Below are 1153433 nucleotides of genomic sequence, written 5' to 3' on the forward strand. Positions count from 1 at the left end.
CACAGAAAGTATCTAAAATAGTCAAAAAGAAAACTTCAGGTCAATATCCTTGATAAAAATAGACACAAAAATCCTCACCAAAATACTAGCAAACTGAATCCAGCAGCACATCAAAAAACTAATCTATCACGATCAAGTAGGCTTTATTCTTGGGACAAAAGGTTGGTTTAACATACACAAACCAAAAAATGTGATTCACCTCATAAACAGAACTCAAAACAAAAACCACATGATCATCTCAATAGATGCAAAAAAAGCTTCTAATAAAATTCAACATCTCCTCATGTTAAAAACACTCAGCAAACTAGGCATAGAAGGTACATACCTTAAAATAATATGAACCATCTATGACAAATCCACAGCCAACATCATACTGAGTGGGCAAAATCCAAAAGCATTCCCCTTGAGAACTGGAACAAGACAAGGATGCAATATAAGTCTTGGTTGCAGTTTTAAATAAACCTAGATTAAATAACCCCTCATTCTATCCTATTTTCTTTCTATATATATAATAAATATGCATATAAATAGCTACATGTATATGCTTGTTAATATACATATGTATATGTGTATCACACACACAAAGTATGCCACTGTCACCACTCCTATTCAACATAGTACTGGACGTTTTGGCCAAAGCAATCAGGCAAGGGAAAAAAAATAAAAGGCATCCAAATAGGATTCTATACCTAGAAAACCTCATAGCCTCTGCCCAAAGGCTCCTGGAGAGAAGAGAGAGAGGAGAGAGGGAGGAGAGAGGGAGGAGAGAGGGGAGAGAGAGGAGGAGAGGAGAAGAGAGCAGAGGGCAGGGGAGGGGAGAGAGGAGTGAGAGAGAGGAGAGAGGAGAGGAGAGGAGAGAGGAGAGGAGAGAGAGGAGAGAGGGAAGAGAGACTGGAGAGAGAGAAGGAAAGGAGAGGGGAGGGGAGGGGAGAGGAGTGGAGGGGAGGGAGGAGAGAGGATAAGAGAGAGGAGAGGAGAGAGAGGAGAGGAGAGAGAGAAGGGAGAGAGACTAGAGAGAGAGAGAGGAGAGACAGCAGGAGAGGAGAGAGGAGAAGAGAAAGAGAGAGAGAGAGAGAGGGGAGAGAGATGAACAAACAAGCAGGAAAGAATTAATCAAAACAGGTAACCTGAGTGAGGGCACCCATAACAATATCCGAATGAATAAAATTTCCCTACTAAAAAGACAAAGACCCTGTAATTGGTGGGAAATTCCAAGAACCACTATAAATCAGAGAGACAGTGATTCAAAATAAAAGGATGGACAAATACAAACCGAACAAATAAGATTAAGAAGAAAGTGGGAGTGCAACATATGTTAATACATTCATTTGTTCAAAACTGTTTCCTGTGTGGATACCTATGTGCCCAGCCCTACTCGAGGTGCTGGTGACATAGACAGAATTTTGGCCCTCGACAAAAACCATGTAAACATATTAACAATATAATTTCAAAAAATATAGCTTCAAATATGAAGAAATATTATTCACGGAAATAGGATTTAAGGCAAATAGCATTAAGTTAGGAAAAAGTAGTATACCTTCTTTGTGTATAGTATTTTAAAAGCAAAAGATCCTGCAATAGCTGAATTTTAACATTATTAAAAGAAAACAATTTTTTTTTTCGGTTTAGCATGACCCAACAATTCTACTCCAAGGCATTTAACCAAGTGAAATGAAAGCATATGTTTGCCAGAAACCTGTACACAAATATTTATAGCATCTCTATTTGCAATAGCTCAGAACAGAAAACAACCAACTACCTGTTAATTTGTGAATGGCTAAACAAATTGAGGAACATCCACAGACTGGAATACCATTCAGCGTTAGAAACGAATGAAGCAGTTATAGGTACAGCAACTTGAATGAATCTCAAAGGTGTTATGCTAAGTGAAGGAAGCCAGACTCAAAGGATTGTAAGCTGTATGATTCTAATTCCATGGCATTCTGGAAAAGGCAAAACTATAGGGATAAAAAGCAGATCAGTGCTTGTCAGGGACCCAAGGACCTTTTTTCGGTGACAGAAATCTTCCACCTTGATGTCCATCAAAGAAATGTTTACATGACTGGACACATGGATTTGCAAATGATGGGTATTTTTGTGCCTGCACATGTTTTTTCAAACTCCTTCACACTAAAAGGGTATATTTGCCCAGGCACGGTGGCTCACACCTATAATCCCAACACTTTGGGAGGCTGAGGTGAGAGGATTGCTTAAGGCTAGGAGTTCGAGACAAGTCTGGGCAACATAGTGAAACCCTGTCTCTACCAAAAATACAAAAAATTAGGTGCACTTCTGTAGTCTCAGCTACTTTGGAAGGTGAGGTGCAAGGATTGCTTGAGCCCGGAAAGTCAAGGCTGACAGCGTGCCCCTGCACTAGAGCCTGTTCAAAAGAGTGAGACCCTGTCTCAAAAAAAATAAAAACAAAAAATAAAATAAATAAAATAAAAATTTTAAAAGGGTAAATTTTAATAAACCTGCATTCTTTACTAACTGGAAAACTATATTACCCAAATTTAATGAGAAAGACTGAGTTGTGCAGGAGAAAGGCCTGAAGATAAGTCAGAACATTTCGCATCTTCATCTTTCTTGACCGTGAAGCAGCAGTTGGCAGGACGGACCACCACCCTCCTCTCGAAATGCACGTCTTCTGGCCGATGCCATTTTAGAGTCTCCAGGTTTCAGCTCCACAGTGAAGCTTACATTTCCTACCCCCAGGATTCAGCCGAGCAGGAGGTGTCTGGAATTCACGCTTCTGCATGGCATCCATTTATCTCCCACTGGATTTTCCACTGCTTGCCATTGTGCACATCAACTGTAGCTTGGCCTGAGAGTGGACCTTACCACTTCTCAAAAGGTACGTGTTGCCATGAAGAAGAAATCCAAGTTGCATGGAAAAGTCCCCAGAAACCATCAATTCAGTTTTGCTTTTTGAGCCTTAATTTGCGCAATCCATTGATGCTATAAATTACTGGTAAGGCTTATATGTCCCCTCATCTCCTCATTCAACAAGGAATTTGCATCCCAGAGGAAAAAAAAACCATAAGATAAAAGAATAGAAGAATGGCAATGAATTCCTGCATGCTTCTTAGCAGTGAGAGGGAAGAATTGGGGATACTGAGAGATCCCCCAAACCATGCCATTTGGATCATAGCAGAGGTGATATCCAAAATATTAAACTACGTGTACATGATGGACACAAACAATCAGACAGATGCCATCTGAAACCTCCACTACAGCCCCATGATATGCGTCCTGGCTGCCTATCCCCTCCGGACATTGGCTAGAGCTGAGGAAGTTTAAGACAGCAACGTGCCCTCTGCTTATACTCACTCCAAACACTCTGCTCTCGGTAACAAATAATAATAGAGCTAATTGTTAGAAGTGGAATACTAATAATAAAGCATCCCACTGCTAAAATCACAAACAAACGACTCCAAACTCTACAAGTTATCAGCTACCAGGAATCATAAAAAGCAAATTGCATCACTCGTTTCTATCCAAAGTTTTTAGGTGCTTTTAGAAGCAGGACAGAGCTTCCGGGGGCCGCCAGTGACCATAAGCTACTACATTGTTGTTCATCCAGGACTTGCAGAGAAGAGAGCCCCAGGGGGAGAGTTCAAGGATTCTAAAAACTGGGGCTTGTGTGTGGTGGCTCCTGCTTGTAATTCCAGCACTTTGGGAGGCCAAGGCGGGCAAATCTCTTGAACCCAGGAGTTTGAGACCAGCCTGGGTAACATGGCGAAACTTCGTCTCTACAAAAAATACAAAAATTAGCTGGGCATGGTTGTGTGCACCTGCAGTCCCAGCTACTCAGGAGGCTGAGGTGGGAGGATCACTTGAGCCTGGGGAGGTCGAGGTTGCAGTGAGCTGCAGTTGTGCCACTGCTCTCCAGCTTGGGCAACAGAGCGAGAACCTGTGTCAATAACATTTTTAAAGTTAAAAAAAAATTCTGAAAACTGGAAGCGGGGAGTGGGCAGACCATTTGAAACTCAACGAGGAGGCAGTGAAAGACAACCTGGCCTGTGCAATCAGGCACCTTTGCTGCCTCTTTTCCTTCTAAGACTGGCTGACAATGTGTCTATCCCCAGGACAGAGGCCCGGTGTCAGGCTTCCAGAAATGCTCTACATCCCGAGATGTGGGTAAAAGGGAGGGGAAGGGCCAGTCCATTCCCTCTTCCACCTCCAGCCAAGAACATTTGCAGTCCCCATCAAAAGCCAAATGGAAGGAGAATGCAAGCTCATGAGCTTCCTTTTGCAAGGGGTTTGGTGTACAGATTATTTCATCTAGGTAATAAGCCTAGTACCTAATCAATAGGCTTTTGATCCTCACCCTCCTCCCACCCTCCACCCTCAAGCACTCCCTGGTGTCTGTTGTTCCTATCTTTATGTTCATGTGTACTCATTGTTTAGCTCCCATTTATAAGTGAGAACATGTGATATTTGGTTTCTGTTCCTGTATTAGCTCACTTAGGATAATGGCCTCCAGCTCCATCCATGTTGCTGCAAAGAACATGATCTCATTCTTTTTTATGGTTGTGTAGTATTCCATGGCATATATGTACCACATTTTCTTTATCAAGTCCAGCATTGATAGGCATCTAGGTTGACTCTATGTCTTTGCTAGAGATTTAGAAGGTAGAATTGTCAGGACATTGGATGTGGTAAGGAATAAAAGAGAAAGAAAATTGTACACGACTCAAAATTAGATGGTGGATTACTCAGCAAAAAATAATAATGAATTGCCAACACAGTAACAAAGATGAATAAGCTACATAGTTTACAATTCTATTTATATAACATTCTGGAAAAGACAAAACTACAGGGACAAAAAACAGATCAGTTGTTTCCATGCACAGGGGCTTGGGACACAATTTGGGTACAAACGGCATGAGCGAAGCTTTAGGGGTGGTGGAACTGTTCTGTACCCTGAGTATGGAAGTGGTTACCTGACTATAAGCTTTTATTAAAACTCACAGAGCTGTGCACTAAAATGGCGAATGTTAATCTATGTCAATTATATCTCAATAAATCTGACCTAAATAAATTTCTGTCTTGGACAAATGAGTAGGAAATGATGTCACCCATTGATAAAGAAAATACTAGGGGAGGAACAGGTTTTAGCTGTAGAAAGACAGGCAGAAGAGGCTTTCTATTTGGATTGTTTATTTAAAGATAGAGACAGGGTCTTGCTCTGTTGCTCAGGCTGGAGTGCAGACTGTGATCACGGCTCACTGTAGCCTTGACCTCCTAGGCTCAAGTGATCCTCCCACCTCAGCTTCCCAAGTAGATGGGACTGCAGGCGGGTGCCACCATGCTTAGGTGGCATTGGCTAAGTTGAATTTGAACATCCAAGAGATTGGGAGCCATCAGCAGCTGGACACATGGGTGTGGAAGAGGTAGTGAGAGAGGTCAGGAGCCATAATACAGAGTGGGCAGCCATCAGCTCACAGGAACACAGCCATGAGAATGGAGAGCTGGACCTGGGAGAGAGGGTCATGCTTGGGGGCATTCGGCAGCCAGCTGTCTTCCCTCCATGTCTTCCCTGAAATACCTCCATCCTATGCCTATATATCCTTAAATAATTTAACTTTAATTTTTCCATTAGCATCTTTAAAAGCAAATATTCCTGGGAAAGGTAATGCAATGAAAAAAATAACCCTAATGTAATGATGGCTTAATGTACATTATAGAGGTCAGATCCTCTTATGAAAGTTGAGTTTGAATTTAGGGTGGTTGGCCAGGCACAGTGGCTCACACCTGTAATCCCAGCACTTTGGAAAGCTGAGGTGCAAGAATTGCTTGAGGCCAGGAGTTTGAGAGCAGCCTGGGCAATATGGCAAGACCTCATATTTACAAAAAATTATTTTAAAAAAATTAGGGTGGTGCCCTTAAATACTTCAAAATGTAGAACATATTTATCAAATTTGTCCAATGATTGTGATGTATTACCTTTCCAAACATAGTTGAAAATGGAACATTTCTTATCCTATATCATTTTTCTTTCCTTTTTTGAAACGGAGTCTCACTCTGTCTCCCAGGCTGGATTGCAGTGGCACAGTCTCAGCTCACTGCAACCTCTGCCTCCCAGGTTCAAGCAATTCTCCTGCCTCAGTCTCCTGAGTAGCTAGGATTACAGGTGCCTGCCACCACACCTGGGTAATTTTTTTGTAATTTTAGTAGAGACGGGGTTTCACTATGTTGGCCAGGCTGGTCTCAAACTCCTGGCCTCAAGTGCCTACCTCAGCCTCCCACAGTGCTGGGATTACAGGCGTGAGCCACCACACCCGGATACGCTATATAATATCTATTAACCTCCTAGAGAGGGTTCTTCTAAACGTTAGTTTGGGAAATTCTGCCTTATCTCAAAGGATGAGGATTGAGGCTGGCAGGCATTCCCCATGAAGTGCTGAGTCCTGGAATAGGCAAAAAAGCACGCATGCAAGACCCAGGCATCCCCTGGTCCTCAAACTGGGCATCAGACAGAAACCAGCTATGGCGGCAGAGCAGAGAGGGGAGCCAGCCCTCTCCCAGGTCTCCCAGCCAATCCTCGCTTAGCCATACGTCAGCCCAAAGGGTAGTTAGCCCTGACTGCTGATTCTGGAATTCTAACCTCAAAGGTTTTGGGTTTCAGATTCAGATAAGGAAGAAAAAAGAAACCAAATCATTAAATTCAATGGGAAAACAAGTAAAAATAAAAAGATAAGTTTAAACTTTTACAGCATTTACATGATTAAACAAATGATGTTCATTGTAGTTGGTGATATTTTCTATACATAACTTATCAAGTAACAATCCAGTAATCTATAATTTAATTTAAAAGAATTAAATATAGATATATATACATACATATATATAGATAGATATAGATAAAGTGAAAAGGTTTATTGTGAGAAATAACGTAACAAAAGAGAATGTGCCTGTTGTTTCTTTTCCTCCTTTCTTAGTGGTTTTTTTCCATGGGAGACCAAGTAACAACATGGGAGTGAGCTGATAGATGCTGATCTGAAGAAGTGGTGACCGTGCCAGTTAGCAATTTGTAAACCCCAGGCTGTGGCAGGAGCTTAATTATAATTGTACAAACTAACAATGTACATATTCCAGTTATTTTTAACTCAGTATTCTGAAATAATTGTAGACTCATAGGAAGTTGCAAAAATAACACAGAAAGGGTCCTGTGTACCCTTCACCATCCTGATTCCTGCAATGCTAACTGTACAGTATAGAATACAGCACATCAGCAAGAAGCTGCTAACCGGTCTATAGATCTTATTAAGATTTTACCACTCTAGGCCGGGCATGGTGGCTCACGCCTGTAATCCCAGAACTTTGGGAGGCTGAGGACGGCAGACCGCCTGAGATCAGGAGTTCGAGACCAGCCTGGCAAAAATGGTGAAACCTTGTCTCTACTGAAAATACAAAAACTAGCCAGGCATGGTGGCAGGTGGCTGTAATCCCAGCTACTTGGGAGGCTGAGGCAAGAGAATCACTTGAATCCGGGAGGTGGAGGTTGCAGTGAGCCGAGATCACATCACTGCACGACAGAGACTCCATCTGAAAAAGAAAAAAAAAAAAAGATTTTACCACTCTAAAGGGGAAATTGGAGTTTTCTTATTCTGATTTGCTTTGGTTTATTTCTCCTTCCTCTTCAGAAATACTCACTTCAGGGTCTACAGGTACAATGCCAGACAGACCTGCAAAACTGCATTGTTACCTAAATTTTGACCTTACATCCACAAGGAGTCTTGGGGACAGAATCCACTTAACCCCACCCAAATTTGGCTCCAGCTTTGTTTATATCTAAATGCCTATGAGCAGCTCAGGAGTTTCCTCCGCTAGAACAGGTGAATTCTGATTATCAGAATAATGATATTCTGGGCTAATATCATTGTAATGACTTGGCTTTTAAGGCAGTTTCCCTGTATATGGGGACATGTGGAGGCTGGCAGGCAAAAAAGGGCCCAATTTTTATCCTTCCCTGAATCACACCCTCTGCAATGTAACTTTCTCCTAACATCAAGGGGTAGCATCTATGGCCCATCTCTTGAATTTGCACTGGCCCTGCAACTTGGGTAGGTCAGTGGTATGTGAAGAAGTAACAGGGAGCCAGGCAGTTCTGAGCCCAGACCTCAAGAGGCTATAACTTCTGTACTTCTTCTTGAAGCCCCGCAGTCCCCATATGAACAAGGCCAGGCCAGCCTGCTGGAGAAGGACCATGAGGAGCAGGGCCGACTCAGCCCATCCGAGGCCACCTTCGATCATGCAGCTGACAGCAGATTGCTGAGCCAGCCCCGCCGAAAGCAGCCATGCCTAGCCCAGCAATAAACACCTCACCAGCCCATAGACTTGTGAAACTTATTTTGGTAAGTTACTGGTTTTGCGATTTTAGATAACTGGTACAGGCAAAGACTTACTTGAGTGGGGTACAGAAATGTGCAGATGAAAGAGGAATGAGTTTTTAGCTAAGAGCTGGACTAGCCAGGTTGCTCACTGGAGTTCAAGTGACTGTCATGAACACCCCAGAACAGCAATCAGTTGTGAACTAAATGTTCACTGCAGGCTGAAAATAAGAATGAAGTGGGAGGACCCCAGTGGTCCTTAGAGCTATCTGAATGGTTTCCTTCAGGGAAGAAAGAAAGTTTATACAAGGGCTTTTACACTGGCCTTATGCTAGCCCCTGAGAGCCAGGAAGAAAAGAGTGAACAGGAGACTGCTGAGCTATAAGCAGGGGGAAGCAGCATGGGTCCTTGGGGCTGGGGAAGTTTTCCTAGGGTAAAGGGATTTCCAGCCTAAAGGTAATAAAGCTTTTATCTCTCTTGTCTTGAGGTTTCACGGAAACAACAAATATTTGTTGAATGTCTACTGTCTTCATTGCACTCACCACTGCCCTCCCTCATGTCCTGTGCAGCGATTGGCAAGCAGTTTCTGCCTTCAAGACTCAGTCTAGTGAGGCGCTACCAGAAGTCTAGACAGGGAGCCAGGCTGGGGTAAGGCCCTACTGGTAGTGGCACCGCTGGAGGGGACGCAGAGAAAAGGCAGAGCCCTCTGATTACTTTCTCTGACTCTCATGGTCTCAGGGCTGTTGCTAAAGTTCCTAATGAACAGAGAATGCAAAATCCTTTATCACATGGTCATGCAAATTATTACTTCACTACAGAGCATTCAAACAAGTATCAACAAGGCAAAGCTTCCATGACGAATCACATGGAGGGACCTCCAGGTGTCTGTTCGCAGGGCCCCTTGGGGGAGAGGCAAGCATCCAACACGGACACTGATCCATCAATACAAGCCGGGATCACACCTCCTAGGGAAAGTGAAGGTGCTCTGAGCGCACTGAGGAGCAGAAAAGCCTAGTCAGAAAAGACTTCCCATGAAACTGGCATTCAAACACATATCTGAAGGATGAGTTACTTGGGGAAGAGAGGGGATCCTCCAGGAAGGGCACAGAATGAGCAAGACTAAGAGGTGGAGAGGTTGTTAGGAGAAGAGCAGGATCAAAAAGTATAGCCGTGAAGCTGGACAGAGAGTTGGGGGAGCCCGGTGGGCTCAGTCAAGAATATTTGGTCTTAGGCCAATCACACCTGTAATCCCAGCATTTTGGGAGGCTGAGACAGGAGGATCACTTGAGCCCAGGAGTTCGAGAGCAGACTGGACAATGTAGTAAGATGCTGTCTCTACAAAAAATAAAAAATTAGCCAGGACTGATGGCAGGCACTTGTAGACCCGGCTACTCAAGAGACTGAGACGATGATCACTTGAGCTCAGGAGTTCAGGGCTGCAGTGAGCTATGATGGCACCAATGCAATCCAGCCTGGGCAACAAAGCAAGACCTTGTCTCAAAAGAAAAAAATAAAAATAAAAAGATGGTCTTTATTCCAAATGCAGTGGGAAGACTTAGAAGGGGAATCATCATCACGTCAGTTTGAACCATATGAAATTGACATTTTTGCTGGTCAAAAATGACCAACGCTGGCAGTTTTATATGGTTCAACCTAATACAGGTTTGAGCATCCCAAATCCAAAAATCTGAAAAGTTCCAAAATACAAAACTTTTTGAGGGCGGACATGATGCTCAAAGGAAATGCACGTTGGAACATTTTGGATTTCAGATTTTCAGATCTGAGATGCTCAGCCAGTAAATATAATGACAATACTCCAAAATCTGAAAGTCCAAAGTCCAAAACACTTCTGGTCCCAAGCATTCTGTTCTATCCTCCATCTGTATTTCGAAAAGAGTCTTCAGCCTGACCCTTCCAAGGTTGACTATTTGTTGTTGGTCTTTTAATTCCAAGGTGATTTTCTCATTTCCTTTCACAGGCAAGTCAAGCCTTGGCACCAACAGAGCAGGGAGTGAGAAGTGTGGGGGCCAAGGCCAGATGGGCCTCGCATCCTACTTTCTGGAGCAGCAGCGACACTGTCATCTTGCTCACCTTTCTTCACAGCCTGCAGTGCCCCATGTGGAGGTGTGGGCTCACCAGGGAGGACTCTCACCTCAGACAGCTGATCCCTGTCCCCTGTGCCCAGGGACATTCTTCTTGCCAGGAGTTGATGAGTTCCCAGTGGAGGTGGTGGACTCCTAAGCTTTTCAAGGGATGGGCTCAAGTAATACAATGCCCCCACACACCCAGCCATCGGCGGCCCCTCATTCTCAGCTTTCAGTTGCTTCTGTGTATGCGAGACCAGAATCCAGGTCACAGCTCAACTGGACATCACGGCACTGACATTGTTCATTTTCATTTTGGCAGCACGCACAGAGCTGTTCAAGAGAAGGTCACAGTGAGATCATATAAACCAAATTTAGCCATCTGGGTACAAGCAGAGACTTAGGTGATTCGTGTCTGATAAGGAAAACCAGACTTTCACAAAGCATCCTTTAGTGGGAGCCTTTTAGAAACCCCAGAGATGATAACTGTCAAACTTCACAGCACACTTGGGCTTGAGGGGACCGGAGAGTGCACAGGCTCCGTGTGTAGATGAGACCCCGAGGAGATGGTGGTAGTTTTCTCATCTTAGACTAACTCCTACATCCCAGAGTCCCAGAGCACTTTATGTTCCCTGGTCACACGTTGAGGGAGGCAGTTTTAAACTAACTGGAACAGAGGGGCTGGGGAGGGGCTTAGTTCACTTCCACTCATGGTCTGTGCTCACCTTCAAGTCACACCTGGCACTAAACCATTTTTGTAGAATAGGTGTCCCACTCTGCCACACGTTAATCCTGAAACTAAACAAGAGATTTGGTTGAGTATGGTGGCTCACACCTGCAATCCCAGCACTTTGGGAGGCCAAGGTGAGCAGTTCACCTGAGGTAAGGAGTTGAAGACCAGCCTGGCCAACATTGTGAAACCCCATCTCCACTAAAAATACAAAAATTGTCCAGGCGTGGTGGCGGGTACCTGTAATCCCAGCTACTTGAGGCAGGAGAATTGCTTGAACCTGGGAGGCGGAGGTTGCAGTGAGCCGACATTGCGCTACCACACTCCAGCCTGGGCTACAGAGCAAGACTCCATCTCAAAAATATATAAATAAACAAACAAGAGATTTGGCAGGGGTGGGGTGGAAATCAGGAAATCACACACCGGATAGAAAAATCTCACACAACTTTTCTTTCAATATCTCTCTTCATTTCCTGAAGACCCTTCCACCAAAATCTATCCCATTATTTCTTCCCCCTCTCCCCCCACACAGTTCCTCAGATCACCTCCAACTGCCAGAGCCCACTCAGCAAGGCAGAAGCCAGACATGTGGCCTCCTCATCTTCATTCTCCATCCTTGGAAGCCACTTAGTGAGGAATTGAGAGAGATGGGGTGGTATGGGATGGGGACAGGAGGAGTTTGATTTATCAAATATTCACTCTCCAGCATTGGCCTCTTCTTAGAGGAGAGAATTTAAAATGTCCTATATTACTATTATTTCCCATATTATAATATTATTAGTAGTAGGCCAAAGAAAGCAGATTCAAGGAGACAAAAGGACAAAAATTTCAGTGTACAAACACAATCAATAACCATTAAGTGAGAATTGTTCACGGTCCAGGGTGACTTTGAAAATGGCCTCTTCAATGACAGAGGAAAATGAAGTTATCGGGAAAGCCATCACGTGTCACACACCGAGATTCTGTGACTGTTAAATTTTAATACGTTCGGTGCAAGGAAAATTGAAATTTCTGAAGAAAACAAAAGCCAAGGGGCAAAAAGAAGAGAAATGAAACCAGCCTGGAAGTGGGGGAGTGGAAGCTGGGGGTGTCACGAGGCCCTGGCCCCATGCCCTCTGTCTTGTAAGGGAGATAGACGTGCTCTCAATCACTGTGGGCACAACCAGGGGGTTATGCCTTTGAAAAATGACAAAAACTACTGAAACTAAGGGGAAAACACAGAGCGAAGGCAGTTAACTCTCAGTTGTTCAAGGGCTGATGCTGAACTTGGGAATGATCTAGACTTTGCCTTTCTTCCTCCTCCTTTCCTGAATGTTGGCAAATTCATTGCTGACAACCACCTTATCCTGATGTTGAACAACCCTGCACCTAGCACATTAGTTAAATATTAGCATCTTTGATTAATGTTCTAGAGAGCCAGGGAAGAGTGTTTAAATTTTCAATATAGCCATGAATTTTTGACAAATTTGAGAACTGACTCCATAGGAGTGAATGTGCTATTCCCAGAAACCCACACCATGACAGCTGAAGATCGGCAAAGCAGCTATTAAGTTCTGCCTTAAGGAATTCTCACCATCAGCGTGGAAGGAGATGTCCAGAAAAAAATGTGGGGGGATTAGGATCGTGCCAAGAATAAAAAGGAAAATACAGATAACATCTAACTACTTTTGTAGAGGCCCTCCCTCCAAATGTTGCACCGCTTTCCCCAATACCCAAAGAAAAAGATTTTACTTGGGGAAAAAAGTCAGCAGCAGCACACACAAAAATGACCACACCACAAGGTGCAAGCATTAAAACCACTAAAAACGTTAATGTATATGATTGAGAACACAACTGAAATAATCAGTAACAAAATACTGATCACCTCATCCGGGATCTCATAGGTAAATGGTTGAGTGAGTCGCGCCAGCCCTCAAAGAGTTTATAACTGTGTTGTAGGCTGTACAAAAAGACTAACACCCAGGAAGCAAAGAGTATTTAGGACAGAAGGTCATTGCCAACGAAATCGTTTCATGCCAATTGTAAGTTGCTGTAGTCCAGGGGCAGGGATGGTTGATGGGGTTTTCTAGGCAATAAAGGGCTCAGCTTTGATTGGTGAAAAGAACAAAGGCCGGTCAAGAAAAGAGGGGAAGGAAATTTAAAGTAGAACAGCCGAATAGAACATCAGATGGGGGCTAGATACAGCTCCTCTACTTCTAGACAAGAAGTAATTACCAAGTAAAGAGAAAGCAGATGCTTGCCCCTGGACGTACAGAAATTAAACACCCTGCCAGGTGCAGTGGCTCACACCTGTAATCCCAGCACTTTGGGAGGCCAAGGTCGGAGGATCACTTGAGTCCAGGAGATTGAGACCAGTCTGGGCAATGCAGTGAGACCCCTCAAAATTTTTTTCTCAAAAAAAAATTTAATTAGCTGAGTGCAGTGGTGCTGGGATCCCTGTAGTCCCAGCTACTCTGGAGACTGAGGTGGGAAGATTTCCTGAGCCTGGGAGGTCAAGGCACTGTGGGCTGTGATTGCACCACTGCACTCCAGCCTGGGTGACAGATCAAGAGTCTGTCTCAAAAAACAAAAGACAATGAAGAAAATAAACAACCAGCTAAGTCTCACTCTCCAGAACAATGTTTTTGGAAACTGAGGATGGAGGTGGAAAAGAAAGACCTTTTGTGGCTCTATTTTAGCCTACCCAAGAAAAACAATCTCAGCACTTCAAGATTCTATTGAAAAGAAGATCGTTGAGTTTGGTTATCCATCCTCATAAGGAGAGGATGGGACATCATAGTTTCGAGCAATGGTCGCCTCATTGGAAAAACAATTACTGCAATGAAGATCTGCACAACAGGAACTTATGATAATAGCACCTACTACATGGAGTGATTGAGAGGACTGCATGGAGTCATTTCTCTGAACTTTGCATCTTCCTCTGCAAAGTGAAAAAGCAGGTCAGGAAACTCACTGGAGGTCACATAACAGGAAAGTCTTGTTGGACAAAAGTCTAATGATAAAGCTTGTATGTTGAGGCTGGGTGCGGTGGCTCACCTCTGTAATCCCAGCACTTTGGGAGGCCAAGGTGGGAGGATCACCTGAGGTCAGGAATTCGAGACCAGCCTGGCCAACATGGCAAAACCCCGTCTCTACTAAAAATACAAAAATTAGCCGAGTATGGTGGTGCACGCCTGTAATCCCAGCTGCATGGGAGGCTGAGGCAGGAGAATTGCTTGACCCTGGCAGGCGGAGGTTGCAGTGAGCCAAGGTTGTGCCACTGCACTCTAGCCTGCATGACAGAGTGAGACTCCATCTCAAAAAAAAAAAAAAAAGCTTTTATATTTCCGTGGAGATACCTCTAATTGTTTCAGTTAAGAGAGGCTCTGAGTCCACAGGACTCTCATGGAGGGTAAGAAACTTGAGAGGAGAACTGCACTGGGGTGGCTAGTGTCTCTCTGGAATGGCCTTTGGGTCTTGCACAGGCCTCCTGCCCGGGACCACAGGAATAGTGGTCTTCCAGGAAGGGCCAGAGGATTCAGGGGTTGCCTGAGGTGTGCAATGTGAGTATGGGTTTCTCCAACCACAACCCAACGCACAGCTTTATCTTGGCAAATTTGTTGCTCATAAGCCTTTGTCCCAGTGGTGAACAACCCTGCACCAAGCACATTAGTCAAATATTTGCATTTTTGATCAAAGTTCCAGAGAGCTGGGGAAGAGTGTTTAAATTTTTATGACAGCCATGTATTTTTGACTATTTTGAGAAGTGACTCCTTCAGGAATAAATGTGCTATTCCCCAGAACCCAGCCCCTGCACCCCGACGAGGCTGCCTGGGTGGGAAGCCCCATACTCAACAGAGAGCAGGCAAGGGCCAGGCTTCTGTGGAAGACTACCTGGGTCTCCATGGGACCCCCTGGAGCACTGGGCTGCGGGCTTACAAAACCCAATCCTGGCCAGGTGGGGTGGCTCATGCCTGTAATCCCAGCACTTTGGGAGGCCAAGGTGGGAGAATTGCTTGGGCCCAAGAGTTTGAGACTAGCCTGGGCAACAAAGTGAGACACCATCTCTACAAAAATTAAAACAATTAGCCAGGTGTGATGGTGCATGCCTGCAATTTCAGCTACCTGGAAGGCTGAGGTGGGGGGATCGCCTGAGCCCAAGAGGTCAAGGCTGCAGGGAGCTATGGTTGCACTACTGCACTCCAGCCTGGGCAACAAAGCGAGACCCTGTCTCAAAAAAACAAAAAAATCCAATTCTCTCTATTTCCTTAGTCAGCAGGGAGATTAAAATTAAAACAACAGCCATACTACTACACTTCCACCAAATAGGTGAAGTGAAAAGGTAGAAAATACTATTAATGAGGATGTGGAGCAAACAGGAAGCTCACACACTGCTGTGTATAATCGTTTCCATCCTAGGAAACCGTTCAGCAGTATCTATTAAAACTGAACAGGCCTGGGCCACATGGCCCTAGAAATTTGACTCCTAGGCATGCACCCAACAAAAATGCATATACTGGTTCACCAAAAACATGTATAAGAATGCTCATAGCAGCACTACTTACAAAAAACCCAAACTGGAAATGCCCAGCAACAAGGAAGTGGGTAAACCCATCATGGCATCTTTAAACAAAGGGATATCATGAAGTAAAAAGGATGAACAATCTGCAACTATATACATCAACATGGCTGAGTCTCAACAACATACTATTGAGCAAAGGAAGCCTGATCAGGTGTGGTGGCTCATGCCTGTAATCCCAACACTTCGGGAGACCAAGGTGGGAGGGATCGCGTAAGCCCAGGAGTTTGAGACCAGCCTCGGCAACAAAGCGAGACCCCGACTCTACAAAAATATTTTTAAAAATTAGCCAGGTACAGTGGCATGCCCCTGTGATCCCAGCTACTTCGGAGGCTGAGGCGGGAGGATCGCTTAGCTCAGCAAGTCAAGATTGCAGCAAGCCAAGATCGCATCACAGCTTTCCAGCCTGAGTGACAGAGTGAGAACCTGTCTCAAAAAAAGAAAAAAAGAAAATGAAACCAGACACAGAAAAGTATTCACTGTGTGATTTCCCATTATGAAGTTTGAAATGGGCAAAACTAAGCTATAGTATTTGAAGTCAGGATAGTAGTTACCTTTGGAAGTGAGGGAATAGAAGGAAATACCAGGGGGGGAGTTAAGGGATGCTGGCAATATTCTGCTTCTCATTTTGGATACTGGTTACATGGACATGTTCAGTCCATAAAAATGTATGGAGCTGTACACTTATGATGTGGGCACTTTTTGTATATAGATTAAACTTTAAAGGGTGAAAACATAAGAGGCTGGGGAGTGGGCAGGACAATCATGCTTGTAATTGGCAGCAGCAAGGGGTGGGATCGAGGGTGAGGGAAGAGCTGATGAACCAAAGAAGTAATTTAGGGTGGGCACAGCATTGCAGATGGTTAGGGCACAGTCTGACTGAGAGGGCAGGTTGGGCCCTCTCTTACTGCAGAGCATGTGGCCTCCCATGCTAGCCACGCTGAATGGGGACAACAGGCATTTGTGTGTGAAGACACACGCTGCCCACCACCATCCCACCCGGTGATGGTGTAGCTGTAGTCTCCCTTGTCACTGCCATCTGCGCTCTTCTCTTTCTTCCACCATCAGAGGAGGGATGAGATGTGTTTCTCAGGAAATGCATGTTTAGGGGAAAGTAGGAGAATGAACCTCACGGGCTGGCAGATGATATATATCTCAGAGCTGCAAGGATAAGGCAGGACATGTAGGTAAGGCCTGGTTCTAGAGGGACTCCAAAGTTAAGCAGAGGCCTCTAGACTTCATCAATGGGGAAACTGATCAAATGGAGATTTGATCTAGGAATGCTAAAACGGAAGTGGTGAAACCAAATATATTAGCTACTCTCAACTGAGTGGTCTCTCCAAGAACAGAGAAAACGCCCTCAGGCCCCCTGCTGGGATGTTATTAAAAAGCTACCACACATACATTTGAATTTCTAGGTTTTCAACTAAGTTCCAAAACACCCCAGCTGATGACTTTAAACCATAGTACAAAAGTTTCTAAAGTTGACGGAGAAATTCTATTTCAAAAACACTATATTATTTGAAAGAAAAATAGTGCTTTTTATAAACCAAGCTATACAATAAGCTTTTGAAATAAGCTTTTGGGAGGCTCGGCAAAATTGGAAAAGGAGGCCAGATGCCCTGCAGCTCAGGTCAACAGAAATCTGTGACAAGGTTTAATGTCACAGAGGTGAACTCCATCCATACATACTTAAATGAAAGGCTTCATTTGGGAGCTCTGGAAATTATTTTCGTTTTACGTATATATTTATAAAATGCATGTTCATATAGAACACACACACACACACACACATTCTGTACACCTAGCACCAAACTTAGCCAAATTTAGAGCATCACCTATCTTTGTTGCCAATGATACATTCGATAACTGCTTAGATGTGCAAAAGCCCTCAGGGAAGGGTTGTAAAGAAGATACTTGGGTTACAGAGAGAAATGGGAAAACAAATTATTTACAGGTATTTACTTGTGCACCAGGAATATCATTTATGCTAATCTTTGGTTTGGACTTGGATTTGAGCTCTATCTTCGGCAAGTTTCTGTGGTGTCTTCCCAATGTCATGAAAGTTGCATCATAATGCAGTGTGGGGAAGTAGAAAAAGCCTTGGGCTGAGAGTCAGGAGACATGGGTCCTAATACCCTAACACCTGGGACAGTCCTAGTTTCTATGCGTTGGCTTGATATAATTCTAAGGAACATCTCCTTTCATTCTCAAAAGTGAACCTGTTTAAGAAGTGAATCATATGACAGGGAATATCACAAAAACGGCTCCTCCTCCCTGAATCAACATCTTCTCCAACGAGACTTTTCAGCTTCTTCATCAAACAGTGGGATCTTTTTCCTTTGCCTTGAATCTGGACTCATCTTATGACTTGACATTGGCCAATAAAACTAAGTGGAAGTGGCTGGGTGTGGTGGCGCACACCTGTAACCCCAGCACTTTGGGAGGCCGAGGCAGGTGGATCACTTCAAGCCTAGGAGTTTAAGACCAGCCTGGCTAATATGGCGAAACCCCATCTCTACTAAAAATACAAAAATTAGCCAGGCGTGGTGGTACATGCCTGTAATCTCAGCTACTTGGGAGGCTGAGGCAAGAGAATCGCTTGGACCTGGGAGGTTGCAGTGAGCCAAGATTGTGCCATTGCACTCCAGCCTGGGTGACAGAGGGAGACTCTGTCTCAAAAAAAAAAAAAAAAAAAAGTGACAAAAAAACTCATAGTGGATGTGATGTGCTAGTTCCTAGCCAAGGCTTCCACATACCTTGCCTGTTTTTACTGTTTCTCTTGGAAGTCTGCCCAGGTGCCATGTGAACATGCCTGAGCTGGCCTCTTGGAGCCTGAGAGACCATGTGGAGTACAAACAAATCCTACTGGCTGAGGCCAACACAGGCCAGCTGACCCCCAGATGACCTGGTAGTTGACTGCAGATGCCTAGATGAACTTATTCAACAGCAGATACACTAACCAGGTGAGCCTAGCTTAAATTTATGATCCATTGAACCGTTAGCTAAATACATTTTTATTGTTTAAAACTAGTAAAATTGAGGTTATTTGTCATGTGTCAGAAGCTAACTGATACATATGGCCTCCCTAGTTCTAATGACCACTTTGTCTCTAACCATCCTTGCAAACTTGAGCAAATCCCTTAACTCTGGAGTTAAAAGTTAAGTGAAGGCTGGGCATGATGGCTCACACTTGTATTCCCCACATTTTGGGAAACCAAGGTGGGAGGGTCGTTTGAGGCCTGGTGCTCAAGACAAGCCCGGGCAACAGAGTGAGGCCCTGTCTATGAAAATAAAAGTTAAGTGAAAGGCAAATAAATCTTGTAAAGAGGTAAGTGCTGTTGCCTGTATTCGTTTCCTATTCCTATTGTTGCCGTAAAAAAATTACCACAAACACAGCGGCTTAAAACAACACAGATTTATTCTTTTCCGGTTCTGGAAACTAGAAGTCCCAAATCAGTGTCAATCAGTTTCAACAGCAGAATCTGTTCCCTGCCTTTTCTGGCTTCTGGAGGCCACCTGCATTCCTTGGCTCTGACCCCTTCTTCATTCCAACCTCTGCTTTAATTATTGCATGTCTTACTTCCTCTCTGAGCTCCTGCTTCTGTCTCATAAGGATCCCTGAATTTATATTCAGCCCACCCAACTAATCCAGGATTATCTTCCCATCTCAGGATCCTTAATTTAGTCACAATTGCAAAGCCCTTTTGCTATATGATATAACGTTCACAGGTTCCATGGATTAGGAACTGAATATCTTTGGGGACCATTATTCAGCCTACCACATTGCCCAGCAACTCTACATAGTAGGCACTCTCTTGAGAACTAGAGAAATAGAGCTACAAAGAACAGTTCCTATGCAAAAGTAGGAAGCTGGACTGCAATGACTTTCATGTATTCTTGAGCAATAATACTTTGGTGTTCTTCATTTCTGTGTTGCCACAGTTGCCCCTTGCATAGCATAAGCCATTGCTTGAAGGGTGATACAAGAATGAACATTGTTCATTAAGGGCTTGAGATCTAAGGATCAATTTTTTTCCCAGTGCCTCATCCTAAGTGAGTCATATGGCCAGAATACATTACATATATATATGCATTACCTTCTGTTATATGTTATATAGTCCGTACCTGAGATGGTGATGGTTTAGTAAGTGCAGCTGGAAAAAATGAGAAACTGAATGAGGGACATATATTAACTCCAATCTGGGAAGAGAGATGCTCTAAATGGAAGCTATCCATACAAATTACACACGCTAGAGTAATTACCTATTTGTGGTGAAGGGTGCAAGACAGGGTAGATGGTAACAATAGGGAGAGAGAGTGTGCAAGAAAAGAATGAGACCTCAGGAAAAGGGGACTGAAAAATGCAAAGTAGAAGAAAGGAAAAGCAGCTCCATTTGGAAGAATGAATCTTATAAAATACCAAATGGCACAGCGACCACATGCAGGTAGCGCAGGCTGAGTGAGAGGCGGAGCCACCAGCTCAGCCCTCCTGCTGGGACCCATAAGGCATTTGTAACCATTACCAGGCCATCTGCTTCTATGATTAATTGCTTTTGAGGAAGCACTTATTCTCAATGGGAAAAGATCAGAATATTACAAAAAGGATTTCTAGAAATGATAAAAATGAATGCTTGTCAAACTCGAATTGGGAAGTAAAACAGGGCTGGTATATGTGCTACTAAGAGAGAATCTAGAACTGAAACTCAGATGAGCTGTCCCTGCCAGGGGACTTTTGACGCATGAGGATCCTGGGACAGCAAGCAAAGTAGGGAAGACTCACAACATGAATCAGGATAACAACAACAAGAAAATTTGCTGAGCACTTACTATGTGCTAGGGGTTCCATATGCATTAAGACACTTGGTACCAAAAATGACACTGGGAGGTAAGTTCTACACACGCTTGTCTTAAGACAAAAGTGGCCAGGGGAGGTGGTTCACGCCTGTCATCTCAGTACTTTGGGAGGCCGAGGTGGGTGGATCACCTGAGGCCAGGAGTTCGAGACCAGCTGGATCTCGATAAAAAATTAGCCGGGCGTGGTGGTACACGCCTGTAATTCCAGCTACTTGGGAGGCTAAGGCAGGAGAATTGCTTGAACTCAGGAGGCGGAGGTTGCAGTGAGCTGAGATCGCGCCATTGCACTCCAGCCTGGGCAACAAGAGTGAAACTCCATCTCAAAAATAGATAAATACATAAATAAAAGCTCTGAGGTACAGAAACTTCCTGATTCTCATGGAATAATAGCAGCAGTCTAGACGGAAATCTTTCCTACATTCCTACATCCTACAAAAACTATACAAATCAGCAAAAAAGCACAAGTTAAACTACCCCAAATATGTTTACAGTGTGCTTTTCTCTACAAGAGAAAAAAAAGTCTTAAAATTGTATTCAGATGTAACCAGGAAGAGAAATATCCGGAATGAGCCAAGCCAATTCTAAAGCTCATGCAAAAGTAAAGATGAAAGTACAGAGAAAAGAGAAGACAATAACCGGGTGCAGGTGGGGGACTAATTGTGCAAAACCCTGAAAAAAAATCACCCCCAGAGACAAAGAGTCCCACTCTGACTGAAGAAATTCTGAAAACAGGTCTGGGGGCTGGTAGAGCGGAGCACTGGCTAAAGGACACTTAGAAGGAAAGGAGTTGAAAGTGCTCAGAATACATGATGGCAATTTTGGAAAAGCACCACTTCTGGAAGAGGGGGAGGCAACATGGAGCAGAATGCTTGTAGGTGAAAGGAAAGGAAGAACCACGTGGCAAAAATTAAGGGGCCTTTAGAAAAAAAAAAAAAAAGGAAATGACAGAATCAGTTAACATTTCCTTCCCAGAGGCACTATTTATTAAAAAAAAATGGTACCTTACTACGCCGAGAAAAAAAGTACTTAAATTAAGAACCCTAGTAAGTCCAGCCTGGCCAACATGGCAAAACCCCGTCTCTACTAAAAATACAAAAATTAGCCGGGCATGGTGGCGTGCGCCTATAATCCCAGCTACTCAGGAGGCTGAGGCAGGAGAATTGCTTGAACCTGGGAGGCCGAGGTTGCAGTGAGCCAAGATCACGCCATTGCACTCCAGCTTGGGCGACAGAGTGAGACTCCATCACAAAAATGAAAAAGAAAAAAGAAAAGAAAAAGAAACCTAGTAAGCCATGCAAACTTTTTACACCTACCTTTAAAATAATCACGTGTTATTACTGGTCTACGAAAATAACGTAATGTATTTCAAATAACAGAAAATTACAGCTGATATACATACAACGTTACTGTAAGAAGAAAACACAGTGTGAGAATTTGACTGAAGTTTTCTAGTCCTCCTCCTCCCTCTCCCCACAAAAAGCAGGGAAGACTCACCTTTCAACCAGCATTAAATATAACTCGACTTGAACAAACATTTGAAGATATGAAAGACATCTCAAGATGTTCCATGAATCGGGAAATACAAAAAAAGAGTTGTGAAATAAGAGTTAACCAAACTAAAGGGAAAAAAGGAAAATCATCTCAAAAATTTAGATTACAAGAAAAAATACTGATTCAAAATATAAGGAACACTGAATAGAGGAGTAAAGATAGCCAAAACAAAGAAGATAAAATAAGAAAGAGGTGAAGGGATCCAAGAGAAATTAAGATAGCTATAGAAGGTCGGCAAAAGAGACTCAACATACATATAATTGAAGTTTCAGAAAACGGAAAAAGAACTGCACTAATACTTAAATATAATCCAAACAAATATTTCTGAAATTGAAGAACTAACTATACATATTGGAAGGATCTCCTGTGGACCTGGAAATTTCGAATCAGAATAGCCAACCATGAGATATCTCAGTAAAATAATCAGACTTGATAAAGGGAAAAAAAAAATCCTTTAGTTCTCAAGGTTAAACCCCAGCTGTTATAAAAAAGGAAATCAGCTTGGCATTAGATAGCCTGACAGCAACATCCAAAGCAAAACAAAAGTAAAACATTTTTTTTTAAACTCAAGAAAATGTGAGCCAAGGATTTTATATTTAGCCAAACTGTCCTTCCAATATTAAAGGTAAAGAAAAAGTTTTGAAAATGCAAGACATAGTACAACATTTGGGAACCCCACCTAAGAAATTTACTTGAATATGAGCTTTATCCAACCAAGAGAAAGTCATGGAAACGTTAACAAAACACCTGTTAGTGAGCACTGAATTTATTAATCTTTAAAGACTAAGACAAGCATAAAGACAAGAATGGAGAAACAATATGAAACTTACATTTTCAAAGAAACAACAAAGCCGAAAACCTGGGAGGAGAGAGAGGAAAGTCAGTGTAAAATAAGTTTAGTAATTGCCAAATAGAAAATAGAATTAAAAGATTTGATTTACAACTGACAAATCACATAGAATATGTGCAAGTAAGGAAAGGGGAGGGGTGACTTATCTTTATAAAGAACAGTAGTAGAATAAAATAAAAAATGCCATAAATATAAAAATAAATATGCATTTTCTAGAGAGTGAAAAGACAACCCACTGAATAGGAGAAATTTATTTTGCAAATTATATATCTGATTAAGGGATAAAGGTTTAATACTCAGGATATATAAAGAATTCCTACAACTCAACAACAAAAACACAAACAACAAAATAAAAGATTTGAATAGAAATTTCTCCAAAGAACTTATAGAAATAGCCAATAAGCACATGAAAAGATGCTCAACATTATTAGTTCTTAGAGAAATGCAAATCAAAACCATAATGAGATTACACCTCACACCTGCTAGGATGGCTGTAATCAAGAACACAGAAAATAACAAGTGTTGGCAAGAATGTGGAGAAACTGGAAGCCTCATACATTGCTGGGGGGAATGTAAAATGGTGCAGCCATTGTATAAAACAGTCTGGCAGTTCCTTAAAAAGTTAAACATAGAATGACCATATGATCCAACAATTCTACTTTTAGATATATACCCAAAATAATTGAAAACTGGGACTCAAACAGATACTTGTATGAGAATGTTCATAGCAGCAGCATTATTCACAATAGCCCCAAAGTGGAAAAAACTCAAGTGTCCATCACCAGATGAATGCTGAACAACATATGGTGTGTACATATGGTATATTTCACCATAAAAAGAAATGAAGTTCTGATACAGGCTACACATGGATCAACCTTGAAGACACTGTGCAAAATGAAATAAGCCAGACACAAAGGGACAAATATTGTATGATCCCACTTCTATGATGTATCTAGAACAAGCAAATTAATAGAGAAGAAAAGTAGAATAGAAGTTACTAGGAAGTGGGGGGAGGAGAGAATGGGGAATTATTGCTTAATGGGTATAGAGTTTCTGTTTGGGATTATGAAAAAGATTTGGAAATAATAGTGATGGTTGCACAACGTTGCAAACGTAATCAATGCCACTGAATCGTACACTTAATGGTTTAAAATGGCAAATTTTGCGTTATATATATTTTACCACACACTCAGAAAAGCAACGGAAGATCTATAGAGACAGATTGCAGACTGGCGGTTGCCAGGGGCTGTGGGAAAGAAGAAAATGGGGGTCAACTGCTTAATAGGTACAAGGTTTTCTCTCTGGGTGATAAAAAATGTTTTGGAATGAGATAGAGGTGGGGGTTGCACAGCATGGTGAATGGATTAAATACCACCCAATTGTTCACTTTAAAATGGTTAATTTTTTTTCAGTTTTGTTGATGGAGGTATAACTGACAAGTAAAATATATAAATATTTAATGTATACAAAGTGATGTTTTGATATACGTGTACATTGTGAAATGATTTCCGTCAAGCTAATTAACCTTTCCATCACCTCACATAGTTACCTTTTTTTCTGTAGTGAGAATACGTCAGTTCCACTATCTCTGCAAATTTTACATATACATTATTAACCACAGCCATCACAATGTACATGAGATCTTCAGAACGTATTCATCTCATAACTCCAAGATTGTACCCTTTAGCCAACATCTCCCCATTTTTGCTACCTCCCAGACCCTGGAATAACTGCTCTGCTACTCTGCTTCCTTGAGTTCTACATTACTACATTTCATATAACAGTGAGAGCATGTGTATTTGTATTTCTGTATCTGGCTTATTTCACTTAAAGTAATGTCCTCCAGGTTTATCCACGTTGTTGCAAATGACAGGATTCTTTTTTTTTTTTTTTTTTTTTTTGAGATGGAGTTTCACTCTGTCACCCAGGCTGGAGTGCAGTGGCACGATCTCGTCTCACTGGAACCTCCACCTCCCGGGTTCAAGCAATTCCCGTGCCTCAGCCTTCCGAGTAGCTGGGATTACAGGCATGCGCCACCATGCCCGGCTAATTTTTGTATTTTAGTAGAGATGAGGTTTCACCATGTTGGCCAGGCTGGTGTCGAACTCGTTATCTCAAGTGATCCGTCCGCCTCAGCCTCCCAAAGTGCTGGGATTGCAGGCATGAGCCACTGCACCTGGCACCCACACTGCTTTTTTTTAAGTTGATTATTCCTGTGTGTGTGTGAGTGTGTGTGTATGTGTAGACATCACAATTTCTTTCTTTATCCAGGGACACCTAAGTTGATTCCATCTCTCGGCTATTGTGAATAATGTCTCAGTGAACTTGGGAGTACAGATAACTCTTTAACAAACCAATTTCATTTCCTTTGCATAGATACTCTGTAGTGGGATTCCTGGATCAAATGGTAATTCTGTTTTTCATTTTTTGAGAAACTTCATAGTGTTTCCCACGACAAGGTATAAAGGATCCCTTTTCTCCACATCCTCATCAACACTTGTTACCTTTTGACATTTTGATAATGGCCATTACAACTAGAGTAAGGTTATATCTCACTGTGGTTGTGATTTGCATTTTCCTGATGATTACTAATATTGAGCACCTTTTCATATACCTCTTGGCTATTTATATATATTCTTTGGAGGGATGTTTATTCAAGTCTTTTGCCCAGTTTTAAATTGTCCTATTTGTTTGCATGCTATTGAGTTGTATAAATTTTCAATATTGACTCTTTATCATATACATGGTTTGTGACTATTTTCTTCCATTTCATGGAAGAAATATTGCCTTTTTATTTTGTTGACTGTTTCCTTGGTGTGCATATATTTTTAGTTTGATGTACTTTACATTGTTACACTGAAAATCTTTAATCCACTTTGAGTTAATTTTTGTGTGCCCCGTAAAGTAAGGATCCAGTTTTTCTTTCTTTTTTCTTTCGCATTTGGATATCCAGTGTTCCCAGCACCAGTTGGAAGAGACTGTCCTTTCTCCGTTGTGTCTTCTTGGTGCCTTAGTTAAGGGTTAATTATACGTGTGGGCTCACTTCTGATGTTTCTATTGTGTCCCAATGGTCTATGTGGCTGTTTTTATGCCAGTGTCATACTGTTTTTATTACTCTTGCTTTGTAATATAATTTGAAATCAGGCAATGCGATGCTTCCAGATTTGTTCTTCTTATTCAGAGTTGATATTTGTGGCTTTTTTGGAATTTTGATGGGGATTGCATTGAATCTGTGGATTGCAATGAATCTGTAGATTGCTTTGGTATTATGGGCATTTTGATAATATTGATTATTCTGATCCATAAACACAGGATGTACTTCCATTTATTTGTGTCTTCTTCTATTCCTTTTACTAATGTTTTACAGGTTTTAGTGTACGGATCTTTCACTTCCTTGGTTTAATTTGTTCCTAAGTATTTTACTCTTTTTGATGTTATTGTAAATTGGATAGTTTTTTTAAATTTCTGTTTCAGATAGTTTGTTTTTAGTGAATAGAAACACAACTGATTTTTTGTATGTTGCTTTTGCATCCTGCAACTTTACTGAATTTATTTATTAATTCTAACAGTTTTATGATGGTCTTTAGGGTTTTCTATACCTAAGATTATATCATCTGCAAAAAAAAAAAAATTAAATTCTACTTTCCTATTTGGATCCCTTTTATTTCTTTATCTTGTCAGTTTCCTCTGGCTAGGACTTCCACTACTTTGTTGAATGGAAGTGGTAAGAGTGGGCATCCTTGTCTTGTTCCTGATCTTGGAGGAAAATCTTTTTATGGCAGCAGCAGTGGCATTGGTGTCAATGAGTGGTGCCTGTGGAATGGCCATGGAGCTGGAATCGTGAGTGCAGGCATGTGTAAGGGGACGACAGCTCCAAGCTTTGCTGTGGCGGTGGCACTAGCATCTTGGGTGCAGGAGCCCTCACTGCCTCATTGGCAACGGTATGCAAGGTGTGGGTACTCTTACAGTGGCTGTGGAGTTGGGCTCTGGAGTGCAGGTATCAGCAGGGCTACTGCTGCTCCAGGGACATGCCTGTTGGAGTGGTGGCTCCAGTGTCTGTGGTGCAGGTGTTCATGGAGCTGTCATGGGGCCAGGGGCTCCAGGGACTGGGGCGTGCTTGCTGTGGCATTGTCTCTGACGTCTGAGGCACAGGAGTTCATGTTGCAGTGGTGGAGGTGGGGTCTGGAGCATGGTGTGCACAGAGCAGCCACAGCTCTGGGGTCTGGGATGGGTAGAGGGTTGGAGGGGTGGGTGGCAGTCCTGGTCCCCATTGGCACAACAGTGTCTAATTTCTGTGGGAAGGTAAAGAGCAGCATCTCCTTCTCTGAGGGGTTCATGGCAGTGATGGCTGTTGGTTACATCAGTGGTGAAAGCTTCTGCTGTTCTCTGAAGAGCAGGCCACTGGGGGCTGTGACAGAATCCACTGCATGGCTGAATGATGGCCCTTCCCAATTTCTTTGTTCCTAGCCATCTCAATGTGCCACAGCTAGGCTGTCTCTCCAGTGATCCTTTAGTGGGGGTCATTCTCCATCCATTGTTCCACTGTGTTGCTGGGCACATTCTTAATTGGACCCTTGAGCCCTCCAAAGGCTTTTTTCATTTGTGGATCGCTGCTTAATTGTTGCCCTTTGTGAGGGGATGAAGGCTGGTATCTCCTACTATGTCACCTTGCTGACATCACCCTCCTAAGATGGCTAAGTTTATGTTATGTGAATTTCATCTCAATTTAACAAAGCGACTAAAGAATGTAAAAAGCCAGGTGTGGCAGTTCCAGGGAGTCTGAGGTAGGAGGATCCCAGCTACCAGGGAGGCTGATGTGGGAGGATCACTTGAGGCCAGGAGTTGGAGACCGGCCTGAGCAACACAGCAAGACCCATCTCTAAAAAAAAATTTTTATTTATTTTTTCATTTACCAGTACCACTTGCCAATTTTTTTTTAGTTTTTTTTTTTAATTTCTAAAAGGGATAGAAATAATCCAATGAAACAGATCACATATAGAGAAAAACACAGTAAATACATAATGTCATACACATACTAAAGATAACATTAGAAAAGATTACATACTTGAGACCAAATATACCAGTCACATCAATGAGTATAAACGGAGTTGATTCACCTATTAAAAGAAAGTTTTCAAAACTGCCTCACAAACCCAATTCTATGATGCATACAAGAGACATACCTATAACAAAGTTATTTAGAAAGGTTAAAAATAAAGGTCTAGGCAAAGGTAACCCAGACAAATATAAACATTAAGGAAAAAGTGTTATGATTCCTGTAGAGAACAGTAGAATTCACGGGAAAACTATTAAACGATTAAAAATGATAAAGTTCAAACTTCAGAATGAAGATTTAATAGTTATCATGATCTATACACCAGCAAAATAGCAACCACTTTCATGAAGCAGAAACTACACTAATAATTGAGAGAAGCACACAAATAATAAGAGATTTGAATGTGTAACTCTCAGTCCAAGGCAGAACAAGCTAATGGAAAATACTTAAATATTTACGGACCTAAAAAACAAAAACAGCCCACAATCACTAAGGTAGAATCTATCGATATATGTAAAACTTTAAACGTTAATATTGTAGAACATACCTTCTATTCAGGAGCACAAAGAACATTCATGAAGATTATCCATACTGTGTTACAAAGGGATGTCAATCATCTACGAAATAGATATAATATAAACAATCTTCTCTGATCACAACACATTCCAATAAGACATTAATACTGTAGAGGAGGAAAATATAATTTTCTCTCTACCTTTAATAGTTCTCAGTTGGAATGGGTCCCTACAATAAAAAAGACATTAAGAGGAGAAAAAGAAATTAATTAGCATGCATACTTCAGGTAAACATGGGAATATGAAAGGAAAATAAATCTTGGGACCACCAAATCACTAAGCCAAAGGGAAAAGTCAGGCTTGGAATTGCATCAGGCAAACCTGCCTCCCATTTTATTCCGAAATAAGATAGCTACAAAGATAAGCTACATACCTCCCTCACAATTTGTCCACAAAGTAATTCCCCTAAAACAGTTCTTTTGAATTTCACTTTGGCAACGTAAATTGATAGCTTATCTTCACAGGTGCAGGACAAAGGACAGAACTCAAAATCATCCCTCTGCTCACCTAAGACAAATGCATATCTGATTGCTTCCTCTACCCTATTGTTTATGGAAAAATGCAGATTCACTGAGGCAGTCTAAGGCATAAGTGACTATTATTCTACACTCCTCTCACATGTAAATCGTGTATTCAGAGAAAGGATGATCAAAGACTCAAAAGAATGCAACTGTTTGTCTTTTATCTAGCTATGACCGGAAGCCCCTGCTTCAAGTTGTCTTGACTTTCTGGACCAAACCAGTGTACATCTTACACATATTGATTGATGTCTCATGTCTCTCTAGAATGTATAAACCCAAGCTCTGCCCCGACCACCTTGAATACATGTCATCAGGACCTCTTGAGGCTGTGTCATGGGTGTGTCCCTAATCTTGGCAAAATAAACTTTCTAAATTGATTGAGACCTGTCCCAGATACTTTTTGGGTTCACAGAGATACCCAGAGAAATGAGTAAATCTCAAAGTGGTGGCTGTGTGTATTAGTCTGTTCTCATGTTGCTAATAAAGACATACCTGATACTGGGTAATTTCTAAAGGAAAGAGGTTTAATTGACTCACAGTTCCACATGTCTGAGGAGGCCTCAGGAAACTTACAGTCGTGGCCGAAGGGGAAGCAAACACATCCTTCTTCACATGGTGGCAGGAAAGAGAAGTGCTGGGTGAAGGGGGAAGCCCCTTATAAAGTGATCAGATCTCGTGAGAACTCACTCACTATCATGAGAACAGCATGCGGAGAAACTTCTCCCATGATTCAATCACCTCCCACAAGCTCCCTCCCATGACAGGTGGGGATTATGGGATTACAATTCAAGATGACATTTGAGTGGGGACACAAAGCCGAGTCATATCACTGTGAATTCAGGTTTTAATACCTTAGCCTATTGAGCAAAAAAAGAATGGAGTGGGAAAGGCCATTTACGGTTAAGTGCCCAGGACAAGCTTCGCAAACGAGGGTAAGGTATGTTATGCAGATCAAGTCCATGCTTTCTCCATTGAGAAGACTCTCTAGTGATTCTCCTCTTCCTGGTACAGAGGGAGACACTCTTACAAATGAAGGTTTCCTTTGTACATGTAGATTTCCTCTACAAAAGGGTAACTTCTACCCGTTTTTGGAGCTTTTCCTCTGTCTGCAGTTTCTCAAAATAATCAGCTCAAAATAATCATCATGCTAAACAGGCTTATTTTGGGGTGGCATATTCTGGTCTCCTAGAGTCATATTTTGGGGTGGTATATTCTGTTCTCCCACAGTAACAAACATTTAACAAGGCGCTTCAACTTAGAAATGAAAAATATCTCTAACAAACAAGCCTGGGTTTAAGCAGAAATGGAAACCTTAATTGCAAAATTTTTTTTTTCAATTACAAGAATGAAAACATGATATAACCACTACATTTCACAGTTAAAATGGAGATGACTCACTTATTAAAAGAAATAAATTTTTAGAGAAAAAGTCAACAATATTTATTACTAAATGCTTAATAAATTATCTAATAAAATATTAGTTAATTCATTACATAATAACCAATATTTATTATTAAATACTTGAGAATAAAAGTAAAGGAATTAAACTTCCAATTCAAAAAGCGAGAAAAAGAAAATCCTATATAAAGAAAGCATTAAAAAAATACAGGTTAAAACAGAAATTAACAGAAAAACCTTTGAAAAAGGAAGAGAAATATACAAACCAGAATCTAAATTAACTATGGAAAAATTTAAAAATCCACAAATTCACAAAATAAGAAATGTCATGGGGAAACTAGTGCAGGGGCAGAAAGGTGTGATACCTTTCCTCACCCATCGTAAAACTCATGGCCAACACTCCTATAACAAAAGACAGGTTAAAGGACAAAAGCATAAAAAATTTATGTAATTAAAATTTTAGGTGACACAGGACACTTCAGAAATAAAGACCCAAAGACCCAGAGAAAGCTATTTTTATACTTTGGTTCAATGAAAGCTAGCAGTGTGATTGGACAAAAAGGGTATTATCAAAGAACAGTAGACGGATGAGGAAAAAGCAGCAAGCCCTGTTGGGATTCTTCTTTGCCTCTCTGGGTAGCATTTCTTCCTCCTGGATGTAGGGCAGGACCCCTTCTGGAATGAGGGTTTTATGGTCTACTCTCAGATAAGGTAGGTTAGAATTTCTTTATGGAAAGGTGGGGGAAGGGTAGAGTAATATTTATTAGGATTTTTTGGCTTGCTTTGGGCAAGAGAGATTCTGGTTTCTATGACCCCAACTTGGGGAAGAAGAACTCTGATTTCTATGGCTCAGTTTAGTGGGGAATGAGGGGAGAGAGCCAGGAGGGAAGAAGTTCAGAGAGACCTTGGTTCAGAGGCTGCTTCTAAGAGCCACACTTTGGCATATTATCTTCTGAGCCCCAATACTAGTCATTGAAACACAGGGTATTGAACAAAAACCATGAGAGCTTACTTTGCACAACTTTATGTAAAATACATTTTAAAATGTAGATGGAGTGTATAATTTCTTAGGAAAATACTATTAATCAAAATTGACCCTAGTAGACATTAATGCACCATACTGGACCAATTTCCATAAAGGTAGAGGATGTTATTAGACATCAACTCTGTAAAGAACTACTGTACCCAGATAGTTCAAAGAGGGAGCTTTTCAAAGTCTAGATCATTCTAACCTTCTGAAATATAGACTAGGAGCTTCCAAATTCTTCTTATGACACAAGAATAACACTAACGAATAAATACAAATAAAGAATCAAACCAATTTTACTTATGAATATTGATGCAAAAGTCAAAAAAATTAGCAAAGAGAATCTGACAGCACATTTTAAAATAATGAATAATGACCAATTGGATTATTTCGTCTAGGTGTTAAACAAAATTATGGGAAGCCAGTGTTTGGGACTGAGCTCCTGCTTTAGACGCCAACAAACCAAACCAAAATGGAGCCACTCATGATAAGTGCCACAGAATAAAACTGAAACTTGAAGGAATCAGGTAGATCTGTTTTTCCCGAAAATAGGAGATTCACAGCAACCAATCAGAGAGGGCTCAGTCAACCTCAGACAGTGTCATAAGGAAGTTTCCTCTGCTTTAACCCTTACATGAAAAAATAAACTGAAGTAACCTGTTGGTAACCAACCCACTTTTTTCTGTTTTCTTGTTCCCACCTTCCAAAAACCAACTGCTCTGTCATGCCTAGTTGGGCGCTCATTCTATAGAAAGAAATGCTGCCTGATTCTAAAATGGCAAACAAAAATCAGATTTTTAAACTATATTTCTTGTAATTGTATCTTTTGACATAGGTTTGACCTAGAAATATAAAATGGTTAAAAATTAGAAAATTTGTCCATATAATGCACCATGTCGGTAAAGTTAGGGGGAAAATCATATAATTATCTCCACTGGTGTATAAAAAGCTTTAACAAAATGTAATACCCCTTGCTGATATAAACACTTAATAGGAATTGCAGAAATTAAATTTACCTGACTCGAATTTAAATTGTCACATGTGGTTAGTGGCTACCACACTGGAAAATGATTTTTCTAGAGGATCAAGATCTTAACAAAAATAGACAATACAAATGATAAATGATAATGTTCACCTCTATGTGCAAGCTAAGGGTTAGCAAAGTAGCCTTCTCCAAAATTCTGCTGAGTTAAATTACAAAGTCAACACACAGTGGATGAGCCCAGGTATGTGCTAAAGGCATAATTCTTTCTGGGCCAGAAGCAGGAAAAAACCAGCTGACAATGATGATTAATGGAATGAATGATGTTAATAAAGTAATGTTAGTTAATACTGTTTACCATTACTATAGCAAGGGCTTACTAAGGGCCACGTGCTGGGCTGTTTTGTATGCACTGCCTCATTTAAGCCTCATAACAACCCTATGAGCTAGGTGTTCTCATTTTTGAATGTGGAAACAGGTACAGATCAGGTAACTTGCCCAAGATCACTTAGTCCATAAGTGGCAGAGTGGGGAGTTATAGGCAGCTTCTCTGGACTCCAAAATCTCTGTTCTCATTCTAATTTGACTTCCACTGTACATCTGCCTGAAGGAGAAAATGTTTGTCACCACAATACCTGTGTTCCAGGCCATGTGATGGTTTTACATCCATTACTGGCATTTAGCTTTCCACTTCATTTCCTTCTGAGTTTGATCAGTGTGAAGAAGTTTCTGCAGGCGCAGAAACGGGGTGATCTGGAATTCTGGCTTCTATGACGCAGTTTGGGGGAGTGTCAGGGTGAGAGACAGCAGGGCAGGAGGTAAGAGAGACTTGGATTGAGGCTGCTTCTGAGGCCTTCCAATCTCCCTTAGTTCAAAGCACTCAGCATGTCAAAGCGCCATATTTTAGGGTATCATTTTCTGAGCCCCAACACCTCCGTAAGTCTGAATAACCAAAGATATTGCCAGTATCCCCTTTCTAGCTGAGAAAGGGAAAATTCATGAGGAAATGCTACCCTAGGAGGCCTCCTGGGCAGAGCTGCCAGATAAAATACAGGATGCTCAGTTACATTTCAATTCCAGATAAACAATGAGTACTTTTGTTTTCTTTCTTTCATGAGGATGTTCCAAACATTGCATGGGGCATACTTCTGCTAAAAAGTATCTTCTTTATCTGAAATTCAAGTGTTACTGGCCATCCTGTATTTGATCACAGCTGTATTCCCAGGAGACTACCAGGTAAGTGTTCCCTGGTTATACTCTTCCACACCGTGAGTGCATTTTGCAAATTGTAGCGGTGTGGCCAGAATTCTGTAAACGGTGTGCTTAGCCGAGAATTAGCTCTAAATAGCCAGGGAAGGTTGCCTAGAAAGGAGGAACAGGTTGTCCTTAAAGCATGAGTGGGAACATGCACTGCATTCCATTTCAGGAGGGCCAGGCCAGGTCAGGTGCCTCAAGGTGGATCCGTGGGGATAGGCAGCGAGGGAGGCTTACTTCTAGACGGGAAGAATGGGCCAGGGCTGAGTCTCCTTCACTCCTGCATACAGGGAAGCCCTCTGGCCATCTAAGTAGCACTCTCCAGTTAACATTTCATTCCACAGTGGGGATAGCCTGGTCTCCCTTCTTCACAAGGACAGTTAAGAGATGCAAGTGACAATGGGCAGCATTGCACCAAGCACAAAAATGGCGGAAAACTCCCTGTTGCCCTTTGTGAGCATGAAGGGCTTCCGTAGCCATGGAAGTTACTCTAAACAGTGTGTCTCAAACTTTATGGGCATCAGCATTTCCTGGAGGGCTTGATCAAGCACAGATGGCTGGGCCCCATCCCCAGAGTTTGTGGTTCAGTAGGTTGGGATAGGGCAGAGAAGTGCATTTCTTTGTTCTTATTTTTTAAAACTTTTAGGTTCAGCGGTACGTGTGCAGGTTTGTTATACAGGTGAACTCGTGTCACAGGGGTTTGCCGTACAGATTATTTCATCACCTAGGTACTAGGCCTAGTACCCAATATTTATTTTTTCGGATCCTCTCCCTCCTCCCACCCTCCACCCTCAAGCAGGCCCCAGTGTCCGTTGTTCCCTTCTTTGTGTCTGGGTGTTCTCATCATTTAGCTCCCACTTATAAGTGAGAATATGCGGTAATTGGTTTTCCATTCATGTGTTAGTTTGCTAAGGATAATGGCCTCCAGCTCCACCCAGGTTCCTGCAAAGGATGTGATCTCATTCTTTTCTATGGCTGCATAGTATTTCTAAGCATTTCTCAGGAGATGCTGCTACTGTTGCTTCAAGGAGCACACCTTGGGAATGCTTTAAAGTGGGGCTTCTCACAATTGAATGTGCGTACACATCACCGGGAGAGCAAGTTAAAACGCAGCATCTATCTGACTCACTAGGTCTGGGAAGGGGCGTAAGATTGTTCTTTTCCCACAAGCTCCCAGAGATGCAGCAGGAGCAGGCTGAGGTGCCAAACTCTAGGGAAGTGGTTTTCAATCCTGGCTGCGCATGTTAGAATGACCTGGGGATCTTTTAACATTTCCAGAGAAGCAAGATGTGGAGGCTCCCACGTCATCCCAGCGCTTTGGGAGCTCAAGGTGGAAGGATCGCTTGAGGTCAGGAGTTCAAGACCAGCCTGGGCAACATAGTGAGATGCCATCTCTAAAAAAAATTTTGAAAATTATCTGGGTGTGGTGGCCTGCACCTGTGGTCCCAGCTACTCGGGAGGCTGAGATGGGAGGATTTCTTGAGTCCAGGAGTTCAAGGCTGTGTGAGCTATGATCTATGATGTCACCACTGCACCCCACTCTGGGTGACAGAGCTTACCCCAGCCACAGTTCAGGCCAATTTAATCAGAATTTCTTGGGTGAGACCCAAGTATTTGGATTTTTAAATCCACGGGATTCCAATGCAGAGTGAAAGGGACTATTTTTATTGCCAGTTCTTCCTGGATGACACCCATACATCCTATTCCCATGAGTGGAATCATTGCTTCTTCAATCTGAAGCTGACAAAGTTGGTGGGTCAGAGCTCTGACTTCTGTAGTTCAAAATAGAAGATGTTGAGGTGTGTTCAAATGCTGCAGCATATCTGAAGAAGGGGGCCTGATGCAGGCTTTTCCTCTCTGTAAAATGGTGTAAATAATAGAGCTGCATCAGACTTACGCAAAAAGATTATGCCAAAAATTCATGCTAAGTGTTCAGCACAGTGCCACGCTCAGAAAATATTTGTAATAATATTGTCTATCATCATAATAATCCAACCACTTACCCAAAGCCTCACTCAGTTCTCAGTATTTCCACCTGAGAATGCCCAAGCACACTTGAACTGCTCCACTGGCTGACAACTTGTTTGTCATGGACAGCCTGGAATACTAGAAAAGCTCCTTTCTGTTGAGCTGCCATCTTATTTTTATAAGTTACAATAACTAATCTAGTTAAACCCTTTAGATTGCTATAGGACAGTTCTCATGTCCCTCCCACGAAAGACTCATTTTGACACTGAAGACCAGTCTTCCCTGGTTCTGCATGGGTTAACCATTTCCAGGTCATACGTTTTCCATATTCCTCTCAATTGCTCCCATTTTTGGGGCACCCTGGCACATGCTCTGTTTCCTGTACATGCCAAGTCTCAAGCAATTTACCCAGGGTTAGCCTTGGTGTCAAGGGCACTGCGACTCACCTTCCTTGTTTTAGAAGCCATACATACATCAGGCCGGGTGTGGTGGCTCACGCCTGTAATCCCAGCACTTTGGGAGGCTGAGGCGGGCATATCACGAGATCAGAAGATCGAGACCATCCTGGCTAAAACAGTGAAACCCCGTCTCTACTAAAAGTACAAAAAATTAGCCGGGTGTGGTGGCGGGCGCCTGTAGTCCCAGCTACTCAGGAGGCTGAGGCAGGAGAATGGCGTGAACCCAGGAGGCGGAGCTTGCAGTGAGCCGAGATCGCGCCACTGCACTCCAGCCTGGGCGACAGAGTGAGACTATGTCTCAAAAAAAAAAAAAAAAAAAAAAAAGAAGCCATACATCAGTGTAACCCAAGATGGCACCAGTGTTTTTGGTGGTGCATCATCTGTTGACTTTCATCGAGCTTGCTATGGATTTCAGTTGGAGGCTTTCTTTCCCACTTACTTGCTATTCTGTGCGAAACAATGTCCTATCCTGACCTTGTATAATTGTTTTTTTTGTAACTGAAGTGTAAGACGTTACACCCTCTTGCATTCTGCATTAATTTGCCCCATTTCTCTGCCTGATGAGATTTTTTTTTGAATCCTGATTCTGTCATTTAGTGTAATCATTTTCTCCCAGCTTTATGACATACCCATTTTTCATAAACTTGCCTTCTGCAGCTTCCATCAAGTTATTAATTAAAATGTTGAATGGATGGGGCCAAAAGGCAAGCTTTGCAGCGGGACAATAGAAATGCTCTTCCGAGTTGATACATATCCTTTAATTAGTGTCGTTCAAGTGGTTTCACACCCACCAACTCTACTAACGTCCAGATAATATTTCTGCATTTTGCCCAGACATATTTCATTAAAGACTTTGCCAAATCCCTTGCTATGGCCCAGATATTTTGTCTCCTGCGTTTTTCTAACCTACAGGTTAGTCTTATAAAATAGGGAATAAATGGAGTCTGGAAAGGTTTCTTTTTGGGAACCCACACTGGCTTCCAGTAATTGCTGCTGCCCTTCCAATTTACTCTAAAAATATGCCCAGAATTAATATCAAGCTCACTAGTCTATAGCATACAGAACTCACACTCTTCTCCACTAATATTAGAAAGATGTATGCCTGGCTGCAATATTTCCTATTGCTTATAATTTATCAATAAAAATGGACAGTGATTGAGCAGTCTCATTGATGAATCTCAGTTCTGTGGAATAGAATTGATCTAGAGATGAAACATTTAGACTTGCTTGTTGTATCCTTATTCTATTTATTCCTTATGCAATTTAATTTACTCTAGGTTTAATTTCCCCCTATGAGTTATCAAATATCTCTGTAGTCCCACTGGTGCTGTTATTAACTGTGCAATACAGAGAATACAACAAGATACAAAACCCCCCACCTCCAGAGGACAGGCAGCTGACAAGGAGGGATTCATATTTGAGTTTGTGATCTGAGAGACTGAAATAGACACTCTTTTATCAACTAAGATGAACCCTGAGGTTAAGGGAACAAATTTATCTGCTGTGGAGGCTTTAGGACTTGACTAGCACGGCCCCTAAATTCCTATGGCTACAAGAAAAACCACATTCTTGATAAACTCCCTAACATTAAGAGCTACAGACAAATTGTCTGACCCTTTCTAACTCTGAATTATTAATACAACTACTACAATGCTGATTGGAAAGAAGACCAGCCTTACGAACATTCTTTCCTGGTAAGAAACTGCAGAGCTCAAACCAGTTTCAGCAGGTTCTAGAGACTGTGCACAAACTTAGTATCCTATAGGCCACCTTTCAACATGAAGAGCCAAATTACACCTCATTTTAATGCTAACACCTTGCCCTAAAATGAACGTAGGGTGTATGCTATGCATATATTTACCTATCGCACATGCGCTCGGCTCCCCACATACATATGGATAGCTTTTCCTCCAAACCCACTGCTGAATATGTATGACTCTATTGTGTAATACAGGCCCTGTGAGGCATAAAAACCAACCTTCCCTTCCCTCTTAGAAGAAAGAGGACCTTCGGTATATTTCGGAGACCACTCTCCGAGTTTGCAAACTGATATGGCCAATAAAGCTCTCTTTTCTACTATTCAGCCATCCTGGTGGTCTTTAGACACATTTCACATTCCAAACAGGGAGCTGGAGTGAAAGCGAAGGGATGGTAAAGGATATAGCTCTCCCAATCCCCACAATGCTTTGATTTCTTTGAGATTTACACCTCATAGCAATTTTGATCTCTGCCATACATCATGTTCATTTGTGCTGAAGAGGCTGTAACCAGTGATCTTGTTTCAAAAAGTCCAAATCCCCCAACATAAGACATCCTTTCTAATATTTAGAAGTGAATAGGACGGCATTTTATTTTTGAATTTCCAAGTCAACGGATCTTACTTTTAACATTAGGTTTCATGAAAAGAGTACAAAGGTACACACCAGGCAGAGTAAGGCAGTGATTTGGAGATCAGCATTTGCATTTTAGGACAATAACTAGCTGCATGGTCTCTTTGCCTTGATGAGAAATAAATGGGAATGCAAATGGCTCTTGAAATTGCTTCTAAAAGTTTATTTTCTCCTCCCCTGCTCAAAGCCCCTTAATGAAGACAACAGATCTCTGAAGTGTTCAAACACAAATCTTCACAGAAATGCGTGGAGGTGAGTCGGTGTTAGTCTGATTTTCTCACCACTTTGTTCAACCACTCTGCTGACATCTTTCAATGTGGGGCTTGCGGTTGTGTTTTTATGGAGGCAGGCAGAGTGTGGTGTTATTTGACTTTTAAAGGTATTATTATAGTTGCTTAAATAAGCAAATAAAAACATTCCCTCAAATGATTGAAATTCGTTGGATTTATTTCTTTCTAAAGTTTGTACATTTACATATATCATATACATATTTTAAATCCTTCACTATTTTGCATTATTTCTATTACATAAAAACCATTTAAATGCAATAAATTTTGTTGCTGTAAAACAACAAAATATCCCCAACTTATAAAAACACAGGAACAATTATATTCATAAACATTTACACAATAAATGTACTCTATATATCACAGCTTCTATACATATCAGGTGACTCACTTGTCTACGAGGTTTAGATTTACTTGAACAACAGTGAAATAGGGTAATATTTATATACAACTATTTTAATAAAAAATAAAGCAATTGTAAAATGTAAACTTAATTGTCAAAATATTCTTTAAACACTTTAACAATATCCACACAAATTACTGTTCCATTCAAAAGAAGACCACCACAAATGCCATCGTTTTCTAGAAGATGGCATTTCCAGAATCTGGTAGGTGGTGATGAGGAACAGGTTTCCAGTACATGTTATAGTACCGCCAGCTTACCCAAATCTGCTAATGCTGACAGTTTCGCCATTGAAAAGGAGCAGGTTGCTGTTTTGTCACTAATTACTTTCACAATTTGCAGGGGACATATGGCACCAGGACTGCAATAGAACTGAAATGATTGGTGGAGAAAACTTTGAAGGTAAAGAAATGTTCCACAATGCCAATTAGTTTGAGCCACAGTGAATATAACTCAGTTATTATAATAGGCTGGAAAAGTTAAAAGCTTCTTTTATATTAAAAGATACAAATTATCGCCTTTCTGCCTGTCCTATGGTAATCAAGGCTGACAATATAAATTCTCCGCTAGTGTACATTTAGAAATGGGTTCCTAAAGCTTGAGATATAAGAGACTGCAGGGAGGTGGTTAGGCCTTTACCTAACAGCTCTGATGTGGACTGAGCAAAGCTGCTAAGCTAGCACTTGAGTATTCCTCGACTCTTCCCCTAGAAAGGAAACGTTAGCCATTTCCAGGAATCTGGGTGTGGAGGCAAAGATATCGTCCATCCGTAGTTAGAACTCAGGGTGCCAGTTTGTTTTTTGCAAAGGTAAAATGCGTGGTGTTAACTTCACTCAGAGAATCTTTGTCATGACGTTTGTTCATGTGCCACGCTCAGTGACTCAGTCACTCTCGGAGTTGATACCTTGCCTCAGCAGGGTCACGCTATCAGGACACCTGGATCCCTAAAGCAGGGAAGTGGCATTTGAAACCCAGGCTGTCCTTGCTGCTCAGTAGAAGCCTGAGTGAAGTGGCGGCCGGGGGAGAGGTTCCTCTTTGCAGAGATGATGTGTTATCACCACCCTCTGCAGGGCTCTGGTGTTCAGGACTCAGAGCAGTGAGCCTCAGACCTGCAGTGTGGTCCTTAATCGAGCCTTGGGCTGGGACTCTTCTAGGAGCGTCTGAAGACTTATTTATGTCGACTGATGGGAAAATATTAAGTGAAACTCCAAAATTCTCTCCATTAACCAACATTTTCAGGAATTGAAGTTAGGGTGCTTATTTCTATAACACTATTCCTAAGAGCTTAGCTCTCTGCCCTGCAAAGGGAAATGCATTTTAGTTCGGTTCCTTTCCATTTCCATCCTCGCTGTTGTTGCTGATGGAAAAGTGCTCAACTGCTCAGCATGTTGAGTCGGAGCTCTCTTACCAGCAAAGCTCAGAGGGGAGTGTGGACAAGGCACATCAGTGCTCCTACAGGAAGTGCCTCCTTGTTTCTTCACTTGTACTCCTCTCTCAAAGGAATGATCTGCAGAGCAAGCAGCTCTGCCACCTTGGAAAACGATGCACACCAGCTTCTGGGACTTCACCTAGGCTACAGAGAGATGCTGGAGAGCTGCTGCTTGTGAATTACAAGAAAGTCTTCAATTTGGTGGTCCACAACAAAGAATGTGATATGGATCCCCTCATTTATGTGTTAAAAATATAATGCATCTCAAAGTCAGACACTAGAGCTCAAATTCCACCCTGGTCCTTGGAAAACATCTGTGATGCAGTTTCCACCCCCTCTGTTCATCACCTCTTTAGAATATTCTGGCTCTTTGCATCTTAAGGTCTTATGTTTGTATAACTTAAAACATTCACTGTGTGTGCATGTGTGCAAGCATGTGTACACATGTCAGAGGTCCCAGACGTGTCAACTTTTCTCCTTATACACCTAAGAGGACAGTCAACTGGTTCTGAATCTCAGGAGTAGAGGACTAACCACATGCATGGTTACCCTAAATGGAAAGCAACCAGTTTACTGTCCCCTAAGCTACAATTTGGTCTAATTACTCTTGTTCCTACAGTTTTACAAAAGTATCTTAACAGCATTAAAAATCAATGTGCATATATACTCTCTCTAGAGTAGATATTATCCATGTCAAATGGTTACTTGGCTTTATAAACTCCATGGCTTTATTTTGAAAGTCCAAACATTTCAAATAGTTAAGGCCCAAAAATGAAACGTTTTGCTTCTCCTACTCCTTTTCTACATGATTTTTAAATCAAATGGCTGTTTCTGCAGATCACAATAATTCTTAGAAGGAAATACTCTCGCAAAACTAAGACCCTGCCAATCATTCACAGAGCCAGTCCACTGCACGTCAAGAACCAATTAGGAAAAATGATATATTTGCAAAAATAGTTTGAGATTATAGAGTTAATTAACAAAAACAAAAAAAAAATGCCTCAAGTGTAACTACCAACACATTACTGCAGCCTGGAGCTGAAGTTAGTCTCCCACCCCACAATTCAAACTCTCTGAATCAGCTACAAAGACACGAGGCAGTGTGTTTAAACAAAAGACACTGCACTCAGCCACTCACTCAAACACACTCAGTCACTGCTTTAAATATACCAAACATGCTGGTTAATAAAATTTTAGCCTCTAGTTATCTATTTACACTCTATAATATAAGCAGTAAGCTCAAACAACTAAGGCCAGTGGCTCTTCTTTGGGGAGAGGCAGGAAAAAGAGACCTAAGTATAAAAATATTTAAAATAAAGTTTAAACCTGGTCCTGAAATTCTTTTACCTGTGACACTAGATGCTAATTTCTGCAACTGCAAACCTAGGATACAGTACCCAATCCTGGGATGCCCTGATATACTTTAGTGCTTGTGATATTTCTTCCAAGTCAAGCGAGTACGGATGCGGCACCACGAGAGTGGTTCGATCTCCCGTAAAACATATACAAATACATAAATGATATGGTGGGTACTTAATTCTTCCGAAAGCTATATTTTTTATGGACTAATTACAACAACAATAAAGAACGTGTGCTTTAAAGCATCACATTTTGTAATAAGCCCAAAATTGTCAGTTTGACTTTAAGTGCTCTTAATACTAAAGTTACTAAGACTGCACAGGCTGCCTTTTTTTTTTTTTTTCTTTTCTTTCTGTATTTCCCAAATTACAGGGAGCTATGCCCTTGGTATTGCACACAGTACACTGCAAAAGATTCACAAGGTTAGTTCAAAGTCATTTTTGCCCTGGTGATTCAAAGCTCAAAGACAGAATTTTCTAGCATAAAGTCTTATTAAAAATTTTAATCAAAATATTATTTGAATTTAAGTTTAATAAAACAATACCACTATGTATACTCTCAACAACTTCATTATATAATCAGTCCTATGAGGTTGTACTTGCTTTTCATATCACACTGATTAAGGACAAAAATAATTTTGATGTACATGTACCATACACTGATACGCAATCTACACACTGATGCATTTACATACATACAACTATAAATACCCACAAATACAACAATGGCAGGTGACAGCATTTTCTTTGATGACTGACATACTACCTGTAAGAATAGTCTCCAAAAGCCTGCAATACTACAGATACACACACAAATTACAAAGGATGAACCAAAGAGACTTAAGAAAACCTACTGTATATACAATTATGTAACTTGCAAAATTTTCCTGCTGTTGCATTCAAGTCAAACTGTCATGCAGATTCAAGTATTTAATGACATTCTCTCTATGAAGACATTCTGTCTGCATGCAATGGGCCAATTATTGTCATAAGCAGAAGGCTGCCCACATGGGTTCTGGATACTGTAGGTACAAAAGGAGAATGCCTTTGGATTTCAGTCCTTCCTTTATGGATGAGAGATGGAAAAGGAATCTGAGAGAAAAATCAGTGACAAAGCCCCTCTCTATTGCTATCAATAGTCTATCATGGGGTTATTCTGTGATGATTTGATCATGTAAGATGCTATAAGACTGGTGGAAAGAAATTTGCTGACCTGTGGCACAGCAGTGGCATGGCCTGGGAGACAAGATGGCCAGAAAGCTGTGGAGCAAGGTAGGAGGCCCAGAGGCGCATCTGCCTGCAAAGCTGACTTACCATTTTCTGTCAGAATAACTTAGATGCTTTGAGACAAAAGCAGATACTATTTAAACTCCAACTTGGACAATTCCTCATAAACTAGACTTCAGGTTTAACAACTCTTAGGATGCCACTTTGGTTCTTTGTTTTACACTGCTAATTTTACAACTGGAAAAAATTCTGTCATTTGAAAAGTCAAGGGATGACTCACTGCTGAAATGAAGAGAGGTGGCTCCCAACCTGCTGAAAACTCGACCAAGTCCACGGGAGTTAAATTACAGAGATTCAAATCTGCAAAGCTAAACTTCCTGTGAATTCAGGATGCAACATGCTTAACTGATGACTACAAGGAAAAATGCCAAAGGAACTCAATTTCAAGGACAATTAATGAAACCCAAAAGGTTTTGTTAGTAAGACAATGGAGAAACTTCTTTAACGTCAATTTTCTTCCAATTGTCAATGATTAGTTAAAAAGAGAAGAGTGCAGCTCATGACAAGCAGGCCCTGCCTCTCATCCTTCCCAGATCTTTACATGATAGAGGGAGCAATAGGCAAAGGACAGTAGAAAAGCTCAGTGTAACTTTGTGTTTAGGCAGTAAGAGGCCTCTTTCCCTGCTGGTTGCAAAAATTCTTCCACAATCTCAGAAGTTCTGTAGCTTGGCCACAGGGTGAAATACAAACCTATCTTAGCCTTGGAAAGCCACCCAGATTTTCCTCTTCCAGAGTTAATTCCTCATGGCACTTCTGCCTAGGGGCCAGTCCTCATTTTCTAGATTAGGATAACAGTGGGAGACGCATAGAGGTTCTTGTGTTTGCCACAAGACCACTGCACCAAAAAATGCTTTCTATCCTCTGCATCTAAGAGCAATAAAAAGGTTACACATAATCCAGGGACTACATTTCCATGAGAGGACTCTCTCCCATCATGGTTTTGCTGAGATTAATTAAAATTCACAAAAATATTGCTCAGTTTAATTAGACACTGCTGAGAGTTAGCAAAATGATGTTTCAAAAAAGTGCACTTCAGAAATGCCTACGGGCTGGCGATAAAGTAAGGACTCTGCATCCTAGTAATTAAGTTCTGATTGCTAATGAGGAATCCCAGACACCCCACTGTAAAAGCCAGCATGCGAGGTGGGAACAAACCCCTAAAATTCAGATTTTATACATGGGCCACCTGTATGGTCAATTTTGCAACAAGACTATGACCAAGGCATTCTGATAGCTGTCAAGATTTTCTATACTAGAAATTAATATGAAGTGTATTGACGTGAAGAAGAATGATTTATCATATGGAAGGAAGTCCCAAGGCTCCTGGGTGCTGAGGTGGGGGACGGAGGTGGGTGGCGTACCTTCAGAGGAAAGGGAAGGGGTGCTCCCTTGTACCGTGAATTGGGCAACAGGCTTGGAGCAGCTGTGAAAGGAAACATCCTCAATTTCTTCTGGCTAGATACCACAGGAAATAAATTATCCCAAAAGAAAATGTGGTTGGCTATGGGCCAGACTCTCAGAATCTAGGCAAATCAGTGACTGTTTCCTCCCATAGCATAAACTCTTGGCCTCCTTCATGCGCTCATGACAGACAGCAACTTTCAGAAGCCTCAGGGAAGAGGTGTTCTCAGCCCATGCGCTAAAGATGGACAGCATCATGCTACGGCAGTCTGAGATCCTGGCTCACAAAAGAACCTTTAAAGTTGTTTTTAAAGATAAACTATGCAAACATGGTATACTGAAGCTTCAAAAGAGCCCTTTGTATCCAATGATCTATTAACCTATCCAGAAGTCCCTGGAGTTAATATTAGTGAGTCATATGACACGGACAGTGCTATAGTGGTGCTGATGCTAGCCGAGTATTTCAACACTACTCTAAATGTCAGAAATACTGTAGCAAGGTACCATTCAATGTATATTAAATAAGTAAAATACATACAGACATTCTATATACATAGATATAGACTGTGGGCAAACACATTCAAGCCACTCAGGGAAGTTCCTTTTTCTTTAGTTACTGAAGCTCGTAGATGACATGGTCTAGGTACCTCTCTCCCCTCTGCTTAGTATAAACATTTAGGCAGAGAACAAATATCCTGATAATTTAGATTATCAGGTAGAAAGACAGATAACTTGCTTGTGGATATGTTGGATTCAGTGAGAGGCTACAAAAATCAGTCTGATACATGGGCCATATTGGTAACTATCCTGTTTGTTTTGCAGTTCTGAAACATAAACTTAGTTACTGCCTTTACCCAAACAAGGCAGAGCGTTAAAAGTGAGGTTTTTTTTTACAGGTGTGGCAAAATACTTATTACAAAGAAAGCAACTGCAACCCTAGAGAGGGGTAAGCCTTCTCTGGGCAACAGTCATGTACATTTACAGAGGGGAAGGAAGTAAAAGTTAATAAATAATTCTGTAAATAAATGCTAGTACATCATAATAACATACCACTTAGACACTACCATGGCTTTACAGCAGGTTTTCTCTAATTCACTGGAACCATGCTATTCATGTAGAGCAGCTGATTCTTTGGTCATAGTACCTTCAACAAATAAACTATAGAACTAGAGAAAATTTCTAAGGGAGGAAAAAGAATAATCAAAGTGATTCTATTAGTTCTGAAGTTGTGCCACTTGTGGAGATTTTAACTTTAGGGATTACGGAGTTTCAAGGTTAGGAAATCACAAAGCTCTAGGTCTCAGTGGGCTAAACTTTCACTCCTTTCTCTTCCTCTACAGAAGAATATTCTGTTTATCACCCTGAACTGCAAAGGGACTGTAACTGGAACAAGCTCATGACTGCAAAGTTAATAGAACCATTTTGAGTAGACAGAAAGAAAGGACTGAAAATAGATAAAGTATTTTTAGGAGAAAGTTGAGTAGTAGCAGAGTGAAGTGGCTATCAAGGAGACTGAGACAAGAATAAACAAAGTCACTTTGCACCTGCAACCAGAAGATTCCTCAGTTTTCCAACCATAATTCATTCTGACTATTACTTTCAGATATATTTTAAAGAACCAATATCCATTGTGGACAACTGCAGCTACATTTTCCTTCCTTATTTTGTCTTAAGGACACAAGAAAAGCTGTTTCATTTTAGTATTAATTTGTTAGGAAGGAAGACCTCAATATCACAACCAGGACACAACCCCATGCCCACACACGCACACACACGCACGCACACACACATATGTAGAGTAAGAAAAATCTATTCCTGGATGGAAGGATATCAACGATAGAGATGATGGATTTCTAGTCTAGACCCTGTGGGAGTGAGGTAACAATTGCTGCAGACTGAGCACATGCCTACTGCTGCAGCTCCTCAAGGGCCGATTATTGCCCCCATCCTTTAGCAAACAAAATTAACTGGGTATCAATCTTTCCTCAGCCTTCAAAGGCAAAATGACTCCACTTCCTCTTTCCCTTGCTTGGCTGAAATGGAATCAGCACTTCAAGCAAGCTAATGTGATTCCCTAAGTTCTCAGTCCTACGATCTTCACGCTCCTTTTCCCTGCTTCCAGCAGGGTCCGATCTCAACAACAAGTGCTGAGCTGCACATGAAGCTGCCTCATATTGCAGCAACTAGATTCCCAGCACTGTGATTCTTACTGGAGCATCTGTGAGTGCTCAATTCTACCTCTGTGACTGGGCAAGATTTCACATATAAAGGCGTATATTAACTCCAGCTAGAATTTACTAAAACTACAGTTTGTCCAGTTAAGTGTTTCACAATGAATTAAATTCTTTAACCTTAAAAAAAAGTTTAACAGTTGATATGAGAATACATAAAACAACTGAGCAGACTGCAAACAAGAGAAAACCAAAAGAGAAGGGATACATAATTCATTCTGAAATCACGATCCCCTCCTTCTCACAGAAAAGGTGCATTAGCTATCAAGTTGCAAAAATCATCAAAGCAAAAGAAATCAAGAGCAAAGACAATCTGTACAGAAACCAACAAAAATATACAATAGAAAAAATTACTAATGCACCATTTTGTCACAGACTTTTTTTTTTTAAATATATTCACGGATTACCAGAAAGATCTTGAAAAACCCTATTTTGCTCCATGACCAGCACTTCCTGGCCGCAGATGGACTCTAAGTAACTTTTTGCTTAATGCTTGGTGTTTCAGGTCGGTGATCCTTCCTCTCTGACACGTTACGCTTGACTTTGGCAGTGATCGGAGAAGTATCCGGGTTCAGCGAAGGACTCGAGTGCGACTTCTTCAGTCCTGCAGCCTCGCTTTCATCGTTACTCAGTAGCTCTTTGCCTCCTTCCTTGAGAATGCTGACATACATTTCATAGCGGGTTTTCTGAAGGCAAAGCCAGAGAACAATGGTAGTCAGAAAACTGTTCAAAATGCACGTGTGAAGCACACTTGTGTACTACCCACCTGGAGAGTGTGAATGGCTGTTGAAGACTTCGCTTCATTTCCCAAACTGACAAATTACTTGGGCACTTACTGGGCACATGACAGGCAACTACAGAGACTGTCTTATGTAGATAAGAAATTAAGTTAGAATTTTAGTTCTCATTTGTTCTAGATTCTGACGGAATGTCAACTTGGAGTTGCTGGCTACCAGATGGAACACCATGAATCTAGAACACTCAGGCATAAGAAGGGTCTTAGTTGGAGGAGCTGTCACCTCTGGTTTTCGGCGGCTGCATGGCTCTTGTGGCTCTGTACCAAAGTCACCTGAGCCTCCCCAGGTAGTCCAGGCCTCACATGAAACCGGCTTGGATATGGTTGTTTACTCTTATTGTGACTCCCTGTAACCCTACAAAGGCTTGCCTTGAGGGACCATTCCATGGCGAATCTCCTGGACAGTCAGTCCCCTATGAGACCATACTACCTTCTAGAAGCTGCTCTGGGTTTCCCTCCGTTGCTTTTCTGCAAGGATTACCCACTTCTCCGGTTATTATGAACAGGTGCTGCTATGAACAGTATGAAGTTGGCAGAATTTCAAGTTATTTTCTGATGCTTTTCCAAATCAACAATATTCATTACCAACTATGTACTGAGTACCTACTATGTTTCAAACAGTTCCTTGATTCCTCTGTCTCTTGGATATCTAAGTTTTTTTTTCTTTTTCCATGGCTCTGGCACTTTTTTTTTTTCCAGTTCCTATCCCAATCAATATATAGAACTATCATATATGTTGCAAATTAGAGAAGGGTCTCAGATTCTTAATTTGATACATTCTGGTAAAGTAAGTATTCCACCATCCTGCCTCAACACATGAAGAATTTATAGAACGCTTAAAGTGTTTTATTTCTAAACCAAAGAACATGTCAGTTATAAATTGTCCCAACAAAGGCAGGCAAATTCTGTTTTGACTATACATCCGTCTTAGGGATTTTTCTAGTCAGATTGGGGTTTTGTATGTGTCACTTTTAAGTTAGTAATTTAGAAGTGCTACCTTTTCAAGCTGTTTGGTTTAACAATGGGAAAAAGCTGCTAGACATTCAGTATGTTCTGGGGTTGGCCAGTATTCAAGTCGGGTGTGAGCGTTGGTTGCCGATGATGACATTTATTGAGTGCCAACAGCTTAACACAGGTCATTCACACAATATTCATACACAACTGATAACTTACCATCCCTGCTTTACAGTTAAGGCAACAAAGGCAACGAGAAGTTCAAAGTCAAAGTAAGGAAGAAATGAAACTGGGATTTGAACCAAGGCAATCTGAGTTCAAAACCCATGGCTCTTAAGCTATATTACCTCCATTGATATGAAAATATAGATTATATGTATATAGATTTTAGGATGACTCCTCTGACAGACACTGTTGTTTGGCCAGTCAAAGGCCATTCTCAACTCCCTCTACTCTTACGTGCCTTTCACTACAAAGACTGATAAAACCAGAGATACTTACTTTCCCAGTCTCTCTTGTAGCTGAGTTGGGCCATGTGATATTGTGACCAGTAAGACGTAAGGAAGAGTCTTTTGGGGGGCTTCTGGGAAAGAGATTTTGCTTTCTGATAAAAGGGACAGACTTTAAGGAAAAGTCACTGGTGTTAGCCTCTGATTCTTTTTTTTTTTTTTTGAGACAAGAGTCTCATTCTGTCATCCAGGCTGGAGTGCAGTGGCATGATCTCAGCTCACTGCAACCTCCACCGCCCAGGTTCTAGCAATTCTCCTGCTTCAGCCTCCCAAATGTCTAGGATTACAGGTGCACACCACCACACCCAGCTAATTTTTGTATTTTTAGTAGAGATGGGGTTTCGCCATGTTGGCCAGGCTGGCCTTGAACTCCTGACCTCAGGTGATCCACCCGCCTTGGCCTCCCAAAGTGCTGGGATTACAGGCGTGAGCCACTGCACGTGGCCTAGCCTCTTACTCTTATTCCCTCCTTAACACGGACATGACTCCTAAAGCTGCTGCCCCGTGACATGGGCAATAGGTATGAGGAAATAGGACAACATGCTGCACCTGAGGGAAAATGGAAGGACGGAGAGAGCCATGTTGACAGGATGAGCTGGATCCAACCCTAAGGCTACAACCTCTGGAATCATGTTAAGTATGAATAATAAATATCCTATGGGTTAAACCACTGTTTATCAAGTATTGTTATTTGCAGTTTAAAGCATTACTAAACACACATTCCAATTTCAATAAAGAAGTAACAAAATACAGAATAGCATGCTAAGCATTATCTCAGAAGGCCACATGATAGTTTCATAAGGTTTGCTAGTAAAAAATGTCATCAGTATCACACATCAGTAGATGCACTATGAAATCAGAGGACTGAACAAGATAATATCCACAGGACATAAAGATTCTAAACTCCTTTTCATTTTATGAATTTATTAATTAATCTACTCCTAAACTGCCTTGGTGGCAAGATTAAAAAACAGAAAAGAACTACCCCCAACAGAAACAAAGTTTAGTAAAATAGTCTAAAGGTAGTTTAAAAATAGATTCAGGAAACCAGCATAAGGCATACGATTTCATGAAGCTGGAGTGTTTACACAATGAAAAGAGAATGAAGAAAAATTGTTTAGATCACTTGAAAGGGGACAAAAGGAGAAAAGATGATAGGGACAGTTTTCCAGTAGTCTTTGAATAAAGTAATACTACTGGAAAAATCCACCTGAAAAATACATGAAGGAAAGCCATCTCATCCACTCATTTTACAGCTCCAGCTGCAAAGCTATTGTCTTAAATAAATTACATCAGTGTGTCAATCAACAAACAAAAGGCACAGCACAGAGGTGTGGCAGTGCATGAGTCATCAGATCAGAAGAAAAGACAAAGCAGAAAAAAGGGGGTAAGGGGGGCCAGAAAACAAAGCCTGCCCTGCTGTTAAGGAAGCCTTCAAGGGTTGATGAGTTTGCAAACGCTGTGCCCCATTTCTGACTTAAAAAAGGCTTATAGGGACACAGGTTACAAAACCCAGAAATGTAGCTTTGCATTTTACCAGTCTCTGAGTCTAGATTTTACTGAACCAAACCAAATATACCTCTTCAAAACATTTTAGGAAAACATAACTTTAATTTCAGGACTAACCAGCAGGTATTAGTTTTAGCCAATTATCTCTAGGATTACAGACTCAACCACATATGTAAATGCTATCCAGAGGATTTGAGGACAAAATAAAATTGTCTCAGAATAAAGAAAAATAACTATGAATGATGCTCTGGAGAGCAACGGCAAGAAACATAACTGAAATTTCTCTCTTCATTGATTTCGCCTCATATTCTCTTTCTGGGCAGTAGGAAGGTCATATTTCTTAACTATGCAACAGCATCATTGGGAGACTTTATTTCCTTTCTTCCTTTCAGAGAAGATGTGATTTGCATCTCTTTTCCTAAGACCGATTGTGAAATTTAAGTTTTAAATGAAAGCTGGTGCGTAAGAAAAAGTAAAGGAGCAGCAAGAAGTATATTAGTAAATTACTTTTTTTTTTTTTTTGAGACGGAGTCTTGCTCTGTCTCCAGGCTGGAGTGCAGTGGCGCGATCTCGGCTCACTGCAACCTCTGCCTACTGGGTTCAAGCAATTCCCCTGCCTCAGCCTCTGGAGTAGCTGGGACTACAGGCGTGCACCACCAAGCCCGACTAATTTTTTTTGTGTTAGTAGAGACAGGATTTCACCATGTTGGCCAGGATGGTCTTGATCTCCTGACCTCATGATCCGCCTGCCTCGGCCTCTCAAACTGCTGGGATTACAAGCGTGAGGCACTACATTTGGCCAGTAAATTACTTTTTAAAGGTTTGACACACCAGCTCAGAGACTGAAAACGATCAGTGTTCAAGTGGTCAACATGGACCCAAGAAGCTCATCAATCATATTGCGGTAGACGGTGTTTCCTGCTTCCCGAACAGCCTCTTCTTTCGTACTAATGGAACTGTGCTCTTTATTAAGAATGCCAACGTGCCCAGCCCCATGAGAGGAATTATGGTTTAAAGTAGGCGTGATGGCCCTTGTCTCTGTTAGTTTCCACTGCTGCCCTGTGGCCTAGATTTGGCCCCTGACATGTAAGTAGAAGCCTGCTAGGACAGTTTATGAAAGCAGCTTCTTTTGCTATTCTGATAGAAGGTGGTAGGCAATAAGGTATTTTAAAATTAAGGTACATACATTGTTTTTTAAGACATAATGCAACCGTACACTTAACGGATGACCGTATGCTATAAACAACTTTTATATGCACTGGGAAACAAAAAAATTTGGGTGACTTGTTTTATTGTGATATTTGCTTTATTGCAGTACTCTGGAACTGAACCTGCAGTATCTCAGGTATGCCTGTGTCTGTAACCACTTTCAGGTTCTAGGAAATGATTAGCACTCTAGTACTTAGGGAGAAAGCTTAGGGATAATTCTTCAGTGGTGAAGAAGGAAATTTGACAATAAAAGCTTTGCTCCTTCACTCTTCTTTTTCTCTAATGTCTCACATCCTTTCAGTCAGCAAGTTTTGTCCATCTATCTTCAGAACTGCACCATTTCTCAATACCTCTCCCATTTCTAGTCTGGACCGAGCTCATCACCTTGCACCTGGGTTCCTCCCACAGTCGCCTGACTGCTCTCCCTGTTCCCTCCTTGCCCTCCATGTGCACTCCTTTCAAAAGACACTGCCCTGTTAAAACGCAAGACAGAGTATGTCAGCTCTGCCCAAAGTACTCCAATGGTTTAAGTACTCATCCTTAATTCTCATCCTTAAAACCCTTCTCAACCAGGAATCCTTAAAATGCCCTAGGAAACCCATGCGCCACCCCTTTCCCGTGGCCCAGTCTCTCAGTTCTGTCCCTGGGCTTGAATCTGCCTCCATGGCACACACTCCTATTCGAGGACCTGTGGAACTTGCTATTCTCTGTCCAAAAAGCTCTTCTTCCAAAAGCCCACAGGACTTCCTCCCTCCCCTCCCTCATCTCTTTCAGGTGTGCACTCTAACGTCACTTTGACACTGAGGCCTTCCCTGGCCATCAAAATCTAAAACTGGAACACCTACTCTTACTGCTTTATTTTTTCCTTAGCACTTCTCCCCATCTGACAGCCTTATATTTTACTTGAAAAAAAAAAAAAATCTTTTGATTTCCTCCTTTGCCCCCCAATACTAGATACCATCACATGAGGGTAGACTTTGCATTTGTTTACTAATATATCCCCAGGGCCAAGAACACACAGTGGACAAGGAATAAGCACCACTGAGTGCATGAACAGAAAGATGAGGAACACATTTTTCCATACACGGTAGAAAATATATTTTGAACTCGTAATATGGCGAATCCAGAAAAAGAAAAATAACATGGATATACACGTTGATGGTAGATGCCTGATGTGTTCCTAATTCAGGATCCTCTGGGAACACACCTTTATCTTCAGTATCCCACCGTTCCAATGATGTTTTTCACAAAAATGCTAAGGTCTGACCCTGTCAGTATTGAAGCTCATAAGCCACCACATGGCAAAGGCTTGTCCACTTCCACTGCATATTCTCTTGACCTCTGTTGTCAAGATGCCACACGTGTCAGATCCTCAACAGTGCACTGAGGTACAGCCTGCCTTGCTTAGGACTGGGGCTTTTTCTCTCTCTTTAGAGAGAAACGTAGGTTATATTATACTTTTGAGGTTCATAAAACATAGACCCATTTTCTGAGAATCTTTTTTTTTGAGATGGAGTTTCGCTGTTGTCACCCAGGCTGGAGTGCAATGGGGCGATCTCGGCTCACTGCAACCTCTGCCTCCCAGGTTCAAGCCATTCTCCTGCCTCAGCCTCCCAACTAGCTGGGATTACAGGCATGCGCGCCACCACGCCTGGCTAATTTTGTATTTTTATTGGAGAACGGGGTTTCTCCATGTTGGTCAGGCTGGTCTCAAACTCCTGACCTCAGGTGATCCTCCTGCCTTGGCCTCTCAAAGTGCTGGGATTACAGGGGCGAGCCACCTCACTCGGCCCTGAGAATCTCTTATGTAGCAGTACATGAAAAATAGACTTTATTGCCCACTGTGAGCTTCAAAATAAAGTGAGAAACTGGACCACTGTAGGTGGACTCCAGTGAGTCCTCATTTGGATAATTACTAGGTCTCATTACAATTCATTACAACATGAAGAGAAGGCTCTACATTTGTCTTCTAAAAGCATACATTAAAAAGATAAGGATTTGTCAAGGATTATTTATATCTGGAATCTACTTGCCTGATCATTCTCACATGAAATTGACACGTAAAGTATCAGGAGCTCATTTAACTTTGGATACATAATTCCATACTAACCTAAGATTCTAAGTTCTCTGGGTCAGAGGATATTAGCCTCATCAATATGAATTCAGGAGGGAATCTGCTGTTGGTACTAAACAAATAATAACAATATTCAAGTATTATATCTTCGCTTTGATAATTTTTTATAGCCAGATGGTACAAAAGGGAATCTGAAACAGCAACAAGATGTTTTAACTAATATAATTTCAGGCCACAAAGTAATCACTACACAAAAATTAACATAGTTCCAGATAGGGCACATTAAAAATGAGATGGGATGTTTAAAAATGAGCCCGTGGAAAGCATGGTGGCGGTAAAAAGAAGAGTCTTGCAGTCAAGTAGCCTGTTGTTGACAATGCCTCTAACTAATAAGAGTGGCCTTAATTCATTCTCTGAAATTGTTGTTTAGTCTTCATAATGTAGCCCTTTCAGGTATGTGTCTTTCATTTACAAGGGCAAAGACAGTTCCAGAAAAATGCATGCCTCAGGGGCAGTTTTGCTACCTTTGGTTATGTTATTAAAGATTTTATCTTTGTCTCTGCAGATTCATTCTCAGGTCAATTCTAAATAATTTCAGAGCCGCACACTCAGCTTCCTTCCTTAGGAATGCTCCAACAGGGTAAATAGAGTTCCAGCAGTGTAAGCATAATATAATTCCACTATCAGAAAAATAACTTGGGATGGAATTTTACCAGATACAACTGCAATGGCAGATCTCTGCTGACAAGAATCTACATACTGTTTTCTTGGACCTGGCCCATTCAGTGAGCTCTCCCTCTTAATTAACTAAAATTTGCTGTTTTGATAAAGCCTTTTGTGACCACCAAGAGCCAAAGGCAACTCAAGTGTTTAATGGCGTCTTTGTCTACTCAAGTAAAATTCTTTCTTCAGTGTGTAACCCCTCCTTATTACATTTTTTTGCTGTATTTCTTTATTAAGCTGATCTTCGATTATCTGTAAAAATACTTCCCAAATATGGCCAGGCACGGTGGCTCACACCTGTAATCCCAGCACTTTGGGAGGCCGAGGCCGGCGGATCACGAGGTCAAGAGATCGAGACCATCTTGGCTAACACGGTGAAACCCCGTCTCTACTAACAAAAATACAAAAAAAATTAGCCAGGCGTGGTGGCAGGCGCCTGTACTCCCAGCTACTCGGGAGGCTGAGGAAGGACAATGGCCTGAACCCAGGAGGCGGAGCTTGTAGTGAGCCTAGATCACGCCACTGCACTCCAGCCTGGGCGACAGAGTGAGACTCAGTCTCTCAAAAACAAACAAAAAAAAACAACAAAAACAAAACTTCCCAAATATGTAGGGAAAAAATCCCTTTTCACTAGCATCAATGTCTACGAGGGATAAATAAAAATTATCGTGTCTAAGACCATGTAAACTGCTACTTGGGTTGAATGTTAATTGTGTTTTGAAAAAAATTACAACTATTGATATTCTTTGAAAAGTAGTTTAATCATATCCACACATATATTTACATGGATCTCACTGAAGAGTTTCTCTCCAGAGCCCTGCATACCATTTTATATCCCATTTAATAGAATAATATCTCCTTTTGACCTCTGATACATGAATACGATAGTAACAATCTGAATGAAAATACAACTGGGCTGCAATTTTAACTGACTGCTCCTATTTGCATTCAGACCTCACTGCTCTAGCAACCAAATCCTGAATACATATCCTCCTGACATTTCGTTTTCTCATGCAGACAGGGCAAAAGGCCATCTTAAGACAAAATGAGCAGAAAAGCAATAATGTCATGTACACAGTAATACACTTTGCTCCTAGATCTCTACAATGGAAAACAAAGAGACAAACCAAAAAAAAAAAAAAAAAAAAAACCAAACAAACAAAACAAGGAGCTTCTGAAGGAACTGCTTATTCAAGTAAGGACTGCTCATCTCCCTTCTGCGTACTACGGGATGATGGCAGAATTGAGTTGCAGAGACTCTCCTTGACCAGGTGGCCCACCCACCACTACCTACTGACTTAAGAAAGCATCTGCATTCAAAACAGAGTTCCTGTATGAAAGCTATGCTGGAAATTACATTTTTAAAAAGAAAATGTTCAGGTTTTTTTTTTTTCTTTTCCCTATGCTACTCCCATGTCAGGCTTCAGAATACAGTAGTAACCTACTGCCTAAATATAGCAAATAACCACACATTTTTATTTATATAGTTCGTGTTCATGGCTTTCTGGGAAATCCAAAAAAAGTGTGAATTCCGTTCTTTTGATTCATTCTCCCTTTCTGCCCTATTGCTCTCTAAATGAACTCTGGGACTTTCATTTTTTAAAAAATTAAACATTAAAAAGCTTACTTTTTAATATAATGGTATAATCAGAGCTCAACACTAGCACAGTCCAGGAGGCCTGGGTCTGTAGGAAGTGTTCTGAGAGCTTCATTTATCTGCATTTCTGTTCCCATACCCCGTCCCATGAAGCTATCATAGGAATCTGCTCTTGACTGTGGACTCAGCTCTATCTTACTCTTCAGTGCCCCTACGGAGTTTCCTGGACAGGCCCTTCAGAGAGGAAGGAGAGCTGAGTGACCATCAGTAGACGCTCCCCACCTCCAGGCCCTGCTATTCCTTTCCTCAGGGTCCAACCAGTTGCCAAGACCAGGAGTAGAAAGCAGGTGCTTTTACCTTTGAATAACAACACTGTTCTCTTTGTGGAGAAGAAGAAGGAGATATGAGTTGTTAAGAAGAGTATGCAATTCCTGCTGAAAACTAATTTTAAAACACTATGATTTCTCTCATTCTTTACACTGTTTCTCTAGCTCTCAAAATTCTTTCTTTAAACTCAGTCTGTATAAGTATTCAGCTTTTCATCTCTTTTTCGAAACTAAAATGAACATTCTGTAAGTCTACAAAGCTTACTTAGAAAATACCACACATTTTATTTTCTAGGTGGAAAACTCAAGAAATAAATTGTCCGGTTCCAAACCACAAACAGAGCAATCTTACGAAGATCTGCCACCCACAAGGCCTCTGGCTCTGGCTGTTCCCAAAGGTCCCACCCAGCTTCGCCTTGTGATAGTTTTGACTATAGCTGAGTATAAAATTAAAAAAGAAAATGCACCCTGATTTGATTAACGGGATTACCGAGTTTGTTGTTCAACAAAATGGAAAAAAAAAATTAGCCTCTGAAACACAAGGATAGAAGGTTAAGCTTCCACTTACCCAAGATAAGTAATCTGGGCTAAAGAAGTACTGCTATCTGGGTAAGAGACTAAATTTTCCCTAAGGATAAAAGTTTGTCACTCATTAAGTTTTTCCCTATGTAACTTACATCTTCTAAAACAAAAAAGGTAGCTTGTTATGGCAACATTTTAATATAGGGCACGTGGTTAATCTTTTGGTTTACACTTTGCTTTTCCTTCTGATTGTACTGGAATTCCCCGAAGTCATACCGGGTATCCCTCAGAAGCACATTCCCAGAGTTCTCCATGACAGCTTGTGTGTCACACTCACAGCTCCAAAAGGGCTAATGCCAGTCTTAATGGGACAGGGTCAGTTCTTTCAGGAAATCCTTAAAGTGTGATTTGAGGAGCAGCTGAAGGAACTATGATCTAAACTACCTTCCCCAGTGATCTCCTAAGACATTTCATCACCTACATTAATTTATTCCTTTTGGACCTGAAGTAGTCTATTTATTTATTTATTTTTGAGATGGAGTCTCACTCTGTCGCCCAGGCTATAGTGCAATGATGCGATCTTGGCTCACTGCAACCTCCACCTCCCAGGTTCACGCAATTCTCCTGCCTCAGCAAGTAGATGGGATTACAGGTGCCCGCCACCATGCCCGCCTAATATTTTGTATTTTTAGTAGAGAAGGGATTTCACCATGTTGGCCATGCTGGTCTCGAACTCTTGACCTCAGATGATCCACCTGTCTCAGCCTCCCAAAGTGCTGGGATTGCAGGCGTGAGTCACCATGCCCAGCCTTGAAGTAATTTTAAACTTTCTGAATTTCCAGTTTAAGTGATCCTTTAAATGGGAAGTACCATAAGTAGTCATCTTACCAGTTCATGTCCAATTTTGAGCTTGTCTTGGTAAAGTGCCTTCCAACCCAAGGAGTCAGTGAGCCATAAGTTATGTGTGGCTATGAGACATGCCAAATGGGGCTAGACTGGATTGAGCTATGCTGCAGGTGTAAAACAAACACTAGGTTTTGATGATTTAATATGGAAAAAAGAATGTAAAATATTTTGGACATACAACGTAAAAATTTTAAAATCTCACTACAATTAATTTCACCTGTTTCATCTATTTATCCATTATGTTGAGAATATTTAAGATCTATTATCCTCAGGAAATTTGAAGTACGTAATACATTATTATTAAATACAATCACCATGTTGTACATTAGGTCTCCAGAACTTATGCATCTTACGACTGTACATTTGTACCTTTTGATCAACATCTACTTATTTCCCTCCAACCCCCACCTCAACCCCTGGTGACCACCATTCTGCCCTCTGTTTCTTTGTGTTTGAGTTTTTTAGATTCCACATATAAGTTGCACAGGCTATAATTGCTCCATGGTTCGGGGATAAGAATGCCAGGGACATATTTGCTGGCTTGTACCTCCAGCTGGAGGTGAGGGAACATGGTGGTTCTGCTGGCTCAAGAGCAGGTATGCCTTTGGTGGGTCATCTGGGCTGTTTCTCTAGACAGGGGCAGGAGCTTGCATTAATTCAGCCAGCCTGGGATTAATTTGTCTCGTGTGCAGGATCTGAGTCCACAGTTGTTCCTGGGCCCTAGCACTGGGCAACCACCCACGTAAGCCTGGTGGAATGACAGTGGAGACCCAAGATTGGTGGCACACAGAGGCTACTAACCCTCAGAGCAGGACACACTCTAGCAGTGGATCTGGTTTCAAGGTGGTGCCATATCGTGGTAGCTTACATAAAGAGGGTAAAGTGAGGGATGCACAACTTGTGCTCCTAATCTGAAGCAATGTAGCTGTGTGAATTACAGGCAGCTCCCCAAACTAGGCTCAGGGCTTGCTACGGCTGTGGTATACTCTTGTAGTAAGAACTGCAGGTCTCTTCAGTGGCAATGGAAGCTGGTGGGGATCTTTTGCTTACCTTTTCCCCTCAAGGGGGTAGTCCCTCTTGACTCCAAGCTAATCTCAGCAGGGAACACGAGCTGGCAGAGGCAGGGTGCCCCATCACCCTCAGTATGCTGCCTTCCTGGGCTTCTGAACACTACAGGGATCTCACTACTCTCTTGCTACACTCTAATGCTTTCGCTCTGACACTCTAATTGAGTTTCAGTTGTTTTTGTGAGAGGCATAAGTGCCAGGTATGTGTAAGCCATCTTGCAGACATCACTTCTCAACTCCTTTTCTTTCCTGCTTTCAAGATTCTCTATGTTTAATTTTTGACAGTTTGATTATAATAGTCTTGGTGAATTCCTCTTTGGGTGGAACCTGATTGGAGGTCTTTGAGATTCATGTACCTGGATATTCATATCTTTCTCTAGATTTGGGAATATTCAGTCTTTAATAAGTATTCTTTAAATAAGCTTTCTGCCATGTTCCCTCTCTTGCCCTTATTACCGTCTATGATGCAGCACTTGGCTCTGTTGATGGTGTTCCATGAATCCTGTAGATTTCTTTCTCCCTTCCTTTTCATTCTTTTTCCTTTTTTCCCCCATCTGATTAGATATTTTTAACTGACATGTGTTCAAGTTCTCAGCTTCTTTCTTCTGCATAAGAAAGTCTGCTGTTGACACTTTCTATTGCATTTTTAAAATGTCATTCAGTATATGCTTCAGCTCCAGAATTTGTTTGGGTTGTTAAATAATTTCTCTTAATTGAACTTTTGTTCTTGTATTGTTTCCCTGATTTCATTGAGGAATCAATGAACTCTTGTATTCTTATCTTTATATTCTGTGGCCTACTGAGTTTTCTTAAAACAATTATTCTGAATTCTTTTTCAGGCAACTCATAGATGTCCATTTCTTTGAAACTGGTTACTAGAATATTATTATTATTTTTTTTGATTTTTACAGGATTGTGTTACTTAACGTCTTGCACTGCTGTTTTTGCATTAGAAGAAGCAGTTATCTTCAGTCTTTACTGTCTTTGGGTGAGGAATACTTTCTCCAAACAGCCAAGCTAGGGATTTTGAGGCTCTCTCAGACCTTTTCTATGGACATGTCTACTCTATACTTCTCATTTCATTTAGTGGGTAATTCTTACACTGTACGTGTTCTCTTGATCCTGCAAGGCTGAGTGCTGAGAGCCTCCCATTTGCGTGCCCTTGGCCAGTGTCCTCTAATGCTCAAATTTGTATGCCCTCTCTGAATCCCACCGAATTGAGCTCAGTGACTGTATGACAGGTAGTTTGCACTTGCTATCTGCAGTGCATGCATTGGGAGCGGGCTTGGGGTGGGAATGGGAGTGTGAGGTGCATGGAGCATTTGGAGTGCCTGTGGACCACCTTGGGGAAGGGATCTGTAGGTGAGGCATCCCATGCAGCTCGGGGAGAACTTTCTGATGGAGGTCTACAGAGTAGTTAGAAGCCTCCATGGCCTCTCTACCCTGCTTTCAATCTTTCTCAACCACTCAGCTGTGCTGGTTGCCTTAATATTCTGAGTGGGGTGTGAAACAGTTTAGCCTCTTAGGCAGCATCCTGCACGTCTCAGGGAGCCAGACACTCACTCATTACACTCCCACTTTCCCCAGTGGAAGAAATTGCAGGTCATGGTTGCAGGGGGCTCTCTTGGCAGTGACCTTTCTGCCTTGAGGTAGGGGTGACATAGATAAAGTGAAACTGTTCTTCTTATGCTCATTATTCTGTCTATTCTCAGATTTTTTTTTTTTTTTTTGAGACAGAGTTTCACTCTTATTGCCCAGGCTAGAGTGCAATGGCATGATCTCGGCTCACTGCAACCTCTGCCTCCCGGGTTCAAGTGATTCTCCTGCCTCAGCCTCCCAAGTAGCTGGGATTACAGGCATGTGCCACCACACCTGGCTAATTTTGTATTTTTAACAGAGATGGGGTTTCTTTGCATTTTTAATTGAGACGGGTTTCACCATGTTGGCCAGGCTGGTCTTGAACTCCCGACCTCAGGTGATCCACTCACCTCGGCCTCCCAAAGTGCTGGGATTACCAGGCATGAGCCACCGCGCCTGGCCCTATTCTCAGATTTTATAATCTAATGGTGTGCTAAAACTTCTCCACTGGACTCATGGATTCCCACAAATGTACTCTTGTCTGTGGTATACGTCTAAATCAATGCTTCTGCAGGGAGATGACAACAGAAAGCTCCCATTCTGCCATCTTGCTGATGTCACCCTATTTACCTGTTTCTTTCAATTTTTAAATGTAGCTGCTAGAAAATTTAAATTCACACCTAGGTGGTTTACATTTATTTCTAACGGAAGGCACTCATCTATATCACCTGACATTCCTGAACTGAAATATTTTTGTTTTATATTTAACACTCATAGAAATCTTTGTGAAGGTGACATAATCTAAAACAAATTGCTGTTAATGTGTCATTCTCCTAAAAACACAGAGTTGGAAGGGATCTTATCAGCTAATTCACCCAATCCCATCTCATTTCTATAACGAGGAAACTGAGGTTCAGAAAGGATAAGGTCATGCCAAATACACCAATTACAAGACTGAAATGGATTCCCAATCTAGGCCTTTTTCTAATTTTATGATTTTGTCTCTCAGCTTACTTGTCCTTTTCCTGCAGATAATACCTTAACCCAACAGAGTGACCCTTATCAGAGCAGGCATTTCAGTAAATGATTGATGAAGGAGGGATTTAAGGACAGGGAGTCATTTCAAATCACATGATTGGCTGCTTATTCTTCCTTCTCAGGAATGGCCCTAATTCTTTGCAATCATCTACTAAAAATGTGGCTCAAAGAATCCTGTTGCTAGGCTCTGCTTCTCTCCAAAAGCAGCTGCTATCATTTAAAGATTAAAATTCAGAGCTCTTAGTCCTCTTTCATTATGTAATACAAAATGCAATTCCAAATGACAAGGCAAGAATCATGTCTGTATTATTAACTGGACTCAGGGTATAAACTGTTGATCTTACATCTCTAGCTTTTGACTCATAATTGTAATACAGAATCTCTTTGACTTGCAATAGGGTTATATCCCAGATAAACCCATTCTAAGTTGAAAATATCATAAGTCAAAAATATATTTACACCACCTAACCTACTGAACATCATTAACTTAGCCCAGCCTACCTTAAATGCGCTCAGAACATTTATATTAACTTAGGTGGGCAAAATTATCTAACCCCAAGGCCTGTTTTATAATAAAATATTGAATACCTCACGTAATATACAAAATACTGTACTGAAAGCATACCACTTTTGCACTATCATCAAGTTGAAAAATTGTAAGTCAAACCATCTTAAGTCAGGAACCATCTGTACTTAGCATCCCACGAAAAATGAAAAGTCTTCAATTTCCCCAAGAATTCTATCAACCTATACTATCTCAGTTCCAGATCCAGATGTATAATCACCTCTGTCATGTCTTCTGTAAAGGAGATAGCATTTGATTCCACACTAGACTGATTTACTAAGATTGAGACTTTTGCTACTAATCTTCTTTAACTAGTTTAACAGAATTTCTCCCTTGCTTTCACTAGGAAGACCAAGGGAAATAATGGCTATCTTTGCACTTTTATGATCCAGACCACTTGCAGCTTAATTGCTAGAAAATTTTGTTTCAGAGGGTGGGTTTGCCTTGTGACAGTGGGCACTGTATTGAGATATGCCTCTGCACTGCTCCTGTGAAAGGAAAAGTGACCTAGATTATGGCCCCTACTGTGAAAATTGCTTCCCCAATGTTGACAAATAAAAATAAACCATCTGAGGAATAAGGCTAGGATCACAACCAGAAAGTGTTCTCGAAAGGAAATATATCAAACTACCCAACGCTATCACTATGCAACAAGATACTCAACAGTAAAATGAAAGGTTTACTATCTGAAATTTATATTATCTGTGCTTCCAGATATGAATGGTTTTGGGCTTCCCTAATGACTTTGAATAGAATGTATTCTTTTTTTGCACATATATCAATTTTGGAAGGAATCATGCTGTTTTAAATGTCACCAAGAATTAGAAATTCAGAAAAAGGTGCATCATGCTTCAAGAATGTCCTAGATTTTTAAGAAAATATTCTGTCCCAAGAAATTTATAAGTTTTGTTATAGTGGACATTTGTTGTTTCTAAAATTGAATTTCCTAGCCATGTGGTTGGTGTGGGCCCTAACTGTCTTAAGCCATAAGCATATGCTACTCTGGGTCGCAATTCGGGAGTGGGTATTCAGCTGAATTCAAGCCCATTAAGTCAAGTGACCTTTATTCTAAGTCTTCGGTTTCAGTCATGAGGGAAGTGGACATTCTCTTTTTTCCTGCTGGATTGGAACCTGAAAACACATATACCGAGAAGTATCTTCCTTCCAAGCATGAAGGGACTATTAATTCCAAGCCCATGTTCAAAGATCTAACTAATACTTAATACATATAAAACTGGCTGCAGCCTCTAGTACAGGGTTTGCAAACTCAAAAGCCTTCAGGGACCAGAGCAATGACACTAACTGTAGAAAGTTATCAGATGTGATATATTAATAACAGGGAATGGTGGGAAGGACAAGACCTGTCTTTCCTAAATGCATTTAAATTACAATGAAAACAAATACAGTATTATGTTGGCCAAAGAAAACACGTTGACATTAGGTGGGCTGGCAACATACAATTCATTGGCACTGCGTCGGCTAGTTTTCTAACAGGCTTTACAATGACCTGAAAGCCAGCTATTAACCTGACCTTCAGCACTTCCCCTGTAGTAAATCTCTTGTAGCCCAGTCATGGATTTAATAGGCTTGGGCTGGTGTATCTTTTCCCTCTGCCTACTCAGGTCCAGCTTAATTTAAGGATTATGTTAACATCTGTAATCATCTTAAATGTTGCATCTGTAACATCTTAAATGTTGCAGGAAAAATATCTTGAAATAAACAGTGTCATCTCCTTCCAGCTGCTGTTGTTTTTAAAGCTGAAGAAACATAAAACCAAAACATTAGGGCCAACTGCATTGCCGTCAAGGGAATTTCTCTAATGGTGCTGTGTCTTAAGGGGCCCAGGTGTTTTCCAGAACAGCTCAACCAACTATGCCTTGTTTGGAGCCTTGTAAACTTCTACATTGACACAAAATATCGATCTGCCCCAGAACTTGATCTGTTTCCCAATATACCAGAAGCACAGGGATCAACTAAATATTTTTAAGTAAAATGGGAACTGAATAAAATAGAAAAAATTTAATTTATAAGGAAATGTGGCTATTTCTGATATTTATTTCTTGAAATTGGGAAATGATGGTGAGTTTCTCAATGTAGACTTGTCATGCTTAAAGCCTCTTTTAGAAGTAAGATTAGATTCCAAACCACAGCTTGGAGGTTACCAATTCAGTCGAAAACGAAACATCCCTTCCCTTAGAGTTAAGTCAATGAAGAAAGCCCATTCTGAGTAAAGTTTGCTGCTTTAAGTAAAAGTGAATCTCTTTTCTAACAGGCTAAGATGGAAGTTTCCTTGCTCTTTGTAAATTTTTTTTAAACCCTGTATTTACCAGAATTTCTGATTACTTACTGTCAGTCAGAGTTTGGACAGTTTCTAAGGCATAGAAAGAGAGGTAAATTTGGCTCACCATGAAGCACTCTTTGTACTCAAAGCAACCTGGGATTTAAACAACTGGAATGCATAAAATTAGTAACACTCCTGGTGTTATTACTAACAGCTTAATATTCTGCCAAAATAAAAGTATTTTTCCTTACCAAGGACTTGTGAAAATGGTAAGAATTGCTTTGAAACCAAGGGAGGCCCTATTGAGGAGGACCCACCATAGGAGGAGGTGAGAGCACCCATTCATGCCTAGGATCTTCCCTGGTGATTAAAGCTCCTCTTCCTGTCACTACCCATCTGTGGGCTCCCACTGAACTGCCGACACTGCTGTCTCCTCTCACCTGGGTGAGAACAGTCACCAGGCTTGTTTTCATGGGAGCTTCTGGTCCTGTTAAAATAATGAATACTAAGGTTTCTCAGAGAATTACTTCCTCTGATGTTATCTTTTACATACAATAATAAAATTTCACGCATGTTGTCAACAAACGTGCATCAATTAGTCAGTGTTCCAGAAGCTGGGAAAAATGGTCAATAACTCTTATATCCGCTACGAGGCAGCCTGCTCAGGGAATGCTGCTTATGAAGCAAAGGATGCTGTGCAAAGACTCTCTGCAAGCACTCACAAGAGAAAAATTCCGGTGGCTGCAACAATAGCAAAGTGGACTCAATATGATATATGACTTCAATGTTAATTTAAATTACTGAAAAACAATTGTTCACTTTTTAAAAAGCACTACTTATACAAAACCCCTTTTAGATGACAGCTGAAATTTTCCCTCTTTCATGACATAAATATTAGCTGTACCAAGTCAGGTATCCTCGCGCCTTTCTGATAGACACAGGTGAAGGAGCTTGACAGACAAGTCAACCTGCTTGACATATTAGCATATGGGTCTGATTTTAATGAGTCCTGGAATGCAGTCTTCAAGCTCGCTGAGGTGATGATTTGATGAAAGCAAGACTTAATCCCTGCAAAACTTGGTCTAACTTCATGTCAGGGATTGAAAATGCTGGCTCTTGGTGGGTTACATTTTCAGAAAAGAGGTAGCGCTGCAGACTCAAAAGTAGGGAGGGCTCCTAGCAATGGCAAGCTTTCCATGGCCTTGCAGCCACCCCCCACCTCCTGGGGACAGGCTCTTCCACCTTCGGCATCAAGGGCTCCAGCGAGGTGCTGAGTGCTGGAAGCAGGGACTGAGGTGCTGGGAAATTTAATTAGCGTGTGTGAAACAAAACAGGCCTATGGCTTAAAGTCACTTCAGAAGTGTGAAGAATAATGATTGCTTTTTGAGAACTCCCATTTCCCAAGAATGAACAAGCCTGGGGAAAGATGAGCTGCCTAGTTTTTTGTTGTTGGTTTATTTTTATTTTTTATTTTATTTTTTCAAGCATTTTGCTGGTAAGACTTCTATGGTTTTTGCTAAGAAACGTTTACCTTTACCAAAATAAATAGTTCTCTTAGTAGAGTTCTCTGCCCAGAGCAAGGATTTGCTTGACCATGAAGAAAACTAGTACATGGAACTGTAGTGGAAGTGTCATTTTTTAAATCAAATGCTACATTTGATAACAGAAGTATTATAACTCAGAGACTTTTTAAGGCTTCTATGAAATTGTATCCAATTCAGCAAGCACACATAGAGCAAGGGCTGGAAATGAACTTAGGCTCATAGTTTTGGGTAGGGGGAGGTATTACAGAATCCACTACAGGTACAAAGACAGATGAAAATAACTTCAGCTTAAAAAAATTGTGCCAAGTACTGAAACAGATGAATCCCAGCTAATATATCTGGATCAGGTTTTTCATAGGAGGAATTTGGGTTGTACCTCAAAAGACGAACAGGACTGTCAGAAATGAAGATGATGGGAAGAGCATCTTAGGCAGAGGAAAGTAAGTGAACAAAGGTATAAACGTGTGTTTGGGGAGAGTAGGCAGAAATGTGACTACCGTAGGGAGGCCAGTGTGGGAAAGACGGAGGTTGTGGAAACGTGGAGACGCCAAATCCTCTCCAATGAAAGAACTGAAACTTTCTTCAGGAGGTAACTGGGGGAGGGGAATGGGGGAAGCTGTAGGCAGCTGTCGAGCAGAGGAATGCCATCATCTGGGTTGAACCTCAGAAAAACAACCGGCCAGAGGATTTAGGATGAACGGAAGGAGAGCGGAGTGAGAGAGGAGAAAGCCAGGGCTCAGCAAAGGAAGTAGTTATAAAGCAACGCAAGGAAGGGACAGGTGTGAGATGCCGCAGACACTGATCGCTGGGATGTGGACACTTAGAAGATTTTAAATTTCAAGCCTGAGGAGGAAATCAGATAAGATGAAAACAAAGGAGAGGAACAATGAGAAGTAAAAGGGGCCAGAGCTACAATGAAAAAGAACAGCTAAAGGCAGATTCAGCACACTCACCAGAAAACAAAAACAAAAACAAAAAACAACAGGTCAAATTAGTCAAAATAATTAATTCTTTTCATTTTGTATTGCATGCTACCTACTTTAAAAATAAAAAGACACTTTAAATGTCTGAAGGTAGAGGCTAAGGGAGTCTAACCCTGACATTAATTTGGAAGAAAACTGAGCCATGGAAATATTTGGAAATACATTGTTTTCAACTTGGGTTTAAATTTTACACTTTTCCATGCCAGAGCATATGGATCCTCACCATTCTTTTTAATAAGCACGCTCACTGTATAGATGGATGTGCCACAACTTAATTTATCAACCCCCTTCTGAAGGGCAGTGGGTGACAAGAAGAAAAATGCATAGTGTTGCCGAACAGCAAGAATGTGCAGGGAAAAGCTGATGCCTCACATCAACTCTGTGGCTCATTTCCTCCCTTGTGCTTTTTTTGACTCCAATTCTGCCGGAAGAGACACAGGGATACAGAAAGCAGCTGTCTACCCTGGTGGGTCCCTCTACTGTTCTTTTTCTTCCCCTCACAGCAGGCACACACTATTCCAACCAGGCAGGCTATTTGCTTTTAAGTGTATAAACTGGCAGGTTACTCTTTGATGTTTGCTTGGCACTTAAACAGAATCACAAACAAGAGGGGCCACCATGACCTTGCCAGGAGCTCCCAAATTAGATCCAGGGGCAAGACACGCCTCTCTCAGTGACACTGCAAAGAAAGATACCGCCTCATGGACAGATCATAAGAAAACTCAGAAATCAGCATTTACTAACATTTGGGTGCAACACACCTCAAACTCCAGATAGTGGTCTTTCAGTTTGTACTCATCGACGTCCTTGGCTTTGACCTTCTTGTCGGGTGGATATGAGCGGTGCTCGGCCAGCTCGGTGGTGATCTGCTTCAGCTTACTTTCATGTGACTTCAGTTGCTCCTCCTGCAGGAAATCGTGATGCCATTTAGTGTTCAAAAAAGCAAGTCAATAACAAAGCACAGCATATTTTTAAAAAATCCCCTGTGCTGAATGACTTTAATTCACTAAAACAGCCCAATGTGCCTCTGCTGCCACATCCTTCCAGCTTTCTCACGCCACTGTCCACATATTTCATATATTCCTTCCCGGGATGGCAACCAAGGCCAACCTCTTTAACCAGGTCCCTTGTCATAAAACCAAAGGGCTTCCGAGCTCTTTATCAGGTGTAAATGCCCCTGAGTTGGGACCAGGCCTTAAGAGATGCCCTGACAGGCATGTCACCAGCTGAACAGTTAAGCAGCTAGCATGGAAGCTGCACACCTTGGCTTTCCCATTTCATGCCCACTCAGCATACGCTGCCAGCTTTTCCATCCATCACAATGAATGAATTGTCTATGTGCATATTTTTTTTTTCCTTTCTGAAAGAAGCAGAGCTACGAAGAAATATTTCTTCTCTGAAGCTTACCAGATGATATTCTAAAACATGCAGCTATCTCGCTTTTCTCTTTCCAAAGCAGCAGAGTTTAGTTCCTTCAACTTGATTGGCCCAAAGCGGCCCGTCAATTAAAACGTATCTACCTATTTAGCAATTATTGCCTTAGTGGCATTATTATAGGTACCATGTACCAATGCAATATGGTTGATCCTACGTCAAAGGATTTCCATTCTAAGGGTACCATTTATATCACCTAAGCAATAGGCTACCCAAAAAGATATGTTACTGAACCTTCTGCCAGCATTTTAAAAACATTCTTGGAATTCTCTTGCATTCTTGAAAATGTAGGACTCCTTACTGTTCTAGTTTCACATGCAAATTATCCAAATTTCACACGTACAATAAGATAAATGGGTGAAGGCAAATGAAACAGATCTGACTAAATTAGGTGATAAATGTATTTGATATAACACCAACGTAATTGTAGAACACAAAAATCTTGTAGAATGAGGGGAATAATTTTTTTACAAAACCAGAAAATGAATAACTATGGACAGTAAATTACAATTATATAACATCGTTGTAAATTAGAAAAAAAGGTGTCCAGAAATTATGAGCGTCACATATAATATCTTACGGACTTTTGTAATAATGTACATCTTAAAAGCCAAACAACAAAAACAAAATCCAAGTCAAAAACCATCAAAATAGAAGAAAACAATGACAAGTAAAAAGCAGAATACACGAATGGAAAATGAACAAGAAAGGTAGCATGAACACGTGGAGTGATCTAAAAATGACAAGATTCATTTCTAAATGCCAACTATAACAAAACAAAATGAAACACTCCAAGAAGTCCCACAAAAGGATGAAGGAGAAAAGAAACCTATTGTGAGATTTTAGAAAGGAGTCTACATCTCCAAACCTATTATTTGTATACTGATAATGCTGAAAGTCAAAAATGCTTCAGGTAGCTTTTATTTACAAGTTCTTACTCATCTATTACTTTCAGGCAAGCAGACTATCAACTATGTTATGGATTGAATGTGTCCACTCAGAATTAACCTTCAGTGTAGCTATACTTGAAAATGGGGTCCCAAAAAATAATAATGGTTAAATGAGGTCATAAGAGTGGGGCATATATCCAATAGGATTAGTGCCCTTATAAGAGGAGACACTGTGTGCAAGCACCAATGGAAGGCCATGGTGGCCATCCACAGCCCTAGGGGAGAGCCCTCACCAGACACCAACTCTGCTGGCACCTTGATCTTGGATTTCCCATCTCCAGAACTGTGAGAAAATAGATGTCTGCTATGGAAGCCACCCAATCTATAGTGTTTTGTTATGGCAGCCTGAGCTAAGACAAACTATATCAATAGTTTTTATTTCTTTCAAAGTTGTTTTCCTTTGTGTATTTATTGCAATACGTAAATTACCTAATAGACTTCTTGACAAACGATATTTAGTGACTAGACCACTTCAAAAAATAAAAGCATGATGTATTTTCCTTCTTTTCTAAACAAAGTTTTAAATACATAAAAAGTCATATTGAATGATATATGAAAAACACCCATGAATCTAACATAGGAATTTAAGAAATAAAACATAAATAAATGGAAACTCCCTACACATGTACGTGCTCATCTCATTCCTTTTCAGTGTTATTCATATATAAAGATATGTAACCATAAAAATACAGAAGTGTAGCTGGGTGTGGGGTGGCTCACGCCTGTAATCCCAGCACTTTGGGAGGCTGAGGCAGGTGGATCACAAGGTCAGGAGTTCGAGACCAGCCTGACTAACATGGTGAAACCCTGTCTCTACTAAAAATACAAAAATTAGCCGGGCGTGGTAGCATGTGCCTGTAATCCCAGTGACTCAGGAGGCTGAGGCAGGAGAATCACGAACCTGGGAGATGGAGGCTGCAGTGAGCCGAGGTTGTGCCACTGCACTCTAGCCTGGGTGACAGAGCAAGACTCCATCTCAAAAAAACAAAACAAAACAAAACCAGAAGTGTATTCTCTAGGTTTTATACTTTATATAAAAACTAATTAAAGGCTTTCTTTTGTAACTTTTTTTTCACTCAACATGTTTTTAAGATTTATCTACATGTATGTTCTAGTTCCTGTCTTTTAATCATTGCATCCTACCCCACTGCAGGACACATTACAATTTTGTTTAAGGATATTTAGCTTGTTTTCAGGTTTCCTGCTGTGGGATTTTTTTTCCCTGTTATAATGTTGTCTGTGTGTGTGGAAAATGTTGCAACAGACATTCTTACACGTCTCCTAGGGAATCTGAGCAAGAGTTTTTCTATAGTGTGTCACAAAGTCTTGGCATTTCTGGGTTTTAGAATATGGACATCTTTAAGATGACTGTTTTCTAAAGTGTTTTTATCTGTTTACATTTCCACAGCAGGTCTGAAAGTTCTCTTTGTTTTACATCCTTGTCAAAATGTGATGTTATTATACTTGTAAATTGTTGCTAATTTCATAGGTAAGAAATGATAAGCCACTGTGATTTGAATTTATATTTCCCTGAATATGAATGAGGATGAGATTTTGTTCATAGGTTTACTGGGTTTCCTCTTCTGTGGATTACTGGACCCATTTTTCTATTGGGTTGTGTGCCTTTTAAAAAATAGATTTGTATCAGTATAGTTATTTATATGTTAAGAAATCAAACTCTTTCTATTTTTGGTTAGGAAATAATTAGAATCCAATAATTAGAATCCAATGATAGAATCCAGTTTATTTAAGAAAAAATAGGATTTTAGGTAATTTGGTAAAAGAATTTACAAACTTCTATTTTTTTTACTTTGGATCTATGCAAATATGCTTTCAGATGTTTGCTTCTTCTAAAAGCTTCAGATTTAGGCTTTCCAATCTTGAATATTCAAATGTCTCTTTTTCTGTTGAATAAATCCCAATTTCTACTTATTTTAATGAGGAATACAGGCTAGAATGACAATATGTGCAACATGTTACGTTTTTCACTTTCCTCCCAATACCAGGGCTTGCTAGGGTTTGTTCACTGTTACCAAGCTATGTTACATAAATCTGTTTCTACAGCAGCATAAAGGGCTAGTCATTTAGGCTATATTTTTATGAAGGAACTAATCGAAGACGTGCTGATGTTCAACGAGAAATGCTTCACTACTATTTCACTGGCTTCGTAAGGCAGGAGTCAATAAAGTAAGCTCAAAATAAAGCATTTTAAAATCACATCTCCTTAAATCTGTCCATTTTGAACACTGAAATAAAAATGCCAAGTGGCTCTTATGGACACAGCTTGACCATGCAAATTATTCCAGTGCTAGAATCCCAGGATAAGAAAGATACACATTTTCCACACACACACACACACACACACACACACACACACACACACACACACACACACACACACACACAAAAAGAAAAAAACAAAAAAACAAAAAACAACAACAGCAACAACAACAAAAAACAATGGTAAAAAACAACGGGAGAGAGGTTGCAGCCATGGAGATGTCACATTCTCAGACTCAGGACAACTACATTTGTAATAGACACGATGAAGAAAGACAAAGTAGGAATTTGCTTTTTTATCCCCCCCCCCTTTGTCTTTGCTTTTACAGTTCTTTAGGGATGCATACATACTGTTTTTAGAAGACAATAGTAGCAAAATAGATTTCAGAGATGGCAGAAAAATATTACATTTGACAAAGAAAAGGCATGGAGATAGAAAATACCACAAACTCATAAAATTGTTTTAAGTTAGGAAGTGATAATTTTTAAAAAATGAAATTGAAAATACTAGATACAAGAAAAGTTGTTGTGGTTATACGTCAATAGATTTAAATCAGTAAAACCTTTCATAATATATACAACAACATTTTATCTAAAAGGCAAGTTTTCGAAGTCACTTAGGATTTCACTTACTTATATTAGGGGTTAATACCCAAAGTATATAAGGAACTCAAAACAATACAATAGCAAGAAAACAAAGCAATTAAAAAATGGGCAAAGGACTTTGCTACGGTTTCATTGTATCCCCTTCAAACTTCATATTGAAACTTAATCTTCATTGTGTAGTATTAAGAGATGGTGCCTTTTGGAAAGTGATTGAGTACCTCATGAAGGGATAAGTGTCTTATAAAAGTGCTGGAGCGATATAGGTTAGACCCTTTTTTGCCCCCGTCTTCTGTCATGTGAGGATACAACATTTGTCCTCACAAATGCTGTCAGGAAAATCTAGAAAACTGTAAGAAGGCTCCTCAAAAAACTAAAAATGGAATTACCAAATAATCTAGCAATCCCACTTCTGAGTATGTAGCCAAAGAAATGAAATCAGTATCTCAAAAAGATGTGGCATTCTCATGGTGAGACCATGCCGTATCTTCTTCAAGAAGAGGGAACAGCTCTTGGCTGCAGCATTATTCACAATAGCTAAGATCTAGAAGAGATCTAAGTGTCCTTTGAAAAATGGATAAGGAAAATGTGGTATATACACACAATGGAATATTATTTACTCACCCTTAAAAAAGAGGAAATTCTGTCATTTGCGACAACATGGACAAACTTGGAGGACATTTTGCTAACTGAAGTAAGACCGGCACAGAAAGACAGATATTGGATGATCTCATATATGGAATCTAAAACAATTGAACTCATGGAAATAAGGAGAATGGTGGTTACCAGAGGCTGAGGGCAAGGGACTGGGGACATGCTGGTCAAAGGATGAAAAACATCAGACAAGAGGAATAAATTCTGTTGTGTATCATGATGGCTAGAGTTAATAATAATGCACTGTGTATTTCAAACTTGCTCAAAGAATAGAATTTAAGTGTTCTAACCATAAAAAATTGATATAGCAAAACATCACAATTATACCTGGAAATATTTATAATTATATGGTCAATTAAAATTGTTAAAAAATATTTAATTTTTTTCCTACTTATATAGTACTTAGATTTTGAGAACAATTTCATAATTTCCTTTAAAATATTAAGCTTTACTGTCATCTCTATGAAGACAGTATTGCTTAACTGATCAGGCAATGGGAACAGGCAACTTGGCTGTTGAAGATCTTGCAGTGTGAGTCAAGGTCTGACCTGGAGTTACAGTCCTTCTCCCCCGATGCAAAGCCCAGGACTAAGGGCCAGAAATTAGCTTTTTATCTTTTTATACCAAGTATAAGATTTACATAGTACTTATCATGGAGAGAAGGATGAGAGAGAAGCTGTGAAAACTTAAAGGAAACAATAAAATAGAAATGCAGATGGCTCCAAGAGGGAAAGGAGGAAGAATGAGAGAGAAGGCAGAGAGAATCGGGAAAGAGAGAACACATTTATCCATCTGCGAACCTCACCGAGCGCCCATACAGCAGGCACTGTGCTGGGTGCTGGGAATAAGAAGAGGGAACAGCCACAGTGGCTGCCACCAGTCTTTTCCTCCAAGCTGTGGGATACAGAATCCTAGATGTTCTAAGGTGGAAGAGAACCTGGCCACTGTCTTTTCTACCCTCTTTGTCTTAGAGAAGATGGAGATCCAGAGAGTTCAAGTAATTGCTCCAGTTCAGATAAAAGGACAGAGTGGCAGAAGCCACATTCTCCCAACTTCTATCATGAAGTCACCCTGGAACAGCCTTCTGAAATCCAAAGGGCTGCCAACAACATAGCTTCGGCACATTGTCTTACTTGACAGATCAATCCTGAACTCAGCTTTCAGAGCTCTTGGTAAACTCCACTGCTGCCGGGTCTCCTCTGCTATAGCTCTCAAACGTGCAGGCTGGACTCAGGGTTACTCACCTTGCTCCAAATTCCACTCAAAACCTCTGTTACAGGCTGGCCGTGGTGACTCACACCTGTAATCCCAGCACTTTAAGAGGCTGAGATGGGCGGATCACTGAAGGTCAAGAGTTCGAGACCAGCCTGGCCAACATGGTGAAACCCCGTTTCTACTAAAAATACAAAAATTAGCCAGATGTGGTGGTATGCGCCTTTAATTCCAACTGCACTGGAGGCCGAGGCAGGGGAATTGCTTGAACCCGGGAGGCGGAGGTTGCAGTGAGCCGAGATCATGCCACTGCACTCCAGCCTGGGCAACAGAGTGAGACTCTGTCTAGATAAAGAAAAAGAAAAAGAAAAAAACAAAAACAAAACAAAACCTATGTTACTCTAGATCGCACCATTTCTTCCTCTTCTGCATTACAGCAGCACCTAAATGTCTACGTCATATGCTTAGCACAAAATATACCCTGACCTGTGTGTGAGTTTTATCTCCTTTACCGATTACAAGCTCTTAAAAAGGCAAAAAAGGTCACTTTTTTCCTTCCCTTAAATCCTTCAGTATTCAGTAAAGTGTTGAGCAGAGAGATGGTATGTGGCAGCTTTTGGTTTATAGACATTACCTGCCTAACATTAACAAATACCTTAAGCTCTCAGAAGTTGAGGGCCAAGGCAATTGTCTCACCTGTTTTTATAATGCCCACAAAACCTAACATAGTACCTGCTATACAGGATCTTCGGTAAACAGTAGCTGAACAAATAGATTTTTTTTTTTTTTAAGTGAAGGTACAGAGGGGGTGCTTAGACTGTTTCCTTTGTGCTGTCTTAAAGGAGACAGATGATTTTCAGGGTAATCAAGTATCTAGGGATCCACAGTGCAACTTACAAGTCAAATTGCTAAACACTGGAAGCTTTTCAAAACGAAGTGGTACAGAATTTAGAATACAGACCACCTGTCTTTGAGTCAGTTTGAGGGAGGCTCAATCCAAAAGATTGTTTCATAATTTCATGTTTAACACAGCTTTAGACTTTAAACACAGTGTTTAATGAGTATAAGCAAAATAGCTTCCACATGATTTAATTACTTGTTTTATTGGGTACTTAATATATATTAAATACAGACCTCTAAGAAATGAATTTTTAAAAATCTATCCATTCAGGAAAAGTGTGGGTAACAATTAAGGCCACATCAAAGAGTTTGAATGTGAAAAAATGAATCAGTTAAGGGTAAGTGACATAATTAGAATCATATTTTAGTCAGAACTGTAAAGGGTGGATCAGAAGGACATAAGATTAGTGGAAGAGAGATCACAAGTGGTTACAGAAATCATCTGGGTCAGATTATTCCAAAGTGAGGTGTGTGTAGCCCAGGCAAGATGACCCACTGGAGAGAGTTTTAAAATCAGTACTGAGATACAGTTCACATACCATAAAAACACCCCTGCATGTCTAACAGTGCTGAACTCATTTATGAGTTTTCAAAAATTTTAATAGCTCCTTAGGCACTGGGAAAAAATTTAAAGTTTTCTTTTTTTTTTTTTTTTAATCTAAGCACTACAAAATGTTAAGGTTTACTAATATTTATTACTGGGATTGACAGTGGAAAATGTAGTTTATTTTCTTTAAAAAAGCATCATATATTAAAAGATATCTGCTGAAATATTTAGTATTGGGATAAGGTGAATAGTCAAAAAAGTGAGGAGACCAGTGATCTAGGTAGAATATGACAAAAGTCTGAAGCAGTAGGTGTAGAATATGAAAGATATTGGCCAGGCACGGTGACTTATGCCGGTAAATCCCAACACTTTGGGAGGCCGATGCGGGCGGATCACCTGAGGTCAGGAGGTCAAGACCAGCCTGGCCAACATGGTGAAACCCCGTCTCTACTAAAAGTAAACACATTAGCTGCGCATGGTGGTGCACACCTGTAATCCCAGCTACTTGGGAGGCTGAGGCAGGACAATCACTTGAACCTAGGAGGTGGAAGTTGCAGTGAGCCAAGATGGCACCACTGCACTCCAGCCTGGGTGACAGAGTGAGACCTTGTCTCAAAAAAAAAGAAAGATATTTAGAGGGTAGAAGTGACAGGACTTTATGACAGAAACTGTGGAAATGGGTGGGTGGGGGCACAGTGAAGGAAGCAACTACAAGAATGACCTCCTCCCCTGAAATCCCACTGCCCGTAAGGTCAGCTCCACTCACCTGGCTCTGAGCACCACTGCCTTGTGGTCATACCACAGGACAAAAGGAGGGGTGGGGGTTACTTCAGCGTGAGCATCAAGCATAGGACTGCTTTGCTTCTGATCAGTATCCATCTTAAGTCTGACCAAAAAAGTATTTAGTACCCATGGATTCAAACTTTTATAAGAGAATGGTTGGAATTCTAAGAAAACAGACCTAGATATCAGGAAATGAAGATGTCCTGGGGCACCCTTCTCTAAAGAAGCAAGGAAAGACCTAGGGTAGGCACAGGTTCCTACAGTGTAGGGTCTAAGTGGGATCTGGAGCCACCTGCCGGCCTGGAGTGGAAGAGAAACACACGTGTCCCTGGGCCCCAGCCTGGACCTGAACGACCTGGTGGGGCTGGGAAATGTGCATTTTCTGCAAGTCCCCACATAGCTGTTGTGCACACTGAAGTTTGAAATGACTTCTCTGGTGGGCAGAAAGGGAGGTTGTGAGCAGACTGTGAACAGGGCCGGCCATGCAGTTCTGTGTTTGGAGAGCTACACCAGAAGGAGAAGCAAAACTTGTATTTTCAAACAAGTCTTTCCACCCCCAAAAGAAGAAAAATGTGCTCTGGCAACACTGTCATGAAAAACAAAGAAGGCGACTCCTCCTACACAGCAGAGTTGTTTAGAAAGTACCACGCTGCACTGGCAATAATCAATTTTAATGATTAAGGCTAATGTGTTTCGCATAAAAGACAAGAATAAATTAAAGCAAAGCCCACAAATGACACGGTGACAAACACTGTGTCTTGAAAAAGCACCAAACAATCTTTTAATTGAATGTCTAATTTTTCCCCACACTGTTTATCTTTCTTTATCAATGTTTCCAGCAAGGCACTCACGTTTTTATACCTGTATTTTGTAAAGTAAAATTATCCAAACAATTGTGGCATTTAGGGGAGTCAGAGCCAGCTTGTGGGGGTATGGGAAAAAAAAGATAGCTGGTCTCATGGCTTCAGACCCACTGGCTAAAGCAGTGGGTCTCAATAGGAGTGGGTTGGATTTTGACCCCAGAAGATATTTGGCAACGTCTGGAGACATTTTTGGTTGTTAGAACTGGGGGGTTCCTATTGGCATCTAGTGGGTAGAAGCTGGGGATATCGCTAAACATCCTACAATTCACAGAGCCCCTCACGACAAAGAATTATCCACACCAAAGTGTTAATGCTGCTGCGGTCGAATATGCCTGGGTTGAAGGATGAGAGCTAGTCTTTGAGGTACTGGAGGAATCCTAGGGGCAGCCAGACATCTTCCAGGATTTGCTGGAGGCACACTATGACCCCAGTATAGATATCCCCAAGAGCCTCAGGTGCTACTCCAAATACATGCTTAATTTTACATATGTGTTTCTCAAAGCTAAAAATCTTATCTTTAGAAGCAAACATTATGACTCGGCAAAGAAATAATACAGAGCTGTGGACAGAAAAATCCTTGCTGGGCAGGGTGGCTCACGCCTGTAATTCCAGCACTTTGGGAGGCCGAGGTGGGCAGATTGCTTGAGGCCAGGAGTTCGAGACCATCATTGCTAACACGGTGAAACCTTATCTCTACTAAAAATACAAAAAATTAGCCGGGTATGGTGGCGGGCGCCTGTAATCCCAGCTACTCGAGAGGCTGAGGCAGGAGAATGGCATGAACCTGGGAGGCGGGGATTGCAGTGAGCCGAGATCAAGCCACTACACTCCAGCCTGGGCAACAGAGCCAGACTCTGTCTCAAAAAAAAAAAAAAAAAAAAAATTCCTTAAAAACATTCTAGAACCATCTCATTTTTCTAGATGGAAAGCTGAGGCCCACAAAGCAAATGCTGGGTGATGCAATTCAGTTGGGTGGCAGAGATCTCATTTCTTTCCAAATAAATTAAATTCCTGAAATGATACGGTTACCTTGTCTTACATGATACTGCAGGATATTTCTTTTTGGTTATTACCTTCTTATTTAAAATCTTCAATCCCTAATTGTGATTATACTACATATGCATTTTTTTTGCATCTCTGTGGATTTATGCCCAAAATGAAGGAAAACATTTTTAAAAATTACGCATTCTATTTTTGCTTCCAGTGTAAGTCATCTGTTAGAAATAAGAGTGCCTACCATGATAAATGTGTTTGCTTGCCTGTTCTGGTGAAAACACGCAAACAGATGAACACATTCATTTTCACGTACATATCACTTACTAGTATACAGTCCCTAAATAGGAAAGCAGTACATTTTTTAAAGTATAAAGTAAACAGAACTGTAGATTTTAGTGAGGGAAAATCAAGGAAACACTCATATGTTGCTCTAAGTTACATTCACCTTCCATGAATGACATGCTTATTAACAGCCCTCTTTAGTTCAACTCTTCTTCTCCCCTGGATCTTTCATAGAACTGAATGTGAGAAAGACCCAAACTACTGAAAAAGAACAATGGGAAAGTCCATCGTAAAATTAATAGAGCAAAACTCAATTTTGGAAGGTTTTTTTTTGCTTCCAGTTACTCGATTTTTTCCCTCCCCTTATATCGTGTAATGTGATTTACCTTTTATGCGATATACTCTTTATGTGGTATGCTGTTTATGTTAAGTATGCATATTTAAAGCAGAGAAATGCATTTGCTTTAAGAGTTCATATTTTAGTTGGATGGATGGAGATGTCTGCCAACATATCTTCTGGTCATCAGTAAGAGCATTCCTTTTCTTTTAAAGTTGTAGTGTACTTATTACCCTTAAAAATTCAATGCCATTGTGTCCTGCAAGAACTGTACAGTAATAGTAATGCTTACAAGTAAGCATTCAATATATGTTAATGATAATTATGAATTAAAAACAGAAGAATCTTTCCTGAAACCACAGATTCCTCCTTCTTACTACTAGTCTTTCTCTTTTTATAACTATGGCAAGACTTGAGCACATTTTCCTCCTCCACTTCCTTATTACCTTCCATTCATTCCCCCACCAAAGAAGGCCAATGTGGTTTGTCTTCCCATGACTCCACCAAAATGTTCTTGCTAAGGTTATCCAGTGATATAGTTTGGATGCTTGTCCCCTCCGAATCTCATGTTGAAATGTGATCCCTAATGTTGGAGGTGGGACCTGGTAAGAGGTGTTTGCGTTATGGGGGTGGATCCCTCATGAATGGCTTGATGCCATGCTTATGATAATGAGGCAGTTCTTGCTTTATTAGTTCAAGTGAAAGTGGGTTGTTAAAAAGAGCCGGGCACTTTCCCTTCCTCTCTCTCTTGCCATGTGACACATCTGTTTCCCTTTCCCCTTCTATCATCATTTGATGCTTCCTGAGATTCTTACCAGAAGCAGATGCTGATGCCATGCTTCTTGTATAGCCTGCAGAACCGTGAGCCAAATAAACCTCTCTTCTTTACAAATGACCCAGGCTCTAGTATTCCTTTACAGAAACACAAAATGGGCTAAGACACCCAGTGACCTCCCAGCCACTAAATATGACATTTTTTAATCTAAATCTTCGCGGAACGTTTTCCCCCTTTTCTTGGCACAACATTCTCCCTGTTTGTATTAAATCTAAGTAACTTTTTGGAAAATTGCTTATCAAGTGCCTTAGTCTGCTTCTGAGCTCTGGCCACTGCAGGAATTGGAGACAGAAAGAAGAAAATGATCCAAGAAAGGAGTCTAAGAAGCAAGGGGGGAAATCAAGAGACAGTGAGGTGAGACTCCAGAAGCAGGTCAGACACCACAGTCCCCAGCTGTCCAAGCCACAAGGACAGCCTGTTTCCTCTACTTCCATGAGCCACCAGAAGTGTCCATTCTACACTTTCAAGGTCTCTCAAGCACTTTCACTACGATCCATTTCTTCTACAGCTACCTTGGTTATCTCTCCTCTGGATTACTGAAAATTCCTTTAAAATGGGCCTTTCTGCTTATAGTAGTATCTTCTTCTAACAATTTCTCATATTGTAATGAGAATAATTTTTAAAGCAAAAATGTGATCACATTACTGTCCTGCTTAAAACTATTATTATTATTATTATTATTATTATTATTATTATTATTTTTGAGATGGAGTTTTGCTCTGTCGCCCAGGCTGGAATGCAGTGGCATGATCTCGGCTCACTGCAACCTCAGCCTCCTGGGTTCAACCAGTTCTCCTGTCTCCACTTCCCAAGTAGCTGGGATTATAGTCATCCACCACCGCACCTGGCTAATTTTTGTATTTTTACTAGAGACAGGGTTTTACCATGCTGGCCAGGCTGGTCTCGAACTCCTGACCTCAGGTGATCTCCCCACCTCAGCTTTCAAAAGTTCTGCGATTACAGGCATGAGCCACTGTGCCCGGTCTTAAAGCTATTATTTTAAGGATGCTGGGAACCACAGAAGCATCCAAAATCCTACACACGACAAACAAGGCCTTTCATGATTTGGCCTTTGCTGACCTCTGCAGAGGTACATTTCTTGCTTTTTCTCAACACTGTGCTCATGTCACAGTGTTCCTGTGTGTGTTCCTGTGTGTGGTTAATAACTTGTGTGTGGTTCCTGCATCCAGCGCTCTCTTCTCTAGGCCTTCGTTCCTGTGATGGCTCATTCTCCTATCTCGTCCCACACCTCACCTAACTGCCTCTCATCCTTTAAGCTTCACATGAGGTACTACATTTCCTCCTTCACCTCCAAGGCCAGGCTAGATAATGTCCCTTCCTTGAACCTCCACAGCTCTCTGGACTTAATCCTTCCTGTACTTCTATCAAATCATTTTACAATGACTTCCTTATTTATATTTGCCACACCTTCAGGAGAGAATCTGGGCTTCATCTGCCTTTCTATCTCCAGGGCCAAAAATAGTCTCTGATGTACAACAGGCACACAATACATATTTATTAAATTAATCTATCATTGGTAATTGCTCCCTCTCTTGCCATGGGACACATCTTATGATATCAAAGATATATAGGGAGCTAGTTAATACCAACACTTGGTTGATCATAGTAAGATAAAACTGTCTGTATGTAATAAGAAATTCACAAAGACATCAAAGTAGTTTCCAAAATCTTTAACTAGTCAATGGCAAGGGGGTACTGCAGACAGGTTTAAAATGAGCAAACCTAGCTGGTAGGCAGTGTCCTTAGAAGAGCTTTAAGTGAAAAAGGACATGATAAAATATGGCTTTTAGTAAGATTAATCTGACCACAGAAGGAGGCTTATGTAAATACACTTGGAGCAGAGTTCTGGTACACTTCATCTTCATTAGCTTGGAAAATCCAAATGTTCCATTCAGCTCTGCTCTGAGGGGTAGGGCCGGCCCTTTCCCATTGTAATATGAACCGTGGATTCCTGAAAATATTTTTATATTTCTAGCACTAAACACATCCTGGAATATGGTAAATGCTCAATAAAAATGAGCTAATAAATGAATGCAAGAAAAGCTTGTTACCAAGCCAGATTATGAGCTGGTAGTTAAAACAAACAAAACATCAAGTATGGCTAATAACAAACTAATATAAACCTTAGAAACTGAATCAAAGTACGTGTCCTACTAACTGAGACTCAATTATGTCAGCTTCCTACATGAAGTGTAAAACCCAGTGTACTGCATATCTGCCTCATTTATATGATATGCTCTCACAGGGCAAGGTCTCACACCTGCCCCCAAAACATGGAGTACTATCCAAAGACAAATATTTATCACATTATTTTACAAAGTACTTTTTCCCAAGGTCAAAGCACTATCAAGATGATTACCTGAGACAGTTTTGTTGTAGTGGCAGGCAGAAGTGGGCGGCTAAACTTCTTCTGAGAGCCGATTGCTGCTGGAAATGGTGGTGCAGAAAATACAGCTGCCACACAATTGATTTTGTTTATCCACCCTTGCATTTCCTCTGGGCTCCTATGAGAAATAGGTATGTTTATATTAGGATATTGCCATGTTTAAGTAGCATCACACTTTGCCTATTTCACGTTACTGATTTGCAATGGCATGTGAAAATCATTTACTCCTCCTGGTACAACTAATCCCTGACAAAACTTTACTAGAGATGAACACCGTCATTTGACGATCACCAAAGAAGCTATGATCATCACAGTGCCAGACTGTGATTCTCTCCCTAGGAAACAGAAAGGAAAAAAGAGAAAAACTTGACAATAAATATTGATTAAACCCCTACTTTCTGTTTGATACTAGGCTAGGCCAAAAATAAATTATAAAATTTACTCATCTCTTTTAATTGTACTGTTTAATTTTAAAATCTAACTGAGGAATGTATTGGTAGAGGGAAGGTAAAAGGATTTATCTACTTTGGAAAACAGTTGACAGGTTCTTCGAAAGTTAACTGTGCATGTATCATATGTCCCAGCAATTCTACTCCTAAGTAACTATCCAAGAGAAATAAAAACATATAGATATGCCAGACGTGGTGGCTCATGCCTGTAATCCCAGCACTTTGGGAAGCCGAGGTGGGCAGATCATCTGAGGTCAGGAATTCAAGACCAGGCTGGCCAACATGGTGAAACCCCATCTCTACTAAAAATACAGAAATTAGCTGGGCATGGTGGTGCGCACTTGTAGTCCCAGCTACTTGGGAGGCTGAGGCAGGAGAATCACTTGTACCTGGGAGGTGGAGGTTACAGTGAGCAGAGATCACGCCACTGCACTCCAGGCTAGGGTGGCAAAGTGAGACTCCATCTCAAAAGAGAACATACAGATACACAAAGATTTGTATGTTAGTGTTTATAGCATCATCATTCCTGAGTCAAAAAAGGGAAACAATCCAAATTGTCCAGTAAATGGATAAACAAAATGTGGTAAATGCACACAGCTGAACAGTATTTAGCAATAAAGTACTGACACACACTACAATATGGATAAACTTCCAAAGCTTTATGTTAAATAAAAGAAGCCAGACACAAAAGACCACATCATATATTAGTCTGTTTATATGAAATGTCCAGAAAGGGCAATACTGTAGAGGCAGAAAGTAGATCAGTGGGTGCCTGGGGCTGGAGGTGAGAATGGGAGTGACTACAAAATGTGCACGGGGATCTCTTTGGAGTGATGGAAATGATTCAAAACTAGATTGTGGTGATGGCTGAGCCATTCTGTAAATATGCTAAAAAAATCATTGAAATGTACATTTAAAACTGGTGATATTTTACGGTATGTAAAGCATACCTCAATAAGACTATTTAGAAAACCCACCTGAGAGGAGGTGAAAATCATCTGATGTGATCATATTTTTAATTTATGTGTCATTATATCCAGAAAGCCCAAGATTCAGAGCACTTAATAAATATTTGCAAACTCATAAATGAATGGTAGAAATGATCATGAATCAGGACAGATTATCTACCATACACATAATCAATAAACAAAAAGTCAAAAAAAAGTCAGCCAAAGTCATTTCCTTCATCAATTACTCTGAGAGAAACCACACGAACTAACCTGAGACCACTCTAAATGTCAGCTCCTCACGGCACCCTCTCTAGGCTGATCTCTCTGGCTCCATTATTAATTCAATGGACTGTTTTTTGCATCAATTCTGTCCAAAGTAATTAGATCTCCTTAGTTATTACATCTGGTATTTTTGATTGAAAAAATCAGGGAAGAGAATAATTTGAAAGTTTCTTTATGCCCAATAGCTGTAATTATACATCCAGCTATGGGTCTCTGTGTGATGTTAACTGTCCCATTCCTACACTCAAAAACCCCGGGCAACTTGTTTCCTTACAACTTCCTCCTAAAATTGGCAATTCATCCCATTTCCTTGCTCACAGTAGAATGACATCTTTTCCTCTAGTATAATCACGGACTACTAGAGCTCAGAAGGGAAACAAAAAAATAAAATAAACATTTACATTTATTGAACAGTTCCTATGTGCCAGGCACTGTGTGAGGTATTATACACACTTATCTCACTGACTTCTCACTAGAACTCTGTAAGATAAACGTTATCCCCTACACTAGTGACGAGCTGAGGTTCAGAGGTTAAATTATGTGCTAAGAGAAAGAGCTAGAGAAACGGTGTTATCTAGGTCTGTTTTACTCATTTTGCGATAGAACTTGTCTTCTAAAACCCTCATATTTTATTGATGAGGATACTGAATTCTAGAGATGGTAAGTGGCTGACTAAAAGTCAAAGGGCTACTTTGTAACAGGCAAAAATGTAAATCCTGGGTTTCTATTTTTTTTTATTCTAATCTTCTTAGGCAGTTATTTCTCTAATGTAAGCAGTTGATGACTTTGATTCCAACGCAAAAAATTTCCCCTGCAGAGCTTGATTTTGTTCCTTGGAATAAAGTAGTGCTAAGTGAACTAAAACACAAAATCAAATAAAAACCAACAAAACATACTGAGTTTGAAAAAGCAAGACCCTCCAGTCGGCAGTTTTAAGTTTAAACACGTTTGGTTTCTTCTCATAGTCCGTGGCCTTGGATGCCAACGCGTGGTGCACACTCACAGCGTTTTTCAAGTCCTCTTCAGACAAGGCCTTTTCTGGCTTGTATTCATCCTATAGATGGACACAAAGAAAATAAAGGCAAAAATCACGATCAGATTTCAACTTAATTTTTTAAAAGCAAAAACTAAAAAAATAGTTTTTAGAAAATCCAAGTGAATGAAAAAAATGAAACAAATGGTGAGTAAAAACAACCTTATAAATGTTACAGAACATCATGTTGTTTGAAAAATTTGCTGAGAATGAGAAAATACATCTACCCAAGGCATTTTTTTAAAAATCAGTTTTTTTATAAAACTGATATACAATAATTGAGGTAAATAGCTAAGTAAGGCCAAAGGCAGAAATATCTATCGTACACATTTTATAAAGAACAGAAATGAGACTTGGACCAATAGAGTGATTTGGTTTCAGGATTAAATAGATAAAAGCAAAACCTTACAGGTAACTGTCAACAGAATTATACCGAGGGTAAAAACAATGCCATTGTGTTCTTTGCCCTGAAGATATTACATGTTCCTGTTACTTTCTGTTTAGACTAATATTATCAAAAGAAAAATGAATAGTAAAATAAAATAATTACTCCAGCTCTTCTGCTGAAAGAAAAGAGGAAAATCAATAATCAGGTGAAAGCTTAGCTTGTTATCAAAAATTGAAAAATAGGTAAATGCATATGCTACCAACTGTTAGATATTTTCTAGAGTTTAAGGCCCCCCTTCCTCCTTCCCATATTTTATCAAAAACAAGATAAACATGCATTCTGTAAAACACACACATGTACCCTCAAATGCACACACCACATCACCTTCTAATTAGTAGTAAAAGCCTAAAGAAAGATATTGTCTGTTTTCTTATCAGTCTGCTTTTACCAATTTTCAGAAAAACAATGCCAGTCCTCCATACTTCCCCTCCCTTTCATTTATCCCCTCCAAAAACCAAGCAGTTCAAATGTACTATTGCCGTCAATTCAAATTGAGTCAAAAATAATCCTTCATGTGACAATGCTGTGAGGCAAAGGTTTTCCCTCTACAATATGATGTAAATACCAGCGGTAATATAAAGATTATCCACATTTATAATATTAAACGACAAAATTGTTACTTTGGGATTGCAACAAGTCTTACTTTACTAAGCCTCCGAGGTTAAGAAGTGCTATTGACAATGACAGTCTTCTCAAGTGGTATGATGAATAAAGGAGAATTTAAAAAATAAATACAAGGTATTTGTATGTACCTGTTACTAATTCCCACTAATTCATAAAACTATAATCTAGTTATGTTTTAAGATCTGTCTTGTCATTTTTTAAATGAGATTTTTTCTCAGTAATTTAGCATTCCAAATATTCACAAATCTCCTTCCAGGGAAATTTTCATCAGAGTAGGAATTTCAACTAGAGGTAGCATGACTACAAAACCCCTCTGGCCTTATAATTATGCTATAACAGAACCCTGCACATGTGGCTCTCCACGCAGTGTAACTTAGATTCCAGACAAAAACATGAGGTAGGTAAATAACTGGAATGAGGAGAAATGATGAGGGCCAAAATCACTTTAGGGAATTTATATGCCACCTCCATTTCCATACATACTGATCCCCTAACACACCTAATGATTGAGTTTGCACAAAGGTTAGCCTAGAAATTTGTGCGTACTTTTTTTTTTATATTCTAGGTCCATGATTTAAGCTTTTATCTTAATTCCTCTTCCCTATTTTCTTTGAATTAATATTTTGTTGTTGTTTGAATTTCTTAAGATGATTACCTAGTTCTTTTGTTTTCCATATTTCTTCTTTGGTTAAGAAAGAATTTAAGGTTACAATTTTTCCTCTGAGTATGGGTTACACTGTGTAGCAGAGTTTGGGAAAGAAGAGTATTTTTTCATTGCTTTCTAGATAGTTTGTAGTTTTAATTTTTTATCTCTTCTTTAATCTTAGTAATATCATCAAATAATGTGCTTCTCGAATTTAAGGTAAAGTTTTAGTTATATATTATTAGATATTCATAATTGTATTGGATTATGACCAGAGAATATGGTCTAGAAAATCTATTTTCCCCAAATTTGGTAAGGTTTTTCTTGTGGACAATCACATGTTTGATTTTTGTTAATGTTCCATAAACATACAAAAAATTTATTCTTTGAGGGATGAATGTGTCTTTATATTCAAGTTTATTGACTCGGTTCCTCTGCCCTTACATCATTTTTTCTACTAGTTTATCCCCTTCAGACATGTATATTAACCTTTTCCACTTCAAGTTCTTGTTGCATTTCTGATAACTTTTATACATATTTTAGTTGCTATGTTGTCTGGTGCATTTAGGTTTATAACTATCATCTTCCTTTTAACTATGTGCCACTTATTACTTAAAATGTTCTTCTTTATCCTGTTTAATGCTTAGTCACATAAGATGGAAATTTAAAAGAGTCTTTCTTTTACGAAAATGCTCTATTTATCTATTCCTCACCCACATCAACATGATAAGACTTTGAAAAATGTTTTGTTCTGCAATCTTGCTAAAATTATCTTGTGTTATGCATTTTCTGTTTCAAGAAGCCTTATTTTGAATTTAGATTATACATTCTGAGTCTCCCCTCATAGATTTAACTGCATCTATGTTTCCTTGCTCACCTGCTTCTTTCTTTTTTCCATCTTGACCTCTCTCCTCTCATACCTTTGCTATTTTCTCTTCTCTCAAGTATTTTCTTTAGGTAGGTGGTATACTGTTTTATTCTTATCCTCAAGTATCTTTCATTTCTTTGATAGGTATAGAACTGGATATAGAACATATGGCTGCAGTCTTCTTCATTGGTTTTACTTATTGTCTGGAGATGCTATTCTACCATCTTCTAGCTTCCAGTTTAATACAAGTCCGATGCCAATCTAATTATTTTGTCTTTCTCTTGTTTTTTTCTCTTACGAATCACATATGGGTTTTCCTTTAATCTTAGGATTCAGGATTTTTTGCTAGGCTATGCCTTACTTTTCTTAGCCATCCATTTAGTCTGAAACTAAAAAGTCCCACCCTTATTCTCCCTTAGGTAACCATTCACTTGGGTTGATAATTGCTGACAAAAGTAATAAACATAGTTGTGCAGACTGTAGCTAAGACAGATTTAAGGTCTCCAGCTATGGCTGCATCCAGTGCCAACCTACAATTCTTTTACATCTCCATGATTTTTGAAATTCTTCCTCAGCTTTTTGTTACAATACTCTCCTGGTTTCTCTCCTACCTCTCTGATCCTTATTTTGCTATCTCTTCTTCTTCATGCCCTTCTATGTAACCGTTGGGATAGTTTGAACTCCAGATATATATCACAATGTCTAACAAACTGCTACAGGTGAATAGGAAACACAAAACCAATTGGTAGCTATTACTATTGAATGACTTAGACTGTCTCATTTGGAGCCACTGTAAATATTCTTCAAGTATATTATCTGCTGATATCTTCATTTAAAACCAGGCACAAAGGATGACATTCTTATGCTGCTCTTAAAAATGCAAAAAAAAAAAAAAATTTAATGCTACATTTATTACAGACCTAGGAAAAAGCTAACAGTAATTGTCACCTTGGAAGAACTGCACCATTATTTTAAAAGAGGACTCTATTCCAAGGTAGTTTCCTAAACTCTAAGGTAAACTGCCAGATTACCTTATACTGGAAGGAAAACACTATATAGGGCATCAGTGGAAGACAGGATCTATTTAATTAGGGCTAAACTGAAGTTGAAAAATTTTAAGTCTAGGAAGCTTCCGCTTTTCTAGTTGATAATACAATTTTACCATTTTTTCTTAAAAAGGCAAAATGCAAACCTTAAAATATTTTCAGCATTCTGAATTCCTACTAGAAAATAAAGCTCCAACTCCACACACACACACACACACACACACACACAAAGGGCAAAACCAAGAGTAGAGTGGAAACATTAGGGTTGACAATTGGATTAAAAAAATGACTTTATCCTACTAAGTTCATTCTGACATCTTTATTTTTCACTAAAGGAGAGGATAGTGTTTAAATGGTAGAAGTGGGCAGGAAGAAATAAGGGACAAATTATCGTAATCAAACCATTTCAAACCAAGGACTATTTGCTGTGCAAACTAAATGTGAAACAGTGAGCAAGATAAATCCAATCAAGAAATTTTCTGTAAGAAAAGAAAATGCTCCAGGACATCTAATTACTATCTTTTTTCTCAAATAAAGGAGGGGTGAAAATGATGACTAAAAACATGTTACTCTCTCGTGTTCCCTGCAATCTACATTGTTTTATGTAACAGGATTCATTAGAGCACTCCACCATCCCAATAAACACCAAGAATGTGATTTCACAACGCTATTTATTTTAAATCCATTTAATGCATGAAATAAAAAGCTTTTTTTCCCTGAGAAACTTGTTAATTAAACCTCTTGTGAAGTTGAATCTTAACACACTAACATAAAAATCATCTACATATGTACAAAAAATTGACATCAAGTCTGAAAAATTGTACTTTCAGGTAACATAAACTACAATTTGGAAAATGACCAAATTGTAATTAAAATTCTTATCAATTTAAAAAGCATATTCAAGACCCCATTTTTCAATGTACTATTTACTTCATGCCTCATTAAATAGGTAAAATAGCTACATGTAATTAAAACAATTTTAAACAAAGTTGAAATGGTCTTGATTTCCACCGAGAGAACATAAAAAGGGAAAGTGAGACCACATTGTTACTTGGAGCTATGTGGAAATTAATAAAAATGTTAGTAATTAAAGCAAGCTGGGTCCTAAATTGTCTATTAATTCATGGTTTTGAAACTGGCATTAAAAATGTTTTTTATAATTTGATGAATATCTTTTTTAAAAAATGCTAAGTATGTCTGATTAGGCGTCTTTCTAAAACTCATTCAGCTTCATCCTAATAGCTATTTCAACATGTAAAAGAGCATAGACCCAGCAGTTTCACAAAAGGAAATAAAAACGCCATGAGCTCACAAGAAAGCAGGATGAGTGACAGGAGACCAGGCCAGAGATGGACCTGCTCCGGGTGCCACAGTCTTGGGCACATCAGCTCCGGACTGACTGCTGTCATCACAGTCTGGGAGGCCTTGAATCCTCAGTGGCTTCCTTCTGTGCCTGAACCAAGCCCTCCCCTGATGCGACCCAGTAAACTTTTACAAAACCTATTGGTTTTGTAAAAACCAAAAAGTTTAATTCCAATTAAACTTTTACAAAACCTATTGTTGGTTGAGCCTAGGAGGTCAAAGCTGCAGTGAACTGTGATCGCACCACTGCGTTCCAGCCTGGGTGAAAGAGTGAGAATCTGTGTCAAAAAACAAACAAAAAAACAAGCCCCCAAAACAAAACACAAACAAACAAAAACCCCTTATAGTAGGTGGAACAAAATCTCTCTTCCGAGTAAGCCAGAGAATAAAGATGATTCTGCACCAAGGACACAGGTTCCTGATCTGTGATAGCAAACGTACGTTTTAGATAACGAACCGATTTTTCACTTCTAAAGACAGGGTAAAGGTAAATAAACTCAGGTTTGAACAGTTGCTTTCTAGACCCTAAAGATAAAAACATATAGAGATTCTTGAGAGCCTGGTCTGCAGACTACAATAATCAAGAGGTGAACTCTAAGTAATTCACTGCCATGCACTAACCAGCCACCTACACCCATTGCTCTTAACCATTCCATCAATCATCTCTAGGGCAGTTCAGTTTTGTAACAACCAGAACTGGAACAAGAATAACATCACAAGCCTTACAAAAATACTTTCAAGAGAGAAGCAGAGACTGGCAGGGACAGACACAAAGCCCATGACAGAAACTGAGAGAGAACTTCTGAAGCTTTGTGATAGCAAAGGCTTGTCAAACCACTTGGCTAGCGGATGACTCACTCTGTAACGAAGTGGATATGAAGTTACTATCCAAATGTCAACAATGATGGATCATCAGAACCAACAGGAATTGAATCATTTTAATGTCAATTAAAATGCACATTCCATTCATAGCACTTCCTAATTTTTAAAGCACATATGAACTATTAGTATTATATTAAAATAATATTTGTCTTTTCTTCCATGAACGCTTCACATTCCCATAGTAATAATTAACTACGAATAGGGCACACATTTTTTAGGTACTCTTGGGCTCAGGGGCACTGCAAGTACTAGAAAAAACACAGATAGGAGTGTGCTCTGACTTAGCTATAAAACAGACAAAAACACTGTACCATAAAAGTCCTATTATGCCAGATCATGACTGATACCTGGACTCTGGAACAGTTTTGAAATGTGCAAATATTTAAATCAGCCCCTATGCTGGTGTTGTATATCACAAGCTCTATCTCAGAGAGTTATAGCAACTAGAAAGAAGTATTCACCTGAATTTATTCCATTCATCCTGTGTTTTCTCCAACCTTCACCTATACACTTGGTTTATATCATGTTAACTGGTGCTTTTTCACGAGGTGATTTTAAGAGTCCACTAGCCATTCATTGCATAATACTGGTCTTCTCATCCACACTGTCAGGACAAGTGTTTTCAGGGACCAGATGCTATGTTTATTTCTCACATAGCTCCCAACATGACATTTTGTAAAGGGATCTGACATTACTATCGTGATACTCCGTGGATTTACTCTTTGCTTGAAAGTGAAAGGCATATGTGACTAAGTAACATTAAGGAAGTGGCCAGAAAGGAAAATGAGGCAAATGGTGATGAGGCAGATTGTGTGTAACTCAGAGAAGCAAAACAAGAGCTCTGGATAATGTACGAAACTGTCTGGGGGAAAGGAACAAAGACAAGGACTTACTTTACTTTAGAGTTAAATCAACAACAGGAAAGAAAAGAGATTCAATGGAAATGAGACAGACACCGGGGACTTATTATTTTCAAAAGTCACAGGAAGGGGAATATGAGAAAAAGAGGAGTGGAGTGGATCAAACTGGAAACTTCTGGGTGAGCTTCTCGAGAGTAGCTGTCTATGTCCTCTCTGCCTCTGCATCCTCAACTCTCCAATCTGCCTTCCACGCTCACCACCGCACTGAAACTGCTTTATCGATAATTTCCTACTTGCTGAATTGACGTGGCACTCTCCAATTCCCTATCTTACCTTTTCATGACAGGACACATTTCAAACATCTCTTAACATCTGTGGTACCAGTTTTCTCTCTGGCTTAGTTTTCTTCCTAGCTGTCTGGCCACATCGCACAGGCTCCTCCTCCTTTCTCTTCCTCCTAGGGCACATATGAGTATATGGTCCACTGGCTCTGTTCTCCATCTTCTCCTCACTCTTGGAGTGACATCATCTACTTGCATGGCTTAAATTACCAATTTTTTGTTAATGACTGTTCAGATCTGCATTTCTGGCCCCTTCATTGGCTCCAGATCAAAGTATGCATAATTGCTTACTGGACATATCCATTTATTATTCCACACACTCTGAATTCAACACCTCAAACTAAACTCTCCAAGTAGAACTATGTTTCTCCCTACATCTTACCCCTGGCCTTGTTCAAGTTAATCTGGTCTCTGTGTCTTTGATAGAACCTGTTTCCAAGTCATTCTCCATCCTGCAGCCAGACTGATCTTTTTTTTTTTGAGACAGAGTCTTGCTCTGCCACCCAGGCTGGAGTGCAGTGGCAAGATCTCGGCTCACTGCAACCTCCACCTCCTGGGTTCAAGCAATTCTCCTGCCTCAGACTCCTGAGTAGCTAGGATTTTACAGGCACGTGTCACCACGCCTGGCTAATTTTTGCATTTTTAGTAGAGATGGGGTTTCACCATGTTGGTCAGGCTGGTCTTGAACTCCTGACCTCATGATCCACCCGCCTCAGCCTCCCAAAGTGTTGGGATTACAGGCGTGAGCCACCGCATCTGGCCCAGATTGATCTTTTTAAAATACAAATATAAACGCTGTGCATGGTGGCTCATGCCTATAATCCCTACACTTTGGGAGGTCAAGGCAGGAGGATCGCTTAAGTTGAGGAATTCGAGACCAGCCTGGGTAATAAAGTGAGATCCCATCTCTACAAATAATAGAAAAATTAGCCAGGTGTGGTGGTGGTCCCAGCTACTCAGGGGGCTGAAGTTGGAGGACTGTTTGATCCTGGGTGGGGTCAAGGCTGCAGTGAGCTGAGACCCCGCCATTGCACTCCAGCTTGGGTAACAGAGTGAGACCTAGTTTCAAAAAAATAAGTAAAATAATCATGTCACTCCCCATTTAAAACATGTGATAGCTCCAACTGCTCTAAGATAAAGTCTCAACTCTTTAACGTGGTTCTCTAGGCTCTTCTGCCTCAAACACCACTGAACCTGCAGTTCCCCATACAAGCTATATCACATCTAAGTATCCTTACAGGTTTGTCTCTGAGTTCCCTTATATGACTAGCTTCTATTTGTGTTTTTAAGCGTGGGGTTAGATATCACTTCCTTCATGAACTCTTTCATGAGCTTCCCTTCTCTTGCTCAGGTTAAGTGCCCTTCCAGATGTGTTTCCATAGCACCCTCCTCTCTTTGTAGCATTTCTCAAATTGCACTGAATTGGCCTTCTGTTTGTTAATTTCTTCAGAATGAAGAAGAAAGCTCCTTTGGGCACCGTATCTTGCTCACAATCATATCTCTAGTATACAACATTCTAGAAGACGGGCAAAGTCCTAATCTTATATATGCACTCATTATTGACTTGCTTCCTAGGTAAATTTATGGCCCTCTGTATCAGAAAGGTAGTTTACCAGCCAAAGTTCAGCTGATACTGGATACTTAAGCCATATTTTAAGTGTCAATCTGAGAGATATAAAATAGGATGCCAACAGTTCCACATACTTCATGGTTTCTGGGAACAATAGACCTGAAAAAGGTCTATGTTAGAAATCTCAAAGTTTATGTACTCAAATAATAGAAGATACGAGACACTTTCCGGTGAAAGAGTGGAAAGTCTCATATCCCAGTGAAAGAGTGGCTGGAACCAGGCAAGTGCAATCAGAGAAAGGGCAAAGCCATCATTCTTTACTCAAGTCAGAGGCTGAAGGAAAGTTAATGCACAGTTGCTGTGCAGTGGCCAAGTTAGTTGAAGCTGGGTGAAGTCATAACAGTTCGAGACCTCTCCCCACAATAGCATTTTAAACTTCCAGGAATTACAAGGGTCTCACACTAGAGTGTTCATATTTACTTAAGAAGAGACTAATGGGAAAAATATTAGCTTGGCTAGTACCATCCTTACAATACTGAGTAGGTTAATCAACTTTAGAACGCCAGCTTTTCAATTTAAAAAATGGGAACAGTATCCTCCTATGAGGCTGTGAAGCTCAGATGGAAGAAGTAACCTACAAACTATTATACTAACAAACCAGTCTCATTTCTGGCTAAATGGCCAATGAAGCAAGTTAGCTCAGGCAATCTGCCAAGCCATTTCCTGCATTTGTGATGTATAATGCTTTGATCTGGGAGTGGTTATTCTTTTAGATATAAAATATACAGAAATGCTCTGCAGGGCTATGTGGGCTTTCTTTAATACGGGAATACTGCTCTTAAATGTCTCTTCAAAAAGGTGGGGGGCTCCTTGTGCTTATTTGTTTCAAAAAGGTGGGGGGCTCCTTGTACTTATTTGTTTCATGTTTTTGCTACATGGAATGGGTATATAGAGCCTATGGCTTATTTTTTCATAAAGGGAGTATTTAAATATCCGGGGTTGAGGTGGTGAGAGGGAGAGGGAGCGGAGGCATGTGTCTGATCTTTGGTAAAATTCCTCTAACTAGAACACAAGTATGTAGAAGTCATGTCATATATATAATTAATGTCTATGGGAATGAGGAATGGGGTGATATGGTATTTTTGACCTGTGTTTATGCCACATCGATAGCTCCAGAACACGAAGCCCTCTGCCTTGCCTGGCACTAGTGCTAGGAGGATTTATGGAGGCATTTGTCTCCTATCTGAAGTGGAAACAAAGGTAGAAGAAATTACTTATTTTTCAATAAAGGTACCAGGGAAAGTAAGGACCTTTAATTTGGATGGTTGAGAAGGCCTAACTCTTAATCATTTCATACACAGACTCTTGTAGGAAGACTGTGAAAAAGTAGGAAAATAAGGTCTGAATAAACCCAGTCACTTTATTTTTATTTTATTTTTGAGACAGGCTCTCACTGTCGCGCAGGCTAGAGTGCAACGACCCAACCTTGACTCACTATAACCTCCGCCTCCTGGGCTCAATCAATCCTCCTGCCTCAGCGTCCTGAGTAGCTAGGACCACAGGCAAGTACCACTATGTCTGGCTAATTTTTGTATTTTTTGTAGAGATGGGGTTTTGACATGTTGCCCAGGCTGGTCTTGAACCCTTGGGCTTAAGCAATCTACCCACCTCAGCCTCCCAAAGTGCTGGGATTACAGGTGTGAGCCACTGTGCCCAACCACACCAGACACGTTATTCCTTATGAGATGACTAATAATCAGGAAAGGACTAAAAGAAAAAATACTCTCATTTCTTATAAGAGTCGTCAGGAAGGGACCAATATTTACTATTAACCTACTGTGCAAAAGGTGTTTTCATGTATTTAATCATTTCTTTATATCAACCATGCAACATCATTTCCCCTCATTTTACAGATAAATGAGTTGAGGTTCACAGAGGATAATTAACTGCTCCAAATCAGCAATTTGTTAAGTGACAGACATGGAGTTTGACAAGGCATGTCTACTTACTGGAGTATGACTCTTCGTAACTCTTCAAGGTGTGACTCTTCTTTTGGAAGAGCCTTTTAATGCTCTTCCAAGAGATATATTTTCCTAGAGGGATGTGAGGAAGCTGGGGAGAGCGATCCCCAGCCTAACAAAGCTCTTACTTTAATACCTAGGAGGCTGCCGACACTGCGCGCATGTGTTCAGGAGGCAGGCAACATATGGGAGCATAAACACAGGGCGGCCATAACCTTAAGAGGCATGAGATATTATTTATTAATGCTTCAACTTCCTGTAGGAGTGGCCAAAAACCTCTGCAACAAGCCACTTTGGCTGGGATGGGAGTAGTGAAAGAGGTGGAGTGAATGGAGACTGTGAGGACTTGGCACTCGCTCCTGTGTAATTTCAGCTGTGCCTAATTTTCCTTCTGATGACTATTGCGACTTTTTTGTTTATTTGTTTTTCGGAGGGGGAAAGCCTTTACTATTACTCTCCATTTCTAATGAAGAAATGCGAATTAAATTATTCTTGAATTGTTCTATATGGGTAAAAATCATTATACGCTATTACGTAGTTGAGAAGTCTTGATGAAAGGCTTAAAGTAACTGATGAGCAACTAATAATGAAATGAGACCCTAAACAGATTGTTATTCCAGTGGGTGGGGCAGGGGAAGGTTTGTGTATATGTGTGGTATATATGTGTTTACAATGAAGGGAAGGTGGTCTTCAAAGCCAGCCATTATGGACTTCCGGAATGGCTGGAATTGCCAGCCACTACGATTTCTTTCGAAGACCAATTTGATTCATTTAATCAGGGAAGCAGTGGCCCTGTTTCCTTCTGTCTCAGGCAGTACTACCCCCCTCATTTATCCCCAAGGCCGAGACGTTGGCAGCTGCAGGGGGGAAAATGGAGGGCACTCAGGAGGGAAGTTAACTGGAAGCCTTGGACAGGATTCCTTGATGCTGAGAAATGTATATGGGGTAGAAAGGTGTGGAGAAAGAGAGAATGGATGTAGAGCCTGAGTGTGCTAGTGAGGCCCTTAAGGATAGACGCTGGATCCTGGGATCTTTGCATCCCCATCTCTGGCAAAGCCCCTGTTACACAGGAGGCCAAATGAGTGAGCTTTTGTCAAACTGAATGACACTAACTTTGGGCCAGGGCTTTTTTCTCCTCTCTCCTCACCCAAATAGTGGGGGATTGGCTGAAGAAGGGAAGAAGAAGAAGGAGAGACATTTCTGCTATACCGGAATCCTAGGAGTGTAAATATTGGCATCCTAAGAGCACAGAGTGGAGAATAACATGGCACTCCCAGGTCACATGCCCCACACAGGTCCTGTGAGGAGGGCTGCTTAGCATGGGGGACACTATGCCACCTAAGTCCTTCGAGTACCTGAGTATAGGTGGGAGCGGCAATGACCTCTCACTCAAAGAGCTTGAAATTCCTTGAGGGAAGAAAACAGTTCTTTTGTAAATGGGACACTTTATGACATTGTGATACCATCTCTTTAATTTTCGTGATACCTTCATCATTTGAAACATAATTTCTTCATCATCTTTCTACTGCTTGCTACTCCCCCTCTAGCCTATAACACAAATGTAAAAAGTAGTTTGCCACTCTTTGAATATGCCATATTCTCTCAAATCTGCTATTTTCACCCTTCTCTGGCTAAAATGCTTTTTCTCGCCTGCCTGCCTGGCAAACTCCTGCTTATCTTTCAGGCATCAGTTCAAGTCATGTTAATTCCTCAGGGAGGCATCCTCTGACATTTGCAAGTATGCTTAGGAGGCCTTCTTCAGTAAGATTTTTCCACGCCTCTATTAATTCATCTCACTGCTTAGTGAATGCTCAATTTATCTGTTTTCCTCCTATTTTGTGAGCTCTATGTAGGCAGGGATTGTACCTTAGTTGTCTTTGGAAGTCTAGAATTTTGCACAGTACCTGATGTGATAAATAGCTTTGGGAAGATATAAAACCCAAACTGTATAAACCCCAAACCACCTTGTAATCATACAATTTACTTTTTGTGTAGCATCTGCTATCACGTGCTGGTAGATTAGGCTTCCAACCAGGGGGAAGGATTAACCAGCAGTGGGACATTAGTAACTCCCTGTAGGATGTACGCATCACCAGGATTAGCACTTAACACATGCTACAACCTGGCCAAGGGGAAGAAGTTTAACTATCTACTACTCTTGTTTCTGGTGGATGGCTCAATACCCCAAAGGACGCTCTGATGCAAAGGTCTGCTCAGCAGCAGGCAGTACCCTATTAACCTAACAGGGAGTGGCATTTCCAGATGTCGATGCCCATAAGGTCTTCCTTCTTGTACAGTCTACCTACCTTTTTAGTTTTTAGTTTTACAAATTAGGAAGAAACTACAGAATCAGGTAGAAACCACACAATCAGGTAGATATAGCCATATAAGACACAGAACTATGAAGTTTAAGCTTCCATTGATTGAGGAATTAGTCTCTAGGATCTGTGCAAGGTTTCTAGGAACATATATTAGTCCTGATTTTTTCAAAAAGAGCATTAAGAAGAGAGTGGAGACTGGTTATTAAACATGGCCACCCTTTTGCAGGCTTATTCTCATTGTAAGTAGACAGTTTACAGCTATGCTAGCATTCTTATGATTTAACTGAAATAGCAACCCGAACAATAACCCATGATTCTACTTTTCACTCTTCATAAATGTATAATTTCCTTACTGCCAGGCTTTTCTCTTTATAAAAGCAATTTCACCCAACTTTGCCCAAATGCACATTTGCCACACTCCAGAGCTATCATAAATCCGGAGAAGCAACCTTCTTGGAGCTCTAATCCAAGCTGATGCTGAAGCTTCAAAGTTTACAAAGTTGTTCCCTTGTCAATACTAACCCATTCTCCAACTTGATGACTCAAACTCCCAATACATTTATCTGAGGGAGAGGACAGTGATGTAGGAAAAGCTGGTACCTTTGAAACAGCATCTTTCTTGGCATCACTCCTCTCAAATGTTGAATGTGAGAATAGTGTTCTCTTCCCAGGCCCACCCTGAGACGGAGTGGGTGGAAATCCGGTGGCTAGGTATTCAGAGAAACGGTTTTGCCAAAGGCAGCTATGCCCCTTAACAGATTTTAGACAAAATAAAGAAGTGAGCCAAGAGAGTGGAATTTATGCTGGGGAAGCGGCTGTGATATGTGAAATTTAATTTCAAAGGGTTCTTCCTTGCAGAGACAAAGGTAGCTAAAAGGACCAGTGTGGGCCCAGCACGCACACACATGCTGATCCGGCAGAGGCCAGAGTAGCTAACTTATAAACTAGAAGCTTATAGGACTCCATAGGAAAATAAGCTTATAGACTCCATAGGAAAATAAAGACAGTACGAGATAGCCAGCCACCTAAGAGCACGGATATTCTCCAAGTATCAGTAACTGCCTCCATTTCTCCCTTGTCATGACCCTCAAAGTAATGTGAGAATTTTAGAAGGATGCGGCAAATCATTTACTTTGTGATCTTTGAGTTTCAGCTAACTCCATACCTCTTTCTTTACAAAGCCTATTTTCCCAAAAAGAGATCATGGTCTAAGGTGAAGCATTCCATGCTCCAATATTCCTTACCTGATGTATTCCAAAAGGAAGATGACAAAAGGGTTTGTGTTAGATATGGTCCTTCCTAATTTGGACACTTGAAAACAGTTCAGATAAAAAATAAAACAAAAAATAATTATAAAAGTGTTGTTTACAAAGCTGCTCTGGTAATATGCAAAATGTTAATGAAAGATACGGGTTTCCAGTGGCAGGGTCTGGAGAAGGGGTGGCAGGCACCAAATCCAGCCATCAAAGTGGCAAGAAGCAGCCCTGAAATGAGCCAAGGAGATGGGCGAGGAGGCGAGGACTTCTAAGCAGAAACAAAAAAAAAAGACAAAGAAACTCTGGAGCTGAAAGCAAAGGCTGTGGGCAAGGGTCCCCTGCCCAAAAGGGTGATTTAAGAAATCTGTCCACAAGTAAGTTGTTCTTTGCGTCTGAGGTGATGGTGATCCTTGCCTTCCGTTCTTACTTAAACATCTGCATTCCCTGCCATAACATATTTTGCCACCTACAGCTAAAATGAAGTGCTGTCTTGGAATCTGTTGAACGTTTAAAAATAAACTTTTGTAAAAAAACAAAAACAAGCAAACAAAACAACAACAACAACAATAAAAAAGCAAAAAAGATCTAATATAGTTGAAATATAGTTAAAGTCCTTTAAATAAAGATCTGGGTGGACAAAGGAAGGCTAGTTTTACAAAAGAATAATTCTTTCAATCTTATATATGGCATTATCATGATATTTTGAAACATTTAAAATAACAATAAATCAAATGTATTCCTTCCCAGTCTCCATTCCAAAGCAGTTGATCATCTCAGTGGAGCAAGCGTGCATACCATGAGGGGTCGCCATCTGACTCAGTACTGCGGATAGTAAATCAAACGGGGGGCCTCTTTTCCAGAGAAACACAGGTGTGGAAAGGCAACTACAGCAGTGTGTAAAGAGTGGAAGGACATGTGTTTGTCGACAAACACCAAAAACAAAAAGTTCAAAATGAATCCTTTCAGATCCTTTCCTCTGAATACCCATATGTCAATAATACACTGAAAACAGACATGTTGTCACAAACTTCTGTAAGGAATGAAATTAGGTATAATCTTTCTGGAGGTAATTTAGAAATATGTTTTCAGAACTGTAAACAGTTCCTACCATGTGCCCCGTGACACCCCTAGGAATCTTAAGAAAATAAAAGAGATATGTGCATGTGTGTGTGTGCAGTGTTATTTTATAAATGAAAAACTAAAAAAGAATATGTCTGAAAGTGGGGGAAAAGTTAAACTATGATAAATCTATGTAACAAAAAATACTACAAGCATTTAAAAATGAATATGTTTATAAATGATCTAGGGACAGAAGAAACAAAACCATAATTACATATCATTTCACAGTCACAAAATACCAGATTGATGAAAACCAAAAATGTTTCTAAAAAACTTTTAATAAGAAACTGTTTATGATAACATACAGAGTGAAAAGAATAAGACGCCAAAAGTGTATTATACTATGATTCCACATAGATTTAAACAGTCTCTTCCCGGTAGTGCTGTTAGCAAGACAGCAGAATAGGTAGTCCCAGCTCCCATCTCCCCAATAAAAATATTGAGTAATCAATGATTTATGGACCAAAATACCTACTAAGACAATACCAAAATCCATTGAAGAGGTTGTAGTACCCCAGGAGAGCACAAAGCCAAGAAACCCACGCTGAAACAGGTAAGAAGAGTGATTTCATGTTACCGACCTCAACCCCTCCCTGAAGCTGGCATGCCTCAGCACCAGAAGAGAATGCCCTGGCCCCTGACATCTCTCATGGGGGAAAGGAAAGAGGTCTTTGATATTCTGGCTTTTCAGAGGGCTGCCTGGGTAATGGCTTAATCTTGGTTCAATTGGAATACTGAGGGAACTGCAATAGTGTGGATACCTGGGCACTGCTAAGAACAAAGGAAAGTGGTGGGTGGTTCGCTGCAGTCAGCACAGCTTGATGCAATTGGGAGAAAAGGTGGTCAACCTGAAGCTTCTACTTTGGGAGGGCTGAAGAAAGGTAGAGTGTGTGGCCCTCATTCCAGCTCTTCTTGGCCCCAAGGGACTAATTTCTTTCTCACCTCACTCACAGCACTAACAGAACTAGCATAGCTTGGAAGCCTGAAGAACACTTAGAACAGAGTAGAGAGACAGGTGGCTTGTGGTGGCTGGCACAGTTAGTGTACTTGATTTCTCCCTTGGGAGGCAGAGAGAGAGGAGCAGAGTATGCATCCAGCATTCTGGCTTTTTGGAGGGCTATCTGAGGGAGTGGTATCTGACTCTCCTGATTCAGGGAACTGATGGCATACACTGAGGCATACACTTGGTGGCTGCTTAGAACAGGGGACAGCTGGGTAGCTTCCTGCTCTAAAATCAGATAACTTGCAGTGTTGCAGACAGACATCAGAGGGTGCAAGGATTATGGGCTCCTGAAAAAGGATTCAGAGTTCCCTAAAATCTGTTGCACAGTTGACTGGTGAGGGGCTTCTGCTCTAGCAAGCCAGTCTCTATACTGGAAGAGGTGGTTGATTCTTCAAACGTGCAGATCCCAATACAGCTACAAGAGACAGAAGAAACAGGAAAACATGGTTCAATGGAACAAAATGAATTTCCAGAAATCGACCCTAAAGAAACAAAGGTATAAGAATTACCTGCATAAACATTGTAAAGATGCTCAACAAGCTAAAAAAACATGATAAACAAAATGAGAATATCAACAAAGAGAAAATATTTAAGGGAACTAAATAGATATTTTCAAGCTGAAGAATATGATAACTGAAATGAAAAATTCAGATGAGAGGCTCAAGAGCAGAAAACAAAGAAGAAAGAATGAGCAAACTAGAAAACGGGCCATTTGAAATTATCCACTCAGAGAACAAAGATAAATAAGAATGAAAAAGAGTTAAGAGAGCCTTAGGCATTAATGGTACACATCATTATGCAGACCAACACATTATGGAAATCCAAGAAAGAGCAGAAAGAAGACAGAGGGCACAAAGCTTATTTACAGAACACTTCTGAAATCTGAGGAAGGAAACAGACATCTAGATTCGAGAAGCCTAATGACAACCAGGATTAATGGAAATAAATTACACTGGGACCAATGACCAAATTATAAAAAGTCAAAGAAAAACAGAGGACTTTGAAAGTAGCAAAAGAAAAGTGATTTGTCTGTGTATTTCTCAGCATAAATGATCCAGGGCCAGAAGTGACTGTGATGATATGTTCAAGGTGCTCAAAAAAACAAACAAACAAACAAACAAAAAAACCCACTTGCCACACAAGCATATTACATCCAGCAAAACTACCCTTTAAAAATGAAAGATATATAGACCAATGGAACAGAACAGAGCCCTCAGAAATAATACCACCCATCTACAACTATCTGATCTTTGACAAACCTGATGAAAACAAGAAATGGGGAAAGGATTCCCTATTTAATAAATGGTGCTGGGAAAACTGGCTAGCCATATGTAGAAAGCTGCAACTGGATCCCTTCCTTACACCTTATACAAAAATGAATTCAAGATGGATTAAAGACTTACATGTTAGACCTAAAACCATAACAACCCTAGAAGAAAACCTAGGCAATACCATTCAGGACATAGGCATGGGCAAGGACTTCATGTCTAGAACAGAAAAAGCAATGGCAATAAAAGCCAAAAGTGACAAATGGGATCTAATTAAACTAAAGACCTTCTGCACAGCAAAAGAAACTACCATCAGAGTAAACAGGAAACCTACAGAATGGGAGAAAATTTTTGCAATCTACTCATCTGACAAAGGGCTAATATCCAGAATCTACAATGAACTCAAACAAATTTACAAGAAATAAACAAACAACCCCATCAAAAAGTGGGTGAAGGATATGAACAGACACTTCTCGAAAGAAGACATTTATGCAGCCAACAGACACATGAAAAAATGCTCATCATCACTGGCCATCAGAGAAATGCAAATCAAAACCACAATGAGATATCATCTCACACCAGTTAGAATGGCGATCATTAAAAAGTCAGGAAACAACAGGTGCTGGAGAGGATGTGGAGAAACAGGAACACTTTTACACTGTTGGTGGGACTGTTAACTAGTTCAACCATTGTGGAAGACAGTGTGGCGATTCCTCAGGGATCTAGAACTAGAAATACCATTTGACCCAGCCATCCCATTACTGGGTATATACCCAAAGGATTATAAATCATGCTGCTATAAAGACACATGCTCCTGTACGTTTATTGCAGCACTACTCACAATAGCAAAGACTTGGAACGAACCCAAATGTCCATCAGTGACAGACTGGATTAAGAAAATGTGGCACATACACACCATGGAATACTATGCAGCCATAAAAAAGGATGAGTTCATGTCCTTTGTAGGGACATGGATGAAGCTGGAAACCATCATTCTCAGCAAACTATCGCAAGGACAAAAAACCAAACACCGCATGTTCTCAGTCATAGGTGGGAATTGAACAATGAGAACACTTGGACACAGGAAGGGGAACATCACACACCGGGGCCTGTTGTGGGGTGGGGGGAGGGGGGAGGGATAGCATTAAGAGACATACCTAATGCAAATGACGAGTTAATGGGTGCAGCACACCAACATGGCACATGTATACATATATAACAAACCCGCACGTTGTGCATATGTACCCTAGAACTTAAAGTATAACAATATATATATATTATATATATATATATAATATATATATACAAAAGAAAGAAAGATAATATTTTCTTAGGTAAACGAAAGTTGAGAGAGTTCATCACTGCTGGACTTGCCTTACAAGAAAGGCTAAAGGGAATTCAACTTGAAATGAAAGAATGCTAAACAGAAACAAGAAAGTATAAAGCTCAATAGCAAAAGTAAACAGAGACAGGACTTGGTATCCGTGGGAGATTTGTTCTAGGTGCCCTGATGGACACCAAAATCCATGGATGCTCAAGTCGCTTACATAACATGACACAGTATTTGCATATATCCTATGTATATCCTTCTGTACACTTTAAATCATCTCTAGATTACTCATGATACCTAATAAAAGGCCTACACATCACTTCATTGGCATAGATTCAACATAGTACTCAGCATGTAGAAAATTCAAGTTTTGTTTTTTGAAACTTTGTGGAACTTTTTTTTTCTGAATATTTCAATCTCAGGTTGGTTGAATTCAAATGCAGCAATCACTGATATGCAGTGCTGAGCATATGTAGGAAAAATATACAATACTTTAATGTAGTAACAGTGGTGTGTAAATGACTTTTAACTCTGGTATAGAAATTTTAAAAAAAGTATTAAAATACTTTACCTATAAATATACATTAGTGGGAACAGAATACGAAAGGATATAATTTGTGAGGGAGTAAAAGTACAGTTTTGGCATATGACCTGAAATCATTATCAGCTTAAAATAGATCATTATAACTGTTTTATGTAAGCCCCATGGTAAGCAAACAAACAAACAAAAAACCCCTAAAAGATACCCAAAAGAAAATGAGAATAAAGAAATGTTATTACAAAAAAATAAGGAATACTAATAAGAGCAAAGTAAAAAAGTGACAAGACAGAAAATAAATAGCAAAATAGCAAGAGTGTTTCTCTATCGATAATTACTTTAAATTTGAATGGATTAAACTCCCAATCACAGCTGGGAGTGTGGTTGAATGTATTGAGAGAGAGAGAGAGAGACAGAGAGACAGAGACAGAGGGAGGGAGGCAGAGAGAGAGAGAGACAGAGAAAGAAAAAAAAAACCAAGTATAAGCTGTTCTACAAGAGACTCACTTTAGATTTAAAGACACACACACCTGAACGTGAAATAATGGAAAAAATATTACATGCAATTGGTAACAAAAAGAGCAGAGCGGTAGCCATACTTATATTATACAAAATAAGTAAAAAACTGTCAAGAGAGAAAGAATGACATATAATAATGAGTCAATTCATCACACAGTTGTAACCATTATTAGTACATATGCATCTATCATCAAGGCACATAAATATATAGAGTAAACATTGACAGGACTGAAGGTAGAAATTAACAATAGTAGGAGATTTCCACTCCCCACTCTTTATAATGTACAGAACTTCTAGACAGAAGACTAATAAAGAAACAGAGAACTTCAAAAATGCAATACACCAAATATCCTAGCAAACATATACAGAACATTCCACTCAACAGCATGAGAATATATATTCTTCTCAAGTGCACATGGAACATTCTCTGGGATAGATAAAATTCTAAGTTACAAAACAAATCTTACCAAATTTAAGAAGACTGAAATAATAGCAAATATATTGTCCAATCACAAAGAAAGGGAAGTAGAAATTAAAAGCAGAAGGAAAATGGAGAGTTCACAAATACGTGGAAATTAAGCAACATGATCCTGAACAATCAATGGGTCAAAAAAAAAATCAAAAAGGAAATTGGACAATAATTTGAGACCAACAAAAACGGACAAACAATATGCCAAAACTTGTGGAAGGAAACAAAAGCAGTACCAATAGGCAAGTTTATGGTAATAAACACTTAACATTAGAAAAGAAGAAAGATTTAAATAAACAACCTGTTTTTACACCAGATAAAGTAACGCTAAGTTAGCACAGGAAAGAAACAATAAAGATTAGAGCAGAAATAAACGAAATAGAGAAATGAAAATCAAAGTCAGCACAGGAAAGACACAGTAAAGATTAGAGCAGAAATAAATGAAATAGAGTAATGAAAATCTAATCAAAGATTAGAGCAGAAATAAAAGAAATAGAGAAATGAAAAAATAAAACTAAAAATTTCTTTTCAAAAGATCAACAAAATTGACAATCCTTTAGCTGGACTAAGAAAAAAATAGAGAACACTCAAATAAATAAAATCAGAAATGAAACAGGAGGTATTGCAATTGATGCCACATAAACTAAAAGGATTCTAAGAAACTATTATGAACAATTATACACCAACAAATTGGGAAACCTAGAAGAAAGGGATAAATTACTAGAAACCTACAATGTACCAAGATGAATTATGGAGAGGTAGAAAATCTGAAAGGATATGTAATAATAAGGGGATTGAATCTGTAATGAAAACCCTCCCAACAAAGGAAAGTTTACGACCAGATGGCTTCACCAGTGAATTCTACCTAACAGTTAAACAACTAATGCCAATCATTCTCAAACTGTTCCAAAAAATTGAAGAGGAGGGAACACTTCCAAACTCATTTTATGAGGCCAGCATGACCCTGATATCAAAACCAGAAAACAGTACTGCAAGAAAACTACTTGCCAATATCCATTATGAGCATAAATGCAAAAACTCTAAACATAATGCTGGCAAACTGAATTCAACAGTACATTAAAAGGATCATACACAATGACCAAGTGAGATTTATCCTTGGAAGGTACAGGTGGTTCAACATATGAAAATCAGTCAAAGTGATAAAATGCATTAACAGATCAAAGGATAAAAATTACACAAACATCTCAATGATGCAGGAAAGCGATGAAATTCAATATCCTTTCATGATTAAAAAAACCCTCAAAAGAGATACAGTTTCAAATGATCGTATATGTAGAAGACCCAAAGATTCCCCAAAAACCTATTAGAATAAATAAATTCAGCAAAGTTGCAGGATACAAAATCAACCATCAGTTCCATTTCTATATGCTAACAATGAACAATCTGAAAAGGAAATGAATAATACCATTTACAACAGCATCAAAAACTATTAAAAAATACTTAAGAATAAACTTGATCAAGAAGGCAAAAGACATATACACTGAAAACTATAAAACACTGCTGAAAGAAATTAAAGAAGACACAAATAAATGAAAAGACATTCCACGTTCAGGGATTCAAAGATTTAATGCTATTAAAATGTCCATACTGCCCACAGCGACCTACATATTCAATAAAATCCCTGTGAATATCCCAGTGGAATTTTTTACAGAAAAAGAAAAAAAAAATTCCAAAATTTATATGTAATCATAAAAGACTCTGAATCTCTGAATAAGCCATAAACGATACTGAAAAAGAAGAACAAAGCTGTAGGCCTCACATTCCTGATTTCAAAACATATTACCAAGCTACAATATCAAATCAATATGGTTCTGGCATAAAGACAGACACATGCATAGACCAACAGAATGGAACACAGAGCTCAGATAAATTCAACACATATATGGGGGGAAGCTGGAACCCTTATGTACTCTTGTTCAGGTATAAAATGGTACATTGCTTTGGAAAACCATGTGGAGTTTCTTCAAAAAACTGAAAACAGAATCATATGACCCCACAGTCCCACTTCTGGGTATTTATCCACAAGAAATGAAATGAGGATCTTGAAGAGATATTTGCACTCCATGAACATTGCGGCATTACTCACAAAACGTGGAAACGACCTAAGTGTCCACTGAAGGATGAATAAAGAATAGGTACTAGAGTAGGCTCCCCTTATCTATCCATGTGGGATGCATTCTAAGACCCCCAGTGGACACCTGAAATTTTGAATAGTACCAGACCCTATATATAGATGACCCTTAAGGAGAATGGGCTTGAACTGTACAGATCCACTAATATGCGGACTGTTTTCCATCAAATGAGGACTAATAATATGGCTCGTGGGGCGTGAAACCTGAGTATGCAGAAGCCAACTTTTCTTATATGTGGATTCAACATGGCTGACTGCAGGACTTGAGTATGTGGGGACTTTGGTATATAAGGGGGGTCCTGGAGACAATCCGTTGTGTGCATGGAAGGATGACGGTATACTATGTTTTCTCCTATACATACATACCTAACATAAAATTTAATTTATAAATTAGTCACAGTAAGAGATTAACCATAATAACTAATAATAAAATAGAACAATGATAACAATATGCCACCATCACTGTTCTCTGGGGTTATTAAGTAAAATAAGGGTTACTTGAACACAAACACTGCGATAGCTGGACAGCTGATGTCATCACAGAGATGTCTATTAAGTGACTAAAGGATGGGCATATATAGGATGGCTATGCTGGACAAAGGGATGATTCACAGCTGGTCAGGATGCAGCAGGATTGAGAAAGATTTCATTACGCTACTGAGAACAGCATGCAACTTAAAACTTAAAATCGTTTATTTCTGGAATTCTCCACTGAAAATTTTTTAACATCAGCAAACAAACTGCAGAAAGTGAAACCACAGATAAGGGAGACTACTGTACATACATATACTGGACCTTGTTTAATTATTTCATTGAGTTTTGTGGATTTTTCATCTGCTTTACTTTTACCTTTTGCAAGTAAAGAACTGTTCCCTTCAGTACAGCATAAAAGGTTTTCCATCCTCGTTTTCCTCTTGGAGCTAGAAAGGGCGGAAAAATGTAAAATTTTATTTAACATCAGCATTTTAGAAAGAGAATCTAAATGATCAACATGGTGACAGTGTTTCAATATTCTACCTAGCTACCAAAAGTAATAACAATAAGAACCAAAATTTTCTGAGCCTTATGGTGTACCAGGCGGCATTGTAAAATGTTTTCCATATACAATCTTAATATTTACAATGCTCCTACCAGGTTGATGCTATTTCTTTCTTCTTACAAAACTGAAACACAAGGCAATAACTTGCTAATGGTCCCACAACTAGGAAGAGTAGAAGGCTGAAAAACCAGGTAGCATGGCTGACAACAGACTGGGTAAGCACAGGAAGCATACTGGAAATACATAGCAATCCAAGAGAAAGCTTAAAGAGCTCATGTACCAGAGCCTTTATAGCTTCTTCAGAGACTCTAGAAATCACAAAGTAGTCTCAGAATATGAAAGGACCACTTTTGGCATTTCTCCCATACCCCCCTCAACCAGACTGCAAGTTTAAATATTATTACTCCTATTGCAACCTGTGCATATCTCTACTGAGGATCTTGCTGTAATGTACTATTTTCGTCTAAATGTCTCTTTCACTAGACTATGTATGACTTGATAGGAGGTATCCTTCATCTTTAGAATTCACCAAATTGAGTGTACTGCAAGGCAGACATTAAACACAATCATACAAATTATCCAAAATAATTAATTATTTCAGAAGTCCTTAGATTTCTTCTGTTTATATTTTTCTGGATATGAAGTAGATTTTCTCTATTGACTTGTATAAACTCTTACAAATTGTTCTAAAGCAAAAAGCAATAGATTAGCAAAACAGGTTAGGATTTATTATCTTAATACAATTAAAGTCTATAACTGGAAAATGTTATTGCTTGAATGTCATTCTTCTAAACATGTCTGCTGAAATAGACAGGGAGAGCCATTTACTCATGCTCTTGTATCAAACATGTGGCTGTCTGTGGTCTGTCTTTAACCTGGATACCTGATCACATTAGAAAGTACATTATTGTCAACCAAATCCTTTAAATCTCTTTTGACTGAATACTCAAGAATTCTTAGACTTGGAACTAGGTGAATAGCCACTTACAGAACACAGGCAATCCTGCCAACACCATGCTGAGATATCCACCTGGCAAGAAAGGATTCAAAATATCCACCCTGCAGGTTTCCAAGGGAGATAATAAATATCATCCCTTCTGCCTCCACTAGGTGAGGCTTAAAGGTATACTAAAAATACATATAACCAAAAAAAAGCATACCATTATTAAGCAAAAAAGCAACTAATATAAACAGATAACCATACATCACATATAAAATAAATATTCACTACTTTGTTCAATAGATATGAGATTCTGATACTGCCAACATGAGCACTGTGCACACAGAAGAGACCAGGGCTGAGAGGGCTGCTGCAGAGCAGGACCTCAGGCGGCGTAGTGTGCAGGAGGCACCTGACTTCAAAGCAGACCAGCTGATTTCCAGCCCCTTCACAATCTCACCTGGTCTGAAAACGATCCTCCCATCCACCAGCCCCTAACAAGTTACTCTACTGCTGTACTTTTGCCTCATTTTAAAATGTGGGTAATTCCTAGAACTGAAGGCAAAACATTGGCTAATGCTGGAATGGAACCTGGAGAAAACATTTTTGTTTTTAACAAAAGAGCCATAGGTCCTGAAGTATAAAGGCTTTCCCTGAGCCCTAAAACTGATTTATTGGCATCTTGAGATCCCTTTAGTTCAAAAATCTATACATCTACGTTTCTACTTTTGCAGTAGATCAATTAATCCAAGTACATGTTTACAAAATTTTAAACAGCTCTTTCTCATTACTACACTAAGCCTACTAGAAAGAGATTCCAAAGAGCTCTCCAAACGAAATGTGATTTTAAAAGTCACCCATGAGTGACTAATGCCCACTAAGTCAGTTACTTAGTAACTGACTTACTTATTGTACTCACTTACTGCAGTCTCTACTTTTCTATTTCCCACAGAAGTATAAAACTTAACCTTATCTTTGGCCAGTTACAATTTAGCAATCTAACACATGGATGAAACAACCTATAATCCTCCCAAAAAGATAACTAGGGAGCAATTATTCAACAGTATTTAGCCGGTGTGCTATAAAAGCACTGCTCTAAGCGCTCTGACACTTATTAATCCATTTAACTCACACCATAATGCTAAGAGTAAGGTACTATTGATACTTCCATCTTACGAGACAGATGGGTGTAATCAAGCAGAATTCAGGGGAAGAAGGGACTACTGTGCACTAAAGTGGGCTGGGAAGGCTCTCTAGAGCAGGTGCAACTGCTCTGATTTGACAACCACACATACAGTGCCGCTGTTGCCACTGGACCCTTGGTGAGGCTCTTCACGCAAAACACAATGAGCTGGATGCTAATGAATGACAAGCACTGGTCCTCATCATGAGGACTATAGAAGGAGTTAAAGTGATTTCACAGCACGTGTGTTTTATTAAACACACAGAGCTCCGTAAAGAGTTGTAACTTCACATAATGAACTTGATAAGAGGAAGAGTGAAAAGATTACTGACAGGAAACCTAATGCAGCAACTTACAGGCTTTAACTACAAGGGCTGTGGGGAATCAATAGGCTGACATCCTTTCATATCCAGGTATCTTCCGTGAGAAAGTGTTTACTGAGTTTGATTAAAAGACACCATTTTACATGTGAGCCCATCTTTTCACTGCAGTTTTTACTATGCATGCTTAAGGTCCAAAGACAATCAATTGCTTTCCTTCTTGAAAATACAAGAAACTTTTAGGGTTTTGATTCCAACAATCTGCCTCTAACCTTACTTTAGCTTTTCTTTTTTTTTAATGCTATTGAAATAGGCATCATTGTTTTTCTATAACATGCTACTGTCAGTTTAATGTTTACTTTTATCTTTATTGATCACTTCTTTCTGTACCTCAGATTGTTTTTTGGAGGCCATTTTCAGTTACTTCTTGAAGTCTATCCTTTAGAAGTTCCTTTAGTGAGGAGGGTCTTTTGGTGGTCAATCTTCTATTTTTGTTTGTATAATAAACGTCCTTATTTCATTAAAAATTCCAAGTTGATAACTGCTTTTTCTTATGAAGACATTATTTCACTATCTTTTGGCTAACACCATTGTTGCAATGTTGATAGTGTTTAGATCTGTGTGCCCACCCAAATCTCATGTTCAACTATAATCCCCAGTGTTGGAGGTGTAGCCTGGTGGGAGGTGATTGGGTCATGTGCGTGATTTCTCATGAATGGTTTAGCACCATCCCCTTCTCGTGACAGTGAGTAAGTGAATGCTCGTGAGATCTGGTTGTTTCAAAGTGTGCAGCACCTCGCCCAGTTTGCTTGCTCCTTCTCTGGCCATCTGAAGTCCTGTTCCCCCTTCACTTTCAGCTATGACTGTAAGTTTCCTGAGGCCTTCCCAGAAGCTGAACAGATGCCAACATCATGCTTCCTGTACAGCCTGCAGACCCATGAGCCAATTAAACTTCTTTTCTTATAAATTACCCAGTCTCAGGTTTTCTTTACAGCAGTGTGAAAATGGACCAATACAGAAAATTGGTACTGTGAAGTGGGGCATTGCTTATAAAGATACCTGAAAATGTGAAAGCAACTTTTGAACTGGATAAAAATCAGAGGTAGGAAGAGGGTGGAGGGCTCAGAATAATATAGGAAGATGAATGAAAGTTTGGAAATTCCCAGAGACTGGATGAATGGTTATGACCAAAATGGTGGCAGTGATATGGACAGCAAAGGCAAGGCTAACAAGGACACAGATGGAAATGAGGAACTTACTGGGAACTGGAGTACAAGTCACTTTTGTTATGCCTTACCAAAAAACATGGCTTGCACTGTGCCTTTGCCCTAGGGATCTGTGTAACTTTGAACTTGAGAGTGATGATTTAGGGTATCTGGCAGAAGAAATTTCTAAGCAGGAAAAGTGCTCAAGATGTGGCCTGGCTGTTTCTAACTTCATATGCTCATATGTGTGAGCAAAGAAATGACCTAAAACTGGAAGTTAAATTTAAAAGAGAAGCCGAGCATAAATGTTTGAAAAATTTGCAGCCTGGCCACGTGATAGAAAAAAAAAAGACCTATTTTCAGAAGAGGAATTCAAACAGGCTGCAGAAATTTGCATAAATTAAAAAGAAGCCAAGTGCTATTAGCCAAGACAATGGGGACACGGCCTTGAAGGTATTTCAGAGACCTTCACAGCAGCCCCTCTCGAGGCCTAGGAGGGAAGAATGGTTTCATGGGCCAGAGCCAGGGCACTGCTGCCCTGTGAAGCCTCAGGACACTGCTCCTTGCATCCCAGCCTCTCCAGGTTCAGCCATGGCTCAAAGGGGCCTGGGTACAGCTTGGGCTGCTGCTACAGAGCATGTTGGCCATAAACTTTAGCGGCTTCTACGTGGTTTTAAGCCTGTGGCTACACAGAGGACAAGAACTGAGGCCTGGGAGTCTCCACCTAGATTTCACAGGATATATGAAAAGTCTGGATGTACAGGCAGAAGCCTGCTGCAGTGGTGGAGCCCTCATGGAGAATTCCCTACTAGGGCAGTGTGGAGGGCTAATGCAGGGTTAAAGCCCTCACACAGAGTCCCAACTGGGGTGCTACCTAGTGGAGCTGTGAGAAAAGGGCCACTGTCCTCCAGACCCCAGAATGGTAGAGCCACTGACAGCTTGCACCATATATGCCTGGGAAAACCGAAGGCAGTCAATGCCATCCCATGAGCGCAGCTGCAGCAGGGGCTGAACCCTGCAAAGCCACAGAGACAGAGCTGTCCAATGCTGTGGGAGCCTACCCCTCACACCAGTGTGCCCTGGATGTTACACACGGAGCCAAATAACAATTTTTTGGATTTTTAAAATTTAATGACTGGCCTTCTGGGTTTCAGACTTCTGTGGAGCCTGTAGCCCCTTTTTTTTTGGTCCATATATTCCTTTTGGAATGGGAATATTTTCCCAATCCCTGTATCCCCATTGTATCTTGGGAGTAACTAACTTGTTTTTGATTTTACAGGTTCATAGGTAGAAGGAACTAGCTTTGTCTCAGATGATACTTCAGACTTTGGATTTCTGAGTTAATGGTGGAATGAGTTAAGACTTTGGGGAACGTTGGGAAGGCATGATTGTATTTTGCCATGTGAGAAGGACATGATATTTGGGAGGGGCCTGGCGCAGAATGATACGGTTTAGATCTGTGTCCCCACCCAAATCTCATGCTAAATTGTAATTCCCAGTGTTGGAGGTGGTGCCTGGTGGGAGGTAATTGGATCATGATTCATCAATGGTTTAGCACTACCTCCTTGGTGCTGTTCTCATGATAGTGAATGAGTGCTCATGAGATCTGGTTGTTTAAAGGTGTGGAGCACCCCCCTTCTCTTTCTCCTCTGGCCATGTGAAGTGGTGCTCCCCCTTTACCTTCCACCATAATTCTAAGTTTCCTGAGGCCTTCCCAGACACTGAGCAGATGCCAGCATCATGTTTCTTGTATAGCCTGTGGATCTGTGAGCCAATTAAACTACTTTATCAATTATCCAGTCTCGGGTATTTCTTCAGATGAGTGTGAGAATGGACTACTACAGATTTCTACCCTGAGTCTAAATGCTATGTCTAAGCACAGGTTTCTTTTAATTTACACAGACTGCTGTTCTTTGAGCTTCCTGTGTATTATTTTGAAAAACCTGTAGACATTATATCTTTGAATAATGTCTCTCCTCTACCATCTTCATGATTGTAACCTGACACTCCATTCTAACTTCTCACTTCATTCCACTTGTGACTTATTCACTCTTTCATATTCTCCATCTCTCTGTACTTCTGTGCTAAATGCTGTGTAATTTTATCTTCAGCACTGGTAGGCCACCTAGATCCAAAAATGTCCTGAAGGCTTAGCATCCCCAGGGTTAGCCACCTCCCCACATTTGTACTCATGCTTTATTCGTGGCCTAACAGGATTTCCCTTTCATTGTTACAGGCTTATCCATTCAGATAAAAGTTATTTAAAAATATTTCATCTATCAGTTTTAGATGTTTTATTATGGGAGAGTTTCAGAATCTGTAGGCCATCACATTGCAAAAAATAGATTCTCTATTGCATTTTTCTTTCCTTCTTTTTATAAAAGGGGAAGAATTTATGCACAAACTTTGTTATCTAGGAAGAATTCATTTGGAGCAGGATGCAGGAGATATTGCGGGGTGAGAACAAGGAGAGAAACTGGAACAAGGGGAACCAGTAAGGAAATTATTACAGTAGGTGAGATAAGAGAAAAAGGCCAGAACATGAATAGAGGCATACGATACATTAAGATAAAATGGAAGGAAAGGGAAAGGCATTAACATTAACTAAGCACCTACACTGCAGCACTCTGAGTGTTGGGCTAACGTTATACCTATATGTTCTACGTGTTCCAAACAATCTTTTCAGGTAGGTATTATTGTCTCTGTTTTATATTTTATGCCCCCATTATTAACTATATTTACAATTCTGAAAGGTAGAGTATGCTCCCAAGGAAGCTACCCATCTAAGGATTTCAATGCTACTGTACAGGACAATTAAGTAAGTATTTTCTAAAGATACATTAAGAAATAGAAAATATCCAGGTGACAATTCTTTGCAGTGGTCGGTCTGCTACTCCTGTGAGGTGGGCACTGAAGGCAGGAAGAGAGATGATGAGATGAGAGGGAAATATAACCAGGTACTTTCTCTAATCTCACTCAACTATAGGAACTTCAAAGGCATCCCTGCTCATGACTACAGATCTCAGAACAGAGGCACAGTCTCTGTGCCTGCCCCCTCCGGTGCTCCCAGCTCCACATTTCTGCAGAATAATTATCTAATATTAGTAATAATTACAGAAGTAGTAATAGCACAGCAAATGATTGCTGAACACATACTGTTTTAAGCACTGTTCCAAGGTTTGACCTGTATAAACAAAAGCCCATAAGTCTATGAGGGATCCACGGTTATAACCTGCATCTCACAGATGTGGAATCTATGACCACCTTCCTCCCACCTCCTATGAACCGGCAGCACTTGTTTCTCCATAGCACTGGGCGTTTTCACTTTGGTTTCCATACAGGGAAAGGCCAGCTAAACCAGATTCGGGAGGCAATGTCTTGGATAAATCTGGGGTCTAGGAGTGATATTAAAATTACTTAAGAGCTGAGGCTGGGCACGGTGGCTCACGCCTGTAATCCCAGCATATAACAAGACTCCACTGCTACAAAAAAAAAAAAAAAAAAAAGAAGTCAGGTGTATTAGTACATTCTCACATTGCTAATAAAGACGTACCTACGACTGGGTAATTTATAAAGGGAAGAGGTTTAACTGACTCACAGTTCAGCATGGCTGGGGATGCCTCAGGAAAGGTACAATCATGGCAGAAGGGGAAACGATTATGTCCTTCTTCACATAGCAGCAGCAAGGAGAAGTGCCGAGCAAAAAGGGGAAAAGCCCCGTATAAAGCCATCAGATCTCAGGAGAACTCACTCATTATCATGAGAACAGCATGAGAGTAATGGCCCCCAACAATTCAATTACCTCCCACCAGGTGGGAACTACAATTCAGGATGAGATTTGGGTGGGGACACAGCCAAACCATATCACCAGGCATGCTGATGCATGCCTATATTCCCAGCTACTTGGGAGGCTGAAGTAGGAGGACTGTTTCAGTCCAGGAGGTTGAGGCTGCAGTGAGCCATGATCGTGCCACTGGATTCTATCCTGGGTGACAAAGTGAGACCCTGTCTCAAAGAAAAAATTATTTAAGAGTTGATTCAGGAGCTACCTTGAGCTGTTGGGAAAAGCACTGTTCCAGTCAGATTGAAGGGACATCCACAGTAAATGGTCTGTACCAGTACACAGTCTCTGAGTATCAGCTCTGGCTTGGGGGCTGCTTCCTGACCAGTATGGGTGAAATTAAGAAATGAATGAAACCAACAAGCTGCTGTGATCGTTATTCTGAGTCACACTCACATACACATGAAGACCACATTTCTGCAATAGAAAAATTGGCAGTTCCTCCAAAGATGGGTGATATTGGAGCCATCACTGAATCTTCAATATTACAAACCAGTTATTATTTTCTCTTTATTACTAATTTGAAGAAACATATTTGGAAATATAAAGTACAGTGAATAATATTTTGGCTTCAGTTATTACCACTGATTTTTGTAAAAGTGAAATGCTTAACGGGGAATGAAAAGACAGTTTCACCCCTCTTTCATAAAGAGGAAGATATAAAATATTTCTAAACAATAAAATATTTATTAAGGAGTAATAATGGATTTATGCCAGAAAAGTTTTTTTTTAATCCACCGAAAGGTATAAGCTTCATGCAGAAGTTTATATTTGCATGCTATACTCTCCAACTTTTCTTCTCAACTGAACTGGAAATGGATTGTGTTTAAGATTTTACTGTTCCAATTTTCTATTTCATTCAAATGGTAGAGCATTTGTTCCTACATCAAAATCTTGTCCTGTTTTTTGACCACTCATCTCTCTGGGTGCCCTGATCATCTATTTTTTTCCTTTTCCTCATGTTTACTATCAGAAAGGCATAATATGGATAGAAAGTCATAATATGGATAGAAAGACATAGTATGAGCATTGCCTATTGTTTTTTTAATATATTAATCTTTACTTCCTGTCTGTTGTCTTGAAAATATTCTCCCATTGTTCCATGTAAAATGACAAAAATACCATTTTATTCCCCTCAGAGTAGAGAGAGAGAATTAGCCATATACACATTAATGAGAAGTAATTTATTTTTCAGGGCCTCACGAAGAGTCTTGGTGTGAAGGCCGACAATGCAAATCCTGCCAGGCCAAGAAACAGGTATGTGGGGATGAGGTAGTTCTAATGCAAAATATCTTGAATTTCCTGAGGTTAACGGAGAAAGATATTCACAATATAAAGCAATCCCAATGATGGCATTCCAACATAAACCCAGCACTTTAATGAACTTGAAAACAAAGATATACTTAGCAGAAGTTCTGTACTAATATAAGTGAGACATCATCTATACTAGCTGTAAAAAGCACAAGGCATTTTTAAGACTGTTCTATTTTCTCAGTGATAGAACTAAACAACTTAAAGTATCTTTAAAACAAAATCCTTAAAGTATGTAGCCTAAAGCATGAAGAAACAGGCTACCTTGATTAGAAGGGAGTTCTGAAGTTCTAATCAATGACACAGTTGAAGATACAACTCACGCAGGGAGGAGTCTGCTTTCTGCAACTGATGTGCAAACAATTTAAATAAGTTCATAGATGACAGACTCACAGATGATTAAGTGAAGTTAAGGGTAATCCTGTATATTAACCTCTAACTTTCTTTTACAAAATATCCTCAGGCATCACAAGATATTCTATTACATCTTAATTAATAGAGCAGCTCAGGCACTTTTAGATTACTGCTTGAAGCAATCAAGTCCAAGCTGAGCACAGGAAAATTTACCAATGGGCTATGAGTCACACAGCATTCCAGTATTCAGCAAGTGACAGTATTAATTATCCCTGGTTTATAGCAGCGTGGTAGAACTAAAACAGTACTATTACTACTATATATTCCTAATCACTTATCTTTGAAACACTTAAGGCAATTTACACATTACAAAAAAAAATCACTTAATCCTTATAGTCTTTCTCTTTTATAAAAGGATGCTTTGTCAACTCTATTTTATAAAGGAAAAAAGTAGGGCAGCCTTGTAGGAACTGTTAAAGCAAACTAAATATGGCCTTAGAAGGACTCTATACTTCTTTATTTGAGTCCTTGTGGATGAACTGCAACCTAACTTAATAGGTAGACAAGATTGAAAACCTAACTTAGGAGTATGCACCTGTAACAATACCTGAGTCTTGGCCAATCCCAGTGGCTATACTTCAACCACTCATACACTGCTGAGCGTTCAAACTGTATTCAAATAAGGTACATGCTGAGCTGTAACCAACCCAGTTGTTTCTGTACCTCACTGCTGATTTCTGTATGTCACTTCCCTTTGTTTGTCTATAAATTTGTTCTGACCACGAGGCATCCTTGGAATCTCTCTGAATCTGCTGTGATTCTGGGGGCTGCCTGATTTCAGAATCATTCATTGCTCAATTAAACTCCTTTAAATTTAATTGGGCTGAAGCTTTTCTTCTAACAGAACCTACACCTATTGCTTTCCCCAGAAAATGATTTCCTTTTCTTATATAATAGCAACCAATGCATATTTTGATAGAGAATAAAAAATGAAAACAAAGAGAGAATTGGAAGAATATTCTATCCAAAGTGTTCCCTAGTGGGGTGCTATTCACTCTGGATGTCGCTCTATTCCTATAAGAGGTCTCAAGACTTTTACCCTAAAATGTTCTGAAATGCCAGAAAGTATCATAAACTGGGAGCTAGGCACTTAGATTTTATTCACACCATGATGCCCACTATTTCTCTGCTTTTGGACAAGTAATCTAAACATCTCTGGTTAAAAATCTATACAATGAATCTACTACAATGTGCCATAATTACTTTATAATGTTGTTGAGTTAATCTGGGTACATAAGATTATTAGGACACATACCCTACCCCTAAATAATTTACATATACAGGCAGTAACATTAACAATGAAAGTTAATTTAACATGATAAACTGTATAAACTAAATGGTAGCATGGCACTAACCTAAGACAATCACAGTGGGGATTCCAGGAGGTAAAACGAGGAGGAGGTCATTAATTCTGCTTATGAATAGGATTTAGAGGTTAGAGAACACTTTAAATGAGGGTGTAATTTAATGTAGGATTTTGGGGAAAAAAATAGGTTTTTCTTTTAACCTTCACCTTTTGTACAGTATGTTAGCAGGAAGACATGGAATCAAAATGTGGATCCCAATTTTGGAAGTCTCAAAACATTGCAAATTATCATCATCCTTTAGCAAGACAGCCTAAGAACAACAGTTAAAACACATAATTTTTTATTTTTTAAGAGGACACATTTTAGAACCACAGAACCTGGTTTGAGATACTGGCTTCACCTGAGTGACCTTGGACAAGTCACTTAGCCAGTCCTATGCTTTACTTTCTTCCTGTATAAAACAGTTTTTTTGAGACTTAGATGAGTTAATATATGCAAGTCCTTTGGATTTTTTTTTAATTAAAGATACTGTCTGCTAAAGAAAATGCATCAAATTTTCATGCTAAAACACAAAGAAAGACTTTTTTTTCTCACTTCTGTGAAAATAAGCTGTGAAAATAAGCAATTTAAATCTAAGTTGCTGGAACTTTATTAGAGCCTTAAGGGAATGTGATTAAGGGACCTGGATCACATTAACAGGCAGCTGTAACCTAGGAAGCTGTAAGCTTTGCTTCTCTGATTGTTTGTCTGATTACAGATTAGCCTTTTTCCTTATCTACACTGTTTTGTAAAACGTTGCAAATGACTAAAAGGCACCAGGGAAGACCCCTTCTTGCTTAACTGTTGATCTTCATTACAGATTAATTTCCCTCTTACCTTTCTCACACAAAGACTTGATGATGACTATCACATTGTCTAAGGCGGAATGTTAAATGAACTCTTTTAAATTGGGAAGTAAATGATAACAAGCTGTAAAGAAGAAAAACAGGCTGTACGGAAAAGAAAAATAACTAAATTATTATAACCCACAAAGCAGCCTTACATAAAAAAAGTTACAATCCTACTAAATTTCTTTGTTTTCTGCCCATATATAAGCAAGACCTTAAGTTTTTACTTCAGAGCACTGGCCTCATTTCTCTGGAGTCCATGTTTCCCAGATCCTTGCTTGAATAAACTCTAAAATTGGATTCTGATGCTTTCAGTTACTTCAGGTTGACATTTCATTCATGTATTCGGAATTTTTTTTGTAAGTCAATGTTTGAGAACACCGCTTTAACATTACTGATGCATTTTTTTTTCCTTTTGAGATGGAGTCTTGCTCTGTTGCCAGACTGGAGTGCAGTGGCGTGATCTCGGCTCACTGCAACCTCCACCTCCTGGGTTCAAGCCATTCCCCTGCCTCAGCTTCCCCAATAGCTGGGACTACAGGCGCCCGCCACCCGCCTGGTTAATGTTGTTGTATTTTAGTAGAGATGGGTTTCACTATGTTGGCCAGGATGGTCTTGATCTCCTGACCTCGTGATCCGCCTGCCTCGGCCTCCCAAAGTGCTGGGATTACAGGCATGAGCCACCGCACATGGCCTACTGATGCATTTTTAACAGAAACACTTAGCACATACCACCCTTAACTGGGAAGAGAGCTAAGCGTGACACATTTACTCCGATTAATATATTTATTGTTTTCATTTTGTCCCAAGTCCTGTATTGACATTGGAGATATCAAACATGAATGCAAACAATAAAAGTAGACAATAGAAGAGACAAAAGCTGTTGGAGAACTTTCTACCCAAAAGATGAGCCACAGAGTCGCTCAAATCTAACTTAAAAACAAGTATCTTTCCCCACTTGGCCGGGAGACGGTTTCACTGGCAGCCATTACTAGACGTGCAGGAAGAATTTAAATGGCTTGGGCTGAGGTTGGAAAAAGGTCAGAACACAACAAGAGCATGCATCACTAGCTAAGGGTTACCGGAAACGCGTTTGGGAAGCAACAAATCCCAACATGACTCTCACTACATCATTTTTTTCAGGAAAAATATAAACACCAGTGATAGAGACAGGAGGCAGCCAAGGACCCCTCCTGCCCCCAACACCTGACGAAATCCCGCCTTCAAGCCTAAAACAGCATAAGGGATGAAAAACCAGACTGCCGGTCCGGATGAAGCCCACCCTTTTCCCCAAATGATTCTTTCTGAATAACGCCCATCTGCACATCGGGAGGAGGGGGTGGGGCCTTGGGAAGTTTGCACTGTTTGCAGGGGGGAGGAGCCTGGTCTCTCTTGTTTCTGTGTGGTAAGGTGGAATTTAATCCCTGAGATGGAGAGCCTGTTAGCAGGACTCTATCTCACTTTGCTGATGCGTATTTCCTTTCTCATTTCTGCCTAATAAATTCCACTTGTCACCCTTCTACGTGTCTGCGAGCCTAATCTTTCCTGGTCATGTGACAAGAACCCCGTTTTTTTTCCTGCAACGCTAGAGTCACAGAATTATTTTTTGAATCTTAATGAATGATACCTCACATTCTCTATGGCTAGAATGTTCCTCTCCCAGATACCATGACTTGGCCCCTTCACTTCAGTTAGGTCTCTGCTCAAATGTTATCTGTGAAACATAGAAAACGGCATCATTACAGTTCAGTGCTCTAAAGCAGAATCCATTCTCAGGGCTGCCTGCACCACTGGCAACCTTGCAAAACAACCCAGTACCTTGCCTTGAATCTTTGAAGTGCACCTAACCACCACAACCATGATATCCTGAAAAACAGCTGAATTTCGCCAGCGCTGCAACTCCTAAACAGCAACAATAAATGAACTATGGACTTGTGCTAAGCCGGCCGCCTCCACCCATGATAATTCCTTCAAAACAACTTGTGTAATCCTTTAGTTTCCTTTGAAAAACCCTCACTTGGTTTGGAACACAATTTGGCTTAGAGCCAAATCTGTGTCTCCTGAATTATAATTCCTAAGAGCCCAATAAATGTCTTGTCTTACTGCATTGCGGTCTGGTTTGTCATCTCTTCTTAGATGACATGCCTCATCCAGGGGTTTCCTCTAATCACTCTCTGCAACATAGGACGTGTATGCTTCCTTCAGTATTTCCTAACCTTGACTTTACTTTTCTTTGGGTCAGTTAACAGCTGTATAACTTATCACAAAGTTTTTATTAAGCTTCCCCAGCATTAGAATAAAACCTTGAAGGCAAGTACTTTGGTTTGTTGCTGCATCCACAGAGCAGATTAACCCCTTCTCCCCCATCCGCCCCCCAAAAAATCAGATGTCCTAAACTAGCATGTAGATGGCATCATTCAACAAATATTACCGGGAATTTTTTTTTTTTTAGTGCTTAATCTTTTAGGTAAAACGCAGGTTGCTTAAAGAGAAAAGAGGAGGTAGAATAAAATTGTGGTCGATTATTCCAATAAGACATTGAATATGGGAATAAGGTATCAGTAAACACCCAGGCTCAAAAGGAACAAATAAGGCTTAATACATTACTGTGGGTTTTCATGGGTTAATTAAAGAATGAACATTTGTGACAAGTGACTTCAAACGTCTATCAAACAAATGACATTTCATATACATATTTTTTTCTTTTGAGACAGGGTGATTACAGCTCACTGCAGCCTCCAATTGCCAGGCTCAAGCAATCCTCCCACCTCAGCTTCCTGAGAAGCTGGGACTACAGGTGTGCACCATCATGCCTGGCTAATTTTTTTTTTTTTTTTTTTTGGTTTTCATAGACACAGGGTCTTGCAATGTTGCCCCGGCTGGTCTCGAACTGCTGGGCTTAAGCGATCCTCCTGCCTCAGCCTCCCTAAGTGTTGAAATTACAGGTGTGAACCACTGCACAGGCCTCATAATTCTATAAAGTATATCTGACTGAAGGAATATGCTGGAGAACTTGCTGTTTTTAGTAATCACTTCAAAAAGTTAGGCATAACAGAAAGTTCCTGAAATACAATGTTAGATATGAATTCTAAATTTCTTTTCAAAGAATTCAATATGTTCAATTCTTTGCCTTCTACTTTTAAACTTAACTTCCTCGTAAAGCAACCTTTTTGGATTACCTACTCCACCCTGACTCATTCTGATCACCTGCTGCACCCTACATTCCAACCACCTGCTCCACCCTAACTCATTCCAATTACCCCCAACCTGCTCTGCCCTGACTCCTGCCAAAGCACTCACCCAGTCACTCTCTTTAAATTAGTCAATCGGAATTAGTTTAGCCTGTGCGGTCTAACCCTAGCCAATAAGGGAATGACACAGCAGCAGGGGCCACGTGCATCAGGGATAAGAACCCCTTCCGCTCCCTTGTCCAAGTATGTGCTCACCATTGTTCCATCTGTAAGGGCGCACCCTTCTATATAGAAGTAACGTGTCTTGCTGAGAATTAAAAAGAAAATTTTATATTTGAGTGATATTTTCTTTTGCGGCACTGAAACTTTATATATAACATTTAATAAGTTCGTTTATGTGAAAGGTGTGAACATTGATCAAGAAAATCAAGCATACTACGATTTTTTTCATAATATCTAGAGCAATTTCTAGACCTTTTTATATACCTTTTAAGAGCAGGGTGTTAAAATAAAAGTAAGGTGAAATCATTGCAGTCTATCTGAGAAGGGCAGGTAACTGCTGAATCAGACAAGTGGGCTTGTCAAGTGACACCAAATCAGGTTTCCTCAACCTCTGAAGCACCCCAGAAGCCAGGGAAGGACAGAGCAAAGACCCTGCTGTGCACGCATTTCTACAACTAGCAATTCAAATAAGCTATTGTAATTGTAAAACAGCCCAAGGCCCACGGGCATCTTTAAAATGCCTCCGGGCAAAAACAGCTGAAGGTCAATAAAAATAACTCTAAGTGGCTGATGAGCAGCCTCCAGACAGAATCTATTCTCCAAGGAATATGACAACAGCCTTACTTGCTTTTCCCCAACCCAGGAGCTCCAAAAGTGACTTCGAGCTCTGCCTACTGATAGGTGTTCCTGGCCCTCATTACAGGGCGAGGGTCTGGCTTACCACTCATGGGCAGGAGCCAGAAAACGGTCTTCTGCTACAGACTGCACCTGAGGTGATGCCACTCCACGATGGCCTCTTAGCTTTTCCCAACTCAGACCACGTTTCTTCCATTTATCAGATGTCCAGTGCGTTCAGGTGCTCTTCACTGAGGAAAACCAAAATACCCGACCCTACAATACATTTCTTTGACATATTTTTGAGATGGCCTTTCAGAGGCCCTGCAAACAGAAGTAGCTGTGCAAAGCTATCTTTTGTGGGGGAGATTTGCATCTGTAGAGAGAATCCGTATTGATGGCGGCCAGGCATTCTCCGAGGCCTTCCCTTGTCTGGATCTAGGAAAGATTAACTCAGGGTCTGACATCTTTAAGGGTCTGAAAGAAACATTCACCATCCATTCTCTCTCTCTCATCATGCCTAGGTTTTACCACCTACTTGTGAGATTTCATTTACTTAACAGGAACAGCTTTGCTAGCCAGGCCTCATCTTCCTCTCTTTTCATAACCTGTTTTGATCCAAGCCCCCATTCTTTCTGTAACTTCAATTATAAGGTAAAAGTTTCTCTACTCCATTGAGGGTCGTGTAATCAATCTATGATTTTCCCCTGTGTGCATGTTAATAAATTTGTACGCTTTTTCTCTAATTAACCTGCCTTTGGTGAGTTGATTTTTCAGTGAACCTTCAGAGGGTGATGGGGAAGTTTTTTTCCTGGATGGCCCCTACAGTATAGAACCTTCTAATCATTTTACTATGTACACACATGCAAAACAAACTGAGATATTATATTTGTTAATTTTAAACTTTTCTACTGGCCGGGCATGGTCGTTCATACCTGTAATCCCGCCATTTTGGGAGGCTGAGGTGGGTGAATCACCTGAGGTCAGGGGTTCGAGACCAACCTGGCCAACATGGTGAAACCCCATCTCTACTAAAAATTCCAAAATTAGCTGGTCGTGATGGTGGGTGCCTATAATCCCAGCTACTCGGGAGGCTGAGGAAGATGAATCGCTTGAACTTGGGAGGTGGAGGTAGCAGTGAGCCGAGATTGCACCATTGCACTCCAGCCTGGGTGACAAGAGCGAAACTCCATCTCAAAAACAAACAAAACTCTTCTATTTATATATCATACATTGTAAGCCCATAATAAAATTCTAAGCTCCCAACTGCCTGAATGAACCCTACTCTTGGTGAAGGGGATTCCAAAGGAACTTGAAAAACCAGTTTAGGACATGACAGAAAGGGGCTGTTGGACGTGCCTCATTATGCCCTCCTCCCTTTGGAGTTTAGGCACAACTGACCAGCACTAACACTAAAATGGAGATCCTGACACTGACAAAACAGACTCTTAGTAGCACTAAGATACCAATTTCAACCTGACTCTAATATAGCATCACATGATGGATAGCAGGTCCTAAGGGAAATCAAAGTATTGTACCCCAAAATGCATTTTCTTTTTTTTTTTTTTTTGAGACGGAGTCTGGCTCTGTCGCCCAGGCTGGAGTGCAGTGGCGCAATCTCAGCTCACTGCAAGCTCCGCCTCCCAGGTTCACACCATTCTCCTGCCTCAGCCTCCCGAGTAGCTGGGACTACAGGCGCCCGCCACCACGCCCGGCTAATTTTTTTGTATTTTTAGTACAGACGGGGTTTCACCATGTTAGCCAGGATAAAATGCATTTTCTTTGACATATTTTGAAACGGTTCTGCAAAGCCGTCTCTAGTGGGGGAAATCTGCATTCTATAGAGAATCTCCCTCCCTTGCTAAATCTTTTCTGGAGAGTCTGGTATCTTTTAAAGTCCAATAAAAGACATTTGACATCTATTCTCTCTGAAGTCTATTATTTAGAGACTTCATCTATATAACAAGAAACTTGGCTTCCACCCCACCACCCCCTCAACTTAACTCAAATATTTATTTATGCTGACTATAACTCTTCAGGTAAAGCTTAAGTCTTTCAACCAACTGACAATCAGGAAATCTTTCAATCCATCTATGACCTGGAAGCCCCTGCTTCCAGGTGTCCCGCCCTTCTGGGCTAAATCAATCAATGTATGCCTTATATGTGTTGATTTATGTCTTTGCCTGTAACTTTGGTCTCCCAAAAATGTATACAGACAGGTTATAACCCAACCACCTTGGGCACATGTTCTCAGGTCATCCTGAGGCTACGTCATGGGCCATGGTCACTTGTATCTGGCTCAGAATAAGCCTCTTGAAATATTTTACAGACTTTGGCTTTTTTTTTGTCAACAATATCATTTTATAAAATGATGGCGAATGATGAAATTCTATTGCTGTATCTATCATATTTTACTTATTAAACATTTTATTGGCCATTAAACTGTTTCTAAAATGATGTTATTTTGTAACTAAAATAACAACTGGATTCCTTCTATGTACCAGGCAGTGTACTACACACCATAACAGGTATTAGCCGTATTTGATTGCTCTCACCTTACGGTTTTTGCATTTTTTTTCTAATGGGATATTCTTTTCTTTTCTATTTTTGTAAGATGGAGTGCAGTGGTGCAATCATGGCTCACTGCAGACTTAACCTCCTGGGCCCAAGCAATCCTCTCACCTTAGCCCCCTGAGTAGCTGGGTCTAGGGGCGTATGCTACCATGTTTGGCTAACTTTTTATTCTTTTATTTTGTAGAGATGGGGTCCTACTATGTTGCTCAGGCTGTGGTAGAATACGCTTATCCATGACCTTTGTGTCCAAAGATATCACGGAACTTCCTTTTGTAATTCAGTTCTCAGCCGAGTAACAAGGCATATCCTCTATCTCTACTCCTCCTCACCAAGAGTATTACTGGCATACTGCTTGAGCTCAAAGTGTTTTTTAAAAAATAAACCAATGATCTACCTTGCTTCAAAGCTCAAATTCTTAAGTCTATCTAGTGGTAAACAAACAAAAAATCCTAAGCCCTCCAACCAACTGAATGGACCCCCTCTTGGCCAAAAGAAACCTAAAAAACTGAATTCCTGCCACGATGGGATGGAAGTTCAGATGTACCTCCTTATATCCACTTCGTTTTCAAGTTCAGGCCCGACTGACCAGCATTACGGTTAAAATGGAGATCAAAAGACTGATCAAAACAGACTCTGTGTGCCAATAAGATACCAGACTATAAACAAGACCTAAGGCCATCGGGGTATGGTGGCTCATGCCTGTAATCCCAGCATTTTGGGAGGCCGAGGTGAGTGCATCATCTGAGATAAGGAGTTTGAGACCAGCCTGACCAACAAGGTCTGACCCACCTCTACTAAAAATACAAAATTAGCCAGGTGTGGTGGTGCGTGCCTGTAATCCCAGCTACTTGGGAGGCTGAGGCAGGAGAATGGTTTGAAGACAGGAGGCAGAGGTTGTAGTGAGCCGAGATCACGCCACTGCACTCCAGCCTGGGCAACAAGAGTGAAACTTCATCTCAAAAAAAAAAAAGACCTAACGCCATGTGGCCATGTGAGGCAAAGGTGAAGTCACACCCTAACCATAAAATTTCACTAAATGGATTTTTATTAACCTGGTATAATGTGGCTTACTCCCCAACCTGACTCTGGTATAGCATCACATGACAGCAGACCCTGAAAGCAATCACAATATTTTACCCCAAAATAAATTTCTTTGAACTATTTTGAAATGACCCTCCAAAGCCGTCCTTTGTGGGGGAAATTAACATCTTTGGAGAATCACCACTGATGCAGCCAGGCCTTCCCTTTCTAGGCCTTTCCCAGATGTAGGAGAGATTAGCTAAGAGCCCAACACCTCAGAAGTCTGAAAACAGACATTTTTAGTCTGTCTCTCTGAGGGCTGCCACCCATGAGGCTGCTTCTACGTGATAAGGGCCGTGGCTCCCAGAGCCTCCTTAACTCAAGCATTCCTGTCTACTCTTCAAGTCCTCAGACAACAGCTTAACTCTCTCAACCAATAACTCAACCATCCCTAAAACCCACCTATGACTTGTAAGCCCCCATTTCAAGATGCTCACCTTTTGGGGCTGAACCAATGGATACCTTTCATGTACTGATTTATGTCTTTGCCTGTAACTCATCTCCATAAAATGTATAAAACCAAACTGTAACCTGACTGTCTCGGGACTACTTACTGAAGGGTTCTTGGGTTTGTGTTTTTGTTTTTGTTTTTTCCCCAGGCTGTGGTCACTCACATTGGCTCAGAATAAACCTCTTTAAGATATTTTATGGAGTTTGGAGGGCCAGGCATGGTGGCTTACACCTGTAATCCCAGCACTTTGGGAGGCCAAGCCTGGTGGATCACTTGAGCCCATTAGTTTGAGGCCAGCCTGGGCAACATGGTGCAACCCTATCTCTATAAAAAATAAAAAATTAGTGGGGTGTGACAGCACATTCCTGTGGTCCCACCTACTCAGTAGGCTGAGGTGGGGAGCACTGCTGGAGCCTGGGAGGCAGAGGCTGCAGTGAGCCCAGATCACACCACTGCACTATGGCCTGGGTGACCGAGCAAGGCCCTGTCTCAACAAAAGAAAAAAAGAGAAAACATTTTGCAGAGTTTGATATTTCCATTAACATTAGTGATAACATCTTTTGCATATACATTCTTATCCCCATGATTAATTCCTTTAGGAAACTAGTAAGGTATTTTTAATTTCAAATTTTCATCAGATTATTGAAGAATTTGACACACTGCATTAAATTACCACAACAGGGATGGAAGAATTATTTTCTTCTCCTAAATGTTAATTAAACCGAAATCGTAAACAGAACGAGTCAGCAGTGAAAATAGAATAACCTCTAAAAATCACATGCACAGTGAAAACTGTACATTCCTCTTTCAGAAAAATACTTCAGAGTTTCTGAACACAAATTTTTTGGTGCTATAAGATTGGCAGTTTATATTCCATTGTTCCTAGTCAAGAGTATTGCTTCCAGCCAGGCGCGGTGGCTCACGCCTGCAATCCCAGCACTTTGGGAGGCTGAGAAGGGCAGATTACCTGAGGTCAGGAATTTGAGACCAGCCTGGCCAACACAGCAAAACTGCTTCTCTACTAAAAACACAAAAATTAGCCTGGCGTGGTGGCACACACCTGTAGTCCCTGTTACTCAGGAGGCCACAGTAGGAGAATTGCTTGAACCCGGGAGACAGAGGTTGCAGTGAGCTGACATCGTGCCACTGCACTCCAGCCTGGGCAACAGAGTGAGACACCGTCTCAGAAAAAAGAGTATTGCTCCTGACGAGGGTTGGAAAAGAGAACCCAGAAGCAGCAGTCTCCAGTGTTTATAAAAATTTGATGGATGATATAGAAAGTAAGTCAGATAATTAGAAGCAAAAATGCTTCCATAATTTATGTTGAGAAGTGTGTGTGTGTGTGTGTGTGTGTGTGTGTGTGTGTGTGTGTATTCCCCGCCTCAGTTCTAACACAAAAACTAGTTTCACGTAGATTAAAGATAAAAATTTGAGAAACAAGGTAGCAGAAAAAGCCATCTTGGGTGCAGAGGAACAAAGATAAGAATGATAGGAGACTTTTTTTTGTCTGAAATCCTGCAGGGCAGGGAAAAATGAAACATCATCTTTAAGTATTGAAACGAAAAACAACTTGCCAAAGGATTCTATACCCAGTGAATATACATTCCTAAAATTAAGGTGAAAATAAAGATATTTTCACACTGATAAAACATGAGAAAAATTCCTGACAGCAGTTATGTGGGGGTAAAAGGAAAAAAAAGGTTTCTGTTTAAAGCAAAAATATTAACAATGAACTACTTTAAGTTTTAGAACATAGAATTAAAATATAGGACAACATCACAAAGGCTAGGAAGAGACAAGGGGAATTAACTTGCTATAAGGGTCTCAAACCATAAATGAAGCAGTACAATTTGAAGGTGAACTGTGACAAATTAAAGATGTATACTGTAAACCTTGCAGCAAACACTAAAATAATTAAAGAAGTACAGCAAACAGGCCAATAGTGACAAAAAACAGAACCACACACAAAAAATAATCCTACACAAGAAAGGAAAAGAACAGATGGAATAAATAAGAAACCAACAGTAAGATGGTAGATTTAAAGTCAACTATACTAATAACTACTAGAAATGTAAATGGTATAGGCACTCTAATTAAAAGACAGATACTGTGATTTACAATAAAAAGCGAGACCCACCAATATTCCATATAATAGAAAGCAATTTTAAAGACACAATCATAAATTAACAATAAAAAGTTAGAAACAAAATTTGAATAGCATGCAAAAACTACAAAGGAAACTTAAGTGGCTATATTAATATTAGACAAAGTAGACTCCAAAATAAGGAATATAACCAGGGGTGTGGAACGTCATTTCATGACAAAGGGGTCAAATCATCAGGAAGACATAATATATATAGGTATAAGGGTTGCAAAATGATATAGAAACTTTAGAAATTTCTTATAAAGTTAAAGATATATTTAGCATATGGTGAAGCAATTTTACTCTTTTACTCCTAGGTAACTTCTGAAAAGAAATGAAAACATATGTACGTGCAAAAACTTATATGTGAATGTCCATAGGGGCTTTATTTATAACAGTTCAAAACTGGAAACAACCAGAATGCTCAGCTGGTGAATCAATAAACTGTGGGATATCCAAATAATGGAATACTTATTAAGCAATAAGAAGAGAGAAACTATTAATTCACACAACACCTAACACTGTACATGAATCTGCAAAGAATAACACTAAGTGAATGAAGCCAAACACAAAGCAGTCCCATGATTCCATTTATTGCAATTTTAGAAAAGGCAAAAGAATAGGGCCCAAAGACAGATAATCATCTGTCATAATTGTCATAGGATGGGAGTAATAGGAGAAGCAATTACTGCCAAAAGTACACTTAAACTTTTTTGGGTAATGGAAATGTTATTTATTTTAATTGTGGATGGTTATATAACTATACATTTTTCAAAACTCAAACTATATACTCTAAATTGGTGAATTTTAGTTTTTGTAAATTATTAGAAATCATGCACATTCTGGATTGTAAGGCTGAATTATCTGCTAACATTAATGTGATTTGGAAACCTTGGGAAATTGAAATGGGGATATCCAGGAAGAGCCTGAGGAATTAAAGGCAGCTGAAACTTCCACGCTCCTCCTGATAGCCCCATGGAAAAACAGAGGTTAAAAGTCCTCCAGTGATAAAGCAACTGACAGGAAAGAAGCCTGGAGATGGGCACGTCTTAACCCATCCATATATTTCCCTTTTGTTCTGAGGCAGGAACAGAGATAGAAACAAGCAGAGGCAGGTTCCTTTGGAAAGCAGGAAGAACTTCCTAACTTGCTACAAAGACAAAAGCCCCATGACACTTAAAACTGCCTTGACCAATCAGAAATTCTCAAGACAGTTAACTAAGGCTTTAAAGGAGATACACTGGCAGAAAAACTTCTAGCCTGGTACAAGGTGTCTGTGATGTCTCAACTGCTAAGCAATCCTCAGGTTCTGTATCTATATTCACATGTATTAGGCTGCTGAGGGAGAAGAGCTTCTACCCGGAGAATCCTCCAACAGAGGAGGTTTCCTGGGCCACTGGGTCCAGGAAAACAGTGGACAAGGAAAATTTTAGCAGTAGAATCTGGGACTTTGGAATAAACTAACCAATTAAGTCAATCCATTGCTAGGAAATGAATCAATGAAAAGATGCTCGCATGGGTTAACTGTGCTATATACCTGTCTAGCAGGAAGTAGTAAATACTCTGAATAAGTGATAGCTGTTATACTTCCCCTTTTTGACTTTTCTTGAATTGAAATTATTCTTTTTTTTTTCTCTAGTACTTTATGTGAGGTATGTCAGATACAGTCAACCCTCCACATCTGTGGGTTCTGCAACTGTGTATTCAACCAACGGTGGATGGAAAATATTCCCTCTAAAATTCTGTCTGCATTGAATATGTACAGACTTTTTTCCTTGTCATTATTCCCCAAAGAATACAACATAACAACTATTTACATAGTATTAGATATTATAAGTAATCCAGAGATAGTTTAAAGTATATGGGAGGATATGCATCAGTTATATGCAGATACTATGCCATTTTATATCAGGGACTTGAGTGTCCTTGGATTTTGGTACCTGTCAGAGGCCCTGGAATCAATCCCCTACAGATATTAAGGGACAACCGTATTTTCGTATTTTTCACTTAGCCTATAGATTTCAGTGCCATCCATACCTGACTGAGGGGAATGAACACTATCAACAAATCTTAGCCTTGGAGACAGCAGCTGCAGTTGGGCAGGCATGTTATAGAGAGATGGTATATTTGTGGTTGTAAAAGGAAAACTGCAATGTTTGGCAAAAGCATTATTCAATATATGAAGAAGGGTGTGTCTGCACACTGGAAAGAAACAAATGGGTATCTATTGCTTTGTGTGCCAAGAACTCCCATTCTCTGGGACCAGTATCTCATTCTTATTGTCATTGCAAGCAAGTGGGGGCTGTCAATCATAATATTCCATCCTCTCAGTGATACAAGTCAGAATCCTGTCCTAGAACAGACTAAATTAGAAGTTAGGGAAGAAGAACAATCGTCTTTGGTGTCAAAATTAAACACGTGATCTATAGCACTGCTAATAACCATGTATAAAGGACCTCATTCCAAAGAATAATGCTGACACAACAAATCATGCAGAGCTAGAAATGGAGAGTATGTCCTGGTGACAATCCATCTTCAGGTGTGCCCTTTTTCTAAGATGGATTCACTTGCTGTCACAACTATATGAGTTCTGATACAATGTTGTGGGATAAAATTAAGTAGTCTACTAACCTAGTATATAAGGTGCACAGAAAATATGGCGGATGTGCTCTTAAAGAACTTGGGAACATTAAGAAATTTGTTCAGCATTGCTAAGTCCATGTCAAAGCCACCCCACTGCAATGTTTCTCTCCATGTAAGCTAATAGAATATGCTAACATATTAAGAAAAAGGATCCAGCCACAGATAGCAACAGTGGTACTATACATCTCTTCACCCCAAAGATAATTCTGAGCAAACATGTCACATTATCTTACTCTGTTCAACTATATCAAATTGCTATTTCACTCTGCAAAGATTATTCTAACTATATAAGCATGCTCTATTCTTCTCAAACTCCAAACACCATCATTTATCAAGATAATCATGCCTCATACTTCACAGAAAAATCAGAAGCCATCCAATTAGGCTCCTTCAATTTCCCAAAACTAATTATACTATGCTCTCCTACATCTCACCTGTCCACCTTCTCAAAGGCCAGTCATTCCACATATGCACTGGATATGAATTCCCTCCCTCCATCCTTTGTCTCTGGGACCTTACACCATTAATTTTTCTATGCTTTGCAAATTCAACCTTTCCCTCAACCACCAGAAATGTAAACTTCATGAAGACAGAAACCTTGTCCCTCCTGCTCAACACTCTATTTCTGGTGCCTGGCACAGCAGGTAGTCAGTATTATTGTTGGAGCCATGACTAAATAAACGAATGGATAGAGAATGAATAAATTGAAAGGAGTTCTCCCTGTCTAAAGTTCTATAATTCTGCTTAGAGAAGAGCAGGTGCCACACTGGATTTTTAATTTAGGGTTAGAGGCTTTATCAAATTTCAAGAATGTGTCTACAGATAAACATAATTTTTTCATCCTTGACTTTCAGATAAATTCCCTTTAAATTTTGAGCATAAAGATAAAATAAATGAAATAGAAAATGACAACACATGATACTTACTCTTCTTTCCATCCATATCTGCATGAATTTTCCGAGCCAAGAATCCACTTTTGTACACAGCAGCATTTGGATCATGAGGAATGTCCAAAAATGGGTTAGTAGTACTTCCAATACGACTGATGGTCTTTGGATGTGTTCCATTAGCTTTCTCCTCAGTACTTTCTGAGGGAGACTTTTTTTTCTCTTCATCATCTCTAAAAGGGAGAAAGCACAAAGACTGAGTCAAGCACCTACCATAATATTCAAAGAAAAAAGTAAGTTACTGTAAAAAACTACAATGTATTCCAATGGTGTACCACTTTTTATAACCACCATCATGATAATGACAGACACCATTTGTTAAATGTATGCTATGTGCCAGGTATTAATGATCATGGCAATATCTTATAAGACTGATATTAATATCCTCTATTACAGATAAGGAAATAGACTCAGTGAGTTTAAATATACAAGGCCACAGATTTAGTGATGAAGAGATAATGAAGATATGATCATAAAATCCCTAAAGTCATTGGTCTTTTCACCCTTTACAATGCTTTCATGTTTGTCTTCTTTCAAACAAGTGGGAGTTTATTGGCAGGAATTATGATTTTGACTTATGTATTTCTACAGGGTCTAGCATATAACTAGGTGTACAGAAAACAGCAAAAGTGTTAGAGTCAGTCCAATGGACAATAGTCAACAATATCGCCCAAATAACCAGGCTAGTCCCTAATATTAAAACCCCAGGCAAAGCTACTATGGATTAGAATGGGGATGCCAGGCACAGTGCTTTGGCATGTGACAGCTGCTATTCTCTCAACCGCCATAAAAATAGTCCCCAGCATCTACTGTTCCCATCTTTATGTCCATGTGTACCCAATGTTTAGCTTCCACTTTTAAGTGAAAATGTGTAGTATTTGGTTTTCTGTTCCTGTATTAATTCGCTTAGAATAATGGCCTTCAGCTGCATCCATGTTGCTGCAAACGACATGATTTCAACCTTTTTCTATGGTTGCATAGTATTCCACGGTGTGTATTTACCGTATTTTCTCTATCCAGTTCACCATTGAAGGGCATCTAGGTTAATTCCATGATTTTGCTACTGTGAATAGGGCTGCAATAAATCTATGAGTGCATGTGTCTTTTTGGTGGAATGATTTGTTTTCCTTTAGGTATATAACCAGTAACAGGATTGCTGATTTGAATGGTAGTTCTTTTTTATGTACTCTAACAAAATACTTAAAAACTGCTTCCCACAGTAGCTGAACTAATTTACATTCCCACCAATGATGTATAAGTGTTCCCTTTTCTCTGCAGCTCCACTGGCATCTGTTAATTTTTTTGCCTTTTTAATAACAGCCATTCTGACTGGTGTCAGATGGTATCTCATTGTGGTTTTGATTTGCATTTCTCTGATGGTTAGTGACGCCGAGTATTTTTTCATGTTTGTTGGCCATTTGTATATCTTCTTTTGAGAACAGTCTGCTCATGTCCTTTGCCCACTTTTTTAGTAAGGTTATTTAGTTTTTTGCTTGTTGAATTCTTTAGGTTCCTTATAGAAGCTGGATATTAGCCAGATTAATAGTTTGCAAATAACCACAATATATTTTAAATATATCACAAAACCAGAAGTGTTTGATAATGATGGTAATTAGAGAAAAACAGCCTTTTTTTTCCCTTTTGGTATTTTATCAGTAATTGTGAGATAAGTGAAAACAAAACTGGACTCTTAGAAGAAATGGATATTTTACGTTTATTTTGAAAGAATTTTAGATTTGTGAAGGACAGGATTCCCCTATGCCCAGCTTCTCCTAATGTTAACATCTTATATATTAATAACTATCGTAAAAAATTTCAAAACTAAAAAATTAACGTAAGTTTAATACAATGAATTAAACTCGGCTTCATTTGGATTTCACTAGTTTACCATTTTTTTCTATTCTAGGATCCTATCCATGATCCCACAGTGCATTCTGTTGTCATGTCTCTTTAGCATCTTCCAGTCTGTAACAGTTCCTCAGTCTCTCCCTGTCCTTTATGACCTTGACACATTGAACAGTACTGGTCAGTTATCTTGTAGAATATCCTCAGTTTAGGTTTTTCTGATGTTTTCTCATGACTGGATAGAGGTTATGCATTTTTTGGGGAAAGATTCCATATAGGTGATGCATCTTTCTCAGTGCTTTAGGTCCAGGGGATACAAGTTTTATTACTGGTTAGAATTAACCATGATCACTTGGTTAAGGTAGTGTCCCACAGGTTCCTCTACAGTAAAGTTACTATTTAACTTTGTAAGTGTTTTTGGGGAGATATCTTGTAACTGTGCAAATATTGTGATTCTCCTTTACCCACTAACTTTATCTTGTAACAATTACTATTACGGTGTTTTAATGGTTCCCCCATTTATTCTACATTCATTAATTGAAATTCTTCTGTAAGTATGGACACATGGATATTTATTTTATTCTTTAGGTTATAATCAAATACTATTGTTATTTAATTTGTTGCTTAAATTTTTGCAGCTTTGGCCATTGGGAGTTATAATAAGGTGCGCTCCTATGTGCTGTGAACATGCTTCATCTTCTAAAGTACTTCTTTACTTTCAGGTACCACAGAACGCCTCCAAGCTCATCTTATATTTTCCTTGTCCTGGCCCTGAAATCAACCACTTCTCCAAGGAGCCTTGGTTCTTCTTACTGGAGAATAGTATTTAGAAACCAAATCTCGGGGCTAGGTGTGCTCATTGCTTTGGGTTCTTCTCAGTAGACAAAGCTAGGGAGATATAGTTATGTATCATATAACAATGTGTGGTCAACGATGGACAGCATACAATATACAAGCATGGTCTTGTAAAATTATAATGCAGCCAAAAAAAATCCCATTGCCTAATACTTACCATACTATGCTTTTCAGTGTTAGAGTATCCTACTTCTATTTATTAAAAAAAAAGTTAACTGTAAAACAGCCTCAGGCAGGTCTTTCAGTAGGTGTTCCAAAAGAAGGCTTTGCACTATTTACAACACCAAAGACTTGGAACCAACCCAAATGCCCACCAATGACAGACTGGATAAAGGAAATGTGGCACATATACACTATGGAATACTATGGAGTCATAAAAAAGAATGAATTCATGTCCTTTGCAGGGACATGGATGAAGCTGGAAACCATCATTCTCAGCAAACTAACATACGAATAGAAAACCAAACACCACATGTTCTCACTCATAAGTGAAAGTTGAACAATGAGAACATTTGGACACAGGGAGGGGAACATCATACACTGGGGCCTGTTGGGGGTGGGGTGGAGGGCAAGGGGAGGGAGGAGAGCATTAGGAAAAACACCTAATGCACGTGGGGCTTAAAACCTAGATAATGGTTTGATAGGTACAGCAAACCACTGTGGCACACGTATACCTATGTAACAAACCTGCAGATTCTGCACATGTATCCCAGAACTTAAAGTAAAATAAAATAAAAAAGGCTTTGTTATCGTAGGAGATGACAGCTTCATGCATGCCCCTGAAGACCTTCCAGTGGGACAATACATGAGGTGAAAGACAGTGACATTGATGATCCTGACCCTTGTGTGGCCCTAAGCCAGCGTGTGTATTTGTGTTCTAATTATTTTTATTATTTAAACTCTTAGCCTATAAAGTCCCATGTGTTCTAATTTTTAACAAAAAAGTTTTTAAAAGTAAAAAAGGCAAAATTTCAAAAATAGGAAAACACTTATAAAATAAGGATATAATGTTGTTGTACAGCTGTATAATGTGTTTTTAGCTGTTATTAGAAAAAAGTTAAAAAGCTAAAATAACGAGTTTATGAAGTAAAAAAGTTACAGTATGCTGAAGTTAATTTATAATTGAAGAAAAGGTTTTTAAAAAGAAATTTCCTGTAGCCTAAGTGTACAGTGTTTAGAAAGTCTACAGTACTGTGTAGTAATGTCGTAGGCTTTCAAATCCATTCAACACTCACTCAGTCACTGACCCACCCAGAGCAACTTCCAGTTCTGCAAACTCCATTCATGGTAAAGTGCCCTAAACAGGAATACCATTTACAAAAAATCTTTAATGCCATATTTGTAACTGTTCATTTTTTGATTACTGTTTGTTTTCTGTTTAGATATACAAATACCATTGTGTTACTACTGCCTATAGTATTTGGCACAGTAACGAGCTATACAGGATTATAGCCTAGGACCAATAGGCTATACCATATAGTACACATGATGGTCACACAATGATGAATTCGCCTGATGACACAGTTCTCAGAACATATTACAGTTATGAAGTGATGTATGACTGTATATATAAGTACACTCACGGGTATACACACATCTATATTTGTGTATCCATCCAACCATTCCAATTAATTCATATTAACACCACCAAACCTAAGCCAGCACAAGGTTCATTCCAGCCTTCTCCCACTTGCTTATCTGTACATCTTCAACAGTGAGAAAACTGGCTCTCATGATCTGCAATATATTAATTTGTTCAATCTCAGTAAACATATAAAAGAGTTCCAAAATTGCTAGCCTACAACCATGTGAGGAACAAATTTATCTACTACAGTACAGTGTTTGTGTACATTTCTTTTCTCTTACACTGTTTTCCAAAGTTATGGGTGAGCTCTTTTTTTCTCACTCTCATCACAATGGTTAGGTGAAAAACACATTCCTTCGTTATAGACTGAATTCTACTTTGTGTTTACCATATCCTGACTGATTTTCTTAAAAAATAAGCATTTTTGAAAATGCATTTCTTGTGATGTTCAGATTTAAGGATTTAGATAATGTATAGAGTCATGTACCCACTGCAATGCCAAATGGAACAGTCTTATCACCCCCCAAATTCCCTCACACTGTTATTTGGCCAACTCCTCTCTCCCATCAACTCCTGGCAACTGACTTCCATCCCTATAGTTCTGCCTTTTCCAGAATGGCATATAAAATGGTTTCTTGCATTTGGCAAAATGCGTTTAAGATTCATCCATATTGTAATGTGAATCGATAGTTTGTTCCCTACCATGGTAAAGTACCATTTCATTTTATGGTCGTGCCAGTTTGTTTATCTATTCATCTACCGAAAGATACTGAGTTGTTTCTAGTTTCTATATTTTATTTTTACAATGAAAAACTATTTGTACCTACAACCAATACCATAATAAAAATATAAAAATACAGTACTGCCAGTCTCTCATAGATCAGAATCAATCTGGAAGAAAGATTTCTGTCCTTCAAATTGATTATTCTATTATCACCATTAAGATTCAGTACTGGGCCCAGCATGGTGGCTCATGCCTGTAATCCCAGCACATTGGGAGGCCGAGGCAGGTAGATCACAAGGTCAGGAGTTCAAGACCAGTCTGGCCAAAATGGGGGCAAAACCTCATCTTTACTAAAAATACAAATATTAGCCTGGTGCAGCGGCAGGTGCCTATAATCCCAGCTACTTGGGAGGCTGAAGCAGAGAACTGCTTGAACCTGGCAAGTGGAGGTTGCAGTGAGCTAAGATCACGCCACTGCACTCCAGCCTGCACGACAGCAAGATTCCATCTCAAAAAAAAAAAAAAAAAAAAAAAAAAGATTCAGTACTGTTACAGCCCACAGCTAACATCATACTCAACAGTCAAAGATGGACTGTTTTTCCTCTAAGACCATGAACAAGACAAGAATGCCCACTCTCACCACTTTTGTTCAACACAGTTTTGGAAGTTTTAGGCTGAGCAATTAGGCAAGAAAAAAAAAAAAGGAAGTGAAACTGTCTCTGATGCTGACATAATCTTATATATAGAAAAACCGTAAAAACTACCCCTCCCTGACAACTGTTAGAACTGCTAAAGTCAGTAAAGTTTTAGATTAAAAAATCAACACACAAAAAATGAGGAGCATTTTTGTACACTAACTACTCAAAGAATTAAGAAAACAATCCCACTTCCAAAAGCATTAAAAACAAACCAAAAAAAAAAACAAGTAGGAATAAATTTAAGCAAGGAGGTGAAGATCTGTGTACTGAAAACCATAAAACGTTGAAAAATTCACAAATAAATGGAGAAAAAATCCCATGTTAATGAACTGGAAGAATTAATATTGTTAAAATATACCTAGTAACCAAATTCCAATGTCATTTTTTATAGGGATAGAAAAAATACTAAAATTTGTAGGAAACTAGAAACTACTCCAAACAGCTAAAGCAATCTTCAGCAAAAAATCAAAGCTGGAGGCATAGTTTTTTGACTGTAAAATATAAAGTTACTGTAATCAAAACAGCATGATACTGGTATAAAAACAGAAAGCCCAGAAAAAAATCTGAAGTAGCTAAGGTCAACTGGATTTCTGGAAAAGGTTTCAAGAATGTATAATGGGGGAAACTACAGAATCAGGTGCCATGACATTGACCACTGCCTTTCCGTGGCTTGTGCCAGTCTGAAATCCAAACTATGACACCATCCCCTCTTCGATCCCTACTTTAGGCAAAATAGAAACCAGTCACGTGGGCAGCCTACAGACAGGACAGAATATTGTTATCAAGTCCCACTCTCTTCCTTGCATCCCAAGACAGGGAGTAAGTAATTGGGCTGCTTCCTAAAGACTATGCTAAACCATGCTGTGGAGGGAGTCCGGTAAGGGCAAACAACATTGCTTTGAAGTTTTCTACTGTTTTAAATGTGGCTTTTTTTTTTTAATTGAGAGTTTGCGTGGTTGCTGTACATCTTTGGTTTTCAGAGCACATGTGAAGTTCTTTCAGATGGTCTTACTTGCTTATGGAATGTTTCCCTAAGAAAACAAGGGCCTGGAACTTCCTAGTCCACCATTGTGCCCCATTTCCCTTTTATTGCTCTAGTCTTAGTGTTATGGGTTTAATTCCGTCCCCACAAGAGAAATTAAAGTACTAACCTCCAGCATTTAGGAATATGACCTTGTTTGGAAATAAGATGATTAAAGAGTGGGCTCTAATCCAACAATATTGATGTCCTTATTAAAGGAAGAAATCTGGACACAGACACACACATACAGAAGGAAGACCCTGAAGCTACCACAGGCTAGGAGAGAGGCATGGAGGAGACTCTCGGTCATGGCCTTCAGTAGGAAACAACCCTATTTTCACCTTGATCTCAGTGATCAAGAACGATGAGACAATAAATCTGGGTTTTTAAAGCCCATTTGTGGCATTTTGTTATGGCAGCCAAAGGAAATGGATATACTTAGATGCTACCTCACCACAGCTTCAGATTAATTTTATCACTTTTGCAGATGGGAGTGTGCCCTAGAGAAGAAAAACTGGGACAACTGTGTCTCAGTACTTGCTCTTCCATAAACTTCACTGCGATCCTGAATAAGCTGCAGCATCTCTCTAGATCTCAGCCTCCTCATATGTAAAATTTGAAGCTTGCTCTAAGTCAGTAAATACAAGCCATGCAAAGCCTGTCCAGGGAGTGGGAGCCCAGGATGAGTAGAAAGGTCTCTGGAATCCCCATTCACTTTCAAAAAACAGCTCTTGGAAGCAGACTGTGGTCTTGAATCCGTTCTAGTTCTAGTATTCCATGATTGTAGAACTCTGTTGATATAGACCAATACATAACCACAACAAAAGATCAGGATATTCCATGTGTCTCCATAGCATTGACCCTAAATGGAAACCTATGCTGCTAAGTTTAGGCTAAATACTGCAAAAAGCCTCTCCCCTATGATATGGAGCAGGTACCCCAAGTTTTACCATGCAAACCCTCCACAACAACAAAACTGCATACATTGTTAAGTGATACGGTTTGGCTGTGTCCCCACCCAAATTTCATCTTGAATTGTAGTTCCCGTAATCCCCATGTGTCATGGGAGGGACCAGTGGGAGGTAACTGAATCATGGGAGCAGTTTCCCCCAGGCTACTCGTGTGATATTAAGTTCTCATGAGATCTGATGGTTTTATAAGGCCCTTCCCCTTCACTTGGCTCTCATTCTTCTCCTTCCTGCCACCATGTGAAGAAGGACGTGTTTGCTTCCCCTTCTGCCATAACTGTAAGTTTCCTGAGGCCTTCCCACCTCTGTGGAACTGTGAGTCAATTAAACCTCTTTCCTTTATAAATTACCCAGTCTTGGGCAGTTCTTTATAGCAGCATGAGAATGGATTAATACATTAGTAAGACTGGAGGGAAGATGGCAGAAGAAAGCCCTGTTCTTTCCTCTCTATTTAGGAAGCAGAACTAAGTAGCCCCACTGACCTACCTTTGAGTGTCTCAAAAGAGAAACTTGACACTTGCCCCCACTACTTCTTTGGCATGAGGTAAACCACTCTATCCCTTTTGCCTTACTATGTGGCAAACCCAGTGGGGCAGAACTCACCTCTGCTCCTTTAGTTCTGATTTCACAGCCTGTAATATGGTTAGGCTGGGGGGCTCAGCAGACTTGGTGGCCACTCAGGTCCCAGTCACATTCTCCAGTATAACTTTCTGCAGGTGCCTTGCACTTTGCATTACACAGCAGAGGCTTGACTTCATTTCACTCAGCTCTCTGCTCTGTGTATACACTCCTCTAGCCAGAACATTACAGAAGGGTAGGGGTTATAAATCAGGTCCCAAACTCCACCTTGTACCGGCAATCATTACCATGATCCCTGTAATTTAATTTCCTCACCTTACAACCAGCCTAGAAGCTAGATGTTACCAAGTCCCTGCTCTCCTCCAGGAAGCAATGCTTGGGAACTGGTATCCCTGGGCATCAGGGCCAGCTGAGTAGTGATGGGAAGGAGCTCTAAGTTGCCAGGCAGTGTGTGCTAGGCAGTGCTGATATCATGATGATTAAGACCCCTCAAGGGGTTCATCATCCAGTAGGGGAAACAGATACACAAAATATTGGGTAATACATTTTTTATAAAATACTATATGTCTCCACAGAGTTGTGTACAAAGCAGTACAGGATCAGAGAGGAGGGAAGAGTCTGTATCAAATATGCTAAATTATAATGTGAGAAATCCTAGTTGGGTGATGGAAATGGGGTGATAAACTATGGTGGTTGTTACACAAGTGTGCAAAGTTACAAACATTGGTGTAGCATAAAATTGGTACACTTAAGTGGGTGAATTTTATGGCATAAAAATTACACCTCAATAAAGCAGTTTAGAAAATAAAGGTGGTGGTTGAATGCAGGGACAGAACACTAACGTGGCTCACATCTCAATACTGTGATCAGATGATTGCAGGAAAATAAAGCGAAGAATGAACTTATAAAAAATGTGCTGAGTTATCATGGGGTTTCTATTATACCACATCACATTATACCACGAGGCAGGATGAGTTTAAAATGGATCTTTGTCACTTACCAAAAATAAAAAAGAAAGCATGTAGTTAAATTTTAAAATCCTGCTGAAAATATGAATTACATTCTATTCTCTAAAAATACCTTATTTTGACACAGGAATCCTAAAAGTAAAAAAGAGACTATGCTTTATTAAAAATGTTAGGCTTCATCACTAGCCTTTTAATACCAAGAAAAATGCTGCCAGATATGAGAAAGATGTAGGCTAGTAACTTGGCTTTCTAAATAAAGGATCTGACCATATGTACAATGATTGTAGTATGCTTTCCAAACCAAGACAAACTTAACCAATGGTTAAAAAAGTTTCTGAAAATACACTGGGGTCAAGCCACATGTTAGGTATTCCCAAAAGATCTACTGGAAGATTTTAAGGGGCAACTAAAAATAACTTCCTTCAGTATTCTTGATCTGGCTAAATTTTCTCACCTTTAAAAAATATACATATATGTATAAATTATAATGTACGAGTACATAAATGCTCAGTGAAACAACTACTGTCTAAAATGCTCCTCATATATACATTAAAAATCATTCAGAAACTATATTTATTATATTTCATCTTGTATCATTCCTCATCAAACATCAAGCACTTAGCAATTGATATAGAGGATATAAGATTCTCTATCCTTAGCATACTAAGAAAAATGCTTTCTTTACATCCCAGCCTCCATAATTCTTTGCTCCTCAGTGATTCTAAAAATGCTTTAGGACAAGTAGGCTACTAACATAATCACATTCCATCTGCTCACCAACCTGTCTGCTCTGAATATTCTGAAGTTGAAGATAATGTGAAATGAAGATAACAATATTTGTAAAGTACATAACTTTCATCATATTTAGAAATATTTAAGCTTTTCACAATAAAACCCTTAAAATTTCTAAGTATCCATCTCAATCTCATTTTCAAGAGAGATGACACTTAGACATGAAGCAAAAAATGTATTGTCATTTTTTAAAAAAATTTGGCCTTTTAAAGCTAAAAACTGGGTGGCAAATCTTTCTAGTTTCCTACACACCTGAGTTCAGCTGAGAAAACAAGTACTTAAATCTTAAGTGTGAGCTCAGATTAAGTATGAGATATGCTTTAGGTTCTTCATAAAATTACATTTCACAGAGCCATATGAGAGAGCTGTCCTAGTCCATTTTGTGTTGCTAAAACAGAATTCCACTGGCTGAGTAGTTTATAACGAATGGAGACTTATTTCTTACAGTTCTGGAGGCTGGGAAGTCCAAAGTCAAGGGTCCTGAATCTGATGAGGGACTCGCTTGCTACATCATCCCATTGTGGAAGGTGCAAGGGCAAGAAAGTGTGAGAGAGCAAGAGGGCTATGAACTTGGTTTTATAAGAAACCCACTCCTGCAGTAACAACCTTAATCCATTCATAGCCTTCATGACCTCTTATGAGGTCATAAGCACCTCTTATGAAGCCTTGCCTAATGGTTGGGGGACATATTCAAACCATAGTATTCTGTCTGTGGCCTCTGAAATACATTCATTTCATCACAGTGACCCCAGTTTTAACTCTTTCTAGCACCAACTCAGAAGTCCGAAGTCCAAACTCTGACCTAAATCAGATATACGTCAATTTGAGGCATGATTCATCCTTAGGCAAATTTCCCACCAGCTGTGGGCCTGTGAAATCAAACAAGTTATCTACTTCAAATACTATGGTGAGACAGACATAGATGATCCCATTCCAAAAGGGAGAAATAGGCAAGAAAAAAGAATGAACAAAACCCAACTCCAAAACCAAATAGGGAAAACAACATTAAGACTTAAAGCTGGAGAACAGTTTCCTTTGATGTCCCAAATCCTGAGAACACTGGAATTGGGGTTGGGCCCCCAAGGCCTCAGGCAGCCCCAATCCTATGACTTCACTGGGCTCAGACCACCCAGCAGCTGTCATGGAATACCCCACATCTTTTGAAATCTAGGTAAAGAAAGCCATGCCTCTACAGCTCTTACATTCTGTGTGCCTGCAGAATTAGCACCACATGGATGCTGCTAAGGTTTATGGCTTGTATTTCCTAGAACAGTGGGCTAAGCTGTAGCTAGGCCGGCTTACACCACGGCTGGGGTAGCCAAGGAATGCTGTGCCAGAATGTGGGGAGCAGAGAACTGAGGGGGCTCTGGTGGAGAGCACCCTGGGCCCATTCCTTGAACCATTCTGCCCTCCTACACCTCTGGGGCTGTGATGGAATGGGCAGCCTCAAAGATCTCTGAAATGTTTTCAGGGGTCATTCTCCCATTGTCTTGATCTCTTGTATCCATAACAATATTTTTGCAAATGGTTGCTTGGCCACAACTGTGGTTTGCTTTCCCAAACATGCTTTATCATTCTTTGTAAGGCCAGGCTGAACATTTTCAAAATCTTTCTTCTGCTTCTCCTTTAATTATCGTTCTATCTTTAAGTCATTCCTCTCATATCTTACTGTATGTGGTTAAAAGTAGCTACTTAGCTCCATCAACATTTTGCTTTCAAATTTATTGCACCAGATATCTTAGCTCCTTGCTCATAAATTCTGCCTTCCCTAAAGCCCTTGGACAAGAATACAATTCAGCCAAGTTCTCTGTGACTTTAAAACAAGGACTGTCTTTACTCCACTTTCAAATACCTTGTTCTTCATTTCTACCTGAGACCTCATCAAAATGGACTTCACTATGCATGTTTCTACTAACATTCTAATTATGATCACTTAAATAATGTCTAAGAAGTCCCAGATGGTCCTTAAATTTCTTGTCTTCTCCTGAGCCCTCACCGAACTGCCCACAATGCTCCGTTTGCAGCAATCTAGGCTTTTTCTAGCATTCACTTCATAACTGTCCCAGCTTCTGTGGATTACCCAATTCCAAGGCCCCTTCCACATTTTCAGCTTATTGTTATAGCAACAGCCCTAATTCTCGGTACCAATCTTCTGTCGTAGTCTGTTTTGGGTTGCTATGACAGAATTCCACAAACTGCATAATTTAAAATGAACAGAGATTTATTTCTTACAGTATTGGAGGCTGGAAGTTCAAAGTCAAGTAAGGGGCCTGCATCTGGTGAGGGCCTCCTTGCTGGGGTCTTCTCTAACCCCCACCTGCTCTTTTGTGCTTTGCTGCCCTTCTCCTAGTAAGGCAGAAGGTCAAGAAAGTGCAAGAGAGCAAGTTGGGGATCACAGTTGCTTTTAAAACTAAACTACTCTCACGATAACTAACCCACTCCCTTGATAACATTAATCCATTAATTAGGGCAGAGACCTTTTCCCTTATGACCTAACAGTCTCTAATTAGGTGTTACCTCCTAACACTGCATTGAGGATTAAGTTTCTAGCACATGAACTCTGGGGACACGCTGACACCATAGCAAGAGTCTTCCTTAATTCTAACCACTGAAAATCTTTTTCCTTTAAATACCAAAATCCAGAAGATTAATCCATGTTCAATACCATTTTTAGCTAACAATTTTTTAAATTAAACATACTTTACTGTAGAAAACTCTAATAATCAATAGCTAACAAAATTAAGTGATCTCAATTCTTTAGTTCAATATTTCCTTCAAGTTAATGGTCAATTTTTCATAACTATGGCATTTCTGTTTCTTTTCTTACAGTCAGGGTGTCTTTGCTGAATATAAATAGAACAATCAAACCAATAATATCCTTTACATAACCACTATACATATATAGATTTAACCTTAGTTATTCTTCGTATAGATTGTCTTGTAAGTTTGTTATGCTAGTACTAACATTAGCATTATTATTTTACTAAGAGTCCAGCGTGACGCAGTATCTGCCATGTTAGGAATTTGAGTACAGTGAAACAGATAGCAATGACAATGAGAACATTAAATCTCATTCTAGAATTTCAGTGAGGTGTAATGAGCATCTAGAAACGTCATTTAATTGTATGAGCACCTCAAGTGGAGAACTGAGTTTTATTCCTTCTGTTTCTCCCAACAGTAAATGAATGCATTATTCCTTCTTTGTAGTCAAATATCTCGTGCAAATAATTTTATCAGTTTTTCCATGGTGAGTTGTCTCTACCTATGACCCTAAATGCCAAGCTCCCTACCTCTCTCTGCACACACTCAAATTAAATTTTTGGTTATATATTTAAAATATATGCTTTATCTATACCATTGTCCAGCTTAATATTTTACCGAGAGTCCAGTATGATGTAGTTTCTGCTATGTTAGGAATGTGAGTATAGTCCCATAGACAGCAATGACACTGAGAATGTTATTCTAGTATTTCCAGGGGCACAATAGCAACTTCTTCTTGCCTTAGTTTTCTTGTTAGTAACGATTGCCAACCTATAGATGGCTACATTGAAGTTTAAAATGAAAATTACTTTCGTTTTAAAGTTCCCTCATAAATGTCTTCATCCCAAATAACTTTTTCAAGCAAGAAAGCTTTCCTTCATTAATCTACGTCTACTATTAAGAAACACTACTCTGATTAACAATTTTATATATCTAGATTCACTAGGGATTAAGGATATACAGTTATTTAATGTAGTAAGTCATTGCAAAAAAGGAAATTACCATGAGTTGCCTTTTTGAAAGAAAACCAAATAATTTTATATCAAGGTAAAAAATATTTTAACTCAAATTAGGAAGAACTCTTTTCATTAGGATGTAAGTTCAATTCTAAAAAGTACACACAAGGAATTCCAACTTTTCTTCATGGCTGATTCTAATGTTGGCAAATAAACAAAATGAAGCATTACAACAAAAAAAAAATGAAAAACTTAAATGAAAGGCAACAAATTATATTGAAAAGTGTAAGGTGGTACAACTAAATCAGTCTAAACTAACAGAAAAACTCTTGGGTGAAAAGAAAACGATTCGTCCTTATGAGATTACCATCTCCCACAGAGAAACAACTGAGATTACATTTTAATTAATATGATTAATATGTATTATTACCTAAAATGAAATGAGAATCAATGCTGAGTTAAGTAAAATATGATAAGGGAATCAAATAATGAAAGTAAAAGAGCCCTAGAAGGCTTCTTTACTCGGAAAAAGAGTTTTCTTAAGAGTTCACAAAACAAAGAGACTTTGGAAGTACCAATTTCATATTTAGGCCACTGGGTTGAATGAACAATCAAGGTACCCACATAAAAAACAGGTAATAGTAATCCCATTGCCTCTATCATCCCCCAAGAATACACACATAGATGTACATGCACACACTCACACCTTCATGGGCAGTGTTAAACATAATGGCAAAGAAGTGGGAGGAAATCTTTGGAAAGTTTTCTCTACTTCCTAATTTCAGCAAATCAGCCAACAAAGAGGCAGCACTGATTTCCTGAAAAGACCAGTCATGATTTAAATCTGCAACAAGGAAATGAAAAGCCAAACTACAAACAGTTGGTATTTAAAACCACACTTTCTAAAGCTCAGGGCTATCATAACACACGACTGGAAGGACAGAAAGATATCAATGTGCTACCACCTCACCTAATTAGCCAGAACAATTTAATATGTGAGGGCAGATGGGAAATAGTTTCACTTATTAGCAAATACAGCAAATGTTTTAAACTGTTATTGTTATAAAATGAGTTGTAGGGCAATATGAAATTGCAGGAAAGATTATTCCACGATGCAAAGTTGTAAAATGCTTATCCAGAGTTAAAAAGAACAAATGTGCTAAACGACAAGCAAGGCCAATGCTGCTGTCACTAAAACACGGAGGGTGCACAAGTGCAGAGGGAATCCAGAAGTTCATTATTTAAAACTGTTTTTTTTTTTTTTTGCTGACTTTATTAAAATGAGCCAATACATGACTTTTTTTTTTTTTTAAACCAGGATAAGGGAGTGATATGGTTTGGATCTGTGTCCCCGCTCAAATCTCATGCCAGATTGTAATCCCAAATGTTGAAGGTGGGGCCTGGTGGGAGGTGGCTCGATCATAACAGCATTACCCCTTTTAGTACTGTTCTCATGATAGTGAGTGAGTGAGTTAAGTCATCATGAGATCTGGTTGTTTAAAGGTATGGGGCACCTGCCCCCTCTCTCTCTTCCTCTTGCTCCGGCCATGTGAAGTGCCAGCTCCCCCTTCACTTTCTGCTGTGATTTAAAGTTTCCTGAGGCCTCCCCAGAAGCTGAGCAGATGCCAGCACCATGCTTCCTGTGTAGCCTGCAGAACCATCAGCCAATTAAACTTCTTTTTACATAAATTACCCAGTCTCAGGTATCCTTTATGGCAGTGCCAGAATAAACGAATTCAGAAAAATGGGTCCCAAGAAGTGGGGCATTGCTATAAAAATACCTGAAAATGTAGCAGCAACTTTGGGAACTGGGTAATGGGCAGAGGTTGGAAGAGTGTGGATGGCTCAGAAGATGACAGGAAGATGAGGGAAAGTTTGAGACTTCCTAGAGGCTTCTTAAATTGTTGTGACCAAAATGCTGACAGTGATATGGACAATAAAGTCCAGGCTGTGGAGGTATCAGATGGCAATGAGGAACTTATTGGGAACTAAAGCAAAGGTTATGTTTGTTATGCGTAAGCAAAGAACTTGGAGGCACTGTGCCCCTGCCCTAGGGATCTGTGGAACTTTGAACTTGAGAGTGATGATTTAGGGTATCTGGCAGAAGAAATTTCTAAGCAGCAAAGCATTAAAGAAGTAACCTGGCTGCTTCTAACAACCTATGCTTATATATGCGAGCAAATAAATGACATAAAACTGGAACTTATATCTAAAAGTTTGGAAAATTTGCAGCCTGGCCATGTGAAAATTTGCAGCAGGCTGAAGAAATTTGCTTTACTAAAAGGCAGGCAAGTGCTGATAGCAAGAAAATGGGGAAAATGCCTCAAAGGCATTTCAGAGACCTTCGCAGCAGCCCCTCCTATCACAGCCCTGGAGGCTTAGGAGAGAAGAATGGTTTCATAGGCCAGTCCCAGGGAAGTTTCACTGCCCTATACTACTCCCTGCATCCCAGCCACTCTAGCCACAGCTGTGGCTAAAAGGGCCAAGGTACAGCTCAAGCTGCCACTCCAGAGAGTGTAAGCCATAAGCCTTGGTGACTTCCACATGGCGTTAAGCCTATGGGTATGCAGAATGCAAGAGTTAAGGCTTCGGAGCCTTTGCCTAGATATCAGAGAATGTATGGAAAAGCCTGGATATCCAGGCAGACATCTGCTGCAGGGGTGGAACCCTCTTGGAGAACCTCTACTAGGGGAGTGCAGAAGAGAAACATGGGGTTGGTGCCCCAACAAAGAGTCCCCAATGGGTCACTGCTTAGTGGAGCTGTGAGAAGAGGGCTACCATCCTCCAAACCCCAGAATGGTAGAGCCCCCAGCAGTTTGCACCCTGCACCTGGAAAAGCCATAGGCACTCAACGCCAGCCCATGAGAGCAACCGCAGGGACTGAACTCTGGAAAAGCCACAGGGGCAGAGCTGACCAAGGCCTTGGGAGCCCACTCCTCACACCAGTGTGCCCTGAATATAAGAAATGGAGTCAAAGCAGGTTATTATTGGAGCTTTAAAATTTAATGACTGTCCTGCCGGGGTTTCGGACTTGCGCAGTGCCTGTAGCCCCTTTCTTTTGGCTGCTTTCTTCCTTTTGGAACAGGAGTATTTAGCCAATGCCTGTACCCCCATTGTATCTTGGGAGTAACTAATTTGTTTTTAATTTTACAGGCTCATAGGCACAAGGGACTAGGCTTGTCTCAGATAAGAGTGAGTTAAGGCTGAAATGAGTTAAGACTTTGAGGGACTGTTGGGAAGGCATGACTGTATTTTGCAATGTGAGAAGGACATGAGATTTTAGAGGGGCCAGGGATGGCATGATATGGTTTGGATCTGTGCTCCCACACAAATCTAATGTTGAATTGTAATCCCCACTGTTGGAGGTGGGATCTGGCGGTAAGTGATTGGATCATAGGGGAAGATTTCCCCCTTTGGTGCTGTTCTCACGGTAGTGAGTAAGTTATTGTGAGATCTGGTTGTTTAAAAGTGTGGCACTTCCACCCCACCCGGCTCTGGCCATGTGAAGTGCTGACTCCCTCTTTGCCTCCTGTCATGACTGAAAGTTTCCTGAGGCTTCCCCAGAAGCTGAGCAGATGCTAGCATCATACTTCCTGTATGGCCTGCAGACTGTGAGCCAATTAAACCTCTTTTGTTTATAAATTACCCAGTCTTAAGTATTGCTTTATAGCATTCAAGAACAGACTAAAACAGGGAGATTTCTTACAATTTGTAAACACTGTTGTAGAAAGCAGCAATAAACATGAAACTCAAAGGATGAAAGAGAAGAACATTAATTTTCCTAATAGACAATACTGAACTTATTTTATTTTCCTATTTGTGTTAATTGTTGTATTTTCTGAAGATCCTCATGCAGATACATTTTAAACAATTCCAGCATAAGATATAAACTCCCATATCCACCTCAAGTCACCTCATCCTACGTCATCCCAATCACAAAGAGTAATTACTCATTTTGTTTATCACTTAGACTGGAAATTTTTTAAAGCCAAGAAAAATGCCTCAATGCCATGTATAGTTTTGTTCTCCCCAAATTATCAGCAGGATGCATGATGCAAGTAGTTCAACAAATAGATGCTTCACTAATAATGAACAATTGAGCAAAGCAACTTGGAAAGGCAAATGGTCATGGTCCTATACGACGTAGCAGAGACCTTCCACAAGTCAATTTGACTCACTGCACTCTTCATTACAATTTTTGTATTTTTATCTTTGTACAGTCCTCCCTCTCCCCTCAATCTCATGTTGTGTTCTCATTAGGCAAGGATCTGCGTCTTATTCATATTTGTATCTAGGGCACAGCACTGGGCCAGGCACAGGAGAAGCTGCATAGAGATTGCAGAATAGATGAATAAATAAATGATCCTTGCTACTAACTTAAGGAAAAACTCTAGTAATTCTACAAGCATTTAATGAGACTAGCAAATTAATACAACATTCTCTTAATGTGCACTGTATCAAAGGCTAGCACAGAAACATTCAGACTCAATCTCTGCTCTTCAAAGACTTTATAAGACGGGGTGGCTACAGAGATGCCAGGCAGCATGGTGGTGCCATAGGAGGCCATAACAGCTGGGAAAAATCCTGGCCTTCCCACCATACTGGACTTGGACCTATTGATGAACACTTCTTGACTTAATTTTCCTCACATATAAAGTAACAACAATGGACTACATAAGTACCTTTCAAAAAATTTTTCAAGAACATATACCTTAAAAATATTAAATAGAACCCTATACATATATTCAAAAGAGATAAAAGTGGAGCTGTTTTGATCAGTTGAACTAGGCATAATACTTAAGGAAGCAGAACTGGGTCCCCAACAATTTTCAGTCACACTCCCAGGTAAGGCCCCAAGACATCTCCCTGTAACCCAAGGTTACACTGAACGCAGTCAGAAAACCAATGATATAAAAACCTATAAGGTTTATAACAGTTATAACATTCTCCGGTTCTAACATTCAATAATTCTATCGTGATTTCCTCTAAGGTTCTAACATCCACATCAAGATGCCTCCTGCGCAAGTCTTCCATGCATTATCCTACAAACTTTGTAGCATCACCACCTTTCCTGTAACTATTTTCTAAACTACACATTGTAGGCTTATCTTTTAAGAAATGTGGTTCCTTCATTACCATTAACATCCTTTCTATAGCCTTTTATGGAGCCTTCATTACATATAAACACTATGATCAGCAACAGAGGAGATAAAGGGACAAATCCAGACATGTATCATTTCCTTAAAGAGCTTACAATCTAATGGCACATTACTACAAATAACCATAATGGGGTGTAGAAACTGCTGGTGTCATTAGATAAAGTAAAATGGAAGCTTAAGGCTGAGATCATACTTCTGGTTAGCAAGATCAGAAAAAACTTCAAGAAAACAGATGGAATAGGAGCTGGACTGTGAAGGATGATAGGCTTTGAACATAAAAGGATTATGGGACACAGGTTCCCAGGAGAGGTGACTTCACGAACATTGAATGGAGAACAAAATCAATTACTGGCAGAACGTGAAGGGCCTAATTAAAGTTTTACAGCACATAGGAACTTCACAGAGGTTAAAGTACAGGGAAGATTGGAGACAGAAGGACTTGTTGAGGAGGCAAACACTATAAATGCCTGAAAAACAAAAGAATGGCAGGAGTGAAGAGGAAAGATGCTGTTTGGAGCCATTTCTGCAGGGGTTCAAAGTGGTGGCGTGGGAGGGTGTCAAAGATGATGTAAAGGCTAAAATCCAGGTAAGCCGGAAACGCTGGTGTCATTAATAGAAATGGAGCACACACGACAAGTTTGGAGACAGACGATGAGCGCTAAGTGCCAGCAGAAACATCCTGCAGGAAAATGCAAACACTGAATTGAAACTTGGGAAAGAGGTCAGAGCTGTATATATATAGGAAGAATTTTTACAGAAATGGCAGAAGAAGTTTTAAGAGTGAATTGCAATTGCTGAGGAGGAGACTACATTGGAAGAAGACAATTCAAAGTGTCCATCTAACGCTAAGGGATAATATGAGGAAAATGGGTCAGAGAAAGTCTAGTTAGAGAAGTATGGGAGAAATGGGACAGTACAGTGTTATAAATAATAATATCCATGTACATATACTTTTATCAAGGAAAAAGCTTAGTGTTTTTTTTTTTTTTTTTTTTTGAGACCAAGTCTCACTCTGTCACCCAGGCTGGGGTATAGTGGCACAATCTCAGCTCGCTGCAACCTCTGCTTCTTGGGTTCAAGCAAGTCTCCTGCCTCAGCCTCCTGAGTAGCTAGGATTACAAGTGCACGCCACCACGCCCAGCTAATTTTTGTATTTTTAGTAGAGATGAGGTTTCACCATGTTGGCCAGGCTGGTCTCGAACTCCTGACCTCAAGTGATCCACGCTCCTCAGCCTCCCAAAGTGTTGGGATTACAGGCATGAGCCACCGTGCCCAGCTGCTTAGTTCCTTTTCTAAAGGATCACATACACTGATACATGTCAGTGTTCTCAGAAGTGTGTTCTAAATAAAAAGCACCAGTTTTAGTAGATGTTAAAAGGTGCTTTAAGATAAAAATAAGATTCACTGATTTAATAAATTGGGGTATTGGCCATTTATTTCCTACAGAAATTCAAGATGTACATCAGGTTTTTAAATTCAAATTTCTCCTGCAGAAATTCAAGATGTACGTTGATTGAACAGGCTGATAACAGAGAGATCTGTTTAATTTTGTTTGAGCTAGCATTTATTCCAAGACTTAGTTGACCCATAATCCCTTTGTTTTATATCTGCTTGATAGAGCAGTACTTCTTCCACAGGAGGAAACATTGAAATATGGCAAAACTCAGAAATTTACAGAATATTAGAACTAGAAAAAATACTTGTGATCATTTCATCCAATTCCTTCATTTTATAGGTGAAGATAGAAAGTTAATTATATGATAAGCACTATAGTGTCTTCTAATTCTTGACAACGTATAAAAATGTAGTCTATGTATATGCATATGAACAAGAGAGAAAAAGAAAAAAAGACAAAAAAAAAAAGAAATTGGGGCTTTGAAAGCTACAGCATCAGGCATCAATTGAAGAGCAACTTGCTTTATGTTCAGTGTTTTCGAACATTTCAGTGTCATCCTGAAGGTTACATGAGACTCAATAATTGCTCAGTCTTGCAAAAGAGGAAACTGAGGACTACAGGTTAACTTGGTCAGTGAACCAGCTATTACATGAAAAAGCTGTAATTCACACCAAAATTTACCTGACTCTGAAATCCAGGCTTCTGAACAAGATGCTCTGCTAACTTCACAAGAAGAAGCCAGTTACTGGGTAAACTCCCGCCCCTCCACCCTTGGGTAACACGCAAGATATAGCTTTCTTGCATCAAACTCCAACTACCTATAAATGAATAAATAAAATCTGCTGTAACAAATTCAAAAAAAAACCTAGATTTACAAAACAGATCCTCAAGAGTATATGTATTTGTTTTTTAAAATAACTTCATAAAAGAATCTTCAATGTATTCTCTTGCCCAGAGTGAATATGATGATGCCATTTTTATTTATTTTCTCTAGACTGCATGTTCTCCGTATGTCAGGGTGTCCTTTTTGCATTTCAGCAAGATTCTTACTATATCCTTCACAAAATTTTCCTATGAAAATTTTGTTCATGAGAAATAAGCCTAAAGAAGAATGATCACCTTTGATAGTAGACCATGAATTCTTAATGATCAGTTTTCCTTGAAATGGCACGCTGCCTTTAAATGAGTCTCATCATGAATATACATACAGACACATAAGCCATATATATATATATATACGCAAATATTAAAGTCTTAACTTTTGACTCCCTAACTTGCAATAGGATCATGACTCTAAAGTGAGTAGATGCAATTCAAGTGGTGCTGATACTTCAAAAATAAATTCCTGCACATTATATTTAATACATAGTCAACTACTAACCCATGTTCCTCCAACGTGCAGATAACAGAACAAGTTTTATCTCCCAAGTTATGATTCTGTAAACCCGAGTTCATTGTAGAGTGCTGTGTTAGGTCACGTGGTAAAACAATACTTATGAATACTTAGTAAAAATAAAAAATAAAAAATAAAATCCGCGAAGTTCTAATTACAAAAAACACATTTTGACCTAATTTCCTGGTAATGTGATTAAAAATTTCATATTCTTCCATAATAATTTTATAAAAATTAAAATTTTGAACTGCTATATTGATTAGGGAAATTTTAACAACAGTGGTATTGTTCTACGTAGACCTAGGTGTAGCTCATCTTTAATAGTATTTCTCAAAGTATGTACCCTGAAACACTATATTTTACTGTCAAAGAGAGTCAGGAAACATTACACATTCTATTCCTCTCTTGGGCACTGATAACACACATTGGCATTGGATAAGCTCCTAGAAGTTCTGAAGTTTAAAAAAAATAGCTTTATTCAATCCATCATCTCCCAAGCTTATTCCATTCAGAGAACCTTTTTTTGGTTGCTGTTGGTGTTTTGTGCTTAGTATCTATCAGTGTCCTAGTATGATTAGTACCATAGGAAATAAACCTGGAAAGCCATGATCTATGATGATAGGAAGGAGATAATTAAAATAAGTGGATGATACCAAAACCATTTGTATTACATTTTGGAATACACACTATTCATCAGCAGATTTTTCTTTTAGAATGTTACTTTTTAAAAGATAAATTTAAGGCCAGGCGCGGCCGCTCACTCCTGTAATCCCAGCACTTTGGGAGGCCGAGGCAGGCGGATCACGAGGTCAGGAGATCGAGACCATCCTGGCTAACACTGTGAAACCCCGTCTCTACTAAAAATGCAAAAAAAAAAAATTAGCTGGGAGTGGTGGTGGGCACCTGTAGTCCCAGCTACTCGGGAGGCTGAGGCAGGAGAATGGCGTGAACCCGGGAGGCGGAGCTTGCAGTGAGCCCAGATTGTGCCACTGCACTCCAGCCTGGGCGACAAAGCCAGACTCCACCTCAAAAAAAAAAAAAAAAAATTAAAAGACAATTAATTACCTACAGGTACAGCAACTATTTTAAAAGCGGAATAGGAACACACTGAGTACCAAAAAACCACAGGATACTCTGGGTTTACTTGTATAAAACCAAAATAGGTTTTACTTGTATCTGGGTTTACTTGTATAAAGCCAAAGTAGGTAAGACACTTGGTGTAAAATGAGAATTGGCAATGCATATTTAATCCTTCTCTAAGATCACTTCCAAGGCATAAAGACAGTAGGAAAAAAGTGAGTAGTTCATTATTAAAAGGCTGACGTCCAGCACACTTACACTGCCCATTCAAGCTTCTCATTCTTGATTGAGTTGTACAGAGCCTGTAAAGAGAGAAAATGAGATCAAATTATTCTTTCCATTCTGTTCCACGTTTTGAATTCAGCAAATGACCAAGTAATTCCTTCATAAAAGGATAGGCATGAAGCCCCCCTTGTCAGTCACCTTCGTTTTAGAAAGGTGAAGAATACATGGGGAGGCAAATGAGCATTGGGTGAACAACGAACGTTTCATGAAACAAAGAAACTTCCACAAAGTTAAAACTGTCTTTTATCAATAAGGCACAGTACTGTACTACATTTCATTATAGTAAAATATTAGGATGTGATTAAAATTACACTGTGCATGCTATTTCTCATATTGAAAATATGGTCTTGTAGTTTCACTCAGTTGGACAGCGGAGTACTGATACTTTTTTCTTTTCTTCTTTTTTTCAGACGGAGTCTCACTCCATTGCCCAGGCTGGAGTGCAACGGCACAATCTTGGCTCACTGCAACCTCTGCCTCCTGGGTTCAAGTGATTCTCTTGCTTCAGCCTCCCGAGTAGCTGGGATTACAGGCGTCTGCCACCACACCTGGCTAATTTTTGTATTTTTAGTAGAGACAGGGTTTCACCATGTTGGCCAGACTGGTCTTGAACTCCTGATCTCAGGTGATCCACCCGCCTCAGCCTCCCAAAGTGCTGGGATTAGAGGCATGAGCCACTGCACCTGGCTGCTTTTTTTTTTCGTTAATGAAAGAAATAGAATTGTTTTCATGGCAAATTAAAGAGTAAGAAACATGGTAGGGGGACTGAAGCCAGACATGGAAAAGCATCTTAGAATAGTTTTAGAGTTTCGATACCACTGACTTAAGCAGTTTTTATTATAAATGTAATATCCCAATTCTGCCTTACAGTTAAGTATTACATTGTGGGGTGTGTGTGGTTGTGGCAGATTGGATAAAAAGCTTCTTTAGACCCTTGGTAACAATAATGGTAAAGTCAGCACAAGACTGCCACCCTGATTCTCCCAGCTCTAGCATTACAAAGGTCCTTGTAGTCAGCTTGTTCCACTATACCAACTACCGAGAAACATTTTTTTTAAGAGACAGGGTCTTGCTGTGTTTCCCAGGCTGCAGTGCAGTGACTATTCACAATCATGATAATAGTACACAATAGCCTCAAACTCCAGGGCTCAAGTGATTCTCCTGCCTCAGCTTCCTGAACAGCTGGGACTACAGGCATATGCCACAGTGTCTAGCTTTACCTTTGAATTTTAAGTAAGATGTTGTAAGGAACACACAAATGCATTTCTAAGGTACAAAACCACAAGAGCAAATTATATTTAACAAAATAACGGTATGCATAACAATATTATGATGATGTTGGAACATTTTTCCTCAAAGAATGACTTGGATCAATTAGAACTTGAAGGCTTAGCCAAGACTTCATTTACTCTGAGATAGAAAAAAGGGGGATCACATGTCATCTAACCTCTTGTCTTTCAAACAAGAAAACGCAGGTTCAGAAAGTTGTCCAAGCAGCACAGCAGAGCAGAACCGCCTTGTATTTCTATCCTTTCGCCTTTAACATTGTCTCATTCAAGTGTTTACATGTATGTAAGCAAACAATGCACACCAATAGTAAATTCACTTTTCAGCAAAATACTTCCAAATTCAGTACAAATTTATTTAAGTTGTAGAATTTATATTATTTACGACTCAATACGTGTATTCTTAGCCAGTATCTTGACAAACTTCATGAAAGTTCTCAATTGTGGCTTTAATAGTCAATTCAACTATTGAAATATTACAGTAGCTAATAAAAACCAGGTCACATTTTATATTTTTCAGGACATGATAGGTATTCTCAAACACAAAAGGGATAGAACATACAATTAAAATACGGAGTATACTGAGGCACAAAGACCATGCTATAAATTGGATATTTGTTTTGAAGAACTCAGGATTACTGAAGAGATCCAATCTATGATATAGTTAATGTATCAGGAGGCTGAACACCTATGGAAGTGCAGACAGAGTTGAAATCTGGCTCAAGTCTCAGCAGGGCTTTCGTTGGATAAATGCCTTTTAAATGAATTATATTACTTGCATGAGCCATTTTGAACCCACAAGTAACAGTGGGCTGAGAAACTACAAATGAAAAGAGACAGATTATTAAAGGTTCTTTAGATGCTACTATCATACTCAATATTACCCAGAGTAATTCACAATGTGGCAAAGATTTTTAAAAAATCTGTTCATAAAGGTAGACAGTTTAAATGACAGCTAAACATCTAAAATTTTTCTAATACATTCATTTCTGTCCTAGCACAAATTTTTTCAAATACTTTTTCCCTCAAGAATGTTTTGTTTAAAGAGAAGTAGAATTGTAAATTTAAAAATTCTTGCTATTCAATCAGCCAGATATCTCACGAAGATAATCTATTATAAATCATCTTGCCGAATTCCACAGACTTGCAGTATTGCAGGTCAAGTCCTCTCACTGTGTAAACAACATAGAATAGAATTTTTTTTGTAGCATGCCAAATCCAAACAGTGGGTGTCATCCCTATTCTTTTCAATTGCAAAATTGCAAAGAATTTTCCTTGTTCTTTGTAGTGCTTTATCAAAATTCATTATTTTTCTTAATAAAAGGAAGACGCTTTACAAATGCATCCAAAACTTAAATACACTCTCAACACAACTTCCCATCTTTTTATCTACTCAGCCTAGTTAAGAAATGAATTCCCTTGATTCTTCTTTATCTCTAGCCTGGCAGTCATTACTTCCTTTCCCGCGTAGCCTAGACGTCATAGTCTCTCACCTCCACCAGTCTAGTTAGTATCTTCGATTTCTTTGTTCTGCTGTTGTACATGAAAATATTAATAGATACTATATAATTCTTTTTTTTTTTTTGAGACAGGGTCTTGCTTGGTCACCCAGGCTGGAGTACAGTGGTGCAGTCATAGCTCACTGCAGCCTCAAAATCCTGGGCTCAAGGGATCCTCTTGCCTTAGCCTTCTAAGTAGCTGTGGTTACACCTATATAACTCTTGATCAATCCTACTCTGATTTCTCCATATGAAAATCCTACAGATTAGTTAAGATTTCTTTTACTTTCAAATGTCAAATACCTAAACACTACCTTAAGGGTAAGGAGGCCTAATAATTAATGTAGTCAGATCATAAAAAAGTATGCTGTAGTAGCCTCAGGGATCGAGGTATTTCTCTCTCATCTCAATTCGCCTCTTTCTACCCCAACCATCTGCAGTCCTTGTTTCTCCACTACACAAGAAACACATCCAAAACAAGCAACACCTTTTCACAGCTTGTCTCTCTCAATAGTAACAACAACAAACTAGTTATTTCTCCCAGCTCCAGTATGAAAGTTCCCAGTAGAGGTTCAGTTCACCTATCCTTCCCATAGACAGATCTGTGTGGCTAGGAGAAAGTTCTATGACTCGGCCCATCTCTGAAGCCAAGGGGACTAGGGGGTTGTGGGGAGGTGGGTATTAATGAAGGGTAGCACTGACCTAGCCACTAATAATCCTCCTGAACTTCTCAGCCTCCCCAATTTGTATGTGACTAATTCAGCACTACTAGAGAAAATTAAACAATAGAACAAATTAATGCCATTGAATATTCATCAACTCAAACTTCAGCAGGGTCTTCATTCATGAGCCTCTTGCCATCTCCTCTAAAATGCATCTGCACTAGCACCTATTTCTCCTTTCTGATGGTAAGGGAAGAACCAACAAAATGGGATTTCAGAACTGAACTCAGAGATCATGAAACAAAGGTTTCCTTATACGGATGAGGAAATGAAATCCCATGTTAATTAACTTCTCTCCACATTCCATAACTTGTTTTTCACAAACACTGACTCAAGTAAATAACACTTCATGTTTACATCAACTAAGTACATTGTCTCCTCCTAAGACCAAACCTTATAGCATCGTATATGCCTGGCCAAAGTCAGAGCCCATTTGAAAAGATAATAAGACTTGTGCCTCTCTTAGAATATATTCAAATAATCTGGTAATGTTCTATTCTTAAAAGATGAGCTTTAAAGAGCCACCGTTGCTAGGACACACGCTTGAAGTGCCTTTGTCGGTGAGGATGATGGGCTGGCTGCACTGATCCTACACTCTTAGTCCATTTAGGACCAAAGGCATTTGTCATGAGAATGGCTAAAACTGGAGGCATAGTCTATGGCTCAGAAAAACAACTTATCTCCAGCTATGTGAGGGGTTATCTGGCCTAGCCCCAAGAGGGCAGGGTTTGGGGAGAAACAATGCTATGGACTGGTAGTTAGAGCTAAGTGGAGAAAGTTACCCCATGGACCTTAATGGGACAGGGCAGCCCATATGAATACATACAGTGAAGCGATAACTCACTGTGGAAGGCTGAAGAATGGCACCCCCAATGTCCAGGTCCCAATCTCTAGAACTTGTGAATGTTACCTTATATGGCAAAAACTTTAAAGATGTGATTAAGTTAAAGAACTTGAGATGGGGAACGTACGTGGGTGGGCTCTAAATGCAATCACAAGTGTCTTTATGGAGGGCAGACAGAGATTTAAGAAAGAAAAGAAGGCAACATGAAGAGGAATATGGAAATTAGAGTAATACACACGTAAGTCAAAGAATGCTGGCGACCACCAGAGGTTAGAAGAGGCGAGGAAGAGACTTTTCCCCTGAACCCTCCAGAGGGTAAAAAGCCCTGTTGACCTCTTGATTTCAGACTTCTGGCCTCTGCAATTGTGAAATGCATTTCTGTTTTTTAAGACACCAAGTTTGTGGTAATTTGTTTCAGCAGCCCGAGGAAACTAATACTCTAGCGTACTAGAGAATAGCAGATACCTAGCAAAGAATGATGATATACCCACAGGTGGATTTCAGGAAATAGTTCCAGGGTCAGTCCCTAGGACAAACAGTCTTTCCCCACAGTGGTCTTATCTAAAGATGTGACGGTGAACGCGAAAATCAACCGAGGAATTTTTAAAAACACTGATTATTGTGCTCTGTCCTAGATCTACCACATCAGCTCCTTGGATGAGGAAACTGCATGAATATTTCTAAATGCTCCACATGTAACTCTGATTGGAAGCCTTGGTTAAAAAATCACTGCTTTGCAAGCTTATCAATCTTTTATCTAACTGCAATTTCTGTAACTTAACCCCAGAGCCAGATCACAATCACATACCTCTCTCGACACTAGCCAGGACAGAATGACTCTTTGAATTTGAAGATCATCATTTTTAAGAATGAGAAAGCAAAGAAAATTGCTTAAATTACAGAGGTAAACATATTCTGGTCTAAATTTACTTTTAAGTCTTTGTTCCTCACTTTTGGTTGCTTCTCAGAGACGATAAAATGCAATTTTATTCAAGGCTTTAGTGCTGTCATTGCCAGCCCACACAGGGCTCTCTGAAGCTTTTCTACATTACCATGCATTGTGTAACAGTGAGTCTCTCTTTCTCTCTCCAACATATTTTGCACAGTTGATGGAATTCGTGTATTTTAGTTCAACCATCTCTAAACTCCAATTAATTTTTTTCTCTGTGGTTCCTGAATCATTATGAAAAGTATGGAGGATATCACAGCTTCCACTTTCAGTGAAACTGACAGTGACCGCAGTGGAATTTGTACTCAGAAAGAATTATGACACCATCCATACCACAATTCCCTCTTTCAAATGCTATGCTGGCTCTCATGCAGATACTTAGATCAAGCAGACTGTTAAGTATAGAATTAAATATGCACCACTCTGGCATTGTTATCAGAGAAAGAGCATGTTTGAAAAAGACATTGGTTAAAAATTAATGATAAAACCAGTTATTAGATGAATATCAAAATGGTTAGAAAAACTCAAAATACTTTGCAATGGTCTTCAACTTTTACTATTGTCTCTATGCCTTAAAATAATATTGAAAAACTGCACTATCTCTCACTATAGGAAGCTTCTCCAAAACTAGGATTTGGAATTGACTCTTTTTTTGCCCCCTCCCCACCAGTGGAGGTCCTTACACCTTGCGATGTACCAAATAAGGTTATAGGTGAGGGTTATGACTTTTTTTTCTTAGGTGGCAAAGGGCAATTGTTAAGCAGAGATGCAAAAGGGGAAATGGCCTGAAGGCTTGACCACAAGAGAATTCACAGGTAGATCCATTTTAGGGAGAAGTACATACAGAAGATAAGTTTCTGGAAATGGATTCCCTTTAAGCTACTTGTGTTCTCCCATACCCACTGGACAGTTTTCATATGCCCAAGTTTAAAGAGCGCCACATTAGAGAATGTCTATTCATAAGCAACCTGGTCAACATTCATCTTTTCAGCTCGTATTTAGGGTAACAGAACATGATTGAATTTTTTTTTTTCACTTCTATGGTAAGATGTAGTTTTGAAATCGAGTCAACATGTAAACAGAGCTGAAATCTGTATCTTGGGCAATTAATCTTGTGTTGTGGTGTACTTCCAAACCCATTCACAGTCCCAAAACCACCTAACCATGAATAGATGTCCCAGCACAAATTCGTATTAATGAACACTAGAAAATTAATTTTCAAGCCCTTATCTTATTGAAAGAGAATCTGAAGTATAATTAATACGTATAATTCATCATGTAATCATTTTAAAGCACATTCCAGAGGCTAGGGAGGCATTATGCTAGGTACAGATGAATCTGTTCTGTCTTCAGAGGCCTCTTATATAAGGAATACAAAATGTGCTGCTAACCCTGACTGAACTTTACCTAGTGAAGAATTAGTCAGCTAATGGAGTCAACTAATTTTTTTCCTACTTACAATGTGCGAGACACTTTCACACACAGTATCTAATATGTGACATTATGTTATACATATTTTCTTGAGAGAAAAATTTGATAAAAGAGAGAACAGATCCAACCTTATGAGCAAAGAATTTGAAACGGGTGGGTGGGGCACCTGTCACTGACTTGTACATTTAAGACAAATCAATTTACCTGGCCCTCATTTTCTTTACATGCAATAGGAGAGGGCTGCATAAAGTTAGTGTTCTTTGCCCCCTTCCAGATCTACTATTTTACAATTCTACTTGAGAAAGACCTTAGCTATCACCCAGCCAAACTCCCAAACTAGTCCTTTCTTTAGTCTCTGCTCCCTTTTCCTGTGTTCCTCACTAAATATTTTTTGCCATGGCTTTTGATCAATAACATCACTACCTGCTCTCAAATCCCAGACACAGCTTTTACAGATTAATAAATGCACATTTTAAAATTGCAAATGAACGAACAAGAATAGGAGAGGGAGTGGGAGCTATAGCAAGAAAGCCAGAGAAATGTTATGAGGTGGGGGAAGGGGAGCAATGGGACTCTGACTGCCTCTTGTCAAATGCACCTTTCTGAGCTACAACAGTTTGAACCACCATTTCTTCATTACTACTGAAGAAAAAATAAGGTAGCCAAAGACAATACTAACTAAATATACCTGCCAAAGAATATGGCCAGCATCTCTGGGGATGCACAAAATCAAACCTGAAAGTGAAGGCTGGGTGCAGTGGCTCACAAATGTAATCCCAGCACTTTGGGAGCCGTAGAGGGAGGATCACTTGAGCCCAGGAGTCCGAAACCAGCCTAGCCAACGGGCGAAACCCAGCCTTTACTAAAAACACAAAAATTAGCCAGGTGTGGTGACACGTGCCTGTAGTCCCAGCTACTTGGAGGCTGAAGCAGGAGGATCGCTTGAACCGGGGAGGTGGAGGTTTTAGTGAGCCAAGATCATGCCACTGCACTCCAGCCTGGGCGACAGAATGAGACTTTGTCTCAAAAAACCAAAAAGCAAAAAAATAAACCGAATAAACATGTAATTGCTAATTATCTTTTGTACTAACATAATACTTCAAACTTTTACTAATGTGTGTATGCATTCATTCATTTATTTTGGGGGTGGACTTGATCAATAAGATGTATTCAAACACAGCACATTCCTCCTAAACTACTTTTGCTTCACCTTGAGATTACCTTCTATTGAACTGGCTGTTGTGTCTTAGAGAAAGTGTCTTAACTATGCTAGTATGAATAACACTATTCCAAATGTAAACAAAACATTACGATTGCTGCTAAGTTCTTTGTAGAGTAAAGGTTTTAAGTATAGGGATACCTCACTGTGTTGTGCTTTGCCTCACTGAGCTTCACGTATACTATAATGCTTTACAACTTGAAGGTTTGTGGATACCCTGTTTTGAGCAAGTCTGTCAGTGCCATTTTTTTCCAGCAGCACAGTTGCACTTTGTATCTCTCTGTCACATTTCGACAATTCTCACAATTCAAACATTTGATTATTACATTTGCTATGGTGATCAGTGATCTTTGATGTTACTACTGTAATTGTTTTGGGGAGCCATGAACCATCTCCACGTAAGATGGTAAACTTAATAAATGTTATGTGCTCTGAGCACTGCACTGACCAGCTGTTCCCTAAGACACAACAATATTGAAATTAGACCAATTAGTAGTCCTGCAATGGTCTCTAACTGTTCAAGTAAAAGGAAGAGTTGCATGTCTCTCACTTTAAATCAAAAGCTAGAAATGATTAAGCTTAGTGAGGCTAAGGATAGGCTGAAGATGAGGTTTCTTGCAGCAGTTAACCAAGTTGTAAATGAAAAAGTTCTTGAAGAAAATTAAAAGTGTTACTCCAGGGAATACACAAAATATAAGAAAGTGAAACAGATTTATTGCTGATATGGAGAAAGTTTAAATGGTCTGGATAGAAGATCAAACCAGCCACAACATTCCCTTAAGGCCAAAGCCTAATTCAGAGCAAGGCCCTAACTGTCTTCCACCCTGCAAAAGCTGAGACAAGTGAGAAAGCTGCAGAAGAAAAGTTTGAAGGTAACAGATGTCGGTTCATGAGGTTTAAGGAAAGAAGCAGACTCCGTAATATAGAAGTCCAAGGTAAAGCTGCAACCAGTGACGGATAAGCTGCAGCAAGTTATCCAGAAGATCCAGCTAAGATCACTGATGAAGGTGGCTATACTAAACAATAGATTTTCAGTATACACAAAACAGTGTTTTATTGCAAGATAATGCCATCTAGGACTTTGATAGCTAGGGAGAAGTCAATGCCTGGCTTCAAAGCTTCAAAAGTCAGGCTGACTCTCCTGTTAGGGGCAATGGGGCAATGAAGCTGGTGACTTTAAGCTGAAGCCAATGCTCACCTATCATTCTGAAAATCCTGAGGCCCTTACTCTGCCTTTGCTCTTTAAATGTAACAACAAAGCCAGGATGGCAGCATATCTGTTGACAGGATGGTTTGCTAAATATTTTAAGTCCATTGTCAAGACCTATTGCTCAGAAAAAAAGATTCCTTTCAAAATGTTACTGGTCATTAACAGAGCACCTCGTCACCCAAGAACTCTGATGGAGATGTACAAGGAGATGACTGTTGTTTTCATGCCTGCTAACACAACATCCATTCCGTAGACCATGGATCAAGAAGTAATTTCTACTGCCAAGTCTTATTATTTAAATACATTTCACAAGGATGTAACTGCCACAGATAGTGATTCCTCTGACAGATATGGGCAAAGTAAACTGAAAACCTTCTAGAAAGGATTCACCATTTTGGATGTCTTCAAGAACATCTGTGATTCATGGGAGGTCAAAATATCAACATCAACAGGAGTTTGGAAGAAGTTGATTCCAACCCTCATGGAATGACTCTGGGGGGTTTGAGACTTCAGCAGAGGAAGTCACTGCAGATGTGGCGGCAACAGTAACACAGCTAGAATTAGACGTGGAGCCTAAAGATATGACTGCATTGCTGCAATCTCATGGTAAAACATGAACAGATGAGGATTTGTATGGATGAGCAAAGAAAGTAGTTTCTTGAGATGGAAACTACCCCTGGTGAAGATGCTATGAACACTGTTAAAATGACAAAAAAGGATTTAGAATATTAAATAAACATAGTTCATAAAGCAGTAGCAGGGTTTGAGAGGACCGACTGCATTTTTGAATGAAGTTCTACTGTGGGTAAAATGCTAACAAACAGCATCAAATGCTACACAGAAATCTTTCATGAGTCTACAGCTGGGTGTGGGTGGCGTGCATGCCAGTGGTCTCAGCTATCTGAGAGGCTAAGGTGAGAAGATTGTTTGAGCCTGGGAGATCAAGGCTGCAGTGAGCTGTAATCGTGCCACTGCACTCCAGCCTGGGTGAGACAGCGAGACCCAGTCTTAAAAAACAAACAAACAAAACTAATGATGCAGCAAGCTTAATTATTGTCTTTTCAGAAATTGCCACAGTCATATCAACCTTCAGCAGCCACCACCTTGATTAGTCAGCAGCCATCAACATCAAGGTGAGACCCTCCATAAGCAAAACGATGACAACTTGCTGAAGGCTCCAATGACACACATAATCAACTACAGTATAGTGTAAACATACCATTTTTTTTGAGACAGAGTCTTGCGTGTCACCCAGGCTAGACTGCAGCGTGGCACGATCTCCACTTACTGCAACCTCCGCCTCCTGGGTTCAAGTGATTCTCCTGCCTTAGCCTCCTGAGTAGCTGGGATTATAGGGGCACGCCATTGTGTCCTGTTTATTTTTGTATTTTTAGTAGAGACAGGGTTTCACCATGTTGGCCAGGCTGGTCTTGAATTCCTGACCTCAGGTGATCCGCCCACTTTGGCATCCCAAAGTTCTGTGATTAAAGGCGTGAGCCACCTCACCCAGCTGTGTAAACATAACTTTTAAATGCATACGGACACCAAAAAATTCCTGTGGCTTGCTTTATCGCGGTATTTGTTTTATTGCTGTGGTCTAGAACTGAACCTGTAGTGTCTCCAAGGTCTGCCTGTTTAAAGAATTTTTCCCCTAGTTACAACTGTAAACTGTAATGAACTGATTAGAACATAAAGTCCAAATGCTGGTTGATCATCAAAAAACAAACTAAGGGTTACAACTCAAATATCTCGTAACAGATAAGTCAGGAAGGCCAGGGAGAGACTCCGGGGGTTTGGAAAAAGCTCCATGTACAAGGAAAGCTAGCACTCAGCTGTAGCCTGATTTCAACCAAGTGGGAATGTAGCTTCACTATTGCTTTTTTTTTTATGGGAAGTAGCTAGAAGCACACATTATTCAAGGCTGGCAAATGTTCAAGTATGGCAAGAGAGAGAGCAATGTAAACTACTGTGGGTGAGACAAGCACATCCACTATCAAAGAGGACACCAATTTTGAAACAGATTGGAACGCTATTGTGTTCAGAATTGGTGGGTTCTTGGTCTGACTTCCCTCGCGGTCAGTGTTACAGTTCTTAAAGGAGGCGTGTCCGGAGTTTGTTCATTCCTCCCGGTGGGTTCGTGGTCTTGCTGGATGTGTTGGGAGTTTTTTCCTTCTGGTGGGTTCGTGGTCTCGCTGGCTTCAGGAGTGAAGCTGCAGACCTTTGCGGTGAGTGTTACAGCTCATAAAGACAGTGTGGACCCAAAGAGTCAGCAGCAGCAAGATTTATAGCAAAGACAGAGAACAAAGCTTCCACAGTATGGAAGCGGACCCCAGCGAGTTGCCACTGGTGGCTCAGGCAGCCTGCTTTTATTCTCTTATCTGGCCCCATCCACTTCCTGCTGATTGGTCCATTTTACAGAGAGCCGATTGCTCTGTTTTACAGAGAAATGATTGGTCCATTTTGACAAGATGCTGACTGGTGCATTTACAATCCCTGAGCTAGACACAAAAGTTCTCCACCTACCCACTAGATTAGCTAGATACAGAGTGCTCATTGGTGTATTTACAAACCCTAAGCTAGACACAAAGTGCTGACTGGTGCATTTACAAACCTTGAGCTAGACATAGGGTGCTGATTTGTGCATTTACAAATCTTGAGCTAGATACAGAGTGCCGATTGGTGTATTCCCAATCCCTTAGCTAGACATGAAGATTCTCCAAGTCCCCACCAGATTAGCTAGATACAGAGTGCCCATTGGTGCCTCCACAAACCCTGAGGTAGACACAGGGTGCTGATTGGCGTGTTTACAATCCCTTAGCTAGACATAAAGATTCTTCAAGTCCCCAAATAGATTTAGGAGCCCAGCTGGTTTCACCCAGTGGATCCTGAACCAGGCGGCAGGCAGAGCTGCCCGTCCGTCCCGCCGTGTGCCTGCACTCCTGAGCCCTTGGGCAGCTGATGGGACCCGGCGCTGCAAAGGAGGGGGCGGTACTCGCCAGGGAGGCTCAGGCGGGGCAAGGAGCCCATGGCGGGGTGGGGGAGGCTCAGGCATGGCGGGCTGCAGAGCCTCCGAGCCCTGCCCCGCAGGGAGGCAGCTGAGGCCCGGGGAGAATTTGAGTGTAGCGCCGGCAGGCCGGCACTGCTGGGGGACCCTGTGCACCCTCCACAGCTGCTGGCCCAGTTACTAAGCCCCTCACTGCCCGAGGCCAGCGGCGCCGGCCGGCCGCTCCGAGTGTGGGGCCCGTGGAACTCACACCCACCAAGAAATCGCGCTGGCCGGCAAGCGCCGCGGGCAGCCCGGGTTCCCGCCCAGGCCTCTCCCTCCACACCTCCCAGCAAGCTGAGGGAGCCGGCTCCGGCCTCGGCCAGCCCAGAAAGGGGCTCCCACAGTGCAGCGGCAGGCTGAAGGGCTCCTCAAGCGTTGCCAGAGTGGGCAGCGAGGCCGAGGAGGTGCAGAGAGTGAGCAAAGGCTGCCAGGGCTGCCAGCACGCTGTCACCTCTATGATTAGAAATTGTAGGGAGGAAACAGTAAGAATCACTGAACAAACGTGGCCAAATTTCCAATTTTTGATTTATAGACAAACTTCTGAATATTTGATGTTTCGCCTGGTATTTCTGACGCTGCGATGATGTTCTAGCCATTTCAAATAACTGATCTTCCTCTGATAATAACTATCAATGAGGCCTATGTGATACTGCTAAGAGCCTGACTTTCACTTGATCTCACTGAACTCTCACAGCAACCATATATGAGAGAGGTATTATTATTCCCACTCAAGAAATGCCACAGCTGATGCCTATAAAGGTTAAGTAGGCTGCCAAGGTCATACAGCAGAGCTGGGTATCTTAGACAGGTCTTTCCTAAGCCATAGTCTCTGCTTTTAACTGCCCTAATCACAGCACAATATTGTCACCATATAAGTATATTATTATGTGTACTGTTCACATACACACCTGTGTACATATATACATACTTTAAAGTCAGTATTATGTGTATTGTTCACATACACACCTGTGTACATATTACATATTTTAAATATAGACAATCAGTAGTAATAAAATTTGCAACTCTGATAAATGTCTTGCCTGGAAATCAGAGTTAATAAAGTTAAAAGCAAACAATGCTATCCATGGTATTACATTTCTTAGCTTTTCGTTTTGTTATATCAGCTTAGGCCTTGTTATTAGTTTATTTAAAAAATAATGTTTTCACAGGGAAAGATATCCATCATCCTAAGTTCACGGCTAAGAAAACTTATGATCACAGGGCACATGAATTGATGGTTTATAGTTCAAATTCTCCTTTAACACATCACTGACTATTTATAACTTGTCTACTCCATCTCCCTACATAGCGTACCTTGCTTAATGCATCCTCGTTGTATTAGTCTATTGTACAATGACCACAACTAATATTTTATTATAACACATGCTGATACATCAAGGGAAATTATTTTTTGTAACTACTAGACACTAATTAGAATGTACTTTTTCTTATACAGTAGTCTCCCGATCCTTGGGGGAATATGTTCCAAGACTCCCAGTGGAACATGAAACCACGAATGGGACCAAACCCTATATATTGTATGTTTTTTTCCTAGACTTACATGCTTATAAGGTTGAATTTGTAAATTAGGGACAGAAAGAAATTAACAATAACTAATAATAAAATAGAGCAATGATAACATATGCCAGCTTCACTACTCTTGCACTTTGCAGCTATTATTAAGTAAAATAAGGGTGACTTGAAGGCAAGAACTGTGATGCTGTGAAAGCCAATCTGATAACCAACTTAGCTAGTAAGTGACTGAGGGCAGGGAGCATCCACAGTGGGGAGGCACTGGACAAAGGAAGGATTCGCGTCCACATGGGGTGGCACAGGACAGTGAGATTTCATTGCACTACGTGGGATGGCATGAGATTTAAAACTTATGAAATGTTTGTCTCTAAAATTTTCCTTTTAATGTTTTTGGACGATGTTTGATGGCAGTTAAGTGAAGCCATGAGTAACTAACTGAAACTGCAGATAAGGGGCGAATACTGTAATGGTATAGCATATGGTATAAGTATTAATACAGTAAAGTATTTTATAACAACTAGAAGACTAATTCATGTTTGTAACACTTATAATAGTAAAAATAAATTCCTTAAAACCATTCATTTATTCATTCATATATTCAGTTGAACAGTTATTTATTTAGGCATCGTGAATCCAGTGGTGAACAACAGACACAGAACTTAGATTTGAATGGGGTGGAAGCAGGTAATAAATAAGAAAAATAACAGATGATGATAATTCTGTCACTTTCTGGTAGGCTACCAGATAATTGTTATAAGGTGATTCAAATAAGGTCACTGGAAAGAGTAGCCGTAGCCTGGATGGTCAGAGAAGGCCTCTGGGCAAGGAAACTTAAGACGTGAATGACTGGGAGCAGCCACGCACAGGTGTGGGGAGCGAGGTAAGCAGCTCCTGGGCACCACTGAACCGGGTGGGTCTGAGAAACCCAGCGAGGCTGGTGCGGCTGGAGCAAATGGGCCCAGCTGTGGTGTGAGCAGGTCCCGAAGGGCTTTTAAACCAGAAAAGTTAGAGGTTTATTCTGTGCTGGCTGGGTGACCACTAGAGGATTTTAAGCAGGAAGGTGACCTGCTGTCATTCATGTTTTTAACGGGTGGCTCCGCTTCTGTGTGGAGAAAGGATTATACGAGAAAAAGGGAAACAGCAGCGAGACAGGTGGAATCTGGGTGAGAGGTGAGGTAACTTGACTGGGATGAAGGCAGGCAGTGGCGGATTAGGGACGGATCAGGCTGTTTTTCTAAATTACAACAGAAAGGTGGACCATTTTCACATACCTCAAGCACAAATAAAAAATTGGGTACAACGAGCAATTTCAACAGTAGCACCGGATATGTATCATTACGATATTTAAAGTCATTTAAGCTAAGAAGGAGGCAAATACATTAAGAGATAAAGGAAAGAAGTAAGGTACAAAACATTGTTACGGTATGTTTCCATTTTGTGGGGGAAAAATGTGTGCGAGTATCTGGGCACGAAAAGAACATTTCTGAGGGGATACACACAACCCCACCGACAATGACTGACTCCGGACACAGCAACTCAGGGAGCAGGGTGGGGGGATTTTCAATGTATAATCTTCTGGACAATTTGAATGTTGACCACACAGTGTACACATTGCTTCTTGGATGAAAAATAAGAGATGACATTAGATTTTATGCTCCTTGCAGATGAGATCAAGTCTTCCATCTCCCTTTAGTCTCTATAATGCTTCATAAGTTGTCTTAACCACAGCAAGGGTTTCATTTGCTGAGAAGGCAAGGGCTTCAGTGAGGATGATGCTGTATAACACAATTATGATGGGAGGCAGCAAAGGCAGGAAAAAAGAACAATGAACTAGAAAGCTGCAGACCTGGATTCACACCTGCTTCTACGTCCTAGGAAGTAAGTAGGATGATTCCACTTCGCCGATCTAGGAGCTGGAGGTTAGACAGATTGTTGCTTGGTGTAGGTTGAAAGTTACCAGATCAAATGCAAGATGCTCACTTAAATTTGAACTTCAGACAAATAATAACATTTTTAGCATAAGCATGCCCTCCAATTTTACATGAGACACACTAAAAATTGTCTAAAATTAAAATTTACCTGGGTGTTCTGTATTTTTATTTGTGAAATCTGGCAACCCTATGCCAGCCACAACTCTCTTTCCAAGAGGTAATGTAGTTATGATCTGAGTGAATCACTTTCTTTCTTATAAAATGAATTAAAGGTTAACTTTCAAGGTATTCCACAGCAGATTTAACTATTCTTCTTTGGAAGCACCATGGTTCCAAAAGCCATTGTGTTCACAGTCATCTCCTGATTTTGTTTTTTTGTTTTTTGTTTTTTTTTGAGATGGAGTCTCGCTTTGCTGCCCAGGCTGGAGGGCAGTGCGCGATCTCCGCTCACTGGAAGCTCCGCCTCCCGGGTTCACGCCATTCTCCTGCCTCAGCCTCCCGAGTAGCTGGGACTATAGGTGCCCGCCATGAAGTCCGGCTAATTTTTTGTATTTTTAGTAGAGATAGGGTTTCACCGTGTTAGCCAGAATGGTCTCGATCTCCTGACCTTGTTATCCGCCCGCCTCGGCCTCCCAAAGTGCTGGAATTACAGGCGTGAGCCACTGCGCTGGGCCTGATTTTGTTTTTAACTTTTATACCCCGATCCTCTGAAACTGTAATTTATCAATTTATCAAAATCTTGTCTAGTTTAGACAGCTAAACCATATCAGTGAAAAACGTAACCATAACCAGTATTTCAATAAAGATTCTGGAATGTACTTGATGAAATTTGTTAATGTCCATCTTGTTGGTAAGCCTTAAGTGTTGGAAAGTAGCAAGCATGTACCATAATAAAAAATGCAATTTGAGAACATAGGAAAACATAAATTTAAAGTGACCTTGTAAATATATACAATATTTTTTAAATACCCAAGAAAAACGGTCAATTATATTTAATAACTATGGACATGATGAAGTTAACGGGCACAGTTTATTAAAAAAAAAAAATTTGCTGGGTAACAAGCAGAACCCTTTTAAATAAATGGCCTGTAAAAAAAAAAAAAAACAATCCCTGGGGGACTTTGACATTTAGAGAGAATGCCAGGCCTGACATTTGTTCCCTGTCATTTCCATGCATTAGACAAAGCAATGAAGACAAACCAAATGGAAATAGGTTTTATTCAAAACGATCAATACGAACAAATTAAATAATCTCACCCAGTGGATAGCAGGCTTCCAATTTCATAAACAGGAAAATTTGCAAAAGAAATTTTAGGGAGCTAAACAGAATTGCCAGTTTTTCGTTTAGCTAAGTGAGAAAATAAATTTTTTAAAGAAACAAAGCACGAACTATTATCAGTATTGTTGCATAAAAATAAGTTGCATGGACAATCTCAGAAGAGACAACTGTTTCTCAAGAAAGGACCAGCCTTTCACTGATATTTTGCTATAGACTAAAACTGTGACAGCAACTAGCAGCAGAACATGGTCTAGTCTAATAACTGCTAGAGTATAAAGTCTTGGAAGAGATGAAACCTTTTGCTTTTCTTAAAAAGTAGTCTCTATTACCTGGCATTTGTTAAACCCAAAGTTAATTAAGATAAACAAAAGCCATTCTAGTCCCTGGAAATTATTCCAGTCTCGTATGTACCTATATATGCTGTCTACATTCCTTCTGATTCATTAAAAAAAATTTCTCAAGGCAATATATGTGTATCATTTATATAATCAAAAATTACTAAAAGGTATGTAATACAAATAATCTTTTAACTTCAGCTCTGATTCTTGCTGCTCAAAAGTCACCTCTTTCAATCTCTTTTTGGTTTTTCTATTTTCAATATGATCTATTGACTTTCAATTGCAGCACTCTGGAAAGTGAACATTTATTTAGTTCTCTTAACACACACACCCATCCACACACTCACACACCCACACACCCCCTGCCCGTCTCTTTCTTTCCACTCCCATATTAAAATCATACCACAATCACAATTTGGAGTTTCATGAATTTTCAGTCCTCATATTACTGTGACTATATAGACATTATTCATGGGGCAGAACACTAGGCTACGTTTCCATTTTTTGTAAGATTTTTGATTTCCCTGGAGTTAATCATCATCTTATTTTGTTGTTGTTTACTCAGTTTTCTATGAATCTATCTCTATGTCAACTTCACACCCTCCAGCAGGCATTCCATCGCTGCCATGGTTGGAAGCATGTCTCTTGGCATCGTCTCTGCCCCCACTCCTCTAATCTGGCTGGTTTCTATCTCCGGCACAGCTGTTGTCCCAGGGTTTCCCTTTGCCATTGTCCTGGGGATTCCCTCTCCCACTCTGCTCTACTGGACACCATGCCTTCTCTTTCACTTCTTCAAGCAGCTGAGAAAAAGTACATGAGAAAGTAGAGAGGAAAGAGATGCCCTGCTTTGAAACGTTTATACCTTTCACTGAATCCTGCTATTTTCAATGTGGGGGTCTCCCCGTGGGGATCTCCCCGTGGGCCTCGACTGAGCCTAATTTCCTAAGTCCAAAACCTCTGGATTAAACTTATCAGAGAGAAAGAACAGAAAATTGTAGGGTGGGCAGGGGGGCATGCTGGCTTACACCTGTAATCCCAACAATTTGGGAGGCCAAGGCAGGAGGATTGCTTGAGCCCAGCAGTTAAAGACCAACCTGGGAAACAAAACAAGACCCTATCTCTACAAAAAAATTAAAAAATGAGCTGGGCATGGTGGTGTGTGCCTGTGGCTCCTGCTACTCGGGAAGCTGAGGACTTGGGAGGATTGCTTGAGCCCAGGGAGTGGAGGGTGCAGTGAGCTGTGATCGTGCCACTGCAGTACAGACTGGATGAAAGAGTGAAACTTGTCTTAAAAAAAAAAAAAAAGAAAATGGTGGGAGGAAGGGTATGCGGCTATCAAAGCAGGGGAGAGCATTCAGAAGGTCGACTTACTAATTTTAGAGGCTTTAAAGGGCTGTCCTCGTTCAACTCACTGCCCTCAGACGTAGCCAGTGGCCCCCAATTCCTGGGCCTTCCCTGCGTTCTGGGGGGACAGATTGGTCTATTTCTTTCTTTAGTATTTGGCATCCAGTTTTTTTCTGTGGAACTTAAATAGTTAACACGTCTATCTGGTTTCCATGTTTCAAAGTTTGCTGATGTTTTGAAAAATCCTCTCTCATTCTTTGGGTCCTTGAAGGTCTATGAGTCCTACTGTCATTTTAGTGGAGTTTAGGTGGGTGTAAAGATAAAAGTACATTGTTACCTTAAACTCTAATTTAAGAGTTAAGTTTTTTTGCTGTATCTAAATACCACTTAATCACAGTCTAAGAGATCACAGCAGGGGGTTGATGGGGCACAGAAAATCTCCTCAAAACACTGCCAAATGGCCTTTTTATTTTACCTGTTTTTAAGAAGATGTATTAAGAAAGAAGTGTGGCCAGATGTGGTGTCTCATGTCTGTGATCCCAGCACTTTGGGAGGCTGAGGTGGGAGAAGCATCTGAGGTGGGGTGTTCAAGACCAGACTGGGCAACATTGTAAGTCCTCTGTCTCTACAAAAAAATTAAAATATTAGCCTGGAGTGGTGACATGTGCCCGTAGTCCTAGTTACTCAGGAAGCTGAGGCATGAGGATTATATGAGGCCAGGATTTCAGGGCTACAGTGAGGTATGTTCTTACTACTGCACTCCAGCTTGGGTGACGAAGTGAGACCCTGTCTCCAATTAAAAAAAAAAAGCAACAATAAAGAAAAGTGTCATCAATCTATATAAATCTGCTGGACCTTTATCTGTCCCTCGGAGCGACAGTCAAGAGCTGCTTCTCTCAAAGTACTTTCTTGTATCTGTACGTCTAGTTAGGTAGGACCTCAACCCTTTAGATTTACTTATGCTGGGAGATCTTAGAAGAAAATTGTAATGAAAAAGCTCAACAAGGATTCATTCCCTTGTCATGAGCCACTGGGGCACCAGGATCTAGAGAAGGTCTTACTGCTTCCTGTAAACACCTTGGCCTGCCCCAGTGGATTTCTGAGTAGCAGAGCTGACGCTGACACCACTAAACTGCAGCTGAGTGCAAGAAGGAGATTAGACTGTTTGAGATAGCTTCGTAATCTTATTTATTTACTGGAATCAAACACACACTTGGCTCACCAGATTTGAATGTGGCAATTAACGAGTACACTAGTGTTTCCAGTGCCTTGGGGGGCATTTCATGTTGTAAAACTTAACTGCAGGCTACAAACAATGGCATGTCATAAGGGGAGTCAGGCTAGGACTAGAGCCTCAGCCGGCCCGTTCAGAAAAATTTTGACATTAAGCATTTCAAAGAATCTACCTAGAAAAACAAATTCCACTGATATCAGGTGATCTACGTGTCCAAACAGGTACACTAAATGTACCATCGGAACATGGTACAGTGGATTTTAAAAAAAGAAATAAAATCTGCTTGAATGATAGTTAAGGCAAAGCTTAAAAATCTGAATTAAAATTAATGTTAGAAGAGCAACTTCCATCATAAATTAATATCATAAATTAACAAGCAGGAAGCCATCTTGCTCAGCTACTCTTGGTCTCTGCTTCACTATGGATGAGTAAATAAAAAATATTTTCCAAAAATCTCCTATTAGACTCTAAGCTGGATGTAATCCCTAAGCTCTAAGCCAGGCATGATCTAACAACAGGTTGCAGAATAGCTTGTCACCATACATATTCCCACACAGAAGCTCCTTATGGTTACTTCAGGTTATCATGATGCTACGAAACTCCCTGATCTTTGGCACTGACTATCTTTAAAATGCAAGTATATATATATTTTTTTCTGTTTCAACTCCTATCATTATTGCATAGATTTTTCTTTTTCCTTTGCCTGGATTCTGAAAAGGATATTACACTAAGCTTGCCAGGAATGACAGCATGGACCAGCATTTTCTCTACAATGTTCAAATACTGCATGGAAGTTCTCAAACACCTGCTTTAGTACACCTTCCCCAGAAGAATGTGTTCAAATACAGTCTACTCATACATGGAGGGGAGCAAGAATGCAGTACGGCATTGGTAGTTAGAGATGACACAGAACAGGAGTGGGACACGGCTTCTCCTTCATGTATTTTTTTCTTCTTCTCTTCACAAAACCCACACCTCTACCACCTCACTGATGCTATACCCGCTAACCCTGAGGACTCAGTCACACAAAGAAAATAGCCATTCTCTCTGCTCTCATAATGTTTAAATGTTTCACTTAGACAGTCCAGAAACTGGCCTCAGGAGATTTAACAGGAAACCAAGATTGTGGAGTGTCCTATCCTGAGTAGGAAATGCCGAACAGTTGATTTATAGCCTTGCTGCTGCTGGCCAGACCAGCGAGGAGCCCATCACTCGAGATAACTATTACAACCAGATATGCTGACCCGCATACCCTACTCCTCTTTTGTGCTTTGCCCAGCCAAGCCTGTATACTTTAGCCCTGATAACAATATCTGTGCTTTGCCTAATAAAAAAACCCCTACCAGCTTCCCCCCGCTGCTTCCTGCAGAGCCAGTCAGAGGACCCTGTGCCTCACCTCCACTGTCTCCCTTGTATTTGAGCACAAGCCCTGATTTGAAAGCCTCGTCTGGGAAATCTGCTCAGCTCCATGTTAATTTCCATTACATGGGAAGCCAAAGAGCCTGCGGTCTGTAACAGAGACATCCAAACCAAACACATCACCTACACTTTACTCAAGTGAAAATGGGTAAATAGTGATCATAAAGATCTGCTATTAATTAAATTCATGGGTCAAGAAATATCACTCTATCAGGAGCATAGTGTGCTCAACATTTACTCCTAAGTAATCATTTGAGCAATCTTAAAAAAGACATTTATTTATATGAAAGTACCAGCAGGATGTGAGAAATTCACAGATACAGAGGAACTAGAGGAAGGAGGGAAATTAAGAGGTGGGGGGCAGGGGGTAGCTCTAACAAACCAACCCAGTAACAAAAACCATTGTCACTTTGCTAGCTTTCCTAACAAAAATAAAACCAGGTCAGCGCAGTGGCTCACGCCTTGAATGCCAGCACTTTTGGAGGCCAAGGAGTTCAGATCACACGAGGCCAGGAATTAAAGACCAGCCTGGCCAACATGGCAAAAACCCATCTCTATTAAAAAAAAAAAAAAAATAGCTGGGTGTGGTGGTGCATGAGAATTGCCTGAACCCAGGAGGCAGAGGTTACAGTGAGCCCAGGTCAGGCCACTGCACTCTGGCCTAGAAGACAGAGCAATATTGTGTAAGGAGTGAAAGTTTTTATTTTGGGGCAAGTCTGACTCAAGTCATCAACTTAAGGGGAATAAACAGTTATCGATAATGAAAATGATACAGATAATGATAATCTGTAGAACTACATCCCTGAAGAAGTCAGGTCTCTTTTTAAGATCTCCTTTGGCTAAGGATCACAGTAAAACATTAGAACATGTTGACTGGGCACGGTGGCTTACACCTGTAATCTCAGCACTGTGGGAGGCGAGGCGGCCAGATCACGAGATCAGGAGATCAAAACCATCCTGGCTAACACGGTGAAACCCCATCTCTACTAAAAATACAAAAAATTAGCCAGGTGTGGTGGTGGGTGCCTGTAGTCCCAGCTACTTGGGAGGCTGAAGCAGGAGAGTGGTGTGAACCTGGGAGGCGGAGCTTGCAATGAGCCGAGATCAGGCCACTGCACTCCAGCCTGGGCAGCAGAGCGAGACTCTGTCTCAAAAAAAAAAAAAAAAAACAAAGTAAACAAAAAAAACCACAAAACATTAGAACATGTTAGTCTGGCAGAATAATACCAGGTGAAAAAGTATAACTTAACATAGGAGAGCCAAGAAAATAAAAATAGGCTTCTGAAGATAAAATTGTTTTTATCTTTGCACTACCAGATTTACTTTGTTCAACACACCACCTCCCTAATTCCTTCAAATGCCAGGATTAGAACTAGTGCAGGAGGATGTCGATATTTTGACCTAATAGTTTAAGTTGTTTAAAAAAAATTCTCCTGGGGAGCTCATTAGACTGAGGTACCTCTGGCATTTTAAATTTTTACATGAACAAACCAAAGGCCAATGTAAACAGTAAATGGAAACTAGAAAATATACCAATCAGAAACCATCAACTTCTTTTAAAAAATTTATTTTTCTTTCTCTCTGCCTATCATTCTTTCCACCAACTAACTTCCAGCCAATCAAAACTGTTCTCTTCGTCTTGCTTCTGCAAATACTACATAAGAGTTTTCCCAGCTGGGCGCGGTGGCTCACGCCTATAATCCCAACGCTTTGGGAGGCCTAAGTGGGCGGATCGCCTGAGGTTGGGAGTTCAAGACCAGCCTGACAAACATGGAGAAACTCCGTCACTATTAAAAATACAAAATTAGCCAGACGTGGTGGCGCATGCCTGTAATCCCAGCTACTTGGGAGGCTGAGGCAGGGGAATCGCTCGAATCTGGGAGGCAGAGGTTGCGGTGAGCCGAGATTGTGCCATTGCACTCCAGCCTGGGCAACAAAAGCGAAACTCCGTCTCAAAAAAAAAAAAAAAGTTTTCCTTCTTGCACCTCTCATCAGAGTGCCAGCCCCTTGTGGTTTGGTACAACCCTAATTTATGCATCCCTGAATGCTCAAACTCTTGAAAATGTATATATGCTTAAGTTTTTCTTTTAATAAAGTCTATTCAGCTAAAGGATGAATTTATGAGGTTAAAAATGTACTCCTTCAACTTAGGAATAACAAAAATATATAGAGACATTTGCAGGAAAATTTTCATATTATGACTAAGAATTTTCTCCATTTTAAAATAGGCAGATATCAATGTCCTGTTTGACCAGAATCTCCTTCCGAGGCTCTAGCCTTAGTCTAAAGAACAAAAGTGGTCTAGGAAGAAATGACAACAATCTGCAAGCCTGCCACCAAAACTTCAGGTCGCAAAGGGCCATTGTAATGATTTCTTCAGGTTTCTTTGTGTATAGCTTTAACTCACAGAGGAAGCAATGATTAGCAGTTATCTAATAATGCGAAGGAAACAGCAAGTGAAGCCTAAGCAGAATGGGGAGAATAGAGTTGACGGTGCCTTTTTGACGGTGCCTTTCAACATTATTGCAACACGTTTTTAAAAAGCAATGGATTAGGCACTTAGCAGAGCAGAGGTTTGGAGCAAAGGACTTCCATTTTCCTTTAACACGTTTATGGTTAACATCTCCTAGTACAGGAAGAGGTTTATTCACAATACATACCTTTGTTAAATCTAGCTCAGTCTTTAAGGTTCGTTCTACAGAGGAAATAACCCCACCAACCTCGGCAAGATTTCTAAAATTAACACTGTTCAGAACAAAGATATCATTTTGTCAAACCCCTGCATTTTAGGGATGAGTCTTGGGGAGGTGAAGTAACTTGTCTAGGTGAACATTGCTACTTAGAAAGCAAAACCAGGGTAGCCCGCCAGGATGCGGCATCCTGACTGAGAAACCAATAGGCCAGTGTTTCACTAGGCACCAACCAAAGTACCGGTACTTTACTGGAAGTTCCTAAAATTTCGGTGTCACAGAAATTGATTTCTTTGCTATATCACTGAATAAAAGCTTTAAATGGTTCACTTGAACCAACATTATTAACTAGAGAATTCTTGATCTAATCTCTAGCATCATGCTTATTCCTCAAAAAATGCCTAAAGGATTCAGCCACACATGTTATATTAATCCACTCATGTGACATTCACCTACAACAACATAAAGAAACAAAAACAGTTTGAGATTCCCCCTCATTTAAACGGTATCATGTAGTTTGGCAAGAGATGGGGAAGAAAAGAGTGTTTATCAACATGAACTTTTACAGATTTATGTTTTACACCGTAAGTTAAAAATTAGTACCAGAATAATTTATATTTGACAAATATTTAGACTCAGAGGAGGACTGTGGAAATGTCTGGGAGAACTGAGGCTTAAATCAACATTTTCTAATACTGCACATCCCAAATTCTGGAGTACAGTTGGCCCTCCATATCCACGGGTTTTGAAACCCCAAGGGTACCTGAATACCTGCGGCTGATTGTATTCTACTTTTAGGAAACTGTTTCTAAATTAGAAATCAATTAGAATCTAATTGATTCTAAAATGTTACTTCTGTCAAAGGCAGAGCAACCAGCTAGATCTGACAGCAGGAAGGTCTGCACTGCCCCCTCACGGCCAGAAGCCTTGCTGGTAACTCTTCCAATACCAGACACCCAATGAACAGCTGAGCTCAGTCAGACTTCATTAATTTTAATAATGAACGCCGGTCTCCACAAAACACATGTTCTTCCAAAACATATTCATATTTGCATCCTGCCCATATAATGTGCTTCAGAGGTTGATACAAACATTATTATCGAGAAAAAGACAAAGCCACACTCTCTCTAGAGGAAATGTTAAGATTTAAACACAGAATAAAGAAAAAAAGTCAACACGGAGAAGGGGGTTTTAAAGAAAATAACATCTATAAGCTGAATTTTAGTAGGTTAAATAATATTCTTCAGACGAGGTCAATATGAACCATAAAGTATTGGAAAATTCAATTTTCTTAATTTAAAATAATTAGATCAAGAAAAGCATTTAAGATATTTCACTAAAATCAAAGGCAAAACTTCTAATCCTTTCCACAGTCCTTTAACACTTTTTTTTCAAATGAATATGAATAAATCAGAGAACAAGTGAAGACTACAGATAATTAATATTTGAATAAACCATTATGTATTTAATGGCCAAGAAAACAAGCTGGAAACATCAAAGATGAAAGTTTCAAAGAATACAAAACATGTAATTCCAACTCTGACAAGGAGAAGCAATTATTACACCTATTCTAGAAAGAGTCAGAGTTCTAGAAAGATAACATTAAATCCCAGGAGCGAACCACGAGTTAATGGTATCTTATTTTTTACAGGTTGGGAAGATGACATGAGGGGGTGGAGAGAGGTGGCAATGGGGATCTTCTAATCATCAAATTAAACATCCTGCATTTTGGATGAAAGAGTCAGATAATCAAAAATGCTGTTTACGTGATTAGCAAGAAGAAATACCAGCTGGGTGCAGTAGCTCGTGCCTATCATCCCAATACTTTGGGAGGCAGAGGTGGAAGGACTGCTTGAGCCCAGGAGTTGGAGACCAACCTGGGCAACATACTGAGACATTGTTTCTGTTTAAAAAAAAAAAAAAAGAGGAGGAGGAAGAAGAAACACTGATTTAAGGGCTAAAAAATACTACTAGATACAAGTAAGACCAATGAAAATTCTGATTAAAATTGGAGTAAAACGTGTAACTGTGGATAAAAATGGGAGAAGTGATGCTTAAATCAACATTTTACACATGTCTATTATAGTATAATTAAGTTCAGTAATTTAGGGTACAAGCCTATCGTATTATTCAGTTTATTTCATTTAGGGAATATAAATGGCTAGTCAATGATTAGGGTCACTCTGATAGAATATTCTAGTCTACTGATTTTCTCTTAGCTCTGGTGTTCAATTTTAAGCCACTAGATAATCCTAAAAATATCTCTTGTGAGATATTGGGAGCTTGGCTATATCCTTGAACACATATTCTGGAACTTACGGACCACATATGCCTCAAAAAAATACTAATGATCTCTCAAAAACCGACTATAATCTTTAAGGTATCATGTGATGGCCTACTGACTACAGTTCTACCAGTGGCCTTTTATACTGTTAACTCCTGCAGTGTTTGCAATATTCAAAAAAAAGAAGTGCTTGGCCTTCTCTTGCACAGATACATATCAAGTAAGTACCTGTACTGTGTGACAAACACAGAGGACAGTAGAGAATCTTTTCATGTGGTATCTATGCTGGATTCCAACATTACACTACACAACCATAATTCTGGGTGAACCCACTAATATTACAATGCCTAAATTATCATGAGGATAGGTAGTAGGACTACAACAGAGTTAAGGATGATGAGCTCTTAATTTCCCATAGCCTCTGACTGCATACCATGGGTATACTCCACATTAAAACATCCAAAACAAAATCCAGAGATGTCTCTTAGTGCTCTTATGGAAGCCAATTTTATAGCCATGTTGAGAATCACATACATGCTCACATACATTTATTTAAGAATATGATAAACCATTCTGGTCTATTTCAGCAGCAGACCGCAGTCATGACACCACAGGTGGTCTCATAACACTTTCAGTAGAAGCCAACACATCCCTATACAGGTCACATTAAAGGACTTTGAAGACACGTTTCTCTCTAAAGATAAAGCTTTTTAAAAAAACAGTGAGGAGTAAAAAGCCAGATTTGAAGACTTACTGGAGCCAGGCAATTTGCTAATGACGGAGGGGTCAGACTCCACTATGTCATAATGTAAGGGGGTGAATAGGAAGCCAACATATTTCTTAAAGTCACACTAAGGTATTTTGCCACCTATCCCCTGCCATATTTTGAGGGGAACCTGTTAATGCCAAAGTCTTTCAATAATGTTATGTCACACAGGGATGGGGAGGTAGCAGAGGAGGAGGGCAGTGGGGAGTGGTGGGAGGGTGAAGAAAGCCTGATGTCACTCTCAGTGGGTCTGGATATAACCCCGAGAAGGCTGAAATGACACTGAGATCCACCTCCTGACGCTCTCTCTGCACATTATCAAGCCCATGAATCTCCGTTATAATCATCTCCATCTCCAGCCCTGGAGTTCTGTGATCCTATGATTCTATTATTCCATTTTTAAACCTGTGGAGTGGGAGTGTTTCTGAGTACCCTGCTCACACAGATGGTGGTGGGAAGAATCTCAAGAATATGTTGCATGTAGTAAATGCCCACTTCACTACGTAATCACTCCCTTCACATTTCACACGAACAAAGATTATATTATCTTCAAGACAGCTGCAAAAACACGAGTGGTTTCATGGCAGCATAGCATCAGCACATATATGTGTAAGGAACATGAAAGAAGAAATTTCTCTTCATTACATATGCCTGGGGCTAACCACTCTAAACCTGACATGAATGTAGTATAATAGGACCAGGTCATACTTGTACATCAGCTCCACAGACTGGGGGCTGGGGGGAGACCAGCGGAGGGAAGGAAAAAGGAACTAACTGAAAGATAAAATCATACACAATATCTCTGTATTCCTGATGTTCTAAAAATACTCTGCACTGAAAAATCACTTGTCAAGGCAACCTTTCTGAGACCAAAAACAAGATCGATGTGCCAAACAACAGTTTCCCACAGTCATCTCATTTTGAGCACGGCTTTCGCCCATCTCTTCCACAAACTGGCTCTTTACAAAACTGACCCACGCCACAGCATCTTTGTATCTGGAGTTCAGGTCCCATCCCTTTCACCTGATCGCACCTGATTCTCTTAGAACCATTTTATACTCCTCGTTACTTTCTCAGTCTATCACTGCACATTAGACACTGCCAAAGACTATCCAATTCTGTTGCCCTGCCACACAGCTGTCAATAAGGTTCAATGTGGTATTTCTTTACCTTGTTCTCCTTAGCAGAAAACTCTGAGGAGTTGGAAATTTTCATGGACTTTGACCTGTGAGACTGCCGCCGGATAGAATCCTCCCGGGAGTATTTCACGGAACCTGAGGTCCTCACCCGTACCTTGCTGGCACTCTGGACACTATTCACGCCAATCATTTTCGAAGGTCAACTAAGGAAGGGGTTTAGAGAAATAAAAAGGCACTTTCCAACCGTTCCAAGGCTCTCACGCTGGAGGAACTCTGCGGGGTTGTGCCTGAGCAGCTCCTGAGCGCCGTGATCCGCGTTAGCTTAAGAAGCACCAGGCTGCCTCCCCCAGCATCTTCAACTACCCTGTTTGCAGCGAGTCTGATTGTTCCAGGCACAGCTCACGTCACTGGCTGCAAAGAGGAAAAAAATGCAATCCACCCCTGCTACTCGTCTCTCTTTTCCACACACACACACACACACACACACACACACACACACACACACACACCCCTCATCATATTCACGCACTGGAACGAATGGCAATTGGCCAGGCAAGCAATTCATTAACATTCCAAAAAGCAACACTATTTCTCTCGTGATATTTGTGCAGTAAGCTCATTAATGTCAACAACCAAATAGAGATACCACAAATAAAAGTCTCAAGTAATCTCCAAGGCACCATGTGGGGTGGGAACGCAGCTGAATTTCCAAAAGGAAGAAAAAAAATATGGATGGACGTCAAAAGGCTCAATTAATTACAGGCTAGTGAAATGATGCGAGACACAAAGGCATCTCAATGATCAATAATTTTCCTTTCTTTCCCGTTTCAGGCCACACACTGTTTGACAGCAATTCAAATTATGTTGCCATTCTGAAGAATTAAATGTTTCTTATGACCTTAGACTACGACAGCCAGATATTTAAAGAGGAATTATGTCAGTGTGTACGGCAAATCCAGAATAAAGATGTTCTGTTACCTCTCTAGGAGACTGAGAAAATGACTGGGGGGTTAGCACAGGTTAACTTTCAATATGGCACAGAGTGAGACCAATAAAGCTAACTCCGGGCAACAAGCAGCAAGCAGCTTTTCGAAAAGCCATCAACGTTCTGTCAGTGTACACAGCAATGTGCAAGCCTCTGAGTACGAATCACAAACTGGAGATTACTAGAAAACAAGACCATTTTAGCTCCTAACATATGAAGTGAGTTTTGAGCATACTACTCAGGACTGCGATGTCTCACTATCTGGCATCCCAGGGACAGAGGCTCAGCCACATAAGCGTGTTCTCCAGGTAAAGGAGGCTTTCGTGTTAATATAAATAACAAAACTTAAACATTGTTTACAAAGACCACTCTGGGAAAAAAGTCAGCCTCAATCCATCCCACCCCTCATATTTAAACTTTTCCTTTACAACTCAAGAATGTATACACTTTTTTTTACAATGTACCAATGTTCAAATTTTGCAACGCACTGATGTTCTTGAGCATTATTTGAGATAATTAGTTTTTTTTTAATGTTTTAAAGTAATTTTTAAACTTTAATTACTAAAGTTATGTTTTAATGTCAGGTAACTGTTTCCCTCTACTGTCAACAGGCCCAGCAGAGGGTGATGTGTGAGCCTTGGGTTTTGTTGCATCCTCATGACAGGGGCTTTCTTCCTAACTCCTTTACATTTGTTTTTTTTTTTAACTTTTCATCTCCTATTTTTAAAGCACTTGGTGCTTCCACCATGCTATAAAGAAGACGAAGACATTAATATTGGTAAAATGTTACCATCTAAAATAATAATAGATTATTTTTGGAATAGGTTTTGGAAGATCTTGGGGACCCTCCTGTCCTTTGAGGTACATTTTCCTCTCTTCTTAGGAAACTGAAGCTACTAAATAACTGTTTCTTAGAATTAAGAAAAATTCTGTAAAGTTACTATTTTACAAAGCATATTCCAAAGACATAAAACGTGGTGTACTATAGCAGTAAAATAAAATCGATCATTTGGAATAGACTTAGTTCTAACTTAAGCAGACGATGAGTCTACAGGTAAAGATCTCCAGTTAACAAAAGTAAGCTTGAGGTGGAACCCAGTAAGAAACTAATATCATAATAAAGACAAAAATTCAAAATGTCCCGTGTAAAAGACATGAGCGCCTGCCTCTGTGTGGGGATAAAGACAGAGCACGGGCTTAAAAGAAACATGCCCTTTGCATATTTGTCAGTCATCATAATGAGGAGTTATAAAGTATCTCCTGATGAACTTTCTTTTCTCCACCAAAACAGTTAGATTAAAAAACAAACAAACAAACAAAAACAACAACAAAAACTAAAACCACATGCTAGGATGTACAGAAATGGAATCTGATACATGTCATTTCTGGGAGGTTTAGCAGAAGGACAGCATCTTTACCCAAAGACTGCCCAGTTGACGTTACTCCTGTACTGTCTCCACTAATAACCACTTTCATCGATCTGTTTCACACCTAATACTTTACAGAAGCCACTTGTTCTCTTGTTTTCACTCTCAACTTGACAATTCTGTGAAGTGGGTTGAGGTAATATTGCAATCCCCACTTTACTGATGAGGACGCTATCACAGAGCCAGCATGCAGATTCTCGCATGAAGTATACCAGGAACCACTCTGTGTCCCTCACACTATAGCTGTCTGCATTGCCCTGTCCTTTTTAAACCTGCCATGAGCTTTTCTGCAAGTCAGGGAGAGAAAGTTTTCTTCTGCTCCTGCCTTTTACTTTCTGTTGCAGAACACGTATTTCTACACGGACAGAGTGAAGAAAACTCCTACAATGCTGCTAGCAGTCTCACAGCAGATGATCCCTGCGACATATCTGAGTATGTCTCAAGAGGTACCTGAAAAAGCTGGCCAGACCTCAGCATCCAGGGGCCCTTGATGCTCAGGCCTCATCCTACTGACCTAAACTTAATCCCAACCGCTTTTCACTCTTCTTATCTCTGTCAGTCAGGCCTGACTCTTCATTCCAGGTGAGTGCGTGGCACTTTAGCTTCCACTCAGCCCATGCATGGACGGCAAGCTTGCCTCCTTTCTGAAGCTTTCCCGAATGACCCTCCATCTGCTATCATCCTGTCTGGAACTCTGTTGCCCCATCCTGATTCACTACTAAGCTGGCTTCTCCTCATTCAGCAGTCAGCTCAGTATCTTTTTCCAAAAGGACCTTCTGTGACCATCCTTCCTTAAACAGCAGCCCAGCTCCACCCTAGTCATTCATTTGCCACCAAAACCCCTACTTCTGTGACTTCAGGGCACTCATAGCTGTTTGAAATCACCTGCATCTCAGAGGCCAAAACAGAACCTGGTGAAGAGCAGGAGCTCAATGACCAGCTGTCAAATAAAGGAACTACTTTAAATATACAAGTTTCCCTTGTCTATCTGCTCTCACGTCATTCAACTTTCTTTTAAAGAAAATTTAGGACGGGTGCAGTGGCTCACTCCTGTAATCCCAGCACTTTGGGAGGCCAAGGCGGGCGGATCACATGAGTCCAAGAGTTCAAGACCAACCTGGGCAAAACATTGAAAAACCCATCTCTACAAATAATACAAAAAATTAGCCGGGCATGATGATGAGCACCTGTGGTCCTGACTACTTGAGAGGCTGGGGTGAGAGGATCACCTGAGCCCAGGAGGTCGAGGTTGCAGTGAGCTGTGATCATACAACTGCACTCCAGCTTGGGAGACACAGTGAGATCCTGTCTCAAAAAAAGAAAATTTAGCAGTTTTTTTTTTCTGAAAAAATGAATACAATAAATACAGAATGATTTTTCCCCCTAACTATACAAAAAAGTATGCAGTGAAATTTGTTTCCTTCCCATACCAGTTTCCTGTTCAGTCCCTCTGACCAGAAACAAGAACTGTTCCCAGTTTCCTATGCATCCTTCCAGAGATAATAAGCCATCCACGTGTGTGTGTCCGCACGCGTGTGTGTGTTTGGGTTTGTGTGTGTGCACTTGCCCATCCCTTTTCTTCTCATGGACTATAAATGGAAGCATGATATACATTTTTGCTATTTTTTTTTTTTTGAGATGGAGTCTCGCTCCATCGCCCAGGCTGGAGTACAGTGGCATGATCTTGGCTCACTGTAACCTCCGCCTCCCGGGTTCAAGCAATTCTCCCTGCCTCAGCCTCTGGAGTAGCTGGGATTACAGGCACCTGCCACCATGCCTGGGTAATTTTTGTATTTTTTAGTAAAGATGGGGTTTCGCCATGTTGGCCAGGCTGGTCTTGAACTCCTAACCTCAGGTAATCCACCCTCCTCTGCCTCCCAAAGTGCTGGGATTACAGATGTGAGCCACTACGCTTGGTCTATTTTTGCTATTTTTATTTATATTTTAGAGATAGGGTCCTGTTCTGTCGCTCAGGCTGGAGTGCAGTGATGCCATCATAGCTCACTGCAGCCATGAGCAAAGATCCCGGACTCAAGGGATCCTCATGCCTGAGCCTCCTGAGTAGCTAGGACTACAGGCATGCACCTGGCACGATCACGTCAGGCTGTTTGTTTTTTGTTTTTTTTTTTGGTAGAAATAAGGTCTTGCTATGCTGTCCAGGCCAGTCTCAAACTCCTGGTCTCAAGCAATACGCCTGCCTCGGCCTCTCAAAGTGCTGGGATTACGGGCATGGCCCACTGTGCCTGGCCTTCTTAATATTTCTTGCTCTTTTAACCCTTATCAAAATCCTGTTACATTATCACATACAAAGCCGCCTTACTCTTGTTAATAGCAGCATAGTATTCTAGCATGTGAATGTATCATATTGTATCAGGGTCTTATTATTGAACATTTAGTCTGCAATCTTTTGCTACAATAATGATGCAGTGAATAATACGCCTGCAATGTATCACATCCTAACGTTGAAACAACATAGTTTTCCAATTGTTTTCTGAACAAGTCTTATTTTCTTCATCTGACATTATTTCTTATCACCCACAATCATGATGTTAGGTACATATGGGGTTCACAACTAGATTCAATATGAAATAATCACTTCAAAGACGTGTTGGATGACCCTGTCCTGCCCCATCTGGCTCTGAGGCCTTGACCATTTATAGACATGAGCCAGCCTGTACAGAGACAGCCGAGCCGGCTTGCTATAAAATAAAAGCAGGCTTCCTGGAGAGAAGCAGCTGTTTAAAGGTACAAAATAACTTTCCACAAAAGCTTTAGCAGAAAGTGAAGGTGACTTCCATAACAAATCAAAATAGCAGGAGACATTTAATGAAGCAAACTAATTAAGCAGAAGGCTGGAAACTGGTGCTTCACCTTCTGATGCTTTCTCTAAGGACACCGTTTGGTAGATAAGCCCTAAAAGGCTTCTAACAAGGGACCTAGTTAATGGTCATTAGAAAAACTCAACCTCTCAAAAGAGTACCAGAGAAATGAACTCAATACACTTCCTTGCTGTGTCTACTAGGTACCAGATGCTGGGGACACACAACGCTGATACCATCAGGCCCCTAACTTTGAGCAGCTCACATTCAGTCGGGGGTAGGAGGTAGAGAGAACAAGAAATTCTGTTGCCATAATCATAATGATGAATATCTTCAGAGTATCAATGAACTGAAAGGCTTTCAGATCCCAAGTGAAATCAACAGGAGAGTATCAAACGGCACCCAGGCAGACGCTTCCCTCTTTGCTAAGAAAATGTCACAGAACCATTAGTAGAAGGAGCTGAAGACTGAGGTATGAACTCTGGAGAGAAGCTAAAGTGGAAATGAATTATAAATACCAATTGTCTAGAGGTACAATTAGCAGGATACCAAGAAGGACTGGGGAGGGAAGAGAGGCATGAGGTGTCAAGAGGAACTCAGCCTCAGCTTATTTTCAGAACAGAATGGCGGTTGTAACACTCAGTTAATTCAAAAGGCTCTCATGACTTTCCCTAGGTTCCTCACATTACATTTGCTTGTACTGAAACAGAGTAAAGTGACAGAGGCTGATTTGGGAGAGAGAGGGCAGGGGCTTGCCAAGATTTTCTGTCCATGTTTGTCATGTGGCCCAACATATTCAAGAGGCTAGTGCTGCTGTTATAGATGCTAATGATTAATTATTTCCTAGACCATTCATTTGGACTTATTATTAGAGCTGGGAGAGGCCTCAGAAAGAATCATCTTCAATCTCTTCATTCTATATATGACTCCTGAGACACAGAAACAAAGTGACTTGTCCAGGAGCTCATAACTATGAAGTGACCAAACTGAGACTTGGGCCCAGGTTTCTTAATTACCAATATTGAGGTTTCTTTTTTTCCTCCTATGCTATTTGTTTCTTGAAAGCTAAATACTCCACGAACACATATCTTTTCAGACTACATTAAGGCCTGAAAGGTTATCTTGAAATGGAAAGTTCAAGGCTGGGAGACTGACTCTAGAAGTGAAATAGAGGCCAGCTACTCATAAGAACTACGCAAAGGAGACATGAAAAAAAAAAAAAAATCAACTGTACCAATAGCGTAGGAACTAGTCTTGGAGTCCTGAAAAGTATGTGACAGCTCCCTGTCCTTGACCTGGCAGGAGTGAGGTACGCAACCTTTCGTTCTGTGAGTGCTATTCCTTTCCATGCGGTAACATGACTACAAAGCAAGTTAATTTTGCAGAGAACGATAGCTACTACTGTTAAGGATACATAAACACACAAGTTATCATGAGGAAAACAGATACATTGGATCAAAACTTACTGCTTTATTTTTCCTGTCTTCTTCCAGGCCTTTCCAGCTAATACTTTTCTAGTCTAGGGATCTATTTTGAACCCCAGCAGATGGTGGCAGCCTAGCTTCTTCTAACACTCTACACCCCAGGACAGGATTCTTATCCCCTAGATGGTCCAGCCACATGAGGCCTGATACAGGCTCCACTGCCTGACATCTGAGTCTGCACCAGAACCCTGCTGCCATGTGTCACTAACCTACCACCTTGATGGACACACCACCGCTTTCCTAAACGGGACTCAGACCCTTTCTCCCAGAATAAACACTTGGCCCACAGTGCCGGGCTACCTCTTCCTCGCTGTCTGGTCCCTCACCCTTCGACCCCAGCCTGCTGAACCAGCTTCAGAGCCCCTTCCCTTTATTTCCCCTGCCCCTTCTCAGAAAGGTCCAATAAGGCTTGCCTTCACCCATCTCAATTGGACACAAAACTGCAAAGTTTTTTCTAGCAGTGGGGCTACGGATTTCCTTAGTCCGTAAGACATCACTAGAATGTAAGCTAAATCAACCTTAATGAACAATCACTATAAGAACTGGCGGTTAGGAGTAAAAAAAAAATCCTATGATTTGTACAACCTATGAGGACGCATCACCTCACTCCAGCAGCCTTCAATCTTCCTGGAGCATCACACGCTTTTGATTCCATCTGTTCCTCAAACATACAAAGCAACAGGATGGGGGGAAAAATCTTTAAATAGAACCTTCTTACATTGCAAATGACATAACATTCTTAAGGCAGGGGGAACACCCGTATAAGTTAAACAGTTTCAAACCTGAAAAAAAACCTCATTTTTTCCCCCTCATGAACAAGACCAGTCATGTAAGATGTTTTAGACCAGAGTGATGCATTAGATTTGCTATTTAGAAGTACGGACAATGCAGAACAAAGACGGCCTCTGTGTGTTCACACACTTAACTCTGTAGAGCTGACAATGTCACAGTCAGCTCAGACCTTTCCAACTATCATATGGAAAAGAAACACAAAACTGTGAAGCTACAGGGCCTTCTGGAGATCAGAAAAACTTACCCTATATACCTGAGGCATTATAAACTCTTCTTTCTGTGCTACAAGAAGATATTCTTAATTCTAGCCCAAAGTAAACACAAAATGCAAATACAGAAATGCTATTTCACAGCCTCCAAAGCTGTTCATCCAGATGAGTAAACCAATAATTGTATATAAAAGGGTGAGTGCTGAGAAAATACTGTTTCAAAAGCTAATCCAATAAGCCCGTCCATAATTATCTCTAACATCCTGTGTCAACTCAACAAATATTCCCCAAGTGCTTAATACATGCCAATCATTGAATCTAGGAGGCAATAAGATGATCAGAGATCCCTGCCCTTGTGCTTCACATCAAAGACAAATTATTCTCTAAGTAAAAAACGATGCCAGTAGAAGTACATGACCCTAGGTGCATTTTTTCTAAAAAAGATTATTTGAACAGAGACAGAGAGGGAGCCACTTTTTGCTGTCTCATTTTCATTTATCAAAAGTCCTCTAAAATTACCAACATTTCATTTTTCATTTCTTTGATTAGTTTGCTTGGTAGTCTGGGTCACTTATGAATTTCTATCAGTCCTTAATAATGTCAAGCCATATTTAGTTTCATCAAAAAAGGGTGACCATTTGGTACAATGTAAGAGTAACTGTAAGCTCTATAATGCAAAAGACAAAACATCTGTTTAAATTCTGTTCAACATTTTAACTTCCCTCATTCACTGTGCCAGGCATGAGGAATAAAATATTATGCAAATCCAGAGAGACTCCTGTTCCCACTGAGCTGACATTGAGATAGACTTTAATCAATCAATAATTAATAATCAAATAATACCCAAAATAAATGTAAAACAGTAACTGTGCCAATACAATGGAAGAGAATCACAAGGTACTGCAGCTCTGGAAGTCTCTGACAGCAATAGGAATGGGCCTGGCCTTAAGGAAGTCTGGGAAGGCTTCCCTGAGGACTTTAGAAAATGAGGCAGCATCTGAAGAATGAACAGGAGAAAAGAGGGAACAGCAGTCTGTGCCAAGGCCCTCTGACGGAGGGGTAAAAGGTAAAAGCAGGAGCAACCAGAAGAAAATCAGGCCATAATGGAGTGGGAGCTGAGAAATATATTTGAGAAGGATGATGAGAGGCTTTTTTAAGGATGATGAAAAGCTATCAAAGGGACTTTAAAAAGTAGTAACAGAACCTGATTGGAATTTTGAGGGGATTATTCATTTTTTTCTTCCCAGTAACTGACGTTTGGCTAGCTGCAAGAATTGTCACTTTGGGCACATTTTCTGTAACCAAATGTATCTTTGGCCTTTATATTCAAAAGGGCAGTAAACCAAACTGCCTATATTATATAGATGTTATTTTAACTCCTCACTGGATAAGTTCTCTCTGAAATTAAAGGATGGAATACATATAGTTGGGGAACAATTAAAATTCAAACTTTAATACCAAAGCTAAGCTCTGGGACTGCAGAAATTCACTACCGGGGGTAGAATGTCCAGGTGGGAGTTTGGACTGGTACTAGCTCAACCTCAAGTAAATTCCTGAAGGGTTTAGAAAAATCTGAAACAGATGCTGAAATATGTAAAGGCCGGGCTATATACAACATGGAGATGATGAACTTCTCAAATGGAGCAGAACACCACAAAATTTGGAGAAGACAGGGCTATTTCAAACACATTTCCCCCAACTGCTGGTTATACTGCTGCTACCCCACAATGAGTAGGGATTCTATGAATCAGACCAGCTTGACACATACGACCTTAAATACAACAAACAAACCCAACAGATTTGCTATTTAATACTCTGCCTCATCCAAATTTCAATTTGGCCAAGCCCCAAATCATGGTTTCTACCAGGTCAGCAGCACATAAGGTGGCAGCAAAGTGCAATGGCTATGAGCCAAACGGATCTGTGTTCATATCTTGGCTTTGTCATTGACTGGTCAGTGACATTGAATAAGTTCCTTAAATTCTCTCTATTTCACTTAAAAACAGAGGGAAACATGCTGTATTAAAATTTGTTGATTTTAGGCTACTCACCGAAACAACATCCTGCTTTAGCAGAAATCTTCAGGTATTCCCTGTTCCTGTAAGCTGGCAACAAAGGTATAAGCCATGTGACCTAAGCCCAGCCATTTGATGCTCTCAAAAAAGTGGCGTAAATACTCAGAGTCGGTGACAGAGCCCCCCTGTTGCAGTTGTGGTGGCAACTGCAGGCTACTAGCCCCACACTTTTCCTACGGAAGCAACGTGGCACTTTCCTCTGCAGTCAGCCTCCTTGGTTCAAGTCTATTTTTCTACTATGATCCTCAAAATAGCCTCCTCCTCCATTCTGTGAACTACCTGATGACCTTTCAATATATTCCTTTTTACTCTTAAGTTATTAAAGGTCAGTTTCCATGTTTTTGGAGCCGGGAATCCTGGCTATTACAAATGACTTATATTAGATGGTAGAGGGCAAACAGAGATGAAGCATTAGCATGGCATCTGATAGGTAAGTAGTGATGATGGGTAGTAACACTGGACCCTGAATGCTAGGAAAGATCTGAAAAAGGAATTTGGGATCTGAAAATAGTCCTGTCCAAGTGTCATGAAACAGTAAGGTAACTAGAGCACCTCAAGCCAGTGTTTTGTTTCAGTGACAAAGATTAAGACACTGGTACCTACTCAAGCCTGAGGCACCAAACAGTAAATCATCATCAATAAAATGTTCCTGGTCCCTTCAACACCTGCCCACCACACCCACCTGAGCCCTAACCTGCCAGCCAACTCTCCTCATCTGCTACCACCACACTGTTCCCTAAGCCTGTGGAGAAAACATTCCACAAAACTCAAATTAACTAAATTAAAAATGAAGTTCCAGCCGGGCGCGGTGGCGCACGTCTGTAATCCCAGCACTTTAGAAGGCTGAGGCAGGTGGATCACAAGTCAGCAGATCGAGACCATCCTGGCTAAGATGGTGAAACCCTGTCTCTATTAAAAATACAAAAAATTAGCCAGGCATGGTGCTGGGCACCTGTAGTCCCAGCTACTTGGGAGGCTGAGGCAGGAGAATGGCGTGAACCCGGGAGGCAGAGCTTGCAGTGAGCCGAGATCGCGCCACTGCACTCCAGCCTGGGCGGCAGAGCGAGACTGCATCTCCGAAAAAAAAAAAAGTGAAGTTCCTTCTCTAGATGGAAGCTTCTTTCACTTCTTAAATAATAAATTAAAATTATTCTGATAGGCTGGGTGCAGTGGTTCACATGTGTAATCCTAGCACTTTGGGAGGCCAAGACAGGCAGATCACTTGAGCACTTGAGCTCAGGAGCTCAAGACCAGCCTGGGCAACATAGTGAAACCCTATCTCTACTGAAAAAAAAAAAAAATTATTCTGATAAATGAAACTGTTTTCATGTGGTAGTACTGATTCAAGGGATCCTTGGAGCTGGCCAAAGGTATGGAGGAAAATTATAGCATAAAAATACTAACTCTTAGATATTTAAAAAAATCTAATACATTTTTACATAAGAAGGAAACAATAAATGGATAGGAAAAAAGACACTGTAAGACAAGAAGGGACCAGAGTTAGGCTGTGCAATTCCCAAATTCTCTAGGGGTAAAACTACTCCTTCCCCTTCTACTAGGGATCCTTAGCCTTCTAGACTTTTAGACTAAAGATCCCTAGCAGAGGGAGAAAGCTTCCTTGCAAAGAACAGCAACGACAAAGGCCTGATGAGAGCTAATATTACAGTAATATTGAGATCACAACTTGGGCTGGCTATGTGAAGGCTGACAATCTAAATGAAATCTTAATCTCTCTCAGAGGAAACTGCAGACACAACAGTCATTGATACCTGTCAGCCCCAAATGAGCCTTGCAGACATAAAAGTGCATGCATGAAGTAAAAAGATAACAGCATCTTTCATGCCTCCTGTCATGTCATAAACCAAACTAGGTAGTATATCAAATACTGTAGAAACAAACTATTAGACTTCTTCCATGTATGCCAGAAGACTCCTGAAGGATTCCATAGAACTATGGATAACTTTGATCTATTCCCCCTTAAGGGGCATTTTTATTATGTAATAACTGACACATACGAAACAATACATATAATATTTACACAAGATATTAGAAATAAAAAACACCCTTAAATATTCCTCCAAGTACATGAAACAGAACATAACCACCACCATTAAACTTCTTGAGGACACCAATCTCAACGGTTTTGCTCTTCCTGGGTATATATACACATACCAGAAAATAATTTTGCATTATCTTGTAAAGTTGAATTTATCTACCTTGTAACCTCACAGTTCTTTTCCAAGGACTACACTCTAGAAAGACCATTACAGAAACTTGGAACAGATGAGTTAAAAAATGTTGTTTGTAACAAGAAAGAGTATGAAACAAGTCAAATGGATAAATTAACAATGATAACTTCATGTGACCAGAACAGTACCCTCTCTCACGTGTAATGCAAGCTGGTAACAGGAACGGGGGGAATGCACATTCCTGGGTAGACTCTGTGCTGAGCTACCCAGACACCCCTTCAGGAATCAAGGGCACATCCAGCGTCACCTGGCAGCTTTCGCTGAGAATTGCCCTGAGATGAAAAAAGGTGCCTGGCCCAGGGTCATGGGAGACAGGACCTGCATCTGAGGATGTGTCAATGCCTCTCTAGCTTTCTCCACCCACCTCCGGTCCCAGAGCTCTGCAAGGATTCACAGAGGGCTTTGTTGAGATGGCATTGCCGTCCGTTCCTCTCTGCCCAATCCTGCTTCCTTTCCACCTCCTCCTCACCTCCATACGACTCAGTCTGTTCCCCAGGGAATTTCATATAGGCCGCAAACTTCACGTTATCTCATTTAATACGTATGACAAACACTATTAGATAGATATTATCAGTCCCATTTTATAGATGGTTTTAGAGAAAGTAGTTAACTTGTCTAAAGCTTTTCAGCTAAGACAGGAGCTTGGATTCAATGTTGAATCTACTTGGATCCTCAAGACTATGCTCTTTCAATTACTCTGTGTGGCCTGTTTTACTAAGCAGCACGTTGCTCAGCTTGTGTTAAGATACATTCCGAAGAGCAAATAAAAGTGCATTTCTTTTAAATTATTCTTTAATTCAGATATTACTAATTGCATTTTCCCCAGAATTACAAAGGTCTTAGTACATTATAATAAGTATCACAGTCACTCATCAAGATATCATGAGCTTCCTACCTTGTGAATACAAATAAGAAATACTCCATTTTTACTGCACTAGTTGTAAGATATCTGATTCTCATAGGATAAGGGAGCAGTAGTGTGCCTCAAATCGGAACATCATTAGAGCTGGGGAAAAGTATAGAATAGTACTGTCCAGTAGAAGTCTATAAAAGCCACATAATAACTTAAAATTTCTAGTAACCTCATTAAAATGTGTAAAAAGGAAACAAGTAAAATTAACTTTAACGATGCATCTTGTTTGCCCCATATATCCAAAATGTTACCATTTCAGACCAGGCATGTTGGCTCATGTCTATAATCCCAGCACTTTGCCACTTTGCGGGGACAACGTGGGAGGATCACTTGGGCCCAGGGGTTTGAGCCCAGGGGTTTGAGACCAGCCTGGGCAACATAGTAAGACTCTCTTTCTATTTTATCAAATTTAAAAGAAGTTATTTCAACATGTAATCAATAAAAACAATGAGATATTTTACATTATTTTTTCTGCACGAGTCTTTGAAATCTGGTGTGTATTTTACACTCCCAGAATATCTCAATTTGGACTAGCCAGGTATTAACTGCTTGACAGCGACATGGCGTGAGTGGCTACAATACTGGGTAGCACAGGCAAGGGGGAGAGGGTAGGAAACAACGGGCTAAGAATGAGATAAGAGAATTGTCAGTACTTTTACCATCCACTCCCGACTGGCCAACAAAAGTACTTGACAAGTGATAAGACTCAAAACATTTTCTCTTAAATATGGAGCCCATCTCCTTGACAGTCTATTTAAACAAGAGTGCTCTGCAGAACATTATAGAAAAGTATTTCTTTTATATACAGTATTAAGGTTTGAGGTCCATGATTCACTAAAACATTTCCTTGCTATCAGAAGTCGACTTGGGAACATTTTATATTCTAGAACATTATTGTTACTTAAAGAAAAAAAATGCTTTAAATGGAGTTCTAAGAAAAGAACATGGCACCTTCTCTCCTCCTTTATCTTAAAATCCCCGGAAGGTCCCAAAGCTCTGCCTGTGATTGCGTGAATTACCTCTGGGCAAGTATCTATCAATTTTTAGGGGTCCTAGATTCCTCATCCAGGAAATGTGAGTGTTGGATGAAATAACCTCTCCAGTTCCTTCTGGCATCAACATTTCGTCACTACACAGCACAGTCTGATCAGCAAATTGTTTTCTGAAAAGCAACCAAAAATCCATTTCATCGTTGCATCACTTTTCTCTGAGCAAAAGTCTGTACATAATTTATCTATTGTGGAAAGATGAATAATGGTCCCCCCAAAGATGTCCATGTCCTAACTCCCAGATCACAAGATTTTTATGTTACTCTGTGAATATTATATGTCAAAAGAGAATTTGCAGATGTGAATAAGTTAACGAACTTAAGGAGAAGAGATTACCCTGGGTTGTCTCAGTGGGCACACAGGATGTATTTTTGTTTTGTTTTTTCAGAGACAGGGTCTCACTCTGTAGCCCAGGCTCAAGTGCGCTGGTGCGATCATAGCTCACTGTAACCTCGAACTCCTAGGCTCAACTGAGCCTCCTGCTTCAACCTTTCAAGTAGCTAGGTCTACAGGCACATGCCACTGTGCCCACCTAGTTTTAACATTTTTTAATTTTTTAAAAAAGTTTTTGTAGAGATGAGGTCTCATTACGTTGCCCAGGTTGGTCTCTAACTCCTGGGCTCAAGTGATCCTCCTGCCTTGGCCTCCCGAAGTGCTAAGATTATAGGTGCAAGCCATGATGCTCAGCCTCACAGCGTTCTTACAAGAGAGGTTGGAGGTTCAGAGTCAGAGAAGATGGGATGACAGAAGCAGAAGGGAAGAAGAGGTTTGAAGGTGGAGAAAGCGGGTCATGAGTCAAGGAATAGACAGCTCTTAGAAGCTGGAAAAGACAAGCAAAAAGATTCTCCCCTCGACCTCCAGAAGGAATACAGCCCTGCCAACCCATTTTGGACTTCTGACCTTCAGACCTATGAGCTAATATATTGTGTTAAGACAACAAGTTTATGGTAATTTGATACAGTAGCAATAGCAAACAGATATACCTATAATCATACAAGTAACATCCAAGATGGTATATCTATGTGGCTTCTTTGTCAGAAGTAGGTGTATTGATTTCCAACTAATCTATTTAATTAGGATTAAGGAGTTCTGTGTTAGCTTTTATATGCAGGAACAATAATATATGAGATAAGTTTCAATAAAAAAGTACTAGCTTTTTCTAGAAAATATGTAGAAACACTATCATTTAAAATTAACATTAATGAGAGATAGTAAATCCGTACTAATATTAATCATCTGAAGACCCAAAGATGAAACCCCACTCAACCAGGCTCATAAGGAAATGAATGAAAATGTTACCTGGTGCGGCAGAGATGCCTGTTTGTCCACCTAAATCCCTTCTTCCTCCCATGGTACAGGGTTGTTTCTGGGAACATCCAGAGACTGTTTCTCAGCATCCCTTGCAACTAGATTCCTGCTAAGGAATGTGAGTGAAAGCTATGTGTGCCACTTCCAGGCCAAGCTTTTTAAGAACCACTACTCATTTTACTTTTACAGGCCAAATACAGAAAAATTCATAAGTCCCCGAAGATGATGATGCCACAAAATGGAAAGAGGCTGCTATATTTTTGCAAAAAGAAGCAATCTCTTCACCAGGAATATCTAGCTTTGACAACCATGTAAACAAGAAACGAACTTATACTGCATTGGAGCCAGTCAACAATTTGAGATCATTTACTACAGTAATGTAGCCTACTCAGATGAAGACACCCAGTCACAGTCAGGCAAGATGACCCAACATTTCTTTCTTGAGCTTATTTTCAGGTTGATAACAATTCATAGAGTGTAGTGAAAACTGGGGACTTATACTGAATGAGTCTGACTAACCTTCTACTCACTTGACTGAATACTCTATATGAAGGACAGTGCCCTTAGAAAATATTCGCTGGAATGTCTGTCATTTCTGGTAAAAATTTCAGGTAGCGTAAAGACTGCTGGGCAATACAGGATAAAGAATTCAAATGATATAAAAATAAATTAATTATAAACTTTTGGATAGGCATGGTAGGCTATAGAATGGGTGGGTGGTCACACTTGGGAGAATGAGCAGTTTTAGTTCTTACCAGTATTTAAGCCAAAGTTCATTAGGGTTTTTCGCAGTAACACACATTGTACAAACAATAATGAGACCCCCACCCAAAAAAACCCCACAAAAATCAAGCTGCAGATTCCGCTCCTATAGTTTCCTTTCTTTACTAAGCCCATTGGCAACTGATTAACTTTTTGAAATTATTCTCAACTGTAAATTCTACCCCATCAGCAGTTAATCAACAATAAAATTCCTGGAAAAAAATTGGTAATGTGAGGCTTCCTCATTTGCAAGGACATTTGAACAGAATCTTATTTCAGTCAAACCTTATTTTCATTTTCCTAGGCCAAGAATTAGAGAAACAGAACCTGAAATTAGCAACCATCTTTTGGGACTGTTGTATTAACATTAAAGATAATATACAATATAAAAACCAAACCCAGACAATAATGCAGCAACTTTCCCTGTTTCCCTTTAAAAACAGACCTCCTAATCACTTAATTAGATATACTTTAAAACGTACATAAAGTCCAAGAATTTATCATATCGGTTGCCAAAAATAAGAATATTTTACAGATTCCTATGAATGAGTTATCTATACATTATTAGTAATAGGAAAAATGACGTACTTTCTAGAGTACGGTTGTTTCTTAAGGATCAAGCTCTTAAAGATATAACATACTGCTGAAATAGTGTGAACACTGGTGTGAGGCTATCTCCCATGCTTAAACCTTTCTGCTCCACTTCTAATAACCTGAAAACAATATTTGAGAAAATCAACAATGCGCTTCCGGAGCTAAGAATAAGCATAAGCACAACATGGTCTCTTGGCAGACATGCTGGGGGAAAACCAGGAACAGAAGCAAAGCCTCGAGACCTCTCAACTCAAAGACCAATCGGTTTCACACCATCACACTAAAGACCAATACATAGAATACTGCAACTTCCTTTTTTTCAGTCTTTTTCTTTCTTTTGGTTTTTTCTTTCTTTCCTTCTGTCTAGGGGTAAGCAAACAGGAGAGTAGAAAGGATGCTGGACTAAGATTCACAACATTTGAGTGAACCTGACGCAATGCCACCATCCTGTGATACAGCCTTGGAAGAGTCACTTTACATCTCCAGACCTCAGTTTATATATCTGTACTGACGTGATAATCTCCAAGGTCTTTGGAAATTTAAAACTCTATAATTTCATAAAACAACATTTTGTGTATTTATTTATTTTGAGACAGGGTGTTACTCTGTCACCCAGGCTGGAGTGCAGTGTTGTGATCATGGCTCACTGTAGCCTCAACCTCCTGGCTTAAGCAATCCTCTCACCCCAGCCTCCCAAGTAGCTGAGACCACAGGTGTGTGCCAACAAGCCTGGCTGATTTTTTTTTTTTTTTCTGTAGAGACAAGATCACTCTATGTTGTCCAGGTTGGTCTCGAACTCCTGGGCCCAAGTGATCTTCCTGCCTTGACTTCCCCAAATTCTGAGACTGCAGGTGCAAGTCACTGTGACTGGCCACATGAAACATTTTTATCTTGTATACTGTAAGTAAAACAGTTTTTTTTGGTCACAAGAAATGCTGTGTCTCTTGAGTTGGTATAAATAATTTCAAAGACAATACAAGTCTCATTCAGCTTGCTATAAATTTTAAACTCATATACAGTAACCTATTTCAATGAGCCCCTTTATGAAGCTTACACAATTGAAAACATACTATGTATCAAGAAACCTTTTATACAGAATGGAACAATCACATTGATTATCAATAGGGTAAGCTGAACATTTATATTGCAGTCCAGTTAAACCAAATGTGTATGTACTAGTCTCATCATTTAAGCGAAGTCTTCCATTGTTGAAGGAAACAAAAAAGTGGCTTCCTAGTAGTGCAGAGTAAGTTCCAAGATGTTTAAAGGATATATACACGTGTCTGTCAATGTGAATTTTCTTTAAATGCACTGATTTATGCAGTAATATTTGGAGTATGACTTTAAGTGAATATTTGCTTTAATATTTACCAAATATAAGAGCTTTACAACTGCATAGCCATGAGCTTTCCTGAGGGAGTAAAAACCTACTTACAAAGTAGAGATTTATGAACAATATTTCATCTCAGGTTTTTTCGACCAACAAAAAAACATGAAAATGTCACTGGTGTGAAATACTATGTTCACAGGACCATTTACGGCTCTTGGGATTTTTGCCTACAAATTATGTGAAATTACATGACAGAGCTGAAAACAAAAAAGAAGCAAAAACAAAACCCCTTTAAGAGTCCATTAGTTTCAGCATTTTACTTCCCAAGGCAGAATGTTTTCCCAGGAATCCTGGGACTGACTTCAGATACTCTGACTGATATTTACAGCTGCCATGTATTTACACCAATAACTTGTCCATCTGTAGAGGAAGGCTGAAATAATCAATTTGTAACCGACAGGTCTTTCTACATGTTTAAGATCATCTTGAAATAGATTGGAAATGTATCTCTCAGATCCACATTCTCCCGGATGACTTCAAAACATCACCTGATTTTGGTGATGGAGGAAATTTTTTGGTATGTGTTTATGTACATAGGTAACCTACTTTATGGGTTGTTCTAAGAGTTATGAGATGGAAATCATGTAAAATGTTAGCACATCTTTGGTAGCACATCTTTACCTTAATTGGTACTGTTTTCCCCTTTTTGTATTTTTGTTTGGTGAATTATAGTTGTACATACTTTAGGGGTATGTGTGTTCTTTTGACACATATATACAACAATGTGCAATGATCAAGTCAGGGTAACTGGGATATTCATCGCCTCAAACATTTATCTTTGGTTTGTGGTGGGAGCATTACAATTTTTCTCTTCTAGCTATAGGTACTCTTTTTTTTTTTTTTTTTTTTTGAGATGGAATCTCGCTCTGTTGCCCAGGCTGGAGTGCAGCGGTGTGATCTCGGTTCCCTGCAAGCTCCGGCTCCTGGGTTCACACCATTCTCCTGCCTCAGCCTCCCGAGTAGCTGGGACTACAGGTGCCCGCCATCACGCCTGGCTAAATTTTTGCATTTTTAGTAGGGACAGGGTTTCACCATGTTAGCCAGGATTGTATCGATCTCCTGACCTCATGATCCGCCCGCCTCAGCCTCCCAAAGTGCTGGGATTACAGGTGTGAGCCACCGCGCCTGGACAGCTATAGGTACTCTTTATAAGAGGCATTTTACTGCTTTGTGTAGTGCCTGCTATAGCCGTTTTCATGTTCTCCTAAAATGTCTTTCTCCGTGTCTTTTCTGGTATTATCTTGATTTTTGTGTTTCTCTGAGGCAAGAACTGTGAAAAATCCTAATGGGAGGAACTCTCCTTATTTGAGAGTGTCGAGAGCTGAAGGAAATGTCTTAACTTTTTGGTTAAAAAAGGAATACAAGAAAAAGAAGGCAACACCACCAGTAGATGCCACTGCCTTGTCACGAGGGCTTTTCTCCCCAATGAATTAATAGTCTACAAAGGGGCAGAAGCTTCCAGTGCATTCTGCAGCTGTAAAAGACACTGAAGCTGCTCAGGGACCAAGATGCAAATGAGCCTGCCACTACTGAACCACTGTCTCAGCAAGGGCCTTCAGAGACTTACACAGAGAGGTCCCCTTAAAGGTATGAAAAGGTGCTCATTAAGCACTTTTAAGAGGTCGAAATTCAAATAACTATGCTTCAGTTCTTCATTATCACTAGGCGGTTGGACTCTGAGGGGATCAAGCATTTACTTTTCAAGGAAAAGTTTAAACCAAACTCATAAGCACACAAACCTCTAGAAACGTACCATTTTGCCAGTGAAAATAAATCACCCAGAGAAAAGAGATCCCATATAGAGAATTCCCCTGGACATGAAATTCTTTGTTAAAGTAAATAACATGCAACTGACTTCCACAGAAGACTGGATGACTGCAGTACAATGGATGCTGTTAATATTTCCGAGAAGATGGTGGCTAACCTTTAGTTGTTTATTTTTTAAAATAAGTAAAATAACATGAATATGTTGCTAATGAGAATATATAACACTAAGCCTGAAAATATTCATTACGCCATGAACAGAAATGGATACAGCTGAATCTCAATGCTATCATTTTCATAATTTGTCCTGAAGTATATTTGACAATGAATTTCACATTATCCAAAGTGCTTTTAACCCTGAAACTACTGCAACATCACAGATTTGGTCCTAAAATTGTGGCATTGATTCCAAAAAGCAGCTGATCCATGAAAAAGGGAAAAAAAAGAAAAAAAGGAACTTCCTGGCAGATAAGATCTTTAAAAAAGATGCCAAAAAGATGAAAAAGCAAGAAACAAAGCAAAGCATGATGTACCAAAATGCTACTTTCAAACTGAAAACAGATACATTTCTTTCCTCTCTTTAAAACGCTAGTACTTCTAGACCATTTGGCAACTAAAGGGTAAGAAAAATGCCACAGCTTCATACAACCTTTTACTGAAATAAGAATGTGCTTTACTCTGGACATTTATTTTTCTTACTAGACTCTAAATGAAGAATCTCCCTTTACTAGAGGACCAGTTCCAGCAAGATGAACTTACACAATGGGGACCTTAAACTCCGTGTATAAAGGAAAATAAGAGAACCTCCTTTGTGAGACAGAGTCTCTGTTGCACAGGCTGGAGTGCAGTTGTGTGGTCTCGGCTCACTGAAACTTCTGTCTCCTGGGTTCAAGTGATTCTCCTGTCTCACCCTCCCCAGTAGCTAGGATTACAGGGACGTGCCATCACACTCGGCTAATTTTCGTATTTTTAGTAGAGAAAGGGTTTCCCCACTCTGGCCAGGCTGGCTGGTCTTGAACTCCTGACCTCGTGATCTGCCTGCCTCAGCCTCCCAAAGTGTTGGGATTACACGGGTGAGCCACCACGTCTGGCCCCAATAAGAGAACCTTATTGTGAGTTTCCATCTCAGTTCTGCTAAGTTGCTGAGACACTTCCTATCTAGTTCTATTGCTTTGTTCTTTTCATTCTGCCTTCCTACAACATTCATGTCTTTGTCCAGCTTATGATTAAAAACAAAGTAGAAAAATAATATGTTAAAAGACAAACCAGCAAAAATATAAACAGCATATACGACAAAGGTAATAATAATGTTTAAAAAAAAATAAAAAGGTTTTGGAGATCAATTAAGAAAAAGATGAATATCTCAATTTAAAAATTGGAAAAAATAAATGGGCAACCCCAAAATGAAGAAAGCAAGTTTTCCATAAACATAAGAAAAATAAAAATTAACTAGTACCAAAAATGCAAATCGAGACAATGAGATACTAATTTCATCAGTCAAACTGGCCCAGAAATAGTATGGAACACCCTTCCTAGATGACAATTTATTGTATTAATAATACAAATAAAAAGCACAAAAACATCTGCATTCATTCTTTGACTCAGTAATTCTTAAGGAAATGAAAAAATGTTTAGTTGAAGCAGTTGTTGAAAATAACAAAAAATGAAAACTATAACAATGTCTACAAATGAGGGACTAGGCCAGGCGTGGTGGCTCATGCCTGTAATCCCAGCCCTTTGGGAGGCCAAGCCGGGTGGACTGCTCAAGTTCAGTAGTTCGAGATCAGCCAGGGCAACATGGCATAAGATGCTGCCTATACAAAAACATAGAAAAATTAGCTGGGTGTGGTGTCGTGTGCCTGTAGTCTTAGCTACTTCGGAGGCTGAGGTGGGAGGAGGATGACTTGAGCAAAAAAAAAAAAAAAAAAAAATTCGTTAAATAACGTAAGGCATACAAAATGAAATCTAGTGTAAATATTAAAATTCTGTTGAAATACATATTGATATGTAAAGATCTTTTTAGTATATTAATAGGTAAAAAAGAAGACAACACTTAAATATGTGTTCATCTATATTTATATTAAAAAAGTCTTAAAGAATGTGACATAGGCTATGTCTGGGTAACTACTCTTTGGGGAGGAGTTGAGTATATTCTGCCTTTGGAGGGGAATGAGTATTCGTGATCAAGAAAGTGGAATGTGGTTGTTGTATTGCTATATACAAACGTATTTTGTATGTGGAAAAAGAATATTTGTGATCAAGAGTATCAAAAATACTACTTTTCACAAATATCTACTGCATATCCTACTCCCAAGGTTTCCCAAGGAAAGCTTCCTACTCCATTGATGTTGACCACAGCCATGTAACTTGCTTTGGCCAGTGGACTATGAATAAATAGGGCCCATGTCCCATTCCAGCAGCTTTAAATGCACTGTGTAGGTTGGCTCAGCGTCCAGTTCTTCCCTTCCACCACAGGAAGGGCTTGTCACTGAGCAACTGTTATTTCAAAATGGATCTCCCAATGAGAAGACGCTTAGAGCAGAGCTCTGCCACAGCCATTCTGTAGCCACCAAAAAGTAATTGAAAAGGGAAATGAATACCTGTTTCAACCCATTAAGATTTTAGGGTTCTTTGTTACTGAGAAAAGCTGTTTAGTAAATACACAATGCAATATTGCTCTGTAAATTGTCATTATGGAAGAATTTTTTCTCGTTTTGCTTATTTATATTTCCTAATTGTTCTATTATAACTATGTATTACACAAACACACATTGGTTAAAAAAAGGAAAACCTTAAAACAACAGGATAGGTCAACAAACTAAAAGGAATTGACTCTAACTTGACTGAGTCATTTCAATATCCAAAGAAATAATCATTGTTCACTATTCGTCAGCCAAAGAAGATTAGCAAAAAACCCATACAGAAGAGCACTGGTGGTGCCCATCCATGCACAATCCAGGGGAGAAAAAGCCTTAGCTAATGGGCTTGGATATATTTTTCATCCAGCTGGCAATCACCTAGCAAGGAGATGGATATAGAAGCTGTATCTAATGAACTGTGAGGTTTGTGGACCTTTGGCAAACTCATCCTCACTGGAAATGGCTACATCAAGCTGCCTAAGCTTGATGACATTAAACAGTCACCACCTCTAGCTTCCTTTGTCCTGATGCCACACCAGCTAAGCAACCTTCTGAGTATACCATATTATATGGTTTCTTAGTTACCCATTAGGAAAGAATGTCCTGGTTAAACCAGCTTAGACAGCATTTATTTAAATTAATAAACTGGCATTTAAATTTAATTTTTACAAGGGAATGAGGGAAGAAAGAGGCAAAGATTCTTGACTATTAAGTCAAATTCTCATTTAGGAAATCAGGATTTTCCATACTGCATTCTATCCAATGCAATCTTGACTACTTCTCATTTGCAATTCCATGTTCCTATTACGCTTATTCCCATTCAGCTGCCACTCCACACACGTATACATATCATATACTCACTCTCTCGTTGTGCTGATTTTGCTTATTCTTCTCTGCCTGTCCAAATCCTACCCATCCTTCAAAAACGCCTCAAAGCTCACCCTCCTCCCCTTTCCAGAAAACCTACCTATCAATTCACAACAGCAGCACTACCCCTTTATACTGCTCTGCTCCTGTGTCAAGTCTATGAGACTTTTCTAGATGACTATCAGCTCCTTGAAGTTTTCTATACATAGCCCACAGCAACAGGTAAGTAGCAGATTCTCAAGAAGTGTTCATGAAATTGATTTCTGACTAAATTAATCCAACAGCTTCAGGGCAGGGCTTATCCTACTTATCTTGGCAGATTGGAGGATTGGGATTTACAGTTGACAGCCCCACAACACACACACTTACTACTACTGCCAGGCAGTTCTGAATACTTTTTAATCAATGATCTTATAAAAACAAAAAGTGCAAGACTATGAGATAGATATTATCATCACTCCCATGTTCCAGATGAGACAGCAAAGCTCATATGACTGATAACACTCTTGAGGTCAGAGGTGGTACGGCTGGGATTCAGGGCCCATGTTTGTTACCTCCTGCCAATTTTAGCTCATTATAATAAAATAAGGCAAATTAGAAACATAGTAAGCTAGGAAGAAATTCTTATACTTCTTCCCCAAAGAGTACAGTCTGAGATGGAAAAGTTTGGGATGGGAAGTAAGAGACGCAAAAAGGAAAGCTTGAATCAAACAGACAGATACTGATGTCTTCCACAGAAGACAGGTCACAATGACTGCAGTATGTGGCCAAGTAGGACATCAAAGCTTGGGGCTAGAGCTGAATTGCTCAGGGCAACAGAGGAAAGATTAGGCAATGCCACCTACATTTCCTCCTCTGCTCTTGTACCAGGTAATAAACCACCTTGCTTTTAAAGAAATGTTGGCCAATTATGTAAAGAATATTTATTCACAATCTCGGCAGAGGTACCCAGTCTGATCCTGGAGACAGGGGAGAAAGGGAAAACAGACAGAGGAATCCTGTCTAATTTACAGTTTTAATGGGGCTCACTTTAAACCTCAGACTTACTCTTTCTTCCTTCTTTACACATATGGCAAAGAGGATATAAGGATAAAGACAACAGAAAAACCTTCCTTTTCTCTCTTATGATTTAGGGATGAGAGTAACAATAATTCCTCTACATTGTATGGAAGGGCCAAATAAGAGACTGTGGTAAAGCATCTAGCTCAATACAAGGGTGATTAACTGCTCTTGCTCCACTTTCCACCTATGTGAATACTGAACATAGCATCTCATGGCAGCTCTAGGCCTGGGATTGAAAAAAAAATTAGAAATTTTTTTTTTTCCATAGAAAAATTTCTAGCTTTCAGTCTTAGCAGTACCTCTGAGTAGAGCCATCACTTATAAGTTACAGACCACACAACTGTCTCTCCGTGTTTTTCCAAAAGTTTTTACTCTAACCTTCTGTAACAGACAACATTTTCATCATGACCCAGTACATAAAAGATACAAATATGCACAATACCCTCTATTTTCTACTGCATTTTAATAAAAGAAATGCTAGTCAAGAAAGAGGTCAAGATGGCCTACTAGAAGCAGCTCTCCTCTGTGGCTCCCACCCAGAGGAACAAAAACAGTGAGTGAATCCTGCACCTTCAGCTGAGGGATCCAGATTATCTCACTGGGACTAATGAGGGGGTTGGCGTGACCCATGGAGAGCAAGAAAAAGCAGGGTAGAACAATGGCCAACCTGAGAGCCACACAGGGTAAGAGGAACTCCCACCTCCAGTCAACGGAGGTGGAGAGTGATCATACTACCCCACCAGGGAAACCACGCTTTTTCCAAGTATCTATGCAGGCTGAGGTTCAGGAGATCCCCTTGTGAACCCACGCCACCAGGGCCTTGGGTCCCAAGCACGGAGCTGTGCAGACTCTCAGCAGCTGCTCGGGTTGTGGACAGCGGTAGCCCGCTGGAGACTAAGATGACCAAGTTCCTGGGGAAAGGGGTGGCTGCCATCACTGTGGCTCCAATTGGCCGTTTTCTCCTGCTGATGCCAGGGAGACTGCGCAGTTTAGACCAGGAGGAATTCCCCACAGTGAAGCACAGTGACTGTGGCAGATCATGGGCTGACTTCTTTAGGTGGGACCTGATCCATCCCTCCTCACTGGGCACGGCCTCCCCACATGAATTCCAGCAACTCCAGCCAGGGATTTAGGATAAAACTCTTGATCCCTGGGATGGAGCCCCTGACGGGAGGGGCGGCCACTGTCTCTGGTTCGGCAGATTTAATCTCTCCTGCCTGCTGGCTCTGAGGAGTCTGGTCAGCTCAGAAAAGTGCGAATCCCCTCAGCCCACTGCATCTGTTCTGCCAAGGGGCAGCCAGGCTGCTTCTTCAAGAGGCTCCCTGATCCTGTGCCCCCTGACTAGGTGAAACCTCCCAACAGAAGTCATCAGACACCTCGTACAGCAGAGTTCTGGCTAGCATCAGGTCAGCGTCCCTCTAGGACAGAGTTCCCAGAGAAACAAACAGGCAACCATCTTTGCTGCTCTGCAGACTCCCCTGGTGATACCTCCAGGTATGGGAGGTACCCAGGTGAATAGGGTGTGGAGTGGAACCCCAGAAACCACAGCAGCCCTATGGAAGAGGGACCTAACTATTTTTTTTTTTTTTTTTTTGAGACGGAGTCTCGCTCTGTCACCCAGCCTGGAGTGCAGTGGCGCGATCTCCGCTCACTGCAAGCTCCGCCTCCCGGGTTCACGCCATTCTCCTGCCTCAGCCTCCCGAGTAGCTGGGACTACAGGCGCCCGCCACCACGCCCGGCTAATTTTTTTTTGTATTTTTAGTAGAGACGGGGTTTCACCATGTTAGCCAGGATGGTCTCGATCTCCTGACCTCGTGATCCGCCCGCCTCGGCCTCCCAAAGTGCTGGGATTACAGGCGTGAGCCACCGCGCCCGGCCGGGACCTAACTATTAAAAGAAAAACAGAAAGCAACAACAACAATAACAAAAAAGACCCCACAAAAACCCCAGCCAAAGGCCAGCAGCCTCAAAGATCCAAGGTAAATAAGCTCACAAAGATTAGAAAGAATCAAAGAAAAAACACTGAAAATTAAAAAGAAATAGGGTGCCTCTTCTCCTCCAAATGATTGCAACACCTCTCCAGCAAGGGCACAGAACTGGACTGAGCCTGAGACAGATGAAGTGATAGAAGTAAGCTTCACAAGGTGGTAATAACAAGCTTTGCTGAGCTAAAGGAGTGTGTTCTAACCCAATTCAAAGCGGCTAAAAACCATGATGAAACACTACAGGACCTGTTAACCAGAATAACCTGTTTAGAGAGGAACATAAATGACCTGATGGAGCTGCAACACACAACACGAGAACTTCACAACACAACCATGAGTATCAATAGCCAAACAGACCATGTGGAGGAGAGAATCTCAGAGCTTGAAGACTATGTTGCTGAAGTAAGACAGGCAGACAAGATTAGAGGGGAAAAAAATGAGAAGGAATGAACAAAACCTTCGAAAACTATGAGATTATGTAAAAAGACAAAACCTACGACTGATTGGGGTACCTGAAAGACACAGGGGGAACAGAACCAGGTTGGAAAACATACTCCAAGATGTCATCCAGGAGAACTTCCCCAACCTAGCAAGACAGGCAAACATTCACATTGAGGAAACCCAGAGAACCACAGTAAGATACTCCATGAGAAGATCAACTCTAAGATACCTAATCTTCAGCAAAGGTTGAAATGAAAGAAAAAATCTTAAAGGCAGCCAGAGAAAAAGGCCAGGTCACTTACGAAGGGAAGCCCATGAGACTAACAGTGGACCTCTCAGCAGAAACCTAACGAGCCAGAAGAGATTGGGGGCCAATATTCAATTTTCTTTTCTTTTTTTTTTTTTTTGAGATGGAGTCTCTCTCTGTCGCCAAGGCTGGAGTGCAGTGGTGTGATTTAGGCTCACTGCAACCTCCAACTCCCAGGTTCAAGTGATTCTTCTGCCTCAGCTTCCTGAGTAGCTGGGATTACAGGTGCCTGCCACCACACCTAGCTAATTTTTGTATTTTTAGTAGAGATTGGGTTTCACCATATTGGACCAGGCTGGTCTTGAACTCCTGGCCTCAGGTGATCTGCCCAACTCGGACTCCCAAAGTTCTGGGATTACAGGCATGAGCCACTGCGCCTGGTCTCAACATTCTTAAAAAAAAGAATTTCCAACCTAGAATTTAATATCTGGCCAAACTAAGCTTTGTGAGTGAAGGGGAAATAAAATCTTTTTCAGACAAGCAAGTGATGACAGAATTCATCACCACCAGACCTGCCTTGCAAGAACTCCTGTAAGAAGCACTGAATATGGAAAGGGAAAATGGTTACCAGCCACTACAAAAACATACTGAAGTACACAGACCAATAACACTATGAAGCAACTACATTAACAAGTCTGTAAAATAACCAGCCAGCATCATGATGACAGGATCAAATTCACACATAACAATATGAACCTTAAATGTAAATGGGCTAAATGCCTCAATTAAAAGACACAGAATGGAAGCTGGAGAAAGAGTCAAAACCCATTGCTGTGCTGTCTTCAAGAGACCCATCTCACATGCAAAGACACACATAGGCTCAAAATAAATGGAGGGAGGAAAAGCACATGGAAAACAGAAAACAGCAGGGGTCATAATCATAGTTTTGACAAAACAGACTTTAAATGAACAAAGATAAAAAAATACAAAGAAGTGCCTCACATAACGGTAAAGGGTGCAATTCAACAAGAAGAGCTAACTATCCCAAATATATATGCACCTAATACAGGAGCATCCAGATTCATAAAGCAAGTTCTTACAGACCTACAAAGAGACTTAGACTCCCACACAATGATAATGGGAGACATTCACACCCCATTGACAATATCAGACAGATCATCAAGAGAGAAAATTAACAAAGATACTCAGAACCTGAAATCAGCTCTGGATCAAGCAGACCTGACAGGTATCTACAGAACCTTCCACCCCGAAACAACAGAATACACATTCTTTTTATCACCACATGGCACTTACTCTAAAACTGATCGCATAATTGGAAGTAAAACACTCCTCAGCAAATGCAAAATAACTGAAATCATAACAGTCTCTCAGACCACAGAGTGATCCAATCAGAAATCAAGATTAAGAAACCCATACAAAACCACACAACTACATGGAATTGAACAACCTGCTTCTGAATGACTCCTGAGTAAATAATGAAATTAAGGCAGAAATTACGAAGTTCTTTAAAACTAATGAGAACAAAGACAATGTACCAGAATCTCTGGGACACAGCTAAAGCAATGTTAAGAGGGACATTTACAGTACTAAACGCCCACAGCAAAAAGCTAGAAAGACCTCACATCAACATCCTAACATCACAACTAAAAGAACTAGAGAACCAAGAGCAAACAAACCCCAAAGCCTGCAGAAGACAAGATATGACTAAGATCAGAGCAGAACTGAAGGAGATAGGGACATGAAAAACCCTTCCAAAAAAAAAAAAAATCAATGAATCCCAGAGCTGGTTTTTTGAAAAAATTAATAGATAAACCACTAGCTAGAGCAATAAAGAAGAAAAAATAATTGAATACACACAATAAAAATGATAAAGGGGTATCATCACTGACCCCAGAGAAATATAAACAACCATCAGAGAATACCATAAACACCTGTATGCAAATAAACTAGAAAATCTAGAAGAAATGGATATATTCCTAGACACATACACACATACACCTTCCCAAGACTGAATCAGGAAGTGGTTGAATCCCTGAACAGACCAATATTGAGTTCTGATATTGAGGCAGTAATAAATAGCCTCCCAACCAAACAAACAAAAAAGCCCAGGACCAGATGCATTACAGCTGAATTCCACCACAGGTACAAACAGGAGCTAGTACCATTTCATGCGAAACTATTCCAAAAAATTGAAAAGGAAGAACTCCTCCCTTACTCACGTTATGAGGCCAGCATCATCCTGATATCAAAACCTGGCACAGATATAACAAAAAAAAGAAAACTTCAAACCAACATACGTGGTGAACATCAGTGCAAAAATCCTCAATAAATGCTGGCAAACTGAATCCAGAAGCACATTGAAAAACTTATCCACCATGATGAAGTTGGCTTCATCCCTGGAATGCAAGGCTGGTTCAACAAATGCAAATCAGTTAATGTAATTCATCACATACACAGAACTCCAGACAAAAACCACATGATTATCTCGATAGATACCAAAGAGACCTTTGATAAAATTCAATATCCCTTCATGTTAAAAATTCTGAATAAACTAGGTATTGAAGGAACGTACCTCAAAACAATAAAAGCCATTCGTGACAAACCCACAGCCAGTATCATACTGAATGGACAAAAGCAGGAAGCACACCCCTTGAAAACCAGCACAAGACAAGGGTGCCCTCTTTCACCACTCCTATTCAACACAGTATTAGACATTCTGGCCAAGGAAATCAGGCAAGAGAAAGAAATAAAGGGTATTCAAATAGGAAGAGAAGTCAAATTGTCTTTGTTTGCAGATGATATAATCCTATATCTAGAAAACACCATTATTGCAGCTGAAAAGCTTCTTTACCTGATACGTCACTTCAGCAATGTCTCAGGATACAAAATCAATGTGCAAAAATGATAAGCATTCCTATACACCAACAACAGACAAGCAGAGAGCCAAATCATGAATGAACTCCCATTCACAATTGCTACAAAGAGAATAAAATACCTAGGAATATGGCAAACAAGGGAAGTCAACAACCTCTTCAAGGAGAACTACAAACCACTGCCCAAGGAAATCAGATGATGCAAACAAATGAAAAAATGTTCTATGCTCATGCATAGGAAGGATCAGTATCATGAAAACGGCCATACTGCCCAAAATAATTTATACATTCAATGTTATTCCAATCAAACTACCATTGGCATTCTTCACAGAATTAGAAAACATCATTTTAAAATTCATATGGAACCAAAAAAGAGTCTGTACAGCCAAGACAATCCTAAGCAAAAAGAACAAAGCTGGAGGAATCCCACTACCTGAATTCAAACTATACTACAAGTCTACAGTAACCAAAACAGTATGGTACTGGTACAAAAACAGACACATAGACCAATGGAACAGAAAGAGAACTCAGAAATAAGACTACACATTTACAACCATCTGATCATCAACAAACCTGACAAAAGCAGGCAATGGGGAAAGGATTCCGTATTTAATAAATAGTGTTGTGAAAACTGGCTAGCCATATGCATAAAATTGAAACTGTACCCCTTCCTTATACCTTATACAAAAATTAACTCAAGATGGATTAAAGACTTAAATGTAAAACCCAAAACTGGAAAAACTAGAAGAAAATCTAGGCAATACCATTCAGGACATAGGCATGGACAAAGATTTTATGATGAAAATGTCAAAAGCAACCGCAACAAAAGTAAAAATTGACAAGTTAAATCTAATTAAACTAAAGAGCTTCTGCACAGCAAAAGAAACTATCATCACAGCAAACATTCAACCCACAGAATGGGAAAAAATGTTTCAAACATCCATTTGACAAAGGTCTGATATCCAGAGACTACAAGGAACTTAAATTTACAAGAAAAAAAAAAAAACACCAAACAACCCCATCAAAAAGCAGGCAAAGGACATGAACAGATACTTCTCAAAAGTCATACGTGCAGCCAAGAAACTTATGAAAAAAACCCACAATATCGCTGGTCATTAGAGAAATGCAAATCAAAACCACAATGAGATACCATTTCACACCAGTCAGAATGGTGATTATTGCAAAGTCAAGAAACAACAGATGCTGGTGAGGCTTTGGAAAAACAGGAACGCTTTTACGCTGTTGGTAGGAATGTAAGTTAGTTCAACCATTGTAGAAGACAGTGTGGCAATTCCTCAAAGACCTAGAACCAGAAATACAATTTAATCTAGCAATCCCATTACTGGGTATATACCCAAAGGAATATAAATTATTCTGTTATAAAGACACATGCACGTGTATGTTCACTGGAGTGCTATTCACAATATCAAAGACATGGCATCAACCCAAATGTCCATCAGTGATAGACTGCATACAGAAAATGTGGCACATATACACCATAGAATACTATGCAGCCATAAAAAGGAATGAGATCACGTCTTTTGCAGGGACATGGATAGATTTGGAAGCCATCATCCTCAGCAAACTAATGCAGGAAAAGAAAACCAAACACTGCATGTTCTCACTCATAAGTGGGAGATGAACAAGGAGAACACGTGGACACAGGGAGGGAAACAACACACACTGGGGCTTGTAGGGGGTGGGAAGACGGAGAACATCAGGAAAAATAGCTAATGCAGGCTGGGCTTAATACTTAGGTGATGGGTTGATAGGTGCAGCAAACCACCATGGCACACGTTTACCTATGTAACAAACCTGCACATCCTGCACATGTAAAATAAAAAGAAAAAAACATGCTAGTCACAAAGCACTAAATTAACCTAATGACCCACTAATAGGTTACAGTCTACAATTTGAAAACCATTGACCTAGATTAAGCAGATCTAAGAAACATATTATTAATGTATCCATGTATGTAATTCAACACTTTTAGGAAAGCCAATATTTTGCTATTCCTTGAATTATCCTCATTCAAATTATTAAAGAGTAAGTGCTCTACAAACTCTAACTTAATCACTTATAAACTGACAGAAATTTTAAAATGGAATGTTTTTCCTACAGACTAGAAGGGTTTAGATTTTGTCTCTGGAGCTAAATGAAACATAATTTTTAAAAAAGCAAAATCACTTGGAAGTGTTTCCCAAACACAGGCATCAATGCTCTACCTCAGTTGTTATAATCTATGGCAGGCATAGCAACAGGGCTCTGCTGCTCTAGAACCCATGGCAAATACCACTTACTAATAATACTGCTCATTTCTTGAACCCCATTGCAATCTGCAATTTCTTCTTACTCCAACCCTCCAGGCAGCTACCAAAAAACTGTAGCAAATAAGTACATCCAACGCATATTTACTGAGTCCCTACTATGTGATAGGCATCGTTCTAGGTAGAGACAGACACAGCAGTAAAAATGCAAAGCATCTAACTTCACAGAACATAGATTTGAGTGAGGGAGGTGGCTAACAAAGGAATAAGCAAATACATTGGTTGTTTCAGGTTGCTCTGGGTGCTTTAACGAACAAAAGTAGGGTAAGAGGACAGAGCATAACGGCAGGAGTGGGTGAGTGCTATTTCAAAGAGGATGGCCATGGCCCAATTACTGGTCAGGGCATGAGTGCAGAGAACAAAATCTAGTTAGCTAGCTTAAAACATGATTTATCTGGTATTAAACAGTTGATTGCTGGAAAGGTCAAAGAAAAACTTCAAGGCTGAATGTCTACGAAACACGCCCACATCCATACTTGCCACTCATGGTCCACACTCACCTTACACACCTCATATGGTGTGTCTGACGGTGGCATCAAACCACAACCAGAACCTGAGCAGCAAGAGGAGAGGGAAATAAAGTTTTTACCTTTCCGGGCTCTGGAGTGGAATAAATGGAAAAACGCCTCTATGAAAACACAACATTCTTGCAGGCCCCTGATTAATGAGGAGCCAATGAAAGAAAGTGTTCCAGGTGGGTGAAACAAAAGGCTGAGAGTGGGAATGAGCTTGGTGTATTCACACAGCAGCAAGATGGCCAGGGTGGCTGAAGCTTGGGCAGTGGGAGAGGAAATAATGAGAGATGAGGCAGGGAGGGTATTCAAGACCCAGTTCAAGTAAGTCTTGCAAGCTTTGATAAGGAGTCTAAATGTATTTTCCTAAGTGTAGAAGGATGTCATAGGATGAGGATTTTAAGCAGAGGAATAACATGTTCTGAATAACCTTTTTTAATAGACCACTGTAGTTCTATAAACTGTTCTCCATGCTTGATTTACATCAATAGCTTAAAAATGTACAATTTTAAAGTGACTTCATTTGATCTTGTATGGAGTAACTTTTTCAATTAAAAAAGGCCTAAAAGGTAATATTTCTCAATCTATAACTCCGTCACGGATACAGCACATGTGTAAGCATGATCATCTCCACCTTCTCTAAGACCAAGAGGAGTAGCCAAAGGTAGCAGGCCCAAGCCTGGACACCCACCTCTTGCCAGGCTCCAGGAAGATGTGGTTAATCAAGGGTAAGTTTTTTTCTAAAAAACAAAACTCAGACCTCTGGACTTAAAATCCTGAGATTCTTCCTAGTTAGGAACAAAAACGAAATTAGCTTCCAGCACTGAAATCAACCTATTTTAAACAGTCTTAAAGGTTTTCTTGTTCCCGTCTCCAATATGCAACTCAAAGCCAAAACATTTCAAACTCAAACAAGAGAATGAAATAAAAATAAAATTAACCAAATTACGTTTATTTTAATTTTTTTTCAAAAAGTAAGCATTTTATACTAACATCCATTTGCAACAGGCCACTTTCTTAAGGAGTAGAACCACTTAAAAGAAAATGTCAATTTAAAAATTGTTCCAGAATGGGAGTGAGGAGTTCTTGCCATAAGTACACGCCTAGTTTAGCAACTATTATGCTTCTGCCAGGAGCATTTATTACTGTTATGAGGTCACCCATTATAAATGTGGTCTGAATGTTCTAATTTGCTTTTCTTTGTACAATGTTAATGTTGCAAGCTTTTGAGCCAAAACATATTTTGCTCCAGTTAAAAAAAAAAAATCATGAAGCAAAATTGCAGAAAGGGAATCAATTTTAAACAAATTTGCTATATTATATATTTTATATGTTTGTATGTTAAATTTAATTTCTTTTACTTTCTCCAAAGCAGCCACAATACTGGCTTTGATGAAGGGTCACACTATAACCACTTGAGTCAACTCCTGCCTTCTTGACTCAGTCAGAAAGATAAAAAAGCAAAACAAAATATTCCCTTTGCCTTCTCTCCATACAGCATGCCTTGTAATTCTTTTCACACATAAATCTGAACTATTCATTTTCTTTCTATTTCATAAACTTCTGCCTGCTCTAGCTCCCTTGCGAACATTAAATTCTCTGCGGCGAGACTTGGTAAATAGAAGAACACAGAAAATGCTCCATAGGATTAGACTAAATGCTGAAGCTGGCTCAGTGGGACTGGCGATGGCCAGCTTCCAAGACGGCACCCAGCGGCCTGCCTCTGGGACTCATGTGCTTGTGTATTGCCTCCCACTTCTGTCCAAGGGTTTAACAGTCTTTCTTCAAGCACATTTGGCAGAAATGGGATTAGTTTCACCCTGCCCTAGTGAGCCCTTGATGCTTTGACTGTATCTTACCTCCTGGAGCAGCTGCCACACCCCTACCCTGTCGCCATTTCCTAAAACAACACCCTCAACAAGGTTACCTTGTATGTAATAGTCTTCTACCCTCACAATCTTTTATTTTATTAATTCCTCTATTCATCTACATTCATCTAGAATCACAGCAATATTTACCTATTTTCCCATGTTATCCATTACATGCTCAAATTAACTTTACTTTTCCCCATAGGGAATTATAAAAGAAGATTTGTAGCTTTAGCATATTATTATATGTGTGCTTTGGTTTGTTTGTTCTTGCAATGAAGTAGGCAGAGACAGGGATTACAAAGAGGTTAGATCATTTAGCTTCATAGACAGATATACAGGACTAGAAGGGAATATTCAAACACAGTTATCTCAGCTTTGGGAATACTGATGCATTTTTAATACTTTACAGATTTGCTAAAACAAATGTTTAATACATTTTATAATCAGAAGAATATTAACAAAAAGTATCACATGTATTCACGTATTAGCTGTGCTTTTGAACAGAGCACTCTCCTAAGACCTGAAATGTCACACAATCTGAAGAAAAACGCTAAAAACCTTTAGGACATGACATATGGTACAAGAAAAACAGGAAATAATGACAGAAGAGAGTAGGAGGTCAAGGAAATTTTATAATTTAGAGACATTAATAATGAGTTGGAAAGGGGTTTGGTGCAAAAAAACCCCACCTAAACTAAAATGGGAAAATCAGGTTTTACAAAAAGGCGGCAATGGGGACGAAAGCCAAGACAACATGCAAAAAAAAGACATCCCAGACCTTCAGTCTCCACTTGACTGCTACAATTATCTGTGAAGCTGTCAAGCAGCTGATGTAGAGATCTTGTGGGAATAAAGCATTAGAGAATGTAAGTGATAACAGAGTTATCCTAGATCAGGAGAGTGAGGCTAAAAGGAAGAAGCTAAGACAGAGATCGAAAATTAGGTGGCTGTGACTTCTGATAGTCCCGCAGCCTGCTTCAGAAGCGCTCTGCTCTGTTTGGCCAATAAACGAGTATCTAGAAGGCACCCTGGAAGATGGGTATGAGTGGACGCCACTGAGATTGTCAAAGTGAAAAGTTTCCTGGGTACAATACACAGAGTTCCTCTAAACAAGACTGCATTTTGACCTTGACTTTTTAACTGAAATTTTAAAAATCTGAAACTGAGTTTATGGCTTGAACAAACTCCTAAATCCAGACTTTTGCTTTATTCCATGTTTTAGAGAACTCCAGAGAAAAAGAATTTTCTCAAGCCACATACACAACCCTGACAGAAGCAAAAGACAGGTCAAGGACATTATCTTTATTATGTGCTACTAGTCATACTGCTTTAAAACAATATTCATATTTGTATAAAACTGTATCAAAACAGATACTATAAATCTCACTTGAACAAGACTTCAAAAATCATTTACTCCAAATACTCATTTACTCGTTTAGCTGAGCCCCTTGTTCAACATCCTAATTGCACAATTATTCTTGAACATTTGCAGGTCAAGGAACCCACTATTTCCCGAGATGGTGTGATCTATTCATGGACACCTCCAACTTGGAGAAAGCCTGACTTGTTTGTTCTGGTTTATTTTATTTTTAATCTTCAAGTTACCTAAATCTATTCTTTAGAGCTGGTTTCATTTTAACAGGAAAGCTCTGTAGGAATATAGCATATATCTACATAGCAAAACTCCGTATATTTTGCTTTGTCAAGGATTTTTTAGACAATAGGTCTTTTGTATATCAGGCTCTATGAACACAAAGGATTAAAGAATACCAACCAGGCCTCTTCTGTTCATAGCGATATATGCATCATATTTCTCATATCGAAACCCAAAAAGGTAAAGATACGTAAGTTTTCTTGCCCTTAATGCCCTAAAATGTAAAATAGAATTCCATGGGCAGTTATGACTGCCCCATTCTGACCCAACTCATTAGGGACTACTGCCATTTCCAATGTATGGGAAACTCATATATGTAGAGAAAATCTGTAGATATTCCCTTGCAAGCAGAGAAGTTGGAAAACAAAAACAAAAAAAACAAAAAACCCTCAAAGCTCCTGCTTTGAATCCAAAAACATAACCATATTTTCTTAAAATGGTCATTAAAGTACCAGGCACATTCCAATCATTCCTGGCAACATGAACGACCAGATGTTTACTGGATTACACATTTTACCACAATTGCATTCTCTGAGCCTCTTAAGGTGACTCTTTGGATTGACAACACATTTTAATAAAATATCTGGGAAAAGGGTATAATTTTATTAAGTCAAGGATGAGCAATGTAAGAAACAAGAGTTAAAAACAACAACAGCAGCAAACCTCTATCCATATCCTCAGACTACCTGGAATTATATGTGTTTACAGCAATTAACAATTGGCAAGAATTAGAAGATCTTGAGTGGGACATAAATACAAAATACACGCAAAATGACCAAAAAGTGAAATGAAAATTGATTCTTACAGAAGTACATACTGAATATGCCAGTAAAATTAAAAGAAAAATCCAGTGTTTAGTACAAACCCCTCCTCCCTGCCTGGCCACCCCCACAGTGCTCTGCAGATGGCATACAATACCAGTCACAGGAGCGCCGATGCACTTGCTCAGTGCGTTTTAAACACACACATAATTACAACAATCCAAGTCTTCAGGAAAATTAAATGAGGTTAAAGGGTCACATTCCAAAGCAGTGATTTATTATTTGTAGTGATGCCTTAAAGGTTTTATTTTTTCCTATTTGATATCACTCTCTCCCAAACCCCAGGATCTGAGGGCAAAAATAAGCCTCTATTTAAAAAGACAAGATGAAGAAAAAAATTCATACTGAGGAGAAAGGTTCATCCGTCAATGTAAACCAAGGAGTTTACATCACTAGCACTCTACTGGTTTTCTTGGGGAAAGAAGTCTCTGCAGAAAAGCCCACAATCCACATCCCACTCGGAGCAAAGGCCCTTCTCACCCGAAGAGCCCTAGTGATTCATGTCATCGCCATCTGTCCCACCGGACACCTCTCAAAACTCACTTCTGGCTAGCAAAACAAGGTGTGTGCAATTTCTGATACTGTTTTATCAATCACTGATTTCTCTTTAAGGATTATTTCATTTAAAAAAAAAACACCTGCCAATGTTCCAATACAGGCTCCAAAGGGGTGGGGAAGGCACCCAGGGGTGCTATATAAGACTCATTTTGAGACATGCCTACAAATGTCTATCAGAATGAACTAACTGTATCCCAAGTAACTAGGACCAAGTGCTTGAGCCGCCCAAGACCAAGAACTGCTGTATTTATCCTTTTGTTTTTCCTTGAAGTTCTATAGCATAGCTGGGACCACAAAAGCCTTAAAAGTTAAAAAGATTGACGTTTGCTGAGACAATAATGCAATGTCTCATTTTATACATGAGGAAGGTGATATTGTATAAGGTTAGGTGACATGCTCAAGGCCATGAAGCTGTGTAACAGCAAGACCAGAGATGGGCCTGGGTCTTTGGACTGCTGTTCCAGGAACCATTCCGCATAAACAGATGATCATTCTGGAATATGTGTCCTATTAACACAGGGCAAGAGGGAGGCATTTGCTAGTGTAACTGTTTACTAAATTGTTTCCTAAAGACTGATCACACTTCTTTACCCAATAAAATCCAGCCAGTAAAGAATCATAGTAAGTATTTATTTAATGTGTTGATGTTCAAAACGTGTTGCATTAAAAGTGAGCTTTTTAAAAGGCCTACGAGACACCCAATGGCTGCACACATATTGTTCCCACTGAAGGGACAACCATTTTTAAGTAGGTCACACATAGTAATGCCATGTAATTTAAAGTGTGATGACTAACAACACATTTGAAAGCGGAAGCCAATTTATTGCTACAATTTCTAAACTAGTGCAGACATACAGACTATAATTGTTGAGCCTTGTTTTTAACAGTAAAAATTGAATTTCAACTCCCCTTTCTCCCAGCTGCAGTATTGAACTTAAACGTCTACCAGATCAGTGGGTGGACGACCAAAGAGCATTTAAAACATTTTAACTTTACTACCCACAAGGATGTGGGAGTAATATGTCAGTGGGACTAAAATGTATGTGACAGAGTCTTAAGAGATTCCCTAACTCGACAAGAAGCTGGTTGTTCCCTTTTTTAAAGAAGCAACACTCACCCTTACCTTTGCTCAGTCTACTTTTTAGAGCTGGCAAATAGAATAAAAGAGTTAAATCAGAATCTAAAAATATCCATGTTCTTATATGTTCTGTTGCCAGTGCAGTTGAAAACACTAATCACAGTTGATAATCTGAGATTTCTCTTATCTAGATGGCCTTGTAGAAGGTTTCCCTTCAAGTGAGTAATATGTAATCCACACTAAGAATAAACTTAATCTTTAAAAAATAGAAAACATTAATTCTTTCTCTCCATTTCCTCCCCCTTCATTTCCACCCGAAGGAAGTACAGATGTGAATAAATGTATCTAAATATAATCGGTAGAGAAAGATGTCAATCTCATTTCCAAAAGCCTGAAACCAAGTAGGAGGAGAAAGAAGAAGCAATAATGGATGAGTGAGAAAAGCATACAGACCTCTTCGGCCTGGGATGCCCTGAGGCTGCCTCTGACCAGCGCCCCCTTCCATCTGCCTAAATCTCATCTATCCATAGAGCCCATTCAAATTCTATCACCCCCAAGGAGCATTAATGGAGTACAATATGCCCTCCAAACTCTAATTTTCTGAACTATTTCAGCACCCGTTATGCGAACCCCACAATGAGCAACAATTATAGAATGCCGTATGTCCCTTGCTAGCTGTTTTACATGTTATCAGTTTTGTTTCCCTATTTAAACCATTAAGATGAAGAACATGCAACATAACTCATACTTTTAAAATGTTTTCCATAATACTGGCCTGCAAATGGACAAACAGGTGCTTGAGAAAAACAAAGAAACAAACGAACAAACAAACCATGCTCCATTGAATTGACACAGCAAAACTCATGCCTCTTAAGAGTGACCCATAATATTTCCTCTGTGGGCAGTGCATGAACCCAGGAGCACACGAAGGACATGTGGCTGCAGATGACACGTGTGTTCTAGCTTGTTTGAAAAGGCCAGGTGTAACGATCAATATTACTGTTGTTGTTACTCTCTGCATAGAAAGCTAAGTGCCATAAGTAATACTTAGGAATGAGCTGTCATGCAAACTCTGCAAATGCCTTTGTGCATATACGGATTTAATTTTTCTTTCATTTTTGCATTCATCATCCAGTGCACTTTCTCATTTTATAGAAAGTCATTAAAAAGATCTTCAGTAGCTATTTTAATATAATCTAAGTTAGTTCCTTAGGCGTTTCTCTACTGAAGATCAATTAAATGCTTAGCACAGAGCGACATCCTGAAAGAAATACAAAAAGACATATGACAGAGTTCCCTTTCTATTTTGAGGTGGGGGAAAAAAACCCTGTTCCTTCTGCATCTCCAGTACCATCTCTCCCAAGGCCTTCCATACACTAATGGTTCAAAGAATATGTCAGTGGCACTGTACTGTTTACAGATTAATGACATGGGTAAGTATAAACATAGCAAAGTACAGTAGCCTTTTTAAAATAAACAATCATATGAAAGCCAAGTACATAAAATAAATACATTTTAAGAACACATTTTTAATTCTGACTTAAATTTCTAGAAGATTTGATTCTCCCTGACATTGCCACTGAAAAATCATTTATTGATTTTAAATCTCTCATGTTTCCTGAGGCAGACATTAATTTAATGTGATGGGCAACTTCCGTTTCCATACACAATGGAATACCTAAGGAAGCTTCCAGTAGTCACAGCAGTGAAACACTATCACAGCCATATGAACTCAAGTAAAGATCTGTAAACTTACATGTCTACAGTTATACAGAAAATTATTCTTTTGAGGGTTAATGATAATAGACATAAGAAGAATGAAAATACTAAAAAGAAGATGAAAATATGAGCCTAGGGTTTGGGTTCTTTATAAGCAGGTAGGGGTGGAAGAATCATGTGGATTAGAGATCTCAGCATCAGGACAAGTAGAGGGGTAATGCCTGTCACCAAGGCTATTACAGCGGTCTATAAATGGAAGAAGAAAAATGAGGCAAAATCATATTGGGCAAAACAAACAGCAGTAATATTAAAGCCAGAAATCTCCTTAAAGTTCTTACTGTTGGGCCAGGTGTGGTGGCTCATGCTTGTAATCCCAGCATTTTGGTAGGCCAGGGCAGGAGCATCTCTTGTGGCCAGGAGTTCAAAGCCAGCCTGGGCAACATAGCGAGACCCCCATCTCAACAGAAAATAAAACATGAGCTGTGTGGTGGTGTGCACCTGTAATCCCAGCTACTTGAGAAGCTGAGGCAGGAGGATCACTTGAGCCCAGAGTCTGAGGCTGCAGTGAGCTATGATCACTCCATTGTACTCCAGCCTGGGTGACAGAGTGAGACCCTGTCTCTAAAAAAAATAATAATAATAAAAATAAAAATAAAATAATTATTTCTGCTGGTGGGGACCTGGCGGGGGAAGTGTAGAGAGTTAATGTGGGCACGTAATTCCTCATTTGAGAAAGATAAATGGGCTTAACAAATGATTCAAGAACAAATAAGCTTATTAATAAATGGAAAAATAAATGAAGGCATGAATAAAAGCAGCAAGGAGATAACATATAACTAACTAACAGTCTGCGTCCCTGGATATAAGGAGAAATATGTGGTCAAAGAACAATCATAACAACTAGATGGGAACAATGGGAGATGTGGAATGGGCAGGTGACCTTAGGCAAAATTAGTGGCTCAGAAAAGAAAGAAAAAGAAAAGTCATGTAAAAGGATTTTAAGAGACAAAGTGAACAGAATTCTACCATGTTGGGAATCATTGAGCAAATCTAATTTCCTAGTTCTTTTCTACCAAATAATCTTCCATTAAAGTTTTCAGTGCAGCAAACGGGTTCTACGTATTGGCTCCCCATCATATTTCCTATGTAACCCATGCCTGGAGTTAAGCCTCTACTCCAATCCACCCAAATTCTATCCATCCTTTAGGTCTAACTGGACGCAAGCCCCCAAGAACTCTTTTATTCTTTAGGAAACTTAGAAAATAGTAATCTTTCTCTTTTTCTGCAGCCAGCTTTTGGAAGAGGGGCTACAAACAGACAAGGGACAGAAATATCAAAAGGAGAAAATATAAGTAGGATCAGATCTTCAAAGAACTGAATATTATACATTTCCTTGGTTGGGGTCAGAAGAAAGATGAAAAACAAAGTATTCCAATCCCACTTTGTCCTAAAGGGGAGAAATCCATTATACTCCCTTCAAGCAGGCTAGCTTTTGATTTCTGGAACCACTGGGGACAATGGGCTTGGCATTCTTTTCTATTACCCTCCCACCTCATGTTCCACTTTCCCCTCTTTTGAGAGAAGGGACATCTAAAATGGAGTCAGTACATGTCCCAAAGTAAAGGACAGCCAGGGAGAGGAAGAAGAAGACCCACCGAAAGGAACTTTTATTTTTCCTTTTTATTTTATTATTATTTTTAATGAATTCCTCCAGCACTAAACCTGTAAGATGAACAGATATCATCTTCTAGGTTATTGGCCAAGAACACACTGCTTCAATACCAAATAAGATATAATGCGGAGACTCTAGGCAACTCCCGAAGAAACAAGTTATAAAAGAGAGGGGAAGCAAAATTAGTGGCACCAATGGCAATGACGCAAAGAAAAAGAAAAAGGAAAGAAATGCCAAGCTGTAGCCAGGCAATGCAATGTAAAACCATTGCTTCATGTCCCGCCCACTTCCACACCCACTGAGAGTGCTGTTCTTGGGGACTAGAAAACAGCTTGAGGTAACAACAGAAGAATCAATGCCAAGCCATACTTATCTCTCAGCCAAGACACTAACCTCACAGTTCACGGACGTTATTGAAAGACAGAAGACAAACACAACAGGAGAAGCTGAATGTGGTTCTCTCCTGCCTTGTCCACCACTTCCCTAAACCCAGAAAGGCACTCCTGGGCCAAATCTGTTTAAAAATCATATGAATCACTGGCCTCTGTTTCTTTTATGCATTTATTGTAGACCAGCCTACACTGACATCGATGAGCTAGTGAGATATTGCCAAGTAATAAGCAGCCAGAGACATTAAGTTACTGAACTTTAATGAAATAACAGCTTAGAATTTAAAGACAAAGAAATGTCTTTTATCGTCTTCCACATACAGAAAAGGAACATAGCTGCTTAAAAGATCCACTGTAATTCCCCAATATTCTCTTGTATCCTTATTTTAATATCAACTGCTGTATAGCTGATTATAACCACTACGTTATTATATCAAACCCTAAATATAGAGATTTAAATAAACTACAGGATTATCTGCTACCTAGAACTAGGCCCAAATCTCCATCCATTCCCATGACTTTAATTCATGCTCATGGCAAAAGATTTCCAAACAATTCTATCTTCTCATCTCAGAGTCTATTAGAACATGAACTTGATGTCTGTTCTGTTGCATCTTTATAACCCCCAGAGCATGCTTAATAGGTATCAACTGAATGAACCTAGGTCTAATGAAATCTCAGATTCAGCTTATGCAAAATACCTTCATTCCAACTAAACCAAAACTACTGTCTTAATGTTCCAACCACGATTCTGCGCTCTAACTTTAGATAGTCTTAACTCATCTCTGTCCTTTATTTCCACTATCCAGACAGTCCACCATCTAGGAAATTTTCTTTAGAAAATAAATTGCTAGGCTGGGTGCAGTGGCTCATGTCTGTAATCCCAGCACTTGCACTTTGGGAGGCCGAGGCAGGAGGATCACCTGAAGTCAGGAGTTCTAGACCAGCCTGGTCAACATGACAAAACCCCATCTCTACTAAAAATATAAAAATCGTCCAGGCAGGCCAGGCGCAGTGGCTCACGCCTGTAATCCCAGAACTTTGGGAGGCCGAAGTGGGTGAACCATGAGGACAGGTATTCAAGACCAGCTTGGCCAACATGGTGAAACCCTATCTCTACTAAAAATACAAAAAACTAGCTGGGCATGGTGGTGGGCACCTGTAATCCCAGATACTCTAGAAGCTGAGGCAGGAGAATCTACTGAACCTGGGAGGCGGAGGTTGCAGTGAGCCGAGATCGCACTACTGCACTCCAGCCCAGGAAACTGCAAGACTGTGACTCAAAAAAAAAAAAAAAAAAAAAAAAAAATTAGCCAGGCATGGTGGCGGGCGCCTGTAATCACAGCTACTTGGGAAGCTGAGGCAGGGAGAACTCCTTGAGCCTGGGAGGTGGAGGCTGCAGTAAGCCACGATCGTACCACTGCACTGCAGCCTGGGTAACAGAGCAAGACTCCATCTCAATCAATCAATCAATAGCTAAATTAAAAAAAAAATCCAAACACACACACACGCACACACACACACACACACACACACACCCCTTTTATTCATCTTTACCTCTCTGCCACAACCCTCCCCTACTCCACTATTCCAGGCTGGCTATCATTACCCATATTTTGGCAGTCCTGTCTAAGCTGGACTTTTTACTTTCAGTGTCTGCATACCAGTTACAGATGAAAAGTCTCTTTTGCTCAGAAGTTATTTATACTTCCCTATTACCCACCTACTCTCCCAAGTAAAATTATGCTCTTAAGGAAAACCACTCGAAGTCCAAGTTTGTAACATACCCCACCCATCGAGTTGGCCTCCTCATTGCCCTACTAGTCTACTAAGCTACTTTCTAGACTTATATTTACCCATTTTTATCCATTTAGTCTATTAGAACACGTATTCCATGAGGGCAAGGATTTTTCACTGTTATATCTTCACCACCTAGATCAATGCCTGAAGACTGGACCCTTAAATATTTGCTGAATGAATGAATGATTTTAAGAAAAAAAAAAGCAGAGAAAGGGAAGTAGAAGAGAGAGTGTTAAACTTCACAAAGGAGTTTATTATTATAGGTTCAGGTCAAGTCCCACTTTCACTCATCACTTCAGCCTTCACTGATTTCTCTCTTCTCTGATTTTCCATGGAATTTCTGCACCATACAATTGAGCACTGAAATACTCACTGCAAGAATTCAATGAAAAGTTGAGAACCTCCTATCCACCAAACTCTGCACAGCACAGACATGGTTTATGCCTTCTCCAAACTTATAGTCTCACAGAAACATTCAACAAAGTCAATTAAAAACCAGCTACCACAGGTGCACATAGAAAGAACACTTAGACTTTGATGACAGGGAAGGCTTCTCAGAGGAAGGGACAGCTAAGGGAAGACTTGAAGGGTGAGTATGAGTTACCCAGACAAAAAGGAGGGAGGAGTGTTTCAGGCAGAGGAAACAGCATGGATGGAGACTTAGAGGCAAGACAGAGCGTTTGGGAATTGAAGGAAGTTCAGTGGTTCTGGAGTACATGGGCAGCAAAGAGCCAAAGCTGCTGGGGTGGGCAAGGACCAGACTTCCAAGGGCCAAGCAGTCACCTTGAGTTACGATGCGTGAGCTAAAAATGTGAATTATGTGAAGTCATGCATAAGTTAATTAGCTTGATTTAGCCATTCCAAAATGTATACAGATTTCAAAACATGTTGTACACGATAAATATAATCTTTATATGTCAATTAAAACTTTTGGAAAAAAAAGCTATGAAAATGAATATGAAAGGGAAGCTGGGAAGGGGAAGGGGACAGAGAGGGTGGACGCCTCACATGTCAGTTCTGCTTCTCAGTTATTCTGGATGATTTCTTTTAAGAAAAGCAGAGATCTGGTTTCAGGCTTTCTCTTTATCTCAAAATGTCTGCTCAAAAAATGTGGAATTCACAAGAAAACCTGTTGATTTGAAAACTTTGATTCTTCCTGCACCTTTCCCATCCAAAGAAAAAGAATAGCTGTAAAATTTTACAACAGAGACTAATAAGCAATTTTAAACGCTAGAGACTTCATCAACTATAAGAACCTTATGTCCCTTTCAATTTTCTTCCCCTTTGAGACTCTGAACTAGTCAGTAGAGATTTCTGAACTAGACGTTCCCCACAATCCACAAACCTATAAATTTTCATAATTATGCATTCTGTAAAAGCTTAAGCAATGAGCTAAGGAAACAGCTCTAAGTGGTTCCGATTTCAATTTCTCTGTTGCATCAGATTAACTGACTCCTTTAATCCACAGCAGTGTCTAACATTAGTCCATACTCAATACCAAGTTCTAGTCAAATGTGGGACCTTGTGTAAGGTTCTTACCCAAAATTATTTCGAGATGAAGAGGGCTGTATCTAGACTTATGCAGTTCTCCTAAGAACATGCCACCACATTAAATAAAAGTAGCATGCAACAACCATAAAATGAATAAACAAAAGTCAAAGCTCCTAAGACAAAAAAAGGGTGCAGTGCAGGTCTCTATGTAAGGTATAGATTTTAACTGGATAATTTTTAGTAATTGTATATCAAGAAAAGATACCCAACATCTGTCTCATGTATTAACTTCAAAAACTCTTCTTTCTCTAAATAGCTTGCACTCTCTCTGGGCCATGAATGAAATGAGGCCACTGTGAGAAATTACAAATGCCATTCTGGAGGAAAATCTTTCACATCCCTATCTCGAGCCTACTACACAGGAGAAGGAAATAAATCCTCATGCTAAACCTTCCACTGAGAAAATTACTAATTCAATTTCTCTTAGCAAAGTTGCTACAATGCACTAAACATTTCTACCCAGTAAAAACTCTTATTTATCACATTCATTTATTTCCATTTTAATTAGAATAGCAAAGCCTACATTCCATAAAGACTGGAAAAGAAAGCATCATAAAGCAAAAAAAGCTTCCTCATTTTTGAAACAGGAATATCATACAGGATACTAGCTACTGACTTTCAAAAATAAGAAATATGCTCAAGTATTGCCTCTTTCTAACGACAAGTAATATGCTGTGTTTTTCCCAAGGCACCACTTCTTTTGAGATATTTTGAATATGAAATGTTTCCATGGGACAGCTCTAAAAAATCTGCATTTATTCCACAATCACACAAAAATAAAATGAGGACCTGACCTTCTAGGTATGAAGGTACCATGGCACAATCATCAACACTGCCACCAAATCTCATCTGCTAATATGTAAAATGTCTCTTTCTCCAGCTGACAAGAGGTAAGTATTCTCCAATATAAACAAACATATACACCCCACGTTATAACTAAAACATTATCTAGCTTTGACTTGTCATTGTGGAGGAAATACAAAAACCCTTTATATATAAATATTAATGAGATGACCATGCGTTATAGTTGAACTAGCAATCTGATCTTTAACGAAGTTGACCCTTAGTACCTCTGAGGAAAGATAAAGAAAAGATACATTATATCCATTGTTACATTCACTGGCCTTTCATCCATCCACTCAAAAAGTATTTATTGATCACTTTCTACGTGCCAGATACTGTACGCTATACACTGTTTACACATATTTTTGGCTTCTATCCCTTAAAATACTAGTAGCAGCTAATTGCCTCAGCTGTAACAACCAAACACATCTCCAAACATTGCCAGATGTCCTTTGGGAAGCCTTGTCTTAGAGTTTAAGATTCTGTGGCCACTGTTTTTCAGAAATTTAAGATATAACTGAAAGACAAGATGTGTGTACTTGAAATATATGAAAACACTGAACAAATAAATAGCCGACAATAACATTTTAGAGTTGGCAAGATGGCTACCCAAAAAAAAATCACATGTACCTAGCTAAGGTCGAAAATAATGTTTATTTTTAAATAAAACTTTAAAAAAGATAATTTCTTTCTAAAAGTCATTCCAATCTGTCCTCTCTAGAAAATTCACCCCTTTACCTCCCCCACAAAAAAACATTCTTCACCAGCCTGGCCAACATGGTAAAAACCTGTCTCTAATAAAAATACAAAAATTAGCTGGGCGTGGGGGCGGGCACCTGAAATCCCAGCTACTCGGGAGGCTGAGGCAGGAGAATCGCTTGAACCCGGGAAGCGGAGGTTGCAGTAAGCAGAGATTGCACCACTGCACTCCTGCCTGGGTGACAAGAGTGAAACTCCGTCTCAAAAACAAAAAACAAAAAACATTGTTCATCACATAGCAAAACATTTATTCTGACTACGGACTAATGCACTCATGGAGTCAGTGTTAAAAAATAAAGACCAGAAGGATGGAAACAGCAAACAAATCATGAAGGTGACACTGGAAGATTCTGCCAATTAAGAAAGGCAACTTAGAGTCTCTATACCCTTCCTTTTTTATCTATTTGATACTTAAAATTTACTGCCCTGTATCAAAGATGATCTCAGTAATTCTTTTTTAATCAACTGTTTAGGACAGCTTGAGGAAAGGAATTGCTAGGCAGAAAGACAACAGGAGAAACAATAAATCTTTTAAGTACAAAAAACTGACAACAAAATGAGAAAAATACTACCTTGTGTGCTCAAAGGAAATTGCTTATAGAAACTGAAACCAGGACTCAGAACAGTCATGTGTTCTACTCAGGAAATTAAAAGTTGTACTTTTAAAAAGGGTTTCAGATCCTTCCAGAAAATCTAAAATAAAACTAGGTAACTACCTTCCAGGTTTTCCTGGGAACACTTGCCATTTGAACAGAAAATACACATTGCACACTCTCCTTGGAGTGTCTCGGTCTTTGGTTTTAAATAAAAATGTTTACCCTAGATCCTTCTGCTTTGTTTTCTGCCCATCAGTGAGTAGGATGCACAGCTATTCGAAGAGTCTGAGAGGTCACTATGGTTTAATCAGTAGCAGGAAATAATCTTTAGGGAAAATAAGTCATCGTTTTTCCACTGTTTTTCTTTTGAGAGAGACAAGTAATTTTCTGTCTCTCATATACAGCTAGAAGAAATTGGTATCACTGTGCCCCTCAGAGAAATGTCCCCCTAGGAGCATTTCAGGAGAGTCACCTGCTCCAAGTGAGGACAAATATAAAGCTGGTAAAAAAAAAACCCCACTAACTACAAAGCAAGAAATAGCGACTGAAGAATGCCTAACGAACTTGTACTAAAACAAAATACTGATTGTAGATGGACATACAGAGTCATAGAACTATCTGGACACACTGTAAACAGATATGAGAAAAGAAGGAAGATTAGGAAGCTATAAATCCTGTCTCAGTAATCTATTGCTCTGTAACAAGCTACCCCAAAAGCGAGGGGCTTTAAATCATCATCAGTTCATTTGCTAGAGATTCTGCACATGTGCAGTCTGGGGCAGAACTCAGTGAGAACAGGATGTCTCAACCCCATGTGCTATTGGCCGAGCTGACCTGGGGCGGGAGGATCCAAGATGCCCCAGTCCAATGTATGAGCATGGTGCCAGCTGCAAGCTGGAGCACCTTGATGCTCCTACACATGGCTTCTCCCTCCAGCAAGATATCTTGAGCTTCCTTCCTTACATGGTGGCTCCGAAACTGCCAGGCCTCTTAAGGCCTGCAGTTACAACAGCACCACTTCTGCCACATTCTGTCACACAAACCAGCCCAGGCTTCGGCGGGAGGGGAAACAGACTCTACACTCCTGATGAATGGAACAACATGTTCGTACAGGGATGGGAGAACTCCAAGTGATAATTTCTTTCTTTCTTTTTTTTATTTTTTTTTACAGATATTCTACCACAAGCCCCACTATTGTGAACCACGATAATATAAAATGAAATTAGTGAAAATAAAAGATGACCAGGACTAAGTACCTTGCCTACACACGCCACCTCCCTATCACCACCATCTTCTGCCCTTGACTCTTCAACAAACAAAGGAGAGAAAAGAAAGAACAGAATGAAACATGCAGTGCAGACTATAGCATCACGGACAGCAACGTTGGTTACAACATCTTATTAGGGTCCTTTAAAAATACAGAAAGAGAACAAATGAAGGAGAACCTAGAACCACCACTTACTGCTTTTTCTTACGACTTTTGGCTCAACGTATGTTTTACACAAAAAGAAATGCTACAAGGATTTGGTACCAAGTAAACAAAATATAAATTGTTAGGGAAAAAAGGAAAAGTTCTTTTTTTAAAAAATGAGATGTTCTACTTTTTAGGGTCATAATTGTATAAGTTCAATGTTTCTAGCATATCTTTCTAGAAGAAAGACTAGAACAGCCACAGGTGAAAAAGAAAACTGATAGATGGAGGGGGTAACATAGTAGATCCCGTGACGACATCCTTTATCCTGCACTAAAAGTGCAATGCTGCAGAACGCCATCCCCCTCTTGAAATCCTGACTCTTTGAGAACAGAAAATGGTGGTATTACTCATGCATGACCTTTGCCAAAAAGTGGCTGGCAGATGGGTTTGCACAGCAAAGTGGAGATGTGATGAGATTATTCTGAGTCCCTATGAAAGTAGCCCAGTTGAGCCTGGACAAGAATTTCACTGGATCAGAGGCTTTTTACTTTCACAGAACGTAGACAAATGTGCCATGTCACAATGGCTTCCACTCATGTCCTGGTTTATCATCATTCCTCCCTCCACTCCTCAACAGAAACCAAAAAAAAAAAAGGCAATTATCTTTCTTCCAGCTACAGATGTTAATCCTCAACTAACATCCCATACCGGCAGTATCTGCAATGTAGCAGAAAGGCTTTGAAGCCTGCAAATCATTTAGGACCAAAAGGAGGAAATCCAAGTCCAATTATGGGAAAATGAAAAAAAGAAAAAGAGCAGAACAGCCCTTCAAATCAGACCACACAGAAGGCCAAAACCACAGATGAAAGGAACTGAGAAGCTATGCGTTTTTTTTGCTGCCTTTTAAATACAGACCCCTAGGCAAAGGCAGCACTTATTTAACATATCCACAGGTATTAAAGTCTATAACATATAAGGTGCTAGAAAAATAATTTCAATGACTGTTACTTATGGGTCTAGATAATTCTTAATATTGACAAACATTGGTCTCCATGTAAAAGACAAAAGTAGAAAATATCACTAAACTTGGAGGTAGAAACCAGACTTGAATTCTGCCCCTATTTATAGCCTTTGGAAAATTACTTTTTGTTTCAAAGCCCAAGTTTCTTCATCTATAAAAATATGGATTAAAAATACCTTCATTCAAAGAGTTGTACTATAACTTTTCAATGAAATTCGTGTATATGTCTGAAAAACAGTATCTAATAAATATAAACTGTGTATGATTCTGATCTTTAATACAGATTAAGACTCCCAAGTAAAAGTCCTTTTTCTTTTTTTAAATCATGGAAAAGACACAAATTTTGTTGTCACAAGATGATGGTTCAATGGTTCTAGGTCAGATTTTGTTCCTCCTGGCAAGATGATCTTGGGTAAGTCTTTTCTCTTTCCAAGTCCTAGGTTCTCCATTTCATTTATTTGCTTGTAAACCTGAATTCATTTGGAGGCACTAACAGTAAACATGGCAAATAAAGTCCCCGCCCTTATGGAACTTATTAAGTCATGAGGAGACCTAAAAGCAATGAATGTACAGTGTTGGCTACTGTTTTCTAAACGATGAGGTGACTAGGTTAGAATATCTTCAAGACCCTCTCCAGGTTTAAGCCTGTGAACCCGTAACTGTAAATATAAAAGTTAACAAAAAGAAGGAAGGCCACAGTTTCTCATTCTGATGTTTTGTAAGGTGTTAAATCATTTTTTCTCAAGCCAAAATCAAAAGCTTCCAGAGAACAGCAATACCATTACAAAGGCTTTCTGAATTAAAATCGAACAGTCCTCATCTAAGTTGAAAACTTAAAATTCTACTGTTAAAGGGAAAATCAAGTCCTCACATCAAAGACTGTGCCCTTTATCCCCTTGAAAGCAATAATTCAGAGTAATATTGGTACATACGCCAAGGACCACTCATGCCTTAGCACACAGAATCAGAAACTGTTTACTAAAACTAGGGTCTGTTTATTAATCCTACATTCAGTAAGAGTTTGAGAAGGGAATAATCACCAAAAATCCTTAAGTTCTCTCCTCTGATTATCAGTGGGGCTGTAGTTCAACTCCAGGAAAACACTTTATAGAGATAAGAGGAGACTACTTACCCCCAGGGCAGAAGAGCATGTTGAGATACGGAAATAATGGTGCCCAAAAACAAGAGATGAAAAAAATTGGGAAAGCTTCACCTAAGAAGAGATAACTATGTTGAACCATAGAAGTAATCTTCAATTATCAGAATGGTCATTGAGATACTCACAATCACAGTAATACACTGAATGGCGAATGGACGATAAATGTACCCAAGTGGACACACTACTCCCTAGGATAAGATTCCCAGGGGATAGGAATGCATTCTTTGCTGCCTTTACACTTTATATTCTTTATTCGCCCTACAAACATATTTAAGGCTGTAGTAGTTAAATGGAGGGTAGGTTCTACAAGCACGGTTTTTCTCTGACAGATTTCTATCTCCTGGTAGCATGGTTTTTACTGGCAACCTCAAGTGGGTAAGCCTTACGTAAGAAGCTTCAGTTTTCAGAATGAATCAGACAAGGACTAATAAATAATGATCATAAGCAGTTAGAATCAATACAAATTTATGAGGCTGATGAAACTATGGGAAAACAAAGGATTATTGGATACCAACAACAGTTCTTTAAATAATTTTTCAGTGACACAGCACCAGAAACTTTCTGTTTAAGTCAACTAAGAAGCACGCACCTGAATAGTAAAATTACGTTTTAGGAAACTTATTTGGCAAATTGAACAAAGATTGTCAAGCAGAATTCATTAAAAATACAAAGAATAAATAAAAACAATTGATTTTTATGGATCTAATTATATCTAGTTAGATATAGTTAGATATATCTAATTATATCTAGTTAGATATAGTTAGATATATCTAATTATATCTAGTTAGATATAGTTAGATATATCTAACTATATCTAGTTAGATCTAGTTAGATATATCTAATTATATCTAGTTAGATCTAGTTAGACATATCTAACTATATCAAGTTAGACATATCTAACTATAAAAAACAATCTAACTATAAATTGTTTTTATGGAAAGTAGCTTCTGACAAATTTCAAGTTTCTTAAAACAACGTAGAATTCCAACAAACTTGAACACATCTCCTATACTACAGTTTACCTATTTAAGCATAAGCATAAACCTTATATATCTCACGTAATTTTTCTAACTTCCAACTTCCATACTTACAAACTCTGGAATAAGATGCCCTATATTATCCAATCAACATTCTAGCTCTGCCACTTACTGCGAAATTGAAGGCAAGACACTTAACTACTCTGCTCCTTCGTCTGTTTCTTCTTTATATCTAAAAAGTAAAATAATGGTACCTACCCTCAAGGGTTACTGAAAGAATCAAATGTGTTAATATATTTAAACACTAGAATAATGCCTGGCACACCATGAAAATTTTTAAATGCTGGGAATTTTATCATCAACTGTGTTTATTAGTATACATATTTATAGACGAGTATGTGTTAATAAACACCATTTACTAAACTGTTTACTAAAACTAGAGTCTATTTATTAATCCCACATTCAGTAAGAGTTTGAGAAGGGAATAATCACCCAAAATCCCCAAGTTCCCTCCTTTGAACATCAATGGGGCTGTAGTTCAACTCCAGGGAAATATTTTATAGAGATAAGAGCAGATTACCCCAGAGCAGAATAGCATGTTGAGATACGGAAATAATGGTGCACAAAAACAAGAGATGAAAAAAATTGGAAAGGTTTCACCTAAGAAGAGGTAACTTTGCTGAATCATAGAAGTAATCTTCAAATATCAGAATCGTCATCAATTAAATCAGTAATTAGACTTATTATTTGTTTTTCCAAAGGTAAATTTGGCTGATGATCAGAAAAATCTTTTAAATCAAAGCTTTCTGATGGCAATGAGCATTCTTTCCAAATGAATGCTAACATTAAGAACAAAATGCTGCTTTTCAAATATAGAGAGATGATTATGCTGAGTGTGAGCCTGGACTAGATGACATAAAAAAATCTCAGAATTGTAGAATATTAAAATGTGAAAAGGACTTCAAAGTCATCTGCTTTTGTGGTTTAGTTGTCCATTGGAATCACCTGGGGAGCATCTGAAAAAATACTGTTCTCTTTCCAGATCAATTAAAATCAGAACTTTCTGGGGATAGAGGCTGTGCACTATTTTGCTTGTTTGTTTTCTTTTGTCTTTGTAATTGTCCCAGGTAGTTCTAACATATAGCCACAGCTGAGAAACACTGCATTAGTTCACAAATGAGAAAAATAGGGCCCACAGTTTGAAAATAATGGAACTTTAATTTGAACCCAGGTACCATGCTGTGCTATTTGTTTATTTGTGTGTATGTGTGTGTGTGTGTGTGTGTGTGACGGGGTCTTACTCTGTAGCCCAGGATGGAGTGCAGTGCATGCTCATGGCTCATGCAGCCTCGGCTTCCTGGGCTCAAGCGATCCTCCCACCTCAGCCTCCCGAGAGGTGAGACTTACTTTTTTAAATATATTTTTGTAGAGATGGAGTGTTGCCATGTTGTCCAAACTGGTTTCAAACTCTTGACCTCAAGCAATCTGCTCGCTTGGCCTCCCAGAGTGCTGGGATTACAGGTGTGAGTCACTATGCTTGGCCTCTATGCTATTTTCAATAAATTACTCAAAAGGTCTATGGCTTTATAATATGCATAAGGCTATAAATAAGTCTTGCAAATATCAGTTTTGGGGGGGAAAGTATATACCTTATTTCTTTCCCCAGGGTACAGATTGTTCTCTGGTCTATTATCACTTTCTAACTTTAAAGACATTATTTCACTGAACTTCAGTAGAAAATATACACAAAACTAGTCTTGCATCATGGGGTTTACTTTTAACTTTGATTTTGACCTACTTGAGCCTGATTTCCTATTGTTTTTGCAAGTATGCCCTTGCACAGATCCTTATCACACAGGCAAGAGGCAGAGGCTCCCTCTACTCAATTTGTGATCAAGAGAAACTGCTTATAAATTATTTTCTGCTTGCAGATGACACCAACTAGAAGCTATCTTTGCTAGATTTTAAAAGTCTTAATCAGTGTGAAATTGGGAGAAGGGCAAAGGAATGGAAATCAGGAAATCCGAAAGGCTAACATGGGGTCACAGGGAAAGAAGAGCAAGCCCAGAACTGAATGTTAATTCCACAGCTCAGCCTCTACATCACAAACTGTTACCAGGACTTTCTGGTGACCAATTCTGCACATCATTTCAAATTAGAGGCCTCCTGGCAGGTGGGAAAACCATGGCAGTGGGAAGGACAAGTAGCTGTCCTTCTCTCTGTTCTGTCTTTACCCACATTAATTAGGGCCTTAAACAACTCACTATCTCCCTGAAACTCCTTTTCTCATTTATAAAATGGGAAGGTTCATCAAGATCATCTCAAGGGTGACTTCGAATTACAATGTTCTATGATGAGATAACATCTGCATTGTCAAGAAGGACAGGGCTGGCCTATGATGTTTATACTGTGAATAGTTGCTTTTCCTGTGGACAGAATCTACCAGATGCTAAACAGAATCCACACAGTAACCATATTATAAAAGGGATCTACCACACACATCACATGTTAAATTTTTAATACAGTAATCATTATCAGAAATGTGAATTCCATCACAGGTTAAACCTTAACACGAGTAGGCTGAAAATCAAACTGGCATCTTACTCTCAGCAATAAAGACTCGTACTAGCCACCTGATAACTCCATGAGAGAGATACAAACAGCATACACATTCAAGGGCAGACTATAGCTTGAACTGACTGATCACTTTCCAGAAATGCAATTCTTGGATTGCTAAGAAGTAAGCTATACCACAACCCCTCCAAAAAAAAAAAAAAAAAAAAAAAAAAAAAAAAACCAAGAAATCCCTTCACCTCAAAGAATATTCTAGAAAAAAATTCTAGTCATTTTTTTGTTCTGAAATGTATCTTTTAATATATTTTAAAGACAAAAAAATACCACAAGGATGATTTCTTTTCCTTTTAAGAAGAACCTTCGGCTCTTAGGTATCACAGATTGTTCAGAACAACTTGGACTAAAGGCGGATTTCGCCTAGTGATTTAATTAATAAACATGTTTGTGGTTCAAAAATCATTTTGGAAGGCACATATGGAAAACTAGGAAAACTTCAGATGGATGAATATTTAGTAATAAATATATTTAAGGAAGAATATTAACCAACCGAAAATTAATTTAAATTGAAAATGCTTCCCAGTTATAATCAGTAACAAGGAAGCAGATGATTCTCCCACAAAAATATAGAATTGTAGGCAATAAACAGATCTTTGTGGAAGAAAAAGAGTAAGCTATTTAAGGGAAAAAATAGGTGTTCCCATGCTTAATTATTAGTTATAAACTCGCTGTTGAAATACCAAGAGTATTTAAAGAAACAAGAGGCTGGGCAAACCTGGAAAACAACACATGTAAATACAGTGCCTTTGTCTGGACTCTAACAAGAAAGTGTTCTAAAACATCTGTTTTATTATAGGGTTGAAAATAAAGAAGAAGGTAATATGTACTTTGAAATCTATTTTCTAATTTCCATTTTTCATGTGTCTAATAGCTAAAGATAAGACATTCATTTTATAAATACAGTACCACTATTAGCAAGCATGGTCACAGGGCTCTAATTTATCCTATTTATAGTAGCAAAAAAATAAACCACTTTTTTTAATTATAAATCAACAACTTATAATTGTATATATTTGAGGATACAAAGTAATATTATGATTTGAAAATTCAGTGTGAAATAATCAAATCAAACAAATTAACATGCCCATTACCTCAAATACTTTTTTGCAGTGAGAACATTTGAAATTGACCTGGCTTTCTGGCTAAGATCAACTACAGTATCTGTCTTCATCAGTCTAATTCTAATATTTGTAAAGAGTATTAGAAATCAGATGAAACTAACATTATCAGCTATCTTTAGAACATAAGTTATTTCTAAAAGAAATGTCAAGAACTCACAAATAATATAATATCAAATCTGGGATAACAGACTGCGTAGTAACTTTCTTGTGCATGGACAAGCTCACAGGGACAAAACTGCAAGATGTTCCTATCAACCAGAGTGGAGACCAGCCAGCCTCCACGAGCAGGAGCTGCTGTCCATGGAGCTGCTCTGGACCCACTCCACATTCCCCTAGCACGGCGTTGCTTTCCTGTCTTCTGTTCCCAGGTCTGATCTCCGACTGGCCCGCAGAACTGGACACTGACACGGGTTCCACAATGACAGCTCCTGCTGTGTTAACTCAGCCTGGATCGCCCCCACACTGCTTTATGAGCACTAAATTTTGGCAACCTACTCTCTCTCTCCTCGGAATCTGACCTCAACTGCACTCTTTTTGTTCCACTTCACTTCTCCTCAATTCTGACAGCTTGCAGTGACCTTCCCTAGCTACAAAGAGAAAACTGTGTTGGGTTTCATTTGCAAAATTCTCAAGTAGAATCTATCACACCTTCAGTCCTGTTCTCTAAGGGCCCTTTTAGCAGTCACATTATTGCCCCCTTATTATTGGCAGAGAGTCTGAGTGACCTTGGATGAATCTCAACTGTTTTTTGAGCTTAACCTTGACAGCCCCTCGGTTTCATTATGTAATGATTTAGGAATATCAGACTAACTAGAAAATCTTTTAAGATTACTTCCATTTCTAATAACCTGCTCATATTCCTTATCTCAGTGAAATGACCCTACCAGGTACTTAAATCCCAAAAGTCACATGGAAATCCTCTCTCTCACTCATCCTCATATTCAAACGAACAAATGATTCCCTCTGTCCCACGACTTTGTCTCCTATTTCTCCTAATGTCCCTTAAACCTCAGCTCTGTGAGGCTGACTTCACTTCCCCTACCTTCCAGCTGCTTCCGGGTTCAGCACTTCCACTAGACTTTCCCAGTGACTTCCGGCTTTTCTCTGAGTGTGGATTAACCTGGGTGCCTCCCTGAGGTCAGAGGGCTTATCTGACCCTCAAGAAATAAGTCCTGGTGCAAAGCCAACAATGAATGAAGGAATGAAAGGGAGAAAGGAAATATCTAAAGATTTTCAGATCCAAACATAAAAAGGGATTAAAATAATGTTTTCTATTGTCTGTTTTTTAAATCTTAGAAAACACAACACTGAGTAAGAGGGAGATGAGAGTAAGTGGTGGGGAGAAAGGAAGGAAGGACACTTACAGGTACGAGTTACGGTCCAGAGAACGAGCGAAGCATGTGACACATGTAATCTCATTTCCTCCTGTAACAACTGTTCACAAGATGCGATGTCATCTCCATTTTATGGTTAGAGAAAGTGGCCTCTGAAAGCCTCCTTAATTTGCCCAATGTCACAATGCCAGTAAGTGACAGGGTCAGAACTTTAACCAAGATGATGTGACTCCAAGAGTCCATTGATCTTTCCCTAGAGTTTGTTACCATGATGATCTCAACTTTACAACAGTGGTCCATGGGAGTAGCTTACGCCATACTAAAATCTTAGAATTTCAGTGTGCAGGAAGAAGAGTTTAAAAACAATCCTAGAATTTAAGAAACCAAAGTATTTGGGAAATAGGAGGGAAAACTCCACCAACACTGCAGCTGTGCTCTTCATCTATAGACTCTACTCTTGTACTGGCACTAGCTACATATGTCGGCACCTTTGAAATGCAGTATTTTAAAATCCAATCCTGTGCTAAGATTATCCGTCCTATCAGCGGCATGCTGCATTTTGGGATGCCCTCTCCCACCTACTTTAAGCTCTCCAGAGACTGTGATACAACAATATGGGCTTCAACACACTGCATCTAATTTTATTGTAAAAAAAAAAAAAAAAAAAAGGCTCTGCCATATGGTTACCAACAAATGAAATAGTGACTGTTGCAAACAGAATAAAAAAGCAGGTGGAGGCCTGACAAAAAAAAGTACAACTGAAATGAGATCTAAAAGATTTAAAAATAGCTGGTCAACCAGTAATGTATACTTAAACGAAAGTGTTCAAGAAACCAGGATGAAAAATGTATAAAAACATTACCAGGAGTAATATGAGGAAAATAATGCTTTCGACATTTTCATTTTATCCTTGGAAAGCTTTGATGATTCAAATTTAAAAGGACTATAATAGGGAAGATATAAAAAGGAATCACAAGTCCAAGAGAACAGAAGAAAGTTTCACCTTTTGTTCTAATTTCTTAGAATCATCTTCCTATTTCCTTGCAATATACTTCTTTAAGAAACCTGGTATACTTTGCTTTATATATGATTTACCAAAAAAGAAAAAACAGAAAGAAACCAACCAACCAAGCAACCAACCTAGTATCACCAAAACCACAAAGACAGACGGGCCTTAAATTTGCTACGTAACCTGTATATGCTTAAATTAGAATGGTCAGGCTGAGTTCCCTAGTAAACACTATAAAGAACTTCAGAATGACACAGGCATCAAACCAAGCAAGGAAGAAAAAATCTTTATAATCGTGAAACAAACTGATGTTACATCCAAAATATAAATATAAGCATATTCTTTGAAAATATGTAGTTATTTCCATATATGTTTTACCTACACTGTATGTAATCATAGATAGCTTTTGTGAAGGTATTAGTGAATTCCGGATCCCCCTGTAACTCAGTTGGCCCATCACCAACTAAAGATTAAAAAGCAATTGATATCTATCCTATTTTTAACTTCAGTCCTGGAGATTACATCACCATTTTGGTGCCCAACTCCAGGGTTTAATCATTCTAATAAAAATGTCAGGAATTATTTATTACTGGCAAAATGCTACAGTTTAGAAGCCATTTGGTTTATTTTTCATAAAGACAAAGAGCTAGTCATACCCATCCTTACCTAGGTTATCCATAACCTTTCACAACCTAGGATTATACACTAGAGTAATTAGTTAATCTTCCAAGTTAAGACCCACATTTCAGAGAACTGTAGACATCAACTAGTTTTAAGTGGCTGAGAGCACAGTCAGCTCTCTTACAATTTCCAATGTGAGGGACAAGTCATATGACCTTGGACACTATGCGATGCCTTTAGCTTTAGAAATAGTTTTCATGGCTGGTTTTACTTAATAAATATTGATAGCAGGCTTCTCTTAAAAGTTGCTATGCATACTTCTTCAACTGTATTGCAGGAACAAAGGGCAAACCTCCCCTTCGCCCTTTGAAGGTTCACTGAAAATCAACTGGCCAAAGGTAGAATAACAGCAAAAAAAGCATACGATTTATTAACATGTACAAGGGACAATCACAGAGTGATTCCCCAAATATTCCAATGGGGCCAACATACTCCTACAGCTTCTTTTCATAGAGGAGCGGGGAGACAGCGAATGCAGGGAACTCTGTCAAAGGGCAATAAATGATTACCAAGGAGAATGAACGGATGGGAAAACAGAGATGAACTTGTAAATGGTCCTCTTTAGAAAATGTTCCAGCATGCTTACATTCTTTAGTATTCTTTGTTACAATAGATAATGAGATAACAAGGAGGCGAAGGACAAACAGTTGTTCTCCTTGGTGGGTCCAGTCTTTACTTGGATGGGGGAAAAGTCTCTTCCCACATTTGCTGATCTCTAAGAACCTTTCATTCAAAATACCTATTATACCAGGGAGCCATATTTTGGAGTGAAGTTCCCTGGATACCTTCAGTATACTTTATGCAAAATAAATTTTAAAATATTTAACTTAGAAAGTGGAAGTTCCTATTTGGGAGGCCGAGGGGGAAGATTACTTGAGGCCAGGAATTTGAGACCAATCTGGGCAACACAGAAAGACCCAGTCTCTATTAAAAAAAAAAAAAAAAAAAAAAAGAAAGAAATAAAATTAGCTAGGCTTGGTGGCACATGCCTGCAGTCCCAGCTACTTTGAGGGGGGAGGTTAAGGTGGGAGGATCCCTTGAGCCCAGGAATTTGTGGTTGCAGTGAGATATGGTTGCATTGCTATACTGCAGTCCAGCCTGGGTGAAAGTGCAGACCCTGTCTGTCTCTCACCACCACCACCACCACCCAGAAGTTCCCTAATATGCTGCTCCCCTGACATCACCACTATTAACACATTAATCTTCTAGATTCTCACATATGAATTTTAACACAAATGGTATCATTCCATACTTAATTTTGTATTGACGTTCCCCACCATCAATTCCTTGAAAATAATAATTAGGTACTCATATTTTATGAAGTATTTTTTATGTGCCAAGTATCATCCTGTAGGCTTTACATGGATTTTCACATTTAAACCTCATTCCTGGTTCATAAGTAGGTATATTCACTTTTCCCAGGTTCCAGATGAGGAAGCTGATAGAGGAATAATTTCCCCAAGGTCACAGAATTGGTGTTAAGTATCAGAGAATCCAGGCAGCACGAATAAAGAAGCTATACTCTTAACCCCTTCTCTTCACTTTGCCATCCATACCACTACTCATAACTCTACGTGGTCTTTTTAACAACTGTATTAATTACATGAATAAAGTATAACTGATGTAATCCTTCACTGATCGAGATTTGTATTATTCTCAATTTTTTGCTATTGTATACAATGCTGCTTTTAATGTCCTTGTACACATACCTTTGTACGTTTCACTACCCAGCATCTTTCTTTTTTCTTCTGAAATAATTTTAGACTTACAAAAAGGGTGCACAAATGGTACAGAGTTCCTGTAAATCCTCCACTCAGTCTTCCCTTAATGTTAACATCTTACATAACCATCAGTGCAATTATCAAACCAGAACGTTAATGTTGGTATAGTATTAACTGAACTATACGCCTTACTCAAATTTCACCAGTTTCCCCACTACTGCCCTTGTCCTATTCCAGGATCCTCTCTAGAACCCACAAGGCCTTCAGTTATTATGGCTTCTTAGTCTCCTCCATTTGGTGACAGTTCTTCAGTGTTCCCTTGTCTTTTATGACTTCGACACTTCAAAAGAAGATGGACCAGTTATTATATAGAATATCTTGCAATTTGGGTTTGGCTGCTGTTTTCTCATGTTTACAATGAAGTTAGGCATTTTGGGAAAGAGAAGTGATGTTATCTTCTCCTTTAGAGCATCAGAGGCTTCATGATGTTGAGATGCCTTGCCACTGGCGATGTTAATCTTGATCACTTGGTTAAGATGGTATCTTTCGCTGTCTATATTGTAAAGTTAGTATTTTCCCCTCATAATGAATAAATATCCTGGGAGAGATACTTTGAGACTACACAAATATCCTGTTTCTTCCCTAACTTTCATCTACTAAATTTAGTATCCTTCAATGGCTCTATCTACAACAATAATTACTGTGATATTTGCCATTTCCTCCTTTCCTTTCACAATTGTTAAAATTTTTCTGTAATAAAAACCTGTCCCTTCTCCACAATTTTTAAAATCTATTCAACAGATATTCATTTTCTTCTGTGAGTATAATCTAATACTACCACTTTGTTGCTCAAATTGTTCCAGCTTTGGCCATTAGGAGCTCCTCCAGGTTGGCTAGGTTGGCCTTCTGGCACACCACCCTCTTCTTTTGAGCGCTTACTTTCTGGCACCACAAGATGTTCTAGGCTCATTTTATATTTTCCCTGCCCCAGGACTACAACCAACCAATTCTCCACAGAGCATTAATTCATTTTACTGGTGAACAGTATTTAGAAACCAAGGTCTGGAAGCTACGCTGCTCATTGATATTGAGATATCAGTGCTTCTAGATCCGCTCGGCAGGCAGAGCTAAGAAATATATGCAGGTGTATATTTACATGCATATATACATACCCATCAAGCAAACTCACCTACGTTTCTGCATCAATCCATACATTAAAAATTACAAGTTCATATGAATAATGTCAAATGGAATCCAATACCACAGGGTTCCTTATTCATAATTTCTTTTTCCCATAGAGAGAAAACTGCCTCTTATCATCTATAGTATGTTTGTTTATTTGCATATCCTAGTATACAGATAAAGTAATGATAGAGGCAGACAAATGCCTAGACAGACAGACAGAGGCAGGTCCCCTGCAAAATCCTACTACCTTCAGGCCAAAGACAGTTTAAAGCCTGAAAGCTGAGCTACAAGTTAAATCTTTGGACCAAACTGAGAGTGTCTTCCTGTCTGGCATACTTTCCTCTGATTGGTCCCCACCCTTCACCTATTTTACATACACCCTCTCCTAATTGGTTTCCTACCCTTTCCTAATTGGTTTTTCTACACTGTCCTGCCCACCTTTGAGTGGTGTTTTTGCTTTAATCTTGTTTGCATACTTACAAACCAATCAGCATGCACTCCCCATTCTGAGTCCATAAAGGGCCCCAGACCCAGCCACACAGAGAAACCCCCTCCCTCCCTTGCTGACTCTTGCTGAAAGCCGTTTTCATAACTCGATAACATTCTTCTCCATCCTCCTCACCCTTCCATGCCCCACGTGTCCTCATTCTTCTTCAGTGCAGTCTAAGAGTTCGGAACCACCAAACAAAGGTACAAGCTCTAACACAGGTAAGCTGGGGCACACCAGCGTGGCCAAGGGAGGTCCAGGTGGGGTGTTGCTGGTCAGGGGTCCCCACCTTGCAAAGCGACCAAGAAGAAAAATTCTGCATCAGTAATAGTTTCAGAATTAATAGCTCATACCCCTGTAAAAGACAAATTTACTAACTGGAGTACAGTGTTTTTGTACTGTTCTTTTTGTCTTCAGCCACACGGCATCCAGTTAAAATACTGTTTTTCAAAATTATTTACGTTCGTTCTTTCCTTTTCCATTCCCTTTAGTGTAAATTACAAAATACTTAATTTGTAATACAATTAGGTTCATTTGTTACTGTTTATACTTTCCACTTTGAGTTTTCATGCACTGGTTGGTCTTAATTATTAATTTATATCCTAAGAGGGCAAATGCCAGGGTTGTGATTTCATGTAGCAAATGAGTAGAAGGGCACATTCAGTGAGGACTGAAAGAAATGCCCTTAGGCATGGATATTTTCTCAGCGTGTTTGTGCTTGCATCCATGTGCCTGCTTGCTCTCTCTCTCTACCTGTGTATGGATAGCCTCAGTTTTTAAATGGCGGTGTCACCTTTGTTCATATGAGATAATGTGAAGCTTAGAACCCTATAGATTTTAAGGTTGAAAAGGGCTTCTCAAACACAAATAATGCCCCCACATCTTCAATTCTTAATACTAACGATTTAAAAACGTACCACAAATTGGAGCTTGGCCTTTTCATAAAAATGTATGTGGGTACCTGCAGGTGTACAGACACAGTTTACTTGAAGTTAACGACACTGGAAGGATCCTTATAATAAGCTTTTAATTAGATATTACAAACAAGGAAAATATAGGAACATGAGAGCTGGAAGAAATTACCTAAGAGAGTTTCTAAAGGTTTGGTTTCATTTTTAAAAAATCAATTTTCCCTATAGAAAAGAAACCAGAAGCGGACATAACTGACATAATAGATGGGCAAAGTAATGTATTCTCAAAGTCAGATGCATTGTGGAAACAGGAAGAGAAAACTACAGGTGAAAGCAACAGCAATCTTTCTGAATTATCGGAAAACATACCTTAGCATATTAAAGTGGGAAAATGAATGGAAAAAGATGAAATCAGAAACAGTTCCCAGTGTCTCTGAATCTGAAAGCACAAAGCTTTAATCAGAACACCAGCAGAGATTATGGCTGGATGGTGACAAGAATGAGACTGCCACATGTTAAGGAAGGTAGTGCTTCCTTTCCAGCTGCTAAATAGTGCCAATTAACTACTATATGAATTACATGTGTACCAATGTCTGCTCAGAATGCAGAGAGCAACTCCAAGAAAAAGCTATTTTTCTTCTCAAAGTGAATTAAAAAAAAGAAAAAAAAAAGACACAGAAGAAGACGAGTTTCCTTTTGCAGGCCTCTAATCATCAGGACCAGCACTTCAGGTTTGGGTGGAAGGTGGGAAGAGAAGGAAGGAAAACAAACTCTGGCAAGAGAGAGGGAGAAAGGTTTGGAAACACTACGGAAGTCTTCGTATGTACTAGAAGCTTTAAGGGCAAAATATGAGTCACCAAAGGCAAGGGAAATTGTTGATCTCTCATAAAAGACCCCTTGGCTTTCTGCCACCATAACTTCCCCTTTTAGTCCTATTTCTCATATGCAGCATGTGAAAAAAGGACCAGCTAGCTGCACTGGTTTTGTTATTTTAGCCCTTATGTATACACACTTTAGAAGGCTGAATAAAAGCAACTGTGGGCAGTTACATCCTTTGTATTTTTCAAAGGTTGGCAGCAAGTATTCTGTGACTCCTTTGTACAGATGCATGCTTTCAAAATAAAAAGGTATATACAACTCTTTTTAAAGCTTATAAATAAATTAGGTGAAAAGGAAGGGAAGTGGTAGAGAGTAATGCTAAAAAAGATTTTTCCAGGCCGGGCGCAGTGGCTCACACCTGTAATCCCAGCACTTTGAGAGGCCAAGGTGGGCGGATCACGAGGCCAGGAGATCGAGACTATCCTGGCTAACACGGTGAAACATCGTCTCTACTAAAAATACAAAAAATTAGCTGGGCGTGGTGGCAGGTGCCTGTAGTCCCAGCTACTCAGGAGGCTGAGGCAGGAGAATGGCGTGAACCTGGGATGCAGAGCTTGCAGTGAGCTGAGATAGCGCCACTGCACTCTAGCCTGGGAGACAGAGTGAGACTCCGTCTCAAAAAAAAAAAAAAAAAAAAAAAAAAGATTTTTCCTTTATGTGGAATTGTTATAGAAAATCAGTTATAATACAGCAGTAATGTTTAGAGACACCAAGGACCTGCCAACATGACCTCATCATCTCTCCACACAAGCTGGGACTCTGCCGAAGTTATCATCCACCTAAAGTAGGGTACAAAGCCCACTCAAAATAGTCACAGAGGTAAGCCCTGTGGGGCAATACAAAAGGAGAGTGGGAGACTTTTCCCAAAGGCCACATTCTCTGGTTTGTATCAGTAGATATGGAGCTTTTAAAAGTTTAGAAATAAGAAAATCAGATTTTACATTTTCATGTGTAACGCTACTCAGTTCTAACAGCCAAAGAGAAGGTGGTACAACAATCACACCACACAACTGCCTTAGTCCTTTTAAAATAATGATTCTGCATGCTAAGTGTCGATTAACTTCTTGACATTACTCTTATTTCTACTTTGATCTAGAAAAATCTGATGTTAGGAGCCTGAATACCTCTGTAAATAGTAACTAACACATGGAGTACATTCAAGGGATACAGCCGCTCGTAGTGGACCACACATTATCATCCTTCCTGTCTCCACACTGGCATCTAAGCTGTTACCCCCAACTAGAGTCTCTTCTACTCCAGCTCTATAGCACCCGTCGGAACTACGTTTCAAAAGATGACAACATGCTACCATCTCAAAGGGGCTTTTCCAGATGCTGCCCAGTTGAAAGTCATTTCTCTTTATTCTGAAATCCCACAGTATTTTATATGTAATTCCACATTTATGCAGGATTTTAAAGACGCTGGCCCCCTAAGATCTCATCCCCTGATGATTTAATCAAATGTTCATCTAGCCACTGCTAAGAAGGCACATGGCAGATGGAACTAAGGTTACTCATCAACTAACCTTAATATAGGGAGATTATTCTGGATTATCTGGGTGGGCCCAGTGTAATCACACAAGACCTTCAAAGAGGAAGGGAGGACAGCCACTCAGAAGATGCATCAGAAGAGGAAACCAGACAGAGACGAGGCAAAAAGAAGAGGATGAGGAGGTCAGACAGTACCAGAGAGTGAGAAGAACTTGGGCCATCTCTGCCAGCTTTCAAAATGGAGGTAGCGGACCACACGCAAAGGACTAAAGGTGACCGCTAGAAGCTGAGAAGGACCCCTGGCCAACAACCAACAAGAAAATGGGGACCGCAGTCCTGTGACCACATAGAACTTAATCCTTCCAACAAGCTTAATGAACTTGAAGCAGAGTCACCTTCAGAGACTCCAGAAATAGACACAGTCCTGCCTAAATCTTGATTTGGGAATGGAAAAACCGGAAGCAGAAAAACCAGCCAAGCAAACCCAAACCTCTAACCCACAGAACGATGAGATGATGATCAATCTGTGTTGTTTCAAGCCACTAAGTTTGTGGTGATTTGTTATGACAGCAATAGGAAACTAACACATTCTCCTTCATATTGTATCCTATTTAATAGTTCAAGTCTCAGTGGGCATTAGAATCACCTGAGAGGCTTTGTAAAAACACATACAGTGTCATTCCCAGAGATTTAAAATTGATGAGGGGGAAGGAAAAGCAGGGAGAAGATAGCAGGTTTTTGCTTTTATCTCCCCACATGATATGCTCCCCAACATTGATTAATATTAGCATCACCCGGAGAGTTCCTGCAGGTCTGTTTCCAGAGGATTCCCGTCCTCACATCCCTGAAGTAAACCACTGTTTTCCGACCTTTTCTCATATTATTTTTGTCTACTCTAAAACTTTGAATAACAAAATCATGTACTGTATACTCTTGCGTAAAGCTTCTTTCATTCATGATGTTGTATGTATCAGCAGTCCATTCCTTTTCATCACTGAGTAATATTCTACTGAATGGATATTCCACAGCATCTTAATCCATTCACCTGTTTGTGGATATCTGGATCGTTTCCAGTTTGGTGCTATTAGCAATAAAGCTGCTGTGATTATTCTTGTAACATGCTTTTGTTTCTGTTGAATTACTGGTTCATAGGGTAGCTATGCTTAGCTTTATAAGAACATACCAGACCTTTCTCCAACATGTTTGTACCATCTTAACAGTTTTCCATCTGAGTGAGAATATTTCAGCCTCCTACTTTTTCTCCTCTGGCCCCAAGTGATTATAATGTGTAGCCAGAGTTGAAAACTACTGTACCAGATTAAAAATTCCTTCAGGGAAAAACCCATGACTTTTAATTTTTTTTATTTTTTGAGATGGAGTCTCCGTCTGTCACCCAGGTTGGAGTGCATCTCAGCTCACTGCAACCTCCACATCCCAGGTTCGAGCAATTCTCCTGCCTCAGCCTCTCGAGTAACTGGGATTACAGGCGAGCACCACCACGCCCAGCTAATTTTTGTACTTTTAATAGAGACAGGGTTGCACCTTGTTGGCCAGGCTGGTCTTAAACTCCTCGGCTCAGGTCATCCACCCACCTCAGCCTCCTAAAGTACTGGGATTACAGGTGTGAGCCACCGCACCTGGCCAAAATTCACGTCTTATTCATCTTTGCTCCCCCAATATACTTAGCATAACCTTTACCACAGCCAGAACTCAGGAATCCTATTAAGTTTTATACTGATACAGCTTCCGACTTTTGCCAAACATGGCAAATCTATTAAGTATGCCTTCTGTATCTCAACATTTAATATATAATTTTGAGTAAAGCAGTTCATAATTTGTATAGGTGTCCAATACCTGTCAGCTACTAAATTCTGAAAGAGATGACAGCATGGCCTAAATAATAAGAGCTGCACCTCTAACCTAGCTATACAGCCTGACACACAGCAGGGCCTTAATGAATAAAAGTGTGCTTTGGGGGGAAAAAAACCTCCTTTCTCCTAATGTTTCTGTTTATTATAATTAAATTACTAGCGTAAAAATCTGCACACTTGGGAAATCCTAGCTTATGGCTCTCAATATTCTGGGAAACAAACATCCATCTGAATATCTGATCATAGGTATAGCTCCTCTCAAAAAATAAAAGACAAAATTATGCATATACTTACACACATTAACAATTCTACATACAATATCAAGTTGTTCATGCAGAATCACTGACACTGTGTTTTACGGAAAACTGAAATTATTTCTTTAATGAGTATTTGTTGAGTATCTGATCTGTTCTAAGAATTACACTAGGTATGAGGCATACTGTGGCCAACAGGAGGGTCTCTTGTCCTTAAGAACACTGGAAGGAAGGAGATCAAATGCAAGTGATAAGCAATACTACCATCTAATCAGTAAGTTTTCAAAATCCCTAACTTTTCAAATATATATATTATATATATATATATATTTTTTTTTGTCTAAGTCGATACCGTATGACAAACAACCTGAAATGCAAATAACCTTTCGAGATACTATTTTGAGTATACATATTTGCCTTTCATTTCTGTTTTTGGGAGTGAAAGAAAGAGCATGGAAATGAGGCAAAAAGAGTAACAATGTACCTGTCTTGCATTCTCAAGGAATAATTGCTTCTGATTGCTTTTAGAATAGGTAATCTCATCGTGACATGATTTGCTCCAGGAGCAGGAATTCACTTCCCTTTGTGATCTTTTACAAACAGCAGTGGTTTCCAAATGAACAGGGTAGTTCATTTTTTTCTGGGAAAAAGTGTGAAGGTATCAGGATTTTTCTCAACAGTCTGGGGTGATGATGAGCATGGTGGTTCACGCCTGTAATCCCAGCACTCTGGGAAGCCGAGGCAGGTGGATCACGAGGTCAGGAGCTTGAGACCAGCCTGGCCAATATGGTGAAATCCCATCTCTACTAAAAATACAAAAATTAGTCAGGCGTGGTGGTGTGCGCCTGTAGTCCCAGCTACTCAGGAGGTTAAGGCAGGAGAATCACTTGAACCCAGGAGGTGGAAGTTGCAGTGAGCCGAGATCACGCCACTGTACTCTAGCCTGGGGGACAGAGCAAGACTCCAACTCCAAAAAAAAAAAAAAAAAAAAAAAAAAAAAAAAAAAAAAAATCCACAAAAAGAAAAGAATGTGTGAACTCCCTCTGACGACATGGTATGTTGTGAAGAGGAAGGTTCATGTACCTGCATTATCCAGAAAATACTTCCTTGCAAGATCTGGATAATGTGGCTTCTGGCGTTTCTGCGAAAACAACAATTTAGCACAAAAACTATGCTGCTATCTACGGAAAGGTTAAGGGAAGAGTAAATGTCAAAACAATTAAAACAAGCAAATAAAATGTTTTAAATAACAGTAAAAACCCAACATTGACAGGGAACAGAGTTCAAGAATGGTTTTGGATAGAGAAATGAATTATCTTACATTAGCGCATTTTCTGATTGAAGCTAATTTCTTTAAATGCCAAAAAATCTTTATAAGATAGTTTTACTGGCAATCTTTCCAATCTATTTCACACTCCGTCTCCTTAATCAAACCAAGTAAACAAAATGTAACATTTTTGATGACTCACTAAGTACATCCATTACTTTGCAGTGCTGTAATGCAGCCATTCTGAGAGGCTACTGACGACACAGATTTGACTGCCTCTCTTCAAGACAACTCCAGCTGTACCATTCGGAGACCTAGTGCCCTTTAAGGTTGCAACATTTTCTCTTTACCTCATTAGCAAATCACTCCTTGCTACTGCCCCTCTATCTGAGGAACATCACTTCCTTGAACTCCATTCTTCTAATTCATGGCCAAACTGAGAAAACAATTGTTTCTTTAAAATAATTTCAATTTAGGCCAGGTGCGGTGGCTCACGCCTGTAATCCCACCACTTTGGGAAGCCGAGGTGGGTGGATTACCTGAGGTCAGGAGTTCCGGATCAGCCTGACCAATATGGTGAAACCCTGTCTCTACTAAAAATACAAAAATGAGGAGGACGTGGTGGCGAGTGCCTGTAATCCCAACTACTCGGGAGGCTAAGACAGGGGAATCGCTTGAACCTGGGAGGCACAGGTTGCGGTGAGCTGAGATCACGCCACTGCATTCCAGCCTGGGCGACAGAGTGAGACTCCATCTCAAAATTAATAAATAAATAATTTCCACTTAAAAATTTATGTAATAACCTAAATGTCTGTGTTCTATTAAATTCATTTTATTAAAATCAGTTGGATTTGGCTATTAACTTGCCCACGAACAGCTGGCTCGGTGATAGTCAGCAGTAACTTGTATGCTGGTATTCGCCTATGTCTACAGGCCCAAGATTATGATATGCCAGGGGGAGGATCAGGTCAAAAATTTCGAAGTGAAAACTAATTGTGGGTATTATTAAAAAGAGGATCTAAATAAAGGTTGTGTGAAATTTGTGAGGTCAGTTATTAATACACGGACTCTGTAATTATTCTGGCTGTTGAGAGTTATTTTTATTTTTTTTGCTTGTTTTCACTTTTTTTAGTCTTTTTAAAAAAAGATTGACCTTTAGCTAAGTGAAGCATTACTATAACAACACATTGATTTCCTTTATGGGATATTTTGACTGTATAATTATAAATGCCTTTAAAATAAAATTTGTTTTTCTGTATCCTTATTGGCTAAGTAAATACCACGTTCAGGACAGAATATTTGCCATGGTAGTTCCACTTATCCTTGCACTGCTGGTCTGCTGAAAGGAGGGCATCAATCATCCCAAGGAGCTCCTCAGTCTCCTGACATATCATAAGCAAAAAGAGGATAGCTTTTATTCATGATGTGACCAGTTACATTCATATCAATAATACATGCTCATGTTAGTGAGAGGTGAGAGGGGCAGCAATCTTGGACTGTTATGACACTTTAAACATGCTCCAAACAAGGCCGGGTGCAGCAGCTCAAGCCTGTAATCCCAGTACTTTGGGAGGCCAAGGTGGGCGGATCACTTGAGGCTAGGAGTTCGAGACCAGCCTGGTCAACATGGTGAAACCCCTGTCCCTACTAAAAATACAAAAATTAGCCAGGTGTGGTGGCGCGCGCCTGTAATCTTAGCTACTTGGGAGGCTGAAGCAGGAGAATTGCCTGAACCTAGGAGGTAGAGGTTGCAGTGAGCCGAGATTGTGCCACTGCACTCCTGCCTGGGCAACAGAGTGAGACCCTGTCTCAAAATAACATAACATAACATAACATAACATAACATAACATAACATAACATAACATAACATAACATAAAAATGCTCCAAACATACAAACATTCAAACGTCTATGGATGCATCTGAATAGGAAATTCTGTAGCACTTCTTCATGATCAAATTGAAAATAAATTTCAATATAAATTCCCACTGGCAATCATTAATATTCCATTACAGTACCCTTAATGATTACAACCACCACCACTCAAACTTTTTTCCTTTTCTCTTTTTTTGGGGTTTAAAAATCTGTTGGTACTCTTAAGCAGCATCTGTTCTGTTAAAACGTTCTAACAGACTTCTTTTTGGTAATTTTTTTTTTTTTTAAGAAAACACATGAACATGATTTGTGGATCTTCAGTTAGTTCAAAGTATTACCCTCATTATCGTCACCATTTTTCATTCATGGTCTGAACCACACCAAAACCAGCATCATTATTCTGCCCATGATGAGCACGTGATTGAAAGTGAAAGCAGGCTGCCAGACCTCCACCGGGAGGGCAGAAGCGGAAACACGCCACGCACCTTTCATCACCTAACTCAGCTTGATTTACTTTACTGAAAAAAGCAATATTCCATATTTTAAGCCAGAACCTTTAAAGCTTTTCTCTTAAAAAGCTTGCAAACCTAGCTTTTCTCTTAAAAGGCTCTCCGACTTACACAGGACAGGCATCCAAGCCCTCTTCCTCCATGGATACTGTTGCTACCAGGTTTCCATGACCTTCTCTTGGAAAGAACTCACCTACTCTAGGCAACAGTTGATGCTCTTTTTTTAGCTACACTTAAATACCACCCATAAGTTCCTATTTTCAACTACATACTCCGAATATAACTCAGATCAAGTATTTTTGAGAATTCAGTTCAGGCTTTTCCTTTATAAAAAGTTCAGACCTTTTTCTGACTGAGGTCTGCTTCTTCCTCTTGTGTAGTCCTTTGGGACTAATCTTTTGAAAATGCTGCAATGACAAAAGCAATTTTCTTGGATTTAAATCTGAACATTCTCTGGTTTCATTACTAAGTATACACTTCTTTGTCTAAACCAGTAAATACAAGGTGAAAGTTAAGAGAGTTAAAACTTTAGAAATGCGATTTGGATTTACAAAGGAAAAAATGATGTTAAGAAAATGCCCAGCACTTACACTGAAATGATCCTTACAAGATCATCCTGTGAAGTTGTTCCAATTTCTTTTTTGCCACATAACATTTTGCTCAAAAGACATCACCAGAGGAAGTTAGAACAAGACAGAAAAAGGGAACAACTTCTGGAGCAGAAGGGGAACGGTGACAGGGAGGGGTGAACACTGGACACAGGCTCCAGAAGCCTAAACCGAAAACCTGAAAACCATAGGCACAGGCCAAATATCTTATTTTACAAATGAGGAAACTCAGACACAAAGTGAAATGATCACCCGGAGGCGCCATCACTACTCACTAGCAACACTAAGACAGGCTTAGAGCCCAGCGACTTCCATAACTCAGTCAGAACAACTAGTGCATTCCACATGGGCACACTGCTAGCCACTTAACACACCTCATCATATTTAATTCTCCTAACCGCTCTTAGAGGAAGGTGTTTTTATCCCATGCCGTACCTGAGAAAACTGAAAAGGATTAAGTTGCTTGGCCAAGGTAAGATATTGGGATTACTTTCCAGATCTGTAACTACTCATTTTACTCTGCCACACAGCCTTCCATGACATTCAGCCTAACAGGCCAAATAAACATTAACTGGGGTCTGGACGCGGTGGCTCACGCCTGGAATCCCAGCACTTTGGGAGGCCGAGGTGGGTGGATCATTTGAAGTCAGGAGTTCAAGACCAGCCTTGCCAACATGGTAAAACCCTGTCTCTACCAAAAATACACACACAAAAAAAATTAGCTGGGCGTGGTGGTGGATGCCTGTAAGCCCAGCTACTCGGGAGGCTGTGTCAGGAGAATCACTTGAACCCAGGAGGCGGAGGTTGCAGGGAGCAGAGATCATGCCACTGCATTCCAGCCTGGGCAACAGAGCAAGACTCCGTTGCAAACAAACAAACAAACAAACATTAACTGGTCAGAGAAAATTCAGATTCTACTTTTTGTTTCTTTTCTACTTCATTCAGGTAAGGGACAAAGGGGCAATGAGGAAACCAGTCTACCAACAGAATCTCTAATAGGAAGCTCTAAATAATTCAATACTTAATATATTTCCTTCAATACTGTCACCACCAGCATCCGAGCCACCATCCTTCTCACATAGACAATTGCGATTTTACCATCTTTCCACTTCCACTTTCCTAAACAATTCTTCAAATATCCAGAGTAAAACATGATAATAAACATAGGATCATGTTACTTTCCAGTTTTCAATTCTTCAAAACAATTCCCATTGTCTTTTTCTTAAAACGTCAGTGTTTTTAATACTGTTATATACTTATTTCTGAACTGTTGGTCATTACATTGTACTCAGTACTTTAAAAGAATGACTAAGAGTAGTAAAATTTCATTAAGCCAATTTTTATATGATGCCTAAAACCTCTGGCTGAATAGACAAACTGCACCATTTTTTTTTTTTAGAGTGGACTTGTTCATTATTTTTGTCATTGTTTTACTGAGAGAATTACAAATTCGCAGGCAGTTGTAAGAAAAGAACAGAGTCCTTGTGCCATTTACCCAGTCTCCTCCAATGGTAACATCTGCAAAACTATAGTATGATAGCACAAACCAGAATGTTGACATTAATAAAACCTAGTCTTATTCTGATCTCTCCAGCTATACTTGTACTCAGTGATAATCAGGAAGTAAAGATGAGAGAGGAGAGAGCAACAATGAGAGTGGGAAGATGAAATAGGCAAAAAAACCCTTCATGTTGCTTAGGTTAAGCCTTCTGGTAGAAAATATTGAAAAGTAGGGCAATTGTCAGTGTTAAATTTCCAATTTTCTCCCTGGCTGAAAGGGGTAGATGGAACTCAGAAAGAGAGATGGGTCAGTTTCACTATTTTTTTTTTTTTTTTTTTTTAAGAAGAATCATTACAGCTTTTGCTGTCACTCTGCGTGAACAGATCCTTTTTGGGGTTTGAACTTACAAAAATGGCTTATCTCTAGATTTTTAATGGCTGATTCATTTGTTGTTCTTTACCCTTATATACAGCTATAACTGATTAAAAAGCCTAATGGTTACAAATCTGAGAGCCTTACTTTATATTTTCTAATTATGTTTCTTCCTTATCCAAAAAGATGCATTAATCTTTATTTAAAATGTGTTTTATCTTTGCTGATCTTTTGAGTCTGTTTAAATTCTGCCTTCTTGGCTAATTACTCCATCATTTTCACAAATTATTTTTCCTTAAGAAAACCAAATGAGAAAATTATGTTTAAAACAACATATATAATCCTTTCAGCTGACAAGATAGGTTAAAAACGGGATGGAGGTATCCTACATATTCTTGGAACCGTCTCCTAAGAGAATCTTGCCTAAACTCTGTCCTTTGAGAAAGCAAGGGAAAACAAATGTATTTGAACGACAACTTTCATTAAAATTCTAACCAACAGACTATGTAACAATTTAATTCACTGTTTTTTTATCACTCCATTCATGGAATGAAGCTTATAAATCCTGCTAGGCCAAGCATACTGATTACATCCTTTCAATTTAACCCATTCTTCACACACTCACACACACACACACACACACACACACACACACACACACACACACACACACACACACACACTCTCTCTCTCTCTCTCTCTCTCTCTCTCTCTCTTTCTTCCGCATTAAAACTTTTGCTCTTCCCTTAAGGGAAGACGTGCTAATTTCAAAGTTCATAAATTCCCAAGTAAAGCATTTCTATAAAAAAACTTAAAAATTAAAAGAATATTCTAACGTCAAACATCTAATAGTAAGCAATAACCTAAAAGACTGTCATATTGATTGGTATCTGTAAGATTTATTTCCCTACGTTTTTAAATGATTTCCAGTGACACTGTCTTCTAACTAGAATTATTCTTAGACCTACTTGTGTATTTAAATACATTCAAGGTATGTTTTTAAACATTCTGCAAATTGTGTTCAGTTTTATCACAAATATTTGGAACATTTTGTTTTGTTGTTTCTGTTCTTTCCATCAATAAGTTGGTATAAAAATTCTTAAAGGAGAGACTGTTTCAGCTAATTTCTTTCTACTCTCCCTTGGTACTTACTGAATTTAACTGCTGCTCAAAAAAGAAATAAAGATCTAAGAATGACGGGAATAAAAATACTAATGAGAGCAGTATCAGAGTATTAAATGGTAGATGGCAATGGAAAAGTGGGATAGAAAACAGTTGGGTTCATGTCATGTCAAAATCTACAGTCTAGATGTCTCTTCAGAATGAAATTATGGGACGGCCAATAACTGACCTTCCACCCTTTATGTTCCTAGACCATTTGCCAGGATCTTCTTGTCTTTTATTTCTCAGTTTCTTCCCTTCTTTCATGTAAATACATTTTCAAATGGACAATTCATCTCTAAATATATAAATACCTGGTGACCATCACTGAAAGGCCCTGTGTCTTTTCTGTATATAATGAGAAATGGAGAATTATCAACCACCAGAGTTAGAAATGCAGAGCAGATTCGATAGAAGATAGAAACGCAGCTTTTCTGTTACAATCAAGAACAAGGGTTTCCTAAGAAACTCAGTAGAAATAAAATTCAGTGAACAGAAAGGCAGAGGAGCAAGACACTGCATTTTGAACATAAGATAGAGGAACTTTCAAGAAAATTCTTATTTTTAGATGTTTTAATTGACAAATGAAAAGTATATATTTGTGGTGCACAATGCAGTATTTTGAGTACACATACATACTGTACAATGATTAAATAAAGCTAATTAACCTATTCCTCACCTCACATACTGTTTTGTGATAAGAACATTCAAAATCTATTCTCCTAGTATTTTTCAAACAAACAATATGATGTTATTAACTATAGTCGCCATGCTATACAACAGAGCTCTAGGATTTATTTATATAGTCTAAAGGAAATTGTACCCTTTGTTTAAATCCCCACCATCCCCAGACCCTGGTAACCACCATTCAACTCCCTGAATCTGTGAGATCAACTTTTTTAGATTCCACTGTAAGCGAGATCATGCGGTATTTGTCTTCCTGTGCCTGGCTTATTTCATTTAGTATAATGTCCTCCAGATTTATCGATGTCACAAATGACAGAATTCCTCCATTTTAAGGCCAAATAATATTCCACTGTGCATATATCTACCACATTTTATCCATTTGTCTGCTGATGAACATTTAGGATGATTCCGTATCTGGGCTGTTATGAATTTTCAAAGGTTATTCTACAGAGTGAAGAGTTTCAGAAATATGTACATAATCAAAAGCTAACACTTCACTAGTTGGTATCAGCCACTGATGAGACTGGGTGAAACAAGTCCCCAGGCTGACACAGTCAAGAGTCCATAAAAATTGCCCTGAGACAAAGCAGAATCCCAACAATTCCTGGACCTGATCCTTCAAACCAACGCCTCTCCATTAGGAAGACACATCTCTAGCAACCCTTGTTTCCCCCAGGGATGTTTTAATCACTTCAAGTAATTCACATCTCCATCAATATTCCAGGATAATCTTGGGATCTTAGGAGAATATGAACTAGTTTGCTTCCTCAAAGGTTCTTCAAGATTCCAGGACCAGTCCAAGAGCCAATGTACCCTAGTACTTCCCCTCTTGTAGCATCAAAGAGGGAAGTCACTAAAAACACAAATCAAACGTCAGGTTTAAAAATGTGGGAGGAGGGATAGGCCCAGGAGAAAGAGGCTGTTAACAAGGTAAAAAGGTAAGGGTTAAGCAAGATTCATTTTCAGCCAAAGTCACAGGTGCTTCCTTTCAAAGAGCAGAGGCTATGTATCTTTGGAAAGCAGCAAGCTAAAAAGGGATGGTGGGTAGAGGTTTTGACTACTGCCGCTAATCTCACTCGCCTCTAAAAAGTCTTAAACCCAGATACCTGCAGGAAGGGATAGGGCCCCTTCCAGCCCACTTTAGGCTAAGTAAAATAATATCAAAAATAAAAAGTTTTAATAGCTAACAGACAATACTTACTACATGTGAGGACTCTAAAATCTCCCATTTTATAGATGAGGATATTGAAATACACTATTTACTTGACGTAGTCCCCCGACTATTAAGAGACAGAACCTGGTATTAGAACCCAGTCAGTACAGTTCTCAAATCATAATCTCAATCCTCATACCGTACTGTCTCTCAAAACACAGCCTACAATACAGAGCTAGCCCGCATTCCACATTCTTATCCCTCTTTATTCACGTCGTTAGTACCTGTAATACTTATTAGAGCCATATGAATGTTTTACGAAATCTATCAGACCCAAAGCGGAACCTCCCCTTTCTCTTCCATTGTCCCCAAGGATGCTTGAATACAAACCACATCCAACCGCTGGGATGGGCGGAGCCGGTAGAAACATGATCACAGGGTTAATCAGAAACTTGTAAGACAATAACAAATTTTTCTGTGTTTATCTGTACTATGTGAATCATACCAGATGATCTGGCCTATTTTGTTACATGAATGACTGTCTTGATTTGGTCATGTAGTTGAGAGGGGTAAATATGAGAATGTCTTTGGGTGAAAGAAGGGGCAGGAAATGCAATGGAATAATAACCAAGATAACAAGTCTTTTACCTATACTTCAAAAGGCCATCTGACATGGTTTGTGTCCTCACCAAAACTCATGTTGAAGAATAATCCATAGTACTGGATGTGGGGTCTGGTGGGAGGTGATTGGATCAGGAGGGCGGAGCTCTCATGAATGGGTTAGCACCATCCCCTTGGTGCTGTTCTCATGATGACAACTGAGCTCTCCTGAGCTATGGTTATTTAACAGTGTGTAGCACCTCCTTCCTTCCTCTCTTCCTCCTGCTCCAGCCACTTAAGATGTGCCTGCCTCCCCTTCTGCCACGATTTTAAGTTTCCTGAGGCCTCCCTAGAAGCCAAGCAGATGCCAGCATCGTGCTTTCTGTACAGCCCGCAGAACCATGACCAAAATAAACCTCTGTTCTTTATGAATTACTCAGTATCAGGTATTTGTTTACAGCAGTGGGAGAACGGACTAATACACCATCTCAAACATCACCTCCTGCCAGCCTTCTGCTTTGAAGAACCTAAGTAATATCCTATCACTGGTTGTCTTCTGATATCCAACTTATTTCACCTTTATTACAGATATCCATATCTTACCCTGTAAACACCCTGTAGGGGAAAAAAAGTCAAATATCGGTTTAGGTTATTTGAGTAAACAACGAAAACTGCAATGGAATTTTAAACTAAAAAAAAGGCCCAATGTATCATCTATCCCTTCAATACAGTATAAGGCAAATTCAGAAGCAAAATATTAATTAAATTAACTGAATTAAAGGACTTTACACAAGCTTCTCATTTCTCACACATTTAAATATGTCAAGGTCTATTTTTTCTTAACCCTTTCTCTTCAGAAAGCAACTACAACAACGAAAAGACAGAATTTGGCTTATACTTTTATTTCAACATGGAATAACTGTTCATTTTATGGAGAAAGACACCTCCAATATTTCTCAGTAGTCTGTGATCTCTGAGGACAGGTGCCCATTTGGTTTCAGCATCTTCTCCAATCCCACAACACCTAGTAAACACACAGCAGACCTTCAATAAATGTTCCCAGCTACAAAATGACATGGAACAACAGACATTAAAGTACAAATGTTACTTCTGGGCCAAAGAAATCTGAACAGACATAAATCCAAATGTTACTTATGAACCAAATTAATCTAAAAGTATCAAGGTCAATACATAACAATAAAAGCTTCAGTTTATGTAACTTTAAGCTTTTTTAATATTGAATCTAGCAGTTTCTATATATGATTATGAGGAAACCTAATAAAGGTCATAATTTTTCCTTTTATTTCACAAAAAAAAACCTTAATGTCACACATGCCTGTAACATGCAGATTGGAAAGGTGACAAAGAAAGAGAGAATGACCATGATATTAAAAACCTGTAAGATGACACCAAACTTTGAAAAGTTTCTATGTATGTATGTATCTGTGTAGCACATATGTAACAATATTTTCCCCCAGAATTCAAGTATATACTCCACCCAATAATTTATCTCAGCAGGGAATCCAGCGACAGCTATCCTAAGAGAAAGAGAATGAGAAAAAAAGACACCAAAAGAAAAATAGAAAGCCAAAGAGAAAGTAAAAGACAGAAATAAAAAGAAACCAGGAGAAAAGGAAGGCAGGAAGAAAGGGAGGAAACGGAAGGAAAACCGAACAGCACACAGAATAGAGGAATGAAACAAACATGGTTTAAAGAAAACCTTTTCTTACTGAAATTTTCAGTAAAACCCATTCCTACTGAAATGGAAAACTATCTTGGGTGGGTGAGCGGCTGGGGTTTGTTATGGAAGAGAATCAATATTTCACTTGACAATTACCATGCTAACCACCACCATTTTCGGTATCATTTCACTATCATCTTCTCACAACAAAAAAACAAATAATACATACTTTCCCATGAGATTTATAAACATAATCTCATTGCACAACAGCAACAAATCATATGGCAAATTCTTGGTAGAGGAAGTCAAAGAACACGTTTACTCAAGGTGAACAGTAGCCTCTGGACTGTATATTAACCATACATGGTTTCATACAGCTCCGCCAAACATGCTCTAAATTAGCCAATAATTTGCCAACAGTCACGCAGGTTACCATAATTCTACCACTAAATTCTAAAAGCTTCACTATGAAAATTTTCCTGTCAACTTTCATTTCTGACATAAGTTGATAAAAGCCTCACAAATCCTCTCTTAGAGAGACTCCATAATTTTCCATGCAAATATCACTAGACTGAAAAAAGTCTTGTTAACACCATACAGATTCAATGGAAGATGTAAAACATCTTTATCACGTCACAATCCTGCACCATTTATCTCCCGCTCCCATTTGGATTTATACCTTTAGAAATGGCAGCACTTGCTGTACAAAGGACCTAAAAAAAATGCCTTCTTTACTCCATAAATTAAAGCTACTTTTCTTCCTGCTTTTTTTTCATAATTTTTTGTAATGTGCTGCAAATAAAATTAGTAAGACTAAGAATGTCGTAATACCACATCGTAATGCCTTCTTTCATTTACCGTAGTAGATAAGTCTTTCCAAATCTGGCAGAACTCTATTCTATGTAGCTTAAAAGTTACATAAAACACAACAAAGGACTTCTCTTTCAACATTTCCATATCATATCATACATTTCCATACCATAGCTGATTCAAATGTCACCTTTCTTGAAAATTCATTTAAAGAAATTGATTCCAAAAGAAACCTATATGTGTACTAAGTTTTTTAAAAGGCTAGAATCAAATAGAGAACTGTAAAAACCACATTCTCAATGTATACAATCTTATCCTACAACCCCCCAAATACTCAAGTTATCATTATTTTGTACTCAATCAAATGCCCATCTCATTTACAATGCTGGAGAATGCATGAATTCCAAAGTTGATTTTGTTGTCTCCTTGAAAACAATCTGATGAGGGGGAAAAACATGCTGATGTTACCAATAATAAAGCTGAATGCAAATAATTCAGGCATTCTACAATTACTGAGAATTTAATTTAATCTATTTCCAGAGACAACCTGTGTGGCTCTGAGACTAGGGATTGAACACAGTTGGAACTGTTTCCATTATAGCCTGCAAATGCTACTCTGTTTCCGTAGTGCATATACCTTTGGGATCTTCCTTAAATTCTGATAGTCTATTTACAAATAAATCGAACAAAAACTGCCACTCACTATTTGTTTCACCAACCATTCCAAATTTACTTACCTCAGTATTATTGATTATAATGCAGACTTCTAGAAATTATCAACTTAAGGTACTTTGCAGCACGAAAAATCAAGGACAAGGCTTAAAAGAAACATCACCAATAAAACCAAAAGCAAAAAGCAAAATACTTAAGTGATCCTTAGCCTACTTAGGATTAAGCTGTAAGCAGCAAACAGAAATACAAGCATACACTAAAAACCAATAGTTCCATGCTTACTTTCAGCAGATCCTTGGAGAAATCAACACCCTCATTCACCCCTTGCAGATTTGCAATGAACTCCTGACAGGTCATCTTCTTTCCAATATTCTGAAACAGAGGCAAACAGCACATCACTATGACATTCATGGAATTAAGACTGATTCATAAATATATGATGAGGCAGACCAATAATTTGTTTTTAAAAACATAACTAAGCCAGGTGCGGTGGCTCACGCCTATAATCTCCACACTTTGGGAGGCCGAGGTGGGTAGATCACGAGGTCAGGAGATAGAGACCATCCTGGCTAACGGGGCTATGTTTAGCAGAAAGCCTGTCCACTACTAACATGTTTAGTAAAAACCCCGTCTCTACTAAAAATACAAAAAATTAGTTGGGCATGGTGGCATGCACCTGTAGTCTCAGCTACTCGGGAGGCTGAGGCAGGAGAATCGCTTGAACCCGGGAGGCAGAGGTTGCAGTGAGCGGAGATGGCGCCACTGCACTCCAGCGTGGGTGACAGAGCGAGACTCCATCTCAAAACAACAACAAAAAACAAACAAACAAAAAACATAACTAGACATCTATTTACAAATACAGGGCTGGGCACAGTGGCTCGTGACTCACGTCTGTAATCCCAGCACTTTGGGAGGCTGAGGTGCGTGGATTACTTGAGGTCAAGAGTTTGAGACCAGCCTGGCCAACATGGCAAAATGCTGTCTCTACTAAAAATACAAAATTTAGCCAGGCGTGGTGGCAAGTGCCTGTAGTCCCAGCTACTCGGGAGGTTGAGGCATGAGAATCACTTGAACCCAGGAGGCAGAGGTTGCAGTGAGTCGAGACTGCACTACTGCACTCCAGCCTGGGTGACAGAGTGCAACTGTATCTCAAAAAACAAAAACAAACCAAACACAGGTTTATATAAACATACATACAATTTTAGTGCACTAAAAACATGGTTTATTATGCTTTTAAAATTCTCATTAAATATAAATAGCAAACTCATACCAAAAACTTATCATAATGTAGAAAAAAACTTGAAAAACCGACACTACATTTATACAATATATAATATAGTTTTTAATGAAAAACATGGGTAAAAACGGACATTTCTGAGCTGAACTGAGCTGTTTATGCATTTATTTGTGTTACCTACATACTATCAAGACCTGTGAAGGATCTGAGATTTACACAACTTTCAAGCTAACAAGTCAGCCTGTCACAAGCTAATAAAATGCTAGCAGAGGAAAGAAGTCTCCTGGGTGAGAGACAAGGTATTTATTACTTACACTAACAGGGGCAGCCAGAATATCAACATTATCTTGTGACCACTGGGCTCTAGCTCCCCAAGTCCCAAATGTCACAGAGCAACTTGAATAATGCCACAGGCCACCTGCACATGCAGTGTGTTGCATTATAGGAGAGAAACCCTAACCTTCAGGAGCTGGAATCTTTAATCATGGGAAATATGCCTATCCCTTTGCACTAGCGGGAGATACCAGCTCTACCTTCCAGGGAGATATGCAAACCTGACCGCTGCTGTGAAGTCACTACAGCATCTTCCAAACCTACTCACTGTATATAGAAATAATCTTGAAAAGATAGACAAGAACAAAGGCAGTCACAGCCTCTGTTCGCAAAACATACAGGAAAGTGTGAGACCCATGGAAAATTATCTCCCAGCACGTCTCCAAGCTGGTTTAAGGACAATAAACTTTAACAAAAGGAAATCGCTTTAATAAAGTAATTAGAAAATCCAAACTACAAAAAGAGCAAAGATATAAACAAACTAAGAAAATTAACAAAATTGTTATCACAGAGAATCACCTCTTATTCTAGTTCCAAACAACTAGTAGAAGCTGCTAGCTGTGGAGGATTCTTAGGTTCCACATAGACAGCAAGATACATCTGTTACGAGTGCAGGAGAGGAACGCAGAGCACAGAGAAGTGTCACAGGTATCATCTCTAGCAAAATGTAGTCCAAGTGAATACAAAGTGTACCAACATCGTAATATACCTGTGACCGGGCACGGTGGCTCAAGCCTGTAATCCCAGCACTTTGGGAGGCCGAGGCAGGTGGATCACGAGGTCAGGAGTTCTAGACCAGCCTGGCCAACATGGTGAAACCCCGTCTCTACTGAAAAATACATCAATTAGCCGGGTGCAGTGGCGGCCGCCTGTAACTCCAGCTACTTGGGAGGCTGAGGCAGAATAACTGCTTGAACCCGGCAGGTGGAGGTTGCAGTGAGCAGAGATCGTGCCACTGCACTCCAGCCTGGGAAACAAGAGCAAGACTCCGTCTCAAAACAGATAAATAAATAAAAAATAAAAAAACCAACCATCCAAATAAATAAATATACCTGTATACACTACTACCATGCATAAATGTATGCTTTTCAAGGCCACGCTATTCTTTTGTAAAAGGCTAACAGTAGGTTGGAACAGCACCTACTGAATTCATTTGAATACCTACAGTATTCAAAATGAGAAAGCAGACTTCTGGAGGTAGACTTTTAAAAAGTAGCAGAGGCCAGCTGCGGTGGCTCACACCTATAATCCCAGCACTTTGGGAGGCCGAGACAGGCGGATCACTTGAGGTCAGGAGATTGAGAACAGCCTGGCCAACATAATAGAATCCTGTCTCTACTGAAAACACACACACAAAAAAATAGCCGGATGTCATGGCGGGCGCCTGTAACCCCAGCTACGCAGGGGGCTGAGGCAGAAGAATCACTTGAACTCGGGAGGTGGAGGTTACAGTAAGCCAAGAATGTGCCACTGCACTCCAGCCTGAGCGATAGAGACTCCAGTTCAGTAAATAAATAAATAAATAAAAATAAATATAAAGGAGGCCAGGCATGGTGGCTCATGCCTGTAATCCCAACACTGCCTGGGAGACCCAGGCAGGAGGATCACTTGAGCCCGGGAGATCAAGACTAGCCTGGGTAACATCCCTCTCTAGAAACAATATGAAAATTAGCTGGGTGTGAAGACACGTGCTTTGCAGTCCCAGCTACTCTGGAGGCTGAGGTGCAAGGATCGCTTGAGCCCAGGATGTTGAGGTTACAGTGAGCCATAATTGTGCCACTGCATTCCAGCCCGGGTAACAGAGGAAGACTTTCAAGAAGATGCACAGGCATCATTTTAAGGGAATATGTATACACAACCTCAAATTCAAAGACAGATTTGCCTGAGAACATACACCTGTGTGCCCTAGGAGTCATCACTTCCCACCTCCCCTTTCCCAGCCACCGTTCTCCTGTTTCACAAAATAAAACAATTCGTCCCACTCAAGCTGTCTAAACAGTTACAATGACAGTGCTGACATTGTTGTTGTTGTTGTTGTTGTTAAAAACCTTGCCTCTTTCATCAGCAAAGAATGCAAAGAGTTTGTACGAAACACTGAAAAAAATGGTTTGACAGAAGTGGCTTTGTCAGCTAACTTATTTAGTAGATATTTCTCATAAGTTAAATAAATCAAATCTGCAGTTCAAAAGTTTTGCTGAAAATTAGTTTAAAGCACAGAAAGCAACTTCAATGAAAAATATTGTTTTGCAACAGTATATTGAAGACGACAATAACTCAGTTTTCCCAATCCTTTCCGAGTGTATCAGGTCAAACAAGGTGTCTCAAGGTAAAAAAATAACACATACAATGAACAGTCATTATGATATACCTTGGCAATGCCTTTTTAGATATGTTCTGGGGAGATGAATAAATAATGACTAGGTAACAAATCTTTTTCCAAGTCAGGTGGTGTTTAATTCTTTGCTTTAAATAAAAATAAAGGAAGGTCTAATTTAGTTATCAGTTAATCACCAAAACTATTTTTTGATATGTGATCTGCAAAATTCAACTGCTTGTAACATTATCTGCTTTAAATGAATTATTAATAAACTTCTTTGTAAAAGTACACTAAAATATGAGTATAAAGATGAAAATTTTTCTCTTAAAAAAGTGTGTTAATTTTGTTACATGATGATAGCATCAACTACTATAACTTTAAAAAAGTATCAGCTTTATTAAAATACAATTCACAGTATATTCTTTTGAACCATATAATTCAGTGATTTTTAATAAAGTTGTGCGATCACCACCACTATCTACATTCAGAACATTTACTCCCTAAAGAAACTCCATACCCACCAGCACTTATTCTCCAAATCTCTTCCACCACCCTCACTAGGGATCATCTGGCAAGCACAAATCTGCATTTTCTTTATACAGATTTGCCTACTCAGGACATTTGAAATAAATGGAATCATATAAAACGTAGCCTTTTATGACTAGCTTCTTTTACTTAACATGTTTTCCAAGTTCATCCATGTTGTTGCATAAATCAGTATTTAATGTCCTTTTATTTCTAAACAACATTCCATTGTATGGATATACCAATTGTGTTTCTTCATTTATAAATTGATGAATATTTAGACTGTTTTCTCTTTTTGGCTACTATAAATAATGCTGCTATAAATATTCATGTATAAGTTTCTGTGTAAACATGTTTTCATTCTTCCTGGGCATATATTTAGGAGTGGGATTATTGAGTCCTATGGTAATCTTGTTTATTCATTTAAGGAACTGCCAGACTCATTTCCAAAGTGGCTGCACCATTTCACATTCCCACGAGCAGCGAATGAGGGTTCCAGTTTCCCTCCAACCTCACAGACACTAACATCTGTCCCTTTTACTTTAGGTATTGTTATGGGTATGAACGGGTATGCTATGGTTTTGATTTGCATTTCCCTAATGACTAATGACCCTCAGCTTTTTTTCATGTGCTAATTAGCCATTTGTATATCTTCTTTAGAGAAAGGCCTGTTAAAATCCTATTTTCCTTTCTTATTGGAATATTTATATTTTTATTATTGAGTTGTAAGACTTCTTTACACATTCTAGATATAATTTCCTTATCAGATATGTACTTTAAAAATATTTTTTCCCATTCTGTGGGTCTTTTCGTTTTTTTCCTTTCACTTTCTTGATGATGTCCTTTTGAAGCAGGATATTTCCCTGAGCCCTTCATGGGCAGAAATGGGAGTATATGAGCACTGGAGTCAGCCAACTCCACTCACTCAAATCTGCTGTGTTCCACCCCTTGCTGGAGGGAGCAAACAGGTGAGTGGGTATGGCAGCTCGGGCAGATGCCTTCGGGCACCAGCAGGAGTGAACTCTGTACTGGTCCCGCAGCAACATCTGGGGAGGGGTGCCAGTGACCCCTGAAGTCCCAGAGGAAGTGTTTGGGTGCTCTTTTAGCTTGGCTGTCTGCATATGGCTTAAGTGTTAACAGCTCAGTGGATCCTCTGCCTTTTTGTGTGAGATGGCTGCCTTCTGCCAGCAAGGGCAAAGGATCACTGTGACAGCCTTATGCAACCACACTTGGGGCACCTGGGTCTTTACCAGCATCCAGGAGAAAAGAGGTTGCACAAACAAATTGGAGGATGATAAATGCAGGAAATTTTATTGCTGATGGAAGTGGCTCTCAGCAGGAAGGGGAGCTGAAAAGGGGACAGAGTGGGAAGGTAAACGCCACTGAAGTCTGGCTGTCTCTGGCCAGATTCTTCTCAGAAGTTATGCTGTCAGACTGTCCCTCTGAAGTCAAGCCACTTCTCTCTGACATCCAGCTGTAGTCTCCAATGTCCAGCTGCTTCTCCTCTGTCTGCTGGCTGAGGCTGGGGCTTTCATGGGCACAGGAATGGGGGGCAGAGCAGGCCATGGGTGGTTTTGGAAAAGGCAACATTTGAGCAGGAAATCAGGGATGTAAGTTCTCACTTTGGGCCACCATATCAGGCTTTTCAGCTTGAGGGTGCAGCCCTCACTGGGGACCCATCCTCTTCTGCCCAGAATTTCCCTGCCTCCTGTCCCTATCACTTTGAAGCACAAAAGGTTTTAATTAGGTGAAATCCAGTTTACCTGTGTTTTATTTTCTTACTTGTGTATTTTATATCTAAGAAATCATTGCCTAATCCAACATCACAAAGATTTACTCCAAAAAATTTTGTAGCATTAGCTCTTATATTTAGATATTTGACCGATTTTGAGTTCATTTTTGTATGATAGAAAGCAGAGATTCAACTTCATTCTTTTACATGTGCATATTCAGTTGTTACGACATCATTTACTCGAAAGACTACTTTTCCCCCACCAAATTGTTTTGAAACTCTTTTTGAAATCAACAGACCATAAATGTATGGGATTATTTTTAGACACTTGATTATACTGCAATGATCTAGCTGTTGAGCTTTATATCAGCATAACTCTTGATTACTGAAGCTTTGCACTGAGTTTACCATGTTAACAGTTTTAAGCATTCAGTTCAGTACTGTTTCACATTAGTATATTCACACTGTTGTGGAATAGAATTCCAAAACTTTTTCATCTCACTAATCTCAAACTCTATACCCATTAAAGAGCTCCTCTTCTCCCCTTCATGCCAGCCACTTGTAACCAATGTTCTACTTTCTGTTTATATGAATTTAACATCTTTACTTACCTCAAATAAATGGAATCATATTTTTTCTTTTTGTGACTGGCTTATTTCACTTAGCATAATGTCCTCAAGGTTCATCCATGTTGTAGCATGTGATAGGATTTCTTTCCTTTTTAAGGCTGAACGATTTTCCATTTTATGTAGAGACCACATTTTATTTATACGTAAATCTGTGGATGAACATTTGGTCTGCTTCTACTTCTTGGTTAATGTGAAAAGTGTGGCTACGAACATGGGTGGGCAAGTATCTCTTCAAAATCCAGCTTTAAACTTTTTATATATATACATGCAGAAATGAGATTGGTGTATCATATGATAGTTACATTTCTCATTTTCTTGTGGACCCTCCAAGCTATTTTCCATAGTGATTGCACCATTTTACACTTCCTACAACAGTACATTTCCAATTTGTCTACATCCTTGCCAAAAATATTTTCTATTTTTTTTGATAGCAATGATCCTAGTGGGTATCAGGTGATACCCAATTGTAGTTTTTATTTGCATTTCTAGATTAGAGAATGTTGAGTATGTTTTCACATGCTTGTGAACACTTCTTTTATTCTTTTTTTGAAATGGAGTTTTGCTCTCATGGCCCAGGCTGGAGTGCAGTGGCAGTGGCACAATCTTTGCTCACTGTGACCTCCGCCTCCCAAGTTCAACTGTTTCTCCTGACTCGGCCTCCCAAGTAGCTGGGATTACAGGTGCCCACCATCATGCCCGGCTAATTTTTTGTATTTTTAGTAGAGATGGGGCTTCACCATGTTGCACAGGCTGGTCTCGAACCCTTGACCTCAGGTGATCTGCCCACCTTGGCCTTCCAAAGTGCTGGGATTACAGGCATGAGAGACTGTGCCCAGCCCTTGTGAACATTTCTAGACCATCTTTGGATAAATATCTATTAAAGTATTTTTCCCCTTTTAAAATCAGGATATTTGATTTTTAGATGTGGAAATATAGAAGTTCTTTACACAGTCTGATATTAACTCCTTATAGGTATATGATTTGTAAATATTTTATTCTATTCTGTAGGTTGCCTTTACACACCCCTTTGTTTTAAGGCACAGAAGTTTAAGTCTGATGTAGTCCCATTTTTGTTTTTGTTGCCTGTGCTTCCGGTGTCACAGTGAAGAAATTGCCAGCACATACAATAACGTGATGTTTTTCCCCTATGTTTTTTTCTCAGGATTTTATAGTTGCAGGATTACATTTAGGTCTTTAAAACATTGAGATAATTTTTATACGCTGTGTGATATAAGGGTCCTACTTCTCTTTTTTTGCATGAAGATACTGTATTCACACTACCATTTTTTAAAAAGTGTGACATTTCCCCAATGAGTGGTCTTAGCACTCTTGTTGAAGATTTGAGGATTTGTGCACTCTATTCTATTCCATTAGCCTGTCCTTATGCCAGTTCCACACTATTTTGACTACTGTAGTTTTATAACATGTTTAAAATAACATATGAGTACTCTAACTCTGTTCTTTTTCAAAATTGTTATGATTATTTGGGGTACCTTGAACTCTCAAATGATTTTTAGAATATTTTCCATCTCTGGGATAAATGTTATTGAGATTTTGATAGTAATTGTGTTGAATCTGTAGATTACTTTGTATAGTATAATATATAAAAAAATTAAGTCTTCCAGTCCATGAACATGAAATATTTTCCCATTTATTTGCATCTTATTATTCTGCAGCATGGTTTGATAGGTTTTGAAATGGAGAAATCAGGAGTCCTCCAATTTTTTGCCTCTTTTTCTACATTTTGACTATTCTGGGCCCTTCACATTTCCACATAAATTTCAGGATTTGTCTGTCCATTTCTTTACATACATATACAAAGTGAACTTGGATTTTCACAGTGATTCTGTTGAATCTGAAGATCAGTTTGGAGAGTACTTCAGTCTTAACACTAAAGTTCCAATACATGACTATAAAATATCTTTCCACTTTTACAGTTCCTTTTTTCAGTATTTTATAGTTTCACTTGAACTTATTTTGTTAAATTTATTCTCTAATATCTTGATTTTTTTTATGCTACTGTAAAATTATTTCACTTTTAATGTTCATTGCTAGTATATAGAAATGCAATTGTTTTGCAAATGCTCAACTTGTATTTTGCAGCCTTGCTGAACGTCTTTAGTCCTAATAGGTTTTTTCTTTTGTAGAGTCCTGAAGATCCTCTACACACAAGATCAGTTCTCCCATACAGATTCCTTTAGTTATTCCTTTAATTTTGTTTTAAAGACACAAAATATTTTATTATGCTACATATAAACAGAGTTTTTAAAAACTGAAACATAATAGCTATATATATTTTTAGAGTACATGTAATATCTTGATATACGTATATATTGTATAATAATCAGAACAGGGCAAAAGGGACATCCATCACCCCAAAAATTCACCCCTTCTTTGTGTTGGGAACATTTCAATTGCTCTCCATCAGTTATTTTAAGATATACAAATTATTGTTAACTATAGTCACTCTACTGCAGTACTGAACAATACATCGTGTTCCTTCTAACTGTATTTTTGTGCCCATTAACATAACACCTTTTTTTTCCTCCAGTTTGAATTTTGACTCAGCAACGCTCATGCCTAGACCTCTTACTTCTGTCGTTGGTACAGCCTGTTCCTGCTGCTGCTGCTTCTTGGTCTTCAGGTTCTCCCTATGCCGACCCCCTGCAAAATCTTTACTCATCCCAACATTGTAAAGTGTTTCCCCAATCTTTTCTTCTAGTAGTTTCATATTTTTAGTTCTTACATTTAACTCTTTAATCCAAGTTGAGGTGATTTTTGTAAATTGTGAAAGTTAAGAGTCTAGTTTGATTCTTCTGCATAAGCATATCCAGTTTTCTGAGCACCATTTATTGAAAAAACTCCCCATTCCTCAAAGTATGTTCTTGGAGCCTTTGTCAAAACTAAGTTGGCTACAAATGCATGGATTTCTAGGTTTCTCTATTCTGTTCCACTGACCAATGTGTCTATTTCCATGCCAGTACCATACTATATTGGTTACCATGGCTATATATATATATATAATGTATATAGTATAAAATATATATAAACTATATAAATATATATAGTATATAAAAATATATATCTAAATACACATAATTTTTTTTTTTGTTTTTGAGACGGAGTCTCGATCTCTTGCCCAGGCTGGAGTGCAGTGACACAATCTCGGCTGACTGCAACCTATACCTCCTAGGTTCAAGCGATTCTTCTGCCTCAGCTTCCCGAGTTGCTGGGACTACAGGCCACCACACCTGGCTACTTTTTCTATTTTTAGTAGAGACAGGGTTTCACCATATTGGCCAGGCTGGTCTCGAACTTCTGACCTCGTGATCTGCTAGCTTTGGCCTCCCCAAGTGCTAGGATTGCAGGTGTGAGTCACCGCATCTGGCCTGGTTCTTCTTTAAATGTCTGACAGAACTGAGCAGTGAAACTGTCAGATCATGAGCTTCCCTTTGATGGGAGACCATTTTATTAGTGCTTTGATCTCATTACTCATTACTGGTCTGTTCAAGTTTTTTCTTTCTTCAAAGTTCCCGATGAACTTCGTGGTTCTTGAATCTTCTTGGTAGTTTGTATGTTTCTAAAAATACCTCCACTTCTCGTTTTTCCAAGTAGTTGGGGAATACTTCTTCATAATAGTCTCTAATGATTTTGTGTTTCGTTGTAGTTCTGTGGTATCAGTAGTTATGTCTCTTTTTTTGTTTCTGATTTTATTGATTTTGGTCTTTTTTCTTAGACTAGCAAAAAGTTTGTCAATTTTGCCTTTTTTTTTTTTTTTTTGAGACAGAGTCTACCTCTATTGCCCAGACTGGAGTGCAGTGGAACGATCTTGGCTCACTGAAACCTCTGCCTCCTGGGTTCAAGCAATTCTTGTGCCTCAGCCTCCCCTGTAGCTGGGACTACAGGCATGCACCACCACGCCCTGCTAATTTTTGTATTTTTAGTAGAGACAGGGTTTCACCATGTTGGCCAGGATGGTCTCGATCTCCTGACCTCCTGATCCACCCACCTCGGCCTCCCAAAGTGCTGGGATTACAGGTGTGAGCCACTGTGCCTTGCCAATTTTGCCAATGTTTTAAATAACCCAACTTTTCATTTCTGTTGACCTTTTAAATTGTTTCTTAAAATCTGAACTTCACTTTTTATGCTCTGACCTTTATTGTTTCCTTCCACTAATGTTGAGTTTTTTTCCCGTGCTTTTCTAGTTCTTTACAGTGTTTCATTAGATTGTTTATCTGAAATCTAAGTTTAAGAAAACATTAATACATAATAACTATACATATTTATGAGGTATATGTGATATTTTGAAATATGAATGTAATGTGTAATAATCAAATCAGGATATTTTGGATATCCATCACTTCAAACATTTACTACATCTTTGTGTTGGGATCATTTCAAATCTTCTAGCTATTTTGAAATATTCAATAATTATAAACTATATTCATCCTCCGGTGCTATGAAACAATAGGACTTATTCCTTCTATCTAACTATATGTTTCGATTCACCTCCCTTTATCCCACCACCACCACTATCCACAGCCTCTGGTAAATATCATTTTACTCTCTATGTCCATGATATCAACTTCTTAAACTCCCTCATGAGGGAGAACATACAATATGTGTCTTTCAATGCCTGACTTATTTCACTTAATATAATGAAATGTAATTTTATCCACGTTACCGTAAATGCCAAGATTTCATTTTAATGGAAGAGTAATATTCTATTATGTATATGTGTTACATTTTCTTTGTGTATTCATAAGTTGATGGACAAAGATTAATTCCATATCTTGGCTATCAAGAGTAGTACTGTAGTAAGTACAGGGATGCCCTACAACTCTGACATTAATTTCCTTCCATTTGGATAAAAACTTAGTAGTGGGGTTGCTGGATCGAATGAAATTACTCCTGGGTTAAATTTATTCCTAGGTTTTTTCTTTTGTAGCTGTTATAAATGGGATTACTTTCCTGATTTCTTTTTCAACTAGTTCATTATTAGAGAATAGACACACTACTGAGTTGTGTACACTGATCTTTTACCTTGAAACTTTACTGAGTTCATCTATCAGATCTAAGAGTTTCAGGTAGAGTCTTTAGGTGCTTCTATACATAAGATCATGTTATCTGAAAAAGGGACAATTTGAATTCCCCTTTTCAAATGTGGATGCATTTCTTTTGCCTGGTTACTCTGGCTAGGACTTCCAGTACTATGTTGAATATGAGCGGTGAAGGTGAGCATCCTTATCTTGTTTTAGTTCTTAGAAGAAAGGATTTCAGTTCTGCCTCAGTATGTAGTTAGCTGCAGCTTTGTCATACATGGCGTTTACTATGATGTGTTCTTTCTATGTCTAATTTATTGAGTTTTTTTATTATGAAAGGATGTTGAATTTTATGAAACCCTTTTTTTTGCATTTGAGATGCAAAAATATATAATTATATTAAAAATATAATTTTTGACCTTTTTGTGACATATCATGTTTATTGATTTACATATAACAAACCATCCTACCATCCCTGGAATAAAACCCACTTGATCATAGTGAATGATCTTTTTATTGATTTGTTAGATTTGGTGTGCTGGTATTTTGCTGAGGAAGTTTGCATCTAAGTTCGTCAGGAATACTGGCCTATAGTGTTTTCTTATTGTATCCTTATCTGGTTTTGGCATCAAGGTAATTCTGGCCTCATGAAACAAGCTAGGAAAAAAGCCCTCCTCTCCAATTTTTCGGAATAGTTTGAGGAGAACTGATGTTAGAGCTTCTGTGTAAGTTTGCAGCATTCAGCAGTAAAAAACTCCTGGGCTCAAGCTTTTCTCTGTTAGAAGACATTTTATTACTGACTCAGTTTCATTACTCATTACTGATCTGTTCAGGTGTTCTATTTCTTCATGGCCAAATATTGGTAGTTTCCTCACGTCCAGGAACGAATCTGTTTCCCGTAGGTTCCAATTTGTTCAGTTGTTCACGATAGCCTCTAACAATCTTCTATTTTTGTGGGATATAAGTTTTACTGTCTCCTTTTTTGGTTGGGATTTTATTTGTGTCTTCTTTTTTTATCTTGGTTAGTCTATCCAGCAATTTATGAATTTTGTTTATTCTCTCAAAAAAAAAAAAAACCCAACTCTTCATTTCATTGATCCTTTGTATAGCGTTTTTTTTTCATCTCTAATTTAGTTCTGCTCTGACTTTATTCTTTCCTGCTGTTAATTTTGTATCTGGTTTGTTCTTGCTTTTCTAGTTCCTTGAGGCGCATCAATAGGTTCTTTAAAATCTTTCTACTTTCTTCATGTAAGTATTTGTTGCTATTAAACATCCTTTTATCATGGCTTTTGCTGTATCCCACATATTTTGATATGTTGTGTTCCCATTTTCATTTGTTTCAAGAAGCTTTTTGTTTCTCATTTCTCCTTAAATCCAATGATGGCTCATAATTGCGGCTTAATTTCCTTGTATTTGTACAATTTCCAAAGTTCTCATTGTTGATTTCTAGTTTTATTCCATCGTGGTCTGAGAAGATAGGTGATATTATTTCTATTTTTTTAATCGTTGAGACTACTTTTGTTGTATAACAAATAGTCTAGCCTCAAGAATGTCCCACGTGATAAGAATACTTATTCTGTAGCTGTTGGACAATATGTTCTGTAAATGTCTATCAAGCACATTTGATCTAAAACGAAGTTTAAATCCAATATCTCTTTGTTGATGATTTGGCTAGATGATCAGTCCAAGGCTGAGAGTCAGTTGTTGAAGACACCTAATCTGATTTTACTGGAGTCAGTCTCTCCCTTTAGATTCAATAATGTTTGCTTTCTATATCTGCATGCTCCAGTGTTGGGCGCACAAATATTTAGAACTGTTTAATCTTCTTGCTGAAATGGTCCCTCTACCATTATAGAATTACCTTCTTTGCCACTTTTTGACTTAAAGTCTATTTTATCTGATATTAGTGTAGTTACTCATGCTTGCTTTTGGTTTCTGTTTGCATGGATTATCTTTTTACATCCCTTCACTTTGAGTCTACATGTCTTTAGCAGTAAAGTCAGTTTTTTATAGGCAGTATATAGTTAAGTCATTTTTTTTTTGTTTTTCTATTCAGCCAATCAATATTTTTTAAGGGGGGAATTTAAACTGTTTACATTCAAGGTTATTATTCAGTACTTAATTCCTGTCATTTTGTGAATTATTTTTTGGTTTTGTGTATCCTCTCATCCTGTTCTCCTCTTATCATTGTGGTTTGCTGGTTTTCTGCAGTAGTAACACTTGCCTCCTTTGTTTATTTATTTATTTTTTTGTGAGACCGAGACTCACTCTGTTGCTCAGGCTGGAGTGTGCAGTGGTGCTATCTTGGCTCACTGTAAGCTCTGCCTCTTGGGTTCACGCCATTCTCCTACCTCAGCCTCCTGAGTAGCTGGGACTACAGGTGCCTGCCACCAAGCCTGGCTAATTTTTTTGTATTTTTAGTAGAGACGGGGTTTCACTGTGTTAGCCAGGATGGTCTCAATCTGCTGACCTCATGATCCGCCTGCCTTGGCCTCCCAAAGTGCTGGGATTACAGGCGTGAGCCACCGCGCCTGACCGAGAGTTTTATACTTTTATGTGTTTTGATTATGACAGATATTGTCCTTTATCTTCTAAATGCAGGGCTCCCTTGACCTCTTCTTGTAGGGCCAGTAGAGTGGTGATTAACTTCAATTTTTCCTTGTTTTGGAAAGCATTTATTCTCCTTCATTTTTTATATCTTCCCCAGGTATAATATTTTTGGCTGACAGTTGTGTTTTTTTGTTTGTTTTGCTTTTCACCACTTTGGCGTTATCATTTCATTTACTCCTGGACTGTAGTGGCCAAAGTAATTCCATCCACCACGTTGATTTCTCATTAACCCCAGTTCCAAGAAGGCCTCTAAGATTTCCAGTTTATTTTTACTTAAGAGCATGTACTTACCATAAATCCCATTCCTAGGTCAAAACAATGTAAATGTTATTGTACTTGCTATAAACAATGCCCTTAAGCAGTTATCCTACACAGCCCTTCTGATGCATGCATATCCTTTTTCTATGGCATATAAGCCCTAGGTCTTGGGAGTAAAGGCACAGGGATCCACCTTCTTTGTCTCTTCAAGTACCTCCCAAGACACAATCCCTATTAAATGTTCCTAAGTCCCTATTAAATGTTTCTAAGAAACTGAATTTGTCAGCCTCTTTCTTCGGCCTCTCATATTCCTTGAACTTTGGGGGTAGGGTTCTATAGACTTTTCCACCGTGGAACACGGCCTGTAAGGTTTCTACTAAGAAATTTGCTATTAGTGTGATAGGGATACTCTTCTATGTGACTTGACCCCTTTGCTGTATTTAGAATTCTCTTTTTCTTGGACTTTTAACAGTTCGACTATAAAGTGGCATGGAGAAGACCTTTCAGGGTAGAATATATTTGAAGATCTTTGAGCTTCCTATATCTAGATGTCTGTATCTCTTCCAAGACTTGAGAAGTTTTTACCTATTATTTCGTTAAATGAGTTTTCTATGCCATTACCCATCTGTTCTCTTCCAGGAAAACTGAAAATTCCAGTATTTCGTCATTGCATGTGTTACATAAGCTTTCTTAGTTTTTATTTTTTTAAAAAATGTTATCTGCTCAGGTTATTTCAAAAGACCTGTCTTCAAGTTTACAAATTCTTCTGCTTGATCTAGAGTCTGTTGTTGAAACTGATGATTATATTTTTTATTTTACTCTTTGAATTCTTCAGTTTCAGGATTTCTATTTAACTTCTTTCTGACATCTTTGTTGAATTTCTCATACAGATGGTGAAATGTTTCTTTGCATTGTTCATCTGTTTTCTGTAGTACCTGGGTTTTCAGAAATATTTTGAATTCATTTTCAGGTATTTCATAGATTTTTTTTAATATTGGCATCTGTTGCTGGAGAATTATTGTGTTCCTTTGACGGTTTCATGCTTCCTTGATTTCTCATGTTTCTTGTGTCCTTACATTTATATCTATGCATCTGGTGTAACATTTGCTTCATCCAACTCTATGGATTGGGTTTCGAAGGGAAAGACATTTTTTTCTACAGAGCTATCTATAGTGTTGTTTGGGTAAGGCGTTTTGGCTTTGATTCTGGGTGGGAGAAGCAGTGCAGTCTCCATATGACTTCTTTGACTATCTTTAGCATCAGTGGTGTCTATGAGTTCCTCAGTGGATAAAGCTGTGGCTTTTAGTAAAGGCTGTAGTGAGGCTTCGCTACTGAAAGGGACACCAGGCAGGCCAGTTCTTAGGCAACAATGATGGCAACTCTGGGATGGATATGCAGGACCTCGGTCAACACACGTGGATATTGGTAAAAGCAGGTCAGGCAGACGAATCCTTGGTCTTCAAGTAGATTGTCTGTGTGCTAGCAGTGGCAACAATGGGCTGAGTGAATGGGTCCTCAGGCCCTTGGATGGTATGCATAATGTCTGTGGCTGCAACAGCAGCAGAGGGCTAACTTGGGGCCCCAAGCTACAGCTATGGGTGCCAGCAGGAGGGGTACAAGGGGCCTAGTGGCCATCACCGAGCCTCCAAGTGGCACGCAGGTGGGTGGCACATGGCTGTAGGCAGGGCAGTGGCAGTCTCACTTGGTCATGCTATATAATCCTTTTTATATTTTGTTGAATTAGGTTTGTTTTTGAACGCAAGAAATATTCATAAGGAATATCCTTATCATGACTTGTCTCATTTTGGTATCAGGGTAATAGTGCCCTCATAGAATTATTTAAAAAGTGTTCCTCTTTTTTTCTGAAGGGTGTAAAAAAACTGATGTTAAAACTTCTTTAAATATCGACGCAATTCACAAGTAAAGCCATTTGATCTTAGGCTTTTCTTTGTAGGAAGTTTTCTGATTACTAAACTCTTCACTTGCTAAGGATCTATTCAGGTTTTGTTTCCTTTTGAGTTTCAGTAGTTTTTATCTTTCTAAGAATTTGTTCATTTCATCTAGGTTATCTAGCTGTTGACAATATTCACTTACAATACTTATTTCCATAAGGCCAATAGTAATGCCCTCTTCATCACTGATTTTAGTAATTTGAGGGTTCTTTTACTCATGGTCAGTCTAACTAAACTTCTGTCAGTTGTTGATCTTTTCAAAAAACAAGCTTCTGATTTCATTGCTTTTTCTCTATTACTCTTCTGTTCTCTGTTTAATTCATCTTTGCTCTGATTATTCTTTCCCTTCTTTGGACTGAGTTTGCTTTTGTTTCTTTCATTAGGTTAGACTGTAAATTTGACATTTTTCTAAAATACAGCAATTTAGAGCAATAATTTGCAATTTGGCAATTCATCAGCTGTATACCATAAGTTTTTTATGTTGTATTTTCATTTTGCTTTTTTTGTTGTTGTTGAGACGTAGTCTTGCTCTGTTGCCCAGGCTGGAGTGCAGTGGCACGATCTCAGCTCACTGCAACCTCCGTCTCCTGGGTCAAGTGATTCTCTCACATCAGCCACTCGAGTAACTGGGATGATAGGTGCATGCCACCATGCCTGGCAAATGTTTTGTATTCTGAAGTAGAGATGGCATTTCACCATGTTGGCCAGGCTGGTCTCGAACTCCTGACCTCAAAGTGATTTGCCTGCCTCGGCATCCCAAACTGCTGGCATGAGCCACTGCAACCGGCCAACATATTTTTATTTTCATCACTATCTTTTAGTTCCTCTTGCAAATTTTTTTGGACCTATTGGTTATTTAGGAGTATATTGTATGACTACATAAATGTCCTTTAATTGATTTCTAATATCATTCTATTATGTCCAGAAACATGTTTTGTATGTTTTCAATCCCTTTTTGCGAATTTTGTCCTATCCTTGAGCATTTTTCATGTATACTTTAAAGATTACTCTCCTGTCATCAGGTATCTGTTAGATCTAGTTGGTTTTTATGTTGTTCAAGTCTATTTCCTTGTTGATATCGTGCGTGGTGATTCTAAGCATTATTTAATATACGGTGCTAATTTCTCAATAAAACAATTTCTCCCTCCAATTCTGTCCATTGTTCTTTCACGGTTTATTATGTGTTCAGAAGGAACAAGACTTTTTCCCTACACTCATACACCACTCAACACAATAGTCACTGAAGTATGTGGGGGTTTCTCCACATTCACAACCAATTCTCCAGCAGACACCAGTTGGGTGTTTTATAATTCAATTATAATACTATGTATCTGCTGATGTCATGAGCTCATACAGGTTAAGGGCTCAGCCCTACAAGATCACCCCAAGTTTCAGATGTCAATTGGTAGCAGTGGGTTGTCAGTTATACTTCTGACCAATCAGCTATAAATGGGGGTTTGCATGATCATCTATCTGGGTTTAATTTACTAGGAGGGCTCACAGAACTCAGGGAAACATTTATCCCTTTAATATCAAAGATATTGCAAACGATATAGATCAACAGTGAGATAAAGAGATACACAGAGTGAGGTCTGAAAAGGTCCTAAGTGTTGGGGCTTCTGTCCCTGTGATGTTGGGATGCCCACCTTCCAAGCACATAGATGTACTTGCCAACCTCAAAGCTCTCCAAACCCCATACTTTGGGTTTTTACAGAGGCTTTATAACACAGGCATGGCTGATTAAATCAATGGCCAGTGGTATCAACTAAACCTTCACTCTATTCTTGCTCCCTGGAGGTGGGGTGTGTGCGGAAGGAGGGGAGGCTGAAAATTCCAATCCTCTAATCACATGGTTGTTTCCCCTAACAACCTGTCCCCTTCCTGAGCTTATCTAGGAGCTCACCAAGGCTTGCCTCATTAGAATAAACAAGGCTCCTATCATTCATCCAAGGCATCTAGGAGCCCTGTGTCAGAATTGCTGTCACTCAGGAGGTCCATTTCAAGAACCAGGAGCAGAGACCAAATCTGTATTTCTTATTTATCATAGTATCATTGGGGCTTATATTGATTGGAAGTGTTTTATCACCTTGATGAAATGACCCTTATTATAAAATGTTCTTCCTTGTTTCTGGGAAAAAATATCTTACCTAGACCTTCTGGATAGCTTGCCTCAGATTCTACATTAGCACTTGCTGCTCCACCAAGCATTTTATGTTATGAAGACACTTTCTTTCCTAAAACTTCATGAACCAAGTTCTCCTAGCTTCCAACTTTTCTTCTGCAGCTTCCTCACCTCTCTCGACTTTCATAGAATTGAAGAGACTCAGGGCCTTGCTCTGGATTAGGTTTTGGTGTAAGGGAATACTGTGGCTGGTTGGATACCCTATCTACACCACTAAAACTTGCTCTGTATCAGTAATAAGGCTGTTTTGCTTTCTTATTCTTGTGATCACTGGAATGGCACTTTTAATTTCCTTCAAGAACTTTTCCTTTACATTACAACTTTATTAATTGTCTGGTGCAAGAGGCCTAGCTTCCGGCCTATCTCAGCCTCACTAAACTTAATCATTTCTAGGTTTTGATTCAAAGTGAGACGTATGAAACTCTTCCTTTTACTTGAACACTTAGAGGCCATTCTAAGGCTATTAATTGGCCTAATTTCAATACTGTTGTGTCTCAGGGAATAGGGAGGCCTGAGGAGAGAGAGATGGGGGAATCGCCAGCCTTTGGTGCAGTTAAAACATATATATTTATCAATTAAGTCTGCTGTCTTATATGGGAATGCTTCATTGAAAAATGGCACTGATAGACTCGCTTGACGCAGGGTTCCATCAACCTTCAGTTTGTTAGGAAAAATGTTCAGTAACTGCAAAGTGTAATAAAGCAAAGGACAATAAAATGAGACATGCCTATACTTAAACTTACAATAAGAAGTTTCCCTGTGGTCCCAGCTGCTCGGGAGGCTGAGGCAGGAGAATGACGTGAACCCGGGAGGCGGAGCTTGCAGTGAGTCGAGATTGCGCCACTGCACTCCAGCCTGGGTGACACAGCCAGACTCCATCTCAAACAAAAAGTTTTCAAATTTAAACATGAAGAAGAGATACTATTTTAAAAAAATTCTTTTGGGAGATTCATGAACAAGATATTTAAAGGCTACAGAGTCAAAAGTGTTTTTTCAGGACACCATTAATTTCTACTTTAAGGAATTATTAAAAACATCATTTAAGTAATAATTGTCATAATTCATAACATTTTAAAACAGTAAAGTCCATGAAGCTATTTTGGTCTATGAAATCATACCTCATCCTAAATTCAGATTTACTTTAACTGCTTATGTGGCAGTGCCTTCTGTCCAGTTTCAACAGTGACCATACCATTATCTATGTCAGCACAAAGATACCAATTTGACTCACGTGGACTTTGAAACAGCCATTAGGAAAAATAGCAGTTAGGTGGGCAAGATGGATATATGGATTCAGACCAACAAAAGCCAATTCAAATACTTGGAGTCCTACGCAGTAAGCAAGTATTAGTACAATCATCCAATAGACTGTACCTTAATTTTCTTTACTGGTTCAGAGAATAAAGATAATGTGGTTTTCTACGTGTTAAAAATGTCCAACAACTTCTCGAATGCTTGACTAGCTGAAGTTGCTTTTATCTGTTGATTGTACTCCTCTGACTCACTGATCATTCTTCTAGGCAAGAATTATTAGGAACAAAAGGTGAGGAGTCAGATCAGTCCATTTTGCTGCTTACTGGCACATATTTAAACACCTTCCTTCCACTCAGGCCTTTATACCATTTCCAAAGGGAATAAAAGTAAAATGAAGTCTTTGTCATCAAGAAATACTCCTCATGATGTCTGGATTTTTTTCTCCTTGTCATGTACCAAGCCGTCTCAATTATTTTAAAATACTATTATTCAGGCAAACACTACTCAACGAATACAGCAAATTCTAATCAGTGATTTTGTGTCTCAAGGCTTCATAAGTATCCAAGAGAAGCTCATACACTATCACAGTTCCCTTCATTTTCTTCCCAAATTAGTTTTGGATAACTTTGCATAAAAGTAGTTCTGCTCTGAAACAAATGTTGACCAGTTGCATGCCAATAAAGTACTTTAATAATACTTTTTCATATTTTAAATTTCTTCCCATTAAATCAATAAAGCATGGAGATTTGAAAATGCCTCCTGATGCATTGAGAGGTACAGAAATGGTACCGTGAAATCAATATATTTTCTATCAAAACAGATGCAACTAAAGATGAAGCTCTGGATCACTACCTTTAAAATCAGTAGGAATTTTAATCAAACTTAAAAAATATCAAATAACAAAATAGATGACAAAGTGGAAAATTAAAAAAAATTCTATTTGGAACCCCAAAATTCCAGGCAGGCCCAATTCTTAAATATTTGGCTAATCAAGGTATCATCCCTAATGGGAGCAAATATTAATCAAAAGTCAAAATACTCTCTATATCGGAGGCTTACGTCATCCCGCAACAATTTAAGGCTACTCTCTGCAGCGACAATATTACCATTTTCAAATGCTTTCTTATGATAAAAAGATGTTTTCTCTGTTTCTGTTCGTTTAAAGATACATTAAATGCCCTTTAGAGCAAAGTTCCTTGATAAATTTATCATTTCTGGAAAAACTTATCCTGAATATGTTTAATACATTCCCATAAACAATTTTTAGTAAAGAATTTGGGGAAACAAGTGTACAAGCTCTAGCAGGTTTCATGAACTAAGGGCAAGACTCCAAAACAGACAAATTCTGTAAATTTCTGTAAAGGACCAGAGAGTAAATATTTTAGGCTTTGCAAGTCATATATTCTGTTACAGTTATTCAACACTATAATTGGTGTGAAGATGTAAACAACTGGGTATGGCTATTTATGATAACACTGATTTACAGAAACAAGCCCCAGGTGGATTTTGCCTATGAGTCATAACTTGTCTACCCCTTGTCTTAAAGAAAACCAGAAGGAAGTGGTATTGGTACTGAGGACAACATCGTGAGTGAGCAAGCAAACAGGTTAGGCATCCTGATGTATTCTATTCTCCAAATGCAGGTTTTCGCTTTGTTAAAATAAAGTGCACTTTCCCCTGACCGTAACAGAGAAGCAGCTCCCAACTTCTGTTGCAATAATGAGAGCAAAGGGGAAAGTGAAGATGGAGAATTTCATTCATATCAGGAGCAGCCAGAAACCGTATACAAGCTTCGGCACCAAACTCAGCAAGCGGGTGACCAAATCTTTGAGCATGCCATCCCTGGCAATCTGGGGAATGTAACCTACAAAGCTCTGACCATCACCTAACTTAAAATCAGCCCTAGGAGAGCTGCGAATAGGGCAGCTGTGTCAATCAGGTATTCACTAGGAAAGCTGACAACAGCATATACTCTGATCCAGAGGTTGAAGAATTAAGCATAATGATTCTAAAATTCTTCATCTTTGATAGTGTCAGGTCTGGAAGCTTTGTGGAAAACATGCTTTCGGGGAAACTAAAAGCCCTCATCATCCATTGGTAAAATCTGGCTTCATAAATCTCAGGATATTAAAAACACAGCAGGCATACTCTCCCATATGACAATTCCACCTCCTCCAACATGTTACAATAAATGGTGGAAAGGCACACTACTGATTTGGTAATTACTTCAGTTATGTGGCTCTGCTGAAAGCTCCTGTTTTGCTTTTATTTTGCATGCTTTGCTATCAAATAAGTTTGATTATGTCATGCTGCCCTCAGGTGTCCACTCCTTTTTAAATGTATGATTGGTGGGCAAAGGAGGACCCTTTGTAAATTTTAAAACCAGGACTACAGTGGATATTCAATGTGCTCTCTCACAAACCCTAATCACAGAGCTCATTTAAGTGCCAAAAGCTCAACATTTAGGAATATCTGATATGTCACTGGGACTTTTCCCACCTTTCCTATAATATCCTGCCTTTGAAAAAGGAATCAGAGTGGTAAAAAGAAAAAAAGGAACTAAAAATAGTACCTCAGCACAGTGGTTCTCAAAGCGTCTCAGAGATACTATTCCAGATGTCCATGAGCTCAACCCTATTTTTATAGTAACACTAAAAACATTTTTTCATTCTCTCAAATATACAGTAGAGTTTTCTAGAAGATGCATGACTTCTGATACACTGCAACTGACTATAAACAAACACAGATATGAGAATCTAGCCATCTTTTACTAAGCCAAATATAAAAAGACTAGCAACAATTTTAAGTGCTACTCTTTAATATATTTCTCACTTAGGAAAGTGTAACTATTATTCATAAATGTGTTATTCACTTAACGGGTTTTTAATGATCTAATGCAATTTAAAAATCTTGTCAGTTTCAGTTCCAGATAAATATTAATATGTAAACAAAAGATTTTGGGGCTTCTCAAAAATTTTAAGAGTATAAAGCTATCCTGGGACCAAAAAGTTTGAGAATATTGAAATATCAGATTTCTATTGATATTTCACGGAAAGCACTTCCCCTAAAATTTGAGAAGATAAACACACCTAACTCACTGTCAAATTACAAGGACTAACCAAACAATTTTTAACTTGATGGCTGTAGCAGGACAAGCATTAAAGTAAGCAACAGGATTGGAAACAAGAGTCAGGGGTTTCAGCCACCATCATCCTCACTCCTCCCTCCTTCCCCCACAATCGATTTGCAGGAAGTAAGAAAGAGCGAAACAGACTTAGAATTTGACCTGCTTTCCTTGATCACGTTCTACAACAGAACTGTGCCAATGTAAAAAGCTTACAGTGATAAGAAGACTGAATAATGTGTAAGTTAGATAATACGAGGTCCCTCAATAAGCCCCACTGACACAACTGATTAAAGCTACCCTGAGGTATTTTCCATATATAAACCTGTTCTAAAAAAAGCAAAACTACCAAAAGTGGGAGGCTAGAGGGTGGGGAAAGGGGACAGGTGAAGGAACAGAGGATGGAAAAAAGGAAAGAAGGCTTTCATTCTGAGAGGTCATAGAATCCAACAAAATTGACCAGTGCATGATTAAACTATGGCACACTTAGATAAGGATTCCTATTAAAGTCTAGACCACTGGCAATATGATAGTAAATTATATTCTCAATTTCAATTTACAATTCAACATTTTTAGATCATAACATTTTTCTTTTTTTCTTTTCTTTTTTTTTTTTTGAGACGGCGTCTTGCTTGCTGCCCAAGCTGGAGTGCAGTGGAGTGATCTCGGCTCACTGCAAGCTCTGCTTCCAGGGTTCATGCCATTCTCCTGCCTCAGCCTCCCAAGTAGCTGGGACTACAGGCTCCCGCCACCACGCCTGGCTAATTTTTTGTATTTTTAGTAGAGATGGGGTTTCACCATGTTAGCCAGGATGGTCTCTATCTCCTGACCTCGTGATCTGCCCACCTTGGCCTCCCAAAGTGCTGAGATTACAGGCGTGAGCCACTACGCCCGGCCAACATTCTTGTATAAAAACATTTCAACACCTAATGGTTAGGTTCTCAGGCTATTCTCTATATCCTTATTGTGGAGACAGAAAGAGTATTGGTGAAAATGAACGCCAGGCCCCACTAGAAACCCTCTGCAACTGTGAGATCTAGCCCTGAACCTTCTCTTAGGACCACCAAGAAGCTCCAGGGATGACAGCCTTGGGGCCACTGTGTCTGGGAAGCTCCAAGTCAGGTAAAAACATAGACCAAAAGCTTCTCAAGGTGATAAGCAACCTTGGCGAAGTCTCAGGATACAAAGATCAATGTGCAAAAATCACTAGCATTCCTACACACCAAAAGTCAAGCCAACAGCCAAATCATGAATGAACTCCCGTTTATAACTGCCAACAAAAGAATAACATACCTAGGAATACAGCTAACAAGGGAAATGAAGGACCTCTTCAAGAAGAGCTACAAACCACTGCTCAAAAAAATCAGAGATGACACTAACAAATGGAAAAACATTCCATGCTTACAGAAGACTGGAAGAGTCAGTATCATGAAAATGGCCATACTATCCAAAGCAATTTATAGATTCAATGCTATCCCCATTAAACTACCATTGACATTCTTCACTTAATTAGAAAAAAACTATTTTAAAATTCATATGGAAGCAAAGAACCACCCAGACAGTCAAAGCAATGCTAGGCAAAAAGAAGAAAGCTGGAGGCATCGTGCTATCTGACTTCAAACTGTACTACAGGGCTACAGTAACCCAAACAACATGGTACTGGTACAAGAATGAACACACAGATCAATGGAACAGCATAGAGAACCCAGAAGTAAGACTGCATGCCTACAACCATCTGATCTTCAGCAAACCTGACAAAAACAAGCAATGGGGAAAGGACTCCTTATTTAATACATGGTGCTAGAAAAACTGGGTAGCCATATGCAGAAAACTGAAACTGGATCCCTTCCTTACACCATATACAAAAATCGACTCAAGATGGATTTAAGACTTAAATGTGAAACCCAAAACCAATAAAACCCTAACAGAAAACATAGGCAATACCATTCTGCACACAGCCATGGGCAAAAATTTCATGATTAAGATGTCAAAAGCAATCGGAATAAAAGCAAAAATTGACAAATGGGATCCAATTAAACTGTAGAGCTTCTGCAGAGCAAAAGAAAGTATCAGAGTCAACAGACAACCTACAGAATGCGAGAAAAATTTTGTAATTTATCCATCTGACAATGGTCTAATACCCAGCACCTACAAGGAATTTAAATGTATAAGGAAAAAACAAACAATCACATTAAAAAGTGGGCAAAGGACACGAAGAGACACTTCTCAAAAGACATATATGCAGCCAAGAAACATGAAAACAACCTTAATATCACTGATCAATATAGCAAATCAAAACCACAATGAGATACCATCTCACACCAGTCAGAATGGCTACATTATTAAAAAGTCAAAAAACAACAGATGATGGCGAGGTTGTGAAGAAAAAGGAATGCTTTTATGCTGTTGGTGGGAGTGTAAATTAGTTCAATCATTGTGGAAGACAGTATGGTAATTCCTCAAAGACCTAGAACCAGAAATACCATTTGACCTAGCAATCCCATTACTGGGTATATATGTAAAGGAACAGAAATCATTCTGTTATAAAGATACATGCATGCATATGTTAATTGTAGCACTATTTACAGTAGCAAAGACATGGAATCAACCTAAAAGCTCATCAAGGGCTGGATAAAGAAAATGTAGTACATATACACCATGGAATGCCATGCAGCCACAAAAAGAGAATGAGATCATGTCCTTTACAGGGACATGGATGGAGCCAGAGGTCATTATCCTTAGTAAACTAAGGCAGGAACAGAAAACCAATTACCATGTGTGCTCACTTGTAAGTGGGAGCTGAATGATGAGAACACATGGACACATGGGGCAGAACAGCTCACAGTGGGGCCTGTCAGAGCGTGGAGGGTGGGAGGAGTAAGAACATCAGGAAGAACAGCTAATGAATGCCAGGCTTAATACCTGGGTGATGGGCCAGTTAGAATGGCGATCATCAAAAAGTCAGGAAACAACAGGTGCTGGAGAGGACGTGGAGAAATAGGAACACTTTTACACTGTTGGTAGGACTGTAAACTAGTTCAACCATTGTGGAAGACAGTGTGGCGATTCCTCAAGGATCTGGAACTAGAAATACCATTTGACCTAGCCATCCCATTACTGGGCATATACCCAAAGGATTATAAATCATGCTGCTATAAAGACACATGCACACGTATGTTTATTGCGGCACTATTCACCATAGCAAAGACTTGGAACCAACCCAAATGTCCATCAATGATAGACTGGATTAAGAAAATGTGGCACATATACACCATGGAATACTATGCAGCCATAAAAATGATGAGTTCATATGCTTTGTAGGGACATGGACGAAGCTGGAAACTATCATTCTGAGCAAACTACCGCAAGGACAGAAAACCAAACACTGCATGTTCTCACTCACAGGTGGGAACTGAACAATGAGAACACTTGGACACAGGATGGGGAACATTGCACACTCCCTGTCGTGGGGTGGGGAGAGGGAGGAGGGATAGCATTAGGAGATATACCTAATGTAAATGACAAGTTAACAAGTGCAGCATACCAACATGGCACACACATACATATGTAACAAACCTGCACGTTGTGCACATGTACCCTAGAACTTAAAGTATAATAAAATAAAATAAAATAAAAAATAAAAAAAAACTCTGCAAAGTATCAAAATACAAAAAAAAAAAAAAACAAAAACAAAACTGGGTGACGAGATGATCTGTGCAGCAAACCACGTTGGCATCTGTTTACCTATGTAACAAAACCTGCACATCCTGCACATGGACCCCTGACCTTAAAGTCAGAAATCAAAAGATCTTTGCAAATAATAATTTAGGAAAAAAAGCCAGGAAAGACAAGAGAGACATGGCACTAAGGAGATAGCAGAGAGGACTCCAAAGGAGAAGGCAGTGCTAGCACAATAGAAATTATGACCATGGCTGGAATCTACAGCAGGAGAAAGCTCAGAGAGAAAACTGAATGCCAACGATAGCTTTCATGGCAGACAGCATCACCTTTCAAGGCAGAGGGCATCACAGATACAGAGAAGCACAGACAGAAGAGGTATCCACAGGGAAGATATTATCCTGCAGGACAATGAGAGGATAGCATGCAAATGTACTTAACAGCTGCCAGTTACAATAGTGATCATTACAGATGCAGAGAGTTCTTGAGGATATTAACTCTATGAGGTTCATCAACTTCATGGAAGTCTGTGATGTTTTTGACAGTGAAAATATAAAATAGCACAATATGAAGCATTAAATTTTTAAAATATTTTTTATAATAGTCATTTTCCACTACTAATAAACCAACTATTTATCCAGTATTTAAGATTCTAGGCTCCTAGAAAGCCAATGCAATAATTAAGTTTATAGATTAGGAAAGAAATAGTGACTTCTTACAATCTATCTCACACTGAACTCCACATTTTTTTAACACTGTTCTGTTACAAAACCTAAACATACTTTCTTCCTTGATTATATTCTTCTCCCTACCAGTAAGTTGTACTAGATATGGTTTCAACCCTTTCCAAACTTACAACCCAACACTAAAAACATTAGTAAGGTTGTGCCTCATCATTAAACTCAGACCACAGGGCATGATACTCAACATGCTCTGAGTATGTCAAGGGTAAAGTATATGTAGGAGGCCCAGCCCGAGAAAGAGAGCTACCTCTAAGAACCACAACCAGGCTCTTATACCAATTGTACATGGTGGGCTGGCTTCTGCCAATACTGGAGAACAGAGGGATGCTGGATAAAACTGCTACTGAAAATCTCAAGCCTTGATGTTAAAAGTTACATTTTGTCAAAAAATCTTGATGAAAAATAATGCCCTGGCTACTGCCTCTTACCATGGCCTGACCTTGGCCAGCCACTGACTTGTGTATCTCTTGTGACTTTCTAGTTGTGGAACTGGCCAGCTGACTATACTCTGATCTATCTCACTCCTCACTGCTATGCAATTCTACACTTAACCCTCCTACCACCTTAGAACACCAGCCCTGGGTGATAATCCTGCCAGGACGGTAGGAACCTGACTAAACTGTGACTGAAGTACAAGCAATCTAGTTAGTGGTAGCAAATAGAACACATTTGAAGACCCATCCAGAAAGGGAGTAAGTATAAACTTATTCTAACATATCAAATCTTACCCATACCATTTCAAACAAGGTTGAAGAAAAAGACTTTCAACTCTTTCCTTGTTGATAGTTCGAACAACAGTCAATAAACCTTAGTTCCAATATAGCAAAGAAAGAAACTCTAGAGTTTAAGAGAAACGTATCTGTGTGTGTAGAAGTTTAATTTACATATGTATTTTGTAGATAAAGAGGCATTTCAAAAATAAACAAATTATATAGCAAATTCACCACACGACTACAACGATAAAATATTTAATTCAAGGGAATAAACTACTTGTAGACAAGTAAAAACAAGTAGATACTCTTGCTAGGAAAATGATATATCAGTCACATTTTTTTAAAAGCAGGTACTAAATTCTTCCCCCAAATATTGTATACACTTCAGATTGTTTTTTATCTGGCCTAATTAGAGAGGTTTAATATAATCCAACATGAAATTAAAACACCTCCCCAGTGTTTTCCCATCATAGCACCTCAGCAACCTGCTACCATGTCTTCGGTGAAACCTGACTAATGAGGTCAGCCTAGCCAATACCATCAGAGAGGATTACTTGGCTTCCATGAACATTGTCTCATTCACCTCTGATCCTTACCCAAATGGCAAAGAGTATGGAAAGGAGGAGGCACACACATGCTATATACATGTTTGTTGAAGGGGAAAGTTAGAAAAAGAAAGGGATTTCAACATGTCACATTAGCTAAATGTAAGTATAATATTAGTATACATTTCATTATTTTATTAGTAAGGAAATTAGCAGGCCAAACCAAGGCCCATATTAATGCATTCTCAGCACCTCATTCCTTAGAGTAAAGGAAAGGTTCACCAAGAGCAGCCAAAACAAGTTAATCTCCCAAGAGGGGAGTCAGACCTCCTCATAGGGGAGTCAGCCCTCCCCTACTGAAAGCATATGAGGACAAGCTGGTCTTGGCACTTCTTAGAAAGATCATGCTGCAGTATTGCTATTATGACACAATGGTAAGGAAAAAAAGAATAATGGTTGATTAGTGTACTCCCCATGAAGATTATTCTGGCATTGGATCAAGTAATGGGTGGTCATATTCTAGGCAGTACAGCATTAAGAAGAAGGTGAAAAGGAGCAGAACAGTAGAAATCATTCATTTTATCTCCTGCATGATTCGATTTCATAGGGGCCATGCTAACAAGTCAAACAGACACTAAAACAACAACAAAAAAATCAGGCAATCATGATGCAAGAGAAGCTACATCCAGAATTATGGATTAAAAACTTACCACCTAGAAGAATAATTTATTTTTAAAATGAATCCAGAGGAGAAAGATAGAAGAAACATATTTACATGGTTAGTTCTTATGATAGCTACTATATATTCAACAGACTTGTAACAGCATGCATTATAGAAAACTAATACATAAAACCTAAATACACAATCCCAAGTATATCGCACACATTTTTAAAACAGAGAACTACTTATCACCAAACACATGATCCTGAATATGACAGAGATTCACTGTTATTGATAATTTTCTCCCTCTTCTATCAGTAATGTTGCCACTACCGCCAATTATTAACTATCCATGATTGGCCTAACTCAAGGTAATATTAAAATGTTAATTTATGTAAACTCTTTTCCATCCCAGTTGCCAAGAAGCAGCAGGATGCTTCATCTAATCTCCTTACAATTCCTTGTAAGTCTAAAGAAGAGCAAATGTCCTAGATTTGCAGCTCTAAACCTGTAGCTACTGAAACCTGGATGTCCACAGCTCATCTAGACATCAAGCATGCTGAGATATCTAATAAGAAATAACATCTTTATTGGTTGCTACATTTCAAGTTATTATGATTCAGATACATGCTTATGTAAAAGTATTATTAAAGCTGTATTAGCTTTTTAAAAATGCAATCTAGGATTTAGTAGAAACAAATCATCAAAAATGTGACAAAAGCTCTAAGAGATCTGCAACCTTTAAACAGAAATTGCAATATTTCTGAATTTTTTTCCTCCCACCATTAAACTTTTCTCAGTTAACAGATGCTAAACGTACAACTCTTTTATGTTGATGGAACCTCAAAATATCTAGTGTGAAGGGAATTCTTCATGCTGGTGATCACTGACTTGATTCAATGTTATATGTGGACAAACACACTCAAAATTTTCTCCTTCAGCCAGAAAGGCTAAGGAAAAGAAGGGTGCAAAGAGCAACTGTTATCACCAAACAGGCAGACAAAGCAGTGAAAACTTGCTTGGCCAGTAACACGAAAAAAGTGGTCATGACAATCCACTGACTGGCCATCCCTTTAACAAGCTGGATGAACATTAGATTGCGGTAGTCAAGTCAAGATTCACACTGTGAAATGCCTGCATTTCCACATGGTGTATTAGCCGTGCTATACTGCCCAAGAATGCTTCCTGAAAGTATTTTCTTTTCATATGTATTATCTCTGGACACGTGCTACCTATGTTTACAAGCCACTAAGTGATTCTAAATTCACCTCTCATAAATGGCAAAAGGAACTTTCTAGCTGAGTATTTTGAGATATGTTAAAATGATGTTAAAATTAGGATTCTATCACTGTATCTCCTGTTTGCTTTCTGGTGGTGGAACCCTTTCTCCCTGAATCCCTTCCTCTTATAACAGCTAGTCCAACTTAATAGTCCCATAGAGCTCCATGGTTCCTTTCTTAAAAGGAAACACTATATTTTCCAAAAAAGGAAATTATGTGACTAGCAGAATATCTAAATATCAATTTTGTATATGTAATTTTTAAATTGTAAGATATATTACGGCAAATCAAGGGATAATATACTCTACACAGACACCTGATTTTCTCTTCAAAATACAATCAGAATTCGTTAAATATGGACTAATCTATATTTACTTAGAGCGAAAATTACTTCATAGTCCCAGGTTCATTTATTTTAAAGAGTTTTATGAAGAGTTCGAGTAAATGCTAAAATTCTACTTCTATAAAACTTGCAAATTTATATATAATTATACATTTCAACACTTTATCTTCTATCTTAAGTAGATGATGAGACGGTAATTAGTTTGTTTTATTATTTCAACTAGTAAAAGACTAGATAAGCTGAGGGGCACAAGAAAGTCTGACTTATTCAACTCACTATGGTATGTAGGGAAAACACAATTCACATTTTCAGATCTAATTTATATTCTCTCCATCATTATCTATCAACTGTAATTCTCAACCAGAAAACAAAAATAAGTAAAAGCTCCGTCTGCCATCTACTGGACAAAGAAGACACAGAACACCCACATTACTGCTAAAACAACTCCAGACACCAAGACGATGCATTTAAAATCATACTCTGTGCTAGCATGTAAAATAAAAAAATTCTTTCTCTTTTCAAAGATTTTTTTTTTTATTCACCTGCCATGGGAACCATGTAGAGAATGGGAAACGGGGAGGCAGAAAATAAATGTGTTTGAACATAAAAGCAGAGATAAGCCCGACATGTTTTGGATCTAAGTTTCACAAATCCACACTTACATGGCCATGTAGATCGGTATTAAGAAGCATTATTGCACAGGTAAGGCAATGGACTCCATCTAAAGAAAGATACAAGAAAAAAAAGCATGAATTCGCTTTTCACTGTTGGACTCCACCTTATTATCACTAATAGGATACATTCAGAACCTATGAAAACAGTACTGTGCTAGGTACAATTAGTCCTGTTTTAAGAAACAAAAAATGGATAAGAATAATTTATAGAAAGAACCTCAACGCACAGAACTGGACTCCACTGTTGATAAGTTGTTCTTACCTCTCTGGAGGACAGTTTGGTAGTAGATATGTAAAGCCTTCAAACAATGTCTTTTGAGACAACAAATCGGCTTCTAGGGCTTTGCACTACAGCAATAATTAGTGATCTATACATAGCACAAGGATATCCAGACAAGCATTGCTTACAATGGGAGAGAAGTAAATATGAGCCTCCAAAGACACATTACTGTTAGGTTAAAGTCATACAAAAATGTTCTCCAAGTAGAGTTAAGATTCTCCTTTCCAAACATTACAATTAGTTGTTCTCATTACTCTCACTCTGCTAATTCTCTACACAAGTAGACAATAGCAGTTTCAGATGCAGTAAAAATCTTTTCAATTTATGCTAAATTAGAAGGTCTAATTATTGCACTCATAAATTAAAGCCAGGGTATTTTCAAAAGTAAGTTCTTTAGTATAGTAGGTGATTTCTGTTATCAGTGTCTCTAAATAGACACTACCAAATGGCTAGAAGTATATTTATTCTAGTACCACTTTATTATCACAAGTTCTACATATATTTAAAACAAATTCTCGAAAGTATTTTAAGAACTCAGAAGCCAACTCTCAAATATCCTTATCAACAGCCAATTAAGTCACAAATCCATATTTCTTATTTTATCCATGAATGTAAACATATTCTTAGATTTGAAGAAGGTTCTAATAAAAACGGCCCACTTTTATCTCCTTCATTCTCTTGTCAGGGCTAACGGTGACAGACATAGTGAATAACTGGTCTGAATAGCATCAGTTTACCGATAGGAATGTGACCTTAATCAGGTGATAAACTAACTGTGACTGCAGCCTTGGAGATGGAGGGGAGGTTGAGGCAAGCACCTTGGCCAATACCAAGAGTACACTATCCAGGTTAATTGGCAATGCTGAAGCTAAGAGGTAATTACTATTTCTTGGGAATCTAGTCTCAGTGATTTACTCCATCATCTGTAAGTTTATGAAACATTTTCCAGTCACAAGTCAAAGTGCTTGACTTCAAACACTGAAAAGTGTACTTTATTGCAGGAACTGAAATGGAGGAAAGATCTCTCTTCACAAGGTACGTCCACAAACAAACAGTTTACCATTAAGTCACTTACTTTGTAAAAATAGTGTAATAAGCATAACCTCATAGTTTATTAAAATCATCAACAGAAGTTTGTGGTCAGTATAGTTACAATTAATACCAAACGAAAGCACCAGAGACACAGCGCAACCACCAGTGAGATTTGTTAACTTTTCCAAAACTAACTCCAACACTCAAGAAACATAGAGACCAAATGTATAAGAAATAAGAAAACTGAAATTTCATTCATTACATAAAATCTCAGAGTGACAAACCATGAACAATTTAAAGAAAGTATGCTGTCACACTAGAGAAGTGGAAAACAAAATAATTTAAGTAAGAGTAGAGGATATCATGCTGTCCTTAAATATTATGCTTTTAAAGAATATTTAATGACATGAGAAAAGGCTCACAATGAAATAAAAAGGCAGCTAAAAACAAAACTCTAATTCCAATTTGACATTAAATATTAAATAGACTAGAATGAAGTAAACAAAAGTGTTAATAGTAATCACTAGGTAATTGAAGATACATAATTTCTCACAATAAAATTTAACTTTCATAATAAGGAAAATAACCATTGATATAAAAAAGAAATTCAAGGATTTGTATCAGATTACCTTGTGAAGCAATGGTATCTGGGTTACAATAAAAATATCTATTGGAGAAGTGTATTAAAACTCTCTCTCGTTCTTGAGTTTCTCCCACGAGAGAAAATGCTTTAAAGAAATACCTACAAGAGAATTAAAAATTTAAACAGTGAAATTTTAGAAAATGCTATCACACTCTTTCATAGTTAAAAGTCAATTTATATAAACCTAAGATATTAATTATACAAAGTAAGATATTATAAAGTTATTTCCCCCCCAAAAAATCATTTACTAGACAGCCACTCAATATAAATTGGTATTAGTATTTAAATTCTATAAAAAGCACTTTGGGAGGCCAAGGCAGGCATTCACTTGAGGTCACGGGTTCAAAACCAGCCTGGCCAACATGGCGAAACCCCATCTCTACTAAAAATACAAAAATTAGCCGGGCATGATGGTGGGGGCCTGTAATCCCAGCTACTCAGGAAGCTGAGGCAGGAATCGCTTGAACCCAGGAGGTGGAGGTTGCAGTAAGCTGAGGTCGCGCCACTGCACTCCAGCCTAGGCGACAGAGCGAGACTCCGTTTCAAAAGAAAAAAAAAAATGTCCACTTAAAAGATGACAGGGTGATAACAGAGTGGTTAGTACATCAAGAAAGCCTTGGGAAGGTGGTAATTTCCTCATTATGACCAAGTGTCAAGTAGCCAATTTTAAAAGGTCAGATTAAAAAAAAAACAAAGACCACCTAAGACTCAATACATCATCATAAAGGCTATGTTTTAAAACTCTACACGCATCACGGTGCTTCTGTCATTTTGTTACATGACTGTCATCTCTATTAAAGCCACTATGAATTACATTGCTTTGTGCAAAGGAGATTTCTGTTAATTTTGTCTGTTATCACATTTTAATATTAATTTGTTATAGGAGGAGGAAATTGGGAGATATAAGTAATTTATTCCTTACATAATGGAATTAGTTTATGTATAAAAAATCTTTAAATTATAGGAAGTGTGTCAAAAACCACACACTAATCTACTCGGAGTCACTAAGAGCACTGTTTATTTGAGATGAATCCAGATGACCCTCACTTGACAATGTAGATTCATTTTCCTAAACATGAGATGGGAAGGAAAAAAAAAATCATTCAAAATGTCTAAGAAATCTTACTATGGTAAGAAACATACCATAAGCCTCATTTCTATGAAAATTTTGCCTTCTTCCTTATTATAGGTAAAATTAAGGTTAACAAACTATGTATGGACAAAACTTTCATTTTTCATAACTTTAATAAACCACATCAGAATGCAAGGCAAAAATATAGATATTTCATCCACTGATAACTGTTTTTGTTAGAAAATCTGAGTACCTTTGCCGCATGAAAAGAGCCCCATGATAAATCACTGCAGTACTACATTCCAGTCCAAACATCCTCCCTTCACCTCCCAGACCTCAGTTTCTTGATTTGTAAAATTAAAAGGTTACACTAGATGATCTCGGAATTCTTCCAGACATGGACATTTTAAAGTGTTGAAAATTAAATGCTGACTAGGTTTTACCTTCAGCTACTTAGAAATTTGTAGTACAATATAATGTAAAAAGTGAGAATCAGTGAGTTTCAGACACCTTCATTTGAAAAGGTCAGAAAAAGTGGATATTGTTGGAAACAGTTTTACAGATACTTTCTACTGACTATGCTGACATTCATTTTTATTCCACTGAAGACTTAATTCCAAAGTATCACCTTAAAAGGCTATTGGGGCTGGGTGCGGTGGCTCACGCCTGTAATCCTAGCACTTTGAGAGGCTGAGGCGGGTGGACTGCCTGAGGTCAGGAGTTCGTGACCAGCCTGGCCAATATGGCAAAACCTCATCTCTACTAAAAATACAAATAATTAGCCAGGTGTGGTGGTGCGTACCTGTAGTCCCAGTTATTCGGGAGGCTGATTCAGGAGAACTGCTTGAACCTGGGAGGTGGAGGTTGCAGTGAGCCGAGATGGTGCTACTGCACTCCAGCCTGGGTGACAGAGCGAGACTCTGTCTCCAAAAAAAAAAAAAAAGGCTATTGGGCTATAGTAAGCAAATACTTAGGAAAAAAATTTAATTCTAATTCTACAATCTATAAACTGTGTGTGTGTGTGTGTGTGTGTGTGTGTGTGTGTGTTAAACTCATCATTCAAAAACCAAACTCCCTACTCAAAATAATTGAAAATAGGGTCTTGAAGAAATATTTGTCCACTCATGTTCACAGCAGCATTAATCACAATAGCAAAAACATAGAAGCAACCCAAGCGTGTCCTGAAGCTGACGCTGGTATATATATTCCCCATAATGGGGTATTACTCAGCCTTAGAAGGGAAAGACATTCTGATATATGCTACAAGAATGAACCTTGAAGACATTATGCTAAGTTAAATGAATCACAAAAAGGCAAACAATGTATATATCAATTTACATTAGAGTAGTCAAAATCATCGAGAAGAGAAGTAGAATAGTGTTTGCCAGGGGCTGGGGGAAAGGGGGGGAAGGAAAAAAAATCATTGTTTAACGAGTATGGAGCTTCAGTTTTACAAGAAGATAATCACGGAGATGGACGGTGGTGATGGCTGGACAACATTATGAATGTTTTTAATGCCACTCATTGTATACCTAAAAATTGCTAAGATGATAGATTTTATGCTATCTGTATTCTAACACAATAAAAAAAACGAAAAACAGAAAAACTCCTACAGATGGCATTTTTTATCCAGATTTGCTTTGCTACCAATTGTTTACCATCTGAACTCAGGCTTACCAGTAGGCGTGGAATATCAATTCATGTGTCATTTCATTAAATGAATACATTTTTCTTACTCTTTACTGTGTTTAATATCTATAATACAATTTGAGGTAAGTTCACAAACTACAGGTTAAACGTCCCAAACCCAAAAATAAAAAATCTAAAATGCTTCAAAATCAGAGATGCTCCAAAATCTACAACACTTTTCAGTGCTGAAATAAGGTTCAAAGGAAATGCTCCCTGAAGCATTTCAGATTTTCAGATTTGGGATGTTCACTTAGATAAGTATAACACAAACATCTCTAAACCTGACAAAATCCAAAATCCACAACACTTATGGACCCAAACATTTTGGAGAAGGAATACTCCACCTATACCTGGAGGTTTAAAAAAAAAAATAAGATTCTAGCTAGAAGACATTACTTTCTTCTCTAAGAACTAATCATTTGAAGGCAATGAAGAGCAGCAAGGAGGCTTAGTCATACCTGAGTGACTGATCCAGCGTCATTCCCGTAAAATCAAAAAACTTCAGATATTCTTCTGCAACTAGTTTGCTAAATTCGTTGCTATAAGAAAACATAATAGACTTGGTTATTGAAAGGTAAACTATCTAAAACACACACAAAACAGGAGAGAATTCAGACTCCAGCAATGGGTCAGAACGTACTTCTTGCCAAGGTGTTTTGCAACATCTGATCTTTTGAATCTGTCCAGCTGATAAAGGCGTTTGGCCAACCTTTTGGCTGCTTCCACATTGCTGCTGGTACCATTACTGAGATTTTCTGGGGTCTCCTTTTCCAAAATTTCAGTGCTCCCCATTTCAGAATGAGCTTCTAGCCGTGTTGTTTTCACCCCAGCATTGCTATGATAATTGATAAAGAGAGAAAATAATAGATTTTTCTTATATGGCAAAAAGGAAAATATCTGATGAAATATTGATAGTTTTCTTTTAGTTCAGCTACACTTAGATGAGATCATTGTATGTTTAAATATTCATAAAAATTGTTTCAGTTACCATATTTTAAAGAACTAAAGAACAGATTGCCTAAATCTTAGGCAAGCAGTTCCCAAACTTTTCGGTCTCCAGACCTTTACATTCTTAGAAGGACTCCATACGGCTTTCACTTATGTGGGTTATACCTACCGATATTTACCCTAGTAGTAATGAAAATAGAAACATTTTAAATATTCACTCACTTACAAATAAATCTGTTTTATACAACAAATGCTATAAAGATACAACTATTGTTTTCCAGAAGAACTAAAATTCACTGTTTTTTTAAAACACAAATTTCTTTAACAGCCGGCTTACTACAAGACAGTTGAATTCTAAGAGCCATTTCTACATTCAATCAGTAACAATATATTATTTTGGTTGAAACACATTAAGAAAATGTGCCCTCACTCATATTTCATTGGAAAAAAGAAATATTTTAATATCCTTTTCAGATAATTGTGGATATTCTTTTTTGATACAACACCAAAGTGAGACAAGTGGTTGTTTCTTAAAGGATATTCTTACTTGCAATATGGAATCTAAATTTGTGTCGATTAACTTTTTGTACTCTTATATGAAAATCTATCTTATACTTTGAATGGATCTTTTAACCCTTACATGATTTTGTAACATCACACATTGGTTATCTGCAAAACATGTGTTGACACATTTCATTACATAACCTTAAAAAAATCATATTCACTAATGTCACCATTAATGAAAAGTCTAAGTATTGGGAAGCTGCCAAACCTTCGCTGGCAGATACAAGTTTTCCAAAATCCTAACTTTTGTTCAAAAGCTCAAATGTAATCATTTGCTACAAATTATTATCAGCTGTTTTCCTTAAAGTAATAGGCTTATTCCATTTTCAAGAAAATGTTTGCCAATAACCATAGTTTGTCAGTCATTCATTCTCTCAAGGAAAAATGACATTCAATGAAAAAAGTGACTAGTTTTTAGCCCCAACTTAAATGACAGATGAATGTTTTTCCTGGAGACTATCAGGAACAGAAGTGCTTTATTCCCATTTCATCACACACAAAATTAAAAAGACATGATCTCAAGCGTTGAAATGAAATAAACTGTACTGGTTTCATCAAGGATTTTTTTAAAGGTGAAACTGGCCTTTATTTTTATTCTGAGTGCATGACAGTGGAGAATACAATGACTAGAAGAGTTTGGTGCTGCTGCCTTAAGTTCTACTAAGACCTCCACTATTGTTTTTGCACCATAAGATATCAACGCAGTGAAAAACAAAAATAGTGTTATAATAATTAGTGTAAAACAATTTTGATCTCACAAACCTAACTGAAGGAAGAAAGCTCCACAGGCAACACATTGAGAACTCCACCCTAGAAAGGGCTTAAAGACTACAGCCTGTGGTCAGGTATAGAGGGTTCTCTTGTATTTGTAACACTGAAACTAATGAGGATACATTAATTTCCAAATCTTTATCTTAACTTGGAAGTAAGACATGCTCATGATAAAATGTGCTTACACGGCCTCCGAACACACTTACCACAGATGCTAAACCAAGGGCGGTCAGAATTTTTCCATAATGGATGAAATAATAAATATCGTAGGCGTGCAGGCCACATATGGCCCCTGTCACACATGCTGCTTTGTTGTTGTTGTTTTGTTACAACCTTAAAAAACCTAAGAGCCATTCCAGCTGGGCTGAATTGGGCCCATGGATGGGAGTTTATCTGCCCTTGCTCTATCCCATAGTTCTTTAACTTGGCTTGCATTAAGCAGAATAACCATTTACTGTCTAAACCAGGACACTCTAAAGGGGAAACGGAGATAATAAATCCTTAAATATTCTATTATAATCATTACAGAATAAATAAAGGAGGCATTATCAATAAAAAAGCAGTACTGCTAATGGGCATTGTTTCTTTTGGGGTGATGAAAGCATCCTTAAGACAGTGGTAACGACTAAACAACTCTGAATATGCCCAAACCACCGGATTTTAAACTTTAATAAAGCAAGTGATATAGTATTTCAGTTATCTCAACGGTGTTAAGTTTTTAAAAATCTGAACCTAAAAAATAGTTTGTAAACTTACATCACAAAATGACAAAAACCATTGTAGTAAAAATAAATGCATTTCTAAGCAGAACTGCTCCATCTTGTCACTTATTCTAGCTCATTTACAAGTTCCCTTTTCCCACTGCTCTACCAAGGAAGCGCTGGCCTTATGCTTCAAGGTCACTGAAAAAGCAGCCAGGGCTCCTGGACAACCAGCTGGCATAACAAGTAGCTGCGAAGTCTCAAACTCCCTCAACCACCACAGGATTAGAAGGAGTTAACTGTCCTTAGCAACTCTTCTCCAAGCACACTTTATCGGCAAGCACCTGACATCCTGCCCTTGAAATGAAGCTCTAAGAATAGGTAAAAGAGAGAGAGTTTTTTAGACTCAACTGTGTAAAAATGTCAACTCACACATTCCCAGATGATACCATGGGAGAAGCTGGGAATACGAAGTTAGGTCTACCAAACCCACGCTGGCTTATTTTACCATACCTATTAATGGTAATAGTTCACTTATTAAAACTCTAAGTCAAATACCAAACCACAGTCAATATCAATGGCAGAACAGCAGGCATTAACTGGAACTGACCCAGGCAAACTAAGACGTATGGTAACCCTCAACATCTTGAACAGTTTCCCAATACACATGCCTACCAGTTAAAATAAATTGCTTCATTATGATAAAATCTCCAAGAAAATACATTTTTAAATGCATGATTTTTTCATCCTACATCTTCCTTTATAGACTTAACATTACATGGCTGGGTGTGGTGGCTCAAACCTGTAATCCCTGCACATTGGGAAGCCAAGGGGAGGACTGCTTTAGCCCAGGAGTTTGAGACCAGCCTGGACAATATGGTGAGACCCTCCTGTCTATGATGTAAACATTTTTTTTTAAAAAGAGACTTAACACTACCATTCAGTTTTGTGAAATCTATCCCATCAGGAAATTGAATAATCATTATCGACAGTATAACCTATAATAAGAAAATTCATAGTAGAAATTTCTTTTAGGCAATTCATGGTTACTTTGTGTTTTCCCACACAAGTGACAAAAATGTAAAATATTTATTCCAAGAACTATGTTAATTACAATCAAGTACTTTTTACAATTATACAAAACACAAAACAAAGCCCTTGGAGTTGTGTTTCCACGTGTGCTTTTCCTATCATGTAGTAAAAACACATGTCAAAGAAAGGATTTTCTTCTTAATTAAACCACTACTTACTGCTCATTTCCCAGGGAAAATTCATGGCATTTATTTAATCATTCTGTGCAAACAATGTAATTATACCACATATATAGTACTGGCCCAATTTTGTTCAAATACAAGAGGCTTAATCTAATGAGAACACATTTTAAAAATTTATTACCCAAAATCATTCCATTCCTCATGTTACTCATTCTCCATATTTGCCCCTTTTCTACTATGCTGCCCAGTCCAGGTGATTTCACCTAATTTTCCTCACGTTCACCAAAACCATATAATTGCAAAATCTGGGTGCATCAGACTTTCTGGATCTTCTTCAAAAAGGTTTCAGTAAAAGGAGAAAATAAAGCACAAAGGATAAATATCCCTGTCCCTAGATGGCTTCATTCTGTCCATTTCACAATTTAGGAGATTATTTGAACAAGAACCGAAATTGCTCCTTTTAAATCAGAAAGCTTGACAATATGATGGCAATATGAACTTACCAGCAACCATACAGACACCAAGAAGAGTCCATCGCAACCCCTGGGGTGCGCCTGGACCATCCTTCCTCTCCGAAGCCCCGTCCAGTATTCTTCAGCTCCCAAGTTCAGCGTCTGCCGAGCCTCACAGCCTTCCAAGAACCTGGCTCCCTGTGAGGTCACACTACTATGACCTCACATTCTCAGCCGAGTGTTCATTGTTGGGGTTTTTGTAATGTTTCTGCAGTTCTAATAAAAACAGGAGCCAGAACACAAGGGCCACTGTCTATGGAGAACGTAAGAAACAGTGAGCCCAGCCTCGTTCACACTTGATAAAGCCGACTCAGTGATCCCTCTCGGAGGGGATAACACCCCATTTTGTTTTCTTGAATACACAAGACATTGCAGCTCTAGTCTGCTGAGCATTAGATGCTTTATGTAGTTTGGATTTTCTCTTTTCTATGGTTCTTTTATTTTCCCTCTTTTTCTTGATCAAATCACTTTACAGCCTAGTAAGGTTGCAAATAAATAAATCCCTACCAGTCACTTAAATGTGTAAGAGACTTCCCAAAAGGTTCTCCCTGTGTTCTAGAAAATGCTTCCCTGGGGCCTTTATTTCTGACCTCCAAGTAAACATGGTAATACTTCTCTCATCAAAACACTGCATCATCAAATGAAGGACCAGATCATTGACTCTGATCACCATGCCTTCTCACAACCTTTTGAATCACACTAAGATTGGCAGATTTTCCAAATAAAAATAGGGTACCCAATAAAATTTGAATTTCACATCAAAAAACAGTGTCTAGTGTAAGTACGTCCCAAATACTGCACAGGACATACTTATACAAAAATATTATTCATCGTTTTTCTGAAATTCAAGTTTAACTAGGCATCTTATATTTTATCTGGCAAAATTTCCTGAAATGTTTTTTTCTAAACTTTATTTAAAGAATTCCAATAATGGTGTTTCCATGATTGCCAACTGGTAGCTTATTCACAATTAGAATCCTTCTGGATTTTTTCACTTGTTTCTGCGATTTTATTCCTACTGTTTTTCTACAGTTTTATCAAGACTTTGTTGCCTATAATCTACTGATTCTTCTCTAACATCCTCTAAATACAAAAAAAAAACCACAAAAACTCTCTTCTGCTTTCATCCTTCTCTCTTGACCGGCATGCTACCACCACAAATGGGATAATGTAGCCACTTTACACAAATCCTACACAAGATCCATATTCTGTAGCATGTCCTAAGGCCCTTTCCAAGCTGATCCCAATTTCTTTTTTCAACCTGTCCTCTACCATTTCCCTCCTGCTTGAACCACACATATACAAGCTGTGCTCCCATGCCTTTTACGTATGTTGTTCCCTTTGCCACACTCATCACCCCCAGCCCTACCATGCCAAATTCTGTGAACTCTTAGTGCTACCTTTTAAAATCTCATCGCTTTCACCTACAACTGTCTTGAATTCCGGTTTGAATCCTCAACACAAGGGGCAGCTGAAGGTACTCAACAGCCATCTGCTAAGAGAATGCAAGAACACAGCCATCCGCCATGTCTACTTCCTCCACTGTCTTCCACGCTATGCTATCAATAATGGTATGTGGCACTAATTTTCCAATTCACTGTAGCTAATCCTGGAAAAAAACTGACATCAGTAGTATACTATTGCCTGTATAAAACAATATACTCAACAGTATACTGTTTTACTTTCAATTTTTCCCAGAACTTTAATAAATAGTATACTATTGCCCGTTTCATACAGGCAATAGTATACTTTGAATTTAAATTTAAAATTTCTTTAAATTTTTATGTAATTGTGGTAATAAAACTAGGACCAAAAAGAAGTTAGGTTAAGGTGTCAAAGCTCCCTGTATGACCCTGTATTTATAAAGTGTACCCCAAGGGTTGTACACAGAAAATAATAACAGCCACCTAGTCGAGTTGAATTTCATACATAAATTAGGCAAAGGCAAATTAGAAGAATCTCAAGGAGTGAGAAGAAATGACTTCAGTTGCAAGTGGAATAAAAAGACCAGTGGGAACAACATGACTCCTTTGCCATTCTTCAGGCTGATAACATAGAAACACAGAAGACTGGAACCAACAGACAAGAGGGCGGGTACAAACGCACAGTTCAGGGCTGAAATACAAGTCAGAAGTAAGTACACCATCAGCAAAAAATAAGTAAAACCCTAAATCATAAATTGCCTCTGAAAAGGGAAAGGAAAATAATTTTGTCCATCATTATCTATGGCATTTATTTCCTAGGCATTGTAGAGAGCACATCATCTAATTCCCAAAGAAATGTAAATGAGAAGTTATTCAGAAGAGCCATAGCACCCGCCATGGTACCGTAAACCTAATAGGTTAAACAATGGTTAGGAATTTACTATGTGCCAGCCTCTGGGCTTCTTCCTAAGGATTGAATTGTCAGTCTTATGAAACAGGCAATAGCATAACCCATTTTACAGATGGGAAAACTGAGGCAAGGAGCTGGACATGGCCAGTGAGACTCCAATGCTTTACTACTTTTATAAGCTTTACTACTATCCATTTTGCTCCTGCCAGTCATCTTCTGGTATATCTGTCTTCAATGATTCAATGAATACGTATTTAATTCCCTATACTGTGCCACATATTTTAGGTGCTTGGTAGACTACAGTAAGCAAAACAGAATTAAAAATTTCTACCCTGGGTGGGGAGGGGAGCTAAAAACAAAGAATTTAATAAATAAGTAAATTCTACATATTAGAAGGTGACGTTTGCTCTGGAAAAAAATAGAGCAAAGATAGAAGAGGAACCCTAATTTGGGGATGAGGGTGGAAACATTTTTCTACGAAGTGGTCATGGTAGGTCTCATGGAGAAGGCAACATTTGAGCAAGATGTAAAGGAGGTAAGCCTTGCAAATATGATAAAATAACAGCATTCCAAGCCCAGAGAAGGCCCAAAGGCTGCAGCATGTTAGATGTGTGAGAGCAAGCAAGAAAGCCAGCGTGGCTGGGGCAGAGGCAGTGAATGGAGAATACCCAGAGAGTAAATGGGCTTGTGGGACGGAGGTTCCCACATTTTCTCGATTCAGAGTCTTTAATACGTAAGTTTTTTATGACACTCCAAGGCCAAAGGAAATATATTCCATTTAGTAACAGAATAATAGTGTATAAACGCTTATTAAGTTTGGAGCCAACAATTTACAGTCATTTGAAAAAACAATACATACAAATTGAAAGAAAAATCATTTTCATTATTAAATAACGATTGCTTACTAATGGATGTGTGTGCCTCTGGGACATATGACTTCCTAAATCTCGGATCACACTGAACACCGCCACTCATTCGTTTTCTCATAGCACTTAATTTTTATCACAACAACTGGTGAAAATCCAGCTCAAAGCTATGACGTCAAAAGGAATATAGCACAATCTGATGTTGACGCTCCACTAGCTGTTCACACGGTGTTTGACGGATGATGAGAAGAGCTGTGTTTCCCCTGACAATTTAGATATCCTGAGAAACACCTGTGAGCTCACTGCAATGCCCCAGAACACCTCTGCAGAGTTGGGGAACGACTTTGTGGTTTAAAGGCCTTGGGGGCCACCATGGAGACTGGTTTTTACTCCTAGTGAAATGGTTAATATTGAAGGGTTCTGAGTAAAGATCTAACATTAATTTATATTTTTAAAGGATCACTCTAAGTATTGCTTTGAAAATAGACTGGAGAAGCAGGGTGACCAGTCAGGGGGTACTGCATGTGCCAGGGAGGAGCTGGCTTGGGTGGCAGCAGGGGCTATAGGTCCCGGAGGACCTGCCAACTGGTCCTTTGGGAGGGCTGAGAGAACAGTAGTTAAGTTTTAGTCCTGAGCAACTTCAAGGGTGGGGTTACCATCGACCAAGACATGAAAGACCGAAGTTAACACAGGTTGTGAGAAAAGGAAGTTCCATTTTTGATGTGTTCACCTTGAGATGTCCATTAGCTATCCAAGTAGGATGTGAGGACACGTGGAGATTTCAGGAAAGACACGTGCCAGGTTGCACTGCAGGGAATTCTCAGTCGCTGGCCTGCGGTGGGCCCTGGCATTCTTCTGTTTAAGGACCAAGGTGATCCTGACGCACTGTCAGAGCTTTGAGTTACCCCTCTAACCCATGGGACGTCACTATTGGTCTCAAGAGGGGAATAACAATCAGACTTGGGTTTTGGTAAGATCAGTTTTGCTTGTGGTGTGGAGGGAAAACTGCAGGGACTCAAAATTGAAGACAGAAAAACCAGCTACAAAAGGTATCAGAATAGTACCGTCAAGAGATGAGAAACTAAATTGCGTGTCTGTGTGAATATGAAGGAAAAGCCTGCTCTGAAAGCTATTTAGAAGGTAAAATGGAAGAACGGGATGAGTGGCTTGAGATGTGCATGGAGCTATGTTCAAGAGTGGGTACAAGACTAACCCTGACTTAAAAGCTGGTGGAAGGTGATGCCACCAAACAAGACAATGAACACAAGAGGAAGAAGAGGGAATGGGTAACAGTGTGCACACATGGAAAGAAACAAGCACTCGTGGAAGACCAGGAGTTTGGTTCGAAGAAACGATAGGTACAAGGTACACACAGGTTAACCAGGCAGAGCTGTCTGGTAGCAATGGCAACCGTCCCCTATCTGCAAGAATTCAGTAGAGGTGAACTAGTCACCCTTATGTTGGTGGAGGGAATCACCTGGGAGAGGCTAGAGCACTCAATATGACCAAAGAACACCAAAGTGTGCCAAAGAAATATGTCTAGCAGCAGTGTATTCATTTGAATTCTATTACAACAGAAGAATTCAGGGGTCTCCCTTCATTTGTTAAGGAAATTCTACTTGTGAGTGTTCAGTTTGCCAGCAAGCAATGATCATTAATTTAGAAGATGCCAAAAGCAATTATCTGCTGGACAACTCCAGTTAGACCACCCAAGTTCAAACACTGGCTCCAGTGGTCACCAGTTCTGGGACCTCAGGTAGGTAAAGTCATCATTGTCTGTAAGCGTTAAGGTTTTCAGCTATAAAACAGATACTAGTATCATATTCACAAGCTGTTGTGAAGATGAGATGAGAAGATCCATGTATGATGCTTGGCATGTAAGATGTCTGGCATACGGTAAACAAAAAACGTCTGCTCCTATCACCAGATCCATATTCGTCACCACCACCACCAGCATCATTAAGGTTATGATGACGTGAGATAATACATGACAGCACTTTATTAAATATAAATCTCCATACAAATGTTAGTCAGCGCTCAGTAGGAATACTTAGGACAAATGCCTCAAATGAACCTGTTTTCAACACTTACATAGAATACATTCCCTGGAAGGGACAGCCTCTTATGATTTAAGACTCTTTATAAAGGAAACACACAAAACCTAATTAGTGGAATTCCTAAGAGCTATTTCTCTGTTCAGCACAGAAGACAAAATTCAGTCTTCACCAATAAAAAATTTTAGTAAGCATCACATACAGATTCTGCCCCCAGCCCCACCCGCCGCATACCTTCCAAATCTCAGTCCTTTTTCTCAGCCTTGCTTTCACTATTCCAGAAGAGGGCACCCACGTGCAAGGCAGTGCCATGGAAACTGACCCAAACTCACTGTATGAGTCGGGGAGTCTGCATTTGCTCCTGAGGCACTGGCTTCCAACATAACAACTGTACTTTTCACCCATGTAGGGGTTCAAACGTTTCTAGGGGCATGATGCACGTTTTCACTTTTTGTTTTATTTATTTATTTATTTATTTTTCCTATACTAAGTTGCTGCTCTTGTGGGATAGCTCTCACATGAGAATGTAATATGTGCAATATTATCAAGTCAATTTCAATAAACCCATACTATAATCATTTCAAATGAATAATTTGCAAAGAAACTCTTACTGGATATCCAGTTTTAGAAATAGAAATACATTTAGATGCAAACAAATGTGTATGGTCACTGTTTGCATAGAAGCTTCTTTGGGCAAAGTAGGATCAGCGAGCCCCAATTCCGGTGGACAAGACAGGAGGAATGACTCACTTACAGTCTGACCAACTCATTTTTCTGGAGTCTTCTTAAGATGCCATTGGACATTCCCTTCTGTCTGCATTTCTGTCAGGTTGAATTAGTATCAGTGTATATGCACTGGACATCAGAAGCTGGGCAGCAAAAGGCGGCACAAAGCAGCTGGCAGAAGGTGGTCCGGGACTGGCCAGAGAAGGAATGCAGGACCTTTGACTAACTTAACTGGCAACAGATACAAAGTAGACACTCCTTATGTGGATAAGAACTACAATTTTCATATCTTAAACAGTTTGTTTAGTGTTTATGTTAAAGAGTTGGGTACCCCCACCACCACAGGAAGAATACTCACTTCCTGTCTAGCGCACAGGTAAAATATACTTATAAATATGAATTTAGTTTGATCAAATACTCTCCTTTCTTGATTAGGTAATAAATGCTACAATCTAGCCAGGGAATATTAGAGAAGTTCTGGCCTCCCATTGCTCCCACTCCCTTTTCTCTTCTAACTCTTCCATCTTCTGGGATACAAGAGGCTGAACAAATATTTTCTATGGTTATATAATGTCCAAATTTTACCATCTCTATTGGTATATTCTGCCCTTTCTTCAAATTCTTTTTTTTGTGGGGTTGGAGGTGTGGGGGATGGAGTCTCGCTCTGTCGCCCAGGCTGGAGTGTAGTGGCGTGATTTCGGCTCACTGCAATCTCTACCTCCAGGGTTCAAGCGATCCTCCTGCCTCAGACTCCCGAGTAGCTGGGATCACAGGCGCATGCCCCCATGCCTGGCTAATTTTTTTGTATTTTTAGTAGAGATGGGGTTTCACCATGTTGGCCAGGCTGGTCTCGAACTCCTGGCCTCAAGTGATCTGTCCACCTCGGCCTCCCAAAGTGCTGGGATTACGAGAGGGAGCCACTGCGTCCAGCCCCTTTCTTCAAATTCTTACGACACCTTTTCCAGTGTCCTACATAGCACAGGCGTTGCTGTGTTTCTCTTTGGCGTGTTTGGAACTGCGTTATCTGTTCTGCAGTGTCCCTCTCCTGCTGACACACCCACTGACGACATGGCCGTACAGTCTCACCTTGCACATAACTTCTACTTTCTCTTCATGCAGGCTACAGGCAGTTTCTACAACAGCAGCCTGACAACATATCCTGTCTACACTGAGTTTCCCCTAAGTGCTACCTACTACAACTACACTGAAAGCTGCTCTATGCGATATAGGGAAGGTTTCTTGGATTCACTTAATTTTGTGTGCAATGTTAAAAAAGAGAAAAGAATTAGCACCCTGGCAAGAATACAAGGAGTAAGACCCTCCCCTTAGGAAATAAAATCCTATCTCTGTCACTTCCTGCTTTCATCTCTTTAAAATATTCCAGCTCCCCTGGAGACAGATCCAAACTGTCATCTTCATCTGGGGCTACGGGATTAACAGGGGACTTTTCCACTCTTTAGTACCCAATATGAATGAATTAGTAATAATATCAATAAATATTTTGTCTTAACATATTTTTATGAAGAATTCCAGAATGTTTACTCTGTTTAATACACTATTTTAAGCACTTTATACTAACTCACTTAATGCCCTTGACCTTATGATAGGTACTTCCATCATTCCCATTTTACAAAAAAGGAAACTGAGGTATGGTGCAGTTAAATAACTTTGCCATGACCATTCTGCCAGCAGGAGGTAAAGCTGGGATTGGGGCTCAGCAATGGCAGCTGCAGTTGTGCGTTCAGCCTCTTAACTAATAAGCTATGTGGCTTTCTAATCTATATTACTACAGGTTATACTGCACGCATAACTTTGGTGTATATAGGAACAAACACTTCTACTTTTTAAAGGACATCTGTATATGCGTTTACTATGGTTGCATAATTAAGTATACACAACCAAACCTGCACAAATTTTCACTCCAATTATTTATTTAAACATTGACTATGTGCCAGCGCATTTCTAAGTGCTAGGGGTGCAGCCTTGCCCTTGTGGACTTTTACCTTCTAATAAGAGAGAGAAACAATAAAATACATGAAGAGTTTTCCCTCTGTTCCTGCCTTTCACCATCCCACAAATATCTGAATATGTTACGACTCACACACTGTTCCAGGTAAATATTAGGTCTAATAAAGCATCAACAGACGAAAGTCCTTGCTTTCAAGGAGTTTACACTCAGACAGTGACATTCATAAGTGCCTTGGAGATAAATATAGCAAGGTATGCAAGAGGGGAGGGAGGGGTTGCTACTTTATTCACAGCACTCAGAAAGTACCATGTGAGTAGAAGATAGAAGGAAGTGAGGATGTGGCTTTGCAAGGTATCTTCAGATCATTTCAAACAAATGCAGGCCTGGGCAAGATGGCGTTTGGTAAGTTTTAAGTGATGGCCCAGAGGAGCCTCCATGGCTGGAGAGGAGTGAGCAAGGGGAAGAGGAGTTAAAGAGTCCCAAGGAAGGCCTGAATTCACTTACAATTTCAAAGTAGTCAATCACTCGGAAGCTTCAAAATTAACTGCCAATTCTCCAACATCCACAATCGGAGAAGGTACAACAATTTACAAAAGGTTATTAGTATCATATATATACTTTAGACACATGTTAGCTTCCAAAGTTCGTGGGCTGTTTCTCAGTTCCCCCTGTAATTCTGCAGTACCTCTCCATGACCATCACATCATCTAAGGGTCCAGACTCTTATCAATCGCCTAATTCATCCTGTAGGTCATGGATTCAGAGCATACTCTCCCCAGCACTGTGCCCCGAGGGCTAGTCTGTGATTTTTCTAAGGCTGAATCCTTATCTTAATGAAATTTCTAACACAGCGCCTTGGATAATGGCTGGGATTTAACATACGCTCAGTACAACTGTCCTAAATCAAATTGCAAGAAGCTTAAAGGAAAAGTCAAACAACTGTGTACTCGTCTCAATGCAGCTATCAAGTTCAGTAGAAGATGCCCAAAAGCAGTAATTCAAATGTTTTCTTTCATGAATCTGTATACAAAGCTGAAAGTTTCTGAGTTTTATTGTAAGCGATTTCCTTATTACGGAATCTATAGACTCTGATCAGTGGAAATCATCTGCCAATGAGCTCTCTCTATGTTGCAGATCTTTTAATGCTTATCCCTTATTGTTGCCAAATGGGGAGCAACGTGAAAAAGTGGCAAAAGCAAAGTGGACAGAATGCAGCGGGGAAGGGGGGAAGGTCTTCAGCTCTTAATATCTAACCTAAGAAAACTAAAACCATGATTACTAAATAGATTGTATGCATTAGGTTTTTTTTGGTTTTGGTTTTTTTGAGACGGAGTCTCACTCTGTCGCCCAGGCTGGAGTGCAGTGGCGCGATCTCGGCTCACTGCAACCTCTGCCTCCCCGGTTCAAGCGATTCTCCCACCTCAGCCTCCCCAGCAGCTGGGACTACAGGCACCTGCTACTACGCTTGGCTAATTTTTTTCATTTTTAGTAGAGAAGGGGTTTTGCCATGTTGGCCAGGCTGGTCTCAAACTCCTGACCTCTGGTGATCCACCCGCCTCGGCCTCCCAAAGTGCTTGGATTACAGACGTGAGCCACCGTGTCCAGCCTATGTTAGCTTTATGAAAGACAACTATCATTGTCACTTTCTAAGCTTTGCCTGTGCTTTTAAACTAGTTTTTCCTTCTCTTCATTTATTATATTTTAAAGTAGGGAGCTACTTTTTTTTTTTAGGGAGCTATACATGATCTTACTTTGCCCTTTGATTTCACACTAGCGCCTCCTAGAACCAAACTACCTGTAAGGCGAGGAGGGTGAGCGCTGTGTTCTTTAATGTGAATTAGATGTTATCTGCCATCTAACTCGATCTCAAAGTGTTTGGTATTTTAAGACTGAAATCATGGCATTTTGGAGGTAAAAAGAGGTTAGTGACATAAGCTGGAACAGATTCAGTTATTGGGCACAAGACAGGACAATCTGCTCTGCAAATAAACTGAGAATTAAAGAGACCCAGTAGACAATAAATTTAGTGAATAATGTCCTCTCCATACCTCCCCCCCCCACAAATAACCATCAAAAAAAGGAAAGAAAGAACGAAGAGTCTTTAAAATCAGTTGGGAAGAAAAACATTGCATTTTCTGGCTTTCTAAAATGTGACAAGGCCTTTACATTTATAATCTTATATTAGTGACAGTCAGAATCTCCTAACAGATTGTTAGAGTAAATTTAAATAGGAATCCCCTTGGACTGATAAATGGGGGCAGGTGGGTTGGGGGGAAAAGTCATCCCTGCCAGGGCTCACAGGTAAACAAGCAGAATTCAGGGCATGTCTGCCTGTTACATCAGAGACCCTTGATGTGATCCAGAGGACTTGTGGAGTAAGCTGGACAAGCACCTACCTCTAGGCCACAAGGACTTAAGAAAGTGAACTGGAGAACTTCCCGGCAATAGACTACCTGAAGACTGTTCATATCAAAACAACTGGTACCCAGAGACAGAACTCCTAACTCCAAATCCAACACTTTTTGTCCACTGCACCATTGTCTACAGCAGAGATGACAAGGTAAATAGCTGTTGACAAAGCCGGGCTTTCCAGAGGGTAAGTTTAGTCAACAAATACTTTGACAAGTATTTTTCAAGCAAAATAAAAAAGACAGAGTCTAAAAGAGAGGATAAAGTAACAGGCAGCACAAACCAGCTTGAATCACCAAAAAGAATCCTTCAGAACCAGATCATGAGCCTTCATGAAGGGAGGGGATGAGGACAGAAGCAGCCAGAGATGCTACTCAATAGAAACAAAAAAAGCCCTCCCCAAACTCTCCCCCTGAACCCCTCCAGAGGGATAAGGCAAAAGTGCTGTTTTTGGCAAAACTATGTAAATACAAATTCATATTTCATTAGTTACTAGACACATTTTTTTAATATTTCAAAGTCTTTAAAATTAGAATGGATTTTTTTTTTTTTTTGAGATGGAGTCTCACTCTGTTGCCCAGGCTGGAGTGCAGTGGCGCAATCTTGGCTCACTGCAACCTCCACCTCCAGGGTTCAGGTGATTCGCCCACCTCAGCCTCCTGAGTAGCTAGGACTACAGGCGCCCACCACCACGCCCAGCTAATTTTTGTCTGTTTAGTAGAGATGGGGTTTCACCATGTTGGCCAGGATGATCTTGATCTCCTGACCTCGTGATCTGCCAGCCTCGGCCTCCCAAAGTGCTGGGTTTACAGGCGTGAGCCTCCGCACCCAGCCAGAATGGTTTTCTCATGCATCAACCAGTGTGAACCCTGGCAGCCAGGTGGCTGTCAGACGTTTATTACCTGTGCACAACGCAAAATTATACTGTTGGTTTCATCTTGATTTAATTGATGTTTACAGTGTCTTCAAAAAGATGCTATAAAAGGTACTGAGACAAAAGTATTATTTATGCAGGCAAGCATTGAGAATACGCCAAAGTCATTTGTATGTAAAAATCTTTAAGTTTAAGAATTATTAGAAACTCCAAGAGAAAGTACTGTGCCATAGTTAATTGCTGGCATTTTTTTCCTTTTTTTTTTTTCTTGGTTTTGTATTTAACACCACTTTCTCCAAGTGAAATGGCATATTCTTTTCTGGCAGTAGCAGAAAATATATGAAAATATACTTTCAAATATGTAAAATATAAAATATTATAAATTAAGATACTGACTTATCCCCCAATCATTAGTATCTTAGATTCAAAAAATTTGATGTTGTTTGTTTTCACTAGTACTGTCATCCCTTGGTATCTGTGGGGTACTGGTTCTAGAACACTCCCCTACAAAATACCAAAATCCATGGATGTTCAAGTCCCTGATATAAACTGGCACTCAGTATTTAAATATAACCTATATACACTCTGCTGTATACCTTAAGTCATCCCTAAGCTACTTTTAATACCTAGACAATGTAAATGCTATGTTAATAGTTGTTATACTTTATCGTTTGGGGAATGATGACAAGAAAAAAATACGAACATTCTCAGTAGAGATACAACCATTTCTTTTTTTTTAAATCTATTTTCCATCTCCAGTTGGTGGAAACTGCCAATGTGGAACCCACAAATACAACAGTCTGGCTGTATGCAGTTGCCTTAAAACTCAGTAACATTTAATTTTCGTTTTCTTTTCTCTTTTGAGACAGCATCCTGCTCTATCACCCAGGCTGGAGTGCAGTGGCGGAACTGCAGCCTTAGCCTCCTGGGCACAGGCAATCCTCCCTCTTCAGCCTCCTGAGTAACTGGGACCACAGGCGTGAGTCACAATGCTCAGCTAATTTTTAAAATGTTTGTAGAGACGGGGGCTCATGATGTTGCCCAAGCTAGTCTCGAACTCCTGGACTTAAGTAATTCTCCCACCCCAGCCTCCCCAAATGTTGAGATTATAAAAGGCGTGGAGTCACTGCACCCAGCCTAACGTTTAATGTTTAAAAACAAGATTTTATTCTGTTTATTTTCATTTATAGGTCATGACATTCAAACAATGACGGCATAAAAATTCCTTCTGCTTTGGGCAAAACAAGGTATTTTGAAATTCTTTTTTTTTTGACATTTAATTCTAAAGGTTTATGGACAATTCCTCAAACAAGACCATTCAAAAAGCTACAGAAATTCTCTCTACTCAACGCCTTTTAAAATGCTATTTTTCAGTGTAGCAAAATGAGAATGATATTTGGTAAGCACTGCTATTATTAGAGACTAAGAATACATTTGAGATTATTATCAGAATTTTACTTCTTCATTTTCCAAAAAAAACATAATACCAAGTTCCAAAAAGCTGCACCTTGAGATTATAGGTAACTAATACTCATGAAAAAAAATTACAGGTTGGATGAAATTTGCGTGAATTAGTTAAGACCAGTATTTATAATCAAGGCCTAACAAAATTACAAGCTCTTGAGTTTTTCCTAACAAAACTGAATAAAACTGTTTTTCATTTGTGACCAGTTTCTATGGAAATGAACAATATTCCAGCTAATTCAAACATTGCTGCAGATAATATTAAATAGCGATGTCATTTTAATTCCAAAATTTTGACCCCCACAACACACACACACACACACACACACACACACCCCCAATAACAAAGCTCCAATTCCAGGTGGCTCTTAAACTTCTATACCCATGGCTTCAAATAATAATTTTGATTTTGAGTCATAATTTAGCCTCTCACTTCAAGTGTTTTATTTTGAGAAGGGAATACCCACACACACACGCACACACCACACACACACACACACACACACAGGCTTGCTTAGAGGACAACCTCCATCCTAAGAAAAAATAAGACTGGCAAGTAATCGAGTTCTTTAACTTCTAAGCCCCCAACTGCAGAGTCACAATGCACCTTAGTACCCTTAGCAAAGACAATAAAGACGTAAAAGTCCTTCAGAAAAGAAAAAAAATTTTCTTTGTTTCACCACCTTGATAATTTTTTGTTTACTTCCTATTTACTTTCTATCTTTTCTACATGCAACACACTCTTTGTGAAACAGGCATTCCAACTTTTGCTAAGCTATTAGATTTACACAATAAGGTTTTTTTCTACACAGAAACTTTGGTTGAGAAGGGGCCATGGGAAGGTCTTGTACATGATACAAAGAAATATCCTAAGAAGAAGTATGATGCATAGCCCTAAATAAAGTCTGTCCTGTGTCCCACCCAGTTCTCCAAAGGACATCATTCAGGCATCACTTGATAGCAGAACTTTAGTAGTAGTATAGTCCATCCCCTGGAGTGTGTTCCAAGTACCCCTTCACCACCCCCTAAGCTGGACAAACATACTCTTAAGAGCAATACTCCACCTGGTGCAAGAATAAAGTAGAATCATCCTCAAATTCAACTCTTAAAATGGCAAAAGTCTGTGACCTGGCTGTGATGTCCTGTGTCAAACTGTCCCTCCTATGCCAATATCTCCCTAGCGACAGTCTCTGCCTCCTGACCTAAATGACATAAGCTATCAGTGTGAACCACTAAGCAATTCCCAACTATCTGCCTCAAGAAGCTGCATATCAGAGATGAACTCAGAAAACAGCTTGCACTCACGTTTTATGACTTTCAGAGAACACTGACATTTCAGAATGAAATTCATCACGGAAAAGTAATATGCTGACCTCCCTAGTATATTAACCCCACGTACATCTCATCTTCTCAAATAAAAAAATACATGTCAGATGACCAGGTTCAGGTATTTTAAAGTTTACAGCACAAGAATATTTGCTTAACTGTGCTTCTCCTAGGTCCCGGCACTACCTCACTCCCATCCAGCACATGTGCTCACTCCAAAAATGGCAAGCCGATCCAATCAATCAGCTCTTGAAGTTTCAATTTAAGCTCCATTCTTTAATATTATTTCTAAAGCATATAATAGATAATGTTAATCTGGTTTTATAAAGGAGGAGGAAAAGGGAGAATGGAGAGACAGGAAAAAAAAAAAAAACCAAACCTTATCACTTCAATAACTGGAAAAGCATACCTGAAGCCAAAATAGACCTGCCAGTCTGGAACTTCCCCTCAGAGGATACACTCCTTTCTTCGGAGTCTGCAGAAAATAGAATGCACTTTGGCACCATTCTTCAAGCTAGCTTTAAAATTTCTCCTTCAACTATAATCAAGTCATCTAGACAGTCTAAGTTTTACATTTTGAATTCCTATCATTGGAACTAGGGCTGATAAAATAAAAACTAAACATCCTTTAAATCAGTTAAAAGATCTTTACCCTAGCCACTCAAAATAAGAACAAAGTACAAGTAAAGTGGCAATAATAGCAAAGGTGTGAATTCTCCCCTCCCCTTTATTCACTAGAGGTATGAAAAGTCCTGCCCTGTTGATGATCAAACTGGCTTCTGGGTCCTGCCACAAGAGATCCTGAATTCCGCAACTTATCATTGAATTCTGCAATGTCACCAGCTGCAAGTCACCCAAGAGATGACGTTTCTACACCTTGTCACACAGTACTGTCACATGCTAGTCACTCCATAGCAACTAAAATACTTGCAGATGTAACTCTCATTGATACCATTTAAAACTTGCCTAAGTTTTTGGGAAAATGAGGACGCCATACCTCCTCTCTCCTTACAATTACACATGGTGCTTTATCTTAAACACACACACACACACACACCCCATTCCATGTTCACAAGTGTTTCCTAATACTCTGACAAGGCGGCCTAGAAAGCACTATAAACTTAGTGGAGAAAAAGTGAGGTCAGGCATGGTAGCTCAAGCCTGTAATCCCTGCACTTTGGGAGGATTGCTCAAGCCTAGGAGTTCGAGACCAGCCTGGACAACACCGTGAGACCTTGCCTAAATAAAACAAATTTCCAGGCTTATCTGTACATGTCTGCAGTCCTGGCTACTTGGGAGGCTGAGGCGGGAAGAGCACGTGAGCCCAGGACTTTGAGGCTACAATCAGGTATGATCATGCCACTGCACTCTAGCCTGGGTGACAGACATGACCCTGTCTCTAAGAAAATCAATAACTTTTTTAAAGTGAGACCCAGGCTATGTCAATTTTCCAAAGACACAAAGATACTTAGATATAAAGTTAGAATTAACCACATGTATCTGTCTTCAGTCCTAGAGTACCTTCCACAATAAACATTCCACTGCCCTTATATAGTTGAAAGGAAGGCAACATCGTGAAGAGAAAAGAAATGATAAATTTGGAGGTTCAAGCAGACCAAAGTTCAGGTCTCAGCTCTAAATTATGTCACCTTTCTCATCCTTAGTTTCCTCATCTGTAAATACTAAGGATCAGAACACCTGCCTTACAGGGTTACTGTGAGGATTAAATAAAATTAGTAACTCAAAATTAGGTATTAGTCTTAAGATATTTAAGACTTTAATGGTTTCTGCTTCCCAGAATTCTTGATTTTACAAAATAGAAATAGAAAAATTAAATTCTACGCAATTCCCAGAATAAATTCAGGGGCCAACTATCACTGGCTAAGGCATACGCTTTATTATCTATGGTAAATGCTACAAAGAAATGTGTAGTGTTTGGGGGAAGCAGTGAATAAAAACAGAGATCAAGATGGCTTTGTCAATACCTGACTGCAATATAGATAACTAGAAGAGTCAAATTAGATCCCTAGGCAGAGTATCAATAATACACAGTACTTCAGCCAGCATGCCAGGGCATACCCAAGTCCAGCATCGTCCTTTTAGTCAAGTATTTGAACAAACAAGAGGACAAGAATTGCCCTCTTTCCATAAGTCCCCCAAAAGCAGTATTCTATAAAACCCTAGTGTGCTCTAGGCTCTGAAAAATCAAAGCTATAAAAAAATACACACATACAATGTTTTAACTTTCCAGCATTTCTCAGATTTATTTGACTATGAATCATTTTGTACCTAAACAGAATTTGAAAAACCCTGCCTTTCTGCAATACTACAATATACTAGTGTAGTCCCTGAAAATTATGTGTGTATTAGAACTACATGGGAAATTGTTAGAGGCAACTTTTCCAGTCCCATCTCAGACCTAAAGTTTGAGAACCCAAAAGTTAGTTATATTTCAAAAAGCATCCTAAGTTCTAAACAAATTTAGAAAACTACTGCACCAGTAGGTTTTTAGAGTTGTCAGTTGTGAAGACCACCAGACTCTCCAAATTCAATGTCTGTAAGAGTCACCTGGGAAGCTTGTTAAAAACACACACTGCCAGGTACCACCCCCAAGAGTCAGATTCACAGGTTCTGGGGTGCAACCCGGTTTGAGAATCACAAATGGTCTAACTAGGAATTCAGTGTCCACTGGCTATAAGCATCCTCACCGTAACTACCTTGTATTTTATTAGAGGATAAATAACAATTAGGGATATGAGTGTTGAGGGGAAGAGAATCCTATTCACTGGTACAAATTAACTCAGAGGGTTTCAATATTTTGAATGAAGATGATTTCTTCTTTTTCCAGTCCCAGCTCAAAAGAGAGGATGATTTAAGAAATTATGATTCATACTTTGAACATTACTGTTTTAACTGATCAATATTTTCAATGGACTGAGAACAACCTGTGAAAATCTGATCTCTTCCCTAACCTCCACACGCAACTCATTGCTGGCTTTAAAAGCATTAGCAAAATCAGCACATCCCACAGGGATCTACGTAGTCGATTCACAGTCTCTTCATTTGATCAGAATCAAGTTCTTCCGTATTTCCCCCTACAGCAAAAAGGTCCTGGGATGGTTAATTTTATGTGTCAACTTGACTGGGCCACAGGATATCTAGACACCTGGTTAAACATTGTTTCTGGGTGTGTTTGTGAGGCTGCTTCTAGAAGAGATGAGTGTTTGAGTGGTGGACTGAGTAAAGTGGATGGTCCTCCCCAATGTAGGTGGTTATCATCCAAAGCCCAAAGGCCTAAATGAACAAAAGGGTAGACAAAGTCTGAATTCAATCTCTTCCTGACTGCTAAACTGGGACATGGCTCTTTTCTGCCCTCAGAGCTCCTGGTTCTCAGGCTTTCATACTCAGACTACAATCTGAATTATCAGCTCTCTGTCGCTCAGGCCTTCCAACAACATCAGAGGCTTCCCTGGGTCTCCAGCTTGCAGATGGCCAATTGTGGGACTTCTTGGCCTCCGTAATCACGTGAACCAATTCCCTATAATGAATCTCATGATAGATAGATAGCTCCTATTGATTCAATTTCTCTGGAGAATCCTATTACAATTACACTACTCTCTACAAGAACCGGACCCAAAGAGAATTGTATCAGTAGCAATTTCCCTTCTAACTTGCCTAGTCCAACTTACTATATGGCTCATCAAACAGCACATCTTATTACTTTATTATTACCTTATATTCCCTGTGATGTAAATAAGATTATTCCTCAAGATCTTTTGTACCTTTCCCTTGGGAATATAAATTGAAATGTTACCATCAAAGAAGGAAAGAGTCATATTACCTACAGTTGATTTTGGAACATCTACTGTGTTATCTTTGAAGTTTGAAGAATGCATGTCAGCCTCCATAAGTTTGGCAAAGGCCCTTTGGAAAAGCTTGAAGGTTTTGTTTTTGATTTTTAAAAATCTAATTATGGCTACACACACCCAGGATCAATTTTCATTTTGTACTCAACACTGAGATGAATATTTCTAAAGCCAGAGGCAGTGTACTTTCTACCTTTCAAATGTACTGTAAGTCCTGGGCCTTAAGTGCTATAATATAATTAGTATCAGCTCATACCAAAGTGATATCAATGGTATGATAATAGTATCAGCTCACACCAAAGTGATATGAATGGTATGATAGTAGTATCAGCTCATACCAAAGTGATATGAATGGTATGATGGTTCTGACATTGTTTCGTACCAATATTAATGTCACAGTTAAGAGCAGCAGCTTAAGAGGAAAACAAAGTTCTCTCACTGATATCAGTTACCAAGCATGCATCCACACCTCCTGCTGGGCACCATATGAATAAAGAGCAAAATACAGCTCCCTATACCCAGAACTTCATAGTCCAGAGCATGAAGACAAACTCTGCACAGATAACTATATGCAAGACAGAAATAACGGAGCAACTAGTGCTTCAATGGGAAAAGGTTACATCACACACAACCCTGAACCAAAATGTGGCATTTACCAGGTGGAGAGAAAGGAAAGAAAAGTTTTCCCAGCACCAGGGATAGGTCATAGAAGACAGAGACGTGTAAGACTGCATGGCTTGTCCAAAGCAGTGCAAGAGCCAATGTCACTAGACTACAGGGTGCGAAGATGGGGCAGTCAGAGAGGGGCATGGAATGCTTAGGCAAGGGAGCTAGGAAAAGACTTTAAGTGGGTAAGAAAAATGGCCAGATTTAAGAGTGGTAACTAGGTGGTATTATGGAAGGTGACTGGATTAAATAGACAGATTAAATGAATTGGAATTTATAAAGTGCTTAAAGCAGTATCTGGCAAGTAAGCGCTATGAGAGTGTTTTTTAAGAGGGTGAGACTGAAGATGGGGGTGGGTCCAGTTAGCAGACTCCTGCAAGGGTCGAGGTGACAGATGAGAAGGATTCCATGTAAAGTAATCAATACAGAGTGGATGGAGCAGGATTGTGAGTAAAAAAGTAAAACTGGTTGAATTTGAGGCCAATTATATATGAGAGATGAAGAAGAGGGAGGACTCAAGGTAGACTTCAAGGTTTCTCACTTGAACACCTTGGTGAATCACAGTGCCTTTAGCCAACCTTTAAGCAACGCAAAGATAAGCCAGACTTTTAGGAAGGAAGCAGATTAAAAAAAAAAAAAAAGAAGCAAAAGCTAGTATTTCACAACACTTAAATCATTTGGGTCTCATAAACTCCATGTAAGGTAGACAATTTATATATACATATATATTATACATATATATATATATATATATTTTTTTTTTACAAAAAGATGAGGTTAACGAGCTATTCCCTGAATTGCATAATTAAAAGTTGCAGGCAGCAGAGCTACAAGCTACGTCCTCTGGCTCCTTGGCTCATGGTAATTTCCATGTCACAGATTTGCCAGAGGAAACATATCATCCTCATACTCCAGCTTTCTACTTTTTCTCCTAAGCCAACTATAAAAAGCAGCCAAAAATCCATCCAAAAAATGACTTTAGTTTTATAGTTTCTGGTTCTTCCATTGAAGGCTTTGTTGTACCTCCTTATTAGTAATGGGAAATACCCACAAACATTCAAGACTCAAGTTTATTTATACATTACAGCAACAACCAAGTGACCACATTCAAGCTTCGATACAAGAAAGCCATCTTACTCACAATTTTTTTTTAAATTCTCTTGACAAAAGGTATTTTTTACGATGAAAAGTCAAACTATTGGCCAGGCATGGTGGCTCATGTCTGTAATCCCAGCACCCTGGGAGGCCAAGGCAGGCAGACTGCTCGAGCCCGGGAGTTCAAGACCAGCCTGGGCAACATGGTGGACTCCCATCTCTACCAATCAATCAATCAATACAAAGAAATATAAAAGTTAGCTGGGGCTGGGCATGGTGGCTCATGCCTGAAATCCCAGCATTTTGGGAGGCTGAGGCAAGCAGATCACATGAGGCCAGAAGTTTGAGATCAGCCTGGCCAACACGGCAAAACCCTGTCTCTACTATAAACAAGCAAACAAAAAACTGGGCGTCAGGGCACATACCTGTAATCCCAGCACTTTGGGAGGCTGAGGCAAGCAGATCACATGAGGCCATGAGTTCAAGATCAGGCTGGCCAACATGGTGAAACCCTGTCTTTACTAAAAATAAAAATATAAAATTCAGTTACTGAGGCTGAGGTGGGCGGATGGCTTGAGCCTGGGAGGCAGAGATTGCAGTGAACTGAGGTTGCTGATACTGCACTCCAGCCTGGGCAACAGAGTGAGACTCCATTAAAAAAAAAATACTGAAAACTTAAAAATTAGTTGGGCATGGTGGCATGTGCCTATGGTCTCAGCTGCTAACAAGGCTGAGACAGGTGGATCAACTGAAGGTACAGGCTGTGGTAAGCTGTGATCATGCCACTGTACAGCCTGGGCAACAGTGAGAGAGACCCTGTCTCCAAGAAAATTTTTTTAAAAAGGGGCAAATTATCTAACATTTAGAATTTGAAAAGTATGTTCTCTATAACATAGAAAAACTAAAAACTCATTAAAAAACACACACACAAGGGAGAAAGTTTTAAGGTTATCTAGTAACCCAAGAATCTTGAGATACATCCAAATTCTTCCATAGTTCCCCAGCAATTAGAATGGATGTCATTCCCTTTATCTAAAACATTCTAGTGCCTATAGAATCCTGTCCATCAACGCCCTAGCATGGTGTTCCAGATTTGCTGCGTTTGGCTGACCAAGTCTTGAGCCTCATTTCCCACTAAATTTTTCCCTTGTACACTGTGTGGTCTTTGGCTCATGTTATTGTTTCCTTAGCTTCAGGTGTCCTCTCCCTTCTAGCATACACATCTACTCCTCCTGCAAGGCTCAAATCAGATGCCTCTATGAAGCCTATGGAAACCCTTGACAACCATGACTTCACAATCTTGTAGCACTGTTGCTAAGCCTCTAATAGGGCACTTCTTTAACTGTCTTGAAATAAAATACATGAGATGAATTAAAGGATACTCTACCGTTTGAGAGAATTTTTATTACAATTTTGTAAAAAGACATTTTTAAAAGACAACCATTTCACAGCTTTATTTTTTTGAGATGGAGTCTTGCTTTGTCAGCCAGCCTGGAGTGCAGTGGTACAATCTCAGCTCACTGTAACCTCTGCTTCCTGGGTTCAAGCAATTCTCCTGTGTCAGCCTCCCGAGTAGCTGGGACTACAGGCATGTGCCACAACTCCTGCATGGTTTTACCATGTTGGTCAGGCTGGTCTTGAACTACTGTCCTCAAGTGATCCATCCGCCTTGGTCTCCCAAAATGCTGGGATTACAGGTGTGAGCCACTGCACCCAGCCAGTAACTTTCTACTGAATGAAATAGCCTCCAGATCCCACTGAGTCCTCAAGCTCCAAGGACCTTGCTACATTAAAGCCTTTAGGTCCTACAAGTGCTGTTGCTGAAATGCGCTCAAGTTGTATTTGGTGTTCCCAATTAAACTCCAATAGACCACACCTAAACCAGACTCATTGTGGGTGACTCTTGCCTTACAACAAGTTTTATACACCAAAACTTCTGGGCATCTCTTTTAGACATTTCCCAGGAGGACACAGAACACAGGCATAATGCAACTTGTCTAAAAGAACAACAGAAATTATCTTCTGTCATTCAAAGCAGAGGAACAGATATCAGGTATCAAAGTACACTTTGGTTATCCAATCAATCACTTTCATTTGCTGGCTTTTGGGCAAACTTGTTTTAAAAATGAGTTACCTAAAGAATAACATGGTCACGAAAGGAGATAAAAAGACTGCAGCATAACCCGAACTCCACCCCTTCGGAAGGTGTAGCTGTCCTTTGGCTGCACTGCTCCCACTGCAGTGTAGGCATGGAGGTATCTGCTTCCCCTTTCAGTGTTCTCTAATCACAGACTGGATTCTTTCAACCTAAACCATCTATGAGAACAGAGCATCCTGGGGAAAGGCCAATACCATTTTCAGCTATGGAAAATACCTACAAGAGCCATTTACTGGGGAAGGAGCTTCCCTGAAACCATTCATTCTAGGTGGCAACATTGTTAAGGGCAGAGAATAATGGATTGCCAATCCAGAAAGCCAGGTAGAGGCAAAATAACTTAGAGGTTAAAAGCAAGGACTTGTGACGCCGACCACCTTGGTTCAAATCCCGACTCTGACATTTGCTAGCTGTGTGAAGTCGGGCAAGTTACTTGAATTCTGTGCCTCAGTTTGCCCATCTATAAAATGTGGTAGGAGTGCACCTGACTAAGTGCATAAAATAGGGCAGCTACTATTAATCTGGCTCTGAAGCTAAACGCCTGCATGATCTCAATCAAGTCACTTAACATCTCAGCTTCCTCATCTGTAAAGTGAAAGTATTAAATACACACCCTTCTGCAGCTCTAGAATGGCTGTAAACTTTAGTATAGTACTACATAACTCAATGTGCCAGGATTAGCAGTCTCAACTTGCTTAATTTTATTAGTCATATAGTAATTTCACATAAAATCAGTTTGATCACCGTATTTTTACCTCCAGTTCTCCAAGGTCAACCCTCAGTTCAACATGACATCAGGCCAGATGCCGTGGCTCACGCCTGTAATCCCAGCACTTTGGGAGGCCGAGGCAGGCAGATCACCTGAGGTCCGGAGTTTCAGAGCAGCCTGGCCAACATGGTGAAACCCAGTCTCTACTAAAAATACAAAAATTAGCCAGGAGTGGTGGCGGGCGCCTATAGTCCCAGCTAGTCAGGAGGCTGAGGAAGGAGAATTGCTTGAACCTGGGAGGCGGAAGTTGCAGTAAGCTGAGATCGCACCATTGCACTCCAGCCTGGGCAACAAAGTGAGACTCCATCTCAAAAAATAAATAAATGAAATAAAATAAACAAACAAACACGACATCAAACAGGTTCCCTCATGAAGACATGTTGCAAATAAATAAGCTATAGAAAATCGCCAAAAATGTATTTGGTCTTGCTATTCATATTCAGTTCTGAGTTCAGTGTGTAATTTATAGTAACAGAATAAATATAACAAAAAAAATAGAAAAAGTATGGGAAGAAAGGTAAGTTTACTATAACTTGAGAAAAGTTGAAACAATGTCTTTGTATTCACTTCTGAAAACACTTTCATAAACTGGAACCATCCAGGCTCACAAAAGCAAAAACCTTCCTTTCTGTTGCCAACAAAACAGCACCAAATACTTTTATGTACATTCCTGTGTTTTCCTCCTACTGCCTTTTTCACTCTAGCTCTTGAAATATGGTCTTTATTATAGGTGGAGTTCTCATACTTTATGAGCCAGCCTGCCATTTTAGATGCTGTAAAAGCCCAGTGGATGTATCACTGCAACCCTAAAGAGTAAGGAAATTAAAGGATAAAAGTATAAAGTATAGGGTTATATCTTGCTTCACGTCCAAGGTTGAGCAGAGGTCATCTATGTATAAAACTGCTTTTTTTTCAAATTCCTCAAAACTGTGCACAACTCCAGTAAACAGAAGGCAGGCTTTTCCTTCAGTTCTGCACAGATTCACATCAGGATAAAACTCAAAAGTTTTGGGCACAGGCTATTGGCCATACTCCTTTCAACTCCAACTTCCCTACGCCACTACTTCTGCCAATCAGTACAGCTCACTGTGGTTGCTCAAGTTCACCAATAACATGTCAAGCATTACCCTCCAACCCCCTTCTAACTGTTAACTTAGGAAACACTGAGTGACTATTGTGTGTCAGACATAATGGTCAACATATTAGTCCATTCTCACAGCACTAATAAAGACACACCCAAGACTGGGCAATTTATAAAGGAAAGCCATTTAGTGGGCTCACACTTCCACATGGCTGGAGAGGCCTCCTCATCATGGTGGAAGGCAGAGGAGGAGCAAAGGCATGTCTTACATGGTGGCAGGAAAAAGAGCAGGTGCAGGGGAACTGCCCTTTATAAAACCATCAGACCTGGTGAGACCGATTCATTATCACTAGAACACCACAGCTCGCATGATTCAATTACCTCCCACCAGGTGCCCCCCACGACACATGGGGATTATGGGAACTACAATTAAAGATGAGATTTGGGTGGGGACACAGCCAAACCATATCAGTAAACAAGGCAGATATGCTCTCTGGCATGGCAGTTTGAGGTTATAATTGAGCAGCCATGAGAGATGATTTTTAAAAAACAACTATGTTAAAGATTAAAGTGTTATTTTTAAAGATTTAAAATGTTACTTTAAAGGAGCAATCCAATAGAACACATACCCTAGTCTAAGGACATCAGCCTTCCTGGAGAAAGTGACAGTGAAACTGACACTGAGGACCAGGAGCAGGAAAGCCCCAGGCAAGAGAACAAGACATATTTTAAAAAGCAAGCGACATTCACTCAGGTTGAAGCTTATGGGATGGAGGTGAGACAGTGTGAAGAACACAAAGCAGGCAGAAGATGAAGCTGGAGGTGAGCAGCTGCTTCATTATGAAGGCTCACACTGACAGCACCATCAAAACACTTTTCCGTTTGCTTGAGGTCCATCTTGCAATTTCCCAATAGGCCAGTACCATTTATTAGAAAATAATCAGATAACTAAATACGTGACATGCCATCTTAGCAGATATAATACATTCATGCATTTTAACAGGAACTTTGTGGAGGCAATGCTTTCACCAGAAAGACTGATAAATGAATGAAATTTTCAGGCTCCAAGACAAGCCAGTGGAGAAAATCTTTGGCGTTAAAATGAGTTTTCCACTAGTTTCATTTCCTGTATTTGCTGTGTAAGTTACCAGAGCATTCCAGTTATCTAGACAGCATTTAGTTATCTAGTCAGAATAATTATCACTAAAAAATACAACAGTGTAAGACATGTACTACCTGCCATTACAATTATTATCCTCATTTTAAAAGATCTAGCAAAATAAATTGAGAAAAAGAAATGAAAGAAAAAATAGAAAAAGGTAGAAATAAAATAATTACTTGCATATAACTGTTGACATGTAAAGCCCAAAAGTATTAAGCAAAAAATTACAACTAGTAAGATAGTCAGTTACAAAAATATAAAAACAATAGCTTTAATAAATCATGAGGGACCAGTTAGAAAACATAACTGAAAAAAATTCTACCAAGAATAAAATTTATGAAGTAGCTAGGAATAAACTTAAGAAAACTAAAATAAGGAAAGTACAAAATTTTGCTAAGAGAAGTGAATTACAATTAAATAAACACTATGCTCCCGCAATAAACATTGTAAAGATGTTTCTCTCACTAATCCCTCTAAAATGTAATCCAATTCAAAGAGCACATGAAAGATAAGAATGTAGAGAACTTGAAGAAAATATATTTGAATGTATAATTTTCTCATAAAGAAGGTATTTCTAACCTAGTAACTAGCAGAAATCATGATTTAATTGAGCCTTGATTACATGGCAACACCACTAACCAAAATTAACATGATAAATGGATAGAAAACCACCCATTATACAAAAGGCAATACTATCCTTCAAATGGAAAGGACTTTTGGGTACTCATAAGAGAAAGATTAATACAACAAATCAAAAAATCGGCAAAATACACTGTACTGAGCATTCTAATCACTGCGTCCTTGTGTCAGGGCTAGAGGAGTCGATTCATCCACAGCCCCTGGCAACAGGCCCCAAGAGCCTCAGCTCTCTATGCTGACCTCAGCTGACTGGAACAGGAGTGACCAGCTGATCAAACTGATCCAACAGACTGCTCACCCTAGAAATCTGGGCCGCGGATACCCATGCACTTCAACTATGACTGGGTACGTGAACTGAAAGGTCACATAAACTAGGGGCTGAACTAAGTGGCACAGCACACCGAAGCCAGGTAGAATGAAGAGTTATATAGGGGAACACAGACGCCATGAAAAAAAGGGAGAGTAGAGATGGCAGAGAGAAGCAGACCCTTCAGTTCTTGTGTCTGGGAGGTCTCACTGTTCCTTGCATCCTGTTCTTGGATATAAACCCAACGCCTGTGACATCCATCCAATACATTTAATTCAAGTGGGTTTACAGTCCACTGCAACCAGAGTCTAGACCAAAACAGACGTGAGCAAGCAATTCGTAAAAAAAGGATAAGCAGATAAGAATTAGACATGTGGAAATAAAGCTCATCCATGTCAAAGACATACAAGTTAAGGTATTCAGATAGCTTTTTCAGCCATTAAATTGGTTAAGATAAAAAAGCACTTAGACAAAGGACAGTCAAGTATGCGAAGAAATATAGGCACTCGTACATTAAAGGCAGGAGTACAATCTGATATATATGGACTAGGTCTAACAACTCTTAAAATATGCATATCCTAAGAACCATCAATTATATGTCTAAGCATTCATTTTAAGAAAAGAATCATAAATAAACCCAAAAAATACTTAAGGGTATTTACTGCAGTGATAATTATAATAAGACCACAAAAGAAACAAACTTACAACATATCAGTGTTTTTCACGCATTATTCATCACCTTTTTGACTTTTACAGATCCTTATACCTCATGTATTGATTTACTATTATTAAGTTAGGTCATGATTTTTATTTAACTTAGTCTTCCAACAAGTATTTATTGAGTGCCTACTACATGCCAGGAACTTTTCTAGATTGAGGAGTGACCAAAACAAGACAAAAATCCCTGCCCTCGTGGAACTTACATTTTAGAGGACAGAGAGGTGATAAGTAAAATACGTAGTATGTTGGTAATACAGCCAAGGGGCCGTGGGGAAGCAGGCAAGGAGAATATGAAACCTTGAGAGGAAAAGAGTTATAATTTTAGCAAAGGCAGCCAGGGAAGTGCCCAACAGAAGAGAATCATTAAAAATGTGAAGTGGGAGAGCAGGGCTCTGGGGATGAACACTTCAAGGAGAAAGAAAAGCAAAGGCAAAGGCCCCGAGGTGGAAGCATGCCCGGCGTGCTCAGAAATGGCCAAAGAGGCCAATGCAACTGAAGCAGAGTGAGCAAGAAGAGTGGGAGGAGATGAGGCCACAGAGCGGTGTACGCGGTGTAGATGGCGGGGGGGATCGTGTACGGACTTGTAGGTCGTGGTAAAGGCTCTGGCTTTGACTCTGAGATACGTCAACAAATTGAGAAAAGACTAAAGCAGGGCGTTAGTTGCAAAGATATGGGAATAAACCGTGCTCACTTGGATCACTTGAATGACAGTAGCATTCAGAGTGGTAACACAGTTGAGATATGAATGTATTTTGAAGGTAGAGCTGACCAAATTGCTGACATGCTGAATACTGGAGACCTAGCGAAATCACCTGAGTGAGATGCTGAAAAGATGCTGGAGACTCCTGCATTTAATGGACTTTCAAAGTAACCGTAATCCTGAACTCAACGTATGATGCGGTAGTTAGAATTTCAAATACACATAGGATAAAAATATAATTATTAAAAATCAAACATGCTCAGGTGTTCCCTACAATTATCTCAAATATCATCAATGGTTCCTGCGACATATTCTTGGAATCAGTTATTTTAAATAAACCAGATACCTTTACACCATAGAATACCAAAAGGATATTAACTTATGTGGATTTTATTTATCTGTGCACATGCAAACTCAAACACAAACACACAGAGGTTGGAAATGCATATATGAATACTAAAATGGTAACAATACTAATTTTTTAATAGTGGACTAATAGATTTATTTGCTTCTTTGGGCTTTTCAAGTTGTTTTCAGTGAATATATACATTTGTCCCGCCGTATCCATGAGGGATTAGTTCCAGGGTCCTTTCTGAATACCACAATTTATGGACGCTCCAGACCTTTATATAAAATGGTGTAGTATTTGCATATAGCCTACACACACCCTATGGTATACTTCAAAACATCTCTAGATTACTTATAATACTGAATACAATGCAAATGCTATGACAATAATTGTTTTTCTGCCTTGTTTAGGAAATAATGACAAGAAAAAAAAAGTCTGTGCATGTTTAGGGCAGAGGCAACCATCCTCCCCTGACCCCGCCAATATTTCTGATCCACAGTTGTTTTAACTGGATGTGGAACTCACAGATAGCAAGGGCTGACTGTACTTTGCTTCTAAAAAAAATTCAATTTTCTTAGGTTTTTTTTTTTTTTAAATACACACGCAGATCTTGCTCAAATCAAGTTTTGTTTCCGGTTTCATCTGATGGCAAGGCTTTTAACTAAACATCCAGAAGGAGAGAAAGGGACTGAGCAAGGGGCCTACAAGGTAGGAGTGAGGAGCTATGGCCAGAAACTAGAAACTGAATCCCAGATAGCAGTGACAGAGACAGCATATATATTCCCAAAAAGTGGACGGCTTATCACATGCAAAAACTCAAGATTCAGACAGTATAAGATAGACAGCGAATGTGAGACGCTCTTGAACCAGCCATGACCCAGCTCTGGGTCACTCTGTAGACCAGGGGCCAGTTCTCCACTGAGACTTCACTGCTTTGTGGTAAGCAAGTCTTCCTGACACAAGCCAATACTATGACACCATGTATTTATAAACTACTCAAACGCTTCCAAGTAAACATCACTTAAAACGGGTAAAATAAACATTCCTGTGCATACGCCAAGCTCAAGAGGAGTAGGAGCAAGTTCAATAAAAATCAGAGGGGGCTCTAAAAGAAACTAATCATGCTTCTGCTCTCTGTTCTAATAGTGTAATCCTCATAGGTAACTGGGATTAATTGGAGGTTTTAGGTCAAACCATTTAGTTCTTGATGTTTTAATACTAACTGGCAAAAGATGATAAATGTACATAGTAATTGAAATGAGACTAAACTCTAAAAGTACTCTAGGCCAGGCATGGTGGCTCCGTCTGTAATCTCAGCACTTTGGGAGGCTGAAACAGGAGAATCACTTGAGCCCAGGAGTTCCAAACCAGCCTGGGCAAGATGACAAGACCCAATCCCTATATATTTAATTAAAATTTAAACATATTAAAAAAAATAAAAGCACTAGTCATCTCTGGGATGTTCAAGTAATTCTCCACTTGAATTAAGAACAAGGATGGCTGTTCACTAATCTCAATCAGACCCATGATTTGTTTGATCTTGAAGATGCCATGTTGTCTATCAGGCAGACGGCTAGTAGGTAAGGGGAAAGTCACTCTGGCATGAAATGATAGAGCACTGTTGTAAATACCTGTCGTGTACAGACACAGCTCTCCAATTTCTCTACTAAAGAGCATAATTATGAAAGGTTTTAAGTTATCTCATTGATCAAATGAATCATATGGCTTAACTCATTAATAATTTGTGAAATCATATAATGCCATCAGACACAGCTCATACCTGTATTCACCTTACAACCCTGAGCGGGACTTTTAATTTCTAAAACAATATTCTGCCAATGACAGTAGCGCTTCAGTTCTGATTTCACGTAGAGTGATGGCTTTATGTGATCAAGAAACATTAAGTACGAAAAATTACCTAAAGGTCAGCAATGCCTCACCACGCTTGGCAAGTGAACAAAACGGGTTTCCATGAAAGGAAATCGTCTGACCCTCCTTTGTGTCTTCTGCTTTACAAAAGCATTTCTGTGCTTCATAAATCTAAATATTATTCAGTAAATGTATCCTGTCCTCTTTAAAAAATAAATAAATGAAGTTGGGACAACTGAGTATGTGCAAACCAAAGTTCTGTTTTTAAAAATAATGTTCCGGCTAAGTGCAGTGGCTCATGCCTGTAATCCCAGCACTTTGGGAGGCCGAGGCGGGCGGATCATGAGGTCAGGAGCTCAAGACCATCCTGGTTCACATGGTGAAACCCCATCTCTACTAAAAATACAAAAAATTAGCCGGGCGTGGTGGCGGGCACTTGTAGTCCCAGCTTCTCGGGAGGCTGAGGCAGGAGAATGGCGTGAACCCAGGAGGCGGAGCTTGCAGTGAGCCGAGATAGCGCCACTGCACTCCAGCCTGGGTGACAGAGCGAGACTCCATCTCAAAAAATAAATAAATAAATAAATAATAATAATAATAATAATAATGTTCAAGAAAAAAGTAAGACTTCAGTGGCTCACAAGCTAGTAAACTGCATTTGAAAAGGTTTTGCCACTAGGTCTTATTTGTTTCTCAATCATCTTAATTGGTCTCTGAATATCCTATAGATGAAAAGCCTGAGGAAAAGGCTTATCATACAAATGGGATGACAGACAACTCAAAACCAACTTTAAAAAAAGCAGAAGGGAGAGGCCTTTAAAAAGGGAACTAAAGCTAAAACACTACTTCCTGCACTCAGCTCTCTCCCAAACAGCCAGGCTGCTGCAGCTCATCTTACCCAGAAGAGCCGCAATTGCTTCCCAGGATCCTAACTTGAGCACAGACATACCATTTACAAGTGTAAATGTGGTGAGTTCATCAGTTTCTGGCATTACCAATATAGAGCATGGACAGAAGAGACATTTCAAGTCCAAATTTTCTCCATCGAACTTTTAGACACAAACTCAGCTGAATGTTTCTATGTTTTTATAGGAAAATATTTTCTTAAGCATGAAACAGGATAAACACCAAAAACAGTGGGGCCAAGTTTGCCTCGTAAAAGATCTATTGTCAAAAGGTGAATTTCCCTGGCATCTCTTGCGACATCAGAACACCTCCCATTTGCTTTTCCTCCTACAACTCCTCAGCTCTTTAAAGGTGGAGTCTGTTTGCTGCAGCAAAGCCAAGGGGAATGATGGTTCCGAGCAGTCAGAGGCGGCCTACTTTAAGGAGAAACACTTCTGCAAATGTAAGCAGGAACCAGGTTTACTCACCCAGAGAAAAACACGTTTCCTCAGAAGGTTTTGCAGCTCCAGTAGTTCTAGAACACACCACTCACCACCAGCATCACCACTGTAAGTCAACTCAACGTGGAACTCAAGTAAGATCAGAGTTCTCCTCCAAGTATCTTACTCATCACGCAAAGCAAGACTTGGGCTTGGCTGTAACTCTCCCATGACACAGGGATGACACAAATTAGCTCCACTGTGTCTTCCCTGCCTCCCACACAGTCGATGGCACTGGACTGACAAATGTGGTAGTTACTTAGCAATACTTTGTGGTTATCTCACCCACATCATTCACAGAGACAGACAGTGCCACCCTTCCATAAAAACTTCTCCCCTCCCACAAACTGTTGAATTGTACATAATAACTTACATTATTACATGGAGGAACAAAATACTGGCTTGTGCTTAGTGGAAAGTAGTCATTCCATGGACCTTTAAGAATCCTAATGCTGATCCTGTTGTTCTCTAGGTCTTGAGCAAAATCACTCCACAGTAAATCAAAGGAATGTGAATGCCAAGTGAATAAAGCCACAAGAGCTTAATGAGAACTACCACCCACCTGCAAATGTCCCCCCCACATCATTCTCAGCAGCTAAGCCTCAAACCCTCAATCACTCTGAGTAATAGGTGGGAACGTTGTGGGGGATGCATTAAACCAAAATGTCTCAAACACTTGTGATGAACGTGCTGGCCTCCCAAAGATGACCTGAAGGGGGTTGCTAGGGTTGGTACAGACATTCTGCTGTCCTTAAATGAACCCTAGTTGGTCTACTCAGGCTGAGAAAAACATTTCAGTGGGATCTATCATCAGCTTTAATTTGTCCCCACTGTCATTCAAAGCATTCAGACAAAAACGATAGTTAGTGTGTACTAAGCACTTCCGATGTTCCAGGTTGGTCTGAGACGTTTACAGGCATTAACACATTTAATCTTCACAACAATCCTGCGAAGTAGGTATTATTAGTATGTCCACCTGGCACATGAGGAAAACAAGGCACATGTGCTAGGTTTCCCATAACAGGGTAGGCCAGTGGCAGAGCTGGAATGTGTATCCAGGCAGTCTGACTTCAGAGACCACACCCTGAATTACAGCTTATCCTGCCTCTCTGGGAGAGGTCTGTCAGGCCCATGTGGGACAGCAGATTCACAGACAGCGGTCAGATTGGAGAGGCACATGATGATAATATTCTGGAATACAGAATATATAAAGGGAATTCTAGTTCCAATTTCACTATTAATGGTGTGACATTGGGCAAGTTGTCTTACTTCCTCGAGATCAGTACATTCATCTGTGTGTGTGTGTCTGTGTGTGTGCGTGTGTGTGTCTCGAGAGAGACGAAGGTACCTTGCCCCTCTAAAATTCTACTACAGTCTACTACACTTGGTAAGGTTATTAGAATATTATGCTCTATTTTAAAAGTACTAAAACAAGAACCTAAGTAGAGGATAGAAAGCAGAAGAAAGTCCCATGATTTCAGTTGGGTAAAAATCAAGTTTACAACCTAAACCACCTACTAAGCCTGCGGCCAGCATTGACAACTCAGGCCTAAGGCAGCTAGGTAGTAACCACGCTAATTGGATGGCTTAGCAGACTGCTGTGTTTGTTATGGCTGGCTAGTGTGTATGCCAATATTCATGCATGCTCAGGCACTGCGTGGAAAAAAAGTCTGTTGCGTATTCTTAGGGAGGGCAGCCCACTAAAAAGCAGCACCTTGGGACTGCTGCGGAGGCCCAGAGAGTGGAGCTCAGCAGCTCCCATTCAGGCTCTCAACAAAGCAGCTCTACTTTCAAATAGCTGATAAAACTGAAAGTTCTTAGTAATACTTTATGTTTAAGAGTGTCTGCTATTTAAGCACACACACACACACACACAGAATTTAAACACTCACTAGCATGGAGAGAGCAGACGGGGCTCTCTAGGTCCCATGTGGAAGAGCAGGCATTGTTTGAAGTGGGTAAGAGGCAGGACGCTGGTGAATGTGTGGGCTTCTCTGGGCTGTGCCCAGCTAGTATCAACCAGTCATGCCTAGGCGACTCAAGTATAATGAAGATAGCCAAAATTCTTTGAGATTTCAAGAGACCTTCATCTGGCGCTAACATGAATGAACCATCTTCAGGAAGTCTCTGAAAGACAGGAATAGAAAGATTCTTCTACACCATTCCACCTGGGGGAGAGGCCCTGAACACATGAGGATGACAAAATGAATCTAAACACATTAGCTAGTAAAGGGACCCTAATCCCTTCATTAAAGGCTTTAAAAAAAACTAGACCTCTGATATAAAACCTACTCTATTTCTAAACAGAATACTTCACACCAGTGGAGAGGTAGGTAAGGAAGAGCTGCCAGAAACCCTGCCCACGTGTCACAGGAGCAGAAAGGCAGTGGATCGCCCTCCTCTGCTGTTTCCAAGGCCAAAAACCCAGTAAGACCTCACCATCTTCCCATGTTAACCAGGATTTCCAAAGTCTTGGAATACCAAGAAGCAAAAAGTACCTACTGCTGGGTCCATAATGAGCCTCGCGTCTGCTGACTGAGGATTACACCAACTAGCATTTGGCCCACAGCCAGAGCAGCTTAGACCAAAGCCACAGCTACTCTGTGCGACATCACTATGTGAATTCCCATAAACCCAAGGCAGCTGAAGCCTGCACAGTTCCAAAGTCTACATGGCATTTTATAACCCTTTTGCGCTGTAGAGACTACTTAGAAGTAGGACATAAAAATGCTCTCATAAGGGATTTACATGGGAAAAACAATTTTGGTTCTCTCTGAGAGCAATCTGGATAATTTAAGATAAATAGCTATCACAAAATTGTACGGCATTGGCCGGGCGCGGTGGCTCACGCCTGTAATCCCAGCACTCGGGGAGTCCGAGGCGGGCGGATCACGAGGTCAGGAGATTGAGACCATCCTGGCTAACACGGTGAAACCCCGTGTCTACTAAAAATACAAAAAATTAGCCGGGCGTGGTGGGAGGCACCTGTAGTCCCAGCTACTCGGGAGGCTGAGGCAGGAGGATGGCGTGAACCCGGGATGCGGAGCTTGCAGTGAGCCGAGATAGCGCCACTGCACTCCAGCCTGGGCGACAGAGCGAGACTCCGTCTAAAAAAAAAAAAAAATTGTATGGCTTTACTAGTATACAGACTATTAATATTCAGTGAAGAAGAGCTCTTCAGCAAAGGTTTTAGACAAACATCTATCAGGGATGAATGCACTGATTAAATGAAGCCTCATGCAATGTTAAGGTACAGAAGAAGCCTTCCTCGGAAGTTCCCTCTTGCCAGAACACATGGAACCAGGCATGGACTTTCCTTGAGCAAAAACCCATACATTTTCATATCATTCTTTTATAAAGAGAAATTCATTTTCCATGTTATTTTTTCCACAGTCAATATGCCACTCAAAAAGGCTGCCTTTGCTATAGCTGTTAATAAAAAAATAAAACCATCAGTAGTATTAGAGGAACCCAGTAGCAAGAGTTATTGCTCTCTTTGGGAGGCCGAGGTGGGCGGATCACGAGGTCAGGTGATCGAGACCATCCTGGCTAACACGGTGAAACCCCATCTCTACTAAAAATACAAAAAAATTAGCCAGGTGCGGTGGCAGGCGCCTGTAGTCCCAGCTATTCGGGAGGCTGAGGCAGGAGAATGGCGTGAACCCGGGAGGCGGAGCTTGCAGTGAGCCGAGATCGCACGAGACTCCGTCTCAAAAAAAAAAAAAAAAAAAAAAAAAGAGTTATTGCTCTAGGTAGACAAGTTCCAGCATGAGGAATTAGAATCACCATACCTAAACATCTGAGCAAAATACAAAGAATATTTTAATTTCTCCATTTTCTTCCCTTTCCCTTCATATAACGAAGTAATATAAGAGGTTAGGAAAACCCCTCCTCCATGGAAAGATACTTCAGAGCACTCTGTATTCTGGGTTTATAATGCGTTCTCCTCTTCTAATAACAGCTTTGAGATACAATTTCAGTCCTCACCTAACACCCCTGACCCAAGGGCATCAAAAACGGTACAAAGAATAGAGAAGTAGAAAAGTAATGAGTGTGCCATACTGTTATTTGTTGCTAATCTGGGCTTTGTGATTAAGGGAACTAATATCAAAAGCATGGTAAAATAGAGATATATTCCAGTACTGATGATGGTGGTGATGGTGATGATGATGACAGCTGACAATATTTATTGTGCACTTACTGGTTCCAGGTACCATGTCAAGCACTTCACAACCATTATCTCAATTGATCCTGACAATATCTCCAGGAAGTAGGTATTCTATAACCACTTTATAAGACAGACTATTTTTTTTTTTTTTTTTTTTTTTACCCAAAGCAATACTGTCAGGAAATGGGCAAGCTGGGCTATGAAGACAAATATCCTGATTTAAAAAAACAAGGTTAACCCTACACAAGGTTCTGTCCATTGGGTTTTGAGTTCTGGTCCTATAAGACAGATGTCCAGCAGCTGGCTCTATGGGGTTCCAAATTTTAACATAATTATGGGAAGACTCCCATCAATACTCTTTAACTCATAAATTACCTATAATTATCTAAGAGCTGTATCTCCCCAGGATTAAAAACTCCAAGAGTTCTGATAATTAGTCTTCAAATACGAAGGTACCATGGAAAGAAAGAAAATAAAGTTCCCCTTCTCCCTTGGGTCCCCTGAGAATTCTAAAGATGGTGAAATTTTTTACAAATTGATCTTTTCCCTGTTGTATTTCATTAATATGTAAATAATTTAAGATAGACACTTACACCTTCCATCAGAAACTTAAAAACTCTAATAATGAGTCCTAGGAGATCTAACACCTTTCCTCTTTTTAGTTCAAGGTCTTACATGGAAACAACTTAAAGTAGACTTTATCTTGACTAAACATGATCCCCCTCCTGTCTACTATATTTATAGCTCTTAGTGTTCTCTACCCTTGAGCCCAAACCACAGTAAGACTGAATCACTTCTACTGAAAACACACTGATGCTAAAAAAGAAAAAAAAATCAGAATAGATCATACTGGATTTGTTTTCATTTCCAACCACAACCCCTACTCCACATTAAATAGGATGGATTGCTTTCTCAGGGAAAAATAAGATTATTAGAAAAGTTAGTTAGAAGCACAAAAACCAATGTGTAAGAGAGACTGTTCACTTAGCAGGGCTCCTCTGCTATGGAAGATCTTAACCAAGAGAAGAATCGTACAGTCAAATTCCAGAATAAGCTAGTCTGCATAGCATTTACTTTGGGTATAAAGAAAATGACATCACTACAGCGCTGGGATCCGAAACAAGTGTTTCATACAAAGCTGGTTACAATGATCAGTTCATTCCAAATTGGTGGGAAAGGCTTTGCACTAACATCTGGGAATGTACAGCCATGGACGGCTCAAAGCATGTCATGGGAGTTCAAACTGGCCTAGATTTTCTAAAATCTTGTTATGTAAAGGGGATAAAATTTTAACTTGAGGATAAGTATATTCTAAAGGAAAAATGAGGTAAAAATATGGTATCTAGTCTATTAGAATATTGCTTTGAAAGTAAAAAGAATATTTCATTACTACCATTCTGATTTGAGATTCTGTTACTCCAAGAAGCTGGCAGCATAAATTATAGGTAATTTATGAGTTAAAGGGTACTGATCATAGATATGACTTTGAAGAGGATGGCGAGAGGAACGGCTGTCATCTCAGTAGGGAGCTGAAGAAACTCTGCGTCTCCTGGAGGGGATGGGGCCCCCTAGGCCTTTGGCGGCTGCACTGTGCCACTCACATGGTCCTGTCTGCATTCTCAGACTTAGTGACATAAGCAGGGTGGCGACTCCCTCATCAGTCCTCCACTCGTCACTTCCAGGTGCACAGCACGGCATACGGAAGACAGGTGCGTCCACACTGAGAGTGCTCTGGGGCAGCCCCCACCAACGCTGTGGGCAGTGTCAGCCACACCCATGAGGGCCGCTGCAGCTCTTTCACTCCCTCTTCTCCCTCCCTGCTGCTGACAGCAGGAGTTTCACAGGCCCATTGCAGCATCAATTAGAAATAGCAGAAGAGGGTGGGTGTCGTGGCTCGCACCTGTAATCCCAACACTTTGAGAGGACAAAGCAGGAGGATCATTTGAGGCCGGTCATTGGAGACCAGCCAGAGCAACATAGCAAGACCCCACCTCTACAAAAAAAATTAAAATAAATGGCAGAAGAAGGGAACTCAAACTAGTCACTTAGTCTCAGGGTTTTATGGGAAAGAATACTGAAGTTACTGTTTGGAAGAAAATAAACACATCTAAATGAAATCCTTTATATTTCTTGACCAATAGCATGAATAATTAAATGCATTTGTAATAATCTCCACTCGATACTGTTCGCCTAAATCAATGGTATGAGCCTAGCGAAAGCATTCCCTTCTCTGGGAGTGACTAGAGTGGTATTCTTTGTAGAGATGGGACGTATTTTAAATGCTTATCAATTTGACTACAAAGTTACCCTGTAGAAGCAAAAGAAAGAGAGATAGAAGAAAGATTTGCAGATTCCCTCATGATCAAAAAATATTCTTAATAAGCCATTTAACGCATGTGTTTGACCGTATCAGTAGCAATACAAATGTTTTGATTGTGATATCATTACCAAGAAGGCAAAGGTAAATATTTCTCTAGAGAAACAGTGATATTCCCTGCTAAACCTCACTCCAAGGCTCAAGGGCACAAGCAGGCCCTTCAACCTGAATGCCAACATTTAACAGAGGCTGTGGGGCTACGAATGTCCTTAAGGCTTTTGAAGAAAAATCAAATGAACAGAAACGTAGGGGGCGGAAACTAACGATAGAACAGTTTCTACCATGCCCTGCAGGGAAACATGTTCCTTGTGAAGGTACAGGGGTTCGAAGGTTCTACTGCTACTCCTGGGGAAACTCACACCAGGAAGCCATGAATGTCTCTGGGAGGTTGTATTCCTGGCAGAGAGGTCCACAGACTGCTAACAAATGACCAACAAATGCCAACAAATCAGTACACTGACCAAAAGTAACAATCAGTTTTCAAACATCTTGTGGTAACCTGGACTTAGTGCTGTGCAGAAATTAAAAGACAGCCTCTGCCTGGAGAGAAGTTGCAGGATGCACGGGAGGCATCGGCAAAACCGACTGGTCTCAACTCCCTTTGCCCTCACTTGCCACATCTCTCTAGGGGTCTTGCTCATGAAGAGGGAAATTACAGATTATGGCAGGTTGGTGCTGGAAAAAACCCTAAATTGTTTGGCTTGGCCCAACAACCTCATTTTAAAGATGAGGTCAGCTCAGAAACGGGTAGGTGACACAGCCAAAGACAGAGCTCATGTGAAGTACCAGGAAAACCCCAGGCCCCACACTGCCAATCCCATGCTCCCTTAATTCTAAAGGGAGAAAAATCCGCCTCAATTTGTGCCTACAATACCCATGCCCTGGATAAGCAAGAGTCAAGAAATTCCCGATTTGGCCTCGACACTGCCTTTCACCTCTTACATGCTGGTTTCACTTCCGCTGCTGAGGCGCACACTTCTGCTTTCATGCGAGAAACCAGGCCCCTCTGAAAAGGGATGGAGAAGAGGCACCATCAACTAGTCACTTGAGCCAAGGAAAAGAGACTGCAGTATGATCTCCTACTGTCCTGGTGCTTCCCTTCTTGGAAAAGGTGCAATTGGGGTTTCAAAGTAAATATCTCCTATCAGTCAACTCAGACTGAAGATAACCAGTGGATGTTACTTCCATGAAAGAACAATGCAAAACGTCAAGCTGTGTAGGCAGCCCAGGAAGACTGCAAACCAGCCAAAAGCGCTCTCTCCCTCCCTCCCCTTGCTCCGCCTTAATCACTGGGCAAGCTATGCACACTGTTGCTACTTTTTTGGTATATTCTACCTGCTCCAATCCCAGTATCCTCCTTGTTTTCAATTTGTTTTGAATAAACGATCCTAACTGGTCACAAATAACTAATCTAAGGAGCCACAATTAGTATGATTTCGTACCGTCAAGTAAGGAGTTTTCAGAGGTGGAATACACCATGTGAATTATTTGATCAAATCTAATTTTTCAGATAAGTAAAAGAAAGCTTCAGAGAGAGATGAAGAACTTAGATATAAACAGAGCTGGAGCCAGAGCCAAAGTCTCCTGACTCCCAGCACAATGCTTTTCTGGTGACCCTCTGTGGCACCCGCAAACACAAGGCTACCCTGGGATCAGAGTCACGCTGGCCTTGGATGTGCAATGGCCATAGCAGCATAACAACTTAAAGTCCTTCTCCATGAATGGCTAGTGAGAATCAGCAAGATAGGATGTGGGCTGCAGAAACAATAGGGGAGACATGAGCCTGGTTAAATATTCAGGGAAGAAAAAGACCCATGAAAACTCAAAGAATGTTGAAGATAAAGCAGACTGCAAAGGCAGGGAAGAGAAAGAAAAGAGGGGAAGGAACACGTGTCATCAATAAAGCAGGTGAAAAGAACAGCATCACAACACAAAAAGGCTAGCTACTGATCATAAGGTACACAAGCTTTCGAGAGTTAAAAAAAAAAAATCCCTAAATCCTGTTACTTCCTTTACAGTGAAGTAACTTTCTCTAAAAGAAGGCATTCAGTGTTTAACCACATTGGTGTACAGTTACATCAGACAGTCTTCAGATGTGTTTTCCTAAAACTGAATGCAACACAAGACAAATATGACTTCTACCCCAGCCAATAAAACATGGATTTTGATACTGAATACATACTGTGTAGGGCAACCCCACCCTTGGCCTGCAACCTAGCATCTGCAGATGGATCTCTTAGCCTCTTGACAGAGCTGGTCCCCTGGTTGCATGGCCCTGAGACCTCCCAAGAAGAAATGGGTGCCACAGGAAGAGATACTGCTGACTCAGGAGATGGCCACCTCCCATGGAGAGGCAGCCAAGCCAGGCATGCAACTGAGAAGCAGCTTGTAGCAGTGGTGATTAAGTTTTAAATGCTTAATAAGACTGTGGCTCAAATCTAAGTGCTGTATGTTCTCTCTCATGTAGGGGTGCTTCTAGAAATATTCTTGTATGCATGTGTAGTGGTGGGTGCCTATTTTTGTTGTTACTAAAAATGTTTTTCTCCTTTAAAGAAAGAAATTACTATCAAAAGACTGGCTTGTTGCTTACAGAGGAGTCCCAGAATGACCAGTAAACTCACTCTAGGTTGGGGCGGAAGGCAGAGACGGTGGGGATTATGGTCTAGGTTGTTTATTGTCATACAAAAATGTGGCAACTGCCATTCTTTGGCTACGTTTCAAGCGGATACTTCTTGGTTCCCTCATGTTTAAGCTTTTAAGAAATGCTCAGCTACGCAATTTCCACGAAGTCAATCAATGATGAATTCAAAGCTGTAATGCAAGATGAGACAGATTTGCTTCCAAAGGTCAAGATGTCAGAAAATCCAAGGCCAAAATCACCTTAGATCACCCTTAGGTTTATCTTCTACACCTGTTGGCCATATCGCTGCCTCCAGTCCCGAAGCAGCATTTATACACCTAGCAACTAAATAGGTATTCATCTACTTGTTAGAAAATTTATGCAAGGTAAAGGGATTTAGTAAAAAGTGGCAAGTCCTAAATCAACAGAATTTCCACTTACATTGCAAATGAAAGGGTCTAAAACAGAGAATTCTAATCACAGACAATTACTCATTCATTGATCTTCCCACATCATCTATCATTTCTATATGATGAAACTTCGGCTCACTTCTTGGTACCTGTCTAACCCTCTAGATTATTACAGTACTATTTTTGGCCATGCACTATGCATCAGACACCTCAACTGCCTTCTCTTCAGTCACTCATATCAGCCGAGATGTAAACTACGGCTGAATGGTCTGCTATTTTTATGCTAACGGCACTTCAATATTTTTCATCTGCCTCTTCTTACATGTTGGCCGAGGTTTATACTATGTATCATTTACATTTCTAGAAATGTGAAATATCAGCATTATCCTCCTACTCACAACTATGGCAACAGCATTCATAGGCTACATGCTCCCATGAGGCCAGATATCATTCGGAGGCGCTACAGTAATTACAAATCTACTATCAGCCATGCCATCTATTGGAAGTGACCTTCTGCAATGAATCTCTGAGGTGGATTCTTTCCTCTTACTGACTGACCTTGTCTTTTGAAACTATGACTCCCCTCATGTCTAAGGTAAACTTTTTTCCTTATATCTAAGGTAAACTGTTTCAACCAGAAGCACACCTTCCATGGGTCTCCAACCCTTGGTCCAATCGATGAGTTCCCCAAGGGACTTGCTAGATGCACAAGTTCTAGTGACTGTCTCCCACTACTAGAGCTATTAATGAGCCTCCTGTTTAATCAGCTGCAGAGATAGATTTAACTCTTCTTGTTTATCTTTTCAGCAGCAAAATACTGAAGAAACACAAATGTCATCCTATTACTGTCATCTAGGAATTCAGTCTTGCCATGGGAAAGCTAGACTAAAATATCCACACAGGATAGATGTACTTCTCTGTTCAACAACATATAGATAATAAAGAGCTTGAGAAAACCAGGATGGATGAAAAGCATTGAAAACCAGAACCACAGCAATGCAAACATCTCCCACATAGCCTGGCAAAGGCCCCTTCCCTGTCGCAAAGCGATTGTTGCCTCACGCTGAAAGATATTCATTCTCCATGTCTTCTCATGGTGGCATCTCTATTTCAGCCACCAGCTGTCATGACATCCTTTCTCCCCGGCTCCTTTCAGGTACTCACAGCTCCTATAACAATGGATCTGAGACCCAGAAGCCCTCATCAAAGATGATCAGCTGTGGATGATTACAAAACAAAGTGATGTCAAGGTCAGCAGATTATAGGCAAAACAATTTGATATTCATCCTTAACACCCTGCCACCCTTAAGAGATTTTCATTCATTTAGTTCTCAGAAGCCAACATGGCATCTCAGCTTGAAGTTCAGCCTCATTACTCACCTGTCCTATGTTTTCTAAGACAATTGTCGTAAGTTATTTAAAAGGAGGCAAAAATTGCCCAGTAAGACGGTGAATACAGCAAGGTAAAGGAGAAGTAGAAAAGGAAAGATAGTCACTATCTCTCCTCCCCATGCACAAAAAGGTCTTGTAGCCCAGCCCCCTCTGCAGATGGGCAAACTGAGGGGTCATGAGAGGACGCGACTCTTCCCAAGTCTCACCATCAATAGCAGAGTTGGACCAACCGAGGTTCCCCTGCTAAAAAGCAGGGCCTCAATAAAGGACCAGCTGAATCAACAAAAGGGAGTGGCTTCCTTAAGAACATGCTGGGCACAGAAACTCTATTGCCCCCCTCCCTTCTGAATACAGGTTCTTATGCATACCAGGAGCATTCAAGAACAGAGGGGACAAAAGATCTCCACAAAAGCGAGACAAAGTACAAGGACACCAGAACACCAGACAGCTACAACTGTTCCTTGGCCTGCGAAGCATCAACAGTTCAGTCTATCTCAACAGGTAAGAGGAATAAGCCACTGTCCTTTGAACATCCAATAAGATAAACAAACCAAAAAATCCACAGAGCACTCTGCAGTCCATCTAGCACTTTCCCATAGTTATTCTGTTTCATCCTCACAATAGTCCCATCTTGCAAGTAAAGAAACTGAGGACCAAGGAAGTCTTACCCAAAGTCATAGCTGGTAAACAACAAGGCCGGAAGTTGAGCCTACATCTTCCAACTCCATATTCAGCACCTTCTACTCTACCTCCACCCAAAGATATTCATGACAAAAAGCCAAATATAACAGTAGACCAAAGGGCCAACTGAACCACAGCCTCCGGCCAGCTAAACAATGACTAAAATCCCAGCTGTAATCCAAAGCAGGCTCTGTCTCCTCAGGACTTCAGGACAGGATTCCAGAGTGGGTTCAGACCAGCCCTCTGCTACGAGGCAAGCTCTTCGCTCTCCTACAGGAACTCTGGGTTAATCACATGCCCCACAGGAGCATGGCTGGAGCTAGACCTGTCAAGCACATTCGGCTCTTGGTGACACAACCCAGCTGTCCAGGCGGTTCCCATCAAGGGAGCTCCAGACATTCCAGACACTGTGCCACGGAATTGCAGGGAGGGACCGAGCTGCACAGGGAGCTGGCAAGCCCGACAGAACTTTCCCTACCACATCTGTACTTCTGCAACAACAAGGCAATTTCAAATCAGCTCCCAAAGAGCTACGCAGACTCTGCCTTGTGAGGATAGACTAGAAACTGACAGTGGAGATTCCTTCTGGAGAGTGGGACCAATGGAACTTTTACCATTGGCATTGTATTCCTTTCATAATATCTTTGAAAACTAGATCAAAATTCAATCTAAAACCCATAAGGATGACAGCCTACGCTGGAAAGTGGTGAAGGCAAAAAGAAACTGACATCAGATGATGTAAACTAATCACACAACAATTTTAAACAAGAGCTTTAGAAAGACTGAATTAAATGTAAGACCTTTATAAAGTATAACAAGATTCTTATTTACAAATTTTACAAAAATTTCCCTTGACTGTTAACAGAAGAAAATGAGCCATTTTTGAGGCAGGAAAAAAAAAGTCTTTAGTACTTAATTCTTTTAGGCATTTTCACATACTTTATCTCATTTAATCTCAATAACCATGGAATAAAAATATTATCTACAAGTGATAGACCAGGAAACTCAGACCAGGCACTCAGAGAAGCTAAGCAGCTTTCACACAGCTACACAGCTACCAACTCCTCGAGTGTAAAGACAGAAAGGGACAATCTAGGAATACAGACAAGTCCTAAAAAAGCTGCCACCACTGCTGGGCAAAGGCAACCTGCACCTATGAAAGAACCCAGACACAATGGCCAGTTTCTGACAGTCCTTTCTTGAGTGGGTCACATGCTGCCTATGGGGTACATGTGTACACAATGCTGCTCCCCATATTTATGAAACTGACACGCCCTCCACACTACATGAGCACACAGATGTTTTCACAAAGTGCTGATGGACCTGCGGTAATCTACCCATTTTCCTCTCCCAGCCCCCGTTGCCACTGAAGGCTGCATTTGAGAGATGCCCAAACTGACTGAGATGAGAACAGAGGTGCTACCCTGGAACCTGGCCACAAGGAAGCCCTGATGTGTTTACAGTGTGAGCTTGCCCACAACTTCAAATTCATCACCATCATGCTCTAACATCGAAGTCCTCACGTGCCTGACATAAGGAAGCACAATTTAAACGTCATAATAACCAATGATCATTAATGTTTACTGAGCTCTTTTAGAGCAGAAGGAACTATGGTAATTGCTTCCCATGCACTACACACTAGTTAATCCTCACAGCCACCACCCCTCATGTTAGATACTATTATCATTCCTATTTCATACACGAAGAAGCTGAGCTTCAGAAGTGGTTAAGTAACTTGCTAGAGACCAAACTGTAAGGAGAAAAACTGAAGCCTATGGGCCTATGACTCCTAAGTCAGACTCAGAGCCACTCTGCTTAGGTCTCTCATAAAATATGTTTCATGGCCTTTTTCCCTCAAGTATTCTCTTTATCATTTCTTATTAAAGTTATGAAACAAAATGTCCAAACAGAAGAGGCAAAATTGTTACACTGATGGGCTAGCCAGACAAATGGCATTATAAAAATACTGGAAATAGGAACTTACAATCCATAGTCAAGGCAAGCAATGCCAATGTTACCAATGCATACCCACAAATACACCTGTTATAATCATTGACTACCCTGGAAGATCAAGCCCTGGAGTTCTTGCTGGGTTTTGGATGGTCAGGAATTATTCTTCAATCCCAGGCATCTTGAAAATGGACATAATATCAACGGACTAGGCTCACTTCCCCTTCTTTAGCATCGTTGACCTCACTTATCCCCTGCCTGTTGAACATCACAACAGAAACTTTCCCAGAAAGAAACAGTGAGGCTGAAATTCCCTCAGCTCCAGGGGGAAAAAAAAAACTCCCTATGCCCTTTTCATTAGATAACTGGTTAATCTTTGAAGTTTCAGTAAAATGTTGAATTCTAAGATGAATCATCTTTCCATACTAACAGCACAGCCAACTTTCTCTTCAGAGCAGTGATATACCAAAATAAGAATGATAGCCTTGTGCAGTAGTCATTACGGACCCCACTACATGACTAAGCTCAAATTAGTGACCTTCCACAGCCTGGATGAAGTTTCACAAAGGGTAGCTGGAGTTCACATGCAGTCTAGGAACACCAAGCTATGTCTAAGCACCTCAAAGAGCAGCACAACTCCACTAGGGAAAAATCTCATTTTGCCCAAACATTGTAGACCCTGTAATAAATACACTCTTCATTTGTCATCCTTATTTAGAAATTAACATATGATCATTTTCCTAAGTCTTTCCTAGGATCTCCTTACAATGCTTTTCATTTGAAATAATCTATTTTCAAATCCAAGGAAGTTTCTACAATTACAATTATACATAATCCAGCACTGCCTAGGACCAGACAAAGACAATACACCAAATTCCAGTTACCTTCGTCAGCAAACAGTCTGCCCATAATTTTGTCAGGAATTGAAGAGCATTCTCCCATTCCATCTGCTCAGCAAACTTTCATCTTCCGCAAGGGCTCTTTTAATGTACTTCTAAAGCTGCTTCTGTTGCAAGTACAAACTGCTACACACTGACTCCGCAGTGACATTCTCCCAGAATGCCACTGGATCCCTCAGGGGCTCAGGGATATGAACTTGAAAGAAGTTGAAGGAGGACGTCCCCCTCTTCCCAGCCTCCTCTCTCAACACAGCTTCCCTCCAAGAGACCTGCTTCAAAAGTCCAGACCCAATGAAGTCACTCATGACCTCACAAACCTCTAGTTTAACTCTTTAAGAGCCAGATGGCAAGCTGACAGCAGGCAGAAAAGGCAACTGTCTAAGCTTATTTGGAGTGGTTGCCGTTTAAGGGAAAGGAGACATTTGTCCAGCATCGTTCAAAACAAAGTAACTTTGCCACTGATTTGGTTTAATAGCACTAAAGTTTTTTGAACAACTATTTTATAGACTGCAATTTCCTACAGCACACACAGCCTGGTCCTAAAGAAATGACTGAAATAGACAACAAAATAGATTTAAGTCATTAATATTATACACAATTTAGCTCTGTTAAATTCACACTTAATCTTATGTAATTTGTGATTTTCTATTTTCATTTCTAGTTTTGTTTTTTCTGCTCGTGGATGTGAAAATATTTATTGTCCTGTTGGTTGTCCAAAGCCTGCTTCAGACACGTAAGTGGCCAGGCAACACACACAGCTGTCAGACACAGGCAACAACTGCCACAGAGGCATCCGAGAAACCAGGGACAGCAGGAGCTGAGATCCACTGGAAGCCGTGGCCGCCAGACCTAACCAATGGATGCCAGAGTGTGTGTCAGCCCCTAACAGGGATAGGAGACCAGCCTCACTTCAGTTTCTTTTCCATGCTTTTCCTGGGGCTCCTGCTATTTTTGTTGGGATACGGGGATTATGAGGACCTGGAGATTTAAAAGACTAAAAATTACTTTCTAAACAAAAGTGGATAAAAATTATACACTCAAAGAACATGTAATATGCCCTTTCAAGAATGTTCTGGTTTACCAGAAAATGATTATACTTACCATGCAGTAATTTTATTCCTAAATATATACCCAGACTAGAGAAGTTCTTCCATGTGTTCCCAAAAAACCACATGAAGGTTCTGTGCACATCGCCATGCTGTTTGACATAATATGACAGTCAAAATGCCCATAAATAGAAAAATGAAAAAAATAGGTTATAGTATGTTCACATAATGAATACTATACAGCAATTAAACTGATCAAACTAGGGCCGAGTCAATAAGAATGAATTTCAAATACTGAGAAAAAAGGGTAAAGACAGAAAGGGACAATCTAGAAATACAGGTATGTCCTCAAAAAGCAGCCACCACTGCCAGGCAAAGGCAACCTGCACGTATGAAAGAACTCAGACACAATCGCCAGTTTCACAAAAGGAAACAAGATAGCTTGTATATGAAGCTGAAAAGCGTGTGAAACAACACTGTCTAATGATTACAGCTGCACATCTCTAAAGGAATGATAAACATCAACAGCTCATGGTTACTTCACTACGTAGGGAAGGAAAGAGAGGAATGAGATCTGGGGGCATAAAGAGGAGAGGAGTTTGCAATTCATCTGAAATGCTTTTATTTCCTAAGTGGGATGATGAGATCACAGGTGTTTATTATTGTCTACACTTTTTGGTATGCCTCAAATGTTACAGAAGCTTTAGAAAGCCAACTGCATAATGACTCCAACCTCTTCAAGTGCAGCAACACCTGTTCAGTCTGGACAATTAACAGAACAGGGGGCAAAGAGGTTAACAATTCCCTTCACTCTCAAGTCCCCAAATCCAAGCAGCTGCTGCTCCTTCTGCCATAGTTCAGCTCCTTCTCTCTGGCATGTCACCCTGCTCCACGCCACCCACAACCCTTTACACATAGCCAACTCAGCCTTCACAGCCCACCTCAAAATGCAGCACCCCCACAAGGACCTCCGTGACATCCCACGATGCAAGTAACCCCCACCTCAGAACCATGGAGCCTGGCTCTCTGGGCTCTGCACTAGAGTTATTTGTGAAGTTATCTGATCTGCCTGTTTGGGAGACACCTTAATATCTACTATAGAGCAGCTGCTCATTAAGTTCTTCATTCAACAAAAACTGAGTGCCCAATATGTGCTGGCCACTATGCCAGGGGTTCTCTGAGTCCCAAACCGTAGAACTTGAGAAGACCACGGCCTAACAGAAGAGACAGGCCTGTAGCTAACACTATTAATACTATGGGCTGAATCCTCAAATAGTTGCTAAGTGAATGCCAACTACGAATAATGAAATTTTAGGATTGATTCGCAATAGTAACTATTCAATACATCTTATTTTCTCTATACTAAAGACTTTATAATATTACTCCTGACAAGAAAATGTCACCTTGTTTGCGTTGAGGTCAGGCTTCTAAATAGAGTAATTAGAAAGACAGTAAAAGAAACTATCATTAAACCTCCTCAGAGTCAAGGAATTGAAGGCTCTTAGAATTATTATTACAGAAAAACAACATCCCAAGTCAATTCGATTTTACCACAGTCCATTCATACTGGGTGACTTTGAAGAGGTTTTAAAGACATTTCAAGCACTGTTATTACTGATAACAGCCAACATTTATTGAGTACTCATTAAGTGCCAGTAAATGATTTAGACAGAGAATTGACTAAAATTTGAACCGAAGCACTCCGACTTAAGAACCCACACTCTTCACCACCAACCATACGTTTCCTAAGCAGGAAAATCAATCAATCCCTGCTGATATAATTTGGATGGACTCCCTATCACCACCACAGCAAAGACAACAGAAGAAATCATTTCCAGGTTCACAGCCAGGAGCACTCACTTTCACAAACCTCTGTTAGGAGAATCCTCCCCTCCAAAAGCGGAGTTACCTTTAACAGGCCCATGTCCCCCTGAGAACGGGGACTGGCTCAACTTTGTATTCTGCCTCTATGTAACTTGCAGTAAACGCCTCTCAAAAGCAGCTTCCAGTAAATGCTTCTCAAACTTTAACGTGATCATGGATCACCTGGGAATGTGTTAAAATGCAAATTTTGCTTGAGCAGGTCCAGGGTGGTGTCTGAGAGACACATTTCTAACCAGGTCCAGGTGATGTCTGTTAGTCTGAGGCCCACACCTGGAAGTAGCAAGGTGTTGAGAACCTAGGCTGCACATCAGAATCACCGGGGAAGCTTTTAAAGCTATCCATGTCCAGGTGCCACTCGAACAAATAGAATCTCTGACGGTGAAGGCTGGAGATGAGAAGCTTACAGAGCTCCCTGTATGATTCTAATGAGCAATCAAGTTTGAGAACTACTGAGCTACAGCTTTACTACTCAAGGTTTGCTCCATGAACCACTGTTGTAGACCAGTGCTTTGCAAACTTCCACGTGAATGTAAACCACTTGGACCTCTTGGTAAAATGCAGATTCTAATGTAGTAGGTCAGGGTGGGGCTGAGGATTCTGCAATTCTAATAAGCTCCCAAGTGAATGCTGCTGGGTGGCAAGATGGTGAGTAAAAACATCAGAAAATCTCAGGAGTTCAGTGTGTGTGATTTTTAAGGCTTTCCTTTTGTAATTTTAGATTCAGAGACCAGTAGAATACCTGCAAATAGAGCGTCAGGCACAGGCATAAGAAACAGCATATGAGGTATGGGGATTACAAAATGGAAACATTTATCTAACATTAGACAGGACAGAGATTAATATTAATCCTCATTAGCATTCATGAGAAACATATTTACCTTCCCTTGCACCACGGCCACTGTCTGTCTCAAGTACTAAAAATGAAGGCTCTGCTAACAGCTTGAGCCAATTCAACAGACAGACATACCTTGGATATATTGCTGGTTCAATTCCAGAACGCTGCAATAAAGCAAATATCACAAAAGAGCAAGTGATACAAATTTCTGCATTTTCTGGTGCCTATAAGAGTTAGGTTTACGCTGTAGTTTCTCAGTGTGCAACAGTATTTTGTCTAAAAACAACAGTGTACATACTTTCATTTAAAAACAAACTTTATTGCTAAAAAATGCTAATAATCATCTGAGTACTCAGCAAGTCCTAATCTTTTTGCTGATGGAAGGACTTGCCTCAATGTTGATGGCTGCTGACTGATCAGGGTGGTGGTTGCAGAAGGTTGCGGTGGCTGTGGCAACTTCTGAAAATAAGACAAAAATGAAGTTTGCTGCATCAATGGACTCTTCTTTTCACAAAATACTTCTCTGTAGCCAGTGAGGCTGCTTGATAATCTTTTACCCACCACAAAACTTTTTTTTTTTTCAAAGTTAAAGTCAATCCTCTCAAACCTTGCCACTGCTTTATTAACTTTATGAAATATTCCAAATCCTTTGTAGTCATCTCAGTGAGGTTCACAGCATCAGCAGTAGACTTCATTTCAAGAAACCATTTTCTTTATTCACCCATAAGAAGCAACTCCTCATTTATTAAAGTTTTATCATGACACTGTAGCAATTCATTCACATCTTAAGGCTCCACTTCTCGTTCGCCTGCTATTTCCACCACATCTGCAGTTATTTAATCTACTGGAAGTTTCAAACCACTCAGCCATTCATGAAGGTTGGAATCAACATCTTCCAAATTCCTGTTCATGTTGATATCTTGACCTCCTCCTCCCACAAATCATAAATGTTCTTAATGGCATCTAGAATGGTGAATCCTTTCCAGAAGGTTTTCAACTGACTTTGCCCAGATCCATCAGATGAATCACTATCTATAGTGACTACAGCTTTACACCATATATTCCTTCCAAAAAAGCTCAAAGTCAAAATTACTCCTTGATCCATGGTTTGCAGAATGGATATTGTGTTGGCGGGCATTAGAACTACATCAGTCTTCTTGTACATCTCCATCAGAGCTCCCGGGTGACCAGGCGTCTTGTCAATGAGTAGCAGTAGTATTCTGAAAGAAATCCTTTTTTTTTTTTTTTTTTTTTTTTTTTTTTTGCCCCTAAGCAGTAGGTCTTAATAGTGGGCTTAAAATAGTCAGTAAATCATGCTGTCAGCAGATGTGCTGTTATCTAGCCTTTGTAGTTCCATTCCTAGAGCACAGGCAGAGTAGATTTAAGGATAATTCTGAAGGGCCGTAGGATTTTGAGAAGGGAAAATGAGCACTAACTTCAATTTAGTGTCACTAGCTGCATTAGCTCCTAACAAGGGTCAGCTTGTCCTTTCAAGCTTTAAGAAAAGGCGATGCCTCGTACTCTCTAGCTAAGAAAGTCCTAGACAGCATCTTTTTCCAATAGACGGCTATTTGGTTTACATTGACAATGTGTTGTTTAGTGTAGCTACCTTTATCAATTATCCCAGCTAGATCTTCTGGATAACTCACTGCAGCTTCTACATCAGCACTTGCTGCTTCGTCTAGTACTTTTATGTTATGGAGATGGCTTCTTTTCTTAAACCTCATAAACCACCCTCTGCTAGCTTCCAGCTTTTTGGCTGCAGCTCCCTCACCTGTCTCAGCTTTCAGAGAATTGAATAGAGTTAGAGGCTTGCTCTGGCTTCGGCTTAAGGAAACATTGTGGCTGATTTGATCTTCTATCCAGACCATTAAAACCTTCTTTATATCAGAAATAAGGTGTTTTCCTTATTATTCATGTATTCTATGAAGTAGCACTTTTAATTTCCTTCAAGAACGTTTCATTGCATTCACAACTTGTCTGTTTGGTGCAAGAGGTCTAGCTTTCAGCGTATTTTGGCTTTCAACATGCCTTCCTCACCAAGTTTAATCCTTTCTAGAATTTTATTTAAAGTGAGAGACATGAGATTCTTCCTTTCATTTGAACATTTAGAGGCATTGCAGGGTTATTAACTGGCATAATCTCAATATTGTGTGTCTCAGGCAATAGGGAGGCCCGAGGAGAGGGAGCGAGAAGGGGAACAGCTGGTTTCATGGAGCAATCAGAACACACAAAACTTATTGATAAGGTTTGCCATGTTATATGGGCATGGTTTATGGGGCCCCAAAACAATGACAATAGTAACATCAAAGATCTCTGACCACAGGTCACCATAACAGATATAACAGTAATGAAAAAGTCTGAAATATTGAGATAATGACTAAAATGTGACACAGAGACAAAAAGTGAGCACCTGTTATTGGAAACATGACACCAACAGACTTGTTTGAGGCAGGGTTACCACAAATCTGTAATATGAATAAAAAAAAAAGTATCTTCAAAGAGCAATAAAGCTAAGTGCAATAAGATGAGGTTTGCCTGTAGCTCTGTATTTCAGTTTACAGAGGGCTTATGAAGTGAAAAACAAGATTAAAGTACTGTAAACAAGCTCCTTTTGAGTTCAGGCAAATTTGTATTCCTGTGTAAAACACCTTCAGAGAACAATTTACTCAAGAAAGTCGGTGTCTTTTTTCCTCCCCAAACCAAGGCTCAATGGATAACATCCAGTGTTGCAAATACGGTGCTAAGAGACCTCTGCTAAGATGAATATCACTTCCTTTAAAAGTTAAATATTGTACTGATATATGAATAAAAATATTGCTGTATCATCTCGATCAATTAAAGTATTAACCACCATTCCATTTTTATTTAGAGCTATAGATTCTCCTTGTAATCACTTATACCTCCAATGTCCGTTATCATTTGATGCCATTCTTTGATCAAAGCTCATCCAAGTAACAGGCGCCCCACCATGCTCTTCACACCAGTAGCCACCAATATCCAGGGAATTACTTTGGTTTGTTTGTTTTAAGGTTTAAACCACAGAATTAGAACGTCTCCAGGAATAGCTATTTGAAATCCAGGACCATTTCCTGAAGTCATCACTAATTTATAAAAGAGGCACCAAACAGACAGGGAGGGCACAAGACCACCAGGGCAAGGGCTGCCTGAAGGGCACTGAAAGAACAACCAATGACCACTGCACTTAGCTTCCATCCTGGGCTCCCTGACAATCGACCCACTGTTGGAGAAGGGACAATGCAGAGAAGAGCTTCCAGGAAACTGACCTTACAGGGCACATTTTCTACAGAGATGGCATTAGAAGGTCACATAAGCAAAACCCAAGTGCTCCTGTGTGAGCCCCTCCTCACAGTCCCATCCTCAGCCCACTCCTCACCCTTGAGAGTCCTCTCATAACCACAGCTGCAAGCTCACATCTAAAAGGGTGACTCCAAAGTCTCTCCAGTGACCTTCAGTCCCATATTCCCACCAGCCCTACACAAGTAACCCTCTCTCTCCTCCAGTTCGACCTCTTTATATCTGATCCCACTAGGTGTCCTCCTACCAACCTGCTGCTTCCCCCAACTCCAGTGCAGGGTTTCTTGCTCCAGCCAGTCACCCATGCTTGAACTCTCACAATCACTTTGACTCAGCCCCACGTGTCCTAGAGTCAAACATTCATCAAATCCTTGCACCTTTCTTTTTACCAGGCTGTTTCTTATTGTCTTATTATTCCTTAGACTCTTAGACTACTACAAAACCCATGATAGGTTTAAAATAAATATCCACAAATTAGAACTTAGCAAAGTCTTACCACAAAACTGCACATTGGTTGATAAGGCTATTTCCATCTTACCAATAAGCAATCAGAAGTTCCACGAATGAAAAGACGTGCCCGAGAACAAGCTGCCAGAAAAGAGGATGGCTTCACCTCTTCTCTTCTGTCTCAACCCTCCAGGTTTATTCCACCTACCACAGTGCACTGTGCTTCACAGACAGAAAGTGATTTCTAAGGAAGCCCCTAGTAAGTGTCCAATGCAGGGCTTCTGTCCATGGCCAAGTGGCAGAATAACTTTTCTTTGGGTTACTACTGTCATTGGTATTCATTTGTATTTAATGAGCTCCTACTGTGTACCAGACATTGTTAGGCCACTTGACTTTCTTTTCTTGATTTTTGTTCCATCTGATTAATCTCGTTTCCTCCTCCTTCCTTTACGAGATAGGTATTATTCATTTCATTTTACGCATGCAGAGGGTCCCGGATTTTATGTATTTATTCAAAAATACACACCTAGAAAGTGAAACAATTCGAAACCAGGAATAAATGAGACCTAGAAGAGCCCCTAACCCACATCACTGAGCAGGAACTCCTTTGTGGTTTAAAAAAAAAAAATCAAATCACCATTACACTACTTTGGAAAGAAGCCAGAAAGAGAAAAATGAGAACCTCTTTTTTGACTGAACAAATTTAAAATGTAAAAGAAAAGGATTAAAGAGATTACTGGAGCAACAGCAACAGGCTCATGAAGCCACAAGGCAGCAGAGCTTCCCAGCACCAATGGCAGAAAAGAAGCCCGGAGCTCCGTGGGCAGCCAGATCTCTCCAATTTCACAACATCAAAATGTTGTTCTCTGTCACCAGCTTCACTAATGCCACATTATTTTAAATTATTCTTTTAATATTTATATATCATATTAAAGTGACTTCAAGTTTAAACTGGGATGTTGAAACAGTTTTTCAAATCGCACTTCAACAAATTTCTACTTCTTATTTCACATGAATTCTTCCTAAGCGGACAAACAATACAGATAGAGAAAAACTGAGGAAGAAAGAGAATAATTTCCAAACACTGCATTCCATTTGAGAAGGAGGAGAAAGAAATAAGAGCAAGGCAAAAAAAAAAAAAAAAAAAAAAATCCCTACAAATATCAAACTCAGAGTGGGCTGAAGACAGACTGAAGCGCTTCCCTCAGGCAGATCAGCTGCACGCAGATGTAATTCACCTGTTCTGCTCTACCCGTTAGTATCCTGAGCAAGATCTGAAAGGAAAACTAGGAAGCTTAGATATAAAATAGATCATCACGCTACAAAGGTTATTTCAAAAAGCAGCTTCATATATTTCAGAGAACCAAAAAACAAGTTCCTGCCATGTCACGGTATTTGCTATTTCTTTTTCTCCTGTCCAAACCCAAGCTCAATGGAAATGGACAATATCCAGCTAATGGTCACAGTGACAACACTTGTGCCTTAAGAACTTACTGATTGGAGTTGTGGTCATCTGCTGATAAGCTGGCGAGCGAGAAGCACTCAGACACAAAGGAACCCACTGAAACGTGTGTAACTGTAAGTCTCTAATTATCCTTTCTAATTTTGGAGCCATGTGACAGGACTTCACACAGCACCGCTGACCACCGGTCAGCCTGAGGGCCATGTAGCTGGACCACACGGGGAGGGGATGCTCCTCTTTGCTTCTTCGTTGAAATATTGTGTTCCATGCAGAGGCTGAGCTGTTTCCGGCTGACATGTGGCTCACTGATCAACAGGCAGGCAGAGCAAGCACCTGGGAGAATGTATTAGGCTGGTGCAAAAGTAATTGCAGTATTGCCATTGAAAGTAATGACAAAAACCTTAATTACGTTTGTGACAATCTAATCGTCCAGATTTATTCCAGGATTTTAAGAGGCTTTTTCACCTTACACAGAGTGAGCCGCTTGATGTCACAAAGGTATTTAATACTTTTAAAGACAAATAGACATGCACTCAAAAAAAAACTGTCTTTCCCAACTGCATACTAGAATATTATAGATTTGGAATATTTTCTTCTTTGACTTGAGTAGAGAGAGTAACAGGGAAGAACAGTGTCCCTCTGGCCGCCAAAGGATGGCTGAACCCAAGACTGGAAGGCATTCCTGAGAGAAGGAACTAAGTGCTACAACACCGCAATCAGCCTTCCCAACCTCTTGCACCTTTCTTTAAAAGAGCAATTCAGCCGAGAACAGTGTCATCCTGTGCTCAAAAAAAAATCACTGTCCAATACTGCCACTGAAATAATCTTTAATGACAAAGTAAAGACAGATCTTGAAACAGAAAAGGATTTAAGAAAATCTAGGCAATAGCAAAGCAAATACATTTTTGTTTTGTTGAAGATATCTGGTCTTGTTCTAGATCTACCATGAAATCATTACCACTTGGTCCAGTTCAGCATAGCTCAGTAAGAGCACGGGCTCTGGAGGCTGACTGCCTGTGTTCGAGGGCTGAGTATGCCACTTACCATCTGTGTGACCTTTAGCAAGTTACTCAACCTCTCTGTACCTCAGTTTCCTTATTTGGAAAATTAGAACACTAATAGTTCCTTTCTTCCCCCTATAGCTCATTATGAGAACTAAGCATCACGTGTTTACTAAATAAATCAAACCGATGGGCTACATATGACACACAATTATGTTCAGAGACTAGCTAAAGTAATAACATTTTTTACAAGCTAACGACTAACACTTTATACGTTAAAATCAATATTTAATTTCCTTGGTTCATGTCTACCAAATATCAAGGAGGCGTGATCAGGGGAGAATTCATTAGTCTTATTCCTCTTCTTTTGAGCCTTCCTCAGAGCTCACTTTATCCAATGTACTCAGACCCCCACCACTAGCAAGGAAGCAGGAGAGGCGAGTGAACACAGATGGAATGGAGGCATGGCCACTGCTTTTACTTATCACTTTTCTTTTGTAAATATATTAATACAATGGGAAATTTTTTTTCCTTTAATTCTAACACTTGGGCCCTCAGTGCTTGGCTGAAGGACAGGCTTAATACCTCAATGTCCACTTCCTTGCCTCGGCAGAGGGATGTTTTAACGCAGATGAAATTTTAAAAGGCCAGCTCACTGATTGCTTTAAAAACGTGTGGAAACGTGTTTATTATTGACCTGGTAAATTTTCCTTCAAATTGAATGCATACACCACCACCACCACCAACAACAAGGAGCTCTACATTTAGAACTTAGTTTCTTGAAAACAGACCATCTCAGACTTTCGGCTTTATCAACGCATGGCATGAGAGAAATCAGATCAAAAGAAGAATAACAAAATAAAAGACCCAACACCTAGCACAGTGAATGAATCCGGCCTAGGAGCCAGACAACTTGAATTCTACTACAGTATCTGTCACAAGACAGCCACGTGGCTTTGGGTAATATATCCCACCAAAATGGAATATAGATTCTATATTATTATTATTTTTTTTAAAAGGCTATCTGAGGCCCCTTCAAGTAGTAAAATGTCCTCATTCTCTAACCCACGATAGTAACACAATTCTTCTTTGGTTGCAACTTCTCCAAATCACCAAGGAAGGTAGAAGGGAGTAAAGAAAAATATGGGTTTTTCAGTTTCCTTAAAATTTCTTAGGATCATTAAACCTGCCCTACCTTTTAACCTTGAATAGAGACATACATCACAAAATAAAGCTTCCTCCACCTGTAACCACTTGTTATCATATGCCAACCTCAAATAACACAAAATGGGGGAGTCCCGCCAAGCTTGTCTGTCCAAGCTACCAGCAGTGCTCAGCACATGGTAGGATGACCACCAGTCAGGAATTGTACAGGAGGAGTGCCCAGACTGGGGGAAAGACGAGCTGGCACGTCTCCAAGGTGCTTGTCACTCAGCACTAGAACGTGGTCCTTTACCACTAGACAAGATCTCCTGGTTTGACAATGCAGGTGACACAGCTGAAACTTTATCTCAACATGGCCTGAAGGATACCACTGTCTAAATGTGAGATGCTAAAATAGTATGACCTACTCTAATATTCTCTCCCAACTCTGTCCATCCTCATGACTGGCACCCATGCTGGCCCAAATGATGACAACCTCCTGTTCTAAGTGCACAAGCCGCACATTTAATAAACCCTTCACCCAATTCCTTCACTGGTGTTCATCTCTTGGCTTCACTTACAACCACTCCCTGTGGCTTTTGCAGTGAAGCCTCTTAGCCCAAAACTCTTCAGCTCCCCAAACCATGTTTGGTCTGTAATATAAACAACTTCCACTCACCCTAGAAAACTGAGTGGGAATTTCAATGCAATTATCTGCATGCCTTTCCTACAGCGTTTTATCACAATTTGCAGTCCTCAGAGACGAAGGGGAAAGGGGAGGACTAAGGTGGCACCCTCCACTGAGGAGCACCGCCTCACAGGGACACTGCTTTCAGGAATGCCTCCTCGCCAGTACTCTTCCACTGAGAGACACTCTGATCTCAGAGATACAAGAAGTCTAGATGTGGACTAACTAGGCAGCCAGTTCATATGCACACACTTACCCAGGCTCTGCTTTGTACCATGTCCTGTGCCAGGTGCTTTAGTCTCTATTAACCCTTTAAATCTCACAGCCTCACAACACACTGGATCATTAACCCCATTTCACAAATAAATAAATCAAGTTTCAGAGAACGTTAAGTGGCTTGCCCAAGTACTTCAGACCAAAGTCTTGTGGTTTTGACACCTTGTTCTTTTTATTCTCACTGTGACCCAGTAAGACAACCAATATCCACAATCCATATTCACAAGAAAATGCATAGTTACAATGTCACAAGGAGCCAATCCTGAATTTGCTCATCTAATGAACTATAAACCTTCAAACTGGTTATAGAAAATGCTCAGCACAGGGCAGACTGCTCAATAAGAGAGGTCCATTGAAAACCTGTAATATTAATACTGGCTTTCTTTTTTTTAACAAAAAGCACTGGTATTATTTAATACAGCTTTAAACAGCTTTAAAATAGTTCATCACCATTTAACACCTCCCACCAGCTCCACACAAACATACATACACACACACACACACACACACACACACACACACACACACATATATACCAAAACAAAATTCATAAAATTGTCACAGGTAGATAACCTGAGGATGACGAGCATGAAGAAATGAAACGCTGGATAATCCATAAATAGTCGCGGAATCCCCAAATAACAGGCATGGTGGATACAACGTACATAATTTGTCATTTTATCTCCCAGATAGATTAAAAATCCTAAAGTAGAGAGAGAAAATAAATACGGAGCCTAGACCAAGATATCAGCTCTCTCAAGCATCTGTCTAATCAGATCCTTCCTTCAACACGTCAGGAACAGGAAGACAGAACAGGAACTCTCAGAGCAAAGGGCTGGAAGAGACTTTGCTGACTGTATAGTCCACCACTTTAATTTCCAATGAAGGAATCTCTGAGCTAATCAAACAATCTTCTTGAAGTCTTCAACCACCCTCAGCGCCAGACTAAAGCTACGATCTCTCAGTGTTCGTTTCACAGCACCACATCTCTGCCATCATCGGAGCTGATAACCTCACTCATCATCCCCAAATATTTGTTTGGTATCCAATTTATATATAGTCATCCAGGAAATCCCACAGACTAAAATGATCACAGTGTGCCAATGTGACAAACCACTAAGGTGTGTCCTTCCTGCCCTAAAACTCAAATTACTTTTTACTCACATCATTTGCTTACATCCACAGAAATTGGCCAAATGATTTAAAAATATATTCCACACTCAGATTTCCCAGAAAAGAAATCCTACAAAAACCACCAGCATGAAATGAATGAGAATGGGACGAGTACCTTCCCCAGAAAGCAATCTCCGGGGTGCCTTTCGTGTAGATGGAGTCGCTGGCATCATTCAGCCCATTGGTGACGCCACTAGAATAGCCCATCACGATGCCACCATCTGCAGACACACTCAGGATATCCTGATGTCCTCCCCCTGATGTCCTCTCCAAGAACTGACCACCTTCTTTAATGCGCTGTTGTATCATTGGAGTGAGGGGCATTTCAAAGCTAAAATAGCTATCAGGCTCTGAGTATAATGTCTCCAGGGACTCTGCACTGTAGTATAAAGAAGTGTTGTCCAAAATGGTTTCAAACTGGGAGCTGTACACATCGGTGGAGTCCTCCGTATATCCAGGCCCAAGGATGTCTTCATCCTCCCCCTTAACGTGCTCCTCTTGTTCGCTGATCCTGGAAAATAAATAAGAGTGAAGAATTTCAATATTAGGTTAATGTCTTTATTTCTCCCACTTCAACCATATAAAAAGGACAACATTCTGAAGATCTAACTCTTCTATTCATTGACTTATATCTTAACATATTTGGGAAGGAAGCTATGAAATATAATCAGGTTGAAAAATTCTTGGCATGCATGTGGCTAGGACACTATAAATATTTTAATAAAGTTTCAAACTAGTTTCCTAATGTGTGAATACATCTGGTCCAATGAAGATATGAATAAAATATTCAATTCTCATTTTAGCCAAATATACCGTACACATTCAGATTATTTGCAACTACCAGCATTCCTAATTATAACAGAAGCAGATAAATATATCATGTAAACTTGATACGGCAAAATTTCAGTAAAAATACACCAAACTTTCATCAGTTGATTAATACTTTCTGATTTAAATAAGGCCAAATGCTCTCAAGCAGATGACTGCATCAGAAGCCAAGAGCTTCCCCCTGCTGACAACAGAGCAGCACTGCAGAGAGATTTCACGTCCAAAATTAGATAGCCAATGAACGGCCTAACAAAAAGCCAACAGAAGCAAGGCTAACCAAAGCCTTGAGAGATTAGAAACAGCTCAAAAGTCAACATACAGGGTAGGGCATTCACTTTGGCACACAAACGTGAACAATTAATATGCAGCATGTTCTACAAATATTAAAAACGAACATTAGGATAACTAAGTAAAATTAAAAATTTGGGAGATAGATCACTACTAAGAGCAAGAGGTCAAGAGTTAGAAAAACCAGAAGCTGAATTTTGGCTGTCTCAATTACTAGCTATATCACTTGAAGCAACTTTACTTAACCTCTCTGAGCCTCAGATTCCTACAAATAGGAATAAAATAGAATTAGGAATTATCTATTAAGTATCTCATAAGTCATCCACATTCCCAGGTATTACTGGAATCCACATTCAACATTGCAATTGGTTTGTTGTTTTTAAATACTGAAGGTCACCCATGGGACCACATGCTATGTTCTTAATGGCTTCCCACTGCACTTGGCATAAACTGGACCGTTCCTAAGATGATGGTCCTCCCTACCTCTCCACACTCACTGCACCCCACTCTCCCCTGCTTTTTTTTTTTTTTTTTTTGAGATGCAGTCTAACTCTATCACCTAGGCTGGGGTGCACTGGTGCAATCTCGGCTCACTGCAGCCTCCGCCTCCCAGGTTCAAGTGACTCTCCTGTCTCAGACTCTCAGTAGCTGGGATTACAGGCATGTAACACAACGCCTGGCTAATTCTGTATTTTTATTGGAGATGAAGTTAGCCAGGCTGGTCTCAAACTCCTGACCTCGGGTGATCTGCCCGCCTCGGCCTCCCAGAGTGCTGGGATTACAGGTGTGAGCCACCATGCCCAGCTTCCCCTGCTCTTTAGGCATTAGCCACACAGGGGGAGTTTCAAATCTTCAAGCCTGGCACAGGCCTTGGCTTCACACATCTGCAGGAAGCACACACTAGTCAGGGAGCTCAGCAGCCTCCTGTGCACATACTGTTCCCTCTACCTGGAACATTCTTCCTACCCCTTCTCTGGCTGGCAAACTCTTTCCTTCCTCACGTCTCAGTGTAATTTCCATTTCCACAGAAAAGCTTTGTCCAAGCCATCAACTGGCCTCTTCCCTCCATCCAAATTATTCATTCTTGTAGGTCTCTGTTCTTTCCTTCACAGAACCTAGCACACTTTGTGATCCTATACCTATTAGCATGTTTATGTGATCAATGTTTATCTTCAGTGGTAAATTCCATGAGGACAGTATCCGTGAGCCACATCTATTTTGAACATTCCTTTACGCCCAGCATCTTGCAGTGTCAGGACATAGGAGACAATTGAAAATATTTGTGGGAAGAAAAGAGGAATGAATTATTAATCTGAACAACAGTAAAAGTGTATATTCCAGTGGGAATATAAACACTGGGCCACATGCCACATATCAAGGCCGCTTTGGAGGGAAGTCTGGAGAGCTGATGGGTTGGGGAGGGGAGTGGGAAGGATCCTGCCAGCGATCCCAAAGGAGTACCACTCTCAGTGGGTTTGTTAACTGCAGAGGAAAAGGCATTTCCTTACACCGAACAAAAAAACAAAAAACAACCCTCGGCCTTGACACAGATGCTCTCCCGTATAAACTATAAAATGTGGTGTCATGAGGGCTGACAGAAGAAACGATGGTACCAATTAGAAGTACAGTACACAACAAATGACTACAATCAAAGGGAGTGGAGAAAGATGGGTCACGTCTGCCATTTATCCAGGGTCTCAGCTGGTGTAGATGTCAGAAATGCAGGGAAAGACCAGGAAATACCACATGATGCCAAGTTTCAATCATAAAGGCCATAAATCTCATAAGCAGGAGTTAAACAATGAGAACATATGGGCACAGGGAGGGGAATATCACCCACCGGGCCCTGTCGGGGTGTTGGGGGCTAAGGGAGGGATGGCATTAGGAGAAATACCTAATGTAGATGACAGGTTGATGGGTGCAGCAAACCACCATGGCACATGTATACCTATGTAACAAACCTGCACGTTCTGCACATGTACCCCAGAACCTAAAGTATAATTTACAAAATAAAGGCCATAAATCAAAATATATGCTACTTGTGAGAAGAAGAAATTCCCATGTGAATACCAGGGAACAACTGAATTATAAAATCTACTTCTGACCCCCGAGATGTCATTTCAAAACACAGGAAGGGCCTGGCACAGTGGCTCACACCTGTAATCCCACCACTTAGGGAGGCCAAGGTGGGAGGATCACTTGATGCCAGGAGTTTGAAACAGCCTGGGCAACAAAGTGGGACCCCATCTCTACAAAGAGTACGAAAGTTGGCCAGGTGTGGTGGTGCACACCTGTAGTCCCAGCTACTCAGAGGGCTGAGGTGGGAGGATCTCTTGAGCCTGGAAGGTCAAGGCCGCAGTGAGCCGTGATCACACCACCATACTCCAGCCCGGGGGACAGAACAAGACCCTGTCTCTGTATAAATAAATAAACAAACAAACATAGGAAATTGAGTGGGCCCAGAACCTCTGTGTTCATACATGTATGTCGGCTGTACTGAAGGCATTGGTGTTATACCCAGAAGAAATGCCAAGGTTGGAAGTACCAGCTATACAGGGTATGTCAAAAGAGTCCAAACCTTTTCATATTACTAAAGATGACTGTGGGGTATGTTAGTTACCTTGACGTTGGGAAACTTGAAATCTGTCAAATGTTAAGAAAATGTCAGAAAAGAATTCACAGTTTAGTGTTCACAGTCTTTTCAGAACTCTGTTTCCCTGGTCCATGCCTAACGGATGACTTTATAACGAGATCACTTTAATATCTGAGAAGCTTAGGAGGAATCTTAGCTTAGAAGGACCTAGCTCACAGTAACTCATCTTATATTCCATGATAACAAGAACCCAAGGTATTGTGATTGAGTTCTCATATCAAGTACAGGATAACAGTTTTCTGTGATATGTACCAGGCATCTGAGACAGCAGGGCTACTATGGGAGCTCACCTTTCCCTGTCTCTCTCTGGTTCAGGTGTCTTCTCAAGATGCTGTTTGTTTTCCTGTAGGAAGACTTCATCCTCTCCACTCTCATCAAGACGCACAGGGGAAAATGTCCCCGAGCTAGTGCCAGGCCTCTCTGAAGGAGCTTTCCAGGATTCATCCCAAACATTCTCAGTTAAACTACTTGAATTACACAAACCAGCTGATGAGATGAGATGGCGTGGCACTTTGGAAGACTCTTTGCTGTCAGGAGAGGCTGTTCTTTGCAGTGATGTCTCAAAATCTATAGGATGCTGGGTCTCTCTCTTATCTCCTCCTGTCCACAGTATCTCCACTCCTTGAAATTCCACATGTTTGACCCGGCCTGGGCGTCCCATGGAGCTGCTTCGATCACATCCCCCTGGGTGCTCTCTCCCAAGAGCAGACCTCTGCTCTTTCAAGAAACCAACACTGCCTGCAGAGTGGCAGGTCACTGCTGAGCTCCCGAGGGAGGCCAAAGGACAAGATGGCTCCTGCACACAGACAGCCCCTTTCCTCCCATTATTCATTATCTGGGAAAGCTCTGCCTGAGTGTCTCCAGTTAACAGCGCGGTGAGATCTTTCTGGATGCTCAAATAAAAACTTTCCTCCGTCGTTACTTCAGCTGAAAGAGGTATTTCTGGTAACTTTTTTTGGCCAGCAGGGAGCAGTTTGTTGACTCTCTGTGTTTTACGACTGGCAGTGTCCAGCTCTTTTTCCACCTGCTGAACTGAAAAACTAGAAACAGCATCTTGGTCCAGTACCTTTGTAGCCTGTAATGTTCCGGAAATGATTCTGGCTTCTGTGGCTTTCAGAGCTGAAATCAAAGAGTCGATGGGCTGTAAACTTTGTTCCTTGAGGTGACTTTGAGAGGGGGCCTCTCTGACATCTTTTGGTCCTTCTGTAACACTGTCGAGCCCAGAGTGGCAGCCAGTAAGAGGCTGGACACCCTGCTGCTCTTGTGGGTGGCATGGCAGAGTCTCACCATCAAACTCCAGAGAAGCCCTTAGGCCTTCTCCACCTTCCTCCATGGTCCCATATTCTGGAAATTCATTTGTGACATTTGGTGGGAGTAAAGTGCTTCCTCCATGATCACCTGTGAAGAGAACACAATGGACACATGACTTGTTGTAGAAAGACAGGGCCCAGTAGGTAATAATGCATATTCACGCAGATTAGGCACTCAATAATACTTATTAACTTGATTATTGCATTATATCTGTCCTCCCACCACCCTGTAACACACACTTCTCATGACACTGCAGTGATCCCTTCTACTCAGCCTACGCGAGTATAACCACAAAACTTTCGGCCTAGAAGGCAATCTAATGACACCTGCCATATTTAACTTTGCTTCTGATGTCCCATACATGAGGATTCAGAACCTCAGTTGCTTCATATGCAAAAAGGGGTTACAATAAGGATATGTACCACCTTCCAAATACCACTCATGAAACAGCAACTAAAATGTGTATATTGGGCTTAACACTAAAGAGCCCTATGATCTAGCCAACAGTATCTGTGCAGTGCAAGCTCCGAGACAGAGCCTCTGCAAAATGCTTATGATCTATTTAAACTCAGTCAATATTTTTTTTCTGCCAGAAGTCTCCCCTTCACTGTTGGGTTTCTGTGGAGGGAAAAAATGCTTTCAAAACATCCCTGAAAAATAAGAATGAAGCCAACATGGAATGAGAAACTTAGTGTATTGAGAAAGATTTCCAGGAACCCAACTACAGAAAATTCATTTTTCTCATGTTATTCATTTATTTTCCCAATTGACAAAAGTTTGTTTATATATCTATATATATGTTTACATATATAAAGTTTATATATATAGTATACAACATAATGTTTAATATATGTGTACATTTGTAGACTAGCTAAATCAAGCTAATTAACAACATACCAGTACTGTACCTCAAATTTTTGGTGTGTAGTGAAAACATTTAAAATCTACTTACTCTTCTAGCAATTTTCAAGTATACAATACATTGTTATTAACTATAGTCACCATGTTCTACAACAGACCTCCTGAATTTATTCCTCCTACCTATCTGCAATTTTGTATCCTTTGACCAGCACCTCCCCAATCCCACCACCCACCAGTCCCTGGTAACCATCATTCTAGTTTCTGCTTCCAAGAGTTCAACATTTTAGATTCTACATATTAGTAAGATCACTACCTGCATAAAATTGTAATGGCATCTTACAAAGAACCCCAATACATGAAGTAAACAGTATTAGTATATATTCACTATATTGAAACAAATTTATAATATTTTCTTGTTAAAATGATAGCCAGTGAGAACTGAAAATGGGGACATTCTGACAAACCAAAACTTTCAATTGGGGGTTTACGGATAGTAGTTGTAGTCCTATCAGCCCTAGTATCCAGTCTTCTTCTGAACTTAGTTTTGGTTACTTTGTATCATGAAAACCCTCATCTATGCTGGAAATACAGTGTACTCACTTTTACTTTATGAAAGAGGACATTAGTTGTTACCATTTTTATTTTATTTTATTTATTTATTGAGATGGAGTCTCACTCTGTTTCCAGCCTGGAGTGCAGTGGTACGATCTCGGTTCACTGCAACCTCTACCTCCTGGGTTCAAGCGATTCTCCTGCCCCAGTCTCCAGAGTAGCTGGGACTACAGGTGCGTGCCACCATGCCCAGCTAATTTTTGTTTTTTGTTTTAAGTAGAGATGGTGTTGCATCATGTTGGCCAGGATGGTCTCGATGTCTTGACCTCGTGATCCACCTGCCTTGGCCTCCCAAAATGCTGGGATTACAGCCATGAGCCATCGCACCTGGCCATTGTTACCATTTTTAAACTACTGCAGAGCTACAACCTTCCTATTTAGTGAAATATTTTATAAATGTCTGTGTATATATATACACTGAAATGGCTGAAAAGACTTGATTCTGCCTGTAATCCCAGCTACTTGGGAGGCTGAGGCACGAGAATCATTTGAACCTGGGAGGCAGAGGTTGCAGTGAGCCGAGACTGCACCATTGTAGTCCAGCCTGGGTGACAGAGCAAGACTCCATCTCAAAACAAAACAAAACAAAAAAAAAAGATTTGATTTCCAAGGTAACTTGGAAACATCAGTTATCCTAATAACTGATAATTATTAATTACTGATACAATTACTAATAATAGATGTATTGCTATTGAACACACGGTATCCCCCAGTGTGTTAAATAGCAATACCTCTGAGAGTACATGCTGTTTCATATTCCATGTTGTAAAATAATTTGAAATATATACACTTTTTTTTCTTTTTTAAAGACAGGATCTTACTCTATCACCCAGACTGGAGTGTGGGAGTGCGATCATAGCTCACCGCAGCCTTGAACTCCTCAGCTCAAGTGATCCTCTCACTCCAGCCTCTCGGGTAGCTGGGACCACAACACGCGTGCACCATCATGTCCAGCTAACGTTTTTACTTTTTGTAGAGATGGGGTCTCACTGTGTTGCCCAGGCTTGTTTCAAACTCCTGGCCTCAAATGATCCTCTCGCCTTGGCCTTGGGATTACACACATGAGCCACCATGCCTGGCCTGAAATATATTCTTAAAATTAAATCTGAATCAAGTGTTGATGGAATCTAACAAGCACTTCTCTGGGATAGTATTTATAACACCTTCTACAAGACAGAACTAATAAAATGTAGCTTGCTTACATCTGAAGAGGAAGTGACTTTTCAAACAATGAATTGAAAAAGATGATAGCTAAAAACAATAAAGAGCCTTCATCCTAGGGTGGAATATTGACATTTTATGTCTTTCAGTAAACAATGCAGTAGGTCTTTTCATGGTTCCACCTTTTAAGATTCAGGCATTTTTAGTATATTCACAAAACTGTACAACTATCACCACTATCTAATTCCGGAACTTTTTTTTTTTGAGACGGAGTCTTGCTCCGTCACCCAGGCTGGAGTGCAGTGGCGCGATCTCGGCTCACTGCAAGCTCCGCCTCCTGGATACACGCCATTCTCCTGCCTCAGCCTCCCGAGGAGCTGGGATACAGGTGCCCATCACCACGCCTGGCTAATTTTTTGTATTTTTTTAGTAGAGACGGGGTTTCACAGTGTTAGCCAGGATGATCTCGATCTCCTGACCTTGTGATCCGCCCGCCTCGGCCTCCCAAAGTGCTGGGATTACAGGCGTGAGCCATGGTGCCTGGCCATTCCAGAACATTTTTATCACTCCCAAAAAGAAACCCTGTATCCATAAGCAGCCACTCCCCATTTCAGCTTTTCTCAGCTGGTAACTACCAATATACTTTCTGTCTCTATGAAATGGTCTATCCTGGACACTTCATATAAATGCAATCATACAATATATGGCATTTGGGGTCTGACTTCTTTCACCTGGCACAAGGTTGTCGGGTGTACTCATGTCATATCATCTATTAGAACTTCATTCCTTTTATTTTATTATTTTTTACATGTAAAGAGAGACAGGGTCTCTCTATGGTTCCCAGGCTGGTCTCAAACTCCTGGTCTCAAGCAAACCTCCCAGTTCAGCCTCCCAAGTAGCTGGACTACAGGCATGCGCCACTGAGCCTGGCTGAGAACTTCGTTCTTTATTATTGCCAAATAAGTCTTTTCTTTGGCCATTCATCAGTTGATGAGATATTGGAGTTGTTTCCACTTGTTGGCTGCTATGAATAAAAAATGTGTACATAAGTTTCAGGGTCTAAATATATTTTTTCTTTTCTTCCTTTTTTTGAGACAGGGTCTCACTCTGTCACCCAGGCTGGAGTGCAGTGGCACGATCATGGCTCACTGCAGCCCTGACCTCCTGGGCTCAAGCCATTCTCCCACCTCAGCCTCCTGAGTAGCTGGGACTACAGGCACAGGCATGCACCACCATGCCCAGCTAATTTTTCTTTTTTTTTTTTTTTTTTTTGGCAGAGATGGGGTTCCACCATGTTGCCCAGGCTAGTCTCGAACTCCTGGGCTCAAAGGATACGCCTGCCTCGGCCTCCTAAAGCGCTGGCATTACAGACATGAACCACTGCATCTGGCCTAAATATATTTTTTATTCTCTTCTGTATATACCTAGGAGTGAAATTTCTGGATCATACAGTAAACCTATGTCTAATATTTTAAGAAACTGCTGAACAGTTTTCCAAAGCAAATGCACTATTTTACATTCCTACAAGCAATGTCTAAGATGCTATTATTGTCTGTTTATTGTTACAGACATCCTAGCAGTGGTATCTCACTGCGATTCTCATTTGCATTTCCCTAATGACTAATTATGTTGAGCACCTTGCCATGTGTTTTTTGGCCATTTGTGCATCTTTTTTAGAGACATGCCCATTTGATGGCTGAATTATTTGTCTTTTTATTACTGAGTTCTAAGAGTTCTTTATATATTCTGGACATAAGTTCTTTATTAAATGTACACTTTGCAAATGTTTTCTACCATTCTGTGAGTGGTCATTTTTCACTTAATTGACAGTGTCTTCTGAAGCACAAAAGTTTTTACTTTTGCTGAAATCCAAATTATCTGTTTTTCCTTTGGTCTCTTGTGCTTTTTGTATCATATGTAGCAAATCATTGTCTAAACCAACGTCACAAAGATTACTTTTACGTTGTCTTCTAAGAGTTTTGCAGTATTTGCTATTACATTTAGCTCTCTCATCCACTTTCAATTGATTTTTGTATATGATGTGAAGTAGAAATCCAACTTCATTATTTTGTATGTGGATATCCAGTTGTCCCAGAGCTATCTGTTGAAAAGACTATTCTTTCCCCATCAAAAAGCCTTGGTGCCCATGTCAAAAATCAATCATATACATATATTTATATATATGCAAAGGTTTATTTCTGGACTCTCACGTCCATTGAGCTAGATGCCTATCTTTTTTTTTTTTTTTCTTTTTGACAGGATCTCACTCTGTCGCCCTGGCTGGAGTACAGTGGTGCAATCACAGTTCACTGCAGTCTTGACCTCCTGGACTCAAGCGATCCTCCCACCTCAGACTTCCGAGTAGCTGGGGCTATACGCATGCACCACCATGCCTGGACAATTTTTCATTTTTTTTAAGGGACAGGGTCTCACTACATTGCCCAGGCTGGTCTTGAACTCCTAGGGTCAAGTGATCCCTCCCACCTCAGCCTTCCAGTGTCGGGATTACAGGCATGTGGCACCACACCTGGCTAGATGCCTATCTTTATGCCAGAATAACACTGTCTTCACTATTGTAGCTTTGCAGTAAGTGAAATCTGGAAGTGTGAGTCTCCTCCAACCTTGTTCTTCCTTTTTCAGGTTGTTTTGGTCACTCTCGGCCCCTTGAATTTCCCATTACTTTTAGAATCAACTCGTCAGACAGCTGTGATTTTGATAGGGGCTGCAATGAATCTATACAGTACTGGCTTCTTAACAGTATTATTATTACATCTTTTGTTCCATGACCATGGGCTGTCTTTTCACTTATTTAATCTTCTTTAATTTCTTTTAGCCATTTTTTTTATAATTTTAAATGTACAGATTTTCAATTTATTCCCCTAAGATTCTGTTTTGATATTTTTTTCAAATTTCTTTAGATCATTCAGTAGCCATGTATAGAAATTCAATTTGTTGCTGTATATGAATCTTATATCCTACAACCTTGCTTAACTTGGAGCATATAATAACATATTTGTAGATTCCTCAGGATTCTACATACCAGATCATGTCATCTGTGGATAAAAGCTTTACTTCTTCCTTTACAATCCCAATCCATCTTTCCTAATCAAGTCTCTGTCAACACCCTTTCACATGTTATACCATTGCCTCTAAACTGAAGGAAGGGGCAGCCCATGAATACCCTGAAAAGATTTGTTCTAATCCTAATACACACTGGAAATAAGCTTAAGCATACATACATTCTGAATGCGTAGACATACACACGCTCCTTTGCCTTTGTTCAACTTCCTTTCTCTACCTGACATACTTTTTCTTCTCATTTCAACATAAATCAGATTATTTTCACATTTCAACACCTAAACCAAATCCCCTGTCCTTAATTAAGCCTTCCCTTGCTCACCAACTCTTGAAAAAAGTCCTCTCCTCTGTATAAATAAATGTCAAAAAGGCTTTTGCTGTATGGTATATATAGTGTAAATATACAAAACAAATGAGCATAATGTTACTCACACCTTAAAGCTTCCAAAGGCAATAATGTTTAACCCATCATGAAGTGTTTTAAGAAAACTGACCATAGTGACTGCTGAAGCTGTATTTATAAACTGCACCAAAACATATAACAGTGAAACCCATTCAACAAAGGGAAAAGTTAAACTTAGACACTTGGGAGCCCACTTTGCTTTAACAGTTTCAATTGCCCTCTGGAAAAAACAAACACACACACACACACACACACACACACACACACACACACGCGCACACACAACTGAACACTGGCCCCAAGAGAAGCGACCAAAAGATATCAAGGGGCCTCAGAGAATTCTGATAATTCCTTCACCCCATTTTTAATAGTTTTCATTGAAATGTCCCTCAGAAAGGGGCAGCAATGCAACAATTGTGGGCGAGTGCTTGTGATGTCTGATATAACAACTTGGCAACCAGTCAAAGAAAATGAGGTCAGATAAGAGGGAGAAAGGGCGAGGCAAAGCCCGGCGTGACAGATTGCTTGCTTTACTATTAAATACTGGAGTAGTTTCTCCTGGTCTGTGTTTACTGTTCTAAGAACTGGAACAGACGGGGGAAGACAAATGTTCTGAGAGGCGAAAGGACCTGACCAAGGTCAATAAAATGATGTTCAATAAAGTATTGTTTTAGAACTGTAAGTCAGGACTAAATTTCTAGTCTTTGTCTCTCAGGAGTAAAAGCCTGGGAGAAACTCAGGGACACTGAACTGTGAGAGACCATCATTCATCATTGCTTTTTTTCCTTTTTTGAGATAGGGTCTCACTCTGACAGCCAGCTGGGGTACAGTGGCACCATCATAGCTCACTGCAGCTCAACCTCCTCCGGTGCTCAAGTGATCCTCCAGCCTCAGCCTCTGGAGTACCTGGAACCACAGGCATGTGCCACCTCACCCGGCTAATTTTTTTATTTTTATTTTTTTGTAGAGACGGGGTTTCCCTATGTTGCCCAGACTGGTCTCGAACTCCTGGGCTCAAGTGATCCTCCCACCTTGGCCTCCCAAAGTGCTGGGATTACAGGCGTGAACTAACGCATTTAGCCAAGACCATCATTTCTAAGAGCAGTAATGTTAACAAATATAATGAAGAATAAAACCAGAAGTGTTCTAGTTGTAGCTTCTGGGTAGAAACAGCCTTAATCATCATGTCCCTAAGGATTCAGCATAACAGCAAGAATTTCCTTTCAAATAAGGCACCCTCTGTCACACCCCATGAGCAGTTTATTTTTGCTGTTTGCATTGCTTATCACAACTTGACTGTCTTTAACAACACAGTTAAGACTGTGTTGTTAATCCTGACCTTTTATTTAGAATTTCTGATTTATTCCTTATGTTTAAAAATTGGGACTATATGCTAAGATAATTATTTTTTTAAAAAAAGACCAAATTATTGTTTTAAGATTTTTTTAAGCTGCTCCCTTGTAAAATAGGACCTTAGATACTTCCTATTAAATGCCCATTGTTTCCAAAATTCATTCACGCATTCAGCAAATACTGATTACCTGCTATGTACTAAATACAGGGGATTCAAAACTGAGTATTTCCAGAACATGAAAAGTCTGTTTGGCATGTTAGAAAGCTCGCCTTGGTGGAATGTGAAGGATGTGTAGCAGAGAGGGCACAAGCATAGACTCAGGAATAACCACGCGGGCTTCTGGCAATAGTACAGGTGAGAGACGGTGAGTGCTAGAGCCAGAACAAAGGCAGAATAGACAGGAACAAAGATGCAAAGGGTGCTGCATCTCCCACGACACTCTACTTGGACCGGCATCCATGCCCATCATCTCCTCATCTCCTCTGCCCCAGGCCCCTCTAGTTTCAACATGGCTTCTTCCAACTGCTGTGAGCTCTTACACCAAACTTGAAACTTGTTAACACTTTCCCTTTCAGTCTACATCTATTACTAATGTAAGAATCCACTGAAAACATTTCCCCTCCAGCGAGCCTTCCTGAATTAGTCCTACCTGAATTTGGTCTTGTATGTGTGACAAAGGGACTCAGTGACTTGTTAAATATAAAAAAAGAACTTTAGCACTTACCTAAATATAAACCACACACTAGTAGAATGTGAATTAATAAAGAGTTCATACTTTACTGCGTGTATTTTTCCCCTTAAAGGAATGAAAATGTAGTGTAGAGTGTGGAGGAGGGAAGAGAGAAGAGTTTTCACATTCATGTGAAATACATGTACTTTTTGGAGGTATCTATTTATAGTCCATTAGAAGTCATACTTTTCTATCAGAGACTTTATCTGCTGCTTTGTGTATCTGGTTAGATTCCTAACAAATCATGTTTCCTGTTGTTTAGCAAAGATGCTTTTCCTGCAATGACATATAAACCCACTGATTTTTTAAAGACCTTTTTTCTTTTGATTTAGTACATTGAGAAAGAAATGAGATACATTTGAATGTTAACAAGATGAATTTTAGGAGTGCTTTGGGTTATATATTAAGTAGTCATCTGTTTCTGGAACACAGGGACAGAGCTGTAATAAAATGGAATGGAATAGAAAGAAATTTCTTCAAATTGTGAGAAAATAAGCCTGTTCCATAAGATTGGCTGCAGAAAAACCAGGGTCTTTCTAAGAATTATCCTGTTTGAGGAGCAGTAAATCAAACAGGTTTTCTTCCACTCTGGCTAGCAAACTCCTGAAAAGACAATAGTTCAAGAAAAACAAAATATAAGAACTATTTGCCACATCTACCGTAGACTCGGTCACTGTAAGCTGAAATTTGAACCAGATAAAACCATTTTCATGCGGGATTCTCAGCAACAGGACATACGTTTCCCCAGACTATATGGCAGTCACATCTATGCCTAGGTTCCTCAGGAGAGCCACAGTTACGGATTCTACACACATATATTTTCTAGAACCTGGGATCAGTCATGCCATTTTTTAGTAAAAGGTTTTTGTTTTGTCTTGTATTGTTTCGTTGCCACAAAAATATAAACTCTAAAAGGCAAGAACTTTATTTGCTTTCTTTACAATTATATCTCCAGAGCCTATAACAATCTTACCTAGCAAAATGGGTATTTTTGTTGAAGCAATCAATTATGAATGTCCCAGAACCAATAGGATACCAATTAATAGAAGGTGAAAGCCAGATGAGGTGGCTCATGCCTGTAATCCCAACCCTTTGGGAGCTTGAGGCAGGAGGTTCGCTTGAGCTCAGGAGTTCAAGACCATCCTGGGCAAACAGGGAGACCCCTCCTCTACAAAAAATTTAAAAACTTAGCCAGGCGTGGTGGTGTGTGCCTGTGCTCCCAGCTACTTGGGAGGCTGAGGTGAGAAGACTGCTTGAGCCTGGGAGGTTGAGGCTGCAGTGAACTGTGATTGTGCCACTGCCCTCTAGCCGGGACAACACAGCAAGATTCTGTCTCAACAAACAAACAAACAAACAAACAAAAAACCTTAAGACAGAAGCAAAAATGCAGCCTCCTTAAACATAAGCAAAACACTGTATGTTAGTGTCACCCAAGTCCTACCCGTTGCTTCTAAGTCCAGGCTTGAAAAGGATTCGGGAAACAGTAGGGCGCTTCCTGATATTAGAGCCAGTTCATTCTCTCATTTACTCAGCCAACATTTCTTGTGGACCATGAATGCATCAAGCAGCAGAGAAAAGGGCAACAAACAAGAGCAACTTGGCCTCTGTCATCAAGGAGCTTACAATCCAGCAGCTCCATCTATATATACTGTCTGCTCGCAAACAAAGTTCAGGCAGTGGTAAATTTCAGTGGAGATAATCTCAGCCTATTCTAGAATTCAGCATGATCCTACATGAGCTAATACCATTAAGTATAAATTTCTCAATGGATTTCTCTCTAACACTGTGTTATCCAATTTGGTAGCCATATCCACAGAAGCCTATTTACATTTACATTTAAGTTACTTAAAATTTAATAAAATTGAAATTGTAGTTCCTTAGTGCTCCATACCATATGTAGCTAATACCTACCATACTCCACTATACAGATATATGGATATATATATACACACATATAGCTTATGTAGATATACACACACACACACACACACACACACACACACGCACACACACACAGATATCCATATATCTGTATAGTGGAGTATGTATGTCTGTATAGATACCTGTATATTTCCGTATCTGTCTATACACAGAGAACATTTCCATCATCACAGAAAGCTCTATTTGAAAGTGCTGCCCTAGAGCCTTTCTACTCAGTGTGGTCTTGAGAAAGCAGCATAGATATCAGCAAGGAGGCTTGTTAGAAATTCAGACTCTCAGGCACCACCTCAGACATTCCCAATCAGAATCCTGTTGGTTTCTAACGAGAATCCCAGAGGATTTGTATACATGTTACAGGATGAGAAACACACCTCCAGAAAACTACAACAATATCTACAAGTCATTCTCATTACATTTAATGCCTACTTTTTTATTTTAAAAGAGATCATAACTGCCTGCCTCCTAACTCAGAGGTCCAACTGTTCAATCAAGTAGACATCAACTAAAGTAAGTTCCAAGAAAACAATCTCATTACTGCAAAGAGAAACACTTGATCATTCTGGTCTGGGTTTACCCTCGAATTAGCAAGTAACCCCGGTCCCTTTCCAAGAGAGGAAGAGAATTGCCTCTGCTGTAATATGACCCCTTCTTGATTTTATAGCTCATAGTAAATTTCTCTCACAATGAATGGCCAATGACTCTCTATTTACACAAAAAGATCATAAAATAACTGCAAATATAAACTTGACCATTAGTCAAAACCTGTATATTATTATTTGTACACAGCCTTAAAAAAATTACTTTGGAGCTGAAAGAAATGGGCTCAGGGAAGGGTAAGGACTTTTCAATTTTTAAAAACCAGAATATTTTCCCAAGGTTTTTAATGTTCATATGTTTGGATGCATTGCTTGTAAAATAGAAATGTATGGGGAAATTCAGTCTGATAAGATACTATGGAGAATGCACTAAGGGTCTTATAATCTATTTCCTATGACTATAGTTCATCGGATTTTCAATCCTTTATAAATTATGGCTAACCCAGCCACTAATAATCTGTTTTCCCTCCTTTCTACATGTGATATTCATAAATGCAATAACATCTTTGGTGTTCTCTGTTCCCTAATGAATATCAGTTAGTAAACACCTTAAAACATATTAATATTATGTTAGTACAAGAAAACTACAAATTAGTAAGCTATTTTAACACTTGAAAATTTATAGAAGCAAGCTTAAAAACACACTCCCCTCACTTGTCAGAAAGGAATTCAGTTCCAAAGACAAGGGCAGGAAAAAGAGTGACCACTCTGATCCCTTAGTGTGAAATTTCACAAATCTGTAAGATTGGAAGATAAATGCTTAATTTACAAAACAAATATAAAGAGCAAGTCTTGCAGAGTTAAAAAAAAATCTCAAATGCATTTCATCTACAAGTAACTATAATCCTTAACTGTAATAATGATCAACATTTTTACGTTTAATAATCAATAAACTTCACCAGTAACACAGTGATACATGACTCAAATTTGCAATGCAATAGTAAAATTTGTATTAAAATAAAACAAGAGGATAATCTAACCCATTTTGCCCAGCAATAGAAAATAAATTTGGTATGATAAAAATAACTGAAAAATGAATATGAGTAATAAGAATTACTAAATGAGCAATCTAAATACATTATATTTTAAGACACTCTCTTCACCCTAAGAAAAGTCACGTTTTGAAGAAAACTATGGTATGTAATCCAGGATGCTGGCTATTGTCTGGACACTGATAATGCTAAAGGCACAGATATTTAAGTTGTTTATGTGTTAGGAAAAAAAAAAAAAACAGGAAAAGGCCTGCCAACCACTTACACAAGCTTCTAACATGTGCACACGAACAGAAAATATTCCATTAATTGGACACTCTTTCCCCAAGTGATTAATAGTTACAGCTGTGCTTACGGCAAACTAAATTTCACATACTAATGATTCAGAACCCAATTTTTCTTATTCAGCTCTATCCCTAGAGAAATGATACTAGTTTACCGTTCAGTCAATTTCAGAGGCAGCTCTGTGAGCTAAGGAGTGGCACCGCATACAGCATACCAAAGGGAAGCTTGAGTGAGACAGGGAACAGCCCATTAATTTTAAACCGAAGTCTCTGCAACTGTGCAGAGCACTGTTACCTGTTACAGAGAAGAAACACTAAGCTGTAAGAGCTGAATTTGAGCTCATCTTTAAAATTGCCGTTTTTCAAAGCTGGTTTCCTTTTTTCAACCAGTGGGGTTCTCCACTCTTGTCTGCCTCTCTTTGTCATAACTTCTGGTTTTTATATCCACATCTTGTGCTTCTCCTTTCACCCTTTTACCTTCTGATCAGGGATGCCCCTCCGATTTCATCCATTCTGTGCATTTTCTACGCTCCTTTCTGTTGGGGAATCCATACTTTTAAAAATCCAATTGTAAAATTTCTCTCTTTACTGACTCTTTAGTTTTAATTTTATTTTTAAAAGCCAAAAAAAAAGTTTAAACTAAACTTTTAAATAACCCCACAGTCTCGCTCACAGCAAGCTTTCTTCTGCTAAAATTAACACAGATATGGTAAGATTAATATAAACTGTTTCTTATATATGTAGGAAATATTGGGACATTTAAGAATTTGATGTTTCAAAAAATCATACAATTCTTTTAAAAAATAATCATGAATGCCAAGCAGCTGGAGTTCTTCGCAGTGATGATCAACTACAGCTGTGGACTTCTTTAAACTTCTGTCTATGAAGACAGATGTTAGGTGCAGTGGTAAACACGCCACCTCACTCAGCCTCCAGTGTGTAGCAGACTCAGGACTCAGCTGATCCACATTTGCAGCCAGTAGTTTTCATGCTCAATAAGAGACCCACAGTTTCACTAAGGATTCAGGCTACAATCTGACATAAACAATTATCCCAAGTATATCTAGAAATGCAAATTTTACAGAGAGTTGAAAGTCAGTTTCCATGGTGAGAGAGAAATAAATCTTGAATTACTATAAAAGCGACACTTTTAACAAACAGGAAAAACACATCCCTGTGTGTAAAATGAGATACCTGTTACAAACTTCCAGCAAAGATTCTATCTCAGCCTCAACTAGCGTGTTTCCAGAACATTTTTGGTGCTACCTTTGAGCTAACCTTGTTCCCTTCAAGGCTATTCAGATACTAAGCTGTACTTCAGGCACACAGAGGGAAAGCAGTTTGAGCTCTTTAAGAGAAACTCCTCCCCTATTCCCATCCAGCACTACAACATTATGTCTTTCTAAAACTGGAGGGGTAGCCTGTTTTCTCTCTTTCTGTCTATATAATATATCACAAACAGGGAGCAGACATAGGGTGACAGAATTGTGTGTTCCCAGGAAAGCTGGTGGGGGAAAAAAAAGAAAAGAAGTAAGATTACAGGTAAGAATAATATTCTGCTTTTTACATAAAAATAAAAATTTTGAAAAACTCAATGTCACATGCTGAAATCAACATTCCAGGTAAAGCCAGGTGAGGTGCTGGGCATAGGCATTCAGAGGGCAGGCAGCATCTCTCTGATGACTGGGAATTAAAGAATGGTTGGCGTGGGCATCCCTGAATAAATGCAAAATGCTCTCCTCTCTGTCTGGATTCAGCAGAACCTGGTCTAGCCCCAGGGGTCTCCTACTGGGACGCTCGAAAGACAAGACTAGTAAGCAAAAGCAGTCAATAATACAGACGGATACTTTCACAGCAGCATTTAAAAGAAATAGATATATAAAAATATATTTGCCTGCATAGACCTACAAATAGAGGTTACTCACAGAGATTACTGTAGCTCCAGCAGTTACCCATTGATCATAGAAAATGCCCAGTTCATCAGTTTAACGCTTGAGAAAAGTTAGCTTAAAAAGAAGCAAGCTAATTCAAAATATGCTGTTCTAGTCAACTGGAAGCAAATTAGTTTCAGATTTCCTGGCAGCCCCTTTTGCCCTGCACTGCACACGGTGATGGAAATGGAAGCACTTTGAGCACTTGGAACCCGAGCCGAGAGGAGCTGCTGCCTCAGTCCCTCTCACAAAGGCGGAAGCAGCCTGTTCTCCCGTTTGCTCTCCCTGTCTGCCTCTGCCGCTCTCTACCTTGGTAGCTTACCGAAAACAGCCACCGTAGGGCGTTTTTATATTTGTGAAAACTACTTCCAAGGAGATAATTGAGATGCCGGGAGTTAGCTTTAATGTAACCATGTCCCCCAGTGCAGCAGCAGGAAGCCCAGCAAAGGCTTGGAGAGGATTGTACCATCCTGGGTGACATCAGAGGTGGGGCTGTCATCTTAGTATTATGCAGCATTTTCTCTGATGCAAGAATGACACATGGGAAAGAGATGGGTAGGTTCTCTTTAAAAGGGTTTAATTCTTGCATTATTTTAACGGACAAGGGAAATGCAAACACATTGTTTAAAAGCTGCCACAGAATGACACAAATCCTGCTTTGCCAGTCCTTATCTCACTGCTAAGTGATGCTGCCATTTAAAGTCATTTTAGTGACGATTGTATCTTGTTCCTGTGATTAAATTAATATTTAATGGGTGATTGCTGTTACTTGGAAATGTGACATGAAAAGACTCAAAACCAGTAACATCCATTTTTAAATATGAAGCCATAAACTTTTATATCACTTACAGTACCTTGGATGTATACAATGCCTTTCAACACAGTCTCAGTATAAAAGCACCAAATGTAAAAACTAATAGTTTTATACATGAGAAAAGTGAAGTGAGGTGGAAAGTAGCACAAGATGAGTAAGATATTGTAATATTATTGATCCTTAATAGTGATAATGGCTATTCATACAAATATTAAAAATAACATGAAAATTCCAATCTTCTGTAACTCTAATATTTCTAACTAGTATGAGATGCATGGACTGACAATACAAACCACTTCACAGTTGCTTTTATTCATTCCATATACATTTACTGAGTGTCAAACAGGGTGCTGAAAAATGTGTTCGGTTTAATTTGGAGAACGTTTCTGATAAGTAATAATATAATCAGGATAGAAAGTATTTACTTATGTGCCAGGCACTATACTAAGCAGTTTTATTGTATTAATTCATCTATTTCTACTAGCAGCCCTGTGGAATGGCTACTACGATTAACCCATTTTATAGATGAAACTACTAAAACTCAAGAGTTTTAGTGACTTGTCCAAGATCACACGGCTAACGCTGGCACAACCAGGATTCAAACACAGGCAATGTGCCTGTAAAGTCCACCCTCCCTACCCCTAAGCTAAAGTGCCTCCAGGGGGATTCCTTGCCAAGTAAAAGAAGTCTAAAGAAAGAATATAATTTTCAGGATTCAGAACCATAGCAAGCCAAAAATATCCACCTCTCAAGAAGCCTGGCCCAAATATAAGAGGATATAGATGAGAGTGTGCACCTAGAGACAGCACCAGGGTAGTGGAAATACACCCAGAAACAGAAGCTCAGTGCCGACTACCGGCGTGACCTTGGGCCAATGCCTTAAAACTTTCCAGCTTTAGCTTCCTTATCTCTGAGCTAGAGATGTTTAAATTACAGATCAGTATAACCACGTGGTTAAAGCACACAATCTCGGCTATTAATCTGGATTCCGTCACTTTCCAATTATGTTACCTTGAGCAAGTTATTTAACCTCTGTGAGCCTCAATTTCCATCTGAAAAAAAAAAACGGGAATAATAATGGGGTTTTCTGAGGACTAAATGAATTATACATACAAATACATAAAGCACTCAGAGTAGCAACCAGTATAGAATAAAAGCTCAAGGTTTTATTACTGATACTATAATCACTATGACTTTTAGTAGAATTACATTTTTTATAAAACTACTCACTTCCCTTTTCAAAATCCTCTCAAAGAAGAGCTATTTTTTGAGTTGGTTTCAACAGCAGAAAGGACAACCTTTGTTGGCTTCATACAAACACTAACCAGTCCGTGAATCACCAATTCCCTATGAGATGTAAGCTGGATTTGTTGGGCAAGCCTTCTAAGACCGCTTCTTCCAAGGGGAGGAAAGAGGGGTAAGCGCCCTTTTGTTCTCCCTCTTCCTTATGCCTGGAATTCAGAAGATGGAGCTAGAAGTGAAGCAGCCCTGAGGAATTGTGAGCATCCCATAAGCTAGGGGGGCAAACCCGAAAGTACCCCTTACCCACCACAGATCTCCTACCCCCACCCACCATCTTCACATGGGGGAGAAATTTACATGGGTCAGGTTACTGAATTCAAGTTTTCCAAATGTCTATAGCATATCGCATTAGGCTTTAGTTAACACTTACTTTGACTAACCCCCTAAAACACCATTTCAAAACGTAAAGCTCAGAAATAAATTACTTACATGTTCTCTAGTCTTTTACAGCACCATCTCTTAAAAACATGCACAAAAACAGCACCTGCTTAGCAGTGCCATCTTCAACTTCTCAATTGTTTCGTTTTGTTTGTATTGATTATATTCTCTTATTCTCTGTGTTCTTGATACTCCCGTATTTGGGGCCTTGACTGTGGAGGGACTGTTCCTCCCTGGGCTGGCTAATTCCTAGAGACAGAAAAGACCCCTGTGCGAGAGTGCCTGTGATATACAAACCAACCAATCCAGAGCCACAGCAGGTAATATTCCCCCATCCTAAATCACCCAGGCCCAGGTCCTGGACAACCAGGGACCATCCCTATAGCCCAAAGCCTGCCAAAATTATTCAAACTAGCCAATCTTAAACTTACCCAGCTTGGCTACCCTGTCTTGCCCGTTCCCTTCTGAAAAAACAAACAAACAAACAAAAAAAAAAAAAATAAAGGCTCTGGGCCATGCTCCCCCATCTCCCATCTCCGGCTCCCATCCCAACCTGGTGTTTCCCTGTGACCCCGTGCAATGTACTGAGCCTCCTGTGTCTAGGGATCTGTAATCATAAACCTCTTTCATAACAGTCATTTCCATGTCTGGATGTCTCCCCATACCTGAATTTTTAAAAACCCCATGTACAAATTTTAGAACAAAATTTTGGGAGGAACAAATGATTACTCACTAATTATCAGGAACAAAATTTCAAATGCACAATGTATTTCCAGACTCGAAAGTCACTAGCACTTTCCAAAGTTTAGTTTGGAAATGACAAACTATAGGTAATAAATTTTTATTTGATATAATGTGTTATTTCTAAAAAATTTCAAAGTAGTACAAACAGGCAAGCAAGCTATTATTGTCCAACCTGATATAAGATTTTTAGAAATACAACTTTTTCACAAATCAAGACTGACTGCATGATATCAAGTTTTATTATCATAACATCCTCTGTTTTATTGTTACCTTTTTCTAAAGCACGGGATCCACGTAGGAGACAATAAGATTACTGGAGGAATTGGTAACAATAATTCCTTATGTAAAGTAACTTTTCCTTCATTGAACAAGTTCCAGTAAACAAGAAATCAGTTTTCCTAGCTCAATTTAATGCTTTTTCAGTCTGGTTCTTAGATCTTGAAAAAAAATTCAATGCCAATTTAAGGCTTACAAAAATTGAGTTTTTGTATTTTAGTCTGTTGTCTCCATTACCAGGTACATCTAAATGTTCAAGCTTAATCTAGAGAGAAAATCAGAATTCCAAGAAGATATTATGTGAAATAAATCCAAGTGAGCAGAGAGGAGAGAGGTGAAAAGCCAAAACCTGTCAATAATGATAGTCATGCCAGAGCTCTGTACCATAATACGCTGTTTTGAAAAGAAAACAAAACCTCAAAAGTGAAATTTAACTTATAAAGGGTATACATATGACCCTCCTGGTAAGCTTGTTGGGAAACATACAGTATAAAAGGTTTGTATGCTGGAAACATTACATGTAATAAAGAGGTAATTACAAGTCACCTGCAAACCTCTATAATTGTCCTAGAGCTACTTGACAGATGAACAAAGTAGCTAAGCTCATTGTCTTGAGTTACTGAGTGTGATCCCTCTCAGCACAGAAGTGATGTGTGTTCCCTGCACTGCAAACTGCACTGGGGGTAAGGGTGGCAGGTGGGGGTGGGGGGACAAAGAGAAAAGGGGTCGAGTGGCAGAAAGTCACAATGAACATTTTGACATTCCTGTCTTCCAGGGACCAAGCAAGATGCTTTTCACCTCTCAGGCCTCCCCTGTCACTCTCTAAGAAACTCTCAACTACCAGTTTCTGTGTCCTAACCCAGCCTGTGATAGAAAGGAAAGATCAAAAAAGGGCAGGAAGCAGATCTCATAGCAGGTCTCTGTCAGTCCCTGTTAACCCAGAGCTCACTATGGATAATGCTTGCTACATCACAGACACCCAATTAATTGTTTCATTTAATCCTTAAAAACCTCCCTACCAGGTAGATATCAGGTATACCTAAATATAAGGCAACTCTAAATAACTGTTAGGTACTCTATAAATTCCAATGGGGCAAAAAGTTATTGGCCATATTGAATATTTAAATTTTTAGGATGGATGAAATAATCAAATGGCTCCTTATAATATTTTATTATGTTAATTTGCATATATAAAATCACATAATACATTAAAACAATAAATAAATGCGTTTTCGTTCACTTCCACTTCAGGAAATGATTTTGTTCAAGATTTTCATGTGTAATTTGTCATAAGGATCTTTGCTACGACTACAGTCTCCTTATCTTGCATCTTCAGTTCTAAGTTATTTGAGATACAGCAATTTTTTAAATGTGTGATGGAAATTCTATCCTAACCTACAGTATCCATTTACTAGCAGTGATCTGAACATCACTTACTGCATGTATGACCTAGAAAAGTCATCTTTAAGAAGCTGGTTTATCCAACATCCGACACCTGCACCTCCGGGAGCACTTCCCCAGAAAGAATTACTAAATGTGTGTTCAACTTGTTTTCTCCCTCTTTTTACCCTGTTTTAGTGATCTCCATAGGCATTCCAAACTGACATTATCTATAGTTATTTCAAGCTCATATGTTTTCTCCAAAGAATTCTTTGTTAATCAAAATAATCAAAAGAGGATCCCTAATACAGAACACTTTAAGAACTTAATGTAAGACCACTCACTCTCTTCTGGTATCTTTTTGAGAAAAACATCCTCACCCTAACTTTGGGATATATTGAGTATTCATTCCTTTTTACAAAAGAAGAATATAGAGAAAGTTTAGGCAACCTGAAGCATATACAGAAAGTTAACCCAAAACACAGTTAAAAGAATAAGAAGCATCCCTCAGACCAAAGTTTACAAAAGGGGCATTTAGTTGGCAGCCCACATGTGAATATAAAGAAGAGCAGAAGAGAACAAACAAAGTCACTCTTTTACATTATTTGCACTTTTTTTCTAGCACAGTTGGAGAATTTTAATCTTTCTTTCCCTATTATTTGCTGTCACTTACTTACAATTACACACACACACACACACACACACACACACACACACACTTTATTTTCTATTAATATAAAGCATATAAACTTTTTTTTTTTTTTTTTTGAGACAGAGTCTGGCTCTGTCGCACAGGCTGGAGTGCAGTGGTGCTATCTTGGCTCAATGCAAGCTCTGCCTCCTGGGTTCATGCCATTCTCCTGCCTCAGCCTCCCGAGTAGCTGGGACTACAGGCGCCCACCACCACGCCCAGCTAATTTTTTGTATTTTTAGTACAGACAGAGTTTCACCATGTTAGCCAGGATGGTTTCGATCTCCTGACCTCATGATCTGCCTGCCTCAGCCTCCCAAAGTGCTGGGATTACAGGCGTGAGCCACCGCACCTGGCCATAAACATTTTTAATGAACACACCATGTATCATCAGTAATACAATTTAGTCATTGTTGAGTAGTCTGGATATTTCCAGTTATTTCCAATATTATCCTAATTTTCTTTTTTCCTTTTTCTTTTTTTTTTTTTTTTTTGAGGCAGGGCCTCACTCTGTCATCCAGGCTGGAGTGCCGTGGCGTGATCTCGGCTCACTGCAATCTCTGCCTCCCAGGTTCAAGCGATTCTCACACCTTGGCCTCCCAAGTAGCTGGCATTACAGGCATGTACCACCACGTATGGCTAATTTTTGTATTTTTAGTAGAGACGAGTTTTCACCATGTTGGCCAGGCTGGTCTCAAACTTCCGGCCTCAAATAATCCATCCACTTCAGCCTCCCACAGTGCTGGGATTACAGACGTGAGCAACCGTGCCCAGCCCCTAAGTAAATTCTTATACTGACAACTGGATAATATGATTCAGAATGTAATCAAAATATAAGTCCAACTGATGCAAATGAAATAAACGTCCAAGAAGTCAGTGATATGTATCTGTTTTGTGCACTATTGTATCCCCATGTCACTGAGAACCCCAGAAAGTACCAACATCAAATTGCAAGGTCAAGATGGCATAAAACACGGTTGCATGTACTGGGCAAGAAGCACTTTGATGGTGAGCTGAGCAACTGCTTTCGCCATGTACTGAGCCTGGGATGGAATCAGAATCACAGGGTGCGGGCTCAGCATGGGAGCAGGAAGCAAACAGAGGGTTGGGCTTAAGGGGCTGACCTGAGGGGGTTTATATAATATACCTCCAAAGAAAAAGCAAGAGCAAGTTCTGGGGGTAACTGAATCTCCCTAAAAGTAGAAAAGTCACTAAGCATCCAAATGGCATCTAAGTGGGCAGCAGGAACCAGCCAGAAGGGCTCGATAAACTGTACTTATCGAGCTGATTTCCGGCTAGCCTTTGGTTAAATTAGGTTTGTAACTCTAAGCCGTTTATTTTTATTTATTTTTTCTTTCTTTCAGTATAAGATTTTCTTCAAACAGTCTAGTTTCGTCTCAAGTATCAAGTAAAGTGAAATGTATCATTCCACCTCTCTGTAGGGATGAATGAGGGTATCGGTGTGCTAGAGGGCAGGGAAGCAGGATCAGAACTCCAGGCCCAGGCGCAGGAGCAGAGCACATCGAAGTGCTAGAGGGCAGGGAAGCAGGATCAGGACTCCAGGCCCAGGCCCAGGAGCAGAGCACATCGATGTGCTAGAGGGCAGGGAAGCAGGACCAGGACTCCAGGCCCAGGCCCAGGAGCAGAGCACATCGATGTGCTAGAGGGCAGGGAAGCAGGATCAGAACTCCAGGCCCAGGCGCAGGAGCAGAGCACATCGATGTGCTAGAGGGCAGGGAAGCAGGATCAGAACTCCAGGCCCAGGCGCAGGAGCAGAGCACATCGAAGTGCTAGAGGGCAGGGAAGCAGGATCAGAACTCCAGGCCCAGGCCCAGGAGCAGAGCACATCGATGTGCTAGAGGGCAGGGAAGCAGGATCAGAACTCCAGGCCCAGGCGCAGGAGCAGAGCACATCGAAGTGCTAGAGGGCAGGGAAGCAGGATCAGAACTCCAGGCCCAGGCACAGGAGCAGAGCACATCGATGTGCTAGAGGGCAGGGAAGCAGGATCAGAACTCCAGGCCCAGGCGCAGGAGCAGAGCACATCGATGTGCTAGAGGGCAGGGAAGCAGGATCGGAACTCCAAGCCCAGGCGCAGGAGCCGAGCACAGTCTGGCCAACTAAAGGAAAGGCAGGGTAAAGGATTTCTTTTAGAATCCCTCTCTCTCACTGGCTCACAGGCAACATGCTCTCCCAGCTGCGGTTCTGCCACGGCTGCCATTCTGCTCCATTTCCTTGGCCTGTTGTACTTCTCCCACTCCCCTTTAGTGATAGGTGAAGGCCCAGGGATTAGACCAGGGATTCACCCGCTGTTCTTCTTATTTCACATTCTCTGCCTTTCAAAATGCAAGAGCTTGGAAGCAATATCTATCATCCAATCAACACACCGGTGTGGTGGCAAATGTACCCTAAGTCAGTCAATATATATAAAATGCTTAAAACAGTGCCCAGCACATAGGAAATATTCAGTAAGAATTAGCTGTTATTACTACCAGTGCTGGGAACCAGCCTTTGCTACATTACCATGTGATTTGGGCCAGTAATTCTGCCTTTCTTTTCCAGCCTTTTGTACTCACTACAAAGTACATTTGTACTCCCAGGCTTTTGTACAATTAATTTTGAACCTAATTCAAACAATCACTGTAGGCAAACAAGATGCTTACTTCACGGGTTTTTGTAAGATTAAAATGACAGAAGTCACATGAAGCGGCACATGAAAACCTCAAAATGACTAAATGTAAGGCTCTACATCAATAATTCCATAGCTCTATGATGATAATTTCAGGTGTCCAGACCTGACAACTCCCCTAGGCTTCAGGCTGCCTCACAGTTCCGTTGCGTGAGAAGGAATCACCAAATAGAAACTATTACACAGGAAAAACAAAAGATGTCAGTAATTTAGTCCATTCAGAAGCAACTATGTCAATCAGCCAGAACAGACATCTGAGGCAGGAGTCTAAACTTGAACTGGGATAACAGAACAAGGAGAGATGAAAGCAAGATAACTGTAGATGAGATTGTATTCTTTTAACCCCAACAATAAAGAAAGGCAAATACAAAAGAAATCTTACCAAGCAGAGTTAACCATCTCAAAGCTACATTCCCATCTGTCTTGACAATCGGAACTCCCACCCTATGATAATAATGTAATGAGAAAAAAATACAAAGTAAACCATAACCAGGAGAAGCTCACACATGGTCTAGTTAGCTCACTTTGCGGGAAGGTCTGAGGAGATATCCGGAAGGGACAAGTATCTCATGTTTTGAATGAAAGGGAAGGATCTGAGTTTTGTATGAAGTGTTAAAGCTCTCAAGAGAGATTTTGGGTACTCTGTCCTGTGCATCTCTCACAGACAGTGGTCAAGTCATTGCCAGTGACAGGCCATGCTGTTACATATCTACATTATCTCAGAAGGCCACCCCACCCTTTGAAAGACACCAACGGAAAACAGGAATCCTGCACTGAGGACAGTCTCTCTTTCCTGAGATCCTGTATGTGCTCTTGGCAATCAAGGAAGCCTGCTCTCTGAACTGTGTGCCCCCTGCACCTATCATCCCCTGGAAAGTTGGGCATGTCCAGAGAAGCAGCATAAAGCAAAGAGTCAACAATTCCCAACTGTCTGGCAGATGCCCCATGTCACACATTTAACATGTCAAAACCAAAGTGATTGCCTTCCCTGAAAAACTAGCTCATGGTGGAGAATTCCTATTTCAGATGCATCATTAACATCTCCTGTCACTTTACTGCCAAACTTCAGAGTCATCATATCTCCCCATATCTACAGTCACCAAGACTATCATGACTTTCTGAAAGTCTCATGCATTTATGCATTTATATTCCTATCAGCATCTCTTCTCTACAGTGCATACAATTAGTTTCGGAATTAAATGCCAACCCTAACGAGTCTCCCCTCCTCAACACTGGTTCATATCTTCCAATCCACTCTAAGCAATTTTGCTAGATTAATTTTCCTATAGCACTTTTCCTTTTTTAATTTCTGACAAAAGCACAAAAGAAACCTGTGTGTTGGGGGTTTTTATTATTACTTAGTTTACAGATAGTAACTGCACATGTTTATAAGATACAGTGTATTTCCACACACTGATGTGATATGATCAAAGAACAGTAATTAGCATATCTAACACCTTAAACATTTATCATTTCCTTGTGATGAAAACATTAAAAGTCCACTCTTTCGGCTATTTGAAAATATACAATAAATGTTTCTAAATTATACTCACCCAGTCCTGCTATAGAATACTAGAACTTATTCATCCTAGCTAGCTGTACCTTTGTATCCTGTATCCGTTAACTAACCTTTGGCTGTACCTACTCCCCTTCCCCTCCACACTTCCCTGCCTCTAGTAACCACTATTCTACTCTACTTCTATGAGATCAACTTTTTTAGCTTCCACATATGGGTGAGAACATGCGGTATTTATCTTTTTATGCCTGGCTTATTTTACTTAACATAATGTCCCCAAGCTAACTCATCCATGTTGCCATGAATAACAGAATTTCATTCTTTGTTACTGCAAAAGAGTATTCTATTGTGTGTATATACCACATTTTCTTTATGCTTTCATCTGCTGATGGACACATAGGTAGATTCCCCGTCTTGGTTATTGTGAATAGTATTGCAATAAACATGGGAGTGCAGATAGATCTTCAACATACTGATTTCCTTTTTTCTGGATATATACCAAGTGGTAGGATTGCTGCATAATATGAGAGCTCTATTTTTAGTTTTTGAGCAACTTCCATACTGTTTTTCCTTAGTGGCTGTACTTTTATTTTTGAGACAGGGTCTCGCTCTGTCATTCAGGCTGCAGTGCACTGGTGCAATGTTGGCTTGCTGCAGCCTTGACCCCCTGGGATCAAGTGATTCTCCCACCTCAGCCTCCCAAGTAGCAGGGACTACAGGCACACACCACCACCTCAGCTAATTTTTGTATTTTTTGTAGAGATGAGGTTTCACCAGATTGCCCAGGCTGGTCTTGAACTCCTGAGCTCAAGCCATCTGCCCACCTCGGCCTCCCAAAGTGTTGGAATTACAGGCGTGCACCACCATGCCTGGCCTCCTTAATGGGTTTACTAATTTACATTCCCACCTACAATGTGTAAGAGTTTCCCTTTTCTCTTAATCCCACTAGCATTTTTTTATGTTTTGTCTTTTTTTGTTTTGTTTTGTTTTGAGACAGAGTTTTGCTCTTGTTGCTCAGGCTGGAGTGCAATGGCATGATCTTGGCTCACCGCAACCTCCGCCTCCCAGGTTCAAGCAATTCTCCTACCTCAGCCTCCCGAGTAGCTGAGATTACAGGCATGCACCACCATGCTAGGCTAATTTTGTATTTTTAGTAGAGACAGGGTTTCTCCATGTTGAGGCTGGTCTCGAACTCCTGACCTCAGGTGATCCGCCCATCTCAGCCTCCCAAAGTGCTGGGATTACAGGCGTGAGCCACCGTGCCCGGCCTATGTTTTGTCTTTTTGATAACAGCCATTCTAGCTAGGTTGATATAATATCTCATTATGGTTTTGATTTGCATTTCCCTGATGTTCAGTATTTTTTCATATACCTGTTGGCCATCTATATGTCTTCTTTTGAGACGTGATGTGTCTGCTTATTGAAGAGACTGTCCTTTTCCCAGTGAATGTTCTTGGTGCCTTTGTTGAAAATGAGTCGGCTATAAAGATGAGACTTATTTTTCTGGGTTCTATATTCTGTTCCATTGGTCTGTGTATCTGTTTTTATGACAGTACTATGCTATTTGGTTACTATGGTTTTGCAGTATATTTTGGAGTCCGGTAGTGTGATGTCTCAAGCTTTATTCTTCTTGCTTTGGCTATCCAGGGTATTGTGTGGTTCTAGGCAAATTTTAGGACTGTTTTTTCTATTTCCGTGATGAATGACACTGGTACTTTGATAGGGAATGCACTGAATGAGTATACTGCTTTTTGTAGTATGGCCATTTTTACCATATTAATTCTTCCAATTCATGAAAATGCAATGTGTTTTTATTTTTGCATATGCCCACTGCAATTTCTTATATCAGTGTTTTATAGTTTTCCTTGCAGAGACATTTCATTTCCTTGGTTAAATTTTTCCCTAGGTATTTTACTTTTTGTAGCTACTGTACCTGCAATTGCTTTCTTACTTTCTTTTTCTGCTATTTGAATGTTGGTATACAGAAACACCACTGATTTTTCTAAGTTGATTTTGTATCCTGCAACTTTACTGAATTAGACTGTCAGTTCAGAGGTTTTTATTTTTTCTTTTTATTTTTTGAAGCTTTCAGAGTTTTATTTATATAAGATCATTTATCTGGCTAAAACTTCTAGTACTGCTGAAAAAAATGGAGAAAGTGGTCATTCTTGTCTTGTTCCAGAGCTAGAGGAAAAGTTTGCAGCTTTCCCCAGTTCAGTATAATGTTGGCTATGGTTTTCTCATATACAGCTTCGACTGTGTCGAGGTATGTTCCTTCTTACCTAACTTGCTGAGAGTTTGATTAAAGTGCAGTTTAAATCCAATGTTGCTTTGTTTATTTTCTGTATAGATGATCTATCTGATGCTTAGAGGGGTGTTTAAGTGCCCAACTATTATTGTCCTGTTTAAGTGCAATTTAAATCTAATAATATTTGCTTTGATTACCTGGGTGCTCCAGTATTAGGTACATATACATTTATAAGTGTTATATCTGCTTGCTGAATTGATCCTGTTATCACGGTATAATGACCTTCTTTGTCTCCTTTTACATGAGTTTACTTAAAGTCTGTTTTATCTGATATAGGAACGACTACATTTGCTTGCTTTTGGGTTCTGTTTGCATGGAATGTCTTTTTCCATACTTTCACATTCAGTCTACAGTTGACCTTTGAATAAGATGGGATTTAGGGGCACTGACCACCACCACCATGCACTTGAAAATCCACATAACTTTTGACTCTCCAAAAACTTAGCTACTAACATATTAGCCTACTATTGACTAGAAGTCTTACTGATAATATAAATAGGGAATGGACACATATTTTGTATGTTGTACATATTATATATTTTTATAATAAACTAGAGAAAAGAAAATGTTACTAAGAAAATGATAAAGAAGAGAAAATATATTTACTATTCATTAAGTGGAAATGAATCATCATAAAGGTCTTCATCCTCAACTTCTCATTGAATAAGCTGAAGAGGAGGAGAAAGGAGTTGTCCTCGTCTCAAGGATGGGAGAGGCAGAAAAGGTAGACGAAGAAGAACAGGAAGCAAGAGAGGCAGGCACATTCAGTGTAAATGTACAGACATAATCATAGTTTCTGTCTTTTTAACTTTTTCATTTCTCCAAAAATGTTTCTTCTATACAGTATCAATCCTTCCACTGTTTGCTTTAGTTTCAGTGCCCATATGATAGAAGGGTCAACATCATAAAACAAGTCAAAAACAGTCTGGAATCACGGGAACCATTCTGCCAGATTATCTCATGTCAATTTGTTTTCTAGAACTGCTTCTTCCACGTCTTTTTCCTCATCATCTGGCACTGATTTTGAAGCACTCATCTCCAGCAATTCATCTTCTGTTAACTTCTCTGATGTGATACCTATTTGCTCTTGAATTTCTCTGATATCTACATCTTGAAATCCTTCCTCACCACCCCTCATACCTTTTTTCCCATATCTACAATATCTTGTCATGATTTTCTTGATTGGCTCGATTGTAAATCCTGTGAAGTCCTGCACAACATCTGGATAAAATTTTCTCCAGCAAGAACTTATTGTTTCAGATTTCAAGGCTTTCACAGCTTTTCCTTTAACAATGGAATCTTCAACAATGCAATCTTCCAGACTTTCATGATGTTCTGTCAGGGTTCTCTTCCATAGCACTAACAATTCTTTCCATAAAACACTGTGTGTAGTGAGCCTTAATGGTCCTTATGACCCCCTGATGTAGAAGCTGAATTACAGATACTATGTTTGGGGGCAAGCAGATGACTTTGATGTCTTCACTGTTGAACTCATAGAGTTCTGGGTGGCTAAGGGTATTGTCCTATTCCAAAAGAACTTTAAAAGGCAGTCCCTTACTGGCAAGGTACTTCCTGAACTTAGGGACAAAGCACTGATGGAACCAATCCAGCAGAAGAGTTCTTGTTGTTCAGGCCTTCTTGTTATACAACCCAAAGACTGGTATCTGTGTTTATCTTTTCTATTCAAGGCTCATGGGTTAGAAATTTATAGACAAGGGCATTCCTCATCATAAATCCAACTGTATTTGCATAAAACAATACAGTTGGCCTATCCCTTCCTGCCTTAAATCCTCGTACTCACTTCCCTTCCTTACTAATAAATGTCCTTTGTGGAAATGTTTTCCAGAAAGGGGGCACTTTTTTTCTACAAGAAAAAAAAGAAAGAAACCTGCCAGGCAGATATCCATTCTTCTCAATGATTTTCTTAATGGTGTCTGGGAACTTGTCTACTGCTTCTTGGCTGTCTGCTGCTTCTCCTGCTATCTTGACATTTTTTAAGGCAAATCTCTTTCTAAAATTATCGAACCATCTTTTGCTGGCATTACATTCTCCAAGTTTAGATCTAACACCTTCCTTTTGCTTTAAGTTGTCATACACTAACCTCATTTTTTCTTAAATCATTGTAGAGTCTATAGGCGTGCTTTTCTTATAGGTATCCTGCATCCACATAACAGCTACATTTTCAATATAAAAAAGTTCAAGGTTTTGTGCCTACTGAGGGAGCTGCAGTGACAACAAATTTCCTTTTCTTTTCTTACAACAGTACTTACATTGCTGGATTCTTTTATCTTGAAATGGCAGGTGACCACAGCTACAGACCTCAATCCATTTGGTACATATCAAGCAATTCACCCTTCTTATAACATCATGAATTTTCCCTGCATCTTGGGAGCACTTCCAGCATCACTAGTGGTACTTTGTATGGGTTCCATGGTGTTATTAAAGGTTTATAGTATTGAACTAAACATGACGAAAAATACATGAAAACCATGAGAGACAACTCTTTTTTTTTTTTTTTTTTTTTTTTTGGGAGACAGGGTCTTGCTCTGTCACTCAAGCTGGAATGCAGTGACACAATCATAGCTCAAACTCCTGGGCTCAAGACATCCTGACACCTCAGCCTCCCAAGTAGCTGAGACTACAGGTGTGCACCAACACGGAGATCACTTTTTAATACAATACATAATTTACTGGACAGATGAATGGCTCATATGGAGCTATTAGCATCACACAGCGCTTTAAGCAGATACAACACTCAAGCTCATTGCAATAGCAACAACAGGTGGCTTCAACATTATTATATAGTACAGTATGTACTACAGTTAATTGTATGCAGTTATGATTTAATACTGCATCTTTATGTTTCTTTACATTTCTCGGGACTGCAAATGGCACCATGTGCAGTCTGGTGTATATAAGTTTTGATAAATTTTAACTTTTTATACTAGATGTGTTTCTATTTCATGGTAATAAATGATTAAATAAACTAGTATCTACATATATTTTATGAATTCATGTCACAACTCTTGTTCATTTTTCCAGTATTTCTAGTCTACATGGTTTGTCTGCAAGTTTTCTCAAATTGTTGCAAATCTCCCAAAAAATTAAACAACATATTTATTGTTTAAAATATTTGAATATAAGTGGACCTGTGCAGGTCAAAACCTGTGTTGTTAATAGTCAACAGGTAAAGTGAGTTTCTTGTAGGCAGCATAGAGCTGGGTCATGTTTTTTCATCCATTTAGCCAGTCTATATCTTTTCAGTGGAGAATTTAATCCATTGACATTCAAGGGTATTATTGATAGGCAAGAACATACTCTTATTTTGTTAATTTGTTTGTATATCCTTTGTTCCTTTCTTCCTCCTTTCATTCCTTTCTTCCTCTTTTTCTATCATTGCAGTTTGGTGGTTTTCTGTAGCCTAAGTCTCGATTATTTCCTCTTTCTCCTTTGTGTATCTGCTCCACCAGTGAGTTTTATAATTTTGCCTGTTTTCATGATAGTGATTTTCATCTTTTCACTTCCAGATGCAGGACTCCCTTGAGCACTTTTTGTAAGGTTAGCCTAGTGGTAATGAATTCTCTCAGTTTTTGTTTGTCTGGGAAATACTTTATTTCTCCCTCATCTCTAAAGGATAGCTTTGCTGGGCATAGTATTCCTGGCTGGCAGTATTTCTCTTTCAGCTCTTTGACTATGTATCAGCCCATTCTCTCCTAGCCTGTAAGGTTTCTGCAGAGAAATGTGCTATTAGTCTAATGGAGAGTCCCTTAGATGTGATTTGACTCTCCTCTCTTTCTGTTTTTAGAATTTCCTCTTTGTCCTTGACTTGTGTCAATTTGACATAAATGTGCCTCAGGCAAAAAAGAAAAAAGAAGAAAAAAGACCTTTTTGGGTGGAATTTATTTGGAGACTTTTGAGATTCCTGGCTCTAGATGTCCATATCTCTCCCCAAACTTGGGAAGTTTTCAGTTATTGTTTCATTAAATATGCTTTCTATGCTTTTTTCTGTTTTCCTTCTGCAAATCCCATAACACAAATATTTGTTTACTTAATGGTGTCCCACAAGTCTTATAGGCATTCTTCACTTCAGAGATTCTTACGCTTGATCAAGTCTTCTATTGAAGGTCTCTGCTGTATTTTTTTATTTCACTGATTGAATTCTTCAAATACAGGATTTTTATTTAATTCTTTTTTACAATTTCTCTCTCTTTGCTGAATTTCTCATTCACATGGTGAATTGTTTTCCTGACTTCATTAAATTGTCTCTCTTTTCTGTTTTTCACTGAGTTACCATAAAATTATTACTTTGAATTCATGTTCCACCAAGTCATTGAATTCTTTTTCACTGAGGTCTGTTATTAGAGAGTTATTATGTTTCTTTAGTGGTGTCATATTTCCTTGCCTTTTCATGTCTTGTCTCCCTGTGTTGATGTCTGTGTGGCAGATATCTGTGTGTTGATGTCTGGTGGAACGGTAGCCTCTTCCAAACTTACTAGACTGGCTTTTGTACAGAAAGACTTTCACCTTCAGTAGGGTTTTACTGTGCTGGTTGGAAAGAATGTGGTAGCTGTTTCCAGACAGGTGCAGTAGTAGAGTCTCTGTGCAGACTCTTCATCTGCATTCAATGTCAGCAATAACTGTGGGTGCCTCAGTGGCCTATGTTGTAGATGTTCGTGGCAGTGGTGACAGTGGCATAGGCTGCTAATGTCTTCAGTCCTCCTATTCTCATTTTCCACACAATGGGGAGACTTAGATGAGGGGATTTCTCTTAGTGTCAGGTCTGACATGGCCTACAAGTGGCTGCAACAGCACTGAGTTCTAGATGCAGTTGCTTGGAGTGGCTGTGGGGCCAGGGTCCTAGGCTCAGAATCTTGTGAACCTACTGTGGCACCTGCATCTTGGAGTGCAAACTTGCTGTCTGTGAAAGGATTGGATGTAAGTTGCCCCCGGAACCAGGATCTGTGACTCAGAGCTACTCCCTAGCAGCTCAGGCTCAGGGCGCCAGGTTGTAGCTGTGATTTTACTTTTAGGGTATACAGTGAAGCACTCACCCAACTCCAGGAAAGTGATACTCTGAAGGTTTAGGCTCAAGGTGCAAGGTATGACTGCGATTTGGGAACTTGACCCGAATGGCAACTCGGGTCCCAGGGCATGAGTCACCTTGTGGTAGTGACTCTAGACCCTGGGTTGGCAGTGATCGTCAGCATCCGAGCCTCTGTGAGGCCAGGTGCAGTGGCAGCAAGTACCTGAGAATGGCAAAGAATAGCTGTTTTTTGCAGCATGGTGGGGTGAAGAGTGTGGGGTCAGGGAATAGCACATTGATGATTCCATTCCTCAAGAACAGATGTCTCCCAACAGCTCAGACTCTAGGGCCTAGACCAGCTCCACGGAAGCAGGATACAAGAGCTGTTTGGTCTATAGGGCAGTGTGTCTCAGCTAAGCCACTGTTCTACTTCCCTGTTATATGGGGTGCTATGTCAGTTCAGCCCAGGGATGTGCAGCTACTTAGCTCAGCCAGGGCACTGATACCCCAGGGACCAATGTGCTCCTTCAGCTCAGGCCTGGGGGCCTTGACTGTTCTGGATGGCCCAGGCAGTTTCCCTAGGATGCAGGCTGCTGCTTCAGCTTAGGTACTAGGATATAGGACCTTTCTGGGGGGCCAAGGCACCGTTTTGGGGACATGTGGCACCCTCCAACTTAGGCTCAGGGAAGGTGTGACTTCTCTGAGTGGCCAAAGTACTGTTTCCCCAGGAGAAAGGGCACCACTTCAGCTCAGCCCAAGAAGGTGGGGAGAGGGGTAGGTGATGTGGCTCTACTTCTGCCTGGCCCCATGGGGAAGTGTATGATTCTGTTTTGCAGTGCTATAAAGGAATACCCGAAACTGAGTAATTTATAAAGAAAAGAGGTTTATTTGGCTCACAGTTCTGCAGGCTGTACAGGAAGCATGGTGCCAGCATTTGCTTCTGGTCAGGACCTCAGGAAGCTTTTACTCATGGTATATGGCAAAGGGATAGCAGGCATGTCACAAGGTGAGAGAGGGAACAAGAGAGAGAGAAGGAGGTGCTAGGCTCTTTTAAACAACTAGGTCTTATATAAACTAACAGAGTGAGAACTACTCATTACCTCAGGGAGGCACCAAGCCACTCATGAGGGATCTACCTTATAGACCCCAGGATTGTACAGCCACTGGCAGTGTGCACTCTGAACTTCAGAAAAGCTGCAGGCATTGCACTCCAACCCGGGCTGTGCCCAAGAAAGCCATGAAGATGGGGCTGCCCAAGGCTTCAGGGGATCACCCTTTGTACCAGTGTACCCAGGATACAAGACATGGCATCAAGGACTATGTTGGAACTTCAAGGTTTAATGTCTTCCCTGCTGGGTTTCAGACTTGTGTGGGGCCTACTACCCCTTTCTTTTGGCTGATCTCTCCCTTTTGAAATGGTAATGTGTACCCAATACCTGTACTACCATTGTATCTTGGAAGTAAATAACAAAACAAAATAAAAATTTTAAGTACATCTTCTGTAATTATGTTACAGCTGTAATTGTTTACTCAAGGTCAGCAACTTTTTTTCTGTAAAGGACCAGACAGTAAGTACCTTAACCTTTCTGGGCCATAAGGTCTCTACATAAACAAGCAACTTTGCCATTGCAACCAAAACAACCACAGACAATAGTAAATTAACATAAGAGTGTTTTCCAATAAAATGTGATCTAGAAAGACAAGAGAGGAATAGGATTTAGCCCAAGGGCCATAGTTTGCCAATCTTTCGTTTAACTTGTTATTCAAGAACTTTTGCAATCTGGCTACTAACTCCCCTCCTTATTTCCCTACTGCTATCTTGCTGGCACTGTGTATTAGGTTTTTCTTTTTAAATATAGCAAATACATACCATATTAAATTATAAGAAAGGTACTAGCTTTGCAAATTAAAAAACTGAGGCAAGAGTGTTTTAAGTAGCTTATAGCCAGGACTAGAAGCTGGATGAAGAATCCAAGCTGTTAACCATTACAAAAAGCTGCCTCTCCATTGGTCAACTCAGCATCCCCCCTAAGTTACATGATCACCTCTGCACTTTTGCTTAAATTATTTCCCCCTCTCTAATTTTGTCCTACTCATCTTTTATATCCTGAGCTCTCACTGAAGCTCTCCATGCCTCACCAACTCTCAGTGACTTCTCCTCTCCTTTTCTTCTTTTGTTTGAGACGGAGTCTTGCTCTGTTGCCCAGGCTGGAGTGCAGTGGCACGATCTCAGCTCACTGTAACCTCTACCTCCCAGGTTCAAGCAATTCTCCTGTCTCAGCCCCCTGAGTAGCTGGGACTACAGGTGCACGCCACCATGCCCGGATAATTTTTGTATTTTTAATAGACGGGGTTTCACCATATTGGTCACGCTGGTCTCGAACTCCTGACCTCAGGTGATCCACCCACCTCGGCCTCCCAAAGTGCTGGGATTACAGGCGTAAGCCGCCACACCCGGCCTCTTCTTTTATTCTGAAAACATATATTGCCTATACTTTTCTATGCGTCCTTATATTTTCATAATTTCATACTGTCTTCCCTACTTACTTTTTATCTTACATTTTCTAGATCCTAAATACCTATCATAGTGTTCTGAAGTCAAAAGGTATTCATTATTTTTTACTGGATAATATTAACTACAAATAATTCATGAATATAGGCCTAAAATAATTTTTACCACTCCCCATACTTACTAAGATTAAAGCAAGTGGTCTCTTTACAGTAAATATATCATTTTTCAAGATGAAAAAAGAAACAAAGTATAAATTGGTTCTTTGATCTTTCTAGAATGAGATACGCTTTGCAAAAACAATCATAACAATATATATTCAGTAACTGAACTACTTAGAAGAGATTATTTTATAGTAAACATCATATTAGTGTGATTGAACTAGGATAACAGTTGTATCTGAAAGACCAGCAAAAATATAACACACTCATTTTTCTGTTCTTTAAGTCTCAGAAAAGTGGTTTTCTTTGAGAGAGACATCCTTGAGAAAGCTACAGACCCTCTCCTGACAAAAAATAACAGATAAACATTTTTACGAATTTTTCATCAAATATCTGGGTGCTCCAGATCCCCTAAAGTTAAGACACCCTGCCTGAAAGGGTCTCATATCAGCTACTCACAGCTGTAACTCACCTAATAAATTTTCCTTTTAACTCAAGACATTCAAAGAAATTTCAATGCACTAACAAGATGTGGCTGTATTTTTAAAATTCATACCCAAATTAGAAGGTGTCGAAGATCATAAACATTGGAAATGGGGACATTCATAGTTAGGAGCAAACAGGTGAGGGGAGAGCAGGAATATTACCAAAGACTTAAAGATTTCAATTTCATGTTACTACTTGCTAGGAAGGCTCTGATGGCCTGGTGATCCTACCATGTATATGAGGGGCACAAACACAGGTTCTGTAGGGACAACATATATGATCTTATTGCTAAACTTCATACCTTCAAATCAGAAGTGGTAGTATCACATCCTAAAACAATAAATTGAACTAAGAAAAATTAGCATAAGAAAGTAATTGTAGTGTCTGTTTAAAACTCAGATTTAGAAATAAAAACAAGTTCCAAATAAAAACAAATACAGTCATGCACCATACAAAAACATTTCAGTCAATGACTAACTGCATATACAAAAGATTATATACCTAATTATATACATACACGTAAGATTACAATGGAGGCAAAACACTCCCATTGCCTAGTGACATCGTGAAAATCCTGACCCTGGGTAGGTCCAGGCTAATGTGTGTTTCTGTGTCTTCATTTTCAACAGAAAGCTTAAACAGAAAAAATAAAAACTAAAACATTATTAAAAGCTTATAGAATAAGAAAATAAGGAAAATATTTTAGCATAGTTGTACAATGTATATGTATTTTAAGTACCATTACAAAATAGTCCAAAGGTTTTAAAAAGTTAAAAGTTTACAAAGTAAAATAGTTACAGTAATCTAAGGTTGTTACTGAAAGATAAACATTTTTTATAAATTTAGCGTAGCCTAAGTGTTGATTGTTCATAAAGTCTACAACAGTGGACAGTGATGTCCTAGGCCTTCATATTCACTCACCGATTCACTCAGAGCAACTTCCAGTCCCGTAAGCTCCAAGCATGGTAAATGCCCTATACGATGGTACAATTTTTTGTCTTTTCATTGTTTTATTTTATTTATTTTATTTTGTAGAGATGGGGGTCTCGCTGTGTTGCCCAGGCTGGTCTTTGAAATCCTGGCCTCAAGTGATCCTCCCACCTCAGCCTCCCAAAGTTCTTAGATTACAGGCATGAACCACTGCACCTGGCCTTTTATCTTTTCTATTGCATTTTTATTGTACCTTTTAAATGTTTAGATATGTTTTGACATACAAATACTTACCATTGTGTTACAACTGTCTACTGTATTAAGGCAGCAACATGTTGCACAGGATTAGAGCCTAGGAGCAATAGGCTATACCATATAGCCTAGGTGTGTCTCATATACCATATAATCTAGGTTTCTGCAAGTACACTCTGGTGTTCAAACAAGGGCGAAATCGCCTGATGACCCATTTCTCAGAACATATACCCATCATTAAGCAGCACATGACTGTACCAACAGAGTAACAACCCCGTGAATACAACAACAGACAAATAACAAACAATAACATTAATGATACATAGTTGCCACATTTTAATTTCCTTTCATTTAAACTTTTTTCAATAAGTTGAATTTATCAAATGTATTGCTAAGCTGGATTTAATTTTTATAATCTTTTACACTCGGCACACAAGAATGACAGCAATATATCACAAAATTCTAAATTTTAAGTATGCAACATGAAATGGTTAAAATCAAACTATCTGTAGAATATACATATATTGATGGATGTAGGTAAACTGATGAATGCAGAATTGATAACAGGTAAATTAACACAGAATTTCAAAACTAGCCAAATACGAATAAGATAACCAGATGTAGTTTCATCTCTGTTGGCAAAAGAAAAATCTATAAATTTGTGCCTTTCAGAATGAATGACTGGTTCAACAATAGAGGCAAACTCTAAGGTAGAGTGGAGGCCCCCCAGAAAGAGGGCAGTCATCCAAATTAAACAATTAAGTAAGACTTTTGGAAACATACACTTTAAATCACCATTTTTTGGGCTAATATTTAAGGTCTTCCATGATCATATCTTAATTTACTTCTCCATCTGAGTCACTATTCTACTATCCTCCACAACATCCTGTACTCAGTCTCAGGTCTTTCTAGAACCAAATTCTCCCCATGCTTTCCATGTATTCAAATAATACTTACCTTTCAAGGCAAAGAACAAATGAGCATACCTGGAAAAAGCCTCTGATTACCCCTTTCACCCTGCGCTGCTTCTCCCCTCCTGTCCATATGATAACCACATATCCCTGACTTCCCGTTCTGATCCTGATCATCTCAAACAGTCTGTCTCCTTATGAAAGCACGTCTGTCTCTGTGCAGGATCTTCAGCATGAAACGAGTCATCTGTTCATGAGATTCGTACCAATCATTTGGCACTTAATTACGTATCATCTTCTATTTAATGGTTCCTCGTATGAATGTTGTCTTGCTTGTAAGTTCATTATCTCCTTATAAGCAATGACTAGCAGTATTGGGTACACAGCAAATACTCCATAATTATGTGCAGAAATTAGTTAAACGTCATTATTTCCTGCCCTCCCCTTTTTAAAACTATCTAAATATGAGAATCAAAACTATACAAATCTCAGTCCCCGACAAATTCTAGGAAACCTGCAGCCACACACACAAAAAAGAGTCTCTAGTCATTTTCACTTTAAATAGAAAACTAAAACAGGGTTTCAGTCTACTTTATTTAATTTTATTCATTTTAACCAGCTCAAAGTTTACTATGACAAAGTTCAGTATGACAATTGTTCCAAGGGTAGCTAAAGGAATTACATTTCAGATATTTAGCAATCCATCATCAAAAGGGCAAACACTCTAAGTTGCTTTTTCCTAGTGTAGTTGGGTATTGCATTGAGCCATCCCTATTAATTTGCTTGGGTTTCCCTAAAACCAACAAACATATTTCTGTAAAATAGCTTGCAAAGCTCCTGATGTACAGAAATGAAGGTTATCTCTCCCTTAAGGTTTGACCGTGGCCCCATTAACACCACTGTCTTATCAAATGAACAAACTCTGACTGGATGCTTCAAAATATGAACGGTATGGGCACTCACACACAAAATATTGTTGGGTAAAGGCACAGATAACTTAGCTATGGATAAAAGGGTATTTGGTCTTGCTTCTCAGCTATTTTGTATTTTTCTTCTTTTTATTTTTTTTAATTTTTTTTTTTTTTTAAGAGGAAGCCTTGCTCTGTCACCCAGGCTGGAGTGCAGTGGCACGATCTCGGCTCACTGCAACCTCCACCTCCTGGGCTCAAGCAATTCTCCTGCCTCAGCTTCCCAAGTGAGTAGCTCGGACTACAGGCTCACGCTACCATGCCCGGCTAATTTTTGTATTTTTAGTAGAGATGGAGTTTCACTATGTTGGCCAGCCTAGTCTCGAACTCCTGACCTCAAGTGATCTGCCCACCTTGGCCTCCCAAAGTGCTGGGATTACAGGCGTGAGCCACCGTGCCAGTCCTGTAGTTGTTTTTAAACTTCTTTAATTCTACAATGTTCTAAGGAAACAGAAATTGTAATTTATGTTTCTTTGTTTTTATATGTTTTTACTTCTATCATATTCCTGACATTGTAATTTCCCTCCGCTGGGAGGCAGGCGCTTTAACTTTGGTTGCTGGAAGTTACAGTGAAAGGAAAAAGTGGCAGGCTGGTGCCCAATTATAACAGAGAAGGAATTTAGATGTTTCAGCAGCCTGAGACACAGAGGACTGCCCCATGAAGAGTTCGCTCCCCTCCCTGAATACCCTGTCATTGGCACCCAAATGCTCCCAATGGAAAGGAACTTGTACTGAAAAGTCTGATGCCCCAGGCCATATCCTCTCTCTCTTCCAAAGGAAAAATACAAAAAGCTGTTGTGGTACGCCAAGATCCATAAAGAAATGGTCAGCTAGATGGGAAAAATCATATAGTTTAGTGGTTTAAGTTTTGTTTTGTTTTAGCAAAGAAATTGTGCCTTCAAATGGTATCTGACACAGAAGTCGAAAAAATAAACAGAAGTTCAAGGCCAGGCCAGGCTGGGTAACATAGCAAGACTCTGTCTCTACATAAAATTTAAAAAAATAAAAATAAAAAAAATAAGTTAGCCAGGCATGGTGGTGTACTCCTGTAGTCCCAGCTACTCAGGAGGCTGGGGTGGAAGGACTGCATTAGCCCAGGAGTTCCAGGCTGCAGTGAACTATGATCGTGCCACTGCACTCCATCCTGGGCAATCGAATGAGGCCATGTCAATCAACCAATCAACCAATAAAACAGATAAAAGAGGGAGTGTTTTTGGTTGAGTGGGGGTGGGAGCACAGTTTCATAGCACTACCCCCTCTTTCCTCAAACCACAGGGAGACAAAGACACAGACTTTGGTTTAAAGACTGAAATAACAAAAATAAAGCCAGAGAAGTTAAATAATTTATTCAATACTAACAATTAAGAACAAAGCCAGAAGTATAGCCTACTTTCAAGGAAAGTTAGCACACTGTCAATTGGGAGCCAGTGGCACTTCACTCCAATTTCCTGTAAGGCTGCAGGATATGGTGGAGAGACAGCCTTGATGTCATGCTTCACTGGGCATGGCAGACTCGTGACTTCCTTGCTGTGTAACCTGAGCTTAGTTAAGTTACTGGGCCTCAGTGAGTCTCAGCGACCTCATCTATAAAATGGGGGTGAGGAGAGAAACTGTATCAGAAGATCTGTCTGAGGTTCCAAGAATAACACAAAAAGTTCCTAGCAGAGTGTCTGTTGTATAATAATGATGTAAGAGTGTTCACTTCTGCAATTTGGTGTGATAAAACAGAAAATGAAATCTTTATGTTTGCTTTCCAAACAGTATTTTCATTTTTTATAATTCATAACTCAGGGATATATATATATAGACACAGATATATAAATGTAGACATACACCTACAGATACACACACACACTCTACCCCCCACCACACACATCACTAGTCATCATGAACACAATGAAGCAGAGAACTCAGGTTTGAACACCCCAAATTAAGAAAAATACCTTACACATTTTGTCAGCCTATATCGTAATTTAATACACACCAAAACAAATGCAACAACTCAAAAACTATCCGTCCACAAACAGCCAAGTTAAGTGGGACCTTTCACATTCGTCTTTCAATTATTATGACTCCAACAAGAATGATTTCTTCAGAAGGTTTTGAAAAATTTATACATGAGGAAAAAAATCAACCCACTAGACCTGGTTTCATATATTATTGTTAACACATCTTGTCTTCTGGGGCCTACCAAAATGTCCATCTGAGAAGTTTTTGCCATGAAAATCCCAGATCCTTATTTCATAATGTCATAATGAGATTAAGATATAACAGGGCATATTTGTACACCACTGGGATTTTGACAAACCTCCAGATTAAATTAAGCAGAAAGAACAAAAGAGTATTAACTCCGAAACAAATCTGAAGGAAATCTGCTAGCAGGAATATACTTCAGGAACAGCGCTTCACAATGTTAACCGCTACTGAAAAGTGTTGCAGGCTCAGTCCACCAGGGGGCAGTGTTGTCTAACTATTAACAGAACTGAGTTCTTAAAAGGAATAAAACTTTTGTACTTTGTAAAAATTTCTTTGTAAGCTTTCAGAAGGAAAAAATATATATATTCTTTGAAGGAAAACCTAAAAATCTTTAACTGAGATATCTTTAATTAGGTGAAAATCTAAAAGATGGTCCACTTCTCAAAATCATTTTGTGCCTGTTAATGTATATATCATCTCTGTGGCTAGGATTCTCCTAAAAGAAATGAAGACACTCACTCACCACACCTAGTTCCACAACCTGACCAGGGCTGCTTCAGTCCCGACCAGAACCCTCCTCCTCTTTGGCAACTTGATGTTGAAGTTCAGGGAAAGCAGTGAACGGTGACAGGTGGGACCCTATTGCTTCATCACAAATTTCAAGCTAGTTCATGATGGCCACTGTATTAAATATCTATCCACTATTCCCAAAAAACATTTTCATGCAGCAGGAAATACACCCTAAATTTTAGCTTGAGAGAAACAGTTACCATGCTGTCACAATGACAAAAGCCCCAAGTGGGCTGCTGAGGGGCAAGGCACCCAGGGGATGTAGAGTACACTCCTAGAGCTACTTAAGAAACGGCCACCATCTACCCTGGGTAATTCCAATAATTGTGTGATCATTAAAAAAAAAATTTGGTTTAATCTAAACAACTTTATAAACACACACACACACACATACACACACACACCCTCCTTCTCCTATTTCAATGCATTCAATTACCTCCTAATTGCTAGATGCTTCAGTCTTTTTTGGACTGGACTCATCCATGGCATGTCTCTGCAATTACTGCCTCCTTTTGAAAATCCTCTCTCTCGTTTTCCAAATATTTTTCTGTTAAACTTTCCCTTCTCTATCTCGGGTTGATTCTTCTAAATTTATTTTAAATACTACTTTGTCAACCTGTTCATTTTTTTTTCTTTAGAGTGCAAACTTCAGATTTCCTGTCATTTTCCACATGATTCCTGGGCAATCATACCCGCTTCCAAAATGTCTTCTAAGCCCCAATGGCCACAGGCTTCAGACCTGCATCCACAGACCCAGAAACCAGTCTGGCCCTTGCAGATAGGGACTCCAGGCCTCCCAGGAGCCAGGCCAGCCTCAGGGGCCTCATGCTCTATAGAACCAAGGATCCAGGCCTGCTTCAGCAGACCCTGGGGCCACACAAGCTGCCACGAACCCAGGACCCAGGCCCATCCCTAGGGACCCAGTCTCCAGGCAGGACCAGTGCCAGCGGACTAAGGATCTAGGCCTGCCCCCAGTGAACCCAGGGTCTAAGCACCAGGCTGGCCTTCATGGACACAGGCTCCAGGACTGCCCGTACAGGCCCAGGTACCAGGATGGTCCCCACAAACTAAAGATCCTACCTCTACCACTACAGACTCAGGCTTTAAGCACACCCCAATGCCAGGCCAGCCACTGCGAACTCAGGCTCCTACCCCAACCCTATTGATCCAGGTACCAAGCCCATCTCAGCACCAGGCTGGCCCCAGCAGATCCAGACTCTGGGCCTGTCCTCACAAACTCAGGCTCTAGGCCCAACTCAACAGACACAAGCTCCAGGCCCATCAGAGTAAACCCAGGCTCCAGACTTGAACCTGAAAATCCAGGCTCTAAGCAAACCCCAGGGGAGCCAGGAACCAGCCTGCCCAAAGGCTCCAATAGCAAGCCCACACACATTCCCTGGGGGATTATAAGATCATCTCCATAGACTCATAAACAGCATTTGAGAAAATTCAACACCCTTTCATGATAAAGAAAAAAAAAAAAAAACACCTTTCAACAAATCAGGTAAAGAAGGAATGTACCTCAACATAATAAAGACCCTATGTGACAAGCCCACAGCTAACATCACACTCTTGAGAAACAAGGCAAGGATGCCCACTCTCACCACTTCTGTCAGCATAGTACTAGAACTCCTAGCCACAGTAATTAAGCAAGAAAAAGAAATAAAAGGCAGCCAAATTGAAAAGGAATAAGTAAAATGGTCTCTTTTTGCAACTGACATGATTTTATATACAGAAATCCTAAAGAGTCCACCAAAAAAATGTTAAAACTAATAAATTCAGTAGGGTTGCAGGATACAATATCAGCATACAAAAACCAGTAGCAATTCTTTACACTAATAACAAACTATCCAAAAAAGATATCAAAAAAAATCTCATTTGTAACACCTACAAAAAGTAAAATACTTCAGAATAAATCTGACGAAGAGAGTGAATGACCTATACAATGAAAACTATAAAATACTAATGAAAAAAGTTGAAGTGACAAAAATAAATGGAAAGATATCCCATGTTCAAGGATTGAAAGAATTGTTAAAATGTCCCTATTACCTAAAGCAATCTACAGATCCAATGTAACACTTATAAATATTCTAATGGCATTTTTCAGGGAGATGGAAGAACAATTCTAAAATTCATACGGAACCAAAAAAGACCCCAAATAACCAAACCAATCTGGTGCAAAACAAAGCTGGAGGCATCACGTTACTTGACTGCAAAATGTACCACGAAACTATGGTAACGAAAACAGCATGGTACTAGCATAAAAACAGACCTAAACCAATGGAACAGAATAGGAAGCCCATAAATAAACCCTTACTTTTATAGTCAATTGATCTTTGACAAAGGTATCAAGGACACACAATGGAGAAAGAACATCAATGAATAGTGCTGGGAAAACTGAATATCCACATGCAGAATAATGAAATTAAACCCTTATTTCACAACATATATAAAAATCACCTCAAATGGATTAAAGACTTAAATGTATGACCCAAAACTACAAAACTACTAGAATAAAACATAGGAAAAAAGGCTTCTTGACACTCGTCTAGGCCATGATTTTTTGGTATATAACACCAAAAACACAGGCAATGAAAGGCAAAACAGACAAATGGGATTGCATCAAACTAAAAAGCTAACACACAACAAAGGAAACAATTGTCAGGGTGAAAAGACACCAAGAGAAGTGAGTAAATACGTGGCAAATCATGTATCTTATAAGCAGTTAATATCCAAAATATCCAAAATATAAATACATATATACATTTTATTTGTCAAACAACTCAATAGCAAGAAAACAAATAACCCAATTAAAAAACCTCCTATGGGCAAAGGACTGAAACAGACATGTCTGAAAAGAAGACATACAAATGGCCAACAGATATATTTTAAAATGCTGAACGTCACTAATCATCATTCAGAAAAAGCAAATGAAAACCACGACAAGGTATCACCTCGAACCTGTTAGAATGGCTAATATCAAAAAGATAAAGTACCAGATGCTGGAGCCATGTGGGAAGAAGGGGAACTGTGTACACTGTTGGTGGAAAAGTATGGAAGTTCCTTTAAAAAAGTAAAAATAGGGCAGGCATGGTGGATCACGCCTCTAATCCCAGCACTTTGGGAGGCCAAGGCAGGAGGAATCACCTGAGGTTGGGAGTTAGAGACCAGCCTGACCAACATGGAGAAACCCTGTCTCTATTAAAAGTAGAAAATTAGCCAGGCATGGGTGGCACATGCCTGTAATCCCAGCTACTCGGGAGGCTAAGGCAGGAGAATCGCTTGAACCCAGGAGGCGGAGGTTGAGTGAGCGGAGATTGTGCCATTGCACTCCAGCCTGGGCAAAAAGAGCGAAACTCCGATTCAAAAAAAATAAAAATAAAAGTAAAAACAGAACTACCATATGATCCAGCAATCCCATTTCTGTGTATTCAGCCAAAGGAAATAAAGTTAGCATGTCAGAGATATCTGCATTCCCATATTCTTTGCAGCTTTATTCACAAGAGCCAAGATATGAAATTGACCTCAGTGTCTATGGATTGCTGAATGGATTAAAAAAGTGATATATACACACACACACACACACACACACACACACACACACACACGCACACACACAACAGAATACTATACGGCCTTAAAAATAAAGAAGAAAATCCCATCATTTGTGACAAAATGGATAAACCTAGAGGACATTATGCTAAGTGAAATAAGTCAGGCACAGAATGACAAATACTGCACGATCTTATTTACGTGCATAATCTTAAAATGTTGAGCACACAGTAGCAAAGAGTACAATGGTGGTTACCAGGGGCTACAGCAGGGAGGAGGATCAGGAGGTGTTGGTCAAATGGAACAAAATTTCAGTTAGATGGAATGAATACATTCTAGAGATCTGTCAGACAGCATGGTGTCTATAATCAATAATGTATCACACACATGAAAATTGCTAAAGGAGTAGATCTTAAATGTTCCCACCACAAAAAAATTAGTATGTAAGGTAAAGAATATGTTAATTAATTTAATTTAATCATATCACAATGAATATATGTATGAAGATACAATACTGTACGCCATAAATCTATATAATTTTTGTCAATTATATCTTAATAAAGCTGAAGGAAATGAAAAAAAGGAAATAAGGGAGAGAAGTCTTTAACATTTCTTTTTAAATAATATAAAATCTCTTCCCTCTAGCCCAGACCTGATACCCACCAGCCCACTGAATATCTGCATCTGAATGTGCCATGGGCATCTCCTACGCAACATGTCCCAAAGTGTCAGCATTCTTCCACCTTACCCCCAAATCCTCCCTCCCATCCACCCAGCTGCCCAAAGCAGAAACTACCCTCAATGCCTTCACCTTCTTTTCTTCCCGTATCAAATCAGTAACCAATATCAGCAATCCCTGCAGTATGTCTCGTCTTCTGTATCTCCACCGCCTCAGTTCAGGTCTTCATTATGTGTCCCTCGCATTCCTGCACTACTTTCAGGCAGAGATGGAGATGGTTTACCCCACTATCCATTTCTCCTCTTCCCTTACTGATAGAACCCCTCCATTTTTAGCTAGGCACACGGCCGCGGAATAAATACTATATTTTCAGCCTTTCTCTTACAGCTAAAAGTGATCATGGCACGACACAGGGGCAATGAGCTCTAATTAGAAGTCTTCCGTGGCAATTTCTCCAAAATAAAAGCAAGTCCTACTCAACATTGCAGATTAGGTCTTGGAAACCAAGACTTTAAGCAAAACGACCTACAGCAAGTCCTCAAATAACACTGGTTTGTTATATTGATAACATAATTGGTTTTGCTACACATCCTATATGTTTCGCTTGAAGTCGCAGTTTCCAAGAACCTATCAAGGATGTTAAGGACTTACCATATCCTTTTATTACAGCTAGTGCATGCCCCTTTGCTCTTGCGATTTCCCACCCCCAACCCCGCCCCTTGCATTCCTGCTCTCAGGAATGTGGAGCTCAAGCAAACACATCAGAAGATGAGAAAATCTCCAAGGATGGCAGACCAACTAGCCCAAAGTAGCCAGGACCTGCAACACCGTGGAACCAACATACAAGCTGTGAATCATCTATCTGGATTCCTTTCATGGAAGAGAACTTTTATTTTGTCTAAGCCACTGGTGTGTGGGTGTGGGCGGGTGGGCGTGTGTGTTTATGTATTTATGTATTTATGTATCCTAACAAGGTTCACTGCCTCCAATCTCACCTCTCCAAAACCACAATCTATCTCTAGATTTCCTACTTCCAGACTGATTTCCAGACTGATTTCCTAAACCCTAAATGTGGAGAATCAATCCATTATTTTTTAAAAAAAAATTAATAAAATACACACTTACAGCATGCTTTAGCATGGCACATAAGACCATTCATAACCTAGTCCCTGCCCACCTGAAGTCTTCTAGTTCATTGCTCCCTCTTGACACCAGCTGCTCTGACCAAGCCATGGTCTGCACAACACCACAGCTTTATATGTGCTTCTGCCACTGTCAAAACATCTTTCTTCCCAGCACCCGTTCTAAATTATCTTCAAAAACTCTGCTCAGATCTCAGATGTCACCTCTTCCCAGAAGCCTTCTCTTTATCCTGACTGAGGTACAAATTCACAGCCTCCCAAAGCCTCTGTTCTTACCTCTACTGTAGCAGGTATCATCCTGTGTTAGAATCATGTTATTACTTGCCTGTTTCTCCAACCAGACTTCACAGTCAGGCTGTAGGCTTCATATTTCTACCTCTAGCCCAGCAACTACAGGTATTCACTGAATGCGTGTTGAAAAAGTAAATACTTCCAGGAATGTACTGAAGGAAGTTTTTAGAATCTGGTACTTGACATATTAATAAACAAAAAACTAGGCCTCTTGATTCTTTGCCCAGGCCTGTTCCCAGTACATCAGCATTTCCCCAACTGTGTTCCAATAACATCCATTCAGAAAATGTGAATAACGTGTGGGTTTCCAGCCATGCAACACAGCTTCCAGTTCCACTAACCTGTCAAACTCCCACCACCCTCAAAGCCTCTCACCCCACCTTTTTGGCCTTCTACGTGGAGGGAGGGCACTGTACCTGTACCATGCCCCTTTCCCTGGTTCCCACCATTCAGTCGTCATTCGTAAGTGCCAGTTCAGACCCGGGGAAGACTATCTGGTCTTGCAATATTTTTAATAACCCTCTAAAGCTTGGCTAAAGACCGCCCTGAAACTCACCAGGCTCTACAATTTCCTTAATTCTCCTTTCTACAGATTAAGGTTTTGCCTCTTGGATTTTTTTTTTTTTTTAGCACTAGTCCCTATCTTCATGATTTTCAAAGAATATCTAGAGTGGATACATAATTTACCTGCAAATATGCTCAGTTTCTTAGGATATTATGCCTCAGAGTTTAAATTCACACAAAAGGAGCCAGGTGATCTCTTCCTGGGCTTCAGCTTCTTCTAGCAGTGTTTGTTCTACCCTTTCAAACAAGGTGACTGTGCTCCTTGATAAAGAAACGCCAGCCAGGAAGGAGTTTCGTATCTCTGCTTTATCTCAGAAATCTCTTAGCATTACCTCACACACCCTTAGAAAGGAGCCCCATCTTTCCTTTTTCTCTTTCTTTTTCAGACACCACACAGTTATTGCCCCTGACCCGTGAGAATAGGATTGCTCAAGCTGCCATCTAAGGACTACCTGAATCGGGATCATCCGAGAGCTCATTCAATACTAGATTTCTGAGTCAAACAGAATCAGAATTACTGGAGTGAGGTTCAAGAATCTGAATTTTTAACAAGCATGGAAAGCATCCAAGGTGGAAATAGATCGTTGGCTTGCAAGGTGGGGCGGGGCAGGACTGGGGCGGCCAGGATCCCCAGAAACTGTCACCTGCAGCCCAAGACCACTACTTTCCTTCACTTCCCTGCGCAATACAAAGAGTGTAATTTTCTATGTGCGCCATGAAGTAAAAAAGTTTCATGGAGTTTCTAGAATTTCCTAGAGAACTACTAAATTAGTATTTCTAGGGCAGGTTCACAATGGTCATTTCCAAAACTTCTACAGGACAATCTAATGTGCCCTGATGCTTAGGAACCATCGCTTTAAAACAGCAATTCTCAACTCTTTAAGGGCAAAAATACCTTTTCATAACATTTTGCAATGCCTTCTTTATTATCCTAGAGTGAAATCCATCGACAATATAACTGCCTAAATATAAAATTCAAAATAATCCATATATTGCCCTAAATACCACAAAGGGGAAACAAAATTAAAATGATTTTCATTACATAAATGCTCAGGTTAGTCAGACAGTTGCTTGTACCTAAAGGAGAATCATGCTGAAAGCAAGGTTCGAGTGTGGACAGATACAGCGGTATTGAAATGGTGATACAGGAGCATGAGCGCTGCTTTCTTGGATGGGATACTTTGAAATAGTAAACAACTTTTAGTAAATTTGCAAACAAAACAAAGTATAATCTTCTCTCGATTTACATGGTAGTTACAGTCCTAGAAAACTCACTGATACTTAAAACCATTTAAGTAAAAAACCTTTTATTGACATATCCTAAGGCCGGATCATTAGAAACATATTTTTCTCCTACATGAATGTCCAACAGGACATTCGAGGCCATACAGAATGTAGAATAGTTCTTCCTGGTGTGGTACTATCCCAGGGACTAAAAGTTGTCTAGCATGCCTCATCACCACCTATTAAAGGCTAGTAGCCACCTAGCCCTCCATCCCCAATCACTGTGATAACTAAAAATATACCCAACCATTCAACCTCCCCACACAATATGAATAGAGGTACTTGTGTCAGGCCATAATATTATTTTCCCTGTGACACTATCATACGTGATAGTGACTCCAGAATCTCTGGGTGATTCTACCTATACTTATAATATTTTCAAAAGCAAATATTTACATAAATTCTACCATAACAGAAATTGCTGGTGAAATTCTACATGAATGGAATGAAAGTTTCACAGATATGAGAAACCTTCTTCAGAAATCCTTGAAAAAACAAATGTAAACTACTTTTTTTAACAATCAAATTGCATTTTCCTGTTGACATATTTCAATTTCAGAGCTATCTTCTCACTATTAGTATTCAATTGGCAGTGGTTCCTAAGCAGTTCAGCTCTGCATGTCAGTAAAATATATCAAACTACAGTTTAAATGTATTAAATGATTCCAAAATGCATCCTTTTAGTGTTAAAATGGTTTATAAACAGCTCAAGTAAATTATCTTTTAAAACACAATGGTTCTCAAGCCTGTATGTGCATGACAACAAACACTAGGGGAGATGCTTAAAATGTAGAGATGCTTGGGTCATCCCTTGCCCACAGATTCTAACTGCATAGGCATGGGTTAAGTAGAGCCTAAGAAGCTTTATTATTTTTTAAAAGGTCTACAGGAGATCCTCATGCTGGCAGAGGCAGATCTAGTTTTGTGGGTCCTGAAACCTATACACAACTGGGCAGGTGGTCGCAGGGAGTCTCTTTAAGAAAAAGAACAAAAAAATGGCAGGTCTCTTGGAGCCTTGGGAATGCTTCCTGCATTGGCTTCATAGTAAATCCATCTCTGGATGCTACTTGGGGTTGCAGAGTGTGACATAATGAAACTCACAACTGGAACACATGGGCAAAAGTATAGTCATACACTATGTATGCAGAGGCCATAAGCCCAGTGTTCACGGGCTTCAGGAGATAATACAAATGAGTAAGGCAGGCAAGGTATGAGACAACACGTGAAGGAGTGGTGACGGAGTACCTGTGCTCTGAAGGCACCAGCACTATTTCATGTCAATGCCAATGCACACTCAGTGTTGGCGTTTCTCAAATTCACCAACAGAAGCTTCAAGTCTGGATTTTCACATGAAATCTCCCAGTTTTTAAAAGTTAGCTCAATAGTTTAATAAAACATTGGTTAGACCAAATAAATCACAAGTTAAAAATGCTGGTATGTCACTTCTGCTTTATAGAAGGGAAAAGATACTTCCTAGCTAAAAAGGAAACTGAAGAGTAGATAGTTTATTCATAGATCCATGAAGGGAGACTGCTAAAAAAAAACTTTGTGAGGCAGTTCATACACCTGACAATGAAAAAACGGTTTGTTCAGGGATTCTGCAACATCTCAAGGACCTAAGTTTACTCTAACACGTCCTAACTGAACCCAAAGAGTTCTATAAGTCAATAAAAGGCAAGCTCTCCAATATAAAACTCGTGAACAGGAAAATCTTTCAAAATGAATCATAAATGGCTAATAAGCACATGAAAAAAGTTTGACCTCAATTACATCTGGTGCAGCAAGTCTGTGGAGATTAAAGCTCTCAGTTCTAATTATGACATTCTGAGAACACCGGAATAAACTAAACGGAAGTGCTTTTCCTATTCTCTCACTCAACCTACACAGAAGACTTCTGTGACCAAATGTTTTCCCCACAAACCGAGCAAGCAATCAATTCTGCAGGATACACCACCTGGGTGTCCTGTAATTCAATTCAACTGCAATACTATCTAACTCGAGACAGTATTAGATCCCACGGGTTGGGGACTCAGTCTCCAAGACTACCCCTTCCCTTCAGATGCCCATCTAAAGCCGTAGGTTGTTTCACCTGTGCTTCTGACTGACTATAAATCAGGATTCTCACAGCCCCCTCTTTGGGTTCGATTAATCTGCTAAATCAGCTCACAGAACACAGGGAACCACTTATGTTTACCAACTTCTGATAAAGGCTGTTACAAAGGATACAGATAAAGGGACGCATGGGGCAAGGCATATGGGAGGGGGCATAGAGTTCCATGCCCTCTCTGGACACACCGCCGTCCTGGAACCTCCATGTGTTCATCTTTCGGGGAGCTCTGCAAACCCTGTCCTTTTCGGTTTTTAGGGAGGCCTCATTAGTAAGCATGATTCACTCAATCATTGGCTATTGGTGATTTCCTTAAACTTCACCCCTCTCCCCTCCCCGGAGGTTAGGGGATGGGACTGAAAGTCTCAACCCTCTAATCCAGGGGTGTCCAATCTCTTGGCTTCCCTGGGCCACACTGGAAGAACTGTCTTGGACCACAGATAAAATACACTAACACTACCAACAGCTGATGAGCTTAAAAAAAAATCTCATAATGTTTTAAGAAAGTTTAAAAATTTGTGTTGTGCCACATTCAAAGCTGTCCTGGGCTGCATGTGGCCCATGGGCTGTGGGTTGCATAAGCTTGCTCTAAGCTTGGACAAGGTAGCCCCATTCTAAAGCCACATAAGGGTTGCCAGGCATCAGTTAATTCATTAGCATACAAAAAGACATGCCACTTTGAAAATCCTAGAAATTTTAAAAGGAAACTCAGAGGGAAGACCAAATATAGTCATGTGCCACATAATGACATCTGGCTCACCAATGACCACATATAGGACGGTGATCTATAAGATTATAATGCCATATTTTTACTGTACCTTTTCTATGTTTAGATATACAAAGCCCACAGTATTCAACACAGTAATATGCTGTGTAGGTTCGTGGCCTAGAAAAAACAGGCTAAGCCATATAGCCTAGGTGTGCAGTAGGTATACTATCTAGGTTTGCGTAAATACATTTTATGATGTTTGCACAAAGATGAAATCGCTTTATGACATATTTCTCAGAATGTGTCCCTTTCTTTAGATGACACATGGCTGTATATACTTCACAGTGTTAGATGCGATGTCCACTGCTGTTCCAAAGCTGATTTGATACTACTCTCAAAAAAGTCAAATCCTGCTCCTCAGCTTTTCAACAGCTACTTTAAATATATATATATACATATATGTGTGTGTATTATACATATATACATATATGTGTGTGTATTATATATATATACATATATTAAACACCAATCTAAAAACATAGATCTTGTAGACAAAAACACTGAACAGACAGTAGAAATATGCTTTTCAATATGCTCTCCTGGTTGATTTCTGCAACACTTCTTAGTTATCTTAGTATATAAAACACCAAGTAATTCCAAAGAAGTAGTTAAGGCTACCAGCATACAGCCCATTCTACAGATACGTGGGCCAGTGTGGAATAAGGTGGAACCTCTAACTTATTATACCAAAAACCCTAGCCAAAGAGAAAGTTATAGTCACTTCCTGGCCCACTTTGTCAAGCCAAAACAGACCACTGGAAACTACTGCGTATCAAGCAGAGGCTGTGGTATAGCTAAAATAATGGAGAACATATGGTCAATTTAATAAGGGCCAAGGAATAGTGAGCAAGTCTAACACATACTTGTTATTACACTGTAAAATCATTTTTCTGCTTTCCATAATGGGTGGGAAGGAGGCTGGAGAGTGGAAAGGAAGGAGCAAAATAAATAAAAATTGCCAAACATAGAAGATTTACTAAAGGACTAGCCACAAAATTATAAACCAACTTCTATCTGTGGTGAAAACAAGAAAATAAATCAACAGAAAACCTGAGAATTAGTAGATTTGTCATTTCTTCCTTTGTTTATTTGTGGTATTCTATCCCAGCCCACATTTTTCCTAAAGCAATAACTCGTAGGTTTCCTGGGTCCTGCAGCCAGATGTAAAGATCTGAATAGGCATGAGTAGGGGCTGAGCTGCCATGCTACTTTTTTCGTGTCTTGCTCTCCAGGAATTCTGTGTGTATGGTGAGGCGTCTACCTAAAGCAGACGCTCAACATTCACCCAACACATTCTATCTGTTATTCAGAATTATTCAGCTTCTTCTTTGCACTAAAAAGAAAAAATAACTAACTCAAAATGGGCCACAGACATAAAGGTAAGAGTTACAACTATAAAACATGGAAGAAAATACAGGACTAAATTTTCTTCACTTAGGCAATGGTTTCTAAGACATGACATGGGAAGTACAAGCAACAAAATAAGAGATATAGATAACTGGACTTCACCAAAATTAAAACCTTTTGTACTATAAATGATGACTATGAAGAAAGTGAAAACATAACGAATACAATAGAAGACAGTATCCGCAGTCATACAATTAATAAGGGGCTTGTATACAGATTATAGAAAGAGTGCTTTCAACTCAATCATAAACAGACAAATAAGCCAATTAAAAAACACAGCTGGGCGCTGTGGCCAGGAGTTTGAAACCTGCCGGGGCAGCACATCCAAACCCCATCTCTACAAAACATTTAAAAATACAAAAGTCAGTCGGGCATGGTGGTGTACACCTGTGGTTTCAGCTACTCAAGAGGCTGAGGTGGGAGGCTCACTTGAGCCCAGGAGTTCAAGGCTGCAGTGAGCTATGCTATGATTGTGCTACCACACTTCCAGGTAACTATCTCTAAAAGTATATATATATATATATATATATATATACACACACACATATATATATATAATAAAAATTCTCTAATTTTTTGGAAAAATGTTAAAAAATGGGCAAAGAATCTGAATAGACATTTCTCTAAAGATATACAGGTTGAGCATCCCTAACCAAAAATCTAAAATTCAAAATGCTCCAAAATCTGAAACGTTTGAGTGCCAATGTAACACAAGCGGATGATGACATTAATTAACACTGCAAAAAAGTGCCCATAGACAACATGATGAAAATGTGTGATGGGTTTATTCAAGGACTACAGCAGGGTACATTCATAATAGAACAAGAAATCATGCCAGTTTATAAAATTCGAGAGGGAAGTCGAAGTCAAAAACTACTGTTAACGAGAAAGATGACTGGAGGACGCATTTAAAAAGCCATCCAGCAGAAAGCCTCCTCATCCTTAGAGGACTCACTTCCAGGTCCCTCAACTGCTACTGGTGTTTCTTCTCAACTCAAAAAACAAAACCACGTACAGTGAATTCTTATCTTTTTAAAAAAATTTGCTTTCTTTTCTATAACCTCATTTTAGAAATGATAGAGTTTTTAATCAAAACACAGCATGGCAGACGAAGACAGAAAGCCTACCATTGTTTGTTCCTGCCACTGTCCAGGAACTAACATAGGTATTCTGGTGATGCTACTGTACTGCTTAGCTATCCTGAACACATTTATTTTTTCACCATATTAATGGTATGTTCTGTTTTTTTTTTACTGTTAAATATGTATGTGTGAATCAGAGTTAGAAAATGATTGCTTCTTAGAAGAATATACATTCAGAGGCAGGAATGAGGGTGATGCCACACAACCATAGACTGTCCACATGGGTGGCTGAGATAGTGACCTCTGCATTCTGATGATTCAGCATACACAAACTTTGTTTCATGCACAAAATTATTTATAATTTATAATTATATAATTATAATCATAATTATAAAACAAATGAATTTCATGTTTAGACTTGGGTCTCATCCTCAAGATATCTCATTATGTATAAGAAAATATTCCAAAATTCAACAAAACCCAAAAAATCCAAAATCTGAACTCCTTCTGGTCCTAAGCATGATGGGACATTTAACCTGTACAATAAACCATAAGCACAGGAAAAGATGCTCAATGTCATTAGTCATTACAAAAATACAACGCAAAATCACAATGAGATACTACTTCATATCTCCTAGGATAATCATAATTTAAAAAGACAGAGAATAACAAGTGTTGGCAAGAGTGTGGAGAAACTGGAACCCTCTAAGTAAGAAAAAACACACAGATAAGCAATTTTTCCTCTGACAAGGTGTGGAGATTTTCTCCACACATGAAGCAAGCAATGATTCCTACAGAGGATACCAGTTAGTTGTCCTCTAATGCAATTCATTTCCAACACTATCTACCCGGATATGGCATCAGATCCTACAGATTGAGGGCTTGGTCCCTCTACCCCACCCCTAACCCCATGCCCTAACCCCACGTCACCCCTGCCACTTTAGATGCCAGTTTCAAGCCCCAGGTTGTTTTATTTGTGCTTCTGAAAGGGTCTAGATCAAGGATCCCACAACCCTTTCCCTGGGCTCAGTTAATTAGCTAGAGTGCCTCACAGAACTCAGGGAAACATTTACTTACATTTACTGGCTTATTATAAAGGCTATTACAAAGGATGCTGAAGAGATGTATATGGTATGTATGGGAAAAGGGGCACGGAACTTCCAAGCCCTCCCCAGGCACAACACCCTCCAGAACCTCCATGTGTTCAGCTACCCAAAACCTCTCAAACGCTGTCCTTTTGGGTTTTTTTGTTTTTTCTGAGACAGAGTGTCACTCTGTTACCCAGGCTGGGGTGCAATGGCGCGACCTTGGCTCATTGCAACCTCTGCCTCCAGGGTTCAAGCAATTCTCCTACCTCAGCCTCCGAGTAGCTGGGATTACAGGTTCACGCCACCACGCCTGGCTAATTTTTGTATTCTTAGTAGAGACAGGGTTTCATCACGTTGGTCAAGTTGGTCTCGAGCTCCTGACCTCGTGATCCGCCCTCCTCAGCCTCCCAAAGTACTGGGATAACAGGGATGAACCACCACGCCCACCCCTTTGGTGTTTTTATGGAGGCTTCATCACACAGGAAGGAATGACTAAATCATTGGCCAACTTAACCTTCAGCCCTTCGCTCCTCCCAGGAGGCTGCTCACTGCTGCTGTGTAGCCACTGACCCAGGGGCTCTGGGCTGCTGCCATGCTGCTTAGTTTCCCTGAACACATGTAGGAGAAAGTCCCAACCCTCCAATCCCGCTGTGTCCTTCTGGTGCCCAGCCCCGTCCTGAAGCTACCTAAGGGCTGACAGCCATCAGTTAACATATGAGCACACAAGAAGACATCATAGCGGACATTCTAAGGATTTTAGGAGGTGTATGCCAGGAAATGGGGACAAAAACCAAATACATATTTCACAATATCGCACCCTCATACACTACTGGTGGGAATGTAAAATTGTACAACTGTTGTGGAAAACAATTTAGAAGTTCCTCAAAAGGTTTAATGTAGAATCGCCATTCGACTCAGCAATTCTACTTCTAGCTGTATACCCAAAAGAAATGAAAACCTACATCCACTCAAAAACTTGTACACCAGTTCTCCGAACAGCATTACTCACACAAGCCAAAAAGGAAAAGCAACCCAAATGATATGGTTTGGCTGTGTCTCCACCCAAATCTCACCTGGAATTGTAATAATCCCCACGTGTCAAGGGCGGCGCCAGGTGGAGATAACGGAATCATGCGGGCAGTTTCCCCCATACTGTTCTCATGATAGCAAATAAGTCTCACAAGATCTGATGGTTTTATAAATGGGAATTCCCCTGCACAAGCTCCCTCTTGCCGGCTGCCATGTAAGACGTCCCTTTGCTCTTCCTTCGTCTTCCACCATGATTGTGAGGCCTCTCCAGCCATGTGGAACTGTGAGTCCATTAAACCTCTTTCCTTTATAAATTACCCAGTCTCGGGTGTGTCTTTATTAGCAGCGTGAGAACAGACTAATGTACTAAATTTCCCTCAAATGGTGAACAGACAAAATGTGTACCATCCATATAATCGACTATTACTCCACACAAAAAAGTAGTGGTAAATATTACAGCAAAACTAGTCATAACAATGATTCCATTTATGTAAAGTGTCCAGAATAAGAAAATCTCTAGAGATAAAAAGCAAATTAGTGGTTGCCTAGAATGACAGTCAGTGGGTGTTCTCTCTCTCTCTCTCTCTCTTTCTTCCTTCCTTCCTTTTTTTCTTTTTCTCTTTCTCTTTTTCTTTCCTTCCTTCCTTGTTTCTTTCTTTCTTTCCTTCCTTCCTTCCTTGTTTCTTTCTTTCTTTCCTTCCTTCCTTGTTTCTTTCTTTCCTTCCTTCCTTCTTTCTCTTTCTCTCTCTCTCTCCCTTCCTCTCCTCTCTTCTGCCTTTCTTTTATCCTTTCCTCTCCTTTCCTCTTCCTCTTGCTTAAGACAAGGTCTCACTATGTTGCCCAGACTGGACTTGAACTCCTGGGCTCAAACAGTCCTCCCACCTCCAGCCTCCCAAGCAGCTGGGACTACAGGAAGGAGCCACCAACAAGTCTTTTGTTTTTAAGATGATGAAAATGTTCTAAAGTGGCCTGTGGATGATGCACAATTCTATGAACGTACTAAAAATCCACTGAATTTTACACATTAAATGGATGAATTGTATGGTTTACAAATTGTATCTCAATAAAGTTATTTTTTAAAGTATTCAGCCTTCTGGGTCACTATGGCAGACAAGGATACAAATTTGTTTAATCTTCTCTAAGTCCTATGAAAATGGCAACAACCAATTTCAAAAGAAAATAAATTCACAACAGTGCTGAAAAAAAAAAGAGTATAACCATAGACAACCATAGACAGAAGTCACAACCCCAAACAAGCCCAGAGGGCCACAGTTATCCTAACAGTAGAGCCACAAAGAAGCTAGAAACCCAGAGTTGGCAGGTCTCCAGATCTGGAATGGGAAGCAGAACATATGTCACCACGATTAACTGAAAAATCATCTGCAGAACAGCTTCCCATCCTAGCCTTCTCCCACCCTGTTCCCCAACCCAGAGGCTTGCCTGCAGGAAGGCAGTTAGCATGGGTCTAATCCCACCTGCACTTGTGCCAGTCCATACACCCCACCTCATAGAAACCCATTCCAGCCCTCTTCTATATGAAGGGAAGAGGCCTGCTAAGGACACACACTCCACACAGCCAGAGAAACTCTACCTGTCTATATTTGGGAACCCAAACTTTCATTCATGCATATGAATGAAAAATACAAACTCCAACAGACATCTGAGGACTAACAGTGGCTTTCAAAAGAAGTTCTAAGATTTAATGAAACAGAACTGACCCTGGATGAAGCAAAAATCCAGGAAACAGAAGATAATCTCAGGGGAAAAAAAATCTAATTTTTTATTTAGAGAGATTCAAAATAATGCATCCATAAAAAAGCAGACTGCAATGAAAATTGAGTGACCAGAGAATGGGAAAGAATTCTTGAAATTATAAATAAAACTATAAAAATGTTGTTAGAAAGAATGGAAGATCATACTTTAAAATAGGAAAGAAAAATTAAAAGACAGAGAAGACTGATCTAATCCAGGAGAACCAACACCTATCTAATAGGAACTGCAGAAGTAAAAACCATTTTTAAAAAGTAGAGAGGACAAATATTTTCAGAGCTAAGGAAAGACATGACTGAAAGGGCTCCACAGGCACCATACAGCAAGAACACAAGACTCACACTTCCAGAAACGTGAGTGGGTAGGGGTCAAGACAGCCCTGAAAGCTGTCCATAGAGATAGAGCCAATTACCCACAGGTGAGATCTCAAAGGTCTTTTCATTTAAGAGACTCCAGTGCATACTGCATACTAAATCAAAGCCAATTAAGGCAAAAGAAGGGATTAAATATTTTGAAACGCACCATGCAAAGTCTACCACTTGTGTTATTCATTCCTCATTCAGTTACCTAATTCCTAATCTGCTTGATTTCCCAAACAGTGAAACCAGAGGACAGGCCATGAACTTTCACGTACAAGTCTTTACATTGGCATACGCTTGGGTATGTATCCTGGGTAAGTATCAAGAAATGGAATAGCCTAGTGGTACAGAACGTATATCTTTAACTTCTTAACTAACTTTTTCAATTTTTTTTTTTTTTTTTTGAGATGGAGTCTCGCTCTGTTGCCAGGCTAGAGTGCAGTGGTGCGATCTCAGCTCACTGCAACCTCCACCTCCCGGCTTCAAGCGATTCTCCTGCCTCAGTCTCCTGAGTAGCTGCGATGACAGGCATGTGCAACCACACCTAATTTTTTTTATTTTTAGTAGAGATGGGGTTTCACCATGTTGGCCAGGATGGTCTCCATCTCTTGATCTCGTGATCTGCCCGACTTGGCCTCCCAAAGTGCTGGGATTACAGGCATGAGCCACTGCGCCCGGCCTTCAACTGTTTTTAAATAATTGGACCTTTTACATTCCCGCCACCAGTGTGTACGAGCTCAGCAGCTCCACTTTCTTACCAATCACAATATGGCCAGTCTTTTTAATTTTAGCCTTTCTAGTAGATTTTATTAGTATCTCATTGTGGTTTTCATTTCCATTTCCCTAATGACTAATAATGTTGAGCATCTTTTCATGTGCTTACCTGCCATCCATATATCTTCTTTGGTGAAGTATCTGTTACAATCTTTTGCCCATTTTTTTTTCCCTTAGGGGATTTGCCTTCTTGTCATTGAGATGTAAGAGCTCTCTATGTATTCTACATACAAGTCTTTTGCTGGATGTCCAACACACAATGTCAATAGTCAAACTGTTGCGGAACCCTGATCTAGTTAATTTTGCTGAAAAGAACCACATTATACTGCAAGGAGTCATGTGTCTACATATGATTCACTTTTCCCTTAAAAAAAAAAACAGGTAATTTTTAAAAAACTGACATGAGACACTTCTTAAAATCATATGCTACAGCATCCATTTACATCTAAGTCCAGCAAGCACCTTAGTTATTCATACTTATGACCATAAATCATCATAAAGAGAAAATTTGCTTAGACAATACAAGTTAGAATGAGCTCCAACTAAAAGAAAATCAACATTTTAACAAAATTTTGGTATGTCTTTCAGAGGCTTCCAAGCAACTAAGCTCTCACTACACAATCACTCTAGAACCTTAAAATTATAACACACTTCCTATGGCTTCCCCACTAGCGCCGCCCAACTCTTTTCTTTTAATGATGGGCTCTGAACAGTTCAGGTGATGGCAGCAGGGAGGCAATGTGAAAACAGTTCTCCTCCTTCCTCCGTTAGTCATCAGGTACCTTCTCCAACAGAAGAGTCCCCGAAGGCCTCCCTCAGAGCCTGTTTATTCTGAGAGTGGTTGCCTTTCTAACACAGCACATTTATAGCATATTTCAAGGGAGTGGGGTGATGTGACTTTTACATCTTTCCAATCTGAGAGTTGGTTTTCCTACAGGAACAGATGATGTCACATTTCACACATGATTCAGAGCAGAGGAGCCTGGATCATGGTCTCAAACCTACCAATGAGTTTGGGCAAATTAATTCATTCTCTTGAGTCCTCAGTTTCCACATCTATAAAAGGCAAAGGTGACTTCTACTATTTCTTCCAACATAAAGATTCTGCTACTTTAATACATAAGCGGTTTCCTAACAGCTAAACACTGATTGGGTACCATGTGCCAAACCCTGAGCTGTGTATTTACAATCTCATTCGATTTCCAGTACAACTCTATGAAGAAGTTACTACCATGTTCCCTATTTTACAGATGAAGAAACTGAAGAGGCTCAGTGTTGTCCACAGGCACCTGTCGTAGGCTGGGACCCAGGCTCTGCTGCGGCTGCCATCAGCACTTTGCATTCAGTAAAGTGGGAGGAACAAGATACAGCTTTATGCCAGCCCACAGACAGCTGTGAGGAGTAATTACTGTCAGAGAGTTTCAAAAACACACACAAACTCTAAAAAGCAAGTTTAGGACCATTTAAGAAGTTCTACAATTCTCCACGCAACTGAATAACCCATGAAGGTACCTATCTTACCTCATTACATCAAATAACTTCCAATTACTGGCATGCTGTACCTACTAAGAGGACTGCACTAAAGCCGAGACTTCTCATGGGCTATGAGAGAGACTGGATTTTTAACTGGATTCTAAATCATCTCAGCTATGTGCCTTTAGTCATGTTCTTTAATACCTCTGAAGTTCATTTTCCTCACCTTCTTATTTTCAAAAGTCTGTAAACTCTTCACCTTGCCTTAGGAGGCCCTACATGATATGGCCCTTTTCTAAATGGTAATCTTTCTGAACTTATCTCTCAGTGATGATGTCTGCAGACTAACCAGGCTAGTCTTCCCCAGTTCGTCAATTTCTATTTCCTGCTCATGCCATTTCTGCAATTTGAAATGCTCTCCCCACAAAACTCTAATATTCAGAATTCTAGTCATCCTTCAAGACCAAGTTCAACTTCCACCTCCTCCATGAAGTTATCACCAGACAAACTAAATGTGATCATTCTTCCTTACTAGTCACTTGGAGACATATTGTTTCTTCTTAGCTAAAGAATAAGAAACTTATGAGTAAGAACCATGTCTTCCACTTCTTTGCACCTTCAATGTGCCCAACGCAAGTAACCTACACATAGGTGCTCATTAAATGTATTTGTTCAACAATGCATGCATCCTCTCACACCTACAGCATAACATCACACCAGGAGCAACTACTACCAACCATTTTTACCAAGGCAAATAAGAAACAAAAGGTTTAAAGTGTCATTTTGGTTTGCCTCGGCTATGATATATCTGAGCTGCTGATACAGGGAAAACTACTCAAAACCCATGAGTAAGGAAGAACCAAACTCACTCACCAAATAAGGCAGAGAACTATGTAGACATTTGGTATTATCTCTATATAGCTAAGGAAAAATCAGTTTTATTATAGTCAAAAAAAAAAAAGCTTAATTAGCAAAAAAAATCACAGTGTCACATTCAAAGTTAAGTCTATGCCAAGGAGCTTTATTTTTTAAATTTTTTGTTTACTTTTTGAGACAGAGTCTCACTCAGTCATCCAGGCTGAAGTGCAGTGGCATGATCTCGGCTCACTGCAACTTCTGCCTCCTGGGCTCAAACGATTCTCGTGCCTCAGCCTTCCGAGTAGCTAGAATTACAGGCACATGTCACCATGGCCAGCTAATTTTTATATTTTTAGTAGAGACAGGCTTTCACCATGTTGGCCAGGCTGGTCTCAAACTCCTGACCTCTGGTGATCCATCCGCCTCTGCCTCCCAAAGTGTTGGGATTAGAGGTGTGAGCAACTACGCCAGGCCAATGCCAAAGAGTTTTCAAAAGTCTTGGGATAACTATAATCAGTACCCTGTCAGGGAAAGAGTAAACAGATGATTAGGTACCTCAAACTTCAAGCCCAGAATAGTTAGGTATTTATGATGCATGACAAACAGCATAAATGGCTACAATACATGTTAAGTGTAAGAGATATAGTATGAAACACATTCTCCTCTAAATTAGGACACTGTGATAAAAGCCAAATGATTTTTAAAAATAATTTAGCTGTTTTTTTTTTACTGTATCTAGGAGTCCCCAACTATTAAGATATCTAATAAATATTCACTTTTTAAGCTAAAAGAAGTTATTATATGGCTGTGTATACACTGCCTTCTTGGTATCCTCAAATATTCTGGAGTTATTAAATAATCCCATCTAACATGTGAGTCAAAAATGTGTAGTTCATACTTGGGTTTCTTCAGCTGAGCAACAGCTGTATGTATTAAGTGAGATTCTTGGTCTTCCCAAAACAAAAATAAGTATCAGATAATAATAAAGCTGAAAAATTAAGGATTGCACTTATAATATCAGCCTCAAAGGTCAGGGATATGATGATGATGGTGATGGTTATCACAATAATTAACAGCAGCAAACACTTTTATAGCACTTATTACATACCAAGCATGACTCTAAGATCCTTTTTTTTTTTTTTTTTTTTTTTTTTTTTTTGAGACGGAGTCTCGCTCTGTCGCCCAGGCTGGAGTGCAGTGGCGTGATCTCGGCTCACTGCAAGCTCTGCCTCTCGGGTACATGCCATTCTCCTGCCTCAGCCTCCTGAGTAGCTGTGACTACAGGCACCTGCCACCGCGCCCGGCTAATTTTTTTTTTAGTAGAGATGGGACATGACTCTAAGATCTTTATAAATGTCAACTTATTTCATTCTCAAAAGAATTCTAAGACATAAGTCACTATAATCCCATTTTACAGATGAGAAAACTGAGCCACAAATAAGTTGGATAGCTTTGCAAGGTCACACAGTTTATAAGTTACAAGGCCAGGTTCAAACTCAAGAAGTCTAGATCCAGAACTCAGAGAATATTATCCACATGCAATAGCCTTTTCCAATCTAATTCTCAAGATATGCTAATATCCCCTTTATCATCGGTTTTCCGTAAAATTACACGTTTTGAAATTCAATACAAAGCTATTTGCATTTTTATCTTGTACCTCCTTCTAGGAAAATGCCTTCAAAAAAGTATTGCATTAACAGGATGAGCTCTGCGGTCAGGCAAACTTGCCTTATACTCCCGGCTCTGCTGTGTGAGTGATTATGACTGGGAGAAGATTACTTCAGATCCCTCACCTGGAAAATGGGGATAACGGTACCAACTTATCAGGTGACTGTGATGATTAGCATAGTGCCTTACCACACAGTAAGTATTCTAGGAGGTTAATTATTACTGTAATTAGCACTAGTAATAGTTCTATTTGTCCTAAATTTACCTGTTTCAAATTGAAAAATGTTGCTTGTAGTTCCAGAATACTAAATTTGATAACTAGATTAGGCCAATACTAAAAAGTATTAAAAATAAACAAGAGCTACAATAACCTCCAAAGTAAAGACTGCAGTATCTGAAAATCCTTGTGGAAATGTTTCCTAATAATATATTTTGTTAGTGAAAAACAAGCACCAAGGGCTGGGCACAGTGGCTCACATCTGTAAACTCAGTGTTTTGCGGGGCTGAGGCAGGAGGATAGCTTGAGGCCAGGAGTTTGAGACCAGCCTAGGCAGCATAGCCAGACCCTGTCTCTTAAAAAAAAAAAAGAAAAGAAAAAAAGTATTTTTTTAGTTAGTCAGGTGTGGTGGCATATGCCTGTAGTCCCAGCTAGTTGGGAGGCTGAGGCAGAAGGATCATTTGAGCCTGGAGGTCAAGGCTGCAGTAAGCTAGGATGGTGCCACTGCATGCCAGCTTGGATGACAGAGCAAGACTTTGTCTCAAAAAAAAAAAAAAAAAAAACCACCAAAAATACATTAGTCAATATATACAACAATGGTAACTATGGAAAACTCTTATGAAAATTGCTTAATTCTTGGAATTTCAAATATCATAAGATGAGAATTCTTCAAACCAAGAACATGACTTGAAATTACCAAGAATAGGCCACAAGAATTACATGAAATATTTGCGGATTCTACATCTTGGGAAGATTGTTTTGATGAATAATTAGGGCAAGCAGGTTTCACAGAGGGAAGAAGAAAGTAATGCAGGTGGAGAAAAATCACTTTGAAATCACAGCTCTTCAAATAGTTTACCTGGGAGAGGGATATGAGGAAATACTTACTAGTATCTGGAGTTTTCCCTTCAGGTCTGCCAAATAAAAATTCATATTTGGCCTTGGCAACACTCTGGGAATGTGCAGATGCACTATTCACCCAAACAAATGTCTCCGCCTGCAAAATGAGAACAAAACAAAGACATTTAAAATACATCATAAAAAAATACATCATAAAACAAATTATCCCACATGAGATTGGTAAAGCAATTATGACATATGTACTCAAAGCTATCTAACCATTCAAAATGAAACATGAAAAGTGTAACATGAAAAGAATCAGAATACAAACTATCACTGCATGATTATAGCTATATAAAAAATGTATACATATAAACATCTATAGGGAAGTCAGAGGAAAATAAAAAGGATGGCTTGATTGGGAGGCTGAATTACGGTCGGTTTTTTAAAAAATTAATGTTACTTTTCTGCAATTAGAAAACTATATTTTGGCTGGACGCGGTAGCTCACACCTGTAATCTCAACACTTTGGGAGGCCAAAGCAGGTGGATCACGATGTCAGGAGTTCGAGACCAGCCTGACCTACATGGTGAAACCCCATCTCTACTAAAAATGCAAAAATTAGCCGGGTGTGGTGGTTCCTGTAATCTCAGCTACTCTGGAGGCTGAGGCAAGAGAATCACTTGAACCAGGGAGGCAGAGGCTGCAGTGAGCCAAGATCATGCCACTGCACTCCAGCCTGGGTGACAGAGCTAGACTCCATCTCAAAAAAAAAAAAAAAAAAAAAGAAACAAAACTGTATTTTGTTTTTAAACACATCACTTTCCAAGTGATTATCATCACCCACAGTCCATAACAAGAATATTTCTTTGTGTGGCTTCTGTTAAAGTACACCAACAAAAAAACCAGTCTTTCCCCAAAATAGATCACATTTTTATATAATCAGGAACACCATTCAGCCGAACAGGGCATGGAACAGAACTGCCAGGCATCCCATTTATACTGATTGTCCTACATTTCAACATCTGTCCCAGGGTCCTGTGTAATTCCTAAATTCCCTTATTTGAAACAAGAACTACAAAGGTGATGGTGAAAGTGGTACATCCTAACTCTGAACTCCTAAGACCTCCTTCCTCGCTGTTTTAGGCAACTGTCAAAAATCAGGAGTGTCTCTGTTCTCCGGCTGAGGACTAATTAAAAACAAGTAGAAAGGAAAAAAATTTCAAGACACAAAGAAATTTGACCTAGCACAGTCAGGAAGGCCTTCTTTTGCCTCTTTACTCTGAACCTAAACATTAATCAGGATACAGATATCACCCGTACTGGTTTCTATCCACTGGTTATGAGACATCATCTTTTCTCATGTCTGAACAGTGACTGACCATTCACTTTGGGGGAGAGAAGCGTGAAGGGTTTTATCAGCAACCAAGTAACTATTTCAAAGAGGGAAATGTTAGTATTTCTATTCTATGCTTTGGAGTAGAAATGACTGACAATACTAGGAAGACCCAATCACACCTCCATCACCCCACTGGAGACAGGTTCAGGGGGCAGACCCCACTTTGTTCTTCAATACCAAGAGCAAAGAGCTAGCGTGCACAACATTCAGATAGCAATTTCTTAAAAGAGCTCCACAATCACTTAATGTTCATAACGCGTCAAATGTATCAGTCTGAAAAAGGTGCATACTCCTCTTGGTGTTACGTGTTTGATAATCACAGGTTGTTAATTATCCTTTTCCCCAACAGAGAGAAAATGTTAATTTTTTGAAGTGTTTCGGGAGCTTCAGGCTAGTAAAAGAGGAACTCGGCCAAGCGGCTGCCACGTAAGGTGCCCTAATTTGGGCAGGTGGTTAGGGAAAGCTCTCTGAGAAACTAATGCCTGCTGAGATGAGAAATATGACAGGCTGGGGAAGGTCAGCGACATATTGGCGGGAAGGCCATATGCATGGCCTTAAGGAATGGAAGGATGGATGAGGCTACTCAGATAACTAAGAGAAAGCCAAAGTGGCCACAGAAGAGCGGATGAGTGGGCAAGTTTAGAGACTTGCAGGATGAAGAGTGTAGCTCAAGGAAAGGACAGAGCATTTTGACGGGTTTGATGGGAAGCCACTGAAGCGTTTTATGGGATACAGTGATTCATTTGCATTTTAAAAGATTATTCATTTACACTTTTAAAAGATCATATGGGTGTTATATGGAAAATGAATTGGAGTGAGACAAGAAGCAGCAGAGATACCAGCTAGAAATCCAAACGACAACAGGGAAGTTTGGAGGAATAGGCAAAAGTGGATGAATTAAAATATATTTTGTAGGAAGAATTACACAGTTTTCTGATAAACTGGATTTAAAGAATGAGGGAAAGGGGCCAGGCACAGTGGCTCATGCCTTTAATCTTAGCACTCTGGGAGGCTGGGGTGGGCGCACCACTTGAGGTCAGGAGTTCGAGACCAGCCTGGCCAACATGGCAAAACCCCGTCTCTACTAAAAAATACAAAAATTGGCCAGGCGTGGAGCCATGCACCTGTGATCCCAGCTACTCAGGAAGCTAAGGCAGGAGAATCGCTTGAACCTGGGACGTGGAGGTTGTAGTGAGCCGCGATGGCGCCATTGCACTCCAGCCTAGGCAACAAAAGCGAAACTCCGTCTCAAACAAAAAAAAAAAAAAAAAAAAAGGGAAAGGGGAGATTAAGGATAATTAGAATAGATAATAACCACTTACTCCGTGCCAGGCACTGTTCTAATGTAATACATGGAATATCTCATTTAATGCTCAGAACAATCCTATGAGGTGGGGGCTACTGTCATCCCCATCTTATAGGTGGAAAAAAGAAGGCAATGAGAGGCTAAATAACTTTTCCAAAGATATATAGATCCTAGATTCACACCCGAGCAGTCCAAATCTAGAACTCGTGGCATTGCGGATGACTCCCAGGAATCTGGCTTGAACAACCAGGTGCATGTATTGAGAATGGGGAGACTAGAGAAGAAACAGTATCAAGAGCCTACATTTGGGCTTCCAAGTGATCCCCCAAGGACTCACTAAAACATCAGAAAAGAACATTTTAAAAAAGGAATCCATTACAGGGGTGCTAGAATATAAGAAAAGATGCCATCTATAAAGCAAAAGTTTCAAGAAATTCCAAGAAGATAAATTTTTGCTTAGAATCTCAACTTTAAGGCCAAGAACTGTTCTCTAAAGCAAGGTTCCCCTTGAGCAAGGATTCTTAACCTCAGGTCCGTGGGGAAGCAAGTGCCAATCAAGAGAATTCTGGAAGTTCATGAAGCTGGGGAGGGGGTGATTTACATATTTATTTGCATTTACCTTTAGATGAAATTTAGCATGTTTTCAAATACAAATGTAAGCAACAAACCAGAGTATTGGTAGCAATAACTATAACTTGTCATCAATAGAAATTCATCATTTTCATATCATCTAACAGTTACTACAGATATTTGGAAATATGTATAGTTGTCCCTAGTTTGAAATGATAATAGTTACTAGACTCACCATTAAATCTTGTTATCAATAAAGAAACATGACTTTTTTATTTTTTTAGAGATGGGATCTAGATATGTTGCTCTGACTGGACTCAAACTCTTGACCTCAAGCAGTCCTCCTGCCTAAGCCTCCTGAGAAGTTGGGATACATATATTATCATACCACAAATGTAATATTTTGGTAGCCAATCAAATTGGTTTCTTTTGCAACTCTATCTACATTATTGTATGCATTTAACATGCATTATTCTGACAAAAGATCTAGAATTTTATCAGACTATCAAGAGGAGCCTGCTCAAGACTACTGTTTCTCAAACTGCATCTTATGACCCATTAGTGGCTTGTAAAATCACTTTAGTGGATCATGACCACATTTTTATATCAATAAGTTTATACACACATATCTATTTAATAGAATAAAAGTAAAAATACCAGAGCAGAAAACACATTGTAAGATAAGCATTGTTTCATGGAACGTCTAAGTCACACGTGCATGTGAGTGTGTGTGCTGAGTCATGATTAAAAGTGTATTTCTCAAGGTTGCTCATGACCTAAACTGTTTGAAACATATTACCCTAGAGTGGTTCTCAAAATTTATCATGAATCAGCATCACCTACAGCACCAAGTAAAACACGTACTGCTGGGGTCCATCCCAGAGTTTCTGATTGCGTAGGTCTGAGGTGGGGCCTGAGAATCTGCATTTTCTAATAATTTTTCAGGTGATGCTGATGTTGCTGGTCCAGGAACCAGCTTTTTTGTGAACCACTGCTCTAGATCAGTGGTCTTCATACTCTGTTGTATATATGAATCACCTGGAATCTTGTTAAAACATAAACTGAGCAGGTTAAGGTGGGGCCTGGGACTCCGCATTCCTAAAAGTTCCCTGGTGACCCTGATCCACAGACCAGCTTTGAGGAGCAAGGCTTTGAAGGCGCTAAAGCTTCAGAGTGAAGCAGTGTTCAAAGTACGCTCAGACTATCACAAAAGTGAAACATTTTTTAGAAGGGACTGCTCAACCTAGAAGTAAAATTCACTAAAGGGCTCCGCTTAATAAAGTGCTCCATTAACATACTCCACCTTGCTAAACAGTATAAAATTCATTCTGCTTGCATTTGTGTGGAGGCTAAAGTAACTCTATCTTGGAAGCTAACATGCCATGTTGACTTCTGATTAACCCCAGTTCTGGGAATGCCTCTGAGATTTCCAATTTATCTACTGTTTCTTGAGTAATGGCACATACTTACAGTAAATCCTGCCCTTACATCAAATTCCTACCTATTCCCTCCGAAGCATGTGTGCCCCTTCCCTGTGGGATATAATCCCTGGGTCTGGGGTATAATGGCGTGGAGATCTACCCGTCTTGCAGTTGCCCAAAACCACGCTTCTGTCTGTCAGTTCCCCAATAAAACACCCTATAACAACAGTCTGGACCTGTCTGCCTTCTGCTTTGGTTTCTCAGCTCCACCTGCACTGGGGGGTTATTCTTACCAAACAAATTAGCTATTCTTGAAGCTGTGAGCCCCTATTGATACATCCTCTTCCCATGGCAAGGCTTATAAATCTTTACTGATCTCTCCAATAATTAATGCAGGTCTTTGAAAACTGTATTGTTAAAACAATCAGATTAATGAAAGACCCACATAATTCAGACTACTATTTCCTTTGACATTACTAACTGAATAAAATATATTCTTTTGTTTCATCACAGTTGTTTTTACGAACATAAATCTCCTTAAGAAGTATGGAACATGAAACATTAGCAGATGGACTGATGGTCAGGTGATCAGACTTAAATCTCCGCTCGATAGTACCACGCAGTCTCACACAAATGCTTCATGTTTGGGCTTCAGCTTCCCTATTGATAAAAAGTGTTACTCAAATTTATCTCTCAGGTCTCCTTGAATTCTGAAGCACAATGATTCTTCACACTTCTGAACCAGCTTCACAGACACTTCACTACAGAGCAGTAACATCTTTTCCTTGTGATAAAATTACAATGGCATGATCCCCAAAACACACCCTGTATTTAAAGATGCAAGCCCACCATTAAATGGATAGGACAAACAAAATCTCAACCTTACATTTGATAGGACTTTTCACATTTACAAAGAATTACATTCACGTTATCCAACTCGCAACATTACCGATTATAATTACCAATTTTAGACACAAGATAAGCACTACTGATGTAGAATGACTTTTTTTTTTTTTTTTTTTTTTTTTTTTTTTTGAGATGACAGCTTCTCACTCTGTCACCCAGGCTGGAGTGCAATGGTGCAATCTTGGCTCACTGCAACCTCCGCCTCCCAGGTTCAAGTGATTCTCCTGCCTCAGCCTCCAGAGTAGCTGGGATTACAAGCACGCATCACCATGCCTGGCTAATTTTTGTATTTTTAGTAGAGACAGGGTTTCACCACGTTGGCCAGGCTAGTCTCAAACTCCTGACCTCAGGTGATCCGCCTGCCTCGGCCTCCCAAAGTGCTGGGATTACAACAGGCGTGAGCTGCCATGCCCAGCCTAGAATGATTCTTTTAATTAACTGTTTAGCTGTAAAAAAATCAAAAAGACAAAGCAGAAAGCTACAGGCAAATTTTAGAAGTAAAAGTGGTTTTCAGTTGATTTGAGAAGGGAATGATGGGGCTAGAGGAGTGAGGAGGGAGAAAAAGGTTAAGAGTGGAGTTTGAGAAAGGTGGCACGCTCCTTCATTTCCTTAATTATTTCAACTTCAGTATGATTTTCAGAGAATCTGAAAGCCTCCAAGTCAGCCAGTGAGTATTATAAAAAAAATTAAACACTAAATTAAAGACTATAAAATAATATTTCATGACTCACTCAAAACTAACACTTAGGTTCCAACAGTCACACTCTGCACTTGATCCTACTCAATCCCATCTGCTCCCATTGCCCAGCAGAAGCCAGGCCCATGGAAGCAGGGCGCCACGCACAACTTAAGTGCAGACAGGGACAAGAAGCTCAAGGCTAATGCTGCAAAAGGCAACAGTTAGGCGTTACGGGCTGAATTGTGTCCCCCCAAGATTTATATGTTGAAGTCCTAACCCCCAGTACCTCAAATGTAACTGTATTTGGAGATAAGGTCTTTAAAGAGATAATTAGGTTAAAATGAAATCAGTAGAGTGTGTCCTAACTTAACATGACTAATGTCTTCATATGAAAAGATGACGACAGGCACACACAGAGAAAAGACCATGTGAAGACACAGGGAGAAGGTGGCCATCTGCAAGACAAAGAGAGAGGCCTCAGAAGAAAGCAACCCTTCCAACTTTGATCTCGAATTTCTACTCTCTAGAACTGTAAGAAAATTAACTTCTGCTGTTTCAGTGCCCTGTTTATGGTACTTTATTACAGCAGCCTAGTTAACCATTACTTTAGGAAAGGCTACAGATTGGAGGGCAAAAGGAAAATTCTCCAGGATGACAGGTAACAAGCCCCTGCTATTCCCTTTTAATAAGCAAAAGGGTCTGGATGAGAAGGTATATCCTTGCACCAGCCCACACAGGAGGAATGTGGGTTTGAAGACATGCAAAGTTGTAAAAGGAGGTGAATCATTCATTCTAGCCAAAAACAGCAATGTATAACACTCTAATCCAGTGGTTTTCCCAGCTGTGTACATGAGAATCCTAAGATTCAAAGAAGCTGCCTGGGTATAGAGACAGGGTGGCTGCAAAGATCAACAAAGGAGGCATGGTGAAAAAGACTCTTGTTCACTCAACCCCACACCACTTTTGCAACCACAGTAGTTCCATTTCTGTTTTAAAGATTCAAGTTCTATAACAGGTTTATGGGGAAGGGAGACGTCCAATGTAAACAGGAAAAAGAAAAAGTTTTAAAAAATCACTGTTGTTTATTTCTGGGTAAGATGGCAAAATAAATATATACATTTGCATTTGCCCCCATCCAAAGCTACTAAAAGCACAGTAAAGAGATTCTTCTTATAAAAGCACAAACCCACAGGAAATAGAATAAGAAAAATGACAACATTTTTGAAGCAAATGATCTAGTGATAACTGACACAGGAGACCACAGGAAAACGTGGAGAAGGAAAAGAACAATTCAATACACCCCACAAGACATCCAAACGACAAGGGAATGAGGGAGCCTGGTAAACTCTTGAAGTGAAGGAAAAGGGAGTGGCTTAGATAACAGAGGACTATTCACAAGGAATGGTTATCAAGCACTTAAGTCCTCAGATCCCTGCCTCCACTACACTGGGAGACAGCCCCTCCCCTACTCAGGTAAAACAATAGTTTTATTAACTAGAGAGATTTTTCAAAGAGCACTCTGGCCTAGGGGACACCACACACTACTGAAGTTAAAGATACCATAGTGGAAACTGGGATTTATATGCTGGATGTTAAGATGCTTAGATTTCTTCACTCACCAAGCTAATGAAATTATGGCACCCTATACTTTACCATGCAAGCAGGAGACAGGAAGAGTTTTCACTGAGGAATGCAGCTAGACCAAGAAGGAAAACCTACAAAATTAAGTCAGGATTCTACTAGTAAATAACTTAACCAGATCCTCCTACAGTGAAGCTTAGAGCTTCCACTTGGCTATTACCACCCCACTACTATATCACATTATACTTCTTAACTTTCATGACTATGATGGTTTTGAAAGTTTCAGGCCAGTTATTTTACAGAATGTTCTTCAACTTGGGCTTATCTTCATGTTTCACGAGGCTATTCTTCTCTTTGCACCCTATCAGTGGCACATGCTTTCACTTTGTCCAATTACAGATCACATTCACTTTGATCTGCCAGGTTTCACCACTGAGAAACCTTTTTAAGTTGACTTAAAAAGTTTAAGCCGGCCGGGCATGGTGGCTCACGCCTGCAATCCCAGCACTTTGGGAGGCCAAGGCGGGCAGATGACCTGAGGTCAGGAGTTTGAGACCAGCCTGGCCAACATGGTGAAACCCTCATCTCTACTAAAAATACAAAAATTAGCCAGGTGTTGTGGTGCATGCCTGCAATCCCAGCTATTTGGGAGGTTGAGCCAGGAGAATCACTTGAACCCAGGAGGTGGAGGCTGCAGTGAGCCAAGATTGAGCCACTGCACTCCAGCCTGGGCAACAGAGTGAGACTCCATCTCAAAATAAATAAATAAATAAATAAATAAATAAATAAATAAAGTTTAAGTCAGCTTAAACTTTTTCTCTTAGTAACGAATTATTACGCTGTGGAAAGGCACTTAGGAACTATGTAAATATCTTGTTTCACATCAAACTTTCAATTTATAATTTTATTTATTTTTATCAGAACAGGCTGAATTTATTGCTTTTTTATTTCAGTGCTCAAATTGCCCAGTTGGGACCGACAGAAGCCTCTTCAAGTTGGCTTCTGTGTCTTTTGACATGTCCCCATTATTCTCTGAGGATTTATTTACTTTCTCACGCCACAGAATGTTCCATGCTTCTCTTATATTTTCCATCTGCCATAGAATGAGCCATTTTATTTTAAAACAAAATTGGTTCCTTTCGATGAAAAATATTCTTTAGATCTAAGACCTCAACACTAGCTGTGCTTACTGTTATGGGAGAGTAGCTGCTTATAGGTCAGCTAGGGAATTTCAGACAGACACACACACACATGCACATACATACACACACACATTCACACTCACTGTGGTAAACTAAATAAAGGCCCTCCCCCACAAAATGTCTACATTCTAATCCCTGGAACCTGTGAATGTCACCTTACATGGCATAGCCTTTGAAGATGTGATTAAATTAAATTTCTGGGCATGGGAGGGCTATCTTGGATTAGCCAAGTGAACCCTAAATGCCATCACATGTATCCTTATAAGAAGGAAGAAAAGAAAGATATGAGGCAGAAGAGAAGAAAGTCATGAGACAGAAGCATAGAAAAGTAGAGCCAGAGATAAGATACTACAACACTGGCTTTGAAGATGGAGGAAGGGGCTGTGAGCCAAGGAATGCAAGAAATGTAGCTCTAGAGTCTAGAAATGGCAAAGAAACAGATTATCCCTCTGGCAGCTTGATTTTAGCCCCTAAAACTCCTTTCCGACTTCTAGTCTCCAAAACTTGAAGAGAATAAATCTGTTGCTTTAAGCCACCAAGTTTGTGATACTTTTCTTCCAGCAGCTATAGGAAACCAATACAGATAAACAGAAATATACACAAATACACACTTTATATCTACATTATCTCTATATCTACCTTATCTAATAAAAAACCATAAGTCAGCTGGGCGTGGTGGCTCAACACCTGTAATCCCAGCACTTTGGGAGGCCCAGGTGGGCGGATTACTTGAGGTTAGGAGTTTGAGACCAGCCTGGTCAACATGGTGAAACCCCATCTCTACAAAAACACAAAAATTAGCCAGGTGCAGTGGTGCACACTTGTAATCCCAGCTGCTCAGGAGGCTGAGACAGGAGAATCGCTTGAACCTGGGAAGTGGAGGCTGCAGTGAGCTGAGATCGCGCCATGCACTCCAGCCTGGGCAAAAGAGCAAGACTCCATCTCCAAAAAAAATAAATAAATAAGTTCACATTCATATTTTTCCATAAATGTATTTCTGCTGCTTTCAAGTACAAATGAGTCATTAATGAGATAATCACAAGACTAACATGTAACTTGTTACTCCACCTGTACTGTTCCTTGTTAGCACAGATCATCCAAATACACTTTGCTCTCCCTCTATAATTAAGACTTTCCACTATAATTAAAAGTTTTTTATTGCTGAAAAACAAAGAAAACTATCCATTCCCTCAGTTTATCTGGCAATAAAGAGGAAGATTCAAGTCCTAGCATGTGTAGCATTTTTTTCCTTTAAAAATATATTTGAGGCCAGGTGCGGTGGCTCATGCTGTAATCTCAATGATTTGGGAGGTCAAACTGAGAGGATTGCCTGAGGCCAGGAGTTCGAGACTAGCCTGTGCAATACAGCCAGACCCCTGTCCAAAAAAATAAAAAATAAAAAAATCAGCCAGGCAGAGTGTCATGCACCCATAGTCCCCACTACTCAGGAGCGTGAGGGAGGAGAATCACTTGAGTCCAGGAGGTTGAGGCTGTAGTGAGCTATGATTGTGCCACTGCACTCCAGCCTGGGCACGGAACAACACCTTGTTTCAACAAATAATAACATTAAATAATAAAATAAATAAAATTTTCCAGGCACGGTGGCTCACGCCTGTAATCCTAGCATTTTGGGAGGCCGAGGTGGGTGGATCACCTGAGGTCAGGAGTTCGAGACGAGCCTGACCAATATGGTGAAACCCCGTCTCTACTAAAAAAAAAAATACAAAAGTTAGCTAGGCGCTGGGGGGAGTGGCGGTAATCCCAGATACTTGGGAGGTTGGGACAGGAGAATTGCTTGAACCTGGGAGACGAAGGTTGCAGTGAGCCGAGATTGTGCCACTGCACTCCAGCCTGTGCAAAAGAGCAAGACTCCATCTCAAAAAATAAAAATAAATAAAATAAAATAAATAAAATATATTACAAAATTAAATTAAATAATAAAATATAAATATATATTTGACATACACGTGCACATAAACAAAAGGGGAAGATGCTCGTGCTTGGGCCAAAGGGGATGGCCCATGTATTCCCTACAACCAGTCCCTCATCCCCTCACAGACTAACTGGATAGATATTCCAAAAGTCAGTAACAACATCAAGTAAAAAAGTAAAACTGGGACAGAATGCCTCTCTAGAGTACAGAGCTTCAGGGACAAAACAGCCAGGAAACAAACCGGGTAGCTGAAAGGCCCCATCTTTAATTTGTGAAGGTTAGAAACAGCATGGAAACCAAAGGGCAAAGCAGGAAATGGACCACCAGCCTAGGGGGAAGACATCGGCAAAAAGCAAGCCTCAGTCCTCACCCAGTTATCATGCAGCCCCGCTGCCAGCTTGTTTTTAATTGTGTGAGCACAAGACCAGTAACTGAATTCATGGCCTTTTTAAAAGCCCCTGGAGGTCCATTCTCATTTTCCCACCAGCTGCTCTCTTCACTCTGTCCACTTCCAGTGTGAAAGACACTCCCCTGGGACAAGGGGAAGCCAGGGTTCTGCTGCTCCTCCAGGCAAGGGGTCAGGGAGCAGCGGCCATATGGGGTGGCGGGGGGCCCAAAGCAGAGCCGCAGTGGCACGAGCTGGCTTCCATCGACACACATGTGAAGGCAGAGGAAAGGACAAGAAAGCATGCCTTTAACAGGCTCCAACGAATCTTCCTTTGGTAACCTTCATGTTGGACCCATTTTTGTTGTCTTTTAACCAGATGGGAAGATTCTATCCCCCTTCTAGGAACCGTGCCTGGCCTGGGCAAGGTTCTGAATTCATAATACCCGAGGGCTTCTTACCAATGGTGGTAGCTGCTTTATTTTTTTTGAAGTGTGATGTAGAAAGCTGGGAGCTAGAAAGCTAGGACGGTACACATTCATTTGTAATAAAGCCTCCCATAAAACTAAAGTAGGATAGAGGGATCAAGTCTTCTTCACAACTCCTTCAGTAAGACAGCAGTAACTAAAGAGCCGGAGACCTTCAATGAAAGAATTTGAAGAAAATTAACAACCGACTATTATGAGTTCACAGCATATCCTCCGCCTTTCCCACCATCTCATAATCAGTAATGACAGACTGAGAAGATGGGCGGTCTTGGACAGCAAACAATAAACCTAGTGATTCAAGACTTCATCTCGCCTTTTCCCCTACCTATTCCTGACCTTTTTTTGCCTTCCTCAGGTTCTGGACCTGTGTGCTTCTGATAATGTTTAAAATTCACAAATGAAGCAGACAGTATAAATATTTGCATTTAAAAAATAAAAACATTGTTAAACCTTTGAACACATCTTACTTGCTACAGACTCTGGATTCTTAACAGGAGGATGGAGCTCTCCACGTTGGGAGAGCACTTGGGATTTAAGTCAGGTCACCTGAGGAAAAGCTGAAAACTACACAAAACTTTAAAAGTCAGCCCAGCATAATCAGGATCCCTATGAGGAAATCAACCAGACTGAATAAATAACATTCATAAATGCTCCTCTACTTCTTTCTCAAAAAAATGGAGGTGGGTCGGGTACTGAGAACAATCAAAACAAGTACTATGCAAAGCGGAGACTACAGGCTCACACGAAGTGTCCAATAAATATTTTTCCTGAATCCTTATAAACTCGGAAACCTCAAAAAAGCCTTGAAACCTTGGAAAAGGTTAGGAAGAAGTCCTACAAAGAAACTGCATAAGCATCAGCCTTAGTCACCTAAATCTGCTTTGCAAATATCATGGTGTCTTTGGTCATTTCAGAAGTTCCACTAACTTCTGAAACAAAGTGAAATCCACTCTATATTTTTAAAAAACATAATTTGTCACTTTGACAAAGAGAAAAACAGGTGCTAAATGTGATTTTAAGGTGGGAATCATGAGAAGTAAGTGTCTTCTCACCTTAGTTTGCTATATCTCTAGTTCCCTTAACTTAAAAGTGACATCTTGGTGGCAACTGTGTATTTAAGTGAAACATGTAATACCTAGAACTGCACCTTACAAATAAGACAGGCAAAAGATTGCTGTTGATTAAGATAAGAATATAGTTATACATGGTGAAACCCCATCTCTACTAAAAACAAAAAAAATTAGCCAGGCGTGGTGGCGGGCCCCTGCAGTCCCAGCTACTCGGGAGGCTGAGGCAGGAGAATGGCGTGAACCCGGGAGACGGAGCTTGCAGTGAGCCGAGATTGTGCCACTGCACTCCAGCCTGGGCTACCGATCGAGACTCTGTCTCAAAAAAAAAAAAAAAAAAAAAAAAATATATATATATATATATAGATATATTTATAGTTTTCTTCTCTTCCAAGGAGTTAAACCAGTGATCAAACAAATTAAACCAATGTTATTTTCTACTTACACAGTATTAATCATTTACCCAACCTACACACATGCAGAAAAAAAATAATCTCCTAGGCAAATATAAACATTCTGAAACTCATGAAATCCATGTTGTGATTTACACTAAAATAACACATGAAATATTTAAAATAATATAATCATTGCATTAATTTCTGTAAGAAATACATGTCCCACCTAAATTTCATTAAAGCTAAATATCTCCAAGCAAATGATCATGAGTTTCATATCACCAAGAAAATCAGAAGTCAGGTCACTCAGTGGAAAGCTTTTGGTTCTGTGTATAGGACATAAATCGTGACCAGATCATACCAAGTTTTTCATCCCTGTCTGTTAACTAATGAATATTATGAAGAACTGTCCATAAACTGAGCTCAGAGCATCTACAAAACACATGTCTGTAAGGACAAGGTAAAGAGGGGCACCAAAGAGAGCATAAGGTCCTGAAAATATAAATTTAGCAAAAAATTGCACATCAGTTCTCAGACGAATAACACTATCTCTCGTCTTGATAAATTTTTTTCATCATATTTTAAATTTTAATTTAAAATGATATAGAAAAGTAAAATACATTATATGGGTGCTTAATACTCCTGTCAATTACCAGTAAAGTCATTCTTCAAAATGTCCTGACAAGACAAGATGCATCAACTGCCTGACTTTCCACTGCGAAATTCTTACATCCCAGCTTCAGGGATATTCTGAGGGCAGTCAATAGGTGCCCTATAGCACCTACTTAAACTATAGCATTGTCACGATACTCATACTACCTGCAATATGAAAAAGTTCCCATTATACCTTTTTAACTTTTATAAAGAAACAAACTATTTATTTGTAATGAATATTCAAAGACACAAACTATTCATTGAAAGCCAAAAGGAATAAACTTCTCAGAAAGGAATTGTTTACAGAAGCATATTAAAAGTGGTTATTTTGTTAGTTTTTCTGAGGAACTCTGTTACTTTTCCATTTAACACATCCATCACCTCAAATACTTTTTGTATTTTGTGGTAGCAACATTTGAAATTTACTCTCAGTGATTTTGAAATGTATAATACACCATTATTAAAATTATATTCAAGGTGCTCTGCAATAGAGCTCAAAAAAGAAACAAACAAACAAAAAGAAACAACGTATTCCTCTTGTCCAACTGAGGCTTTGCACCCTCTGGCCATCATCGCCCGATTTCCCCCACCCCAGCCTCTGGTAACCACTATTCCGCTTTCTGTTTCTATCAGTTCAACTATTTTAGAGCCCACATACAAGTGAGAACATGCAGTATTTGCCCTTTTATGCCCAGCTTATTTCCTTTTCACTTCATAACATCACTTTGTACCCCATAAATATATACAACTATAACTTATCAATTTATAATTCATATATTTAAATATACATAATATAAAATTCCAGGACCCATTTGGTCAATGACCTCTTGGGGAACATCAGGTTGTTCCCTGGTGCCTTGACAAGAGTTTATCAGCCTCACCCACACAGGTAAGTGATCCAAGAACTGTCCTGTGTCGTGCACTTGAGAAAGCCAACACAGGAGACACAGTATTTCTGTTGCTCTAGGGCCGAGCTGCAATGGGTTACCTGGGGTGCTTGCGGATAAACTGCTGATTGCTAGATTGAATCCGATTCTTAGGAATGGAGCTGCAGAACCTGCATTTTGACTTGACTCCTCCATGTGATTCTTAGGCATGCTGATGTTTGAGGAATATTTATTCTGGAACTATCTGAGTAAACAACAGAGCCCTCAAAAAGAAAAGGGCATGGTGGCTCATACCTACGATCCCAGCATTTTGGGAGGCCGTGGTGGGAAGGCTGCTTGAGCCCAGGAGTTCAAGAGCAGTCTGGGCAACACAGTGAGACACCATCTCCACAAAAAATTTAAAAAATAGCCAGGTGTGGTGGCACATGCCTGTAACCTGTAGTCCCTGCTACTCAGGGGGCTGAGCAGGGAGAATCGCTTGAGTCCAGGAATTAAAGGCTACAGTGAGGTATGATCACACCACCGCACTTCAGCCTGGGTGACAGAGCAAGACCCTGTCTCAAGAAAACAAAAAACAAACCAAAAAGGACCACGGAACAGCAGGGCAGTGGAAAGCAAGGAACAAAACCCAAATCCTCTAGGGCCACAGCCACCATTCCTACAACACAAACCACAACCACAGAGTACCCGGAAAAATGCACTGACAAGTTAGGATTTCTGGCTTCTTGAGGGTATTTTACAACTGATGTTAACATTGTTAGTTGCTTTTATCAATGACTTCAAATTTGTGCAATTAGTGAAAATAATGCCATTAGCCATGAAGTTGCTTTTGGACCCAAGCAATCAAGGAATATAATACTGGGAAATGGGCCAGGCACAGTGGCTCACACCTGTAATTCCAGCATTTTGGGAGGCCGAGGCAGGTGGATCACCTGATGTCAGGAGTTCGAGACCAACCTGCCCAACATGGTGAAACCCCTCCTCCACTAAAAATACAAAAAATTAGCTGGTGTGGTGGTGGGTGCCTGTAATCCTATGGCAGAAGAATCATTTGAACCTGGGAGGCGGAGGTTGCAGTGAGCCCAGATCACACCAGTGCACTCCAGCCTGGGCAACAAGAGCAAAACTCTGTCTCAAAAAAGAAAAACAAACAAACAAACAAACAAACAAACAAAAAACTGGGAAATGTTCCTTGCTACATAAGACTGGTTCAGTCTCACAAATATTGCATTTTCAACAGACAATGCATGAACTAAAGAATAATGGGTGGATGCCAGTTACCTTTGTTCTTAAATACAGAACACTGGAGAATAAATGATTCACCAAGAGGTGTCTTCAATTTCATAGTTTTAAAGACGTCTACATCCTACTCGTCCCCTACCCACATGCCTACTCCATGGTCACTGATCTCCAGAACTTCTGAAGATTATAGGCTTATTCTTTCTTCTTTACATCCATAATTGGAACATAAAAATAATGTGATAAACTGTTAACTTTAAGAATGCTTGTTTGAGCTTGCCAGAGACCTAAAAACGGACTTGTTTCTGGGGAAAAATAACAGAGCTCCAAATAATTAAATTTTAAGTAAACTTTTGGGATTCACGGGTGAAAGTCAGAGATCACCTATACATTTTATTGATACACATGATAGTAAAATCTGGTTCAACGCGGTTAACAGCTTACATCAATTTACAAAGACTACTGATGTGACTCTGATTACAAATCCCTAATTGTGCTGTGAGAGACTGATAACAAATCATCTTGTGAACAAGAACAAATGAATTAAATATACAAAGTATAGGATTGTTAGAGTAACAGTTCCATTATTTAGAGCACAATAATCCAGCAAACATATTTGGAATATAGAAAGCAGATTTTCAGAGTGGCCAAAGCATACATGTTTAAAAGTCCATGCAATTAAATACACTTTATTCAGGAGAGCCCTTCGAAGCTCTTACATATGGACAATTTGGAGAAATTTAGTTATTTTTCTAATTCTTGTAAGAATCCAAACAACTTATTGAGGAGACGGGGTGATGGCCAGCAGGTACTATATAAAATCGAGAATGACCACCACAAGTCTGACAGTAAAAACAAATGATAAAAGACAACATAAGCAAAGATAAAAGACATGTATCAACTGTGAGTAAACATCTGCAACATATATTTAAATATCTACTATATAACAAACTCCAACACATCAATAACCCAGCAGAAAAATAGGCAGAAGATAAAAACAGACCATTTAAGAAACAGAAATACAAATGGCGAATACACATTAAATGATCTTCAACCTTCCTAACGATCAGTGAAACACAGGTTAAAACAAAGTCACCAGTTTTTACCCACGATAGTGGCAACGACCAAAAAGACTGACAATCAATTTTGAAAGGCTGTGAGGAAACTGATAAACTCCTGGTTGGGGTATAAATTAATGGTGACCCGGCATGTTCATATATATCTGTCTCTCTCCATATGTGTGTGTATGTTGTGTGTGTGTGTGTATGTACACACATATGGTTTACAAACATTTGAACAGATACTCAAGGCAACACATATAAATATATCAATGGCAGCACTGTTTGTAATAGCAAAAGCTAGAAACAATCTGTCCATCAATATACAAATGACTAAATAGGCCGGGTGTGGTGGCTCATGCCTGTAATTCCAGCACTTTGGGAGGCCAAGGTGGGCGGATTACCTGAGGTCAGGAGTTCGAGACCAGCCTGGCCAACATGTTAAAACGCCATCTCTACTAAAATTACAAAAATTAGCTGGGCGTGGTGGCAGGCATCTGTAATCCCAGCTACTCAGGAGGCTGAGGCAGGAGAATTGCTTGAACCCACGAGGCAGAGGCTGCAGTGAGTTGAGATGGCACCACTGCACTCCAGCCTGGGTGACAGCAAGACTCCATCTCAAAAAAAAAAAAAAAGAAAAGAAAAGAAATGGCTAAATAAACGATAGGATGGAATACAATGGAGCAATTTTTTAACATGAGGTAAACTCGCATATACTGACATGGATGTATGCCAACATATATAAAAAAACAAACTGAAAAAAATATGTGTAGTATGACACTTAAGACACACATATATACATATATATGTATACACTCCTCACACACATACATAGTACAAGTACAAACTGCACGGTTGATACTCAAGATATCAAACAAACAGTGACACAGGGCTCTGAGCAATTTCAGCAGATGCTTGCTCAATGAGAATGGATACCAGCTGTATTGGTACAACAGGCCATTTAATGTATACACTTGCTCCTCAACTTATGATGTGGCTACATCCCCATCATAAGTTGAAAAATATCTTAAGTCGAACCATCTTAAGGACCATCTGTATTAGCCATAAATATTAACACAGCACATAAACATACATAGAAAAAAATCTGGAAAAAATAAAAAACCAAAAGATACCTGTGGCACAGTGGATATGAGGGGCCCAAGATTTGGGGAGGGGTTCAATGCTGAATTTGACCTCATCAGTAATGCTTTAAATTTCTATGAGAATGTACTCATGAATTAATTATGTAACTAAAATTTAATTTTTATAAGAAAAAAACAAAGAGTAGTATGGAGAAAGTATATCAGTTGAGGTACTCATTCATTTTACTTGTCAAGTGTTATGTAGTTCTTGAATCAAATCTGGCTAAAATTTTCTCATAAAGATGACCAATGTTTAGTTCCCTAATCCAGAAGCAATCAACCATCCATCCATCCATCCATCCATCCATCCATCCATCCATCACAAAAAAGGGTTCTGGTCGGAGAAGAATACCAAGGGACACTGTCTATCATATTCCAATTTCAGTGGTGGAGGGGATGCACAAAGTAACATCCTGATGTAGTATTTGTCTAGCTTCAAGTCCAGTGTTTCCTAAACTTGGGTATATCTGAGAATTCCTTGAAACCTCACCCCAAATATTCTGTTTTCGCAGGCCTGCAGTGGGGGCTCAAGATTCTGTATCCCTGCCAAACCCCACAGGATTCTGATACAGATGGTTCAAGGACCACACACTGAGAAACACCGCTCTAATCCAAGGGAATTACAACATTAATCTTTCCACCCTCATCCCAAGTTCAATGAACTGCATCAACTTTGTAAGTGACGTCACGTTAGGATGGACAGACGCCAAAAAAATAGATAACATCAAGGTGCAGGCAGACAACGAGGGAGTCAAATAAGCAGAGTACAGAATGTGCTAGTCAGCTTTCACTAGATTAGTTGTGGCAGTAGCAAATCACCTTCAAATGTTAGTGGCTTAAAGTGAAGGTTTACTTCTTGCTCAGATGTTGTGGCTGCTTGAGGGCCAACTGTGGCTCTGCTCCAGGTGTGGGTAGGCTGAAGAAGATGCTCCCGGCATCTCCTTCATTCTGGAATCTATCTGAAGGGGCAGCACCACACTAGATAGCTGATATACATGATGTCTCGTTTGTGTTTTTAGAGACAGGGTCTCACTCTGTAACCCAGGCTGGAATGCAGTGGCACGATCATAGCTCACTGCAGCCTTGAACTCCAGGACTCAAGGGATCCTCCCTCCTCAGCCTCCGGAGTAGTTGGGACTATAGGCACACCACAGGGCCTGTCTTTGTCTATTTTAATAATATAATTTTTAATGTTGATATATTTTCATTTCGGTTACATATATATTACTTTCTTGACTATATAAAAGTTTATGCATAACAATTACTCATTTATCAATTTTTTACTATTATAGTGTTGCAACAATCAACCTCCTACACATTTCTTTACATTCTTTTCTGATTATTCGTTTATGAAAATCTCCTAGAGGAGATAACATTGAGATCAAAGGAAATGCATATTCAATACTTTTGATACACGTTGCTGAGCTGTCCTCCAGAGAGGCTGTCCCAGGAGTGGACAGGGACTGTGTTTTCAGTCATGTCTGAATCTCAAGCCAAATCATCGTTCTTAGCATATTTTATTTATTTATTTATTTATTTATTTATTTATTTATTTATTTATTTATTTAATTTTTAAGACGGAGTCTCGTTCTGTTGCCCAGGCTGGAGTGTAGTGGTGCGATCTTGGCTCACTTCAACCTCCGCCTCCCGGGTTCAAGTGATTCTCCAGCCTCAGCATCCCAAGTTGCTAGGACTACAGGCACATGACACTGCCTCGGCTAATTTTTGTATTTTCAGTAGACAACGAGTTTCACCATGTTGGCCAGGCTAGTCTCGAACCCCTGACCTCAGGTGATCCACCTGCCTCAGCCTCCCAAAGTGCTGGGATTACAGGAGTGAGCCACCATGCCCGGCCTATATTTTAGACCCCTAATCAACTGAATGAATGGAAGGAAGAAGGAAGCTGAAAGAAAAAGACTTTTCTGAGGAAGCTATATGATTTAAGGAAAGGCAGATCGCTGGAGAAGTGCAAAACATGCTTAGAAAATGAGAGCTAGGCCCGTTCAGCACATTGTATCACATGAACGAAGGCTGAGAAGAATGAAGTATAAGAGATCAGGGCTTCTCAAACTGGGGTGGGCATGCACAACACTGGGATCCTGCTAAAACTCTGGTTCTGATCCAGCAGGTCTGAGGTGGGGCCTGACAGTCTGCATTTCTAACAAGATCCTAGGTGATGGTGATGCTGCTGGTCCATGAACTTCACTGCAAATCGTAAGAAAGTAGATGATTACACTGGAGAGGCAGATTCTCTCTAAAAAGTTTCCAATGTCAGGCTCAAGAGTTTAGAGTATATTTATTTGGTAGTCAATTTAAGGAAAGGGGTGTGATGAAGGTTTCTGAGCAAGGGAGACCTAATCACCTTAAAAGAATCAGATTAATAAAAATCTTTATATTCATTACCAACCGAGTCTTGCTTAGAGGACCACTTATTTTGTTTTGTTTTTGTCACTTTAATATTTTCTCAGTTGTGGTTAATATAGCACACAAACTTGAGGCTATTTTAGCAAAGTTTCAGTGCTTTACATATATCCCTCTCTAGCTTAAAAATGATTGTTAATAACAGAAGGGACAATTAACAAAGGATCCATGATTTGGCTTTTCCTGGCCTCCCTACCCCTAATCTCCTCTGACCTAATCAGCTGAGGCCACACCCCAAGGCTCCTGGGTGTTGCTTTCTCACTGTTTCTGGTGACAACCAGGACTCCAGTTGGGGATCCTGTTTATAAAAATAACATAGGGATAACCAAGAGTTACATGCCCCCATCACTTCTCCTCTCCCAAGATGAAATCTTAACTACTTATTCAGTAAGCAGTGACTGCCAATTCTTGGGGCATCTGTCACCTCAACACACCTGGATTTAAGAGTAAACAATCGGCTGGGCATGGTGGCTTTCACCTGTAATTCCAACGCTCTGGGAGGCCAAGGTGGGCGGATCACAAGGTCAAAGAGATTGAGACCATCCTGGCCAACACAGTGAAACCCCATCTCTACCAAAAATACAAAAATTAGCTGGGCATGGTGGCGCGCGCCTGTAGTCCCAGCTACTCGGGAGGCTGAGGCAGGAGAATCACTTGAACCAGGGAGGTGGAGGTTATGGTGAGCGGAGATCACGTCACTGCACTCCAGCCTGGTAACAGAACAAGACTCCGTCTCAAAAAAAAAAGAAAGAGTAAACAACCACACAGGAAACAGCAGTGACTGTACAATGTGAGCAATGACTTCAACTCAGGCAAACAGTGAAAGATAAGAACACCCTAGAGAGAATCCACGGGCCCAACAGCTAATTCCACATCTTCTCATCCGTCTCTGTTCCCTCCAGTCATTATTAGCATTGGAATGCTGACAGAAGATGGCCAGCATTTGCTACAATTCTTTCACCTATTCCATCACAGCCTAGACAGGGAGGGCTGTAAAAAAAAAGACTCAGGAATAAGGTAGGCAGAACGGCCTCAATACCTTATGTCTGGGCATTTTGCCAACATCCTCTCAGATCCTGCTCATCTAGAACACAGCAGTTTCCGAGGTTCTTATGAGGCTCTCTAGCAGGAAGCCACTGCTTGCCAAAGCTCATGAGATCACCAAGTTAATAATGAATGCACTTGTGGGTGGGGTGAAGTGTGGTGCAGCTACCATGACTGAGACTTCAAATGACCTGGGCTGTGGGAAATGAGTCTTGGCCAGAACACTTCAGATATTTGCCACAGCACGCTCATACACTGTTAGAGTGTAAGGAGGTATAACCTTTTTTGAAGATAATTAAGCTATCGCTACCACAATTTGAAACGCATATGCCCTTTTATCCAGCAACTCAACTCTTAATAATTTATTCCACAGACACATACCAAAGAGGAAGGTACAATGATGTTCATTTCAGCAAAATATGAGAACTTAAATGTCATCAAGGACCTGGCTAATATACAAAAATATAATAAAATATAAGGTAGATATTAAAAAAGAATGAGAAAAACCTTGTGTGCTACACTGAAACTACCTCCAAGATATACTGTTACATATATAATAATGTATGCATATAATGTATCATCTACATAATTATGTATGCACACAAACACACAGGCTATCCTCTGGTAACAGAGATTGTCTTAGGGGAACTGGGTTTCTGAGGTTAGAGAAAGGCCTTTGTTTTATAGCTCCTGCCCTTTTGTTTTATTTATTTATCATACACATGTATTACTATTTCCCTTTTTTGTTTACTTTCTTTTGGGGAATATCTATTTATTTACTTTTGGGTTCCCAGGGCATAGATTCTTTCTGAGCACTCAAGGAATTACAGAAAATATTTATAATGAAAAATGCAGGTCAAGCTAGCAAGATTAAATGCAAAAATCTTAAACAAGATATTAGCAAAGTTAATTCAACATCAAAAAGATAATCTATCATGACCAACTTGGCTTTATCCTAAGAATGCCAAGCTGTTTTAATTTTAGAACTCAATCAATATAATTTACCACACTGATAGATGAAAAAGAAAAACCCATATGGTTAGCAGAATACATGCAGAAAATTATATGCAATAAATGTGAATGTCAATTCATTATTTTAAAAATAACCTTAGCAAACTAGGTATACAAAGAACTTCTAAAAATCTGCTTAAAGCACTATTTTAAAAAATCCAGAATAAACATCATACTTAATGGTGAAATTTTGTTCCAATAAGTCCTATACACAAACAGGATACAGAGGAGTTAAGTGGTGTTTTTTTTTTTCTTTTTCTTTTGAGACGGAGTCTTGTTCTGTTGCCCAGGGTGGAGTGCAATGGTGTGATCTTGGCTCACTGCAACCGGCACCTCTTGGGTTCAAGTGATTCTTCTGCCTCAGCCTCCCAAGTATCTGGGACTACAGGCACACATCATCACGCTCAGCTAATTTTTGTATTTTTAGTAGAGACGGCATTTCACCATGTTGGCCAGGCTGGTCTCAAACTCCTGACCTCAAGTGACCCGCCCGACTCGGCCTCCCAAAGTGCTGGGATTACGGGCGTGAGCCACCACGTCCAGCTTAAGTGGAGGTTCTTAATCCCTTTCTGAAAGACGATCCCTTTAATATATCTTACATATCATTTCAGGGTGTTTCATATCCATCTCCCTTCCGAACATCCAAAGCCAGAAGATCCATGAATTCCAGCTGAAAAAGCCCTGGGGAATCCATTCTCCAGCACTACTGGATTCATACTACCAAAATAACCCGCTGTACACTTTACAGCATTTTAAAACCTTCAGTGGGTCCTCAGCCTACAAAATAAAGCTCACACTCTAGCTCTGCACATCTGACTCCAGTCTCCTATTCCAACTTTCTCTCTCATTGCTCATGACACTAAGCAACGGTGCTCATCTCCTTGGTGTTCATGTCCTCGGTATTTAATGCCTTATGACTCCACCCACCTTGCCTTTCTGCCCACACTCACATTCCACTAAGAGAACTGGGAATCAAGACATTACTTTTATTATTGATAAAAGCTGACTAGGGAAAATGGCTAAAGATCAGTGACAAGAATTAGCCAGACCTCCCCAGCCAGTCACTGGCACAGCTAGACAAACTCAAGCCACGCCAGCAAGGCCAGGTCTGTTAACACAAGGCAGAAAAGGCTGCAGTACAGAACCAGCTCTGAACAGAGAGGCCCTGCAGTGCTGAGCTGAGGATCTCCTTATTACAAATTCACAAATCAGATAAGCCACTCTTCTTCCCATTGTGGTCCCTCAGGCTGGAAACATGAGGCCAGGGAAATGTCAGCTCCTTCACTAATATTCAATCCTTGTTTTCAAGGCACAGTACAAGTCCCACTCCAACCTGAAAAATCATTCCATCCCCAGAAAAATTACCCATTATCGATTCCTTGGAATTCCTATGGAACCTAATGCCTGGGCACTGTTTTGATTCAACACCTACAATAATGTCTCGTATACTGACGGCAGTTTCTCTATCAAGAAAAACCGAGTCCCTGTCTAGCTCTCTGAATTTTCATCATTTACATGCATGCTCAGAACAAAGACAATGCTCAACTATATGAATTTTGAAAAATTATGAATGTCAGGATGCAGAGTGTGGTCTTTAATAGGTAAGAAGGAATCTTAAGAAAGAGAACGCATGATCAAAGAAGTGTCTTCTGAAGATTAGTAATAGATGGCATGTCTGATTAGAATACAAGACACAGACAGAAGACAAGAGAAATGGCAATAAAGAAAACTATTATTTAGATGTGATTTAGAAAAGGGTTCTCAATATCAGAGTAATAAAGCAGAAACCATAAAATAATAGAAAGCTGTCCAACAAAAAACTGAATAAAAACAAATCAAGAAAAGAAATTAGGAAATGCGTAAATGTACTAAGGGTCACAATAGATCACCAGCTGACAGTAAACTGCTGCTTAGTGACATTGTTCACACAACAGGGCTGTTAAAGATGGGAAGTAGTAAGTCATTTTTATACTTTCTGTGTATAACCAACAGATCCCAATTAGATCCTAACTGAAAAGAATAACGAAGACAATTTAAAGAGCTGAAAATGAGGCTTCTAGAAGGAGGAAAACAGCAATTTATTTATTTATTTATTTAATTCTGAGGGGGTAATCATACTCTTAAAGACAGGCTGGGCACAGTGGCTAATATCGGTAATCCCAGCACTTTAAGAGGCCAAGGGGGCAGATCACTTGAGCACAGGAGTTTGAGATCAGCCTGGGCAACATGGTAAAACTCCATCTCTACAAAAAAATACAAAAACTAGGCTGGTGTGGCACTGAGCACCTGTATTCCCAGCTACTCAGGAGGCTGAGGTGGGAGGATCTACATGAACCCAGGGAGGTCAATGCTGCAGTGAGCCGTGAGTAACAGAGTCACTGCCCTCCAGCCTGGGTAACAGAGTGAGACCCTGTCTCCAAACAAACAAACAAACCAAAAGACTAGTGGTGAAAGAAAAAGTGCAACTAGACAGTTTACTACTCTACTGAAAAACAGAGACATTCAGTAACAGAGAAATTTTAGCTAAATCTGAAGAACTCTAAACAGAATCATTGTTAATAAAGTGATGGTGGAAACAACACTCTTTTTTACTTTGACAACTCAATACTTAGGAGTCCACAGTTACTAACACAGTGACACAGCAATATAGTACACAAAGAAGGTTACTAGTCAAGCTACTTAAGACAAGGAGGACAAAAATAACAGAAGAGCCATAAAAATAAATATATGCAGGCTGGGCGCGGTGGCTCACACCTATAATCCCAGCACTTTGGGAGGCCAAGGCGGGCGGATCATCTAAGGTCAGGAGTTCAAGACCGGCCTGGCCAACATGATGAAACCCCATCTCTACTAAAAAATAGAAAAATTAGCTGGGCATAGTGGCACATGCTTGTAATCCCAGCTACTCGGGAGGCTGAGGCAGGCAGAATTGCTTCAACCCAGGAGGCGGAGGTTGCAGCGAGCCGAGATCACGCTACTGCACTCCAGCCTGGGTGACAGAGCGAGACTCTGCCTCAAATAAATAAATGCAGAAGGTATTTGTAGATATAAATATTCCTCTAAAGAGGTATTTAAAATTACCATAAAGATATTTTATTTGTCCTGAGTCAAGAACATGATAAATCAGATATACCACCTAACAAAACTATTCCTAAATCCTGGCCAAAAGTGTGTGTGCTTCCTCCACTACACAGCACTCACTCCCTCCAGCCCATAAAGGACATCACTAATTGATGGCTTGCTTTCCTGCAAAAACCATGTAAAATCTATGACATCAGCTTTCACTTTGCAAAAATTTTATATTTAAAAATAATGAATCCCAGCACTTTGGGAGACCGAGGCATGCGGATCACTTGAGGTCAGGTGTTTGTGACCAGCCTGGCCAACATGGTAAAATCCCGTCTCAACTAAAAATACAAAAAATAGCCGGGCGTGGTGGCGGGCACCTGTAATCCCAGCTACTTGGGAGGTTGAGGCAGGAGAATCTCTCGTATCTGGGAGGCGGAGGTTGCAGTGAGCCAAGATGGTGCCACTGCACTACAGCATGGGTGACAAGAGCGAGACTCCATCTCCAAAAAAAAAAAAAAAAAGATAGGTCCATTGCAATTCTTAAAATCTTGTTGTAGACTAAAGTCATCAACAGAGAAGAAAAGGAAAATAATTGATGAAATAAATTTAATAGCTTGTTGTAAATACCACGAATTGCCTTTAAAAATTTCCTCAACATTAAAAAACTTAGAAATCTTTGGCTTTCATTAAAGTTGGGAATATATGACAACACACACACACAGCAAAAGGTATTTTTGGTGGGAGGAGGAGAAAATATTTTGGGAAAAAAATGGCAAACTATATTGCTGATGCATCTCCAGTGAAATGTCTTTTTTTACAAAGTAAAAGGATCAGTGTTAGGTTGAGAAGGGGTTAGAGTTATTCCAATTCACTATCAAGCTCTAATTCCCTCCACAGCATCCTGCCCAGAAGTTTAAATACCTCCTCCCACTGTGAAGAATTAACTCTGCCTAGAGAGCTTTTGTTGTTTTAAATGTTTTTTCTTAAAAAAAGAAAGTCATGCATGACTATATACTATGAGCCGGGCACTGGGCTAAGAACTTTATCTTGCCACACTAATCTTTACAACCACCTGAAGATCTAGGTTCTCTGGTCACTCCTATCTTGCAGATAATGAGACACAGAAAGGTTAAAGGTCACGTCAGGCCATTGGTGGAACCAAGATATGCCATGGTCCTTGGAAGAGTTCTTTCAGCCTACACAACATATGTATTAGTCCGTTTTCACGCTGCTGATAAAGACATACCTGAGACTGGGGATAAAAAGAGGTTTAATTGGACTTAAAGTTCCACATGGCTGGGGAGGTCTCAGAATCATGGTGGGAGGCGAAAGGCACTTCTCACATGGCAGCGGCAAGAGAAAATGAGGAAGATGCAAAAGTGGAAACCCCTGATAAAACCATCAGGTCTTGTGAGACTTATTCACTACCATGACAACAGTATGGGGGAACCGCCCCCATGATTCAATGATCTCCCACCAGTTCCCTCCTACAACACATGGGAATTATGGGCGTACAATTCAAGATGAGATTTGGGTGGGGACACAGAGCCAAACCATATCACCATATATCTTTCCATTTACTACAAACCACAGAATTTGACCTCCTGAATTTGCGCTTCTAAACTAAAAATTTCCTTCAAAACTTTTCTCATGCAAATACCAGAGCCTCTGAGGTTTCTGTGGACTATGGATTCCCACTCAAGAATCTTAGCATTTTCTCTTTTTTTCTTATTTTATACATACTCGACTCGCCAACTAAATTGCAAAGCATCAACAAGACAAATCCAATTTTCTTCTCTCAAAACGATTCAGAGGGGTAAGCAGAGACCATCACAGTGTTTAAAAATTAGATTCACTGATTAGTTCCTTACATTTGTCTTGCACAAGAATTTCTGCTATACAACGCTAGCTGGGAGAAAGTAAGAAATGGGGGGAGAGAATGAATGGCCAACAGCAATGTTTCAGGTATAAATAATTTATTAACAGTACTCCAAATTTAATGAAATAGCAATATTTTAAGACTTTGTTCATAGTTAAAATATAGACACCACATTATTGGAACATGAAGCAAATATGTCATTGAAAAGAGTGAGAGGTATAATGCTTGCCCAAACAGATCAGATGGGTCATTTACCCTACGTATTCTATGCTTATCTTGCTTACTTACTGTCTCTCTGTGAATGATGGTGTTTGTTTCAGGTAATTTAGCCCCAGTAGGCAGGCTTTCTTCACGAAGAGAAGAAATAATGTCTTAGTAAGAAGACAGCACACACATGCATAGTTTCCACATATACTTGCCTATATTTATAGGCAAAATACCTCAATTAAAGTAAGAGTTATAAGAAATACCATTCTCTAAATCTAATGAATAACTCGGGGTTTTTTTGTTTGTTTGTTTTTGAGAGTGTTGCTCTGTAACCAAGGCTAGAGTACAATGGTGTGATCATGGCTCAATGCAGCCTGGAGTTCCCAGACTCATGTGATCCTCCCACCTCAGCCATCCCAGTAGCTGGGACTACATGTGCCACCATGCCTGGCTAATTGTTTTAACTTTTTTTTGTAGAGGTGGAGTCTCACTATGTTGCCCAAACTGGTCTCAAACTCATGGGCTCGAGTGATCCTCCCACCTAGGCCTCCCAAAGTGCTGGGATTACAGGTGTGAGCTACATTGCCTGGCCATTAATAACTCTTGTTACACAAAACTAATAACTTTAATGACTTTTTTTGCACAAAACTAATGCTTTACTCCTTAAAACCTGGAGCATTTTTTTTTTTTTACTTCAAAGATTGTGTTGCCTCAGAACCAACTCACAAGACAGGCAATGATTATCTCCTTAAAGTGTGATCTCATGAACAACCAGCTACTCTTGACTTCTTTATGGAGAGGCCTTCCTTGATCTCCAAAGCTGCTGGAATGTCCTGAGTGGTTCCGAACTGCCTAATTTTCCCCAGAGAGGCACAAAAGATCCTGTGTCTACCACTGCTCTCAACTCGCTCAAAGCCAGTGGCCTCCATTTTACATCCAAGCCACCCTTTCACTTATTTTGAAACTCAAAGGAAGTACATTATAAACAAGGTGACATAGATTTGTTCACAGGGCTATATTTCAGGAACTACAATTATTTGTGTGGCTTTCAGGTCAGACTTTTTGCTTTTACAGCTCTAAAATGTTATTTGTTTAAATCCCAGCCCTAAAATATTTAATACAAACTATTAAAACACCATTTGCATGACCAACTTATTCTTCACTGAATCTCGGCTCATAAAAAGGTTCATTCATGTTAAAAAGCTATTTTTAAATGCAGCTAACTCATTGCTTAGAATATGCTAACAATTAAGCATTATACTTCACTGGAATTTTTACAGTTTAAAATTATATTTCTCCCATCTCATTTCCTCCCCCACCAATTCTGCCATCCCAAATAGCAACATTATTTTAAACTTTGCTGTTTTCTATGACAATAACCTCATTCATTGGTCATTCAGAAATAATGTCCTTCTGAAGATGCTGGCAACTGACTTTCACACTCACTTATACAAGTCAGGTTTTGGCTACCTAAAGATGTATGAGCACATCATGCCAAGGCCCAAGAGAAGTTCCTCCAGCTGAAATCAAGGGAATAGGTTGCGCCCTTGAGGAACCAGCATCCCCTCTATTGAGCCATTCACAGGCTGTGCTGGTAAGGCCTTGTTCTCTCATCCCATTACCCCGTTCAGCGGGGGTGACAGTGACAGCAAGCATCACACACGCTAGTGAGAAAGGACCCATGCCCGGTTGCCACGATGACCATTTACTATTCAAGTAGAGCACAAGGTTTAAACAATGCTCTCAAAAATTACAGCCTAGAGTTATTGAAAAAGCTGAGTCCCCGCAGATAGACTCGAAGCTGCAAAATGCAGTAAGTGGTGTACATAAAAAGTGTCCAATCCAACAAGCTGTAGGTCAAGCTTGCAAGATTCTGGAGATGGATGGCAAGTGAAAACATGTGAAGCCAACAGGCCCACTCTTGATTTTGACACGTGGATATTTTCACACCCATGAGATGGATCTGAAACTTAATACAGAATTGTAATGCGAAAAGCAACACGTGAACAAAATAAATGGACACATAACAGCAGCGTAAATGCCAGGCCTGAGTTAAGCTCCTGGTAATATAACACCTGGGGTTTGGGGTTTTCCGTGCCCATTTCCTCTTGCGAGTTTAAGACACATTACTAAAATGATCTCATTAATCCTCACAAAACCTGATGAGGGGAGTAGGCAACAAATATTTTAATCTCCCATATAAGATGGAAAAAACAAATCACCAATGTGCTGTATAACTTTTCCCAGGATTACAGCTAGCACTCAGTCAGAGAAAACAGTCGACTTGAATCTCAGTAAAGAGTTGACTATACCAGGCTATTTTAAAGAAAATGCTGCTCATTAAGATGGATTTCTTAATTAAGCAGCTGTATACCACATACATTCCAGATGGACTGCCATTCCACTTCTCACAGAGTTTCCACACCTATACTAGGCTGTCAAACAGAGTCATTTTTCAGGCCAGGTGCGGTGGCTCAGGCCTGTAATTCCAGCACTTTGGGAGGCCGAGGCGGGCGAATCACTTGAGGTCAGCAGTTCAAGAACAGCCTGGCCAACATTGCGAAATCCCCATCTCTACTAAAAATACAAAAATTAGCTGGGTGTGGTGGTGCACGCCTGTAATCCCAACTACTCGCAAGGCTGAGGTAGGAGAATTACTTGAACCTGGGAGGTGGAGGTTTCAGTGAGCTGAGACTGCACCACTGCACTCCGGCCTGGGCAACAGAGAGAGACTGTCTTAAAAAAAAAAAAAAAAAAAAAAACACAAATAGAGTCATTTTTAAAAATACTTCCCTAGACCTCCTGGCTTCCAGTTATGCCCTACAACTGTTCTTCTCAAACAGGGGACTCCTCAGATCCCCAGGGTCACAAACCAGTGTGCCCCAGGAGGACGCAACGTTTCCGGACCAACGGGCACATCTTCTTGGGGCTCAGTTTGAATAGATGGGCATTTAAAATCTGATTTTGATATTTAAATATATTTTTAAATGAAATGCAAAATTGGCATAAAATTTTCAAATTAGTCTTAAAATAAATGATACCTAAAAGCATGCTGCTTTAGGAGATACTCACAAGCAAGGCTTGGGTAGGGGGAGAAGGGATGTTAGGTGCACTTCGCTATTAGGTGTAGCTCAGGGAAAACACGTCCAAAAACAGAACAAAGCAACTTAAGAGGAAAAACAATTCCAATCTGCTTGCCTGGTCCAAACCATTCCAGGCAGACAGGAACATATCCTGCCATAAAAGCTTTTACTTGGCTTTCTTTTCACGTGGGCTGTAAGACCTATCAGCATGGAATCCCACTTAGGATTTTCTTTTTTTTTTTTTTTGAGACGGAGTTTCACTCTCGTTGCCCAGGCTGGAGTGCAATGGCATGATCTTGGCTCACGGCAACCCCTGCCTCCCAGGTTCAAGTGATTCTCCCGCTTCGGCCTCCCGAATAGCTGGGATTACAGGTGTGCACCACCATGCCCGGCTAATTTTGTATTTTTAGTAGAGACGGGGCTTCTCCATGCTGGTCAGGCTGGTCTCAAACTCCTGATCTAAGGTGATCTGCTCCCAAAGTGCTGGGATTACAGGCGTGAGCCACCACGCCTGGCCAGGATTTTCTATTAAAAAATCTTAAGATTACTAGTAGTAAAATGCTATTTCCATATTAAACCTGACAACATCAAAGCTACCTATTGACTCACTTAACTATTTCCAGAAAGCCCAGCAGATACCAGACTTGCCCTGCTGAAGGCCTTTATGAGCTGGTCCACAAAACGTCTTAGAACCTTTGACCATCAGGGTAGGGTTCTCTTTACTATTTCAACCAGAAAATTAGAAAATCAAGGAAAGGCAAATGACCTCAGATGTTGGTAGGAGGAATTCCTTTATATTTACTAAAAATATCTACTAGCTGCCAAAAGAGTCACATGATAAAGTTGGTAACCAGAAATGGAGGCATGTGAAAGGTACACACGGGTTATCAGGAAAATCAGGTGATGGAAGATACAGGCTTCTCCCAACACAGACTTTTTCCAAGTGCTCAGAATTAGAATTCAGTATCGAGGGCCCATTCACATATTCCTGGGAGCTGCGAGAATTGCTTCCAATATCCAAGTTCCACAAAAGGCTAGCAAAAGATCCAAACCTAAACCACCAAAACCAGACTGGTAACTGCTTTGAGGAACTCACTGAGCACTCTGACCACAGGAGACATTCATCTCAAGCTCCTCACGGTGGCTCCAGATTTATAAACAGAAATTTATGTCCACATTTCTATAGTTCCTGAAATTGCCAGAGAAGGAAATTCTGCACACGCACACAAAACTGTGCACCACTTCAGGGCAGCCACTGGCTTCAATTAAGAAAACCTTATGTTTCTACCCAACATCTGAGATTCTCCAACTCAGAAAACCTCCCTGCAAGTCCAATTCTGACTCATCAGGATTCTCTGACACTGAGGCAAAGTTTACAGGAGACCATAAACTTTACAAGAAGACTTTAAACTTTATTTTAAAAGCAGAATGTGTATATCTAAATCAATTGTCCTCGTTCAAATGGTCACCTTAGAAAACCACACACGTTATTTCAAGGAATCCTGAGCAAATCATTTGGAATTCCTATTCTGAAAGAACCTTCGACACCAGTTTTCACATCACACGATGCACGCTTCTTTACAGACATCTCAAGACTAAAGAAAAACTATTTCCCAGCTTGCTGTCACCTAGCTTGCAGAGCACACTTTAAAATGTTGTGGCCTGGGCCAGGTGTGGTGGCTCACGCCTGTAATCCCAGCACTTTGGGAGACCGAGGCAGGCAGATCACGAGGTCAGGAGTTTGAGACCAGCCTGACCAACATGGTGAAACCCCGTCTCTACTAAAAATACAAAAAATTAGCTGGGCGTGGTGGTGGCACGCCTGTAATCCCAGCTACTCAGGAGGCTGAGGCAGAAGAATTGCTTGAACCCGGGAGGTGGAGGTTGCAGTGAGCCGAGATCGCGCCACTGCACTGCAGCCTGTGTGACAGAGCAAAAAAAAAGGTCTCCAAAAAAAAAAAAAAAACTCCACCCACAAAAATATAAAGGCCCATCACCACTGGGGATATGTTTTTAAAATGCAGTGGGGGATATGAAGACAATTCCAAAGAAAAAAGATTTAGTAGCATGTATTGAGTTATTATAACATCACAGAAATAAGTATATAGCCTTCCAAAGTGTCTACTATGAAAAGGAAAATATTCTTTTAAATCTTTAAATTACAACATAAAACATATTAACTTAATAAACATTTCTTGAGGGGAAGGAGGTAATATTCAGAAATGCCTTCCAGAATGACTTACCTTACTGGAATCTACTTTAATAACAGCTGTAAAGTGCGAAGCAGTCACATCATAACCATACATTCTCTTAAAAATCCCTCTCCCACAAATATTCGTTGACTGTTAAAGTGCCCTACAAAGCACATTGTCTTAATTCAAACCTGAAAATAAGACATCTAAATTTCGATGCAACAGCAGCCAGCAATAAAATGACTATAATATTAGCTTCACGTTCAATTGCATAGAAATCCACGGTACACTATAAATTTGTGTTAATAACCAGAAAATTTCTGGGTGACAGGGGACTCTGTAATGACAGACAATGTATGCATGTTTTAGTCCTTGTTAAAAAAATTATATTATACCAACAACTTTTTATTAGTAGCCATTTCTAAAGAGAGGTCATATACCTTCTTTGTTTAGCAAAATAATTTAAGACTACATTAATGAAATGCCCTTGATCTTTTGAATGTTCATCTTTAGGTAAATTCAATATTCAAATTACTACATGGGATGTCTCATAACTATTAGCCTTGGCTATCTTACTCCACAGACCTGAATTCCTGTAAACATATCTGTAAGTTAAAGTAAACCCAAGGATCTTTCAAAGTCCAAAAATTCTAGTCACGAAGAGCAAATATTCAGGAGGAAATGATAGTTCTATCATTATGGGTCTGTAGACACAACAGATACACGTTCTCCATATAAATATTAAAAAAAAAAATCTCCCCACAAGGGATTTTTTAAAACAGTGCACAAAATACCTATAGCTTTAAGAATTTTAAAAGTTTATGTATATTCCTGCTTGCACAGTAAAATTAATAAACACTATCTAGTTTTTTGAAGAAAGAAAGAAATGCTAGGTAAAAGGAAAACAAGAAACAACCTCGGCCGGGAGCGGTGGCTCACACCTGTAATCCCAGCACTTTGGGAGGCCGAGGTGGGCGGATCACGAGGTCAGGAGATCGAGACCATCCTGGCTAACACGGTGAAACCCCATCTCTACTAAAAATACAAAAAATTAGCCAGGCGTGGTGGCGGGCACCTGTAGTCCCAGCTACTCAGGAGGCTGAGGCAGGAGAATGGCATGAACCCAGGAGACGGAGCTTGCAGTGAGCCGAGATCGCACCACTGCACTCCAGCCTGGGCGACAGAGCAAGACTCTGCCTCAAAAAAAAAAAAAAAAAAAGAAAAGAAAAGAAACAACCTCATTTCCCCCAATATGTCTAATCACCGGCAAACCAACATTCCTTATTTTCTTTTATTTGCAATTCGATGAATTCCCTAAAGGTCTGGAAAAACTTCAGCATTTCTAATTAGACTGTAATTTTTCCACCAGACAATCAGACATAGTTTCACCTTTATACAACTTCCCATGTCCTAAATGCCAATATCCTGGCATGCTCCCCGTCCATCTTCCTTAACAGCACCTGTTTTGAAAAGGTGAAAACATTTAGTCTTTCCTAGAATTGTCCTCTGAAAATCAGTCAGTTAAAGATGAGAGGTCTGGATGCGGTGGTTCGTGCCTATAATCCCAGCACTTTGGGAGGTGGAGGTGGGAGGAACATATGAGGTTAGGACTTCGAGACCAGCCTGACCAACATGGTGAAACCCTGTCTCTACTAAAAATACAGAAATTAGCTGGGCGTGGCGGTGTGCACCTGTAGTACCAACTACTTGGGAGGCTGTAGTCCCAACTACTTGGGAGGCTGAGACAGGAGAATCACTAGAACCCAGGAGGCAGAGGTTACAGTGAGCCGAGATCATGCCACTGCACTCCACCCTAAGTAACAGAGCAAGACTGTCTCAAAAAAAAAAAAAAAGACAAAAAAATTCCTAACTGCCACATAAATAGCAATTATCCACCCCAGGGAATGCATTCCTTAATGAGACCATGCAGACCTCACATGTGCTTAGGCAGGAATGAATAAACCCCAGAATCCTAGGCCACAAGTTTAAAACAGTCAAATAAGGACCTTCCTATGTAGATTACAAGTTAAAAACAAAATGGACTCAAGTTAGTTTAGGTAGAAAAGGTGTGTGTTTACTGGCAAGGTTTGGGGAAGCTCCCTGTCTCTGGGAGGGCCGGACACCCAGGCTCAGGCGGGAACAAGCAGGGCAAAGCTCAGCCAAGGTCCTGCCACACCACAGGCTGACCGAGTCACTGCAGCCACCACGGCCTCCCCTCAGTGGACAGTCCCCTCCCACGTGCCTTGGCTCTGGACCCTGAACACTGTCATGAGGACAATACCCCATCAACTGGCCTAGCTGGCCCCAAGAGTCTTCACAAACAGAACCACTCTCCTGAGAAAATACCAGAATGAGTGGGGTTGATTGTGCTCAGATCACAGGCCCAATCTGATGGCCAGAGGTGGGGGAGTGAGGCTGCAGCCCCCTGGCTTCAGCACAAGGAGTTTGAGTCCCACCTCACATCTGCCTTTGAGTCCCTCAAAAAGGAAAGGGACCTGGCACATAAGAAGATAATTCTGCCATGGAGTGACGTGGAAAATAGGATTCGGAGGGTCCCTTCCAGTTTTAAAATACTCTAAACAGGCCAGGTGCAGTGGCTCACACCTGTAATCTCAGCACTTTGGGAGGCCAAGGCAGGTGGATCACTTGAGGTCAGGAGTTCAAGATCGGCCTGGCCAACACAGTGAAACCCCGCCTCTACTAAAAATATAAAAATTAGCTGGGCATGGTGGCGGGTGCCTATAATCCCAGCTACTCAAGAGGCTGAGGTAGGAGAATCGCTTGAGCCTGGGAGGCGGAGGTTGCAGTGAGCCGAGATCACGCCACCGCACACCAGCCTGGACAACAGAGCAAGACTGTCAAAAAAAATAAAAATAAACAAAATACTATAAAGAGTCAGATGAAGATTTAATGCCTATCATCCTAAACAGAAAAGAAAGGTATGACTCTTACTAATTCAAATAATAAGGAATAAATAGCCTATTTCCTCAATCTATTTTCATAGAGTATGATCTGATGAAAGCAATTCATTAAAACAAACCAAATAGAGTGTCCCTCTGTCAATTAGGCTCCTACTTTATTTATGTACTTCCAGATCCATTTCTCTAATTTCCGCTTGTGAAAAGCAAATGGAATTGATTTTCTGCAATGATACTAAATACAACGCTGTTATAATGTTCAGAACAGGTAACAGGAGGGGAGCAGGGAGTCTGTAAGAGACTGCCAGGTGCAGGAATAACAAACAGACAGATGTGATCAAAGAGCAGCAGTTATCACAAGGTCAGATTTTGACTCAACATAGCTAATTCCTGGGAACATTTGAAGGAATCCAACCCCGGAACAAGTTTCACAACAAAACAGTACCTCCACCAATGGAGGCAGCCACTGCTAGGAAGAGAGCAATGTGCTGAATGTGTTCCCCCCAAATTCATATATTAAAACCCTAATCCCAGTATGATGGTATCTGGATGTAGGGTCTTTATAAGGTAATTAGGTCATAAGGGTGGAGCCCTCATCAATGGGATCAGTGCCTTCATAAAAATAGGCCAGAAAACTAGGTAGCTCTGTTTACACCATGTAAGGACACATGTAAACCAGAAAGAGGACACTCACCAAGGATTCTAATCTCAAACTTCCAGCCTCCAGGACTGTGAGACACAAATGTTTGTTGTTTAAGCTATGCTGTGTATGATAATTTGCTACAGCAGCTCGAACTAAGACACACAGCATGGAAAGCATCACTGGGCAAGTAGGTAGGCTGGCTGGGCCACCCTTCAAAGGTCCTGTCCAACGAGGTTTCTAAAAAAATGATTTTCTAGAGTCTGAAGCAAATAAAAGCTGAAATTAACGAGACAAAAGTTCGAATTTGGACAAAAATAATAGACCCAATATAGGATAACGTAGACCTGAGTCTTGGGGGTTTATTCGACGGACTACCTCACACAATCTGTGATTCCACTGTAAGGGCAGTGTCCGGCACCCAAAATGCTTGGACCATCTGGGGGTTCTGAGTTCATCTCCAGGTTTCCCATTTTAAAAAGAACACTGACACGTGAAAGTATTGAGACAAGGGTGACAATGATGCAGAGGCATCTGAAAACCCCCTCAAGATGGGGATGATGACATAAGAAAAGGGATCTAGATTTGTCTGCTTAGGCTGCTATAACAAGACAGCAGACTGAGTGGCTTAAGCAACAGACATTTTTCTCAAAGTTCTGAAGGCTGGAAGTCCAAGAGCACGGTGCCATCTGGGTTGGATTCTGGTGGCGGCCCTCTTACTGGCTTGGAGACAGCCACCTTCTTGCTCTTGTCCTCAGATGGTCTTTCCTGTGTGTATACACTCTGGTGTCTCTTCCTCTTCTTGGAAGAACACCAGTCCTACTGTATTAGGAGCCCATCCTTATGACCCCATTTAACCTTAACTACCTCCTCAAATGCCCTACCTCCAAATACAGTCAGCACACTATGCATTAGGACTTGAACATGTGAATTTTAGGGAGATACAAGTCAGTTCATAACAGGACTCAATCCTAAGTATATGAAAGGCTGTATCTGAAAAGGATACCAACTGGATCTCTATTGCTCTAGATGGCAGAATTAGACATGAAGTGGGAGTATTAGAGTTGGACTGGATGAAGTTTAAGCTTCTTTCATTCTGCTGTTATTATTAAACTATAGAATGTGAGTTACTAAGGACTTACTATGAACCAAACTTTGTGCTGATCAAATCTTTCTGTCCATTCTGAGGTCGATACTGCTATTATGACCATTTACTGTTCTTCACAAATGGAGGCCTGCTCTTGCACAGTGTCACATTGCTGTTAAGTAGCAGGACAGGATCCTAGACCATCACACTCCAAAGCCACCCAATCTAGCTTTTAACCATTGAGTAGCCTACAATACAAATGAGAAAATAACTCCATTTACCAATCGAAAATCACACAGAAGAAAACGAAAATACTAATAACCATATTACCACCATCATTTATTTTTCTATGTACCAGTTCTCTCCATAGATTGTCAGAGTTAATCTTCACTTCAAGCCAAGGTAGGCATTATTATGCCCATGTTACAGATAAAGAAAAAGGCTCAAAAAGCCTTCCTCAAACTCAGACAGTGACTAAAAACATGTGGGGAACAGGATTCAAACCAACCTCCGAGTTATTTCAAATGCAAATCTTTTATGTCAATTACAATGCACTCCAACTAGGATCTGACTTGGCTCAGGCCCTGGGATCTGATAGACTTCAAAATCCTCTGAAACTGACCACATTTCCCAGGGAAGGCCACATATAACCCAGACACTGCCTTTAAGAGAGAAAAAGACGCAAGGAGAGCAAATTCTATGAAATGAAATCAGGCTTTCCACTACCAAATCCTGTGCCATTCGGCGAGAACTTAGGGAGCCCCACTACGCGCTAGTCCCAGGGAACACACAGAGCAACAAGCAAAAAGAAACCCCACTCCCCTGGACCCTACATTCTAGTGGAGGGAGACTGAAGGAACCAACCTCCAATATAACACATCAAGTCAAAAAAAAAAACAAAAAACAGTGAAGGGGCAGAGGAACAGGGGTGGAGCGTTGAGTGCTGTTTCAGAATCAATTATCAGGCTGGGCTTGCGTTTAAACTGCTGCAAAGGAGCACAGAAGACCTGCTAGCTATACATCCAGCAGGTCCTGCAGTCTTGACTACAGCCTGGTATTTCCTTGCTTTTCACTGGAGGAAAGGGCGGACCGCAGTGCTAATTACAAACAGGTCAAAGGGAAAAAAAAATACAAAATCTTTTTCCTTGACCAGAAGGGAAGCAGTTACCATGCACTGTTGCCATGGCATTGGAGAAATAGAAAAAGCAACATTCTAAGTACCAGAGTATGAAAAGAAACACAACAGTGAGGAAAGGACAAGAGGCTGGCAGAGGTTTCACTCCCTGCAGTGCTGAGGCCTGCTGGGTGGCAGGTGGGAAGCAAAGCTTTCAAAAGGGACAAGGGTTGGAAGGGTGGGGAAGAGCAAAAGCTCAGAGCTATTAAGGAAAAGGTCTCTGCCTAGTCCCCCCGTTTTCTACATCCCTAATATATCAGGGTACTTAATAAAATAGTTGCAGAAAAATAAAAATAAAAGAACACCAAGTTTCTGAAATGCACAGAATAATTCTAGATAAACATTTTCTGAATTTTTTTTTTTTTTTTTTTTTTTTTTGCCAATATGTACCATAGGCTTCAGGCAGCTAACTTACTACTGATGTGATTCTGTATGGCTCAGGAGTAGAAGGCTATAATTGGTGGGATGGAAGGAATATGCTAAAAGTCACGCAGAAGAGGGTTTGTAGCCGATTTCTGCCATTTACAACTATGGAACTATAGATAAGTCACTTGGCTTACCCAAGTCCCTCATTCTTTATCTATAAGATTAAAATAGAAAGAGTAAAAGAGATAACAAGTATAAAGGTTGACTTATGATAGTAAATTAATAAACATTCATTCCTTTCCTGAAACAGCCCCAGTATCTTTTGCTCTAATACCATCAGTGTTGGGAAGGTTCATTCCACTGTTAGATAACCGATTTTATAAAATTTTAAAAATTGCACATATAGTCAAAATCCTTCTTAAGGCATGAACAGGCAATTCACAAAGGAAGAAATACTAACTGCAAATAAACGTAAGGAAAATGTCTCAATGTTAACTCATAATAAAAAAAAATACACATTGGCCAAGAGTTTTAAAAATAATATTATGTAATATCATTGGTTATTGAGAAATAGGCACCCTGACACACCCTGATGGTCAACCTATTTTTATCATTCTTCTAGAGAGACAGAAAATACGAATCAATGCCTTAAAAATGTATATTCCCTTCCATCCACCATTTACATTTCTAAGAAATTTCCAAAGAAAATAATAAATGGATGTTCTTGACAGCATTGTAATGAAAAACTGGAAGCAACAAAAGTCCCACCATTCACATAAACTATAATATCACCATAAAATGTAAAATACAGTCATTAAAATGCTTATACTAGAAAGACATTTGCAATGCACAGGATAATTCAAATTCTAATTTCTTTATTTTACAGAGAGCTTATAAAAATTATTAAAAATAAAACTATCCAATAAAACCACGAAGACAGTTTACAAAAAAAGAAATACAAATGCCCAATAAAGATACAATGTATAACCTTATTATTAAATAAATTACAAATTACATTGAAATACTATTTTTCACTAATTAAAAATTGTAGCATCTGTGATACCCAGCACTAGAAAGGTACAGTGACACAGGCAATTTCATACCCTTGTGGTAGGAGTATATGTGGACATTACTAATGTTTACCAATACCAAGGCTTTCTCCATCTCTGACCCCCTTGAAGCTGGGCATATGTAGTTAGCAGTAGTCAAGTTCCAAAAGGGTCCAAATCACAGATTTCACTTACTACATGACACAAGAACTATTTAACCTCGTTATGTCTTAATGTCTTCAAAGGTAAAACAGGGATAATAACAATAATCTACCTCATAGGGATATTTTGAGAATTCAAGCATAGTGCATGGCACACAGTATTACTAATAATAATATAAATCACAGATCGTACTATGTAGCAGGCACTGTTCTATGCATTTATCCATAGTAGCTGATTTTATCACTCAATAAGCAGTACCATTAGTATGACAATATTGCCGCATTGCTTGTAATTGCAAATATCTGAAAACAATCAAATTGTCCATCAATAGTTAAGGGGACAGTTAAACCAAAGTATACAAAGAACGTATATGTGGCTGTTATAGAGAATGAGGTAGTTCTGTACATGCTGATAGAGAAAGATTTTTTAAAAAATAGAGAAAGACTATTGTTTGACTTTGTTTTAAAGTCTAACGGTATGAGTGTGGTTAAGAAATGGTGGGTGGATCATCTGAGGTCAGGAGTTGGAGACCAGGCTGGCCAACATGGTGAAACCCCATTTCTACTAAAAATACAAAAATTAGCCAGGTGTGCTGGTACATGCCTGTAATCCCAGCTACTTGGGAGGCTGAGGCAGGAGAATCGGTTGAACACAGAAGGCAGAGGTTGCAGTGAGCTGAGACTGCACCACTGCACTCTAGCCTAGGCAACAGATCAACACCCTATCTCAAAAAAAAAAAAAAAAAAAAAAATGGGTTCTTGAGCCAGACTATCTGAGCTCATTTCCTACTAGCTGTATGGCTTTGGGAATTATCTTAAACACTTAGCCTCAGTATCCTCATCTGTAAAACAGGATTAATAATAGCAACCACTTCTGATGGCTTTTGTGGGGATTAAAGGAGCTAACAGATAAAACAGTCCCCCTGGCATATAGTCAGCAGCCAACTAATGTTATTTGCTTTATTACTAATCATTTTAACATGTCACATGGACTGAGAGATAATGGGCCTTTTTATTTTCTTTATACTTATCTGTATTTAAAAAGATAGATTTGTCTTTTGAAAATACAAAATTGTATTCTGATATGAGAGATGTATAGAACATGTCATATGAGAAATGTTAGTAAAAAACAGTATATACAGCCCAAAGTCATTTTTATTAAAATATATTTAATGTTATGTAAATAAGTGTACATTAAAAATTTAGACATGCACTAAAATATTACCAGTGGTCTCTCTGGGAGATGGATTATAAATTATTTATATTTTCTTCTTTTGACTTATCCCTATTTTCTGATTTTCCTAAAATCAACACATATTACTTATGCAATAAGATTTTAACTGTCGTAATTTATTTCCAAGCATAGAAGTCACAAAGGAAGAGGTTAAACTGAGAGGCTTCCAATGATGTAACCACAGATGGACTTTTGAGCAAAAACAAGTAAACAATACATGATTTACTGAGAACCCATACGTTCGATATCATGACGCTAGCAAGGAAAACAGCAATTGATCATCAGTACCTAAGACTGCCATTCTCCATTGGGCCAGCCTCCCACCGGACTTTAGGGAGGGATATGAAAGCCAGAATCTGGCCCCAGGTAAATGCAATAGGAGCCAAAGCAGGTAACACAGCTCAGAGCTGAAGTTTGCTGAAAAGTCCAGAGGGCACTGCCTGCAAGGCTAAAAGCAACACTGCACGTCCACACGCTGGGTTTCAACACTTTTTTCACAGCAGCAAATCCATAACGGACTCTGAGTGAACTGGGAAAGAATAACTAAAACATTCAAAATACTTCCAGAAAATCAGTTTGCATGATGACTTCTCTTACTATGTCCAGCTCTGAGTAAGCAAGGAAGGTCACAGGATTTTGTTCAGATTTGGAAGTAGAAAGGGAAACGTGAGGTTATACTCAGGAAATCCTTTTGCTAAGATTCAAAAAATCTGAAAATTAACAAATTCTAAAACATGCACATTTCAATTTGCCCCTTCTCTCCTTAACATCTCTCCATAACCTGAGATGGCTACATCTACGGTTGGACTGGACTAGAGACAATAAACACAGACACAGTAACCTCAACATGGGGTTTACAGCACAGGAATGAGGAGGAGCCAGTGGCAGGTATAGAATGTTCCCACACCTCAACCACTGCCAGGCTCCGCAGCTCACTGATGCACCAGACACTGCTTCAGAGCACTGCTTTATTGGTACCACTTCTGAGAAGCAGCAAAGCAGACATATGTCTTTCTTTATCATCTTCTCTGTCTCTCAATCCCTCTCAATGACAGTGACTCATTCTCTCTTTCACCCTCTCTCCCTTCCTCTCTCCTACCCTCTACCCTCATTCCCACCCCCTTATCACTACACTAAGGCCAGCAAGAAGCCACAACCACAGAAGAGCTTCCAGGCAGCAGTGAAGCAGTTCAGTCTCAAAGAAAGCCAGACAGGAGTCCAAATGCCTGTGTTCCTTCTGGAGTTCGCTATATGACCTCACTATAATCCCTTCACCACTGTGGGCTTATTTTCTCATCTGGAGGACGAATGGGTAAGAAGAGACTTCTGAGGTCTTTTTCCTGCTCTAAAATTCTGTGATTTCACAATAACTGAATACAGTCACTAAACGGGAAACCACCAGGACACTGGGGGGCGGCCAGCACATAGCCATCTTTGTTGTATTTTTCATTGCAGGCTTCCAAAATGTCTGTTGCCAAGAAGTATATCCAACTAGACCCTCGGCCCATGTTTTAATTTTTATACACTGTAATTAAAAGCAGAATGACTTGCTTTCACTTTGGATTATGTAATTTCTTTCTATTCATAATGAGCAGCTCTTACATGATGCCAAGTGAGTTTTCTCTTAGGCAGCACATTCTTACTCAACCAGAGAACTGTTGGCATTTGGATTAATAGAATCAATAGTATCTTTCATTCCAAAACCAGAAATTGCTGTTTTGATATGGTCTGCCCACAGTTCTTCCAAGGAAAATATTTTTATTATTTTACTACTAATATCTCCTTACAGCTTATACATGAGTGAAGCATTTATTTTTATATTAAATAAATCATGCTCTTTAAAATAAAAATGAATATATTCTTCTTGTTAGAGCTCGGAGTTGAGGCCAGTGACTGGCCAATGAACTCACAAGTGTAGACAGGGTGTTACGCAAGGGACAAGTTTTTCACTAACACCACAAGAGTCTCTGGCCCAATGAGAGGAGTTTAATAGAAATTCTTGCTACAACTAAAAGAAATAAAAGAAGAAATAAAAGAATATGCTCTCCTACTGTAAAATCTACTTAAGAAAAAGTAGGTTATCAGGTCTTTATTGCAGAAAGTGGTTTTTATTTCTTCTCTGCTGTGGAAACAAACCTCCAAATCATTGAAAGGTGGAACAGTATCCTTCTACAGAAATCAGATTTAATCTTGACAGAATTAAATAAGAATCACTCATTATACACTGATCTATGTTTTAGCAGATATTATGGAAAACTCAAAGGTGTAACAGGTTCTCTGCCCTGCAAAGAGTTTACAATCTCATATGGAAATCAAATGTACACACATGATAAATGCTACTTAAAGACCTACTGCCTGCCAAACACTATGGAAGGCACGAGGTATGTGAGTGAGACTCCACCTCTGCCAAAAAGTTCCTCACAAGTGGGTAAGAAAGCCAGACCTGAGTAACCCAGACAGTGCTAACCTCCCAGGACCACCTCCGCTGCACTTAGAGTGGGAAGTCCAGTGGCTTTCCTAAGAATGTGGTGGCTTCCAGGGTAGACAGACAGGGAAGGAGATGGAGGTAGCTTATCTTATGGTCACCTCTCGTCATTTCTCATCTCCTGGAGGTATTCCCTCTCTGTCAAGTGAAAGTAGCACCTAGTTGGGTTGGTTGGTTGGTTCGTTGGTTGGTTGGTTGGTTGGTTATCAGTCTGACAATCTTTTATCTTTTAATTGGTACATTTAGAACATACACATTTAATATAATTACAAATACATTAGGGTTTACATCTACCATCTTATTTGTGCTATTCATCTCATCTATTTTATCCTTCTCTCCTTTCTTGCCTCTTTTTGATTTAGTTTTGTTTTTATTTTTCCCTCTCTCCCTCCACACACGCTCAAGTTTAGATGCTATACACTGCTTTTAGGCTTTCATTATCCTAGAAATTACAATAAATATATCCAACTGATCAAAGTGTAAAGTTAATCAGTTATTTGACCCTTCTGCCTGATCTTAAAACACCTGAATACTATTTACACCCTTCACCATCCCCACTCCTAATTCGGAACACTGAGTGCTTCAGCCACAGTGAACCTCTTTCAGTTCCCTGAACTCTTTTCACAGCTTCTGATCGCTGGTCTTCGCACTTGGCTACTCCCCCTAACTGGAATACCACCCTCTTCTCCTCACACCCTCTTCCCAACCTGGCTAAATCTTTTACACCTCTTAGGTCCTAGTTTCAGAGAGTTATTCACACCCTGGCTCCCCTGTCCCTGCCCCCCTCCCCCGTGAGTTTCCCTTTGTTATGCCTGTCTTCCCTCCTAGACATTAAGTTACAACAGTCATTGACTGCTGGGCACCTAGGCTGTAACATAAGGGTCCACCAGGATACTGCTAGCCCTCAGCACCACATAATGGATACTCAATAAATATTTGTTGAATGAACAGATGAATGAAATATAGTGGTTTTAAGACATATAGAAATCAGGAAAGAAGCAAGAAAAGTCACAGGTCACCCCCCAACACACATACAAAAAAAGTCCACTCATTATTGAAGCAGAAAGACTACTATGGTGATTTAAAGAGTGCAGGCTCCAGTGCCAGACTAAATGAATTGAAGCCCAGATTCTATCACTTACTAGTGGGTGACCTTGGATAAGGTACTCAATGTCCCTGTGTCTTTGGAAAATAGACATAACCATAAAACAAACTCATCAGGTTGTTATAAGGAACAAGTAAGCTAGCACTTGAAAAGTATTTAGAATACTTCCTGTTAAGATTCTGTATATACAGGCACACTCTGGAGATTTTGTGGGTTCAATTCCAGACCACAACAATACAGTGAATATCACAATAAAGCAAACATCACAATAAAGTGATCACTCCAGTGATTCACAGTGAATATAAAAGTTGTTGACACTATACTGCAGTCTATTAACTGTGGAAGAGCATTCTGTCTAAAAAGAAAACAATGTCAATGTACACATCTTGATTAAAAAATACTTTATTGCTAAAAAAAAATACTGACAATCATCTGAGGCTTCAGTAAGTTGTAATCTTTTTGCTGATGAAAGGTCTTGCCTCATTACTGATGGCTGCTGACTGATCAGGGTGGTAGCTGCTGAAGGCTGAGGTGGCTGTGGCAACTTAAAAAATAAGACAAAAATGAAGTTTGTCACATCAATGGTCTCTTAAGACAAAAGATTTCTCTGTAGCATACGATGTTGTTTGACAGCATCTTACCCACAGTAGAGCTTCTTTCAAATCTGAAGTCAGTCCTCTCAAACCCTACACTACTTTATCAACTAAGTTTATGGAATATTCTAAATCCTTTGTTATCATCTGAACAATGTTCACAGCATCTTCAGGAGTAAATCCCATCTCAAGAAACCACTTTCTTTGTTCATTCATAAGAAGCTACTCCTCATCCACTAATGGTGCATCCTGGAATTGTAGTAATTCAGTCATATCATCAGGCTCCATTTTTAATTCTAGTTCTCTTGCTATTTCCATCAAATCTGTAGCTACTTTCTCCACTGCAGTCTTGAACTCACCCCTAAAGTTATCCATGAGGGTTGGAATCAACTTCTTCTAAACTCCTGTTCATGTTAGTATTTTGATGTCCTCCAATGAATCACAAATGTTCTTAATGGCATCTAGAATGGTGAATTCTTTTCAGAAGGCTTTCAATTGACTTTGCCCACATCCATCAGATAAATTAGTATCTATAGCAGCTACAGACTTATGAAATATATTTCTTAAATAACAAGACTTAAAAGTCAAAATTACTCCTTGAGTCATTGGTTGCAGAATGAATGCTGAGTTAACAGGCATGAAAACAACATACATCTCCCTGTAGATTTACATAAGCGCTCTTGGGTGACTAGGTGCATTGTTGAATAGCAGTGATATTTTGAAATAAATATTCTTCTAAGCAGTAGGCCTCAACAGTTGGCTTCAAATATTCAGTAAACCATGCTGCTAATAGACGTCCTGTCATACAGGCTTGGTAGTTACATTTATAGAGCACAAGTAGAGTAGATCTAGCATAATTCTGAAGGGCCCTAGGATTTTTAGAATGATAAATGAGCAATGGCTTCAACTTCAAGTCACCAGCTGCATTAGCCCCTAACAAGAGTCAGCCTGTCTTTTGAAGCTTTGAAGCCAGGCACTGACTTCTCTGTAGCTATGTAAGTTCCAGACGGCATCTTCTCCCAATAGAAGGCTGTTTTGTCTACATTGAAACTGTGATGTTTAGCATAGCCTCATTCATCAATGGTCTTAGCTAGATCTTCCGAATAACCTGATGCAGCTTCTACATCAGCAATTGCTGCTTCACCTTTATGTTATAAAGATGGCCTCCTTCCTTAAACCTTATGAACCAACGTCTGCTAGCTTCTAATTTTTCTTTTGCAGCTTCCTTACCTCTACCTCTCTCGGCGAAGAATTGGAGGCTTGCTCTGAATTAGGTTTTGTTTTACGTGAATGTTGTAGCCATTTGATCTTCCATTCAGATGACTCAGATTTGCTCCATATCAGCAATAAGGCTTCTGCTTTCTCATCTTTCACATATTCACTGAAGAAGCACTTTGAATTTCCTTCCAGAACTTTTCTTTTATATTCACAACTTGGCTAACTGTTGGTGCAAGAGACCTAGCTTTTGGCCTGGCTTCAACATGCCCTTCTCACTAAGCTTAATCATTTATTTGATTTCAAGTGAAAAACATGCAACTGTTCCTTCCACGTGAACACTTAGAGGCCATTATAGAGTTATGAATTGGATTAATTTCATATTGTTGTGTCTCAGGGAATAGCGGGACAGGGGAAGGACCAGTCGTGGAGCAGTCAAAACATACGACAATTTTTAAGTTCTCCATCTTACATGGACACAGTTCTTGGTGTCCCAAAGCAATTACAAGAGTAACATCAAAAATCACTGACTGGTGCAGTGGGTCATGCCTGTAATCCTACCATTTTGGGACGCCTAGGCAAGAGGATTGCTTGAGTCCAGGAGCTGGAGACTAGCCAGGGCAACATAGCCAGACTCTGTCTCTACAAAAAAAAAATGTTTTAACCAGCTGGATGTGGTGGCATGCGCTGTAGTCCCAGCTGCTAAGGAGGCTGAGACAGGAGGATCATCTGAGCCCAAAAATTCAAGATTGCAGTGAAATATGATTGTGCTACCATACTCCAGCCTGGGCAACAAAGTGAGACACTATCTCATTATTTAAAAAAAAAAAAAAAATCACTGATCACAGATCATAACAATAGGTATAATAATAATAATGAGAAAGTTTAAAATATTGCAAGAATTACAAAAAGGTGACAGAGAGACACAAAGTGAGCACAGTGGGAAAATGATGCTGAAAGACTTGCTCAACACAGAGTTGCCATAAACCTTCAATTAAAATAATAATAATAATAATAATATCTACAAAGCACAATAAAACAAGCTATGCCTATATGTTTACAATAGAGCTGACTCTCTAGTTGTTAAACCACATAACTGAACTACACAATTCTCAACAGATCCTTACTTAAAGCCCAGGTATTCATACATTAAAATGATCCTAACATAATGTCTTTACATTATGGTACAAATTTATAGCCCATGAAGACAACATCACTGCATTAAAATATTTGAAAATCATCAACCAAAATTATTTTAAAAAGTTAAACAGTATTAAGTGCATACATTAAAAATACCAAAAAAATGGGGCAGTAATACATTTTTTAAAGAATACTCTCAAAAAATGTTATCAAAGAAACTATTTGAGCATTTGAAGGAACAATTTTCAGTTTTTAAAATGAGGCCACAATATAATTTTGTGAATTTTGTAGTCTTACCAAATTGTATTATAATTCCTTAATTGTAGCTATAAAAATGTTGAGGTTTTTAATTTTTTCACATTTGAAATTATCCAAATAATAAAAGTAAATATTCACTATTATCCCATAAGACAAGACAAAAAAGATTATACTCCTGCCAACCTGACTGTGGGGTAGTACGGCCAAGCTGCAGTGCACAAGGCAAAGACCTTGGAGGGTGTGAAGGCAGCCAGCTTCCCCTCATAGATCCACCAACTTAACCAGCTCAATGTCACCAGGAAATGGTCCTAACCCTGACCCACCACGCTTCGCTTTTTTGTTTTGGCGGTGGGGGGACAGAGTCTCACTCTGTTGACCAGGCTGGAGTACGGTAGTGTCATCTTGGATCACTGCAACCTCTGCCCTCCAGGTTCAAGCGATTCTCGTGTCTCAGTCTCCGGAGTAGCTGGGATTGCAGGTACCCGCCACCACACCCGGCTAATTTTTATATTTTTAGTAGAGATGGGGTTTCGCCATGTTGGCCAGGCTGGTCTCGAATTCCTGAGCTCAAATGATCTGCCCGCCTTGACCTCCCAAAGTGCTGGGATTACAGGCGTGAGTCACCGCGCCCGGTCATCCTTTGCTTTTACAGAGTGGAGGGCTGCCCTGTCTTTACCTGGTTCTGGAACTGAAACACTATAGCTCCTATAAAATTATAAGCCTTTGGAGTCTCATTAAAATGAACAAACACAAGCACAGAGGTCTGCATATAGAATATCTGGGGCCCTAAATTCCCTAATACTTAAGAATACAATCACTGTCCTATTGTGTTTCTTGCTTATTTATCCTAATAGGAAGGCACCAGGAATTCCCTAGTTAAGAGATGATATAAAACATATTTTGAATGAAAACTGCAATAAAGCTACAAACTATGATTTGGGGTCTTTGCTTAAGTCTGAGATACTTGGGGACTTTATCATGAAACATTAGTTTACTTGTCTTTTGTCAAGAGTAATTGCCTAAACTTGAATAGAAATATGAGCTTTTTCAGTTAAACATACTCCTAAAAATAGCATTTTCTTCTGGGATTTGACTACTAAAAGCAGACATTTCAATGAAGTCAATGGCACTTATCAGTAAAAAATCATTTTTTAAGTTGTAATGAGATCTTTTCTTTCTAAATATTAAAATATTAGAATGATGTATTTTATTTTCCTAGAAGCCAATTAAATATTTCCTATTTAGTTTGGACATTCATGGATACTTTTTTTAATGGATACTTTCTAACTCTAAATTAATAGTATTATATTATAATTACATTTTATTATTATAGTTTACTGTCAATATTCTACCTCACTTTGTTACTCAAAGTTCTATTTAAAGACCAAGATTACAGTTGTATCTAAAATTCCTAGGTCACAAAATGTAGGGTAGCACAGCAGTAGAACCTTAAAATACACATTGGATAATGATGTAACAAAACCTCATTAACTTAGATTAATTGTGCAGGGTCAAAATGAATTTAGGAGTTTTATCTTAAAAAGAAAATAATTTTGATGCTTTCACATACAGAGAATAACTGAAACTGGGTTAACAGTAGAGGTCCCTGGAGATACTGCATTAATGAATAGATATAAATGACTGTCATTAGAATTTCAGTTATCAAGTTTTCAAAGGCACATAAATTGTTTTCGCCCCTTGGTGTTAAGTTTTTTACTTGTTTTTGTTAGTGCTTTTGTCTTTACTGTCAAATACTGGGTACCTCATATGAGTTGCACTGTGTTTCTGATTTAATTCCCAGAACACGCTTGCAAGGTTGGTATTATTACCCCATTTTGTATCAGAAAAATACACTCAAGGATCACAGAATTCAGTAAGGTCTCTCCGGCTTTTTCTGCTTCACTACACATTCTCAGGAAGTCCATAAGCTCTTTCTTGAGATAAAATGGTCTCAGCAAAAAAAAAAAAAAAAAGTTCAATGTTTGAAAAAAAAAAATCTCACAAGCATTTTATTAATGGTGCTGTATTTCTTTATCCAGTTAGCAGATATATTACTATGGCTCTTTTTGAAGAGTTAGACACTTCACTTATCGCTGAATGCCCCTAAAGTATTCTTTAAACCCAACGGGCTAACGTAGCCATTTGCAAACTGGGTACAAAAGAGAGTACTCCATTAAGGGAAGACCAAGATGAGGCAGAACAAAGAGCCAGCAGTGGGCAAATAAGGAACTTCTTCCCATGCCTAATCCATGAGGACTTGAGGAAAAAAGTCAACTCACTTTTCTGGACCTCACACACCATGGGCCTACTTTAACCCATTTATGTCTAGTGTTCCATTATTGGAACGCTAAGCTGGTGGGAGTTATGTATATCCTACTGCTCAAGGTCATCGCCAAGGTCTGATCTTTTTACAAAAAAAAATTTGCAACCTCCGGCACAAATGGGTTAATGGCGCCGTCACAGGGAGGCGAACAACATACTATGCATAATAGTGCTTTCCAAACTATACCTAATAATTTGGTAAAACATTTTCACTCCACCCTTTTGTTTTTAAAAGATACAAAACACTCGCGGTATTATTTATTATGTTTTAGAAGAAAATTTTCTGAGGTTTAGCTTAAATTTTAAAACTACCAGGAAATAAATGAGATTTATTTTAGAGAAATTTATTTTCTTTTTTATTTTTTTTTAATATATTTTTTTAAGATGGAGTCTCACACTTTCGCCCAGGCTAGAGTGCAGTGGCGCAATCTCGGCTCACTGCAAGCTCTGCCTTCCAGGCTCACGCCATTCTCCTGCCTCAGCCTCCCAAGTAGCTGGAACTACAGGCACCCACCACCACGCCTGGCTAATTTTTTGTATTTTTAGTAGAGACGGGGTTTCACTGTGTTAGCCAGGACGGTCTTGATCTCCTGACCTCGTGATCCACCTGCCTCGGCCTCCCAAAAATCTCTGCCTGTAATCCCAGTAATTTGAAAGGACAAGGCAGAGGATCATTTGAAGCCAGGAGTTCAAGACCACCCTGGGCAACACAGTGAAACCCCATCTCTACAGATAATTTTTAAAAGTCAGCCAGGTGTGGTGGCACGTGCTATAGTCCTAGCTACATAGGAGGCTGAGGTGAGAGAATTACCTGAGCCCAAGAGGCAGCAGTGAGCCGTGACTGCATCACTGCACTCCAGCCTAGGCAACAGAGCAAGACCGTGTCTCAAAAAAAAAAGAAAAAGAAAGAAAATAATAAATCCGTTTTGCAAAATGAGCTGCAATTACATAATCTAAATCTGAGTGTACACAAAAAATACAAAACAAGGGCCTAGGCTTTAAGTTGTTCATTCTTTCAACAAATATTTACATAGTACCTACCATAAGCCAAGCACCATGCTAGCAATGGGGCAATAACACTGAACAAAACAAAGCCCTTAACTGCTAGATATATTTGAATCCCTTGCATTTAATAGTGCTTGGCACACAGTAAGCACCAATGAATGTTAGAAAAAATAAATAAATATATATATATACGTATATATATATATATATACATATATATACACATATATATATACATGAATAAGTTAGGTGTATAAAGGTGACCAGAAAGCAGCCTGTCACTAGAAAAGCTGCTTGAATTGAATTCTGAATACATAAAACATGCGAGTCCTTTGCAAAGACTTGACTAAAAGTGCCCTGATAAATCTGCTCCACTAGAATCGTGTAGTAAAGGGAATGAAAGGAAAAGCACGAAAGCCCTATTCCCAAACTGCGAATAAGATACTCCTGCCTCTCTGTTATCTTGGAAATAAAACTGTAACAGATGAAAATGAGACAAACAAATCTCTAATTTAAAAAATAAATAAGCCCGCAAGTGGAAAACCTGCTTTTCATCAATCAAATAAATCAGGGAAGGCGGCATTTCTAGGCCATTGCCCTTGGGTCTACCACAGCACTTAGGAAATGGCTTTCCTAATTAGTCTAATCATCACTTCTGTTCTACATGGTTGTAGCTGACTAATTACCCAACTCAAAAATGCTCACCCAACCCCCATGCCAAGCTCCTCCAGAGCTCTATTTCCAATCACACTACTTAAGCCATTGTTCACAAGAACATTAATGACACTATCACATGTTTAAAAAGTGTTGATTTGAAGGTGTGGAAGAGAGTCCCCAAACTTGAGGACTTTTTTTACCTTAGAAACTTTTAAGGAACAGAAATATGCAAATAAGAGCAGGGAAAATAACTTTGGTTTCTGAAATTCTCTTAACCATTGTTTTACAAGTCTACAGCAATGGAAAAATGACATGGAATAAAAAGCGTGTGTTTGTCCGGGAATGTAAGCGCTTGCCATTTTGCCGTGGGGGCTTCAAAGCTGACTGCAAGCCAGGGCCGAGCCCACCATGTGACTGCCATTGTGTTCTAATAAACAGCAGCCTGCATGGTCGGGACTCCAGGTAAAGATAACTTGGGTTCTGTAGGTATTCTTTTTCAGACGGCCTCTATTCAATTCCTCCAGTTTTAAAATTCTCTTATGAAGAAATAAAGAGCATGCCAGAGATGACAAAGGCCATGGATGTGAAAACACAAGGTAGCGGGGCTGAGTCTCAATAACCAGTGAGCACCTCCTGTGCACTGGAGCTAGACACTGCGCAATGTTCTAGAAGACATTTTTTGTTCTAGAACAATTTTTGAAGTGGTTTCATTTGCCCTATTACCTCAGATGGGTGTTGCTGAGTGACTGGACAGATTTCTTCTGCTTTTCAGTCTCTTTTCATGGGTCCTTCAGAATGAGTTTTGGAAAGGAGAAAAACAAAAAGAGACCAGAAGGAACTGAGAAGCTCAAAGCATCAAAGGTGAATAAATCTGGTATTCTGTTTTATTTTTAACATGTAGAAGAGCATCAAAGAAAAAAGAAACACAGATTTTAGTCAGGAAACAAAAATTACCCAAAATAGCAAGTATAGGTTAGATGATTTAATGAGAATACTAGGGATTAGAGAATGTCCCAACTCTATTAATAAATTATCTTGGGCAAATCTCCTTAGTTTTGAGGTCTGATTACATTTTCTATGCTCATAGTACCTTCTTCTTACATAACTTGCATCATCTCAAACAAATCTAAAAACCAATAACAATAAATATCCTAACAAATGGCACTTTTTATTCCTTTAAGCTGCGTCTCAAGAGCCACCCTGCAAGTGGGGTTTGGATCAACTTCCCACCTGACATATGTCCAACCAAGTGGCTATTCTAATGCCTCAGCACTGTGCTAGAATCAATGGTGAAGAAAGATGAAATGCTGCCTTATCTTTGATCTAAGAAGCTTATAGTCTAGGTGGAAGGATGTCAGTAACACAAAGCAATATCCAACAAGAGTGCTACATCTCAATAAATGGCAACTCCAAGAATCCCCATTAATTGAGGCAGAAATCTATGTCATTCTTCCTTTCCTTACACCCCATCAATCATCAGGTTCTGTTGATCTACAAAAGATGTGGCTCATTTATCTTTCCACTTGTCTGTATCACAGCTGCCACCATCCCTGTCCAAGAAATCTTCATCTCTCACCTACAAAAGCTCCCTGATTAATCCCTCTGCTTCCTTTCTTGACCTCTTCAATCCATTCTTCACAGGGCATCCAGAGTGATTTTTTTAAAAGGCTGAACTGCTTAAACCTCTTCAATGACCTTCCATTTTCACAGGATAAAATCCAGGTACCCTCCTTTAGCCGTAAGGCCCTGCATGGTCTGGCCCTAGCTTATCTTTGCAATCCCATGCCTTCATTCCTACCGCTCCACCCACTCTTCCTCACTGGGCTCCGCCGCCTGGCCTTCTCTCAGTTCTTCATATGCGACGCTCTTTTCTGCCCATGGCTGTTGTGCTTGATATTCCTCTGTACGGCATATGCTTCCTCTGGCCAGCGCCATTTCATCTGCCAGGGACATCTGCTGTTCCTGCCTGGCCAGCACTCCTTCTCCTGGTAACAGAACACCGTTTTTCTTCTTGAAGTCACCTTTCCCTCATTCTCACTCCATGTGGTTTGGCTTAAACTGGCAACTTCTCCTCATCCCCACCCGGGCAATCTACAATTACCAGGATATTTCTGGTAATAAGGAAACAAATTTTAATTACAATTTTTAAAACAGAATATTTTAAAGTAATTACACAATCAGAAAAGGTTGCCTGTGCCTATGAATACCTTCTCCAGAGGCCTGTCCTCCACCTACCTTTCCATGATCTGTAATTCCCCTGATGATCACATTCACTAACAGATCAACCAAGCTGCAGTGTTACATTAACAGTAATGCAGTGATCTCAGTTTTGCCAAAGTGCTTCCAAATAACTGAGGAGTGGGGGAAGCAAAATCCTGCTTCCAAAGACAGTTAAAAGGACCAGATGATCCTCTAACTCTCTCCTATTAACCCAGATAAATTTATCAGCTCAGCTAGCTGATACTTCAGCCCCAGGAAAGTGAAATACATAACTGGGGTAGAAGAAGCTGCCAGCCAGAGCCCAAGGAAAATGGGGCACCAGAAACACGGGTTTTACATGGGCCCAATTCAGTTTTACATAGGGTCTCTCCCTCATCCTGCGTGGAGATTAGCAAGTCAAATTTAATACTTTTGACCAGACACTGGTTTAGATGCAGTATTGAACTAAGTCAGACTGAATTTCATTGGTAAAAATACACAAACAAAAAATTATTACAGAAGTGAACTTGGCTACAGAGTCATAAGCTGATGTGTTTACTCTCTCGGACAATAATCTTGGGCAACAGAAAACACACACACACACACACACACACACACACACACACACACAGACTCCTGAAACTCCCTGGGGAGGCTTCACAGTACACCACTTCCCTGGGTGTCCTGTGGCTAGGGTCAACTGTGACCTACAGGCAGGGCCTTCTCTGACTGCTTTTATTGATATCTGAACCACCAGAATTGGTCCAAAATTGGTGATACCTGTGGAATGAGGGAGGGAGCATTTGTCAATTTGGGACACCACCAAAACAGCCAGTGACATTTAAAAAGACTAATCCATAAACATGCAAAACAAACAGTGTTAATTAAGTTAGAGGTGTCATTTTCATGCTTGTTTCAATATCAGGACCTTTAGACAAAGGCATTAAAGACATTTTGTCTGAGCTCTAAAGTAAAAATAAATTAAGGGTCTGAATTAGCACCCTCAATCTAGCTTCAAAACAACTTTTATCCATGTTTAAAATCCCCTTGACTAAATTATCAAAATAATGGCTGTGCTTTTATTGAATATTTACAATGCGCCAGACATGGGGCTGAGCATTTCACAATCACGATTTCCCTTAAATCATTCAACCCTCAAAAACACTCCTACGTAACAAGTTTTACCCTCATTGTACTAATGAAGAAACTGAGGCTCAGAAAAACTAATACATTTGCCCAAAATTGAATCATCAGTGAAACTGTCCATCAAACCTAGGTCGGTCAAATTCCATCATGAATTCATAATGGTTTCCAAACCAGTCTATGGTAGAACATTTTTAACAGGTTTATACCCCGTTTTTATGAAAAAGTTTCAGGCTTTATTGTGAATTCAGTTATATAACTAATAAGGATCAGACCTCAAACTGCAGTTAATCCCAATTGTGTGCTGAGATCAAAAGGTATGTCTCATTAAATCAAGGCAAGTGAGACTATAGCTTGCTAAAACTCCCAGGGAATCCTTTTAATTTGTTAGAGATAATTTAAAAAAAAAAAAAATCTTCTAATCTTCTGTTCAAAACAATCTGACGGTTTCTCATCTCACAGTAAAAGCTAATGACCCTACAACTGTGCTTGGAAGTGTCTGGCACACACCTCAGTAAATACTTGTGGAATGAATGGATAAATTCAGAGAGCCACTATATCCTTTCTTATCCTTTCAATAAAAAGATGCACAAGTTTCCAGGGAAATAAAACACTAACAATAAAAGAAGTTGACGAACTGAAAGCTTTTCTTCAGGAAAATCACTGAACTCCAAGTTCAGATAAGATAACCAAAAAGGACTCAAGTGTGCCCTAATTAGAACAAATGAACTTCAGGCTACTTCATTTTGTTAACTCTGGAGAAGATTCAACAGGACCTTTAAAAATGTACTAGAAATGATTCAGTCTTCTTCATCCATACATTAGAAACCATAATTTTTTTTAAGTAGTGGACTTGAAGTCAACACCTGAGTACTTGTCCAACTTTGTCCTTAATTCATTTTCTTTCTCTCTGTTTCCTCATTTGCAAAATGACATTAGACTTCAAGATTTCTAAGGTCCGTCTGAGCTCTGATATTGTATTATTAATCACAGTCTCCAACTTAATTTACAAAACAACTCAATAATTATTTCTATCATAAAAATAATCTGATTAAAGGACGCAATTTATTACAAAATCAGAAGTAGACACCTCATCCAACGGTCAATTCCTAATTTCTTGTATAATCCAAATCTTCCAAATGCAATAATTTAACCCAGAATATCTAGGGAGTGACCTAGCCTCTGTCCCATTAAAATTGGATTAAAATCCAAAATAAGAAAATTTTGTAAATGTCTTTTCTGTATTCCTTAGAGAAAGACAGAGTGAGTGTACTCCTTTTGCCAGAGTCAGTTTTCTCTTTAGATCATATTCTTTATTCCAAACACTTACTGGTAACTATTACATCCACTAAGTCTTCTCTCCTTAGGTTAAAGATCACAGTTCTATGACCTCTCCTAACATCACATGATTTTCTCACCACTCACCTACCTGTTCACTGTTAATGTCCCCCTTTAAATGTGACACCCAGAATCCAATAAAATAATTCTCAGAGTCTCATTGTTTCAGAGTATAGTGGCACTGTTTTTGGCACTTATTTATTGATGAAGATAAAACCAACTTGACAGCATTGCTTTAACAGTTAAATAAGATAATGAGTGTAAAGTCTTAACACAAGGTTGGCAGACAGTAACCTCTCAATAAATGGCTACCGCTGCTGTGATTGCTAGTAACAATAAATTGTAATACTATTTCATGAGTATTAGAGCTTATCTCCCCAATTCAGTTGTATGCTTTAGCTCTCAATAACACTGAAAGTTTGCCTTATACATTATTAGCTGTTTTTCCCCACATCAGGGATAGGTAGAAAAAATGCTGAGGCTCAATTTAAATTGAAGATCAATCAGAAACCAAGATAAAGTAACTCTGAAATTAAGACTTAAATTAATGGCAAACAGGGTATGATTTATTTAAGGAGTTAATTTATCCTCTGTTTTCCAGAACAATTTGATTATATCAATCAAACAATTTGATTATATCAATCAAACAATTTGATTATATCAAACAATTTGATTATATCAATATAATTTGACTATATCAATCACTTTTTTCAGCTAAAGAGCACTATCCCTCAATCATACCACCCATTTAAAAGATGAAGCAAATGTATGTATCACTGACATGTGCTGAGAAGGCAGTATGGCACAGAGTTGAAGGGAGTGAGCTCTGTAACCAGACTGACTAGAGTTCCATATCCTAGATCTACCACTTACCCACTGTGTGATCTAAGGCAAATTACTTAACCTCTCTGGTCTCAGGCTTCACATCTATAAAATGTGAGTCATGACAGGACCTATCTACCTTATGAGGGGCAGTAAGTTATCCTAAATAATGTTGCTAAAAATGTATTATCTGGAAGTCTCAGACATTTTCAATTTTTATAGGTCCTCATCTCTGTTAGCCATTGCTGAAGTCAATCAACATGTTTGTATTCTCTGCATATTTATAATTATCTATTTTCTGAAACATCCATTTGTTTTTACCGTAGATTTTAAGATTACTGTAAAAAAATCCATCTTTATTTTAATACTTAACTAACCATATATGCCTCACTACAGCAAATCATGCATTGCTATTAACAGAGAATTATGAGATAAAGAAACAAATAAAACTGTGCTTGTCATACCTGCAGCTGCTCTGCATATACACCTGTGCTGTCTAATATGACAGCCACATGGGGCCATTTAGCACCTGAAATATGGCAGGTGTGCTGTGAGTGTAAAATATAGGCCAGATTTCTAAGTACAAGCAAAGAATATAAATTATCACTAAGCTTTTGTCAAAATGACAATATTTCAGACATAGTAGGTTAAATAAAATATATTACCTACATTACTTCCATTGATTTCTTTTTACTTTTTTTTAATGTGGCTACTAGAAAATTTAAACTTACTTGTGAAATTCTCATCATATTTCTATTGAATAGCACCCATACAGAAGATCCTAAAAAGTATGCCTCATTAAAATCAGGACAAGATCTATGGTCTAAAGTATAGCAGAAACTAAATGTAGAATTTACAGGAATTTTCAGAGTTCAGACAATTAATTTCAAACTCTTCTGCAACCCCCACCAAGACATATCCTTTTATAGGTACTTTTTAAGTACCGCGTCCAGTCTAGAGCCATCTAAGAAGCTTTCATTAGCCAGTGGTGACTTTCAAAGGTTTATTCTATTTTCCACAAGCTGACAAAATTTATTTATAACAAAGCCAAAGGACTGCCTTCCAGCAAGGGAGCTGTTTACTGAAGAGATTTAGCCTTAGCAAGTAGGAATCCAGAGAATTTAAAAGCTGACAACTGAACTGGCAAATTGGCCCCAGTACTGGGACTTTGCCTATAGCTCCAAAGCATGTACTCAGAGGTCTAGGACAAACATGGCCTTGGGATGTGAATGAGACCCAGAAGTCTGGCCTTCCCTACATAATGCAAATGAAACTTGGCCTAGTCTCTTCGGCTATCTAATTACTAAACAAAACTCCCAGACGCCAGTAGCTTTTTTGCAAAGATCAATAAAAATGCAGAGTGGAAAGCGGAGATACTGAAATGCTATCAACAAATGCTACAATAATATATTGCTGTTCTGAGTCTGAAAGTTCCAGCTGGAAAAGGCCCAATGTGGCAATAATAGAGAAGTAGAGGAAGAGCAGAAGCAAAATCTAAGGAGGAAAAATAAGCCAGGAAGTATTACCCTAAGATCTCTTTCTACTCAAAATGAGGTGCGCCAGTGTATTAGTCTGTTCTCAGGCTGCTATTAAAGACATGCCCGGGACTCAGTAATTTCTAAAGGAAAGAGGTTGAATTGATGCACAGCTCAACTTGACTAGGAAGGCCTCACAACCATGGAGGAAAGCAAACGGCCAAAGGCACATCTTACATAGTGGCAGGCAAGAGAGCATGTGCAGGGGAACTGCCTTTTATAAAACCATCAGATCTCGTGAGACTTATTCACTATCAATAGAAACAGCAGGAAAAAACCCACCCCCATGACTCAATTACCTCCCACCAGGTCCCTCCCATGACACGTGGGGATTATGGGAGCTACAAGTCAAGACGAGATTTGGGTGGGGACACAGCCAAACCATATCAGCCAGCATCCCTAGCATCACCTAGGAGCTTTGTTAAAGATGCAGATCTCAGGCCCCACTCCAGAACTAAAGAATCAGAATCTTCACTTCAACAATGTTCCCAGGTGATTTCCACAGTAATGTCTGGGAAACAACTGGTCATCCACACAAGACCCAAGGACACCAGTTTCTTTAAATTCTTACTCTTATTACCCATCTGTTGCCCTGTGGTTGCTACCTGGAAACATGGGGCCTTTTGTGTTTAATGCATGCAGTGAACATTTAGTTGACTGAATAAATTCTTGGAAAATGTGATCTTATACATGCTTAATGGATGGTGGGGAATCTGTGCCTCAGATGAGAGCTAAAGAAGTCATCAGTTACTGAAAACATGTGGACAGAGTGTACCTCAGATCCATGCATATTGCATAACTATTAACAGAACTAGGGACTCCCTGAGGTTGAACAAGATGAGCAGACACAATTCATACCCAAAAGACATTTATTTAAAGGCTCACACAAAAGAAACAGTTTTGATTTTTGATGGAGATGGGAAGATAAGGACTTTATGTTGAAAAAATCAACAGCATTAACAAAAATTAGTGTTTACAACAGTAAGCCAGATGATTTGGGCTGTTTTAAACTACACCAAAGGTCCTTTGGGAATTATGCTACTACATGAAGCATCATTTTTTTTCCTCTTTACTGTCTTTCCCATTGGTATTCGAACATGCTGTTACTTCCTGCATTTTTAAAACATCTCTTGACCTCATTTCTCCCTGCAGCTACATTTCTCACATTCTCTTTACAGCAAAAATCTTTGCAATATTTTTCTACATTTGATGTTTCCGTTTCTCTACTTCTGCGCTCTCTTACATACCCACTGACCAACATTTGGTCCCCACTACTACACTATAATCCCAGTCGGTTATCAAACTCACCAATGACATCTCCATTGCTAAATCCCTGGGTCAAATCTCATTTGCCCCTCATTTTACTTTACTTCCCGGGAGAATCTGACTCATCTTGCTTGAAGTGGTTTTTTCACATGGCTGGCAAGACCTCGCACTCTCGATTCCCCTTATTCGCTGCTTTCCTTCATTCTCCTTTATTGGTGCCTTCTCATCTCTTCAATCTCAGCGTGGAAGTAGCCCAGGTTTTGGCCCTCAACTTCTTTTCCTTTCTATTGACACTCACTCCCTGTGGATTTCATCCAGTTTGTATATTCTGACAACTCTCAAATGTTTACCTCTAACCCAGCCCCTTCCTCTGTAATCCAGATAAATATATCCACCTGCCTACCAGACAGCTCCCTGACTGAGCTCCTGATCCTTTCCGAAATCAGCCTCTCCCTATCTCAGTTAATACACCTCCATCCTTCAAGATGCACAGGTCAATATTTTGCAAGTCACCCATACTTTCTCCCGCTCACATCCCACATTCAGACAATGAGAATATCCTTCCCACTCAACCTTCAAAACATAGCATGGTGGTCCAAGCCACCACCCTCACTCACCTAGGTTACAACAGCCGCCCAGCTGGTTTTCCTACTTCCACTCTTCCCCGCTTCAGTCTATTCTCATGAGACATAGCAGCAGCATGTCCTCCAAGAACATCAGCCAGATCATGTCCCATCTTTATTTGAAACTCTCTAACAGGCTTCTCTGCTCACTCTCAGTCCAAACCGAAGCCCTTGCAATAGCAACAAGGCCCCACAGGACTTGGCGACGGTGTCCGGTCCGACCCCACTGCTCACTGTGCTCCAGTCACGCTGGTCTCCCTGTTCCTGGAACGCAGGAAGTAGGGCACTGCCTCAGGGCTCTGCACCTGCTGTGCCCTCTTCCCAGTGCACTTACCTTCCTTCTTCAGGTCTTTCCTCATGCGTCACCTCAACAAGGTCATCCTTGACCACCCATTTGTAACTGCAACTCCATCCCCTCCCAAACTCCCTCCTCTGCCTTATTTTTCCCTGAAGGGCTTCACACTATCAACATTCTACACACACGCACACGCAGACACAACTCATACACTATCTGTCTTACCTTGTAAGAACAAGGATTTTTTTCTTTTTTAATTTTTATTTTATTTATTTATTTTTTTGTCTGTTTTGTTGACCACTGTATCCCTGGAACCTAAAATAATGCCCGGTTCATAGGAGACACTCAAACACTATTTGTTGAATGAATGTATGAATGAAAGAAAAGTGACTGTGACAGAACTGCATATGACCTATTACAGTACGCCCTGTAGCCTTTCAAAAGAGTTGTATTTTAAATAAGTCACTTGGAATGCACATATATTCAGATACCGCGGAAAAGACAAAGCTGTTCCAATTTGATAATTAAATTAACCACATACAAAATCTGGCCCATTGTAAAGAAAAAGCTCTCTTAACTGAGAGATGCCCTGAAACGCTCCAAGGGTGCTAGGCTTTCTCAAAACCCTGGACCTTGCTTCACCAGAGCTCATTTAAAAGATGGGTCCTGGGCCGGGCGCGGTGGCTCACGCCTGTAATCCCAGCACTGTGGGAGACCGAGGAGGGTGGATCACAAGGTCGGGAGATTGAGACCATCCTGGCTAACACGGTGAAACCCAGTCTCTACTAAAAATACAAAAAATTAGCTGGGTGTGGTGCCATGCACCTGTAGTCCCAGCTACTCAGGAGGCTGAGGCAGAAGAATCACTTGAATGCAGGAAGCGGAGGTTGCAGTGAGCCAAGATCTTGCCACTGCACTCCAGCCCGAGCGACAGAGCGAGGTTCCATCTCCACAAAAACAAAAAACAAAAAAATGGGTCCCAAAAGGTCCACCCTTTCTGCAAGCAGGTGAATGTAGCCAGGCTAATATAATGGACTTTGATTTCTTTAGATGAAAGAGAAATTATGATGCAAAGTACAAAGCACTTTATAGTTATAATGATACATAAATTCCAGGTGTAACCCATTTTCAGTGAACTTCTGGACTCAAGCACAAGACAGAAAAACACGTTTTTGTTATACTTTAGTAACTCACTCACTCTGTAGATGGACATGGTGGGTCCTATTTTTAGAAACCACATTTCTTAAAAACCTAAAATTATCTTCCAGGTGAAAGGAAAGCAAAATAATCTCAGCAAACATTTTAGATGTAGAAATAAATTATTCAGGAGGGAAGCAGCTTTGTATACAACATAAGTGATGTGAGGCAGACAAATGCCAAAAGTGATTTTAGAACAAAATAGAATGTCCTAATGTCTCTACCTTATAATATCCCTTTTCATTTCTTAGACCATAACAGGTTTGCTTTTGTTTCTGAAGTTATGTATACAGCAGAAATTCTTAACCACCCTCCAATTAACCAACTCCAGGATGTCTCACAAGGTGACACAAGTTACCCGGGAAGACATGCTGGCTGATGCCCATTCATACCTGCTGCTCACAGCTGGTGACAGATAAAGAAACAGAATTAAAAAATCAGTACCTGGTGCTCAGGCTGTGGTCTTAAGACTACAGCAAGCTCATGAAATTCTGCCCACACGACTGAGGTGGCGATTACCAAGAATCAGTTGTGTTTGCACCTGAATGGATTTGTGCTGGTTGTACTTGCTACCAAAATTATGTAACTTAAATATTATGTAAAACAAACATAGGCATAATGAGAGAGAGGTGTATTGCTAAATGGAATGCTTTAGAAAGAAGCCATTAAATGGCCACAAGAGAATTCTACTGACAAATTTTTTATTTTAAAATTATTTTTTACTAAACAGAGGCAAAATAAAACTTTACAAAATATTTATAAAATACAAATATTCATGAAGGAAATACCTCTGTATACTAACTACACCACCCAAGTTTTTTAAAAAATGGAATTACCATTATCTTTCTAACTCCCCTCTGAATCTTACTGAACTTCCCTCTGAATCATTACTTAATGATTTTATAAATGATAATATTTTCTCACTGACTAATCACAGATACATTTGTTTTAGTAATGCTTCTAAAATTTTGGCTTTAATTCCTCTAGGCCTATCAAGTTCTTTTAAATCTATAAACTATATTATCTTTACATAAGCTCCAGTTTTAGAATATGATATTGTATTTTATTAGACTTTCTTTCCCAAGCAGGACACAGCAGTATGAGAGGCCATCAACTGATATACAAGCCACACCGAGAAGGTAGGAAGAATTGCACCCAAAATGAAAAAATATGACCTGGCACAGTGACTCACACCTGTAATCCTAGCACTTTGGGAGGCCAAGGAGAGAGGATCACTTCAAGCCAGTGGTTTGAGACCAGCCTGGGCAAGATGGTGGGACCCCATCCCTACAAAAAGTTAAAATACAAAAATTAGCCGGGCATGTTAGTGTGTGCCTGTGGTCCCAGCTACTTGGGAGGCTGAGGTGGGAGGATAACTTGAGCCCAGGAGTTCGAGGCTGCAGTGAGCTAGAATCACGCCCCTGCATTCTGGCCTTGCTGACAGAGCAAGGCTCTGTCTGAAAAAAAAAAAAAGAGAGAGAGAAAAAAACCTGATAAAATCAAAAGAATGAATGAAACAGATCTGTGAGACCGTTACATCACACCAGGTGAACACAGCCCAAGCCTTTATCTACTTCTATCAGAAGTCTCTGCCAGAAGGGAAAGAGCTGGGTGAGGAAATCCATAGTAACACATTACTCTTATCTTTTATGTCCTAGATTGCCATTTGCAAGAGAGCTATTAATGAAAGTCACACACCTGAAGCTCTAAAAGCAGCCCAGGGAATGGGGAAAATTCCGTGTCTCCAAAGCAGGAGATGAAGCCACCGTGAAGCCAATAGCAAAAAAGTGATCAGGCCAGAAATCCTGCTGACTCAGGAAATTCTACTCTGCTATTAGACGAGGCTAAATGTCAGAGCACCTACTCTGCCATATATTCTTAACAGGGTTCCTGTACTTAGCTATGTAACAGCCTGTGGGGTTTAACTCATTCGCTAAAGAAACATATTGAATGAGGACCCTGGGCCAAAGCACCCCATATAGTCATCCCTCAGTAAAGTGGGGTATAAGTGGGGATTGGTCATAGATTTGGCGATTCAAAGGTGCTCAAATCTCTTATATAAAGTGGTGTAATGAGTAAGAAGGAACTAAGCGCACACATTCTCTGAGCACCTGCCGCACGCAAACACAGTGCTAAATGCTTCCACATGTATTATCTTTTTAAAATGACTTTTTTTTTTTTAGATAAGATCTTGCTCTGTCACCCAGACTGGAATGCAGTGATGTGATCACAACTCACTGCAGCCTTGACCTCCTAGGCTCAAGCAATCCTCCCTCCTCAGTCTTTCAGGTAGCTGGGACTACAGGCTCGCAGCATCACATCTGGCTAAATTTTTTCTTTGTTGTAGAGGTGGGGTCTCACTATGTTGCCCAGGCCCGTAGACTTTATTTATTAGAGTAGTTCTAGGTTCACAGTAAAATTAAGCTGAAGGTGAGGAAATTTTCGATACACCTCCTGCCCCCAACACATGCATAGTTTCCCCCATTATTATCAACCCCCACCAGAGCGGTACATTTGTTGCAGTCAATGCAGCTACACTGACACACTGATCTTATTTAGACCTTAGTTCCAGCGTCTCTGGAAGAGTGGCAGTTGTCTCATTGGCTGACCCTATTGCCTGGTCTCGCTGCTTGGTGCAAAGGCCTTTAGAAATTCTCTGCTTTGACTGACTGGCTAACAAGTGGAGATTTGTACCCAAAGCATCGAATCTGTATAGGAATCGAGCACATGGAAAAATCTTTGATTCCTCCAGTGTCTTGGATCTCAATGAAAGCTCCAGCCTCAGCCTTGGTGGAGGCAGCAGCCCCGGGCTCAGAGAAGGAAGGTATTCAGATGACAGGATTCAGACATCTCAGGATGACCAAAGAGTATCCAACCATTCAACAAGGAACAGAAGCTTCCCTATCACTGACAGGCAGTACTTCCTGCGGTGTCCCCAGCATCCCCCAGAAACTGTGGACAAGGCATAAGAAGAAGTCTGAATATGTGAAAGCCACCAACAGCACCTTTGAGGCCGACTAACGGTGACCCTCCCCAGGTACCCTGCACTGGCTGAGGTAGACAAGGGGAGAAGGGTCAGGACTGGAGCTGAGCCACACTCATTTCTGCTACCAGCTTAGTGCAAACATATCATCCTCTCTCACTAACTGATCACCCTGCCTTAGGACACAGAAAAGGAACATCCCTTGAAGGCAAAATGAAACTGTTCCTTCTTAGAACTGCTAAAGCTGTTGGCCAAAAAGTGACTTTGAGAGGTCATAAAGTTTATATCTCTATCTTCAAGCAAAATCACACCTACATGGAACTTTCCCAGCCTAAAGACCTCCAAGGAAGGAAGGCGACAACTCCCCCGTCTTCCTTGTGAGTTGCTGATGTTCTAGGGTGTGTAACTTTCTGGTCTAACTGTAAGAGCTTGACCCTGAGGCGCTTATAAACACATGGTTCTTACTGTTCCTATTATCGCATTTATTTCACCTTGATGAGGTATAATTTTTAAGGAACAAGCATATATCAACTAAGTAGTTCTAGTATCTACTGAAGAGTACCATCAAGATTGATTGTGATGGTCATTTGGCATGACTGCATGAATTCTTTATTCTTTTATGTGCAGTTTTTCTATAGAAAAACACTGAAAGTTAAAAGTTGAAAAAAATAAAACCATGTAGCATTTGCACATAACATATGTACATCTTCCCACATACTTTAAGCCATCTCTAGATTTCGTATAATACCTAATACAATGTAAATGCTATGTAAAAAGTTGTTATACTACATGAATAAATAATGACAAGAAACAAATGTCCATACATGTTCAGACACAACATTCTTCCACATATTTTGATCTGAGGTTGATTGAATGCATGATGCAGAACCCATAGAAACAGAGAGCTAAGTGTATTAGAATTTTTCTCCTGGCTTCCATAAAGCACACCTGTAGGCAATCACAGTCTAGGGTACAAGAAAGTCCAGTTTTGCCATTTAACAGGTGTGTGACTTTAAGAAGGGCAATAATAATTCCACTTCCCACTCAGCTAAGTATAACCTACCATCCAGGTCACATTTACTGCCTACATACTGTCTTTCCAAAACTGTCTAAGCCCCTTCTAACCACTAAATGTTAGTGAGGTATTCCATGAGGTAATGATGCAGTGAGGCACAGAGATGTTAAAATAACTTGCCCAAGGTGACACAGATAGAAGCAAATCAGACTATCCAATTCAAGGGCACACTCCAACCGCTATGCTGCACTGCCTCTGGTAACACAGAATATCCTTTAAGAGAAGAACAGAGCCAAGTACAATGGCACCCCTGTAGTTCCAGCTATTTGGGAGGCTGAGGCAGGAGGATTGTTTGAGGCCAGGAGTTGAAGGCTGCAGTGAGCTATGATGGCGCCTGGGAGTAGTCACTGCACTCCAGCCTGGGCAACAGAGCAAGACCCTGTCTTTAAAAAACAAAAATAAAGAGGTCACGTAAGTGAGTCTCCCCCTCCCAACTTCACACTTCTCACTCTCCTGAAATTTTTCAGGAGATCCTAATCGACCACATAAAACAAGCAAAGTATAGAGATTATATAAAATGTTTATTTTTCTTTCCAGGCCCTTTTCTCCCCATGGAGTTTCATGGAGATCTGTGTGGCTATGGGAGGCCTCCAGAGATTCAGCAATGGTAAGAAAATATGAACACATTTTAAAAGAGGAGGGAAGAAGGAGCGAGGATTCCTCCCAAGAGAGTGGTGGCAACTTTACAACTTGAAAATGTCTGTGAGCCTGGTTTAAATTTTTATGACCCATCTCTACCACACTGGCAGGGGGTGGGGGGCTGGGGACTTGGGTTGTCTTGGATCAAGACCCAGTGCTGAGGTAAGCAATGTAGCCAGACTGGCTTGATCAGCTCCTTGTAATCTCCCTGGCGAGGGATGTTTGTCAACTGCAGACCACACCCACTAAGGAGAACTAATTAAGTTCTAGGGGCAACCACTAAGGTCATCATTATTACCAGGTGAGATCAGTTTCCCCAACATTCCGATCTTAAGACTCGCTTGGGGTGATTAGGAAGACTGCTCCTTCAGAACCACTGTACCAGAATCTTCAGGCAGCCTTAGAAATCTGAAACCAGGTAATTCTTGACAGGCAAGTTTGGGAAACACTATTTAGATCATGACATTACAGTATCTAAAAAGATCAAGAAGGGTCTCCTAGGTAGGGTGTCCTCCTTTCAAGCAATTCTCTGTCTAATCCAGGAGGAGAGGACTATTTTCTATACATAAAAGTCTCCAGAGAACTGGCTTCCAAAATTTCCTTTCAGTATACATAAGAGTCTCAAGTCTTCAGAGCTTTGTGGTCCCTCTCAAATAGCTCAGGCAAAGGTTAAATCTCCATCCTTCTTCCAACCAGATATTTAAAAAACAATATTTGTTACACAAGTCATCATATTGAAAGTTTTGTTAACTCACTTTGGAAAATACGTGAGGGCCTAGAACTGTGCTAAGCCCTCTGGTGCTCTGTTTAAGATAAAGAACTTCACTTATTTCAAAGGTCAGGAAGAAGAAACAGAAAAGACGACCCACAGAATGAGAGAAGCTATTTGCAAAGCATATATCTGATAGGAGACTTCAACCCAGAATATAAAAACAATGCTTAAAAGGTAAGAGTAAATAGACAAATAATATAATTTAAAAACGGTCAAAGGATCTGAATAGACACTTCTCCAAAGAAAATATACAGATGGCCAATGATATGGTTTGGCTTTGTTCCCACCCAAAACCCATCTTGAATCGTAACTCCCACAATTCCCCTGTGTCATGTGAGGAAGCCGGTGGAAGGTAATTGAATTATGGGGGTGAGTCTTTCCAATGCTGTTCTCTTGATTGTAATAAGTCTCAAGAGATCTGATGGCTTTAAAAATGGGAGTTTGCCCGCACAAGCTGTCTCTTTGCCTGCTGCCATACATGTAAGACATGACTTGATCCTTCTTGCCTTCCACCATGATTGTGAGGCCTCCCCAGCCATGTGGAACTGTAATTCCATTAAACCTCTTTCTTTTGCAAATTGCCCAGTCTCAGGAACGTCTTTATCAGCAGTGTGAAAATGGACAGATACGAGCCAATAAGCACGTGAAAATATATTCATCATCATTAGTCATTAGAGAAATGAAAAGCAAAACCACAATGAGATACCACCTCACACCCACTAGAATGGCTACAAAACTTGTATGCTTGTGTTCAGAATGGCATTATTCCTACCTGTCAAAAGTGGAAACAACCCATCAACTGATGAATGGATAAATAAAATGTGACCCATCTAGTCAATGGCATACTATTCAGCAGTAACAAGGAATGAAGTACTAACACATGCTACTTCATGGATGAGCACTGAAAACATGAGAAAAAAGCCAGCTACAAAAGGCCACATTTTGTATTGTTTCATTTACATGATATGTGCAGAACAGCAAAATCCAGACTCAGAAAATAGATTAGTGGTTGCCTGTGATGAGGGATAGGAGCAATGGGGAGAGGTGGCAACTCATGGGTCTGGAATTTTGGGGCATTTTTTGTTTTCTTTTGAGACAGGGTCTCATTCTGTCACTCAGACTAGAGCACAGCAATGCAATCACGACACACTGCAGCCTCAACATCCTGGGCTCAAGCAATCCTCCTGCCTCAGCCTCCTGAGTGGCTGCGATTACAGGCACACATCACCATGCTCAGCTAATTTTTAAATTTTTTTGCTATTAAAGGGGTCTCACTCCGTGTTGCCCAGACTGGTCTCAAACTCCTGAGCTCAAGAGATCCTCCTACCTTGGCTTCCCAAAGTGCTGAGATTACAGGTGTGAGCCACTGTGCCTGGCCTGGGCTGTTTTTGAAGTGATGAATATGCTCTAAAATTGACTATGGTGATGGGTGCACAACTCCATGAACATACTAAAAATCAATGAGTGTACACTTTAAATGGGTGAATCGTATAGTATGTGAATATCTCAATAGAGTTGTTTAAAAAAAGGATCCCATTTAATCTCCATGAGCCTCAATTTCATCCTCTGAAAATGGAGACACCATATACCTTTCAATACTATAAAGGATATATAGACCAGGCACGGTGGCTCCCAGCACTCTGGGAGGCCGAGGCAGGCGAATCATGACGTCAAGAGATTGAGATCATCCTGGGCCAAAATGGTGAAACCCGTCTCTATTAAAAATACAAAAATTAGCTGGGTGTGGTGGCACGTGCCTGTAATCTCAGCTACTCGGGAGGTGGAGGGAGGAGAATCACTTGAACCCGGGAGGCGGGGGTTGCAGTGAGCCGAGATCGCGCCATTGCACCCCCAGCCTGGGTGACAAGAGCGAAATTCCATCTCAAAAAAAAAAGAATATATAAATACATACAGATGCATGCATGCACAAACTCACACATACTATGTTTCACATAGTACCTAGCCCATAACAAATACTAAATAGATGTCATTCTTTCTCCTCTTCCTATCCCCACCCTTTTGTATTGTTATTTCTTGATACTGTGGTTCCACCACAAATTACAAAACTCAAAACTAAAATGTATTTCAACAGAGGTCTAACCATGAGAATTCCACACTGCGATCCTCAAGACTACTCCTACATGGCTAACTCTGAAGAAATCCTGGAGCCTGAGAATGTGACTGTCTACCTTCCAGACTTGTCACTACAGAGTATTTGGGGATAAAGAGTAAGACCTTTTTCCTCTGTTCCACTGCCTTATTAGAATGTTCCTTATTTCTAACCACTGGACACGGGCACCTTCACTTACCTATCTTTAAAACTCAGCACAATCCTTGCCAATATAGATGCTATTCAGACATTTTTCCTGTCAATTTCATCTACAATGAAAATCAGCTGGGCCTCCAAGACAGCTCTGCAGGTGTCCCCAAAACACCTTAGCTTTGATATATAGCACTGCCCACCTGAATATTCACTGTGATACTAGGCAGATTCAAAGAGGGCTAGAAATTAGGCAACCACCTACAGCTTGCAACAAAAAGTCAACTGCAGCCAGCTGGGCCCAGTGGCGCACACCTGTAATCCCAGCAATTTGGGAGGCTGAGGGGGACAGATGACCTGAGGTCAGGAGTTTGAGACCAGCCTGGCTAACATGGCGAAACCCCGTATCTACTAAAAATACAAAACAGCCAGGCATGATTGGTGCACACCTGTAGTCCCAGCTCCTCTGGAGGCTAAGGCAGGAGAATCGCTTGAGCCCGAGGCAGAGGTTGCAGTGAGCCGAGATCTTGCCACTGCACTCCAGCCTTGGCGACAGAGTGAGACCCTGTCTCAAAAAAAATAAATAAATAGAGAGTGAGAAATGACAGCCCAGGACAGATAATGCCATCTATTAAAAAAGCACTTTTGCTGTAAAGTTGCCCTAATATAGTACTTACTAGCTGCCTGAAGCTATTTAAATTATCGAAATTAAATAAAATTTAAAATTCAGTTCTTAAATCTCACTAGCCACATTTCACATGCTTAGCAGCCACATGTAGCTACTGACTATCTTATTGGACAGGTCAAATATGGGACATTTCCATCATAGTAAAAGCTCTATTGAACAACGCTGATTCAGGCAGTAACTGCATCGATTCTATAAAGTTCACAAGTTCTGAGTTCTTAGGTACTGTAGTTTCAGTATTTGCTGATTGTGAAGTTTGACTCGCACTAGTACGATGCAAGTGAGGTTTGCCTAGGAGAGTGGACAAGGTTTTTTGGAGCATACACTGAGCTCAGCACAAGGTAAGCACTTAATATTTGCTGAATGCTTAAATGAACAGCATAATAATATCTGTACTTCAGACTCTGCGTTGATACTTTCAGATATTAGCTCATAGAAAGCAATGGTTAATTTTTCTTCAAGGGAGATTTTTTATTTTTATTTTTATTTTTGAGAGGGAGTCTCACTCTATTGCCTGGCTGGAGTGCAATGGCACAATCTCTGCTCACTGCAACCTCCGCCTCCTGGGTTCAAGTGATTCTCCTGCCTCAGCTTCCCAAGTAGGTGGGATTACAGGCACCTGCCACCATGCCCAGCTAATTTTTGTATTTTTAGTAAAAACAGGGCTTCACCATGACAGCCAGGCTGGTCTCGAACTCCGTTGACCTCAGGCGATCCACCCGCCTCGGGCTCCCAAAGTGCTGGGATTACAGGCGTGAGCCATGGCGCCCGGCCAAGGGAGATTTTTATAGGGGGATATAAGCATCAGCGGGTGGGGAAGGTGGCTCACAGACCTTTCGTAGCCACTAGAAATGAATCGGCGAAACATAAAAATCTGCCCAAAAGTAACTTTGATATTCAAACAAAGTTTCAGACGCAAGAAATATCTTGCCTCTTCAAACACTCACTACTTGCACCTTGTAGGGACATGAAGGCAGAGCCAGAGGAGACACTCTGGAAGATCACAAAGCCTGCTTTCAATTTCTAAGCATTTTTCCAATATAACTTTGCCAGAAAATAACACAGTCACAAAGACAGCAGCCATCTAATGGCATCGTCTGTGCCATCACTCTTACACCTAAATTTCCCCTCTCCCAGTGTTCTATGACTCAATCTAAACTGTGCCTATCAAATAACTTCTTGGAAAGTACAAGTTTTTGAAAATCTACATTCAAAAAAGCATGTAAGTTTCCATATACAGAGAAAAGCAGTTCCACTGGCCCTTAACCAGTAATCTCCTAGAGGCCAAACAAAAGAAGCTACAGCTGCTTCTATTAAAATTTCCTACTTCTCTTGTCCACAGACCAAATAGGCATAAGAAAACCAAGCTGCTCGATTTCTATAATTCACTTTTTCTTAGCAAAGGTCTGAGAACAGAAGGCCAGGGAAACAGGGAGCAGCTGCCGCCTGATCTTATGAATGCCCTCGGCTCATTCCCCATCCTCCTCCTTATTGTTTCAAGCTCCTTTTCTTAACAATCTCTAAGCCCCAGCTCATGGGAAGAAATAACAAGGAAAAGCAGCCTTCACTGTGTCAACACCCACTGTGGTTGAAGCATCTAGATCACTTCTCTGAGGTGATGCAATTAGAAATTAAATTAGAAATTAAAAAGAAATTAAAATACATTCCATTTTAATTTGTTAATCTGCTTTATTGTGAATTCCAATTAATGACATATAACTACGTGGAACTCCTTACATGTGGTCCTACAGCGATCCTTTTAGACACCCCAGGGGTTTTGTTGTTTTTGTTTAATTACACCATTTCTATCTCTTGAGCCAAACAACAAATCTGGTCCCACTATTTAGCCAACAAATGTATAATGGTTGGTGATGAATTAGTCATCCAATATTCAGATTCCAAGACTCGAATAATCTAAATATTAGAGCCAAAGAGCTCAGTTTCTGCAACACGCAATGCTAACTTTGAGACATAAAAACAGAATGGTGGTTAAGAAAATTGGATGACCTGAGTTTAAAGTCTCAGCTCTGCCACTTACTCACTGTGGGATCTTGAGTAGGTTCCTTAACCTCTCCTGACTTCAGAATGGAAATAATGACAGTACTGACCTCATGGGTTGTCATGGGGAATAAGGGAGACAACCCAAGTAAGAACTCAATAAATATTAGCTGTGATTGTAAAAACGCCTCATGCCAGGAAAATATCACTCGAAATAAGCGTTTTCCAAAAGTTAGGACTTGGCCGGGCCTGGTGGCTCATGCCTGTAATTCCAGCACTTTGGGAGGCCAAGGAAGGCAGATCACCTGAGCTCAGGAGTTTGAGACCAGCCTGGGTAACACAATGAAACCCCGTCTATAATAAAAATACAAAAATTAAGCTGGGCGCAGTGGCGTGTACCTGTGGTCCCAGCCACTCGGGAGGCTGAGACAGGAGAATTGCTTGAGTCTGAGAGGCAGAGGTTGCAGTGAGCTGAGATCACACCATTGCACTCCAGCCTGGGTGACAGAGTGAGATCTTCTGTCAACAACAACAACAAAAAAATCAGGACTTAACAAGAAACTTAGAAAATGCTGCTTTCTCAGAAGACCTATGTGAAAATACTATGTAAGAAAAGAACACCAGCTTAGGTCAAAATGTTAATTTTCCCAGTTATCCTAAATCCCTAACTCCAATAATAATCTTTTAAAAATATCCTTCAACATGTATAAATTATTCTGATTCATCTCACTGATGTATACTCAGAGGAAAGGGAATTTCAAACCAGATGGCTCAGGACTGAGTGGTCCTCAAGTAAGCCTCAAGGAGTGAGTGGTCTGCCATGGTCACAGCCTGACATGCAGGAAGCGGAGAAGAGCAGGCGGATCCCTCACACCACTGGTGTCACCAAGAGAGAAAATGCTCTGCCACCTCTGTGCCCTGATGTGTCAACAAAGTCCCTGCCCACTAGGCACCAACCGGGCCCAAGTTTGTTGACCTTCTGGGCGCAGTGAAAAACCTTTCTTTTGGTAGAGCAAACAAGCACTGCAGGGACATGCACTATTTTTATATAAATAAGATAGCACACGCAAAGATTCATTATTAATGTTGAGTTATGCCTTATTTTCAAATGAGGCATGGACATTTGGTAATTTGGATTTAAGAATAACTTGTTAACTATATGCTGCAAATTATCCTTTTTCTCCATTGTAAATTGCAACAGTCACTACAACACTACTTAATTTGGAGCTTGTGAAAAATGTCCTTGAAAGATGGTCAACGTAACTCAGAAACACTCTTTGAAAAAATAATGCCACCACTTAAATTCTTTCCAGCAAATCTCTGAGTCTGCATACAATATCACAAACAACACAATCTGTCAAGATATGGGCACTCCGAACAAACGCTCTGGAGAATTTCACATGGATCCTGTACTCTCCTAAATGAAAGCCAGGCTGGTTTAACTGTAAAAGAACTAGGAAGAACTGAGAGGCAATATTCAAAGTGAAAACACCTCCACTCTTAGCAAAGGGAAGCCAAGGATCTCTGTGCTTGGCCCAGACGGTCCGGGAAGAACCCCTAAATGGTGAGAATCACGACAGCAGTAATTCAAGGTCACACTAGACCCCCAGCCTCCTATAAGCCTGATTCACATACTAAACTCCACAGACTTTGGTCACCAGATTATTTTTTACAGTCTGACTCAAATTCAATCACGTCTGAATTCCTTTCCAAAAATTGGAAACGATCACTATCCGTAACTCACCTCCCAATCCAACCCAAACCCAAAGATACTCTTTTCATAATGTCCAAATGACATTACCCCATGTAAACCTCAAACAAACCAGTCTTGAAGCCAAAGCAGATACACATTTTAATATTCACACGGTTTTGCCTCAGCATCTCTTAACCAAGACTGCAATTAACCTATCACCACACTGGTGTCTTAGTTTATGAATAATGCATGACAAATCACACCTGAATTTCTATAAAAGAAAAAAAAACTCCAAAAGTAGTAGTACCATGGACATGTTTTTTCAATGCAATGTCACGCTAAATTCCACTCAAATAATTTTCCATCAGGGCTGGCAAACAAGTATGTAAATATCAAGGTTTTAGAAAGAGGGCAGAGCCATTGTCTGGAAGTACCTTTAAATTTTTCTTTTTCAGTGAGCTACTTCCATCTTACTTTATTTTTTTTATTTCCAAATTCCCAAGATTTACTAGCCTGTAAGAATTTCCAAGGTTACTCAATTTTTTAAATTACTAGTATCTGATTAAAAGCAGAATTGAATTGCTTAAGTGCAATGTACATAATAAGGTATATGTTATTCTTTGGTCACAAATGAACAGTGTCAACAAAACATTCTTTAAAGAAAACACACATTAAGATTGGCAAATCAAGCTTCTTATGCTCGCATTTAAAAAAAAACAACAACAACAACATTCAACCATAGAATTTGGCCGTAATAAGGTTATTTCAGCTTTGTAACTCTAATCACTCTCCCACATTCAATGGTCAGGATAAGAGTGCTGATCCATTCACAGAACACACAAACAGATATTTAGAATGTGAAATTAAGAGTACGTCACTCAATTAGTAATGCATAAAACGTGTCTAGGCATGGAAATATCAAATGGTAGGGCTAGAAGGCTCTGAAAGAGCATCTACCTAATCCCCTCACCCTACCAGGAAACTGTAGCGACAGAATTTAAATAATTTGCCCAAGACAGTGGCAAAAACTCACCCAGTCAGTGGCAAAGCTTCTAAGCTAGGTGTCCTACCTACAGATCCAAGTCTCTTTCTTGATACCACTCTACTCCTTTTAGTACAAAAAGCTTCTATTAATGAAATATCTAACAAGACAAATCACTTGTGGATGGATATAAAAAGGTTGTGGAAGGACATCCAGCCAGCCACGAAAAACTGGTTGAAAAGGTGCTAATTTATTTTGCATTTGCTTAATTGGTGATGTTGAGCACGTTGCACTTTTAACTGCTTAAGAGGAATTTCATGACTTTTTGAAAAGAAAATCTCTTGGTTTGTAAATACTCTCAGAAAAGAAAGAATCATTTCTTGGAAAAGGGTAGAAAGTGAATTCCCTTTCCTTTAGCAGGGGACATCCTTTCCCTCACATCTCACAAAAATCCAATCAACCCCTCCCTTTCAAGGTCCAGCATAACTGCCAGCTCCTCTCTGAGAACTTCCAAGCCCGGAGGCCAGAAGCTTCCTCTGAGATCCTCCATGGTAGCCTACGCATAAGTCTCTCCCAGGCAAGATCTCAAGCACGCTTCTTGAAAGCAGAAATCCTATTCTACTCACCTGGCTACCGGGCTTTGCAAAATCCTTTGCACATACTCAATTACAACGAACGCATTGAGGCATTTGTTGCCAGAATCCCACTTACAGTAATTTTCCAGATCTCCGTCTTCCCTACACCAACACCTGGACCCACTCAAGAGTTATTCTGGAGCGGAAATCCTGGATCCCACTATCGGGAGAACCAGTGTCTAGAAAATGAAATCGTAGTGCCCATTCCATCCTCTGCCTAGTGGGCGTTTAACATCCTTTGACATCGAGGCGAATGGCAAAACGAAACATTTATTATTTAGGTCACCAACAACACTCTAAACCCACGTCCTCTAATCGGTGTTAATGTGTTTAAAAAAAAAATTCAGAACATCATTCGCCAGAACGGAAAGCTGAAAACGGCGGATAAAGTTAAATGCATGTAAAACAGAATGACTTAAACATCTGTAAAAGCTCCTGGGAATTGCACCGAGTAATCTTCCCTTGTCTGTTTGCTCGCTCAATTCAAGTTTGTTTAGTTTAGTCTTTTTTTTTCTTTCTGACAGAAACGTGATAGTCCCTAAATACAAGCTGACCGGGCAAAGAAAGATCGGCATACGAGGTCCTCTTTCATGTTGCCTTCTTTTGATAGCTTTTCTCCAAAGTCTGAGGTTTTCAAAGCCGAGGGGATGAACTAAAACCCCTAAACCTTAACACCACAAAGTTGACCCTGCTGGGCTCCTAAAAAACACAAAGCAAGCAAGCGCGAAGAGAAAAATCGCACCCTGCACCTATCTAGACAGCACAAACCCAGGTGGCCCCGGGATCCTGGGGGACAGAGCGGCGACAAAGCAACACAAACCCCACGTCGAACAGCGGCGCCGCGTGCGCACCCCGCGCCCGCGCCCCGGCCCCGGAGCTCACCGCTGCGCTCCTTCCTTCCATCTTCCATCGCCCGCCCGGCCGCGCGCCGAAACCGCCGCCAGGCGCTCCGGGGCCGCAGCCTCAGGGCGCGAGTGCCGGCGGCCAGCGCCGCGTGCTCTTTGTTGGGCTCCCGGGACGGCCGAGAGGCGGCGGCCCGCGCGCACCCTGGCGGAGGCTGGCGAGGCTGCGAGCCCGCGGCAGCCGCCCGCCCGGCCCCCAGTAACGTCAAAGCGAAGGCGGCGCAGGCCGGCAGGCGGTGGCGGGCCCGGGGGGCGGACGGCGGAGGGCGGAGAGGCGGGGCCGACGCCTCGGGGAGGGGGGAGGTGGCAGGGCCTCCGAGGCGGGGGCGGGGTCTCCAGGGCAGGGGCGGGGCCTCCGGGGGAGGCTGGAGGCGATCCAGACCCTCGCAGTGCAGCCCTCGAGCGGCCCGGACCCTCCGCTGCCTCCCGCAGCCGCGCGCCCGCCCTGGGCCCAGCCTCCAGCCCGCGAGCGGAAACCTGCCTGTTGCTTTGTCTTCTTCCTTCACAGTTTTCCCACCCTGAGAAAAGTGAGAGGTGCTTTCCCTGGTGTTTCCTCTCAGGAAGGGCCGTGTGACTGGAGCCGCGAGTTGGGCGCCGTCTCGCCGGGGCTGGAGGTACGCGGGCTTCGGGACACGCACCTAGGCGTCCCTCGGGGTCCCGGCCTCTCTGACCGGGCTCCCCCGGCACCGATCCGCGGCCGGAGCGTTTAGTCCCGGGGACCCGTCGAGCCCTGAAAGGGCCATTTCCCCCTGAGGCGAGTCCCCCCAGGCGCCCCGCAGCCTGGCCTCGGGACTGTCGCCACCGACAGTGCGTGCGCGGGGAGAGGTCACTTAAAACTGCATTTTCGAACATTAGTGCCCCGGACCCGCACCTTTTTTCCTCCGTCCTTTGATCTGTGCCGCAGAGGCAAGGGCTGGAACGGCGCCCTCCCCTGGTAGAGGGACGGAGAGACCTCAAATCTTTCCCCCTGGGAGGTCCCTTAAGTAGATCCAAGCACCTGGAGGCGGAACCTGTGTGGCCGGCTACAGGGTGATCCCGTGTATGTGTTACCGCCTTATTGTTCCAAAGAACAGTCTTTTTCAAGTGACAGGTAGAAGACGCCCCAATAACGAGAAGTGACTGACTTGGCCAAGCTTAGAGATGGGAGTGGAGTCAGGTTCCCTGGTGGCCCCACGATCTCGCCCACCATGTCAGCATGGGCTGCCCGGTGAGCATAGCTGAGATGCACCAAGGCCACATAAGTCACCTACTTTGCCTTGGCTGCCCCATCTGCATCTATCAAAGGAAGCCTTGGACACCCACCAGAGGAGCCAGCGTGAGGGAGTGTATGCCTTTATACAAATTCACTCCAACTTCAGAAAAACGTCCGCAACTCATGCTCCCCCTGCCAGAGCAGCAATGTGAGCAGATGTGTAGGTTTGGAAGCACCCCAGTCACTTGGGCATTGATATGGTTTGGCTGTATCCCCACCCAAATCTCACCTTGAAATGTAACTCCCGCAGTTCCCAGGTGTGTGGGAGGAACCTTGTGGGAGGTGATTGAATTATGGGGGCGTGTCTTTCCTGGGCTGTTCTCGTGATAGTGAATGAGTCTCACGAGATCTGAAGATTTTAAAAATGGGAGCGCTTGCTGCGCAAGCTCTCTCTTGGCCTACTGCCATCCCCTTAAGATATGACATGCTCCTCCTTGCTTTACGCCATGATTGTGAGGCCTCCCAACCATGTAGAACTGCAAGTCCAATAAACCTCTTTCATTTGTAAACTGCCCAGTCTCCGGTGTGTCTTTATCAGCAGTGTGAAAATGGACGAATACAGGCATATTTCTCGTTTGTGATCTCCCTTTACCCTTGCGTACATACCCTACAGAGACAGTCCCAGAGTGCCTATTCCCAGTCAACTCCTGCCTTCCTTGACAGTTTTGTTGGCAAAGCATCAAAAGTAAGACCCAGTACAAAATGTAGTTGCTACCCTGAGGCTTGACCACTGGCCTACCGGCCTTTACCTGGGAAATTAACCAACTTATAAACAACAACAACAAAAAAATCATATAGGAGGCAGGGTGGACATAGATTTACTTGATATTTCTAGTTAAGGGACTTGGGCATAGACATCTATAATCTGAGCCTCTGTTTCCTCATTTATAAAATTGGGTTAATAATGCCATACAGAAGTGTTATTAGCATGATAAATTAAGGAAAGCTCCTGGCCTACAGTGAATGTTCAATAAAGGAGCATTTCATAAGTGAAGCCACAGAAATGTGTTTCCAATTTTCATTGCAAAGGGAATTTTTAATTGGTTTTATCCCTGAAGCCAAAATATTTTAAGATTGTACTTATAAAGCTGATCACATATATTAAATAATCACTCATTCGTCCAGTTATAAATAATCAAAGATAAAATGGTTAGAGGTTCTGATCAGCATAAATTAGCCAGTGTTACCACTACTAAGTCAATGAAGCCTAAAGCAAATCAAATAAACATTGACATTTCATTTTTGCCAGCATGTATTTTGTGTGTAAATATTTTGTTAGGCTTTTGGAAATATTAAAAATGAAGTAAGAATCCCCATTTCTGCTACCATAGCCCCCAGTGCTCAAGTTCAGTGTCAGAATACACAAGCACCCGCCTTGGTAAAAAGAGAAAGGAGGCACGCAGACCACCTAGGCATGGGCTAGTGTATATTTATCCAATAACATATTCCTCCCCCACCTCTTCCCATGAGCCCTAATGTATGTGGTGTGGAGAGACTATATAGTAGGCAAGACATTATATACTGGAGGTCAAAAGAAGAAATGAAAAGGAAGATGAAATTCCATCATGTATTATTCATGCATACAGTTAATCCTTCCTATTTCTGAAGGTCACTGAAAAGACCAGATTATTGAATATTTATTTTTTAGTGCAACATGAACGTTTATTTAGAATGACAAAAATCTCAAATACAAATTTCTAAGAGTTGACAAATCCCACACACATTACCAAATCCAGAAAAATCACACAATAGTTTTATCTACCGCCTGCATAATATTTTGTAGTAATAAACTTCCTAAAACACTTCAGTAATATTTGTCTTCACCTGTTTTCTGCTGCTATAAGAGAATACCACAGACTAGGTAATTAATAAAGAAAAGAAATCAATCTTTCGCAGTTCTGGAGGCTGGAAGTCCAAGAGCACAGCAACAGCACATGGTGAGGGTGGTTCCATGGTGGAAAGCATCACATAGCAAGCAAGCACAAGAGACGGGAAGCAAATGGGGTCCAAACTTATCCTTTTGTCAGAAGCTCATTCTCTAGATAACTAACTCACTCTCTAAATAACAGCATTCATGAGAGCAGAGCTCTTATGACCCAATCACCTCATAAAGGCCCCACCTCTTACTCCTATTACAATGGCAATTAAATTTCAACATGAATGTTGGCAGGGATATTCAAGCCATAGCAATACTTTTTCTTCAGGTATTTTGGCTACATACTTTTTTTTTTTTTTTTTGAGACAGTATCTCACTCCATTGACCAGGTTGGAGTACAGTGGTGCAATCACAGCTCACTGCAGCCTGTACCTCCCAGACTCAAGTAATCCTCCCACCTCAGCCACTCAAGTATCTGGGACTACAGGCACACACCACCAGGCCCGGCTACCTTTTCATTTATTTAAGGTGGGGGTCTCCCTATATGGCTAGGCTAGTGTCCAACTCCTGGGCTCAAACAGTCCTTCTGCCTCAGCCTCCCAAAGTGTTGGGATTACAGGCGTGAGTGACTGTGCCCAGCCTGGCTACATACTCTTGATAATCTCACTGGAAAGATTTTCTTAAAACAGCTTTATCAAGATCCAATTCACATACCACACAACTCACCCATTTAAAGAGTACAAATCAATGTGTTTTAGCATGTTCACAGATTTGTGCAACCATCACCACAGTCAATTCTGGAAACTTTTCATCATCCCCTAAAGAAACCCTATTCCCATTGGCGGTCGCTCCTCTTTTCCCTCCAAACCCCTCAGTCCCTGGCAAACACTAATTTACTCTCTGTTTCTACAGATTTGCCTATTCTGGACATTTCATATAAATGGAATCATAAAATATGTGGTCTTTGTGACTGGCTTCTTGCACTTATCATAATGTTTTCAATGCTCATCCATGTTGTAGCATATATCAGAACTTCATTTTTTATTGCTAAATAATATTCCATTGTGTGGATAGGCCACATTTTATTGATCCATTTATGATTTCATGGACATTTCAGTTGTTTCTACTTTTTGGCTGTTAGGAATAACGCTACTATAAAAATTTATGTACAAGTTTTCATGTAGCTGTTATGTTTCCATTTCTCTTTTCCATTCTACCTAGAGTAGAAATTGTGGGTTATATCGTGACTGTATAACTTTATTTCCAATCTGTTTTCCACAGTGGCCGCACCACTCTACATTCCTACCAGAGCAATGTATGAAGGTTCTAATTTCTCCACATCCTCACCTACACTCATTATTGTTTTTGTGTTTGATTACAGCCATCTTAGTGGGTGTGAAGTGGTAGATTGATTGTGTGACATTTTCTACGGGTTGAATAGATAGCCCAGTCTTTTCTCTAGCATGGTTGATCACAATTTTATTATTGACAACTTAGAAAAATCCCACCCTCGCGTTTATTACTGATAATAACATTTACACTTTTAATATGTTTTCAAATTTTGGAAGACCTCTCAAGTTTCTTTCATATATAACTGTAGGATTTCAAGGCATTTCATTTTTTATGCAATGATTAATATTAAATGCTCTTTTTAAAAAAAAAATGAGGCATAAGGGATCTTCCTAAGGTGGTGCAGGTGTTCTATTTGGGTGATGTTACATTTGTCAAAACTCATAGAATTTTACACTTAAAAGCTGTGCATTGCTCATATATAAATTTTACTTCAATAAAAGAAAAAACATATAATTTTGAATCAAGAGAAATGTTCCAATAGTCAATTCATTGTTTTAGACTGAAAGATTAAGAGATATGTAGATGTGTGTGTACATGAAAGCACGCATGCGCTAATAAATCTGAAGCTGAGAACATCTTGCAAAAGGTAGAGGTGGAGAGCCACTTGGAATTTGTTTGGGCATTAAAGATAGAGGTGTTGATCCAAAACCAGAGAAAATACTTTTTCTTGAATCAAGTGTGTCTGAACATCAAAAACTTGACTACCCAAGTCTATCCTCATGAGAGTCAGAAGATAAGTTTCTTTTCTGTTTTGAGACAGAGTCTTGCTCTGTCGCCCAGTCTGGAGTGCAGTGGCTCAATCTCAGCTCACTGCAGCCTCCGCCTCCCCGGTTCAAGCAGTTCTTCTGCCTCAGCCTCCTGAGTAGCTGGGACTACAGGCGCACACAGCCACACCAGGCTAATTTTGATATTTTCAGTAGAGATGGTGTTTCACCATGTTGGACAGGATAGTCTTGATCTCCTGACCTTATGATCTGCCCACCTCGGTCTCCCAAAAGGCTGGGATTACAAGCGTGAGCCACTGCGCCCAGCCAGAACATAAGTTTCTTATTCCTTGTGAAAGCTTAGGTAATTTACTTAGCTCTGGAAATAAATGCCAAGCAAAAAAAACAGAGATGGAAGGAATCATGAAAACAGATGAGTTCCCCAGGCTTCAGGTTAATGCTTTAAACTTAAAACTCATCAACTCATTTTTTTTTATCTCTATTATGAGTTTTGCCATTTCACAGATGTGAGTCATTGCACGTCAAAAAAGAAAAAAACTAAGTATTTTTCCATTGTGATCTATGGCTCACTCCTCTTTATTATCAATTCTCAAGCAATCCAAGAGTCTTAAAATATGCATTTAAAGGAAAGGGTTTTTATTTTAAATACATAAGCAACTCTAACCTCTACAGTATTTTCAATAAGCGGGCTGCCTACAACTGCTTAAGTGCACAGATAGGATGCCTTATAAATCATATAATAACTGCATACAAACCACTGATATATTAGAATACAGAACATAAGTGCCAGTCTTATTTATTTGTTATTGTATTCCTAGCTTCCAGAACTGTGCCTGGTCTGTAGTCGAGGCTCAACAAAAAATTTTTCAATTAAAATTTGCCACTACCCAAGGCAGAAATAGTCAACATACCTAAAATCATGATGTGCTTGGATTTCAAAAGCTCAAGATGAAGCTGAGAGAATATGTCTGACACAAAATTCACCATGGTACTTGCCTGGTGGGACTCGACTGAATGCTGAGTGTATGCTGGGTGGGTGAGAGGGATGGGAGACAAGAAGGAAAGAGCAGAAATGTGGTTCATGTGCTTAGGGGTCGGAAGAGAATGGAGAAAAGAGGAAAACTGAGGAGGGAGTATAGTAAGTGCACAAGAAATGTTAGACCAGAGGGTGGTCCGAGGCATAGGGTAGACTCAGCTCACCTTTCCCCCAAGACCCGAATAACTGAGGTTAAGTCTCTATAATAAAGGTTCAGTTTATTTTTTATTATCCTTCTTATGGGTAGTTATTCTTTCATTCATTCATGTGACAAATATTTATCCAACATCTACCATGTGCTAGGTATAGTTTACTGACTCTAGCGGAGCACAAAGCATCCCTTCCCTCATGGAGCTTGGGAAGACAGAAAATAAGCAAGATAAGTAAATATATGTGATGTTATATGATGCTGAGTGTCTTGGAGAAAAACAAAACAAGGAAAGGGATAAGGCATAAGGAGTACAGCGTCATAAGAGTAGATGATTGCAAAGGATATTGAGAGAAGACTTCACTGAGAGGTGAAATTTGAGTAAACACCTAAAGGAGGTGAGGGGGAAAGCCATGCAAATATGTAACTGTAAGTGCAAAGGCCCTGAAGTCTTGCCTGGTGTGTTTTGAGCACAGCAAGGGGTCAGTGTGCCTAGGGCTGAGTGAGCCAGGTGAAAGGTATTCAGAGATGTCGTAAGTGGGACCTTATAGGTTGTTGTAAAGACCCTTAACTGCCCTTGGTAGATTTTGAGCAGAGGGGTAGGATGATTGACTTAGATTTTGCCAGATCACCCTGTATTATGTATTGGAAGCAAGGAGGTGAATTAGGAGGCTACTACAACAATTCAAGCAGGAGATGATGGTGGCTTGGGCCAGGGTGGTAGCAAAGAAGGAGGTAAGAAATGTTGAGATTCTGGTCATATTTTGAAGATTGAGCTGACCGAATTTGCTGATGCATGAATGTACATTATAAAAGAGAGTCAAAGATGACTCAAGGGTTTGGGATTGAACTACCAGAAAAATGGAGTTACATTAACTAACTGGGGAAGACTGTGGAAGTAACAAGATTTAGGATGGGAGATCAGGCTGTAATTTTTGGACATGTTAAGTTAGAGTTAACTTTTCGACATTCAGCAGAGGAGTGCCAGGCAAGCCACTGGATATACAAAACCAGAATTCAGGGGACAGGTAGGAGTGGGAGCTGTAACAGAGATGATATTTACATCCATGAAACTGAATGAGATCACCAAAGGAGTGGATGGTAAAGAGAAAAGAGGAGAGCCTAATGCACTCCAATGCTCAGAAATTAGGGAGATGAGTAAGAAGATGCAGAGGAATCTGAAACGAGCAGTCAGTGAAGTAGGAGGAAAACAAAAGAATGTTCTTTAATGGAATATTTTCAGATTATTTTTACATGAAACCTTTTCCTTTCTACAGTTTTCAATCAGCAGTGTCTGCGTTCTGCTCTCTCCCTACCTCCTGCAATCATCACTTCTCTTTTTACCAAAACTGTTCTATTATTTTCAGGAAGAATGAAAGAGATAGTGCTATATGCCTGTAATTCTAGTAATCTCAGTTTGTCTCAAGCTATGTTTTATGCCCAACCCGGTGTTACTAATACTCACTCCCAATTTTTTTTTGCATAAATAATGACGTCTGGAATTAACTAAAAAGACAGATTTGGTTAATATACAGGTTTCCAAGCTGACAGAAATTAATTTATATTTTATTTGCTTTTTTGTTACAAAAAAAAACCCCCATAGCTTCTTAGAATTGTAAAGAGAAAATCTAATGAAATCCGTGTAAGTATCATAACCAGGATTTTGAATAAGTTCCATTCCTGGTTGACCAAAACTATCTGCTGTGATCCTTTTATTCAGTGGGAGAAACTTTCCCCTGGCATTATGTGAAAACTTTGCAGGCCCAGTTATTCAGCTCACTTGTAGGTCCTCTAAGCATAGTGTCAATTCAGTAATTAAACTATGCAGCCCTTAGTCTAAACTTGACTTAGCATTAAATCTTCTCCTCTGCTTCAACTGGAAGAGTGCAGTTGTGAAAGGGAGGGTGGGTGATATATTAATCTATCTGTGTTACTATAAAGGAATACCTGAGACTAGTTACTTTATAAAGAAAAGAGGTTTAATTGGATCAAGGTTCTGCAAGCAGTATAAGCACAGCACCAACATCTGCTCAGCTTCTGGCGAGACTCAGGAAGCTTATAACTATCGCAGAAGGTGAAGCAGGGCCAGGCATGTCACATTGTGAGAGCAGGAGAAGGGTTGGGGGGAGGTACCCCACTTTTTAAAACAACCAGATCTCATGTGAACTCAGAGCAAGAACTCACTTATCACCAAGAGGATAGTGCAAAGCCATCCATGAGGGATCTGTCCCCATGATTCAATCACCTCCCACCAGGCCACACCTCTGACATTGGGAATCACATTTCAACATGAGATTTGGAGGGGACAAACATCCAAACCATATTAAGTGGGGCCCTCTATTCCAGTTCCTCAGTCCTATGTACCTGCTGGAACATTTCTTCCTGCTGAGACTTGCCCTCTCCCACCCACCCTACTGGGTGGACCCCAAGAAGATAGACTCCATGCCAACTCTATTGCACGTGGCCCACATCTCTTCCACAAGAAACACTCACACATGCCCCTTGCCTCAGCAACTCTGGGAGTGTGGGCTGATCCCATCCACATAGCAAGGGCTTCCCTAGTCCCTATCCCAAAGCAGTTGGTCAACCCTCTCACTCTAGTTTTCGTGGGAAGAAGCAGCCTCCATTGGTTTTCTGGAGCATGAGCGAGGCCACCATCTTCAGTGTTTTCCAGGAACCATTTGGGATTTCTCCAACAGGTCTCTTTGAACTCCTTTTACTAGGCTTGGGGCTGGAGAGTAGCACCCAGCTCTCTTCCAATGGAGAGTAGAGCCAGGCAACAGCTGTCATCACCATCTCCTCATGTTCTTCTCTCATTAGCACTTATTTTTATAGTTTGATCTGACTGACAAGGGATCCAAGATTGTGGAACAAAGTCTCAGGACCCTTTTTTTTTTTTTTTAAATCTGTGCATGGGGTAGATGTTGTCCCAAATCCACTTGGACGTACTTTGCTGTGTATTACACTGTCACCTCAGTAGCACCCAAGACAGAAGGGGTCCCACTCTACCATCTTCTCATACTTCTTAGCTTGAAAGAGTCGTAGCATTTTGTTTACTCACTATAGATACATGTGCTCATAGGATATCAAGTTAATCACCTCCATCATAGAGTCTTATATTTGAAGGTAATAATTCTGAAAGATTGGAGAAATGTGCTTTGTGGATAGATATTGCTGGAAACAATCCTCCATCCACATCTAACTCAATCATTTACAACCACATTGTGAATATTCACGCACATTGTATTTCCTATGTCTCACAGCTATGCTGTCTAATTCCATAGCTAGTAGACTACGTGGCCAGCTAAATTTAAATGCATTGAAAGAAAATTAAACTTAAAATTCATTTCTCCGTCTCACTAGCCATATTTCAAGTGTTCAGTAGCCATAGGTAGTTAGTGGCTACTGAATATAGCCACTGTTTATTTATTTATCTATTTATTTATTCATTATTTCTTTAGAGACAGGGTCTTGCTCTGTCACCCAGGCTGTAGTGCAGTGGTGCAGTCATAGATCGCTGCAGCCTTGACCTCCTATGGACTCAAGCAATCCTCCCACCTCAGCCTTCTGAGTAGCTGGAGACTACAGACATGCATTACCACACCCCACTGAATATTTTTTTAATTTTTTTGTAGATAAAGATCCTCACTATGTTGCCCAGGCTGGTCTGGAACTCCTGGTCTCAAGTGATCCTCCAGTCTCAGCCTCCTAAAGAGTTAGGATTCCAGGCGTGAGCCACTGAGAATGGCTACTATATTTAGACATTGCAGCTCTAGAACGTTTCCATGAATACAAAGAATTCTATTGACAGTACTGCTTCACAGTCTTTGGCACATAGGATACACCGGATAAACGACAAACGAAAGTTTGGTCCCAAGGTATCACATGATTGCCCTGATTTATTTTTCTGTGAGTGTAAAGCTTTTTAGCACAGCACTATGCACTGTACTGTACTGACTCGACCATTAAAAACAAAAACCAAACCTTTTCCTAAGTACATAGCTGCAGCTGCTTTTCTGTTTCATGCTTAAAAACTTATCTGCATCCTCCCACTCTATCAGAAAATGCTTTACTATCAAAATAATTCCTGTAAGCATTTGAGAAGAAAGTCCCTATTTCCCCCGGAGCACAAATAAATCACTTTTTCCAAATTATTCCAATAATGAAATGTTTTCAAAATCAATATTTCTATCAAAGGGGGATTCCATAGAAAACATTCCTTTGCTGAACTAAGCATTTCATTTATAATCTTTTTTCCCCAAGATACATTATTTCACGTATAACCTGTGGAAATTACCTATGCTTGCATGTTTTTAGATTGTAAAAGTACCCTGGAACGTCTCCAAGAGGACAGCAGGGCTTAGAGACACTGCTGCTCTGCAGGGACTGATGAAGGGAGATAATGAAGACCATGCCAGGGGCCTCTGAAATGTTGAATCAGAGTCAGAAGACAGAAAGGGTCCCACTAACTCATTGTCTAACTGTGTGGGATAAAACAAAATATATTTGGTCTTTGTCCTGGTTTCTAAAACCCTTGGAATTTCCTGAGTCCTTCATTTTTTATTCATAAAGAAGCCACTTATGATGACACCTGAGCTTATGTTAATGAGGTGACTTAAGATGGAGCCCCTAGACTGCCCAAGGATGGAGTTGGTTATCAGAAAGACGACATGATTAGAGGGGTGGAACTTTCAGCCACACAACCAACCTCCAGGAAGGGGAGAGGGGGTCTGGAGATTAAGCTCTATAGAAGGTCTTGAACTGGGAGACTTATGAGCTTAAGAGTTGATGAATTCATTGAGGTGCTGGGAGAGTGGTGTGCCCAGAGAGGGCATGAAAACCCTAAAGCATCCCCAATCCCCTGTCCTATGCATTCCTTTCATTTGGCTGTTCCCGAGTTGTAGCTTTTATAATAAACCAGTAAACATAAGTAAAGTGTCTGTGAGCCTCAGTTCTGTGAGCTATTCTAGTAAATTATCAATCCTGAGAAAGGGGTCACAGTGAGACAGGATGGTCATAGGAGAAAAGAAAATTCCAAGCAGCAATCTCATGACTAGCAAAAGGAGCTGTTGAAAGAGCTGCATATACTAGGGACCAATAAGACCCTGAAAACCAGGATGAGGGCCAAGTTGACTAAGACCAACCAGACTCAACATGGTGCTGGATTTGGCGTAGGTTTCACCTAGGACCTCATTACACACTCATTAACACCCTAAATCACACACCCACTAGTGCCATAATAGTTCATGGAACACCCATATTTGGTGTAAACATGGGTGACACCACAGTTCTGAGAAATCTTTACCTTTTTCTAGAAATCTTCATGAATAATCCACCCCTTGGTTAAATAAACCCATAAAGGTAGAAACTCCAAACCCCACTGGGCATGACTCACTCTCTTGAGTACACACACTCACACTCCCCTTTCTTGAGTGTGTCTTTTCACTTTGCCACAAAGCTCCAGACTTTCACTATTTTCTGACTCATCCTTGAGTTTCTTGACGGCGTCCTTGAATTTCTTGACGGTGAATTCCTTGACTTGTCCAGGTGTCAAGAGCCTGGGCACTGGCCAGGGTTGAGGTCCTGCCATCATTTGGGGTTACCTCTCCTACCCCCCAGTATCAATGGGAACCTCTGATTTATGGCCACTTGGTCAGAAGTATTGGTGGCAACCCCAGACTTACTGTTGGCATCTGAATTGGGGAAAGTCTTGTGGGATTTTAACTTGTGGGTATGACGCAAATTCCAGGTAGATCGTGTCATAATTTTAGGATTCCCAGTTGGCATCTTCAGAGAATTGGACAATTACTTGGTGTGGTAAAAACCCATACATTTAGTGTCAGAAGTGTAGTGTGAATAGAGAAACTGTTTTCTTTTACCATGGCGTGTTAGTCTGTTCCCACACTACCAATAAAGACATACCTGAGACTGGGTAATTTATAAAGGAAAGAGGTTTAATGGACTCACAGTTCCACGTGGCTGGGGAGACCTCACAATCATGGCGGAAGACAAAGGAGAAACAAAGTCACATCTTACATGGTAGTAGGCAAGAGCACCTGTGCAGGAGAACTACCCTTTATAAAACCATCAGATATTGTGAGGCTTATTCACTATCAGGAAAACAGCAAGGGAAAGACCTGCCGCCATGATTCAATTACCTCCTACTGGGTCCCTCCCACAAAACATGGGAATTATGGGAGCTACAATTCAAGATGAGGTTTGGGTGGCGACACAGCCAAACCATATCCCATAGGACCGTCATATTCTTAGGCTTTCATTTCTTTTCTCTGAATGGGAAGGATGGCCTTTTTGACTGCCAAATTACAACATTCTAGGATTTAAAGAGCTTTATTAAAAGCAATCTTTATCTCCATAATTCTCAGAGGTTTTTTTTTGGTAAGTTTTCAGTGACAAGGGCAAATCGCAGAAGCTGACTCTCAGTGTTCTGAATTGTGAACGCAAAAACCTAAGAGAAGTTAGGGCTCTCCAGAAGACAGAGACAACACCTTATTTATATATTTACTTTTAGTTTCCAGCACTGGGTATATTGCCTATCATGCAGGAGGCGATTAATAAATATTCACCAAAGGAGACCTGGTGTGGTGGCTCATGCCTATAATCCCAGCACTCTGGGAGACTGAGGTGGGAAGACAGCTAGAGGCCAGGAGTTCGAGACTAGCCTGAGCAACATAGCAAGACCACATCTCTACAAAAAAAAAAAAAAAAAAAAAAAAAAAGCCAGGCTGTGGCAGCACACACCTATAGTCCCAGCTACTTGGGAGGCTGAGTTGTGAGGATCGCTTGAGTCCAGGAGTTTGAAGCTGCAGTGAGCCATGATTACATCACTGCACTCTAGCCCTGGGCCACAGAGCAAGAGCCTGCCCTCCCCCCCCAAAAAAATATATATATACAAAGAAAGAAAGGAAAATGTTTACTGAATGAATGAGTGAGTGAAAGAATTCTCTCTTCTTATTTTGGGCAAGAATAGTATGTTGTTTAAGAATTTCTTTGATTTCAGTGGCTCTAAAGAGAGAAATGTTGTAAACATTGTCAACAAAGTTGGTAAGAGGACTGCATATAGAATTCTCATTGCACAATACACGCATTATGAACCCTTACATTGGAAAATCTCTGTACATTTGTTTCTGAAAGGAAGGAAATCTATCAGCTCTCTCTCAATTTCCCTATTAAAGACTCTCATTCTGTCAGATCAGAGCTCTCCAAGGGAAAAAAACAAAAAAGAAAAAGAAAAAGAAAAAGACTCTCATTCTGGACATAACTGCTGAGTTACCTGCAAGAGGTAACACATTTCTAGGGCTGAATTCTGACAGAGTGGAGCTTTTTGAGCCACTTCACTTGTAAGTTCTGGGAACCCAGCTGTTTGGTTATTTGTATTAATCCACAGTCAGAAACCCCAGAGAAAAAATTTTGCCTTCAAAATCAGTTATTGAAATATAATTTCTATAGTGTAAAACTCAACAATTTTGTGTACAATTCAATGAGAGTTGACAAATGTATAGAGCTGTGTAAGTTCCACTACAATGAGGATATTTCACCCCCTCCTCATGCTCCCTGCAAAGTTCCACGCCCCTATGTCAGCAATCCCATCCCTGTGGATGCTGGGATCAGAGCAACTGCTGACAGAGTTTTAGCTCTCCGTAGTTTTGTCTTTTTTATAATTCTGTATTAATAGATTCCTATGGTATGAGCTCTTTTGTTTCTGCCCTCTTTCATATAGCATAATGCTTTTGAGATTCATCCATGTTTTCATATGGATCTTTAGTCATTCCTCTTTATTGGACAGTGTTCCATTGTATGGATACATAATTTGTTTTTCCACTCACCAGTTGATGGACATTTGAGTACTGTCCAGTTTTGGCTATTGCAAATAAAATGCTATGAACATCTATGTTTAATTTTTTTTGTGTACATGTTTGTTCTTGGATAAATACCCTGGAGTGATATTACTGGGACATATGGTTAATGCATGTTTAACTTAACTTTTTAAAAAATCTGCCAGTTTTCCAAAGTGGCTATGCTATTAACACTGTGTTGCATTCCCATCTGCAATGTATGAGAGTTCCAGCATTCTATATTGTGGCCAACATTTGGTATTGTCAACTTTTAAAAAAACATTTAGCTTTTTGAGTATTTCATTGCAGTTTCTCTAGCATATCTTAATGATAAATGATATTGAGCATCCATCCTTTCATGTACTTATTTTCAATTTGTGCGTCTTCTTTCATAAAGTGCCTGTTTCAATCGTTTGCACCCTCCCACACCCCCCCACCCCCGGCCCACCCTTTTTTTTTGGAGTTGGAAGATTGTGAAGATTGTGTAGATTGTGAGGCCAACCTACCTTTTTTTGGAGTTGGAGTCTCTCTCTGTTGTCCAGGCTGGAGTGCAGTGGCATGATCATAACTCACTGCAGCCTCAAGCTATCACTGGGCTCAAGCAATCTTTCTGCCTTGGCTTCCCGAAGTGCTGGGATTATGGATGTGAGCCATTATGCCCAACTCCCATTTTTTAAGATGCATTTTTTGTACTATTACTGAGTTGTAAGAATTCTTTATACATCCTGGATACAATTTATGTATCAGATATGTATTTTGTAAATGTTTTCTCCCTGGCTTTGGCTTGCCATTTAGTTTCTTGGGTGTCTTTGAAGAACAAATGTTTTAAATTTAAATGAGGCCAATCTGCCATTTTTGTTTATGGTTTGTGCTATGTTGTGTCCTGAGATATCTTTCCCTAATGTCATGCCACAAAGATTTTCTTCTATGTTTGCTTCTAGAATTGTTATAGTTTTAGCTCTTATCTTTACATTTATGAGCCATTATGTGTTAATCTTCACATGTGCTATGAGTTAAGGGTGGAGGTTCCTCTCTTCCCAGATAGATATCCAGTTGTTCTAATTCCATTCTTGAAAAGATTATCCTTTTGCATTTACCTTATTGAAAATCAATTGACCATTATATATGTGAAATACTTTTGAACTCTCTCTTCCATTTCGTTGATCTATGTCTCTATACTTACAATAATGCAAAGTCTTCATTACTATCTTTATAGTAATATTGAGATCAAGTAGTGTAAGTATTCTAAATTTGTTCTCCCATTAAAAATTGTTTTGACTCCTAGGTTCTTTGTATGTCCAAATAAATTGAGAATCAATATATTAGTTTTATTAAAAATGTCCAGTATGATGTCAATTGGGATGGCACTGAATCTGTAGGTCAGCTTGGAGGGAATTGAAAATCTCAACAATTTGTCTTCTAAAACGTGAACACTCTATATCCATTTATTTATATTTCCTTTGATTTATTTAAGCAATGTTCTACAGTTTTCAGTGTATAGTACTTGCACATTGTATTTGTCCATTCTCATGCTGCTAATAAAGACATACCCGAGACTGGGTGATTTATAAAGGAAAGAGGTTTAATTGAATCACAGTTCAGCATGACTGGGGAGGCCTCAGAAAACTTACAATCATGGCGGAAGGGGAAGCAAACATGTCCTTCTTCATATGATGACAGCAAGGAGAAGGGCAGAGCAAAAGTGGGAAAAGCCGCTTATAAAACTGTCAGATCTTGTGAGAACTCAGTATCACGAGAACAGCATGAGGGTGAACATCTCCATGACTAAATTACCTCCCACTGGGTTTCTCTCACCACAGGGAACTACAATTCAAGATGAGATTTGGGTGGGGACACAGCCAAACCATATCACACATATTTTAAGTTTATACCCAAGTATTTTCATGCTTTTTGATGCTACTGTAAATGGTATTATTTTCTTAATTATTATTTCAAATTTTTCACTAATAAATTTTATTTTTGTATGTCGATCTTGCATTCTGTGACCTTGCTAAACTCACTTATTATTTCTACTAGTTTTTAAATTAAAATCTTAATAATGATTTTCTACATAGCTCATCATGACTTTTGTGAATAAAGAGTTTTGTTCTCTGTAAAGAGTCTTTTTGCACTGGTCAGGAATTTTAATGCAATATGGAAGAGTAGTGATAAGAACAGACATCCTTGCTTCGTGTCTGATCTTAGGGGAAAAGCATTTAGTCTTTCCCTGTTAAGGAGAATGTTAGCTTTTGGTACATGCCTTTTGTCAAGTTGAAGAAGTTCCTGTCCATGCCTAATTTGCTGAAAGTTATTTATCATGAATGGGTATTAAATTTTGTCAAATCCTATTTCTGCATCTTTTGAGATACTCATATGATTTTTCTTTTTTATGCTGTAATTTTGGTGAATTACATGATTAGTTTTCAAATGTTAAACCAAATTTACATCTTGAGATAAACCCTATTTGATCATAATGTACTATTGTATTAGTCTGCTGATACAGTTTGGATATTTGTCCCTACCCAAATCTCATGTTGAATTCTAATCCCCAGCATTGAAGGTAGGGCCTAGTGGGAGGTGTTTTGATCATGGGGTGAATGATCCATGGCTTGGTGCTGTCTTTCTGATAGTGAGTTCTCATGAGATCTGGTTACTTAAAAGTGTGGGGCACCTCTGCCGACCACACTTTCTCTCTTGCTCTTGCTTTCACTATGTGACTTATCCTCTCCCCCTTCACCTTCCACCATGATTGTAAGCTGCCTGAGGCCTCCCTAGAAGCCAAGCAGCTGCCAGCACCAGCTTCCTGTACAGTCTACAGAACTGTGAACCAATTAAACCTCTTTTTAATTACCATTTATTGTCTATGAATTATCATTTATCCTGTCCATCCCCGTATCAACTTAATTTCTAACCTTCTACCACTCCATTTCTAGCTCATCCAAGGAATTCAATATGGTCTTTGTCACAGCCTTTGAGAGCGATCCTAATTTTGGTTATGAAAAATATACCTGGATAAGCTGCTTTCTCTTTCATGTCCCTCTTCTTTAACTCATTTCTAAACATAACTCCTTGCTATAGAAGATCATAGCAGAAACAGTCCTGTGTGCTTCCCAAACCATCTCAATTTCCTCCTAGGCACAAAGGAAGGCTACATTTCCTAGTCTGATTGTATCTATGTGGGGCTATGCTACCAGTTCTGGCAAATGGACTATGTACCAGCACCACTTCATGCCTAGCACCTACAATCTGCAAGAGAGCATCTGCGTTCTCCTCTCTGTCTACTGTAGGATTGTCAGTGTCCAGCAAAACCAGGACATTCACCAACATATTCTGTGAAGTAAGCAAGAAATAAATTTCTATTGCGTTCATGTACTGAAACTTAAGGGTTTCTATTAAAGTGGGATGATTACTTCCATTGACTAATACCTAGCCCAAACTACACTCAATCAAGTATCAATAATAAGCATATTATTTATTATACATTTGAAAGCTGGAAGAGAATTATTTTGTTCAAAGAAATGTGGATCAAGTATCTTGAAAGCATTTATCAGTTTAATAATATTTGGCATACTACTTTGTGGAGAAAAATCACATAGGGAACAGAGTACTATACAGTAAATGCAAAGTCCTCCTATAATATTTTCTGTTGAGCTGACCTCTGCTTTTTGATATGACAAAGTCAAGAACAATCTGAAAAAGTATCAAACACATATGTAGGTGATGGTGTTCCCTTCCCTCCCAACAAATGGACTAAAAGGCTCTCTAATAAGGAGATTTAGGATGCAAATCCATTAACAACAACTATATTTGACTCATCATAGTGCTGCTGGGTGCTACTTGGGAGGAAAATGGGTGACATTCTAATGATCAATTTGCTTATGTATGTTAACTAAATAGGAGCAGAAAAATATACCCACGAGCAAAACACTTAGTCTCAAAGAACTGAACTAAAGCAGAACTAAAAGAGGCATTAGACATTATCTAACTCGATCTCAGTTTACAGATGAGAAAACCCTTTTAAAGACTCTTCATGATACAGTTGTTTGGATAGAAACATCATAATATTTTACTTTGAAAATTTCCTAATTAGACGCATCCCACAATCTCTTCTATTTTGGAGACATGATAGCCTGCTTAGGGAAATCCTTTCTGCACACTGAACATGACTTGGGAATGGGATGCTCAGGCCTCTGAACGCCTGGAGCGAGGCGACCAACACAGGATGCTAATCTGAAACCAATGGGCCCTACCTGGTCATTTTACTCTAAACACTGTCTTCATTTGTCAAACAGTTAAAAATAATTTCCTTTTATTTTATATAAAAGACTTAAAGTTTGTTGAGGAATTTTTATTTTTAAAAGTTCAACAGTTCATCCACTTGCACTACCCCCCAACACACACACACGGTAAGTGAGATGTGGTTTATCTGCCTATCACTCTTGTTCATATGTTAAATAAAATATTTAGAAACAAATTAAAATTGAAAGCAGCTGGGTGTGGTGGCTCACTTCTGTAATCCCAGCACTTTGGGAGGCCAAGGTGGGAGGATTGCTTGAGCTCAGTAGTTCAAGGTCAGCCTGGGTCTTGAACTGGTAGTGAGACCCCATCTCTACAGAAAATAAATTAGCTAGGCACAGTGGCACATGCCTGTAGTCCCAGCTACTCAGAAGGCTGAGGTGGGCGTATTGCTTGAGCTCGGGAGGCCAAGGCTGCAATGAACTGAGATCATGCCACTGCACTCCAGCCTGAGTGACAGAGCAAGACTCTGTCTCAAAAAAAAAAAAAAAAGAAAGAAATCCAAGTTGATTTATTTTGTAATGTAAGCTACATTCATCTGCTATTAAAGTTTTTCAGGTAGGAAAATATTTCCAAAGAAAATATTAGTAACTTATAGCTGATGAACATTCAACATTAATGTTAGAGTGTAGAAATTATGTCTCACTTTTTGTGAATATAAGTTGAATATGCTCATGTTATTGTTAAATAACTTCTGAAAGTATTAAGAAGGCTAGTTTAATGGTCAAAAATATTTTATTTGAGTAAAATGCCACATAAATGTCACCAGTAAAAAACAAAACAAAAAACTAACTAGGCATGGTGGTACCTGCCTGTAATCCCTACTTGGGAAGCGGAGGTGGGAGGATCCCTTGAGCTCAGGACTTCAAGACCAGCCTGGGCAAGACCTCACATAGCAAGACCCTATCTCAAAACAGAACAAACAAACAAACAAACAAAAAAAAAAACAGAACAAAACCACACACAGAGAGACAAACCCAGGAGCCTATTTTGAATCCATTTGGTTCAGAAAAAAAGATGTTATGTGATTTTTAAAAAGTTATTTCATAGACAGAGAAAGATACACAACGAACATTTTTTTTATGTGAGATTTTCTACTTTAATTTTTTTCACATGGAAAGTGCCCATACCGGACATACTAGTTTATTCCGCCTCTACTGTTATAGTTCTTCTAGTAAATGATTGATTATAGAACAGCTAACAGGAAACTGGTATTTTTCTTTTGTCTTTTACTACCTATTTTATTTTTCGAAGTTTAGTTTTGATTCTCTCTAAGAATAGTGTTTCTGTTCCATTTGCAAGAACTATGTAGATGTAATGTGAAAATCAGGACAATTTAAAACTTCCTTCCTTCTCTGCTTTGAGCTCTTTTTTTTTTCTTTTTTTAAAATCTGTTTTTTTTTCTCTCCTTGTACCATTTATATTTAGCCCTTTCACCCTTACCTTGATTACCTCCCTAGTACTCATTTTCTCATTCCCTTTTCCCTTGGCTCTCTCTCAGCTTTGCTTGAAGGTTTTTACTGGGTTCCTTGCCATTATTAGCCAATTATCTTAGTGACAGCAGCGCTCCCAGGAATTGAAGTCTCATAAGTGGTTGGGATGGAATTGACACCACAGCCCCACAAACAACTCTATAACTTTATGGATTTTAGTGGTTTCTGTACAAACGTTCAGCAACTGGGCAGAAGCTGGTCATCATACAATGTTGTTAAAGAAAAAGAAAGATACATGAGAAGGAAGGTCATGTTATGTAAATCTAGATTGGTTCATTGCCCTCTCACTGATAGAGGGGTTAAGCAACAAGGTAAAGATAAATAAATATCTAGGGAAACGTGATTATATACAGAAAACATTCGGAATATGAAAGGAAATAGTTTGTAATGTGAAAACACAATGGGCCACAGACTTAGGAAAGCTAGTTGAGAAAAAAATCTCTATTTGTAAAGGATCTAATGGATCTCAGAGGAAAACCTGGCAGAGACTGGGGCGTCAGAATTAGTGGCTCTTTTTCCCAGAGTTAAGGCTAGTTCAGGATAAAAGTCTACAACAGAAAAGTTTGCTCTCTATAATACCATTTCACCAATAACATTGTGTTACAGCCTAGATCCCCCAGGTATCACATTATAGCAAGAATACAATATAGAAAAGATTAAAGGATTAAAATAGACGTCCTTTCTCCCTTCCTTCTGCAAAATTCATGGAATCATATGGACCTGGAAATCATTGATTTCAACCTCACCCTCAAAGCAGGAAACCCTTAGACAATATTTTTAACAGGTGGCCATCCAGTTTCTGCTTCATTACTTCCCGTGCCAGAAAAGTGAGTCACTGCCTTGCAAAGCAGTCATTCTACATTTAACATCCTTTTAAAGACAAATACTATCGCATAAAGAGCTGACAGTCATGCATCACTCGCTAGGTACCAGGTGAAGGCCTCAGTGCTTTACTGGGTGTGTTATTTTGGAAGTTCCCAGATGACCCCCTGCAACAGGCTTGTGGCTTAGAGTGGTTAGGTAGCCAGACTTGCAGAAAGGACGGAGTCTGGATTTGGGCCCAGTCTTTTTGACTCCAGATGAGGCCTTCACGTCACGCTGAATCACACTTGCCTCCCTGTAGCTTCCACATGTTCACTCTGGTCTGGATCCCAGAGGACAAACCACAACTCCCGTTCTTCCACTTCAAAGCCCTCCAGATACGTGAAGATAGTGACTGTCTCTTCTCCCTGCCCTCCCTCTGCAACCCCTCTCCTCACAGACTAACCATGAACAGATCCCTCTGTTAATTCAGAGGCAAATTTTTTTTGAGGCCTCTTTCATTCTAATGACACTCTTCTAGAGATGGATGCTCAGGAGCTAACATAATAGATAAGATATGAACAGAGTAATGATTGCAGATGAAATGTTCATTTTTGACTATCAGATTCAGTAAAGGAAAATCTTTTCTGAGTAACAAATATAAAAATTGTCATCCATAAATATTTGATATTGCATGTGTCTATGTATACTTGCCAATCTTTTCATTAGGAACATAGTAATTATCATCCTAAACACATTATAGCACTACATAATAATGATTTATTGCCCAAACTGAATTATGTTTCAGGAATTAGGAATGAATTTGATGGATACAACCATTTCTGTGTATCTCTATTTACTGCCATGGCAACAAATTAAAATAGGTTTGTTTAATTAGTTGTTGGTAAAGCACTACGAACATGAAAACTGCTATTAATGGATACACAGTGTTTAGTGTTAATGCTAGTGTTATCATAAATGGCACAGTGTTTATGGACAAAATAAACCAATTTATTTTCCATTAATAATAATAATTTCATCTTTGAATTAGGAAAAGGATTTGTTCAAAAAAAAAACAACAAAATTGTCTAGTCTCCCTTTTATGTTTTTTGTGTTTAAAGGCAGGTTCTTGTTATGTTGCTCAAGCTGGTATCAAACTCTGGGCCTCAAGCAATCCTACAACCTCAGCCTCCCAAAGTTATGGGTTTTTTGGCCAAATTTTAACCAACATTATACACTCAGGCAGAAGAGAATATGAGTGCATATAGTGATGACCAAAATATCCCAATGAAAACAGGTATACTTTTTTTTGAGGGGGGGTGTGGGGGTGACTGGATTTCACTCTTTTGCCCAGCCTGGAGTGCTATGACCCGATCTCAGCTCACTGCAACCTCCACCTCCTGAGTTCAAGCCATTCTTCTGCCTCATCCTCTCAAGTAGCTGGGATTGCAGGTGCATACCATTATGCCTGGCTAATTTTTGTATTTTTAGTAGAGACAGGGTTTCACCATGTTGCCCAGGCTAGTCTTGAACTCCTGGACTCAAGTGATCTGCATGCCTCAGCCTCCCAAAGTGCTGGGATTACAAGCATGAGTCACCATGCCCAGCCAAAAAAAATATATTTTCTAATGGCTGCTGCAATGTTCAAATTACCACTGCTGAGCCTTTTAGTTTCCTAATACAGAAAGGAGGACGGAGATTGCTGGTGATGCAGAGCTGAAGGAATTAACCACATCACCCACCAGGAACTATTTTCAGAATGGCTCAAGGAGTTGCTTGTGGAGAGCTTTAGATCTCCCCAAATCTTGTCAACTTCCCCAGTGGCCCCCAATGCTTATGCAATCTCAGTAAAAACAGCTGCTTACCAGGAAGGTGCAGTTCCATGCCCAGTCCCCTCCCTTCTCCTCCAACCCTAAGTCTGTCCTAGGTTGAAATTTTGAAGCTCCTTTAGACCCGCCTCCTGTCATTGACCTCTCAAGTCTTGGAGGTCCCAAAGCTGATATCATACAATTTAGAAGTGGAAAACCCCACCAGAGATCCTCTAATCCAGCTCTCTGCATTCTAATAGGTAAAGTATTTTACAGATAAGGAAACACAAAGTACTAAAGAAACACAAAGATAAGCAAACCAGTTGAGCTCAGAGAGTGCTGCAGATGGAATGAATGGGCTGGACTCCATCTGGACTGTGGTAGGGTTATGTGGCTTGGGTTGGAAATCTTATCCATGGGTAAACTGAGAATGCCTTCAGCTATCCTCACTTACACCAGATTCATGAACCCCAGGCTGAGTACTATGTAATGAATTAAATAGACTATCTCATTGCCAGTCATTGAAATGTCCTCTTGTACGTGGTGGTAATGAATCAGACCAGGGTTCTTCTTTAGACATTAGTTCGCCTCAATACTCATCTAGGGCCAGAAGAGGCCAAAGATGTGAAGAAGGATGAATTTGACTTCAATGTTAATCTTCCTCTGAATATCCTGTGTATCCATGTTGCAACTCCCCAGGATTGACCCTTTCAGCCGTGTCTTATTGTCTTCAGCATCCCCTGTGTCCTAGCCCCTACTCCCACCACTAACTAGAATTTACCTATCCTTGGGATCATCCCATGTGACTGCCAAAGGACTCTCTTACAGTCCTTACTCTATTGCCATGTAATGTATTTGTGGTTTAAAGGGATATTTGGATTGCTTAAGCCTGAGGAATGATTGAAAATGGCAATTTCAGGCCCTATGGCAAACCAATGATAGAACTTTCTGTGCTGAAGAATCTGACCTGAGAAAGGTCTGCTTGCAAGATGCCGAGATCCACCAGTGGGGACACTGTCCAAATACAGCTGATACAAAACTGGCTGCTGGAGATGCTGTCCAGGGAATTTGGGTGACATTGGGCCACATGGCCTTTCAGACACCCTCCAACCCTGGGATTCCAGACTGTGTGAAATGATAGATCCGTGGCAACTTACAGGGGCTTTCCTATGGTTGCTGGAAGGATTTGTGATGGCCGATTTCATGTATTAAACTGACAGGACTAAGGGATGCCACAAAGCTGGTAAAAAATTATTTCTGGGTGTCTGTGAGGGTGTTTCCAGAAGAGATTCATATTCAAATTGGTAGACTGAGTACAGAAAATCATCCTCACCAATGTGGGTGGCCATCGTCCAGTTTGGTGAGGGCCTGAAGAGAACAAAAAGGCAAAGGACGAGTGAGTTCCATCTCTGTTTAGGCTGGGACATCCTCTTCTGCTGCATTTGGACACTGGTGCTTCTAGTTCCTGGGCCTTCACACTCAGAACAGAACTTGCATCATGGGTTCCTGATTCTCAGACCTTTGGACTTGGACTGAATTATACCACCAGCTTTCTTGGTTTTCCAGTTTGCAGATAGTGGATCATGAGACTTTTTGGCCTCCATAATCACATAAGACAATTCCCATAATAAATCTCTCTACATATATTTAATATATATAATCATATAGATTTTAATATATATTAAAGTTATATACACATTAAAAGTATATATATATAAAATTTTAGGAGAAAATTTATATTATAGATTATTTATATATAAAATCTCCTATTGATTCTGCTGGTTCTGTTTCTCTTGGACGCCCTAACTAATCCTTGAATCCTGATCTATCCTTAGCCCTGTGCAGTGCTTATCAAACCATATCACCTCAGATTGTTGTAATTATCAGCCAACATGTGGCATGTCAGAAAGAGGGACTCAAAAGCTCTTAATAAGCTGGGCTATGAACTGATCTAACAAGGCAACTTTAGAATACATTTCTCTTTATCAAACTTTCCAGAGCTCCTCTCATCCCCATAATCTGTTTTATGTTCCTCTCTTACCATCTAATTTCTTTTCCTTAAAACTAACCACTTTGCCTGAATTTGGGGTCCCTTTTTCTTTCTTTACAGGACTTTTATCACTCAAGAGAAGTCTTCCCTTGACCCTGTTAATCTTTCAAATTTATGTCTTACCTTTCTATTCCCCCTAGACCCCACATTTATTTATTTATCTATTTGTCTATCTATCTATCTGTTTATTTAAGACAGGGTCTCTTTCTGTTGCCCAGACTGCAGTGCACTAGTGCAACTTACTGCAGTCTTAACCTCCTGGGCTCAAGCGATCCCCCTGTCTCGGCCTCCTGAATAGCTGAAACCACAAGCATGTACCACCATGCCCAGCTAATTTTTTAATTTTTTTGTAGAGACAGGGTCTCGCCATGTTGCCCAGGCTGGTGTCAAACTACTGGGCTCAAGTGAACCTCCCATTTTGACCTCCGAAGGTGCTGTGAAGGTGTGAGCCTGGCCCTTAGATCCCACACTTCTGTCAAGAGAAATAATACCTAAATTTATTGAGTAGTTATTATGCGTTAGACACTGGGCTAAGCAATTAAAATAGGTTATCTCATTTATTTCTCATAACACCTTTCTGTGATGGGTATTAGTTTTATTCCTATTTAGTATATGAGGCAATAAGGCATAGATAGATTTAAAATCTTGCCCAAGGACAGACAGTAAATGCTGAAGTCTGGGTCCAAATCCAGGCAGTCCAGCTCCAGAGCTCTTAACAACTAAGCCCCCTCATCTTCATTATCTTAATCCCCAGCAATTTGACCTTTAACTCCACACTGCTGAAACTGCTTTCCTCCTGCTAGTCCTTGTCTTACTTGACTTTTCCTCGACTGACCTTTTTTTCCTTGGCTTTGTGAGACCATGGGAATCCTTTTTTCTCTGCAAACGTCTTTCATATGCAAAGGTTAGAGCCTTTGCATTCTTTTCCCCACTCTTCTTTCTCTTACTTTTTCCCGTTTGCCCTTGAAAATCTTTTTCCATAGTTTCAATTACAAAATCGGTGCGTGTATCTGTGCTCAATTCTGGGCTTCAGTTGTTCGTTCTAACAGCACATGATATCTGAATCCGCATGTCCCAGTGACACCTCAAGCTCAGCATGTCCCAAGCTGAATTTATCAACTTCCATTAACTACTTTTCTGTATCCTGACTTCATCCCCTCCTCCTGACTCTTAGAGATGCTATGATGTCATGGAAAGAACACCAGCCAGGGAACTCAGAAGACATGGACTCCAGTCCCTGATATGCTTACTATATGACCTAGAGGTCTTCATCAAACCCTTTCTCTAGGCTAAGGGAGTCTACCGGACAATATCATGTCCCTCCCAAACCTTCAGACCTGTGGCTCCTGATGTCCCATTTGCATCATTCTTTCAATAACCCAGGGATGGAGTCTTACATTCATCTCTCACCCCACATAAACTCAGCCTTCAAATGGAAAGAGAGTTTTTCTAATAATTAATTTATTCCTCTCATTAATGTATATTCACAGAATGCCCTACTATGCAACAACACTGGGAAATAGTGGAGAATGAAGGAGAAAAGTCCCCTCCATCATGGGGCTTACAGTCTAGTGCAGGAGGCTGACAGTAAACATCTGCACAAATAAACGTATTATATGGTATCAAGGAACAATAAGAACTGTGAAGAAAAATGAAACAGGTTAAGGGTTTATCAGTGACTTAAGGGTTGGCGGGTATTTATTTTAGTTAGGATGGTGTAAGGAGATGAAATCTGGGCACCAACCTAAATGAATGAGGGAATGCACCTCACAAACATGAACAGAAACAGCCTTTCAGGCAGAAGGAAAAGACAGCATGGGTTGTGAAACAGGAACGATCTCAAGATTCCTCTCAAGAGCCAGGACCCTAGGCCTCAGAGGCCATGGTAAGGCTTTTGCAGTTAAATTTTATTTTATTTATTTATTTTTTGAGACAGGGTCTCGCTTTGTTGCTCGGGCTGGAGTGCAGCGGCATGATCTTGGCTCACTGCAGCCTTAACCTCTTGGGCTCAAGTGATCTCCCACCTCAGCCTTCCAAGCAACTGGGGCTACCATAGGCACGCGCCACCTCCCCTGGCTAATTTTTGTATGTTTTGTAGAGATGGGGGTCTTGCCATGTTGCCCAGGCTGGTCTTGAACTCCTGCGCTCAAGTGATTCACCTGCCTCTGCCTCCTAAAGTGTTGGGATTATAGGCATGAGCCACCGCATTTGGCCTGGAGTTAGATTTTAACTGTGATGGGATACCTTAGAGGATTTTAAGCCCATGAGTAACTTGGCCTGATTACATTTTAAAAGATCACTTTCTGCCCTGTGGAGAATAAAGCACGGGTGTTGGGGCAGGACAACAGTGACAGCAGGAAGACTGCTTACGATTCAGAATCTGCTGCAGTCAGCCAGGTGAGAGATCACAGTGGCTTGGACCAGAATATATTGGTGCAAGTGATGAGCTTACTGAATAAGCTAACTGATGAGGTGTAATATCCCTTTAGAAAAGGGAAGAAATCAGGAATGTTGTCCATGAGTTGTTCTTGGACCACAGATTATCCAAGGTCTCTTACTCTGAGATTCTACACACTGCGAAGCTTGATCCCATTTTATTTTTATTTTATTTATTTATTTGAGACAGGGTCTCACTCTGTCACCCAGGCTGGAGTGCAGAGACACAATCATAGCACATTGCAGCCTTGAACGCCCAGGCTCAAGTGATCCTCTTGCCTCAGCCTCTCAAATAGCTGGGACTATAGGTGTACGCCACCACATCCAGCTAATTTTTAAACGTGTTTTTTATAGAGACATGGTCTCACTATGTTGCCCAGGCTGGTCTCCGACTCCTGGGCTCAAGCAATCCTCCTGCCTCAGCCTCCCAAAGTGCTGGTACTACAGGTGTAAGCCACCACACCCAACCTTGATCCCATTTTATACAGAACCTTCTTAATCTACTTTTATGGCCCACCACCTCCTGTAAACCAGAGGCAAACTGCGAAATGAATTAACTCAGAGAAGAACAAAGCTAATTGGAGCTGGCCGAGCTAATATCCTATCTATGGGAGTGCCATAGGGAATGTTGCGTGATACTCATTTTAGTTATGTGTGGAGTCAGAATTCCTTGGGCCTTAGACTCAACGTAAAGGGATGCACTTTGTGAAGATTAAGTGAGAGAATGTATATGAAAACCACAAAGCTATAAAGTTCTATGGACATCCAAGTGACCATGCTTCGTTTAAGTAAAATACAGTGCAAATAGTGCAAGCAAATGTTTTCCAGTGTGCTATGTCACTTTTCAAAGCTGTAACTACTGGAAATGCTACATCTCTTGCACTTACCTGGGTTATCCACAAAGACAGCTAAAATAACTGTAAGTCAATATGTATCAGATAAACACATTGGACTATGCCCAGGCAGCTTTCAAATAGATGACACAAGAATAGGGATGTGTCCAAACACGTTCTGAACAACCAGCATTCCTCTGTTTTGATATAATCTGCAAAAGTTTTCTGACGCATTATTTATCCTTGTTAAAAATAAACCAGAAACCTCAATTGCTAATATTATTTCAAAATTGTGCCTTTCCTATGTGGCTTTACAGAGGGTTAAAAGAATGAAGGAACATATTTGAAAAGGGGAGACAAGACAAAAGACACAATCAGAACTGCATTTTTTTAAAAATTCTATTTTGGATTTTTTTTAACTTTTTCATAATTCAGAGCTTTACATGAATTCCACCATCAAAGAAACTTTAAGAGAAAAAACAATTTATCTTTATTAAAATTGTTTTTATTTTGTGTGTACGTGTTTATATGGGAACAAAACAAAACTGATGAGAAACAGCTGAATGAACATGTGGCTTTGGAAACGTTACATAATGAAAGGGAAGGGAAAGGTCTGGAGTCCTACATTGCACATATGATATTTTGTCCCTGTAGGCTCCTTTTTGTTTTCTTAAGGATGTCAAATTCCAATGTGATTTCACAGGTGACCCAGCTTCTAGAATTACATTCTGCAAAATTGTTTCCCTTCCAGAGGCTCAGTGAAATGTGGGGTGATGGCTTCCACATGAGGATAAGTCCCCAACATGTTCTCCAAGCAAACCCAGGCACACGTTTAAAACCAAAGTGACAGATACACTAAATCTAGGTCCATTATACAGAAAGTAAAGAAAATGATATGTAACAGAAGAACGTTAGTGATTGAAATATCAAAAAACTTACATTTTGCACTAGCAAAGCAGGGTTTTTGTGTTTTGTTTTTCAATAAAGTTGACCATGTCTGGATACCAGTGAAATCTGTGCAGTTTTCTTTCTAAATAAAATCCTGGGATATAAACAAAAAGCACCTCACAAAAATGCTTTTGTCTTGGTCGCTGAAATACAACTGAATTCAAAATAACTGAATTCATGAAGAGCTTGAAGGCATATCACAAACCCATACAATGCTATTGAGCACAGACTTGGGCATCTTAATTTCACTTATAATGTTTGAGTTTGCTGCCAAAAGTTCAATTATCTCCCTTTTTAAATTGAAGTACTTATGAAAAAATTGTACTTCCTAAAAAGAAAGCACAACTTTATAAGAAGAAAATTAATTGCTCTCATCTCCAGTTAAACACAACTTACATCGTTATAAAATCAAAAAGATTAATTGTACCAGTGAGCTGGCCAACAATACGAATAGGCTGGAGGTACTGACAAAAAGAAATGTTCCTCAATTCAACCTACCTCCTCTCCCCAGTAGTCTGGTTCTTATCCATAAACTACTTTGACCTTACAGAAAGAAGAGGCTTATAAAAAAATGGGCAGAACAGAACAGAGGAGAATTCCTGTAAAGACCCAAGACTTGAAGCCTACTAACCAAGAGATCAATTCCATGTTTAGCATCAGACCATATTTTGCCAAATATGATAGACTGGCAAATAGGATATTTGGCCAAAATGGCTGTGGTAAAAATTTGTACATGTAGAATGACGCCATATAAACAGATTTTGAAACAGTTTTAGTGGAAGTTCAAGGTCAAAAACCTTTCCATACATACTATGATATTCAGCTGAACAGAGCTCACAAACAACTCTCTCGTCTGTTAGTGTTTTTGCAGGGCTGATGTGCTGCACTTTCTGTACAGTTGTCAATATCCCCTTGAACTTAACAAATTCTGGCTGGGAAGGAAACTAGTAGATTGGAGTCCAATCTATTGCTTTTGCAGGTTACCTTTAGGTTTAGAGTTGTTGGGGGAAATACCATGACCACATATTTTATGAAATCTTGAATAGGCATTTCTATGGTTTGAGTGTTTGTCCCATCCAAAACTTACGCTGAAGTTAAATTGCCAATGGAATGGTATTGGGAGATGGGGGTTTTAAGAGGTGGTTAAGCAATAAGAGCTCCACACTCATGAGTGGGTTTAATGCCTTAATAAAAGGGCTTTTGAGAGTAGGCTCCTTCTTTTGCCATTTCCCCTTTTGCCACAGATGACACAGCAAGAAGGCCCTTACCAGATGCCAGTCCTTTGGTCTTGGACTTCCCAGCCTCCAGAATGGTGAGACAATACATTTCTGTTCAACATAAATTACCTAGTCTGTGGTATTTTGTTATAGCAGCACAAAATAGACTAAGACAGGCTTTAACTGCTTTCTGATATTTTCTGCAGGAGCTGAGTCTTTGTTTTCTGCTCAACAAGCTGCTGAGCAGCAATCCCAGTCCCAGGGCCCAGAGCACCTTCCTCTGGGAGTCCAGCCTCAGGACGGTGCTCTGCCTGCCCCTACTGCACAGGCCTCAGAGCCACCCACCTCAACTCTGGTTCAGCCACAGTCGGAAGCAAGTAAGATGCTGTGCTACACTGATGAGCTCTATGAATCTGCTTTTCGTTTTCATGACCTTTCCATTTGGCTCCTGCTTATCAATATTTATCACTTTCATTGATTGTTCTCTATTTATTAATCTTATTTAGGCCCTCATTGCCTTACAATTGAATTACTGCTCCGGTCTCCTAGCTGCTTTTTCTCCTCAATCCACACTGTTTACTAATGCCAGCCTGTATCTTTGATTATATAATTGCCCTTTCCTGAGCCAGCCTGGTGTAATGCAAGAGCCTGAGCTTTGGAGCATCAGATAGGATTCAATTCTAGGCTCTTCCTTAATTAGTCTAAATAAATCACTCTATCTTTAAGCCCATTGACTAATCTGTAAATGTGTTAATCCCTACATGATTGTTGAATAAATTAAATAAGATTATATCAATTACATCCTAGAAAGCATCTACTACAGATATTAAATGAATGTAAAGTATCTTTTGTTCTTTTTCACTGTAAGTCATTCCATAGTCCTTAACCTTGTCACTAAGACTTTTAAAGCCAGGTAATTATTTCTAGGAGTTTGCTGTCTAATGAGAACAAGGACATACAAATATAATTAAAACACAAATGTACTGTGAGATTGAAAGAACTATGGAAGTGCTATGAGAACTTTGCTCAGTGGTACCATAAAGCCTTACAGAAGAGATTCTTCAAGGATGAATAGGAGTTTGGTGGAGAGACGGGAAAGATTGTATAGAAAAATGTGAAGGCTTAAGCATGTTCCAAGGTGGGATGGAGATGAGACTTTTAAGAAAAGTAATGTCCAGGCTGGGCATGGCAGATCATGCCTGTAATCCCAGCACTTTGGGAGGCCAAGGTGGATGGATCACCTGAGGTCAGGAGTTCAAGACCAGCCAGTCCAACATCGCGAAACCCTGTCTATACTAAAAATACAAAAATTAGCTGAGTGTGGTGGTGCACACCAGTAGTCCCAGCTACTCCGGAGGCTAAGGCAGGCGAATTGCTTGAAGCCCGGAAGCAGAGGTTGCAGTGAACCAAAATCATGCCATTGCACTTCAGCTGGGGTGATGGAGCAAGACTCCATCAAAAACAAAAAACAAAAACCCAGAAAGAAAGAAAAAGAAAAAGAAAAGTAATAAAGTAATATCCAAATTGTGAAAGCTTTGAATGTTCGGACTTTATTTCTTACAGTCAGTAAAGGGAAAATTTTAAGGAGAATACGATATGAAACCAAGAGATTCACAAGACAATAGAAAAAGTTGACAAGGGACCTGTATATCCCTCTCATATATCTCTCATTTTGAATTTAACAAAAGTGTTAAGGGAGGTGAGACTGACAGTAGCCAGCTGCCCTTGAACACAGCCAAGCTTCTTTCCTGGACAAACAATAAGCATTTTTAAGCAACAGCACAGATCTCTTGAAAGCGGCAGTTCTCAGTAGCTGGTTTCTAGGACTGATTCTACAGAAGTTTACCCAAGTAATTAGGAAATTCTTTGCTCTGGCAAAGATTAGATCTCTTTATAGAATGATAGTAAGTAATTATCCCTTACTTCAGGAACACCTTCTCCATTTAAAGGGGAAGGAAATCCTAGAAATGGAAGGAAGTAAAAGAATCCAGCCATCTGATTTAGCCAAAAATCAGCTAGTGTTGGGAGGGTGGAGAAGATGCTGTTAACATTTGTGGGTCACCTCCTAGGTCCTAGCATTCCACTAGATGCTTTATAAACATTCTCATTAAATCCTCACAATAACCTGTCAGGTAAGTGTTTTTATTCCCAGTTGAATTCAGGGCTTGCATTACGTCTAATCATCACTAGATTCTCAAGTCATTTCTTTTAAATCTCCTTTCTGGCTATAACCATCATTCCTTATCCTCTGCCCCTAATAGATGATTACCAAGGACGGTTGAAATTAATTTCAAGTTAAGTTTGGGGAAGCAAACTCTTATAGGGATTACACAATAAGAAACAAGAAAACATTGTATAGAACAAGGGTGAAGTAACCAGATCTTTTGTCGTTGGTGGTGTTTTGAGATGGAGTCTCACTCTGTTGCCCAGGCCAGAGTGCTGTGGCCTGATCTCGGCTCACTGCAACCTCCACCTCCCGGGTTCAAGCGATTCTTCTGCCTCAGCCTCCAGAGTAGCTGGGACTACAGGCACGTGCCACCACACCTGGCTAATTTTTGTATTTTTAGTAGAGACAGGGTTTCACCATATTGGCCAGGATGGTCTCGAACTCCTGACCTCGTGATCTGCCCGCCTCAGCCTCCCAAAGTGTTGGGATTACAGGCTGAGCCACCGTGCCCGGCCGGTAACTAGATCTTATACTTCTGACCTTTTCATCATTTTAGCAGCAACCGATTTCCTTTATTGGGCCATCACTTATTCATTCAACAAATGAGTTAAGTTCCCAGCATCATGCATCTGGCTGAGGTCAGGCTCAACAAAGGGCCATGCCTATTCTTACTCAGTCTTGGCACTGTATTCCATACCATTTCCTTCTGCCTTTTGAAATGCCCAAGTATAACTTTGCCTTGAGTTTCCAAGACAAGCTCAAGCTCCTTTGTCTTCTGAGTTGATGCAATGTTGGATTACCAAATAAAGCTCCAGATGCCAATCCTTTCAGTAAGATCTGATGAGGTTTTGTTAAAGCTGACAATAGAAATTTCAAAGAAATACTGTCGACACTGCTAAACAGTAGTTAATAATGAAGCATACATCATTCAAGCCTTGGCAAGTGAAATAGTTTGTCCTGCAGTAGAGGAAAAGGCCTTAAACTGGGTAGTGACAGCAGCAAAATTCTCAAGTTTGCATCTCAGGTGAACACTTGCCTCTCATCAAGAGTGGGTTGTACCATATACTACCTGGAGAGTTAGGGGTTAAATCTTAGGGCTGGCAGCCCTGGGACCAACAGCTTCCAGCAATTACATTTATCAGTGTATCCTCTGCATATCCCACTCCCTCTCTGGGGCTCGTTGCCAGCAGGCCTCTTATTCCTCTGCTACACAAGGACATAAATCTCTTTGCAGGAAGCAGAAACTAAACTAGGTGCTTAAGAGCCTTGGCAGAGAAATTCAGTGCCACTCAGCTGTTGATTTGCTGATGATAAAATGCACTGCTGATTTGCAAGCCTGGAGGTCCCTCTCTAACTCTGCAGTTCTCTGTGCCCTGGGACAGCCTTCATGTGGCCTCCATGTGGCCTCCAGGGTACAGTAATGCATTGTATAGATTTCACCGCAAGTAAAGGATTCAGAATCCTTGCCTTGGAGAGGCCACAAGATGCTCATTTATTATAAAATATCCTCTAGTCAGATGATAAAATTCCACCATTAAGGATTCATGCCCTAGGATAAATGGCACTCTCTTCCTGCAGCCTTCTTTCTAGGATGCAAACCTCTGGGAGGTAAGAATGTGGAGGGGGTAAATGAATGGAGGAAAGGACAAAGAAGAGGGAGCTATAGAGTTTGAGTTTTGGGGGTGGGAAACACAATCTTTGCTTCCTTTACAACTACACCATCAAGCCCCAGGGTCAGGGACCAAGTTTCTCTGTTAATTGCTGTTCTGCCACACCTTATGTCATACCTGGCACAACACGGGCACTCAGTAGGGATGTGTTGAATGATGTCAATGAACAAAGCACACACCTATCCCTCTCCTCCCTAAGAATGGGTGTGCATTAGAACACGGACGACAAGGTGTCTGTCCCCCAGGCAGAAGCTAGCATCTCACACTGCACGGGAGCCTGTTGCAGTGGCCAGGTGGGCCTCTTAGTCGGAAGCCCCTGCTGTCAGATGATGCCCACTCACAGCTAGGTTTGGCTATTGAGTGTCTCCTGGCTAGATTTCTTTTTTTTTTTTAATGAAGCAGCATGAAAATTCACCTTCTACCTTTGCCTCTTCAGCAACTCCAGTGACCAACCTGTCGGCATTCCTGGCTTCCCCAAACCTAGAAACAAGGAGTATGTTCACATCCAAAGACTTCAAAGAGCCAGGGCAGACAGTTTTGAATTCATCCTCCTGAAGCCTCTGCCACAGTTGGCAGCCAGGGTGAGGCCAAGCTTCACGGCTGCCCTCTGGGGCTGAAATAAATCTGAATGCCAGGGAGCCTGATAGGACTATGGAACTAACCTCTTTGGCTCTTTAAAGAGAGGTGGCCCCACCCTCTCCCACAGGCTGCAGAGTCCTGGCCGACATATCAACTCGGTGGTTAAGAGCACCTAAAGATGTTTTTTATGGGACCTTTTACAAGGGCAAAACTCATTTAAAGCCTGCACCTTTGAAAGTCAGATTCCTGGAGAAATGGTTTACAGCCTTGAGCATGGTAAATGGTAAAAACCATTAAGCTTGCAAAAATATATGGATAAAATAATGAAAGGGGGCTCAGCTGCTGAATTAATACTTTATTTACTCAAAGCAGTTTAACTGCCAAAGTGCTAGCTTGTATATCTGTGGAAGAGAAACGAGAAAGAAGTAACGGAGATGGAGACTCCAAGTTATCAAGATGGCCAATAAACATGAGAACTGTGAAATGCTGAGTTGACAGCCGTAGAGATACACTTTGCTTGTGAAGCAGTAATCAGCCTCATTCACAAAATAGAGAGAACTGTCACTGTTAGAATCCAATGGATTCTATATGAGCAGGGAAGCAAAGAATCTTAATGAAGCTTCCTCATTTTACATGGATTTGGTAGAGCTCCTTAGGGTCTGTATTTGTTTGCCAGGGCTGCCATAACAAAACACCACAGACTGGGTGACTTAAGCAACAGAAATTGATTTTCTCACAGCTCTGGAGACTAGGAGGCCAAGATCAAGGCATTGGCAGGTTCGGTTTCTTCTAAAGCCTCTCTCCTTTGCTTGCTGCCTTCTTGCTCTATCCTCACAGGGTCACCCCTCAGTCTCTGTGTTGCCTGTGTCCTAATCTCTTTATAAGAACACCAGTCATGCTGGATTAGGGTCCAATATGACCTCATTTTACCTTAATTACCTCCTTAAAGGCCCTATCGCCAAATACAGTCACATTTGGAGGTACTGAGTGTTAGGAATTTAATATGTGAATTTTGAGGAGGACACAAGTCATCCCATAATAGGCTCCAAAAGGAGGTGATATCTTGCAAGGTGGAGCGGAGAGACTATCTCCCATCGTCGTAGTCCTACACACAAGGAAGAGGTCAGAAATCCCTTAAATCTAAGCCATATGTTTGAATGAGCTCCCTGTGCTTCTAAGACCTTCATGTGCCCTTACAATCTATGAGAAAGGATGATGTGCCAGGCACAGTGGCCCACACCTGCAATCCCAGTGCTCTGGGAGGCCATGGCAGGAGAAATGCTTGAGGCCAGAAGTTCAGGACCAGCCCAGACAACATAGCAAGACCCTACCTCTGCAAAATTTTTAAAAAATTAGCCAGACATAGTGGTGCATACCTGTAGTCCAAGCTACTTGGGAGGACAAGGCAGGAGGATCACTTGAGCCCAGGAGTTTGAGGCTGCTGTGAGCCACGATTGCTCCACTGCAGTCTAACCTGGGTGACAGACTAAGACCCTGTCTCAAAAAAAAAAAAAAAAAAAAAAAAAAAAAAAGACAATAGTGAAGATGTCTCTATTTTCTCCTCTAATGAAAAGGTAAAAACATAGGTTATTTTCTCTCCTCGGCCTCCTGAGCCTGCATTGATTAGTGAGACACAGAGCGGCATGGCAAATTCGAGTCTGAAGCCGGATTCCCTGACTGGAATTCCATCCCTGCCACTTACAGTGTAACCTGTTAACTGACACACCCATTAATAAAAACCAATCATGACAAGGGAAGGAATGGAGCAATTAAAATTCCTAGTTCCAACCACTTTTCAACAGAAAGTTGAAAGTCTCAAATAAGCCAGGGCTTTGAAAACGTAACACTTTTGTTCAAACATGCCAATCAACTCGTGATGGAGACTCCATTAATTCTTAGATCAAGAGCTCATTACTTATAATGTAGGTCAAGGAGGCCATGTCAGCTCTGCTAAGTTAGTCTTTGAGGACTGCAATTTGCAAATTAGAAAAAAGAAAGTGTTCTAATTAAAATGACTCTGTCATTTCTGGGCCTTGGAAGTGTGCCAGAATGTCCTTTCTGAGCAGAAAAAGAACTAGCCACAAAAATGCAGTGGGCTTCACAATCTACGCCCATGCCCATATCCCCACCTGTCAAGGATATAAGGGATAAGAGGCTTAGAAAATACAGAAAAATCATGCTGCTATAAAGACACATGCACACGTATGTTTATTGCGGCACTATTCACAATAGCAAAGACTTGGAACCAACCCAAATGTCCAACAATGATAGACTGGATTAAGAAAATGTGGCACATATACACCATGGAATACTATGCAGCCATAAAAAATGATGAGTTCATGTCCTTTGTAGGGACATGGATGAAATTGGAAATCATCATTATCAGTAAACTATCGCAAGAACAAAAAACCAAACACTGCATATTCTCACTCATAGGTGGGAAGTGAACAATGAGAACACATGGACACAGGAAGGGGAACATCACACTCTGGGGACTGTTGTGGGGTGGGGGGAGGGGGGAGGGATAGCTTTAGGAGATATACCTAATGCCAATTTACGAGTTAATGGGTGCAGCACACCAGCATGGCACATGTATACATATGTAACTAACCTGCACATTGTGCATATGTACCCTAAAACTTAAAGTATAAAAAAAAAATACAGAAAAAGATAAGGAATTAAACAAGTGGGCTGAAGACCTCCCGTGAGCCAGGAGCTAGTCACTCACATTCTCTCCCAACTGTCATGGTGTCCTGAGGCAGAAACAGAGCCTCAGAAAGGAAAGAGAGTTTGCTTAAGATCTTTAGGCTCATAGGATTTGATGTTAAGACATACGACTCCAGATTTCAATTCTAGTGCTCTTTCAACGTCCTCAGAGTCTATCCAAACCTCTCCACACTGCAGCTAGGGTACACATCTGATCATGTCTCACCTCTGCATAAAGACCTTCAGCAGCTCCATGGCTCTTAGAATAAACACACAGCTTCTTAAGCTGCTCCAAAAGACCCTCCTCCCTCTGGTCCCAATGGGGGGATGCTCATTCCTTGCCATCTTTGCCTCGATAACCAGCGCTCGTCCTTCAGTTCTCAGTTTCAGTTCCATTATCCAGGTCCTAAGAAGGCTTTCCTGCTTTCTGGGATCAGACTACACTCCCTGTTACATACTCTCATATGACTCAGTGTTGCCCCTTTTTAGCTTGTACTTATTTGTGTTATCAAAACTTGTCATCTTTAGTTATCTATAAACTCCATGAATGCAGTTTCTTAGGGTGTCTCCATCACCCCACATAGTGGTGGCACATAGTAGGCACTCAATAAATATTTTCCAAATGGGTGAATGTTTTAATGAGTGTGTTTGCATGAATTTTCTTCCTTTCTATTCTTTCTGCTCCTGGAGTGTGGAAATTGGCTCTGAGGCAGTAGAGGAAATAAAAATCCCCAATCAGAATAATTGCTCCTTCCAGTAACTACCTGCAGAACGATTTGTCATTGTGTCATGCTGATTTATAACACAGTTGGGGGATTAGCATGTTACCATCTTCCCCTACTAGACTGCTGGCAGGGGTTACATTTGGTTCATCATTGTATCCACCATACCTAGCACAGTGCAAGAGCTCACACATTTGTTTCAGGGAGAAAAACACAAAGAACTAATGAAAAATGACAGTGTACAGGAGTAAGATCTCTTAGCTCAGGCGTGAAGAAATTCAGAGCACAGGTAGATTAATTAACTCCAGGAAGGAATAGGAAAATATCTTCCTCTGATACTACAAGAAAAAGAGAGGACAGATGTAGAAATAAAATTAGATCAAGGTGATGGAGAATGAGGAAGGGGGCATTTGTGCCAGGGCCCACAATTTGCCCAATTTCAGGCTTTCCATGGCAAGGTCTGCAGGGAGGAGCAAGATTGGATGGAAGCAAAGGTGGAGGCTGGAAGAGAGCAAGGATGGTCCAGAAAAGCCACTGTGGTGAGAAAGTCAGAAAGTTCATTAAAGAAATACAGAAAAGTGGCCGGGCACGGTGGCTCACGCCTGTAATCCCAGCACTTTGGGAGGCCGGGGTGGGCGGATCCCAAGGTCAGGAGATCAAGATCATTCTGACTAACACAGTGAAACCTCATCTCTACTAAAAATACAAACATTAGCCAGGTGTGGTGACGTGCGCCTGTAGTCCCACCTACTCAGGAGGCTGAGGCAGGAGAATCACTTGAAACCGGGAGGCAGAGGTTGCAGTGAGCCGAGATCGCACCACTGCACTCCAGCCTGGTGACAGAGCGAGACTGTCTCAAAAAAAAAAAAGAAAAGAAAAAGAAAAGAAATACAGAAAATGAGCAAAGCAAAGCATCAAGAGCTGAGAATTGGTTTAGTCTAGAAACTGTTTCTTGTAGTTTCTCTAGCTGTGCTTTATTACCTAAACTCAGATCTTCAGGAATGGGGTGGAGGCTTCATTGTTAATTCAGCTAATTCAGAAGTCCAAGTTGGGAAAGGAGTTCGGTAACATCAGAATGGGTCAGATTGTCTACACAAAGTGGGAAGGAGTCTAGTTGCTGCCAATCTTGGTGACGGCTGAAGGTCAGGACTTGAGCCCCCTAAGCTGTGAGTGGGTGGGTCCATCGGGTGCCCCAAGACTTGAAAATCAGGCACACTGGGGAGGGGCAGGTGCTTGGGTGCAGCTTTGAATGTGAGTAGGTAGAGGAAGTCCAGCCAAGCTGCCCAGGCTTACTTGTAGAGGGCCTGCTTGTGTCACTTCCTACTAACAATGACAAATTCCCCACCTCGAGCCTTCACACTGTGGAAGGTCAGGCAGGAGATGAGCATCCTGGAGCCAGGGCTTTGGCCACACAGGTAAATTTAGGGAAATTCCCTAGGAGGGTGAGTGGCTAGGAGGTTGTAGTCTTGGAGTGACAAGATGACTTACTGGGCAGGCTTTCACCACAGTGGTTCGTTATAAATTCAATCAGACAGAAATCCCAAGTGTTAAAGTCATCTTAGGAAGGTGAAAGTGGTTCTATGGTGCACAGGCGATGACTGGAGTAACATGTTAAAGGCAGGTGGTGGGAACAAATGGGGATGTGTGGTGGCTCTGGAACAAGTGCTGAGGACAGAATCATCCCTCCCCACTGCGTCCCCTGCCCCCTGCTGCACACACCCACTCCTCTCTTCTTGAAAGAGAAAAAGAATAAAATGAAATCTCACAGGAGAGAATGCTGGGACAGAGTGATTTAGAGAAAGCTTCATTTCTTATCAAACGAGGAGATGAAGTAAGGAAACAAAGAGACTTAAGATGAACTTGGAAAAACACCTAAAGCCTAATCAAGAGGGAACACAGGCTGGGTGTGGTGGCACACACCTGTAATCCCAGCACTTTTGGAGGCCAAGGCAGCCAGATCACTTGAGGTCAGGAGTTCGAGACCAACATGAGGAAACCCCGTCTCTACTAAAAATACAAAAATTAGCTAGGTGTGTGGTGGTGGGCGCCTGTAGTCCCAGCTACTCAGGAGGCTGAGGCAGGAGAATTGCAGTGAGACTCCATCTCAATAAAAAAAAAAAAAAGTGACATGCTAATGGTATTTTAAACTTTATCACTAGATCTGTGAGGGAAGGATTTTTTTCTGTTTTGTTCACTGCAGTATTCTGTATACCTAGAAAAGTGCCCAGAAGAGAAGGCACTCAATAATTATTTGTACAAATGAATGAATGAAATTTTGGTTTTTGTTCACCTAAGGAAGGTTGCAGTCTTGGAGTTACAAGACTGCTTACTTGGTTGGCTTTCACCATAGTGGTTAGTTAAGCCAAAAGAGGACTCCTTTAGCTTACTTCTCCCTGTCCTTTTAAGTGTCTTCTCATCTGACCGTAACTTGTACTGGTACTTGGGCCTGATGTACAGCACTGCTAGACCAGGCCCCTGAAAATCCCCTTCATGGGATCCTCTAGGGCCTTTCTCCTGCTGCGGGCTTGTTGCCATCCAGTGCTTTGGAAGCTACATGTTGAATTGATGGCGTCATGTAAGTGAGGGAGGCTAGCCCCTGAATCGCTGATTGAAAACATCCTCCCACAGCTCAGAAACACACATTTTGGACTGTACAGGAATTTAAGGGAAACTGCCATTCTGTTAAGCCCTTGAGATTCAGGAGTTTATTTGTGAGAGTATCCCGTGTTACCCAAACTAATGCAGGGACAGTGGCTACTTTGTGTATGATCATCTTTTTGGTGCCTGGAAGAACTTGTAGCATACATCAGAGACTGAATAACGTTTGTTGAGGGAAAGAAAAAAGAAAGGAAAGGAGGAAGGGAAGGAGAAAATGATATTCCCAGAGCTCTATAATCATCTTGTCATGGATTCAACTTATTTACTTATTTTTACCATCTCCATTTTCTTTCCCACATCTGCCGTAATTTTTTATATGCTGAAAATGCAGTAAAGAATCTACCTTTGGTATCTGCCAGATTTATTCCAAGGAATTCATATTTTGGTAAACTTCATATTAATAATACCTGTGAGGTAAAACTATTTTGTAAAACTGAGATTAAAGAAACTATTCTCAAACAGAATCATAATAACAAATTTATTGCTTGATAACATCTGATAGCACAAACAATATTTAATCCTGATAGACCTGAAATTCTAGGCTTGGAGAACCTTTAAACTAAGTCAATTAGAAAATTAGAATATCATATACATTATACACTATAGACATATAAGTTATTATATATTACCAGCAGAAAGAAAATTTGTGATAGAAACTTCTAGTGCTCACCTGGGTACAGGGAAGACTACCTGTTCACCCCTGTACAGGTAGACAATGCACTGTGACTTGTCCTAGACAATGTGAGATGCATTTGTCACTTCTGGGCCAAGGCAGTGAAAAGCTCTGATTCCTCTACTTGATCTCTCTTCTCTTTACTTGAGTTGCATGAGCAAGAAATAAGCCTTTGTTGTGTTACTGCACTGAAAGCCAAATGTTGCTATGTTGCCATAGAATAGTCTTGCCTAGCTTAATTTAGGATGGTTACCCAAGAGGCAGTTCATACAAAACTAATGAAACGTTTACGTCCTAGACGATTTATAGACTCTTTTTTTTGGTACAGAGTTTTGCTCTTTTTGCCCAGGCTGGAGTGCAATGGCAGGGTCTCGGCTCACTGCAGTCTCCACCTCCCAGGTTCAAGTGATTGTCCTGCCTCAGCCTCCCAAGTAGCTGGGGTTACCGGCGCCCGCCACCACGCTCAGCTAATTGTGTATTTCTAGTAGAGATGGCATTTCACCAGGTTAGCCAGGCTGGTCTCGAACTCCTGACCTCAGGTGATTCACCCGCCTCAGCCTCCCAAAGTGCTGGGATTATAGGCGTGAGCCACCGTGCCCGGCCGATTTGTAGACTTTTTTTTCACTGGTCTGCATCATTAATCCTTGGGAGAAAGGACTAAGCTATGGTTTTTAAGGTCAAGATACCAAGAATAGGCAAAAGCTTTAGAAAGGGTAAGTATAGTTGGTGTTCATGATACAGACTGTTGACAAAGCAAAGTTACACAATTAAGACAAGTGCACTGAAATGTCAAATCTCACTGAATTCACACCTCCTGCTGTGACCTGTGGCGACAGAGATTTCATCTTGGCAGTGATTCCTTTTCCTGTATTCAGATTACATTAAACTTGATTGGAAAGCTATTCACCAAAGGTAGACACAGAAATCAATGCAATTCGACACTCAGCCTTGCTGATGCATATGCCAAGAGAACACACTACTTTCCCAGGTTATCTGTTCTCTTGTTAAAAATGCTGCTACACACCTCCTTAAAGACACATTCTGCTGTAACATAACTCTATTATCTTGAAAAATCTTTACGTCAGTCTGACTTCTTTTCTTCTCCTTAGTGTTAAATACTTTGCCCCTTGTTGCTATTCTTTGACTTTTAATCTCATTGAAATGCGATCACTTGCAGTAACTTCTTCGTGGGATAACTTCCTTTTCTTTGATCGTTTTCAAATACTGGCAGACAAAATATATTATTTCAATGTAGAATCTATAACTTAAAAAATAGTCCACAAAAGAAACCTGTCATGGCCTCCAGGCAGTTAATGGTTGCAGCTTTGCAAATAAAACTGACTCTCCTATAACATAATTGATCGAGCCAGTCAGAAACTGGGTCTGAATATGTGGATTTAATTTAAAAAAATTTCTTGGAACTGTTCCTTTCAGTAGAAGAGAAGTCAGAGTTTTGACACGTTATACAATTATAAAGAAAAAAGAAGGCTCCTGATGGAAAGCATGGACAAATTCCATGTACACAATCTAATTAGCATGAAAAATGCATGGGCAAATGAAGATATGTCTAAGTTGAAATCATATTAGCAAAGCAGTTGCTATCATTTCCAAATTTCAACAGGCAGCAAACATTCCATTAAGGCTCCAAACTACATATTATGTCTGTGCACATTTTCCATTATCAGTTTGGCTCCTTCATCAACTATTCCAAACCCTGTCGCTGGTTTTCTAGGTTCCACATTGGGAAGCTAAGTGAACCCTGATTACATGTCTGGTGCAAATATATCCAAATATCCCTTGCTGACCCCTTCCTTAGTGGCAGGAATTCAAAATAAGTGAACAAAGACAAAAGTAAAAAGAAATAGAGATAAAAAGAATACAATAAAGGGATTCACTGTGTAAGAATTCACAAGAGGTTAGGTAGAAGCTTGTTCTGCTCTAAAAATTCCCTCTAATCTCCCAGGCTGTGGGTGATGAGCTCAGCTTACACTTTATTAAGAAAATAGAAGCTGTCTGATAAGGGTATGAACTTTCATCTTGCTATCACCAAACCTATACGCCAGTTTGCCTCTAACTAGCTTTTGATGAGCTCTTGATGCTACTTCATCTCTTTCCTTCTTAAAACTGGGTCCCCTTGGTTAACCCCTCAATCCTGCATCAACAGCACATACTCCCTGTACTGCTCTCACTGGCATATGAACATGTTTGACCATCTCTTTATGCATTCTTCCACCCGCTGCCTCATTTCTCTACTCGTGTTCATAACCAAATTTGAACAAGAAATTTCTCTACTCTTGTTCATAACCACTCTTGTTCACTCCAAGAGTGGTATACACATACTGCTCTTCAACCTACTAGAATTTGGTTTCACCCCCATCTTTCCATGGAAGTTTCTCTTGACCTCTTGTCAAGGTCTCCACATGGCCTCATCTCAGCAGCATGAAACACAATTAACCCTTCAGTTTTCTATGACACGAAAACCTCTGCCCACCACTCTGGTCACGCCTTCTGTGTTCTTTGCAAGATCCAGGACTTACATTCAATGGTCTCTACTAGTTTGGCTATATCAGTTGTTAAATATTGAAATATTTCATACTGGTTGTAAATAGTTACCATCCTGAGCCACCTTACCCCACCTCTCCTCCTATCTTGGTCCCTTCTCTGGGACCCTGCTAAACATTTGCTTCATCTAGCAACTAAAGAGTTATGCCCCCAAAGAAGAGGGCCTCCAAGACCCCATATAGGTTATAAGGACGAATATTAGTGAAGTAAATTCCAAAACCATGATGAGATACCACTACACATTTATTAGAATGGCAAAAAGAAAAAGAAAATATCAAATACTGGCAAGGATGTGGAGAAACTAGCTCTCTCATACATTGCTGGTGGGCGTGCAAAATGACAGGGCCACTCTAGAAAACAGTTTGGCAGCTTTTTATAAAAGTTAAACATATGCTCATCATATGACCCAGCAATCCCACTCCTATTTTCCCTAGAGAACTGAAAACTTCTATTCACACAAAAACCTCTACAGGACCACTTACAGCCCCTCTATTCATAATCACCAAAACTTGAAAACAACTAACATGTCTTTCAAAGGATGAATGAGTTAACAAACTAAGGGTCACCTGTAAGTGGAATATTCAGTAGTAGAAAGGAACAAACTGTTGATACATGAAATAACTTGGTTGAATCTCAAAATCATTGAGATTTGCTGAGTGAAAGAAACAAGTCTCAGTGTGTTACGTACTTTATGGTTTCGTTTGTTTTGATATTCTTGAAAACACAAAACTACAGCGATGAGGAACAGATCAGTGGTTTACAGGGATTATGGGTGGGGAGAAAGTATAAGTATAAAGGGATAGCATTAATGAGTTGTTTTGAGTGATATAACAGTTCTGTTTCCTGATTTTGGTGATAGTTGTACAAATTTATAAAAATATATTTATAATATAATCTATAATGTAAAATTATATGATATATTACATTGTAATATATAATATATAATAGCATATACAAGTATATAAAATTTATATATAATTTATATACATTTATATTATATGTGTGTTAAAATTCATAGAACTGTACATACACACACACAGACACAAGTCAATTTTACTGTATGATAATTTTTTTAAAAAAGTGTTGTCTACCCTACCAGCTAGGCCCAACTTAAATTCTACCTGTATCTCTTCCTTTTCCCTGAATTGGGCGATTAAGCACATTGTACAAAAGTTTCTTGAAGTTTGGAGATGTTTCTGGAAATTAGAGAACAGTGCCAGCTCCTTATCTAGCTATTTTTGATGGTTAGTGGCTCATCAGTACCGAGGCCTGTAGGGTGAGAGGGAGCCATCACGTGGAGCACCTTGGAAAGAGGAAGTGAGGATGCTGTCATTGTTCTCCATGGCTTTGGAAATCAAGGCAAATATTCAGCTGGTTTCTGTGACCCAGGTGAGGTTAATTGAAGGATGGGCACCCATAGCTGGCCCTCACGTTCACTCTTCAAAGCAGAGCTGCCCAACCTGAAGAGATATAGTATATATGGCTGGCAAGAGCCACAGGAAAGATTGACTGTCCGCCAGTGATCTTTTGGGCTGGTTAGCTGTATTGAGGCTGAACGCTGCCCATGGAAATTCCTTATGCCATCCACACAGAAATCTCCACTTTAGCAGAGACATGAAAAGCAGAATCACCAGAATCTAAGTCATGGGAAAGTCTCTCATCCAAATAACACCCAGTTGTGGGTGAGTCTGCTTCACAGTGCCAGGAATCAAACCAGGAAATGGTGCCACAACAGGGGCCAGCAGAGGAGGGACCACACCCAAGCTTCTCAAGTCCTTAGACCCCCTTTACCTGCGTAGGAAAATGTCCCTCTAGCCTCCAGCTCTGTTGCTACTTCTGCGGATGATGGAACTCAAAGGAAAAAAAGGAGAGCTCATGAGAAGCACAAGGAAAGCAGGGTACACCAAGCTCTGAAACACACTATTTCCAGCAGCACCAGTAGCAGCTGGTGCAGAACAAGACACTAGCCCGAGCAATCTAAACTTTTAGAAAAGTCTAAGATTTAAGCCAGTATCAGGTGGGACCAAAGCACTTTATTGGGTAACATCAGATCCCTCCTTCTCCTACCCTTGTGCCTAGACAGGGAGATTATGAGAGCAAAAGTTTGCTATCAGTTAGTCAAGAAATTAAAAAAATTTCTACGTCTGTAAAGCACTGAGTTGAGACCTTTAATCATTCCCATAAGAGAAAGAGGAAAGGTTAGAAAATAAATTGTAAAGATAAAGGAGACAGGAAATAAACAATTCACAGAAAGTTCAAGGCCTTTTTCTTGGATCATTTGCTTTTTTCCCAACCTGCCAGGGTGCCCTTCAGCTCTATCTGCCCAGCCTCCTCTCCAGGGCACCTACCAGGCTCTGTCTTCTATAACCACTGGAACTTCTGGCTTTGCTCTGTACAGAGAGCTGCATCCCCAGCAATGGGGCAGGACTTGGAAATCAATGGATTAGCAAGCCTGCACGGGCTGCTGTCAAATCTGGGCTTGAAATAAGTGCTTTTGACAAAAGTCCACCCTTAAATGTCACTGACCTTTCAAATGACAGCCTTTATGTCGTATTATGTAGGAAGGGCCCTAACTCTGAAAATCCAGGTTTTTGCTGAGATGCAGTTTCTCCTCTTCCTTACTTGTGAATAACATCAGCTGAAGGAAGTGAATACATTTTAAAGTTTCGGAATTTAAGGATTATGTGGTTTCAGGTGACTAGAGGAAAATTGAAAAAGAGAAAAAAACTTTAAAAATGAAATGAGTTTCCAAGAAACAGTTTTAGGAACACTTGTGAAGAGATTTTGCTATCAATACCTCCTGTTTACCAATATATAGGTATCTACAGTTTACTTTTAGGATTACTGATTTCCTTATATCTGTAACCACAGAGGTCTATAGATCTTATATATACCTCCACTCTAACATATTAATGTCTCAGTCTGGGCAACATAGCAAGACCCCAACTCTTCAAAAAACAAAAAGCCAGATGTGGTGGCACACACCTGTAGTCCCAGCTACTCAGGAGGCTGAGATGGGAGGATTGCTTGAGCCCAGGAGTTCAAGGCTGCAGTGAGCCATGATTGCACCACTGCACTCCAGCCTGGGCAACAGAGTGAGACCCCATCTCAAACAACAACAATAACAGCAACAAATGTCAATAGATCTTTGCAGTGTGAAATATGCTTCCATGCCAAAGTCTAATCAATAATTCTTCCACTGTTATACCTGTTTTCCACTGACAGGATGGAATTCTTTATGATTCCCTCAATTATAAAGTTAGCTGAAGGGGGAAAGAAGGAAATGAAAGATGAGACATGGAAGCAACCAGTCATGCAAGGGCACGAGCTTTAAAACTGGCAAGTGGCTTTGACGGTGCCCATCCCTGGTTATCTAGGCATCTTCTTTGGCAGGGTAACAACAGCCCCCTTGTTGAAGGCTCCTGGCTCCTACCTTCTCTGACTGTCCCTTTCTTTGACTTCTTTCAGCCAGCCACAAAACACAGTGGGGCACATTCATTAGCCAGGGTTTCCTTCACAGCCTTGGCATGCTCCATGGGCATCAGCCAGGTGCCAGCCTCCACCAGCAGCATCTGCTTGTGCCTCATTTATCCTCACCCCTTCCCATTTTCCTATAACTACACAGACAGTTTAAAAAGAAATATATAAAATCGTAGTTGACTCCTTGAAAATAAGCACAAACACTCATGCACATGCACACACAGCCACACCACACTGAGAAAACAAACAAGCAAAAAAGATGAAGTCATTCAGTTGGTCAAGATCCTTATAATTAGAGAATAAAAAGAAAAATATTTTGGCAAATTAAAAAAGGATATAGTGAAAAATTTAATCATTGGCGACAAGACAAAACAAAACACACTATTATTAACAAAATGACTCAACCCACAAGTATGTCGATTGCAAATACTGTGCTTGAATCAGGAGCGGACAGGTATTACTATCTTGTTTGTTTGCTGGTGAACTTGTTAAATCATGCATTTAAAAAAAAAAAATCACTTCCCGGCCAGGTGCGGAGGCTCACGCCTGTAATCCCAGCACTTTGGGAGGCCAAGGTGGGCGGATCAAGAGGTCAGGAGTTCAAGACCACTCTGACCAACGTGGTGAAACCCTCTCTAAAAATACAAAAATTAGCCAGGTGTGGTGGGGTGTGCCTGTAATCCCAGCTACTCAGAAGGCTGAGGCAGGAGAATCGCTTGACCCCAGGAGGTGGAGGTTGCAACGAGCCAAGATTGTGCCACCCTACTCCAGCCTGGGCGACAGAGTGAGACTCCGTCTAAAAAAAAAAAAAAAAAATCACTTCCCAGACTTTACACACGTGATGAACCCAGCTTAGAATGTTCTCCTTCTTCTTCTTATCCTTATTTTAGCTCATCTTCCTTCAAGGTCATGTCCTATCTTCTACCTAAACTTCCCGACAACTTTCCCTCCCCATTTGGGTAAAATTTATTACACCCAATTGTATTGATTACCTATCTGGCTACTTTGTCCTCCAAGCGCCTTCCCAATGAAACTGTGAACTCTTTGAGGCCATTCTTCATTTTCTAGACTTCTCTTACTTCCTTATGGCACCTAGTTCATCCAGGACACAAGTAAACTCAATCAATGGTTTAAATATTCAAGCTGATGGCTACACAATGTATTCCTACCAACAAGCAACTGAACAAAAATGCTAACTAAGGACATAGAATTAGAGGGATGTTTGAATAGCAGAAGCGGCGGGGTCTCAGTTAATTTATGGAATCCTGGCAGTCAAACATTGAGGCAGACTGGTGTTCCTCTCAGTGTGTTTTGCAGTTGGGATAGAAAGATGAATAAAATGCTGTCTGTTACCTTAGAATGCTTACAGTTGATGGGGTGATCATCAAGTCCAAACCCCATTTTGCAGATGAGGAAACCGAAACTCAGAAGAGTAGAGACTTGTTCAATTCATGCAGTTAAGACCAGCAAGAGACCACTGTTTCCCCAGTTAACTCCACGACAGACCATCTGCACAATTTTTGTCATGTATGAATAACAACCATTCAATTCCTAATGCTTTTTCTACTTAAATCATTTTAAAAAGAATCTTTAGATTTATTATTAATAAAGGGAAAACCAGTATTATTTTCTATAAGTAAAAGACACATACTAATATGCTTTAAAGTAGATGCATAACTTCTTTTTTTTTTTTTTTTTTTTTTTACATTTTTTTTTTATTATACTTTAAGTTTTAGGGTACATGTGCACATTGTGCAGGTTAGTTACATATGTATACATGTGCCATTCTGGTGCACTGCACCCACTAACTCGTCATCTAGCATTAGGTATATCTCCCAATGCTATCCCTCCCCCCTCCCCCAACCCCACAACATTCCCCAGAGTGTGATATTCCCCTTCCTGTGTCCATGTGATCTCATTGTTCAATTCCCACCTATGAGTGAGAATATGCAGTGTTTGGTTTTTTTGTTCTTGCGATAGTTTACTGAGAATGATGGTTTCCAATTTCATCCATGTCCCTACAAAGGACATGAACTCATCATTTTTTATGGCTGCATAGTATTCCATGGTGTATATGTGCCACATTTTCTTAATCCAGTCTATTATTGTTGGACATTTGGGTTGGTTCCAAGTCTTTGCTATTGTGAATAATGCCGCAATAAACATACGTGTGCATGTGTCTTTATAGCAGCATGATTTATAGTCCTTTGGGTATATACCCAGTAATGGGATGGCTGGGTCAAATGGTATTTCTAGTTCTAGATCCCTGAGGAATCACCACACTGTCTTCCACAATGGTTGAACTAGTTTACAGTCCCACCAACAGTGTAAAAGTGTTCCTATTTCTCCACATCCTCTCCAGCACCTGTTGTTTCCTGACTTTTTAATGATTGCCATTCTAACTGGTGTGAGATGATATCTCATAGTGGTTTTGATTTGCATTTCTCTGATGCCCAGTGATGATGAGCATTTTTTCATGTGTTTTTTGGCTGCATAAATGTCTTCTTTTGAGAAGTGTCTGTTCATGTCCTTCGCCCACTTTTTGATGGGGTTGTTTGTTTTTTTCTTGTAAATTTGTTTGAGTTCATTGTAGATTCTGGATATTAGCCCTTTGTCAGATGAGATCTACCAAGCAAATGGAAAACAAAAAAAGGCAGGGGTTGCAATCCTAGTCTCTGATAAAACAGACTTTAAACCAACAAAGATCAAAAGAGACAAAGAAGGCCATTACATAATGGTAAAGGGATCAATTCAACAAGAGGAGCTAACTATCCTAAATATATATGCACCCAATACAGGAGCACCAAGATTCATAAAGCAAGTCCTGAGTGACCTACAAAGAGACTTAGACTCCCACACATTAATAATGGGAGACTTTAACACCCCACTGTCAACATTAGACAGATCAACGAGACAGAAAGTCAACAAGGATACCCAGGAATTGAACTCAGCTCTGCACCAAGCGGACCTAATAGACATCTACAGAACTCTCCACCCCAAATCAACAGAATATACATTCTTTTCAGCACCACACCACACCTATTCCAAAATTGACCACATAGTTGGAAGTAAAGCTCTCCTCAGCAAATGTAAAAGAACAGATATTATAACAAACTATCTCTCAGACCACAGTGCAATCAAACTAGAACTCAGGATTAAAAATCTCACTCAAAACCGCTCAACTACATGGAAACTGAACAACCTGCTCCTGAATGACTACTGGGTACATAACAAAATGAAGGCAGAAATAAAGATGTTCTTTGAAACCAACGAGAACAAAGACACAACATACCAGAATCTCTGGGATGCATTCAAAGCAGTGTGTAGAGGGAAATTTATAGCACTAAATGCCCACAAGAGAAAGCAGGAAAGATCCAAAATTGACACCCTAACATCACAATTAAAAGAACTAGAAAAGCAAGAGCAAACACATTCAAAAGCTAGCAGAAGGCAAGAAATAACTAAAATCAGAGCATAACTTCTAAAATAAAAATAACAGAAGTTGTGTTATCACTTAAAGTCCACATTTTTGGGAAACGCTACGTTACATCAAAATCCATATTGACCAAAATCAGGTAGATTAGCATGCATTTCATGTAAGATGTTACTACAGACATGTGATCACTCACGTATGAAAAATCAATCTTTTTGCAGAAATCATATCTAGCTGATTTGATCTGTTTTACCTCAAATGCAAAAGAAAAGAAAACTCAGGACCATTAAAAACTAGTCAAGAAAAAATGTCTATCCAAAAGTGAAGGTGCCGATAGGTATTTGTTAATAAAAAAAAGAAGAAATTAATTAGACGGCATGTGTGAGACAGTTGGACTTGAAGAATACAGGTTTAATTAGTGTAGAAAGGTAGAGAAAAACAGCACTAGTTTCTAACTGTTATTTCAAATTTGCTAAAATCAGAGTTGACAGTTCCATTGAGTCTGTAAGATGCACCTGTTCTCTGTAGAGAAAACACTGTAGTTTCTGAATACAGGACAATCAATCTTTTATTAACCTGGGTATTTTCTAAATTGGGCACTCTGGTTACCTGATTTTAATAGTAGCTTACCAAGAGTTAACCAATTTATTAGCTAACCAAAGTATTTCAATTTTAACTGTCATTGTTAAAATCATCTTTTGAAAATATGAAGGAATAATTTTCTGCCAGAGGTAGTACAGAATAGCAAATGTGATGTCACATTTCTTTGGATATTTGTGATAATTGTGGTGGCTCAGGCTAAATCTAGATTTTTAAATGCTTTCGATTTCCTTAGCGCCTATCACGGACTGGCCCTCTGTTTTCCTTACACAACCCCGCGATCTGATTCTCACTACATCGTGGTGAGACAGGTATTACCATCCTTGTTGTGCAGATGAATGAATGTAGCTATCAAGAAATTAAATATTAATAGCATGTCTGGAGATCAATAGCGAGTATAGTAAAGACTTTTACCCAGGTCCACCTGTCCACCTGGTTTCCAAGTTCATGTCCTTCTTCCCTAGAAGTGTGGTAGTGCGTCAGAATTGGAGGACACAGAATCCTGGCCTGAAGGTGCAGAGTCAGAATGGGATTCCTTAGTCTTAAAATAAGAGTTGTTTTTTATTTTTAGCATCTTATAATCTGGCAATTTCCTTGAAGCCTTAGATACAGCACAAAAAAGAAATTCAAGGCTGGGCACAGTGGCTCAGACCTGTAATTCCAGCACTTTGGGAGGTCGAAGTGGGTGGATCACTTGAGGTCAGGAGTTCGAGACCAGCCTGACCAACATGGTGAAACCGTATCTCTACTAAAAATACAAAATTAGCCAGGCGTGGTGGTGCACACCTGTAATCCCAGCTACTCAGGAGACTGAGGCTGGAGAATCACTTGAACCTGGGAGGTGGAAGTTGCAGGGAGCCAAGATCGTGCTACTGCTCTCCAGCCTGAGTGACGAAGTGAGACTCTGTCTCAAAAAAAAGAAAAAGCAACAACAACAAAAAGAAATTCAGTTAAACGAGAACTCCAAGTAGCTGAATTCTAGTTAATTAAGCTTTAACAGCATGTAATTCCTAATAATTAAAGACACCTTTAGTGTGTACCTAGAGTAATATTAGACATGAGAATGCTTAAATGGCTTCTTTTTTCTCCGTTTTTGATTCGTTTCTTAAAAAATACTTTTAATTATTATTTTAACTATGTTATTTTAATTATCTATTTTTGACTGTTATTTACATAATAGTTATACCTATTTATGGGGTAAATGCGATATTTTGATACAAGCATACAATGTGTAATGATCAAATGAGGGTCACTGGGGTAGTCATCACCACAAGCATTTATCATTTCTTTGTGTTAGGGACATTCCAATGGCTTCTTTTCAAGTAAAGGGAGAAACATTCTAATAATACTGAGATAATCTAAATGCTGCTCAGCAAATTAATCTTCTGAATGTTATGAGGTCCCCCCTAGCAAAAAATGTTCAAGATTAACCTTTCTGAATTATGCTTTAAAAACGTTAGGAATAAAATTCTTCCCACTCAGCATTCTAGTATTGCTTCATTATTTGGTCTAAACATGAAATTCCAGGAATTAAAAACAAGAACTTGCTAGAATTATTTGGTCTAAACATGAAATTCCAGGAATTAAAAACAAAAACTTGCTAGAATCAATGCCTTTGTGATTTTAGCTTGAAGTAAAGCAGTGAACATTTACTTTCATTGTATTAAATAAACTTTATAGGAGGCCATTGATTTGGACTGAGCTCCTGCACTAGGTCCCAACAGAACAGACCAAACCAAAATGGAGTCATTCATGCTAAGTGCCACATAATTAAACTAAACTTTAAAATGGGCTAGTTTTCCAAAAAACAGGAGATTCACAGCAACCACTAGGAAGGGGTCCAGGTTACCTGAGCCGGCATAAGGAAGTCCCCTCTGTTTTAACCCTATAAGGAAAGTAACTTTGTAATGACCAGTCTGCTTTTTGTTCCTTCTGTCTGCTTTCTTCCATCTTTTTCTGCCTATAAAACTCTGAGGGGAAAAAACACAAATGAGGTTTTTTTCTTCTCTTACCATAACAATAATAATCTATACAGAAGATTTCTGTGACCAAACGTGTGTGTGGTGGGAAGTTTCTCCTCTTTCTCCCCATCACCAAGTAAACAATCAGCTCTGCGGTGGACATCAGCTGGGTGTCCTCCAATTAAATTCTGATACTATCTACCTGGAGATAGTGTCAGATCCCACAGCTTGAGGGCTCAGTCTGACAAGACTGCACCCCCTGACCCTTGTCACAAGACACCATTTTTATGTCTGGGCCTCCAGAATTTCTGACAGATCAGCTTGAAGTTGGGGTTCCCATGATCGCCTCCTTGGGTTTGATTAATTTGCTGTAACAGTTCACAGAATTCAGGGAAACACGTTCACTGGTTTATTACAAAGGATATTACAACCTATACATAGGAAGAGATGCACAGGGCAAGGCACGTGGTAAGGGACATGGATCTCCCATCCCTTACACAGCCATGCCACTCTTCAGGAACCTCCATGTGTTCAGCTATCCAGAAGTTGCTCAAGCCCTAACCTTTTGAGTTTTTACGAAGGCTTCATTATATTGGCATGATTGATTTAAACACTGGTCACTGATGATCACTTTAACCCTCAGCCTCTCTCCCATCCCCAGAGGCTGGGGGGTGGGGCTGAAAGTCTCAACCCTCTAATCCTGCCTTGATCTTTCTGGTGACCACCTCCAATCTGAAGCTACCAGCCATGAGTCAACTTGTTAGCATACAAAAAGACCACTTTGGAAATTCTAAAGATTTTAAGAGTTGTATGCTGGGAAATGGGTTTGAATACCAAATAAATATTTCACAATAACCCAAAAACTCATCTCCTTTGGTCAAGTCATGGCAGCACCTTTCTAAATCCTTAGATGGGATGCTGCCCAATTCATGAATTGCTAATAAAAGCCAACTGGATCTTTAAACTAAATTTGTTGAATTTTTAAAAACAGTTCCCACCTGGTAGATACTAGTTAGAACGTCATTAAAACCATTACAGAGTTTTATAACTTAAGGCTTATTAGAAAATTTGATTACACAATCCCTCTCAGTTCTGAGAAAATTTTTCTTTAAAGAAATTTTAATTCTAACAAACCCTTATACCTCTGGCTGGATATAGGCCATTTTGTCTCCCTCTTTTTTGAATTAGAAAGTAGCTTGTTTTTTCTTTCACCGACACACTACTATCTTAGGGAGCAGAGGGTCAACCAATAAACGCCCTCCCAAGTTTACACAACCAGTTGACACTTTCTTCCAGGGTGCTTTTGCACAGTACATCAGGTACTGCAGAGTCTGACTCAGTCTTTATCTCCAGACTCATCCACCTTCTCGTCTACTCCACAGTCAATACAGAACCTGGTGTGCAGCTACCTGTACTCATATTCAGAGGTTATCTCCAACTAGTTGTGAGCCTTGGGGATGTTTTTACTTCATATGCCTTGATTTCTTTTGTCTATAAAGTAGAAACAATAATAGAATCTATCTGATGTTCTTTCAAAGATTAAATGAAAAAATGCACATAACATGCCCACCCACCCATAATAAATGCTCAATAAATGTTAGCTTATACTATTAGCCTGGAAGTCACTTCTGGCAGGAAGCTTTTCCTAACCATGTAAACCAGGCTGGGTGCCCCAATTATTCATTTCCATAGCATCTTGACATTCTTGGGGACACTCATCCTTTTTTTAATTATTTATTCAATGACTGTCTTTTCAGTCAGATTATAAACACCTCAAAGAAAAGCCTTATGACTATTATTGTTAGTTATAATCACAGGGTCTAGCACAGAGCATAACAATGAATATTTATTAAATGAGTGAAAGCTATTTAACAAAGATGCAAGACTGATGAGTTCTTTGGGCAGACTGTCATTTAAAAAAACTGATCAGTTTGCGGGAACTGTAAACTGAGAGAAATCAGTATTGTGCTGTGCCTTCGTTTGTGAGATAAGTCAGAGGAAAATATGATAGTAATAGTAACTAATAGTAACTACAGTAGTGCTACCTGAAATTTCCATGCCCTCTTGCGCGGTACAGTATGTTCATATCTATCATTCCAGCTCAGGCTCACAGAATCTGAGAGTTGGGAAGAAATTCAAGCATCACCTCATCCAAGGCTTCATTTGAGGGATAAGAAAATGGAAAGACATCATTGTACCAAGAGTCATTGCATTCTTCAGGACGCCTCCCACAGAAGGCACCAGAACAGCCCTTGGACTCTGACCATGTGTTCTTCGAACAAAAAAGTCGGGATCATAACTCTCTGAGTATAACTCGAACAGCTTGTGAAAGGATGGGAAATCCAACATAAGTGGGCTGGTAGAACCAGAAGGTGGAACCACAGTTGGGTGGTCCAGGCACAGAGGCTTCCCAGGGTGTCACAAGCCAGCAGCAAGGGGTGTCACTCAACGCTCAGGATGGGAGCTGTTGTCTTATGAACTGCAGGGAGCCACAGCAGGGGTCAAGGAAGCAGGCAGGAGCTGTTCTCCAGAGACCCACAGCAGTTGCGTCTGCATGACTCATTTCCTCCCACTGGAGCCAACTGGGTGACTACTGGGCTTATCAAACCCAGCCCTCTGGACCTTTTTCTGGCCACCTTGGAGGAATGTTCCTGGCATATCTACCCATGCACTCTATCTTTTCAGCTGACCACAGCTATCTCCCTTTAACTTTCCAACGTGGGACCCTTGTGGGTATGAAGGAAAATCCCTCCATCAGTCAGGCACATGGGAAGTGATTTCTGATCAAGATGTGGAAGAGAATGATTTTCCACGAGCCTGAAAGTTCAACCCAGCTCATCAGTTCACAGCTCAGGTCTGTGTGCTGGGAATACAGGACTGGCTGCACAATCCCTTGGTTTTGGCTCCCCTGCAGCCTGCATAGAGGTGATATCTGCCAGAGTCCCCAGGACGCATAAGAAGAGGACACAGCCCCTTGAGATCCTTAGCGATGGTGGAATTGACATGGGGGAAGCTAAGGCTGGGGACTTTACAAAAAAATAGATTCAGATGGCCTTTCTTCTCACTTTACTCTTCCTCCTCTTTTTTTTTTTCTTTTTGACACAGGGTTCACTCTGTTGCCCAGGCTGGAGTGCAATGGCATGATCCTGACTTGCTGTAGCCTCAACCTTCAAGGCTTGAGAGATCCTCCTGCCCCAGCCTCCTGACGAGCTGGGACTGCAGGTGTACACCACAATGTCTGGATAATCTTGTTTTTTGTAGAGACAAGGTTTCTCTATGTTGTCTAAGCTGGTCTTGAAGTCCTGGCCTCAAGCAATCCTTCCACCTCGGCCTCCCAAGGTGCTGGGATTACATGCGTGAGCCATTATGCTCATCTTCCTCTTCCCTTTTGATAGCAAGGGGTGGCAGGACAAAGAACTGACACGTCCTTGCGATGGTTTGCTGAGAATGACGAGTTAATGGGTGCAGCACAGCAACATGGCACATGTATACATATGTAACAAACATGCACGTTGTGCACATGTACCCTAGAACTTAAAGTTTAATTAAAAAAAAAAAAAAAAGAACTGACACGTTAGACCAGGGATGTGCTTGGTGCTGCGATGTACAGGCCATCTGCAGTTGGGCTGGCTCTGACTGTGCGAAAAATGGAGTTGCTCTTTTTTGCCCACGTCTGCTTCCTTTCAAGGGGTGGCCTGGAAAGGTGAACAGTCCAGCAAGTCCCTTCTACCATGCCCTGTCACTGTCTTTGGGCTCCCCTCCCCCAAATCCTTATTATGCTTCATAATACCTCAGCTTCCATCACACCCAACTCACAGTTCTGATGCGGCTATTCAAATTAATGTCAAGCTAACACAGGGCAGGTTGTTTTAAACCGTCTAAATTCAGCAGCAGAATAGCCACCCAGTGCGGTAATTATTTACTTTCAGCAGCTTGAATGCAAATGTCATTAAATCTTTACAATGGTTCTCATAAATGCTATTCATTTTCATCTGCAGTTTCAAAGAATGACACAGGGGAGTTTTAAAATTTAATATAACAATAAATCTTATTTGGGCTGTGGGATCCGCTGGCCTATAAAAGCTGAGTAAGGCAGTTTCCACAAGGGCTTAGCTTGCTTGAAATAACTTCAGAACAAAACACCATTCTTCCAATGGGGGTAGGGAAAGGAAAAGGAATAGAATTGGAAGAGGGGGCCAGCCAAGTTGACAGTCAACTAGAGTCCCTAAAAGTGCTTGGGCAGAAGCTGAATTTATGCAAAATTTAGCAGATTTTGCACCCATTACATGTACATCTGTGCAAACGTGGATCTTCCTTTCTAGTAAGGCAGATAAGATTTGTACACAAATACTTGAAACGGTGTTGAAAGGGATAGGGTCATCATCGTGATAATACCTACGATTTAGTGAGAACGTTTTCTACAATGTGCAGGAAGTAGCTAAGGGCTTCGAATCTTTTATAAAAAGAATGTTCACAACAACTAAAGAGTACAAAGAAAGTGAGGCTCAGAGAAGTTAAGGAATTTGCCCTGAATCACTCAGCTAGCTGGACTTCAAAACCAGAACTGGCTCTAAACTAAGGTTGTCAGATAAAATACAGGACACCAGTTACATCTGGTGAATTTCAGATAAACAACAAATCATTTGTGAGCTTAAGTATCTCCCCAATATTGCTATTTTTAGTTGCAAAATCTGGCAGTTCTGCACAAACTCTCATCTCAAAAAGCTTTTCTTTTTTCTTTTTTTTTGAGACAGAATCTCACTCTGTCACCAGGCTGGAGTGCAGTGGCATGATCTCAGCTCACTGCAACCTCCGCCTCCAGAGTTTTAGCGATTCTCCTGCCTCAGCCTCCCAAGTAGCTGGATTAGGAGAGGTTTCTTCTGGTTAGCAGTGTCACAAAATAGACTGTTGCCCATAGTTCTGGGTACTCAATCCCTATTTCAGATGAATTGTTATGGCTACGAGAGGCATAAAGACTTACAGAAAATTGTCCTGTAGATAGTATTCGTTTTTAATGTGATATGCCTAGCAAGGTTTAAACCTTTTATTTTCCTGCACTCCATCAGCAAAAAAATTTGGAGCATTCACTTTCAAAATATACATATTGATTTATGACTGATGTATTTACACTATTGTATTAGTATGTCATGTGAAAAAAAAACCCACAAAAATAAAGCTAGAGAGGCAAGATATAAAAATATAAACAGTTGGGAGGCCGAGGTTGGTGGATCACCTGAGGTCAGGAGTTCAAGACCAGCTTGACCAACATGGTGAAACGCCATCTCTACTAAAAATACAAAAAAATTAGCCAGGCTTGGTGGCACATGCCTGTAAACCCAGCTACACGGGAGGCTGAGGCAGGAGAATTGCTTAAATCTGGGAGGCGGAGGTTGCAGTGAGCTGAGATCGTGCCACTGCACTGTAGCATGGGAGAGAAAGTGAGACTCTGTCTCAAAAAATAAGAAATATATATATATAAACAGAAGCACTACTATTTTCTTTCAGTACCTAGTACATTGTCTTGTACACCTCACTTTCCACACTTCTGACCCACAGCCCTCTGACTGATTCTTTAAGTCACTGGAACTCAGCACTAACCAAGCAAAGTTGAATCCAGGACATTGTATCCAGATAATCAATCTAGGTGTATTCATCCATTTTTGTAAAATTCAAATTTTGTTTAACTCTTTCCTTTAGTTAGGCTAGGCAGGCCTGGCTTAGTGTTTTACTTTTATTTTTAAACCCCCTTCAAAGAGTTCTTGAGTGTCAGAATAACTTACAAACTTGTGGATTTTCTCCTGATCATTTTTTTCAGCTCTTCTCTCTCTTTCTTTTTTTTTGTAAGGGGGTAGGGGGGTTAGAGTCTTGCACTGTTGCCCAGGCTGGAGTGCAATGGTGCAATCTCAGCTCACTGCAACCTCTGCCTCCTGGGTTCAAGTGATTCTCGTGTCTCAGCCTCCCGATTAGCTGGGATTACAGGTGTGCACCACCATGCCCGGTTAATTTTTTATTTATTTATTTTTTAGTAGAGATGGGGTTTTGCCGTGTTGGCCAAGCTGGTGTTGAACTCCTGACCTCGAGTGATCCTCCCACCTCAGCCTCCCAATCTTTTTTTATTCTTTATTTCTTAATGAATTACTGTAGGTACATAATAATTGTATATGTTTATGGGGTACCAGCTCCCCTTTCTTCAAGCCTAACCCTCTTCTGCCCTGTTTATGGCTCAAGATGCTTCCCTTCTGCAGAAGACATTGAAGAGGTTAGAAATGTTCTGGGTAGAAGAAGAGAAACGGGAAGGCTGTTGAGAATCCTGAGGGGAGAGAGAGCCTTGGCTTGAGCCTGGAAAGCGGGGAGAAAGACAACCCTGATGAACCCGGGGAGCTGCCCAGAGGCAGCACCCTGAAATAAGGGAAGGGTGGGTGCATTTATGAGATGACTTTTATAGAGTTAGTCAGAATTTTACAGGCTTTCACGTGTCTGCCTCCGACTTCTTCTTCTTCTACTTTTTTTTTTTGAGACGGAGTTTCATTCTTGTTGCCCAGGCTGGAGTGCAATGGCTCACTGCAGCCTCGGCCTCCCAGGTTCAAGAGATTCTCCTGCCTCACCCTCCCGAGTATCTGGGATTACAGGCACCTGCCACCACACCCAGCTAATTTTTGTATTTTTAGTAGAGATGGGATTTCCCCATGTTGGTCAGGCTGGTCTGGAACTCCTGACCTCAGGCAATCCACTCACCTCGGCCTCCCAAAGTGCTGGGATTACAGGCGTAAGCCACCGTGGCTGGTGTGCCTTCTACTTTTTAACCTTGTTAGAGGACCCTGATGCACATAACTTCACTCTTCCAACTCTACAGAGCTCTTTTGGTTTCCTGAATATTTCTTCTTCTTCTTTTTTTTTTTTTTTTTGAGACGGAGTCTCCCTCTGTCGCCCAGGCTGGAGTGCAGTGGCACGATCTCTGCTCACTGCAGCCTTCACCTCCTGGGTTCAAGCAATTCTCCTCCCTCAGCCTCCCCAGTAGCTTGGGTTACAGGTGCCCACCACCACGCCCAGCTAACTTTCTAGTGATTTCACCATGTTTGTCAGGCTGGTCTCGAACTCCTGAGCTCACGTGATCCGCCCACCTCGGCCTCCCAAAGTGCTGGGATTATAGGCCTGAGCCACGGAGCCCGGATGGTTTTCTGAACATTTCTAAGCCTCAATAATACTCTTGTTTTCAAAGTCTCATTTGTTCTGAACTGCAGTGGATGATGAATTTATGGAGAATTAAGACATTAGGTATACAGAACACAGAATTATGATTAGATGAAAATAATACATTTTGTCTTTCTATTTCAAGATGAGAGAGGTGGGTAAGAAAAATCATTTCTATTCAGACATGGAGAAAAGAGAGAAAACCCAGGTCACGGGCTCCCAGCTGCTCAAATGCAACCAGGACACAGAAGCAGTGGAACTGTTGGACCTGAAAGCGTGCAGCCTAGGGTGAGAGGCTGTTGAGCCAAAATTCGGGTGGATGGAGGACTGGCAATCAAAGCAGGGAGGCTCTCCAGGGTCTGCATATTCTGTGCTAGGCTCAATTCCAAGTTCTTTACATATTATCACTCAAGTAATCCTTATTTTCCATCTGCCTCTGAAGTCTGTACTGTGCTGAGTTCATGCGGAAGGACTCAAGTGAACGTGAAAATGCATGAATGCTTTTGTACCGTTGAAATTTCCTGACCCTTGGCCTGACTGTAAAGGACAGGGAACCCTGAGACTATCCGAGACTGAATTTCTTGCTGGTCCAGTAGGATGAGGATTTAGGGCTAGATTTTATTAAAGATAATAAAATGGTTAATTCTCTGAGAATGTTGATTTTTATACCTGCTATGCTTGTAATTCATGAATAACTTATTTTGTTCTTTTTCTTGCCTCTTAATAGAATGATAACCCATTTTTTTTTCCCATAAGGCACAGACTGTTCCACCTGCAGCAAAGGCCAAGCAAACCTGAAAAGGGATGAGGTGGGGAATTAATGCTACAAATTCTTTGGTCAGGCTTCATGATTAAGACAGGCCTGGCAGGGCACGGTGGCTCAAACCTGTAATCCCAGTACTCTGGGAGGCCAAGGCGGTGGATCACTTGAGGTTGGGAGTTTGAGACCAGCCTGGCCAACATGGCGAAAGCCCATGTCTACCAATAATACAAAAATGAGCCCAGCATGGTGGCACACCCATGTAATCCCAGCTACTTGGGAGGCTGAGGAACAAGAATCGCTTGAACTCAGGAGGTGGAGGTTGCAGTGAGCTGAGATCACGACACTGCACTCCAGCCTGGGCGACAGAGAGAAACTGTCTCTCAAAAAAAAAACAAACAAACAAAAAAAACCAGATAGGCCTAAGAGGTCTTAATAATTGTCTTGTCTGAGAGGGAAAAAGGCAGAAAAGCCAATCTGTACAGGACTGTTGTGAACTGACATATTATAAGAGGGGTCACAAATTTCTAAATGGCATTTTTGTTCAGGGGTCACAGCCTGCTTATTCTCAACTGAATCACCTGCTCTGATTTGCTATTCAAACATCAGAATTGTGTCTTTTTTGTTTGTTTGATTGTTCGTTTTTTTTGAGACAGAATCTGGCTCTGTCGCCCAGGCTGGAGTGCAGTGGTAGGATCTCGGCTCACTGCAAGCTCGGCCTCCCGGGTTCACGCCATTCTCCCGCCTCAGCCTCCCGAGTAGCTGGGACTACAGGCGCCCGCCACCACGCCTGGCTAATTTTTTGTATTTTTAGTAGAGACAGGGTTTCACCGTGTTAGCCAGGATGGTCTCGATCTCCTGACCTCGTGATCCGCCCACCTCTCCCTCCCAAAGTGCTGGGATTACAGGCCCGAGCCACCGCGCCCCGCAGCCCAGAATTGTTTATGTGCTGCCTCAAGATTGCAGTCTTGCGCTGGGAGCCTCATCCAAAGCAGCATCCCCAAAGAAACCTCAGCTCCCCAACTCCCAACACGGTCTGACCAGCAAACAACTTCAAGTCACTGGCTTGGATCGAGTTTACAGAACCCATTGCAGTGTTTCTGCTGTCTCTTAGCAACGTCTTGCAGGGTGGCCTTATTCAGTTGCCATCACTGCCTGGCACCTGGGAAGGGAAATCTTCCAGGATGAGGGGAAATCTCCCGGGTCCAGGGGGTGCCACCACTCTGTGATGTACAGACACACAATCTAGGTCCAGATTTTCTAATCTGGATTTCAAATTCTCCAGTGTTGTCTTAAATGATGCATATTTTTTATGCTGAAATATGTACTTCATTTCATGACATTGTATTGTTTTCCAAACATGTAGTCTACTATTTTTAGTTTATTTTTATGACTTTGAATAAAAGGTATCATTTTATAACTCATATATATATATATATATATATTTTTTTTTTTTTTGAGATGGAGTCTCGCTCTGTGGCCCAGGCTGGAGTGCAGTGACGCGATCGCAGCTCACCGCAAGCTCCGCCTCCCGGGTTCATGCCATTCTCCTGCCTCAGCCTCCCGAGTAGCTGGGACTACAAGTGCCCACCACCACACTGGGCTAATTTTTTGTATTTTTAGTGGAGACGGCGTTTCGCCGTGTTAGCCAGGATGGTCTCGATCTCCTGACCTTGTGATCCGCCTGCCTCGGCCCCCCAGAGTGCTGGGATTACAGGAGTGAGCCACCGTGCCTGGCCTAACTCAGAAATACTTTTGAAAATTAATTACTATTTTTTTTTTGAGATGGAGTCTTGCCCTTTTTCCCAGACTGGAGTACAGTGGTGCAGTCTCGGCTCACTACAAACTCTGCCTCCCAGGTTCAAGAAACTTTCCTGCCTCAGCCTCCCAAATAGCTGGGATTACAGGCATGGGACACCATGCCCGGCTAATATTTTTGTATTTTCAGTAGGACAGGATTTCACCATGTTGGCCAGGCTGGCCTGGAACTCCTGACTTCAAGTGATCCACCCACCTCGGCCTCCCAAAGTGCTGGGATTACAAGCATGAACCACCATGCCTGACCATTAATTACGAATTTTAAAAATAGATTTATTTTCGTTGTAGAGATAGTCTCTTACTCAGTTGTCCAGGGTGGTTCAGACTCCTGGCCTCAAGTGATCCTCCCACCTTGGCCTCCCAAATTGTTGGGATTACAGGCATGAAGCACTGCACCCAGCCTATAAACCTTTATCTTAATTTTCAGGTTTCAGACCAATTCACTGCATGTATATATGATTACATCGTTGCTGTATTCTTTCCTAATGAATTGTGAAATTCACACATGAACTCAGGAGAAATCCAAAACTCAAATCCTCTTTACATTCTTTCAATTCACCAAGCTTTTTCGTCTTTCACTCTGATGGCCCCTGAAGTGCATCTCTACTGAGGCTCTCTTCTGACTCAATGGAATAAAAATGGTCACCATTTTCCTCAAATTACGATGTGCAGATAGTAACTTGGACAGTAATTACCCCATTGTAGGCTTGCAGTGACTAAAGTATTAAACCTTTGTAAATATACTGCCAGTGTTTCAGGCTGTATGTTTCAAAATGCCTCTTTGCATGTATGTTTATCTGCCCTAAAAGCTTATAGAAAGCAGAAAAAGAATCTTCTGTTGTATGGATTATAAAGGATCCAGAGAAACATTTAATAAGTTAATTTAAAAATGAATATGGTAACTTACACATAATCAACAATGTAATTCCTGCATTCACTTTGAATATATAGCTTCTAATTGGATTTATGTAATGCTTTTTCTCCAAAGAGCTTCACAGGCTACAAACACAAGGCAATCTAATAAATGAAAAAAAGGCAGGCACCAGCCAGAAGCGGCTCACGAAACAGTATAAAAAGATAGGTTGTTATGGAGGATGCTCTCAAAAAAGACGGCGGAAGGGCAGTTTGCAGAGTATGCTAAGAAAAAGTTCACTTACAAATAAAGGTTGAGGATGAGAAAAGTAAGAATTTTTCCATGAGCTTTCTCAAATGGCATGAAAAGAAAAGTAGGAATGATTTATTTCAGTTGAAAATATTTATTTTATAGGTTGTTTAAAGCACAGAGTAGAGCTGGATCTACTTGCCTTGCAATAGAAACAAATTTGTTTTCTAGTTTCCTGGCCTGTAGTGGATTTAGAAAAGGATGTTAGAGGTAGGCATAGGAATAATAGTGAGAGGAGATAGGCCAGAACAGAGGAAACTGAAAAACTACTAAAAATAAAAAAGAACTCAGAGAGCAGAGTACTAGTGGCAGAGGTGCAAATATAAAATTTTATTAAATATAAGGGCAAATAGTCTTAAAGACCTAAGGGTACCAGCAAGCGATACTTGGGTACCAGCAGCAAGATTAGAGTGATTACTTATATTATCAGATTAAATTATGTTATGTGTATGATGTTTAAAGAAACAGAAACACAGTGAATATGAAATGCTCATTAGAAAAGTTTTTATCCAAAATGTTGTTTTTAAATTGTTACTTTAAAGGTCAAGCAAAATTTGTTTTTTAAAGAGAATTTCTGTGGGACATGTTAAAAGAACCCGCATCCTTCCTCCTTCCCTTCCTCCCTCCCTTCCTTCTCTCCTCACCCTTCTCACAATTAGAGCTATACAGCTACCCGTGCGACTCTTTGACCTTGGGCAGCTAGGAAGCACAATGCTAAGTCTGAATGTCAAACATACCAGCTTTGTAGGCCTTTATGGGATGGACTTTTGGGTTGCTTTTCTAATCTCAACCTCATCCTTCCTTGACCTTGACTTTTATTTATATATTTTCCTAGTCTTGATTGTTTATTACCGTTTACCTTTCACCATTGTTTTTATTTATTATTTGCACTGTTGTTATAGGATGTTGGAAATGCTTTATGGAGAAGATTGAGTCTATGTTAACAAAGTCTCCTGAGACTTCTCTGAGATATCTCTGACATGAGATAAATGGTTTAACATTTTCATTGATACTGCATCATACAATCAGTGAGAACTCAATGAAGAGCAGCCAAGCTCCTTGCAGATAAAATGAGATTTTCCAATGATATAACATTGTAAGTGCTTGAATAATTCCCTGGAGCTTTTTACCTCATAATCTGCTGGACCTGGTTATTGAAAGGTTAATGCAAAATCACACATCCTGAAAATTTAAAGTTAAATTCCAAAAAGTTAAAATGGACTAAATATAATCACAGGAAATATGCACAACATGAAGGGCAGCCAAAAAACAGTCATAGCTGCTGATGACTTTAGAAGGAAGGAAGGTGGACGTCCTTAAAAAAAAAATGCAGCCCTGCCATTATATGACAATGTCAACTCCATGTAGCCATCATTCTGTCATTTGCCCACCTTTTTCGTTTGCCTAGAAACACTTGCAGAGAGTTGTCAGCTAAGAGTGTAAAGCGATTGCTTTGTATAAATGTTTTATCAGAGCTCTCTCAAACTTTAGGGAAGCTAATATACATTTTATAGCTTTTGGGAGATTTTTAAAAACAACATCCTTGAACTTTGTAATATATTAGGATCAAATCATTGCGTGATGTGAATTATACATCGATTTGCTTATTTATGCTTATTTAATAGACATGCTAAGTCATAAGGTACAGTTCAAGGTTCACTATAACCCAATTCAGGGCATGTGGCTAATCTCCACCTTTTTGGTGTTTTGACTTCTGGAATACTGGGTCAGGAGTCCCAGAGAACTAATGTAAAGTTGAAGAGACCACATGCGGAATCCATGATAGTCATTTGATTACCATACAACCTGCTTTCACTAAGTCTTTGTAAGTCTCATTGTATCCTATAGTCTCTATAAATCTACAAGGAAAAAAAAATTTGTTGTTTTTGAGACAGAGTCTTGCTCTGTTGCCCAGGCTGGAGTAGAGTGGCACAGTCACAACTCGCTGCAGCCTCAAACTCCCAGGCTCAACTGAGATTCCTTCTTCGGCTTCCCAAAGCGCTGGGATTACAGGCATGAGTCACCGAGCCAAGCCAGGAAAACAAAAGTCTTTCAAAGATAAAATTTTTACCACATCATAACCTGTAGCAGATTGTGGAAGCAAATCTATTTATAAATCACATCAGGTAATGATTTGATTCTAATATATTACAAAGTTAAAGGATGCTGTTTTAAAAAATCTCCCCAAAGGCTATAACATGTATAATTTTATAGTACATTTATAGATTCTATATTAATTATACATTAATGTATAATTTAATCTCAAAATGTTAAATTGGAGAGAGCTCAGATAGAACACTTAAACAAAGCAATCACTTTCCACTCTCAGCTGACAACTCCCTGCAAGTGTTTCTGGACATTGATTGGGTTGGCTGTCTGTATTTTCTCCTCTGCTCTCTGCTCCCCGTCAATCTTTATGAGTCGTCGCTTTCCCAGACCTCCGTGGTGTAACCACCTTCAGGATCTCAGCACCCCTGTTAGCACAATGTGAGCCGCACCTACCTCTGTGCCCACCATAGTAGACTTAGTGGGTACCAGCCCACATCAGACCAAAAAGTCTCTTCCCAGGGATGCAGGCCTAAGAGAATTCAGTGTTAGCCTGGATTGTCTTCTAAGGAGAAGAGATGTAAACCTGGGAGTGGTGCTGGTCAAATTCCTCCCTGTGGAGTAGGGAGATGAGTAAGCAGATGGGCAGAAAGAGAAAGAGGGATTCAGAGAAGACTGAAGAACGGGCAAGCAGAAGATAGCAGAGGAGAGATGAAAAACAAGACCTATTGGAGTTGCATCGAGCCCCTGTGTCCCAGCTCCCAATCCAATTGCTTTTCAACATGTTGCAAGGGACACAGCTGTAAAGGTGTCCTTGCACTCTTGGTCCTCTGCTTCCTATAGGTGGATCCAGATGCTAAACTTCCAGGAGGATTGCACCTATACAACGATCCACAGGACTCCTGTGTGTGCATGTTGAGGATGGGGTAAGGGGAGAAAAAGAGCAAGAGAACGTTGTCATGGGAACACTAAGGCAAATCACAAGATGAGAAAGGATTGAAACCCTTTCTGCTATCTCAGGCTTTATTTATTCAAGTAATAAATCAAGACATCTGTGTCAAAACCAATGTAGCGTAAAATGAACTAAAGATAAGCTTTTCAATCCCATCAATACTGCCTCCTAAATATCACATTCTTTTAAAATGGATGTTTCACTGCACATTTAATCTATATTTCTGTTAAAATTACTATGTGAGCATTTGTGCATGCTCTTTCTTTGTTCTAGTTTCTTTTATAAAATTCTAAATGACTCACCAAGTAGAATTAATATAAAGACAGAATTATCTAGAATAATATTTTATGAGAAAAACAACTTTTAAACTTATGACAGACCAGAAGTCAAACAGGCTTGAATAATGAAATGTTTACCTTTAATGAGGTAAGTGACTGCTTCCTGGGGGTTAAGTAGACTAGGGAGTCAATGTTCAACTCGTAATAGGGGACTTTATTTAACTAGAACCATTACAGGACAGACGGTTTGCAATACCGGTCCAAAATTCTGTGGTGGGAATTTGTATTACTGTTCAAAGAAAGCACTGACTCTTTCATACCTGAATGTCTTGCTCCTCATGGAAATCCCAGTTTTCCCTAAGAAAGGTAAGCTCACTCTATATGTAAGTTTCCTGTAGTGAAGTCATTTGACAAAATAATGAATCTTTAGAGATAAGCTGAGATAGAAGAAAATAGCTTTTTTTTTTTTTTTTTTTTTTTTTTTGAGACAGAGTCTAGCTCTGTCATCCAGGTTGGAGTGCAGTGGTGCAATCTTGGCTCATTACAACCTCCACCGTCTGGGTTCAAGCGATTCTCCTGCCTTAGACTCCCCAGTAGCTGAGATTACAAGCACCCACCACCATGCCTGGCTAATTTTTATATTTCTAGTAGAAATGGGGTTTCACCATGTTGGCAGGCTGACCTCAGACTCCTGGCTTCAAATGATTTGCCAGCCTCAGCCTCCCAAAGTGCTGGGATTACAGGCGTAAGCCACCGCGTCTGGCCAAAATAAATTGTTTTAATACTTATCTTTCCTTAAAGAGTTTCATTCCCTTTCTGTATTCATAGATGCATAGGTATTATAGAATTTTTGAGGTAGAAAGATTTCCTGGAGAAAATGAGAGAAGCTAGCTTTGTTCAGGGAGATGTCAGAGGCCACAGAACTAGTTTGTCAGCAAAACCAGAGCTTCTTTGTCATCTTGTGAACTAAACAAAAACTTTCTACCCAAAAGGTAATGTACTTTATAGATTTACATTTCAGACATTAGTTTGATTTTAAGGAATAACAGTCCAAGACAGAGAGTTCACACTATTTTTCCTAGTCTGCTAGACAGTGTCTGCATATAAGAAAATAGACCTCCATTGCATTTCCATTGATTAGATAAATGAATGATGTCCCAATGCCTGTCTCCCTCACACAAACCCCCTGGCTGGCTCCTTGCCTGTCATGCTCATTTCCTCGCTGTCTCCTAAACCCTGAACAGTCTTACAAGCTAGTGATCAAAGCTCAAAAAGTGAATTGGTTTTGAGGACCAACGGTGAGGTAGGAAGGGAGACAGGAAGACCAAAATAGAGCAGTCAATCTTTTTGCAAATTTAAAGCCATAGATAAAATTGAGGTCAGTAAAAATGAGGGACATTAAAAAACTTATTTCACTAATTTTCTAAGGCTGCTTATATACCAAAAGTCACTGCCATTTTAAGACACAAAATATGTAAAATATGAAGATCTAGCAAAAAAAAATTTAAGATGTGGAAATGTCCCGAAACGATGATAGAGAAAGCTTTTCCTCCCTGTCTTTTGAGTTGGGTCTACTTTCCTTATCCTCTTATCTTTAGCCCCAAGTTCAAATCAAATGTGAACAGTTCCCTGGGTTCCCACAGAGGGGCAGCAGCACATGAGGCCCGGGAGATGGTTAGGGCAGGCTCTGGTCCCGGCCCATAGAATATTCTCTGATTCACACTGACAGACTCACCACAGAAATGTTAGAGCCGTCCGTTGGCACCACCCTGAGCTGAGACTCCACGTCCCCAACACCTAGGCCTTCACTGCTTCTAGAAAGCTGGCTGGACTCATTCGTACAAGGTTAGGTCACTAGACCTAAAGTCTTGAGTGTCTTTCTCCCATCCTCTCCACCAGAGGAATTAGGAGTACAGTACAGACCACCAGGCCTCAGGAAATGTAGGGTTACTTCCAAGGAAATTTTGCCAGCTGGAAAGACAGTGAAAGAAGGCAGACAGAGCCCTGGACTTGGGGTAGACAACTTGAGGGCTGGGCCCAAGCTGCTTCATCCTAGTCCCATGGAGTTGCTTACCATCTGCAAGCATCTGTCCTTTCACGAGTGAAGTGGGGTGATAATAACATACATCCTTGCAGAATTTCGAGATTTTCATAAGAAGAAATAATGCAATGGAAGCCATCCAGGTCACAGAACGCTCTGATTATTTTTACTAAAGCCTGGTCATAGAATAAACTAAGAACCAATCAATGAAGATTTGTTCTTCATTCCTTATAATACTTGGAAAGATGCAAGCCAAGATTTTTTACTATGGAGCCTGTGATGTTTCATCATTGAGAGAATAAATTCAACCATTTTGAATCCTGCAAAGAAGAAAGTTTACTCTTCAGATCCAGGATTTTCCAAATTGACACTAGGACCTCAACTCTACTGTACACGTGTAGGAATGGAGTTTCCTTCCCTGTAACCAACGTTTCACTTTAATAAACATAACTGAGCACATTTTCCATAAGTTCATCGACTGAAAGCTTCCATTGTGGGGGATCGAGGGCATTAGCATCTACAGTGGTCAAGAAGATACTATATTTTAATCAGCTTTTTGATACTTTGCGACAATTCATATAGCTACATTCTAAAACATGAAAGGATTGAGTAATTCTCACACACTCATCTTTCAAGTCTAGATAGCACCTTAATCTGTCCAGGGCTGGACATATGGAAAAACTATTGTGCTGCTTTGTGTAACACCCAACCCTGGGCAGGGGTTCCCTGGTTAGTGATAGCCATACGGCACCTACAGGATCTAAGGGTGCTAACTTCCCAACTCCTCTCTCTCCCCATGGCAGAGGGAATCACACTGTCTGACCACCTCTGACTCCATGGGTTACCTGGTCCTACCTGGTGTCTCATTGATTTGGCTTCTCCTCTTTTCTCCCTTAGGACTACTGAGGGCCCCTTTCACTTTAGTCCACAAATCTCCATTGCAATGTGAAGCAGGGGACGTCATCAGTGTTTTCATGGTGGAAAAACTGAGCCTTAGAGAGCTCTGGCGGGTTGCTCTCAATAAGGACTTGGACTTGGGGCTTCTAAATTTTTAGCCAGAAATCCTCCAACCTTTAACTTAGACTGAGCAGATGTCGGGGACCCATTTGCAGCCCTCTCAATTAGGTGGACAAGGGTGAGATCCACACACTTGGACCAATTCCCAAAGTGCCTCTCCCCAGAGAAATGGCAACAGCTCTGAGGCTTCAGCTTATCCCCCGAAGGCGGGAGGGGAGAGTGGGAAAAGATGGGGTTTTCAAGTCATCAGGCCAGCACTGAAGTACACAAACAATAACTGTGTGACCCCACATACAGAGATGGGCTCTGATGCAGGAGTATGTCATTCCTCCTAAATCCCGGTAGGAAATGAGAGATGCAAGAATTAGGATGGAATGTAAACTATTTCTTAAGGAAGCATGCTAGCATCTCTTCCTCCAAGAGCGCTACTCTGGAGAGAACTTTCTCCCCGTTTCTTAACTGTGGCTACGCAGGCCCTTGTTAAAAAGAGAAAAGGGAAGGAAGGGTGCTGTGAGAAGCCTGCAGGAGAGGGCATGGTGTTTGGATGAAGCGGTACCCCCTCTAAGCCCATGGGAGGCCCCTGCCAGATGCTGTGAATTTCATTCATTTCTTCTGTGACTTCCCTGAGATTCCTCTCCATGCTAACCCTCAACACTCCAATGACTCCCTCTTCCTTCCGTCTCATCCCACCACCCTCCACACCCTTCCTCACCTCCACCCTCATGCTCACACACATGCAAAGGATAGCAAGATGCCCACACTGTGAGAAAAGAAAGCTGAATGCATAATTTTAAGTTTTGTCCACCCAATTTGAGAACAGTGCACCTGAGCTGGGTGGAGAGGGTGGGCTGCAAGCACAAGAACAACGGGAAGGCTGGGCCAGAAGTGCGGAGTGTGAGATGCTAACAACAAGGGCAGCCAAGGCCATGATCAGAGGCAGAGCCCATAGAGGTGGAAACAGGAGCCCACAGAGCTGGAAAAGACCGTGGAGGCCACACAGGGCTGCCTTTCCCTTCCTGATGGGGAATGGAGGCTCCTGTCCCAGGCTGTACATCCATTTGGTGGTGGTCTAGGTGTGTTGGGGAGATGGAAGGTACATGAGAGCCCTAGAAAGTCAGGTGTTCATGGATGACAGTAGGCTGTGGCTGAGTTCCAAGGCTGTGCTCCAGTTCTGGAAACCTCCACAGCTCCCTGGAGCCTCCCCATTGTTCCCAATGCCCATTCTGGAGAACAGGCTTTGCTTTTGCCCTTGTCTTTCTGCAAGGGTGGGGAGGATGTTTGCCCAGTCACATCTCCATCCCCTCATCTGAAACTGGAGCTGTGGAGCTCTATTTCTCAAAGTGGTTAAGACGAGTAAGGGGATGTGAGAAAATGCCTAGCACATCACAGGACCCAATAAATGTCTGGGTACCTCCTTTGTCCTTCCTTCTGGTGTTCCCCTATAAAGTACGCCTGACTTTTCTTTTCCCGTCTTTGGCAGAAATCTCGGGAAATAGTTATTCCTTGCCTCCTTCCAAACAAAATGTTTCTGGTGGCCTGGAAGGTGGCAGAGGACAGAGCAAATGCCAGGCCTGGGAAGGCTGCGGCTCGTGGGTACCTCTGCTGTTGAAGTGTGGCCCATCTAAGCAGAGGAGAGAAGCAACGCCAGAAATTGGAGGCCAGGGTGGCATGTCTGTCCCCTGGCTCTCTTTCTTCTGCTGGGATTCAGGACATGCGAGTTCTTACCTTGAGAGGCAGAGTGGCAGGCGGGGCTGGGCAGCCCTTGCTGGTGTGCACAGCTGGACAGTACCTGTAGAGCCGTGCCCTTGTCGCCTGCGCTGTGGTACCTGTGGCCTCCTTACAGCTCCTGGGGAGTATTTGGCAGGTCTCGGCGCCTCTCCTCAACACAGTCCTTTCCGTTCCATCCGCAGCGTGGACCAGGACAGCCCTTGGAGGGGAGCATCCCAAGGCATCCCTGCATCGGGGGTCCATGCCCCACAGATCCTGGGTGGCAGAAGTGACTGGCCAGTGCTTCCAGCCCATGGAGGGACTGCTGCTTTTATCACTCATGATGGGAGCTGGGCTAGGAAGCCTCCATGCCAGGGGCTGTAGCCAGCCCAGTGTCTTGGAGGCAGGGGCCTGGCAATGCCTGTGATGTGGGGATCTGCAATCACCACCCCTGCTTACGTCCGGATCCTGGGATTTTTTCCTCCCTTCCTTCTTTTCCTTTGGAGCAGAGCAAGTGAAAGCAGCTGATTCCTCCGTCTCAGGGCCTGCCTTCTGCAGCAGCCTCAAAGGAGGGGCAGCTGAGCCCTGTGTGCGCCTGAGGTCCCAGCCTGCCAAGAGGCCTGTCCTGGGACTTGGGAAACTGTGTCCCTCCTCCAGGCCCCCTGGGGTTGCCGTTGGAGACGGGGCGGGGAGAGTGCAGGCTGGAGGAGCCCGCAGCTGGATGAAGAGGAAGGAAGTTTTCATCTGCTGCTGCTGAAACTGCCCAGCCATTTCCTCCAGGGGGGTCGGGCTGGTCCCTGCCAGGGTGGAGTTTCAGGCCTCAGTGCCCAGGGATGCGAACAGCAGCAGCTGTGGGCAGACGTGACTCAGCCCCATGGTTCCACCAACAGCCTGAGGAAGCAAACAACATGTCTTCAGCACCCAGGGGAGTCTTAAAATAGGGGGGTCAGATAATGATCTTGGCCATGGAGCTGGACTTTGCACTTATATCACAGAATCACAAAAAGATATTAGTGGAGAATAATCTACAAGTGAGGGGTGACAGTGAGGACAGTCAAGACAACCCTTCTCAACTTTGTTTTTTGTTTTTGTTGGGACAGAGTCTGGCTCTGTTGTTCAGGTTGGAGTGCAGTGGCGTGATCTCAGCTCAATGCAACCTCCGCCACCCAGGTTTTAGTGATTCTCCTGCCTCAGCCTCCGGAACAGCTGGGATTACAGGCACGCGCCACCGCACCCACCTAATTTTTGTACTTTTTAGTAGAGACGGGGTTTTGCCATGTTGGCCAGCCTGGTCTTGAACTCCTGACCTCAGGTGATCCATCCGCCCCACCTCGGCCTCCCAAAGTGCTGGGATTACAGGTGTGAGCCACTGCGGCCGGCCCCCTCTCACCTTTGTGTATCTAAATGGAATCACTTTTTCTTCACTGGCCCCTTCCTCCTATTTGAAATGAAAACACTATTCATTTCATAATTTAATCCTAAATTCTGTGTTAGCTATTCTTGTTACTTGGTGACTGACCTGCGAGACACTGGTTTATAAATGAAGCCTCCAATAAGCTTTGAAGTGTACTTTTCATCTACTTTGTCTGCATTATTTTTACTAAATAATTTTAAGACCTCTAGGATAAAGTGCACAACAAACAGTTGTAAGCAACTTTAATGTTTTCATGAGTTTGCACTTTAAATCTGTGGTCATTTATGGGTTCTCTAGGAGAGGTCCCACATCAAAATACTTGGTGTCATGGTTTGTGTCTCCTCCAAAATTCTGGTGCTGCCAATGTGATAATATTAACAGGTGGGACCTTTCAGAGGCAATTGGATCCTGAAGGTGCCTTCCTTCATGAATGGGATTAAGACCCTTATTAAAGAAGTTTCACACAGCTGTTGAGCAGTAGGTTGCCCTTCTGCCTTCCACCCAATGAGGACACAATATTCCTCCCCTCCAGAGGACAATGTCCTCACCAGACGAGGCACCAGGTGCCTTGATCTTGGACTTCCCAGTCCCCAGAACTGTGAGAAACCAAATTTCACTTCTTTATAAATTACCCAGTCTATGGTATTTTCTTAGAGCAGCATGAAAGAAATTTGGTATTACCCCACAAAATGAAAAGAAAGTGGTATTTTGTTGCAGCTGTGCAGAAGACACTTAGCATCAAAGAAAATAAGAGAGAGAGAGAAAAGAAAGAAAGAAGGAAGGAGGGAAGGAAGGAAGGAAGGAGGGAGGGAAGGAAGAAGGAAATAAGGGAAAAAGAAAAAGAGAGGAAGGAAGGAAGAAAGAAAAAGAAAGAAAGAGAGAGAAAGAAAGAAGGAAAGAAAGGAAGAAAAAGAAAGAAAAAACTAAGAAAAAAGAAAAACATGAAAGAAGAGAGAAAGAAGAAATAAGATTAAAAAAAAAAATCCAGGTAACAAATCAGGCTGGAAGGGCTTTTTGTTGTTGTTGTTGTTTTGAAAAATAATTTAGCCCATCTTAATTAGAGGGAAGAAAAAAAAGTCTAACCTTTTAACTTGTGAGAACATGGCAGTGCTTTTTAAAAATGGAGATCATTTCTTTTTAGCAAATTGTAATAGGTAATTGAAAAGTATAATAAGTAAAAAATGAGACAAAAGGAAGAAGAAAAGAAATCACCTTAAAATTCAGTTGACTCACTCACATTCAGAGTATTTCTATAGGCTCAGTACCTCTTAGAGGGAAAGGAATCTTTTTGAGTCATGCTGACCCTGTACCTGAGGAGGAAAGAAGGCAGGTGTGAGAAAACTCTAGTCTTCATCAATGTGAAATAACTTGACTAAAAGGGAACCAGGAAATCATCCTCCAAAACAAAGTGAGCATGTGGTCTAGAACTTCCTTGCTCTGCATGCAGCATCATGTGAAGCCTGGGTGAATTCTCCCTCCCTGACTCCTCAGCATCCCCGCACACGGGCAGCACCCCTGAGGCATCAGGGGCCACTGGCCCTGGCTGACCATGGCTGACCAGGCTGAATCCTTGGAAATTCTCAGGATGCCAGGATGCCCAGTTGGAGTCTTATGATAGTTTTCCTTGTTAAACGTCTTCACACTTTAAAAGTTTTTTCACCAAAGGTCAAGGAGGTTTTGCCCACATTTCCAATAGCTGGCAAGTGACTCAATCTACATCTCATTTAGAAATGTGATCAAATCTGTTTAGGCCAGGCACCGGCTGCTATAATCCTTTTAATCACATCTACAGAGAAAATTTTGACAAAACCATATTATGTCTAACTGTAATAGTATGTTGATCTCATTACATTAATGTTCATAAAACATTTTACATAAGTGATGTCTAGTCCTCTATAGGTAATTTTCACACTCTCCTATACAAGAACTTGTCTGAACATTGTAATCGCTCAACAAACAGTACTGCGTGTTGACTGATTAACTGCCAATAACATGGGAAACTATGTCTTCATAGGGAACAGGAATTTGGGTGAGAAGAAACCTTCTGAAGGTACCAACCATGACATCAGGGGCTTTGCATAGTGTATTTCATTCAAGGCACAGCACAATCCTGTGAAGTAGGTGGCATCATTTCTATGTTGCAGTTAAGGAATGTGAAGCTCAGGGAAGGCACAACTGCCCCAAGTAGGCAGGGGCTTTAAAGAGCTGTCAGATGAGAAGTTTCACTCCTTCACCTCTTTCCATTTCAAACGTCCAACTTCTAAACCACAAGAAGTAAAGTACCAAGGAAATCATGGTGGTGCTGGTAGCGTGTCCAGGGCACTTCTCTCTTCTTTTTATTTGCAAGCTCACCACAGTGGGGATTACTGCCCAATATTTCATTTCTGGGTTGTGTGGGCTGAAATAGGAGAAGGATAAATAAATGGTGGATGATACTTGAGAGCTGACAGGAGGGCTGACTTGGAGGATTCATGTAACGCATTTCCTTGGGACACCCTTAAGTATTAGGAGGCACATTTAGGGGGTGGAAGCTCTGTGTGAGATGTGGGGGAAAGTGCCAGAGAAACATGAGTAAACAGCAGAGTGATTTGAGAGCACAGACTTTGGTACCACACAGACATTTCTCAGCCCTGCTTCCACTGTGTGGCCGTGTGACCTTAGGCAAGTGTATTAGTCTGGTCTCACGCTGCTGATAAAGACATACTAGAGACTGAGTAATTTATAAAGGAAAGAGGTTTAATTGACTCACAGTTCTGGAGGGCTGGGGAGGCCTCATGAAACTTACAATCATGGCAGAAGGGGAAGCAAACATGTCCTTCACATGGTGGCAGCAAGGAGAAGTATAGAGCAAAGAGGGGAAAAGCCTCTTATAAAACCGTCGGATCTTGTGAGAACTCAATATCACGAGAACAGTGTGGAGGTAACCACCCCCATGATTCAGTTACTTCCCATTGGGTCCCTCCTGTGACACGTGGGGGATTATGGGAACTATAGTTCAAGATGAGATTTGGATGGGGACATAGTCAAACCATATCAATAATTTACTTGGCCTTTTTGACAATCAGGTCCTCTTCTCTAAGATGAAGTAACAATAACTACTTCCTTTTTAATAATAGCTATTCTGACTCATGTGAGATGGTATCTTATTGTGGTCTTGATTTGCGTTTCTCTAATGATCAGTGATGTTGAGCTTTTTTCGTATAGTTGTTGGCCACATGTGTGTCTTCTTTTGAAAAGTGTTCATATACTAACACAAGAACAGAAAACCAATTACTGCATGTTCTCACTCATAAGTAGAAGCTAAGTGATGAGAACACATGGGCACACAGAGGGGAACAACACACACTGGGGCCTATTGGAGAGTGGAGAGTGGGAGGAGGGAGAGGATCAGGAAAAATAACTATTGGGTATAGGCTTAATACTGGGTGACAAAATAATCTGTACAACAAACCCCCAGGACACAAGTTTACCTATATAACAAACCTGCACGTGTACTCCTGAACTTAAAATAAAAGTTAAAAAAAATAGCTACTTTCAAGGGCTGTTGTGAAGATTAAGTGGAGGTGCAAAAGGCTTCCTTAGCATATTGCCTGCTACCTAATCGGTTCTGTAAAATAAATGTTAGTTACTTTTAGAATTTAGACCCACGTGTTATCCTGGAGAAAACTTGTTCACCCAACAGAACAATTTGAGTTGTTTCATGAAATGTACAATTTTTTTAACCTGCAACAGGTAATTACATGCATGTTTTCATGCTTCCTGTCTGATAGGAAAGCACCTAAGAGCTGAGGAATTAATTGGGATGTAGGAGGGTCAGCAAGGGAGTTGGGGTCAGGGAAATGGGTCTGAGTTCTGGAGTAACTAATCTTTAGCTGTGACTCACAACAAATTTGAACCTCAGTGGACATTATTTTAACACAATGGAGTAAATTTCTGCCCTTCCTACCTTATGGAATTGTTTTGCAGGTCAAATGGGATAATCTATGTAGGAATACTTTGTAAACATAAAAGTGATACAAGGTCACACACCACATGACATTTCAGCTAGTGATGGGTGGTCCCATAAGATTAAAATGGAGCTGAAAAATTCCTATCATCTAGTGATGTGGTCACTGTCGTAATGTCATAGCACAGTGCATCACTGATGATGCTGGTGTAAACAAACCACTATGCTGCCAGGCACATACAATTGTATGCAATTATGTATAGTACGTAATACTTGATAATACGTACTATAGTATGTAACACTTGATAATAAACAACTATGTTACTGGTTTATGTATTTACTATTTTATCATGATTTTAGAGTGTACTCCTTCTACCTATAAAAAAAGTTGGCCGGGTGCAGTAGCTCAGGCCCGTAATCTTAGCACTTTGGGAGGCCGAGGTGGGCGGATCATATGAGGCCAGCCTGGCCAACATGGTGAAACCCCCTCTCTACTAAAAATACAAAAATTAGCCAGGCGTAGTGGCAGGCACCTGTAATCCCAGCTACTCAGGAGGCTGAGGCCGGAGAATCGCTTGAACCCGGGTGGTGGAGGCTGCAGTGAGCCTAGATTGCACCACTGCCCTCCAACCTGGGTGAGAGTGACACTCTATCTCAAAAAAAAAAAGTTAACTGTAAAACAGCCTCAGGCAGGTCCTTCAGGAGGTATTCCACAAGAAGACATTGCTGTCCTAGGAGAGGACTGCTCCATGCTTGTTTTTAGCCCTGAAGACCTTCCAGTGGGACAGGATTTGGAGGGGGGATACAGTGATAGTGATGATCCTGACCCCTGTCTAGGCAGTTGTATGTATTTGTGCCCTTGTCTTTGACAAAAAAGTTTAAAAAGTAAGAAAAAAAGTTAACAGAAAAAAGCTTTATTATAGAATAAGGATATAAAGAAAGAAAATATTTTTCTACAGCTGGAAACTGTGTTTTAAGCTAAGCGCTACTACAAAAGAGACAAAAGGTTAAAAGAATAAAAGAGTTTATAAAGTAAACCTGTTACAGTAATCTAAGGTTAATTTATTATTGAAGAAGGAAAAATATTTTAAAAATAAATTTGTTGGAGCATAAGCGAACTATGTTGATAAAGCCTACAGTAGTGTACAGTAACATCCTAGGCCTTCACAGTCACTCACCACTCACTCACTCACTCACCCAGGGCAACTTCCTGTCCTTTAAGCTCCATTCATGGTAAGTGCCCTATATAGTTGGACCTTTTTTTCTTTTCTTTTTTTTTTTTGAGACAGAGTTTTGCTCCTGTTGCCTGGGCTGGAGCGCAGTGGTGTGATCTCAGCTCACTGCAACCTCTGCCTCCTAGGTACAAGTGATTCTCCTGCCTCAGTTTCCCAAGTAGCTGGGATTACAGGTGTGGGACACCACGCATGGCTAATTTTGTATTTTTAGTAGAGACGAGGTTTCACCATATTGGTCAGGCTGGTCTCAAACTTCTGACCTCAAGTGATCCACTCGCCTCAGCCTCCCGAAGTGCTAGGATTACAGGCATGAGCCACCACACCTGGCCAGGTGGACCATATTTTATCTTTTGTACTGTATGTTTACTATACTTTTTCCACCTTTAGATATGCTTAGATACACAAATGCTGATCATTGTATTATCATGCCAACAGTATTCAGTAGAGCAATACGGTGCACAGGTTTGTACTCTGGGAGCAGTAAGCTAGACCAGAAAGCCTAGGTGTAGGCTATACCATTGAGGTGTCCAAAAGTGCACTCTGTGATGTTCGACAATGACAAAATTATCTGAGGATGCATTTCTCAGAACATATTCCTGTTATGAAGCAACACATGACTGTGTATGTTAGATCCTTGAATTGTGATGAATGTTGTTATAATAATATTATTATTACTAACAGTAATTCTAAACTAATCATCGTTGGCGATTCCTCTGAAGTCTCAAGGTTTCTTGCTCTGAAATAATGCTAAGTTGAGGCCCTATTTTTTTGCTAGCACCACAGACCATCAAGATTCATAAACTATGAATGAAAACAACAGATCATTAAAAGTATACTTTATTTGTGCTAGTGATTTCTTCTCATCACTTCAACAGAGAAAAAGAACATTCTAGAATCCTAACAATGGTGACAAGGGGTGTGGGCACAGCGTTGTTAGGAGGGGGAGACACCAGAGCACCAACTTCTCTCACTTAAACCTTATGACAACCTTAAGAAGTAGGCAGCATGATCCCCTTCTTGGAAATGCAGAAAGAGAGAATGGGGGAGATTGAGAGGCTTGCAGAATGTGACATCATTAGGGAGAACAGTGGTTGAGGTGGGTATACAGGTCTGGCTCTTTCCTCTCCTCTCTATGACCAGTGGACTTAATGTAACCAGCATGTCCAGCCTGACTGTACTTCCTGGCCTCAAAGCCCAGGTTCCCAAGAAAGATCCACCCACCCCACATGAGCTCCCTTTGCTCATCAGGGAGCTTTACCGTCTCTAATGTTGTTTCCCTAATGTTTTTAAGAACTTATGTGATTCAAGATTGTATAAAAATGGTACTTTAGCAAGACCATTGATTGAAGTGAAGAAAACCAGTGATCTCAAAGGAATGATGATTCCAGAAAACAAGTGTTAGAGGCTTAAGACCCAGGAAATCCCAAGGATTCCTGGAAATATTCCATTCAGAGTTTTAGATCAAAGGAGGCACAACCTGCCTCCCAATTCTCATTCATTCTCTCAGATGGTGGAGTCCACCACTGTCTGTCCTTGGCATTTATTTGCAGAGCTCTTTGGAGTCACTGTGCCCAATTTGGTTGTGACCTGGTGGTCATTCACAGCTGATAGGAAGAAAAAAATGTGGTAATCTTAGCCATTTCCTGCTGTAAGAATTGTGTTTGGAAAATGACCTGCATTCTTAAGTCAAGAAAAAGTGAGAGACAAGGTACAGCTGGAATGGGACACAGGACTGAGGGAGAGTTTGGCAGAACTGAAACCTGAATAGCTAAGAAGGTATGAGCGTGTTAAGGGAGTGTGTGTCAAGGGCATAGATGAGGTGACTGAGCTGAGAGATGACCTAGGAGAATCAGAGCAATGGTAAGAACTAGCACTGACCATCCCTACTCATGCTTTAACAAATAAAGCTTCAAGATGTTCTAGGATATTCTATCTACTGGTTAGAAATACATCTTCAGAGTCAGAGCTTTAGTTTTTTCCATTATTATAAGGAAATTTCTGTCCATGTGAGCTTCATGTAATATTGTATTGACAGTGATGATGATGATGATTATAGCTACTGTCTTAGTCCATTCAGGTTGCTATGTAACAAAATAATATAGACTTGGTGACTTACAAACAACAGAAATTGATTTCTCACAGTTCTAGGGGATGGGAAGTCCAAGATTAAGGTCTCAGCAGATTTGGGGTCTGGTGAGGGCTGCTTCCTCTTAGACAGTGGTCTTCTTACTCCAACCTCACTGGGTGGAAGGGGTGGAAGTTTTCTCTGGAGTCTCTTTTGTAAGGGAACTAATCTCATTCATGAGTGCTCTGCCCCTGTGACCCATCACCTCCCAAAGGCTCCATATCCTAATATCATCCCCTGGAGAGGTGAAGATTTCAACATTTTACATTCGTCACTTCTAATCTTTAGAACAAAGTAAATATTAGAATCTCTGTCTCAAAGACATGGACACAAGTCTGCAGAAGTGAAACTCTTTCCCTGAAGTGACAGCAATGGAGTGGATGCGGTCCACGTTCAGGCTCCAAAGTCCATGCTGTTTCCATGATGCCAGGCTGCTTCCTAATTAGTATATTTAGGAGATAACTGTATTTTAAAGATAAAGACCTGAGATTTGGAGAGGGGAAGAAAAGAAGAAAACATTTTCACCTCCTCTCCAGGAACCAGGGCCCGTCATCCCCTCAACCTCTTAAACTCGTGCTTTTTCCAAACTGAGTCCCCGGTGACCATTTTTTGCCTCTTCCTGAAAAGCAAGCCCAGTTCATTTCTTCAGGAGATGACACTGTGTCAGATATTTCCCCTTGTGATGATTATTTCTGGAAGAACCAGATGGGAAAGCTTGGGAAACATTCTAATTAGAAAGACTCTTTCATTTCCATCCTGTTTCTATTTCCCTTCCAGACCCCACCCCCATCCCATGCACACACTGGCACACTCTGAGCACTTCTTTGTATTTCAGGTCGATACGTGCCTACCCTGGCAGCTGATCACACAGGCAGACTGCTTTTGAAGTAAATGGAAAGACTGCCCAAACAGACAAGAGTACTGAGCCACGGGGAGTTTGAATGCCCTGTTCTGTGTCAAGCCCAGACGGCCGGTTCTCTTATTCATGGTTACTGAAGCCCTTTATGCTAAAGAGTGCTGGGCAGTGAGAGACAGGGTCTTTTATCCAGGCAGGGCTCAGGTTCCACACCATGAAGTGAGTGGGAAGCTGCGGTAGATGCCATTTGAGTGTGAGGAGTGAGGTGTGGGGTGGCTGTGCTCTAAGCCACCCAGGCAGGAGCCAGGGGCCGTACCTCCTCCCCTTAACCTCTCATTGCTCCTCAGTGAGGTCATCCTCACAGTGTTGTGCATTTACTGGAAGCAGCCTTCACAAAACCTTGATTAGATGAATAGGAATTACTTCTAAGAGCACATTTTCTAAGTAGTCAGCTCATGTCTGTTGACCTTGGTAATGGCTGCAGTTGTATCTAGTGCCCCTGTGAGACAAGCAGTTCCCATTGGCTACTCAATTTAATCCTCCCCGGGCCACAGCGATGAAGTAACTGAGGCCTGAGAGCTGAAGCAACTTGCCCAAGGTCACTAACAAGAGGCAAAGCCAGTTCTTGAACCTTTTTTCTCCTAACTCCAACCTGGGGCTCCGAAGTCCTGCCTCTCCACTGGAAGGGCCCTCAGTGCCGTCCATGCCCAGGGTGGGGCACTCAGACTGGGTGGGGATGCAGTCACCCCGAGTAGGCCCGTGATCTGCTTCACCTCTGCCTGGCAGAACTGGAGGTATGGACAACCTTGGCAGGGTATGAGTGGGATAGGATCACATGTGCTCAGGCTCACGTGCTCTATGCCTTTCAGAAGCAAATCTTGCAATAGTGGAAGGATGGCCTTATTTATCTTAAAAAGTCACACCAAGTAGATGAAGTGTGACAACTAGTGGGAGGAAAGCAACAATTAAAAGTACAACCATGGCTGGGCACAGTGGTTCATATCTATCATCCCCACACTCTGGGAGGCCAACGTAGATGGATCACTTGAGTCCAGGAGTTTGAGATCAGCCTGGCTGGCCGACATGATAAAACCCCATCTCTACAAAAACAAAACAAAACAAAAATTAGCATTAGCCACGTGTGGTGGAGCATGCCTATAGTCCCAGCTATTTGGGAGGCTGAGATGAGAGGATTGCTTGAGCCTGGAAGTTCCAGGCTGCAGCAAGCTGTAATTGTGCCACTGCAATCCAGCCTGGATGACAGGAGACCCTGTCTCAAAACACACACACAAAAAATAAAAAAGCAACTGTTTGAAGCATAAGGCTTTTCTTTAGGTCTTCTTGATGGCAAATGACTGCTCATTCCCTTGAGCACATACATGCAGTTGAGCTTGTTTTTCAACCTGTCTTCCTTCCCCTCTAGTGAAAAAGCCGTGTAAGTAGGAGAGGAAAGGGTCCTTCCTCTCTGGGAAATGCACCCATCAGAGTGCCATAGAACCAAGAGTTCTACCCTTACAGATTGATTTTTCTGGGTTAAGCATTGTCTTGGGGGGTAAGAGTAAATTCTCCTTTAAAATATTAGCTACTCTGGGAGGAGAAAACCCTCTATCCCTAATATCATGCTTCAAGTGGTTTTCTGAGACTGCTTCCTCCTATACTGCCAGGTCCAGCAGCTCCTGCAGATGGGTGGTGGTGGAAGGAGGAGAGAATGGGCCACAGGCAGGCCAAGGGCAAGCTTAGCAGCACTCAACATCCTCCATGAACTCAACAGAAGTCAAGAACGCAGGCAGCTCATGATGAAGACCTGCAGTGGCCCAGGTTTACCAAGCTCATTCACAATTGCAGTTGGAGAATTCGTCTTTGGTCATTGTCTACTTTGGAAATACGGTAAACAATGTAACAATGTTTTTAAAAACAAGCTTCATCCCTTCCAGGTCCTTTTTAAAGCAAATATTTGCATCTAAAGGAAATATACTTGTGTGTGTACACACGTGACTGTGCTGTTTGTTTTCCATTCCGCAATAGGAAAAAAACAGTTCACATGCTTTAAAAAAGTCATCCAAGCAGAAAATTGGGAAGAGCAGCAGCTGTGAGAAGAGATGTGTGCAGGGGTTACAAATGATTTCTCATTAACTCCAGACGCTCTTGTTCCTGGTCACCACAGCCCCATCTGAGAGGCAGATGTGACAGCGCTGGCAGTGACAATGACAGAGGAAGAGATGGGAGGGAGAAACGGTTAGCTTATTTGTTTTAAAAGAAGCTGCTCAAATGTTTTGAGTTCTTCCATGCCTCATGAGTCACAAACCCACAGAATGGGCAGGGCTTGGCTTGAAATTGAGGACGGTCTGCCTCTGCCATTTCCTGAGCGGGTGATCTTAGGCAAGTCACTTGGAATCTCTAATACTCATTTTCTCACTAATAAAATGATGATGATAATACAGTCTGCTTTACAGAACGGAAGCAAGAACTAAGCGAGATAGTATGTAGGAAAGCAATTTATAGAATGGAGATTACTATGTACAAGGGAGTTATTTTTCTGAACAAATGGCTTGACTCAAGGTCACTAAATATCCATGACAACATGCCCTTTAGGGTAATTCTGAGTAACATGAATCTTAAAGGATAATTAGGAATTGGGCAGTTAAAGAGGAGGAGAGAGAGCAGTCAGCTTTTGCATGAGCAAAACACACACACAAAGAAACCATGAGGCGTGTAATCTGCAGGGCAGGCTGGGGCATGCAGACTTGAGGGGTGGTGGGTGAGCAGGGGTGGGTAGATGAGCACCCAGGTGGTTTGGCTCAGTAGCAACTAAGTTTGAAGCAGACAGTGGGAGGAGCCTGATCCTAGAGGCATTATATACCTTCTCAGGAAGCTTGAATTTTATACCTTAGAATGATGTTGTATCTATTATGTTCAGTGAAACTTTAACAAACATATCTTTTAAAAAAAGTTTCTTTAATCAAGCAAGTTCTAGAATGGTGATGTAAATAGTTAACCCTGTTTCTCTACTGCAGGACTAGTTGGAGCCTTTAGTATGCTAACATGAACCACAAATCTTCAAGAAGGAAGTACTCTGGGATGTTTCTTCAAGACCTTTGAGCACAGGACTTTTTTTTTTTTTTTTTTTGAGACAGTGTCTCACTCTGTTGCCCAGGCTGGAGTGCAGTGGAGAAATCATCACTCACTGCAGCCTCGAACTCCTGGGCTCAAGCGATCCCCCCACCTCAGCCTCCTGAGTAGTTGAGACCACAGACATGTGCCATCACACCCAGTTCATTTTTTTAAAGAAGTGTTATTGTAGAGACAGAGTCTCTTTCTATCGCCTAGGTTGCTCTTCAACTCCTGGGCCCAAGCAATGCCCCTGCCTGGACCTCTCGAGGTGCTGGGATTACAGGTGTGAGCCCCCAGGCCTGGCCAGGACCTTTTGTTGGTCCTCACTCCCTCTTGCCCTCCCACTGCTCCAGGATTTCCATGTTCTTACTCCACAAACTGGGGAATGCTAGGACCATGAGGGGCCATCAGTGAGCTCACTACAAGTCTGTGCTTGTAAACGCCACTGTGGTTTCGCCAGCTTTTCCTGATTTCCCACGCGCCTGCCAAAGACACCCTTCCCCAGCTCCTCTTCACACAGTCTACTGCTTCTTCCTCTCCGTGGATGAACTCACCACTTCCCCTGTAGAAAGGGTGACATCCAAGCAGTGGGCCAGCCTTCTGCTCCACTCCAACACATCTACGTCTACAGACTCTGTCTTTGCCAGTCCCTGAGATGTTGGTCCTCCTTTCTAAAGCGAAAGCCATATTCTAGTCTAAGATGAGAATAATTGTCAGAGAAGTGAAGCTACCTGTTCAAAGTTGGAGAGTTAGTAAGAGGCAGAGCTTTGGCTAGCATTCAAGTCCCCTGAAACCTGGATGAGGACCCCTTTCCTTGGCTCGTCACTATCTGTATCTTCCATTCTGTAGTCTTAATCCAAGAGGTTCAAGTACATGACAGATGAATGTCATTAACACATTTTTAAAATACTGGCATAAAATCACTTAAACACATTGTGAATGCCTATTGGCTTTAATCTGTCAAGTTTCTTTTACTTGAATTATTTTTTTCCTTTCTTTTCATTACACTATTTCTTTTTGTTTGTTTGTTTTGTTTTGAGGCAGGGTCTTGCTCTGTTGTCCAGGCTGGAGTGCAGTGGCATGATCATGGCTCACTGCAGCCTCAACCTGCCAGGCTCAAGCAATCCTTCTACCTCAGTCTCCCAAGTAGCTAGGACCACGGGTGTGTGCTACTACATCCAGCTAATTTTTTTTTTTAATTTCTTGGTAGAGAAGGAGTCTTTCTGTGTTGCCCAGGCTAGCCTGGAACTCCTGGGTTGAAGCAATCCTGCTTCAGCCTCTCAAAGTGCTGAGATTATAGGCGTGAGCCATCACACCCAGCCTGCACTGTTCCTTCAAGACAAATCACTCCAGTCCTAGAACTACCTAGGGATTAATATAAAACCTTCTGTACTAACAGTGAAAACTGAAGTTAATGAAATTCAGCTGCCTTTCACAGTAATTTCCATTTTGTTTCCCCACATTTTCTCTGAGTTTCTACTGTGCTGGGGATGCCAACTGGGGGTGGGTGACAGTTGTGCTGGGTGACCATCAGGGAGGCTCCCCACCTGCAGAGCCTCTGAAGCAGGTACCCGAGTTGCAAGAGCATTTCAGCAGGTAGCGGACCCACTTTCACCCCTGTTATCTCTTCATGCATTACTGACATGGAACCAAACGCATCCACTTGTTCGCGCCACTGAAAATGTTTGGATTTAGAGACAGCATCTGAAAAAACGTCTCTCTAAAGCCCTTTGCTTTAAAGAAGGTCTCTTGGCATAAAGTCAACACCTTTCTTTCTCCATTGCCTATTTCTCCTGGTGTTTAGAGTAAAACTGTTCTTTGCCTCTTTCTTTTTTTCCCGAGTACTTTGGGTAGAATTAGTTTTTGTTTGGTTTGTGTTAAACCCATCTTTAAAACCTGTACGGCTATTTTCTAAGTTTTCAAAACTCATCCACTACTTTAATCAAATTTTCCAGGCACTATTTCAATCCAGATAATTTGAAGGCACCAGGCTTCAGAACTCAGAGCTGGCACACACATGACCTGAGAAGAGGGCTTGCTCACCAAGTTTACAGCAATCAGATTTGGAAGGAGTGAATGGTTGATTGTGTTTAAAAATAGTCAGTTGAATATGGGAGGCTTTTTCCAGTTACTGTGGAGAGACGCTTTTAGGCCTGATTAGCCCCCAAACCACAAACTATAAATGCTTTATAGCTTGTGGGAATACATATATTCTGAGATAACCTGGGACATTCATTCCAAAGCTATAATAATATGGACACAACAAACCTCAGGCTGAATTATTAAATGAAGTCTAATAATGTTAATTATTAATAAAATATTACTATATATAACTTACTCCAACTACACTTTTATATAATCCTTTTTCCTTCTCAGAATATATATATCTGCTGAATCATTTTATCTTTCCAGAGCCTTGCCTCCAGTTTTTTTTTTTTTTTGCTTGTTTATTTATGAGACAAATTCTCCCTTACTCTGTCACCGAGGCTGGAGTGCAGTGGTGTGATCTTGGCTCACTAGAACCTCCTCCTCCCAGGCTCAAGCGACTCTCCTGCCTCGGCCTCCTGAGTGGCTGGGATTACAGGTGTGCACCACCATGCCCAGCTAAATTTTGTATTCTCGGTAGAGATAGGGTTTCACCATGTTGGCCAGGCTGGTCTCAAACTCTTGACCTCAAGTGATCCGCCTTCCTTGGCCTCCCAAAGTGCTGGGATTACAGGTATGAGCCATCGTGCCCAGCCACCTCCAATTTCTTTCTAATGTAATCTATCCCTTATATTGTTGCTAGGGATATTTGTCCATAACACAGATACAAGCAATTTGGTTTTTTTGGCTCAAAATATTTCATGTTTCTCTATACCCATTAAGTCTGAACTCTCCACTATCACATTCGGTACTCCCCACAATCTGGCCTCTCACTTTCTAGCTTTCTGTGCCTCTAATAACACTTTACCATTTCAGCTACCTCCCTCTCAATGACGAACATCAGCAAATATTTATTAAGCATCTATATTACATGCCTTGAACTTTGCTAAGCGTCAGGTTAATGTTGGTGAATAAAAGAGTTATGTCTCCAGGTCTTGTGCAGCTTTCCATTGAGTCACTAAGGGAGAAGATAATATAATTAAAAAACAAACCAATTCATACCAATTCACTGTGAGAAGTGTCACGAAGCAGAGGCCATAATGGAGAATCACAGGGGAAAGGCACTTCACTAGGAATCAGGGAGGACTTCCCTAAAAAGATTCCAAGGTGAAACACGGACTGTGCATTCCAGGCAGAGGGACTAGCATGTGTGAAGTCTCTGATTCAGACCTGTCTGCAAGGTGGGCTATGTAAAGTGAATATTCACAGCAGAGGACAGTATGATGGGAACATCTCGGGGCAAGGGGTGTTATGCAGCCTACCACAGTCACTGACTAGAAAACTCACTGTTAGATTTGACATCCTGGGGTACATTGGGTTGAGAAATACAATTTTGGCAGAAAACAGTTTGGCGTTGGTTGAGGAATGAATGAGAAACCAAGGAATGAGAAACCAAGGAACAGAAGGATCATAGACAATCCTTTAGAGAAGTTCTGCTTTGATAGGTGATAGCTTAAGGGGTTTGGGGAGGGAGATACTAGAATGTGTGTCTATGCCAAGAATGATTGAGTAAAGAGAGGGAGATTGATTCTGCAGGAGAACTGGAAGTTGAGCTTACCAGAGAAGTAGAAGACCACTGACAAGCAATTGAGAGCTCATTCGAAGTCTAAAGTCATTAATTTGGAATGAAAGAAATAATATAACTTTCTGCAGTTGTGCTCATGCACAGAGAAAGAAGGCTGAGTTTATCCATGAAGCCATGGAAGATAAAGGAATTTATGGTCTTCGTAAAAAGTAACTAGAATGGTGGAATATGGAATTGAAACTAGGCAAGAAAGGAGGCATTTATGAGGATATTGATGAACAGTGAGAAAGTGAGAGAATGGATGGAGTGGAGGCCGTGAAGAAACTGAAGGACTTTTCTAGTAGGGATACTTGAACAAATAAACTAGAAGGTTATGGAATGGCCCAAGAGCTTGATGTTGGCCTTCAAGATTTTAGAGGTTGTACAATGGTCCAGTGGGCAACTATTGGAGTGTGTGACTGAAGTAGACAGAAATAAAAGATCCCTAGAGATAAGGAGGTGAAGAAACTGAGATGCCAGGGGACTGAAATGGCCTTTCCTGGGAATGCTGAGGTTACAAAGAGTGATGACAGAATTTGGGGTGGAGAGGAAGACAGGGAACCAGAAACTAAAATCTTCAGTGAATAAAGAGGAGTGGTGGGGAGATGGTGGGAACAAAGGAGATGGTGTATCCAAGTCACATAAACCCAAAAGGGCAAAGTTTCTGCAGGAAAAGGGGGACAATGGTCTGGTGGTGACAGAGGAAAGGAAGGAAAACACCCACCTTACATGGTTACTTGGAGTGTGGGAAATAAAACAGCCTTTGGTGGCCATGGGAGAAGTGATTTCAGAAAACCACCGCATTTCAGAATGGAGATGAAGAGAATGTTACAAGGGGAGGCTGTGAGATGGAAACATTTTATGGTGGAAGAGAAGGAGAACTTGGTCGAAGAGGAGTAAACAGAGATGTATGAGAGTGAGAGCTCTGTTGACAGTGGATAATGGGATGCTGGGACCTCTTGCATGGTTGAGGCAAACGGAGATGTGAACAATGAGATTTGGCTTGATGGCCTCTTACAGGAGTCTTGGTTCTGGTGGTCTGGGACCACAGTCCTGCCCATGGGGTCTAGGGTGGCAGCTCCCCTGGGACACCCTGCATGAACGTCTTCCTGCTGGATCCAAGTCCTCGCAGACCTCCAACACATTCTAGATTTTCCCCTTTCTGAGCTTGGCCCCCAGTGCTCCTCCATGTAAGATGCTCTTACCTGCTAGTGATACCTCATTTAGTCTCATCTGTCTTTAATGCCTGACACGAACGTCACTCTTTCTGCAACATCCTGCAAGATCCTTTCAATCAAGAGACCACTGCTCCTGCTTCTGAATTTATGTAAGTGGAGTGGGATATGCAATTCAAAATGGGATGTTTTAAGACATTTTTTTCCCTCTTCAGCAGACAACTTTTTTTATGCGCATTTTTGAGGCAGGAGGTATATGCTGAAGGGAGGTGCCTGTAGTTCTAAGGACCCCCAAACCTCCCTTCCAGGAAGGCTAAAAAGGATTTGTGTTGTGTTGCCAAGGGTTTGGGCTCTACTTTTTGTCTTTTTTTCTTTTTCTTTTCTTTTCTTCTCTTCTCTTTTCCCTCCCTTTCTTTCTTTTCTTTTCTTTTCTTTTCTTTCTTTCTTTCTTTCTTTCTTTCTTTCTTTCTTTCTTTCTTTCTTTCCTTCTCTCTCTCTCTCTTTCTTTCTTTCTTTCCTTCTTTCTTTCGGGTCTTGCTCTATTGCTCAGGCTGGAGTGCTGTGGTGCAATCACAGCTCACTGCAGCCTTGAACTCCTGGGCTCACGTGATCCTCCTGCCTCGGCCTCAAAGCAGGGGGCTGTAGTTTGAGGGACCCCTGAATTCCTGATTAGGAAAGAGACAGAGAATGAGGCTTTGGTGAAGGAAGGCTAAACAGGGTGTGGGTAGAAGCTGTTTGCGGGGAATCTGAGAAGACTACAGGAAATCGGCAGAAAGGATCTGAGCTTGGAATGTTCAGACGCCTGGGGCCATCCAGGGGGCCATAGAAGCCCATTCTTAGAAAGTTCTAGGGTGAGGGAAAAGAAGCAGGGACTGTACAAAACCAGAACCCAGATCCGAGGCCTGACTTTAGTCTTCTCCTGAGTGAACATCACTCATCTGTACCAGAGCCCTCACCCGTCCACAGATAGTGCCTTACAAGAGTTGCAGTTTCTGGCTCAGTTGCTTTCCAGTCCCTAGCAAGGAGCCTTGTGCATATGTGGTAGATGCTCAAATAAGTTTATTGAGTTAACGGACTATCTTCTGAGATAAGCAAATGTGTTAGTCCATCCTTGCATTTCTATAAAGAAATAACTGAGACTGGGTAATTTATAAAGAAAAGAGGTTTGATTGGCTCATGGTTCTGTGGGCTGTATGGGAAGCACAGTGGCTTCTGCTTGGCTTCTGGGGAGGCCTCAGGAGACTTACAATTATGTTGGAAGATGAAGCGGGAGCAGGCACCTCACACAGGGAAAGCAGGAGCCAGGCAGGGGGAAGTGCCACACATTTTTAAACGACCAGATCTCACAAAGACTCACTATCCTGAGAACAGCACCAAGGGAAGTGGCGCTAAACCATTTGTGAGAAATATGCCCCGAGATCCAGTCACTTCCCACCAGGCCCCACCTCCAACATTAGGGATAATATTTCGATAGGAGATTTGGGCGGGGACACACACCCAGACTATATCAGTAGGTTAATCACCTCAACCTTGTTATACTTTAGAATCTCCAGGACTAACTTCATACATTACTCCTGGAGATTCTGAAGTACAACAAGGTTAAGGTGATTTCTTTGTATTTACTTAAAAAGCAACTGACAGAGGAAGTAAGAATTCAGGCTACTTCATGTGTGGGTATCTTTGCCATTTGTTTTAGCCTCAGCTGTGCAGCTCCCCTGAAGGAACAGAATGAGAGTCTGCCACTAAGGTGACAACTTGCAGAAAAGAAAGGCAAGATTCTATGAATCCATAGTAACATTTTCCCTTTGCAAAGAGCTTGCATAAACAAGGCCATTTAAAAATAGTCTTCTGCTATGAACTCTACAATAACCATAGTGTACAAAAATTGGAGTCCATATGGACGCAACCTGGGAGACAATATGCAAAAATTAAAGTTGTTGTAGAGTTAGGTTGAGATGATGAGTAATGGCCCCTGACTTTTCTTCAATCACTAGCTCACTATTTTTATATTACATTTTCAATAAATATGCTTTAGAAAATTCTCCACTTTAGAATAAGACACCTTGTTATGTACAGTCATCATAATAACTTTATAATAATAGCATTCATTTAATTGCTGTTAAAAAGAATCACAGATAAAAAGTATTTTCTCAGCTCTGCCCCTGGAACACAGAAAGAATGCTCTTTAGGGTAGAGCAGCATCAGAAGACCTCCCATGGTGGGGGACATTCCAGTTGGCATCCAAAAGACCCTAAGTATTAACTGGGGGACTTTAGGGTTGAATGCCACAGCTGCAGGTGCCTTTTGTCAAAATGCAGTGAGTAGGAAGCTGAAGAAATGACTAAGGAGCAGAACTGTGGAAAATGGGAGGGAGGTGAAGTCTGTGATATTAGTTTCAGGTCATCATCATCAAACCCTACCCACTGCCAGTCTCCCCCTGCCCAGTACTCATCAGCTGTCACCCTGATACCTCCAGCTGGCAGTTCCTGAGTAAATTCTGAGTACAGCAGATGAGATCTCAAGACACTCAGATCCATCAGTTGCACGCCCTTGAATTAGACTTGATGCCGTAGGCTGCAAGGTTTGGAGGGCCTGAGGCATCATGTCCCCCACATCAGAGCCTTCTCCTGAGTCCTGCATGTAGAAGAAGTTTATTCAAAGTTAAGCCTGATCAAATTAACTTCTGCTCTTAGAAGTCAGGTTAGTGGTTTCCTTGAGGATGGATGGGTGGCAGAAGAAAGAAAGAATTCCTGGAGTGGTAGTTAAGTTTTTCTTTCTTGATCAGGGTGTTACTTGTGTATGTTCACTTTTTGCAAATTCATTAAGCTGTTGTACATTTATTCTATGTACATTTTTTTTAATGTGTTATAATTTAATAAAAAGTTAAAGGAAGAAGAGAGGAGAGACAGGGAGAGAAGAAGAAAGGAGGGGAAGAAGGAAGGAAGAAAGAGAAGCTCGATGATAAAACTAGATCGAGGAGCTTGAGCCTGATTCTATACGCAATTGAGTGCCACTCTAGGTTGTTTAGCCGAGTATGACATGATAGTTGCATTATTATAGGAAGATTAATTTTACCGTGGAGAGCAGTTTAAATGGGATGAAACTGAAGGCAAGAAAATGAGGGAAGAGTTACAGTGACCTAAGTCTGCATGATGAGGGCTGAGACTAGACTGGGAGGATGGTGATGATAGTTAGAAGGGTAGTGAGGGACATTCACCCCATAAAGAGACAGTTTTAAGATAAGCTATTACATAAGTAAGCCGACATTCACCACACACTACAGGTTGTTTACATATACAATATTTAATATCGTGTTGCACACTCACTTTGCTTAAATTGTAATAAGAAATCTTGCTGTTATCAGTTGGCATAGGACAACTCACATAGACTCAAGTCCATGGCTGAGGGCTACAGCTCTGGGTCTAACGAGTCTCTATTCTCAGATATGGACCACTTGTCAGGAGGCAAGAGCAAGGGCCTAGGAGTGACTCTAGCACAGACTAACCAACTGATTGGCAACAAGAGCCTTGCTTTTTTGCTTTGTTACGGTTTGGTTTGGTTTTAATGCATCAGGATAATACTGGTGTCAAATGCTTAGCTTGCCAGATCAAACTACTGCACTTTCTGGGAGCTGTTCAAAAGATTAATACAATGGCTATACGTTTGAGATTAAAGAGGTAATTGCTTTCTGCAGCCTATAAAGAAGATTTTAAAAGATGAGATCGAACAGATTGATGCGTATCCTTCTGCAAAACAATATGAAAAATATATTGGCACAGGGCCCTTAGTACAACTTAGATTTATGCAAAACTTTCATTTTTCACAATCCAAAATTAACAAACTCAGAATGACACAAATGTGTTGAAATGCAATGCAAACTAAACATTTTAGTACATCGTCCTATAGTTCAACAGAATGTTGATATTTAAATTGACAATTAGGCACCTCATTTAATTTCTGCATGATGATCCAATGGGCAGAAAAAGATGAATTGCTGACACACTGACTTTTTTTGAACTCCCAAAAGGGAAACAAAAGTTTGCAGTCAGAGACAAGTGAGGAGTTCATCTGGTTCATTAGTTTGCATAAATCTATAATTATGTACAAAAATAATTTGCATGTACTGTGCTAACTGTATGATTAATATTATTTAGCTTTGCTCTGATGCCAATCATTGAAACATAATCCAATTTCATTAAGTTCCTCAGAGCCTTGGAGAATGTTAGTTACAAGCCCGTTCTCTGCTCATTAGCGCTGACCTTTATGATTTGTTTATTTGGAATTTTTAAAAAGTTTTTTTGGCCTCCTGCCCCTAAGTTAACTCGCCTTTGTTTAATAATCTATACTGTCATTATGCCCTCTTGACCCAGAAGAGAGGCAGATGAATGGGAGTACCGATGCCAGCTTTACAGCTTCTGCACACAGGCAATGTGCCTGAATTCCTATCATTTGTCTCTGATTTCTTTTGAAACAAAGGGAGCGAAGAGAAAGAGAAGAACAGGTATTCAAGGTCTTTGTGGACTCATAATTAAGCACTGTTATATAATGTGATTAAATAGCACAGGGCATATAGTAAGTCCAATGTCAATATCATTTATTATCATTGTTGTTGATGGTGTTGTCTCTTCATAGTTTTGAGCACCTCCACTTCAGTCTTGTGCCCCATCTTCAGGCTTTGTTCAAAGGTCTTGTACCCCCAAATCTAAGTCCTACCTAACAGAGCAGCTGTTTTCTTTCTACCCTCTTCAAAAGGAACAAGAAAATGATCAGACAAAATGATCAGCCAGATAGGTGGAGCTATGTGAAGTCACGCTAAAAGGGAAGAACACTTCAGCCTGCAAGAAGTCCAAACAGCATCATGTTCAAAACCTATCAAATCTGAATGGCATGCGTAAGCTGAATATGGGTAGTCCCTAAATCTACAGGTATTCAGATGACAAGTGGACTCTGAAGTTTAATGATCGAGAGCTTAAGACAAAATGAATTTTTTATTTCACATAGTAGGTAATAAACTTAATAAATTAATTACTGAAATGGTCACATAGGAAATATACCTTTTTTTAATTAAAAAACATTTTTAGAGATAAGGTCTTACTCTGTGGCCAAGGCTGGAGTACAGTGGCATGATCATCGTTCACTACAACCTCAAGCTTATGGGCTCAAGCAATCCTCCTGCCTCAGCCTCTCGAGTAGCTGGGACTACAAGCATGAACTACCACACCTGGCTAATTAAAATTTTTTTTCTAGAAACAGGGTCTTGCTATGTTGCCAAGGCTGGTCCTCGAACTCCTGGCCTCAAGCAATCCTCCTGCCTCAGCCTCTCAAACTGTTGGGATTACAGGCATGAGCCACAGTGCCCAAAGGAAATATAATTGAATTATAAAAAGGTCAGAAACATTTAACAATCACTCTCTAAGTATCTATTATGAAATGATGCAAACTACTAGCCAGGGATGGTGACATGTCCCTATGGTTTCAGCTACTCAGGAGGCTGAGGCTGGAGGATCACTTGAAGCCAGGAGTTCGAAACCAGCCTGGGCAACACAGCAAGAGCCCATCTCTACAAAAAATACAAAAATCAGCCAGGCATGGTAGTGTGCGCCTACAGGCTCAGTTACTTGGGAAGCTGAGGTGGGACGACTGCTTGAGCCCAGGAGGTCGAGGGTGCAGTGAGCTATGATTGTACCACTGCACTCCAACCTGGGCAACAAAGCAAGAAAGTGAGACATTACCTCAAATTAAAAAACAAAAACTACCTAAAAATTTGGGAAATGATTATATTTTAAATAATTATATTATATTTAAAAGAGAAAAACAATTAAAATTAAATGTATATCACAAATACAGTAATACAAAAATATGGAAGCTTGCAACAAAATAATTTATTAAAATGAAAGTAATTCTGGTAGGATTGGGGACAGTTTTCTTCACTCAAAGAGTTATTTAATATGATTTTGCTTTAAATTAATATTTTTCCATTTTACCTTTTTCTATGCTTTTATTTCGACCTTTTGATGTTATGTTTTAGGTGTGTCTCATAAATAGCGTATAGCTGGAATTGTTTCCTCAGTGGTGACAATCTCCCTCTCTCATGGTTTACTTTGCTTTTAACTTGTAAAATGATATAATTTACATTCATTGTGCTTATTGATATAGTTAGACTTGTTTATAACACATTAACTGATTATTTTCATTTGTCCTACTTTTTCTGCGCCTCTTTTGTCATCTTCCTTGGATTTAAAAAAATTTAACAAGGTTTTTATTTATTTATTTTTATCCCCTGGCTTCTTTTTTTTTCTTTTGGTTTGGAAGCTAAATATTCTATTGTTATTCTTCTGTTACTTTCCTTGAAATTTAAGTAAAAAAACCCCAAGTGTAATCAATATCTTAGTCTTTTTCTCAAACTAAAATAACCTTGGAATACTTTATTCCACAATTAGACATCATAATTTTTATTATAAACAACATGCTTTCTTTTTTCTTTTTTTAAGAGATGAGGTCTCACTCTGTTGCCCAGGTTAGAGGGCAGTGGTGGAGGGTCTTGCAGCTGCGGTTGCTCACTGCAACTTCAGCCTCCAACTCCTGGGCTGAAACAGTCCTCCAGCCTCAGCCTCCTGAGTAGCTAGAACTACAGGCATGAATCACCAAACCTGGCTAATTTTTTAAATTCTGTAGAGAGGGGTCTCACTACATTGCCCACACTGGTTCTGAACTCCTGGGCTCAAGCATTTCTGCTACCTTTGCCTCCTAAATTGCTGGGATTTACAGGCATGAGCCACCATGGCTTGGCCAATAAACTACATATTTTCTAATATATTTGCTCACCATTCCTTCTTGCATATCACACAATTCTTCTAAAATCATTTCCCTTTATCTTGAAGTAGAGTCTTCAGAAGTTTCTTTAGCAAAAGTCTGCTGGTGGAAACTTCCCCAGCCTTTCATTATCTAAAATGGTTGTTGTTTTACTCTCATTCTTGAAACAGTTTTTTCTGGGTTTTCATTCAACTGTTGATGATTTTGTTCCACAATATCTGACTTTGTCTTTTATTTTATAATATCTTATTGATGCATAACAGGTACACATCATTCTGGCTTCCTTTCTGTGTGTGTTGACATGTCTTCCATGTTTCATTGTCATACCTCTGTAAGTGAGCCACCTTTTTTCTTTGGCTGCTTTTAAGATCTTCTCTTTGCTTTTAATATTTTGCAATTTCACTAGGGCTTATTTAGGTACCGTTGTATTTTTATTGATCTTGTTTGCTAAGTTTCTGTACATATAAGTTTTTCATCAGAAACCCATTTTGCTTTTCAGTTACCACCTCTCCTCCGTTCTTTCTATTCTCTACCTCTGTGGCTCTGATTGATAATATGTATGGTAGAACTCATCATTCCATCCTCCATATTCCTTCCACATATTTCCTATGTCTAGGCTGATATAGTCTCTCTTCAGTTGCCATTAATTCACTATTGAATCTGTTCATTGAGTTTTTATTTTAACAATTATATTTCTCACCTTTTTTCTACTCTGTGCTTATCCAATCCCTCCCTCCCTCCCTTCCTTTTTTCCTTCCTTCCTTCCCTCCCTCCCTTTTTTCCTTCCTTCCTTCTTTCCTTCCTTCCTTCCTTTTTTCCTTCCCTCTCTCCCTCCCTCCCTCCCCCTCTCTCTCTCTTTCTCCTTTTCTCTCTTCCTTGTTTTTGGTTGTAGTTTTAGTTTTGAGTTTTTGTTTGTTTGTTTGAGACAGGGTCTTCCTCTGTCACCCAGGCTGAAGTGCAGTGGCATGACTGTGGCTCACTGCAGCCTCAGCCTCCCAGACTCAAGCGATCCTCTCACCTCAGCCTCCCGGATAGCTGGTACTACAGGTGCAAACCACTATGCCTGGCTAATTTTTGTATTTTTGTAGAGATGAGGGTCTTGCCATGTTGCTCAAGCTGGTCTTGAACTCCTGGCCTCAAGTGATCTGCCCGCCTCGACCTCCCAAAGTGCTGAGATTACAGGCATAATCCACTGTGCCTGGCTATATTTTTCATTTTTGAAAGTTCCATTAGGCTCTTTTGTAAATCTACCTATCATTTGGTTTCTTGATCAAGCTGCTTATGATACCATTCTTTATTTCTACAAATACTTCCCACTGAATTATTTTATGTCCTTTAATAATTTTTAAAATCTGAACACCTTGGGGTCTAAGTCTGTTTATTTGCTTCTTATTCATCAGTCTGACTTGTTTCTTTGTGTTTTTGCTGATCTTTGATTGTGAACTCATATTTGCTTGATATTAATCCATGCAAATGATGCTGATTTCTAAAAAGAGAACTTGTGCCTGTTTTTGCTGCTACTGAAACAGGCACTATTAAAGTCCCCCTTGGAGTTCTCTGGTTTGCACCAGAATAGCGGGTTTAGCTCACCCACCTGGTGCTGGCCTGAGGCTTGAGCTCCTTATTGCAATGGCCTTTGCTGTCAGGGAAACACTCATTTCCCATTGCTGACTGTTCCCAGCTCCTGTTTCTGTTTTTACTTGCTTTATAGTTGGGAGACAAAAATGGGGACTAGAAGCTGTGGGGGTAAGAAAGTCCTTGAAGATTTCCTTTACTTCTCCTGAGTCCTGAAGTATATTAAAAGCTGTAATTTGTATCAAAGGAGATTTTTTTAAATTTCTAAACTTCTTAAGCAATTAACATGGTGTTTGATACTGTACTTATTTAACAAATGAATAAGTAATTTTAAAAATGTATAAAAATAATAGCAATAACATTCATGGGGCATAGCCTTATGCCAGACCCTATGCCAGTTTTAATCTTCCCAACAATCTTACAAGGTCAATATAATTATTGTGATTTGTTTATTTTACAAATGGTAAATGGCTGTTAGGACTTTAACCCAAATCTGTCTTGTTCCAAAGCCCATGCACATAATTGCTACGTATGTTGTTTTGGCATAAATAAATGAATAAATATAAAATTTCACCCATTAAATTAATAAATATTTCTTGAGGATTTATAAGTAAATAGTAATAAATTTATTATAAATAAATAGTAAAATATCTAAGCGTTGTTTTGTAAATACTGGGATATAGCAACGAACAAAAGAGAAAAATATTTCACCTGTGTGGAGCTTACATTATAGTGGAAGGAAAAAGAAACAACAAAAATATGTAAGCACTTTTAATATATGAAATATGGAAGGAATATTGAGTTTACCAAGAGCTGGGCAAGACTATTACTATTTTACTTTAAGTGACCAGGGAAAACCTCATTGACAGGTGACATTTGAGCAGAATATATGAATGAATAAGTTTAAATTTTAGCTGTCTTGATACAACATGAGACACATTACATACAATTTAAACATAAAACAAAATTGGATTTTCTTTGATAAAAGTCATGTGCTCTAACAGTTATTTTTTAATTTTATTTTATTTTTTTGAGATGGCGTGTTGCTCCATCGCCCAGACTGGAATGCAGTGGTGGGATCTTGGCTGACTGCAACCTCCGCCTCCCAGGTTCAAACGATTCTCCAGCCTCAGCCTCCTGAGTAGCTGGGATTACACACATGCACCACTACGCCCAGCTAAGTTTTGTATTTTCAGTAGAGATGGGGTTTCACAATGTTGCCCAAGCTGGTTTCAAACTTCTGAGCTCAAAGTGATCTGCCCACCTTGACCTCCCAAAGTGCTAGAATTACAGGCGTGAGCCAACACTCCCAGCCTCTAAGACATTTTTGTTGTTGTTGTTGTTTGAGATGGAGTCTCACTCTGTTACCCAGGCTGGAGTGCAATGGCACAATCTCGGCTCACTGCAATCTCTGCCTCCCAGATTCAAGTGATTCTCCTGCCTTAGGCTCCCTAGTAGCTGGGATCACAGGCATCTGCCACCATGCCTGGCTAATTTTTCTATTTTTAGTAGAGACAGGGTTTCACCATGTTGACCAGGATGGTCTCGAACTACCGGCCTCAGGTGATCCACCCGCCTCAGCTTCCCAAAGTGTTGGGATTAGAGGCATGAACCACCAGGCCCAGCCAAGAATTATTTTTAATATTAACAATGTATTATACTATGATTTCTATTTAAAATAATCAAATATCATAGTATTATATTTTTTGACCTTATCCTGGAAAGCGAATGGGTGAAGCGTCAGAGTGAAATGGTTATTAACATGTGTTTGAATTTGGATGCATTTATACCTCCCTGTGTGATCTTGGGTGAGTTACTGTACCTTTTTGGTCTCAGTTTCTTAAAGTGGGAATAAAATACAATGTCTTCTTCACATGGTTATTGTGAGGATTAAACAAATCAATAAATGTAATACACTGAGAACAATGCCTATAATAAGTGCCAGCTGTTGTTATTATTATTCTCATTTTCTAGTTGAGTAATTCTAGACGCAGAATGATTGCTGAAAAACAAGACTGTAAAATGTAAATTCCCTGGTTTCAGCAGGGAAGCAGTCTAATTGCCTAAACAAGCTTAAAGTCTATTTTTGAATCATTTCAACATTCACTTCCTAGCATCTCTTTTCATGCATTGTGCTTTCGTTAGAGCAATTTAAGTTGCTACTAACAGGATTTCAGGGTTAAATTCAACAGAATATATACGATTCTGCAAAAGTTTTTTCAAAAAGATAGATGGGCAAACCCTTTCTTATTGCAGTTTTCTCCCATTTTCTTGTTTGTTTGTCAATTTTTAATTATATTTTTTAAAATTTTTGTGGGTACATAGTAGGCATATATATTTATGGGTACATGAGATGTTTTGATACAGGCATACAATGTGAAATAAGCACATTGTGGAGAGTGGGGTATCCATTTCCTTAAGCATCTATCCTTTGAATTACAAACAATTCAATTATGTTCTTTATTTTAAAATATACAATTATTATTGACTATAGTCACGCTATTGTTCTGGCAAATCATCTCATTTATTCTTTTTATTTTTTTGTACCCATTAACCATCCCCACCTTCCCCCGCCCAACTCTCCAGTACCCTTCCCAGCCTCTGGTAACCATCCCTCTACTCTCTATGTCCATGAGTTCAATTGATTTGATGTTTAGATCCCACAAATAAGTGACAACATACAATGTTTGTCTTTCTGTGCCTGACTTATTTCACTTAACATAATGATCTCCAGTTCCATCCATGTTGTTGCAAATGACTGGATCCTATTCTTTTTTATGGCTGAGTAGTACTCCATTGTGTATAAGTACCACATTTTCTTTATCCATTCATCTGTCGATGGACACTTAGGTTGCTTCCAAATCTTAGCTACTGTAAACAGTGTTGCAACAAATATAGGAGGGCAGACATCTCTTCTATATACCGATTTCCTTTCTTTTGGGTATATACCCAGCAGTGGGGTTGCTGGACCATATGGTAGCTCAATTTTTAGTTTTTTGAGGAAACTCCAAACTGTTCTCCATGGTGGCTGTACTAATTTACTTTCCCACTAACAGTGTACAAGGTTCCCTTTTTTCCACATTCTTGTCAGCATTTCTTATTGCCTGTCTTTTATAGTAAGCCATTTTAACTGGGAAGAGATGATATCTCACTGTAGTTTTGATTTGCATTTATCTGATGATCTCAGTGAGGTTGAGTACCATTTCATATGCCTGTTTGCCATTTGTATTTCTAATTTTGAGAAATGTCTATTCATTATCTTTTGCCCATTTGTAAATTGAATTATTAGATTTTTTCCTATAGAGTTGTTTGAGCTCTGTATGTATTCTGGTTATTAATTCCTTGTCAGATGGGTAGTTTGCAAACATTTTCTCCCATTCTGTGGGTTGTCTCTTCACTTTGTTAATTGTATCCTTTGCTGGATACTTGATGTGATCCCACTTGCCTTGGTTCCTTGTGCTTGTGGAGTATTGCTCAAGAAGTCTTTGTCCAGACCAATGACCTGGAGATGTTTCCTGATGGTTTCTTGTAGTAGTTTCATAGTTTGAGGTCTTAGATTTACATCTTTAATCCATTTTGATTTGATTTTTGTATATGGTGAGACCTAGGGGTCTAGTTTCATTCTCTTGCACATGGATATCCAGCTTTCCCAGCATCATTTATTGAACAGACTGTCTTTTCCCCAGTGCATGTTCTTGGCATCTGTCAAAACTGAGTTCATTGTAGGTGTATGGATTTGTTTCTTGGTTCTCTATTCTGTTCTGTTGGTCTATGTGCCTGTTTTTAGTTTCCTCAAATTTTGGATTCAAATTGTGACTCCTACTTAACTAAGGAATGATGTACAATTCTCAGCATGAATCTAGTGTATTTTACTGATTTACAGGAAGTACTAAAAATAAAATTATTTTTACTAACGGATGGTCTTTATTTCAGTTTATAATATATAGCAGAGTAAATATGAAAGAAATTTCAAAGTAGAGGCCATTCTTTTTCCAGAAGAATCACAGATTGCTGAGGATTTGGGCGCCAGCTCTGCTTTCTAAACATTCACATTCCATGAACCTTCCAATAAGGTAGCTAATAGCTATACGTAGCTATTGAGCACATGGAATGGGCCTAGTACAAATTGAGATTATCTCTAAGTGTAAAATACACATTAGATTTCGAAGTCTTTGTATAAAAAATGAATATGTAAAATATTAATTTTTACATTAATTATATTTTGGGATCTTAATGTTTTGGATATATTGGTTTAAAATATACTATTAAAATTAATTTTACTTGTTTCTTTTTACTTTTGTAAATGGAGCTATTAAAAACTTTTAAATGACAAATATGACTCACATTGTATTTCTATAGAATGGCACTGGTCCACACAGCCTTAGTAAAACCTTTCTTTTTCTTTTCTTTCTCTCTCTCTCTCTCTCTTTTTTTTTTTTTTTTAACATAGAGACAGGATCTCCCTCTGTTGTCCAGGCTGGTCTCAAACTCCTGCCTTCAAGCGATCTTCCTGCCTGGCCTCCCAAAGTGTTGGAATTACAGGCATGAGCCACTGCACCCGCCCAGTAAATCCTTTCTGATACACCCTTAGTACTTCCAACTAAGTACCAGTCATCATTTTCCTTCATTTCATGGGTATGGGGACAAAGAAAATGGCATATTCAGTTCCCAAACTGTCATTTCTGCCACTCCTACCTAAAAAATTGGTCCATAGCCAAAAAGATGGTCTTACTTCATTTTGACTACGTTTACTATGCTTAAGACAAGGTGTTAGTTATTTCAGTACCCAAAATAAAGCTTTTCAGAATTTGTTCATACTTTTTTTTTAAGAGATGGAGTCTAGCTCTGTCACGCAGGCTGGAGAGTAGTGGCGCTATCTCGGCTCACTGCAACTTCCGCCTCCCCGGCTCAAGCAATTCTCCTGCCTCAGCCTCCTAAGTAGCTGGAATTACAGGCATGCACCACCATGCCCGGCTAATTTTTGCATTTTAGTATAGACAGGGTTTCACCATGTTGCCCAGGCTGATCTTGAACTTCTGACCTCAGGTGATCCACCCGCCTTGGCCTCCCAAAGTGCTGGGTTTACAGGCGTGAGCCACTGTGCCCGGCCTTGTTCATACTTCTAATTTCATTTAACTTGATTTGGGGGCACAAAGTTCAGTGGGATGAGAAAGAGAATAGAGAAGGAGAAAAGACATTTAAATACACTAGGAAATTAAACAATTTTAAATCCTCAGATTACGGAGGACTACTTAGATGCTAACATATAATTTAGGTAAAGGTGGATGATAGAGGAAAAGATTCCCCAGGGTAACTACTTGGTTACTCACATATTCACCATGACTCACCAAATCCCACAGTAATTACACTCCTTCTCTTGGGTGTGTTCCTAACAAGAATCTATTAATTTGACTAAACGTCAAATCCACCTCATACAGGGCACACTGTCGGGGGCACCACATAGAGGTAGCAGCCTCCTGTTTGGCGCTGCTGTCTCTTGCCCATGCTCTATTGTGAAGGGTTGTGGGGGAGACAGAGGACAAAGAAGACACTGGAGAGGATTTTCCACCAACAGCCTAGGAACGGATTTCCCTCTCTGCAGGAAGAAGAGGGCAGAGTCTCTTAAATCATCTTCGTGAAGTCCAAAACCCCTGGGAGTTTGAAACACACCTGACCCCATGAGTTTCAGATACAGGGTTGGAATCTTGCTGTGGGCTGCCACAGCTTGGGAGGCAAGGCAAGGAACTGGGCCCTTCATCTACTCACTCACGCTGCTCTGAGCCACTTTCCCAAAGGTTACTTTTTCCCTTCTGTGCTTTATTTGCTTATTCACACAATCATGCCCTAACTCGAATACAACTCAGTGGGTGCTATAATGGTTGCCAGATATGTCTCAGATATTCTGGGATAATGCATGCTGTCTCTGTATGATGTGGGCCAGTCTTTGCAAGTCTATATACAATTATAGTAATTAGATTTACCTTCTCTAAATCTACTAACACAGAAAGAAGATATGTAGAATCTTTTTAGTATAACTGTAAAGAGAAAATGAATTCCATGAATTATGAAAAGAGTAGTGTGTGTAAATATGTGTTCATGTTAAGATTATAACTTATTTTGAGAAACTGTGCAACAATCTAATGTATTAAGAAAGTTTATTTATCCTCAAATTTCCTACTAAGAATTATGGTTTAAATTCATTTTCCTGAAAGATTTCAAGGATCTGGGTAGAAATTGGCAACTAAAAATGTAATTAGATGTAATTTACCGTAACTAGGACTTAAAAAAAAAAAACCCTACACTGTTTCTTTAACACTTCTAATTATCTGGCTTTGGTGAAAGCATTTATGGTTCCTTTCTTAGAAACCTTTCCTCAGTAACTATTCACATACCACTCCAGATGGGTGTTTCATATTTGTTACTGCTTGCTGCCCTTTGTACTTAAATTTCATTTTGCATAAAGCTAGCACATGAGAAAACTAATGAAAAGGATGTATAATTTCTTGTCTCTTAGAAAAATCCCATTTCTTTTCTCCTGAGAGTGAGTGAAATATGTAACTCTATATATAGTTTACAATATGCAGTAATTATATTCAAATGTCTTTCAAATTACTATTTTCTTCTGAGTACTATTGCTCTAGTATAAGTTCAGCACTCTGGTATAGCCAGCTTACATGATACACAAGCCGTAATGTACTTCCCAAATCTTGCATACCACATAGAATTTCTACATGCCAGTCTGTTTGGGACACCCTCATTCCTTCTGCCCCCATGGGACCATCTGAGTCATGACTTGAAAATCCAGATGAGGTTCCCTCATGCTCAGGGTCCCTTGAAAATGCCACGTTCCCCAAAGAAGGTGACACCTGAAGCTACCCCTCCACTTTCAATGGCCAATGACTGTATCCCATTGCTTGGTGTGTGGAGAGCCATATTTCTGAAAGTTCCTTGACTCTGTGACAGGTCTGTCTCATTTTCCCCTTCGAGCTTCCACCTGCAGCCTGAGTTTGCCACTGCTTCCCTGTCTCAATCAGGGGTTCTTCCTCCAGCAGTAGATCTGGGAGCAGCTTCAAGAAAAGGTTCATCAGACATTTTCTCCTAACACTTAAACCATCGTCAGATGGGTTTCTGGATAATGAGCTTTTAATTGGCTCATATGTTTTTGAAAATGTCATCTTTTTGCCGTTAAACTTGATTCTCTTACCATTACATTCTTCTTTTGGGAGTGAATTCAAATGAGGGCTGGTTTAATTGGGTCACCTATCCTAAACCTCCATGAATGACCAGAGAAAAGGCACTCCATGCATAAATAATTTGTTGATGATGTATGAGACCCACGTGCTTTTTTTGTTGTTGTTATTGTAATAGTGTTGTTTTGGTTTTGTTTCTTTCTTTCTTTTTTTCTTTTCTGTTTTTTTTTTTTTTTTTTTTTTTTTTGAGACACAGTCTCACTCTGTTGTCCAGGCTGGAGTGCAGTGGCGTGATCTCGGCTCACTGTAAACTCCGCCTTCCCGGGTTCAAGTGATTCTCCTGTCTCAGCCTCCCGAGTAGCTGGGATTAACAGACGTGGGCCACCACGCCTGGCTAATTTTTGTATTTTTAGTAGAGATGGGGGTTTCGCCATGTTGCCAGGCTGGTCTCAAGCTCTTGGCCTTAAGCAGTCCTCCTGCCTCAGCCTCCCAAAGTGCTGGGATTACAGGCGTGAGCCACCGCACCCGGCCTGTTTCCTTCTTTCTATTAGCTAGTTTTCTTTGTACCTGAGCTTTACAAGAACATATGAGAAAAGTTCTGCCCTAACTCAGGCACCCTTAGACTGCCCTATCTATACTTTCTTGTGGGTTTTCTTTTGCCACAACAACATTGCGTTCATTCAGCTTGAACAATCGCAATTGCAAACACGGAGCATGTCAGCCGTTGCCCGGGGAGCGCAGTGACCCAAGAACTCAGCTCGACTCTGCTTATCTGGGAGGCCCACTCAGTCTGGCAACAGGAATCCTCTGCGCATTCCTCCTCAACAAAAATCAGCTGTACAGGCTCCTTTATCCATTTATTTTTCTGGATCACAAAGTTGTCTCTAAAGCTCCAAATAATAATTTCTGGAGGATACCTTTTTATGTGGTAATGTTTAATTGGGATATAATTCATATAACATGAAATTCACCATTTTAAAGTGGTTTTTAGTATGGTCAGTTGTTTTTAGTAAATTTGCAATGTTGTACAATCATCACCACTATATGATTCCAGAACATTTCCACCATTCTGAAAAGAACCTCTATACCTGTGAGCAGTCATTTTCCATTCCCTGCTTCCCCCATCCCCTGGAAGCCTCTAGTTTACTTTCTGTCTACGTGGATTGCATATTCTGGATATTTCATATAAAAGGAATCATACAATACGTGGTCTTTTGTGTCCTGTTTTTGTTCCACTTAGGTAACGTTTTCAAAGTTTATCTATGTCGCAGCATGAATCAGTACTTCATTCCTACATAAATAATATTCCATTTATGGCTGGATAGTATTTCATTTATACATACACCATATTTTATTTATCTGTTCCCAAGTTGATAGGCATTTGAATTGTTTCTTTTTTTTTTTTTTGGCTATTTTGAACTAATGCTGCTATGAACATTTGCGTACAAGTTTCTGTGTGAACGTATGTTTTCAATTCTCTCATCTATGTACCTAGAAGTGGGATTGCTGGGTCACATGGTAACTCTAGTTTCACTTTTTGAGCAAACGTCAAACTGTTTTCCATAGCACTACCATTTTAAAGTCCCAGGAAGAATGTATGAGCATTTCAACTACACAGCATCACTTGTCGTTATTTCTCTTTTTAATCACAAGTGTGCAGTAGAATTTTCCATGACATCATTGTTTTATCAGCTCATGGAATGTGTACTTGTGTATTCTCATGTTTCACAACATTCTCAGACTTAATTTATAACATATTTACATCTAATATACATACGTATCTCATATATCTAGCTAGCTTGTTAGCTCTCATAAAAACAAAAGCCAGAATCTCTTAGGGATTCTCAATAATTTTTGTTTTTAGAGTGTAAAGGGGTCCTTAGACCAAAAAGTTAAAAAATGCTCATCTAAAGAGATTAAGCAACATAATTATGTTTTCTGTGACGTGTTTTATTTCTACTATTCTGGAAAGAAAACAAAAGATTTTTTTAAGAGATTGGGTCTCACTATATTGTCCAGGCTGACCTGGAACTCCTGGGCTCAAATGATCCTCCCACCTCAGCCTCCCAAGTAGCTGAGACTATAGGTGCACACCACTGTGCCTGGCTATATATATATATATATATACACACACACACATATATATACACACACATATATATATACACACACATATATATGCACACACACACATATACACACACATATACACACACACACATATATACATACATGTATATATATATATTAAATTCTAGGGTATACAGTTGCATAGTTGTTTAAAATTCATTAACCTGTAAGAATTGCCCAATTCTTGAATTATGTGAACCTTTTGTAAGATTTGATGCCTTACTGTATTCATGTTATACTTCAATTTAAAAGTAGTTTCAAAACATGGACATTAAATAATTCTGGTGAGGAAAGGAATTAGAAAATAAATAGTTCTGCACTAATCCCAGATAATTGTCCAGGTTAAGATTTTTATAAAAGCACAAGTGATTTTACAAAACCAAATTTTACCTCCCTGCAATTCTTATCTCATTCCTAGAGAATCTTTACCTTAGAACTTCCCTCTCAGAAACTAGAGAGTATTTCAAGAATGATGGGAAGGCTCTCAAAAATGAAATTCTGCCAGTGTACTGATAAATAAACTGGATTGCTATTTAAAGAAACGGAAAAGATTCATGTACAGAATAGAGAAGACAGGACCTGCAGTAAGAAACAAATTCATGAAATTATATTTTTGGTTTTAACCAGCTTGTTCTATTTGTCTCCTACTCTAACCCAACTTGGACTATGTGACACAGAGCAGCACTTTCCCCAGAAAAAGTAGTTGCTAGAAATAAAGCAAGTTTTAAGATTTATTTCAGTGACAATCTGGCCCAAACTGATGGTGACTATGTAGAACAGGCCCCTTCCCACCCCTCTAACTTATTAAATAGTTCTAAGATTGGAGGAGAGAGAGACAAGGAAGAGGAAGAATACAATTAGAAGTAGTGGCTGGGCATGGTGGCTCATGCCTGTAATCCCAGCACCTTGGGAGGCTGAGGCGGTTGGATCACCTGAGGTCAGGAGTTCGATACCAGCCTGACCGACATGGAGAAACCCTGTCTCTACTAAAAATACAAAATTAGCCGGGCGTAGTGGTGCACGCCTGTAATCCCAGCTACTCATGAGGCTGAGGCAGGAGAATTGCTTGAACCCGGGAGGTGGAGGTAACAGTGAGCGCAGATCGTGCCACTGCACTCCAGCCTGGTGACAGAGGCAGACTCCGTCTTAAAAAAAAAAAAAAAAAAATTGACGTAGTGTATGGACCATGTGCTCTGCCCCCATCTCCATCCTCCAGAAGAAGTTGGGAGGGCCCAGTGAAATCTTTTTTAAAATTTGAGGATCTGAAGGAACTCCTGGGTTATAGCCTAGAGTAAGAAATAGGCAGCCTTGAGAGAATGCTTACCCCTGCTCCATGCCATTCTGGTGTAGAAATGATGACAACGTATATACTCCTCAAGAGGTCACTTCATTCAACTCCATAGCTCCAAACTGTGGCTGACGTACCAGCAACTACCAAATGCCATCTATCTCCAGGCCAGACTTCAATTCATAGTTTTAGACGCTAAGATACCCAACTGCCCACTCAACACATCCATTCAGGTCTCTCACAAGTATCTCAATTTCAACATGTTGAAAACCCAATTTATAATTTTCCCCATGCAAACTGCTCCCTTGCCATTGTTTGCTATATAAGTCAGTAATATCATTTCCTAGCTCAGTAAAATTGACATCTCCACCTAGATGTTTAATAGGCATCTCAAATTTAACAAGGACAAAAATAACTGTTTACTTTTGGTACTTATTATTTATTTTATCTGTTAATGGTACTACAAGACACCCAATTGCTTAAGCAAAACTTTCATTGCTGTATTGGATTTTTCTTTTTCTTTTCTTTCTTTCTTTCTTTCTTTTTTTTTTTTTTTTGGAGACAGAGTTTTGCTCTTGTTGCCCAGGCTGGAGTGGAGTGGCACAATCTTAGCTCAATGCAACCTCCACCTTCCAGGTTCAAGTGATTCTCCTGCCTCAGCCTCCCAAGTAGCTGGGATTACAGGCACCACCATGCCCGGCTCATTTTTGTAATTTTAGTGAAGACAGAGTTTCATCATGTTGGCCAGGCTGGTCTGGAACTCCTGATCTCAGGTGATCCATTTGCCTAGGCCTCCCAAAGTGCTGAGATTACAGGCCTGAGCCACTGCGCCTGGCTGGATTCTTCTCTTTTACTCTCTCTCCACCCACAGTTCCAAAATAAAACTGTAGCTTCTGTCTTCACTTCAGAGATCTGACCACTGCTTTCTACCTCCTCTGCCACCAACTAGCTCACATTAGCTTTTGCTTGGGCTGAACCAATAACCTTGTAAACATCTCTGGACTTCCACTGTAGGAACCATCTATTCTCCCTACAGCAGCCAGAAAGAATTTTTAAAATACTGACCTTTTCAGAGGCATTTCCTTACACATACAAGGAAATAAAAACCTTCCTCTGGCTTTCAGCATCCCTATAATGTGGCCTGTCTCGACTTCTTTAAACTCACTCCACTTTCCATTCACCCACTAGATACAGCCACACTGGCCTCTCTGTTCCTGGGGTTGTCAGATAAGGATTCCCGTTAAATTTTTTTTCAGTTAATTGACTTTTATTTTTACAGCAGTATTTGGTTTACAGAAAAACTGAGCAGAAAGTACAGACAGTTCCTATTTACCCTCCCCAATCCATATACAGCTTCTCTTATTGTTAGCATTTGGCATTAGTGTGACACATTTGTTACAACCAATGAACCAATATTGACACGATATTATTAACTCAAGTCCATAATTTACATCAGGATTCACTCTTTATGTTGTACAATTCTAAGAGCTTTGGCAAATGTGTGATGACATGTGCTTATCAGCTGTTTGTTTATCTTCTTTGGCGATTACAGTATTTATGCAGCATAGTTACACTGCCCTAAAAATTCCCCACACTACTCATTCAACTCTCTTCCCACTCTCCATCAATCCCTGGCAACCACTGAACATTTTACTGTCTCTATAGTTTTGCCTTTTCCAGAATGTCTTGTAGTTGGAAACATACAGTATGTAGCCTTTCCAAACTGGCTTCTTTTGCTTAACAATATGCTTTGAAGGTTTCTCTATGTCTTTTTGTGGCTTGCTTGACAGCTCATTTCTTGTTGTTGAATAATATTCCATTGTATGAACAAACCACAGTTTGTTTATCCATTCACCTATCGAAGGACATCTTTTTGCTTCCATGTTTTGGCAATTATGAATAAAACTGCTATAAACATTCATGAGCAGGTGTCTTAGTCTGCTTTTGCTGCTGTAACAGAACACCTGAGACTGGGTAATTTATAACAAACAAGTTTATTGGCTCACGGCTCTGGAGGCTGGGAAGTCCAATATCAAGGTGACAGTATCTTGCAAGGATCTTCTTGCTGCATCATTATATGGTGGAAGAGATCAGATGGCAGAAGGGCAAAGAGAGGCAAAGAGACAGAGAGACAAAGGGGGGCAAACTCATCCTTTTATAAAGAACCCACTTCTGTAATAACAAACCCATTCCAAAAATAACCACATTAATCCATTCATGAAGGCAGAGCCCTCATGGCCTAATGACCTCTTAAAGGTCTCACCTGTTAATACTGTTACAATGGCAATTAAATTTCAACATGAGTTTGGGAAGGAACAAACATTCAAACCATAGCAGCAGGTTTTTGTATGGACATAAGTTTTCAACTCATTTGGATAAATAGCAAAGAGTGTGATTGCCGGATCATATGGTAAGACTATGTTTAGCTTTGTAAAAAACTGTCAAAATATCTTGCAAAGTGGCTGTACCATTTTGTATTCCCACCAGCAATGAATGAGCGTTCCTGTTGCTACACATCCTCACCAGCATTTGGTGTTGTCAGTATTTTGGATTTTAACCATTCTAATAGGTATATAGTTTGTTTTAATTTGCAATTCCCTGATGACATGACATTGAGCATCTTTTCATATGCCATTTGCCATCTGTAAATCTTCCTTAATGAGTGGCTGTTTAGATCATTTACTCATTTTTAATTAAATGGTTTGGTTTCTTATTGTTAAATTTTAAGGCTTTTTTGTATATTTTGGATACAAGCTCTTTATTAGATATGTGTTTTACAAACACTTTCTTCTAGTATGTGGCTTGTCTTTTCATTCTCTTAACAGTATCTTTCACAGAAAAGAAGTTTTTAGTTTTAATCACCAATGCAAGGTTACTTAGTTTTTCCCATATGTTATTTTCTAGAAGTTTTATAGTTTTATGGTTTAGGTTCTGTGGTTTTGTAGTTAGGCCTATGATCAATTTTGAGTTAATTTTTATGAAGAGTGCAAGGCCTTTGTCTAGATTTGTTTTTTGTTTTTTCTTTTTGCATGTGAATGCCCAATTATCGTAGCAATACTTGTTGAAAAACTATCCTCTTTTCATTGAATTGCCTTTGCTCGTTTGTCAAAGATCAGTTAACTGTATTTATGTGGGTCTATTTCTGGGCTCTCCATTGTGTCCTATTGATCTATTCATCTACTCATTTGCCAAAACCACACCGTCTTAATTAATGTAGCTTTATAATCAATTTCGGCTGTGTCAGTCCTCCAACTTTGATTTTCTTCCTCAATACTGAGTTGGCTATTCTGGGTCTTTTGCCTCTCCATATAAACTTCAGAATTAGTTTGTCAATATTTTCAAAATAACTTTCTGAGATTACGATTGAGATTGCATTGAATCTGTAGAACATATGGGAAATAAATTATATCTTAACAACGTTGAGACTTACTATCCAGGAACATGGACTATCGCTCCATTTATTTAGATATTTTTTATTTGTTTAATCAGAATTTTATTGCCTTCCTCATATAGATCTTGTACATATTTTGTTAGATTTACATACGCCTAAGTAGTTTCTTTTTTGGTGCTAATGTAAATGGTGATGTGTTTTAAATTTCAAGTTCCAATTGCTCATTGCTAGTATATAGAAAAGCAACTAATTTTTGTATATTAGCCTTGTGTCCTGTACTCTTGATGTAATTACTTATTAGTTCTAAGAGCTTTTATTTGCTCTTTGGAATTTTCTGCATATTCTTAGTTAAATTTGTATTTCAGATAAACAACAAAGTTTTCCTTTCTTAGTATAGCATGTCCCAAATAGTGCGTCATACATACTTATATTTTTAAAAAATGTTGCTTCTCTGAAATTCAAAATTAACTAGGTGCCTTGATTTTTATTCATTAAATATGGCAACTCGATTTATCATCTCACCAAGCTCATTTCTGCTTCAAATAGTTTCATCAATTAGTACCTCTTCTGGGAACATTCTTTTTCCTATTTTGCATGGTTGGCTGCTTCTTGTTGTTCAAAATTAAATTTAAATGTTATCTCCTCAGACGAGCTTCCCTAACCCAATCCAAAGTGGCCTCCCCGTCCTTCTCTCTTATTTCTGCCTATGTTAATGCTTTGCAATGGCAGTCATTCCTTAACACTTTATTGACCAATTGATCAATTGTTTCATGATCTGCCCCCTCCTCTCACCAGCCCATCTCACTAACATGAGTTTTCTTGCTTGGCATTCTCCTCTCAACACTTAGAATACCTGGCACATAGTAGGTACTGAACAAACACTTGTTGAATTGATGATGGAATGAACTTAAGCCACCAAGCTTAGTAATCCTTTAATCCTTCCTCTTTCCCTTAATGTTTGTATCTAATTAATCACAAGTTGTGTCCCCAAATCCCACCAAATATATCTTAAACCCATCCTCTTCTCAGGTTTCCAGTGTCAGTCCTCGGACCATGGAGGAACTAGGATGCCTTCTAGCATCCTGAAGATAGTGCTGACTCATACTCCCACCCAGTAGATTCTCATTGAGTGTCTGTCTTTTCCATTTCTCTAAGCTCCACCAAGCAGGGATGGTGTCTGAATGCTGCTGTATCCTCTCTCTCTCTGTCCTGCACAGAGACTGATGCATAGTCAATATTCACTAGGTGTTAGCTATGATTATTTTACAGTAGTTACAATAAACATTTATTAGAAACCCATTTGATTTCACTGAAAGATGCATACTGATTAGAAAGAAATGTAATCTTACCAATGACAAAGCACTACAGATATTCCTGAAATTCTCTGTTTCCTAGCAAACTCAGTTACCTAAAATGAGCAGTTCTCAAATGTTTTGGTTTCAGGACCCCTTAACACTCTTAAAAATTATTGAGGGTGCCAAAGAGCTTGTTTATGTAGATTATAACTACCAATATTTACTGTGTTAGAAATTAAAACTGGGCCAGGCATGGTGGCTCATGCCTGTAATTCCAGCACTTTGGGAGGCCGAGGTGGGCGAATCACCTGAGGTCAAGAGTTTGACATCAGCCTGGCCAACATGGTGAAACCTCATCTCTACTAAAATTACGAAAATTAGCCAGACGTGGTAGCGGATGCCTTTAATCTCAGCTACTCGGAAGGCTGAGGCAGGAGAATTGTTTGAACCTGGGAGGTGGAGGTTGCAGTGAGCCGAGACCATGCCATTGCATTCCAGCCTGGACGACAAGAGCAAAACTCCATCTCAAAAAAAAAAGAAATTAAAACTGAAAAAATTTTACAATATTAGCTTATTTAAAAGCTATAATAATGAACCCATTATATGTTAACATAGGCAACATATTTCATAAAGAATAACTGTATTTTACAAAACAAAAAATGTACTGAGAAGATAGGCATTGTTTTTCATATTAGCGAATTTCTTTAGTTTCTGACTTAATAGAAACATAGTTGAATTCCGATATCAGCTTCTGCACGCATTCTGTTATGTACAACACACTGTTTTCGCTAAGGTGTGTTTTTTAAAAATTGAGCCTCACACTCATATGAATAGCCTTTTCAGATAATTGGGAATATTCTTTTTTAATTTTATACCAAAGCTGAACAAGTGGTACTTTTGTAAAGCAACTTGTAAAATCTGAAACCATATCAATAAACTTTCTAAATCTCTTTACAACAAACCCTTCAGTACATTTTGTACCTTGAATGGCTGTTTTATCCATTCGTGATTTTGTTTCCTCATTTGCCATTTGGAAGATATTTGTTTGCTACATTACAAAAACATTCTAAATGTTGACACATTTCATTACATAACATTGAAAAATCTTATTAGTCAACATCACTGCTGATCTCATCAGAAAAGTTTCACGTATGGAAAGTATCAAATGCATGGTGGCAGATATTAGTTTCCTAAAATGCTAATTTTTACTTGAAACCTCAAATATTACTATTTGCAACAAATATTGTCCATTGTTGTGCTCTAAGTGATCTGCTTGACTCACTTTGCTCATTTTTGAGAAACTATCTGTGAAATATCCAAGTCTAAATAACCATAATTTGTATGTGAGTCATTTGTTTCAAGTAAAAATAGTGTTCCATTTTAAGAAGTGGCATGTTTACCTTGCAACCTGAATAATCATACAAGTACTTCTCCTTGAGAATCAAACAAGTGCATTTTTGGTTGGCAACAGAACTTTATGTGTATTTTCCCCTTTGTCCCACAGAATAGTAAAGATACGTGTGCTCAAGTGGTTGATTTAATAAAATTAATAATTCTTATTGCTTTATTAAGTAAATTTTATTTTTTGAGATGGACTTTCACTCTGGTTGCCCAGGCTGGAGTGTAATGGTGCAATCTCTGCCTCCTGGGTTCACGTGATTCTCCTGCTCAGCTTCCTAAGTAGCTGGGATTACAGGCATGTGACACCATGCCTGGCTAATTTATTTTTTGCATTTAGTAGACACAGGGTTTCACCATGTTGGCCAGGCTGGTCTCGAACTTTTGATCTCAGGTTATTCACCCACTTCGGCCTCCCAAAGTGCTGGGATTACAGGCATGAGCCACCAGGCCTGGCCAAGTACGTTCCTAAGTAAAATTAGTATTTCCTTCATTAAAAGTGCATGGTAGCGAGGAATACTATGACAACTAATACAGTTTGGTGCCATGTCGTAGTTCAATGTGCCAGCAGTTTGACACCATTATTGTTTTTGCACCATTAGTGCCATGACAAACACAGCAAAAAAGGGCAAATAATGTCTTAGTATTATTACGAAAATAGTTCTGATCTTATGGATCCTCTGAGAGGATCTTGGAGATTCCACAGAAGTCTGCAAACCGTGTTTTGAGAATGACTGAACTGAAAGTCTATACACTGATAGATTTTGATTTACATTCAATTCCTTCAGAGGCTCTAGGCAAGTCCATCACATTTTGGAAGTAATAGGTGAGCTTTGTACATTCTTTTTTTCATGGCCAAAAACTCTAGCCTAGTGCTTAACACACTGTTTAAACTCTCCCATAGTATTCAAAACAAGAAAGATTTGATGGTCCATTCTGAGTCACTGATCAAATTTGGCAATAGGATTGATTTCCAGATCCTACACATTGAAAGGGATCGTAAGAAACCAGAAACCCTGATGCACAAGAAATGAGGAAAGATACAGAAAGACTTTGTCCCAGAGAAGAGAAAATGAATGAAAACGCATAACTATTTTCAACTAATATATGAGTTGTCATATGTAAGAGACAATGAACTCAGCCTTTGTGGCTTCAGAGGGCAAGATATCATAATGACTAATAAGGAGGTACATTCTTACTCAACCAAATAACTTCCTAATAAGTAGGGTTACTAAAGAAGAACAAGCTAGTTCATGAGGTCACTGGTTCCTGTCATTACAAGGCTATAAACTGAACTCAAGTGACTGCCAAACACCAAACAGGACATCCTTGGATAGGGACCAAGGCCTATACTCCAAGTGTAACCTTGGGAGTGGTGAGTGAGCTTCCAGGAAGCAGTTATCAACAAGGCTGGCCACTCACACTCTGAGGTCACTCTCTCAAGGTGAAATCAATGCCTAACTAAAGGCATTTATGCAATTATTGGAATAATTCATGTACCACACAGCAGACATATTGGATGAAAGTCCTGCCATAATCCAGTATGACCTCATCTTAACTAATTGCATCTGCAACCACACTATCTCCAATAAGGCCACATACTAGGGGCTAGGACTTGAAAACATCTTTTGTGGGGGACACAATTCAACCTGTAACAATTACTAATGAAGAATAGGTTCTAGTGAGATTCCTTATTATATTTTAATTAATGAAATCTGTTTCTCTTTTATTTAAATTACAGAAAAACCTAGGCAACATTGCCTATATTCCCTTTTCCTCTTATCATTCCCCATTCAATATGATTTTTAGAGTATGGATGTAATCATTGCATAGTAATTGGATTCCTAATACTACCTGATGGCAAAATGCTTCCAATGTGGATGCTAGAATTGAGGTATTGTGTAGGCTTTGTGACCAGATGCATCTATATTCAAATTCTAGAACAAAATTTGGGTTGGGAGGCTTAGATTGGAGAAGACTTGGATTTATGAAATTCGAGTAAGCCTTTCATTCTCTCTGAGATCACTACAATATTAGAAAGAGAAGATGATAAGACTGACTATGTCACTGGGTCATTATGAAGTCAAGCGAGAGAACGGACTTGAGGCTCAAGTTTTACGAACTCAAAAACAGGTTCCAACTTAGACTCAAGCCCACAGATGTATTTAGTTTTTGTGTCTATTCTTGGCCCACACAGAGCTTTAACATGTTGTACTTGCTTGTTAACCTTTTCAAAAGGGAGATTTTGTAGGAAAAACTGCATTTCCAGCTTCTCTTGGTAGGCCTGTACTGACATTCCTGGAAGCACAACCAACAGGACTATGAGCTGCTATGGGGACAAAGAGACAGCTGCCACTGATCATTGGACCTGCTTCTCCATTTTATTACACTGGAATTTTTCTTGTGATGGGACAAAGAGAAGAGTGAAACATTTCTTAGGTTCAGGATTCTATCAAAAGTTAGAAAACGAAAGCTATACTGAGAGAATCACATGGCTCAGGATAAACAAGAGGAAGCGTATTTCTTTACAGAAGCTAAGAATATTCTTACATTTAGTATTCAAATAAAGTCTATCTGTGTTCAAAGCATATGTCCTAGGGTGCCTTTATAGAACAAACTCAGCCTGAATAATTGTGATTCTTACTCTAATATGTTATACAACGTTAGCAAGTATTATGTCAGCATCTACTTAGCTGTTATTTATTTCTCTTCCTCTCTTCTATTTAGCAGTATATGAATTGCTTTTATGTTCATTAAATTTCTCTGTGATGTTAAAGCACTCTATCTTATAATTTTGGAGTATTATCTAATAAGTTCCAAGTATCTCCAATCTAAGTATGAATTGTTTATTTTTATCTCCCCATATTTCCAGGCTTAGATTTAAATCCATATTAAAATGCTTAACACTTGTAGTGATTTTTAAAGTTTCGTAAGTGGAACCTCATCAATGAGCCCAAGGCAACATTTCTAAAACATCAAAAGTCCTGAAAGAAACCAAAAGATGTCGTCGCTCTCAAGACGCATGGTGTCACATAAACACACAAAAGATGTGCCGAGTGCTTCATTTTCATCCAGATGTCTTGGCATCATGCAGACAGAACCTTTAAGGAACTGAATGATGGGTCATAACTAGCATGTCCACCTTCTGCTGCGGGACACCACTTGTGCGAGATTTTAAAATGGACTCACAGCATAAGATCAATGACAATGTCTGGAAGCCAGCCAGTTTGCATTTCCTCCTGGAAGACACCACCATTGGCTTTTATAGCTTCCTCTGAGGTCAGAAACATTCTAACTTCATTTAATGGCATCCATACGTGCCCAAACACGCAGACTAGAAACTCAGATTTACTTTTGGGTCATTGTTCTCCTTCACCTTCCTCATTAATTTAGCTACTAAGCTGCATCAATGCTGCTCTACAATGTCTGTGGAATTCGTGTCATTTTCTCCATCCTCACAGTGTAAATAAATTTTTTTTTTTTTGAGACGGAGTCTTGTTCTGTCGCCCAGGCTGGAGTGCAGTGGCGCGATCTCGGCTCACTGCAAGCTCCACATCCCGGGTTCACGCCATTCTCTTGCCTCAGCCTCCCGAGTAGCTGGGACTATAGGCACCTGCCACCACGCCTGGCTAATGTTTTGTATTTTCAGTAGAGACAGGATTTCACCATGTTAGCCAGGATGGTCTTGATCTCCTGACCTTATGATCCACCCACCTCGGCCTCCCAAAGTGCTGGGATTAGAAGTGTGAGCCACCTCGCCCGGCCACAAATAATTTTTTTAACTTTTCAGTTTTCTGCCTCCCCCCACCTCATGCTGTATTTATGATGTGTGTATATTTTTATATTATGTGTATGTGTGTATATTATATCTATATTTTCCCCACAGTTTTCTATTGTCTGATAAGGTCCAAAGTTCTTACCAAGACACCTTCTGGAGCTGGGCCCTTGTGTAGTGCTTTAACCTCAACTTCCATCATTTCAGACCCCATTCAGACCTCTCTCATTCATTCACAAATTTCACAAATATTTCTTGAACACCTACAATATTCCAAGTGCTATTCTAGGTTCTGCTGATGCAGCAGTGAACAAAACAGACAAAAATCCCTCCCTTTCCAGAGTTTATATTCCAGGGATGGGTTATATGTGGCAGATAATAAACAAAATAAACACATAGAATATAGAATGTATTTGATAGCGATATGTGATATGACAAAAATAAAAGAGAAGAGGATAGGGTGTAAGGGGGAGACTGCCATTTTACAGAGGAGGGTGAGGGACACATTCCAGGAAGGATCATCGCCTAGAGACTGTAGGGGCTGGAACAAGTCGGTTGGGGAGGCTGGAGGAAAAGCTAGGCCAGTGTGGATGCAGAGGTAGGCAAGAGAGAGGAGTAGAGGGAGGAAGGTGAATTAGGGAGGGGGAGTGCCAGGTCAGGCAGGGCCTTGTTGGCCATACTGAGGACCGGTTTTTTACACAGAGTAGAATGAGGGCCACTGGAGGGGTGGTTTGAGTTAGAGAATTGCATGATCTGTCTTGCAATATAAATGGATCACTCTATCTGCTATGCAAACAGATCACACTATCTGCTATGTCAAGGACAGATTGAAGTGGGGCAACCCTACAAGAGATGAGAGGGACTTGGACCATGGTGGAAGCTTCTGAGCTGGTGAGATGTGCTGGGTTCTGGATCTATTCAGTGGAGCCAAAAGGATTTGCTGATACCTTGACACCTTGGCTGTCACTATAGACAAGTGTCAATAGTGCCTCCCAAGCATTTGGTCTGAAGGATGCACTTGCCATGAACTGAGAATAGGAAGGCCATGGGAGGCACCTATAGGGGTGGGGCATGGAGGAATAAGAAGCTCAATTTGGTATACATTGAGTGTGATTTACTTATTAGATATCCACGTGAAGATGTTAAATAGGCAGTTTGAGATATGTATCCTCCCCACCTAGGATTTGCAGCATTCTTGCTAAATACCTCATTCTTTCATGTCTATATGCCAGTTCATACAATCTCCTTTTAAGGCCTCTTCCTCTTCTTTGCTTGCTGAAATACATTTTCTCGTTGGCCTCTACCACTTATTGAAGTGCATTTGCAATGATATTGTGTGTGTGTGTGTGTGTGTGTGTGTGTGTGCATTTGCGTTTTGAAATAAGGTCTCACTCTGTCTCCCAGGCTGGAGTGCAGTGCACAATCGCAGCTCCCTATAGCCTCAAACTACTAGGCTCAAGCAATCCTTCTGCCTCAGCCTCCTGAGTAGCTGAGACTACAGGCACGTGGCACCACACCCTGCTAACTTTTTAAATTTTTTGTGAAGGAGTCTCACTATGTTGCCCAGGCTGGTCTCAAACTCCTGGCCTCAAGTGATCCTCTTGCCTTGACCTCCCAAAGTGTTGGGATTACAGGCATGAGCCACCATGCTTCGCCTGTAATGGTTATTTTAACTTATTTATTCTGTTACCATATTGTTCTGCTAGTAATTCTCAACAAGATGCCTGAAACAAATAAATAATCAAGAAAAGCTCATTGAATAGTTGAAACCTATGGGGGGGCCATAATCTCCTGCATACAATGGTTAGATTTCTTGAAATACGTTGTTATTTCTCCTCTTCCATAAAAAGAACTCTTTGGCGCATATTGTTTTAATCAATGAGAATTAAATTCTATTTTTGTTGATGTGCTTTTTTTATATTCCCTTGGGCATGCAATTTATCGAGCATGAGTAATATCTGGCACACAGAGTCTCTAATAGCTTCCTTTTTATTATTAGATCAATGATTGTCTGAATTACCGAGAAAGGAAATATCTAGGAAGAAAATGCCCCTAAATTCCTTGAAATCATGCTAAAAAGAAAATATGGAAGTATAGAAACATTAACAATGAAATTGCTTTGTGGCACTTGAATCCTTATTTATGGAAACTTGGAACAAGTTTAAAAGTGTATTTTCAGCAGTCAGTGACTTAGTAATGATAATTTGGTTTCTGAATATTGAATGCGTTTATTGTGTCTTTAATGTTTGACATATGTTAAAAGATGCATTTAGAAGAAAACTAATTTTAACCAACTAATTCTTTCTTCTACCACTCTATTTCTACCAGCCCACCAGTCCCTCTCCTGAGCCTAATCCAGTTAATAGCTATTTTTCCATTTTCCAGAGACTGTCTAAGCCTTAATATAGACTTATATTTATGTCTATCTTATTTTTACATAAATGGGATTCTACTATGTATTTTTCTTTTTCTTTTTCTTTTTTTTTTGATGGCACAAAACCAACATTGTCTGAGTTTTATTATTTGATCATCAGAAATTCTGTTGACAGCACAGGTCAGAAAACTGATTAGTTCACTTAAAATATCTTAAGATACTTAAAAATAATAGTATTTTATAATAGCATGCATGCTCATATATATATATATCAATGTACCTTTTTCTTGTCAACAGCTTCATAATATCCCATCATACAGGCATACCGTAATCTAATTAAACAATATCCTACAGTTAGGCACTTATAGTTGGACATTTATTGTTGTAACAAAAATGTTTCCATGGGCCAGGCATGGTGGCCTATGCCTATAATCCCAGCACTTTGTGAGGGATTCTAAAAAAAATGAAAAAAATTAGCAGGCATAGTGGTGTATACCTGTAGTACCAGCTACTTGAGAGGCTGAGGTGGGAGGACTGCTTGACCCCAGAAAATGAGGCTTCAGTGAGCTATGATCATGCCATTGTACTCCAGCCTGGGTGACAGAGTGAGACTCTGTTAAAAAAAAAAAGCATATATGCAGTTTGAACAATTTTGTGCATATAAGCACTTTGTAATCATATACATACACACACGTATGTACTTAGTGCTAATATAGCTAGATTTAGACAGGCTCACGCTCTGTTGCCCATGCTGAGTACAGTGGTGAGATCTCGGCTCACTGCAACCTCTGCCTCCTGGGTTCAAGCGATTTTCCTGCCTCAGTCTCCCAAGTAGCTGAGATTACAGGCGCAAGCCACCACACTCGGCTAATTTGTGTGTGTGTGTGTACTTTTAGTAGAGATAGGGTTTAGTAGAGACAGGATTTAGTAGAGACAGGGTTTCACCATGTTGACCATGCTGGTCTCAAACTCCTGACCTCAAGTGATCCACCTGCCTCAGGCTCTCAAAGTGCTGGGATTGCAAGCATGAGCCACCCCCAGCCCGGCCAATTCAGACTTTTTAAAAATACCTTTGCTATTATAATTTCCTACATACAACTGACAACTCTGAGAAACCCAATAAAATACACTGGAGTCCACAAACACATGCTGCATACAGTCTAATCAGGGCCCAGATTTCTATTATCAAAGCCTCATTAATGAAGCCATCCACACTCATTGTCGAGATTGCTGCCTGGCCAAAAAGCAAGTAGCAGATGTTGACCTTGCAAAGGTTAACTTAATAGAGTTGAATTTGATTTAAATCCAATCACTGTTTCCACAGCCGCTCTGTGGGCCCAGATGGAGACTGTAGGAGTGATGTCACAGTGTCGCATGGCATGGCTTGATGCTCTGGCATGACTCACACCCCTGCTCTGAAAGACTCCATTGTCGTTTTGCTCCTGGGTGGAGTGGGATTTGACTCACACACTGACTCAGTCCCCTAGCACACCCTGTATCTGCTGTTGGAACTTTTCATTCCCGTCATTAGCTCCATCACACCCTCCTCCCTGGCAAGTAGGTAAAGGTACAGAGACCCCTCATCTACAATGGTCTTTTGCTGTGAGAGCCCCACTGCAAAATCCAGCTAATTCTTGGGGTCCCGTATCCTTTCCTCCTCTCTTCCCCAGCCTCCAATCCCATCAAAATTTAGCCATGTTTGTTACTCAGCTCCCTAATGATACTTTAAATGCAAAGGGGTCATGTAAGAATAAATCATCAAGCATGGTATGGGCAGTATTATAAGTAAACGTTTCTGTTAAATTGACGTGCTTAGTTATGGATATATAATTTATTTGTAAATAAATTATGCCAGAGTGGGCGCAGTTTAAGCTCTAATCCCTACTCACTAGGGAGATGAGAGTTTTACAACTTGGGAAACAGTTTTCAGATTTTCGTTGGGTTCTTCATCATCTGTTAAAGCTTTGTGTTTTTGTTTTTGCTTAGAGTCATTTCTTTTCTTTTTTTTTTTTGAGATGGAGTCTCACTCTGTCACTGAGTCTGGAGTGCAGTAGCACTGTGTCGGCTCACTGCAACCTCTGTCTCCTAGGTTCAAGCAATTCTCCTGCCTCAGCCTCCCAAGTAGCTGGGATTACAGGTGCCAACCACCACGCACAGCTAATTTTTATATTTTTAGTAGAGACGGGGTTTCACCATGTTGGCCAGGCTGGTCTTGAACTCCTGACCTCAGATGATCCACCTGCCTCGGCCTCCCAAAGTGCTGGGATTACAGGTGTGAGACACCACACCTGGCCTTTGCTTACAGAGTCATTTCTTTACATGTTTTGGTTGACACGGTTATGCCTGTTATAAAACAAATTCCTTGCTGCCAATTCTTGGTCTTTTAATGTATTCCTTTGCTTTCTCCTTCCTTTCAAGAGATGCTCCTGCTTCTCCCCAAACACTGCCTTTTATTCCCCATTTCCTGGGTGGTGCCAGCATCTGCCTTAAATCAATGTCCATTTTATGTTTGTTCAGATCTTTCTCTCTCACTAGAGATTTTTCTGCAATTGGCCCTTTTCATGGTGGGAGGGGTGATTTCTCTGCCCTGCAGGAAACTCATTAGTGGGTCAGGAAAGTCTGGCTCTCAGGCGCAGTCACAAGGAAGAAAGTGCTCCCTGACAACACACACACACGCACACACACACAAATGTACACACACACACACAAATAAGTCTCTGTGCTAATTGCCACTTCTGCATTTTAAAAATGACTGGAGCCTGGCAGAAAGGTCCCCTCAGGGCTGGGAGTGGTGGTTCATGCCTATAATCCCAGCACTTTGGGAGTCTGAGGCAGGTGGATCACCTGAGATCAGGAGTTCAAGACCAGCCTGGCCAATGTGGTGAAACCCAGTCTCTACTAAAAATGCAAAAATTAGCTGGGCGTGGTGGTGCACGCCTGTAATCCCAGCTACTTGGGAGTCTGAGGCAGGAGAATTGCTTGAACCTGGGAGGCAGAGGCTGCAGTGAGCTGAGATTGCGCCACTGCATTCCAGCCTGGGTGACAGAGCAAGGCTCTGTTTAAAAAAAAAAAAAAAAAAAAAAAAAAGGTCCCCTCAGCATCTTCCCTCTTTATTCCTTTTAAATCCCGTATCGCACACTGGAGTTGTCCTAAGCTGAGGTTTGGGATGTTGGCAAGTGGAAACGATGGAGCAGTTGTGCTCCCAGTAGAAGAGGCGAGGCAGGAGGAAGGCATGTGAATCTCATCATCCGGGTAGAATGTTGTTATAAGGCCGTGATCCTTTTCCTTGGAGTGATGCTTATTTATTTTGAGCCATGGTTTTAGCTGCCTTTCCTAAATTCTTCACAAATCGGCCAGTTAGAAGCACAATATGCCATTCACAGGAACCATGTTTTATTCCATCCTTACCCTTTCATTCTATGCTTTACAGGTACAACTGGTCAAGGAGAACCAATGGCAGACATGTGCTATATCCCAACACACCTTGACTCTTGATCTCACCGGAAGCTCAGCTTAGGGAAAGGAGATCTTAATAGGAGACGGAAGACCAGGACGCTGGTTTTGATTGTGCCCTTCTCCAGCTGTGTGGCCTTGAGCCCGTGACTTCACCAGTCTTGTCCTCCTATTTGTGAACAAATAGCCCCAACTGTCCGAAGGCAGAAGCCTGGTTCACGCCTCTCAAGGTCCTTTCTCACTACGATATCTATGAACCAAGTAGTTATTAGGTTGGTAAGAGAAGTAATTGCGGTCTTTGCCATAAAAAGTAAATTTACTTTTTAATAGATTTTGGTTGGGCTCTTCATCATCTGTTAACTCTTTGTGTTTTTCTTTTTGCTTTGAGTCATTTCTTTTTTTTTTTTTTTTGAGATGGAGTCTCACTCTGTCACTAAGGCCAGAGTGCAGTGGCAGTAAATTTACTTTTAGTGACAAAGACTGCAATTACTTTTGTTACCAACCTAAATAGTTAATGTATTACTGCCCTCATTGTAGCAAGAAAGAAAAAAAAAAAGAAGTTCAAATAAGTGATTTCTCAAGTCTCATGAAGTAAAGAAGATACATTAATGGAAAATTTGCTATAAGTCAAATGACATAAGTCAGACCAGATGACCCCCACCGCCGTCCCCCAAGCCAGGAGATTTGTTGAGTACATTACTTTTACTTAGAAACAATGGCATAATAGAAGGGAAATGAGATCGTGTAAAATGTGCTCAGCATAGTGCCTAGGACACAGTAAGATGGCAGTCCCTAACCTTGGGTTCACAGACTAGTACTATTCTGTAGCCTGTTAGGAACTGGGCCGCACAGCAGGGGGTAAGCAGCGGTAGTGAAGTGAGTAAAGCTTCACCTGTATTTATGGCCATACCCCATTGCTTACATTACCGCCTGAGCTCCACCTCCTGTCTGATCAGCAACGGCATTAGATTCTCACAGGAGCACAAACTCTATTGTGAACTGCTCATACAAGGGATCTAGGTTGCCCTCTCCTTATAAGACTCTAATGCCTGATGATCTGTCACCGTCTCCCATCACCCCCAGATGGGACTGCCTAGTTGCAGGGAAACAAACTCAGGGCTCCCACTGATTCTACACAATGGTGAGTTGTATAATTATTTCATTATGTATTACAATGTAGTAATAATAGAAACAAAGTACACAATATATGTAACGCACTTGAATCATTCTGAAACCACTCCCTCCCAACCCGCCCCAGTCCGTGGAAAAATTTTCTTCCATGAAACCAATCTTTGGTGCCAAAAAGGTTGGGGACTGTTACAGTAAGGCATGAAGGAATGAATGCCTCTAGTGAAAATATTGACAGCTTCATTGTTATCTTTTTATAGAAAGCACTTCACGGCCAAGCGCGGTGGCTCACGCCTGTAATCCCAGCACTTTGGGAGGCTGAGGTGGGCAGATCACGAGGTCAGGAGATCGAGACCATCCTGGCCAACGTGGTGAAACCCTGTTCTCTACTAAAAATACAAAAATTAGCTGGCATGGTGGCACATGCCTGTAGTCCCAGCTACCTGGGAGGCTGAAGCAGGAGAATCGCTTTAACCAGGGAGTCAGAGGTTGCAGTGAGCCGAGATCATGCCACTGCACTCCAGCCTGATGATAAGAGTGAGACTGTCTAAAAATAAAAATAAAAAAAAGCACTCCATATGCTGTATCTAATCAGGTGTCTTATCTATCTATATGGTTTCAACTCAGCAAACAGGCACATACATTTTAATTTAACATTAGGTACTACATCTCCATGAATGATGCCTCATTTTAATTCCACATAATTGTGGTCTAATTTGACTATAATAGATAAAAATTGGAATAATATGCTTACTTGGAGACAGGATGGTCTAATTATAAGAGTACAGGCTTTGGGGCCATGTGAAGTTTTTCCTTGCCACAAAAAATAGAGACTACGGTTTGACACGGTGCGTCTTCAGAAACAGGGACATTTTCTGCTATCCTGAGATGTTACTTGTCACATAAAGCTTCAATTTGTAGCTAACCTAATCCAGAGTATATCTGTCTTTGGAATGCAAAATCAAGTCTTATTCACAGTGAACTTTCACCTTTGTTCCTTCATCAGTTGGTTGCTTTACAATGCAGAAAAAAAATGTTAAAGATTTGGCTTGAGAGGTACCCAAACTCAAAGACACAGAGCTCCAAATTTGATCCTAAACCGTCAAAAGCAAGCTTCTTTACATTTGGTTGTCTCTCTCAGTGCTTGCAAAATGACCTGCCATCTTTAGGCTCACCCAGGTGAGTATTTATGCCAAGAGAAGTCTGACCTTTTAATACACTGGAGCTCCCATTGTATGAGCAAGTGGGCTCTGGAGATGTTTGCTGTCCCAAGTATGGATCCCAGGGGCTGAACTGAGTCCCAGATGCCTGTGTGAGTGAAGACCTGCGGTGCCCCTACTCAGCCTTCACAAGAAGCATGTCTCTCTGTTCTGTCTTGTTATGGAGTTTCACTTCATTCACCTGAGACCTTAACTAACTTTTCCAATATCTACTAGTCTATTCTTCCAGGGCTGGACCCTGTTTTTTAATGGTTCCTGCCTCCTCAATGTCTGCCCTCCATCACCAAACTCTGGTCCTTGAGCACACTGAGAAAAACTCCCTGAATCTGACAGTCACCTGATTCTGAAAGCCACAGCTTACTCAGTGCCCCAGATGCCCCAAGCAGGGGATCTCTGTCTGGGCTAAACCCTTGGACTTGTGATTACTGATCCTACCTCCACCTGACCGAGCTGCGTGAACCAGGGTCAGCCACTTCTCCACACATACCTCCTTGCCTTCTGCCCTCACCCGCCCTACTCTAGGCCCACTGGCCTTCTTCCTAGCCTCACTGGGACTTTTTAAACTTCGTTCTACTTTTGGTCCTTCATGTTAGTTGAGGCCTCTGCTCAATGCATTCTGTCCTCCTAACTAACATGATTTGCTACTTCTTATCACTCAGATCTCAACTTATGTCTTAGTTCACATTGCTATACCAACAATACCATAGAGAATTATAAACAAGAGAAATTTATTTCTCATGCTTCTGGAGGCTGGAAGTCCAAGATCAAGGTGCTGGCAGATTTTCTGTCTGGTGAGGGTCCGCTTCCTGGTTCATAGATGGCCATCTTCTTGCTGAGTCCTCACAAGGTGCAAGGAGTAAGAGAGCTTTCTGGGGTCTCTTCTAGAAGGGCATTAGTCCCATTCATGAGGGCTCCACCCTCATGACCTATTCACCTCCCAAAGGCTCCATCTCCTAATGCCCTCCCATTGGGGTTAGGATTTCAATATATGAATTTGTGTGTGGGAGGGTGGATGCTATAGATCAAAAACATTTGATCTACAGCAGCTTATATGTTACTTTTTCAGAAAGATATTCTTTAATGACCTCAATTGCTTTCACATCACTTTTTAAAAATCATTACACGGTGCTATGGTTTAAAGGTATTCCCTAAAGTTCATGTGTTGTAAACGTAATCCCCAATGCCACAGCGTTGGGAGGTGGGGCTGAATAAGAGACGATGAGGTCATGAAGGGAGAGTCCTCATGGATTAATGTCATTATCACAGGAGTGTGTTAGTTATCTCAAGAGTGGGCTTGTTATCAAAGCAAGTTTGGCTTCCTCTTGCTCACTTGCACTCTCATACTCTCTGATCTTTTCACCTTCTGCCATGAGATGATGCATCAGGAAGGCCCTCACCAGATGCCCCTACCTCTAGAACTGTGAAGAATAAATTTACTTTATAAATAAATTATCATCTATTGTGTTCTGTTATAGCAATACAAAGTGGACTATGACACTTAGCATTTACCAGTAACTGACATGTAACTATTTATTTATTTTCATTGTCATGTGTCTTTCTGTCTGTTTCTGGCCAGTAACCTCCTCCATGCCCTACCAACCCAATTTAAGTTCCATGAAAGCAGTAAAATCCCAGACATAAAAGATTTAGCCTCATCTGTTTCAGCCTCTGCTATATTCCAGCATGGAGGATAACTCTTGGCATATAGAAGTTGCTAAATAAATGTTTATGAAATGAGTCAGTGCTAATCCCTTCCTGGGTAGGAGGGAGGACACAAACTCTAACTCTGCTAATTTCCTGACTTTTGCCACCACGTAGTCACCTCAGTTCACTTCCTCTTCCTCACGGGGGCATTCCTAACACCTACAGGGTTGGGATACACAGCGTTAAATAAATCTTCTGCATTTTGATGCAAGAGTACTACTGTCCTTATTTTTAAAATTAAATTCAAGTATATCAATAAAATTATGAAGCTTTTCCTATATTCCCTTTAAAGAACTCCCCTCTTCAACATGTTGCTAAAATTCTCCTTTCTAACTTTTCACAGTTGGTTTATCACCAACAAAGTAAAAATCACACCCCAAGGCATTCCTGTTTCTCTCTCTTTCTCCGTCTCTATCAGCCCTGTTTTTCCTCTGCCAAGCCTGAGGATCCCCATGAAGGCCGGTGCTGGAGCAGATATGCTGGGGAAAGGCACTGACGGATGGGGCCGAGCCAGGGAGCAGCCATTTAGTGCTGCCCACCTGACTATAACAGGCTGTCACTGGGTGTGACAGGCAGGATGAGACATTGCAGGAAACTGAGAACTGCCCGGGGAAGGCAATGATGAATGCCAAGCTGGGGTGGCCTGAAACAGCGATAGAAATACTGAAGCATACCTTGCAGTGATGTGGCTTTGCTGAGCGCTGCTTGAAAACAGGCTGGAAAGCCAGCCTCCCAGGTTGCCATTAGGAACGGAGCTGCTTAAAATAAAGGCAGCTCTCAGGAGAGTCTTGACTCACACAGATGTGGTTGGGCACATGGCTGTTATTCTAACCACACCCACACACACGTACACACACACACCCAGAGGTGGTAGTGACTGCCAAAGGTCAGCCCCTGATATAGAGTATGGAATATCTGTGTAAATGGTATATAGAATATAACAGTAAAACTGGAAACAAGACTTAGGACATTTCAAATGAAATCCTCTGCATGCTGTTGAAATACTATTTGTAATTCTAATTCCTAACACTTAAAAATTTTGCATTGCACAGAACATTTTCTCTGCATTATCTTGCTTGATCCTTATAACAATATCATGTAGCAGGCAGAGCAAATAATATCATACTTACAGTTGAGAAAATTGAAATTCAGAGTGATCAAAAAAATTACCACAATGTCATACAGATTGTCAGATATTCTTGGAGGGTTCAATAGTATCTAAGAAGCCACATTTTTTTTCTCTTTTAACTTGGAGCAGCTTACATTAGCCCAAAGAAATTTTCATGAATCTATAATTTTGATTAAGTTAATAGGTAAAATCATATTCCCAGAAAAGAGAAAATTGGGATGGGAGTAGTTCTATTCACTTCACAAAAGAAATATTAATTTAGCTAAAGAATATGATATGGCTTGTTTAAATCACAAATGAGAATATTTTAAAATCGCTTTATTGAGGTATATATACCGGTGCATTTAAACAATCAAAATTATTGTATAAATAAATAATCAAATCTAGAGCACATGAAGGCTTCCTATGAAACAATAAGGAAAAAAGCAAAATTAAAATGGGCACAGTGTATTACCAGCCAAGTCATGGAAGAAGAAATCCAAAAAGTCAACAAACATCTGCTTGGGAAGGAATGCTAGCACTTTCTCCATTCCTTCCTTTTTCTTGGACATGGCTGCCCAGCCAGACACATATATTTCCTATTCATGAGACTAAGTCCTTGCCAATGAAATGTGACTGGAAGAAATGTGTGCAACTTCTGCCTTATTTGTCTGCAAGGAAATTGCTTTTCCTGAGCTTGTCTTTTTTTCCAAAAGCTGGTATGTGGCAACAACCTGACTTCAACCAGGAAGACAAGGTTGATGACCTAAGGAATAGCACTGTAGCAAATGGAAGGATCCCTGAGTGACTGTGTGGAGCAGAGCCCTCCTACCAGCCTGGACTAGCCAACATAAGATTAAGTAACAAAAAGATCTTTTTTATTGAAATTCTTACCTAGATTACTATATCTGGAGGTCTCTTTGTTACAGCTGCTTAGCCTTTACACTAACTAGTACAATGAGCAATCTAACTAGTAGTCTGGGAAATGAAAGTCAAAAAAACGCATCATTTCATACCCTAAGTTTGGCCACACTTTAAAAGCCTGGTGATATCAAGAATTGACAAGGATATGGGAAATGAGAAACTCTCATATATTTCTGGAAGGAGTGCAAATTGGAACAACTACTTGGAGAACAATTTGTCAGTATTACTAAAGTAGAAAATAAGTATTCCCTGCAACTCATTCATTTCAATTCTAGGTCTAGTAACTTTATATACTCAGACATGCCTCAAAGGTCATTAAAACATCATTTGTATTAGCAAAAAATTAGAAACAATATGAATGTTCATTGTAAGAGGAGCGATGAATAAATTGTGATATTCATACAATAGAGTACAGTCAACAGTTAAAATAGATGAACTGCATCTGCATGTATTAACATGAATAGATTTTTAAAACATATTATTGTAGCGGACAGGAAGTTGAAGAACATGAACAACATGATAGCATTAGATAAAAATTTAAAATATGCAAAGCATAGCTATGTATTCTTTTGCATACATATACATGTGGGAAGAGTGCAAAAACATGGTCTAAAAGAATACATACCACATTCTTGATAATGGTTGTTGCTGGGGGAGGAAGGTGAGGAAATGAATCTGTGGAGAGAAACAGAGTACCTCAGCATAATTACTGTTTTATTTATTTTGTAAAAAAAAATGCAAAACTGCTAAATTATTAACATTTATTATTTATGGTTATTGGGTATAACCAGAAATGCCCGGACGGGCATGGTGGCTCATGCCTGTAATCCTAGCACTTTGGGAGGCTGAGGCAGGTGGATGATCTGAGGTCAGGAGCTCAAGACCAGCCTGGCCAACATGGTGAAAACCTGTTTCTACTAAAAATACAAAAAATAGCCGTGTCTCTACTAAACTCTGTCTCTACTAAAAATACAAAAAATAGTGGTGGCATGTGCCTGTAAATCCCAGCTATTCAGAAGGCTGAGGCAGAAGAATTGCTTGAACCCGGGAGGCAGAGGTTGTAGTGAGCTGAGATCACGCCACTGCACTCCAGCCTGGAGCTGGATCACACCAGGCAAGCTGATCATGTGTATCTCTTCCCCATCTGCCCATTCAATGGTGTCAGGGGGGTAGCTTGGAATCAGTCATGGTGGAAGCATTTACACGAAAGAAATCAGCCAATGCTACAAACCAGCAAATGCTGTGTTTTCCTCTGGAGAGTTAGGGAGTGCTAGTTACTAACACTGACTAGCACACCACTGGGTTCAATGTATTTTTTTTTTTTTTTTTTTTTTTGAGACAGAGTTTCACTCTTGTTGCCCAGGCTGGGGTGCAGTGGTGCGATCTCAGCTCACCACCTCCGCCTCCCAGGTTCAAACGATTCTCCTACCACGGCCTCCCGAGTAGGTGGGATTACAGGCATGCGCCACCACACCCAACTAATTTTGTATTTTTAGTAGAGATGGAGTTTCTCCATGTTGGTCAGGCTGGTCTTGAACTCCCGACCTCAGGCGATCCGCTCACCTCAGCCTTCCAAAGTGCTGGGATTATAGGCATGAGCCACTGTGCCTGGCCCAATTTATCTATTAAATTAATCTTGGTACTTCTGGATGCTTTAAAATCTTTTCCAAATGTAAAAAATTAAAATTGTTTCATTTTATTTTTCAGGATATTTTTTACATAAAGCATACTGCATGGGTGTCCTACTGGTGATGGAAAAAGAAATGAAAGCATCTCTCAAAAGGGTCAAACCAAGGCCAGGTTTTATTTGGTGTTTGAGAAAACCTGGATTATTTGGGTCAGGAGGAAATTTTGGACTTCCTGCTAATCACAGGATTTCAACAGCAAGCGTCTTCAAGTCATGTATGACATCCCCTGGCTGATAAGAGCCTTCCCGCCTCATCTCAAGGCAGGCAACACCTTTCATAACTACCAGAATGACTACATTTGCCTCACTAAATTGTTGTTGAACCACAAACTTGATTCCTACTTCTGTAAAAATAAATCAGAATTAAAATGATTAAGATATGGAATTGAGCCTCCATAAGGTTTCAGCAGGCATCCATAACCTACAGGGTTATGACAGTCATATTTTCTGAATCCCAAATCAGGACATGGGACCATGGAAATACAGAAGACCATCAAGCAGAACGTTTGACTTCAGTTCTGTCGTGAAGATTCTGGGCTTTCAATCCTTCTAACTACGGTACTAGATGACAAAGATGATTTATTCCACATTAAGCACTCATGAGTGCTCTGTTAACCTCATTCCTTGGAATGATTGTTTTAAAACAACTTTCCATTTTTGCTATTAAAATACCTACTACTTGGGAGACTGAGGCAGGAGAATCACTTGAACCCGGGAGGTGGAGGCTGCAGTGAGCCGAGACTGCACCACTGCACTCCAGACTGGGCAACAGAGTGAGACTCTGTCTCCAAAAAAAAAGAAAGAAAGTAATGCATATTAATTGAAGAAAATATAGATATGGAAAGGAAAGAAAATCATCCATCCATAATTTCACAACCCAGAGATAACAACCACTAACAGCTTAATAAATAGCATTTCAACTTTTTTGTGTGTATATTTATATATTTTCCACAAAATAACATTAAACTATGTACACTGCTTTAACTGTCTCTTTCCACTTAAGATCTATCATTAATTTATTTCCATGTCATTAAATTTTCTTTAAATGTATTATTTTATAGCTTTATGCTGTTACATTACATAACTGTAACTAAATTTATTTCACCCATCTTCCCACTGTTAAATATTTAGAGTATCTGCAATTCATCCACATAAATAGGATGAAGTGATCATCACTCTAGTAAGTCTTTGCATACATCTCTGTTCCTTTCCTTGGGATAAACTCTAATAAGTGTAATTCCTGAGTCAAAATTTATAAAAAATCTTTAAACTTTTTTCTATCTTTATGGAAAAAAGTTATTCCTATAGAAAGCTGTATACCATATACAAAAGTATGTTTGGAGTAAAGATTCAAAAGTTAAAAGCAAAAATTTGAACTTTAGAATAAAACTTATGAAAATATTTTGTACAACATTGGTTAGGGCAGAGAGAAAATACAATAAAAAAGGTAACAAGAGATATAACTTGAGTATATTAAAATGTACAATTTTGTGTAACAAAGGACTATAAAAGACAAAACAAAGACTGGGAGAATATATCTACAATGATATCTGTATCTATATTTACCCCTATATAACACAAAAACGTTAGGATTTCGAATATAAGATCTCATAAATCAGTAAGAAAACAGCCCAGACACAGTGGCTCCTGCCTGTAATAGCAGCATTTTGGGAGGCTGAGGCAAGAAGACTGTTTAAGGCCAGGAGTTTGAGACCAATCTGGGCAACACAGTGAGACTCCATCTCTACCAAAAAAGAAAAAAAAAATGAAATTAGCTAGGATGGTGGCACATGCCTGTAGTCCCAGCTACTCAGGAAGGTGAGGTGGGATGATTGCTTGAGCCCAGGAGTTCGAGGCTGCAGTGAGCTATGATTGCACCACTGTACTCCAGGGTGACAGAGCAAGATCCTGTCTGAATATTAAAAATATATATATATATGTATGTATATTTAAATATGTGTTTGTTTATACATATTTTGTTTATACATATTTTGTTTATACATATTTTATGTATATATAAATGTGTCTGTATATACACATACTTCTTAAATATAAGAAAAAGATAGGCAATACAATAGAAATTGGCAGAGAATATGAAAGGCAATTCACAGAAAAGGAAACCTGAATGGCCAATAATATCATGCTCAAATTGACTAGTAATAAGTGAACTATAGATTAAACCAACACATCCATAAGATTACCAAAAATTTTCAAGTATTCCATCACACTTAACAAGAATGTGGTATGACTGGAACTCTCATACATTGCTGATGAGACCGTAAATTGGTTCCAACATGCGGAGGGACAATTTGTGAAGCAATTATTAGAGGTGAAAGTGTATGCTCAGAAGCGTCAGGACCTGGGTGGGTCAAGGAGGTGCCTGGGGCTTCACATTTAAGGAGGCCCTCACTCTCAGGATCATGCAAGCATAGGGTTGCCACCTGAGAGGGAAGTCCTGCTTAAATTTTGCACTCTGTGTCTCTGATTGCCTTATCCTGGTCCTGGTCCTGAAGCATGTAAACTAAAAACCAATAATTCCGTGTATATAATATATATTAATATAATTCTGTATATAGAATATATATTAATATACCTACAAATATACACCCCTCTTCCAAGAAATATAAACAAGACAGAAATAAGAGTTTCATTGTAGCATTGTTCATAAAAGTGAAAATGGAAAACATTTCCCAATTTTCCAAATGTCTTCAATAGAATGCACATATATAAATATGGCATATTCATGGGATAATGGTATACAATAATTAAAGTGAATAAACTAGAATTACATGTATCAACATGGTTACATCTCAAAATAAAATGTTGCATGAGCAAAGCAAGTTATAGAATGATACATTTGGCATGATTCATTTACATAAGCCTAAAAACATGCAAAATAATATTAGCTATTGTTTATATTACTTTCATACACAGTATGAAAAAACAAGTCATGGGAATGATAAACAACAAATTTATGGTACTACTTCTTTCTGTAAGAAAGGGAGGAAGGAAGGTTCAGAACACTATAAAGAGAGGTCTATTTATTAAGTTTTTTTTTTTTAATGAAAGTATCTGAAGCAAAGTCAACAAAATACCAAGACTTGTTAGAGTCGGGTGGTGAGAACTTGGGTATTACTTAAATTATTCTCCAAAGTTTTTTGTATGTTTAAGTTTTTCATAATTTTTTGTTGGGCATAGTGGCTCACACCTGTAATCTCAGCACTTTGGGAGGCTGAGGCAGGAGGACCACTTAAGACCAAGAGTTTGAGACCAGCTTGGGCAACATAGCAAGATCCCATCTCTATTTTTAAAATAAACATTAATAAAATAAAAATTTAAAAATTTTGAACGTTTTAAAAATGAGAAAAATAAAAACCGTTAACGAAATAGATATTCATGTCCATAGCTGGTAACTTTGGGTAAGCCAGTTAACTTTTCCAGAATATTAGTTTATTTTTTTCTAAAATAACAACATTAATTTCAAATTCGGAGGGTGATAGCTGTTGTGTTTTCTAACTCTACGAAGGCTTTCCTGCTATATATTCAACATTGTTGTTATTGAATGAGTCCTGACTGAGGTTTGTGGGCTTAATTATTGGCTAGTGGAGCCCCAAATGGGTCCTATGTCATGAGATTCAGAATTTGGAATGTCTATGGTGCACACCAAAATATAATCCCACCTTCACCCCATTAGCCTCATCTCTGTGTTTTAAGTCCTCATGTTGGACATGGTGACACACCACCCAGATCTCCATCAAGGAAGGACTTCTTGCCTACTTCTGGAAGGACTGTTAGCAGAAAACCTTCAACTGTCAGTGCCTTCAGGGATTACTCCATCTGCAAAGAGCCACCTAGTTCAAGGTCAAGCCCTTCCCAGGGCATCCCATATCAGGTGACTGATAGATATGAGTGAATAAACATCCAATCATTCCTGCCCAACACAGGCCAATTCTGACCAGCGATTTTAGCTCCAAAACTCCCTCTGCGGTTGCCTGGGGTGGCTGCAGCTTCACTTCTCCCACTGCCCAATTTGGCATCTCCCCCTGGCCTTCCACAGGTGTTGACACAGGGAGCATTTCCTAATAAACAATCTGCAGGCTCAACAGTCTCAGGGTCTGCTTCCTGGAGAGACCAACTGATAAAGTTGGGTAGGTGAAAAGGTAATATGAGGCTTGGGAACTGGGTCACTTGCCACCTCGCTGGCAATAAGGATTCCATCACTGGTGGTAAGTTGAGCACAAATAGCTCCTGACATAAAGCGACCATCTATATCGGGTTGAATAGTGTCCGTCCAAAATTCATGTCTACCTGGAAACTCAGAATATAACTTGTTTGGAAATGGTGTCTTTGTAGATGTAATTAGTTAGGGTTGTTGGGATAAAATCATCCTGGATTTAGAGTGCGCTTTAAATCCAGTGACTGGTATCCTTATAAGAAGAGGGGAAGACACACAGACAGAGAGACATGGGGAAGGCCCTATGAAGATGGAGGCAGGGGTTTGAGTGATGTGTTCACAATCCAAGAAATGCCACGAGCCACCAGAATCAGGAAGGGGTAAGGAAGGATTCTCCCCTCATATGTTTAGAGGGACCATGGCCCTGCCAATACCTTGATTTGAGATTTATAGCCTCCAGAACTATGAGAGATTAAATGTATATTTTTTAATCCACTTAAGTTTGTGGTAATTTCTTATGAACAGACTGTGCAAGGAAATTAATACACAGCCTAGTTCTTAAAACTGTCACCAGTGGCAAATGGAGATAGTATAGTAGCAGAAGGAAATGCAGTGGCTGGTATAAAGTATTAGATATTTGAAAACATTGGAAGAATCAGTGCCTATAATGACAACGGAATCCAATTCTACTGCCTTAACGTAGTCTGACACTTTAGAAAATAAAATGAAAACCTGACAGCAATTTACAGGCCATGGGAAATCAAATGTGGAGAAGCCAGTGGGCCTTCTTGCAGCATAGAAAGAGGCTCTCCTCTCCTAGGTGAAGGCAGAGAAAGCTGACCACCAGCCTTAGGACCTAATTGTCAGAACAGCAGGGCTCCAAGGAAAGCTAAACTCCCAGCCAAGATAGATCTGCTCTGGCAAGGTCAGGACCCTGGTGTGAAAGAACAGTACTCTGATACTAGGATGGGGACATCCAGGTTGATTCCAGAGCCTTCCTTTCCTCAATCTTGGAACTCCTAATTCTCTAAACCCTCTGGGTCTGCAGAGGTGGGCCACCCCTCCCTAGTAAGAATGTAAGAATACTTCATCCCCATTGCTGGAAGACAGTGTGGTGAGCCTCTACCCACAGGACAAAATGTGTCCCCCACCTCCTCTCTTGACCCTTAGGCCTATAAATACAGTTACATTGCTGCCTAACCTAGTCCCTAGCCGAGGATGTGCTGGGCCTGATAAAGAGAGAAAGGGATTATACACCAGGGGAGGGTCAGGACCTCCTGACCCATGTAGCAGCCACAGCCTGAGGACAAACAAGAGACTTGATGCTGAGAGTGATGATCAAGGGGCCAGAACTTTAGACTGGATGACGGAAAGGATGTAAATTTGAGAGTGCTCTCTCGAGACTGAGAATTGAGCACCTTGGAAAGGCCTGGAGATGGTGTGAGCTGGCTACTAAAATGGCTTCCAGAAGCACAGAAGAGGTGATGGCCCAGGCTAAGGAGGCTATAATGCAAGAACCGCCAGGGCAGATGGCGGAGAAAGAGATGGAGAGGCTTGGGGAAGTAGACACACTGGATTGCATATACTAGGTAAGACCAGATGACCTACAGGTGGTCAGTTTCTGTAGGAGACCCAGATGCAGCCTTACCAAGGTCATCAGGAGTGTGCTGATGGAAGGGTACCAGGTTCTCTATGAAGTTCAGTGATGGCCTCATCTGTGGGCAAAGGCTGAGGTAGTGGGGGCTGTCACAGACAAGGTTCATGTGCAGCAATGGGGAGGAAACAAGGCACAACAAGACATTAAAGAGCAAATTGAACTACACAGTTACCTACAGTAGATGCCTGTGTGCGATGTGGGTTTGTTGAATGAATGTCAATCATCATGAAAGAGAACTTCTGAGAATAAATATTGGACCCTAAAACAAAAATAATAGATGCTTGCATTTAGAAATTATTAATGTAGTTCTGAGAACGATCTCTTTCACCAGCTGCCATTGGCCCTTTCCTCTGGGCTGTTGAAAGAACTTCAGACTAATTAAATTTAACAGAGTGTAATTCAGCAAAGAATGATTTATGAACTGAGCAGTCCTCCAAAGCAGAATAGGTTCAGAGCCACTGCAGTGCTGCCACGGGATTGCAGAGGATTTATGGGCAAAAAAAGGAAACTAAGGTACAGAAAACAGAAGTGAGGTACAGAAACAGCTGGATTGGTTACAGCTTGGTGTTTGACTTATTTGAACACGATTTGAACAGTTATCCACCTTTGATTGGCTGAAACTCTGTGACTGGCACAAGAGTAGGTTACAGCCTGTTCACACATTCAGTTAGGCTACAGTTCACTATGTACTATACGTGGAAAAACTTCTAGCCTGAACTTAAAATATATAAGGAGGCAGCTTTAGGCTAAAATTAATTTATTTTTAAATTAAAAAAAATTTTTTTGGAGACAGGGTCTTGCTCTTTCGCTCAAACTAGAGTGCAGTGATGCTATCATAGCTCACTGCAGCCTTGACCTCCTGAGCTCAAGTGATCCTCCCATTGCAGCCTCCCGAGTAGCTGGGGCTACAAGTATGTACCACCACGCATGGCTTAAATATAACAGGTCAAAACCCATTACTTTTGTTCAGGGAAAATTCCTACCTTGCTACGAACGATATAAAAAAAGAGAAAAAAAAAGATGGCAGACGATGGAGGAGGGAATGAAGAGGCTTGGGAAATAGACACGCTACGGTGGGTGTCCTCCACATCACTGATGGCACTGCAGCCTACAACATGAGGCACAGGTGGTGTGTGGTGGAGAGTGACGTGCACATGTGTCCCTGGGTGGACCAAGGTACCCACTCCCCCAGCTGCCAGAAGTGTTAGTGGCAGCTCCCAGTTGAGTTTCTCCCCAGGAACTGCCTAGCTGCTGCCTAGCCCAAAGTCAACCCCTACCACAGGGCCAGCCCACATTCAATGATTGGCTCACGCTAGGTACAAAGATTCAGCCCTCTTGCCTGATTAAGGATAACCGGAAGGGCCTTTCCAGCTGCACTCTCCCCGTGGGGTTGACTGAGGCCTCTGAACAACTACATCGCAGCTCAACTTCCTTCTGTGCCCAGGCCTGGAACCTGCACCCCTTTACAGATGTGGTTCCTCAGAACACTATTAAAAGACAGGTCTCAGGACCTGTTCCAGAAACCTACCTAAGATAGTAAGTGTTGTCATCAATCATGGAGTCCGCCCAACTGCACAGTTTCGAGAGTGGTGAAACTAATATTTGTAAGTCTGTCCATGGCAGGCCCGACAGCTCTGAGAATTCCATAAACGGCTCCTAATTTCTGTGTGCTTTGAGTCAGTTTTAATAATGAAGTTAAGAACATTTGACCTTTAATAGCTCCCTACATGCTTACATTTGCTAATTGAAAGACTGCCTGAAACTGAAAGCAGGCTTTGCACACCAAAGCCCTCTTGCATATTGAACACAAAGGGATCTCCAGAGATTTTAGGTTTAAAAAGGCACATTCATGCTTGGGAATTCATGGGTTTAGCATTTTCAATTAGGTCATTTCATATAGAGGGAGGACTGAGAATGTGCAGGTATGGTCATGGAACGTTAATTGGACATAATAGAGCTTTTTGGGGTACCTCTGAAACAACTCCCAGAGAGACAATTGATTTAAAGTCCGTGCAGTATAGTGTGCATGGTGCCTGCCAACCCTTTTCTAATTGGATTATCTGAAACTAAATGTGAAGAGTTAAATAATTTCGTAACACAACACAGAACGAATATCATGGTGATGTGACCCAGAGAAGGAGCACCTGAGCTTTTACTCTAATCTGAAAGGCTTTGGCAACCTTGACTCCAGCTGGGGTGCAAAGGGGTCCATCAAAGTGAAGCAGAAATTGCCCCAAAGGCTCCAGGCCACAGCTGGGCTGACTCATTGTTCGGTGACTTGTTCAGGACTATAGCTGCTACGCAAACAGAGAAAGTGGGATTACTTTTGCTTTTTATGGAGGTACAGTCACAGTCGGGGCTAATTTAATTCCTTCATGCTGACAAATTGAACACAGAAGTCAAGATCTGGGGACAAAAGCATGTGAGGCCATAGCTTTCAGCAGTCCCAAACCCAGCATCTTAGTGCAGCAGAAGCAGCACAGAGGCAGTGCCATGAAAAAAGTCAATTCCAAGAGCAAAGACAGGCGGGTTTTGGTGGCTCATGCCTGTAATCCCAGCACTGTGGAAAGCCAAGACAGGAGGATTGCTTGAGCCCAGAGTTCAAGACCAGTCTGGGCAACAAAAGTGAGACCCTGACTTTAAAAAAAAATTTAAAAAATTAACCAAGTGTGGTGGTACACACCTGTGGTACCAGCTACATGGGAGGCTGACACAGGAGTATTGCTTCAGCACAGGAATTCAAGGCTGTGGTGAGCTGTATGATCACGCCAGCACCAGCACACTCTAACCTGGGCAACAGAATGAGATCCTGTCTCAAAAAAAAAAAAAAAAAAAAAAAAGAAAGAAAAAATAAGGTAAGACGACAGAAGAACTTCATTCTATGAGATGATCAAGAAAATGAAAAAGCAACCCACAGAATGGGACATGCTGGGGTGGGTACCTCCATGCCATTTATGGCACTGCAAATACTTGCAAATCACTTATTTGATGAGTGGCTGTTATTGGGAATACATAAAGAACTCTTACAACTCAATAATAAATAACCTAATTGAAAATGAGCAAAGTCTTTGAGTAGAAACTTCTGTAAAGAAGATATATAAACTGTAAATAAGTAAATGAAATGATGCCCAACATTAGTCATTAGGGAAGTGCAAATCATAACCACCATGATATAGCACTAGCGAAACTGCCTTTGCAAAACTTTAACTGAGGAAATTATGACAGTGAAAGAAATCAGACCTAACCGACTCCACCTTGCTTCTAAGGTTTACGCTCTTCTTTTTCATTCCTGCGTGTAGTCAGAACTAACTTAGGGAAGGAATTCAGTTCATGGTTGGACTCTGAAACGAAATTGATAATACCCCTTCCCAAAAAGACCCTGTTCTTGCCTGGGGACCAGTCTGCCTTTGCAGGACTAACAAATTAGCTACAAGATTAGAAATTATGGTTTAGGGGGTCATGCAGTCTCTGGCTCTAAGAGTCTGAACCTCCCCAAATTGCTCCTGGGGATAACGTCACTATTGTAAAACCTAAGATCAGTGCTTGAGATATTTTGCAGACCCTGCGCTCAATGGATCAACTGACACCACCCAGACTGTAACCTGGCTCAACCAGTTCTACCATTGCACCCAAGAACAGAAGAAGCAAGAAAAGCTCACTTCGACCCCCTATGATTCCAACTCCAATCTGACCAATCAGCACTCCCCAGTTCCTAAGCCCCATCCACCAAATTATCTTTAAAAACTCTGATCCTCAAATGCTCGGGGAGACTGATTTGAGTAATAATAAAACTCTGGTCTCCCACACAGCCAGCTCTGCATAAATTACTCTTTCTCCATTGCAATTCCCCTGTCTTGATAAACTGGCTCCCACTAGGCAGCAGGCAAGGTGAACGCATTGGGCAGTTACACTAGTGTGGCTGGAATCAAGAAGACAGATAATAACAAATGTTGGTGAGGATGTGGAGACATTCAGAACCCTGCACAATGCCGATGAGAATATAAGATGGTGCCATTGCTACGGAAAACAGTTTGGCAGTCCTTGAAAAGGTTAAACATAGAGTTAGCATACAACCCAGTAATTCCACACCTTGGTATATACGTCAGAGAAATGAAAATATATGTTCACTCAAAATCTTGTACACAAGTGCTCATAGCAACAGCATTCATAATTGCCAAAAAGTGAAAACAACTCAAATGTCCATCAACAGATGAATGGATAAGCAAAATGTGGTATAGCCAAACAATGGAATACTATTCAGCCATAAAAATATATGAAGTACTGGCTGGGCGTAGTGGCTTATGCCTGTAATCCCAGCACTTTGGGAGGCAGAGGCAGGCAGATTATGAGGTCAGGAGTTTCAGACAAGCCTGACCAACATGGTGAAACCCTGTCTCTACTAAAAATACAAAAATTAGCCAGGAATGGTGGCACGTGCCTGTAATCCCAGCTACTCAGGAGGCTGAAGGTTGCAGTGAGCCGAGATTGCACCACTGCACTCCAGCCTGGGTGACAGAGCGAAACTCTGTCTCAAAAAAAAAAAAAGTATGAAGTACTGACACATGCTATGACATGGCTGAGTCTTGAAAACATATGCTAGGTGAAAGAAAGAAGTGGCAAAAGACCACATATTATATGATTTGTTTTTTAAGCAAAGTTCGTAATAGGCAAATTTATAGAGACAGAAGTAGATTAGTGATTGCCTAGGGTTAGAGGGTAGTTAATAGGGAAAGGTCACTGGTGGGTATGGAATTCTTTTTTTTTTTTTTTTGAGTTGATGAAGACGCTATAAATTTAGATGGTGGCAATGGCTGCACAGCTCTGAATATATTAAAGCCACTGACTTGTACACTTTAAATGAGTGAATTTTCTGACATGTGAATTATATCCCAATAAAGATGTTTTAAAGTTTTTAAGAAGAAACTTTATTCCATTAAGATTGTCCCCTACATTTGTTCCCTAAGCCTGCGTCAGATGGGGAAAAGAGCTATCCGTTCTGAGTTCCCTGGGGGAAGGCCTGCTTGTTAGTCTCTTTTTTGTTATGAACCCCAACCAACATCCTGAAATGTAGTTTCATTTTCCATTTATTAATAATATATCACACCATATAGCATGTTTAACACCACCTCTTAATGGTGTGGCAACTCACAGAAGAAAAAGAAAGCCCAGAGAAGGGGCAGGAAATAGATAAAGCAAGTAGCAGGAAGGAAAAACGCACAATGAAGTATGATAAGGGGCAAAATAGCTGGAGAACCATTGCCAATGACCCTGACAAATATGTGCATGCTATTTGCTTTTGATTGGAAGCTGTCAGCAGGAGAAATTGTTGATGTAATCTCTGAGTTACTTTGTCTTTATCTTCCAAGAAACATGGATCCCAAATAGATTAGCCTTCTTTTTCATTTCTCCTGGATCACTTCACTGAAGGATACCAATTCCATTTTTATTTTTATTTTATTATATTTATATTCTTTACATGTATATACATATTTACTTTAAGTTCTGGGATACACGTGCACAATGTGCAGGTTTGTTACATAGGTATACATGTGCCATGGTGGTTTGCTGCACCCATCAACCCATCATCTAGGTTTTAAGCCCTGCATGCATTAGGTATTTGTCCTAATGCTCTCCCTCCCCTCCCTGTGTCCATGTGTTCTCACTGTTCAACTCCCACTTATCAATGTGTTTGGTTTTCTGTTCCTGTGTTACTTTGCTGAGAATGATGGCTTCCAGCTTCATCCATGTCCCGGCAAAGGACATGAACTCATTCTTTTTTATGGCTGCATAGTATCCCATGGTGTACATGTACCATATTTTATTTATCTAGTCTCTCATTGATGGGCATTTGGGTTGGTTCCAAGTCTTTCCTATTGTAAATAGTGCTGCAATAAACATATATGTGCATGTGTCTTCTTGGTAGGATGATTTGTAATCCTTTGGGTATATACCCAGTAATAGGATTACTGGGTCAAATGGTATTTCTGGTTCTAGATCCTTTAGGAATTGCCACACTGTCTTCCACAGTGGTCGAACTAATTTACACTCCCACCAACAGTGTAAAAGTGTTCCTATTTCTCAACAGTCTTGCCAGCATCTGTCATTTCCTGACGTTTTCATAATCACCACTGTAACTGGTGTGAGATGGTATCTCATTGTGGTTTGGATTTGCACTTCTCTCATGACCAGTGATGGTGAGCTGTTTTTCATATGTTTATTGACCTCATAAAGGTCTTCTTTTGAGAAGTGTCCGTGCATATCTCTCACCCACTTTTTGATGGGGTTGTTTTCTTTTCTTGCAAATTTGTTTAAGTTCCTAGTAGATTCTGGATGTTAAACCTTTGTCAGATGGGCAGACTGACAAAGGGCAAGCACTTTGTCAGCAGTGCTTGTGGGACAAAAATTTTCTCCCATTCTCTAGGTTGCCTGTTCACTCTGATGATAGTTTCTTTTTCTGTGCAGAAGCTCTTTAGTTTAATTAGATCCCATTTGTCAATTTTGGCTTTTCTTGCGATTGCTTTTGGTGTTTTAGTCATGAAGCCTTTGCCCATGCCTATGTCCTGAATGGTATTGCCTAGGTTTTCTTCCAAGGTTTTAAGCCTGCATGTTTTTCTATAGCTGATCTGTATTTTCCTCCACCTGTGTATATTTTTTCAAGCAGGCTAAAGCTACATGTATGACAACTCTCCAACTAGAGCATTTATAAGGATGGACATTTAATGTGAACACTTTTGGAGGGCAGCTACTTAGCTTGGTGGCACCTTTGCTACAGCACTGAGTCTCCTCTCTGGTTCTGCTTCTTTTCCACTCCAAATTCTTCATTATCTTTGGGGTGAATTGTATTATTTTTCTGCAAATATTTCCTCTCCCCTCTGCACCTGTCCTGCCCCTACCCCCAGGAGGAATGTACTTCCAAGCGAAGTTGCGTTAGGCTGGCTGACTTGCTGTGGCTAATGGAATGAAGGAAGTAGCGACTCCTGATAGTTGCAGGCTTAAAGAATCTTGGAGGCTGGGTGCAGTGGCTCATGCCTATAATCCCAGCACTTTGGGAGACTGAAACAGGCAGATCACAAGGTCAGGAGATCGAGACCATCCTGGCCAACATGGTGAAACCGTGTTTCTACTAAAAATACAAAAATTGGCTGGGCATGGTGGCGCATGCCTGTAATCTCAGCTACTCAGGAGGCTGAGGCAGGAGAATCGCTTGAACCAGAGTTGGAGGTTGCAGTGAGCTGAGATCACGTCACTGCACTCCAGGTCACAGGAGAAAAAAAAAAGGTTCTTAGAGATTTTTCACTAATCTTCCATCCACTCTCCATCCACTATGGAAAGTGCGCATTCTAGATAAAGTATCTCCATCAGCCTGAGTCCCAGACTAAAGACACAGGAAGCATATGTGAAGCCAAAGGCAGCCTGGAGCAGCACTGCTGCAGACTGCCCATGACCTCCAAGGGAGAAATAAATGCTTGTTGCTGCAAGCCACTGAACTTTCTCTTAAAACACAACATCATCGTAGTGAAAGCTGATTAACACAATCATTGCATTCATTCAGAAAACATATTCCGAGCATTCACACACTCAAATCCTATGGTTGTTCTTTTATGAATAAGACTGAATGGGCGACTTGCAGTCTAGAAAGTAAGACAGAAAAGGATGCAAATAACCCAAATACAAAATATATAGTGAGTGATATGAGAGAATCAAGTATACTAAGAGGTTTGGCACAGAAACAGATTATTTCTGGCTTGGAGGAATCACGGAACTTCTTGGAAGAGGTGACATTTGAGGCGGAGTCTTGAAGATTTATACATATATATATAGAAAGATATGGGTAAGTAGTATATATATTACTCCTGAACTGTTCATTCTACAATCAGCTACTTTAGATGAGGAAAATGCAATCATATATAGATAGAAAGCAAAAGAATACACTTTAACACAACATATCCAGTTATTAAGGTAGACAGGTATACGGGTACAAACAATATATTAGAATAAGAGGAAGGTAACTTAAAAAAAATTTTTTTTTTTTTTGAGATGGAGTCTCACTCTGTCTCCCAGGCTGGAGGGCAGTGGCGCTATCTCGGCTCACTGCAAGCTCCGCCTCCCAGGTTCACACCATTCTCCTGCCTCAGCCACCCGAGTAGCTGGGACTATAGGCGCCCGCCACCACGCCTGGCTAATTTTTTGTATTTTTAGTAGAGACAGGGTTTCATCGTGTTAGCCAGGATGTTCTTGATCTCCTGACCGCGTGATCCACCCGCCTTGGCCTCCCAAAGTGCAGGGATAACAGGCGTGAACCACTGCGCCGGTGAAAAATTTTTGTCACTTTATTTAATGACATTAAATAGTTTAAGTTTCAACTACTAAACAGCACTTTGAATGGTGAAAGCACAGGTAGTATATCGTCAAACTTTAATGCTTTTCTTTAAAAACACAGTTCTAGTCCTTATATATATTACAAAACACCCTTAAAGGAAGAAGTGGGCAGGGCACGGTGGGTCACGCCTGTAATCCCAGCACTTTGGGAGCTGAGGCAGGCAGATCACAAGGTCAGGAGATCGAGACCATCCTGGCTAACATGGTGAAACCCGTCTCTATTAAAAATACAAAAAATTAGCCGGGCGTGGTGGCGGGTGCCTGTAGTCCCAGCTACTAGGGAGGCTGAGGCAGGAGAATCACTTGAACCTGGGAGGGGGAGGTTGCAGTGAGCCGAGATCACACCACTGCACTCCAGCCTCAGCGACAGAGCGAGACTCCGTCTCACAAAAAAAAAAAAAAAAAAAAAAGGAAAGTGACATCTTTTCTACAGTACTGAAGATACTCGGTACAGAACTGAAAATCAGTCTAACAGAAACAAAGGCGAGTCTTGACAGCTGTATGATTTCAGCAGCCAAAGCTGGATGATGGACTGAAACATTACTATACAACTGGGACAAAACACATACAATATCACAATAGCAAGCAAAAACGCTTTACACCCAAAGAAATAAAACAGGTTACAAAATGTGGAGAATTTAGCAGGCAAAACTGTGTTACAAGCAACCTTTTAATCATCATTTTTAATCCATTGCAAGTATTTAAAACATCTAAAAGAAATATAAAATGAGCCTTTTAGTATTTTATTGATGTGGTTTCTTTGTCTTTAAATATTTGTTAAAGCTTAATGTTATACTCAAAGTACATATTATGCAGCTAAAACGTCAAGTGAGAAGAGTGTATGCAAAGTGGTCCAAGTTTTATTTCAAACTCTGATTTCCAATTAATCCTTCTAAGTATTATTCTTTAAGTTATAGTTTCATCCATGGTGAAAAAGGTTTAGAAGGTTGCCTAAAATTTTCACATCTATATCTTTGAGTAAATAATTAGTCCACGTTGAAAAGTCCCAGGTCTAGTAAATCAGGTTTAAAATATTCTGAACTTGTAGAAACACCAACTGATAAGAGTTGGCCACAGTTTACTGCCTTCAAATATTTCTCATAAATCTTGTTTTTTTTCATTTTTTCTAAAGTAAATACACACCTGCCTGGCCCAATTAAATAAATCTGATTACATGGCTGGCATAATATCTAAATATCCAGAATTTATTAGTGATAGCTCATCATGGGAAGGTGGTGCAGGGGTGGCGGTGGATCCACCAAACCTCACAAATTCTTTATCACAATCCTAGTGCTCTTGGATGATTTACCACTAGTGCTTTCAAGATAAAAATGGCAATCTTAAGTATCCGAACAACTCAAAGCAGTTTTAACTAATGTTAAACTCATTCTAACCCAGTGACATCTAGAGCAAAGCCTACATCAAGTTTTCTTTTGTTTTTCTTTTCTGGATTTCTTAAACTGTTTCACTACCTGTTATATCATCATCTCAGAAATGGTTTTGCCATGTTGAGTTGACTCCCATAGTCGAAAACAATGTTTTCTTTAAAAATTAAAGTAACCAAAATTATACACGAATAAAATTACAAGACATTTTTACAGAACCGGATTAAGAAAAAATAAAAGCATACATTTTCTAGTAAAACTTCTAATAAAAGGATATTGGATAAATTAATTTTGATTTAATAATTGTCTCACAGTCTAAAATAACTCTGAAACAATTTAAAAAAATGTAAGGAAACTGGGGTAAAAGAACATGACGATGAGAGAAAAGAAGCGCCTAGAAGCCAGTGATTCTTATCTTTCAGAGGAATTATTTCACAATACTGATAGTACTGGGAATTGTTAAAGCACATTCTTCATGTGAACTCTAAGTCAGCAATGGTTCTGCCATTTTGATGTTGTTCATAAAACAGGGTGTGGGCCGGGCGCTGTGGCTCATACCTGTAATTCAAGCACTTTGGGGGGCCGAGGCGGATGGATCACAAGGCCAAGAGACCAAGACCATCCTGGCCAACATGGTGAAGCCCCATCTCTATGAAAAATACAAAATTAGCCAGGTGTGGTGGCATACGCCTGTAGTCCCAGCTACTCGGGAGGCTGAGGCAGGAGAATCGCTTGAACCCGGGAGGTGGAGGTTGTAGTGAGCTGAGATCGCACTACTGCACTCCAGCCTGGCGACACAGCGAGATTGCGTCTCAAAACAAAACAAAACCAAGAATCAGGGTGTGAACCTAACAACCACAACTTCAGCGTTAAGCTCCTAAAATGCTAGAACTTGATTTTCGAAGTCCGCATCCCACTGCCAGGAACAGGATGAAGCACCAGCATGGCACCATGCAGTTAAAAGATGTGCTTTCTATTCACGCCAGGAGAGAGAAAATTCATGTGTGGAAGATAATCCACAACCTGATTTATCTCACAAATTGAATTCTAATGTAAAGTTATTGCTACCATAGATTTCTAGTTGCTTAGAAGCCTTTGCTTCTTAATTATCTGTGGATAAACTAGTTCACTTCAGTTTTGTTTTGTTTTTAAGGTAAGCTCACACCAGCCGTGCTTGCAGGGGTGAGGGAATTACTGCACCCTGAGCACAGAGGTGTTTCATGGCAAGTAGATACATCGAGTCCACTTCCATGAAAACAATCCTGTCTGAGGAAAGAGTTCAGAGGAGAGGCTGGCCCATCAGAAAAGTGTCTCATCCGATTTCAGTATGGAAAGAGGTCTTCACATACCCTGATCCCACCCCATCATTATATTGGTGAAGCGTAGAGGCTCAGGGAAGCTGAGGGACTCTCTGAAAGTCACACAGGCTGTTTGTGACAGCAGTGGGGATTGTAGGCGGGCCTGTTGATTCTCTATCCTCTTCTTACTTTTATTTCTAACAATTATAATGAGAGAGAGAAAGAGAGAGTGCAAGTTAGACAAATAGATATCTACTTACCTATCTATCTATCCTTCACTGTATATTTGTGCCCTGCCTTGTGCTAAGTTCAGTTTAAAAATAGAATGTAAAAGTGAGTTTAGGGCACATGTCACAAGTGTCTACAGGGTCTAGACAGTTCCATAAGCCTAGAACAAAGACAGCAGCTGTGGGTATACTTGGACAGACTGTGGCCAGAGAGGCAGAAGGGCCCACTGTGGCCAGAATTTAGGATATTTTTCAATTCGGATATTGTTTTGAGACAAGATTATTGAGATGGGAATAAACCTTTACAAATAGACGGAAGACTGTAGATATAGAAAAAATGGCCAGGAGCAGTGGCTCATACCTGTAATCCCAGCACTTTGGGAGGCTGAGACAAGTGGATCACGAGGTCAGGAGATCGGGACCATCCTGGCTAACATGGTGAAACCCTGTCTCTACTAAAAATACAAAAAAAATTAGCCAGGAGTGGTGGCATGCACCTGTATTCCCAGCTACTCGGGAGGCTGAGGCAAAAGAATCGCTTGAATCCAGGAGGCAGAGGTGGCAGTGAGCCGAGATTGCACTACTGCGTTCCAGCCTGATGATAGAGTGAGACTCTGTCTCAAAAAAAAAAAAAAAAAAAAATAGAAAAAATGAGAAGAGTACTTAGAAAAAGGCCAGGGTTCTGATTTGGAGACACACAAAGTATCTCTTGGTCAAGATAAGGGAATGCACCTGGCAGCCCATGAAGAGACAGCGATGAATTTACCCCCAGTAGGTACAGAGAGAGCCACACTCAAGGGCTAGATACGACTGTTCTCACTGGATGCCACAGTACAAAAGGGAACAACTGGAGAACACACACTTTCACCCGTGCCATCCCTGCCCTGGCTATGGTGCTAGACAAGCCCCTGGAATGCATATCATTTTTCAGGGAAAAGAAGAAGGGGGCAAGGAAAATCCTAAAATGACTGGAAAACCCTTGCCGTGATAGGTATGCTTGGAACTAGCTAGACTTTCTATCTTCAGGAAGAATGGAGGTTTAAGATAGGCTTTAGGTTTCATTATAGAAAAATTTAGGTAGATTTCTGCATACTCAAGTCTGTGCCTATAAAAATCGTACTCACTGCACACACAGGAAGGGAGCGGCGATTCCAAATGAGGCTATGTATCTTAGAAAGCCAGGTGCTTGGGTTCCTGCCTGGATGTCTTGTTTCTTTGGATAACTATTCTATTTCATGCCCTTTGCTAAAATAACGTCCTATGAGTTTTCCATATATTGTGCTATGACTAAGACCCATGCAGAAACATCAAGCCCAAGGGAAAAATCAACACATTTGTTTTTTTCCATGTTGACAGTATGCTTTGGAAATGTGGAATTTCCTCCCAAATGTTTCTATTAAAACAGCCCTACCCACAAACGCCTTCTTATTTTAAAACTACACGCGAAATAAGGGAAAACGGAACGTACCTATACCAAAATCCACAGAAAGCAGTCCACAAATACAAGAAAAGGCTCAAAACCATGGTGTAGCTTTGACAGTCTGAATTTAACTTTTACTTAAGTAAATCTTTATGAAAGCAAAACACTAGGAAAATATATCCTCCAATTTCTTTAGGTTTTAGCCTAACCATTAGATCTCTAGAAGTCCGCAGTACCTTTCATTGCAGCAATGCATTTAAGGAGAAGCTGGCATCTCCAACAAACTCCAATAAGGGCATTGCAGTGAGCTGGGTGCTACTTCTGGTCCCACCAATCACTCCCAGTGAGGCTTAGGAAATGAGGTGCGGTACCTCTGGCTGCTGAACCTTATTTAATCATCTTTAAAATGAGAGGACCCCATGCCAGTCGTGGTGGCTCACGTCTGTAATCCCAGCACTTTGGGAGGCCAAGGCGGGCAGATCACCTGAGGTCGGGAGTTCGAGACCAGCCTGACCAACATGGAGAAACCCTGTCTCTACTAAAAATACAAAATTAGCTGGGCGTGGTGGTGCATGCCTGTAATCCCAGCCACTCAGGAGGCTGAGGCAGGAGAATCGCTTGAACTCGGGAGGAGGAGGTTGCAGTGAACCAAGATGGTGCCATTACACTCCAGCCTGGGCAACAAGAGTGAAACTCTGCCCCAAAAATAAAAAATAAAAAAAGAGAGAGAGAGAATCCCTAGATGATTCTAGGCCCTTTCCAGCTTTCACACCATTTGATTCTACTTTTTATTCATGCAACTTCTAGATATACAGCTTGGCAAGTCCTTTAGAATTTAACATTTTTTCCTCTTAATAGTGCATGTTTTGACCAAAGTCTATCAGAGCTCATTTTGTTCATCTTCCTAAAGGCTGATTCAGAATTGATCTTTATACTTACACGCACAAAGAGGGTGTCAATGCTGGAAGAATTCTACCATCCTATGCAGCCTTTAGATCAAGTAATTCTACCTTGGGCACGGCAAGGGACTATGGATTACTCAGAAAAGAAAAGTATTATCCTGTGGAAGGAGAAAGCATGATTTTCCATTTGAAAGAGAACAGGCATATTCCAGCAGAGACTGCTCACTATAAACCATTGTCTAATTTCTTTATTTCCATACAGCTTTATTGACAGATACATAAGCATTTGAGGGCAGTTTACAGCATTGATAGTTTGCTTTCAAGCACAGTATTGCTAAATAGAGAGCTCAGGAAACAATTACAATCAGTAAAATTCTGTAAAAGCATGACATGCCAGGAAGGAATACCATAACATTACAGAGAAGAAAGAGAGAACCAGAAAGAAAAATAAAACAATTTTTAAAAGATCCCAGAAAGGAAATTTTACAGCCTCTAAAGTCTAAATGGAGAAAGGCATTCAACTAGCAGTAGAATATGATCTAAAATTAAAAGTAAATAGAAAATAAGAAGAAAGGGACCGGGTGCAGTGGCTCACACTGGTAATCCCAGCACTTTGGGAGGCTGAGGCAGGCAGATCACCTGGGGTCAGGAGTTCAAGACCAGCCTAACCAATCTGGCGAAACCCCATCTCTATTAAAAATACAAAAATTAGCCAGGCATGGTGGCACACACCTGTTATTCCAGCTACTCGGGAGGTTGAGGCAGGAGACTCCCTCGAACCCAGGAGGCAGAGGTTGCAGTGAGCTGAGATTGTGCCACTGCACTCCAGCCTGGGCAACAGAGGGAGACTCCATCTCAAAAACAATAAATAAATAAATAAATAAATAAATAAATAAATAAATAAATAATAAATAAATAAATAAAAAGAAAATAAGAAGAATAAGAAAAAAGAGATGAATTTGGAGAACTGAAAGTAAACAATGGAAAATGAGTAATTAGGAGTCCGAACAAAGGACTTGTACTGAAGAAAAATAAAGTGAAAAAATTTCATGTGTGAATATTCTTTTCATCAGCATTGTTGTCTTAAACCTATGTCACTATATTTATTCTCATCTTGGCCATTTATTTAGCCCAGGACTATGTGGTTACAGTATTTAAATAATTTGTTAATATACTCTTAAATGGAAGACAGTTAAATTAACACATGAACAGTTGTTAGACAACATATACATATATAAATTAATTAACATAATAATATAAGATGGAACTAAAGATGATTCTTGAACTTTTCTTCACAACAATATTTTTTCTAGGTCCACTCACATAGAATATGCAGATTATAAACAAACTTATGAATGTAACATTAAAGATTAGTTATCACCACTTATAGCTATCAAATATTTTTAAAATGATAGTCAAATAATTATGCCAAGATTCTTAAAGCATTGAATACTTTGAAGAAAATTTGAGAAGTTTCACTAGAAACATCCACATTATAATGACTAAACAGAGTAACAGAAATGAATGTAATATGAACGTAATGCTTTAAGGTTTCTTATTTTTTAAGTAAGAGCTTTCGCAAAGAGCGCTTAAACATTTGCTGCTATTGGTTTATTCATACAGGATTTCACATGTAAATTCATCAAAGCCTTTAAACAAAATAACTTGAGGTAAAGAGTTCAAAGTACATGCATTTAGACAACTCCAATTTTTCTCTTTCTTTCTTCCTTTTCTTTCTTTTTTTTTTTTCAGAGACAGAGTCTCACTCAGTCACCTAGGCTGGAGGGCAGTGGCATAATCATAGCTCATGGCAGCCTCAAACTCCTGGCCTCAAGCTATCCTCCTGAGTAGTTAGGACTACAGGTGTGCAACACTATGATCAGGTATATTTTATTTGCATACTCTATTTGAGCGGATCTAAGAAAAATATTGTTTTGCAGAAAGTTCAAGAAAAATTCGCTTGAATTTGTCTTGTTATACAAAAGACCCATTTAAAGCAGGACTCAATCATCCAAGGGGGTTTTTAGTGGATGCTACTCCACAAATCTAAGTCAAAAAGCTACATGCTCTTTCTTCAGAGAAATAAGGAATGTAATTGCTTACTGAAAGAAACCCAGACATCTCATGAAACCGTGGGAGAAAGATTAGAAGAGTGACATGGCTTATCCAGGGCCATGTGGCTCATCTGAACACAACCGCAAGTGAGATGGGCCATACCCTTTTCACCTCCCTAAGCTACGATTATTGTAATTTCTCTTACAATTGCAGTAGGCAGGGAGTGTTGCTCTTACAAGTGATCTCTTTTTTAGGAAACAATGCAATTAAACACATATTTCTATGCTGATCCTCAGACCTCCTGATCTATACCCTCACTGTGTGATCTTTCAACCAACCTTTATTGAGGAAAATACTTTGGACAAGGATTGAGCTCAGAATAATCGTTGTTCTTATTTTTTGAGCACTTACTATATGCCAGGCACTGTTCTGAAAATTTTCCATGCAGTAAGTCATTTAACTCTCCAAACAATCACACGAGCTATTATTTTTGTTTGCATTTTACACATAAAAAAGAAGAAAGAAAAACAGACACAGACAGGCTAAGCAACTTGTGTAAGATCACTGAGTAAGTGGTATAGCCAGGATTCAAATCTAAGTAGAAGAAAATCCCCCCGCGCCCTGCTGAATGCAAAGGCTAAGTGGGAGATAAACTCAAACAACAGGGCCAATATTTTGGATTTTGTGTGTAGGTACATTGGGGAGTTTACTGTATTTAACCTTCTTTCTTCATCTGCCTTGAGGGGATTTAAATTGTTGCCAAAGAAATGAATGCCAAAAACAAGAAAACATTAGCAGTCAAATTCTAACATTCAAAACAGAACTTTTCATTACAAAATCAGCTTGAGAGCCAGGCACTATTGAGATATGATGTGAAGGAAAGAACGGGCCAGGCTTGGCTGTCCAGACCACAGAGCTTCGCAGGACAGCCAATCAGGGAGAAGAGGAGGAAAGCCCCTTTCTCCTCCAAGGGATTGTGGGAATAAGATGGCTGGCAGAGATGGTTGTATGTGTGATGGACTTGAGAAATATTGGGGGATGGAGGACTTAGGAGTTTGGCTGGGGGTCCTGGGACAACCTGGGTATCCCAGGATAAAGCAAAGGGCAGAGCAGCCAGTTCGGGCAGAGGAAGGTTCCAATCTGCCCTCCTAGGCTTCCCACACCCAAGTCATACAGCAGGGATGCTAAGTTAGGGCCAGCATCATTGCAGGAGTGCTCGGAGTAGACCACCTGAAATAGGGGGCAGAATGGAGAACATACAGCGTCATGGAGGAGTCTACACCTTGGGGGACTAAATAAGCAAGAAGATGATTCCTGAGTTGAGAAAGAGCTAAGTGTGAGTCAGTGGTAGTAGGCCCCAGTAGAATGCAGGAACATCCTCTCTCAGCTGGGGAAACAGAGGGTGAGAGAGTGTGGCATGGATCGAAGGACCCTGTGACCCTCCATCAGAGGTAGGCCATCCTCCCTCCTTGTCTCTGTAAACCCCAGAGGGTAGAATTGGGGGCATGCAAGTAAACAAACTTCCCAAAGACTGGAGGTTGTCAATGAGATGCTTAAATTATTGGAACAAACTCAGTTTGCAAAGCCAAAGTAAGTTTGGTTACTTTATCTCTCAGAGAAAGAGGGATGGAGGTGGTAGCTGTCAATTCATGAGGAAGCCCAGAACAACTACAAACAAGTTAAAGGGACTACACTCTTCCTACATGACTGAGTTATGGTAGTACTTAAAAAAAAAAAAAAAAGGTCTTGCTGTATATAAAAACTGTTAACAATTATCAGAGGAGTGTGAACCAGAGCAACATCATCTTGAATAGGGGCTGTGTAAAATAAGGCTGAGACCTACTGGGCTGCATTCCCAGATGGTTAAGGCATTCTAAGTCACAGGATGAGATGGGAGGTTGGCATAAGACACAGGTCATAAAGACCTTGCTGATAAAACAGGTTGCAGTAAAGAGGCCGGCCAAAACCCGCCAAAACCAAGATGGCAATAAGAGTTACCTCTGGTTGCCCTCACTGCTACACTACCATCAGCACCACGACAGTTTACAAATGCCATGGAAATGTCAGGAAGTTACCCCATATGGTCTGAAAAGGGGAGGTGCTAATCCATCCCTTGTTTAGCATATAATCAAGAAATAACCATAAAAATGGGCAATCAGCAGCCCTCAGGGCTGCTCTGTCTATGGAGTAGCCATTCTTTTATTCCTTTACTTTCTTAATAAACTTTCCTTTCACTTTACCCTGTGGACTTGCCCGGAATTCCTTCTTGCACGAGATCCAAGAACCCTCTCTTGGGGTCTGGATTGAGACCATTTCCAGTAACATAATGAAGCATGGAAAGGTTTGTAGTAGAATAACAACACTGCTTCCTATATGTCAGACACTGTCCTCAGCACGTTATAGCTATTAATTTATTTAAGGCTTACAACATCCCTATGACAGGTGCTATTATTATCACAATTTAGCAGATGAGGAAACTGAGACACAGAGAGGTTACGTAACCAGGCTCCAGATCACATAGCTGATAAATAACCGAGGTGGGATTGAACCTAGGTAGTCTGGCTCTCAAGTTCATGCCCTTAACCTCCGTGCTACACATTGCACAGACAAAGCATGGAGGCAATACAGAGATGAGAAGGCCCACTCTGCCATTTGCAGAGGAAGCGCTGTTGGGGGTTTGGCCTCAGAGGTGGGGAAGGGAAGCAAAAGGGTGAGAAACAGGAGCAAAGGCACTCAAGCCTCAAGGCACACACATGCAGGGAAGAGCAAGGCAGTAGACTCCTAACGTGCAAAGGGATTCGTCTGCAGGGCTGCTAGAATATTCTATTCGTGAATACCACTATGGCTGCTGCAGCGTAGCACATTTGATACCCAAGATTTCTTTGTTCTGGCTGAGAACCAAAACTTCCTAACACTTCCATGCTTTGACTTAACTTCCACTTCATGATCATTTTGTAAAAAGAAACACCTCTTATTACTTTATGAGAATGCCCTAACGATGAATATGAAACAATAAGGCTCAGTCCATTGAGAAGGCTTGAAGCCAGCTAGGCTCACTCACTAGCTGGGTAACTCAGAGCGCATACCCCTCATATGTCTGTAATATGAATTCATGCCTCAGCAGAGCGGCTCACAGATAGACAACACCAGGAAAGTGAAATCTGGGAATGTGAGGAGCCTACCATGTCCTGCAGGCTGGACCACACGGTATGGAGGAGAAGAGGAGGAACGGAGGCTGGCAGGTCAGCAGAGGCTGAGTTCTGACAGGCCTCGCATGCCCAGCTCAGGAAGACATGGGAGTCAGAGGAAAAAGGGGGCCAAGGAAGGACCCCTACAGCATGGTCATTCTCTCGATCTAATGATTCCGGATAATTTTTCTTTCTTTGAATATTTTCCTCACATTTATTGGCTTCACATTTGTATTTCTTATTTTCTGAATTTTCAATTTTGCCTTTGTTCATTGAATATTCATATTTTAAAACACCTTTTAAGATGCTTTTGTATTAAAATATTAACCGATATACCGTGAAAGTTATTGGAATTAAAATGGAGTGATGAATGTTAAGAAAATCCTGAGAAAGGCCGGGCATGGTGGCGCACGTCTGTAATCTCAGCACTTTGGGAGGCCAAGGCGGGTGGATCACCTGAGGTCAGGAGTTCGAGACCAGCCTGGCCAACATGGCAAAATCCCATCTCTACTAAAAATACAAAATTAGCCAGGTGTAGTGGGGCACACCTGTAATCCTAGCTACTTTGAAGGCTGAGGCAGGAGAATCACTTGAACCTGGGAGGCGGAGGTTGCAGTGAGCTGAGACCGCACCAATGCACTTCAGCCTGGGCAACAAGAGGAAAACCCCATCGCAAAAAAAAAAAAAAAAAAAAAAAGAAAGAAAGAAAAGAAAATCCTGAGAAACAGAGCCAGGGGAGGCCCTGGAAAGTGAGTTCTCATGCTTCAGTGTGTGATAACAAAAAAGACTACAAAAACCACAACCTTGCACAAAGGCCATCACAACCTTACACACAAAAAAATACTCCTGCAAGAACATCTGCCCAGCAACTGGCCTCTCCAAACTCAGACTGGCGTCACCCTTGTTATTGATCTTTGTAGCCAAGGATAATGATTTCAAAACAATTATGTAATCCTCCTCATTTTTCTCTTTGGAAACCTTTGTCTTTCTTTACCTCCCTGAAAACGCACATAGTTTACTATGACATGCCTATTCCCACTGCAAAGCTCTATTCTTAAGTAACATCTCCTCTTTTAGAGAGGCTCTGCGATTTAGGTTGACAATATGTTGTGAATATTTTGCTCATTGTGGTGTGTTATTTACTTCTGAAACTTATTTAAACTGCTTTTTATATGAAAAGTTAAAAAAAATTATGTGGCCAAGTCTATACACTTTCCTTCATGGTTTCCTTCTGGTTTCTTCATTTGCTTATATTATTATTTTCTGAACAGAAAAGCAAACCTATGGTTTTTTATATCTGCCTCATGGTTCCATTACAGCTTAGAGGTTAAGAACTCAGGTTCTAAGTCCAATGAAGGTGAGGTTGAATCCTGGTTCTGCTCTCCACTGACTGTGAGCCATTTTTCTTCCTATAGTTTCCTCTCCAATTTTGAGCCAGGCACTTAATAAACCAATGAGAGACATAGTCTCTCCATTATGCAGATGGAAAAATTAGTATTTAGAGAGGTGAAGTTAATTGTGTGGTAAGTGGGAGTTAAAATTGGACACGAGTTTTCCTGTTTTTAGAGGCTGGGCTTTTACCAGTTACACTTATTCTATACTCCCTCACATGGGACTTGATTGTTACGGTCGTTTACTATCTTGTAGAATAAGTTTTGCTAGCATTTTGCTTGGGGTGTTCACATTTATGGTCAGAAGTGAGAATATAGTACAGTTTGCAGGAAGTCTGCAGGTAGTTTGAACAGTTTATAGGTAGTTTGAACAGTTTGTAAGTAGTTTGAACAACCTCTGGGCTCTGGCTAATATTCAGAACCTGGTGATGTCATCTGAAGCCTTAGTTATCATATTTGGCCCATGTCAAACACCAGACTGGACTAAATGCCCTGGCTTGGCACACAGTCTCTCTAAGGAGACCTACAAAGAAAAGGGGGCTGAAGAGAGAAGAGAGCAGACTGGCTTAATCAACAGTATTTAGTAGTTACCCTCTCTGTGAGGAACAAAAGTATGCACTGTAAACAGACACTAAGAAGATTCTGCTCCCCTGGGCTGCTTAAAGCAGGAACAATGATGTCAGGCGATGGTGTGAGTTCAGTTCAGAGCATGTTTTTAAATTAGCATTTAAGTTGATTAGAAACAGCTGGAAAATCAGAATGATTGCGTAACCTCTGCAATGATGCAGAGGGAAAGAATGCCCACTGCACAACCACAAGTTACCATCTTGAGTTGTTTTAGACAGGGAAATAATTCGCAGGCATTGCAAATTATTTTGCAAGCCCCGAACTTTTGGTCCCTTAAGTGTTCATCTTTATGTCTGTTCAGATAATATTGCTGCTCGCTGCTGACTAGAGTCACAGCACTAAATACAAAATTAACACCCATTTCGTCTTTATGAAGTGTTTTTTAAAAGTATTTAAATCAGTAAGAGATTCTTAACAATCAAATATAATTCTTTTCATTATTAAGTCATGGGCAGATGAAATAGAATATTCTCCAGAGAGTTGAGGAGTCAGATGTAAATCTCAGCCCCGAACATATAGGAAGAAATGTAAATCTGGGTGAGCAGCACTGGTCCTGGGTCTGCTGCATCCTGATTTGCCTTCATCCTGGTGGCAGTGACGGTGACCTATGCCCAGCCACCAAGCTCCATCCCCAAGGCCAAGCTCCACCTCCAAGGCCAAGCTCCACTTCCAAGGCCAGGCTCCACCCCCAAGCCCAAGCTCCACCCCCAAGGCCAAGCTCCACTTCCTAGGCCAGGCTCCATTCCCCCAAAGCCAGACTCCACCCCCAAAACCAAGCTCCACCCCCAAGGCCAAGCTCCACCCCCAAGGTCAGGCTCCATTCTCCCAAGGCCAGGCTCCATCCCCAAAACCAAGCTCCACTCCCAAGGCCAGGTTCCACCCCCATTCCCTGGAGCCCCGCCTCCGCAGCCTGCCTGGGCAATTGTCCAAACTCTAGCCTCAGATCCTTGATTGAGTCTAGTGTTAGTTTCACTGAGAAATTGGAATATTTTGCTGGTCTTTTCTGTTCTTCATTTGTGTAGTGCAAAAAATAATCAAAATGCTAGGTGTCAACCCTACAGAGCCACTGTCAGAATAAATAGAGGAACCTCTGATTTGTTTCAAATAAAACAATTTGCCTTTAAATGAAAATGATTATTGCTTAAGTATAAAATGGGAGAATACAGAAAAAAGGAGGTAAAATAACAGAAAAAGGCCGGGCACAGCGGCTCACACCTGTAATCCCAGCACTTTGGGAGACAGAGGCAGGTGGACCAATTGAGGTCAGGAGTTTGAGACCAGCCTGGGCAACATGTTAAAACTCTGTCCCTACCAAAAATACAAAAAGGAAAAATTATCTGGGCATGATGGAGATTGCTTGTAGTCCCAACTACTCAGGAGGCTGAGGCAGGAGAATCACTTGAACCTGGGAGGCAGAGGTTGCAGTGACCCGTAATTGGGCCAGTGCACTCCAGCCTTGGCCAATGTGGGAGCCTCCTGCTCCGGAAAGGAAGGGAAGGGCAGGGGAGGGGAGGGGGAGGGGAAGGGGAGGGGGAGGGGAAGGGGAGGGAATGGGGGAAGGAACAGAGATGGGGAGGGGACGGGGAGGGGGGAGAAAGGAAGGGAGGGGAGAGGGGGAGGGGACGGGGAGGGGAGGGAATCTATAATCCCACTGCCTCTAAACAACCACTAATAACATATTGTCATGTTTTATGCCTTTATCCTGGCATAAAGTAGTTTGTTCTGTGTCTCTCTTCTCTCTTTGTGGCATTCTTTCTCTGTCTCTTTTTTGTCTCCTCTCCCCATATGTTCTGCAAGAAATCTTTATCTTTCAACCAGAGGCCACTGAGTTGATTTTCACTCACAGAGAGGCCAGAGAGGTAAAAGCGGAAGTACGTACAGCAGGATCCACATTCCTGAAAAGTCCATATCTGGCCGTGGCCTTGCATCTCCACAGGCCCTCCCAGACCCCACCAGACCTAGAATCTCCATCAACTTACTTCTGTTAAAAGAAAAACCTTAGACAAATTAAATTTAACACAGGTTAATTGAGCAAAGAATGATTCACAAATCGGGCAGCCCCCAAACAAGAACAGGTTCAGAGAGGCTTCATCACAGCCACATGGTCCCAGAAAATTCATGGACGGAAAAAGGAAAGCGATGGAAAGAAAAAGGAAGTGAGGTACAGAAACAGGCGGATTGGCTACAGCTCGCCATTTGCCTTATTGGAACACGGTTTGAACAGTTGGCTACCTCTGGCCGAAACTGTGACTGGCACAAGAGGAGGGTACAGGCTCTTTACACATCCAGTTAGGTTACAATTCACTATGTACAGAGACACTTTAGGCCAAACTTAAAATATGTAAAGAGGCAGCTTTAGGCTAAACTTAACACTTCTTAATTGCCCAGAACTGCCTACGTAGAGGGCCACTGACAATTATCTATGGGCAGTGCTGAAAGCAATGGATGGGACACAGAAGGACATATTTTATAGTCATCACCACTTTCTCCATGGCTTTTTTTTTTTTTTTTTTTGAGATGGAGTCTTGCTCTATCGCCCAGGCTCGAGTGATGTGGTGCAATCTTGGCTCACTGCAACCTCTGCTTCCCGGGTTCAAGTGATACTCCTGTCTCAGCCTCCCGAGTAGCTGGGACTACAGGAGCATGCCACCATGCACAGCTAATTTTTCGTATTTTTTTTTTTTTTTTAGTAGAGATGAGGTTTCACCACGTTAGCCAGGCTGGTCTTGATCTCCTGACCTCGTGATCCGCCTGCCTCGGCCTCCCAAAGTGCTGGGATTACAGACATGAGCCACTGCGCCCAGCCTTTCCATGGCTTTTTGGCCCAAGATGAGCTCCACAAGTTCTAAGTGTTGTATCCAACCCCACCCCCACTCTGCCAGTATCTCTTAAACTACCCTATCTTGATAGTTGTATTTCTTTTTCTATTGGTGTGGCAGAGATGGTTATAGCTTAGCAAATATTCCATTGGCTAGTCAACCATCCCAGCTCTTCTGTGATTAGGTAAGACCATGTGACAAAAGCTTTCTTCCCTTCCTGACTTGAGGCCTGTACTCCATCCAGATGGTGCAGCTACAAGACAGCCTGTCAAGGGTCCATGTGGAGCAAAGACTGACCCACATGGGACATGGAGTGTGTGAGGGAGAGAAAGAGACTTCTGTTGAGCTTTTGAGGTGTGCGGTTTGTTTATTATTGAGGTACACTCTAGCATATTTTGACAAATGCAATTGGAGAGGCCCTTAGACGGTGCTATACTCTGATTTTTAAATCTCCCTAAAATATGGATGTGATCATATTATTTTCTTGTTGAAATATCATCAAGAGCTAGCCATTATCTAAATGATGAAACCTAAATGCCTTACCCTTGCAGGCAGTCTGGTCCCACCATTAATCTGGTGTTCTTCCTCTAACCTATATCCTAAATCGCAGCCACATTGACTCCTAAGCTATGTCCCAAACACTGCTTTTTGAATATCCCAGTCCTTTAAATGGTAGTGATAGGCGTGGTACATGCTGTTCTGTCTGCTGAGATGGCCCTGGCTGCGGTTCTCCGCTTGGCATAGTCTCACAGATCCTACAAAACCCAGCTCACATATGATACACGTGAAGTGGTACCCAACTCCACAAGACATTGTCAGCTCCCTCTCCCGTGTCGCCACAGGGCTTGGCAGCGTCTTTCCATCAGAAAGTCTCCTACCACATGAGGCATTTACATGTCCATTATTCCAGCCAGATGGTCAGGTTCTTAAAAATGGTGTCATATCCTATTCTTTACTAGCACAATGCCAGGTACGTAGATATGTATATGCATTCCCTATTATCCTAGAGCTGTGGCCACAAGGGATGGATTAAGAGGGGTATTAGCCCCTCCATGGTATCTGTCAGTCTACCCTCACAAGTCTTTGGTATATTCAACCGATGTTTCTCAAACAGAATGTTTTATAGACCAGCTTTAAGACAAGTCCTTTGCCTCCTCTTCTCCCTACACCCAGAATGTCACCCCAAATATCTCCTGCATCAAAGTTTTAGAGCCCATACTGAGTAGCACTAACAATGTCTGACATAATAGGTGCGCAACAAAAATGTGCAGATGATAAAAAGACTACTAGTTAACGGTTACAGAGTATTTACTATGTGCTAAGCAATAAACTAAGCATTTATACCCATTATTTTATCCAGTCCTTAAGAAAACCCTATGAGGTGGGACATTATTAAAATCCTCATGTGACATCTGAAGAAACTCAAACTAGTTAAGTGTGCCCGGGTTGACATGGTGGGTAAATGACAGAGCGAAGATGTGAACCCAGGCTCTCCACCTTTAGGCCTTTGTGTTAATTAAAGAATGAATGCTCACAGTTTATATTTTTCTGTTTTGAGACAGAGTCTCACTATTTCACCCAAGCTGGAGTGCAGTGGCACAATCTTGGCTCACTGCAACTTCCACCTCCCAGGTTCAAGCGATTCTTATGCCTCACCCTCCCAGGCAGCTGGGATTACAGGTGTCTGCTACCATGCATGGCTAATTTCTGTGTTTTTAGTAGACATGGGGTTTCACCATGTTGGCCAGGCTGACGTTGAACTCCTGAGCTCAAGTGATCCACCCTCCTTGGCCTCCCAAAGTGCTGGGATTACAGGCGTGAGTCACTGCGCCCAGCCCAGAGTTGATTCTTATGATCCCAAACAGTAACATTCAAGTATGAAAATGACCTCCCGGGGAAAAAAAAATTGACTCAATAGTCAGGTCTCTAAAGACAGTGAGATGGACCTGAAATAATCTTTTTGTAAGAGGCACGTTTGCCGTTTTATACTACAGGGCCAGTGTGATGCTAGGATGTTTCATGTCCAGCCTGTAGCTCCCAGTGGTAAAAGCTCTTTTTGTTTACAAAACTGGATCTAGTCCCAGTTCTGCTACTCACTACTTGAGTGAACTTGAACCAAGTTATTTAACCTCTCTCTTTCCCCATTTCCCCAAGAGAAAATTGGGGAAACACTAGCCCTATCTCATAGCGTGTGAGGATTGTGTGGGCCGATGCACGTAAGACACTTAACAGAGGCCTGGTACATTTTTACTGCTTAATAAATATTGACTATGTTTATCACATAATCATTACAACAGGACAAAACTCCTTGTCAGTATCAGCTGCCATCTCTGATATATCTGTGAACCTAGGATTTCTTTCCATGCACTGAGAACCAAGCCATGCTCAATGGAGGAAACTCACATTAGAAGTCAGGACCTAAGTCAGTTCTCGGCTGTGCTATTAATTTATGAGAGGGCTCAAGCAAAATAGCGTGATCTTTCAGGGCCTGGGTCTCTGTCTCTGGGCAATGCAGATAATGATGTACCAATCACTAGCAGTGAGCGGTATACTTAGACAGTGTCTTAAAGTTGCTCTATATGACCATGCCAGCAGTGGCCACATAGAGCAGTGACTAATGGTCACGCTAAAAATTTTTGACTTTAAGTCAGATATGTAAACTAATGAAGGCTATGTGGAATGGATTAAGTTTTGGGTTTTTTTTTTTTTGTTCTGTTGTTGTTGTTGTTTTTGTTGTTGTTTTGAGGCAGAGTTTTACTCTGTCACCCAGGCGGGAGTGCAGTAGTGCAATCCAGGCTCGCCGCAACTTCTGCCTTCCGGGTTCAAGTTATTCTAGTGCCTCAGCCTCCTGAGTAGCTGGGTCTACAGGTGCGCACCTCCACACCCGGCTAATTTTTGTATTTTTAGGAGAGACGAGGTTTCGCCTTGTTGGCCAGGCTGACCTTGAACTCCTGGCCTCAGGTGATCCACCCGCCTTGGCCTCCCAAAGTGCTGGGATTACAGGCGTGAGCCACTGCACTCGGCCAGATTAAGTATTTTTAATGATAAATTGACATAACACTTAGAGAAAAACCAACATTTAAGTGATAAGAAAAAACGTTTAAAATGCTCAGAAACAGAAGGGCCCAGGAGGACATAATCAGCTTTTAATTACTTAGCTACTGTTCATTCCAATTGAGATCAATTACGTATGCTTTTAGTTACATTTAGAAGCATTTTCCTGTTTAAGAAGCCTATCTGTCAGAGAGAGAGAGAAAAGGTAAGATTCATAAACTCCACCTACTTAATTTTTTAGGAGAGCTCTTGGAAACAAAAAGTCAGAGGGAAATAAGAGTTGTGCTGCTTCAAATGGAATTTAGGAATACTGAGCAACGTAGGTGGTCCCCACTGGTATGATGCAGTGCATTTCTAGAAACCAGAGCATGAGAGGAATCCTTATAAGGCCCACCAAGCAGCTGCTCTTGCATTTGTTTGCACCCGGCCACAGGGTAATCCTTAATTTCCCAGGCCATTCTTGATCCAAAGCACAGTGGTAACAAGAAAACCCTCTATTTTTCAGGCAATGCCAGAGGTGAGGACGTGCTTATCAAAGTATGGGAGTCATTTTTGTGTTTTTGATTCATGAGACCCCCAGTGGAACACCACACTCTCTGAAAGGGGTGTTGTGGCACAGCGTGGAGTGTAGAGGCTTTGAAGCAACACGGATCTGGGCTCCAATTCAGATCGCACTCCTTGCTGCGTGATGTCAGGCAAATTACTCAGCTGTCCTGAGCTTTTCTGGAGTTGTCTGTAAATTCAGGGTAATGACACCTAAACTGCGGTTTGTTCTGAGGCTCGGTGAGTTGTCACACCTATACAAAACATCAAGTGGGTGCCGGGACACCCTCACTGGCCTTCAGTAAAGCTAGTTATGTCCTCAGTGGCCCCTCTTTTCCCTCATGCGCTTTGGACGTCTCCTCTATAGTCTTGTAACCTTTGCTCAGGGTGCCCCTTTTAAGAGCCTGCGGCTCAGCTGCTTGGTCACCAGCTCTCACTGCTGCCCGTGTTGCTACTCTTGCCCGGCTACCCCTCTGAGGGCGCCAACGAGCTACACTTTTCTGATCATCTTCATCACGTGTGGCTCCTCAAGTGACACAGGAGACGTGCAGGCCCACAAGTCAGCCTGGTCCCTGCATTGAATTTAGCTCATTATTCGCTTGCACCCCTTTGGCAAAGTTTGAACAACTTTATAATGGGCAAACTGTTTCACCACATTTGCATCCATTAAAGAAAAATCCAAGTTGGCATATGTGTTTAAAACACACAAACTACTGTACCTGCACTGTCCAATGTGGTAACCATGAGCCACATGTGGCTACTGAACATGTGAAAATTGATCCAACGAACTGGGCCATTCTGGGCATATCCAAGTAAAGCAGAGTTGAGAGGCCAAGGGGAGAAAGCACTCAGGGCACACCATTTGGCTCCAAGAATGTAATTCCCTGCAAGCCAGGCTGCTGAAACTGCCTTCTGTAACTGGAAACCAGTTTTATCTGACAGCTACTGAAACAACCTGCTACAACTCTAAGACTACTTTTACCCACCACCGTAGTCTCTCACCAATCAGAACTCGTCAGCTTCCCAGAACTTGCCTGGTTCCAGTGAACTTTTTTTTCAAAACAATACATAGCATTTCTCCTTTCTATAAAATCTCCAACCTTCTCTTTGTTCTTCAGACAGAATGAGGACCACTGGTCTGTGTATATGCCCTGAATTGCAATTCTTGCTTCCCAAGTAAAATGCTTTAAATTTAGAGATTCATCTCTATATTTTATTTGACTTCAACAGATATTTAAAATGTGGCTGGTGAGAAGTGACGTGCCTTGAAATAAAATACACACTGAATTTTGTGCAAAATACAATTAAATATAATCATTAAATATACTTTAATTATTTAACTATATTTTTATTGATTATATAAAATGTATCATTAAAATTAATTTCAACTGTTTTATTTTATTTTATTTTACTTATTTTTTTGAGACAGACTTTCACTCTGTCTCCAAGACTGGAGTGCAGTGGCACGATCTTGGTTTACGGCAACCTCTGCTACATGGGTTCAAATGAGTCTCCTACCTCAGCCTCCTGAGTAGCTGGGATTACAGGCATGCAGCACCATGCCCAGCTAATTTTTGTATTTTTAGTAAAGAGGGGGTTTTGCCACATTGGCCAGGCTGGTCTTGAACTCCTGACCTCAGAAGATCTACCTGCTTCAACCTCCCAAAGTTCTAGGATTACAGGCGTAAGCCACTGTGCCCGGCCCTATTTCTTTCTTTAATTCTTTTTATTCATCTTAATGTGACTAGAAGAAAGTTTTAATGGTGGCTCACATTAAATTTCTATTATACTAGACAAATCCCAAAAGCAAACACATTAACTATTTTAGAAATACTGCAGTAATCAACAGCTTCAGTACTGTGGAGACAGGTTTTTCTTGGAACAGATTAGGGAATGTAATTATTCATGTTTTGAAATAGTGCTTGCAGCCTTTTGTATTCGCCTTTCATAATGGCTATGTCATCATATGATTGACTACTTGTTTACCTTTATTGATTAAATTCGCAGATAGATGATTTTCAATTAGCAAAAAAAGTTAAAAACCATGCATAAGGTTTTCTGTTATAAAAGTAATGCACGATTATCACCAACTTATAAGTATTTGTCATATCCAATGTAGATTTACAATAATGGAGTAGTATCTGGTTTACTGATTCGATTGTCTAACTCATTTTGTATACAATTCCCAGTTACTTGGTCACTATTGTATAAGCTGTTTTGGATACATGCGTAACTTTGTTTTAAAATGCCCAATTGCTCACTCAAGAATGAATCACATTCAGTAGCTGGCTAAATGATTCCTATGAAATTTCTATTATTTGAAGAAAGCCAGTCTTCGTTGTGACATCAGAAAAACAAAGCTTCCACTAAAAAAGATTAATAAACACAACTCTTTTTAGCAATCAAAATAATACTATGTTTCTTTGTCTGGTCTTTAAGACATTGGCCTAGTACATTTTTATTTGTTCAATATGTGATCCAAGTAAACATAGCCATCTTATGCTTTATGACTTTTGAAGGTTCTCAACATATTCACCCAATCTAAAAACTGACCTGATACAGACATCTGTCTCATTGAAAACCACTTACAAATAAAAATAATACAGGCTGTCTTGGAATAGGCCAGCCAGAATATCACAATAGTTTGATCATCTTTAGTTTTTTTTCCAGAATACCTATTTTTAAAACTTCTTTTCAAAAATTGCCTGTATGTTCTGTTTAATTTTCTGTATTATTGGGATAATAATTTTGGAGGGAAAAACCTACTACATTTTCATTAAATGGTGTAACAAGCTGTAAAGAGAGATCACAGTATTTGTCAAGGTCAGTGAATTTGTCAAATGAAGCTGCTATTGGCTTCTGCATATTGTTTGACTGTACAAATTGTGTTTTACTTCACTTTTATTTTAATATTTAATATTCTGGTATTTTTCTTTCCCATTTAAGAGTGTCCTGACCATCATCATCTTTTTAAATTCTTCTGTGTCATTTCGATTACCTATATATTCTTGCCATTCTTAACTTTTTTCTGTATCCTCATGAGTTCTAACCAGCAGAGTTTTTGTTTGTTTGTTTGTTTTGGTTTTCCAAGTTTCTACTGTGACATATAAGAGAGTTTGTGACATTTTCAATTCTGTCAGTCTTCTCCCTTTCAGTTTACAGTTTGAGCTTCCACTAGGCTATTTCTTTCTTATTATTTGAATTTTAACATGAACATAAATCTGAAGAAATATCACAAATTAATCTGAAATTAAGGCATACGGAAGAGCAATTTTAATGCATTTAAATGGTTACAATGTTGCGTGGTTGTATGAAGCTGCATTACTGTTTAATCAAATCTTCTTCTATATACCTTGCCTAATTATGAATGATGGAGCTCAGGAGTTTTTACCACTGGATCATTTGTGTCAGTAACTATTTTGCACACTGTTTCCTCTGGAACCACCAGACTTTGTTAAGACAAGATAAATTAAGATATTCGGAGATGCTACGCAATGTGCTGAGTTGCGTAAGGCATATGACTTTTTTTTTTTTTTTTTTTTTTGGAGACAGAGTCTCACTCTGTCACTCAGGCTGGAGTGCAGTGGTGTGATTTTGGCTCACTGCAATCTCCTTCTCCTGGGTTCAAGCAGTTCTCCTGCTTCAGTCTCCCGAGTAGTTGGGATTATAGGCACGTGCCACCATGCCAGGCTAATTTTTTTGTATTTTTAGTAGATACAGAGTTTCATCATGTTAGCCAGGCTGGTCTCGAACTCCTGGCTTCAAGTGTTCCATCCACCTTGGCCTCCCAAAGTGCTGAGATTAAAGGCACGGGCCACCACACCCGGCCATAAGGCATATAACTTTGCACACAAACTCACTCCCTGTTTGTAGTACTGGCATAGGTCTGTGCTCTACACACATGAGAAGCCTGAACAAGTCACTTCACTGATGTCCATTAACAAAGAAAAATATTGTACAGGACTTTTATTGTTTTAGACAGTGGATGATGGAGTCTACTGACAGGAGAGCTCTTCCGTTTTGAGCAGGTGTTTTGAAAATAGAATCCTCTGCTTCAGGTGTTTTGAAAATAGAATCCTCTGCTTAGCTTTGTACATGTCCGATGATAGGGAGAATTTTCCACAGACCAGTTTTGGTCTGCACATGTTTATACTAGCTTCTCTTCCACTATCCAGCCATACAGTGCCAGTACATAGGCCACGTCCTGATCACAATATGACCTGGCCCTGTACAATCACATCACTGCAGGGCAGGTCAGCACGGGGGCCACAGGAGTATTCCTGGAATCTACTCCATACTGGGACAGCTAGCAGTAACTTAACCCGACACAACAGTGACTGTGAACCTCACAAATATATCCCATGAAACCCAGCTAACTGGATCTTCCGTTTAACTTCCTCTTAGATGGAGCCTCAAAGCCCCCGTGATCTCCAAACACACTCAAGGCAAGAAGAAGAAGAAGGATGGAGGGAAGGCAGAAGTGGACAGAGGTGTTGAGCAAGCATACTTAAGATATCTCTAAAAAAATTGTTTGCATATAAGAACATCAGACCATGTGAGCACATTGCTAAGCCCTTCCCTGGGGTCTTGGGAAAGGCCCACGCAACTGAAGGGCCCCGAAGTGGAAGCTTTATCAGCTGCACAGCAAGTCAGCTTCTAATTTATTTCAACACCAAGCCAGGGTTCCAGGACATGGCTCCCATATCTCCATTCTCTTCTGTGTCAAGGTCCGTTCCATGCCCACCAACTGGGCTCCTTATCCAGATGTGGGGACTTGTGGCCTCCCCTTTATTCAGGAGTGTTCAGCAGAACCGAGATGCCCTATTATCAAGTCCTTCCTCATTCTCAATTTCTCCCAGATGATCTGCTGCATCTTCATGAAAACTTGCCTCCTCCTCAGACAAGGCCTCCTCAACTGTACTCGCTACTTCTCATTGTCTTGGTTCCTTGCTGTGAATTATGGAAGAAACTATCTTTGAGTCAGTAAAGAATATGAAAAGTTAAACAAGTTTTATTAGGCAAAATTCAAAGTGGCAGTGAATGGGAATCAAGAATATACACAAACTTTGCGTGTTGACAGTGATAGAAAAATGTCCTAGTGTAGGATACTATGGTAATTACAGCATGGATCACTTGGAACTGATTCCGGAAAGAGAATCAAAACATTAGAGTCGATGACGTAAGACAAGCCCAGGAGAATTTTTAACCCAGTTGTGACTTACACATCCAGAAGAATTTTTAGCTCAGTTTGGGTGGGGGTGTGACAGCTGCCTCTCAATAATTGTTACGTGTACCTACAAGGACGGAGTGAATAATGTAGCTGGGCGCAAAGCAATCTAAATTAAACCAAGTAAGTTAAATTAAGTAAAAGATAATGAGAGCCAGATGTTGTGAAACTCCGTTGGTCTATGGAAATATCCCGAAAGAGATGCAAGTAACATCATTACTCAGAACCAAGAAAATAGTATTATCACTGAATGTGTTATGAGTAACTTCAGGATGCTTCTTCCAGGGGACTAACTGGAGGCCCAACACGTTTCCTGTTTCTCTTTGCCAAATGCCACAATTCTGTGATCCTTGTTTACCCAATGCTAAATTATGAGGACAAATTTCTTCATTAATATAATACTTAAAAACAAAGACTATTGCCTAAAGAGTTCAATCACTTAAAGCCCTACTTTTTAAAAAAATGTGTCATCTCATAGAATAACTGAATTTCCCATAAAATCCAATTAATTTTGATGCTGTACAATGAAGCCTGTTAAACTGGAAAGAAAGAGGCAAAAGCAGGGAAGACAGGTTTCATCTAGTAAGCTTACTGTAATTAATTAATAGCATTTGCTTGGGGCTGTGAGTGGAGAAGGGTTTTGAGGAAAATAATATCATGATCCATCAGCGATGTCTGCCGTGGTATGTGATAAACCAGCAACAACTTGTCTGCCGTTTGCAAAACTCTCTTAGACCAGAGCTAGAGGTCAGCTAACCACAGACTCATCAGAATCCAAGAGGCCCCAGGCAGTGTAGACACAGCCCCGGAGCTGAGGCTTTCTGCTCCTCCCTTAAAAGATTCCACCAGTGGCAAAGAAACCAGGAAGCCATGTTTAAGGGCCCACTATCTTAGGCTATGAGAGTCATGACTGTACCCTCTGGCTTTTGAGAATGCTCTTGGAGGCAATTTTGCACAACTGTGTCATTTTAATCATGAGGAAGCTGAGGCCAGAGAAGCTATTTCACTCACCTGTGGCCATAAGACAACTTAGAGGGAGAGTTGGGACTAGAACCAAGGCCCCCTGGCTCCCAGACTTGTGACATTGAATTCTATGGGAACAGCTGGTCCCTTTCCTGCTCCTGCTCTGCAGCACTGCTCCCAGGTCCTGGGTAGCCACATGATGCTAGTCTTAGAGCTGTGTGGATGCTTGTCAACCTCTGACCTCTTGTTGGCCACCAACTTCGAAGGTTGTATTCCTGCTTCCTTTTGGGGTCTGTGGTCAGTCTTCTCTTGTTCTTCAGGATCAGTGACTCATTGGACACCTTAATTCAGGAGATAACAACAATGGTAGCTCCTGAAATGCCCCACCAAAGCTCAGGTGGACTATAGTGATCCTCCTGATGTAAGCCATAAAACAAAACATGCTTGACCTGGGTATAGAGAACCCTGAATGAGCCTCAATGTTCCTTTTTGGTTTGTTGGTAACAAGAGCCAGCCAAGGACAGATATGAGTCAGACTCTGGTGTCACGTACATCCCAGGCTGACCTTGAACTTGCTCTGCCTGTTAGAGGCCCAGGGACAGCAAAGAGAAGCTTCCCCTGCCTTGTTCTGGGCATGATCACTTTGCAGAGGACAATCTAATCCTTTCAACTTGACTTGTTTTCATTTGTGCTTTTTTTTTTCCCTCTTCCTATCAAGGCTCCTAAGGACATCTGACAGCCTGATGACAACCACCTTAAGGTTCATCAAGACCCAGACAAAACAGAATTTCACATCAGCAGAAAGCTGAGCACCTCCTGTCTTCTTTCCAGGACTGACATGTTTAGTCATACACCCTTCTAAGTTTTCTTCTTGGTTTTACTTACTTGTGTGGTATGGCCAGGGGCCAAGGCCAGGGAGATGCTCAGCAGGTTGCCCCAGTGGGAGGGGTTTGATGCTGCCCCGCTTTTCTCCTCCTGCAAGGACATAAACCATTCCTGGTGCAAAGCGGCAGACATTGTTTTCTTAATACATGAAGTAGCTTTGGCTTGACTGCAAGGACAGTGTTGCTCTGGCAATAACTGGTATTGTATCAAATGAACATGAAACTCAATACAGCAGCGTGGTCTTCTCCATCTTTGGCCCATTTATACCTAGTGTTCCATTATTGGAACACTAAAAATGTGGGAGTCATTTATATCCTACTGCTCAAGGTCATTGCCAAGGTCTGATTTGCAAAAATTCAAAAAATTGCAACCTCAGGCATAAATGGGTTAGAGCCTCTTATTTTCAGAGTTCCTGAGCAAACGGCAACTATTCTTCCAAAGCTTGTTGGATTTGCATGTATACACCCAGGCCTCTTTGAAGGGGTCTGTGTTACTGCGTTGTTATCCAATAGTCAAAAAGGATACATCCAGCTTCTCATGTAAAGCATTTATGATAGTACCTGGCACATGGTAAGCATTCAGTAGAGTTAACCATTCATATAATTATTATAACTTTTGTTGTGTAAGTAGCACCATGCTGTAATGTGCAGTACTATATGGCTTAGTCTTAATAAGAGCTGGCATACTGTAGAAGTTTATAGCTATTAAATAATTTTCAATCATAATTCCACTTAATCCTCAGAAAAATAGCTTAAATTGCACCTCTACATACAATTTTCTCCATTGGGTCCCCATCTATTCCTTCTCTGAATTACCACAGCGCTGAATTTGCTTCTGTTTGTTCCCTCTCCCCCACTTAACACACACAGCCCTGGGAACCCTCTCCTCCTCTGCTCTGCTCTCAGCCCCAGGAAGTGACATCCCCCAGGCTCCCCTGCCGGCTGGGAGGCACCAGCCGGAGATTAGAGATGTAGTAGTCAGGGTTGTTCAGAGAAACAAAACTAGTATGAAGAGATGTATTAAAAGGAATTGGTTCATTTGATTATGGAGGCTGACAGGTCCCAAGATCTGCACGGTAATTCAGCAAGCTGGAACCCCAGGAGAGCTGATGGTGGATTTCCAGGCTGAGGGCTGGCAGCTTAGAGACCCAGGAAAAGCCAATATCTCAGTTCAACTCCAAAGGTAGTAAAAATGTTGATGTTTCAGCTCAAAGGTCATCAGGCAGGAAGAATATTTTTTTTCTTGGAGGAGGGTCCAACTTTTTGTTCTTTTCAGGCCTTTGACTGATTGGATGAGGTCTGCTCACATAAGAAAAGGCAACCTTCTAGGGTCGGGCACGGTGGCTCACGCCTGTAATCCCAGCACTTTGGGAGGCCGAGACGGGCGTATCATGAGGTCAGGAGATCAAGACCATCCTGGCTAACACAGTGAAACCCCGTGTCTACTAAAAAAATACAAAAAATCAGCCAGATGTGGTGGTGGGTGCCTGTAGTCCCAGCTACTTGGGAGGCTGAGGCAGGAGAATGGTGTGAACCCAGGAGGCGGAGCTTGCAGTGAGCAGAGATCATGCCACTGCATTCCAGCCTGAGCAACAGAGTGAGACTACGTCTCAAAAAAAAAAAAAAAAAAAAAAAGAAAAAGAAAAAGAAAAGGCAACCTTCTTTGCTCAGTTACCAATATAAATGTTAATCACATCCAAAAACACCCTCCCAGAAATACTCAGAATAATGTTTAACCAAATATCTGGGCACCTTATGGCCCAGTCAGGTTAGTGCATAAAATTAGCCATCACAGAGGGTAAAGGAGAGAAAGATCTCAGCATTTCTTTCCTTCTGCCTCCCTGCTTTGGGCGCAGCATCTCCGAAAGCTGACGTGTTTCTCTGGGATGACAGATCCAGTGGAACAGCCACCACTGCAGGCTCCAGCTCTATTTACTCATTTCGTACCATGGTAATAGCTCCCTTTCTTATTAATCTTTGGGCGCCTGAGCAACCTTTATTGATTCTTTAACCCAGGACACACCAGAATGATCCCATCCTTCAAGCCTCTTCATCTGAGTCTTTGGGGTGAATGTTGTTTCCTCCTGAGATTCAAAGAGACATAGCAATACTCATCTTTCTCTCCATTTTATAATTATAGTAGAAATACATGTTTATTGCATAAGCTTTTGTAACTAAAGAATACGTTTTTAAAAATCAACCCGAATCCTACCAAAAGGAGATCACCGTTATTGACCCGTTATCTCCCATTGGTGTGTGTGTGATGGAGGAGCCTTATAGAAATAGCTTGCTGTTGTCGTCTGTCTCATTTCTTTAAACATTCTTCAAGAATGTAATTTTTAATGGCTGCTTGTTGTTCTATGATATTTATAACTCTCTTGTGGCACTTAGATTATAAAATATTTTCTGCCCCTAGAAGATACTCACAGAAGCCAATTTGCCATTCAACTAGCTTTGTACTTTGCACATTAATGTCATTTATTCAAAACCACATCATTCACCCCACCCTGTCAAAGACAATAAATGGTTTACAGAGATAAATAAAATATAGCAAGAGAACATACACTTAATGTATGTAAAAGAGTAAAAGAGAAAATAAGCATCAGCGTAGTAAAATGAGATGGAGCCAAGACAGGTTAAAATCCACCAACGCATGCCAAGAATCTTATACTCTTATTAGAAGTTGGCCACAAACTTGGCTGTAAGTCCATTCAAAGAGGAAAACATCAGTAGTAACTCAATCAGAGTTTCCATAAAATAAAAACAATCCAGTTACTTGGGAGTAGTCTTAACAAATGGCATAATGTAGTCTTCAACAATATCCTTACTGCCAAGGCTGAGAGGGGATTTTTATGGAGTTGTTTCTTATAAAATCTGCCTATATAAGCCGAGGGTATTGTGCCAAACTGCAAGTCAGGAAAAGCAATTCTACCAGGGCCCTGGGGAGATACATCCTTGGTACATAGCTCTTCATCTGGCTTAAGCTAGGAGTGGAATTCAGAGACTGTAGACAAAAGGATGGTTTGCATATTCTTCAGGAAAATCTCCATGCTGGCTCTCTTTACAATATCTATAGATCTATACCTACTATATTAAGTAGCAGAGTTCTGGCTCCAGCAATGTGGTTATTTGAACTAAACTGGACTCCATCCCTTCTAGAAACATTTAAAGTATCACAGAAAATTATAAACACATAATCAAAATTGAAAGAACAAATGAACAGTCTCCAGGTCTCAGCAACAGCAAGAAAGGTCTCAGGTAGAGGAATTAGGCTTACCAGCCACCTCTCCTGGCCCAGGGGGACATGGAACCGCAATACAGATCCAAAAGGGAGAAATTTTAATACATCAAGAGGGGAATTTGGTGTGATCTCAGGCCTCTGCAAAGTAGGGAATTGAGACTGGAAAGTTCTGTACACAGCTAAGTCCCTGGAAAGAAGGAGTAGAAAAGCTATTATTAGCCCATCACTGATTAGGGCTCTGATTTAAAAGAAAAACATCAGATAAACAAACAAACAAAAATTATCCTACAGAAATGAAACCCCAATTTCAAGACACTTGTAATTGTAGAGCCCTGATTTACCCAATCATAGCTGCAAAATTAACATAAATATGGTTCCCAAACCAGTGAAACCCACAGAACATTTGGCAAAAGGGAATGCAAAACAAATCTGTAGTGACATTTCCCCTGCCCAGGCTCCTGGGACACCCACAGGAACAAACGACTTCAGCTGAGGATGAGCTCACAGTAAAAAACTTACAAACCACAAGACAAACAAAAAACTGAATCACATAAGGGAAGTCAGCAGATACAAAAATACAGAAAAATAGGTGCTCCCCACCAAATTGAAATATTTGGGATGTTGGGGATGTTGGAGGTGGTGGGATTCCCTTGCATCTTTGTAGATCTCAAGACCTCGGAGATCTTGGGCTGTTTAGGTGAAGATGGTGGCACAGGTTCAGGAAGAAAGAAGAAACTCTTCAAAAGCCCTTTACGTCAGAGTTCCCACTTTTACTATATTAAAATAATGTTACAAAGTGAACTGAGCCATGAACCCAAGTCAGAAAGCTAGAGAGCCCTGAAGTTTTCACCAAATGTATGGACATAGGCAAGTTTCCTCACCTCCTCAGTCTAAACCACCTATTTATCATCTATTTACCAACCCCAAGACGTAGGCAGTTACTAGAACCCTTCCAGAATCACAGAAAGCAGGGCAGATGGGGCTGTGCTGACTGACAAGAGATGAGCTCTGAGGTTCTGCAGTGAGCAGGTCTATGCAAATCTACCCCTAAATTCTGAGGAAGCTGAGAGGCCAAAGAAAAAGGCTGACAAATCTAGTTTCTTAGAAACTATTAAAAGGGGCCTACATAATAACTATGTTTAAATGATTAAAAATGCTGAGAGAGAAGAGAATCAATATGAAAAATTAGGCCAGTAAAGAAAGCAGAATCTATACAGAATTAGAAATAAAAATATAGCTACTGAAGTTAAAAACCCAGAAGATGGGTTCAATGACAGACCTAGATCCAATTAAAGAGAGGAAAGACCTGAGGAAATCCCCCAGAATTCAGTTCAAAGACACAAAAGGATTTGAAGATATGAAACGACAGTGAGCTCAAGATCATATTTAACTTTACATTTACACAGCACTTATGTAGGTAGCCTCTGTCCTGTTCTTTACAAAGATCATCTAACTTAATCCTCTTGACAATCCTCTTTTTCAAATGTAGCTGAGGTACAAAGAGTTTTATGGACTTACCAAAGACACACAGGTAACCTTGGAGGTGGCAGAGCTTGGGATGGACCCCAGTAATCCACCCTTTCTGACTACAGTACAATGAGCCTCAGAGACCCTACTGCTTCTGTACTCCTCTCTCTGCTGCACTAGCCACCTCCCCCTCTCCACGGGACCATTCCTATCAGCATATCATAATGCTCTTGTATTTCCCAACATTAAAAGAAATCCTTTCTTGATCTTATACCCTCTGTCAGCTACTAATCCCATTATTCTGCGATTTATCACAACCCAAATTTATAGATTTTTACAAAGGCTGTCTTGACTTCCTTACCTACTATTTTCTCTGCAACTCACTCAATCTGTCATCTGTCTTACAGCATACTATCTTAGAGAATCTCTCTGAACTTCAAATGGATATATTTGATTGCCTATTGAATTCCAAATTTAACTTGTGTAAAACTTAACTCTTGACCTCCACTTCTCCATTATATAAATCCAAAAATATATGAAAGTCAATTATATCCACACAAGATGCTTAATTTTTATTTATTTATTTTGAGACAGAGTCTCGCTCTGTTGCCCAGGCTGTAGTGCAGGGGTGCCATCTCAGCTCACTGTAACGTCCGCCTCCCAGGTTCAAGTGATTCTCCTGCCTCAGCCTCCCGAGTACCTAGGACTACAGGCGCCCACCACCATGCTTGGCTAATTTCTGTATTTTTGGTAGAGATGGAGTTTCGTCATGTTGGCCAGGCTGAGATCTGTATTAATAACAAAGATAAAATACTACTTTCGTGGCATAAATAACTTTAGTCAAGTAAAGTTAATCACCAATAATGTGACAAATAGATCTTGTATGACTCTTGATAATATGCACTGGGAAGGACACAACATCACTCTGTGTTCCTTCCAAAAATATATAACCTGAGTTGAATAAAAGGAAACATCAGGCAAATCTAAATTGAAGGACATTTAAAACAAACAAATGGTCTATAGGTTTTTTACTTTTTATTTTTATTTTTTTGAGACCGAGTCTCACTCTGTCACCCAGGCTGGAGTGCAGGGGCATGATCTTGGCTCACTGCAGCCTCCACCTCCTGGGTTCAAGTGATTCTCATGCCTCAGCCTCCCGAGTAGCTGGAAGTACAGGCATGCACCACCACACCCAGCTAATTATTCTATTTTTTGTAGGGAAGGGGTTTCACCATGCTAATTTTTGTATTTTTAGTAGAGACAGGGTTTCACCATGGTGGCCAGACTGGTCTTGAACTCCTAGCCTCAAGTGATCTGCCCGCCTCAGCCTCCCAAAATGTTGGGATTACAGGCATGAGCCACCACGCCTGGCCTTTGTTGCATCTTTACCTATACCTGATGCTCCACATAGATATGGGGCTGTAGTCCTGCAACATTTTCACAAACATGATTTCATTCTGAGCCTCACAGCACTCCTACAAGAGGAAGGGTAAGAATTATCCTCTCCATTCGGTAGATGCGGTGGTTTAGACTGAGGTGGTGAGGAAACTTATCTATGTCCATACATTTGATGAAAACTTCAGGGCTCTCTAGCTTTTTGACTTGGGTTCATGGCTCAGTTCACTTTGTAACATCATTTTAAAACAGTAAAAGTGGGAACTCCGACATAAAGGCTTTCGAGGAGTTTCTTCTTTCTTCCTGAACCTGTGCCACCATCTTCACCCAAACAGTCCAAGATCTCTGAGGTCTTGAGATCTACAAAGATGCAAGGGAATCCCACCATCTCCAACATCCCCAACAGCCCAAATACCACCTTCTAGGTGGAGACTACTCTGTCCCTTGTCACCGCTACCTTTCCAAGGACATCTTCATTATTCTTTCCTTTGTGCTCTGACATCTTTTTGCACAGGCCTTTACAGTAAAGTTTTCACTTTGTATTACAGTTGGTTCTTTGTATGTCTCTCTCTTTCAGCTAGAAATTGATTTCCTTGATGCTGAGTTCATATCGTCTCTGTGTCTTCTTCATCTGTCAGTCCTGGCACCCACACATTAGTAATTTGGAGAGAGTTTAAGAAAGGGACTATTTACAAAGATGTGAGCTGGGATTAGGAAAATAAAAGCAATCATAGAGTGTTCCCCCTTCCCCTCTCTCACCCCCCCTCACCCTCACTGACCCCCACCTACTTACCAACCCTAAGACCTAGGCAGTTACTGGAACCCTTCCACAATCACAGAAAGCAGGATGGATGGGGCTCTGCTAACTGACAGGAGATGAGCCCTGATGTTCCACAGTGAACAGGTGTACGCAAATCTATTCCTACAGTCTAAGGAAGCTAAGAGGCCAAAGAAAAAGGCTGACAAATCATTCTTAGTAATATTTACTAGGAACTTACAGACAGAAGCCATGTTTGTGTGTCAGGTGGCAGTGAGACGAGATGGTGGATTCCTGTGCTATCAACCTTCAGATCCAGGGCTTATATACCACAGGGAAAGAGTGATTCAGAAGGGATGCATGGGACAATTGAAGTACAATAACATCAAGGTTGTTTGACCTAAGGGCAGGATTTACAGTAAGCACCTGCTCTTACACAAGGAACAGATAAACTGGAAATCTCAGAAGATTCCCAGAACTGGGGTTAACCAGAAATCAACATGGTGGATTAACATCCAAGATGGAGTTACTTTGGCCTGTCTAGAGGGTGAAGCCAGGCCATGAGATCCCCAGTGAGGAGCTCCTGTCTGCTGGCCCATCCTGACTAGAAGCCAGAAGGCAAGGGAGTCGTCAGTGGCATCATCCCCCTTGGGTGCAGAGCAGGGAGAGGCAGAAAATTGGACAGACAGAGAATGTGCCCGCATCTTTGCATTCCCAGTGTGTAGCAGAGTGCCAAGCACATCATTGCTGCACAGAAATATTTTTAATTGAATTACTGAATCTTAGATATTGCTCATTGATATACCTTAGAAATAAAGAAAACTTTTTTTCATTGCTACATGTTTAGCACAGTTTAAGCCAGAGGAATACCAGACATATTATCAAAGTTTCCAGCGTTTTTGCACTGTTGTGATGAACTCACACTTCTATACCAAAACATAAAGCTAGCTGCTCTATTTAGGAATGTCGTAGCCAAAATATAGAGTACTGTAAGATTATGAAGTTATAATTCTTTCCTACTTCATTCAGTTAAAGATCTTATGTACACCTCAATATTAGAAAAACGTATTTTTGTTCTACTTTTCTTACCCAAATGCTAAGGCTCTTCAGCCTGTTTAATAATTAAAGCAACATGAGACTTCGAGTGAATGGCAAATAGTGCAGCTAATGATAAGTGTGGACATGTGTGTTAGTTATGCCATCTCTGAAGAAACTGGCGAGTTGGCTTCCTGATTATCCACAGTGACGGCCAATATTCCAAAACAGACACTGCTGCTCCTTCAGGTTTCCATAGCTCTCTTTCCCCAACAGTCAGATTCACTGCTCTTATTAATATCTCAGCATGGTGATGAGTGTAACACAAAATCCTTGCTTCAAAGGCCACTCAGTATTCAATTTTCTAATTGATTCTTGTAACAAAAACACCCCAAAATGTCTGCAGCATACACTCAAACTACTTGAACATCTATAATTAATAAGCGGAGATTGTGGCTCCAATACAAACTCCCAGTGATGACTAATTTGCTGAAAATTTATGGCTTTTGATATTAATCACACAGGGAAGCTGGCCCAGGAGAGGCATGGTTTGTGCCTGGGGTCCAGTTGTATTCACTGGTAGTCCCTGCTTCTTTTCTCAAAAGTGTGCTGATTTGGTCAATAAAATATATGGTAACCCTACATAAGGCCCAGCCTCAGTCTCATTTCAGGACTTTTGGAATAAGTAGATGATAATACTTCTGCAGCAGTACCAACACTAACATGAAAGTTACAATATCCATGCTATCATTTGCTAATTCACTGCCATATTTTGTTAGTTTCCCATGGGTTCCATAACAGATTATCACAAACTTGCTGGCTTAACACAGCCAACATTTATTAACATTTGCTCACAGTTCTAGAAGGCAGAAGTCTAAAATCAAGGCATGGCCTCCCTGTAGAGGCTCTGGGGGAGAATCTATGCATCTCCTTTTCTGGTGGCCACTGGGATTCCTTGGCTTGGCAGAGCCTCGTCTCAATCTCCATGTTCTAGGTCACACTGCTACCTCATCTTCTGTCTGTGTAACTTCCCTTTGCCTCAGCCTTATAAGGACACTTGTCACTGTATTTAGGTCCCACCCAGATGCTACAGTAGGGGTCCCCAACTCCCGGGCTGAGGACTTGTACTAGTCCATGGCCTGTTAGGAACCAGGCTGCACAGCAGGAGGTGAGAGCAGCAGGCGAGCGAGCATGATCACCTGAGCTCCACTGCCTGTCAGATCAGCAGTGACATTAGATTCTCCTAAGAGCGTGAAACCTATTGTGAACTGTCCATGCGAGGGATCTAGGTTATGTGTTCTTTATGAGACTCTAATGCCTGATCTGAGGTGGAACAGTTTCATCTCAAACCATCCCCTCATCTCCTTCGCCTGTCCAAGGAAAATTGTCTTCCGGGAAACCAGTCTCTGGTGCCAAAAAGGTTGGAGACTACTGCCCTAGAGTATGATCTCCTCATCTCAAGATCCTTAGCTCAATCACATCAGCAAAGAGCATTTTTTAAAAAATATCATCACATTCACAGGTTCCAGGAATTAGGACATGGACGTATCTTTTTGGAGGACACCCTTCAACCCACTACCCACGTTACAGTCAAGCTTACGCTTCCTAGCCATATTTTCAAATATATAAAATTTCTGTTTTACATTTTCAAAGATCCTGTGAGTCATTTATACTTGACATAATTACACCTCAGACGTCCCCAGTACAAACTAAAAACCAGTTCAGGACAGCCTCCCTGGCCCTTCTCTGAGAACTCTGCTTTTATTTTATTTTATTTTTATTGAGACAAGGCCTTGCTCTATTGCCCAGGCTGGAGTGCAGCGGTGCAATCTCGGCTCACTGCAGCCTCCACCTCCCAAGCTCAAGAGATTATCCCACCTCAGCCTCCAGAGTAGCTGGGACCACAGGTACGCACCGCTGCACCTGGCTAATTTTTGTATTTTTTTGTAGAGACAGAGTTTCGCTGTGTTGTCCAGGCTGGTCTCGAACTCGTGGGCTCAAGCAATCTGCCTACCTCGGGCTCTTGTGCTGGGATTACAGGTGTGAGCCACTGTGCCTAGCCTGAGAATGCTGATTTCTATAACCCTCTTCACAGTAGATTAATTCTCTTCTTCTCATGAGTCCAATCCATGTAGAGAGTCCATCCATGGGACCAGGAAGAGGCAAAGGAGTCATCTGCCTTGGACACAAAATTTAAGGTCATGCCAAAAGTTTTAGTCATCAAGATAAAGAAGAAGAATGACGAGGGTTTTCATCACCCTCTTAAATAAATTTCACATCTATTAAAATATTATTTATCTGGATGACTGAACTTATTGGTATCTCTTGGAAGTTGGCACCAATGGTGAGTACCTCACTCGCCTCCCCCCCTGGAGTCTACAACTGCTCCTTGCCTGTAAAATAGCAGGTATCACAGCTTCTGGGTCTGTGGCATTCTCACATGGTGAGTGTGTAATATCTGCCCTTTTCTTTCCACACTCAGTATTTCTCAGTATCAAAAATCTGCATTATAGGTAAATAGAATGGAAATGTTCTTAAGGATTTGGGGTTCTTCAGTTACCTGGTCCCTTCCATGTTCCTTACCACCAGCCTGCCACACAGGCTCTTCCAATCCTTAAGTCCACAGGAAAAAACAACAGGTTTTCTAATTTTTCCTTTGTGAAGCAGCCATCAAACCAGTGAATGCCAGATTTTTAAAAAGTTTTTTATAGGGACAGGGTCTCACATTGTTGCCTAGGCTGGAGTGCAGTGGTGCAGTCATAGCTCACTGTAGCTTTAAACTCTTGGGCTCAAGCAATCCTACTGCCTCCTAGCCTTCTGAGTAGCTGGGACTACAGGCATGCACCACCATGCCTGGCTAATTTTTTTTGTTTGTTCTTTTATAGAGATAGGGTCTTGCTCTGTCATTCAGGCTGGAGTACAGTGGTACAATCATGGCTCATTGCAGCCTCAAACTCCTGGGCTCAAGTGATCCTCCATCCTCAGCCTCCTGAGTAGCTGGGACTACAAGCATGCACCACCATGCCTGGCTAATTTTGTTTGTTTATTTTGTAGAGATGGGATCTCACTATGTTGCACAGGCCAGTCTCAAACGCACACCTCAGGCAATCCTCTTGCACTAGGAGGCCTCCCAAAGCTCTAGGATTACAGACATGAGCCACCAGGCCAGCCTCAGGTTTTTTTTTTAATTAAAAGGTACATTTAAATCAATCAATATGTAGTTGTTGAGTAACTGTTAAGTGCCTCCCCACACCCTGAAAAAAAACTCTCATTTTTCTTTCTATTGAAAAACCCATGTTTGATATATGCCACCATGATATCTCTTTCTGACAAGTTATATACAAAGTTATGAAGATCCCAAGCCACTGTCCCGAAAGGCTGGCATGACAAGCAATGTCTTCTAAGTCAAGCCAGCAGGATCGGAGAAAGCCTTGATCAAAAGAGCTCAACCCGAGCTCTGTATATGCACTTGAGTATGTGTGAGTGTGTGTGTGTGTGTGTGTGTATGTATCTGTATATATATATACCTGATAGGTATATATATATATACCTGATAGGTATATATATATATACCTGATAGGTATATATATATATACCTGATAGGTATATATATATATACCTGATAGGTATATATAGGTATATATATATATATACCTGATAGGTATATATAGGTATATATATATATACCTGAGAGTTTGTGTGTATATATATATAGCTGATAGGTATATATAGGTTTATATATAGCTGATAGGTATACATAGGTATATATATACCTAAGTGTGTGTGTGTGTGTATATATATATATAGTTGATAGGTGTATACATAGGTGTGTGTGTATATATATATATACACACACACACGCATGCACACACACACACATATAAAGAAAGCCTGTTTCCTTAAAATATATTTTCTATAAAATTCCAACCTATTCCTACATTGCCCTCCATCACCTTTCAGAGCTCTCAGGAGCCCCTTTTCCACAAACATGGGAAGGATGCCCTTACCACATGGGAGGGTGTGACATGAGTCTAACTGGCCATGGAGGACGGCACCACCTGCACCTCCCGCAGTGCGTCTTGGGAGAAGCATCTGCCCAACAGTGATTGTTCAGCGCGATTTTCAGAACAGGATAGAACGCCACGGCTGGTCTCCTTCCTAAGTAATTACTCGTACAAATTTTCTGTTTAGGTCTGACATCAAGCTGGAACAAAACTGTAGATTATGTGGAGATAAGCTGAATTTGTTATGGGATGTTTATGTAATTCCACATATAAATGCTTACAAAAGAAAGAGAATTTCTTGCCTTGTCTTTCCTACTTCAAGCACATATGTATGAGCTGGTGGTTACTTTCTATTTGTTAATAGCTTATTAATAAATCGAATCCATGTTATTTCAGTTTTCAGCTGGCTTTGTTCACTAGTTTTTAGTCTTAGCACACTCAAAGGATGTTGTTTTAAAATAACTGTAAAACTGTAGCCTTAGAATTTGTAAGGGAAAATAACTTATCCTTTTGTCAAGCTCAATAAATATTGTTACAATGTGGTTTACTAAATAAACCATTGGGTTAAGAACAAATGTTAAAATACATTCACAATCTTTCAGTTTTTACATTAAACTAGAAGGAGGGCTGGGTGTGGTGGCTCCCACCTGTAATCTCAGAACTTTGGGAGGCTAAGGCAGGAGGATTGCTTAAGGCCAAGAGCTTGAGACCAGCCTGGGCAACATAGTGAGAACGCATCTCTAAAAAAACATAAAAAAATAAAAATAAAAACTGGGCATGGCGGTGCATGCCTGTAGTCTCAGCTACTCAGGAGGCTAGGGCAGGAGGATCACTTGAGCACAGAGTTGGAGACTGCAGTGAGCTATGATTGTGCCACTGTACTCCAACCTGGTGACAGAGCAAAATCTCTGTCTCTAAGAAAAAAGACAAGAAAATCATACACACTTATTGGCTTTTGTTTGAAATGTTTGCAGATAATTTAACTTTCAAGTTATGTTTTGGAGAGGCTAGTTGTAAGAGTCACATTATTTGAGCATACACAGTTGTGTAACAAAGAAAGTAACCTGGGAGTTTGTTGGAAAACTGGAGAACAGTCCAGTGTGAAACAGAAGAGAAAGAAAAAAGGGAGAGACTAAGCCTGGAAAATATAATTGAGAATACATCCATTCTATTGATAGCTATGAAAGAAAAGGATTGTTTCTTATTTGTGGTTTGAACAGTGTATGACTTTGTAGTCATTTTACATGTTAGAAGAGGAATTGGGTGGTGAAAGGAAGAGTTAGAAGGCAGAGCAAAAGAGATTTAAAAGGTGAAGAAAAGAGAATGATGTTAAGATGACTTCCTTTGCGTTGTTTGTTTCTTCTTGAGGACAGTTGTTACCTTTGCACTCAATTCCTACTTGAAAAATGAAAGAAAGCCATCCAGATGGGGCAGGTCAAAGAAGGAAAATGCTTGACAGTCATAACCCAATGTAATAACATTGAATTGTTTCTCCAAGTTTTACCTCAAGTTACTTTGCTACCATAGACCCAGGTCTAAGCAATAGGAACTACGCAGCTCTTTTAAACTCTTGTTATAGATTATATGACAGAAAATGATCAGAAAAAAAACTATATTTAAGCACATCGGCTGCTGGGTGCATTTCATATTCAAACCAGCTCCATTGTTGTCCATCGGCCCAGTATGGCAAGTGCCAGAGGTGATACTGTAGTTCCTTCAGTTGCTTAATCAACAGGCGACAGGTGCGGCACAGCTTCCTGCTGTTGCGCGCTGCTACCAGACTGATCGATGGGCAATCCGAAGCCACACCCTTTGGCTCAATTACACTGATGCTGTCTTTGCTTTCTCTCTCTCTCTCTTTTTATTATTATACTTTAAGTTCTAGGGTACATGTGCACAACGTGCAGGTTTGTTACATATGTATACATGTGCCATGGTGGTGTGCTGCACCCATTAACTCGTCTTTACATTATGTACTCCTCCGAATGCTATCCCTCCCCACTCCCCCGACCCCATGACAGGCTCCGGTATGTGATTTTCCCTGCCCTGTGTCCAAGTGTTCTCATTGTTCAATTCCCACCTGTGAGTGAGAACATGCAGTATTTGGTTTTCTGTCCTTGCGATAGTTTGCTCAGAATGATGGTTTCCATCTTCATCCATATCCCTGCAAAGGACATGAACTCATCCTTTTTTACAGCTGCATAGTATTCCACAGCATATATGTGCCACATTTTCTTAATCCACTCTATCATTGATGGACATGTGGGTTGGTTCTCAAGGATCTAGAACTAGAAATACCATTTGACCCAGCAATCCCATTACTGGGTATATACCCAGAGGATTATAAATCATGCTACTATAAAGACACATACACACGTATGTTTATTGCGGCACTATTTGCTTTCTCTTTTTATTATGTTTGAGCTTGCAATTGGGACAGCTCCTAAGTCTCTAATCTCTTTTAAGAAGAAGCTGAAACATTGTTTGGAGTTAACATTCTCCAAACAAAGAGAAGACTGGCATCCTTAAGGTACTTCAAAAGCCATAAATACCTAACATTTTTTTAAAAAGTGAAGTCAAACAAACAAACCAAGAACACATTCTGGGTCGCTCTTGCACTACTCCTTTAAATAGTGACACAGGGGATCCTAGTTGTGTTTGAATTCCAAAGGTAACATGTTCAGAGAAAGACACATAGTGTCCTGTACTTTGGCTGGAGCAGAATGCACTGATGCAATCCTTTCATCGGGGTAGATGATGGTTCATTAAATATGGTGAGGTTAAATAGACCCACCACACTGAAGATGCAATTGGACTCCTGACTGTATACCAACGCCTCCAGCCTCAGCGAGAGCCATCTCTTGGTCCATTCACAAAGGTGAAACCAGAAATATATCCCCTAGCAGCATGTCAGTGAGCAAAAGAGGATTTGGCTTCTTAGCCTCAGGTGTATTGGATATGCTGAAGTCATAGGAGATACTAGGTTTTTAAAAATATAATTTTTCTCAGTACATATTCTTTATCAAAATTGTAAATTTCTACATTAATCTTTCAGTTTCTCTTGCAGAAGTAGAGAATGAAAATATAAACTGATTTAAAGCACCTTGTATAATTATCATACTGTAACACTGTAATTAGAATAGTGGTTCTCAAAATGCAATCTCTGTACTCACAGCATCAGCACCACCTGGGACCGTGTTAGAAACGCAAATTATCAGGCTTCTCTAGAACCACTAAGAAGCTCTGGTGAGGCCCAGCAATCTGTGTTTTAACAAGCCCTCCAGGCAATGCTGATACAAGGCCAAGTTTAAGAAAAACACTGTCATTATTTATGACTGATTACAGTAACATCATTATAAATTAAGCAAATGAAAACCACCAAATTTTACATTTTTTGTCTGTTCTCAGATCTGCTGTTCAGCAAGATAACTGATTTTGAAATTGCTATGTCCACAGGTATTTAAAACATAAATCTTAAATTAATTCCACTGAAAACAACTCAGAAAGGATAAATTCTCTGCTGTCTGCTACTGAATTTCTGAAGAAACGTTTGATTCTGGAAAAAAGACATTGCGTCCGTGTTGTTGACATTGTAAATTATTATAAAGGATGGATGTTATGTGGCTTCAGACTCTCAATGGCATTTGATTAGACTGGGCAAGTTAAATTCCCACAGCAATTAGTGAGTGCTCTGACCAAAAAAAGGGATGTGAAACAAAACTAAACACAAAGAAATAAACAACAACTTTTTGTTTGGATATAAATGGGTAGAAATATTTGGGAGACTGATGGAAAGAATAAACAATATACAATAGCGTTAACATGACCCACCCCTTCCCACCCAAGGCACTTCCATTTTAAATTAGAGCTGTGTTTTATTCTACTGTAAACCCTTGAAATCATCTCCAATATGCAAAGTAGAAGATAAGGCAAAGCAAGGGAAGAGTCTTCAGATCAATCTCTTAAAACCTAAAAGCATGACTAAGTAAATGCTCCTTGGAAAGTTATCAAGGGTTCACATTTTTGTAAAAATTAAGTCTACAAAAAGGAAAACCAAAGAGCATTAAGCCTTATATAATTCAAATATTTACTTCTGCTAAAAGAAAGGAAACCAGTAAACTGGGCTTTTAATAAGTACTGGAAATAAACTTTACCAAGACATGTGATCAGCACATTAAATTAATTTTAAAACTCTCAACTCTCAGCTACCTATCTGGGGTTGCTAGGTTTCTTTCTTTACAGATAACATCGGGACTGGAAAGGACTTGGGAGCTACTAGGGCTTCTCTGATCCATTTTCTGTGTTTCTTCTCCCTCAGGGTCTGGAGATGCACATAGTCTTACTTCCAGCTCAGGCATTTTATGCGGCTTTTCAAGAAGTTTTTCCTTTTCAGTCCAGTATTTGTACAACTGCCTTTTCTTCTTTAGAAGAAAGTTGAATGTGAAAATTTTCAAGAGTTATTAATGGTTTCCCATAAATAGCCACATGAGCAGGAAGGAAGAAAGGAAAAGGAAAGAAGAAGTAGAAGTAGGAGGAGAAGAAGAAGGGGAGGAGGAGGAAGGAAGAAAGACTTGGCCGAAATGAGAAGCAGGCAAGTAACTATGGTCCTCACACACAAATCTGTAGCATAAATGAGTCATCTGACTTTGAGAAGCCTTTAAAGGGAATATGCTCAGAGAATACAGGAAAGCTTCTCTGAGTGATTTCCTGGATGTTTCTCAATGACACACTAAAAATGTATTGCGTATCTTGTAATGAGAGTTGTGCTTCAAATATATTTTATGCAACGACTACTGGAGTGGAATACGCTGCCCTGTCCTCTACTGAGAGACGGGACACCAGGGGGCTCATGGACTCTATTAGCACAGTGTGGCTCAAACTCTCATTGTGAACTAATATAATAGGCCCAGTAACAAGAGCTTTTCCAAGCATTTACTTTTCCTCAGAAAAACCCTTTTATGTTCTGACCCATTTCAACAGGCAGCAGACAACAAAGTGAAAACCAAGGCCTTTATCACCACAAGTAACTTCCTTCCTTTATTAGGACAAGGCAAAAAGAGAAATGATATAGTTTGGATATTTGTCTCCTCCAAGTCTCACGTTGAAATGTGATCCCGAATGTTGGAGATGGGGCCTGGTGAGAGGTATCGGGGGCATGGAGGAGGATCCCTCATGAATGGCTTGGTGTCATCCCATTGGTAATTAGTGAGTTCTTGCTCTATTACTTCATGCGAGTGCTGGTTGTTTTAAGTAGCAAGACACCCCTACCTCTCTCTTCCTCCCTTTCTCACCATGTGATGTCTGCTCCTCTCGCCTTCTGCCATGAGTGGAAGCTTCTTGACGCCTCACCAGAAACAGATGCTGGTGCTATACTTCTTGTACAGCCTGCAGGGCCATGAGCCAAATAAACCTCTTATCTTTATAAATTACCCAGCTTTAGGTATTTTTATAGCAACACAAAATGGACTAAGACAGGAAACAAAAATGGCAATTTCTGGACTTGGATTTCAGATATTTTGAAGCATTTTAATTTCTCTAATGCTCTTGGGAAGAGGGGAAAATGGAAACCAAGTGATGACCCATGTCTATACATGTCACCAGAGAGAACACAATAGGAGCCATCGCCAACTCCACCTCCCCAGCCCTGCCTAACATCAACCCCAGGAAATACGGGTTACATTTAAAAAGATGAGGGTGAGACTAGGAAGAGTGAGAGGACAATAAGAAGAGGGCTGTCTCACAAACCCAAGGGAGGAACCCCAGTGAGGTTCTGTGAGATGACCACCCAAATATAATGGATTTGGCAGTTAGGACATGGATGACCTATTCTATCCAATTTCAGCCAACTGGTGAGGGCTAAAATCAGGTTTCCCAGGATTGAGAAGTAAGTGAGAGATGAGATATTTCTTCCAGAAAGCTTGGCAATGAAACAGAGGAGAAGAAAAGGGAAGTAACTTGGTGGAGAGTGTGACACTAGAGAAGGTTTTTATACAGTAGTAATATTTGTGCATGATTATAGGAAAGAAGAAAGGAATAAAGAGAAGAGAGAAATACGGTAGAAAAAATAATGAAATAAATCCCCAGAGAAGGTGGAAAAGAAGGAAGATCATTAGCAAAGTTGAAAAAAAATTGATTTTTGAAGAAAGTAAAGATTCCTTCTGCCTCAGATAGGAGGGAGAAAAGGATGGATGAATATATGGTAACTCTGAAAGTAGACAAGAGAGAAATGGAGGCATTAAGATATTTCATAGATTTTTTTTTCTGAAAAACTGGGAAGCCAGGCTGTCTGCCAAAAGCAGATATAACTAATGGAGATGTGAATTAGACTGGACTGATTTTACATGGTGAGCTCAAGAGATGTTATGAAAATTGGTCTCTAAGGATAGAAGCTTAGAAAAGGGAATAATAACTCCTATTTATTTACTGTCACTTCTTTAACCATTACACTTCCAGGAAAAATAACACTTTAAAATAAAGAAATAAGGAGTGACACTCGGGCAGTAGTAGAAACATTGTCTGAAAGAGAAAGTGCAGCTGACTGGTATCTGAGATCTGAACGCGGAGCATGTCAATTGCACTCATAAAGGAGAAAGGTAGCAGCAGCCCAAGGCAAGGTAACTATTACTTTCATTCTTGGATTCTCAGGCAGAACTGTTGAGAGATGCCTTCATAACCTCAGGTGTCCCTGACTTGCCTGTTTGGCACAAAAGGGGGAAGCAGAGTGTTACCCCAAATGCTGCATTTATATCGCTTCCTCAGCTCTAGTTGTCAGCATCTGTCAAGGCAAGAGAAAAACAATACCAAATGAAATAGGGAGCCGAAGAAAATAAAAAAGTCTCAGCAGAGCACCAGGTAACACAGACTGCTTCCTGGTTGCTTCCCAAGTTTAGAAAACAGTAAGTTCTAAGAAACTAGAGTTTTATTAGAAATGGGAAAATATTTAGCTTACACTGACCCAACATGTGTAACAATTCTTCATAAAATTGTTGGCCAAAAATGGGTGATACTCCAAAATGTTTAAATAAACAAATATTAGTCCAAAACACTGTTTATGTTTCCAAAAGAGTGATGCTTTGAAGACTGGATACACAAGTGAACTATGTATACTCTCCAGCTAAGGAGTCAAACACCTAATCAAAATTTAGCCAATTATTCTTTACTAACAATATATTAACTCAAGAAAATCATAACCATGAAATTATGATTATATGAATGCATTGGTTAAATATAAATCCTGTCAACAGAAGTGCATAGGACTACAGAAGCAAAACCAGAAGACCCTATCCAGCATTCACTACAGTCACATTCCCTACACAGGGAGGTAAAAGAAAGGAAAAGAAGAAAATATATACAGGGAAATAAAAAAACAAAAAAATGGTACTTGCATGAAAATAATTGCAAAGACTAGAAATGCCAGCATCTCCAGATGAGAAGGAACCAGTGCAAGAATTCTGGCACCATGAAAAATCTGAATGTGGCACCGCCACCAAAGGATGGCACTAGCTCCCCAGTAATGGTCTTTAACCAAAATGGAAACTCAGAAATGACAGATAAAGAATTCAGAGCATGGACTGCAAGGAAGTTTAACAAGATCCAAGAGAAGGTTGAAAATCAACACAAAGAAACTTCTAAAGCAATCCAGGAAATGAAGGAAGAGATAAACATCTTAAAAAGAAAAAAAAAAAGAAAAGGAAAAAAAATTTTAATGGGAGTATGTAAAGCGACCAAATGAATGGATTATTGGCATTCCTGAGAGAGATGGAGGCAAAGAGAACAACCTAGAAAACATACTTGAGGGGATAACTCAAGAAAATTTCCCTAATCTTTCTAGACAGGAAGACATTCAGATACAAGAAATCTAGAGAACACCTACAAGATATTATACAAAATGAACATTACCACAGCATACACTCATCAGACTGTCCAAGGTCAACACTAAAGAAAAAAATTGTAAAGACACCTAGAGAAAAAGGTCTGATCACATACAAGGGCCTACCAGGCTACTAGTGGACTTCTCAGCAGAAACCTTACAAGCCAGGAGAGACTGGGGGACTATTTTCAGCATTCATAAAGAAAAGAAATTCCAAGCAAAAGTCTCACATCCCACCAAACCAAGCTTCATAAGCAAAGGACAAATAATTTTTTCCACTGAAGCAAGCGCTAAGGAAATTTGTTACCACTAGACCAACCTTACAAGAGATCCTTAAGGGAGTTCTAAACATAGAAATGAAAGAATGATACCTGTTACCACAAAAACACCCTTAAGTACGTAGCCCACAGACCCTATAAAGCAACCATGCAATAGGAACTACAAAGCAAACAGTTGAAAACTTCCATCTCATTCTATGAAGCCAGCATCACCCTGATGCCAAAACCTGGCAAAGATGCAAAAAAGAAAACTGCGTGTTACTATCTCTGATGAACAAAGATGCAAGTCCTCAACAAAATGCTACTAAACCAAATCCAGCAGCACATCAAAAAGTCAGGCTTTATTCCTCGGATGCAACTTTGGTTCAACATAGGCAAATCAATAAATGTGATTCAAAACATAAACAGAATTAAAAACAAAAACTATATGATCCTCTCCATAGGTGAGGAAAAAGCTTTTGATAAAAATTCAACATCCCTTCATGATAAGGTTTTTTTCAGGAAACTTGTCATCAAAGGAACATACCTCAATATAATAAGAGCCACTGTGACAAGCCCATAGCCAACATCACGCTGAATGAGTAAAAACTGGAAGCATTCTCCTTGAGAACTTTAACAAGACAAGGATGCCCACTCTCACTACTCTCATTCAACATAATACTGGAAGTCATCGCCAAAGGAATCAGGCAAGAGAAAGAAAGAAAATGTATCCAAACAGGAAAAGAAGTCCAACTCTCTTTGCTGACAACATGATTCTATACCTAGAAAACCCAAAAGACTCTGCCAAAAGGCTCCTGGAACTGATAAATGGCTTCGGTAATGTTTCAGAACACAAAATCAATGTACAAAAATCTTAGCATTTCTATACATTAATAATGTTCAATCTGAGAGCCAAGAATGGAATCCCATTTACAATAGCTGCAATAAAATAAAATAAAGCATCTAGGAATACATCAAATCAAGAAAGTGAAAGATCTCTACAAGGAACTACAGAACACTGCTGAAAGAAATTATAGATGACACAAACAAATGGAAAAATATTCTATGCTCATGACTAGGAAGAATCAGTATTGTTAAAATGGTCATACTACGCAAAGCAATCTACAGATTCAATGCTATTCCTATCAAGCTAACAATATCATTTTTCACAGAACTAGGAAAAAACTATTCTAAAATTCCTATAGAACCAAAAAAGAGCCTGAACTGCCAAAGCCATCCTAAGCAAAAAGAACAAGGCTGGAGGCACCACACTGTCCAACTTTATCCTATTAAGCTACAGTGACTAAAACAGCATGGCATGGCACTAGTACAAAATCAAACACATAGACCAATGGAACAGAATAGAAAACCCAGAAATAAAGCCAAACACCTATAGCCATCTGAACTCCTATGAAGTCAACAAAAATAAGCAATGGGAAAAGGTCTCACTATTCAATAAATGGTGCTGGGATAGCTGGCTAGCCAGATGCAGAAGACTGAAACTGGACCCCTAAGTTTCACCACATACAAAAATTAACTCAAGATGGATTAAAGACTTAAATTTTAGACCTAAAACTGTAAGAACTATAGAAGAAAATCTATAAATCTAAGAAAAACCATTCTGGACATCAGTCTTGGGAAAGAATTTATTACTAAGTCCTCAAAAGCAATTGCAGCAAAAACAAAAATTGATAAATCAGACCTAATTACACTAAAGAGCTTCTGCACAGCAACATAAACTATAAACAAAGTAAACAAATAACCTACAGAATGAAAGAAAATATTCACAAATTATGGATCTGGCTGAGGTCTAATATTCAGAATCTATCAGTAAATCGAACAAGTGAAAAACATATAACCTCATTAAAAAACGGGCAAAACATATGAACAGACATTTCTCAAAAGAAGACATACAAGCAGCCAACAAACATATGAAAAAATGCTCAACATCACTAATCATCAGAGAAATGCAAATCAAAACCACAGTGAGATACCATCTCATACCAGTCAGAATGGCTAGCATTAAAAAGTCAAAAAACAACAGATGCTAGTGGGGCTACAGAGAAAAGGGAATGTTTATGCACTGATGGTGGGTGTAAATTAGTTTAACCACTGTGGAAAGCAGTTTGTAGGCGTCTCAAACAACTTAAAACAGAACTGCCATTAGACCCCACAATCTTATTACTGGATATTATAGATATATCCAAAAGAAAATAAATCATTCTACCAAAAAGACACATACACTCATACGTTCACTGGAGCACTATTCACAGCAGCAAAGACTTGGAATCAACTTACACCCCCATCAGTGGTGGATTGGATATAGAAGATGTGGTATGTATACACCATGGAATACTATGCAGCCATAAAAAAGAATGAAATCATGTCCTTTGTAGCAACATAGATGCAGCTGATTATCCTACGCAAATTAATGCAGGAACACAAAATCAAGTACTGCATGTTCTCACTTATAAGTGGGAACTAAACAATGGTACTCACGGACATAAAGATGACAACAATAGACACTGGGAACTACTAGATAGCGGAGGGGAGGTGCATGGCAATGACTGAATAACTAATTATTGGATAATATGCTTAGTACCTAGGCGACAGTATTAGTTGTACTCCAAACCTCAGTATCACGCGATATACCCAGGTTTGTTACCGGGGGCACATGGTACAAAGCACATGTACCCCCTGAAACTAAAATAAAATTTGTAATTATTTTTTAAAAAAGAAAGCATTGTTATATGAAATCATAACCAATAATCTGATATAGAGCAAGCTTTGAAGAAACTCAAATACCCAGGTTATATTTTGGTGGAATTCATGTTTAATGTTTCTGACTTTTAAGAAAAGACTCACTAAGCCTAAAGATCAGAAATTATCTCAGACATATACATTATATATACAAAACGATCTGACTTGACAGGAAACATTATATATATATATACATATACACACATCATATATATATATATATATATATATATATATATATATATATATATACATCATATATACAAAATAACCTGGCTTGCTTTAGCTGTCTGACCTTTAATTACCTCCTTACTCTAATTACTAGGACTTCCTCTTTCTCTATCTTCTAATTAACCCAGGAATTTGAATTCCCTGAATCTTCTGCTCTAGGAGAAAGCTGCTTTTCTTCCTCTGTGCTCCAAGACTTTAAGTGCTCTCTTCCTTATGGCTAGCAGAAAAAAAGAAAAAGGATAAAAACCGTGGCACGCACTATATTTTCCCATGTCTTTCTTTTGTTCTACCATGAAAGAGTTGCAATTCAGTTACTTCCTTTGAATGCTTTCTCTCTTTAACTTCAATTTTTATATTGCATCAGATAACTTGTTTGCTTATCATCGTAACTTTTAGCCCTAAGAGACTTCTTAAATGGGTGAAACCATTTATTCCTGAATATTTTGAGATCGTGTCACACCCAAAATGTGTTTTTAGCCAAGCAATACAGTAGTTTCTTAAAATATCTGTTTAGATAACGCAGGAATGGAAAACCAAACACCGCATGTTCTCACTCATAAGTGGGAGCTGAACAACGAGAACGCATGGATATGGGAAGGGGAACAACACACACTGGGGCCTATCGTAGGGGGAGGGAGAGCATCAGGAAAAATAGCTAATGCATGCTACGCTTAATACTTAGGTGATGGGTTGATAGGTGCAGCAAACCACCATGGCACACGTTTATCTATGTAACACGCTTACCTATCTATGCAAACCCACGTGTTCTGCGCATGTACCCCGGAACTTAAAATAAAAAAGAAAAGAAACACAGTGAAACCCCGTCTCTACTAAAAATACAAAAAATTAGCCGGGCGTGGTGGTGGGTGCCTGTAGTCCCAGCTACTCGGCAGGCTGAGGCACAAGAATGGCGTGAACCCAGAAGGCGGATCTTACAGTGAGCAGAGATGGCGCTACTACATTCCAGCCTGGGCTACAGAGCCAGACTCGGTCTCAAAGAAAAAGAAAGGAGGGAGGGAGGGAGGGAGGGAGGGAGGGAGGGAGGGAGGGAGGGAGGAAGGAAGGAAGGAAGGAAGGAAGGAAGGAAGGAAGGAAGGAAGGAAGGAAGGAAGGAAGGAAGGAAGGAAGGAAGGGAGAAAGAGAGAAAGAGAAAGAGAAGGAGAGAAGGAGAGAAGGAGAGAAAGAGAGAAAGAAAGAAAAGAAAGAAAGAAAGAAAGAAGGAAGGAAGGAAGGAAAGAAAAGAGAGAGAGAGACAGAGAAAGAAAGAAAGAAAGAAAAGAAAGAAAGAAAGAGAGAAGGAAAGAGAGAAAGACAGAGAGAGAGAAAGACAGAGAGAGAGAACAAACAGAAGGTTAAGAAAAGCCAGTTTAGGAAATACATCCACCCTGAAATTTTAATGGGCAGGAAATCTTGTGATCTTAGCTTTTGATGACATGTGCTGTTAAAAAAGCACATGTAGATTCATAAATATGGCAGTGGCCAAATAATTAATGAATCAGAATCCAAGCACCTATCTCTGTCACTTGGAGCTTTACAGTGAGTTATATAACCATAGCAAGCTTTAGTTTCCTCATTCAAAAAATAAAAATAACGATATTGAAAAAAAATTTCTTTACAAAAAAAATTTAAGGTATTTTGTTATGCCTTCCATTATTGTCTCACCATCAAATTGGCTGAAATACCCATTTTACACACGAGCATATTAAGGCAAGTTTATTTGTCTCCAAATTTATTTATTTTTATCTTTGATCATTATTTAGAGTCTCTACCTCAAAAGATAGTTGTGAAAGTTACATGATTAATGTCAATTAAATTTCATGTAATATAAAACACTTAGGAAAGTGTCTATGAGAAAGCAAGTAGTGTAGAAATGTTAGCTGCTGCTATTATCATTTTAGGAGTGATTAAGCAGATAATGATTGATTACTCTAATAGTTGGCCTGTATTTTCTGCCTAAGAAACCTGTGGGATGTGGCTTTCTTTTTCAGAGAAGTCATGTGAAAGTCAACATTGTAAAGAAATTAAACTCCTTGTTTAAATGTGCATAGGGATTACTATTAACCAAAAATTTCCCATTAAAACTTCAGACATATAAATATATATTGGAAAAGAACAAACTGCAAAGCTGAACATGAGACGGAAACTGTAGAGGAACTTTATGTTTGCTTTCATTTCCTACATAGATCTCTTGAACTTGAGAAGCTTCTGTTGAGGTTTCATCTGTCAAAATGTTGCTTCGTTCCTATTATTCATAAATTTCCCTGAAGTAAGGCTCCAGTAAAAACTGTGAGTCATGGTCCACTCTTTTGTAACTGTCACAAAATACAAATTTCTGTAACAATTGTAAAGTAGTGCCACATTTTAACATACTGTGCTGAGTTATACAGTCTTCAGGATGTGGGGAATGAGGAATGCAACTGATCATAAGTGGGAATTGCATGGTTTAGCAAAAAAGTTGATGTTTCTAGCAAAGGACAAGCTATCACCAGGACTACATGTAAGAAACAAGAAACTTTACAGAAGCCCATATATGCGGTCTGTCATGTTGATGGTGGGGATATTTTTTTGTGTAAAAATCTACTGATCGTACCCCAGTATTTAAAAAGACCATCTAAAAGCTTTACATAAATTCAAATTAATTTCAAGAGAAGAAATATAAAATAGCCCAATCACTTCATATACTAAGAACAGATGATGTAAAACCTGACTCACAAATGTAATAAAATATATATTTAGAAAGGCAGAGAAGATGGTGTAAAAGATAAAGCACCTACAAAGCGGATGAATCAATAAAAGAGAAGGAGGCTTGTCGTGGGGCTGACACCTATAATCCCAGCACCTTGGGAGGCCAAGGTGGGAGGATCGCTTGAGGCCATTTCTACCTTGGGGAACATAACAATACTCTTTCTACAAAATAAAAATAAAAATAAGCTGGTTGTAGTGGTGCATGCTTGTAAACCCAGGCACTTTGGAGACTAGGGCAGGAGGATTTCTTGAGGCTAGGTGTTTGAGACCAGCGTAGGCAACATAGCGAGACCCTGTCTCTAAAAAAAGTTTTCTTTCAATTAGCCAGGTGTGGTGGTATGCACCTGTGGTCATAGCTACTTGGGAAGCTGAGGCAGGAGGATCCCTTGAGCCCAGGAGGTTGAAGCTGCAGTGAGCCATGATTGCACCACTGAGCTCCAGCCTGGGCAAGAGAGTGAGAATCTGTCTCTAAAAATTTAAAAAAAAAAATTGTGAGGAAGAAGAGGAGGGAAGAAGAGGTCTACGAAGAGAAATACTGCCCAGAATAGGGAAGAGAATGTAACTTCAGGAAAGTCAGAACAGAGGCATAGTGGTACCCAGGGAACAACTAAAAGGGCTCCTTCTACATTAAATAAGAAGTTGGAGGGGAAAAGTTTTTGCATATTAATTCTCAAATTTCAACATCTATTTTAAAGTATAGATTCACTCTCTGATCACATTCTGTAGATTTTTCATCGCATGGGGTCATAATGGTGTATGTATAATCATTAAATTCGGATCATGGATAATAATATTTAGGGTAATTTTTTATGTTTCATTTTTACTGGCTTTCACTGCAGTGGAAGTATAAATATGATTCTTATGGAAATAAAGAAAACTTACTCCGTTTGTTCTAACCAAAGGGATTAAGGGAATATATGAGGTCTCATTTGAGTTGGACCTCAACCTCCTGAATTGAAAAAATAAAGCAAAACAAACTTATTATTAAGGAAAATTACAAATAAACATAAATGTGAAAAGAATAGTAAAATAATTTCATGTACAGCTGCCCCCCAGTGTTGGGGGAGGAGCGGCTCCAGGACAGACCATGGACACCAAAATCCAGGGATGCTCAAGTCCCTCATAAGAAATAGCATAGTATTAGCATGTAACTTGTGAATGCCTGTATACTTTAAATCATCTCCCAGATTACTTGTAACACCAATATAATGTAAATAGTTCTTACATTGTATTTTTATTTGTATTATTTTTGTTGTTATATTGTTATTTTTTAATTTTTCTGAATATTTCCCATCTGCTGTTGGTTGAATCTGCAGATGTGGAACCTGCAGCAACAGAGGGCTGACTGTACTCACCACTCAAATTCAAAGTTGATCGATGCCTTGCCAATTTCATTGCAGCTATTCCCTTGTTTAAATACACGTGCACACGCGTGCACACACACACACACACACACACACACACACAGATGGAGGCAGAGAGCCGACCATATGTGTCCACGTATGTCTGTGTACATATATACATATGTGTAGTTTTATATGGGGGCATACACACATAGAGCTGAAGTGCAGTGTTTTCAAATAGTGCTACTCAAGGTCAGTCTGAAACCCAGCAACATCAGCGGCAGCAGGAACCCTTTGGAAATGCAAACCCTCATTTCCACTACAGACCTCCTGAATCGGAAACTCTGGGTGTGTGACTCGGTATTCTGTATTTTAATGGGCTCTCCAAGTGATTCTGATGCATGCACAAGTTTGAGAAGCAAAGTTTGAAAGCAAATTCCATATATTATGTCATGTCATCTGTGAAAACTCCATTATGCCTCTATAACTGATACTACTACGTCCAACAAAATTATGAGTAATTCCTTAATAACATCCAACCTAGGGTAGTCACAGGTCCTGGCTGGCCCAGGCCCGTCCAGTTTACACCTGCTGTCCTGGAATAATTATTAACATCACTCCTTTCACACTCAGAAGTGTCCCAGTTAGGATGACAAATGTTACGGTCACTGTTTTCATACTTCTGAAGATTATAAAACAAGATTCACCTTTGTCCTCTCTATCCTGTTCCCTCCCTTCCCTTTGGTACCCATTTTTTATTGGTTTTATTTATTCTTCATTTGTTTATTTTTGAAACTGTGAATTAACTCATCTGAGTTTCACTTGCTTCCTCTTTTAACACGATTCCACAGCTCACATTTTTAAACTTTGCAATATACAGGAGAGATAACTCTATGGCAGTGTACAGGGACCTTTCTCTTTCCTCTTACAGCTACATAATAATCCTTTTTGTGAAAGTTATAGTCATTAGACTGCTATTGATAGACATTTGGGTTGTTTACAGTCCTTTGCTATTTCAAATAGTACAGCAATGACCAGCATTGGGCATGTGGTCATTTCATAATTTTGCCCATGTGTCTGGGAGAGATTTCTAGAAGTGGGGCTGCTGGGCCAAAGGGTGAATGTACATATAATTTTGCTAGATACTGCAAAATACCACTGTATGGGGCTGTGCAAATTGGATATTTGAGTTCCTGTTTTCCCACTGCCTCCTTTAGAGGATATGTTATCTAACTTTGGAACGTTTGACTCTCTGATAAGCAGAGATATGGTATCTCAGTGTAGTTTGCTTTTTTAACTTCTTACTGACATAATATCCATATAGAAAAGTGTACATATATATATAGATGGAAACTTCACAAACCAAACACACCTGGTAACCAGCACACTGATGAAGAAACAGAAAATTATCAGATGTCTAGAACCTCCCACAGACTCTCTTAGTACATTGTAATGTGTCTTTCTCTTACTTCAAGCAAAGGTAAGCTCCTTTTCATATATGTCAGGACTTTTTTGCATTTCCATACTGAATATCCCAGTATGGCTTATTAGACAGTCACAGAGTTTTTAGGCAACTCGTGCTAGCAGAAACATCAACTGGGACAGAAAAGGATGGAAACATTAAAAAATAAAATGAGACCTTTGGGCCCAGAGACTTCTGCAGACCTCATCCTCCCATGTCGCTAGGACTACTTGCGCATGCCACCACATCTGGCTAATTTTTAAATTTTCTGTAGAGATGTGGTCTCACTATGTTGCCCAGGCTGGTCTCAAACTCCTGGCCTCAGGTGATCCTCCTGCCTTCCAAAGTGCTTGGATTACAGACGTGAACCACCACACCTGTCTGACTGCCTTTTGGAATGGCGGCATCCATAGCAGCTATCCTATGCTGTCCTCCTTATCGTAGGTTGCATGTGGAGAGCAGATAAATTGTATCTTTAGCTCGCAAGTCTTTAGATTGAGAAGAAGTACCCTCTGGAGCTCTGAACCACTGTGTAAGAAGCTGAGGTTGCCCTGCTTGTGAGGAAACAGAAACTAATCAGGAAGAGAGACCACACCAAGAGAGAGATGCCTCACCCATGCCTGCATGCATCAGCACACCGCTGATCCCACGGCAGCCACCATCACACTGCAACCTCAAGAGCGGAGGTGAGGCACAAATACTCCATTGAGCCATTTCCAAATTCCTGCTCACAAAAACCAAGAGGAATACTGCATGATAGTCATGGCTTTGAAATACCATTTGGGGGTCATTACGCAACAATAGATAACTGGGACTGATTTCGATCCTTGCTCATGAAGTTAAAAAAAATCCAATTTCCTACTGAACGTAACTCAAAAAGAAACTCAGGAATCGCAGATAAAAAACAGTTTAAGTTTTGGAAATTAATTCTGGAACTCAAGAGATGTTTAATTTAATACAAATCATTTGTAATTTCAAGTTACCTGGCTGCCTCCTTACACTCTAATTTGCGACAATGAGACACAGTGCCTGCATTTATAGCCAACAATTACTTAACCGATACGAGATTTTAATTGTTCTAGGTTTTAAAAAATCTAGTCGCTACAAGTGAAGATAATCAATAATTTAAAAAAACCATACTACCAAAAGCAAACACACTCTAGGAATAAAAATGGAACTATGATTCTCAGTTCTCCATCAGTTGTTCTAGCTTGGCTCTGAATGGAAATGTCAAAGAAGTCATTGGACAGAAATTATTCTGTGAGTCAAAAGTGTTCCTTTTAAGAACAACTGACCAATTAAATTTATCTAAAGAAAATTGGGACTTGAAAGACATTTTGAAAACCCTAATTTTATCATTTGATATTTAATATTGCCAAGGCCCAAATCATCACCATCGGATATAATTTCCAATTATTTTATTCCATCATGTTAAAAATAACACCAGACTCTCTCCTTGATTGAAGTAGTAACCAATAATAAAAATATTGAGTTATACACTTTTTATACAAAAGAGCTCTCTAAGCTGACTTGTGAACGTAGATGTGGCATTGAATTACTGAGCCAATGAGGCATAACTGCTGCTGTATTTTGATTATTGAAAAATTAGTGTTTGACTCGCCTTTTAGATGGTAAATGTGGTTTTCCTCTGAAAGCTTGTGGAGTCTCAGCACATTTCATCATATTTAATGGCTGTTTCCCTTTCTCTTTAGTGGTTTTTATTTTTAATTTTCACAGGGTATCAGGATGTGACCTGTTTTGTTTCAGTATTGCCTCAAAGACTGAGAAATAAGGGGTTCCAGGGACTGTGAAATTCCAAAGAGCACCTACACAAGGCATGGAAGAGCCAGAAGCAGATTTTACAAAGCTTAACCCTTCAGCCAACCGGAGCCGTAAAAGGACTGAATGCAAAGAGGAAGAGAGACTGAGGATTTCTTTGGACCATGTTGTGATGTGCGCGGGCTTCCCCTCCCACCTTTGTCCCACATGCGGGAGAGGGGAGGGGAGGTTCACCCCCACCACCGTGTGAAGGGGGCTGCAGTAGAGCTGAGGCAGGAGATGGGATTTGACTCCGGAGGTGGGGCTCAGACACCGGACCAAATTGAGGACTAGCTAAAACAGAGAGGGGACAGAAGTACCTTTCCATGACACTCCTACCAGTATGCCATGTCAGTTTACCATTGCCATGGCAACACCTGGAAGTTAGGATCCCTTTCCATGGCAACAACCTGATGACCTGGAAGTTACTACCCTTTTTGGAGAAATTTCTGCATAATCCACCCCTTAATTTACATATAATTGAAAGTGGGTATAAGTATGACTGCAGAACCGCCTCTGAGCTGCTACCCTGGAGAAACTGCCCATGGGGCAGCCCTGCTTTGCAAGGAGTAGGACCTCTGCTGCTGCTGCACACTGCCGCTTCAATAAAATTTGCTGTCTAACACCACTGGCTCACCCTTGAATTCTTTCCTGGGTGAAGCCTCTCAAGCTAAGCCCCAAGTTTGGGGCTCTCCTGCCCTGCATCAGAACCAGGTGGAGAGCTTGACACAAGCATAAGGGGTGGGCCGCAACGGCGAGGCCAGGTCAGCCTGATATGGTGCTTGGTGTACAGCCTTCCAGTCGCAGGCTCAGGAGCACATTCTTCCGTTGGGCTGAGGGGGCAGCCCACAGCTGGACATGGTCATTTACAAAGGAGGATGCTTTTCAAAGGCCTTCATCCAGGGGAAGCCTAGCTCCCCCCACAGAAAGGACTGGAGGTATTCCTTAGACAAAGGGACTTACGGTTAAAAGAGGTTGAAATTGGCCAGCCAGGAAAGTCAAGATCTACCTCATTTGGCAGGAATTCAGCCGGAGGTACCCAGAGGGGATTCCTTACAAACTCATAAAAGCCTCCGTATCTCCCAGAAAAGGAGTGGGTTGTGGGGATCCACCACACTCAGAGAGCGCTCGCGTGGACGATCCTGGTGCTGGGCCACCAGGAGCTGTGCTGTGCCTCATTTCCCCTTCCTGGGGCCAAAGGGATGAGTTATCTAGGGTTGGAGGGAGTCAGGGGTCTGGGCTGGGATCAAGCAGGAGAGCAATATGGGAACAAAGAACAGAACTGCATTCATCTAGATTTCTGACGCTTTGACACCAGGGGTCTTGCTGACTGCCCCTTCCAGGGTTAGCCAATTCCTAAAAATAGTAAATGAGGCTGGGTGCGGTGGCTCATGCCTGTCATCTGTCATCACAGCACTTTGGGAGGTCAAGGGGTTTGAGACCAGCCTGGGCAACATGATGAAACCCCATCTCTACAAAAAATACAAAAATTAGCTGGGCATGGTGACACAAGCCTGTATTCCCAGCTACCCGAGAAGCTGAGATGGGAGGATCACTTCAGCCCAGGAGGTCAAGGCTGCAGTGAGCCATGATCTCTCCATTGCACTCCCGCCTAGGTGACAGAGCCAGACTATGTCTCAAAAACAAACAAACAAACAAACAAAAGATAGTAAATGACTCACCTGGGAACGTGCCTTTCATGTGCAAACCAACCAATCCAAAGCCCTCAGCCTATCACCTCCTCTATCAGACTTTCACACTCTGAGCCACTAGCCCGTTGCCCTAATCGCGCCAGGTCCTGGGCCCAGAAAACTAGAGACAGCTCTCATCACCCCAGAGCCTTCAGAAATTGCTCAAACCAGTCAGCCCAAGCCTGCACACCCTGCGTTGCCCATTTCCACAGAAACTAGAACAAAGGTGCTTGCTCACATTTTCCCTTCGCTCCCTCTGCCTTCAGACCAACCCTGGTACTTCCTGGCATGGCCTGCCCTGCCTCCTGCTTTGGGGGAACTGTGAGTAAACACTTCCTCTTGCCTGACAGTCATTTCTGCATCTGCATATCTTATCATACCCGAGTAAATAAAAATCCTGGTACCCTACTAACAGGAAGCCACCCCACTGTAGGCTTTCCAGATGAAGCAGGCTCAGGAGAATAAGAAACTTTCCCCCTAACTCCCAGACACCCCCTTTTTTTTGAGTCAGAGTCTTGCTCTGTCACCCAGGCTGGAGTGCAGTGGCACAATCTTGGTGAAGCTTCCCCTTTGAATGAGGCTTCAGATTTGATTGTCTCACTAGATTGGACAATCAATTACTGATATGAGACTCTCCTGGAAACTAGTAGTTTTAGAAGACTTTTTGTTCTTGAAAAATAAGAGGGCCTGGAAAAGCTACAGTACCCATCTGAGTCTGCAAGTTTCTGGGAAGAAACAGTAAGTTTGAAGGATACAGTGGGTGGAAAGAATCAAGTTGTTTTCAGCTTGAATCATTTTGAGTTCAGTTTATTGAAGGCTCTGGTTACATAACAAAAACGCACAAATATATCACCATCAGGTTATGTGAGAAAGGAAGTTCTTACTGACAATGTAATATTTTAAGTAATGATATATTTCAGAACATTCCAGAGAAAAGCATTTTGAGAAACAGTTGTTTGTAGTGACATTTTAAAGTACAATCTCACACTAGCAGTGAATTTATTAACCTTGGTAGTACGAAAAAATGTCTTCTCTTTTCTCTAGTTATAGGTATAACTAGAATTGAAAATTTCTCTGAAAAATGCCTGAATTAGAGGCCTGACTACATATTGAAAGCCTTGAAACATCCTTCAACCTTCAATTCCTTTTCTGGCAATTGCTCTTAACAAAATAATTGAAAAGATGCAAAAAATATTTACTGTAAGGATGTTTATTAAAGTATTGTTTATAGTGCTATAAATTGGAATCATCCTCAATTTTCAATAACAGAATGTCAGATAAATAAATCATGGTGCATTCATCCCAAAGGAATGCTGTCCTGTTATGTAAAATGATGTTGTTGATCAGTGTTTTTCAAAATTTTTAAATTATTTTCTCTCTAAAGAGCCTGGTTTAGTCTGTTCTCACGCTACTAATAAAGACATACCAGAGACTGGGTAATTTATAAAGGAAAGAGGTTTAATGGACTCACAGTTCCACATGGCTGGGGAGGCCTCACAATCATGGTGGAAGACAAATGAGGAGCAAAGTCACATCTTACAAGGTAGCAAGCAAAGAGAGCTTGTGCAGGGCAACTCCCTTTTATAAAACCATCAGACCTTGTGAGACTTACTCACTATCGGGAGTCAGGACAGGAAAGATCCACCCCTATGATTCAATTACCTCCTACCAGGCCCCTCCCATAACATGTGGGAATTATGGGAGCTACAATTCAAGATAAATTTGGGTGAGGACACAGCCAAACCACATCCGAGCCTTTTCAGACTCTTTTTTTCCCTAATTGTCACCCCCCAACCCCTTCTTCCCCATGAAATTTTAAGACCACAAATATATATCTGTTACGTACTATGGCCCTTTGGAGGAGTCACAGATCATTATAATATCTAAGTTTTTTCACCCCAAAGAACCCATTTTTTCCAACTTGGGGATATATGAAACCCATTGAGAATGCATGTTGTTGATGAATATTGACATGGAAAAACATTCATGATATTTTGGGAAGTAAAAAAAACTAAAACACACAAAATAATCTGTTTTCACTGATTTGTAAATAGATATAGAAAAACTTATAGAAGTTTCTATATAAACATATTAATACTGGTTATCTCTGGGTGGAAATTAGACCTAGTATATATTAATCTCCTATTATATGTGGGTACTTTTCATGTCATTTAACACTTATAATAATGCTGTGAGAAACTGGAGACCTACTGGGACACCAGCGTGGGGTAGCGAGCACCGTGTTTGGCATAAATTGACATTTAGTAAATGGTAGCTATTTTTATTATTATCTTAGAGGTTATCTTTAAGAGACAGAATATGTTTTTAATTAATATGGCAAAGATGAAATGGTATGATGACCCATGGGGCCAGATTGCCCAGGTTCAAATCTTTGCTCTGTTGGCTAAGTGGCCTTGGAGAGTCACTTAATCTCTGGCATTCAGCTTCCTCACTCATTAAGTGACTATGATGACAGTAATTATAGCTACTCACAGGGTTGTGAAAATTACATACATTAGTCCTTATAAATGCTTGGAATAGCATCTGGTATATAACTAGCAGTCAATAAATGTTAGCTTTTTATTCTTACTTAGTCTTTGCAATGAATCTGTGAGGGAATATAATAATTTCCATTTTCCAGATGAGAAAATTGAAGCTCAGAGAAGTTGAATAATGGAATGATTGCTGAGGGTCAGAACCTCAGAAAAGGATGAGACACCAGGTGTCCAGAAGTAAGGCAAAGGACCCAGCAGTTGGGTCATAAGAAGTGAAAAGGTACCAGAGATGAGTTTTTGCATTTCCTTTCCATGTCTATAGTGGATATTGCCTACATGTATGTATAATATATATTTCACATATCCACATACACATCTGCCATGTGCTCTGCATGGTCCCTCCGGGAGACCACAGAGGAACAATAGGATTGGGGAAATTATGTGACCTTGGGGTTGAATTCTGTCTCTGATGCTCCCTGGTTAAGTGGCCCTAAAGGATACATCCTTTCTCTGAGCCAAAGTTTCCTTACTTGTCAAAAAGGAGATATAATATCCACCTCCTGAAGTTAGTAAAAATTAATAAGAACATAAAAACAGCCACCACGTAAAGAGTTCCAGGCATGCAAAAGGTACCATGCAAGCTATTTTACATGAATAACACAATAGACCCTAAAAAAAATACTACTTTCCCTTTCCAGCGTCTTTCCTTGCCCCAGTTGAATGACTCATGTTGCATGATAATGAATAATTCTTGCCTAATGCTAATCAAGGAGATACTTTATTTATTTGCTGTTCACCCAATAGGTCCTTGCTGAGTTGCCTCCAGGTGCCCGTACTTGGCCAGGCTTGGGGAGAGTAAGAGGAAAAACACCTCATCCAGCTTTGGAGCAGTGCCTGGTCTAGTGAAAGGAACAGTAACATAAGTCACTAGAGTATAATGTGATGCAACATGCCACGTGATAGTCATATGATATATTTAAGTGGCTTTAATAACATTTGATTTCAGCTACAAACTCTCCTGAATAAGCCTGTCCTCATTCTGCCTTCCACTGACAAAGGATACTATATTAGTCCGTTTTCACATTGCTATAAAGATACCACTAGAGATTGGGTAATTTATAAAGAAAAAGAGGTTTAAGTGACTCACAGTTCCGCATAACTGAGGAGACCTCAGGAAACTTACAATCATAGTGGAAGGGAAGCAGGCACGTCTTACATGGTGGCAGGCAAGACAGCATGTGAAGGAGGAACTGTTAAACACTTATAAAATCATCAGATCTCGTGAGAACTCACTATCACAAGAACAGCATGGAGGAAACCACCCCCATGATCCAATCACCTCCCACCAGGTTGACACATGGAGAATATGGTGATTACAATTTGAGAGGAGATTTGGGTGGGGACACAGAGCCGAACCATACCAGATACTGTCTCTGAGATTTGCAACTATTGCTAGGGATCATTAGCACTTGCTGGTCTCACTTTCTAGGAAGCTCTTGTTCCAATAAATTGCAGTTGTTCTCTTCCCTCCAATCTCTCTGTTACAGAGACAGAAAACAGTGTCATATTTCTCCTGCAAGTGACTTCCTTTCCCTTCTTTACAACTTTTCTCAAGGGCTAGAAACTCTAGAAACTGTAAATTAGGTTAAAGGAATCCAGAACACAGCACTTCAAGGGCTGAGAAAGTGGTCCAATAAATCCCTTTAGATTTACAATACATATCTGCCCCCAGGGTGACTAAAAAGAATGAAAAATTTGCAGCTAAAATTTAGTTAGGTAAAAAGAAGACATGCTATGACCAAAGGCTTTAAACAATGGAGAGGGTTATCTTCCTTACAGAAATTCCCTGGAATGATGAAGTAAGAGTTGCTTCCAATAAGTAAATAAATGTACAACATAACTTTTTCAATATCTCCCTTCTCCAACTTGATGGGGAGGCATAGACCGATAACACTCAGTTCATACAAGTGTTTATTGAGCACCTACTCTGCCAGGGTCTGGCATCTGAAACACATCAGTGAAACAAAATCTTCAAAACCCCTGCCCTTGTTGGGCTCACATTTCTAGTTGGAGGAAGCAGACATAAACATAATAATAGGTAAAGCTATCTTAAAATGTAGTAATCGCTACGGAAAAAATGGAAATAGGGCTAGCTGGGGCATGAGGAATAGGGAAATTTTAATTTTAAATGGAGTAGTCAGAGTAGGTTTTACTGAGGTGCTATTTAAGCAAAGACCTGAATTAGGTGAAGGACAAAGTTTTGTTAGCAGCTGAGGTAATGAGTTCCAGGCAGATAGAACAGCCTTATGAAAGCTCTGAGGTTGAAATGTCCCCAGTGAGTTTGACAGGTCATCCATGTTGTTGAAGATTGATGCAGAGGGAGACAGATGTTGTTCCAATTTATCATTTATTGTTGTGGGTTCCAGTTTATCCTGCTTTCTTCCACTTCAGGTCCAGTCCTTCCCAACTACCTGTCCAGGTGACCTACAACAACTTCAGGTCCACCACCAGATGCCAAGCCAATAGCTTTTCATAAACTTCTCCAGCACCCCCGACACCTAGATAGGTTCTAATCCTTGCAATAGTTCCCTCATTTCCTACCACTCATAGTGGTTCTGATCTTCTGATTGAACCCTAAGCAATACTACATCCAAGTGAGATGTCAGGTAGGTAGCTAGATATAAGAGTCTCAAGTTCAAGGGAAAGTTTCCAGCTGGATGTATAAAATTGAGAGTTATCAACATATAACTGGTATTTAAGGATGTGAGGCTAGATTGTGTCACCCAAAGAGAGAGCAATATAAGTAGAAGGAAGAAGAGGTATAAGAACCACGCCCTGGAGCACCTGTAGTAAAGAAGTCAGGGAGGAAACAGCCAAGGAGACTGAGAAAGAACAGCCAATGACATAGAAGGACAACAGAAGAGTACAGAAAATGTAAAGGGAAGAAAGTGTATCGAGGAGGATGCAGTGATCACTTGGGCCAAATGCTGCCAATTGTTGAGTAAGACTGAGAACTGATCATTATGTTTAGTAATACCAAGGTTATTATTGATATTTTTCAAGAGTGGTTTGCTGAAGTGGTATGAATAAAAGTCTGATTGCAGTAGACTTCAAGAGGAGATAGGATAAGGATTGGAGAAGATCATTCTTTTGAGAAATTTGTAAAGAAAATCAGAGAACTGGTGAGGAAAAAATGAGGTCAATTAATAGTTGTTTTTTTAAAACAAGAGAAATAAAGCCTGTTTTCTCATGGGAAGGATTCAGTAAAGTATAATAGTGGTGAAATTGAAGAGGAGGAGGATAATTTCTGGGGAAATATCTTTAAGTGGTGATAGGTGATGGGATCTACTTCACGTGCACAGGTGTTAGGCTTAGATAGAAGCACGGGGACCTCCTGGAGCAAGGAGTGTGGGTTCACATCTTACTGGTTAGATGAGTAGAAGGATTTCAGAAGGTCTCTGCTAATGGCCTCAGTTTTCCAGTAAGATAGAAAACAAAGCCATCAACTGAGAGACAGCTTAGGGGAAAAAAATGTAGGTTTTAAGAGAGAAGAAAAGGTGCAAAATAGTTCCTTAGGAGAGTAGGAGAATATGTGAAGTAGGGAAATATAGTATAATGACCGGCAGTATTAAAGGCCTGCTTGAGGACTGTGGTCATGAATTTAAAGTGAGACCACGTAGTGTGAGTGTGTGTGAGTCAGGCTCAGCGGCACAGATGCAGGAGCAGAGTAGAGCAATGGAAGTGTTCAGCCAGACTTATGATTTTCACAAATAAGACGAATAAAGAGAAGAATATGCAAGTGAAGAGGAGGCTTTATGCAAAGGAGTGATTATAACAACTAGCCATAGAATTTTAATTGGGTAAGTGAGGGGAAAGACTAGATGGGAATGAATAAAGATGAGAACAGGTGATAAAATCAATGGAATGGAGGTCTCACTGGGGGGGTCTTCATTTTGGAATGAAGGTGCTAGACGGAGTGAACTGGAAACATAGGAGGTGGAGGTTGGAGAATGGGATGTGTGAGATGCATGGAGGTCTGGATTTGTTGGTAACAATATGGAAGTGAACAGCTGAGGTAGGGCTGAGGACAAGATCAGTAACTAAAGGTACTGACAAACCAGGATATCGCAAGAATCACATATGCATATGTTGACATCAACAAGAAGTAATGTGGGGAAAGTGTTGAAAAGAGTGATAGCGATTCAGGAGCTAAAAGTGATCCAAAAATTGGAGAGCTTGACTGTTCTGATATCCTCCTATTCACTCCACTGATGAAAGAGGGCTCTCCTGCCTTAAATAGTATGAGGTGGCTGAACACCAGATACCTAGCATTGGACAGATGGGATTGGCAGCACTTTGTCAGTCACATATACTCACAGCCCTGGACACTGCATGCCTTCCAGAACAGGGCCACACAGGGGTCAAACTCAGGAATTGAGTGAACCAGTAGAGACTGTGGGAGGCAGGCTTTGTAGTAACAGAAGGATGAAGTGCCCCTTTGTTCTCATGGGAGGACATAACTGGCTTATTTGAATCACTCACAGGCTAGGAGGCAAATGAAATTTGTAAGGTTGAACAGGTGGAGTGCAGCTGTCTGGTTGGTAAGGGAACTAGATGGATGGGGAAACTTTCCCACTGCGGGAGGGGTATATCTGGTGAAAGCAGGGTCATTCATGGTCAGGCCTTTGGGGCCCTGTGAGATTCAGAGACGTCAAGGTAGCACTTGAAATTTTACCTTACAATATACTTGACCCAGGTTGATGACTTCAGCAACGAGAGGTAGTGGGTGACATAGTCTGATGGCATGGGATTCAAAGCAGTATGACGGCATGGACTTCAAAAGTGGGAGATCTTAGGGTAAAAGAGAAAGTGTGCAACAAGTAATGAGGGCAACAGAGGACACCTTCCCCACCCACAAAGTGAGAGTGGTGCAGGAGAAGCAGAGCCCTCGAAGGAGATGCAGATTTCAGTTAAGCAGTGAAAGGAGCATTCAGAAGAACACTGTGAGCATATGGAGAAGTCAGCTGATGATGAATTGTGAGTTCCAGGGGCACATAGTAGAAGGATTTTAGGAGTTTGGGAGGAATGAAAGATGAGGGGAAAGAGAGATGTACAAAACTATATGGTGAGCAGTTACAGGAGATAACTGGTGACTCAGGGTTCTGGGGCTTCCCATGATGACAGACACAAATAAGGATGAAAGATCCATTGAGGTTGGGCATAAAGGTTTCAAGGTGAATACTGATGGCAAAGCTGACTATTTAATGGATAGGGAGAAAGAGACAGAGTCTGGTCGGCTCTGTCCCTTATTATTTATTAAATCTTGAATTAATACCTGGGCTTCACTCTCTGTGTGTGAAATGAGGGAGTTGGAATAGAAGATTTCGTAGATACCTTTTAGCCCATAATATAAGATTTTAGGTCTGGCGCAGTGGCTCACGTCTGTAATCCCAGCACTTTGGGAGGCTGAGGCGGGTGGATCACCTGAGGTCAGGAGTTCGAGACCAGCCTGGTCAACATGGTAAAACCTAGTCTCTACTAAAAATACAAAAATTAGCTGGGCATGATGGCACTCACCTGTAATCCCAGCTACTTGGGAGGCTGAGGCATGATAATTGTTTGAACCCAGGAGGCAGAGTTTGCAGTGAGCCGAGATTGTGCCACTGCACTCCAGCCTGGGTGATAGAGGGAGGGTGTCTCAAAAAAAAAAAAAAAAGACTTTAGGCAGAGTTTGCACAGCCACGGTATTGAGAGAATGACTTGTTCAACCTGGTGTAGCACTATTAGGCCACCATGGCTATGCTTAGCCCGCCCAGTAAGTAATGCACATACTTTCTGTTAGCAAAGCCAAGTCAGAGTCATTCATGGCCATTCCTTCCTTTCAACTTGCCTCATTTTGCTTCTGACTCTTTTATTACCAACTTTACTTCTGGCTTCCAACTTCTCTCCTTGCCTTGATCGTTGGGTTTCCTGCACACATCTGTCTTCCCTACTATGATTGTAACGCTCCAGAGTTCTGATTCTCCACTTGAGTCTTCATCTCAACCCTGTTGGATCCAACTCAGAGTCACCCCAGAAAACCTCAGTTCCTCCACAGCCAAGACACTCCCTAGCCCAGCTTGGGCAAGGCTAACCCAGTTACCACATTCTTAAATCTCCCTGGCTGACCTGTATTTGTTTACAAAGGGAAGGAAGTCTCTCTCACTCCAAACACAGACACTCTTTACAAAGCACAAGCAGAGAGATTCTGTTCATGAATATCCTGAGAGACAGGGTGTAAGCCCTGCAGCAGAAGCAGCCCTGGTCTCAAAGGCAGGCTTAGTTCAAAGACTTTTCTGTCCTTCTCTTGAGCCAGTGCTTTTCCTTCCAACAGCCTGCTGATGCAAGAAGCGGTTCCTCAGCTAGCAAGTCTGCATAATATTGCCGGAAGTTCACAGGCTTTCTCAGACCCATCCAAAGATGGATCCTTTAAAATCCCAGAGACATCTTATAGTTTCTCTGATTTGGCCAGAATTTCTTCATGGGGATTTCATGTTCTCCTTTTCGGAGAGAAGATGAGCACCCAGAAGGGGATGGAGAGGCTCCATTCCTTTCCCCAACTCAGGAAAATGAAATGCCAAGGACAGAGATCCGGGGGAAAATCACATCTTGATCCTTGGCAAAACTGAAACTATTAGGCTTAGCGTATCCTGTTTTGAGTAAGGAAAAAAATAAAATTCTCTATTCCACACCCCACCTACCCCTCCCCACCCCCAAAAATCCTATCCTCATGACTGAAGGAGTTATTCTGAGAAGCTTATCTTTTCATACCTACAAAAGTACATCAAATACTCCCCAGACAGTCCTACCACCTCGTCACCTCCAACCTTGCCAGCCCACACTCATTTTTAAAATCTCACTCCTAGCTTATATCCTGCCCATTAACAGAATTGTGATTATGGAATTAGGCTGAAACCGGGTCTACATTCCACACAATCTCTAACACACTGATACTTGGTCATTGTTATTAATGACATTAATTGTAACGTTTATTCTCCTTAAGAATGTACAGCATGACATGAGGTTGCATGCTTTCTAATCTTTTTTTCTAATTATTTATAAACGTTCACATTCTGTGTGGTCATCAGTTGTCTTCAAAGGAAACACTGACATTTTCTGTTAGCAGCTGCTCTGCATGGAATTGGTTATCTAATATGTCTGGTTAACAAGCCTCTCTTTGACATTTAATAAACTGCAATGATTTCACATTCAGGTAGTTCCCTGTTTACTTGAGGGCAAAGGGCTGTATAGAAGCTAAATTAGGGGATTTGATTACAAAAACAAAGATTTTTTTTATGGATAAGAGGAAAGTAAAAGGTCTTTTTTTCTAACTCTATCTTTCGAAGTTTCAGTGTCCAGCCTTTCTTTGGAAATACATGGCATCTTAATACTTTTACCGGTCACAGTTTTCTTTGAAATGCATTTGTCATCAACTCAGTGCTTTGGCCATGACTCCATCTCTGAAACCATGTGATATTAAATGAAGGGCAAAAAGCAAAGTTTCAATTCCATTTTATTAAAACAGAACTAGATCTTCTGAATCAAGATAAACTTGAGTTTTCTATTTAAAAAAAAATTATCCCTCAGTGTATTTTCATGAAGACTGTGTATCCAACCAGCCAATATTTCAGAATATATTGAAAGAAAAGCATAATTCACAGGTCATTAAGCTACCTAAATCCTCAAATACTGTGCCACTGGTCATTTGATTTTATGCTTGAGCAGGTTTAGATGGTGAAACAAATATTTTCCTGATTCTCCTGCCTCCAAAGGAAAACATGCCCCAAAGCCGCCTAGCAAAATACCCCAAATTACCTCTGCTATTATGCAAGAATTCCTATCTTTGCCAGTTATGGATAAAACAAAGACGGAATTTTGAAGGACCCAAACACTTTCTCCTAAAATATATTCTTGCTAGTATTCCGCTTCAGATGAAAGTTCAAATCCTAAGCAGTGACTTACCAGGCTTGCATCTCTCAGCTCCTAGAAGAGGTTCCGCTTTGGTTTTGAGGGGTTATGTCTGAAAATTAAAATATAAAATGCTTTCAGTTAAGCTGCCTGGCATGATTGACTTTGTTTATTCCAGTCATTCCATTCCAGTGAAAATTTCAATCCCTTCTCTCTGTAAAATCTTCAAATTATTTTCTTCCTCATCCTCCTTCTCTCCTAGACTCCAAGCCATGGATGAAAAAACACACGATCTTGGCTCACTTGTTAAGGAAAAGGTGTAAAATGTACATGTAATCAAGCAAATGAGGAATTGACAGTTGAAAAATGATTTAAAATTTTTCAAATAGATATAGCTAACCCTGTTAGCTCTCTGCTTGTATATATTTGGTAAGAGAATAAGCTTTTTCAGCGCAGGAATGATATAAGGGCAGGAAGGGACACTTCTGCAAGTCAAACAGAGAGAGAGAAGAGGAGAGGATTCGAAAAGGTGCCAGAGGGTAATTGGACTCTGGCTCTGACAGTTGATCCAAAGCACGCTACAGGAAGCACACTGGGTAGCTAAAGTTAGAGAAACAGTGGCCTCTGATGGAGCCCCAGATGTCACGCCAATTACACATGGTACAGAAACCTGCAGTTTATTTTGACAGTCATTCAAGTTAAAACATGAGATGAGAAGTATGCAACAGAAAAGCCATCTTGGGCATAATTATTTCATTTCTATAAACAAGGTCAAAAGGTCTCATTTTATTATTATCCTCTGTCCTTCCTTCCCAGCACTGTTTATTTTCCACCTCCTATTTTAAAGGTGCAAACATATTCTAACAAGGTTCATCTTTAAAAATTTTGTATCAAAATGGAAACTTTTGTTTTCTGGCTCCCTCTGTGTTGATATAAGCAAACAATCTTACAGTGTTTATTTTGATAATCAGTATTGAGCAAATATCTTACAACTGGGAAAAATCCTCCTGCTCTGTAGAGAGCAGTTTTGCCCACTGGTCACATACAATATAGGCTAGAATTACAGACACTGGGTAGTGAGAAAGTCAAGTTCTTCCTCTAAGCACTATGTTCATTTATTTTCTTTTTTTCTTTTTCTTTTTTTTTTTTCTTATTTTAAGTTCTAGGGTACATGTGCACAACATGAAGGTTTGTTACATATGTATACATGTCCCATGTTGATGTGCTGCACCTGTTAACTCGTCATTTACATTAGGTATATCTCCTAACGCTATCCCTCCCAGCTCCCCTGACTTTTGGGTATACCCACATGTGCTAATTTCCTTGGCTGTACTCACATTTGTAAAAATGGCAGAAAAGAAAATATATGGTATTTCTCTGGGTATACCCAAAGACTAATGACAAGCTGATCCTCAAAAAAACCAGACAGAAAGACTGAACCCTTGATATAGAATATTTATCGGACTTGCAGCAGGGGGAGCCTCATCTACTTGGCCCATGTGCTCAGCCCCTGGTGGGAGGGAGCATTTGAGTAAGCAAGTGCAGGGTCCAGTTGGCTGCTTTGAGTGCTGACACAGGAGCAAACTTCATGCAGGGCCTGCGGCCAGACCAGGCGTGTCACTCTGAGGGGAATGCAGCGGCTCCCAGGCAGGGGTGCCCGTGATTCCAAAGCTCCAGAGGAGGTGTTAGTTTGCTAATTAGCTCTTTTAGTTCTGCCATCCGCAGCTCAGTAGACTGTGGTGTGTTAGCAAGCTCAGTTGGCCCCTTGACTTGTTCTGGCCCACGGCTCTGGGACTGTCTTAGCTCTGCCACTGCTTCTGTTGTGTGGGGTGGCTGCCCTCCACCAGCAAGGGCAAAGGGCAAGTGTTACAGCCCTACTGGGTACCCCTGCTTGGTGGGTCCTGAGCTCTTGTCCAGCGTCCAAGAAGAATGAGGTCACGCTGACTATTGAAGGGTGATGAGGGCAGAGAATTTTAATGAGTGACAAATCAGCTCTGAGCAGAGAGGGGAACTGGAGAGGGTCGGGAAGGTTAGGTTGTCTTTGCCAAAGTCAGGTCATCTCTTCTTGATGTGGCTGAATCTGGGGCTAGGGGTGTGCATGCTGATTGGTGTGTGAGTATGAAAAAAAAGGTTAAAACAAAGGCACCAGTAAAAGGTGGGCACAGTGTAAAAACAATTAGGGAAGGGTAGGTATATGTAAAATAGTTGAAAGGTGGGGCTCACTCAAAGGAAAGCATGCCAAATGGAAGACAGTTTCTCAATCCAGTCTGCGGATTTGGCTTGTAGCTTGGCCTTCAGGCTTTAAGTCATTTTTGACTGGAAGGTGGGGTTTCACTGGGGACCTGACCACCCCTGTCTACCTAGGATTTCTCTGCTTTCTGCCTCTATCACCCTGATTCTTTCCAGATTTGGTATTTATTGGGTTTGCAGAGACCTCTAGTGTGCTTCATCTAGTGATAAGGTGGGGTAACACCCAGAACAGACAGTGATGGTGAACTTGGGCAAGGCCAATACAAATTGCAGGGAGGAAAAAAAAACATCTGGGGGGAGTTTCCTGAACTTTGAATAGCAAATATTTGGTGGAATAACAACAATAACACACAAGTAAAAGTAAAATAAAATCAAAGATAATTAAAGTGGAAGGCTCTATTTGCCAGAAACTTACCTGTTAAAGATAGTTTCCATGGTTTTCATTTTAAGTAATAGGGCAAAATCATGCGAAAAATACATTTAGCAAGAAACTGAGTCACAGGCAGTTTTGCTATTCCATATTCCCTCAAATGAGTAGCCCTGTTGTCTTATATTATCTGCTCTCTAAGCACAAAACCAAATTACCATGAATCAATATCAAGATATTAAGATAATTATTCTGTTGAGTTTCTATTATTATTTTCCTCAAGCATACATTTGTGGTCTCATTTCCTAGACATATTTTATGTAGTTTTATATAAATTCATGAAAAATTCTCAACACATGGGTGTTTCATAATGTCACTGGATGGTGGATTTTCCTTTATGCCTCAGTAAACATTCATTGAAAACATTGCGCAGTCCTAATGGAAAACCAAGAGGAATCCTAGCAAAGGTCTCCTTGAAGTTAGCAAACCTAATGAAATATTTTGTGCAATAAAACATTGTTTTCATTTGTGACATAAATTCATTCTTATCTACTTCCTGAGTTGATTTTGTATTTATTGGAGCTATAAACAGCTCCCAAAAGTCAGTCTACTTCACTGACAAGGATTCTGATTTCCGTTCAGTTAAGGCAGCTATCTCAGCTTTGTTATTGCAGTATTTGATCCTCTTCTCTTTTCTGCTCTCTCTCTTCTATGAAGGTCACCTCTCTCTCTTAGCCATGTGTCAGAATCTATTCCACTTCTCTCATATTTTCTAAGTCAGATAGAGAAGGATGCTACCTCTCTATTCATTCTGATATTTTATTTTGAAACAGTTATAAGGGACACATCTAAAGATTTTATGTAGTAGTAGATAATCTCATGCCTTTTTTCTTTTTTCCTAAATTTTTTTCATGATAAAAGTAATAAAGGCTTATTGTACAAAATTTGGAAATTCCAGAAATGTACAAAGTACAAAACTGGTAATGCAGATCAGACACATTACCATCAGCCAGAGATAATCTCTCTCAACCAGGTCTTTTTTTCCTATTCACATATTTATTTTTAGTAATATTTGGATAGCATTGTGTCCTGTTCCACCTACCATTATATTATGAGCATTAATGTCCCCATATTCTTCTTTTTTTTTTTTTTTTTGAGATGGAGTCTCGCTCTGTCACCCAGGCTGGAGTGCAGTGGCGTGATCTCCGCTCACTGTAAACTCCACCTCCCGGGTTCATGCCATTCTCCTGCCTCAGCCTCCCGAGTAGCTGGGACTACAGGTGCCTGCCACCATGCCCAGCTAATTTGTTGTATTTTTAGTGGAGATAGGGTTTCACCGTGTTAGCCAAGATGGTCTCAATCTCCTGACCTCATGATCCGCCTGCCTCAGCCTCCAAAGTGCTGGGATTACAGGCGTGTGCCACCGCAACCGGTGGTCCCATATTCTTAAATGTGATTTTAATTTCTGCATAATACTTATAATTTGTTTCATTCTTCCCCCATTATAGAGCATTTAGATATTTTCCAGTTACTATTTTAAATAATGTTATTGAGAGCATCTTTCTTGCCATTTTTAAGTTATCCTTCTTCATTAAGAGAAATAGATTATTCCAATAATTCTATACACATAATTTCAGTGACCTAGGGGGGATGAGGGGCCAAGAGAGACTCTATGACTTGCCTGAGGCCATATAACTACTTATTGGAAATGTGGAATTCTTTGATATTTTCAGTTTCTTTATCTATCATGATCAAACCCTAGGCTTTTTAATTGCCTTTTTTTAAACCAGTTTCATTCCATTTTATAACAACTCCTGCCACTGCATTCCCATCCTTTCCTTGCAGCCCCACCCAAAAGCCACCTGCCTGGTCCTTAGGGCTTCCCTCTTCCCATTTGCCCGGAACACCACTATCAGGTGATTCAGATGATCCTCCTTATATCACTATCAGGCTTAAAAACTTCATGGACTTCTTAGTGAAACCCTGCATGAAATATAAACAACTTGCCTGACTCTCAAAGCTCCACTTTTCCCTTCAATCTTTCCTCATCCACTCCCACTTGTCTGCTGTTCCCTATCACATTCCCAGCTTCCTGCCTTCTTCTTATATTTCTTTCTTTTCTTTCTTTCTTTTTTTTTTTTTTTTTTTTTTTGAGACAAAGTCTCACTCTGTTGCCCAGGCTGGAGTGCAGTGGTGCAGTCTTGGCTCACTGGCACAGTCTTAGCTCACTGCAACCTACACCTCCCGGGTTCAAGCGATCCTCCTGCCTCAGCCTCCCAAGGAGCTGGGATTACAGGTGCATGCCACCACTCCCAGCTAATTTTTGTATTTTTAGTAGAGACGGGGTTTCAGCATGTTGGCCATGCTGGTCTTGAATTCCTGACCTCAAGAGATCTGCCCGCCTTGGCCTCCCAAAGTGCTGGAATTACAGGGGTGAGCCACTGCACCCAGCCTTCTCCTTATATTTCTTAACCAATCAGAATACTCCTTTGTTCCTCCTAATCTCTTTAACTTCATGCAGTCCTCTAAGGACCAGTGTGAGTCTCATATATTCCATGAAATAGAATGAACTTCCTATTGTATCTGAAATTGTTCCATTTGAGTTCTAGTCTGAAATGAACCACTTTCACTGGAAAATGTGGGGGCAAATAATTAACTCTGCTGAGCCTATTTCTGCATATGCAAAATAAGAATAATTTCACTAATACCTGCCCTATCAACCTCCCAAGATCCTAGGAAGGATTGCATATGTGTTATAAAGTTTTGGTGAGCTGCTAACTGGTATACAAATGAGGGAAAATATTCTCCACTGTGTCCACTCATAGCTGTCACTTTAAACCATTTCAGTATCCAAGTCTGTAAAACATATAACACAGCACTGAGTTATGTTTCATCCCATCAAATTCTCTCATTGTCTTATGGATGCTAATCATTTTTCCTCAGCTTGGTTGTGAAGTCTCTCAATGTAATACAGTATCTAATATTACCTCTCTAACCTGGGCATTGCTGTAATGACTACCAGTCTAATCTAGATAAGTCCTAGCTGGTAAGGTGCGGATGGCGTCATAATGGGATTTAGATATAAGTGGATGAGTCAGTGAGGCATCGCTGTTCCAGAATTTTTCTGGAGAAGAAAAGTGTTACACTTCAGGAGTCCAAGAAGACTGGGATTAAGGTTAGCATACACCTTGTGAAGTCTATGTACTCTCAATTTAGATTTTGCTTCTTGGATATATTTACTGAATTTTTATAGCAACCCATATTAGGCATGCTTACTGTTGGAAAGCAGAAGCAAGAATGTCCTTCAGACACCTAACCCGGCCTTTGGTTACCCCAGTCAGAAGGGTCAGGCTACCCAATCATGATATGTTGTTAAACATGGCCTCCTGATGATCTGCTTATAGATTATTCATTTAATCTGAAATTTACTTCTCAGTTTTAATTTTCTAGTTTCTAGAGTCCTAAAGAATATTTTTTCCTAACAGGTCTACCCTGAAAAAAGGCAGTTCTAAGGTAAAGATTAGGACTAATGACAAGAGATAGAGAACAGGCTAGAGTTAGGGTTAGCACTACCTTTAGGTTCAGAGTTAAGGTTATGATTAGGTTTATGGTTAGTGTTGGATTAGGGTTCAGTTTAGGATGATGGTGAGATTTAGGTTCAGGCTTAGGGTTAGCATTTATGCTAGGGTTAGTGTTTGTGTTAACTCTACCCTTAAGGCTACAGGTTAGGTTGACGTTAAGGTTAGGATTAAGTTAGATTCCAGGATACAAAGCACACTTTTACAAAAGATATTCTCGCAAATGTTACTTCATATGATAAAAGAAAACATCTTCCACATTTTTACCCATTTCCTTGGAACTAGCAAAAACACTATTGTAGTAGAATGCCTATTTTATAGTATTCCACGATTAAAAACAACTATAAAGTTTTCCATAGTTGATCAGAGTATTTTTAAATCTCTAGTACTGAAAAGGCAAGTAACACCTTTAATGTCAATGTTAACACCCAAGAGGTCAATTTGTCAAGGATATTCAATTTATACTATCTTCTTCCCCTGACATTCTCAGCCACCAGCATAAAAGCTGATACCATTAAAGTAAAATGCCATGATCTGAAATGCACTTACATTTTATCTGAAAAACATTTGTATATATATAATATACATATATTATTACATATTATATATGTAATATACATATTAATATACATATGTAACACATATTACATATGTGTTACATATGTCATGTTACATATGTATTACATATGTCATGTTACATATGTCATATTACATATATTACATTACATATGTAATATGTATTACATATATTACATTACATATGTAATATGTATTACATATATTACATTACATATGTAATATGTATTACATATATTACATTACATATGTAATATGTATTACATATATTACATTACATATGTAATATGTATTACATATATTACACATAATATTACATATATTACATATTACATATACATATTACATATTACATATAATATTAATACATATAATATTACATATATTATATATTATCTATGTAATATTACATAGATAATATTATATGTAATATATATGTAATATTATATGTATATTACATATATTAATACACATATGTAATATACATATTAATATACACATATATACACATACTTTTGAAGCACCAGTCACTTGTCAAGCACCATAAAGCAAAACACAATCTGTTTAATAAGGTTTCCAAATCATTAGACGTCACTCAAATAGGTATTTTCAGCTAGACCTCACTCTCCAACAACTTTAAGTGTCTAGTGACTGAATGATGTCCTCACATAGCGCCTGAACTTCAACAGGTCCAAACATGGTCTCCACAGCCCTCGCCCAACACACCTGCTTCTCCTTCTTTTCTTCCATTTGATTTAATGGCAGCACCATTTACCAAGTGCTCCAAACCAGAAACTTTTCATCAGCTCATTTTTCCTCACCTCCCCCTGTCCCATCCTGTTGTGAAAATTACCTCAAACCTTCTTTCTGCCCCTCTCTTCAGTTCTATTATTTCTTGCCTAAACCATTTGCAACAGCCTCTCAAATAACCTTGAAATAACTTTCCTACCTCCAAGTTCTTCCTTGTCCAATCTGTCCTCCCCACACTGTCACCAGAATGTGCCATCTTTGCTCTACTATCCACCAGTTGAAAAATCTTTGCTAGGTTCTGTTCTAGAGTCTCTTTCATGAAAACCTTCTCATTCCTCTGTTGGCCTGGAATTTTCCACTTCCTTCTTTGCACCCTCCCATACTTTGTACATCTATGGTTGCGCTTACCATAGTTTATTACACGTGTTTCCCTTGAGTAGATTATAAACTTCTCAAAATCAAGATGATCTCATTCACTCCTGTACAACCAGTTCACAGAACAGTGCCTGGCATATGGTAGGTGCTCACAACATTTTGCTGAAAAAAAAAAATAGCTTACAAGACCAAGTAACACTCACAGATCCTCTTTATATAATAGTGTGTCCGGTCCCAAAATAAAACTTATGCTGTGTAAGGCTTCTTAAAAAAGCACACCCTGCATCTTAACAGGAAGTTACAGATTAATAAACAGCTGACGGAATGAACTAAACAGCATCCAGTGACTCACCAGGGGGACCGTTCAATTGCTGCTAACTAGATTCAGGGAGAGAGAAGATGGGGCCAAAACATCATTCCCCATTGATGGGAAGATTTTGCAAAGATGCTTGAAAGCCCTGGGTATCAGGGCGATGCCTATTTGCCTACACTGTAGTGGAAATTCAGGAACAGAAAAAGGCCATAGCAAAAATGAATTTGCAGGGCTGTGTGAATACAGACGCCAGATAAATACCAAATATGTGGCCACAGAATGTCTAACACACCCTACTTCATCCCTTGTGTAACATACAGCCTTGCATGAGGTATATGCTCAGTTTTTAAGTTACTCTTCATGAGAATACGTGGTGAATGCATAGACGAGACATGGATTTACCCTGGATTTTCTTCTGCCTTTGCCACCTCTGCAACAACACCAAGACCAACCCCTTATCTTCCTCCTCCTGGCCCTACTCAACATGAAGACAAACAGAATGAAGGCCTTTGTGATGATCCACTTCCACTTAATAAATAGTAAATATATTTTCTCTTCTTACGATTTTAATAGTTTTTCTCTAGCTTACATTACTATAAGAATATTTTTATGTGTACAACACACATAAAATACAAAATACGTGTTAATTGTTTATGTTATCAGTAACGCTTTCAGTCAACAGTAGGCTATTAGTAGTTAAGTTTTGGGGGAGTCAAAAGTTATACTCAGGTTTTTGACTTCAAGAAGGGTGGGAGGATGTGGGGGTAGGAGGGGCTGCCTCTAACCTCCTAGGCATTCAAGGGTCAACTGTATATGGTTTTCTGTAACTACTGGCTGTGCACACTGTGCGGAACTAAGACAAGGTTGAGGAAGCTGACTTCACAATTTTAAAATCCAAGAGCTCAGCTGCCGGTCTTCATTACAGAGCTGAGGGCCCAAAAGGCGCAGCCTTGGGCTCGGGCTGCCTGGAGCAGATGCCTCCCACCTGAAGCATTTCTCGCAGACATAATGTTAAAACCTAGCACCTTGGAAGGTTAGATCTGATTGAGAACTCCCATTGGCAGCTCTCTCCTGGAAAGGTGTATGTGGCCAGAGGAAACAGGAGAGGAGGACTGGCCAGCGACAATATACACACCCATCATGGCCAGACCATATATAAAGATAGAACTCTGACCCGTGACCTCTGCAGCAACCTGACCCAGAGCGTCAAGACTTGATCAATAACCACAAGCTTCCCTAAGGTTTGCCCTTCCTTTCCCCCTTCCAACTCAGGACCAACCCGAGAAAGCCAAATATGTTTCCCAAGCTAATCGCATGGGATACCTGCCTCCAGGTCCCCGACGCCAGCAGCCTCCAATCGGGGCACAACTTAAAGCCTTCCGTTCTCCATGATGAAGGCTCCCCACTCCCCGGTCTGCCTCTGAGTCTTGCCACAGCAAGCTCTGAATAAACTGCCTCCCACTACCGTGGCCCTGGTGGATTTCCACCTGGGTGTCTGGAGCACACCGGGAGCTTGCCTACTGTGATGGAAGGCGCCTCTCCCTTGGTGGGGTTAGAGAGGTGGAACTGGAATTGGAAGGGTCACGTTCCAGTTCCGTGGGAGGAGTTGGGTGCAGGCAGAAAGCCAGGGTGACGCCTCTGGCCAGGAGGTGGAGGTAGCTGGAGAAAGGAGGAAGGAGGCAAAGAAATCCTGCCTGCAGCGGTCCCCTGCGTCGGGCGCGGGAACAAGGGATCTGCGCGGCTCGTCCTTCCCCGGCCCGGCTGCTGAGGTGGCGGTGACTGTGGAGTAGCCGGGCCGTGCACGTCTGGAGACCGCCCGGGCGCTGGCCGCGGCTGGACCCCGGGAGCCGAACCGCGGGAGGGCGCTTTGCGGAGCAGGTGGTGGCCTGCTCGACGGAGGTGGCCGCAGTCACCCTACTGGTCCTGTGCTACGTGCCCGAGGACTGCCCGGGAGCCAGACCTGCCAGCTGGTGCAGGACACCAAGGTCAAGACTGGAGCAGGGAGAAATAGTGCTGCGGCCTGGAGAAGCGCATCAGCCAGGACCAGAGGACATCTGCGAGCTGCCGGGCGGCCAAAGGGAGGAAGTCCGGCTGGTGAACCTCGTGGTGGTGATATGGCGCAGGTCCCCTAGGGTACCATGCTGCCTGCTACCACAGCATCTTCAGGGAGGGTCACAGAAGAGGAGGAAGGCGCTGAACCCAGATTCCAGCCTGCTGTCAGCGTCCTAGGGGAGGGAGGGCTCTGGTTATAACTCACAAGCGGGCCTCATTGTTTCTCTGCTGGTTTTTTTGAAACTAAGAACAAAGGGAGTTAAAACAAAACAAAAACAGATTCTCATGGGACCAGCGGGGACACAACAGCCTGAGAGGGTGAAGGCAAAATGCGGCCGATTCAAACATACACCAAAAAATATATAATAATAATTTTGCAAGACAAACTTATAAAATTATCCATAATGATTGGCAAGTGTGGTTGGCTCATGGCTATTTTCCTCATTGTCTCCTTAATGACAGATTTGGAAATACAGACTTTTGGGACTTGAGACAACCAATGAATTTTAGATTGCATTGCAGTTTATACAGAATATATTATTCAGTTTTTCATTATCAGAATAACAATCTTGGTGGTGACTGTTCCTGAAAGCTTTTCTTTGGCAGTTCCCCTTTCCTTGGTTTATTCTGTAAAGAAAATGAAAGCTAATCACTCTGTGAGACATTTGGGTGCCTGTAAAACTATGGGAAATGCAACAGTCTTCTGTTCTGATAAAGCAAGCACATTACTATTCCAGGGGTCCAGGCTTCCATTGGTGAAGCTCATTGTGTAAGTCCCATATCCATTTAGAAATACCTTTTTGACAGGTATTGCTGTTCATTGTTCTTATAACAATTTTTTAGTTGTTGAGGGTCCACCCAAACAGATTGGCAATATAATAGAATGTGTCTTTTTGGGATTTCTTCATCATTTCAGAATAGATGTTGAGAAAGAAAAGAAAAAAGAAAGGGAGGGAGGGAGGGAGAGAAGGAGGGAGGGAGGGAGGGAAAGAGAGAGAAGGAAAAGAAAGAGCATACCACAGGCTCATGCCTGTAACCCCAGCAGTTTGGGAGGCTGAGGCAGGCAGATCACTTGAGGTCAGGAGTTCGAGACCAGCCTGGCCAATATAGTGAAACTCTGTCTCTACTAAAAATACAAAAATTAGCCGGGTATGTTGGTGGTCACCTGTAATTCCAGCTACTTGGGAGGTTGAGGCATAAGGATCACTTGAACCTGGGAGGTGGAGTTTGCAGGGAACAAAGATCATGCTATTGCACTCCAGCCTGGGTGACAGAGTGAGACTCCATCTCAATTAAAAAAAAAAAAAAGCATATCACATAAGAGTTTATACCAAATATTAGCATATATCTTCAACTCAGAAAATCTATGACTACTGTCTCCAAACTGCCCGACGAGGGTTTTTGGTTGTTCAAAGAGGGAGTCTCAGAAGTATCACTTAACAGGGGTGTCAAATCCTGAATGAAGAGGGAATACCTGTGTTTTCCAAAGTGTCGTGAAACCAATGGGTTGTGCAGGGCTAAAATTACTGTGCCTGGCATTCAGAAATTCTGCAGATACCGACAACAAACCTGGCTGAGCAATGCGTAAGATGTTACTACAGATCTTGCATGAATTGCTTTTGTAGGCATTGAAGATGCTATGAGACCCAAGGCGTAAGTTTCCTGTGGCTGCTTCAACAAAGCTCTGCAACCTGAGTAGCTTGAAACAACAGGAATGTATTTTTATCCAGTTCTAGAGCCCAGAGGTCTCAGAGGCCATGTTCCTTCTGAAGGCTCCAGGGAAAAATTCTTCCTTGCTTTTCTCATAGATTCTGGTGGTTGCTGGCAAACTTTGGCATTCCTTGACTTGGAGCTTCTAGCTTCATATGGCCTTCTGAGTTCTGTATTTCTGTGTCCAAATTTCTATCTTTTTTTAAGGCCAGCAGTTTACTGGATTAGGGCCCTCCCTAGTCTAATGTGACTTCATCTTGATTACATTTACAAAGACCTTATTCCAAATAAGGTCATGTTCACAGGAACCAGAGTTCGGACTTGAATACATCTTTTTGGGAGACATATTTCAACCGTCAACACCTGAGGTGCCAAATGCACTTTCATAATGCCGGCATACTAGATTCACTGCATGTGTGATTCTAGTGACAATCTCCACATTGTAAGGGCTGTTGCCCTGAAATATAGCATTGTAAAGGTCCCTGGAGGTTACCCATGTTTAGAGGGTACAGATTTCAAGAAACTAATGCATAAAAATGAAAATGGAGAAATTTAAAAACGAAAAAAGGCTCGAAACCAAGGGTTGGTCAAAATTTCATGTACTTGCAAGATCCAGCTGGTAACAGTTAATTTTCTGTGCTAATTTGACGGGGTTGAGGCATGCCCAGCTAACAGGTAGAAACGTTGTTTCTGGGTGTGTCTTTGGGGCTGTTTCTGAAGGGGCTGTTAGCATTTAAATCAGTATACTAAAGATTGCCTTCACTTAATCTTTTGAGGGCCCAAATAGAACTAAAGGGCAGAGGAAGGGTGAATTCATTCTCCCTGTTTGATCCGGGACATCTGTATTCTAATTCCCTGGGACATCAGCACTTCTCAGGCCTTCTTGGACTAGGAATTATACCAGCGGCTCTCCTGGTTCTCAGACCTTCAGACTCCGACTGAATTACACCACCAGCTCTCGTGGTTCTCCAACACACGGAAGGCCAATTGTGGGACTTAGCACCCTCCATAATCATGTTAGTCAATTCCTATAATGGATCTTCTCCTATACAACCTGTTGCTTCTATTTCTCTAGAGAGCCCTGGCTGGTACCCCAGCCTTGCTATTAAATATACTATTACTTAGTTAAGATGTGTAATGAATAATGTTTCAAGACAGAGGCAAATTGTAACAGTTGCTGGTGATGGTCCTAATGATGGCCCAGTGTTAAAGAGAGCAGATGTTGGATCTGCAATGGGATTAACAGAAGCAAAGATAGCTAAAGAAGTTTCCTGTATCGTTCTTACCAATGACGACCCTGCAAGTATTGTTAAAGCTGTCACATGAGGTAGAAATGTTTATGACAGCATCTTCCCATTCCTTCCATTTCAGTTGGCTGTCAGTGTCACACTTGTGGCCTTCACAGCTGCATGTGTTGTTGTCCAGGATTCTCCTTCTAAAGCTGGTCAAACCCCTCTGGTGAATCTCATAGTGGATGCTTTTACTTCCTTCGCTCTGGCAACTGAAAAGACTATGGAGTCACTTTTGCTTTGTAAATCTTATGGTAGAAAAAAGTCTTTCCTGTCCATTTATAAAATTGGTGTATAACAACTTTATATACAGTGTATAGTTACTTTTAGTCTTATGTTTGTTAATAAACTCCTTTTTTAATTTTGAAAGTGGAAGAAACACCATCCTACATGCTCTTCCTTCTTTCCTTCTACCTATTTTGTAATGATATGTTTATAATGATATATTTATAATTTAGTACTTCTGTTGGATGCAACATATATATATACACATATATATGTGTATGTATGTATGTGTATATATATGTGTATATATATATACATACATACACATATATATGTGTATATATATGTGTATATATATATACACACATATATATACACATACATACATACACATATATATGTATATATATATACAGAGTTTCACTCTTTGTTACCCAGACTGGAGTACAGTGGCACAATCTTGGCTTATTGCAACCTTGCCTTCTGGGTTCAAGCAATTCTCCTGCCTCAGCCTCCCGAGTAGCTGGGATTACAGGTGCCCACCACCATGCCCAGCTAATTTTTTGCATTTTTAGTAGAGATGGGGTTTCACCATATTGGGCAGGCTTGTCTCGAACTCCTGACCTCAGGTGATCCACCTGCCTCGGCCTCCCAAAGTGCTGGGATTACAGGCATGAGCCACCGCACCTGGCCAACTTTTTAATGAAATGAATGACAGGAAGCTTCATTGCAAAACAAACATATTTGAAAGACTTTTCAGTAATATCTTTTGTATAACGGTCAGGTGAACATTTGCTATATCATGTGGTATGGTGCAATACTGGAGATAGGTGTTCCACTGTACAAATCTTAGTCCAGACATATGACCATGGTGCATTTTCCAAGGAGTATGAGTTTTACTGGGGGTTCAGCTCTTAACTACAGTTACCAATAACTGTGTGGAGCCCATCATAAGACTTTCACTGGGGGAATGATTTAGTAAGTTATTTACTTAATTTACTAAATATACGTGAGAGTCAGAATTAAAAATGCAAAGCAAAGATCCATTTTGGGTGCTGTGCTGAGGTAGAATCAGAGATCCAGTTAGAAAGATAGAAGCATGGCCGGGCATGGTGGCTCACACCCAGTGTCAACAGCACTGTTCTAAGTATTTTAGAGTGTTAGGGAGAACAGAGACATGCTCCCTCTCTTAGAGTAAATTTTTCAACAGTAAACTTTATAAAGCAAGAATATACTTAAATAGATGCTTTTTGCTTACTGGAGAACCCACTAACTACCAAATTTACGGTTGGTAACTTCATATGCACTAGAGAACCCCATGAGAATTCAGGCTTCCCGAAGTTTAAAAAGCTTCTTACTCACTTATGATTTTGCTTTCTTTTGTTTTGTTTATCAGTTATAACAAGCCTCAGACTTTTACTAATGGATATTGCTATTTTCTAACAAGGAGGGAATCTCTTCTCATTACCACAGTTGCAATTTATATTTATGAAGACATAATGACAAGAACCATCTAAACATGTCTAGTAATCTGACGAGCCCAAACATAAAGATTCTTAAGAAAATGCTTCCTTTAATTCTAACATAAAAGTTAGAAACACGTCTCTTCTGAATTATTTGAATGCCTGCTAAAAGAATCAATGGATTAAAAAAAATCATTTGCTGCTTTCTTTGATTAATACATTTAAAATAATTAGTGATTTAAAAAAAAAACCATGCTGTAATTAAGCTTCTATTTGAAAGTTTTGGAGAATTGTTAACTCTCAGATATCGCACAGTGGGATATGCTTTAGTTTATGGGGAAGTTATATCCAAGAGTGATCATTACTTATTTCTGATTTCTAAACAGCAATGTTTACTACTATTTTTTTGAATTATGATGCAATAATTGACTTATGAAATACATTTTTATCAACCTTTGTATAATATCAAGGCTGTTAACATTCTGAAAAAGAAAATGATATTAACAGTAATGATGCTTCTTAATTTCCTCCTTGTGTCCAAAGAGGTTGCTAACAGGACATCCTCCTGAGAAGGAAGGAAGGACTTCTCATTCTGACTCAATGATTATTCGCTTCTTTCTCTAAGCAATCCAGAGTCAGCTTTGAAAGGGGAGAATTCCTCTCTGGCCACAGCCCTGTGGAGCTGGGATGTTAGCCTGTTAAATTCATAGCTCATTTGTCCGTACCTTTCCCCACCTTCCAGGTGCAGGAATTCAATCTCCAGGCCTGGCAATAACTCTGAGGAACTAGTTCCAGGGCAGAAGAATCTCAGCTGGCACTAAAGGAAGTCACGTGGCTCCCATCCACATGGTGGCAGTCTTCGTGGTCACAAAGAGAATGGGGCTGTCCTCTTTTCCTCCACTCTTTTCTAGGACTGCTTTTCTCTTTCAGGATTGCCTCAGGTGATGATTTAAATCCAATTTACATCACTAGTACGCGTCTGTCTTGGGAAGAGGACTTGGTTCACCAGGCCTTGAGGCAGAATCTGTTAATCCTTCCTTGCCCCTGACTCATCCCCTCCAATCTTTGGGGGAAGCTCTCCTGGTTGCCACTGGCAAAAGAACTTGCTTGCGTCATAATTAGTACTCTATAGCCAAGTCTTTGCCAATAGGGTTAAGGCAACAAAAAAGTGAACTCCAGAAACACCAAGGATAGTACTAGTGGGTTTTTTGACAAAGGGGATATAACTAGCTTAGCGACCTTGTCCCACCTCATTTATTTTATGTTCCCCATTATTAGAACAATTGTCCTTCATAAGTGCTTTTCCCTACCTGTTTTCCAAAAACTATCAGTGGATCATATTTGCTATGACATTAAATGTAACTGTGACTTGGCTTTTAAAGCCTTTCAAAATCCAGCTCCACCATGCCTTTCTGAATTCACTCCCTAAAGCTCCATAATCCTGAGTAAATTCTCATTTCAATTGGAATCATTTCCATAAATATTCATTGAGCACCTAGTTAATCCCAGACACTGTGCTATGTACTAGGAATAAATAAGATAAAGTCCCTGCCCTATAGGAGTTCAGGACATATCAGGAGAATTAACACGAATGTAGCTATAATATAATCATAATAATAACAACCATTAACTTTATTGAGCCCATTCGTATAGTCCAGGCACCGTTCTAAGCATTTCATATCAATGCCTTTAATCCTCACAACAAACCTGTGAGGTGGTATCATCAGTATCCTCATGTTATAGCTGAACCTCAGAGAGGTTGTTTTCCAAGATCACACAGTTAATAAATGAGTAACTGAATCCAGACAATCTGGCTGCAGAACCTACTTCCTTAACTACTATTATTATATAGATATTCTGAAGAGAGCTGTACTGGAAATGGAACAAAGGCTACAGGAACAGAAAGGATGCAATTCATTCAGCTTGGGGATATGGGAAATGGTGTCACAGAGACAATCTTGCTCTATTCCTTATTTATGTATACCCCTACCTCCTGGAAAGGAATCAGGACAGCTCACACTGGGAAAGGTATGCGTTAAAGTAATGATAAAATTTAGAAATAAGGAGTCAGAACCAGGGACAATGTAAATATTGTAAGAAAATCAAGGCCAGAGGAAAAGTAAATTTCTTCTTAAAGGAATAGCTTAGTTAGCCAGGCGCGGTGGCTTATGTCTGTAATCCCAGCATTTTGGGAGGCCGAAGTGGGTGGATCATAAGGTCAGGAGTCCAAGATCAGCCTGGACAAGATGGTGAAATCCCCCTCTCTACTAAAAATACAAAAATTAGCCGGGTGTAGTGGCAGGCGCCTGTAATCCCAGCTACTCGGGAGGCTGAGGCAGAGAACTGCATGAACCTAGGAGGCAGAGGTTGCAGGGAGTTGAGATCACGCCATTGCACTCCAGCCTGGGCAAAAAAAAAAAAAGAATAGCTTAGTTACACCATGCTTTAGCATCTAATTTCGCTATGAAGTTTCTGGTAGTCAAAGAGAAAAGCAAGTCAAGCTCAATTGCATGTCTACTGTCATAAAGGAAAAAGCAAGCCAGTTTATCACAGGAGAAAACAAGCCTTCCTTAGAAGTATGTTCTAAAATAAAATTTTCAAGAGGGATTACTGAGAACTGTAGTAGAAACCATGTCTCCTACAATGATCCTGTAACAAAATAATAGAAAAATTTATATGGCAGTTTCTTAAAACATTTGTTGATAGAAGCCAAGGATATAGCATTAATGTAATTTAGCAAAGATGATTCCATTAAGGATACTACTGTCTGAATTCAGAATCTTCTGGTGGTAGGATTTGGAGCTAAGTTTAGAAAAATGAGGATTTTTCTAGGTTTAGAAGCAGGGTGAAGTCATGCAAGGAGGAAAAACTATATGATGTCCAGTTTAGTGTGATTTCCCTGGTACCTATGTGTGTGGAGGGAGGAATGGAGAGAAAGTCGGTCGGTGAACAAACCTTTATTGAGTGCCTCCTCTGTGTCAGGTCCTGTGCCAGCTTCTGGTATATGAGAATGACTAGGACAAAGTCCCTACCCTCAAAGAGATTACATTCTAGTGTGTAGGTATAGTGAAGGGGTGGAAACTAGAATAATAAAGTTGGGAACAAATAAGTAAGTAATCTCACATGAGTGCTGATCATTATGATAAAGAAAACAGGGTAAAGTAGAGTACCTGGGGTGGAGGACTGCTTAAGCTGGGACCTTCAGGAGATAGGATTATAAATACTGGCTGAAGCGCTTTTTCAGACAGAAAAGGTAGCAAATTTTAAAGACAGAAAACAAGATGGATTTTCTTTTGAGAATAATGAAAGCCAGTGGAGGATTTTAAGCAGGAAGCTGACAATGTGATTTACATTTTTTTTTTTTTTTGAGACAGAGTCTCGCTCTGTCACCCAGGCTGGAGTGCAGTGGTGCAATCTCGGTTCACTACAACCTTCACCTCCTGGGTTCAAGTGATTCTCCCGCCTCAGCCTCCCAAGTAACTGGGTTTACAGATACCTGACACCACACCCAGCTAATTTTTTTTGTATTTTAAGTAGAGACGGGATTTGACCATGTTGGCCAGGCTGGTCTCAAACTCCTGACCTCAGGTGATCCACCCGCCTCAGCCTCCCAAAGTGCTGGCATGAGCCACCACGTAAATTTTTAAAAGCTCACTCTGGCTGAGATGTGGAAGATGGAGCAGATGGATATTGAGAGAGAAAAATGGTGGCAGAAATGCCAGTTGGGAGGCTGCTTGGAGAGTCCAGTGGACATGATGGCAGCTTGGACTAGGGTTGTACATATTTTGGAAATAAAACAAATGTGGGGTATGAATGAGACATTTTTGTATCAGGAAAGAAAGAAGAGTAAGTGGATCAAGTTACAAGTAGGTTATTGGGTTTGGTGATAAGGAAATTGATTAGTTATCATTTGTGTCTATTTTTAAAGTAATGCACAAGGCAAGACTATCACCTAATAATGATGAAAAGAGTAGATGATAGAGATTTAATGAATGATGATGCATAGTTGTGTTGCCGAAGCAAGTAGGTGGATGATGTGCCTTTTCTTTTCTTTCTTTTTTTTTTTTTTTTTTTTGAGACGGAGTGTCGCTCTTTCGCCCAGGCCGGAGTGCAGTGGCGCTATCTCGGCTCACTGCAAGCTCCGCCTCCTGGGTTCACGCCATCCTCCTGCCTCAGCCTCCCGAGTGGCTGGGACTACAGGCGCCCGCCACCACGCCCGGCTAATTTTTTGTATTTTTAGTGGAGACGGGGTTTCACCGTGTTAGCCAGGATGGTCTCGATCTCCTGACCTGGTGATCAGCCCGCCTCGGCCTCCCAAAGTGCTGGGATTACAGGCTTGAGCCACCACGCCCGGCCGCCTTTTTTTTAAAAATAGGCACATTTAAACTTAAACAAGACATGGAAATGGGGGAGTAGGGACATAAGTAGTTCTGTTTTGACCAAGTTAAGTTTGAAATGACTACTGGACATCCAAGTGGCAGTGGCAATAGAAGTCAGGAGCTCAGGGGAGAAGGCAAGAATAAACTGAAAATTAAAGGGAATCTAAAAGATTTTAAATATCTTAAATACAGAGAATATATTTTTAAAATATGCTAATAACATTTTCAAATGTAACTCTGTTTTCTTTTATCTTTGCAGACAAAGATTCTCTTTAAAACCCTGAGTCCATTCATTAATCTGGGCAAAAAAGTACAATAAATAAATATTTTCCCTGTTTCCTCTTTTTCCAAGATTCAGAGCATACATACAAAAGCCTTGAGACTGGAAAGATCATATGGAAGATGGGCAGAAGAGCAGGTCACAAATGGACTAAGAAAGAGAAGCCAGGTTAACAGGAGGAATACCAGATAAGACGGAGGGCTTCCAGATTTATTGGTGTGATAAATGTAAAAACACTGTCACAGAGTCTGGGAAAGAAAGTCTTTCAAGAAGAAAGGAATGGTCAATCATGCAAAAATACTGCTGAGAGGGTGAGTAAAATAGGAAGCGAGCATTGACCATTGGCTTTGGAGAAATGTAAGTCATTGGTGGTCTTGGCTAGTATTTTAGAGAAGTGGTAGGAAGAAAAGCCCAAATGGTGTGGGAGGAGTGAAAAATAAGAGGTGAAGAAGCAGAGACAGCCGGGAATACAAGTCTTTTAGGTAGGTCTGTTGTGAAAAGAAATAGAGACATACGGTGGCAGCTGAAGGGACACGAGATCATGGAGGATCTTTTCCAATGATGGGTGATATTAAAGTATGTGTACATATAGGTAGCAATGACCCAGTGAGTGGAAACTGATGACGTAATAGAAAAATTATATACCTTTAGAAGCGTGGTCCTTAGGAAGGGAGAGAGAACAGAACAGAGAATTCTATAGAAATTGAATGACGGAAAGAGGAGATGAGAGAAATTTAAGGAGATGTCAAGTAATCATCTTAAAGAGTAAAAAGGCAAATGTACTACAGCGAAGGAGGATTACCCAAGAGTGTTGCATGCTCATTTGATATTTGTGGATTTAAATAAAAAAACAATTGAAGGGGCAGGGCGCAGTGGCTCATGCTTGTAATCCCAGTCCTTTGGGAGGCCACTGAATGGATTACTTGAGGTCAGGAGTTCGAGACCAGCCTGGCCAACATGGTGAAACCCCATCTCTACTAAAAATACAAAAAATTAGCTGGGCACAGTGGTGCATGCCTGTAATCCCAGCTACTCATGGGGCTGAGGCAGGAGAATCACTTGAACCTGGGAGGCAGAGGTTGCAGTGAGTGGAGATCATACCACTGCACTCCAGCCTGGGTGACAGTGAGACTCCATCTCAAAAATAAATTAAAATAAATAAATAAATAAATAAAAAACAATTGAGGTATTTGAAGGAGGGCTCAATGTCTTCTTCTTTACTTCAGTCACTCATTTCCTAAACTCATATCTTGACTTCCTTACATCTATTCTACCTATGAAATTTAAATTCCAATATCCCACTCTCTAACCACAGTCTTTTATCATTCAAGTTTTCATCCACTTGGTACCACTATACCATGTATCTATTTAATGTCACAATGACCTTGGCATCTTCATTTCTCTTGGGCTATTGGGTCTCATTCAGGCTTTATTTCTCTTTATGTGTTGCTTAGATTCTAGTTCATTACTTCAGTCATTTTCTCTGTAATATCTTAACTTTAATTTCCTTAACCTATTGTCCATTCGTTGTGCACATTCTATAAAATTCAAGATGAGCCAAGTGATCTGCCTTTTCTACTCTTACACCTGTGCTGTAGGGCGAAGCAAGGAGCAGAAAGAAAAAATATATAAATGCTGCCACACACATCCATGGTTTGTCAATGCCCAGCCATTCTTGGTGTGCATTCTTAGTGAGTTTCTACTCCAATTCTTCCTGAGTGATTACATTTTCATCACATTTCTGAAGGTTTTGCCACTTCTGCCATCACAATTTGAAGGTAACATAGCCTTATTTATGATAGAGAAGACAGAAGTAATCAGAGGAGAACCTTTATAAATTGTTGTTCCCCTCCATCAACTTTACTCTCCTTCCCTGTTTCCTTTCTGCTTCAATAGAAGTGACAGCTCAAGTCCCATTCTATTTTAATTCCCTCCTTGAATGTTTTGCCTCCCCTATATTGTCCATGATGGTTTTGGTTGTGATAAACACCTAATTCAAACTAACGTAGGCAAATGAACCCCAAGGATAGGGCTGGCTTTAACCACAACTAGTTCCAAGAGTTCAAATTCGTTTTTCAGGACTTTGCCTTTTTCTTGTCCCCTCTGAGCTTTTCTTTCCTCCATCCCTCAGCACAAGGAAGGTCACCTCCAGGTGGGTGGTAAAGATTGCCACCAGCAATTCTAACTTTTATTGCCTTTACAAATAATGACACCACAGGAAATAAAATTTCATTTTCTTGGTAACTGAAACAAAAGTACCAAGAAGGACTCTGATTGTCAAACCTGAGTCACACATCCACCTCATCACCAAGAAAATGGTCAGCCACTGTGGGTCAAGTGCTCATCCCAGGATTCAGAGAGTGGAGAGGGGAGTGGGGACATGTGAGCGACAGCTTTATCAGGTGGGAAAGTAGCATTTCTTGAGCAAGAATATGCTCAACAGACAAAACCTTATCGTATTTACACTGCATATCCCTTCCTGGCCTTCCTAAGAGTTGAACTCATGAAGCAGCCCTTCTCATTCCCGTAACTGCAAACTCTTCTACTGACATTGCCATATGTTATATAATAATAATAATAATAATAATAATGCTTAACACAAATGCCTGGCACGTAAGTGTTCAGTAAGTGTCAATAGTAGGAATAGTAATAATGATAATAACACCAACTGCTGTCCCAGCTTAAGCAAATTCTTAGGATCCTCCTCTGCCTTCCCTCTCCCTCCATCCCCCTGTGAAAGGAAAGTAAATCTCCGGACTCCAAAATCACCAAGCCCAGGGGAAAAGTCAAGCTGGGAACCGCATTGGGCAAACCTGCCTCCCATTCTGTTCCTGAATAAGACAGCTACAAAGATTAAAAAAAAGAAAAAAAGAAAAGCTACATACCTCCCTCACAATTCACCCACAAGGAAGTTCCTTCTGGACCAAAGACAGAACTCGAAGTCATCCCTCTCCTCACATGAGACAAATGCATATCTGATTGCTTCCTTTGCCCTATTGCTTGACTAAGCCAGACGAAGGCATAAGTGACTATTCCTGTAAATTGTGTATTCAGTGAAAACGCTAATCAGAAACTCAAAAGAATGTCTTTTGTCTACCTATGACCTGGAAGCCCACGCTCCACTTCAAATTGTCCCGCCTTTCCAGGTTGAACCAACGTGCATTTTACAAACATTAACGTTTCATGTCTCCCTAAAATGTATAAAATCAAGCTGTGCCCTGACCACCCTGAACCCATGTCATCAGGACCTCTTGATGCCTCCACAGGCATGTCCTTAACCTTGGCAAAATAAACCTTCGGCAAAATAAACCTTCAAAATTGACTGAGACTTGTCTCAGATACCTGGAGTTCACACCCATCTTCCCTGCTAATCATCTGTATTGGTGTATTAATGCTGCTATAACAAAATACCACAAACTGAGTAATTTATAAACAACAGAAATGTATTTCTCATGGTTCTGGAGGCTGGTAAGTCCAAGATTAAGGCACTGGCAGGTTTGACGTCCAATGAGGGCCTGATTTTTACTTCCAAGAAGGTGCCTTGTTGTTGTGTCTTCTGGAGCGGACAAACATCGTGTTCTCAAGTGGTGGCAGGGATGGAAGGCAAAAAAAGGGGGCCAAACTCAGGCCCTTTTATAAAAGTGCTAACCCAACCCATGAGGGTGAAGCCCTCATGGCCTAATCACTTTCTAGGGGGCCCCTCCTCTTAATACTACTGTACTGGGGATTAAGTTTCAACATGAATTTGAGAAGGGACACAAGTATTGAAACCATAGCAGCATAACTATGTCTGTCCTTCCCCCACATCCACTTCCTCAACTTACTACAGTCTGTCTTGCCCCTGTACCACTCCCCTGACACATCACCAATAGCCTTCACCATCCCAAGTCAGATAGATACTTTCCCAATTTGATTTCACTGAACACCTTCAGTTTTTGATACTATTGACAATTATATTCTTGTGACTTTCCTCCCTTCCTTTTGTAACTCTTTTCAAACAGCTTTCCTCCTTAGCATTATTCTTGTCTACCTTAATGGCTACTTCCTGATTTCCACTGTGAATAAGACTCTAATGAATTCCAACATCAGCCCCGTCTCTTTACTGAGATGGAGTTCTCTGTAATACAACTTCCTATTGAAGAGTTCCATTTGGATGTCCCACAGGCACCTAAAGCAAAGCATTTAAAAAACTGAATTTATCATTTCCCACAGCCTATAACAAAAAATAAGTTCCCTTAATTATATTTCCTAATTTTATTGAATGGCTCTTTAAAAACACCTATAACTGCTAAAGCCGCAGGATTGGGAGTTATATTTTTCTCTCCCTCCCAATATCCAGAATCACATTTAGTAAATGCTTTCTTCTAAGAATCAAATCTACTCACTTCAAATGCCACTTCTCTAATTCAGCCCATGTCATCTCTTGCCTGCATTATTGTCAATGATCCATAACCAAATCCTCTACCTCTCCTGCAAATCACTCGCCGTATCTTTACTAAAGCAATTTTTTTCATTAAAAGCAAATCTGGTCACATTGTTCTTTAGTGGCTTCCTATGGCATCAGTCAGCTCTAGTCTTCTTGCATAGGAGACCGAAAGTTCTGGCTGGCCAAATTTAAGGGACAGTTTATTTGCCTGTAGCCTCTAGAACAAAGACAATCATGTCTTTAACCTCTTCACTTTCCCAGTGCCCAAGAGAACCTCATAAACTTGACATGAACAGGCTTAGCAATAAGCCATATTCATGAATAGTCAGGGAAAGTTACAGCTCTTTCTAAAGGGGTGGGAGGTGTCTCAGTAATTTAGGGGAGGAAAGTCTTTACCTTCTGGTATTCACATCTTTATGTAATCCCCTCCCCTTGAGTATGGGGTATCACTTCTGAATTAGTTATAAATCGACTGTAGCTCTGCCTTAGGTACACTCTCTTGGGTCCTCATTCTGGGGGAAGCCAGCTGCCAGGTCCTGAGGCAGTCCTGTGGAGAAGGCCACGCGACTGAGCTTGGATATAGATTCTCCCATAGCTTTGAGATGACTGCAGCCCTGGCCAGCATCTTGACTGTAGCCTGTAAGAGATCTTAAACCAGAACCACTCTGCTAAGCCACTCTCAGGCTCCTGACCCACAGAAACTGTAAGATAAGAAATGCTTGTATTTCCAACTATTATATTTTGGAGTACTTTATTATGCAGTGATAGATAATTAATGCAAAGTCTAAGGCGGAGGGCATGTCACTGCAAAAATACCGAAAGAGAAGAAAATTTAATAAAAATAAGAATCTCAAATAGATGCAATTAGATTTTTTTAAAAGATTCACTGTAAGTACAAATTTGGATTTAAAAGTTCACTAGAAACTAAAAACTTACGGTTGTGGTAAGAACTAAATTGATGGCACAAGACTGAAAGGGATAAATAATTCTCAACATACAACACAGAGTAAAAACAAACAAAAATTACAAATCATGAGGGAAATTGTAAAAGACTTGGAAGGCAAACCTAAGAAACCTATTATGCAAATGAAATTTTCAGGAACCAACAGAACAAATAGAGAAGTAAGAATAAAGGAAAACATAAGAAAAAAATGTTCTCAAGTATAAAAATACAAAAAGTTATATTGAATGGGAGCAGAGTCTCAAGTAGGATTGAGGGGGAAAGATACATACAAGATTTCTGAACTCCGTTGGTTTTAAAAGCATTGTATAAACTTCCGGCCAAAAAGAGCAGAATACTCTAAAGAAAAGTGGATTCAACTTATCCTCTGTAGGATCAGCAGCTAATAGATAGTGAGCAATCATTTTAGGCTACCAAGGGAACAGTGCTTAATCCAAAAGTCCTATGCATGGTGAAGACATAATTCTTGACATTTACACATTTTCGAGCTCTCAGAAAGCGTACCGTCCGCATATCCTATCAAAAGAAAGCACTTCAGGAAGTAACCTAACCACAAAGACACAAAAAAATCAGAATAAAATATCTTAAATCAGAAAATAGAGAAGCAAAAGAGTATAAGAAACACTGGTGAGAACTGAATTTTGTAGTACCTGTGGCTACATCGAAAGAAATGACTGTAAAATTTCTTGATGTTAAACATACGTATTAGGAGAGTAAGAAGAGGAGACTTCCAGTTTCCAGTTGGGCATGTAAGTAGTATAGAAGTCATCACTCCGTCACAACAACAAGAACAAAGCCAAGCAAACTGGAAAACCAACAACTTTTCTTAGATTCATTAGAAAAGTGAGCTCTCAGGGCAAACCACTCTCCTCAAAATTGGAGAGACAGACAGGCTAGATACAGAGAGTCACAACTTAGTGAAGCAGAAACCCATGAGCAGAAACCCTCACTGGAACCAGTACTGGGGTCGAAAAACCTGAACTGTAATTTATGAATTATAGGAAGGTTAATGTGGACAAGTCTGAGAGTTAGAAACTGCAGAGGACCCAGCCATGGGAAGGCTTCTCACACTTCTGTGTGTTTTACATCAGGAGCTCTATCAGGTTCTCAGAGTGAAGATCAAAGAAAAATCCTTCATGCTTCCATTAGGAAGTGAGGGGTGGTCGCCATTTTGAAATCCAACAAAGCATTGTTGTTAGCAAGGCCTCCTGCCCTCAAGAGAAGCTGTTTTACCAGAGTCCAGCCTAATGATAGCACTGCAAGGGGAAATCAATAAATTCATACTTATAGTTGAAGATTTTGACGTTCTTCAATCATAAATGGACAGATCCAGCAGACAGAACATCAGTAAGGACATAGTCAAACTCAACAGCATAATCAATCACCTGGATATAATTGACATCTATCAACTACTTTATCCAACAAGAGCAGAGTACACATTCCTCTCAGGCTCACATAGAACATCCACTAATGTAAACCACATACTGGGCTATAAAACACAAATTATCAATGTAAAAGCATAAATCTTACAATATATTCTCCTTCTGACCACAATGGAATTAAACTGAAAATCAGTAGCAGAAAGATAGCTGAAAAATTTCAAAATACTTAGAAATTAAACAACATATTTCTAAATAACACGAGTCAAGGACAAATTCTCAAGAAAAAATTTAAAATACTTCTAACTAAATGAAAATGAAATACAACTTACCAAAATTTGTGGGGTACAGTGAAAGCAGTGCTTAGAGCGAAATTTATGGCATTGAACGCATATATTAGAAAAAACGAAAGTTTAAAATTAACTATCTAAGCTTTCACCTTAGGATACTAACAAAAGAAGATGTAAAGGTAAATAAGCATATTAAAAGATATTAAACATCATATGTTATTAGGAAATTGCAAATTAAAACAAGTTACCACTACATTGAAAACTATGTCCACCAAAAAACCTGCAGATGAATGTTTATAGCAGCTTTATTTATAATTGCTAAAAGTTGGAAGCAAAAATAGGACCTTCAGTAGGTGAACAGATAAATACACATTGGTACATCCACACAATGGAATATTACTTGGCAGTGAAAAGAAATGAGCTATTAAGCCATGAAAAGACATGGAGGAAGCTTAAATACATATTGCTAAGTAAAAGGCATCAGTCTGGAAAGGGTATGTACTGTATGAATCCAACTATATGACATTCTTGAAAAGGAAAAACTGTGGAAACAGTACTGTAAACGGATCAGTGGTTTCCATGGGTTAAAGGGGATACAGGGGCCGGGCGCGGTGGCTCACACCTGTAATCCCAGCACTTTGGGAGGCCTAGGTGGGCGGATCATGAGGTCAGGAGATCGAGACCATCCTGGCTAACACGGTGAAACCCCATCTCTACAAAAAATACAAAAAATTAGCCGGGCGTGGTGGCAGGCGCCTGCAGTCCCAGCTACTCAGGAGGCTGAGGCAGGAGAATGGCGTGAACCTGGAAGGCAGAGGTTGAAGGGAGCCGAGATAGCGCCACTGCACTCCAGCCTGGGCAACAGAGCGAGACTGCATCTCAAAAAAAAAAAAAAAAGAGAGATAAATAAGCAGAATACAAGGGATTTTTAGGAAGTGAAACCCCTCTGTGTGATGTTATAATGGCGGATGCATGCCATTGTTAATTTGTCACAACCCATACAATGTCTTTAATACAATACCAAGAGTGAACCCTACTGTAAACTACAAACTTTGGGTGAGAGTAATGTGTCCATGTAGGCTCATTGATTGTAACATAACGACCACTCTTGTGCTGGATTTTAATAGGCAGGCTATGCATCCCTGAGGGCAGGGTTTCCACAGGATATCTCTGTACCTTCTGTTCAATTTTGCTGTGGATCTACAAATCACTCTAAAAAATAAAATCTGTTTTAAAAAATGAGTCCCAAGCCATGAAAAGATAAAGAGGGATCTTAAATACATGTGAATTACTAAGTGAAACAAGCCAATCTGAAAAGGCTACATACTGTATAATTGCAAGTATATGGTCCTCTGGAAAAGGCAAAACTATGGAAATAGTAAAAAGATCAGTGGTTTCCAGGAGTTGTCAGGGGGATGGAGGGATGAACAGGCAGAGCATGGATTTTTAGAGCAATGAAAATATTCTGTATGATACTTTAGTGGTCAATACATGTCATTACACATTTGTCGAAACCCGTAAAATATACAACACTAAGAATAAACTTTAAAGTAAACAATGAACTTTGGGTAATAAGAAAAACACAGACTAAAGAAACAAACAAACAAGCAAACAAAACTATCTTTTATCTAATAAAACTCTTGGCTGGGTGTGGGAGCTCACGCCTGTAATCCCAGCACTTTGGGAGGCCAATTAGGCAGATCATTTGAGGTCAGGAGTTTGAGACCAGCCTGGCGAACATGGTGAAACCCCATCTCTACTAAAAATGCAAAAATTAGCTGGTCATGGTGGCACATGCCTGTAATCCCAGCTTCTCGGGAAGCTGAGGCAGGAGAATTGCTTGAACCCAGGAGACAGAGGTTGCAGTGAGCCAAGATTGTGCCAGTTGGGCGACGGAGTGAGACTCCATTAAAAAAAAAAAAAAAACGACTCTGAAAAAATCCCGTAATGGGGGTGGGTAGATAGGGGTAGTGTGGTGCCTCAGTCTGTTCTCACACTGCTAATAAAGACATACCCAAGACTGGGTAATTTAGGTTTAATTGACTCACAGTTCCACATGGCTGGTGAGGCCTCACAATCATGGTGGAAGGCAAATGAAGGGCAAAGTCACATCTTACATGGCAGCAGGCAGAGAGAGCTTATGTAGGGGAATTCGCCTTTATACAACCATCAGATCTCGTGAGACTTATTTACTATCATGAGAACAGCATGGGAAAGACCCACCCCCATGATTCAATTACCTCCCACTGGGTCCCTCCCATGACACATGGGAATCATGGGAGCTACAATTCAAGATGAGATTTGGGTGGATGGGGACACAGCCAACCATATCAGGTGGGTACAGCAGAGAGAGCTAGAAGTTGAGAATACGAACATCCAAAAGTCTTGTATTGATGTAGGGGAAATGGCACTGTAGATGAGTAAAACATATTGGCAAAAGAGCACAGTTAATATTTATTATTAGTTTTTATTCTAGTAGTAAGTTTGAGGTTTACACATAGATTCAAGATGATAACATAACCACTATGGTTGATGAGGCGTGATAGAAATTATAACTGGAGGAAGGCAGAAGGGAATAAAAAGAAAAAATATCAAACTAGCAAAAATAAGGAAAACAGGCAAGAGGAAACAACTCTAAACTTTAGGTAATAAACATTAAATATAATCAAACTGAACTTGTTTCACCAAAAAGTGTGAAAGGGGTAAATTCTCTATTAAAACGTGAAGTGTCACGTTAGGAAGGAACAGAAACAAAATCTAGTTATATATTCTTTGCAAGAGTCAGAAAAAACTAAAGGGATGGGTGAGATTTCTATTTCTGAAATTTATGATGGACTGGATTCCCGGAAAAACCCTCCTGATGAAACTAACAACAAACATGTTTTTATATGAATCTCACAATTTGAAAATAAGAATTCCACAGAGGCCTAAAACAAGAGGAAAACAACAGCCTTAGGCAGTGGGGCTGAACCCTGGAGAGCTTAAAGAGCCATCTGAGGGCTCCTGCAGGCCAATAACCCCAGAGCCTCCCTGAGATCAGAAGTCCTAAAGGAGATTCCTGTATAAAGCAGGGGCCAGGGACCTTAAAAGGCTACATTCTCCGTGTAATGATGAAGAATAAACCTATTATGCAGTACGCAAGAGGAAGGAGCTTGCCTATCTTGATCTTGGTTCTCATTGGAAGCAAATAAACAAACAAAATCTTCCTGGTAATTCACAACTGCAAGCCAGCCTTCCACGGTTTGAGACCTGAATTCATGGTCTCCAATATGCTGAAATGAAATAAGAGTAAGCCTGAAATTCTACACCCATTGATGACTGCAGGGTGAGATTCCACTGAGAACCATACGATTGTCATCTTTAATGATGGAAGAGTTCTAGGCCGGGCACGGTGGCTCATGCTTGTAATTCTAGTACTTTGGGAGGCCAAGGCGGGTGGATCGCGAGGTCAGGAGTTGGAGACCATCCTGGCTAACAAGGTGAAACCCCATCTCTACTAAAAATACAAAAAATTAGCCAGATGTGGTGGCGGACGCCTGTAGTCCCAGCTACTCGGGAGGCTGAGGCAGGAGAATGGCGTGAACCCGGGAGGTGGAGGTTGCAGTGAGCCCAGATCGCGCCACTGCACTCCAGCCTGGGCGACAGAGCGAGACTCCATCTCAAAAACAAAAGAAAAGAGTTATAAAACTTAGACAACCCTGGCAAGAGAAAGACTCCAAATTAACAAAGATTAAGATTCTGCTCCCTGGTAGAAAGGAGGCTTGGTATGGAAATTAGGTTGACTTATTTTTAAAATCATTATATTTCTTACATGCCTGAGTTGTGGATTCAGATTTATATCTGCTGCTTTATTTAAAAAAGAAGACTAAAAATACATTAATTAAGTATGCCCCTCGAGACAGTTGGAAAAATACACTGAAAATAAACATTAAGGTAGTACGTATAGGAAATTAAAAAGATAAAGGGCAGAACTGATTAAAAATAAAGAAAACAAAACTAGTAAAAGGGGTAATAGAACCAAAATCTCTTTTGTCTGCATAAATAGATAATTCCCATTACATCTCATTAATGAAAAATGTGAAAAAGCAAATACAAACATATCAACATTGAGAAAGAGAAAAGATACGCCCACAAATTCAGATAAGATTAGAAACATTATGAGAATCTATCAGCCGGATGTGGTGGCTCACACCTGTAATCGCAGTACTTTGGGAGGCCGAGGTGGGTGGATCACTTGAGGTAAGGAGTTCGAGACCAGCCTGACCAACATTGTGAAACCCCATCTCCACTAAAAACACAAAAATTAGCCAGGAGTGGGGGCGCATGCCTGTAATCCCAGCTACTCGGGAAACTGAGGCAGGAGAATCCCTTGAACCTGGGAGGCGGAGGCTGCAGTGAGCCAAGATCATGCCACTGTACTCCAGCCAGGGCAACAGAGTGAGACTCCATCTCAAAAAGAAAAGAAAAACTGTGAGAAACTATTACATACAACTCTGCAGAAATATAAATAGAAACCAATAAGAAACGGAACATTTTGTAAGAATAAACAAATTAATAAAATTTTCTCAAAAGGACACAGAAAAGTTGAACAAATAACTGAAGAAAAATGAAGGCACCTAATTCGGTTAGTTTTGCAATAATAATTTCTACATTGTTTGAACTCTTTCTTTCAGCTCATAAAAAAGAAAGCTCTATGGGCTGCCATGATGGCTCATACCTGTAATTCCAACATTTTGGGAGGCTGAGGCGGGAGTATCCCTTGAATCTAGGAGTTCAAGACCAGCCTGGCCATCATAGGGAGAACTTGCCTCTATAAAAAATTTGAAAATGTACTGGGCATGGTAGTTTATGACTGGTAATTTCAGTTACTCGGGAGGCTGAGGCAGACGGTTGGCTTTGAGCCTGGGAGTTTGAGGCTGCAGTGAGCTATGATCATACCATTGTTCTTCAGCCTGAATGACAGAGTGAGACTCTGTCTCAAAAAAAGAAAAGAAAAGAAAAAAGTAAGAAAGCTCTCAATTCATTTTAAAAGACAACAATTCTAATATCAAAACCTGATAAATAGAGAAAAAAAAACCTAACATAACTTAAATTTAGTCAAAGATATACATGTAAAGATTATAAATAAAATATTAGACAAGCAAACCCTACAGTACATTAAAATAATAAAACATGACGATGAGAAAAAGTTTATTCCAGGGTGTTAATATTAGGAAATTATTGGCAAAAAATGTATTACATCAACAAATTACATCAACAGAAGCAATATTGGCATGGTCTAAAAACAGTTTTGATAAAATCCAGTGGTAATTTCAAATAAAAACTCTAAGTAAAGTAGGAACAAAAGAAAAATATGTAAAAGTGATACAGATTAATAAAAAAGAAGAGCAAACACCCTATAGAAGGGTAACATATTAAAGCCATTAAAATTAAAATGAAAATTAAGAAATGTTTTCTTCACTTGACTTCCAGGAAGTGGTGTACTTTCCTCTGAGTCCACTGGTCTGCCTTTCTGTTTTCTGTTTTGTTTTGTTTTTGAGACAGAGTCTCACTCTGTCGCCCAGGCTGGAGTGCAGTGGTGTGATCTTGGCTCACTGCAACCTCTGCCTGGCGAGTTCAAGAGATTCTCCTGCCTCAGCCTCCCGAGTAGCTGGGATTACAGGCATGCGCCACTACACCTGGCTAATTTTTGTATTTTTAATAGAGAAGCGGTTTCACCATGTTGGCCAGGCTGGTCTCCAACTCCTAACCTCAAGTGACCCGCCCACCTCGGCCTCCCAAAGTGTTGGGGTTACAGGCGTGAGCCACCTGGCCCGGCCCCCACTGGCCTGCCTTTCTTGGTCATCTTTACTGGTTCCTTCATTTCTCCCTGGTATTCTTAACATTGGAGGTCATTTGGGCTCAGCCCTTGACCTTGCTTCTTCTCTCTCTGTGTATTTACTTGATACAGTACTCACAGTAGTCTCACAGCTTTACGTACCACCTGTTTGCCCTTTCCTGCCACATTTACATCTCCAGCCTAGACCTAATCCTTGAGCTCCAAGCTGTGATGTCCTCCTGCCCATGGAAACCACTGCTTGGATGCCTAATATTGACACATCTCACACACCGGACCCCTGATCTTTTCCTCCTTCCAAACCTGCTCTTCACACAGTCTTTCCCGTTTATTTTGTTTGTTTGTTTATTTGTTTGTTTGTTTTTGAGACCCAGACTGGAGTGCAGTGGCACAATCTCAGCTCACTGTAATCTCTGCCTGCCGGGTTCAAGCAATTCCTCTGCCTCAGCCTCCGGAGTAGCTGAGACTACAGGCTCTCACCACCAAACCCAGATAATTTTTTGTATTTTAGTAGAGACGGTGTTTCACCATGTTGGCCAGGATGGTCTCGATCTCCTGACCTCGTGATCTGCCTACCTCGGCCTCCCAAAGTGCTGGAATTACAGGCGTGAGCCATCGTGCCCAGCCTCTTTCCCATCTTAGTAAATGGCAGTTCATCCTTCTGGTTGCGGTGACCCAAAGCCTTAGAGTCACGCTGACTCTTCACTTCTATATTTGCCCTCTTAGAGGCGAATCTCAACACAGCAGACAGAGTGATTCATGCAAGATATGAGTCAAAACCCTTCAATGGCTACACATCACTTGGACTAAAAGCCGTTTCCTTTTCATGGCCTATGTACTCCTACATAATCTGGTCCTCGGTGGACAGAGCCGTCTTACGTCCTTGACCTCATCTACTCCTCCTTCATTCTGCATCTTCTACTCTGCTGCAGCCATGCTGGCCTTCCTTCCCCAGGGCCTTTGCACTGCCCATTCTTCCTGTCTGGCTTGTTCTATTGCTCTTTTTCCAATCCCTTGAGTTAAACTTGTAATTTCTAACATTTAAAACCTTTCTGTTAAATATATTTAAAGTTATAATTTTATGTAATATTACTTTTTATACGGTTCCACATATTTTGACGTAAATATTATTATCCTTTAACTATAAGCATCTATTAATTTACTTGATTTCCCCTTAAAACCAAGACTTACTTAATAAGTTGTTCATCTTCACACATAGAGGATTTTTTAAATTTTTTATTTCTGTAGGTTTTTGGGGAACAGGTGGTGTTTGGTTACAAGAGTAAGTTCTTTAGTGGTGATTTGTGAGATGTTGGTGCACCCATACCCCGGACAGTATACACTGAACCCAGTTTGTAGTCTTTTATCCCTCACCCCCTTCCCACCCTCTCCCTTGAGTCCCCAAAGTCCACTGTGTCCTTCTTAGGCCTTTGCATCCTCGTAGCTTAGCTCCCACTTATCAGTGAGAACATAGGATACCTAACATAGGGGATTTTTTTTAAAAAGTTATGCCTTTGTGACTAATTTCTAATTTTACTGAGTAAACTACAATTTCTACTTGAATAAATTACAAGTTGCAAGTTCTCCAGGGGCTTTTTTTTTTTTTCTTTCCAGAGCCTCAGCAGAAACCATGCATGTCCTTGATCTCTTCCTGAGTGAATTCGGCCCTCCCCAAGCCTGTCTTGTGCGAGGGAGCTCACTTATTCCTCCAGCCTCTGTCCCCAAGGCAGCTGTGGCAACAGGCAAAACCGCTCTGGTTTTCAGCACCCCTTTAATTCTTAGCACCTGATTACTTTCCCCTTTTATTCCTGCAAGCTCAGCTCAGCCTTGAAAGGGATGTTTGTAATATACCAAACAGCACTGTAAAGGTCTTGAAGTGGGAGGATTTTCAGGTAATCCTGTCTTCTGTGTTGCGTATAACTGGAAGAAATTCCAACTACACAGATGGGCATAAAAGAAAAGTCTACTCCTGCCCAGGGCGGTCATCCCAGTCTCCAGCGCTAACCAGTGGGAACAGTGTGGTCTTTTTCCCATCAGCCTTTTCCTTCATATTTTGCAGGCCTGTGTGTTTCAGGGAGTGGTAACAGAAAGACCAGATCCAGTCCCAGCTCTGCCGCAAAAGACCTATGTGACTTTGAGAAAATTCACTGACTTCTGTAGGTCTAGTTTTCTCCCTCAAGGGCCATGAATAATAAGATGTATTAGTATTAGTAAGCTTATTTTTTCTTATATAGTCTGTTTTTTTGTTTTTGTTTTTATTCTTTTTTGGCTTCTGCACTTATTTCAGAAAGTAGATTGTGGTTAGTAACGTACAACTTTCTTGGAATTAAAAAAGAAGAAAATATGAGGATTCAGACTATATCTAAGGCCTTTTTTTATTTAGCACTAAAAGCCCTCTATGCTTATCTACACGAACAACCCTAATAACCTACACAGGTACTTCCCAAACCTGCCTATGCATCAGAATCACCTTCAAACACTTGATAAAAATGCAGGTTTGTGTTCAAAATACAGTCCATTTGTTTTGAAAAAAAAGAGCCCTTGAGGACTTTGACATGCAGCCAGCTGAGTGCTGAGCAAAGCTCTGGCTTTGGGGAGTGTGGCCTTGACAATTGCACAGGGGACTGCACAAGGGCATTGTTTATGTCACTGCTGAAGCCATGTTGCATTCGGATTGTGAAGTCCCCACATTGACCTTGCCCAAGAACCTTTCCCGCCCCTGGCCTCTGCTGCTGCTTCTACAAAAGGAAGGGTTGGATTTTCTTCCAACTTGGACATTCTACTAGTTCATAATCCAGTGCTCCCTTGTACTCAAACCTGTCCTATTTAGTAGAACATTTTTGCCTAGGGGTCGTCCTCTGCAGAACTGTGAGGTGACACTGTCTTTTACACCCTGAGTTCCCAGGGCATGGTTCTAATAGTGTCTTTTCTTAATAAAAGTAAACAAGATCACTGATATCCATAAGTTACTTTTCTCCTACTGTGAACAGATTTAATTATTCCTTTGAGAAATCTCTGATTTCCAAATCAATTCTGAACGCTTCCTGCCTAGGAAGAAAATATTTGGCTATCACATTTATTTTAAGGGGAGTGGTCCACCCTGCCTAGGGATGTTCATATTTTCCAAGAGGCCCTTAGGCATGGACAATATTTAAGCTGATGAAATAAATTATTGGCAAAATTAAATATCTGCTTGGCTGATATATGGGATGTGGGGGAGCTCTGATGTGTTGCAACACATACTCCTTAAGTGACCACCCATATTCCCTGCAGATAAGGAAAATTCTATTTGTATATTAATCTTGCGTCACTAACTAGTTCATTCAGATATTCAAGCTACTTTGAGTGAGCCAGACTCCCCTCTCCAGGGAGCTCACACTTTAAGGGAAAGACAGATATTTACAGTATAAGTGAACCTGAGAGGCAGGATCAAAATGTGGAGAAGGTGGAGGCACCACACAGAAGCCGACCTTTGATTTCCTCTTGAAGGGCGTGGAGGAAGGTGTCAGATAAAGAGAGTTAAGGGGAGGCAGGGAACTATTAGAGCTTAACAGAGGTGCCCAGTTTTAGCAGAAGGATGGGCTATCACGTTTGAGAAGATGTCAGTTGGGTGTTCCCTAAGAGACTGTCTACCCTGAGTGTTCAGAGGTTCAATGTCTTTTCAGGGAGTCTTTCTTCTAGTAGTCTCTTTTCTTAATAAAAGTAAACGGAAACACTTATATCCATATGTTACTTTTCTCCTACTGTGAACAGATTTAATTATTCCTTTGAGAAGTCTCTAATTCCCAAATCATTAAATAATTAGTGACCTGAATGAGCACTGTTTTGAGACTCATTTGCTACTTCTTAGACTACGAAATGAGAGAGGCTCAATTTCCTAACACTTACAAACCTTAGGGAAAGGCCCAAGTTAATTCTGGCAAGGACCTGACTATATTATAAGTGATTACTGAGGAAAGGCAAAGATCTGAAGAATAGTGATGTCTCTCCACTCAGCGTAGTCACAATGCACTTTTTTGGAGGGCTAGGGAGGGAATGTATGGATGTGGGGAGACTGGGCATCTGGTCATAGCCAATGTATGGACACTGGGTTAGGAAAACTAGTCCATTTCAGCAACTTGGCCCATTTTACAGAAGAGCAAACTGACTCAGAAACATGAAAGCTCATGTAAATATGACCTGTTTTCCCATTACATCACACACACTGGAGGGTAGAGTAATACAAAGGGTCTTTGCAGCTCTGTACTAAATGCTAAGAGAATGCATTCCGTGGAACTTCAGAAAATACAGACTCCCAGATCCTATTCAGACTTAACCAACACAAACATTCAGAAGTGGGATTGAGGAATGTTTTCCTGTGTTAGTGTGATTCTAATGAGTATCTGTGATTAAGAACCACTCTATTGAGTAAACAGACAACCTACAGAATGGGAGAAAATTTTTGCAAACTATGCATCTGACAAAGGTCTAATATCCAGTATCTATAGGGAATTTAAATTTACAAGAAAAAAACCAACAACACCATTAAAAAGTGGGCAAAGGACATGAACAGACACTTCTCAAATGAAGACATACACATGGTTAACAGTTATGTGAAAAAAAAGCTCAACATCACTGATCATTAGAGAAACGCAAATCAAAACCACTTTGAGACACCATCTCACACCAGTCAGAGTGGCCATTATTAAAAAGTCAAGCAATAACAGATGTTGGCAAGGTTGTGGAGAAAAAGGAGTGCTTTACATTGTTGGTAGGATTGTAAATTAGTTCAACCATTGTGGAAGACAGTGTGGCGATTCCTCAAAGACCTAAAGACAGAAATACTATTCAATCCAACAATCCCATTATTGGGTACATACCCAACGGAATATAAATCATTCTGTTATAAAGACACACACATGTGTATGTTTATTGCAGCACTATTCACAATACCAAAGACATGGAATCAAGTTAAATTGTCCACCAATGATAGACTAGATAAAGAAAATATGATACATATACACCATGGAATACTATGCAGCCATAAAAAAGAATGAGATCATGTCCTTTGCAGAAACATGGATGGAGACAGAGGCCATTATCCTTAGCAAACTAATGCAGGAACAGGAAACCAAATACCACAATGTTCTCACTTATAAGGGGGAGCTGAATGATGAGAGCACATCAACACATAGAAGGGAACAATACACACTGGGACCTATCAAAGGGAGAAGAGTGGGAGGACGGATAGGATCAGAAAAAAGAACTAACGGATACTAAGCTTAATACCTGGGTGATTAAATAATCTATACAACAAACCAACACGCACGACACGTGTTTACCTAGGTAACAAACCTGCACATCCTGCCCGTGAAGTCCTGAACTTAAAATAAGTTTTTTTAAAAAAAAGAATCACTGTATCATCAAATGCTCTATTTATACTTAAATTGTTTGGTTTACTTGGTTCATTGATTTGTTTTCCCCCCTTTAGTCAGCCCAGTTTCTGTTAACACAGTGTATCTGAAACCACTAACATCTGGAGTTTTGCCAGGCTTATTCTCAATGCATGCATTTGGCAAACTCATTCTTATTTATTCAGGATTGCAGTACTTAAGAAGGTTGTATTCACCGATTTCCTGCATGGCCTCAATTGAGTCTTGTCTGTAAAAGGATCATATGACACCGCTGTTGGATTCCAGGATAAAAACCCGGGCATGCATCTCTGTCCTTGAACAAACTGAGAAAGCGGGTCTCCTTTCCGACTGTAGCCCTCAGAGGACTTCTGTGTATTCCCGGAGCCGGTGGCTTCCAGAGCCTCCAGAAGCCTCCAGTGCCGCCTGCTGGAAGAACATTTTATTTCATGCAACTTTACTAGGTTGAATGCGGTGAACCCGGGAAACTTGGAAATTCCCATAAAAAGGCAAAAGCTGTAAGCCACCCAATTCATATTCTCTTAATGTCAGCAAATAGAGGCCCACCCTAAAGGGAGATTCTGCAAAAAGGAGAGAGGGAGGAGAGGGCTGGAGAGAGGGAAGCAGGAAGAAAGGAAAAATCGGTTGCTGCTCTTTGGCTAGGCAGTCACCTGGTTAGGTGCCCTACACACTCTCTCAGCCAATGCACAGCTGGGCAGCTTTATGGGATGCATAGAAATAACAATACCAATATCATATGGAAAACATATGCCCTAAAACAACAAAAGCAAGATATTAGAACCCATGGACCTGATCCACAATGAATAAATATTATATTGTATGCCAACATCGGCTCTAAGCCAATCAAAACAGCTCTCAACTCAATAAGTCTTGCATAAAATAACTACAAGGAAGTTATAGGACCCTAGGAACTACTCCAGCTAGAAGCAAAAATGAAGGGCTCTGGCAAGTTTTGACAAGGAAGATAGAAAGACACTATTTCAGGAGGGTGGCCTGGTAACACAGCTACTTTATACCTAGGAAAATTTTAATCTTGGGATAAATCAGAAACCATAAATAACATACAAATGAAGATCCTGGGTATTTTAATCTGCAGTTTTTCGGTTCTCTGAACATAAGTAAAAGTTGGTATCAGTCCCCGTGTGGGGCTTGGGATCACTAGGCCCCTTTGTCACCACCATTGCCACCCACAGCAGTAATTTTTTGACAATGATGATTCTGTGTATAGGTATAGATATGGGAACGTACAACCCTAGCTTTAAAAACTGAAAACGTGTGACTCTCTCATCCTACATCTCATAAAGTCACTCATTCTGTTTATTCTTCTCAATAGCAGAGATTTTCTAAGTACAACAACATTAACAAAATTGCTGCCGGTAAGACTGATCATGCCATTGAGAATGGAGTGGCTTAGGGAAGGGAAAATTGTAGCAGAAGTTTTCAAAACAAAGGACTTTTGGCTCTCAGTGACACACCAGGAAAGTCTAAAGTCCTTCAATCGTCCTTTAAAGTTTCCTCAGGTGGGGGCTGGACACAGTGGCTCACACCTGTAATCCCAGCACTTTGGGAAGCCGAGGTGGGCAGATCACATGAGGCCAGGAGTTCAAGACCAGCCTGGCCAACATGGCGAAACCTCTTCTCTACTAAAAATACAAAAATTAGCCGGCCATGGTGGCACATGCCTGTAATCCCAGTTACTTGGGAGGCTGAGGCACAAGAATCACTTGAACCCAGGAGGCAAAGATTGCAGTGAGCCGAGACTGCGCCACTACACTCCAGCATGGGTGACAGAGCAAGACTCAGTCTCAAAACAAACAAACAAACAAACAAACAAACAAATAAATAAATAAATAAAATAAAGTCTCCTCAGATGAATTGTTATTTAGAAAAACGGTCAGAGACTGAGATTTCACTAAGTTCCTGTTGTCTCTGTAATGTCCCCTGCCTCACAGACTAAACCATCTGATTTGTTTAGAAGGATCTGGAATCTCTCTTGGGTTTTTCAGCATCATGCAACAACTTAGGACATTTAGTCGTGTTGCGAGCGCAATTCCAGCCTTGAAAGAAAAGGTCAGGGCAGATGGCTGAAAACAACTTTAAAGGTTGACTGCATGTATAATGGTATTTATTTCCTTCCTCTGCCACTCTCAGCCTAATTGGTTCTAAAAGTCGGTATGAGGTAATATACAGAACATGAGCTTTGAAGTCAGGGAGACCTGTGTTCCAATCCCAGCTCTTCAGTGTGTCAGTTGAGCAGCACAGGCAGACTTAACTTAACCTTTCTTTTTTTCTTTTTTCTTTTTTGAGACAGGGTCTCACTCTGTCGCCCAGGCTGGAGTGCAGTGGCACAATGTCAGCTAGGCAACCTCCGCCTCCCAGGTTCAAGGGATTCTTGTGCCTCAGCCTCCTGAGTAGCTAGAACTACAAGCACGTACCACCACACCTGGCTAATTTTTGTATTTTTAGTAGAGATGGGGTTTCACCGTGTTAGCCAGGATGATCTCGATCTCCTGACCTCATGATCCAGCCACTTTGGCCTCCCAAAGTGCTGGGATTACAGGCACGAGCCACCGCACCTGGCCCTTACTTAACCTTTTTGAACATTGGTTGCTTCATGTATAAAATGGGAATACAATGGGCCTGTCTCATAAGCTCTTCCTAACAGGTTGTGGAAAGGAAATGAGAAAGTGTGTGATCCCCTTAGCCTGGTGCCAGCCTCCTCGGAGGAACCCAGAGAATGAGCATGATCATGGTGCTGAAGATGAGATGTTCATGTGGGAAGAGGGAAGAACTTGGCATTGCTCTTCTCCCACCTTCTAGGGTGGAAATGACCTAAATGTCCTAAAACCTGGCCTCTGCCCTGCATGGATTAACCCGCCCAGCCACTAGGAGGTGGAGGGAAAGACCGAGGCTCCAAAACGAAAATGTTTGAAAGGCCCAGCATGACAATGAAGGATGGGACCTCGCAGCCTGCACTGTACCACCTGCTTTCTCAATGTCATTTCTGGCACCTCGCACGATGCGTGGGACATGGTAGGCATTGCATGAATATTTATTGAGTGGATCCTCTGGCCCCAGGCATGTGGATGAGCAGAGAGAGCCAGGCCCTGGGCAACTCTGTTGCTTCCTTTGTGTCTGGCCACTCAGGGTGGCAGTAGCTTCTGTGCCCTGTCTGTGCCCTGGCCCAGCCACTTACTAGCCCTGGGATCCCAGGCAGATTAATGACCCTCCTGAGGCTCAGTTTGCTAATCTGCAAAATGGCGATAACAATTTCACATAGCTGTTTATAGGATTAAAATGTAAGATATAAAAGGCACATCTTACAGTACCTAGCACACAGTAAAAACTTAATGCCAGCTGTTTAAATTGCCATCTTCATTATCATAGTGTTATTACTAGAATTATTATTCTGGCTACATGCTGATTGTTATGTTATTCTAGAACCTGGCTTCTGGCCCCCGGGTCACCAATTTCAGGCCACTGTCAAGCATAGTAATCAATCTTGTTAAGGGCAGTGGCATCTCTCACTGTTCTGAGCTTCCTCCATTGCCAATGAGTGGTTTTGTGGGATTCCCAGGACAAAGCATATGGCCGAGTGGGGTGGCTCATGCCTGTAATCCCAGCACTTTGGGAGGCCAAGGCGGGCAGATCACCTGAGGTCAGGAGTTCATAACCAGCCTGGCCAACATGGTAAAACCCCATCTCTACTAAAAATACAAAAATTAGCTTGGCATGTTGGCAGGCGCCTGTAATCCCAGCTACTTGGGAGGCTGAGGCAGGAGAATCGCTTGAACCCAGGATGTGGAGGTTGCAGTGAGCCGAGATCAGGCCATTGCACTTCAGCCTGGGGAACAAGAGCGAAACTCCATCTCAAAATCAATCAATCAATCAATCATAAAAAGAGAATCCTGTGGTTAGAGGACGCCCTCTTCAGGTAGTGACCCTTCTCTTGCAACATCATGTTTATTCAAGGTTGCTCATTCCTGTTCATCCCTGTGTGGAATGTCTCTTGGACAGCCTGGGAATTTGAGGGCTGAAATTGAACTGAAGCTACTATGTGTGCAGTCATGGGTGGCTGATAAGGGCCTGGGATTTTATTTATTTATTTATTTATTTATTTGAGACAGAGTCTCGATCTGTAGCCCAGACTGGAGTGCAGTGACACAATCTCGGCTCACTGCAAGCTCCGCCTCCCGGGTTCACGCCATTCTCCTGCCTCAGCCTCCCGAGTAGCTGGGACTACAGTCGCCCGCCACCACGCCTGGCTAATTTTTCTATTTTTAATACAGACGGGGTTTCACCATGTTAACCAGGATGGCGTCGATCTCCTGACCTCGTGATCCACCTGCCTCGGCCTCCCAAAGTGCTGGGATTACAGGGGCTGGGATTTAAATACATCTTCTGAAAAGGGGCTTCCACGTGTAGAAATTTTCTGTCATGCCTAAAATTCAACCCCCAGATAGTCATTCCTTCTGCATCTGGATAACATGGTCTTCCAGGGAGCATTATTACATGGCACTACTCCTAGAGAAATCACTCCTGAAGGTGCCATTACAATAGCAGCAGCATAAGAAGAGAAGTGAATATCATTTGCACGTTAATATCATTATCTTATGCCAGGCACAGTGCTGAGCCCTTTATGTGCATGATCTCATTATATTCCAACAGCTTTTGAGGTGGGCATGGCCAGCCCCATTTTTATACATAAGGAAACTGTGCTTCAGGGAGACTAGGAAACATGAGCGAAGTCATGCAATTAGTAGATGGTGGACCTGGGCACAGTGCCAAAAACTGGGTGGGTGAAAACAATAGAAATTGTTTTTCTGACAGTTCTGGAGATTAGACGTCCCAAATCAAAGTGTCAGCGGGGGAAACCTACCTGGGAGAAACCTTCTGAAACCTGGAGGAGAGACTCCTTCCTTGCCTCTCCCTAGCTTCCCGTAGGGGTCAGTAATCCTTGGTGCTCCTTGGCTTGCAGCTGCCTCGCTCCAATCTCTGTCTCTGCTCTCACATGGCCTTGCCTCTGTGTGCCTGTGTCTTCACCTGGCATTCATCTACCTGTGGGTCTCTCTCCTCTTCCTTTAAGGACGCAAGCCATATTGGATTAAGGAGTCACTCTCCTCCAGTGTCAGCTCATCTTAATGTAGGTAATTACATTTGCAATTATCCTCTTTCCAAATGAAGTCCTATTGTGCGGTACTGGGGATTAGGACTTCAATATATCTTTTTGCGGAACCACAATTCAACCCATAACATTCAGTAAAATATGTCATGTGTCATGTGAATGAAAACATGCTCTTACCAAGCAAAAATATGATACCTTGCAGTTCATATTCTATTTCATTCTTAAATTTTTAAAAAACCATATAAAAGCTCCAGGTGGCCACTTGAAGAAGGACAAAATTGAAGGACACATTCTGTTTCTTTGTCCTTATAATTCCTGTGTTAGCTTTATTTTAAATCTACTGTTTAAATTCAAATAAGTGTATTACTACCAAGGTTGTAGACACAAACTGTGCCTCAGGTGAGTTCAAATCACTCACAGCTGTGATAAACTTGTTCTCTGAATGAAAGCATGTATTTGTGTTCCCAAGTATAATTAGTAGACTTGCCAGATGAAATACAAGACACCTGTTAAATTTAAATTTCAAGCAAACAACAATGTTTCTTTTGGTATAAGTGTGTCTGAAATAAACATGAGGCATATTTATACTAAAAATCATTTGCAGTTTACCTGGAATTCGAATTTAACTGGGCATCTCTTATCTTTATTGTTAAATCTAGCATCTCTAGCTGAGAGACCTTGGAATTAGCTTTCATGTGGAATACAAGGCTTATTAGAGGTTAAGAAACAAAAATGTGCTAAGTTGAAGCTTTCACACATATCATTAAAATTCAATAGTAACCATGACAATTATTTGCAATGGCGACCTACAAAATAATTTTTCAGGAAAGAGTATTTTATCACTGACATGATTTAAAACTGCCAAACACAACAATAACAAAAGCAACCTAATTTTAGTCAGTTTTATAATTGCTTTTACATTTTCAACAGATAATACAGCCTCTTATTGTTTGCATGGGAAGCTGGTGGTATCCACTGTCCCACCCTTAGTCCATTACTGACTGTGAATATTGAGCATCTAACATGAGCGGAACACAGTCTCGAAAGCCCTCTTTCACATCCATTATTCAATTTAATCCTTGTAGTGGCCCTTTGGATAGGCCGATGTGGTTTAAAAAGTATGTAAATGAGAAAGCTTGCGTGACTGACTTACCCACAGCCATGCACTTCCGGCAAGGTAGATCAAGGGCCAGTGGCCCTGTCTGTTAACCTTTTGCCCGGGACACCTTGGTTCTAATGCTAGTTTTACCACAAACTAAACTGACTTGAGCCACTTTATATATCTTGGCCTCACTTTCCTCATGTAGAGAAAAAGACAGAGTTGAGCCAGGTCACTTTTGAGATGTCTTCTAGCTCTGAGATTCTACAGTTCAGATCTTGGGACCAGTTCAGACCCAGGCATTTAGCCTCTTACTGTTGGCTGGCAGCAAGAGAGGAGAGCCGGGACACAGCACAGGGATGTGGCAGCGGTGTTGAAGCATCCCAGACTTTACCTCTGTCATCATTTGGCCCTGGAGCAGTGAAGTGCCGCTGTGCAAACAGCAGACAATACACACTGCACTCGCCCCTAAAACTAGAGAATGGTGCCAAGGAATCTTGCTGGGAACGCCCTTCTCATCGGCTCACACTCACACACGCTAACAGCATGCACGCACACTGTACACACAAAGTCAAAGGACCGAGACTCTTCAGGTTCTATATGAGAGCCTTATTAAGGACGCTTCAAAATTCTCACCATCAGCCAGTGGACAGGGGGTCAGCAGCCCCATTAATCTACTTCCAGGGTGGGTCTGATCTCATTGACACCCATGTGAATCCAGTGACTTGGTCTGTAGCACAGAGTTTTATTCAAGCTTCGGTGCACTTGCTATCTCTGCCACTCAGTTTTTGTGTTTTATTATTACCTTTGTGAATTTTTAAGATATTATGTTGGTGTGCAGGCAGATGAGGCCTGGAGAGTGTGCTGGGCTGGGAGAAGACAGAAAAGCAGGTAAGGAAGATCATAAAAAGCAATGAGAAGAGAAAGGGTGCTGTGGCCTGAGGAATCCTGTTATTGCCTGCATCTAACATATATATGTATGTATGTATAATACCTATAATTCATATACATATATATCAAAATAATAACTGCAGCAGTAACAAATAGAACAATAGATATATTTAATTGCAAGACTGAATAGAATAACATACTTTTTTCCTTCCAAGTTAATTTACAGATTTAACACAATCCCAGAGCTGGAAAAGGCTCTATGAAGCAGACTATCCGCTACGTCAGGGGTGGCTTCATAAATCAGCACAACACTTGGAAAGCAAGTTGGAAATATCTGTAAAGAATTAAAAAATATCAAAGCCCATTGGCCATAATTTACCTCTGGGAATCTGCCCTAAAGAAATAATCCAAAATATAAAAAAACCTGTGTGTTCATAGATGCTCAGTACAGTATTTATAATAATGAAAAATTGGAAGGAATTTAAATGCTTACTAATGGAGAATGGTTATGGAAAAACATAAAAGGGATATTATGCAGATATTAAAATTATTGCACAGCAAATAATGTTAAGGAACAAAGTACAACATAAGTCTCTATTGTTATAACTGGCAAAAAGCTTAGAAGCAAATGTTTTTAAAAGTTGCCTTTTTGATTTGGATGGTAGGTAACTTCTTTCCTTTCTAAATATTCTGTAATTTTCCTGTTATAATAAGAGAAAAGTAAAATGTAGACCAAAATTGAGTTAGTAAGGTGTACTTTATTTTTTATGACGCAACTAACCACATCCCATATTTGGCCTGCCAAATATCACTACTCACCTGGTAGCCTTTTTCCTTAGTTGTGGACACAGTCCCTGAGAAGAAAAATATTAATCTTATAAACCAAAACAATTACACAATAAGTATTTTATCTCAAAGCAGCCCCTGCATAGAGCAGGCCTGGGTACACAGTTTACCAGCAGTTAGTCAAGCTGCAGGGCTGCACTGGCCCTGGAGCGGGCTCAGGGGAGGGCAGTGTCTATAAAGAGATCTGGCCCATGTAATGTGTTTGTTATATCACAAGAGGACACGTTATAGGAAGAACCCAAGAAAGAACCATAAATGAGATGAAGGCCATTGTTTTTAATCGCCCTGTTTTAACCTGTTCTCATGCTGCTAATAAAGATATACTCACTCAAGACTGGGTAATTTAAAAAGGAAAGAGGTTTACTGGACTCACAGCTCCACATGGCTGGAGAGGTCTCACAGTTGAGGCTGGAGGAGCAAAGTCACATCTTACATGGTGGCAGGCAAGCGAGGGCATGTGCAGGGGAACTCTCCTTTATAAAACTATCAGCGCTCATGAGACTTACTCACTAACACCAGAACAGCACAGGAAAAACCCTCCCCCATGATTCAGTTACCTCCCACTGGGACACTGCCATGACAGGTGGAAATTATAAGAGCTACAATTCAAGATGAGATTTGGGTGGGGAAACAGCCAAATCGTATCACCCTTTCACTACAATTTCTCAGTTAGGACCCTGGTTTAATCTCCTGCTGAACTATGTGTATTTCTGTAAGCCATCTCAAATTTATATTGGAACAAGATGATTATCTACATAAATAAAACAGTCAGATTAAAACAACTTGAGAATCAACTCTACATGCAGCACTATTGAAGGCATATGGGATGAGGGGCAAGCGATTAGAATTCTCAGACGTGGTGCCTCCCGCACAAGAGCCAAGCATCTAGTCGGGGATATATGGGGGGAAATGGGGCCATGAGATATGAAGGTAAATTAAGAGATGAAGGGGACCAGGCACAGTGGCTCATGCCTGTAATCCCAGCACTTTGGGAGGCCGAGGCGGGTGGATCACCTGAAGTCAGGAGTTCCAGATCAGCCTGGCCAACATGGCAAAACCCCATCTCTACTAAAAATACAAGAATTATCAGAGCATGGTTGTGGGTGCTTGTAATCCCAGCTACTTGGGAGGCTGAGGCAGGAGAATCACTTGAACCCAGGAGGCGGAGGTTGCAGTGAGCAGAGATCACATCACTGCACTCCAGCCTGGGTGACAAAAGTGAAACACCATCTCAAAAAAAAAAAAAAAAAAAAAAAGCGATGAAGGGGAAAAAAATTATAAGAAAAGAGAAGGAACAGGGAACTGTAGGTCTGGGAGAGATACCAAAATAAAAAAGACATCTCAAGGAAGACAGGCTGCCTTGTGGACCACAGAACACGTAAGACATAATAGCACCACTATGAAATAAATTGAGTTTTGGTTTGGCTTCATATTTCTGCTTTCTGGTTGAGGTACTGGGGAACCTCATTTGGATTCAGGTGCAAACACATCTTGTTCATTTTGATTTATCTGAGAAATTTCAATCAAGTGTCTTAGCACAGCACAGTACTCAGGCTGTCATTCCTTTGAAAAAGACAGGTGATGTATGGGTGCAACAGATGCAGGGTCTTCTGCATGCTGGGCTTTGCGGCTGCCCTGGAAGCTACTAAGCTTATCAATCTTGGCCCTTGGCTGGAATATTCAGCCTCTATTGTTAGAGGCTGCTGAACATGGCTTAGGTCCTGGTCAAAAGATTATGTGAAAGTTTAAACAGACACTGAAATTATTCTGTTTTTCATTGCTTGAATGATGAACTGAGCTATTATTCCTGAAGGGTATGGCCTGGGTTTTTATTACTATGCAGATGAGCTAAGGTTATTTCACTCTGCTGTCAAATTAAAAAGCTGTGCTTTCTTTTTGAACAGCTCACACGATGCTGGGACAGGGACATCACTGAATTTTTCTGCAGCAAATTGAAGACCAAATGGGAATTTCTGCATCAATCAGCATCCATTGGGAATCAACTTGATGTGAGGCATTATGCTAAATAAGGCAAGTTAAAGAGATATATACAGATGACATGAGCCCTGCTTCCAGGTTGCTGAGAAGGAGCACCTCACAGAGATCAAACAGAACATTTATGTACGAAAAAGAGTTCAATAATGGCATGAGGAGGCAATGTGAATAATTTCAGGCTGAAGAGTAGGAAAGTCATTAAAATATATTGATCGCAAGCCCTACCTGATCTGCCACCCAGCCCCCACCCTCAGCTCTGCCTTAATCTCCTCCAGTTCTGCATGCTCCAGTCACTCTGGCCACCTCCCTGTTCCTGGAGCATGTCACGCAGGCTCACATCCAAGGGCCTCTGTCCAGGCTCTCCCCTTTGTCTGAAAGCTCTTCCCCAGATGTCTATATGGCTTCTCCCTCACTTCCTGTAGGCTTCTATGCACATTTCACACGAGAAAAGCCTTCCCTGACCACCCTATCTACACTTGCAACTCCCCTTCCAAGACCCACTCTCTGCTTTATTTTTGTCAGCACTTACTACTGTCTAACATAATGCATGATTTACTTGGCCATATTGCTTTTTACCCTGGTGCCTCTCTTAAATATAAGCTTCAAGAAGGCAGGAAATTTTGTCTGCTTTTTTTTTTTTTTTGAGACGGTCTCTTGCTCTGTCGCCCAGGCTGGAGTTCAGTGGCGTGATCTCGGCTCACTGCAATCTCTGCCTCCTGGGTTCACACCATTCTCCTGCCTTAGCCTCCCGAGTAGCTGGGACTACATGTGCCCACCACCATGCCCGGCTAATTTTTTGTACTTTTAGTAGAGACAGGGTTTCACCGTGTTAGCCAGGATGGTCTCGATCTCCTGACCTCGTGATCTGCCCGCCTCAGCCTCCCAAAGTGCTGGGATTAGAGGCATGAGCCACCGTGCCCAGCCATTTTGTCTGCTTTGTTACTGCTACATCTCCACAGCCTGGAGCAGTGACCAACATGTGGTGGGCATTCCTGAATATTTCTCAAATGAATGAACTAATTGCCTCTTGCTTCTCTTGCACTGTGCGAAGTGCTTTATGTAAGACGTGTATTTGAACACTCTTGGCAATTCCATGAGGCAGATGTTATTTGGAGGAATTACAATGTGTCCCCTTGGGCCCACAGCAATGTTTTAAAGTCCTCATCAGGGCAAGGTCGGTTGGATGTTTCCCAAAAGGTTTCATAGGGCAGTGTTCCTCACTTTGGTAAGTTTTCTCTGGACCAGGGTGTATGGACTTTGGCCTCGCTGGATCAGAAACACTTTTTCAAATTGCCAACGTATTCATTAACAGTGAGAGAGAAAACTGCCCAATGAACAGGCATGAACACCACATGCTGAGTACATTCCTTTCTATGAAGTCAGACCCACATGGGAAGCCAACCGAACAACAGCACCACCGCAAGCCTCCAGCATTCATCTCTACGTTAGGACTTTCCCCCACAAAGCTCAGCCCAAGTCAAAGCTCCCTCTGCTTTGGGCAGAGCTTGGAGAGAGAGCTGATTCATCTCCTTTGCTCCTGTTTTCATTCTCCATGCTTCTCTTTCCTGCTCTGTGCCCCAAGACCCCAGCCTTTACAGCTTGCCTCCTGGGTTTATTTCTTTTGACTTCTGCTCAGACACCAGTGGGAGTCACCAGCAGGACAGTTGATGAACAGGAAGAGAAGGAATCGGGATATTTCCCCAAACTTCCCACTGCAGGCTCATCAATTTGGCGGTGGCTATTTTCATGTACAGCCGAGCTCTATCTAGCCAGGTCCAGTGATGTCATTTCTCCTTCCAAGCCTGGGGCAGCGGCGGAGGAGGGGATAGCTCCCAACTATGCAAAAGCCATGGAGGTTCCACCATCTCTTGTTGGTCCTCTTAGCTCTATCCACACCTTTGTTAACCTCCTTATGAAACTCTCTTCATTTAATCTTTAAGTGTGCTACCTGTTTTCTACCAGCACCCAGACTGTTACAATGTCACTGCCAGGGATTGACTTGAAGGCTTTCCATTGTCTGTACTTCAAAGATTAATCAACTCACCAACTCACCTATGAATTAACTAGTGCTTTTCTTGAGCAGTGCCGTCCAACAGACCTTTCTGTGATGACGGAAATGTCCTCGATCTATGTTGTCCCACTAGCCACATTCTCGGTGGACACTTAAAATGTGACCAGTGAGACTGGGGAACTAAATTTTTAACTTTGTTTAAATTTACTCAATTTTAGTTTAAATAGCTACACGTGAGCCACCATACTAGATGATGCAGGTCTGGCCATGTCATCAGTCAAGTACTGTTGACCTGGTAGTTATTTTTCCTTCAAATGACATATCTGTGTCTCATCATTTATGGGAGCAGTCTTGCTAATTTCCTAGATATTGATGGAAAACTCACCGTAGCCCCCAGGAATTACAACAATATTATCTAGAGAGATTAAGCAACTTGCTAGCATGGGCTGCATGACAATACTTATGACAGCGTTAGTTAAACAAGAGAACAGTGTTACACAGGAAACTATTTCATGGGTTCCCTGTTTCTGTAGGAGAAGTGGAACAAAACTTTCCCCCTTCATCCCGATAGCAAAGGATTCAGCAGCAAGCTAACAATATCACAGTAGCATGTAAGTTCCTGGCGGATAGTGACTTGCTGATAGTGAATTAGGAAGGGGAATTGGACATGCACAGGACGGGCTTTCTCCTCCTCCTAGGAACCAGCTGTCTGTAGGAAACCTACGATCAGCTCTGCTCCTCCAAGGAAAACTGCAATCAGCTCTGCTTCTCCATCAGGAAACAGTATAGGAAAGGCTGCCAGGTGGAGAGCCTGAATTGACCTGAGGTGTAGGAGTGTCTGATCCGGGGGCTCAGTGCCCAAATGCCTTCTGGTCAGCAGACACAAACTGTGCCCTAGCATTTATCAGTAATGAAAGGGTCACCTAGGTGTTCCATCTGCCTTCCTCTTGTCTAATTTTTTAAAATTTTACTTTAGTAGCTTTAAGGGTACAAGTAGTTTTTGGTTACATGGATGAATTATATAGTGGGGAATTCTGATGTGTTAGTGTCACAAGAGTAGTGTACATTGTACCCAATATGTAGTTTTATATCCCTCACCTCTCCACCCTCTACACTTCTGAGTCTCCAAAGTCCATTATACCATTCTGTATGCTTTGCATACCCATAGCTTAGCTCCCACTTGTATGTGATAACATATGGTATTTGGTTTTCCATTCCTGAGTTACTCTACTTAAGATAATGATTAACTCCATCCAAGTTGCTGCAAAAGACATTATTTCATTCTTTTTTATGTCTGAATAGTATTCCATAGTGTATATACACATTTTCTTTATCCACTCGTCAGTTAATGTGCACTGAGGTTGGTTCCATATCTTTGCAATTGTGAATTGTGCTGTGATAAACATACATGTATGGGTGTCTTTTTTAATATAATGATTGACTTCTTTTTCTTTGGGTAGATATCCAAGTAGTGAGATAGCTGGATAGAATGGTAGATCTACTTTTAATTCTTTGGGAAATCTCCATGCTGTTTTCCACTGAGGTTGTACTAATTTACTTTCCTACCAGCAGTGTATAAGTATTCACTTTTCACCACATCCACACCAACATCTATTATTTTTTACTTTTTAGCAATGGCCTTTCTGGCTGGGGTAAGGTGCTATCCCATTGTGGTTTTAATTTGCATTTCTCTGTAGATTAGTGATGTTGAGCATTTTTTATATGTTTGTTAGCCATTTGTATATCTTCTAGAAATGTCTATTCATGTCATTTCCCACTTTTAATGGGATTATTTGTTTTTTTCTTGCTGATTTGATTGAGTTCACTGTAGATTCTGGATATTAGTCCTTTGTCAGATGCATAGTTTGCAAATATTTTCTCCCAGTTTGTGGGTTGTCTATGTACGCTGATGACTATTTGTTTTGCTGTGCAGAAGGTTTTTAGCTTAATTAAGCCCCAATTATTTATTTTGATTATTGTTGCGTTTGATTTTGGGGTCTTAGTCCTAAATTATTTGCATAGGCCAATGTCTAGAAGAGTTTTTCCTAGGTTTTCTTCTAGAATGTTTATAGTTTCAGGTCTTAGACTTAAGTCTTTATCCATCTTGAGTTGATTTTATATATGATGAGAGAGAGGCATCAGGTTTCATTCTTCTACATATGGCTATCCAGTTTTCCCAGAATCATTTGTTGAATAGAGCGTACTTTCCTCAATTTATATTTTTGTGTGCTTTGTCAAAGATCAGCTGCTTTTAAGTATTTGGCTTTATTTCTGGGTTCCCTATTCTGTTCCATTGGTCTATGGAGCTGCTCTTATATCAGTACCATGCTGTTTTGGTTACTATAGCCTTGTAGTATAATTTAAAGTTGGGTAATGTGATGCTTCCAGATTTGTTCTTTTTACTTAGGATTGCTTTGGCTATTCAGGCTCTTTTCGGTTCCATATGAATTTTAGTATTGTTTTTCTAGTTTTGTGAAAAATCATGTTCTTATTTTGATAGGAATTGCATTGAATCTGTAGATTGCTTTGGGCAGAATGGTCATTTTCACAGTGTTGATTCTTCCAATCCATGAGCATGGGATGTATTTCCATTTGCTTGTGTCATCCATGATTTACCTCAGCAGTATTTTGTAGTTTTTCTTGTAGAGAACTTTCATCTCCTTAGTTAAGTATATTCCCAGATTTTTTTGTTTGTTTCTTTGTATCTAATATGAAAGAGATTGAATTCTCAATTTGGTTATCTGCTTTGTCATTGTTGATGTATAGCAATGCTACTGATTTGCATATATTGATTTTGTAGCCTGAGACTTTACTGCATTCATTTGTCAAATTTAGGAGTCGTTTGGAGGAGTCTTTAGGGTTTTGTAGGTATATGATCATATCATCACCAAAGAGAGAAAGTTTGACTTCCTGTTTTCCAATTTGGATGCCATTTATTTCTTTTGCCTGACTGCTCTGGCTAGGACTTTCAGTACTATGTTGAATAGAAGTGGTTAAAGTGGGCATCCTTGTCTCCTTCCAGTTCTTAAGAGGAAGGCTTTCAACTCTTCTTCATTCAGTATGATGTTGGCTGTGGGTTTGTCAAATAAGGCTTTTGTTATTTTGAGGCATGTTCCTTCTATGCCTAGTGTTTTGAGGGTTTTTATCATAAAGTGATGCTGGATTTTATTGAATATTTTTTCTGTGTCTATTGACATAATCAGATGGGTTTTGTTTTTAATTCTGTTTATGTGGTGGGACCATATTTATTGTATAGTGTATATTGAACCATCCCTGCATTCCTGAGATGAAATCCACTTGATCATGGTGAATTATCTCTTTGATGTGCTGTTGGATTCACTGTGCTAGTATTTTGTTGAGGATTTTTGCATCCATGGTCATCAGGGATATTGGTCTGTAGTTTTCCGTTTCTGTTATGTTCTTTCCTGGCTTTGGTATCAGTGTGATACTGGCTTCATAGAATGAATTAGGAGGATTCTGTCTTTCTCAATCTTTTGGATTCATTTCTTTAGGATTTGTGCCAATTCTTCTTTGTATGTTTGGTAGAATTTGGCTGTTAATCCAACTGGTCCTGGGCTTTTTTTTGTTGTTGGCAAATTTTTTATTACTGATTCAGTCTCACTGCTTGTTATTGACCTACTCAGGATTTTATTTTTCCTTGATTCAAGCTATGAGGATTGTATGTTTCCAGAAATGTATTCATTTCTTCTAGATTTTCTAGTTTGTGTGCCTAAAGATGTTCATATTTGTCTCAAAGGATCTTTTGCATTTCTATGGTGTTAGTTGTAATGTTTCCATTTTTGTTTCTAATTGAGCTTATTTACATCTTCTTTCTACTGGGTTAATCTAGTTAATAATCTATCAGTTTTGTTTATTTGTTCAAAAAACCAATGTTTCATTTCACTGATCTTTTGTAGTTTTTTGTTTCAATTTCATTTAGTTCTGCTGTGATCTTTGCTATTTCCTTCCTCCTGCTACTTTTTGGGTTTGGATTGTTTTTGTTTCTCTAGTTCCTTGAGGTATGACATTAGGTTGTTAATTTGTGATCCTTCAGACTTTTCGATGTAGACATTTATAACTACATGTTATGAGGTTTTGATAACTTGTGTCACTGTTACGATTCATTTTGGAGGATTTTTAAATTTCCGTCTTGATTTCATACCCCAAAATCATCTAGGAGCATATTGTTTAATTTCCATATGTTTGTATAGTTTTGAGGGTTTCCTTTAGAACTGATTTGTAGTTTTAGTCTGCTGTGGACTGAGAAGATACTTAATATAATTTTGATTTTTTAAAATTTAACTGACCTTGTTTTGTGGCCTATCATCTGGCCTACCTTAGAGAGTGTTCCACGTGCTGATGAGAATAATGTATATTCTGCAATTCTTGGGTAGAATGTTCTCTAAATATCTGTTTGGTCTATTTGTCCCAGAGTGCACGTTAAGTCCAGTGTCTCCATGTTGACTCTCCCACTTGATGATCTGTCTAGTGCCATCAGTAGAGTGTTGAAGTCCCCCACTGTTATTGCATTGTTTAATTGATCCTTTTATCATTATATCTTCTTGTATAATTGATCCTTTTATCAGTATGTAATGTCCTTTTTTGTCTTTTTTTACCATTGTTGTTTTAAAGTCTGTTTTATTTGATGTAAGAATAGCAACTCCTGCTCACTTTTATTTCCGTTTGCACAGAATTTTTTTTTTACTCATTTACCTTGAATCTGTAAGAATTCTTATGTGTTAGCTGTGTCTCTTGAAGAGAGCACATATTAAGTTTGTGATTTTTAAAATCCATTCTGCCAATCTGTATCTTTTAAGCGGAGCGTTTAGACTACTTACATTTAATGCTGTTATTATCGAGATGTGAGGTACTGTTCCCAAAATCATGTTGATTTTTATCTAGTTACTTTGTTTTCTTCATTTGTTATTGTTTTATAGGCCCTGTAAATTTTAGGCTTTCAAGAGTTTATACTCTAGTGCATGTGAACCTTTTTTTTTTTCTTCAAGATTTAGAACTCTTTTTAGCACTTTTTTTTGTAAGACTAGTCTGATAGTGACAAATTCTCTCACTATTTGCTCATCTGAGAAAGACTTTATTTCTCCTTCATTTATGAAACTTAGTTTTGCTGGATACAAAATTCTTGACTGAGAGTTTTTCTGTTTAAGGAGACTAAAGATAGGAGCCCAATCCTTTACAGCTTATAAAATTCCTGCTGAGAAGTCTGCTGTCCGTCTGACAGATTTCCCTTTATAGGTTACCTGATGCTTTTTTGTCTCACTGCTCTCAGAATTTTTTCTTTCGTGTCAACACTAGATAATCTGATGATTATATGCCTTGGTGATGTCCTTCTTCATAACTCTCTCAGTAGTTCTTTGAGCTTCTTATATTTCGATGTCTAAATCTCTAGCAAGGCAAGGGAAGATTTCCTCAATTATTCCTTCAAACACATTTTCCAAACTTTTTGCTTTTTCTTCTCCTTCTAGAACACCAGTGATTCTTAGGTTTGGCCATTTCACATAATCCTGTATTTCTTGAAGTCTTTGTTTCCTTCTTTAAATTCTTCTTTCTGCTGTCCGATAGGGTTTATTCAAAAGCCTTGTCTTCAAGCTTTAAAATTATTTCTTCTACTTGGTCTAGTCTATTGTTAAAACTCAACTGCATTTTGTAATTCTCTAATTGTATTTTTCATTTCCAGAATTTCTGATTGGTTTTTCCTTAAAATATCTATCTCTTTAGAACATTTTTCATTCATACCCTGAATTCTTTTAATTTCTTTATGTTGGTTTTCACCTTTATTTTCCATCTCCTTTAATAACTTAATAATCAACCTTTTGAATTTTTTATCCAGTATTTCAAAGCTTTCATCTTGGTTTGGATTCATTGCTGATCTTTTGGGGAGAGTTATAGAACCGTATTTTTTCATATTGCCAGAATTATTTTCCTAGTTTCTTCTCATTTTGGTAGACTATTTCTTCTAATCATTTTGAAATTTTTTTTCATTTGACTGTGCTTTAAAAAAAATTTCAGGTTTTTTTTTTCCCCTCTTAAGGATGTGGCTTTAATATTTATAGTTTATTGTAACCTAATTTGGCTCTGGGTGCTTTCAGTGGTGAAGATTCTGTATAAGTTCCTTGGCTATAGAGAGTCTCTGTGTGATCACATTCTCAGGTGCTAGTTGTAGTAACAATGTGTTCTGTGTGTGAGTGGCTTCACTGTCTCCTGTGAGGCTGAAATGGCAGAGGTCTCATGAAGCTTATCTCATTCCACAGTGGTGTGCACTTATATATTTATTTTTCCCCATTTATTTCCTCACTGGGTTGAATAGTTTAGGCTTCAGGCCAGTAGGAGTTTTCCATAGGTAAAAAGTAGTTGTGGCTAAAGCAGGTGGGTAAACATAACACCCAGTGGTGGGCAGAGGCCCCAGCCTTGACAGAGGCAGCTGGGGAAGCTCTCAGTGACATGTGTTGAGACCTTTTTGGGGAAAGGATGGGAGCCACTTTAGTTCCCCTACTAGGCCAGCAGGAAGGTGATCCACCTGTCGGTCACACTTCTTACCCAGTGTTCTAGCCATTCAAATCAAACAAGCACTTCTTTTTATCTGCAGGAATGCTGATGTTCCACGTAGATAGGTCTTGTGACTCTACCCCTCATGCAAGCTTAAACCTGGATGGCACTCCTCTTATGGGGATGTAGTCACCCTGAAGTGTTACAGAAAGGCTGTCTACAGGTGCACCCATGCTGAGCTCCCATGGGCGAAGCCTCCGCTGTGTCTGCAGTGGTGGGTGAGAGGAAGAAGAAGTCTCCTTTTCCAAGATGCTTCATGAGCCTTGGGGCTGCCTGAATGCTGGGGTAGAGCTGCAGACTTTCCCCACTGAGCCCAGCATTCCACTTGTGCCTCTGCTGAAACATTTTGTAAGCAGAAAGTTCCAGGAGTCAAGTCCTACAGACTGGATTCTGTTATCCCACAGCATGCTCCCTTAATGTGGTGCATTCTCCCTTCCCTTAGAAGTAGGAATCCCTGAGAGCTAGACTACTGTGAGTCCTGCTGCTTCTCTGGGTCTAGCTGTGCAGTGGGACTGCCACACTTCAGGCTGGTGCTAGGGGATGTCCACAAAAGATCCAATGATGTGACCTCTCTTCTAGCCTCCCAGCAGCAGGTACCAGCAACAGCTCTGATGGTGTTGGAATGGGAATGATGTAGACTCTGTGAGATTTCCTTCCTTATAAATCACCTTAGTGTGTTGGCCTTCTCAAATGCCAGGTGTAGTAGTAACGTACTGGTCATGTAGACAGAGTGAAGCCTTCCTGGTTAGGCAGGGTGATGCAGGCTTGGGTAATAGCTAAGGTTGTGCAAAAGTGTACTCGTTCCTAGGCACTGTGTTACTGTACCTGCAAATGTTGTAATGGCATGTGTTGGTTGGCCTCCAGCTAGGAGGTGGTGCGTGCTTGCAAAAGAATGCCAGTTGCAGTGGTACTGGTGAGATTTGTGCTTGCCTTATGTTATCCAGGGGAGGTATTCTGGTGTCTCAGACAATGGGTGGCACCATGGAGCTCTCAAAAATACCTGTCCTTTATACTAAGCTACCAGGGTAGGTAGAGGGACAAAATCAGGTGGCACTGGGCCAGGCAAGGCTATATCCTAGTTTCCCATGGACAGGTGCAAGCTGCGGCCCCAGTGGAGATTGGAGGGCGGTTCCCTGGCTACTGGGGTAATAATCCAGGAGGACCAAAGCTGCCTCTGCTGCACGGAAGAATCTGCACAAGGAGTGGGGAGTAGCAGGCAGCAGTAAGCCCTACCCAGCTCCCATGCGCTTGGCAAGGCAGGTCTCACACATGCAGTGTTCCACCAGCAGCAGCTAGCTGGGTTCAAGGTTGCCTGCACTCTGAACCCAGAACTGCCCCAGGCTATAAACCTTCCCTATCCAGACAGAAGCTGAGGTTTTCCAACTACACTTCTCCTGGTCTGCCTGTGAAACAGCACAATCAGCTCCTGCACCTGTGGCTAAAGCACACACACTGCTTGTGCCTCAGTTCTGGACAAGGGGGTTCATCACCACTCAAAATTATATCACAAATCTCAGTTGGGAGCTTCTCTCAACCTGTGACCACCACCTGAGTTAGCTGGCTGATTTCTGCAAGGTCCCCTATGAGGTAGGATCAGGAATGGTTTCCTTCTGTCCCTGCTGGAGTCTGGGAATGCACAAAAAGCACATCCCAATGCTGCTCCTTCTCATACACTCCCTACCGCTTACAAAATCAGCACTGGGCAGAGTTAAGGCATCACCCCATAGCCTGGATTGCCAGGCCCCACAGTAGGAGTGACTATCATGGAGGCAGCGTCTTCCACCTCATGCTGTAGGGACTCACAGTTTTCTGCCTGCCTCAATCATGGTGTAGCCTGCCGCCTTCTGCTTCTTTCAAAGGGTCTGTAGTTTCTTTCTGTTGTTTTGTTAAGTTCTTGTGTTGCTTCTTTGAAAAAAGTTCACAGCATAAATCTCTACACACCATTTTTTCTTTCCAAGGGGAGAGGCAGGCTAACAGTGTCTCCGATCCGCCATCTTGAAAACAAATGTTTTCCTCTTGTCTTATTTTTTAATTAGTTCACAACTTGAGGGGGAGAAAAAGAGTGGCACTATTTTGGGGGGACGCTTCAAGAAGTCCAATTTAAGAGTTTGGGAAATAATTTCTGATGATGAAACTACCATCTGATAGAGCAGAGGGAGAGAGCTGTCTAAAGAATCATGTAGCCCCAAGAGGAGGCTCTGGAAAGGAAGTGTATACAGGAAATGCAGGAAAAAGAAAATAAGACAAGACTTATGATCGTCATGTATCTGAATTAATCATTGTTCTGATTCCTACTTTACTGATTAGGTATCAATAAAGCTGCACAAGGGAAAGCAGTTTTGTTTTGTTTCATTGCTGAATTTTTAGCACTTAGAGTTCTGCCTGGCATGTAGTAGCTGGTCAATGAACACTTTTTAAATAAACAAATAAAATGCAATTGCCTGTGCTAGAATTATAGATTTCTTTCACAGGTGACTACACTGAAGCCAAGGGAACTTGATTACCCAAACAGAAACTGCTAATTCATGGCAGAATCCAGGCTTCCTGGACGCTATTAAAATGCTTATTCCATTATAACATGCTGCTCCCCTGGGTGGCCTCCCACCTACAAGCCCTTGCCAAATTATCTTACCTCTAATCTAATTAACTTTAAAGCTCTTTATTCTCTGACTTTAATGTTTTGGGCTACTCCAGCAAAGTGGTTGCTCTCCCCAAAAAATGACTCTCTGAGTCTCTGTGCATTTTCTTCCCTCTACCTGGAATAGACAGCGACTCATCAAATCTTTAAGTTTCCATTCATAAACCTTCTTGCTTCCAAGAACCCCTTCCTGACCAACCTTATTCATCTTTAGTCATACGTTAAGGCATTTATTTTACCTACTTGTAAATACGTTCATAAGTACATTATTTTTACTTAAACTTTAGGTAGAACTAAAAACATATTGGTGTGGGCACCCAGATTTCATCTATTTGCCTTTCTCTGGAAATAGTCACCTAGCTTCATTCCTACCCAAAACACAGGGTGAGCCAATAGCTATGGCTGTACTTGAAGATCCAATCTGCCTGGTCATAGTGATGAATCCAGGTGTGAACAGCTGACCCACCCTGGGCTGAGCAGACTGCCTGTTCTAGAAATGGAAAATTCCAAGTTGAGAGATGCAGAGGGAAGGAAGGGGATTGGAGGGAGGGAAGGGGATTGGAGGGAGAGAAGGGAATGGGAGGGAGGGAAGGGGATTGGAGGGGGGAAGGGGATTGGAGGGAGGGAAGGGGATTGGAGGGAGGGAAGGGGATTGGAGGCAGGGAAGGGGATTGTAGCTGAATCCTGTGCACAGCAAGATGCTTGAAAGAAAACCACAAATTGAGCTTTCTGGAGCTTCCGGGTCTCTGTTGCTTCTGTGGCCTAGTTTTCCACCCTTCTTTGGATTCTACATGTTGCAGCATCTTCCCAGTACATTCTTGCTTTTGCAATGGCCTGCTAGAGTTAGTTTCTGTGAGTTGCTATAAAACTGAGAAATAATCCACTCTTCTCATTTTGAAGCTAAGAAAACTGAGGCCTGGAGATGACTTGCCCAGAGTAGCTTTCTTTAGGTTTCCTTGGGAGTATCTGTCCTTTCTCTCCCGCTAGCTTGTCATGCACCTCTTCTTTGTCTCTCTCTATGCCTGTATCCTCACCACCCTGCTTGCACACTGGTGAGAATGTGCTTCTCACCCCCCAGCCTGGATTCCCTAATAGCGTTGTATGTTTCATCTCATGCCTCTCTTCACCTGTTTTGAGAGAGTCATTGTATAAAACATTCATTGCCTTTTTGGCCTTTTTGCCCTTGTCTTTCCACAGCCGTCTATCATGGGTCATTCATCAAGGTCATGTGTACGCTAGCTTCCAAGTTGAAGACCAGTTATGTGAAAAGCACTGTTTAGGAACATGATACTGGCTGGGCACAGTGGCTTATGCCTGAATCACAGCACTTTGGGAGGCCGAGATGGGTGGATTGCTTGAGCCCAGGAGTTCAAGACCAGCCTGGGCAACACAACCAGACTCTGTCTCAACAACAACAACAGCATAAAAAAATACAAAAATTAGCCGGGCATGGTGGCACATGCCTGTGGTCCCAACTATTTGGGAGGCTGAGGTGGGAGGATCCCTTGAGCCCCAGAGGCAGAGGTTGCAGTGAGCCATGATAGCACCATTGCACTCCAGCCTGGGCGACAGAGGAAGACTCTCTCTCTGAAAACAAACAACAACAACAAAAAAACCCAACTAATACTAAAATATAAAACTGTTCATCATCTGCATTAATATTGCCAGACATCACACCAAAATCCCCAAAATTAAAACCCTTGATCTGGACTCAGTAACAATAGAAGGTGATCGCTGATGCCTCTGGCTCAAAGATTTAGATTTTATTTGTGGGTCTGCCTCTTTGTATGGCTGTGGACAGGACCTGGATTGGGTATAGACAGCCCTCTTGTAAAGGCCACTCTCAAAGGCTTCTAGGTCCGCCGAGGTTGGGAAGCGAGGGTGCAACATGGGTGGGGATAGAAATGGCCTTCTCTGTAAAAATAATCTAAAAAATACAAACATAAAGGCTGAGTACTTTATTTTAAATTCTACTGTGGGAAAGACAAGTATATTTGTTTATGGAATTGAATGTCCTTCAGAAACTCATGTTATTCTTTTTTTAATGCCCTATAAAAATAACTATTCCATTCTACTCATGAAGATGTGTCATTTAATTTTAACTACAACATAAATAAAAAGGAGGCTGCACTCGCTTGGGGATTAAATAGTTTTTTCCAACATAAATTCTGAAATGTTGTTCATCATTTAAAACTTAATTTTTAGGCCGGGCACGGTGGCTAAGACCTGTAATCCCAGCACCTTGAAAGGCCGAGGCAGGTGGATCACCTGAGGTCAGGAGTTCGAGACCAGCCTGGCCAACATGGTGAAACCCTGTCTCTACTAAAAATACAAAAATTATCCAGACATGGTGGTACACGCCTGTAGTCCCAGCTACTCTGGAGGCTGAGGCAGGAGAATATCTTGAGCCCAGGAGGCAGAGTTTGCAGTGAGCCGAGATCATGTCACTGCATTCAAGCCTGGGCGACAGAGTGAGACCCTGTCTCAAAAAAAAAATTAATTTTTAGTACCTAATGATAATTTAGTATCTGTATATTTTCTATTTGTTTTGGCAACAGTATTTAGTAGGTTTTACACTTATTGTGTGCTTAGCTGTCTTGATATGTCCTTAAGGAATTTAAAATCCGGATGTACAGTCAAGATTTACACATGTGAAACAATCAAACGACCTAAGACAGCATAGATTTACATCCATGAAGGTCAAGAAGCAGGAAATGATTACTATTAATAAATACGCTTACGATTTTCAGAGAATGGTTTCCCTTTCAAAAGCATTATACTGATTGACCATTCAACAATCCAAATTATGAAGCATACTTGACGGAGGCAAAACATTTTGCAATGACTAAAAATTGTTATGCTTCATTCACTACGTCTCTAAGTATTTAAATCAAAGAATACTTTTCAAGTTGTGTTTCATAACCACTCAAACAACACCACTATCCAAGGAAGTTATAAAAGTAAAGAGTCGCCTTGAAAAATTATTTCCCCATGCGATGTCAGTTGAAAAGCCGGTTGGACAGCTTCACTTTCAGACAGGCATGCTGGCTTGGAAACAGTAAGTGCTGCCAGATGCTCACGCCAACAGTGACTCAGAGATATGCTGTTGCTTCACGGCAGGGAGGCCAGCGTTGCAGATAGATTAGATTCTGTGGATGATGCTGTGGATGCCGAGCATACTTTAGGTTTGCAACTTTGCTGACACAAATTCAAGAGGAATGTGAAATGTGACAAAGAAGACTCCTAATCCATTTTTCATTCCAGGAAGGCATAATGCATAAAGGTTAAGGACACAAACATGCGAATCTAACAACCTGGACTGATATCCAAGCGCTTCCACTCTTAATCTTCGGCAAGTAACTTCTCTGCCTTCTTTTCCTCATCTGTAACACAGAGATAACAAAAGGTTTACTTTGATGGTTAAATGAATTAAAACACGTAAGGTACTCAGTGTCCAGCACATAGTAAATGTTCAATTAGTGTAAGCTTTTCTTGTTTCATGGAAGGCTACTTGAATTGTTTCTTCTCCCCCCACCCCCCACCCACCGCCTGTGCCAAGAGGAGACTCGTTCTGTTGCCCAGGCTGGAGTGCAGTGGTGAGATCTCAGCTCACTGCCACCTCTGCCTCCTAGGCTCAAGCAATTCTCCTGCTTCACCCTCCCAAGTAGCTGGAACTACAGGTGTGCACCACCATGCCTGGCTAATTTTTATACTTTTGGTAGAGACAGGGTTTCATCATATTGTCCAGGCTGGTCTCAAATTCCTGACCTCAGGTAATCCGCCCTCCTAGGCCTCCCAAAGCGCTGGGATTACAGGTGTGAGCTGCCGCACCCAGCCTTGAATAGTTTCTTAAAGGATACACCAGTTCACATAAAGCAGTGGTCTCTGAACTCTTTTCCTCAATCCCATATCCAGTTGTACGAAGCAGCTGGAGAGAATAAAAGGGGTGAGGAATGAGAAAGTCCACATGGATATATGCTGCACATCAGTTACGTGTTACTTACACCTGCATGGAAGCCAACATTGTGTTGTCTATCTATGCCATGGGGTCTAGAAATACACACAGCTCAAGGCAGATGGAGGTAATAAACTGTGGATGGAAGTAATAACCTGTGATCATTATGTCCATTTTCTTTCTTTCTTTTTTTTTTTTTTTTTTTTTTTTGAGACGGAGTCTCGCTTTGTCACCCAGGCTGGAGTGCAGTGGCACAATCTCAGCTCACTGCAAGCTCTGCCTCCCGGGTTCATGCCATTTTCCTGCCTCAGCCTCCTGAGTAGCTGGGACTACAGGTGCCCGCCACCATGTCCAGCTAATTTTTTTTTTTTTTGTATTTTTAGTAGAGACGGGGTTTCACCGTGTTAGCCAGAATGATCTCAATCTCCTGACCTCATGATCCACCCGCCTCGGCCTCCCAAAGTGCTGAGATTACAGGTATGAGCCACCGCACCTGGCCCATTCTGTCCATTTTCTTAATTTCAAAGTATTCAGTAGTCAGAGGACAAAATTAGAGCCAGGCAAAGACAGAAGAGGGAGCAGACTCCCAGGGAGATAAGAGAAGAGGATGCTTCATTCGCGTTTTGAGTGTTTAAATCCATCCTGTCATGTGTGGGGTTTCAGGTAACCACTTTGGGGAGAGAAGGTGATGGGCAGGACGCTTAAAGTCTGAGTGATGTTTTTGCCCTAATAATCCTGGTCTTCTGCAATAGGAGCCTGGCAGAAACCTATTACAATCTTTGATTGATCGATCGATTTCTGGTCCCTTACCCGCTGGACTAAAAACTTGACGGCAGAAGCTTCTCTATCTTGCTTTTTCACATATTCCCCTACCAACCACTGTGCTTAGAACATACTAGCACTTGGCATGTATTTTTTATTTTTACTGTTGAATTTGATCTTAGAAACTTGTCATTGAAAAAATTCAAACATATCAGCTTCTTATGGGTGCCCATGCATTTGTAACACTTATTTTGAGAGTGCTGGACAACAAGCTGGGAATGTAGGAAGGATTTGGGAAGGCTGCACAGGTGTGGGAATCCCATCACCATGTCTAATCTCCAAAGTCTCCTCTGCATCAGCTCTCACTAATCACCACTGGCCGATGGGCAGTGGGTCAGACCTCATTTGACCTTCGGTAGATGGCAAAGCAGTTTCGAAATTCACCTAGATGCTGCATCACAAGAAACACAGGAGGGCATTTATATCCTTCCAGATCCTTGATTTGTGTGTGTATGTGTGTGTGTTTGTGTGTTTTCTGAGACAGAGTCTTGCTCTGTCACTCATGCTGGAGTGCAGTGGTGCAGTCATAACTCACTGCAGCCTTAAACTCCTGGGCTCATGTGATCCTCCCTCGTCAGTTTCCCAAGCAGCTGGGACTACAGGCACGATCCACCTCACCTGGTTATTAAGAAAAATTTTTGTAGGGATGGGGGTCTCACTACATTGCCCAGGCTAGATAGAGCCTTGTTCCTTTGAGGCTCCAGCAAACTGCCATCACTGTGACACATCAATGCTACATATAACTGGCCTGCCTGTGGATTTCAAATTAATCTTGAAGAATGAAAATAAAAAGTTAAACGTTTATAGGAAAATGCCTCTAGTCCAACTGACGAACCAGAATTTTTAGTCTTGAGTCATTTCTCACTTAAACCTCAAACCATTAGGTGCCTAATTTGTGAGAGAAGAAAAGACATAGATGGATGACCGGATAAACCTTGTCAGGAGCTGGAAAAACCAGATTGTTGGCACTATTAAAATCTTTCTCATTTATTGCTCTTTTTCATTTCTCATTTGTTCTTTATTATAAATGTAAATATTTGCTGGAATTTAGAAACATATAGAATATGCTTTTAATCACACTTAACTCAGATTCTCAGGCTAATTTGTTGTCTGATTCTCACAACTCATGGAAGGGTAGAATTTTGGACTTTTAGATTCCTTTCCCTGCAAGTTTTTCATTGTGTAGATAAAGACATTGGGGCTGGAGAGAGGATTGACTGAGCCATGGTCCCCTTGTTTGTTCTGTTAGAGCCAAGATAGCCTCCAGGTATCCTCACTCTTCTTCCCGTTCCTCAAGTATTCTTTGTTCTGTTCCAAACAGCCACCCATCTTTCAATTCCAGGCCATGTCTACAAGAGAACTGAGTTTAGCTTGGAGGGGATCACTTCCAGAACCATCAGTGTTTTAGTTAATGACTAATTCACCACTTCCAAATATGGAGCTGCAAAAAAGTTTCTTCTGTTCTCTAATGAATTTAATTCCCTGCCAAAAACACAGCCATCCCCTACATGTGAAACAGAAACCAATCCTGATGCTGCCTGTTGTCACACGGAGAGCCACATAGGGAAGGGGAGGATCCCTGGCCAGGAAGAGTACAGGGCTACATCTCCTGACAGTGCAGGGAGGAGTGGTTGGTGGCCTCATGCCAACAGCTGGCAAGACCCAGGACAGCAGTTCCCAGGACAGGGGTTCCAATAAAGTTAACAGAACAGCAGGAACCATTCCATAGGCTGCCTTAGAAGGATCACAGGATTCCCTCAGTTATGGGCTCATGGGTGTAGCCATGGCTCTCATTGACAGTGACCAGTTTATCATGAACTACACAACTCAAAATTAAAAATAGCCCACCTACTATTTCTATCTTAATAAAAGTCAATTGTATGCTTGTAATTCAAACCTAGCATTTGTGCCTACAAAAATTTATACTACTGCGCTGTAACACACTTTTGTCATCTTCATTACACTGTAATGTCTATAGCCTGCAGCCTGTAGAAGGGGATAGTTTATTAAATAAAGAGGAAAAAATATTTTTACCTGGTGGCATTTACTCTGAGAACCCATATTCTACCTTTGGGAAAAGTTTCCCTGGGGACTCACATGAATACAGACGATTAATGAACATCAACTTAAAATTTTCCTTTGTTAAAATAAATACACATTTAACTTCCCAAGATTTCTGGCTATCTGGCCGTTTTGGGGGTCTGACAGTACTTTGTTTAGCAGCAGACAAAGTGGTCTTCACTGTTCCATTTTCACTTCACAGAAGGAAGGAACACATCGGTCCCTGTGAATCCTACTTGGCATCCTGGTAACTTACATAGTGGCCTTCAGTTCTGCTTAGCAATTGCCTACAAGTGGATTTCAAAATAGTTCCTTAACTAAGGGTTAGACCATTTAAGGACTGAGCGTGTCAATTCGGGGAACTTACAAGCCTTTAAATGTTGCGCCATTGTCAATGCATGCAATAAGGGCTTCTTTCCTTTCTGGGTGTCTAAAGAAAATATATTTACTTCACCGTACTATTTATTCCAATCCCCCTTCCTAATGATTCATTTGTCTTGTAGTTTAATAAGTATCTTTTAAACTCTCACTAGCTCTAATTTCAGCCCAAAGATTGCAAATGCACTGGATATTTGACTTTCTCTTGATGTAGTCTTTCTTCTCATTTTGCCTTCCAACATTGGACATGCTCTAATCATCCATCCAGCGGGGCTCATGGGTCAGTGTTAGGGTTGCTTCTTAATTTTAAACAAAGAGTACTCTTTACTGTGCTAGGCTTCTGATACTGATGATACAACTGTGTAAACACCTTTTAAAATGCTATTAGAAATGTGTTTTGGTGGCCTTGAAAATCTTAAATATACACAAGGTTATTAAATGACAGAGCCATTCTTCATACAAGGGACCATGAGAGGATTCGCATCTAGGTACCAAAATTAGACTTCAGGGTTTGTAAAAGTAATCTATTATTTTATTGATTTGTCAGTCATGCATAAAGTGTCTACTGGATGCCAAGTACTTTACCAAGCTCTGGGGTTACAACAAGGAATGAGACAAAATTTGCCCATAAGAAATTTAGTCTTAATTCAAGTGTTTCTAACATAAAGAAAAGACAAATACTTAAGGTGATGAATAATCTAATTACACTGATTTGATCTTTATAAATTACATATGAATGTATTGAATTATCACAGATACTTGGAAAATATGTAAATCTATTATGTGTCAATTTTTAAAATAATATAATAAAATCACTCCATTAAAAAAGACTTTTACAGTCTAACAGGGCATAAAGGCCTATTACAACTTGATATTATAAAATATTGAGTAAGTACTTTGAAGAGTACGTAATAGGTATTATGGGAGCTCTCACAAGGGGGCATATCTCTACAGGGGAGGAGAAAAGAGGTCAGGAAAGGCTTTGTGGAGGATCTGATGACTGAGCTGAGTATTAAAGGATGAGAAGGAGTTAGCTCCTGTTTTGTTTTTGCTTTGTGGAGTGAGGGTGGCAGTGTAGGAAGGAAAAAGGAAAGAGGATTCAAGGCAAAACAGTATGTACAAAGACAGAGAAGCCAAAAAGAGCATTGGGGGTACAAGTACAAGAAACTGGATACATTATTTAGTGTTTTGAAGCCAAAAGTGAGAGACAGATTAAAGGATGAAGCTGGAGAGAAAGACGGGAACTTGCCTTGGGTCTATAGAGTTTTGACTTTACTCTTTCAGTGATGGGTTTTGAGGTGCTATAAACACAGTTGACCTAACATTTTTTTTAGCATATTTCTTTTGTGGCTCCGTAGAAGATGGATTTGGAGAAGATAAGATAAGAAGAAGGGAGATCAGTCGGGAGACCGTACAAGTTAGAAATTAGGAAATAGATGATGAGACCTTGGTCCAATGACAGCAAAGCTGTAGAGGCTGGGAAGAGTTCAAGAAATATTTGGCCATTAGAATTCACATCGCCTGATCAGAATTGACATGAGATGACAAGTAGTGAAGGGGAGGGGAAGCCAAGAATAGCTTGACGGGCTGGTTAGTATAACCAACTAAAAGAGATTACACTGAAAGAGAAAATATGAATTCTGTTTGTGCTGTGTTGAGTTGACACTCATATGGAATGCTCGTGTGGACATATGCATCAGGTATTTGTTATCCAAGTCACAATTTCAGGGAAGAGATCTGTACTAAAGGTAAAGACTTAGGAGGCATTGACATGTGGATTTTAGAAGGGTGTGCAGATGAAGTCACCCAAGCGGGGTTTGTGGAGTCATTATAATCAGAGGAGTCAGAAGGGAGGGTACTACTCTTAGGAACTCCAGCATTTAAAGGTAAAGGGGCAGATGAGCATTGCAGGAAGAAGCATTAAGGACTGATTAGAAAAGTTCAGAAGACCAGGAGAGTGGGCACTCACAGGAGCTAAAGGAGAAGTAAGTTTCAAGAAACAGGCATCATCCCCAGGGTCAAAACAAGCAGATAGGCGCTGTGAGTTAGAGGAATTAATCCATGTTCATTAGGTGTGACAAGCTGATGGTCATTTGTTTGTCACAGTAAGAGCAGTTTCAGTGGAGAACAGGTTTGGGGCACTGAATCATGGGTCAGAATCTGATAACAATGGGTTGGTGGTGAATTGTAGGTGAAGACATGGACAGTGTTAGTTGAATCTATTATTTTAAGAAGTTCACCTGAGAAGCAAATGAGAATGTGAGGAAGTCCAGGGAGGGATTTCTAGGATAGGAGAACCTTGAATATATTCGTAAACTAAGAAATGTCAAAATGGGGAAAGATTCAGAATATAGTAGTGAGAGGATAGAGGACACAAAAGCAGAAAGGGATGAAGTTAAGCATAGAAATTAAGAGGATGAACTTCAAAGTAGAAGGCGTTGTGATGAGAGGAAAGGAGGTAGGAATGGGTATGCAGGAGATAAAGTTTTTGGTCAAAGAATGAGAAGCTAAAAGATTATGGGAGATGTTTATCATGTTTGTAGCTCTGAAGCATCTCTTGAACACTCCTTCTATATTTGAAGAGTTTTCCACATTATGAATCTTGATTCCCCAAGGTAGAAACTAGAACTCATTCTCCTGGCATCATTTGCCACTAAAGTGCAGGCATGTGAGGTCACTTCCATCAGTCAGATGCTTCTGCATGAGATGCTGACTTGGAAGGGAACAATGTCAGGAGGTAGGTGCTTGGAGACTCCATATTCTGTTCAGACACAATAGTGACAGAACTTCTGGTTTCCAGTTCTAAGCATTAGCAATGCATGGTTCTAGCGAAGGTTTGGATTCCGGCAGTGGTGCTCACCACAACAGCCCTCTTGGCATGGTTGGGGCTGGATAGCTCCGAAGCTGGCTTTCTGGCTTTCCTGGAGATTCCTGTAACAACTGTGGCATTCAACCAGCAGACTGGGTTCTGATGTTTATTATGAAGAATGCTGACTGATACAGCAACCATGTGTAAAGGCATCAATTTTCTCAAGAAGGGAGGCAAGGTCATCTGTTGAAATTGAGAGGGAAAGGGCATGAAGAGAATGATAATGGGTTGGAGTCACTGATGAAATCACTGGGAGAGGAATCTGAGCCAGAGATAACTGAAGAATTAATGGGAAACCCAAGGGTCTGGTATTTAAGGTCAAGTTGAAGTTAGACCCATGAATCTGCAGTAGGCTTTATATTCATGGATTGCTTGATTTTCTTTTCCTAGAAGGATTAGGTAGGGGAGGAAGGGAAGTGAAAATGGCAGTAAGAAATCAACCAAGGAGGTCTATTCTGGGGAGAAAAAAAGGAAAGGCCAGAAGTGAGCTGATAAGCCAATGAAACGGGAAGAATCAAGGGATTAAAAATTCATTTGAGTTAAAAGAGCAAGTATAGTATGAGTGAGTTAATGAGAAAGCTGAGAGCATAAGAGACTGTCTCCAGAAGTTGCAATCTTCAAATATTATATTTTAGAGGTAGAGAAGATCCAGGTCTTGAAGAGATTCAAGGGGGTAAAGAACGTCTCTGGCATTAAATAAACTCTGGAACCTCTAAGCTAAGATGTAGGATGAGTTGTCCATTAACATTGATGGTGAAATTTCTTAGGATGATGGTAGGAGTTGGAGAGAAGAAGATTTAGTATCAGATGCCAAAGTTTATGAGTGAGGGAGAGTGCTTGGGAGCTGAGTAGGTGGCAGTGGGTGAAGGAGATAAATGACAAAGCCTGCTGGTCTCAAATGCATCATGGAATGAGCTTTAGTACAATAGTTCAATAGTAATAGACTAGAAGCAGCAGTGATTCATAGAGGGTGAAAAGATCTAGAAAGAAGGCACACCCATAGCTAAGGATGGCAAAACTCAGTACAGGGCCAGGACAGGGTGAAGGTGGCAGTGTGGTCCTCATTTGTCTTTCATTTGCTAGGTAATGACTGCCTCAAAGAGAGAAGACAGGCTTGGTGAGCAATAACTGGTCTCAAATCTCCAATGTCCTAACTTTGCCCAAGGAATTTGTAGAGCGAAAATGAACTAAGTCACATCCACACGAGACTCCTTAAGATACTTGGAGATGTCCCCACATACCCACAAGACTTATTTTGTCCATGCTAGACACCCTCAGTTCCTTTAACTATCCCCCATTTCACTCATTCATTCTTCTCTGGAAAAAAAATTGCCACTTTATTGTTTTTTTCTTGAGCTTTTACTCATGGCAGAAGGTGAAGCAGAAGCTTGCACGTCACATGGTGGGAACAGTAGCGAGAGAGATGTTGGCGGGGGAGCTGCAACACACTTTCAACCAACCAGGTCTCATAAGAAGTCGTTATGATCAATGTCATCTTAAAATGTGGCACTCAAAATCAAGCACAATTTTCCAAAGACTATCAGATGTAAGGAGAACATGGTAAAATAGCTAACCTTTATTTCTTATGAGTTGAAATTGACTCAGGTGAGCCAAGAAAACACCCTGACGTCACTCTGAGTGTAGCCCCCTTTCTTCTCTTCATTCCCTTCAAATATACTTGGGCCTGAACAAAAATTTTGTTATTGATGACAAGGAGAATTCTATGGCTAATAATGATTATGACGATTGTCTTAGGCCATTCTTACATTGCTATAAAGAAATACCTGAGACTGGGCAATTTATAAATAAAAGAGATTTAACTGGCTCACATTTCTGTCTGCAGGCCAGACAGGAAGCATGGCAAAAGCTTCTTCTGCTTGGCTTCTGGGGAGGCCTCAGGGAGCTTTTACTCATGGCAGAAGGTGAAGCAGAAGTTTGCATGTCACATGATGAGATCAGTAGCAAGAGAGAGATGTTGGCGGTGGCAGGTGCCACACACTTTTAAACAATCAGATCTCTTTAGAACTCAAGATCGTGAGGACAGCACCAAGACATGAGGGATCACCTCCATGACCCAAACACCTACCACCAGGCCCCACCTCCAAAACTGGGTAAATTTCAACGTGAGATTGGAGGGGACAAATATCCAAACTATATCAATGATGGTGTTGATCATGATGAAATTCAAAGCAAACTGTGGGTGACAGGCCCCTCATGGAACTAGCATTAGAACTCAGGAGGTAGGTAATAAGTAGGGTTTTGTTTTGTTTTGTTTTGTTTTCAACATGAACCATATGTATATGTATATATATGTATATAAATATATGACTTGTTCAGGGACCTGCTGTCCTAATGCCCAAGTTACTTCCTGCTTTAAATCCGGTAGCACAAGCTAAGGGTGTTGATGTGGTTTCCAGAGATGCCTAACCTATTCCCACATAATGGCTTATGTTCTGGGAAATTCTGACTCACAGAAAAGACACAGCAGAAAGAACTTAAAAGTCTAACTCCTATATGGCATTTCATTGTTTGTTAAATTGTACCTTTAGGCTTGATGAAAAATAAAATCAATAAAAGATGCTACTTTGAATTTACTTATAGCTACAAGTTGTGGGTTGGTTGATGCAAAGTGATAACTTTTTTTCCTGGAAAAAAAATTATCAAGTATTAGACCATAGTCTTGCAGTCAGAATAGCAGTTAAAACAAGGTAAATCAAAGTTAATAATAAACAGGAGGGTGCATAGTTTTGGGAACACATCTGGTTCAGTGCTATAAGATCAGGTTTGGGGCCATTTCTCTTTAGTGTCTCCACTAGTTAATTTAATGTTAGACGTGATAAAAATGAAATTATTTCAAAATTATGAACTAATAAAGGAACATTCTCAGTATTGAAAAGTAGAGGAAATGCCAAATAAATTAATTAGAAACATGGAAAACTAAATGAAACATTAGATAAGAAGTCCTCAAATGTATAATTTAACATAAAAAAAAGACAACTGGAGATCAGGTATGCACAGGACATGAAGAGGGAGGTAATTTACTTGTGCAAAGTTCACTAGAGTGATGCTTGAAAGATCTGAATTCTAGTCTTTAATGTCCTCTAAATTAGCCTGGCAAGTCGTTGCCTTTCTTGGTCCTCATTTTCTATATTTGTCAAATAAAGGGTTTGAGGGATTAATCCTAATAACTGGGCTCAAATATTCAAATGATTCCGTGAAAAAACAAACAACAGGAAGAAAAGCAGGAAGGAATGAAGAAAGGGTGGGAGGGAGAAAGGAAGAGAGGAAGAAAGGGAGTAAGGAAAGAGGGAAGGAAAAAAGAAAGGAAGGAAGGAAGGAAGGAAGGAAAGGGAAGGAAAGGGAGGGGAGGGAGGGAGGAAGGAAGGAAGAGAAGAAGTGAATGAGGAAGGAAAGAAGGAAGGAAGGGAGAGAGGGTAGGAGGTAGAAAGGAAGAGAGGAAGGGAGGGAGGAAGGAAAGAAGAGAGGAAGGAAAGGAAGGAAAGAAGGGAAGGAAGGAAGGAAGGATGACGGGAAAGGAATGAGGAAGGAAAGAAGGAAGGAAGGGTGAGAGAGGGTAGAAGGTAGAAAGGAAGAGAGGAAGGGAGGGAGGAAGGAAAGAAGAGAGGAAGGAAAGGAAGGAAAGAAGGGAAGGAAGGAAGGAAGGAAGGAAGGATGACAGGAAAGGAATGAGGAAGGAAAGAAGGAAGGAAGGGTGAGAGAGGGTAGAAGGTAGAAAGGAAGAGAGGAAGGGAGGGAGGAAGGAATGAAGGAAAGAACAGAGGAAGGAAAAGAAGGAAAGAAGGAATGAAAGGAAGGAAAGAAGGGAAGGGAAGGGAAGAGGGAGGGAGGGAGGGAAGGGAGGAGAAGAATAGGCAGATCCCTGCAGAAAGCCCCACAGTAGTTTGTCTCATTTATGAGTTGTCCAGACACTCTACATCTGCAGAAAAAAATCATCCCAGGACACCAGAGAACAAATTCTTGTAAAAAATTGAGCATCCCAGGGCATGTTGTTCGTATGCTGAGAATTCTATACTAGACTGTGTGGCAGACTGTTGCACGAACTGACCTCAATAAATCACACTTTTCAGCATCCATGTCACTGTATGGTCCTCTCCTAATTGACTCTAGACTTAGCCCACATGGCTTGCCTCAGCCAAGAGGACATTGGTACATGTGTTGCTTCGGGGCTTGTCCTCCTGAAATGCTGCCACTACAATGTGAAAATATAAAAGAGCCAGCCTGGACTCCTTGAGAATGAAAGACCACGTGCAGGGAGAGGCCCGATAATTCCAGCCTGTTCCAGCTTCTAGGGGAGCTAGAATGGGACTGAGACCAGGCAAGACCAGCAGAATAACCACTCAGCTGACCCACAGACTCATGAGAAATAGTGCAGTGTTACCATTTAAAGCCACTAGGTTTTGAGTGTTTGTAATGCAGCAAACGATGACTTATCCAAGTTGCAAAGATCAGGCAGACTACTAAAAACTTCTAATTAAGAGAATGTTCCCCAAATCCTAGAGCCTTAAAATTTTATGTGTTCAGCCTCATGCACAATCACAACTGTCCCTGTGACTCTGTGACTCTGCCCCATGAATTTCTCCCATTCTCATAAGAAGGTATGTGAAGAAGGGGACGTTAAAATAAACTTTATGATAACCAGTGGAGTTTACCATTTATAAGATGAAGAGACCATAAAATATAATGTCAGGACAACCTTTGGTGTGCAGATTAGATTTCCTTCCAGAACATTCTGTGTTTACAGAGTTGATGTGGAGGTTTTAGTCATAGACTCAAAGAAGGTGAGCACAAGCAGATACATAAAATGGCCTTCTAGTTGAGGCTCCATTTTTCTCCCTTAGTCTCTCCCCATGCCAGCCTTCGTGATGTTTGACTCAATTGACCTTGGGATTTTCTAGGACCCCTGAGGCTGTTCTGGGCTTGGGTAAGTGAGATGGCTGAGTTGGATAACAACAGTCATAGGATTACATAAAAAATTTAGCAGTAGCGTTGATGCAGGATCATGTAGCTTTGCAAGAGGCCCCTAATGTTCTGGAGGGAGATGGTTTCACCAGCCAACAAGGAAATTAGAAAGTCAAGCAAAAGAAGGAGACATAATTGTGTTGGTCATAGGCCAGCTCACCTGTTTTGCCTTCAAAGTTCCCATAAGCCCAAATGACAAGATAATGCAGCGGCTGTTTGGTATTGTAGTAGAAGTCTCTACCATATTAGCTTAAAGCATGGGAGCTGAAACTGGTTCTGTGGTCTTCCTAGCACTGGCCCTCCCTCACCATTCCTCACTAGTACGGAAGCATTGCAGTTCTATTCATCAATCTATTTTGTATCCTTGTATTAGACCGCTCTTGTCTGGCTATAAAGAAGTACTGGAGTCTGGGCAATTTATAACAAAAAGAAGTTTAATGGGCTCAGGGTTCTGCAGGCTTTGCAGGAAGCATGGGGCCAACATCGCTCAGCTTCTGGGGAGGCCTCAGGGGGCTTTTACTCATGGTGGAGGTGAAGTGGGACCACAGGCACATTACACGGCAGTGAAAGCAGGATGAAGAGAGAGAGAGTGGGGTGATGGGGGAGGTGCCACGCACTTTTAAATGACCAGATAACGCAAGAACTGACTCACTACCTTGAAGATAGCACCAAGTCATGAGGGATCCGCTCCCATGATCCAAACCAGCCCCCACCTCCAGTATTATCTAAATTATATCAATTTTCTTCCTCCTTTTTATTCCTGTCACTGTAATTTAAGCCCTTGTTTTGAACTTGTTCACTTTGCCTTCAATCTCTCCTTGTTCAGATACTGCCAGATTAATCTTTCTAAAATAGAGTACTCCCCTCTAAAAGCTCACCAATAGTGAATGAGAAAAGTATATAATTTTGGTCCTGCTTTCCTGGCTCCCTTCAGTCTAATCTTAAAGAATCCCACTGGCCATATCATTCCTAACTCCTCTTCATCACCCTAGAATCACAGTTCTCTATATAAGGCCATTTTTCTTATCTCTAAGCCTTTGTTCTTAGAATCTCTTTGCCTGGAATGACTTTGTGTCTCATTTCTGCTTGTCTGTGTCAGATTCCTCCTTGAAGACCCATCTGAAATACCACATCCTCCATGAAAACCCTACTGATCCCTCCATGTTGATGTAATCTCTCTTCTCCTGAATGCCCGCAACTTCGTCTCTGTGGCCTTTTTGGCACTTATACTTTCTACTTCTTTATTTAAAGCATTGTAATTATTTTCATTCACGACATTTTACCCTTTTAGATATTATGCTCACTACCACCAGGGAATGTTTCCTTTCATTTTCCCCCAGCACTAACAGAGGCTTACCACATGTTCGATGAACAAGCAGAAGCAATCATTCATTTGCCTTTCACGTGATCAATGGAAACTACACCCCTGTGTGTTCTAAGCATATCATGTGAGTACAAACAGATGAAAAGCAAGAAGAGAAGAAATGCAGGAAGGGAAGGAAGAGGAGAACCACGTATGGCTTTTTGACTCAAACATTCTAGAAGTAGCACCCTCAATTCTGTCTCTATTGTTTGCCCTAGGAAAAAAAAAAGTTTTATTATAAAAATATATAGCTATTGGCCAGGCACGGTGGCTCATGCCTGTAATCCCAGCATTTTGGGAGGCCAAAGCGTACAGATCTATTAAGCCCATGAGCTCCAGAGCACTTTGGGCAACATGGTGAAACCCCATCTCTACAAAAAGTACAAAAAATTAGCTGGGCATATTGGTACATGCCTGTGGTCCCAGCTACTTGGGAGGCTGAGGTGGGAGGATCATCTGATCTTGGAAAGTTGAGACTGAAGTGAGCCTAGGTTGTGCCACTGCACTCCAGTGGGGAAGAATTTAATAAAACATTTCATTCCAACTATAGTATTTGTTAAGTTGGATCAATATAAATTAAAAAGAAAATTATCTTACAAACATTTTCAAACTAAAGTGTCAAGAGAATTCTACATCCTTTGATTTAGACACTCAGAAATTCATCTTTGTGCAGTCAGTCCTTCATTAGGCATGAGGGGAATATACAATAAATAAAATAAATACACAAGTCGTGGCCTAAAGTAATTTACAATCTAGTTGGGGAATCAAGAATAATGAAATGATTGAATAATAATTCAAGACGGCATATTACTAAAATTGTAAGATGAATCATGTAAATACTAATCACTCTGTGTCAGAGTTCTAGAAATGCTGTATTTCAACACAATGGTTACTCAAATCAGTATCACTCTCATTTTAGGGATAAAATATATATATATCACTGCATGTAATGAATAATAATTTGAAAAATAATAAAAATTCAAGAGAAAATAAAAATAGGACGGGCATGGTGTCTCAGGCCGGGCACGGTGGCTCACGCTTGTAATCCCAGCACTTTGGGAGGCTGAGGCAGGCGGATCACCCGGGGTCAGGAGTTCGAGACAAGCCTGGCCAATATAGTGAAACCCTGTCTCTACCAACAATACAAAATTCAGCCAGGTGAGGTGGCACACACCTGTAGTCCCAGCTACTCGGGAGGCTGAGGCACGAGAATTGCTTGAACCCAGGAGGCAGAGGTTGCAATGAACCGAGATCGCGCCACTGAATATCAGCCTGGGCGACAGTGCGAGACTCAGTCTCAAAAAAAAGAAAAATAAATAAAATAAAAGCATATGATTCTGTGACAGGATAATAACATGATCTCCATGAGATCACCTCCTCCTTTGATACAGAATAGCATCTCATCTCAGAACACTCAGGCTACAGGAACCATGCCTGAGGTTAAGGTATTCTATAGAACATATTAATAGCTATTAAGTTACAGAGCAACTTAGGCTTAATTTCCAAAAATGAGCTTACTCAGGTTAATCAGGAAGGCTCTGGCTCTCTCTGGGCTAACCCAAATTTACATGCATTCATTTGTACAACAAACATATATTAAGTACTTATTGTATACCATGCACTGAGCTAGGCTCTGGGAACAGAAATATAACGAGGTTAAGTTTCAGCCTTCCTCATACATGCAATGTAACTGGGGAAATGAGGGTATGCTGGGGACAGCATGGTGTAGCAGAAAGAGCCTTGGACTGCACGTTAGAGGTCTTGAGTCCCAGCCCTGGTTCCCCCACTGCCCAAGTTACTATGTAAACCTAGGCAAGTCATTGATACTCCCTGTACCCAAGCGTCTTTGTGTGTCAATTGAGGATCACAAGGGCCTGCCTTATCAAACATATTATGAGGACAGAAGGAAGTAATAATCTGAAAGTTCTTTGCAAAGTTAATCTGCACAGATTTATGGTGTCATTATCATTTATAGTTCACTCAGAGGACTAGAAACAGTATTGGAGCGTTAAGTGTCATGTAAATCTTTAGTGACATGTTTCTTCCTTGGAATCTAACTAGGAAATACTGTCTTAAAAAAAAAAAAAAAAAAAGTAAGACTGGAGTCTTTTGTTCCTGGGCATTTAATGAGACTGTTTATTCAAACAATTTGGAAACGCTGCTTGCCACATACCAAAACTAACAATGAAATTCATACTTTTAAGTTCAGTATTGGGCAGGAATTCTTCTTTCATTAAAGACTCTCAAGATAATTTCTGAAGCCCAGAGGCATTCTTCCTTTCTCTCTTGTGTGAACCATTTCTCTATTAAAAAGAAGTGTGGATTTGAGACTCTACAGGAACGTACTAAAGTGAAGCTCACTTATAAAATCAACTATATTACAGATTTCTTTTTAAAAATCTCCTCCATTCTTTTTATCCTTCTGGTATTGATTCCTCTGTCTCTTCTCATTTTCTTCTTCCTTCTTTTTTTCTTTATGTTTCCTCTCTGGGTCAGAATTTGACCTAAAAGAATCACTTGGAATTGTTTGGTTTTCCATCAATACCTTCTTATTGTACTTAAGATGAGTCACACACTGGGTGCGGTGGCTCACACCTGTAATCCAGTGCTCTGGGAGGCTGAGGTAGGAGGATCGCTTGAGGCCAGGAGTTCAAGACCAGGCTGGCCAACATGGCAAAACCCCATCTCTACAAAAAATAAAAAATTAGCCAGGCCTGGTGGCACATGCCTGTGGTCTTAGCTACTTGGGAGGAGCGTTTGAGCTTGGGAGGTTGAGGCTGCAGTGAGCAGTTATCAAGCCACTGCACTCCAGCTTGCGCGATGGAGTAAAACCCAGTCTTAAAAAAAAAAAAAAAAAAAGAGTTGTTGCTTTGTTCAGGCTCAAAAGCTTGTGTGTGACTTGCAGGTCTTCAACTCTGAACCCAGGACTGAGAGTAGAAACTGGAGCCGAGTCATCTACACACCTAGCCGGCCACGAACCAGTGCAGCTTTGGAGGTAGCTCCCATCTGCTCTCCATCAAGAGACATAGGTGCTGTCTGTTAGGAGAGAGACCCGATGGTGACTTGCTTCACTTTCACTCCCGAATTCAGTAAGGTAAATGAGCTAGTTAACTTAATGTAGTGTAATAACTATGAAAAGAGATTATGCATCAGAAAGTCTTTGTTTTAATTCTGTATGCCACTGACTAGTTCTGTGATGTTTAAATTGGTGAATGTGGCAATATAATTTCTATGAATCTAGAACCCTCTCTCTGAAGGGTTCAGGGAGCTACCCTCTTTCATATTTCTCTATTTGTATAGAATGATCTCTCATCTATGGGCCATGCCCTTCCACTAGAAGCTATGCCAGGTGTTGTATGCATTTAATTGTCCTCAAAATACCAACACACCAGTCAAAACCAACTCTGTTTCAAATTTAAACAATGGCACTTATCGAAGAGGCCATAAGCTGGCTCTGATTCAAACATACACTAAGAGGAAGAGGCAAAGTGTCTTACTTTACCAAAGGGCAGAATGAACTTCAACTTCCACTTAGAGAAATCTGGAGGACACTTGGAGCCATGCATGGGGTGTGAGTGGGAGTGGGCGAGCCTTTGGTGCCAAAGAGGGAAATGCCTTCCTCAGCTAAAGGGCTGAGGAAGGAACACATCCATTAAAATGTAGGCTATTTGTTTCATGGTATTCATTACCACGAATAAATGACAAATTAAAAATATTAGTAACCAATAAATAGATATTTAGCTTTTCTCTTTAAGTTCTGGCAGTGAACGCTGCAGCAGAGCATTCCTGAACACGTGTTGGTGCTACCATGTTCCATGTCTGTGACTTGTCAGTGGCCAGCCCCTGTCAGCAGTCTTCCCCACATTCATCCCTACAACACATCCTAGATCATGGAGGGGGGAAATGTTTTCCTCTGAGAGTACTGGCCCAAAGGGAGGGAAAAAGTAACTGAGGGCCCCACAAGTAATAGGCCACCTGATTTTTTTTAGAGCATTATAAAACATTCTTGGCCAGGCGCAGTGGCTCACGCATGTAACCCAGCACTTTGGGGGGCCAAGGTAGGCAGATCACCTGAGGTAAGGAGTTTGAGACCAGCCTGGCCAACATGGTGAAACTTAGTCTCTACTAAAAAAAAAAAAAAAAACAAAAAAAAAAAAACAAAAAACAAAATACAAAGTTAGCCAGTTGTGGTGGCAGGTGCCTGTAATCCTAGCTACTTGGGAGGCTGAGGCAGGAGAATCACTTGAACTCAAGAGGCCGAGGTTGCAGTGAGCCAAGATCGCATCACTGCACTCCAAGCCTGGGCAAAAAGAGTGAAACTCCATCTCAAAAAAAAAAAAAAAAATCGTATTGTCTACTTTTGAAATTAAGGGAAAAACATCTACCTTTTCTCTTCCAGACCATGCCAATTAAAAGAGGAAATTCCAGGAGTCAGCAGAAAGGGAACAAAAAGAGAAGGTGGTAGAGGAGAGGGGAGACCAAGTGAAGAGGATGGAGAAGAAACTATAAAAATAAGAGAAGAAGAGATCATGGCAAATATAGGAAAGAGCCACGAGACAAGAAGGATGGAAATGGGCAGATGAGAGAAAAGGGAAGAGAGTCTGGGTTCTGAGTTGTTTGCATTATTTGTGTACAGCGTGCGTTCCTTTGGGCTGTTAATATTATTTCAAGATACAAGCGCCAAGGTGTTTCCTTACCTAATCTCTGAAGTGGCAGACCATCATCACTTCTGCCGGGTTCTATTGGTCAAGCATACCAACCTTTACAAAGTGGCGGGGAGCTATGCAAGGATGTGAATACCAGGAGGACGGGATCCCTGGGAATGACTTGGAAGGTAGGTGGCATGGTGGGCAGAACCCACAGCCTAGGGTGAGATGGCAGGAATGTGGAATTACAGTACCTTAATGTGATATGAACTGATCTGAGTGAATGTGTTTGAACACTCACCACATGCCAAGAGCTGTTCTAATCTCTTTCCATGTAGCATCTCATTTAACCCTCTTAACAACTTACCGAGGCAGACACTCTTTATCCAGAGGAGGAAAGTGAGGTACAGAGGTTAGTAGCACAGTGATAAAGCTGTTATAAGGAAGGACTTGCCAGGACCTGGAGAGAGACTGGGTGTGAGGAAGGTAACTGGCTGTCACAGTGTCCTGTGGGATTTTTCCTAACTGATAAACCACCATGTATGGTTCAACCGATGCATCCATGCAGGGCTAGGATTCATTCTGACCTCGTCATAGCAGCTTTCCAGGGGCCAATCCCACTCCAGCCTAAAGCACCCCACATGCTATCATTGAAACTGCAGTAGGAACTAAGCCTTAGACCAGAAATTCCTCCCTGATGGGATTCCTGGAATTGTTCCTAAATAGCTGGGTCTTATTTCCTGACAATGCCGCCTGCCCCGGGGCTTGATGTAACTCTGCACAGCTTCTGCAGTTTGGAGAGGCAGGGAATGCCATTTTGTGTTTGAATCCAGCAGGTCAGGCTCCTGAAGTGGTCAGGTAGTCCGTGGAGAGGACTACTGGTGTTTACTGTTTATTACATCTCTCCCAACACACAAAATCTGGGGTTCACCAAAGCAGGCGGTTTTCTTCCACATGCTCCTCTAGGATGGAAAATGCCCTCCAGTGGAAATGCCTTTCCACTGTGCTTCTGCTGAATTTTCCTCCAAGATTTCCTCTAACTGTGGACTGCCAGCTCCTCCCTGACGTCTTCAGGCACCAAGCCAACCTGTTCTTGTTGCAATCCTCAAGACTCCTTTCAGGATCTTAACTTTTTCCCCAGTTTTCTTTCATTTTCTCCACCTGTCTGTGTTGACTGCGGTCTCCTTCCTTCCAGCCTTTTCCTTCCTTCATCTTGTCCTACAAAGCCACACGTGTACCGACAAGTGCCAAAGAGTTTGATCATTTACTTAATGTCAACAAAAGAAAAAAAAAAAGCTCTAGAGTCGCCTTGGCCTGCAGCACCCAAGCAGAGTGAACAAGTGGGGCCTGCGCACCCTCCTACCCTCCACCTAGCAAGGAACCCCGAGCTCTGAAACGTGGAAAGGCCCAGATCTGCAGATTTAATCTAAGTCCTGCAGTCCCAAGAGATCACAGACTGCAGATCCCTGTCTCATGAACTAAGAGAGGAGAGGAGCAAGCCTACCCCGGACTACCGCAGCTCGGGGACAGCGCGCGGGCCAGGCGGCCCGACATGCGCAGGCCACGCAGCCTCGCCGACGAGTGGCCCTGGAGAGCCTCCAGGCGTCCGGGTGGGGCCGCGATTGCGCCCCGCCAGTCACCCCGGCATGTGGGCGCGGCGGGGCGGCGCGGGCGGGACGGCTAAAAGAGCTGTTTCGCGTCCGGGCCGGAGTATTTGCTCAGCCCGCCTGCGCCGCTTGGGACGCCTCTGCCTTTCCCTCCCTCCCTTCCCCGACGGCTTCTGGCGGCCAAGTGGATGTGGCGGGTGATCGAGCCACCCTGCCCAGGGGCGCCCAGCACTGGTAGGTGCTGGGGGTGGGGAGAGGCTTTGGGGAGAGTGTGCATGGGGTTGGAGTAGGGGGAAGGGAATTTCCTCGGAGGTTGCATGGGTGCATGGGAGGCGCAGGGGCCAGATCGGGCGGGCGGAAGCCTCACCCCCGCCTCCACCCCTTCGCGGCGCCCGGGGCGGGCTCAGGTGCGGGGTTGGGCGGCGAGAGCGGCTGCGGCGGGTGTCCGGTGTCCGGTGTCCGGTGTCCGGTGTCTGGAGCCGCTGGCTAGGTGAGCGGCGGTCCCCGGGGTCTGGGGGTTTGCAGGGGGTGGCGGGGGAACTTCGAGGGAGAGGGTCTGCCGGTTCTGAGGACCTTCGGGGAAGTTCTGGAATCGGGCAAGTTCTGGAATCGGGCAGGGACACGCGGCGCGTGCTTCCACCCGCGGGGAGTGCAGGCCCCGGGAGGGTCGGGGCTGGCCTAGAGTTTCTAGACTCCTAGCAGGAGCACGTCCTCGACCTGCGCCTGGAAATCTTCCAGGAGGGAAGTCCCGGGAAACGGTGGCAGCCGGCGCAGCACCCCCGCAGCACGTTCCCCGCGCACCGGCACCCAGGGGCGCCCCCACGTGGGGTCTGGGAGCGCGCGGAGGCCAGTGCAGCGCCGCCTCCCTCGGGCTGCAGCGGCGAGGCTGGCCCAGACCCAGACCGGGTGCCCAGTGCGCTCAGCCAAGCGGCGCCCCTGCCCGCTCCTGGACTCGGGGGTCACGCGGGCACCGGAAGGAGCTACAGTTTGTAGGTTTTCTGAGTTGTCTCTCCCTTCCCAGGGAGCTTAGAGAAGCAGCAAGCGTGGCACCTCCCCCTTTCAAACAGATGCTCCTCATCGCTCCAAAGGCTTTTGTTTGGTTGCTGGTTTAATAGAAACAACGACTTGGGTACCATTATTTTAAAATAGTGAATAAATAAGTGGAAAGCATACAGGGGCATAGATTTGGCATATGAGTGGAATTCTCTATGTATACTAAATCTGTGTGTACAGTAATCTCAAATTTGTGAAGAATAGTATATATTTACAAACTGCTGTCATCTCTGGTAATTTGTTTCATCCTCAAAAACAGCCCTTTTGCTGGTAGATGAATAAGATAAAGTTTCAATAAGAAAACAAAGTTGGACCACAGCGCTGGCTGTTTTAAAAGAATTAGAATTCAAACTGTATTGTTAATGTTATAGTTACACTGTCCATACCACAATACTTTTATTTATTTTTTATTTTATTAGGTCGGTGCAAAAGTAATTGCGGTTTTTACGTAAAAAACCGCAGTTACTTTTTTTTTGGCCATGTAAAACACAATAACTTTTGCACCGACCTAATGTTTTTAATTTTTGAGACAGGGTCTCCTTCTGTCACCCAGGCTGTGGTGCAGTGGTGCGATCTCGGCTCACTGTAGCCTCAAACTCTCCAACTCAAGAGATCCTCCCACCTCAACCTCCCAAGTAGGTGGGACTATAGGTGCGGGCCACCACGCCTGGCTAATTTTTATACTTTATGTAGAGACGGAGTTTTGCCATGTTGCCCAAGCTGGTCTTGAACTCCTGAGCTCCAGCAATCCACCCATGTCCACCTCCCAAAGTGTTGGGATTACATGTAGAACCACTGTGCCCGCCTACTATTTTTACGATTTAGCCTGTATCTAAGGCCTTTTAAAATTGTATTTTGTTTAGGTTTCAGAGTTATTCAAAAGACAGTTGTATTGTAGAACAGTGTGAAGGTGTGAGAATCAGGCCAAATCTATGGTATCATGGAAAACAACGGATTCTCTGACCTTTTAGCAATTGGTGTTCAGAATAAATAGCAGGTGTGGGCTTGTTGCTTATCATTTCTCTCTTTTAAGAAAGGGGCTGTGTTAGCTGAACTATTCCTTTGTTGGATCTTGAATAACCGGAGGTTTGCTGCCCTTGATATGGTATGGGAAAGTCCTCTGAGTTTGAATCCGTATCAGCAATGATTACTTCCTTGTCAGGGAGTGAAAGTGGGAAAGCCCTAGTTAGTTAATTTCCTGATTTCTATTTCTTCTACCCTGGCTCCACCAGGCTCCTTCACTTCACAGTAGATTATGTCAGAGACCCACAGATTAGAAGTCACAGACTGAACCAGTCATTTCACAGATGAGGAAACTGAGTCCCAAGGAGGTGAGGTGACAGCACAGAGTCACACCGCTCATTAGAGGCGGAGCTGGGAGTTGAGGCTGGAGTGCCTCTGGGTGTCTTGGGTGCACTGTGCTGAGCTTGAGTTGGGGTCTGAGAAAGCCTTGGAGTGGGGGTTAGGTGTTGGGAGTTAGAGGGTGAGGGGGACAGGTGATTTACACCAGTACCATTCAGCAGCAGCAGAATGGCCACATCGTCAACGGCCTGACCACAGATAGTTGTCGGCTGGGTCCCCCAAGTATTCTTGGAGGCACAAGGAAGCCAGTGTCTTTCCTTCAAGATGAACTAGTTAATTTTAATGTGAAAAATCCACGTTTGCTATAAAAAGTAAAACAAAACAACACAAAAATGGAAATAATGTGAGAATTTCATCACAGAGGTGCCATGAACCTCCTTGCACATGTGAGAGGCTGTGCTTTTTGTGCTGTTCTTAGTGTTTGTTTGGAAGGGGAAATTGTAGAGACGAAGTGGATGACTAAGTGCAAGGGGAAATGGGACTAAGTGTCTGGTGAATACGTGGGTAAACAATGTCCACACCTGGGCCAGTGTGACCGTCGGTTCCTTGCTGTCCTTCCTGGCTGGGGTGTGTGCACCTGGCCTCCCCTAAGCTTAGCTACAGTTGACCAGGAGGAGGCTTCTGCCCTGTGTCAAGCACCATCAGTTCAGCGTTTCTGTTGCTGCAGGAATTTGCTGGCTTCCATTCTGAAATTTCATACATGGCACCACATCCTGCTGTTCTGATTCTGGGCACACAAATAAACTCACAAAAAGGCCTCTGTGTTGTGTATTACAGTGAAGCTGAGTTAGAGCTGGACTGCCCGGCTCTGCCGCTTACCAGCTGCTGACCTGTGCTCTATCTTCCTAATCTGTGAGATGGGCATAGTGATGGGCTGGACTCCAAGGGTTATTGTGAAGATTAAGTGAGTTAACACATGTAGAGTGCTTAATTAAGATGGTGCCTGGTACAAGAAGTGTTAGCTGTGTTATCAGGAATATGCAGGGCGGGGGAGACAGGAGGAATGTGACTTTGACACTTTAAGGGTTTTAGATTCTAGGATCTACCCATGCCTTGAATAGGATTCGGCGCATTCAAAATGGGGAACACAGCAGAAGTCTCAACCCCAGCTGAACTGTTCATCTTCTGCCGTGTGTGATTTCTGCAAAAACCAACCATTGAACATAAGGACATTTACTGGAATGTCAAGGAGTCATTCTGTCTCCTTTCTTACCACTTTATCTTGGAGCTTGTGGATTTCATTGGCTCCACCCTTTGAGAAGCTGCTAGAAACAAAAAGTCAAAAGTCAAGAAATCGTGACAAGACATCCATTTTTTTTTTTTTTTTTTTTTTTTTTTGGCTGTTCAAGCCTTTAAGGGTATCTCAATGCAAAATACAAAGTTGGCAAGTGGATCTGGGAAGGGTGTGATATTACTTTTAGTCCTTTAAAATTTTTCTCTTAATGTTTGGTTCCATTTGGATTCTGGTAGTTGAATGCTGCCGAGATGATAGGTTGCAGTCAGTAGGGATAGGTGTAGTTTCATCAAGGGCCTGGCTTCACAATGAACAGTCAGTGAATCTAAGAGCTGAGTATGCGCACCACTCTGTGGTAGCCTAGCTGTTGAACGTGCTTGTCTCAAAAGACAGGTGTAAATCAAGGAACTACTTTTCACGGAAGAGGAGGAAGACGGGAAGCTGAAGGAGGCCCCCAGGTGGTGAGAGGGGCATTACAAATCTAACTGTATCAATGACAAGGTGAACGAAGAGAAACCAACAACACTATGATGGCCATAATATAGCTAAATGACTTGTCTGAAGTTTAAGACTGTTTGAACATAGTATGGAGAAACAACGTATTTGAGAGCACATGGCAAGGTGGTAAGATTATTGAGGTGTTATTATAAATAATAAATTATTGGTCAATTTCTTTTTTTTTTTTCTTTTTTTTATTTTTGAGACAGAGTCTCCCTCTGTTGCCCAGGCTGGAGTGTAGTGGCACGATCTCGGCTCACTGCAACCTCTGCCTCCTAGGTTCAAGTGATCTCCTGTCTCAGCCTCTTGAGTAGCTGGGATTACAGGCACCCACCACCATGCCCAGCTAATTTCTGTATTTTTTGTTTTTTTAGTAGAGACGTTGGTCAGACTGGTCAGACTGGTCTCGAACTCCTGACCTCATGATCTGCCCTCTTTGGCCTCCCAAAGTGCTGGGATTACAGGCGTGAGCCACCCCGCCTGGCCTGTTGGTCAATTTCTTAGGACACATGTGATTCTGAAAAGTTGTAGTAAGTTTTTTTTCTTATATCTTATTACATCGAATCCAAAGTCTTTTGTTTTCCAGAATAGAAATATTTACATAGTTTCCTGCTGATTACAAAAGTATGATGGTTTATGAGACTTAGAAATTGTTTAAAAATAGAGAGAGAGAGAGAAAGTATGACAGTGTGGTAATATTTTTAAGCCAATATTTTAAAATAGAAATGTGGAAAGTAGAATGAAACCTCAGTAGGATTTCCAACCCCAGGAGAACTTCTAGGAGGCCACTGTGCACTCTCGCTTTATGGTTTCTCTTTCAAGGAGCCATGCGGTAAAGTCATATAAATGAAGGATCCTTTGTTATGAACCTAATGACCTCTTCATCCCCCTAGTTTATCTGGTCTGTCCATTTAGATTTTATTAAACTAGGTTATCTGGAAAAAGCACACCTAAAACTCAGTGACCTTCCAGAATGTAGATGTATGTTCTCTCTTGCACCTGCCCTGATTTTCATGGCTCTAGTAGGTTATCTGGAAATTACATTATCCTTTTGGAAGAGGAAAGTACATAATTTTGTTTATTTAATGCTACTTTTTAGGGAAATTGCAGAAAATGCATGGTGGTCTAGTTTTTATTTCTTCCTTTCTCTTCCTTGAGCATGGCTCTATTTTGGTTTGGTTTGGGATGAGTTACTCTGTGACATCTCAAAAGTGGTATTTTCTTTTGAAATAGTTACTTTGCAGAGAGCCTTTTAATTTCTTCCTGTGACTTTTTTTTTCTTTCTTTTTTCAGCCACACAGTTGGTGGTTTGTTAGGCTCTGGGGTAATAATGTGTTTGCTTAGTTGGGAGCTGGACAAACCTCTGTGAACTTTTTTTGTTTGCCTGAGATTGACCTGTATAAAGTTAGGGTTTGTTTTCTTTTTTTTTTGACAGAGTATCTTTAGAAATTACAGGATAGAGGTTATACAAACTCTTAACAAAGTGTGCCTCAGGTTTTCTTCTTCTCTTTTCTCTCTGAACTGAAAAGTGATACCGTGTTTCCTCCTAGCTTTTTTTTAAAACCCGTCCTAGCCAGTGTCCACACATTTTAACACGCTGCCTGAACGTGGGCTCTTTCTCTCTGCAGGTTCAGTGAACAGCATTTTGGACAGGACATTTGGTGCCAGGTCTGAGTAGCCAGTTTGCTGAATTATTGTCCCAGTCAGCCAGGATTGTGAACTGTTTGGGAAGTTTCGTGGAAACGCCCAAGTGCCAGCACAGGTGGAGGGACACCTGGAGGTCAGTTTCAGGAACTTTTGCCACAAGTATAAAAGACTTCAGAACTGCAAAGATGCTGAAACAGATACTGTCGGAGATGTACATAGATCCTGATCTACTGGCAGAGCTCAGCGAAGAACAGAAACAGATCCTGTTCTTCAAGATGAGAGAGGAACAGATCCGACGATGGAAAGAAAGAGAAGCAGCTATGGAAAGAAAGGAGTCCCTGCCAGTGAAACCCAGAGCAAAGAAAGGTAAACTTATCCACGTTTCTTCTGTGGATGTGTTGGTAGAACAGCTCCTGGCTTGCTTTGACAATTTCACACTAGTCACAAGCAAAGCAGGTGCAAGTTCCAGTTTGGCAGATGAATCCTAAATGTTATTGAGAATCTAATAGTGCAGTATGTCCACCTGAAGTCTACACACACACACAGCATTCACCATGGAGTTGCATAGCTATGAGGAAATCTTTTACTTGAAACCAGACTAACCTGAAGCTGTATTAAAAAGTCACCTATGAGGTTTGATTTGAGGGATATTAAGAAAGGTTTCTATCTCCTTTATTGTTGCTGGTTTCTAATATTCTACTACTAGAAAACAAAGTTCTTGTATCAATATATTTATAGCAATTCTGTTTGCATTTCTTAGACCTCAGAGATTTTTCTTTGAGGTATCTTTTTAGGGAACACCTCCTCTTAAAATGTAAGGAACTGCTATAAGGAAAAAAATCATAATACTATCTTTTTTTAGTGTGAATGAGTTTCTCAGATGTAAACTTTTCCTCATTATCAAAGGAATCTCTGGTAGTTTGAGAAGGTTCTTTTGAGACCATGGGGAAGGAAATCTTTGTACATTAAGACTTAAAGCAGACAAGGTGCAGTGGCTCATGCCTGTCATTGCAGCACTTTGGGTGGCCGAGGTAGGAGGATCACTTGAGTCCAGGAGTTCTGACCAGCCTGGAAATATAGTGAGACCTTTTCTTTAGGAAAAATAAAAAATTAGCTGGGCATGGTGGTACATGCCTATAGTCCCAACTACTTGGGAGGCTGAGGTGGTATAATTGCTTGAGCTCAGGAGATCGAGGCCACACTGAACTGAAATCACACCTCCGCACTCCACCCTGGGTGACAGAGTGAGACTGTGTGTCAAAAAAAAAAAAAAAAAAAAAAAAGACTTAAAGCATATACACATACAGACACAGAAAAATACACATTGTCCACCCTCCTCACTCCGTTCTCACTAACCCCCACACCCCCGCCTTGCTGTTTACACGCGAAGTCTGTCATGGGTGAATACCAAAGTTGTGAAAACACAGCACACTTTTCAAGGTCACTTGAAGAGGCATCTAAGACCATCTCTTTTCATGTTTCATTAAACCAGGAAAATAAAATTTTGTAAAATCACATATGGTTTCAAAGATTGAGAAAATGAATCTCTCTTGCATTCCTGGTATATGCCCAGCAGGTTCACAAAGGAGGTCAGTGTAGCGTCCTTTACTTTTTACTGTCTTTTATTAAAAGTAAAAAGACTTTTTTTTTTTTTTACATCATTCCAATGATGCCTTTATCATGACAAGGAAATAAACAGAAATATGTCATTTCCTCTTGTTATGATCAATACAACTATTTATGAAACACCTCCTGTTTCAGACACTATGTGAAGCACATTTATGCATATAATGCCTAACCTTCACAAAACTTCTGCAAAGTCAGCAGTGACAGTCCTGTTTTACAGATGATGAGACTTAGAGAAGTTCATTTTTTTTTGCTTGTTTGTTTGAGATGGAGTCTCACTCTGTCACCCTGGTTGGAGTGCAGTGGTACGATCTTGGCTCAATGCAACCTTCGTATCCCGGGTTCAAGCAATTCTCCTGCCTCAGCCTCCCAAGTAGCTGGGATTACAGGCATGTGCCACCACACCCAGCTAATTTTTGAATTTTTAGTAGAGGTGGGGTTTCTCCATGTTGGCCAGGCTGGTCTTGAACCCCAGACCTCAAACGATCTGCCCACCTGGGCCTCCCAAAGTGCTGGGATTACAGGCCTGAGCCACTGAAGCTGGCCATGAAACTTAGATAAGTTGAGTAATATATGCAAGGTTATACCACCAATAGATGCCCAGTTCTGTTGGATTTTACATTATTCTGCACTATCCAAAATACAACTTTTCCTCCAACAAATAACATGGCCAAACTGAAACATAACTCTTTCTTTCTAAACTGGTTTATGCACCTTCTTGGATTCCCTAGTCAGAGTTTTTCAGATATAATTGGGTCTCTTCTGGGCACCATGTTCACTGTGAACATAACATATATTCGTGTGATGGGGTGATCTTGGGGACTAGCAGCCAAAGGGTTCTTGCCACTAGAGTCAATGGCCCAGACTCTGTTAGACTTTGGGTTTCTCGTGTTTGCTGAATTGGTCTCCTTGTGATGTCTTAAAATAATAATTTCAGTTTCTTTGCTTACATTTCTCACTTGTAGGGTTTTGAATCTACCTCTCAGAAACCCTGTGTTAACTTTGTTAGTCAAATGATCGTGAGAAAAGTATGTTAATATAAGTGGGGAAAGTTCTATCAATATCTCACGTCAAAAGTGTATTACCCCCTTAAATTGAAAACTTGGAAAAATATATTTTGCATTAAATTAGTTCCTCTTCTGACTACAGAAAAGGAAAAAGTTACTCCCACTTCCCCTAAAATCACATCACTTCTCTTTCATCTTGCGCTGTCTTTGAGATAAAGCCATAGACCGTCCAAAGCAATGCTGTCATGGCTGGTGCTGCCAGAGGTGCTTATCTGTGCTGCAGACCTGCTAAGCCCGTGACCCTTGTGGGTTGACAGGTCACTCGTGCATCTGATCCCTGAAGGCTTGTGCTCCCTGCCTCCCCTTCTCCCGCCTTTCTGGTTAGTACTGAGCTAAGTGCTGCTTTTTCTTAGCAGTTCTTAGCCACACGGTGGCTTTGAAGGTTGTTCATTTCATTAAAAACATCATAGGCCACCCCTTCCATTCCTTGACCCCCTCTAGCTTATCACTTAGAAGTTCCTTCATTGTCATCTGGTCATTTTTCACTACGAATACACAGACCCCTGTGCTTAGTGTTTGGGGATCATCACTAAAATTGTTGTGTATTGTGTATCACACGAACTTGTCTATTATTCTTTTTTTTTTTTTTTTTTAAGACAGAGTCTTGGTCTGTCTCCCAAGCTGCAGTGCAGTGGTGTGAGATTTCAACTCACTGCAACCTCCGCCTCCCAGGTTCAAGCGATTCTCCTGCCTCAGCCTCCTGAGTGACTAGCTGGGATTATAAGCATCTGCTACCATGCTCAGCTAATTTTTGTATTTTCAGTAGAGACAGGGTTTCACCATGTTGACCAGCCTGGTCTTGAACTCCTGACCTCAAGTGATCCACCCACCTCTGCCTCCCAAAGTGCTGGGATTACAGGCATGACCCACCATGCCCGGCGTGTCTACTTTTTAGTAATCTGAAGGCTGAAGTAGAAGGGGCTGAAAAACTATCAGCATGTGAATTTAACTTAGTACTATATGAGAAGATCATTTCTGATTTCTGTAGTGGGAGAATGTGATACTTAGGGAGAGACGTATGAATCTACTCTGCTTGCTGGGGTAGCTAGAGGTCTACAGCCGCACCGTCCAGTGCAGTCACCACAAGCCACATGTGGCTCTTGAGCACAGGAAATGAGGCTAGTCTGGATTGAGGTGTGCTATACATGTAAACTACCGGATTTCAAAGACTTGGTAGAAGGAAAAGAAAATGCCACATTAATAATTGTATATTCCTTATATATGGAACTGATAATATTTTGTATTATCTTGGGTAAAGTAAAATACTTAAATTAATTTCACCTGTTCCTTTTGATTTTTTTTTTTTTTTGAGACAGAGTCTCTGGCTCTGTCACCCAGGTTGGAGTACAGAGGCATGATCTCAGCTCACTGCAACCTCTGCCTCCTAAATTCTAGCGATTCTCCTTTCTCAGCCTCCCAAGTAGTTGGAGTTACAGGTGTGCACCACCACACCCAGCTAATTTTTATATTATTAGTAGAGATGGGGTTTCACCATGTTGGCTAGGCTGGTCTCAAATTCCTGACCTCAGGTGATCCATCTGCCTCGGCCTTCCAAAGGGCTGGGATTACAGGTGTGAGCCACTGCACCCGGCCTCCTTTTGATTTTTTTTAATGTGGCTACTAGAAAAGTGATAGTTATGGATATGGTACACATTTCTGCATTGCTATAATGGTAGTATCAGCCAGCATTCAATACACTTAACTGGGTATCAGACCCTGAGCGTTGAGATTAAGTATATTGTCTCACTAAATAATCACAGCTAAGCCTGAAGTGTGTGTTGCTATTCACATTTCACAGATGAGGAAAGTCAAGCTGAGGGATGTTCATTAACTTGGCCAGGGCAAACAGTAAGTGACAGAGCTGGAATAGATCCTGGGTCTCATTCTCCCAAAGCCAGCACTGTTAACAAATAAACTACACGTAGAGCTTAACTGGAGCTTAATGACAGTGACTTTTGTCTGAAGCTACCTTCACTGGACCTTAATGACAGTGACTTATGTGAAGGCACCTTGCACACATCTAAAACATGTGCTCGCGTCAGGAATCTGCCACAGAGCCTTCTTCTTGGGTGATTTTATTGGGTAACGCAAACAGAAGATGCCTTCGCTTAGCAGTGTGTTTCCCAGCACTTGTTTCATGGGGTCTATGTCAAGTTGATGGAAACCTAATGCAATGGGCTGAGATCTGGTTGCTGTGCAAGGTGCGGAAGGGGCTCCTCTGTGTGCCCTTGAAACAGACTTGGATTCATAGAGCTTTGTTTGCTGCGTTCTCATTGTTCCCAAGGGGGCAGATCCTTTATGCAAAGCCTTCCCTCTATTTTTGTGAAATAATGTTAAGGCCATTGGTTCATGCCATTGACAGTGTTTGCCTCCCTGCCTTTCCCTTTTGAACTCACTGCATGCAGTAGGGCTATCAGCACAGGGGCATCAGCTGCTGGATTCCTTCCTTATCTTGATCAATTCCTCAGCCGCCTCTGACTCTAGATGCCTCTTGGTGTCTCTCTCTTGGAGTTGCCGCCCAGTCACGAGTCTCTTGCTCTCTCCCTGTTTCTTTTTTCTTCTCTGCCTTCATCTTGAATATCTGTATTCCCCAGGGGGTGCCTCACACTGCACTGGTGGTTTGTGGTTTTGAGATGAGGCTGGGGGCTCATAGACTCCTTTGAAAATTTACTGAAAGCTTAGAGCTAGGAAAGTGCACAGAGACACCATTCTGTGTATAATCTCACAATGTTCATAGACTCCCTGAAGCTCATTCATAGACTCTCAGGGGTTCACAGATCCTAGGGTAAGGTGAAAGTTCTGATTCTCTCCCTAGGGCAACTCTTATGACCTTTAAACGTGAAACATCACCTTCAGGCCAGTGACTCAAACCCAGATTGCCAAGCCGGACCTCTCACCCGAGTGTCGGTTGCCTGGTGAGCACCTCCGTTCAGAAGACCTGTAAGCCTTGCAAGCTTGATGCAAAACCCAATTCACCAGCATCACTCCAACTCCCTCCAGCGTCTGCTGGTCCTGCCTTTTACTCTCTGTGATGATGGGTGGTATTGCTCTGTTCCCAGTCACCAAAACCAGAACTCCAGGAGCCACGCTGTTTCCTCCCTGACCCTCACCCACCCACCTAGTCTCTGATGCCTTGGGTTTTGCTTCATCAGTCCCATTCCATAGAGATTTCCCACTACCAAGATACTGGTCTGTTAGGATGTGCCAAGCATAAGTTTTGTATTCATATGATTTCATTTAATCCTCACGAGGATCCGGTCAGGTAAATTTTGCCCCCTTTATTGTTACAAATAAGGAAACATACTTAGAGACATAATTTGCATGAGTCAGTGGTAGAGTTAGGATTTGAACTCAGATACAGTTCAACTCCAAGTCTGTCCTGAACTACCGGCCCTGAGCCCCACTTTTCTGTTCCCCCAACTCTGGGCTTTATAATTTAACTGGGATTGGCTTCCTAGCTGCGTGGCGAACATCTTTTTTGGGTAACACGGTCGTCTTCCTTGAGCCATGGGCTTCACTGATGTCCTCTCTCTGTTTTCTAGTTCTTCCATCTGCTTTTCCAGCGGAGGTTCTCTCGTTTCTATATTGCCGTCTGCTTCCCTAGGCTGTAGTGCCATGCAGGTTCCCCAACTTTCTTTCTGTTCTCATCTCTAAATAAGCATAAAAATTTATTAAAATGTTTAAAAATTCACTTTGATATTAATAACTTCAGGATTGTTACGTATGCTAACAAATATAGGAAATAATGGGGAAAGCAACAGTTTGAATCATTTCAGGAAGTTCTGATAGAAATGGGCCTTGGCCTTCATTAAAATGAATACGGGGCTAGACCTAGCGTTTTCATCACCCTGCCGCTCTGTGGAGCCGGGAAAGAACATCATGGCGACTTCACATCCCTGCTTGCCCAGTGGGGTCCTATGTGTGGTTGCCACCCCAGTGTCCCTTTTCAATTGCTCCATTTTCACCCTCCAAAGCATTTCAGTTTGGACTGTATGAGGTAAGCTGGCCTAAACAAGTTTTGCCATCACTCATGCAGAATGGTTTTGAATTCTGTTCTCAGTGTTTACTAGCTCTGTGATCTTGGGCAAGTTATTTAACTTCCTTGAGCCTCAACTTCCTCATTGCAAAATAGGTGAGTAATCACCTGAGCTGATATTTAGTGACAGATAGGGCATGGGCATCAACCAGTTGGAAGGGATGTGGGCCCTGCCAGTCAGGCATTTGTCTTCTGGTTTCTGGGTCAGTTGAGGGGAACCGGGGTGTCCCAAAGGAGAGGCCAGAGGGAAGGAAGATCCACTTGGGACAATATGGCAGTGGTTTCTGGGAGTCTGCCAGCATGGTAACAACCTTGGTGTTGGTGGGCACCTTGCTTCCATCAGCTCTGATGAGACCTCACTGTAGTTAATATGGAACGTTGCTACCACTGTCCCCTCTACCTCATAGGAGGCCCTGGTGTTGATTCTCTTTTGCTGCTGTTGGCTCAGTCTTTGGTCTTTTCTTTGTGGGGATAAAGTACATGATTCTCCTTCCCTTTCTCTCTGTTCTCTTCCCCCACATCATGTGTGTGTGTGTGTGTGTGTGTGTGTGTGTGAGTGTGTGTGTGTGTAGTGTGTGTGAGAGCATGTGTGCCTGCCTTTCCCCGCTCTCGCACACACATCTTTTACTGTGATTGCCCATCAGGTTGAATCCAGTGGGGGTGGAGACCAAGGGCTGACTCCTCAAAGGTGAGTCTTAGCCCTTGATCTCCACCTTAGCTGAATCTAAGGCTGGCATTCACTGCCCCCGAGGAGCTAATCCACACTGATGCCCACATCTCACCCTCAGGTGCCCCTGTCGAACCCATCACCTGGGAATAAATCCAACACAACAGTGTTGTGAGTGGCATCATGCTGCAATCTAGGACTGGACCAAGCCCGGCCATCTCCTTGCCAGGGACATGTGTCACCCCACTTTTATCTGATGTTTTTCAATACTGCCTAGTTAGAGGAGGCCCTGGGGGAAATGTCTCTCAGATCTTAGAGATTTCTCTGCAGAATGAAGTGTGGATGTATCTCTACTTGGCAGTATGGTTCTGAGCAGGACTGACCTGCCTTTCTAGAAAAGTTGGTTTTAGAAAAACACTTCAAGAAACCCCCAAGATAGCAAACATGAAGAGTCCTGCAGTGTATAAACATGATTCAGGGACTGGAAAGAGAAACCCTGTAATTAAACGAAGTGCTATAAAAAGCTCCCTCCTTCACTCACCTCTGATTAAAGAGTGCGTGTAATTTTAAGGTGAAGCAGACAGAAAATGCAGAATGCCTGGGCGGTATTCAAGTAGGAAAAGACACGTGCATGCCCCATTAGGCTCCCTGAAATGTACCTTAAGAAAGCACACTTAAGGAGGTACACTGCTTGCAGAAATGGGGTTCTGTGTATCTCCATTTTCAACTTCTCTTACCAGACTGGAGCTTTCCTCAACTCCTTGTCAATGCTTTGTTCTTCACCTGCACCTCCTTCTGTCCATCATTCCCTGGGTGTCATCCTTGACATCCTTACTCCCACCTCTTCCAACACCCCAGGTATACTCCCTGCCTGTGTTTCCCCCATTTAAAGAAATCGTTCAGCCAACTGTGCTCTTGAAATACTCTTTCTGTCGCTTGGGTCTATGGAGCAGTGCTGGGAATGTAGCAGACACTCAGTAAATACTTGCTGAACCAATAACGGGGAATCCTCCTTTTCCTCTTCACAATAGACTCCAGAGCACACGCTGACTGCTGACACCAGTTCTCACCATCCCTTCCATCCCGCCTTTGTAGCCTGTCCCCACTGGCGTCCCCAGAATGAGTCTCTCTGAAGTCCAAGGCTGCCTGAGAGCTTTCTCAGTCTATATCATCCTCCGCTTCATCTCAGCAGGGCTTGACACTGCCCTGTCCCTTTCCTCTCTCAGCAACATGGCAGGACATTCTCCCTGGTCTCCTCCACCGTTTGGTTATTTGGGGCATCAGAATCCTCCATGTTTTTCATTTGTTTATTGTCAATCAGGACTCTCTTTTCCCTCCCCTTTCTTCTGCCCTCTGAATAAAGCACCTGCTTTTCCAAGGTTCTCTTCTTAGCTTCATTCTCTCTATGAGCTCATCTGTACCAGTGGCTTCAATGACGCCACCTATAGAGTCATTCCCAAGTCTACATGGCTAATCTCAGCCTCACTTCTGGACTCCAATTCTGGATTCCAGATGTCGATTGAAAGTCCTCATATGGATTTCTAGTAAAAGTAAAAATAACGTAGTCCATGCTTCTAAAACAGCTCATTTTTTTTTTACTCCTTAAGCAGATTAATTTTCTTGTCACTACTTCTGCCTGTCCCCTGCTGTGTTCCCAGTTAGTGAGTTTCAGGATTCTGGCATCATCTTTGAGTCCTTCCTTAAATCCAGTGGCCTGAACCTTCCTATATTCTTGAACACTGTCCTTTCCTATGCCTGCCCTATTTAGGACCTGACAGCCTCACTCCTGGTCTTTTGACCCCTAGTCTCTCCCCATTCTCTCCCCAAATGCTGACTGAACACCCACCACATGCCACCCTGGTCCATCCTGTATATACTGACATGCGGAGCAGAGCTTCCTCAATCACTTTCTGATCCTTGCACCATCTGCGCAGAAATATTCATGCGTTCTTCATTGGCCACTCAGATAAAGAATGTGAAAATAATACACTCTGGGCATTTGTCACCTAGCAGGCCTGTGAGGTAGGACTTTCTTACCTCTGTTTACTATAGAAGGAACTCAGGCTTGGAGACATAAATTGATGTATGCATGGTCTCATAACTTGTCAGGGGTAAAACTGGGATTTTGCTCTAGCTTTCTGGCTCAACTGCAGTACAGGGCCTAAATTTCAGTCCCTTAGCCAGGTGTGTGGGACCCTGTGCCACATGGCCCTCTGCTCCCCTGTGTGATGGTCAGCCTATGCCACACACATGCAGGTGACTTCTGGTGCCCCTCTCGGCCCTGGTGGAGACCCTCATTTCCTATTGCCCATGGCTGCCTGCTGATTCCCTTCTCTGTTCTTTGGTCATGCTGTTCTTTGCATCCAGTGTCAAACACACCTTCACTCTCTGTCTAAATTCCATATCCATCCTCCCATACTCAGTACGAAGAACTTGTCGTATTTCTCTTTTGTCTTTCCAGAGCAATCTCTCCATCCCCTGAATCCTCACTGGACTTAGTAGAAAATCCACTGTGGTTATAATGTATGCTGCCCTGGCCCTCCAGGGACTTAGCTCTTTTTTTTAAGCATTCCCACAGCATCCTTTAACACCACCTGCCACCACCTTTTGAAGTTCTAATAATTTTATAATTAATTAAGTATCCATGTCTGCTTCCCACAACTAGAATGTTAGTTTCCTGAGGACAGGGACTACTAGAATGTTAGTTTCCTGAGGACAGGGACTAGACTCTCTTGTCCTAAGTGTTTACCTGCGTGATATGGTTTGGCTCTGTGTCCCCACCCAAATCTCATCTTGAATTGTACTCCCATAATTCCCACATGTTGTGGGAGGGACCTGGTGGGAGACAATTGAATCATGGGGGCAGTTTCCCCCATACTGTTCTCATGGTAGTGAATAAGTCTTCTGAGATCTGAAGGTTTTATCAGGGGTTTCCACTTTTGCATCTTTCTTACTCTCTCTTTGCCTGCTGCCATCCATGTAAGACGTTACTTGCTCCTCCTTGCCTTCTGCCATGATTGTGAAGCTTCCCCAGTCATGAAACTTTAAGTCCAATTAAACTTCTTTCTTTTGTAAATTGCCCAGTCTTGGGTATGTCTTTATCAGCAATGTGAAAATGGACTAATACACTGTGTCTACCTCAGTGCCTGACACGTATTAGATATGTGATGAAAATTCATTAAATGCATCACCTAATGTCTTGCTCCTTCTCTTGTAGACTCTAGGTTACTTGCAGGGGAATGGGCACATCTCTTTCATCCCTTTCATTCCTGTATCACCTGCAGCATCTAGCTCTACATCTTGCTAATAGCAAAAACTCATTTTCTGCCTTGTAGAATGAACTACAACGAAGGCCTTGAGAGTCATCCCCTCATCTGATGTGAAGCCAAGGGTATCCTAGCTAACACTCATTATACTAGAACAACTTCCCCCCTCCTCCTACAGCTTCAGGGAGTTCATGGAACCACTTGAAGCTCCTCCAGTATCCCCGCTTTCTGAGCTCATTGAAGAGCTCTTAGAGGTGAAAAGTCAGCAGAGAGACCATTGTCAGTGCCACTCTGTCAAGAGCCCATTTTTCAGCATCTCGCTAACTCTCACATTTCCCATCTCATTCTCTTTCTTCTTGCCAAGAGCCACTATTTCTTTATGGTCACCGTGTTCTCTCTGTTCCCTCCTTTAAAGCTTTCTCGACTCTGCTCCTCTCCTTTGCTCTCTTCTCTGTGTTTAGCTTTGAAACCCCAACTGCTCACATGCAGTTCTAGGATTTCTCTCCCCACCTGCAGCAATGCCCCTTTTCCCTAAGAGTTCCTGCCCTGCCCATAGCCCATGGAGGCTGTTCTGGAGCTGTTCTGGGCTGTCCTAGCTGAGTTGCTGGAATCCCTCTGCTCTTCCTTTTTCTTCCCCTGGCACAGTGCCACTTGCCATCCTTTCTGGGCATCTTCCTCTTGCTGTCAAAAAAAAAAAATACCGACAGAGAACTACTTAGGTGAAGGCTGAGAGGCTGACATAAAAAAAATATTATTAGTTGGCCTGAGAGAGTGTAATAAAGGGAGTTTTATGAGGTATGACAGCTTTCTAAAGTTAACAAACCATCTGGCATTACGTCAAACAGACAAAGAGCTTGCCAGGAGCTGGCACTGGTGCCCAGCCCCATTCGGGCATGGTGGGATTGATCTTCCCCTCTTTACCTGGAGGCCACATTTGCTGTTTCTCCGCAGTGAAAACAGTAAATGGGAATTCTTTGGTAGTGCAGAGTCTGAGTCTATTCCCTCTGCCCAGCGTCTCTGTTTAGAACATACTGCAGGAGTGTCCACTGTACCAAGAAGGGTAGAAAGGGTCAAAAGAAAGCACGATCCTGGCTTTGAGCAGCCTGCTTTGGTAATGTATCCCAAGGTCACAGTACAAAAGTCAACAATACATTGGACAGAAGACACCTTAATTGGAAACCTCCTTTGACTTAGTGTGAGAGGACAAGACACAATCCCAGTGTGGATGTTTTGCTCATCAAACAGGGCCCAGCACACACACCAGCCAGGTGCCCTCTTCCATGCAGTCAGCACCACTGCTAGTTTGGGGTCTTGACTAGAGGTCCACCTTTGGCCCACGGTTGCCCTGGGTAGGCCTGACAGACTCAGGGATGGTCTCTGTTGGCCTCTCCTAGGTACGCTCCACCTGCCCCCGGTTTAAGGGAGCATGACCGATGTGGCCACATTTCAGGAGCACTAGGATGTAATCTAACCTGGAGGCCAATTGTAAACAAGTGTTATTTAAGTAGCTTCACCAAGTATCATACTACCTGGTCGTATTATCTTCTCACAGGCTGGTGTGAATCTCTGAGGCAGCCATATAAGTAAATAATAGGCTAGCAATGATAGCAGTTAACCTCTATTGAACTCCTGTTATGTGGCAGGCACGAGGGGAAGAACTTGGCACAGGTAGCCTGCCTGCCCACAGCAACCCTAGGTAGTAAATATTGGTATTCCCATTTTGCAGATGGGGAAATTGAGTCTAAAGAGTTTAAGAAAGTTGTCCAAGTCACATAGCTTGTAAGTGACAGGGCTAGGATTTGAACTCAAGGTGGTTTAAATCTAAAATGCCTCCTTATCTGAGGCAAGAGGATTGCTTGAAGCCAGAAGTTTGAGACCAGCCTGGGCAACAAAGCAAAGCCCTGTCTCTACAAAAAATTTTGAAAATTAGCTGGGCATGGTAATGCATGCCTGCAGTCCTAACTACTATGATCTCACCACTGCACTCCAGCCTGAGTGACAGAGCAAGACACCATTTCTAAAATAAAATAATAAATACAAATAAAATACAATATAAATAAAATAATAAAACCTGCTTTTTACCCACCTATGAAGCCTTTGAATATAGTACAAATGCCACACCCTTGAGCAGCTGTGGAATTCTGGGTTACAGGGAGATAGTTAGATTTAAGAGATTATGGTGTGAAGTGCTAGCTCTGTTACCCTAAAGGATAATGCAAACAATGAATGCTTTCTTCTCATTTCAGTTTCTTCATTTATAAAATAGGCACGTGCAGCCGGGCGCAGTGACTCACACCTGTAATCCCAGCACTTTGGGAGGCTGAGGTGGGTGGATCACGAGGTCAGGAGTTCAAGACCAGCCTGGCCAAGATGGTGAAATCCTGTCTCTACTAAAAATACAAAAATTAGCTGGGCATGGTGGCAGATGCCTGTAATGGTGAAACCCTGTCTCTACTAAAAATACAAAAATTAGCTGGGCATGGTGGCAGGTGCCTGTAATCCCAGCTACTTGGGAGGCTGAGGTGGGGAACTGCTTGAACCCAGGAGGCGGAGGTTGCAGTGAGCCAAGATCATGCCACTGCACTCCAGCCTGGGCAACAGTGTGAGACTCTGTCAAAAAAAAAAAAAAAAAAAAAAAAGCACGGGCAAAAAACATACCCCTAATATTTTTAAAATAAATATTTTCACTGAAGCTGCCTCTCACTGCCACCACTGCCATTGCTACCTACAGATGTTCCTGAGCAGTTGGAAGTTCTTTGTCTCATCTAATATATATATATATATATTTTTTTTTCAAAGACCCTAAATACTTTAGTGATGGAAACAGTAATCTATGACTAAAGATATTTGTTCAATCTGAATTTTTTGTTTGTGTGTTTGTTTGCAGAGAATGGCAAATCGGTTCATTGGAAGCTTGGAGCCGATAAGGAAGTCTGGGTATGGGTGATGGGCGAACACCATCTAGATAAACCCTATGATGTGCTCTGTAATGAAATTATTGCTGAGAGGGCCCAGCTGAAAGCAGAACAGGAGGCAGAAGAGCCCAGGTATGAGATCTGCAAACCAACCAGATACTTAAAGACTCTCCAGACTTTGGAAAACATTGCAAACACGCCTCTTGCTCACAGTATCAGGTGGGAGAGTAGGGTTGGGTTGGAGGGTCACAAAAGTCACTTCGGATCTCTTTGGAAGGTTGATTTAGACTTTTGATCTAAAGTCTTTGATAGCACTAAAGACCTCATGAAAGTCTTTAGTGCTGTCAAATCAGCTGCTTCATCTCCCTGCTTGTCATTCCAGTTTTGATCTGTATGAGTGTGTGAGTTCCCCAGTGATCACCCGTGGCTGCACTAGAGTCATGTTAGAGCAATGCAGGCCGACGCAGCTGAGTATCAGGAACATATGTGAGAAATGCACTGACTGTGCAAGCTTCAGGCCTTCCAAGGAGATCACTTAGATACAGGCGGCTGGATAATCAGGCTCTTTAGGTGCCTACCCAGTGCAAAGTACTGGGAATTCAAAGAGAAACAGGGAGCTTCCAGTCTAGGAGGAGAAGTAGACATATGCACAGCTCACTGTGGCCAGTGCAGGCTGTGATTTGTGCTATAATTAAGGTACAAACAGAAAGTTTACCAAGCATAGGTGGGAACCTATCATTCTGATCCACAGACGAGGTGAAATCTGAACCAAACCTTGAAAGGGGTGGTTTTCCAGCTACGGAAGGCCAGGAAGGAAAGTGCAGGCAGAGGGCTTAACCAAGATCCCTAGACTTGACTACGGATGGTTCTTTGGGGAATGATGAGGTCTTCTGAGCATTTGGAATACACTTGGACAACTGCTTCAGAGGCCAGATTTAGGAGTTTGGAACTTATTCTGTGGACGGTGAGGTTTTTCACTAGGGAAGTGACATCAACTGCAGATGTAGGAAGGTAACTCGGAGGGAAACTGAGGCAGGTGATGGCGCTCCTCTGCTGGGTAGCTGGGGTGCTCTGGGTGTCCTCCTCTGGCTCTGGGCAGCGATGTCGACAGCCTTACCCTGAGGTGGTGAAGTGGAAATTGGGACAGACATGAGGACCACCGTTCAGTTCCCAAGGGCTAGGGACACAAAGCAGACTCTGTGGCACAGTGGATGGTGCATTGGACTTTCAAGGGCTGGGATGCTGCCCACTAGTGCCTGTAACTTTAAAACTATCCATGGACATATGAAGATAAAGGAATTATTTAATCATCGGTTGGAAGCAGACGGTGTATTCTAATAGGTTAACTTCTAAACCAGGAGTTGGGCAGACCAGGGTTCAGATCTTGGCTGTACCACTATGTGGTCTTGGATGAATTACAAAATTTCTTGGAGCTCTTAATAACAAAGTGAGGATGACAATGCCATCCTCACGGGGTTGTGATGAGGATGAAGTTAACGTCTTTACACACCTAGCAAAGGGCCCAGCATGTTAGAAGCACTCAGTAAGTGGTGTCTGTTACTGTTTTTCACATAATTTGAATGTCAACATATGCTTTGGAAAGGCTCTTCCTGTTGAAGAATGTTTTTTGAGAATTTCACTTTTGCCTCTCTTCAGAAAAACTGACTCTGAAGAATTCACCAATAGCTTGAAAACAAAATCACAGTACCATGATCTGCAGGCTCCGGATAACCAGCAGACTAAAGACATCTGGAAGAAAGTGGCAGAAAAGGAGGAATTGGAGCAAGGATCTAGGCCAGCACCAACCCTGGAAGAAGAGAAAATCCAAGTGAGTCCTTACTGTCTGTAGATGTGCGGAATTTCATCATGGGGGAGAAAAAGCTATCGAGGCCACAGAGACTACTGTGGCTGAGTGTCAGGATCCTCCAATGGCTTTCTTGGGAGAAATGCCTCCTAACTTTAAGATCCTCCAGGGCGGGCACGGTGGCTCACACCTGTAATCCCAGCACTTTGGGAGGCCAAGGCGGGCGGATCATGAGGTCAGGAGATCGAGACCATCCTGGCTAACACGGTGAAACCCCATTTCTACTAAAAATACAAAAAAAAAATTAGCTGGGCATGGTGGCAGGCGCCTGTAGTCCCAGCTACTCGGGAGGCTGAGGCAGGAGAACGGCAGGAACCTGGGAAGTGGAGCTTGCAGTGAGCCGAGATTGCGACACTGCACTCCAGCCTGGGCGACAGAGCGAGACTCCATCTCACACACACACAAAAAAAGATCCTCTTGCTCATGTCACTTGGGGGATTTACCTTCCATGCTACATCATGGAAAATAAAGCACCCCTATTTCATGAGACTGAAAGTAACAAGAACGCTAGGAATGCAATTTGGCATTTTAAGATATTTTCAGGTTCTCCTCAATGCTGCCCCATTATATGTCTTCTGTTACAGCAGAGGTTGGCAAACATTTTCTGTAAAGTGCAACATAGTAAATGGTTTAGGCTTTATGGGCCATGCCATCTTTGTCACAGCTATACACAAATGAATGAGCATGGCTGTGTTCCAATAAAACTTTATTTTCAAGCACAGGCTGAGGGGCAGATTTGGCCTATTCGTGATTTAGATTACATTCTACTGAGTCTTCGCCTTTTTGTTGCGGATTCTAAACATCAGTGCCTGTTGGGCTTCATTGGCTCTGCCTGTGACTTGGGGACAGTTACCTCCCCAACATAATAGAAATTTTTTACTCAGAATTGGTATGAATTCTCTTATGGTTCAGGTGGTTTAAAAAACTCAAACATAATTTGCTGGTTGGATTATAGTTTGGGAGAACAATGAAACTGTATTATGAAGTACCTTATTATTCTACCAGGAATTTAATTACACTGAGAATTAACAGGGATTTGCAGTTGTTTGATTTCCATTTATGTCTCCAGCCCTGCAGCACTGGCTGTGTGTGCTTTTGACTTCTTTGAGGCTATCAAATGGGAATACAGATATCTCCTGCCTCCTCCTAGGACCTAGTGAGACTCTGATAACTAACATGGTCAGGGGTTATTCCACAGCAAAGCACACTGCTGAGTGTCTCATGTAATCCTCACAATAACATGAACTAGAGACATTTGTCCATTTTACACCTGGGGAAACTGAGGCTAGGTGTGGTTAAGCAACCTGCCCAAGGTCTTATTCAAACCCAGGTCTGCAGGACCCCCAGGCTATTCCTTAAATATCAACTACTAACTCCTTAATTCTTAACTCTCATATTTGGTTGTGTCATTAATATGAGGGCTATGAAGAAGCTTTTTATGAAGGGCTACAAATATGAGGCTCAAAATATTTAGGAAGAGAAAATTCTAAATTTGGTTTTTCATTTCAAGGTCAGCCCTGGACATGCTCCCCACATCCTCATTGAGGCCTCCCGTCCTCCCCAGGTGTGCTTTGCACTCAGCATGCATAACACTAAACTCCCGCAACACAGCTCCCCTTCCCACACCCCTCAAACCAAGAACAACAGTAATAACAAGAAAGCTCCTTCCAGAGTATTAATTATGCAGCTGAGTGTGTTTGCTCACACTTGTAATCTCAGTGCTTTTGGAGGCCGAGGCAGGAGGATCCCTTTTGAGGCCAGGAGTTCCAGACAAGCCTGGGCGTAATCCTGCAGAGACAGTGAGACCCCCATCTCTACAAAAAATAAAAAAAAAAATAGCCAAGCATGGTGGTGCATGCCTGTAGTCCTAGCAACTCAGGAGGCTGAGGCAGGAGGATCGATTGAGCCCAGGAATTTGAGGCTGCAGTGAGTCCTGATTACACCACTGTACTGTAGCCTGGGCGACCGAGTGAGACCCTAAGTCTTAAAAAAAAAAAAAAGTATTAAGTATGTATGCTTATCTTTGTGCTTGAATTACAGTACTTTTTTAGACCTTTTTTTCAAAAGTACGACAAAAGATTAAAATGGAAATTAAAATAGATACCACAGTTATTATTCTTTAACCATCTCATAAATATTATATTGAGAGTGGCACTGTTGCCTTCCTTAGGTGCCTGCTAAACTGTCATATGGAAAGAGATGGGGGCAGGGGAGAAAGAAACATTCAGAAAGAAGGAATATGGAAATAGATGGGTGACAGGTTTTTATATTCCTGCTTTTTATCTTTCCCTGTGTCAGAGAAGATGCTGTCAGGGGCTCCTGTGGTATTTGCTGAAGTTCACTCTGACAGCAGGCCACACAGCGAGGAGCCTGATTTCACAGCTAGTGTGAGCCTTTAAAGAGGTCGTCTGCTACCTCTCAGACAACTGACTCGATGGTACATTTATATTTTTATTGTAAGTTCTGTATATGTCACTATAGTGGTATGAATATTTATCCCCCGAAATATATGTCCACCTAGAACCTCAGAATGTGAGCTTATTTGGAAATAGATCTTTGCAGATGTAATTAAAGTAAAGGATCTCAAGATGAGATCACTCTGGATTTAGGGTGGATCCTAAATCCCAAGACAAGTGTCCTTACAAGAGGAGAGCCGAGGGAAATGTGAGAGAGAGTGTACTAGTCTGTTTTCATGCTGCTGATAAAGACATACCCAAGATTGGGTAGTTTACAAAACAAAGAGATTTAATGGACTTACAGTTCCACGTAGCTGGGGAGGCCTCACAATCACTGTGGAAGGTGAAAGGCACGTCTAACGTGGCAGCAGACAAGAGAGCTTGTGCAGGGAAATTCCCCTTTATAAAACCATCAGATCTCATGAGACCCACTCACTATCACAAGAACACCATGGGAAAGACCCGCCCCCATGATTCAACTGCCTCCCACCAGGTTCCTCCCACAACACATGGGAATTGTGGGAGTTGCAATTCAAGATGAGATTTGGGTGGGGACACAGCCAAAGCATATCAGACAGAAACACTGGGAAGAAGGCCGAGTGAAGAAAGAGGCAGAAAGCGGAGTTATGCTGCCACAAGATGGGAGCCACCGGAAGCTGGAAGAGGGGGCATAGCCCTGCACAGCCTTGATTTCTGACTCTAGCCTCCAGAACTGTGAGAGAGTAAATATCTGTTGTTTTAAGTCACCAAGTTTATGGCCATTCGTTGCAGCAGCCCTGGGTAGTGAATGCAGTTACTTCTCATTGACTTTCTCAGAAATGTTTCATTATGCTACCCTAATTATTAAATAGTTATTAAAATGGAGGAGCAACCATTTTAGAGAGACAGACCCACTTTCTGGAAAACCAGAAATAATTTGAATCCTGCATCCCTCACCTCCTCGTGCTGTAGATTTTAGCTCTTGAGTTTCTCCCTCTATCAAAAGGGGATAAACAATCTATTTGTTAGGCAGAATAATGGCAAATATATCCATATTTAGATCTCTCACACCCACGAACACGTTACTTTACATGGAACAGGGGACTCTGCCTCTGGGACCATGGTTAAGGACGTTGAGATGGAAGATTATCCTTGAATATCCAGGCATGCCCAGCTTAATCGCATGAGTCCTTAAAGCAGAGACTCTTTCCTGGTTGAGGTCAGAGGGAGATGTAGCTATAGGATAATGATCAGAGACATGTGATGTTCCTGGCTTTGATGATGGAGGAAGAGACCATACGTGAAGCAAGGAATGGAGGCAGCTTCTAGAAGCTGGAAGAGGCAAGGAATCGGATTCTCTTTAAGTCTATGGAAGTCACGCATCTGTTGACACCTTGATATTGGCCCAAGGTTGGGTCTCTGACCTACTGAAATGTACCATAATTTGTGTTGTTCATAAGCACTGACTTTATTGTAATTTGTTACAGCAGCAGTGGAAAACCAATACAATCTGGTAGGATTTTTTGATGAGTAAGTGAGGTATTGTATTGGTCAGGGTTCTTTAGAGGGACAGGACTAATAGGATAGACGTATATATGAAAGGGAGTTTATTAAGGAGTATTGACTCACACGATCACAAGGTGAAGTCCCACAATAAGCCATCTGCAAGCCGAGGAGCCAGGAAGCCGGTGCAAGTCCCCAGACCTCAAAAGTAGGGAAGCCGACAGTGCAGCCTTCAGTCTGTGGCCGAAGGCCTGAGAGCCCCTGGCGAACCCCTGGCATAAATCCAAGAGTCCAAAAGCTGAAGAACTTGGAGTTCGATGTTCCAGGTCAGGAAGCATCCAGCACAGGAGAAAGAAGGAGGCTGGAAGACTCAGAAGGTCTAGTCCTTCCACGTTCTTCTGCCAGCTTTTATTCTAGCCACACTGGTAGCTAATTAGATGGTGCCCACCCAGACTGAGGGTGGATCTGCCTTTCCCAGTCCACTGACTCAAATGTTAATTTCCTTTGGCAACACCCTCACAGACACACCCAGGAACAATACTTTGCATCCTTCAATCCATCAAGTTGACACTCAATATTAACCATCACAGGTATTCAATACTGAGCACTTATTTCAGTACCTCCAAACACATATCAGATGTTTAGTTAGCTCACTTTCCTCTTCCCTATAAACTTTCTTTCTTTTTTTTTTTTCTCTTTGAGGCAGGGTCTCCCTCTCCCCGAGGCTGCAGTGCAGTGGTGCAATCATAGCTCACTGCTGCCTTGAACTCCTGGGCTCAAGCAATACTCCTGTCTCAGCCTCTCTAGTGGCTGGGACTACAGGCACAGGCCACCACCCCCAGCCAATTTTAACAATTTTTCATAGTGATGGGATCTCACTGTATTGCCCAGGCTGGTCTTAAACTCCTGGCCTCAGGTGATCCTACCACCTCAGCCACCCAAAGTTCTGGGATTACAGGTGTAAGCCACTGTGCCCAGCCCCTATACATTTTTCTTAGCTTAAATGTATTGACAGTGAGGAGAGGATCCCAAGGTTGATTGATTTACTCGTAACATATTTTGAGTACCCAATAGGTGCTAAGTATTGAGGTTATGATACTGGAGTAAAACGGAATCACTGCTTTCATGATGTTCTAGTTGGGGAGGGAGAGAGAGACATCACATAACATATAATTTCAAACAATAACAAGTGCTGTGACGTGAGGGATAGATTTCTGTTCACCCCAATTACATTAGCACTGGGGCAGCTCCAAGGAGCCAAGGATGGCTTTGCAGAGGACATGGCCCCTAGGGCTGGCAGTTCCAACTGAGGAGCAGTGTGGCAAAGGCTCCGTAGCTGGAGGGAAAGTGGGCTTTGGAGGAGCCAAAGGGGCCAGTGTGACTGGAGTGCAGAAGCAGGGAAAGCATTGTCGGGGGGTGGGGCAGGGCCAGACAAGACAGGGTCTTGGGGGCTACTTACGTGTTTTGACTCTTTTCAACAACAATTGGAAATTGTCAGTGATTATCGAGCAAAGGGTTGAGCTGATCAGTTTTATATTTTGAAAAGGAGGGATCATTCTTGCATCAGAGAGGGTGGAGGAACAAGGTAGCATGACCCAGGTTTCTAAGCTTGGAGGCCTGGGAGAATGAGATGTCATCGGGATGGACAGGCGTGTCTGGAGAAAGAGCTGATGTTAAAGGAGAAGGTGATTCTGGTTGAGATGTGTCAGCATTTCCCAGTTTACTTGCAGAAGTGGTAGTGGTGAATACATGCTGATTTTTTTCTTTTCTTTCTTTCTTTCTTTTTTTTTTTTTTTTTGAGACAGGGTCTTGCTCTATCACCCAGGCTGGAATACAGTGGCACAATCATAAGCTACTGTAACCTCCAACTCCTGGGCTCAGGTTATCCTTCAGCCTCAGCCTCCTGAGTAGCTAGGACTACAGGCACATGTCTGGCTAGTTTTTAAACTTTTTGTAGAAACAGGGTTTCACTGTGTTGCCCAGGCTGGTCTTGAACTCCTAGGCTCGAGTGATCCTCCTGTCTCAGCCTCCCAGAGTGCTGGAATTACAGGTGTGAGCCACTGCACCCAGTCAGGCTGATCTCATACATGTGATTTGGAGTTCACAACACTTTTTCTCATGGAGTTAAGTCTTTTCACAATAATCCTGTGAAACAGACAATACATTACCATTTCTTTTGTACAGATGAAGAAACAAATGTTCAAAGAGATTAAGTGATTAACCCCAAAATTACAGTTAGAATGCCCTCATTTTTGTATGTCTACTTTAATCCCCACTCTCATCGTAACTATGACATATTTAAAACAGAATTCATCACTGCCCCCAGGCCTTCTCCTTTAGAGGAGAACTCTGGTTTCTGGTGAGAAAGCAAGACTGGAGGTTTAGGATGCATCTCACTTGTTTCTAAAATGCAATTCAGATTTGCACAGTAAGGATTAAAGATTTCCGAATTTCCGCTACAGTTTAACTCTAATATCTAAAAGTATATTGTCATGTCTTCAAAATTGCATTGCATATGCAAGGCCCAACATTTGTTATAAAAAATATTCAAGCAGTTTTTAGTGAAGTTAGTGACCATAATCCTAATCTGAGTAACTCTGGGGGGATTTAAAGAACAATCAGTCTTCCAGGATTATAAACAATATTCAAGGGAAATCAGCTATAAATTTATTAAAGTAAAGCTGTCTTGTTAGATTTGTAGTAAGTTTCCAATGAAAGGTCATCACTAGAGTCCAGGTGCTGTGACTCACATCTGTAATGCCTGCACTTTGGGAGGCCGAGGAAGAGGGATCACTTGAAGCCAGGAGTTCAACACCAGTCTGGGCAACATGGCGAAACCCTGTCTCTATAAAAAACGCAAAAATTAGTCAGGCATGGTGGCATGCACCTGTAGTCCCAGCTGCTTGGGAGGCTGGGGTGGGAGATCAGTTTAGCTGGGCAGGCAGAAGTTGCAGCGAGCTATGATCACGCTACCTAACTCCAGCCTGGGTGACAGAGCAAAACCTTGTCTTAACAACAACAACAACAACAACAACAACAACAAAAAAGATCATCACGAGAAACTGTGCCCCATTTTCTAAAAAAGTACTCCAGACCTGAGTCAGAATGCACTTCTTACCAGTCTGATCTAAAATCTCCCGAGGGCTGTGGAGAATGGGTGAAAATTAAATTCAACCCAAATATTGATGTGTATTCAGCATTGTGGAATCTCTTGTGGAGAAGTCAGTTTCTTCTAGGAAGTAGTGCTTCTAGTTAACAATTACCCTTTTTATTTGTACTGATATATCAGTTGCTGCCAGAAGAAGTCCAAGTAATGGAAAAATACCAGGGTTGGGTTTGGGCATGAGAGTATTCAGTCTTATGCACATCAGGATACACTGGATTTCTGAATTTGTATCAGTAGCGTTTTTTCAACTCTGCTGTGATTATCTCATGGAAGGAAGGATTGAAGCAAACATGTAGTCAGAGTCCCCTTTGAGCTTATGTAGAACTTGGGGTAAATCCTACAGTTACTTCTTCATTATCCTTCCTCTTTACTCACTAGTATTTTGAATAGGATGAAATCAGGTTAATAGAATGCTGAGGCCAGCCTCAAGGGAAGAAAGCAACACGTGGTAAGAGGATAGCTGGGAGCTTGGATGCTATTTGGTGAAATGGGCAGATTTGCCTTAGTGCTGGTCATTGGGATGATAGTGGTTATAGATAGCCCTCTACACATTTGGAAAGATGTACATTCACCATGTTACTTCATCCTCACAACTGTAGGAGGTGTGAAACAGGTATTTTTATTCCTGTTCCGAGTGGGGGGATCCTGTTCCGAGGGCAATGGTTTGATTCACAGGGGGAGCTGGGTCTTCTACCTTATTTAGGTCCCTCTTATTATCTGCCCCAGGGAAGGTAATCATGTCTGCACCTTAACGATCACACTGCTGGGATTAGAGTTTTTGGGCTTTTCCCCTCCACTAGCAGTGATACTTTAAACCAGATATTCTGGGCTTTAAATTAAACAGAAAAGCTTTTTCCATAAGAAAACATGGAGAAAGGGAAAGAGGAGGGAGTCAGGGAACAGTGGAGAAATAGACAGGATTAAATCTACTTTCCCGGACACCTTGAGCCAGTCTCATTCACCTCGGTGGTGTTTTTGCAGAGCTCACAGCTGTAGCACGCTGCTTCCGTCTCTGTGTGCCTTAGATTTTTAAAGCAGCCTCTCTGCCCTGCACTGCGAGAGGGTTGTATTTGTACTGCTGGACTGGTTACCTATGCTAGCTGTGCAAATCTCATAACCCTCTGCAACCTCTGTTTTCTCATCTATCAAAAGTGGGAATTAAAACCAGGTGTGGTGGCTCATGCCTGCAATCCCAGCACTTTGGGAGGCCGAGGCAGGTGGATTACTTAAGCCCAAGATTTCGAGACCAGCCCTGGCAACATAGCAAGACACTGTCTCTACAGAAATTTAAAAAAAAAAAAAAATAGCAGGACATGCTGGTGCACACCTGTAGTTCCAGCTACTCCAGTGGCCGAGGAGGGAGGATTGCTTGAGCCTGGGAGGTTGAGGCTTCAGTGAGCTGTGGTCACACCATTGCACTCTAGGCTTGGCGACAGAGAAAGACTCTGTCTCCAACAAACAAAAACTGGGATTTTTTAAAAACTTGCCTTATTTATCTCATGGGTTTTTGGTGGAAAAAAAAAAAAAGATGAGATAGTAAAAAATGACATGAGATAACATATTTGGAAATTCTTTGAAAACTGCAAATCCCAGTACAAATGTAAGGGGTTATTTTAATTAAGAGCACTAGACATTGTCCTTCCCCTGTGTGACGTCTCCTACCCAGGGGCTGCACACTTCAGTGCCCAGCACTGTTGGGCTGGTTGGGCTGCATCAGTCATTCTCTGAGCAAATATCCATCAAGGTTTAATCTGTGTAATGATAGGCATTACAGCGCCACGAGGGAGGCATAAGACGAGGTTTTCATCTTTCAGGAGTTTTAACCTCTGAAAAGAGCAGCAGTGAGTGCTCTGTAGGGCAGGATTTAATCACGTTCTAGGAGGCCGGTGGCCTGTTCACTGGTTTGTGGAAGGCAGGGATGGAGCGGGTGACAGAGAAAGGCAGAGAGGCCTGGGAGAAAGGACTCTGCAGTCCTGGCCGGCAAAATGTCAGTGGTAAGAAAGTGCAAAGCCTTGTGTGTCGGGGAGGGAGAATGCAGGGGAACAGTCTGATGGGGTAAAGTGCTTTGTCTGGGACACAGAAAGGTAAGTTTGAGTAGATGCTAACAGGACACCTTATGGAAGAAGAGTCAGGCTTGTTCCATGTATTAGTTTTCTTCGTGGCTTACCCTAGTACCCATGTGTTATCTCCCAGCTCCTCAGGTGGGAAGTCTGACATAGCACGACTGGGTTCTCTGATTAGGGTCTTAAGAGGCTGAAATCAAGATGTCAGCCATGATGGGCTCTTATCTGGAGGCCCTGGAGAAGAATCCGCTTCCAGGTATATTCACATTGTTGGCCAAATGAACCAGTGGGAGGCCCTGATTCCTTGCTGGGCATCAACCAGGGACCAATCTTTGTACCTGGAGCCGCCTGCATTTCTTATGCTTTCCGAGTGGCCCCTCAAGCAATGGCAGATTGAGTCCTTCTCCTGCTTAGAAGCTCTCTCTTACTTCTTCTTCTGCTGTCTCTCTCTGACTCTAGCTGGAGAAAGTTCTTTGCTTTTGAAGAGCACCTGTGATTAGATCGGGCCCACAGTTAATCCTGGATAATCTCATTTTAAGGTCCATAGCTGGTAATTAATGTCTGAGGAGCTCCTTTTCCTGCATAACATAACAGATTTACAAGTTTCAGATTAGGGCGTGGGTATCTTTTAAGGCCATGACACCTACCACACCCCTGTAGGCTGTCGGGTCAGTAGTACAGGCCTGCCACCCCTTATCCAATACATCTGGGCCCAGAAGTGTTTCAGATTTCAGCTTTTTTCCCAGATTTTTATAAAAGAAATACTGTGCATGTACTATGTAATATATAATGCCTCCCAGCAAGGTCTGGGGCAACACTCTGTAAACAAATGCTGTAGTTACTGTAAATCGCCTCATTAGTTCAAGTTAGGATCCTCCCTGATAGGAGTTATATATTTTCAGATCTTTTTGGATCTTAAAATTGTTGATAAGGAATGGTGGGCCTCCAGTCCATTTTTGAGCTATGGTAATATAATGAGAGCAAGTGGTCAGAAGAACTGGATTTTCATTTTGACTTTGTCTCTGCAGGACTTTTGTTTTCTTAATCTATAAAATGAGAGACTTTTAAATTGTTTAGTGATCATAGAGCCCAGGTGCAGGTACTTCCTATGCTGCCCCTGGGACAGACATCACTAATCAATTGCAGCACTCTCTCCTGATGAGCCAGGACAGGACCTCACATCCTTGTCAACAGGGCTGCAGGCAGCCGGATGGAGTCCTAGGAGTTCACGGTACGGATGGACTCTGTTTGCTGAGGTGACTTCTCAGAAGTGTCACTCTAGCTCTACACATGCAGATCTTAAAGCAACACTCGATGCCTGTACAACAGAAAGAATGTTTTTTCTTATCACTACTAGCTGTTAAGGAGGGTTGCCATACTGTTTCAATGAATAAGCCATACCACGAGGTCTAGACTTCTGTATTTGAGCAGCAGTTAAGCAGGAGTGTGATAGGCAAACCCAGTGGTATGTGGCAAGGTCAACTCAATTTTATTTCTGTAAATAAGGCACAGATGATGTATTCTTTGGTCAAGTGGCATTCCTATCCTGAGCTGGTTTTCACTACAGCCCTCCCCTTGGAGACTCAAAACATATCTTTTGGTCCACCTGGGTAATAGCTAATCTTCTCACATATAAAAATGTAGAGAGCTGTACCTTCCTGCCATGCAACAGTTTCTGTAGTTTTAACCAGAACACCAAACCACGCAATCTGTAGGTTTGCACTTGGATGTGATTTTATACCAATGTAACCCAAGTTATATCTTCATTAGTAAATGGCTTCATTCAAGGAGATTCCTTACAGAAGAATGGAAGACTTGCCCCAGTTCTAAGAGTGAAGAATTTCTGCTTCACCCTGATAGCCATGAGAAGCAAATCTTGGGAATCTGAGAATTGTTTGATGGCTGCTACAGGCTTTGGAAACCTTAAGGTCCAGTCTCAGAGTATCTTTCTATACACACATGACAATCTTTACAGAAGATTTTCAAAGGATATATTTTTGTTGGTTTAAAATTTTTATTATACCGAATAAATATCCAAAAGTAAGACTGCCTGAATAAGTACCAGATACCTGGAAACCATAGCACCCAACATAGTAGAAGACCTCTAGTTAGGGAATGGAAGTTTCAGTCCTTACAGGCAGCCCCGATACTTGGGGCAGTATCCTATAAGGCAGGAGCCCCTATCCCTGGGGCACCATTGGTCTGTGATCTGTTAGGAACCGGGCCACATGGCAGGAGGTGAGCAGCAGGCAAGCAAGCCAGCATTACTCCCTGGGCCCCGCCTCCTGTCAGATCATCAGCAGCATTAGATTCTCATAGGAGCATGAATCCTATTGTGAACTGCTCATGTGAGGGATCTAGGTTGCATGCTCCTCATGAGAATCTAATGCCTGACGATCTGTCACTGCCTCCCATTACCCTCAGATGGGACACTCTAGTTGAAGGAAAGCAAGCCACTGATTCTGCATTATGAATTATGATGAGTATGTAATAATTATAGAAATAAAGTGCACAATAAATGTAATGCACTTGAATCATCCCGAAGCCATCCCTCTGGTGCCCCCTATCTGTGGAAAAATTGTCTTCCACAAAATCAGTCGCCGATGCCAAAAAGGTAGGGAACTGGGGCAGTAAGGGATCCATTTCTTCTGTAGATGTTAAATTTAGCAACACTGACTCTTTACAAAGGAAGCTGATAAAATGTATAAATAGGAGAAAGAAGCTTGCCCAGTATTGTCTGATGGAAGCAGCAACAATTGCCTCCTGAAATCCTTCAATTACAGGATGCCGTTCTGTCACCCCCAACCCACATCCTCTGGCAAGTATGTAGAGCAATAAAAGATATTGTTCTTATCAGGAAGCCAGGCTTGGTCCTTCGCATTCTTCATATGGAGAGTTGGAGGCAAAAGAGGGCTGTCTGGCTGGATTTTCCAAGCTCAGGAGGAGGCTGAAGTAACATCTAGGTTAGAACTGAGTGTATGGTTTTTATTCTGCAAAGCTGTTGCCTTCTGCAAAATAGCTGGCTTGTCCTTACTTTTTGGCAGTGGTGATGCAGCCGAGGAACTTCTGAAGTGGTGCTCTGCTTAATACCGAGTCAGTGTTGTGGTTCTCCATGGATCACAGCGAACACGCAGAGTTACTGGGTGCCTACACTGAACTGGAGGTGCTGGGGAATAGCTGGATTTCTCTGTCCTCCTGCCAGCTTTTGAGACATGCAGGATTAGAGCAGATGCCATTCCCAGGCAAGGATGAATGTAATGGGGAGTTAATGGGACTCAGAGAAAAAGACAGTGGCAGGCTGTGTGAACCGACTTACCCTACCTAGGGGAGTCTGGGTATGAACTGCGAGTCCCCTGCAGCTGAAGAGACCCTTAGAGACCCTCTATGTGGACAGCCATCTGAATGCAGTGATGTCCCCCGTCCCCACTCAGAGCTGTTCTGCGTGTGGTTGGGAGAACGGCAGACGCTGCCAACTGAAAAATAAGCTCCTCTGTGTTTCTCCGCTTATATGTAATTTGCAGGCTTGGAACTCATTAATCAGTACTGACTGTCCTTGCCCCTGAAAGGGACCTTGAATAAAACTATATCTGCTCACTTTTAGATTTTATCTCCAGAGAATTCTTCATTATTTTTACAGAAATGGCCTTCAGAGTGGGCCACACTGCAAAACAGGAGATAAAAAAATTAGAACCAAACATCTGGGATTCAAAGTATTACACACACACAAAAATAAGGCCTTGTAGCTGGCAGATTAAAAAGCCTTGAGCAAAAGTCTTCCCTGTGACATATTCTTTAACCAGGTGGAGTTACAGATGAGGCCTCTTACCTCTCCACCTCCACCACACAGGGACACACATGCCACACATTGCATGCATACATGCGCACACAACACACGTGTGCGTGCTTTCCACACTGCCCCAAGGCTCTGACACCTGTTTTTAAGTCAGTCATTTTTCTATAACAACTAATGATCACAAAAACACGCCACTAAAATGTACATTTTAGTTGTAAACTTGACACTGAAATTATGGTGGTTTTCAGTTTTTGTGTGCGTGTGTGCGTGTATTTTTAGAAACAGGATCTTGCTGTGTCACCCAGGCTGGAGTGCCACGGTGCAATAATGAGTCACTACAGCCTCAAACCCCTGGGCTCAGGTGATCCTCCTTCCTCAGCCTCCCAAGAAGCTTGGACTACAGATGCATGCTCCCACGCCCAGCTAATTTTTTTATTCCTTGTAGAGACAGGGGTCTCACCATGTTGCCCAGGCTGCTCTTGAACTTCTGGGCTCAAGTGATCCTCTTGCCCCTGCCTCCCAAAGTGCTGGGATTACAGTTCACTTATATTTTTAAGTGTTATTGTAACTCATAGTGTTATGTTTCCATGAGTAGAGAGCATTTAAGTAGCAACCTGTAAAATGATTTTAAGATATAATATGAAACTTCCACTTAGATTTTCCTTCTTCTATACCTTTCTTTCAAACTAAAATTAAGAGCGCTGTCCACTCTGGAATGATCAGTTCTGTAAAACTGGACTTCAGTGGTTTGCCTTTTAAAAGGAGAGATTCAGAAGAGAATTACTGAGATCAGAACACGTCTTTGAAAGAATAGAAAAGAATATGCTGAATTATTTCTAGGATTCTCATTCATCTCAAAGTGTTATTGCATAGCAACAAAAGTTTTTGGTTTTCTGTCATTTGGGCTTCAGGTTAAGAGTGAAAAGCAGTATTAGCAAAATAACACTTTAAGGTGATTTAAGTGGAGGTGAGTACCGAGCTTGGTGAGTAGGCAGGGTTGAGAAGCCTGCATACTACCCCAGAGTAGATACCTCATTCCTGGGGTTAGCAGAACCAGTGTGGCATTGCCTGATTCTGACTGCAGACAGCCATATTGTCAGTCTCTGGGAGGCAAGGGGGTTCACACCTTAGAACAAGGACCACATGGTAAATAGAGATCATGTGCTTCTGAAACACAAGCTAGAATTTCGAGGATTGAATCGGATAAAGAGACAAAAGGGGAATAATCCTGTTCCAAGCTAGGAATCATTTGCCTTGATGTATATTCCATTCTAGTATACATGAAGGAAGCATTTCAATATAATTTTTGTGAGAAATAAAGCATTGGACATACCAGGTAAAAACAGATGAGTAATTAATTGTGCATATCATATTAATTCAAGAGTGGAGCCCTAATCAGAGGGCTACACAACTACCCAAGTAGTTTCTGTGTAACTGTAATAGAATTTCATGGTAGGTAATTTGTAGAATAAAATCTTATATAAGATAGAATCACAAAATGCTAGCACCTTAAAATTCACTTAAGCTGTTGTGCTTTTTAAAAGCAAACAAATAATCAAAATTTCTAAAATAAAAAGATTGATAGAAATTAGAAAAGAGAAAAACATATTTCTAGTCTTAAGGGTTTACTCAATTCTGTTACCAACTTCATAATGTACAGCTGCATTGTGGGAGATATTAGCATTGATTCACTTATTGAACTCATTAAAAGTAGTATGCTAGATTCCTGAGTCGGGAGATTTGTTGACCACTTCAAGGTCAGTTGTTCAACCTCTCTGAGGCTAAGTTTCCCAATCCATAAAATGGACATTAAAGTAGCTACATGCCATTGGGTTAATGTGAGAATCAAATGAAATAATATACATAAAAGTGTTTTGTAAAGCATTATATATGATATGAATATTGCTTTCTATTATTGTTATTATTATTTCTTGAGATAGAGTCTCGCTCTCTACCTCCAGTGTTCAAGCAATTCTCCTGCCTCAGCCTCCTGAGTAGCTGGGATTACAGGTGCCCATCAGCACGCCCAGCTAACTTTTGTATTTTTAGTAGAGACAGGGCTTCACCATGTTGGCCAGGCTGGTCTCAAACTCCTGACCTCAAGTGACCTGCCCACCTTGGCCTCCCAAAGTGCTGGCATTATAGGCGTGAGCCACTGTGCCCAGCCTATTATTTTTCTATTATTATTTGTAGTAAAGTTTTATGTTCCATTTCATCAGGACTTCCTGTATCAATCATGTTTTTTTAATCATGTTTTTAAGATTCTGAATATTTTCTCAACAATCCTTTATTATTTTATGCTTACACTTTATATTTCCCAATTCCTTTATTTCTCTTGCTTGTCTTTTGCTCCTTCATGGATCCTATTTCAGGCGTCTCCCTGGATGAGAATGTAAGAGTGGCCTTTGAAACTCCCTCGCATGTGAATGCTTTGCCCAAGCAACCTGCACCAGCTCTGCATCACTGCATTTTCCAAAGATGTTGCTGCCCAGTTCTGTTGTTTGTGCGTTGCTTAATGGTGTTTTAAGGGATGGTGCAATAGGAGTGAGCTATTGTTCATCTAACATGACTGACGTTCTGTGCTCTAACGTGCTCAAAATAAACTCGGACACCAAAGACAATGTTTTTAGTAGTTGTTGTTCTTTATTGTTTTGTTTTGTTTTTGAGACAGAGCGTTACTCTGTCTCCCAGGCTGGAATGCAGTGGTGAGATCCTGGCTCACTGTAGCCCTGACCTCCCCAGGCTCAGGTGATCCTCCCACCTTCGCCTCCCGAGTAGCTGGAACTACAGGCGCACACAACCACGCCCAGCTAACTTTTGTATTTTCTGTAAAGACAGGGTTTCACCGTGTTGCCCAGGCTGGTCTCAAACTCCTGGGTGCAAACAATCTTCTGACTGGGCCTCCCAAAGTGCTGGGATTACAGGTCTGAGCCACCGCAGCAGCCGACAATGTTTAGTGAAACATGTGCCATAAAATCTCACATCATATTGGAGTCTGCTGTACTTTCAAGTTGGGGTATTCAGTAGTCTCTGTGCATGGATTTTGCTTGGAACAATATTAGAAAAATGAGGAAAAGATTGTCTCGGGTTTCCATTGTCCTAATTCATGTGTCAGTAAAATCACTCTACAAGGAGTTTGTACCATATTTTTAGCAATAAAATTTACTGTCCCACTTTTCGTCTGTTAGTCTACTTGGCCTTAGGAAAATCTCTCCTGTCTCTCTTATTCTTTATAACTTTATTGAAGCAGAGTTCCATTCTTCTGCCTCTCCTGTTATTTTAGAAGCAAAAAGGTAAATCCCAGTATGCTCAGAAACTTAATATTATAGTCATCATTGGGAAATTGCCTTTTTGTTTAAAATTGCTGAGAAGAGGATGATCTGATTATTTCAATGACCTGGTTGGCAAAATGGGTGAGTTATAGACCACTGATTCTCAGAGTATTTGAATTCATTCTATCTTGATTAATAGTGAAACTAGATCTCTGCTGGGCGCAGTGGCTCATGCCTGTAATCCCAGCACTTTGGGAGGCCAAGACGGGTGGATCACAAGGTCAGGAGATGGAGACCATCCTGGCTAACACGGTGAAACCCCGTCTCTATTAAAAATACAAAAAATTAGCCAGGCGTGCTGGCGGGCGCCTGTAGTCCCAGCTACTCTGGAGGCTGAGGCAGGAGAATGGCGTGAACCCAGGAGGCGGAGCTTGCAGTGAGCTGAGATCGCACCTCTGTATTCCAGCCTGGGCGACAGAGTGAGACTCTGACTCAAAAAACAAAACAAAACAAAACAAAAACAAAAACAAAAATAAACTCTTTTGCTATTAATTCTTCATTTTCATCTTTACCATAAAAATTGAGTCCTGACAATGTTCTGTTTGTTGGAGCTTTCTGGTTTATTTGGAATTAAAGACACTTGGCATTTGTTTGACTGTACAACCCTACCATTATTGTTATTATTTTGAGATGGAGTCTTGCTCTGTCGCCCAGGCTGGAGTGCAGTGGTGAGATCTTGGCTCACTGCAACCTCTGCCTCTCGGGTTCAAGCGATTCTTCTGCCTCAGCCTCCTGAGTAGCTGGGATTACAGGCACCCACCATCATGCCTGGCTAATTTTTGTACTTTTGTAGAGACGGGGTTTCACCATGTTGGCCAGGCTGCTCTTGAACTCCTGATCTCAGGTGATCCGCCTGCCTCAGCTTTCCAAAGTGCTGGGATTACAGGCCTGAGCTACCGCCTCCAGCCTATAACCCTACTTATAAACAAAGGGAATATTAAGTTAGAAGCCAGTATCAACTGTTTCTCAAACCAGTTTGAAAAGTGAACATAATTCTTCTCATATGACAGACAGACTCTGGGGGAAGCATATTTTGTAATCATGTAATACTGATGTTCTCAGCAGCACCTTTTTGTAACCCAGTTGCTTATGTAGATTTGAACTGCCATACTTCTAAGTTTAACGGTAGTTATTATTTTTCATACTATCTTTTGGCCAATCAGATGGGGTACACCCCCAGATCCATTTGGGATTTTCACTGATTACAGAGGGTTATTCTGACTTGATGTCTGCAGGAAGTCCACTAGCTTCTGATGTTATTAGCTTTCAGTTTTTCTTTTTTGGAAGCTTTTGCATAAATATTCATGGCAGTTTTTATGTTTAAATAGAGCAGATATGAGGCAGATAAGATTGCTTTAACTCTGCTCATAGAGCTCCAGCAGCTGTAAGAATTTCTGTAATGTGGCAGATGGATGATGACCGCAGTGGCTGTTATGCGTAAGAGCATACATATGTTCTCTCTGGGAGACCCTGAGGAAGGAGCAGGCTTCAGACGTGGAGATGACATGCATTTGGGTCCCTGTCCTCCTACCTATTAACAGGTCAACTTAGGCCAGGTGTGGCGGCTCACACCTATAATCTCAGCACTTTGGGAGGCTGAGGTGGGAACGTCACTTGAGCTCAGGAGTTTGAAACCAGCCTGGGCAATATAGTGAGACCTTGTCTCTACTAAAATTAAAAAAAATTTAGCCAGGTGTGGTAGTGCATGCTTGTAGTCCCAGCTACTTTGGGGGACTGAGGTGGGAGGATCACTTGAACCCAGGAAGTTGAGGCTGCAGTGAGCCCTGATCATGCCACCGCACTTCAGCCTGGGAACAGAGTGAGACTCTGTCTCAAGAACAAAAACACAACGACCAATAAAACAGGTTACCTTACCTCTTTGGTAAAGGGATAAGGCCTATTTTGACACCTAATATGAAGGTCAAATGATGTATTAGACTTCAAAGTGCTTTATAAGCAAAAATTATACATGTAGGAGGGTCATTTTCTTCCCTTTTTTGGTATAGAGATAACTAAAGAGTGTATTTCCTGGGTCATAGCAGCATATGGAAGCTTCAGAGAGGACATAGTACCCTCTTTGAAAAGCCTCTTCATCCTGCCTCTAGGAGTGCTTCAAAGAGGCAGTGGTATTACTGAGGTTTACCCTCTGATATTGCCGTCATAAATCATTACTTTTGAGTCCATTAATCATCTAGCTTTTTTTTTTTTTTTTTTTGAGACGGAGTCTTGCTCTGTCACCTAGGCTGGAGTACAGTGGCAGGATCTTGGCGCACTGCATCCTCTGCCTCCTGGGTTCAAGCAATTCTCTTGCCTCAGCCTCCTGAGTAGCTGGGACTCCAGGTGCGCATCACCACGCCCAGCTAATTTTTGTATTTTTAGTAGAAATGGGGTTTCACCATGTTGGCCAGGATGGTCTGGATCTCTTGACCTTGTGATTTGCCCACCTCAGCCTCCCAAAGTGCTGGGATTACAGGCGTGAGCCACCACTCCTGGCCTCTAGCTGTTTTTTTTTTTTTTTTAATAAAGGAAATACCTTTTGGATCCCACATTTTCACTCTATTACTTGTGCATTTCATGGATTTGTAGAACGTGTAAGTGTAGCTAAATGAGCCTGCTTTCTGCAAGTTTTAAGTTTTTCATGTTATTTTAACCCTTTAGAAACATGGCAAAATCTTGGTTCACCTTGAAAAGTAGAATTTTTATAAATGTGGTTCTTAGTATGTGTGAATAGCTTTAGAGTTTACAGTATGTTTTAGACACATTGAATAGAAGTGTTTGAATAGAAGGATTCATCTCTGGAGTGGTTGTTCAACTAATTTTTTTTGTTTTGTTTTGACACGGAGTCCCACGGTCACCAGGCTAGAGTTCAGTGGCACAATCTTGGCTCACTGTAACCTCTGCCTCCTAGGTCCAAGTGATTCTCCTGTCTCAGCCTCCCGAATAACAGGGATTAACAGGCATGTGCCACCATGCACCGCCATGCCAGCTAATTTTTGTATTTTTAGTAGAGATGGGGTTTCACCATGTGGGCCAGACGGGTCTCGAAATCCTGACTTCAGGTGATCCACCCAACTTGGCCTCTCAAAGTTCTGGGATTACAGGCATGAGCCACCACGCATGGGCCTAATGAGTTTTTATGCTAAAATTCTACTCAAGAACAAGCTTGTGAGTTTTGGTATACTAAAGACAAAACCTAAAATTTCAAAGAAAAGGAAGATCATCAATCAACTCCAACTACCATGAGTGGATGGTGTTGGCGGCAACCACTGTCACTTTAGTGCCCAGTGACATCACTTCCATGCACACTGTCTGGAGTACGTGTCTGTGCTTCAGATTATTGTAACATAATTCATAACCGCATCAGATCTGACAAATGCAAAGGCAGTGAGCATGCTGAAAGTACTAGTAAGAAAAGGTATACAATGATGATAGGAAAAAATGTAAGATAATTTAAAGAAAGCAAGTAGTAAAAATACCTTGTTCATGTATACATGAGATGAACTGTTCAGTTTAAGGAATAACTGAGGGATGGAGGATAACTCACGCATTGTGTTCAAAGCACTGTACCCATACAGATGATAGTAATTGGCGGGATATTGAGGGGAAACTGACAAAATAGACAACACTTTTGAATACATGGATTAGAAGATAACCGTCAGATGCCTATTAGCTTAATGCTAATTCAGGAAGCAACTAAGAGTGTGTTTTAAAGCTCAAAGACTAAGGACAGCAAATGTGCTGCGGACAAAATCTTGGTCCAGAACTCCAGTTTCATAAGTCCAGATCTGTCTGATTCTGCAACAGCTGCTCTGCGTCTGTTCTATTTTAGATGTAGAGCAGCAAAGTATCCTTTTATAATATTAAAATGAGAAAAAAATGAAAGTATGATAAGTAGCAATTGTGAAACCTACAGGATTCATTAGTTTGCCAAGTAATAAACCTAGCATATTTGAAACATTCTCCGCAATACTTGCGGGAGTATTAAGAAAGGAGGGTTACCTGCCTCCTAATTTTCAAATATAAGAAAATGATCCTTTTTGCAAAACGGTGCCCCAAAGATCTTATATCATCAAAGAAAGGGAGAGTGGGCCTGTTTTTAAAGCTCTCCTTCCTGGTGGTGGAAATGCACTCAGAGATTTTAAAAGTCGTCTTGGACTTTGGAGCAGACGCGCTTACATGAAACTTGTGGGAACAGTTCACTCTGTTCCCAAACAGAGGAACTGGTTACTGTTCTAAGTTTAGAAGCAGAGCAGCAAAGTATACTTTTATAATATTAAAATAAGAAAACAATGAGAATATGGTAAATAGCAATTGTGAAACCTACAGGATTCATTAGTTTGCCAAGGAATAAGCATTAGATATCTGTTGACCCGCATCTCATTTTCTTATCACTACAATGTCAACATAGTGGAAAAAGCATAAACTCTGGCACAAACCAGCTGTCTGGTGCTGAGCAAGCTCCACAACTCATCTGAGACTTGGTTTCCTCATCTGAAAATTGCCCATTATGTTGCCCATCCATCATAGATGTTGTGTGCAGTAAAAATAATACTAAGACACTAACATGGTGCCGGGTCATAATACGTCTTCAGTATGCATTAGTGCTCATTAGTGGAATTAGCATTAATCTCACCCCCTATGATTAATTATACAACCTCAGCAGAGAGCTTGAAACATGCCTCCAGCAACTGTTGTGACCAGTTTTATCAGTTGATAGGCTAAACTTTTGAAGCAAATAGTCCCCAAATGCCATGGCCAAAAATACAATAAAAGTTATTTATTTGTCTTCGGACAGTCCAGAATAGGTGTTCTAGTTCAGGAGGGCTCTGCTCCACACAGTCATTCAGGGACTCAGGCTTTTGTAGTCTAAGTATCTGCTATCTTTGGTAGTAGCACTGCTGCTGTCACCATTCCAGCCCAAAGGAAGGTGGAAGTGGCCTGCAGGAGTGTGTGAAGGAGGTTTCAAGTGGGCCTGGGGAGAAATGGCAAATGCCTGTTGTCAACTGCATTATGTTAAGACAACCGCTAAGGCATTTGGGAAATGCGGTATAGTGGGGTAGCCACATGCCAGCCACTTTGAGAAAAGGGGAAGATTGAGAAAGCCACTGGTTTATTGCATGGTGCAGTAATGATCCTGTGTACTCCTTCTGAATGATGGCACCAACCTTTTGCTGAAATTTTGCTGACAATTTCCGATGTATGCCAAAATTAAGAACTCAGACACAAGGCATATACTTTGCGGTAATGTGGGTTGTGGGTAGGTATATCTGGGTACTCAGGACATTTGACTACCCATGTTGGGACTTAGCTTAGGCTCTGCATTCCAGCCAGGGACTGATGGGGGCCTGTGTCTTAAGAAGCACCCATTGTGATTTGCTGGCATACTTGTGATGCCAGAGGGTTGGCCTGTGGCAGGCAGGAATGACACCAGGGACTTTAGGCAATGAATCTGGGAACCCCACTGGGGAGGTTGCCTCATGGGAAATCCATCTAGAGCAGGAGAAACATAGATACTGGGTGACAAGGGCAGGAAAAGAGGAGAAGTGTGGGCCAGCCAGGGAAACTGGGCAGGGCTCCCACGCACCAAACTGGTGCTCCAGGCATGTCTGCAAGGCATCATATAGTTAAATCCAGAGACTAAGGCATTTCTTTGGCCTGCACTAAAACAGGGTATGCAGAGATTAAGCAAGAAGAGAATTTCAATAGGGGGTAATGTTGATGTCTGGAAGTGATCCCCAGGGCCCTCCAGGGCCAACCAGATGGGAGTAAAATATACCAAACCACCAGCTCCTGGCTCTTGGGCAACAATTCCTTTCTAAGCCCTACTGAGTGGGGATACTGAGGATTCACATGCTCATTGCTGTAGTCAGGATCGGCCCAGGAACTCAGGTGCCAGTGGGAGCCTTGGGTGGATCCAGCTGTAGGGGCGGGGGCAGCATTAGGGAAACCAGGGAAACATTGACAGATTATCTTATGAAACCGCACTGCAGCTCCAAATGCCATAAATGTGTTTCGTTTAATTTTTAGTCACCCTCCAGTTCTTCAAGAAATATTCAACAAATGTTGGCAGATTCAATCAATCGTATGAAGGCATATGCATTTCACCAGGTAAAAGACTTCCCTTCTGTCCTCCGGGGGCTGCATACCTAGCCATTTCCACTAATGTTTCACAGATTAGTTAATTAATCTCATGCAGAAATGAAATTAAGCAGCAGGATGGGAAATCTGTCCTAAAAGCTGCAAACACAGTTCTGCATCTTTACCCGTTTATCTGGAGTTCGGGAAGTGTTGAATGTCATGGAAAGAACATGCCAAGTTGTATCAGCTAAACTCCTCCCAGAAGATCTAACATAGAGGCGGCATCCCAGGCTGCTGCAGACATGGAGGGAAGACTGATTTCAGACAGTGATAAATGGAGCATTACACTTGGCAGAAAGAGTGAATTCAGATCGAGTTACTTCTGTGCTCATTGTTTCTGAACCTGTCCCTTGAGGGTGAGCAGCTGCTGTGTCCTCCACATCCACCATGCCTGGAACCCCTTCTGGCACTCAGCCCTCTCCCACATCCATCCAGATGTGACATTCTCCCTCCAGGCCAAGCCCTGCTTCCTCCATCGTGTGAGCTTGCTATCATGTCATAAATTGCTCAAAATAAATGAGGCATAGACTGGTACTTGGAAGCTGTAGTAGGATTTGACCTACAGAGAGTCTGAAACAGCAGCGTAAGATGTGAGCCTATGAAGAGAAGGTTCCTGAGATCGGGCTGTGGTGGAGGTCAGCCCAGGGACCTGTGTTCCTGTGGACCATGCCATGAATTCCATGATTCCTCTGAAGGGACATGCATGAACTTGCATTTTTAAGACTTCAAGAAATCAGGATGAAGTTGTGGAACTGTAGTCCTGTGTGCATACTGCTGATACAATACATACTTCTTTCTAAAACAGCAGCAATAGGGGATCTAACGGACATTTTCATTAATTCTGCTTAGATCTCACTATGTCATTTTAAATGGGGACAGCTGAGGAAGATGAAGGATCGTATATTCATCCAAGCAACATTTATTGAGTGTCTACTACACACTAGGCACCGTTATGGGAGTTAGAGACACATTTTATGAAATAATCAGATAAAATTCCTGCCTTCAGGGAGCTTATATTCTTCATGGGAGAGAGAGATGATAAACATATCTATGAGGACAGGTAATCACTTATTAAGCACTGCAGAGGAAAATAAAGCAGTATGAGGGAACTGAAGAATCCTGGGAGGATGGAATTGGGATGGGACAGGTAGTCAGAGAAGGCCACTCTGGGAAGGCAGTATTGGAGCAGAGACCTGAAGGAAAGAGGGAAGGAGCAATGTGGATGTCTAAGCCATGTGGACGTCTGTTCCAGGCAGAGGGAACAGCAAGTCAAATACACAGAGGCAGTACCTCACTTGGCATGGTCGGGAAAGGGCTGATCATTTGAGAGAAGGAATGAGCCAGCTTGCTAAGCTTCTCTGTAGAACAAAGGTGATAAAACAGGCATCCTGCTTTGGGGGCAGTTGTGAGGCTCTGATGAAGGAATTGGTGGGGAGGCATTCTAAGTGCTTCCATCAACAGGCTGGACAAGAGGCTTTCTGAACGGGCCCAGCGGCTTTCTATATGGGCCCAGCGTGGCCTTGTTTTCTGGTCCTGTTAGCTGAACACATTTTCACAGCTCACACCACACATCTGGGTCTCCACACCTTCCACCCTGGGCATCTGGATTAGCATCCAGCCTCGGCCCCTCGGCCCCTCCACTCCAAGCCATCACCTGGATTTCCCCATGCCTGGCTCACAGTCCTGAGTCCTGGTCCAACATGCTTCCAGCAAAACACTGCTGAAAAGGAAATGATGGTCTTCTGAATAGAGAAAGTAAACCATTACAGATTTGGATAAAAGTAAAATTCTTTGAGAGACTCCGGACAAGTTCCTTACGTTTTCTAGCTTTCTTGAATAAATACGGTGGTCAGGGCCGTATATAGATGGGTAATAGCAGATCTCATCTGCTGTTACTCTGTGAAACTCGTTAATTTTTCTTCTTTTCCACTGTGCGTGTACATAATTACATGCAGATTAAAGGAGTAGATTTATTAAATATAGCTCTGTTAGACATTTGAGTAACATCAACCAAGTACTACATCTGTTATTATTAATATTTTTTCTTAGGTAGAATCATGTTCCAAATTTCTTGCTCATCCTCAGTAACAATATCCGTGATGATCATAGCTTGATGTTTTCACTATATGTTTCCTAACCATTTAAAAATAAACACGTATGCATGTGGAAGGATGAACAAAGCTCCACTTTGAAGCTTTTTCTGTTTAAGCTTAGAAATTGCTAGCAGCACATTTATCTATCTTGGGCTTGCAAACAGCTTCAATCAAAGGATGGCAAATTTTAACAGTCCTTTCAAACATCAAAGCTGTCCTTTGGATTTTCAAATGTTGGCAAACAAAAGGAGCTTAGCTCTAGGCAGGAAAACAGTGTAAGGAAAAAAAAAATGAAAACAGTAAATGCACAGAAGTTTAGTTACATCTGCAGTGAAGCACAATTTATGAATGATGATTACTTGAACTGTGATTTATGACTGCCCACAGCGATCAGAAACAAGTTTCACAATATTAATGTTTATACTTTACGTTGTGGTGACATAATAGCAAGGAAGTCTTTACATTTCTGTGGGAAAGCACAAAATTAAAAAGCTTGTCACTTGTGATAGAGAGGTGAGCACAGGCAGCCCTTTCTGGCCGTTTCAGTTTGTTTTATTTCTTAGCTAACCAAGGCTTTTATTAGTCCACCAAACTGTAAATTCAGCCTTCTTGTGAGCACTCAGAAGGTTGTGTCCAAATAAGCAAAGTACTTTTCAGGTCTAAGTGATTTGGTTTGTTCATTTCTCTTTCGTTTAAAATGATTTCCCTTGAATGCTCTTAATGACAGAAAACAGTACACTAAAAATTGGTTAAGGTGGTAAATTTTGTTACGTGGAATTTTACCGCAAGTTTTAAAAACCTAATTCTCCTTTTAAAGGAATATTTACATTTTAAAAGTATTTCTCCCTTCTCAAAAGATGCTTTTGAAAAATATTTTTCTGTTTCTTTTTTTTTTTGAAACAAAAAAAAATACATATTCTGGCAGGGTGTGGTGGCTCATGCCTGTAATCACAGCACTTTGGGAGGCTGAGGCAGTGGATCACTTGAGGTCAGAAGTTCGAGACCAGCCTGGCCAACATGGTGAAACTCCATCTCTTCAAAAAATACAAAAATTACCCAAGTGTGATGGCACGTGCCTGTAATCCCAGTTACTCGGGAGGCTGAGGCAGGAGAATCTCTTGAACCTGGGAGGCGGAGGTTACAGTGAGCCGAGATTGTACCACTGTACTCCAGCCTGGGTGAAGGAGTGAGGCTCCATCTTAAAAAAAAAATGATATATATTTCTTTTGAAACACTTAAAATCATGTAGTAAGTACCACATTTTGGGACACATGACTTGGGGGAGAGATTCAGCTGAGATTGCTCTGGGAATGTGCATTTCTTCTGTGGAGTCTGTCAGCTACTGTAAAGTAGGTTGATGCTAGTTCTATGTAATAGTGTGTTTACATCCTTCAGGGAGTCAGTTTGAAGCAGCTAAGTACTGTGTCTGAGGAAAAGGAATATTTTTTCTTACTATATGTTATACACTGTGCCAGGGACTTCTTAAGTTATCTAATCCTCAATATAACCCTAAGAAATATTTTTTTCTCATCTTTCTTATGGGGAAACAGCCCAAGAGAGGTTCATTTGTCGCTCCTGGAGTTACACACTAGCTAGCAATGGTCAGTCTTACTTCAGGTCTTACTGACTCCAAAGTCCACACTTGATCCTTCCTAGTGGGCCAGAGAGTTAGATAGAAATCAGCTGTGCGGGGTACCCCTGTCCTTCAGGAAACTGCTGGATTTGCTCACCAAGGTTCTTTTTTGTTTTGTTTTGTTTTGTTTTTAAACAGAAGAAAGAATCTATGAAGAAAAAACAAGATGAAGAAATAAATCAAATAGAAGAAGAGAGAACGAAGCAGATTTGTAAGAGCTGGAAAGAAGACTCGGAATGGCAGGCATCTCGTGAGTACCCAGAGTTCTCCATAGCACCTTCCAGGCTCTCAGCTGATTCTCTCACTTAATAATGTGATCAATCTAGAAAGCGCTTAATGTGGGTTGTTGAGAGATATGTTCACAGTAAGTTACCACTCAAATGTTATTACTAACTTATTACTCAAATGCTTACAAGCTACTTTTGAACAGCAGACTCGTTCTCCATTCATTTCTGTATCACCAAAATTATGATGAAATTTATCAAATAGCATGATATATAGCTATGGAAAATAGGTTTTGGAGAGTTTTTAATGATCTTAGACTGTTTACATCTCATTAGCTTGGGGAAGAAAAAACACCATGAAATAGAATGAAAAGCTTCGCTATTTAGAAATGTCTAAGTATCTGAAGGAAAAGAACTGGAAGGTTATAATAACATGTAAACATTAGTTTTCTTGGAAAGGTGAGATTCAAGATTATTTATTTGAATGTTTTTCTTGTAATTTAATATTGTTTTGGATTTTTTTCCCCTAAATTTTTGATAGTGAATACATTTTAACTTTGTAATCAGAAGCACACAGGAATACCAGGCTGGATGTGTTAGCACCCCGCTCCTGCCTGTGACCCAGCACTGACTCCTATTTGAGTGAGCAGAATGGGTGAGAAAACTCATAGGAGAAGAATAAGCCCATGCAACTGAAGGCAGAGGAGAGGATGCTCCAGAATGCTAGAAGAATTAGGTTTGTGAAAGAATTAGTGTTTCCATCTGACTCAGAGAAATCTGAACTGCTAGATCAACCTGAGGTGGCTTGAAGAAGACAGCAGGTATGGCTATATTTGCAGGATGTTGAGATCCTACATTGATCTGCAGTCCCATTACAACCAATGCCATTTAAATGACAACTGCTGTGAAATGAAAATATTTGCAAGATCCAGTAGTCTCTTTGTACTATGCACTGAAATCCTAGTATAAGGGAATATTTTGGGTGTCTCTTTGCAGTCAAGTGTAACAGGATTTGACCAATACTGCCTGAAGTGTAAATGTAGTCAATAAAAATCATTTTTATATTCTGCATTTGAGTCTCATTGCTATAACAAAAAATTCTGTTTTACAAAGTAGTCATGCCCTGTATGATGTTTTGGTCAACGATGGGTCGCATATATTTTTTAGGCCAGGCACTGTGTCTCACTCCTGTAATCCCAGCCTTTTGGGAGGCCAAGGTGGGTGGATCACTTCAGGTCATGAGTTCAAGACCAGCCTGGCCAACATGGTGAAACTGCATCTCTACTAAAAATACAAAAATTAGCTGGTTGTGGTGGCGTACACCTGTAGTCCCAGCTACTCAGGAGGCTGAGGCAGGAGAATTGCTTGAACCAGAGAGGCGGAGGTTGCAGTGAGCCGAGATCGTACCACTGCACTTCAGCCTGGGCAATGTAGCAAGACCCAGTCTCAAAAAAAACAAAAACAAAAACAAAACACAGACACACACATACACAAAACCAAAAAATAATAATAAAAAAACCCCAAAATAATGGGTTGCATACATTTTTAAAATAAATTTTATAAATGTAGTGTAGCCTAAGTGTAAAGTGTTTACAAAGTCAACATCAGTGTGTAGTAATGTCCTAGGTCTTAACATTCACTGAGCACTCACTCACTGACTCATCCCAGAGCCACTTCCAGTCCTGCGAGCTCCATTCATGGTAAGTGCTTTATGTAGAGGCACCATTTTTTTTTTGTCCTCTATACCATATTTTTACTATACCTTTGCTATATTGGGGGTATTGATTATTTTTATTTTTTTGAGATGGAGTTTCGCTCTTGTTACCCAGGCTGGAGTGCAATGGTGTGATCTCAGTTCACTGCAACCTCCGCCTCCTGGTTTCAAGGGATTCTCCCGCCTCAGCCTCCCCATTAGCTAGGATTACAGGCGCCTGCCACCATGCCCAGCTAATTTTTTGTATTTGTAGTAGAGTTGGGGTTTCACCATGTTGGCCAGGCTAGTCTCAATCTCCTGACCTCAGGTGACCCACCGAGCTTGGCCTCCCAAAGTGGGGGTATTGCAGGTATGAGCCACTGTGCCCGGCCTTATGTTGGGGGTAATTATACACCCAAATACTCTTGTGTTACAGTTGCCTTATGATGCATTTCTCAGGGTTTATTTCTCTCATTAAGTGACTAGTGACTGTAATATTAAAAGGCAGGCTTGGGGTACTTTTTTGTGTACTAATGTGTCCTACAATTACCTGTGGTTAAGCATGCCTTTAATTTTTTGTCTGTCAGCCTGCTTCTCATTCTGTCCTGTTCTCTGCTCCTTCACCCTATGCACAGCCCCGTGCCACTGAGTAGTCCTGATCTTTGCTAGGGAGTCAAGCACACTGCATCTGAACATAAGTCTATGCAGGACGTGACAATTGCCTCTTATTACTCAGCACCCCTGCCAGCTTGAACCCATGCTCAGGCGGGGGATCCTCACTTGGTCTTGCCAACTGCAGGAAATTCTTGCACACTTTCTCTACTTCTCTCTCATCCCTTCTTCCTCCTCTTCCTTTTCTCTCCCTCTCAGAAAACCCCCAGTCCTGTATGAAGAGAGGAATCCTGCAGCGAACGCTGGGCAAGCCCTAATGGCCTGGATCATAGGTGTTGATAATGATTGTTCCTTATTATAAACAGACAACAAACTGCTGAGAACCTGCACTGCTGCCCGTTGTGTAATGAATGCTGAGCCTTCTCACCTGCTCTGTGGGCTGATGAGTGTTTTCTCCGACCCCGTTGTTTTTCCAGTGCGAAAATCCAAAGCAGCTGATGAGAAGAGACGCTCCTTGGCTAAACAAGCACGAGAAGACTACAAGAGGTTATCCCTTGGGGCCCAGAAAGGAAGAGGCGGTGAGAGGCTGCAAAGTCCCTTGCGTGTTCCGCAGAAGCCAAAAAGACCTCCCCTTCCACCGAAGCCTCAGTTCCTAAACCCAGGGGCATATCCTCAAAAACCTCTTAGGTAAGAAGCCACACAGATGGGTTTATGCATAAACATTGCAGTGGGCTTTGAATAAGCATTGAAATTAAAGGGGAATTGTATGAGCTGCCATGGGGTGTGGAGGGCCAACTGGCAGCCTGTGTAAGTAGCTCAGGCTCACGTCTAAGCCTTCTTCCTGGGTGATCTGGGCGGGCATTCCTCCCTTTTTTAGCTGTCAAATGTCCATAGCTGTTATACTTAGTATACCCAGTGAAACAGTAAAGCTGTGCATGGAGTGAGAGAACTTCCCGTGTCCCTACCCGACTCTCCCCTTTCCCTCCCCCGCCCCCCTCCCACCCAGAGGCAGCCGGTGAGCCAGTGAGGGGAGAAGAGGAAACAAGTGGGGTTTCACTGATGCCCAAGATCACCCTTAGTCAAAGATTATCAAAGTAGGAACCCAAAGGCTTGCTGACTTTCGTGTGATCAGTGGGAGTACATTTTCACTGCCAAGGATTAAAGGTTTGATGGTAATTCTCATTCACGGATACGTAGCCAAGTTCCTCTTTTAAGAATTTGGAAAGGCTCCTTTTTTAGATGAATTGTCTATTTGGTGGTGGAGATACCATTGTCTGCTAGGCTGTGGAAGAATTAGGAAGAACCATTTGTTCTGGAAAAACTCTGTAGAAAAGTGCAACGATGCTATTAAACCCCCATCCCTTATGTTTGCTGATTCTAAATTTTTTTCTGGTTATTGATCTTATTTTTAACATCCTAGTATTTAGAAAGAAGTATTAAAATCAAATGTTGATTGAAAGAAACAGAATTGTCTAAAGCCTTGCCTTCTGAAATAAAAACTAAAAATAACTTGAAATACTTCTCTAAGATTATGGAGAAATGAAAAATAAGACTCTCCTCCTGCTTGGAGTCATAGTTATCTTCAAGGTTGTCTTTAAACAGGAGTGATGACCTCAGGGGAAACACAAAGGCGGATGTTTTTCTTTGCTGTAATTATTTCTACTTACTCTACTGGAAAGTTCCATTTCGGGAAGTGGGGACCAACGTGGAACTCAGTGGAGTAAGTGGAAATAATTACAGTAAAGACCATGATCTCCAAAGTGATCGTTTGGGTAATGATTCTTCTCTTACCGACAACAAAGCAAGAAATGTAGTCGGGAAATAGGAGTCTCCTTAATTGTGTGAACAGCTGACAAAGGTGCACATGGCTCTAAGTGCTGGAGCTTGTCTGTGCACACGTTGACGACAGAGCCTCAGCAGGGATGTTTTTGCAGCTAACTCCTGTTCACCGTCTCTTCCAAAGGTAGCATGGAAATGACCTGTAGATGTCCCTGTCCCACAGCATTTTGAAGAACAGTATATTTGATTGACAGCAATGAACGTGGTCTTTAAAAAAGGGCAATTCCTATTTTCAGCTGTGCTCAGTTAGCTCATTTTTTCCAACTGAAGACACTGCATGAAGTGCTTTTTGTGAGTCAGACTGGGTGGTTTTAGGGCTGGGACTTGACACAGGGATGGCAGAGGTCACCTCAGAGCCACCCCAGGAAAAGACAGAGACCAGCTCCTACAGTGTCTGTGGAGTTTTGCTCGATCTCCAAGGACTTCCCAAAAAAGAGCCTAATTTGGAAGCTAGTAAGAGAATGTATAATATAACTTCGTATGTGTGCAGTGTCTGCCTCCCAGGGAAGTCAAATATTATAGGATATTTTCTCGAAAATGCTCCGAAAATCATTAGGGATAATATATACACATACATGCATATGTACATCTATATATATATCTGACAGTATGTCACACGTAACTCAGAAGCACATGTTATAAAAAGCATAAAGAACCATAAGTTGGTCAATTACAATACTAGTAGTCCATCGAAACTTGATTGTGGTGGTTGTGTTTCATAAATTGTATTTTGTTTTTAATTGACACACAATAATTGTATGTATTTATGGGATACAGTGTGATGTTTTGATACATATATATATTGTGTAATGATCAAATCAGTATAACTCACATATGAATCACCTCAAACACTTGTCATTTCTTTGTGGTGAGAACATTCAAAATCCTATCTTTTGGCTGTTTTGAAGTATGTAGTACATTACTGTTGACTGTGGTTACCGTGCTGTGCAGTAGAGCAGCAGAACTTATTTCTGCTGTCTCACTGTAACTTTGCGCCAGTTGACCAACCTCTCCCTATTTACCATCCCCCCTACTCTCCCCAGCCTCTGCTAACCACTATTCCATTCTTCTATAAGATCAACCTGGCCGGGTGTGGTGGCTTATGCCTGCAATCCCAGCACTTTGGGAGGCCGAGGTGGGTGGATCATGAGGTCAGGAGTTCAAGACCAGCCTGACCAACATGGTGAAACCCCGTATTTACTAAAAATACAAAAATAAGCCTGGTGTGGCGTGCACCTGTAATTCCAGCTACACTGGAGGCTGAGGCAGGAGAATCACTTGAACCCAGGAGGCGAAGGCTGTCGTGAGCCGAGATCACGCCACTGCACTCCAGCCTGGACGACAGAGTGAGACTCTGTCTCAACAACAACAAAAAAGATCAACCTTTTTGATTCCACAGAAGAGTGAGGTCATGCAGTGTTTGTCCTTCTGTGTTTGGCTTATTTCACTTAACAATGTCCTCTAGGTTCATCCATTTTGTTGCAAATGACAGGATATTATTCTTTTTATGGATCTTTTGTTCTCTTTAATTTTTTTGAGAAACTTCATACCGTTGTTTATAATGGTATGCTAATTTATATTCCTACCATCAGGCAATAAGAGTTCTCCTTTCTCCAGATTCTCACCAGCATTTTTTTTATTGCAAATGACAGGATATTATACTTTTTATGTCTGAATAATATTCTATTGTGTATATACACCACATTTTCTTGATTCATTCACTGTTGGACACCTAGGTTGATTCCATATCTTGGCTATTGTGAACAGTGCTGCAATAAACATGGGAGTGCAAGTATCTCTTTGACATACTGATTTCATTTCCTTTTGACATAGACCCAGTAGTGGGATTGTTGGAGCTTTTGTTCTACTTTTAATTTTTTTGAGAAACTTCATATGGTTGTCTATAATGGTATACTAATTTATATTCTTACTAGCAGGCTATGAGAGTTCTCCTTTCTCTGGATTCTCCCAGCATTTGTTTTTTGTTTGTCTTTTTGATAACCAAAAATAAAAAACTGGGCAAGGTGATATTGTGGTTTGATGTGCGTTTCCCTGATTAGTGGTATTGAGCATTTTTTTCATACACCTGTTGGTCATTCGTATGTCTTCTTTTGAGAAATGCCAATTGAGGTTTTTTCTTATTTGGATTATTTGTTTTTTTGCTATTGAGTTTGAGTTCCTATATTGATGCTTTGTCAGATACATAGTTTATGAATATTTTCTCCCTTTCTGTAACTTGTCTCTTTATTCTGTTGATTGTTTCCTTTGCTGCAGCAGAATCCTTTTTAGCTTGATATAATCCCATTTGTCTATTTTTCTTCGGTTGCCTGTGCTTTTGAGGTGTTACTTTTTAAAAATCTGGGGCTAGGCGTGGTGGCTCATACCTATAATCCCAGCACTTTGGGAGGCCGGGGTGGGAGGATTGCTTGAGGCCAGGAGTTTGAGACAAGCCTGGGCAACATAGGGAGACACTTATCTCTATGAACAAATTAAAAATAAAAATCCTTGCTCAGACTGATGTCCTGAAGTGTTTCCCCAGTATTTTCTTTTGGTAGCTTCATGGTCTCATATATTCAAGTCTTTAATCCATTTTGAGCTGATTTTTGCACATAGCAAGAGTAGGCAGTTTCATTCTTATACATGTCACTATCTAGTTTTCTCAGTACCATATATTGAAGAGACTACCCTTTCTCCAGTAGGTGTTCTTGGTGCTTTTGTTGAAAATCAGTTGACTGTAAATGTGTGGATTTATTTCTGGGTTCTTTATTCTGTTTCATTGTTTATGTGTGTGTTTTTATGCCAGCACCATGCTGTTTTGATTACTATAGATTTGTAGTATATTTTAAAGTCATTTAGTGTGATGCCTCCCAGCTTTGTTCCTTATGCTACAAATTGTTCTGGCAATTCATAGTAGTCTTTTCTGGTTGCATAGAAATTTTGAAAGTTTTTTCTTTTTCTGTGAAAGATATCATTGGTATTTTGATAGGAATTACATTGAATCAGATCTTTTTGGGTAGTACAGTCATTTTGACTATTAATTTTTCTAATCCATGGACATGGGATGTCTATTTTTTTGTTTCCTTTCATTAGTGTTTTATAGTTTTTCTTGTAAAGACATTTCACCTCCTTGGTTAAATTTATTCCTAGTTATTTTATTTTATGTTGCTATTGTAAATAAAATTGTTTTTTTTTTTTTGCTAGTCCATTGTTGATGCATAGAGATGCTACTGATTTTTGTAAGTTTATTTCATATACTACAATTTCCCTGAATTTTATCAGGACTAAGAGTTTTTTGGTGCAGCTTCTAGGGTTTTCTGTATGTAAGATCAGGTCATCTGCAAACAGACAATTTGAGTTCCTCTTTTCCAATTTGGATGTGCTTCATTGCTTTCTCTTGACTCATTCCTGTGCCTAGGACTTTCAGTACTATGTTGAATAAAAGTGATGAAAGTGGACATTCTTGTTTTGTTCCAAGTTTTAAAGGAAAAACTTGCCATTTTTCCTCTTTCAGCATGTAAACTGTGATTTTGTCATATATGACCTGTATTGGGTTGAGGTACATTCCTTCTGTACCTAATGTGTTTAAAGGTTTTATCATGAAGGGATATTGAATTTTAGTAAATGCTTTACCTGTGTCTATTGAGATGATCTTGTGGTCTTTGTCTTTTATTCTGTTAATGTCATGTGTCATGTTCATTGATTAGTTTATGTTGAACCATCCTTGCGTCCCTGAGATGAATTTCCTTTGATCATGGTGAAGGATGTTTTTGATGTGCTGTTGGATTTGGTTTGCTAGTATTTTGTTGTGGATTTTTGTATCTATGTTCATCATCATCAGGAATATTGGCCTCTAGATTTCTTTTTTTGTTGTGTCTTTTTCTGGTTTTGATATCAAGGTAATGCTGACTTCATAGAATGAGTTAGGAAGAATTCCTCCAACTTCAGTTTTTTGAAATAGTTTGAGAAGAATTGGTATTAATATTTCCTTAAATGATTGATAGGATTTGGTAGTGAAACCATCAGGTCCTGGGCTTTTTTTGATAGGACACTTTATTAATGATTCAGTCTCGTTAGTCATTATTGGTCTGTTAAGTTTTCTGTTTTTTCATGAGTGAATTTTGGTAGGTTGTATGTGTCCAGGAATTTATTGATTTACTTCCAAGTTTTCCATTTTGTTGACATATAGTTGTTGATAAGTCTCTAGTGATCTTTTTATTTCTGTGGTATCAGTTGTGATGTCTCCTTTTTCATCTCTGATTTTATTTATTTGAGTCATCTCTTTTTCTTTGTGTAGCTAAACATATGTGAGTTTTGTTTATTAAAACCACTCTTCATCCATATTTTGCACAGTTCTTTAGTCTCTATTTTATCTATTTATGCTCTGATCTTTGTTATATTTCCTTCAACTAATGTTGCATCAAGTTCTTGTTTTTCTAGTTCTTGTGGTACAACAATAAAATTACTTACTTGATATCTTTCTACTTTTTTGATATGTGTGTTTATTGGAATAAACATCACTCTTAGAACTGCTTTTGCTGTATCCCATAGGATTTGGTATGTTGTTTTCATTTTCATTCGTCTCAAGAACATTTTTGGTTTCTGAAATTTATTTATTGACCCATTGGTTGTTCAGGTGCATGTTTAATTTCCACATATTTGTTTCTAGTTTTCCTCCTATTACTGATTTCTTGATAAGTTTTAACTTAAAACAATTTAAGAATTGTTTTGTGGCCTAACATATTCCTAGAGAGTATTCTATTTGCTGTTGAGATACTGTGTATTCTGCAGCTGGTTGATTAGAATAGTCTATAATTGTCTGTTAGGTACATTCTAGAGTGTGGTTTAATTGTTGATTTTCTGTCGGTATGATCTGTTCATTGTTGAAAGTGGGATGTTGAAGTCCTCTACTATTGTTGTATTGCAGTCTTTCTATTTAGGTATATTAATATTTGCTTTCTAAATTTAGGTGCTTCCATGTTAATTGAGTACATATATATTTATAACTGTTCTTGCTGTATTGAACTCTTTATTATTGTATACTGGCCTTCTTTGTCTCTTCTTACAGTTTTCAGCTTCAGGTCTGCTTTATATGATATAAATATAGCTACTCCTGTTGTCTTTTGGTTTCCATTTGCATACAATGTTTTTTCCCCATTCTTTCCCTTCCAGACTATGTGTGTCCTTACAGGTGAAGTTAGCCCCTTGCAGGCAACGTATAGTTTGGTATTGTTTCATTTTTATCTAGCCACTTTATGCCTTTTAATTGGAGAATTTATCCATTGATATGCAAGGTAATTATTGATATGTAAGGGCTTACTGTTGCAATTTTCCTTCTTATTTTCTAGTTATTCTGTAGATCCTTTCTTCTCTTATAGTCTTTGTGGTTAGGCACTTTTCTCTAGTAGTACATTTTGGTTCCTTTTTATTTTTGGTGTATCTGTTATAGATTTTTGCTTTGTGGTTACCATGAGACTTACAAAAACATCCTATAGTTATAACAAGTTATTTTAGAGACTTACAAACTTTGTGAAGGAAAGAAACAAAAAAACTGTACACTTTACCTCCATTCTCTCCTTGCATTTTGTATTTTTGAGTGATGACTTACATTTTTATATTACCTAAGTTATTAAAGTTATTTTTGATAGTTCATTTTTTAGTCTTCATATTAAGTTCATTTTTTAGTCTTCATATCTTTATATTAAAGATATAAGTGGTTTACACATCATGATGATAGTATTATAACAAAAATCATGTTAGCATCCAGTTTATGTTTGAAGAACTATTTTTTAGCATTTCTTATAGGACAAGTCTGGTAGTGGTAAATTCCCTCAGCTTTTGTGTGGAAAAGTCTTTCTCTTTCCTTTTCTGAAGGAATACTTTGCTGTGTGCAGTATTCTGGGTTGCATTTTTTTTTTTTCCTTCAGTCTCAGCATGTATCATCTCACTTCTTTCTGGCCTATACGGTTTCTTCTGAGAAGTCTGCTGCTGGGTGTATTGGATCTGTCTTACATGTTATTTGCTTCTTTTCTTTAGCTGCTTTTAGGATCCTCTATTTGTCTCTGCACTCTGAGGGTTTGATTATAATATGTCTTGGGGTATTCCTATGTAGGTTGAATCTGACTGGTGACCTTTGACCATCCTATGCTTGGCTATTAATTTTTTTTCCAGGTTTGGAAAGTTTTCTGTTATTATTTCTTTGCATAAGCTTTTAACCCCTTTGTCTTCCTGAATTCCCTCTTTAATAACTCCAGTATTTACTCTTTTGATGTTGTCCCACAGACCCCATAAGCTTTCTTCATGTCATTGTTTTCCTTTTTATCTCTGTGTATTTTCAAATAGCCTGTCTTCTGGCTCACTAATAAGTGTGCTGTTGAAACCCTCTATTGCGTTTTTCATTTTATTCATTGCATTTTTCAGCTCCAGGATTTGATTTTTTAAAATTACTTCAGTCTTTCTGCTAAATTTCCCTGATAAATTTTTGAATTGACTCTGTTCTTTCTTAAAGTTTGTTGAGCTTTCTTAAAACAGCTATTTTGAATTGTTTGAGAGATCACACATCTCTATGACTTTAGGCTTGACCTGTGGTATCTTATTTTGTACGCTTGGTGAGGTCATATTGTCCTGAGTCGTCTTGATGCTTGTGTATGTGTGACAATATCTGCACATTTAAGGATTAGGCTTTTATTCCACTCTCCACAGCCTGGCTTTATTTGTGCCTGTCTTTCAGAGTCCCTTCCAGAAATTCTAAGCCAACTTAGAATTCTTAAATTGTTTCCTGAGCCTGTGACCACTGCAGCCATCTCAGCACTAGAGGGCGCTCCAAGTCCAGGCTTGCTGCAGCTCTCCCAAGGGCGCTATGATTTACACAGCTCTCCCTCCTTGATGGACCTGAGGAAGAACTCAAGGAGGGTTCAGGGGCTGTGTGAGAAAGCTGGTCAGGGACTCCAGTACAGAAGACTGTTTTAATGACCCAGACAAGTGTGTCTCCTAGTGCATCCCTGCAGGGAATGGATAGTTCCTTGGCTTCAGTGGTGGGAGGGGATGGAGCTGATATTGGACCCCGTCAGTATCTGTTTCTGGAGAGTGGCTGGAGAGCACATCTCATTGGCTCAGATAGACGCTTGTCTCCCAGCAGGTGCCTCTACAGACAGGGTAGTTCACTGACTGCAGTGGTGTTGTTGTGTTTAAATTGAATTCTGCTCAAAATTAGTACGCTGTTGAGTAGGACTTGGAAGTCTGTTTATTACGTTGCGAGGTTACTCTTTGTAGTAGAAATTGACTTACATCCTAGAACTTAAGTTCTGCTACTGAATCTATTTCAAAATGATTCTGCTGCCTGTATCTTTGTCTTTTCAAACTTCAAATACTCTTCTTCCTTTTACTTTATATTTCTTTACTTTCTTTTTTTTTAGCAGAACTAAATGTCATCAAAGTGTGGAAGAGGATAAAGCAAGTCAGGGAGGTTAGTGGAAAGAGAAGAGAAAATCAAATAATGCAAACATTAGGAAAGAAATCTATCTTATTGCATTTGATTTCTATTGTTTGCAAATACCTGCTTTCCAGGAAAATGTGCTGGGGTAAAAGTGTATTTTGCCTTTTAGTGCTTATTTTCTCAGATGTTAATTGGAAGTTAATGGAGCTTATAATTCCTATACAAATGAATTTAAATCTGTGTGTTAACACAGCAGTGGCTCATTTTCATAACTAGCCCTTTAAGACTGGAAGCACAAGTGACAGATTTATATTCCTTCCTCTTCTGCCCTTGAGGAGGTGTATAATGGTAGTGTGTCAGGGCTCCAGCCTCCTGTTAGCTGAGGTCATTGAATTAGATCTGGAAATGTGTATAATTCCCTCTCCCTCCCATTCTGTCTCCCATTCTCTCTCTCCCCCCACCCCCACACACACATGTGTATATATATATATATGTATATATATTTGCATGTATAAAGCACCTCTGGTGTCTACAGACATGCATGTATATATATGCATGTATATGTGTGTGTGTATATATATATATACACACACATATATATATGACTTTTGAGGGCATTATTTTCAAATTAGTTAAATCTAACTTGAAAAACTTTTATAAATAACAGAAATCAGGGATTGGTGAGGACAGTGTCCAGCTCTGCCCAAGAGGACATCATCCGGTGGTTTAAAGAGGAGCAGCTACCACTTCGAGCGGGTTACCAGAAAACCTCAGACACCATAGCCCCCTGGTTCCATGGTGAGTGCAGAGATTTCCTCATTGGTGTTTCGTCTTAGGGCGGATGAAGCTGTGCTAATCTACCAGGAAGCCAGAATAAAAGCTTCCATTTATTGGTGCTGCCCAAAAAGAGTCTTTCAGATTATTTTCACAAAGCAGTTTTTCAAAGACGCCTCAGTAAGCTACATTCTCATGACTGTTTAGAAAGCAGTCAGCATTCATGGGCACTGTATGCACTGTGGGGCAGATTTATCACCACAAATAAAATGCATCAGATGGGAGGGCAAAGAGGCATTCCTGGTGACTTACCACTAGGGTGCTTGTTTGTGACTTCCATCAAATGGCCACGTCTTCCTTTCACCGAGGGCCACACAGTCATGGGTGTGGGAATGTGCTGGACAGGACACTGGCTGAGCAACCTTGAACAAATCATTATTTTTTTCCGTAGGAAATCAATTTAAGCCTCATTTTCCCCATCTGTTAAATGAAGGAGTTGAACTTTGTGGTCTTGCAAGTGAAAACTTCTGTAGTTTTGATTCCTTGCTTCCAGTATGTAGTTGAGTGTGTAACATAGGTGGTTGGATCCTGAGCAGATATCAGCTAGTAAACATTTTCTGTATTTGACCCAAGAAACTTGATTCAAGCCCCTCTTCCACCCAGCAGATACTTCACAGGCCCCTCTGTTTCTTGGATCTCAAGAAAAGTGAGTGGCTTCTTGCCTTAGTTGACTTCCATAAGGTCTGTGGTTGAATTGGACTAATTGGCTATATGGACAACAAAGGGTGCTTTAAAACAAAAATACAGTCCCCTCCCAGAGTATGTTTGTCCTAAGCATGTCTTGGTTTGCATTATGTTTAAGGCATCTTTCTTCAAAGTAGTATCATCTCACACAGAAATATACCCACAAAAAGGAAACTCCCAAACACATATCATGGGAAACTCTTCTAAAAGGAATAGCTATTTGTGACAGGCTTTCTCCTAAAGCGCTGCTTGTGTGGTCAGAACGTCACAGAAGAACTGTCTGGCTTCTCTTGGAAGTATGTGTTCTTTGGTGATTCAGACTTTGTTAAGTGTCCATCTCAGAGGAGTCCCCTCTCCTTCCCAGGATGAGGTTGCAAGCCTCCTTCCTTTCTGCTTTAAGACAATGAGAGAGAGATAATGGTGTCAAAGATGAACAGAAAGAACATGGGCCAATTATGCATTAGCCGTGGCTGTCTCAGCTGTCTAATAATGCCTTGCTTTCCTTTTTAAAATAAGCACCGAGGAAATCAGCCACTTTGTAGTTTCTGTGTCTTTGGACAGAAGATGCTGTCATCTCTGATTATAAGAAGGGTAGTTTTTTTAACAGCAGGGAGTAAGAGATGGAAAATGATGGTTGTTATTAAAAGCCCTGGTACTTTAACAGGCAGTTCTGTTTGAAAGGCTGAAAGCTAGGAAGACAGAGACTAAAAATCGAGTTGGAGGTTTGGTTAAAAAATATGACTCTTGAGTTTTACGTAAAATAACTTGTATTCTTATCGATTTGTTTTCACTTATACACATATTTTTCAGACTCATAAGCAAAATAAAACTGTATAATTAATAACCATTACATAGCCATATAGTCAGTATACATCTTTATTTTCAGTTTCAAGAAGATACAGTTTCACATTTTCATGATAAAGAGAATATGCATCACATCTTATCTCTTTGAAATATAATCGCTTATCACCGGGAAGCCTGTTCTGAAATATTAGGATGGTAGCCCTTTATAGGTTTATCATCTTTTCTTTGTCACATCCACCATGAATTACCCTTCATAAGATGCTATTTTGGTTGCCTAATTTTTCACTCCACAAAGTTTTATGCTTTCATCTTTTTCTCTCAATTAAGCTCAAGGTAAGGATGGGAGTGGGTAGGAGAGGACAAAGGGATTGAAGACTTGGATTTCTGGCTTTTGTGGCTGGGAGGAAGGTGGCTGGGCTATCAATGGAGAGAAGGAACATAGGGGATGGGGAGGGTTAGGGAAGCAGAGAAGAGAACAGAGTGTTCTATTTCACAGCATGATAAATGTAGTTAATAGAGTATTGTATGTTTCAAAAGTGCCGAAAGACTAAATTCTAATGTTCTCACCAGAAAAAAAATGCTAAGTATTTTAGGTGATGGATGTGTTAATTAGTTTGATTTAATTATTCCACATTGGGTTCATATATCATAACATCACTTGGTATCCCATAAATTTATACAATTGTAAATTGAAGATTTACAAAGAAAAAGTTCCAAACTCCTCCCTGTGATCCACAATGCCTACTTGATCTGCCCCTGTCTATTGCTCCAGTCCCATCTCAAGCCACTGTCCCTGCCTCGATCACCTCTCCAGGCCTCCCTTCCATCCCTCAGACACACCACACTTGTCCCTACCTTAGGGTTCTTGCAGTTGCTCTTCCTGCACACCTTCCTTTGACTGACTTCTTAAGGAATTGACTCACGGGATTACAGAGGCTTGGTAAGTCCCAAATCTGACAGGGTAGGAGGGAAGGCTGGAGATGCTGGGAGGAATGGCTATTCCCATCCAAATGCCCCCTGCTGGCAGCATCCCTTCCTGCTCAGGGGGAGGTCAGCCTTTGACGTAGGAAGGCCTTACAACTGACTGGACGAAGCCCACACACATTATGGAGGGTAATCTGCTTTACTCCAAGTCCTCCCATTTAAATCTCATCCAAGGCCAGGCTCAGTGGCTCATGTCTATAATCACAGCACTTTGGGAGGCCGAGGCAGGTGGATCACTTGAGGTCAGGAGTTTGAGACCAGCCTGACCAATGGGGCAAAACCCCATCTCTACTAAAAACACAAAAATTAGCTGGACATGGTGGTGCACACTTGTAATTCTAGCTACTCGGGAGGCTGAGGCAGGAGAATTGCTTGAACCCAGGAGGCACAGGTTATAGCGAGCTGAGATTGTGCCATTGCACTCCAGGCCTGGGCAACAGAGTGCTACTCTGTCTCAAAATAATAATAATAAAATATAAAACAAATCTCGTCCAAAAAATCCTTCCCAGAGACATCCAGAATAATTTTTGACCAAATATCTGGGACCATGGCCCAGTCAAGTTGACCCATAAAATTAACCACGGAGGCAACTTTCTTGGTGAGACTGTGCTGGTCTGCTTGCTATAGACAACATTCAGATGAGCAGTTAGTTGTCTCCTTAATGAAGCTAGATTTAAGTTCTCAGAATGTAATCAGGCAAAATCATCTCAGAAATCCTCAAAACCACAGGCATGAAAGATCATACAAATTTTAATTTTTTCCCTTCATTAAAAAATGATTTTTCTTATGGAATATTTTAAACACAAAGTACCAAGAAAAATACAACACCAGTGATATAACAAATGTATCTCTTCTCCAGGTGTAATGAATATTAACAGCCATATTTACTTCATATCTGTTTTTCTTAAGAAATAAAACTTGCCAGGGCGGGCATGGTGGCTCATATCTGTAATTCCAGTGCTTTTGAGAGGCTGAGGCAGGCAGATCACTTGAGGTCAGGAGTTCGAGACCAGCCTGGCTAACATGGCAAGACCCCGTCTCTATTAAAAATCCAAACATGATCTGGATGTGGTGGCAGGCACCTGTAGTTCCAGCTACTTGGGAGGCTGAGGCAGGAGAATTGCTTGAACGCGGGAGGCGGAGCTGGCAGTCAGCCTAGATGGTGCCACTGTACTCCAGCCTGGGAGCAGAGTAAGACTCCATCTCAAAAAAGAAAATCTGCCATATAGAATTAAGGTCCCCTTTGTTAGTTTTCTTTTTAATCCCATTTCCTTTCGTTGTATCCTTTACCGCTCTTCTGAAGCTGTGATTTCCATCCATATTTTATATGCTGTAAACATATATATTGTAATAAAAATATACAGTATTGTGTTTAACATTTAAATGGGATCATGTTACACATATTGTTTTCCACCAACATTGTTCCTGGGATTTGTCCTTGCTTATACATATAGACAGGCTCATTCATTTTACCTATTATGCAGTGTTTTATTATATATATTATATATATATACACACACATACATTACACACGTATCATTATTCATCTCTCCTACATTTGCTATAACTTTTTTGCTCTTACAGAAGATGATGTGGTATACACCCTTGAACATGTCTCGCTGTAAACATATATGATCATTTCTTCAGAGTATATATCTAGAAGCAGAATTCCTAGGAGGTAGGATATGTGCATCTTTAATTACACTGCATATTGCTAAATGCCCACGAAACTGATTATACCAGTATATACTCCTACCAGCTGTACTTGAGAATTTGTTTCCCTATGTACTTGCCAGTTCTTGATACTGCCAGATTCTCATTTTCCATTCCTCACAGTGGAATCTTATTTTAATTTGTACTAATTTATAGTGAGACTGAGCTCATATATTACTGGCTGGATGAGTAGGTCTTCTGTAATTACTTATACAGATCTTTTGACGATTTTTCTAATGAATTGATTTTTTATATTGACCTATAGGATTTTACATATTCTGGAGACAGATCCTTTGTCAATTATATGGGTTACATATATATTCTCCTAGTTGGTGACTTGTCTTTTAAGTCTTTTGACACATTTTAAGGGAGATAAGTTTTTCATTTCAATGAGGTTCAATTTAGCTATTTTTCCTTTATGGTTTCTGCTTGTTGTATCACGCACAATCCACCCATATTTTATTTTTGCATATAATAGACATGGAGACTCTATTTATTATGTAAAAGTATGCACTATATACAAATTACCACCTTCACAGTTCTTTGTTGTTTTTGTTGTTGTTTTGAGATGGAGTCTCGCTCTTGTTGCCCAGGCTGGAGTGCAGTGGCACGATCTTGGCATACTACAACCTCTGCCTCCCAGGTTCAAGCAATTCTCCTCCCTCAGCCTCCTGAGTAGCTGGGATTACAGGTGCTTGCCACCAAGCCCTGCTAACTTGTGTATTTTTAGTAGAGATGGGGTTTCATCATGTTGGCCAGGCTGGTCTCGAACCCCTGACCTCAGGTGATCCACCCTACTCAGCCTGCCAAATGGCTGGGACAACCGTTTTTAAGTGTACCATTCAGTGTTAAATATATCCATAATACTGTACAACTGGTCATGTGTGGTGGCTCCCATCTATAATCCCAGCACTTTGGGAGGCCAAGGAAGGCGGATCCTTTGAGCCCAGGAGTTTGAGACCAGCAACTTAAACATGGCAAATTCCATCTCTACAAAAAAAACATGGCAACATCCCATCTCTCCAAAAAAAAAAAAAAAAAAAAAAATTGCCAGGCATGGCGGTGCATGCCTGTAGTCCCAGCTGCCTGGGAGGCTAAGGCAGGAGGATCGCTTGAGTCTAGGAGACAGAGGTTGCAGTGAGCCAAGATCACGCCATGCACTCCAGCTTGGAAGACAGACCCTGCCTTAAAAAAAAAAATTTGTACTGCTATTACCACCATCCATCTGCAGAAGTTATTTCACCTTATAAAACTGAAACTACCCATTTAATAATGCTCCATTCACCACCAACCCCCAGCCCCTGGCAACTACCATGGTGCTTTCTCTATGAATCTGACTATTCTAAATAACTCATATAAGTAGAACTGTACAGTATTTGTCTTTCTGTGACTGGCTTATTTCATTTAGTATCATGTCCTCAAGATTTACTCATGTTGTTGTGCATGTCAGAATTTCCTCCCTTTTCAAATCAGAATAATACTCCCTTCTATGGATGGACCACAGTTTGCTTACCCATTATCTGTTGATGGACTCTTGAGTTGCTTCCATGTTTCAGGTATTGTGAATAGTGCTGCTGAGAACACAGGTGTAGAAATAGCTCTTCGAGACTCTGCTTTCAGTTCTTTTGGGTATTTACCCAGAGGTGGAATTTCAGGATTATAGGGTAATTCTATGGTTTAACTTTATAGAAACTGGCCATACTGTTTTCCATAGTGGCTATGTTATACTATTTTACCTTCCCACCAACAGTGGCTATGCCATACTAATTTTACCTTCCCACCAGCAGTGCACAAGAATTTCAGTTTCTCCACATCCTTGCCAGCACTTGTTATTTTTCTTTTTCCTTTTTTCTCTTTTAAGAGACAGGGTCTTGCTCTGTTGCCAAGGCTGGAGCGCAGTGGCACACTTAGAGCTCACTGCAGTCTCAAACTCCTAGGCTCAAGTGATCTTCCCACCTCAGCCTCCCGAGCAGCTGGAACTACAAGTTCCAGTACCATGACTGGCTAATTTTTTTATTTTTTGTAGAGACAGGATCTCACTATGTTGCTCAGGCTGGTCTCAAATTCCTGGCCTCAAGCATTCCTCCCTCCTCAGCCTCCCAAAGAACTGAGATTACAGGCATGAGTCACTGTGCCTGTTATCCTTTTTTCTCTCTCTCTTTCATAGCAACCATCCTAGTGGGTGTGAGGTCATATGTCATTATGGTTTTGATTTGCATTTCCCTAATGACTAGCAATGTTGAGCACCTTTTCATTTGCTTATTGGCCATTTGTATATCTTCTTTGACAAATGTTTACTGGAATTCTTTGCCCAGTTTTGGATTGGATTCTTGTTGAATTATAGGAGTTTTCTATACAGTATATTCTGGGTATCAATCCTTTATTAGATATCTAATTTAAAAATATTTTTGCCTGTTTTATGAGTTGCCTTTTTACTCTGTTGAGGGTGTCTTTTGATGTATAAAATGCTTTAATTTTTATGAAATTCGATTTGCCTATTTTTTTCTTGTGTTGCTCGTGCCTTTGGTGTCATATCTAAGAAATCACTGCCAAATGCAATGTTGTGAAGATTTGGCCCTCTGTTTTCTTCTAAAAGTGTTCCAGTTTTAGGTCTTACATTTAAGTCTTTGATCCCTTTTGAGTTAATTTATATATATGATATTAGATAAGGGTCCAACTTCATTCTTTCACATGCAGTTATGCAATTTTACCAGCACCATTTGTTGAAATGACTGCCCTTTCCCTACTGAATGGTGTTAGCACCTTTGTCAAAAATCATTTGACCATATCTATGCATTTTTATTTCTGAGTTTTTTATTATAATCTATTGGTCTGTAAGTCTGTCTGTATGCCAGTACCACACTGTTTTGATTACTGTAGCATTGTAGTAAGTTTTGAAATGAGTATGTGTGACGTCTTCCTGTTTTTTTCTTCTTTTTCGGGAGGGTTTTGATTATTTGGGGTCTCAAGATTCCATATGAATTTTTGGATGGGTTTTTCTATTTCTACAAAAAATGTTGGGATTTTGGTAGGGATTGTATTGAATCTGTATATCATTTTGCATAGTACTGTTGTCTTAAGTCTTCTAATCCAGGAACATGGGATGTGTTTTTATTTACTTATGTCTTCTTTATCTCAGCCATGTTTTGTAGTTGTTTTTTTTTTTAGACGGAGTCTTGCTCTGTTGCCTAGGCTGGAATGCTGAAGTGCAGTGGTATGATCTTTGCTCACTGCAACCTCCACCTCTCGAGTTTGATCAATTCTCCCATCTCAGCCTCCCAAGTAGCTGAAATTAAAGGCAACCACCATCATGCCTGGCTAATTTTTGTATTTTTAGTAGACAGGATTTCACTATGTTGGCCAGGCTGGTCTTGAACTCCTGACCTCAAGTGATCCACCTGCTTCAGCCTCCCAAAGTTCTGGGATTACAAGCATGAGCCATTGTGTCCAGTCATCAAAGTTTTATAGTTTTTATTGTATAAGTCTTTCACTTCCTTGGTTAATTTCTAAGTATTCTTTTTGATGATAATGTAAATGGAATTTGATTTGTAATTTCCTTCTCAGAGTGTTCATTGTTAGTGTATAGAAATGTAACTGATTTTTGTGTGTTGTCTGTGTATCCTGCCACTTTGCTTAATTCATTTATTAGTTTTAACAGTTTTTTGTGGAATCTTTCTGGTTTTCTACATAGACGATTGTATCATCTGACAACAGAGATAATTTTACTTCTTCGTTTCTAATTTGAATACCTTTTATTTATTTTATCTAACAGCTATAGCTAGAACTTACAGGAATAGTTGAATAGAAATGGCAAAAGTGGGCATCCCTGCCTTATTCCTGATGTTAGAAGAAATGTCATTCAACATAACTATGATGTTTGCTGTGGGTTTTTCATACATGGCCTTTACTATGTTGAGGGACTGTCCTTCTCTTCCTAGTTTGCTGAGTTTTTATCATGATAGGGTATTGCATGTTGTCGGATGCTTTTTCTGCATTAATTGAGATGAGCATGTATTTTTTTTTTCATTTGTCCTGTTAATACGGTGTGTTATATTGATCAATTTTCATATATTGTACCATCTTGCATTCCTCCTACTTGGTATGGTATATAATCCTGTTGATATGCTGCTGGATTAATTTTGATAGTAACCATGTTACTATAATACTAGCTTTTATAATTGCCTATGTATTTACCTTTATTGAGTTACTTCTTTCTTTATTTGGCTTTGAGTTACTGTCTGCATCCTTTCATTTCACCATGTAACATCCTTGGACATTTCTTGCATGGCAGGTTTAGTGGTAACAAACTTCCTTAGCTTTTGTTTACCCAGAAATGTCTTAATTTGTCTCTTCACTTTTAAAGGACAATTTTGCCAGGATTGGCCAAAAGAATCAAGAATCAGTAGGATTCTTGATTGACAGTTGTTTTTCTTTTAGTATTTTGAATATGCAGATAGTGCTCAACTTACAATGGTTTGACTTAAGATTTTTCTACCTTATGATGGTGTGAACATGATACACATTCCGTAAAAACCATACTTCAAGTACCTGTTCAACCATTCTGTTTTTCACTTTCAATACAATATTCAATAAATTACATGGGATATTCAACGCTTATAAAATAGTCTTTGTGTTAGATGATTTTGCCAAACTGTAGGGTAATGTAAATATTCTGACCATGTTTAAGGTAGGCTAGGCAAATTATGATGTTCAGTAAGTTAGGTGTATTAAGTGCAATTTTTGACTGATGATATTCTCAACTTATGCTGGGTTTATCAGCATGTAACGCCATCATAAGATAAGTTAAGGAGCATCTTTATTGGCCCACTGCTGTCTGTCCTCCAAAATTACTGATGAGAAATCTGGGGCTAATCTTATTGACTATCCCTGGTATGTGATGAGTTGCTTTTCTCCTTTCTCTCTTGCTGCTTTGAAGATTCTTTTTTTTTTTTTTTTTGAGACAGGGTCTTACTCTGTCACCCTTGCTGGAGTACAGTGGCGTGATCTTGACTCACTACAGCCTCGACCTCCCAGGTTCAAGCAATCTGCCTGCCTCAGCCCTGTCAAGTAGCTGGGACTACAGGCATGTGCCACCATGCCTGGCCAATCTTTGTCTTTTAACAGTTTGATTGTACTATGCGTCAGTGTGGGTCTCTTTAAGTTCATCTCACCTGGATTTCATTGAATTTCTTGGATGTTTATATTGTCTTTCATCAAATTTGGGAAGTTTTCATTATTTCTTCAAATACTCTCTCTGCCCCCTTCTTCTCCTTCTGATAGTTCCACAAAACGTATATTGGGTCATTTGATGCTGTTCCGTAGGTCTCTTAGGCTATGTTCACTTTTCTTCATTTTATTCTTTCTGTTTCTCAAACTCAGTAACGTCCATTGTCCTGTCTTCAAGTTCAGTGATTCTTTCTTCTCCCTGCTTAAATCTGCCTGTGAATTCCTCTAGTGAATTTTTCATTTTAGTTATACTTTCAGTTCTAGGATTTGTTCTTGTTTTTTTTTTTTATTATTTTAGGTTTTCTCTTTATATTTACATTTTGTGCATAAGTAAAGTCTTTGAGTAGATCTGTCATCAGGTCTTTTTCAGTGACAGTTTCTGATTTGTTTTCCTTTGAATGGGCCATATTTTCCTTTTTATTTTCATGCATTGTGACTTTTTGCTGAAAACTGGGTATTTGAATGTAATAATGCGGTAACTCTGGGAATCTGATACTTCCTCTTCCCGAAGGTTTACTATTTTTTTTTGTTTTTATTGTTATAGGCTTTCTCTATGTCAAGGATCAGCCTGAGGTATAAACTTACAGTCTTCACAGCTCCTTTTTTAGCCTGTATCTTTACATGGCCATGAATAGTCATAATTTTCCCCATATATGCAATTATTTTTGAATGTCCCAGTCTTTAATGTCTGGCTGCCAAAAGGGGGGAAAAATTAAGGGGGAGGGATTTTTAAAATGTAATGACTAGATTACCTAGGTTTGAGTTGGATTTTCTTCTCTGTAAAATGAGGATAATACTAATACATCTATGTCATAGGGTTGTTTTTATAAAGTAAATCAGCTAATATGTAAAGTGCTTAGAACAGTACCTAATAGGTGGTGTTTGTTATTTTGGTTTATCAGATTTGTGCAGTTTAAGTTCATCTTTCCTGTTCCCCTTTCTTTTCGTATCATTTTGAGTAACAGTGTAACTAAGCAGCACTTCAGTAAAATAGATTGTAATTACTGCAAAAACTGCCCTATGTTATTTCTACAAGTGTTTATTTAGGGCCTGTCTTTAAAAGCTAGGAGGTCACCTCAGAAGGCAACAGTAATTTGGAAGGACAGAGGGTCAACACCCTCACCAACAGAGAATGAAGTTTTTTAGGTAAGTTTGCCAGGACATTGCAGGTTAAGGTTGAGCTTGGGTTTGGGAGGGATGGTGCAAAGAGACAGGGGTGAGTCTTAGCATTGCTAAAGGAATAGCTACCATTTTCTAGATTTATGATCTTCTAAATATTGTAATTGCTTAAGTCTGCCTGATTTTGTCACCCTTTATCTCTTCTTATCCCATTGTCCTTGAACTCCCATTTTTTCAGTTCCGGACTGTCTTGACTTTCACATGCAATCCTTGTTTTATTCATTTCATTCTTGCATCTGATAGCCAGATTCCAACATTAAGAAAGACCTTACAATCTGTAATATTTGTAAACTAAGTAAGTAATGTTGGAAAGTCCTTCTGGCCAAATTTAGCATCCTGCTGACTGAAGAGGCATCCCAGTTATTCTGTCTTCAGATTATGAGTCTCCAAAGTATGTAGATACATAATTCATTTTACCCACTAACATGCTTTTAAAGTTCCCTGAGACAGGGCCAAAGAATAAATAAAATTGAGATCTGAAGTTCTGTCCAGAAACCCACAGGTTCATTTCTTCATTCTATCAACATTTTCCTACTTCTGCTAAAAATACAGCAATATATTGCAGCTCAGAAACTGGCAGGGACTGGGAGTGGGAAGATGGGTAAAAAGAAATCTGTGTATAAACAAGTTTATGATTTAGACAAAAATTCACATATTTGCTTTATGTATCAATAGTTGATCATTATTCCTCTGAAATTCAATGAACACTCTTACTCAAATGTGGATGTAATTAGACTGTTGATGAAATCTTTCCATCTTGATTTGTTTCTTGTGGCTGTCTTTTGCTGTCATGGCATACAACTGAACCTGCCCTCCTCGTGCTTTGGTCCCAGTATTTTATATTTTAATCTACTTAGCAAGCACATCCTTTTTACTTTGGTGGGATAGCAATATAGTTCACACTTCAGCTGTTTTTTTTTTTTTCTGAGACAGAGTCTTGCTCCACTACCCAGGCTAGAGTGCAGTGATGCGATCTCAGCTCACTGTAGCTTCCACCTCCCAGGTTCAAATGATTCTCCTGCCTCTGCCTCCCAGGTAGTTGGAATTACAAGGCATGGGCCACCACACCGTGCTAAGTTTTGTATTTTTAGTAGAGACCATGTTGGCCAGGCTGGTCTTGAACTTCTGACTTCAAGTGATCCACCCACCTTGGCCTCCCAAAGTGCTGGGATTACTGGCCTGAGCCACCATGCCTGGCCACACTTCAGCTATTTTGATTTCTTCCATTTTTTGATACATCCTACTACTGACTCTTCAGAGGGTCACTCTGAACCTCTTAGAGGTATTCTCTGGAATTGTTGTTCCCTAGAGATGGTTTTAAGGTGGAATCCTGTGTCCCACTCCTCCCAACTTCCCTTCTTCTACTCCTGACAGTTTTGACATGCACAGCTCCTTCAAAACGGGGACCAGATACCACCCCCAACAGAGCATATGTCACTGAATAGGTTGCATTAAGAAGGGCTCATGGAGCCTTCCAAAAATTTCTTTCAGTCTAAGACCTTAGCAGACCTGAGTCACTACCCCTAAGTGATCATCTGTCCTTCTACTATTTTGCTGAAGAATGGAGATTTCTTAATTGTGGGGCTATCAATATTCTGCCCACCTGTCACAAAGGGATTTTCAAGCTTCTGTCTTCACTGAGCACAGAGTAGTTATTTATGTGATTTCTCAAAGCCTTTTTGTTCTTAAACCTCAGATGACACATATATCCTGCCTCATTTACGTGGATGACTCACACATTTTATGGCGTGGAGAGGCTGTGGCCAGCAACAATCATATATCACTGCCGGTGTGTGGCAGACAAGGACAGCTGGAAGTCCATTCCCGGGCAGGGCTCCTTTTCGCATGAAGGCTTCACCTACATTAATGTCATTAAAGCAAAGCACGTTTTGTCCAAATTATTCTCCAAGGTCCACCTATAAAATTGCCTAGTATTTGTTCAGATTGTAAAGCAGCTGGAGAAGATGAAACAAAGAGGCTAAAACTACACACATTAATTCGGATTTGGGAAGAGCTAGCTTTTCTGCAGAACATTCTATGTAATGCTGTCTTTTTCCTGGAAGAACCTGACTTTTCTCATAAATTAGTGCAGCAGGCTTCCTGCAAAAATGTCACTGTGTTTGCCAGTCATGTGGGGAATAGCCCATTAGCCCCAAGCTCTTACTTGTGTTTTTGCAGATGATGCACTTGAGTCCTCATCCTGACACTATGAGAGGATGGCAGTGGCTGTGCCCGGGAGCCCCAGGCTTCCCACTACACATGCCCAGGACTGGACCCTTGTAGTTCCCTGTCCTGCTCTTGGAGTCCTGAGGTTGCCTAGAGGGGCCTCAGAGGCAAGGGGCAGGTATAGTGGGTGTGTGAGAACCTAAGAAGAGAGAGTCTGCTTTGGGGGTTTCACTTGGAATTTTGAATAGAAAAGGGGTTCTACTGTTTAGTATTTTAAAAGCCATGTGTTTGTCATCAAACATTTGTTATCACATGCTTTTTTTAAAAAAAAAGACAGGGTCTTGCTCTGTCACTCAGGTTGGAATGCAGTGGCGTGATCACAACTCACTGCAGCCTTGACTATCTGGGCTCAGGTGATTCTCCCACCTCAGGCTCCTGAGCAGCTGGGAATGCAGGTGTATACCACAACACCCAGATGATACTTTTTGTTGTTCTTTGTAGAGATGGGGTCTTGCCAAGCTGGGATTGCAGGTGTATACCACTACACCCAGCTAATACTTTTTGTTGTTCTTTGTAGAGATGGGGTCTTGCCAAGCTGGGAATGCAGGTGTATACCACTACACCCAGCTAATACTTTTTGTTGTTCTTTGTAGAGATGGGGTCTTGCCAAGCTGGGAATGCAGGTGTATACCACCGAATGCAGGTATATACCACCACACCCAGCTAATACTTTTTGTTGTTCTTTGTAGAGTTGGGGTCTTGCCAAGCTGGGAATGCAGGTGTATACCACTACACCCAGCTAATACTTTTTGTTGTTCTTTGTAGAGATGGGGTCTTGTCTTGCCATGTTGCCCAGGCTAGTCTCAAACTCCTGGTCTCAAGTGATCCTCCCGCGTCAGCCTCCCAAAGTGCTGGGATTATGGGCATGAGACACGGCATCTGGCCATGGCCAGCACATGCTTTTTTATTTTTGTACCATCACATGCTTTCTGGACAGTTTCTTCTGACACAGCCAGATCATGATGCCTGACTTCTTTATGCCAAGGGAAAGTAAGTACATAAGTAGTGGTTAAGAGCATGTCCCTGGGGCCACAGTGCCTGGCTTCAAATCTGAGTCTCCCCATTAATTAGCTGTGTGGCTTTAGGCAGTCACATGACTCTGTCCTTCTGTCCCTGATCTGTATAATGCAGATCAGTAGGGTTGTTCCTGCCTCAATACGTGCATGTAATTTGTTGTTAATATTTGTAAAGCATGAACAACTGTGTGGCACATAATAAGCCCTAGTTAATAAGTGTTAGCCATTTAAGATAATAAAGTGAGGATGAATAACGCTAATAGTTCTGATCCTTGACTCATTAAGGAGCTTCTCAGTCCTCAGCAGCATGAATGCTAAGCTCAGAGGTTGGAAGAGTCCATGATGCACTGTCCCCACATCAAGGCACACTACACATACGTAACCAATGAAAAATGCATCTTCTTTAAGTTGCCAAGGTGAGAAATGAACACCCCTTTGTGAAATAAAGACTCATTTTATTTTCGGCTCATTCCAGGAAAATTCCATGAGCCTAGTGGGTTAAAAAGCATAGTGAGTTAAAAGCAAAACCCCAGAATAGGTGACAAGAGCCCTGGAAGTGTCATTTGCTAATCCTGCAAGCTTGGGCACTTGCCTTTTCTGCGTTAGTTTCCTCATCTATAAAATAGAGATGACGATAATATCAGCTCTGCTTTTTAGAGGAAACAACTCTAAAATGCAGTGGAAGCACATTGAACAGTGTGGTATGCCAGGGCAAAGCAGGTGTTCTGTCTGAGAGAATGGGTGAGAGCGGGGGCTCTGAGGTCAGCCAGCCTGGGTCCAATTCCAGTGCTTCTCCTGACCTACCCAAATGACCTTAAGCAGGGTTTGCAAGTTTTCTCACCCATTATTTGAGGATAATAACAATATATCTATGTAGGGTTGCGGTGAGGATGAAAGGAGGTGATACAAACTTTATTTGGCCATCTTTCATCTGATTTTTAAACACATTTTCCAGACACAGGAAGTTGTACAGATGTACCCAAATAATATTAGACCTCGTGGCACTTCAAAGAAAAATGAAATGCATCTCTTGTCCCTGTGATCACAATTCTTAGAATAGAGGCAGTGGCTGCACGGAAGTGTCCCACAGAAGGAAGTTTCAGACTTGATTATAAGACACAAGCATTCATTAAACTCTTTTTCGGTCATCTTCTAAGTGGCAGGTGCTGAGTGTGTAAAAATAAATAAGATGGAGTAGTTGGCCTCTAGGAGCTCACATGGAAGTGGGGGAGGGCAGGACAGTCATGGCAGAAGGTTCTGTGAATTCTTGGAGGATTCTTGGATGGAGGTGAAAACTAGCTGAGTACACAGATGGAGGTAAGTACAGGTGAAACCCTGCACTGACCACTTGAGTGCTCAGATGGAGGTGGGAGCAGGTGCTCAGCAGGTCTGGGAGAAACTGAGACTGACTGCCTAGACTAGGATCAGGACACGTCATGTTCTGGAGTTGAATCTTGCAGAGTGAGTAGGAGTTTTCCAGGAGGAAGCTGTGGAGAGAGATACCATTGAACTGCCCTGTGGGGCAGTCCCTGCCACTTGGATTTCCAACTAGAGCCTGCTGGTGTTTGAGTTACTTCTGGGCTCTTGGGTCTGTTTACCATCTCCTATGCAAATATATTTCCCTGGGGCCTTTCCTGGGCAAAATGTTTATTCTAGAGAGGTTTAGAGCTATGCTGTCCAGTTAGGGTAGCCCCTAAACACATGTGGCTTTTCACATCAAAATGAATCACAAGCCCTATTTCAGAGTTCAGTAGCACATGTGGCAATATTTTCATTATCACACATAGAGAGGAGTGGGACCTCCTCCAGCTGCGACGGACCCGGACCCTTGCGCTGGTGCTGTTGTGTAGGGTGTAGGCTCAGGAGTTTCAGTTCCTGCTCTGCCCCAGGCTCTTCAGGGCCAGACACTGCCCATCAGACCTCACGCAGTGACATCTACTTTCTTGTGGGCTGCCAGAGTTCTGCCAGTCCTGGCCTGGATTCAACTCTAAAATCAACAGACTGTTGCCTGGGTGAAGAGCTAGGTCACTAAACCGATAGCCTAAAATATTCCAACCTGGGCAACATGGTGAAACCCCATCTCTACAAAAATTGGCCAGGCATGGTGCGGCACGTGCTTGCAGTCCCAGGTACCCAGGACCAGGTACCCAGGAGGGTGAGGCTGCAGTGAGCTGAGATTATGCCACACCGCTCCAGCCTGGGCAATGGAGTAAGACCCTGTCTTAAAAAAACAAAAATTACTGCTTTTCTCTAGCACAGAAATCCTCCTATGACATCAGATTTGGTTTCTTTAAGCTGTGTGGAGAGGGCAGGTCAGAGGGAAGCAGCACCAATGTGTCATAGCCTTTAGGGGCTGGGATGAAGACCCCTGCTTCAGAATTCTTAGAGTTGTGCAAAGGGCAACGTAGGGGACAAGTACCATTAGGTTGACTGAGGCTGGGTGCGGTGGCTCACGCCTATCATCCCAGCACTTTGGGAGGCCGAGGTGGGCAGATCATTTGAGGCCAGGAGTTTGAGACCTGCCTGGCCAACATGGTAAAACCCTATCTCTGCTAAAAATACAAAAATTAGCTGGGCATGGTAGTGGGCTCCTGTAATCCCAGCTACACAGGAGGCTAAGGCATGAGAATCGCTTGAACCCAGGAGTCAGAAGTTGCAGTGAGCCGAGATCGCACCACTGCACTGCAGCTTGAGTGACTGTTTAAAAAAAAGAAAACGTGGAATAAGTCCTCAGTAATCAACGTCTAACATTAGATTTTGGTTTTGTGCTCAAGAATTCCCTATCCCAGCAGATGAACCTCATTGCTTGGCAGTAATCACAGCCAGGACACCCCAAATGCACACAGTGCCCCTGATGGATTCATGACAAACTGTACATTGACCTGTGTATTTAGCTGCACCAAGCCAGTTTGCTATTAAGGAATAGTAATCCTCTTACAAAGCAAAAAAAGCAAAGACAAACTACCACTTGGATCATTCAAAGCCTAGTCTCCAGGGCACTGCCCTTTGGAACCTGCCCTCTGTCCCATGGTGTACAAGGAGTCTCCACTATGACCTGTGCTTTGCCATCAACACGTTTGATTGGTTCCTGGTGTCCCAGGAGATTAGATGGCACCAAGATCTATGCGTAAGGCTAAGTGGCTTTTGGAAAGTTTCAGTTACAGTCACTACGACCTCATTTTAAAAGGAATTTGACCTTAGTTAGCCGAGGTTTGGTTATAAATTTCCAGAATAGCTTTAATTTTAGGAATCTAGATTCATCTGGATAATTTCCAGATGTCATAAATTGTAACACCTGCCCCATCTGTTGAAACAGCCTGGAATTTCATAGTGAGCCGTCAGCCTAGGAGGAGGGAGAGATCTTTTTCCAAGATGCTGCTTCTCCTCCAGTCGTGGCTCCTTGTTTCTGAAGGAGACTTTTCAGGGTCATTGAAAAACATCCCTGGGTTTCGGAGTCAGTCTCATACAGTGTCTTTAGAGATTTGCCATGTGCAGTCCCCGCATGGGCTGGTACCTGGTGCCTTGTTTCAACGTATGGTTGTCATTTGTAATTTATCAATGGGACCAGGTATGCTTAGGAAGGGGAAATAGACAAACAGAAGGAGCAGCCCGTATCTGTTGGAACTTAGCCATGATTTGAGTACCTCATGTGGATAGCGGAGCATCTGAACCAAGATGCTCTCTGTGTCCGTGGTACCTGCAGTGTCCCGTGGGTCTGTCTCAGCAGGGAAGGGGTGGAAAAGCGACTGGACATGATACGTGCAATGCGTGTGCATCAGTCATCTGCTGGGAATGAGTGTAATAGAGCCACTGCCCCTAGGAGCAAGGCCCTGGTCTGTTTCGAGGATGTTGACTATCTGCAAGTCGGGGAGACTGGCCTTTTCACCCACTCCCAGCTCTTACCTGGAGGTCTCACTCTGGGTTGACCTTCATACACTGGGACTCTGCAGTGGGACACCTGGGGTCTGTGTTCTCCTAAATAGGAAGCAGGAGAAGGTCTGGTCGGATGATCTCGGCTAGAAGAAAACAGACAATTTTTAAAATCCTCCTGTCATTCAAGGGTCTGTTTACAGAAAAGAGAACAGACATGGTTTTATTTTACTCTGGAGAGAGTTCACTTCTCAATTAGCTGTACTAACAAGAAAAAAGGGCTATGGCAGCTCATTGCCTTTTCCTGAGGTGGTTCTGTTATTGTTTTGTTTTCCTGATAATAAGGTACTGAGTATCAACAGGGAGCCAACAAGAGAAGGCGAGAGCTTTGCTGAAATGAAAAAGGGCACGTGTAGAACGCTGCTCCTCCCTCCCAGATCTCAGCTCACTGAATAATTCATTGACTTCCCCATCTTTCCAAGATGCGTTTCTGCTCTGTGAGTTTTACAGCATTATCTATTCATCGATGGATTATGATGGGAATAAAAAATTTGGAACATGAGTCAGACCTCATGAGTTTGGACTAACTGGGGAAAAGGCTGGTCTGGAGTAAGACTGTGAATTCCTGAGGCATCTAAGCTATGTCTATATATAACTTCATATGTGTATAGAAAGACACACGTATAGTTTTATTCCTTTAAATGCCAGTGTAGTGTCATTTAGCAATAGCTACAGGCTAAGGTACTTTATAGAACTGAGTCTGACTTGGCTCTGTCACTAAATTACTGAGCCTCCCACACCAGGGAGTCTCCATTTCAGCACTACTGCTATCTGGGGCTGGATAATTCTCTGCAGTGTGGGGCTGTTCTGTGTCTCATAGGCTGTTTAGCAACATCCCTGGCCTCTACCCCCATCCTCCATCCATGACAACCAAAGATGTCTCTCGGACACCTTTGTCCGAGTGGTTGAGAACCACTGTCCTAGACCAAGTCAAATCACTCCCCAGGCCATTGAGTCCTTGTTGGTAAACTGAGGTAGGCTAGGGAGAGTATCTTTAAATCCCCTCCCAGATCTAACATTCCCAGGATGACCATCAAGGCATTCTGTTAGACCCTTATAAACCGTCTAACACCTATGTGTTGCTCTAAATGGGTGTATAAGTAGAAATATATTCCTTTTTTTTTTTTTTTTTTTTTTTGAGATGGAGTCTTGCTCTGTCGCCCAGGCTGGAGGGAGTGCAGTGGCATGATCTGGGCTCACTGCAAGCTCCGTTTCCTGGGTTCACGCCATTCTGGTTCATGCCATTTTCCTGCCTCAGCCTCCTGAGTAGCTTCTCCTGCCTCAGCCTCCTGAGTAGCTGGGACTACAGGTGCTCGCCACCACGCCCAGCTAATTTTTTGTATTTTTAGTAGAGATGGGGTTTCACCGTATTAGTCAGGATGGTCTCGATCTCCTGACCTCGTGATCCACCCACCTCGGCCTCCCAAAGTGCTGGGATTACAGGCGTGAGCCACCACGCCTGGCCCAGAAATATATTCTTCTTTTAAGGTTGACATTTAAGCTCTCATGTATACCTCTATACATGATTTTTATACAGTTTGCCTCTATAACCTGTTCATGTCTAATTAGCAAATACCAGAAGAATATTCCGTATTCCTAAGAAGCCCAAAACAGACTTAAAATTGCTCTTATTGTGTCTTATTTAGGCATCATTGACTCTATATCCATGCAGCTGGATTTAACAGAGGGGATTTTCTGGAATGATTTGGCTGAAATACCTGCCTTTTTTTTGCTTTGCCACAGGAATTCTCACACTCAAGAAAGCAAATGAACTTCTTCTGAGCACAGGCATGCCTGGCAGTTTTCTCATCCGAGTCAGTGAAAGGATCAAAGGCTATGCCCTGTCCCATCTGTCGGAGGACGGCTGTAAACATTTCCTCATCGATGCCTCTGCAGACGCCTACAGCTTCCTGGGCGTGGACCAGCTGCAGCATGCCACCTTGGCGGATTTGGTGGAATATCACAAGGTGAAGCAATGCATAAACTTAATGTGCCTTCTGAGTTACCGTCCTGTAGCAGCTCTAACAATGAATGACAATTACAAAGAAAAGGACTGAGACAAGTACTGGGGAGGGGGCGGGGGTGGGGGCTTGTCTTTGATAATTCTTCCCGATAATCAGGATTGTTAATCACATTTCATTTATCTTAGAACCTTGTTCTTCCTTAAATACTCAGGGAACCCCAATGGGGCAGAGAAATACAGGAAATGCTAAAACGAAAAAATAAAAGCTGTACCCACATGGATCACGTATGACAGCAATCCCCAAACTTTGTGACACCAGTTTCCTGGATGACAATTTCTCCATGGACTCGGTGTTGGGGGATGGTTTCAGGAGGATTTAAGCACATTACATTGATTGCACATTTTATTATTACATTGTTATATATAATGAAATAATTATACAGTTCAACACAGTGTAGAATCAGTGGGAGCCCCGAACTTGTTTTCCTGCAACTAGGCAGTCCCATCTGGAGGTGATGGGGACTGTGACAGATCATCAGGCATTAGATTTTCCTAAGGAGCGCACAACCGAGATCCCTCACATGCACAGTTCCCAATAAGGTTTGTGTTCCTATGAGAATCTAATGCTGCCACTGATCTGACAGGAGGCAGAGCTCAGGCGATAATGTGAATGACAGGGAGCAGATGTAAATGCAGATGAAGCTTCACTCCACTGCTCACCTCCTGCTATACAGCCCAGTTCTAACAGGCCACAGCCTGGTACTGGTCCATGGCCCTGGGGTTGGGGACCCCTGACCTATGAGAACAGACTTAAGTTAGAATTCAAGCCCTGAAGGGAAAGAGAGTACCTGGCCAAATGTAGATAAGAAAAATGCCTTTTAAGATGACCATAAACCACAAAAGCTTTGTATAAATCATGAGTAGGCAGCTAGTGATGTCCTCTGAGGAAGCAGGAAGAGCATGTGGTTACTACTTACACTATCTGACCCCGTGCGTTCTGATTGACAGGAGGAACCCATCACTTCCCTGGGGAAGGAGCTCCTCCTCTATCCCTGTGGTCAGCAGGACCAGCTGCCTGACTACCTGGAGCTGTTTGAGTGACAGCCTCCATCAGGGTCATCCTACAGCCTCCAAGGGGCTTTCCCCTGGACAAACACCACTGCAACATTTATGTGTGAAGCCAAAATCACCCTGCAGCCGAGCCAATATTGATCAACTGAAAGTATCCATGGAGTCCTCATTGACAGCTCTTTTCTGCACAAATACTGGAATTCAATGTCAAGAGAAAATGACCTCTGCTCAAAAGGGAGAAGAGTCTCAATTTCAGCAAGTACCTGTCATGAAGGTTATGACCTTAATGATGTACATAAAATAAAACAAACGAAGAAATGGAAACCTTTTAGAAATTAAGGTGTACTTGAAAACGAGTATCTTTGTGAACTGTCATATGACCCCTGCACTCCCTCTGTATCATCTCAAGAGGTTTCAGGGGCCTGTTGACATGAAGTTTCGAAGTTTCATGTTGGCTTTGGAATGGTAGCAAAAGCCTTTCCTGGCTGAGATGATGCTTAAAACACACCTCACTTATTGTAAATGTTGGAACCAGGATATGAGAGACATAGAAAAACAGAAGTCATGAATGTAAATGGAATGAGAAGTTTTAAAACGTAGGATGAGAGGCTTAACATGCATAAAAATACAGATGGACCTGCAGGAAAGTGAGCAAACATCGCTGAGTTTGTTTCCTTGTTCTGGAGAATGGGGCCAGGGCTGGCCTGGCCTCCCCTGGATATACTCTATAGTGCACCAAAAGGATAAAGCATCTGTACATGTATTTTTGTATTTTTTATCAGAAGTGCTTAGACAAGAACAGAATAAGCAGGCTGTGTGGATGCTACCTGTGGTTGAATTGTGTTCCCCCAAAATATATGGTGAAGTCTTAACCCCCTATCCCCGTGAATGTGACCTTGTTTGGAAATAGGGTCTTTGCAGATACAGTCAAGATGAGGTCACATTGGATTAGGGTAGGCCCCAAATCCAATGACATCCTTAGGAGAAGAGAGAGTTTTGGTAATAGACACAAATGCAGTGGGAAGAAGACCAGGGGACAAGAGGCAGGTTGGAGTGATGCAGCCAGAAGGGAAGGGACACCAAGGATCTCCGGCCACCAGCAGAAGCCAGCAGAGAGGCATGGGACAGGTTCCCCACAAGCCTTAGAAGGAAGCATGGCCCTGACTTCAGAATTCCAGACTCCAGAACTGGAAGAATAAATTTCTGTTGTTTTAAGCTGCTTAGTTCATGCTGATTTGTTATTATAGCCCCAGAAAGCTAATACAGTCGTTTACATAATTACATAACCTGACACACAAGATCAACCCATTCATTGCTGCCCAGTCCACCATTTTCATAATGAAGTAGAAATGGGAGGTAAGAAAAACATTCCAGCCAGTTCTGTTTAGCCCTGGGACACATATTCATCCCGTCAGGGGACACATATTCGTCCCGTCAGGAATCTTATGCCCTCCTGGACCCCCCAACCCACCTTGGTTCAGCCCCAGTCAGGCGAACGGCCTCTGGACAGGGACTGAGGTGGCTCTGAGCCACTAGAGATCATTTTTCTTGGAGGATGGAGATTGGCTAGTACCTCTGCCCTAACTCTGTAGGTCAACACTCTTTTACTCTGCCTTTTAATAAAAGCAGAATGATACAGCAGTGTGGTTATAAGCTTGTTGGTTGCGTACAGCACTCACTGACTGTAAAATGTAGCCACAGAATGGGATGGTTGGCGTGTGTGTTCTAATGAGAATGAGAAAGATGATGGTGATTATTATTTTTAGAGACAGGGTCTTGTTCTGACACCCTGGCTGGCATGTAGTAGTGCGATCACAGCTCACTTCAGCCTCAAACTCCTGGCCTCAAGTGATCCTCCTGCCTCAACCTCCCCAAAGTGCTAGGATTACAGATGTGAGACACTATGCCAGGATTACAGATGTAAGACACTATGCCAGGTCGAGATAGCTTTTAAACACAGATCATTGTTTAACTCTTTCTTGAAATGTTCCATGTGGTTTATATTGTTCAACTATTGTAAGGATCCATCTCTTGGCTTTTGTTCCTATGATTCAACAGTCATGGCATTATTGAGAAACTTCTCATCATCTCTTCCCACCATTTTCTGTGTAATCTTGGACAGGACGTTTTGTCTCTGAGCCTCAGTTTTTGCTTCTGAACAACAAAAAAATATGATTTAACTGGGTGAGCTTTATTATTTTCATCCAATTCTGAAATTTTAAGGTTCCAGTGCTTCTCACTGGAATGAATGGAAAGTACCCCCTTGTCACAAATAATTAGGAAGACATTAAGATTCCAGTACTGGCCGGGTGCAGTGGCTCATGCCTGCAATCCCAGCACTTTGGGAGGCCAAAGTGGGTGGATCATGAGGTCAGGAGTTCAAGACCAGCCTGGCCAACATGGTGAAACCCCATCCTTACGCAAAATACAAAAATTAGCAAGGGATGGTGGCGTGCACCTGTAATCTCAGCTACTCAGGAGGCTGAGGCAGGAGAATTGCTTGAACCTGGGAGGTGAAAGTTGCAGTGAGCCGAGATCACACCACTGTACTCCAGTCTGGGCTACAGAGCAAGACTATGTACAGGGGAAAAAAAATCCAGTATCCAGTACCCCCCCTGTGCCTGCAGTTATCTATCTTGTAGGAAATAAGTGTGGCCATATCCAGATATAACTATACAAAGCAACATCCTATTAAAGGAAGATTTAGGAAACAGGAAGTCGCCCAACTGAATTAACCCAATATTACAAAGGGGAGCAGATGTGGGTTCCGGACTAGTTGATCCTGTTGGTTGCTGATAGAGGAATACACTGTCCAGTGTTGGATGATACGATGGCATGAATGATACTTGAAATTCTTAGGGAAGGAGAATGCTTTACAGATTTCAGAAACTGAATTCAACTGAATGGGGTTCAGGAGGCCTGAACTGTCATCCAAGCTGTGCTGTGGTCTCTGTCCTGCCTACAGCTACCCTGAGTTACGGTCTAAGGTGAAGATGTCCAAACTCTGACCCTGGTCTCCTCCTCCTGTTGCCTCTGCAAGCCCAGCAACTTGATCTGCCTGCGCAAGGTTTCTGGGTGTAGGAATTCTGCCTTCATGTTACTGTCCTGGTTCTCAAGCCTAGGGGCTCTGGTCTGCAGACCCTGACTCACTGGGACTGTGGCCAAATACTCCTGCCCATCTAGATTCTTCTCTCTCACAATTCTGGAATCTCCCTCCCACAGTCAATTTAAGATTTTCTGGCTGCCACCGTATTGCCAGATGCTCACAGACCCATCAGGTCACTTGCAAGGGCCCTGCTTCTGGCCTCCTGCCCTACCCTGCTGCAGTAGGATGCACAAGGAAGGTCACTTGGCTCTGAGTGTCACCAGCAGTGCTAGTCAGTCTCAAACAGTGTTTTCTGGCTGGGCACGGTGGCTCATGCCTGTAATCCCAGTATTTTGGGAGGCCAAGGCAGGTGGATCACGAGGTCAGGAGATCGGGACTATCCTGGCCAACATGGTGAAACCCCGTCTCTACTAAAAAAAAAAAAAAAAAATTAGCTGGGCTTGGTGGCACATGCCTGTAATCCCAGCTACTCAGGAGGCTGAGGCAGGAGATAGATAGCTTGGGAGTCAGAGGTTGCAGTGAGTCGGAGGTTGCAGTGAGCCGAGACCACTGCACTCCAGCCTGGTGACAGAGCAAAAGTCCGTCTAAAAAAAAAAAAAAAGGTGCTTTCTGGCCCAAAGCTTACCCTAAAAATGGAGAAAACACAGGGCAAGTTAGGAAAAAAAGGATCAGAGAAAGAAAAAAGTAGATGGGCAATGGTCAGTCAGGTCACCAAAAATACCTCCGGGACATTTCCACCCAAAATTGCCTATCTGAGCTAATGCTTTGGAATTAAGCATCCTTTGCTAATGTGACATGAAATCTGCTTTTAGATTAAAAAAAGAAAAATTCATGGCTTAAAGTTTTGCAACTGCCACCTTTTGTAAAGGCAGTTTTCTTTTTTTTTTTTTTTTTGAGACGGAGTCTGGCTCTGTCGCCCAGGCTGGAGTGCAGTGGCGCAATCTCAGCTCACTGCAAGCTCCGCCTCCCGGATTCACGCCATTCTCCTGCCTCAGCCTCCCGAGTAGCTGGGACTACAGGCGCCCGCCACCACGCCCGGCTAATTTTTTGTATTTTTAGTAGAGACGGGGTTTCACCATGTTAGCCAGGATGGTCTCGATCTCCTGACCTCGTGATCCGCCCGCCTCGGCCTCCCAAAGTGCTGGGATTACAGGCGTGAGCCACCGCGCCCGGCCCAAGGCAGTTTTCTTAATGCACTGGAGTTCTAACATGTTTTATGGCCCACACATACATATTTTGGGGCTCCTGCTATTTGGTGAGAGAAGACACAAATGCATGGGTTATGCATGGATATGTTTCCATGGGGCCTCTTTGCTTTCATATTTATCCAGAACGTGGTAAATGCTTTCCTTTCAGGCTGCAATTCACAGGGTTTGTTTTGTTTTGTTTTAGAATATACGTTTTCAACGACTGTATCTTTAAATAATCTGTTTAAATTTAGCTTTTCTCTTCCTTGGGAATAGCTATAAATGTTGGATTTTTCTTTGCTTTTCATTTGGTATTCTCACCCCCATGGTTTTCATCTCTCCCTTGTTTTCTGTTGTATTTTAGGAGAGCTCTTGCATCTGTCCTTTTCCCATCAGTGATTAAATTTTCAGCAATGTTAATTCTGCACTTCACTGCCTCCAGGTGGATTTTAGTACCACTTTTACATGTCTAGCTACTTCCCATCCTACCTTCTCTCCCTATGCAAAGATCTTCAGGCTTCCCACTGCTTCCCCAGACTGACAATTGTCAGGAAGCTTAAATGATAAAAGTACCCTGTTTTAATTGTGGTAAAAACACATTATTTGATAATCAGGCTGCTCAATATAGTAGAGAGCAGGCCCAGCAGGTTTGAGGTGCGGTCCTGGCTATACCATAACTAGCTGTGTGGAGTCGTTAAAGAAAAACAGTAACTAAGCCTGTCTGAGCTTCAGTTTCATTTCTCAGACAGTTGTTACTAAAGTCACCTGGGTTCTGACGATTAGGAAAGAAATACGTTAAATATCTGGCATAGAGTAAGCGCTCCATGGGCCCAGCATGGTGGCTTATACCTGAAATCCCTGCTCCTTGGGAAGCTGACACAGGAAGATCATTTGAGCCCAGGATTTTGAGACCCACCTGGCCCACATAGTGAGACCCCATCTCTACAAAACATACAAAAATTAGCCAGGTGTGGTTGGCATGTGCCTGTAGTCCCAGCTACTCAGGAAGTTGAAGCCACAGGATCACTCGAGCCCAAGAGTTCGAGGCCACAGTGAGCTATGATTGTACCAATGCACTCCAGCCCGGGCGACAGAGTGAGACCCTGTCTTTATAAAGAAAAAAAAAAAAGAGAGAAAAGAAAGCCAGCTCTCCATAAATAGTAATTGGGTAATTGCATTTTCCTTTTCCTAGTGAATTATGAGTCCAACAAAGCCAGGATCCTTGCACTCCAGCCTTCCCCTTTGCCAACTCAGTTTATGTGACCACCGGGCTGTTTATCCCCCACCCTTGTTTCCTAGAATTTCTGGGATCAATTTTAAGAAGGAAGGGGAAACTTCTGAAGAGTAAGGTATATAATGACGAACCACACAACACATTCATTTGCCAGTTGACCTGCAGAGAGTCGGCTCACTCTGTGCCCGGTGAGTCCCGGACAGAGGCTGCCATGGATGGCTGGCCCTCACTGAGTCCCTGGGGCCACTGTGGAGGCTGGAGAAGGGTCTTGAAGGAGCACAGCCCTACTTCTCTCCCCAGAGCAACGCCCGCCCTTCCCAGGCTGTGACCTTCCCCAAGGCGGCCCTGCCCTGCCCCTCCTCCCCTATGGTTCTGTCCACCTTCTTGCTAGAATAGCAGACATGCCAGACACAGCCGAGGAGACACTCGGGGTGACTACTCCAGAGGGCATGTTCAAAGGATCAGTAATGCACAGTTTGAAAGGCACCTCTGCTGACAGGAAAGAACATATTCTGTGTGTTGGAAAAAACTACCATCAAAACCCCCCAACCAACTGGCACCATCCCCATAGTTTTTGGCAGCAACAGCAAAGCATGGAGCCCTACCAGGAGAAACAGCTTTGAATTAAAATATAAAGCTAATCAGAATATGGATCACACAAAGATGCCAGTCATTTGATGTGTGTGGGGAGTAAAACACCCCTGCCCTGCTAAGAAACTGCCCAAGGTCATTGTCTCTTATCAGCAATTCTCACAAACAGTTATCAAGTCTTTTTTTAAAAAAGCAAGTATTCCCACCTGCTGTCCCCTCCTACTCAAATCATTTTTTCTCTTTTTTTTTTTTTTTTTTTTTTTTTTTGAGATGGAGTCTCACTCTGTCACCCAGGCTGGAGTGCAGTGGCGCAATCTCAGCTCACAGCAACCTTTGCCTCCCAGGTTCAAGCAATTCTCTGCCTCAGCCTCCCAAGTAGCTGGGATTACAGGCACCCACCACCAAGCCTGGCTAACTCTTTTGTATTTTCAGTAGAGACGGGGTTTCACCATCTTGGCCAGGCTGGTCTTGAACTCCTGACCTCATGATCCACCCGCCTTGGCCTCCCAAAGTGTTGGGATTACAGGCGTGAGCCACCGCGCCCGGCCATCACTCTTTCAATGTAACACGTTGGAATCCTGCATGAGAGGCTTTGATCCCATGTGGAGTCCTAACACTGCCGGTCATTGCACAGTGGCTGGAGGGGGGTGGTCAGATGCCTTAGCTGTTCCTCCATCCCTGTGTTAGCAAGGTTTCTTTCCTTGTTACGTGATTTCTCAGGTGGGACTAGAGAGCAGAGAAATGGTGAGAAGCGAGAATCAAAAACAACAGGCTGGCGACTTACCCTAGGCCAAAGCTAGTTCCCGCAGACCTTCCAATCCATCTGGAGCTGGCCATGTGACGGGTCATGGTCAGGGACAATGACGGTCCTATCAGCCCTGAAGCTGGCTATTTGCTGGCTGGATCTCTGGGCAAACTCTTCAACATTTCTGATCCTCATTCTCTGCACCTGGAAAATCCAAGTAATGATATTATCTAGCTTAGAAGTTTGAAGTAATGAACATAAGGTTCCTAGCTATGCTCCTGACTTAAAAAACCTGTAAAGTCTCTCAGCTCCCTAGGAGGGTATCAACTCCATACTACTGAGCGTGGAATGTAAGGTAGAAATTACCCATTAAATTTCACACTCCTAGTAACCCTTCTCCTTCGGATAGATTAAGTTTTGAGAATGACAAAAAGAACAACAGTGTACATGACGGCTTCATCATCTTTACTGTATTGCCTATAATAGCCATCTGATTATATTCAAGCAGCACTGGGCATACCGAGAAGCTTAACAGACACTGCCAGATACACAGTTGTACATGAGGAATTGTCTGCTGAATACTAACAACACCTACCGTGTGCCTGATGTTTCCTAAGTGCTTCATACGTATGAACCTATTTAATCTTTAAAACTACTGCATGATACACAAGGATTGAATCCATCACCCTGAATGAGGACATCAAGGTATGGAGACATCTAGCAACCCCTTTAAGATCCTGTAAACTGCAAATAAAATAACTGGAATCTGAACCCAGGTTGTCTGGCTGGAAAAGCCATGATATCAACTACTCTACTGCGCTGAACCTCTATTATGTAAAATTAGATAAGATGATTTTTCCTGAAACAAAAACATTACTAAAATTAGATTCCGGGTAGCTATTTTCCTAGGCCTGATCTTCATCAGTGATGTGGAAAGGGGCGGTCAACCAAATTTATAAATACAAAGAGGGGCTAGGAAGTAGATCACTGCAGAGAAAACAGCCCAGGTAGCCCAGGTATGTCACTTAGAGGCAATGATGTGTGGATATAATTTAACAATGGGCCAGGCCTATGGGCCCAGAGGTGGTAAGGATGGCTGATTGGCAGCATTTGCCAATTGCCAGTTTCCATGGTGTAAATACTTCCACCGTGATGGATTTCAAGCTACCATCCTGTCAACACGGAGTGAGGACTGGGAAGAAATACTCAAAACTGGCTCCCACGAGGCTGTACCAGTACACCACTGCCTGGAAGAGACCTCCAGTGTATTAGAAAGCCCAGCTCAGTAAGATAACCTGTGCTGGTCACTGGACAATTTAGGGATAGGAACAGAGAGAGCATGCAGAGTTGGAAGGGGCCTTAGGCAAGCCCAAGACTCACTGTTTTCTCAGCAGCATCCTTGAGAATGTGCGACGTGACTGGGTTCTTGAAACCGCTGTTCCGATACTGCTTTCCTTTGCTAAGTTTAAATTCCAGCCTCCTAATTCTAATGTTTTCGTGGGACCTTCTACAATCCTTCTTTTCTGTATGTCTTGGGCAGGCAAAGGGGGGTATTCTCCACTAGCATGTTGCTAAAGAGGGCCTCTACCCTTTGATAAAACTGTTTTACCTGAATAAGCTTTGAAAAAGAAATACCGTAGTTGAATATTATCCTGTTCCATCTCCTCATCAGCTCCTCTCCACAACTTTAAACCCCAATTCTTAATTCTTAACTACACAGCCATAAAAAAGAAGAAAATAATGTATTTTGCAGCAACATGGATGGAACAGGAGACTATTCTCCTCAACGAATCAACACAAGAACAGAAAACCAAACACTGCAAGTTCTCACTTACAAGTGGGAGCTAAATGCTAAGAACCCATGAACACAAAGAAGGGAACAAAAGACACCGGGGCCTACTTGAGGGTGGACTGTGGGAGGAGAGCGAGGATTGAAAAATACGTGCTGCACTTATTACCTGGGTGACCGAAGAATCTGCACACCAGACCCCAGCAACACACATTCTACCCACGTGACAAATCTGCACAGGAACCTCCTCTAAAAAGTTGGAAAGGAAAAAAATTCTTCACCACTGTCTTGGGCATCTGTGACATGAAATTTAAACAGGTACAAAAATGGCTGATGAGCCCACAGAGTGCAGCCCGGATGGGACCACCTGTGAGACTCTTAGACCTGTCCAGTTCCACAGTCAGAATATTGGATTGCCACTGCCAGCCTTGTTAGACACGCATCCTTCTTACGCTGGGAGGATATGGACAAGAGCATGAAGGGCACTCACCACAAATCCATCAGAACCATGGCAGAGACAGGCCAAACACATGCCCTGAAGTTACTAGTATCATCAGAGCACAGAAAAAAATATATATATTTGAGACCAGGTCTCACTCTGTTACCCAGGCTGGAGTGCAGTGGTGCAATCAGGGCTCACCACTGCAGCCTTGACCTCCTGGACTCAAGTGATCCTCCCACCTCAGCCTCCTGAGTATATGGGACTACAGGTGTGTACCACCACACCTAATTTTATATTTTTTTGTAGAGACAGGGTCTCACTATGTTGCCCAGGCTGGTCTCAAACTCCCAGGCTCAAGCGATCCTCCCACTTTGGCCTCCCAAGGTGCTGGGATTACAGGCATTAACCACAGTGCCCAGCCACACATGACAATATTAAGCACAGAGTTGAAAGGGGCCTTGGAAATCATTTCTCAGTTTTCTCTAATGAAAACAGACAAGTTAATGTATTAATAATTCAGGTTTTTCATTATGGTTCTCTTCTCCCTCTAGCCCAGTGGTTCTTAACCAGGGGTGATTTCCCCTCAGAGGACATTTGAGCATGACTGGAGACAATCTGGTTGTCAAAACTGGGTGGGAGATGATCCTGGCCTCTAGTGGGTATAGGCTCTGGATATGGTTAAACATCCCACAGTATAGAAGACAGCCCTCCAGGCCGGGCGCGGTGGCTTACGCCTGTAATCCCAGCACTTTGGGAGGCCGAGGTGGGCGGATCACGAGGTCAGGAGATCGAGACCACGGTGAAACCCCATCTCTACTAAAAATACAAAAAATTAGCCGGGCGCAGTGGCGGGCGCCTGTAGTCCCAGCTACTCGGGAGGCTGAGGCAGGAGAATGGCGTGAACCCGGGAGGCGGAGCTTGCAGTGAGCCGAGATTGCACCACTGCACTCCAGCCTGGGCGACAGAGCGAGACTCCGTCTCAAAAAAAAAAAAAAGAAGACAGCCCTCCACAGCAAAGAGTTATCTAGTCTAACGTGTCAGCAGTGCCAAGGCTGAGAAACCATGGTCCATGCACAATATACTATTTCCAAAAACTAAACAAAATGACATTCTTACTCCACAAAGCAGTCATATCCACAAATCATATTTTATTAGCTGTGCAATACCACCTTCCATTCATGGCCTGTGTTTTAATTAAATTTCATAAACTACCAGTAGAAATCAATACAATGCATTTTTTAACACACCAACAGCTTGAATGTTCTTGAAGCTTTTAAACAATGAGTTTACTGTGGGCAAACAGAAGCAAGGACTCAAAGAGATAGTTAGCTCATGCATCTGGTGCTGGCTAATAATTTTCACATGAATGAAGAAATCACTCTATGTTAACTGTATTTATTTTTAAAAAATAGTTTGAAATGGTAATAAAATGCAATTTTCAGAAGCATCTTGGTGATCGAGTAGAACTGCTTAATTTAAAAAATAATTCAGTTACTTCCACCTGGCCTGGGGTGGATAACATGTAGCAAAAACTTCCATCCCACTAGATTCTGGCAGATGGACTGATCTTTCACAAAATATATATATGTATATTTTTCTCCATTTCTTCTTATGGAAGCCAGAAGCCAGGAGGAGCACCCTGCTTTGAAAAGAGATTGTTTGGTGCACACGGTATACTTTGGTTTATTTAAACAGGTAAGAAAGTGGTCCCTACTTCTGAGGAGAAAATGTGGTTTCTGACTTTTAGCTACATCGCGATATCACCAGTCTGAATGAGTTTCCTTTTCTGTAAAGGAGAAAGTGTCATTTTCTTTTCCTCCAGTGTTCAGTTGCTCCTCTTCGAAAATACTCTTCAGATAAAGTATCTGTACGTCTGTATTAGTACAAACCATTCCTTCCCTATGTCTCAATGCCTGACATTCAGTGCCTGACAGAATCAGCATTTGGAATGTCCTTGGATATGGCATCAGTTTGATGCTTTGAACTGAAAGTTCTCATAATGCATCTCAAAGTATCTTCTTAAAAAATATAAAAATGTAGGCTAACTTGTGCTCTCTTGTAAGGCTTGCAAAGTGGTAATTAAATAAGCAGACTATAACTCACAAGGGGAAAAAAGTGCATTTTTAAATAAAAGAAAAAAACGGAGACCGTTAAAAGGACAACCAAAAAGATAAGCAGATTATTTTTGGTTAATCTTGGGAAAAAAATGACACGATATTTACGGTTTCTTTTCTGGTCCATTTGATTTTACTTAATGTACTCACTAGTATCATAATAAGCCTATCTCCTCTCCTGCCTTCTGATATTTTAGCATTCCTAGAAACTAGAGCCCTGCTGATAGGCTCATTCACATGAGGAGAAATATGCTGGCCTTTCATGCTAATGAATTTTTTACAAAACTGCTCTTAAATCATGAATATTTCAATGAGCACACAAAACAATAGGTCTCAGTTTGTTGTAAACACCATCAAAACCTCCACACCATTAGGCTTATAATCTCACAAGCATTCTGCCTTTGTCAGACACTTCACAGGGTGCAACTGGGTTACTTTTGCAGGCAAAGCGGAGATTTTGATTTCTGTTGTAAAAAGCCCAACAGAGAGAAATCGGAGGCTCTCTCGTCTCTGACCCATCAGTCCAATTCTTTTGTCGTCCTTTATGGAAGTCTTTTCTCTGTTGCAGCCACTTTCAGTAATGGCAAAAGGAAAGAAAAAGTGTCTCCCACAATCCGTCTCTGGGAGTTCATGTTTTTTTGCTACTTGTCTTCTGTTTCTGTTTGCGAAGGTGAGCCTCTATCTCATGCCTGAACACCAGCATGCCCAGCTGGCCGTGGGATGCCTCGTTCATGGCCTTGGACTGCATGCACATCTTGTACTGCTCGGGGGTCAGCTCGTCCACGCATCGCTTCTCATGCCAGAGGTGGAAGAGTCCTCGCACCGGCGTCCGCACCACTATGAGGTTGCTGTGGAGATACTTGCGATAAAGGTGCACATCCTCTCCGCCCCAGCCTTTGATGTCCAGATCAAACCCACCTGTCGGGACAGAACACACTGTTGAATCACACTGCACTGATCTGTTTTGCTTCCCTGAGTTGCAACAAGCACAAACTTTTCATTAAGACATGAATGGGGGGGATGCGTGCTTCACCACCACCCCTCCAAGGTATGAGAGTGTCCACCTGGGTCAGAAGCCCCGAGAATTCCCCAACAAAGACGACTTTTACAGCAGACAGCACCGACTTCTTCAGATGACAGGACCTCCAAGAAACTTCCAAGCATTTGCCTGCATTCAAGAGTTATCAGCAATGCTAATGAACAGCCCCAGCCTCGTGGTTAATGGGTACAAAAATAAGATCTAGTATTCGGTAGCATTATTACTGACAGACTTATTGTGATTATGAATTAGCTATTGTTAACAACTTATTGTATATTTAAAAATAGCTAAAAGACTGATAAATATGATAGATATTTGAAATGATGGATACCTCCCATGACCCTGATGTGATGATTACACATTGTATGCCTGTATCAAAACATCACATGTACACCATAAACATGCGCATAATAATTAAAAATAGAGGTTTCGTAAAAAAAAAAAAAAAAAAAAAAAAAGCTTCTACACCATCCCCACTTTTCAGCTTGAAACCTCTGAATGCAAATTCTTGTGCTTCTGTGAGGAGGCGGCCTTCTCCTGCCACTGCAAACAGAGAAGAAACGAGGGGCTTGCAGTGCCTCTCGGCTCACTGCAATCTCCACCTACTGGGTTCAAGTGATTCTCCTGCCTCAGCCTCCCAAGTAGCTAGGACAACAGGCACATGTCACCATGCCTGGATAACTTTTGTGTTTTTAGTAGAGACGGGGTTTCACCGTTTTGACCAGGCTGGTCTTGAACTCCTGGCCTCAAGTGATCTGCCCACCTTGGCCTCCCAGAGTGCTGGGAATACAGGCATGAGCCACCACGCTCGGCCTAGAAAATTTTTAAATGTCCTTTTTGGGAAGCTGATTTGCACATAACCATTTAGGAATATTTCTCTCAGAGATGTCCAAGAACACCTGCTGTTAGTTGTTGAGTGTGTGCAGGGCACCCACCACTCAGAGACCCGCATCCTGGGTGCTCTGCTCCTTCCAACAGGACTTGACTTCAACATTTTTTTTTTTTAATCTTTAACCTGGTGATTTCCTTGGGGGTTCTGTAGTCCTTGTAGTTCATGTCATCTCTGAACAAAACAATCGTGGGGCTACCCTTCGTCCCTGATTTTAAAGTGAGTAGCTTTAGGTCTTGGACCTGAGGGGGAGGTGCCTAGAAGCCAGCAAGACCAGCAGCTCATGGGGAGCCTGGGGATGGGATGCTCCATGCCACCCTGAGGGCAGGGTCTCCCTGACTCCATCCCAGCTGAGCCCCTGCACCTGAGATCAATGTTTCGGGACTGTTCATTCATACCCAGGTCGTGCATAAACTGCAACTCTATCTCTTTCGAGATCCAAGAGTCAGTATTGCTATGGGAAGGTGGGGTGGCATTTCCAAGGGGGACAGGAGGCCTCTATTCTCATCCTGACTCTGCCTCTTACCTGCTGTGAGGCCTGGGAGGGTCTCTTTCCCTTTGACATGCTTGGTCTCCTCACCTGGATCCCAAGGGCCTTTTCTCTCTGTGCTCTAGAAAACCACAGGCGTGCGCATGTGCATATTTGTGTATGAATTGTATGTGCATATGGACATTTGTGTATATGAATTGTGTGCGCATGTGGACATTTGTGTATATGAATTGTGTGTGCATGTGGGCATTTGTGTATATGAATTGTGTGCGCATGTGGACATTTGTGTATATGAATTGTGTGTGCATGTGGGCATTTGTGTATATGAATTGTGTGCGCATGTGGACATTTGTGTATATGAATTGTGTGCGCATGTGGACATTTGTGTATATGAATTGTGTGTGCATGTGGGCATTTGTGTATATGAATTGTGTGTGCATGTGGACATTTGTGTATATGAATTGTGTGTGTGTGTGTGTGTGTGTGTGTATTGGCAGCAACTGCACATTTAGTCAGAGCTTAAAGTGACATTTGGAATTTTGAAGGTTAGCAGAGAGAAATGTGGGTCTTTTTGAGTATGTGCTCCCTCCCAGTTCCCCTATTTCCCTCATACCCTTACTGGGAGGCTTAGGATGTTCTACAGGAGAGGGCAGAGCAGCCAGGACCCTGCTGGGAGGAGGCACTGGAAGACTTGCTGCAAAGCTGCCTGGATGCAATAAGCAGCCTTTAATCTCGGATTGTGTGTCTTATTTGGAGTGACTGAGAGGTGCTGGTGGAGATCATAGGGGCTAAAATGCCACCTACTACCAGGCCCCCTCTTGGTCCAGCCCTGAGTCTATGACATCAGGAACAGCATTTGATTTTTTTTTGGAGTGATTCTCTTTAGGAGAATCGCTATGTTGTCCAAGTTGGTCTTGAACTCCTGGCCTCAAGTGATCCCCCCCTCCTCTAACCTCCCAAAGCACTGGGATTACAGGTGTGAGCCACCGCACCTAGTCTGGAATAGCATTTTTTTTTTTTTTGAAGGCAATGGTACCACCTTCCCCACCAGACTCCTTGGAAACCCGACTTGATTCCTTCAAGGCCTGCATGGGCCCGTGGCCTCTGGGTGGCAGTAGAGATGCAGATTTGTCCTACCTATATTGATGAAGTCTGACCGATACTGACACGTCATCCCAAATCCAAAGTCTCTCCAAAATCCAGTTTCCTTCTTTATGACCTGCAAGAAAAGCACTGTCATTTGAGGGGAAAGTTTAGGGTGGACAAAAATAGAGTGTTCACAAACTCCTGTGAGCCACCGTGGAGTGTGGAGCCCATCCCATTACTGATAAACAGCCTCCACTGGTGCAGGAAACGCAGATGGATTTGAGTCCTTGCAGACAGTCAGGAATACAGTACACACACCAGTCCCAAAACAAGGTCTTGTGATTTTTGGCACCTCTGGCTGGAATGTTTCTAGGGCATAGATATGAAAACACACACACACACACACACACACACACACACACACACACACACACAATCAAAAACAAAAACCGGGAGAGCCAGTCTTTGAGCAGTGCTGTGGAAAAGCCACCTACGTGCCTGGCCCCACACCAATGCCAGCAAGAATCAGAGGCTTGGGCCCCTCACACAAGCCTGGGCAGTGAGCCAGCAAAGGGCTCAGGAAGTTGAGAAAAGGGATAGAGAACAACTCAGAATTCAGCTGCCCTGGCACGGTCCACTCACAGAACTCCCTTGGGGAATAAAAAGAAATATCTGAGAGACTTCAGTATGTTACCAGCTCTCCAACTCTGTTAACTCTCACTTGCTGAGGAAAAGGGCACTAGAAGTCCAGCTTCTGAAGAAAGACTCAGTCCATTCATCTTCACACTATTTTAAAACCAAACTGCTCCCAAAAGCATCTACCGTGGTGCCAGCCTGCAGGGCTGCGGAGAGGCCATCCAGGCACTGCCCAGTCTCTTATTCTGCAAGTAAATTTCCAATATATTTGCTGAAACAGCAAGGCTTTTCAAAACTGCATGTGTGTACATATATATATATAGAGAGAGAGAGAGAGAGAGAAACACACACACAAACACATATACACAAACACACGTATTCAGCTGAGAGAACTCTGGGAACAGTTTTGAGATCTTAGTTATTTTTCATAATTCATTCTTGCAGTTAACATAGGTGCTTAGGTAAAAGGACACCCCCACATCCTGTCCTCTGGGGAAAGGTAGAGAGGGCAGCAGCAGGTTCCTCTTTCCCCACTTGGATTTGTATAGATTTTATTGGGGACATCTGGTTCTGTTCATCGCTAATTAGAAACGGTACATGAGAGGGGAGAAGCATCAGAGTCTTGGCCCAATGTGACCACTGGCTGGCTTTTTCACTTCAGGCAGGCTCCTTCACTTCTTCATGCATCTATTTTTTTTCCGTATAAAACAAGGGGGTTAAATTCACTCATCCCTTAGGTGTCTTTCAGCTTTCACATCCAAGTGTTTATCACATCTTCCCCCTTCCTGAAGTTTCACCACAGGCTAATTATATTTGATAAATGGCTTGCAGAAGGGCTGATGAATCTTAAACGTTCTTTAACTCTGTAACGTATGAAACTGTCTTACTTTCACTACAATCTACAGGTAGATGTCACTTCCACCATGTCACTTACATTCCACAGGGAATGGGGACCTGCTGCCACCCTCTCCTGCAAGCATCAGGACTGCCCAAGGAAAGTAGGACCAAGAGAGTTTCTGTTGGTTAAAGTTGTCCCCAGCAAGTATTCTCAAGTTCTACTTCAGAGTACAGGACCGTTATACAGTATCTCCCAAATGACAAGTCAATTTCATTAGTATCAACTGGAAAGATTTTGCAAGGCAGCAAAGTCTGGAAAAGTCTCTATGGAGTCATTTTTTAAAAAATGGACTTTGTTCCATCCCCACCTTACCAGGTACACGGTTTCCATTGCAGCAAACGGACTAATATTCCTTCTGCTGGCAACCTAGACAAGTTCCCTAAGCTTATGAGTAAAAATGGAGTCAAAGAGAAGTGCCTGTATCCAATCTTCAAATATTTCACTAAGTTTCACATGGAATTTAAAAAGGAATGCTCCAAACAGGAAAAAAAAAATTGGCCAAGCCTTGGGAAGGAAGACAAGAGGGAGGCATCCAGAGACTCTGGGCTGCATTGATGTAGGGCCTTTCGAGGTTGAACAAGGTGAAGGGGGACCCTCACATGGGAACAGCGTGATGGAGGCAGTCTGGCTTATGAGCTGGGGAGTGAGTTGTGTAAACATTTATTAAAACCAGTTTGGAAGTTGGCAAGCCACAAAAAGCCACTATCTGAAGAGCTTGTTGAAATTTAGCCCTTTGTGGAAACTCATCTGGTCATGCCCACAGCATGTAATTTCAGGGCAAGACGGAGTTCCCTCAGTCGAGGTTCCACCACCCACAGCTGTGCTGGGTCGCTAACTGGAAGGACGCGCTCAATAGCAGTCTGGCGGGAGTGTGTGCCCTCAAGCACACATCCGATTACATCACGTTCCCACGTGAAGCCCTGCAAGGGTTCCCTAATCGCCAGCCATCTCATTTCTTCTTATCCTTCTGCCCTATATAAGGCCCATTTTCTCCCTCTTGGATTCTCCATGCTCACAGGTCTCCAAGGCCAGATACTTGCAGTCCTTCCTGCCTGGGTCACCCTTTCCCCACACACCACTAAGCTGTGCTCCAATGTCACTATTCAGAGTGGTCGTCCTGACCCTCCTGGCCCATGTTATGCACCTGCCACCCTAATGCCACTTGCTGCACTGGACTCCTGGTTTATTTTCTCTGTAACAATTCTGGCTTCTGAAATGATCCTGTTGATGCATCTGCTTCTCTGTTTGCTGACTGTCTTCAGTCAGCAGCCCTGGTGAATGTAAGCTCAGGGCTTGTTCTTGTTCAGGACTACATCTCCAGCACCCAGAACATTGTCCAGCACACAGCAGGTACTCAGTAAATACTCCCTCAATGAATGAACCAAGAGCAGTCCCTGGGGCAGAGATAGTTCCAAGCCAGTGGAAACAGACACGTTGCAAGATGTTCGCCAGCAAGTGGCCCAGCAAAGGCCTGGGAAATGCAGTGGTGAGAACCTCTCAGAATCCTGTGGCTCTGGACCAAGAGACAAAAATGTTTTCACCTCCCTGGGGTCTAAGGTGGAGTGTGTGACTTCTTAGAAACTTTGCTGCAAGTGTGAGAAGCTCCACCATTCTGTTCAAGCAATGACAAGTGATGCACCAATGATGTCTGCTACAACAGAGGAGGAAGGAACCCTAAGATAGAGGAGACTTTAAAAGAAAAACATCTATTCCTCCTCTTCTGGATTTCACTGATCTGTTTCCAAGCGCTATCCTCCTTTTTTTTTTTTTTTTTGACAGAGTCTTGCTGTGTTGCCCAGGCTGGAGTGCAGTGGCGTGACCTCGGCTCACTGCAACCTCCACCTCCTGGGTTCAAGCTATTCTCGTGCCTCAGCCTCCCGAGTAGCTGGGATTACAGGCACGCACCACCATGCCCGGCTACATTTTTTATATTTTTAGTAAAGAAGGGGTTTTGCCATGTTGGCCAGGCTGGTCTTGAACTCATGACCTCAGGTGATCCACCTGCCTCAGCCTCCTAAAGTGCTGGGATTACAGGCATGAGCCACCGCACCCAGCCTGCTATCCTCATTTTCTAAAATGTCCTCTGATAGCTGGCCTCCTCTCAACTATCTCTGCAGCACCCACTTCCTCCCCACCTGAGATCCCAGCAGAGCACTGCAGGGCATGAATGTACCACAAAAGGACAGTTGTCAGCCCTGCTCTCTCACAGGAAGTTTCCAGAGCCACAGCTCTGTGGACGATTCACGTGACAGGGATGATTATTTTCTATTAGGACCAAAACACAAAGCACAAATCAGCATCTCTCCCTAAAGATGTGGGAAGGCAGCCGCCCTGCAGCTGCATGTGAGCTGGGGCCGGGGTCAATGCCTGTCTGGTTTAATGGTGCCGACTTGGCCACTTGCCCATGAAGCAATCTGGACCCTAAAATAAAATAAATAGCAACTACTCGGGCAGAGCGCCTCCTTTCAATCAGAGAGTCTCCTCAGCACTGAGGCTGTGTCTAGTCTACCTTGCATTCACAGCAACGCCCGTTAGCAGGGCCGGCTTACAAAGTGACCCATGTAGCTGCACAGGGCCCCCATACATGGAAGGCCCTAAGGCCTGCTGTCACTGTTGTGAAATTTGTAATACCTTTTGATCAGGGGCTCACATTTTCATCTTGCATTGGGTCGTGTCAATTACATAGCGGTTTCTGGCCTGGGAGGAGCAGACTCCCTGAGCTATGAGGACGTCTGTGTCCAGGCTGGGGGCCCCCAGCCCGGGCTGTCCATTCCTTACTATCTGGGCCCTGAGGGCTCAGTGATCATGCTGCACAGGGTGCCAGGAGGGCTGCATGCCCTCTTCTTGTGGCTTCTTAGTATGAAGACAGAATGACTTGCCCAAGATCACCCGGCCAATGTTGCCAAGGCCAGAACAATTCTAAGACTCCGGGGACAGTTCCACGTCTTGAGAAATAAGGTATCCTAGATCCACAGCTTCAGAAGACTCATTTAAGAACACACTCAAAGGCCATCTCCTCCCAGATGTATTTGCACTTATTCACAATTTCCTGTAAGTCTTTTCTAGGTGTTTTCATAGAAAACACATTGTGTCTTCAAGGGAATCATGCTGGACAAGGAGTCATCCAGGTTCTGCCATTTCCAGGAACCTATCGTCTAAAACTAAATGCCCTCGTTGCCCCCATGAAGCGCTTTGAGGGCAAAGGATGTATCCCCTGTTGCCCAGCATCCTCAGCCCAGGTGCAGTCACATAGTGTGGCACTCGAGTTCCCACCCCTGCCATTTAGCCGCTGCAGGCATCTGGCCCTCAATTTCTCATCTGTGAAATGAGAATAATAGCACCTCTTCCCCTTATTGAGTATTACGTGAGATAACGTGGGCACCGGACTGGCTTCTGGAAAGGCTCCATAAAGGGCCTCTGTTCACATTAATTTTGGCATTCAGCGGGTGTATATTTCCTGAATAAATAAAAACAGAATGCAAGGATGCATAGGATGTGCCATGCTCATCTGGCAATTTACAAAAAGGTTTCAACTGAACTGCAATAGTAAAATACTTTCTGAAGGGAGGTAGAGAGGTCAAGGGTGTGACCAGAGAGAGGGCAAGGACAGAAGCCAGCATGCTATGCAGACACTGAACAGTATCACAAAGTCATCAGATTTAACTGACGGGTAAGACCACATGGCAGACTAAGATGTGCATGTTGGATGCCGTGGGCATTAGAAATGATAAGGAGGTGGCCTTGAGGAGCAGAGACAGCCAGGGAGACTGAGCAGGTGTGCTCACCTGGCAACAAGGCTGGCTTGGGTGACTATGGAGCTGGTACCACGTGCCAGGTTCTGGGGTTTACAGACATTTTCTCTGCATCCATTTGAGAGTTGGTCTGTGGAGGACAATGAATCCCAACAAAGGCTCAGGGCTTGCAGTGCTGTGCTGGAGCCAGCTTGCACCAGCTCACAAGGATTGGGCAAATCTCTTCCCAACCTTGTGTTCAGTGACGTCATGCTGGTAGCCTGAAATAGGCCACGGTGGGAGTATTTACACCACGGAAATTGGCAAATGCTACAAATCAGGTCTTTCTCCCGCACCCCCTCTTCAGAGAGCAGGTTGTTAAATATTTACCAGCACTTCTCTGGCTCTGTGCCCAAAGATTTCTTAAAAAACTGAATGAATCTGTGATTTAGAAACCTATCTCTGGCAGAAGGTGAACAAAAAACCAGAGTCTAGGGGAGGGAAGGAGGCTTAAGATAGAAGTGGTAGGAGGCTCCTGCGGTGACCTAAACAGGAACTGGCAAAGCTTGAACCAGGAATGTGAAACGTCTAAAGTTAATGTTTGTTTAAATTATAGTCATTCCTTTCTCAGCGAACTGTTTCTACATTAAAGCACCAGCAAGTTTTATCTCATGGTTTAAACTAAAAAAATTTAAATGTTAGTATAAAATCCCATAGTTTCACTTAATATGCATTACTGCTGGTCTATACATACAGGTAAAAAACAGTAGTCAAAACACACACATACACACACACACACACACACACAAACAATCATAAATGTGGTTTCTTGCTTTTGTCTGCAGGCAAAACACTATCAAATGACAGTGGCAACAGTCACAAGAAGGAATAACATATATTGACTAACGTGATCCTATTTCAAAGGCTGCTAGTAAAGACTGTCTTTTGTTTGCAAAACTAACTTTCATTAGAGCAGCATTCTGGATCTCTGTTCTCCCCTCACCTTTGATTCTGATGTATTCCAAGAAGGCTATCAAGGATGTAGTAATTAATATATAGGTAGCATCTCTTTCAAGACTGAGTCAAAACGTACCCTCAGTAGGAAGTCATTACTAACTGATCCATCTCCAACCATTACTTTTAATTTTACATCTTCTCCCCACCTAAATAATCCATCTCCATTCTATTACTTTCTATAGTTTCAAGTTCTCCTTTGGAATTTTTGTCAAGACTTTTCCTTCATATGTCAGTTCTCATCTAGATCCCAAGCAAATCTCTTTCCTCTGTACTGATGGAAGGAAATCTCGATTTTGCCCTGAGCTCTGCCACTAGCTAGCTGTGCAATCCTGAACAAGCCAGTTCACCCCTATAAAAAGAAGAAAGTGAGGAAACACTCTCACAAATTACTACCAAGTAATGAAAGTGTTTCATTTCTTCTGACTTCTCCTCTGGCACCTAGGCCAGTCCTCCGTAGGCAGCGAGCGCTCAAGAACTGGTTTGTCCAGTAAAAAACATAATCATACTCTTCCTTTGGGAAGGGGAAGTCCTTCATCTCAAAGAGAAGAATTGCTGTTTCACCAAACTAAATAGTCATAAATACTTAACTCTAAAATATCAGACTTCTGCGGTCTAGAAAAGGTCAAAATTGCATTTGGAAGTAAATGTCAGAGGCTGCAGGATAATTCACAGCCTCCGGCAATGAGCACAGGGAATCTGAGAGGTTTCTGCTTTCACCACTAATTCTGAGGATGTGAGAAACTTGCCTAACTGCACTGTGCCTCTGATTCCCTTCGCAACTCCTACCCTGCAGGAATAATAATACAAAGAAAAATCCTTTGGATTGTAAAACGAAAACAATTCCTTGCAAGCAAATAGGGTCTTTATGAATTTGAAATGGAAATATTAATCACATTCCATGTCAAATGCAAAACAACACATTACTTAAACCCAAAGGAACTTTAACTTTGATTGGCAGAAAGAAAATAAATCCTATATCCTGTTTCCCTTTCAATCCAATTAGAAGCTTAGAACTCTGGGAAAGGAAACAAGAAGTTTCTCTGTCAATGAGGGTGATATGTGCTGCTTAACCATCCAACTGTAAGCATAGGCAATTGTAACACAGTGGTATTTGTGTATCTGAACATAGAAAAGGTACAGGAAAAATCTGATGTAAAAGATTTAAAAACATTTTCTTGTAAGTGTAACTGGTGTGCTGCCTAACGACATTTCCGTCAACAACAGGCTGCATATGAGATACTGGTCACCCAGGAAGGCAAGGTTAACTTATTATTAAAGAAATGAAAACTTTTTTTTTTTCTTCTGAGACTTGCTGTTTTTTTGCTGAGTCCTGCTCTGTTGCCCAGGCTGGAGTGCAGTGGCACGATCTCGGCTCACTGCAACCTCTGCCTCCCAGGTTTAAGTGATTCTCCTGCCTCAGCCTGTGGAGTAGTTGGGATTACAGGCGCATACCACCATGCCCAGCTAAGTTTTGTATTTTTAGTAGAGATGGGGTTTCATCATGTTGGCCAGGCTGGTCTCGAACTCCTGACCTCGTGATTCACCTGCTTCGGCCTCCCAAAGTGCTGGGATTACAGGTGTGAGCCACCAAACCCAGCCAAGGAAAACTTTTAAAAAATAAGTTTAGTGTCACCTAAGTCTACAATGGTTATAAAGTCCACAGTAGTGGACAGTAATGTCACAGGCCTTCACATTCACTCACCATCCACTCATTGACTCACCCAGAGCAAATTCTAGTCCTGTATTACAAGCTCCACTCATTGGAACCATTTTTAAAATCTTTTATACCATATTTTTCCTGTGCCTTTTCTATGTTTAGATACTGAATACCATCGTGCTTCAATTGCCTGTAGTATTCAGGACAGTCACATGCTGTACAGGTTTGTAACCTAGGAGCAACAGCCTGTACCATACAGCCTACGTGTGTAGTTGGCTATGTTATGTAGGATTGCATAAGTGCACTGTATGATGTTTGCACAGTGATGAAATTGCCTGACGATACATGACATCTCTCTATTGTTAAGTAACACATGACTATAGATGAAAACTCACTTTTTTTTTTTTTTCTTTGAGACAGGGTCTCACTCCATCACCCAGGATGGAGTGCAGTGGTGCGATCTCAGCTCACTACAGCCTCTGCCTCCCAGGCTCAAGCGATTTTCAACCTGCCTAGTAGCTGGGACTGTAGGTGTGTGCCACTATGCATGCCTAATTTTTTAATTTTTAGTAGAGATGGGTTTTGACACATTGGCCAGGCTGGTCTCAAACTCCTGGCCTCAAGTGATCCGCCCATCTTGGCCTCCCAAAGTGCTGGAATTAAAGACATGAGCCACCAAACCCAGCTGAAAACTGATTCTTAAGATGTGAAAAACTCTTACTGTTTTTATGTGTAAAGCACAGATATAGATACACTACAAAAACAGAAACACAGTATATCTGTGGTATTGCAATTCCACTAGGGGAACAGAGAACTGTATTATTACTAAACCTGGTGCACCCCAAAATGAAACCATGCTAGGACATGACATTGTCCAACCTGAGGGCCCCAAAGTTGAAACTTTCTGGAAAATATCATAATATCAGCTGCCAGAGGTTAACTTGGGGAGAGAGGATGAAAGGCACAGGATGGGGCTGGAAACAACAGGTTTTGCTATTTCTAGAAGTTTACACACAAAGTCAATCCTCAAACGCATCCAGAACATGGGTTTTGGATGGAAATCAGTTTACTCTCCCATTGTACGGAAGCATCAGAGGCCTGGTGCTATCTTGTCTTCAGGTTCCCACAGCAGATGTCCTTCCTCCACCCTAAGGGGTCCTCAATGGGAAGAAGCATGGATTTGCCTTAGCAAGAGGCAGAGCTACCCACAGCAAAGAAGAACAGACGTCCCTCAGATGGGAAGGCCACCATGAGATACAGCCTGGGCCAGAACACAGCTTCAGACAAACCTGGATCATCTCCCCACAGGAAAAAATCACAGCCCAACTTGAGGTGGGAGAAGGGCCTTTTCCCTCTCTGCCAATGCTGCCAACAATACTGGGAAATTCCATCCATGGGGGCCATGCCCAGAAGACACAGAGATCCTCTTCTGGCGTGCCTTTCCTCCTGCTGCTTGCATTGCTTCTCTGCAAAGTGGACTAACTGCCTGTGACAACAGAGACATCTCAGCCTACAGGGACCCTTGGGGGCTGTGTGCATCCACTATCCATCACCTGTGCAGCCAGGATCCTAGCAGAGAAGTCCTTCCAATATTCTTTTGAGAGCCACCTTGCCAGTGACACCTTTAATGCTAATGTCTACCCAAACACTGTGATGTGTGGGAACGGTGGCATGACGGGAAGGGCACTGGGAGCACACTGGGAGTTTCCACTTCAAATTCACAAAGACCTTATTTGCCTGCAAGGTCCAGGGAATTGTTCTGGCCCTCTCTGGGGTGAGCCACCCCATTCTGATTTCTGTCAAATGGGAACATAAATCTCACCTTTGTTACCTTGTAGGATTTTGCAAAAATCAAGAGAAACTGTAGTGCATCCATAATGCAACAATACTAGTTTCCAAAAACCACTGATGGAAACTATGAAGGTGTGAAATTACCTTTCTGTAAAGTACTGATTCCATTTATTTTCCACTTTAAATATTGCAAGCACTTTTAATCAACAAGGCGCCAGGAGCAGAGGCCAGCACATCTGCCAAACGTAAAAACTACTAAGGGAATCATTGCACAGATTTCCACTCACCTTTGCTCATGGTCAGGTACCCCTGGTAATGACAGACACTAAACAGAGCCACACAGAGCCATCTGCAGGGTAATTACTCACCAGCTGTTGTTCCAAGGGAGGGACTGCATCATGGTGGCCGTATATTATGCCAGGATTGTACTGACTGAAAAGAACTGGATAAAATACCTTCTTCCCTACAAACCAGAAAACAAACATTCACTTAAACTGACAGATCCAAGTAGTAGGTTTGTTCCTTGACATTTGGCCCTCTGAAACACCCCAGATATTTGCACCCACTTTTTTTTTTTTGAGAGGCAGTCTCACTGTCACCCAGGCTGCAATAGAGTGGCACAGTCTTGGCTCATTGCAATCTCTGCCTCCTGGGTTCAAGTGATTCTACTGCCTCAGCCTCTTGAGTAGCTGAGATTACAGGTGCCCGCCACCACAGCCGGCTAATTTTTTTATTTTAGTAGAGATGGGGTTTCACCATGTTGGTCAGGCTGGTCTCAAACTCCTGATCTCAAATGATCCACCCGCCTCGGCCTCCCAAAGTGCTGGGATTACAGGCATGAGCCACTGCGCCCGGCCTGCACCCACTTTTCCTTTTCCCTTCACTCAACTCCAAAATGGGTCTTAGAAGTGCTGCACCAAGCGGACCAGACAGTCATATCTGCAAATGTTTCTGATCTCCCAGCGCAGGAATGATATTTGGAATACTGACAGTCCATGACCAAGCACTGGGCATCACGCCTCGGGAGGGGGTGTGAAATAGAGTCCTGGTGCCCCAGCCCCGCCAAACATTAACCCTTCACTTGCTGGCTCATGGGGTCGTCTTAAATGGTTGACTTTGGGTCAGGGTGACTTTGGGCAGTTGGACTAGACTTAGAGTGTCCAGGGTGGTTGCTCTTTATCAATTTACGCAGAAGAATTTCTGTATTTTAGCAACTGGCAAGGCTGTGCCAGTGTTCATCAGCTCAATAGCAGCCTTGCCTATGAGTGGAGTCTGTGAAAGTCATTTTAGTACTGCGGGTTCTTTGTGCGAATAGCTCTTCTACCCTAGGTAACTGCCCACAGGTACTCCTTTCTCTTTAGGGTTGGCAGTTTTCCAGCTCCACCTCCTCCCCACCTCGCCTTCTCCTGGGAATGTTCATGAAAGCTGACCTCCCAGTTGCAGACGGAAGAGGGGTTATGGACATGAACTTTGGAAAAGAGTCCCAGAATTATGGTGGCTGATAGGCCCATGATGTGGCCTCAAAGGAGAAGTCAAACCAGATGGTGACATGGTTTGGCTGTGTCCCCACCCAAATCTCATCTTGAATTGTAGCTCCCATAATCCCCAGATATCCTGGAAGGGACCTGGTGGGAAGTAACTGAATGATGGGGACAGGTTTTCCCATGCTGTACTCATGATAGTAAATAAGTCTCAAGAGATTTGATGGTTTTGTACATGGGAGTTCCCTTGCACACATTGTCTCGCCTGCTGCCATGATAGACTTCCCTTTGCTCCTCCTTCACCTTCTTCCATGATTGTGAGGCCTCCCCAGCCATGCAGAACTATGAGTCCATTAAACCTCTTTCCTTTATAAATTACCCAGTCTCGGGTGTGTCTTTATTAGCCGCGTGAGAACAGACTAATACAGATGGTTTTCCTTTTCTTTGCTATTGGAGTAAAACAGGCTGATTCAGAAGCAGGACATCAGAGTGACTGACCCATCAAGAGGACGACACACGGGCCCGAGAGGGCTGAGGGCCACCTGAGCGTGACAGAGAGATGATCCATACCTGGCTGTGTATTCAGCCTACACGTATTGAGGAATTCAGATGTGAAGTAGATGTCCACATCACAGAAAAAGAGAAGGATGTTGCTTCCCTTCCAGAAGCGGGCTCCAACATCAAGTCCCTTTCCCCGAGAAAATTCTCCATTCAGCTGGATGAAGGTAAAGTTCCTGAAGTTGGCAGCTCTGAAAAGCAAGACCAGGTACTGTCACTCACATGCCCAAATGTTGGCAGCATCCCCTGAGAAAATATGTAATCAGGGCCCATCCACGTCTTGACCCATTTCTTTTGTAACCTGAGGGCACTGGGACTCCCCAAGCAGTTACAGAACAGCCCAGACTCACTGGATACTCACTGGGATCGAAGGTACCAAGAACACCTAGTGGAGTTTTAACACTAATTTCTTCCTTGTTTCTCTGGCAGTTTCCCAATATTGAAAACACTATTGTCATCATTAATGACTATTCTTTGTGATGGAGAAAACTAGAACCAGGGAAGACTAGAAACACAACCCTGGAAAATCTTCGTGCATCCTGAGCCAACCGAATGAGGCCACTGAGCCAAGGAAATAAGATCACATTGCAATGGCCCCACTTAGCATCTTTTCATCTGCATTCATATCCAGGAGCCAGGCAAAATGTTCTTGATGTGAATCTTTCCCCCAAACAGATTTAAACCCGCATTCCTTCCGCATCCTCAGGTAAAGCAGCACAGCATGGCAGGAAAAATGACCAACTTGCAGTTAGAAGAAGAGGACTGTCTCAGGCCTGGCTCTCCTATAGATAGCTCTGTGATCTAGGCCAGCCCATAAATCTTCCTGAACCTCAGTTGCCTCATCTGCTAAGTAGGTGTAGTAACACCTTCCTTCACTATCCCACAGGGTTATTAGTGAGATAAACAGTGCCAAGAGTACACAGCACTCTGTAAGCATCAGCTATTACTGTGATTAGCATGGGCAAGGATTCCCAGGCCCCAGGCAGTGAAGCCAGGATGTTTCTTACATTCGTTGTTCTTTCCCAGGGACAGCAGAACCTTCTGAAATGGGGCCTGTCTTAAGCTAACGTTCCACGAATTCATTCCATGCCCAGTGGGACAGGTATTGTCTTCTACCAGATAATACTAGAGAACTACCTTCAGTCTTCTTTCAGCCTAGCAAATCCCTTTTCCTGTCAACGACACCCTTCTTTTCCTAATGGCTTCCTTTCCTCTCACACTCCCCGTCCTACCAGCTACCTGGCCTATCCCCATGCCCCAACTTCTCTCTACTCTTTCTTTCCAAAAGGTACAGAAACTCATTTCCAGTTTGTAAAGTTTGCATTCCAAGTACCTGTCTCGGGTAAAAGCCAACACAAATATAGAGTCATAAAGTTTTAAAATGCTAAGTTGTATTTGTATCTGGAATTTAATCAGTAAAACTAGTTCTGCGACTCCCTCCTTGACTCATCTTCTTCTTTTGGATCTGGGAGTGAGCTTGGATTCTTATCTTAGAGATCAGTGAGCCCATGTCAAGAGTTAGACGCCAAACATGCCTTTCAGATTTGGATCAGGTTAGGAGGCCTCATGATGGGTACAGCACTGGTCTAGGAGTCTGGAAACCTGGATCCAGGGCTAGAACTGTGCCTGGGGCCCCATAAGTGTTCAACAGATGTTTCTGAATGAGTGTATGAATGTATGAATCATTCTAAACCTAGCTGTGCCTCTGATGGATTTGAGGCAAGTCACTCTACCCCTTTTGTCTCTGTTTCCAGGTACAAAATCCAGTGGTTACAGAGCTCAAATTCCCCTTTACACACTAAGACGCTATTTTTCTTTGCTTAAAAAAACTTACTTTACATATGTACATTATATATATTTGTATATAATACACTTTTTCTTTTAGAGACAGGGTCTTGCTCTGTCACCCAGGCTGGAGTGCAGTGGCATGATCATAGCTCACTACAGCCTCAAACTCCTGGGCTCAAGTGATCCTCTTCTCTCAGCCAAGTCCCAAGTAGCTGGGACTACAAGTGCATGCTACCATGCCCAGCTAATTCTTAAAAATTTTTTATAGAGACAGAGTCTCACTTTGTTGCCCAACTCTTGGCTTCATGCGGTACTACTGCCTCGGCCTCCCAAAGTGCTAGGATTACAGGCATGAGATACCACACCTGGACAAGACTCTATTTTCCTATGATCCTGCATTCACTTCAGCACCACTCTACATTTGCAGGGATTCTCTTCCTCTTTCAGAACTTTATCTTGAGTCTTTTCTCTGGGGGGGTGCCCCCAATGCACATTTTCTGTGTGTTGCATTGAAGTTATGCTCAAAACCTTTTCAGTATTAGGTATGGCACTAGTCAAGGACAGCGCTATCCTCCCGTCTCCAAAGACATTCAGATGGTGTGAGGTCACTGCGAGCACCTTCATGTCTCTTAGAGGTGTCTGCAGCCCCAGCTCCTGTAAGTCAGGTCAACCCATTTTTCCCTTCCCGGTTTGGTCAGTTTCCAGGAAAGTTTTACCCCTGGGAGATGCCTGGATTTTTACCTGTTCATCTAAAGGCATCTGATCCTGGAGTCCATCTTGCTTTAACTTTCTATGTATTTAATATATACAGCCACTAGCCATTCTCTTTCTTCGTTGTTTCCAGGTTCCTATCTTTTGGGACCTCTTCCTCCCCATTATACAGGGATATCTTCTAACTTTCAGAGCACAAACACAATGTATGAGCAAGTCCTTCCTCATCCAGGTTGTACCTGACTCATAATTCAGGTACCTTCTCCAGCAGGGTTTCCAGGATCTACTACAGGAGAGTTCAACTACAAAAATACCTGAACAACAGCAAGTGACTTTTGCCAAGGGAAGAAGAACATAGGCTCTTAATAGGCTGCATTAAATGAGCTGCGACATCAAGAATCTCCCCCTTGAACAGCCTACAGTCCATTTGTATAGATAGGCCAAATATTTACGAAAGTTAAATCATGTTGAGTAATTAAATAAGAATACAAGACAGTGTTAGAAACCGAGGAAACAGCATGAAAGAAATGACGAGTCTACAAGTGATTGATTAATTGCTGAGTGAACGGTAGAGACAGTGCTACAAATTTAGAGGGAAGAGTGGTAATTTGGTGGTGTACATGCTTACCTAATGCAAAAGTTAATCTAGTTTATTCTGTGCATGAATCCCCTAACCCTGGCTTGAGCTGTTGCTAATAAATGCTGTTCTCTCCTCTGCTGCAACAGAGGATTGGGTACAGGATGGGCTTCCTGTCATAGTCACGGGAAAAGCGGTGGGAAGAACTCAAGGTACCTAGTGTCTGACATGACCTTAATTTGGAAGCACCTTTTTTTTTAAGCCTTAAAATGTAAATCCCTAGGCTTCCATGATGTGTTGCTTCTAGAGAAAGAAAATTCAGGCAAATGGATGCTGGGGAACACTTTATATGGCCTAATGCAAAAGGCAATTTGCTTCCTTTCTCTTCATGCGACCTTTCTACAAGGAAAAGACAATGCATGTTATATCCATGGCACTACCCAATCTGAGTATGCATTTCAAATTCACTTCATGTGTCCACAGGCTGCACAGAAAGCCCTGGGAAGTGGTACCCAGCTCTGTCCACGCACTGTTTCCATGTGGACCATACGGGGGCCGGCGCACACACACACAGCACCAGACACCTCTGCTTGCCTGTTCTCCCTGCCCCACGCAGGACTCTGCCCTGATCTCACTTTGCCTGGGACTTTCATCCACCCTGATCAACACTGGCTAGAAGGCAACATTGCTGGCTTGGCAGTATGGGTCCATGTTAGAGCTGCTCTGAAGCCCTGACCACTCACCAGGTCCTGATGAGAGAGCTGAACATGAGTGTGCACAGAAGGCAGGGTGGGGACAGAGTCACTGCTGGCTTGGGAAGCACCATCAGGCAGTCACAGACACTGGAGAAGGCCCAGAGTGCTAACTCTGTCATCCATCTGTGTTTCCCAGGGTGGCTGCCAGGTCATTATGCTCAGCTAGGGGTCCGTCTAAGGATGAACAATGGTACAATTTTCCTTCCTGATTCCTCAACCCAAGGCTTTTTTCCAATAAACCAGTGATCTGAAAGAACCCCTCCAACTCCTCTCTTGCCATCAGGAAGAGCCTCTGATAATTACCAAGCACCCTCTGCCAAAAAAGAGGACTGAACTGGAAAAACCATGAAAAAAATCAAGACAACTTCCTGTCTTTGCCAAACCTCCTGGGCCTAGAAGTGGGGCAGCCTCCTCATCTGAAACTTACCAGTACCGGCCATGTGGGCTCCAGAACAGGATATGACAAGATGAGGAGGAATCGGCTTCTTCAAGTAGTCAGGCCCCTTATCAATGCCCCATATCCTCATTTTCAAGCAGTGCTCATTGGGCAGGGACTCCATCACTAGACTAGAGTGCCCCCTGCTCAACAGTGGATTGAAAGGCAGCAGAACCATTCAAACACAATGACATACTTCAACTCAAATCACTGATGTGCCCAACGTAGTGTGATGGTGTGGTTTGGGAAGGTCCGCACCATGGCCATGAGGCTACAGCCCCCAAATGCAGACTATAGTGGTTGCCAGGCAGGCATGCTGCTTTATCCTCTGTCCTGCTTCCCCACTTCCAAGTAACCAGCCAGGAGCAGATGATTCCGATTGTGAAAGAAAAACAGAATCTCAGGACCCCAAACTCACCATGCCAAAAGGAGAATTAAGCTTGAGAACTGAGTCACCAAGACTGTTCTCCTGACCCGGTGCAGTGGCTCATGCTTGTAATTCTAGCACTTTGGGAGGCCGAGACAGGCAGATCACTTGAGGTCAGGAGTTCGAGACTGAACTGACCAACATGGTGAAACCCTATTTCTATTAAAAATACAGAATTAGCCAGGCGTGGTGGTGGCGCCTGTAATCCTCACTACTTGGGAGGCTGAGGCAGGAGAATCGCTTGAATCTGGGAAATGGAGGTTGCTGTGAGCCGAGATCGTGCCATTGCACTCTAACTTGGGCAACAGAGCTACATTCCATCTCAAAAACACAAACAAACCAAAAAACCATTTTCCTGCTGTTCACTGACAGTAGCTGTAACTTCACAACCCCGTGTCACAGTCTCATTTTCGTGAATCCCTCCTTTTACGTGTGCTCGTTTTTTCAGATGTAAAATGTAGATTTACTGAGCATGAGGCAATGCAGAATCAATTTTTTCCTCTGTTCCCTCTTTTTGCATGTAAAACAGAGAATTACTGAGGCTAATCAGAGCCTCACAAAAGTGGAAGCATCTACCTCACTGCCTGCTCTCCATCCCTTTGTTCCTCCTCCTCCTAGCTCTTTCCCCTTTAAATACCCAAGTGGACAAAACCCCCTTTGGAAAAAGCAGAGGTTGCAGATGCTCCTGTGGTTTGTGATTTTCCCAGGTGTATCCTCAAGCTTGGCTAAATAAAACTTGGATAGACTGAGCCTTCCCGCAGTCTCTTTTTGGTTTACATAACAGACGACTCACCAAGGTGTGAGCATGGCTGGGGCGTCCTATCTTCTCACTGTTCTCTTCCCCCAAATACGCGCTCTGCATCTACTCCTGCGAACATCACTCGGTCTTTAAGGCCCATGTCAAGAATCACCGCCCCTCCTGTGCCTCGCCACAAACTCATAGTGCGCACTCTGAGCTCCCAACATTTGACCCAGCCCTGCCTCTGTCCCTCTGTGTCCTGGTGCCTTCAAGTGCCTTTGCTTGCACAGATCTGTATGAGTTGCTCTAGCAGACTCCACACACTTCAAAGGCAGCAATTGCCTTACTTTTTTTCTACCTTCAGAGATTATCCACCACTGTGCAGTAAACGGCACACACAGGGTGACCAATATCCACTGGACGAATCAAGAGCTGAACAAATGGAAAACACAGGCACATTTCAGATCTGTCCTGAGGGGGGTGCTGCATGGAGATGCCTCCCTGCCAAAGAAAGCTCAGCCCACTCAGATGGGCACCAGAGAAACCCCTCCCTTGTGTATATACACCCACCTCCAACATCAGAAAGAGGCTGTGACCAATGGATTCTGAAGGACAGGCACAAACCCAAGCTTTTAAGAAGATGAAAAATATGTAAGTAACAGAAAAGAGATGAGAAAAGTACACTGCAATATGGTTCAAAGTTGAAGTTACTCATACAAAGAAATACAATGTTTAGTGTTACCCTAAAGCAATGGCAAAGAAATGTGCATTTATTAAGGTAGGATGGGGGCACTACATTTTATATTACATAATTTCCTGTTATGAAACTGAACGTGCAGTTCCACTAACATCACGTGATTTGCTTATTTCTTTTTCTTGAATTGTATTATCAACTGCCAAAACTCTTCCATTTCCCACTCAATTCCTGTTTTTATATAATAAATCTGGTGCATGGAGACTCCTCTAAGTTACACAGAGTCATTTTTATAGAGGTTATAATGACCTGACAAAGCTACTGTTTCTACCGGAGATTTAATTTCCCTAATTGACTTGCATTTCCCAGAATTACTGGATTAAAAACGATAGATCTTCCTGTCTAATATGATTTACTCTAATATAGACTTTTCCCCACAACTGCAAGGATAGTCTCTTCATGTAACGCTTCTCACCATAGCCTTTCATTTTAAAAAATCTTTAAAAATTTACATAGAAAGCTAGTATTATATCCAATGTATGATTTTAAATCTCACAGCTCTAAATACTGAAATCACTTATGAGTTCTACTTCTTGAAGATATTGGAATACAGTGAAGAATTTAAAGCTGAACATGTTATCATCCAATTTTTCATAGTAGGCACTTTAAATAATTAATTTAGAATTGCCTAGATTCTGAGCTTCTTTAAGCCTGTTTCAGCAAGTTTCTTTAGGAACTTCATTTTTGCCTTTCCATCGGTTCTAAAAGTTCATGTGAGCATGAGGCACAGTTCATTAAGAAGAGCAAATGAACGTCTCTGAATCTCAGAATGGTCACAATGCAGGCATCGGCTGATTAGAATTCACCATCTTCCAGGCTATATCCTCAGATGGTCTTTTCTTGCTCACTGAATGCATACAATTTTGTTTTGTTTGCTTGTGTTTTAAATCGAGAAATCAAAGCCAGCTTCAGCGGGCACCAAACAAATTTGCCGATGCACAGGAAAATGGTGAGATTCAAACACCTGACATGAGGCCTCCAGCATGGAGTTTCCTTAGAAAATTACGGGGTGGCAGCTGGGTGTGGTGGCTCATGCCTGTAATCCCAGCACTTTGGGAGGCCGAGGCGGGCGGATCACGAGGTCAGGAGATCCAGACCATCCTGGCTAGCACGGTGAAACCCTGTCTCTACTAAAAATCCAAAAAATTAGCCAGGCGTGGTGGCGGGCACCTGTAGTCCCAGCTACTTGGGAGGCTCAGGCAAAAGAATGGTGTGAACCCAGTGGGCGAAGCTTGCCGTTAGCTGAGACCACGCCACTGCACTCCAGCCTGGGCAACATAGCAAGACTCCATTTCAAAAAAAAAAGAAAGAAAATTAGGGGGTGGCAATCTGAACACCATACCAAGCCCTCATGCACCTTTGCCACAGGGAAGTGTGAGTGACTGTGCACAAGGCAAGTGAGGAAGGGAAGCCTCCTTCCTAATCAGTGTATCTCCCTGTGCCCCAGGTGAGGAAAGCAGTCTCATCGTAGGTGTAGGATAAGACACACAAAGAACCTGGGCACAGGCTCAAGGTTGTTACCTTAGGAGGACACAATCTTTCCTCCTTCTCCTCTGGATCCCATGCAGGTGGCCTCCATCCTCAGACTTAGCTCATTGCAGGTGCCATTTCTCCTTGCTCTGTAAAGTCTGGATGTATAATTCCCAGCTCCTGTCTTGCCCTGCACCCTGAGGCATGCATCCCTCCGTTTCCCACACAATACCCGAATGTACACCAGCATCGGAGTCTGTATCAGTCTGTTTTCACACTGCTAATAAAGACATATCCAAGACTGGGTAATTTCTAAAGGAAAGAAGTTTAATTGCCTCACAGTTCCATGTGGCTGGGGAGGCCTCACACTCATGGCGGAAGGCAGAAGAGGAGCAAAGTCACATCTTACATGGTGGCAGGTGAGGGAGAATGAGAACCAAGCAAAAGAGGTCTCCCCTTGTAAAACTATCAGATCTCGTGAGATTTATTCACTACCATGAGAACAGTGTGGGGGAAAATGCCCCCATGATTAAATTCTCTCTCGCCAGGTCCCTCCCACAACACGTGGGAATTATGGGAGCTACAGTTCAAGATGAGACTTCGGTGGGAACACAGCCAAACCGTATCAGAGACTTTCCTCAAAAAGCCTGGGTAAGCTGCCCTACATAAGGACTGGCGAATAGTGGATACTGTGCTTTTACATCATTAAGTACGATGCTTCTTTTATGTCTTAAATAAACTACTATACAGCAGCACGTTCAATTTGGTTCCACAGAGGAAAAGTATGCCTGGCTCTGCGGAGGACACAAGGTGTTTAAGACATTGATTAGGACAAAACACCCTTCTCACATAAGACATGATGTGTGTGTGTGTGTGTGTGTGTGTGTGTGTGTGTGTGTGTGTGTGTGTGTGTGTGTATGCATGCTGTGTATTTATATGTATACTTTTTATTGAGTTAAAATTCACACAACATAAAATTTTAAAGTGTATAAATCAGTGTCATTTAGTACATTCACAATGTTGTAAACCGTCACCTCTTTCTAGTTACAAAATGTTTTCATCACCCCAAAAGGAAATCCTATACCCATGAAACAGTCACTTCTAATCCCCTCATATCCCCAGCCCCTGGCAACTGTTAATCTACTGTCTTCATGAATTTACGTATAAAGAATATTTCCTATAAATGGGATTATACATTATCAACCTTTTTTGTTGTTGTTGTTTTTCTTTTGAGACAGAGTCCTACTCTGTCACCCAGGCTGGAGTACAGTGGTGAAATCTTGGTTCACCACAACCTCCACCTCCTGGTTTCAAGTGATTCTCCTGCCTCAGCCTCCCCAGTACCTGGGATTACAGGTGTGAGCCACCACACCCGGCTAATTTTTATATTTTTAGTAGATATGGGGTTTCACCATGTTGGCCAGGCTGGTCTCAAACGCCTGACCTCAGGTGATCTGCCTGCCTCAGCCTCCCAAAAGGCTGGGATAACAGGCGTGAGCCACCGCACCTGGCCATTATTGACCTTTTACATCTGGCTACTTTCATTTATCACAATGTTTTTGAGGTTCATCCCATTGTAGCATATATTAGTACTTCATTCTCTTTATGTCTGAATAATATTCCATTGTGTGGTTATGTTATATTTTGCTTTTCATTCATCAGCTGATAGATATTTGAGTTGTTTCTACCTTTTGGATATTGTGAATAATGCAGCTATGAACATTCATGTACAGTTATTTGTTTCAATACTTACTTTCTGTTCTTTTGGGTATATACCTGGGATCAGAACTGCTGAGTCAGATTATAATACTATGTTTAACCATGTAAGGAACTGCCACACTGTTTTCCACAGTGGCTGCACCATTTTTCATTCCCAAGAGCAATAGACAAGAGTTCCAATTTCTCTGCCTCCTCAGAGACACTTGTAATTGACTTGTGGATTACAGCCATCCTGGTGAGTGTGGTTTGCATTGTAGGTTTCATTTGCATTTTTCTAGTGACTAATGATGTTGACCATCTTGTCCTGCTGTGCTTATTGGCCACTTGTGTATCATCTTTGGAGAAATGTACATCCAAGTCTTTTGTTCATTTTTAAATTGGGTTATTTGTCTTTTTACTGTTAAATTCTCTCTCTAGTTATTGAATATAGACCCTTATCAGATTATGATTTGCAAATATTTTATCCCATTATATAAGCTATCTTTTCACTCTTATGGTAGCACAAAAGTTTTTAATTTTGATAAAGTTCAACTTATCTGCTTATTCTCTAGCTGCTAGGGTTTAAAAGTCACATCTAAGAAATCACTGCCTAATCCAAGGTCATGAAGACTTACACCTATGTTTTCTCTTAAAACTTTGATAATTATAGCTCTTACATTTAAGTCTTTGATCCATTTTGACTTCAAGTTTTGTATATATAGTGGATGTGTACCTATCAACTACAGAAAACAACTTTCATTCTCTGCACATGAATATCCAGTCATCCCAGAACCATTCTTAAAAAGATGATTCTTTCCCTCATATGATGATCTGGTACCCTTGTTAAAAATCAAATGACCAGAAATGTATAGGTTTATTTCTGAACTCTGCTTTCCATCCACTGATCTACATGTATATTTTTATAGCAGTAGCAAAGTCTTAACTACTGTAATTTTATAATAAGTTTTGAAATTGAGAGTATGAGTCCTCCAATTTTGTTCTGTTAAGATTGTTCTGGCTATTTTGGGCCCTTGCATTTCCATGTGAATTTTAGAATCAGCTTGTCCATATCTACAAGAAAGTCATCTTGGATTTTAATAGGGAGTGTACTGAAACTATAGATCGACTGACTGAGTACTGTCATTTGAAGAATATTAATGAACATGGGATGTCTTTCCATTTATTTAGGCCTTCTTTAATTCCTTTCAAAGTTGTGTTGTAGTTTTCAGCATAAAATTCTTGCACTTTATTACATTCATTTCTATGTTTCTAAACTTTTTTATATTACTATGAAAATTGTTTTCTTAATTTCATTTTCAGATTGTTTATTGCTCATGTATAGAAATACAATTAACCTTTGTATATTGATCTTGTACCTCACAACTTCACTGAATTTGTTCTTAGCTCTAATAGTTTTGTAGATTCCTTGTAATTTTCTATATAGAAGATTATATCATCTGTGAATAGCATTTACTTTTTCCTTTCCAATCTGGATGACTGTTATTTCTTTTTCTTATCCAATTGTCCTGGCTAGAACACCCAGTACAATACTGAATAGTGAAAGCAGACACCTTTATCTTGTTCTTGATCTTATGGGGAGAACATTCAGTATTTCACCATTAAGTATCATGTTTTTCATAGATGGTTTTTTGTATGTGTCCTTTATTAGGTTAAAGAAGTTCTCTTGTAGTCCTAGTTTGAGGATTTTTATCATAAAAGGATGTTAGATTTTTAACAAATGTTTTTCCCTATGCATATTGAGATGGTCTTGTGATTTTTGTCCTTGAGTCTATTAATATGGCATATTTCATTGATTTTTGTATATTGAGCCAAACTTGCATTCCTGAAAAAAAAATCACACTTAGTAATAGCATAAAATTCTTTTTTTTTTATGTTGTTGGATTCAGTTTGCTAGTGTTTTGTTGAGGGTTTTGCATTTATATTCATAGGGATACTGATCTATAGTTTTCTTTCCTTGTTCTGTCTTTGTCTGGTTAGGTTATCAGGGTAATGCTGGCTTCAAAGAATAACTTGGAAAGTGTTCTCTCCTCTTCCAATTTTTTTGGAAGAGTTTTTGACACACTAGTGTTAATTCTTTGAACACTTGGTAGAAATCAGCAGTGAAACCTGGGCTTTCCTCTGTGGAAAGTTCTTTTTTTCTTTTTTTTTTTTTAATTAAATCAATCCATTTGCTTGTTATAAGTCTAGTTAGATTTTCTATTCCTCTGTTCCCTCTCCATTCCTGTGCTGTTATTGTATTAATATTACATCTTTGTGCACTGTGTGCCCATCAACACAGATTTATAATTTTTTTGTATGAAGCTGTCTTTTAAATCAGCACAAAAAAAGAGTCACAAACACAAATACATTTATAGTATCGTTTATATTTGCCTATGTAGTTACTTCACTGGCAATCTTTACGTCTTCATGTGGATTTGTCTAGTGTCCTTTCATGTCCGCCCCAAGGACTCCTCTTAGTATTTCATACAGGGCATGTTTATTAGTGATGAAGCCTCTTTATTTGTTTATCTAGGAATGTCCTAATTTTGCCTTCATTTGTAAGGAATGGTTTTGCTGATAATAGAATTATTAGTTGAAGTCTTTTTCTCACTTTGAAAATGTTATCCCACTTTCTGGCCTCCATTGTTTCTGATGAGAATTCAGCTATTAATCTTATCAAAGATCCATTGTACTGGATGAGTTGCTTCTCTTTCTCTGTCTTTGGATTTCAAAAATGTGATTATAAGTTTAATGTGGATTTCTATGAATTTATTCTATTTGGAGTTAAGATTATTAGATATGTAGATTAATGTTTTCCATCAAATTTGAGAAATTTTTAGCCATTATTTCTTCAAATATTTTTAGGTGCCCTTCTCTATCCCCTTCTTGACTCCCATTATTCATATGTTTGTATGCTTGATGGTATCCCATGAATCTCAGGTTTGTTCATTTTCTTCATTCTCTTTTCTGTTTCTTCTGAGACTGAGTCATTGCAGTTGGCCTATCTTGAAGTTTGCCAATTATTTCTTCTGCTTCTTCAAACCTGCTGTTAAGCCTCCTCTGCCTTATTAATTTTTCATTTTTGTTATTGTATTTTTCAACACTACAATTTCTATTTGGTTCTTTTAAATAGTTTCTACTTCCTTGTTAATATTCTGTATTTAGTATAGCATGTTTTTCATACACTTCAGTTCTTTAAATGTGTTTTTACTTTAGTGAATATACTTAATACAACTGATTAAAAATTTTTGTCTATTAAGTCAAACATCTAAGCTTCTTCAAGGACAACTTCTAATGACTGATTTTTTTTTCTCGTGCATGAGCCTTAGTTTCTTCACATGCCTCATAATTTTTGCTAAAAATTGAACATTTAAAAAAATGTATTATGGCAAGCCTAGAAATTAGTATCTCCTCCTTCTCCCAGGTTTTTTGTTGTTTGTTTAGTGACTTTTCTGAACTAATTCTGTGAAGTCTCAATTCTTTGTTGTGTGACCACTTAATGGTCAGCTAATGAGTGGACAACATTTTCCTTAAATGACTGGAACCAGTAAGTCTCTCTGATTTTGCTGAGGGATTCTGTTTGCATATTGGGATACACCTTCAGCACTCAGCCAGGCAATCAATGACTTATTTATCCTTTACTTCTTGCTTCCACAGAGCCTGAAGGTCAGCCACAAGTGGGAACTTAGGACATACTTGGGTTTTAAGTAGGAGCATAGCCCTAGAGAGGTACATGGTCCTTAGGTTTTCAGGAATGTGCTGGAGCTTTTCAAAGGCCCTATGAATATCTAATCTCCCAGATTTTCCTTTTAAGCTTTTTGATTAGTCTATTGTTTGCCCCAACTCTTAACCACCACCTCAGGCAGCCACAAAGTTAAATACTTCCTATAATTGTTTTAGACAAATGCTCTCCCTGAAGAAAATACTTTCTGCATTGGAAGAGCTCTGAGTCAGGTCAAATAAAGACAACCTTGTGAGTGGTGTCTTCCGAGGAACCTCCGGACAGTTCAAATAGCGACCACTCTCTGGTTGTGATGCTTTAAAGCAAGCTTGTCCAATGCATGTGGCCCAGGACAGCTTTGAATGCAACCCAACACAACTTCATAAACTTTCTTTAAACATTACGAGATTTTATTTTTAGCTCTTCAGGTATCATTAGTATTAGTATATTTTATGTGTGGCCCGACACAATTCTTCTTATTTCAATGTGGCCCAGAGAAGCGAAAAGATTGGACACCCGTGCTTTAAATATCTCCAACCCCATTTTGTTTCACCATTGGCTGCCAGGCTGTGGTGATCACTGTGCTTGTGGGCTGTTGAATTTCCAGCTTACCAGAGAGCTGGAGTCAGGGATGGGAATAGAGCAAGTTAAACCTCCATAAAGCTCCCTTTCACACCAAAATTCATCCATGTTTCTTGGATAAATGCTCTCCAGATTGTTGCAAACTTCGGTTAATTTTTAGAGTTCTGAGAAAAGTGATTCTATTTTTTTCCAATTTTCTTACTGCTTTTGTAGAGAGGAGTGTTTGCAGAGGCCTTTACTCCATTTTCACTGCTCTGACTCTTCTTCTTTTAAACAGTGCATTCTATTCCACTGCATGTACTAATATCATTTAATTGTTTTTCATAATATATTTTCCCCACATTTTTATTTGGAGAAATTCTAAACCTTCAGAAAAGCTATAAGAATAGTATAATAAGTGCCCACATACCCTTGGCTAGATTCACTAAGTGTTAACATTTTACCACATTTGCTTTTTTTCTCTCTCTGAAGGATTTGAGAGTTAGTTTCAAACATCATGACAACTTCACCCTTGAAGACATGCATCTCCCAAGAAGCAAGATACTCTCCTGGTTCATTAGAAAAATATAATAATCATACTCAGGAGATTAACATTTTTAGCATATCATAATTTATAGGGCATATTCAAATCCCCAGTAAACAATTCAGAATGCAGGCACATCTCCACAAAGAGTTGGCACACAAAGCAGAATCACGCTTAGCACAGCCTCTGGCAAATGCCAGGTGAGATGGTCAGAGGCCTGAGATACTGCCTTCATCTGCAAGGTGCTACTCCCTGCCCCTGTTTCCCAGGGTCTGAGACTAATTATCTGCTTGGGAGGGATCTATTGTGCAGCTTATTTCACTTTAGCAAATGAGATGGTTATCTAAAAATCCTTGTTTAAGAAAAAAAAATAAAAGCAAATCAACAATGCTGCTCAAATTTCTGAAAATAGACAAACAAAAAGCCTGGAACAAACCATTTCCCCCAGAAAATAATCTTCCTGGGGGTATCTGTCAAATCATTTCAAAGAGGTGTGAAATGCTGACACAAACATTGCAAGGTGGGTCCCTGATAACGACAACAACCCTCTCCTAGCTTCACATACACTCTGGCAGGGCGGTGTCTCATTTCTAGCATCTCAATCTCAGAGATGATTCCTCGGAAGGATGCTTTCATGTCCTTGTTACTGGGCAAAGATGAACTTGTAATGTAGTAAATGTCAACTTACAATGTGGTCAATGCCAATTCATCTACCAGTTACATTAAAATAATTTTTTGCCCAGGCGCAGTTGCTCACGCCTGTAATCCCAGGACTTTGGGAGGCCGAGTTGGGCGGATCACAAGGTCAAGAGATCGAGACCATCCTGGCCAACTTGGTGAAACCCCATCTCTTCCAAAAATACAAAATTCGCTGGGTGTGGTGGTGTGCGCCTATAGTCCTAGCTACTTGGGAGGCTGAGGCAGGAGAATTGCTTGAACCCAAGAGGTGGAGGTTGCAGTGAGCCGAGATTGTGCCACTGCACTCCAGCCTGGTAAAAGAGTGAGGCTCTGAATCAAAAAAAAAAAATTCCTATTGCATAGCTCCAAGCGAGTATCTAAAGCAGCATTTCTCAGAGTATGGTCAATGAACCACCCACATCAGCATCACATGTGGAACTAGTTCAGTGATGGTTCCCAGGCTTCATCTCAGGCCCACTGATTCAGGATTTCTGGGCCTGGGTCCCAGGAATCTGCATTTTTAAAAGCACCACAGGTTATTCCAAAGCATGTTTATAATGAAGAACCACTGAGCTCATCTGAGATTAACTGAAGCTTGGAAAAATCTACAGAATAAGAATCAGATATTGAGAATCGATTTGTATTTCTGTCTATGTTAGTAGCTTTTAAACATTTTGACCATGATCCTTATAAAGGAATATATTACGCATCCTTATGCAGCACACACACACGCACACACACTGAAATTAAACTTCCATGAAAGAATATTTATCCTTACTACTTGTGCTTCACTCTGATATTTTCTATCCTATCCTACTTCACTTTTTAAAAATTGGACATAAGCCACAAAATCGATTTCACAACCCTCTAATAAATCACAAACTGGTGTTTGCAGAACACTGATCTATAGCAATCAACTGAAATGTAAAGCTCAACTGACTAAGAATAAACTAGGGAGAGAGAGTGTGAAATATTGCATACTGGTCACTAAACAAGATTTTTAAAAAGATATTAAAGTACATGCATTTAGCTAGATTTAAAACAGCTTAATCACAATACTGATTTCCAAATAACATAAATTTCATTTAGTGTGACTATAAATCTTACTACTTTCAACTAACAACTATGGGTTTTAGGAGGGAGCATATTAGAGTGAACAGGTGGTGGTATGCTAACACTGTGAGTCTAGACCTTAACAGGAGGCTCTGATTCTTGCTCTCCCATCTGGCAGGGATCACAGCCTGAGTAACGACCTCATTAAGCCTCAATTTCTTTACATGTGAAGTAGGGCCCAAAACAGTGTCTATCTCATCAGGTAATGAATATTAAATACTATAATTTATGCAAGTTACATTATTCAGAAATAAGATACCTCTGAACAAAAGCTTTATCACCTTAAAAATAATTTAAAAATGTTTAAATAAAGTTTCATGTATAAGCTCATATATAGATTACTATGGGAGGCCGGGTGTAGAGGATCACACCCATAATCCCAGAACTTTGGGAGGATGAGGCAAGAGGATTGCTCAAGGCCAGGGGTTTGAAACCAGCCTGGGCAACATAGGGAAACAATGGCTCTACAAAAAATATATATAAAAATTAGCCAGGTATGGTGGCACATGCTTGTAGTCCCAGCTACTAAGGAGGCTAAGTTGGGAAGACCACGTGAGCCCAGGAGTTGGAGGCTGCAGTGAGGTATGATCACACCACTGCACTGTAGTCTGGGGGACAGAGCAAAACCTTGTCTCAAAAATATACAAAACACATTACTATGTGCACAAATTTACTATATACCTGGCATTATTTTTCTCCTGATGAAGAAACCTTGAACATTTTCTCTGTATGGCGTTGTGCTAAGTGCTGGAATTAAGGAGTCATGAGACACAGTACCACTTATTGAGCAGGTTATAATCTAGTTGCAGACTTAGGACAACAGGAAGAAATGTAAATCATCAAATCACGCACCAAGCGCCAGATTTAGAGGTGCAGAAAGTGACTATAGTTGGAATTCAGAGAGGAAAGGTCTGGGAGTCAGAAAGAGCTCCAGAGGTGGGAACTTAGGCGGGGAGTGATGGGGGTTGAGGTTTGAATTAACAAAAAGGAGGGTGGAAGGAACTCCCAAAAGAAGAGAATAATGGGAGTGCAGACAAAGATCAAATTCTGCTCCCAGTTTGGCTAGGGAGCAGTAAGTCGTAAAGACAGGATTAGAAGCAACAGCCCGTCTGGGGACCAGGCTAAGGCAGTGAGGGAGGTAGGAAGATTGATCTGGAAGATACAGTGTGGTATGGTAGTGTGAAGTCAACTCAGGCTGGCTGCAGAGGTCTGGGCATTTCTAGGAGAGGTGGCCTGACCAGCAACACCATAAGAGAGGGCAGGACATGGCCCAAAGCATCAGTGACATCAACACTACAGATATCACTGGTTAACAGAATGAGGAGATCAACATCAAAAAATTATTTATTTTATTCCCTATGCAACTAGTCAACCAGGTATAGGTATAGGTATATACATATACAACTAATACATATACCAGGTATAGGTATATACATACACAATTTAAGAAGTTCAGGTTAATTTTGCCAAAGTTTACGTAGCATTACTTTAAACACCAACCAACCTGGTCTCTAGCATGAAGCGAATTCGGTAGACTGATGACTAGATGTTTGCCAAAGTTTGAGGCAAACCATCTCTACCACTCAAATGATTTTACTTTTCTTACTCAGATTCTATGTATTCTTTGCTCACCAAGCTACCTTCTGGTTGAGAATTCACCTTGCCAGGTAATTTGATATGGGGAAGAATGTATTGATAAAGGTATAGTCTTAAGCATTCCAGTCACTACAAGGGGTCTAAACTGTCCTTCTACTTATCCATGGGACTCATGTAAATGTGGTTACGTGTAACCCTCAGCAAATGCCTGGTCATTCTTTGATGTGCTGGAAATCTGCCATACCCATAGGAAGGAGGCTGTCAAGCCCAGCTGTACTTCAGAGTCACCCGGGGAGCTGCTTAAAATCTCTTGGGGTGGGGCAGCCAGCTGGCTGCACTTAAGGGAGCAGCCCCCAGGCGGACTACCACCTTCTGGTACAATTGTTCTCAATTGTGGCTTCACGTTAGAATCATCCGGGAAACTTTAAAGAGCCCATATCTAGGAACTGACATTGACACAGACGTTAAAACCTACCCACTGGGCAGAGGAGATGAATTTATATCATTCATGTTCTTTGTTTCTAAGCAGAGGTGAGAACATTTGTAATGTACTGGAGTCGAGGAATTTCTATGTCACTTGCATTTAGGATATTCGATTATTTTATTCTATCTGATCTTAGACACAGGCCATAGCTTTAAGTTGTTACTGGTTTTAAACTCTTAACAACTCATTATTGCTTTAGAGCAGGGATGGGCACAACTTGTCTGTAAAGAGCCAGACAGTAAACAGTTTAGGCTTTGTGAGTCACACAGTCTTTGTGGTGACTACTCAGCTGCACAGCTGTAGACAAAGGCAGCCACAAATAATATGTAAACAAATGGGCATGCCTGCATTCCAATAAAACTTTATTGACAAAGACAGGTCCAAGACAAAATCTGGCCAGTGAGCTGTAGTTTGCTGATCTCCTGCTTAAGAATGCTTGAATAATTATAACTAGCATTCAGATCTTGGACCCATTAATACAAAACTAGTAACAAAGCATAAAAATAAAAAGTACACTCAGTCTTAGAATCTTACCCTTCGACTATCATCCTATTACCATTTACCAGAAACTCAAAACAGAGGGCACTGTTTACATCTAAATCATATGGATCTACTCAGACTATGTCTGCCCCTGAGTACCACTGGCCATACTCAAACCTTCACTTGCACAGAAACCACCCACCTGATTACTCAAATTGCCCCCCTGCAAACCTCCAGGGCAAACTACAGGCCAGTGTGCAGCGCCATTCTGGCTTACATACTGGTAGAAGATGCCATGGGGATTACTTATTCATTTATTTTTATAGGGAAAAAAATCCATCTATGCTGCTTTTGAATACATTTACTCCCCATGCAATTGATCAACTAGGTATAAATGTACAACTGAAGGTCTCAAGTTTTTGGTTAAACAATTTGTACTCAACTGAGTAAGTTTGATCAAGGATCCTGCCTTGGCCACCACGTCTGGTTTCCCCTGAACGTCTTAAAATACTTAATGAATGAAAGCCCAAAGGGTGAGACTGTTTGCTAAGTGGATGAGATCTGAGCATAGACTTCACTCTTAGCCTCTGAAGCTGTGGCTGAGACAGAGCTCACTGCCCAGCTGTGCTCTCCCTAATTCCTACTCTGCAACATAAAGAAGTCCCCACATCTATGGTACTAAAAATGATGACACCCAGTTATATGGAAGCTCAAAGAAGCCCACACTCCCCTCACCCTTGCTGTGCGCAGTTTATCTCCAATGTCAAAGTCATCACCCATGCACATTGAAAACCAGTGTCAGACAGGGTAGTCTCCTGCGGAAGAGGAGTGCAGACTTTTCCCTGAACACAGCCAGCAATCAATCCATCCCAGTTCACCCACAGTGTAAAGGAAAATAAAACTAAGCAGAAGTTTCAGCCTTGGATGTGTGCTTCTGAGCTCAGTTACCGGGATTCCTTATGACGGCTCCGTATTGTACTCACTTGGAAGTGTTTTCAAGTATTCCTTTGACTTCATTTATTTCTTCTTTCCCAAAGTAAACAACAGTGAGATGGACTCTCCCATCCTGCTCAATGCACATCTCCCTGGAAAACAAAACACATGCATGTCTGGCACCTGTTTTCACACTGACAGGCACAGCACAAACCAATACCTTTTTGTAAAGTGCAAAAGGGTCTTGAAGGAAACTAGGTAAACTTCCAGGAGAGCCAAGATGGGAATCCAGGACCTTTCTGGTTGGACATTCCAACTACCTGTATTTGTATTTATCTTATCGGGACAACAAGGAAATTTAAATATGCAGTAAATCAAAACTCAGATGCAAGGCACCTCAGGTCCAATCTGCCACAGTCCTAGCCCACCGGGTCCAGACAGTGTCATGGAAATGGGTCCCTGGGGTCCCCGGTTCTTACCCCATAAAAAGACTATTTTAGACCAATATCCTTGATGAACATTGATACAAAAACCCTCAATAAAATACTGGCAAACCGAATTCAGCAGCACATCAAAAAGCTTATCCACCAGGATCAAGTGGGCTTCATCCCTGGGATGCAAGGCTGGTTCAACATACGCAAATCAATAAATGTAATCCAGCATATAAACAGAACCAAAGACAAAAACCACATAATTATCTCAATAGATGCAGAAAAGGCCTTTGACAAAATTCAACAACCTTCATGCTAAAAACTCTCAATAAATTAGGTATTGATGGGACGTATTTCAAAATAATAAGAGCTATCTATGACAAACCCACAGCCAATATCATATTGAATGGGCAAAAACTGGAAGCATTCCCTTTGAAAACTGGCACAAGACAGGGATGCCCTCTCTCACCACTCCTATTCAACATAGTGTTGGAAGTTCTGGCCAGGGCAATTAGGCAGGAGAAGGAAATAAAGGGCATTCAGTTAGGAAAAGAGGAAGTCAAATTGTCCCTGTTTGCAGATGACATGATTGTATATCTAGAAAACCCCATCGTCTCAGCCCAAAATCTCCTTAAGCTGATAAGCAACTTCAGCAAAGTCTCAGGATACAAAATCAATGTACAAAAATCACAAGCATTCTTATACACCAATAACAGACAAACAGAGAGCCGAATCATGAGTGAACTCCCAGTCACAATTGCTTCAAAGAGAATAAAATACCTAGGAATCCAACTTACAAGGGATATGAAGGACCTCTTCAAGGAGAACTACAAACCACTGCTCAATGAAATAAAAGAGGATACAACCAAATGAAAGAACATTCCATGCTCATGGGTAGGAAGAATCAATATCGTGAAAATGGTCATACTGCCCAAGGTAATTTATAGATTCAATGCCATCCCCATCAAGCTACCAATGACTTTCTTCACAGAATTGGAAAAAACTACTCTAAAGTTCATATGGAACCAAAAAAGAGCCTGCATCGCCAAGTCAATCCTAAGCCAAAAGATCAAAGCCGGAGGCATCACGCTACCTGACTTCAAACTATACTACAAGGCTACAGTAATCAAAACAGCATGGTGCTGGTACCAAAACAGAGATATAGATCAATGGAACAGAACAGAGCCCTCAGAAATAATGCCGCATATCTACAACCATCTGATCTTTGACAAACCTGACAAAAACAATAAATGGGGAAAGGATTCCCTATTTAATAAATGGTGCTGGGAAAATTGGCTAGCCATATGTAGAAAGCTGAAACTGGATCCCTTCCTTACACCTTATACAAAAATCAATTCAAGGTGGATTAAAGACTTAAATGTTAGACCTAAAACCATAAAAACCCTAGAAGAAAACCTAGACAATACAATTCAGGACATAGGCATGGGCAAGGACTTCATGACTAAAATATCAAAAGCAATGGCAACAAAAGCCAAAATTGACAAATGGGATCTAATTAAACTAAAGAGCTTCTGCACAGCAAAAGAAACTACCATCAGAGTGAACAGGCAACCTACAAAATGGGAGAAAATTTTTGCAACCTACTCATCTGACAAAGAGCTAATATCCAGAATCTACAATGAACTCAAACAAATTTACTAGAAAAAAACAAACAACCCCATCAAAAAGTTGGCGAAGGACATGAACAGACACTTCTCAAAAGAAGACATTTATGCAGCCAAAAAACATGAAAAAATGCTCATCATCCCTGGCCATCAGAGAAATGCAAATCAAAACCACAATGAGATACCATCTCACACCAGTTAGAATGGCAATCATTAAAAAGTCAGGAAACAACAGGTGCTGGAGAGGATGTGGAGAAATAAGAACACTTTTACACTGTTGGTGGGAATGTAAACTAGTTCAACCATTGTGGAAGTCAGTGTGGCAATTCCTCAGGGATCTAGAACTAGAAATACCATTTGACCCAGCCATCCCATTACTGGATATGTACCCAAAGGCCTATAAATCATGCTGCTATAAAGACACATGTGCACGTATGTTTATTGCGGCACTATTCACAATAGGAAAGACTTGGAACCAACCCAAATGTCCAACAATGACAGACTGGATTAAGAAAATGTGGCACATATACACCATGGAATACTATGCAGCCATAAAAAATGAAGAGCTCATGTCCTTTGTAGGGACATGGATGAAACTGGAAACCATCATTCTCAGCAAACTATCGCAAGGACAAAAAACCAAACACCGCATGTTCTCACTCATAGGTGGGAATTGAACAATGAGAACACACGGACACAGGAAGGGGAACATCACACTCTGGGGACTGTTGTGGGGTTGGGGGAGGGGGGAGGGATAGCATTAGGAGATATACCTAATGCAAATGACGAGTTAGTGGGTGCAGCACACCAACATGGCACATGTATACATATGTAACAAACCTGCACATTGTGCACATGTACCCTAAAACTTAAAGTATTAAAAAAAAAAAAAGACTATGAAGTACGAAAGATGAGAAAGCTAAAGTCCAGAGAGGATGAGACTAGAATCCTTGCCCATGACTCTCTTTTCTTATGTGAGCTGAACACAGAGTCTTAAAGACTGAATAAGCAAAGGTCAAAAGTCATTCTCTTGTTTAGGACTCTAGAGTGCCTTGGAAGCACCCAGTGTTATGACTATCCGAGGAAATGGCAAGGCAGAACAGTCACTGAAGTTCACCCTTCCCAAGCAGATATCATCACCTTCACCATGTCCCCATTTCTCCTCTCCGTGACTCTAACGATCCCAGGCACCGAGCACCTCATGCTCCAGCTTTCTGACAAAACCACCATTCGGCTGCACCCTCCTGGGGCCAGACCTCTAGCTCTGGCCTGGTCCTGACCTGCTTTCCCACATCAGCTATTTGTGTTTTGCCCATGTCTTGTCCTCTCAAGAGAAAGCACTGGCTAATCTGGGAAGGTCCTCTGCTGACGGTTTAGTTCATTTATGTATATGTGTATGTATGTAAATGCAGGTGTGTATGTGTAAATGTGAATATATGTGCATGTAAATGTATGTATGTGTAGATATGTAAATACATGCATGTGTGTAAATCACTGTTTATGTACACATATATGCATATATTATGTACATATGTGTACAGTTGCCCCTCAGTATCTGTGTTAGTCTGTTCTCATGCTGCTAATAAAGACATACCCAAGACTGGGTCATTTATAAAGGAAAGAGGTTTAATGGACTCACAGTTCCACATGGATGGGGAGGTCTCACAATCATGGCAGAAGGCAAAGGAGGATCGAAGGCAAAGGAGGATCAAAGGCATATCTTACACAGTGGTAGGCAAGAGAGCTTGTGCAGGGGGACTCCCATTTATAAAACCATCAGATCTTGTGAGACTTATTCACTACCACAAGAACAGTATGAGAGAAACTGCACTCGTGATTCAATGATCTCCACCTGGCCCTGCCCTTGACACATGGGGATTACAATTCAAGCTGAGATGTGGGTGGGGATATAGCTAAACCATATTAGTATCCATGAGGGACTGATTCCAGAAACCGCCTGGGGATACCAAAATCCAGATGTTCATGCCGCTTATATCAGCAGCCCCCAAACTTTGCGGCATCAGGGACCAGTTTCATGGAAGACAATTTTTCCACACTGGGGGTGGGGGTGGAGGTGGGCTTATGGTTTCAGTATGAAACTATTCCATCTCAGATCATCAAGCATTAGAGTCTCATAAGGAGCACACAACCTAGATCCCTTACATCTGCGGTTCACAATAAGGTTCATGCTCCTATGAGAATCTAATGCTACAGCTGATCTGACAAGAGGTGGCACTCAGGTGGTAATGCTCACTCACCAGCTACTCACCTCCTGCTGTGTGGCCTAGTTCCTAACAGGCCACAGACCAGTAATGGTGTGTGGACCAGGAGTTGGGGCCCCCTGTCTTATATATATAACATGGTGTGATATTGGGATATAACCTACATACATCCTCCTGTACACTTTAAATCATTTCCAGATTACTTTTAACACCCAATGCAATGTAAATGCTGTGTAAAGTGTTTTTGTTCTGTATTGTCTAGGGAATAATGACAAGGAAAAAAAAAAGTTTGTGCATATTCAGCACAGACGCAGCCATTCCTGTTTTGTTTTTTAGAATATTTCCAGTCCTTGATTGCTTGAATCGGAGGGTGTGGAACCCTTGGATACAGTGGGCCAACTGCATACGTGTATGTGTGCAATTTTAACCTGAGTTTCTGTAAACAAGTTAATGGAAAGGTTCTACTGGTAGGATATTTTGTGATATTGATATTTTACATGTGCTTCCATTTGGTTTCTTTTATCTCAGTGTTGGCTACTTACCCTAACCCCCAAGCAATAATCCACATCATAATTTCTAAAGATCCTTGAGCTGTAAATGCAGAGGCCAGTTTGTTCAATGCTTTTAATGATGACACCTAAAAGAAATGACCGCCTTCCTGGGGTTGCTGGGAGAAATCCACAGCAATAGAAGACACAGTTCTTGCCCTCATAACACTTACTTAGGAAATCAAATGGGCTCAGTTAAAACCATCAGACATCTCACGGCATTGATATAAAGAACATGGAATTGAGAAGGTACAGCAAATGCTGTGGGGTGGAATGGCTGGGGTCAGTGAAGGAGGGATAGGGTTTAGAAAGGCAGAGGTAAGAAAGAAGAGAATTCCAGATGGAAGAAATAGGGAAGATGATACTGACCCAGGCAAGATGCATGCAGGGCTCACTCTGGTCACAGGTTTGATTCTGAGAATTCTGTCTCTTTCTGGTGGAAGAAAGAGCACCTCAGGAACCCAGAGCAATGGCAGAGGTTTAAAAGTAGACAAAGGACAGGGAATAGAGGCCTAGGATGTAACGATATGTTTCGAAACCAGGAGTTCCCATTTAGCCACAGTCCCTGCAGACTGAATCATCACCAATCAATAATGAAATCCTCTGTACATAGAAGATCCCTTTTGCAAACTTCCCAGACAATGCCTTAACTTCCTCTGCCACGGTAGAATACAAGCACACACACAGGGCCAAGTGCCAGAAAAATTGCTTGAAATTTGTGCATGCAGTGGGAAAAATCCATCCTAGAATCAGGAGAGGGTCACCTGCTAAGTGTGAAGAAAAAGCATTCTCATTTTTCTAATAACATCCTTGCTGTCTCCCTCTCTGGTATTTTTAAATCCATTCAAAGAACTTCCTGTTTTTAAGCAATAAGACAGATGCATCAGAGCTTTACTCTCTGTGACTAGGTGAGGCGTCTTAAAAAAGGCAAAGTAGAATTTGTTGTGAGGTCTACCTCCAAGGTTCCATTGCATTCATTCATGTACTCTTTTCTTTCATTCATTCAACAAACACTTGGTGACAACATATCATGGACCAGGTACTCTACCAGTGGATCTTAAGAAATGAGTAAGACATGTCTGCCCTTGAGTTCTCCATGTACTGTGCAAAACTGAAAACTATCTGTAATATAACTAACAAGTACTTTACAAGAATATGAGTCTCATACCATGAAAAACCATGGCTGGCTGGCTGAATGATCTTTGTTTTCCTCTAAACAATTCTGAGTAAACTCCATCCACTGGAAAGGTGTGTGTGTGAGAAAGAGTGTGTATGTGAGTGAATGTGTCCATATGTTTTTGGTTTGGAGGCAAAAGTTTAAAAAGTAAAGTAGGCTGGGCGTGGTGGCTCATGCCTATAATCTCAGCACTTTGAGAGGCCGAGGCAAGAGGATCACTTGAGGTCAGGAGTTCAAGACCACCCTGGCCAACATGGTGAAACCCCGTGTCTATTAAAAATGCAAAAATTAGTCAGGCCTGGTGATACAGGCCTGTAATACCAGCTATTTGGGAGGCCGAGGGAGGAGAATCACTTGAACCTGGGAGCTAGAGGTTACAGTGAGCTGAGATGGTGCCGGTGCACTCCAGCCTGGGCAACAGAGCGAGACTCCATCTCAAAATAAATAAATAAGTAAGTAAGTAAAATGCATGAGAAAGGAGGAAAATTGTATTCGTTGCGTATTCAAACTCCTGGCTTTGCACGGTTATTCATACCTGGACACATGGTACCTGAGTCCCTTGGGCTGACTTACTTGCCTCTGATAGCACTTCTCTATAAACACCTTGGTAAAACTGTCTACGAAGCCTTTGCCATGAATCTCAGGAAACTCCAACTTCCTAAGATCCCTCCAGGGAGCTCATGATTTTCCCATAGACTCTGTGCATGAGCTCCCCATTCCCACTGGGTCATTCTTCTGCCTGAACCTGGAAGCCTGAAAATTCATTCATTCATTCATTCATTCAGTTATTGAGACAGAGTCTTGGTCTCTCACCCAGGCAATGGTGCCATCTTGGCTCACCACAGCATCAACCTCCCAGTTTCAAGTGATCCTCCCACCCTAACCTCCCGAGTAGCTGAGACCACAGGTGTGTGCCATCATGCCCAGCTAATTTTTGTATTTTCAGTGGAGACAGGGTTTCACCACGTTGGCCAGGCTGGTCTCGAACTCCTGACCTCGGGTGATCCACTCTCCTTGGCCTCCCAAAGTGCGGGGATTAAAGGTGTGAGCCGCCATGTCCGGCCTGAATATTCTGTTCGTATTCCACAAACACTCTTTTTAGGATATTTTTTCTTAAAACAACAACAAAAATAAACCCATAAACCCATAAACCAGTTCTTCCCCCACATATTGTAACAAGAGAGTATGGAGAGTACAGAGGCTAATTAAGATGTATTTCCTATCACAAAACATGTATCACAGTCACTTAGACACCTATATTTCTATTTCCCAAGAGCCAAAAGTCCTTCATGGTCTTTGAGTTCTGTTATTAATCTGCACGCCTGCCCTGTGGAGGGCCATTGTTCGTAGCCTTAGCATACAGGTGAGGGAAGGAGTTCCAATGACCTGACAGAGCTATGGAGGCAACAAGGCACAAAAGCCAGGTTTCCTAAGCACCTGCCTGGTAGTCAGCTCCCCAGGTCACCTGAGCCGCATGAGGAATGCACCTGTTAAGTCTGACAGCTTTGAACTCACTGTCTAGGACCCCACTACAAAGCTGGGGGATTGGTATGGCCAGGTGGAAGGGAAAAGCCACAAGAAAACTCCAAACGTAAATAGGCTGTGGGGAAGGACTGTTCATTCTGAGTTTCTGATGGGAACCAGACAGATAGAATGGGCAGATATGATGGACTGGTGACAGGCTGATCTGAGGCCTGATTTGAGGAGGGGTTGTACCCTTAGGGTGATAACTCATCCTAAAGAAGTCTTTTTCAACCTCTGCACTGCTAACAGTTTAGACTAACTATTGTGGGAGGCGCTGTCATGTGCACCACAGGATGTGTGGCAGCATCCCTGGAGCACCCACCTATCCCAGATGTGACAACCAAACAGATCTCCAGACGTTGCCAGATGTCCCAGAGCAGGGGGAGGTGGGTGTACAAAATAGCCTTGGTTCTCGACCACTGTCTTGAGGGAGAAACACGCTCAGTAATAAAAACTGACTTGTCAGAGGGGGAGTGTGGTTGTCAAAGTGATGCACACCCCTAGGGTGGGTCCTGTTCTCCAACCAGCTTTTGTGGACTCACCTGTGAGTCCTAGAGAGACAAAGCTACAAAAAACGTGAGGCTTTCTTTACAGCAAACAAAACTATGAGGATACTGGGAGCTCAAGCCAGGACTTTTGGGGAATGTAATGGTGTTAGTGTGATAGACATGCTGGTGGTGGGTACGGTAGCAGCGGCAGCCTCATGCCATTACGGAGTGATAGCCCCTCTGGCTGTCGTCGGAAGCATGGGTTTGCTTCAAACAACTGATGCTTGTGCAGCCAGGGGAGGTTGAACTTAACATCTGCACATGTGTGAGTTATCACTGAGGATACCTAGAAAGACTGAGAGGGCCAGAGAAGGTTGGAGATCTTGCCAGAGTAGGGGAGAGAGAGAGGGGGAAAAACTGTGTTTCTTGCAGTTAAGGATACCTATCTTTATAACTCATATTATGTGGTCTAGGGAATCGTGGATTCAATAAAAAACACTTAATGGGCACCTTTGGGTGCAATTAATTATCCTCATTGTAGGAAGAGTTACAAAGGATGACCATGTATGGTCTTTGTAGTAGAACCAATCAACCAGGTTTTCCTGCGATTTTCCAGATTTTAGCAATGAAAATCCTATATCCTACAACATTTCTCAGTCCCAAGCAAATTGGGACAACTGGTCACCCTCCCTACTGCAGGAACTTTATAGTTTTTTGGAAGCAAGAGACAACTCAAGAGCCATAATATAATGCAGGATGGAATAGCCACGGTAACAGAGGTAAAATGAACTAAAAGGCTGAGAGGAGAGCACGGTTATTTCCACTGGGTGCCAGGGAAAGAGGGACTGAGGAGGAGGGGGATCCAGACTGAGCCTTGATAGGTGAGTAGCCACCATGCACATGAACAAGGGCAGAGGGAGGGCTTTCACAGCTGAGAAAGACACAGATGCAAGGAAATCACATCACTATTCTTTCCTAAGTCAGTTTGCTACTCAAATGTTCAGGTATGTGATGAATATCTATTTAGGCTTTAAGTAGTGTCCCATGCAAATGAAATGACATGTAAAAGACCTGATGTTCCCAAACTCTATCTGTAGTCTTCTGTGGTTACAAGAAGAAATTCCTTGGCACAAAGAAACTGGAAATAAGGAACAGAGTTAGTGGGGCTTCAGTATTCTTCCTTTGGTTTGGAGCGTCATCTCCCCTCCCCCGTGTCAAGATAAATTTATTAATATATAATTATTCTATTCCATCATTTGAGTAGTCCAATTAGTGTTAAGAAATGAGTAAATTTTGACTCTCAATCAAGCAATTGGGACCTATTTTCCTGATTGTCCATTTCAAAACAGAAAATGAGATCATTTTCCATTTGGTCATTTTTTACTCTTGGATGGATGTTCCTACATAACCCCTGGCTCAAGTGAAGTCAAAACCAACTTCTATCAAGTCTTCAAAGAGAAACCGTTATCAAAATACATGAATGATATAGATTAGCATCTCTCAAACACATTAGCCATCCAACTTGCAGCTCTGCTGTACAAAGTGAAATGGCCTATGGGAGAGGTAGAGGGGCTTAGGGACGGCAGGAGGACTAGACTATGCAAAAGACATCATTTTCCTGTTGGGGAACACAAAGAAACTGGGAATCTCTACCATGATCCAACATTTGCTGACCTGAGGCCTTTCTGTTACATATACCACCCTCGCTATAACATTCCAGGCTCATTTCAATTTCCGAGACTCTATATTTACTGTTTTAAAATAATTTTCCTGAAATTTTCAGAACCACCTTAATGGTTCTAGGCCAAAAAATGAATAAAAGAGAACTGCTATAGAAAATTCAAGTACAAGATTTCCTTGATACTGTATTAAAATATCATAAATGTTAGAAAGAGAACATTAAGACAAAAATTAGCAGTCAAGTCTGAGGAGGAATATAGCACATGAAAAAGGGTTCTCAGTCCAGCTGGAAGCAGTCAAAATAAAAAATCAAGTAAACTTGGAATTGAGAAAGATTTTTTTTAAAGCAAAGTGAAGAATATTTTCCATAAAAATTCTGCCTTTTTCCCCTCAGAGAGGCTCAGAGATAAAGACCAAAGAAAATCTATAGCTTTGTTATTATGAAGTTCTTCCTGCTATCAAAAACAAAACAGACAATGAAGTAACCGGCTGGCTTAAAATCTAGAATATGGAAGGTAAGAAACAAAGCAGCCAAAAACCAAATTTGAGAATAGTTTCAAGGGCAAAATGGGGTGGAAGAAGAAAGAAGAAAGAGGGGGAGGAGGGGGAGGAGGAAGGGAAAGAGGAGGGAGAAGAGGAGGGGAAAGAGGAGGAGGAGGGGGAAAAGGAGGAGGAGGAGGGGGAAGAGGAGAGGGAGAAGGGGGAGAGTGAGGAAGAGGGAGAGGGGGAGGGGGCAGGGAGGAAGAGGGGGGAGGAAGAGGGGGGAGGAGAGGGAGGAGGAGGAGGAGGAGAAGGAGGAGGAGGAATAGGAGGAGGAGGAGGAGAAGAAGAGGAAGAGTAAGTAGGTTTAAGCCAATATGTGACTGGACAAAAAGGAAACAGAAAAACAGCAGGAGCTACATTTAACGCAAACTTTCCCTAGTGAGCTCCCTCTGTTACCAGCCACAGGTAGAGTCTGCAGAGACCCAACAGAGGCGGGTGGGGCATCCAGGGGAGAAGAAACTTCACGTGAAGCCTGTGAGGGTCCCACATCAGCCAGGACAATGACAGCAGGAGAGAAGGAGCCTGCCACAGTTCCAGGCATTTGATTTCCACAAACAAAAATGAAGTCATTTGGAGGTACAGTAGCTCACGCCTGTAATCCCAATACTTCGGGAGGCTGAGGCAGGCTGTGAAGTGATCTTTACAGATGATCGCTTGAGGTCAGGAGTTTGAAACCAGCCTGGGCAACAGAGCAAGACTTTGTCTCTACAAAAAATCTGGCTGGATGTGGTGGCATGCATCCGTAGCCCCAGCTACTCAGGAGTCTGAGGTGGGAGGATCACTGGAGCCCAGGAGTTTGAGGCTGCAGTGAGCCATGATGGCACCACTGCACACCAGATTGGGCTACTGAGCTTTTTTAGAGACCTGTCTTCAAAAAAAATAAAAAATAAAAAATAAAAAAAAGGACTCACACAGCACATACGTAGCCCTACAGCACCAAGAACAGAGCAGTCTTTATTGCTATCAAGGGGTGCAGTGGGGCTTTTATTCTTACTCAGAGATAACAATACTCAAGCTTTAGCGTCAAGCTTTAGCATCATGATTTCTTGTAAATCTGAGGAATATCATTTATTTGGTGGTTCAATGCTTCTTAAATGAAGGCCCTTAGGGTCTGGGTGCTAGGAGAAACCTCATCTCACCCAACGGATGACAGACTTCTCTTCATTAAATATGAACAGCTGGAGGACTCTGGCCTTTGTTTTACCCCTTTCTCCTTGCCTGTTGGGATGTCCTGAAATCTAGTGTTTTTGACAAGTTCCAATTTTCTATTAGTCCCAATTTCTAGGTGGACCTGTCCCTCTTCCCATATTGTTGTTGAGTCCTTGTTCATTGAACTTTATAAAAATGGTTTTATTAAAGTTGTATTTTTTAAAACACAAATAATTTTTGAGAGTAGTTGAGATGACTATAATGAGAAGAAATAATAATGACAATAAATAACTTAGTGCACGCACTGTGTGCACCCAGGAATAAATTTTGTCCCCAGGGATCACCCCAAGCACCGTTCTAGAGCACAAAGATGTGGCCTTTGCCTCCTTCCAGAATATACCCGTGCCTGGCCAGTACGCCGGGTGAGCTGTTTTCTGCACACCTAGCCTTCCCCAAGACCGCTTTGTGTCTTGTGACCAGGGCTGCTCTTTCTTGGGAATTCCAGGCTCCACATCTCTTACTTCTGTCCAAGAAGACATATTTATTATAAGTTGAAGCCATGCAAGTCTTTTCTAGGTAAATAATTAACAAATTGATGCTGATGTGGAAAAACCTGCTACTGATAATAATCCGCATAGAACTGCAAGGGGATAGGGCCCATCTGGACAAAGATTTTCCTTTTACAGAAGATACTAAAGCTGAGATATATGAAGCAACGCATAAAAGATTCCTCAACCAACTGTATGAGAGCAAAGGGTGTTGATATTTTAAAGGTGATGCATGGGAAGGATAATGCTTTAAATACATTAATCTCAAATAGCAATCATTGCAAACTGTGTGTCAAAAATAGTTGAAAATGGCAACAATTTTGCCACCAGTAAATGACCAATGAGGGAGACATAATCTTCTGCTGTCAATTTCAACAGAGTGGAGACCAAGGAAAGAAATGGAAGGTTCTACATTAGCTTCCTGTGGCTCCTGGCCCCACTGACCACCTCCAGATTCAGGTGTGAGAAGGCAGCCTGGGGGACCTAGGGAAGACACAAGAGACCTTGGCTTCCACCTAGGACCTTGGCACCAGCAGCAGGAAGAGCCACAGCAGGCTATTTTGGTATTTCTACAAATTTTAATGAAAGTGGAGAGGGAAGGTAATTCCATCCTAATTACTTGTGAACTAACCCCTGGGGGTGGGGGGGAAGAAAGCGGGGAAGGGGAGATTTGACATAAGCAAAGGAAAAAAGCTAATCACGTTTAGTCAAGATCTTTTATCTGAAGAGTTAGAGGAGAAGGGATGAGAAATGCTGAGAGCTGATGACATATATGCATCTCTCCCACATCCCACCGAAGCGATAGAAACAGAGCCAAAACTTTCCTTTTTCCTCTGTTTGACTGGTAGGCATGGAAAGAGCTGCTGAAGACGAGCAAGTGAGCTGGAGACATGAGTAAGTGGGACTGACTCTTTGTGAAGTCCCAGGCCTCAGCCATTACTTGAAGGCCATTATGAAAGCCAAATATGATACCTCTACCCCTTGGGAAAACAATTAATTCCCCCTACACCAAGTGAGCCTGGCAAAACTCACATATCCATCCCAGGGCTGAGAAGAGCCACAAGAAAAGGGAACTTCAACAAAGGCTGCACAAAGCCCCTGGGGGTTCTTCCTCTCCTCCACCCAGCTTTTACACTACAAATAAACTAAACAGAGAAATACCCTGTCCTCAAAATATGCACAACAATTCTCAGTCAAGATGAGGAGAGAGCCAAGGAGAATCCACCCATACTACGTTCGAGCAAACAGAAGGCTGGGTAGTTCCCTGCACATAATGAGAAAAGATAAAAAAGAAATCATAGCAACCACATCCCAAGAATCAGAATAAAATTAAAAGAAAAAGTTAAGAAATAGCATCTAAAGCAAAAGAAAAAATGGGTCTGAAAGAAAATGTAACTCAAACAGAAGAAAATTTCTTAGACATGTTTCACACTTTATTAACAAAAATATGAATTTAATTTTTAAAAAGTCCAAAGAGAAAACAATAAAACAACAGAATAACATTAGCAGGCATACTGTGTGCTCAGAAAATAAATCAACAGCCAAAATGCACAGAAGTAATACATTAGAAATAGGAAGATACAGAATAGATATGTCAGAAAATCAAATTACTGACACAATAAAGGTTTAAGTAAAAGCAGATAAAAGACTAAGGGTGTTAAAAAAACAGAGATGCTAATAAATGGAGAAGACCTGTAAAATATATAATTGTGTCCATGAAACAGAGAATCCAATAAATGAAGCAAACAGAACTCAAAAATAAAGCATCCAAAAATTACCCTGAAAGAACCCACAAAGCAAACAGGAAACTGTACTACAGGAAAATCAGTTAAAGAACAACAGACGTTGGCCAGGTGTGGTGGCTCACACTTACAATCCCAGCATTTTGGGAGGCTGAGGCAGGCAAATCCCCTGAGGTCAGGAGTTCAAGACCAGACTGACGAACATGGTGAAACCCAATCTCTACTAAAAGTACCAAAAGCAGCTGGGCGTCGTGTCATGCACCTGTAGTCCCAGCTACTCGGGAGGCTGAGGTACGAGAAGCGCTTGAACCTGGGAGGCAGAGGTTGCAGTGAGCCAAGATTGTGCCACTGCACTCCAGCCTGAGTGACAGAGTGATACTCCTCCATGAGAAAGAAGGAAGGTAGGGAGGGAGGGAGGGAGGGAACAATAGAAGCTGAGATGAGACATATCCTGATTAAGTGAATGTGATTAAAGACTAATGAAGGAATTTTTCAGGCATTCTGGCAAAAGCCGTTTACGAGAGAGACAAAATAAAGTGGTCTTACACTTCACCAGATCATTTAATGCCAGAATATCTACAAAGTCCTGAGGAATGACAGTGTGTCCCATGAATTTCAAGCCCAGCTAAGCTGTCTGTCCATGATGACAACACGTATATACTCCATTCTCAAACACTTGCGACCTTTCTTGAAAAAATTTCTTGACCATACAATATAGCCAACTAAGAACTCAGGAATGGAAAGCTGTTGGAAGAGGACTGCTGATGAATACATTAAATCCACTTAAATCTAGAACTGCAGAAACTGTAGTTATAAAGCAGAATGTAAAGGTTGTAACCCTGTCAAGGTCAAAGTAATAGATTGCAGCCAGGCACGTGGCTCACGCCTGTAATCCCAGCACTTTGTGAGGCCAAGGCGGTCAGATCACTTGAGGTCAGGAGTTTGAGATCAGCCTGACCAACGTGGTGAAACCCAGTATCTACTAAAAATACAAAAATTAGCCAGGTGTTGTAGTACCTGCCTGAAATCCCAGCTACTCTGCAGGCTGAGGCAGGAGAATCTCTTTGAACCTGGGAGATGGAGGCTGTGGTGAGCTAAGGTTCTGCTACTGCACTCCAGCCTGGGTGACAGTGAGACTCTGTCTCAAAATAAATAAATAAATGATTGCTAACAAAAATCAGAAGATGAGACACAGAAGGCAGAAAGTGTAGCTGTGCTGATTTCGTTTTGTACTGCAATGTTTCAATCAAACTTACAAAATGTAGTGAAAAAAAAAATTTCCAACCATTTTTTGTTTTGCAAAAATCACTTTTTAACTTCAGCGGGATCTCTTGGGAACTAATGTCTCTCACAGTGAAGACACATTTTCTTAAAGTTCAGCAAATCCTTTATTATACTTCTGGTTTTTTTTGTATAAATTTAAGCAAGATACATTTTAATTCTATAAGTAGAAATAGAATGTATGGTATATCTCATGTTGCACTGACTTATTCCCAGCTGGCAAGCAATTCTTCTATCTGCAGATATGCAAAGAAAATTGCCCAGAATGATGTTCAACTCATGTTAATAAGGGTTAATTCTAGGAGGTGAGACCTGGAGTGACTTTTTAAATAATTTATTCCTTGTGCTGTTCTACACTGCTTAAACATCTTATAATAGCCAAGTATTACCTTTTACAAACTAAAAAGTCATGTTTAAATTATAAAAGCCAAAAATAATCTTTCACTGAATGTTTAAACAAAATATAAAACATATGGTAGCTATATAAATATTTAGAAAACAGAGGAAAAAAAGGAAATACAAATCGCTTCCAGTGTCATCCTCAGTGTCAACCACAGTTCACAGTCTCCAGTCTGGGGATGGAAAGGAATTTATAAAGACAACATCAAATATTTATTAAGCAGCCTTTTATATTTTCTCCCAGTAACTTTACGGTCATGTTAATTGCATTTAAATATTTAATTGGAGTTTACTTTGCTTTTTTGGTGTGAAATAAGAATCATATTTTTTTCTGCTATGTTTGGCTAGTTGTCCTGACACCACGCCCTGAATAACCCCTTCTTTGGGTTTGAAATGCCATCTTTAATAAGGTCTTATGAAGCATTAAATACCCACAGGTATTTACCCTCTCGCATCCCAGTTTTTCAGAGACCTCAACAGTCTCAGAAATGCCTTGACTGTGACATAAACTCCCTACTCAGCCTCCTGCTCCAGTGTCAGCTGTCCTGGCCAGATTCTCTTTGTGTCCCATTGTCCCCTGTCTATATCTCTGCCACAGCGCCGGGCTGTGCATTTGCAGCTTCTGCTATTCGTGAAAGTAGGCACCGCAACTTCAATTCATCTTCTGATCCCTTGCACCTTGGTAGCGTGTCTAGCACATGCAAAAGGCTCTCAAAACATCCTCTCCAGGTCACAAGTCTTCCGCCACCCATCCCTTCCTACCTCCACGAGCCAGGGACATCCAAATAGTAAAAGTCCATATGGTGAGCTGAGACGAATCAGCTCAAGGCAAACTGCCCTGGGATTTTTGTGTTCTTTTAAAACATTAACTGGAATCACGTTTCATTTCACCCACTCCGTTTTGAGGCTTGTAAGCTACTCATTTGACTCTTCTCAATGAAACTTCCCTTCCTGTTTTCCTGTTTTATTCCTATTGTTAATTGCTTAAAATTCTCCTGACACTAAGGAAATAGCTGTTCATATATACCCAAGAGAATCCTGCTATTTCAGGCCCCAGGAGTCCTACAGTGAGGACTTGTCCTTTCACCGAGCAGATACTTCTTTAGTGTAAGCACCACCCTAGCAAGCCTAACATGTCCAAGGACTCAGAGAATCAAAGCTCAGGACCCTGAACCCAGTAAGACATAGGCAGCTTCTTCGCCAAAGGAACTTGCGATAACCTCGTCCTAGAAATGGGCATTCTAGCTGCTGAGAGTAATGATTTCACTTAATGCCTAATGCAAACCACATTCAGGTTCAACAACTGCATTCAGAACAACGCAGGTTCAGTCATTCTGGAGATGTAATGTTTAATCAACCAGTGGCACTGTGCCATTCCAAAGGGAAAGCCTACAGAGAAAGAGAGCAAAAACACTAAAAGAAGGTTGAAAGAAGCCAAAACTATAAAAACACTCACTTCAGGAATGGAGCCAGAGGAACACTGCAAACAATTATGCGATCATGCACAAAGGAATATTCTACAAACTGGGAAAAGTTCAATCTATTAGCCCACTCTACTTTGGATTACATCATGGCTAAAGGCAAGCTCCAGCTAATAAAAAGAAATTTACGAACTAGGGAATATGAAAAAGCTAAGGGAATTGAGAACTGCTATATCTTGGAAAGAAAAGACTAGGAGAGTTGTGATGACCACCTTCAAATACTTGAAAACTTACGATGTTTAAGAAGAAATAGACTTGTTCAGTCTTCCAGAGGCTAGAATTAGACCCACCAGGCAGAAAAGACATGGAAGCTGACTTCAGGCATAAACAATAAAGAACTTCCTATCCAGAGATGATCAACAAAGCAGCAGCTTGACTAGTAATGTAGGCAGCTTCCTGGTGCACACACACATTGCCTAGAGAACCCTATGTCAGAAAGACAGTCTGAATTAAGGGAAGATTAGACCAGATGACCTCAAAGGTCTAAGACTATTTGATTCTGATCTTCAAAAAACTTAGTTATAAGTGGGTTACCCTTTAAATTCAAACAGAGTATGCTCATGAACCACAATTTTGAAAGGTATCAACCACACTCTTATACTGAACATTATTCCTTTTAATAATGTAAATTTACTAAGATTAAAAATCAAGGCTGGGCACGGTGGCTCACGCCTGTAATCCCAGCATTTTGAGAGGCCGAGGTGAGCAGATCACCTGAGATCAGGAGTTCAAAACTAGCCTGGCCAAAATGGCGAAACCCGGTCTCTACTAAAAATGCAAAAATTAGCCGGGCATGGTAATGGGCATCTGTAATCCCAGCTACTTGGGAAGCTGAGGCAGGAGAATTGCCTGAACCTGGGAGGTGGAGGTTGCAGTGAGCAGAGTTCATGCCACTGCACTCCAGCCTGGGTGACAGACTAAGACTCCATCTCAAAAAAAAAGAAATAAAAAATCAGCTTGATCTTTCAAGATTTATAATTAGACAGTAGGATTTTCTATGTTTAAAACAAGCTGGTGAAATCACTTAGCTGGTTATCCTCAGCCAATATGTGCATCTGAGCCATCACAGCTTCTAAGATCCAACACCGCACAATCAAGGGCTTAAAGGCACACATCTAAAAACTTCATCAGCATGCCTGAAAAATGAAACCCAGCTTAGTCTCATTGAGTAGCTACAAAAATGTGGGCTTGAAACCTTCTTGGTATAATTCTACACTTAAGTCTAAGATGATGCAGGTTAGAATAAAAGATAGATTTGGATTCAATGCATTGCAGCCACCACTAGAACAGGACAGCAGGTGAAGGCAGCCTAGAGCCGATCAAGAACACCTTGCATCGCTCGCCAACTGTCAACGTGGGCTCTGCCACCGCCAGCTCCTCTCTCCTCCTCAAGACTCAAGGCTGCTCACTTGGCTGTGAGTCTTGGTTCCTGCTATCCCCAAACCTGAGCCCCTCCACAAGTCAGAATGAACATAACAGGCATTCAGTCATCTTTGTAGATCCTGGTGAAAACCCAGTCCTTCCTGCTTTTCACTTCTGAAGGTCAATATGCTTGTAAGGCAGTTTTCTAATTGCTCTAGGGAAAGGCAAATACAAATGATAAACTTTACGTGGAGAAAACAGAGCTGAATAAGAGAAAGGAGCCTTTGTACTCGGCAGGGGAAATGAAGGAGATGACGGGAAATGATATCAGTGTTCTAACACACATCATGCCGAGGAAGATAAACACGTGCGAACAAACCAACCTGAAATTCTGCATGAACTGCCGGAACTTGTCCACCCTTTTTGCCAGAGGCACGATAACATTGATAAGCGTGTTGGCCATGTTGAGCTTTTCATTTTTCACTTTCATGATGGGGCCGAATGGTCGAAATAAGACGAGCCGTTTGAATTCATGTTTGTGGTCCCCTTTGAAGGTGAGCTCATACAATGTCCCTTTGTCCCTTTCTGTTCGGTAGATCCCTGTTAAGAGAAAAACAAGGAAAGATAGTTCTAAAAATTAACCTTGGCTGCTGAGTGTTTTTTAACCGAGATGTAGCACAGAATGCCTTTGAAAAGTGTTTAAGATGAAATCTCTCCAACAATTATTCGAAAATTCAAAATGCTCCCAATTAAAAAATTCCAAAAGAAGTCAAAATAGCATGAATTTTAAAATCACAGTTATGAAGACTGCATAAAAACATGGGAAAAAGCTTGAAATGCTGGATACAAACTGTATTCATAGGATACAGAGGCATTTGCAAAAGGATTTTTAGGAAACAGGCCAAAATAAGACTGACTATGATACAGAGTGGGATTATGTGCTTTTTCCTTTTCTTCTAGTATCCAAATTTCCTGCAATATGATTTGAAGAATATTAAAATAATTATACTTAATTTTAAAAATGAGCATTAAAATTATGTCTTAGAAATTAAGCCATTTCAGCCTGGGCACGGTGGCTCATGCCTATAATCCCAGTACTTTGAGAGACTGAGGTGGGCATATCACCTGAGGTTAGGAGTCTGAGAACAGCCTGGTCACTATTGTGAAACCCCATCTCTACTAATACAAAAGTTAGTACAGCGTCATGTTGTGTGCCTGCAATCCTGGCTACTTGGGAGGCTGAGGCAGGAGAATCACTTGAACTCGGGGGGCAGAGGTTGGAGTGAGCCAAGTTTGTATACCACTTCTCTCCAGTATGGGATACAGAGCGAAACTCTATCTCAAAAAAAAAAAAAAAAAAAAGGAAAGAAATTATGTCCATTTCAGATGAACTGACCATAGTAATCTATTTGGGACACCTGGGAGGAGCTCAGGTCTGGTCACATGGGTTGGGGGACCCTCTGGAAGCTTCTAGAAGCATTAAAATAACACATAAAATATTCAGTACAGTGGTATCAATACATCATATTTAGTTTCGTATCTTCCTTCCTATCTCTAAACAGCATGACTCAGGGAATCGGAGCACAAACTATCAAGCCAAACTGCCTGGGTTCAAATCCTGGCCCCACAGGTTTGCTTTGAAAAATTACTTCATGCTCCTGTACCTCATTTTCCCCAAAGGTTACTGTGAGGAGTGAATGTTTTTGTATGTGAAAGAGGTTAGAACAGTACAAGGCATGCAATAAACCCTCGATAAATGTTAGCCATCCTCACATCTCCCCTTTCTCTGAGAAGGTAGAGAAGCAGGAGAGAAGTCTAGGGACCGTGCAAACTGTGTCCCATCCCATGTCACTGTTGCTGAAACTCCACAGAGTGTCACCTGTCAGGTTGAAGATATGAACTCAGCATCACAGCTCCCCTCTCAGAACAAGCCTCCCTAGGGTCTAGGTGACAGAATTTCCCAATCTAAGGATCAAATGATTTCCCTGATGCCTAAAGATCCATTTCCTTCCACTGTCTCTGGTATGAATGTTTTCTCTACAGTCAGGAAACACACACACATACACACACACACATTACAAAGGTAAAACCCAACAAATCAGAAAAGCTTTTGGGTTATACAGCAGTCCCCATTTTCTAGTTTCACTTTCTGCCATTTCAGTTACCTGAAGTACAATACATTTTGAGAGTGAGAGAGAATCAGGGAGACACAGAGAGAGAGAGAGATAAAGAGACCATGTTTACATACCTTTTATTACCGTATATTGTTATGATTATTCTTTTGTTATTGGTTATTGTTGTTAATCTCTTTCTGGGGGCTTAATTTATAAATTAAACATTATCCTAGGTATGTATGTATGGGGAAAAACATACAATAGCTAGGGTTCAGGACTCTCTATGCTTCTGGGCAACCACTGTTGTCTTGGAATGTATCCCCCAGGATGAGGGTGAATGACAGTACCATGGATTCTATTCATGTCTCCTTAATCCCCACAGTGAACCAAGAATGTACCTCCCAGTCACTGACTGGCTACAGAAATCAATCTCCAGGGAGAAACCTGACAAGCGACACTGTGTGGAGTTTCAGTTACAGTGACACGGCAATGGAATACAGTTTGAAAGGTACATAAATAGATTTCTCTCCTGCCTAGAGTCAGTTACAGTTTCTCAAGGTCTCTCACAAACCCCTCCTTTTTTCTTGCTCACTCTCCCTCTTCTTCTCTTTTGTGGGAACTACATGTCTTCCTCGCAAATGTTGCCAAGTTCTCTTCTCTGTTTTTTGCCTTCTGGGAGCTTTTCATCCTACAGCACTGGTTTTACAGCTTCTTTGATCCTGTTCAAAGATTGGATTTCTTTGAGGTGCCACAGAGAGGACTGTGGTCCTGTGAGTTTTCAAGGTAGTCTCGTGTCTCCCTGCTGTCCTCACAGCCCCACCTGAAAACCCAAACCCACAGTTCCCCAGCAGTGAACACAGCTATTTAAAGGCCCAGACACGGAGGAATTACAAGGACTAAGTTCCCTTTGGAAGCCTTCACCAATGCGTTGAGTAAAAGGGTATCCTGCTTGACTGCCCTCAAAGTCAGGCAAGCTGAGAGTTTTGCTGAGCTCATGTTGGAAAAGATTTCAAAGTCCCAGAGGGAAAAGCCATGGAAGAAAAGAAGGTTCATTTCTTAGAAAGCTCAAAGGACTTCTTTGAAAACGTTAAGTGTTTCCCTTCAAAGACAGTTCATTCCTTCAGGAATGTAGTACTCACAGAGGCAACAGGCTCTTTTCCCATCTCTGATGCTGTCTGGGATCACAAGGTGAACCATCAACTCCCAGGGCCCAAATGAGGTGGGGCTGAGTCTGAAAGCAGCCACATTCACCATGGAGGGCATATCCACACAGCACCCACATTCGCCATGGAGAGTGTATCTGCACAGCGGCCACATTCACCATGGGGAGCGTATCCACACAGCGGCCACATTCACCATGGAGGGTGTATCTGCACAGCAGCCACATTCACCATGGAGGGCCTATCCACACAGCACCCATATTCACTATGCAGGGCATAAGTGCACAGCAGCCACATTCACCATGGAGGGCGTATCCACACAGCAGTCACATTCACCGTGGAGAACGTATCCACACAGCAGCCACATTCGCTATGGGGAGCGTATCCACACAGCAGCCACATTCACCATGGGGAGCGTATCCACACAGCGGCCACATTCACCATGGAGGGTGTATCTGCACAGCAGCCACATTCACCATGGAGGGCCTATCCACACAGCACCCATATTCACTATGCAGGGCATAACTGCACAGCAGCCACATTCACCATGGTGGGTGTATCCACACAGCAGCCACATTCACCATGGAGAACGTACCCACACAGCAGCCACATTCGCTATGGGGAGCGTATCCGCACAGCAGCCACATTCGCCATGGGGGGCGTATCCACACAGCAGCCACATTTGCCATGGGGAGCGTATCCGCACAGCGGCCACATTCGCCATGGAGGGCCTATCCGCACAGCAGCCACATTCGCCATGGAGGGCATATCCGCAGAGCAGCCACATTCACCATGGAGGGCATATCCGCACAGCAGCCACATTCACCATGGAGGGCATATCCGCACAGCAGCCACATTCACCATGGAGGGCATATCCGCACAGCAGCCACATTCACCTTGGAGGGCGTATCCGCACAGCAGCCACATTCACCATGGAGGGCGTATCCGCACAGCAGCCACATTCACCATGGAGGGCGTATCCGCACAGCGGCCACATTCACCATGGAGGGTGTATCCGCACAGCACCCACATTCACCTTGGAGGGCGTATCCGCACAGCAGCCACATTCACCATGGAGGGTGTATCCGCACAGCAGCCACATTCACCTTGGGGGGTGTATCCACACAGCACCCACGTTAATCACAGAGGGCACACCTGCACAGCAGCTGCATTCACCATGGACAGGATATCTGCACAGCAACGACATTTGCCATGGAGGGCCTATCCACACAGCAGCCACATTCACCATGGAGGGTGTATCTGCACAGCAGCCGCATTCGCCACAGATGGTATCCACACAGCAGCCTCATTTACCACGGAGGGCATATCTACACAGCAGCCACATTTGACATGAAAGGCATATCTGCACAGCGGCCACATTCACCACAGATGGTATCTGCACAGCAGCCAGCGTTTGTCACAGGTGGTGTATCTGCAAAGCATCCACATTCACCAGAGAGGGCCTATCTGCAGAGGAGCCATATTCACCACAGAGGCCATATCTGCACAACTGAAACAGGTCTCCCGGTGTGGGTGACTGCATCTCATTGAGTTTCTGTTATTCATGTCAGTAGCATAACTTCTCGACACAGTCATAAACACTGAAAATGCAGCTGACAGTTTAACGTACAGACAAAAATGTATGCAGGCAGAGGAATGATTTTTTTTCCCCAATGAAGTCATTTTCTCAGAGGCAGGTTAAGAATCATTAACTTTTAAAAATCAAAATCCACAGAGATGAAAATACAGATAGCAATATACCTAAACCTGTCTCAAGAGATGGACATCTATTTATGAAGAACCTAGAGAATGCAGTAATTCTTATTCATAACAACTCCTCCGAATAGAGAATGCCAGCTGCCTTGGAGGTGCCTGCATCATCAGCCCAGGGTGACAGAGATCCCCAGCAATGGTCAGTGGTGCCAGGTATGGCACACTGCCCATCAGGAAGGTCACAGCACCCAGGCTCACCCCACACACCACAATTTATGCTGCTTTCTGTCTTCCACATACCATGCCTTGCAACAGTCATTACATCCATTTTTTAGCTGGTTTCTCTATACTCTGCTAATTATTTTCATTATATCCTATCAGTCTGATTTGGGATCCCTTAATTTCATCAGTTTTCTTTTTTTTTTTTTTCCAACTTTTCTTTTAGGTTCAGAAGGAACATGTGTAGGTTTGTTACACAAGTAAACTGCATGCTGCAGGGGTTTAGTGTACAGATAATTTTGTCACCCAGCTAAACAGCATAGAGCATAGTACCCAATAGGTGGTTTTCCAATCCTCACCCTCCTCCTACTCTCCACCCTGAATTAGGCCCCGGGGTCTAAGGTTCCCTTCATTGTGCCCATGTGTACTCAATGTTTACCTCCCACTTACAAGTGAGAACATGTGTTATTTGGTTTCCGGTTTCTGAATTCACTTAGAATAATGGCCTCCAGCTGCATTCCTGCTACTCCAAAGAACATGATTTCATTCTTTTTTTCATGGCTGTGTAGTATTCCATGGTATACAAGTATCACATTTTCTTTATCCAGTCCACTGCTGATGGGCATCTAGGTTGATTCTATGGCTTCGCTATTGTGAATAGCACAATTTCATCTATTTTAAAAACGTTATTTGAAACTCTCTTGCAACCTAAGTCCACCAAAAGCCATACCCAGCCATCCACCCACCATGCCCACAGGCACACATTCCCATCCCTGCACAGAGGGAGCAACTTTCAGTTGGTCTTCTTTAAACACAAAGGACAACACCTAAAAAAATCCTTTTGCCTCCTGGAGCTCTTTATTGGTGGAAACACAAAGGAACAGAGCAAACTTGGGCCTGGGGGGAGGGGTGGTCAGGGAAGGGAAAGTATTCCAAGGCAGGAATGGTTTTTCAGCCAGTAAGCTGACACATGCAAATGGCAAGTACAAAGCAAAGCAGCCCCACAAACATCTTCCTTGTCATCTTGTGCAGAACAGCATCATTTCGTGCACTATGCAAATTAAAGATCAAAATCAGGACTTTGGAGCTAGCTTAGATCTTTGTTTAAACACCCTACCTGGCACCTCCGTGTCTTTCCTCCCTTCCATAAATGCTAAGCTTTCTTTGAGTTTGGTGTAACTACTCCTTGTGCAAGTATCCCAATGCCGGTCTTTTCCTACTCAATGGGCCAGGATCTAAGACCCCCAACTAGGTGGGGACATCTCCATGTATCCAAGACAGAGATCTGTAATCTATTCATGCAAATGTCTATTCCTTCAGTAGGCCAGGAGCTAACCAGGTGCAGACCCCTCTCTGTGCCCTGTCTTCAACTGAGGACCTTGACAAGGGATAAGAAAGGCACCACTCCTGACTCAGATTCCCCGCCCCCACTGACATGCGTGCAGACGGGTTGTGACAGATGTCACACTACTGAGCCTATGCAGAATTTCTCTTTAAACTTTCTGCCTGCAAAACATTACACATTACACTCATTCTCAACAGTCCCCTTCACCCACATTCATTCTCAGTCTCCACATTCATCCCTGCCTTCCCTACCTTCCTACAGGGAGCCACGGTCTCCCAGCTGGATAACAAGAAGCATCTGCCAACCCATATCCTGGCCTCTGGGGCCCAGTCACTCCCACACATATATATTTTGGCCCTTATGTGTTCACAGCACCACTCAAACCCCACATCTCCCTAGCTCAAAGTTCTCGCCAGCATCCCATACCACAGAATAAAGTATCGACACCACAGTCCAGCCTTCAGGACGCTCCGTAATCAGGCCCCCACCTACTGTACTAGTTTCAAGTCTTGTTCTTGCCTTTTACAAAATCTGGGCACCAATCAAGCTGGTTTATATTAAGCACATATAACTACTGATTCCAGGGGTCCCCAAGCCCCGGAATGGTACCAGTCCGTGGCCTGTTCAGAACTGTGCTGCAGAGAAGGAGGGGAGCAGTGGGCGAGTGAGCATGACTGCCTGAGCTCTGCCTGCTGTCAGAATTACATTCTCAACACCCTACTGTGAACTGCATATGTAAAGGATGTAGGGCGTATGCTCCTTATGAGAATTGAAATAATGCCTGATGATCTGAGATGGAACAGTTTCATCCCAAAACCACCACCTTCCCCTTGTTGTGGAATTGTCTTCCACGAAACTGGTCCCTGGTGCCAAGAAGGTTAGGGACTGCCGACAACTTTCTCCAGTTGCAGAAACTGGAATCCTGTGCACTACCGGCGGGAAGCAACATGGTGCGGCCACTGTGGAATGCAGTTTGGCACTTCCTCACAAAGTTAAACATAGAAATACCATATGATTCAGCAATTCTATGTATTTCTAGGTCTATATCCCAAAGAATTAAAAACAGGGGTCCTAACAGATACTTATGAATTCGTGATTACGGCAGCATTATTCACAAAAGCCAAAAGATAAAAACAACTCACACCCCCATCAACAGATAAATGGATAAACAAAATGTGGTCCACCCATACAACAGAGTACCATTCTGCCTTAACAAGCATGGAAATTCGGATACATGCTACAACATGGATGAATCGTGCAGACATTACGCTAAGTGAAATGCGCCAGTCACAAAAGGACAAATACTATAAGATCCCGCTGATAGGAGGTACTTAGAGTAGTCAAGTTCAGAGAGACAGAGCATAGAATAGAGTGTCTAATGGGTACAGAGTTTCTGTTTGAGAAGATGAAAGTACTCTGAAGATGGATGGTGGTGATGGATGCGCAAGAATGTCAATGTACTTAATGCCACTGAACTGTCCACTAAAAAATGCTTTAAATGGTGAATGTTATACGTATTGACCACCATAACTGCTGTCCTCTGAAAAAGTCTAGCAGTTTCTCACAGACACAGCCCATGCACATGTCTATGCTTCCACCTTCCCCTTTTAAATCTGATCCTTCTGCTCTGGGAAGATTCCCAGGACATTCTCAACGCAAAGCCATCTCTCTTCTTCAGGCACTTCTGTCTTAGAGCTTTAAACTCTCTTCCTAAACTACTGTTTGGGCACCTGACAACATGAAAAGATCTTGGGCATCCCCCTGTCCAGGCTTACCATTTCACAGATGAGCAAAATGAGAGCCAGAGAAGATGTGATACGCTTGTGTTAGCCTAACTGGTCAATGAAGGCCTGGGATAAACCCCCACTGAAGGATTTACCCCCTGGAGTCACTTTTCATACGCAGAAGAAGATAACTCAGCATATAGAAAAGAATCCAGATCATGAAAAGAGCATCCAAGGAGTCAGAATAAACAAGGTAAAGTCTGTAGCAAAACTCACTGTACCCAGAGATAACCCTCACACCTACCCTTACGGAATTCCTTTAACCTTACCATAGAATTTTGACAGTTGTTAAGTAAAAGCTATCTGAAGTTCCAATCTCCAAGACACTGAAAAGGGTAAATTTTGAAAGGGGGGATTTTTAATGGAAAAAAAATATACATGTTCAACAAGAAAACAAAGAATATTTGGGAAAAGAAAATCTGTAACAGGCAGAAATGCTGAGAGTGGTAAATAGTGTCAGGCAACCAACTGACAGAAGGGAGAGGGCAAAATACTACTTTCTTTTAATTATCAGTGTCTGAAATCATTTAATATACTTCATCTTAGCCAAAAGGCTGAGAAGCGATGATCATTTAAGATAAAGAAAAAACACTTCAGCCATGTAAATTGCCTTTGAAGACATCCCCGCAATAGCACAAATCTGTTTACGCTTTGCACCGTAAACACACATTCTGCTTCCTCTGTTCAAAAAAGGAACAGGTAAATGCTTAGTATTTTACTCTGAAATAGTATTTTTTATTTTTTGTACTATTTTGTTGTCTCACTTATCTAGAAAATTCTGCTCAGATGGCATATCGCATTCCCAGACCACGAGATAAATGAGACACTATTACAGTGCCATCACCTGCCAGCTCTGTTTTTATAGGTAAAGTAGTAAACTTGTGACATTTGTGGAAGAGATGTCCTAAGACTGCTATAAATCCTCACATGCTCAGACGCTAGAAGGCAAACCACTCACCCCATGAAATGCAACAAAAATTATCTACTTGAAGGCTGTCTTCACCTGCGGGGCCACAGAAACGTCCCTACTTTCCCCTGCACCACAGTTCACCTATGTTCAGTGGCTCTGGACTTGTCCTCACTTGTTTTATTTCTGTTTCAGCTGCCACTGAAAGTTTCTTTTACTTGATATGAAATAGTTGCAGCGACTGGTAGACTTGCTGAAGAAATTCATACATCACCTTTTCTTATTTCTCTACACTGCATTTGTTGTGTATTTGTTTATGTCATAGATGCAGGCTGACAAATCCAATATCTGGTTCCTAATCCATCAGAAATGTCTAAGAACTCACTTAGAGTGCCTTCTGATTTCACCATTGGTACTAGCAGCTGACTTTTTTTCTTTTTTTTTTGAGACGGAGTCTCACTCTGTCACCCAGGCTGGAGTGCAGTGGCGCAATCTCAGCTCACTGCAAGCTCTGACTCCTGGTTTCACGCTATTCTCCTGCCTCAGTCTCCTGAGTAGCTGGGACTACAGAAGCCCGCCAGCATGACTGGCTAATTTTTTGTATTTTTTAAGTAGAGACAGGGTTTCACCATGTCTGCCAGGATGGTCTCGATCTCCTGACCTCATGATCCACCTACCTCGGCCTCCCAAAGTGCTGGGATTATAGGCGTGAGCCACCTCGCCTGGCCGGTACTAGCAGTTGACTTCCTTTTCAGAGCCCTTCTCCCCTTGCAGAGAACTGCAATGTATTTCTCACCTCATGAAGGCCATCAGGCAATCAACAGTGAGTAGAAAACGAAGGCAGGTTAGGATTCCAGCACTGAAGTAGAAGCCTGGGTTCCTCATCAAGTGGCCTGCCAGCCTCACGGAGTTCAAATGCAAATGACCTGGTTAGTTTTATTTTTATTAATTTTTTTCTCATGGCTAATATTAATGATGGATTGTATTCTATATTAGAGATATAAACATGGTCCAGGCAGGGTGGCTCATGCCTGCAATTCCAGAATTTTGGGAGGCCAAGGCAGGCGGATCACTTGAGCCTAGGAGTTCCAGATCAGCCTGGGCAACATGGTGAAATCCCGTCTCCACAAAAAATACTAAAAATTAGCCAGGCATGGTGGTATGCCCCTGTAGTCCCAGATACTCAGGAGACTGAGGTAGGAGGATCACTTAAACCCAGAAGTTGGAGGCTGCAGTGAGCTGCGATTGCGCTGCTGCACTCCAGCCTCAGCAACAGAGTGAAACCCTGTCTCACAAAATAAAAATAAAAAAGATGAACATGATAAAATCACCGTGCTTTCAGGATTCACATTCTAGAGAGAAAGACAGGTAAACAGAACAGGACTCAGATGATAAATGCTTAACAGAGTCTGCCCATGGTATAAGGGAACAAAAAGGAGGGCATCTCCACCTACTGGAGGGTCTGGACAGTTTGATAGCAGATGTTTTTTTTTACCAGAACTGAAGACTGAGCATGTGTTGGCCAAGACAACAACATCAGAGAGAGCATTCTAAGGAAAGATAATCGTGGAAGCAAAGACAAGAAAAACCAGCTTGTTATGTTTGGCCACCTTGAGGCAGTTCGGCAAGGCTGGAGTGCAACAGGCAGACACGAATGGGGGGATGGGAGAATGCTGGAAAGGCCGACATGGAGCGGGACGAGGGGTCACATCATGTGGATCCCCTAAGTCACCTTCACAGGTGCAAACCTGTCCTAGAGGAAAGGGGAGCCGGGTCAGTGTTTTAGCATGGGAGAGATGAGATCTTTCAGGATATTCACCTTAGAGCAGTGTGGGGCGTAGGTGGATGATGGCAGGGAACGAGATCAGAGAGCAACAAGGATGACAAGAGCCTGAACTAAGATGGTGGCAATGGAGGTGGAAAAAAGCTTGAGAGAATGTTGTTAGAAAATGTCATTGCAGGTGAGGGAGAGGGAGAAAAGGAGGCTGACTCAAGTTACAGGTGAGACAGGGATTATGAGCTAAGCTTTGGACGTGCTGATTTGAAGAGGTGTATGAGTAGATTTGAAGCTTGGCGGGCAAGCCTTTTGTAGACATACAGATTTAGACATCCCCACTGTGTAAGCTGAAGCTGTGGATGTGGGTCAGGTCAGCCAGGAAGAGTCTGTAGATTAAGAAGAACGAGCTCAGGATGCAGGCCCAGGATATGCCAAACCTTCAGGTGCACAGTGCATGGATGTGCAAGGGTCACTGAGAAGTCACAATGACAGAAGCACTCAGAGGGGCAGAAGACAGCAGCATCAGGGAACCAAACAGATGAGTGAGGGCCTGCTCAACAGTGCCAACCACTGCACCAAGGTTAACTAAGATAAGGATGAAATTGGCCCACTGCCCTGAGTGCGGTGGCTCATACTTGTAATCCTAGCACTTTGGGAGGCTTCCTGCCATGGGAAGGTACACTCTGTGAAACCAGAACTTGGTGTCTGCAACCCTAATGAATATTTGCTGCACAGAAGGAGAAAGGGAGGGAGGGAAGAAGAAAGGGAATGTGCTTGGCTAAAAAGGGAATAAATGCAATAGGGTAGAAATCAGAGGAATTACTGAGTTGACAGAATGTTTTTAAAAAATATTGGAAAAAGCAACATACTTCCTTCATATGCTGATAAGAAGGAACAAATAGAAATGGATAATACAGATGCAGGGACGGAGTGAGAAGGTGAGAGGTGGATGGGATCCACAACCCCGCAAAGTACTTGGTATCAGACAAAGAAGGGTTACCTAGTTCCCACAATGGGGATGGAGCAGAAGGCTAGGGATACAAATAGAGAAAGCTTGGGGCAAGGAACCACAGGAGCTCATGGCGCTAAGTCGTTAATTTCTTGGTGAAACAGAATGAGGGAATTAAAAGTAGAATAATGGGTTTATGAGGAGTGCTGGAGGCTGGGATGCGACAGTGGAGCACGGAGTTGAGTAAGGATGTGGGAAACAACGCAGAGGTGCAGGCAGCGAGGCGAGAGAGCATGAATTTGCACTGACATCAGCACGCGCATTCAGTGACTTCTCTCCAGCAGCGTGAGGAACACAGGAAACAGAGGAAACAAGACGGCGACTCACTGAGCTTGGACTGGACTCTGCAGACGGGTGTGAGGGCAAGGAAGGCAGGCACTGGGAAGCGAGTGGCGGAAGTGATAACAGGTAGCTGGGCATGAGCGGGGCAGGAGAGGGCTCTACCCTAGAAATGTAAGGGGATGATTCGGCAATTATCTCATTGCCTCTCTAAAAATGAAAATTTGGCAGGGCCACAGAGAGGCCACTTCCTGATGTTCTACACCCGTTAACATCAAAATGCTAACTGAATGCAGGCCCTAAGGAGAAGCAATGTCCTGGGAACGTGTGTTAAGAGACAAAAATGCCCTGGATGTGGTGGTTCACGCCTATAATCCCAACACTTTCGGAGGCTGAGGTGGGCGGATCACCTGAGGTCAGGAGTTCCAGACTAGCCTGGCCAATGTGGTGAAACCCCGTTTCTACTAAAAATACAAAAATTAGCTGGGCGTGGTGGTGGGCACCCATAATCCCAGCTACTTGGGAGGCTGAGGCACGAGAGTCGCTTGAACCTGGGAGGTGGAGGTTTCAGTGAGCCAAGATCACGCCACTACACTCCAGCCTGAGCAACAGAGCAAGACTCTGTCTCAAAACAAAACAACAAAACAAAAGGAGAGAGAGGGGAGAGAGAGAGAAAAAAAAAAGGTGAAGTATGATCTTGGGGCACACTCCACCGGAAAAGGGAAGAAAGCCTCCAATGGGCATGCGTATCACTCACTAAACACACTGCGCTTGCTCAATGCCAAAGGGTAAGGAGAACACTGCGCATGCGGAAAGCCTACCCTAAGGGGAGAATCATGGGGAAGAGCCGAGCCTATAAAATCCCACGATCAAGTTTAAAGGTATCCCTGCCTCCTTTTCTTTTTTTTCATTCCTGTCTTCTTTTGCTCTCTTTTCTCTCTTGGACCCTCAGGTACCCACTTGGGTCTCTTTCAAGTGAATTTTCCTTTCGTTCCTGTTCTAAAGCCTTTTAAAATGAACTTCCATTCCTGTTCTGAAACTTGCCTTAGTCTCTTTTTCTGCTTCATGCCCTCAGTCGAATTCTTTCTTCTGAGGCGGCAAGGACTGAAGTTGCTGTGGACCTGTAGGGGTTCGCCGCCAGTAACTCAGGGTAACTCCTCCCTCTTCCACCGGTAACAGAGGGGTTACATTATGGGGTCCAGGTTGAGAGAGGAGCAGAGAAGCCTAAGGAAAGGTAGAGTACAAGGACAGGAAAGGGTGAAAGCTTAGATGCAGTGAGAGTAAACAACAAGGCTGAAGTGAGAAAACTCAACGGAAGAGATGGGGAAGAAACAGATTCTGAGGATGTTTAAGTCTAACTTGCTCCAGGTGATCAACAGCCCCAGAATGAAGCTGTCCTGGAAACTGGGCCTCTGCACTTTTCTCCCTCAATGCTGTCTCTAGAGCTGGCTGGACCCAGATATCAGGCTGCTCAAAACAACTCCACAGATCTCTTTTTCACCTTCACTTCCTATTGTCGAAGAACTGTGGGTTTCTGATGAAGAAATGGCAGATCCATCTATTCCCATCATCTTACCTTAAGACACCAAGGGTTAGAAATTACACTTACAGGATGCCTACTTGGACTCAATGGAGTTTAAGAGGCCAGTCGGCAAGGGTAGAGGCAAAGATATTAGGGAGTTCTACAAAGATTCCAGAACAAACAACATGCAAGGAGGGGAAGTCACAGCTGCCATTATTAGGGCCAGTTTCCAAACAGCTGTAGGACTTCCTCTGCAAACACATTCGAATGTATATCCAGGATGTCGTGGGAAAGCACAAAACTTAAGATACAGGCAGAAGCAATGAGCAGGAACTAAAAGGTCAAAGACCAAGGAATGTGTGACCAAGCTATTGTCTTTGGCCAACCATTGACCTCATCCATATGCGACTTACCACCAAAGCAGAGGATGTGCAGTCTAACGAAATTTCCATCACTCTGACTCACGTCCATTTTTCAAACCCTGTTCACAAATATTATCTTGATTTTGAAGTATCTTTCAAAGAGGTAAGCCATTTACTCATTTTGAAAAAGTTAAAGTAACCTATTCAAGGTTGCAAATGCTATGCTCCCAGACCAAAGGGCATACGAGTAAGAATCTGAGACCAATGTCAAAGTAAAGCTCTTTCAAGGTGAATCAACTCGGCAATCAAAAGGATGTTTTAACTCTTCTTTCTTTTCTGTTCTTCCTTTCTTTTTGAGGCTGACTTGAGAATAGAAAAACATAAAGATGCTTCAAAAAGCTTATCAACTTTCTAAAGCATATCAGAAAAGTCTTAAAACTCATCTTTGAAGAGTAAGATAATACTAATTCATTGATATCAATTTCTTTATATTTAAAATATGGAATAATACTTCTTCATAGGGTTACTTTGAAGATTAAATAAATATATGTAAAACATTCATGCCTGGTACATAGGAAGTACTCAATGATGTTAGAAATAACTATAATAATTGTTCTTACTATTATTATCACGTCATTCTACTTTGTTCCATCAATCATTTAATGTATTACTGCACTCAGTCAAACAGGTCAGGACTCCACAGCAAGTACTTCACTTGCTCTACCGGCATTAAATATGCTTGAAAGCAGAATGCAATTGCTAGTTTTTTCAAGTCGCCACTGTGGACCCAGAGATGTAAAGATTTTTGATATTCTGGTAAAAAGCCTCAGGATATACAAATTAGCATATGTAATATTCGGGTCAAGGCAATGTTTTAGCAAGATTGCTACAGGATTTTTTTGATATTGCTTGAAAAACCCATTTCTAATGCATAATATCAACTGAAAATTTCAAATGATTAACCCGAAAGCCCTTTGTCACTTACCATGACCTTTCATCTCCCCTCCCAATCATCTGTTCTAGTTGTAAAACCCTGCCTTATATAACACCTACATCACCATCCGCAGTCACTAACATGATTATCACAGAGTCCTTCCCAGACACACAGGGTCTCCTGGCTCTTCCAGACAGGCTTCTGTGGTTGACCAACACCCATGGTACAGACTTGCAGCCTAACCCTGGCTTCACCACTGACTTTCTACCACCTTAAATAAGATATTTAATGACTCAGGTTTCCCACTTCCTGGTCTTAAAAATTAGACCACAGTATCTGTTCAAAGCCTCAACATCAACTGCTTTGTACTTCAAGAAAAGTCAAAAGTAGTGTCTCTTAAAAGCATTGGTTTTGTTGGAATGACTCATCCAATTAATTAGTGGTGGAAATTCATTTTAGCTTTACAAATAGGCTATAAAGTTTAATCCACTGGATATTTGGGGAAAATATATATGTATTTCTGTGGAATTTCTAAATGACAGAGAAACCACAGCAAGCTGAAGATCAAGAAAAGAATTATAAGCCTAGAAAATAGGTCATAATTTTCTACTATAATAAAATGAATTGACCTGTGTTCATCTATGCCAGTAGAAACTGGTAAGCTTGAGAAAATACAGGTTCTTGGGCCTATTAAATTGAGGTCTGAGGACTAGCTTTTGGAAACCATTCATTTATCTCAAACTGGTACATTGTAAGCCTTTAGTAAATCTTAGTAAAAAAAGAACTAGCCATTACAATAAACAATAACAATGGTCCCGATCAATGGAGCTTCTGATGAGAGATAAGCTACGACCAATGCCAACTAAACAGGTGCTATAACAAAGCCTGGATTTCTTGTCTCTGTGGGTTCCATGGAAGTCTTCAAAAGGGAAAGAAACCAACACTCCCACCAACCTAGGAAAACAATCTATGTGAAAAGCACATTTGTAGACCCAATTCTTCCTCTACCCTTTGAATATCTACTTTCCAATATAAAGAAAGTTTGAAACTATTATCAAAACTTTGGCAGTATTTTTAAAATTTACTTATTTATTTATTTATATTTGGAAATGTATAGAGCAGGTAGTGTTTTAAGCGGAATCTAAATAACATATCATTTCTTGCAATCATTGTAGGGTGTTAAGGGCAGTGACTAAAGCCCAGATGATAGTGAATGGAGAGATATGCTTCTGCTGACCCATCAATCCAATAACTTCTTCACTCAAGGACCCATCAATAAGCACCTTCCGGCCAGGTGTGGTGGCTCACGCCTATAATCCCAACACGTTGGGAGGCCCGAGGTGGGTGGATCAATTGAGGTTGGGAGTTCGAGACCAGCCTAACCAACATGGCAAAACCCCGTCTCTACTAAAAATACAAAATTAGCCAGGTGTGGTGGCACACGCCTGTAATCCCAGCTACTCGGGAGGCTAGGTAGGAGAATCACTTGAACCTGGGAGGCGGAGGTTGCAGTGAGCTGAGATCGCACCATTGCATTCCAGCCTGGGCAACAAGAGTGAAACTCTGTCTCAGAAAAAAAAAAAAAAAAAGAAAAAAAAAAAAGCACCTTCCATTTTTGGTAACAGACTAGAATATACAAAGATGAATAAAAACAGACCTTGCTGTGGAAAGGGCTCAAATTTGCAGCACAGAAACAGAAGTGAGCAGCTATAACACTGTGGTCAGGGCCAGGGGTGCACTGCGAGAAATCCCTAACTCTTCTGGGGAGATTTTGAGAAGGGCACCAGACAGGGGAGTCTCAAAGTTAAGTTAAGGAGGAGGAGCTGTAGAGCAGGGACACTTAACAGGGGTTGGATGAGGAAGATTCTCCAGGCCACTTGGCCAGAGTGTACAAGAGTATGGAGGAAGAATATGGCACAATCAGAAAAATGCAGGAGCCCAGAAAGTCTGGGAAATAGACCAGGTAGAGAATGCAGTAAGACCTGAAGCTGAAGGGCCAAGAAGAGAGCCTGTGAGTCACATAAGGAGGTCTCACCATTTGCCACTACGAGGGTTTTGGGGTTTGTTTGGATCTTGGTTTGTTGGTTTGCTTTTATGTTCAGACAATCCCTACAGCTAAAACAAAACCTATAACAATCTGAATATTAAGCTGTACAAAAGTATGTTCCAATCACCATAAAGTTTTGAAGGAAAGCCCCCAGAGATGAGCTTTCAGTCAGAAGCAACAATCTTGTGCCATGCTTCCCTCCACAACCTTGGAAACACAGACACAAACACAGACACACCCTCCACTGATCACCAAGGGAAGATAATGACACACAACGAGTAAGTAAAAAGTGGTTTCCTTTGAGGTGAACAGCACACGAGCAAACAACTTAAATACTGAAGATGAGGTTTGTCAACCCAACAGGAACATCCTTTTTAATAGAATAATCTGCTCAGAACGCCAAACTATGTTTTGGTCACGCTAAACTCCTGTGTTGTGGCAAGTCATAGAGTGACAGCTCAGATGACAAAGCCAAGCAATGGCCTTACAGAGACAGCCTGGGACGTGAGAAAGAGAGAACTGGATTTCCATTCCATTTGACCATTAACTTACTCTAAGACTTTGGGCAAAGTCAATTCTCAAAGCCTCCATTTCCACAACAACACAGATACTAAATGAAACATGACTTGCCATGTCCACGAGAAGCAATGAAACAGAAGAAAGACAATTGTAATCTTAGGATTTTGATAGCCACTGCCCCTACAAAATTCCTACAGTAACTTTATTAATGTATCCTATGACTGAGGTTGTACCTCTCTAAAGAATAAAAACAACTGCATAAGATGTCAACTGAATATGGCCATTTTTCAGATGATAGTTTAAGAAATTTTTTAAAACTTGGCCTATAGGAATAGATAATACATAGCCGATTTGAGTGTACACCCCCAGTTTTTTGTTTGTTTGTTTCTGGTTTTTTGAGATGGAGATTCACTCTTGTTGCCTAGGTAGAGTTCAATGGCAAGATCTCGGCTCACTGCAATCTCTGCCTTCCGAGTTCAAGTGATTCTCCTGCCTCAGCCTCCCAAGTAGCTGGGATTACAGGTGCCCACCACCACGCCTGGCTAATATATTGTATTTTTAGTAGAGATGGGGTTTTGCCATGTTGGCCAAGCTGGTCTGGAACTCCTGACCTCAGGTGATCCACCCACCTCAGCCTCCCAAAGTGCTGGGGTTACAGGTGTGAGTCACCACATCCAGCCTCCCCAAATATTTTTTTTCAAATGAGTCATGACCCCCAAATTCTTTGGCAATGTCCCCTCCTCTTGAATCACAGGGGCTTATAACTGCATGACCTAAGAGAAGAGAGTGAGGCAACACAACTTCCACCTTGTTTGCTGGAATATTTTGTTTTGGAACCCAGACTTCTATGTAAGAATTGCAACTACCCCAAGGGTGCCACATGGTGAAAAAGCCACACAACATGGACAGGATACACATGGGAACTCCAGCCAGCAGTCCCAGTGCTCATGTCACAGCAGTCCAGATGCCGGACGTGTGAGTGAGCAAGCCTTCAGATGATTCTAGACCTCAGCTGTTGACTCACTCCCCTCAAGACTTTCCCATGAGGCCTTCCCATGAGGTCCCGGGCCTGCTGGGGCAGGGACAAGCCATCCCCATGCATCCTTTCTGAATTCCTGACCCAGTTGCAGAATCTGTCAGCATACGAAAATGGTAATAATAACCTCACTAAAATTCCAAGATGATTTGTAATGCAGCAATAACTGGAACACATGTAATTGATCATTACTGGCAGGCAGAAGTTTTGCTATATGTTCTCTGACAAGTTCACAACATGTAAATATGCTATGCTGCCCATCAAGAGCAGATGCCAACATTATCAGTTACTGCACTTTCAGTGTTAGCAACATCCTCTTATGCCACTCCAGGCATGCGCTGGAACATAAGGCCACTCAGGCTCCACATAGAGCTGGGCAGTGGGGGTTCCCCGTGTAGGACAAAGATTTTCCTCAGAAAAAAGTTCTGGGTCCACTAAACACGTGGACAAATGGGTGGCTAAGACCCCAAAATCCCACACAACTGAGCACGGCTATAATGAATTCAGCCTAGAAAACTTTTCCAGCGGACGATAGCACACTCTTACTTTGGCCATAAAATCAAGCAAATAAACAAAGACCCCTGATTAAGCACACACTGATAGTTATCTTTAACTTCTTGGCATACTCTCTAATATAAAAATGCGCCTTGGTTATGTAACTGGTTAACTTGGGAGACATAAACTCTAACATATTAGTAATTATCTTAAAACTAAATGGTCTTCATATCCCAATTAAAAGGAAAGGCAGGCTCTAGAGCAGGGTGTGAGCCCCAGCTGTGTCATTTTGGGCAAGGTGCTTAACCTTTCTTTGCATCTATGTCTTCACTTCTAAAATAAGAATGATCGCAATACAATAGCTACCTCACAGGGTGGTTGTGAGGACTGAAATACATATGTAGCACTTAGAACATACACAAAACATTTCAAGCACTTGATGAATGTCAGCTAGAATACTATTTGGGAGTGTGGGAAGAAAGACTTCGGTTCCTCCCATACACGTCCAAACTACTAAGAAGCCATGCGCCAGTTAGACAGTCAAATATATTTCATGATGTTTGACGAAGAGTAACACAGTTTCCAGGGACCCCACCTCCTGAAGAGGCACAAACTTGAGAACTATTAGATGTCAGGTGATTCTAGCTCTAGGTCTGGTGGTTCCCGTTAGACAGCAGTGTGCAACTGTGGTTACACAGTGGAATCATTTGGGGAGCTTTAAAAATACTGATGCCTGGGCCGGGTGCGGTGGCTCACGCCTGTAATCTAAGCACTTTGGGAGGCCAAGGCGGGTGGATCACGAGGTCAGGAGATCGAGACCATCCTGGCTAACATGGTGAAACCCCGTCTCTACTAAAAATACAAAAAATTGGCCAGGTGTGGTGGCGGGCACCTGTAGTCCCAGCTACTCGGGAGGCTGAGGCAGGAGAATGGCCTCAACCCAGGAGGCGGAGCTTGCAGTGAGCCGAGATTGCACCACTGCACTCCAGCCTGGGCAACAGAGCAAGACTCCGTCTCAAAAAAAAAAAAAAAAAAAGGTACTGATGTCTGGGTCCCACTCCCAGAGATTCCGATTTAACTATTCTGTGGTGTAGCCTGGACTCCCCAAGAGACTAACTAACGTACAGCCCAGGTTGCAAAGTATCACTTGAGGGAGTATGATTTCAATGATTCCATAATCCAGTGATTCCTGCAAGGAGGTAACATCATTCACAGGCAGTCATGGGACACTGGTACTTGGCTAATAACATATTGCTCCTCTTCAAAGCAATTCTAGGAGTTAAGTGATGATAAAAATAATGACCCCCCCTTTCTCCACTGCTGAATTGCTCCATTGCTATAAATTGCTTCAGTAAAAAAGCATTAATGTTGCCAAAGCCTAATGTGACGAAGCTACTTATCCCTTGAAGGGCAATATACAAATGAAACAAAGTAAACAACACTGATATCAAGAACTTTCCAGACCTCTGCATTCACTACCCTCCTTAAAGGGATCTTGTCATGTCATTTTAGGTTGCTAATGTTTGGATGGTAGGAAAAACACCATCCAACATGCAGAAGAAATACTGAGAAGCGGGATGAGTTCTTGAATGACTGGAGAGTGACTTATTTGATGATCCTATAGACACAGAATGCGAAGTTAAAACCTCAAAGGTTAAATGGTCTTATTAATGACTGCTATTATGATACATGCGTTGTTATGATGTGATGAAGCAGACTTGAAAGAAATAGGAGAAAATACAATTCAGAGCAGGGAGCCATCTGCGTAACTTGTGGAAAAGTTGTCTTCTGGGCCCAGGACACCGTCTGTTCCCTTATATGAAGCTGGAATCATTACAGCTGTCAACAACGCAGACTAAAACATCTCAACGGCCACAGCTATAAAGAAACACACTGCATTGTCTTTGGATGAGAGTCTGTGCTCTGGATAGACCATGGAAAAAAGTCCATTAAGTACTCTATCCATGGTGAGAACCAGGATTCTCAAAGTGCCATTGGCGGCCAGTAGTCCAGGCTGGCCTTTGGTTTTATCAGTGTTAATAATTTGACACAGCTGTGGTTATTCTTTTTCTTTCATTATTATTATCAAACCTGGATACTATTTAATTGTCCTCATTAGTTCTCTCTTATTCTCCTTCATATGCTTATTATGTTTTAACTACAGTATTGAAGGCTTGGGGGAATTGTGATGCCACATGAAAAGTATAAGAAGTGCTGTTCTAACCAGGCAAATACCCAGAATTAAGGATGTTCATGCAGATACACAGAAAGCCCAGACTGTTAGGATTCCTCATTAAGTTCCTTCAGAAGCTGTGTGATTTGACAAGAGCCTGAAGGAAAAGCCGTATTTCTAGACTTAGAAAAAAAAAAAAAAAGATTTCTCTCCGTAGATCACACTAATTCCTGTCTTCAGGAAAGAACTTTTCCCTGTATACTGGGATTCCATTAAAAACCCAAGTGTGATATAAATATTGGGATGACAGATACCTCTTTGTAGAGTACAGAACCCCAAAATAACTGTTCTCAACATGGTAAGCTTATTTTCTTTTGTTTGAATTACAAATAACTACAACAATGCATATTTCAGTTGCCTTCCTTCTTAAATTCTGAATAGGAAACAAGTCATGCATTTTATTTTTTTTTTTGCTTTTATTTGAAGTTCAGGGATACATGTGCAGGTTTGTTATATAGGTAAACTTCTGCCCCAGGAATTTACTGTACAGATTATTTCATCACCCCAGGATTAAGCCTAGTACCTATTTTTTTTCCTGGTCCTCTCCTTCCTCCATCCTCCACCCTCAGAGGTAGGCACCAGTGTGTGTTGTTGCCCTCTATGTGCCCATGTGTTTTCATCATTTAGCTACCACTTATTGGTGAGAACACGCAGTATTTGGTCTTCTGTTTTTGCATTAGTTTGCTAAGCACGGTGGTCTCCAGCTCCATCCAGGTTCCTGCAAAGGACATGATCTTGTGCTTTTTTATGGCTGCATACTACACCATGGTATGTACATACCACATTTTCTTTATCCAGTCTAGTGTTGATGGGCATTTAGGTTGATTCCATGTCTTTGCTGTTGTGAGTAGTGCTGCAATGAACATATGGGTGCCTGTGTCTTTACAATAGAACAATTTTCTATTCCTTTGAGTATTTTAAACAAACCTAGCAAAGAGCATAGTTGCTGACCCATCATTGGGAATTTCTAGTTCCCTGAGGTTCAGTGATCTGGAGTGTCCAGCAATGAAGAAGTAAAACGTGTATTTACAGACAAGGGCTCATTTCTCTTCTCATTTCCTATCCCTACCAGGCTCACTCCAGCAGTGAGTTGCCTTTAAGATTAGGAGCCACACCAACAACACTGGGAGGAAAAACGAGGAATATTTCTTCTTTCTAAACAGTTACTCTAAAGTTTCCACCTGGCATCAACACCAGGCAATATCGACTCATTCCCCTCTTGTGCCCTGCTGTTTTGGGTCTCCTACGAGAGTGAGGGATCCTAGGTCTGTGTACCTCTCAAGTTCCAACTGCATGAGGTCATCTGCCCGTCCAAGTGCCTAAAATGTTGTCTCTTGCTGGAAATATCATAGTGAAAGTCTTTTTCCAAGTTTTAAAGGCTGTAATTAATCAGGCATTAGCTTTATAATGACCAGTTCTCATGTGCGGCTAATAAAACCATCCTTCATCTTTCCAGTCACGTCTTACTCCTTTCTAACTTTATTTGCCACAGTGCCAGTCTTCTCATTTCCTGAATGCCTTGTGCCCATCGACCTCTGTGCCCTGGGTGTCTGTCCTTATAGTCTGTCCCATGGACTCCTGGTTGGCACCTTGCTACTCACGGTCCTGTTTTAATCTTCATGTGTCTACGACATCTCATTTTCCCAACTCAGAGTAGAAATTACATCTTATTCAAAAATCTTGACTACATCCTAGGGCCTAACAAATGGGAAGGTGCTTAGCAGGTGCTCGATAAACACCTGTGGACAGGAGTGACTTTATATAAAGATCACAGGTCTTTAGTTAAGTACCCTGCCCAAGATCTTCATCAAAGTCTACCCAAACCTCCTCTTGAGCTCAAAATCACAGTGGGGACACACTTAAGGACACCCTAGAACCACCCTGTGAAAACAAAGTCCCAAACTGGAGGTAAGCACACATCCTTATGGTCAAAATTTTATAATCAACATGACATCATAGTCGTTTCTGTATCCTCAATGCCTCCCTCTCTGGCTTTTCTACCTGGGCCATAGAAAAAAGTGCTGAGCTCATGTTGCTGTGATTATACCACAGGTGACAGGACTAGAACACATCCCAGAGTAACCCAGACTTAAGCCAACAAACATGTATCAAGCCCATCTTATGTGCAAAGCTAAAACTTATGGAGATACAGAGATAAAACAGTATTTTCTCAACTGAAGCAACTTTTGAATACTTAGAAGTACTCAAAATAACTTAAGGGTTTCAAAATGCTGGCAGGAGTGCAGGGGGCTTTTTTTCCATATACTGCAGCTACTCAATAGGACATAGGCAAACACACCGATGCTTTCACATTATCAGCTCTTTCCATCAAATAGCTCATGACTCCGATTAAATACACACACAGCCCTACTCCTGAGTATACACATTAGAGCTCAGCACAGCTACCGCTCCTACCATTTCCTTCCTCTCTTTCAGTGCTGAGCACCTAGATCAGCGCTGGGAAACAGAACGTTCGGTGATGATGGACATGTTCTTAATCCGTTTTGTCAAACAGCTATTGTACACTTGAAATGTGGCTAGTGAAATTGAGGACAAACATTTTTAATTGTATATGATTTTAATTAATTTTTGTTTAAAATAAGCACATGCAGTGAGCAGTACTGTGTTGGACAGTGCAGTTTTAGGCTCTGTAACCAACATCAGAGGACTTTTTCCTTTTCTTGTCCCACGGCAACCTTATTTCTGCCCCTACCACTCCACTGATGATGTTCTTTCCCCAATCCAGGCCAGCAATGACTTCTTCTGCTACATCCAATAGATCCTGTAAATTCTTATCTTGTACTGCCTTTCTCAATATTCGATGCTAATGCCCACACTCTCCATCTAAAGCCACTTTCTCTCCTTGTGTTTTGAGTTACCAAATCCTTCTGACTTTCTGCCTCCCTCTTTGGCTGTTCCTTTATAATTTCCATCACGGGTGCCCTTCCTCTGCCTATAACATAATTGTTAGTGGTCCTCAAAGTTCCAATCACAGATCGCTTTTCACTCTCAACGTTTCTATGGAAAATCTCATCCATCTCCACAGTTTAAATTTGCATCAATAAGTCCTAACCCCTTAGCTCCAAATTTGATTTTTATTTTGAGCTCCAAACTCATATTCCAACTGTCTTGGCCCTCTCCCTTTATGTGTCCCAGAGACAGCTCAAAGTCACCCCTACAACTAAGCTGATCATCTCTCCTGGTCTAGTTCTTCCTCTTCTGAGGAGCAGTGAGTGGCATTAGCATTAAATGAGCTGCCCAAAGCTGAGCTTCATCCTTCGCACCTCCCTCTCCATCCCACATCCAGTACACAGTGAGATTCACATAGATGTTTACTATTATTATCTGATCAATTACCAAGCCCCATGGGTTCTGATCCCTCAGGGTCTCTGGAATCACCCACTTCTCTTATCCCTAATTCTGCTACCACAAATGAAGCTGCTAACGTCTCAGCCTGGAATTACAACAATAGCTCTTTGTCCCTCTAGGCTGAGTCCCTCCAATACATTCTCAATAGAGCAGACAAAGCAATATTTCTAAACATAATTCTAATAATGTCACCCTTCTGTTTAAGCCCTTCAATGGCTCCCTGGTTTCATTAAGACAAAGCCCAAAGGCATGTGAAGTTAAAGCACTTCATTATGTCTGCTTCTCAGTGATATCCCCAAGTTTCATCTCAACATGCCCTGACCCCAAACTCAATGCTCCAGCCAAAATGGATTTTAGCCTCATGAATTCACCAAGCTCTGCCCTGCCCTAGGGCTCTGCATACCACCACTATTGGTCCCCACAGCCTATACTGGCCATCCTCAGTCTACTTTTGCTCCTCTCTGTCTTGCTTCCTTCTATCCCTCTAGACTTAGCTCAGAATATCTTCCTCCAGGGATCAATCCTTTCCACACCCTACAAGAGTGGATCTGACGGCCTTCCTTCCTACGTGCCCCATACAACAATTATGTAATCTCTGTCATCTAAAACCATACCTTATCACCATCACTGATCATCTGTTTACTCATCTGTGCATCCCAGGGCCAGCTGGGAAACTCTCATTTATTCATCTTTGTTTCAACCGTGTCTGACAGTAAATACTCAATAAATTACTATTGACTAAATTAAGTGAATATGTAGCAACAGCCTTTCTTCCAATGTACTGTCCTTTAATAGACATATACCTCAATCTGAGAGATAGCTGTCCCCACTTACCGACTATTGTGCTTCTCATGGTTTCAGTTACCAGCAGTCAATTGAGGTCCAAAAATATTAAATGGAAAATTCCAGAAATAAACAGTCTATCCTGACCAGGATGTGAATCATCACTTTGTCCTGCATACCTAGGCAGTGGACACTATCCCCCAAACAGCCCTCCCTCCACCCCATTAGTCTCTTAGGAGTTGTCACAGTGATCAGATCAAACATTGTGGTATTACTGCGCTTACGTTCATGTCACTTTTATTTTACTTAATAATAGCCCCTAAGCACAAGGGGAGTGATATAGCAATTCAGATACACCAAAGAGAAGCCATAAAGAGCTTCCTCTAAGTAAAAAGATGAACATTCTCCACTGAATAAGAAAAAATCACATGCTGCACTTGCTAAGATCTATGAGAAGAATGAGGAAAGCTAAGTATAAATAGGGGTTGGTACTATTCAGTTTCAGGTGTCCACTGGGGGTCTTGGAACATACAACTCGAGGATAAGGGTAGACTACAGTAAGAAATGATATTTACTTATTTTAATTTATAAAGGAAAGAGGTTTAATGCACTCACAGTTCCACATGGCTGGGGAGGCCTCACAATCACGGCAGAAGGCAAAGGAGAAGCAAAGGCACATCTTACATGACAGCAGGCAAGAGAAAGGAAATGTTACTGGCATTCTCATTTCAGGAGTCAAGTTGCCTGGCTGCAGGACAGTCTAATCACGCAATTCCTCCAGATTCCCAGATACCAAAGTTGGCCAATTTGTGCGCTGAAGTGTGTCTCCCCAAAATTCACATGTTGAAACTCTAATCCCTAGTACCTCAGAATGTTATTGTGGTTGGAGAATACCAAGAAGTACTTTTGTGGGCTTTTAAATAAGTTATTAAGTTAAAATGGGGCTGCTCTGGTGGGCCCTAATCCAATCTGACCAGTGTCCTAATAAAAGGAGGACATTTGGACACACAGGAGAGACACCAGGGATGTGCACTCACAAAGGAAGGGTCATTTTTGACCTGTCCTCACTGAGGACACAGTGAGAGGGGGTAGTCCTATGCAAGCCAAGGAGAGAGCCCTCTGAAGAAACCAGACCTGCTGGCACTTTCACCTTGAACTTCCAGCCTGCCAATGGGTGAGAAAATAAACTTCTGTTGTCTCAGGCTTTCAGATTTTGATGCCCTGTTATGGCAGCCCAAGTCATATAATACAATCAATGATGGCCACCATCAGTTACACAGCGTCTACTTTCCCAGAATGTGTCTTCTGTAAGCGTATTTATTTTTAAATTACACACACATATACGCCATCCAGCGTCTTCCCATCTCAGTCAATCACACCACACTCTTGTGTGTTCAGCACAGGCTGAAATCTACTAAGTCATCCCCGACTCTTCCCTTTCTCTTGTTAATCCATTAGTAAACCATGCTGCTCCTACCTTCAAAATATGTCCAGATTCCGACTAGGCACTTCTAACCACCTCCACTGTGAGAGATAAAAATAAAATCCTAAGCCCCCAAGTCACTCAACAGACCCTGTCTTGGCCAAGGGATCCCCAGAGAAACCCTGGAAGCTGAATTCAGTGGCATAATGGGATAGGAGATAGGATGCCCCTGTTGATGTTAACAGCTCCTAACAGCTATTAGGCTTTCTTCCCTAAGGGCTAAACAGCAGCCAGCCCTTTTCAAAAGCCTACTAGCTTATTTACTAGGTACAGAACAAAGACAAGATGAGATTAATCATTCCTTCACCCCTCCCAGAGACATCTGCTTCCTCCATTCCCTTTTACTTCAAATATTCACCTTATCTTATATAAAACATAGATTTACTGGGCACTAACTAAAGTCTCACTGCCACCTCAGCTTGCTTTTTTTTTTTTTTTTTTTTTGACAGAGTTTCACTCTTGCTGCCCAGGCTGAAGTACAATGGCATGATCTCGGCTCAGCACAACCTCCGCCTACCAGGTTCAAGCAAATCTTCTGCCTCAACTTCCCAAGTAGCTGGGATCACAGGCACGCGCCACATCTGGCTAATTTTGTATTTTTAGTAGAGACAGGGTTTCTCCATGTTGATCACGCTGGTCTCAAACTCCTGACCTTGAGTGATCCACCCACCTTGGCCTCCTGAAGTGCTGGGATTACAGGCGTGAGCCACCGTACTCAGCTGCCACCTAAGGGTTTTAAGAAAAATATATAAATACTAAACCTCCTGAGAGTCTCTTTGGGAGAAAAACAAAACAAAAAACAAAAAAAAAAACCAGCCACAGATGCTTCTGTGACTTGTGTTTTTCCCAGGTGTGCCTTTAGGCTGGCTTAATGAGCCTTGATGATTGGTGACAAGCCTCAATCACTCATTTTGGTTGTCACTTGTTACCACCTTGGTCCAGCCACTCTCACCTGCTGCCTGGTAACTGTCATGGCTGCCTAATGGTGGTCTCTGAGCTTCTGCCCTACCTCCCCAAGTCTATTCTCAACACAACCTCCAAAACAACCCTTCTAAAACTGGGTCTTCCCATCTCACTGAGGGTAAAAGCCAAATCCTCACCGGGGTCTATGAGGCTCACATGACGTGCCCCTCCCCTACTTCTCAGACCTCATCTCCTCCTTTTCTCTCCCTCACTGGCTCTGCCCCTGCACACTGCCCCTCGATGCATTCCTGCCCAGAGCTTGCACACTAGCTGTTCCTTCCATCCGGAAACTCTCTTCCTTCAGGTATAGGCATGGGTGGCCACCTCTTTCTCTTCAAGTTTCTGCTCCAATATCACCTTCTCAATGAGACCTACATTGACTGTCTTATTTCAGATTGTATTATCCTCCACTGAAGCCCCCAGCCCCCTTAAACGCATTGATTGTTCCTCTAAAGGGAATCCCCTTTACTCAGCTATGGAATTTGCTTACTTAGGTTTATGTTTATCATCTCCTCAACTAGAACACAAGCCCTGCAACGTAGGTTTTGTCTCAGTTTTCACTCCTGGCTCCCCATTGCCCGGGACAGTACCTGGCGCACAGTAGCTGCCCAATAACACTTGAAGAAAAGGTAACCAAAATGGCTGCCTACTCTTTCATGCTTCTGTCAATGGATAGCAGGATTTACTACCTGTCCTCTTAGGAAGCCAAGGCAAACAGAAATCCTTTAGCTGTTATTTTTGGGGAAGAAAGTTAAACTACATTCAGATGCCAACTCATGCTTTTATATAATGCTTCCCTTCTGAAGAATTGCCTCAATTTTTTCTCAAGCTGACAATTCTAAACAGCTTAAATTTTATCCCCAAAAGCTTTTGCTTTAACATTTACTCACATTCTGCTCCAGAGACTCATATGTCATGTTAATATCCTAGAACACAGCATTGCTTTAAAAAGACAAACAATTTCACTCCCACCAACACGCAAATGAGAACATTTCACCTCCCAACAGCAGCGATGGTGTCTGGAAATAAAATGTCGCCTTTCTCTTACTGCTGCTCATGCTTAGTCAAACCAGCCCCAGATTCAAAGAGCACAGGATGCCCAGTGTCCATGACAGGGAGGTTCCAGGACACGGCCCACATGTCAACACCGTGTTGGAGCCCACACCTACTGCAAAGGGTGAGACACATGAGCTCTGAGCCTGACAAACTAGAATCTAGTGGCTATTAACGTAATGGACAGAAAGTCAATAAGAAGAATGGATAAGATTCTGGAGAAGAAAAATGTCAGACTTTGAAAGACTCAACTTTTGATAAACTCCAATAGCCGAAAAGCCACCTCTCTTACAAACTCACCTGCACCTTCAGCTAAGGTGCTTGGTACAAGTCAGCTATTCATGGCAGTTTTCCACAAAAAAGGGTGTTTCCACATGCAGACTGAGATATCCTTCCCATGCCATCCATCTTCTAATAGGATTTCTAATTAGAAAAGAGCTGTAGGCATCATGAAATCATTGAGCTCTCTAGTCAAAGGCAGCTTGGGGGTTTAGAATGGAAACACAGCAGCCCAAAGAATGAACTGAGAATGAAAATTCTCATTTCAAGATATGCTAAAAAACTGTGAAGTGATATTGATATTAACCTTAGATCCAAAATTCTTCATATAATACACCTCCCAAGAGACACCCTCTCACCTCACATACTGTAAGCACACAATAATACACTATGGGGGTTTGCAATATGACTGCTGATAATCATAGTATTAGCACAGGGGGCTGGGTGCAGTGGCTCATGCCTGTAATCCCAGGACTTTGGGAGGACGAGGTGTGTGGATCACCTAAGGTCAGGAGCTCGAGACCAGCCTGGCCGAAATAGTGAAACTCCATCTCTACTGAAAATACAAAAATTAGGCAGGTGTGGTGGTGTGCACCTATAATCCCAGTTACTCAGGAGGCTGAGGCAGGAGAATCGCTTGAATCTGGGAGGCAGAGGTTGCAGTGAGCTGAGCTCATGCCACCGCACTCCAGTCTGAGCAACAGAGCGAGACTCCATCTCATTTTATTATATATAGTTAGATCAGAATTCTAACTTTGTAAAGAGCCCTTCTTCACTGAACAATGTTTACTTTTATAATTTTGTTTATATTAAGCAGTGTTTTGGAAACGATTCCATAAAGGGAAAAGAACCCATGACTACTTAATAGTATCTCAGAGAAAATCAACTGCTATTCAGAAGGGTACGAAGAGCCAGGGAAGGAGTGTAAACAATTTCTGGGGGTATAAAAATGCTCTCCGCAAATTTCCACCAACAAATAACAAAAGCAGTAATAATTACTAACATTTTATTCTGCCAAGCACTGCTATAATGACATGTGTAAAGACCCATATATAGTTTATAACAACCCGACAGGGTAGATATTAATAATGTCAGTTTCACAGAGAAATAAACTCAGGAGAAGAGAAGCTAAGAACCCTGTATACCTGACACAATCAGTTAAACAGTGAAGAGAAGACAACAGCATCGGGATGGGATTGTCTCATCAATTTTCCCTGCTCATGAGTCACAGTAGAATACAGGGTTTTCATTTTATATAAACTCAGGATCCTTGAAAATGAATAATATGCAGTTATTATTATGCACAAATAAGTCCAAGAAGAAACAATGGCCCCCATTTGAAGGGCAAAAGATGTATCTCCTACAGGTAGAAAATGGAGATGAGAGATGGGGAGACCAGGGCACCTAAGAAGGGTTAATTGCAAAGAGCATAGTGTGAGTCCCTAGTGAGACACAGGGTGTCCCTAGAAGAGAGAGAAGATGAAAAGTGAATCCAGTGAGAAAATCAGTATGATTATTACAACAGAAATACCAAACCTACAAATAAATTGCCCTTCTATTTTACAGAGTAAAATCAAAATACAGATAGGGAAGAATGAAATAGTCATAGGAAATCATCACTATCCAATGTTTATCAGCCACCAATTATGCTGATTATTGTCATATTGTTAGACTTTAAATGCTTAGTCTCTCTCCCAAAGGAAAAAAATCAAACAAAAATTTACTCATCACTCTGCAGAGTCATCCTTTCCTCTGGTCTCAAAGGAAGCATTTTCCTTCTTCCTTCTGAGGCCAATCCCTCAACCTGTGGTCTTCTTCCTATCCCCTCTGTGATTTCATTTATTCATTCAACAAACATTTAATCAATGTTTACGTACCAGGCAACCTGCTTAATATTAGGGCTACAAAGTGGTATGAGAAAGGGTCCCTCATTTGAGTCTAGGGGGAGACCCTGATGAATTAATCGACAATCACAGGACACAAATGGTATGAAAATGGAGCATAAGGAATCTCTGCACCATCGAGGGCCCCATATTGTCTTTTCACTGGCTGTCTTCATGATGACATCTTTCCTTAGCCCTGTTAAACATAGCTGTGTGTCTCCAATTTTAAATTAAAACCAAAAATCTCTCCTTCTACTTTCTTGTTAGGAACCTTTTGTTAGGAAGCCAAGCTGAGCTGACATCTATCAGCTGGAATGGTATGTTTACACACATTTTCTAGCCCTGTGTGTTCTAACCAAAGTCTCCTTCTACACCTTGAATGGTACCAAGAAAAGCAAAATTCTGCTCCAAGCTCAGAAAATGACCAATTGCCTCCATAGACTAATTACCACATGGGCCAGCTGCCTTCCTGGACCATCTGTTCTTTTGATGGCCCCCAAATATTTCTAACTCTGGGATTCGAGTATAACAGCCAGCAACATTCAGAAGCCAATCCTGATCAATAGCCCTGCTCTTCCCCCGACTTCCCAGCTCCTCTTTAAATAGCGCATGGAACATCACTAATTTAGGCATTCTAAAAATACAGCACATAATACAGACCAAGCTACAGATGGAAGGCTGCACACGAGAAGCTGCTTCTGCGACTCACACTGGTTTTCACAGACTGACTGCAAAACAGTATTTTGGGAAAGAGAGGAAAAGAGAGAGACAGGCTTTTTTTTTTTAAAGGCACTTTTGACAGTAGGGTCTTTCTTCAAGGGAAGGAAGAAGAGGTGTTTTGTTCTTTTTCCTCTTGTCCTTGAAAACTCCTATTCATCTCCTAGGAGTACTGGGAAGGGGAAAAAAGAAAGCATCATAAGATGCCACCAGGAAAGGGACTCTCATGGAGAACACCAGAACCTCTGGTTCCACCAAACTCTTGCTTAGGGGCCAGGAGCATGCGAAACCACCTTTTCTGCAGAGCCAACTGATAAATCCACACCACCTTAGTGCTATGTGCTGATTGGTTCTCTCCAGCTTGGAGACCTGTAGTCTCCATCACAATGCAGGAGAAGTGGAGCCCAGGACACAATGAGGCTTTGCTGTAACTTCTTCCACAGGGCCCATCATCTCCTTCCCCAAAAAACCCTCACCTTTACAGGCTGCCTGCTCCAGCCTTGGTATTTAGGGTAAAGACTGACTGAGACCTAGAAGTTACCTGTAATTTTATTTTTCTCTTTCTGGATTCTCCAGGTGATTCCCAGGCAGCAGTAAGGAAGTCCCCTGAAACTACCACCTCGAAACCTGGGACTGTTTCCATTACCCTGTTCTGTCACGTTTAGAATCAAATGCTAATTTATTTTTTAGTCATGTCAACATGATTCAAGCACTGCCATATCTTATTGCAAAGTATAACAGCAACAGAATTTCCAAATAAAGTATGTGGAAAACACAGCATCACTCATAATTCTACCACTCAGGAAAAAAAAAACCAATGCTTTGCTACAGTGTTTTCATCCCCTCGATCTTTTTTCTTTACATAGCTAGATAAAAACTTTATAATTATTTTCACAATTAAAATGATAGCCTTTGTCCTATGTTAATATTTACTGAATAAATGATTTTTGTTTACCGTACAATATTCTACTATAACGATACCGCAAAATTTTACCAGTCTCCTATTGTTAGACATCTAATTGCTTCTCATTTTTCATTATTATAAATAATTCTATGATATAAATATTCATGGACATTTCTGAGAATCAGCTTTCAGAAAGGAAAATACTGGAAAAAGCTATGAATATTTTGAAGGTTCTTGATACAAATTATTTTACATAATGATAGAAACAGTTTATGCTCTTAATACTAAATATAAATTTTCATTTCACCTGCTCCTAACAATATGTGTTGTCATTTATAAAATTGTGAAAATTCGTATCTTACATTCGTTTTAAACTTTATTAGGTAAGAAAAAGTAAACAGTTTTTTATTTGTATATCAGATATCTGTATCTCTTTTGTGATCCGTTCATCTTTCGCTCATGGATCTTTCATGATGTTTGCTTGGGTTTAAGTTTCAGCAAGAATTTATGTCATGCTCATATGCATCTTGAACCAAACAAAGCAAGGTCTTTTCACATTTCACTCTTAGCATTTCATGTGTGTTTCGATGTTGTGCAGTAATTTGCAAAGGACACAACTGATTTCTAATAAATTTGGTACATAATTCAAGGGTACTAAGACATACATTTACATTCCACACACTTTACATGAGTCCATAGAATTAGCAATTTTTAAAGCATTGCAGTGCAATTTAGTATTTGGGTAGAGGTTACAAAGATTAATGACTTTCTTTAGACATGGATGGAAGGCCAAAATACACTCTGTGCTATTAATAAGCTCTATTTATTGACCATAAACATATTCATAACTTAAGTAGGTTCAGCCATGAACTTGAAAATGAAAAAAGTGTTTACAATGCCGCTCATGGGAACATTGGTAACTAGTGAGAATCCTTTGGAAAATGTCTAAAAATGTACAGGATTTAAGTAACAAAATGCTAACTATATGCGAGAGGCTCTTCTTTTCAGAGAAGCACGTATCTAAGGTCAACAGCACACAGCCCTCACAATGAGATCAACCAGCATACTGCTGGGCTATGCCTGGGACATAGTAGACATTTGGTTGAAGCCCTCACGATGATGTCAACCAGCATACTGCTGGGCTATGCCTGGGATGTAGTAGACATTTGGTGAATGTTTGTTGAGTAATTATCCCAGGGTGGTAAATTTCATCTACCTCTTCAGTTTCCTGCATGCTACTCCTGGTCTCCTGATTCAGAAGGCATTTTTCTGCATTTTTACTAATGTCTAGTATGAACTTCAAACATCAATTCACGTCCTCTTAAACTCTGTGCCATCTACCCTGCTGGAGCTAGCCTGCCAACCTGGGCCAAGCCTCACCTGTGTCATGTCCGATGCCCCAGTCTGACTTAGATTTTGCCCTAAAGGCTTTCAGGATAAGGGCATGTTCCATTCAACACCAGCTGGAAGCCCAGCCATGCTCTGGTCTTGCTGGTCCATGCCACTGGCCCATAGCCACCAGACTAGCAATGGCATAATGCTGCCAGTTATTAGGCTTGAATGTTTAGCCTCAAACTACTGATATCATATTTAAAAAATTATTCCCAAACTGGAAATTCATCTTTATAGTAATCTGTTGACTATGATCAGAAATAATATGAACAGATTTTTCATAGTTTTGTCTGTTAAACTAATCTTATGGTAAAAATAAGATTTAAGTCTTCTTTCTTTTAGTTTGTGCCCTGCCTCGCCTGTCCAGTGTATGGCATATTTGTGTCTTCCATGAGAAGCTTATGATCAAGCACTGACATAAGTGAGAGAATCGACATCAATAAATTCGATAGCTGCCTTAAATTCTTTTTTTGAAAAAAAAACTTATCTGTAAATACGTTTGCAATAGATTCTTTATTAAACACTTTTGTGAAATGTCTATGGAAGAGCCCAAGATACTAAATTAAAGCTAAAGAATTACTCTCTCCTGAACACATTCAGCCTCCCCCAACCTTCTATTTCACAGCAACAGCTTCCACTCAGGAGCTCTTCAGTCACCTCAACTATTTTTAAAGCCTTTTCATTAGTCCCCCAGTTTCCACTCTTTTTTGGGGGAGGGGGACAGAGATTGTGTTATTTATTTATTGAGTTAAAATTCACGTCACACAATTCACCCCTTTAAAGCAGACAAGCTAATTTTTGTATGTGTTACCAGGTTTGTGCAACCATCACCACAATCTATTTTTAGAGATTATCGCGTCTTCTCCAAAAGAAACTGTAAGTATTCACAGTCTCTCCCCATCTCCACCAACCCCTCCAACCCCCAGAACCCTAGGCAAACACTAGTCTATTCTCTGTCTGCTGATTTGCCTATGCTGGACATTTCACAGACGTGGAATTATAGGACATGTAGTCTTTGACATCTGGTTTTTAACTTGATGTAATGTTCTCAAGGACCATTTATGCTGCAGCATGTTATCAGTAATTCATTTCTTTCTATGGCCAAATAATCTATTGCATGCAATGCCACATTCTGTTTATTGATCCATCCACTGAGGGACATTTGGGTTGTTTCCACCTTTTGGCTATTATGAACAAAGCTACCATGAATATTCACATATGAGTTTTTAAGTTAATGTGTGTTTTCATTTCTCATCAGTATATATACGTATGTGTGTGTATACACACACACACACACACATCTAGGAGTGGAACTGCAGGGTCACATGGCTACTCTGTGTTTAACATTTTGAGAAACTGCCAAAAAATTTTCCAAACCTGCCTCCAATCTAATCCTCTATCCTGCTATCCGAGTGACCCAGCTAGAAAACAAATCTAACCATGACATTTAAAATGGTCAACAGACCATTGAATAACCTACACTTAGGTAGCACACAAAATGCATAGTAATCTTGGCCCTGCTTAATTCTTCAGGTTTATCACCTTGCCATGCCCTCTCCTTCTACCTAAACCTATTATGTTCCTCCTTGATGCTCCAGCACTATCTAGTTACCTATGGATCTCCAGATCAACCAGCTTGTACATACCTCCATGTTTTGCCCATGTTAGTTACTCCTGCTCCTAAAACACTCCCCTCCTCAACACACACACATCCTTGGCCTACACCAATTCTACACATCTTTCAAAACATGCTCAAGAGTAGCCTTCCCTGTGATGCCCTTCCTGATCATTCCACCCCATGGCCAATTCTCTCTGTTCTGTACACTTGTTTAATACATGACCCTGTGCTGTCATTACCTGTGTACATGGGTGCCCCTTCATTTGGGCTCTGGGGCTTGTGAGAGGCAGGGACTATATTGTCTAACTCTGTCCATCTCCAGCACTGAGAATGCCTAAGTCACATCCAATGAACAAAGAGCACTGAATATCCAAGTCTTTAACAACCTCGAAGCACAAATCTCATTCTGTCCCATTACACATCTATTCATACACTTAACAAACTACAAAGTTTTGAGTTGCACTTAACCTGAGTACCTCCTCCTGCAATTTAATTTCCTCTGGTTCTGTTCTTTACAATCAGCACCCTGCCTATGGAAACCTTCAGATGAAGTCACCTCTGACAGCTGCATTGTCCATAGCATTGAGAAACCAGATGGAACACTCCAAGGTTAGAAAGTCCATTTCTTCCCTCCACCCTATGTTCATAGTAAAAACAGAAAATGGGCGGCGGGGGAGGGGGGGCCAGGAGGGTCGGGTAGGATTTAGGCAGCTATTTGCATGATGGAGCCCATCTTCTTGTGTTTAACCCTCTCCCACCTCAGCTCCTATATGAGATGTAATGGGAATAAAGTCATCTGGGCAAAGGCTCAGCAGATACTCACTCCGAAGAACAACAAGCCCAAATGTCTCCATGGATGTTGACTTCTGATAAGCAATCCCAATGGAAACAGATGGAGAGGGAGGAAGGATGCTTCCTAGACCCTATCTCTTGCTTGCAATCAAAATAACCTCATCAGGGCCATCCATATGTTCCCTTTCTTTAGGTAAATCAGATTGATTCTGACTTATGGTGTAGAGAAACATTGGAAGCTTCTGACAGTGAAATTTACAATGCCAGGAAATACAGGGAGGCAGTGCTCTATTTACAAATGGGTCCTGTTCCAATATTCATTTGTAAGTTACTCAGAAAGCACAGAAACAATATTGTCTATTGTGGTGAAGTCCTCAGACCAGCCCATAAAAACCTCTTTAACCCATCATATGCCTGCAGTACGGCATTTATAGGGCTGTATGCATTGATCCAGGGATGTAACTGTGAAATCCATTCACAGTTCTAACTTTGAAAGTCAGAATGACACCTCGCAGGGATCAGTGAGAGAGGAACTATCCCTCCCCACAAGACAGGGAGGAGGCTGGAGAGGAGGGAGCTCTAAGTCACTACTGATGGGTCCTTAGGGCACAAGCTCCAGATGGCAAGGATAGGTGCAGAGAAACAAAGGAAGCAGAAGCTACTGACTGGCAAAGGAAGTCTGCCAGAAAAAGAAGCACAAGATTCGGAAGAGAATGTGTAGCCTCCTCAGGGTTTAAAGTCTTGGCTTTATTTCTGAACCAAGGGTTTGTGTGAGGTGATGATAAAGAGAGCAGCAGGGGACACTTCAGCCAGTGCTGTGTCTCCAGGCCTGCAGGAGGAAGGGAAATATAGGGAAAAGGTAGACAGTTCTGGAAGGAACAAGATATTACCTTTGCCTCTCCAACCAATACCCATTTTAACTCCCTTCCTCCAGCTAACATCGGACTTGTGTCAAAATTGGAATGGGGTAAAAGGGGTTCTAGGTTGACTAAGGTGAAAGGAAGAAAGTACGGAAAATAATGACCCCGTATTCTGGCAATGAGGAAGAGGGGGCTGATTCAACACCACCAATTTGTAGTAGTATGCTTGTTAACTACAAATTTCCACAATAAGAACAGCCTTACTTTTTAAGATAATATGGCATTTGGGAGAAGAAATCCAAGGGCCCAACACTACGTATAACATTAAAACTCAAAGAATATGTATCTGGTACAAGATAGGGTTTTTAAAAAGAACGCCATTTCTTTAAATCACCACCATAGAACACAGATCAGATCATGGGATCCGAGGCTTTCATATTGAAAAGTAAATCTTCTAATAAGGGACTTCCAGATTTGGGGTGGTACCACAACATTCCCACTCATGAGTAAAAACAACACACCTCAGTTCTTTTAAGCTATGGGACTCTGCTTGATGGTTGGAACTAGGTTGTGAGGTTGTGGGAAGACGTTATTGATTTGTAGAGCAGTGTAAGTAGACAAACTAATCAATAGGTTTTAAAATATGATTTTATAAAGGAGTTTCAGACTTCTGTTTCTGCTCCAAGATATAATGAGCTGAAAGAAGCATCCCTTACCACGAAAAAGAACCACATAACCTTCAAATCCAAGACTTTTTTGGAACTTAGTAGAGAGGTGAAGTCACAGAGCAAACAGCTGGCTCAAAATCTGAGGAGTCACAGGTGCTGGCAGGGAGAAAAGAGATATGAGCCCTTGCTTGGTGGGGCAGATACACTCAGCTAATGGTAAAAAGAAATCAATGACATAAGCAAGGCTCAGTGCAGATGAGTAGGGCAGTGAAGCCCTTTGTGGTTCCAAGAAGTGGAGCTTCCTTTTGCAAGCTTTTTCTCCAGGAACCCCAGTGGGTGTTAATAAAAATGATCAGAAAGAACCTTAGGACACCGACCATGCTGTGCAGCCGGCGGGAAGGGACAGGAGCTCCCTGGGAGGGGCAAAACACTCTTCCCGGACACTCCCCCTCCCGCCTCCCCTCTATGGAGCAAAAACCTTATTGGTGGGGAAAGATCAACAAATATTCTCACCTTAGGGAACTGGTGAAAACTAAGTGCAGCTGAGGAAGGCAGAGGGGGGACAGGAAAATACCCTAAGACCCAGTGACATGGTACCTGCCTAGGACTGAGGTTTTATCAGAAAAATCAGAGACAACCCCACTTCCCTCCTGCCCTGCACAGACAGTTAAGCTGGTAAGCTGTGAATAACAAGAAACAGCAGAATATCGCTGGGAGTGAGAGAGGAGAGAAGTACAGAGACCTTCTGTGAAATACAGAGCAATGAGTAGACATCAGTTGCAGGGCTGAACAGACAATACTCAGGAAAAACAACCTCTACCCTGAACACAAGGTATCTCAAAAGGGATTTGAAGTCTGTGGTAACTACAGCAACAACAAACCTCAAACCCAGCCCCACTCCTGACTACTCATCTCCTACCTCCGCCAACCACATCAAGACACAAAGCAATCATCAGAACCAGACTCAGGTATGATACAGATGCTGGAGCTATCTGATGGAGAATTTAAAACAACCATGAATAATATGTTAAAGGCTCTAATGCAAAAGTGGTCAACAAGTATATGGGTCACTTCTGCATAGAGATGGAAGTAAGAATCACATGGAAATGCTAGAAATAAAAAATATAGTAAGAGCAACCTAAAAATCCTGGATCATTCTGTGAAAGGAAAATAAATCCTCGGGCCCCCAAATTACTAAGCTAAAGAGAAAAGTCAAACTGTCAACTGCTCGGGACCAACCTGCCTCCCTAATCTATTCAAAGTCACCCCTCTGCTCCCTGAGACAAATGCATATCTGATTGCCTACTTTGGAGAGGCTAATCAGAAACTCAAAAGAATACAGCCATTTGTCTCTTACATACCTAAGACCGGGAAGCCCCCTCCCCGCTTTGAGTCTTACCACCTTTGCTTTGAGTTGTCCTGTCTTTCCATACCGAACCAATGTTCACCCTACATATGTTGATTGATGTCTCATGTCTCCCTAAAATGTATAAAGCCAAACTGTGCCCTGACCACCTTGGGCATATGTCATCAGAACCTCCTCAGGCTGTGTCAACGGGCGCATATCCAAGACCGTGACAAAATAAACTTTCTAAATTAACTGAGACCTGTCTCAGAATTGTGGGTTCACAATTCAGAGTTCTGTCTCCTCCCTGAGGCAGGTTAACAGGTCTTTCAAGCCTGAGACCTGGCTTTCTCCTCCTTTTCTAGCCCCAAAACAGCTGGGGACATTCTGCACACATGACCAGTATCCTATACACACATGTTGATTAAGCCTCGGTGCAGGACCACATCCACAACCATAACTGATGAAAAACTGGGGGGCTGATTAAAAAACTTCCATCCTTTCCCAACAATGCCTCCTACCCAACATGGGTGAGATGGGAGAGGCTGAGCAGCAGTGCCTGCCATACTAATGGGGAGGCACCATTCATGTGCAGGGCGCTCTTTGCCTGCCCATCTCCCCTCCTAAGCCTGCAGCAGCTTCAACTCACACAGAACACATGTCCTTCCAATTTGTGTACAACCCAGCCAGAACCCCTCTTTCCCCTGAGCCTTTCCATCTCCCCTCCTAAGCCTGCAGCAGCTTCAACTCACACAGAACACACGTCCTTCCAATTTGTGTACAACGCAGCCAGAACCCCTCTTTCCCCTGAGCCTTTCCTGCCCACTCCAGATAAACTCAAGTTCCTTCATCTTTGACCTCCCATAACATCACAAATTTTCTCTCATAACATATTCTTAATAGGAAACATAAGCCAGGAAGAACAGTGATATCTCTATTAAGCAAACAAAAAGGGCCGGATGCAGTGGCTCATGCCTGTAATCTCAATGCTTTGGGATGCCAAGGTGGGAGGATCATTTGAGGCCAGGAGCTCAAGACCAGCCTGGGAAATACAGTGAGACCCCATCTCTATCAAAAGGTTTAAAAAATTATCTGGGCATGGTGGTACACACCTGTAGCCCAGCTGCTCCAAATGCCGAGGTGTGGGAATCACTTGAGCCCAGGAAGTTGAGGCTACAATGAGCCATGATCGTGCTACTGCACTCCAGCCTGAGCAACAGAGTGAGACCCTGTCTCAAAAACAAACAAACAAACAAAACAAATTTAAAATTAAAAACCCCCAAATCCTCTGACCGACCCATCTCTTCTAGGAAGCCTGTCCTATATTCTGGGCTTGCGTAAGATGCCCCTTTATTACAGTCACAAAATCTCCAAGGCATATCTCTATCATGGCATTTACCATATGCTGTCATAACTGTCCTTTAAAGTATCTGCATCTACCACCAGACTGCAAAATTCTTGAAATAAGGACTGGGCCTCATTCAGCTTTGTGTGTGTGGGGCCTAACACAGTTCTTGGAACATAGTGAGCACTCACATAATGTATGGTGAATGAGTGAATGAGTGCAACCTTCCACCCAAAAACAAATAAATAATAAAAACAAACAAATAACGTTTTTTTCCCTGGGAACTAAACTGTTTTGAATAAGGATAATACAATTGACAGCAAAATCACCACAACACAAGGCCTGATTGGCCAGCTTCTGCAATTGCAACAAAATGCTCTGTGCACAGGCTCCATCTGCCCTAGTCCATGGTCAAAAGAGCTGGTCCTCAGCAAAGTTATCAGGAATGTACTGTGAGACTCATAATTCCATGTTCCGTTTCCTTGACCTCTCCCTTCTGTCCCCTCCACCTCGGAGGTAGGACCAGCTACACAGTTTGCAGGGCCCAGTGTAAAATGAAAATGTGGGGCCCCTTAAACATGATTAAGAATGGCAATTCTGAGACACATGAACATTAATTCTAGCATGGGGCTCTTCAGGTTGCAGGATCCTGATGGAGTGCCTGGGTACTGGATTCCCGGCAGTTGCTAGAAATCCAAGACTGGGCTACTCTTTTTTCACCATCACCACAAGGAGGGATTCATTCTACAAAGTACAGCCTCAAGCCATGTATTTACATTTAAGTCTCTTATCTCAAATTTTGGAATGAAAAGCATTTCTCCTTCCTTATAGGGACTTAAAGCATCAGCAAATGCATGGAGATATTTGAGAGCAGTAAAAGGATAGAGGGGCCTGGTGAGAGAGGAACCTCCTATCACACAGGCCTACTCCACACTGAAGAATAAACCACTGGATTGTTCCAGAACACAGTGGAGTGACAGTAGTGAGAAGGACCCCGGTTCTGCCACCCCTGCTTCCCTGGGGATTCTGGCTCAGAGTTCCCAAGCCCAACTCAGACCCTGATGGCCTTTTGCTGTCCTGCCTGTGAGTCTCCTCCCACTACACCCCAAATACAAGTGTGACCCACCACTAAGGAGAATCCCCACTCTTCCTTATTTCTGCACCAAGATGTCCAGATACCTCTCAAATGCCCAGAACGCACCTGAAAGGCTGTCTTATGATTTCTACCACAAGTCACAAAGTTGCTATCACTGAAATGGCACACTGACATAAGGACCCATTTACTGTCCGCTAACATCCCCAGCACATTGCTCACCAAGCATGCAGGACCTGAAATTCTATTTGACTCATCCAGAGAAGCTTTGGCAAAGTGGTCACAGAGCATTCCTTACAGGCTACTTAGTGATACACCGACAAGTGAAGTAAAAAACTCACTATCCCCGTGAGGTGTTTGTTGAAGAGTACAGGAGGTTGGCATTGACTGTACAACCTGCTAATGTGTGTTTATAGCTATCTCCCTGTGTCTTTGCTTTAAAACGTATCTCAACTTGCCCTCTTAGTCCATTGTGTGCTGCCATAAACTACCTGGGGCTGGGTTATTTACCAAGAACAGAAATTTATTTTCTCACAATTACAGAGGCCGGGAAGTCCAAGATCAAGGCACAGGCAGGTTCAGTTGTCTGGTAAGGGCTGTATCCTCCAGAGGAGAGGAATGCAGTGTCCTCCCAGGATAAAAGGCATAAGGGCAGAGGCCGGGCATGGTGGCTCACGCCTGTAATCCCAGCACTTTGGGAGGCTGAGAAGGGCCGATCACTTGAGGTCAGGAGTTCAAGACCAGCCTGGCCAACATGGTGAAAGCCCATCTCTACTAAAAATACAAAAATTAACCGGGCATAGTGGCATGTGCCTGTAGTCCCACCTGCTAAGGAGGCTGAGGCAGGAGAATCCCCCGAAACTGGGAGACAGAGGTTGAAGTGAGCTGAGATAAAATCAGCCTGCAGCCTGTGTGACAAAGTGAGACTCCGTCTCAAAAAAAAAAAAACAGAAAAAAAAAAAAAAAGAATAAGTGCAAGCTACCAAATGCTACACAGAACCTCTCTTACATGGGCCTTAATCCCTTATATATATGACAGAGGAACCCTCATGGCCTAATAATCATCTTTTAAAGGCCCCAACACTTAATGCTATCACGTTGGCAACATCTGAACTTTGGAGGGGACACATTCAAACCACAGCACCCACAAAGCCTTCACTTTTGTGTGGAACATAGCTTACGTTCCATCTCATCTCAAAATCAAGCCTTTTGCATCTGACCCACTCTCACCACACTACTAACCCTGCAGAGGCTGGAGGAGGATGAGCCACACAGGCTGGTGACAGAAGAGCAAACCCATGGAAATGGTAGACACAAATGCCTCACACAGGGGTCACATTATCAGATGTTTGGATTGTGAAAGAGAGTTCAGAAAGCTCATTTGTTTGATGGGATGATGTCAAACTTATGTCCAAGGGATCTATTTAACAACAGGAAATCAGAGCCAAAATATGTGCCACTAAGATCTCAGGAGGAGTTTGTATATCCCATCCTGAAGGAATAACTAAACAACATAAAGAGGGATTTTCTGTGTACTTGAGACAAACAGTGAAGCACAGGATTTGATTCCATCTCTACTCTCACTTCTCTTCCCAGATGGTTGTAAAAAATTACTGCGATTACATAAGAATCCAACACAAAAATCAGTGCCAATGGAACATCTGGGGAAAGGGAAAATAGAGACAAAAAATCACTTCCTCTGTGTTTTTAGGATAGATAATAATGAAATCAATATAGATAAATTAGACATCTGTCTGATATTTTCCCTCTGCAAGCTTCACAGAACTGTAGAAAGTGGCCACAGACAGACCAGACCTTACAAGTAACATATCTGATTGCTTCCTTTTATAGAAGAGGATCCCAAAGGGGAGGTGGCTTGTCCTGCCTGGGTCACCGGGCAGGCTGGATGGCAGAGCATCTCTGAGAGATGGTTGCTTGGCAAAGCTATGGAGAAAAGCTTTGTATTTTGCAGACAAGAGAGACCAGAAGTCTGGGCTGGGAAGGGCGACAGAGAACATATATGTTAAGTCTCTTGTTGACAGATTAGGAAACTGAGTCTTAAGGAGCCTAAGGGTCTTGGTCAAAATCATAGCTTCTCAAGCTTGCGTGATCATGCCACTTCTCTGACAATTAGCCTGAAGTTTTACATAACTAGGATCATCTGCAAGCCTGCCTCGAACTTTTCTTGTTATTTTTTAAATACAAAGAATCCCCATCTTTGTTATACTACTACAGTGTTCACCAAATTTCTTCTCTGTTTGGAACTCTCAAAGTGTGGAGAACTCCTGTTTCTAACCAACTTTTCCCATGGATTTTGAGAAATTGTCTCAACCTTGGATTACTGAAACCCAAAACCTCAAATCACTCTAAGGTTAGGAACCCAAAGAAGTTATTTTTAAGATAAATTTCACCCTTATAAAATCCTGTCACTTGCTGTAGCTCATTACAGAAGACAAATCTCAAACCAGACCTTTCCATTCCCTTCTTTCTCCTTAACTAGGTGTGGATCAAAGAATTGTGAACCAGGATTGAAAAGGTCCCCAAATGTAATTCAGTCCAATCACCTCTCTGAAGCAAGGATCATCATTTATAACCACCTGGTCAAATGGTCACCCAGTTGATGATAGAATTCTTGTAGTGCCAGGAATCCCACTTTGTTCTGAAACATCACTATTCTCAAAGCTGCCCCTTATACTGTACTTAATTCTATCACCCCTGCAGCTTCCTCTGACCGGTAGAATCTTTCATAAGGCCCTGCTTCCTGTGACTATAAAAGATTGCCTCCACAATCTTGTGTTATTGATAACATTTTTCAAAATGAAATAAACTGCTTATCATAGTTCAATCTCTATAAATATATTTAAAGTATTTGCCTTTATTTACTCATCAACGAAAACAGTTGACTAGACTTTCACCAAATATGGAAGACACATGTGGATTGGTCTGCCTTTAAAAAGCTGTGTGCTGCCCATGAAATCAATACTGAGTAGCTATAATGTGAGTGTCTCTAAAAGAAGGTCAGCCAAGCCTCAGAGCAAATATACTGAGGGGCAAGAGGCTGGTGTCACTGCTGATTGAGAAAGATAGGCCTTACATGTTAAACTACTGTGCATAGAATAGCAGATAGATTTCAAATATGAATGCAGATTGAACATCACAAGGTCACACATTCCAAATTGCAGACACTGATTTGCAATCAAGTTCTTTTGAAATTGCTCTGTATGTGGGCAGCTCTATGTAGCACACCCCAGGGAGAGTGACAACCAGGATTTTTTTTTAATGATGTTTAATGATTTTCCCTGAGGGTCGGCTAGTAAACTAATACATGCGGAAATGCTTTATAAACTGTAAAGTACTATAAAATGTGATGTTGCATTATCATTATTCTAATTTTGAACTCTTACTGTGTGCTTACCATGTGCTTATACAGGTTAGCTCCTGAACATTCTAGACATTTTTACTATTTCATATAAATGAGTTTTTTTTTTTTAATCTCACACCAAAGATGATCTTGTAAAAGATTTCTTTACCTGGCTCTAGGCATATAAAACTGACGATACACTAAAATTGCATCAAATTATGGTTCACATATCAAGTCTAAAAAAGCATAAAAGAAGAAAGTGTCCAAAGAACACAGGCATAAACAGCAGCAGGAGGGTTTTTGATTTGATGGAAGAGAGTCAGTTTTGCCTGTAGGCCCATGAGACAGTGGTTGTATAACCAAAGCAGGGAGTGGTGTTAGGTGGACACAGCTATATTTCTGGGCAATATGAATTATTATTATTTTTTGAGACAGAGTCTCGCTCTGTCACCCAGGCTGGAGTGCAGTGGTGTGATCTCGGCTCACTGCAAGCTCTGCCTCCTGGGTTCATGCCATTCTCCTGCCTCAGCCTCCCAAGTAGCTGGGTCTACAGGTGCCCGCCAACAGGCCCGGCTAATTTTTTGTATTTTTAGTAGAGATGGGGTTTCACCGTGTTAGCCCGGATGGTCTCGATCTCCTGACCTCATGATCCACCTGCCTGGGCCTCCCAAAGTGCTGCGATTACAGGCGCGAGCCACTGCACTCGGCCAGATGAATTATATTCTTTTCAGAAATGGGGAAACAACTAGATGTCCTTGAAGGTACTTCTTTTCCCAAATTATTAGTTGATTTTTGAACCAGTAACAATAGATAAGTTAAAAAGACATTAACTTCCAAGAAACTGGACAAGGCTGCTGTCTTCTAAAATTAGACACAAACACAAATTAACACTAGGCTGTCCTACACCCGTGAAAAAAAGATGAGCCATCATCTCACTAGTTTCCATGTGCTCTGACAATCTGTATGATATAATGTAGAGGTTAAGGACATGGACTCTGGAGTTAAGACTTGCAGGGTTCAAATCCTGGTTCTGTCACTTGTTAGCTGAGCAACTTTAGCTATTTAATTAATTAAATTACACCTCCATTTCCTCATTCCCTAATGGGGTCATTTCATGGGAAAAGAATAAGTGTGGCTGGCACATGTAAGTGCAATAATATGTGCGTGTTATTATTCTGTTCATGGGCTTGCTAACCAAGCTCAGTTACGAGAAGTGCCCTGTCATATTTTATTTGGGTTTCAAAGTTTTATGTTTATCTATTTTTAAAATGAAAGGAAGAAGTTCTACCTTCTTCTGCCAAGGAACAATGAAACTGTCCACTCAATGACTGTGATTTCCATGAGAAAGTAAGTGGAAACAGATGTTTCTGAAAAATAAAAAGCCATGCCGTACCTTTTGGTGTCACACACATAAAACTTTCCATCAGCCATCCCAGAGCCAGCTGCCAGCCTCCTAGAGCTGGAACCTGCCTGGGTGCCAGGAACCCCCAATTCCTTTTCTTCTCCTTTCCCCCCAGTTCACAAAATGCTAACCTTCTATGAAATCAGAGGCCGTGTAAGGACGGTGATTGGGGCTGTTCTCTGCAGGACTGTTCAGGGTCTCCAAGGCCGATTCAATGGCTTCCACCAACTCATCCCGCTTGTCCTTCCTCACAGGCTTCTCCTCGGGGTGGCGGGTAAGGCCAGTCTCCAGCTGGTACACCTTCTGTAGAGTAAAGCTATCGAAAGGCACTGCTGCATACTCTGTGGCCAGCTTCACACCAGCATGCACCTCTGCCTTGTCCACCTGCGAGTGCAGGAAGGCCAGGAGGTCGGCCTGGGTTTTCTCTGGGGGGCTCCTGTCCAGCCCCAGGCCAGCAGCATCGCTGGCTTGGTACTGCCCATTCCTGAGCTGCTCACTCCGCTCCTGCAGCTCCTCCTTGAGCTGTGCGATCTGCCGCTTCAGGCTGCTCACGTAGTTGCGGTGCTGCTCCTCCCACTCCTGAAGGACAGCCTGGTACCCCTCCTTCCCCGTGGGGCTGTTGGCCCTGGGCAGTGCCAGCTGCTCCTCGTCACCTTTTGGGGTGCAGGCCAACATGTACAGGACGGAGATGGCACAGCAGAGGAGCACCAGCAAAACCACCACCCGGGAAATCCACGCAAGCAGCCCCCGGCGAACCATCATCATTCAGGAATCAGCCATGCGTCCAGAACCGGTGGCATCCCTCAGTGCCGGGGCCCCCAAAGAAGGGCTTCCCTGGGCTAGACCACAGGAAGCATGCGTTTGGGGCCCCCGGAACTGCTTGCATCCATTTCCTTCTAGAACGAGTTCTGCCTCTTGGAGTTAACCACCACACAGAGCAGCTTCTCGACTTTTAAAGGATGATCTTGCAGGCAGAAGCAATGACTGAAGTGAAATCTCCAAGTTTTCACCTTCATTCCCATCATAGCCTTCCTGATGTGCAGCCAACAGCAAGAGGGGACCTGGGAAGAAACACAAATGACATCAACACTTAATCAAGACAACGACTCCCTCATGTTCTCTATGGCAATCAATATCCAACAGATCTCCTGTGAGAGTTATGGCAAATGCCTATGATAGATGATTAAATATTGTTAAATGTGTATAAATCAGAACACAAACGCACATCTGCAGTGTAACGCAAATAAGCAACAAAGGACACAGAAAAAAGATTGGAAGGAAAATGGCAAAATCTGAACAATAATTCTCTCCAGATGGAAAGATTAAGAGTCATCTTTCTACTTCTATTTTTCTGTATCTTGTAATTTCTGCATAGTGGCACACGTCCTGATGGTTAAAGGGAGAAAAGCAAAAATGTTGATGACATTGGAGTTGCTGGCAGCGGACTACTTGGCCGGAGACTGTGCTGTGTTTGTTTGTCCCCTCCAAGTCTTATGCTGAAATGTGATCCCCAGTGTTGGGAGGTGGGGCCTGGTGGGAGGTGTTTGGATCATGGGAGTGGATCCCTCAGGCATGGCTTGGTGCCATTCTTGCTGGAGTGAGTTGGCACTCTTAGCTCCCATGAGAACTCCTTGTTGAAAAGAGCCTGGCTCTTTGTCTCTCTCTATCCCCACTCCCTCCTGCTCCCACCATGTAATGCCTGCTGACCTTCACCTTCCACCATGAGTGGAAGCAGCCTGAGGCTTTCATCAGAAGCAGATGCTGGTGCCATGCTTCCTGTACAGCCTGCAGAACTGTGAGCCAGATAAACCTCTTTCCTTTTTAAGTTACGCAGCTTCAGGTATTCCTTTAGAGCAGCAAGAATGAACTAAGCCTGCCAGCAGGCGTGGATGCAGCCAGGTGAGCCCACATGTGTTCACCTGTGTGCACTCACTCAGAGCAGGCCCGAAAGAGGATCGACATGGTTCTGAGCTTTCTGATCAGGAACTGGGGAAGCATCCAGAGGTTCAAATATACAAATAATAAATGTGGACGGTAACACATCCAGAAGGGATCAGGGGACAATGGTTCCAGCTAACTCTTTGATGCTGCTTACAGACAGGAGAAGATGAATTTACCATAGAAGGGATGAGGCTGGGAGAAGAAGAGAGATCAGATTCAGAAATACTGCCCTGTTGGGACCCAAATCCCAGTTATATCTCTGCTCCAGCGTCTATGAGGAATTCTGTGTCCTGATTGTTCATAAGAAATACTCAGATGGGTCCCAGGACTTTTCACATGCTCTGCACCTCAACTCTCAGTCTCAACAAATGAGAAGCCAGTCTGCCTGCCTTCTCCATTTCCCCCTGGGGTCACCCTTCCTGGTCCTCCACTCATCATGGACATTTCCACAGCACACTCCTTTTCAGATGTTCTCCTTCCTTAATCCCTTTTCCTTGTCTTCCCCTACCCATCTTAGCCAGAAAAAAAAAAAAAAAAAAAAAGAATGATTAATGGAAAATAGACCAAATAGAATTTCTTGTCTAGGGACATTTTAATGAAACCTTCCTAAATGCATCTTTCTTTTTTTCTCTTTGTCGAGACAGAGTCTCGCTCCTCGCCAGGCTGGAATGCAGTGGCGCGATCTCTGCTCACTGCAATCTCTGCCTCCTGGCTTCAAGCGATTCCCCTGCCTCAGCCTCCTGAGTAGCTGGGACTACAGGCATGCATCACCACCCCCGGCTAATGTTTTTGTATTTTAGTAGAGACGGGGTTTCACCATGTTGGCCAGGATGGTCTCGATCTCCTGACCTCATGATCCGCCCGCCTCGGCCTCCCAAAGTGCTGGGATTACAGGCGTGAGCTGCCGTGCCCGGCCCTCCTAGATGCATCTTTCTATATCATTTCACTCACAAACAAGCTCCCTGAGGGTATCATGCCTTTGCCATTTTATAAAAACTTGTCATTTTAAGTAATCCTCATGATAACTAAATTATTCTTTATATAGTCTTCACCCGACTCAGAAAGCCAGATTCTGGGCCAATAATCATCTCATTTACTGGTAGTCTATCCTATTTACCGATGAGAAGAAGAGCTCAGCCCAGTCAGTTCGCACGTTCAGGACCCTTGGGAGAAAAGAGAGAGATGTTCCTCTCAAAGACAGAATGTTAACATCCTCCTTTACTTGAATATTCACTTGCTATGCACTATGTCTACACAACAGTTCCTCTTCTATTACCCAGGAGATGTGCCTCTTAGTCATATCACTATGCTATCAAAATAGTTTCTCAACTTTTCTGAGAAATTCAACACTTAATATTCTAATATTTCCTTCAGCCCAAGGATTCTCTCTACTGTAATTTAGAACAACACACAGTTATTAGTGCTAAGTTTAAAGTGCATGTTTAGCCCTGGAAGCCTTTTCCATCTGATGAAAACCTTGGGATTTGTATAATTACTGTAATTCTGTGATTGAAAACAGTTCAGCTTTGCTGTTCAGGCACCTTGCTGTTTCTAATGAAGTCTCTTAGATAAACTCATTATATCCAAGTATTAAATTACGAGTGAAGACATGTTATCATGCTATTCTGCCACTTTCAAGACTCCTACTTTAAAAAGATTGTCATTAAAGACAAAACAAGCAAATCAAAAAACAAAAATGGAATAGTCAACACATTTTGTTGTGTTGTGGAAACTTAAATTATGCTGTTTTTCTCTCAGGGTTTTCTAATAAAATGGTTGTATTTGCATAAAAGATGAAAATCATGTTGGTTAACTGAACACTATTTAAAAACTAAATCTGTGATTTGAAAATTTAAAACTAGAATATCTTTTTGTTCTGTTCTATAATTTTCTTCAAGATCTATTTTGGCTTTTGAAATTCACTAGTATAAATTTCAAAGTTATTTGGTATTCCACTCTTTGGAGAAAAGAAGAAAAAGTGGAAAAGACAGATTTTTAGGAAGGATGCGCATTTTTAATAGAAATAACAAAAAGTCATAAGAACTGCTGCCAAGGAGGCAGCGATGAATTTTTCCTTTGAAATGTCAGAAGCAGATAACATGTGTCGGAAACAAAATTCCATTCTTTAACAGACAAAATATCTCTGAACCGTTCCAGTAATCTCATCTGTAATCAAAAGCTTAAAAACTGGTTATACTGAAGAGGCTGGGAGTATCTGCTTCCTGAAGTCAGGACAGGCTCTTACCCTTCGGATTCTTGCTTCTGTGAAGACTTCATGTTTTTCCTTCGGTAGCACAAAACATCATTCTTAAAAGTAGGTGTTGGCCGGGCACGGTGGCTCACACCTGTAATCCCAGCACTTTGGGAGGCCAAGACGGGGAGATCATTTAAGGTCAGGAGTTCAAGACCAGCCTTGCCAACATGGTAAAACCCCACCTCTACTAAAAATACAAAAATTAGTCAGGCATCGTGGTGCATGCAGCCTGTAATCCTAGCTAATGTGGAGGCTGAGGCACGAGAATCGCTTGAACCCAGGAGGCAGAGGTTGCAGTGAGCTGAGATTGCACCACTGCACTCCAGCCTGGGCAACAGTGCAAGACTCTGTCTCAAAAAAAAAAAAAAAAAAATGGGTGTCACCACCTCTGCCACCTTCAGGAAAAAAACACCTTGATGAGACATAACTGGACCAACACATATCTAAGCCACAAAAGCTCTGTGCAATCTCCTTCTCTGAGCAACAGTGGGAGAATTAAAGAGTTAAAATTTATATGTTCACAGACTTGCAGATGGAAAGCACCGTGTAATTACCAAGCACTACTAGAAGTTAGAGATGACAGTGAAAATACAGCTTTATGTGATCACAGCAGCATTGAGCTACTATTTTAAGAACTTAGAAATGCACCCACATTTTTAGACCAGCTCAGTCTCTTGGGGGTGGCTGTGGGACAGAGAGAGTAGGGAGCAAGGAGTCCCTGTCAACAACAAATTTTAGGACGCTTGGAAGAAGGGAGATACATAATTCCCGTTTTTTGGTTTTTTTTTAATTGTAGAAAATCCTTATGCTCATCAGCTTTCTTGACACTGCCATTTTTAAATGTTCATCCTTACTAATTGTTTTGCCTAATACTTTCCTATCCCTGGCCAAACCCCCAGGGAGGGAACTGTGATGCATCACGTCTGAAACTGTGGATTTCTTGATTAGAATGAAGGAGATATCCAAGCGCAATGCCTTTCCTGCCATTCTTACAATCTCTGGGCGACAAAACAACAGGAGGCGGCTTCTTCATGGTCTTCTGTGAAGGCAAAACACCCCTGCAGAGCAACGCTTGTAGGACTCACTCCGATCTGAGACCCGGAAACAACCTCCAAATAACACAGCAATGAACAAACAATAGACGACAGTCTCAGTCCACTCTATCTAGGATTCTGTCTTTATTCATTCATACAACAAATAGGCACTAAGCACTTAGTATGTTCAATGCACTGTATAAAAAGTTCCAGGAGATGAAAAGGTGAACCAAGAACAAATCCCAGCCTCAACAAACTTACTAGCTTGTACAGGAACTAACGTCCTTTCAAATAACTATAATTTGAGCCCCAAACAGACAAAATACCATTAAAATAGATATAAAGTGTTAATGTCATGTTCCCACCGACCAAATGTATGGGTGAGGAGTTGGAGATGGGAGGATCTGAAAAGTACAAATATAATACATTTTAAAACGACAGAAGTTTAAGATAAATGTTATGTGTCATCAATATTTGTCAAGATAAGATATCCAAGTAGTTACAGGTACTGTTTACCATTTCATCTCAGAAGGTAAAACGAAGGCAGGTCAGGTTTGTTTCACAGCCTAAGACTTAACCGAAATGTGGCCAGTGCATACCGGGATTTCTATGACTAGGACAGAAGTGGCTCTCAGTTTGAGTGTAAGCATTTCACTCTGCAGATTTCAGTGAACATTTTGGTCACGAGAGCTGTTTACTCTGCCAAGATATGCCTACTAATGTCCACAAGAGGCTCATAAATCAAGAAAGACTCAAGGACAAGCCCTGCTGATGAAATGCTGTCAGGGTCAGCAGCAGGCAGAAAGGACAGTGGCTTCATGGCGAGGCCAGGGCAGGCAGCACTACATGCTACAATGACAGGCGTTGTAAGTGATAAAGGAAACTATTCAAGGAGTGGCAATAAATTCTGCAAGACATCTCCACCCCGTGCACAGACACAGCCAAAAGGCTTGATGGAGAAAAAAACAAGCAGTGTCTATGGGGTCAGGAAGTGGTAGACCAAAGCCCTAATGCCGCAGTGCGAGTCTATTCCACTTGGGCACATACAATCAGCTCTTTGACAGCAAGGGCACAAACTAACCTTCAGTCAAAGGATTAGCTGTACCAACAGAACATAAACTCAAGTCATATCTCTCGGATAAACATACCATCCTGAAGGTGCGTGGAAAGGATTCTTATTCAGAGTTTTCAAATGCTCTCAAAAATGGATATAAAGTCAGCACTGCAAACTTTATTTGAACATATGGCTTCCTGTAGAATTCCCTCTACCCCAGTTGAATTCCTGTAGGCAGGGTGTGATAGCCAGGTTCCAAGATGGCCCTCAATGGTCCCTGCCTCCTGGTATTCATACCACTGTGTGTTTGCTCCCACACTGTACTGGGGGCTTGCTGTGAGTGACTGTATTAGTCTGTTCTCACACTGCTATGAAGAACTACCTGAGACTGAGTAATTTATAAAGAAAAGAGGTTTAATTGACTCACAGTTCCACAGCTGTACAGGAGGCATGGCTGGGGAGGCCTCAGGAAACTTACAGTCATGGTGGAAGAGAAACCAAGCATATCTTCACATGGCAGCAGAAGAGACAGACAGAAGGGGGAAGTGTTACACACTTTTAAACAACCAGATCTTGCAAAAACTCACTCACTATGATGAGAACAGCAAGTGGGAAATCTGCCCTCCATGATCCAATCATCTCCTACCAGGTCCCTCCCCCAATACTGGGGATTACAATTCAAAATGACATTTGGGTGGGGACACAGAACCAAACCATATCAGTGACCAACAAATGTGGCAGAAGAAGTGGTATGGCACTTGTGAGATTAAGTTGTAAAAGGGGGCAGCTTCTGTCTTGGGTGCCCTCTCTCCCAAGCAAGCTGCTGTGTTGTGAGCAGCCCTGTGGAGGGGCCCATGGATGAGGAACTGAAGCCTCCAGCTGACCGACAGCTAGCAAGGAACAGAGGCAGGCCTGCCAGCAACCCCCTGAAAGAGCTTGAAAATGCGTTCTGCAGCCACAGTTAAGGCCTGAGATGACTGCAATCAGAGAGCTTGATTGCAACCCTGAACGAAAACTATCCAGCTAAGCTGCTCCCAGACTCCTGACCCTAAGACCTTGTGAGATAATAAATGTTTGTTACTTTAAGCTAAGTTTTGGAATAATTTATTACATTCCAACAGATAGATAACTAATTCACAGGGTCACAGACTTCAGATTTACATAAAAATGCTATGTCTCAACCATACACTATTTTTCATTTTATAAAATGTTTTAATATGTCTTATCTCCTATGATGCAATAATCTTGTGACATCAGAAATACATTACTATAATCAGTTCTCCGTTTGAGAAAATAAGGCTCAGAGAAGTTATGCGACTTGTCTAAAACCACACAACCTGCAAGATATAGAAATGGGACTCAAACCCATCTTTGACTTGAAGCCCAATATGCTTTCTACCAAAGCCCTCCGAGATTTTATTCTTGAACAATGGTCATTAATCCAAAAGTGTTTTTTTTAAGTGTCAGGGACTTTAGGAAATCTGTAAAGTTAAAACAGAGGAACACTGTTTCCAGAAACCAGAGTCAACAATGGTGTGTTGTGTAGAAGTAGCTGACTATTACAGCACACGGGCCAAGGTAACTGAGAAGTGATGAAGCACAGCAGCTCTGTTTCCCTTCCAGTCATTGTCTTTGCAGCCAACGGCAGCACAACCCACCAAGCTGCTTAAGCCAGAGGCGGGAAAACCATCCCTAGCCCTTCCTTCTCCATCATCTTCTGCCATTGACTTATCACCATGTCAACATGCTTCCTCTTCCAAAAGTATCTCAAATCAGTTCTTGCATCTCTACCTGCACCACCACCCTACTCAAGGCTCCATCATCTCCTACCCAGACCATGCACTAGACACTGAATATTAGAGTTGGGTAGTAGCACCCAGGACATAGGAGGATAGCAACAATGTGGGAGAAAAGAGGACAGCAAAGGTCTTAACATCAAAGGAAAATACCGCAAAATGTAACGGAAGACACACGAAAGCCACTATAATGACTGAAAGACCCTAACACTCCCAACTCCTACACCCAGTACATTCTGTTCATAGAGTTTTCTCTCTCTCTATATATATATATATGTATTTTGTGCCATCTGCCTGCTGTTAAAGAAAATGAGTATATACAACCAACACCTACAACTGCTAGAGTCCACAATAATCTGTCTCTTATACACACTTAATTAGTTTAGGGCTGAGGCACAGTTATGCCATTGCTTAATGAAAGAAAAATGTTCTGAGAGATGCATCATCAGGCAATTTTGTTGTTGTGTGAACATCATGGAGTGTACTTTCACAAACCTAGATGGTAGACCTACCACACACCTGGGCCATATGGTATAGCCTATTGCTTCTAGGCTAACAAACCTGTACCGCATGTGGCTATAATAAATACTGCAGTCAACTGTAACACTATGGTATTTGTGTATCTAAACATATCTAGACAAAGAAAAGGTACAGTAAAAATATAGTATTATAATCATAGAACCACCCACATGTATTTGGTCCATTGACAAAATGTTACACATCACATAACTATACTTTCAAAGAAGCCAAAATGACCTGAAAATGAGCATAATAGCTCATCATCTCCCCAAACCACATCCACCCAGAAGTTTCAGAGCAAGGTTTTCAGGTGCCAGAGATCTTTCTGGAATGCAGGTTTCTTTTTTCCATTGAGACTTTCATTAGCATCTATCTATGGGCCAAGTGCTTTATCTTCAGCTACGTTCCTGACAGCAACTAAAGCAGATCAGTATTACTGTGTATGCCCTAAGAGGTGCTTGAGCCAAATCCCAGTGAGAGGACAGGGGTCCCACTGGGGAGTCAACAATTAAATGCCAAGAGTTTGGAGTTGGCTGTGGAAGGATCTGAAGCCTTCTTCCCCGACCCCCTCCAGCCCTGACACCGAGCTACTTAGCAAAGGCACTGGCTCCGGTTTCACACAGACAGCAATCTGTGTGGGCAGCTGCCTTGGTGGCCCTAGCAGTTTTGCTGCTTTTCCTCCTCTTTCCTCAATACTCAAGATCAGCCGTCTCCAAACATTAATTAAACATAAATAGCACATTTCAGGCATCATATGACTTTTGAACAGAGACTATATATATATACATGTATCTATTTAAAAATTATATACAGGCCAGGCACAGTGGCTCTCGCCTGTAATCCTAGTACTTAGGGAGGCTGAGGTGGGCAGATCCCTTGAGGTTAGGAGTTTGAGACCAGACTGGCCAACATGGTGAAACCCCGTCTCTACCAAAAAAAAAAAAAAAAAATACAGAAGAGAATTAGCCTGGCATGGTGGCTTGTGCCTGTAGTCCCAGCTGCTTGGGAGGCTGAGGAAGGAAAATCACTTGAACCTGGGAGGTGAAGGTTGCAGTGGGCTAAGATCACTCCACTGCACTCCAGCCTGGGTGACAGAGTGAAACTCTGTCTCCAAAAGAAAATAAAAATAAAATATTAAATACAAGCTTTATAATGTAGTATTATGTATTTACAATAGATCTAAAATAATAAAGCGTAAAATATTTTTAAATAATATTGTCTCACCCTGATGGACCATCCTGGAGCCCACAGATACCTAGCTTCAGGTTTCCAGTAGTTGATCTTCTGACTGCATTACAAGTGTCCTTGGGGCAGGGCTCTTGCCACAACTGATTCCAGGTCCCCAGTGCCAGGATCATACCTTGATCCCCCATTCCTTTGGGAACCCAGCCTCAGAGTGCCTTTCCTGCCTCTGGACCCCACTGTCTCTATCTCAGGTCCCCAGCACCTGCTGTCAGGCCATGTCCTTTCCTGCCTCTGGACCCCACTATCTCTATCTCAGGTCCCCAGCACCTGCTGTCAGGCCATGTGACCAAACTGCCAGGACTCCACCTACAACCCACTTCCCTTCCTTCCTCAACCAAAAGACTTAGGCTTAGCCTTCAAGATGCTCCTTGAGTCTTCCCTGTGAGGTCCCCCTATCTGCAGACTCAGAGGGCGTGTTCTCCAGGGACCAGCACTGACCCAGCCCAGGGGAATGGGCTTGCAAATGACTTCACAGTCAGGAATTCCCTAGTTGGGAGGGATCCTCCATCCCCTCAACTCCTCCTTGGTCTTTTAAAAGAATTCTCAATAGAAAAGCAACTGAGAATAAACACATAAGTGTAAATCAAAAAAATAAAATAAATAAGTAAAAGAATTCTGATTCAGTTTCCCTGCCTTGAAGCAGAAAAAGGGAAATGTGGCAAAAAGAAACTGGCACCTGCTGATCAGAAAATGAAAGCACACTGATCACAACCACAAGCACCAAAAGGTCAAGAAACAGACCCAAGTCCTATTTTTTTTTTATTTTGATTTTTAATTTGCTGGCAAACCTTTAGAGAGGAGGCTTGATGGAGAGGGGCTTCCTGTCTATGCCAGACCGTCTAGTCCCATTTCTTACAACCGCCACCCTTGCTTCAGGAAGACCTAAGGCAGGTAGTTGGCATGGGTGGTGGTCATGGACCCCAGAAGGTGCAATGACGGCAGGACACTGGCATAAGAAGATGCTACTCAAGCCAGGTGTACAGAATAAAGACGCTTCTTCCAGCTGTAAGACATCTCAAGCACACATGTGGGGCTGAGTCAGCTGCCAAACCCTGCAGGGAGACCTGACTCCCAGAGTCCTTTGGGGCTCTTGGTGCCGGTTCTCACCCCAAACTGAGAACCGCATGAAACCAGCCTTCCAACACCCTCCCCTTGTTCATAATTACAAGCACTTAGTGAGCATTTACTTTGGGGCCAGACGTCATACAAAGCACTTCACAAATATTATCTCATCTAATCCTCAAAACAATCCTATGAGCTACATCTTATTATCCCCATTAAAGAAACAGAAACTGAAGCTTAAAGCAATGAAGTAACTTGACCCAGATGCTCAGCTGGCAAGTAGCAGAGCCCAGCTTCAAACCCAGCTCCGTCTGATTCTTACCCACTGTGCTATACTGTTCAACCCACTTCATAATCTCTAACTGCTTGCTGAGACCTGCTCCTCATTCTACACCCAGCGTGTCCAATTTTTCTTGTTTCTGAACTCATAAATATTATTTATGAGCTTGCCTGGCCCCTCAAACATGGCATGAATCACTGCCTCTCTAGTTAAAATGTTTTGTACCCCCATGTAGCTGTGATTTGCATTTACACATCTCTCAACAGCTAGGCAGACTCACACTATCCTGACAAATAATCTCCATCCCAGTGTGAGCCTTGCTCTGTCCCTGCAACTAGGGCCAGGCAGAATATCTTCGCAACATTCAAGTGTTTCTAAGTGATTCCACCAGACCCTCCAGCCGTGTGGCCTCCACAGACCAGGCTCTGGGCAGGCTGGGGGAATGTCACCCATTACTCCTTGGGCCTGGCCCTTGGGCTTCCATGATGGGAGCCCCCAGGAGGGGGTGAGATGCTGGAAGTGGCTGCTTTCTGGGGATCGAGGTGAACACAGCGGCCCCGGCAGTCTCAGTGGTTCAAGTGCTGCCTTTGCTCCTGGAGTTTCCATTTCCAGCTGGAATCTGCAGCCACGTTTATTTCCTGTTCTCCATTCCCTACTTTGGCCATGACCCACTGCCCACCTGGAGAGGTGGTTGGTTTTTAGTTGAGATGCCTCAAACCTGATATGTGGGTGTAAGACACCAGGAGTTTATACTCACATATCAAGTTCGAAGCATCTCAACTAAAAAGCATCATGGCAAGTAGAATTTTTAAGCAACTAAGAAATGTTCTTTGAAAGAAGAAAAAGAAGGCCAGGCATGGTGACTCACATCCGTAATCCCAGCACTTTGGGAGGCCGAGGTGGGAAGATCACCTGAGTTTGGGAGTTCGAGATCAGCAGCCTGACCAACATGGAGAAAAACCATCTCTACTAAAAATACAAAATTAGCTGGGTGTGGTGGCACATGCCTGTAATCTCAGTTGCTCGGGAGGCTGAGGCAGGAGAATCACTTGAATCTGGGAGGCAGAGGCTGCCATTAGCCGAGATTGCACCACTGTACTCCAGCATAGTCAACAAGAGTGAAACTCCATCTCAAAAAAAAAAAAGAAAAAAAAAAAAGAAGAAGAAAAAGAGAATATCTGTAGAAGGGTTAAACTGATCACTGTGGAAGGCTCTCCTGCCAAACACTGGGTATTAGTCTGTTTTCATACTGCTGATAAAGACGTGCCCGAGAGTAGGTCATTTATAAAGAAAAAGAGGCTTAATGGACTCACAGTTCCACATGGCTGGGGAGGCCTCACAGTCATGGCAGAAGGGGAACAGCTCATCTTACAAGGCAGCACTCAAGAGAGAATGAGAGCCAAGCCAAAGGGGTTTCCCCTGACAAAAACATCAGATCTCCTGAGACTTACTCACTATCAGGAGAACATTATAGGGGAAACCACACCCATGATTCAATTATCTCCCACCAGGTCCCTCCCACAACACGTGGGAATTACAGGAGCTACAATTCAAGATGAGATTTGGGTGGAGACACAGCCAAATCATATCACACTCAGTTCTCTCTTCTTTCCTCTAGAGCACTGCAAAAGTAGATGCCCATGTAATGGCCATGTGTCAAACTAACATTCTCCTGTGCAGGCAGAAACCAGCCCTGGCACTGGGGAGACTCCAAGACTCAGGAAATTAAGCACCTGGAGAGATCAGGGTCTGAGGTCGCATCACACAGCTTCCAGAGAAATGCATGCTGTTAATTAACAAAGAGGGGACTAATTTAAAAATGAGCAACACTCCCCAGCCAAGTACTTTCTGATACAGGAGTTAAGAAGCAATCACTTAGGCAAATAGTAAGGGTATGGGAGTCCTCAGTAAGGCTTTCTTTTAAATGAAAAGCAGCCCCAAATCATTTTCTAACTAAGAGCAGCCTGAAAAGTCGAGCCCCAGACATACATAAGCAAGCTGGGAGTTCGCATGGATGATTATCAGCAGGAACTAAGGACTAGATGTGTTCAAGATGGCAGCTCCATCTTCCCTTCTCTTTATCAGCAACCTGTACTGTAAGGACCAGACAAAACAGCACCAATCAACTGGAAAGCTATTTGCATAATAATATTAGGGTGGGGTGACCAACCTTTCCCACACACTATGTAAACATCATACCTGATCAAACCAATCTGTGAGCCCTATGGAAATCAGAGACTGCCTCCTCAAACCAGACTATAAAATCCTGTGCAGTCTCTGCCACTCAGTCCTTTTTCTGCTCTGAGACCCCTTTCTCTGTAGAGAGAGCTGTTTCTCTTTTTCTCTTCTGCCTATTAAACCTCTGCTCCTAAACTCCTCATGTGTGTCCGTGTCCTCAGTTTTCCTAGTACACCACGAGGAACCCCAGGGTATATACCCCAGACAATGTAGCTGCTTCACTTCCAGCTAGGCCGTCAGCACAGGCCCTAAGCAGACTGCAGGCAGAGGTGCTGAGTATAGACATCAGCCACAAGGCACGATCAGAGGTGTGAATCACCACACTCTGTGTTGGGAAGGCTAAGGTGGCTCCATTAGCGAAACAGGCTCAACTTTATTTATTTACAGTGAAAAGAAGCACAGAAAGAAGAAAAACGAAGCTCTCTCCTTCCTGATAAAATGATCCTTGTACATTATGAGCAGGTAGAAGGGGGGAACTGACGATGAGAAACAATATTTACCCAATGCCTTGACCAGGTACCAGCTGATGGTTTTAAAACATTCTTTAGACACAGCTCTCCAAGAACAAACATTATGGAAAGCCCAATTCATTAAAAGATACAGGTAAAAGTGTTCACTTTGAGTCTAAGGTAGTGACCTAGTCCTCTCGGGCAGCCCTGGGGGTGGGGGTCTACCAAGTACTGCTGGAGAATCCTTGGACCTTCTCCATCACCTGTTGTCTCACTTAAACCTCATAATAACTTTAGTTATGAGTAGTTGATCCCCATTCTCCTAGACTAGGAAACCAGGATTCAGCAGGGCTGGGTGACTTGCCCACACAGCTAGTAGGCCCCCATATCCTGAAGCACCACCACAATGATCTGCTTCAATCAGCCTTACATTGCAAAAAGTAGACAGAGCTTTTCAATATATAGAGAATTAAACAACACCAGCACAGGGGAAGGCGATGTCCACAGCAGGGCAAAAGAGAAAGAGCAGCCAAGTTGAGAAAACATTCAGCAGGGAACCCTGGAAATAGGACAAAACATCACCTCTAAACAGAATCACTGGTGCCGATAGCTGTCTCGTGAAGTGCCAAATCATGCTTTGATCTGAAGGCGAGAGTCGGAGGATGCATGTGACACTCTCCCTCCTCTCCATCTCAGGCTCCCCTGGGTGAGACACTCTGCTTTGGTGCCAAAAGTGACAACCTAGTAATTAACGCTTGTCTTCTTGGGCACTTGCAGTCACCTAATGGCTGCTGTATGCTCCCTTCTCCCAGGGGTGGCATTCTGGTCTCTCCACAATCCTTGGCACCAGCCAGCATGATGGAGAAGCCTGGTCTGCCACAGGCATCATGAAAGAATGGAGTCTGCACAGTGGCCTCCTCATTCCCCACCAGCACAGTCCCTAAGGAAGGATACCTGGGAACATTCCTACACTGAAAGGTGCCGGCACCCACTGTGGCAATGCCGGCACCCACTGTGGCAATGCCGGCACCCACTGTGATGAGTTCATGGAGGTGTTTTGCTGGCGTGTTCTGGGTGAGAGGGGTTAAGAATGAAACTGCTACTTTTAGGTAAGACAAAATAAACAGCCTAACTCCTCTCAGCTCTCCTCTTCCTTCCCCACCTACAAAAAGATATGAGCACACAAATGAGGGGCTTTCTTTTAGAAAGTGATTATTATAGAACGGGACTGCAGAATGCACGTATTGTGCAGAATTATTTTAGAAACTCCATGAAGCTACATCAACCAAGGCTTCTCTCTTTGTGCCATCTATCTGAACAGAAAAATGGAATAAAAAATGTAGGGAAAAATAACAAGAGGAAGCCCAATAACACATAAATGCAAGCTGCATTGTTATTTTTGGTAAAAGTAAGACCTACAGATAATATTGCAGACAATATTTTTAAGGCTGTAGCTCCAGCCTCCCCAGGCCTATGAGTCCCTCTCCTGGAGTCCCTCACTCCTGGTGCCTGCTGCCAATCCTATCTTGTAGTCAGCAATCTCTACTAGGGAGTTAACTGATTATTATGGCATTAGCTAAATAACATTTCAAGATTTCATGCCTGTAAAGAAATGTATGCACAGTACAAATTGTCCTGGTTCTACGCACAGATAGATGCCACACGACAATTATTTAATCCGAGTTTTACAGTTTAACACTGTTGAACATTCCACTAATATGTTCCCTCTGCATCAATCTTAAAACATTCCATTCTCTTTCAGTAGACTTTCCTCTCATAATTATAACCCCATGCTATCTCCATCTTCCTTTTAACTTTCTGATACCTCCTATGAGGTAGGTTCTTTGCAGACAGACAAGGACGTTGAGACAGAGGTTATTAACATGTCCAAATGCCACAGCAAATCAGGGTCTCTAGTCCAGTGTTGTCTGTGCTCTTAAGCACCATGCCACATGGCTTCTCTATAATCTACAGAGGTGCTTTAGCAGATGTGTGTTCACCATGAGGAAAAGCACTGATAGGTTAATCTGGAAATGCAGAATGCCCTTTCAACACACCGTCCTGGAGCGTAAGGGCAAAAGGGAGGTGTGGGGGAAGACATCATAGCAAAGGGCCCTCATTTCAAGGCAGAAAATTTAAACTGATAGGATGAAATCTCATCCTATAGGTAACGGCTAGCCAGCTGTCCAAGATTTTAAACAACAGACTCACACGATCAGACTGAATTTTAGCAAATAAGCAGTGTTGAGATGAACTGGAGAGGAAAGACTGGCACTGGGGACACCAGATATGAGGCTATTACAATGTTCTAAATAAAGGCCAGGAAGACTTAAACCCAGGCTACAGCACTAAAGACAGAGGAAGTACACCAATTACATGAGGAGAAAAAAAAGCTATCCATCAAGAGTAGGGTCCAGGGGGCCGGCACGGTGACTTACGTCTGTAATCCTAGCACTTTGGGAGGCTGAAGTGGGTACATCACTTGAGGTCAGGAGTTTGAGAACAGCCTGGCCAACATGGGAGAAACCCATCTCTACTAAAAACACAAAAATTATCCAAGCATGGTGGTGTGCGCTTGTAATCCCAGCTATTCAGGAGGCTGAGGCAGGAGAATTGCTTGTACATGGGAGGCGGAGGCTGCAGTGAGCCAAGATCACACTACGAGACTCCGTCTCCAAAAAAAATAAAAAGAAGAAGATAGCGCCAGGGTTTAACGTGTACATTTCTGAGGATGGAGCTGTCACTGAAAAAGAACACACACAAGAGAAGTTCTAGGAGAAAGACAAGTTTGGTTTCATGGACCTGCAAACTTTGCTCTGCCTGCAGGAATGGAAGATAAGAGAGGGGGACTTTGAAAACAGAGCTCTGCTGGCATTCTTCAAATTACTGCACAGGCAAGCATCTGCTCTACCAATCCCTGAGTCGTGGTAAGACTTCATGTGTCCATTTGTTCTGATGTTGTAAGTTGCTTCCACATCTTGTATTTCCCTTTCTCCTAGCAGTCAATGCAGTGGTTGACATTACAGGCTCTGAGGTTGAGACCATTTGAGCCCTGCAGTTGTTTGCTTTCTTGAAGCCTTTGTCTCCCAGACCTGAGGAGCACAGAAAGGCTTGTCTTATAGAGTCCTCATGACGTACTCAGCATAGTGCCTGTAACAGAGTTAATATGAAATCGATGTGAGCTAAATTAAGGTCAAAACCGTATTAGTGAGAGAAATGTGGCATGGACATCACTTTGCTGATGAGAAAACTACCACCAAGAAATAAATAGTTGGTGTGTATACACAGGTACAGAGCTGGTAGAAAGCACAGTAAGAACCAGAACTCAGAACTTGAGACTCTTCATCTCTTGCCTCTAAATTTGCACTTTCCAAATTTTAAATCAAAATAACTCACGTTCTTACCTCTCCAGATCCATTTATTTTAAGAAAAGAAAACCATAGTAAATTTGAAAAACTCTCTCTAAAATGCCATTTAAACAAAGTGGTACAGATTCCATTAGGGATCCTGGGAGATTTTAAAAGGCGATGTATGTAAAATGCTTAGCCCAGTGTCCTGGCACAGTGGAGGAGGACATTAGGTCTGGGGACAATAGATTCCATAGTTGTAGACATGCGGCTGCAAGCAGCAGAAGCATTTTTCTGCACCAGCAACTTACCAGAAGGACTCTGGGTACACCTTGGTGAAGTTCTGACCTGCAAAGTCACTCTTCAAGTGGCAGCAAGCACATTTGGGAGAAATCTCAAAACTTCCTAAGTTATTTTTAAATTGCAATTTTCCAGTAGCTCAAAATATGATTCAATACACTAATGTTCTAATTTCAGCTACTGGTACTAGACACATTCCCAAGGCTCAAAAAAAAATTAAACAATAGAAGACTCTTCCTAAAATAAGGCTGCAAGATGTCTGTGGTGAGCGGAGTTTCCTGATTCCCTCTTCAGACTGCATGCTACTATCCTGACATATAACAAGGCTCAGTTCAAGGCTGCCTAGGAGAGGCATAAAATGCCTCCATGTGAAACATAAGTTGGAATATGATCCTTTTGAATACACTCGTGTGAAGCTGCAACAATTGCGGACATTACCACCACTGCATTGCAAAAATCTACAAGGAACAAGACCATCAAAGTTCCATCTCACGTAACAGTGACCTACACTGAAGCAAGCACCTGTGAAAGAGGGGCAGGGGCACCACCTTCTCATGCCACATCCACCTCGCTCTATAGGAAAGGTGGCATGTGAGATGTTCCTCAACAGCATTATCACACAGTACTATTTTTACTTACTTATTTGGAGACAGGGTCTCACTCTGTCACCTAGGCTGGAGTGCAAGGGCGTGATCATAGGTCACTGCAGTCTTGAACTCCAGGGCTCAAGCCATCCTCCCACCTCAGCCTCTGAAGGAGCAGGGACTACAGATGCATGACATGATGCCCAGCTAATTTTTTTCTTTTTTACTTTTTGTGGAGACGTAGTCTTGCAATGTTGTCCAGGTTGGTCTTGGACTCTTGGGTTCCAGCGATCCACCCACCTTGGCCTCCCAAAGTGGTGAGATTACAGGCAGGAGCCACCACGCCCAGGCTACATTGTACTATTCACACCCAGGCTACATTGTACTATTAAGACAGAAAACAACTTTTCTAGCATTCAGTAAATAATGTTATAAATAATGTGAATTGTATTCACGTAATCATCAAATATCTACTAAATGCTTACTGCATGGTAGCAACCATACAAATTATCACAGGAGACAAACAGAAGGGTCAGCTGAGATCCCTGTCCTCACCAGGGTAATGGGGAGTGGCAATGACGCTCTAAAAACAATGTTTATGTCAAGGGAATGTGATCAGTCATTCGCGATATAAACAAAACAGTGCCGTAGTTCAGAGGAGAGAAAGATCATCTGGTTGGAAGAATCACAGAAGCTTCTGCAGAGCCTTTCAAGTTGAGTATTATTTGTTAGGTAGAGATGGAAAAACTTGGGAGAATACCCAAATCATCATGGATATAAAATATGCAGCAGGGCCAGGCACAGTAGCTCACACCTGTAATCCCAGTGCTGTGGGAAGCTGAGGTGGGGGGATCACTTAAGGCCAGGAGTTTGAGACAAGCCTGGGCAACACAGCAAGACCCCATCTCTAAAACATAAAAATTAGCTGGGTATTGTGGTACATTCCTGTAGTCCTAGCTCCTTGGAAGGATGAGGCAGGAGGATCACTTGAGCCCAGGAGTTCAATGCTACAGCAATGATCACACCATCTCACCCCAGCCTGGGCAAAAGAGTGAGATCCTGTCTCTGAAAAAACACTGCCACAGATCTAATTAAGATTTTCCATTCCCACCATTCCCACTCCAATTCCGCTATTAAGGATGCATGTTATTTTAATAAAAAGACGAAAAAATAGAGAACTCAAAACTCACCATTTAATCAACCATGCCTAATTTTTTTTTCTAGAATTTGTTTTTCTAGTCTGTTTCTTTTAGCTTTCAAACCCTTTACATATTTCCCAGGGCAAGGTGAAAATCCAATGAGCCTTGTCATAGTCCTAATTTTTTTAATATTAGTTCCTTCCATATAGTAGGAAGAGTTGGGATTTTTTTTTCTTGACACTAAGTTAATGAGTCTCAAGATTGATATAAATGCAATTATCCTGTGGAGTGGTGAGTCTAAGGAGGCTTCAGCTTTTAAAAAACATTGCTTATCCCTATTAAAAGCTTATAATGTGATAAGGTTTGTAAGCCCTTAGCTACAGAGGACTGGGACCATTGATTGCCTAAGCCCCCAAGATGTTTATTTCCAGCTTCCCCGCTCAATGACAGAACAGACATAAGCAAGAACATAACAAAACAAGGTGTACCTTTATGGAACATCCCACAGCCTCAGCCTAAGAATCAGACAAAAGATGCTGGAAATAAAGAGAGAAAGAGAGATGCAGAGAGAGAGAGAGACAGAGACCATCCCCACTACAGACACTTGTAAAACCAGAACAGCATCTCTGAGGACCAGCCAAGGAAATTGAGAAATAGTGCCTAGCACAAACTGACCACAGCATGGCTTATGATTTACTACTCTGTTACATCTTTATTTCCAGCAATTCAGAAAAGCAAGCATGCCCCTTCAGTATGGAAACTTTGTGTTCTTTGTCCAATATATATCTGTCAGGCCTGGCTCTCCTTCCAGGGCAATCCCTGTTGCCAAATTGATGAAAAACTAATGTCAATTTTCTTTAAACAAACGTGAAAATGGCTTGCAGAGTTAAAACTAAAACACTCATTGTGGGAGGCATCATTACTGCTTTTATTTTTGTTTCTACTGGCACTAAAAACCTGCAGAATGGCTGGGCATGGTGGCCCATTCCTGTAATCTCAGCACTTTGGGAGGCTGAGGTCGGCGGATCATTTGAGATCAGGAGTTCAAGACCAGCCTGGCTAACATGGTGAAGCCCCACCTCTACTAAAAAATACAAAAAAGAAAAAAAAAATCAGCTGGGCCTGGTGGTGCATGTCTATAGTCCCTGCTACTCAGGAGGCTGAGGTAGGAGAATCACTTGAACCCAGCAGGCAGAGGCTGCAGTGAGCTGAGATCATGCCACAGCGTGCCAGTCTGGCTGACAGAGGGAAACTTGTCCCAAAAAAAAAAAAAAAAAAAAGTAGAGCCCACCATAAGCCTCACGCACAAAGCTGGAATAAATGACCTAGAGAAAAGTTGCCAAGTGACAACAGAGAGAAAGCAGCCTGCCCTTGGAGCACAGCTGAGTTACATGAATGTCCTAGTCTACAGAGGCACAACCTCTGAACTGAGGCCCTAGAACCAGCACCTTGGCAGTGCCAGCTACGTGAGGCCAGAGGTGGCTCTATTTTGCTGCTCCCTGAGGGATTACTGCCAGCGTCAGCGCTGCTCCACTGCTCTGTCCGATATAACTGTAGTGCAATATCCAAACCAGAAACTATGTCTAGTGCGCATTTACCATTCCATTTTATCATATGTGAAAGAATGGGGAAACTAGCTGAGGAATACTTCAGACCTTTATAACTTCCTATAAATCCATAATTATTTTCAAATAAAAAGTTAAAAAAGGAAAAGGCTGCCCAGCTCCACAAGGCCCAGTGCTGTCATATCCTACCTCCCGCTACGCTTTGTTCAAACCCACCTCTCTCATGAAATCCAACTGAGTCTAGGGAAAGGAACATGGGATTGGGAGGCAGGAGCCCTGGTTTCCATTCAGGGGTTTGCATTTCCTTAACTAGAGGGGCAGAACAGCTATTACTCAAGGGCCCTTAACTTTTAAGATTTATAGATAAAGGCCAGGCACAGTGGCTTACGCCTATAATCCCAGCACTTTGGGAAGCTGAGGCAGGGAGATCACAAGGTGAAGACAATGAGACCATCCTAGCCAACATGGTGAAACTTCATCTCTACTAAAAATACGAAAATTAGCTGGGCATGGTGGTACGCGCCTGTAGTGCCAGCTACTCGGGAGACTGAGGCAGGATAATCACTTGAACCTGGGAGGCGGAGGTTGCAGTGAGCCAAGATTGTGCCACTGCACTCCAGCTTGGTGACAGAGCGAGACTCTGTTTCAAAATAATAATAATAATTTATATATAAAAATTGTAGGTAAAAGAGAAATGCTTATTTGACTGATAAAGGTATTACTTAAAGGAGCCACAATCCAATGGCGATCAATCAGAAACAAAAATAAACCATTTCTAAAAACATCATGTAATTTAATAGAAAAAGCTCCATCCTTTACCAAACTTCAAACAACTACTTCTCCAAGAGGTATTTCATGAGTATAGCAAAATATAACAGAAAAAGTACTTGGCTCACTCTTTTGCAACTAAAATTATCAAAGCTCTGGCCATTCCAGGAGTACAAAAAATGCTAACAAAATCTTTAGACAACCATCAGTTTAACAAACATTTACTCAGTACCTATGTTAAATGCTATGTTAGAGTCTCATTCAGGATCTTAGATATCCGTATCTATATGACTCACTACATATCTACCCACCTATCTACACCTATATACTATGTAGCTAAAGACAGGTAAAGCTCACGATATCAAGATAAGTAAGACAGCACTCTTGACCTTAAGGAGTTTGAAGTACAGTGGCAGTAACAGATCCATGAAAGGATAAATCAATCAACTAACTGCTAGGACAGAGGAACAAAAGGAACAAAGGGGACATAGATGAGGAATATTCAACTTAACCTCATGCATTCAGAAACAGCTTTCTGCAGGAGATGACACCTCAGCTAGGTCTTGGAGGAGAAGGTTAGCCAGGAAGAGAGGATAAAAGAGGACCAGGAACAGTGGCTCACACCTGTAATCTCAGCACTTTGGGAGGCTGAGGAGGGTGGATCACTTGAGCCCAGGAGTTCAAGACCAGCCAGGCCAACATGGTGAACCACCCCCGCCCCTCCAACTCCTAAAAATAGAAAAATTAGCCAGGCATGGTGGTGGGTGCCTACAGTTCCAGCTATTCCAGAGCCTGAGGAAGGAAAATCGCTTGAACCTGCGAGGCAGAGGTTGCAGTGAGCTGAGATCGTGCCACTGCACTCTAGCCTGTGTGACAAAGTGAGACTCCACGTCAAAAAAATAAAGGATAAAAGAGGCTTTCTGGTAGAAGTAACTGAGTGGCATAGGCTTGGAAGCGACATTACGCATGAGAACCATGCAGGCAGGTCAGGGTAGCTGGAGTGTGGGGTGCTGAGCTGAAGTAGCAGGGTCAGGCTGTAGAAAACCAAAAATATCAAATTTGGGGAGGAGATTATGAGTGTGGGCTTAGACAAGTTAAGCTCAAGTGTCTCTGAAGCATCCAGGCTGAGATGGTGACTAAGCAAGTCAGAGAAAAGAAGAGCCGTACGCCAGAGACATAGATTCAGGGCCATTGGCATATTGATAGGAATCAAACCGTAAGACTGAAGGAGATAAACTCAGGGAGAAAGTCGAGTGGGAAGAAAAGGTGGTGCTGAGTCTATAGGAACTCCAACATCAAACAGCCAGGAAGAGGAAATAAGCCTGCAAAGCAGCTGGAGAAGGAACTTCTGGAGATGACCCACACTGTTATGAACTTGGGGGCTGGGGCTCTGCCTGAGTGGGTTTGACACAGGGCTATCCAGAACTGACTGAGGTAGCCTGGCTAATTCTGTAGCCCATTTTTGCCACGTATCCCGGTCATGTTCTCCAAATTAGCCAGTATTTGTGTCTCCATCTGCCCGAATACCATTTTCCGACTTGTTCAGGACTGAGAAAGAAAAAGAAAAAAAAAAAAAAGCAAGCAGCCCTTGATATTCAGAAGCTTGCCTGACAGTCACGGCAAGGTCATGTTATTCCGCTATTAGACATAAACCGTCTCAAAGAAAACCAGCCTCACACAAGTGATAAAGAGAGACAAAACAAGGCCACTCCATAATTTTGTCTAAACACAGACAAAAACAAGGTCAACATGTCACCCACAAAATACCAAACACCCCCTTTTCTCGGCCAAAGTGACTGCCTCTTTACTAATTACAACTTTATCCTCATTCTAGACCCCCATAGTAAGATTTACTGAGATACCTTATGTGAGAATTACTCTTTCTGAGGAGATCCAATCTAGAGCAAATCTCTCCTTCCTTAAACCCACCCCCAAATCATCCAACCAAGACCCAAATCTGTATGATGGGTTCTCCCTCAACATCCTCTTACTAGGATACCTCACGACTTCCCATGGTATGCATTCTCCTTTGCAGCAACAAATAATAAACCCAGCGTGTCCAACTACACAGTGTGCCTAACAGTCTTTGGCTGGAGGGAACTGACAGAACTCAGATGTAGAAAATAAAGATATCGAACCCCTAGATACCCCAAACGCTAAGGCTAGGATGGTAGTTCTCTCTTGAGATGGAAGAAGTGGGATGTGACTGGGGAAGGGCACACAGCCTTCAGAGGCTCTATGAGGAATGGTTGTCAATGTTAAGATTTTATTTCTTAAACCAAATGGCGAGTAGATGGGGCTGTCATTCACAAAATTTTGAAGTCTCAAAATTTGAATATACCTTTAAAAAGAAGGATTCAGTGGACAGCAACGTCAGATGCTGCTGAGAAATCAAGTAAGCTGAGAACTGCAACAAAGCCCGGTGAGTTGAGCAACATGGGGGTCAACGGTAACTTAAAAGCTTTTTTGGTGAGTTGTTGAGTGCGAAAGAAGAGTGATTAAAGACGTAGTGGGAAGGAAATGGAGACAATGAATATGCAGAAATTTTTCCAGAAGTTTAACTGCACAGCAGAAGAGTGAGAGTGAGTGAGCAGTAGTTGGAAGGGTGTGTATCAGGGAGAAGACCAGGGCATTTGTGCAACTGACCAGACCTGTGGGCCTTGACCACTACTGGGCATCAGCTCTTCCTCCTGGCTCCTGGAATCCTACTCAAGGCTGGTAGGAAACAAGTAGGAGCTAAATCAAGAAGAAGGTCTTATCTCCTGTTTCACTTGACTTTGAGGTTTGGGCTCTTAATAACATTTCGTTCATCATTACTGCAACCCCTTCCCCATTACTAATAAATATCAGGAATAGTTATCAAATACGTATCAATATCAAAATAGCAGTGAATGAAAAAGTGGTAAGGGAAAATGTGTCTATTCATTAAAACTTCAAATACACACACACATACACCCACACACACAGAGTTGTCGCTTGGTATCCATGAGGGACAGATTCCAGGACTCCTCCATGGATACTAAAATCCATGTATACACAGTTCCCTTATGCAAAATGGTGCAGTACTTGTGTATAACCTAAACACATCCTCCTGTATACTTTAAATCATCTCTACATTATTTATAATAACCTAACACAATGTGATGCTATGTAAATAGCTATTGTACTATTATTTGTATAATTTTTACAATTATTTCTCATATTTTATTTTTTAAAATAGTCTCAGCCCAACACAGTGGCTCACGCCTGTAATCCTAGCACTTAGGAAGGCTGAGGTGAGCTCTTGCCTGAGCTCAGGAGTTGAAGTCCAGCCTGGTCAACATGGTGAAACTCTGTCTCTACTAAAAATACAAAATAATTAGCCAGGCATAGTGGTGCGTGCCTGTAATCCCAGCTACTTGGGGGCTGAGGCATGAAAATTGCATGAACCCAGGAGGCAGAGGTTGCAGTGAGCCAAGATCACGCCACTGCACTCCAGCCTGGGCAATGGAGCAAGACTCTGGCTGAAAAAACAAAACAAAACAAAACAAATTCAATCCATGGTTGGCTGAATCCATTCAACATCCACGAATGTGTACACACACATACACACACACGCACACAAGTACTGACTGTACATATGAGTGTGTATGTGTATATATGTAAGTGTATATATAATTTTATAATATCTATAACTCTTTGCTTCATTAACATAGATGAGTAACAGATTTTTCATTTATGACTTAGTCTCTACATTTATGGATTATAATCATGACATGTAAACTTTACTAGAATTCAGTCGCTAAACTCTTACTTCTAAAAAAATGTAAAACCGATAGCACAGCAGAAAAAAGTAAATTGTTCACCGGGCACAGTGGCTCGCAGCTCGAGTCCCAGTTATTCAAGTGGCTGAGGCTGGAGGATCGCTTGAACCCAAGAGATCGGGGCTATAGTGAGCTATGATTGTGCCACTGCCCTTCAGCCTGGACAACAGAGCAAGACCTTATCTCATAAAGGAATAGAAAAGGAAAAAGTTGATCGTCCATGAAGTTAGTAAGACTATTTACCTGAAGTCACAGACTTTCTAATGAGAAAGGGACTGGTGAGGAAAAAAGAGTCACACGAAATGAGCAACAGAAGTTTTGTTCAACACAAATATTTCCCTGCAATCTGGAGTGTGTGGAGTTACTGCCTCTAGCCCCATTGCCTTGAACCTACAGGGGGTTCTCCACCACTCCCCACAGAAACTGTCATCAGTCAACCAGTATCAGCTGATCTTCAAGCCTGACACTTCAAGTATGAATACCTAAGAATCTGAACCCGTGGTTTCTTGCTAAGGCTTCCATTTCCTATTACATGAAAACATCTTGATGATTAAAAAAAATTAAAACCTTAGACTAATTCCAGGGAGCTTGAAACTCTTCAGAGATAAAGCTATTTTCTAAATCCTCATGACATTCCACCAAGGGAGGCAGATATCTATCATCTTTATTTTAGAGTTGGAAACATTGAAACCCCAAAAGCACAAGCTTCTTAAAAGAATGTAACATAATCAGTCTGCCAGAATTTTCACTCATAGCTCCACATAATTTAAAAAGTCAATGTAAGTCAAATGGGATGGACGTTAATATTGCCATTCCCATGAGACATATTCTGGACTGCTAAAGAAACTGCAGGCCAGGAGGCAGAACACCCAGCTCAGCCCTAGCTGGAGCCACAGCTTTGAGTGGATCACTTCATTTATTTAAGTTCCCTTATTTGTAAAATACTATAAAAATTTACAATGCAATGGCATCTCCAAGTCCTGTTTCTAACACCACCGCTTACCAACTACATAACCTTGGCAAATCACTAAAGTTCTCTGGGTCTCAGCTTCTCAGGTGCAAGGAAAATTGATGTAGAATCTCATGACTTCAAGGCAGGAGCCCTCAACACCTCACCTCTTCAGAGTATAGCCAAGGTGAAATTTTTTTATCAACTGTGACTTCCGTGGAACAAAAGAACTTTGTTGTTTACAAGCAAATTCAACTTGGCTTTCACGTCCCCAGTCTGCAGGGAGCACACCACCCATCATAGCCTGTTCTGCTCTACTCACAGTGATCCAGTGGTTCCTTTTGGCCAGATGCAGGTACTGCCCAGTCCAAAGCTCAATGTCTTTCCAGCAGATGGGGCCTCTGGGTTTCTCCTGCCTGCCCCTTCCCTTTTCCCTGGATGCTTGGGCTTCTGGAAGGGAAAAGAGGAGCCTGGCCCTTCTGAATCCCTCTACTTCCTGCCTGCTGGTTGAGTTTTTCTTTCCTATTCTAAGGAAAATAGTCCTGACATCATATCCTGCATGAATGCTATGGTGTACTGTAAATTCTAGGCTATGTTGGTCTTGGCTGGTAGGAGAGCACAGAGCCTTTGTCGCTTTTTCTTTCTGTCTCTCAACAAGTTTAGCTTTTGGAAATTAAAAAAAAGAACATGTTTGTTTGCACATTATTGTCTCGCTCTGGACCTTAAAACAAACTCATTTTGATCCTGGAAGCCCAGCAGCCATGGCTTCTTTATCCAAGCTATACCCGCCCTCCTCCCAAAACAACAATTATCCCAGTTTCAATGGATGCAAAGCTGCAGGGCAGTGAGGAACAATTAGGGGTGACTGGGGATGAGGACATATGAGCCCGGTATTTTCAAAAACATGAGCCATGTTACAAAAGCCTTTTATGTCTGTCTTCTGTTTTCTATTCCCTTAAACATCTCTCTGCTTTAGGTTCCTATCATGACAAAAGAGCTCCCTAACCAGTCTTCCCACTCCAAATCCTCACCACAGCTGCCATTATAGTTTTACTAAACCACGGCTTCAATCATGGTTTTCAAAAATAATGACCTGGAAAGTCCTCACACTGACCCTCAAAGTCTTTCTAATGTGGCCCTCTCCCTGCCTTCCAGCCTTGGCTCCTACCATATTCCAGTCATACGAATATACTCAGATGGCAGAAGGTGCCTGAAGAGGTAGTGAGCTCTTCCTCATCACAGATACACATGTTCAGGCTGGTTAACCCTTGGCGAGAAGGTACAGAGAGCGGGAGTCACCTAAAATGCTAGATTCAGATCCATCTACACCAAGGGAAATGTTTACACATACCCCACTTCTCTGTACTACAGTCGAACTACAAAACAAGCTGCTTATCCACTGGACTCAATATTTTCCAACTGCCATACATCCCATCCGATCAGCACCGTCATCTTTGTCTAAAATAGTCCTCTCTTCTTCCACCCCAACTTTTATTTTCCTTTCCTAATTCTACTCCTTAAGACTTATCTTAAATATTAAATGTCAAACTTTTCATGAAGCTTTTCTTTTCTACTGTATATTCTATCCTGTTTAGTCTTAAAGCAGTTTGAGCTTTTTTTTTTTTTTTTTTTTTGAGAGACAAGGTCTCCCTCTGTCACCCAGGCTGGAGTGTGGTGACGCTGTCATAGCTCACCACAGCCTCAAAATTTTGGGATCAAGCGATCCTCTCACTTCAGCCTCTTGAGTAGCTAGACCTACAGGCACATACCACCACACCTAGCTAATTTTTTTATTTTTATTTTTATAGAGACGGGGTCTTGCTATGTTGCCCAGGCTGGTCTCAAACTCTTGGCCTCAAGTGATCCTCCTGCCCTGGCCTCCCAAAGCATTAGGATTACAGTCATGAGCCATGAGTCCCTATTTTTAATTTATCCTAATTTAATTTAATTTCCCTATTTTTAATTTATCCTTTTTCAAATCCTACTCTTCCAAGACTTACCAATATCAAATGGTTCATGAAGATTTTCTTCGCTAGTGTACCTTCTATCCTGCTTGGTCTTCAAGCACTAGAGTTTAACCTTTTTATGGCTCATATAGTATATTTTTGATCACATCTTTTCATGTACTTCACATCCTCCTAATAGGCTGTAAGCTCTTTGAGAGCAAGGAATGGCTCTTCCTCTTTCTGTGTATCAACAGCATCGACAATGCAGAATAACGCTTAGTTTCAGTATGTTGAGCTCCCATACTATACTGATCATAATGCTCATTGCTGTAGGCATATAGAAGAGCTTTTTACAGTTCTTTTTCTTCAAAACATATGCAGTCTAATTGGGAATATATGGAAAACAAAGCTTAGATTTTTTAAAAGGGTCAAAATAATAAGATGTTTAAAACCATGAGGGGAAGAAAAAGAGAATCTTTACTATTACACCCAAATAATCTCCCCAGATTTTTTGGCATGTCTCTCCCTACCTTCCCCCATGCCAAATCAATTGTTCTGAGGTACTCAGATGCAGAATTTGGTCTTATTTCCTTTCAAAGTCTAAATTTAAAATAAGTATAATATTAAAAATATATTCAGTGATGTGTGAAAAATAGTATAAAGTTTGAAACAATACTTGATGTTAGCAAGTTCACAGTTCAATGTAATATTAAGTTGCATATGAGGCCAGGTGTGGTGGTTCACATCTGTAATTCCAGCACTTTGGGAGGCCAAGGCATGTGGATCACTTCAGGTCAGGAGTTCACGACTAGCCTGGCCAACACTGTGATACCTCATCTCTACCAAAAAAATACAGAAATTAGCCAGGTGTGGCGGGTGCCTTTAGTACCAGCTACTCAGGAGGCTGAGGCAGGAGAACAGCTTGAACCCAGGAGACAGAGGTTGCAGTGAGCTGAGATCCCACTACTGCACTCTAGCCTGAGTGACAGAGCAAGACTCCATCTCAAGAAAAAAAAAATCTGTGTAAGAGTAGTTATTTAATCAAGAAGCAGATTCCTGGGGAATCAGACACCCACCGGCGGCATTGCTGTAGATGGTGGTGCACAAGTGGGGAAAACACACCAATCATGACCCTGCAGGTACCATTCAGCCAGGGGCCAGAGAAAATTAAATGAAATCCACCAAGAACTATTTCTTGGCATGACTAAAAGCAGACGGGAATCGAAAACCGAATCAGAAATGAGAAAGCCCCAAGTGACCTAAACTCTCTCACACACGTCTAAAATGCTCAGTGAATGACAGTTTAAAGAGGCGTAAAAATGCCTAGAAGAAATAAAATAATCGTCATAAGCAGTTTGTTAGGACTAATCTTGCATTTGGCAATCTTTTATCCTCAAGTCAAGTGGGGAGTTTGTAATCCAAACAGCCTTGGTGATTATAACCATATATTTTGTGTCTATCCATTGCACTTCGCCATATTTCCTCCCAGAAGAAGCTTCAAATCCCTGACCACTGGCGAAATAAATGTAGTGGCTGACACCACCAAAAGATGTTGCCAGGTTGAAGTAAATAAAAAGACAGAGTTAGCAGTGAGGATCAGGGAGTATTTGGAAAGAAAAGCAAAGGCTTAAAACCATCTGTGCTGAGAGAAAGAATGTGTGAAGAAATAGGTTCCTAACACATTTAAACATTTTAAACCTATTTCCAAATTATCATCCCTGTGCCTGCTACTGACATATAAATGACAACATTTGAAAAAAATAGAAAAGAAATATTATTTCCTATGTTTAATTTTATGAAATCTGGCTCTCTAGAAGCCTGAAAATTTCAGCGTGTTCTTCTAGCACCTCAAAGAAGGATTCATCATCCAAGATGTCCCTTAAGCTATTTCTAAAACTAACGACTCAAGGTAACTTAGTCATTAACAACTTCTACTCCAAAAGAGCAGTGAAAAATTAGTTAAAAGTTGATGACTATTTTAAAAGGATCTCTCTATAACGGGTGATTTACCAGTTGAACTCTCCTGACTGGAGGGTTTAGACAAAATACACTTATATAAACTAGTTCTCAAAATCACTAGTTCAATTAAATGTCCATTAATAACAATAAAACTTTGAATATTTAAAATCATTTAAACAATGATCAACCAATTCAGGTAGTGCTCCAAGTCAATTTTCAGAAATTTAAAAACTAAATATGATTCTGATTGTAAGATGATGAATTGAACCCATGCATTTAATCTGATGTAACAAACCATATTAGCAAGCTATAGAAGGAAAAAAATCACATGATCTTATCAACTGATGTCAAAAAACATTTGAAAAACTTCAACATCCATTCACAATTTAAAACTCTCAGAAAAGCAAGAATAGAGGGAATTTCCTCCACTTGATAAGGAATATCTACAATAAACCTACAACTAACATTATACTTAATGGTGAAATACTAAATACATTCCTTTAAGACTGGGAACAAAGCAAGGATGTTAATTTTCACAACTTTTGATAGATCTAGTACTGGAAGTTCTAGCTAATGCAAGTGAAGAAAAAGAAAAGGCATACAGATTAGAAAGGAAGAAGTAAAACTGTCCATTTTTGCAGAAGACATGATCTATATAGGCAATCCCAAGTAATCTACAAAAAACTCCTTAAGTGAGTGAGTCCAGCAGGAACAAAGGATATAAGATCAATATATGACACTTAATTGCATAATGTGAACTATAAACTTTGGGTGATGATGATGTAAAATGTAGATTCATCAATTTAACAAATATATCACTCTGGTTGCGAATGTTGTTAACAGGGGAGGCTACACATGCGTAAAGGCAAGGGGTATATGGAAAATCTTCGTACCTTCTTCATTTTGCTCTGAACTTAAAAATTTGGTAAAAAATGTTAAAAAAAATCAAATGCATCTCCCCACATTAGCAATCAACATATGGACACTGAAATTAAAAATACAAGAGCATTTATAATCACTAAAAAAAAATTTAAATACTTAGGTATAAATCTAACAAGACATGTACATGCCTTATGTGCTGAAAACTACAAGACACAGATGAAAATTTAAAAATCTAAATGAATAGATGCATGGATTGGAAAATGTAATCAGGAGTTAGATGACTCAACAGGAAATAAATTCTCTTCAAATTGATATATAAATTTAATATAACTCCTATAAAAAATCTCAGCAAGATTGCTTTGTACATATAAAGATTATAGAATTTACGTAAGAAAGCAAAAGAGCTAGAACAGCAAATAATTTCAAAAAGAAAAATGAAGTGGGAGAAATCAGTTTACTAATTTCAAGAATTATTATACAGCTACAGCAGTTGAGACTGGCAGAAGTACTGGCAGAGAGATAGATATACAGAACAATGAAGTAGAATAGAGAACTCAGAAATAGGTACAACTGGTACGTCCAACTGCTTTTTCACAAAGGTACAGAAGTAATTCAATGGGGGTAAACAGCCTTTTCAACAAATGGTGCTGGTTCTGGAGCAAGTGAATATCCAATCTGAGAATCAAAAATAAAATCCTAAATCCCCCTCCAGCCGACAAACGGATCTCCTCTTGGCCAATGGGATCCCAGAGAAATCTTAAAAATCTGAGTTCTTAGCCATGACAGCATGGGAGGTCAGACACACCTCAGTATGCCCCTTCCTTATTAACCTTTAAGCAGAATTCTTTCCTCATGTGTAAGCAGAAACTAGCTCTGGAAAACAAGAAATGGATAATTTGTTACTTTATTACCTTTAGCCAATCATTTGAGGCTGTAACTACACTCCCCCTCCTTCTTTGCAGTTTTGATGGGACAGCTCACCAGTTCCACAATTCATCCCCCTCCTAAAATCTCAATCTCTAAGCCAGTTTGTCTGACTCACAGAGGGTGTGCAGTAAACGGTCTTTGTGGCCTCAGAGGGCTGAAAACTCCACCCTTCGATTATGGTAAGGCTGCCATTTTTTAAAGCCTCTGAACCTTGAAGAGGCATAAATCTCAACTGCTTGTTTCTCCTTTCATAAATATTCATGACTTATTATTCAATATGTACATTTGACCACTCCACTCAGCATCAATTCCTGTTCCCTTTACCCCTCACTCAAAGTGTCTGCTTTTGGCTTCTGCCAGAGACTACCCTTCCAAGCCTACAGGATGTGAAGCCTGCAGGCTGCAACCCTTTATGCGAAATAAAGCTCCCCTTTCCAAATTTATAAACCCAGTGATCCTTCAGTTGACAAATCCATAAGCAAACAAAAGAAAAAGGAACATCAACCTAAGTATCACACCTCATACAAAAATTAAAATGGATCCCAGAGTTAAATGTAAGAGATTAAACTTTTAAAACTTTTAGGAAAAAACACAGGACAAAATCTTTGAGATCTAAGAGCAGACAAAGTACTATTTGACTTGACACCAAAAACATAAGAACTATCAAAGAAACATACATTGGACTTCATTAAAAACTTTTGCTCTGCAAAATTCTTTGTTAAGATAATGAAAAGATAAGCTATGGACTGGGGAAAATATTTGCCAACTATGTATCTAACAAAGGACTAGCACCAACCTGTAGTCAGATATAAAGAACCCTTGGTGGAGTGCAGTGGCTCATACCTCTAATCCCAGTGTTTTGGGAGGCTGAGGCAGGAGGATGCTTGAGGCCAGGAGTTCAAGATCAGCCTGGGCAACAAAGCAAGACGCTACTCCTACAAAAAATAAAAAATAGAAAATAAAAAAGTGAGCCAGGCATGGTGGCATGTGCCTGTAGTCCCTAGCCACTTGAAAAGCTGAGGCAGGAAGATTGCTTGAGCCTAGGAGTTGGAGGCTGTAGTGAGCTATGATTTTACTCCATCCTGTGTGACAGAGCAAGATCCTGTCTGAAAAGGGAAAAATAAAAACCCTCAAGATTCAACAACATAAAAAAAAAGTCATATAATTAGAAAATGGGCAGAAGACATGAACAGACATTTCACTGTGGTAGAAAATCAGCCAGGAGGCCAAAGCAATGATGCAGGCAAAAGATAATTGTAATTGGAATGAGAATGGGGGCAATAAAAGTAGAGAGCAATGTATGAACCTGACCTCATGTTGAATGCAGGATTAAAGGACTGGGTAATTTGCATGAGGAAGTGAGAAGGAGGAGGCCTTCAGGATAACATCAGCCAACATTAGGTGCATAAAGGTTTAGTTTCTTGAACTGAAGGAGACCGGAGGAGGTACAGGCTGGGAAGAAACAACCATGACTTATACTTTGGGCAAGACAAGCTGGAGATGGCTGGAAGATCAATTGAAACAGCAGGATTTGTAGACTTCACTCTGCACATCTGGGTCAAGGTTATAAAGTAGGCCTCCTATCCTTGTTCCCTTGCTTCCTAGATGCCTCTGCCCCCAGACTCTGTGTCTCCTCACTGAGCCTACCCCAAGGTCAACCTTGCCTCTGAGCTAGTGTGTGTCCATTCGCTCTGCCTGGACCACTCATCCTGAGATGTTGTCCCTCCTGGCTCCTTCTCTTCTGTTAGGTGTCAGCTGAGATGTTTTCTCCCAAAAGACCTTGTGCTGGGCATACAGGAGAAACTACAACTTCACTACCAGACACTCTGTATCACATTTTGTTACATTTTCTTTTTATATTTTTAGTGTATATATTTAACATGTACAGCCTGATGTTTTGATATACATATACCAAGTGAAATGATTACTACAGTCAAGCAAATTTACACACCTCACAGAGTCAGTGGGTTGTGTGTGTGTGTGTGTGGTTAGGAATCCCTAACATCTACACCCTTAGCAAACTTGCAGTACACAATATCATCAACTGTAGTCCTCATATGTATTAGATGTCCAAACTTGCTCATTCTACATAACTACAAGTGTGTACCTTTTGACCTTCATAGAAACAAACTATCTGAAATTAATCTTATTAATGTTCTTATTTATTATCTGCCTTCCCTTCAAGAAAGCTAAGTCCATTAGAACAGGGATCTTCCAAGTCCTATATTCTACTGTAACCTCTGTCCTCAGCACAGGGCCTGGCATACAGAAAGCACTGAATAAGTACGTTTTTGACTGGAAGGGAATTTAAAGCAAGGCTTCTCTGAAAGTCATGAATATCAGGAGAATTGTTAAGTAGAAAAAGTGCCAAGCAATAAAATGCAACCAAGACTGTCCTGATAAATGTATACTTTCCAGATTAAAGGAGGTGGCAGTCCTACTAAATACTGCACTGTCAGGCCACAACAGGAGTATGCACAGTGATATGCGACACAGCAATATTTATCCTTGAGAAAAAAATGGAAACAAGTGACACTAAAAATGTTGGCCACATTGACTGTGATTCTCCACCCCCTTCCAGAGGCGACACCCCTCCTACACCCCTGCTGAGGGGAGTTCTAGGCTATTAAACACAGATGGGCAGTGACATGGCCTTGGAGGGAGGGGGACAGGAGGGGAGATACCTATGAGGTAGCCTGGAAAGAAAGTTCTGCCTGTGAGGGGTTGGGGTGAGTAGCTGGCTCCATCAGACTCCTCCCTCTTGAAAGAAGAAATACTGAGAGAACTAGTCAACTAGTTAGTGGAGGTTACCCAAAGACACAGAGAGAGTAGCAGAGCCACAAAAGACTAAAGATCATGAATTCCTAACGCTAAACAACATCATTCCAGTTGTCCCTAATCCTGAAAAAAATGGCTATTCCCATGGCACGTGTGTTTTACAATACCCCAGTGCTTCATATTATTTTGGAATTGATTCCTTGCTACCAAAATAGTCTAACGACCTAAATACGTGACCAGAACATCATGTCCTATCCAGTTAATTATGCCCCTTCTGTCTGCTGAATTATCATGCAGATGTTAAAAAGGCTATTAAAGGGACTGCATGGTAACATGGAAAACAGTATTTATTCTTTAGTGTTACCTGGGTCGGGATTATAAAGTAGGTCTTCTACACCCCTCCTCTTGCTCCCTGGATTCCTACCCCATCGGCTCACTGTGTGGATACAAAAGTGACTAAAATTTGAGTTCACAGTTTCTGACACACAGTATCTGCTTATAAACACTTGTTTTGAATAAATGCTTGCACTGGGATTATAACTTAGCAGAGACCGTTATGTGTCAGTAAGAGACTGGAAGGAAAAGCAACATAAGGAAAAATTTCAAATGTCTTAATGTGGTGGGCCAGGTTCTTTGTGATCTGATCTCTACTTCCTTCTCCTGCCTCAACTCTCAGCCCTTACGTCTTAGATTCTACGCTTCAGCCACAGTGCTGTATGCTGCGGATTTCTCAATGGGTCACGCTGTCTTCTTGCCTGGAGAGCTTTGTTCATCCTGCTCCCTTTGCCCAGGAAGCCTTTCCTCTCCCTCCACCGGATCATCTTTCTCCCTTTGCTGGAATAATCTCCATACATCCTTCAGTATCAGCATGGATGTCACCTGCCAGGATGACTCATGGGAGTCTAGGTTAAATGCCCTGAGGTAGCACTCCTCCACTGAGCTACAGCTGCCAGTTCTCTCAACACTCTCCAAGCCCCTACCCTGTCCCCAGACTGTAGGTCATTTAAAGAAAGAATGACATCTTAACTCTTTATCACCTTCACTATAAATTATGCTCATGATGCATGTGGCAAAATTATACTAATGCATTTTCTCTGGGTGATAATTTTTTTTTTTAATGGAGTCTTGCTGTGTCCCCCAGGCTAGAATGCAGTGGCATGATCGCAGCTCACTGCAACCTTTGCCTCCCAGGTTAGGGAGAAACTCTAGCCTCAGCCTCCCAAGTAGCTGGAACCACAGGCACATGCCACCAAACTTGGCTAATTTTTTTTTTTTTTTTTTTTTTTTGAGACGGAGTCTTGCTTAGTCGCCTAGACTGGAGTGCACTGGCATGATCTCGGCTCACTGGAAGCTCTGCCTCCTGGGTACGTGCCATTCTCCTGCCTCAGCCTCCTGAGCAGGTGGGACTACAGGCACTCGCCACCACACCCGGCTAATTTTTTTTGTATTTTTAGTAGAGATGGGGTTTCACCATGTTAGCCAGGATAGTCTCGATCTCCTGACCTCGTGATCTGCCTGCCTCAGCCTCCCAAAGTGCTGGGATTACAGGTGTGAGCCACCGTGCTCAGCCAATTTTTTTTTTTTTTTTTTTTTTTTTTTTTTTTTAGTAGAGACAGGAATTCACCACATTGGCCAGGCAGGTCTCCAGCTCCTGACCTCAGGTGATGCACCCTGCATTGGCCTCCAAAAGTCCTGGGATTACAGGCGTGAGCCACTGCACCTGGCCTGGCTGATAGATTCTTTATTAAGTAATTTTTACTACTGTTAGTTTGGCTTTTGTAAGCTTTCAGTGTTTATCTTAATAAATGTATTTTGTAATAAAACATGTAATTCTTCAATGTTTCTATTTTCCTATTCTTAAAATAACTGTGTGCAATAGAAGAATGAAGGGCCACTGTTAAATAAAATCCCTGTAGGCTCATGTCAAATATTGCTCCTGGCAGTTCTTATTTGAATCTCATAACATTTCACAGAAAAGGTCTTCAGTTATCACCAATACTGGAATGGAGGCAAGATGTGTTTATACAAAAGAAGAGAAAACTTTGGCATGGGTAGATCTTATGATAAAAAATATTCTCTAACCAAGGAGATTGTCTAGTTCTTGATGGAAGCAAAAAGAATAAATGACAAGGAACTGTTTTCCAAATGCTTTCTTCTGTGAGCTCCTTGATTTAGACAAAATTTCATTCCAAGCACTAAAGAAAGAAGAGAGACAGCACAAGAAACACACACACACACACACAGGGTTATTATTCACTGAAGCCTGTTAGTTAAACTCAAAGGAAAGCCATTGAAATTCCCTATAAAGAAAACACTGTCAGTCAAACCAGGACTGTGTCACTGAAGCCATAATAAGAAGGGAAGAATGTTCATTTCACAGAAGACTGGAACAGTATTAGTGGCAAAGGAATCATTAAATATTTTAAACAAGAGGCTCCATAGTGGGGTTCCTTGTGACAGTCTCCCACTCCCAGAGCCCTCGGTCTATTTTTCTCCTTTCCTGCACAAGCACCTGCTGCCCCGACTCTTTTCAACCTCCCAGGTTCTGAGTGACACCCTGAGAAATCCTAATGGAGTTACCAAAACAAGAGATGATGATTAATTTCTATGGGGGAGTTTTAAGAATCTGTGTAGAGGAGCAAAACACATTTCTCTCCTAGTAGGAAGGTAAATAGGCAGCCACTTCTGCCAGCCATCTCTTCATTATCTAATCATTTTTATTAATCCACATATCCAAAACCCCATCATTTTTTTTTAGGATAGCTGTCACACAAAACAAAACAAGAAGAAAACATAATTCATAAGTTGTTTTAATGGCATAAATGGCTCTAAAGCAGTGGGGTTAATTTTATGAAAGTAACATTGTAAGCATTTTAAGAAGCCCTTCTGTAGATTCCAATTGTTTCCTGATAAATTCAGTTGGGTTTTCCTACTTCAATAATGAAATATCAGAGAGGTATGAGCTATCAACAAGCAGTGAGCATGGTCTAGACTAAGCTACCAACAGTAAGACTCAATTTAAATTGTATGAAACCTAAGTCATAACTTTGGAAGCAGTCAGTTACATATGCAAAATATAACCCAGATTATGACTGAATTGTAACTAACAAATACTAGGCTCACGGAGTTTTCAAAACTAGATGTATATTATACACAGAATCCCCACATACTATCATTTTCAGCTCCAGATGCCCTTATCAAATGTAAAGTCTAATCTTGATAGCTCAGAGAAATGATCACATTGCCCTCCCCCATCCTATACTTCAGGTTCAGTGTATTTTTGCAAACTGTTTACCAAGATGAATTGCAGTTCTGTGCAGGAAAGTGTTAACATAGCACGCCTGAGGCTATCCTTAGAAAGTCCTGCAAGATCCGCCTTTGACAATGTCTGGGAACGGGGCTTGTAAAAAGTTCTCTATACATATGTGAAGTGTTCTCTAACTGATAAGGTTGTTTTGCTGTGCCTAGACTGTTTGTAGAAACTGTGATTTACAGTGAGCCCCTACTTTCTTTCTGACAGACTGGTATTTGGTAGGGGTTGCTACACAGAGAATGCCTACGTGACTATCTTCCTAATATAAACCCTAAACTCACAGTCTCCAGTGGGGTTCCACGGGCAGAAACTGCATACATGTGGCTGCATCTTTCCCAGCTGGGGAAGGTGCACTCTTTACGTAGCCTTTCATTTACAGTGCACAGGAAGCTACACATGGATTCCTCCAGACTACACTCATCTCTTTTACCCTTGGTGACACTGTATGCATTCTTGCTATTTCACTGCAATTAATAATAACTGTAAGTGCAACTAAATGCTGATCCTGAGTCCTCCTAGTAGGACTCAAAATGTAGATGGCCTTGGGGACCCCTGAAACAAGTCCAAAAACAAAATAAGACCTTTTACCAGTCAATCATTAGCATTTGTTAATTTTTCTAAAGAGGAAAAGACGGTGCCAGTATTAAATTCTGCCTGATCAGTTTAGAGTTTTAGGAGAGAGACATAAAGACGCTTGTTTTTCCCTCACGAAATACATCATAGCCTGATGCTGCTAATGTAATGGGTTTTCTATTGTGGGCACATAACTTTTTTTTTTTAACAAGTTGTTTTGCTGCTTTTTAGTTTATGGGAAAAGAATAGTTTGGTGACCACAAGGACATGGCTGTCAAACTATAGATTTAGACAGAGCCTGAATAACAAATCTGTTCCTTGCCAGAGGCAACAAAATAAAACTGAGCAGACAGCTGGAATATGTGCCGCCACCACTGAGACCACAATTTTATTTCTCTAATCCAATCTTAAGGAAATATAATTTAATAGAACTAATCTCTACTATTTAAAAATATCTATGTAGTTTAAAAGACATTGGGAACAAATCAATGAATAACTTTTATTATTGAAATACTGAACATACTAAACATGAAACTTAGATGTTTAAGACTATGAAATTTTGATTTTTTCTCCAATGCTGAAGGAAAAAGCTAACAATTTCATGTGTTTTCTTTAACTACTTGAAAAGTCCATTAAATGAAACCAAAGATAACTCCGAATACATATCCACCTGACTGAATGATCCTTTTGCTTTTTAACCTCTCTGGTGTTCAGAATTCTGGAGAAGATTTGAAACTACCTTATCCAAATATTTTGTTATAATTCTTAAAGTAACGTGGAACAGGGCCCCATAGCTATGCTGAGCTTAGCTATGCTAAATTCCAGGGGTGAATTAATAAACCTCTAGTAGCTGTAAGTTTAAATGATTCTTTTGTACAGTTTTAACTACATAATTGGTCCAATTTTCATTTATCTTGCTGGAAAAATAGAGACATCATCATTCTCCAAGTAAAAGCTGTATATCTGAGATACAAAAAAAGTTCCCCAAGAAGACAATAAAGGAAGAGGCTATCGTTTACACACAGGACACCAGAAACTCCTTTCCTTTCAAAAAGGAGAAGTTTTCAAAGAAAAAATGGGAACCAGGGGAGAAGCCAGTCAGTCCATCCTTTCGGACATTTTTTTTTTCCAATAACTTAGCTCCAAAGACCAGGATAAATCACGACAACACAGCGACTCCTGGGAGTTGTTCTGAAGCACAGTGAAGTCACTCCATGTCACCCTGGAAGCTATAAAATATATTTTCCTCCAATAAAACTGTTAAAATCCTATCTCTGGACTTGACCCAGTCTTGCCTGTCACCAGGGAGGCCTGTTCATAGCAGTTAGGTGGCTGCCATACTTGGTATCTCCTACTGTAGTGAAATGAGGATGTCCTTGTGGTTGAGCAGAAATGAGATGAATGAAATCCCAGAAAAATCACTATTTTTCTATAAAACAATTAATGTTTAATTGAACATTTAAATTCATAGATAACCCTTTCACAAAAAATGAGATGGGGAAAATTTTCCTGCAGACTTATCTTGGCAAAGCCACCTCATGCCTATGACTTTTGTCTTTGATAATAACTGATGCAGAAAAAGCATAAAACATGATCATTGATTTCTGTCAGATGAATAAGCAGATGGCAAGTGTCCTGATAGCAAAGACTCTGTCTTACATTTTTATTCCTCCTCAATGCCTAGTATGGTGTTTCAAACATAATATGCATTCAATAAATGTCTCTGGGTCAATGAATGAGTATGCTAAAAAGATAAAGTAGTAAAACAATAAGGGAGAAAAAGTGTAAAGAAATGGTTTATGCAAAACTATAATTTTTCCTCCCAAGTCTCCAGGCAACTAAAGTTAGATGACGTTAATGAGACCTGCTGAGAAAAGGATATATACATATATTTGTAAACACACACACATTATATATCTATATATATTAATATATGTATACATATATTATGTATATATAATATAGTTATATACTATATATTATACATAAGTTATATGCTATATGTGCATACATATATAAGTGTATTTTTCTAAAACAGTGAAACAATGCACAAAAAATAAAATAAAGCTCACAATTTGCAAATTGCATGTATAGTTATAGTGTGTGATTCCTCCACAGATAGCCCAAGAAAATTTAGGACATACAGTTGTCATACCATTAGATCAAATTTTAATAGTCCTTTTCACTTAAAACAAGAAGGAAGTTTTATAAGGAAACAAGACTCAATATATTTTACATACTCAATTCAATAGCACAAATAGATATATGCAGATAAATTCAGCAGAGTATATTTTTAGTATGCTTTGCCCAATTTCCATATTCACTGATATTTGTCTGTCAAGTATATAAATACATAAAACATGATTAATCGTGTTTTTGTAAGTAACCTGAACATGGCTTTCATATATGCCTAGAGGGCTGTGCTTCAATATTACGGCTTTTATTTTCCCTTCTCAAAAATGGCAACACAATAGCCATCTGTCAATCTTATTCCTACTATAATCATCAAGTGGTAATTAACCTCTGTGGAATATTAAGGACTTTGTGATCATGGACCTCAATAGAACATTGAAATAACTATGCCTCGCTACTCTTCAATGAAACAGGGAAGTATCACTAAGAATTAAGCACGGAACACAAAGCTAACTAGAAGTTTCTTAAACAAATGAGGCATCAAATTGTTTAGAAAATAAATACTTGGAATACCATCTGATGCTGCACAGCCACATCCACTCTCCCAAGACAGTATTCTCATGAATATTGTTTCTTCCCCCTACCCATTCTTGGGAATATCTGAAATGTACAATAAATATTCTTATTGCTACTACCACAGAAATGTAATAAACAAAAAACCTATATGAAACCCCTCCAAACTCAGATGAAACCTAAAAAGCAAACACAGGTGACTAGGAAGGCTCTTCTTTACAGAGTTTGAATCTAGACCAAGCTCAGATCCTGCCACCACAAATGAGGTCCCCGGATCAGTGTCACATAAGGTTCAGGGTGCAGAATGATCCTATGGCTTCACAATATCTCTTGACTGTCAAGATGCTCTTCCCAGAGGGAGCTGAGAGTAGCTGAATCATCCATCAGATGCGTCTTCTCTAGAAATACCTGACAGTGATTTTCCAGAAACACCGTCTGAGAACTTACCAGTGTCTCACAGTAGACTCTCCTGGGATTTCTATACCCGAGAATATAACAAATATAAAGTGATATCCTGAGTCTTTCCAGCAAGAAAAAAAGGCCAGGACACGAAGGGCTCCATGATGCCACAGGACAAAGCAAAAATGCCAGCAGTGTTTTGTTAAAAGTCTGCTCCTCCTTTGCTGGTATTTTTGAGGTGTAATATAACACACAGCCAAGTAAGTGACAAGTAAAAGCTCTAACTGGTCATCTATGGTCCAAGTCTGATAACTAACTGGAATCAGAATGCATTTCAGTGTTTTGTGAATGACATGGCTTGGCTGTGTCCTCACTCAATTCTCATCTTGAATTGTAGGTCCCTTGATTCCCAGGTTTTGTGGGAGAGACCCGGTGGGAGATAACTGAATCATGGGGGTGGTTTCCCCCATACTGTTCTCATGGTAATGAATAAGTCTCACGAGATCTCGTGGTTTTGTAAGGGGTTTCCCCCTTCGCTTGGCTCTCGTTTCTTTGCACTTGCCTGTCACCATGTAAGACGTGCCTTTAGCTTTTCACCATGATTGTGAGGCCTCCCAGCCATGTGGAACTGTGAGTCCACTAAATCTCTTTCTTTACAAATTACCCAGTCTCAGGTATGTCTTTATTAGTAGTGTGAGAACAGACTAATACTGTAGAATACAATAAAGTATACTCTAGAAACTTTCACTTATATCAAGTATAACAGTTAAAAGCTTGGAAAAAGGGAGATGGATCACTGATTTGTAAAATAAATTCCTTACTAGTAAGTAATACTGAGAAGTGAAAGAAAGAGTAACATTTACATAAAAGGTGATGAAGACCAGATGGCCACTGCCAGAGCCTGAGGGATTTGGGTGTGTTGCCAGGGGGTTGGCAGTTATTGATGGGAAAGAGGAGAGAGCAGCTGCCGTTTTCCTAAGTTCCCACCATATTCCTGGCATTGTATTAAGTAATTCATACGAGTGATGTAACATCGCTCACATTAACTCTGTGAGGTTGAAAGTCTGGAAATGTCCAAAGCTGGAAGTAGACTATTATTGGATTAAGTATTAAATGTTTCAACTAAATATTGAATTTGGATTATATTTCAGCCAAACACTAATCATTAAAGAGAGAAGAGGCAACTTGCCCATTTCAGTCCAACTGGAATTTTCCTCAAGGATAGCAAATCTGAATTCCAATGATTCTGGCACTTTTTTCTAATGCTTAATATTGAAAATAAAGTTAGACACTAAAATTGCTTAATATTAAAAATTAAGTTAGACACTAAGTGTGAATAATAAAGCTCTGACAAATTCCAATATCAAATATCAAACCAACCATGACTCTAAACTCATGATTCATATGAGACTAAAAAATAGATTATTTTTCAATATATTCCAAAAACTCACTGCTGTTTTACTCAAGTATTATTTTTAAAAAATATTTTGTGAAATGCATTATTCACATGAAACTGAACAATAGATTACTTTTCAATATATTCCAAAAATTCACTGCTGTTAGTTTTTCTCAAATATTATTTTTAAAACATTTCGTGAAATATGTTAAAATTTTACATGTGTAAATATACTTTTATATACATGGATTTATTTTAACTTTTATCAAGCACATGATTTTAAAATCAAATGGTACTATAAGACTGACAATTAAAAATAGCAGCCTTTTGCCCTCTCCAACTTCCCTGAGTCCAAATGATCAAAGACACTTTCAACTCTTTTAGCTGTTTTCTTTAGTATTTATCTTCATATTTTAGGTAACGTTCTTCAACTGCCATGCTTATCCCTTTATTTGAGAGAGGTCCTTGCCCTTTTGCCCTTCTGCAGTAGAGTGGTGCAGTCACAGCTCACTGCAGCTTCTACCTCCCAAGCTCAAACCATCCTCCTGCCTCAGCCTCCCAAGTAGCTGAGACTATAGGTGCATGCCACCATGCCTGATACTTTTTGAAATTTTATAGAGACAGTGTCTCACTATGTTGCCCATGTTGGTCTCAAACTCCTGACATCAAGCAGTCCTCCTGCCTCAGCCTCTCAAACTGCTGGGATTACAGGCATAAGCCAGCAAAACTAGCTGCTTATCCTTTTTTTTAATAGCGATTGGTATCCCAGTGTGGAAGATCAGGATTTAGTTCTCTTACCTTTTCAACACACTTTCCCTCTCCATCCCCTCCCCTCAAAAATCCAATCAATTTAACCATTACAATTTTTAGTAACAATAATACTATTTATGTATTTTCTTAAATATTGTTCCTAACTAAGCCCAATGATACACTGTCATTATAGTTTTCTTAGACAACTTTTTGTTTTCTCTTGCTATTAATAACTGCTTCAATTTTTCATTTGGTTGATTTCTGTATGTATCTAACATTAATTTTCCCCACACTCTAACACAGAACTAGAAAACTGATAGATAAACAATTAGGTACTTTTTCCAATTTCTTTTGTTTTTTCCTCAGGCCATCCTTCCTGGTCTCTTCACCCCCTGGTCCAATCAAGAAAGCCTGTTCTCCAGGCCTGACACAGGTGATGTTCAGAGGTCACCCTGAAACTTCCCCTTTTCTCCCCATCAGGAAACTTTCTTCACTTTCCCCAATTTCCTACTTTTTTTTTTTTTTTTTTTTTTTTGGCGTATTCACTCACTTTCTCCAGAAACTTCCCAAGAAAGGGTGCAGAGGAGGCTAATTTTTGAGACCTTGCATTTCTGTCTGAAAATATCCCTATTCTACCCTTGCATTTGGCTGACAGTTTGACCAGGTAAAGGCTTCAGATTGGTGATCACGTTCCCTGAGATTTGGAAGGTACAGCTGTATTTCTTATAGGTTCCACTGTTGCTGAGAAGTCAGATGATGGCATGTTTGCTGAGCCTTTGTATCTGACCTACCTTTTCTCTGTTAAACATTTTTGGGAAATCTCTTTTTGTTTTGAATTCAGACTTCAATAGATGTGTCCTGGAGTTGGTCTTTTTTCTTCCGTTCATTGTTCTGGGCACTTAATGTACTGTTTCCATATGGAAATTCATATTTTTTAATTCTATAGCATTTTTGTATAGTTGTCTCTTCTGCATTTTCTTCATTCTCTTTCTAAAACTTTGCTTTTTTAGGTTTTTGTTTTTAAGCGAAGGAGTCTTGTTATGTTGCCCAGGCTGGCCTCAAACTCCTGAGCTCAAGCAATTCTCTCACCTTAGCTTCTCAAACAGCCAGGACAACAGATGTACAGCACTGCACCTGTCTGTAAAACTCATTACAAAAACAGATTTTGGACTTCTTAAAGTGAGCCTCTTGTATCCTCCTCTGCCATGTTTTCCATCTCTGTGCTTTTATTCTACTTTCTGGGCAATTTCATTCACAGTCCAACTCCTCACTGAATTTTTAATTTCTGTCATCATGCTTCTCATTTCCAAGCCCTATTTCATGGATGCAATATCTTCTCTAATGTCTCACAGAATACCAATTATAGGTTTTTGAAGTTTTTTTCTTCCCTGCTTTTCCCCTTATTTCCTCTGAGACTTCTTTCTTGCTTATTTATTTGGTCTCATTCCTTCATCTTGGTGACGATCCTCAAATGTATAGTGATCCTTCACTGTCTACCCTGAGATCTAAAACTGTGCATTTAAGTGATGTCACTGGGTGAGGACATAGCCATTTTATTTTGGGGGGCAGGGGCCTTCAAATGTCTTCAACTGGTCTTTCTCAGATGTGAATCCTCTAATCCTGGCATGGTGGAAGATAAGCCCCATTGTCAGAGTTCTGGGTGCTCAGAAGGAAGATAGCACCATTCCATACAAATTTTCACAGAAAACTCCTATTTTCTCTAGTATGTTTTACCCCTACTCTCATTTGTATCTACTGTTTCCAAGTCCAAGGCTTCTGGAAAACATACCTGCCAGGGTATTTGTCCAGACACGTGGTTAGAATGGGCTCCCACTACTCCTTATTCTGACTTCCCAGCAATCACCAGTTTTGGCCTCACCCTTCACATCTGTCTTCTGGCAGAGCTTGTGGTTCTGAAACCACGCCCCAGGGTTAGAAAAGCTATTAACCAGCAAAATTTCAAGAGTTTGTTTTGCAAAACAATGAAGAAAAAAACAACTGAAGAAGAAAAGAGTATGTTACAATTCCCTTATTTACAACAAAGTCGGATAACAGGCTGACACCAGCTGGAACCAACATGGCAGACCGCAGTCTGAGTAGGAAAGACTTGCTCATTGATGAGTGACTTTTGACCTCAGAGAGCCGGAAACTCCACCTTCAGATCATGCTCATTCCACCATTTTCTGAGCAAGCAGCCCATGAAGCATGTCAGGACAACAGCACATGCCCAAAGGCCCTTACCAACCCCTTCCCTTCAAGCCAATCACTGTGCAGACCGGAAACTCCACCTGCAAAATCTCTCCCTCAATTGGGTGGCAAAGTCAGTAGGGTGAGACAGATTAGAGCATTTCCTCCTGTCTCCCTGTCGGTTCACTGGCAATAAACTTCTCTCCCTGGAAGAACCATGCTTCAGCGTTCGGCTTCCTATTGCGTGCAAGCAAATAGATCCAGTCTGGTTTGCTTACAGTTCCAAGTCTGAAGCTTTCCTAGTTCTGACTACCAATCAATCTGCTTCGGGTTGGCTTTCCTCCCAGTGGGCACTTGGCTTTCGGTACTCTCCCTTCTGCTAATCCAATTCCCACTCAACAATTTGCTTGCCATCTCCCAAAAATTTGTTGACATTCTCACCCACTAAGCCTCATGTCACATTTTCTTTGTCCATAGGAATTTATATCTTATTTTTTACCTGTCATGTTCAGTAGTCTTAGGAGGACACAGAGATAAACAAATGTGTTCCAATTGTCCTATATAACCATAAGTTCAAAAATCTTTTCATCATGAAAAAAATTCAGGTTAGAGGTCTTGGTTGGAATAACTCCCTAAAATAGGGTATCACTCCTTTAGGTTAACTAGCACCGGAGCATACCCTGGCAAAAGAATTACATCAATTTTTTAGTCTACAAATCATAATTTATAAATGACATGGAGAGATTTCAGATGGGATAAAAAATAGTAATTAGAGGATTTGGAAACTGGCTTAAAAGAGCTAAACAAACAGATTAGATTATACCATGAAAAGAAGACTAATGAGGGATTTAATAATGGCCATTGAGTAGATGAAGGATTATTATAGACACAAGATGGTTGGCCTAATTTCTCTGTTTCCATTTCAAACACAGTAAGAAAGTGGACTTAAGATATCACATAAGGAAAATTTACTGACAGTGAAGTATATTAAATATTACCAGAAGAGGGTGTAGAGTTTTCTTTTCTGGAATAATATTAAAAGTGAAAATGGGCCACTCCTTAAAGGTAAAATGCTAATTTGACAACTCGATTCCTTCCAGCAGCATTTTTCCCTTCCAACAGACCTGCATGCAGAAAATTATCACTCCGAGACCAAGTTTCTTTTTTTTTTCTAATAGAAACATTCTTCTATGGATAAGAAAGATGACTTTTAAAGCAAGCTCAGCTCAGTTGCAAGATACATACTTGCAAGCTCCCATCACTTTTCAGGGAAATTAAAGATGGACTTTTTATACATTAAAAACATGACGACATTCAAAATGTGGATGGCACTTCAATACTGAGATGAAAATTTGTATTGCTGATGTTTTCAATTTTTCTTTGCAACAGATTGCACTGTTAAAAAGTATTAGTTTCCTTGTGTAAAAAGTGTCATGAAAAGAAAGTCTAACTGTAGCTAAACAGAATGCTTATAAGAACAGAATGTAAAGAACTTTTCCTTTCCCATTCACCCTCCCAAGTGAACTGCAAACAGGTACTCCTTCAAAAACGTACTAAGAACAGGAGGGTGGCCGATGAGAGGCCCTGGGGAAAAACAGAGGCAGGGAAGACTGTGCTCAGGATGCATGGAAGACACACCCTGGAGAACATAAGGAAGGCTCAAGCACATGACGTCTGCCTCCACTGTGCATTTGATTTTTATGTTATTGTTTTTGTTAAAGAAATATAGTTTTGTGCCCATTTGTTTTTAGTACAGAAATTTGAGCCTGGCCTCACACAAGAATCAATTCCAGACAGACAGAAGACCTCTATGTGAGAAACAAAACAACATTTCTAAAAACAAGTGTAAGATAATACCTTCGTGACCTCAGGTTAAAAAGAGATTCCTTAAACAAGACAGAAAAAGCACTAACCCCAAAGATTGGTCCACTGAACCACACTAAAATAAAATTGAAAAAAACCTTCTGTTTATTAAATGGTACCCTAAAGGAATTAAAAGGCAAGGCAGAGGGGCAAAAATGTGGCTTCTTCCCATATGAGTGAACCAAAATTTCACTAAATGCCTATGAGTGGGGAATCAGCACCTGATAAAGCACTCTACCTTCTGGCATTTGGGGGGCCCAAAATGCAAGAGCTTCTCCCCCCCATCCCAAACTCCTATCACTCAAAACAAAGCCTGCCAGTCAAAAAGCTCAAACAATTTATATACAAAAAGCTTAAACCATTTATATACAAAAAGCTCAAACCATATATATATATATATAAATACATTTATATATATATAAATACATTTATATATATATAAATACATTTATATATATAAATACATTTATATATATATAAATACATTTATATATATAAATACATTTATATATATATAAATACATTTATATATATAAATACATTTATATATATATAAATACATTTATATATATAAATACATTTATATATATATATAAATACACTTATATATATATATAAAAATATGTCAGCCTTTCTATTACTTCTTATGAATGAGCAGACACCCAAGGATGATTAAGGCACAAAACCAGTGAGGGATTTTAAATTTCAATGTAAAAGAGAAACAAATGGGACCCCAAAGATAATAGAAAGGTCAAAGGGAATAAGAGGTTTCCAAAATGTAATTATTGTTCTCAGAGAGCTGAGAAAACATTGCATTGATAAAATAAGTAGAGAATGTCATGAGGAAAATAATCACCAAACAAGAAAGAACTCGTAGAACACACACAAATACACACCCAAAATCAATAAAAGCTTGGAAGATAAACCTGAAGATATCTTTCATAATAGAGAAAAGTAAGAAAAGATAACCATCTAATTTCCAGTTTGTCCATTGTTCAACATCCAGTTGGAGCCCCAGAAAAAGTGAAGAAGAAAAATTAGAGAAAATTAGTAAGAGAATAATAGAGAACGAATGAAAAAACAAAGCCCGCACCTGAACATAACACGGGGAAGTTTCAGAACTCAAAAGCAAAAAACAATATCCTAAAGGGTTCCAAAGAAAAAGCACAAGTTACCTGCAAGGGAAGGAGAGTGGACTGATAACAGATTTATCATCAGCAACACTGGACATCAAAAGTCAACGGAGCAATGTCTTCAAAGCTCTGAAGGAAAATAAGTTGGTTAACTTATCAAATCAATGTTATCATTTTTGGTACCTGGAGAGTCAGGTACACATAGCAGAGGCAGATGGTGAGAGGAGCTACAGGAAATAATGCAGGGCCAAGATCCTCACCTTCTAAGTCAGGGACCAAGTGATGCCACCTCTGGGTGATGAAGGAAGATATAAAATAGAAATATACTATTAAGTTACTTAAATAGAGGAACTAAAAATGCGATGCAACTATATTGAACAAAGGAGGGAAAAGAGATGCAAGAGTGTGGCAGGAAACCAGCAGACAGTTTCCAAAACTGATATACCAGGAAATAACTGTAAGCATAAAATTTTGAGATACAATGATAACATCAGAAAAGGCAGTTATATAGGCTGGATGTGGTGGCTCATGCCTATAATTCCAGCACTTTGGGAGGCTGAGGCCAGTGAATCACCTGAGGTCAGGAGTTCAAGACCAGCCTGGCCTACATGGTGAAACCCCGTCTCTACTAAAAATACAAAAATTAGCTGGGTGTGGTGGCACACACCTGTAGTCCCAGCTACTCAGGAGGCTGAGACAGGATAATCACTTGAACCTGGGAGGCGGCAGTTGCAGTGAGCCAAGATCCCGCTACTGCATTCCAGCCTGGGTGACAGAGGGAGACTCTGTCTCAAAAAAGATAAAGAAAGGAAAGAAAAGAAGAAAGAAAGAAATGAGCCGGGCGTGGTGGCTCATGCCTGTAATCCCAGCATTTAGGGACACCGAGGCGGGGGGGCGTGAATTACGTGGTCAGGAGATCGAGACCATCCTAGCCAACACGGTGAAACCTTGTCTCTACTAAAAATACAAAAATTAGCCGGGCGTGGTGCTGAGCGCCTGTAGTTCCCACTAGTCAGGAGGCTGAGGCAGGAAAATAGCTTGAACCCAGGGGGCAGAGTTTGAAATGAGCCGAGATCGCGCCATTGCACTCCAGCCTGGGTGACAGAGCAAGACTCTGTTTCAAAAAAATAAAAAAAGAAAAAAGAAAAGAAAAAGAAGGGTCAGTTATAGGAGTTAAAAGCAGCTCTCTAAGGGGGACCATCAATATCAAATGGAGGCAACAGCCTACAAAAGAGAACCAGGAATGTTTGTTGTGATGGAGGCGAAGGAGGTAGAGTTTGAAGAAAGAAAATGACAAACTATCAGATGCAGTAAGAGAGGTCCACTTTAAAGGGCTATAACTCCCAAACTTTTCGAGATTTCACATGCTTCCCATAGTACTTTCTGACCTATTTGAAGCGCATCCAATACACTGAAGCATAATTCCGATATATTTAGAAAAAGCAAATAAACAAACAAACAAAAAAACTTGACACTGGCTCAACTGGAAACACCTGTGAGCATCAAATCACATCTCTGTGGTTACAATGCTGTTTACTGCTCCCAACTGTACATCTTCAGACTTCACTTAGCATGTTACGGGTGGTTAGGTTCCAGGATTATTGAGATCTATCTCTATTCATAATTGCTTATAAAATGAAATCTATCGTCACCCTAATTGCCTCTGCCTAAAAATATAGCATGCTTGTCTTGTGGGAAATATTCAGCCTGGTATGTGAGCGACTGAAATGCAACTCTGTGGAAACACCCCAACTCCACACATTCATCCCCTTGGTAACTCAGCAGTTAGCAGAGTCACAGAAACTGAAGAAGTAAAATGATCCTCTTTATTTGGCTTCTCGAGTCCCATTTTTAAAACAGCCATCAAGAATGGGCATTCTGTGGTGTGTTTTTTTACCCTCGAAGATAAGAATGATAACACTGAAAGTTGTGATGACAAGCGCAAGCAACATCTTGCATTAACAAACAACATAAAAAGGATGATTTTGGCTGGGCAGGGTGGTTCATGCCTGTAATCCCAGCACTGTGGGAGGCTGAGGTGGGCGGATTACCTGAGGTCAGGAAAAGACCAACCTGGCCAACGTGGTGAAACTCTGTCTCTACTAAAAATACAAAAAATTAGCTGGGCATGGTGGTGGATGCCTGTAATCCCAGCTACACGGGAGGCTGAGGCAGGATAATCCCTTGAACCTAGGAGGCGGAGGTTGCAGTGAGCCAAAATTGCACCATTTGCACTCCAGCCTAGGCAACAAGAGTGAAACTCCATCTCTCAAAAAAAAAAAAAAAAGATGATTTTATTATGGAACAAAATCCTACTTTAACATGTGTTCCTTTTATTTTAAAGGGGGAAATAATGGATGACAATCAGTGATAATGAAATCCAATGGATTTGGCTTTGGCATCAATTCAGAGTCAATATTCAGTGTCACTGCACCACGGCAACCAAGACTGCTGACCAATAGTGTTGTGCTCTAGTCAATTTAATGAGTTGGCACAATCAGAACACAGCATTATTGGGACTGTTCTGTATGCAGGCTTCTATCTGCCACAAGCAGGCACAAGCTATAATAGATTCTCCTTTTTTTTTTCTCCTAGGATAATTTCTCCAGTGCCAACACCCAGAGCTTCCAGAGTCATATTAATGCACCATGTATCTTGAAGCAAATTTAATCTCAGAAAGACCTAGCAATTTTCAGGTCAACAGACATTAAAGTACAACAGGATGAAGTTTCCAGATGTAAACTAAAATTGAACCAGGTGTAGACATTTAAAGTAAATCAGATACAAAGTTAGAGACACCTGTGGGCAGGTGTGCTATAAACATACCACACCACTGCAGATGAGAAGGATCATACTCTCTGCCCGGCCAAAAAAAAAAAAAAGTCTTCAACCTCAACCGGAACATCCTTCAGAGAAGAAAAGCAAAATTCAATCTTGGAAACATATTCTAATATGGTTTATTCAGGTGAAAAGGGATTGGCATCACTGTTGAGGTGCCTGGAATTTCCCTTGCACCCCAGATACAATTCTGTAAATTTAGTTGCCTCTTCTAGACACATCAGAAAACCACTGAGCTGTCACAACCTCATCCTACCCAGAATCTCCTGGTCTACCCGGAATCCCCATCGACCCATAATTCCCTTGTCCTTGATCTCTTGCCTTAAAACTGCAGTTGCCTCCTCACTACTATTCCTCTTTTCTATATTTGTCTCTCTTCAGACTATTATACGGCAGCAGAAGGATCCTTGCAAAACTAAAGTCAGATTTTGTTATGTTCCAGCTCCAGACTCTGCAACGTCTCCCATTCAATACATCCCAAATCCTGGACCAGGGCCTCCAGGCCCCTAAAAGACCCTGCGCCCAGCCTCATTTCCCACCTGAAAGCCCCTACAATTCCCCTGCTGCCTTGTTAGCCACACAGGCCTATTCGTTGTTTTGGGGACACACCAGCATTTGTACTTTCTCTTCTCTTTTTCTGGGACATTCTTCCCCTAAGTATCCACAAGGCCTATTCCTGTATTTCATTCAGGCTTTGCTCAAAGGTCATCTCACTAACTTCCTCTTGACCATTCTACCCAAACAGCACCCCCTGTCATCTCTATTTCCTTTCCTTGCTTTATTTTTCTTCTTGGCTCTTCTTCATACCTATCATGTTATTATAAAGCTCTTTGTTTGTTGTCAATCTCCTATCCTGGAACATAAACCCCAAGAGGAAGGAACTTCGTTTGTTCACCACGCCATTCTTCTCAGTACATACAACAGTATCTCACACGTGGTAGCTTTTCAAGAAACTTGTGATACTGTTTGAAACCATATCAAAAGGTGCCTAGCAATAAATCTAACAAAAGACATGTAAAAATGAAAACATAAACAAGTAAACAAATATAGTCCCAACTCTAATAATAAATGCCTTTCTGATTTTAGTAATGTCACTCATCTCATCTCTTGGACAAGGAAACTGTACTGCATGGCTGCTTTTGTCTCATCTCATTCTAAAATTGTACTATTTCCTTCATCAGCTGATCACCACCACAGAATGTTGTGAAGCTACCATTTGATGAAAGTTTATCATGTTTACTACAAGTGTTATCAACAGCTCAAGTATACATTTAAGCTACCTTTTGGCACACTTTTACATTCACCTTCGGTTTTTTTGTGGATTCATGGCTCTTTAACATATCCAATGTGATTTGGTTGCCAGTATCATGTTTTACATTTCAGCCATTCCTCCAAAGTAGGAACCCTTTTCATGGCTGGAACTTGGCTCTTTGCCCTTCTTAACACTATTTTAGAAACTTGTTCTTTACAATTAGGGATTTAAGGGTCCCTATAGTTGAGAAAGTTATACTATTAGGGTTTCCAGGAGATTTCTGAACATTCTTGAAAAGGGTATGTTAATACAGAAAAAGTATCTATGGATTTGGAAAGCTAATTAACATCAATCGAAATTATATCCTGTATTTTATATCATGTGGGTTTAATCTAGATGTTTACTTTTTAAACTTAAAAGACTTATTTTTTGCTTCCAAAAGTAAAAACTATTCTTAGAAAATGCACTACTCAACTACTGACTCAACGCTTAAACTATTAGTGTCATGGGTTATCCAAGAGAGAAAAATTCTTTTCACACTGACATTTAATTTAGAGATTTAAATAGAATACTGAACAAGTTTTAAATCCAGTTATTAAAAAATGGTTTCAGGGATGAGGCCATTACCTACACGTCATCAACATTCTTGGGAAGATATTTTGAAAAGAGGTATTTTTTTTCCATGAAACAATTTGTATAAAGGAATTTTTCTCATTATTAGCTAAACTGGAAATATTCTGAACATAATTTGAACTTTTCCAAAGGAAGATCATTTCCAAATATTTGATGTTCCTTGAACTACATGCATAGGTAAATAGTTCTATTTCAAAGCAACTGTGGCTTTCACAACAAAAAAGCTTAATTTTTATTCCTCAGGGAACTTCAGAATGAAATTAAACATTTCAATGCTCTATTTTAACAACAAAGATGGTATCTGAAATGGAAATTACAAACTAATGTCTCTCATGAACATGGATACAAAGCCCCACAATTTTAGCAAACCAAATCCAGTAATATATATCATGACCAAGTTGATTATAATTTTTTCAATAAATGCAGAAAATATAGCTGATAAAATTGAACATCCATGATTTAAAACTCTTAGAGAAGTAAGAAGAGAAGGTCACTTCTTTCCCATTAGATTATCTACCATAAAAAAATACTACAGCAAACATCATACTTAAATGCTGACAATTTCCATTTGAAATCAGAAGCAAGACAAAGATGCCTACCATCCACACTTCTATTCAACATTCAACATCAAATTAAAACCTAGCCAGTGTATTAAGGCATAAGTAAATAAATGGCACAAGGATTGGAAAGGAAGAAACAACTGTCGTTATTCAGAAATGATATGATATCCAAATGCATTTACAGATAAGCTGTTAGAACAGTAGAGTTCAGCAATTTAGGGAAATCAATTGGCAATGTAGAAAAACTAAATTTCTATGTATATAAAAGCAAACCGAAAATGAAATCCAAAAAAAAGATATCACTTGAAACTGTATCAAAAAGTGCCTAGCAATAAATCTAACAAAAGACATGCAGAAACCTCTGAGGAAGAAAACAATAAAACTTCACTAAGACATTTAAAAAGACTTCAGTAGAGAAAGACAACATTGTAAAGATGTTGGTTCTCTCCAAATGAACTTACAGAATCAATACAATGCCAATAAAAACCCCAAGACTTTATGTGAGGTGGTGTGGAACTTGACTAAGTTGATTCTAAAATTGTATATGGAAATGCAAAGGGCCAACTATAATTAAGACTCTCTTGAAGTACCAGGCTGTTCTCTCAGATATTAAGACTCACTTAAGAAGACGCAGTAATTAAACCAGTGTGCTACTGGTATAGAATAGACAAACGGCACTGACTAGAACACTTGGAAATAGACCCGCACTTATAAACATTTTTGATAACGTTGCATAGGTAGTAAGTAGAATGTAACCTGCACGGACCTTGGGGGACTGAACAAAGAGGGTGAAGTGGTTTCACTAAATGGAACTAGAGTATCCAAATAAAAAAATTCATTTTGATCTTTACCTCACACCACACATAATAATTTCAGATGGACTTTAAGCTTAAAAACTGCAAGATTAAACTCTAAAGCTTTTAAAATTTAATTTATAAAATATATTCATGACCTTGAGCTAGGAAAGGACTTCTTTAAAAAGGCACAAAAGGCAACAACCATAAATGAAGTGGCTGACGAATATGACTACATCAAAATTAAAAACTTTCTGTTTATTAAGAAACACCATAAAGAGAGTTAAAAGACATGCCACAGAGTAGGAAAGAGATCAGTCACATGTATAACCAACAGAAGACTTGGATCCTGAAAGTATAAGAATTCTGCAAACAATTCAATAGATACACAACACGATGGAAAAATGACCCACTTCACACACAAGGGGAAATCCGTGTGACCACAAACATGAAAAAGGAATCAACCTTACTAGCAAACAGAGAAAAGCAAAATAAAACCACAAAGAGATATGAATACACACCTTCATTCTGCAACAAAACAAAGTATGACACTACTAAGTGCTGGCAAAGATGTAAGACCATTTGGAACACAGGACAGATGCAGAGATGTGTATTCCAGGAGCCAGCAATTCCACTTCTAGGCTGATAGAGAAAGGCATGCTGGTATGCACTGGAATGCGGGCATAGGAATATTCACAGCTGCAAAATCTATATTCCCCAAACTGTTAACAACCCTAAGGTGGATAAACACACTCATATTTTCATTCAATCAAATACTTCACTATACAGCAGCAAAATCTAAGAAGCCACAGCTACACACAGCAGAATAAATGCATCTTACAAACCTAATATAGAACAAAGCAGCAAGACACAAAAGAACATACAAAGGCTGACTTCATTTATATATAATTCAGTAATAACCATAAATAATTATCAAAAGAGTGGTGAGATTTTTTAAAGCAAGACAATTATCATAAAAATGAGAAGACTAGGTGTCTGTGGGAGAGGAAAGGAGTGTGATCAGGAAGGGACTCATGGAAGGTTATGGACAGTCTGTCAATCTTCTGTGTTATATAGGTATCTACTTTCAAATTATTCATTAACCTCTACATTTATGGTTTATGAACTTTTTTGTACATATTTTTGGTCTTATAATGAAAACGACAGAAAACAAACATGTAAATTTCAGAGCTTGATTTGGACATAGGTTGGATAAGTGCTTCATGACCAACAAGCACAGGAAGCTAGGAGAATAAGAAACAGATGAAAAATAATGGTGGAGGTTGTTTCCTATGTATGAGTCCCTCTCTGAGTCCCCACCAGGCTCTTCACTTGCAAGCCCTCTGCTCTATCCCAGATCCTGTGAAAAAATTCAAATCTAACTGTGGCTTATACTTGCTGCTAAAGGCGGCCTTGGCCTGTCCTGCAGCAGGTGTGATGATTAAGATCCACGTGCAGGCCTTCTCTCCCTTTACAAGGGGAAAACAAGTACATGGCAGAAGGGGCAGGGGGCATACAGAGAATGATTCTTTTACCCCTCTGACGTTGTTACTAGAAACTAGCACAAGAACAAGCACAAAGGGAATATGCTGTGAAGCTAATTCTACTGGCAGTGAACCAATAGTGAGGAAGGCCAGTGGAAGCAGCAGTGATTACAGGGAGAAGAGGAGAAGTCAGTGTGGCCAGGAGGGTAAGAGGTAAGAGGAACACCTGAGCCCAAGCTAGGCCCAGATGGGTTGGGAGGGATTGCTATTTCAGCATGCGGCCTGATCATGCCTGCATTTCTCACCCTTGAACCTCTAGAATGCCCTTGACCTTCCCCCATCCTCCACCGTGGCATCCACCTTCTCCTACTCCCTCTGGATGGAGCTCCTACCAAGCCTGCACTGAGGCATCACCTGACAAGTATGGGTCCTGGGGGAGGAAAGCTGCTGTGGTCCCACTCTGAGCACCACCATCCTGCCACCCCCGCAGACCCCCCACAGCCAAACCAGAGGCTTGGGCCCTGATGGGCTGTATCAAATAGAACCCAGGCTTAAAGATATTATCTTGAATCTTCAACCTTGAAAAGGCTCTTCATGGTCATTGAAAGCTGACTTGCTTATTTCATAAAAATTCTTCAGGCTTAGGCAAAGAAGTCATTTTGAAGTTCCCTTTTACATAGAATAGTAATGACTTAGAAACAAAAAAATATTATTTTTGCTAGGCAATACCATTCAGGATATAGGCATGGGCAACTATTTCATAACAAAAATGTCAAAAGCAATTGCATCAAAAGCAAAAACTGACAAATGGGGTTCAATTAAACAGCTTCTGCACAGAAAAAAAAAACTACCATCAGAGCAAACAGACAATCTATAGAATGGGGAAGAATTCTGCAACTTATCCATCTGACAAAGGTCTAATATCCAGAGTCTTATACAAATTTAAAAAAAAAAATAAACAACCCTACTAAAAAGTAGGCAAAGGACACAGACACTTTTCAAAGAAGACAAGAAACATATGAAGAAAAGCTCAACATCACTTATCATTAGAGAAATGCAAACCAAAACCACAATGAGATACTACCTCATGCCAGTCAGAATGGTGATTATTACAGTCAAGAAACAAAAAATGCTGGCAAGGCTTTGGAGAAACAGTAACGCTCTTACACTGGTGGTAGGAATGTAAATTATTTCAACCATTGTGGATGACAGTGTGGTGATTCCTCAAAGATCTAAAACCAGAAATATCATTTGACCCAGCAATCCCATTACTGGGTATATACCCAAGGAATATAAATCATTCTATTATAAAGATACATGCACATGTATGTTCATTACAGTACTATTCACAATAGCAAAGACATGGAATCAACCCAAATGCCCATCAATGATAGACTGGATAAAGAAAATGTGGTACATACACACCATGGAATACTATGCAGCCATAAAAAGAAAGGAGATCATGTCCTTTGCAGGGACATGGACGGAGCTAGAAGCCATTATCCTTAGCAAACTAATGCAGGAACAGAAAGCCAAACACTGCATATTCTCACTAGTAAGTGGGAGTTGAACAATGAGAACATACGGACACAGGGAGGGGAACGACACACAATCGGGTCTGTCAGGAGGGTCAGGGGGAGGGAGAGCATCAGGAACAATAGCTAAAGCATGTTGGGATTAATACTTAGGTGATGGGTTGACAGGTGCAGCAAACCACTATGACACACACTGACCTATGTAACAAACCTGTATATCCTGCACGTGTAACCTGGAACTTAAAAATTTTTTAAATAGAAAAATATTATTTTCAGCAGAGACAACTGGCAAGTCATGGCTGACGTGGAGTCGCCTTTACCCACTCCCACTCTATCAGTGCCCACCCGTTGCCTCCACATCTGTGTCAGAAGAACCCACTCTGATGGTCACCATCACCACTCTTGAATATGCCTGCTTCCTCCTATTCCCACAGCCCCTGCCTTACTTCAGTTACTCATTCACAAACTACGCTGTGACTACTATGGTAGCTTTCTAAGCAGTCTCCACCTCCACTCAGATCTTTAATCCACCCTTCAAAGTCAGCGGATCCAGCCTCCTAACACAAGTCTGCTCAGATCCCTCTAAGCCTCAAATGTCTTCACTAACTCCCAGAGACTCATACAGTCTAGCCTTCCTTGAGTAACACTCAAAGGCCTCCAACGTCCCCTTCAGCCTCTCCCCCAGGCATGTCCTCCCCAACCCTAGACTCCCACCACACTGGCCTCCTCCCTCAGCCACGCACACTCACACACCACGCTGCGGCTGTTTCTGAAGCTGGACGCTCTGTCTCCACGGCTCTCCACACCACACCTACTCCTTCAAATAACATTTCTGCCACTGAGAACTGCCCTGTGCTGACTTGATCCTTCCACTGTCGGTGCTCCCACAGGAAACTGCTTTAAAACTTCAGTTAAAATGCTTCTTTCACTGAACTTAACGCACAGAACATTTCGCAAACTTTTAAAAGAGGAAACCAGGTCATATCACTCCCTACATTAAAGGACTTTAAAGACAACCCGTTGATTTTCAAACAAAATCTACGTTTTCTACCTTTTCAATATCCTGAATTACCCATGCTGGTTTCCTGTTAGATTAGAATCCTTCTGGGCACAAAACAAAACAAAATAAAAACAGCCACAAAAATGGATGCCTAGTCCCATCCTCAGAAATTTCAATTTCGTTTTTCTCAGGTGAGGTTCAGTTGTTTTTTTTTTTTTTTTTTAAAGTTCCTGCAAGATGTTTCTAATGGGAAGCCCAGGCTGGGAACCACAGAACTAGGTGACAGGTCCTAACTGTCCTTTGTAACCTAATTTCCCACCACAGGTTCCTCAGCCACAATGCTCCACATTTTGGCTCCTCGAAGCTGCCCACACTCATTCTTGCCTTGGGGACCTTGGAAGAGCGGCCCTATAAGCTTATGCATCCTGTGCAGTGCATCCACAGCACTCACTCCTTTGTGTCCAATCAGAATTCATCTTAAAATCACCTTCAAGAGGCCTTCTTGGATCAACCAGTCAAAAGACGCCCTTGCTCACTCTGTAGCACATTTCATTCTAATTCTCTGCATAGCACTTTTTCTGTAGTATTTCTCTGGTTTCTTAATTGGCTGCCTTGCCCCATGAGAAAGTAAGCTCCATGAAAGCAAAACCTTTATCTGGGTTGTTCAGCACAGTTTCTCAAGCTCCTAGAACAGTGCGAGGCACACAGCAGGGATTCAGTAAATATTGGTAGAATAAATGAGTGACAAGTGAGTGAACATACCTAGGTCACTTCCATCATGCTCCATCATGCTGTGCTGTGCTTTGCATATAAAAGGACCTCAATGAATCCACTGCATTTCAGGGACTGAAAGTACCCACTATATTACAAATTTGGCCGAAGTTTGAAGGTGACAAGCATCCTTGCTGAAAAATATCCTTTTCCTACTGTATATAGAGAGAACAGATTATGTATCACTTTACAGACTTTCCAAGTGTTTCTGAAATCCAACTTTCATAAAACACTTTCCAACTTTTTCCAAAATCCAACTTTCGGAAAAGTTCTAAAAGTCAAAAAACACCACAGAAAAAAATTTTAATCTGACTCCCAGATTGAGTAAGTAAAGGTAAAATAAAGGACCCCCCTCAGTCTCCTCTGGCATAAACTGTCACCTCTCCAGGCAGTGTAGCAGGACTGCCTACTTGGCAGACTACAAAACTAATACAGTCCTCAACTATCATGTAATTTTTAAAAATTAAATCTCTTGACCTATATTTATGACATTCATTCATCTCACGTAGTTAGAGATATCTTTCCAACTCAAGATCCTCTGACGATCAATTTTATAAAAATAAACAAGAAGTTCAAAGGATAAATTTGAGAGATAGCCAAGTATTTTCTCCAGCTTCATTGCTTGTACTACTGAAAACAGAGCACCTCTATTCTTACATTAAAGAACTTCAGGCCGGGCACAGTGGCTCACACCTGTAATCCCAGCACTTTGGGAGGCCAAGGTGGGTGGATCATCTGAGGTCAGGTGTTCAAGAGCAGCCTGGCCAACATGGTGAAACGATGTCTCTACTAAAAATGCAAAAATTAGCCTGGTGCACATCTGTAATCCCAGCTACTTGGGAGGCTGAGGCAGCAGAATCACTTGAACCCAGGAGGCAGAGGTTGCAGTGAGCCGAGATCGTGCCACTGCACTCCAGCCTGGGCAACAGAGCTAGGCTCCATCTCAAACAAAAACAAAAACAAAAAACTTCAAGGCTGATCTAGTCTTTAAATGCCCATTTCTAGTTACCTTGAGTTGCATCATCATCCAAATATAGTAACAGCTTCCACGTTGTAAATAGGATGGCTGGTGGCCTCGAAAAAGACGTATCTGTCTCCTAATCCATAAAACCTTTTGTCTTCTATGGCAAAAAGAGTGAATATTACTTTGCATGGCAAAAGATAGAATACAGTTCATTACCTTGAGAGGAGGAATTTATCCTGGATTATCTGGATGGGCCCTAAATGTCATCACATGTATTCTTGTAAGAGAGAGGCAGAGGGAGTTTTGACACAGAAGAGGAAGGAGCAATGTGACCATGATCAGAGACTGGAGTGATGTGATCCAGAGCCACCAGAAGCTAAAAGAAGCAAAGAATTTGTTCTCTCCTGGAGTCTTCAGAGGAAGCGTAGCCCTGCTGACAACTTCATTTTGAATATCTAGTCTTTAGAACCATGAGAAAATAAATTTTTTTGTTAAAACAATAAGGTTAAATAAGCTTAAAAGCCTTATGCTTATGGTCATTTGTCACAGCAGCCACAGGAAACCAATACACACACTTAATGGATTGCTTAATATGTGCTACACATTATAAAAAACCTGGTACAATAAATATTAGTTACCAAAAAGATGTTTCCGTTTCTAAGAAAATAGGTCTTTTGCATTTTAAATAAGGATAATTAAATATATCCAATCTCCATTTTGCAGGTCGGATCTAAAACAAGGTGCTCCATTCTTGTTAGGATTTGAAGCCCCTTGCTTGATTTCTCTGTAAGGGAGTTCCCCATCTGAAAATAAAAGATTAAAATTCTCAACTCCTTCAGGGTTAAAGGGATAACATAAAAGAGGATAACAACGGGCTACCCCTCAACGATTCACGGAGTCTTAGAGCAAAAGCAGCCCTTGATGAGTACTTACAGCCAACCCCCCTTTTTCTAAGGATGAGAAGGCAAAGGTTCTCAAGGGTGAGGCCCTTGCCATGAGAAAGCCAGGAGACTCCAGGTATGTGGATCCTGGCTCAGAGCCCTCTGCACAGCTCTGTGCTGCCTGCAGAAGGATAAGATAATATCCCCAATTCACTCATACTCGGGTTTCCTCCTCTCCTAATGCGTGAGTTTTCACTGGTCAATGCAAACACTCAGTCACCTTTAGGGCTAATGGCAAAACACAGGCTTAGGGCACAGATTGGTTCAACTGAAAAGACTCAAGCCTATACCTAATGGAGTAAAAAATGCCAAAACAAAAACCCCAGACGTCCTGAGCTGATCATGAGCCAGTACTTGCTCAGAACCACATGTACACCAGTACAAAGAGGGAGACTTAGGTGACTGTAAACGTTAATTCTTCCAGCAGTCGTTAGCAAGGAAAAAGAGTAGAAGGATCAGCCTGGAACCCAACCTAAGTAATAAAAGTCAATCCAAAATATTATGTTAATGAGAGTGAGTCAGGACTGCCATTTTCCACATTTAACAGACAGTGTGACAGACAAAGTGTATGATAAAACTCATCATTCACTAGAAATAGCAGGCTACTTCCTTAATCTGATGAAGGGTATTTACAACAACTCTACCATAGACATTACACTTATTGGGGAAATGTTAAAACTTCTTCTTTTGCGATCTGGATTATAAGCATACCCACTACCATCACTTTTCTTAAACTCTGTACTCAAGATCTGAGCCTATGCAATAAGGCAAGGAAAATAAATGTAAAAATATAAGAATTAGAAAAGACAAAATTAGAATGTCATTATTTACTGATGTGTCTATTTTCTATACGTAGAAAATAGGAAAAATCCAAAATCCAAATGAAAACACATATAAAATATTAGAATTAATAAGAGTTTAACAAGGTTGTTAGATGTAAAATGCAATGTAGAAAAATCAATTCTATTTTAATATAGGCACAAAGAGTTAGAAAATGAAATGTTAAAAAGATACCATTTACTATGTCATCAAAAATATAAAGTACCTAGAAATGAATTTAATGAAAGATGTATAAAACGTAACTTGAAAATGATGTAACTTCACTGAGTTCTCTAAAAGTAGCTCAGGTATGTATATAGGTTTTAGTCTCAACAAATGAAAAAAAATCAAATTGGATGTAATCATCCACCATATGTTTCATTCAAACATTGGTTTTTGCAATGTAGAGATATCTTGATGTGTTATACAGTCACTTGTTACTTAACAATGGGAATACATTCTGAGAAACACACTCTTAGGTTATTTAATCATGCAAACATCATATATTGTACTGACACAAACCTAGATGGTAGAGCCTACTATACACCTAGGCTATATGGTATAGCCTATTGCTCCTAGGCTGTAAACCTGTAAAGCATGTTACTGTATTGAATACAATTGTAACACAAGGGTAAGTATTTGTGTATCTAAACATATCAAAAAATAGAAAAGGCACAGGGAAAATATGGTATTATAATCTTATGGGACCACCATCATATACGTGATCCATCATTGACCCAGACATCATTATGCGGTGCATGGATGTATAAGAATTCTGATCAGATGGGTGCAATATAGGCTCTGATGGTGGATCAGGATTATCCCAAATTTAAATAAACATCAAATAATCATTTGAATTTCCATACTCAGTACTATATTAACTGTGAAAAACAAAAGGACTTTAAATTCTTTAATTTTATAATTGTGTATAAAGAAAAATCTGCTGGAATCTAAGGTCTAAAGTGGCAATATATATAAAACTTCAAAAAATCTGAGATTCTATTCAGTCAATACATCCAGAATGAAATGGTCCAAACCAACAGATATATGGTGCCAATACAACCTCGCATTGTAGTAATTTGAAATTTCTGTCTCAATTTTTAGCCATTTCCATAGCTCCCTGTTAGAGCTACCTTTAAATGTAGGTAGAACAGACAGCTTTCTATATGGGGATATTTATCAAGACTTCCTTTCAAAATTCTCCCTTAGCCTCAACAGATCAAACATCCAACCATCAAGGCTAATTCCTTGTAGCTAAGACACTGTGTGTCCTAGAATCCATTATTAAGATAAAAATACTTCCAGGAGGAGGTAACATAAATGAACCATGATGCAATTTTAACACTGCAACTTCATTTACCTGAGTCAAAAGCAAGATATGGGGCAATCAATTCTGATAATGTAGAAAAGAAATGAGAGAGCTTTTAAGGAGACAGATATGGAGTACACAGCGCTACCATCCACCAGATGGGCATAGCGGGAATATCCTGAAAAGTACACATTTAATGACAGCACAGTGCTAGAGGAAAACTGAAAAGATGCTACAGACAAGCATAATGTGCTTGACTATTTAGGGTGGGGACTGGATCCTGCTGTTAAGATAGGTTTGAGAGGCTATTGATCATGGCACTTGATCATAACTTGACTCACACTGCTGATGGACTATTCTCTCTGACACCCTAGTGAAATACAGTAAACTCATCAAAGCAGGAGTGATGCTTTGTCCTCTTATAGACCTTGTGATACAATAAAGCTTTTTGAACCCAGTACTGAATATTGCCACCTGGTGAATTAAAACTTCACTTAAGAAGAAGTATCTGAGTTCTGGAGATGAAAAAAAAATCTACTTTTAAATTAGAGCTAGCACTTTTTTTTAGCGTTACGAGTTGGTTGTTGACAATACCAAATGCTTTCAAGGATGTGGAGCAACTGGAGCTCACATACATTGCTGGTAGAGTCGAAATTGATATAACCAATCTATAACTCTGTTTATCAGTGTGTTCTAAAGATAAACCTAGGCCTATGCTATGACCCAGTAAGTCAAGAACAGACATGTCCACCAGAAAGCATGAACAAGGATATTTAGAAACTTTATCCCTAATAGTCCAAAACTGGATAAACTAAATTATCCATCAACAGTAGAACGGTTAAATTATACTATATTCATACAATACTTCACAGCAACAAAACAGAACAAACCATTGCTATATGCAGCCATGCAGATCAATCTCAGAGACACAATTAAACAAGTCACACATAAACGAAGACATACTCTGTGATGCTATTTGTATGAAGTTCAAGAGCAGGACAAAGTAATCCAAGATGTCAGATTAGATTAGAGGTCCAAATAGTGGTGCGCTTTGGGGCAGGGGATGTTAAATGAAGGGAGGGTAGATTGGGGGCCTATTTTTTTTGGTTCTAGAAGTGGTCTCCATCTTGATTTGTGTGGTGATTAAACAGATATATTCATATGTAAAACTCTGCTGAACTGTATACTTAAGATTTGTGTACTTTATGTAAGTTATACCTCATTAGAAAGGTAAGAAAGAAAAAGTGTTGGCTGTTTCCCAAGGCTTAATATTTGTTTTAATCATTTTAATTATGGGAAGCCAATTTTCTTTAAGCATATTTTTGCTGATGGCTATAATTTGAATGCTTGAACACTTGAAAGGATCGTTTAACCAATCCAACAAAGAAATGCATTCTCCCCCTACAAAGGTACAGAAGCCATTCCAGCTGTCTCAATAGTCCACTCCTCATTAACACCTAAAAGGAGCCATAACCTAATCCGGACACAAACAGAGAGCAAGAGGTAATGAGGACAGGGACAGAAAGGAGTGGTACCTCTGACTCCATGGCTGCAGGGTTTCCAAGGCATTCAGGACAGTGGCACACGCTAGGAGGGCTGTTCTAACTTAAGACATGTACAGGCCGGGCTTGGCGGCTCAAGCCTGTAATCCCAGCACTTTGGGAGGCCGAGGTGGGCAGATCACGAGGGCAGGAGTTCGAGACCAGCTCGGCCAACGTGGTGAAACCCCATGTCTACTAAAAACACAAAAATTAGCCAAGTGTGGTGGCAGGTGCCTGTAATCCCAGCTACTTGGGAGGCTGAAGCACAAGAATCAAGCTGAGGCTTGAACCCAGGAGGCACAGGTTGCAGTGAGCCGAGATCACGCCATTGCATAGCACCCAGCCTGGGCAATGGAGCAAGACTCCGTCCCAAAAAACAAACAAACAAACAAACAAAAACAACAAACAACAACAACAACAAAACGTACAGAGATGCCTCTGATTTATGTATTTATTTATTTTTGAGACAGGGTCTTGCTTTGTCACCCAGGCAGAAGTGCAGTGGCACAATCACTGCAGCCTCAACCTCCCAGGCTCAGGTGATCTCCCACCTCAGCCTCCCAAGTAACTGCAACCAAAGAAGTGTGCCACCACACCTGGCTATTTTTGTATTTTTTGTAAAGATGAGGTTTTGCTACGTTGCCCAGGCTGGTCTCAAACTCCTGGGCTCAAGCAATCTCCCTGCCACGGCCTCCCAAAGCACTGGGATTACAGGTCTCTGATTTTTGAAACTCCGTATCCGATATAACTAAGACACTCATCTGACAAACCTGCTATCCTACAGGAGCTAGTCCCTACCTAAACACCTAAGATTCAGGGAGTCCTAGAATTCTAGAGTGGGGGGCACCTGAGAATTGTTACTGACTTAAGCCTGGTGCCTATCTGGCCAAAGTCCAGAAAGCAATTAAGAGTAGCCCCCCACCAAAAAAAAAAAAAAAAAAAAAAAAAAAAACAGAACCAGGTGAAGAGTCGCTGTCAGCTGCCACTCTTTCTCCCCAACTAACATGGCTAATACAGCATTTATACTAAAAAGGATCTACACATATTTTAAGTTAATGGCTAAAGCAGAAAGGCATTTTTGAAAGTAACTCTGGATGAAAATTACCAATATCTGAAAAAAATTATATTGGAAAGTCACAGAGAAAGGCATTAGTTTCAGCTTTCCCAGCCAAAGCCCACTGAAAAATGGCCTCAGCTATTTCAGCCACTGACTTTTCAGAGCTTTAAAGCAAAGCTACAGTCCCTCAGCAAAATGGGAACAGAAACCTCTGCCCTCTTTGCTATCAGACAAGGGCTGCCTGGAAAGCTAATGTATGACATGCCTGAATTTCCTAAAAGAAGTTACTGTAAGTTTTCGGTAGGGCCTACAAAGATAAGATGGATTTATTTCCAATTATTTGGATTAAAACTGCCTGCCTCATTTTCATCAAATAAGTCATTACATTCTTTCTGAGGGGTTCCCACATCAATGGAACTTGCCAATCATTTCCTATTTTCAATGGCTAGAAAACATCAGCCACCTTCAACTGTTTTTCTCATGTTGAGAACAGCAAAGTCTGCCAGTCAACCAGAAAAACATTGGCAACAACAACAAAAACATTTACATACTTCCCCTAAAATAATCATGTTTTCATATGCTTTTTAAACTTTTAGTGTTCCATCTCCCCAACCCGTAACACCAGAGCCACTTCTCCAGAAGATTTACATGTTTATCTACCTATCAAACTCCATCTCCTTAGATGAAAAGAATGAAAATGTTGAAATTTGTGCCATTAATGTTCACCTTTCCTTGTCATTCTTCATGGATATTCAGTGAAACAACAGCAGTATTAGAGGCTTAACACTGATTCTAAGAGAAAATTTACAATAATTTTCAGAACAGGTTAACATGAGAAATCAAGAAAGCAAAAAGCAACAGGACTCAAGAGTCGCTTCAGATAAACTAGCCTTACCTATGGTCAAGGCTTACGTACCAATGAAGGGAAAGGCTTCCTTGGCCAGCAAATAAACTACTTTCTGTGTACATACTACTCACAAAGAAGTTTTAACTCAGCAACTACAATAAATTATTCTAGTAGTTCAAACTAATGCTATTTACCCACCTGCAAATAAAATTATTATTTTTTCCTTTGGTTGGATAATGTTGCAAGGCACGATTCCCATGCTAAAGGTGGAAATTGGATAGCAAACGCTAATGGCATTTCACAGCACTATTAAATGTTTACATATTTAATGTGTATTATCTGCGGTAACTGATAATTGACAGTAAGATTTTTCATGAACATCCACAAAACACAAAAGAGACTATTTTTCACTCTGTTCCAGTGAAGATAAATAACCCGTAACGAGATATAATTGAGTACTTTCTCCAGAAAATTGCTGCAGTCCCGAAAATCCTAAATATCGTATTTGAAAAGCAAGAAGACAGTATGAGGGATTCAGAATCAAAATTATGCTTGTTACGACTGGTGGAAATGATACCAAATGACAAATACACAGGAGACAAAGGATGAAATGAACTGGAAGTGGGTTTTTCACCTCCTGCCAGCAGATCATTTAAAAGGATACACTCCCATGGTGGTCGCATTCGGAGGTTTTACTTTGATCTCAAGACATGAAAAAGATGAAGTCAACTTGGTTCATCCTCTCCTCATCCAGCTGTACCCTGCAAATTAGCCCTTACCCACTTCTTCATTCAAACATCAACTGACCATCTTAGCAACCAGAACGTTGAACAAGCACAACCGCTGGGAAGTGATCAAACGAATCATCTTATTCTCCCTCTGGCCCTTTAAAAATCCAGCAGTGGGCGGGTGGCCTTCCTCGGCACTGGATGAAAACCTTGGCAGGTGCCAGGACCTTTCTGTTCACTCTTAGGTGACTAAGAGTCACTTAAGTCATGAAATATTCCAATTTTTTTTTTTTTTGGACACAAAGTCTCACTCCGTTGCCCAGGCTGGAATGTAGTGGTGCGATCTCTGCTCACTGTAACCTCTGCCTCCCAGGTTCAAGCCATTCTCCTGCCTCAGCCTCCCATGTAGCTGGTATTATAGGTGTGAATCACCACATCCAGCTAATTTTTGTATTTTTAGTAGATACAGGGTTTCACCATGTTGGCCAGGCTGGTCTCGAACTTCTGACCTCAAGTGCTCTGCCCACCTTGGCCTCTTAAACCAATTTTAATGATCAATACTGCAAACCTAATTTAAGAGTTCCATCTCTCCTTCCAGTGATAGGCTAGTTTCAGGAAGGGGATGTATAAGGCTTCTCTCTTTACAACTGCTAGCTCCCTCAAGGTGCTGGGGATAAAGCAGGTAGAAGAAAAGGAGTAAGAGTCCTTAAGAGGACTGGTTCCATCATAAGGTGGCAATCCATTCTTTGGGCCTGGCAAATACTTATTTTAATTTTTAGAGAAAAAGTCTCTGTTACTCAGGCTTGATTGCAGTGATGCTATGATGGCTCACTGCAGCCTTAAATTCCTGAGCTCAAGCAATCCTCCCGCCACAGCCTCCAGATAAGCTGGGAATACAAGTGCACCATGATGCCTGGCTGGTTTTGTAGAGATGGCATCTTGCAATGCTATCCAGGTTGGTTGGTTTTAAACTCCTAGCCTTAAGAAATTCTCCAGCCCTGGCCTCCCAAACTATTGGAATTACAGGCGCAAGCCACTGCACCCAGCTGGCAGATGTTTAAAGTTCATTCTTTCTGTATGAGCTGCTCTGCTGGGGACTTGGAGATTCTCAGTCCTGGAAACCATCTCTCCTGCAGGTCCTCCAGACCCAGCAAATGCAACCTAGTGCCAATGGTCTCTTGCAAACTTCCACAGCCTGTTGGAATCTGCCATCCATGTCCAACCTCTTGCTCATAGGGTTCCTCCATGCAGCCCAATTTAACAGACAGAACCAAAAAGCTATGCTGTTCTTTCACAGGAGGCTCACCTATCATGCAGGAACAATAAATACATAGCCTCATTTTGCACAACAAATGCTGGCAGGGCAGGTGGACAGTAACAGGGCAGCCACACATACGGTGTGGAACTGGCACTAAAGCCACAGCCAGCCCACCTCTTGCTGCCTGAGGTTCAGGAGTCCGACCCTGGCAGTGCCCTCCAGCCCTGTACACCATGGAACTGTGCTTCAAGGAGCCCTACTGCCATTCCACAAGGTTTGGGATAAGATGGCAGACTGTCTAAAATCTCTTAAAATCCTGTCTCCGCCCAGGTGTGGTGGCTCACACCTGTAATCCCAACACTTTGGGAGGCTGAAACGGGCAGATCATGATGTCTCCTGAGGAGATCAAGACCACCCTGGCCAATGTGGTGAAATCCCGTCTCTACTAAAAACACAAAAATTAGCTGGGCATGGTAGCGGGTACCTGTAGTCTCAGCTACTCGGTAGGCTGAGGCAGGAGAATCTCTTGGACCCTGGAGGTGGAGGTTGCAGTGAGGTGAGATAACACCACTGCACTCCAGCCTGGCAACAGAGAGAGACTCCGTCTCAAAAAAAAAAAAAAAAAAAAATTCCTCTCTCCTCTCCATAATATGACCATTTTAGAGCTGTGGGACTGGTTTTCAAAACTGCCTTGTCTGCCAACTCACACATTTATTGAGTTTGGATCTCTAGTGCAAAATGCAATTTTAAAATTCCATTACACATCTCCTCTATAACCAGGGTATCTGAAGAGGCTGAACATTGTGGTTTTAGTTTTTCCAATAATTGCTACCACTAGCTGCACTCTGGTTGTCGCCTTTTCCCCCTGGGAAGTTAGCAACCTTAATTCTCAGTCTCCATCCCAGAACATTTAATTTTTTGGGTTATGAAAATAGTCCAGTATATACAGCACCACCTATTAAGTATTCTTGCCTAAAAATAACTGAAGCTGAATCTAATCAAGTTTCTAAATCTACCTACTAGCTTGCAGGTAATACCAGAGATAGAGAAACACATTAAATAGACATCTTTTGGAAGTAATCGTTAAGCAGGTAAAACTTTCAATAGGACAAATAATCCTGCTTCTCCATCAAATAAACATCAGAAAAGCAACTGTTCAAACAAAACAAAACAAAACCTTTGAAACAACTGTAATAATTTGAATATTGACTGGGTACTCTAGGATACTGAGAAATTTTGTTAGAAGTAGTAATAGTATAATGGCTTATCAAAAAATGTTTTTATCTGTTAGAAGTATAAACAAAAGTATTTACATGTGAAAGAGCAGAATGGCTTGGATTTACTTTAAAATATTCCCGATTTTTTTCAATAAACAAAATAAAAGTTGGGGAGGGTTAGATGAAGTAAGATTGGAAAAATGTTAATAATCAATGAAGTTGAGTGATAGGTTCATGAGAGTTCATTGTACCATACTTTTCTATCTTTTGAGATATTTTAATAATAAAAAGACTTCTTCTTTAAAAAAGGTACACATTTCAATCTTATGCCCAATTCTAAGTTCCCCTTCCTTTCTGCAGAGCAGGCCGAGCAGGTGGTCTAATGGCTCACACAGGAAGAGGTAGGTGGGCCAAGAGACGGGAGTGGGTGCTGTCTGCTAGCCACACCCCATCCCTGTTCTCTGTGCAGGCTCCTCTGATGATAGAGCCCAGAGAGGCTGGAGAGGATGTTTCCCTCAGTAGTGAGCAGTCATTTCTTTGTTGCTATTCCTACACTTTTTTTTTTTTGTTTTGTTTTCTTGAGACAGAGTCTTGCTCTATCGCCCAGGCTGGAGTGCAGTGGGGTAATCTCAGCTCAGTGCAACCTCCACCTCCCTGGTTCATGAGATTCTCCTGCCTCAGCCTCCCTAATAGCTGGGATTACAGGCACACCTTCACACCTGGCTAATTTTTGTATTTTTAGTAGAGACAGGGTTTCATTATGTTGGCCAGGCTGGTCTCAAAGTCCTGAGCTCGGGTGATCCAGTCGCCTCAGCCTCTCAGAGTGCTAGGATTACAAGCTTGAGCCATTGCACCCGGCCTATTCCTAATCTTTCACATGAACCTGCTGCAGTGGTGATAAGATTGCTGTCACCTTCTCGGTGGTCATCACAGATGATATGGATGGAGACCCCCAACGAGTCTTGCTGGCAGGGACCTCAGTCCCCTCCTCTGGGCACTAATGATCTCTCATTAGATCTCACCACATTATCCAGCAGATCCCCGACAGGCAGCCCCATGCTACACTGCTGTGATATGACAGCCTTTCTACCCCACCTGCTGATTGCCCCATCAGTCTTACCTCTGCAGGCCAGAGCCAATACTTGGGCCCGCTTGTGAGTGGGGTCCTACTAGTGTATCTCTCAGAGATCATGAATTTGAGGAGGCTGACTTGTTTCCTCTGCAACTGGTTATACTGCCACACCTTACTGCTCTCCATTAGCACTGGGGCAGGTCAGCAAGTACAATCACTGGCCATCCAATAAGAAAACACACAGCTCGCTTACCCCCTTCTTAGACACCCCGCAAATTACATGAGCAACCCTCTCGTGCTCCACACCCACCTCAAAAGCATGGAAACATCCAAACCCCATTAGACTCTGCTCCCCTTTGGGAAAGAGAGAGAGGGGTAACATGTATTTATTCACAAAGAAAGAAGGTCTCCTCTTATGTGTCGTTCATCAAAGCCTGACAAACCAGTGCCCCTTCTTGCACCTAGAAATAGACTGAGAGTTGTACTTGGCCTTGGAGAATTCATAATTTTGTTCTCGACATGATACTAGCTCTACTGTTGGGGATGAGGCGTGTGGCATAAGAAAATCTCAATTAGTAGCCACGCACAGTGGCTCAGGCCTGTAATCCCAGCGCTTTGGGTGGCCAAGGCAGGGGGACTGCTTGAGGCCAGGGGTTTGAGACCAGTACCTAGACAACAAAGCCCGACTCCACCTCTACAAAAAAAAAAAAAAAAAAAAAAAAAAAAAAAAGCCTAGTATGGTGGCGCACATCTGTAGTCCTAGCTACCCAGGAGGCTGAAGTGAGAGGATTTCTTGAGCCTAGGAGTTCAAGGTTATAGTGATCTGCAATTGCATTACCCCACTCCAGCCTCAGTGACAGCAAGACCCTATCTCAAAAAAAATAAATAAATAAAAATAGACAAGAAAGGAAAATTTTAATTAGCAACTCCAACCATCCTGTTGCACCTAGTAGGTATCAGGTTAGCATGCCAGACAACGAAAATATAAGGGCAAATAAGACACACTCCGTTGGGTTTAAAATAACAAGGCATGGGTTTGGGTCCAGGACTTGCTGCTTTCCAGCCGTCTGACTTGAGTAAGAAGCTGCAGCAACTTTGGAGTTAATACTGTGTCTTTAACTGTAAAGTTAGAGAGGCGACTGAGATGCCTCCCAGGTTCCCTATAGCACTCACAGCCAATGGCTGAGCCAAACTATTGGCATCACATCACATGAGACATCAGTCCAGCCCTCTGCCACAGTTAATTCAAAAGCAAAATAAAGAGCTAGTTGGCATGCAGAATAACTGGATCCCATAGGTGTAGCCACACCGACTGGAGCAATGGAAAAAGTTACTCCAGCACCACAGCTTGCTTTCACTCAGCAGATGGGCTGGAACATGTTCCAGATCAGCTGCAACCTTCATGGTCCAGGCGCAGGTGGCACCGCAGGTCGTCCCTGAGGCATAAGGTAACATGTGGGCTACCAATGATGCCATCATCAAATTCTATCCCCCTAGCTAGTCACTATGCCATTTGCATTTAAAATAAATATTTATCACCATTTCTAGCATTATCACTCTCAAAAGTCCAGCCCTATTATGTGAGCTAGGCCAGCACAAAGTCAAGTGAGAGGACTTTAGGATGGCTCACTGGAGTGACCTTTTGTCATGCTCTGGGACTTTGTGTACATCCTTCCTGTACTTAGGAATCAGCCACCTGTGATCCTGCTGCCTGGAGGAAGAAGACATTTATTTTCCTATAGCCTCTCTTGCGTGTGGAGTGAATCACCCTCTGTTGACTTTAAGTGAAAAGTATTAACTTTTATTTAAGTGATTGTATTTGGGGGTAGCTTAGCCTGTGCTTTAATACACAAGCAAAATGATTAGATTCTGAACTGCTTTACGGCAGATCCTACCATCCCTGTATTCGCTATGAACTTACATTTGTGGGTGTGTTAGATACTACTCAAAACTGTGCTACCCACCTCCCTCTAGACCTATACCAAGTTTCTTAAAAAGGCACTGACCCAAGCTGTCTCTATTTTCTCTCTCCCGATTCCTCAGTCTGACTCAGTCTGACTTCTGACGTCTGCCTCTACCACTCCACTCAAACTGTCCTTCCCAAGGTCACCCCTGATTTCCATATTGCCAAATCCCAACATTTTTGAGTCTTCATCCTATCTGATATCAAGACCACATCGACCCCGCAAACCACCCTCTCCTTCCTTACATCATACTTTCTCTTGGAGTTCTTGCTACGTTGACCAGGCTGGTCTCAAACTCCTAGCCTCAAGTGATGCTCCTGCCTCACATCCTTAAGTGCTAGGAATCCAGTAATGAGTCACAGCACTCTGACTCATTCAGGAAGTTTTAACACCAAAACATTTATGTAAAAATGAACTTGAGCCTATCCACCACACCCAGTCCAGAGTGATAACTTTCCACCACGAAAGTGCCATACTCAAAATCCTGCGACGGCTTCCCACGTCACTTAGGAGAAATTCCACAATCCTCAGCATGGACTAAAAGGCCCACTTTGATCTGGCCCCAGCTCCAAATTCAGCTCACGTCACTTTCCTCTGTTCCCACTCCCTCCATGTCCTCTATACTGCTGAAAGCCTCACTGGCATCTTTTCAGTTCTTTAAATGAACCAACTTCTTGGCTGACAGGGTCTGCAGCACATGTGCTGTTTCTTCTAGAAGGCTCTGGGTAATTGCTTTTCACTACAGGTCTCAGCCAACACTTCCAAAGGGGCACATTCTCTAAAACCTTTCCCCTGGTGTAAATTAAGTCACTCTTCTAAGTCTCTTTCATAATTCATTTTACTTTTCCTTTGTAGCTCTTACAATAACATGTAATTATATAAAAATGTAGATTTAAGTAGAGATAGAGATGGACACATAGGTATTTGTCTCTACCATACTATAAGATCCTCAGCCAAGGGCAGGGATTATGCCTATTTAGTTCACAGCATTGTCCTCAGGTTCTAGCATGTTCAACACTGAATAAACAGAAAGTTAAAGGATGAATACTAATAGCATATACCATGATTTTAACCTAAAAACAGTTATGGTATTTGCCTACCCTATTTTCCCATAGGAAAACCTTGATACAAATAGATAATACTACCATATGTATTGCAGTCATGGAAAAACTTGGATTGCACAAGAATTACAAAAAGTAATGGTAATATCACACTAAGTCTCCCGCTGAGAACAATTACAAAAGCTGGATGAAGAAGAAGGAAGGGAAAGGACAGAAAGGAGGAGGAGGAAGAGGAGGAGAAATAGCTGCTGTTTGCTGTTTGCAGACTTTGCTCTTCAATAAAGGCACGCAAAACTTGAGGCGTTAAGGAAAACACCCTGAGGTGAGACCCTCCTTTGTACTGCTTGCTCTTTTCAGAGCATTCACTAATTCCTGGCCAGGCTGCATTGGACGAGCAGACAGCTGCAGCCCAAAGCCTGGAGCAGTCTTACCGGGATGAGGAGTAAAAATGAAATCTAGGACTTCCAATGCAGCCAGAATGTGAGGCACAAAGATCCGAGAGAAAAGACAGCTTCAGAAAAATGAACCCAACATTCTTTCCAGCCTTTGCACTCCAAAGCTGTGAGTTGTAAAAGGAGGAGAAAATAAACAGAAAGCTTCTGCTAAGAGGCTAAAACGCTAAGCTGACTTTATGACCATGGCACTCAACTTAAGAGTTGACATTTAGGGCCTAGTATGGACAGAGTCCTGGTAAATACTTCAGGCTTTCTGCTGAGACTCTCAATGGCTTATACCTTAGAAATAAACCAAACAAAAACAGACTAACTTGAAACTTCACTCCAATTATCATAATGGTTGATTGAATCTAGATGAATAGCTTTATCCTACTGCCAACAGAAAAGAAATAGATCTTCCCTGGAGGAATAGAACAGCATCCAGAGAGCCTAAAAATGTTCACATACAGTATCAGGCACTTAATAAAAAATTACAAAGCCTGATAGAAAACAAGATCGAATGACCAAAACCAAGATAAAAAACTGGTAGTACATAGACTCACTGGTAATCTAGATATTTTATTCATCAAAATAGCACTTTACAATAACTACAATTACTGTGTTCAAGAAAATATATTAAAGATAGAGAATCTTACCAGATACCTAGGCTCTATAAAAAAGAGGAAAACTGAAATACAATAATTAAATTAAAAACTCAATAGATAGGTTTAAAAGGATAGGCAAAAGTTTTATTGGAGTGAAACAGGTGTCAGCAGAAGAAAATCTAATCAGAAGCACAGAGAGAAAAACAAAGAATTGAAAATATGAGAAACAGCTTAAGTCACATTTAAGACAGGAAAAAGTAATGTACGTGTAACTATTATTCCAAGAAGAAAAGACAACAATGAGAAAGAAGCAACAGCTACACAGATAGCCACAAGGAGTTTTCCAAAACTGATGAAAGGTATCAAGCCTGAGATCCAACAAGCTCCATGAACCACAATTAGGAGAAATATAAATAAAATATACCTAAAAGCCATCACAGTAAAACTGTGAAAATCAAATATAAAATCTTAAAAGCAGCTAGGATTGGGGAGGAATAGGAGAGCAGGTAATACTGCCAGATATAAATAGCATATTCAGGCCTGACTCATAGTTTCATACTCAATTATGCCATTTTGATATCCCCTCTCACCTACTGTGCAATCAGTAAAACTAAGGATAAAGTTCAAATAATGTCCTCTTAAACTCCCCAAATTAAAATGTTATATTTGTGGCAGAATTGGGCAACATATTAATTGTGAAACACAAATTTTGTTTGGTTTTTAAAACCTGTCACTCAGGAGGCTTAGGCAGGAGAATCGCTTGAACCAGGGAGTCAGAGGTTGCAGTGAGCCGAGATCGTGCCACTGCACTCCAGCCTGGTGACAGAGTGAGACTCTGTCTAAAAACAAAACAAAACAAAAAACAAAAAAAAACTGGCACTTACTGTATAAAAATACTTTAATTGAAGTCTAGGCTTCTCTAACTCCTAGAATGAACATGTAAAATACATCAGCTACAGGGTATCAACAACATATTAATACATACTCATAATTTCACTTTCTGGGGACCCAAGGCCCATAAAGCAGAGAATAAAAATGGATTATCGTGATATGGTTACATTAGTCTCTTAACACGTAGACAGAAAGCTGCTGTTGTAGGTATTTTTAAATGGTGAGCTCACTATAATTTCAAACGATTAACAAATTTATTCTGACTTTCTCAATTTAGAAAATTATTCATCTTAGTTAACAGGAAAATAATTCAGATGTAAAGCTTGCAATTTTTCTTAAAGATGATCACCTACCAGCCCAGGCTGTATCTGAGCTATCTCTGTTACCCAAATGAGTCCTAGAACTGCTGGGACAAAAAATATATAATTTATAGATAGATAGATTATATGTATCACCTTGCAGATAGTAATGTCCTGTAACTTGGCCCTTTCTCAGGAGGGCCGTGGCTATAACTAGGCACTGCAAGTGACTATATTCCTCCATTCACTGGGATTTTAAATATTGTCCTGGTGAATGCAGCATATTAGAAGAACATGATTAAAGTATTCACAGATAATTCAAAGACACCAACAGACAAACCTGATAAGGAAAAAATAAATCAACACTTCCAATGAAAGACTACTTAGATAATATAAAACTTACAATGTACATTAGCAAAACTGTATGGTCCAAGTTGAGGAAAAGAATCTTTATTGCTTATTTCCCCTCAAAGTCCTGGTATTTTTATTTAAAGAGCCTCAGAGCACCTAGTAAAACCAACATTTTCTGTAGTTCAGCTGTGAAGAAAATCATCTGGCTTCAGGAGTGATACACATGACTAAGAGCTGGTCAGCTGAGTAATTCAATCCACCCCATCAAAGAGATTGTTTAAAGATAGACACATGACCCAGTCAAAGCCAATGAGAGTCAATCTTGGGATCAGCTGGAAAGACATAGAGAGGCATGCTCACTCTTCAGCTTGACTTAAATTTAGAGATGCTACAGACTTTTTTTTATCATTATCTAAAAAGGAAGCCACCATAAAAAAGCAAAGCCCAGCTATCTGAGTCCCTGGACTAAGGCATCCTAGAAATCAGTAGCCCCTGTGTATGTATATAAGCCAACAACAGATTCTCTTATTTGCTAGAGCCAGTATGAACTGGGTTTGCTATTACTTGTAGTAAAAAGAGCACCAAATGACAGGCTCACTTGGAGAAAGACAGCCATTTCAACAAGTCCCATTTTGAAGTACCTCAAATAATTTCTTAGCTTGAAGTCCAGGAAATGGAATGGGCTAATAGCCAAATTAGACCACTGACAACCACTGTCATGGACACATATATACACTGGAGAAAAAAATTCTTTTTCTTTTTACACTTTGAACACATGCAATTTTTATTTGTCAATCATATCTCAGTAAAGCTAAGGAGAAATATTATATCCTTGTATATTATGTATCCAAAAACATAAACGAATACCTTTTTTAAAAAAAAATCCATTATTCTCTTAAATCATGTAGAAGACAAAAAGTAGAGTTCCAAGCCATTGCCACAACAATCCTAGGTTTTATAATTGTCCATGTATTTATCTACAGTGATAGTACTTTTTTCTTTTTTCTTTTTTTTTTTTTTTGAGACGGAGTCTGGCTCTGTCGCCCAGGCTGGAGTGCAGTGGCGCAATCTCAGCTCACTGCAAGCTCCGCCTCCCGGGTTCACGCCATTCTCCTGCCTCAGCCTCCCGAGTAGCTGGGACTACAGGCGCCCGCCACCACGCCCGGCTAATTTTTTGTATTTTTAGTAGAGACGGGGTTTCACCATGTTAGCCAGGATGGTCTTGATCTCCTGACCTCGTGATCCGCCCGCCTCGGCCTCCCAAAGTGCTGGGATTACAGGCGTGAGCCACCGCGCCCGGCTGATAGTACTTTTTTCTTTGTACATCTTTGAGTTATTCTCTAGTATCTTTTCGTTTCAGCCCTCAGAAGTCCCTTTGGATTTCTTGTAGGACAGGTCTAAGGGTAACAAACTCCCTCAGCTTTTGTTTATCTGGGAATGTCTTGAGAAGAAAAAATCCTAAGCTGCATTGGATCTAATGCAAAATTATGGCCTATATATAGTACCAGATCAGCTTCTGGCATTAAAAGTATAGTCATTTGATTCCATTCTAACTGACACTCTCCCAAAATGTGTTAGGCTACTAAATCTCAGTATTTTCTACTAATAAGCAAGTATAATTCACAACAACATAGCAGCAGAGAAGTACATTCAATTTTCATTAACATCATCAACCACTACTCTGATGACAAGCATTCCTCAGGATTATGCTCATTTTCAGACACTAAGTTTCAGCTTAAACTCTTCATTCTTCTCACTGCTACCTTGCATCAGCCACAAAGCCTGCACTTTGGGGTTGGAACTGCCAACAGAAAAATAAAGATTGCTCTGCAGTAACTGAGCAATTAGAATAATATTTCGAATGCTTCCAAAATCTGTTGCCCACCTACTCATACTTTGGGTTTGAGAGAAGTCAGACCAATGAGGCTGAATACTGACAGCCATCACTCTATGCACCCTGCAGCCTCTGCGGCATGCTTATGTTGCTCAGTTGAGATTGAATAACACATAAGCACAAACTGGGCCACATCTAATAGTCTGCTACATTCATAGACTCAGCCCAAGTGTTTCTTAAAAATACTCCAATTAAAGGCAACACTAAAGTAACAAAGTAAGTAGTAAAGAGGCCATTTCTGTGATCCACCCAGCCTTGTGACTTTTGAAAGATCACCTACCTCTGCTGTTTTTTCATCTGCAGAACGTAATAGTCTAACTAAACAATCACCTCCCAGAGCTAACATTTGAGAAATCTCGTGATCCCTAAGCCTGAAAGCTTAGAATCATGTGGTCCCAGGCAATGTTATTGGTATTCTGTAATTAAGTTATGCAGCCAGTTAATATTACTCATACTGGGCCTTTGCAAGTCTACGGTGATTTTCACATTAGAATGTCAAACTGGGCTGAAATATTTTTTTTTTTGACACAGTAAAACTTAGCTTGGAATTTGAATTAAGAGAAAGCTTAGGCTAATGGTTAACCTTGGATTAATATTTATTTTACTAATGTTAGCTTTGTATTACATGGTGATATCCTATTTCCTCCAGGATATTGTTTATGCCATCATAAAATTCTAGCTAACACCACTAAATTCTAGGCATAAAGTATTGCTAATAAATACCATTAATTGACTCTTCAGAAATCAAAAGTATAATCTAAATATACTTAGCGAAGATGAATGCAGGGATCCTCTAACTGGCTATGATATTGTTTTCTTTCACAGTATGTCCTAGAATGACTGCTGACAGCTGCAGTGCAAGGCTGATAGCAGTACAAAGTAAGCATTAAACCATCAGTTATAAGGCAGTTATAAAGCATCTCTTTATGATTTTTCTCCTAACAGAATTAAGGGCTTGTCATCCAGACCAGCAGCAAAGTAGATATTCTGAAGCGAGGGATGGTAACACTGTCCTGGGTACCAACCGTAGACAGCAGGATGGGGCAGGGGGACCTCAAAGTGGACTTTAGAACCCAAACAGACTTAAGTCTGAATTCTAGTCCTATCACTGCCTAGCTGTGTACCCCTGGACAAGTTATCTTATCTCCCTGAACCACTGGGTCTCATCTATTCCATAAAGAACTGCTAAGAAGTACTTCCCGGGGTTATTAAAGAGAATACATGAGAGAATTACATATGTAAAATAGATTACATAGTGCTTGAACACTCAGAGTGCTTGGCTCACCTTTCCTTTCTTCTGGTCCACCCTCAGGCAAATCACTTCCGAGCACTGCTAAGAGAAAGCAGCCCCACAAAGGTTCTCTCCTCCAACCACAAGTTAAGCCGAAGGAGCCGCTTGCTGGTTGAGTTGACACTCTCTAGTAAATCCTGGCATAACTTCTGTGGCAAGGTGAGTGACCACACGGGACCGAAAGAAGGGAAGACACAAACGTCCTCATCAAAGCACTCATGGGCCACAAAAGCACAACCTTAATTCTCTTGCCTCTGATTAAACCTACAGCTACCTGAGCATTTTCCACAAGTGATGAGACAATCTTCACAGCATAGGTAGATTCCTCCGACTTCATCTCAGCCTTGGATGTTGTCATTTGAGCTCTTTCTTGGAAAACAACGATCAGAGAAGCCTGTGGCTGTGATATACCCCTTTACTATCTCCATATTAATTCCCCGATTGGTAATTGTAAAAACCCATTAATCTTACTGTGCCACTTCCTGCCTGGCTTCTCACAGCATGGTGGTGAGGAATGCAGATTCTAGAAGGTGTTAGGCCATGAGGTGTAAAATGAGAAGAACCCATACAAAGAACATTTCTCCAAGAAAGCTTCAATTCAACCTCCACGTTACCAAATTATCATTTGTATTTTCCAACCGGAGTTCCAGGTCCCAGTAGCATCTGCCCTGAGGAGCTCAGGAAACCCCTTCAACAGTGCTGCCCCTCTTTACCTCTTGTTTACGTTTCAAATTAACCTGCAAGTCCAGATTTGCAATGGAACTGTGCCGATGCCCAGGCTGGGAACAGCAGGCAGAGCCCCCAGGAGGCTAAGGACCTCAGAGTCCCCATATCACCTCAGTTTTCTTTCAACATGAAACCAATTCCCTCTAGCAAACATGCTTAACATCAAAAAGAGTTGTAAAATGGGGCTGGGTGTGGTGGTTCATGCCTGTAATCCCAGCACTTTGGGAGGGCAAGGTGGGCAGATCACATGAGGTAAGGAGTTCGAGACTAGCCTGGCCAACATAGCAAAACCCCGTCTCTACTAAAAACACAAAAATTATCCGGGCATGGTGGTGAGTGTAATCCCAGCTACTTGGGAGGCTGAAGCAGAAGAGTCACTTGAACCTGTGATGGGGAGGCTGCAGTGAGCCAAGATCATGCCACTGCACTCCAGCCTGGGCAACACAGCAAGACTCCATCTCAGAAAACACAAACAAAAACACAGTGGAGACATGCACTGTAGTCTTATAGAAAAAAAAAAAAAAAAGGAAGAAGAAGAACTTAGACAACTCTTCCTAATGTAGTGATTCTCAACCTCTACAACATATAAGATCCCCTGGGACACTTTTCAAAATTGCAGGTAACTGGCACCACCCCAGACACACAGAATCAGAAACTCTGGGGATGGGCTTGAGCATCTGTAGATTTTTTTAAAGCTCCAAATCAAAGGGTGAGAAACACTGGCTTAGTCTATGACTGGCAATGAAGTGTAAGTCAGACTTGGAATCAGGTTTTCCTGATTTTTCCCAAAATGCAGTACTTCTCATAGGCTGCTGGGTGGGATATTGTACCTAAGAAGGTTGAGAAATGTCCAGCTGGAAATGGATTCTGTGGAGAAGAAAACTGGGAACCCAGAGGTTAAACCAAACAAGTCTTTACTTTAGAACTCCAAGAATCGTCCTAGGCTCAGGTACATCATACCCTACCAGAGAGGAATCCATTACACAGTATTTTCCCAAACTTATTTGATCACAAAATTCTCTTTGAAAAATATCTTACAACTCTAGTAATCTCCAGGAAACACTCTGGGAAACGCTGGTCTCATGGGCTTGTCCTTCAATAATGATTTCAAGAGGTTTCCTGGAAGGTCAGTATGGTGCAAACATTCACTTAAAAATGTGTTTGAGTTATTGGCCTTAGGGCTTTGCTGACTGCACAGGGCTGCACAGTCAGGGCTGCAGGACCAAAAACAGCAATCGCTGCAAACTGACTCCGTTCACAGACTCATTACGATCCCCTGGGATGCTTTTCAAAATTACAGGTAACTGGCACCGCCCAAGACACACAGAATCAGAAACTCTGGGGATAGGCTTGGGCATCTGTAGTTTTATTAAAGCTCCAAATCAAAGGTTCAGAAACACTGGCTTAGTCTACGACTGGTAGTGAGCTGTAAACAAAACTTGGAATCAGATTTTCCCCAAATGCAGTGCTTCTCAAAGGCTACTGGGTGAGGCCATTGTTCCTAAGTTGAGAAATGTCATAGGTGGTAAGGATGCTGTGTCCCACCCTCCCCCACCTAGGATGGGGCTCCAAACAACTCAATCCTTTTCTAACTTGGTCCCAGTATAAACAAACCTAAGTCATGACTAATAACTATCAAGTTATGAATGAAGATGAGACTGTGCACACATCACTCAATTTCCTGGAATAAGGTTACCAGACATTTTCATGTTCTTAGCAATACCACAAACCTATAAGTACCTTATTACATACAGATGCCCTTTATGATATTATTCTACATTAACAGCTAGTGGTAAGGGCATAAATACTCCTGCATTACAAGAGAAACTGGTACTCTCCAACCTAGGAGGCCTGGAATGCCACAGTTATCAAAGGGGAAGGCTTTCCTCTTGTTGTTTCTCCTCTGGAGAGTCAGAATTTTAAATTCTTAACACAAGTAATAAACTTCCAGCTATGATGGGTTTCATATTTGTGATACCTTTGTGATCAGCATTACAAATATACAATAACAGTCCAGCAATGGTGGATCACGCCTGTAATCCCAGTGCTTTGGGAGGCTGAGGCGGGCAGATCACTTGAGCTCAGGAGTTTGAGACCAGTCTGGTCAACGTGGCAAAACCCCGTCTCTATAAAAAATACAAAAGTTAGCTGGGCAAGCTGATGCAGGCCTATAGTCCCAGCTACTTGGGAGACTGAGGCAGGACAATTGCTTCAGTATGGGGTGGGGAGGTAGGTTTCAGTAAGCAGAAATCACACCATTACACTCCAGCCTAGGTGACAAGAATGAAACCCTGTCCCCCCATCCCCCCGCAAAAAAAAAAGAAAAAAAAAGATATATACATATACTCACACAAACACATATATATACATACACACCAATGAAAAATGCCATAGGCAGGGTATTTGATTGGCAATGACAAAGTTATCAGTATCATGTTAATACTCCTAATATCATATTCTAGCCAGTGAGAACTCATTGCAAATATGATTTTTTCTGTAGAGTATTATTTGATTCCAAGTAACTTGTGAAGTAAGTTCATCCAAGCAAACTCAGAAAGAATTCAGTGATTTATATCCTATACAAATACTGATTACCTAAATGTAAATATCACTCGTGAGCATTGCCCATAAATTGCAGTGTGCCCATGCACTCAATCGACAAATTTATTGAGGTCCTCTTATACACCAGGCAGTATTTCAGGAGTTGGAAATACAGCAGTGAACAAGAGATAAGAACCCCTGCCTTCATGAAGCTTTCATTCTAGATCTAGGAAACCAAATAAGTATCAAGTTAATTAGATTTTTGTCATTTCAATTTTTTTGCAAGGTTGGCACTGAAAGAAATTATTCCAGCTGCTCTGTGCATGACATGAGTTCAAGACAGGAGATGGGGGATGCGAGAGGGCAGAGGACCCAGATCCTAGCTGTACTTCCATATACTACCTTAGCTCATCTTTTTATGTCTCTGAGTCTCAGTTTGCTCATCTGTTCATTAAGTACTGGATTGGCGCCTGACACATTACTCAATGCATAGTAGTTAAGGGGTGTTTGAAAATGTGTGGGGGTGGGGAAGCATTCTGGTTGACACAATCACTGAGTGGGCCCAGGAATGGTGAATGTCATTTATGTCACAGGACAAGCCTATCCCAGGGTCACGGAGCTCTTGAGAGCCAAGATCGGCTGACTATGTTTGTGATCCTTTCCCAGATGCCATGCTATTCCATTCTTTCTAGGATTGTCTAGGGTGTTATGATCCCTGATTTCTATTCATTTGCAGTAGGCTGGGTAAAGCAGTGGGCGTTTCTTTAAGGAGAAAACCATCTGCCAACATCCTCTCCTCTGAAAACCTCAGACTAGGTAAAGCAGGCAGCTTCTAGTTATCATTCTAAAGCTACCTAAATTTTCAAAATGTCCCCCAGTTCCTTTTAGGAAGGTTTTTGTTTGTTTGTTTTTGAGATGGAGTCTTGCTTTGTCACCCAGGCTGGAGTGTACTGGCATGATCTTAGCTCAATGCAACCTCTGTCTCCCGGGTTCAAACAATTATCCTGCCTCAGCCTCCTGAGTAGCTGGTACTACAGGCGTGCACCACCACATCTGGCTAATTTTTGTATTTTTAGTAGAGATGGAGTTTAATCACGTTGGGTTGGCCAAGCTGGTCTTGAACTCCTGACCTCAAGTGACCTTCCCAACTTGGCCTCCAAAAGTGCTGGGATTATAGATGTTAGCCACCGTGCCCAGTCTAGGAAAGTTTTTTCATACCCAAAGCTCAAATAACTAAAATTAAAATAATCATATCAACTAGATCTAATTTCCACTAGGATTTAGCTAATTTGAGCTAATTTGATTGTAGCTTGTTACAAAAAGGTACGTTAGTACAGTCCTGGTTTTGAGAAGATTTACAGCATCCTTCTAATGCCTGAAGTGGATAATTACAAAATATTTTGCAGCCAAATCATTAATCCATAGAAAATAGGCAGTTTGTGGAAAGAATATGTGAACAAAACCAAAAAGGTTAAGTAAGAAAATCTTATCACATACATAGTGTAGTTAAACAGTCATTCTCTTCTTCACTGATGAGCAGACACGATGCAATACTGCCCAAGAAGTTAAAATCAGACCTCTCTAGGTTAGACATATCATAAATGAAAGAAAGAATTGTCACATCCTACCAATTAGGTTGAAATGTCATCTTATTATCTCTGCCTCCTGCCCAAGTTTGGTGACGTTGTCATCTCTCTCTTTAGAGTTATTTAACCCCTAACCTGCCATTAAGACACATATTTGAGTGGCTGTGGGTGACACGACTGCAAATCATCCCAGAAAATTTCTTTTAACTAAACGGATGATTACTAAACTGTGCACTGAGGTACGCTGAGGCATCAAAGGGAATTCACAGAGGCACTTTGAGATATTTTAACTTTGTGGCAGAACGTAGTAATAGTAGACATGTATTGGACATCATACAGTCAACATTAGATTGAGCTACATTCCTTTTGGCGATATCTTATCTTTGCACAACTGCCCTTTTAGTGGTTTCTGTAATGAATGCAATTGCTGCACAAAATGAGGTGGTGTCTAATCTAATTCCAAGGTTGAGACATCACGCAGTGCTCAAGAGATGCACACATCCCACTGCTCACTGTGGTCGAGAATGAGATCAAACTACTTTTGTTTCCAATTTATTGTATTATTTTCTCAAACAGCTTCTAAGTCAATAGGACATAAATACTCATAGCTGGTGGACCTAATTACACTTTTTTTTTTTTTTTTTTTTTGGAGATGGAGTCTCGCTCTGTCGCCCAGGCTGGAGTGCAGTGGCGCGATCTCCGCTAACTGCAACTTCCACCTTCTGGGTTCAAGCAATTCTCCTGCTTCAGCCTCTCATGTAGCTGGGATTACAGGTGCCCACCACCACACCTGGCTAATTTTTTGTATTTTTAGTAGAGACGGGGTTTCACCATGTTGGCCAGGCTGGTTTTGAACTCGTGACCTCAAGTGATCTGCCCACCTTGGCCTCCCAGAGTGCTAGGATTACAGGTGTGAGCCACTATGCCCAGCCCTAACTACTTAATTTTTAGCCATTAGGTATTTCCTTTGTTCAAGGGATACTGGAAAAATTAATGAGACACTAATGGCACCATGAACCAAGAACGTTGAAGAACCTCTCAACTATACCTCTTGGTCAATCTCCAAAATAGGGCAGAGAATAGGAAGCATTCTTTTTCACAGAGCTGATATTTAGAAGAAGAGATTAGGACCTGGACCCACCTCCTCACAAAGCCACAGCAGCAGCAAGAGCTGGATTGGTCTCACTACTAGTGGAAGGTCAGGACCGGACCGGCAGATGGTCAGCTCCCCACATTTTATGCCTACTGCTCCCTTTATGTCTGGAGGTTCAAGGATAGAAGGGAAGAATTACTTAAATACACCCTAAGTACAGTCTATAAGCTAAAGACCAATAGACTTCAATTTTCATTTTAAACTTAGAAGTGTGAGCTCTTCAAAATAATTCACCATGAGACAAAATATAAGTATACTGTAAAAAATCAGTGATAGTTACTTATAGTCCTTTTAGGGCGTTTATATTCATCCATCTTCAATTTATTCAACTGAAGTCCAACCGTGTAACAAAGATTAGGTAGGAACTTTGGCTATAAGCCAAACCATCTTAATTGTAGAAAGGGGAGTTAAAGAATGCTAATTTCATTGTGGACTAGTAATTGACCGATAGGGATAAAAAATAAGCATTTAGGCTGGGTGGAGTGGCTCAAACCTGTAATCCAGCACTTTGGGAGGCTGAGGCAGGAGGATCGCTTAAGCCCAGGAGTTTCAGACAAGCTTGGGCAACATAGTGAGATTCCTCTTCACACAAAAAAAATGTAAATATAAAGATAAAATAATATAAAGGGATAAAAGCAATTCTTATTAGTTTTAGGGAGAAAATGTAGCTATATTTAGTATTTAATATATTATAGTATTTGCTATATTATAGTATTTTTAAAAATCTCCCATCACCTTAATTGCATCATCAAAATTAACACTGTCAATGAGGAATAGATGTGATACCTTGATAAGAACACATCATTTATGTAGAATTCCTGTTCAGAATGTATAACCTGAATCCAATTACAAGAATCACTCATCTAACCCAAAATGAAAAACAGCCTTTAAAAGAGAAAAAAAGATTGCGTACTTCAAAAACATTTTCACAAAAGACAAAGAAACGCTATGAAAATGCTTCAGGTTAAAGGAACATAGAGACGTAATAACTAAATGCAATCCCTGATGTTAGTACTAGAGGGGAAAATACTTTAAAGGACATTAAGTCAATTTACAAAACCAGAACCCAGTACATTAGGCAAATTCAAATAAATGTTAAGTTTACTGATGCTGATACTTGCACTTTTGTTATATAAGAAAATATCCTTATTCTTAGGAAATATACCACTTAGCAGGAAAGGGCTATGATGTATACACTTATTCCCAAATGGTTCAGATAAAATAGTATATATATTTATTTATATATGTATATACATGAGGAGGAACAAAGAGACAAATAGCATGGATAAAAAGCAAATGAGCAGGGTATAGTGGCCCATGCCTGTAATCCCAGCATTCCAGGACTCCAAGGCAGGTGGATCACTTGAGCCCAGGAGTTTGAGACCAGCATGGGCACCATGGCAAGACTCAGTCTCTACAAAAGATACAAAAAATTTAGGCAGATGTAGTGGTACACACCTGCAGTCCCAGCTACTTAGGAGGCTAGGGTGGGAGGATCTCATGAGCCTGGAAGGCAGAGGCTGCAGTGAGCCAAGATCGCACCACTGTGCTACTGCACCACTGCACTCCGGCCTGGGGGACAAAGACAGACCCTGTCTCTAAAAAAAAAAAAAAAAAAAAAAAAAAAGTGAATGATGTAAAATGTTAACAACAGGTCAATCTAAGTAAAGAACACATAAGTTATTTGTACTATTCTTATATTTGCAACTTTCCTATACAGACCGTACCCCACTTACAGTGGTTCAAATTACAATTTTTCTACTTTACATTGGGTTTAACAAGGTATTAAATGCTTTTTGACTTACAATAGGCTTATCCAGATACAACAGCATCATTAAGTCAAAGAGCATCTGTAATTTGAAATTATTTCCAAATATTTTCAGTAAGTAAAATGTCTATGTAGCACTCTGGGGTACAAGAAGCTAACTGCTTCAGTAACTAGACGGGATGTCTGCGCCACAGCTAAAGAATGTACGATATGTATCAGAAATACGTGGGCTTAATGACAGGATGTTCACTGTCAATCAATAGTGTGATGGTACCAAAGCACATAAACCCAAGTTCTCAGACATCAGCCTGCTGAAGACTCTGCACTAAGTGATGTGCAGGAACAGTGAAAAGAACTGAAGATACCAAACTTAAATGAACAAGATATATAGGGACCTTACTGGTAAGGTTCACCATATGGAAGTGAAGTCTGCATCATTTTGTGGTCCTCCTGGGGCACCACAACAGCTAGGCTCCTCAAATGATTCTGTTCTGTAGGTCTGCAGTGGGGCCTGGGGCCCAATTGCTCTCAAGTGCCCCAGAAGATAGCTGCAGATGGCCCACGGACTACACTAGGGCCATCTGCAGGTTCTAGATGACCCTTTGCATGCTGGGAAGCCCCAGCTCCCATTAATGTACAATGATACGTTCTTTTGAGGAAGTCTGTAGATTTCTTTACAGGGTATGAATAACATCAGGAAGGGTGGTTTTCATCTTAAATCAAATGAGCAGAAGACTCAGTACAGAGAAAAAGATCCTTGAGGTTAAAGGACACTGTGCAGCTCCTCTCAGTCTGCCCAGAAAATTCCTACACATGCTCCAAGAATTCTGCTCAAGCATCACTTTTTGGGACTGATTCCTACATTCCTTCCCTTGAGGGCTGGATGAGAGCCCACTTATTGCTCCACGAGCCCATCTGTCTCAAGACCCTTCTCAACCTTGTGCTAAAACTGTTAATTTTCCTTCCCTGTCTCTCCCTCTAGGCTGCTTCAGGATGGAAGGAGAAGGACTGGAATGGTGATGTGGAGACAGAATATCAGAACTCAGCTGGGGACATCATGAATTGAGGGTGCTGGTGGAATATGCCATGAAGATGGTCAGGAGTGTGCATCTCAGAGGAGTGGTTTGAGCTGAGGGTACAAATTTGAAGTTAGCAGTTTGGATAAAAGTTCACCACTTACAGCAGAAGCAAATACACAGGTGAAAGAGAATGAGAAGAACAGAAAAACATGGACTGCTAGAGAACATCAGTACTTAAGGCATGGAAAAGGAGATTATGAAGAAACAGCTAGAGGTGTATGAAAAAACTACCAGAGTTTATTGTCACAATATAGAAATAAGGCAAGGGAAGTGAGAGTCTCAGACAGTGGTCAAAGTGCCAAATGACGGAGAGAAATCAAGGAACATCTAATATGTATAATCCGGCACTCAATACTAAAAATATGAGTTAAAATATGTGGTATCAAATTACAGTGAGATGAACAATAACATTGAGACTCAAACACACAACAAGGACCTCAAAGGAAGAAAAGTTAGGTGACCATTTACCAAAGAAAGAACTCAAGCTGCCCACATGCAATTAGCTAGTCCACACCCAGGTACCGTCTTCATTCCAACTTTAGGTCGTGACTCAAATTAGGACAGACATGAATTTTCCAAGACTATAGGTAAGAGTTTTATTTCACTTTGCTGCAAAATATATATATATATATAATATTATATAATGTATAATGTATATATAATATTATATAATGTATATATAATATTATATAATGTATATATATTATATAATGTATACATAATATATATACACATATATAATAAAAGTCAATTTTTATAAATTATGTGATGGTATTTTTTTTTTTTTTTTTTGAGACAGAGTTTCGCTCTTATCTCCCAGGCTGAAGTGCAATGGCGTGATCTCTGCTCACTGCAACCTCCACCTCCCAGGTTCAAGCGATTCTCCTGCCTCAGCCTCCCAAGTAGTCGGGATTACAGGTACACACCACCAGGCCTGGCTAATTTTTTTTTTTTTATTTTTAGTAGAGACAGGGTTTCACCATGTCAGCCAGGCTGGTCTCGAACTCCTGACCTCAGGTGATCCACCCACCTTGGCCTTCCAAAGCGCAGGGATTATAGGCATGAGCCACCACACCCGGACTTTAATTTTAATTTAATCTACTTTCCTACTGTCAGGACCTTTACTCCTTTTATATACCTACCCTCCAGGCTTGGCATAAGGTTGGCTATTCATATATGTTATAAAGTTAGAAAACACATTTGATGATACAAGTAGCCCCGTCTGCAAGTTTTTATCGTATATGAGATTTTGTGTCTGCGGGCTCCCCATCAATTCTGTTGGACATTCTTTCAATAGATTCCTTTCCTGCTTAAGTGAGCCTCATTGATTTCTGTTTCTTGTACCTAAGAATCCTAAATAAAAACCAACATTTTATTTTACTAATAAAATTTTAAAAATTAACTATCATTAATTTTAGTAACCATCCCGTTTTAAATGTTATTAAGAAAAAAAGGCTAGAACCTCAAAGTAAAGGTTATCCCTTTAGAGTGAGTACTAGCTCTTTGAAAACAACACGCTATTTTTCTCATTTCTCTGTGGATGACTGAGACTTTCACCAGAGACTGGATTCCAATCCAAGAATTGGTACTTGGTAACCACAAAGCACATTTAAAGTCCAACATGTAGTAACAAGTCTCAATATATGTTTGTGAGTTCAGAACATACAACTCTTTATTAAAACATTTAAGGGTAAACACTAATATTTCAAATTACCATTTATTTTAAGAACTTAAATATAATTTTCATGAAAAAATTAAAGTATCAGCTTGGATTAGATATTTGCCCAGTGGAAGAGATGAATTTTCTTTTCTCTGGGGGACTTGACTATATGATCATGTTTGTAATGTTAAAAAAAAAAATCTGGCCAGACACGGTGGCTCACACCTGTAATCCCAGCAGTTTGGGACACCAAGGCAGGACCCTGTTTCAAAAACAAAAATTTAAGTAACAATTGAGCTGTTTGTTTCCAGAGGTTATAATTCTTTCCTTTGTCTACCCTCTACTCTAATTTTCACTTCCTCTCTTATTCCAGACTTCTCTGCACAACTCCATCAGATTCTTGCCTCCGTTTCTCATTTTCAATTAATGTATTTTTTTTTTTTTTTGAGACAGGGTCTCACTCTGTCACCCAGGCTATAGTCCAGTGATGTGATCTCAGCTCACTACAGTCTCAACCTTTCTGGCTCAAGGGATTCTCCGACTCTAGCCTCCCAAGTGGCTGTGACTACAGGCACATGCCACCACACCGAGCTAATTTTTAAAAATATTTTTATAGAGACAGGGGTCTTGCCATGTTGCCTCGGTTGGTCTTGAACTCCTGAGCTCAAGCAATTTGTCCACCTTGGCCTTCCAGAGTGTTGAGATTATAGGTGTGAGCCACCGTGCCCAGCCTCATTTTCAGTTCCTCAGGAAAGGTATCACATTGTGGGTCAGAAACTGACTGAAAAGAGAGCTACTTCCTAAGTGTCAGCTGAACATTCTGAAATTGCATTCTTTCAAACACCAGTGTGATATTGACAGTTTTAGAGTCATGATTTTCCACTAGAAAGGACTGTTAATGTGATGAGGGGGAAAACGAAAAAGCCTAAAGCAGTCGGCTTCTTATGAACAATCAAATCAAACCCTGGAGTGTGTCACGCCCTCTGCTTGTGACAGAACAAACATTTCTGCTCTTAATCACAAAAGTAATTTTTAAGTATCACACAAGTATTTCTGATAAGCAAAAAGATCCTATTATCTTTGCTGAAGAAAAACAAGTGAGAAAGTGAGTAATTCTGAATCATGTTTTAACTGCAAATATAGGCCACAAATTGTAAGAAAAAAAAAGACAACAAAGTCTAAAATTAAGTCCCAAAGATCTTACCACTGTAAATACATTTTTTCATACATAACACATTTTGGAATAAAAAGTGACTTAAAAATCTAAGCAAAGGAAACATAAAGTTCAAACCATGAGCTCTAAAAAATCTAATTCCTTTCAATTATTTTTACTTTTAAAGGATAATCATTATAAAAATAGGTACTTTGACTTTTTATTTTTAATTGTAAAATTCATGTAATGAAATTTACCATCTTAACCATTTTTAAGTATACAGTCCAGTAGCATTAAATACAGTCACAGTTTTCTACTGCTAAATTCATTCACTGTTATGCAACCAAACTCCACATCTTTTTCATCTTGCATAACTGTAACTCTGTACCCATTAAACAAGTGCCCATTCTTGCCTCCCACAGCCCCTGACACCTCTCATTCTATTTTCTGTCTAAATGTGACCACTCTAGGGACCACATATTAGTGGAATCACACAGTATTTGTCATACTGTGACTGGCTAATTTCACAAAGCATCATGTCTCAAACTGCATCCATATTTTAGTAGGTGTCAGAATTTCTCTCCTTTTTAAGGCTGAAAAATATTCCATTGTATGGATATACATACTGCATTTCGTGTATCCATTCATCTGTTAATGGATATTGGGTTGGGGCTGCCTCTACCTTCTTTCTTTCTTTTTTTTTTTTTTTTTGGAGAGGAGGTCTTGCTGTGTCACCCAAGATAGAGTGCAGTGATGTGATCATAGCTCACTGCAGACTCAGTCTCCTGGGCTCAAGCAATCCTCCCGCCTTTGCTCCCAAGTAGCTGGGACTACAGGCATGAGCCACCAAGCCTGGCTAATTTTATTTATTTATTTATTTTTGTAGAGATGGGGTCTTCTCACTATGTTTCCCAGGCTGGCCTTGAACTCCTGAGCTCAAGTGATCCTCCCACCTCGCCTCCCAGAGTGTTCAGATTACAGGTATGAGCCACAGCACTCAGCCTTCACTCATTTTTAAACAATTAATTTAACTAAGCAGGCAAAGTGCTGGAGTCCGATCCCTTGCCTCCAAGGCAGCAGAGAAAATACAAATGTTAAAAGGAAGTAGGGGAAAGGTTGGTACACCGTCAAATGTGCAGCAAATGATGATAACATTGCTAGCTTCTGATGAGGGTTTTCAGACAGCAGCAACTCCTTCAAACCTTTGTTTGTGAAGTAGGAACATACATATGCTAGATGCTAAAAATGCAGAGACCATGCCTAGTTTGAGGGCCAGATGGCCAAAGGACAAACATCTAACCAGTAAATAATTATGAACAATAGGGAAAATAAGACAATAGAGAGAGGCACACAATGGCCCAGCCCCATCCCAGCCTGGGGCTCAGCAAAGGCTCCCCCCTTACCTGCCTCCCAAGATGATTCTCATGCATGGAGTGAGAATCTGGAGGGTCAAGAGGAAGGGGAAGGCACTGCAGATATGGGACAGCAGAATAAGACATGGAGGAGAGAAGGTGAAGCACAGGCTTGGAGGTAGAACCCAACTCAATGAAAAGGGAATCCCAATAGCAGAGCTCAAAACAGAATGGGAAAGACAGCAACAACACCTGATTAAGGATCAATCAACAGGAAATAAAAGCCTACTGGAAGGCATGCATCATCGGATACCCATTCATGTGCCAGTATGAACCTCCTGGAGTAGCCTCATCTGCAGAAAACCAATGGTGGCCCAGGAGTATAAATTAAAATTGAAGCAGTGAAAGGTGACACTGATTAAAAGCTTACAGACTTTATGGCACCCCTCATTCCATTCAACGAAAATATTTTAAAAGTCTAAAACACATCCAAAGGAAGGCCACTTTATAAAATCCAAACTGTTACTTTTCTCTGGCTTTTCAAATAGGAGCAACTTGCCCAGTTAGTACATTATAGTTTTATATTATTATTTACTTATAACATCTGCTTCCTTCCAAAAATGATTGCGTCAGCTACTATTTTATGTTATTTGCTAGTCATGCTTCACACACTAGCGGAACTGCAAAGGGCCTACAAGGTTATGTGTCTACAAACAGTTTTTATCCCCAGATGCTCCAGAAGGAGCTGGATCACCAAAATGGGAAAGGAAAGTTCTGCGCCCTGTTCAGGGGTGAGATCAGGAGACCACTGCGCAAACAATAATGACAATGCAATGACACGTGCCCACAAGAAGAATGTGGTTGGTGCCAGAGGACTAAGTGGAGCCATCTTCAGGTAGGAGACATCCCTTTATTCACTTTTCCATTCATTTACTCGCTCATTCATTCTTTTGTTTGGTGCCTCATAAGAGCCAGGCACTGGTCCTCAAGCTAGAGTACAGGAACACATTACCATTGAGGTGAGGTTTGAAGCTCCCTGGTCAGCGATGAGAAGAAAGTATGCTAGGTAGAAAGAGTGTGGACACCAACACAGCTTCAAGGAGTGACAGCTGGGGAGGAGTGAGCAGAAGGGCCAGAGGTGGGAGACAGGAACAGGTGGAGACAAAAGCACAGGTCGGGGAGGGGGAGCACAGAGAGCTAGTGTCAGGGGAGGGGGAGCACAGAGAGCTAGCATCAAGGGACAGGAGCATGGAGAGCCAACAGCACATCTTTTCTTTGATAGAGGAAAGGAATTAAGGATTTGGAAATGTGGTTCCATTTCGTGGTAGGGAGAGGCAGGAAATATATCAGTGAGCAGTGACAAGATACAAGGTGGCCGTAAAAATTGTGAGCAGAGGCCAAGCACGGTGGCTCACACCTGTAATCCCAGCACTTTGGGAGGCCAAGGAAAAAGGAAAGAAAGGAAGGAAGGAAAGAAAGGAAGGAAGGAAGGAAGGAAGGAAAGGAAAAAGAAAAAGAAAAGAAAAAGAAAGAAAGAAAGAAAGAAAGAAAAGAAAGAAAGAAAGAAAGAAGGAAGGAAAGAAAGAGAGGGAAAGAAAGAAAGAGAGAGAGAAAGGAAAGGAGTAAGGAAAGGAGGAAGGAAGGAAAGAAGGAAAGAAAGAATAAGTAAATAAGTAGTCCAAAGCTGATTAAGGTCTACCTGGGCAAATGCAAAGTTATAGGATGTTTCTGCTCTGAAGTTAAAGCTACCAGAGTAGCAGGACAGGGAACACTTGGGGAACCTGGGAAGCCCTTGTTTTCCCAGAACCGCTCCTTACTTTTATAGACTCAGGGCTTGAACATCCTTCAGCAGCAGAACTTCACCAGACTTGAAAGAAACCAACGTGCACATTGAGAAGACAGCAAAAGAGTTGTTTCCTTTCTTTTTGGGCAGAAAAACCTACCCCACACCCAGTGCATGCTTGGCAATCACAGGATCCCAGCAACGGGAGTTAACTGTTCCATTCAAACATTTAGTAGCATTAGGCCAAAGTTGTGCAGTAGGGATAGCCTTGTGTGTTAAACATATCCTTCATAGACCTTGTTCCACCATGGTTCATTCTTGGTCAATTGCTGCTCACCATTCATTCATTCATTCATTCGTTCATTCATTCATTCATTCAGAGACAGAGTTTGCTGTTGCCCAGGCTGGTGTGCAGTGGCGTGATCTTGGCTCACTGCAACCTCCACCTCCCCTGTTCAAGCGATTCTTTTGCCTCATCCTCCCTAGTAGCTGGGATTACAGGTATGCACCATCATGCCTGGCTAATTTTTATATTTGTAGTAGAGATGGGGTTTCACCATATTGGCCAGGCTGGTCTCGAACTCTTGACCTTGTGATCCACCTGCTTCGGTCTCCCAAAGTGCTGGGATTATAGGAGTGAGCCACCGCACCCAGCCTACTTCTCTATTTTGTAAAGTTTATTTTGACTGTTTTCTGGCATTATCTCAAGGTCTTACTAATTATGGTCTACATGGGGTTGTAATGACATTGTTCTCTTTTGTATCATCCAAGTAATTCTCAAAAACATTAAACATCACAAGGCCCAAGATTAGGACAGTTCCATACGCCCTTCAAGTTGACCCTGAATTACTTAAGCCTCTTAACCACTTGACTTTCTACTTAGGAAAGGATTTGGGAGGAATTCTCCTTCAGTTATTTTTGTTTGTATTATTAACTTTCAGCCAAGGTTTTTTTTTATTTTTTCTATTGTTAGTAACTGAAATACAGTCCTTTATGAAACTCCACACACCATCATTTAAGTACAGGGCAGTTCCTTAATGCAAAATCAAATCATTAACTACTCTGGCTTCCATTATTTTGTCTTAATAGTGTGACAAAAGTTTTTGGAAAAAAAAAAAAAAGCAAAACCATCAAGCAAACCTCTACAGACATTTGCTAAATGAAGGAGGAAGGTGAAGGGGGCTTTCTGAAGATATGTATACGCTGAGTGCAGCTTACCTATTTTCATTTTTATGCCTGTTGAATTACTTCTAGAAAAAAAAAAGACTCTCTGCTGAAGCTTGGAACCATATATACAGCTTCCTGTTTCATACCATTGCATGTCAACATTAATGATATTTTACAGTACTTGTTTTATTTTGTATTTTTTAAGTTTAGTCTTATCAGATGTAATAAAACATCTTATTGCATAGAAACTCAAAATAAATGGTTACAAGAGCAGAACTAAAACAACATTCCAGAGATTTTCATTTGTCCCCGGACTAAAACCAAGCTTCCAATCCATAAGGGTACTATTCTCAAAGAGCTCTAGACAGTGTCCCTCTAAGACACCGTATGTCAGAAAGAAAGCTCATTCTTCAATTTCCAAAACCATGGTATTTAAATAATTATTTTCTAGCAAAGTCAAAATTAGAGTACCTATTTGACGACAGGGTGACTATTTTAAAAAGCTCAGTATTCTGTCCCAATTTCCAATGGGAGAACAAATGTCCCTATGTAAGCGAACTGTTTCAAAAAGATGTAGCTCTTCCAGCTCTATGATTGGTTTAAGTCACTTGCCACTCTGAGAAGAGATAAATCCTTAAAAAGTTGGGAAAGTTAGATGTAGATGTAGATGTTACAGCCTTTAAAAAGTGAATGAAAAGGATTCAATGGAGCCAAGTAATTGTATTATTTTGGAAGAAGTATCATTCTCTTGAAGTAATAACTTGTTACTAATCAAGCTATTGAAAGTACAATGAAATTTCATACATTTCAAACACATCCAGAATATTGAACACAAAGCAGACCGTGCAAAGGTTTGTTTCTTGAGTGAAAACGCTCACTTACCTGGGGGTTCAAGAAGGGAAGGTTAGGAGGTGGCTACATCATTCCTCCTCTGGGTCAAAATTACCTTGGCGTCTCTCCTTGAAATAGGAAGGCAGCTAAAATAAAATAAAAACAGAGGGCAACCCTTGTAAATTTCCATGTCTTAAATGTATGTGGTATTACAAAATGGGAACATTTTAAATCACTTAGTATATAAAATACAATGCATCTGAAAGTATTACCCCAAAAAGCAGGATGGTATTTGTTCTCTCTCCGTTTCAATGAATAAAATGCAAACTATTTGTTTACAAAAAATCAAGGCTTTAAACAGTGATAACCATGTCTAAAGGTGTCTAAAAATGAAGCTGAACATTTTCACGTGAAAAAGAGCAAATCAAAAAAGCCGACCTCGCAGGAAAGAAACGTGCCCAGCTGCCAGCGAGCCGCTTCCTAACTCGCAGCTCTGCTTCCAATCCTCTGACAGTGCTGAAGTCACACTGGGGTTTCCAGGATGGGGTCAGGAGGGAAAGTGCTGCCCCCCTCTGCAAGGACTGTGTTCAGCGCCACCACTTAAAAAAAAATGGTTTCATGAAATGAAATGTTAAAAAATAAAAAATTTCCTTTTTTCCCCAGAGAAGGAAAGAGCGCACACGCTGGAAAACGGTGGGAGCAGGGAGGAACGACCGCCTTCCCGAGGCACCGCAGGGTTCGCCGCACAGCGCCGCTGGTGAGGACCGAGCGCATCTGCCCACAGCGCCCCAGCCGCGCCTGGAGCCTCCCGCTCCCCAGGGAGAACAGTGGGCGCGTCCCAGGGAACACGACTCCCAAGGAGAGGGCGGGCGCGAGTCCCACCGGGTGACCCGCTCCCTGGGGGGCGTGAAACCCCCAGACCTGCCCTGCCCCTGCCTGGAGATTGCGCCTTGCAGGGCGTGACAACGGGCCCCAGCCGTCCCTTCCTTTTAGGAATATCAATGGAGGAAACCGATGTGTCAACCAGATAAAAGCAGAATGGGAAAGAGGTGCAAGCAAAATACTCTGGAATGAAGGGCAAGGGGAAAATACTCTGGAAAGGGACTAAGCCCTTCCAGTTAATTTCATGTCAATAATGTTGTCTTCAATTAACCAAGGCACAGTCCTCCTTCCCGAGTTGTCAGGATTTTTATCCCATCTGTCTTTATTATTCGAATAACAGCAAATATCCATCTATACATGTATTTGCTATTATATATATATATATATATATACATACATACATACACAAATATATTCATATATACAAACATACAATTTGCTATTACTGTGTGTATACACACACACACACACACACACACACACACACACACACACACACACAGAATTGCTCCCATTTCACATGCAGGAATTAAAAAAAAAAAAAAATAGAAAGAAAGAAAAGAAAAACAGGCCCAGAAAGCTCCAAAGGAAAATTGCTAAGTCTCAGGTCTACAGAGAGCTGGTCCCCAGTTCCTCCATGGGGATGGCCTCCAAACACCTCTCCAAAGGTTTTCTCTGACTCATTGACATGAACAAAGTCAGCTGAAGTGTGAGGTGTATCACTATAGAGGTTTAGAGTCTATTTTGTACCCACCCACTCTCACCCCAGTTCACTGTGGGTTTAGTGTTGGAGAGGGTTGCCGACTGCCCCAACTCGGTGCCTCTACTGCGGTGCCTGTGCGGCTCTCACCACCCACTTCCGCCTCTGCCTGGCCAATCAATCTATGTCTACACCAAATTGCAGTTGGCAGCAGCGCAGCAATGCCTAAGTGGAATAATCACTTGGACCCGAATCTGAGTTGTTTTCTGTCTCCGACAACAAATAATGTTACTTCAGCGCCTGCAGGCCAAGAGTTGAAATAAGCTTATAATTTGGCTTCCAATCCGTCTCACATTCTGATTCCCAACCACTTAAATTTTCTTTTCTGTGTTTTAGCTTGCAGGCAGCAGATCTGGAGGCTCCATCACTGGCATGGTCTTTATGGATATCCTTCATGAATACCCTTGGCCATCTAAGTAAAAAGGGGGGAAATCTACATAATCCAAAACCACACTTGTTTTAATAATGAAAACAAATAGACTGCCAGCTGGTACCTCCACATAATCATTAATAATCTAATTTGTACTTTCTCACTCCAGCAACTTGAAGAACTGTTCACAGTTTTCTCATCTACACACAGTAACATACATCGAGCCCTGGAGTGTGTGGTACTAGCAATATCAAACTGCAGGTTCGGAGCCACGGCATGGCTCAGCTCCTCCCTCTTTTTCCAGTAAAGGAACTTATTAAAAGTCTGCTCTTCAGCTCTGGAAAGTACATGTCTCCTTAGCTGTTCCAAGCATCATGTTCCTCCAGAGAAGAGTCATCGCAAGCTAGTAACTGAAAAATAAAGACACTAGAAGGCAAACCGACTGCCAAGACCCTCTTGGTAATCAGGGCGGAAGGGGAATAGCATCATGGAAAATTCCAGGAGGCGACCTGCAGGTATACTAACAGCTAATGAGAAGTGGGTATGTTCAACTGGACAGACGCTCTATAGGAAGAAAAGAGAAGGAACATCAACAGCATATCCACAATGTGTCCATACACCACACAAGCTATGTTACACATGAACTCATTCCAACCACAACAATGCTATGGATATGTGCATTAATATTTCCACTTTACAAACACAGAAATGAGGCTCAAAGGTGTTAAGTAACCTACTAGGCTCGTACATGGTGAAGTCAGGATTTTTCTAACTTTCAAAACCAAACTCTACAAAGGAAAGCGAGCCTTTGCTCTGTTGACTTTGCAACATGCCTTTACCTACAGGACTTAGCCTTCATGTATGATTCTTTGAAAGTAAGTATGGGGCGGCCAGGCACGGTGGCTCATGCGTGTAATCCCAGCACTTTGGGAGGCCGAGGCGGGCAGATCACAAGGTCAGGAGATCAAGACCATCCTGGCTAACACAGTGAAACCCTGTCTCTACTTCAAAAAAAAAAAAAATTAGCCGGGCACGATGGCAGGTGCCTGTAGTCCCAGCTACTCAGGAGGTTGAGGTGGGAGAATGGCGTGAACCTGGGAGGCGGAGCTTGCAGTAAGCCAAGATCGCGCCACTGCCCTCCAGCCTGGGCGACAGAGCAAGACTCTCTCTCAAAAAAAAAAAAAAAAAAAAGTAAGTATGGGGCTTACATAACACAGCTGCATGGAAGTGGTGGCTAGGTATATGTGCTGCCAGCAACCTAAGGCTGCCATGTTGGCCTCAGGAACACAGCCCACCCTGATCCCCTATAATTCCCTCATAAGAAACCATAATGACAAAAACTCACACTTTCTGAGTATCAAAGAAATAGACAACAAGTATTTGCCAAAAGCAAAAAATAAATCCAGGAAAGCAACTGCAGTTAGGATAGTTACAAAACCTTGCTTTGCCCAATTCAGACAGTGACAATGACATCCCTCTGTCGAAATTCTTATGTCAGCCTGGCCAACATGGTGAAACCCCCTCAATTAAAAATACAAAAATTAGCCGGGCATGGTGGAAGGCACCTGTAATCCCAGCTACTCAGGAGACTGAGGCATGGGAATGACTGGAATCCAGGAGGTGGAGGTTGCAGTGAGCTGAGATGGTGCCACTGCACTCCGGCCTGGGGGAGAGAGTGAGACTCTGTCTCCAATAAATAAATAATTAATAAATTCATTCATTCACTCATTCTTGTATCCAGGTCTCAGTCCCCTCCCCTGTCCTCCGATGCCTAGTATGTTCTCCATAGCTTGGCACAGAGAGTGAGGATTCCGAGTGAGCATTATGGAAGAGCTCATGTGTCATCACCAGTGTCAGTTACAGTAAGAAGCGAGTAAGAGGAGGCAGGATGTGCGTGAGAGCGGCTGAGAAACCATCCATGGAAAAATCCTAGACTTGGTTTTGGAAGTTTTTCAGTTGGGACTCTAAAGATTGGTAAGTCCACCCTACCCCACCCCCAAAGAAACGGAGTTTGGCAGACATCAATTAGCAGTCCTCTATAAATAAACCTGCTTTTAATCATGTTAAAAGAAGCCTACCAAAAATCATCTACTGAAAAAAGCAATTAAAAACGGTGAAAATGAGTACATTGAGATCAATCATATTTTAGCCATCTAGGAATTCATCCTATTTAATGTACAACTAGTAAGTGAAAGTTCTCCACATTTTAATGTCCAAAGGGCTTCAAAAACACAATGGATCCAATGGTGTGAAAGTATCCATCCAGCTGCCTTAAGTTCCAAGGCTTACTCACCTGCATCTATTTAAATCTTTAAATCTTTAGACCATCTAAACCATGTCTGTGTCAGACACACTGATTCTCAAAATGTGAAAAATAAAAAGGCTAAAAACCCTCTTCACCATCAGCATGCCTAAAATAACAAATGAAAAACACCACGAGATGAGATATGTGTCTGCCAACTAGAAGTTCCCAGTGAGATCTTCTTTGTGCATATGTGGCTAATTTTATATATACACAAAATTTATATTTAAATCTTAATGGTAACTTTTTTATTTCTTTAAATCAGTGAAGTCCCTTATGTTATGGCACTGGAGGATAGAGCACGGATAGGGTCAGGAACTATACAGCCACCTTCTAAAATTATCATCTTTCTCAAGATATGTCTCAGAAAAGAAAGGCCTCTCGGATGTCACACATGATAAATTGTGTGTTACTATACAATATCCTTAACCACATTCCTCCTACATTAAATAATTTTACTGCAAATAGTATGTTTTAGAACACAACTGATTTTAAAGGTCATGAGTTCTTCCCCTAAAAGATTAGTTTTCTGTTATTTTGTCAAATGAAAAACAGGATCTTGGTGTCCTGGTCTTGAGACTACAGGATGCAGACTCAACGGAAACATATCTATTTTTAATTCCTTTTTCATTTTAATCCTTTCACTCAAGTGGGTCACCCTGCTTTTCTTCACTTCAATTTCTTACCTCAATAAATAGAGATAATCTCAGATAACAAAATTATGCTACTAAATTACTTGAAGTCTCTTTAAAAAGGTACCAGTCAATTATTGCCTTAAAGGGTACCAAATATTATTTTCCTTATACTTTAAAGATTTACCAAGTGTAGCCGGGCACGGTGGCTCACACCTGTAATCCCAGCACTTTGGGAGGCCGAGACGGGCGGATCACAAGGTCAGGAGATCGAGACCACCCTGGCTAACACGGTGAAACCCTGTCTCTACTAAAAATACAAAAAATTAGCCGGGCGTGGTGGCGGGCGCCTGTAGTCCCAGCTACTCTGGAGGCTGAGGCAGGAGAATGGCATGAAATCAGGAGGCGGAGTGTGCAGCGAGCTGAGATCGCGCCACGGCACTCCAGCCTGGGCGACAGAGCAAGACTCCGTCTCAAAAAAAAAAAAAAAAAAAAAAAAAAAAGATTTACCAAGTGCCTCCAGTAGGGACCCTGCGTGGTCTGGAGTTGAACTGTTTTCACATTGTCAACATGGGAACCACTAACATAATCGACAATGAAGTGACTCCCATCACAAGCTAACTGGAGATATAAATGATAAGCTATTATAGCATAAAAAAGCACTGACCAATTTAGGCTGGAGAGGATCCGCATTGTAACTAGTCTCTTGAAAATAAAGTAAATTGCTTCTGTTTGTCATTGGCTGTGAGACCAATAACACAATTTTTCTCCTCAATCAGTGAAGATACAGACAGCTGATGGACCTCCGTAAAAGAGCTATTTTCCAGCAAACGGTCTGCAGTGCCATAGTTACACTCCACATGCAATTGTTCATTTTATTAGACACCTTTTCCAGTAAATCCTTCTGGGCTAGCCCTGCCCTTATTAGACACTACAGCTGCTCAGTTGGTGCTAGATGCCATCACAGAGCCTAATGAGGCCTGAACAGTGTTTCAGGGATATCAGCTGCACTTAATCCTGTCCAGAACACAAAATTTGGCTTTACATCTTAAATGAGTTACTGTGAGATCTTAGGCAAGTTCTTAACTCCTGTGAGTCTCCACTTCCCGATCTGTAAAATGAAGAGGTTGGACTAAGTCTGTGATTCTCAGTGAGGCAGGATGATCTTTATCTGTTGTCTTCTCACCCCTAGCCAAGAATCCCTGTGTGTAAGAAGATATGTTACAGATGGTAACAAGCTACACCGATAAATGATGAAAATGCAGACAGCACTGAGACTTAGATGTTAAGACTAGGGAAGAGAAGCTTAAAAAGAGAACTGCTATAATGCTTGAAGTTGTAGACTTCCAGAGTATAAAGATTTCAGCAGGCTAACTGATAAAGAGTAGTTAAACAATCATAGAACAACCATGCTTACTTCATTAGCCAAATGTCACCTCTCATTGTGGCCTTTCCATCGCATAGCTGGCTGAGTTAGGCAGGCACAACCCTTCATTCAGAAAAGTAAACTCACCCCCAAAGATGATACAATGATCAAGAATAGCTCATCTAGGATGCATGATCCCAGGCAACAGGGACACCTACACGGGGCAGCCCAACATAACAAATTATACATTCCCACACCTTATACACCAACACACCGACTCCAACACAACAATGGAAGTAGCGGTATGGGGAGGGCAGAGGTGTGTGGTTCAGAAATACCAAGTTCAGTCCCGGTTCTGCCATGAAATAATTGTGTGACCCTTGAGCAAGTCACCTGCAAAATCAAAGTATGAAACAGATAATCTCCAAGTTACCTTCCAGTAGAGAAAATGCACTTACTTTTTATTATTCTAATAAACACCTATGTGCGACTACAATCTCCACAGCATCTTTAAGGTCACTACATGCATCTCCATTACTGGCTCAGTTTTTAAAATTACCACATTCCCAGCCTTTCGGGCAAAGACAACACTTAGGACAACTGCCCAGAACACAAGTTTGAGATGCAGAATGAGTAAAGTTTATTTTCTCTGGCTTCTTTACAATTCCCTCTGGCTAAATTCTACCCTGTACTCTGCCAAGTCTCCGTATTTCTGGCACTGAGGCTTGATCTATAGTAGTCATAGGGCTGGTGACACTGTGATAGATGAAGAAATTAAATCTTTCACCAAACTTGAACAGGCATTTTGCATGGTAATTTTTATCTTCTTCCTTCCCAGATGCAGGAATGTCAACAGTTGAGAGATACTATGATGAAAGTAGAAAGTCACTGCAAAAATGGACTTGCCTCCCAAATGGTCTCTCATTATCTTGCAAATGTATTATTTTTTCTGTATCAATTTCTGAGTTTATTTTGTGTTACGCTCCTACTGCAAGGGAATTGAGAACATACTGTCCACATTTTCCAGAAAAGACTAACGTTAACAGAATAAATCTTTCACCATGAAAATGAAAACTTTGTGTAAATATTTATATAATTAAATTTATTCAATCAATCCATTGGGTTAGGCTGATGGAAGGATGCTTTTTTTTTTATATTGAGATTGAGGGAGGCAAGAAAACAATTCTAATCTCAAGATTCAAATAAATAAATAGTAATATTGCTTGTAGATGTCATTTAAAAAGATTTATGCATACAGAATGTAAATGGATATTGCCCTCAGGGATCCTACAATTGCTGTATATTATTTGCTATGCATACTAGATAATGAAGTTTAAAAATATAGATGGGAAACACAGATGTTTCCTCAATAAATATTTTTAAATCATTTCAATGTGTTTTCATTCCACACCATAGCCAGGTAAGCAAGACAAGGATAAACAGTTAACAAAGAAAACATCATTGGAATACTCAGCAATAAAATGGAATGATCTATTGGTACACATATCAGCATGGATCGTAATTATGCCAAGGAAAAGAAACCCAACAAATAGAATACATACTGTATGATTCCATTCATATACAATTCCAGCACATCGGTGTTCACCTGGGGATGGGGGTTGGGGGGTAAGAGGGGTGAGAGGGGCAAGGAAGGACCCAGAGAAGCAGGAGGATCAGATAACTGACGGGCACATGAAACCTTTTCTGGGGATGTATATATTTTCGATTTTGGTAATAGTTTCATATGTGTATACATATGTCAAAACAAATCAAATTGCCTGATTTAAATACGTGAGTTTATTGTGTATCAATTATACCTTAATAAAGCTATACAATGCGGAAAATATCTAAATTATACGGAAAGGATGTGCTGGGACGGGAGGAGCATGGTCCTTTTAAATAACATGGAAGAGGCCGGGCACGGTGGCTCACGCCTGTAATCCCAGCAGTTTGGGAGGGCGAGGTGGGTGGATCACGAGGTCAGGAGTTCAAGACGATCAGCCTGGCTAAGGTGGTGAAACCCCGTCTCTACTAAAAATACAAAAGTTAGCCGGGCGTGGTTGAGGGTGCCTGTAACCCCAGCTAAAACCCCGTCTCTACTATAAATACAAAAATTAGCCAGGCGTGGTTGCGGGTACCTGTAACCCCAGCTACTCAGGAGGCTGAGGCAGGAGAATTGCTTAAACCAAGGAGGCGGAGGTTCCAGTGAGCCAAAATTGTGCCACTGAACTCCATCCTGGGCGACAGAGTACGACTCCGTCTCAAAAAAAAAAAAAAAAAAAAAAAGATACAGAAGAGGGGAAGGGAAGTGCTGGGTAGAGGTGAAGGCGTGGTCCCTGGCTAGGATTCCAACCCCCACGGACCTCGGTGAGGACAGGCATTTCCTGCCCAAATGTTGCATTTCCCAAGACCACCCTGGCCTGCCACAACCCATCCTGTGCCTATAAAAACTCCCGAGACCCTAGCAAGGCAGAGACAGGGGCAGGTGGACATCGAGAGGAGCACATCGGTGGAGGAACACACAGGCGCTGGACATCCAGAGGAACGCACCGGCAGGCGCCAGCAGGCCACCAACCAGCTGAAGGAGAACAATGCAGAGTTTGGCTGGGGCAGTCTGAGGAAAGCCCAGGCCACTGAGTGGCCCAGCTCCCGAGGAAAGCCCTCCCACTCTACCCACTTCTGACTTTCCCTGAGCTACTTCCACTCAATAAAACCTTGCACTCATTCTCCAAAGCCCACATGTGACCTGATTCTTCCGGTACACCAAGGCAAGAAACCGGGATACGGAAAGCCCTCTGTCCTTGAGACAAGGTGGAGGATCTAACTGAGCAGGTTAACACAAGCCGCCTACAGACGGCAAAACTAAAAGAGCACATGGTAGCACATGCCCACTGCGGCTTCCGGAGCTGTCAACGTCCACCCCGAGACGTGGGGCGGGAGCCCCGCAGCCTGCCCGTCTGTATGCCCCTCTAGAGCTTTGAGCAGCGGGGCACTGAAGCAGCGAGCCGCTCCCCCTGTCGCACGCCCTGCGAAGGGGACAAGAGAACTTTTCCCGTTTCAGAAAAACAAGGCATAGTTAAAATTGTGAGTAATTAAGACACCTGTTGTATGAAAAGCTACAGAAAATATAAGCTATACTAGACACAGGAGACTACCAGAGGCAGATTTCAGGATCAGGGGAATTCAGCAGGTTTCACAAAACTGAAAAAGTCATTCTGAGCACTGAAAGACTGTGCCTAGTTAACATTCATCTCCTCCAAAATATATAGTTCTTATTTCCTTAAGATTTTTTTTAAGGTAGCTGGGATTAGAGGTGTGCACCACCACACCCGGTTTAAGGTTTGACAGAAATAGTTATAACTTCCTTCACGGTAGTAAAAATAGCTAGCTAGCATTTATTGGGCACTTGCTGTAAACCACGCCCCAGTCTAATGGATTATCCTATTTAATTCTCACCTAAGAACCTAAGAGACGTATATAATCTTGACTCTCTATGTTACAGATAAGGACACCTACTATTCAGGAACATTAAATAACTTGCTTAGTGTCACCCACCACCCCAGTGGTGGAGCTAGGATACAAATCCAGGTGGTCTGAATGCAGAGTCGAACTCTTGAAATTAAACTTCTGGCCCTCTTCTTCATAAACAGGATCCTGTATGCTGACTCATACCTCTGATGGCTTAAAAAGACTCTTTGTTCATTGCATAGCTACAGTTCTAAGTCTGAATGCTAATCTTTTGCATGGTAGCAGCAGAAACGGTAAGTAGTAAAGTGATGGTGGAAGGCAAGGGGAATTATGGGAGGAAAAAAAAATATGACCGGAATTCAACAGAATCGGTTTTGGTCAAGTCCTCACTGATGACTGTAAACGTGGGCAAGCCATGTCTCCTGCTTGGATCTGTTGCCTTTATGGTGAAAATTAAGGATTTGAACTAATTGATTAATCCTAAGACTCCATCCAGCTTTGTGATTCTGCTGGTCCTCTTTTGAGGAATACTTCCTACATTTTACAACTTGGATTAAAAATTCTCCATGGGACCAACACGGTGGTTCACGCCTATAATCCCATCATTTTAGGAGGCTAAGGCAGATGAGTCACTTGAGGCCAGGAGCTCGAGACCTGCCTAGGCAACATGGCAAAATCCTGTCTCTAGTAAAAATACAAAATTTAGCAGAGCGTGATGGCACATGCCTGTAATTCTAGCTACTCAGGTGCCTGAGGCGAGAGAATTGCTTGAGCCTGGGAGGCAGAGGTTGCAGTGAGCCAAGATCGCACCACTGCACTCCAGCCTGGATGACAGAGTGAATCCCTGTCTCAAAAAAAACTAGTTGAAAAAAAAAAATTCTCCATGAACGTAATACATTTCAGATACACAGCCTTCTTCATCCCCTCAAACACCCAGACACCTCCCCATCCCCGCCTTATCTTGCAAGATTCTTCACTATTTCCTCAAGATCATCTGTTCACAAGGATCACCCATAAAGGCCCAAGAAAAAGGAGGAGGGTCCCGCAACCAGTGACTTCCCTGTTCTGCTAGGCACTCTAACCATCTTTTTCACATGATAAGCATGCAAGAGTTAATTTGGGCTTTCAAGGGGTGAAAAGGAGGCAACCCCCACCCAGAAGCTCATTCCATTTTCCTTGTGTAGCTTCTGACATCTGAGATGATCCAAAGTCCTACTACATGGTGGCTAAAGTTGCGAGATTCCGTGTACTTCTAATTCTTATTCGTTCTTTAAAGTGGCTATTCTCTCTTTGCACTAAAAACACATCATTTTCTCTTTTTAAACGGATAGATTTTGTGACCCTTTGGGGAGACATAAAAGCGAGAGAGCAACTAAATAAGGCAGTTGTAAACCATTTCAGCATCTGTAAAACCTTCTCCTTTGTCACAAAAGAAGAGAGGAAAAGCAGCTGGAAAAAAAAAAAAGCACAGCTGACAGGGAACTTGATATCTTTAAGAACAACTTGTCTCATGAATTTTCATATCCGTATTTTGGGGTTTTCACTGAATTAAAAATTCTTTCCAGAAAAACACTTCTCATGTGTGATAACTACTTTCACAATACATTGGTGAGACAAAACTCTTAAAAATTTCAAGGTGTACCGTGTCTATTTTTCTATAATTCTACCTATATGTCAGCTCTTTATTTCTATTCTGTATTTTATATACTCTCACCTATTTTCAAAAACATCCTGTTCTAGCTCAGAACATATAATTTATGTTTTTATTTAGTACTTTGTTTTTATTGAGTCATTTAGCAATTATTCTATGATAAACCAAAAGTTAAAATATAGATCATCCCTTTCCTACATCAAACCATATTTACAAAATTCACTACTAACCTTTATCATCGCACAGACTGGTTTTCTTTGGTTGTGTTCACCATGCGCACACTATTTTCTAACTTTTTGCTTGATGTCTCCATTTATCTACTGAGTCCAGATATCTGTCATTTTCAATGGTACAATATTCCATTGTTTTGCTAAAGCAGTTCAGTTAGCCATCTTTCAGCTCGTTGTTTCCACACATGATTATAACCCAGTCAACCATTTTTAAAGAAATAAATTTTGTTTGTTCCTATTGGAGCTCTTTCCTTAGGCTATAATCTGAAAAGTGGGGTTAACACATTTAAGACCACAATCAGCCCCTGTGACTTTTATTATAAATCACTTTTATTATTATAAATGGCTCTCCCAAAGAGGTATTAGCAACTTGCAATGTCACCAGCAAAATTATGACCGTAGCTTTTTCTTCATATTCTCTTTCGCACTGAGATTTCTGGGCTGTATTTATTTTAGGGTGATTTTATTTGGGGAGAACACTTGTATACCAGTGTCCATCCAGTGGTTGAGGACTCCTGAGTTAGGGAAGTCCCAGATGTCAACTAATGCATTAATTATTCCTGAGAGATGATATTTAGAAAAACAGTTTCTATGATCAAGTCACTCTGGAAAACGCCGTGTCAAAGTTAACAAGTTTCATTGTTGTGGAAGATCCCAAAGACTTTAATCTACTAAAAGAATGATGTAGAATCTTTTAGTTCTTTGAAATCTGTCACATTTGTGTAATACTCTTAATGCCCCCTTTTAAAAACGCGTATTGATCACCTATTATATGCCAAGTACTTTATATGCCTCATAACTCATTCAATACTCCTGACTGCCTGATAAAGTCATTATTACAAATCTTAATTTTACTAAAAAATCAAAAACTGAGACTCAAAAGGCTAAATAACGTATGCAAAATTCCAAGGCTAATATGTAATGTCAGCTTTTAAACTCACTGTCTACTTTTTGTGGATTCGCCATTATGCCATCCTGCCTCATAACACAATGTTTAAACATATTGTCAGTTAGCCAGTTTCTGTTCTTCTTTTTGGTGGGTTGGGGATGTTCAGTTTTCTAGTTTTCCTGTTTCCTGAGTTATCAATACACAGATGAGTAAAGTACAATCATCTTAAAGATACAGCTCAACGAGTTTTTACATATTATACCCTTCTATAACCATCACATGGATCAAGATAAAAAGTTTTTTTTCATCAGCTTAGGATATTTTCTTTTTCAACAGAGATTGATTTTATGCTTCTCATTCTATATAGGGCCTGGTACTGAAGTTATTCAAATAGGTGTTTAATAAACTCTGATCAGAGAAGGTTGAAACTAGAAGTGACATCATAGTTTATGTGTTCCAAACTCTTCAATTTACAAATGTGGAAACTGAAGGCAAGAAGGAAAGTGACTAAAGACACAACAATTCAGAGCATTTCTGCTACACGGTGCTGCCCTTGCTGGCCACTGGCTGGTTACTTCTACACATTGCACTGCAGACACAGTGAGGGGTAAGCAGAAGACAGGATGCGTAACAGAGAAAGAAGGCCAGCTAAAGAGTTTTGCATTGATATTTTAATTTTAAACAAGTGTTGAAGTATCCAAAAGGTAAAATTGGTGAAGAAATGCTCATCAAACTGACTTTAATGTAAAACACTATTTTTCATTGTAAAAATATCAACACACTTTGGGAGGTCGAGTGGGTACTTGAGGTCAGGAGTTTAAGACCAGCCTGGTCAACATGGTGAAACCCCATCCCTCCTAAAAATACAAAAATTAACCAGGCATGGTGGCGTGCACCTGTAATCCCAGCTACTCGGAGGGTGAGACAGGAGAATCAGTTGAACCCGGGAGGCAGAGGTTGCAGTGAGCCCAGATTGTGCCACTGTACTCCAGCCTGGGGGACAGAGTGAGACTCCATCTCCATCAATCAACTGAGAAATAACACTTTCCATCCAAACGAATTTGCCGTTCCAAGTGGTGTCCTTGGGAGGACAGACACTTATTCCAAGAATGCCCTGTTGCTCGTGACTTCTTTTGAACCCTCTCTTTGAGATTAACTTCAGAGCTACTTTGAGTCAAACAAACCAATTTTATTTTTAAAAACTACAAAATCAGCACCAACAGAATAGGTACCAGATGTGTGTCTTCCAAATCATAAGAAAACAAAAATATAAGCCATATAACTAAAGCAATAGAGAATTATAAGAAACATTTAAAGTAGAAAAATTTTTCCAACTGGAAAACATATTAGAACTATGAAATGTGATGAACATGAATAGGTTAAACATCCCTAACAAAGACAAAGATTTTCAACATCCAATTATATGCTGTTTACAAGACAGATCTAAAGTCAAGTGACTCAGAAATCAAAAACGAGAAGAGGAGCAAGATGTATCCAGAAAATGCAAATGAGAAGAAAAGATGAATGACAACATTTATATCAAACAATCCAGAATATGAATCAAAAGACCATTTAACAGGACAAAGAACAGGTGAAAAACGTCAACCTCATTAATAAAAATTTCATTTGTATGAAGAAGTCTTAATTTATCAAGCAGGTATTTTAATTATAATACTTTTATCATAGATGTTACAGCCAAATAGGCATATCCATATCATCAACTCTTAAGAAGACAATAGGAAAATTACCAAGACACTGTGGATATACAAGATTGAATAAAATGCACCCATTTAAAAAAAAGTTTCAAAATACATTTAATGATGTGGCAATGTTATCATACAATACTAGGCAAAAGAGGAAAGGCACAAGATATATATAGTAGGACCTCAATTTTTCTTAAATATTCATATGAGATATTTTTAAAACTAGAAATACTCTGGTTAAATTAGGGAAGATCTTTAGTTATTTCTTTATGCTACTTCTTCCTATTTTTAAAAAAGAGAAAGCCTCAAGTCCAAGATAAACGAAAACATGGCATTAGAAGACACAGCTTCCTCAAATTCAGGCATCCAGACACTCAGACCCAGACAAATACCATCCCAAGGTACTGATGAGGGGTCATAGAAAAAAAAATTGTAGAATCCTGACCCTCCTGTCACCTTCAGGCTCCAAAACCCCATGATTTTTATTTTCATCCAAGGACTGGCTAATATTTGATATAGTTTAGACATTTGCGCCCCCAAATCTCATGTTGAAATGTAATCTGCCATGTTGGAGGTGCGGCCTCCTGGAATGTGACTGGATCATGGGGGCAGATTTGTTATGAATGATTTAGGACCAATCCCATGGTACTGTCCTTGCAAGATCTGGTTGTTTAAAAGTGTGTGGTACCTCCCCCCCATTCTCTCTCTCTCTCGCTTCTGCTCTCACCATGTGATGTATCTGCTCCTGCCTCACCTTCCACCATAAGTAAAAGCTCCCTGAGGCCTCCCCATATGCTGAGCAGAGGCCAGTGCCATCCATGTACAATCAGCAGAACTGTGAGCCAATTAAGCCAGCGGTCCCCAACCTTTTTGGCACCAATGACTGGTTTTGTGGAAGACACTTTTTCCACAGGGGTGGGGCAGGGTTGGGGGAGATGATTTGGGGATGATTCAAACTCATTTCACGTACTGTGCACTTTATTTCTATTATTACCACATTGTAATATATAAGAAAATAATTACACAACTCACCATAATGTTGAATTATTGGGAGCCCTGAGCTTGTTTTCCTGTAACTAGACAGTCCCATCTGGGGTTGATGAGAGACAATGACAGATCATCAGGCATTACATTCTCATAAGGAGCTCACAACCTAGATCCTTGACATGTGCAGTTCACAATAGGGTTAACACTTCTATGAGAATCTAATGTCGCCAATTATCTGACAGGAGGCAGAGCTTAAGCAGTGATGCAAGTGATGGGGAGCGGCTGTAAATACAAATGAAGTTTCACTCACTCGCCTGCCATTCACCTTCTATGGGGCCTGGTTCCTAGCAGGCCATGGATGAGTACGAGTCTGTGGCCCAGTGGTTGAGGACTCCTGAATTAAACCTCTTTTCTTTAAAAAGAAATACCTAGTCTCAGGTATTCCTTTACAGCAATGCAAGAACACCCTAACACAATGTTTAACCCGAATATAGACTGTGTTCATCTTTTCTTTATTCTATGCTCTCCAAACATATATTACTTTCACAAGCAGAGTAAATTAATAAACACAAAAACACAGTTCAATTACGCATTTTGTTCATAAATCTGTCCTACAGAGATATACATCTACCATTGCTAGAAAAAAGAATGTGCCAAGTGCCCCAGGATAATTCTGAACAAGAAGTTCCAAAAATATTTTAAGTGAAGGCAGACTCATGGGAGTAGCTTCCCAAAGTATCTTCATTGAATTACTTTGCATTCATTTTAATTTATATATTTTGACATGTTAGGATATCTTAAAATAAAATTGTGCTGATTTATGTTAACATGTCATTTAATTAATACCTTGAAGGAAGAATAGATAGGCTTTTAAAAGAGGAACTTAATAAAAGTCATTATATTCCTATATGCTTTTTTATTTTTTAGAGACAGATTCTCTCTCCATCACCCAGGCTAGAGAGCAGTGGTGTGATCATAGTTCACTGCACCCTCAAACTCCTGGGCTCAAGCAATCCTCCCACATCAGCCCCCAAGCAGCTAGGATTACAGGCCCTTGCCACCACTTCTGGCTGATTTTTTTTTTTTTTCTTGTAGAGATGGGGTTTCACTAAATTGCCCAGGCTGGTCTCAAAGTCCTGGCCTCAAGTGGTCCTTCTGCCTCACCCCCCGACAAAGCACTGTGATTACAGACAATATTACTGCAACTGGCCATGCCTGTACACTTCAAATGAGATTTGTACTCATTATTGCTGAGAAATAATCAGATTCCAGGTTGCTCAGGAAGATCTGTGTCTCGGCAAAATATATACCCTGAAAATTATGACACAGAGGACTATGTACTATGACTGTAGGGCTGGCATGCATAGACCTAAGAAAACCTTAGTAATTGGCGGGGCCCGGTGGCTCATACCGGTAATCCCACAATTTTAGGAGGCTGAGGTGGATCAATCACTTGAGGTCAGGAGTTCGAGACCAGCCTAGCCAACATGGTGAAGTCACAACTCTCCTAAAATATAAAAATTACCCAGGCTCAGTGGTGGCCACCTATAATCCCAGCTACTCAGAAGACTGAGGCAGGAGAATCGTTTTAACCTGGAAGGGGAGTGAGCCAAGATCATGCCACTACACTCTAGCCTGGGTGACAGAGCAATACTCCACCAAAAAAAAAAAAAAAAAAAAAAAAAGAAAGAAAGAGGAAAAAAAAGAAAAGAAAACCTTAGCAATCATGACACCCAGCTTCTCCCTGTCCTAGAAACCACAGTTCAGACGGGGGACATGACTCTCCCAAGGCCAGGACTAGCACTTTCTCCAGGCACAGCCGCATCTCTAAGTGCCTTCTAAATTTCTCCTTCCTGCTGGATTTACATAATGTAATTATCACCATGATCCATTTTCTTCCACACTGAATTCTTTACCGCTGTAAGAGAAGAGAAATTTTAATGGGATGGAGGGCAGGTGATAAAACAGGCAAATCTCTCATGCCCCCTTCCTCCAGCATAAATGCACGTGTGCCTCAGAACTGTCAGGCTCTATGATGGGGCTACAAACCCTGCCCTCTTAGAGAAGTCACAGATTATTTCCCCTGCCATAAATCAGAAGACAGTGGGCTATGAGAAAGCGTGTGCAGGGCACTACAGAGGAGCAAAGGGAAGGAGCATCTAATCACATTAGACTACTCAGACTCAAATCTCAGTCAGGAAGGGCAGGTAGGAGTGCAGGTGAGGTAAGAAATGGGAGACAGGAAAAGACCATTCTAGACAGGGTGAGGGGGGGGGCCTTGAAAAAAAGCACAGACATGAGAAAGCATGGCAGAGTTTGGAACCTGTGAGGAACACAATATGGCTGGAATTTGAGATGCCTACAGGAGTGTGGAAGGGAGCGAGTCTATAGAGAAGGCTGGGAACCTCTGCTAAGGGATGGAGCCATGTCCTAAGTGCAATGGAGTCGCAAAGACCTTATTTGTGACATAGTTTTAAATGCTCATTCTGCGTCCATGATGTGGCTGGGCTGGAGAGGTGAAGACTGGAGGTGTGGAAACAAGCAGAAGGTTCCAGCAGTTACCCAACTGAGAAGGACTGGTGCCAGACTAGGGGCAGGTTCAAGAGACATTCTAGGCATAGAGTCAGGGCTCAGTGATTGCTGTCACATAGGGTAAGGAAGACGAAGGAGTGTTTCCAAAATTTAACTTTCTTCTTGTTCAAAAAACAGTTTTGAACTGTTGAACACATTCGTGTCACAATAACAAAACGGTCCTGTCCTCAGACTTTGAGTTCCAAATACTGAATAAACATTGATAACAAAAAGGGAGGCAGAGGCCAATGAAGTTACTTGAGAGATTAGAGAGTAACATCAGACTTGTTGACAGGAGGCAGTATAATGCAGTGGTCATAGTGCCAGATTAACTCGGGCTCAAATCCCAGCCTGGGTCACTTGAGACACTGGGCAAATTATCCTTCTAAATTCTAGTTCTCTAATTTCTAAAAGGAGGAGAATAATGGGACCTACCTGAAGAGATTAACCAGGAAACTTCTATAAGAAGAAAGCAGGCTGGGCATAGTGGCTCACACCTGTAATCCCAACACTTTGGAAGGCCAAGGCAGGCTGATCACTTGAGGCCAGGAGTCCAAGACCAACCTGGCCAACGTGGGGAAACCCCGTCTCTACTAAAAATACAAAAAAATTAGCCAGGAGTTGAGGTACATGCCTGTAATCCCAGTTACTCAGGAGGCTGAGGCAGGAGAACTGCTTGAACCCGAGAGGCAGAGGTTGCAGTTAGCCAAGATTGCACCACTGCATTCCAGCCTGGGCAACAGAGTGAGACTCTGTCTCAAAAAAAAAAAAAGTGCGAAATACTGTGTCTGACCTACAACGAGTACTCATTAAATCACTATCATCATTCAGTACAGAGGATTTCCAAGGGCTAGAAAAGAATCTTTTTTTTTTTTTTTTTGAGAAAGGGTCTTGCTCTGTTGCCCAGGCTGGCTGGAGTACAGTGGCATGATCATAGGTCACTGCTGTCTCGACCTCCCACGCTTAAGCGATCCTCCCACCTCAGCCACCTGAGGAGCTGGGACTACAGCATCCACCACCAGGCCTGGCTAATTTATGTTTTTGTATTGTTGAGATGGGGGTCTCACTATGTTGCCCAGGCAGGTCTTCAACTCCTGGCTTAAACAATCCTCCCACCTTGGCCTCCCAAAGCACTGGGATTACAGGCATGAGCCACCATGCCCAACCCCTTTTTTAAATTTTAAAAAATTAGCTTCTATTTTTAAGATCTCCTCAGTTAAGGGTAGTGGGTGAGAAAGAATATTTACACTCTGGTATGTAGCCATGGACTGAAAGTTACCAGATGCTCCTTCTCAAGTCCAACCAGGAGCATCAGAGGGAACATGGATCCCTTAAGTGGGGGCTGTGAGACACTCTCACACCCCAAATCTGCTAGAAGAACAGTGGGAATCATCTATTTTGCATTCTGAATAAATAGAAACTTAACATTGTAAAAATGTTTTGAGAAGTCAGAGGTCTTGGTCATTTTTACAAAAATGAAAAATGAACAACTAGTCTGAGTTCTTTATCAGGAAAACCACAATAAAGAAATGAATGCTAGAAGTAATAAAGCAGTAACTACCGTATTTAAGTTAGTGACGTCTGTTTAATTTTCATTCTAGGATTCTTAAGAAAGTCAGTTGACACAGTGATAAAACTTTTACCTGCAGTTTTGAAGGAGTGAGGTCAGGGGTGTGCTGGCAAATGTTTAACAACCAGCTCGATGAGGGGAAAAAAAACCCTGCATATCTTGAATTTTGTACACAAGTTTATTATAAATTTTACTGAGCTAGGCAGTGTCACACATCCTAAATTTCATATAACCAATTGATTTGTTAATTTTTATAAAATTATTGTATCTATAGAAAACCTATGTTTGCATATGATGAACAAGTGTACTTCCAACATGAATACTTGTTGATATTTTCTTCTAATAATATATTATTAGAAATAATGGCCAGGCACAGTGGCTGTTATGTGTAATCCAAGCACTTTGGGAGGCCAAGGCAGGAGGATTGAGGCCAGGAGTTCAAGATCAGCCTGGGCAACATGGCAAGACCCAGTCTCTACAAAAAATTTTTTTTTACATTAGCCAGGTGTGGTGGCAAGCACCTGCAGTCCCAGCTACTCAGGAGGGTGAGACAGGAGGATCTCTTAAGACTATGAGGTTGAGGCTGCAGTGAGCCATGATCACACCATAGCACCCCAGCCTGGGCAACAGAACAAGACGCTGTCTCTAAAAAATAAAAATAAAAGAGTAAAACAACACATCATTCACTCATCAGCGGCAAGAGTGATTCCTTTGCTGAGTCAGATAATTGTTTCTGAATATGAGAATATTTTCCACAATTTTTGTGCTATTCACAATGTAATGCTACAGACAACAGATACTATTAAGTTTAATCTTCAATTTTCTTCATCATTTTTCTTAAGCCTACACAACAAACAATAACTCAAGTCCTGGTATGTAGTCAATACTTCCATAAAGTAAATAGTCCATTGTGGCCAATTTCAAGCTACAACATGACCACTGGTTAACAGAATTTGGAAGAAAAGCACAGTGGAACACGGTTATGTAATATTTTTATAATACAGGTATAATGCACTCCATTGTTTCACATTTACAAAACTTCTCAATGTCTTCCTCCAGGTCATCATTAAAATTTGTCCCCATTTGTTGAACTTGACTAAACACGGTGGTTGTTTTATTGTTTAGGGATCCTATATATATATCCATGTTTGAATGTTGAGATGTAATTCCAAGGACTATCTTTATTAAACTTGGGTACAATTCTATGGAATGACTTCACTCAGTAGTGTACTTGACCCAGATCTTATTGGTTCATGAGAGACAACTATTAAATTTTCAGGAATTTTACAAGCCAGTTGTTAAATGTAACCATTGTTTAAAAGAAATCATATGAGCTTATAATTAAATTATATTTCAAAACAAGGATTAAATATTCAAGATTCATCACTTCCCATTCATATTACTACATTTTACTGTTAACTAGAAGTTATTCAGGATAGTAGCATATAAATTTGAAAGGGGTATAAATGGAGTTAAAAGTATTTTAAAGGCCTTGCATTGTCTAGGAAGTGGTAAAAGTACTAGTTTATAGTAGCCTTTAGTAAGTCAAAGATAAATACACACTCTCTAATGTAACCATTAGAAGAAGGTAAAATAATGTGTAATTAACAAGCTAATAAAGAGGGGGGGGAAATAAAAAAGCAATACTTAACTGAAAATAAGGCAAGAAAGGAGAAAAAAATAAACAAGAAATGAGTGAGAAAAATAGAAATTAAATAGTAAGATGGTAGATTGAAAGCTAAATCTGTAATTCTATTAAAGGCCAATAGATACCCCAATTACAAGACAAAGATTGACACAGTAGATAAAATAAAATTAAAGTATGCTGCTTAGATGATGAGTTGATACTGCAAACCACCCTGGCACATGTATACGTAGGTAACAAACCTGCACATTCCACACATGTATCCCAGAACTTAAAGCAAAATAAATAAAAAAGAGGCATACTTTCAACATAAGGATATAGAATGTTTGACAGTAAAGGGATAAAAAACATATGCAAATACTAACCAAACAGAAACTGGGAAAGCTTAATCAAACTAGACTTTAAGGTAAGAACCACTGTCATCAGATTGATATAGCAATTCTAAATCTGTATGCATATAATAACATGTCCTTGAGACAAAGAAGAAAGTGAATGAATTAAAGGGAGAAGTAATAATAATCCTTAATCATAGATATTTTAATATACCTTTCTCTGGGGTTCACAGAGGAAACAGGAAAAACAATCTGTGAAGATATTTTGAACAAAAATGTTTCCATACTTTTGCTTTTAACCTCTCTATAACCTGAATTTGAGAAGTCAATCTTATAAACAGCATAAAATATCCTGTCACATTTTTTAAGAATTGAACAATACTATTAACACTCTTCAATACTATATCCACCAACTGTAGAATGTGAATTATTTTCAAGAGTAAATAGAATGTTTACAACAACTAACTACATGCTGGGCCAGAAAGCAGTACTTAACAAATCTCTAAGAATTGAAATTACACAGAGTAGGTTCACAGACCTCAGTAAAATTGAGCCAGAAATCAATAACAGAAAGATGACTGGAAAATCCCCAGGTGTTTGGATATTAACCAATAAACTTTTAAATAATTCATGAATCAGAAACTACTTAGGACCTACTGATAATAAATCCTTTCGGAGGGGAAATCTCTAAGCCAGAATGGGCTTTTCATCTATTCATTGAAAGTGGGGAAATAATCGTCCCTCTTAATGATCTAACGACCTAAGATGATTTCTCTCTTGTATTAATGAATCACTTACTTAAGCCTGTGCCTATGAAGGAGGCTCATCTTACAAGGTCTAGAAGATCACTGGAGACAAATGGCTAAATATTTTAGATCCGGTCCCTGGGCAGCTACTCCATGGAACACAAGAATCTTCTATTTTACAATGAGCAGTGGCATAGTAAATTACGTGCTAAACCCTTTGTCTTTTCTTCTAGTGCCCAGCACCATTCTCCTAGTGGTAGAATGCCCACCATCGGTCCCTAGACTATTTGGACCACCTCTTCAACAGTGTAGCCCCTCTGACATTATCTGCCATCTACTACCTCTGGTTCCTGATAGCCCTTATTGTCAAGGGATTATTATCTTGACTTTCACCTGGCTAAGAGATCTGCCTGTGATGTTTGAGATTATATACATAAAACCCACAAAAATATTCTGGATTTAAAAAATTTTGTATTCTCCACCAGTGAAGATCTCGTCATGCTTTTGTCTCCTACTGAACTGCTTACATGTCTTTATGTACTTCCTGTAGCTAGTATAAACCATAAAGCATTTAGAACATAGAACAAAGATAATATTCAAAAGATAATTTTAAGTGTTTAACAATAGCCAACACAGTATATTAATTGGAGTAATTAACACTAAGTACTGCACACATGCCCCCAAATCTCAGTGGTTTAAAACAACAAAGCTTTAGTTCTCTTTTGAATCACCCTAATGTGTTAATGGAGTTTGGAGTCTCCCCCAAATGGTGACTCAGAGGATCAGGCTACTTCCTTCCATCTTGTACTTTCACCATCTTCTTTTTTTTTTTTTCTTTTCTTGAGACAGAGTCTCACTCTGTTGCCCAGGCTGGAGTGCAGTGGCGAGATCTCAACTCACTGCAACTTCCGCCTCCCAGGTTCAAGCGATTCTCCTGCCTCAGCCTCCCAAGTAGCTGGCATTATAGGCATACACCACCACGCCCAGCTAATTTTTGTATTTTTAGTAGAAATGGGGTTTCACCATATTGGCCAGGATGGTCTCAATCTCCTGACCTCGTGACCCACCCGCCTCGGCCTCCCAAAATGCTGGGATTACAGGCGTGAGCCACTGCACCCAGCCGGTTTCACCATCTTCTTGCTTCACTGTCATCCTGCTATCACCCAGCTAGTAGATGCAGAGGAACAAAAGATAAGTCTAATCAACGACTGAACCATCTCAGCCAGGAAGGGACACGAGTCAGTTCCATTCACATTCCATTGGCCAGAAAGAGTATCACAACCCTACCTAGATGGAGAGGGACTGTAAAGTATAGTCTTCCCAGTGACCAGGAGGGACGTGGGGTGGTCTGTGACACATATCACACTGTCTCTTCCTCCAATAGGCATTAAACTGCAGTCTATTAAGGAGGAAGAAAAGAAAGGAAGTAGCATTCACTGATTTGGGGTACCAAGTTTAATGCTACAAACTTCATACATGCTGTGTTTAAATGGTAAGAAAACGTAAAACAAATGTCATTCTCCTCATTTTATACATGAAGAAACTGAAGCATAGAGCTATTATATAAGTAAATTAAAAAGTCAGGAGTTGACTCCAGGTCTATCTGACTCCAAGGCCTGTGTTTCTTTTTTATCATCCCAGGTTTCTCAAAAGGTGGCCCACAGCTCACTTCTATCACAGTAATTTGAGGTGCCTGAGCCTCACACCATGCTTACTGAATTAGAATATCCAGGGCTAGAGTATAGGAATCTGCAGTTTTAACAAGTTTCCAAGGTGACTCTATACTACAGTGGATCATGCTGTCTCTGGAACACAACAGTGAAATTCTAAACAATCTCTTTAAACAAACTAGAAAATGTATGAAAAAGAAGTAAGATTCAGTAGGCTTAAGAGGTGAGGCCTTAGGGCAAGTGGAAAATCCTACAGAACAAGGAGTTTGAGGCTGGGGAATTCATCCTAAGCCAGTTAGTTTCCTGCGTAATCTTGGGCAAGTCACCTAACTTCACTCAATCTGTCCCCAAAAAAAGTCTACATTTTCTCCATAGTAAAATGTTGCAATCAGGCTAAATAATCTGTAAAGCCTTTTCAAAAGTTATTTGCAAAGATTTAAAGAGCTTTAAACTGAGACAATAAAACACATACAGGATGAAGAAAGTATTAACATTTAAATTAACAGATAATCCTAGCAAGATTTTTTGTAGATATACACAGGCTTCTTCTAAAATTTATACGGAAAGGCAACAGAATTAAAAAGTTAAAACAATTTTGAAAAAGAAGAATAAAGTCAGAGGAATCACAATACCCAGTTTTAAGACTTACTGTGTAACTACAGTAATCAACACAGCGTGGTATTTGCAGAGAAACAGGTCCACAGATCAATGGAACAGATTACAGAACCCAGAAATAGCTTTACATAAGAATGGCCAGCACATTTATTTTTTAACAAAGATTTAAAAAGCAGCTGAATGGAGGAAGGAGACTGTTTTCAAGAAATGGTGTCAGAACAACTGGCTATCCTGAGGCCCAAAGGGGAAGAAAAAAAAAAAATTTACAATCTAAACCACACCTTTAACAAAAATCAGATCAAAATGGATCCTAGACCTCAATGTAAAATGGTAAATGTAAAAACACAAAACCTTTAGAAAAAACATAGAAAATCCTTGTAACTTAGGGTTAGGCAAAGAAATCTTAGGCATGACACTGAAAGCATGATCAGTAACATAAAAATTTCAATTCATTATAAATTTGTTTTCCACAAAGTATCTTGGGAATAGGATGAAAAGATAATCAACAGAAAGTGAGAACATGTCTGCAAAATACATGTCTGACTAAGGACTTGCTTTCAGTATATTTAAAGAACTTACTAAACTAAATAGTAAACAATCTAAGTTTTTTTAGTGTGCAAAAGACTTGAACAGACAGACCTTCACCAAAGAGAATATGGGTGGTAAATAAGTACATCCTTAGCCAGAGGAAAATACAAATTAAAACCTCAATGAGATACCACTACACACCTATTAGAATGGCAAGAATAAAAAATACTGATAATACTAAATTTCGGCAAGCATGTAGAAGAACTGGGTCCCTCACACATTGCTGGTGGGAATGTGAAATGTACAACCACTAACGGAAACAATTTGACAGTTTTTTAAAAAGTTAAACATACAGCTAGCATATGACTCGGCAGTCATACTCTTGGGTATTTATCCTCAAGAAATGAAAACATTCTCACATAAAATGTACATCAGTTTTCATAGCAGCTTTATTTGTAATAGCCAAGAAATTGACACCAACCCAAATGTCTTTCAAAGAGTAAACAAACTACCATCCATCCATGCAATGGCATATATATTAATTGGCAACAAAAAGCAATCAACCACTAATACACAAACCAGTTGGATGGATCTCAAGATTATAGAGAGTGAAAAAGATCAATCTCCAAAGTTAAGATTCCATTTATGTGACATTCTCAAAAAGTGATGAAGCATGGATGGATCCACGGCTGCTGGAAGGGGAGAGGGGTTAGGGATGAAAAGAGGGTGTAACTGTAAAAAGATTGCACAAGGAAGTTAGTTCGTGGAAATGGAACAATTTCGTATCCCTACTCTGGCAGTAGTTACACACATCTAGACAGGTAATAAAATTTCATAAAACTATACACACACACAAACACAAAAAAGCAAGCATAAGGCCAGGCATGGTGATTCACACCTGTAATCCCAGAACTTAAGAGAGGCTGAAGCAGAAGGATCACTTGAGGCCAGGAGTTCAAGGCCAGCCTCGGCAACAAAGTGAGACCTGTCTCGAAAAACGTAATAAAAAAAATTAGCCAGGTATGGTGGCATGCACCTATAGTTCCAGCTACGTTGGAGGCTAAGGTGGGAGGATCACTTGAGCCTAGGAGTTCGAGGCTGCAGTGAGCTATGGTTACACCACTGCACTGCAGCACCTGGGTGACAGAGCAAGATCTCCTACCTTTAAAAAAATAAAGCAGGATGAAAAAACTAGTGAAATCTGAATACAGTCAGTAGTTCAGTTAATAGTGTTGAACCAATATCCATGTCTTGGTTTTGATAAAGTACTATAACTATGAAAGATGTTATCATTGGAGAAAGCTGCGAGAAGGAACCTGGGAACTCTGTGTACTGTTTTTTTCAACTTCTTGTGAGTCTAAAATGATTTCAAAATAAGATAAAAAGCAGCTAGTATTTGTTGAGCACTGTGTGCTAACATTGCTCTGAGAACTTTATATACATCAATACATTAAGTCCTTACATCTTTGCAGTAGATACTGTTGCATTAGTCAGTTCTCACACTGCTATAAAGATACTATCCAAGACTGGGTGATTTACAAAGGAAAGAGGTTAATAGACTCACAGTTCTACATGGCTGGGGAGGCCTCAGGAAACTTGTAATCACGGCGGAAGGCCAAGGAGAAGTAAGGTACATCTTACATGGTGGCAGGAGAGAGAAGGCTCAAGGGAAACTGCCACTTTTAAGATCATCAGATCTCATGAGGACTGCCTCACTATTATGAGAATAGCATGAGGGAAACTGCCCACATGATCCAGTGACCTCCCACCAGGTCCCTCCCTTGATACATGGGGATTACAATTCGAGATGAGATTTGGGTGGGGACACAGAGCCAAACCGTATCAACATTGTTCACTGCATTTTACAGATCAGGAAACTAAGCTTCAGAAAATTTAAGTGAATTGAGCAAGGACGGAGTTGCTAAGTGATAGAGGTAGGATTCAAACCCAAGGAGTCCAATTCCAGAGCTTTCAGTCTTAATCAATAGGCTTTTTTTGTTGTTGTTTTTTGGGTCTCGCCATGCTGCCCAGGCTAGTCCTGAACTCCTGGCTCAAGCAATCTCTTCGCTTCAGTCTCCCAAAGTGCTGGGATTACATGCATGACCACTGTACCGAATTCCAATAAGCAATATTTTTTAAGGACAAAAAAAGAAAAGCAGGACAAACAGAAGGTCAGGATAGGAGTCAACAATATGGGGGGAGGAAAAGAAAAAGAACACAAAAAGACAAAGTAAACCAAACACAGCATGCAAAGGCCTGGGAAGTGATCTTTCTGGCACCCTCTTTGTCAGTCAGTCCCATAGGAAAGACTGTATTCCATTTTGGTCCACTTATTTCTAAGAGACCAAGGAGAAACTGGAGAGAGGGGAGGCACATTCTCAAAGGAATATTAAACAGCTCTTATTCTAATAGGTCCAAGTAATTGGAGTTATTCAATCTACGGGAAATCAAGAGAGTAGTTTAATTGCCACCTTCTGTAAAGACTTTTGAGAGCATGCCCAGAGGATACAGGACAAATGAAAGAGACTTAAATCGAAAAAAACCGTTTAGTTTGACATTAAAAAACGTTTTCCTGGTCATCTGAGTTAGGACAAAAGTAGGACAGATTAGACTTTCTTCTGAGACATTCAAGAAGGAAAAAACAAAACTGGCAGTTCATTGTACTCAAAATGAAACCTGTTCAGAAGCTGTAACTGGTGCTATGCCAGGACCCATATAAGACATTTGATATGTGTTGTCTGTTTGAATCCTCGTAGGTAACTATGAAGCAGGTATAGCTGTTCCCATTTCATAGATATGGAAACTAAGCTTCAGAGAGGCTCAACTCCTGCCTAAAGGCACTCAGCTGTCTGGTGGTGATGTGAAATGCAAACCGAGGCATAGCTGCCTTTACAACTCAGATTATTTCCATTATGTTATATACATTGTTAAACTTGGAGATTTGTGGACTTTGACACCAGCCCCCTACTCCAGCCCTAATGGCATAAAACTGCATCAAATAATTAATTATGGTTGTTTTCCAGCTGTAAAAGTACCTATGCCTCAAAATGCTACTAACCTGATTTGACATCAGCTCCAAATCCACTCATCTCAATCAAGCCCTTCTTTCAGGAGCTCCATTTTGTCCAGTAAGGAAACCTATGCTTCTAATGTATCATTCTCTCAAAAGCATCCCTGTGGGGTATGCAAATTGAATTAGAAAAAATGACAGAGAAGGAGTAAGCACGTGAGTCTCATTTTAAAGATGAGAAATTCTGAGACGCCCAGTAGGCCAGGCATAGAATCAAAGTTGTGTGTAAGTCAACAAGAGACTCAGGGATCAGGGGAGTCCGACATCCTAAAGATCTCAACATAGAATGAGTGTAGCCCCATGGATGCTATGGCAGAGCAACGTGGAAAAACTGGGCAGGCCTCTTCCCATCCAGGCCAACACGGGCCGAATGAAGACTTTCCAGCTTTGACTGTGCACAGTTGTGGGTAGCCACAGTTAGGATGCCAGAGAAGATTAGCCATCCAAGTTCCCACGTCTGTGTGTGTGTGTGTGTGTGTGTGTGTGTGTGTGTGTGTGTGTGTGTGTTCTAGTAAAATTTTATTTGTAAAGACTGAAACTTGAGTTTCATATAATTTCTTGCTAATTTAAAAAAATTAATAGAGTTTAATTTTTAGAGCAATTTTAGACTTACAGGAGAAGTAAGAGAAAAAGTATAGAGTTCCCATATATTCCCAACCACCCCCATTAGTTTCCCCCATTATTAAAATCATGCATTGGTGTGGTATATTTGTTACAACTGATGAACCAATATAGACACACTATCATTAACTTTACATTAGGATTCACTCTTTGTGGTACACAATTCTGTGGGTTCTGCCAAATGTATAATGAGGTGCACCCACCATTACAGTATCAGGCAGCATAATGTGAATGCTCTAAACATCCCCTGTTCTTCAACTATTTTATCCCTCCCCAGCAAAACCACCAAAACCACTGATCATTTTGCTGTCTCTATAGTTTTATCTTTTCCAGAATGTCATATAGTTGGAACTACATAGTAGCTTTTTCAGACTGGCTTCTTTCACTACAATATGCATTCAAGCTTCCTCCAGGTCTTCTCACAACTTAATGGCTCTTTTTGAAAAACAGACTAAGAACAGTTTTAGGGTTACCAAAAAAGTGATCATAAACTATGGAGATTCCCCAGACACCCGCCTCCCTACAGTTTCCCCCTTTTATTTCCATCTTGCATCCGTTTGGTACATTTGTTACAACTGACGAGCCAATACTGATATGTTATTAACTAAAGTCCACTGTTTTCATTGGAGCTCGCTAGGTTTTGACAATTGTATAATGATACGTATCTAATGTTAGCACACTTGTAACAGACCATTTGTATGACCACACCACTGATGGTCTATCCGTGCATCTCCTGAAGGACATTTTGGTTACTTCCAAATTTTGGCAATTATGAATAAAGTTGCTATAAGCATTTCATGAGATTTTTGTGTGCACCTAAGTTTTCAACTTATGTTGAAATACCGATGATCTTGATTGCTCGCTTATATGCTAAGACTATGTTTAGCTTTGGAAAAAAAAAACCTGCCAAACTGTCTTCCCAAGTGGCTATACCATTTTGCACTCCCACCAGCAACGAATGGAGTTTCTGTTGCTCCACATCCTTGCTGGTGCTGTGTTTTAGATTCCAGCCATTCTAACAGGCGTGTCTCTTGGATTTGTCTAATAGCTGCAGCTTACATTTTAACCCAAATGTATCTTTTCTAGACTAAAATAGAAGACAAGTCTTCATAAACCTCCAGAATTCAGCCTGCAATTGTCATTTTCAGAAACTTCATCCAATCAAACTGGAGGGCTCCAGTGAGAACAAAATTCTTTAAAACTACTAATTCCTATTGCTGAAGGAAAGGCTGGTATTACTTACTACCCAAAATACTTTGCAATTGAAAAAGCAAAGTCAAAATGTGTCCCTTCACTAATATGCCAAAATGAACTTTTTTAGTACAGCATAAGGACACCTTAAGTATAAAATAAAAATTGTATTCTGTTGACTAGGAGCCTCATAAAGGCACTTTCTTTAGCATTTCTGGATTTGACTGTGTTTTGCAAAGCTTCTCAGATTTAAACAAGTGTGCAGTCCTAAATTACTTTGCGCTATTTCTAAGACACTAAAAGGTGTGGGCCAGGGCAGCAGGGAGGGGCCTAGCATTTCCTTCTTCTATAGCTTATCCAGATGTTCTCTCACATTTTTTATGCAAACTGGGACAAGAGAAAAATAGGAAGAAGCTTTTTGCTGTAGGTTATTACACCTGCTATGGCCTGAATTTTCAAATAGTGGAAGATATTTTCTTACTATATTTCAAAGCTACATTTTACACCTTCTTGTTTACATAATACTTTTGATGCTCATTAACTCTACAAAGGTTCGGAAAACAAAGTGCAAAAACCAAATTCTTGAAGAAAGAGAAATCACCCAATTTCACATTTTTTGCAAATGTGAACTTTCCACAGTTATGACTTTATGATGTGGTAACTTTACATAATCAAAATCACATAACACATCTACCTTGGAAAATTATTGGCAAGGATCTTAGATTGTTAAATGGCCCATTTTACATTCCAATCCTTAATGAGCAAGATCAAACCATGTAAAAACAAGCGCTTTCTCAACTGTCTATCTGCCGTTTACGGCACCTCTTCAAAAGCTTTGGAAATAGTCCATAATTAGGTGGCAAAGATGCCTAAAAAGTCTTCCAAACCAAATGGCAAAGCATTTAAGGGAAGCATCAAAAAAGCATTTGTCAGAAATAAGCATAACATTTGGAATACCTTTCCTCGGTTTTTAATTGCTGCATTTTGGACGGTAAGTTTAATTACTTCTGTTCTTAACCCGCAGCTATCTATAGCGATCACTGCAGCCATCCCTGTATTTCATATGGCAACATTGAGCATAAGAAACTTCAAGTAAAACACTGAAATACTCACACCTCAGCAGTGCTAAGAAAATTCTCCCCAGGAAAGGAAAGTTGTAACTTCCTTTCAACCTAAGCAGAGTGAGTACATTCTGCTGAGTCTTTTACTTTTATTTGAGACAATCACACTGTCATCCAGGCTGGAGTGCAGTGGAACGGTCACAGCTCACTGCAGCCTCAACCTCCCAGGCTCATTGATCCTCCTGCCTTAGCCTCTCAAGTAGCTGGGACTACAGGCTTGCACCACCACACCCAGCTAATTTTTTTTTCTTTTTTTTTTTTTTGGTAGAGACGAGGTTTCCCCATGTTGCTCAGGCTGGTCTCAAACTCTTGGGCTCAAGGGATCTGCCCACCTTAGCCTGCCAAAATGCTGAGATCACAAGTGTCAAAATGCTGAGCCACCGTGCCCAGCTGAGGGCTTTTTAAAAGGGAGTTTGGGGGCTGGTAAAAATAAATGATGTAACTTTTTAAACATTTCCAGTGAGGGACCTCTGGCACAGGAGGTACTTGATTATCCCTGCCGAATTGTGGGGCTTCCCCAGGTCGTCGGTGAATCTTTATCATTGAGTCTCGAGGCTGGAGAGTTGCAAGTATCTTATACAGTATGAGTCATTTGATTTTTGTGATCCTTTCCTTCCCTTTCTTACCCTACTGCTTGATAAACATACTATTCTCACCCACACTACAGACATAAAGCTTGCTACCATACAATTATGGGCTGAATGGTGGTACCCCAAAGAAGATATGTTAAAGTCTCAGCCCCAAAACTTCACATCTTATTTGGAAATAGGCTCATCGCAGATATAATGACTTAAGACAAGGTTATACTGAGATAGGGCAGGTCCTTAATTCCATATGGCTATTGTCCTCTTAACACAATGTGAAAATGTGACAGCAAAGAGAGACTGCAGAGATGCAGCTGCAAAGCAAGGAATCCCACCGTTGGAAGCTGGGAGGAGGCAAGGGAGAGTTTTCCCCTATGGGTTTTAACAGGGAGAATTGCGGTCCAGACTTTTAGCTTTCAGATTTCAGATTTCAGACTTCTAACCTCCAGGACTGTGAGACGGTAAATTTCAGTTGTTTTAAACCATCTAGCTTGTAGTGATTTGTTATAGCAACCCTGAGAAACTGATACACATGCCTTGGTTCTTGAGTCAAACAGGGGTTCAAACCCTTCTTTCTGGACAACTGGTGGCATGCAAAACTGGTGGCATGCAAAGCTCTTCTGAGACTGGGGCCCAACCTTGCTGCACTAACCTCCTCCCCAGGGACCAGACTTCTTTCCCAACCAAGGGTTGGTGCCTTCCTACTTTCCCTTAACAGTAACACAGCCTCCAGGGATGATGCCTAAAGGTCTATGGAAAACCCATAAAGCCCCTCCTGGGACTTGGGAGTTTGTTTGGTTTAATTTTTCATAAACACAAAATAAGCCAGTAAATTTGTAATTTTACCTAAAAATTAAGTAAACCTAGGACACTTTACGTCATATTTGTTCATTTTGAAAACATATTGCTTTCATACACATAAAATGTCTGTGGCTCAAAAGCTGTTGCTATGGACTGGATTATTTCCTCCCAAAATTCCTATGTTGAAGCCCTAACTCCTTAGTGTGATGGTATTTGAAAATGGGGCCTTTGGCAGGTGACTAGGTTTACGTGAGATCATGTGGTGGGATGTTCGTGATGGGATTAGCGCCCTTACGAGAAGAAATACAAGAGGCCAGGTGTGGTGGCTCACGCCTGTAATCCCAGCAGAGAGAAGCTGAGGCAGGAGGATCATTTGAGCCCAAGAGTTCCAGACCAGCCTGGGAAACACAATGAGACCCTGTCTCTCCAAAACATTAAAAAATGAACTTGATATGGTGATGCACACCGGTAGTCCCAGCTACTCAGGAGGCTGACATGGGTGGATCACTTGAGCCCAGGTGGTCTAGGATGCAGTGAGCCATGATTGCACCACTGTATTCCAGCCTGGGCAACAGAGTGAGACCTGTCTCAATATTTTTTTTAAAAAAGATGAGACAAGAGAGCTTGCTTTCTCTTTCAGCCATATGGAGACACAGAGAGAAGGCAGTCATCTACAAGCCAATAAGAGAGCCCTTACCAGGAAGCAAAGTGGCCCACGCCTTCATCTTGGACTTCCAGCCTCTAGAACTATGAGAAAATTCTCTTGCATAACCACTCGGCCTATGGTATTTTGTGATGGAAGCCCAAGCTAAGACAGCTGTCATATTTAAGTGAGAACACAATGTAATATAATGATGATAACACTTTAAAAGCAGTAGCGCTAATCAGACACCATCTGAGTCAGGACTCTGTCATATCGATTTTGGAAAGACAGGTCATGTTAAGTGTTTTAAGTAAATGTTGTATGTTTTAAGTACAGCAAATTTCTAAATGATTGTGTAATTAAGTGGTCATGGTCCTTTGCTTTCAATAATAAAAAAGGTCTGTTTACCTCCTCCTTCACTGCAGTGCCCTGGGCCTGGCCATCATGGCAGAGCGGACCAGGAGGAGAGGGAGGGAGAAGACAGCTGCCCGTCCTCTCCTGAGCCCACACTGGTGGAAAAGCCTCTGGGCACCTGTCTGAACCCCTTGGCAAGTAAGCCCGTGAAAGGCCAACGGCAGGGACGTGTCTGAGCTGCTTTTCTGTCTAACTTCTTCAATGTCTACTCTTGCCTACAGCATCTCCTGATGTGTGTTGCCCTCACTTTAGACACAAAGTCCTACCTGCCTACTGGTATTTTTCCTCAACGCTTTGATCTAGGCCTGTTGCCCTAAATGGCAGATCTGAACCGCCGCATACATGTGCCATCTGTTAGTGTCAGGGGCTTAGGGGTGAACCTCGGCTGCTTCTGTGTCCAACTTCCTTGTTGCCTCCCCCTTGTCTGTAGTCTCACCAGATACTTACTGCTCCTCCCCTCACATTCACAGGCATTTCAAGATCAGCTCCACTTTCTCGGCATATTGAGGTCGTTTCATAAAGGAGGGATGGGCAGAGGGACACAGTTGTGAGGCATCCAAAGCGGGCATTTAGGAAGTCTTTCCACTTCCCTTTTCAGCTTTTCGTTTTAGTCTTCTGAGACGGAGTCTTGCTCTGTTGCCCAGGCTGGTGTGTAGGGGCGTGATCTCCGTTCATTGCAACCTCTGCCTCCCGGGTTCAAGCAATTCTCCTGCCTCAGCCTCCTGAGTAGCTGGGATTACAGGCATGCAAGACCACGCCCGGCTCATTTTTTTGTAGTTTTAGTAGAGACAGGGTTTCACCATGTTGGCCAGGCTGGTCTTGAACTCCTGACCTCAGATGATTCACCTGCCTTGACCTTCCAAAGTGCTGAGATTACAGGCATGAGCCTTTTCATTCATTTTTCAAAGGCTTCACACACCATTCCTCAGATTTTACGGTAGTATTCCCATTAACTATATGCCGTAGTCCCCCTTATCAGCGGTTCACTTTCTGCAGTTTCCATTACCTCAGGTTAACCATGGTCAGTAAACAGGCAAGTACAACACAATAAGGTATTTTGAGAGAGTTAGAGAGAGATCAGTTTCACGTAACTTTTATTACAGTATATTGTTATAACTATTCCATTTTATTATTGGTTATTGTTGGTAATCTCTTACTGTGCCTGATAAACTTTATCATAGATAAGTATATATTCAAAAAAACACTATAATATACATTAGAGTTTGGGACTATCTGTGGCTTCAGGCATCCAGTGAGAATCTGGGAGCATATATATCCCTCGTGTTTAAGAGGAAACGACTGTGTAAGCGATACCAAAATCCAAGAGAAAATAGTACCCCTATAATCAGCACCACTTTATATAATTGGAGTCACTTCACAGAAAATGGTGGACAGTTTTTTATATTCTATGCTGCTCTGTCTCTGAAAAGTGTTGACAAGTCCCACAAAGACATAATTATTTTTCATACACCTGAACAAGACCTGTCTTTCCAAAATCGATGTTCACACCAGTAAAACTACCCTGGTGTCACATGCAGTCAGTAGTGCTGTCCCCAAACTGAGTGAGAACTTGGTAACATCCTTCTAGATAGAATTCCCTATTCAATCAATAGGAATAACTTTAGAGTCTTTCTTCTCCCGAGTTTTGTAACGTTTTTTACCTTATGTAATACCATTTCAATGTGGATGCTTTCACAGGTCAATCAAAATCCTTGAGACAATTGTTTCACACTGAAGAAGGCAATGACATGCTACATCATCTATTTTCATTAAAGAGTCTTAAGGAGGCCAGGCATGGTGGCTCAAGCTTGTAATCGCACTTTGGGAGGCCAAGGAAGGCAGATCACCTGAGGTCAGGAGTTAAAGATCAGCCTGGCCAACATGGAGAAACCCTGTTCTCTACTAAAAAAAAAAAATAGAACAATTAGCCAGACATGGTGGTCTCCACCTGTAATCCCTCACTTTACTACTCAGGAGGCTGAGGCAGGAGAATCGCTTGAACCCAGGAGGCAGAGGTTGTAGTGAGTGGAGATCGCACCACTGCACTCCAGCCTGGGCGATAGAGACTCCATCTCAAAATAAATAAATAAATAAAAATAAAGTCTCAAGGAAATTGCTCTGCTTCAAGAGACTTTCCCTTTTCTAGTTGGTAGGAAATCAAACCACCCCCTTCTTTTCCACCAAAAGCCTTTATTTTCTCAATTTGGAGTTGGTCATTGTAGTAATCACAGCAATCATTCTTTTTTATTTACCATATGCACTTGGGAAGATTTTTATTTTACTGTTTCTCTCTCCGGTTTATAATGTTCTCTTTTTTGTATGATAATGTCATAAGCCTAATTTTCCCTTCTGTTAGGTCTTGATTATTCCCCCCGAAGGCTGATATTTAAAATAAAAGCACTTAAAACTTAATGTTAGCCGAACAGTTATGTGGTCACATGCATACAAGGGAAAATAAGCCTCCAGATACTGTTAATATTCCATGCAAATTAAGTCTAATGCAGCACATCTAGTAAGGAGTTTCCCTTCAGGGCTGATCTAATTATAAAACTGAGCCTAAGTTTTAAAAAGGTAATTGGCAAATAACCAGGAATCAGTTTGTTACTGCTGTTGCAGGACTGACTTCTGAGGATCATTTGTAACTGACAAGGGAAATTACAACCTGAGAATTATACTCGTTGTATGAGAATGTTCTCGAAATCAGCCTGACCAGTTTTGTTTTTGTTTTGTTTTGTTTTTTTAAACAAACATAGAAGAAGTGAGTGCCCAGCGCTGATATTAGTTGAGGTTAGCCACAGGATGGGTTAAACAGGTCCCTTCAAGGTCAGCTGGAGCAGATTTCAGGTCGAAAGTGCTGGTTAAACCGAAGGAAGCAGCAGTGGGTCCGCTGAGCAGCTCACTGGCTTTTGTCAACTGATATGAGGAAGTTTCGATGAAGGTATAGAAAAACCTTGACAACCAACCTAAACTGTTAGTCTCTTGAGACCAACGACTGTCTAAAATAAGCTAGGAGACTCATTTCTAGCTTCCCAGGCCCTCCTTTGTATTGAAACTCCCTTCCCTGCCTCCTTAGGACAGCCACATCCACCTCACCCTTCAGGTCTCAGCTCAGATGTCCGCTCTTGAGAGAGGTTGGGCTTGAGAGGCTGCCCTCCCTGCCTCAACTGTGTCTGCTGCTCCAAAAAGCAGAGCAGAAAATGGGCAACAGACAAGCCCACCCAGAAGGGAAGAAAAGCACTGCCCCAAGTGGCAGTCACACCCATCGGTGCCCACTTGTCTTTGGGTTCAACCTAACCTTGGACCTCGCCTTCTTTTTCCTGCCCTGTAAGATTACTCTCAGTTAATTGTTCTAGTTATTTCTGGTTCTCAGCAGCATTAAAATATTTTGCTAAGATAAGGTAAAAGGAACTGGATGAATCAGAAAGGGAACAAGTGAAAAGGCTAACAATAAGGGGCAAAGAAATATTTAAAATGTATTATAATTAAATACAATCGAAATGCACAAAAGACTAACCCAACTGGAATTTAAATAGTTCTATGAGATCTTTGAAAGAAGTGATCATATAAGGGAGAACAGAACGGGAATAGAATCCTGTTCTATAGTCACTGGGTGGTAACTTCCCTAAGGCTAGAGACAGAATGTCAATTCATTTGCTCTCCACCAAGAAAGAGCTGAACCAGGCCTGTGGGAAGGTATTTTGTAAATCCAATAGATGATCATTATTCTTAAAGGCCACATTCTGATGTAAAAGCATACACCGAGACTTACTTTGCACATCAAAGTTACAACTTCCAAGGTCAGTTAAAACTACCGCATACATAATTTGCAAAAGGCTTTTACTACTGTAAATGCCTACTTTCTGTGTTCTTTTTCTGTTTTTTTATGGCTCACCAATAAAGAGGTATATCATGATCACCTCTTCTCTAACGACTCCTCCCCTGCCTCTTCAGGACTCTGAAGGGGAAAATTGACAGTAAATATGAATGTTTCCCTAGCCCCTCTAAAAGTACAAAATTAAAGAGGCCTGTTATCCTGTAATGAAAATGTTCTACTTAAATGAAATCTCATTTTCAAGTGACCCAACCACAGAACAATCAACAATAACAGGCTTTATGTCCAAATGGGAGAGGAGAAAGGCACAGCATGCTTGCCCTTGGTTAAGAAGGGTTGTATTTAAACAATGAGAGACAAACATGTCCACATCATGGGGTCTCGGGGAAATATGCTAGCTATTGTTGTTTTTGGATTAATGAGAATTTTGCTCCCAATTTTCCACAGAATGGTTTTTATTTTCTAACATTTTCATTGCACCATCAACCACTGCCAGGAAGAAGCCAAAGAGTTGCTAAAATCTACTGTATCACATGTGAAACAATGTGGAAACAGGTCTGTCACAAAACTAGGGTACCCCCACCACTCTCGGCCAGGGCACAGAGTTCCATAGTTCTGGCAAGACTGAGGGCTGCAAGGCAGGACCAGGGAGGAGATACTCAAAATGGGTAACGAATATTGAAAACTATGTATCATACCAAGTCTTGGGAGTCAGGAAGGTGAGGCAGGTAATTTAACATTTGACAAAGCTTCCCTCTCTTCTTCCACCTCCAGGGGAAGAGGGCTGCTTTTCTTAATCAGGCCATCCACAACGTGCAAGTGCTCTGACCCGCTCCATGTCTTCATAAACAAATGGCAAAATATTAAGGAGTTTCCTGAATTTATAACGATATATCCATTTGCATTATCTAAAATGCTCTTTGGAACACTCACTTTTAAGAACAGTTTTGTTTTGTTTTGTTTTTGTTTGTTTTTTTAATGAGACAGTTTCATTCTGTCTCTCAGGCTGGAATGCAGTGGTACAATCACTGTCCATTGCAGCCCAGACCTCCCTGGGCTCAGGTGATTCTCCCACCTCGGCCTCCCAAGTAGCTGGGACTACAGGGCCACCACCATGCCCATTCAGCCAAGCTCAGTAAACGATCCCACCTGCTAATGAGACCTTTCAATGTTCAATGCACCTGGGGGGAAATAACAAAGACATGTAAGGTATTTTATTTCTCTCAATGATACTTTAGTGAGCAAATAGCTTATTAACATCTCCCATCTCAACCTCTAGCACTTGCCAGCCACACATCAGTGTAATATTTGTATATTTTGCTCACTTTATGACATGTATTTATACATATGTACATTTACATATATTACACATGTATGGAAAATGACTATGCAACCAATTTAAAGCACATGATCCCACACATGTAAATCTCCCGACTCTCAAATCTCACTGTTTTCTCCTTGATTCCTGAAATTCTCCAGAATCCTTGGAATTCAGCTGCTAGAGTATTCTTGACTGAACATCAAACTGCTGCTAACGACATTCTCAATGTAACTTTGAGTCCCAAACACAGCCATATTTTCATTTACTTAGGTAAAATGATTACATCTGGAAAATGTACTTGGACTCAAACTCAAAATCAGTTCTCCACTACATTAGAAAATAACAACATTAATTCTAAGCAGATTCTTTTAACAGGGAAGCACTATATAGCATTTCTCAGTAGTTGATCTGGCACACTTGAATCTAATCTGAATTTCTAACAACTTTGCTTCAGAAGTTTTTCCATGAAATTTGGTCTTTGCCTGACTCGCATGCTATAAATTCTATTAACCAAACTCTGCAGGCCCTTACACTATTCTTAAACAATTCTACACTTGAAAAAAGATTATGAAATCTTTAGCAAACACACTCTGTATTTCAGAAAGTAGAATTATGAGCTTAAGACTTAAGTTTTGGTTTGTTTTTTTTTTTCCTTTCAGATTATCCAAAAGGCTGGATTCAGTGCCTGAACAATCATTTTCTAAGACAGAGGAATGAAACCATAGAGAAACCCATTAGAGTTCAGACTGATCCTGTGAGACTCAGGCTGCTTAAACACAAAGCAGGATCATTTTGTAATCCATTTCTCTTAGGTCTCTCCTTCGATGGAGTTCTCAAGTCTCCCAGGGATGTGGAATCTACCTGTATTACCAGTAATGGTGACTGGCCTTTTTTTTTTTTTTTTTTTTTTTTTTTTTAAACCAACCCTCTCTCTCCCCTTCACTTCTCCTCCCAACAAGACCTTCAAGCGTTCAAGCTTTTCCGGGTACCACAACGCCAGCCTCACCCAATCCCTCTATGCCCACAATCCCTACCCGTCCTGGGGAGTCTGGGCTTTCTCCAGTGATAACAGATGGAAGTTAGTTGGATAATAAACCAAATCACATCAGATTTACAAGCTGCCTTAATCTAGTTCAGAAGATGTCTCCTAAAAGAGGCTGCTGCTGAGACTTGGAGCATCAGGGCGAACCTGGGAGAACTCTCATTTTGGAGCTCTTCAAATGTTTTTATCTGGACAGCTGCGACCATACCAGTCCTACTGTATGGGAAACTCCATTAAAACAAGATGTCCACAGGAGTGGACACGATCTTTCAAAAAGAAGTACATTGTAAAAAATGTTTCACAACACACACTCAACATACCTTTTTTTTTTTTTTTTTTTTTTGAGACGGAGTCTTGCTTTGTCGCCCAGGCTGGAGTGCAGTGGCGCGATCTCGGCTCACTGCAAGCTCCACCTCCCGGGTTCACGCCATTCTCCTGCCTCAGCCTCCCGAGTAGCTGGGACTACAGGCGCCCACTACCACGCCCGGCTAATTTTTTGTATTTTTAGTAGAGACGGGGTTTCACCGTGTTAGCCAGGATGGTCTCGATCTCCTGACCTCGTGATCCGCCCGCCTCAGCCTCCCAAAGTGCTGGGATTACAGGCGTGAGCCACCGCGCCCGGCCCATACCTTTTTAAATGTATGAAACATATTGAAATACGAGGGTGAAAACAAAGAAAGAAACAAAACCTGTAGGCATTCACTCATATCCTCCCGTAAGACTGCCTTAAATGCATTTACAAAACACACACCTTCCTAGAAAATGTACAGAAGAGGCAGAAAGTGACTGAAAGCAAAGTGATGGCTCATAATTACCAGGTGACCCCCAAATGCCTTCTGGTTGTTGGCCGGGGCTTTGCTACACAGTGTCCTTAGCAATTTTTTTCTGCGAAGGGACAGATACTTAAATATTTTCAGCTTTGTGGGCTCCATGAGGTTTTTGCCTCATCTTCCTCTTTGGTTTATTTTACAACCCTTTACAGGTGTGAAAACCATGTAGTCCAATCACCTCTTCCTTGGGAGATATTTGGGCAACGCCTGATGTCTGTGTCTAACTGGACAAAATTATCAGTTAGGAAGAGTACTGAAAACTAAGAGGCTTCTGTTGAAAGGAAAATGGCTTGTTAGATAGGCACTAAAACAGAGTTCCATTCTGCCTGAATCATTTTGTTAGCTTTACACAATTCCAAGAGAAATCTTAGAGACATCTGTGTTTCCCTTTAGTTTTTATTTTGTTTGCTTTTGCTGTAGGAAGGGTAGAGATCAGGGAAGACAGAAGAGAATGAATCTTGCAAAATGACTCTGACTCATATAAAGTAAAAAGGTTACAATGACTAAGTTCTGGAAAATAATTGTAAGGAGGAAGAATACAACTTCAAGAAATAAAACATAAAGCTACAATAACACAGAGTATCATTCTAGGGTAAATATGAAACAGATCAACAAAACTAAATAGCATAGAAACAGACTCTAAGCTATAAAAGACATTAATACATGATGAAATGATGACAAAAGGCTATGGGGAAGCTGAGAGTAGTGGCTCACGCCTGTAATCCCAGGACTTTGGGAGGCCGAGGAGGGTGGATCACTTGAGCTCAGGAATTTGAGACCAGCCTGGGCAACAAGGTGAAATGCCTTCTCTACAAAAACAAAACAAAACAAAACAAAATTAGCTGGGCATGGTGGCACACACACACCTGTAGTCCCAGCTACTCCGGAGGCTGAGGTGAGAGGATCACTTGGGCCCAGGAGATTGAGGGTGCAATGAGCTGCTGTGCTTTCACCACTGCACTCCGGCCTGGGTGACAAAGTGAGACCCTGTCACAAAAAAAAAAAAAAAAAACTGCTGTGGTGGGGACACAAAGGCTTATTCAACAACAACAAAAAAATTGCTCGGTCAGTCAAAAGATTATCTATAGAAGAAAAATCAAGTCAGATTTTTCTCCATTTCAAAATATAATTCAAAATAAATTCCATGTAAATAATACAGTTAAAGTTTTTAAATCCCATTACAGGAGCTGGAAGAAAATACAGTTAAATTGTGACCGTCCTTCTGGATGGGAGATTTTCTAAAATGATGGCAGGAATCACACACATAAAATATACATGACTACTTAAAAATTAAAATTAATAAATTGAATTAGTAAATTTACCTTTACATAGTAAGTTATATGTTATATAGTACATTATGAACTATTAATACAGTAAATTAAAATGCTGAATAAAAATCAGCAAATTAAACATTAAAAAGTAATTTTAAAAAGCCAATAATAACCAATTAGGACAATGCTTTCAGCTAATATAATAAAGTGTCAATATCTCTAATCTATAAAGATGTTTTATAAGCTGTAAGAAACATACTAGACTTCAATAGATTAAAAAGTACGGAGCTTTCACCAGGCAGAGTGGCTCATGCCTGTAATCTCATCACTTTGGGAGGCCAAGGCAGTAGGATGACTTGAGGTCGGGAGTCCAAGACCAGCCTGGCCAACATGGTGAAACCCTGTGTCTACTAAAAATACAAAAAATTAGCTGGGTGTGGTAGTGTGCACCTGTAATCCCAGCTACTTGGGAGGCTAAGACAAAAGAATTGCTTGAGCCTGGGACACAGAGGTTGCAGTAAGCCAAGACTGCACCACGGCACTCCAGCCTGGACAAGAGAGTGAGACTCCATCTTAAAAAAAAAAAAAAAGGTGTAGAAAGTTTCTTTAAAATAGTGAAAGTGTTAATACACAGATTTTCAGAAGTTTAATAAATTCACTGATAAAGAACTGAGAATTGAGAAAACATTAGTTTTTGCTGATCAAATTAACCAGGATAGCACACAATGCCTATTGGAGAATATTGGGTCCAGGCTTCCACCTGCTGCTGGCTGGAGTGGAAATCGGCTTAGTCACTCAGGTAAACAATTTAGCAGTAATTTGGCAAGTATGAAGTATATTTAAGGTGGTCTTACTTTTTGACCTAGTAATTTTACTTTGAGGAATGAATCTAAATGAAACAGTCATAAATGTGGACAAAAATGTCTATGCACTCATGTGTACATAGCAGCATTGTTCATAAAATTGTAATTTACACGCCTAACACTGGAGAATGCTAAGTTATGGCATATAGATTTTATAAAATATTAATTGTCTAACATTAAAATTATGTTTATGAGTTTTTAATAGAAAATTTGTGATATATGTTAATGTGTTGGAATCTCAAGTTTGCCAATATGTGTGCATACAGTGCACACACACGGATTAAAGGCAAATATACCAAAATAATTAACAGTGATCATCATTGTAATGTTACTAGTAGGTAAAATTATAGGTAACTTATTTTATTCTTCATATATTTCTGGATTTTCCACATTTTCCATAATTAGTATATTTCTTTTTTGTTTTTACAAATATTAATTTCTTAATCAGAAAAAAATACACCTGAAAAACAGTTCTTAACCTCTCAAAAAAAAAAAAAAGGTAATGAGGCGCGGGGGCAGTGGCTCACGCCTGTAATCCCAGTACTTTGGGAGGCTGAGGCTGGTGAATCACCTGAGGTCAGGAGTTCCAGACCAGCCTGGCCAACATGGTAAAACCCCATCTCTACTAAAAATACAAAAATTAGCTGGGCATAGTGGCATGTGCCTGTAATCCCAGCTACTTGGAAGCCTGAGACAGGAGAATTGCTTGAACCCGGGAGGCAGAGGTTGCAGTGAGCCGTGGTGGTGCTACTGCACTCCAGCCTGGGTAACAGAGCGAGACACCGTCTCAAAAAAAAAAAAAAAAAAAAAAAAGAGGAAACATAGCTAGTCATCTCATCATCAAGCCAAAGCTTCTTCTAAACCAGAATTACAGAACTGAAAATGACCTCAGGTACCTAACCTAAGATCTTGTACTGCAGATACAAAAAAATCATTATAAATATTTTATGAAACTAAGGCACATCCTATATCCATAAAAGTCTTCTCCCAACATGCCGTCAGCCAGGTATTAATAATATTCCTGTGTAAATAGCAGGAGCCTCTGTCTGGCCAAGAAACAAATTTAAGAGTAAAAATCCAGTTTTGATAAAAATGAAAGGATCTATGTAAAAGTCTTTTAATCATCAAAGTTTAATTCATTAAAAATAAAATCATCAATAACCTTGATTTTGATATGATTAGACTCTCAGAGCAAAACATTATAATTAATTTAGGCCTGCTCTCACCAAGGCAGGAGGCCGGGCAACAGGATTCACCAGTTATTTGATTCTAACACAATGAACAAAGGGAACAATGTGCTGGATTATTAATAAGTCAAACAGGGAAAAATGAGTAAGTTTAGGGAGCATGATGCAACGGTATTAACATACAACAGTGGGACATAGCCAAGACATCCTCTAATGAAGACATGGAGAATACTTTCCAACTGAAGATAACAAAAGCTATAAAACAACACTCAAGCACCAAATTGCCTTTGTCAGAGAACAAGCTGCTGTGGTAGAAATTGTCTAGATTTTGAAGTCACACAGACAGGAGGTAGAACCCCAGTGCAGCCACTTACAAGCTGCGTGCTCCTTGGCAAGGTTCTTAACCTCCCAGAGCATCCATTTCCGCAGCTGTCAAACACAGATAACAAGGAACCTCGAAGGGTGGGCGTAAGGTTGAGATCGTAGGTACTAAACGCCTGGTTCAAAGCGCAGCTTGCCTACCAACGAATGGAAGCTGTAAGTCCATTATGAAAGACTGGACTCCAGCGTCTAGTCCTGGGTCACTGATGCTGTGGGCACTGCCTGACTGGCAAGCACAGGGGGAAAGCTGTGATTGATGTTGGCAGAAGTGGCTGGAACAGGTAGCAAGTGAATGATATGGCAGCAGCCTGGATGATCAAATGTAGCCCTGGCCCTGACATTACCCACTGGTTCCCCCAGGGCAGTGCTGGCCTGGGCTGTCTCTGTCCACCCCACACCAACTCCAAACTCCACACAGCCTAGAAAAAAATGAGGATAAAAGGAATGGGTAAACGGTAAAAAGAATCCCACCAGAGAGCTAACAATACACCCTCCAAGGAGAGGGAAAAGCATGTTATAGAAAATACAGTAAGCCTTATAATTAAAAGAAAAATAACAAGAAATGAGTGAGAAATCAACACATCTAGAATAAGCCTATTGAACGACACTTTAAAAGAGATGTTGAACACAAAGAGTGAAGAAGATTGGCAGTGATGGGAAGAATTAATGAAGACAAAAATCGATATTACTCAGTAGACTGACAAGAGAAAAATACTAGAAATACAAGATAAGAGTGTGTAAAATAAGAACACTGCCTGGCATGCATCTGGATTGTAAGAGAATTAGACAACGACCTTGCCGAGAGAGAAAGAGACAAAGCTCCAGCCATCCCCAGAGGCTGAAGAAAGATCCTGTGTGATTTTGCTGATCACTGAAAAGTTAAAGGGCAATTCTGACAACTTGTCAATAAATTAAGCCTGGATTTTCAGAGAAGTAATAAAGATAATTTGAAGAGATACTGAAAATCATTTGCAACATGAAAATGGATCATAATTACATTAAGGGTAGTGGAACTAGGAGTAATAATGAGTCCTTTTTAGAAGAAACAATTGTGTCCAATGGATGCGACAGCCCCTTATATTGGTATAGGCACTTTTATTTTTAGCTGACAGAATACCATAGTGGATAAGGAAACACCACCTTTACTACAAGAAAGCCCCGTCTGTGAATCTCAGTGTTGCCCCCTTACTTGTTGGCACATGTTATTAATACTTAAAACTCTCAGACTCAATTTATCTATAAAAGGGGTCTATAAATATCCATCTCCTGTTACAGTTAACAATTGACAAAAAGACCTAGCCGATAGTAAGAGCTCCATAAATGGTACCTACTGTGAAGCTTACCACCATCTATTGTGTTGACCTCCATTCTAAAGAGGAGGATAAGAGACACACCTCCTCAGTGTCCAGATCTTGCCAAGTTGCTAAGGAGAAACAACAACAATCCTGAATAAATAGTTTTGGTGCTCAGCTCTACACCAAGAATACATGCATGACCTCCTTTGGCCTGTAAAACATGGTGAAAGCTACACGGCTGAGTGGCTCAGCTTACCACCGAGCACCTGTAAGCCTAGTGGTCCCCTAAATAAGAAGCCCGCTTAAGTGCAGCATCACAGGCTACCCTGAAGGTCAGCTTCTGAAGGACTGAAGCAGCTAGGGCCTTCCTATCAGGCTGGGAGAGGTTAGCTGACAACTCACAGCTTCTCACCCTGACCAGGTGCCATGTTCATCACACCTGCTATCCAACAAGTACTTCCTGATTTTATACCCCAGTGACTAAAAATGGCTACACGAGGCTACACACAATGGCTCATCCCTGTATTTCCAACACTTTGGGAGGTCAAAGCAAGAAGATCACTTGAGGTCAGGAGTTCAAGGATGTATTGAGTTGGAATCATGCCACTGCACTCCACCCTGGGCGACAGAGCAAGATCCTCTCTCAAAAAATATTTAAGCAAATAAAAAATAAATGTTGCCATGTGTTTATCTGTATCTTGGCATGCTATTTTTGCTCCTCCTCTTTCAATTCCTCAGCTCATCTGAATACTCTAAGAGAGCCCAGTGATCACCTGCCAAATGGATTACAAATGTGCATCTCAGTGCTAATCCTAAGTCTTACCACTGATCGGAGTTTTGTTTCAAGAGAGCGGTGTATTAGGAACTATGTAAAATTCAATGGCTGCATAATTTACAAAATGTAACACAGATAAAGGAATTGCAAATATCTTCAATTACCCCAACATTACCAAGTGCAGGTCATATGGTACAGGATATTAGATGCTGATACAAGCTTTGGGACTGGTTTACTTAGGAGATTATATTATTATTTGAAAGTATTTAGATTAAACTTTCACCTACATCCCAAACAAAAGCTATATGAGCAGTTTGGCTGGCAGCAATAATTTGCATAATGAGACATTTGAATAAAAGAAAGGCACTCTGTGTTGTGCCAATCTCAGACCCTGGGCACAAGAGACAGTACTGCTAAGCCAAGGCACTTCAAGGAGCATCTGAAAGGCCAAGTTCTGCTGCAAGTGGAAAGTTAATACATTGTTGCTCAGGGTTTCTATTCAAGCTCTTTGTTTTGTTTCAATATCTCAAGAATACTTTGGGAGTTAGTGAATATAATGACAATGTGTTACACATTATATAGTTCCTCTAAAAACAGCTCACTAGACCACTTAGTTGCTCCTTCCAACACTTAAGAATAAAGCATTAAGTGTTATCTCCCTACCACTCAATCTGTTCCAAAGAATCTAGCAACATTAATCAAATTTCCAAGTATGGATGGGTGTTTTTATTATTGCTGAACAAAACTGCATTTTAAAAATTAATGTTAGAGGCAAACTGTCAAAAACAGGCACTCTCATTCTCTGCTGGAAGGAGTGTATCATTCTGTGAAGAGCAATTCATCAATATATAAAATTAGAGCCTACACTTTGACCATTTCTACATTCAATTTCTAGAAAGTTCCTTTACAGATACATCTCCACATGTACACATCGATTTCACCAAGGCTTTTTATAAAATCCTAAGAATGGAAACAACCTGGCTCGACACAGTGGCTGACACCTGTCATCCCAGCATTCTTGGAGGCCAAGGCGGGAGGATCGCTTGAGCTCAGGAGTTCCAGATTAGCCTGGGCCACATGGTGAAACCCCGTCTCTACAAAAAGTACGAAAATTAGCTGGGCATGGTGGTACCTGTAGTCCCAGGTACTCAGGAGGCTGAGGTGGGAGGATCACCTGAGCCTGGAGCAACTGAGGGTATAGTGAGCCATGGTGGCACCACTGCACTCCAGCCTGCGTGACAGAGTGGGACCCTGTCTCAAAGAAACAAACAAAAAGAATGTGAACACCTTAATGTCCATTAACAGAGAACTGGATAAATTATATCCATAAAACAGAATACAGTAGAGACTTTAGAACAAATGCAGTAGCTCTATACTTAATAAATCAGACTCTACAGTGTTGAAGATCTCATATGGGTAGGTTTAAAAAAGGAAAGTATTTAAATATATAATAGTACTCTACTGTGTATGTCTATACAGTAAAGTGAAGACAGACACTCACATATAACATTAATAGTTGATATTTGTCTACTGTATTCTGTGTGCCAATAATTGTTAGCAATGTACATGAATTATCTCAGTTATCTCGTTTGTTCCTCTCAGTGATTCTAATATTCCCATTTTGCAGATGAGAAAAATGGAGGCACAATGAGGTTTAGTCACTTGCCCAGGATCACAAAGTTGGTGGCCATCTTCTTAGGTATGACTACAAAGAACCTCCTAGTGTAGATATTAGCTATGAAAGTACCCACAGAAAGCTTCTAAGAGTAGTCACTCTAAGGAAGGGACTGCTTGGCTAGAAGATGGAAACCGGAAGATTTATTCTCCCTGAATCTTTGGTATTCTGTACATGAGCGTGATCTGTGCAAAAAATAATGAATCCAGTGTTTTTTTACTCTGCCTTCTGGAATTAATTAGGAAGAAGGACAACATGAATGCTGCTGTGTATCATGTATTTTTAAAGAAATGCTGTTTTAGTCCTATGTGTTTACTTGTGTAATTAATCCCTTAGTTTTTCCAAGTACTTAAAAAGATGGAAAAGACAACTTAATTCTATACAGAATTCACAGTTACGAATACATGCAATTTCCAAAATAATCAAAGGGGAATGATAAAATATCCATACACCCCAAAACCCAGTATCAAGCCTATTGCCGTGGGTGAGGGTTGAGGTTGTTCGTTTACTACAGATTAGCCAAGAATCTTGTTAAAAATAGTAGAAATTTTAGGCTTTATTTCTAATTAAAGGAAGAAATTAAGTGCATTCCAAGTAGAAAAAAAAAAAAAACACGGGGGGAGGCATTATGTATCTCTTAATTGTAAGCTCTAATAACAGAAAACCAGTAAAATTTTTCTGGTAGGGAATACATTCACCATAACATATGAAACCACATCTTCATAATGCATAAAACATAAAAGGTCTGTGAGGTAGGGCCCTATTTTATTATGTTTTTCTGAAATGCAGGGTCAGCAGCCCAGAACAGTACTTCCCAAACTTTCATGTGTATGATGAGCATCACCAACAATCTTGTTAAAACGATTCAGTTGCTCTGGGGTGAGACTCAGATTATGCATTTCTAATAACGATACTCCCGGTGGGTAGATGACATTTTGAGTAGCAAGGCACCAGGAAATACATAAAACTAAATAAAAGTATAATCTGATCAATGAGGTTGTAGAATCAAATTGCAACTATTAAAATCTTAGCCCCTTCAGAAGTATTTGAAAGCTAGACAAAGAAATAGATTTAGATTTTTTCTCTTGAAAACTGTGAGCAGTGTAAAATAAAGAGATGTAAATACTACGCTCTCAAATTTGGTCAACAATTCAAAGTCGATTTCAAAAGATTCAGGAGAGGTTCTAGTTTCAAGAATGAGAGAACAGCTAGTAATTAGTACATTATTTTATGCATAAGTGAGCAATAGTGAAGCTCTTAATTTTTTTCAGCTAAATCAAATGCAATCCAATGGGCACCAACAACATGCTCATCAATGGTAAAACACAAGATGCTGATGACAGGGTCAACGTGGTCCTTGTTCCCAAGACCATCAGGTGTGGAGACAGCATGCCAGAGCCCAGCACAGTGGGGACCCTCCCAGGAGACCAGCCATAGCAGACAGTGTGTGTGAGACTGAAACAACACGCTCAAGCGCTGAGGAAATGCAAAGCAAGGAAACAAAACCGGTTCATTTCTTTTGTTTGGAATAAGGAATACATGAGGGTTTTAGTAATGATTTCGGCCAGGAAGTGAGTCTTGGCTTCTTAGAAAAGTGACTAAAAACTAAAGTGGCTTAAACCTGTACTTCCAGGACTCAGGTGAAGAGTCACGAGTTGCTCCCGTGTCCTTAGCAATTTTAACTGTTCAAAGTGCTGGAGAGAGGCATCACCAGATAATTCTAAGAGTTTATAGCATCAGGAGAACACCAAGGAACAAAGAAAAGGTGGGCTCAGAGATTAGCATGGAGGTGCGGTCTTCAGAAGTCAACATTTCCTCTGGGCCTTGATGTGATCAACTGTGTAGGGGTCAGAAAGCTTTTCTGAAAAGGGTCAGAAGGTGGACAGTTCAGGTTTTGCCATTGTAGTACAGAACTAGCCATAGATCATGTTCCAATAAAACTTTACAAAATTCTGGATTTTGTCAACGCCACTGCATTGCAAAATGAGGGTAATAATACCTTTCCTGTTTTTTTTTTTTTATTTTCTATTTAATTTTCTCCAACTTTTATTTTAGGTTCAGGGGTACATGTACATGTCTCTTACATGGGTAAATAGTCTGTTGCAGACATTTTGTACACAGATTATTTCGTCACCAAGGTAACAAGGCTCGCACCCAATAGTTTTTTTATCTTCATCTTCCACCCATCATCCACCTTCAATTAGGCCCCAGTGTCTATTGTTTCTATCTTTGTGTTCATGTGTACTCAATGTTTAGCTCCCACTTGTAAGCGAGAACATGCAGTACTTGGTTTTCTGTTCCTGCATTAATTCACTTAGGATAAGGGCCTCCAGCTCCATAATTGTTGCTGCAAAGGTTAGGATTTTGTTTTTTTTATGGATGCACAGTATTCCATGGTATGTATGTACCACATTTTCTTTATCTAGTCCACTGTTGATGGGCATCTATGTTAATTTCATGTCTTCGCTATTGTGAATAGTGCTGCAATGAACATTCATCTGCATGTGCATTTATGGTAGAATGATTTTTCTTTGGGTACATACCCAGTAATGAGATTACTGGGTTAAATAGTTGTTTGAAGTTCTTTCAGAAATCTCCAAACTGCTTTCCACTGTGGTTAACTAATTTACATTTTCACCAGCAATGAATGTGTTTCCTTTTCTCTGCAACCTCGCTGTCTGTTGTGTTTTTTTTTGACTTTTTTTAGACAGGCTCTCACTCTGCCACCCAGACTAGAGTACAGTGGTGTGATCTCTGCTCACTGCAACCTTCACCGCCTGGGCTCAAGCAATCCCCTGCTCCAGCCTCCTGAATAGCTGGGACTACACGTGCACACCACCACACCCAGCTAATTTTAAATATTTATTTTTATTTATTTTTTTCTTTTGTAGAGATGGGGTTTCACCATGTTGCCCAGGCTGCTCTTAAACTTTAGGGCTCAAGCAATCAACCTGCCTAGGCCTCCCAAAGTACTAAGATTACAGGCATGAGCCACCATATCAGGCCTGCTTATTACTTTTTAATAGCCATTCTCACTGATATGAGGTTGATTAATAATAACTTCCCTTAAGGTAAATACTTGGTGACCAAGATCAAGGAGGGGGAGTTGATATAACTTTATGTGACAGTATATACAAATTCAAATATTCATGGACCACAACCATGGATGCATATCTAGAAATAGATGCATCCCCACCTGTCTTTACCTCCATCCCTTCTAATTCACTAGATGAACTGTCTCTCTTCCCATCTACCTCCTACCTCTCCCATAAGGTCACTCCTTCAATTCATCCTCTCTGGTATTGTCAGCCTTCCTCTCTCTATTGCCTCTTTCCGTCAGCATACAGACACCACAAAACATAATGAGCCCCATCTCTTTGACCATCTCCTTCTCTATCCACTGTTCCTCTATTTACAGTAGACTTCGGGAAACAGCAATCTGTGCTTTCCCCACCTCCTGCTGTTCCACTTAAAATCCCTGTTAATTGAATTTTGACCCCACCATTCTTCAGTAATCGTCTTTGCCAAAATCAATAGATATTTCTCTGCTATTAACATACTTGAATCCTCCGCAGCAAGGGAAACTACTGACTTTCCTCCAAACTCCCTCTCATCCTCGGTTTACCAGATGACCCCAGCTTCTATTGACTAGGATCTCTGTGGTCTTCCAGCTTTCCTTACATGCTCTTTCCCTCTACCCTCAAATTTTCCGCTAACCAAGTATCTGCTTTGCCCTCCTCTCTTTATATATAACTACTTATAAGTTTGGGGGGCATAAGCATACAATTGTAATGAAAACCATTAAAGTGAATTATGAACTGATGAAAACTGAACCCACTGCCACAGTTCGAACAAACTCCCCCCTCCTAGAATCACTGTCCCTCTTGATGGAACCAGTATCCACTCAGTTAACCAAACCAGGAGACTTCTGTCCCCTCGATTTTGCTTCCCTTCAACCCACATTCCCAATGGATGGTCACCTCCTGTCCTTGTAGCTTTCTCAGTTCTCCTATCCTTCTAAGGGAGGCTGAGCACACAGCGCTGTTGACATCGCTGAGTATCCCTACAGGCAGCAATCCTCCCCTCTCTGGATTTCAGAGGCCCCACCCTCCTGTCTCCTTGGACACTGGTCCCATTGTCCCCCTCAGACTCCTTTCTCATGGCCTGTTGTGTGCCTCAGGGGCCTACCCTGCACCCTCATCCAATCCCATGGCTGTAAGTCTCATCTATATGTGTTGAGAACCAAATCACGATCTTCAGCTGTGGCCAGGTGCAGTGGCTCATGCCTATAATCCCAGCACTTTGGGAGGCCAAGAGGTATGGATCACTTAACCCCAGGAGTTAGAGACCAGCCTGGGCAACATGGTGAGATCCCATCTCTACAAAAAGTTAAAAAAATTTGTGGGTGTGGTGACACACATCTGTAGTCCCAGCTACTTGTGAGGCTGAGGCGGAGGGATTGCTTAAGCCCAGGGGGTCAAGGCTACTATCGGTGAACCGTGATTTTGCCACTGCACTCCAGCTTGGGTGAAAGAATGATACCTTGTCTCAAAAAAAAAAAAAAAAAATCTTCAGCTGTACATTTCTGTACATTTCTCTTGAGCATCAAATCCTTCTATCCAATACCTACCCACATCTCCCCTTAGTTATCATAAAGTATAGGAGGATGACTATAGGTGTTCACTGTCTGACATGCCTCCGTTCCCCTCTCCCCTTCCTTGTAAGGAAACCATGCCAGGTTCACAGAAAGCAAATCCCAGCCTCCTCCCACAGGGACCCTGAAGGTCCAAAGCTGATCCTGCAACGCCTAAGGTGTGCCCACTGCATGAAAAGCTGCCTTATTCAATCATCACTGAAAACACACGAACTGACTGCTTTCAGAGTGCTTGAGGACCTCCACATTATGACATCGATGTGAGTCAGTAAGTCAGTAACAGTCACTGAACATAACATTTTCCAGCTGTTTCTCCAAATTCAAAATAAACAACAGAAACTGGAAATGCTCAATCACTTTCTTACAAGGTCATGTCCAGTTAGCATGGTAACAAGCTTTGAATTTCAAATAGGAAGGGAAGGAGTTCCAACAGACTCAATGTTTAACCTTTAATATCTGCCCAAATCCTACCATTAAGTCTGAATGTGTGTGACGCACTGGAAAGAGAAAAGCTTTCGAATCAGGTGAACCTAAATCCAGATCACAGCAGCCCCAACTCCTTAATGGTTGAGTGACCAGGATAAATTATGTTTTCCTTGGTTTCCCCATGTTTAAAATGAGCATGTTGTAGGGTATTTAAATTAGGTAATTATTTTTGAGAGGGGGTTTTGCTCTATAACTCAGGATGGAGTGCAGTGTTGTGATCTCAGCTCACTTGAACCTCTGCCTCCAGAGCTCAAGCTATCCTCCCACCTCAGGCTCCCAAGTAGCTGGGACTACAGGCATGCACCACACGCCCAGCTAATTTTTTGTATTTTTGGTAGAGACAGGGTTTTGCTATGTCGCCCCAGCTAGTCTTGAACTCCTGAGCTCAAGCAATCCTCCTGGCCTTGGTCTCTCAAAGTGCTAGGATTACAGGCATGAGCCACTGTGCCCAGCCTAAGTCAGGTAATTTTTTAAAGTAAAATTTTTCATAAGTATCGAATAAAGCAAAATATTAGTAATCAAGATTTCAAAGAAAGTATTCCTCTAGTTCTACTAAAAAAAAAAATTCTAAAATCACCTGATGGTAGACCAGAATTAAAAAGGAAGAAAGACTGACATACATTCCTTTATTTAACAAATGGGTATCAAAATACATTGAGTAATAAGCCAATAAATGTTAGGGAAGTCATTTTTGTAGAACACCATGGCCTAATCGCTCTTTGGAAAATAGTGATTAGCAGAAGTCATTTTCCTGGAATGGTGCAAAGATTTTCCTCTGTAGAAGTCATCTCTGACTCCATTATGATAGGATGAAAGTTCTGCCAAGCTACTCTACACTTCAGGCACTGAGACACCAACAAATCCAAGCCCTTTATGACACGGTATGCCATCACTCAAGAGAAGACTCTTACCCACTCTGACAGTCTTTCTCGACTATACAGTCATGATGCACCTTCCTATTTGCTAGTTGGGTGTTATTTTTCTTTTGAGGCAGGGTCTCACTCTGTTGCGCAGGCTGGAGTGCAGTGGCACTATCATGGCTCACTGCAGCCTTGACCTCCTTGGCTCAATCAATCCTCCCATCTCAGCCTCCCAAGTAGCTGGAACTAAGGCATGTGCCACCATTCCCCACTAATTTTTACATATACATCTATATGCACACATATATATGCACATATACACACACACACACATATATATATATTTGCAGAGACAGAGTTTTGCCATGTTGCCTATGCTATAGTCTGAAACTCCTGTCCTCAAGTGTCCTGCCCTCAGCCTCTCAAAGTTCTGGGATTACAGGCATGAGCCACCAACCCAGCTGCTAGTCTTTTTTAATTCTTTGTGAAAAATTTGTGAAAAGTGAAAAATTTTTTTCACTTATTGTACAAAAATATTCCAACTATCTCTTCAAGGCTATGGAACATAGAAATATGAATAAAACATGCAGCTCTCAGTCTGGTAATAGGAGACTTAAAAATAATAACAAAAGGTAGAAATTTGTGATCAATGTGCCACTACTATGCTAATTCAAAGGAGGGGACCATTTGGGGTTAGAATTGGGGGATTCAGGGGTGTCTTCTCAGAGGATAGAGTATTTCAGTTAAACTTTAGAGGTTGAGCAGGATTTGATAGGGCAGAATGGAAGCGGGTACATTACAAGCCTAGGCGAGGGCAACTTGTGCTTCACACAACTCTGGGAACTCCATTCACTTCAGTCATCATGGACTCTCATGTTATGAAAAGTTTCTGACCAATAGCAACAAAGTGTCTGAAGATAGGATTGCCTTTTGCTAATCTGCACAATGTTGTATCAACAAGCAGCATGGCTGCCTCTCAGAAACTGCAAGAAAATTTGATTCTCTCAAATCCTGTGAGCAAACAGAGGGAAAAAGATCTATCCTAAAAGTCTGGAATCAAAACCTAGCCCTCATATAGGACCTCTAGTCCAATTCACCATTTTTATATGGCCTGAAAAACCTCAAGCCAAAAAAAAATAATTTTAAGGTGGTTCCAGGTTGCTAGTGCCAGAAGAAACTTAACAGTAGCAAACAAATTTTCTGTAGAGGAACCCATCTTCGATCTTGACCTCAAAGAGGCCCCACAGGTAAATATTCAGAAAACTGAATTTACACTTAAAACACCCATGTGTACGCGCATGCACACACACACAGTGACCAAGAACCAGGAGAAACTACCCCCCCCCCACACACACACACAACAGATCAGCAAAGACTTCAAACATTAGAATTATCAAACATGAAATATCAAACAATCATGTCTAAAAGAAACAAAAAGTAGCAATTTATAAAGTGAGTATGAAATGAGAAACTATTAAAAATAAGCAGCTTTTAAAAATAGCTAAATAGAACTTTTAGAAATCAAACCGTGTAGGCCAGATGCAGTGGCTCACGCCTGTTATTCCAGCACTTTGGGAGGCAAAGGCGGGTGGATCACAAGGTCAGGAGTTCCAGACCAGCCTGGCCAACATGGTGAAACCCTGTTTCTAATAAAAATACAAAAATTAGCTCAGCTTGGTGGCACATGCCTGTAGTCCCAGCTATTCAGGAGGCTGAGGCAGGAGAATCACCTCCCAGGAGGCAGAGGTTGCAGTGAGCCGAAATCATGCCACTGCACTCCAGCCCAGGCAGCAGAGTAAGACTCCATCTCATTAAAAAAAAAAAAAAAAAAAAAAAAGGAAAACAAATAAAACCACGTAAAATAA

At 40.9% G+C, this 1153433-nt stretch overlaps 3 protein-coding genes, 7 long non-coding RNA genes and 1 other non-coding gene across 71 annotated transcripts in view; 6 read left to right on the forward strand and 5 right to left on the reverse strand.

Annotated features, from left to right (window-relative positions):
* Positions 1 to 39024: 39024 nt before the first annotated feature.
* On the reverse strand, positions 39025 to 586884 carry PSD3 (pleckstrin and Sec7 domain containing 3). Of its 17 annotated transcripts, XM_055349521.2 has the most exons (18): positions 586786 to 586864; positions 584178 to 585050; positions 434231 to 434339; positions 370165 to 371272; positions 366221 to 366616; positions 303484 to 303678; positions 303302 to 303382; positions 300069 to 300181; positions 298116 to 298174; positions 266578 to 266667; positions 236822 to 236902; positions 156960 to 157003; positions 133902 to 134095; positions 108459 to 108529; positions 84833 to 84990; positions 82229 to 82373; positions 67934 to 68077; positions 39025 to 47677 (listed from the first exon to the last, which is right to left on the reverse strand). In XM_055349521.2, exons 2-18 carry the CDS (start codon positions 584928 to 584930, stop codon positions 47462 to 47464), a joined length of 3957 nt encoding a protein of 1318 aa, XP_055205496.2. In that variant the 5' UTR covers positions 584931 to 585050; positions 586786 to 586864; the 3' UTR covers positions 39025 to 47461. The 17 variants fall into 17 exon arrangements, with proteins under 17 accessions (XP_055205496.2, XP_055205482.2, XP_030869534.3 ...); XM_055349507.2 differs by lacking the exon at positions 236822 to 236902 and having other exon boundaries at positions 586786 to 586884; XM_031013674.3 differs by lacking the exons at positions 236822 to 236902; positions 584178 to 585050; positions 586786 to 586864 and adding an exon at positions 511832 to 512098.
* On the forward strand, positions 384599 to 391593 carry LOC129524295 (uncharacterized). The gene is made up of 2 exons (XR_008668065.1): positions 384599 to 384739; positions 391211 to 391593. It is a non-coding gene; the product is annotated as an uncharacterized lncRNA (long non-coding RNA).
* Positions 473193 to 477584, forward strand: LOC109028055 (uncharacterized). The gene is made up of 4 exons (XR_002007120.3): positions 473193 to 473357; positions 476162 to 476395; positions 477168 to 477341; positions 477485 to 477584. It is a non-coding gene; the product is annotated as an uncharacterized lncRNA (long non-coding RNA).
* Positions 477886 to 478039, forward strand: LOC115935681 (small nucleolar RNA SNORA62/SNORA6 family). Its single transcript, XR_004071301.1, has one exon. It is a non-coding gene; the product is annotated as a small nucleolar RNA SNORA62/SNORA6 family (small nucleolar RNA).
* Positions 586885 to 591685: 4801 nt separating the features above from the next.
* LOC129524125 (uncharacterized) lies at positions 591686 to 614708 on the forward strand. Of its 3 annotated transcripts, XR_008667797.2 has the most exons (4): positions 591686 to 591850; positions 595400 to 595622; positions 595761 to 595970; positions 596750 to 597737. It is a non-coding gene; the product is annotated as an uncharacterized lncRNA (long non-coding RNA). The 3 variants fall into 3 exon arrangements; XR_010134926.1 differs by lacking the exons at positions 595761 to 595970; positions 596750 to 597737 and adding an exon at positions 614569 to 614708; XR_008667798.2 differs by lacking the exon at positions 595761 to 595970 and having other exon boundaries at positions 596750 to 597728.
* Positions 614709 to 643081: 28373 nt separating this feature from the next.
* Positions 643082 to 742923, reverse strand: LOC109027962 (uncharacterized). 2 transcript variants are annotated; one of them, XR_008667826.2, is made up of 3 exons: positions 742568 to 742923; positions 726949 to 727006; positions 643082 to 643171 (listed from the first exon to the last, which is right to left on the reverse strand). It is a non-coding gene; the product is annotated as an uncharacterized lncRNA (long non-coding RNA). The 2 variants fall into 2 exon arrangements; XR_010134927.1 differs by lacking the exon at positions 643082 to 643171 and adding an exon at positions 724713 to 724994.
* On the reverse strand, positions 680927 to 684462 carry LOC134759066 (uncharacterized). Its single transcript, XR_010134928.1, has 3 exons — positions 684378 to 684462; positions 683541 to 683833; positions 680927 to 682252 (listed from the first exon to the last, which is right to left on the reverse strand). It is a non-coding gene; the product is annotated as an uncharacterized lncRNA (long non-coding RNA).
* Positions 742924 to 808575: 65652 nt separating the features above from the next.
* Positions 808576 to 891116, forward strand: SH2D4A (SH2 domain containing 4A). 4 transcript variants are annotated; one of them, XM_031014044.3, is made up of 10 exons: positions 808753 to 809144; positions 814430 to 814814; positions 827998 to 828157; positions 829682 to 829853; positions 852209 to 852289; positions 856184 to 856295; positions 859051 to 859261; positions 868513 to 868643; positions 888185 to 888408; positions 889413 to 891116. In XM_031014044.3, the coding sequence occupies exons 2-10, from the start codon at positions 814634 to 814636 to the stop codon at positions 889503 to 889505; spliced, it is 1365 nt and encodes a 454-aa protein (XP_030869904.3). In that variant the 5' UTR covers positions 808753 to 809144; positions 814430 to 814633; the 3' UTR covers positions 889506 to 891116. The 4 variants fall into 4 exon arrangements, with proteins under 4 accessions (XP_055204162.2, XP_063565191.1, XP_030869904.3 ...); XM_055348187.2 differs by lacking the exon at positions 814430 to 814814 and having other exon boundaries at positions 808576 to 808888; XM_031014046.3 differs by lacking the exon at positions 852209 to 852289 and having other exon boundaries at positions 808952 to 809144.
* Positions 883387 to 898576, reverse strand: LOC129524001 (uncharacterized). 2 transcript variants are annotated; one of them, XR_008667656.2, is made up of 4 exons: positions 898297 to 898576; positions 896378 to 896542; positions 886415 to 886527; positions 883387 to 883998 (listed from the first exon to the last, which is right to left on the reverse strand). It is a non-coding gene; the product is annotated as an uncharacterized lncRNA (long non-coding RNA). The 2 variants fall into 2 exon arrangements; XR_010134929.1 differs by having other exon boundaries at positions 883399 to 883998; positions 896378 to 898576.
* A 1121-nt stretch (positions 898577 to 899697) lies between these two features.
* CSGALNACT1 (chondroitin sulfate N-acetylgalactosaminyltransferase 1) overlaps positions 899698 to 1153433 on the reverse strand; it is a 357361-nt gene continuing 103625 nt past the window's right edge. For 5 of the 38 annotated variants that reach the window (XM_055349096.2, XM_055349091.2, XM_063709095.1 and 2 more), the window contains 8 exons: positions 1097786 to 1097880; positions 1000518 to 1001447; positions 954005 to 954221; positions 935472 to 935573; positions 915969 to 916147; positions 914286 to 914380; positions 904239 to 904320; positions 899698 to 901601 (listed from right to left, as the gene is read on the reverse strand). In XM_055349096.2, coding sequence (XP_055205071.1) covers positions 901312 to 901601; positions 904239 to 904320; positions 914286 to 914380; positions 915969 to 916147; positions 935472 to 935573; positions 954005 to 954221; positions 1000518 to 1001151 — 1599 coding nt within the window. In that variant the 5' untranslated portion in view covers positions 1001152 to 1001447; positions 1097786 to 1097880 and the 3' untranslated portion in view covers positions 899698 to 901311. Of the gene's footprint in view, positions 901602 to 904238; positions 904321 to 914285; positions 914381 to 915968; positions 916148 to 935471; positions 935574 to 954004; positions 954222 to 1000517; positions 1001448 to 1001611; positions 1001892 to 1003444; positions 1003491 to 1007096; positions 1007177 to 1027035; positions 1027783 to 1033223; positions 1033363 to 1079924; positions 1080021 to 1086929; positions 1087049 to 1097785; positions 1097881 to 1098006; positions 1098738 to 1153433 lie in introns of those variants that run through there. The other 33 variants (XM_063709118.1, XM_063709103.1, XM_055349092.2 and 30 more) reach the window with 21 other exon arrangements.
* LOC129524212 (uncharacterized) lies at positions 988716 to 998306 on the forward strand. The gene is made up of 3 exons (XR_008667944.1): positions 988716 to 988778; positions 990043 to 990129; positions 998124 to 998306. It is a non-coding gene; the product is annotated as an uncharacterized lncRNA (long non-coding RNA).

The sequence above is a fragment of the Gorilla gorilla genome, chromosome 7, assembly GCF_029281585.2.
Source record: "Gorilla gorilla gorilla isolate KB3781 chromosome 7, NHGRI_mGorGor1-v2.1_pri, whole genome shotgun sequence".
In the NCBI taxonomy this organism is placed as follows: domain Eukaryota; kingdom Metazoa; phylum Chordata; class Mammalia; order Primates; family Hominidae; genus Gorilla; species Gorilla gorilla.

What these genes read in the sequence shown, in the direction of transcription:
- PSD3 (XM_055349521.2), bottom strand. Translation starts at nt 584,930, where the DNA reads ATGGCTGGGCAGTTTCAGCAGCAGCAGATGAAAACTTCCTTCCTCTTC. An exon ending in CTGCCACTCTGCCTCTCAAG is followed by an intron (nt 434,340 to 584,177) that starts GTAAGAACTCGC and finishes CTCATTTTGCAG; the next exon opens with GCGGAGACATTTGTTTGGGT. An exon ending in CCAGAGAGAGACAGGGAAAG is followed by an intron (nt 366,617 to 370,164) that starts GTGAGCTCCCAT and finishes TTTATTTTCCAG; the next exon opens with GATCAGCGAACAAGAGGAGC.
- SH2D4A (XM_031014044.3), top strand. Translation starts at nt 814,634, where the DNA reads ATGCTGAAACAGATACTGTCGGAGATGTACATAGATCCTGATCTACTG. An exon ending in GAAACCCAGAGCAAAGAAAG is followed by an intron (nt 814,815 to 827,997) that starts GTAAACTTATCC and finishes GTTTGTTTGCAG; the next exon opens with AGAATGGCAAATCGGTTCAT. An exon ending in TATCCTCAAAAACCTCTTAG is followed by an intron (nt 859,262 to 868,512) that starts GTAAGAAGCCAC and finishes TATAAATAACAG; the next exon opens with AAATCAGGGATTGGTGAGGA.